The sequence below is a fragment of the Apus apus genome, chromosome 4 (assembly GCF_020740795.1).
Source record: "Apus apus isolate bApuApu2 chromosome 4, bApuApu2.pri.cur, whole genome shotgun sequence".
Lineage (NCBI taxonomy): Eukaryota > Metazoa > Chordata > Aves > Apodiformes > Apodidae > Apus > Apus apus.
Window position 1 is genome coordinate 36,520,342 of NC_067285.1, and position 1,124,334 is coordinate 37,644,675.

Below are 1,124,334 nucleotides of genomic sequence, written 5' to 3' on the forward strand. Positions count from 1 at the left end.
TTTAATAATAATAATAATAATAATAATAATAATAATAATAATAATAATAATAATAATGAGGCTGGGGGAGTATGGTCTTGATACTTCAGGCCTGGGGTGGTTTGGTCACATCAGGTTGTAATAGGGTCTGAAGGGATAGTATAAAACCTAAGTCTGTCTTAAGGAAACTTCCTGTTTGGGCCAAAAAAAAAAAAGGGGGGGGGGAGTTAATTTGTCAATTTAAATCAAACCATCTCCCAGCTTGTACTGAATGTGTTCAGCATGTGCTGGGATGTTGGGGTGCTGGCAGTGTGCTGCAGGAGCTGAAGGCCCAGCCTGGTACGTGCCTCTAGCCCAAGTGTCCAAGTACGACCTGCCTGCTGAGCCTGTGTCTTGGTTACAGCACAGATCTCCAGGCATGTAGTGATTCCTTTTGCAAAGGGGGCACAGGTGACCAGGACACTGGCACCCTCTCTCGGCACCCTTGATTCCCATCCTTCAGATCTTCCAAACAAGCTAGCCACAATGTATAAAGAGACACCAAGCTCTTGGAAAGCATCCAAAGGGGAACCATGAGGATGGGGAAGGGTCTGGAAGGGATGTCTTACAAGTTGCAGCTGAGGTCACCTGGATTGTTCAGCTTGGAGAAGAGGAGGCTGAGGGGTGACCTCGTTGCAGTCCATGGCTTCTTCATGTGGGGAAGAGATGGGGCAGGTCCTGATCTCTTCACTCCTGTGACCAGGGACAGGACTGGGGGAAATGGCAGGAACCTGAATCAGGGGAGGTTTAGGCTGGAAATCAGGAAAAGCTTTTTCACCCAGAGGGTGGCTGAGCACTGGAACCAGATCCCCAGGGCAGTGGTCCCAGCACCAAGCCTGCGTGAGCTCAAGAACTGTTTGGATGATGCTCTCAAGCCCATGGGGTGATTCTTGGGGTGCCCTGCACAGGGACAGGGGTTGGACTCAAGGATCCTGATGGGTCCCTTCCAACTCAGCACATTCTAGGATTCTATGCATCAACGTACAGGAAAATGAAAGGCTGGTTTAAACACTAACGATCCATTGGGGGTTAGCACACAAACATCACCAACACTTTGGGTTTGCTCTTCTCTGGCTGAGTCAGTTAGGGGCAGGCTCGTAAAGTCCTGAAGTCCTTGAAACACAGTAGGTGCCCTGGCACTGCTACATATCTGCTGAGGATGCCTGATGTTCCAATGAAGGCTGCTCAGGGGACACTCACACACTGGCCATGCCCCTGTGCAGCAAAACTCTGCACTGCAGCACATGAATTCCAACTGCTGGCAAGTGTGTTACAGGAACATAGCATCCAAGAAGAGTGATGTTTTTAGGACCTAATGAAAAACATTCCTCCAATGCTTGTTGCTGTTGTTGCTGCTGAAATGCAGGTTTCTAGTTGCATTTAAAAAAGGAGGGGGTGGGTGTCCTGAGTAAAGCACAGGTGACCAGACCATCCAGGGACAAAGCAATTCTTACACAGCCTTAGCAAAGGGGACTTCTGTGAGGCCATTTCATATGAGAACGTGGCCTCAGCTCTTACTGCTGGTACATATTTTAGAACCTTTAATAATAAATGAAAAGGTTTATAACTACTGGAATATGGAACCTTCCTTCTAGTCAAGCAGAAAAAAGCTACATGGATTTATAAAAGGAGACTGTCCCTATGAATGCACCTCAACACCTACAGGAAGCACAGTAACATGGGACTTGCAGTGACTTTATATACTAAGTTCATCATGGAAGCTGTTCACAACTGGTCTTTTTCATGCATAGCTTGAGCTAGTTCTGTATTGCAGAGTTCAAGCCTTCAGGCCATATTCCTTGTAAGTGTAATTAGGTAATTCCTTAGCCTTGATTCCCCGCTGCAGGTCCCACTCCTGTTTTCCCATTTCCCTTTCAGCACGTTGGTTTATGGGCACTGACTCAGTGCTGCTTCTATAAAGGCAGATTTAAAAGCAGATCATCTGTACTGAATGCCACAACTGGGGCACAGCAGTACTGGATAGTGCTAGTCAAGCAGCCCAGCTACAGCACACGTCAGATAAACAAGCTGCCTTCTCAGTGAAAGGTGTCTTCCCAGGGAAGGTTCCTCACCCAAAGCAGCCTCCTCTTTTTTTTGTGCAAGCACCCTCTGCAGCAGGCTCTGCAGAGAAGGAGTGTCTGGCCTTTCCTAGCTTCTTTCTCATTTCATGCAACTATGAAGTAGAAAAAAAATGTCATCTCTGCCAGGACCTGTCTGATGATGCTGATGGTTTTGATTGTTGGTGGTGACTGATACATGCTGGGCTGTGCCTTGGTTTCCAAGAACTGTCAGTGATTGCTCCAGGAGCTCTTCCTCGAGTTGTAACTATTGCTTCAGAGTTCAGCACCTTGCAGGCAGAATTTGGCCCATTTTTTTTTTATAGATGCATTTCCTTTCATTTCTCTCTGCTTAAAGTCACCCACTTTCCTTTTTTTTTCCCCACATTTCCCATTCTCTGGAGTACTTAGCATCACCGTGGCATTCAAATATCCTGAAGTACTGGTTTGTTTGGGTTTGTTTGCTTTGGGTTTGTGGGTTTGGGTATGTTTTTTTAAAAAATATATTCCATAATATGGAGTGAAATAGTATTTGGTGGAAAGGTACTCTGTGTTGTTGCTGGTGACAGTAGCATTTATCTGTATTTGAACAGTGCAATATGAATGGGAGATTACTAACAGTCATGTGTGATTTTAGCTGGTTTAATCCCTCTCAATTTTTCTAGGAAAGGTTGCATTTATAAATAAACAATAAAATAAAAGGTCTGGTCAGGTAGGTGCTGTTGGAGAGATCTCACTCACAGCTGAACACAGATCTGTGTGGATGAACTAAAGAGAAAAATACAATCCCCAAAGCAAGTGTTGAAAAACAGAGATAATAAAAGGTGCTGAGATTAGAAGCAAGAGTCTCCAGTGCTCCTACAAGTGACTTTGCTGGTGTAGGCTAATGAAGTTCTTGTAAAAATACATACACTTATCTTGTAGGGTGATGATGGTGTTTTTTTCCTTTTAAACACCACCCTGTTGCTACAAGTTCAGCCTGAGCAAGCGTTCTGCTGATGACCCTACTTGTACAGACTTCTCTGTTAACATTGCCAGTTTTAGCTTGTGAATTTACTGATTTGCAAACCAGACAGAGTGGCTTTGTTCTCTTGCAATAAATGCTGCAGACTTATCTTTTGAAAAAAGGTGTGGGAAAGAAGCTTTTATGTTTTACAGTCTTGCTTAATAATGTGTCCAGATTCTTTCCAGCTGAATCCAAAGTGCTACTTTTTATCTTACAGGATTACTAAAATTTGCAAACGAACCAAACAAAAAGGTTTCGTACAGTAGTGCTTCTCATTAAACTTAAATTCCAAAGGCAGACTGAAAAAACACTCTTTGTATCATAACCACTAGGTTCTCCTTCAGTGCCCAAACCAATTCTTATTTCCCCCCCGTGAAAACCTTCCGAGTCTGGAAATACTGTTCCTACTGACTTCCTGCGTCATCAGGTCTAAGGCACGTGCTGTGGTGCCTGCCTTCTGTGCTCTATTACACATCAACTCTCCCTTGACCTTAAACTTGCCAGCTGGCATTGAAAAGCTTTGGTTTTGTGACATGAAGTCTGGTGAGCATTTCAGCTGGCTGCTGCTGATTGCCCTCATTCTCAGGAATTCATATTCTTTTCTAAGTGATTGTTTTATTTCCAGATTTGACTGTGCTTTTGTACTTGGCAAAGAGCCCTGTTATCCAGAGTCTTGCCTGCATCTTCTGGGACATGCTCACCCCCTGCACTGCAGCATCACTACACCAATGTGCACATATAACCAGCACTTCCCAGACACCTGGTCCAAATTAGGCCATCAATGATTAGTTCTCCAACACTCGTGAGGCACTAATTAGCTCTCCTAAGATTTGAGGACCTCTTTTTTTTTTTTTTGGTCCTAATGTTCTTCTTGCTCTCTCGTTTTGAGTTTTGCTTCCCAGGGAAACAGCACTGACATGACAGCATTGTCCACCCACCTGTCCCTCCTGCTCTGAATGATTTCTGAGCAAAAGGACCGAGCCCACCCAAATGTGAAGGAGGGTTAGCAATCTCCAAATGAATTAAGTTTCCACAAGCTTCAGGAAAATTGACAGCTGGGTAGAGGGAAGTGAGAAGCAATGAATGCTTCTGTGACCCCAGAGGAAGACAAGAATTCAGCTGTTACCCACTCAGTTGGCCACAAGCAGGTGGCCAGCCAGGACGCACCTGACTCTTCCATGACCACTGGGGCTGTCCTGGTGGTCCTGGGATGTCTGATGGGAGTGTGGTGGGGGTGGCAGAGGGACAGATGAGAGCAATCCAATGACTTTCTTTGCTCGTGGTGCAAGTTACTTTCTTTTCCTACTGTTGTACACAACTGGGATCTTAAAAACCATTAGAAAGGCAGACATCACTGTCTGATCTGTACACCTGCCACAAGATGCAAATGTGGATGTCACTGTTGCACTTTGACCAGCAGAGCATTTCAAACACTGTCCTCCAGCATAGACTTAAAAAACCTTTGACTTTTGGTTTTAGTTAATGTTTTCAAGACATAATAGGAATTTAATAAAGAACAATCATTTGGTTGCTCATAATGAGAATTATGGCAGCTGGGTAATAGAAGTTTTTCCTCCCTAAAATGAAGCTCTAATTAGAATGATAATGTTTGAACATTTGTTTGAACAGGCAGCTAATTCCAGTTTCATTTTAGTCACTATCTTCTGTGACTTTCACCATAAACCCACAGCCTCCCTCTAAATGTAGTTCCACAGTAACAGAGTTTCATAGAATCGTAGAATCACAGGATGCCAGGTTGGAAGGGACCACCTGGTCCAACCTCCCTAGGTACTACCATGGTTGACAGGAGGTGGCCCAGCACCCTGTCAGGCTGAGACTTGAAACTGTCCAGTGGGGGGGGAATTCACCACTTCCCTTGGGAGACTATTCCAATGTCTGACTGTCCTCATGGGGAAAAATTTACCTCGTGTCCAATTGGAATCTCCCCAGGAGCAACTAGTGCCCATGACCCCTTGTCTTTTCCATGTGATTCCTTGTAAGCAGGGAGTCTCCAGCTTCTTGGTAGCCACCCTTTGAGTACTGGAACATGGTCATAAGGTCTCCCTAAAGTCTTCTCTTCTCCAGGCTGAACAAACCCAGTTTTCTCAGCCTCTCCTCACATGGCAGGTCCTCCAGTCCTCTGACCATCCTTGAGGCCCTTCTCTGGAGCCTTCCCAGCCTGCCCCATCCTTTTTGTAGAGCAGGGACCAGAACGGAAGGCAACGCTCCAGGTGTGCTCTGACAAGTGCCGAGCAGAGCAGGCTGGTGACTTTGCTTTATTTCAGTTAGGTACTCAACATTTCTTTTGCGTTTCAGCAAAGAAGCACCCTGCAGACAGTTCAGCATACTTATTGACCCTGTTATGTTCACTTCCTAAAAGTTAAAGGCCCGGGTGCCCTGCTGGGGCTGTGCCTCCGCAGCCTGGTGGGATCTTCCAGCCCTGGAACATAAGCAGGGGTTCCCAGAGGCGCTGGGGCTCTTTCTCCTACAGTTGCCATCTCGTGAATCAACTCGGCCTCTTACATCCCCCTCCGCTAAGAAAAACTCAGGGAATGTTTGCAGTGGGCAACACGGGGTAGAAAAGCAGGAGCTGAGAGGAGCCGGAGCAGCAGTTGGACACTTCTGTCCCTTTTCCCTTCGCTTTGAGAAGTGTTTTTGCCCTCTAAAGTTGTAGAAGAGTCCCCCTTGTGGTGGCTGCCGTGCAAGCAACAGGAAGGACTGTTCCTTTAGCCCACCGAATTTTCTGATCTGAAAGTGAAACGTGTAGAGCGCTATTAAGTCAGCTCTGGTGACGTCATATTGGATGACGTCGTAGTTGGTGATGTCATAGTTGGTGAGGTCATAATGGGTGACGTCATAATGGGTGATGTCACAGTTGGTGATGTCATAATGGATGACATAATAATGAGTGACGTCACAGTTGGTGATGTCATAATGGATGACGTCATATTGGGTGATGTCATAATGGATGATGTCACAGTTGGTGATGTAATACTGGGTGATGTCATAATGCAAGACATGACAATGGGTGACATCATAATAAAGGACAATATTGGGGGATGTCACAGTTGGTGATGTCATAATGGATGACATAATAATGAGTGACGTCACAGTTGGTGATGTCATAGTTGGGGATGTCATAATGGATGACATCATAATGGGTGACACCACAGTTGGTGATGTAATACTGGGTGACATCATAATGGACGACGTCATAATGGGTGGCATCACAGTTAGTGATATCATATTGGATGACGTCATAATGGGTGACATCACATTGGTGATGTCATAATAGATGACATCATAATAGGTGATATCACAGTTGGTTATGTCATAATGGATGACGTCATAATCGGTGACATCACAGTTGGTGATGTCAAAACGGATGACATCATAATGTGTGACGTCACAGTTGGTGATGTCATAACGGATGACGTCATATTGGGTGATGTCATAATGGATGATGTCACAGTTGGTGATGTAATACTGGGTGACGTCATAATGCAAGACATGACAATGGGTGACATCATAATAAAGGACAATATTGGGGGATGTCATAGTTGGTGATGTCACAGTTGGTGATGTCATAATGGATGACACCACAGTTGGTGATGTAATACTGGGTGACATCATAATGGATGACGTCATAATGGGTGACGTCACAGTTGGTCATGTCATAATGGATAATGTCATAATGGGTGACGTCACAGTTGGTGATGTCATAATGGATGACGTCATAATGGGTGATGTCACAGTTGGTGATGTCATAATTGATGACATCATAATAGGTGATATCACAGTTGGTGATGTCATAACGGATTACATCATAATGGGTGACATCACAGTTGGTGATGTCATAATGGGTGGCATCACAGTTAGTGATGTCATAATGGATGACTTCATAATGTGTGACGTCACAGTTGGTGATGTCATAATGGATGACATCATAATGGGTGGCGTCACAGTTGGTGATGTCATAATGGATCACATCATAATGGATGACATCACAGTTGGTGATGTCATAACGGATGACATCATGATGGGTGACATCATAATGGGTGATGTCACAGTTGATGATGTCACAACGGATGATGTCATAATGGGTGGCATCACAGTTGGTGATGTCATAATGGGTGGCATCACAGTGATATCATATTGGATGACGTCATAATGGGTGACATAGTTGGTGATGTCATAATGGATGACGTCATAATGGGTGACATCACAGTTGGTGATGTCATAATGGATGATGTCATAATCGGTGACGTCACAGTTGGTGATGTCATAATGTATGACATCATAATGGATGACGTCATAATGGGTGACGTAACAGTTGGTGATGTCATAATGGATGACATTATAATGAGTGATGTCACAGTTGGTGCTGTAATACTGGGTGACGTCATAATGGGTGACGTCACAGTTGGTGATGTCATAATGGATCACATCATAATGGATGACATCACAGTTGGTGATGTCATAATGGATGACGTCATAATCGGTGACATCACAGTTGGTGATGTCATAATGGATCACATCATAATGGATGACATCACAGTTGGTGATGTCATAATGGATGACATCATAATGGATGAAGTCACAGTTGGCGATGTCACAACGGATGACGTCACAGTTTGTGATGTCATAATGGGTGACATAATAATGGGTGATGTCACAGTTGGTGACATCGTAATGGATGACATAATAATGAGTGACGTCACAGTTGGTGATGTCACAGTTGGTGATGTCATAATGGATCACATCATAATGGAAGACATCACAGTTGGTGATGTCATAATGGATGACGTCATAATGGATGAAGTCACAGTTGGCGATGTCACAACGGATGACGTCACAGTTTGTGATGTCATAATGGGTGACATAATAATGGGTGATGTCACAGTTGGTGACATCGTAATGGATGACATAATGAGTGATGTCACAGTTGGTGATGTCACAGTTGGTGATGTCATAATGGATGACATCATAATGGAAGATATCACAGTTGGTGATGTCATAATGGATGACATCATAATGGGTGATGTCATAATGGGTGGCATCACAGTTGGTGATGTCATAACAGATGACATCATAATGGATGATGTCACAGTTGGTGATGTCATAATGGGTGGCATCACAGTTAGTGAGGTCATATTGGATGACATCATAATGAGTGACATCACAGTTGGCGACGTCATAATAGATGACATCATAATAGGTGATATCACAGTTGGTGATGTCATAACGGATGACGTCATAATGGGTGACGTCACAGTTGGGGATGTCATAATGGATGACATCATAATGGATGACATCACAGTTGGTGATGTCATAATGGGTGACGTCAGAATGGGTGACGTCACAGTTGGTGATGTCATAATGGATGATGTCTTAATGGGTGACGTCACAGTTGGTGATGTCACAACGGATGACATCATAATGTGTGATGTCACAGTTGGTGATGTCATAATGGATGCCATCATAATGGATGATGTCACAGTTGGTGATGTCATAATGTATGACATCATAATGGATGACGTCATACTGGGTGACGTCACAGTTGGTGATGTCATAATGGGTGGCATCACAGTTAGTGATGTCATAACGGATGACGTCATAATCGGTGACATCACAGTTGGTGATGTCATAATGGATCACATCATAATGGATGACATCACAGTTGGTGATGTCATAATGGATGACATCATAATGGATGAAGTCACAGTTGGCGATGTCACAACGGATGACGTCACAGTTTGTGATGTCATAATGGGTGACATAATAATGGGTGATGTCACAGTTGGTGACATCGTAATGGATGACATAATAATGAGTGACGTCACAGTTGGTGATGTCACAGTTGGTGATGTCATAATGGATCACATCATAATGGAAGACATCACAGTTGGTGATGTCATAATGGATGACGTCATAATGGATGAAGTCACAGTTGGCGATGTCACAACGGATGACGTCACAGTTTGTGATGTCATAATGGGTGACATAATAATGGGTGATGTCACAGTTGGTGACATCGTAATGGATGACATAATAATGAGTGACGTCACAGTTGGTGATGTCACAGTTGGTGATGTCATAATGGATCACATCATAATGGAAGACATCACAGTTGGTGATGTCATAATGGATGACATCATAATGGGTGACGTCATAATGGGTGAAGTCACAGTTGGTGATGTCACAATGGATGACGTCATAATGGATGATGTCACAGTTGGTGATGTCATAATGGGTGGCATCACAGTTAGTGATGTCATATTGGATGACGTCATAATGGGTGACATCACAGTTGGCGACGTCATAATAGATGACATCATAATAGGTGATATCACAGTTGGTGATGTCATAATGGATGACGTCATAATGGGTGACGTCACAGTTGGGGATGTCATAATGGATGACATCATAATGGATGACATCACAGTTGGTGATGTCATAATGGGTGACGTCAGAATGGGTGACGTCACAGTTGGTGATGTCATAATGGATGATGTCTTAATGGGTGACGTCACAGTTGGTGATGTCACAATGGATGACATCATAATGTGTGATGTCACAGTTGGTGATGTCATAATGGATGCCATCATAATGGATGATGTCACAGTTGGTGATGTCATAATGTATGACATCATAATGGATGACGTCATACTGGGTGACGTCACAGTTGGTGATGTCATAATGGGTGGCATCACAGTTAGTGATGTCATAACGGATGACGTCATAATCGGTGACATCACAGTTGGTGATGTCATAATGGATCACATCATAATGGATGACATCACAGTTGGTGATGTCATAATGGATGACATCATAATGGATGAAGTCACAGTTGGCGATGTCACAACGGATGACGTCACAGTTTGTGATGTCATAATGGGTGACATAATAATGGGTGATGTCACAGTTGGTGACATCGTAATGGATGACATAATAATGAGTGACGTCACAGTTGGTGATGTCACAGTTGGTGATGTCATAATGGATCACATCATAATGGAAGACATCACAGTTGGTGATGTCATAATGGATGACGTCATAATGGATGAAGTCACAGTTGGCGATGTCACAACGGATGACGTCACAGTTTGTGATGTCATAATGGGTGACATAATAATGGGTGATGTCACAGTTGGTGACATCGTAATGGATGACATAATAATGAGTGACGTCACAGTTGGTGATGTCACAGTTGGTGATGTCATAATGGATCACATCATAATGGAAGACATCACAGTTGGTGATGTCATAATGGATGACATCATAATGGGTGACGTCATAATGGGTGAAGTCACAGTTGGTGATGTCACAATGGATGACGTCATAATGGATGATGTCACAGTTGGTGATGTCATAATGGGTGGCATCACAGTTAGTGATGTCATATTGGATGACGTCATAATGGGTGACATCACAGTTGGCGACGTCATAATAGATGACATCATAATAGGTGATATCACAGTTGGTGATGTCATAATGGATGACGTCATAATGGGTGACGTCACAGTTGGGGATGTCATAATGGATGACATCATAATGGATGACATCACAGTTGGTGATGTCATAATGGGTGACGTCAGAATGGGTGACGTCACAGTTGGTGATGTCATAATGGATGATGTCTTAATGGGTGACGTCACAGTTGGTGATGTCACAATGGATGACATCATAATGTGTGATGTCACAGTTGGTGATGTCATAATGGATGCCATCATAATGGATGATGTCACAGTTGGTGATGTCATAATGTATGACATCATAATGGATGACGTCATACTGGGTGACGTCACAGTTGGTGATGTCATAATGGGTGGCATCACAGTTAGTGATGTCATAACGGATGATGTCATAATGGGTGACATCACAGTTGGCGATGTTATAATGGGTGACATCATAATGCGTGATGTCACATTTGGTGATGTAATACTGGGTGATGTCATAATGGATCACATCATATTGGGTGGCATCATGCTGGGTGATGTCATAATGCAAGACATGACAATGGGTGACACCATAATAAAAGACATAATACTGGGGGATATCATAATGGGTGACATCATAGTTGGTGATGTCATAGTTGGTGATGTCATAATGGATGACATCACAGTTGGCAGTCATAGTGGACGACGTCATAATGGGTGACATCATGATGTGTGATGTCACAGTTGGTGATGTCATAATGGGTGATGTCATAATGGATGACATCATATTGGGTGGGATCATAAGTGATACCAAAATTGGTGACGTCATAATCGAAGACACCATGATGGACATCATCAGAATGGGAGCCGTGGCGGGAGATCTGTTAGATCAGAAGCACCAACAAATCAAAGGCTGCCCTGACTTTTTCTTGGGGCGTTTCACAACCGGTGTTAGAAGGCCAGAACTAAAGCCATTACGACAGCTTTCCTTCCACTCACCACAGCTGTAAATCCATAGCCTGTCACCGGGGGCTTCACCCCAGCTTGTAGCCCTGAAGGGCTGAGTGTGGACGCTGCAAAGAAGGCATTTTGCAGGATTTTCCCTCTCCTCTGAAAAGCTGAAGTGGGGGCAAAGAAACAAGTCAGTGGGTCTGTGATTCCAGAAACCCCAGTGGTGCTGGGAAAGCCCAGAGCCATTCCGTGGGGCTGTCCACACGGGGTTCACCCCTGGCTCCTCTGCGAAAAGACGCAGCATCCCTTCCTCTGGCCGCTACCCCTTTTCTTCTCCTCTCTGAGCTACTCACACTTGGGTTCACCGAAAGGCACAAAGGTCTGAGCACTGCCTGGGGTGGCCTGTGGAGCTGCCAGTTGCCATCTGCTGGTTATTCATCTGCTGATGTGTTTTTGCTCTGCTCCTCCACTCTGGGTGTGTTAATAACTTTGTGTACTACCGAGCTGCTCAGGGCAGTGGTGCTTCATGGGCTGCTCCATCTCCCTCACCAAGCAGAGGGTTTCCCCAAAGCACCCAGTGATGTTTTTGGCAATGCCTCTGGTCCTGACCCTGCCAGGTCACTCTGTCCCCAGCACGAGTGTGACTGCTTTCATTTCCAGACAGTAAAGAGACAGAATTCTACTTTTCATAGCATGGTTTTAAGACTGAATTAGTGTTTAGACTATCTCACCTGCTGCTGAGAAGAGCTTCCCCTCTCCTTCCAGGGCTGATACCATAATATTTTCTTTTTTTTCCCCTTTTTTTTCCAATTGGAGCAGCTGTTGTTCCTGTGTCCGTCTGTTGTCTCTGCACAGCAGAGGTGGCCTTCACAGCTTAGAGGCTCCATACTCCACCACTTTGATGCAGCAGCATTTCTGGCTAAAGTGTAATTTGCCCGCAGCTGTTTCCTGCAGGATGGGAGAGAAGAAAAAATGAAGCACAAATTAGACCAGAATTCTGCACTTTTAAGTAGGATGGTCTTTAAAAGGGGTGTCCTTTCCATTAAACTCAGGATAGTCAAGCACCCTACTCCAAGGGTGGTTTGCAAAGATCCTCTCTGAGTATTTAGGGTCTATGAACTGTTTACCCTACCAGGTCCATGAACATGCAGTGGCTTCTGAGGCTTTCCCTCACCCTTGTAAAGGTCTCTGGCCCCTCCCTTCAGTTGGCACCAAGGGCACTTTATCACCTGGGATGGGGTGGGGAGGACATCCTGCCTGATGTGCTCTGGTGACCACGAGAAAGCCAGAGTTTGGATGGTTTCTGTGGGCTGGGTGTACCCAGGGGCCCTGGAGAGCACACGGATGCCCAGCCTCACCACCATGTGGGGACAGGGGAGGCATAAGACATGGCTTGTCTGGATCAGCTAGAAGAGGGAAGTCTGTAACTAATGTTTTCCCCTTTATGGATAAAATTTGGGCAGGTCACAGTCCCAAAACTTCTTCCTGTCTGCCTCTCTGATTTGGGTGCCATAAGAACTACCCAACTAAGGTTTCTTCCTTTGTTGGGATGCACTCAGAAGCCAACCACAGGCTTTGTGAGTTTATCTGCAGGGTGAGGAGGATTTTGCCTCTTCTTGAATGCAAAACCACCAAAAGCATTTAGAAGTAGGAAGAGAGGGGAGAAAGGGACAGACAAGGACTTGTCTGTGATGCTACAGAAAGATCTTAATTTTAAGTACGCATGCAGTGAAGAGGTGATTTGTGTGTGTGTGTGTGTGTGTGTGTGTGTGTGTGTGTGTTCTTGACCAGATCTGAGATGCAAAATGGATGGGGCCTTTTTCATCCCTTTCCAGCACCCTATACTTTCTGCAGGGCAGTGCAGAGCAGCAACTCAGTCTCTCCTTTTCCCTGTGCAAGGACACTCATGATACAGTCGCCACGTGACCAACAGCCTTTCTTCCAGCTCAAACTCTTTGGCTTGAGATGGGGGGAAAGGGATAAAATTAGTGCCCCGTGACAGACCTGAACACCAGACTATCTGTGCTGATGTTCCCTTCTCCAGGAAACAGCTAATTTGGCATACATTGGGTTACATGACATCATTTTTATGTGACAAGACTTGCGTTCAAGCCAGTAGCACTTAGAACCACTTTTTTTAAATTCTCATTGACTTCTCTATGTACTGCCAAGTCTATTTCCCGTGTTACAGGTTTATTTAATGGAATGAGAAGGTGCTGAAGGAGCTGTGTGCAGTCACCTGGGAAATGGACTGGCCTTCTCCCCTCTGGGTTTGCATTGTTCCAGTTCATTATCCCTGAGGCTCCAGCAGAGGAGGGCTGGGGGAATAGTTACCGAGCAGCTCACCTGAGGCAGAGAGGCCGGTTTTCAAAAGGGTGCAAGGAAACTAAAATGGTGGGAACAAGAGGCTTAACTCGGAAATGACATTGCAAAACCTCCCCCTCGGCACCTGCTTGGCCCTGGAGGCCTCACAAAGCACCTTGCTTGGGTTCTGGCAAAGTTCCCCAGGTACCGCCCTGTCTGGGCACACAGCTTTGTCTTGTTGGTTTGGCCAGCCAAGAAACTTCTAGGGAGAATAATCCTTGCAGGAAAACAGAAGAGCGGGATGTAATTTATTTTTTTTTTGGGGGGGTTCTGGTTTAGGAGTCTCTTAACAGGCGGAGTTTTGAGGGTTCCTGTGCTGTCCTCCACCAGAGTCACTGGGTGTGATTTCTGTGCAGTCTGAGTAGGGCCCAGAAGATGTCACCACAGGACAGCAGAAAAGCAGGAGAGAGCCTCGAGCCCTGTTAAAGACAAACAGGGGAGCACTCGATCTGTGCAATAACCAGCCCAGGCAGCCACTGATTTAGAAAAATGGTTTTGTTTTGGTTTGGTTTGGTTTTTGTAATAACCACATGAACATTAATACAACTATGGTAAGAGAAAAGCCAAAACTGTGGTAGTGGTTGCAATACTTTTTTTTGGGGGGGAAGATTCTTTTGGTACAGATTTGCATTCTGAAATAGATATTTATAAGTGACTTACAGGACAAAAGTGAAAACTATTTTGAACGGTCACAAAAGCAGTCATGGGAAAAAACTCACTTTTCTCCATAAAAGGAGTGGTCAGATGGTCAAATGAGTGGGTTTAATAAAAACAAGCAATGTCCTGCTCTTGTTTTTGCGTTGCTCTGGGGCTGTTCCTCTCATTTCCTCTTCCCTGTCACAAGTTTAACAAGTTTTTCATTTTTACTAGAAAGCTAAAGGGTCATTTTATAAACAGAACAAAGATGTACAAATAAATAAAGCAACTTTCTCTTTTGCAAAGTCAGCGTATTAAAAAAAATGACACAAACAAGTACAACCATGATGTGTCAAAACAATCCTCTTGGGACTGCCACAGACATCCAGAAAAGCTTTATGAGATCTGCAGCTGTAGGCTCAGATGTATTTTTGTTGCATTTATTTAACTCTTGAGTCTCCAGTCTAGTCTACCAGGAGAACAGAGGATAAAATTCTTAGAATCACAGACTGGTTTGGGTTGGAAGGGACCTTAAAGATCACCAGGTTCCAGCCCCCCTGCCATGAGCAGGGACACCTCCCACCAGACCAGGCTGCACAAGCCTCGTCCAACCTGCCCTTCAACACCTCCAGAGAGTGGGCAGCCACAGCTTCCCTGGGCAACCTGGGCCAGTGCCTCACTACCCTCATGGTGAAGAATTTCTTCCTGATGTCTAAACTAAATCTCTCCTCTTTCAGTTTAATACCATTACCCCTTGTCTTCTCACTGCCCTCTCCGGTGAAAAGCCCCTCCCCAGTTTTCCTGGAGCCCCTTCAGGCACTGGAAGCTGCTCTAAGGTCTCCCTGGAGCCTTCTCTTCTCCAGGCTGAACACCCCAACTCTCCCAGCCTGTCTCCAGAGCAGAGCTGCTCCAGCCCTTGGATTATCTTCATGGCCCTTCTCTGGACCCTCTCCAGCAGCTTCATGTCCTCCCTGTGCTGAGGGCTCCAGAACTGTACACAATATTCCAGGTGGGGTCTCACCAGAGCAGAGCAGAGGGGCAGAATCCCCTCCCTGGCCCTGCTGCCCACACTTCTTGTGATGCAGCCCAGGACACAATTGCCCCTCTGGGCTCCAGCTCTCACTGGAGGCTCATGTTGAGCTTCTCATCTCCTCCCATGCCCAAGTCCTTCTCCTCAGGACTGCTCTCCAGCCTGTCCAAAGCCTTACAAAAATTGCCATGTGCATACATAGCAGATTCCAGTCTCTGCAATATTTCCCAATGAGTTGTATTTTTCATTTGCCAGGAGTAGTAAGACTTTGAACATAGTAGTGCGAGAAAAGTAGATGCTGAAATGCTGAAAGCTAAGGGTGTGTAGCACATTGCTCCCAATGCTAGGCCTGTCTCTCCTTTTTCAAGTTTGCACATCAAGACTGACACAACACCTGAGTTACAGCAGAAATTATTTAATTTTTTCTGTGCTCTGGTCCCTTCACTGCCTTCAACAAAGCTCATCCCCACTCTGCAGGCTGTTACAAAAGCAATCTGCCTTTTGCTGGGTGAGTTGGGCTCTTACAGTCCCAGCTGCTGCCTGCCTTTCCACCTCATTCCTCTGGGCCACCACTGCCTTTTGGGTCACATTGCAACATGACCCGTTTTCTGAAATGTGTTCCTTTGGCTGCTGCCATTTGAATAACAATTTATCTCAAGAGAAGACTCTCAATCTAGGCCAGCTCTTAACAAATTACATTTCAGTCAGTTGACATCAAACAGATTGTCCCCTGGGCTTCAAGTTGCACACATGAGGTGGAGGGACAGTTATTAAATAATGTGCTTTGTAAATGGACAAATTTGTGAGCTTTTTTAGATTCGTTTTTTTAAGGTTACTCATCTACCTATCTATCTATCTATCTATCTATCTATCTATCTATCTATCTATCTATCTATCTATCTATTTATAAGCCATAGCAAAGTCACTATATTTTTTTTAGGAAGCCTTAGCAATGCAGCTGGGAGAGAGTCCCAAGGGGGGGGGGGGGAATTTTTTCCTTCCTGTGTTTAGGCCCAAGACTCATACTTTTGAAATACTTTTCCTATTTTGGGGCTTGCACTGTAGGTTGTGCTTTGAGCCCACCAAAGCAGCAACTCACTGTGGTCTCTCTAATTTAAGACTAAGCCAGTTCTGTAAGCAAACATCAGCATGAGCCTGGGGCTGTGCACAGCCTTTAGGAGAAGGTCAGGGGCATCCCGGAGCCACACACTGTCCAAGTAGCAGGTCCTCAAGGTACATTGCAAATAAATTCACAAGTATCAGGAAAGAAACCCTTTCTGGCAGAAGGTGACAGAGAGTTACAGTTCCTGATGGAACTGTATGGATACCCAGCCTACATTCATCTGTGTGGATGCTGTAACTCACCAGGCTTGTACACCAGCACACAAACCTGCAGCAAATAAAATATATGTTTTTCATAGAATCATAGATCATTGGGATCACAGAGTCCAACCATCATCCCTACTCTACAAAGTTCTCCCCTAAACCAGCTCCACCAACACCACATTCAAACGACCCTTCAACACACCCAGGGATGGTGACTCCACCACCTCCCTGGGCAGCCTGTTCCAGTGTCTGACCATTCTTTGGGTAAAAAAATTGTTCCTAATGTCCAGTCTGACCCTGCCCTGGTGCAGCTTGAAGCCCTTCCCTCTTGTTCCATTGCTAATTACCTGTGAGAAGGGACCAGCACCAACCTCTCTACAATGACCTTTCAGGCAGTTGTAGAGACTAATGAGGTCTCCCCTCAGCCTCCTCTTCCTCACACTAAACATTCCCAGCTCCTCCAAGCCTTCTTCATCAGATTGATTCTCCAGGCCCTTCCCCAGCTTCCTTGCCCTCCTCTGCCCTCACTCCAGCACCTCGAGATCTCTCTGGAATTGAGGTGCCCAGAATTGGACACAACTCTCCAGGTGTGGCCTCACCAGTGCTGAGCACAGGGGGACAATCCCCTCTCTGCTGCTGCTGGTCACACTATTTCTAACACAGGCCAGGATGCCACTGGCTTTCTTGGCCACCTGGGCACACACTGGCTCATGTTCAGCTGCTGGTCAATGAGAACCCCCAGGTCCTTTCCTGCCAGAAAAGGCAGAAAGTTTTGTAAAGCCACTAGTTTATTTTTAAAGTGATGTGTTGCATATGTGCATTTTGTGTGTGTGTGTGTGTAGGATTAATTGCCTTTAAAGACTGTACCTTTTCCTTTTATCTTTTTCATTGTAAATGAACCATTTTTGCAATTGCTTGCCTTTTTTTTTTTTTTTGAGGGTTTGTTTTTTTCTTTAGATTTTTTTTAACCTCGTTAGCATAAACTGAAGGAAAAAAAGGGAAGAACACAGATACTCCTAAAGGGATGAATTTAAGGTTTTGGATTAGAGCTTGAAGATAACAGATGAAAAGTATGGTAACTCAGTCACATAACTAAAAGCTGTCATCACTGCTGGATTGCAAAACCAGTTGTTTTAACTGCCTGGCTTTTGCAATGGTTCTCTGAGAACTGCTGCTGCACAGTTCAGTTTAGCTTTACTGTACTTTTAACCCTTAGGCTTCAACACTTCCATCCTGTGCTCTTTTACTGACTCACAGTGTGGCTAACAACCACCCTCCTGCCCTTTCTTTCTGCACCTAAAATAGTGCAGCCACACTGTGATCATACTAGATGGCAATGATGTCCAACATAGAAGGAAAACAGACTCCAGCAGCCTGTTCTCCAGAGGAACTGGGTGATTTGAGGCATTTCACCCCCTCTTATTCAAAAAGGAGCATCATATTGGCTAGGGCACTCAAGGATGAAAAACAGGGGTGACTGATTTACATAAAATGACTTGCCAAGGTGTGCAGGTGGAGTGTGTGAGGACAGCACAGCTATTTCCAGGACTGGTTACATTTTGGACACTCGGTGTGAGAGAAATGAAGGAAATCCATACCTTGAAAGCTGAACAGGGATGTCTGTTACTGCAGTTGGTGAGCAAAATTACAAGGTAATTTCCTTTCAGCACTTTGTATCCATAACTCTCCTTCAAGCCTTCTCTGGGATCTGTGCTTCCTGTCCTGCTTCATCCTTCTTTTTCTTTCTTGACTGAACTGTGGAGCTATAAATCCAGAAATGAACACTTCAGGAAAAGGAAAGGGGGGGGGGGGAAAGTCTTCTATCTGTTAGAAATGTACAAGTTATTTGCATAGCTGAGTCCTTAGGGGCAGTGATGCCACAGAGGTGAAATTAGCTTGGAAATGTTACTTTGCAATCTGTTGCTTTTGGTGGAAAAGGACCAGAATGTTAATCTGACCTAATGTTTTTGTATACAGATACATATATATATATATATATGCTGATATATAGATGTGTACTCAAACACATGGGGTTTTATTACCTCACAGCTTGGATTTAGGTAAACAAAAATATTTTCCCACTCCCCAGGTCTGCCCAGCACAGAAAAATCATGTGTGTCTCTCAGGCTTTATCCTGTGGAAATTTTTGAGCACGTTCTCTCTGTGATCCCTTGGCTTTTCCAGCCCTGCCTGTAGCAGCTGGCTGCCTTCCCTCCCTCTGCAGCGTACCAGCTTGGGAGCACTTGCAGCTGGAGCTTTCTGGGAAAGCCCCTCTTGGCTGAAACTCGTGCTGAAACACATGAGTGAGTGCTGGAAGTGAGAAAAGGGATAGCAGAGAGCCAAGAGACAGGAGAGAATCTCCCTCCTACAGGTGGCCTCAGTTTAAAAGGCCAAAGCCCTCTATGCAAGACCAAAGCAGTCCTGGAGGTGAGGGTGGGCTGTGTGCACTTGCCTCAGGGGCTCTGGCAGACCCACTGCTCTCTGGTTCTCTCTTCTGGTGGGCTACAGAGTCAAATAAACGGTTTGCTCTGCCTGACCTCAGTGTAAGGTGCAGATTTGCTGTAGGCACAGATGGCAGAACATAGGTGCACCTCCTGGCTACTTGCCCCTTCTGCCACCCTAATGCTGAAGGGACCTTCTCCTGCCTGCCATACACTTTCTTCCCTGGCACTTGTGTAAGACACCAATGGCCTTTCTCAGGAAAAGCCTGGCAGTTACAAGAGCTCAGTGCTGCACTCAGGTTGGTTGCCTCATGAAGGGACCTGTGTGCCTGCCTGGCCCCACGCTGCAGCTCTGCTCTCTGCCCGCCAGCACCCAGCGAGCTGAGCTGCCTTTTGCACAGGTGAGCAGGGACACCAGAGCAGCCTCACACTATCATGTGCATTTAAAAACTGCACTTATCAGGGGTGAGCTCCTCCTGTTCTCATGGAATCCACTTTTCCTTACTGAAACGGGCAACCTGTGCTATGCTGCCAGCTCCCCAGTCCTTCCAATCTCAGCATGTTGGGTTTGAAGTTCATGATTTGAAATTAGTTTCAGAAATGTAGGGTGTCCTGGTTTAAGCCAGGCCTTATCCTGGCTCCAACCAGGACAAAGGGTCTCAGAAAAGGTAAGTAAGCTTTACCTCTTCCTTAATTTTTTTCAAGATCTTGACAGTTTTTCAGTGTTGATTCGGTGGATCTTTTTCCATGGACTTAGAGAAATGAGAGACCAGCCCCAAAGCTTCCAAATGGACTCTCTGCTGCCAACAAATTATGCTGCATTTTCTTACTTAAGGGCATTTCTTACATTTAATGTGGGAATTCAAAAGGTTATATATAGAACTGAGAGCTATACAAACAGAATTATGTTTATAGTGTAAATATTTACCATATAATCTGACCTGTACTTGCCTCTTGGCTATGGTGCTGTTATTAGCTAGTCTGGCTAGATATTTTTAGGTTTTCCTGTTTAGATAGTATTTTCATATACTTTGAATTTATCCATTCATTTTTTACATGGAAAATTCTATCAATAAATAGATTTTTTTTGAAGGACGATAACAGCATCATCTGGAAAACAATAGTTTAAAGAAGAGACAGATTTAAACTGTATCTCCCAGGGTTATAAAGTTGCCTACAAATTGAAAAGAAATGTAAATGGTTAGAAGCTATTGGGGTTAAATTTTGTCGGGTGTGAGAAGTTTTGGAGAAGTAAAGAAAAATTAGTATCTAAAAAGAGGAATGAGCCACTAGAGTCTGGCTGGTTTGACAATGACTTTGAGGCTGGATTTTTGAAAGATATGGCCAGATGCAACTAGTGGAAGATTTAGGACACTTTAATTAACACCAATCAAGGGCATCTTGTGAAAAATAATTCTTGCAAAGCGAATATGAAATCTATTCTGATGGGGTCAAAAAATGCAATCCATAAAATTAACTTCCAGTAGCGGGGCAGTGAAATAATTTGCAGCACTTCATTAAAGTCACAGGAAAGAGCCTGCCATGTGGTATTTAATTGAAGCTAGAGCACTGAGGATAGGGAACTCTGCAGGTCAAACAGGAGTCAGACTCTGCTGCTGGGAGTCAAATTCTGCAGCAGCCAGCCTTGGTGAGCCACAGTCTGCTCTGCCCTTCACATCTCAGGGGTGAGCTGGGCAGATTTCCTCTAAGGCTCCTTCAAGTGTTCATGTAGACACAGAAAAACAACAGCACTGCCAGCCCTGGTAACTGTAGCTCACAGGCTGCTAATAGCCTGTTTGGGATGCTTCAAGGTTGCAGGGATACTGGCAGCTGTTTTTGTTCTCTCTGCTCGCAGGGCTGATGTTTACTTTTTGCTTTTTAACAAACAGTGAAAGTCTAACACCATTGGTATTACCTCATTCATCTTAGTCCCGACAAAATCATGAGGGTTGGCAGCACCAAAACAAACATTTTCTGTCACATACGGAGCCTCAGTGTCCTTTTCTGCAGGCTTCTTACCAGGAATTGCACTGCACTGTAATTATACTGATTAATGTGTACGTTTGTGGCAAAAAGTAAACAGAAACATTAGACAGAGTTAGAAATACTGATGCTAAATTGTTTGGTGCTGTTTTCAGGGCAGCAAACCTATGGGAAAAACAGGATTGGAGACCTAACAGAGGAGCCTAATGAGGCAATGCATGAAGATCTTTCCTCTCACAGCTCCAGGTGGATAAGGAGAAGGAACCCTCTAGGTGCATGGGAATCCCAGGACAGGTCAGGAGAAGCTTCAGTCAGTCATCCTAACCCGCAGGTCAGATTGCACTGGACATGAACAGCAGGGTCTGGCCTGTCACCAGGGCTCTGCAGGAAAGTGACTGTTGAGGTTTGCTGGGGAGAACCTGCCTCGCTGTGAGCTGCAGCCAGCCACTCCTCCGGGCTGTGAACTGCATAAAGCACCCGACCTCAAAGCGGGTGGTGGGGCAGCTCGTTCTGCCATGACAGCATTCCCTGATGTCCTGCTGGGAAAAGAGTGTCAGGCTTACACGCTGGCACAGGGTCACCCTCTTCCCTTTTTTCAAAGGGAGAGTAAGTCTTGATCTTAGGCAACACGTGCCAACTGCTCCCTGATTGCTGCAGCTCCTTATCAGTGCTGTGAACACCATCAGCCCTTGATCAAGTGCAATGTTTCAGGCCTCCTGAGGGTGCCAACATGTTCCCAGAGAGGTACCTTCCCCCTCCTCCAGTTAGAATTAAATTCACAGCTTTAAGATAACCTCATTTAAACCTGGGCTAACACCCCTTTATGCCTATTTCCCTGGCAATAACACACCCTTTGTGTGGCTCCCTTTCTAAAGCCTCTGCTGTGGTTTGACTTTATTCATTGGGCTCTTGCAAATCTAGTGCAAAACGGTGTCTTAACTTTTTTTCATAACTGCTTTCAGGATAACTCTCCTGAATTCTTCTTTTGTCACCAAATGTGCAGGCTGGCAGCATTTTGGCTTCCTTTGTAGGGAATGGATGAGGCAGAATTCTAAGTCATTTTACAGGGAATCATCAAAGATATTCAGTGGTCTAACTGTATTTCATAGGTGGTTATTTGTCTAGCTCTTCTCAGTTTTGGTCCTAATTTATATGAAGAGTTATGATGTTATTTTGAAATTGGACTGATCCTACAATAAATTGAGGGATTCTGTTATCATTTACACCACTTAAAAAACGGACTAACAGGTATAAAAGACACAAAGCAACTAGAACATTAGCATTGAAAATACATTTTTAAGGAACTAACACCGTCAAGCCAGAATTGCATTTTCTTCCCAGAAGATAGTCACTCCATCACTTCCCCTGTGAAGTTATTGAAATCAGAAATGAGGTAGATTTGCCATCTCTCAGATGGAATTGGTCATTTATAAAGTAAAACTATCTCAGCAGCAGGGGAAGAAGGGGTGTAGCAAAGGATAAATAGCCTACAGGACCATTATTGAATAAATCTAGTCTGTCTAAAGAGAGTGTATTTTCTGCCAGATTTAGTGAAACCAGATCTAATTATGACATTGCAGAATAGCCCATATCTAAGTGCCACACCTGGCAGCTTGTTCTCATGGCACGTGGCAAGGAATAGAGTGAATCTGTTACAAAGGCAGAGGGAAAATTAAAGAAGTGGGAGGGAAAGCTGCACAGTCCTGTCACTTAGGTCTGTAACCACAAGGAAAACCAAAGGAGAACAACCTGCATGGGATAAAAAACATACTGATATGAAGGTGGAGACCACAAAAGTGTTGGGAAAAATGACCAGGGCCTTCAGCAAACTTTCCCCAACCCCCAGCTGCAGAGGTTTAATTTGCTTCTGGTGCCAGAGCAGGTGAAAATGGTTTGCATTCAAAGGGGGGCAGTCTGTGGGAGATCATGAAGACCTGCTTTCTGAGAGTCTGTAAAACTTGGCATGAAGAGAAAAAGGTTTGGGTTGGTTTGTTTTTTTTTAAGTTCCTTCTGCTTATTTTCCTTCCCATTGTGTCATCTTTTTCCTCTCTTTTGCTTAACCTTCCCTCATTTCCCAGGAAGTGGCTGTGCAAGGGCACTGGGGTGGCATGACTGGGAGTATCCTCACACCTTTCCCCCTTTATTTTTGGAGGCAGTTTCAAGTGCCAGAGCCTCTTGGAGAGCTGGTGCAGGTATTTTTCTTCCCCTTTCGGGCCCTTTTCTTCCCCCAGAGCTCTGGCCTGCTCAGCTACCATTATAAAGTGTCACAATAGTATCCAGAAATACAGTCTTAAAGTTTGTCTCTGGCTGGACAGAGCAAGGTGATGAACCTGCAGCACCTGCTGCATTTGCCTCTGCTCCTGGGCGAGTTAATTTGTAAAAGTCACCATCACCTGGAGTGTCTTCCAGCTCTGCACAGGTGCATTGTTTTCCCAGGGCTACAAAGCCTGGCCCAAGGACAGCCACCTTAATTAATGCAGCAGATTCAGCCAGTTGCAGAAAGGCTTGGTTAAGGGAAGGATTAGGCAAAACACCTCAGTTTTATGCTTTGTGGAAGTGTGCTTCATGCACCTCTAGTGCTGGTCAGTATGTTTGTAGAAGAACAGATGGTTGTGATTCCCCTTGCCAAGCTTTTGGGAGTCTTCACAATTTCTCAGCTTTTTGGATGCCTTCACAATTTGGCTTACCAGTCAGGGCAGCTGTGTGTTGGCTGAAAATCTCCAGGTATGCTCCTACCCCTTCAGCTTTAGGGGAAAAAGAACTGTTGATCGAGGTAGTCTGGACATGGTTGGATTTGTGGGGAGGTAGAAGGAAGAGGCACCTGAAAGATAACTGAGCAAAATTTATTTGTTGATTATTACATCACATGTGTCTTAGTGCTGTAGAGGTTCATATTTGACTGTTCTTTGCTACTTGCAAGGAGTGCTGGGGACACTCACTGGAGTTTCTCTGCAGTCTAGAGGTTCATCTCCTGTGATGTTGAAGGTGTAGCTGTTGACCAAGAATGGTTTTGGACTTAACTGAAGGGCACCCAGGCTGCAGCCAAATGCTGTCAGGAATCACACACTTCAGAGTGGGGCCTGTCAGCAGCCAGAAATACTGTGGATTTTTATTTACCTCCTTCATGGAGCTCAGAGGGCACAAGGTTTTGCTTCTGGAGTTGTTGGTGCTGCAATTTCATCTTATTTGAAAGTGGAGGGGCGGAAAGTTGCTCTCAAGAATGGTAGTAGGATTACTGATGTGCATGTGGTTGGGTGCTGATGATCAAGGGCATCATATAAGTCTGTATATAAGTAGCAGATTTGTTGTTGGTGGTGGTTTTGTCCTGAAGCTCAAATGAAGCATAAGTTCTTCTGGATATTTCTGACTTTAGTTGAAGTGTTATGGTTGGGATATTGTCTAAATCTGAGTGATTTGAAGGGTTTCCTGTTATTGCACATACTGAATGCAGCACAAAGCAGCCATCTAAGGGCTGTAACTGTTCTGTGGACTCACACTGCACTAGGTTAAAACACATGCTTCATGTGGAACTGCTGGTTATGTGTAATGTCCCCTCTACAAATGAGCTGTTGGTGTGAGGGAGTTCACGTGGCTGCCTCTGGGTGACATTACCAGAAAAGCTCACTGTGAGCTCACTGATTGCATCATTGCAGCCCCAGTTGTGTGGGTGTCAAGATGTGTCTGTTGCCTGGGCAAGCTGGCCTGCCGATAGGGTCTGGCACTCCAAAGCCAACACAAAACTCCCACTGTGGAGCCGAAGCCTGGAGACTGTCCCTTGGGGCCAGGAGTCAGGTCCCAGAAGCACTCAAACTCAGCAGCAGATCCAGGGAACTCAATCTGGAATGAGCAAGGTCAGAAAAGGCAGGGCTTCCAGAGGACACACCTTGGAAATGTCAGCTAACCCCCAACAGCATGACCATTATTACAAATAGCAGCTGCTGCACTCTACTGTAATTGTACACTGCATTTTGGAAGCCTTGGGGATTCTGTTCAGTCAGACCTGCATAACCTAAGCAGTATTTTAGCTTTTCAGGAAAATTAACTTCTGCCCTGAGAATGGGATTGATGGTGGTTTGAATGCGACTGTTAGATTTCTTTGTGTGGAGTTGGGAGTATCATGTGTAGACTCATGGTCTAAGGTATAACCCCTGTAAGTTGCATAAGCAACTTTTCAGTGTGAAGAAACTATATTTTCTAGACCTAGTAAATATAAAACCTGACAAATATTTCAGCAGAAAGAACAGAATTAAATTCTTCTCTGAAACAGAGTGATTTTAACTGTGATTTGGATTGTGTTGAGGTTTGTATCCAAATTTGTGCATCCTAAGACTACTTTTGGAGTCTGGGCATCAAGCTAGGATATCTATGAAGGCAAAGCTTTCTGTCCCATCCAGAGCTCCAAGTTTCATGCCTAACTCTGATGCTGGTTTGTTCACAACAAGCTCCTCTTCCCCCTAGGAAAAGAAGTTTCAAGGTTACATGCAAAATTAGGGCAGGATAAGTGTATAATTGAGTTACATATGCCCACAAGGTGACTTGTAAAGGAGAAATAAGTTAGACAAAAGTAATAGGAATTCCAAATCAAATTGCCAATGTGTAAAGCTTAATCTGGGATGAGCTTATTTTAATTGGCAGTGGTGAACATTCCGCTTTGTGAATCTCTCCTAGGATGCAGGAAAGACTAAATGACCTATAGACTTATCTAGGATCAGTCCCACAGAGATTTTGTGTGGTACAGGTTCATATTTGGCTTCTCAGGAACAGTGACCAGCAGCCTGACTGCTGTCTGGTGTTTCCAGGTTGCTGCTGGGTGAAGGTTGTGGGCTTAGCTTTGGGGCAGGTGTCCCATCATCCCAGCTGGGTTTGGTTTGGGGTTTATTTGAGAACACTTATTCTAGCTCATGTACTGCAGAAGCAAAGCTCTGGCCTGGGAAATGGTGGCTGGAAAACACCAGCAGTTGCTTGTGTGCAGAGGGCTGGCCAGAGTTATGGTGCCAGCCAAGGCAGGAACAGGGCCCAGCTGTTTGCTTAAAAGCCTGGTTTTAAATATAGTGGCATTTCCAGAAAAAAGACAGCAGAGGGGGCTCATGAAGTACCCATACTTTGTTAGGTTCTGTAGTAAAATACCGAATTTCTTCATTTTTCTGCTGGGGGAGGGGAGGAGAGGGGGTGCTGAAACTGGTTTTCAGGCAGACAGCACACCACTGCTGGAAGGCTGGCAGCTGGGGATAATTTTGAGAGGATGCCGAGTGACATCTACTATGGGAAAAAGCCTAAGACACCCAAGGAAGTTGACTTTGGGTCATGTTGATTTTTTGGTTTCAATGTATGGAGCATGGAGTGATGTCAGTTCCTTCCCTGTGCAGCTGGCAGTCCTACATTCGATGGAATTAACTTTTTGGTGTGGCTGCTCATCCTTGATCTTCTTGGTAAAAAATACCTTTTGTTTTCAAAGAATCACAAATCATGACATATCTGCACAGAAATATGACCAAATAGGGGGTTTCTTACAGTAATGACCCAATCTTACCTGTGACATAATTGTAGAATGGGTGGGAAAGGTGAGTCAGTGATTAACAAGAACCATATGGGTAAAAAAACCCTGTTGTATAGATCATGATGCAACTGTAACACACACACATAAGCAATTTCTTTGAGTGAGAAGTTACTTCTTATTTAATCAAATTGTGTATGTTTTAGGGCTGTTTCTTTAATTGTTTTCTTCTGCTTATCTTGGCAACACGTTTGCTGTTGTTAAGGCAAAGCATCATGAATGCTAGGCCTGGAGAAACAGCCCTGCTGTAATAAACCAGCATTGTTCTCAGTGTTGCGGGTATGACAGGGATTTGTTCTTCTCCATCTTATGCTTTAAGCATCTAGAAGTGCTCTAAAAGCTACGAGTTGCAGTGTTTCAGTGCCTGCTCTGCCAGCCTGCCCAGGACACTAAACTACACAGGATTAGCACACAGCTTGTCAACAGAACAAATGTAATGTTGACTCAGAACAACATTGCCAACAGTAGGACTTAATACAACATCAACTAAATATGTGCTTAACTGTTCCTTTAATGTTTGCTCTGCTGTTGAACAGATTAGAAAGGGGAACAGATTTCTTTTTGAGGATGTTTTGTTCCAATGAGACACATTTGCTTTTGGATATGGCACCTTCTGACATGACTTACGTGTTGACAGGGATGACCTTGGAGGTGCTGTCAGTGACACTGTATTGAACCTTGGTCAATACTCCCTTGCAGGGACACTGTCATAAGTGCTGTGTGTTGTCTTCAGTTCCACATTTCCCTTCCATAAGAACAATGACACAAGAACCAATGCACTACTGGAGCTACAGTGGTTGGGTTGGTTTTTTTTTTTCAGGTAATTGAATTCATATGGATTTTGACCTTATGTCCTGTAGGAAACCACAAGTACAAGGTGCTGAAAAATCCCCTGTAAAGCACAGGAATGGAAGTGGACCTTTACAGAATGGAGCTTTTGCTGAAACATTATGTCCTGGAAAGTGTATTCCAAATGTTTGTTGTTAATGGTGTTTAGATGACATCTGAAAACAGAACCCTCCCAGTAAAACAGGGTGATTTTTTTCTTTATTTATTTTTTTTTCCATGCAAAGGGCTACAGTTCTGTTGTTCATTTGCTGTGTCTGGTGCAGAGTAATACTCCTGTTAACTGTGGAAACATATTAAAACCCATAGCAAACCTGTTAACTCTACCTCATTCTGAATACATATTTTGTCCAAAGTACTTTGTCAGTAAAACACCAGGTAAGTATGAATCGCCTCCTCCTAATTCTTCACAGATCAAGTGCTGTTAAATGTAAATGTTCTTCACAAATCCCTGACAGAAAGATTGTGTTGCAATAAGAGAGCATTTTTATTGCAGAATAAGCAGGGATGTGCTTATATAGAAATGCTAAATCATGCTAAAATATGCACTATCTCTGGCAGGCTTTGCATAAACCTGAGCGACATCCAGGGTCCTTTGCTGACTTTGGGCCCAGCCTTGAGGTGTATTAATGATGACTGTTCTCCCTTCTCCTTCTTTAATTGTCCTGGCATGTTGTCTGCCATAGTGTTCAAGTGCATGCTTTGGTTTAGGTTGGGGTTTGCATGTGATTGGCCTCGAGTGGTGCTGTGAGAAGCTGAGGTGAGGAGAGAAGCAGATGTCCTGACCATGTATTGGCTGCTGAAGAAAATGAACCTCCTGCACCTGCCATATGCATCCTGCCTTATCGTCATTTAGTGATTCTTTTAAGCACATGGGTTTTTCTGTTTTCTTTCAATTTTATCCAGTTTCTTCATAGTTCAGGTCATGCATGTCTAGTACACCTGCTAGTCACAGCCTCACCTGTAACTTGTTTTCCTTCTGGAACAGCGGGTCCCAAAGATGTGGTCAATCTTTTTTCCACCTTTCCTTAATATGTCAATATATGAACTGCAGGAGCTGCATTACTGAGACTGACTTGAGACCTGTCTGCTCCTGTGTCTGACTCTTGAGTGAAAACCTGGAATGAGACAGATTAGGGATCTTTTCTGTACTCAGTTTCGTTCTGTCCCTCTGTGGACAGAATGAGTCTCTGTGGCTGGAGATGAGAAGTCCTGAAGTGCAAACACCCAAGTATGAAAATCTAGCTTATAGGCTGAAATCTGCCACAAAGTTTGGTAGGAAGGTGCCTGCTGTGCCACTCTGCTGCTCATCTCGGCCCTGTGTTGCTTTGTGCTGTCGTGCACACGTGTCAAAATAGCCTTGCACCTCCTGAGCTCTCCTTGGTGCAGAAGCCAAGGGGACAACCCTTCAGTGCTTTTTGCAGCTCTACTGCAAACTCAGTTTACCTCAAATCTGTAATGATATACTTTAATCCTGTGGCCTGTGCTGAAGAGTGAAGTAGCAGGGCTAGGAAGGGGGGGCTTTACAGGCAGCAAAAATCCTCTGGGAACTGCCAAAGCAAATCCAGGACTTCAGAGCAGAGCTGCCAGAATCTGAGATTTAATTCTAAATTGTAGAAAACTTCGAGTTCCTGAGAATTCTGAGATCTTAGATATCAGTCAGAGGTAGAACAGAATCCATCAAAACCTTCCCTTTCTCTCTCTTTTTTTAATTAGGACATCTGTTAGAAGCAAGCCATGATTCAGTCACCTCCTGGTAAAAGAATTCAACCCAAACCCTGATAGTTTGCCCTGTCACTCCTGTCTTCTGTGTCAAGCAGAGATGAGTTACAAATTCTCTTGCTTTGGGGAATGGGGAAGTATTTTTATACTGAACTAGCTTTTTACTTAGGTCAGATGTTTAGTGCAAGGGTTGGGGTCAGCACAAATCTTTGTCTTCAAGTTGCTGCAAGCCACAGGTACTGCCTGTGAGACCAGAGATCAGTCCATAGGAGTCTAAATTCTGTAGAGTCCATCCAATTTAAAGGTTGAGACAGGGAGAGAGAGAGAGTTAAATAAAAAAGGTAACAATGGTTGAAAAGATGAGACTCTGCTTCTTTTTTTGCTGTGTATTTTGAGCTGGTTTTATCCAGGGGATTTTTTTAATCTTTTTTTCCCTGATAAATACAGAACACTACTCTGAAGTATGTCCACCACATGGAGTCTCATAGAAGTAAAACTGGACAGCCTAGTTTTTTTTTTAACCACAGAAAAATTAAACTTTTGGGCAGACTATTTCAGGTCCTAGCAGAGACTGGAGGAGATGATAGGAAATTCCTTTTCTCAAGACTATAGAATTTCATTTTTAGTTGGACAATAGATACTGTCAACTTAAATGTATTACCTAAGGGGTTTATCTAATTAAATGCCTCAGTATCTCTATAGAAATCCTTTTCTATTCCACATCAAGATGATTTCTAAGAAGACCTAAGAAAAAGGAATTGAACTGGATATTTGCACTGAGAAGGAAGAAGTCCTTTCCCTCTTCTTTCTATGAAAATGAAGTCCAAGTCTTGCCAAGCTGGAGGCAGCAGGATGGCTGTACAAGCTGGAGCTGGATTCATGAGCAGAGCAGGAGGGGGTTTGTTGGCACAGAGGTCCACTGCAGCATTCAGCTGAATCACAGGGTGAAATGTCTCCTGCAGTCCCCAACAAGGCTTTCAGGCTGAGGTACTTCCAGTTAAGTGGCTCATTAATGGTGCATCTTTTGCATCATCAAGTTCCCTCAGGAGTTGTCTCAAATTTCCCCTCATCTTCATTGGCTTATGCACAGCAATATCCCTCTAAGTCCTTGGCATCTGTCCCCTGTATGTAATTACATAGAAATTAATCTCCATGGATCTGAACAGCTCATTTTCAAAGATTAACATGAGGGCTGCTTGCATTGTTATTAATAAAGCACCTAAATTTATCAACTTAAGGAACAGGCACATAAACTTCCATGTGTAAATGATCCAGTGATATTCTGTCTGGTCTACAATCAGATGTTGGAATGCAAATGCTTTCTTTTTTTCTGTGAAGACAGCAAATGTCACTACATGTTTTCCACCATGTAAATGGCCTTAGTTAACCTTAATCAAAATTGCTTATCAGCTGCAGAACACACTTCTAGATGTGCATCTCCAGGGCAGCCCAAAGTTAAATGGGTGACAGGCTTTCAACAGCTACCTCATGAAACCCTGTCCCACCAACACTGCTCCTTGTTGAAGCTCAACTCTAGCCCATGTTTTCACCCTGTAGTACAGGGGCTGGTCTGAAACCAGAACCTCTTTGTGCTAGAGGGAAGACAGGAGCATGAAAGCAATGCAGAGTTGCATGCTTTTTTCTCACAGAGCTCTGAATTGTGAGGGGTTCTTGCAAGACTGCAAAAAGCTCACTCAAGTATCTAGTTACATCCACACAGGGGTTCCCTGGGGGTCTTGCTGTCCCAGTGGGCTATGCCAGCATTTCCCATTGGAGGAAATGTGCATTTCCAGTGGGATATGGTATTACTGAGGTAAAAATTGGTGCCCACATTAACAGAATAGGCTGGCTTCTCTATGGGGAGCAGAACAAAGTAGGGCAGGGCATGGGCTAGAAGGCAGCACTGAGACTGTTCCACAAGCAACTAGTTTTGCACCTTGGGCTGAAAATACTTAGTCTAGAAACTATTTCAGGCTCTGTGGATAAAAATGTGAGGTTCCGATAGGTGTTATCAAGAACTTTCTGAGCAATGGTTTCCTGTTCTTTTCCATCCAGTGCAGTTAGCTGTGTTAACAAAATGAGAACTGGGTGTATTTAAAAGCTGCCTCCCTGTTCAAGTCAAATGCCCCACATGAGCAGAGACCTCCAGGTGCTTGGGAATGTGGGGCAGCTACTAGGAGTAACAACAGTGTGGTTGGTTGCTCAGTCTCATATCAGTCCCTAGAAAAGCACATCCTCTTGCATTCCACTTCCAAGCATTCTAAGAGCAAGAGGATAATCAAGGATGCATTTATCAAGAGCAAATTGTGCTTGACCAGCTGGACTGCCTTCTCTGGTGAAATGACTGGTTAAGTGGTTGAGATGAGAGCAACAGACACAGGCTGCCTTGATGTTTAGAAAGGCTTTTGACAGGAGCTGTGGCAGCATTCCAGTTTGGAAGCTGGGGAAGGTGTGGGTTTGAAGAGCAGCCAACAAAATGGGCTGAAAGATGCCTGAGCTGCCAGGCTTGAAGGGTAGAGACGATGGGCCAGATGTCCAGCTAGCAGCTGGTTAAGGGTAAAGCACCCCAGGGATTGCTTCTGGGACTGGTTACTGTTCAGTATCTTCATCAACAACCTGGATGATGAAACAAATTTCCCCCATGGCAATTATTAGTTTGCCCTTTATATGTGTTAGTGACAGAACCTGTGAGGCTGCTGCATATTCTGGTTGGTAGACTTGGGATTTTCCCTAGTGCTGAGTTTTGCAACACATGATCTTCTGTGAAGCTGTAGAAAACTTTAACTGGCTAGTTTACTTGGCAGTGTTAGAATCAAAAAGGGGCCCTGGTAAAGTAGTATGAGAGACCTTGTTAGGCCCAGTTCCTTATAAGCAAAGTGAAGCAGTCCAGCCCCGAGGGGGTTTTTATTACTGTTTAAGTAAATTTTCCAAATTTTACTTCCTGTAGCAGTTTAGTAGCTTCATGCAATATAAAAATTACATCACCATGTCATTCCTTTGCTCAACAATGGCACTTCAAAACAGGTCCACTTTCCTATTCTGTTTTCCAGAATAGCAGTTTAAGTTGTTATTTTTGCTAAGAGTTCTTTTGCTCTTACAACACCCTTAAATTAAAAGCTGGAGGACTAAAATCTATTCAAACAAGGCTTGGGTTTTGTTATGCTGTTGTTGTGGGTTTTTTTTTTTTCTTCTATTCTGAACTAATTACAGAGTGGCTGGAAACATGCCATGATCTCACATAAAATAATTTTCTGGGTCAAAGAACAAAAATAGTAGCTTAGCTTTGGTGGTCCCTGAGGAGGGCAAAACATAATATTGTTTCCAATTCGGTGTATTGAGATTCTGTGGCACTAATTTAAAGTGTGTTTTGGGGCTGTTACCTGCTGAAGGCCTTAGAACCTGGACTGCCAAATAAAATGCTCTAAAAGGAGCCAACTTCAATTATGTGTCGTGGATGCTGGTGCTCACGTAAAGGTTTGTGCTCTCATGGTGCTTGTTTTGTAAAAACATAAGGGCAATACTGAGGAAAACAAGCAAAGGAAAAACCCCAACGTACTCCCATGGCTTCTGGTCATTTTCAGCTCAAGGAACCTCTCAGCCCCACAGAGTTTCTGAGTGCAAAGAAGCTCAGTGAACTTCTCTTCCACATTTGTATATGTCTACATTTGGACTGTTCACATCCACAACCTTCTGTGGCAAGGAATTGCACAGTTAGCTAAGCATTGTATGGGGGAAAAAACCCAAACCATCCTAGTGTGTGTTCTTGAACCTGCCACCTGCTGGCACCATTTGATAACCCCCAGGTCTTGTGCTGGAAGAGCCCTGTAGCAGCTGGCCCCTGCTCAGCCTCTCCTTGCCACACAAGTTATAGGTACCTGTTGCTCTCCTGTATCAGCTTTTCTAGATGAGGAAGTTCTAGTGGATGCAGGCATTCCTTATGTGAAGGAACTGGCACTTCCAGACCTCTGGTCTCCTTGAACATTTCCCAGTATGGATCACTCATCGTGCAGATGGGCAAGAAGGACCAGAACTGCAAAACCTGAATAAGTCAATACAATTACTAGACTTTAGAGTTACTATTTATCCCCATTTCCATGTTGTTTGTGGATATTTTTCCACGCTGCAGTGTGATGAGTGGTGACCACCAAGGAGCTGTAATTGCTGAAGAACGGTGGAACTGATACTGATTTAAACCTGGAACTGTGTTATGAGTGTGTTTGCTTGGTCATTACTGTTGATTTTGGACCTTACACCCATTACCTCAGGTCCACTATCTTACCTACAGCAGTGAGACTGGGGCTGCTGTTGTGGGATCCTCTCAGATAAGTTTGCAGTTTGTTTCCTTGCTCATAACCTCCATACACAGGGAGCCTGTTTCTGCTTCTTGGCAGGCAGCTGCTGGCCACTGGCTTCTGCTTTCTTTGGTTTTTACCAAGTTTCCTACTCCAGTCTCCACGGTTTTTCATCAGTCCTGCATGAATTCCTGCAGACCTGCTTGGGAAAGCAGCTTCTGCTCAGTGTTTGCAGTGTTTCTACCAGCTCTTGCCCAGCCAGCCTGGGTCTGGGTCACTTTTCTCACTTCAGGCTCCTGTAAGATGGAGCAAAATTTCATTGAAGTTGCCTACACAATTCTGCTTAGAAACATATTTTTTTTGTGGAGTAAAAAATGGATTTATCTTTATTATCTACATGAAATACACGAAGATATCTTGGAGAAACCCAGCTTTGCTGATACAAGCTCGTTAGAAAAACCTACCCAAATTACTTCAGTTTAATTGGAAGAGTATCAGTCATTAACAAAAACACAAGCCAGGAGGAAGTTTGATTCTGCATTGGTATTTGTAAGGTAGAAAGTTTGGCAAAGGTCTTTACAACCTGGTGTCTTGTCCCCAGCAATGACCAGAAGTGGGTTTTCATAAGGAAGAACCTAAATATTGGTAAAGAACATGCTGTTCTCCTGCTATATATATTTTTTTAAAATTATATATATATATTTTTTAATAATGAGCAGAGGTAGTTTTGCAGAGTTTGAGATCCCAAGGCAGAGAGATGTGCACACAGGCAGTAGCTGCTCAGGGTCAGGGCGGGCTTCAGGGTGCCCTGGGGTGCACCAGCTGTCCTGCCCACGTGCTGCACGGTTGGGCCTCCCCACTGCAGGAGCTGGCACCCTAAGCTGCTGCATCCCAGTGCCCTGGCCTTGCTCTGCAGGCAGAGGCCAGCTGTGCAGCACCTGGGCAGCAGATGTGGCACAGCTGGACAGTGATGTGGGGGCAGCTGCGCAGAGGGCTGCTCCGAGGCTGGGCTGCTGGGGGGGCACGGCTCATCTTCATCTGCCTGTCTCAAGCTTGCAACCTGTATATGGACCAAACATCCTTGGGAAAAGGTGATGTGTCCCAGTGAATCTGGATGATGCAGGATATGCTTAGCAATAAAGAGTTTTTAAATAGGCACCATGGCTACTTTTCTGATATATATCGAATTTTGGGACTAATCTCTCTTTCATTAAAGCCAGGGTCAAAAATCAGACGTGTTTCTACCAAAGATCATGTTGGGATCTGTTTCTGCTTTCACCAAAAATCCTACTGCCAGCACATGTGAGAGGAATGGGGCAGTGGGGAAGGGTGACACGCAGTGACATCAGCTCTTGTTTAAAGCATGGCAGTTGTGTCAGTGACTTGTCTGGAGTAAAGGCTTTGGTCATGGATTTTAATTCATCCAGTGCTGAGTTTCTATTCTGCTGACAGGGAAGAGGAATGCCTAAAATCTTCAAATTCACTGGCTGGAGGAGTAGGGTCAGCTCATTGCTTTGCTGTCATTGCTCTTTGGCCTGGGGGGTTCCCCTATTGTTAAGAAAACCCAGTCTCAGTGTCTCTTAACTCACAAGAGCTCCACAAGGCTTGCCAACATCTCTGAGGGACTCACAGCTGCTGCTTTTGATTGACACCACCACTTTCATGTAATTCTTCCCTGTTTCCTTTTGCATTGTTTTCAATTACAGTAATTTCACCAGAGCTATCTACAATCAAAAACTATGGAAATTGAATGCAGAAAGATGTAGTATTTCAAGGAAGAGTAAGTATAGCAGTGTCAGGGTTGTTTTTTTTTCTTAGAGAAAGGATACAGATTTCTCAGGACCAGCTTTGTACTTGGTTTAACTGGCAGACAGGAAGTGTTTCGTTTTTTCTTTTAGGTCCCAAAGGATGTTTCTTTGTTAGAAAGCCAAACCTCTGTTTCCTCTATTCCTCGTAACCGAGAGCAAACCTGGTGAACACAGAGTAGACTTGGCACCAAACACATGAACTTGTAGCCTATTTCTTTTACAAACCAGTTTCGTTTGAACGTTGGAAGTCTGCCTTTGTTTTCTGCTAGATAAGTTGGTAGGCAACGAATTGCTTTTCTTGTGGCCAGATGCTGGAGCCTCCCCTGATGTTAATGAGGCTTCACTTACACAAACGGTCTCAGTGAGGTTCCCAGCAACCCGTGTGTGCATGGAAGTCTGGACGCAGCTGGTTTTTGCTGCCAAACATTGGCAGTAGCTTTGTCTCAGTCCCCACTTTGACCCACAAGAAACTCCCCCTTTCTTCCCCAGGATTGTGTGCATAGACTGGCTATGGCCAGACAGCGTAAAGCACACAGAGAGGTACCCAAACTAGCTTTGGTAACCAAGTGCAGCCACAAACCTGCTTTTAAGAGGGCTAATTGTAGTTGGGGTGGCAGAGAACGCTGCCCAGATTGCTGTGCAGCTAACACGTGGGCTCATGTCCTCTTAAATGGCAGGATGGAAGCTGCAAGAGCACCTTGAAATAGTCCTGTAGTGATCAAAAAGCTGTGACCACAACCAAGTGGTTAGGTTGAGTAGCTTGGGTATCTAGGGTGTCAAGTGAGTGTGGTATGTTGATCTGAAGCAGGTACTATGTAGCTGAGAGAGGTTGGAGAAGTATTGTGAGGATATTCAGAAGTACCATCTCAGCATGAAACTGAGAGGAGGAAACAGCACTGGAAGTCAGCTTCTGGCTGTAACTGGCACAGAGTTGTCAGCTGGAGGGCTGCAGGAGCAGGAGATCCTCACATTCATGGATGCCCTACCCTTCATGGATGCCCTACCCTTCATGGATGCCCTACCCTTCATGGATGCCCTACCCTTCATGGATGCCCTACCCTTCATGGATGCCCTACCCTTCATGGCTGCAAGACACTAACCACCAACCGTGCCTTTTTATTTTTCTGTGTAGAAGTTAGGAACCTTGGTTGCAGGAGTCTGCCACCTCTGCAAACTCATCTGAGTCAGTATCTGCATCTTTACCTCTTTTTAGAGAATGATTTTTTTTGTGATTTGCTGCAGATCAAGACATAAAACCCATGTGATTTAAAGGATTGCTGCCTAACGAGTGTCCGTGATTCTGAAGTCCAGTGTAAAGTTCCTCAGCCGTGAGGGTCTCCTTTGCAGAACTACTGAGATTATTTCAATTTCCAGTTAAGTGAGAGGTAATTTAGCCTCTCGATTTGTTTGGTTTTATCACCTCACCTCTGAGTTGCTTCTGCACTGGTTTGTCTGACCATGCAGCTCTGGAGACCAGAGAGATACAAGGAAGGCTTCAGGTATTCGATTATCACTCAGCTGGCAATACCAGTGTTTCAGTTGGGTCTGAGGAGTTTCCTAGCTGGTAAGTAGGTTTATGTGTTTGATTATTCTAGGCTGGCTGTTTTCTGCACTTCTGGTTAAAAAGTTACTTGAACAACTGGTTGCTTACTTCCACCACCTGCAGAAGTTCATACTTGATTGGTGAATTAGCCATGTATGCCTTTTTTAGAAGTTCAAAAATATTCCTGTGTGCTTGATATGTGAAGTGCAAGGAGAATGGCAAAATTAGGAAGCCCTTTATAAGAAGCATACAAATAAAAATTAAGAGCTCCTAAAGGGCCAAATGACAGGCTAGAATTGTGATAGTTTGGTATCTTAATAAAACAAATGTTTGCTTTGCTTGCAAACAACCTGCAGGAACATTTTAAAAGACTATCTGTGCAGACAAAATTTTAAGACCTAAACACTACATTTTCTTTGAGAAAACTATAGCAGTGAAGGAATATGGAAAAAGAAAACATGCAAGAAGCAGGCCTGTTCTGTTGCCTGACTTGAATTGTATACTTTACTCACGCTAAGGTAAAATTTGATCTTGCTAGGCAGTTCTGCACTGAATCAGTTTGCTGCAGTGTTCTATTGCACTACCCTTCAGAGAAGGCTGTGTGGCTTTTTGACTGGTGTAGTCCAGCTCTTACAAAATGGGAAGCTAAAGTAGCAATTTTACTCGAGCCATCAATAACTCCCAGCTGTCTTAGCTGGCAAGAAGAAGACTAGAAATGCTAATAACTTGCTAAAATAAACTTGATAAAAATAGTTTTGTGGTAGGAGATAAGTAGTCATCCTCTGAAAACACATGTAGGTAACTACTGGTCAGTTTTCACAGAAATACTTGACATGAAATTAACTATTAATAATTTAACAATCAGCCTACCTTTGATAAAATACAGTCCCTAGCACCTATTTAATGCTGAGGCACCAGGATTCTTTTAGGTCATGTTCCCAAGAGGATTCTTATTTTTTCCATTTGTCTCCAACTGTGTATTCTTTGTAAAATCATAATAGCAGGATGTGGTTAGAACATCATACATGATGTTACAGCTCTTAATAACCAGGCTTTTCCAAGAAGGGATGTTGGAGACTTGTCTGATAGAGTCCTTGCAACCACGCCCCAGCAAAAATACTGGTGTCTTGTCAGACTGGGTATCTGCAGTGAGCTTTCCAACTGCAAGAGAGGAGCTGTGAAGCTGTAGAGATTGGTGGTCTTCACAGCTGTTCTCCCTGGTCTCCAGCAAAGTCCCTTGACCTTTACTGGAACATTTTGCAATAAGGTGCTTTTGTTTTACTGAAACAAACCCCAACCAAAAACCCTGTCAGTCTGTCATTGGCTTACTTGAAGCAGAGCAACAGAACTGCACTTTTCTGGTAGAAAATGTGAGCTGTGATCTTCTTACAGCCCAAAGCCAATGTCATCTATTTGCAAAATAATTCTCCCTACATGTTGATGGCTGGCTTTGCCACTGAATTATTTAAATGGAATCCATTTAAAATACAATCCACTTTCTTAATTTCCTCCTAATTAGCCTTTATAGACATTATGAAGGTCAGTATTCCCTCAAGACAGAGATGACCTGCTCCAGATGACCTGGAGAAATAGGACTCCGAGGTTTGTTCACAGGCCTCACACATTTGTTTTGCTCTCCAGAACACTGTGTTTTGTTCTTTCTCATTCCTTTGAAATAAAATCTTTGGCCAAAAACAACCTAGAGAAACATAAGGTAAATGAATCTGTGAAGAAGCTAAAGCCAGGTCCTGGAAATCAGCTGGGGTTCATACACTGCTTCTGTCACCTCTTCAGTGAATTCTGAATAGAAATTCTGCTCAGAAGGTTTCCAACTGGTGTCGCCCAAAGCAAAGGTTAAAGCAGAGCTTGTTGGGCATGATGTTGAAGACAGGCAATCGAAGACGTGTCAACTTGCAATGTGGGGGGACTCTTCCTGAAGCAGGGCTCAGTTGCAGGTGACTTGGGAAGCGTTGCCATGGTTGTGTCACTTTGTGAGAGGAGCTCTGCAGGGAATGAGGAGAGGAACTGCAAAGCTTTCTTTGCTTAGGCTTAGTCCATTGTGTGGGACTGAGGTCTCAGAGCATGAAAGGACAGGTGAAGCATCCCATTGCTTCACTCGAGTTGTACTTGGTTACAAAAAGCCTATGAAATGGAAGAACTTGCCAGAGCACTGCATTGGAAAGAGCCAGTTATTTGGTTGCTGTAGCCACACGAGATGGGCCCCAGTGCTTTCCGCGTGCACCTGGGGACCTGACTGAGCTTGGGGAAGCCATATCCTCTAAGAAACCAGTCTTCATTCCAACAGTGTTTGGACAATGCTTGGCATGCAGGAGAGCTGATAGAGCTGACAGGAGCACGAGCAAAGTATGTGTGTGTTTATACAGCTTGTGCTTATCACAGGGCAGACCTTTCCTTTACTACAGTAATGCCCCAGTGGATGTTGCTCTGCTCATGTACAGAGTTGAGCTCTTTCCTCTTCATTACCTGCTCACTCTGGGGCAGAGGCAAGGTGCTGAGCTACATGGACCTCCCCAGGCCATCCTCGTGGGTGCCTCCTGTGTAGCACAGGGAGAGGAGCTCTGAGAATTACAGTGCTTTTGCTGTATGCTTGACCCAGATATTGATGGGAAGAAAAACCTCTTGGAGGTTTTGCACCAGTGTTGGTTGGTTGGCTTTCCACAGACAGCAGTGGTGAGCCAGAGGCAGCCGCTTCAGTGAATCAAATACAAGGAAAAGTTACCACTGGCAACAGGGCTCTTGTTGACAAGGCAGCTCTTTTCCTGGTTCTGATGACCCACTGTAATATATAAATCTCCAGTCTCCAAATCCCCAGTTGTCAGATGAACTTAAGATACTTAATAGGTACTTAAGATCCTGTGGTTGAAGTAGGATCCAGGTATGTTTATGCTCACCAGCTGCCATAGCAAAACCTTTGTGGTTTGATGATCCAGTTTAGTATAAATCACCATTTTAATGCTCGGTGACAATATCATAGTGAGACACCACCCTTGGAAAAGGTTTTTTTTGTAGCCATTATGGGGCCATGATGAGGCCAAAAATGTTTGCTGCTCTGAATAAAGGTCCTTGTAAAGGTGGACTAACCTACTAATGTGTTCTACCAACCCTTGAAACCTATAAACACACCGTTGCAGCAATCCTTGTTTAAACTGCAGGCCTTGAAGCTACGTCTTTCTTAGTTGCTGTACCAGACTCTCATGTAAACTTAGCACATATGTTTTGTGCTGCTTCTTCAGAGCAGTTAATCAGTGCCATGGCTTGGCCTTTGCTTTTTCAAGAAAATCACGGTCCATCGTGTACTTGCTGATTCAGTTGGTTGGGGGGGATGTGAAAAACTCATTTGTTCCTTTTGAAGTAGATTTTACATTTCTGCCCCATGTGCCACTTTTCCTGTGCTGTAACAGTTGGATTTCCAAACAGACATTGTGGAGCCTGGTTTGCCCAACAAGTTTTAATGAGGGTTGCCAAATGTTTCAGACAGGAAGGCCTAAATATTAATGCTCCTAAAAAACCCAAGGAACTTAACCCACTTCTGCTGTTTGGAATAAGATCATTATTTCCAGAGGTGCTGCAGCTTCTGTGTGTTTTTCTGTTTAGCAGCTAAGTCAAGTTTAGCTGCATCCCTCACCAAGACTGTCAATGGTGTCTCTGTTGCCATGATGTCTAAAGATGTGCTTGAAAATCCCATGTAATAATTTATTCCTGTCATTACAGTATGAGGCAAAGTGTTTAAGTCAGAGACAGAGAGAAGAAAAATAGATGAAGTCCAGGAAATGAAAATGGAGGTGCTTCTGTAAAGCTTGTGGAGGTGATGCATGCTGTTGATGTAATATGCAAACAGCAAAACAAGTGATTTGGCAGCTGCTGCAAAGCAATTCACCTTGCTGACCAGGATCACCTCACTTGCATTTCTGTGCTCCTTTTATGGCTTCCACACTCCTGGCTTCTAGCTCCATGCCAGGGCTGGTTTCTTTCTATTGCTGCCTAAAAAGTGGCATGGCACAGCTGTGCTTTACTGAAGGTAACAGCAGCTCCAGCACAGCTTTCAGATAATCTGTGAGAATACATAACCTCTTGCCCATTGCAGTGGAGCAAACAGGACAGTAGCAAGATGCTCTGAGATCCCCATGGATTTTGCCAACCTGTTCTGGTTTGGGTGGGTATCAACTAGATGCTTCAGTCATAGAATCATAGAATCCTAGGGGTTGGAAGGGACCTCAAAAGATCATGTAGTCCAACCCCACTGCCAGAGCAGGGTCACCTAGAGCACATCACACAGGAACGTGTCCAGGGGGTTTTGAATGTCTCCAGTGAAGGAGACTCCACAACCTCTCTGGGCAGTCTGTCCCAGGGCTCTGTCACTCTCACAGTAAAAAAAAAATTCTGATATTCAACTTAAACCTCCTATGCTCCAATTTGTATCCATTACTCCTTGTCCTATCACTGGTCATCACTGAAAGAAGCTTAACTCCATCTTCCTGACACTCCCCCTTTACGTATTTGTAAACACTGATGAGGTCACCCCTCAGTCTCCTTTTCTCCAAACTAAAGAGACCCAGCTCCCTCAGCCTTTCCTCATCAGGGAGATGTTCCACTCCCTTCAGCATCTCTGTGGCTCTGCCCTGGACTCTTTCAAGCACTTCTCTGTCCTTCCTGAACTGAGAGGCCCAGAACTGGACACAAACATTGAGAGGACGCTGTTTGCCTGGACTTGAGGACAGGAGAGAAGTGAGAGCCCTCAGGCTGCTCTAGATTTCACTGAATACTCTGGAACACAGATGTGGCCCCACCTGCCAGGGAAGAGACCATATCTTCTGGCTGGAGTGCATACTGTGTGGCATAAAGCTGCTAAAAGCTGTGGTAGCAAGAGTGAACTCCAGCTCTGGGGGAGCTGGACCCAATTTGCAGCTCAAAAACTGCAGCACAGCACTTGGAGTGTGACTGATCGTGTCCTGGATGCAGACACTGCCCAGAGGTCCCATTCAAAAAGGTAGCAAGCTGCTCTACCCTGTGGCCTTTGACCAGAGGATGAGATGGCCCAGCTGATGGGTGATGAAGCATCCCCGGGGTGAAAATATCAGTCCTGTTCAAATCCCCGCAGCAGCGAAAGGTTTCAGGTGTACTTTAAGATGGTAACTGGAGGAAGACCATAGAGTTCTCTCACTGCCTGTCTGCAGTGACAGTGCTGTTCAGAGCTGGGGGTGCAATCTCGGTTTTGTGAGCTCCTGGTGCTCCTGGATGAGTGGCCCTGCTGGTAAGTCCAGGCAAGGTCTTCACACAGTTCTGCATCTCAGGCTCTGCCAGCATTTTGTTAGACCTGGGGGCAGCCCCAGCATCTCTCTGCCACCAGCAGCTCAGCTCTGACCAGTGGCCTGGGGGTGGCAGTTTACTGGTATCCAGCTGTCCCTGTTCTGTGGGTACAAGTGGGTTTTGGGGGACTTGTATGAGCAGTAATCAGCCTCCTGGGTTGCCCAAATGACTCTGAGTCAGGTGAGAACACCTGGATGTGATCTGGAAGGCCACCTGATAAGGAGAGCAGGAGAAAAGGACTGGGTACAAGATGCTGTTAAAATGGCTGGAAGAAGCAAGCACCAAATACTGAGCAGCTCCATGAGTGCTGGCTTACACTACGAAAATATTGGCTGGAGAAGATGGACTTCTACCTTGGAATTTGGTTCTTAATGTTTCCTCAGTGTAGCTCTTCATGTTCGGGTTAGAAAAATGAAAATTAATATTTAATGGGCAAAACACTGCTATGCAAAAGCCAAATCTGCATGTTAGAAATTTCTGTAGCAGCGTCCATCTTGGGGGAAAAACCTTAGCTGTAACACCACGGGTGTTTGGTCTCTTTGTCATTGTTGCTTCCCACTGTTCCAGGTGGCAAGAGCCTTGGCCAGCTGACATGCTCCACCTTCTAAAAGGGTTTTGATGCCCCTGTGACCAGCTGAGACGGGCTGTCTGTTTTGATAGATCTCTTGGAGTGATCCTTTCTGTTATAATTGTGTAGGCTAATAACGTGGCAGCTTGGTTCAGTCTTATCTTGATGGAGACCATTGGCTTGGCTGATTCTGGTCAGTAAGGAGGAAGCTCCCTTTCCTGTGGCACACCACCAGCATTTGATGTGTTTGCCTTGTTACTGCAGCAGTGTTGAACTGGCTCATAGCAGGGATACTGAGTGGCCATAAAACTAGGCATGTTTCCCTGCTCTGGCAGGGGGGTTGGACTGGATGATCTTTTGAGGTCCCTTCCAACCCCTAGGATTCTATGTTTCAAAGAACAAATACGTGTGCTTAAGTTTTTAAGCCAAGGCTAAGGCTGGAAAAATATAGCCCAGTCTTTCTCAATAACCACTATTTTGCATCTCGTTGGCAAGTCCCAGGTGTGTTTCGGGCTAGTAACTTAAAAATACTCTTGCTTACAGCTGTAGGCCAGATGTGCAAGGACAGCTAAGAAATACTCAGAATTGAACAAATCTGGTCTACTAAGCCTATGATACCATAGAATCTGCAGAAATGCTTGACAGAAAAAAATTAATTCTAATATTAAAATGTAAAAGAGTGTTCTGATTTGCAGCAGAGAGCTCCTTGTCTTCAATCTATAAAGACTAAATAAGTTTTTTGCCCCTCTCTACATTTTAAGGTAAGAACAGCGGCTCTTCTGGATTTTGTAGCTTAAAAACCCTTGCTCTCCTCTCTGTCTCTTCCAGTACCTTCTTCTGACATCATGGATTGTATTTAAGTGGTCCTTGTACCCTGTCTGCAGTGCAGAAGAGTTTGTGGTGTCTGGCTTTCTGCTTAACTGCATGTTTTTCTCCTTCAGCTCCTCCAGACATTACACAGTTCTCTGTTTTCTGCTTTTAAAGAATTACTCCAATTCAGTGCTTCAAAGGTGCAAGAAGCTCTTTTAAAATGGCACAGTCTGGACTCTTCCCCCTTGCAATAATTTGAAAATAATTCTCTTATATACTTTGTTTCCTGGGACCTGTTTTGTTCCCCTTGCTTTTTCCTGTGTGAGGAGGTATTTATAAATCCACTGCTTCAGCTCTGTCTTGCCTTTTTGTAGTGACAAAACAGATAGCCTGCACAAACGTCACCAAGTATCACGGAGGGGGTTATTATTAGTGCCTTGGTTCTGTTGCCACAGCTGTAAATGCCAGTGGAATCCTGGCAGAGGTGTATTTCTTCCCGAAAGTGCAATGTCGTAAGATGTTACAACTGTCAGTGATTCAGAACAAGCCCTTCGCTGTAGCCAGTGGGATTGAAAGGATCCTTGTGTGATTCGAAACAAGCAGCTTGCGAAAGCACCTTCTGAAATCATCCCTCAGAGGTGCCTTGCTGCAGGTCCTCTGCAGCCTGCTTGAGAAGAGGGAAAGAATCAGTAATTAGGCAGGAATGTCAGGCTGCCTGTCTGCACCCTCCTGCTTCCGTGCTTCGCTCTAGCCCTGCGCTGCCCTCCTTCCTGCAAAACCTGACTTGTGCTGCCCTGCAGAGCTGAGCATGCTTTTGTATTCTTTGCAAAGAGAAAATCTTAATTGTCTTTGATAGGAGGTTCAGAGTTGGCTTTAGCAAAGAAGGGTAGGGAGCTAAACCGCTGCATTTGCCTATGGTTGAAAAGATGAGCTGGCTGCTCTGAAGGGAGGCTGAGCTGCTAATCCTTCCCTCTTGCGTGTACAGGCCTATGCTAAGATGCCTTTGGGCTGGCTTTGAGGGAGGACTGATGCACTGAGAACATCTGCTCCCGTAGTTCGTGGTGCCTGCCACGTTCAGAAATTCACGTTAGGAAGACATAAAGGAAGGTTAACCAGGCAGTGTTCTGGTGGACTTCCCAAAGTCATAGCTGGATGTGGTGCTGGGGACACATTTTTCCCTGATGTTGTATTTTTAGTGTAACTCCACAGCTGCTGCCTCCTACCTTAGGGGCAGCCGTAGGAGAAGGCTCTTCTGTCCAAGACATCTGCTGGCTTTTTCTCCTAGCCCTGTCCTTCATCTTTGACACATTCAGGAGGATGACTCTGTTCTCATTTTTCTGACCCATCCGTTCATCCTAAGGGGTTTGGGATGGGGTAGATGGGTCTTTTTAGAAGGAGTGGGTGGGGGACTTGTGGAGGCCTGCTGGTGGGTGTAGTCCTCAAAGGAAGATGATGAGAGCAAGTGATGGGAAGAGGGCTTTCCTCCTCCCTCCTGCTTCTAACCCTAGTGTCCCCTTCTCACCTGCTCTGCTTCTTCCAGGACACGTTCAGCTGCTGCGGAAGCAAAATCAAACCTTGCCCCTGGGGTGAGATGCCTCGAGTGCTGAAGTCTTTCATCTGCCAAGGGCACCATTCCACATTATAGTCTCTGTTTAGGGTGTGACTCTGCACAGTAGTTCCCTATGATCTGGAAAATTTGAAATACTGGGAATATAGTATTAAACCCAGCCCCTTGCCCACAGTCAAGAGCGATCACAACTAAGCTGTTCCTGTGAGATTCTTGAGCCATCTCAGTTGCAGAAGACTTTGTAATCTTCCTGGGCACTATCCCTCTATCTACCTCTCCAACAAGAGCCTTCTGTTAACCTCTCTGTTAGTTCTTACTCTTTCCACTGCAGATCCAGAGAATGAGTGACCTGCTTCCTTGTGGCCTGAAATGGCTTTTTGTCAGTTTGAAGATGGTTATTGTCTGTCTCCTTTGTTTATCCCTTCTCCAAGTATCATGGAATGGATGAGTCTGGTTAGTGCAGATGGATACCCCAGGAGTGACCCTCTGGACTCGCTTCAGCAGGGTCTTATTTTCCAGGAAGGATGCACAGCACAGGATACAGCACTCTGGCAGAGACCTACCAGTACAGCTTGAAACTACATGGTAGAATATAACCTTTCCTAGAATCATAGAGTCACAGGGGTTGGAAGGGACCTCTAGAGATCATCTGGTCCAACCCCCTGCCAGAGTAGGACCACCTAGGGCAGGTCATGCAGGAACACATCCAGGCAGGTCTTGAAAGTCTCCAGAGAAGGAGCCTCCACAGCCTCTCTGGGCAGCCTGTCCCAGGGCTCTGTCACCCTCACAGCAAAGAAGTTTCTCCTCATGTTGAGGTGGAACTTCCTGTGCTCTAGCTTATATCCATTGTTCCTTGTCCTGTTACTGGGCACCACCAAAAAGAGACTGGCCCCTTCCTCTTGACACCCACCCCTCAGATATTTATAGACATTAATAATGTCTATATGTCTATATATGTCTCAGCCTTCTCTTCTGAACACTAAACAGCCCCAGTTCTCTCAGCCTTTCTTCATAGGAGAGGTGTTCAAGTTCCTAAACCATCCCTGTAGCTCTCCTTTGGACTCTCTCCAGTAGATCCCTGTCTCTCTTGAGCTGGGGAGTCCAGAACTGGATGATGTATTCCAGGTGTGGTCTCACCAGGACAGAGTAGAGGGGGAGGAGAAACTCTCTAGACCTTCTGGACACACTCTTACTAGCACACCCCAGGATACCCTTGGCCTTCTTGGCCACAAGGTTACATTGCTGTCTCATGAATAACTTACTGTCCACTAGGACTCCCAGATCTTTCTCCATGGAGCTGCTTTCCAGCAGGACAACCTTTAATCTCTACTGGTGCCTGGTGTTATTCCTCCCCAGATGCAGAGCTCTGTACTTGTCCTTTTAGAACTTCATGAGGGCCACCTTTATCCAGCTCTCCAGACTGTCTAAATCTACCATTTGGTCATGCCTTCCTAGAAGGATAGCAGATTAGTCAAGCAAGATTTCTCTTCTGTAAATTCATGCTGGCTACTCCTGATGACCTTCTTTTCTTCCATGTGGTTAGAGGTGGCCTCCAGAATGAGCTGCTCCACAGCCTCCCTAAGGATGAAGGTGAGACTGAATGAAAGCTTCACTTTCCTAGCTGAAAGTTAAGCTGTTCTTCTCAGGAAGAAGAGAGAAAAGGGCTACTTTTAGTTTAATTATTTTGTAAAAGAAATAGTTAGAGAAAATATTTGAGACAGAAGCGAGACAGGTTATTGTCATTTTTATTTAAGATAGCTTTGCATAAAGTCTTTCACCTCCTCCTGATGGACGTGGAGGGCATTGGGGACATTGATTCCCCCTTCAGCAGTGTGGATGTACTGGCAAATGAGAGTCAAGCACTGTGAGGGCTCAGTCTTGGTGGCAGGAGTCTCCTTGAGGTGTTTCAAGGGAGAGTGCTCCTGTCCTTGGTATGATCTAAGCCTTTCTTCTCCCCAAAGCAGGAGGCTGGCTTAACACGTGCTGACAATTGTGAAAGGAATTAGTCTTTGCATGTACATCATGAGCAGGCTGTAACTGGGGTTGCTGTTAAGCAGTTGCCCTCTCCCCAGCTGCAAACCTCTTCTTCCCACGTAAAAATCTTGTCATAGAAGACAAGAACATCCTTTATAATACTGTAATGAATCTGAGCAGTGCAGTTCTCTTGCTGCCCATGCTGAAGTGCTGAGCAGTGAGTTTCAATCAACTGAAATCCCCCCGGCCTTGCAGGCTGTCACAGCTGCATGGGTTGCTGGGGTTTGCAAGCCAGGCCTCAAACCTTTCTGCCTGTCACCTTGGCCCTCCCAGGGGAAGGGCAGTTCCAGCTGATAAACGATGAGGAGGTAGTTATGGCACTGAACCAGATGAAAAAGGTGATGCTGATGGGAGTTTTTGGGAAGAATACGATTTTCTTACAACCTTCATGTTGTGCAGCATCGTTCGTGTTATAATGACACAACAAGAAGGGTCACGTCTCTACTCTGATGTGCAAAATGCTTCTCAGTTGTACCAACAAAGCCAGGTGTCAGAGAGGCACCAGGGTACTGTGAACGACCAGATTATTGTTGCTGTTCTCCTGAAATCCTTACCTGATGTCCAGAAATCCTTACAGTCCCATTTTCTGCATCTTTCTAAGGACCCTGTTGAACTGGATTTCCCCCAGATATGTTAAATAAACACCAAAAATAGGGTGGGTTTTTATTCCTCTAGCTGTGCCACGGGTGGTTAAATAAGACACTGTATCTGTCTGCCTGTTTGTAATGGTGGCACTCACAGTTTCCCCTCATCTTCTCATGCTTGTATAAATAACTAAGAGCAAACGTTTTTATTGTTTCTTTACAATAACCAACAACATGATTAACTCTGTTAAAGCATTAAAAAAAAAAGCAAGTTAGAAGCCTTTATTAAAATATAAGCAGTAAGGCAGATTGTTTTACTGCCTGGCTGGGGGGAGTAAGCAGCACACAGATGATTCAGCAGGATGCTTGTAAAAATGTACGTGTAATTGCTCAACTTAAGCATGACATTTATGGGGCAGGGAATGAAATATTTTGCTGTGCTGTAGAATAACTGTTTACGGTGGCCTTCGGGAACCACAACCTCACTTCTGTTAGAATATTTTTCTGACAAGGCATAGCTTTTTTTTTTTTTTTTAAACCAAAGGCATGGTGTTACAGAAATTTTGATTTTAAAAAGACATAGGACAAGATTTGGAGGTGATCCTATTTGTATGTGGGAGCTGCTTGCACGTGACCTCTTCATGCCATGTCTGCTCATGAAATTGCTGTTTCTTTAATGACTTTTGTGCACATTAAATTTTTCCCCTGTGAGGACAGTCAGACATTGGAATAGTCTCCCAAGGGAAGTGGTGGATTTCCCCCCATTGGACAGTTTCAGGTCTCAGCCTGACAGGGTGCTGAGCCCCCTCCTATAAACCATGGTAGCACCTAGGGAGGTTGGACCAGGTGATCCTTGTGGTCCCTTCCAGCCTGGCATTCCATGATTCTATGATTCTATTAAGTCATTTTTTTAGTGTTCTGTGTGTAGCAGGAAGCAGGGCTGATGGTGGGAGAGTAAACCACTTGAGGCAGTGGGCTAGCAGCAAGGTGTGAAAACACACCTGGCCAGGTTTGTTGATGGGGAGGAATTGATGTGCAGTGGCACCTCTGGGAGGGGAGAAGGCTGACGTGGCTGGTATCAACCTGGGAATGCAGGGAAAGTTGAGACAAATGCCAGAAAGCCTTGGGCAAGAAATATAAAAGGCTGAGCAGCCTAAGCAAGGTTAGGAAAAGAGAAACTGAGCTGTAAAACTGCTGCCCAGAAAGTGAGCCTTAACTATGCAGAAAAGACTGGACTTCTGCAGGGGTAAGGATCCTCAGCATGATGAATGCCCTGGGGAGAGGAGGAAGCAGAAACTGGGAAGTATGAATGGGGGAGTTTGTTGTGTCTTGTCGTGGGATTAGTGTTCTTCAGGTTATTCAGCAAGGAACAATTATATCTCTATTTCCTTTAATCCTGTAAGTGCCTCCGAGCAGGTGAGGTGTCACAACCACAGGGGCTGACTGAGGGAGGAGAACATTTGTTAATATAAAAGGAATCTAATGGCTCTTACATTAGGCAGATGGGAAGCCCCACAGGGAAGGTGTCTGCCTCTTCCATCCTCTCTCAAATTTGTGTCCCACTGCTGCTCTTCTCTGGGCAGGAACCCTGAGTCATCCTCCCAAAAGCAGCAAAGATCAGTTTTGTCTCATTGTGTGAGAAAGCTCGAGACCGGTGCTGCTGAAAGGGGTTCAGCTTTAGCTGTCACTAATTTGTTATGACTATTCTGGGAGATTATGAACCTCTCAGGCTCTCTATGTCTTCAGGAAACCAGCCCATGAACTTGACATTTGTGTCTATTTAGCTCTAGAAACAAGATTTTTATCAGGAAAGGTGACAGGAATATGATGGGTACACAGTCAGGAGTATGTTGACATAATAATAGCCTGAAGAGGTCATAGAATCATAGAATGGTTTGGGTTGGAAGGAACATTAAAGATCATCTAGATCCAACCCCCCTGCATGGGCAGGGACACCTCCCACCAGCCCAGGCTGCTCCAAGCCCCATCCAACCTGCCCTTCAACACTGCCAGGGATGGGGCAGCCACAGCTTCCCTGGGCAGCCTGGGCCAGGGTCTCCCCACCCTCAGAGTGAAGAATTTCCTCCTCATGTCTCATCCAAATTTCTCGATAGTATAAATCTAAATCTAGGTAATATAAATGTTTCTATAGCAGATCTGAGAGAGAACTATTTGAAAGAGAATTTCTGATTTATGCGCATATGTTTTCTTTCACTAATGATTTCTGTTCTGCTACCATTAATATATCAGTCTATTTTAGGCAAAACAATAGCCAGGCAGCTGGTCTCTAATTATTTGTAAATGTGATAATAAATGCAGTCAACAGCTTAGAGGAGAGCCCGTGGCTGCATGCCATTGGGAAGACAGTGAGGTGGTGACATACAGATTTCCTCAAGATGCACAGGTCCGGACACTAGCTAGACACTAAAAAGCACAAGTCATCAAAAATACTCTTTCCTGCAGTCTCTGAATTTTTCTTAATCTCTACCATGTCCCAGGTTGCCAGTGTGTTAGTGTGCACTGTGTGAGCAGACATATTTCTATTCCTATCTCAGTGACTCTGGGGGAAAAGGGCCAGACTGCTCCAATCTCTTATCTCTTCCTGCAAGCAAAATGCTCCTTGGTGAGCACAGATTTGTGGCAGCAGAAATGCACATACTCTCTCCATTTGCATTTTAATTGTATCTGGAAAACAAAACCTCCTGATAGCACCTCACAATCTGTCTTAAGTAATTAAAAAGAAGAATTTCTATGTATTGGTGAAAGACTTGAGGAATCTCATTTAAATCCTGTTTCAGCTGGCCCCTTCTTGCTTTCACTGTCCCTTTGACACTTGCTTGTCTGTTCCAAAAGTTGGTGAAAATCTGTTGAATTTCTTTTCTTCCCCTTTATTTTACACTTGGGTCTTTGTCTGACACTCCCCAAAATGAGCAGTGCTGAGGGCTACAAGTTAGTCCTACTGATCTCAGTGAAGCACTTGGATTATCTCAGAACTAATGCTTTTATTGGCAAAAGGTTACACTCAGAGATAAAGCTGTAAATCTAGGCTACTCTGTGGTGCTGTGCAGGGAAAAGGCCTCAATCCTGCTTGCCATGGATCCATATTTTATATCTTTGTAGAGCAGATTCAGTGCTTTCTACAGAAAACCACCCGTGACTCTCGAGGAGGTGTGTTTGATCTTCACATCACCCCTGCAGAAAGTAGTGTCCCTGCTCAGGGCTTTGGTGAGAGGTGGAGAAGGAAAGAGGTGCCTCCTTCAGGAGTTTTATCAGCAGCAGACAGGCAAACTGGGGTGTTTGTGTGTGTGATGTGGTTTTGGATGAAAATGCTGCTGTCTCAATGGGTATTGGCACAGGAAAGAGTGGAGAAAGGGAGAGGAGCACACTGGTGGCAGCCTAAAGCAAAAGCATCAGGTATGGGTGGCATGAGGGAGGCAGTGCAAGATCATTTTGGTCAAATAACTGAAAACTTGCCAAATCATCAAACTCACCTAAATAATAAAGTGAAGGAGGTTAGCTAAGATTTGAATATGGGTAAGACTCTTGTACTTATCTGGAAGTATTTCTTATGTCTGAGTTTGACTCATGCAATCGAGGGAATTGTGCCACGAGCACATCATATTACCTGTGAGTTCCTGCAATGTGCATTTTCCTTTGCTTCTCCCTACTTGAACAAAGTAAAGCTTTCCTGGAACTGCAACCCAGCTTGCTTCAAGCACCCCGAGCTTCTCGATGAAGCAGCTAAATTTCAGGTGGAGGGAGTGGGGAGGTCTTTTCATCTAAATATGGCCCAGTCTTTCTGGTTGGACTTTCTGCAGGGCCTCAAACTCTGTGCTGAAATACCCAGTCTTGGCATGTTGAAAGCTTTGTATGTTGGGAATTAAGCTCCCAGCCTCAGCATGATGGTTTTAGGAGGTGGGGTGTGAGGACTTGGCACCCAGCACAGCCAGGGAAGAGAGTGGGGCACCACAGGGTGATCTGTGGGGAGATGTTTAAAGCTGGCTGTGGGAAACAGATCCCAGATCACTTATGGGTTCCTGTTCTGAGCTTGCACATTGGACATCACAGGGATAAGACCCTACAATTCTCTAATAACAACAGCTGAACAAGCATAGCTTTCCAGTTTCAGAGCAGAGCTGCCAGAGGAATGAGGAGCAGCCCCCTTCTTACTGTAGTTTCATTATCAAAGCACAGGCTTGGGATTATAGCTGTGCAGGTTCAGTTCACTTGTAGGCTCGAGCCTTCCTGGCTGGCTCTTGTCATCAGGGAACCACTGAGTATTGTTTGGGGCACCCATGGTGGCTTCTGCACAAAATGGGATATGCACTTTTGAGTTATTTGGAGTTCTAGTTCTCTCTAAGACTTTTTGCCTTCCTCGTTTTGCCTTCTTGTCATATGCAAGCAGGAGCTATTGCTGCTTGCTGCTGTAGCCTTCTGGATTACTGGCTGGAGAGCAGATGGGGCTGTGTCCTGCCTGTCTTCTTCTGAGAGCTGCTAGTGTGTGACAGGGTGATGATATTGATAAAAATGAGCCAGGTGATGATGCCACTGCTTTTTTTGGACTGCATGCCAGGTGGGTGACCTGCAGCCTGCCAGCCCAGCTAACAGAGGGACTTGACCTTTGAAATAAGTTACCTGCTTCTTGCCCTGAGTTTGATAGGGGTGTGGACAAGACATGACATGACAATACAGCTCCTCTCCTCCTCCTCAAAAGGAAAAAAAAAAAGAAAAAAGTGCTATTGTAGTCTTCACAAACTCCTGAAATGAAAGATTTAGGAGGATGATATTTGAATCACCCCCACCCCTTATCCTGTGCTGCTTCTTACCTCAGCTGTGAAGGTTGCAGTGGAGAGTACAAAGCAGCACATCAGGTGGGCATGATAAGACTGACCCTAGATGACTATCCAGCAGGAGGGGAAGGTATGAGAGAGGAGAGAAATAAAAAGACAAGGTGTAAGATACAGGCAAGTTGGGGGCGAGAAGTGGAGTTAAAAATGAGCCAAGATGTCAGGGGCTCAAGGGTCTGTTGCTCTGAAGGGGGCTGAGAGGGAAAACCTGAGCCAGGCAGAAGTCTTTGTAGTAGATGTTATTTTACCTCCCCGCTGCTCTCACCAGTAAATACACCTTTGTAGGCTGCAGATGAAACAAAGGTTGCATGGACTGCTGAGGCTCCTGCCTATCCATCCTGAGCCCATCTTAGGAGTGGAGACTTCCAGTCGGATGTAAACATGTGGGAATGGGATGAGAAGAATGAATTCCTTGGTTTCATCTTTGATTGAAATTAGAATAGAACGCTGGCCCAGGGCTGACAGGCTAGCATAACTCATGATGCTCTTCAGACTCACTTTCGCTCTTCATGTTTAATTGTATGATGAAGCAGCAGGATGCTGCTTGTGGAAGCACGAGAGGCTTTCTGAAAACAGCTCTGTCAGACTGTGCAATCCTGGATAAGAAATAGCAAAACTGAGAGAGGTTGTTCATAAAAATCTAGTGTTCTGATAGCTGCTTTCCCTTTTCTAGATCTTCCATCATCTCTGACTTAGGAAGGCTGTCTCGCTGTGGGTGTACCACAGATCACAGGACTCAAAGGATTAAATATCTGTTCTTGATGCTCAGCAGGCAAGTTAGGTTTGTGAGCTACTGACTTGTTTGTACCCAGTTCCCTTTTGAGGAACTTGAGCTCCAACCTCAAGCTCTGCAGTAACAAAAGCAGAACCTGGCTTTTGAACACAAACACATACTTAATAATTCTAAATTTCAGGGCCCCTCTGAGATGTGGGATCTTTGCCTAAATCCCTTTGACAAAAGAAAATTAAGGGTTTGTTGTTGCGTTTTGTTTTGTTTTGCTGTGTTTTTGACTAGGGCTCCACTAATTAAGCAGCAATTTAGTTGCTTGCACTTTGAAGTTTCATTCATTACCTGTCCTGTGGTAAGTCAACAAAAGGCTACATCTAAGGCAGCGAGTCTCAGGCCATCACTTTTTTTTTTGGCTGCCTAATTAAGTGTAATTACTTTATGTTGTGCCAGGGTTCATACTTGTAACATTGCCTTGTAATAATTTAAATTGCATGTATGCTGCAGGGGGACTGTTTGACGCCAGAGAGGAGACGTTCCTGCTGTCCTTCCTTGCAATAGCATGCAAGGCAAAAGTACAGAGGCAGCCTTTTCCTACCTACTTATTAGCTGCCCTACAGGAGAACGGCCAGTAAGGCACTCATTTTATAGGGACAGGATGTGTAACGGACCCACCATTGTGCCTAAAAATAGCCTGTGCTCAGGACATGCTGGGATTAGCCACAGAGGGAATCCCAGACATTTAAGAGTGACCTCCCCGTGGCACAGGAGCTTTGCATCCGTTCTCTTGTATTTGATAATTATGACAGATCAAAAGCATTACGCTGCCACTCATTATCTCTTTAGAGGCATGTGAAGAATTACTGTCCCCTTGACAAGCAAAATACTCCTGCTGCTTCTATTTGTTGAGATCAAGCAGCAAGCACCCCTCAAACAGAAAAAACCACCTGTATTTCATTTTTTTTTTCCCCCCCCCTTGTGCATTAGGAAAAAGATTATGGCAGAAAGAGTAGCCCAGAGCAGCTAATGAGCACTGATAAAGCTCCCTGACCCATGGAGTAAGTGCAAACCCGTCTGAATTTTGAGTCAGGCTTTAGTGATTAATAATATGGTAAATCTAGCTTCACTAGCACTAATCATAGGGGTCACCTTTGGTTCCTTGTTGGCCACTGACATGAGTGCATCTTCCTGGCAAGTCGGAGCCCTCCCTTTCTGTCAATGGTGCCAGCAGGTCTGCAGTGAAGCAGTTAAAACTAATGTGAGATCTTAAGTCTCTCAAACTACATTCGAGTTTAAAGAGGAGGGGAGGGGGGAAAGCTGAGCAGCTTCTGGTTTTCTAAGGGCTAAATAATTTGTGGAGTGTCTGGAGGAACATCACAAAGAATACGCGTGGAAAACCAATTAATCAATTTAATGGAGAAGACTGATGGGACTGCTTCTTTCCAGAAAAGATGTCATGTCAGTATTTGGGTACAAACAGGAAGCAGGAGTTCATTTCTAGTATATTTGGTTCAAGAAAAAAATGGCTTGGTGGGGGGGGAAGACTGAAGTTTTTGCAGTAGTTTTGTGAAGGGCAGCAAGATAAAAATCAAGCATGCATGTGTTTGCTGTGGGGTTTGGTTCAGCTGGTTGTGGGTTTTTTAAAATACTCTTAAGAAAACTGGACTCCTGCTACATCTTGTTTCAATTTAAACACCTTTGGAGATCCAAGTGCTGGCTATGCCTGAGCTAAGCCTTTATCTTGCTGCATGTTCTTGGCATCCAGCCCACAGCTATCTGTGACAGTCTGCACATGTCACTCGCAGAAAAGGGTGGGAAATACTGGGAAAATATTTGCTCTTTGATAATGGTAGTAGGTCATCAGGATTTCAGTCCGTTTCTGGAACACGGGGAGAGGGGATTGTATGTTCAGCTGATCCTCTGGAGTGTTTAGGACCCCATCATATGTGTCACATCTAGGGAGGGTGAGGATATTCATCTCTACAGAGCAGGCCAGACAGCATGAAAAGCATTTGAGGTTTGCCCCATAGGTACATAACTTAACCATGTAACTTCCTTTCCTCTTTAAACTTACATTTACACCCACTCACAGCCCTGTTTGCCACCTCATGATGACAGAAGCTTATTGAAAAAGGGAGCCTATCAATCTGTTTTCTGTTTTAGATGTAAGGGATGTCATTAATGATTAACTTCTTCCATTGAATATCAATCTAAATCAGGCCCATTTAGGACATTAATTTAGAATGTTGCAAATGCTAAGTCCTCAGACTCAGATCTCCTTAGCAGGCTGACATAACCAACTTCATGGAATGATGAGGTGAACAAGATTGTGGTGACACAGGACAGAAGTCCTTATGGACATGTGCTGCAGGGTCAGAACCATGCTAGGCTTGGAACTAGTGGTTCCATTGGAGAGATTGAACTGCATTAAAGGAGCAGTGGAGGGCTGAATTCACAGCTAGGTTTGTATGGCCTCCTCAATCAGCATGTCCATGGTTAGGTGTGTCTGCTCCTACAGAGATGACAGGCTGTGGAGCTGCAGTGTCAGGAGTAGAGCTTGTGATCTGCAGTGGGGCCCTTTGTGCACAGCAGGTTGAGATGGTCCATCTTGCCTCCTCAGATGAGCTGTCTTAGATGTGCATGCAGAAAAGCCAAGGAGATGAGGAAAAGCTGAGCAGTGCTATAAAATGTTATCTGCTCTCTGTTTTCACCTCCAAATTGTGGGAGTCCTGTATTAAGAAAGACTAGAGGTCATCCTCATTTTAGACATGCAATGTCCCTTGCTCAGCCAAGGTTCAGGGCATCCGAGCCTGGCCGTGTCCTACCAGGGAATCACAATGGAGAAGGATTGGTACCTTCTACAACTGGAGCTGAAAAGAAAGAAACCACTGGTGTGAGGATTGTGAGCCAATCTTCCTCTGGTTCTGCAAAAGAGCAAGTATGACCTAAGTCAATAAGCAACTGTGCAGCATACTAAAAAAGAAAACCCAACAACAAACCAAACCAAACACAGAACATAGAAGTGTCAGCTGGCTTACACCCGTGCATGATGGTGCATGTTCTAGTCACCAGTTTGCTTCCTACCAGGTGGTTTCAGGCACAGCTTCCTCTTGGTGCAGTGCTTTTGGCAGGCTCTTTCAGGGTAACTGGCAAAGTTTCCAAAGGTTCTCATTCCACACTGCCCTTCCTTGTTCAAGAGCTGTTCTGTGGGTTTTATGACTGCTCTTACACCCCCCCAGCACTAACTGTTGTAGCTTTTCTTGAGGAGACCAGAGCATTCAGGTTGTGGGTAAACCATGGATTTGGCAGCATAATAATATTCTTGGTTTCATTTGCTGTTTTATTCCTAAGAGTTCCTAATGTTTGGATTTCTTTTTGACCTCTAATGAACACTGAGATGATGTTTTTGTGGACCTCTTGACTAAGTGTCAGGCATGTCTGTGGATGCAGGTAGAATTTTTTTTTCCCCTTACGCATCGTTTTACCTGTACCAACGTTTAACTTGATCTGACATTCTATTGCCCAGAGTTCCAGCCTCAGATGACCCTTCAACAATTCTTATCAGCCCTTATTATCTTAAATTGCTGAGTGTGCTTTGCAGACTTTCTCATCTCTCTGCTCAGATTCTTTTGTTAGTCTGTTGAATAAGGTTAACCGTTTGAATGTGGTCAGGGCAAGTCAGTTTTGCACTGAGACTGTTTGTGAGACACTTCTTACATTGGGTGTAAGTACTGGTTGGCTCCCTTAATGCTGCTTGTATTATTACCCACTATTGCCCCAAGGAGTTCTTTGGAACCAGCATGATACTCGTGAGGCCCTACGAAATCTCTCCACCAGATGTGATCCTGTCGCTGTCCAACAGATTCGAGTGGATTTGGGAGCAGCAGTCACACCATCTCCCTCTGATAGATTTCTGGGCTGTGTATACACAAGATGTGAAGCCAACATCCAGATCTTTGTTTGCCAGGAGCCAACGAGGCTCGACTTGAACATCAAAAATACCAAACCAAAATACTTCCAGCCCCTGTGTCCTGTTATCGACAGATGGTATTGATAGGCTGTTCCACAGTAAAACAACAAAGGTCTAACCAGGGTCTTTAGCAAATTGCCAGTGGGGAGGAGGGGAGGGAGGATAAAGGAAGAAGAAAGATGGTGCCTTTAAATAGACAGGAAGGAAAGGGAAAAGATAATACTTACAGTTTTCTAATTGCACAAGTCCTGGGGCCAGCAAGAAAAAGACTCCATCTTATTGGAGACTCTCAAGTGCAGCAGACTAGAAGAAGGAGGAGAGGGATGGAATTGCTCACAACATTTTGAAGCCTTTCCAATGTTAGAACCCTGGATTTTGGATGAGTTGGGTTTTTTGTTTGTTTGTTTTTTTACAAAACGGTCACTTTAAAGTAGTTTGTCTTTCTGCCAACTCCAAAGCCATGATGGGAAGGGCACATTGTCTTGAGAACAGGGAACTCAAGACTAGAGTTCCTGACCTAAGAACTGGGAGAGACTGTCCTCTGGACCAGACTTAGCTGATGCTTTAATAAACAGCACATATCTGGGAGGAGCTGGTGGGGTGTCTGCACAGGCAAGTGAAGTATCACATTATTTTTGCTCTTTGAGGGAACCCTGTTGCTTTGTGTGCCCTAGATCCCTGTTAAAATGGATTTTGCAAAAATGTTTGGCAATGAAAGGCACTGTGGGATGAGAGGAGGTATTTACATGGTAAGCAGTTAGTTACAAGACAGGACAGAGGGAGCAGAAGTAAGTAGCCAGCCTTCAGAAAGGAGAGGGATCACCAGCAGGTTATCCAAGGATTTATTCAATATTGAATATACTGAGAAATTAGCAGGAGAACCATATGGTGAGAGTGTCTCTTGATGGTACCAAGGTTTTCAAGGGAAGAGGGTTGAGGATCAACTTTGATGGGCTGCAAACGGACATTGGGACTAAATGACTCACGTGACAAGACATACAGAGCAGCAAAAGTGAGGATACCTGAGGTGGCACTGTCATCTGCACACCTGCAGCTCTAAGGCGACTCCTTCCACCTGGGTTGGAACCAACAGTGCTGTGAAATCCCTGGCTGAGTGCAGTAGCAGTTGGAAGAGGAAATCCAACATCAGCAGTGGAGGTGACTGTAACACCAAATCCTTTGTAGGTCAGTGTGGAGCAGTGTGTGTGGCTCTGGTCATACCCAAAAGTATGTGGGCAACTCAGAAAAATCCCAGAGAAGTCTGATGGGATAATCAGAGGTCTGGTGTGACTTCTGTGTGAGCAGTGACTAAATAGGGAGGACTCATCAGCCTGGAAAATCCCTCAGGAGAATATGACAGGATTGTATGATATAAGGATTGTTGCAAAGAGGGTCGCTGCAGACCAACTGCTCAATGCCAGTATAATTTATATTTGTTTTCCTTTTCCAACCAGGTGTCCAGGTTCTGATCAAGATCTCCAAGTTTAGCCTGTCTGCCAGTATCTCTTGCCTATAGTGGTGGCATTGCAGCGTGGAATGGATCACAAGCAAAAAGCTGGTATGTCACTAGGTATTTTAAGGTTCAGTGTGTACTTTGAAGTCCCATTAGCTGAAATACTGTCTACACTTTTATGCAGCAGAGTATCAATGTATTGGTCTTGGAGCAGTTGAAGAAGAAGGTACTTAATATTGAATTTTCTTGCCTTTAAATATGAATTATACTGATATACTGTTCTGGCTTTGCATTTTACAATGCTCCTCTAAAAATACTATACCAACACTTTAAGGTACTTATGGTTGCAACGTCTGTCTTGGCAAATGGTGTGTATGATAAAGTTGTATTGGAGCTGTACCTCAGGTACACATTACACCAAAAAATCCTCATTAAAAAGAGATGATGCATTAATTACAAATGCACGTTCTTTTAGAAAACTGAAATTGCTCTTAGAGCAACTATCGAAAAGGTTCAAGTCATGAACCCTTTTCTAGCTTCAGTATTTCATCCTCTTTATGTACAGAGGAAAAAAAAATAAATCCAAACGGGGTAGGGGTTCAAGCTGTCATGGTGTTGCAATTTTCAAGAAGCTTTCAACTAACTAAATTTTGCAAATCAGATTTTGTTGTGGTGCATAAGGGGCTCTGCATTCTCCCTCCCTATAGAGCTTTTGCTTCTCAAATTGACTATTACACTTCAGAACAGCTTCTCCCAAGGGGTGAGGGTGTGTATATTTAAGAACAAGGCGATGCCTGGAGATCTGAGAAGAAATTCTGAAGAGTAGATTAAGTATTTTAACTACACAGTCTGGAGTTTGTGATAATTTAGAAACATGTCTTGGGGGGTTATAAAGAACCTTTTTCAGGTATAAGGTAACACTGGTAAACAATGGTTAGCAGAACTGCTGAAAATGCTGAGTCCATTTAATCTGCAAGAGAATCCTTTGAAATCCAAGAAATGTCTAATAAGGGTTGCTGTAAGAGGGGGTGAGGACATGCCAGATTTCCTCTTAGGCAAACACATTGTTCCCAGGCAGGCAGGCTGGATATTCAGCATCTGAAATCAAACCAGCATCTTCGTAAGTCCACCTGCAGTACCTGACTCTGTCCTTGTAACTCATTCAGGCATGTGTCACATGTGTTCAGTCGTGGGGTTTCTTCATATTTCAATCCCTTCCTTGATCCCTGCTGCTCTGGATTCATTAGTCTTTGCTCTGATGAACTGTAGTCATCAGACTTTTGATTTCTCCTATTTCAATTGCAGGTTTTTGTGTCATCCTACAGCGTTATAAACGCTGCTGTTTTCCCTCTGGATGTCTCTTGGCCTATCTTACCACCTCAGACACTTCCACCTGTAATGTTGCTGCCCACGTTCTTCACCCCTCTTTTCTAAGACAAGCTTTTTGAGCCCTGGGGGTTTTTGCACTTCATCTTCACAGAATCATAGACTGCCAGGTTGGAAGGAACCTCAAGGATCATCTGGTCCAACCTTTCTAGGTACTACTGTAGTTCATAGGAGGTGGCTCAGCACCCTGTCAAGCTGAGACTTGAAACTGTCCCATGTGAGGGAACCCATCACTTCCCTTGAGCTGTCTGTGTGACACAAGGCCAAATTCATGCACTCCCAGTCCCACTCCCTTTGCCAGGTTTCACGTTCTACTTTGAACTCCTCTCTATGTCTGTAGTCTTATCCAGGACCACTTGTCACCTTCTTGAGAAGATATTAAAAAAACAAACAAACAAACCCCATAGATCACGTTTGCTTAGAGCGTTTCCTCCAAATTTATCTTTCAAGCTGCATTTAGTTTTTCGTGGATATGAAAAGCTCTATGCTGATGAGTGAGGGCCTGGCCTGTTTCCCAGGTAAGCTCTGACCAGGTTTTATAGCAGAATGATGCAGACGTTTATCAAATCTCCATTTTATAAACAGTAGAAAGGCCAGAGGAGACCTGCTGTGAATTGATGGAAGGCCGTTCAGCCTCGGCGACATGTTTTTCCTGCCCTCATTTCAGATAATCTCAGGAAAAGAAAGGTGTTTCAGCAGAGGCATCAGTTACACGCTTGATTGCTGTGAGTATGGCCAGTATTTCTCTCGTTACCCTGGATAGATCCTGCAGCTAATTAGCTGCTGCAGTTCATTAGGCGCTGCCGTGCTCCGTTTGCGATGCCGTTGCTCTGGGCTGGGAGGGCAGGGAGGGAAGAGGTTGTTCGAGTAAGTGCCTTGCCTCCTGTTTGTAGCTTGGCCCGCTGCATCTTGCCAGACACACAGACTCCTCCAAGCACTTTCACAATCATCTCTTGTCTCTTCAATTACCACTTCCTCCTCCCCCTGCCTCTCTCTTCCGTTTGACCTTCTGGTAATTCCTCCGGCGCTAGCTCAGAACGGGGCAGTGGGCTCTGCTACCCCCACCAATTAAAGATAGAAGTATGGGGCACATTAGAACTTACCTAACGAGCCTCTAAACCACCCACCCCCCCCCCCCCCCCCCCCCCGTCCTCAAATGAGAGGGCTCATTGATCTTGCTTGGCCGACGTTGAATCCCAGATTTTTGTCTCCTGCAGTTAACTGCCTGTCCCAGCAGTTGCAGGTTTTGGAGCTCGGCTGCTGCTTTGCTGTTCCTACCCAGTGCTGTCAGCCAGGAGTGGCCGGCTTCTGCTTCCAGATTTAGGCACAGACTGGCTCCTCAGGTTCACATATTGCAGTCGGGTTTATTTTTAATTCAAAAAGACCGCTGGATGTAATGATCCGCAATCAAAGAATACACAGTTATCACTCTTGCAAACTTTCCTGTGCCTCAGTAATTAAACCAACAAATTAGTTAAAGGCTCCGATGCGGAAGAAGATTGGTAGACTGTGGTCAAGACACACATTTACGGATTTTCCCTTAAGCTGCTTTTGTTGAGGAAGCTTTGATAAAGACCATATGATATCAATTATCATTAACTCTGTGTGGTTTCTCTGCAGTTGGAGCTCTCAGACATTAGTAGACAGGAGCCCTGTGTAAAGTCTTTAATGTATAGCTGGTCTTTCTGCTGCATAGCTTATTCCTGGTTTGATTTGTCAGCTGATGTTTGAAAGGGAAGATTTGAGACAATTTATGTGCACAGATTGTGGCCTGTTGTGCTGAGTGACACTTCCTCCTCTGATCCGATATGACAAAGAGCTATTCTAACAGCAGCAACAACATATTTTAAATGCCAGATTGAAAAACAAACATTTTAATTACACCTCGTGTTCAGTTACTGCCTGGAAAGTTAAAGGATGTGTTTTGTTAAGGTGTCACTGCCTGAGCTCGGCAACAAAGTCAGCATGATTTAATCCCCTGGTTTAAATCTTCTCTTCAGAGGGTGCACACTGGTATAAAGTCCCTTAACATCACAGTCTCTCTTGTCTTGAGCTCTGTTCTTCAGTCTGTCAGTGTGAGCCTTCCTTCCCAGGCAGCAGAAGGAATTCAGCTAACATGTAGATGTGATTCATTCTTAAGATCTTCAAATACATGGATGAGTCACTGGTAACTGCATGTAAGCTATGCTGACCAGATTTAGAGTGCAGCAACCCGCTCTGGAAATTACAGGATGTAGAGCTGGGAACAGATGAGAGAGCCTGAAAACTCTTATAATTGAGGAAGTGCATATGAAAATCCACAGCAGCATGAAGAGTTGGTTTCGCCGAGAAGGGTTAAAAAAAAAAAGAGTCCACATAATTCATTTTATTAACATTTACAGCCAAGTTACACCTGATTGGTCACAACTGCTTTCTGCTGCTTTTTCAGTTCAGGGTTCTCAGCTAATTGGGAAGGAAAAAACCAACCCACAAAAGCAAAGAAAAAAACCTCCAATGTTGAAACATCTTTATTCTTTAAGTTTTACAAGTTGGAATGTAGTGTGTGAGGGGCAGTATTGGCTCCTGGCTGAGCTGGATGTGTATAGAGCCAGGCAACAGGTAAAGCTAAATGATAAAATCATCTCCCCAACCAGTATCACCTTCAGATGCAAGAACCATAATTTCAGGGACAAGGAAGGGGCAATTCTGTCTTAGCACACCACGTGCTCTCAGGCAATGTTCTTCAACCCAGACATGAGGCAGTGTGCAGCATTTTATACCCTTGCTGGTAGAGAAATCAACTTTTTACTCCTCAGAGAAGCTGGAGCTTCACTCACGCTTTGCTAGATGACCGTAGCCAATCTGACTGACAGCTACATGAGATTATTGTCTCCTGCTCTTTGTCCTTCTGCCTCAGCACATCATTTTGAGGCAGTCTGATGTTACTATGCCTCATGTCATGTTTGACTTAGGGCTTTTCTTCTGTCCCTCCAGAGCGTGGCTGGCGTGAAAGCTGCAGCAGCCTGCACGAAGCAGTACAGGTGGGGTTTTCAAGTGTCATGACATAAAACTTGTCTGTGCCTTGCAGCTACTAAATATCCACCAAGCAGCCTGTTTTTAGCAGCCGAATTCCTGCTCTGGTGTCAGCACACAGCAGGCCTGGACTTGACCTTGTGATTTTTCACACTGATTCACCAGAAGGTGATTTGGCTGGGATCTTGCTCTACTTGCAGTGGATTTGGAAAGCCTTATGCTGTCCAATCACCTTTAACCACCTACTGCAATATAAGAGCAAATGTCTCCAAGGGCAGCACACCAGGGATGCAGTTTCTCATGGCTATCAAGAATTAAGTGGGTTCCAATTTTTCTCAGGCAGTTTCAGAGCTTTGGGGTGATTGGATGCTATAGTAAAAAAAAAAATATGGATTCAACAGCTTTTAAAAATGCCATGAACTTTTTGCTAGACACCATATAAAATGGCAGTGCTACCTTCATATGTTTCTTATTTTTCAACATTCTCAGTCTTTCTTCTCCCTATCTCTTGATGATATTTTGAACACCTCACTGTCCAGCTTGGAAGTTTGCGTTGTCATTTCAGATGTGTAATAGCTCTTGCTTTGTTGATTAGAAACACTTCATCCTTTATTCCTAATCTCCCAGATTTTTCTCAATGAAAGGCAGTGGGAGCAGAGACTTACCTTTTCTTGCCAGATCTTCCACAGCAGGTTAGACACTGCATTAAATAGAAATTAAGAGCCTGGGAGAACCCTGATTCTTCTGTGAAACTCTAATATTTGCGGTGTCCTCTGACTCAGGCAGGTTATAATCCCATGACACACACAGTGTAAACTTCACAGATTGCAGGTTTCTGTAGTGATCTCTGATGTTATTGAGCAAGAAAGCCTAGCTGTTGTTTTTTCTAGAATTCTTGTTGAAGTTTCAGACTATCTGCGTGAAACTTAACATCAGCCCACATTAAGGGCTGATTTAATGCAAAACTTTCATCCTTCCAAGAGGGCAGCATTCCCAGGTTATCCTTGTCAAGAGAGCCCACTCCTAGGAAAAGTGAGAACATGAGATGACTCAGACTTTTGGTAAAACTTCTCCCAAGTGATGACACCACCAGATCAAAGAGTGACCCTAGAGTAGCAGCATCAGAAATGGAGAGAAGTAGAGGGATAACAGAGAGACTTTAACCAGCCTCTTGAAGACTGCTCCATCTTACAAGAACAGACAGCTCAAAAGAAAAGTCAGGCAGGAGAAACGAAGGTTTCCACCAGCAAACTGAAAACAAGGGGGTTTGGAATGCATGCCCATGTTAAACAGGCTGGCCCCTGGCTTAAACACAGCCTTTGCTTACCCAAACCTAGCTAAGAAAAGCTTGTGGTGCTTGAGACATGCAATTTCTGAGCATGGTTCGTGTTTGTAGTGAGAGCCACCAAAGAAACAGAAACTGAAGCACATTGACTGCAGAAGTGCTATGTTTGGAGGAATTCTGTTCTTGACAAGGATTTGGATTAAGGGAAATAATTTTCCACCAAAACTTTCCATGAATTGTCTTTCCATTTTAATAGCAAACTAAGGCAGGAACAAGTTCCTGCATCAGTCTCACACAGCTACTGAGCTTACATTTAGTGAGGCTAGGAATTAATTATATTTACTGTGATACATCTTGACCATTCATAGAGCTTCTTATTCGTGTTGCATGTTATTAAACTTTCTCAGCAAAATATGCTGGAATTACATCTTGGCTTTTACTATTTACACAGAGCCATCTCCCAAGTAAATATTACACATGCACTGTGAAGCCTTCAAAGCAATGCTCTTAATCTGCTGGATTTATGCAATGAAAGTTGAATAGGTTACTGCAATTCACAGTGATCCCCTCACCTCTGCTCCTTAAGCTAAAACCCATTGGGATATACATCCTGCAATGCCCTTTTCTCAGTTTTCAGGTTCTTATGAAACAATGCTTAAAAGGATGTGGGAGTTAGCCTGAAAAATCTCACTGGTAAACTGGATTAGCATCCTGACAGTGTGTGGCCCTGAAGCAGACACTGGGAAGCTAAAAATAAGGTGCTATTTTGAAGACTCTGGTAGAGAAAAACGTGTCCTCAGACTTCTCTGGACTCGCATGGACCATCTTTCCCTGCCTCACTGTGTGACTGTGCAGGAGGACAGGGCCAGGACAGGATGCACAGCAGTGATGCAGTGGTTTCCTTGCACACACAGCTCTGCACAGCATGCACTCTGGAAGCTACAAAAGATAGTTACATGCAGGGTGTTGTTTCTTTTTTGTCTTTTGAAAAGCAATTATTAAAAAATAAATTATAATAATAAAAAAAAAAACCTATTAGGAATGAGTAATGGGGAATGTGATCACAGTCTGAATGAGACCTAGGCAAAAAGCTTCCAGTAGAGGGAGTGAACAAATTAAAAATCCCCTCTAAACTGCCTCCCCGTTCTATGTTGCTGGTAAAGGTTTGTATTCCTCAAGTGGCTGTGTCCTGGGAAGCAGGGAACTATCTTAAACAGAGCAGGGTTTTACAGAGGTTGACAGGCACGCTCCCAGGTGGGAGCAAAGGCAACTCAATAGTGACATTCACATAAACAACCAGGATTTTTTTCTGCAGTTCCTGCACCACGGCTCCTGCCCCCCATGCTCTCCATTGCAAGCCTCAGTATGTCACAGGCAGGGGTGACACGGTCACACTGCCTTTCCATTCAAAAGAAATCCCAGCTCTGATCCTCAAAACCCTCACTGAGCTGAAGTCCAAATACAAACCATGTTTATTTCTCCTTCTAGAAAAATATTCTGATTCATCAAAAGGATTCAAGATTGGTTAGCTTCTGGGTAGTGCCTGACACACAGGTAGGGGCATCCTTGGGGTACCTTTGGATCTCCCTGGTGATGAGGCTAATCTGTCCCCTTTCAAATCCATCTTTATCAGCCTTCCAGGCATGTGCACCTAAAAATTACTCTTTTCTTGAAAGGTAGCTGAGGAAAACTAGTCCAAACCAGGATAAGGATGGAACACAAAAAACCCTTTCTCAGTGTAAACACACTTTCTTTCCATCACATCTCAGAGTAATTTTTAATATTCTTTTAATAGTCTTTTTGCATGTAGTATGGCTACTCTGAACTGGGCTCTTTGTGTTGCAAGGCACCAGACAATTGAGATACACTTTCAGAAGCTGCTCAGACAGATGCTCACTGAACAGTTCAGAGCAGTACCAAAATCTGTCCAAATTCAAAAATTAGCATATATTCAATTTTTAACTGTGATTAGGAAAGCAGTGCTGGGGGATGCAATGAAAATGCTGTACTTGAGAAAAGATTTGGGGGCAGTGGGGGGTAGGAGAGAAACCCCCACCTAGAAAAGAACTTCCAACATTGAGTTTAAATATCTGTTTTTAATAGACAACTAACTTTTAAAACGATCCCTTACCTTTGTGCTTTCTTGCAGCTTTCAAACGTAGTGTTTTCATTTTGCACCCAAGCTGACCCCTGTGTACAGTAGCAGTCCCATTTCAGGTGAGTTTTTAAGTTCTATAAACTTCATAATTGTAGCAGCCAAACACTTTTTCCCCCAAGACAAACAGTATAATGTCCTCTGGGGAAAACAAGAGGTCTCCAAGTTTAGAAAACAGGCTGGAGTGATCATTAGTGAAGCACAATTTCATGGCAGGAAGTCGGCTTGGATCCCGTCTATGTATCCCAGACATTTTATGGTCTGGATAGAGAAAGCTCATATGGTGAATGTTGGGGTTTTTAACAGCCATATTTTGGGCCCATAAAATAACCAACTACAACAGTTAATTTGCACCCACACACCCAAATTGCTAGTTGGTATCACAATTTCAGTCCCCTGACACCCCTTACACAAACATACACTGCTCACCACCAAAAAAAGTAAAGCCAGGAGGGGAGTCTTTGGGGATTGGGATGGAAGTTAAAAAAACACACACACCACACACACAAAAACGAGCAGCAGATGACTGATTATACCTTCCAGCAAGTCACAGAAGGAAACAGTTTACAGAATATGTTGCCTCACAGCTCTTCTATCTCTCCATCGCCTCCCTGGCCTTTTCCTTTCTCTTCTGCTCCTTTCCTTGTAGCCCAGAGCAGAATCAGCAGCTTCCAAGGCTGCCAGCAACTTTCAAGTGCACTTAAACTCTCTCCAAAAGGGCTCCATGTGTTTTAGCAGGAAATACAACCCGTAGGTTGCTACTGTGTTGGTTTATAGTGTCAGAAAATGGCAAGCAGGCAGCTGCAGCATCATCTGCTTGTCCTGAGGAGCATTAGGTCTACTTAAAATCCTGCTCTGCCACAGAAGAAACAGAGCTCCTCTAGCTTATCAGAAAATGAACAGCATGACCAAGCTGAGACACATTGTTGATCATTCAGTGCAGTAAAACTGAAACAAAAGGGAGTGAATGCTTCAGACAGACATTTTTTCAAAAGCTATCTGAAGGATTGGGCTCCCAAGGCCTACCAGAAGTGAATCAGAAGTAGACCCCAAAACCCAGAGGTGGCTTTGAAAAGCTTGCATAGTGTAAGTTTCTTTTCAGCAGAGGGATGTGTAAATATGTACCTTGAACTAGGGTCCTCGTGTTAGGAAGGTGTGGGTGGCTGGGGATGCCAGGAGGATGTCATCTTTTTAGGGAGAGAGGTACTATGTCATGAGTTATTGCTAGCCACTCGAAACAACCTGGGTTGAAATGAAAATGGGGGAATTTAAAATTTCTGGGTCTTTCTGAGCTGTATGAAATGCTGGGCTAAGCATCAAGAGCAGGATGCTGGCTCAGCAGGTCCTAAAACAAGGAAAATGGGCACTGGACTTGAAAGGTGCAGATTTATGGAGCAGCCGTGTGTTTACGGAATGAATTCTGTGGCTGATCTCAGAGGCCCTTGCTCTTACCTTTTTAGGTCCTGAGCACTTTCTGTGGGAAAACCATATCAAGCATAGAGAAGTTCAATAAATTCTAAGGTACTGGAAAAACCAGCTGTAAAACACATTTAAAGATGACCAAGCCACTCCAGCCAGCCTTGTCACCTTTCTCTGTGCCTCGTCTAATCAGTCTTGCCTAAAACAAGCTATGTACTGTCACACATTGCATCTCCTCTTTCTGTGTGGTCAGGCTGGTCATCATCTTCCACCCAGCTAAGCCAGAGGAGAGCTCAGCCCACAGCTTGTAAACACAATTCCTTTGGAGTCTGCATGGGAGGGGTGGTGTTTTTCCTGAAGCCACATCCCAGGAACTTCTCTCCTTAAATTGCTTCCTTAACATCACTTCATTGTTCCTCATAAAAAAGATGACTGCTTCCTTATGGCCTTCCTGGGCAGAGAACATGTGAGAGAAGCTGTAATCCCCTTGACCTCTCCCTGCCAGGAGATGTTTTATCCTGTTGAAGGACTCAAATCACATTTCCTGGGTGGAACTTGCCTGCTCCACACACTTCAGTGTTCAGAGCTGGTCTCTCCTGGCACCTTGCCCTGCGATCCCACAGCAACCTTCAGCTGGGGTCCACAGCTTCACCTCACACTTTATTAGTTCTTGACCTAGCTTCCAGTCTCTCCCTTGGTTTGTATCCATTTACAACTCCCTTAGCATCAGCTCTTTGATTTATTTTTTGCTTTTCCAGTGCAGGTAACTTGGCTGGCAAAAGCTGTTACTCAAGAGCATTCGAGAAACACTATCTCAGATTGATGTGCCTCATGAGACTGGCTCAGGAGATGACTTTCCCTGGTGCTGTTTTAAAAGTCTTGAGTAGGGTTTGTGCTCTTCACACTAATTCTTATGAAGTCCCATGTGACTTGTCATGTACCTACACGTCAAACATGTAGGTTTCCCAGACTGCAACGTTTTCAGGCAGTGGTGATTTTAAGAGACAGGTTCCAGCCAACCCAAGTTGAAACATGAACAGCCTGAGTTCAAGAAGCAGTGTAGCATCTTGAAACACAACAGCTTTGTGGGACACAAAGAATGTCTAAACTTACAGATGCTTGGAAATTCAGACTGTAAATCCATTATTCTAGCACATTGAGTAGTGAAAAGATAACCACGTACCCCATTCATCAAGATTATACAAAGTATTTTCCATCTGCAGTCTCACTTCGATATTCCTTTGGGGCCTGAAATCCATGCTGAAAGAAGAGTTGAAATGTCATCTGACATGCTCTTGTTTTGAATTGTATGATATCTATATGGCAAATTTCAGCTTTTAATCTGCAACAATAGCAGCAACACCCTTGAACTAACTGTTTACACCACTGTGGAAAACAGAGCTTCTGCTGTTTATCACTCAGCTTGAACCAAGACTTTTACGTTTCAGTCTCGGTTTGGGGCAAACTTTTTCTGGCTTTAGTTTTCCAAGATTTTCTTTTCTTTCAGATCAAAGCACTGCAAAACAAGCCACAATAAACTTAGCCAACCTAACACCACTGGAACTAGTTTCCAGATGGCTCATTTTCATTTTCTGTAAATGAAATTACAATGGTTAGCCTTATTGTGTGGTTTGCATGATTGCAAGAGAATTTAAAAGCAAACTTCAACACTCAGCAAATTCATGGAAATCCAATGACAAACTTACTGAGCTAAAAGTAGCTAGAAAATGTTGAACATGGCAGGCTACAGCCTAGCAGAGCCCAGCTGGCAGCCTTAGTTTAGTGATTCATCTTCATAATGACCATGGAATATTAAAAGATTTAATCCCTTCCCAGCATTTGATGTTCTCTTCTAAGGCAATATCAATTAATACAACAGAGGGAAGTCTGAACCATGGTGGAGAACCACTGAAAGACTGGCTTGGATCGGGGTGTACCACCATGTTTGGAGCTGCTAATATTGCTTAGAGTGTTTTGTTGTGTTGTTTTTTTTTAAGAATTACTCCTCTGATGCATAACGTGGAGCACTAATCTGAGCTTGAAGGGCCATAACCTGCCATGAACTCCACCCCCCTAAGCTCTCTGCACATTATCCTACATGCTGGAGTGGTGTCAGCTGGCTCAGCAGAACATGTACTTGCATCAGCACAACTGAATAGAAGTTCCCACCTAAAACTGTGCTAAAAATTGCTATTTGGATTAAGTCAAATCTCTCAGCTTTGCAGTGGTTTTAAAAGGCAATCCTACACGTAATTCACAAAATAAATTGGACGTAGCCTCAAAAGCTATTTTTCATTAGTTTTCCTTCTCATATATGGGTAGTATCATAACTAACACTCTGCATATGTATTCCAGGTTGGTTCATGGTGGAGGAATGGTTTTGACTATTTTAAGTGATCATATTTAACACTTTCATGGGCTGGGTTTGTAGCATAAAAAGAATTGGTGACTCCTGCTTTTCAAGACAAATACTTACCAGTTTGCTTCTAGTATTCCCAGGGCCCTTTACACAGGGTTTTATACCCAAACCAGAAAAATCTCTGCTCTTAGAGGAAAAAAAATCAGGTTAAATTAGGTGCAAAAAATTGCTGGTTGTGTTTTATTGAGGCCTTTGGTACTGGGGCCAGGCTGAAAGGGAGACTGGAGCAGATGATTCTGGAGGGTTGTCTCAGTGTAGCTGCTCCTGTGTCATGTCCAGCGCATGAGATGTAGCAGGGATGAAATTCCCATGCTTCCTTAACAGTTAGTGCCAGTTGTGCTGCCCCCGGGGACAAGCAACCAAGCCAGATAAAAACCACTCACCCAGTGTCATTTCCTCCTCTGCGGTGTTTTAGAAGCCCCAGTCCAGCCAGTGCCAAAGTTGCAGGGCACAGTTTAGGTACTGGTGTGCACAACTCCAGGTTTTGTAACCTAAGTGGGAAAAGTTGTGATTCCACTAGTTGAACCAGACAGCAGCTTTTTCCTTGCTGAGGGCAGATGGTTATCTCCACAGCTCTCCTATCCTGTTGTTCCTAATAGCTACCACAGGGAGCAACCTGATCTATAGTTGGCTCCTTTTTGAGTGTTAAGTTCAGCCTAATGAAGCCATAGTAACTATCTACTAAGCAGAAGCACTGGCTGGAGTAGGTTTTTCTACCTGCTTACTACTCCCCTCTTCCTCACACCTTCCCTCCTGCTGCTCAGTCCTGCAGCACATCCCTGCCCTTCTGTACCCAAAAGTACACCCTGAAAACTAATAAGTTTTCTTTTTCTGGGCTATTTTTCCACCAGACGTGTTCCTTAGGCTGGCAGTGCTCTACAAAATTCCTTGTGGAAGGCTTTGCGTGGGGCTGGGAATGAGAAGATGCTTGAGCATTTTGCTGACAAATGCTTCACATCCCAGGCTCAGCAGCCTGACCTGGGTGACCTACAAGCATAGAAGTGCCTGCCTAGCATCTCCCTCCCCAGGTCTCTTGTGTGCAAGAGGAGGTCTGCAGAGCAGTGAGAAACAGATATTTTTTTTATTATTATTTTTCCCAGTATGTAGGCTGTGCCACTTCAGAACTTTCAGAACTAAAAACACTAAAGGGAAAAAAAAAAACAACCAACCCTCCCTTTTTATAGCCTGTCTCATTGAAAGTGATTTATGAAATGAAGCTTCCTGCCCACCCAGTGCACAGAACAAATACAGACAGTGCTTTGAAATAACTACAGTACTATGCTATTTTCAGTAATATTTAGCTCAGACTTAGCCAAGCAAGCCCACTAAGCTCAGCAGACAGACATAAAAAGAAACGTCCTTTCTGCATTTTTGTGTGCTCGTGCATCTATTTTAGGTTTTACTCCTCTTCTCTCCAGTTGCAGAGCTATCAAGTCTCAGCTCAGGAAAATGTTCTAAGCCCCCTTCTCAGTACAAGTAACAGCTCTTGTGCACACAGCTCATTTTAAGTGCCTTAATAAACATAAGCACGTGCTTACAGTGAGGTATTTGCTGTAGGGAAGCTTGTTGAATTCATTCACTGCAATAGCTGTGGAAAGTGCTGTGGTCCATGTGCCTGCATAATTGGATTGTGTTTTCAGTGTGTTTAGGAAATGCTTTTACCTTCTCTGTGACTGTGAGGTTTTGTGCTGTCATGAGACTATTACCTGTCACAGCTGGCATCAGGAGTGCAGCTCAGGAGGAGGCTATAGCTGACACTGTCTTGCCCATCACCTGCTGTATTTTCTTTACACCCCTTTCCTTCCTCTCTGCACATTTTGAGCTGTTACTTGTTTTCACAATTACATTTAGGAGAAAAGAAAAACAAGCCTATCAAGTAATTTAGGTCTGTCAACTCCATTTTTCCTGCCTTCAGCCATGGGTGCCTAGGGAAGAGTATAAAAATCAGATTGAGTATACAGTGATAGTTCTCCAAAATACTCTTCCCTTTTCCCTGGTGATTTGGAGGCTGAAAGACTTCTGAAGCCAGGGATGTTATTTCTGCACTAGGCAAACTTTTATTTGTAACAGTCTTGTGTTTTTGAGTGCAGGCAGAGCTCAGGCATCCACTCTTGCAGCAAGATGTTTCACACCGTAATGGGATGTAGCACAACAGAGCATCTCCTTGGCTTGTTTTGAACTTGCTGTCTCCTTCTTCTGTGTGACCCTGCCTGGCTCTTGTGGCAGGAGGCAGCAGATGACAGCTCCCCTTTCCTCTCTGCCATGCCACCCAATCTGGATATCTAGATCCTTAATGGAATCCAACGTTTGTCAGGACTCCGGGGAAGCAGATCTCCTGCCACTCAGATTTGGGGAGCCACATGCATTTCAGTTCCAGCTCACCCCTGCCTCCCTTTTCTGATTTCCCTGGTTCAACTTGCTTTTGTTATTCTGACCAGGCTCTGGGATCTCTCTCACTGATGAAAGAGATATCAGTGCTGCAAACCTAGCTAGAAATCTCATGGTGTTCAAACCCCACTAAGGAAGGTTTCTCTTCTTGGTGTTCCCACGCTGTTAACACGTGGTTTTCTTCTTGTGGTCGACTTTCTAGATCAAAACCATGTGCTGCATTAGGAAATGCTGTGGAAGGTCCAATTCTCATGCTAGTTTATCAGATGAGATCCTTCAGAAAGTATATTAAAAATACATCAAACAAAACCATTAGTAGAGTTCACTATCTCATTTTAAGGGAATGGTAGGAAAGCACCACCAGGGGATGAGGACCTGGACTTTGTGTCTGTCTTGCCATGTAAGCAGTTAAACTTCCCTACCAAAGCAGGTCTCCTAAGAAGTGTTATTAACAGATCTTTGAAAATGAGAAATACCACATCTTTGTAGTTTCATGATGTATCACTCAGCTGCATAGTCAGATTTTAAAAAGATAGATAGATAGATAGATAGATAGATAGATAGATAGATAGATAGATAGATAAGCAGTGGTATTTACATTACACCCTACCCCTGGCAGTACATGTCACTGTTGATTCTTTCATGGTCAACTAAGGCAAACCTTTTAATATTATTTTTTCCTCCTTTAAAACCCCTTTGGGATGCCTCTGTCTTTCAGTTCTCAGACCCAAGATGAAGGATGTCTTTTCCTGCTCTAAGCAACAAAGTAAAAATTTCAAATGCAGTAGCTGGATACCGTGCAGAAGAGCCCAGGGATGCCTGATCATCAGCCCCATAATAACAAAAAATAGCTTCTTCTTGAAAACTAAGGCACTGATTGTTGCACTTTCTGACACATTACCCAGTGAGACACATTGCTCCTTTCTTAGAGCTGTTTCTCTTTCTTCTCCTAATTCAGGGAGACTTCAGCCCAGCACTTTCTGTCATGCATTAGTAACTCTGAAAACATGTTTACTTAAGTACAAAACCACATTAGCTCAGCATTACTGTGTGCCTCCAACACACATAAATTACAATATATTGTGGGGTAGGAACTTTGATCAAGAGGAGCCCACACTGGATTAACTTGGAGATGGGGAGAAGGGTTGGAGCATGAAGTGCTCCTTGTCTCCTTTTCCTCTCATCCCTGTGATGCTCCCTGCCAGACACTCCTCCTGATTGCTCTCTCTGTCTGCCCTGCAGGCTCCAAGAAAAGAAAGCAGGAACAATAACAGCCCCAGAAAAATGATGCTATTTCATGCATCTAATCTCCTTCTCTACCATTCATTTCCATACACAGAATCTCAAGTGTCCCTCATAGTAAATCCTGCCTCATTCTCCCCAGCAATCACCCTAACAGCACAGGGGTTCTGGAGTAGAAAGGCAGCTTTTGGAAGGAGAAATATTACAGAGACCAACTCTCAAAATGACTTGTAGCTGAGTTTGGTGTTTCCCCCTCCATCAGAGGCTTATACTAAGATTTTTGCCCCATCAACACTGCAGGAACCTTGTACAGAGGCAGTTACCCAGCTATGAAAGGCGTTGTTCACTTCTGCTGCTGTTGGCAGAGGACAGAGATGAAGGGAGGCCTCAGAGCTCCGAACAGGGCTGCAGAAAAGGCCACAACACCTTCTGCAAGTGGCATCTTGTGCCACCAGAGTTGCTCCATGCCTGCAGAGAGTCCAGCTGGCCCTTGCTGGCCAGCCCTCCTGCTCCTTGCAGAACAGCCTCTGGGTGGGAGGGGAACAGAGCTGAGCAACACAAACAGCGCGGTTCTGCTCGCACCATTTGGCCCAGTTTAATCATCTTGTAGGTTAACACCTCTGCTCTGGAGACAGGCTGGGAGAGTTGGGGTGTTCAGCCTGGAGAAGAGAAGGCTCCAGGGAGACCTTAGAGCACCTTCCAGTGCCTGAAGGGGCTCCAGGAAAGCTGGGGAGGGGTTTTTTTGTCAGAGAAGATGGTGGTCGGACAAGGGATGATGGTTTTAAACTGAGAGAGGGGAGATTTAGATTAGACATTAGGAGGAAATTCTCCACCATGAGAGTAGTAGGGTGCTGGAATAGGTTGTTGTTGCCCCCTCCCTGGTTCAAGGCCAGGTTGGATGAGGCCTGTGCAGTCTGGCCAAGGGGAGGTGTCCTTGCTCATAGCAGGGGGGTTAGAACCTGATGATCTTTAAGGTCCTTTCCAACTTCAACCATTCTATAATTCTATGGTAAGTCTAGAAAGCATGTTGTTTCCACCCCCCGATCTACTAAAACAAAGAACACTCATCCTTCCAGTCCACAAAGATGCTCAGAGGGCTGGAGCACCTCTCCTGTGAGGACAGGCTGAGAACTGGGGTTGTTCAGCCTGGAGAAGGCTCCTGGGGAAACTTACTGCAGCCTTTCAACGTTTAGAGGGGGCCTACAAGAAATAAGGAGACAGACTTTTTAGCAGGGCCTGCGGTGATAGAACATGGGGTGATGATTTTAGGCTAAAAGAAGGTAGATTTAGACTAGCTATAAGGAAGAATTTATTTACCTTCAATGAGTGTGGTGAAACACTGGCACAGTTTGCTCCGAGAGGTGGCAGAAGCCCCATCTCTGGAAGCATTCAACAGCAGCTTGGCTGGGGCTCTGAGCAACCTGGTCTAGTGGGAGGGGTCCCTGCTGGTGGCAGGTAGGTGGCACCAGATGGCTTCTGATGTCCATTCCAACCCAAACCAACCTATGATTCCATGCTGGTTTGTTCTAGCAGCTCTGCTCATCCCCTTTTGGAGGGCCTTGAGACTCCTGCTGTGCTGCCCCAGAAGTATGGATGTGGCTGCTCTCAAGTGGCCAGTGGCCACTGATGCCAGCAGCACAAAGGGCACAAGGAGCAGCCTCACTGCCTGGGTGTGATCTAAAGATTGAAGAACCACTGTCACTTCCATTGAAGCTCAGAGAAACTCAGCTCCTTGTGCAAATGGCAGCAGAAATCCCTTGTTACTTGCAGTCAAAACTTTAATTGATTTTGTTGATTAGAGAGAAAGATCCCTGAGCAAAAGCACAGATTCTTCCTGTGCCAAGTATTTGATTTTTCTACTCAGTATTTGTTTGTAAGCATCCAAATCTAAAGCCATAAAGTTTGAGAAACTTTACACTCAAAGTGAGTGACTTGCTCATCTGTTTATATATACACAAGCTTGAAGAGCTTTGCATGACAGTTTGACATTAGCATGTTGTCTGTTATTCTCTTGCTTTTGCAAGTTTGAACATCCTCCAAGCCTGAGGCTCTGTCTTGTGCTGTACATGCTTCACAGCCATGTTCAGTAAGAAATGGACACTGCTGCTGGATGCAACTCTGGCCTTTTACAGGGTTGGGATCCCACACCTGTGTCTTGTCCAGCAGTCCACCTTGGTTGTAATCATCCTGAAAAATCTATCTGTTGAGTTTGGGGGCTTATTCCAGACATTGTATCACAGGTATGAAGTTAAGCAATGTGTGAAAGCAGGCAGGAAGATTACTAAGAATTTTTTGTGTGTACTCGTCAGGCATCCCCTCTTTCCTTGCTACATCTGCTCTACAATTTGTAACTCAATTTACTATGAAAATTAAGCACTTTAAATAAAATATTGGGACATTTCAGAGAAATTATCCCTTGAGAGCAGTGTGGCCCTAGATGTCAATTAAAGATGTCATCTCTTTCGGTCCAGAAGTCTTGTTTAGAGAGGGACTCGAAGATCATGAAAGTAGGGTGGGTTCAGTGCATCTCCACAGATACTCAGTCCCATGAAGTTGGCTTGTGCTTTTGCAGGGTCCCAGCACAACACATAGCTCTTACTGATCTAGAATGGCACAATCCCAGCAAGTCATCATGACTACAGAGTTCCCAGCAGAGTTCAGATACCACACTTGTCATGTTATAAACTTACTGGAAGGAGTTTGCCAAACAGAACAGTTCCTGGTGTCAGAAATTACTACTAATGCAGACAGGGCTGTGCTTTGTCCTGGTGAGTTACAGGAGTAGCTGAGCCCAAGTACATTCAGCTTTGTTGATTTCCTCCTCAAAGCTAAAGGAGCCTTGAGGATTTGGGCCAAACGAGACATCCAAAAATGCTGTGCTGCCACCAGCTGCCCATCAGGCTGCTGGCACTGGAAATCCTCTGCCTGGTAAGCACATGAACCTGGCCACTTGAAAAGTCCATCCCCAGTATGTGGGGAGGTGCACTAAAACACAGACTCACCTAACCCGTTTGGAACTCGCTGGTGCTGCCTCCAGTGGTGACAAGTCCCAGAAGTTTCATATCTGGCTGGTGCTGTAGATTGAGCTGTGGCTTCAGACACCCACCCATGTTAACTCTGGGTGTTTCCTGGCTATAACTGCCAGTTCAGAGCCCAGCACTAGCTAAGTAGGCTCTGGTTTGTTTTGCTTTGTCCTTAAATTCATTGCTTTCGTTCATCTACACTGACACTCCTTTACCTCCTTTTTGCCTTTTCACTCCAGGATGAGAGATCCTGCTGGAGTTTCCCAAAGCTCCAAGTCATCCACGACCCTGCTTCCTTCCCTGCCCAGTCATGGCTTGGCTTGATTACACAGCTTCCAGGAACCCTGACAGCCCTCCCCTCCTGCTGCCTGGCCCAGCAGCTGCCTGCAGTGACAGCTACACACCCTGGCCAGCAGATTTGAAGTCGCACAGCTGAATTCCTGCAGGACTTTCAGGATGCCATTCAATCCCATCTGGTTTGTGTAACTCAAACTGACCTTGCTGAGCTGCAGAACACATACATAACAGCTCCAGCACTTTCAGGAGAAGATGACACAGTTACTGTGGTGTCTGCCAGAGCCTTCTTGTTCCAGACTACACCATTTACACCTTGGTCTCTGAGTGGCCCTGCTGATTCCCAGGCTGCCTTGCTGCTTCTGGAGAATGCAAGAGTGTTTGCCATCAGCTTGCTCACCCTTTCCAAGCTGCTCTGCAAATCATTTCAGCCCTCCCCATGTTTTGCTAGAGCTGCCCTGCCCCACCTGGGAGATCCCTGTTCTGCTCCCCACTGTTGGACTCTGAACTTTCCCTGCAGCGTTCCTTAGCTTCCCTGCTCAGCCACACAGGGGCTTCGTGCACTGCTTGTCCTTGTGCTGCTGCACAGGGTTCACCTAAGCTTATAACCTGGAACATTTTGAGTTTACTTGTAGGCCTCCTTGTGCCCTTCAGACCCACGGCCACAGGCTGCTCTGTACAGCATGCTCCAGCACTCCTGGGCACTCAGCAGCCTGACAGCTTGTCTCACTGCTCCTCCCTCCACCAGGGCTGAGCCCCTCACTGTACCAGGGCTGCCATCTCACAGCAGGTATTGCAGTTCCCCCATCTTTTCTTTCAGGCTCCATGCAGTGATGCAGAGCCACTGGTAAGGTCTGCTTGTCCCATGACCCCCCTCCCCTGGCACTGCAGGCAGCCCTGGTTTGCCATCCCTGTGTGCTGCAGGTGTGCTGCTCATACCTGTCCCAGCCTTTCTGGGGCATGCTGAGCATCAGACTCATCTTCCTTGACAGCCCAAATCAAGAGTTCTCCTAAGCCTCCCAGCTTTTTTCCCTGGCTTCTCACCAAGATACTCCTCCCCAGCCATGCCCAGTGCCCTGAGGCAGCTTCAGGGCAGCCCCCTCCCCTTGCACAGAGTCCTCCAGCCCCAAAGGCTCTCAGCTGTCCTCTTAACCAAGCACAAAGCTCCAGGGCTTGCTGCCCCTTGGGCCTCCTGTCAGGGACAGACTGATTAGGGAGTAGTACCAGCCATAGGGCTCCTGCCTGGCAACCAGTACTGAGCCACCACCATATCCCTGCTCCTCACATACCTTAAGTGTCCACAGGCTCCCCAGCTCCCCCAAACCCAACCCAGCAGATGGCTGTGGCAGTGCACTGGTTTTGGCAGGCATTACCAACCTGCCCACTGGCTCTTCTGGGGCCAAGAACCAGCCCTCACACTCCATCCTGACCTCAAAGGTCCCTTCAGTCCAGAAGGCTGCTGCTTTCAAGGGAACAACACGAACCCCCTCCCCAGCAGCACAGCTGTCTCCTGGTCTCAGGCAGCATAACAAGGACCATACAGCCCCAAGACTGCCCCACACCAGCCACCAAGGCCACAGCAGGTGAGCTGGATAGTCATCTGCTAAAGCAGATATTCCTGGGGGAACAGCCCCATCCTCAGCACACAGAGCACCTCACTCCCAAGCCTCAACTAGTAACCACTCACACTCAGCTCTGCAACAGCCATGGGGCTTCCCACTGATACCTCTGTTCTGAGCTCTGATGATTTGTTAATTTTTAAAGGTTCAGATTAATTCAGTTTACCCTCTGAGAAAGGGATTAGGACAGGAGCTACCCTTTTCCTCAGTAGATCAGCAACAAAAAAAACACCTGGCTTTGCTGAAACAATCCCACAAGCAAATGTATTTATCTTCTTACAAGGTGCAGATACTCACCACAGCAGACCCCCAAACCAAGCTGATGGGAGAAGCCCTACAGTAGGGAGATACTACCCTTTTATTCTCTCCTGGGTTGAAGGAAATCCCACCCCCTTGGTGGGCTGAAGGCATCACTTGAGCCAGCCTCCATGCCTTAATTAAATAATTAGCAAATTCAGCTGGCCTGTAGACACTGCCACTGACCACCCAGGCTCCAGGCTCCCAATGTGACCCACCTGAAGGAGCCAGCCCTCCTCCCTTGCTTCCTTCCCTGGGCAAGACTGGGTCATCTGGGCTCATTGTGCTGCACCCTGTCTTTGCTGACCCTTGTTTCCCTTCGGTGTAGAAACCTCCATGGTGATGTTCTTTGTGAAGTCCACCTATGAAAACTTCTTCTGTTTCAAACCTGGCTTTGTTGTAGCACTTTCTCACCCCAGCCAGTCTCTCCTCAGCAGCTGCTGGTGAGCCCCAGGGACCTGCTGCTAAGGCAAGCTTCAGTCACAGGGAGCCAGGATCCACTGGCTGTCAACTTCACCCCACACCTGCTGGATCCTCATAGTTGTCCCAGATGGGTGATGCCACCTGATGAGTGGAAATGCATCTTTTAATAAATGTACAGCCAGAAAAAAGAGCTTCACATCGATGCTACTGTGGCTTTGGGTTGGTGTCCCAGCCTGAAGGGGATGACTGTGGATTTGATGGCGCCTGTGCACAGGTGGCACCTCCGAGCCCTTGAGGCCAGCCTGGCTGAGAACACAGGGGAGGCAGAGCTGACTGGCCCACACTTCTCTGACAGACATCATCTTCTGCCACGTGGCTTTCATGTAGTCTGGAAAAAAGCAGATGAGGCCACAGAAGCTGTCAAACTCTCTCAGCTTCCTTGGCATCCTTCAGGCACTTGCTTGGCTGATCATCCCTGGTGCCTTAGGCTCCTCAGTGCAGACACAGGTGCTAGGCCCCACCTTCTCCCTGAATTCCCTGCTCTCTGAACTGCATGTATCTCAGAGGCTTTATAGACTGTGCTGAGACTGAGCAGCCGTGTGTCAGGACTGCAGACCTGTTGTGAAGTGGAACAACACCTGCTTGACACCTGCTCCGAGTGATCGACCAGAGCCTGAAAGTTCAGTAGGAAAAAAAAGAAACAGCTCCTGGAAAGGTGTTTGGCTAAAAGGAAATCAAGATCAAATAAAATACAGAATCAGAACCTCTGTTAAGGTCCTGCTTGGCTCTAGCAGTGCCATAAGTGAATTGTCACTTTGGAAACACAGCTGCTGTAGATTTGTTTACCAGCTGTACAGCTTTGGGCAGCAGCTCCATCACCGAACACTGCTGGGTGTTGGATGGGTTGAAAGAACACAGGTCCCTTACCCCAAATATTTACAGCTAAACAGACAGATCTGGGCAACTAAACACTGAACAGAGCTGATGTGTGGTAACTGAAGCAGTTGTCACTTCTCTGCCCGGTCTCATTTGTGGCTGGAGACTGCCCATCCCTATTCCAAACTTTGACCCAACCCAGGGACTCACTGGAATTGTAGACAGACTGGTTTGGGTCTCCCAAGTAGCCCAGGCTGCTCCAAGCCCCATCTGATCTGCCTTTCAACACTGCCAGGGATGGGGCAGCCACAGCTTCCCTGGGCAACCTGGGCCAGGGTCTCACCACCCTCACAGCAAAGAATTTCCTCCTCAGATCTCATCTCAATCTCCCTTCTTGCAGCTTGAAAGCCTTCTCCCTTGTCCTCTCCCTCCCTGCCCTTGTCCCAAGCCCCTCCCCAGATTTCCTGGAGCCCCTTCAGGCACTGGAAGGTGCTCTAAGGTCTCCCTGGAGCCTTCTCTTCTCCAGGCTGAACACCCCAACTCTCCCAGCCTGTCTCCAGAGCAGAGCTGCTCCAGCCCTCAAGGAAGCAGAGCCAACAGGGATAACATGGCTGGGGACAGCTCCCACTGGGAACATCAGGCTTCTCTGTGGGAACAGGCTGAGGTCCAGACAGATCAATGGGTCCATGGCCAAGATGGTGGGTTGACCCTGGCCAACAAGCAAACACCACCCTACCTTTCTCTCACTCACCTTTCCCAGAGTATGACAGGGAAAATGGAAGGGGAGAAGATTCATGGCTCAAGATAATGGCAGTTTAACAAGAAAAATAAAAGCTGTGCATGCAAGCAAATCAAAAAGAAGAATGAATTCATCCTTTCTCATCAGCTTTTTGGATTTTCAGCCACTTGCTGGACAGCACGGCCTCAGCATGTGTAGTGGTGGCTCAGCAAGACAAATCCCATAGCTATGAGTGTCCTTTCTCCTTCCCATGGGCTTTCATGGGGATGTGATACCCCGTAGTCAGTGTGGGCCAGCTGTCCCAGCTGTGCCCACTCCCAGTCTGCTGGCTTTGGGTGTGGGGAGGAGGGAGAAACCTTGACACTGTGAGGTCTACTGAGCAGCAGCCAAAACACTGTTGTGGCACCAACACTGGTTTAGTCACAAATGCAAAGCAGGGCTCCACAAGGGCTGCTGTGGAGCTTCATAACCATCCCAGTCAGACCCAGTACAACCTCCCCCGTTATCTCATACTCTTTGCATCATGCTGAAGTCTCACATCAGTTATACATCTGAGAATCCTCTGATTCTTCCAGGGGATGTGATACACTCAATCCCTGTGGTGCTTCTTGGCTGAGGAGTCTATGAAGTTATTTTGGAAATGAGTGTCTGCAACAGACTCAGTTCTTTCTGGGGTACCCTGTCACCACATAACCTGCTTTTCAAGACCTAGGCTGATGTTTCAGGCATTTATGGGATGTTTTACCTGTTTCTACCACCAGGTAGACACTTCCACCATGGTGAGCACGTAATGGTGGCAGGTTTGTGGCAGCTCTCCAACATGGTCAATGTGCCAGGCCACACCTGGTCAGTATCCCAGCCACCACCCTCTGTTCCACCCTCTGAGACTTTACTCATGTGGATCAGTTGATTATGGCACATTTTGCATCTGAGGGAAGAAATCTATTATCATTCCATGTTTGTAGCTTAGAAAAAAAGAAAAACATATGTACTGTCACGCTGTGTATGGTCTTAAAGCTTCCAACCCAGTGAGAAGCTGCTCATCCAGACTGTGGCCTGGTTCCTGGGGCTTCATCCCAGCAGTGACATTGGATCATTATCCCTGGCTGGTCCAGTTCACAACCTCAGTTTTACTGCACTAAAGGGTTAAATAGCATTAGGGTTGTTGTGTCCATTAAGGCTGTGACTGAGCGAAGCACTTCAGTAAGCGTGCACTTAGCTAGTTTGGTTACCCCCAGCAATCCTTCCCTACCCAAACAATCTGGAATTCATAGGATATAACCTTTTACCATTTGCCTGCAGAGTCTTAAGTCACTGAAGTGACTCTACACCCCTGCTTATAAATACTTCTGGACAATGAACTCATGGGAATAGGTTGAAAGGTTTGAGATAAGCTGGGATTCAGGAGCTGTGTCGGGATAAAACCCCTTGCATATGTGCATCTAGAAAAACGTGCAAATAGCCATGATCACAGGCCTGGCTTCAAAGCCAGGGAAGGGTTTTGTGTGTCCCGGCCCCAAGATACTGACAATCCTCCTTCCTTTGTCCAGGTGGGTGGATATTGGCTGCCCCAGGCTCATAAAGCCCAAGAAAGTTGTCTGGTTTGGAGCTGTCCCCAGCAAGGTCAACCTGTTCTTGAAGACCTGCAGTCTGGAAACAAGGAAATAATGTCATGGATTAGCAGTTCTACCCCAATAACCTTTCATGACTTAAACCCTTGAACTCAGGCTTCTAACATCCAGGAAACACTGACCATTCAGTCTGATTTTCCTCTAAGCCAGTTGATAAAGCAAAGAAAATAACTGCTGGGGTTGAGAGAAACACCAGGAGTGTTAAATAAAACGTTTGTATTTATTTCAGCAAGGTCTTTTGTCTGATTACCATGCTGCAAAATACAAACACAAGAAAAATACTGTTAGAGGTGGAACCACAGCTGCAGGGAGGTGACCCTGTGGAGGAGCTGGGAATGTTTAGTGTGAGGAAGAGGAGGCTGAGGGGAGACCTCATCAGTCTCTACAACTACCTGAAAGGTCATTGTAGAGAGGTTGGTGTTGGTCTCTTCTCACAGGTAATTAGCAATGGAACAAGAGGGAAGGGCTTCAAGCTGCACCAGGGCAGGGTCAGACTGGACATAGGAAACATTTTTTTCACAGCAAGAGTGGTCAGACCCTGGAACAGGCTGCCCAGGGAGGTGGTGGAGCCACCATCCCTGGATGTGTTTAAGGGTCGTTTGGATGTGGTGTTGGTGGATGTGGTTTAGGGGAGAATTTTGCAGAGCAGGGATGGTGGTTGGGCAATCAGGATGGATAATCAGGATGGTGATCCCAAGGGGCTTTTCCATCCTGAATGGTTCTATGATTCTATGATTCTATGACCCAATATCCTGGCTGGCTTGACTCAACAGTGCAGGGCTCCAGTGAGTGCTGGAGAAGCCAAAAGCACACTAGAGCACCTGAGGGACCACCACCTGGGGGAGATACCTGGCCATGAGCCCTCTATCTCACTCTGTAACCATTTGAATAATGAGGAGCCATTTTTTTGGTGTTAAGACAATTAAAAGAGTGTATCCTCTGAGTTACTGAGAGCAGCCCAGAGCAGACGTTATAGAGAACGTGTCCTTGCTCTAGATCTGCCCCGGGGCTGCAGGCCAGGTTTCAGCTGGAACCCGGGGTTCCTGCTTAAAGACATTTTTCAGTGTGCTTTAGGTAATTCCATGGGTTTGGAATTTGCATTTCACTGTACCCTGTTGAGGAGGAAGCGTCAACAATTTCTGTTCCTTTTCCATATAACCATGATTATGTACATTTTAACATCCTTTGCGAGGTCAGAGCAGTATCTGGGGACACCACATGTCTGAGACTCAGCCTCTCAGGCCCTGTTTACTAGACATCTCCAGGAGTCTTTTTGTTGGTTTGTTTCTTATCAGGTCCATGTGCTTATGTGGAAATTTTCGTAAATACTTTTGCAGGATGATGCAAAGTAACCTGCAGATAGTTTGGGAGTCTCTGCATTCAGTAGTTCCATGCACCTCCGGATGTCAATTATCAAAACCAGATGTGCTTTATATCTCTACGTCTTGTATCAATGTCTATTTAAAGTTAAACTGAGAGCAATGGAAGCCAAGGAAGCATGCTTTGATTTAAATAAATCAAAGCGTATCACAGTCGTAGCAATTAATAATCCAAGGCTGGAGCAAACATGAAGAGTGGGAGAAATCTGTTCAGACAGGGTTGGTTTTGTTCCTTGCTGCTTTTTGAAAGATTTTTAGAAGCAGCAAGTCTTTGATTGAACTAGATCAACTTCCAGAAAAATCCCTCAGCAACAACAGGTATTAGGAGGCTCCATCCAGGCAGCCTGAGCAAACAGCCTGTATAAATCAAGGCTGGGGGGTGGATTTTAATGGTTCCTTATTTATGATCACAGAAAGCAACTCTTCACTCCAAGCATTCTCAGCATTAAATGCTAAAGCTCATCCAGGATGAGGTCTCAAGCTGTAATGATGTTACTTGCATCACGTATTAAGGAGCCACGACTCAAGTAATTGGGAGAGGGAGCAAACTTCAAATGGTACTGGAGCAGCAAAAACAATGTCTGGTTTTATTCCTCTTGAAGTCAGTATTTTGTGCGTGCTCAAGTGGAGGGCATCTTCTTCCCATCTTCTTCCCAGCTTCTTCCCACCTTCTTCAGCACACCAGAGGACCAACTCTGACCTGACTGAACTCCGTTGCCTAAAGAGGTATCACTGGAAGGGCCAAAACTTGACCAGCTTCTTTGGGAAATGGCAAGAGACCGTCCTGTTGAGAGGGCCCCAGTCTCCAACAGGGAGAGAAAAATTACTGGTGGAAAATGGTAGAAAGTTCAGCTTTACATTTGGAGGAGGTGAGAAGGTCTCATCTGATCTTGTACTGATAGATCTTGCTGTAATAGCAGAAGACACACAGTGCATTTCTAAAGAGAAAACATTTTCTTATCAAAAAGCTGAAAGGGTTGTTTGTTCTATGAATCCCATTTCTCTGTAGGTGGAATTAGTTTGGAACTAGGAATAGATAGATATAGATAGATATAGATATAGATATAGATACAGATATAGATACAGATTATATAGATGATATAGATATAGATTATATAGATGATATGGATGATATAGATATAGATGATATAGATGATGATAGATATAGATATAGATATAGATAGAGGTATAGATATAGATATAGATACAGATACTTGTAAGCATCCCCCAGTGATTTGAAAGAATGGTTCAATGGCACCACTGATGTTTCAGCAGCACTTGAAGCCTGGCTTAGGAAAGACATTCTATCCAGAGGCCAAAATCCTGCTCTCTGCTGCATGCAGACAAGAAGGGCTCAACAGGATGCAAGTCAGGGTGGAGGTGTGAAGCAAGAAGCTCATGGCATTTCCTGCAAGCAGTGGGCTCCTCATGTTTTCCACAGCACAGAATTCTTTGTCCTTTTTCTCCTTTGCCAGCTCTGCTCATTCTGAACATGGGAAAAAGAGCATTTCGTGTTCTTAGAGAGGGTGGCTAGATCAGAAACATTCACAAAAGCTGTTGGTGGCATAATATTGGTGAAAGCAGCATTAAGAACTTAAAAAAAATAACTTATGGGGGTCAGAACCTTTTTTTTTTCCATCAAAAAATGTATCTTTGAGTTTATCCAATAATTTATGGCAATTGAAAAAAACTTTAAAAGCGGAGGAGTGGGTCCCCCACATTTTAACTTTATTTCTTCTTGCTTCACTTTTTGGGCCAAAAAGGACTTCTCTGCCTGATGCCAGTTCTGAAGACAAGTCATGACCTTGGCTGGCAAACATTGCACCCCCATTCTCCTTCAGGAGCAGCTCTTTGCTCACCTGTAGAGCCAGCACGGGGCATGGGAGCTGTTAGGGACTCCCTCGTGTGGATGCCATCATGGACCAGAACATGTTGCCCTTCTACTCACCACCAACCCCACCAGCAGCCCAGGGGGCTGGGGAGCCAACAGCAGCTTTTGGCCTCTTTTCAGCAGCCACTCAGAGCTCTGGTACTGATTATCTTTCTGAAGAAAAGCCACAGGTTTCTGCAAGGAACTTGTATCAGCGTTGAGACGACAGCTCGTGATGGAACTGGTCAGTTCAGAAAGACAAGCTGGCTTCAAGAGGAAAATGAAGGCAAAGCTCCCACCCTCTGCCTTAATTACTTTCTGCTCCCATCCATAGGCCAGGGTTTGGCAGGCAAAAAGATGCAGTGAGGCAAGTGGAGACACTTTGTGTGTGAGGAGGAGGTAGCCCCCTCTAAGCCAGGAGATGATATATTGCTTGCAGAGCTGGCTGTGGAAGCAACGGCGCCGAAGGAAAGCTGGGAATCATCCCCCTGTCTCACTCCACTTCCACTGGAGTAGCTTCCCTTCTGCAAAACTGTGGCAAACCCTTTAGCTGCAAACATTGTGAATAAGTCGGTCAGACCTGGCAAGTTTTTGGGCAGACTGTAGGTACGTGGGTACGTGTCCCCCCAACCCCTTTGGGGTGGCTGTAGTTGTGCAGGATGGGACCATCCCTACCACTGAAATAAGGTGAGAAAAGATCTTGATCCTTGGTCAGGCTCTGCTGCCTTCCAGATCCTGAAATGACTGATAGCTTTCTGAGCAGATAAACGGGTGTGTGACATTTGCCTTGATTAATAAGTGATGCTAAATATGAGTGCCACTGGCACCCTAAGTTAGAGTCACTCCAGTTGTCTGCTTGTGGTGAAGGCTCTCAAACCAGGGGAAATACTTGATGAAAAAGCCATGAGTTTAATTGAGCCAACCCTGGCTGATCCAGGGGGACCTGTATCTCAAAGGGTTTACCATGGATGTTTGTTTTCTCTACTCCTTTTCATGAGAGGTAACTCCCAGCCACATGAGCTCAGCTTAGAATCCTAAGATTCCAGACTAGTCTGGAAGGGACACAATCTAACTCCAACTCCCCTGCATGGGCAGGGACACCTCCCACTAGACCAGGCTGCTCCAAGCCCCATCCAACCTGCCCTTCAACACTGCCAGGGATGGGGCAGCCACAGCTTCTCTGGGCAACCTGGTGTCTCACCATGCTCACAGTGAAGAATTTCTTCCTAATATTTAGCCTAAATCTCTCCTCTTCCAGTTCAAAACCATCACACCTTGTCCTCTTGCTCCATGTCCTTGTCAAAAATCCCTCCCCAGCTTTCCTGTAGGCTCCCTTCTTTTAATATTGTTGGAATACTTGAGGAATGCAACAGGATAGGGGATGTATCCTATAGCTACAATCTGCTGAGTCCCTGAAACCAAAATGCCCTTTGCTTTGTATTTCACTTACATTCTGGAAAAAGCAGATAGGGGGAGAAAACAAGGAAGAAACCTAGAGAACAGATAAAGTGAAAAACATGCACTTTAAAAGGTGGAAGGGAATGATATAGAGACAACTACACAGAGCACATATTTGTGCTGCTGCCCACTGAGAGCTGCTCTGCTCTCCCCAGCTAGAAAAATAGGTTTATTTTTTTTTGTAAACTGTGTGCCTTGGACTAAAACAATATGATCTGAAGTACATATGTATTTATTTTTTACCCTAAATTAGCAAGCTGCTCTATGACCCTGGCACAGACCTTGCCAAATTCACAAAACCTCAACTTGAGCTCCAGGACTATGTGAAGGGTTTCTTTGAATGGTGCAGCATAAGCCCAAGGTCTGAGGAAGGTGTTAGAAGATGAATATTTCCTGCATAGATGAGGGATATAATCCATGGAAACTTTTGGCATCCTCCCTTAGCTCTGAAGTCTCAAAAAGGCTCCAGAAGAAGAAAGGCTGTTTGAGCGTGGGCCTGTTGACAGAGGGTTGGCTGAGTCTGCAGCCTCTGGAAGCATGAAGATCCTCGAAGGCCCTTAGGAATGGAGCTTGAATTTAATTTGCTGCTCTGAAGCATCTGTCTCAGCTTCGAGGAAATCACAGCCTGAGCAGGTTTGACACCTGTAAAATCCAGCAAGCCATGAACCAAGGTGATAGATAATGAAAGACATCACAAATAGTTACATCTGTAAAGGCTTTCTTACTTTTCACGTGGGACAGTGAGGTGGGTTTTGAGCTTCTGTGTGTACAGTGGTGGAAGTCAACAGAGACTTCATTTCTCCCTTTATTTTACTGGAAGAATAGCAAAAAGGACTGGAAAAAAACCCTGTTAATCACAGAGCAAGTTTCCCTACAGGTGTCATCTTACATGGATAGAAGGAGCTGAACCAATGGTCTGGAAGAAATAAGAGGCTGCTTTTGTGTTGTGTGATGTTGACTGTCACTGGGGAGTCCAGCCCAGGACTTGCTACTTAAACAATCTCCTTTTAGTGCCCTCACGAAGTCACTGGACAAGAGACTGAGCTTTTGTCAGCAGAGAACTGCAGGGTAGGAGAGGTCAGAGAGCTTGGCAGCAGCTAATCTGTGGTCTTCATTTTAAGCTTGATCAAAGATACAACTTAAAATAATTAAATCACTGCAGCAAAGCCATGAAATTCATGGCCCAACGAGGTGCAAGGGCTGAGCCAGCCTTTCAAGAGTTTCTTGAACCACTCACCACCCATAAAACTGTAATTGTACCAAAAAGCTCTTTGTTTTCAAGTTCTTTCCAAAGCACGATAGGCCATGGAGTCTTAAAAACTTGCTCCAACCTTAACATTAAGAAAATGTGTACTTAAATCATGATGGGTAATGAAAAGTAAATCAGGACAAAAAAGCTGTGTGTGTTTTGTCCCCTCTCACAAATCTTGTGTCTTTCAAACCCTTACCTGTAGTTGCATCTTATGCTGGACAATCCCAGTGCTGGAACCTCTGGCCATGCTCAGCCTTGTGCCAGTGATGCAAATAGGATGCACTTAGGAGAAAGGCTCTTCAAAGACTGGGATGGTTTAAATGTTGCCACCACAAAAAAGGACAGATGATCAGAGCACACCAAGAGGACTTTTCTTCTCTCACAGAATCGTAGAATGGTTTGGATCATCTAGATCCAAATCCCTGCATGGGCAGGGACACCTCCCACTAGACCAGGTTGCTCCATCCAACCTGGCCTTGTACGATTCCAGCTTCTACAGCTTCCCTGGGCAACCTGGGCCAGTGTCTCACCACCTTCCCAGTGAAGAATTTCCTCCTAATATCCTTAATCTCCCCTCCTCCAGTTTTAATCCATCACCCCTTGTCCCATCCCTCCCTGCCCTTGTCCCAAGCCCCTCCCCAGCTTTCCTGGAGCCCCTTCAGGCACTGGAAGGTGCTCTAAGGTCTCTCTGGAGCCTTCTCTTCTCCAGGCTGAACAACCTCATCTCTGTCCCTCCAATGCTCTCCTTCCAAAGGCAAAGAGCCATTAGTGGAATTTGGGGAGTAAACTGGCAGAACAGCTGCTCACACCTTTGTTGAATGCTGCCTCTGAGGCAGAGGAAGTGGGATGTAACAGTGGCAGTGAGCACAGGAGGAACTGAATGTATGTGACTGCATTTTTGGCAAGCTACTCCTTGCAGTGCTGAAATAACTACCCCACAGGCTCACTGCCTTCTTTTATTACCAGTAATAAAGGCAAAGCAGTGCCCTGGGTTTAATTAATTAATTTATTTTTGCATTGCTGTTTCCAGAAGGAAAACCAAACATCCTGCTTCCATGAATTAAACAGAGGGATCACACCTAGAGTCTCGTTTCTCCCATGTCGTTCCCTGCAGTTTTGACATCCATGAATTATCCCGTTGAAATGGGAGCTGGGAGGCAAAGTGGGGAGCACAGCAAAGAGATCAGGTGACTTTCTAGGAGAGATGGAGCATGGACTGATTTTCCATCTCCAGCTGGATGCAGCTGTATTAAATGCCAGGCTATCTGGGGGGTTTGGATAGCTACCCATGCCAGCAATATTTTGGTGGTCAGTCAATAGGAGAATGAAATTCTTCCTGTGCTTAAATGGGATTGGTAGAGGTGGATAGAAATCCAGAAGGAAAGGAATGTCTCCCACTACAAAAAATGCTCTGGCTACATTTTGCTGAGGGCTTTCCCTACAGAATGGTACAAACACAACTTCCATGGCCTTGCACTGGGGGGAAAAAAAAAAAAAGTGGAGAAGCAGAAACATACTCTTAATTCTCATTTTTTTTGCTTAAATCTCAAAACAGAGGAAAGATGCTGACTAATAGGAAACTTTCAGCCCACCAGCTTTGTACTTGCCTCCAGCTTGCTCAGTGGAAGGGATGGGATTTTGCTTCTGTGAGAACAACACAGATTTAACACAGTTAAAAATCATATTCAACGTGTGAATTCAAGTCACAATTCAACGTGTGCCACCAAAGCTGGGGCTGGAACTTCATCTCTTGCCAACCTTATCTGACCTCCACTCAACCGTTTCCCAAAGGCACTCCTAGGAAGAGGAAGGAAGGAAAGGGAGCCAAGCTTGGCCTCCTGAGCTCTGAGATGAGCTCTGTGTGTTCTGAAATACCCAACAATTGGCCGTATATTGGGCAATACATGATGCAATATGTGGCGAGTGTGCTCACTCCCAGTAGCCTTGAAAAGCTGTGGGAAAGTTGTTTTAGGAAGGAAGTTCATCAAGAGAGAGTGATGGGTACTCAGAAAGACCAGCTCCATGAGGCTGATGATCTCAGGTTCCCCTTTAGAGACAACACCAAGGGAGAAGAGGAGAGGACAGAAATCTGCCCCCTGCAGCACATCTGGTGGTAGCAAGTCCCCTTTATAACACGTGATGGAGGTTTTGCAAAATGATGTGCTCTCCCAGATGTTGGGGAGGAAAAAGAAAAAGTCAACAAACACAATCAAATTCAATCACACCGAATTCCTTCCTTCCTTTAGAGCATGGAGATGGTCTGCACCGGAGATAATTAAAAGGATCCTTTGTCCTGATGCTCTGCAACCTCTTCCCTTGGCCTATGACTGATTAAGAAGGGGTTATTTATTGTTGCTTATTAGTAGTAATATTATTTAGAGGCCAAACCACACCTTTTGTACAAACAGCACCTTTTCCTGAAAAGCCAGAGTGGGCTGGCAGGCTGTTTCCTCCTTGTGTATTGAGCTCATCTTGAGTGCTGGGGGAAATTGGGCACTTGAGTTTATTTTCACATTCTTTTATTCACGTTTGAAGTTTGCTCAGTTGGCTTTTCTTCCTTCCCCTGTCGGGTTTTCAATGAAATACCAAAATATTTGATCTAATTAAAGAGGCTCCTGCTCACTGCAGGGGAGGTGGACTAGATGGCTTTCCAAGGTCCCTTCCAACCTGTGATTCTATGATAGCATGTCCTCTCCTTTAAGCAGCCATGCCTGATGGTGTTTTCATCCAGCATGTCCTGTTTTCTCTTGCCACCCACCTTCAGTTTAATGAATGTGGTTTCAAATAGTTTTCATCTCCACGTTTGAAAATACGTCCATATCTTTCATGAAACATTCATGCTGGAATGTGATTGGGTTTGCTTTCTTCCATGCAACTCTCTTCCTTTATTCCCAGCAGTCTGTCCTGCCATTCCTTGAAGCCCAACGTGCCAGGAGAAGCTCAGTGCTTTTCCACTATTTTCTTTAGCTTGTTGGTTTGTTTCATATGATGTCCAAGTGAATTATGGCCTTGCAAATGGTTGATCTTCATCTCTAACCTCTGGCCATACTCATGGCAGGTTGCCCACCCTGAAGCTATTTCCCAGCTCTGAGCACATCATTGCTGTCCTCCAGAAAGGAGGATGTGGAAGGACCCCCTGCTCTTTGTGCCATTGGACTGCAACTGATACAGTGTCTCAGCTGGAATCTGTGGCTCAGCCTTGTGCTTGGAGGCCCTTCAAGACCCTTCAAGGCTGCCATGGGAACGGATGTTCACACTGGGAAGGGTCTGACAAGCACTGGGCACCAACCAGGATACTCCACAGAATTTCCCAGACCTTTGTAGTGGACACAAGCAGCTAAAACCAGCTTGCATCTCTCCTGTGGGGCCATACCTCACACCTCCTCACCCCACATCCACCCCCGGAGGGGTGAGGTGTGGTGGGACCCATCTCCCCACGTCTCCACCAGGGTCACTCTTTCAAGGTGATGAAGCATTTCTCTCCCCATCACCTCACATGGGGGTGGTGATGGGCTCCCTCCCCATCTCAGTGAGTGAATCCTGCTTTTAAACCAAGGCTTCCCCTCGTCAGCTCCCTGTCAGATGTTGCTCCACGCAGCTCCTGAACGGGACTGACGTGCAGTTTAACCATCTTCTGGCCCTGGCAATTGCACAGACACCCAGACTACAAAAGAGTCACTTCAATGCAACGAGCTGCCAACCAGGCTCACGTCAAAAAGCCACCCTGCTCCAGGGATGAAGCCATGGCAAATAAACATTGCTGGGGAAATCTCTCTCCTTAAATAACACATTTAGAGAGCATCCAGATGTTGGCTTAACACTCGATGATTGTGGGAGAAAACAAAGCATGAAGGGCTGCATTTGGTTTGGTATGTGTGGGTTGTTTTTTTTTTTCCTCTCCTTGATCTCATATATTGTGTGTGTGCAAACAGACTAGGCTAAAAAAGTACAGGGAACCCACAGAGATGTTTGTGTGCCAAGATATTTCTTGGTCCCTGAGAGCAGCTGGGTCCTGCCAGGATGGAGGGAGGAAGGTGGCCCTGCAAGAGGTGTGATCTACCATGCCAGGGACATGGCTGTGCCTTGGGATGGTCCCCATGGACCCAAATTGTTTCCAGGCTGGGTCCTTTCAAATTGTTGTGTTCCAGAAAATAGAGGACCACTTCAAACTGAGACCATGGACCCATCACTTCAAAAAGGTGAGCCAAGCAAGCCTGGCAGGCAGCTGGGAACGGGCAAGAGCAGGGACCCTTCCCCAGATCCCAGCAGCTCCATCCAGAAGAACCTGTGAATCTTTTAGAGAAGCTAGTTATGGTCCCAGGGAACAGCTCTGAGCAAGAGATATGTTTGGTAGTGAGGGGAAAGAACTTGTGTTTTAATGAGTCATTTCACAGCAAGATTTATGTAGAGGAAATCTGGCTGCTTAATCCAGACTTCCTCCTGGCATAACCTATTTTTTGCTTCCTCTTGTTCTTCTCTCTTCCTTTGTTCCTTGGGTGGGGGGAGGCCTCAGCATCCTACACAGCTCTGCCAGGGAGAGGCAAGAGTGGTTCCAGCTGGTGCTGCTGGAGGTCAGACCACCTTCCCACTCTGCTCCAGAGCTGGGCCAGCCTCACCTTCCCAGCTGTTTCTAGGCTTCCTAACCTTCCCCTGATGCTCTTGGAATCACGGGTCCCAGACTGGTTTGGATTGGAAGGGACATTAAAGACCATCCAGTTCCAACCCCCTGCATGGACACTTCCCACCAGCCCAGGCTGCTCCAAGCCCCATCCAACCTGCCCTTCAACACTGCCAGGGATGGGGCAGCCACAGCTTCCCTGGGCAACCTGGGCCAGGGTCTCACCACCCTCATAGTGAATAATTTCTTCCTAATGTCCAACCTAAATCTCCTCTCTTCAGTTTAAAGTATTTTCCCCTCATCCCATCCGTACATGCCCTTGTCCAAGGTTCCTCCCAGCTTTCCTGGAGCCCCTTCAGGCACTGGAAGGTGCTCTAAGGTCTCCCCAGAACCTTCTCTTCTCCAGGCTGAACAGCCCCAACTCTCTCAGCCTGTCTCCAGAGCACGGGCATTGCAACAAGATGATCCTTAAGATCCCTTTAAACCCAAACCCCTCTGGGATTCTGTGATTCTATACGTTATTTGGTTCAACTTTGCTTTGGGTGGCCGGTTCTTGGGTTGGAGGTGGGTTCCCACAAGTCAGAGCCTTGTCTTTCCCATCATCACCCAGCTGCAGCCGTCTGAAATCCCATCCTCCAGCACCTTGGCCCTTGTCCTTGCAGCTGTCCTTGCCCCTGTCTCCTGGTCTGACAGCAGCAGTATTGCTCCTGCCTCATTTTCCCCTTTCCCTCTTCTAACACACACCATTTCTGAGTTTTCCAGCTCCCAGTGGTGCTGCAGCAGGGTCTTTGCTCTTCCCATCCCCTGGCCTGCCTCTGACTGGCTGGCTCTCCTCTGAAGCAACTTCTGTGCTCCCCTCTAATCCCCATCCTCCAAAAAAAAACCTTGAAGCACAACAATCACTTCAGGCCTTGCCATAAATGTCAGAGTCGATTTAATGAAATGCCCCTTGCAAGGGCTTTCTGCAAAGCGTCCTCTGTGCATCTGTTTTAAAAAATAATGCTTTAAACTGCAGAGTTAATACCTGAACTGAGGTCACACTCCCCATGCAACATCCCCACCATAAAATTCAGCAGATAGACTCTTTTCTTTTTTTTTTTAATCCTTGTAGGAAACTATTATATCCTAACTGCAAAATCTGCCCCGGAGTCTGGCAGAGTGGGGTGAGGAGCCATCACTTAAAAATCAATTCATGGTGGTCTCAAGCTATGTTTTTGTTCTGGCACATTAAACAGAATGAAGACATATGTCTGAATTTAAGACATCCTTTGGGTTCCCTGTACACACGAGCCAGCCGAGAAATTTGAACTATTTCAAAGCGCTGGGAGAAAGAATTGTAGACACATCCTTTGCTTAGGCAGATATTTTTAATTATCCTGCCTTTTAATATTCCCCTCCGTTTGAGGGTAATCAGAGAAAATAGATCCTGCTGGGCATTGTCATGCTTAATAAAAGTAAGGCTGAACATCTGCAAACTCGGCGACGGCGCGGCGCAGAGGATGCACCAGCCTTGCGCGGCTCCGACACCGCGCGCGGCTGCCGGGGGTGTCAGCCTCTGTTTACATTCATCCCAGCCCTCCTTTGCCTCAACTCCACCGGGTTGGGGTGTGAAGGGTTGTTTCCACACATCCTTGGATGTTGGTTGCCCGTCGATGAGACACCAGGTTGGTTGGGGGGGGAAGAGCCTGCTCCAGCAGGAGCCCGCACCGCTGTGTGAAGCAGGGCTGGCGGCGCCTAAATGAAAGTCATTACAATTAAAGCAGTGAAAGTGAGAGCAGACTTTCTTCCTTTTTTTTCCCCCCCCTCCCTTTCCTTTATCTTGGCAACACAAACTCCACATCTTGCTGGTGTTATGCAGACTTCCCCCAGGGGAAGGACCATTTTACCCCCATCCAAGCTTCAGTAGTTTGAAGAGCCAAAGGCAATGCTTGCCCTGTCACCCCGGGGCCATCCCGTCACCCCAGGGCCATCCTGCCCTTCTGCAGAGCTGGGAGTTGGGTATAAACTGCTCCAAGCCACCAGTGCACATGGGCACGGGTAGGATGGCAAGCAGGGAAGGTCTTCTTCTGTGGTTGGTGTCCTCCCAAGCACTTATCCCCCCTTCCCAGGTGTGTTCCATCCTTCCAGGGCTGGGGAATCAGGAGAGCACCAGTTGGGAAAAGTGATGGAAGAAAGGGAGCAAGGTGCACGTCGACCCTCACGGCAAAGCATTTCTTCCAAAGATCTCATCTCTGTCTCCTCTTTTTCAGTTTGAAACCATTCCCCCTTGTAAAAAAAAGTCCCTCCTCACTTTTCCTGTAGCCCCTTCTGGAACCAGAATCTTCTTTTATTACAGTCTAGGGGGAAATAAATGTATCATGCCCACCTGAGAAAGGGAGGCTTCACTGGCCCAAAACTCCAAACGTTCAGCCTAAGGTTAGAAGCTATTAAACTATTTCCCAGGAGGCTTAGGGGGGGCACTTCTTCTACCATGGCTCAGTCCTGACATTTTGAAGACATCTGCCAACATTTAGCGCTGCACCAGTGAGGGGAATGGGGACATCCTTTCTTCTGCCATGCTCCTATGTGTACTCACCATGCCAGGTATGGACCATACCCTCCGAATTATCCATTTCCCTGGACATCAGTGCAACTCAGGTGCTTTCAAGGCATTGTTTTTTATAACAGCAGTTCCAAACTGATGCTCTGCTGTATCTTTCTTCCAAAAATGGGGACCTACCGGCTGGCAACACAACGTCTGAACGCTTTGGAGCACAACCCACAACTGTGAGCATCTCCATCTTCCAGTGACTTCCTATACCATTGCTCCATAAGGGAAGAACATGATCCCCCCTGGACTCAGCCTGAGTGGGAGCTGCTGTGTCTCGTGCTGACCTCGTGGAGGGTGCAGGAAGCCACCCCCAGCAACCACAGTGCTGCTGAGAGCCAACGCTCCGATTACAGCATCGCTTGAACCAGGAGGCAGAGCTTTCCCTTTGCACATGTGCTCAGCAGCTGCTTGGCTGGGCTTTTGAAAGGATGCCACGAGATGCAGCTCCAGATGCTGGAGTTTCCAGAAAGACTTGTCACGGTGGACTCGGCTCTGTCTTGTTCTTGGCTGCTGTGCCAGAAGGGAAAAGGCTCATAAAGGACAACCTCACCACGGCAGGGTTCCTCTGTATAATTTAAAAGCAACGCAGTGTGAGAGGGAAATGATGCTGAAGGTCCTAGGCCAGTTGTTGCAAGGTGGAAGCTTTGGCTGCTCAGACCTCCTCAAGGTGTGAGGAGGATGGAAATCTGTAGGGTTGCCCTGTGGGAAGGCTGGGGCAGGGTGGTGGTTTGCAGCTTATGGGCCTGTCTAATGCTCCAGCTCATGGCCATCCATGCTGGTGACAGCAGCAATTGCTGGCAGGCACTGTGGTCACTCAGCTCGAACGTGTCACTGGAGATGGACTTTGTCTTGGGTTTGGGGATAAAACAGACTGGGACAGGAAGAGGGAAGTCAAGATTTTAGTTCTAATCTATTTTAGGGACGCAGTTTAGCACCAGACTCAGTACGGTTAGGTTAATTATTTGACTCATTGATCTTAAAGTTTTTTTCTCCTTTTTGCAAACTATCTGTGAGTCCTATGGAGAGCAGATGATCACATCAGTAACCAAGCTTTAGAAACCAGCCTTAATCCTGGTGTGCCTTTGTGTCTGAAAGACCTTTTATTACAGTTCATATCCAGTACTGGAAAACGTCGTTAAACAAAGCAATTATGAAATCTTCATGGTGGTCTTCTGCTATGGCTCTGGGGGCAAGGGAAGTGACCTGTTCCCAACCCGGGCTTGATGTGAGTGGCCGGAGGGAGGGTGGGTCTGCAGGTCATCATTAAAGCTTGTCCTGTGGTGTGCATGGCTTCAGATATCCCCCAGCATGATCCACAGAACATTTTATATTAATCCCTGATGTCCACCACTCTGCAGAGACCAGGAGTTTTCCCACCCTTTGCCCTTTAGCTGTGTTCCTTGGGGCTTCTCCCTCCTCATGAGTGACAGCAAGACACAGGCTGTTGGCACCAGCCTTAGGCCAACGCTTGTGTCCTGCTCCTTCTCGTATGGGGGATCAAAACACCATCTCATTTTCATTAATTTTGTGCTGAAACCTTTGTGCTGTCCAGCAGGGAGTGTTTGGTGTATGGAGGGCAGGTGGTACCCTCACTAATGTCTTATGGCTTTTGGCTGCCAGGGCAGGTTGGCCCAGGCTGATGGTCCTCTGCTGCCAGTGAGTTCTTCTGCTACAGCCTTGGAAGAGGTGCACTCCCACCTGTAAGGGTGGAAATGGCTTTAAACTGGAAGAGGGGAGATTGAGATGAGATCTGAGGAAGAATTCTTTGCTGTGAGGGTGGTGAGACCCTGGCCCAGGTTGCCCAGAGAAGCTGTGGCTGCCCCATCCCTGGCAGTGTTCAAGGGCAGGTTGGATGGGGCTTGGAGCAACCTGGGCTGGTGAGAGTTGTCCCTGCTCATGCAGGGGGTTGGAACTGGTTGGTGTTTAAGTTCTCTTCCAACCCAAACCAGTCTGAGTCTATGATTCTATGAGAAGGGGAAACCACCAACAGGTGTCCACACCACGTTGCACCTCAGGAGCTTTGTGCAGGGAAGGCACCTGCTGAATGCCACGTCCATCCCATTGGCTCTTCTGCAAGTGCACAGCAAGGGGCAAGACACTTCCAAAAACTAAGCTCTTTCCCTGGCATACCTGAAACAAATCTAAAGAGCCTAGCCCAAATCCCTGGCAAAGAGATTTCCCTTGGGAAGGGCACAACTGGGCTCCTCCTTCCACGCTGTGACCATGCTGCCAAGTTCCTGATACTCCCCCTGTATCCCAGCATTATGGATTATCTTATGAACCCACCCACACCATTCCTTGTTTATTCATCATTAAACCAACACCATCAGCCCCCACATTCCAGAAATGTGCTGGCTTGCAGCTAATTAAAACCACTGTACACTTCATTATCCCAGCTTTTCTTTGGCTCCAGTTTCCACAGTCCAAAAGAAATGCAAATGAGTTGGTTCTGGCAGGGCTTCTCCACATTCCTCGGGGTCTTACTGGAATTGCTGGAATTCTCAGATGTTGTTAAACAATCAAAGAGTAAATAAATATCCCATCACATCCTGATTTTTCTGAAATGGTTGTGGTTGCAGAGAACAGCTTCTGTAAAGGGGGCTGAGCCCAGCAGGCCTGTAACTAGTGGTTATGGAATGGCCACAAATTGAAGGCAGCCAAAACATTTAAAGAAAAAAAAAAACAACAACACGAAAATAAAAGCAACAAGCCTGCACCACAAGCTGGTGAGCTCAAGACACACACTGAAGCATGGAGGAGTTTTGCATCCTCTGATGGCCAAAGGGAAGGATGCGCTGGCTTTGGAGGGATGTCCAAGCTTCAGTGCACCCCTTCTCTGAAGTATCCCATAAAGGCACCAGGTCCCAGAGCCCCGGTGGGATTTAAATGGCAAGATGTTGTGCAGGAGCCCCAGATGTGTGCATCTTCCTAGCTGCTGCCCTCCTCAAGCCTTCACAAGTGATGCTGTGGAGCCAAGGGGCTCTGAGTTCCCCTGGAAGTGGCGTTAGGCTGTGGCTGTCCCAGGAGAGGGCAGAGGTGTTCCTTCCAACCCAGCTCAGAGTGGAGATGGCTTCGGGAGCCACCAGCACTTGACACCAGCTGATCTGACACCTTTGGGAAGCAGACCATTCATCCTGGTGCTTCTCCCACTCCCAGCATGTCTCAATCCGACGGTGTGGGCTGTTAATGAAGCCCCTGGCAGCCTGCAGGAAAAGCTGGGGTTTAGCTGGAGGGACCTTTGAGACACAGGAATATTGGGGGGCTGATTTTCAGGAGCAAATATGTTTAGGTGTCAGATGTCCCGTGCCTGGGGGTGTTACTAAGACATGTACTCAGACTGATTGTGTTCACAGATTTAAATTGTGTAGCTCTTGTTGGCCCTTTGGTACTTGTCCTCCATAGCACGCAATACAGACTGAGGTGAAGTGGGGGTTATACTTATTTTTAAAGGATTTTCATGTCATCTTTTTCCATTAGTTACTTAGTAGGGAGACAAACCATGAGGTGTTATCTCATTAACATTAATCCCAGCCTCAAGGGGCAGCATTTTACCTCGCCATGAAAACACCACCTCCATACCTATTAAACACACACCTCAATTGTTTAAAAGTTAACATTGTGAGGGTTAGCACACATTTTTTGGTAGGTTCTGTGCTGTTTTCAAAGTGTTGTGAGATTTATTAGTGGTGGTTGTAAGGGGTCTGCAGGGGCAGGAGGGGTGTAGGGGAGGTCATCGCATCAGTTGGTGCAACTTTTTCAAGTTCCTTTCTTCCCAAAGGCAGCCTTCTCTATTTGGAAACAGAAGAAATGGGCAAGTTGCATCTACTTCTCATGTTTTTCTTTCTCTTCCCTTGTTCACTCCTCGTGGTTTCCCTGCACAGAGGAGGAAAACACATTTGGAAAGCAAGGCCACATTTTATCCCCCAACTACAACCTGCGGGGCTGCAGCAGGGACCCTCTGCTGGGACCTTGTGTTTGCCCAAGCAGCAGGTGACTTCTCTGGCCTTCATCCCCTCCAAATCCTCTTGTCCTTCCTTTTAAAACACCGTTGCCTTCAGGAGGGCCGAGATTAAAGTCTCCATGAAAACCAGCGTTGAACCAAGGCCGGTCCAGGGAGGGGACCAGCCTTTCATCTCCCAGCTGCCTTCCCCGCCCGCCCCTTTGTCCCGGCCCCAGCAGCAAAGGTTGTTTGTCTTGGGTGCAAGACTGTGGCCCGCCAAACTTTGAAGTTTGCTGCCTGGCTCGGTGTCACCTACTGTTCCTGCCGGCAGTGGCCAGATAAAGCCGATGGGCTGGAGGTGTCGGCCCTAATGCCTTCCTTGACACGTAGGCTTGGGCTTCAAACGCGGGGGAAGCGGCTGAGAGGGGAGATAGGAACGCCTCGTTAATCCCCTGCCAGATAAGCACCTCTGGTGGATCTGCTGGGCTTCCGACGGCCCTAACAACCCCCCGAACCTCACACATTAACACCTCACCCAGATCAAAGATTTCATTCTCCTTTCTTTCTGCCCTCAGCTCATGGCGGGGTTTAGGCACCGAGCCCTCTCCGACCCGTGCTGGTCTTCCCCCAGTTACAGAGCAAATGGTTAAATTCCTCTGGGTGGCCTGTCCATGGTCATCCCCCCCAAGAACTAATCTGGAAGAGATTTTCCCTTCCAGGATGGAGATGATATCCAGCAATTTTTTTTTATTTTATTTTTTTTTTTCACTGCCCACATGAGCAAAATCCTCCCGAGGTTTATGGTTGTAAATAAGTTGTGTTGCTTGCAATTGTAATTTTAAAGGATATTGGATGCTCAACAATATCCTGGTGCATGGCTTGTCCTGAAAATGCTCTGCAAAGCCATTGACTGCTCTTGTCCAAGCTCAGAACAAGGGCTGTGAAAATCATGTCCTCGTGGCCAGGTCTGAACCACACAAGGCACACCCAGGGCATGGTATAGAAAAGGTTGTGGTATTTTTAATGAAAACGCTGCTTTAATTTCTCCTTCAATGTGTTATGGAGCACCATGAGCAATAGCTATGGGTCAGCCCTACCTTATATCCAACATCTAGAGCATGTGGATAAAACGTGTGGTGAGGGTGAACACCTGCATGAGCCACACTGTGGCTTTCAGGGGTTGCTTTCAGTCATGCATAGTATGGAAAGTGATTTATGTGGAGCTGAGCAGCATTTTGAAAGTGTCAGAGGGTCTAAAAGAACAACAACGAAAAGATGATATTGCAATGAAGGGGTTAGAAGAGCTGGATTGGCCTCAGCCAGCCAGCTCAGCAAATGACCAGATCTGAAGCAGAGGTGTGGATGGAGACTCATGTAAGCCAGCTTGTAGGAAAAGGTGAAAATACGAGTGGAGTCAAGGCTCGGAGAATTCAGTACCTCTTCTCAGGCAAGGTTCCTCACACTGGAGGTTCCAGGAGGTCTTGAAGCTGCTGCTGTGTTTTACCCTAATAGGTTTTTTTTTCCCAAGTTCCTTTCTTCCCAAAGGCAGCCTTCTCCCTCTGGGAGATGTTATGCAACATCTCAGCGATTGAAGTATCCATTTAGGAGGTGGGAGATGCACATTGAAGTTCCTCCTTGCCTGGAGGGGTTTGGACCTAATCTCCAACATCAGGAGAGCATCCAGCCAGCTGGGCAAGCACAGGAGAGGGAGGAGGGGAGATCTTCACCCCCACCACCACCACCCAGCCCCACACGGCAGCTCCTGGAGGCCTGGATTACATGAAATAATGTTTTTAAATGTCCCTATTTTAAAATGAAAAGAAAGAGAAGTGTTCCTGTAGGTCAGACTTCCAAAGAAGGGAGTTGGCATCTTCCTTTTCACCCACAGAGATAAGGAAGAAAAGAGTATATCCTGGTGAAACCAGGACTTCACTGGCGTTTGACAAAATTCGAATGAAGTTTTCATTTTTAATGCAATTGCCCTTTTATGCTGTTCAATAACTGCTCCTACCCATGAAAGAGCTGGGAGTGATCTTCCCAGGCCAAGCCAGGGGTGGTTTCTGTGCATGGAGGGCATCGTGCATCATCATCTCTAGGTTGCTCCTCTGGCCCCTTCCCTGGGGAGGAAAGAAATCATAGAGAAAGGAAACGGTCACAGGAGGTTTAGCAAAGGCTGCCCAGGAAAAAAAAATGATGTGAGGTTTGGTTTGGCTGTGAGGGCTTGAACGTGCCACCTCTGTGACCACAGGGGACACCTCACACGTGGCTTCTGCTCCCTTCCTGACAGTAACTCCTACCCTAGACATGTGGGAGTGGTAGTGAAAGTGTATAAAAAAAGAAATGGTTATTGGTAAAGAATATATTACTTTAAGAGTGTTTTAAGTCATTCCTTAAAATATCAAGGGGCTTAAGCACTAATTCAACCCATTTCCAACAGGCCAAACAATTCTGACAGCAAGTCCTGTGGGTTTTGTTCCAAAGGCTGGACCATGAGTGAAGAAAAGGCTCCATACTAAGCTGGACCAGACCGTGCTTATCATTTCACCTCTGTGGTGATGGACCTTCACAGCTGAGGTCCTCCCATGCTCCTGAGATGTCTGCAGGGAGCCATAGCTTCCTCTGAAGCTGCAGACACAGTGATGGAGTCTGGAGCCAACAGGCCCCGTTGCACCAAACTGGAATTTGGGCAGTGTGCAGTGACTCAAAGATGAGCTGGATGTATCCATGGGAGAATCCAGGCAGCTTCCCACTTAGAGACTGGAGAGGGGATTTGGTCCCTAAGTATAGTTAGTAGAGGTGCTATGAGGGGGGTTGTGGAAAATCTCCAGCTTCTGCTCTTCAGGGTACAGGTCTCTCGCAGGTCCTGCTGGTTCTCTTTGGCTGGAGGTGAACATCTGGGGGTCCTGGCAGGGTCTGGCAGGCAGGAGCATGGCAGGCCCAGCCGTTATCTGGAGCTGGGCCGTGGCAACAGGCAAGTGGAAGAGCAGATGTGAGATCTTCCTCTTCAATCTCCTGCCTCCCCTTTTGAAGTGTGAGATTAATGGCCAGATCAGATTGTTGACTTTACAGAGGCTGTAGTTGGGGCTGATGTCATTATGTGATGCTTCCAGAGCAGGAGGACCATCCTCGCGTCTGACAAAAGCAGCTAATAAACAAAGATAAATGGAATGTACTTCCAGGTTATTAATGACTTCCCAGCGTGGCAATCTCCAGGAACAATAGGGAATTGTTTGCTCAGCGGGTTATAGTTTTACTTGGGTTAATGGCTGTGGAATTAAGGGCAGCTCGGGCTGTGCAGCACCATGTGCTCCGCGGCAGCGTCCTGCCGGGATGGATCAAATGGGATGTTTTGGGTTGGGGGGGGGGGGAGGGGCACGGAGAGCTCAACTGTGACTTGAGTCTTCTCCAGTACATGGGGACACTGGGAAAAATAATTGGAAGCACTCCTGGCCCAGCGGCACTCCCAAGATGAAGAGCTCTGTTTATCTGCCAGTGTTTGCCTTGGCTTTTCTTCCTCATCTTCAAAGCTCTTGGCTGGTGTTATCCCATTAACGTCCAAGCGGGAAAGGGCGGTGGTGTGGGGACAAACTGATGTCCACCAGCACCACCGGGAGCTGGCGAGGGGGACCACCACCCCCGGGGGTGGATATCCCCATACCCAGGGCAAGGAAGGTCCCGTGCCACTCAGGTCCTGCTCCTTATGAGGTGAGGGTGGTGCCCACGCTATGGGCCAAACTGCTGCTGCCCAAACCTTGATCCACTGTGAAAACTTGGAGGTGGGTGCCTGGCCTCCAAAAAACACTCCCAACAGATGAAATTAATCCTCCCACAGGGATTTAGCTGGAAATACAAGTTGAACCTACGCATGCAAACGTACACTTGGGCACCTGAACCACCAGTGGTGGCTGCCCATGGGGAGGGCCATGGATTATTTTTTTCCCATTTGAAACAAAAAGGTTTTCTTTTTGCCTTTGGTTGCCCAGTGGACATAGAGCCAAAGCGTAAAGGGAGCCACAGAGAGACACTGAGGTTTGTTTTTTTGCTGGTCAGTTTGAACACTGTAATTTTGGCGTGTGGTTCAGCTGAAGGCAACACCGCTGGGATGCTGCAGGACATGGAGCATTTTCTCCATGGGTCCTGGTTCTGTAGGGAAGAAGGTATTTGTTTATTCTTCTGCTGTCTTTCCAGCCCCAAAACTGTTGAGAGCAAGCACAGGAGCTTTGGTGAAAGGGCGATATGGTTTGAAAAGGAGAAGAGGCAAATATCTGGAGCAGCACCACAGTCCCAACATTGCTCTCGGCTCTGCAGATCTTTGAGTGTCCTCAGTGGATTCCCCAGGGGGCAAGAAAGCCACCATGCATGACACCTGGTGTCACGCAGCTGGGAGCAGTGCCTGGGGTCTCACCTCCAATTAACACCTTTCTAATAAAAAAAAAAAAAATCTTATAATAATTCCCCCCATGCTTCTTACCTCCCTGACCAGGACGGCCCGGATGGCAGCGGCTCATTTTCCACCTGGGATGTCTTGATGTCTTGGATTTTGGGTGGGACTTTTTTGGTGTGTTTTTTTTTTTTTAATTTTATCTTTCATTTTCCATATATACATATTTTATTTGTTTGTTTATTATTTCATTGTATTATATTTTATTTTATGCCCAGGGAAGCTGTGGCTGCCCCATCCCTGGCAGTGTTGAAGGGCAGGTTGGATGGGGCTTGGAGCAACCTGGGCTGGTGGGAGGTGTCCCTGCCCATGCAGGGGGGTTGGAACTGGATGGTCTTGAAGGTCCCTTCCAACCCAAACCAGTCTGGGATTCTATGATTTCATTTTGTCTTTTATTTTATTGCATTTCATCTCATGATTTGATTTGATTAGGTTTGGTTTGATTCGATTTCCTTTGACTTCCTCTGATTTCCTTCTTTTATGTCATTTCACCTTAATTTATGTCACTATTTAAAGTTCATTTCATATTTTTTTATTTACTTTTAAACATCAGCTAAGTTTGTTTCACTTCTCGTTCTTTTTTTCTTTCATTTATTTCTCTTGATATTTTATTCCCTATCGATTTCGCCTTTTAGTTTGTATTTTATTTTCTGTTTTGCTTAACCGGGGGCTTAAATGACACGGGGGGGCTGGGGGGGGGGACCCGCTGGGCTGGGTCCCCACCCTCCTGCCCGCCGAGGGTGCCAGCGGGTCCGGCAGCGGAAGCGCGGGGAGGGATGCGGGAGCGAGGGGAGGGATGAGGGAGCGCGGGGAGGGATGCGGGAGTGAGGGGAGGGATGAGGAAGCGAGGGGAGGGATGCGGGAGTGAGGGGAGGGATGAGGGAGCGAGGTGAAGGATGCGGGAGCGAGGGGAGGGATGAGGGAGGGCGGGGAGGGATGAGGGAGCGAGGGGAGGGATGTGTGAGGGCGGGGAGGGATGCGGGAGCGAGGGGAGGGATGCGGGAGCGAGGGGAGGGATGAGGGAGCGAGGGGAGGGATGCGGGAGTGCGGGGAGGGATGCGGGAGCGAGGGGAGGGATGCAGAAGTGCGGGGAGGGATGCGGGATGGCGGGGATGGATGCGGGAGCGAGGGGAGGGATGCGGGAGAACGGGGAGGGATGAGGGAGCGAGGTGAAGGATGCGGGAGCGCTGGGAGGGATGAGGGAGGGCGGGGAGGGATGTGGGAGTGAGGGGAGGGATGAGGGAGCGAGGGGAGGGATGCGGGAGGGCGGGGAGGGATGAGGGAGCGCGGGGAGGGATGAGGGAGGGCGGGGAGGGATGCGGGAGCGAGGGGAGGGATGGCGGGGAGGGATGCGGGAGCGAGGGAAGGGATGGCGGGGAGGGATGAGGGAGCGAGGGAAGGGATGCGGGAGGGAGGGGAGGGATGCGCTCCCGCGGAGCACCGAGGATGCGGAGGGAGGCGGAGCGGCCGCTCCAGCCCCTTCCAAGACCCTCGGCTTCTAAGGAGAGCGGGGTGCGGGAGGAGCTGCCGCGCAGATGAGCGGGGAGGGGGTTGCGGGGAGGGGCGGAAACCCCCTGCGGCCCCGGGGGCTGAGGGCATAAACAGAGAGGAAAACACATTATATATATATATATATATATATATTTAAAGCAAATATTTAAATCAATGTAAAAAATTAAAATGAGTAAATACAAAAAAAAAAAAAGCCTAGAACCAAGTAAAAAATTAAGGTTAATATATTTTACATCAAATTAAAATAAGGATAGGCCAGCTCTAACAGTCAGCACTCCACTCTGGTGAGACCCCCCTGCAGTGCTGGGTTCTAGAACCCCCAGCACAGCTGGAGATGATGGGAGGGCTGGAGCAGCTCTGCTCTGGAGCCAGGCTGGGAGAGTTGGGGTGTTCAGCCTGGAGAAGAGAAGGCTCCAGGGAGACCTTAGAGCACCTTCCAGTGCCTGAAGGGGCTCCAGGAAAGCTGGGGAGGGGCTTGGGACAAGGGCAGGGAGGGACAGGACAAGGGGGAATGGCTTTAAACTGGAAGAGGGGAGATTCAGTTTAGACATTAGGAAGAAATTCTTTGCTGTGAGGGTGGTGAGACCCTGGCCCAGGTTGCCCAGGGAAGCTGTGGCTGCCCCATCCCTGGCAGTGTTGAAGGGCAGGTTGGATGGGGCTTGGAGCAGCCTGGGCTGGTGGGAGGTGTCCCTGCCCATGCATGGGGATTGGAACTAGTTGGTCTTCAAGGCCCCTTCCAACCCAAACCAGTCTGGGACTCTGTTTCCATGACACTTTGTATTCCAAGAGCTGATGCTGCTCTTCACCAGTGCGTTATTGCTTTGGGAACGATGGGTCCATGCCCGTGTTGGTTTAAGCCAGGTTTTCTCCTGGCACATTTGGTGCCCACTTTTCATGGCATTTCCACCCTCACCATTATGTTATTTATAATGAGAACTTCGGAGGGTCTAGCACCTTCTTGCTCCCAGAAATCCTATTTAGTTTGTCCTGCTGGGTTTTCCAGACCCAGGCTGATACCTGGGGCTGAGTCAGGCACAGGATGCAGCAGCCCATGGGGAAAGGATGAGAGCCAAGTTGAGGCCACTGACCTGAGATCTTTTTTATCTTCATTTTGCTGCCTGGAGTCTCCTTGATATTTCTAATTTAGCAACAGAAACACGGTGGCCTGGGGGGTGAGGGAGAAAGCAGAGTAACAAACAAACCAACCCATTTTATTTTTCATTTTTATTTTATTATTAGTGAAAAGGATCCTCCTGCTGATTTACTCATTTTTTAAAAACATTTTTGGCTGATTTTTTTTGTGCTTCTCTACATCCCTTCCACAGCAAGTGGACACTCAGCCACACAACATGTCAGTGTCCAACCCTGTGGGAAATAGTAGACCTGGTACATGCGCCAGTGGCTAATGATATTAATCTTTATAGACAGAGATTAAACTGTTTTGTGGCCTTTTTTTTGGTCTTTTGCATTGTCCTGGTGGAAAGTGCTCCCGTGGTTTATTGAAGAGAACATGATGCCACCCTCCTTTAGGGCCATTTTTGTGTTGGCATCCCACATCCTTGCCACAATAATTCTAAATCTCTTGTGAAAAAAATTAACTTCCTGGAGCAGCAAGAATATTTATTTGATGACTGGGTTAACCATGAAGGGCAGTTCTCATTATGTTAACGTGTGTATGTTTATAAAAACAATGATATATTTTCTATATTTAGAGTATATGTTGATATATATAGAGAGCACCATCATGCAGCTATAGAAGAATTTTATTTTTCACTTGGGAATGAAGGAGGGAGGGGGAAAAAAAAAAAAACCCAAGCAAGTTCTCTGGCCCCAGAAAAACCCATCAGAGTGTCTGACTGCACTGGAAGGGGAAATACTGCCCCAGTAGCTTTTCTTGCTCCAGCTCATTGAGGCATTGGATGCACTTAAAGGAAAAGTTCGCCTGAGTCTCACGCAGCAAATCAAAATGGTTCAGTGGAAGGAGCCAGCTTTGAAGGGACCACCTACCACAAACATCATTCCGAGAGCCTAAATCCTTAGTGCAAGCATCCCAAGGGTAAATGATAACCAGATGAGGGAGCCAAATGAAATTTCACAGAGTTGTAGCTTTAACTTGCTGCATGTGTCGGGGAGATGTGCCTGGGAGAAGAGCAGGGCGCTGGTTGCTATTAACGGCGTCGTTTATTTATACACCCAGCACCCATCTGATCCACTGCCTACTTTATAGCCATCATATTGCATGCCTTTATTATTATTTTTCATCTTTAGGTACCCCATACAGCATATTTTTTCCTCTTATATTACTGACCCCACTGGGAACAAACAAACTGCAGCAGCTGCGATGCAAATTTGGGCGTTTAATAGCCCTGGGATTGGCTTTTTTTTGCTCCCTTCCATGGTGTTGTCCCTCACTTTCTGGCTCCCTCCAGCAGTGCTCAGCACCACACCACCCACTCTGATTCCAAACGATTTCTGCTGTTCTAATTTTGTCAGCAAGTTGGTGACAAATTTGTAAATTAATGTGACAGCTCGTACAGCATTTGGACGTGCACCTCAAGAGAAGACCTCATCTTATCACCACTGCCTCTCTGGAGTCCAATTGAAGCAAGAACCTTGGGCATGACTTCAAAAATGCCAACCAAAGTCACTCGAGCACTTCAATATATCAAGAGGATATTTATGGCTGAGAACAACAACAACAACAAAACCCCACCCGCAACCAAATATATTTTGCTGCCTGTCCCTGTAGAAATCCTGGAGGGGTCTGCAAAAAAGAAACCAACCCGACCACCTGAAATAGGTGATGTCTCAGGCCAAATAAAACACACCCACAGGAGTCTTTTGTAGTAAATAAGTAAATAAAAGGGTCTAATGAACAAACTGTTTGCCTCTCCCCAGGAGCTGCGGAGCCCTGCGTGCCCGAGTGCTGGCACTCGGAGCTTTCCCAGTGAATCATCCCCACCACTTACAAATATGTTCCTCAACCTCCAGATTAAAAGATTACCTGGTTTAGCAAAATTAAAAGACTGAGGAGAAGCTTCCCTACCTTCACCCTGCTCCTGCAGTGGACCCTTTGCTTGCTTCACCCACCGCTGAGACCCTCCTGCTTCTCGTCATTCTGAAAGAGTCCCTGTTACAGCTGAAAGATAATTATTTGTTCCAAACTCTTTACTTTTGGAAGTTTCACACATTTGTGACAGTCTGACCTGCCTGGTCTTGTACGGAGGAAATCAGACAGGTGGTCACTGGTATCACCTTCTAGAGATACCACCATGGTCCAGTGAAATTGGGCGTCTTGTGGAGAACGAGCCTTTTGGTGGTCACAAAATTTAAGCTCCTAACCATAAATAATGGGAACTTTGGACTGATCGGAGGTTTTAGCACCTTTGTGGTGTCAGAAATCCAAGTGTGTATTTCTGAGGCAACAGGTCCTGGGTTTTTCTCTACCTGAAGCAGCATCCCACCTCCACACCAGTGAACCCAGCATTTCAAGATGGGCTTTTGAAAAATCGTGATGTCCGTACCCTACTAGCACCCTCTTCTCCAGTATAATCTTTAAAAATTGTTTCTCCCCAGTCCCTAATATGGAAAGTCCATGAAGATCCATGGGCATGGCCAGATACCCCAAACCCTGCTTTGGGCATGGCTTTGGGTTTCCTCACCTCTATGGGACCCAACCTGAAATGAGCTTTCATGGTCTCTCTTGAAGAAAAATTAACAGTGCCAGGTAGCTGTGCAGGTCTTGGTATTTGGGAAGGACAAAAAAGAAAGAGGCAATGAGCTTAAACCCAGAGCATCTCATGGTCAAAACCCCAATCATTGTGTTATGGGAAGTCCACATCTCTTCTTGCACCTCCAACCTCACCTAGCAAAGGGCAAGGAGTCACCACTGGGTGAGTTTTTGAGGTGCTCCATGCCATGACTGAAGGCCATTTAAACAGGACTGAAACAGTGATGTCCTTTCAGTGTGGTGGCCAGGTCTTTCCAATGACAAGGTTTGGAGACAGATGTTTTGTGCTCCATGGTTGATGGGATTCGGTTTGTGTGTGTGTCCATCCAGGTTTTAATGAAAGGATCTTGGGGAAAATACATTCATCTGCAGCCTCTCATTTCAACACATCCCTAAGTATATGCCACGTGCACCCTGGAGAACTAGTAACCTACTATCAAGAGCTTGATGCTGTGAAATGTGGAGCAATGCCTGGGAGGTGCTGAGCATCTGCAACCCCCAGAAGTCCCTCCACACCTCCTGGCACCAAACAAGCACAGAGAGTTATTCCAAGGTCTGCAAACCAGAATCCAAGCAGAGCCAGCTCTTGCCCTGTGTTATTTGCATCTTGCTATGTTTAACTCCAGATCGCAGTTTTTAGTAAATCTGGCCCAAAAATTATTTGAGCATCTGGCTGGTGGCTGGCAAACCTTGGGTAGTTATTTCCTGTTCCTGTTATTTAGCTACTTCTACGTTTGTCAGAGGTCATGCTGGAGGCTTTCAGCAGCAGGCATCACTTCTTTTGTGGCTGGAAAAAAAATGGGATGATGATCTGGGAGCTGGGGCCACCAACCCTGCTGCTGCTTGGAAGCCCAGGAGGATGGTGGGCTTGTGGTGGTGGCTGGCAGTGGGACGTGGGCTTTTGGAGCAGGATGCTTGGCCTCAGTGGGCCTCAGTGGGGAAAAGACTTGACCTTTTGCTCCACTCTACATGCCTCCTGGTGAAAAACAACCATTGGATAAGCCAGAAAGAACTGCTGGACCTTGGTTTTGGAAGAGTCTGGAGCAGCTGGGCCCAGACCGAGAGAAAAACAGAAAACTGTCCAAGAAAGAGGTGGTGTTTTTATGAGCTAAAAGCATTTTGCTAACTTAGGAGGAACCCTGAGAAAGGAGAGGAGGCAAATCACCATCACTTTACTCCATGAAAGCCCAGGCCTGTTCTCAGTTGTGGGGATGTTTGATATTCCCCCCTTGAGTGGGGGAGTCCTCTGAGGCTGGGAGGGAGGGAGCAGCCCACAGTCATTGGGTAGGGTAGGTAATATCTATCCTTATTATTATTTATAATAATTGAGCTGGCTTTAAACTACTGTTTTAACATACTGCTTTAAAATACAGCTTTGATTATTGCTCTAGAGGGAGAACATACCAATCAGGAAGTTGCTGTAGCACCTACATGGTCACCTGCAGTGTAGTAGGTATTCTGAAATTCAGATTTATGTCCCTTAGCCCAACCACATCATTATTAGCATTTCTAATGTGATTGTGTGGGTCCATACACTCTGGTCTGCCAACCTAAACCCACACAGGACAGCTCATACCTCTGGACACCACACCTGGAGGTGCTCTGGCAAACAACTCACGTTAGAAGACAAAGCCTCAATTAGAATCACAGGGGTTGGGAGGGACCTCTGAAGATCATCCAGTCCAACCCCTGCTGCAGCAGGAACACCCAAGGCAGGTCACACAGGAACGTGTCCAGATGGGTCTGGAAAGTCTCCAGAGAAGGAGCCTCCACAGCCTCTCTGGGCAGCCTGTCCCAGGGCTCTGTCACCCTCACAGCAAAGAAGTTTCTCCTCATGTTGAGGTGGAACTTCCTGTGTTGCAACATGGTGCTTCCCAAGGTTTTGGCCCTAAGAAAAAAAATAAAGTGTGTTGACCTACAATTCTGGGCATGAATCCTGGCCCCATTGTGTGCAATGAAACCATTTGTGGTTTGTTGTGGGTTTTTTTTCCCATCTTGCCTGTACCAATGCAGTATCTCCTTGATGATGGAGTGACCAGCTGGTGCAGACGTGGTGCCTGGTTGGAGCACGAACCTTCACATAATTTTGCTCTTACTCAGTTTTCTCTTCTGAATTTGCAGGAGTTAAAGAAAAGCCAACAAGCCCCTGCATGTGACCATCAGGCAAGGAAGGAACTCCAAGGAGAGCCTCCCCTGGTGTTGGCCACACAGCAGCAGTCTCACCCTGACGTGGTGATGTTGCCATCTCGCCTTTTCTGACCAAACACACCCCTTGCCTAATTAGCAGGTAATTCTTAATCTAATAATTACCTCACCGTTATGGCTGAAGTCATTTCGTTGTTTGTAGAGCAACCCTGTTTCACCAGAAAAAAAAAGCCTTGCATCTAAGCTGTGCCCTTCCTCATACAATAGCTTAATTACTCCTTAATTAATGAGCAGTTGAAGGGCAGCCAGACACTTGCCTTTGCTGCTATCAACCCCTGAGGCACAGGGCACAGTTTCACTTTCAGTGTAAGAAATTGGCCAAAAAGACCCATCATATTCTTTGTTTTTCCACCCCATGCAAGAGCATTGGATAAGTGGAGGTGGCTGGCCAGGAGTTGGGTAATTATAGGGCTGGACTCCACTAAATAACACACAACTGAAACCAAGATGGAGGCTTGGTGACCATGGGACCGTAGCAGACACATTTTCTGTGGGTGTTGAGCTGGGGGCAGGAGGCTGGCTTGGAAATAAGGACAGGAAAGGATTGTTCCTGTGTCCTAGGGGACAGGAGAGATGCCCTGGCTGTAGGCAGATGCAAAGGCTCCCATGTTCTTGCTGGGCATGTGAGCAGCTCTGCACATTTTTGCTGGTTTGTCATAAAAATCTGCCTCTCTGTCCCACCAGAGCCTTGGGAAAGGTTTGTCTTCTGAAGCCACCATATGCCAGGGTAACATTAAACCCAAAACTCAGCTACAATGGGGTGTCACAGTGGTGTGGCTTTGTCTTTCTGCCAAAAATGGAACCCTGTTGTTAACCTCCTCTCATTCTGCACCTGGTTTCATGCGCTTTGGGGAATAACAGGTCACTTCTGTGCCTGGCAGATGACTCCTGTGATGCTGAAGGTCACTTTGTGTGACATGGCCTGAGGTCTGCTAGGCATAAGCATCCCTTCATGACGCCATGGCAAACCACATGGTGGTTTCCAGGATGAGCCAACAAGAAGGATTAAATCCAGATAAAAATGAAGAGAAAGAAGCTGCTGGAGGCTCTGCTGTCGCTGGCTGAAAGGAGAAGAGATTTTGGGCTGCTGGAGATTCCTTCAGCCACTGGTCCCGCAATCCACCACCAGCCAAATCAGGAGCCAAATCTAACCCAAATCAGATTAGAAAAACTTCATGAGGCCACAGAAGTGGAGTTGAGGAGAGAACGCAGAACTGAACTTAACCATCCAACCATCCATGGTGACATTTGCCACAGAAGAGCTCTGGCAAGGGACACACAAGCCTGTGAGTCCCTCGACACGCACCACCCGAGGCTCTTTTTCTGGTCATTTCACTTTAAAAACCAATTTTGTTTTGGGTCCCTGTTTTTCTAGACTGTCAAGCCTTTAAACACACCAGGGTTGGTTCCTAGCTGGGGGATAACCACAAGCCAATTAGAAGTTAAATTGTTGAGCAGCGTGCATCTAATTGAAGTCTCTCCTTTCTGCCTGCTATTTTTAGTGTCTGGACTGAGCTGCAGCTCCACGTAGGGTATAATCATGTTTATTTGAGAGCAACATGTACCTCAGGGACACAAATACAAATCCAGCAGGCAGGGTTGTTTTTTACCAGATGTACAAGGGTGGGTGGTATGTTTTGGGTCTAGGCTACTCCTTCTCCCCTGTGGGGTGCTATCTCCCGTGGGACATGTGTCCTTGCTCCACAGCTCAGCCTGCAGAACCTGCACACCCAGGTTTTCATGGCTTTTGTGCAAAGTGAGCTTTTGTTCTCCTTCTGGTGCTGTTTATTGTCACCTATGACATCATTTCCCCCTCCTCTTCCGTGTGTATTGGAGCAGTGACAAGACACTGGGGTTGTGCTGGAGCCTGGGCTGACACACCTGAAGAGGGTTCCATGAGCCAGCACCGAGTGGCCTCCTCATTCGCAGCAGGTTTGGGGGTATTTTGGGTAACCACTCAGGTATTTAGGCTGGACTTGATGATCTTAAAAGGTCTTTTCCAGCCTTGGTGATTCTGTGATTCTGTATCTAAGCAGTGATGTCAATAGTGACGCCAAAGTGATGGAGCTGGAGCTTCTGGGGTAGATTCCAGCAAGGGCAAGCAGAGAAAATGGTTATTTGCTGGAGGTTTCCAGTGTCTGGACTCTAAAAGGTCAGAGCACTGACTGGTTGGACTGGGAGGGAAGAACATCAGCAACAGGTTGGTTGTCCTGAATGCCAAGATGTTTTTGACTATACTTGCTGGATGAGTAAAGGGTGAGGAAGGAGTGGAGAGGAGAGAAAGCAGAGAGACAGTGGAATCAAATCCCATCAAAACCAGGAAAAGGATCTTTCCAGCCACTTGCCCCGTGGACAGAAGAGGGCCAAGAGAAGTTAGCAGCAACTCAGAGGTTGGGTAGCCACACAGTAGTTGCAGTTGGGTTGGGAATGAGACCACCAGGCTGCTGCTACAAGCAGCAGAGATGAGCAGGAGAGACAGGATACAACCAGGTGGGATGTGTGGTGGGAACCAGAGTGGAGCTGAGCAGATCCATAACGTGACACACAGCCTGGATGATGGGGATGAGGGGAAAGCTTAAGAGCTTTAAGAAGTTTTCCAGCCAGAGGCTGCAACATCAGCTCTGGCTCTGCTGAAATACCCCATCAGTCATCTCAGCACGACAAGAAGGGAGATGGGAAGGCCAACTGGTGCCTTAAAACGCTCTGTCTGTGACCCCTCGGCTGGGCCTGACTGGCTCATTCCCTTGAAACACCCCAAGGAGATAAACAAAAACAAAGCCCTGACAAAATCTGGTGTTCTCAGGCACATCTGATTTTTCTTACTCATCTCCATGTCATACCCATGCCCGCTGACTGGCAGGCACTCCAGTCACATTGGGAAGAAAACAGACTTTTTTTTTCCTGAGAGTTTTGCAGATGTTTCCCCCTCACCACAAAAGGAGTTTGAGTTTCTTTGAGTGAGAAGCTCTAAGTTATCTCCAAAAATCCGAATTTATCGTGGCTGATTTATGATGGCTCTGAAGCAAAGGCAGAGCTAAACCAAACCCCTCCTAAAAGACAAGCCTGGACAGAGAAGGCTCCAAACTTCATCCCAAATCAAGAAGCACGTGGCCTTGCTCCTCATCTTGTTTCACAAGGTATGAAATCCTCCCAGAGAGTCAGTTTGAAAGTTATCAAAGTGGTGTCGACAAGGAGGAAATAAGAAAAAAAAACACCCCAAATATATGAAAACTGATTGAGGTTTAAAAATATTTAAGGGGTAAACTTAGGAATTGGGCTTGTTGAGTAACCCAGGACGCTCCTGTAGGATGGTTTTGCTTTGTAACAGGCAGGTGCAGGCAGTGGTCTTCACAGGGGAGGTTTTTGATAGTTATAGGCTACTTAATAGTAAGAAGTGTGCAGGGCTAAGATGTTATGACCAGAAAGAAAACTCCAGCTTTTAAAGGCTCTTGCTTTAATAATTAGTAAGTTAATTACATCCAGAGAGTCAGAGCTACAAAAGATCAAGATGCCCAAGCAATAAGAGTCTGGTTTCTTAAGCCGCTGCATTTCTGACACAATGAAGAGGAGTCTCAAACCAAAAGCTGAAAAATACCCTCAGGATCACGAGCCAGGTCTGATCCCATCCCCCGGGGTGCTTGGACACTCTTTGAACTTGTTTCCCCCAGTCCAAGGACAGTGCTTGGGTGGCACAGCCACGTTCACACCAGTGCAGCAGGCACAATGCCATGAGCATGCAGAACATGCCACCACCACCCACAGGACATGCCAACAGGACCTTGTGCAGCACAGAATTGGGGTTGGAAAAGATCTTTTAAGATCATCAAGTCCAACCATTAACCCAGCCCTGCCAAGGCCACCACTAACCCATGGCCCTCAGCACCACATCTACACAGCTTGGAAACACTTCCTGGAATGGAGACTCCACCCCTGCCCTGGGCAGCCTGGGCCAGGGCCTGGCAGCCCTTTCCTGGAAGAAATCCATATATCCAATCTGAACCTCCCCTGGCACAACTTCAGGCCATTTCCTCTTGTTCTATCACTTGTCACTTGGGAGAAGAGGCCAACACCAACCTCACTCCGACCTCCTCTCAGGCAGCTGCAGAGCCAGCAGGTCTCCCCTCACCTCCTTGTCTCCAGGCTGGACACCCCCAGCTCCCTCAGCTGCTCCTCACAAGTTCTCCAGACTCTCCTCCTTCTGCTCCAACCCCTTTCCCAGCTCCCTTGCCCTTCTCTGGACATGCTCCAGCCCCTCCCTGTCCTTCTTGTCCTGAGGGGCCCAGACCTGCCCCCAGGATTCGAGGTGCCTCCTCCCCAGTGCCCAGCACAGGGGGAGGATCCCTGCCCTGGCCCTTCTGGCCACACTAGTGCTGGTACAAGCCAGGATGTTTCATCAGAAATTTCCCAGGGCAGAACCTGGTGTTTCCCCCAACCCAGAAGCAAAGTTGAGCAATGTGGCCAGGCAATCTGAGAAGCACCAGAGGAGTTCAGGGAAAACATGAACTTGAGGGCTGCAGCTAATACCTGGGGTTGCTCAACAGCACGAAAACCAGGCACTAGGCAGATTCCAAGTGCCAGAAACCTTCACCACTGGTTTGTTGATGATCACTTTATGAACCTTCCCAACAAAAGGTCAAATAGGAGCATACAGGGCAGCATGCAACAGAAGGTTCAGCATGGCAGCGTGCTTTTAAAAGGCAATGAAACCTGCAAGATCCTCAAGAGAGAAAAGGAAGATTCTTCTTTTTGTCCAGTTGGTTGCTCTCATGGCATTAGAAAATGCCAGGGTAGCAGGAAGGTGCCATTACAAACTCATCACATGAAACAAAGAAGTCCACAACAGAGGAACCATGATATTTTGCTGGATAACAAGGATCTCACCAGAATTACATGCTGTGATGAGTCCTCATCCTAAGTTGTCCAGAAAAATCTTGATGGGCTTAAAAAGGGATCAGCACACACTTTACAGGTTGGATGGAAGCTGGAGGCCTCTTGCTTTGGTCAACAATTAACTGCTATTTTTTAAGAATCTGATCTCTAAACCAAAATAAAGAGGAATTATTTGCAGCTCTGGAAATCCCTCAGATTTAGAAGTGTTCAATGCACAAAGAACTGAAGGAAGGGTTTTCCCTTCACTTGGGCCTTTGGTGGCACAAAAACACAACCTGGGAAATACCAAATGGGTTTCTCCAAGGACCTATCACAGCAGGGCCATGGTAGCCATCACCAGCTGCTGACGACGTTGGACTCGAGCTGCAGTCTCTCAGCTCCCAGCAGAACACAAAATCCTACAACAGTGATCAAAACATGTTGATAATTTGGGTCAAAGGAGCTTACTTTTTGCCCTCCTGCTGTTTTCTGGTTGATCAGACCAACAGGCTGCCAGCAGCTGCTTCCAACAAGGGCTGCTGACATTCTGATGGGAAAAGGGCATCCAGCTCAGGATTGGGATTAGGCTTCTTCCACTCTGCTGGAAGTAGAATAGATGACAGGTGTGTGGCCACGTGGCATGGACTAAAAAGTCCCCATCTGCCTCCAAAGGGACTCCTTGCCAAGCAGGAACTGGAAGCTCTCCCCAACACATGGTGAAACAAAACACTTCACAATTCTCCTAACGGTGCCTGGTTTTGATAAGAAGAAACCAAGACAACAACTGGTGTGAATGAACCTTCACTAAATTCACAGCAATGCTCTGGGGTGGAGTTGAGCTTGAGTAGGAGCATTGCCTGGGGATGAAGGTCTTGACCCCAACCAGCCCAGGGACAGAGAAGTCAGGCTGTTCCTTCAGCAAAACAGAGCAGTGACCCCCCCTGAAAGGCTTCCAGAAATGGAAAAGCTACAGGTAGAAGCAGGTTTGTGCACAAAGGGTTTGGGTTTTAGGCTGAAAACTCCAGAGCCCGTGAGGTAAAGTGGTCCCTGTGGATGGGAGTAGAATAAAGTCCTGTCTGAAAGCAGCTCCAGGCTCTTCCCCTCCCTCCTCTCTGAAGGCAGCCCCTGGGCTGTGGTATGCAGGATGCAGGTCTCCAAATAGGGGAAAGATCTGGGCTTGCTGCTATCGTGGCCATCACTCATCCTCCTGCACAGGCTGGGCTGCAGCCAAAAGGAATGACGTGTCTTGGAGAATCATTTATGGTCAGGCATCCCTCCTGCCTGGAGCAGCTAAAGTCTCACCAACAGGAGAGGTCTGGAGCAGCAAAGCCCCTGTGACAGGGGAGGATCAGGGCAGGGCAGGTCTTTGGGAGGATGGGTGGATTCAGGGCCACCTAAAGCTACCAGAGATCTGCTCAGACACAAAGAGGGAAGAGCAGAGCAGAGCCCCCAGGCAGACACTTGTGGTGGAAATCAGCTCTGTAAACGTGTCACTTCTCCACTTCCCAAGCCACAGCCCGGGGACCACAGCCTGCTCTCACAAACTGACAAAGAGCATGAACCTTCCCAAGCTCCTTCTGGAGCTGAGATGACCTCACCTTGGCAGTGGGCACCAAAAACCTGCTTTTCAAGGAGCCAAGGCTTTTCAAGAAGTCAAGGGAGCCTCTAAAACGTGGATCATGGCAGGACATTTCTCATCCTGCTACAGATCAATGGAGAGATGCTCCTCAACTGTGCAAGCTAAAATACATTATTACAATTACTTATAGGTTTTATTTACTGTACCTTTTGTGAACCAAATAATTCTGGAAAAGGAGGGAAAAGCCTAGGCCCTACCTGACCAGCATTATCTGACTTCTTCCCAGGTTGTGAAATTATCATTTTGAAGTGCCACCTGCACACCACCAGGCCAGCTGAAAAGCTACAAACTCCTTGTGGATGAACAGAAAATAGAGACTTAAAGTGAAGGGGAGAGCCCGAAACAATAGAGAAATACTTTCAGCTGTGGTGAACTGGCCCTCAGGTTTGAAAAAAAGAGCAGGTGAACCAACTTTGGAACATGCTCTTCCACACTTTGGAAAAACAACAACTTAGTTCTGTCTGTGCACTGCTTAATATTCCTGATTTTTCTGAGGTTGGCATAAAAATGCACTAATGGCACCAGAAATCACTAAGGATGGAAAAGCCACCTTGTGCCAAAGTGCATTCACCTTAAGGCAAAAGCAGTTTGACAACTTGCTACCAATCTTCATGGGGCACAACCAATAGGAGTTTCAGGAGGTGGTTCCACCAGGGACATCAGGACAGAGGGTGAGATGGGGCTCAGAGGCACTTCTGGCTTGCCAGGGTTGCACTTCCACTGGTGGAGACAATCACTTCTTCTCCAAATCAGCATCTTGACCCAATTACGTGGGTTTTTTATGTGTTTTAAAGGAGGTTTGGTTTAAAACTAAAAATAAAGAAAGGAATAAAACCAGACTGAAGCTTCCCTGGGGGTCTGACACCCACACCCCAGATCGTGTTCTCCAAGAGGCAGCAGCAGGACCTTAAGGAGCCAATAGCCAAGAAAAGCAAAACAAAAGTAATACTTAAAAATAAAATCAACAAAAACTTCCCCCAGACACAGTTTCATCTTTCCCACTGCCAATAATCAGCATTTAGAGTTGTCCTCAGCAGGTCATTGCATCCAAACCCTCCGTCTTCTATGAATTCGCCTCGTCCCCACGTGACTTAGTTGACAAGTTTTCAATTTGTGGCCACCAGTTACACAACTTGGCCCTGGGCTTTGTTGGTTTTAAACCTCTGGCTGAACAGCCCAGCTCCCTCTTGCATCCTAGGAAATAAAAATAACCCCTCAGCCACCTCCTGGCCACTGTTTACAGCTTCACAGACCTCTCCTGCCCTCCCTCAGACACCTCTTTCCCAGCTGAGAAGAGCTGCCAGACCTTGGGATCGTGTCCTCACCTTCTCACCCTTCATTTTTCACAGCTCTCCTACATGATACACTTCTGGAGTGACCTGGGAATGCACCCTGCAATGCTTTCCTAGTCTGCTACAGGGGTTTTAAAGTCTTTTTTCCAGGTTCACCTGGGAAAAAGATCCTGACTCTAACTCTGACCTACAGACTTACTAAAAAACCTTAAGGGGAAAAAGAAAAAAAGAAGTAATCAGGGCTGAGAGGCCCCAGTCCCAGCATCTTCTGCCTCCTTCCACCATAAGCAACAATTATTTTTCCACATGTCTCTCTCCCTGGTTATTTATAACGAAACACCTTCATTTTCTCCATCAGCAGCTTCAGGCCTTTGGTGAGACTCCTCACCAAGATCTTTGCAATCACCTGGACCACCTTCCTCAACCCCCCTGGTGACCCTCCCAGCCTGGTGAAGCCCTCCTCGCTCATGCAAACCTCTCGCTGGCTCTTGTCCAACACCACCAGCTCCATCCATTCACCCACAGCTTCTTCTCCTTCCCCACCCAGCGGTGGGATTTGGAGAGGTGGAGGACACCCCTGCCCAGATGCTCAGAGGGGGGAAGCTTCACACCCCATCGTGGCCCAGCTGCGGGTCTCACCTTCTCCAGCCCAGCCTTTCATCATTTGCATGCTGATGGACTTATTACTCACCTCAATCACCTGCTAATGGGTCCCCTCCCTCACTCAGAGGTAGGTTAGAAGCTCTGCCCAGAAGTGCCCTTCCTAAGTATCTCAGATATCCTCACCCCCCTCTTCAAGTGTTAATTAGGGACACACTCAGGCACTGGGGGAAAAAAGAGGAAAGAATAAAAAGGGGGGGGGGGGGGAAGAAAGCTTAAAACCCCCCAAACAGTAAACACTGCTTTGGGTTAGCAGGGATGGATTATATTTGTTTGAAGGAGTCCAAGGTGTGGAGGAAACCAGACTTGAGGGATGCTGAGGTGCTGGGCCACCTGGGTGCTCCCCTCCCAGCCCGAGGGAGATCAAGGTTCCTTCCCCAGGGCCTCCAGAAAAGCCTTTGCCAGAAAGAGCAGCTTCAGCAGGTGGGTTGAGTCCCAACCCCAAGTAGAAGGGAAAACAAACAAACCAAAAAACGACCCCAAACACCAAGCCCAGAGCTCTGTGTGTTGTGTTACACCCGCCAAGGTTTTCACCTGCTCTCTCTGCTCAGGGCTTTCATCTTTCCCAGCCAAAATGTGCCGGTTTTCTGCTCCATGTCAGCAGGAGTGTGGAAAAAAAGGACCTTTTCACATCTGTGGGTGGATTTAAAGCTCTTCACAACCCTGTCCTGTGCTGTATGAGCCCAGGGAGGGGGGGTTGTTCCTCAGACAAGAGGTTTTAGTGTCGTGGGACAGTTCAGTGGTAAATGCCACATGTAGATCAGGGGAAGGAAGAGAAGTGGGAGCATCTTATTAGAGCTTAAAAAAAAAAAGGAAATACTATTTCTTGTTCTACAACGTGGGGTCACACCAGTTTCTGAAACAACCCGGGAAGAAAAGGAGAAGAAGAGAGTATTTGCCTGCCCCAAAACCTCATTTCACCACAAATGGCAGTAAAAACCCTGCCCTGTCCCCCTGTAAGATGAATGTCTGGATGTCAGTATTGTCTGGACATCAATATTTTTGCAAGGTTTGTAGCAGGAGCCCAGAAATGAGCAAAGAAATCAACAAAACGTGACATCAGAAGGCACTGGGGGAGCTGCTTTTCAGTGCTCTGGGTTGGAACTCCCAATATTTAACTTCACAGAGCTTTACTGGGAGCTCTTCCAGCCCTAGAGCCAGAAACAGTGAGTGAAAACCAGGTGCTAAACCTCCTAGCCCACCAAACTTGCTTCTTCTAGTACCTTTTTTCTTAGGATTAGGCTTTTTCCTGCTTTTTTTTTTTTTTCTTCTTCTTTTTTTTTGAGGGGGACTAATTTCATTGGAGAGGAGACAGGTGGGAGAAGCTCATGCCTTTTACTCCAGGCATCACTGGATTGTGCATCATGTGCTGAACCAACTTGTTTCTCCATATCTTCTCTCTTGGGATTGAAGCACAAGATCCAGGCCTGGACACACCAGCCCCAGCTCAAAGTCAAGATCTTGCCACATCCCATTTTTTTTTCCCAGGTCTGATCAATCCAGGTTCAGCTTCCCACAGCCTTATTATATTGATTCGTTTTGAGGTTGCAGGTGTTCATTCAGCTGTTTCTGGAATCAGGAGCATCTGTCATCAGGAAGATGAAGGCTGGAGGGACCGTGGTGGTGCTGCCTGTTTATTCCTTGGGGCATCACAGTGCTCCCACCCACAGAGTCATAGGATGGTGAAGGTTGGAAGGGACCTTCAAGATCATCAGGTTCCAACCTTCTTGCCGTGATCAGGGACACCTCCCACCAGACCAGGCTGCACAAGCTTCATCCAACCTGCCTTTCAACACCTCTAGGGAAGGGGTTTCCACGACCTTCCTGGGCAACCTGTTCCAGCACCTCATCACCCCCATGGTGAAGAATTTCTTCCTAGTCTCTAACCTAAATCTCCCCTTTTCCAGTTTAAAACCATTACCCCTTGTCTTATCACAGCCCTCTCTTGAACAAAGCCCTTCCCATCTTTCCTGGAGCCCCTTCAGGCACTGGCAGGTGCTCTAAGGTCTCCCTGGAGCCTTTTTTTCTCCAGGTTGAACAAGCTCTCTCAGCCTGTCCTGGTAGCAGAGCTGTTCCATCCCTCAGCTCATCTTCATGGCCCTTCTCTGGACCCCTCTCCATGTCTCTCCTGTGCTCCAGAGCTGGACACAGCTCTCCAGGTGGGGTCTCACCAGAGCAGAGGGGCAGAATCCCCTCCCTGGCCCTGCTAGCCACACTTCTTGTGATGCAGCCCAGGACAGAATTGCCCCTCTGGGCTCCAGCTCTCACTGGAGGCTCATGTCCAGCTTCTCATCTCCTCCCACTCCCAAGTCCTTCTCCTCAGGGCTGCTCTCCAGGCACTCTCCCCCCAGCCTGGACGTGTGCCTGGGGTTGTGCTGACCCAGGGGCAGGATCTTGCACGTGGCCAGCTTCCATTTATCCACATTCTGGAGCTGCTGGTGGCACCAAATGAATATTTTTATGTCTCAGGCTGCTGAAGCCCAACACAGGTTCAGGTCCTGGGGGCTGAAGGACCTACAGGGACAGGGAAAATTTCTCCCTTAAAGAAGTGTTAAGTCCTAATACATGAAGGTCATATTGTTGTGGTTATTATTTTTTTATTATTTTTAAAAATACAACCTGTTTTTGAACCAGAAAGCTGTGTGATAGCTACTTACTGCAAGGTGAGGGTATTTTTCACTGCCTGCAGTGGTGGCAGAGCTGTGCTGGTTTAGCTGGGCAGGGGAAAGTGCTGAAACTGTATGAAGAAAAAAACAACAACCCCAAAACCAAACCTAAACCTAATGACACTATTAGGGATACAATTAACCATTATAATCTGATCCAAACATATTGAATTAGTCACTGATGCTTTTATTTATTGCCAGGTACCTTTGCTGCTCCACTGATTTTACTTGGCATAATTCTAATTAGGAATAATAACAGGAATGTTTTAACCTCTGATTTGGGGCAGCTTTGGCCACCCAGCCCCAACCTTGAGAAGAGCTGGAGGAAAAGGGAGATTTTTCCCCTCATCCACACAAGAGGATGGCTCCTTTTTTTAATGGTTTCTCTCCACCTGGGGCAGTTTGCTGCCTCTTTTGCATGTTCTGTAGTGGTGGGCTTGGTTCAGCACCAGCTGGTGTTCACAGGTTCCTGTTAGTTGGGTTTGTGTTCAGTGACCCCCATGCACCTGTGCTGTCCCTAACCAGGTAGTGTTAACCTTAGAGACACCAAACCCTGATGAGCATTTTGTTGCATTTGACAGGACTGTGTCTAGTTCTGGAGCTCCCAACACAGGAAGGACATTGAAGCTGCTGGAGAGAGTCCAGAGGAAGCCGTGAGGGATGCTCACAGAGCTGGAGCAGCTCTGCTCTGGAGCCAGGCTGGGAGAGTTGGGGTGTTCAGCCTGGAGAAGAGAAGGCTCCAGGGAGACCTTAGAGCACCTTCCAGTGCCTGAAGGGGCTCCAGGAAAGCTGGGGAGGGGCTTGGGACAAGGGCAGGGAGGGATGGGATGAGGGGTGATGGATTAAAACTGGAAGCAGGGAGATTCAGGATAGACATGAGGAGGAAATTCTTCCCTGTCAGGGTTGGGACTGGATGATCTTTAAGGACCCTTCCAACTGAAACTACTCTGTGACCCTGTGATCTGAAACCAAGCCTTGGCACCACTAGAGCATCCCTGCCAGTGGGACATGGTGCCCCAAAAGCCACATGGGGACGTGCTGCTTTGCAGGCAGGTTTGGACAGCAAGTACAGAGCATTTTTTTCAGTTGTGCAGGGAAGACTCTGGCACAGTCTTGCATCCCAAACACCTTCCCTGGATTCCAGGGAGGCTGAGGGACAGAATTTGCTGCCCACCAGCCCCTGACATTTTTAGCCACTTGCAATAGCTGAACAGTACAAGGAGCTAAACAGAGGGCGGGGGGGGGGGGGGGGGGGAGGGGAGGCAGGGAGGATCTGAGGGATCCCTGAGCTTCCCTCCCTCAAACCATCCCCAAAAGGGAGCAAACTGACAGCAACAAGCTGCAACGTGAAGTGAAAAATGTGTCTTTATTTTGCACGGGGCAAAGTCTGTGCTGACAGAGCAGTGGTGCTGGCAGTGCTCCTCAGCCCCCATCCTGAGGGGGTGCAGCCCCTCTCCACTGCCCCTTCCCTCCCTCCCTCCTCACCCCGGGGAAAAATCAGGCAGGAGGGGGTTTGGCTGCTGCCTGCCCTGCCCAGAGCCCAGCCCTGGTGCCCATCCTTGGCCCCGTGACCATGGTGGTGCCTAAAAAAACCAGCTGAATAAACAGTGACAACCAAAAGGCCCTTCTCCTGGGGGGTGCCAGCAATGATCCTCCCTCTGCCTTTGGGCATCTCCCCTCCTCGGGGTGCATCTTGCCTCCTGGGGGGCTGGCAGGGATGCGTGGGCAGGGATGGAAAGGCAGGGATGTGAGGGCAGGGATGGAAAGGAAGGGATGTGAGGGCAGGGATGCCAGGGCAGGGATGGAAGGGCAGGGATGCCAGGGCAGGGCTGGAAGGGCAGGGCTGGAAAGGCAGGGATGGAAGGGAAGGGATGTGTGGGCAGGGATGGAAGGGCAGGGATGGAAAGGCAGGGATGCCAGGGCAGGGCTGGAAGGGCAGGGATGGAAAGGCAGGGATGCCAGGGCAGGGATGGAAAGGCAGGGATGCCAGGGCAGGGATGCCAGGGCAGGGATGGAACGGCAGGGATGCCAGGGCAGGGATGCCAGGGCAGGGATGGAACGGCAGCTCTAGCTGATGTTAAAGAACAGTTTATTCGCTGGCCGACCAGGCGGTCGCATCCCTTTGAGCTACGGTTTATCAACCCAGTGTGTACAGAGTCAGAGTGGCGGCTCGAGGGGCACCAGGCAGCACCCTCGGCCATAAAAATATGTTAATTATTTTTTTTTTTAAAAAAAAAACAAAACAAAACCAAAAAAACACCCAAAAAAAAAAAAGTCACTAGAGGTCCCGGCGTTATATACAGCTTAAGTGCCAGCTCGAGTATTCACAACACAGTAACGTACTGCAAGTAGTCGCTTAAAAGTAGTTCCCTTAAGAAACAACCTTCTGCTCCGGCGGGGCCGGAGTCCGTCCCGTGTCCATGTGTCCCTGGGGTGTCTGTCCGGCGTGGCTCAGTGCCGCTGGCAGGTGTGGAGGCGGGAGGGGTCAGCGGGGCCGTGCTCCCGCTGCAGGCGGCAGGCCAGCCCCTCGGCGCACTGGCAGCGCTGGAACAGCTCCAGCCCGTGCGAGCCTTTCCTCCGGTGCCGGGTACACACTTGCCCTTCCCGCAGCACCGGTTTGCAGATCTTGGACCAGAAGTGGCGGGCGCAGCACAGCCCGGCCGCGCAGTCCGAGGAGCGCAGGCAGAAGTCTCCTTCCTCACCTGCGTGGGGATAGGGCGTTGGGGGGGGATGAGGGGGTCAGCTCGAGGGGGGGGGGGGTCCCGCGTGGTGGGACCCGACCCACCCCCCCGTGGGGATGGGGTGCGGGGTGGGGCAGCACCACGGAGACCCGTAAGGGTAGGTTGGGCATCTTGAACCACCCCTCGAGGGGAAACAGGAGGACGGGTGGGTATCCCCAGGGAGATGCATGGCAGGGTGGGCATCCAGGCTGCTCCCACAGGGGACAGTGGGGCAGGGTGTGCATCCCGATGGGGGACAGCAGAGCAGGGTGGGCATCCAGGCTGCTCCCACAGGGGACAGTGGGGCAGGGTGGGCATCCAAACTGCTCCCACAGGGGACATCAGGGCAGGATGGGCATCCCAGACTGCTCCCACAGGGAACACTGGGGCAGGGTGGGCATCCAGACTGCTCCCACAGGGGACACCGGGGCAGGGTGGGCATCCTGGACCACCCCCAAGAGGGCTGGTGGAGCAGGACGAGCAGCCACAGAAGGGACAGTAAAGGTCACCCCCGGGGACCCCCCCTCACCTTTGGCAGTGGGGAGCCAGGCAGGAGCCGTCGTCCGGCGGGGCAGCACCTCAGTACCCATCTCGTCCAGCTCGGCGGCTCCGTGGGGAGGCTCCGGGGGCGTGCAGAGCCCTGCGGGAGGCAGGGCGGGCGGCTGTCAGCGAGGGCTGAGACCCTCACACCCCCCCCCACCCCCCGCCCAGGGCGTGTATCGTGTGTGCCCCCCCCTCCGCCCCCTCAAAGTCCTGCCGCCCCTCACCGTTGCTGCAGGTCGTGCCGGGGCAGCACATGGCGTCGCGCAGGCAGCGCTTGCGGCGTCTCCGGCAGGCGAGGCAGAGCGGGGCCCCCCCGCCACGGGCCGCACCCCCGCAATACTCCTCGGGGCCGCAGTCCTCGTCCTCGGCGCAGGGGAAAGGCTGCGGGGCGGAGCGGGGGGGGGGGCGGACAGAGATGAAGCGGAGCGGGGCAGAGGGGAAGCCGACCCCCCTCCCCTGTGTGTCCCCCATCCCTCCATCCCCGGTGTGTCCCCCCTCCCTCCATCCCCGGCGTCTTCCCCCTCCATCCCCGGTGTGCCCCCCCTCCCTCCATCCCCGGTGTGTCCTCCCCCTCCATCCCCGGTGTGTCCCCCCTTCCCTCCATCCCCGGTGTGCCCCCCTTCCCTCCATCCCCGGTGTGCCCCCCTTCCCTCCATCCCCGGTGTGTCCCCCATCCCTCCATCCCCGGTGTGCCCCCCCATCCCTCCATCCCCGGTGTGACCCCCTCCCTCCATCCCCGGTGTGTCCTCCCCCTCCATCCCCGGTGTGTCCCCCCTTCCCTCCATCCCCGGTGTGCCCCTCCCATCCCTCCATCCCCGGTGTGTGTCCCCCTCCCTCCATCCCCGGTGTGTCCCCCTCCCTCCATCCCCGGCGTCCTCCCCCTCCCTCCATTCCCGGTGTTTCCCCCCATCCCTCCATCCCCGGTGTGCCCCCTCCATCCCCGGTGTGCCCCCCGCCTCCCTCCATCCCCGGTGTGCCCCCCCATCCCTCCATCCCCGCTCCTACCTGCCGGGTGGCGGCCGGTGGGGGTTTGTTGCTGCCGTCGAAGGGGGCGGCGGGGGCGGCGCTGGCCTCGGCCGCCCCCCCCGGGGGGGGTCCCTTGATGGCGTTGGAGCTGAGGGCGCCGGCAGGAGCCGCCGCTCTCCCCGCCGGGGCCGCGCAGCTCAGGGCCGCCAGCACCGCCACCAGCCCCCGCATCCTGCTCCCGTCGTGTCCCGTCCCGTCCCGTCCCCTCCCGGCCGTGTCCCCTCTGCTCCCCCCCGGCCCCCGAGCAGCAGCTACCTGCGCTGCCGCCGCCTTTATACCCCCGGGGGGCTGCCCCTTGCGCCCGCCCCCTCGGGGAGGAGGGCACGGCGGATGGGATTTCAAAGGGCCCCCCCTGGGGGGGGGGGAAAGGGGGGGGGGGCTGTGCCGATGAGCCCCCAAAACCACCCTCCACCCCGCCCCGAGGGCTCCGTCATTGGCCGCTGTCCCGGGAGGGGGTTTCGCAAGGCAGCCCCCCCGCCCCCTCGCTTCCCCCCAGATGCTCCGCACTCCTCGACGCCGCCGCCGCCGCCTCCAGCCGCCTCTCCCGACGCGGATGGGGGGGGGGAGCGGGGAAAGCTGGGGGGGCGGCTCACCCCATGCCACCCACCGACCCCCCCCACCCCAGGGGCTGGGAGCCGCGGTGGGGTGCAGAAAGTTCCCCCCCGCAACCTCCCTCCCCCCCCCCCCCCCCCCCCCCCCCCCCCATCGGTGGCAGAGCCAGCCCTTTGGTCTCCTCTCCCCGCCTTCCCCCGCTCCCTTCCTGGCGCCAGCGCAGCTTTGCAGGAAGGGAGGGGGGGCGGGGGGGGGGGGCCCTCCGCATCCCCCCCGGGCCGGGGGGAGGGGGAACAGACTGGACGGGACCCCGGCGGGGTCTGTCGCCCACCCCCTCCCAGCTCCGCTCCTGCCCGGGCAGCGCCTCAGCCGGGCTGGAGTGGGGGACACAGCCCCGGCGGGGGGAGCCCCCCCGGCCGCTTTGATGCGGGGACATCAAAGGGTTCGTCACCCCCTCCCCCCGGTCCCCCCCCCCCCAGCCCCCCCAGACTCGTTCCCCCCCCCCCGCGCTCCTGGCACCGCAGCGCTCCCTGGCGGCCCCGCGGGGCATCGCGCCCCTCCCGCCCTGGGCAAAACCCAATTAGTTAATTGCACTGATTGAGCCCACGGAGACAGGCTGAGAGTTGGGGCTGTCCAGCCTGGAGAAAGTTCTGGGGTGACCTTAGAGCACCTGGAGCCTGAAGGGGCTCCAGGAAAGCTGGGGAGGGACTTGGGACAAGGGCAGGGAGGGGTGGGAGCAGGGGGAAGGGTTTCCAGCTGGAAGAGAAGAGATTTGGCTTAGACATTAGCAGGAAATTCTTTATTGTGAGGGTAGTGAGACCAGTGGTGGTTGCCCAGGGAAGCTGTAGCTGTCCCATCCCTGGCAGTGTTGAAGGGCAGGTTGGATGGGGCTTGGAGCAGCCTGGGCTGGTGGGAGGTGTCCCTGCCCATGACAGGGGGTTGGAACTGGATGACATGTTTAAGGTCCCTTCCAACCCAAACCAGTCTGGGATTCTATGATGTAATCCCATGAGGGAGGGTGATGTCACACCCCCAGTGCTGCTGGAGCTGCAATCAGGTGCTCCAGGCCCGGGAGGCTCAGCCTGGGCTAATAATTGTCTGTGAGTTTCGGCAGCGCCAGCGCGAGTGCTGGTGGCACCACAGCTGAGTCACCGTCCCGGACATCCCCGGCACCCTCGGGCAAACCCAGCCTTCTGCTATTTTTAGCCTGGAAGAATGAGGGCCACACCCTGCCTGAAATCCCTGGATTGCCCTCACAGTTTCAGGTGAGGGCCACCTCACCCCGGGCTTCTTACTGTATCATTAACTTGTGCCGGGGATTGTTGCTTCCTGCAGTGTCGTGATGGTCCCGAGCTCCTGCTTTGGCACTGACCCAATTTCTTTTCCTCCCTGGGACTGGTTATTTTGGCAACAGTCAAAATACACAGCGAGTCATCAAGTCCAACCATTAACCCAGCCCTGCCAAGGCCACCACTAACCCATGGCCCTCAGCACCACATCTACATGGCTTGGAAACACTTCCTGGAATGGAGACTCCACCCCTGCCCTGGGCAGCCTGGGCCAGGGCCTGGCAGCCCTTTCCTGGAAGAAATCCATATATCCAATCTGAACCTCCCCTGGCACAACTTCAGGCCATTTCCTCTTGTTCTATCACTTGTCACTTGGGAGAAGAGGCCAACACCAACCTCACTCCAACCTCCTCTCAGGCAGCTGCAGAGCCAGCAGGTCTCCCCTCACCTCCTTGTCTCCAGGCTTGTCTCCCCCTCCAGAGGGGGAGGATCCCTTCCCTGGTCCTGTTGCTGGTGCAAGCCAGGATGCTGGTGGCCTTCTTGGCCACTTGGGCTCTCACTCATCCGGCTGATGACCAGCACCCCCAGGTACTTGCATCCTGCTGAAAATCTGGATGAACACAGGAGCTGGGACCTCTAGTACGAGCAGCATCACACATTGCCCAGTTACCTCCTGTGGGGAATCATCAGAAGAATAAAAAAATGCAATTAAATCACTCAGCAGAAGCGTTCTCCCCAACTTGGCTGCTGCAGTGGAAGAAAGATGTTGGGCACGCTGTTCAAAAGTAATTATTTTTATTTCAACTCTATAAAGTATACAACAGGCACTCGGCAATTACAGCTGCAGGGAAAATACAGAGCAAAACAAAAGCAGTTTCAGTTTATGAAAAAAAAAAGTTCTTAAGTCTACATCAAAAGAGTGCAACTGGCCGACGGCCGGGGGTGACCGACATTTGTCCGACAAACAAAACCTCTTCTTCTGTGACAAGCAAAGTGGAGAAAACAAGAATATAAAGCAAAAGGCCGGTGTAAAACCAGAGTAAGTTGGGACTGAGGATCACAGGCAGCTCCAAAGGAGAACTTCCCCCAAGAAATCCCTCAAGTCCCAGCATCACGCCTGGTTCACGCGGCCCGCGGAGGACGAGGAGCTCCCAGCTCGGCTCCGCGGTGGGTTGCATATTGAAGGAGTCAGGGTGGGAAAAAGCACAACTCCTGGTTTGTTGAGTGGTGCCAACGAGCTACACCTTCGCCTCGGGGGGTTTTGCTCGTCCTTTTTTGTTGTGTTGGTTTCTTTTTGTTCCAGGTGGGAGATTTCTACTGGGGGGGTTTGTGTAAAGACGGGAGGTTGGCGCTGGACGGCACGATGGGTTGAATCTGCACAGCTTAGCAAAACAGGAATACCTGTCTACAGACTGCTAGGATGTCATATATTAATTTGACCCGCACATAACATGTATACATTTCACAGAAATGACTCTGTATCTCATTAACAGATACACAGCTCTGGTACATTGAACAGAAATAAGAGAACGACGTCATCATTTCTGTAATTCATCAATATTATATAATAAAGGCTTAGAAATCGGTAGCAGAAAGAACTGTAAAACGCAGCAAGCTAAGAAAGGACAACATTTTGAGGTGTGTTTGTCTTTGTCATGCAGCATAACACCAAATTTGTAAGTTGTTTGTTTTTTTTTTTAATAGGATGCCATGGATTTAAGGCACTTGCAACAATGCCGGGTAGCTAGTCATGTGCTAAACTATGGGACAGATGAGTTAACAGTACAGTTGACATAAAGTTTAATAATACTGACAATCATGACATTAATTCAAGTCTACCTTGAGCTAAAAACATTACATTACAAAAAAGAAAAGGAAGTAATAATGCCATGGAACTCTAAAAGAAAAAGGAAGTTCTAGGTGTACCACAAAATATCAACACGAAAATACCTATTTACATCAATATTGTGGTCCTGTTGTTAAATAAGTTTGCTCTGGATATAAATGCAGCACTGTGAGAAGCTACGGATCGTCTGTGTCTTGAAGACACCAACCTTAAGCCACTGGTTTTCAAGACAGGAGCTGATTTCCCCTTACACAAATACACCCTCGTCCCACACGCTAAAAAAAGGAGACGACGAAGTAAGTGGGAACACAGAGGCAATCCGTTGGTGGGAATACATAGCTATCTAGAATGCAACGCAAATATATTACTTATAAATGAAGGTGTGTATCATATACATAGGCTAAGTATGTTGTTCGAAGTATGCTTGGGAGAGGTGATGGAAGGTGGGGGAGGTGGTGGGTATCAAAGCTGACTTCCACCGAGCGCAGCGCACGCCGTGCCGCAGGGACCGCCGCGCGTGGCACAAGGAAGAAGGGGTAGGAAGAAAGGAAAAGAACTCATCAGCCCGTTTGAAAACCTCCCTGTCATGTTTCCAGGTTGCCCCTCAACCCCAAAATCGTGGTGGTGCTCTTTCCTCCTGGCAAGCCCTTGACTGCCAACTGCATCTCAGCTACCCAGTATCATCGCTGCGGGACAGAGTCCTCTCTACAGTCTTCTACGGAAATGTGCCAAAATCAATGAGGTTGCTCTTCCAATATCAGCGCATCCATCGAGTGAAAAACAAGAGGGACAGGAGGAAGGAACTGGGCTTTCAGGCAGGAGCCTGTTTACTAAGATGCCGGGTGATTATTTTAGCCCTGGTGCCCAGCATGGGCATCCTCCATCCCTCAGAGCAAGGCTTAGAAGCCAGCCTGTATTTTCCCTATGTGAGTAATTCCCAGGAGACCTAGTTACTGCCTCTTCCCTATGGCTGTCAAGGCAAACAAGGTTGTAATCATTAATGAATAGTGGAAATAACCTGAAATTGCTCTGCTGCCTCACCCTTTGGAAAATCAGGAAGGAAATTCAGCAACACAGACTGGGTTTGACAGGGTGGCGATGACCAGGCTTTTTAGTTGGCTGGCAAACAGCAGATGTTGGCAGCACTGCAGGGGAGAAAATGTCTTTTTAACACCCTCCTTTCAGTCACTTTTGTTTGGAACATGGGAAAGAGTTGGGACCCAGCACTGGGGAAATTTTTATTTGTTAAAACACACGTTTCCCTCCCACTATGTAGGCAAAAGTTGCTCTTTTGACTTGCAGTGTATCCAACAGCTCTTGGCAGCTCTGAGATGGCAGGAGGGGATTCCTCTGTTACATCCTACAAATCCACAGAGACTGCACTAAAGAAAAGGAAAAATAGTGGGAGGGAAAAGGGTCCACATGATAATATTATTCTTCCCAGTTTGTTTTCTTCACCTGGGCTGCCTCGGCTCTAGCCACTCCCGTGCCTTGAACACAGTCACCGGGGACCTGATACACTGGAGATCAAACACACACAGTCTCAGTTTTCCATTCAATTCCACTGAGTCTCCCGTGGAGCTCCTTAGGATTACCTTGTTATGGGCAACGTTACCAGCAGAGCCAGCAAACTGGCCCCGTGCCACCTTGCATTTCAACCAGCTTTGTACTGAAGATGGAACAGATGCAGACGCGGAGACGTAAAATCACCCGAGAGCGTGATGGAGAACGATGCCTCTTGCTACATATTTCTGAAATGGTGGTTGACTCTGTTGCTGTTCACAGAGGAGGGATGTACATAGCACCTCTAAAGTACGTTATGGGTCTTGTATTTTCCCTTTGGGTTCTAAAAAGATAAGGGTTAAGCTTAGTTTTATGCCTAGTAGCTAATCAGTAAGACCAGTGGGCTGCTGTCGCTTTATTACAGAACCATTATTTAAGCACTATTTTATATGTAAAATTGATTAATTTGATGATTTTTTTTTTTCCATGCAGTTATGTATTTGTACCAAGGGAAAGAAAAAAAAAACAAACCAAAACAACAAGCCCAAACGTTGTGTTACAGGATGTTCTCAGCTGTATGAGGGAAGTGACCCATATCTGCCTTAACAGGATCTAGAGCAGTTGTGCTTTTGTTTTACCAGGCTAAAAAATAACAAAACCTACCAGCTTCTCAAAAAGAAAGAGGAAAGGTAACATTCAGTCTTGTCAAGAATACTGCTCAGAAAGAAAAAAAGGACAAATTTTACCACTGCTTGGACGTGAACTCTTTGACCAGTACCGTTGTGGTCCTCCTTTGCTCCTACGCTGGCCTACAGGAGAAGATCCACGGAGTCTGGAGGGTGGGAGTAGCCCAAATCCTGCCCTGTATTTAGCTACAGCACTTAATAAATTACTAGTGATCCTACTGAGAAAGCCAGTACCTTGCAGCTAGAGTTAAGTGCATCTTACACTGCGTTACCTCTTGACTTGAATAATTAAGAGCGTAGCAAGATCGTGGTGGTGACAGAAACCACGTTTCTTTACTGGTGAAAGGCTTTGTGTCAGGACCACCATGTCAAACTGCTATTTCAAGTTCAAACAGAAAACATGAAGAGTACTATTGTCATCTAAGCAAGAAGTCCTAATGCCACTGTAGTTACTGTAGCAGCATCAATCAAGGCATCATGGTGACCCCGAGCACTAATCCTCCCCAGTTCTTTCGGTTTCGCTGGCAGCCAAGTCCCAGGAGAGCTGTCTTCAGCAAGGCAGAAGCAGGTAAGAGAAAGACCTTAAAAATCTATGTCCCATCCTGAGTTGTCGTCAGGGGGTGGTTCATCACTGTCCTCTGGGAAGCTGTCAAAATTGCTTGTGTCTGTTGGAGATGCAACCTGTGAAAAGAAGAGAGGGACAAGAAGAGGATGGTCAGCACATAAGATCTCTACAGACATCTCCTCTCCATCTCGCAACCCTGACCATTCAAGATCATTGCTAAATGCAGCAGGCATCAAAAGAGCTGCATGTAACAACTGCTTGCTGAATCCCAGGAGGACTTCCCACAGCCCCCCCCCCCCATCTCTATGCCAATAATCCAGAACCTACAGGGTCTCTAGTTCAAGAGCAACTGTCCTACCTGTTGGTACAAGGGCACCAGGAAAGACGTGGAAAAGCCTCAGCCCTCCCCAAAGCCCAGGATTTCCAATTTATAGCTCCAAGATCCAAAATTTGAGGCTGTGAGCTGGGCCCTGCCTCCCTCCTCTGAGTTTCTTGACAAGTACTGCTGAGTGTAGGGAGCCTACCAGAGAAACCCATCTTCCCAGGATGAAGGCCAACTCCGTTTCTTTTTTGGAAATAACACACTTGAAGCCCCACCCCAAGTAGCCAGGGCAGGCTGAGGTGCCTGCACTTGCCTCAGGAGTGCTGAGCAGGAAAGGCTTTATTTTTTGGCCATTTCCCTTGTGCAGCTGGTGGAGAAGCCAGGACCAGATCCCAGCCTACGGTCCAGGACATATTATTGATGCTGGATGCTGCTATAAGCCTTGGCACAAGACTCTTGGATCACCCAGAGCTCCAACTTGAGCTCAAAATGTAATTTGCTGCCCAGATGCATCAGCATTTCCCTTGGGGACAATGAAGATCCCCGAATATCCAACTTGTTTTGAAAAAAAAAAAAAAAGCCCAAGATGGAAAAGCTTCGTGGAGTCCTACAGAGTGGTGAGGTGCTTCCCTTTGTACTGAACCCTCCAATTAATTTCTTCTGACTTCTCCAGATCTGTTTACACTGCTGAGCTGGAGAGCCTTCACCCTCCAGGTCCTCACCCTTGGGGTGCTCCACACTTGCCCTCCTCCATGGTGCCATGGGCTAGACCACATTCCTCTGCTTGCCTCAGCCACTCCATGTGAGCTCTCCCTCTGGGAGCAGAAGCATTGGGAATAGCACAGCCAACACCTCCAATTTAGAGGGTCTTCTTCTTAGAAGAAGAAATATGATTTGGGGAAGAGATGTTGGATGAGTTGTTACTCTGCTGATTGACTTTATGAGATGCTAATGCTGTTGGTGTGCAGCTCCCCACAGCTCTGAGGTCCAGGTCACCTACATGACCTGCAGCCCTTAACTGTCAGAGATGTGAGAACATATGTCCCTCTCAACACTCTCTCCAGCCAAGAAGGGACACTCTAGATTTATCTCCTGTCCATCCAAGAAGATAGGAGTGCAGATGTCAACATCAGCTGTCTGGCTGCTTACCAACATCTGGGCTTGGGATGAATTATGGTGCAGAGATCTGCACGTCCTTCTCAAAGGCAAGAGCTGTGGTGCAAGACAGCCCATCTTTGGAAGAGTCAAGTAGCAGGAGAAGCTTTGCAGGACAGATTTAAGTGGTCACAGATTTAAGAGGTGATATCAAGGCTGAGCTGCTGCCTGAAGCAATGTCCTAGGAGCAGGCTGTAAACTGCCATCTCCTAAAATCCCATGGGATAAGAGTTAAGGAGCAGCTTTGAGGTGCCTCACCAGCAGTACCATGTAACTTGACAAAGCATGGATTTGACAGATGAACCACTTAGTGGATAAGAGATCAGCTGGATGGTTGCAGCCAGAGAGTTGTGGTCAGTGGCTCAATGTCCAAATGGAGGCAGGTGATGAGTGGTGTCCCCAGGGGTCAGTGTTGGGACCAGTACTGTTTAACATCTTTGTTGGAGACATGGACAATGGGATTGAGTGTATCCTCAGCAAATTTGCTGATGACACCAAGCTGTGTGGTGTGGTTGACACCCAAGAGGGAAGGGATCCATCCAGAGGGACCTTGGCAGGCTGGAGAGGTGGGCCAGTGCCAACCTCATGAAGTTCAACAAGGCCAAGTGCAAGATCCTGCCCCTGGGTCAGCACAACCCCAGGCACACATCCAGGCTGTGAGGAGAATGGCTGGAGAGCACCCCTGAGGAGAAGGACTTGGGGGTGGGAGGAGGTGAGAAGCTGGACATGAGCCTCCAATGAGAGCTGGAGCCCAGAGGGGCAGTTGTGTCCTGGGCTGCATCCAAAGAAGTGTGGCCAGCAGGGCCAGGGAGGGGATTCTGCCCCTCTACTCTACTTTGGTAAGAACCCCCCTGGAGTGCTGTGTCCAGCTCTGGAGCCCTCAGCACAGGAAAGACATGGAGCTGTTGGAGAGGGTCCAGAGAAGGACTACCAGGATGATCAAAGGCCTGGAGCAGCTCTGGTATGAAGACAGGCTGAAGAGTTGGGGCTGCTCAGCCTGGAGAAGAGAAGGCTTCCAGGGAGACCTTAGAACACCTTCCAGTGCCTGAAGGGGCTCCAGGAAAGCTGGGGAAGGGCTTTTCATCAGAGAAGATAGTGATAGGACAAGGGGTGATGGATTTAAACTGAAAGAGGGAAGGTTCAGGTGAGATATTAGGAAGAAATTCTTTGAGGAACTGGGATGGATTGTCCAGGGAGGCTGTTGATGCCCCATCCCTGGAGGTTTTTTAAGGCCAGGTTGGATGAGATTTTGTGCAACCTGGTCTAGTGGTGGGGTTCCCTGCTCATGGCAGGGGGGTTGGAACTGGATGATCTCTAAGGTCCCTTCCAACCTTAATGATTCTATCATTCCATGATTCTAACTGCTGATGAGGGTTAAAGAGTTGGGGAAGGCCCATTTTCTTAAAAATAGAAGAGTCTTCATTTTTAGTCCTGGTGGCTCTTTTCCAGCTAACAAGGAGAGATGCACTCACTGAAGGAAAAATGGGTTTCTTCCCCCAGAGCTACGGGTTTTAGGTCACTTTGCAGACATGCTCCTTGCTAGCAGCTGGGATGTTTGCCAAAGCAACTGAGCTGCCCATGGAAGACAAGGATGAGAGGGGGCTAAGAGCTTTGTGGTGGACAAGGGTCACTAGTCAACGGAGGCAGGTTTTGGAGAGGATCTCAGGAGAGTGTCTAGAGAAGATCTTACTCCCAAGAGCTCTAAGAAAGGAGCCATGTTGAACTGGGATTAGGGCAATGTAGGGCAGAAGCTGTGCTGGAAGACAGATGGAGTCCTCTGAAGAGGGAATGATGCTCCAGTCTACTTCAGACAGCCTTGATGGTGGTGTGCTGGCCACAAGGGTGTGTGGGTCCATATACATATGGATGCCTCTGCAGGGTCCATATGTATATTCTAGGTAAAAGTAATATTGCCAATGGCTCTTGCTAAACTAAATACCCACTAAAACCATTAAAGAACCATACTGGGGCACTTTCAGGCTACACTGACATCGCACACAGGTAAACCAGGAATTCAAACTGGATGTCATGGAGCAAACTTCTCTTTCTTGTCTGACTTAGAATTTCAGAATCCCAGAGTGATTTGGATTGGAAGGCACCTCAGACACCATCTAGTTCCAAGCCCCTGCACGGGCAGGGACACCTCCCAGCAGCCCAGGCTGCTCCAAGCCCCATCCAACCTGCCCTTCATCACTGCCAGGGATGGGGCAGCCACAGCTTCCCTGGGCAACCTGGGCCAGGGTCTCACCACCCTCACAGCAAAGAATTTCTTCCTAATGTCTAAACTGAATCTCCCCTCTTCCAGTTTAAAGCCATTCCCTTGTCCCTCCCTGCCCTTGTCCCAAGCCCCTCCCCAGCTTTCCTGGAGCCCCTTCAGGCACTGGAAGGTGCTCTAAGGTCTCCCTGGAGCCTTCTCTTCTCCAGGCTGAACACCCCAGTTCTCCCAGCCTGTCTCCAGAGCAGAGCTGCTCCAGCCCTCTGAGCATTCTCATGGGTTCATCTGGACTCTCCCCAACAGCTCCATGTCCTTCTTGTGTTGGGGACTCATTGTTCACCACTTCAAATGTGGTGAACAGTAACTTCTGACATTAATAGCCATTAAAAACAAGCTTAACAGAAAAGCCCTCATTTTGGTTCAGAAAGCACTTGTTCTTTGGGCATCCTGCTTTAGGCAGCTGTTTTTGAAGTCCAGCTTTCCCCACTGGAACCTTCTGCAGCCCATAGGGTGAGAGGGGGGGCATGCAAACCCCTTGTTTTGCTGTTCAGAAGAGGTTGGGCTGGCAGTTGTAGCCCTGGAGCTGTGCCTGCTGCTGCTGCTGCTGCAGGGGGCAGGACCACGGGTGGATGGAGCTCCGGGGGCAATTCAACCCCATCACTAATGTCATTCCCCCGGTGATCCCGCCGGAGAGAAAGGGATTAAGTTGAAAGGAGGAGGGGAGGCTGCAGAGCAGAAGGGGCCAAGGTAATTTCTATCAGCTAATCCTGTTTTGTTTCCCTTTGCAGCGGGTGAACAGCTCACAAAGACATCAAAGGCAGAGCTTTGCTCCAAAGGAAAAGGAGTCGAGCTGTCCCGCTGTTAAACATCAACAGGGCTTGTCATGTAGGACACAGATGTGGAGGGGAAAAGGGTGAAAAGCAAGAGAGAAAAGCAAGACAAAAGACAAGACAGAAGGGAGATGCAAAAGAGAAGGGAGATGGCACAGGGATCCCACTTGCCTCCTCAAAAGAGGAGTAAAGGAGAAGGCCAGAAGACACATCTGAGAGGAGAGGTGAAAGCACCAGCTCTACACTGGAAGGTGAGAAGTAGGTGAAGACACAAGTGGAGCAGGTGAGGAAAAGAAAAATCAGTAGTAGGGAGTGATCCCACCCCCAACTCCTGCTGCCAAAGGCATTTTATCACCCTCATGCCCTCCCTAAACCGCCTGCTCCTGGAAGAGATCACCTGGAGACCAAGTGCAGCTGGAAGTGTCTCTAATGTGACTTCTTCTTCAGAAGTCAAGCACATGTTGTCACACAACTGCAGTGCACTAGTGCCCAAAGCTCACAACACTCATGGAGAAGAAACTTACTGGCCATGAAGGAGAAGACAAGCAGGAAAACTTACACTTGGGATTATAGGAGGTGTCAGTGTCCCTTTTCGTAACCCTTCCCAGTTAAAGCCTTCGAACCATCTAGAAGGGAGGGAATAAAGAAACAATCAGACACACAGTGAAAATCTCCCCATAGCACTAAATGAAATTTAAATTGCTTAAATAGTGGCTTTCAAGCCCCTCAGTCATCATCTTCAACTTGTCCAATGAGCCTTCATAATTTTTCCTGCCGTCTTTATGTATGTTTTTTGGGACTGAAAATGAAGGGTGTGTAGCAGCTGCCCAGGGGGGATACCATGGCAAGAACAAGTTCCCAAAGCTCAGAGGAAAATCAGTCCTCACTGCAAGTGTCCTGGCAGCTGCTCTTGCCTTTCCATAGGGCTGATCCCTCCCACATGGGACCTCTCATGTTCTTTCTCCATAGGAGACTAGGAGCTAAGGGCATGCACAGGAGGATTTTCTCCTCCTGGTTTGGGCATCTCAGATTTGCTTGATCTACAGCAGCTTAGGTGACAAGCCCTGAGCTGAGCCTTCAATCCCTGGACACCCAAAATGTCCATCCAACCCATTTCTGCTGCTTTGGGGATGGGAGGAGAGAAGGGCCAGCATGGTTGGATGAGATACCCTGTTTCCGCAATGGGTCTCCAGCTTGTTCTTCTCCCTCTCCAGCAGTGTGAAAACCTGGAGACATCACTGAACAACTCTCTCCCACCAGCCCAAGAGGTATGATGAATTAACATGATGGGTAGAGAGAGTGTGTTAGGTTGGAGGGGAAGGGAAATGGAGGAAACCTTGAGTGGTTCTGCAAACCAGAAAGGTCCAAGCAGGCAGTGGCTGAGCTCAATTGCTCTTCTGCATTAGAGAAATTAAAGCACAATGGTTGATGTGCACAGTGTTCTGCTCATGGGCAAGGCTGGCATCTCTACCAAAACCCTGGGGAAAAGCCTGGTGGAAATGCCACTAGAGTCCAGAGCTCACTGGAAGGGAAAGGCCAGAGGAGTTGAAGCCAAGTAGGTTTTGCTGCAAGTTGGTGTGTTTGGAAGGCATGTTTCTGTGTGTTGGCTCTGATGGCTGGTGGAGAAGACACTTACTTGTGCTTTTGGATATCTTTCACCCCATTTTTCAAGTTCCCTAATCTTTCTGATGGATTGTCCCTGTAAATCAAATAACAAAGTGGTTACTTGATTAATCCTTCTGAATGATCCACGTCTTCACACACGAGACCAGAATGATTGTATTTGATGTGCTTACCTGCATAGTTTTTTAATTAAATTAGCAGCATTTTTGGCAATCTTCTTTGGAAATTCAATCATGTCTATTCCCCTTAGTATGATGTTATAGGTCTTCATGGGGTCTGGGCCTGAGAAAGGGGGACTTGAGAGGGGAGATGGAAATAAAGAAGGTTAAAAACTTGTCTTTAAAATACCGTCAAAAACTGATCAGAAATGAACACATCCACAGCCAGAGCTGAACCTCTTCTTTCCAGGACAGCCCGTGTCCCAGCAGCCCCAGGGACAAGGGTCTGAGCAACACACACTGGCTTATTCTCTGGTGGATGTTGTGACATGTGCTCCGTGGGGATTCATTAATTAACAGAAGAAGGGCCTGGGTCCAGCCCCCAGGGATAAGCAGGTTAAGGTGATGGATCCTTTTCCTGCTCCTGTAGCCTGGGAGAGAGTGATGGGGAGGGAAATGAGGCAGTGCCAGGAAGCCACCACTGCCTCTAGTATATTGGAGGGACATGGAATATATATTTTAAGGACATGGGTTATTGGAGGCCTTGGCAGTGCTGGGTTAATGGTTGGACTGGATGACCTGAAAGCTCTTTTCCAACCAAACTGGTCTCGGATCCTGTGTCCCTCCAAAACTAAGGGAAGGGCTGGATATAGGGATGCCAGTCCCCACAGTGTGGTGTCAGGTCTACCTCCTCCTTCCCAGATGTTCAGCAACCACTGCACCTCCCCAGCTGAACTGCAAACCCTTTCCCCAGCTGGTTCAGCTCACTCGGAGCCACAAACGTCGTTTTGGTGTCATTTCACAGGATTTCCTAAAAACCCCTGCTCCTCTCTTGCCTGTTGAGAGGTCAGCACAAAAGGACTTAACGTGGGGAGAGGGGCAGGGAGGTTCAGCAGCACAGCACACACCAGTGCTGAGCTTTCCCCTCTCCTAATCAGGGTGACAACAGCAGAAATACTGGGATCTGTTTTCAGCCCTGATGCCCATACCTGCCAGTCAGGAGTTCATACATCAAGATTCCCAGTGACCAGTAGTCAGCTGAGATGTCGTGACCTTTGTTCAGGATGATCTCGGGGGCTACGTACTCCGGGGTCCCACAGAAAGTCCATGTTTTCTTTCCAAATCCTATTTTCTTTGCAAAGCCAAAATCGACCTGTGGAAGGGAGCAGAGGGAACTTCAGCCATGTGCTCTGCTCCAAGTTCTTGAAGGGAAGCCAAGCAGACAGGAGGTTTCCTCGTGGGAATATCCCCCTAACTGAAGCGTGGTGGGTCGCTCCAGGACCAGGCAACCCCAGGGACCTTTTTGCCCATTTTATGCTTCATGATTTAAGAGGAAGATTCATGTGAGGGAAGAGGAACAAAGGCCAACACCACGGGTTTCCTGGGAGATGCAGCTTCCTATCATCCCCAGCTCAGGCTGATTTATTTTGTCTTTTTTTTTTTTTTTGCTTTTTTTTAAACTCCCAGCCTGGATCTGAGCAAATGTTTCAGCTAAATACTAACCAGTCTGGTAGTTTCAGTTTTCCTTCCCAGAGTAAAGAGGGATGCAGTACAACAAAGGGCCTCCCAGTCTGCTTGAGGCTGTCACACTGTGCTGGTGGGGCTCATAAACCTCAGCATGTCCCTGTGGCACCAGCAAGCTCAGGGAGGGCATCAACTCCTCCTTAGACACAGCTCATTTTAGGGGTGCATTGCCCCATCCTTCACTGATGGCTTCCCAAGTGCCCACATCCTCCAGCACCTCCTACCACAGGAAGTCCTTCTTTTCTTCTCCCCCTTCTCTATGGTCTCATCAGGAATTTGGGGTGTACCTACATCACCCTGCAGTGATTTCTGAGGCAGAATCAGAGGGGAGACCTTCTTGCTCTCTACAACTGCCTAAGAGGAGGTTGGAGTAAAGGGGTTGGTCTCTTTCTCCAAGGAACAAGTGACAGAACAAGAGGAACTGTCTTTTGTCATCTAGGCAGAGCCCAGGTTAGTGTAGCTGGCCCACAGCTGGGGTCTGTAGCACACTCTGCTGTCCCTTGGTGGCTGTGAGATGCTCCTACACCTTGAGCTGGTCAGGAGCAAGATGTCCTACATGGTCACAGTTTCACAAGGGATCTGGGGCGCTTCGGTGCCGTGTGTCCATGATGATCAAATTGATAAAGGAGCTGGGGGTTGGTGATGGGAATAGCAGAAACCCTGGACCAGATCCTCCTAGGGTGGGGAGAAGGACAGTCCTATATCCAGCCCTTCTCAACCATCTGACACCTCCCTGGACCTCCCAGCCTTAGTCAAGTACTGTAGAGGATAAACTTTTAAGTCATCCTTCAGGCTTAGTGTCAAGGTGAGAGATGGTGGCTGCCACCAGGCCACAGAGGTCCATGATGGAGGTGGTTTGACTTACTGCTCCCATCTGTGACGCTGCTCCCAGGTTTCCCTTTCCAAAGGCAGGGAAGAATCCCCCAGCCAAGAGGCAGAGACCTGGACCCTCGTCACTCTCAGTGGGGGCATCAGCTCCTCCTGGACACTCAGCTCATTTTAGGGGTGCATTGCCCCATTTTTCATTGATGGCTTCCCAAGTGTCCACATCCTCCAGCACCGTCTACCAAAGGAAGTCCTTTTCTTCTCCCCCTTCTCTATGGTCTCGTCAGGAATTTGGGGTGTACCTACATCACCCTGCAGTGATTTCTGAGGCGGAATCAGAAGGGAGACCTTCTCACTCTCTACAATTGTCTGAGAGGAGGTTGGAGTGAAGGAGTTGGTCTCCTCTCCCAAGGAACAAGTGACAGAGCAAGAAGAAACAGCCTCAAGATGTGCCAGGGGAGGTTTAGATTGGATATTGGGAACAATTTGTTTCTCAAAAGGGTTGTCAGGCCCTGGCCCAGGCTGCCCAGGGCAGGGGTGGAGTCCCCATCCCTGGAAGGGTTTAAAAGATGTGGTGCTGATGGGCATGGGTAGTGGTGGCCTTCGCAGGGCTGGGGTAACTTGATCTTACAGGTATTCTCCAACTAAAACTAAAAGAAGATTCAATGCTTCTGTAAAAAAAATGAGTGCACGAAGCCAGGCAGTGAAACCCATCAGAAACTCCCTCGTTTGGGGGGTGGAGGTCTTGCCATCCTGGCTTCAGGAAGTGGATCTGGCAGGGAGCAGCACTGAAAAGGACCACGACCTTCTGGGAAGAGCAGTGTCAGGCAGAGCCTTCCAGGGCTGTCCCAGAGGAGTTTGCACAGATCAGCCCCAGAAGTGGCTCTCCTAAAGCAAGAAGCTCTGTTGGCCACAGCAACACACTCCAGAGCCATTCATACTGAAGAAGTCTTTCCATGACAGGCTGATGATGAATATTCCCACTGGAAAAGCTTTTTTTATTGCTCACACAAAGGACCTGACACAGAAACAGCAGCAGCTCACAAAATCTGCTTCACCAGTTGCCTAAAAAGCCCACCAGATGCAAGTCCTCCCCCCGCCCCACCAATAATTTAAGTTATTTTTCAGCCTTTCAGTAGCTCCAAAACAGCTGGATGAACTTCTCTGAAATGTTCTTCTCTCAACATTTCCAGTTCAGGACCTCAGATCTGAATTTCACACCAGAATTAGTGCTTCCCAGCTCAGCTGTACCCTGAGCTTCAGCTTGCTGGAGCCTGAGAAAACCTTCCAGGGATGGGTGATGACACCTTTGCCCTGACCTCATCTCAGCATGTACTGATGGCCACTAGCAGAGACAGGACCCTGGGCTGGGTGGATTTTGCTTCTGACTCTTCATGCCTACTCCTGTGTTTTCCTCCTCCTCTAACACCAGTGTCTGGCAGTAGTGGTGACTTTCTTTTGGCCAACCAGATGTTTCAGGCACTCACCAGTTTGGCATAACCTCGATGATCCAGAATGAGGTTTTCTGGCTTGAGATCCCTATAAATGATCCCCTTGGAATGCAAATAGGCAAAAGCTTCCACCACGCATGCCGTGTAGAACCTGGTCGTCGAATCCTCAAATGAACCTCTAGGTAAAACAAGAGAGGGAAAAGGGGGTAAAGCAATTCAATCTCTTCCCTTCCTGGACCTCACACTACTATTAAAACATCTGCACAGTTCAGCAGAATCACTCCAACACCTGGAAAGTGCCTGTTGCTTAACCCACCTTGACAACAAGTTCTCCATGGGACAGCAATGTGCCCTTGTGGCCAAGAGGGCCAATGGTATCTTGGGGTGTATTAAGAGGAACGTGGCCAGCAGGTCAAGGGAGGTTCTCCTCCCCCTCTACTCTGCCCTAGTGAGGCCACATCTGGAGTGTTGTGCCCAGTTCTGGGCTCCCCAGTTCCAGAGGGAGAGGGATATACTGGGGAGAGTCCAAGGGAGGCCACGAGGATGATGAAGGGACTGGAACACCTGCCTGATGAGGAGAGGCTGAGAGACCTGGGGCTGGTTAGTCTGGGAAAAACTCAGAGGACCTGATGAATGTCTATAAATACCTGCAGGGTGGGTGTCAGGAATGGGCCAGTCTCTGTTCAGTGGTGCCTGTGACAGGACGAGGGGAAACGGCACCAAGTGACAACACAGGAAGTTCCACCTCAACATGAGGAGAAACTTCTTTGCTGTGAGGGTGACAGAGCCCTGGGACAGGCTGCCCAGAGAGGCTGTGGAGGCTCCTTCTCTGGAGACTTTCCAGACCCATCCGGACACGTTCCTGTGTGACCTGCCCTGGGTGTTCCTGCTGCAGCAGGGGGGTTGGACTGGATGATCTTCAGAGGTCCCTCCCAACCCCTAACATTCTGTGATATAAATTTAATTGCATTTTGGAAGTTTGCCTTCAATCCACCTTCGTATCAAACATTCCTATCTAAAATATTTTAGCTTTACTTTTAGAGTTTCATCTCCCAGAAGGAAAAATTCTCTTGTGGGCAAAAGGTGATGTTTTTTTTAATTGAGGTGACAAAGCTTTTTTGAGCTGTGGAGATCCAGAAGTCCCATACTCATGTTCATAAAAGGCAGGATAATTAGTTTTGCTGGGAGTGTTCATTTAAAACTCGGCACCAGTTTGGAACCAGTTTGCTGCAGCAAACCATCCCCTGGGAGTGTGGTGGGAGCAGGTCTGAGCTAGATGGCAGCAGAGCCACGAGCTACAGCCTGGGAATGAAGGATGGAGTTACCAGACTGAGGTGATGAAAGACCCTACCAGGCACCTGCTGACTTTGCTACAGGCCTTGTTTTAATGCTCTGGAGAAAGCAGGCTCTTAGGAGAAGAAAAAATGACCAAAAAACCCTCATTCTAGGTAATTAAAAAAGAAATCAATCTCTCCTTTTTGTTCAGTCTTTCCCATACATTTCATTTTGTTTCCAGATGAAATTAAATGACATCCCAGCTATGACCCTGTCACACCATCACACACATCCCCCCCACATCAGTTTCTCTCTCTGGGATGGGAAATGGTGATTTTTCACAAGGCTTTGAAGAAATCTGCATTTTTTACCTTGAAAATGCACTTTCCCATGGATTCTGTGCACAGCTGTGAACTCTCACTAATGCCACTGTGGCCTTGGAGAACATGGCTTGTAAGTCCAGAGCCTAAAACAGCACTGGGAGGACCTGAGTGAAGCTGGGGAAGGGGCATAGAGCCCAAGTCCTGTGAGGAGCTGGGGGTGTCCAGCCTGGAGCAAAGGAGGCTGAGCGGAGACCTTCTGCTCTGCACCTGCCTGAGAGGAGGTTGGAGCCAGGGGGGTTGGTCTCTGCTCCCCAGGAACAAAGTGATGGAACAAGAGGCAACAGCCTCAAGTTGTGCCAGGGGAGGTTAAGACTGGATCTTGGGAACAACGTCTTCCTGGAAAGGGTTGTCAGGCCCTGGCCCAGGCTGCCCAGGGCAGTGGGCATCATCCCTGGAGGGGTTTCAAAGCCATGTAGATGTGGTGCTGAGGGACAGGGGTTAGTGGTGGCCTTGGCAGGGCTGGGTTAATGGTTGGATTGGATGATCTGAAAGGCCTTTTCCAACCAAAATGATTCCCCCGACTCTATTTCTATCTCCAGAGCATGTCTTGTAAGACTGGCCTTGCCACTGGACCTCCTGCAAGGCCTGGTCCTACCCTGCAGGGTCGTTCTCTGCCAGCACCCCTGGTGCCCAAAGTCTTTGTCACCCTCACAACAGGCCCTCATTTTACTGTCAGGTGCCTGAGCCTCCAACCAGGCTCTCAAACATGAGGAAGATGGGCACCTAGGACACAGATGTGGCTTCTATGGCTGCAAAAAGTTCTTGTTCTAGGTAATGAAAAATTAAATTAAAAGAATCAATTACATTAAAATTGAAATATACTGCTGGGGATTTCAGGGTACCCTTTAGAGATCAAGATAAAGGGACAGGGCAGCCAAAGACATGTCACTGATGCAATTTACCAAAGAACATCACCACCACCTTCTCTGTTTTTTCCAGAAAGGCCACGAGAAAGCAGCTCTGGCTTGGTGTCCACCTATATAAAAATAGGTGTCTATCTATATCAAGCCTTCTGCATGTTGGACACAACCCACATCAAGTCTTTCTTCTCCATTATGACTGGATTGACTTTGTCTCCTGTCCATTGCAGAGGAACAAAAATATCTCCTCACCTGTCTGGGATCTTAAATTCTTAAATTAAAGATAGCATGGTAAGATCCAGACTTTGCCCACAAAAGATGAAAAGCTTTGGTTAGCTGGAGGCATGAGAGGAAATACCCCACTTTTGAAGATGATAGTCTCTTAAAACTCACCTGTCCCTGAGAATTGTCCAGAGCTCTCCACCTAGACAGGCTTCCATCAGCATGTACAGGTACTTGCTGTCCTTGAACGTCCTGTAGAGCCTGTCAAGGGCAAACAAGAAACCTGAAATAAATCCACCACACAAGTCAGGGCATCAAGGCTGTGCACCTCATCCCAGGAACCCCCACAAGATGAAGGTTATTTTTTGGAGCTAGCCCTACATTTCAGGAGACCATTTCAATGCCTCTTCTCAGGTGGGAAATATTGCAGCAGAAGTGGATGGGAATCTGGGTGGAGAAGTGGCTCGTGGACCTCAGAAGAAGAGGTCACCACCACACGGGGTGCTGCATACAAGACCTGCTGTTTCTAATGGTGTAACCTGGGACTTGACTTTCCAGATGTGCTTGAAAGAGGACTTTTCCTCCCATTCTTCATAGCATCCATACCATCATACTCTTCAGGCTGAAGTCCAGCTGCAGACCTGCAGCTGCTTTCCATTTAGTCACCTCGATGGAGTGTTGCCCAATTTGTGCTTCATTTCAGAACTGAAACCCACTGATTTGGAGAGCTTAAAGACAACCTGCTGACCTGCAGGCATCTAAAAAGTACTCCCCCTCTTCCCCTTCCTCCCAGGGACTGAATGTGGAGGAAGATTTGACTAAAAGGAGAGATGGGACAGACTTTATGAACTTGTCCTCCTTTTTGTGCATGATCTAAACTGTGCAGTAAAATCTGTGCTCTGTTTAATATGATGTATTCATCTAGGTTAAGCAAACAGGATCCTGGCCCAGGTTGCCCAGGGAAGCTGTGGCTGCCCCATCCCTGGCAGTGTTGAAGGGCAGGTTGGATGGGGCTTGGAGCAACCTGGGCTGGTGGGAGGTGTCCCTGCCCATGCAGGGGGTTGGAACTAGTTGGTCTTCAAGGCCCCTTCCAACCCAAACCATTCCATGAATCTATGATTCAAAAAGACCCTCCTGTGATTCAAATGCAACTACAAAAGTCTGGAATCGAAGACAGGACCTTCAGTATTAGCTGTGGAGCTGCAGAGAAACCTTTCCAACATCCATGTGCAGTATTATCCTCTGCAGCTCCTCTGTTTAGAACTGAATTTAAAAATCTGAGCTCCCCAGCAGAAGGGGATGTGGAGGGATATTCAGCTTTTATGGAGCTGCTGATGGGCCAGGAGGAAAGCCCAGCAGGATTTGGTGCCCTTTGAAGGCTTTCAGTTAAATGTTAACTTCAGGTACTGGCAAAACCCAGCTCAGCAGCAGGTACCTGCTGTATATTTGAGATGGATGACAGAAAAAGATCCCAGCAGGTGCAGCTGTGACCTAGGCAGGAATTTGAGTAGCAAAGGTGCTCAGTGCTTCTCTCCCTGGGAAATATTCTGTAGCTAAAAGGTACCATTTGCAGCCACAACAAAATGTAAAGGGAAATAAATGAGCCTGGGTTTCAGATCATGCAGTGTTACCTCTGTTGACGTTTAAAACCTTGGCTACAACATACTTCTCAGGAAAATTTGGACCAAACTTAGTGACCATTTCACATGGTTAAAATTCATGGGTTTGACAAAGAAAAGAAATAATCCTGCCTCTTGCCAGAAGCCAAACAGAATGAATCTTAATAAACATTTCATCTAGGTGAAGGTTTACGGAAAACTGACATATTCAAGAATCCAAAATACAAGTAATAAATGACTTTTAACTCTTTAGTGACTTCAGTGCTGCTGCAGGAAGGCATGACTTTCTCTGGTTAATGTAGAACTGCTGAAAAACTTGATTTCCAGAAAATTTATGGGAGTTAAACCTGGCCTCAAGGGGGCAGAAAGAAAATCACCTGGTCTTACCAACTGTAATGGAAGCATAAAGTTTATATATGATGAAACCCCAGTGTTTGACTAAACCACATAAGCTTAAAATGTCACAATATTGAAATTAATTTTTGATTCATTTATTTTCTTATTCATGTAAATGTTTGCAGAGGCAGTGCAGACATCCCTGGCTCGACACTTGTTTGCCCTGAGGCCAAACCCACACAGAGCATTTTGTCCTGTGAAATGCTCAGTTTATCCACCAGGAAGTTTGATTTAGCAATACCTGGCTTCTCCTGCTTCTTCTGCCTGCTTTAATGCCATTTATTAACCAAACTGAAGAGTTTTAAGGAGCAGCTTCATGATGAATTAAGAAAATCCTTGAATTCTTTGGGTATTTTGTCTTTCCCGTTCTGATATCCCAGAGTTTATGTCCTTGCTCCAAGATCATTTTAAACCTACCTTTCACCCTGCATCTCAAACCACAACTGATCTACCACAGTGATGAGATTTCTGCCTGCAGCACCCAAAAAATATGACTATGAATAACTTTAGGATAGAAGTTATTACAATTTCAAGTCCCTGCGGATGCACAGAAGGAGAAGAGAGGGGGAAGTGAAGACACTGAGTCTGATGAACCAGGAGGGGTTGGACTTAGTGACTTTCTTCCCAGGGCATGAGTTTCATGAGTTTCTTCCCAGGGCAGGATTTCCATGGGGTATTAAAAATAGTTATGGCAGGATTGCTGCTGTGAAGGATGGGACTTACTGCCTGATAGGGAAGGCAAAGACCTACAGCTAATGCAACCTCTTTTCACCTGCCAACTGCAAAAGGTGGGAAAGAAGAAGTATTTCTTTTCTTAGCTGTGAATATCAGAGGGTCCATCAAGAACCCTTTGCAGGCTCAGGCTTTATATTTAGGAAGGGCTATTTCTGGATATGGTGTCAAAATGTCCCTCTGGCTGGCCCTGTGCTTCACCCCCCTTTGCATCCCCAGCCTGAGACAGCTCGGGCTTCAAGAAAGAAAACCTATAGGCTGGAAATAGCCCCTGAGGTATGTTTGGCTCTGGTCTAGGCCAGGGGGACGTGGCTGTGAGTCCAACCCTACAGCCAGGGAGGGTGTCGGGATGCAGTTGTCACCCATGAATCAGAGGGGGAATCCCAGGGATCAGCCCAGGAAGGAAACACCCCCTTAGTGCTGATGGGTGGCTGTCCCGCCCATGCGCTTGCTTTTATATCTCACAGGGGGTTGGTTCACCCCTGGGTTACTATGACTCTCTGGAGCAATTTTTGGGTTGATCTCCTCTAGCAAAAGGCATCTCCTGGAGGGAGGGAGGCAGCACCCTTGGCAGAGCCAAGAGGATGTCCTTTTATTTACCTCCAGCGAAACGCATTGTCCTGCCAGAGATCCTCATCCTAAACCACACAAAGAACCATCTCTGCTTCCTGCTGATGGATACTCACCACCCCTGAAGAGTTGGAGAACTTCACTGTTAGGGTTGGAACAAGCAGAACTGCCTGGCAACTGATGTTATTCACTGAATAACAACCTGCTCAGGTTTTGGGGAGGGGCATTGGTTCCTGTGCATTTGTCCACAATGAGTCAAGGGATGGGGAACTGGATTTCTCTAACACACCCAAGAGAGAAGCCCTGGGTACAACCATTTTTTCACATGACTTCAAAAGGTTAAACCCTGCCTTCCAGCTTCCCTTTGTGGGAAAGAAAATGCAGAAATCCAGAAAAAAAAGGTGGAATTTTAAGCTTGAGCAGGGGTGATGCCAAGACATGCAGTGCTCACCAAGCACCAGTCAGCTCTGCCCGGGCTGTGGAGCCACGAAGCCCTGGGAGCACAGCCTGGGCAGAAAAGTAAAGCTGCTGAGACATGAGTTTAGGTGAGGCTTGGGTGGAGGTTCTAAATGAGTTTAGGTTAGGCTTGGAGAGACATTATCAATAAGCTTAGCTTAGGCTTGGGCAGACGTCCTCCTAGAGCAACCTCAGGTTGGAGAAGACCTTATTCCTTGCACTGTATCTGTGTTTTCTTGCAGGGAAGAAGCTGGGGCCAAAGCTGTTTTCTATGGCTTGTTCCCAGGTGGTTTTCTGGAATGCTGGGATGGGCTGTGCCTTGCCCTGGCAGCCCTGGGGTGGTACCTGACGATGAAGTCCGAGTGCGCGCTCTGCATGATCTGCTTCTCGGAGCGGATGTGCTCCTGCTGCCTTGTGTCCACGATGTGCCGTTTCTTCAGGATCTTCATGGCAAACGTTTTCGACTCCTCACTCTTCAGCTGGACCTTGGGCAGAGCAGGAAAACGCACGGGTTAGAAGCAGGGCACAGCCCACCACCAAGCTGTGATGGTCCAAAAGCATTGGGACCCCCTAAGCCCACCACTCTCCCTTCACATAATCCCTCTCATGTCTCTGGTCATCAGCTCCACTTGGACACGAGCCAGATTTCCCATCACTTGGCCTACTGCTCAGTGGAAAAGCCAGTTTCTAGAACGCCACACGGTTTAGGGAAAACCCAACTCTGAGGTCAGAAGATGTTGCTAACTCATGTACCACTTTCTCAGTAGCAAACGCGCCGGCCCTGGCAGGGAAACACAATCCCTGGATATTTGGAGCTGATGAGCAGAGCTGGCTTTTCAGCAGCACTGCTTGGTCACGTCTTCACTTTCAACCTTCAGCCTCAGCAACCCATGTTTAGCCTGACTTCCCGAGATGACGTGGAAGGGAGTTGTTTGCTTGGTCCCCAGTGTTGCCCTGGTAACTTCTGAACCCTGAGACATCCCCAGCCGGCTCTGAGGGACTGGTCCCCATCCCAGAGACAGCTGGAATGCTGCCATCCTCTCCATCTGGCTGTCCCCTCTTAGGCACTGAACCAGAAACCTTGTCACTGACCTCCCAGGCCTCCCAGTTTGCTGAACTCTCCCAGCAGCTGCTCACAATTGTGCTGCCAGTTAAATGCTTCTCCCCCTTTATAGTGAGAGGTGCCATGTGGCAACTTCTATTTCGGTTTTCTTGTAGGAATTTGGCTTCAGCCAGCAGATGAGAAGCTTGTCTGTCATCAGGCCCCACCAGAAACCCTGCCTGTTAGGAGACAACACTCATGCAAACACGGTTTATTTAATATAGTTCCTATTTTTATATTTTCTTGGTGAGACGTGGCATCTTCCACACCTTTCCCAGCCTTTAACAGTGTCCTCTGCACTTTCTTTATTCACGTGATTGCAGAATCCCAGAATCCCAGACTGGTTTGGGTTGGAAAGGACCTTAAAGACCATCTACTTCCAAACCCTTGCACAGGCAGGGACACCTCCCACCAGCCCAGGTTGCTCCAAGCCCCATCCAGCCTGCCCTTCAACACTGCCAGGGATGGGGCAGCCACAGCTTCCCTGGGCAACCTAGGCCAGGGTCTCACCACCCTCACAGGGAAGAATTTCCTCCTCATGTCTAACTTAAATCTCCCCTCTTCCAATTTAAAACCATCACCCCTTGTCCTATCACTCCCTGCTCTTGTAAAAAGTCCCTCCCCAGCTTTCTTGTAGGCCTCCTTCAGGGGAAAATGGGATGATACCCTCAGCATCCCCTCTTTGTCAGAAATCCAGCTGGTCCTCAAATGTCCACAAAGGCACAGGAGGCTTAAGGAACTCAAACCCAAAAGGCTGATTCTCAGCTGGCAAAGGGACTGCCAGTTATTGAGAAATAAACCCTAACTGATGAGAGCACACCCATCTATGGAAAAGTTTTCATCCGAAGTTCTTCGATATGGACAGATCATGAATGTATTTCTCTGTCTGTCTTCAAACCACTTGGGGTTTCACTCCCCAGATTTTCTTACCTTCCCCACAGCCACAAGTATTTCCAAGCCAACCTGAAACTCTCCCTTTTCCGAAGGCACTTCTCTACTATTACAGAGCCAGACTCATCATTATTAGCTGTGTTCTCCATGTAATCTTCAGGGTGACAGGGGACAGAGACCTCAACAATCCACAGAAAAGCAAGAAAAACATTTCTCATCATCTGTGCTATCGAGCTGCCCAGTTCTGTATTGAACTGGTGCTACCCAGGAAAGGCTGAGAGACCTGGGGCTGTTCAGTCTGGAGAAGACTCAGAGGGGACCTGATGGATGTCTATCAATATCTGCAGGGTGGGTGTCAGGAAGGGGCTAGTCTCTGTTCAGTGGTACCTGTGACAGGACGAGGGGAAACGGCACCAAGTGACAACACAGGAAGTTCCACCTCAACATGAGGAGAAACTTCTTTGCTGTGAGGGTGACAGAGCCCTGGGACAGGCTGCCCAGAGAGGCTGTGGAGGCTGCTTCTCTGGAGACTTTCCAGACCCATCCGGACACGTTCCTGTGTGACCTGCCCTGGGTGTTCCTGCTGCAGCAGGGGGGTTGGACTGGATGATCTTCAGAGGTCCCTCCCAACCCCTGTGATTCTATGATCCTATGACACCCGGTGCTGCCATCGCTGTGTGGTTTGACCAGAGCTCAAAGCAGAAGGAAACTCTCCACTTCTGAAAGTGATAAAAACATTTCTAGTTTGGGTTTAGGTTGTTTGGATTTTTTTCTTCTGCGTTTCATTTTGTATAAATGGCCAAGGGACTTTAACTCAACCCCTTGAGGTAAATTATTTGATATTATTCAACCTAAATGGAACCAGGGGAGCAGGGAGAGAGGTGAGGTGACACACAGGGAATGAAGACACTGAAGTAAAATCTGGGCTGAGTAGAACTTGCTGAAACTTGCCAAAAAAAAGAAAATCAATGAAGGTTTAGGATGACTAAGCATCTACTTCTGGGGAACTCATCCCTCCTGCTTCTGATGGCCATCCAGGCCACATGGTTTCCCATCAGAGCTGTCCATCTGGAGATGGACAAGTGCAACCAGCTGCCACACAACTCATTTCAAACACAAGTCTCTGCAAATCCCTGTGAGATGTTACAGATCAGATTGGTTTTTCTTTTCAGACCGTTTTTTTAGGTTAGGCTGCTCACAGAGAAATAACGATGACCACTGGAACCAAGAAAGTAGCTCCAGTAGCACATTTGAACCCTTCTTGGTCCATTTGGACATGAAATATATATTTAAAAAAAGAAAAAAAAAAAAAGGTGTTTAGCACTCTAAACTTACTTGAAACATAAATTCCCATTTTCCTACTGTTAATCTGTACTAGACATGAGTGTTAATAATAACCTCAACAAGCTGGTGGAGGCTGAGATGAATAAATTCCAGCATTTTATAAAAAGTTTAGTATGGATAAATCCCAACGTGTCCCCTTCTGGTGTTATCATTGTAATACCATGGATTCTGATGCCCTAATTTTTGTGTCTTTCATTAAAAAGGCTATTTATTTTATTAATTATTGCTTTTTCAGGGATGCCTGGGCACATGATACAGAGTTTGGAGAAGAAATCTACTTTTCTATCTATCTGTTCTCACACAGCTTCAAAACAGGTCCAGGAAGAAAATGACTATGAGGGAGGAGAAGGCAGAGGTTTTATTGGGTGTTTGATAATGTTATCTCTGCCCCAGATGTTTAAATATAGAACAATCAGGCTGCTACAATTAGCAAATGCCAAAGTTTGACCTAATGCCACAGGAGAATTTAGATCCATTTTCCATCCCTGCTCCTGTCACGTGTCAGAAGGCAGAGGATTTGCCAGAGGATTAATTTGCATTCATCATCTTGGTGCATCACACGAAGCTGCTGAGATACAAAAGCTGAGGCTTATGCTTGGGATCACCTGGTTGTCCACCTGGACAACGAATCCTGCAGTATTCTCCTTCTTCAACATGCCCAAGCCACCCCCCTTGCTTTGGTGTTTCTGTAACTGTGAGGACTGTTTTTATGACATAAAGCTGGGGAGCTCCAGGTAATTTCTATTATTCTTACAAACTAATTTTGTCATATTCAGCTCATGATAGTTAACAGAAAAAGACCCAGGTCTAATCCAAATTTCATTTCCAAAGTAGAAAAAAATATATCCAGGAGTCACCTGGATTTCTTATTAAAAAAAGGAAAAAAAGGGATTAATGGTGGGAAGATGAGAATGGGCTGCTGAGAACACCCTGTTCTCCAACTGCAATGAGTAAAGCAGCCCAGGGGGCCACAGAAGCCACAAGGACTTTGACACTTGGCTCAGGAAGGGGGCATCTTGGATAGGAAGATCAGCTTCCCACAGAAGCCCACCACAAAAATCTCCTAAATGGTTCAGAAAAGGGGAAACTGTGCAGTTTTCCAAGGCAGGTTGTTAGCAAAGGGGCCATCCTTGCTCCACAGCACATGAGATCAGCTTTCGCTCACTTGGAAGCAACAGCTTCTACTTCCAAGACTATTGATTTGGTGGAGACCTGCTGGAGCCTCAAGCAGCAGCTGCTCTTCTCTGAGAGCAGACAAGCCACTAAGAGGATCGACACAGGGGAACCAACAACCTTCATCTCTCAACCTTCATCTCTCTCAGCCTTGTTTTTTTTGCAAGTTGAAAGAATTTCTGATCCCTTCCCTCCTCTTATCGGTATTACCCAGTCACTGGCCTTTCCCCACCATCTCCTCTCTTGGAGGTCCAGTGGCCATTGTAAATGTTCAGCAGCAATATCAAAGCTGTGTATCTGCTGGAAGGCTCAGAAGCAGGAAAAAATTAGAAATAAAACTTAACTACACTGAGCATATGGTCTTTCCCTTTCTCCATCTTCCTACATATGTATAAAGAGAAGGAGAGCTGGAAAGCAGGACAAGATCTGCATCTCTCCTGCATCTCCAAGTCTGCATTTCAACAGACCTCAGCTGGCTACTCCTGGGCACCCTGTGCTTAGATAAAAATGTTGGAACTGCTCCAAAAGTGTTGCTTTGCTTTATGGTGTATAAACTTCTGCCACTTTCCAAAAACACAGAGCACTTGAGGCCTAATTTTTATTTCATTTTATCTTTTAACACAGCTATAATTCATGTAGAAATAAACAGGCTTTTACACCTTGGTGCTTTTTCAGTGTTTCTGGGAAAATGGATATTGATGAGAGAAAACCCAGGCCAAGATGGAAAAAGAGAGTAAGTGGATTTATCTGTGTATTTCTTATCCTTCCTCTTTCTCCCTCTCTATTTACTATAAATCATAGATGTGTGTTACACACAGTCTGCAATGTGAGCAATTTCTGTTCAACTCCAGTGAGTGCTGAGCTGCTCCAATCCAAGCTGACCTTGAGAAGCTGTAAACCTTAATAAATATTTCCCAGGATGTAGAACATGCTCCCAGAGAAGGATGTATCTCCAGTGAAGACGAGCGAGGTGCCTGACCCTTGCTGTATCTCACTGAGGATACACTGTTTTATCTGCTCCTCTCTCCCTCACATCTGGGCAACTATTCCTACCTGATGAAGGAGAAGACAGCAAAGAAACTGCTCTCCCAATTTTCCGAATTCCACAGATGTTGTGCCTGTGGGTTACAGGTCTTGCACAGCCATGGGTTTTCCAACAAGACCTACAATTATGTTGTGGTTTTGTTTTGCTTTGTTTTTCTCCAGGCAGTTATTAGAGATAATATTTGCCACTCCAGTAGCCTGGGCAGACCCTTGAAGCCATGGAAGAGCAACAGACCCAAGGGCACGCAAGCAGAGCTGAACACATACTTAGATGGATAGTTTATCCTGCCTTTGTTTTGGCAGCTCCATGGAGGTCCCAGCTGGAATGGTGTTTGCCACGGAGCAACCCCCAGGCAGCTCCTGCCCATACCAGGGAGGTATTTGACCTTTCACAGTGTCTGGACATGGTGCTCACAAATACCTTGCTCGGGAGCCTTTTCTGCTGACCTCCAGGGCACCTAGCCAGGCTCCCAGCTACATGGGAACACACACAGGGAGTGGGTTTGGGCAAGGAAAAAAATATTTTGTGGCTTTTTCCTCAACAGGCAGGAACGGGGAGCTCTCTGGAGCCAGGCAGAAGCTCTTCTTCACATCCTGTCTCCACAACACACAAGACAAGCTTCTTGGGGCTCACATCTCCTGCTGAACCCCCTGCACAGGCCCAGCGACACCTCGAGAAGAAGGCTGCTTTTCCAAAGGGCTTTTTGCTCCTTGTGTATTTTTTGGCTCCAAGGGAGCCACAACAGAGCTCTCATGAAACGTGAGTATCTTCGTATCAGTTTAATAACAACCCACTCGGGCTCTGAAGTGCAAATGCTTTGGCTTGCTGGGTATGTCCAAGGCCCCCCCCCCTTTTTTTTTTTCCCCACTGGTTCCCAGTGAGATGCATTTGACCCAACAAAAATAGCAGCAGCTGTTGCTGAGCACAGCACTGGTGAGCTGAGCTCTCCTAATCCCAGCAGCTCAACTGCTGCACCAACAAAGGGGAGATTCCCCCCCTCAGTGAAGGAGCACAGAGTGCTTCCAGCAGGGAATATGGAGATCTTCTTCCAGAATGAAACATCTTCTTCCCCACCATACCCCTCTTTGCCTCACCACTTGTTTTCTTCCCCACATTTCTTGTGACTAGGGAAGTGATTGTCCCCTTGTGCTGGGCACTGGTGAGGGGGCACCTCGAATCCTGGGGTCATGACAAGAAGGACATGGAGGGGCTGGAGCGTGTCCAGGGAAGGGCAAGGGAGCTGGGGAAGGGGCTGGAGCGCAAGGCTGAGCAGGAGCAGCTGAGGGAGCTGGGGGTGTCCAGCCTGGAGACAAGGAGGTGAGGGGAGACCTGCTGGCTCTGCAGCTGCCTGAGAGGAAGTTGGAGCCAGAGGAGTTGGTCTCTGCTCCCAAGGAAAAAGTGACAGGACAAAAGGAAAAAGGACAAGGCTCAAGTTGTGCCAGGGGAGGTTTAGATTAGATTTTGGTAATGATTTATTCACTGAAAGGTCAACTAAACACTGGCCCAGGCTGCCCAGGGAGGTGGTTGAATCCCCATCCCTGGAGGTGCCTAAAAGCCGTGTAGATGTGGTGCTGAGGGACATGGCTTAGCACTGGACTTGGTAGAGCTGGGTTAATGGTTGGACTCAATGATCTTCAAGGTCTTTTCCAACCAAAACAATACTGTGATTCTGTGATAAGGTGAGCAAGGGAGTATCATGCTTGCATTTATGAGGTGCTCAGCACTGCAGATCTCTCCGTTAGGGTTTCAAAGATTCCTTCCCCATGTCCTCAAGGCCAGATTGAGCCACTCTCTTCACCTAAGGCTTAGAGAAAAATTGTGGTTTGCATATTTAAGTAACAAACTTCTCTTCTGGTGTTTCTCACCATATCCTTTCCACCTGGCACTCAACATCTCACCACTATGAGGGTGTTGAGACACTGAAACAGGGAAGCTGTGGCTGCGCCATCCCTGGCAGTGTTGAAGGGCAGGTTGGATGGGGCTTGGAGCAGCCTGGGCTGGTGGGAGGTGTCCCTGCCCATGCAGGGGGGTGGAACTGGATGGTCTTTAAGGTCCCTTCCAACTCAAACCAGTCTGGGATTCTATGAACATCACATTTTTAGTTTGGTTTTAGCTGCATGTTGCCTGTGAACAGGCCTGGTGACTGGACTGGGTTAGACCAGAAAATAAGTCGAAACCTAAGAAAAAAAACCCTCAAAAAGTAAGATGAAAAGAAAAATAATGAGCAAAAATTAAGTATTTAAGTGGAGATTTCAGAGGATGAATCAAGAATTAATTACAAATGGTCAGCAGAGTGGAAACTGTCCATGACAGTAACCTTATTTTCTTTGAAAAAGTCTGGATTCCCCCAGTTGGCAAAGCCCCAAATCTCGTACCAAGCTCCGAGTGCTCTGGGACTCGACAGCAAAACAAGCTGCAAAATTACCCTCCATGACTACACCCAAAATGCACAGTCCTTCAAAACCCTCAGCTATTGAACAACTCAAGTTGCTTAATCAAGTGCTGGGCTGTGCTAAAAACCTGCCATTCTACGTTTTGATCCCTGCCCTGAAAATTGACATTCACCACTTGACAAAGTGCACAGCCAAGTTTTTGATAAGCCAGGGCACTGGGAAATGTATTTAAATTTATGTCTCCCTATAAAGCCCAGGGGTAAATATTATTTTTCAAGAATGCCTAGAGGGAAAAGGCTAAATGGCAGTGAGGAATGTAAACTGTTTCATGCATAAAATCCTGCCCATAAAAAGCAGATGGCAGCAGAAGGGTTATATAGCTAAAATAGGCTCAACCAAATGGAAAAAACTCCTTACTGTGATTTCTTGAAAATATCAAATGGGCCTAAACTCTCCAACCCCATCCATCAGCTGGTCCTGCTCCTCAGTTTGGCTTTGTCTGCATTATAGCACCTATTTTTATGTCTCATTCCTGCCTCCAACTGGAGCTCGAGCTCCCAGCTTGACAGCTCAGATCCTGACCCAGCCTCTGACAACATCTGACAGGCTCCAAACGGATCCTCCTCTTTCCAAGCCTTGACAACATCCTTGCCATGAACAGACAAGCCCAGAGAATGTGTCCATCTCCAAAAGCTGTATTCAATTCCATTTGGAATGAAAAAAACAAAGGAGAAATGAAAAGAACAGCTCTGCAGTGGTGCAGCCCCATCGGATGCTATCATTAAAATTAAGCATCCTGCATCTAGTGAAGGAGGGAAGGAAAGAAAGGGCCAAACATTTATAACCAGCATTTTGGTCGGGTCTGTAGAGGTAGCTTTGTTGTCAGATGAAGGTGGGATTTACTTGGCTACCTGATCTTCAAATCCCTCATTTCCATCTCAGCGCCCTCACCCCGATGGCCAAAATGCCCAGCCTACCAACAGGGAAGAGGCCAAAAGATTCCTGATAATTGACAAGAAAACAGTATTTCAGAAATTCTTTCTAATAAAAAGCTTTGTAAGAGCTGGAATAAAAGTACCACTATGCAACTGAAAATTTCCACTAATAAATATCTGGATCAGGCGTCTGTCAAGTTGATTGGAAGACAATTATGGCAGTTTTTTCCCCTCACCATCTAATTGTTTTCCTAATGGTTTTGTTTACAAAACAGGCTGGAGGGGACAACAAATTTGATTGCACTTCATAATCTGTGGCCAGATTTCTCTTAAAAAAACAAATGAATAAAAAGGAAAATGCCACACTGCCCATTGCAAAAATCTCTTGTCCAGGCCCAGTAAAATGGGGCTGAAACCAAGCCTTGGTTTTTATGCCCATGTCTTTATTAATTGTAAAGGAATTTAGCTTTTAGTCACGACCATCAAGCCAAAAGGACTTCAAGGGGGTCTGGTTAGTATGTGGCATCATAAACCACTTTCATTAATGGATTATGAAATAAGAAGAATGTCATTATCTTTGAAGCTATTAACACCAAGCCAGAGAGGGCTGGGAAAGTTTTTGAGAAGATCAAGGGAATCCAAACTGATTTTTAAGAATTGAAGCACTGACTTGAAAGAAAAGGGGCACTGTTTAGTAGTGAGAAAGGGCTGATTGTCATTGTCTGGCTCCAGATGAGCAGAGGAAGGTCCAGCTCAGACTAATGTGTCTGGTTTGGGCATTGCTCCAAAGAGGTGAGAGCCAGCTGAGACTGAGGAACATGACCAAGCACAGGTCTAGAAAGCAGGAATTAGATGGAAAGCTCAAAAGCAGCACATTAATTCTTATCAAGAGAAGAGGTCTTCAGGTTCTCGTGATAATGGTACTTCAAGCCTACTATAAACTACTGCAGGGAGATTTTAACAAGTGACAGGACAAGAGGAAACAGCCTCAAGCCTCTAAACCACCACCAGAGGTGGTTTAGACTGGGGAACAATTTCTTCCTGGAAAGGGCTGTCAGGCCCTGGCCCAGGCTGCCCAGGGCAGGGGTGGAGTCCTCATCCCTGGAGGGGTTTCCAAGCCATGTAGATGTGGTGCTGAGGGCCATGGGTTAGTAGTGGCCTTGGCAGGGCTGGGTTAATGCTTGGACTGGTTGATCTTCAAGGCTTTACTAACCAGAATGATTCAATTATTCTAAATATTAGGAAAAATATTTCCAAGAATCACCTTCCCTAAAGACAAATGAGGGAGCAGTGGTCAGAAGTTGCTGGGTATACCTGACTCTGCCTGGATGACCATGTCTTGAAGTCCCTTCCAGCCTGAGGTTTAATGACCACACGGTTGAAATACGTGCTCGAAGTGCCACCAAATTCCACAAAACTGCTGAATGTTAAAACAAATGACTGAATGTTTTGCCAAGTCAGGGCTGAAAGCTGAGACTGTCCTTCTTCCCCTGCCTGCTGCCCTCAGGATGTCCCAAGCCATGTGTCACTCCCAGGAGTGCAGAAGGCACAGCTCCCTCCAGGCTTGTGCTCGTGTAGGGATGGCAAGTAAGTCTATAGGTTTTCACTGGAGCATCTGCCCTGAGAAGTGAACAAGATGTCACTGAAACCAAGTCTCAATCAAGCTTTTGATGGAGTGTGGAGAAAAGATGCTATTTTTGCAATTTTGTAAGCATAGGAGTGGCAGAGAATCTTCTCCTTCCTCCATTCTGGGTGGTTGTTTGCACTGTGTAATGTAAATCAATATGACAAAAAGGTGTGTGTTCAGGCTTGGACTTTTTTTTCAGTCTACTTGTGCTCAGCCACCACCCACCTGAACTGACTTCCCAGCAATAATGGTTCAAGATCCTCCAATAAATTTATTTCAGAGCTGTCTAAAATAGTCTTGACCTAAATCAAAAAATAACTGACCTGAGGCAGAGGACTAGAAACACAGGACTTCAATTAAAAGGAAATTAAATAACAACGACAAGAGCAATACAGTTCAGGAGAAATGACTGATGAGGGCTGAGGACACCTGACCTACGTCACTGTCCTCTGCAAAGCAGTGCTGGGTGGGAATGAACCTGAGATGACACAGTCACTCCCTGTTCCAGTGTAGGATGGAGGCACCTGGATCCCAACACCCAAGATACTCAAGTGACACCGTGCAGAGAAGCTGAGTTGCAAGAAACAGTGGCTGTGGCTGTTCATCAGTGCTATTAAAAACCAAGAAGTCGCTCCTAGGGTTTTCTTTCTGCCCTGCTAAGGGAGGCCTCAACCAGCTGGGCAGGACGTGTCCTGGAGAAGCTTGGACCTACTTGGCAGCCCTCTGAAATGCAGGAGGATTGTCCTAGGAATGTGGCACCACCAGCCCCGGCCAGACCGTGGTTTCTCCAACCCATCTGTTTGCTTTTCAAATACTGAGGATTATACAGGTCCTGCTGTAAGTGAACAAAAGCCTTGATTTGTTCTTGTTCCAGCAGCAAAGCTGGTCCCTGTCTAAAACAGCACAGCCACTACTCAGCTGGTTTCTCTCCTTGAGAGAAGCCTGGATAGAAGTTGGTGGGGTGAAGGAGGAGAGCAGCATTCATCAGGACAAGCCACGTTGTAAGAGGCATCAGGTGGCCATCAAAAAACCTGAGCAAACTTTTTCCAACAGCAATGCAAACCTGCTGGGAACATCTCCTGGTGTACAACAAATAAAACTGCCCAGAAAACCAGGCCAACAAGGTATTTCTACGTGCAACCACCACAGGACTGAAAATTCTTCACATTGTCTCACCTAAAAGCCACACACCGGTGTACGGACGCCTCGAAGGGGTGACCTCTCCCAACAGCCCAAGTTCTGGGGGGTCTCAAAAACCACAGCTGGAAATTACAACACAGGCCAAAGGAAGAGTTGTTCCTCCTGGGCCAACAAGACCCCAGTGAAGCCTGAGACACTCCAGTTTGCAACCAGACATCACCCACTGCCCTCCTGAAAGGTGAGGAGATGCCCTGGGGGACTCGCCCACAGCACCTGAGGTTAAGCCATAAAAATCCTCCTCCTTGTGATGGACTTGATTTATCTGACCAGTTTTACTCTTGAAAAACACAAAAATGTGAATGTTTCCCAGGAAGAAATTCCACCTCTGCTGTGCACCAGCAGGGTACAGCGACACAGGCCAGCAAAGAGTCAATTCCTCCCAAACATTTTCCATTCCTTCATTTTTTAACCTTAAATTATAAAACCAATTTTTCAGGGAGGAGATAGAAGCAAGAGGCAGCAATTCTAGGCTCAGCTTTGACAAAAAGAGTATTTTCTTGGTTTAATAACCAAATTTCCCTTGGTGGCAAAGAAAAGTAACAAACTCTGTCTGGATTGTTAAGCTAAACTTTACAATATTATTTTATGTGCAATTCAGTTTAAATTAAGAACTAGAGAACAGGACCTTAACCAGCTATTCCCTGCTTAGGAGAACAGGGAGGTGTGTTCAATCCAACCCTGAAGACTCCGTGAAGTGATGAAAATGTTTCTCTGCTCTGTGGCTGTGCAGCTGGCCCCAAGGCTTCTTGGAGGCTTTGGCCATCTCCTAAGAAGGATATACCTCTAGCTGACTGTGATCTGATATCTTGAAGTGACAGGCCATGTCCATCCTTGCTCTTCCTCACACCTGGCCAAGTGTGACACATTGCTAAAATTTCCAAACTTCGAGATGTTCCACATAGTAAAGCTCCCAAAGGAACTCTGTGAGTAGCCAGAGGTAGTTGGCCCACAGACACCAGTAACAGCCCAAACTCAACTCTTATCTTTGAGGGTCCCATAAGCAACTCCCCATGAAGACAAACTCATGTACCTTCCCAGGAACATCTTGAGGTTTTCAAAGCTTGACAGCATTAAGAATGAAAAAAAAAAACAAAACCCTCAAAAGCTCCTTCACAAGCTTCAAAAGAAGCCCCAAACTGGTGGGTCCCTCACTGCAGGTCACCCCTGGTGGGGAAGCCAGCACTGATGCTAATTTAGGAAACAAATCTCCTGAGCTTCATGCTGTTGTCAATGAAGGGGGAAGGGCCTCCAAAAGCGAGGTTGAGCACAACCTGAATTAAACTCCTGCTCTAAAGCATCCTCAGCAGCAGGTCCCTACAGAAGGAGCAGGGCAAGGATGGCTACGACTGAGCTCTTGTGATTCTCTTCCAAAACAACAGCTGCTAACACCAAATAAATAAATAACACTTTATTTGGCTCATTTTCCAGTTCCCAGCACTACAGGTGCATTTGGCTCCTGCAGGGTCACAGAGCAGGGCTTGCCCCAGTGTTTTGTGATGGCAGCAGTGACTCTGCTCCCTTTTCTGCCCTTAACTTACAGGAGCTCCTAACATACTGTACTGGTGTCTGGTATCAGAAGCTCCTCCATGGTCAGCACCACGATGTAAACTAAGCTCCCTTTATTACAAGTTTTTGTATTTACATGAAAGTATGAACAGGTCACGCAACAGCTGCTGCTTCCATCTCCTCCCCCTCAGGCTTTGCTTTAATAAAGACTGCAGGGCTCTAAACCCAACCAGAGCAAAAAGCAGGCTCAGATTTTGTCCCTTCTCTAAAAGCCTGCAAAAATTCAGCAGTTCTCTGTGAAGTCTTGTCACAGTTCAGACATGGAACGCACAGCTTTTGTGCTAACCAAGCAGATCTACCTCCAGACATACCTTAAGACCATGCTTAGAGGAGACATGGCACTGTCCCTCCAGTTTTGGCCACCTGAGATTTTAGGTTGCTCTTTCAATCTGAGCACTCAATGGCCACACAACTCTTCAGGTGGTTTTCCAAAAGGCAGCCACTGCCATCAACACAGGATGGTGTGGGCTCCTCTCTCAACCCAGTACATACACTCTTTGAGCAAAGGGCTCAATGATCTTAAAGGTCTTTGCCAACCTATATGATTTTAAACAATTTATTTGTACATTTTTACTTAACAGAAATATAATGTAGGGTTTTTTTTCAACCTAGAATCCCATCACATCATTTCCTTTTGGTTATTTGGGTGTGATAACAAACAGAAACGAAGACTCGTCGCACGGTCCATTATTACAGGGCACCGTGCAACCTTCAAAGCAGAAGCAAAGGTCACCTACCAGCTCAACTCGTCCAAAGCCCCCGACTCCAAGGGTGTCGATGATGTTGAAATCCGACAGTTTCAGGTTGGCGAAGAAGGCGGCTTCGGCTTCGTATCTGGAGGTTTTGATGCGAAAAAATGGAAATTTCTTAGAGGTGCAAACATGAGCACTGCGTAAAACCCGACCCGAGTGGCACGAGCGTGGGACAGCCTTTACCTGCTTCCTTTCCATCTTATCTCTCACACTTGGCTTTTGTTCACACCCATTGTTGGGCTGGTCCCGCTTTGAGCGGCGCTCCGACGTCGTGTGGGTTTCTGAGAGAGCAAAGCCAACAAACCCAGCACATGCCTACAATGCCAACGCCTGCTCCTGCAATCCAGCTCCAGCTACATTGTGACATGTCCTATTGATCTTCTTGTGGGTTAAGGTGCTTTTATTTTGGGGTTTCTTTAAGTATTTTTGGAAGATCGAGTCTCTCATAGGAGGTCGTCTTATCCACAGGCTGGCAGGAGTTTCTATAAATGTTTATTGGAGGTGACAAGATCATTAAGGTCCCTGGAGAGAAACCCCAGCCAGGTTTTACGAAAACAGATCCGATAAGCTGCGGGCTGGTGTGCAAATGCCTGAAATGAGTGACTTCAGTCACACAGCAACACCCCTACACGGCTCTCTTCACTTCTTTTCCTCCTATAAACTCACTTGGAGTAGATGTCCCGACCCAGGAGGTCCCAAAATCCAGATGCTCTCTCTTAAGCCCATCTCCAACTGGCTGGTGACACAAGTTCACCAAGCCCTTGACTGAGGAAACATGCAAATCGGAGACATGCAAGCCTGCCAAGATAAGCTTCCCATGACCATCCTCATGAATATGATTCCCTTAAAATAGCTCCTTCTCAAAGTTTAGGGTATTTTTAGAAAGGCTCAGAGGGGAAATGGATGAACAGGATCCACCCACTCAACAGTTTGACATTCAGCTGCCAGAGAAGTCCCCATGCACGTACAACCTTTGGCTGCTGGTGACACAGACTTGTATGGGAGAAGAGCGTTGATGGGATTATGGAGAGAGGCATGGAGGGTGGAGAGGGGGAGTTGGCTTGGTGGCTTGGTTTTCAGCACTTAATTTTAGCCCTAATATCTCGCAGATAACAGAGAGACCATAACCTGCTCTTTCACCTGGTCGCTTAATTTGTGCACGTAAAGATAAAACATCATGGCGTGGCCATACACGTCTCCATCTGCCCACCTTTTTCATGTACCTTGTCCATCATGCCTGTCTCTAATTCAATAATAAGAACTGATTTATTGATTTATTCCCTTCAAACCACCTTCTTTAGCCTACTCGAAACCACACTGCCATCAGGAGAGAAAAAGCAAAAAAAAAAGATATTTGAAGTCAAGAGGGAAAAATAAAGGGGTGTCAAGAAAGGTGGAAGGTCACACCACCAAGCCCCAGAAGCAGCAAAACACAATTTTATCACGGGGTTGCTATCGACAAATTAGTTAAGCCCTGTTTTATTATTTATGCTGTCACCAGATCCTCTGGGTGACCTTGCTCCTGTGGCCACTGCAGCCTGATGCCTCCGATTTTGGAATCAGCACCGAGCCTGCTTTGAACTTGGGCTAACCTTGTGTGACACAGCTGCTCATCGACCGCTCTGTCCGCATCATGAGGCGCATGCTAAACCCGTCCCCAAAAATCCTCTGCTGAAGGCAAGACCTGTTTATACATTCCTTTCTAAATCACAGCAGACACATCATTGCAGGGGTGACAGAGCAACGAGCTGGGTCTAATTTTCACGAGGAACGTACAGGCCAGTCAAATACTCTGAAGGATTTATGATTGTTGGGAAGATGGATTCCCAGAGTGGAACTTTTCCCCTTTGATGGTCAAACAACGGATGCAAAACGTCAGGTCAAGAAGCCTCATGTTCCCCTTACCCGAGGCCTGGAGTGGTAGGAAGTCATCTCATGCTCCCAGGGAGACAGGGCACCCCTATCTTCTCCTCGGGGCAATCAGGGAGGATTTGTCAATGCTGAGAGAGCAGGGGATGGCAGATGCCAAACAGCAGCGTGCTGGAAGGGTTTGGCTGCCCAAAAACATGAGACAGAGAGGGAAAAAGTTTTCCTCCCTAAAACTTCTCCTCTTATCCTGGAAGATGGCCAAGTCCTAAAAGATGACGTATAGCTCACATCATGGAAGTGAGAGGACAAAAACTAGGTGAGACACGGCAAGGTGCTGGGAAGGTCAGCAGAGCCTTCTCCTGACAGTCCCTTGGTTTGATGGGAGATGGGATCTGCTGCTCCAGTCCCAACTTCACCAGTTTGAGTCCTACAAGCCAAAAGCTCTCCTGATGGCTTTTAAATTTTAAAAAAAAAGTGTTAATTTCTTATTTTGCTTTAAAAATGCACTTGCAGAACTATCTGGATGGCTTTCTGAAATCTCTTGGCTACCTCTCTTTGACAGACTGCTCATGAGGGGTCAGTACCTACAAGTCCAATGAAGCACAGAAAACAAACGGGAAGCAGTTTTCTACATACTGTGCACCAGGCAGCCAAAACACACCAAAAATTCCAAAAATACATCGTGAAACCCAAACACATGTCAACTCAAGCAAGCAAGCCCTTCCCGTGCTTCATAACAACAGGCACACCTGAATTCTGGTTTATTCCCTGCTACGAAGGTCAAAATCCACTTTCCAATCAAAATCAAAATCTCCTCAACAGGAGTTGTGCACTTCAGCCTGAGAATAAATCTCCTTGGTCACTTCAAGAAAAATATCAAACTGCAAATATTCCCAAGCCACCTCCTAAATCAGAAGTCAGGGTGCAATCCTCACCCTGAAGTACAGAACATGAATTCAACTTCTGCCCTCCAGCTTAATTTGAGGGTGCTGCTCCCAAAACAGAATCTCCCAAGGGTTTGAAGCACCTGTTTCCATGCTTGACAAAATCATAGTGGAAAACATGTGTGAGGTCTTACTTTTGTCACCTCCAAAAGAAAGGGACCCTTTCCATGCGGCGGGAGGGCAGCACAAAGAAGTACAGAAGTTTAAAAATTAATTGTGGAATGGTTCGGGTTAGAAGCGACCTTGAGGATCATCTAGTCCCAACTCAGCTGCCATGGGCACCTCCCACCAGCCCAGGTTGCTCCAAGCCCCATCCAACCTGCCCTTCAACACTGCCAGGGATGGGGCAGCCACAGCTTCCCTGGGCAGCCTGGGCCAGGGTCTCACCCCCCTCACAGGGACGAACTTCCTCCTCATGTCTCACCTAAATCTCCCCTCTTCCAGTTCTCATCCATTACCCCTGTCCCATCCCTCTCCGCCCTTGTCCCAAGTCCCTCCCCAGCTTTCCAGGAGCCCCTTCAGGCACTGGAAGCTGCTCTAAGGTCTCCCTGGAGCCTTCTCTTCTTCAGGCTGAACACCCCAACTCTCCCAGCCTGGCTCCAGAGCAGAGCTGCTCCAGGCCAAGGATCATCTCTGCGGCCTCCTCTGGACTTCCCAGGATCTCCATGTCCTTCCTCTGTTGGGGACTCCAAACTGGACACAGTAGTCCAGGTGGGGTCACACTAGAGCATAGAGTGTTTCTGTAGAAAACATTTGGTTCTGGACCAGGATGAGGAGATCTGCTCTGCTGAGGGAGGTCGCTTGGGATATTACAGAGTTGGGGTGAATGGCAGAGCTAACTTGACCACACTTGTGCAAGATGATGTGGAAATAACTCCACTCTCTGTGGGAAAGATACACATGTGCCAGGTCAGGGAGTTTTTTTCTGCTGGGTACTATGGTGGGGATGTCACAGCCTCTTCCCATCTGGTGCCTGGTGAGAAAGGCAGTGATGTTCTAAACGCACAACCACATGCCAGTGCCCTGTGACTTTCTGTACATGAAATTTTTCCTTTTTTTGACCTCTGGAAGAGATGGTGATGTAAGTTCCTAAATAAGCAGGTAAGAGGTGCCCTGGGAAGTCATCTTGGGCAAGCTCAGAAGCGTGAGTGCTGATCAGCATCTACATTCTGGAGCTATGTGGATGGAAGGCTCAAACCTTCTGGGGTTTCCTGACTCAAGTTGAACTGGATGCAATGAAGAAAAAGCCCTTCTCTGGGTACTTTGGTTATTGTGCCTCCTGCCCCAGCTATCACAGGCCAAAACACCTGGATAATCATAGCTGGGAGTGTGCAAAAAGAGAACGTGTCACCCAAATGAGGAGGAACAACAACAAGTCTCTTGTTGAATAAAGAGCTTTTAAAATAAAGCTGAGATTTTCACAAAAGTTTTTGAGGTGGCCAGGGATCAACTCTCAAGGTACCCTTAATGGGACTTCTTTGCTTACTGAAGCCAGGTTTTGTTGCCTTCCCTACCAAACCAACCCTGCCAGAGCTTACAGTCTGCTCCTGTGGCTAACAGAGAGGTGGCTTCTCCTTAGGGATGGTGGAAAACGTCGTGGAGGAGGAAAAGCTCAGGTCTAGGTCAAACCCAAGCATCCTGCAGAATCTCCCAAGCTCTTCTCCAAGGTTTCTTGAATCTGAATGGCAGAGGCACCTACTGAACCTCACTCCAATGACTGGCTGTCCATAATAATCTTGCCCTAATGAGTAGCAGTGTCCTTCTATGGAGGAGTCGGGTCTTGGGACCGGCATTTCTTTCTCTTATTTCAAATAAAAGACATACCCTTAAGGAGTGACTAATTAAAATGCTTTGATTGAACCTCCTCTTCAGCACGAAGAGGCATCACATGCAAGAAACCAGAGTCATGGGGGGGATCAGGAGTAAATACCATTGTCCACGTGTCCCTTTACTTTGAAACAGCAGCGCAGGAGGCACAGCCCAAGCATTTGGGCAATGCCTGTTATGTGGATTGGGAGAGGAAAACACATGGCTTCTTGCCCTGCTGGAGCTTTCCAACCATTTAAATGAGTGATTGCCTCCTAGGACAACAACTACTCCAAAGCACATTTGAAGTTTTTCCTCCCAAAACTACAAATACAGAGAAAACAAAAAAAAAAGAGAGAGAATCCCCTCACCCGGGCAGCCAAAGAGGCCGAGAACAAGAGAGTAGCAAAGGTTTGCAATTACCCAGCTGCTCAGCTTTACTAAACCAGCTCACAATTCCTATCACATGAGCTCAATGTGTTGGGAAACATCAGACATCTGTTACCAAACTGTCATCTTGAGAGAAAACTTGGCTTCTTTCCACCTGCCCACTGCCAGCTAGACGTAAATTGCAACCAAACGGGAACCAACCACCAGCTCCCCGATAGGAGCACACGGAATCATTTTGGGTGGATAAAACCAGAATTTTGGAGCCTTCTTGCCCCAGTGACAGACACCTGCTCATTTAGCAGCTATTTTGTCAGCCTTATATTCGGTTTTGTTGGCTGTCCTGGTCACTTTGTCATCCATGGTTGAGGCAATGCACTTCTGCAGGTAGAAATATTGAACCTCTGCACAGACCAGCATAACCTGAGTTGCAATACGTGGGTGGAGGTGATCAAGTCCAACCTGCAAGAAGACACACGTGCAAGGAGCCTGAGAGCCACAGGTGGGGTGAGGGGAAAAAAAAAATAATCAGAAAAGGAAACCCTGTATCTGTGTGCAAGAAAGAAGACAGTCCACCTCCTTACGGTTCTTAAGGCACAGCTAATTTCTTTTCAGCCTGCTGCCTCAACTGATGTGGCACTTCAAAAATGAGCAATGAAAGCAAAAATTGCCCCAAATCTTCAATTTTATGACTATTTTTTTCTAGCTACCTGAACGTCCCTATTTTAGCCCTGGCAAAACAACCCAGCTGGGTCTAGTCTACTCTGTTGGTCTGCCTGGTACCCTGAAGTCACAGCAGGCTTTCTGGATTGGAGTCCTGCTCTTGAGCTGAGAGAGATGTAACTCCAAAGGTGAATGAGAAGTGGCAGAGGAAAGGGATTGGATTCATGTAACGAGGAGGTTCGTTACCTGAAAGCCATGTAAGGAAGAGCAGATGCAGCAAATGGTGGTGGGGCTTCCATGCCTTCCTTGCCATGCCCTCTTCCCCACCTGCTCAGATGACTGCAAAAAGCTCAGGTCTTTGGAGGGATTTTGGACAAGGAGAAGTCTATGAATGGTCATATGGGTGAAAGGGAGATAAAAAGCACCTCGTGTCACGTCCACACGAGGTCCTTACCTGCAACTAGGCCCCATGTGAGGGGGGCTAGGAAGATCTAGCCAGATTCAGGCACAGCAACAGTGTATTTTACACAACCAGCAAGATCCAGAGCCTGGGAATGCCTGAAAGCAAATTCTTGAGAGGCATTGAGAGCAAATCTCTATTTCTTCATGGTGTGCTGCCACTCGTCCTCTCAGAGGTCCCACCCACATGCAAACCCCTTCATATCTGGCATTGCCTCCAGATATTGATCCATTGGGTCAGTACACTCTGGGGGGAGGGATGTCCCTGGACAAACCTCCACAGCACAAGGAAATATCAAGCATACAAATCCAAACCCCTGTTGGGGAAGACCATAACATGCTCAACAGACCTCTCTGAAGAGTCTGATCCTGCTAGGTGAAGAGCACTCTCAGCTCTCTGGGGGCTTAGAGTGGCTGAAAGGGAGATGCTCACCCCAAAATTAGTCAGGCAGAGCAGGCAGTGACAGTGGAAAACAACCATTTCCTAAATACTGTCCCTCAGTGTGGGAAATGCCTCTTGTCTTTCTTCCTCCAGGTACCAGATGTTCATCTCTCTCATGTCACACACAGGGGTCTTTTCACTTCTAAATGTCCCCTTCAGCTAAACATCACTGGCATCAGGCAGAACAAGCACATCAAGAGGAAGCCCAGCTCTTCAGCTACTTCACTGCCCAACGTTACAGCAAAGCTCCATTCATCTCCAGCTCTGTCACATGACGGCAATTTATTAGCTTGTTCACAAACACAGGGTGACAAAATCATACCAGGACATCTCCAGTGATAAGGGAAAGCAGGAAGACCCCGAGCAAAGACAAGGATACAACTGCCCACACAGGATGACTGTGATCTCTCCCATTGCAGCAAAGTCACTGTTATCCCCCCAGCCCCAGCTGGATTCACCAGGAAGCACTCTCATCCCATTGTCCTAAACCCAAGGGCAGGATCTTCTGCCCTGTCAGTGATAACAGAATGCTGGGATGTTACTGTGCCCACAAAGACTTTCTGCCTGGGATTTTCTAACTTGACACTAACCCTGGGAGGTTGATTCCTGGGAGGGATGGGTGCTGCAGTGTTACCCACAGACTCGTTGGAGGGGCTTTACTTGCACATGAGGGTCTGCTGCTCAGTACTGAGGAAGACCAAGGTCAAGAACATCAAACTCATCTTCTACTCTTACACTTTTTCTAATTGCAACAACAACACTGAAAAAGTAAAAGGTGTTTATCAATCTAGCTACATGTACCTGGAGATAAATAGGTAAGAGGGAGGAAGTATGATAACTAATAACCCAGTTTTTCCTTAGTTCAGGTCTCCTTCTTCCAGACCATCCTTCTGAGGTCAGCAATGCAGTGGCTTTAACTTCTGATATAGCTGCTACCACTTTTACATCTGCCACCTTCGACTGAAAATCCAAATCCAGAGAGATTCCGTTTGGATTTTTCGAACAGCCATGTGCCAGGGGTGATGATGCAATCAAAAGCTACAGCTGCATGGGCCATTGCACGGAAAAGAAAGGCTGTCTTTCTTTTCAAGTTCATGTTGTTGGGGCTGGGAATTTCTCCTGGACCCACCAGCATTTGGAAGCTGCAGTGTACTTGCCTTTGGTGAGTCTCACCTCAGGAGCAAGAGCATACCTCCTGGTTTAGATTTTCTTACAGAAAGTGAACATTTTGAGTGGCAGCTAAAACAGACATTAAAGCTATGGCATCTCTAACTTCCTCTGGAAGGGGAAGGAGATCTGAAATTGAAAACATAAAGGTAAAAAGCTAACAGAGAAATTATTTCCCCCCCCATCTCTTTTCAAAGCACATTACTTTTCAATTAGAACTCAGCAATGTGACCATATTTCACTGTTAGGATAAGCTGTGCTCATCCTAAAGCTGTTTCAGCAGTTAAGCAAATAGATTTGTTTGAATTATGGGGCTTTGAAGACCTGCTATTGCATGGAGACTACACTGAGAAATGTAACTGAATGCTCTCAAATACAGTCAGTTAAAACAGCTCAGGAAGACCATCTCATTATCCAGACTCTTCAAAATGTCTTAAACTGGAAGCTAATATTGTTGACCTCCTAAATGTCCCAAGAGGTTGGCAACACCTTATTAAACAACTTCTGCCTCTTAGGTTCTGTATCTTCCATCTAGCAGGAGTGTGAGCACTGCAGTGGGACCTTACCTGAGCACAGGATGTGCAGGAATGACCTTTCTAAGGAAAAAGCCCCTAAAAACTGAATTTCACTTTCCTTTTTTTTTTTTTCAGATGTTGGCTGTGGGATCCTCTCCTCTTGTGACACGGGAAAATGCATCACCTCCATGGGAACACAACCACTCCCATGTATCAAAGCTCACCATCTGCTCTGGAAAAAACCCTTTCTTGCTCCAGTCCAAGCAGACATGAGGGTCTGATGTAAATGTGGGTGTATTTTGACCACCTGAACCCCATCATTACACATCCACATGATGCTCACAGGTCAGAAACGAGCAAAAATTTGGGTGGAAGAACCAGACCAACTGGGATGTCAAATGCCAGCTGACCAGAGTGATAATGCCAAGCAGTTTGGAAGCAGAACACTTTGAACAGAAGACAAGGTTATCAGGATGGTTTTTAGGGATTTGGGTCACTGGCTGTCACTGGAAATCAAAGGGAGGTTATCACTGAAATGCTTCTTTTATTTTCTTGATGCCCCTGTTTTCTCTTTCAGCTTCTAATGAAACAGCCTGATGCTTCCAACAGGGTTGGGTCTTTGGGACATCCTGGCTTCAGCTTTGGTTAAGCTAAGGCTGAGAACATCCTGGAAGAGTTCAAACAAGATACTCCACAGGGCAGAGTGACTTACCAAACCCAAGACTTTAATCAATTTTAATTAAAAAGGGCGGAGGGAGGATGTGGAGTATTCCTTCCTCTGGTGGTGCTTCCTGTTCTGGGCAGTATTAAAAGATACTGCCCAAGGAGGGGGTTTGCTGCTGCTGCTTTTTCCTCCCCCTCTTTTTTTTCTTTTGGTCTTTTTTAAAACTCTGCATTTCATGAGCTGGAGACCAAAGAAACTGCCTCACTACCCTTGTATTGCATCTGTATTTTGGGACTGAACCCCAAAATGCTGCTGATAACCGTGTTGAGCGTGGTACCCTGGGTCAGCCTGGGTGGGAAACCCACTGGGGACAGTGGAAAAATAACAAAGGAATAACTTTCTGATGCCAAGACAAGCAGCAACACAACCTGAAATTCCACACAAGCCAAAATCCTAAGGAAAGCCAGTCCCTTTTGTGGCACCTCAAACACTGCACTCTGGCCTGGACATTTTCACTTCATTTCAATGAATTCCATGAAATTTCATTTCAATGAAATTAACATCAGATGTAAAACCAATCATCATCTTAAATGTTATTTATCAATGTATTTTCTTTCCCCCCAGATAAAGTCCTGTTGAAATCCCCTATTTTTCTGTAAATGTTGACAACTCAGCTTTTTAAAAATTTAAAAAAATCTCGACCACTTTTCCCTTCCTTTTCCTTCCTCAAGAGTTGCTGGGTGGAAGAAATGCTGGTTTACTGTCCTCCCTGTACACATGCCCCAATATCATCACTTTTGATGCCAGCAGGAGCACATTGCTGTTGTTATTTTTTAATTTTAAAGTGCATTTTTTGAGCACGTGCAGTGGAAATACCACACATTGTATGTTTTAGCTCCCTGCAGTCCATTGAGTTTCATGTCCTGGCCACCCCATCCCTACTTCCACCTTTTATTTTGGGTTTTATTTTACCTTTCTAAATCACAGGTCACTCTTGAGACCCAATTTGGGTTTAAATCCCCAGGTGCACCACCTAAAATCTGGCACAGTTCAGTTTCACTCAGTGACACCAAATTCTGATGTTGCACTCAAACCCTCACTTTCAAAGTCATACAAAGCAGTGGAAAAGAAATCTCCCACGGCTGGTTGCCCAGGTGTCTCTCTCTGACTTTAGCTGCCCTTGAATAATTTAGAAGGAAAAAAGAACTATGATGGTAAACATGGAGACAATCCACCAACTTCCAGGAACTCCTCATCAATACTGAATTTCACAGCTTGGATCTGTAGACAAGAAAATGTATTTGGAAGCATCAAGGGTTTTTCCTTTCACCTTTCTGATTGACTTCAGAGGAAATCTCTCTTATTTTTCCCCCTGGAGACCCCCAAGGACCACCCATACTTATGGGAAGAAGCCAGGAAAAAAAGCATTTCACATTAAAACTCTAATTTACCTCTGCAAGGTCAATAAATCCCAGCCTCCAAACTTGGTTCAAAGGTACTGGAGAAAAACACCCAAGTGATTTTAAGGCAATTTCTTGGGAGTCACTAGGGAAGAGCCCTGGCTGTGTTACAACCTTGGAAAGGGAGATGTGAACTCCAGGAAAATTCAGTCTCATTACAGCCTGAAATTGCTCAAATCACTCTTAGTTCTGCTCATTGCTCTTCTGCTTCCCAAACTGGCACGATCTAATTGCAAACTGCTAATGAGGTCCCATGAACCCCAAATCTGCTCATCCAAGCTCATAAACAATAAATGGCCCTGTTGGCTCCAGCCTTAACATAGATCTTTGGTGCCTGCATAAGGAAATGCTCACCATGGCAACACCCACGCTCAGATGAGAAAGATTTGGGTGCAGTTTTGCCTCTTTTATTTTTTTTTAAACAATGTGGAGAATGGATTGATCTGTCACTGGTGTTAGACACACTTATTTGTCCAGCCCACCTTGCAAATTTGTTCAAATCCCACGGGTTGTTTTTTTTTTTTTTCCCTTGTTTCTTTTTGAAAATGAGCCAGCAATGTGGGCTTGCAGTCCAGACACCAGCTGTGTCCTGGGCTGCATCAAAAGCAGCGTGGCCAGCAGGGCCAGGGAGGGGATTCTGCCCCTCTGCTCTGCTGAGACCCCCCTGCAGGGCTGTGTCCAGTTCTGGAGCCTCCAACACAAGAAGGACATGGGGCTGAGTGAGTCCAGTGGAGGCCACAGAGATGATGGGAGGGCTGGAGGAGCTGGGAGAGTTGGGGTGTTCAGCCTGGAGAAGAGAAGGCTCCAGGGAGACCTTAGAGCACCTTCCAGTGCCTGAAGGGGCTCCAGGAAAGCTGGGGAGGGACTTGGGACAAGGGCAGGGAGGGAGAGAACAAGGGGGGATGGATGAGAACTGGAAGAGGGAGATTGAGGTGAGACATGAGGAGGGAATTCTTTGCTGTGAGGGTGCTGAGACCCTGGCCCAGGTTGCCCAGGGAAGCTGTGGCTGCCCCATCCCTGGCAGTGTTGAAGGGCAGGCTGGATGGGGCTTGGAGCAGCCTGGGATGGTGGGAGGTGTCCCTGTCCATGCAGGGGTTTGGAACTAGGTAGTCTTTAAGGTCCCTTCCAACCCAAACTGTTCTATGATTCTATTATTCTAATCCTCTAGGAAAAAATCACTAGCTAGATGGTGCCCAGTTTGATGGCTGCTAAGAAGGAGAGGCCTACCCTGAAGCAAAGGGCAACCCTTCTCCAGGGGCTGCTTAAAGACATTCTTACAATGTCTCCTGCATCCTCTTCCAAATTCTCAATGTATGATAGGACCTGGAGATTTTGCTGGAGCAGAATGATGTTCTCTTAATCAGTGGCTCCCCCAAAACACCCACTGATCATTAACAAGAGCTATTCATTGCACAGGGGTCACCAGACTAAGCCTCCCAAAGTGTTAGTGCAAAACCCTCAAGCTTTTATTCTTTTGGCCAATGTTGGAGGGTTCCAGCCACGCTGGCACTGCTGGTGGCACTTGTTGCATCCAGCATGTTTCACCCTAACTTACTTGGAAAACAAAAAAGGTGACATACAAGGAGAAGGATGGGAGGAGGGGAATATTACGTCAAGTCCTACCAAAGATGCAGGAGGAGGCAGGAAGCAGATTTTTCCTTACAAAGCAAGTACGTGTGCACACAAAGAGAGGGTTTTTTTGCTCCACTTGGATATTCTGGCAGGCAGATGAAACTGTGGGAAGAGATCAGTGGAACTGGGCTCCACATAACCCACCCCATCCCAGATCACTCTGGGTCAAACCCGTTGCTCATTTGGCTTCTCTGCTCAGGTTTTGCTTTCGTGTGCAAGTTTCACTTCCAAAAGCAAGATCAGTGTCTTGGCTGATGCAGGACCTTGTGGCTCCAGGTGGGAGAGGCTCTGCAGAGGCAGAAAGTTCCCTGAGGAGCTTAACAACTCTACACAAAGAATGAAGGTCAGCTCCTGGCAAAAGTCAAGAAAAAGCTTCAAAACCAAGGGCCAATTTAAAGAAATACCAGAGAAACAGAAAACCCAAAGCAACTGTGCATGTGCAGTCCCACAAACACCTAAGAAAGGTCTGAGAAAGACAATGGGAGAAGTAGAAGGTCTAACTTTCAACCAGGCTCTGGCGTGACCAACACACAAGAGGCAGGAAATGACCATCACTGGGATGTTCAAACAGCAGCCACAGAAGATCCTGCAAATGTGCAGGCTACATCAAGTGGCCTCTCCTAAGAGTGACTTGTGGTGTTAAATCAGGTTAACAAATCAAACTATCAAGTCACGTAGATCACCTGCAGATGGAAATTCCAGTCCAAGCAGGGAAGGAGAGCACTAGGATGAGGTTACTGACCACCCACAGGATGGGCAGGAGTGGCTGTGATCTGCTGAAGGAGCTCTGACCAGATCTCAGCAAGGCCAGGACACCAGCACGAGTATGTAACAAACTCTATAGATACATTATCTGTCAAGCCTAAACTTTTAGATAAAATTAATTATTATGTCAGGAGATGGCTAATTAGGTGGCACAAGAACAGACTGTCCAGGGAAGCTGTGGCTGCCCCATCCCTGGCAGTGTTGAAGGGCAGGTTGGATGGAGCTTGGAGCAACCTGGGCTGGTCGGAAGTGTCCCTGCCCATGCAGGGGGTTGGAGCTGGATGATCTTTAAGGTCCCTTCCAACCCAAACCCGCCTGGGATTCGATGAACAAAGTTTGTGACTTGATGTGGAACAATGTGCAAGACCCATTCCAGGGGGTTACCACTGCAGAACCTCCTTGTGGCAGAAACCAGGAGGGATTGAGATCTAACATGGCTGGAGGTCTGAAAAGAGGTTTAAAGTAAAAGCATCACCCTTGCACTTAAAAATTTTAAAAAAGGGGAATTTACAGAGTGGCTAAAAAGAGTTGATGAGGAGAATTAATCCCAGCAGCAGCACGTAGGTGTCTGGGAGCACACAGCAAACAGACCATCTATCAAGCATGGACCTAGGATAGGTCCAAAGAAGTTGGTGTGGCTGAACAGCAGGGCGAGATGGCACGTTCAAAGCAAGGAGGCATCCTTCAGATATGAAGTGGTTCCTAACAGATCAGTAAAGAGAAAAGCAACAAGAAAGAAAGCAAGGAATCAAACCCTGTCAGATTGAAAGGAAAACCACCATAAGGCAGGACAAAACAAATAAATAATGCAACTAACAACTTCAAAAGGCTTAAAACCAAATAATAAATCCTTCTCAGTCACAGCAGCAGCAAGGAGCCTGACCGTAGGCTGAAGGGTCTCCAGAGGCTCATGCTCTAGAAAGAGCACGCTGAGAAGAACAAAGCCATGTGAGAGAAGATCAGAGCACATGTTACCCCTGGATTCAACATCTTGGGGATCTTGGGGAGATCCTCCCCCCACCATCATCCTTCCCAGGGGAATCGTTGGGGTAACCACCTCCAACTGAAGGGGCAGGAGGGGGCAGAAGTTGACCAAATGAATGCAACTCACCCCCAGCCCCAGATGGTTCCACCCAGCACTTCTGCATGAACTCGAGGTCAACTACAAACTGTGGTTTGTAACCAGCTCTGCTGGCTGAGGCATGGAAGTGGCTTTTTGATGGGATCCAGAGCACTGTACTCAACTAAGCCCAACATCTGTCCTAGCAGAATTAGTTGACACATGGACAAATCTGACTTCTTTGGGGAAGAGCCAACATGTTTCACAAGTCTACTGGAGTTCTTTGAAAGAGTTGACAGGCACATGGGCAGGAGAGATCTGGTGGATGTAGCTGGCTCAGATTTCCAAAAGGCATTTGACAAGGTCTGAAAGGCTGTGAGAGAAATGAGAGATAAGAGAAGAGGTCTTTGCATTGATGAAAAACAGGTTAAAAATAGGAAACAGCAGAGAGTAATAAATGGCTGGTTTTCCTAACGGATGGAGGCCAACAGTGCTCAAATCCTTCCTGCTCAACCTCTTTATAGATGAGCTGTAATAGGGGGGGAATGACTAAAAGGGCAACACTGGTCAAGGATATTTAATCATACAGCAAACGAAAGCCCAAGGTGAAAACTTGCAGGAGGCCTTAAAGATACTGAGAGGTAAGATAATGCAGACACTGAAATCCTGTAGAAATGCAGTGATGGACATCAGGGAAAAAAATCCTGAAAAGCAGCAATGAGTTGATTTGTCCACCTGTAGCCCCCCCCACCCAGCTGAAAACCTACAAATCAGAACTGGAAAAGGTGCCAAGAAGTGTGATGGCAAGGAGAACAGGTCTGGATTGGTTTCTGTTGCAGGAGTGACTGCATTGGGAGCTTTCTCCTGGCAGAAAGACCACTCAGGTAGGAGGTGACAAAGGTCTAGAACTTGGCTGTGCCCTGGAAAGCAGCTAGGCAGATTCAGGGACAAAAAAATAAAACCCACCACGGGCTATTAAACATCTTGACATACATGCAGGAAGTCCCTGAGTTCTGAATCACTGGAGGCTGGTGGATCACACACCAAAGAGCATCTCTTTGCTCTTATTCTTGCTTGACAACTGCTGCTGGGCATGGTCAGAGCCAGGACAGAGGGTGAGCTACACCTTGCTGTGGGGAGGCCACTCCTGTATTGGCTCTTCCACAACTGGAATAAATTGAGGAACTCCAGGCCCCTGTTTGTAATGCCTAATAGCATGAAAAGAAACAGAATTGTGCTTTCCCCTGCCTGTTCTGGAAGCCCGTTTGTGTTCTACACGGGGAGAGATGAGCTGTTCAATCTTAGGACTTTTCTTGACTAGATAAAAGGAGGTGTTTAGCAGCCCTCACTTCCCTCACGGTGGTTAGCACAAGGAAGAAGCAAAGTTCTCACTTATGCACTGATGCTCATCCTAAACTGACCACAAGAGAAAAGTACTGAGTGCTTTGTCAACATTTGAATATTAATATATGCTAATTAGAGAGGAAAAATTAAAGGAACCAAACAAACCACCCTAACCCCCAAGTTTTCCTACTGCAGACAGCTCCTTGGCTTGACAAGTGATGCAAGTCATCTCATTTGGGGAACACCAAGAAGCTGAAGGCTCAAAACTCCTCACGTCACAGCAGTTCAACAACTCATCTGCCACTCTTCTGATGGAGCAAAGTATCTCCTGACACATCTCCCATGCCCTCAGCTCCTTTTGGAGAAGGGCTCGGGGCATCCCAGGAGCTGGGCATGACTGCCAGGGCTGACTGCTCCCCAAAACACACCTCCAAGCCAGGCTCCTGTGCTGCAACGTCACCTGCTTGGTGCAGTGCCCCAGATTTGGAAAATGTCATTCAGTAAAGGCAGTGATGGGTGGTGAACCAACACCCAGGCAGGTGAACCTATCCAGGACCAAGGGGCTCTGCTGAGAAATACTGCTGATAATTCAGCAGATCAAATGCAAAGCGTTTCCTGGAAGCTCCTCAGCATCCCTTTGCAGGCGCCCATGTTTTCCAACCGAGGCAGCTTCTGAAAGGCACTTTTCCAGACTTCCACTGGAGGGCAGGAATACCCCACGATTCCCCAGGTGACCTTTCAGCTCGTGGCCACACACCCATTTGCTTACAACAGCAGGCCTGGCCTTCTGGAGACACTCTTGAACACTTCCTTCAACGTGGTTTCTCTCCTGCTTTTATCAGTAGCTCCATTTGTTGGAAACATCACTGTTTTCATAAAACACATATTCCCAGTTTACCCCCATATCAGTACCTCTCCTTCCAGTGCCTCTTTGCTCCTGCTCCATGCTTTACCTCCAGCACTCCAAGGTCCCCCATGCTCCTCACCTGCCTTTCCTACAGGTAGCACAACACTGGAAGTATGTACCTATGTGCTGGAGGGCAGGTTAACATCCCCACTGCTTCCCCAGGAGGCAAGGAAAATACTTCTAAAGACTTGCAGGAGTCTTTAGACCCCTGGGGAACCATAGCTTGTATCATCCGTAGCTTTCTTAGTGAAAACCACCATCAAGAGCAGAATTAGTGGACACAGGAACAAATCTGATAGCTGTCTTCTGCAAAGAGACACACAGGAGCTACTGAAGGGATACTGAAGGTTGAGCTGCTTGACAGGGCTTGTTTGGTTTCCAAAAGGTATCTCAGAAGGTTCCCCAGCAAAGGCAATTCATAGAATCATAGAATCATGGAATGCCAGGTTGGAAGGGACCACAAGGATCACCTGGTCCAACCTCCCTAGGTACTACCATGGTTTATAGGAGGTGGCCCAGCACCCTGTCAGGCTGAGACTTGAAACTGTCCAGTGGGGGGGAATTCACCACTTCCCTTGGGAGACTATTCTAGTGTCTGACTGTCCTCATGGGGAAAAATTTACCTCTTGTGTCCAGTTGGAATCTCCCCAGGAGCAACTTGTGCCCATGACCCCTTGTCTTTTCCATGTGATTCCTTGTAAGCAGGGAGTCTCCAGCTTCTTGGTAGCCACCCTTTGAGTACTGGAACATGGTCATAAGGTCTCCCTGAAGCTCTCTCTTCTCCAGGCTGAACAAACCCAGTTTTCTCAGCCTCTTCTCACATGGCAGGTCCTCCAGTCCTCTGACCATCCTTGAGGCCCTTCTCTGGACCCTTTCCAGCCTGCCCCATCCTTTTTGTGGAGTGGGGACCAAAACTGAAAGCAGTAATCCAGATGTGGTCTGACAAGTGCCGAGTAGAACAGGATGAGCTTCTTGATCTCTTCTGGTGATGCCCTTGTTGATGCAGCCCAGCATCCTGTTGGTTTCTTTGCCCTGCAGCTCACTGTGCACTCATCTTGAGCGTGCTATCCACCAAGACCCCTAGGTCCCTCTCCACAGGGCTGCTCTCCAGCCAGGTGGAGACAATTAAAGACACACAGCTCTCAGGAGACAAAAGGAAAGGTCTTCTCATGGAGAAACAGCTGCTTCAGAGAGGTCAGTCACTCTGCTATCCTGTGTGGTGCTGTGATGGGACCTGTGCTGTTTGATGGGTTTAATATTCACGTGGATAAAGGTTCAATAGCAGAGGGCTGAGGTTTTCTGTTCACATTAAGTATCCAGAGTAAAAAAAACAACAGGGTGAACCTGCAGAAGGACCTTGGGAGATCCAATGGCTTACCCAGAAAGTGGCTGCTGAAATGGAACACAGATGAACTGAAAGGCATAGAAACAAACCAACCCCAAACTCGTGTCAAAAGACAGGCCCTGAGATGATCATCCCCCCTCAAGAGCTGGCAGCAGTTCCATGGGAGCATAAGCTCAGTGCTCAGGCACGGTCAAGAAGACAGACTGAATGCCAGGATTCCCAAGGAAGGAGCAGAAACCAGGTGGCCTTTACACAAGCCCACAGCACCTCCATGGCCCTTCTCAACTGCAGCCAAAGCACTGCTGGGAAACCCCTGGAGAAAGGGGCTGCTCCAAGGGAAATGCCTCTACACGAGTGATGCTGGAGCAAGACAGGGCTGGAAAGATTGTCTACAGTTTGGCATTTCCAGCACTTCCTGAAGGGAGACTTCACTAAAATCCGTGGCTTTTTCTGAAGTGTCTAAAGACTCAATACCTGGGGTAATGCTGAACAGGGTCTGTGAGAAGGAACTCTCCTCAACATTTCAGGACTTATGTTTCCCAGACTAATCCTTTCACAACTGAAACCAGAAATGCCAGTATTTTCTTCCTATTTGCTACAAGGACCCTATGTCAGCTCATTAACTAGAAATTAATTCTGCAGGTGAAGCTTTTTCCATTCATCTCCTTCTCCACCAGTCACATTTACATCTGAGGACTGAAGATGGGAGAGAACAGGATGGTGCCAGCTCCAGTTTGGCCTTGGCTTTTCTGACTTCTGGACATTTTGCTTAATCTCTCCATATCTGTTTCCTTTGTAAAATGAAGTACAGACTAGGAGACTTACTGAAGAGCAGATCACCTGTGGGATCAGGTCCAAGGGCTCTGGAGAAGAGCCATGAGGGGGCACATGGAGAAGCAGAGCAAGCACAACTTGGTATTTCCTGGAACACTTTTGCAGCCACTGGAGGCTTGATGGGTTTTCAGGAGCTACTGTAAAGGTGCTGCATGAAGGAGCAGAGTTTTGCACACCAAAACAGTCCTGGTGGTCATGAACCTTATTTGAGAGGCTCCATGCCAAGGGCTTCAGGACCAGGAAACATTGCTTAGCATCCTCCTTGGCCCTCACAAGAGTAGAGGATGCTGTTAATGCTATTGCAATAAATCCACATTTTTCCATTAAGCATAAAGTACCTCTGTGGCACAGAGCTGCCTTTTCCAACAGAAGCCTAAGCAGTCACAAAGGGATGATCCACTCTACAAAGCCCAGATCCCAGCAAGGATTCCATGCACTGCCAACACTCCTCCAGTATCCCCCCATGCTCAGCCTACCCCCGAAACAACTTTCCAAAAGTCCATCTCTGTTCTCAAAACAGAGATCTTCTGCACCTCCTTTTAACGAGCAGGTTTTTCTCCTCCCTCTTTCAGTATCTTTAATAAACAACCAAATCCCAACTGCTGCTCAGCAGGAGGCTGGAGGGGCCCAGTAGCACTTTTTTTTTTTAATGACATAACATCTTATTTAGCCAAAAGGTAAACACTGACTTCTGGGGAAGAACTATAAAGCCAAACACATGGTTCCTGACAAAGATCACCTTCTTGCACCCCTCTCTGCTAAAGGCTACGCTGTCACTTAGAACTCCCCAAGGAGACTTAATGCTGCCTTCGTTTCCTGGAATTAGCAGCAGTGGTTTCAAATTAGCTTCCCATTTGCCTGACAGTGAATTAGAAAGGGCCTGAACTCAGCTACATGGCAAACAGGGCTGCTCCAAGCCCCATCCAACCTGCCCTTCAACACTGCCAGGGATGGGGCAGCCACAGCTTCCCTGGGCAACCTGGGCCAGGGTCTCACCACCCTCACAGGGAAGAATTTCCTCCTCATGTCTAAACTGAATCTCCCCTCTTTCAGCTTAAAACCATCTCCCCTTGTCCTGTCCCTCCCTGCCCTTGTCCCAAGCCCCTCCCCAGCTTTCCTGGAGCCCCTTCAGGCACTGGAAGGTGCTCTAAGGTCTCCCTGGAGCCTTCTCTTCTCCAGGCTGAACACCCCAACTCTCCCAGCCTGTCTCCAGAGCAGAGCTGCTCCAGCCCTTGGAGCATCTCCATGGCCCTACTTGCCCTGAATTTTTCCCTTCCCAGTTTCTTTGGCTCCCTGGGGCTTTGTGCCTGGCGTGCCAGGCTGGCACTGCAGCTCTACATTCTCCATGGCTGTAACAGCCCAGGTTCCCATAGAAACAGGGAGTAAAGAGTGAGATTGTAAACTACAAATGAACAGGTCTCAGCTGGCAGGATTATGTTTGATTAGAGGTATCAATATGACAGACACTGGGTCCAGGTTCCTTTCTAATGACAAAGCCAGATAAGGCTACACCTTATTAAATAAATACAGGACACATACATGTTAAAGACTGGAGTCAATGAGTGCTGACTAATGGTCTTGCTGTCTGAAATGTAACCTTTCCCAAGACGGTTCATTTTCAGAGCAAGACAAATACTTTCTCCTCACCTGCAGCTTTGATCTTGGAGGCCTCAACCACCCCAAATGGCTCCTGAGTCTCAGCTACTGGCACCAGAGCTTTGTGTTGTGGGAATCACAGTGGTCAGGGTTGGAAGGGACCTCTGAAGATCATCTAGTCCAAACCCTTGCTAGAGTAAGATCACCTACAGTAGATCCTACAGGAATATGTCCAGGCAGGTTCAGAGTATCTCCAAGGAAGGAGCCTCCAAAACCTCTCCGGGCAGCCTGTCCCAGGGCTCTGAATGGGGCAAGAGGCACTAAGGTCATGGGGGTTTAGGACCTTGTAAGGTGTTTTTTTAAAATGTTTTAAATTTTACATGAGTATTGTCATGTAGATGAAAGTTCCCTGAAAAACTGCTTCCACTGTAAAGATGGTTTCCTGAGCAAAGATCAGTCCAGATGCCTTCTTCATGCTTTTGAAGAACTTGATGTCTTCTGAACATGTTCCTGAAGTATTATTTTTTTAACAGAACTAGCTTCAGAAATCTAGTGAAAGGGATTTATTAAAGATGCAGGACTTCAGGAAAGTTATCAATTCGATTGCCCTGGCAAAATGCCAATAAGGGATTGAATTCTTCACACTGTAACAAGATCACTGAGAATGGGAGAGATACAAATGCCACTGTAGATTATTCCAAGCTCTGAACAGTTTTCCAGAATTCAGCAACAAAATATGATTCAGATACATAGAATCACAGAATCATAGAATGGCGAAGGTTGGAAGGGACCTTAAAGATCATCAGGTTCCAATCCCCCTGCCGTGAGCAGGGACACCTCCCACCAGCCAAGGTTGCTCCAAGCCCCATCCAACCTGCCCTTCAACACTGCCAGGGATGGGGCAGCCACAACCTCCCTGGGCAACCTGTTCCAGCACCTCTCTACCCTCATGGTGAAGAATTCCCTCCTAACATTTCACCTAAATCTCCCCTTTTCCAGTTTAAAGACACTCCTCTTTGTCCCATCCCTCCCTGCCCTTGTCCCAAGTCCCTCCCCAGCTTTCCTGGAGCCCCTTCAGGCACTGGAAGGTGCCCTAAGGTCTCCCTGGAGCCTTCTCTTCTCCAGGCTGAACACCCCAACTCTCCCAGCCTGGCTCCAGAGCAGAGCTGCTCCAGCCCTGGATCATCTCCATGACCTCCTCTGGACTCTCTCCAACAGCTCCATGTCCTTCCTGTGCTGAGGGCTCCAGAGCTGAACACAGCACTCCAGGTAGGGTCTCACCAGAGCAGAGTAGAGGGTCAGAATCCCCTCCCTGGCCCTGCTGGCCACACTTCTCTGGATGCAGCTCAGGATGCAGTTGCCCCTTGGGCCTTATTACATGACTGTAGTATTTTTTTTCTAAAGACACTTTCAAGAATTCACATAAAAACACCTTGTTTGTGTTTGCCTCCCAGCACCCTGGCTGTGCTGTCTCCAAAGGGGTGACACAGAGAAGCCTCCCTTGAGCCCCAGCAGGATTGATGTCCTCTACTAGAAACATCCAGTGACTTCCAGTCACTAAAACTTTTGGAAAAATAGGAAAACTCTAGAACAGCTCAGAGGAGTATGACTCTTTTTTCTAAACCCACCTGTGCCACCCAGCATTCACTGACCCAAATTAAGGCTTCATTACCAGTGGCTCCTGTTGTCTTCTTGAGCTATATGGCCCCTGGCACACCCAGAGCTCAGCTTTTTCAAGTTCAGCTCCTCTGCCAAATGGCACAGGAGATGCTGCAGGTCAAACAAACACCTGAATTTCTTTCCCCCAGCCCCGTTCAGAGCAATATTGCAAAATGCTTGAAGCTATTCAAAGAGACTCACTATGAAAGGAGCCTTCACTCCAGAGACTCCTGCCTCTGAACATGTCCTCATTGGCAACCATCACCAACCCTTAGGCATCACTTTAGGAATGGGAAGGTACAGGGCTGCTTGTTTCCAGCCTTTATACCTTCTATTTCTCTCCTGAGAAGTCTGAATATTTTTTTCCATTTCCAGGAGCAATAGATGGTAGCTGTCCTGGAAAACAAGGCAAACAATCTGCCTGCTTAAAACACATCAGAAAGGTTGATACTAATAGAAAGACACTCTGAATTCTGCTTCTGCATTTAACAAGTTCACTTAAAGGAAGTTTAAGGTCCCAGAGTTTTACTTGAGTTGACTGGAAGAAGAGCAGTTAATTCTCCTTCATTTTGGAGAGGATTTTGTGAGGCACTGGGTGTGCTCCATGACCAGGGATGGCTGTTCCCAGCAGGACTTAACCCCTTGCAGAGGCTGCAACAGCAAAAGTTAAAAAAAAAATTCCTTTTTCTAAAAAAATAAATAATAAAAAAGTCAGCTTTGATCCTTAGCAAGGGCACACCTGAGGCAGCAGTAACCCCATGCAGGACTTGCTTCCTGAGACATGAACTCTGGAGCTGTATTTTTGGGTGATAGGCTATTTTTTTGCAGGCAGGAGGTCATCATGCCTTGGCTCAGCACATGCTCAACATCCTCCCCTCCTAATCTGACCCACGTGCAAAACGTAACAGTTTTTGGGGGGTTTTATTTGTTTGTTTGTATGTTTTTCTGCAAAACCAGCATCTCTAAGGTCCTCCCTGGCAATTTCCCTGCGTGACACAAAGAGTCTGAGCTGTTTGCTGGCCTGCTGCCAGCCCAGCTCTGATTACTGGCTCCTCCAAGGATCCCAAGCTCTCAGAATCCCATCTGGCCACCCAAGAGGAATGATGTCACTTCTGCTGAGGGACAGCCTCTCCATGAAACCAGGAGCAGCCAGCCCTTAGAATCAGTGTGAGAGAAATACACCTTCAGGAAAAAGCATCTCCTCCAAGTGCCAAGGATTAGGATTTGCCCAATGTCTGACAAAGCTTGGAATTCACCCCCAAACTCCCATCAGGATCTGAACATGCACCTGAAGCTCTGATGGCTCCGGGGGGAGGGTTATCTGCAGGAGACCAACAGCCCAGCAAATGGCAATTCCACGACTGCTTTTTGGAGCCCTGTCATATCAGACTAATCCCCTGGTTTTGTTATCAACAAATGACATCATTTGCTGTGTTCTGTGACCCAGCAACCCAAGACAGTGCAGAAATGAGCAGACAGCACAAACACTGCATCCCCATCACTAAAATTAAATATATCTACAGCCATCAACGAGGTCCTTTTAACTGACATCAGAAATGTAATTACAATGGCCCTACTATAAACCTCCAGGTAGTTTTACCTTAATGTCCAAGAACAGACTTTTATCTTTCCTTTAAAGGTTTACAGACACTGAGCTTTCTTACATATTCAAAATGTCACATTATCTATATTCTTGCTAGTTTTATCTTGCTAGACTCACATAAAAGCTGTGGGATCAGTTAAATCATGAGGACAGATTTACCTTTTGTATTTTTTTAAGCAGATGATTTAAAGGCAGAGAGCTCAGCACTCCTCACATCATTTAAAGGAGTATTCTGTTCAGACAGGCAGTGAGAAAATACAGCAAATGCAACTGAGGGCAAATCAATGTAAATGGAGTCAGGATAAATAAGTGCCCTGCCCAGCTGTGGGGCTTGGGGTGCTCTAAGTGCTGCAAAGAAGCAAATGGAAAAGATAATCATAATATCACATAGCAGAAGTTTCTCAGGATCCATCAACAATACTGGAAGAATCAGGGGGTTTAAAATAAACCTCCTTTACCTGAAGCTACTGCTAAGTTATTGCACTGGCAGGTTGTCACCTTCCTGTTGCACCCAAAAGGGAGCACTGCCTCTGGTGGGTCCCACTCTAGAGACCCATCACAGCAGTGTCATCTGCTCCTGTTCTACAGCACCTCTTGGCCTACCTTTGGTTTAAGGCTTTGCTGCCTGGCAAAATGAAGAGGAATGACAGCAAGAGAGCCTTGCAGGTACTGTTGGCAGCACAGGTCAGAGTGCTCCAACACTGTGTGCTCACCAGGTAAGGAAGGTACATGGGTAGGAATCCTGAGTTTAATGGGGACTCCAGTTAGACTATAAACTATATATGGAAATCAATCTGAGCCTTCAGGAAAACCTGTGCTGTATTTGGTAAAAGAAAATGGGAAAGAAGAAAGGTCTGGTTTGGTGGATCCACTGCCAGTGGGATGGAGCTCTTGGCAGAGACACGGGAGTTAAGGCTGCACTGAGTTTTTCACTTACAGTGGGATTAAATTTCCTTCATTTCACAGTTCAGTGACTGAATTTCATCTTTGAATTTGACACAATTACAGTTCAGGGGTCAACTGAATTTGCTGTGTAGAGTTTGGGTACCACGGTTGCTGACTTTCCCAGGGAAAAGAATTAATGTTTGCTCCTCTTGGGAATGCGGACCCTCTGCTCTTTCCTCGTTCCCTGCTCTTTAAAACAACTGCACACACCAACGTTTCACACCTTTGGAGCTATTCCCAACACATCCCAGCTTGGGTAGATTCCCAGGTAAACGGGAAGAAAGGTTTCTATCAGGGAACACCTTTACCAGCTCTGCCAAGACAATTAGGTAGGGGAGAGACAGCCCCAGCTCTTCCTTTGCTGCTGCTCTCCCCACAGCCTGTATCTCTTCAGCCCAAACCTTCCCCAGGTGCCAACACCATCCACATACTTGCCCTTCAGCTCCCACTGGCTCTACATTCCTTTCTTTCCTTTTCCTTACCAATGCTTGGACATAAAAGTGAGGTCTGACCAAGCTCCTGGTGGATCTCACAACCAAGGTACAACGAAGGATAACTGGTCTAGCAGGCAATTCTGGAGCTGGAAAAGCCACAAATGATGCCACAATTATTTCCAGCAGTTTCAAACCTCAGTAGTTCCCTACAGTAGAAAGATCACTGAGTTTCATTTATAATATATATGACTCTGTTCAAGTGGCTCTCTGTTATTTAAGTCCTTCTGATGAAATAGGACAGAAAATAGCCCGTCTTCCAGTGGCATAATCACAGAATCACAGAGTGGTTGGGGCTGGGAGGAACCTCTGGAGATCATCGAGTCTGACCCCCCTGCCAGAGCAGGACCACCTAGGACAGGTCCTGCAGAAATATGTCCAGGCAGGTTTGGAAAGTCTCCAGAGAAGGAGCCTCCACAGCCTCTCTGGGCAGCCTGTCCTAGGGCTCTGTCACCCTCACAGCAAAGAAGTTTCTCCTCATGTTGAGGTGGAACTTCCTGTGTTCCATCCAGTTTGTGTCCATTGCCTCTCGTCCTGTCACAGGGCACCACTGAGAAGAGATTGGCTCCCTCTTCTTGACACCCCACCCTTCAGATATTTGAAAACATTGATAAGCTCCTTAAAAAGCTACTCAGAGGAATCCACAGGACAGCTCACAAACATGCTGGACACCAAACGTTCAACCCCACAAACTGTGCCAAAAAGTTGTAATGCTGCCTTTGCCTCTCTGTCCCTCACAGAGGGTTTCTGCTGGAAGCTCCCAGGCCTGTGCAACACAAAGCTCTAAATGACCATCCTGGGATTGGGAAAAGTCTTCTGAGTGGTTTCCGGGAAAGGTCACCAGTGAAATGCCAAAGGGATGGTTAATATCTCTCATACAGAGACCCCCATGGCTGTCAAGTCTTACCCTGTAGAATCTGAGCTGCTGAGTGTGCAGGCGCAGTTGCCACAACGTTTCTCTGTCTCCTCATTGCTGCCAGAAAGCTTTCTGCTGCATTTTCATTTCAGCAGTTACAAGCCCTCATTTTATCACCCAAATGCACTAAAAGATCCTAACAGCTGCCTGCTCCAAAGGCACTGGGTTGGTTTCCACCAGCTCTTCCATCTGGCACAGCCCATTATCCTATCGAGCAATCAAGTTAGCAAGAGGAGAGGATGTAGATTATTACCTGAAGACAAATGACCTGGATTTAAAAGCTAATTTAATACATGCCTCGTGAGGGACACAGTGCATCACCCACTACACTTTCTCAGGAGGAAAGCAGCCAGCAAGCAGGTCTCCCCGTGGGTAAGGCCAGTTTGCAAGCAAACAGCAGCTCCCCTTCAAAAAAGCAAGTCCCAGTTTAGCAGCCTCCACCACCCTCACTTGGGGCCACCCCCCTGCACGTCCTCTCCATGTGCTCTGGTCTTTTACAGTTCCTTCTGAGATGGGATTTCCTAAGTAAACACCATTTATTGCAGCAGGTGGGAAAGTCCCACAGCCAGACTTGGATACAAACTACCAGTGGCTTCAGGAAGAAATGGCCACTTCTTTTATAAGCAAAACTCTCCAGCAGAAAGATAAAAGCTCTTGCACACCAGATGCCAAATAACACTCTCTAAAGTCTCACTTCTAGACAGCAAGATATTTAAACTCCTACAAACTGAACAGGTCTCAATGACCAGTTTCTCTGCAACACTCACCAAATAGGAAAATTATTTTAATTATTTACACAGCTTAAAAGATATGATTGCAACCTCTGCTTTTTATAGCATTAACGAGCTTTCCCCCCCCCTTTTTGCAGGTCCCATGAGGTTTCTGCTCCTTGTCTGGCACCACAGACAGCCCAGGCAAAAGCTTGTTCCTGTACTGTCCCTAATCCAGAAAACAATTGGCACAGAGGGAGATGGAGCCAATTCTCCCAGCTCTCAGGGTGTCCAGACCTTCCTAATGCTGTGAGCCAGAAAACACAGTTTCTTGCAGAAAAATGACTAATGTAATCACACTCTGTGCAGTAGTGAATCATTTCAGCCAAAGTTTCCTAAAGCTGCAGCCCAACAGGAAGCCAGACCTTAATTAAATCACTCTCTTTAATTGGTAGCTCCCATTTTGGAAGTTGTAACTCTGAACATTTCCCTTTTGGCAGGGGTTAAGTTCTTTCTTGGCTTATCTTATCTGTATTTCTAAAAGAAAAAAAGAAAAAGAAATAAAAAGCATCCTTTCCTAATCCACAGGGTGATTGTTATTCACACGAAACCCACAGACTGGCTGGATGTTATGGTTTCTTCTGCCCTGTGCCACGGCCCAGCTTTTGGAGCTGAAGCATGTTTATGGCCAGAACTTGCACCTACAGATGACCAAAGAGCAAATGCCTACACCACAGGCACACCAACACATGATCAGATCACTGCCAACCACCTGCAGACCAACCCTGCCATCCGGTCATCAATAAAGAGCATCTTTAAAGCCAAGGGGCATTAAAATACCTCTTAGCCCAGCAGAGGAGCACGTTTCTGAGTGAGTCTCCTGATGGGTCATTCTCCCATCTCCGAGCAGGATGAGAGCGTGAGAGCTGCCCTCCCCTTGGGTGATGCAGAACTGGAAGACATGCCTCAGGAGCTCATTTATGCACCTCTGGCACTGCTGAACACTGAGTCCAGGGAACCAGACTTGAAGGAAACCCCCCCCACTGAAATGCAAGCAGGTCCTGCTCACCAAGGCTTTTTTCTCTGCCTAGGTATCCCTCTGGATCTGTGCTACTTACACCCAGACCTACCCCTTGTACTTTCATCTTCCAGAGACAGCTTCAACTACTAAAGTAACTCTCAAAGGTGACCTCATGAAGCAAAAGGAACTGGAATGGGTTGCCCAGGGAGGTTGTTGATGCCCCATCCCTGGAGGTTGGACAAGGTTTTATGCAACCCGATCTAGTGGTAAGGTCCCTGCTCATGGCAGGGGGGTTGGAACTGGATGATCTTTAAGGTCCCTTCCAACCTTAATGTTTCTATGATTCTAGAAGGCTGTATAGGAAGGAGAAACGTGCAGAGCCAGCAGTGACCTCCAAGAAACACCACTGAGGAACCAGGCCACTTGAAATCACTTTCTCTGGTAAACACGCTGGCAGGGGAGGAACTAGATGGACTGGGGGATGTGAGGTTTTCATCTGACAAAACATGGCACTGGGACAGAGCTGGGGGAAGCCTTGGACAGCAGATGGCACCTGCAGCCCAGAGCTAGAGCCTCAGGAGCAGGCTGCAGCCCAGCCAGGCCACCAGTGCTCGCTCATGGCTGGGAGACCAAAACGTCTCCTAAACTGGCACCTTCAAACAACCTAGTGCTAAAAGGCACTGCAGGACATGGTGGAAATGAAGGGGGAAAAGATGGGGGACTACAGCACCCTGCTTGGTCAAACCATGCAGCTGTGCCTCTACCTTTCTTGTTCAAGTCAATTTTACCTTGAAACCTGGGAGTGAAGGGGAACAGGATCTACACATTATGCCTATAAAATGGAAAACTTATTAATAACCACCCTCTGCACCCAAAGTGAGTCAGTGAACTGCTGGGATGCTGCGTTATGAAGAAATGCATGTAGTGAGGGAGGAGGTAAAGTGAAAAAAGGGACAGCTCTGGCCAGTACCAGAAGAGGGTTGGATGGAGCTCTTCGTGAAACCACAGCTCAGGTGAAGACAAAAGGCATTTGGGGCCAGAGCTGCCAGGCAAGGAAAAGACATCACACAAAGTCCCCTGTCTCCTCCAGTCCTGTGAACATTTTGGCTGTGAGTACCAAGACGTGTTCCCCCAGGGCTGCAACACATCCTGAATAAAACAAAAACAAGCAAAAAGTGCCATCAAAACAGCCTACATCTACTGAGAGCCTGGAGCAGGAGCACGAAGACACCAGTGTCTGGACTTCAGTAGGATATTTGTTTCAAGCCCCACTGCCACTGATGATCAACACCAGCAGATAATTCTGGATGTGAGAGGAGAAAAGGGACCCTGGTCATGGGAGCAGACAGGCTCTGCTCAGCCAGGCAAAGCCCAGGCAGCTGCCAGCTTTCCCAGCTTGGTGCTGAGGGCCACCTCGTCACTGTCCTTGTCTGTGTGGCACAGGACAGGCTATCCCTTCCTACAGCCCTACCAGGGAAAGGTGGGACCAAGCCAGGGGGGACCTCCTTTGATGACATGGTTAGTGGTAAAGCAGATTAGCTTCAGGAGTTTTCTGGATGGGGCAGATGCCACCAGAAGGGAAGCACGTGCCCAGAGCTCATGGTGTTGGCTGGACCTTCATCTCACTTGGCACCAACAACTCCAGTAGAAACCACCTGTTTCCTCTCTCTGAGAGCTGCAGTAGCTGCTCCATGTGGAAGCAATCTACACTTAGGGGGGGTCTGCTGCTTATTTAGGTATCTCCTAAACTCCAACATGGCCAGGCCTGTGACTGGGACACACTGCTCTTCTGAAACTCTTGTTTTCTCAGAACATGAGCCGAACAAAATGGTTGCCTCTCTCCTTCCCCTGTACTCTGGTAAGGATGTAACTATAATATTCCTTAGTTCCTTAATCTATTAACTTATCTGAATACATCCAAGGAGTAGAATACTAATTATATGGCCTCACTGATGACACATGGATGATTTCTGACTCAAGAGACTGCACACAAAGAACAGACGTTAGGAACTGCCAATCCCAAGCTTGCAAAAACCAGGGAAAAGCATCTCCAAAAGAGACCTGGGCAGTAAGGTGTAAGTTCTGGTGCTGGAGTGAGCTCCTAGGCAGAGCCATGTCTCACTGAAGGAAGGCCAAAGCCCTTGAAGACACCACTTTCTCTGAGGTCTGCTTGGCAGGGACTCCTGGGCAGCTTCCAACTGGAGCACTGACACAGCCAGGTGTTGGGCATCCCAGCTGCTCGTGTAGGCCAAGAGGCAGGCATTTAGGACACAATCCAAAGGTGCCCATGCTGAACAGAGAGACACCTACAACCATCCCAGGCAGTAAGCAGATCCCCAAAGCCATGGCCCCTCTCTGACACCTCATTTAGAGGTGCAGGAAGCCCCTCTGCTCAGCTGAACTATTTTTGAATGGTGGTTTGTGTTTTCTTTGCCTTCAAGAGCTGAGCAGAGCTTGCTCCTTCCTTCAAATCATGCCCATGGGTAGGAAGTAGTAGCTGAGTTACACTTTCTCAGGTCCTAGGAGCACCTTAACCATACCTCAAGGCTTGGGTGGAAAAACACCAGGTAGCCAAGAGATCAACTCAACAAAAAGTCATTCAGCCCTGGAGGATTTTTGGCTACATAGAAAGAGCCTCTGACTCAGTAACTTCTGCCCAGCATCCTCTCAGTCACACCCTGCCCTGGGACTAGCAGCTCTGGAACCCCAGGGTCACACTTTAGCACGGAGAATAAAAAACTCCACCAGTGCCACCTATTTGGTAGCTATTTCTGCAGAGAACTTCTGACCATGGCCCAATCCTGCTTAGGAACCCGAATCCTGCATTGGATGTAGTCTAAACCTGCCCTTCTGCTGAGCCTACAGATTCACCGCAATTTAATTATCACCCTGATATGGCAGATTTAGATGAAAATCCTGCCATTTCGTAGATATTGTTGTACGTACCGTTTGAGTTCACGTCTCTTAACCAACAGCAACTGATAAGAAAATATGAAATTGCTCACATTTTGGCCCTCAACGTGGCCACCACACTGATGAAAAGCAGACTCTGACACTCCATAGTGATGATGTCTCACACTGATGCCCTTGGTATTTATTCTGTGTGGTTACATCTGCTGAACATCTGAGCTTAGTGTGGATCCCTCTGGTCCCTGGTGAGACAGGGGTGTGCAGAAAATTTCTATCCAGAGGCCCTTTGCCACCTGCTATACAAGCACTGGAAATGAGGTGCCAGCTACAAGGATGCCCAAAGAGGGAAATCTTTTGCAGTGTGATTTGTGTAAAGCCTCACCCAACACCAATGCTGAGTTCTTCCCTTTACCAAACTCACCCTCAGTAAAGAGAAGCCCTTGAAGGACAATTAGCTAGAGCTAATTAACAGCTGCTTGAAAAGTAATCCCAGTGAAAATGTCTGCCAAGGAGACTTTTCTCCCAGAAGAGTTTTCTCCTGTGAGATATAGGAACAATAACTTGAGCAACAAAAATTTCTGCAGGGACACCAGGGGCTCCTTTCAAGGAGCTGAGCAAACTTGAACATGGTATTTCACTAACAAATGCCCTGTCTTTTGAAAGAGCATTCCTGTTTTTTAATGTTTCCCCAGGCAAAAAAAGCTGTGATCCCTTCTCCTTTCTCAAAGTCAAAATGTCCATATGTGAAGGGTGATAATGTCACTGTCATCTACGGTCTTGAGGAAGAGGACTCAAGCCCAGGCCTCTGGCTGGGAAGATAGAAAAGCTGCTATCAAAACGAATCGATTCCTCCTTCTGGGGAACAATTCCTCCATTGTCAAGAATCCTTCAGTTTGCCCTTCCATCAGCATTAAATAAGAAAAGAATAGGAATAAAGGAGATTAAAGCTCCAAAATGTTAAGGTCAATGTCGGCCCATTGGTTCCCAAAGTGAAGAGTTGATCCAGAACAGGTCCAAACCTGCAGCCTCCCTAGAGACATGATATAAAGAGCAGAAGGGATCCTGAAAGTCCTCTCTTGAAACTCACAAAATACTCCTGAAAAAGCCTCTGATTCCATCTGCACACACAAACCTTGCCTGTGCTAATAAATCACCAGGTGATATTCCATTAACAATGCAGCTCAAGGTTGTAGGTGTGAAAAGACAGACCACGGGATGGGGAATGGTGAGTCCTGTTTGCAAACCCTGCTTGGTGCTAACGGGTTGTGGTGGAACCTTAGAAATGCTTCTGTGATAACAACATCATGCCATTACGAAACCCAAAACTCCTCAGTTTCATTGCCAATGTTTTCTTCCTTTTTGTTCGGATGGAAATCAACATAACCCAAATAGTAGCACTAAAAAAGCCAACAACAAACCAACCAAAAACCACCTTAAAATAACAATTGCCTGGGATACTTGGGACCATCTCTCTGAAGCTGCTCAACTTGATTTTCCAACACTTTGTAAAATTCTCTGCATAACCTTCTACTGGCATTAAAATGCCAGGCTTCCAGTTGGTACTAATAGTTAAGAGATAAAATAATGTAGTTTTATCTATAATATCTAATAGCTACTTTCTGCCACTGGGTCCACTTGACTTTGCATTCTATGCCCCACCTACCTATTTGCTGGGATGGTAAAAGAGGCTGAGAGCCTCTTGCCTTTGTAATAAAATCAACAAAAACTGTAGAGAAATTAAACATTTGCAGAAGAAAGCTCAAATGTTTGATTTGGGGCAGGGAAATATAATTCTAAACAAAAATGAAACCCTGGGGTGCATTCGAGCAACTTAAAATAAACTAACATGATTAAAAATGTATTTCAAGTGTGACTCAAAGAGGATAAAGAAGAAACTACTATCTTAAGTTGTGGGTAACTTTGCAATATTAGCAAGTCTTGCCCAAGAAACTAAATACCTTGGGACACGTATTTACTTTCAGAAACAAACACAAAGTGTATTTTTAATCTACCAGCTACTCAGGGTATCTCATTTTCTCTCCAGAGAAGTGCTAAATTCCTTTCTTACACAGTATTGCAAACCCCTTTGGCTCAAATGAGAAGTGATTATGTATAAAATTAAAAAAAAAACAAAAAACCAAACAACCCAGAAGTAAAATAAATTTGTAAGAGGAAAATGAAAATAATTTTATGAGAGGAAAATTAAAATCATTTTGTAGGGAGGAACTTCAGTTTTCTTTTAAACAGCTTTTTTTTTGCCTTTGAATTCCACTGGCTTCTGTTCAGTAGCAACTCTAATCTGAACATGCTCCTCTTCAAAAGCTTTATTGTTGGTATAGCACCCAAGTACAGACATAATAAGGTTTTCCTATTAAAAGGAATCTATAGGTCAAGAATGAATGGAGAGTAGGGCTCTTCTGGAAATATTTTAAAATATACTGCACTTCACTTCTGAGAGGAATTAATATTTATAGTTGGACTTCAGATGAATACATTCCTTCACATCAAAGTAGCTCTCCTAGACATTCACAGGTGACACACTCCATTGTCTCAGAACATGCTTTGATGTTGTGAAGATGTCTGACCAACCTCTCTGAAGAAACAAATCAGATTCAACAACCTTTTCCTTCACTACTTGAGCTTCCCAGGATCTGTAGTTTCTCACCATAACATATTTCAAGATGATTACTCTGTGATAAATTCTGAAGATCAAACACTTCCACGGACTCATATTGTGATTAAGAGATTAAGATGGACCTTGGAATCACTCATCTTTGGGCAGTGACCTGAGGAGACTCATCTCCCCCAGGTCCTCCTGTATTCATGGAGTAAGCATCTTATTTGCTACTTTTTAAGCTGGTTTCTATTATTTGTGTTGAGAAAATGTAGGATTTTTTTTTTTAATTACAATGATGTGCCATCAACAGAAACAAGGTTAAGATTTTACACAGAACACAACGAGCAGACACTTACTTTGCTTTTGCTTCTGCATCTTCATAGGCTTTATTTGAGACATCATCTAGGCCACCAATCAGATGTTTGAAGGAGCTGTAAAAGCAAAGGGACAGTTTTAGAAGAAGAGTCTCCATTTGGGAGCCAAGCAAGGTAACATGGCACGTCAGCAGCACCATGGGCCGTCCCTTGATGCTGGAGATGGCTGTGACCAACCAAACCAGAGCCAGGTATCCACTGGGAAACATGGCCTCAGACATGCTGGAAAAGGGGTAAAAATGCAATAACCTATGCCAGGAAGATCTCAACTTATTTATCCAGCTCTTTCAGGTACTGAACCCACAGAAATTACCTCTGAAGTTTGCCCTCCCTCCAATGTAAGTTTTAGAGTCAGTCTGTCAAGGTGGCTGGTAAGTCCCATGATGGTGAAATGCCACCACATTCCTGTCCTCCAACCAGAAACCCTGGAAAGACCCTTGCTTTCAAACTGAAGGACAACCTTTATTGCTGTAGGTAAGCTTTCTCATCTTCAGAGAAACAGCAGCCAAAACCCAGCAGAGAGAAATAAAAAAGAGGAGAAGGAAAAGAGAGCGAGGGCGGAAAGACGAGCAAATTGTCATAAGGCAAATTGCTCTAATGACATTTAGGAGGAAATTTGCCTTTAATTGGGTTAAACAGAGGAAGCTGAGGCGAAATGTTAGGAGTGCCTGAGCTGTGAGGAGCTTGGGCAGTCCCCTAACACCATCCTCTGGTCCCAGGGGAGACACAAAGGGCAGGGACAGATGGGAAAAAGAATTAGAAAACCTTTTTATATCATGAGTGACTCAAACAAATGGACCCAGTGACCGTTTGATCAACAAGCAAGAATCCACAGGACAAAAAAAATTAAAACTACAAATATGATGTCTTTAGTAGTGATCTTACACAGTCTCACAGACTTAAGAACTAGAAATTGAAGATTTTTAGTAATTTTAAGAATCAAAATCTATTCATACCTTTAACTGAAAAGTATTCCAGGTGAGAAGCACAGTTCCCTGGTCTACGTTTTCATTTTCCCAGCATATCTGTCACAGACAGGTTTTCTTTTTTATAAAAGAGAAAGCACCACTTGCACAGTGAGACAAGAGCTGACTGATGAGGCAGGCTGAGCTGCTGCAAACCACAGCCTCTTGACTAACCCCTGCCTTAAGGTCACAGCTTCAGCAAATGCAAGTCCTGTAGTTCCTCTAGCTTCTTTACGTTTGTGACACTCCTGAGACACTAAACATAGAGCCCAAGCACGGACCTGGCTGGCAAGAAGTTGAAAAAAATGAACTGAAATGTTGTAAAAAGCCATTAAAAAAATAAACATCCCCTTTGGGGACCAAATGTACAAATGTAATAATAAGAGGAGACTATTTCATATGGCCCTCTCTCAACAAAGACTGTTAGGGTGAAAGAGAATAAATGTTATTCAGCAGGCGAGGGAAAGAAAGATTAATTAAAGGAACAGTCTGCAGATCATTTGCATTTTTCCCCCTAAACCATGTGGTTTCAGACCACATGACATAACATAGAAGAGTCACAGGTGAAAAACCTACTGCCCCAAAAGCTCCAAAATCCTGGATGTTGGGGAAAATACAAAGAGCAGAACTCCCTGACCTGATGTGGCTGGGTTGAGCAGAGGGCAGCTGTGGGAAATGCTGTAACCCTGTAACCCATGAGGTTAGCCAGGGTGACTTCACCTCCCTCTGCCTTCAAGCATGGGTGAAGTTCTTGGACCAAGCTTTGCCCAAGCAGCTTAAACATGCTGTACTGTCTTAACTGGGTACTTAAGTGTTCTGCTGCATCAGGAGATGCCTGACCCTGAGTGAGGCAGCCTGTGTGCACAGGGTGAGCAGGGACACAGCTTCCAGAAGAATGGAAGGTTTAATTACCCTGCTTGATGAACAGCAGTCATATTTACCCATTATTGTAATGAATATGAGAGACCACAGGTGGGAGAGGGATTTATACTGGTTTGTATCTAGAGCTGCTTGCTGCAACAGGCCTGTCCAGCATAGCCCTTTCATAGAATCACAGAATCACTTAGGCTGGAAAAGATTTTTAAGGTCATCAGGTCCACCTGTTAACCCACCACTGCCAAGGCCACCACTCTTCTGGTCTGGTTTGGTGGGTTTTTTGGTACCAGGGGAAGGGCCCCAGGGGTGGCTCCAGTGAGAAGCTGAGAAGCTGCCCCTGCTCCAAACCAGCCAAGGAGCCATTAGAGGGACAAGAGATGCCTCTGCCATGAACATACAAAAGAAGTGATGTGAGAGCTGAGCAGAGCAGCACCTAAAGAAAAGAGAAGAGCTGGGCTGGAGAGGCAGAGGGAGCTGGTGGCTGCTGAGGAAGAAGGGGCAGAAGGTGCCCGAGCAGCAGTTTCCCTGCAGCCCATGGCGAGATGGCAGCTGTGCCCCTGCATCCATGGAGGAACCTGGTGGGACATGCCCTGGGGGTGCCAGGAAGGGTGAACTTGGCCAGTGGACTCGGATTTGCTGCCCGTGGCCTGGGATGGTGCAGCTGTGGAAGCCCCCGGGCAGGGGAGGTGCCTGTTCCCGAAGCCCCCGGGACTCTGCGGGCTGTGTTTGATTGGTGGGACATTATTATTTTTCCCCTCAAGCTGAGTCTGTTTTGCCCGGGACCTTAACGGGTGAAGATCCCTCCTTGTCCTTTGTCTCAGCCCAGGAGCTTTGTCCTCCTCATCCCAGAGTGTGTGTTTTGGGCCCAAACCCCAACATTATTGGCGAGCCAGGCAGGAGAGAGACAAAGAACCACGACACACCACTAACCCGTGCCCCTCAGCACCACATCTGCATGGATTTTAAACACCTCCAAGGATAGGGACTCCACCACTGCCCTGGGCAGCCTGGGCCAGGGCCTGACAGCCCTTTCAGGGAATAAGTTTCTCCTAATACCCCATCTAAACCTCCCCTGGCATCTCCTCGTGTTCTATCACTTGTCACTTGGAAGAAGAGACCAACCCCCCCTGGCTCCAGCCTCCTCTCAGGCAGCTGCAGAGCCAGCAGGTCTCCCCTCACCTCCTTGTCTCCAGGCTGGACACCCCCAGCTCCCTCAGCTGCTCCTGCTCAGACTTGTGATCCAGTCCCTTCCCCAGCTCCCTTGCCCTTCTCTGGACACGCTCCAGCCCCTCCATGTCCTGCTTGTCCTGAGGAGCCCAGAACTCACCCCAGGATTCAAGGTGCAGCTTCACCAGCGACCAGGACAGGGGGAAAATTCTGGACAAGTCACTGCTGCTCTGGAAATAGCCTCTGCCCACACAAATTCCTCGAATTTTCCACTTAATTAAATTCACAATATTTTACATTATACCATCGACATCATTTGCCTAAATAATCTTATGCACAGGAAAAGCAATGGAAACCCATTAAAGAAGAAGAGAAGGCAAAGACCCCTTTTTTCTTGCATGGAAATTGTGTTTTCTAACAAGGCAGGCTGCAATTTTCAATGTTAAGCTGCATTAATAACCAGATTATCTTTTCATCCAAAATTCCTTACTCAGTGGTGAAAATTTGAATGATTCAGCTCATTCAACACATCCAGATTTATCTTCCCTGTGCTGAGTATGAAGCCAAACCCTTGAAAGGCAACAGTGAGATGTGTATGTTAGTGCTTAATTGCACCACAAACAGGCATTTAGGCAATTAAGCAAGTCACAGTAACGCCATAATCATCCTGGAACACTCTAAGACATGACCTGAGGCTCAAAATGCAATTTAAAATAGTTAGGCCTGGTTTGCTTTCATGTGCTTTGGAAAACGTGGCAAAGTTAAACATTTATTTATTTTTTCCTTTTTCTTTGGCAATCCAAAAGAAATCTTTGCCTCTTGAAACAAATGGGCAAACAAGAAAAAGTCACTGAAAGGAGTAACAACACCTTCATATCCTTAAGTTTTCATTCAAGTATCTTCAGCAAGACTTGGGAATGGGCAGGGGAACAAATCTCACTCCAGTCACTTCTGCACTGTCTAGCTCAAGGTTGTTAAAGTTTCATCTCAGTCACAACTTGCCCAAGATCTGGGTCAGAAAAGGGCTTAGTTTTTTTTTTTCCTTGCATAGTCTTCTCTCTTATTTTTTTCTATTATCTCCTCATAACCAATTTTCTCCATGGATAAACTTCACTACAGCTGGGAAAAGCAGTAAAGCAGCAACACCTAAAATCCCCCATGAAAGAGTTCAGCTCAGCTTGTATGGGCTCAGTCATGCTAAGATAATACATTTTTCTTTTATTTTTCTCCAATTTCCATTGCCAAGAGGGTTGATACAGGTTGTTACCTTTCTTGACACCTCAAAGCTACCCCACTCCTGTTAAAAAAAAACCAACATCAGGCTTTCAGAAATACAGACAAAACATGTAAAATACAAAGTGAAAAATCTGAAAATGCCTGCAATGTAAAAATGTTTCCTTAAAAATACCTGTATCATCTGGAAATGTGTAACCAAGGAAGACAATAAGCAGAAAAAAACCCCAGCATTTAGCACTCAGTGTCTGCAAACACCACCTAGTTTTGTAGCAGCTGCTGTGCCTTGAGGTTTAGTGGCTCTTATCTTTCAGCTCCTTTCTCAACCATTTGCATTAGGTAATTCTGTTCTGCCAGTCCCCACAGCATTTACACCTGGTAAATCTCAGCCTTGCAGGAAAATATTGGTATCAACATAAATAAATTATATGGGTAGGAGAAAAACCTCACACATATAAATAAAAGATGAAGCTGAATCAGTTTCAGTGTAAATATTTCTACAGTCCAGGAGAATCTATCAACAGTTTCAAACACTTCTTCAGTTTCAGGAGGTATGTGTGAAAAAAAGAGTTAAAAAGTTGCCCCGACTTCTCTCTTGGGGTGCCAGTGATGATCAAAATGTTAGGAATGGGGTTTGAACCTTTTCCTCCTGTTCCATCTCCACACAAACCGTGGAGATCTCCAAGTGTGTCTGTATGTGCTTATTCGAATGGATTTACAGAACAGCTGCTCAAGGTTGTCCCACGTTATGTCTACACCATTTTAATCAGATGTTTCACTGAAAATTTCCAAGAGAACTAATCCACCCAATCCAGCATTTGTTAACTTTACCCCAATCAGTCCAACTGCACCCCTGCAACAAATCTAATTACCCCTTCAGGGAGCCTGAAGATTCACTGAGATGAATCGGGCTGACCTGGAAACACTTTGGAGGCAACAACGTTGGGCATCTCCCACAAGTGGCATCTTGCTGGAGGACAAATTACAGCAGCAGCACTGTAAGAAGTTCTTAACTAGCAACAGTCTCCATTTTATTTCACACAGGGTCTTGGCAAGTCAGACACACAGAGAGCCTGCTCATTTTAAAGAAAAATTTGCTCTTGGAATTAAAAATTAATAAAAGACATCTGGCAACTAACAACTGTTTTGAAATATTGATATGTTTACCTAGCTCATGCATTTGATGGCAAGAAGAGTGTTTTTGCCATGAGCTTGGCTCCCCAAATACCCAAAGGCTTCTACACATCCCTTGAAATGGTTGATGTCTAGTTTTAGAATTCCCAATATGTGGATTCTGCAGAACTTCACAAGCCAAATGCAAGCCCCCCAGTTGGGTCTGTGCTATGTGGTTGGCAGGAAGAGCATCTCCTTCCCTTCAGAAAGCCTGGTTGAATCAACATGTTCTCACCATCAAGATTAAGCTTGATGAAGAAGACACCAGGCTGCCCAGTGGTGAGATCCCTTAACAAAGTTCCTGTGTTTCTGTCAGGCCACCCATGCTAGTATCAGAAAATATGATGCAGAGTCTGTGAAATAATTCACCTAATTTAAAAGAACAAGCAAATTAAAAGTTCTACACTGAGACTGTTAATCTTTCTCTCATTCAGGTTATTGCTGAAGGACATCTTCCTAGAGGTTGGCAGAATGGTTTGGGTTGCAAGGGACATTTAAAAAGGTCATCTGGTCCAAACCCCTACCAACAAGCAGGGACATCTTCAAATAGACCAGATTGCTCAGAGCCCCATCCAGCTTGACCTTGCATGTTTCCATCTCCCACCTCTCTGGACAACCTATGCCAGTGCCTCACCACCTTCAGTGCAAAAATATCATCCTTCTATCTAGTCTAAATCTGCCCTCTATTTCATTGAAAACCATCACCCCTTGTCCTTTCACTACAGACCCTGCTAAGAAGCTTGTCCCCACCTTGTAGGCCTCTTTAAAAACTGAAATGCTACAATAAGGTTTCCCAGAAGCCTTCTGTTCTCCAGGCTAAACCCCAACTCCCTCCTAGGAAAGGTGCTCCAGCAGGTCCCCGTCCTTCCTGTGCTGATGACTCCAGATGGGGTCTCACCAGAGTGGAGTAGAGGGGAAGAATCCTCTCACCCAACCTGCTGGCCTCACTCCTTTGGATGCAGCCTGGGACATGGTTGGCTTTCTGGGTTGCAAGTGCACATTGGCAGCTCTTGTCCAGCTTTTCATCTACCAGTACCTGCAAGTCCTTCTCCTCAGGGCTGCTCTCCATCCCTTCATCCCTCAGTCTGTACTGATACCAGGGGTTGCCCTGACTCATATGCAGGACCTTGCACTTGGCCTTGTTGAACCTCACTGAGGTTCACAAAGGCCCACTTCTCAAGCTGTCCAAGTTCCTCTAGATAGCATCCCGTCCCTCAGGCATATCAGCTGCACCACTCAGCTTGGTGTTGTCTGTGAACATGCTGAGGGTGAACTCAACCCCACTACGGCATTGGTGAAGATATTATACAGACGCCTGAGGGGCACAACTCTTCACATATCTCCATCCAGCCCTTGAGTAGTTGACCACTACTTTCTGGATGTGACCATCCAGCCAATTCCTTACCTACCAAAGTGGCCATCCATCCATCTCTCCAATTTAGAGAAAAGGATGTTCAGCTCATTGAGTATCCACAAGCAATATTTATTCATTCCCTTGGGACTGAAATGCAGCATGATCTGATGTTAAGCCTTAGCAAAGTCAGCTGAAATTTCTCCTACAGCTTGGCTGGAGCTGGATTGATTGGCTTCATCTCACCTCCTGTGTGGTGGGGACTGCTGATGAAGCCAGAGAGCATTAAGGACCAAATCCCACTGAAATTAATTATTCCGGGAAAGGAAGGGACTTAAAAGATAATTGTAAGATGGAAAGAATTGCCAGCGTTGCCCTTTGTAACAAATGCTTTCAGGACAAGTGGGAACAAAACAGCTTAAAGTCCGTGGGACAAATCAAATTCTAGCTGCACTGCAGGGCATTTCCTCCATCAGAACAGGACTCTGCTCATTTCTACATCAGAAAAGGATGCAGAAAATCCACTGTTGCAAGAGACTTGCAAGAAACTGCTGCAGTGCTTTTTGGGTGTCTTTGGGGTGTTTTTGTGATTGCAATTGGCCTGGGTGTTTCAGAAGGCAATGAAAAAGCCAGGCAGCACCCATGTGTGAGAGTCTGGTAATCAAAGATCCATCATGCCCCACTGTTTGGCTTTCCTCGTGGGATTTTCAACTCACATGCAGCATTTTAACAGATATTTTTGAATTTCAGGAATTATTTTAGGCAAACCACTTCATCTTCTCAAGCTTAAGCCATGTCCCATCTCAAACCCAACTCTGCCAGGACTTGCTTCGAACAATTTTTGGAAGTCTTGGGAAGACTTCTACAAGGAAGCTGTAGAGTTGCCCTGAGGACAAGATAATGCCGATGGGAAATATTAAACTCTATTGTCAGCAAGACTGAAATTTTCCAGTTCCTGAGAGAAATACCTGGACTGTTAAGGAAGTGGTATTTCTCCATAACTTGTTCTTGAAATTGCAACATCAGTTGTTGCTGAAATGTTTCAGACTGAGGCACACACAGAGCATGAGAATTGCTGCTTCAATAGTTACGTGTGATTCAGCAAAAAGTTTCTCTTAGACTGCAAAATATTGGACAACCTTAGTGACACGAGTCACTCCTCCTCCTGTGCAGAACAGCTTCTGGCTCTAGGCAAAGCTGCCTGCCAGTGTAACTCCACATGAACATTTACCATGAGCCCCATAACAAACCAGAATTGTAATACTTTGTATCTGGAAAGAAACAAACACTATTTTTCCTTATTAACAGAACAGTGTCTGCACAATTTTCCAAATGTCCAGAAGTCTTAAGATTATTTCCTCCATAGTAAAAGTAGATTCTACAGTTGTTTGCCTGCCTATAAAATAATAAGAATCTAAGAGATGAGAAAGCCAGAACTACTCAGGACACAGGACAACCTTCCCTGAACTATAAACAGTGCTCCAAATAACATTGCTTTTCCTTGCACTATAAATAGGGTTCTTATAAATAGTGTTACTCTGCTGCTAATTGCAGAGTATTACTAGACTCTGCTCTAGATTATCTACAGCTTCATCAGTTCAAATTTAACTCCTACTTCCTTAATATTTCAAGGACATTATATACTGGGAAACAGGCATAAGAGACAAGCAAAGAAGTCTGTAAAATGAGCTGGAATGACTGACTCTACAATTACTGGCTAATTTGGGCTTTTTTCGTGCTTACAGTGCAAACCAAAAATACCCCTTACTGAAGTGCTCGGGGAAAAAAAGCATAAATCACTTGTTGCTTTCCACTCCTCTTAATTATGGCTTGCTAAATTACCTAATCATGCAAATTCTTCTCCTCTTTGCCCCACAGAGAGGTAAGGGATAGCATGTCTTTTACCTCCCTGGCTACCTTGCTTGTGTATGTGAAAGCAGCCACTCAGCTGACAGTGCTGAAGTCCACCATCTGTTTTCAACAGAAAGACCATAATTTTTTACTGATTGGCCATAAACAAATTTATATACCTAAAGACCTAGGATTTTCAAAGTAGTATTCCCCAGTTCAGCCATGACCCTCCTAATACAGCACCTGACCTTTGCCAGTGTCTTGCATCAAGACAGTGTGTTCAGGGAAGAGTTCAAGGACAGAGCAACCGCCTGTGATATTTGCCTCTGTACTCTCCTACACCTCTCTGAAAGCCCCTAGCCCAAAGGTAGGTATTTAAAAAATCCAATGGATTTCTTTACCTTTTGAACATTTGCAAACTCTTCTCCTTTTCCTCCAGCTCTGTGGGGGATCCCCATGTGAAGAGCTACCTCCTTTTGCCTTTCACCTCCCTCCTGCAGGTTGCTCTGGGCTCTTGCGCAGGAGGCAGTGACAAGTCAATCACCGTTCATCCCACCCTCCTCTCTCATGGTCTCACAGATCTACACCACGTTCCCTTGGCAGGATTCCCAGGGAAGATTTGTCCATATCTTTGGATGGCCTGTGCCAGTGCTTCACTGCCCTCACAACATGAAAACCACCCCAAGAGTCACGCTGAATTTTCAAGGTAATGCTGATTTTTTTTTTACCCCGTTCCCAACAATTGTAGAGAACACCTGAATTTGCAGCAGTTTATGGGAACCCAGGCATTTCTTTTCTAGATTAACCCCCCTCATTCCAGCAAGCTCCCTATAGAAGACTTTTTTTCCTCTTCTGATCTCCTCTACTTTGTGCTGCAGAGCTTCAAGCAGGGCCATGATGAGGGCTCCCCATCCCCACATTGACTAGAACAACATCTGGCCAGAAGCTCGATGCTTTTCCAGATATTTTGCCAACATAGACTCAACCTGTGTTCCACCATAACACCCATATCCATTTCCACAGCCATGACATCTCCCCGTTTACTTCCAGTTTGTCTTTTTGTGCTGCTTATTTGCTTGCATTTGTCACTCCTGAGTTTCATCTTTCTGATTTAGGGGGGCCTTCCCTCTCCTTCATCAAGGACACACAGATACCATGACTGAATTACTCACAATTAAATTACTTTCTCTGGAGAAAATAATCAAAAGGCTTTTGTTAAGAACTGGAAAAGGGTCCACCTGGAGAAATCCCCCCCCCCACAGCAGGAAAGTGCTGTACTTACTCTCTGTCTATGACCAGACAAGTTACTGCTTCAGCCGCGATGACATTGGCTGTTCTGACATCCTCCCTGAAAGAGAAAATACATTTCTGAAGTCAGTTATGTTACATTCATGGCAACCTTTTCTTTCCAACCATCTTGCACTCTTAAAGCACTTCAAGGATGAGTTTGGGGCTTGCACAGCTTCTTCCCTATATTTAGCTGAACTTCAGCATCTGTGCAGGCTTCAGGCTTGCAGAAGCTGCAACCCACACGTGAGCAGATGCCACCAAACAGGTTCTCCTCATTAATCAGACATCAGCCACAAATCAGCCCAGGCTTTTCATATCTTCTCATTCCTTCCTATGCACTTTTGTGCACAGAAGCAGTTTTATCAAGGTCATCATCTATTTGCATAACTTCTTTATGAACATGTAGACTTGTGCTCGTGTCCTTCTACCCAGAAATGTACTGAATGTCACAACAATGGGACAGGAGGCATCCAGAAAAGCAGGATGGTAGGCTACAGGACCTGGACTAGGTTGAACTTTTGAAAGGTCTCAGCATTTCAAAAAGTTGAATATGAAATAAATATACCCTTAGAAATATTTTTTCTGTATCTTTGTTACCAAATGCTTTGTGTTCTCCCTTTCCCTGCCGTGAATTTGGCCATGGCCAGCCCAAGCTATAAAAGATGAAGGTAATCCAGACCAACTTAGTGTTTTGTCAGGGTTAGAGAGATGTTGCTTCATTTTCTGTGTTGGCCAAACAAATGAAGAGGATTCTGGGTTACTGTTTTATTCAAATCCACTCCAAATCCTTCCACATATGAAGGAGAAGTAGATTACAAGCAAAAGAAACCCACCTCTTTTAAACACACCTAATTCATTTAGGCTGCAAAACCACTGCACATTTCTACTTTTCTACTGAAGCAGAAAATGAGATTAAAAAATGCTGTTAGAAAGAGCCATTCCCCTGTTGAAAGACTGGAAATATTAAAGCAGTAACAGTAAAAAATAAGCATGGTGCATGTGCACTCATACAGGCATCAGCACACTCCCTTTAAGGTAATCATTAATTAACTGTAATTACTGCTGAACTATCTTTAGTATCTTTAACATAGAGCAAGCAGAAATACAAATGCAAGAAACACAAACATTCCAGCCTACATTCAAATGCTATTTTCAATTAAATTAACTATGTTTTGCTGTTAGTTTTTCCATACCAATAAACAAAATTATGGTAATTGAAAGCAAGTAGAAAGAAGCAGCTGAAAAGCAGTAGACAATTATCTCTATTAACTTCTAAAGTTTTAGTAAACATAGAGAGAATAAGGAATGATGTTATTTAATACCCCATTAAGTTGCTGTAGCAATATATAATACATCTATTAATACATTAAAACAATGAGGCAAACTTTTTGGTTGCTCAGTAATTCCAGTTCAAACAACGTATTTGTCCCATTATCTCAGATGTCTTTCTGCCACAAGAATACAGTTTACACCTTTACAGATTACAGACATGATTATAGTTACTATAATATAGTTACATGATTACAGACAAGGAAAATACTACTGGTGGCTTCAGTTCAAACATTTTAAATAAAGCACATATTCGAGATTTAAAGGCATAAGAAACTGTTACAGTTTCCATTATCTTGTACTTAATACATCCTTTCAATCAGCATGGAATTCATGCAGAAGGCAGGAACTTTCCCAAAGGGCATCTCACTTGGCACAAACACCCAAACCAGGGATATGGAAGGGTCTGTCCTGCAGAAGGTCACACAGTTCTGAGGGTTCCTTGTTTTCTGCCCCAGTAGAAATTACTGCTAAGTCAGGGGAACAAGTTGGTTTTATTTAAAATGAATAATAAATTGGCTCATCTATGAAGTGTTGTGACAATAAATTGCTCTGCTTGAGTATCCTTGCCTACAGCCCTCCTCTGCCACCTCTGCAGGACCCTCATCCCACAAACACTGAGCTCAGGGAAAGCCACGTTCTGCCTTGGTGTCAGGGGGTGCTTCCCAAGCAGGCCCCAAGCAAGATTAAAAACCTCCCCAAATTTCTAAAAAAAGAAGGGAAAAAATCATAATCTTTTCAGTTCTGTAGAAACAACCAACCCTTTCTGTGCATCAGCAGCGAAATACAAGACACACTCAGACTCCCAAACACTTGCCAACACCTCACACTGGCTGAAAAATGACCTACAGGGCCGTGGCACCAAGCTCTGAACTCACCTCAGCTGCCTCCAAGCAACACAAATTGTCAGCCTGTGTTTTCAAAGGTTATTTCCACAGGGTACAGCACAGGGCATTCGATGCAGCAAGTCAGGATCAGAAGCGCAGAGCTGCACAGCCTTCAATTCAAAGCAATTATCTGAATAATCTATTATGAATTATGGCATTAAATGTAACACTTAACTGCTAGAAGTGCAGGGCATTAAATGCAACAAGTCTAGATAAGAAGTGTAGAAGTGCACAGCACTTAATTCAAAAGCAGCTACCAGAAGTGCACAGCATTAAATGCAAAAGTGATTACTAACCAGGCACTGCATCAAATGCAACAGGTAATCACTAGAAGGGCATGGCACTGAACACAAAGCAGCTATTAGAAGTGCAGGGTATTAAATGCAACAAGTACAACACGTGCAGGGCACGAAATGCAGAAGTAGCTAGCAAAAGTGCAGGGCATGAGATGCACAGGCAACTCCTCCAAGCGCTCGGCACTGAGCGCAAAGAGCAGTGAGCAGTGCAGGGCACTACATGCAACAAGCAAGTCCTTTAAAAGCAGAGCAATAGATGCAAAGGCAACCAGTGGTGGTGCAAGGCAGCAGGGCAGGAGCAGCTGCCAGAAGTGTCCCCATCAGGCCCCTCAGCACTGACTCGTCCACCGTCCGGGCGGGGTGGCAGGAGCACTGGTCGCTGCTCCCCGAGGAACGGGGCTCCTCCTCTGAGGACTCTCCTTCACTCTCCCAACGCTCCATTGCTCCCCTCTGCCTGCACCATTTCCTCCCCAGGAAAGCTCCTTCCTTCCAGCCCAGGACTATATTCTGCTCCTCGGCGAGCTCTGGTGATTTACAGCCCCTTCAGCTTCCAACTCGTGGACGTGAAGGAAGGTCACAGCTGCTGCGGGGGTTTCTAGGGCACCTGATGGGGAAACCCAAGCCGTGGTGTGGAGCCCCAAGAGGAAGGAGGGGACACACATGTGGGCAGGGCTCCTGCCCCGGGCACAAGCCAAAATCCAGGGTGGAATGAGGTGGCAACGTTATCCACGTTCCTGCAGCTCTTCCAAGTCACGTTACGACACCACTGGACACCAGTCCATGGTTTCAGAGAGGAAATGCAGCTGTATTTTTTAACTGGTTCGAATTTGGTGCCCAGCCCAGCACACAGAACTTGGGGACTTTCAATGATTTTGCTTCTGATAAGCTGCCAACAGCTGGATTTCAGAACAATGATTTGTTTTCTTTTCAAACACTCCCAAGACTTTCTGATAGAAGAGCAATGATCACACTGCTCAGGCAAACAGGGAAGATGGAGGCAGCCTGAAGCAGAAAGAAGGGCAGATGGCAGCCTCTGCTTCCTGATTCTACCTTAAGCTGTAAAAAATTGTCTTAGATTTCAAAATCTTTGAGATGACTTTCATCTTGTTTGCTTGTTTACCTTCCTATACCCCCTAAGCCATTGAAGTCCTGCTCCAACACTGGCTCTCACTGCTCCTACCACACCTACCCTTTAAGAACGCCAATAGAATTCTTCAAAAAAATAGAAACTACATTGTGATGATTTAATTTAACATTATACCATTATATTTGCTTGAGACTTGCCCTTTCATGGAAGCAAACATGGCTCTGTGTTCTTCTCAGAAGATGGACACAACTGCTGCAACCTTGGCATGATTCTGCTTAACTTTGGGGATTTTGGGGCCTTGGAGCAACCTGGTCTAGTGGGAGGTGTCCCTGCCCATGCAGGGGGTTGAAACTAGATGGTCTTTAAGGTCCATCCCATGCAAAACTATCCTATGAGTCTGTGACTTGGTGAGTGGTGTCCCCAGACTCAGCCTCTGGGCACAAAATCACATTCCTGATGAGCTGTGGGTACCCAGTAGCAGGAAGCAGCACCTTCCCAGCCAAGCCTCTTCTGCTCCTCTGCCTGCTAAAGTTCTATCTGTCAAAACTGATAGAGTAGAGACATTTTTAGGCCTCTTGGTAGGCAAACCCCTCTCTTTAAAAGCTAAGGCTGGTTTCTCAGATCACCATATTTGAGTTCTGCTCCCTAGAATGCCCAATAAAGGTAATTTTTATCCCCCACATGCAAGGAAGTCCCAGTGTAAACAGAAAGTACCCAACAAAATAACATGGGAGATGCTGGGGTTTTGAGCCACTACGAAGTTCAAGTTAATATTGGAATTTATTTCCCTTTTTTTTCTTTGCCCTTTCATTTATTACCAACATATCGTGTCCTACAAACCTTTCAATCAACCTTGTTAAAAACACTGTAATGAGGTCAAGTGTACAGTGCTGAAAAGTGGTAAAATGCATTAAAGAACTGGAATATCAGCAAATTAGGAACCTCCAGAGAGTCTTCCTGCAGCAAATTAAAAAAAAAACCACCAGGGAAGACCTAATTTTTTCTTTCCCTATTGTCTTTGCAAACCCTGATTACCACATGTTGAGTTCTAAATAACCTAAACCTTTCCAGAAGTCCCACGGGACTGGAGCTCTCTGCTACAGACCTTCCACAGCAGCAGCAGCTTCTGCTGAGCAACCACCAAGGACCAGACACTGACTTTGCCCCCTCCCTGGAGGTGTCCAAGGCCAGGTTGGATGGGGCTTGTGCAGCCCGGTCTGGTGGGAGGTGTCCCTGCTCAGAGTACAGGAGTTGGAACCAGATGATCTTTCAGGTCCTTTCCAACCTTCACCATTCTATGATTCTATGACTCATCTACTCTAGGTGGCTGGTCGAGGTTTTTCAGTTACTTGGTCAAAGAAAAATGGGTTTTTATAATAATTTTTAGAGTAAGAAAGAAAAAGCCCAACAATCCTAAGTATAAATTTGGGGATATTTCTGCAGCCAAGAGTCCTCTGGCAGCCTGCAAGCCCTTTTAGACAGAGCAGCCACCACTCTTCCCAGAATATTAGAATCCCAGACTGGTTTGGGTTGGAAGGGGCCTTAAAGATCATCCAGTTGCAAACCTTCAGCATGGGCAGGGACACCTCCCACCAGCCCAGGTTGCTCCAAGCCCCATCCAACCTGCCCTTCAACACTGCCAGGGATGGGGCAGCCACAGCTTCCCTGGGCAGCCTGGGCCAGGGTCTCACCACCCTCACACTAAAGAATTTTCTCCTAATGTCCAACCTAAATCTCCCCTTTTCCAGTTTTTACCCATTACCCCTTGTCTTCTCACTACAAGTCCTTGTCAAAAGCCCCTCCCCAGCTTTCTTGGAGCCCCTTCAGGTACTTGAAGGCCACTATGAGGTCTCCCCAGAGCCTTCTCCAGGCTGAGCAGACCCAGCTCTCTCAGTCTGTCTTCATAGGAGAGGTTTTCATTGAAGAAACATTGATCAAGTCAAGTGTCACCTACAGGAAGTTTTATCTGAAACATTAGGACTATCCATGTAAGACCAGCTGGTACAGTTTGGGCCACTCTGAACCCTCTTCCCTATTTTTCCTCAGTAGGCAGTGCTGAAGTCCAAGCAGACCTACAGAGTGGTCATGTGGGCCATCATGATGGATGGTGCAAGTCATGGTCAGTATCTCTTACCTGGACCTACTGACTTATCTCCATAGGGCAAAACCACCCTGATGTCAGGTTGCCCAACGAGAACACAACACCCACTTGCTATTGGTTTTGACTAGAAAAATACCCCACTGGAATCCATAAAGACGTGGTCTACTAAACTTCTACAGATTTTAACACAAACCTAATGAAATGCACAACCTGAAAAAGCCTCCCTGCAGGAGTATGACACTATTTAATGAGGAGTAGGAGAATGCCCAGGTGCACTAAACTCACACCTATAAAGGGAAAGAACCAGGGTAGGGAAGAGGTTTCCCTTCAAGGTACCCCAGTTTGAAGGCAGGTGACCTGTGCTCCTGGGCCATTTAGGCTGTGTGGCTGCTGGGAAAAGAAAACATTTCTCAGAAAACAACATCTCAGACAAAATGGTTTAAAAATAATATTTTGCAGGGTTTCTATTCAATATAAGCAAGCTACTACTCTCCAAAACAGGCTATAAAATGTACCAGCCTCTCCTAATCATTTGTTCTACACCTGGTGAGATGCAAATGGCATTATTTGCTGTTTCTAAAATATATTTATGCTCCCAGTGGCTCGAGCTGAAAGTGTTAAGTCCTTGCAAGGACTGCACAATAGGATTTATAAAAAAGAGCCCTTCCTAGTGTTAATGTTAATGTTTACAAAGTGAAGGACTCAGAGATGGTGAACAGGTCTTTCAAGACTCCATTGGTCAAAAAAAAAAGATCTGCCCTGTCCTTGCTGCACTGGCACTTCTGAATGCAAATCAGGCTCCCAGAAGATGTTAAGATTATAGCCAAGTTCAAAATTCTCCCAACAAGTCCTGAACTGCTGGAATTGTTTTAGGATGCTGTGTGAAGTCTGACAATGGTTTTCTGCTTCGTATTAATGATGGATGTCTTCTCATGAAAAGAAAATTGCCCGGAGGGCTTCTCCTTTGCAGTTCCATGAAGGATGGAAAATCAAGGCCAGCTTACATAAAATCCGATTTATTTTGGTATCAATGCAAATGCCCTAATTAAAAAAGTAATGATTTTTTGTTTCGTTTTGCAGTCATTATGTGCATTTGGGGAAACAACTGGTGTTACAAACACTGCACTGGTTGCCACTGCCTACAGCCCAGCCCCCAGCAGGTTGCTTCACTCCCTGGTTCCTGTATTACCCTGTGTTCCTATCCAGGACTACAGATCTCTAAATAGGAATATTCCTTGTATTTCACTAGATAACCACATTTCACTGATTTCCACATTATAAGGAGAAAAATGTTTTAATTTACTGTGTGATCCTCTGCTGGTGCCAGCGGATCCCAGTATCCCCACACCCTGGGGGCAGTGCCCATCTTACCAACTTTGAAGAGTCCATCCATGTCTTCTTTAGTCCTGCCACCCAGTTGCTGTCATTGATGTCAAAGACTTCAGTTCATCTTCATGAAATACGAGGTCTGTCACTGTGTGTGCCCACAGGAGTTCATTGCCCCTAGCAGCACCACTTGGACATTCACCTACATCTTCTGCCCAGAGTCCAGGAGCTCATCCTGGGACTCTCAGCTGTAGGTAGACCCATCTCTTGTCTCCAGCCCTATTTCTTGGATGGATCTTGGATTTACAAAGTAGATAGCTTGCTTCCCATCTCCCGGATGGACCATGCATGATGCTGAAAGGCTGCATTTCTGCTATAAGCCAGTACAACAAGCAGCAACCAGCATAAGAAGGACATGAAGCTTTTGGAGTGAGTTCAGATGAGGCCACGAAGATGCTCAGAGGCTGGAGCAGCTCTGCTCTGGAGACAGGCTGAAAGAGTTGGGGCTGTTCAGACTGGAGAAGAGAAGGCTCCAGGGAGACCTTAGAGCACCTTCCAGTGCCTGAAGGGGCTCCAGGAAAGCTGGGGAGGGGCTTGGGACAAGGGCAGGGAGGGATGGGATACGGGATAATGGATTAAAACTGGAAGAGGGGAGATTCAGTTTAGACATTAGGAAGAAATTCTTCCCTGTGAGGGTGGTGAGACCCTGGCCCAGGTTGCCCAGAGAAGCTGTGGCTGCCCCATCCCTGGCAGTGTTGAAGGGCAGGTTGGATGGGGCTTGGAGCAGCCTGGGCTGCTGGGAGGTGTCCCTGCTAATGGGTTGGAACTAGATAATCTTTAAGGTCCCTTCCAACCCAAGCCATTTTATGATTTTATGTATCTGCTTAAAAAAGGCATCAAACCAAAGTGAAAACACAAGATGCTTTGCCCGTGAATGATATGGGCACAAGAAACCCATTTTTTATCCATAAAGTGTTCATAGACCTTAATGAATAATCTCACTAGCAATAAAAAGAAACATACAGTACTTTTTAAAACTACAGCGAAACCCCCTCTTGATTATGCTCTATCACCATGAATATATTCACTAAAAAACCCCTGCCTACAGTTCTGTACTGTCTGGAGAGCAGCATAATACACTCTTAGAATATAAAATGAAAAATCAATTTGCTGCAGCCCCAGTGGAAGCTAAAAACTTGGGAGAAGCAGTGCAAAAGCTGAGAGATTTCACGCTTCACCTGCTTGCAGCTTAGATGAGCAGGGGAACATCCTTTCCAGGCAGCACTTGCAGCCCTCATTCTGTAACCACAGCACAAAATAAATCCTAATTTCAAACAAATATAATCCCAAGGCTGCTGCTACTCCAGGCAGTTATATCCAACTAGTAATATACTGACTATTCACTGTCAAAAAAAACCCCAGATATATGCATTTTTATTGTCCTCATTAGTGCACAGAACTGGACCTCAGACTCTAAATCCACTTTTGATGTTGAGGAGTCAGGGCTGAGCAAAGATTCCTAACAGAGCTGGACTTCCCATGAATTCTGGAGCTGGAGGGAAGTGGAACCATCTCCCAGGGATCCTTTCTGGGTCTGGACATCACCTGAAGTTGTGGGAATTGCCTGAATCTCGTGGATTAAAAAGTCCATTTTCCTGCTATTTCAGATATACCATAAAATAACCTCCACAAACAGATCCAAAGGAAATTGGAATGTTTTGTCAGTATAGACATTGAAGATGCTTCCAGGACTTGCTTCTCTAATCATCAGTCACCTCTTACTGTTTCCCAGTCTAAACTTACTCATTGCCACTTTAAATCTAAACCAACAGACCAAAATCATCCTCAAGTTAAAACAATTATTTTCTTTCCCATCAAAACCTGCTCAGATTTTATTTCACTGATCAATGAACCCAGGTCTCCTATCCTTTCGTCTTAAGCTTCCTGAGCTTCTCTGTACCTGGACCAATGTGAAATCATCCTCCAAGAACACGGGTGTCCTCAGTGGTTTGGAATGCTCCAGACCAGATCTCCCCAGGGTTTTGTACAAGGGTACAACAAGTGTCCTCTCAACATCTCCTAGAACTGTTTCACTGCTGCACCTGCCTGTGGTGCCACATACAACCTTGTGTTCAAGTCCAGACAGATGATACCTGCTGTGGTTCCCTTCTCCAAAAGCACAGTTCTCCTGCACAGACACAAGGTGCAGCATTTTCATTCAAGTGTTTGCAACAAACTGGGAAGGAGAGGATAATGAAGGATTGTGTAACACTGCCCCATTCCAGCCTGTAGCTGTCCAGTGGCCTCACTGCTTCTCATGCCCCTTGCTCTTCCCACCCATGACAGCACTCGTGACTTGATTCACATGTCCAGTTTCAGCAGCTAGTCTGATCTGAGCTTGAGGATGGAGATAAAGAGGTCCCCTAAGTCTGAAGCTACTTGTTTTTTAAAGCTCTGACTACCTTTTATTTGTAATAATTTCCACACCTTCGTGTTCTTGGCCTACAGTCCCAGCCACCTCCCCTCCAGTGCCTACTCTTCATTTAGGAAAAAAAACCAGAATGAAATAACTGAGGTTCTACTTGATAAAACCAAAGAAAAATCTCAGTTACTGGGCTTCATTGCACTTCACTCACAAGACAGTTCAATGAAGAAAACAACAGCTGGCTCTGCTTGGAGGGGCAGAGTGACCCAAAGGAGTTCCAGACGTCCCTTCTGACCTGAGCAGCTCTGTGCTCTTGTGATGAGGACAAGACATCCAGCATTTTGGAAAACATCAAGGTAAGTATTACACCAAACTGGCTTACAGTCTTTAAGGGGAAAATTAAATCAGATTAGAAAAGACAAAATTACAAGTACCAAAGTCACCATTAGCAGGGTACTGAGAACAGAGCTGACACATGAAAAAGGGCCTGATCTTCAAGCATTGAAGATCCCTGGTCTGAAATAATATGCAGCACACACAGGATGCACCATGTCCCTGCCACAGGACTCTTCAGACCTCATGTTCAAGGATGTCCTTCCTTAGTAAATCCACATTAAACCAAGGAATTGCAGAGCAAGCATCCAGGATATGACATTTAACTCTCTCTGAGTCCCTTCTAACCACCAGCTGTAGAAAAGCAGCAACATGAACTCTGATAAACACACCCTTAGAAAAGAATCCCTCATATTTATTACCTGAGAATATTGTAACTGCTAGAAGATTATGCTGATAAAAACAGCTTTCTTTGAAAAAAAAAAGTAACTCTAAGTGTTACAACCAACATGTCTAAGAGGATTACAAACAGGGCCTGTGACCATCTCCTCTCTGTCACCATGAGAAACCTACTCAAGGAATCAGACTGACAGGGAACTAAATTAAATTGTTCCTGGCACTGGTGGGGGTGACACTTCTTTGACCTACAGGAAATGATGCTGCTGGGACTAGGATAGATGTGTTAAGAGAGCAACCAGGGTTGTCACTTGTCACCTGCAGGAAAGTGATGGGTCCTCCTTCCCAGCCTTGTGTTGGTGACTGTTGCTTTGAACAACCCCAGCAAAAGGGATTTTATCACAGCAACAGTCGCTGGTCTCGACAGCATGATGCTGCAACAGCTCTTCTCTATGGTGGAGTGGCTGTTCTTCTTCTGGGTGGACATATACCACCCCTGACATGACAGATTTTACTGACTCAAGGACTGGTTTTATTTGATTTTATATGAGTTTTATATGACACGTGCGGATGAATATTGAATATCAAGGTGGAAGATCCAGCAGCTGGCACCAGGGAGTGCACAATAAAACAATTATTACAGTAATAATTTTAAACCATCATAACTCTTCCAGAAACCTTCTCTTTCTCTTGTAATTTCTATCAGCCAAGCAGGTATTTCAGAATAAATTGTGATGAATCCCAATGCTGTGTTTGAATGAGACCATTTAACACAAGAAAGAGCAGAATGACTTGAATCAGTAAGTAGGAGCAGCCCCAGATTTATTCTCCTCTTCCTTCACAGGTACTGCCTTCTGCTCTCAGCCCTCTGGGCCACGTATGATTTATTGGATCATCATCAGCTTCATCTGGAGCAAAACCCTCCAGATGACACAGTCCCATGCACCAGCCCTGATGCACGACGTGACTCCAAATAAATCCAGTTAAGATCCATAACTTCTTTTGATGCTGTATTTTTAATTCAAATCTGAATTTGAAATGCTAGACACACCCCAAATGAAGCCATAAATCCTCATATTAAGCTTAGTGACCTGCCCCATGGATCCAGCCAAGGTGAGTCCAAGCTCCTCCTCTGATGGGTCTGCATTAAACAACCTGAAGTGTTAAAATGGGAAACCTCTTACTGAACGTTTACAAGGGGTGGAAAGGTTTAAGAACAAAAAAAAAAGTCTGGCTGAAGAGTCAAAGCTTCAATAAAATGAGTGGGAACATTGAAGCAGTTTGGTTTCCAACCATTTTTTACCAATTTAACATTATGCTGCGTTTTAGGTCATCATATATGAAGGAAACTACATGTATCCAGAGCTGGAAAGGGAGAAAGATGAAGTAGGATTAGAATTTGGGCATTAATCCCATTAAAACCAAAACTTTATCTAAAACAAATCCCTTGGGTTTTGCTTATGGTTCATTATCATATCAAGTTGCTTAAAACCCACTGGTTTAGTAGTAACATCTACAGACCAAGAAAAAGAAACCCTTGTGTATCACTCAACAGAAGCAGAAAGCTTACCTGGGCTTTCTTCCCTACAATCATTATGTAGCTCAAATGCCAGCAAACCACAGCAGAATTTTAAGTAGGCCAGACCTGTAATTTATGGGCATCACTTCTCATAATTCACATCCAGCTTTACAAAACGACTGTGACAAAGATGACTTTGTTCTGCTTTACTACATTATGGCCCCTGTCATCTTCTATCACCACAAAATACAAACCCTGCATCAATGCTCAAGAACGGGCTACTGGGGATGAACAGAAGCTATTCTAGCCACAGCTTGCAGCTCACCTGCAGTGATCAGAGCAGTGGTGCTTACAGCCAGGAAGTTAAATATTTGTTAATGGCATTTATTTGACATTCTTTCCATGTGACAATGTGTGAGAACGTTGTCTGGGTCCACTGGAGATCACCTGGTCCAAGCCTTCTGCTCAAGAAGGGCCATCCAGAGCTGCTTGCCCAGGACCATGTCCAGATGGCTTTTGGATGTTCTTGAGGAGGGAAACTCCAAAACCTCGCTGGGCAACCTGTGAGGTACTGGAGGTGCAGCTTCAAGTCTAGGTTTACTTGCAGGAGATTTGAAGACTCAAAATCATGTCCCTCATCCTGCTCCAGACTGAATTAAATCTTAGCCCACTGGACCCTGGGCTGATGGGTCTTTATGGTTGCGTCACTCTCTCACCTTGACCAGCAGGTCCAGCCCAGCTTGGGAGACTCTTGCCCAAGGTAATGCTATGAAATAAATACATCAAAACCAGCCCTGGGCAGGTGAACTTGGGGGTGATGGTGGACAAGAAGCTCAGCATGGGCTGACACTATGTGCTGGAGCCCAGAAACCACCCATGTCCTGAGCTGGCAGTGTGGCCAGCAGGGCCAGGGAGGGGATTGTCCCCCTCTGCTCCGCTGTGGGAAGACTCCACCTGGAGTACTGTGTCCAGTTCTGGAGCCTGCAATTCAGGAAGGACATGGACCTCATGGAACAAGTCCAGAGGAGGCCACGGAGATGCTCAGAGGGCTGGAGCAGCTCTGCTCTGGAGCCAGGCTGAAAGAGTTGGGGTGTTCAGCCTGGAGAAGAGAAGGCTCCAGGGAGACCTTAGAGCACCTTCCAGTGCCTGAAGGGGCTCCAGGAAAGCTGGGGAGGGGCTTGGGACAAGGGCAGGGAGGGATGGGATGAGGGGAAATGGCTTTAAACTGGAAGAGGGGAGATTTAGATTTGGCATTAGGAAGAAATTCTTCACCATGAGATGAAGGTGCTGGAACAGGTTGCCCAGGGAGGCTGTGGCTGCCCCTTCCCTGGAGGTGTTCAAGGCCAGGTTGGATGAGGCTTGTGCAGCCTGGTCTGGTGGGTGTCCCTGCTCATAGCAGAGAGGTTGGAACGTGACGATCTTGAAGGTCCCTTCCAACCTTCACCATTCTATGGAACATCCCTTGGGACACGCCAAGGACTATGGTTTTCCTAACTCACTCTTGAACGTCAGGAGCTGCGAGAGACCAAGGGGCCATGTCAGGTCTTCTACAGCCAGTCCAACCAAATGACCTTCCAGGTCTCAGCAGCCCGTCTGCAGACCACAAGAAGGTACACAGAGAAACTTCACTTCCAGCTCAGTTCTATTTGCAATTATAAACAAAATTGCAAAATAAACTGAAACGCCAGTAATTGAGTCTTAACAGATGATTTTTGGTGGAGGCATCAGGTCTTTGGTGACGAGCCTTGCATGGTCAGCCCCTTCCCTCCTAACATTTTCCTTTCCTATTCACTGTCTTCAAGATTGTTATCAACTGTTCTAATTTTTACATACTGAGCTCCATCAGGGCCACGTGAGTCTCTGCTGGATCCCGGGATTTATGGCTTCCTTGCATTTAACTTTAGTCCCAAACTCTGCACACCACCTTGGTAAAACTCCAGTTCTATAGACCATATTACCAGCTTATGTGACAAGGATGCGAGTTAGACCAGGTCATTTTCTCTCAGAATACATGTAAAAGTTCCATATTTAGAAATACGGAATAAATATTTCCTGTTTAACCTCTATAAACAAGAGCTAACGTTTCCTGTATCTACACTAGGATTTCAGAAATATTCATCTGTATGTTTTCCTACCTTGTGAGCCTAAAGACCAGAACCATACTTACTTACAGCTTTTCATAGAATGGTTTGAACTGGAAGGAACCTTAAAGATCATCTAGTTCCAACCCCCCTGCATGGGGGGGTTTCCATACTTTACAATTCCTTCCCAGAAATGCTCACTTTAAGATGTTTTCAGGAGGAGCTTTGGATGGCAGGAGGCTTTTGGATGCTTGCTAAGCAGCAGCACTCCAACCTTTTCTTCACTGAAAGCACCCTTGCTGCCTCCTGCTTCTGGACTTCATTCCTGCCACAATCACAAGGACCTCGTGCAATATGGTGACCATGGTAGATAAAAGTGAAAGCCCTCTATTTCACCAAATAAAACCTGATTTCTTCTGGAGCTAATTGTTTATGGGTCAGAAAACCATACGGTTAGGTGGGGTTTTTTTAGTTGCTTGGAAGCAGGAGCGAGGTCCCAGTTTGGTCCATGCAGGCAACTGGAGTCCATGGTGTGAAAGCAGAGCTCTCTGCCCTGGAAGCAGCTTCTGCAACAAAACTGACACTTGCCAGTTAGCAACTCCCAAGCCTTCTGAGCCCTGGAGATGGCACTGCTGGGGTGTTCTGCATGACTGCAGAGCCCCCTCCTCTTTTTGCAGAGTAAAAATTCTAAAGACTTCTCCTACTTGCACTTGCAACGCTTCTCCTCTATCCACTCACTCCCATCTTTTTCATCCCCTTTCAAATTTTAATTTCACTTTATTGCACTTTTCCCCCTGCTCTTCCATCACTGTGCAGAGCCAGCGTGGGGAAAAAAGAGGCAGATTTTGTACAAAGCACAAGCACCACAAGGGACTCAACGAAGAAGGCAACCCAAATCTATCAGTACTTTTGGGTCATATGGACTAAGTCTATAGGCATACATATAAATATTTTTGTGGGCAAAACACGGCCTAAGTTTTTTATGGATGAAATGAAAGGCAAAAGCAGAATCTTCGGGCTGTAACACTGATACTAGGATGTTAATAACCCACTTGCTTGCCAAATCTAGTAAGAATTTAAACCACTTACTCTTGGAATTTATTCCGAATTATTGTAATGAACTAGTGTCTCAGTAGCAAGTAATTAATAATATTCCCTATATGAAACTACCCAGAGGTATGAAAAGAACAATTTTTTCATTACAAAAAAATTACAAAGTGCACTAGCATCCTACCACACACATCACTTTACTGGTTTAATCAACTAGCAGGGAACAAGAGTGTCTTTCAGAGATATTACATGTTCATTTAGGGGCAATTCAATTAAATCTTGAGCAAATCAGAGGAGTGCTAGAAACTAGAGCCCTGCTAGAAACTAGAGCCCTGCAGAACCACCCTGCATGAGGTACATGTCTACCAGCCTCAGCCAGAGAACACAAAGCCAGACAAACCCAAAAGACCAAGAAACTCGTGCAGGTAAAGGACAAACCATTAATTTGTATAGAGGTTTCCTCAAATGAAAGTGCTGCAGTTGACCAGTGCAGGTGCCACGTTATTAAGTTCTGAACCATATAATCTGTTTCACAGCTATTAAGATGACTGTGTGTACACATCTGCATATGCAGATTAGTGTTGCTTTTCGAAGGCTGTTTACTTTTAAAAAAGAACTGCACTCCGAGGCTCTCCAGAGAGTATTTTGCAAGTAAAGAAAAAGCAGCAAACCACTGAATTTTGCCAAGATTACTTGCAGAAAAGTAATTTGCAGAGCAGCAGCAACAGCATTTGGCCTCCAGAGCCCCACAAAACGGTTGCTGACCCAGGAAAAGCTCAACAGCTGCACTTGAGCATATTATTTAAGAAGAGACTAGAGAGAAAGACAAACAGGGAACAGAAAAAAACTTCAAACCCTCTTAAATGATTTCTTCACTTTGGGATATATTAGTATTTTAACCTTGTTAAGGAATCAAAGGGTCTGGAGGAAACAAAGTGCTTTTATTAGTAAACCGATTAATTTTCAAAACATATTAATGAGGGGAATTTCACCCAGCTAAATCTGAGATCAAAGTCGAGCTAATCAAAACAGATGCTCTTCTGAGGAACCAGTGCAGAATTAAACTGATTAAGAACCTGGAATTTTGGTTTAGTTTTTTCTTGTTTAAATGAAGGAAGACCAGTATAATATTTCCTTGTAATGAAATCACAGGAATTTGTTCCATGTCTGACTCTTTACAGCTTATTCAGGCCAAACTGCCATCAGGAGAGACCTGTTGTTTACAAAGCCCTGACCTGCTGAAGCAGAGAAGAAACCAAACAACTGCACCTCTGTAGCTCCACCTACAACATGAAAGAGATGTGCACAAAACAGCTTTGTTTTTTTCCAATGAGCATTGGAAAAGCAATGCAAAAGCTGCTCCTCCAGTTCCCCAGGAACAAAAGATGACCAGGACACGTGGACAAGCCACATGATGCTTCTGCGGCTTGAACCTGAAGGTATCAGCAACCACCTCTGCTCCTGTGGACCTGGAGTAGCAAACATGTTGCTTCATGGTCTGTGAAAGGACCCAAAGCTCATTTCCAATGCATTTTGTTCTAGGAATGAGAGTAGGAACTGGTTCATACCTTATTTTTTTCCTTTCAATATTGGCCAAAGCTGGCATGAAGGCTTACAACCTACCAGTGGATGGAGAAGAGAAGGAAACCAGGGAGGTGGAAAGGACAAGTGAATTGGATAAGCAGCATTTTCTTGGCCAAGGAAGGACATGGAGAAAACTGAGGTCCTTCAGCCTTCCCTGAGCATACACACACCATGTGTACCTCCTCAGGGAAGCCCACTCACATGCTTTGATTATTTGACAAGTTGAGAAACCTACATCCAAGACCTGCCTCTCATTACACCTACAGCTCCTGCAAGAGACACTGGATTAGAAAAGGTGAAGCAGCTGAGAAAGGGTGATTATTTGCAAAGAGTCAGGGCAGTAACTAACAAAAGTCTGCAAAATGCTACTGGCAAAAGAATTCTAGCAAAGCTTTATCAAAGCCCATCACCAAATCTGCCACCTTCCTTCAGAACTGTGTGCACATCAGTGACATGTTCCCTACCAACCGGGCTGCTCCTTCTGTGGTCAGAGCATTGGATGAGACCACACTCCTGCTCCTCTCCGTGGACACAAGAAGCAGGATTATTCTCATAATCTCATCAATCCCATGCTCACAATAAAGGAAAGAGCTAAAATACATGCTGATGACCACGATGAAATCCAGCAGAGAGGGTTTGATCTTGTATAGCACTATCCACTGATCTGTGCCTACTGAGATGAATAAACACCATCCTTTGGTACCGGTTTCATGTCTCGCATTATTAAGTGTGATTTGCTGCTCATGAGAAAACAACCTCTGAGAAAAGGGGATTTTTTTGCAGCCTGCATTTTTCGCAGCCTTGTTAAATCTACAACACACAGGTTTGCAGAAGCTGTGGGGACTGGCACGTATGTCGGTTCATTCCCTGAACATGGTGGTTGGCTTTTTCTTTTACCACAAGCTGTGTTTTTCAGACAACCCTGACTGCTTCCCCCTGGTGTCTTTAGAAATGAGAGGGAACTCAATCATACATATGCAAATATTACCCTGGGTTAGAAAAGCAAAAGAGAGGAACTAATATTGGAAAGTACTGCAGTAAAGTGCAAATAATTTGGAAAGACCAAAGCCACCTGAGTATGCAAACAAAGCCATCACCAAGATCTCAGGTGATGATTTCTCCAGGTTTTGGGGAGTATCAGCAAAAAAAAATGGTGGAAAATGTTGGGTTCAGGGGTCTGAAATGAAAATCTCTTTCCCTGTGGTTGACTCCTTGGCTGCTCAGATCATCCTGAGCCTGGATGGAAGGTGAAGAGGCACAACTGGTGAAGTCCAGTGCCTCTCCTGAGTGCAGGGAGGAACAAAGTGTCGCAGTGTCAGGGTCTCAGTACTAAATCAAAGCTCCTGACAATTAAAATACTTCCCTTCCACTCTCTCACTAGTCTTAATCTGGAATCTGCACATGGGAAAAATATTTTCTATAGCCATAAAAGGCAAAAAAAAAAAAGGAAAATAAGGCTGTAAGGTTAACTATAATACTTTATTACAACCCTGTCACAAAGAGTTTTAGAATGATAGAACATTTTCTAAATGAGCTTGCATTCCTCTGAGATGCCCTGGTTAAAGAGGAGATGCTCTCATCCATATCACATCCAGCTTTGCTCAAGGACACATGCTGGGGGTTAGTTAAAAATCTTTCCTAAATTCCTTGTAGTATCAGGGCAATAAACCAACAGCACAAAAGGCTCAGACTTTCCCAGTGTTCAAAAGATCTTCAGCTCTCTGAGGCAGAGGAATCCCTTCCAAGTGCCATGTTACTAAAATGTTTCTCCAAGCCTCTAGGATCCTCTCCAGAAAGGACACGCAATGCAAGATTAAAAAACACACTGGATGATCTGCTTGGCTCTTGTGGACCTCCCCAAAACCCACGCAGATTAGATAAATTCCCATTTTCATTGCATTGAGCCCATGACTGGGCTCAATAGCTTTTTGAAGCAGATAGCTGTAATAATCCCTGATAAATGCCAGGCTGTTTGGTTTAAACTAATTCTGTTGGTATTTCTTCCCCAGGAATTTTTTTAAAGCAGCAGCCACAAGTTGTGATTTAAGAAGTTCAGGCTGGACATGATGGAAAACTTAATAAAAGACTTACAGAAGTGCAAGAGGTCGCCTGGTAACTGACTTCATCCTCAGAGATTTTCAAAATTAGGCTGGACAAAGCAATGATTAATCTGCCCCAACATCCATGACAGCCCTGCTTCAAGCAGAAGGTCAGAGCAGAGACCTTCAGAGATCCTTTTCAGCCAGTGTTCATCTGATTTTTGTCGATCTCCTGTACCTGATTCCCTTATCTCTCCAGAAAATTAAACTGATTTTTTAGAATCATGTAACACAAGGGTCGCTTTCTGGCCTAAAACACACTTCAACTCTGGCACTAAGCACTGTTAAAAACTCCATGGTACAAACTCCAGGTCACCTCAATAACAAGAACCAAATGCCTATTTCTGCTGTCTCTCACTTTTTTGTGCACTTACCCCAAAATATGTCTTAAGGCAGAAGCATTCAAAGAAAGCCTGAAGAGAGCACTAGACTAGGCAACTTAAAGTCACCTTTACTCCAAAAGCACTACATTATCCTATAGTAATGTTAAGATCTTGGAAATACCTGGCTTCAGAGCAGAATACTACAGAGTTTATAATTCACTGCATCTCCTTTTGCAAGATTTCAGCCATTACTGGAGGAAATTTCAAAGTGTCCAAGGCCAAGATATTAAACCCAGAAGGAAGCCTTCCCCTGCAGACACAATGGGTAACACGTTATTACCTCCCAGCTTTCACTTAATTTTTAAGCCTCCCAAACTTGGATTCAATTTGTTTGACCCCCCCACCCCCCAGGTTAAATGTGACCCCACCAACTCAACTGTAGAAGAATAAAAACTATTTTGAAGGTTACAGCCCAGGACCAGAAGCAGCTCACCTGTGTATTTCACATCTCCACCACAGCACATTGCAAAAGTCACCCAGGTATTGCAAGAGACAGATAAGAATTCAAAATAAGGGTATCCTCACAATAATGCCTTCTGTAGATTTTTAGTTCGATTATCATCAGGCACTTGCCAATGCTACTTATTTTTCACTCAGAGTTTACCTGGCCTGGTCACCTTAACAACAATGAAGTTACCTAAGGGAAGAGATGGCTTCATTTGGAAGAAATGTGATAAACCCTCTTTGTGACATAAGCACAGGCAGCATTTAAAACACAACACAAAACAAAACACACCAGGAAAACAGAACACGGATTTGAACACAAGAAAAGAGAGTCAAGCCAACAAAACCATCACCCCCCTCTCCTTACTTAAGCCCCTCTTGCTGAGTTTATTTCCTTTGTACTAGTTTGTGGTGTCTCTTTGAAAGAAAAGAAATATAGGCCTCATCTTGTTATAAAGTTTAAGGCAACTTCTTTGTAACATTCCCAAACACTTTATACCTAAAATTACACTAAGGAATGGGGAAATTAAATAGCACCCAGGACACCTGATGATTCAACTGCTGTAACTACCATGATCATCTTTGATAACACCATGGCAAAATCTATTCTAAAGTGTTCCAGCTTCTTTCGATTCTATAATTGAAAACATTTGTTCATTTAATTATAACATGATTGTGGCAAGTGCCTTAAAGATGTGTGGTTTATAGCTTTTAGACTTCAGGAATCATAAACTTGATTTTATGAAGCCCGGAGGCTGGAAGGAAAAAAAACCACCTGAATTTGATAGAAATATAAAAATTACATTAATTTAAATCTCTGCCAGCCCCTTTAGCAGTCAAAGTGAAATTGTTTCATTAGGAAAGCTCTGCCACATAAACCTATTAACACTTGTTTTAGCCTGAACAAGCTGCAGATGAAACTGAGATGAAGGCTGGCCACAGCCTTAGTGCTTGTAAATGAGGGGATTTTTTTTCCTTTTTTATTGACAATAAACACAAAATTAAACCTCTGAGCATGGCTTCAAATGCATGCACCTCAACATGTTCCCTTGCATATGGTTGGAGGTGGGATGAGTTGTGTTGCACTGCTGATTAGCTCCCCAGAGCACCATTCACCTCTGCAAACTGGCCAACATCACTCTGCACTTCAAACAGCAAAAGCCTCCAGGGACCTTAGGAACAAACACACATATTTGCTAAAATTAATGGAGAAAATGTATTTATTGTCAGCAAATTAGCATTTTCTAGAGGATCTCCTGGTGAAGACCTGTGTATTTTCTAATTGCATCATGGATAATTTGTTATGTTGGCACCAAAATTTACACTCCAGTTCAAGGCCAAGAGAAAATGGTGAGGAACAGAAGAAAGTATCTGGAAAAGAGCTGTGTACAGCAGCTCAGAATGACAAGAGGTGGTCTTAGCACATTGCTGGGACTCTGCTCCTGGGCAACAGTTTCACATGTGTGATAGTAAAGATGAGCTTGAAGGAGGACTGAAGCCTGGCCAGCCTTGTGGTCTTCATAGGGAACATCTCCCAGGCCTGGGGAACATCAGAAGGAAGCACTAAAATACTTTTTAGACAGCCATAATAAAATGGACCATGAGTGCCAACATCACCAGTGACTACAGGGAAAGGTTGGATGGGGTAAGTCATGGAAGTGAAGATGAAGAGCTGGTGTTTGAGGCAAGAAAGCAGAGGAGTCAGGGCCCAAGTAAGAGATTCCTGGTCCAAACAATAATTTCAGAGAACAGTAATGGCAGCAGCAGTTTTACCATGTCTTTAGAATAACAGAAGATCATAAAACCTCCTTCACCTTGGTTCATCATGGGTTGAGGCTCTGCAGAGGGATCTGGACAGGCTGGGTTGGTGGCCCAAGGCCAGTCCTGTGAGCTCCTGCACCTGGGTCACAACAACATGGAACACTCCAGGCTTGGGAAAAAGTGCCTGGAAAGTGCCTGTTGGAAAAGGACCAGGACACAGTGGTCAATGGTGGCTGAATATGAGCCAGTGTGTGCCCAGGTGGCCGAGAAGGCCACCAGCATCCTGGCTTGCACCAGCACTAGTGTGGCCAGCAGGATCAAGGCAGGGATTGACCCCCTGTGCAGGAGAGCCCTGGTGAGGGGGCACCTCAATTCCTGGGGGCAGGTCTGGGCCCCTCAGGACAAGAAGGACATGGAAGGGCTGGAGCACATCCAGAGAAGGGCAAAGGAGCTGGGGAAGGGGCTGGAGCACAAGGCTGAGCAGGAGCAGCTGAGGGAGCTGGGGGTGTCCAGCCTGGAGACAAGGAGGTGAGGGGAGACCTGCTGGCTCTGCAGCTGCCTGAGAGGAGGTTGGAGCCAGGGGGGTCTGTCTCTTCTCTCAAGGAACAAGGGATAGAACAAGAAGAAACAGCTTCAAGTTGTGCCAGGGGAGGTTCAGATTGGATATTGGGAAGAATTTCTTCCTGGAAAGAGTTGTCAGGCCCTGGCCCAGACTGCCCAGGGCAGTGGTGGTGTCATCATCCCTGGAGGGGTTTAAAAGCTGTGTAGAAGTGGTGCCGAGGGACATGGGGCAGTGGGGGCCTTGGCAGGGCTGAGTTAATGGTTGGACTGGATGACCTTCAAGATTTTTTCCAACAAGAACGTTTCTGTGATTCTTTGACAGATCTTTAATGCTCAGTGCATAACATCACAGAGTTCATACATGGCTTAGATTCTCCAAAAGCAATATTGAGAGGGGAGAAAAGGGGTTTTTCCAGTGTCATAACCAAAAGAGCCCTTTTTCCAGGCAGGCCTGCAGCTTGCCCCATGGGGCTGGAGGGGAAGCAGTTTGTAGGAGGGGATGCTCCAAACCAGGGAAGGGGAAGAGCGTGCAGAGGTGGACACCATGTCTGCCAGCTCGGGCACTTCCAGGGAGGTGGAAAGAGTTCTAGCTGGGATTGCTTTCGTAGGTGCTGAGTGGCCATGGAGAGCAGCAGCAGAGGGGTCTCAGCCTGTGGTTGGGGCTCTCATGGCATCCTGCAGACACCCCTTACAAGGTGGGTGCCAAGTCACTGGTACACGTGGCAGCTGAGGGGACAAGCTTCCAAAAAGTGTCTTTGCTCCAAGTAGTTGGTGCTCAAGAGAGAAAAACCTTGAGCCTTCGTGTGAGGGGCTTGGTGAGACCCAGGAACTCCTGATTTTGGATGCAGCAAAGGAAGAGCTTTTAATCCTGGTGAGACAGCAGGGAGCTGGGCAGGAGTTATTGAACCGGCCCGTTGGAAACGCTGCTGTTGGGAAAGAAGTGCTTTTAAGGTGTGGGATTGTGGTAAAGTCCAGTTAGCAAACTGCCTCTTGGAATCACAGAGAGAGCAGCTTCTGGGTTGGTGAGGCTTCTACCTGCTTAACATTCCCAGCACTGCCAAGATGCAGTTTAACTTCTCTGGATTTCTCAAAACATTGTTATTTAAGCTCCTACCTAAAAGTGAAGCACTGTTTGCAGAGGGCAGCAATGCAGTGCGTGACATTTCTGAGTGACATGCAGTACTGGGCTGGAAGTGGTGCAGGGCAACAAAACCTTCCCTTTCCTGCTGCTCTGGCTGGAGCTTGTGCTGACTGAAGCTGGTGAGCCTGGAGGTTGGAAGCTCAGTGCTGGTGAGGCTGCACCTCCAGTACAGACAGGACATGCTGCAGTGGGCATGGTGGGGGGTGTTGTGTTGTCTGTTTAGTTTGGTTGGTTTTGTTTTTCCCTCCTCCTGGTTGGACTCGGTGATTTTAGAGGTCTTTTCCAACCATTCTGTGAAAAACGGAAAGCTTGAGCCTGAGCTGAAGTGTTTTGAGGGCCAGTGACACGAGGGCTCAGCCTCACCCCATGGCAGCAGGTCATTAAGGAGCACTCCTAACAACGCTGCACCTAACGACCTGAGTATCTCTCGGGTTATGTACACAATGGAATTCCACACCCTTGCTACATCCATTTCAGAAACCGGGCTTCGAGACATTTCTTGTGGGAGGCAAACCCTGAGGCAACACCAGCTTTGCACAGCGACCCGACGCCGCGACGGGAGCCCTGCTGCCTCTCCCAAAAGCCACGCTCACACTGCACCTCTAAAATAAGACCTCACTTTGCTCAGTGATAACACTATTTATTTTTTAAATGTTAAAATGCTCAGGGTGATATTACCCGCCAGCCTAGATGCTCTCCAAGATCCCAGGGGTGATTCAGCTCCCCTTTTGGAGCCCCAGTGACACCACCAGGGACAGCCTGGGACAACATGTATCTGCTTTAATACTTAAGAGCTTAACTGTATCATTTGCATCAACAGTCAGTGCTACTCACTCTAAGGCTACAACTGCAAATGGAGCCATCAGAGCCTGGTTTGCTATCATCAGCATAAACAGCCCCTCTGACAAGTCTTGAAATGGGGAAAAGATCTGTTTTAAGACTTAAAATTGATGTGAATAATTAAGTTCAAAGCAGGGGTCTGGTAGACTGATGACTGTGAAGAAACAAATACACAGAGTCCAGAAATACCATGCGGTCTATAAAAGTCCTTGTACTTAGGGAGGGACAATGAGGACGAAAAAAGCAAAGCTCAAGAGATGGGGCCTAGAGGTCTTGCAGCCATCACCTAACCCTGATGTGCCTCTGCTCCGACAATAAAGCCACTTTGACCAAGGGTGGGCACCACAGCTCACCTCTCTGGAGACATTACCAAGATGCCAGCCCAGGTAATGTCTCCTAATCCATGCTTGGATTAGGAATTAATTTGTCATCACCAGTTTACAGGACACACAAGCCCATCTCCCACTACCACCAGCACTTCCTTACTATCCCCAACTGTTAGACCCACCCAAAGTGTAAAGTTTCCCACCCTGTCACTAAGCTGTGAAAATAGCTAAAAGCCAGCTGAAAAGGTGGGTGGGAAAACCCATCAGCCTCATCCCTGGGCTGATAGTCTTTGTTGAGTGATGCTTTGCAGGTGACACCACCAAGCTGTGTTTCAGGGTGACACGCTGCCAGCTGCCAAGGTAATTAGCCCAGTGAGGGATCATTAAATGCCTTGGTGACATGATCTCTTTTTCTGTGCTCTCGTCTGGGAAAGGGATGGCACTGTAAGCAAAGGCTCAGGGCTCTGAGAAGTCCCATGACTTGCAGAAGAGCTCCTTGAGGAGGTTCACTGCTGCAGGGACAAGCTTGCCAAAGGTTTTCAGGTTCTTTGCTCTGGACTTTGGAAACACAACTGTGAAGTCTTCTGGAGACAAACAATGTTAGAGCTCTGCCACAGACAGAAGCACATTCCTCAGACACAACAAGCAAGAAAACAAAAAAAAAAACCTCCAAAATTGGACACCCTGGGCTCAAACAGAACCTTAAACTAAAGGCCATAGAACAGGACACTGCTCTTTTGAGGCTGCCAATTTAAAGGAGCATTACTTGAAAAGGGCAATCTTAAAATGGTCTTTTGGTACTGCAGAGTTCCTTACAAAACAGAATGAAATAGGAGTTCATACAGACCCATGGCCAGCTCCAGTCCTAGAAATATTTAATCCTTGATTTTCAGCACGTCTGTGGCAGTTAATTATGTTACTTAATAGCTGGATGGCCATAAGACAAAATCTGGACCATAGATGTTCATCACTGATTTCCCACTGGTAATATTTCTTATATGTAGCCACTCGAAGGCCTTTTCTTTTTTTAGTCCCAAAGGAAATCCAGTCGCTGGCTCCGAGTGGGATTCAGCTGCCCTCCATGAGCCTGGGATCCCTTCCAGCCCAGCTGTCTGCACATCCCGGGCAGCCCCGGAGGGGACAGATGGAATTTCAGTAGAGGATGAATCACCCTTTGCAGGGTCACTGTGTTCCTATAAAACTACCCACTACTGACTCCTGAGCATAACTGGGTGGGATGTGCAGCTCTCCGGGGGAACGAGTCTACGAGTTATAAGGGACACTGAATATTTCATGCTGTGCTGAACTACCCAATCCATCCCACTGCCCTGTGTCCTGATGCATCTAGTTTTAGAGTTGCTGCACAGTATTCCTCTTCCCAACTCACACCCTACTGTGTTGCTGTGAGCAAAACCAAAGGCATCAGGATTGCAGGTTTGCTGTGTGTAGGAGATGACCTGTAGCAGTGGCTGATGCTGGAGAAGGTCAGGCCTGGGATCCTGATGGGCAGGAGAGCTCAGAAAGGGAATGAGGGCGATGAAGGACGAGACGTCACAGAAAAGTCACCTTAAAAATAGCAATCCTATAATGGTGAAGACCCTTTTCCCCCTGTCGAATACCCTGGATGACTGAAATTAAATCAGAAAGTCATTACGTGCTGTTTCTAACACTGAATATGAAAGCACAATTAAGCAAATAACAGGTGATGAGAAACGTGTGCTGACTGCAAACTTGCACCAACTTCTTCCGAGGACACGGGCCTCATTTACTAAGTCACATGTTAAAATCACTAGCTAATTTAAATAGCTCACCTATTTAAATCACCCAGCATGCAAAATAAAAGCCATGAAAACATGCCACTCTGTATTTTTAGAGGTGGAACTGTTTTAATATGCTTCTGTAAGGCACACTCTAGTATTTTTAGTATTTATCTATCTAGTATATATAGTCTTTAGTCTGGAGGAGAGAAGACTGAGATGGGATCTTACTACTGTCTATAAATATCTGAAGGGTGGGTGTTAAGAAGAGGGGGGCAATCTCTTTTCAGTCATGCCCTGTGATAGGACGAGGGGCAATGGATTCAAACTGGAGCCCAGGAAGTTCCACCTCAACATGAGGAAGAACTTCTTTGCTGTGAGGGTGACAGAGCCCTGGGACAGGCTGCCCAGAGAGGCTGTGGAGGCTCCTTCTCTGGAGACTTTCCAGACCTGTCTGGATGCCTGATTGACCTGCCCTAGTTTTGGTCCTGCTCTGGCAGGGGGGTTGGACTGTATGATCTCCTGGGCTCCCTTCCAACCCCTGACATTCTATGATTCCCTGATTTTTAAATCCTGAGCCTTCATATTAAGTATTTCATTTATGATGGTGCCTTATACTGATCACAAGATCACTAGGCACTGCGTCCCGACACCGGGATATAGGAGTTAGGCAAACAAACCCCAAACAACAGCACTTGTTGCTCTCTTTTCCTTGCTGATTACAAACGGTTGCAATCCTGCTCCGAGGGGTAGCTAACATGAATTATCTTGTCTGCACCAGGGGTGGCTCTGCAGAGCAGCTGGCAGGCTGCGAGATCACAGTCATTTGTTCTCCTGCCTCTGCATCCCTGGAAGGCAGCTGGAGTTATTTTCTTATTTTCTTTAAGGAAACCAAGAGAATTATAATTCAATGCTGGTTTTTTTGATGTTGTGGGGTTTTTTTTCAGTTCCACTTCATGCTCAGAGACCTGAGCAGAGCTGGGGGAGTATTTTGATGGAGGCATTTTCCCAAGAAAACATGTGGTTTCCTCTGGAGCTTCACTACCGGGATTTTTTTTTTTTCTTCTCTTCTCTCCCTATTAACATATTCAGTTTGAATTCTGGAATTATTTTTTATCCAACTAGAAACATTTATCATAAACCAGCGTTTCAGCGTTTTGACATAAGCTTCACAATTTTCAGAGAAGCTTCACACTTTTCAGATTTTAGAAGAAAATGTTTTGATTCAACCACCAAAGCTACTGCTGACAATATGTTGACATAAAGGTCTTGAAGTAAAAAAGCCCAAATACCACAAGTTGCTGCAGGAGAGAAATTAGGTGTGGTGGGGTTTTGTTTGTTTTCTTTTTTCTTTTGCCTGGTCTGCAAAAATCCATAAAAAGAGGCAAAGGGGAAGAGTTTGGAGGATGCAGGAAGCAGCACAAGAAGCCTTTAGCCATTCCAGCCTATTTCACATCCTCCAAATGAAAAAAGCAAACTGCAATCTTGGGTTGATACTCTTAGATAAGAAAGAACTACCAGCTCTGAGCCCTGCAATCATTGCTATCACTAACTGGTTTCACCAGGTGATATATCCTCCCAACTGTGCTGGTTTTAAAACTTTATAGTAAGAACACACTTCCACATGAATAGTGCTCTAGCAGCTTTGATATCAAATACAAAGCTACACCACAATAAATACCTCCTTGGTACTTCCCATGCATTACTTACTGCAGCAACTATTTCAAGCTCTGTAATAATGTTTAGGCAAAAAGACATCAGAAAATTCAGAGACATTCACTGCAGTAAGAGCAAGCAAATATATTCATAATTATAAAGCTCCTGTAATTCTGCTTCCCTGCATCTGGCACAGTCTTGTTGCCCAACATTATATATATTTTAAACCCAGCAGGAGCAATATTGTGCTTGCTCTGTAGGACTGAATCCTCAAGAGAAAGCAAAGCCACAGTTTTAGTTCCCAGACTATGATTCAGTTGTAAAAAAGCCAGAACCATTAATAAACTGTGCTCATATAAACTAATGATTATTATCTTTACAACTCAAAACAACCTGATTATTTATTAACTCCATCTGAGGCATGAACTTGGCTCTGAGCAGAACTTCCCTGTAGAAACTGGAGCAACTTGATGTACTTTGTGTTGGGAGAAGAGTAATCAAATTTTGCATTTACTGCTAATTGTCTCCTAATGCCTGTTTCTCCCAAAAGAAGTTTTTTGATAGAATAAAAAGCCAGATATTTGTTCTCTTTTTCTCTTAAGACAATAAAAAGGCTTATTCTGTGCACAAGCCTTCTACTAATCCTTCTATATTCCTTCAGCAACTGATGTTTTTCCACGATGAGGTATTTTATGTGAAGGGGCCTGTGAAATGCAGAGTGGTCACTCAAAACGCAGCACAAGGCACCAAATTCTGGTGTTCCCTGATCTTGCTTAAGCACATAATAATTTCTTTTCCCTTCTTAACACAGTGTTTACTGTCACTTGACTGCAGTGGGTTTTGCTGGGTGTTATTATAAATGAAAGCTGCCTCGCATTTCCAGGTCAACTGCCCTGAAATTCAAGAAATTTGGAAGGAAAGTATTTGACAATGGGGAAAAATCAAGCAGATGAAACCCCTGGTTCATCATCTCCAGCTCTACTTGAGTTTCTTAAGCAATCATCTTGTCCTGGTTTGAGCCAGGATGAAGTCTTTATGGGTATTACTTTTTTGCAATTGCTCTCCTTGCTTCTCCCCTAAAGACACTCTTTGCCTCTTCAACCCTGGAAGAGCAGTTCTTGAGGAACAAAGCCACATGGCTTTTTGAGAAGGTTCACCAACACCTGCCCGACTAAGATGTCACCAGCTTTCTGTACGACCAGCACACAAATTAGTAAAAAACCTCAAATTATTGCCTGAGCAGCTGGCTGTGGAAATGCAGAATGATACTGCCCCTGTAAGGTCTAGTTCCACATGTCTTTCTATAGAAAGTGTGGTTCTTGTTGAAGAAAAAGCAGGACTGAGTTCCAGTGATATTACCAAGTTAAGATGCTACAATCTGTAAGCACAGTAAAGAAAAAAATCATATTTGTCTTCACATTAAACAGCTTCTTGCCACATCTACAGTCTCAGACAACAGACTCGAGCTCTCTGCAAATCAAGAAGTCAACTGAGAACGTGGAGGCATCTTGTAAGAGGAGCAGATGGCCCATCCAAAAAAACCCCAAGCAAAACCTGCAGTAAAACTGGCATTTCTTCTCATTTCTTCAATTGTGGAACTACTGGCCACAAAAGGCCTTGGATTTCAAAACTGCTTGCATGTGTTTGAAAAGCAAATCAGCAGCCCACCAAGGATTATAAATTACAGAGCCCCCAGCTCTGTCTCAGGATGTTCTTATGCAATTTATTCTGGCTGCTATAAAAGACACTAGGCTAGATGGACCTTTGGTTTCACCCAGGGTGGGCCGTTCTGTGTTCTTATTTAAGCCAAGGGACAATAATATCAACTAATTTCTATTGGAAAAGTGTAAGTTAAGCTTCATCTCAGTAGTCACAATGCAGCTCTCACAGGCAGGATGCTCTCAGAGCCCAACACATCTTGCTCCACACCCCTCTGGGTCCTTGCACCCTCGTTTCTTGACGCACAGGATGGCTGAAGTCAACACAGCCCCAGAAAGCCCAGTTCCTGTTTGCTAGGTGCCTCAGGCATAGCTACGTTTTGTGAGGTAGAGCACATCCAACAATCACCCAGGCAAACCTGGCAGCTCAGTTTAGAAGACTTGAGATGAGTCCCTTAGTTGGTAGCCTCTTCCTTGCCAAGGAAGCATCAAGACCTTTTGGCAACCAGCTGAGGACACTTGCTCCAGCGCAAGCCTCACAGCACTGCCTTGTGCTTTGGGAAGAAATAAAGGGTGAAGAACGTGTATTTGGAGAAAGTGAAGCAACTACGTCAGCAATGTGCTTGCAGTAAAGTAATTAAACAAACTGCCAAGGACCTGATGAAGATTTCATAGTTCACTTTGCAATAGCAGCATCATAAAACAGCTTCATCTGCGATGCCCTGTCTAAGGGCTTTGGGACCAGGCCACCCCAAGACAAGGGGCCAGCCTGGGCAGGACAAGGAGACATTTTAGTAGCGTTTAATTACAGCCATGGTGTGCTCTTAGGAGATTAATTAGAGCAAAGGTCCACCTGTCCACCTCTCTGATCCGACCAGGAGCCAGATGCCTGCAGGAAGAGAGCCAACCCCATGGGGAACCATATGGTGACACCATCTCGGTGTCACTTCGCCTTCTCTCTTCCAGCTGTCCAGGCTTTTGAGCTCTTCCCCTCCAAAGCCTCTGGGAGGGTTTTGTTTCAGGGGGTTGCCAACAGTGTTTCCAAACCCTTTAAAAGCTTCTGGCATTCCCTGTGCCTCGAGGCAATGGGTCAAAACCCATCAGATGTCACCCCCTGCTCCCACCTCTCGTCTTACTTTATGGGCAGGGATCTGCCTGGGGAGGGGAAGAGAATGGGTGATACAGCTGTAATGGTTGAGATACCTTTTAAGATCACTCAACTCTTGTAATAAATGTAAAAAGCAGCTGATGTCATGGATGAAATAACTTCCAGCTGCTCCCTGGAGGTCTGTGTGTCACATCCATGGTCCATGAGCTACACACACAGTACTGCAGGTGCGGGGCTGGAGGGAGATGGAAGACCCAGGACTTACAGAAGACCCAGTTATGTAGCAACAATGGCAACAAAAAGTGCTTCCCAACCTGTTACATCCTATTAGCCAAACGTGAAAGTCTTTTTTTTAATTGTCTTTGGTTTGTTCTTTAACTCCTCCTCTCCAGGGCACCAACACCTGAAGCACAGCTTCAGTTTTACAGTGAGCACCACTCCAGCTCCACCTTCATCCCCCCAGGGCTCTGGCCTGGAAAAAAGCATTTTCCTCAGTGTCTACCCTGAGGCTGGGTTTTAATTTTTTTATTTTTATTTTTTTTAGAAAACCTACTCCTAACTGGGTTGTGAAATGTGAACATGGTAACTCCTGGTCTGATAAACATGCTGCCTGCAGAAGGACTAGTACCTCTCCCTGGAGAAACAGAAATTAAGCTATATTATCCTGTAAGATATATATATATATGTGTGTGTGTGTATAATATAATCATAGAATGGTTCGGGTTGGAAGGGATCTTACAGATCCTCTAGTTCCAACCCCCCTGCATGGGCAGGGACACCTCCCAGCAGCCCAGGTTGCTCCAAGCCTCATCCAACCTGCCCTTCAACACTGCCAGGGATGGGGCAGCCACAGCTTCCCTGGGCAACCTGGGCCAGGGTCTCACCACTCTCACAGCAAAGGATTTCTTTCTAATGTCCAACCTAAATCTCCCCTCTTCCAGTTTTAATCCATTCCTCCTGCTCCCATCCCTCCCTGCCCTTGTCCCAAGCCCCTCCCCAGCTTTCCTGGAGCCCCTTCAGGCACTGGAAGGTGCTCTAAGGTCTCCCTGGAGCCTTCTCTTCTCCAGGCTGAACACCCAAACTCTCCCAGCCTGTCTCCAGAGCAGAGCTGCTCCAGCCCTCCCATCATCTCCATGTCCTTCTTACACTGGGGGCTCCAAACTGGACACAGTGCTCCAGGTGGGGTCTCACGAGAGCCAAGTAAAGGAGGGGAATCACCTCCCTACATTTTCTACTTCTATTTACATTTATCTCTTATCTTATAATGCCACCCTGAGATGAGACCCCTGTTGCCATGTCTATACTTGTGTGACTGCCTTGGAAATCTTTACAGGTCTATTTCATAGAGCAACACCTATTTCCATCCCATTCTCCTTTCCCAGGAAAATTCCAGTGAATTAGGTTAATAAGTCAGCAAATGGAAGATTTTAGTGGAAGAATGGTCTGGTGAGCAAGGGATGGAGATGGAGAGGAAACACAACTTCACTGAGAAGTTCAATCAAGGACGTGGAAAAAGGTTTTCTAGACACAACTGTTGAGGCCTGGGGAGGGCTGAGAGAAATGCCAGAACATTCTGTAAATTAGAATTTGTTAGGTAAGCCCCAACAGGTGACTTGTAATAAGCAGAAACTGGTGAGTGTCAAATGAAAGGGAACAACAGGCAGTATCTGGCAGCAGGGGACTGTGGAACACACCCAGTTTTACCATAAGGGTGAAGATCAGTCTGAGAAGCAGCATCCCTTTTCTAAAAATAAAATTGAAAACATTAAATTATAATAATGTAAAATAAAAGCCACTCTAGCCTGCACTTCTCCTTTCCAGCACCTCCACAGTGGCTGTCAAGTGTCCAGGGCACTGAGTGGGGGTCTTGCAAAACTAAAAATATTGTAGATGGCAGCAAGCAAACCTGTTCCATCATTTCCTGTTAGCTGTTCCCTACCTGCTGAGCATTGATCTTACTCCCCCCAGATCTGAACCAAGGAAATAAACCCTTGTTGTCCTTCAAAAGTTATTAGGGAGCAACAGGGGACAAGAATTTCTGGGAAGAAAAGCAATGGAAGAGATAAGAAGTCAGATAGAAAGGGCAAGAACAAAGGTAGGAGGGCAGCAAGGTGGGGCACTGAAACTGCTTTCCAGGTTTGGGAAATGAAGATTTTAATGAAAAATTGGGGGGTTTTTTGTTTTTATCTGAGAAAAGGACTAATGAAAAGGTCAGCTGAGCAGCAGCATGATGGCAAGTTGATAGAAACAAACTTGGAATCAGAGCAGGCAGAAGCACATGAAGGACTCCAGCACCTCTTGCAGCGTTTAGAGAGATTCAATAAAACCAGTTAATTCTGGAGTCTGACTCCCAACCCTGGCTGCAGCAAGAGCAAACAACTGTGTGTTAGAAAAATACTCAAGACTCTAATGCCCTGTTTACTGATGTCTCACTCTCCTCTCAGCCACCATCTTTTAAAAAAGGTTTTTGACACTAAATTCAGTTCCTTCAATAATTTATCATGACATAAAGCCCTGACATTGTCAGCTGCTATTCTGATTTAAAGAGGCATGAGCATTTCCCCAGGCATTACTACTTCTTTCTGATGCCTGAGGACATCATCCACCACAGCAAGTCACACTATTGCAAGTGGGAAATACAGCATGAAGGTTTTGGATGGTCAGGAAGATAATTGTCTTCTGACACTTCTCCCCATGCAGACATTCACTGTTTTACTACTCCCGTGAATTACCAGCACACAAAAGACACCCCCAGGGATTTGGGGGAGTTAGAGGAGAGATGGTTTCTGTAACTGAGCAAATAACCACACAGGAGCCTCCAGAGGTGGAGGCAGAAGTGGGAAATAGTACAAATTGTCTTGAAAGGAAGATGCTGTTACGTGGCATGAGGGGCAAGCACTGCCACCATTGTTTTCAAATCATCATGAAGGTAACAACAAATTCATCCAGAAATCTGTTCCTGCAGCTCAAGTGTCACTGTAATTGCAGTGACAACCCAAAGACCACAATTTCTTCTTCACCCCATGCACCACAAACACACTGAAAATAATAATAATAAAGAAAATATACATCTGTATTTAATTCTCTGCATGAGAGAGGATGAGAGGAGGACACCCTCTGGCCAGGGCTCTCTGAAAATACAGCTCAGAAAGTGCTAAAATGAACCGCCATTTTCATCCTCCTATATGGGAAACATCTTTGCTAAAGCCATTTAATATATTTGTGCAGGTTTAACCTGGGCCAGGCTGCCCAGGGAAGCTGTGGCTGCCCCATCCCTGGCAGTGTTGAAGGGCAGGTTGGATGGGGCTTGGAGCAGCCTGGGCTGGTGGGAGGTGTCCCTGCCCGTGCAGGGGGTTGGGACTCAATGGTCTTTAAGGTCCCTTCCAACCCAAACCAGTCTGGGATTCTATGATTCTAAATCAAAGTGTAGTATCTGTATTTCCAACACTTTTTTTACTCCCAGCAATGATATCCATACATAGATAGATAAAATACATACACATGTACTGTGCAGGCCAAGGCAAGCCCTGTTGCAGCTTCAGCCTGAGCTAACCTCCCAAGTTCTTCCTCTCTTGCCACCACCCAGGAGACTTCAGGCTGCTGAGTTTTCAGGAATCTCCTCTGCCAACACACTCACCAGAAGTCTCAGCTATTGGACCTCAAGAGTTGCCCAGTCTGACCAAAGCACTACAAACCAAACAGTCAATAACATTTCTTTCCAAATACGTCTCTTGCTCACCAAGGTGGGCTCCATCACCACCTCTCCAAAATATCAGCCCCTTGCCATGTGCCAATGCTTTTTTGCTCCATGGTCTGGAGATCCTCCTGGATCCCAAAATTGGCTGGAACACCAAAACAACAGCTCTGTCTAAATGTAATATGAAACAGTAAGGAGACAATGCCTCAAACTGTTCCTCTTTTGGACTGGGCTACGGGAAACACAATTTCTGCAGGAGAAGGAACCTTTACTGCTAAGGAAAAGATAAAAAGAACCTCTTCCATTCCTAAAGATTTGCTCTTCTGTCCTAGTTTCACCCCCCATTGTTCTCTGTAAGCCTGCCCACTGCAGACTAAACCATGCTTTCCACCTGATGGGACGGATGGCTGGCTGCTCCCAAACCACCCCCTCTGAGGAGCACATAGGGTGCTCCAGGCAGAGGCCCTTGTGCAAGGCTCAGCTGTGTGATGCCATCAAAGCAGCACTGCCACAGGATCAGCCACAAACTGGTTTGGGTTGGAAGGGACCTTAAAGATCATCCAGTCCCAACCTCCTGCGTGGGCAGGGACACCTCCCACCAGCCCAGGCTGCTCCAAGCCCCATCCAACCTGCCCTTCAACACTGCCAGGGATGGGGCAGCCACAGCTTCCCTGGGCAGCCTGGGCCAGGGTCTCACCTCACACTCAAGAATTTCCTCCTGATGTCTCACCTGCTTCTCTCCTCTTCCAGTTTTGATCATTCCCCCTTGTCCCCTCACTACAAGCCCTTGTCAGAAGCCCCTCCCCAGCTTTCCTGGATGCACATAATGTCATTATTAGCCAGTGTTGATATGGGAGCCACAAAGTTGCACTGAGTTCTTTCCTTTGCTTATTTGAATAATGAATTATTGCTTTCCCATTGACTGAAATAATTATTGTTAATACTCTTACAAAATGTTTTCTTTCCAATTGAGAAAACATCACCAAAAAAAAAAACAAAACCCAGAACAGCTCTGCTGGTGACTAGACTTGAATTCCCTGTGGCTGTACTGTAAATTACACATCTGCTGTCTTGATGGCAACGAGGCAGGAAGGTAGGAGAGCAGTGGAGCAGCTGGGAGCCTCCAGCATTGCCCTGAGATGATGTGGCTCATCACTTCACCACTTGTTTTGTCCCTGCCCGTGTGCAACAAGACACTGAGAGTAACACGTGCCATCTGGTGCCAGCACAGAACCAGACCCACCTTCCTCACCCCAGATGGCTGAGCAGGATCCATGTTTCCACGGGAGACCAGGGAGACTGGCTGCCTGTCCTCCTGCTCTGTGCTGAACAAATGCTGCAACTCATGGTTTATACTGTCTGGGCACGATGCCTTTTAATTGTCACACTACTTCCTAGAGAGGTAGGAAAGCAGAAGATCCAGTTCCATAGCATGTCCTGAGCTATTGCTAGACAAGCTATGGAACTATGAAAAACGAGTCAAAGATGAAAAAGAAAATACACTGAAAAAGTCCATTTTATCTTAAGCTCTCGGATGAAACTGCATTTCACAAGCAGAGCAGAAATATCCTAGAAGTTTACCAAGTTGCTGAACACTCCTGTCTTACCCAGCACTGAAACAGACTTGTTTATTAGCAATTTATCAAGCTGCTGGATGCTTTACATGACAGTATTTTCACACTATTCAATTTACATCAAGCTACAGCCACACTGAGCCCAGGAGCAAACTGCTGGTCCTTCAGGTATGCAGCCTCCCCAGCTTGACACCTCTCCCTGGCTGCTAGAAGTGACAAGAAATTTGGCCTTCAAATATTTAGCTTCTTTTTGGAAGAAGGCTGATTGAGGAGGGACTGATCATGGTATCACAGCACCAAAGAGAAGCCCAGTAGCTTCCCAGTAGGTTGGGATGAAGTGTTTGACCATCAAGATGAACAGGTGCCCCAAATCCCTGCCTACAGCACATGCTTTATGATTTCCATTCTTATTCCTCCCTATGAAAACAAAACATTTTAAGAATCATATCCTGTTGAATATGGATTTGCAGTTTCTCTTCTTCGAGTTCAAAGTCATCCCCAAAAGATGTTTACAGAAAGCAGGTCACTCATGTATAATTCCCACCTCCACCAAACTTACACGTACGGAAGACAAATCCCCCCACGGCTGCCCTGCCTTCAGCTGCCAACCCCATCAAGAAGACCATGATTGTGCTCTTAATCATACATGAAAACCAGTCCAGAGCTGCAAAAGGTCAACATTTTGACCTCCAAATGCTTGGTCAAGGAAAACACTGCAAAGAGAGGCTATTTCCTTGGTGTCTGCAAACACGGGAAGATCCACACTTGGCCACTCAACCACAGAACAAACCTTACTTCCCCATTATGGTGCAGCCTTGTTTCCACACACCAAGTGCCAACGCCCAACTCAAGAAGCATAAACCCCCTCCAAACTCCTTCCAAATTACAAGAGCCCTCTGAAGGCACCAGAAAATGATCTCAGCACAAGAATCATAGAACACCAGGCTGGAGAGGTACCTCAAGGAGCATCTGGTGCAACCTTTCTTGGTCTAGACAAAACGGCCCAGCACCCTGTCCAGCTGAATCTCAGAAGTGTCCCATGTTGGGGAATGTTGTTGCTCTCAACACGAGCTACATAGTAAGGAGCACTTACCCTTGAAGGGCTTTTTCTCCAAACCAATCTCCCTTCCCTAGAGTACGGAGAAACACCGGATCTTCACTGGGGGAATCTTCACGAGTAACGTTCACCTGTTGAAAAGCCAAAACCCCCCAAGCATTTAGAAAACTTTGAATTATAAATAAAACCTGTCTGTTCAGAGAGGGATTTTTCATCTCCTGGATCTCCCAGGAAAAGCTCCAGCCCATATTCCCTCTGGGAACTACATAATTCTCCACAGTCCTGCACTCTTCCCTCAGCACCACCAACCAACCACCCAAGAAAAGGAGCAGGTATTTTCCTGTGAGGTACCTACTACTCTTGCACTACTTTTTTTGGGTTTTTGAAGGCTTTAACTCCATTTTGTAGAGCTGGCTGCACGAGTCTCTGTATGGAGGCAGCAGCAGAAATTGGTTCCAAATATTTTCCATGTATCAGGCAGCCACATGGCACAGGCTGCTGTTAGCTTTGTTCTGCATCATTTCTTGTGGTGCTTAATTCACTTAAGGGAAAAAAATGGCAGAAAGAATCTCTATTTAGACATAATTGAACCAGTTTGGAGCATTATGGGATGAAGGATGCCTCCTCTCACTATCTCCCAAATTCAAGAAGGGGATCTCTCCAACTGGAGCAAAAATCAAATATTCTCACAGAAGTTCAAAGACAAAAAAACCCCACTACCAAACCCAAACATTTTCTTTTTCAGTTTTGCATTGAAAAAGAGCAGTCACTGCTGCTGGAAAGGAGACTTTCTTCCCACTCTAACGCCATGAGTAGGGTAACAGTGTAAGTCTAAGCTGAAGCTGGCACAAGAGAAGGTGACTTCACATCTGTGAGCAATGATTTCCTATCGCCGGGGGGTCCTTTTTAGTTTCTGAAGCCATTTCAGAAGAAAAATAGGACTTGATCACCTGAACACCCCTGGCTCTGGTTTTCCTTGCCAGTGGTGGGATATAAATCCCAGCTGTCATGAAATGATAAAGCTCTGACTTCCTGCTGGGTGCTGAGTTGGATGACACACCAAGGATGGCAACAACTCCATGGAAGATCAATGTTGTTGTTATAATGACCCTTTGTGAGAAAGATTTCTTCCTTCTCAGCTGGTAACAGAGGTAACTCACACTTCTTATGGCCCAAGGAGGCAGTGGAAACACAACCCCCTGCTAACAACGCAGGTGGAGATCACCTCTCCCAACCTTAACACTGGCCCAGGCTGCCCAGGGAAGCTGTGGCTGCCCCATCCCTGGCAGTGTTGAAGGGCAGGTTGGATGGGGCTTGGAGCAGCCTGGGCTGGTGGGAGGTGTCCCTGCCCATGCAGGGTTGGGACTGGATGGTCTTTGAGGCCCCTTCCAACCCAACCCAGTCTGTGATTCTATGATAAACATCTCTAATTCCAGTTGTCCAGGCTCTGTCTCTGGGTCAGTGGACAGGCATTTCCAAAGGCTGAGTTGTCCAAAATTTAATTGGGATGAGGACCTCTCTGGAGGTCCCTCACATACATGGGAAAATCTCTCATCTGCTTCTCCTTTTCAGGCCATTGAGTTTTAATCACAGCTTTTGCAGAAGCAAAGTCACAAAGCTGAGGTCTAGGATGTCAGGCACATCCTTTCAGATTTAATGAAATTCCAGTTTAATTTCACCATTAAATTTACAATTGTGGCCCACGCTTTCTCCCATCTCCTTTCCAGATGATGAAACAAGTGGGTTTGGGCCATTAATGAGCTACCAGTCTACACCACCTACTATCTAACATCTGCAGTGACTCATGGAAGATCAGATGAGGGCAGGGATGAGCCAAATGATTTGTAGCTGATGGAAAAAAAAACAAAACCAAACCACTAACTTGGACAAAGAGAAGTTTAATATACATTTAAGCTCTTTCTCCATGTTCTCCACTGATCCTAAGCCAATGGAGCGTGATTTCTACGTGGTTCAAAGTCATGAGCCATTTGAGTAGCCATGGCAACAATGAAGAACTGGCACCAGCTGGCATTAAATTGGTGCAATCCCATCGTTTTTTAAGGGACAGACAATGTGCAATGGCACAGTGTGACACATGCTGCCTCTGGGTAAGGCAGGTCCCCAGCAGGCACAAGGCTCAGATGAGCTGGTTGGACTCTGTGATCTTGGAGGTCTTTTCCAGTCACGATGATTCTGTGACTGAGCTGCTCTCATCTGACACGTCATCCATCAGGTTGCTGTGGGCAGGGTGTTTCAAACATGGTTTTTGGTTTCTATTCACTTGAACTCGAGGAAACACACTCTAATAAATCAACTACATGAGCTGAGGCATCAGGTGTGGTGGATGGAGCTGAGGGAGAAAAAGGGGAAAAGGTTTTTGCTCCTCCAAGAAACATCCATGGAGCATGGGCTGAAAGAACACAGAGCCAAAGCCTTTCTAAGTGTTTCTAAGAGAAGTGCTGGGCTCAGAAATGTAAAAACTCATCTCTCTTCACTTGCCTCTCACTCAGACATTAAAGGCAAGGCAGGTTTTTACAAGTAGCTCTCTTACTGAGAACATCCACGTGATGCTGCTGCAGGCAGGAAGTACCTGTGAGGTCCCAGGGACATGAGTTGCAGCCAGGATTCTTCCTGGCTTATGAAGCTGCCTGGGTGGGGTTTTAGCATGGGACATTCTGTGCTCCCCCTCCCGAAAGTCCCAGGCACCATAAACTGATCTTTTAATTCTGTATTTCATTGCTATTTGTTCCATGCTGCACTGCTGAGGCTCTGTCCCTCCCACCCTGGGCCGTGTCTTTGGCATGGCTTAGTCCTGGCGACCACTGTGTAGCTCCCATGGCCCAGCACAGGCATGAAAATGAAACACCTTCCAGCTCTGTCCATCTTCTATCAGCCACTGACAACTCTTCTGCAAATCAGGAAGCTTGAAAGAGATAACTGGGCAGGATTTAACTGTCCCTGGGGGAATTTCTGCTAAGCCACCAGGACCCAGGGAACTTCTCAACAATTCCACGTGTGCCTTTTTATTTTAGCTCCCTTTTTCTGGCTGACAGATGTAAGATAAAGCAGCAAAGGCCAGGGATAAAGCCAAGGAGCATCTCAAGCAGGACTACAGGGCTTTGGAGCAATGGGTGTTTTTCTCCTCCATCCTTCAGGTGAGGTGGAAGGGCTTCCAGAGGGCTGGACCATGCAGGCCAACAATTGGTTGCTCAGCTGGTATCAACAAGAGGGATTTGGTTATTACAGTCAAAAGACTCTCTCTGGAGACTGAGGACTTCTAGGAAGGGGTGAGATCTACCTGACCAAGTGGGACAACAGCATCACTGCCAGCAGGCCAGCCAACATGGCAAGGAGGGCTTCAAACACTTGACAGGGGAGCAAGTCACACCCTCCCTTTATTTTTGGTCCTTAAAAAAGGACCAAAAAAAAGGGCTTTGAAGAGCTGGCCTTATTCTGGGACAAGAGGAACAACTCCTTCTGAGTGGAGGGAAGCAAAAGGGAGTGAGGGAGTACTATCAGACTTAGCTTTCTGCAGTCCATGATTATCTTCATTGCAGAGATTTGTCCACGACCATCTTACTCATCTGAAAAAGACCTTTTTGGGTTTTCTGACATGGCTCCCAGAGACAGAGTGTGGAAGGTGTTGGTGAAAATCCAGTCTGAGGACTCTAGAGCTGAGAGCTGCCTCAGGAAACAGCCCAACAACAGGTGCAACACCCACACTCTTCCCCTACAGATGCCACGGGGTTTTGCTGCCTTCAGTTACTCAAGGCCAACATCATCGTGTGCCTTGGTGCAAACATCATGGCCCAGCAGGCTGGGGTGGGCCCATTTTCAAGCATATTTATCCATCTGTGGTTCCTTTCCATGGATCACTTCTCACCTGCTGTGTATCCCCCTTGAACATCTCCGTCTTGCTATGTGAAAAGAGGCCACAAGTTTCCCAAGTGTAATAGCCTTAGGCCAGCTAAAAAATCAAAAATAATGGAAGGAAAAACTCTCATCTATAAAATCCCATCAGGATTTTACAGGAAATGAGGTCAAAAAGCATATTTTCCCAGCGAGCAGGGGAACAGAAAGCCTTTTTCTTCTTTCCCAAGGACAGAGCTCAGACTCCTCTGGCTTCCTAATATTTCATTTGGAGAAGCTGAGAAGCAAGAGCCATGGGAATGAAGCCTGGAAATCAGCCCTGGAAGAGGGATACTTTGCAAAGAAAATGCTGAGTACTGTAGGGTATTCTGTTCAAAAAAAAATGAGCTTTTTAGTCATTTACTGAGAGACCCACCAACTGTTTTCAAACCTCCATGTGTTCACGGTGAGGACATGAGTAAAACAGCAGGAGATCTATTTCCCCCCCCCCCCCTTCTGGCCACTCTTCCCAGCTGATCCAGCTCCAAGAAGTTTAATTAAATGTCAAGTGTTGCAACATTCGAGCCTCGGGGAGGGGAGAGACAAAGCCCTGCCTGGCTCTGAGTCTGGAGAGCACATCACCACCACCATCCCATGTGTCTCTGAAGGGTGACAACTCACCTTTCCTTTGCTGATGATGAAGAAAGTGTCCCCTCGAGCACCCTGTCGTATAATATACTCTCCACTTTCATAGTGTGTCTGTAAAAACATAAAATTAAGATGAACAAACAGAATCAGAGACTGTTTTTTTAACAGATAGTTTGGCAAGACAACACTTATGGAAACATAAGCCTGGACCAATTTTATCCCAGGCTGACAGTGGCAGTGATTTAAAAATTGTCCTGTGTCAAGGCACATCATAATTAAAATGGAACTGTTTATGGCTTGCCCATTTTTCTTCTTCCTGTGCTACTTGCCAGCTTTTGCCCAGATAAATCATCTTCACAGCCTCAATCCATTTATATTCAGTAAACCAAAGGAATTTTCAGTGGCCAATACAGTGCACGAAATAATCTGCAATAATGTGTCTGGTGTAAAAATAGTTCTTTTCCATTTTTTTTGGTTGGTTTTGGTCTCTTTCCAGCTTTGCTAGGAAGGGCTTAATGAACAAATAGATTTTGCTCTTTTGTTATTATAGTAGTTTAATGGTTTTTTGCCTTGTTTGGTGGACTGTGCTAAAGTTGGGGGTGTTCAGCCTGGAGAAGAGAAGGCTCCAGGGAGACCTTAGAGCACCTTCCAGTGCCTGAAGGGGCTCCAGGAAAGCTGGGGAGGGGCTTGGGACAAGGGCAGGGAGGGATGGGATGAGGGGGAAGGGATTGAAACTGGAAGAAAGGAGATTTAGGTGAGACATGAGGAGGAAATTCTTCCCTGTGAGGGTGGTGAGAGCCTGGCCCAGGTTGCCCAGGGAAGCTGTGGCTGCCCCATCCCTGGCAGTGTTGAAGGGCAGGTTGGATGGGGCTTGGAGCAGCCTGGGCTGGTGGGAGGTGTCCCTGCCCGTGCAGGGGGGCTGGAACTAGATGGTCTTTAAGGGTCTTTCCAACTCAAACCAGCCTGTGATTCTGTGAAATTCATGTCACAGGTTATCAACACTTGCACCTAACCTTAACAGGACAGCTCCATCCCTGGTGATGCCCCACCACATGCAAAAGGTATTTTTACAGCATAAAAAAAAAATAGCTGCTATGTTCTAAATAAAGACTCCACATTCCTACTAAGCCCCCCAAACCCTGGCATCTTCTCCAGAGACCCTCTACCCCCTGCACATTCAACAACCACCAAGCCCAAGAGCAAGCAGAGGCAGGAAAACACGGAGACCCTCCCACCCAATGTCTTCACCCACATCTCAGAACCACGAATCATTCTGCTTGGAAAAGACCTTTGAGATCAAGTCCAACCTTTGCCCAGCACTGCCAAGGCCACCAGTAACCCCAGTCCCTCAGCACTACATCTACAAGGTTTTCAAGCAGCTCCAGGGATGATGACACCACCACTGCCCTGGGCAGCCTGGGCCAGGGCCTGACAACCCTTTCCATGAAAAAATTATTCCTAATATCCAATCTGAATCTCCCCTGGCACAACTTGAGGCTGTTTCCTCTTGTTCTATCACTTGTCACTCGGGAGAAGAGACCAACATCCACCAGGCTACAATCTCCTTTCAGGGAGCTGTAGAGAGCAATGAGGTCTCCTGCCTTGGAAGTATTTCCTTACAAAAGAAAAGGGCCACGACTGATGGTTTCCATCTAATAAAGCCCCTACAGAAAGCTGCAGGTGACAAGTCTGCTGGGGCCCAGCACTGACTTGGGACAAAACCTCCAGAAAAGCTCCCCGTGCTCCAGCTCAGGTGCTGTTTGAAGCTACACTTAAAGCACAAAGCCCCAAATTTCTAAATCCCAAAAGTAGGGATAAACAAGGATGGATTTGAGCTAAGACAGAGGAATTAATCAGAATCCTTGAATCTGAATAAGCTTGAGCTATTTTCTGTCAAGGTTATTTTACTGTCCTGCATTTATTTATTTCTCTTTCCACTCAATCTTTCTGGGTCCTCTGCAGACTGATAACAGACTCCAGCATGAAAATAAACAGGTAAAGGCTCCAGGAAACCTATCTCCTACATCTGAGGAAAACAACTCCTTGCTTTGGGAGCACTGGGCATTGGGGGATATTAACAAAAAATGATAGTCCTTGAAAAAAAGAAAGGGAACTACAATATAGAATTAATCTAGTTTCTTTAAAAATAGATCTATTTTTCGATATAACCATAATAGGCTGTGGGTGCTTGTAGAATCCTAAACCAATTCTGGGTAAATAAAACCAGAAAGTCAAAGTTAGGAATTAAGACTCTTCAGATTCTTCAGGAGATTAATACATTGCAAAAATAAATGTTCCTTATCAGAATCACATACATCGAGTATTAACATGTTAATCTTCAGAAAAGGGACCAGGGAAGGTGGGTCAGGAAGACTTGTGGGCTGCCCTGATGATGAACGGGCTCTGACAGATCCCAAATCCAGAGGTTTTCCTATTTCCATGTGTCAAAGTGGGAAAAGGGGAAAAAATCCTGGAGGAGACCCTGACCACGAACACACAGAGTTTTACTTCTCCTTGGGGGTGTTTCCGGATAGCAGATGGTGAGGATGCACATTTTTGAGCATCCAGATTGAGAGCCCTTCAATGGGCCTGATCTTCTACGGTGCTGGGATCATGCCATCCCAAGTGGAATCTTGTAGGCACCCAAAAATGTAATAACTGAAAATGCCACAGAAAAGGTTTCCAGATTTGTTACAGACAACCTATGTTCATTAAACATCTGAAACAGCTACTGCCTTGTAGCTGGGTCCCAACTTCTGGCCACATGACACATTCCACACAACTAAATCTTCTTCCTAAAGGGACATTTCTTGGTCTTAATTCACCAGTTACAACTGCACCAACCACTCAGCACTGAGACTCAGCTGCTGTCCTATCTGATTCCCACCCATGAGTCCTCCCAACCACTCCAAGCCATGAATCCTCCCAACCTTCCAACCCATGAGTCCTTCCTACCATTCCCACTCAGGCTCCCACACAAGGAATGGAAGGAGAACTAATTGAAACTCTGAAGGATCTGAAGCTACCTTTCACTTCAGCTTCTCTTGCCTACTGTATCTTTTTCCCCAAGGCTCTAATCTCATTCAAAACACTGCAGGCCCTTCTTCCAACACTCAAAACAAATTCCTCTAGTCCTCTCTTGGGTGCCCAAACACACAGAGCTTTCATTTCACTTGAGCTCCCCCTCACCAGCACCTCTCTCCGTGCCCTCCCTGCAGTCCATATCTTCAAGTATTTCAGCCCATTTCTTTCCCAGTTCATTCCACCCAGCCTTACAGCAATTCTTGCTTGAATCCACCTGTCCTTATAAGCCTAGAATCATTAAGGTTGGAAGGGACCTTAAAGACCACCAAGCTCCAACCCCCCTGCCATGAGCAGGGAACCCACCACTAGACCAGGCTGCACAAAACCTTGTCCAACCTGGCCTTAAAAACCTCCCTGGGCAACCCATTCCAGTTCCTCACCACCCTTAGAGTGAAGAATTTCTTCCTAATACCTGACCTAAATCTCCCCTCTCAGTTTAATACCATTATCTCTTGTCCTAGCACTATCTTCTCTGATGATGGTCCTTCCCCACACTCTAACCACACTCCTCCTCTGAAATCCTCCTTTCCTACCACAAATGAACCCATCCCTGTGCTTTGCCCTTCTAACCCAATTACTTCTGCCCCTTTGGACTGAAAGCACCGTGTGAAGCAGGCACAGCCCCACAGTGCTCACTGGCAACACATGCAAATAAGAATAACTAGAAGCTTCTTGCTTTTTTCCAGGCAGGGAGAAGGCAGCAAAACGTTCCCAAGTTACACATGGAACCATCAAACAAAGTCATCAGAACTTCAGCAAAAGCTGCCCATACTCATGGTACAGCTTATTTGTATTTTAACAGCACAAGCTCCACTTCATCTACGGAAAACCAGTCCAAGAACAACAGGAAGAAAACCAACAATTCGTTTAAGGTTGTAATGATGAGGTGGTACATGCAAAGGAATCATTTGAATGAAGATCATGGAATCCCAGACTGGTTCTGGTTGGATGATCTGGGATCCATGGGCATGGACATGCCCTGCACGGGCAGGGACACCTCCCAGCAGCCCAGGTTGCTCCAAGCCCCATCCAACCTGCCCTTCAACACTGCCAGGGATGGGGCAGCCACAGCTTCTCTGGGCAGCCTGGGCCAGGGTCTCACCACCCTCACAGCAAAGAATTTCTTCCCAAGATCTCATCTCAATTTTCCCTCTTTCAGTTTCAATCCATCCCCCTCATCCCACCCCTCCCTGCCCTTGTCCCAAGCCCCTCCCCAGCTTTCCTGGAGCCCCTTCAGGCACTGGAAGCTGCTCTAACGTCTCCCTGGAGCCTTCTCTTCTCCAGGCTGAACACCCCAGCTCTCCCAGCCTGTCTCCAGAGCAGAGCTGCTCCAGCCCTCCCATCATCTCCGTGGCCTCCTCTGGACTCATTTCCATGTCCTTCCTGGGTTGGGGGCTCCAGAACTGGACATAAAAAGGAAAGCAGCAAAGCCAGGGGTTCAATGTGTCTTTACTAACTTTAGACTGACCCCACAGCTTCTTCTGGACTTGCATTTGCAAGATTCAGTTCAGTGGCTGAGCTCTAGCAAGGTGTGGAACTGAATCCTTCTGATGGAGAGAACAACAACTCATTGTCATCTTCTTCATTTCTAGCTTCAATGCCCTGTCTACACTAATGAAAGAATTTCCAGAATGCCTTTAAAACAGGCAATGTTGCTATCTCACCTTTGCATTTACAACTGAATTTAAAAGAAATTATCAAACTAGCCTAAAACCCCAGATTTGGGCTTAGAACTGGAAACCTTTGGGTTTTAGGCTTTTCTCCCAAGAGAAAGGGACTCTGGACAGAACTCAGCACTTCCAGAGGCAATGGCAAAGTTCAGTGATGAAAGCTAAAATGGAATCTCTCGGGCAGATTTCCCCCAACCCTAAGTATCAGAGAGGGTTTTGAGCAGACACAGCTCCTTCAGGCCACAACAAAATCAAAGCAAAGGACATCAGTTCATTCCTAGCTGGAAGAATTGACCAGACTAGTAACTATTGTTACATCTTCTTCACTCCAACAGCAAAGTTGAAATCCAGTGGAACAGAGAAAACCTGACGAGAAATGCAGGCTGCAGAAATTCAGCTCTACAACCTGCCAGGGACAGAGAATCAGGCAGAAAAGCAAATAGTTACCTGGACCCTGGGTGTGCAGGGGGTGGGGAAAAAAAAGGATGTGAGCTAAGGCAGCCAGGTGCTCATTTGGCATCCAAGTCCAAGAGACTGGGCAAGGACAAAGCCATGAAACTCCTGCTGGGAACACTCCTACACCAGCCAGCCACAGCTGTGCATTTTATAGGCTTCAGCAGATGGGAATAAAGGTTCAGCTTCAATTCATTATAAATGGTACAAAATTTAGAGCATCTGTCACACTAACTAGGCTGTTGTTTCCTATGAAGTCACACCAGGCCCCTAAGATATTTCTCTATGGAGCAAGGGCTGCTTCACCACCCCTTGCATATTCCCCTGTCCCCCAGTACCCCTGTTTTCCCATAGAATAAGCATTTTTCCCAGTCTAAACCAGTAAGGAGTTCCCCCCTTAGCCAGGCAGGGATGCAGGGTGCCAGCCAGGCTTGCGAGCCAAACATTCATGCAGTTATCAGAGGACAGGTCAGAGCTCCAATCAGTTTTCTTCCTAAGAAAACAAGTGATGAAATATAACTAAGTGCTTTTTAAAAAAAGTCTCTTGGTTTTTGTGCCCCTTTTTTTGGCACCTGCAACATATCAAAAATTACAGCTGAAGATTTCCTTCGAAAGAAAGGTTTAATTCTTCAATTCATACTCATGGCCTTGATTTCAGCATCTATCCTGTATCTGGTTTAACTCCTAGAAGCATTGAAATACTTGTAAAATAAAGGTTCCAAGTCTTGCCAGTGGAGCCCAGCCTTGAGTGGAGGAAACCCCATGTAGTTAAATCTCTCTTGAGAAGTAACTGGCTTATGAGACCAACCTGGTATTGAATGGAAGGCAGTTTGGAGGAGAAGGATCTTGGAATCCTGATAGAGAGGAAATGATCCATGAGCCAGCAGTGTGCCCTTGCTGCCAGGAAGGCCCATGGAATCCTAGGTTGCATAAAGAAGAGTGTGGCCAGTAGGTCCAGGGAGGTCATTCTCCTCCTCTACTCTGCCCTGGTGAGGCCACAGCTGGAGAACTGAATGAGGGGCAATGGGTGCAAGTTGGAACATGGGAAGTTACATTTAAACACGAGGAAAACTTCTATATAGTGAGGGTGATGGAGCACTGGAACAGGCTGCCCAGGGAGGGTGTGGAGCCTGGATGACTGGAGACCTGCCTGGATACAGCCCTGTGTAAAGTCCTCCAGATCATCCTACTTCAGTGGGAGAGCTGGACTAGATGTTCTCTAGAGGTCTCTTCCAACTCCAGCAATTCTGTGATTCTGTGAATACTGACAAAACTAGAGACAAGGAAGCATTAGCTGCTGGAACAACAAACAGCACCAGATTTTGACACCAATTGCTTTTCTGGTGTCCCTGTGCTCCCTGAGACCAAAACTGCAAGTCTTCAAACAAATCCTGATACAGGACCCAAGTGAATGGGCTTGTCTGAGAAAAGCCTCTGAGGAAAGTTATTTGTGCAACTAATGAACAGCCTCATCCTTCCCAGGGTGTTTCCATCACACCCCTCCATCCTGCATGGAAACCACCCACAGCTCATCAACTTCCAGTATTCCAGTAATGGGGGAAATAAACCAGCTTCCTTACTTCCCAACACTACACCCAAAGAGCCAAAACTTGGTTTGCTGGGGACAGCCAAAGCAGAGCAGCTCAGATGGACACACCTCAAAGGGTGGCCAGGGGCACACACATCTGGGCACTGTGCAGGACCCACCCCTGTGCCACCATCATCTGCACCACCCACAAGAGCTTCAGATGCTTTCTGCTTTCAGCCTCCCTGTCTGCCACCACATTGTGACAAAGTCCTCCTCCACAGCATGCTAGGGAACACCTCACCCACCAGAGAAGTCATAAGACTTGCATCTTCAGATGTTTTGGTCCACCAACCTCACTTTGTCAGTCACTAACATCAACTGCAGCTTCTGTTCCCAACCACCATCAAAACCCAACAAGTTTTTAAAGCCCAACCAAGCGCTGACCAAGACTTTGTGGAGAAACCTGGATCCTGCAGACCAACCCAATGATGAAACTTCAGAAAACCTCTTTTCCCCTCCAGCTGGATGTCTTTGACTCCTGTGTTTATACTGAGAACATCTGGAAGAAGGTAGAAAACGGAGCGTGTGTCTGGAGCGCGACGTCACCCACGGCAGCTGTGGTGCTGAGAGGCCAACACCCTGCCCAAGGTCACAGCCAGGGAGCAGAAACACCAAGGTGGCTTTAAATCGAGGAGTTTCACCAGCTTTGCACCACAGAAACCAATGGGGGGGACATGGGTTTGATGACAGTGCTCAACATATAACCCATCTCCCCCTGGTTAAAAACACCCCAGACCAAAATGATCGAAATATGCTGCTTTGCTGGTGGTTTAAAAGAATGTTCACAGAAATCAGCAGGATTCCAAACAAGGGCAGCTTTCAAAATACTTCTGATTCTGTTTCAGACTTTCTGCCTGAAACCTTTTTTCAAGTCTGAAACGACCCCAGCAACACCAAAAAAGGAGAATGAAAAAGGAAATGTTTATCTGCTGAACATCACTGCAGAACCAGGCAGGTTAATATTCATCTTCTGTGTTGGATTCCTTTGGAATGACAAACCTCTGGCTCCCTGCTCTATGATTTTTGCTCCCATGAATTATCCAAAAATGCTCCTGGAAATAGCTGAAGGGTAAAATGACCATATCCTGGTTCTCTTCATTTATGCCATGAATCAAAGCACTGCAGGTGGGGCTGAGTTTGGGCACCCAAGATGTCTCAGCACCTCTCCAGACAGCAGCTGGACTCAGGCAAGTGGGAAATGAAAACCCGGGGAAGATACGTCGTTCTAGGAATGAGAAACACAACGTTGGCTTTTTGGCTCCCAGTTTATCATCTTCTTCCCAATCCCACTGGATTTCAACCCAGTGGTCATGAAGTGCCACCTTCAGGGATACATAAAAGGCAACACAAAGCGTAAGGGACCATAACTGGCAAATGTTGTCCCAGGTTCCTGCATTCAGAAGGGAAGACACATGCATGAGATGGAAGAATTTTGGCCATTTCCCACTCCTGAGCACCCTCCTCAGCACCCAAGGCAGTGGGAAGCACTGTCCCAGGAGGAAATGCTCCTTCTGGGCTCCTCATGCCTTTCTCAAATGAACGAGCTTCTACCAGGGCTGCTTCCCTCTTTTGTAGTCCTTGGAAGTCAGCAAAGCCTTGTGTGATGAAAGGAGGCTCCTCTGTCTCCCTGTATAATCATCACATTTGCTCATCTCCTCCTTTACTGGAACCTTCTGACCTTCATAAATAAAAATCTCTTGGGCAGGAAACGAGTCCTATTGTCACCTTCAAGATTCTTTCCCAGTCCACTCTGAAAACGAACAGTTTCGAGCAAACCTGAGCGTGTTCAGGGACTCTTGAAAGCCCAAGGGTCAATAGCAGCAGCTGTCCTGAGAAAGTGAAGATTTTGACCTTAAAGACTTTCACACAGTCACCTCTAAGACTAAAGGATGCTGAGGAATATCAAGGAGGTGATGAGACATCTACAGAAAGTAAGCCAGAATGATTTGGGCTGGATGAGTCCCTTAAAGTTTGTAATTAAGACCTGAGAGGCCATTTGGATTCCTAAATGCACATGGAAGAGAGAAAGAGGAGAGAGAACCTAAACAATTAAAATAATTGAGTTTAATGCATTCTTGCTAAAAAAATATCCTGCCTTAACTTGCTCTCCAAGTAAACCTAAAGCATTCAAGCCCACCCCATCACTCTGGTTCCATCTCCACTGTTACTGTGATGCAATCTCACAACTGTTTCTGGAGAGCCACCAGGCTTCCAACACTACAAACAGCCTGGGAGGCCACCACCCCTCAGCCCCTTCTTCTCCATGGTGCTGAGGAAAACATCTGTTTCCCTGTTTCTGCCTGGAAAACAGATCTGAGCCACAAAACACTGTCACCAGCTGGTGCAAGGGCCACTGTCATCCTGACCCCAGAGCCTGACATTGCCCCTGCTGCCCCCTCAGGTCAATGACAACCTCCTTGAGTGGGAGCATGTAGAGCAAGAGGTTCAACAGATGCTCAAGCTGTTGTCTGCAGCCCAACATCCTTGCATACAGGAGACTTCCAGGAATATGGTACAAGCCTTATGAGGAGCAGCTGAGGGAACTGGGGATGTTCAGCCTGAAGAAAAGGAGGCTGAGGGGAGACCTTCTCATTCTCTGCAACTGCCACAAAGGATGCTGGAGCTAAGGGGGTTGGTCTTTTTTCTCAGAAAACAATTGATACAACAAGAGGAAATGGCCTCAAGTTGTGCCAGGGGAGGTTCAGATTGAGTATCAGGAACAATTTCTTCACAGAAAAGGTTGTCAGGCCCTGGAACAGGATATGGGCAAGTGGAGTCCCCATCCCTGTAGGGACTGAAAAGCTGTGTAGATGTGGTGCTGAGGGCCATGGTTCAGTGGTGGCCTTGGCAGGGCTGGACTAACAGTTGGACTTGATGATCCAAAAGGCTTTTTTCCAAGCAAAAACATTCTATGACTCTATAGCAGAAGCTCAGAAGTGCTAATTTTTGGAGGTGTAGCCACTGAAAGCAGGTTACCTACCTGCTCCGTAGCAAAGATTGACATGAGAATATAAGAGGTGAAAGAGGGGACGAAGCAGGTGGCTGGACAAAGAGAAGGACGGAGAATCCTGATGCTCTTGAAGAAATTCCATGTGTAAAAATGCTCAGAGGATGAGGATGGATGAGAGGAAAGATGAGAGGATCAGAGAAGGAAGTTCAATCCTGCCACCACACACTTATTTGGTCCCACCAGAGGCCACCAGAAGAGATCAACTGCAGAAGTGCTGTCAGGGGGGGAGAGCTTCATTTCCTTGCATGCAAAGGCAGGAAGAGAGGAGTAAATGTAGATTAATGGGCAGGACAAGCTGCTGAGAAGAAAGGAATTTCAGAAGGAAGAGAAGGGGAGGAAGGAGAAAATGCTGAAAAGGCTGGAAAGTTTAAAGGGACACAGATGGGGATGAAGAGGGTAAAAAGCCAGGATGAGCCTCAAAGATTAAGAGGAAGAACTCAAGGAGAGGTGGCTGAAGGGTGAGGAGAGCACAGAGGTGGTGCTGGTGGGTGAAAGCAGCAAACTGGGACAGGCTAAGGAGAAACAGGAGAGCAGCTTCAGCCAACAGGGTTTCTGGGGAAGATGAGAGAGGAACCCATATGGAAAACAACAGGATTCACTCCCGTGAGAGCAGATGGTGATAAGGAGAGATGGCAAATTAGCTGGGCTGAAGCTGATAGTGGTGTTAGGCCATGGATCAAGTCACCAAGGAATTGAAGACCCAACGCTTTGCTTGCTTGCTAAAATCATAACTGAGTCACAGGTAATCAACGTGAAATGTAGGGAATTAACTGAGCAGTAAGTCATTGCAAGAAGGGTACAGTGGAATTAATCAGTTACCCTGATGACAAACCAGCCAACAGCAACATTAAGTGGAAAAAAATAATGATACAGCAAGTTGCACGGGGTCAGTGCTGGCTCTGGGGGGCAAAAAAACCCCAAATAATCAAGCTGTCAACTGGAAATTGTAAATATTAACACGAGGAAAAAGCCTGCAGGGCCATGACCAGTCACACACGTTTCATTTTGAGTAGAGGCTTGTGTAGGATTGAAAGGTCTCCCTGAACAAGCCCCATCCCGTGTCACTGCCAGCTCCTTTGAACACTGAACATGTTGTGGTCACCTGGATTGCTTCACTTCAGGCTGCTTGCAAAGAAAAAGGTGCTTTGGGTTTAAAACACAGAGATGGAAAGGTCTCCCTCAGCAACATGACCCACATCTCAACTAGGACAGCTTTGTTTTGAGGAAACAGAACCAGAAACAGTCTCACACTCGGTCACTGCACCATCAAGCATCTCCAGTCTCATGCAACTAAAACACATGGGGGTTTAATTAAAATTTCATTGAAATGCAAGAAAAGTAGCTGCTTTTCTGCCCTTCTTCCCTGAATAGCTCTGATTTGTGGTTCTCTTCACAATAGGAGAATGTGTGTGGAGCACTAATTTCCCTCCATAAATCCAAAGATCAGTTCCACAACTATTAAAAAGGCAATCAATTCCTTGCAAAAAATGAAACTGGGGATAAACAATGGAAATCAACTTATTTGTTTCATACTTTTTTTTTCCTTCATTCAGTCCAAATTTTGGGTGCTTACTCAGACAAGTTATTTGCACTGACGTGAGAATCCAAATTAATTCTCTAATCTACCATGAGGGCTAAAAAAAGCACATTAATTGAATATATTCAGCCACCCTTCAAAAGTAAACTGCAATGAAACAGTCTTTTTTTGTGGTCTGAATCAAAGAGGAGACTCTAACTTTCCACCTTATGCAAATGTCCTTTGAATTGTCACTAAAAGCCAACTTTACTGACTGCAAAACAGTGAAGAGCTTTTGATTTAGCCAGTTTGCACATGGAATGGTGAATTTCATAGAATCACAGAATGTCAGGGGTTGGAAGGGACCTCTGAAGATCATCCAGTCCAACCCCCTGCTGCAGCAGGAACACCCAGGGCAGGTCACACAGGAATGTGTCCAGATGGGTCTGGAAAGTCTCCAGAGAAGGAGCCTCCACAGCCTCTCTGGGCAGCCTGTCCCAGGGCTCTGTCACCCTCACAGCAAAGAAGTTTCTCCTCATGTTGAGGTGGAACTTCCTGTGTTGTCACTTGGTGCCGTTTCCCCTCGTCCTGTCACCAGCACCACTGAACAGAGACTGGCCCATTCCTGACACCCACCCTGCAGGTAGTGATAGACATCCATCAGGTCCCCTCTGAGTCTTCTCCAGACTAAAAAGCCCCAGGTCTCTCAGCCTTTCCTCATATGACAGATGTTTCAGTCCCTTCATCATCCTCATCATTGGACTCTCCCCAGTATAACTCTCTCCCTCTGGAACTGAGGAGCCCAGAACTGGACACAACACTCCAGATGTGGCCTCACTAGGGCAGAGAGAAGGGGGAGGAGAACCTCCCTTGACCTGCTGGCCACGTTCCTCTTAACACACCCCAAGATACTATTGGCCCTCTTGGCCACAAGGGCACATTGCTGTCCATGGAGAACTTGTTGTCCACCAGGACCCCAAGGCCCTTCTCTACAGGACTGCTTTCCAGCAGGTCAACCCCTCATCTAGACTGGTGCATGGTGTTTTTTCTCCCCAGATTTGCCCAATTCAAACCCTTGGCTTCACCAGCTGCTTTCAGTTTGGCAACATCTTTAGAGGTTTGTGGAGGGGACAAACAGTTGTGACTCACCACGTGAGCTTTGCAGCACCAGATAAATTAAACACTATCACAGCTTACACCCCCTCCCTTTTATACCTTCACAGATCTCATATCTTACTAGCAAATATTCTCCCTTTTCCCTCAATTTCTCTCCTTAACCACACAAAAAAGCAGCCAGGTTTTATCAGCCATATATCATGCACACAAACTCAGACTGCACTTCCAGTCTGCCAACAAGTGCTCTAGATCACAAGGAATTTTACAAATGAATTGCACTGGAGTAACCAAAATAAAAATGTTTGCCTGAAATCTGTTTCTTAGAGAAGCAAGTGAACTCTTGAGTGTGCAGCCAAGCAGGAGCTTTGCTAGGAAGCTGTTACAAAGACAAGGTTACTGGATGTTTGCACTCCCTGCAGCTTATTCCAGGCTCCTGCACAACTGGTAACAAAACACAAAGCTGTAAGAATAAAATTCCATTATGAATTTAGAACATGGTAAAGGTGAAGATTAGTAAAATATAAAGCCTGTAAAGAATTAACCCTGCAACTGCATCTCTCAAGCTATGATTAGACATCTAAATATTAGACTGACTGCATCTCTTGTGCTCTTCCAAGCAGCTTTTTCTGGTCTATCTTAATATCAGTCCTGAAAAGAAAACCAGATTGAGGCTGGGAAATGCAATCTAGGTCAGATTTTTGGCACAGGAGGCAACTCTGCTAAGGGGCAGCTATTTCCTTACCAGGCAAGGACACATCCATCCAGAGATGACTTCACTAGGGCTTTTTGGAAATCCAAAGCACGGAGAGAATTCTAGCTTCTATGGCTTCATCTGGGAGGAATTTGGCAGATGACAATTTGGGTTGCAACTTTTGGAAAAGCACAGGATTGATCCCTACTGCAACAGAGATGGGATTGCCCCTGATCTCAGTTCCTAAACCCCACTCCTACACAGCCAAGGAAAACGTTCACCCTGGTACAAGAACTACCTAAAACCAAGTGCTGGGAACAGCCACGGTATTTACATTTCCCAGTCTCCTATGGTGCACAGCACTCAGGAGGAGTGCACATCTCTTCCACCACTGCCCTGATTTAGGACCCTAGCATTTTCCACTCCAGTGGTATCCTAAGTTTTCCCAGCAAGGAGCTATTTTTTTGCACTCCTCTCCTTTCTGAGTTACCAACAGAGTCAGTTATTTTCATTTTACATTCATTCCCAGCCACTGAGAGGCTTGTTTTTCAGCACAAGTGTAACACTGAAAGGAGGAAGGGCATCTGAAGGACACAGATCTCCAGCAAGAGATCCTCTCTTCCCTGTTTTCCAAGCTGGACAACCAAAGACAGACTTGGCTGACCCTGAGAAGCCCGTGGCTGAGCAGAAAGCTGAGCTCCAGCCCTTCCCAACATACATCTGACTTTTGGGATTTCCCCCCTTTCTAGGGACACCCAAACACACAGCGAGCTATGCTGAGGTCAGGAGACCTCCTGAGCCCCCAGCTGTGCACTGGGACCCAACTGGGGGCAGGCCCAGGATCAGCACTGGAGCTGCCTCTCCCTGCTGCAGCCCCAGCAGAGGCACAGCAGCTGCTGCTTCATTTCTGTCCCCCAGGTATCTGCTGCCAAAGCTGCCGACAGAGCCTCCAGGGGATCCAAGTGCTCTTTAGTGCATCCAGCTGGAGGCTTTGGGGAGCTGCTCACCCCACCCTTCACCTCCTCTCTGGTATATAATGCCAGGGGTGATGAGCATTTACCCATGGAAGAGCTGGGCTTTCTTCCTTCTCCCCAAGCCAGCTCAGAGATCTGACTACAAGTCATCTTCTGGAAAAGAGTTCCCAGAAAAAAAACCCACCAATTTCTTCACTGCTTGCAAAACTCTACTTCTTTAAAAAAAAATATAATGAGGATAGCATTAGCTTTCCTGCCACGCTGGCAACTGAGGTCTGAATATTTTCAGTATTTCCACTTGATAGAAAGCAATGGACAAGTGACCCGAGCTCACTTTCAAGAGTGCAAGGAAAACCTCCACCTGGAGCTCTTGGTGGGCACGTCCAACAGAACCAGGATCTGCCTTCACCCTTCCAAACCCCTCCCCAGCACAGGAGGCACAGCAGCCGAGGTGAGGGCACCCCAGGATTAAACAAAGGCCCAGTTCCTTGTCCTATGTAGTCTTCAGGCTACGGGCTCTACCAACAGGTCAGGTTGTCCACGGAGCTGTCAGGCTGCTGAAAACTGTCCCAGAGTGTCTGAGCCTGGATTCCACTCCCAGGTCAGAAAGATCAGGTTGCACACACCTTGCTCTGTGTTTCACCTTGCAGCAACACTGCATGACGACAGGAACCTCTGCTTCTTCTAGAATTTATTTTACATTCTCAGAGAAACAACAGGATTCTGATCCATGTATGCATCCTGGAGACGGATGGCTCTGCTATCAGACTTCTAGACATTTTGATATGTCTGGTGAAAGCCCACACCTTGATTTCACTCAAAGCCAACTGGCACGGTGCTGGTGCTACCTTCAGCTCTGCAACACCAGTAAGGATGTGCCAGGAACCAGCAGGTTACAGACCCAATCCCAGTCCAACCCTTCCTTCAAGGTAAAGAGGGATCTATTGTGGGGATGCTACAAAGAAAGGTACTGAAGACAAGACCTGCTACAGGAATGCTCTGCAAAAAGGCCCACTGCCAAGCTTGACCTGTACAGCTTCTGGTGGCCTCTTATGTTTTAAGAGGATGAGTTTCAGGGTCTAAAGCCATACACCCAAAACCACTGTGTATGATCCCCAAATACAGGCCTATGCTCTTATGTTCACAATTCCTGAAGACTTCAAATGAGGGGCAGAAGTTCCAAGCTGCACTCAACTCGCTGGAAGCTCTGAGGGAACACATTTTTGAACATCATATCTGTTCAGGGTCAGAAGGAACCATCTCAATCAGTTACTCCTTGGAAGCACACAAAGCCAAAGCCCCCCTTATCTAACCCAAAAATCCATACCCCATCTAACCAAAATGCTGCTCCTCCAGAAAGATGTCCCACTTCCACCGAAGGGCAGCAAAAAGGAGGATTTGTAGCCAGAGCAGCTCTGCTCTGGAGCCAGGCTGGGAGAGTTGGAATGTTCAGCCTGGAGTAGAGGAGGCTCCAGGGAGACCTTAGAGCATCTTCCAGTGCCTGAAGGGGCTCCAGGAAAGCTGGGGAGGGGCTTGGGACAAGGGCAGGGAGGGATGGGATGAGGGGGAAAGGTTTCCAGCTGGCAGAGGGAGCTGCAGATGAGATGTGAGGGAGAAATTCTGGGCTGTGAGGGTGGTGAGAGCCTGGCCCAGGTTGCCCAGGGAAGCTGTGGCTGCCCCATCCCTGGCAGTGTTGAAGGGCAGGTTGGATGGGGCTTGGAGCAACCTGGGCTGGTGGGAGGTGTCCCTGCCCATGCAGGGGGTTGGGACTAGATGATCTTTAAGGCCCTTTCCCACCCAAACCATTCTACCCCTACAGAGATATGGAATTCCACTTTGGGAAGCTTGGTGGGAAGTTCCCTATTAAGAAGGTCAGAAAGGGACGAGGTATTAAAAATGCAAGTAAGAAAAATCATTTCCAGGGTGTTTTGCTGCCTGCTGCAAAGTATGGAAATGAGGCCATTTCAATTTTACCACGTCAGTAACTCCATTCCTGATGCTTTTCTTCCTCCCTTCAGTGGCTTAGGCTTGTGCTTATCTGCCAAGGTATCCACTACCTACTATTTCATGGATTAAGGATGAAATGGCTTCTGCTATCATAAAGCCACTTTTAAATTACTATTATTACAACTGGGAGATACTGCAAACACCACACCAAGGGTGGGAAATCACCAGTTAGTTCAAATACAGCTCCAAGACCTTAATTGAATGTTCAGGAACACACAGGCACGGGAAGAAAGCTACTCAAATAAGTCTGAGCAGGTTCATTTCCCAAATAAATCAGCTCCCTGGAAAAAAAGGAATACCTGCCCCAGCCAGGGTGCATTTTGAGAAGCCACCAAGGTCTGGGGAAGGGAGGAGACTCTTCCCATTTTTAGTGCTTGATCTTTTACCCAGCACAAAGCTGGGATTTCATGACCAGCTCCACTGCCAGCAGCTCTTCCTTAGCTGGTGGAGGAAGACTCCAAAGCTTGATGCCCCAGCCCAGAAGGGCAGCATTCAAAGCTTGGTGGCCGTTCCTTGGGTCACCACAGGTGTCTCCAAAACTGTACTTCATGTCCTCTTCATTTTCCCTAATTAATCACTCTCATAATCAGCTGATGAGGGTGCAGCCTGCAAGCCAGCCCCGTTCCAAGTGCCAGTAGGTGTCACTGTGAGCAATGGTTTAGGAGGAACCAGGAAAAGAGGTGGCATCCAAGGGAAAACACCCATCCAGTTAATTAATATTTGTTTTTTTAATATAATTGCTAATTATATTTTTCTGCTTTTACAGATAAAAAGTGCATTGTCTGTGGCTCATAGATAAAAGGAGCTTTATTAGAAACTAATAACTTCTGCTTCAGCCCATTTGGGGTTAGAAACTGGAAATCATGGAAGGTTTTAAATAAGCACAAGGGTGGATTTTGTTTCTTGGGTTCTTGCCCACCACCGTTAGGCTACAAATGTATGTATTTAACCAGTGATAAGTGGGTTAGAACCAGGGGGCTTGGGAACTGCTAATAAAGGCAAAGCTGCCTCCAGGCTTCCTGGGAGGGCACCACAGCAAGGCCAGGGTCTCAGCCTCCCTCTCCCCCTGCCCACACATGGAGCAAGCAGCTCATCCACAGGGAGATCCATCCTGGAAATCACAAGGTAGCTGGGAGAGCTCAGGCTGTCAGAAAAGCTGCTTTTAATTCTGATGTCAGGCCCCCAAAATACTCCATGTAAACCAGGTGGCTAGACCAGAGTTCCCAGTGGCTGCCCTGGGGCAAAGCAGGACTTCTGCAGAGGGTCATGGAGGTCTGTTTCATAGGCAGAGCTCTGCAGCATTATTCAGCTTCCTTTTATCTTAAAATCTGTAGTCCAAGAATTATTATATTATTACTATCAAAAAAAGGGCTCCTCTGCTATAAGACTCTGTACCCTGCCCATGGCACTGGAGCCAGATCTTGCTGCTGATCCATCACTAGAAACAAATGGACTTTTAGAAGAGTATTTCTCACCTAATGAATAATCTGTGTTTCTAGTTCCATTTTCAACTTACCTACATGGAAAGGGTAATCCCTGCAGTGGTTTTGGCCCAGAGGCACTGCCCATAGTATCATAGAATGGTTCAGGTTGGAAGGGACCTTAAAGACCATCCAGTCCCAACCCCCTGCATGGGCAGGGACACCTCCCACCAGCCCAGGCTGCTCCAAGCCCCATCCAACCTGCCCTTCAACACTGCCAGGGATGGGGCAGCCACAGCTTCCCTGGGCAGCCTGGGCCAGGGTCTCCCCACCCTCACACTCAAGAACTTCCTCCTAACATCTAGGTGTCACCCATGTCCCAAGGGACACAGCAGCCTCAGCTCTGGGGGCTGAGGGGAGAGAGGCTTGAGTTGGATCACAAGGGGTTCAAAACCAGAGGCACAGATTTGAATTAAATTTCAATCTGAATCAAATAGACTCTATTTGTTCCACATGAGAAGTGATGAGCAATCACCAAACCATTGGCCCTGACCTGTCTGCAGGCAAAGGCAGCAAATAAAACTTATAGAAAACCAGAATCCCAACATGCTTTGCCTGAATGGAGGCTGCCAAGCCTCTCAAGCCTGGAAACCCTGAACCAATGGACATGGGAAAACAAAGCACTAGGAGAAAAGTTTACTCGGATCTCCTGAGTTGCACCCTGTGACCTCTCTGGTGTCCTATGAGCTATAAAAAAAAAAAAAATTCCCATCCATCCTGGATGTTTCTAAAAGATAGTCTGCAAGTCTGACAGTAGAAACGATCAATTACAGATTTACTTAAATCCTCTTTTCTCATATCTATGAAACCCTGGAGAACATCTAAGATTACCAACAACAAAAAACCCCAACACTTTCCTGTTCTTTTCTTTCTTTTCTAGCTGTGACAGCCTGTCTGAAGAACCAGCTTACAGAGAACAGAAAAATATATCCCAGATAGGCCAGAGCTGGGTTTAATCCAACCTGTCAAAAAGCAAACACACCCCAACCCTGCAGGAGCTTTATATATTAGTGTCTTGCCACCAACTTAGCCCAGAAAGCTTGAACAGCCACTCAACCCACTGTTCCTGAAAATAATAATAAAAATAAAATACTGGAGCTGAAAGCAGCACTGTAGGTATTTTATTCTCTCCTGCTGGCAACTGTTTCATAATGCCATGGCCACGTGCCCTGATCAACCACATCCTGGCTGAGGTGGATTTTTCTAACCCTCTGATCTGCCTGAAGGTTGTGGCTGCCCCATCCCTGGCAGTGTTGAAGGGCAGGTTGGATGGGGCTTGGAGCAACCTGGGCTGGTGGGAGGTGTCCCTGCCCATGCAGGGGGTTGGGACTGGATGATCTTTAGGACCCTTTCCCACCCAAACCATTCCAAGATTCTATGATTGATGAGCAAAGGATGCCTGAGGCAGGGGGACAGAGCCTCAAGTTGGAAAGGATGATGCTACTCAAGAGGCAGCTGAAAACCAGGCAACTATGAAACTCTTTAAGGATACATGAAAAAAAACCTATCACAAGTCAAATACCACACTTGAAAATCCAGACTCCAGCATCAGCTTTTGCATCTGCATTGCTGGACATGTATCTGCATCTGCTCCTGCTGCAGAACAGCAGTGCTAAGGAGCAGGATGGGGCTTCTTCAGGTGACTCCACAACAGCAGGACAAGCTACCAGGCTACCCGAGGAGCTGGGGAAATCTCTCTTTACAATCCCAAACTCCCACCCTGCTGAGTGTCCTTTGGGATTCTCCTGCAGATTTACATTCATGCATAAATGCAAGTGCTTCGGGTGGCTGGAGGGGATGGAATTCTCCAGCTGGGGTGCAGCAGATTTTACTATTTGCACAGGAAAAAAACATCTCCCCCCATGTCCTGTGTTTGTGATTTAGGAAATAAGCCCAGAGAAAAGGGCAGATGTATTTCTGATAGTAAATTGAATAATAATCAACTCCTACTAACTCTAGAGGAATCCAGCTCCCTGTGCAAAGGCCTCCACAAGATGATCCCTCTGAAGCTGCTGGGATTTTCAGTGTAAACACAAGCTGGTTCTTGAGAGTTTCAACATTCATTTGATGAAAATCAGTTAAAAAAAAGAACACAGTTCCCTGACTGCAAAACATATTTTGCAGAAGCTCTTTGCAACTGGCTGCTTTGCAATGCTCCCCAGCTGCCCCCACCACAAACACCCAGTAGGTCCCACCAGGAGAAGACCTCAAGCTATTACCTGTGGCCAGCAGGTGGGAGTTGGGGAAATGGCTTCAGGTGAGCTCATTGCTCAGGGACTTCATTGGAGAAAAGAGGGGACTGATGGTAAATGATGGAGAGGACATGGGCAAAAAGGCAAGAGATTTTGTGAAGAAAGGGCAAGAGGAAGACCCAGCTGGTCAGTGAAGGAACTTGGAAAGAAGACCAGTCTCAGCAGGAAAGAAGACCAGTCTCAGCAAAGAAGCAAGGGCAGTTCCTAAGGTTTTTAAAAGCCAGAGGAGGACTTAGCCAACACCTTGGTAGGGAAGGGGGTGCAGCAGGGAAAAGAGACTGCTTCTTGCTCAGCTGGAGGCCTGGCACACCATACCCTGCCATGCTGGTGCCCACCAGACCTCCTCAGTCCCTTGCAGCCCAGGGATGGGACACGAAGCAGAAAGGGAGCCCAAGATGAACATGCCTCAAACAATTTCAAAACTAACCCTCAGGACATATTGCCAAGGTGGAAATATTAAGCTGTTCCTAAAGAAAGCATTCCTGTGATCAGCAGAAAACACATGTTCAGCAAGCACTCCTTTAGAGGCACTCATGAAAAAGAGGATCATTGCATCCAGCACTAACACATCACCCTGGTTGTACACAAAAATATCCCCATCTGGGCTCTGAGGTTATTTCTTTTCAGACAAGGGTTTTGAGTCATTGGTTCATCAGTGCCATTTACTCCTCTCTGCCCTTCACAATGGGCAGGGCTGGGATGATACCATCCCTGCCAACCTGCCTCAGCCCACCCACAGTCCTGGCCACACAGATGCTGGACCTTGCTCCTGTATGCATTCTGTGTTTTGGAAAGGACACAGATACTGCCATCTCCTCACACACCCCTAATAATCCCATCTTTCCACTAAAGCCTAAACCAATATTTGTAGAAAGCTTTCCCTATTTACCAACACTCCTCTCCTGCATTTCTGAAGAATCCTATATGCTCTGGTGGCACAGATAGCTCCACTGCTTCCTGCACTAATCACTCTTCCAGAAAAGCAATAAAAGTGAGAAAAATGAGCCAGTCAGTCAAGGACTTGATTACACCCTGACTCTCAAGCACCTTTTTTTTTTTTAACTCAGCCACAGTCATATGAACCAGATAAATATTTAAGCCACTGTTATCTTGAGTATTCACGTGAGTTTCCATTTCAGGAAGCACATTGCTCCCCCCCAGTCTGTTTTTCCATCCCTGTTACTCACACAAGCCATTATTTGGTTGGCTTGTGTTTGCAGAGCCAGCATTGGGCAGCTTCCCACCCCCTCCTACCCAACCAAAGCAGTGCCATGGGATCCCAGATGACTGCAGAAAACAAACAAACAAAAAAATCACCATTGTCCATATCAACATAATCTCATTTGGGTTTTCTGGGTTGCACTTCTGCTAGGATGGAGTGGCCATGGAAATGACCCAAATTGCCACATGCATTTTTGAGTAGGACAGGAGAGACCTGAAGGGCTTGTTCAGTTTGGTTGCAAATTTTAATAGGCAACTTATGCTGCTGTTCTTCACCTTTCCTTCAAAGAAAAGAAACAGCCTCAAATCTGGCTAAAAGCTTGTGCCCTAGTTAGACAGACCGTGCACCTGATGAAATGCTGGGATTGCTGGCAAGTTACTTCATCAGGCAATAATATTTACTAATGTCTTGGTTGCATGTATGAAGAGCTTGCTGGAACCTCCTCAGGGTTGCTCTGAGCCCATAAGCTCTGCTTGAGCATCAAGGGTCTCACTTTCACCACCTTCAAGTGTCCTCTTCAACACACAAAGCTTTTCTTCACCTTTATCACCCTCTAACCATAAGTTTTGCAGCTCTCTTCACTGCTGTGTAAAGAGACACCTCCTTCATTGCTACCCCTGCAGAAGAACAGAACAGGCTGGGTGGTCATTATCATACATACATGGATGATGAGGATCCTGACATAGATTTGCAGGGATCAGGGAATATGTCACAGAAGCACAGAATCATTGAGGCTGGAAAAGACCTTTAAGCTCATCAAGTCCAGCCTATGACCTGACACCCCCACATCTCCAGACCATGGCACTAAGTGCCACCTCCAGCCTGTCCTTGAGCACCTCCAGGGATGGTGCCTCCACCACTTCCCTGGGCAGCCCATCCCAATGTCTGATCACCCTTTCCATGGGAAGTGCTTCCTGATATCCAACCTAAACCTCCCCTGGAGCAGCTTCAGGCCAGGCCCTCTCATCCTGTCACTGGTTGCCTGGAAAAAGAGCCCAGACCCCACCTGACTAAACCTCCCTTCAGGTGGTTGTAGAGAGTGAGAAGGTCCCCCCTGAGTCTCCTCCTCTCCAGGCTAAACACCCCCAGCTCCCTCAGCCTCTCCCTACAAGACTTTCTCTCCAGCCCCTTCACCAGCCTCATTGTCTCCTCTGGCCTTGCTCCAGCACCTCAAGATCCTTCTTGCAGTGAGGGGCCCAGAACTGCCCCCAGGACTGGAGGTGAGACCTCCCCAGTGCTGAGCACAGTAACTCCTTTCTTCTGCTGTGCTAAGAATGAGCTTATTTAGAATTGCTTTAAACGGTCAGTGCCCACAAGAAAGAAAAGCAGAAGGAAGGAAAAAACTTGCATCAAAATGACACCTTTTCTCCCCAGCATCACCATGTCCTCCCAGCACCACGTGCAGGGAACTTATCGCATTTCTCTTCCCCTCCCTTTAAAAGTTAAATTTAGGTAATTTATCTGCCTTTTGCACTCCATAAAACCTGAAGCAGGCAGAGCTATTTGCCCATTAGATCAGCACTTTTGTTTCTCAGGCTGGAAGAAATTGCTTTTAATCCTTTGGGCAGCTGGGATTTGCAATGGGAAAACCAGGCACTACCTGTCAACACATATTCCACAGGTTTAAAGGCCACAACAAGTTTGTAAATTAAGAGGATCCTATTCCACTCCACTAGACACTGTCACTAAGTATTTTACCCTTGCACATATTTTTTTCCAACTGCAGTTTATTTTCTAATGCCCTTTATTTTTTTTGCAGTAGACTCAAAAAGCTTTTTTCCTGCAGTACCTGCAAAAACAAAGCTGTATTTCCATGAATGTAATCTGCAAACATTAATAGAAGTACAAATCAAGTTGAAATTTTGTCCATATAGGATTGAATCCATGGTGATTGAATCTGTTTTGTTGCCCCCACAGGCAGCACTGCTCTAACTACATCCCACAGCTCCTTTGGTAAATTACACCTCAACAGAGCTCTTGCTTTAATCAGGAAAGATAAATAATCAAATAAAACTCAATCTTTCCTAAGCTAAACAATTTACTCTTCCCTGGTTATTTCTAATTCCCCCTCCAAATCTAGTTTGGGCCTCTGAATCAGATCAATATTTAGCTGCTGCCCATCACCTTTGGTCCAGGCAGAACCTCCAGACACCTGCAGGATGGAGCAGCAAGGGATGACACAGACCTGGTTTCCTTTACTCAAGAGTGATCCTCCATCTAGTTTAGACAGAAAAAAAGTACTAATTATATTGAAAGCTAATTAATTTTGCACATTTTTCCTGTTCTGTTCACTGTTGTAGAGAAAAGGAGGATTGAGTTCAGACCCTGTTGAAGGGAGACATCCCAAGAACTTCTGATCCATTACAGGGGTGTGTAGTGAGAGGACAAGGGGGAATGGATGCAAACTAGAACACAGGACGTTCCTCAACATGAGGAAGAACTTCTTTGCTGTGAGGGAACAGGCTGCCCAGAGAGGTTGTGGTGGCTCCTTCTCTGGAGACTTTCCAGACCCATCCGGACACGTTCCTGTGTGACCTGCCCTGGGTGTTCCTGCTGCAGCAGGGGGGTTGGGCTGGATGATCTTCAGAGGTCCCTTCCAACCTCCACAGTTCTGTGTAAATATCTAGTACCTATTGCATATTTGATATATAAACATTATATATTTGCAATATATCACAAAATAGTACAGACACAGCAATAACATGTGTATGACAAAACTACCTGGAGTTCTGGCCACACAGTATCCAAGAAGAATCCAGCTGATATAGTTTACACAGTATCTACACAAGAAGAACCTCCAGTGTTTTGGTAACCAAAATGAAACTGCATTTGCTGCTTTCTGTCACTCCAGCTGCTCAGATCCCTACCCAGAACATCCTACATGGATTGTACACTAAATCTCTAACAGGGAAGGAACAAAGTACACAGGATTTAGAGAGGGGATTGAAAAATGCCCTCCCGTGTATTTAGAACTACAAAACCTTCAAATCACTGATGATTTGCCCCAGCTCCCCCAGGCTCTCCAAGTTCTTGCCCCTTTCCCCTCCCTTGAAAGCCCCACACAACTCAGTGGAGCTGGGAAAGGTATTTAGGAGGATTAAGTCCATCCCTGACATAGGAGCAAAGCCACCTCCTCCTCTGAAACAGGATCAGTGGTTTGTGTTGGGGGAAAAACAATAATGAGAAACATCACCTGCAGGCCAGCAGCCACAGGGGATCATCTGAGATGGAATGAAGAAGTAATAAAAATCATAAGCAACTGGAAATGGTTTCAAAAGAGACAAGGTCAAGCAACCTTAATTAAACTTGTTACCCGAGCTGCTCATTTTAGATAGAAATATTCCCAGGATGTAAGCTTTACATATGAATGACATGGAGGATTCTCTTGCAAGAGGAAAAAGGCCATGAGATCCACCATCAAGATGAAGAGCCAGAGGGAGGGCAGGGGGAAAAGCCAGGGGGAGGGTGATGCCAGCCCAGAGCCTCCAAATGCTGCCATGCCCACCACTAGCTCAACCCCTCCTTGGCCACGCTAGGAACAAGGACTTCAGCCCAACATTCCTCATCCTCCACACATCTCCAACACCATCTCAAGTTGGGCCGTGCTGCTGCCCACCCACTGGTTTCCCTTTTCTCAGCAGCCACTCTGCCTCCTGCCAGGAGGACTGATTTCCTCCTGCTGAGCTCTCGGAAAGTTCTTCTAGATGGATGGTCATGATGGGAGGTCCACCCACTGCCTGCAGTGTAGTTCCTGGCAAGTGGGTCCACTCCTTACAGACTCACCAACCTCTCCCACTAAGGATTCAACTTCATTTAACAAAGAGAGTTAATCCATGAAGACAAGATTGTCTGGAAGGCACTGATGTTGCCAATTACTAGGTGAGACATCATTGGCATGTTGTCCATGAAGCATGAACAGCCCCATGACCCACAGGGCTTCAGACAACACCTCAGGGTCCTTCTAGACACCCATCTGGGGCTGGAAGAGGGGACAGGACCCTAGATGTTGGCAGGGACAGACCTACATGGATGGCACCTCGGTTGCTCTAAATTATTCTAAGGATGTTTCAATGCAGCTTAACTTCCTAAATAAAAATAAACCAGTTTTTTATTCCTTTCTGATATAAACTGCCCACATAATAATGAAGAGCCATGAAGGCTACAGAGTCTTAGAAAACAATTGTTCACTACCAAACACCCATGATGTTGGTAACACAAATGATGGATATTAAGGCTGATGGAAAGCAATGACCTTTTTTTCTGATTGTCTTAGATTTAAAAGAAAACCAAATCTACAATCAGAGAAGACAACCATAAATTGTTTCAAAGCCTTGAAAAGTGGGGAAGGAAAGGTCAGGCTTTTGCATTTTCAGAGTTTCTCTGGTTTAGAAATAAAAGGACTTTTAAGCTTGGCTATTAATCATCTACAGAAAGTCTTTCTATTTGCAAACAAATTCCCCTCCTCCACCCAGGGAAAGGAAAAATCTTCAGATGCTTCATGAATAAAAATAACGTGCAAGAAGGCATTTTCACTGTTTGCCAAAGGAGATTTGTGTTTATCCAGAGCAAAGATGTTCCTACAGTAAATACCAGCCCAGGTATTTAATCCCAGACACTCAGGGGGGTAAGGCACACAGCTATGCTTAAGCAGCACCCTGGAAGCTGTTACTTTTTCCAACTACGTTCATCCTCCAATATGTAAACATCTAAATGCTGATTTTCTTTCCCAAACATCAGGCATGAAGCTGCTCTGCCACTGGTTCAGTGCTGTTAAGCAACAGAGCTGTGCGCACACACAGGTACTGGGCAACAGGATCTTGTTTTGAAGGAGCAGCCCAGGGTGTGATGCTTAAGGAGTCAGAGGGAGGTCAAAAAGGGCTTTTTCAGCTGAAGAAAAACATGAGAAAGCAGGCACTAGGGAAAAAAAAAAATAGGAAAATATTGGGGATCATACTAATTCTACTCTCTTCTGAAAGTATTAAACTTTTACCAGACTCTGGTGCTACCTCTTGCACCCCAGACATGCAGCAAAGGTGAGATGACAGTAATTACTTTCTCTGCTAGAAAATGAAGATTAAAACTGTTCCCTGGGCAGAGTAACTGATGAATTAGGGTCCTTGATGAGCACCATGAACCCTTATGCCCCCAGCCAGCTGCCCCCAGCCTATAGCCACCCCTATGCAGAGCAGAGGCTGAGCTGACCACAAATCAGAGCAATTATTTTGACTTAACATCCACTACTTTAAATCTTTCTTCTCATCCTATCCCATAACCTGGAAGAATCTTGCAGGAACTTTGCATCAAATGGGGTTTGGGCAAAGAACTGCCAATTATTTGAGAGGACTGTTCTACAGGCAGACATAAATATCCTCTCCTTAAGACACTGAGCTACCAAAATCCAAGTGAAACAAGAACTAAGTCCCCAACTGCAGAAACTTATTAACTCAGACATTGTGTTTGACAAGCAGAATAAACAGCACAATAAAAACAGGGCCCAGGCAATGCTGCTCCAGCAGGGACAACTTTACAACCCAATTAAATCAATTGCTGTGCTAAAAGGGACACTCACTGCCATGCAAATCACCTAAGGGCTTAAGAAATGTTAATACAGTCAGATATATTAAGATACTAAAAGTTAATCAACTATATATACACACACCATATATAGTATAGACATGCAGTATATAAAAGAATATACTATAGATATAAACTACACGCTATATTGATGCTCATTCATACATGACATTGAGAAATATCAGTATCATTTTTAAAATGTAATGGAAGAAGACAAAGGTCAAGTTTGGGTGCTGGGAAAGACTGTGCCAGGATCCTGTAGCAACTCCCAAATCCTGGGACTGGAGCTGCAGGTGCAACAAAAAGCTGCTTTGAGACTGGTGTCAACTGCAACGATCCCCAATAACCCCCTTCTCCAGGACAAGGGCCTGGAAGTGGAGGGAATCACAGCCCTAGGAAGCAAATTCCTGGGAGAGGGTTTCTTGGCAAAAGCACAGCCCATCAGTATTCTGGGTCTGAATGTGCAAAAGCAGAACTCAATGGACTTGGTTCTACACTCCTGTGTATGAATGAGGAGCAGTTTCACTGACAGTGATCTTGCCCAAGCCAGAGCCCACCACAAGGGAAAAAGAATTGGTTAATTCAAGTTATGGCAGGAACTTGTTGCAACCCTGATCTTTCCTCCTCCCTAGCCTTTAGAAAGACATGTCCAAGTTTGATTGGGATAACAGGCAATTAAACTGGCTTTTCTTCCTTGCTTCTGGGATGTAGTTAACCATTTTTAAACATTATTTAAAGAATGCAGGACAGAAGTGCTGCATTAGTCACAGCAGGTAAAATTGCAGGAAATCTTGACATGAAGAGATTATTTTCCCCCCCTGCTCCAATTGTGCCCAGTCACTTCTACCCAACCTCTGGTACAGCAGAGAAGATAAAACTACTGCTGCTTTGATACATTAGACAACGAAATATAAAACACGTAATGTGGCTTTTCCTTTAGTTGATGGTATGTTTTATCAAGGATAAACCCAGGGGGAACAACAAGGGTAATTTCAAGTAGGAGATTAGGAGCCATATCCCAGCTGGGATGACTGGACTGTCTTGCCCTCTCTTCAACCCTCAAGAGTAGAGTTACCCCCAAAGCTGCTGCTTTTATGCCTCATTTCTTCAGTGATGTTTGTCAGGATTTTTTTTTCCCCTACCATGAAACTTTTAAGTGTCCCTGGAAGTTTTGTTGACTTGATTCTTTCCTTAACTTGCTAAGGAGCTTCATGCTGATTAAGCAAGCCAAGCAAACAAAACCTTCTCATTCTGGTTAGGCCAGGGTTTTGAGAAAGGCAGATTTAACTCACAGCATATTGAGATAATAGGGCTTTTCTCTCTAAATCTGAGCACTTCTCCAGCAGTAAAGGAAAGAAAAAACTCATCCATGAATATGCAATTATTCTGTGTGACAAATGGCCGATTTGTTTGATCACACAATTTATCTGTACACTAAATAAAAAGGCAAAGAAACAACAACGTCCTATCAAAGCTCAGGGTGGTTGGGGGGGAAATCAACTTAAATGTCATTGTTTAAAATCAATGGCAGAGGTGAAGACTTTTCTGTAAACACAGTTATTAGGATTGCTCATGATGGCAAGGCAAGGAGGAGAAAAAACAGTAAGGACTGTAATAAACCAGTGTTGTACTCAGAGATTGGCTGCAGTTAAATCACACAGAGCTAGGTTTGGAAAAGTTTTATTAACAGTTTCTGTAATATTTGATTATATGCAGTTCTCAAGGCCCAGAACAGATCACTGGGTGAACAACCAGTGTTCAAGTTGCCTCTCACGTTTTTACATCCATCTTCCACATTCCTTTCCCACATTTCCCTTACTGGGCAAGACAGGGGGTTTAGTGCATTTTGGGCAGTTTGATTTGAAGGTTTTTATGGGAGGGTGGTGGGTCTTCTGGTTGGTTTAATTGTTTAGTTGGAGTTTGTATGGGTTTGGTTGTTGGGGGTGGCAGAGTTGGCTTTGTTTTTCTAAAATAAAAGCTCCTTAAAAGCCAGACACTAAGGAGACAGTTACAGCCAGGTAGGCAAAGCCCAGCTCTATCTGGACCATCAAGTATCTCAACATGTTTTATGTGTCCCCTCTCTGCCTAACTCCTCTGGAAACAGTTTTTCCATGAGTCCTCAAGACATGATATTGCCTTTACCATGTGTCCTATCAAATCTGGAAGGAGACAAGCTTTTCACATCACCCCTTCACCAGTGGAGCAGGGGCTGGAGAAGGTGGTTTCCCTTCTGCACACTGCAGGAAACTGGAGACATCCAATTAAAACTACACAAGCTCTGTTCAAAACTGGACTCATTTCTCACCCAGCTCATCTTGCCCCATGTCAGTCATCCATAACTGGGAAGCTGTTCTTTTGGAGAGAAAAACCTGGATGTTGGCACCAGAAGGCTCACAGACTCTGAACTCATCAGCTTTCAAAATTAAAAGCACTTACCTCTTCAAGGACATCTGCAAGCTTACTAAGGATCTCCTCAGGAAGGCTCTGGAATGTGGGAACACTGCAACACAAGAGAAACCACCATTAATGGATCCCTCTACATATATTTTTAGTAAATCTACCTGCATTTCTCTTATCTGTCTTTGTTCTCATCATCTGGGGATGAACAAGTGTTCACCAGAAAACCAGTGACAATCTGGCCTTCTAGCAGCCAAGATGTATTTTGGTCCAATGGGAGACCACTTACAGTAAACACCTGGAGAACCACCCATAGAGTTGGTCATCAACCCAAAATCAATTAAGGATTTACTGGACTTCATCTGCACCACAAACCTGCTCAGTCCCATGGATGACTGTGCAAACTGTTCTCTGCTTCCCTTCCCCCCCAAAAAAGGGGGGGAAAAGATCAGCTCTGACCAGCAACAGATAAAAGATTGACTGAAACCACACAAAGACAAAAGGAATGAAGAACATGGAGCTGGAGCTGCTGAGGGAAGGGGGTTGGCAACCAGCCAGCACTGAAGGACTGCAACAATTACTCAAGGCTTCATTGGGGATTTTACATCCCAGTTTGTTTTCTTTTGCCAAAAAGGCAACTTTTGCTCCTTTCATAGAACGGTTTGGGTGGGAAAGGGCCTTAAAGCTCATCCAGATCCAACCCCCTGCCATGGGCAGGGACACCTCCCACCAGCCCAGGCTGCTCCAAGCCCCATCCAACCTGCCCTTCAACACTGCCAGGGATGGGGCAGCCACAGCTTCCCTGGGCAACCTGGGCCAGGGTCTCAGCACCCTCACACCAAAGAATTCCCTCCTCATGTCTACCCTAAATCTCCCCTCTTCCAGTTTAAAACCATTCTCCCTTGTCCTCTCCCTCCCTGCCCTTGTCCCAAGCCCCTCCCCAGCTTTCCTGGAGCCCTTTCAGGCACTGGAAGCTGCTCTAACGTCTCCCTGGAGCCTTCTCTTCTCCAGGCTGAACACCCCAACTCTCCCAGCCTGTCTCCAGGGCAGAGCTGCTCCAGCCCTCTGAGCATCTCCGTGGCCTCCTCTGGACTTGCTCCATGAGGTCCATGTCCTTCCTGAATTGCAGGCTCCAGAACTGGACACAGTACTCCAGGTGGAGTCTCCCCAAAGAGGAGCAGAGGGGGACAATCCCCTCCCTGATCCTGCTGGCCACACTGCCAGCTCAGGACATGGGTGGTTTCTGGGCTCCAGCACATAGTGTCAGCCCATGCTGAGTTTCTTGTCCACCATCACCCCCAAGTTCACCTGCCCAGGGCTGGTTTTGATGTATTTTCCACCCAACCTGTATTTATTTCATAGCATTACCCTGGGCAACAGTCTCCCAAGCTGGGCTGGGCCTGCTGGTCAAGGTGAGAGAGTGACGCAACCATAAAGACCCATCAGCCCAGGGTCCAGTGGGCTAAGATTTAATTCAGTCTGGAGCAGGATGAGGGACAAGATTTTAAGTCTTCAAATCTCCTGCAAGTAAACCTAGACTTGAAGCTGCACCTCCAGTACCTCACAGGTTGCCCAGCGAGGTTTTGGAGTTTCCCTCCTCAAGAACATCCAAAAGCCATCTGGACATGGTCCTGGGCAAGCAGCTCTGGATGGCCCTTCTTGAGCAGAAGGCTTGGACCAGGTGATCTCCAGTGGACCCAGACAACCTCAACAGTCTGTTTTTCTGCAACACCTTTGGGTCTCTCATTCTTTATTTTCCATAGAAACTTGGTGTTCCTCATACTCCCAAGGGACACTAAACGCCTTGTCCTGACTTCAGGACCACTGACAATCAGGTGCAAAGTGAGCAGGAGAGGGAGGGGGCTGCTGGCAGGAGTTCCCTGCTGAGAGGTGGATATTACCCCAAACAAATTCTGTTTTCCCTCCCACACAAGGTTTTGTTTCTTACTTTAAGTATCATGGAACTGCCTAAAAGTTCCTCTCCACGTTTTGGGGAGCTAAAAACCCCAGCCCAAACCCAGACCTTTTTTGTTTTCCCTGAACTCTGGAGAGCAAGTCCTGGCATGTGCCTTTGGGGTCATCACCCCACCTATGCCTCATGAGCCCCAAACACTTCAATTTGCCCAATTCAGTGGCTGCTTCTGCACCCAGAGAAAACCCACCCATCAATGCAAAGGGAGGTCTGGCAGGACTTGCAAAGGGCTTGACAGCAAACCACAGGGACTGGTCTGAAGTGAACTTCATTTGTGAGCACAATTAAAGCAGAAATTGCTTTTATTAGCTTAAACATATGCTGTGTTGCAGTCAATCAGAATGTTGGGAGGGGGAGGACACAAACCAAAACAACAAAACCTCAGCTAATTATTTAATTGATAACAAGCCAGAACTGGCCAACTAAGCCCAGAAAGTCTGATTGTTCATGCTGTCACCAACACCTGGTTCTCCTTAGGCAGCACTCTTTTCCACTGGAAACACACAGGTCCACCATAACAAAAGCAAACAGAAATTACTAAAGAGAGATGTTAATGATGTCTGGGCCTAAGCATAAAATGGAAGTTCATTATAGCAGCTCTAGCATTCCCAGATGAGGAACACAGTGATGGGAGGAGATAATACCCCCAGACATCTGGACAAATTTCACTGTTGTTGCACTATTTACACTCCCAGACTGGGGGAGAAGGCATCACAGCAGATTTTTTTTACAGATGATGCCTTATGTGCAATCCAAGGGCGGGTAGAAAAAACATCTATTACAGCCCAACTGTGTGAGAAACAGAAACAACATATGAGCTCTAAACAAATCCTCCTCTTATTGTGGAAAACTCAGGATATTAAGCAAACAAGGAAAACTTCCTATAAGAAACGCTCATAACTTTAGCACAGTGGGGAATATCAAGTTGTCAACAGAACAAACTCCAGCTGTGTCACTGAGTGACACAAATAATATCACAGATTGAGCCAATTAATATCACAGATTGATCGTGGTTTCTGATGGGCCAAGTATTCTCCTAAACAGCTACAGGTGACAAAGCAGCCACGTTATATTTGAGTCCCATATAAAGAGGCCTTGCATGACTACCCACCACTTTTCTACCAAAACACTCCTGTAGTCAACAAATGCTTTCATAAAATATAAAAGAAAACACTTACTGACCTTTTAAAAGATGTCACAAACTCAGGCTGAGAGAGCTGATGGAAGAACAAGCTCTGAACACAGTACTGAATGCTGGTTGCCCCTCCAGGTCAATAAAAAAAAGCCCCCCCACTCTCTGTGACAACACTGCACAGATTCCTAAAACAGATTCCTGTTTTCCCCCCAAAACCTGCCTGTATTATTTAAAGACTTGCACACCAAGACCAACATTTTGCAAATCGTTTCCATGTGGGTGTTTGCACTTAAAGGAAAACAGAGCCTCAGCACTAAAGGGAGAGCTGAGAGGACAAGAGCTGAGAAGCAGATTGCTGCAAGTGGGAAACCAGGGGCTGGGAAGCCAACCAGGAGCAGAGGACCCAAAAAAAACCTTTTGAGGTGTTGCAGCACAGCAACAGGTAAAGAAAAATCCAATTCAGTTTTCCATAACTTTGTAAAATTTGAAGGTACATCTAAGAGACCACCCAGAGCTTGAGGGCAGATGTGTTCACTACCAACAATAGAAGAAACCCCAGCAACTGCAGCTTCATCTCACCAAGAAATGATCTGTCCCTAACACAGCAGGATCAAGTAAGCCATCTTTCTCTGACAAATTCTTCTCCAAATGCCTCTTAAGATCTTAATGAAGATCTTCAAGCATCCATCTACTCTAGATAGTAAGAACTGCTACAGATAGCAAATGAGTATTCTGGTATCTAAATCTGAAGCCTTTCCTCAAAGTTTAAAACTCATGAATCTCCTTCCTACCTGCAACCACACATGAAGGACTTCATCCACTTCTCTTCCATCCCTCACTTTGCCCAGGAACTACATCTCTAGCAGACTAAGCTCACCAGCTTGCTCAGCTCTTCTTACTGAGCTGAGCTTCCTACCAGTCTGGCTACCCAAGCCCCTTGTGGATCTTCTCCAGCTGCTTCTTATTCCATATAACAAGGAGAAACTTCTCCACCTGAACTGATTACGCTACTGACAAGTTGCCCTGAAAGGGAAAGATCTGCACTCCAACACATCCATGCTAAGGTGGGAACCCCATCTTGTTCATCCAGATGAACACCTTGGTCACTCTTGGCCCAGAGGGAAGATGCTTTCTCTGCTGCCTAATCCTTCCCACAGATTTTGAGAGGAGCTGGAAAGCCTTGAAGTTCAGGAGAGGCTCCAGCTCTGCTGCAACTTCCCCCACAAAGCAGACAGCTGAAGGGTGATCAGCACTCCACCACCTAAAGCCTCTAACACTGATTAGTCAGAAAACCCCACCCCTGTGTGACGAGGTTATGGAATAAAGCTGGGTATGGAATGGAGACACTTCCACAGCTGACATTCTACTCACCTGCAGCCACCCTCTGCACCTCAAGTTAGTTATGGGGATATGGGTGTTAAAAAGAATTTCTACAAAACTACTTCTATTTTCTACGTCCCCACTGCAGAAGTCTGGTCCAAGGTCCACAAAAGGAGATGCCTCCAGGCCATGCTATGAAGGTGCTGGTAGCACACAACAAGGGAAACCAAATCCATCACTTCTGGAAATGAAGTTTTACAGCAAATGCCAATAAACCTGATTATCTTCTGAAATCGATCCACAAACCACCATGCTTTATCACAAAAGATGTGACTGCCATCACGAGTGACAGGGTGAGGAGCAACCTCTGACCTTCTCCAGTCTCCCTGCCCCAAGCCTCATTAGAATCACAGAATGTCAGGGGTTGGAAGGGACCTCTGAAGATCATCCAGCCCAACCCCCCTGCTGCAGCAGGAACACCCAGGGCAGGTCACACAGGAACGTGTCCAGATGGGTCTGGAAAGTCTCCAGAGAAGGAGCCTCCACAGCCTCTCTGGGCAGCCTGTCCCAGGGCTCTGTCACCCTCACAGCAAAGAAGTTTCTCCTCATGTTGAGGTGGAGCTTCCTGTGTTGTCACTTGGTGCCGTTTCCCCTCGTCCTGTCACAGGCACCACTGAACAGAGACTGGCCCCTTCCTGACACCCACCCTGCAGGTATTTACAGACATTGATAAGGTTCCCTCTTAGTCTTCTCAGACTAGATTCTCCTTTGAGCCTGAAAAGGAGAAGTAGCTGCACTGGTGGAGGAGCTGCTCATGCTGGCAAGCAGAGTTGGCTTTTTGCTGCCTATATGCCACATTATTCAGCTGTGGAATATTTTGTAGGTGCTGGCAGCCCACCTAGCTGGTGAGGACACCGTGGGGAACTGCTTGGTGTCTGCAGGAACAGCACAGCAGCTACTCTGGGTGGTTCTGGAAGTGACAGGTTTTCACACAGAGCTCAACATGCTGAACAGAGGCTGCCAAAAGAGGGGAAAACAGCTGTGCCAAAATGCCCATCCGAATCCAAAAGCAATAATGTGCCCAACCTGAAGGTGGTGGAAGGCAGTGTGAACGTCAGGTTTCCACCTCTGGGGATGTGCTTTCGACCTCTAGGTAGAACCAAAATCCTGTATGAACAATGCTCTGATTCACCCTTTTGCTGCATCCCATGGGATTGCTCCTGTTCTAAACCACCAAAGGCTCCCAAATAATCCTGGCTGTAACCCAGGGGGTTGATTGCACCCTAAAATATACTTGGTGGCCCAGATGCCAGCACTCCAACAGGTCATTTACCTTCCAGCAGACATGAAAAGTGTGCAGGGTTCTTGGCTATCTCCTCAGCCCAACACACAAGCAGCTATTGGCTTCCTAAAGGCATTTCAAGACCTGTTGCCCAAACTTTTGAAGGGCCTTCACTGTTGATAGAATCCCAGACTGGTTTGGGTTGGAAGGGACCTTAAAGATCATCTAGATCCAACCCCCTTGCATGGGCAGGGACACCTCCCACTAGATCATCCAGCTCTGCAGTTGGTGGCAGATAGATTGTCCTTGTGGATTAACTCCAAAACAAACCCTTTCTTTTTTATTCTTGGCTGGCACTGGAACAAAAGCAGCTGTTGTCTCAGTCTTGGGCCAGACGGGTAAGCAGAGTTTAAAGATCCAAAGAGATCAGTAAAAGGAAATGAAGTCTGTCTGCATCCCCTGAAACTCCTCTTGGTTTTTGCACCCAACTGGAACAAGGTTGAAAAATGTTCATGTCCTTGCTTGACCGCATTTGGGTGCCCCAACAGCACGGCCTGTCTGCTCTGAAAGAGCTGAGGCTAAATCTTACACAGCAGAAGCTGAGGCTTCATCTGGGACATCCACAGACCCTGATGTTTTGAACAACTCAAGCTGGAAATGCTACATACGGGCAGCCACTGTGGCCACCAGGTCATGTCAGAGCAGGGACTGTACCTCCATCAGGTGCCCTAAAATAAAGAGCTCAGGAATGTGTTTGCTGCCTTCATCAAAGTTTACAAAACCTGACTGTGCAATCTTCAGGGTTGTTTCCGCTTTGCTTTTCTAAACTGGGACATGTGGTGGCAGAGAATCCCACGTGGTCCCACCTTTTCCATGTTGGCACCTGCCCTGAGATCTGGCTGGTATCAGCTACAGTGGGATTTGTAGGAGATCGTTCCTATGCAACACATGTATCTCCCAGGACACATCTGGTCCCTGTCACCTATGTTAGCACAGCCATATCCAGCCAAAAAGTGCTGGTGATGGAGTGAGCCCTAACCCAGGGCAGAGAGCAGAAGCACAAAGCAAGACATGCCTGGATTTTGCATCATCCCACACATGGCATTTCATGCCAGTGCTTTACAAATGCATTTCCATCCTGGTCAGGGAGTTGCACGCTGAGTTTCAGATCATCACCCAAACCATCTCCCAGGGTGCTTGGAGATGCCACAGGGATTATCCAGTGTCAGAAGTGCCTGGTGACTGGGTTGAGTATCACCTTGCTGGGGAGCAAATGCAAACGTGTTTGTGGAGGTGGGAGGACAGGGAGTCTCTTTTGAACAGTGAGAACAGCTGCAACTAGTGCCTGAAGCCAAGACAGCTGCTGGAGGCCTCTGTGTGAGAGGCAAGTGTGCAGAGCCAGGGGGTTGTACATTCCTTTTGGATTGCAGACTGTTGCATCCAAATACAACCCTCCTTTTCATCAGATTAGTGAGCATTATTTGGAAAACAAACTGCTTTGTTTTGTTTTTCATAGGTAGCACCCATCACACCAGAAATGGCAGAAAATAAATTCAGCAAAGGTGCATGTAGGTCTCCAGGAACTCAATCCTTACCCTATTACAGATGTAATTGGTAAGTCAGGGCTGGTTTTCCCGAAGCCATTTCCTGCAGGCTTTGTTTAGAGAAGAAGGGGAAAGGGTAATGGAGACCAACAGCCAAGGCCTCCCACCTTAATTACACTCCTGCCTGGCCTGGAAAGCAGCTCATATAATCCAACTTTAAGGCAGAGATAATCCATTTGCTCTGCAGGTGCTGCAGACTACTTGTCTGCTGTGCTAGAAGTACAAAGGCATTAAAATAATTTGCAATTGTTGATCTCGGAGAGAGTGAAAATATTAGAGCTCCAGTTACAAAGCTGTGCCACCAATAACACAGACCTTCTTCTGGTAAATCAGCTCCTGAAAGGAATCTGTAATGCAGTTTTTTCCTCTCAGATACCTGGTTATACACTGAGAGCTTCTATACGTATGAAAATGGGAAATGTGCACAAAGTAGATGAACTCATTTCTTTTCCTTACGAGCAAAAGACTAAAGCAAAGCAAGAGGGAAGGGCTGCATCGTTTCCCTCCCGTGATGAAAGGGTAATAATGATGCTCAGGGATGCAGGTACTCTGGAGTATTATTTTCCATAGCTCCTGTCAATCCCTGTCTTTCCCTGACAGGGGTTCATTACCAGAGACAGCCCTCCTACCACATCTCATTCTGCCATCACTGGGGAGATGGTACCATTTCCCCCAACAATCAAATTGTTGCTGTTGTGATGAGAGGGAAGGAGAGAAATGATCAGGTTGGTAAAGCCCTTCACCCGCTTCACACGCGTTCACTCACCATGAGTCATCTTGAAAGGGAGAATTACTCCCAGAGAGCTACAAACACCCAACAGCAACAACTACTTTGGAAACATCACTAAGCTGTAAGCAGGCACATTTCTGGTGGCTCAACTCAGAACACAGGACTTACCCCCCCACACCTAGCAGTGCCAGCCTATGAGGAAGCTACATCTGCTGTTACCCTTGGAGGACACTATGGGATTTCTTCTGCTGTAGCAGTTGGTATTTCTATATATTTGCAAAGCAAATCATACCTGTAGCCCGAAAAGAAAGCTTCTGCACCTTCCAACTGGCCCGTCCTTCTCAACATTTCTCTACAGGCTATTAAAGATCAGAGCTGTGGCAAGAAGCCTCACACTTTTGTTTCTATGACCCTGCATTCACAACGCGGCCAAAACTAACTTGTCCATGGCCCATAATGAATGTCATTATCACTTCTGCAAAACAATTCCCTCTCACGAGTTTCCCTCCAGCATTTCCTCCCAGGGTCTGGGAGATTTCATGGGAAGGGACCCCTCATCCTTCAGGCCCCATGGACGATCCTGGATTGGGTGGGGTCCCCATTCCTGCTTCTGCATCTCCACTGACACTACAAATGCATCCCTGCAGCACCAGACTGAAGCCAAAATAAGATCATCCTCTCACACACTCTGCCTAGAACACGAAACACATTTGGGACTGGCTCTTGTGCTGGGTCTCAAAAGAGATCCTTCAGCACTGACAATTTAAAGACACTGTAGTTCACAGAAACGACACGTTGCATTTGCATGCACAGTCAGTTTGTCCCGTTCCTCCAAACTGGGTGTTTACACCACCTTCAAATCCAATTAAGTCTTGTCTCTAACAGATGTCAGCTGCACTTGACAGCAAATTGTCACAATAATCTCTTTTACATGAAGGCACTGACAAAGCTTGGGCCCTGTTTTGCAGTGTTGGCTGCTGCTGAAATGCTGCTTCCCACCTCCCTCCTTTCCACCGTCACCATGAAATGAACATATTAAAAAAGATTACCATCATCTTCTGTCTCCAGAATTACACATAGACAAAAGAAAAATAAGCTGTAAACATTTTTAAGGTCATCTGAATCACAAGAGCTTCACATCCTCCCAGGCAACTTCTTTCAGCACCCACCAAACCAGAGGGACTTGAGAGTTGGGTCCCTCATATTGAACCTTCAAGGAAAAACTGCTTCCCAGCAGAGATATTTACCAAATCTACATAACTCACAAAGCAACCATCAAAACAGCTACATACCTTGGTTGGCTGGTTTTTTGTTATTGTTAATTGCAGGAAGAGTCAGAAGATTTTTTGCACTATAGCAAGTGAATAAAATGGGATAATAAAATAAGGATATCCTGCCTGACGTGTTCTTGCATAGCGAGTTGGCACATGGTTGGCAGCCTCATCAACTGTCAGATGCAACAAAGAGCAGCAGAACTGGCAACCTCAAGCTCCTCCCTCTGGACAGATGCACCTGAGATGATTTACTGAGGGACAAGTCAGTATATAGTAGGATCAAGGGCTTGTAGTGAGAGGACACGGAGGAATGGATTAAAACTGGAAGAGGCGAAATTTAGGTCAGACATTAGGATTAAATTCTTCCCTGTGAGGGTGGGGAGACCCTGGCCCAGGTTGCCCAGGGAAGCTGTGGCTGCCCCATCCCTGGCAGTGTTGAAGGGCAGGTTGGATGGGGCTTGGAGCAACCTGGGCTGGTGGGAGGTGTCCCTGCCCATGCAGGGGGTTGGGACTGGATGATCTTTAAGGTCCCTTCCAAACAAAACCATTCTGTGAGTCTGTGATCTGAGACAATTTACCGAGGGACAAGTCAGTAGATAGTAGTACCTTTTTGATCAGTAGATTGTCACCAAGAATAGTCCTCCAAAAATTGAGCTACCTCCTCCACAGAGAAAAAAAAATATGAAAAAGGCACTGGAGTAAAGAAATGGCTTGTTCCTTGTCATGGTGGAACCAGGTTTGTGTGAAACTATGCAAATGACCCCATGTCACTTCATCTCAGGGTACTTGAGACTAGCATTTCAGCCCTTTCCTGAGGACAAGGGATGGTGTGAACCCTAGGTAACACCGGTAAGTACTCTGAGACCCCCAGGCCACCCTAACCAGCCCAATTTGGTGACTCTAACCCAACACACTGACCTTCCTCCTCATTTCCAGCCTGCAGAGCCCGGGGGCAGCACTAAATAATTACTACTCAGCTGGAGACAAAAGACTAACACTGACTAGAGATTTGCCTGAGGCAAAAATACCCAGCCAGCAAATCCCTTCCTATTTTAAGAAAAGTCACTCTCTGGGCAGTGTTCTCCCTCATGGGTCTAACACAGTATTGATCTGGGGGTGGAATTCAGGACATTTATCCTCTGCCAAGCTCTGAAGGCTCACAGATGGCTGCTTGTCTTAATTCCTCCTTTCTAATGGCTTTTATTTATCCTCTTGGGAATTCTGCTGCTCTTTGTCTTTCTGCAGAGGAGCTCTGTTATCTCTGAATGCCTTTTTAAAGATGTTTCTGGGACCTTTCACAGAATCACTGAGGCTGGAAAAGACCTCTGAGATCACCGTTACCTGAGTACAGCTTGGATCTACTTGAAAAAAAGCTGATTGGGGGATTGAGCATCTTCCTGATGGGGAAAGGCTGGGAGAGCTGGGGCTGTTCAGCCTGGAGAGGAGAAGGCTGGGGGGAGACCTTATCAATGCCTACAAGTGGGTGGGTGCCAGGAAGATGGAGACAGGCTCTTCTCAGTAGTTCCCAGGGACAGGACGAGGGGCAATGGGCACAAGCTGGAACATGGGAAGTGCCACTGAAATATGAGGAAAAACTTCTTTACAGTGAGGGTGACAGAGCCTTGGGACAGGCTGCCCGGGGAGGCTGTGGAGTCTCCATCTCTGGAGATACCCAACCCCTCCTGGATGCAGCCCTGTGGGATGTGCTCCAGGGCATCCTGCTTTAGTAGGGGAGTTGGGCTAGATGATCTCTAGAGGTCCCTTCCAACTCTGACAACTCCCTGATTCCATGTAGTACTACTACCTGTTTTAGGAGGCTGAGCACACCAAATACCCTGGAAAGGCCTCTCCAGCCATGAGGGGCACACCTCTCCTCCAGGATAAGCCTCAGAAATCCAAGCAGTGAGAAGAACGATTTAATCTTTGATTTTACAAGGTTGTTGATTTTTCTTCTCCCCTCAGTAAAGCCCCTTTCCTCTCGGGGGTCCAACATTTGCTATGCACAGTAGGTCTCCCCAGGATTAATTCATTGGGTTTTTTTGCTGCAAACAGAACACAGCTGAGAAGGAATTCAATGTAGAGGATTTTCAAGTGGCTTAGATCATGGTGGAGAAATAATCAAATAAGCTTGACAGATTTGAAATAAGGTTTGAAAATTCAATTGTTTAAGAAAACCTAATCTTGGGAATATTACAGACAGGCAAGCAATAGAAGGGGTAACAAAAAATCCAAAGCCAACGTGCTGGGAAGGCAATTTCAATTATTCCATGGAACTCTATTCAGCTGCTGTGACACAGCCTTTGCTTATCACTTCCTCAGCATTTCCTCCAAGAAAGAGCCCATCCAGGGGCTGCAGCCCTCACACCAGCCCCCAGGTTCTCCATCAGAAGACATCTCTATTGAGAGTGGCTGCAACCCTATGCCCAGGCTCATCCTAAAGTCCCTGTCAGGACCATAGTGCCCAACCAACATAACCCTCCCACTGGAGCATCTCAGGTTTGGAGAAGCGTGGATCCAGCCACATGGGTGCACCATCAATCCCCAACATACTTCAGGTACAAACTGGTCTCTCAGAGCAAGGGGCAATGGTCACAAACCAGTACACAGGAGGTTTACTGAAATGTAAGAAAATACTTCTTTAGTCTGAGGGCAGCAGCCCAGGGAGGCTGTGGAGGCTCCATCCCTGGAGACATTCCAAACCCATCTGGATGTGTTCCTGTGGGATCTACTGTAGGTGACCATGCTGTAGCAGGGGGGTTGGACTAGATGATCTCCAGAGGTCCCTTCCGACCCCACCACTCTGTGATTCTGTGGTTTGGAGAAGGAAGGAAACTTTGGTGGGAGGCAGCAAGGCCGAGCAGACACAGGTGGGTTGATCCATCAGTCAATCCATGGTCGGCTGCTTGTGCCAGAGGGAAAACACTTGGGAAATTCTGCATTGGGGCCAATACAGGTTGGATCTGTCCCCACTGAAATCAGATGTTTAAGTTTGCTTTATCCATCATGTCCTGTTCTTCCATTATTTTCCTGCTGCCACGTGTAAGCTTCACTAATTTCTATACATTTAATTAACCGATTACAAAACATCAGCACATTACTGTATCCTAATAAGGCCTCTCCACAGGCAGGCTGCCCTTCTGGGCTGAGAGGGGACGAAGATCATCAATACTCAAGGATGGTTTGTCCAGTTTCCACTTGTCCAGATTCAAAAGAGTGATGAAAATGATATCGGAACTTGAGTGTTTGGGCATTTTGAGTGGTTACTCCCTGGGCCGGTATGGTTGGTACTTAGATGCAGAAATAATACACAGGACAGGTAGGTGACAACTTCAGGACTTCTGTTGCAGACCTGAAGCAAGTAGAACAGAAACCTGGCCCTGAAATCAGTCCCTAGGCAGGTCAGTGAAGGAGAAAGAGCAGAGGAGGTGGATCTGAAAGGATTAAGGCTCATTCTTGGTGCTGAATCTTCACCTCGAGCCCTGTCACCAGGACATGCTGCACTGCCCCTTTCTGCTGATGGCAGCATCCCGGGAGGCTGGCTACTCCCAGAGCTTGTCCTTATGGCACACTGAATCTAGCTTCCCAGCAAACAGGATTTAAAAATATAATTTATGCCAGTCAGACCTTTTTCTCACAGAAAGAAGGACATCACGATAAGATGACGGCTCTGACCTGACAAAGGCAAATGTGGTTCTTTACTGTGTGTGGAGTTACTCAAGGCCACATGGTACCTTGATTAAAAATGCCATTGTATATTCTTAGGAGGAAACACTTCAGATTAAAGTCTGACTCATTGACAGGTATCAAAATATAGTGAAAAGAAGTGAGCAACGGGTGTTGAAAGCCATTCTCATCACACCATTTCTGGTTCACTGTCATTTCCTTTTTATTGATGATCATTCCTCCAGTTGGTAGATGAGGCAATTTCCTCCTCTTAGCTGATTAATGTCTTAACAAAATGCCCATTAACATAACTCATTTTGGACCAGACATGCAGATCACAGTCTCAGTGTCAGAGTGAGCACTCAAGCACTGACTTGAAACGTGGTAGCCAGGTCCTCTCTGACAACCTCCTCCACAAAAGCTCTGTTGACAGGTGTTGGAGTAACGAATTGGTCACCACATACGGATTTAGAGGGATCATCACCTACCTGGGAGAAAGGTCAGATAGAGAAGATCATCTTACAGGTGACGGAAGGGAAGGTTCAGTGGAATTAGAGACCAGATAAACTGAGATTTTGATCTGCTGTCCCAGTTTCTAGCAGTCAGGCCAGTGCTGAATAGCTTTAGCTGGGATACAGCTGTCTTCCTTTCGGAGCCTAGAAGATCAGGTTGGACATTTCCTTCTAAAGACATGCTCTTCCTTTCTCTAATAAAATTCAGTGGCATGTGTCTGTGGAGGTTGTAGTGGACCTTAGTGGTTTAAGGAGACTGCCACTTTTCAGTTGTCCCTTAGACATCAAGGACCCCATGACAACACCACTGAGAACAAGGCTTATGAAGGATGGAAATGTCCTGCAACACTGGTTGAACCTGTCATCTGCAAACACACCAAGGAACAAAAGCTCCTGCTTCTCTAGTGCCATTTGGGTAAATCCCATTTGCTTGGACTTTTAAATACACCTGTAAATCCAGGTCATGGGCTGCAGCCCTGGCTGTCACCAACAAAGGATACAGGAGACCCTGAGTGGCTCCTTTCCCTGCAACCACATGGAGCCAAGGCCATGCTGGACAGGACATCTCCCTCCAGACTCCTCATCATGGCTTTGAGTAGCTCAACCTCCCCTCTGGCTTTGAAGGGCAAGTTGGAGCAGATGACAACAGGGGCCTTTCAAACATCAACTACTCTATTATTCTATGCTCTAAAAAAATGATAATAAAAAGCTGATTCCTTCTGTATTCACCCACTCCAGAGAGAGGCTTACATTTCATGTTCTTGTTTCAAATATCAAGCCACATTGCTTTCTTTCTTTTTTTCTTTAAATAACACCTTTTGTCTTTCCACTGTAGCACAAATCATTAAAAATCCCATGTAGATGGATGTTTGAGTTCATGCACAGGCATATTCCAATTTTCTCTGGAGGTTATCTTCGAAGTTTTGTATGTCTAGCAGGTTGGATTTTGATGTTAAAATCAGTATTCTACTGATCTGTAGTGTGCTTTGGTCCCCTGGTCCTCCTTAGCCTCCTCCTTAGCTTCACAGAACACTAAATCACTGCAGGTCAGCTCCACTTTTCTAAATTACTAAGGAGGTAAGGATTTTTACTGTCCCTCTGAGGACACTTCGCCCTGATTTGTCCTCATCCATAGCTCAATTTCACAGCAAAATCCCCACAAGCATGTTCTGGGACACCATTTGCATTGTACATCCTGCCTGGTCTATTTTCTCTCCCTTTAAAAACACGTATTTCTAATTGCATTGTGAACTGTTGGGGCTCAGGGTGAGTTTGTTTTCATCCAGCTAGAAAAACTCTCTTCATCTTCTTCCAGAAATAATTGTGCTGGTGTCTATAGGAAGTTTAAATTATTCTTAATGTGCATCACCTTGTATTTTTTGAAGGCACAAGAAATGCACGGCTCAGTTCCCACAGTTTAAATCCCTCTGGTTGATTATCACCCTCCTTGGTTTGTGCTAATGTACAGGTTGTATTTATTGGCAAGTCACTTGTGTGATATTTCCAGAGACAGTATATAATTGAATTTAAAATGCATCCCTGATGCTCGTAAAAGCCATAAAAATGTCACCTTCTGCCTGCACATTAAAAATTAATCCCATGCAAGTAGAGGACAAATGCATAAAATGATCATTATGATGTGCAAATGTAGCAGATACAGGAAAACGAGCCTGGTCTCGGGCTGGATGTAAAAAATATGTAACAGTTCTACACTCAGATGGCACAATTTATTGAACTTCTCTAAAGTCTCCAAAGAAAAAAAATGCTCCTATTAGTAACCTGACTAGGTCCACTTTAGCTTGCTTCAAAAATGGGACCTGTGTTGGTACCAACAGCAAAACGGACTCTGTGTGAAATCAGAATTCATGTCCTGAAACAAAACAAAAAATATTTGCAATTTCATCGGAGGTGATTCTCTCCAGACTGTGGAATTAGCTTCGTGCTTACTTTTCTGATGAACACCCAGCAGCAAAGGGGAGACTATCACCATTTGAAATCAATTCCCACTCAGAACAGAACTTGGACACTTACTTGAGGTTCCGAAACTCCTCCCCGAGTTTGTTGTGACACGGGGCTGGTGGAGCTGCTGTCACCTGTCTTTCTGAAATGCTGCCTGCCTGTACCTTCTAGGTTCCTGTCTCTCTGTCTTCTCTTCTGAATTTATATTCAAATCACCAAGAGATTCAAGCTGCCCTGTCCCCGAGGACAGGGCGTGGGAAGAACATTCAGACAACCCAACGGGTTTTCTTGAGTTGAGCCAGTGTCCAGACCCCAGCTGTTGCACCACACAGCTTTGGGTTTCCCTCCTTCATTTTTATCCATCTTAGCCAGAGAAGCAAGAAGCTTTCAGGCCAGCCCACTCAACTCCTGGCTTTTGCCTGCTCAGCATAAATGAACAGGTAATTAAGCACACTGCGAAGTCATTAACTCCTCTCAAGCTTCCCAGGAGACTTCTTACATTGGCCCTAGAAGTAGAAACTGAAATCCATCTTTTGCTCACATGGCTCCTTGAAATATCACTTGGGGTCTCTTTTTCTCCAGTCAGAGCTGACTGACTGTGGGTCCTGCAGCCCTGGGGCTGAGGCCCAGCTCTCCCACCCCACCACGTTGGGGGAGCCTTGCAGAGACCCCCAGCAGCAGGCAGGTTTGCTGCAGGTGCTTGGCATCCCCACACTTGCTCTGCACCTTCACCATCTCACCCTAAGTAATTATCTTCTGACCAAAACCTACACTAATGGGGGAATTTATCTTTTAAGTATCAGCATGAAGATTCAGTTGACACCTTCTAAAGAGGGGGGAACCCTCAGAGTAGGAACTTTCTCCCCAGATACTCAAACTAGAAGCAATAAACTGTCCCCCCTGCAGGACTGGGTCCAGTTCTGGGGTCCCCAACACAAGAAGGACATGGAGCTGTTGGATAAAGTCCAGAGGAGGCCACGGAGATGCTCAGAGGGCTGGAGCAGCTCTGCTCTGGAGACAGGCTGGGAGAGTTGGGGTGTTCAGCCTGGAGAAGAGAAGGCTCCAGGGAGACCTGAGAGCACCTTCCAGTGTCTGGAGGGGCTCCAGGAAAGCTGGGAATTTTGACAAGGACAGGGCATGATGGAACAAGCGGGAACAGTTTCAAGTCAGAAGGGGCAGGTTAGACATCAGGAGGAAATTCTTCCCTGTGAGGGTGGTGAGAGCCTGGCCCAGGTTGCCCAGGGAAGCTGTGGCTGCCCCATCCCTGGCAGTGTTGAAGGGCAGGTTGGATGGGGCTTGGAGCAACCTTGGCTGGTGGGAGATGTCTTTCCTGGGGACATGGCTCTGTCTAGCATGAAAAAATACTTTAATTTTCCAGCCAAAAAAAACAGCTTATGGAAGTGAGAGTCTCCTGAGAAAAAGATCAAGCACTGTGAACATCGGTGGTTCTTTTGGAGAGTCTCTTTGCTTGGACTTTCTTCACTAGCAGAGATTAAGAATGGGCAACTCCAAATATCTGACACAACCATGGTTAGGACATCATCCTGAGGAACAGGTCTAGGTCAGCCTGAGGATTGAGAACAGGACTTGATTGTGAACTATCAGCTGCGAGTCAGTATTTTTTGGCTCAAAACAGATTGTAGAAGGAGCTGACCTCTCTCTCTCACTGTTTTGGAGAATCACAGATTCATGGAATCATGGGCTGCCAGGTTGGAACGGACCTCAAGGATCACCTGTTCCAACCTTTCTAGGTACTCCTGTAGTTTATACGAGATGGCTCAGCACCCTGAACATCAGTCCTGTGCTCATACTCAGTTTCACTTCTGTTGGAAGCTCCCAAATAGGAGCCAGGTTCTTTGTTTTCTTCAACTCAACATGAATTTGACACTTCCAATTCAATGAAGTGGAAAATGTAGTTAATTAAAAGCCTTTCCTTTTTTCTGGTCAGCTCATGAAGCAAACCCCCAGGCACTCCCAAGCCTTACACAACTAAGTCACATTAACCGTTCATCAGAAAATTGGTTCATTTAATATTCTCACACAGACTGTGACACAGTCATCATGAACTAGGGGTGAGGAAGACAAAATAGTCCATTTACCAAACCCACAATCTGTGTGATTTTAGTGATTAGATAATTTAATTTTACCTGGCAGGATATCACCCTAAACAAAAGCTTCTGAACAAGATCTCCTGTTGTAAATCCCAATGGCTACTTTCTGGAACAGTTTATTTTCTGCTAATGATATTTGCCTCTCTTTCCATCGACACTTTCTACATCTTCATACTCCAGCTTGTTAAACCATTCTGAAGGGAAACTACTATTTGTATGTATAATGCAGCCTACCAAGTCTCAAGACAATTCCACATGACAAATGAGATACAGATCTAAACAGCTCCTTCTAATCACATTAAAGGCTTTGTACTTCATCTTTCTTGTACTTCACTAATAAAATACACAATTACCAGATAAAAAAGTATGTACTCTACTCAAGAGAGATGAATGAAGAAGTGCTTGGAGAGCAGCATACGTGGGGGTCTTCCCTAGCCTTCCAGCACACCACAATGAAACCAAGAACTTACCCCTTTCAAGGTGTTTTTCCTCTTGGAAAAGCATCTTCACATCTGAATGAGCAAATCACCTGCTGTTCTCACATTACCACCATACAACGTACTCAATAATCAGAAACTAAAAATACCTCAGTTAACCAGAACAGCAGGGACTTGGGCTGAAACAATAGCAAAGGCATGAGTACCACCTTCAAACATTCTCCCTAGAGTGACCTTCTTCCTTGTAAAGCTATTGAGTCATGTCAAAAGACACTGCCAACATTGTTTTTCTTACCTTTGAACATTCAAGCCCAATGGGTTTCATATCCATTGTTTATTAAATTCCATGGGTTATTTCATACCATGGGTTTTTTAAGAGACAAATAAAACCCATCACCTTCACTGTATTTCTCATCTTGTTCCAAGGATGGAAAGAGAGAAGGACAGTTGCAATATCTGGAACCATGTAAATAACAAAGAGGTACAGAAAATATCCCCAGCAGCTGGCCAGGTAGTGGGATGATCTTTATCAGTCACCACCATCCACCATGCTCTACCAGCCATGTCCAGACCATGACAGTCATCTTCCACTGCTCTCACTCAGCCTGTTGGGTGAAGAAAAGAAACCCACTGCTATCACCCAGCCATGCCAACTTCAGAGGGACTACACAATGACTCCCTTTGCTCCTAGGTCCACCAATAGTCATGGGGGGTTGCAGAGGGTTTTGTCTGGGTGTCAAGAGGAGGAGCAGAACCTGCCACTCTGAGCAAAGAAGGAATCAAAAGTTCCCTAATCCACCTTCCTAAGACTTATTTCCAATATTTGTTAAAGCCAACTTTCTTCTCTGACCTGCCAAGTCAGCTACTGACCCACTCACCAAGTGACAGGCACAAATAACTGTAGTATTGTAATACACAGGTTATAAAAGTAGAAAAACACAAGTGGATTGCACTAGTGTATCACCCTTAAGCACACTTCAGCCTGAACATTTTGCAGAGGTGCAATCCACACACAGAAAGGATCCCTTTTCCTCACGAATCACTGTTATTACCCCATGAAGACGGCAAAATATTATCACAACATTTCACCCATACCTCCGACTGCACCCAAACAGCAAACGAGCAGCTTTTTCTGTGCCCAGGCTCCATCTCCAAGGCAGCATGCTCCCACATCTCCAGCAGAAGCTACAGCATCTTTTTGTAATATCAAGGCCAAAATTAGATGTGCTACTCCTTGCCAAAGAGGATCAAAGGGTGGCCTTGCCGCACGCTTCCCAACAGACACCCCAACAGAGGGCTGGATTATAATGAGCTATTCATTTGGAAGCCTGCCCAGTCCATTACTTAATTTGGCCTTTAACATAGTTCAGAGTACAAGATGTGCTCCTGAGTTATGCAGCACGACAAAGTCAAATCCAAAGACCCTGCCCCTGTTTCTCCCCTCAATGCTGGTTGCATTCAGCAACACCGCTTAGCTGCAGTCAGCAACTGTTCCATCCAGATCACTAATGAAGATTAAAACTGCCCCTTCAGAAAGATCCCGACCAATCCGTGTGTTTTATGCTTCCATACACATGGTTCCAATTTGCAGAGGAAGTAATAATTCCTGTCTTTTCAAAGCTCCCAACAGCCCCTGACTGCGATTTCGCTTTTGCTTCCACTACCGTAGAGGTCAAGAGGCAGAAATCCCCAAGGGAATTCCAAGCAGCAAAACATGATTCCATGATCTTTATTCCAACCAGTACATCTGAAGGGGGTTGTGTTTGCTAAGCGTTTGCCGAAGTGACAGCTCATCAGACTCTTGCAGAAATCTTGTGTTCTTGTTGAAATACGTTTTTCTGTTAAGTTTCTCCTAATGGCCGGGGGGGGAAGGAAAAAAAAAAGAAAGAAAGAAAAGCAGAAGATTTTGGGGACAACTAGCACATCAATTTCAACATCAACTTTCCCATCAGTTTGTTTCTCATCCACAGCTGGACACTGTGATAATTGTCAGCCATCCGTAAGGAAAGATGAAATGAAGGCTGAAGCCTTTCGTAATACAAAACATAAGGGGGGCAGGTTTTTTCTCACTGTAGTTTTCATAGAGTCCCAGACTGGTTTGGGTTGGAAGGGACCTTAAAGACCATCCAGTTCCAACCCCCTGCATGGGCTGGGACACCTCCCAGCAGCCCAGGCTGCTCCAAGCCCCATCCAACCTGCCCTTCAACACTGCCAGGGATGGGGCAGCCACAGCTTCCCTGGGCAGCCTGGGCCAGGGTCTCACCACCCTCACAGCGAAGAATTTCCTCCCAATATCTCACCTAAATCTCCCCTCTTCCAGTTTTGATCGATTCCCCCTTGGTCCTCACACTCCCTGCCCTTGTCCCAAGCCCCTCCCCAGCTTTCCTGGATCCCCTTCAGGCACTGGAAGGTGCTCTAAGGTCTCCCCAGCTTCTCCAGACTGAACAACCCCAACTCTCCCAGCCTGTCTCCAGAGCAGAGCTGCTCCATCTGTCAGATCACCTTCATGGCCCTGCTCTGGACTTTCTCAGGAGTCTCCATGTCCTTCTCATGTTGGGGGTTCCAGAACTGGACACAGTTCTACAGGTGGGGTCTCACAAGAGCCAAGTAAAGGGGGAGAATCCCCTCCCTGGCCCTGCTGGCCACACTTCTTTTGATGCAGCCCAGGACACAGGTGATCTCTGGGCTCCAGCGCATGGTACTGGCTCCTGTTGAGCTTCTTGACCACCATCACCCCCAAGCCCTTCTCCTCTGGATTGTTTTAGATCCATTCTCCACCCAACCTGTATTTGTGCTTGGGATTGCCCCGACCCAGGTGCAGGACCTCACGCTTGGCCTGGTTGCACTTCATGCAGTTTGCACAAGCCCACGTCTCCAGCCTGCCAAGGTCCCTCTGGATGGCCTCCATCCCTTCCAGACCACTTTTCTTCAAAAGCACCAGCCAGCCTTTTCCAGCAGAGAGAACCACCACTTCATGGCCTGTCTTAAATGCATTTAATAAGAGTGATCAAAATGCCTCCATTTGTGAGCCTCTACTGGGTCCTTCTGATTTTCAGAAAATAAATGCCAATTAGATAAGATGAAGAAATAACACCTTCCTGTGACTTTGGCCATGGTCTTTTTTACTGGCCCATTAGAGGATGGTTGCTTTCTCAATGGGGAATGGCAGACAAAGGTGTCACTGATATCCCTCCTAGCCCATGACCATGTACTTCTGCAAAGAAGACCTTGCACCACCTCAGCACCACACTGCTCTGGTTATCCCAGGTTTTCCTTTCTTCCACAGCCACAACAGTTTAACTTCCAAGGCTTTGATTCAGGCCACCACCTTTCAGACCAGGCAATCTGTTCCAGACCTCTCTCTCTCTCTCTAAAGCATCCTGTCTAATGGAGCCTGGAGCATGTTTTTAGCCACCACCACGTTGCCAAGCGTGACTAAAACCAGAGCCAGGAGAAAGTGGCAAGGACAGAGGCTGTTTCCATCAGGTCTTTTGCAAAATCCTGCAAAACCACTTGCTAAATTTGAAACAGCTTCACAGCAAATTTGACCTTCAATGAATCCTTCACAAAAAAGTGGACTCCAAGGTAATGTACTGCCAACTACTTACTGATCTCATAGCTCCTCCCTGGGTGTTTCACACACATCTCAGTGTCACCAGCAGTCTTCTATCTCCACCCAAACCTGAGGCATGACTTCGAGGGTCTGAGAATGGTGTAAGCAGGAATTCAGGAACCAGCTCTGAGGGATACAGTCAGCTGAGACACAATCACCAAACACTCAGTATTTCCTATTTGCTCTGTAAGGTCTGAAATTTTAGTCATGTTTTTATTTCCTTCCCACATCTCCACTTTCCTGCCTGTGTTTTGACACTTAGAACTCTCTGCCACAGCAGCCAATATTAGTGGCAACTTGTATTTGTCAAAGGGACTCAACGAGCCTGATAATTAAATTACCCCATGTCTCACTCATGCACAGCAATGTGGATGTTGAAACCAAGGTCTTCCCACCAGCTTCATCAAAACCACCCAGCAAGTTATGGGAGTGAAGATGTATTTTGTCCCTGAGCAGCTACATACAGAGCTGGAAGGCCCAGACAGCTTCCTTGAACACCCTAGGGTAATTTTAGGAATTTTATCATGTCCATTCAGCTCTAGCCATGACAAATAAGTAGATATGACTCATGTATATATAAGCCCTGTTGTCAGTGTGGCCTTCTCAAGTGCACGAATTAGACTCACGTGCCCTGTTTTGTCTTGTAGTTTTAACATTGGAGCTGGATCTCAGAGCAGGAAAAAAAACCCAAGCAAACCTCACCATCCCTACATCAGGGAGGCTACAAACACCTCCAGCTTCCCACCCAGCTGCAGCGAGGTCCCCGTGGCTGGGAGGAGGACAACCCTGTCCACCCTTCAGCTGAGAGCTCCTGCCTTGGCAAAGCACAACCTGGAGTGTGCAGAAATATAGAAAAGAGCCAAAAATAGGGTGTTGAACTACACACAGACCATCAGGAGTGTAACTGCTGGTTATTGTCACTCTACTGCCCATCAGGTCACTGTAAAAATAAGCCCATTTCAGACCCAGAAATGAAACTAATGCAAAGAAAAAGCTCTTAGGCTCCAGTTAACCTTTTCCACTAGTGATTAAGCAGTTGCCATGGAAATGAAGCTAATCTTGCCTGACCTGTTTTTCCTATACGTGGTGGTCATCATGGGAGATATTACTTCTTGCTGTGGCATTTTGTCTTCATAAGCATCTAAACTTGATATAAAAAGATCAGCTTTTTAACTACCCAGGCATGTACAACCCCTCACTTTTTTTCCAGCAAGGACTCTTGCTGCAAAGGTCACAGCTACGTTTACTCAACAGTCAATTTTTAAAGTATGGTTTACATTTTTAGACTGTTGATTTGAGATGTGAAGTCGCAGAAAACAGGTGCCACTTCTTGGAGGCCAAAGCTGTTTAAAAGTGCTTGTTACTGCAAGGAAAAAAGAGGTGAAAAAAGGGAGCCAGCAAGGTGATGCAAAAGCTGGGAACACTAACCACCATGAGCCTACAAGCAAAACAAAGGTGATGGGTACAGTTTCAGTTAATAAAGTGGCATTTTTTTTCATCTCAGAGGTCTACCCAGCACTGGCTGAGTGACCAGCTTACCCACTTACCCATGTAGGTCTCCTACATGGCAGTAGGGCAGGTGTTTCCCCCTTGAAGCACCTCTACCCCGGTCCATGGCCATCCAGGTGCTGCCAGAGTGCATTCAACTCCACTCTGCCTAGTGCCAGTTGTCCAGCTGTGACACCAAAACACAAAGTGGTGCCAAGAAATCCAAAACTGCCCTATGAGACTCCTCCTGAAATCTTTCTGCAGCAGTACCCTCAGATACTCCAACAACCTCAGACAGATATGTACTCAAATAGATACATGTCCTGCTCTTGAGGACAGAGATCCCCCCACCTCTCTGGTGACCTGTCCTGACCTGCCCCATCTTTCCAGGACAGGTATATGGCCTCATGTCCAGCCCAAATTGTCCCCTGTTTTATCACTTGCCAGTAGCAAGAAGAGTTTGACCCCAGACCTTTGACAGTGCCCCTGCAGTAATAGAAGCTCTCAAACCCCCTCTTGGTCCTCTCTGTGTCAATCTCACCAGACTCATGTGGGGTCAAAACCACCCCAGGAACAAAACCTCTACCCTGTACTCCATGTTGTTTCAGGAGGTTGACTTCTCAAGGTCCCACTCAATTTCAGGTCCAGTCTTGAGTTTTCCCCTCATCTGTTCCCAGACACACACTTCCTCAAGATGACCCTGTCCCACCCTCCAGGCTGTCAACGGAGGCATGAATTACTTGCCCCAGTGTCAACCCCCCACATACTCTGCTTGCCACTGGCACCAGATGAATATCAAAGCTGTTAATCACCTCTCTCCAAGCCCAAAGGTCCTGCCAGCTTTCCAACCCATCCAGCCATCCATGGGTCAAGACCAGTCACCCTCAGCTTCCAAATGACAACACTGCAGTGTCAAAAGCCTTTCTGAACCCAGAACAAGTGACACGTGCTGCCCTCCCCTCATCCCCGTGGCCACAGAATCACAGAACCCCAGACTGAATTGGGTTTGGGGGACCTTGAAGATCATCTAGTTCCAATCCCTTGCCATGGGCAGGGACACCATCCACTAGAACAGGTTGCTCCAAACCCCAAGCAGTCATTTCATGGTGCAAGGAATTCACCACCCAGAGAGCAGAAATTCCTTTCATGGCTTCTGAAACGTTCCCTCAGCAAATGACTCAGCCCGAAAGCTGCATGTTTCATCCCACCAGTGGCTTGTCAAAATGCTCTGCATGGCAACGTGTCTTTGCAGGCAAACTCAAGAGTTCTCATGAGGATCCGAAGACAGTTTGGATACACAGCTCCCTAACACGAAGCCTAAGATATCCTGCCAGCCATTGGTCTGCACTCAAACTGTTCCACCAGCTGTGGAAAAGAAGACATTTTTTCCACTACCTTCTCTCCCTAACACTGCACAGGTTGGAGACATTTCAACGTGCAGGCCGACAAGCAGCATTTCTGTGGAGCCCACCAATAATTCTCTGCATGTTTGTTTTTGCTGGAGACCTCAGCTGGTTTTCCCATTACCAACTGGAGATGATGAACACTTTTGCAAGCAGAAAATACACCAGCAAATGCCACCCAAAGGCACGACTGACCCTGGCTGGGCTCAACACTTGCATATGGGCACTGACAGGAGTGTTTCTCAGCCACGGACTTTCATGGTTAATAAAATATCAATGGGATTTATTTAACCTGTCTGGTCCAAAACCTATTTAACCATCACTTTGGACCAAAAAAGAAGAAGCAGTAAAGGACTGACAACCATGGAAGCCATGCTGCATACAGAGTAACTACTGAAGAACATCTAGGGTGTTAATTATAGCCCAGTTTTCAATACCTAATAGGCTTGGGGCACAGGTTGATGAGCTTCATCTCTAAAGCTGCCTCATTTGGGTAAATGTGAGCAAAATATTTATCAGCATCATCAAAGTACTCATCTTTGTTTGGAGATGAAGGTGCTTAATCAATTGTAATTGAAAATCTGTTAAATAATTTAAAGCACGTAGAAATGTTATTTACTTCCAGGTCTTCTAACAAGCTGAGGGCAATCAAATGCACTGCACTGAAATGCAGGCATCTCTTCTTAGAAGAGGGGAAAAAAAAAGATTGAGAGGCTAAACATCATCCTAGAATCTGTCGAGAAATGCTCAGGTCACTCACTCATTTGTAAATCAGTCATAAAAAAAAAGAAGCTAATACCCCTCCTTTCACAGAGGAGTTGACAGATGTCACAGCTGGGTCCCAAACTGGGACTGTCCCCAACTGGCTGCTTTGGAGAGTTCTCTGCGAGCCCACAGGTGGGTTTGGTTCAGGTTGGGCTGAAGTGCCACCCATCACCTGCATGCCACCAAGGTGGTCAAGCATCAGGGGTGTCTTCTGGTTACCAAGATGACACTGGTGACATCTTCTGTTCTACAAGATCAGAGTCTGCCTATTCCCGTGTCTCTACAGCTCTTCTCTGTACGTAATTAACCCACTGCAGCTCATCACTGCTTCTCTGGAAACAAAACATAAACACGAAGCAGAAACCATCCTCTGAAAGACCTCTGAATCTCTCAGCTTTCTGCAACTCACAATTCATCCATTTCTATACTTTAATACCCAGCATGTTCAGCTCTTCTCTGCCGTCGCTGGGGTGAGAACCACTAACCCCAGCACTCTGAGTAGTTGATAGATCCAAGGCCCAGAGATGAGGATGATTCCATAAGGCAAGGACATTAAAAGGAGATTTAGACTTATTCCTATTTGCATGAATCCACATTTAAATCCAGGGTGAGCAATGTGATCCTCAGGGTGGCCCAGGAGCTGCTGCCTTCAGACCCCGTGATGCATTTACACGGGTTATTGCAGCTGCCTTGTCTGAAAAGCTCTCACACAAAAACCAACAGCAGTTAGAATTACAGAGTCACAGACTGGTTTGGGTTGGAAGGGACCTTAAAGATCATCTAGTTTCAACCCCTCTGCATGGGCAGGGACACCTCCCACCAGCCCAGGTAGCTCAAAATTAGTCCTCCCCCTTCCTTAGACTCTGCATCAACTAGAAGATGAGATGTTCTCCTTTTCTTCACTCCTCCTCCCTTTCCCTTGTGGTGCAATTGCCTCCAATAAAGATTTTCCTCAGATTAAAACATATTGGGTCAATACTAAACTTTAAAAAAAAAAACAAAACGTTTCTCCCAGCCCCTTTATTGCATTAACAGCATCCAGCAGGGATCATGGAGGCCAGACTGTGGCTACTAAAATAATTCATCACAAAGAACTATTTTGAAAAAATCTTAACCTGGCCTTCCCTCCACTGCAAGACGAGCCAGGCAGTTTTTCTGGCTGAAGGGCAGAAGGCAGAAGCCAGCTGACAGCTCCATGCCGTGGTGCATCCCTTCAGTTCTGCTTCAGTGCCTGCCTGCAGGCCGTGGTGTGGTGGGACCAGCTCCTCAGCCTCAGCTGCCACAAACATCCTTCCAGCCAACTCCAGTTTCCCCCAGTGCGAACCCGATTTACAGCAACGGGCTAAAGCACCAAAAAGACCAGACAGACAAGTCTTTGTGTCACTTCCAGAGCTGAAACATGGCTTTTTTTTTCTCCACACGGGGCTCCTGCAATACCACAAAACTCACCTCTCAGGCTGGCTTCATGCTTTATGCATGAGCCCAGAGGTGCACGGACCTCCTGAGAGCTCCTGTGGGCACACAGGGCATCTTCACCATCCACAGCCTCACAGGCAGCTTCTCACACAAAGCCACCCTTGAACCTTCCCCACAGCAAGAAAACGGCCTTTTCCTTCTCCCTGCCTTTAGCCTCCCAACCCTTCTTTGCTTCCTGACATCTTGTTTGCCCTCCAGCTGGCCTCCCGGAGGCTGCTGCCCTCCTCCCCTGCTCTGGGACTCATTCATGCCCTTCCACACATGTCCACCTCAGCCCACCACCCAGGCTCCCTCCTGCTGCTGCTCCTGCTTTCACTGGGTGGCTCGGTGACCCCCGGCAGCCCAACACCTGCACCCTGCTGACACAGGCACAGATTCAGGGCAGTTTCCATGAATGACCACCTGGGATGTGACTCTTTGTGCACTCCAGTCTGTTTTTCACAGTAAGAGATCCCAGCTGAGGGACACGAAGCTCCTGGTGCTACATGTGGCTTTCTCCAGTGACCACTTTCCCTAGCACCACCATGTGATTTATCTAACCAAAGCACAAAGGTTTAACGGATGATTTATCTAACCAGACTTCAGAAGATTAATGTCTCAGTCTTGGAAAGCCTCTCAAGTCATCTTAGCCTTCCCCACTAAAGCTCCAGGTGTAGCTCCTCATGGCAAGGTGAGTTTAACACGACCTTCAGAGAGCCAAGGACCAGGCTGTACTTCCATCTCCTCTTCACAAAACTACTGCAAGGGCCAGTATCCAGAAACTGGGTTTGATTTGTTGCACACAACAACTTTGTTTAGAGGACCAGGGAGAAGTCCTAAAACACCATTAAACCCTCCTGTGTTAATTGTGCTCAAAGTTGAGTTGATTTTCTGCCTGCTTGATAGTCCCTCTTGCCTATCCATTTACTCCCAACTATGAAAAAATCTAATGTTCACCCTCGCTGCCATCTCAAGGTGGCTGCAGACCTCAGCCAAGAATGAACTAGGTGGACATCTGCTCTGAAAATGTTCTCATAGCTTCCAGGTGCCCCCTTCAATGCCAGTCCTTCCTGTGATGTGGAAAGAGCTTCTTCATTGATGCTTTCCAGTTAAAGTGGCCACGTGACAGATGTGCTCTGCTGCTGACCAGCCACTCAGCCTTCCCTCTTGCAGCAGACCTGGGGGGTTCGCAGAGCCTGAGGTGGTAGAAGGCACAGGGCATCTTCAGAGAGAAAGGAAGATACCAACTGACAGCCCCGCAAGCTGGGGTAAAGCTGTGGGTGGCACATGATCCTCCTTGCTTGAGTTCACGAACAGCAAAGAGAGGGGTGAAACATCACAGACTGACAGACTGGTTTGGGTTGGAAGGCACCTAAAAGGTCATCCAGTTCGAACACCCCTGCATGGGCAGGGACACCTCCCACCAGCCCAGGCTGCTCCAAGCCCCATCCAACCTGCCCTTCAACACTGCCAGGGATGGGGAAGCCACAGCTTCCCTGGGCAACCTGGGCCAGGCTCTCACCACCCTCATATCACCCTAATATCTCACCTAAGTCTCCCGTCTTCCGGGTTAAAGCCATTCCCCTTGGTCCTCTCACTCCCTGCTCTTGCCCCAAGACCCTCCCCAGCTTTCCTGGAGCCCCTTCAGGCACTGGAAGGTGCTCTAAGGTCTCCCTGGAGCCTTCTCCTCTCCAGGCTGAACACCCCAACTCTCCCAGCCTGTCTCCAGAGCAGAGCTGCTCCAGCCCTCTGAACATCTCTGTGACCTCCTCTGGACTAGCTCCATGAGCTACATGTCCTTGTGTTCAGGAGCTACATGTCCTTGTGTTGGGGATCCCAGAGCTGTTCCCAGCCCTGCAGGGGGGTCTCAGCAGAGCAGAGCAGAGGGGACAATCCCCTCCCTGGCCCTGCTGGTCACACTGCTGGGGATGCAGCCCAAGACACGGGTGGTTTCTGGGCTCCAGCACATGGTGCTGACCCTTGTTGAGCTTTTCATCACCCAACACCCCCAAGTCCTTCTCCTCATGGCTGCTCTCAAGCCATTCCCTGCCCAACCTCTGAGCTTGGGGGCAAATTGTGCCATGGGAACACTACAGAAGAAAGAACAATTCTGAGCTTTCCACAGACAGGAACCCAAAAACCAGCTCAGCTGCAAAGCAACCACATTGTGCATCCATTGCCTCTCCCTCATTTGACTCTTTGATTGGCTCCTTATTAAGGCCTTATGGGGCACAGTGGAGGAAGGCTGATATGATTTGTAAGTTTTGTCATCTCATCTACAGCTATTTGAGATGCTATTTGGGTGTTTCCAGCACTCCTGGTTTCATCCAGCAGATCATAACAAGAACATAAGTTTTCTTTTCAGTCTGTCAGTAACACGGTTCATGGATCACATGTTTGATCTGGTGTTCATCAGCCTGGACAGCAACTGTGACAGTTTAAGTGGGGCAACCTGACAGAATTCTTGGTTGCCTCTGAGGTCAGATGGAACCTGATCACGACATACCAGTCCAGCTTGTTTCCCCTAGAGATACTCCTTGGATTGTCTTTGAAGATCTGGACGTCCTAAAGGTGGGTGATGGCCAGATCTTGTGGCTGTGAACACCCTTCAGGGTGATACTCTGATATCTGATACAGATACAACTATCCTTATTTGTAAGAATCATAGAATCGTTTTGGTTGGAAAAGACCTTTAAGATCAACCAGTCCGAGCATTAACCCAGCCCTGCCAAGGCCACCCCTGCCCCATGTCCCTCAGCACCACATCTACATGGCTTGGAAACCCCTCCAGGGATGAGGACTCCACCCCTGCCCTGGGCAGCCTGGGCCAGGGCCTGACAGCCCTTTCCATGAAGAAATTGTTCCCAAGATCCAATCTAACCCTCCCCTGGCACAACTTGAGGCTGTTTCCTCTTGTTCCTTGGGAGAAGACACTGACCCTCCCTCACTCCAGCCTCCTTTCAGGCAGTTGCAGAGCCAGAAGGTCTCCCCTCAGCCTCCTTTTCCCTTTTATTTCCTGATCAAATTTGTGAATAGCTATTTCCTTAACTGAAACATTCTGATCTCACTTAAATGGGATTATTTTTAGGACATGCTTGAGAAGGAAATAATTCCAACACTGTCCTGATGATTGGAGCCTAACTGTCACCTCCTCTGCAGCAGGAGGCTCCTTCTTCCTTGTAGCAGGCATATAAACATATTCAATAATTCAATTCTTCAATTAAAGAAATGTCCAGCCCCAAACCCTGGACTCTAACGAGTTAGTAAATCTACAGAATAACATTCCAGTCTAACTTTGTTCTGTTAGCTGCACAACAAACTAGCTTGATCTAGCATTGATTTAGCCACCAAATATGCTCCCGAAAAACTGTGTTTCAAAGGGGATCATTGCTATGATTTCTCACTCAGCATACACACAGGGATCAGAAACCAGCCTGGATTTTCCAGCCCTTGCTTGAAGCAGGTGCTGCTGGGGAATCAGGCCATTTTTTGATCATTTCAAGGATCCTCTGTTGGCTTTACAAGCAGCAGGAAGGGATACACAGGCTGGTTCCTCAGAAATGCTGTGAAAAAGAGGATGTTCACTTGCTGCTTCCTCCAGTACATTGCAGCTGATTGATGTGATTCAGAAGAGTTATCTCAAGTTTTACAAGCCCATGAAAATTATACATTCCTTGGAGTAAACCAGGAGACAACCTTATGGCCCAGGCCCCTTAGGAAGGTGGATCTGGATCTCTTAACCAGGAAATGTATTTGTTAAGGTTTTCTTATGGCATTCAGGAGAAAGGACTGAACTACACAGACTCCAGACATAAGAAGTTGAAGCTAAAAGCAGATCTGACCTGTGGCATCAGGGTGTTCCTGCTGTGGAAAAACCACTGCAAAATTACAACAATATCTGTGGGGTGGAACTTCATACAAGGACTAAGAGAAGCCCTGGTGATGCCAGTGCTCACACTGCACTTATTTTCAGCAAGACAAATGACAAGACAGGGATAGTCTTATTGCACCCCCAAAAGCTTAATTTCTACTGTATTTTGTTCACAGGTGAAAATAAGTTATTGCAGACAGTGACCATTATGTTGTTGTGACTGATGGCAAGGTTAGAAAAAGTAACTTTTTTAGACCTGTGTCAGCAGAAAATAATGCTGTCCAACCCCACAGACTTTTCTGTGAAAAGGTACCATTTAATCCCTTGGTTTTGTTCCATTTGATTTCTTAACAAAAGCATTTTCATTCACTTATTAATACAGGGAAGAAAAAAAACCAACCAAACAAGAATAAGATCAACAACTGACATACCCATTGCTAACAAGACTTAAACTATTTTATCCCTAAAGAGATTTAGAAGGAAAGCATCCTTTAAAATGAGCATTTCATGTACTAAACTGAATTTCAGCTGAGCTGGAGCCAGGTACTGATGCTCAGAGCCCAACTAAAGACATGATGGGCAGGTACCATTGTGTACTGACCTACCTACAGGTATCTGCACCATGTTGTGTAGTAACAAGTATTTTCCTAAATTCAAACCATAAGATTTAAAGAGAAAGATATTTGTTTGCCCTAGGCCTTTCTAATGAGCATTTATATGGTGCTCAACACACTGTAATAGATTGTGCCCAGGAAGCCAGGATGCTTCTTGGCTTCCTCCTCACACTATTTGCTTAAACTTAAAGCTGGGCAGGTCTGGTGCAACCTCCATCCAAATTAATCTTGACGACCTTCTAGAAAACCTCTATTAGAGCTGAAAGCTTAAGAGCTTAACGTGCAGACTTTCTGCTTTGAAAGAAAGCCAGAGGCTCTAACCCCCAGAGGTGATCTCATAGTCATGTTTTGGTTTCATTCACCAGCACACAGCTAAGGCCAATGCTTGTTAACCTTTGATTTGATGGGGTTTTAAACCCTTTCAGCATGGCAACAGGTTCTGGTTTCTCTCTGAGCTTGTTAAGAAGCAGAAACTGAGACACCTGGAACACAGCTAGACTTGGATGGCTACACTTCTGTGTCATCTCTGAGCCACAGAACATCTCCATGGAGCTCCTGGTCCTCTCCAGAGTAACCCCTTATCCTCATAAAAGGCCACGCTGCCTGGCCAATTATTTCTATGCAATTCTCATTACTTTTTTAATTCATCACTGGAAATAAGCACAGGTGAAACTCCAGGCCACAAGAAAAGGCCAGGAGGTGGGATGTCAACTCAGCCAAGAACTAGTGCAGTGAGTGTGGCAGGACTCTGCTCTCACATCTAAGCAGCTAGTGGTGCCCCAGCTTTGACAGACTCCTCAGCCCTGGTCCTAGCTGAGCTGTGGCAGAGCCACACTCGTGCCCTGGGTACTGGTCCCACCTTCCTGCCCCCACTTGCCCTCTCCCACCCCTAAAGCCCTGCCTGCAGGACACAGGACTGTGCTCACCCTGTGGGACAGCCCCACTTTGAGACTCCCAACAACATCATCACAGGCATTTAGTTATCATAAACATACATATATGCTATTTTTATAATTTTACCAAATGCATTTTATAGATTCAATAATAGCTGCTACTGTTACTGTCAGTAATAGCAGTATTAGCATTATTACATTTTATCTAAGTCCCTTTCTTCTCCAACACTAACTGGAGGAAAACTAATTTCAAGTTAAATCACAGACTCACAGACTGGTTTGGGTAGGAAGGGACCTTAAAGATCATCTAGCTCCAACCCCCTGCATGGGCAGGGACACCTCCCAGCAGCCCAGGCTGCTCCAAGCCCCATCCAACCTGCCCTTCAACACTGCCAGGGATGGGGCAGCCACAGCTTCCCTGGGCAGCCTGGGCCAGGTTCTCACCACCCTCATAACAATGAATTTCTTCCCCAGATCTCATTTCCAACTCCCTTCTTCCACTTTGAAACCTACAGCTTTTGCCTCTCTAGAAACTTGCAATTTACCTCCAGAAGCACAAGAGGAGCTTCCTTCTACAACAACTTACAAACCAGATTTTTCCCTAGACAGGGTGTTTTGGTTTGGTTCTGTTTGTTTTCATAGGGGTATTTTCTTAAATAAGGTCACTTCAAATGACTCATATCAAAGCTTTTTCTCTTACACCTCAGCAAGACCCCTCCTGGGGCAGGAGGACACAGCTTGCAGACAAATAAAACCGCAAACAAATAAAAGGAGATGAGAAAGAAACAAATCAAACATTGCACTCAGAAAAGAGGTCAAAAGACGAGGATGGCAGATTCACTGTATTTTTTGGAGAAAGTAAACAAGACTCATACCTTTTTAAAAATTCCATATACTCAGTATGCTTGATGAGGCCTGTCCTCATCATTATTGTTTGAAAACATTGCCGATCAATAGCCCAAAGTTTCACATTTACGAGAGCTGGAAAACAAAACAACAAGGGGAAAATTAGAAAAATGTCAAAAATTTGAAAAAGCCTGTTGTGAACTGCAGAGGCCAACAAGTTCATTCATGAGAAAGCATGAAAATGGGTACAACACACTTCAGAACAGTGACTTAAAACTCATCCTCTGGGTAGTGGACTAAGCATGCACTGAAATGATCCCAAATATTTCCAGTTTTGCCTGTGGCTCGTGTGCTTTGGGGAAGGTGGCCCAGAGGCAACTGTGAGATGAGAAGAACTCAATGCAGGCTGAGAGCAAGCAAGCAACAGGGGCAGTTCATTACAACCTGGGACACACCACTGCCTGTGGCAGCCAGTGACAGGGGAAAGTTTTAGGTCATTATCCTATTTCCAAACCAGCAAAATCTATGCAGGTTTCATCCTACTCCCAAAGTAGATGACAAGTTTCTCCTCAACCTTGAGAGGTTTTGCAGAACCGAGTCCTCTCACACCCTAATGACTGGATACGTCCCAGTGCTGGACATTCTGGGTAATTGTTTTCCAATTTTAGCTTTCAGGTCTCTGATAATCACAGAATCACAGAATGTCAGGGGTTGGAAGGAACCTCTGGAGATCTTCAAGTCCAACCCCCCTGCCAGAGCAGGACCAAAACTAGGGCAGGTCACTCAGAAAGGCATCCAGACAGGTCTGGAAAGTCTCCAGAGAAGGAGCCTCCACAGCCTCTCTGGGCAGCCTGTCCCAGGGCTCTGTCACCCTCACAGCAAAGAAGTTCTTCCTCATGTTGAGGTGGAACTTCCTGGGCTCCAGTTTGAATCCATTGCCCCTCGTCCTGTCCCAGGGCACAAGTGACAAGAGCTTGTCCCTGCCTTCTTGATGCCCTCGTGTATTTATAGACATTAATTAAATCCCCCCTCGGTCTCCTCCTCTCCAGACTGAACAGCCCCAGGTCTCTCAGCCTTTCCTCATCAGGCAGATCCAGTCCCTTCATCGTCCTCGTGGCCTCCCTTGGACTCTCTCCAGTAGATCCCTGTCCCTCTGGAACTGGGGAGCCCAGAACTGGACCCAACACTCCAAGTGAGGTCTCACTAGGGCTGAGCAGAGGGGAAGGAGAACCTCCCTTGACCTGCTGGACACACTCCTCCTGATGCACCCCAAGATACCCTTGGCATCCTTGGCCACAAGGGCACATTGCTGTCCCATGGAGAACTTGTTCCTTCTCCTTCCCCACAGAGCTGCTCTCCAGCAGATCACCTCCCAGCCTCTACTGGTGCATTTTGTTGTTCCTTCCCAGGTGCAGGACTCTGCGCTTGTTCTTCTGAAACCTCATTATGTTCCTCTTTGCCCAGCTCTCCACCCTAGACTTCAGTGCTAGGCACCTATTTCAGAAGCCAAGTCCCAGTGTAAACCCAAACAGCAGATCACCATTGCCTGAAGGGCAGATGCTCAGAGAAAACAGGATCTTATAAATCCGATGAGCAGAATCCCAAACAGTTCAGACTCTCATCTCAGATGTGGCTTAAGACATTTGCATTAACTCTACATGTTTTGCATATACAATTTTCAAGAGTTTCTCCTCAGAGAAACAGTTTAAAAAATGAAAGTACTCTTAACGACCTCTGCACTTAGTATTAAGGGGTTTTTTTGCAGAGTAATTGCAATAATTTCCAACCTCACATCCCCCCTTCGCTACAGGAAACAGAAATGAGCAAAGACCTTCAGTAAAATATTTACAAATATGCTCCAAATAAAAATCCAAGGGATTACTTTGCTTTTATCTGCTGGTCCTTCAGTTCCCAAACCCCTTGGTTAATGGCTTTTTATCTCTAACCCCATTGGCAGGACATAAAACCTTCAAATTGCAAATTCAGAGTTTCCTTCTCAAATCCCACGGCAGGACTGAGCGAACACATCATTTAAAGCCTCTTCTCCTTTTTGAGACAGAAATTCCTTTCTGAGAAGTGTTTTTAGCTGTATAATCAAACTGATGGGAAAGAATGACCTGCGACTTCATCACGAGAGATTTCAGTTAAAAAGAAAAAATCAGTCTTTCCTCAGAGTGGAAGGGACAATTAATATGAATGGGATGTCTATTATTCTGGCTTTTTTACAAAATATAGGTTTTAATTGGTTTTTAGATGAGCTCTACTCTAGAGAAAGGAATGAGGATTATTCAACGGGGTGTGTGTGGGAGGGACTCACTGAAAAGGACCATCTCCTGCTGGACTGGCTGATGATGAGGGAAGGTATCAAGTCAATCAAAACTCAGAAAGACCCCAGAAGATTCACCAAGAACAGGAAAACATTCTGTTGGAAAGTAGCTGCCTTCTCTCTAGGTGGAGGGAGGCAGTGGATTTCACCCAGCCTGGCCATTTCAGGAAAGGGAAAAAGGCAGCTCTTAGTCAGGAATGGCAAACCCGGTGAGAACTGAATATGTAAATAAAATGTGTAATGAATATGAAAATAACAAAATACAGGCTGGGTTTTTTTTTTCCTTTGGACTAAAATATCCCACAGCATCCCAGAGCCCCACCATGAACACCTGCCATGAACACATATTATTCATTCCTGAGTATTTTTCCCAGAACATGGCTATCCTTCAGGGTAAAATTCAAATTTTTCCTGTATTTCTTTCATAGAGTCTTGACAGCACTAACTCTTAAGCTGACATCACTAGCTTAGTAAGCTCAGATGACAGCAAACACATTCACCCGATTTTTCCTCCTGTCTGATTGTAGTTCCCAAAGACAGGGCATCCTTGCTATCAACAGTTCTGGCTGCTGCTGCTTCCCGATGTATTTTAACAGATCCATCACCTCATGCAAACCAGTAACTCTGAAGAAGAAAAGGTTCCATCCTCGGCTCAATGCTGGCCAGCTGGTCCTGAATGGATACATCCAGTCAGCACCTGGGACCACATTCCTGTTGGAATCTGGCACAGTGCTCAAAAGCCTGGCCTGTGAGTGGCGCTGTCCCCATCCTTGGCCCTTCAGATGCATTTAGACGCCTCAAACCAGCGACTGACAGTGACCAGCTCACTCTTATTTTCCACATATATAGCCAACGATGAAGGTACTCATGGATTTTCCCTCCTGCAATGGGTTCAGACACAGCTGCAGAGATACCATCTATCTCTGAGGTCCACATGGGGACCAGGGAGCCAGAAGACCCACTGCTGCATGGCCCCTGCCAGGAATGTCCCCAGTCCATCTCTCCATGCACTCAGGGAATGGGCAAATGTCATTTGGTAGCCCCTGAGCCAAATGAAAACCCATGTATTGCTGCTGGAAGTGGTTCTGAGAAAACAATGCTCAGCAGCTACTGATCTTCATGGGAGCACTGGACCAAAGGCTTGTTGAGCCAGCCTAGAACAAGTTACATTCCCCTGGAGGTACCCCAGGCACCCAAGTGGTAGAGATACACACAACTCTCCCTCTATGTAAGAATCACTGAATTGTTTTGGTTGGAAAAGACCTTTCAGATCACCAAGCCTGACCATTAACCCAGCTCTACCAAGGCCACCACTGACCCATGTCCCTCAGCACTACATCTACATGGCTTTTAGGCACCTCCAGGGATGGGGATTCAACCACCTCCCTGGGCAGCCTGGGCCAGGGCCTTCCCTTTCAGTGAAATTTATTTGAATATCCAACCTCAGCCTCCCCTGGCACAACTTCAGGCCATTTCCTCTTGTTCTGTCACTTGTCACTTGGGAGCAGAGCCCGACCCCCCTGGCTCCAACCTCCTCTCAGGCAGCTGCAGAGCCAGCAGGTCTCCCCTCACCTCCTTGTCTCCAGGCTGGACACCCCCAGCTCCCTCAGCTGCTCCTGCTCAGCCTTCTGCTCCAGCCCCTTCCTCAGCTCCCTTGCCCTTCTCTGGACATGCTCCAGCCCCTCCATGTCCTGCTTGTCCTGAGGGGCCCAGAACTGACCCCAGGATTCGAGGTGCAGCCTCAAATGACATATATCCACACACACATTCTATACATAATTTATGCTTCATATATACATACGATATGTAACTATATAACACTTTATTAACTATTATATAATGCATATGTGAGTATCTCCCTGAGCATCCCCTCTAATTCCACACCCAGCCACACACCAGCCCCCTCACACAGCTCAGGAAAAGTGAAGTGAAGCCAATGCACTTCTGTGCTGCTAATTATAATAATTCCTCATACTTTATGCTCACATTTATCCTGCCAAATGATAAACAGCTGTTTAATAATGGCTGATCACAGTAGAGCCTTAAATGTCACTACGACCCCTATAATCAGGTGTGAGCATAATCTCCTGCTACACTTCACATCCTCTGTAAATGTGTTAGAGGGTTACTGAAGGAACAGTCTGAATTCTGTTAGATTTGACAACACTAACAACTTCAAAGAGACATATTTATGAGTGCCCCGGGATGAAAAATATGTATATGGGGATGAATACCAGAAAGTCAAATCTGCTGTGGGTAGCTGAGCTATAACAGACACAGACTGAGGTGATGATGAGATTTTCGTGTCCATCCCTCTGCAAAAGGGAGGAGGTAAAACCTTCTGTGAAGTGTGATTTCAGGACTTACTCTCTGACTGCCAGAACTCCAACCATAAAGAAGGCATATGATCAATAGCAGTGTGCAAACAGATGTGTGTGCATCTCTCTGTAAAGGGAGTTAGTTCCCTAAGACAACTCAATAATACAAAACATGCTACTGCAATCCAAGTAACGGGAGTTCCGCTCCAATTAAAGGTCAGTGCCTCTTTTACTCTTTTCTCATAATAAAATGTTACAGCTGGGGTTTCTTCCTTGAAACAGCACAAAACACAAGTATCCATCACCCTAGAAGCCACCAAGGTTGTGGCTGGCACACGCGAAATGGCAGAAACGTGGTGAGGCAGCAACATGCAAATAGATGTGTTATAAAATATATGTATTGTCATATTCACTCCTCCCCCACTCCAAGGCACAGACAAATGCAGGGATGGTCAGAACTGGGGCCTCAAGCAATTGATTATCTGAGGTAGGTCTCCACGGAAAAGTCTCAGATGATGCTGGGTGCACTTTCCTTGCCTGGTAGAGATGAGCAATCCCATCAAAATGGGGATTTGGGGTGAGCTCCTAACTAAACCCCTGGATAATTAGATACACACAGTGAAAGCACTGAAAGGTGAATTTAACTTCAGCAAAGACACAACTTCTTATGCTTTCTGGCAATTTTTTCTCGGAGAAATGGATTCATCTCAATCCACAACTCCAGATAAAAGTGAGACAGGGAAAGGGCTGAAACCAAAGCAAAGTGCTCCTGGAGAAACAGGGATGAGCAGCAAGAAATGAAGCAAAAGGATCAGGACTTCACATACGAAAACTACACAGGGGTGGAGATGTTCTCATTAAAGTTTAAATTTGAAGTGTTCATTGTGGTCAATACTGAATTTCTGATAACAAGCTGACTGAGATGATTCCAATCAATCCTTTCAGTGTATGAGTTAGATCCCTTTCTATGCCAAAATCACTCAGTGAAGCAAATGAACACTTTCAATAAACAATTTCCAACTTCTTTTCCAAAAAGAGGTTTTCTTCCAACCCACTGACCTGGGCAAAATACATCCTACAAAATACACCCATTTAAACCAGTGGAATTACATCCTCAGGGGTGTTCCTGCTACATCCTGCCTGGTTTATCCACATCGATGGGCTCACTCCTGTGCTGGGAGGCTGCCAAACACAAATCTGCTTGAAAGAGCCCAGAGCAGAGCCACCGAGATGCTGAAGGGAGTGGAACATCTCCCTGATGAGGAAAGGCTGAGGGAGCTGGGTCTCTTGAGTTTGGAGAAAAGGAGCCTGAGGGGTGACCTCATCAATGTTTACAAATACGTAAAGGGTGAGTGTCAAGAAGATGGAGTTAAGCTTCTTTCAGTGATGACCAGTGATAGGACAAGGAGTAATGGATACAAATTGGAGCATAGGAGGTTTAAGGTGAATATCAGAAATATTTTTTTTTTACTGTGAGGGTGACAGAGCCTGGGACAGGCTGCCCAGAGAGGCTGTGGAGTCTCCTTCACTGGAGACATTCAAACCCACCTGGACATGTTCCTGTGTGATGTGCTCTGGGTGACCCTGCTCTGGCAGGGGGGTTGGACTAGATGATCTTTCAAGGTCCCTTCCAGCCCCTAGGATTCTATGATTCTATTATTCTAATAAGGCAAAATAAAGGCATTTTCTCTGGTTGTAAAGGGTAACATATCCGTGCACATCCTTCCTGATGCAGCACAACCCTGATGGGCACAGACCTTCTTTGGGTGCTTCCCCCCCTCTCCAAGGCAGGGCCCAATTTCAGGTTGATGCAGAAGAGGACAAACAAAAGCAGATTTGTAGGTCTTAGTCAGCCTCGAGCCGAACCCCCAGATCTTTCCATGAAAGGTCACGTTGTTCCCTCTGGGCTTTGCACTCTTGGAAGAGGTTTGCAACATTCTGGCTTTGATTCATCTCCTGCACACCCAGCACTGCACTTGAAACTGCATTTTTTAGCTGGTCTTTACTGCACCAACTGCCATCAGTCACACCCATCTGGCATTAGCAGGGGGATAACACATCTTTTCATAAAGCTTAGAGAAAGTATTCATATTTTTTCCATCTACTGCACTAATAATGACTATTCATTATTGGTCCTCTCCAAGGCTTAATTACCTTAATTTATAATACTGCCATCATGTCCCCAGCCTGCTGAAGGACAAAATTTCTGCTCTTTTGCTTCCTTCCTTCCTTCTTGTGGACCCAGCAGCTGAAAAACCTGAATTTCAGGCTCAGATCCAAGCTACCCCTTTTCTCTCCATCATGTTCAAAGGCAGTGAAACGGGGGGGAATAGCTACATTTTAAGTGCAAAAAGTCTTCACAAAGGGCCATAGAAGTACTATATGTCTTAAATTATATTGTGTATTAATATAACTGAGGAAGTCCTTTGGGTGCAGCTGCTAGGATGCACCTGAAAATAAAGCATAAATAAAGGGTGCTGGGGCTGTTCAGCCTGGAGGAGGCTGAGGAGAGACCTCCTTGCTCTCTACAATTATCTGAGAGGAGGCTCATTGAGATGGTGTTGGCTTCTTTTCCCTCATGATGAGTGATGGGACAAGAGGAAATGGGATTAAGTTGCACCAGGGGAGGTTCAGATTGGGTATTAGGAAAAAATTCTTCCCAGAAAGAGTGGTGAGGCCTTGGAATAGGGAGGTGGTGGAGGCACTGTCCCTGAAGGTGTTCAAAATCAGGTAGACATAATGTTTCAGGAGATGGTTCAGTGGTTGGGGGTTGTAAGGTGGACAGCTGGACTTGATAATCTTGAAGGTCTTTTCCAACCTTGATGATTCTGTGGTTCTGTGATTTTCCATAGCATTACTGGAAAACCATCTTCCAACACAGTCCACAATTTCCCAACACAGATTTTCTGCAAAGCCAGGTCAATGGCAAAATGTCCTTTCAGCCACAGTCAGAGCAGCAAAGCTTTCTCAGGAGAACATTATAAGATGCTTGAAATCCTTGGAAGCAGAGCAACCAGCAGAGCAGTGCCCAGAGAGCTGCATTATTTCAAAATGAAATGCAACACTCGTATGGCCCTGCAACCTTTTAGCATCTTCCCATGGTTTTTTACATGGTTAGTGAAGCTTTTCCAAGTTTTTCAAGGATCACTGAGTGAATCATCCCCAGCTGAAGCCCTCGCTGCTGGTGTCACCAGACCCCAAACTTTTTCCTGCCTTGCACTGCAGCCAGAATTCAGCACCTCCCTTTTGCTTTTAGGCTATTTCATTCAAATAACTGTTTGTTTCTCTGCCTCAGGCAAAGGAACAGAAGCACCTTCATGTCATGAGGGCCTTTCTGGCAGCAAGAAGATGTAAGATTTCCACTCAGATGGAAGCACCCCTCCCCTGGGGTTCGGTCTTGCAGGGATTGTTGTGCAAATCACTGGCGGGGACAACACAGTCATTTCCAGCTCCTTGTATTTTGTCATGTGCAGCGGATCAAGCCATGATGAAAAGCACATTTAAGTAACCAGAAGGAGCCCACAGAACTGTGAACAGCCCATGAATCATGCAGGAGGCCCCAGCACGGGGCAGAGGGGGTGTAGGTAACAGCTGGAGCAAGACTTAATTCCTCTGCTCTCAGATGGTTCTGCTTCAAGTTCTCAACAACGATGGCACCAGCACAACGATGGCTTCATCCCAATGCTATCCCTTTTCTCAAGAGGTCCTTTCCCATCAATCCCCCAGGGATTTCACCACCTCATCCCTTGCAAAGGAGTAATTTTACATTTGGCTGAGGAATCGCAGAACGTCTTTGGTTGGAAGAGACCTCCAAGATCATCTGGTCCAACCTTAGACCTAACACCACAAGCTCACCACTAAACCATGTCCCTAAGCATCAGGTCCACAGGTCGTTTAAATGCCTTCAGAGATGGTGACTCCACCACTGCCCAGGGCAAACTTATTCCAATGCTTAACAATCCTTTCAGTGAAGAAATGCTTCCTAAAAAGCATTTTAGGAGAGATGCAGCACTCAAGCAGAGACAGGTAAACATTTAAACACTGTTTTTCTCCCTGTACACTTTATAGCCAGGTGCTCTTAAACTGGGACAGTTTGTTAAAATTAATTTTTAGTGATAAGAACTGTCAACACACCCACAGGAACAGCAGAAACATCGTGTGAGTGAGCGATGAAGGATGAGGTTGTACCATCTCCACCCACCTTGTTGCAGACTGTCCGTTTGGTAACAAACAGAGATCAAATATGTGCTTTTCGTGCCTGAAATCATCAGCATTTTACTGTGACCTGAAGGAAGTAGAACCCAATTGCAACTTGGATCTTTCACATTGTTTTTCCAGTCTCCTTCCTGGAGACTCCATGGAGGATTGAGGGCAATTGCCACACAACAAAGGTAACAACTGCTTCCATACTCAAGATCTTTTCAGGCCACACTTTAAAAAAATTCTTAGATGGATTTGCATGATGTTTCACTAACAAAGAGCCTCTGCTTTGCCATGGATGCTGCAACACAGGGTGTCCTCATCACCGTGCTCAACCTACCCCATCCCGAGGCTGAGGAGGGGAGGGAAGGAGAGGCCCTTGCACGTGTATCTGGGATGATCTGGCAGTAAGGAGCACCAGCAATGGTGAGACACCTCACAGGAGGATGCTGCACCCGTGAGTGCCAATTTGAAGGCATCCCCCAAACCTTGGCAGGTGATGCTTGGTGTAGATACTGGTAAGGTTACCTGCTCTATGCACAAGAAGCCCTTTTGTTTTTGAAAACAGCATTTTTCTGGTTGGAAAAGAGCTTTAAGATCACCAAGTCCAACCATTAACCCATCTCTACCAAGGCCACTGCTAACCCATGTCCCTCAGCACCACATCTACACGGATTTTAGGCACCTCCAGGGATGGGGATTCAACCACCTCCCTGGGCAGCCTGGGCCAGGGCCTTCCCTTTCAGTGAAATTTATTTGAATATCCAACCTCAACCTCCCCTGGCACAACTTCAGGCCATTTCCTCTTGTTCTGTCACTTGTCACTTGGGAGCAGAGACCAACCCCCCCTGGCTCCAACCTCCTCCCAGGCAGCTGCAGAGCCAGCAGGTCTCCCCTCACCTCCTTGTCTCCAGGCTGGACACCCCCAGCTCCCTCAGCTGCTCCTGCTCAGCCTTGTGCTCCAGCCCCTTCCCCAGCTCCCTTGCCCTTCCCTGGACACGATCCAGCCCCTCCATGTCCTGAGGGGCCCAGAACTGACCCCAGGAATTGAGGTGGGGTCTCACCAGTGCCAGCACAAGGGCGTGATCCCTGCCCTGGTCCTGCTGGCCACGCTAAGCACCATTTGCACTCACTCCAAGCACTGAACCACAGCCTGGAATCAAAACTCCTGCCAACTCACAAAACAAGGCATTTTTTTTCACAGTAAACGGATAAACCATTCAGAAACAGATTAGTGGGCAAGTCTCAGAATTGTATTACTTTTTAAAGAACTGGTCTGGGGTACTTTTTAAGCACTGGTTGCAGTGGTGACTGAGGATATATTCAGGTTATGTCAGGAGGAAACAAAGCAGGAAGGCCATGACCCAGTGGAAGATCTCCAGAGAGCTCTGAATTAGCTACAAGGAGCTGTGAAGACCCCAAACATCCCAAAAAACTGTACCCATTTTGCATGGGAATGAAACAGGCCTGAATAAGATCAGATATGATTAAGAAAAGAAACTCATGGAAATGGTTACTAACAAACTCTGGTATTAAAAAGTCAATGAATCCAAATTTTAGGGCTAGTAACATTAGTGATGAAGACATCTGGAGAAAACTGGTTCCAACAAAACGCAGCACAGCAGGTGTCCTGTTGGGATGACTGGGTGGAAATGACACCCACACTTTCTGTTCATCTTTAGTAAGAAACCAGTAAATAGAAAAACACCATTGTTATTTAATTATAAACAACAGAATTCACTATTATTTTTACTGAGGCTTCAGTCTGTTACACTGGAGAACGTGGGCTGACTCCTTCTCCCACTGAAGTGACTGGGCTCTCTGGAGTCACCAAAGTGGTCTATTTAAAATAAACATTTAAAAAAGGATCCATTTATCCCATTGCTCATGTTATGCTGCTATTGTTCTCTGAAGGAAGGGATGCACTTGATGTCTGAAGGACACCAAGGGGAGACCTTTCCCCACCATTCATACATGTGATTTGGAGGAAGAGCTGGTCCTACCCCAAGTTCCCCCCATGTTCCCCCCCCAGGGAGGTCTTTCCTCTTTGATCCTTTTGCCCTGGGTGACCACCCCTGCGAAAATCCTGCATGGCAGCAAGAGAGGAACGAATATGGATAAAGAGATGTCAGCTGGAGTTTAGCCAACTCACATGAGCCCCAAGGCCCTTGTAAAGCTTCAAGACAAACAGTGGTGGACTCCACTGAAGAGGACTTCATCCTTACTCCTCCATCATATGGCTCATCACCTGAAGCATCCTTACACTTGAGAACTGACAGCACAGATCAGCCAGTGCTAAGGTACAACATTCTGCACCAAATACTACATAGGATCCCAGGACTTTTCTTGCCAGAAGAGTGACCTGAGTAACCCAATCTCCTGCCCTAACGACCACCTTCACCCAATGTTGCAAAGAAAGCTACATGTGTCCTAAGGAACCTTTCAGGAATAACCCCAGCCTCCGAGATTTTTATTAATTTAAGGCCCTCAGTGCTTGGCTGAAGATTTATATTGTCCTTTATCTAACATAATTCCTAATCTTCCTATCAGCCCACAAAAATGCTTCTGTCCTTTTGTGAAAACTCACAACATCTTGGCCTTAATGAGAAGTCATGACAAGGTTTAATTAAGCGTTATGAAAGCCTTTCATGGTATCAGGTTTTTTCCCTTGGTATTTCAAAACATCCGCATCATCTGTACTACAAAGCCTGCTAATTAGATGTCTTAATATGCTCTTTTTAAGCTAACTGCTATTTTACATAACCTTTACTATGTCACCTCTTATTCATCCCTCCTCTGGAAGTGTAGTTTTATTCTTACATTTCTACGATACAGAAGTTTTTCTAGTTTTTAATTAAACAGACCTTGTATGAGCAAGAGCTCACAAACTACTGTAGAGACTGTGTTCATTGAACATCCATATAAAAGATGAAAGCTGAAATAGGTCCTGAAAGTAATTTGGGAATAACCTATTGAGGACAATTTGAAAGCCACCAAAAACACCTTCAAATAGTGCTTTGAGTTTGATGGAGAGTGATGTGTGTTGGGTGGGATGAATGGAAAACCAACAAGGCTCTGTTGCAGGTCACAAGCCTAAAATTTAGTTGCTCCAACAACTCATTTCATGCAATGAACACAAAAGGGGTCGAAGCAAAATGTCTCCAGCAGTTTGCAAAGAGGAAAGGAGAAAATTATTCAAGCTTCTTATGGGGTGTGAGATTCACCCTGGGATGGATCACCCCGTTGGCAAGCCAAGATCATAAAAACACTGCCAAGAAACCTTGTCTCTAAGAGTAATGAGCAGAGGAATATATTCACATTTAAGAGGCCTATACATCAGTTCCAGCTTGTAGCCTAAAGTAGCCCCAAGAGCAAGGAAACCGAATATACCCAATTAAAGGAGGCATCTTAACACTGCCCTAATTTGGAAGGGGAAGCATTGATGAATAAAGAAGCTGGCTTGAAGGGCCATTAAAAAAGCCATAGGAAAAATAATAATGATGAGACAACGTGGAGAGACTTCCCGGTGTGGAAACCAGCCTCCTGCAAGAGAGGTGGGGCAGCCCTGGGGTTCTGCAGGTTGGGAAGGGAGGAATCCCTCTGCTGGCAAACAACATGGGCCAGAAGAACTGCACGAGACTTTGGGGTACTTAGGTGGAAAGAGAAAAGGTCCTAAAACCAGAAGAAAATTCCAGGTGGCAATTCCTGTGGCTCTTGGGGTCTGACCAGGAGCACTGGCAAGTGGAAGACTCTGGAAAGATGCTATAAATACACTACCACAAGTTGTTGTGTTTGTTGAAGCCACTGAGGCTGGACAAGCATCCCTTTGACAGGCCTTCTACTGAAGGACCCTCTTTCATGCTTCTCACTTGAAAAACAGACACGGTTTGGAGTTCACCCTGGAAAGCCACCTTGGCACGTACAGTGGCTACTCAAGGAGAAAAAAATAAGATACAACAACCAGGCACCAAAAAACAAACCTATAAGGCAGAACCTGGATTGACTTTTTAAATTTAATTTTTAAGATGGACAAGTATAGAACTAGTTTGATTATGCATTGAAATTCAATGTTTAAAGGAATGGTTAAGGCCGGCAGCCGGGATCCTAAAGAGACATATGTTGAAAATTGTGGTGGCGCTGAGGCTCTTTTCAGAGTGAATGGAAAGCACACGGGAGATTTTATACTTCATTCAAAAGAAAGTGTCACTTTAAGGATACAGGGCTGCCAGATAATGTCTGCTTGCTAAAATAATAAAAGGAAGCACACGTGTAATGTCTTCTCTAGAAAGCAAGCTGAAGCACTTTGTAAGCGATAATGATGCCTGTGTGAGAGCTAGAAAGCACCACGTGTTGGTATGGCTGGAAAAGAAGGGAGGTCAGCATCTCCACCACTGCTAAGGCTGCAGCTCTTCTGAATCTGCTGATGGTCTGGAAGACATGCCCAGCTCTTCACCTTAACAAGAATAAGCCTTGCCTCTCAGTGCTCCATGACCACCCCACAGTCACACCGTCACAGAGCGGTGGGGGTTGGAAGGGACCTCTGTAGATCATCCAGTCCAACCCCCTCCTAAATCAGGGTCACCTATAGCAGGTCACACAGAAACACATCCAGGCAGGTCTTGAAAGTCTCCAGAGAAGGAGCCGCCACAACCTCTCTGGGCAGCCTGTCCCAGGGCTCTGTCACCCTCACAGCAAAGAAGTTTCTCCTCATGTTGAGGTGGAACTTCCTGTGTTGTCACTTGGTGCCGTTTCCCCTCGTCCTGTCACTGGCACCACTGAACAGAGACTGGCCCATTCCTGAGACCCCCTGTAGATATTGATAAGGGTTGATGAGATCCCCCCTCAGTCTCCTCTAGGCTGAACAGCCCCAGCTCTCCCAGCCTTTCCTCACAGGGCAGATGCTCCAGTCCCCTCAGTATCTTTCTCACCCTGCTCTGGACTCTCTCCAGTAGCTCCTTGTCCTTCATGACCTGGGGAGCCCAGAACTGGACACAGTTAAGGCACCCAAGGTAGTGCTAACACCTAGAGCCAGCTGGAGGTCACCCTCTTCCTTCCACAGAGCCTCCTCCAGACCTCCAGCATGACACAGAAAAAGGGAAGAAGATTATTTTCATGTTTAATTTCTCAGCAAGGTCCTTCCTCCATCCCTACTGCAGGATCTCTCAGCCCAGGTCTGTGACAGATCTTGATACTAAGAGGCCTAAAACAAGCAGGGGCTTCAGCTTCATCGACTGGTTCTTATCTAAAGGACATTGTACAGGTCTAGGAAATCAATTTTCCACTCCAAGACATCAAAACCAGTTTTGTAAGGAAGGTAAGTTTTTAAAGTGCTGTTCAAAAAGCAGCAAACCATTATTTTACTGCTTTTATTTATTTCCCCCAGCTCTAGGTGCTAGTTGACTATTTAGCTACAAAAGTAGCTCCCATGGCCAACTTCCCTGCAGTTTATTCAACCAGAGAGATTGGCATGAAGCCATGTGGAAATCCATTTACACAGCCAGACACTCTCACTTCTAATGCTGCACTGCAGGAGGCTTTAATTCATGAATAATAACAATAAGAGGGTGAAAAGTGCCATATATGCCTTCACAAGGTGGAACTAACTGACCAGGCACACCTTTCTGGCATGATGCTTTTTCTTGATTGAGAAGTCTAATTAAAGCAGCACATAGAATAAATGAGTGAGGTTCTTTTCTTGATGAGAGAAGTACCACAATATCCCTGTGCTAATGTTCTCAGCCCTTCTAGCCATAAAAACACATCACAGCCCCAGTGGACAGAGTTTGCTGCAGGAGGTGATGGGATTCCCAGGGTCCCATTTAGGTTTTCTGGATCCCCCCTTCCCTGGGATTCATCACCCAGTTGGATCTGTAAAGCAGTGTCTGTCACACACGTGGCTTCCAAGTTTCTAAGAGGAGCTTTTCTAGAAGGGGATTTGTCATATGTTTCTCCTTCTTCTATGTATGAGACTGTTCAAGTGTGTCTGGGAATCACTGAGCTACTGCAGCCCAAGCTTGGTCACTGGGGATTCTGACATGCAAACTTCAATGTCCTTGGAAACAAAGGCCCAAAACCCAGAAATACAAAGGAAAAGCAAAACTGCAGCTGTCCCTGGGAAAGCCAAGAATGTCTTCGTTACTTGATGCTCTTAGTAGAATTAGGAGTGAACTTACTCTGCCAAGCAAAAGGACACCACACAAATCTCTGGGCTGTGTAACACTACTCAAAGTGATGGTATAAATTATTCTGTGCAAAGTGTAAGACAGATGACAGCTGAGTCCCACAACCCACCCCTGGCAGGACACCATAAAATGGAAACAATCTCAACATGGGGTATTTGCACATTCCTGAGAAAGGCAGAACCAGGGAGCAAGGCTCCAGGGCTGATGCTCCCCTTCTCCTGCAGGAACAGTTGCTTCATTGTGAGAAGGACACCAAGGAAAAGGGGTGGAGGGGCAGGTCATCCACTGCTCAGAGGCTGTAGTGAAAACATCATTCTCATCACTAAGCCAAGATGCTTTGAACCCAGCTATTTAAACCCTTACTGCCACCTTCTCCTTGATATTCTCTCCCTTTTCACTAGAAGCCTGAAAATTTATGATATACCACATCTTTAATTACTCTCTATGATGTTGTTAGCAGAAAAAAAAAAAAAAAACCCACGCCTGTTTCTTCCCCATTTAAATTAAAATCCACCTGAGCTTCCAACCTCCAGGCTCACCAGCTTCAGTCAGCACAAGCTCCAGCCAGAGCAGCAGGAAAGGGAAGGTTTTGTTGCCCTGCACCACTTCCAGCCCAGTACTGCATGTCACTCAGAAATGTCACGCACTGCATTGCTGCCCTCTGCAAACAGTGCTTCACTTTTAGGTAGGAGCTTAAATAACAATGTTTTGAGAAATCCAGAGAAGTTAAACTGCATCTTGGCAGTGCTGGGAATGTTAAGCAGGTAGAAGCCTCACCAACCCAGAAGCTGCTCTCTCTGTGATTACAAGAGGCAGTTTGCTAACTGGACTTTACCACAATCCCACACCTTAAAAGCACTTCTTTCCCAACAGCAGCGTTTCCAACGGGCCGGTTCAATAACTCCTGCCCAGCTCCCTGCTGTCTCACCAGGATTAAAAGCTCTTCCTTTGCTGCATCCAAAATCAGGAGTTCCTGGGTCTCACCAAGCCCCTCACACGAAGGCTCAAGGTTTTTCTCTCTTGAGCACCAGCTACTTGGAGCAAAGACACTTTTTGGAAGCTTGTCCCCTCAGCTGCCACGTGTACCAGTGACTTGGCACCCACCTTGTAAGGGGTGTCTGCAGGATGCCATGAGAGCCCCAACCACAGGCTGAGACCCCTCTGCTGCTGCTCTCCATGGCCACTCAGCACCTACGAAAGCAATCCCAGCTAGAACTCTTTCCACCTCCCTGGAAGTGCCCGAGCTGGCAGACATGGTGTCCACCTCTGCACGCTCTTCCCCTTCCCTGGTTTGGAACATCCCCTCCTACAAACTGCTTCCCCTCCAGCCCCATGGGGCAAGCTGCAGGCCTGCCTGGAAAAAGGGCTCTTTTGGTTATGACACTGGAAAAACCCCTTTTCTCCCCTCTCAATATTGCCCATCATTCCGTCTTGTCCAGGTCCCTCTGCAGAGCCTTCCTACCCTCAGGCAGATCAACACTCCTTCCCAACTTGGTGTCATCTGACCTAGGGTGCTCTCAATCCCCTCATCCAGATCACTCATAGAGATATCAAAGAGCACTGGCCCCAGTCCTGGGCCCTGGGGAACACCACTTGTGGCCTTCAACCAGCTGGATTTAACACCACTCACCACAAGAATGTCCTAATGGTTTAGCTGTGCTTGAGGAGCCCAGAGTAGGGATTAATGCCTCCACGTGCCACATCCACTCCCCAGGGTTGTGTGTCTCTACTCACAAGAAAAGCTGCATTTTGGGGGACTTCATCTATTGAATAAATTAAAAACCCAAGCAAGAGCCTATTCACAGGAGATGTGGATATCTGAGGTACCAAGACATATCTTAACTGCCTGGAAAAGGGCAGAAGATCCAAATAATTTCAGTAACACTTAGAAATAAAATAAAATAAAATAAAATAAAATAAAATAAAATAAAATAAAATAAAATAAAATAAAATAAAATAAAATAAAATAAAATAAAAAAATAAAATAATAAAGGGTCTGCTCATGCTGAATAGAAGTAGCTGAATTATGTGACAAGATACTATTGCTAGAAATCTTCACCCTAGGTTTCTGCTATGATTCAGCTACTCATCTTCTCTTTCATTATATCTTCTTTTCTCTACTTTCAATTGATGCAGCTTCTTTCTCCCCCTCATTAGCCTTCAAGTCATTAAGAGTGTGGAGCTATGGGAAGAGCTCACCCACTACAGTGTTTGGCTGGGGGAAAAATTACAACACTACAACAAATTAACACAAACAATGGATATATTCATAGAATCATAGAATCCTAGGGGTTGGAAGGGACCTCGAAAGATCATCTAGTCCAACCCCCCCGCCAGAGCAGGGTCACCCAGAGCACATCACACAGGAACGTGTCCAGGTGGGTTTGAATGTCTCCAGAGAAGGAAACTCCACAGCCTCTCTGGGCAGCCTGTCCCAGGGCTCTGTCACTCTCACAGTAAAAAAAAAAATTTCTGATATTCACCTTAAACCTTCTATGCTCCAATTTGTATCCATGACTCCTTGTCCTATCACTGGTCATCACTGAAAAAAGCTTAACTCCATCTTCTTGACACTCACCCCTTACATATTTGTAAACATTGATGAGGTCACCCCTCAGTCTCCTTTTCTCCAAACTCAAGAGCCCCAGCTCCCTCAGCCTTTCCTCATCAGGGAGATGTTCCACTCCATCATCTCTGTGGCTCTGCGCTGGACTCTTTCAAGCACTTCCCTGTCCTTCCTGAACTGAGGGGCCCAGAACTGGACACACATATTCCACACACAGAGACCAAAAACCACTCAGCAAGGGCAGTGTGAGAACCCTCCTGCTTTCAAAGAGAAGGGACTCCACTTCAACATGCACAGCCAGGTACTTCAGCCTGTCTCTGAATTACTAGATGACTAAATATCAGAGAATCAGGGAACTGTCAGAGTTGGAAGGGACCTCTAGAGATCATCTAGCCCAACTCCCCTGCTAAAGCAGGATCCCCTGGAGCACATCCCACAGGGCTGCATCCAGGGGGGGTCTTGAATATCTCCAGAGAACAGGACTGGGGCAGCCTGTCCCAGGGCTCTGTCACCCTCATCACAAAGAAGTTTTTCCTCATATTTCAGCAGCACTTCCCATGTTCCAGCTTCTGCCCGTTGCCCCTCGTCCTGTCACTGGGAACTATTGACAAGAGTCTAGCTCCATCCTCCCTGCACCCACCCTGAGATACCTGTAGGCATTAATAAGGTCTCCCTTCAGCCTTCTCTTCTCCAGAATAAACAGTCCCAGCTCTTTCAGCCTTTACTCATCTCCAATCCCCCAATCATCCTTGTTGTCCTTCGCTGGACTCTCTCTAGTCGTTCCCTGTCTCTCTTGAACTGGGGAGCCCAGAACTGGACACAGTATTAAGGAGTATATGCTTGATTATTTATGATTGTGTATGCTTGCCCTGGTCATCACCTTGCCACGAGGGATCTTTTGCTTGAGTGGAAAAACTGGCAGAAGTAAAAGATACAACTAGTCATTTAAAAAATGTCTAAACCAAGACAGTGGACATTGCTGCCACAAGCTAGGGCTGGCTGCCCAAATCACTGCTGTTCCCAGCAAGGGTCAGAAAACTCCCTGGCTTGAGCTGCTTCACCCTGTGATTGTTTTGAGAGCACCTTTCCTTTAACAAGCAAACACAGCCAGGAGTCTGTATTAAATGTGATTCAGTCCCAGAGCTGGCATTCTGGGATATTGTAATTCAAGCAATCATTGCCTGCTTGACAAACATGCAATCCTGGCTACGGCAAGGATCACAGGCTCACATTTCCCTCAGAAAAAATGGTTCTGGGAAGAACTGCAACCCAGCCTTGAGCATCCACACTTTCATCACCCAAAGCATCGCCTGTTCAAACAAGACACTGTCACCTGATACCTGGTACCCAGACTGCTTGGTGAGTGTGCAGGTGACTGTGAGCGGGTCCTGCTGCTCTTCCTCCTTCATCTCATGTCATTTTAAATTTGTTTATTCACACCCTACGCCTCCCCTGCACAACTACTTGCCTCTGAGACCACGTGGGCAGAGAGGAGGCATCTCCAGAGTCTCTAGTCCCAGGCAAAGAGGTGCTGGGAGCACAACCCACCAATGGACAAACTGGAATAGACTGCAAAGATTTTTTTTTCCCTTTGAGGAAATCACAGAATGACTGTAAAAGACCTTAAAGATCATCCAGTTCCAACCCCCTGTATGGGCAGGAACACCTCGCACCAGCCCAGGTTGCTCCAAGCCCCATCCAACCTGCCCTTCAACACTGCCAGGGATGGGGCAGCCACAGCTTCCCTGGGCAACCTGGGCCAGGGTCTCACCACCCTCACAAAGAATTTCTTCCTAAAATCCCATCTCAATCTCCCGTCTTCCAGGTTAAAGCCATTCCCCTTGGTCCTCTCACTCCCTGCCCTTGTCCCAAGCCCCTCCCCAGCTTTCCTGGAGCCCCTTCAGGCACTGGAAGGTGCTCTAAGCTCTCCCTGGAGCCTTCTCTTCTCCAGGCTGAACACCCCAACTCTCCCAGCCTGTCTCCAGAGCAGAGCTGTTCCAGCCCTCCCATCATCTCTGTGGCCTCCTCTGAGGTCACTCCAAGAGCTCCATGTCCTTATGTTGGGGGCTTCAGAACTGGACACATTGCTGCAGGTGGGGTCTCACAGGAGCTGAGCAAAGGGGGACAATCCCCTCCCTTGCCCTGCTGGCCACACTTCTTTTGATGCTGCCCAGGACAGGGTTGGTTTTTGGGCTCCAGCTCACATTGTCTGCTCATGGCAGTCCAGATCCAAATGGGTCAAAGGGGATAAAAAATAAGCACCATGTATTGGTTGGTTGCTGGCTCAAGTAAAAAGAGATAGTAGCTTCAAGTCCAGCTGCATGGAGATAACTGTGCAGGCAATTAGAAAACAGCCTCCTCTGCAGTAAATCTTTTATTCCTTTCTGCAGTGTGCTGACCATAGCAAAAAGCCAGAGATTAAATGCTTAAAAATAGCCTGTACAACTGATGAGTCCTTCAGGGGAAAGATATCCTCTACACAATATCTATCTGTCAGTTCTGGACCAACAAAAGCTTCTCCTGTCCATCACTGTTCCCTCCCCACCCTTTGCCAAGTGCTCCTACATACTGTGTGAGATCTGACATCCAGTCGTGCCTCAGCCTGCTTTGTTTTCCCAGTCTTTGTGTCTAAGTCTTTCTGTGTCTACCTGATCTTTGGGAAGGGACTTTCCTTGCTTCTGTCTTTTGGAAACCAGGGGACAACCACCGTTTGAATAAAGGAAAGTCCAAGTGCAGCAATAACACTGGATACGGAGGAGCACTGGCAGGAGAAGGGAAAAGGGCAATCTTAAAATGCCACTTATGAAACAGAAGGAGCATTAGGCCCTTGGAAAACAAGGTCTTGTTACTCATCCAATGAGAAAGCAGGAGGAAGAAGATATGACAATGCCTTGAAGCACCCTGAGAACTTCAAAAATGTCATCCCCTTGGTGCCTTCCTAAGCACAGGCAGATACGGCTGTTCTCTCCCTGTAGCTTTTAACATGGGACTAGGAGAGAAACCTTCTCCTCCATTTCCCCAAACAAAAGGACAGCATCTGCCCTGTCACCTCCTCCCTTTCTGGGGAGAAGCCTCCTCTGATCTGCACAGAGGTGTTTGGTTCAAACACTCAGGGCAGACAGGTGAGAACCTGATGATGAGACAGGTGAGAACCACATGGTGGTGCCTCCAGACCCCATGGCCCACAGCCTGGTCACTTCTGTCCCTCCTTGCTGCCCTCAGAGACCAAATCCTCAAGCCACCCACCCACCCACCCAAGGGCTGAAGGGTAGATGGTGCCACAGGAGGAGGTAACAGTAAGGGAAAGGGATAATGGTAAAGATAAAGAAGTTTTTTTAGGAAGGGCTGGCGAGATGGAGAAGATGAGTGAAGGAAGGGATGTCACACCAGAGGAATGGTGCAAGAAGCAGCAGAAATCATACAGGAGGGCCCCTTTCAGATAGCACGGGAGCCTTTATGGAGGTACCTGCTTCTTAAATCAACATGGCAGGACCCTGCAGGGCTGCAGGAGCAGGTCTGGATCCACCAGCACTTGGATGGGAGCTGAAAGGAAACCACTTGGCACGTGCTGAAACTCCTTGGTGTAGCAAAGCAACATGCAGTGAGTCTGAACCCAGCCTGGCTGTAGATAAAGGCACTGGCCATGCAAAGGGCACAGGGCTGCTCAAGTACAGCTGCTGATGGGCAGGAAGAGCAAAAAAACCAAGCTAAATATAAGGAACTGCAAAGCGAAGAGGGAGATAAAAGAATCAAGAGAGCATTTGTTGCCCTGTGTTTTGTGCCTTGCACCACCCACCTGCACACAAGGCTGGGATGAAAGGACCAGCCCCAGAGGACATGGCCAAGGGTGCAGACAGAAAGAAGCTGCAAGTTCCCTCTGTACTTCATTGGTTTCCTCTGGGAGATGAATCCCCATAAAGCAGCCAGATGCCCCCTTCCCCAGCACCACCTGGAGTTCTGCACCTTTATCTCTGCAACAGGCCAAAAGGCACCACCACCATCCCAACACACTGATGGCTCCCCTTCCATCCCAGAACCCTGGGAGACCCACCAGCCTACCTGGAGGAGACAACCCTGATTCTGCTCATTAAGGAACCAGCACATCAGGGGATGGGTAAATTATTAAAGCTTGCCCCAAGCTTTCAAATCTGGCCCCTCCATCCATCCCATCAAGGTTTTCTGAGCAGAGGCAGAGGTTTGATTTCTCTGGCTGATATTGTATTTCATGGGATTCAGGAGAAGCCACTTTCCAAGCCATTCAATACAGAAAGAAAATAACTCTGTGTAATTTATTAAATAAACTTGTGGGTTTCAATACATGCTGCAAGGGACACTTAGGAATCAGAAAGTTTCCGGTGTGTTTATTGAAGTTGTTTAGGGGCTTACAGCTACAATGGCTGGTGATTAATGCATACATCAAATAAAAAATCCCTTGCTGATAAGCATAACAATCATTCCATCATGATAAATCATTTTGACTGTGATGAAAAATGCTGCTAACTTAAAGCTAACTGGTGGCAGGCACCTCGGCTGGACTGAAGCACTTCAGTGATCAGAAATCATGTTTCAAATTGAATATTGAAGAGCTTTTTCCTTCCTGTAATAACATTAATTAATTATTTTTACATTTCTCCAGTCCTCAGCCAGCAGCAATTTTTCACAATTCACATGCCACTTGACATGGCATCCCAAAGGCAAGCAGCAAATGAGGTTAGAGCCCACTGAAGGCTGCCTACCCTGGAAAGTTAGCTCATCTGCTTTGGAGCTGACTAACTCATGTTGCTGCTGTTCAGGACTCAGTTTAGTTTAGTTTTGAGAGCCAGTAGCAAGGCCAGGTGTCGGGTAAAAAAGACATAAAAGAGTGAACTCACAAGTGTGGGGGTATAAAACCAAGCTGGGTGTTTGCAGTTGGAAATGAGAGGGTGTGAGTATGGGTGGAAGAGAAGGTGGCCATCAGAGGGAAAAGCAGACTTGGATAAACCTTGGACAACTGAAGGTTAAGTCAGATAAACCTTAGGATAACTTGGGGTAATTTTGAGACAGGCAGAGTTAGGAGAGCACATGGCAGATGGGATGCAGACAAGTCCATGGGCCACAGCATGCAGCAGTGATGCTCCTATATCTGCTCAGGTTTCTAGATGAAGGAGGGAGGAGGCAGATGCTGAAGAAAGATCGACTCTCCTAATCAACAGGAAATGCATTTTACAGCTTGTTTCCAACAATTTCAGCAGGCCAAGTAGGCTGGAGCAATGCATAGAATCATATCATAGATGGTTTAGGCTGGAAAGAACCATGAAAACCACCTAGTCTCAACCCTCCTGCGTGGGCAGGGACACCTCCCACCAGCCCAGGCCGCTCCAAGCCCCATCCAACCTGCCTTTCAACACTGCCAGGGATGGGGCAGCCACAGCTTCCCTGGGCAACCTGGACCAGGCTCTCACCACCCTCACAGAGAAGAATTCCAGGTATCCATTTCTCCCCTAATAAACAGGAGCTTGAACTTATTACACAGGGAGAGGACACCACACCTCCTGTAAGTGCTCCAACAACCAGCTCCAACAAACCTTAGAGAAACAGCAGTTCCTTCCTGCCTCTACCCTGGAATTTGTCACCGGGTGTTTTTCCACACTACCATCAAATGCCACCCACTGGGACGTGTTTAACCACCCATAATAGCCACGTTTCACACCCTTCACACCAGACATTCCTGACTCAGGGAACTGTAACCTATTCATGCTTTAAGATTTCAGTTCTTCGAGAAGTGGAACGTGCAGGACAGGAGGCAAAGCAGCACGTACATGTTAAGAGAGCAAGTAACCAGACTTCAGAAAAGGTTTTTCACCCAGAGGGTAGTTGAGCACTGGAACCAGCTCCCCAGGGCAGTGCTCCCAGCACCAAGCCTGCCTGAGCTCAAGAAGTGTTTGGGTGATGCTCTCAGGCCCATGGGGTGATTCGTGGGGTGCCCCGCACAGGGACAGGGGTTGGACTCGATGATCCTGATGGGTCCCTTCCAACTCAGCACGTTCTGTGATCCAGCAGCATTATTTATGTGCTTGCAGCTCCCCCCAGCCCCACATTTTCAATTTCTTGGCCTGATCCCACTACCCAAAGAGCTGAGGACTGACCAAATTAGTGCTTTAACCAGAAATAAACTGTTCTCTGCAAATCCACAAGCTCTGAGAGGAAGACAGAAGTCAGGCTGCAACAAGACACAGCAAGAACTGCAGCAATGACCCAACATGAACTGGTTTTGCCACAGTTATTCCTCACCCTGCTTTTGTCAACAGATTGAGGCCTTGGTGATTTTGGCTGGGGAGAATTTAATCCTCAATGTTTATTTTTATCACTGTGAATCTTTGCAGAGTGTGGGTTTTTGTGTTCTTCAGAGATGAGCCTGCAGCTTATTAAACATGGCTTTTCATTATGTATTCAAATGGGGATTCATTGTAAAGCTCATTTGAACACAGCTTTAGAGAAAAGAGTCGAGTTGGTTTACTAAGGTCTGGGAATTTTCAGTACTTGCTTTAATTTAGATCTTGAATTTTTTCCCCACACTTTCTCTTCCATGTTCCTTCCAAAAAAAAAAACTGGCTTAAGGCATTATTTGACTGACAGGAAGCAAAGCAGGTAACTGCAACCCACCCCCAACACACCCTGGTCATTTCTGTGCCACAAAAAAAGCCAAATATTCTTCTCCCCAAGCCTTGCAGCTTGCCCAATTCCTGCAATTACACTGATCAAAAGCTATGAGAAGTAACCCTTGAGAAGACAGGTGACATCTGTGCTCCTACTCCAGCCATCTTTGTGGACATCCAACCAACAAATCAGCTCTCCTGCCAAAAAATGTGACCATCCATTTCTGATGCCCAAACAATTAAGATTTCATGGGGAAGTTTTCTACATCAAAGGAAAAAGGCAGCTTACAGGAGTGGAAAACCATTCCTTTCAGAGCTACACATTTCCTAGGCATCAGGGGATTAAAAAAAACAAAAGCCTAAAGAAGACAGGACAGTAGGGGACAGCAGAAAGCTGAGTTTACACAAACAGGGCAAAAACAGTGAGCAGAACTCAGACCAGCTGCAGGGACCTGCTGTACAAGTGCTTGAAAACTTGTAAATCTAACAATTAGAAGTTAAAAATTAAAATACATTAATTAAGTGTCTTCTTTTACACTGAAAACACCCAGCATCTCAGAAACTTGTTGGAGAGGACCTTGTAACAGCACAAAATACCTGGGAAACTGCCCGGTCAGAATCACCTGACAACCTCAGCTACCCTCCTTTGACCAAGTGAATACCAAAAGCACCTCAGTAATATCAAAGTCTTCTCCTTAAAGAAGTCTTGGTTGAAAAAAAGAACTCTCAGACCACCAAAAGGTCTGTTTCCAAAGGCTGCTGCTGAAAAGTCACTTATATTGTGGCGATGAAAGGGAGCAGCCAGAAGGGGAAAGAAAACATTCGTGGTGGCATAAAAAAATTGTCTCCTTGCATCTGTGAGAGCTCTGGAGGAAATACACACCAGCTATCCCCAAAATGATTTTAAATAAAGCAATAAAGAGCTGCACTGGGTGACGAGCTAAGTGCAGGAAGGTGGGAGGAGGAAAAAGACAACCTTTAAACTTGGTGATTTCATCTGGATGAGGAAAAAACAGAACATCACAACCTGGCAAGAGAAAGGCAAACACACGGCATGGTACCCAGCAGAGATTCTGAGGAGCATCTGGCAGCAGGTTGCTAGCAAAACCTTTTCCAAGCACATCAGAAGGAGGAAGCTTTCTGGAGAACCTGTAGAACCTACAATGCCAAGTTTTAAAACAAGCACTGAGAGCAGATGAAGGCAGAGCAGAAGAGCTGGCTCAGGAGCAGACCCACTGCTCGGCTGAGAAGAGCTCCAGCAGCTCCCTGGTCTTAACCAAGAGCAGGAGATGGGCACAGAGGAATGAAAGGGTCAGAAGAAAAGATTGAGTGCAAACTGATCATAGATCAGGTGGGGAACTGCTCTGATGGTCAACCTAAGAATTTTAGCAGTCTTTGCCAGAAAGGGGTAAACAGGATGTAGCTTCTGAAATGACTCCCAGAGGTTATAAGGAAATTGCAGACTGCTCAGTCTGACCTCTGGGCTCAGACAAGTGAGTAAAAATTACAAGGTGGAGCAGGTGTGAATACATATGAGGAGTCAATACAACCTTTCCCAAGTGTCTGAGTAGGGTGTCAGTCCCTTGGTTTCTTACACTCAGCACAGGGACAGGGCTGACCCCTCTGTAACATGCTGGAGAGGTGGGCATCAGTGGCACTGCCAAGAACATCAACATGGCAAGGAGCCTTGGGCCTCATTTAGGAAAGAAGGGATAAAATTACCACCTTTACTCAGGTTTGTCCATGCCACTCTTGTGACACAACTCTTAGACAACCAGTTACACAGAACAAATCAGCATGATCCAAGGCTTAGAGTATTTTTCATTGTGCTCCTTCCCCTCTTAAATTAAGAATTAAATTCAATTTTAAACAAATAAATTGAAAATTAATTTTCTTTAATTTTACTTAATTCCCAGCTACACCTGGCTCATTAGACACCTAAGAGGCATATTAAATTTTTCTGACCACATGTTTTTAAAGCAGGTAGAGTGGGCTCTCACAGGAAGATGTTCTGCAACATCACAGGTCAGACAAAGCAGAAGAAGCACCAACTAAGTCTAAAAACCAAAGAAGATCCAGTTTCCACCTAGTTAACTGGTGCAGACAGTCCCGTTTCTTTCTGTACCCAAAGCCACGAAGATGGAAGCTCAGAAAATTGGGAGGCTTCAAGAGTTGGCTTAGTTGAGGTTTGCTTGCACCTGAAAGGAAAATGACCTTTCTGTTTGCCCAGGAAAACTCTGTGTTAGAGTTTGCAGCTTTGGACCCCCCCAAAATCACCGGGAAGCCAGCAAGATGAGTCAGTAGGCAGGTGAAGATGCTCACATGAGCAGTCATGGCCACATGAGGCCAGAGCAAAGGTCCATCTCCTTCCTTGCTGATGGTTCTTTCAACCTCCAGCCTGCTATGAGCTTCATCTACATCTCCCAAATTCCTAAGCTGGAAGAAGTGGACAAAAACACCTGTCCGTGGGTCTCGTGGTCTTGCAGATCTTGCTCTGCTGTCTCTTTTCTAGGTGGAAGAGTGCTGAGCTTATGTTGCATTTTTTTGCATGGAAGCTGTTCAATGCCTTCATTACCCTTTTCACTCTTCTACCAACCTTCTCCAGGCCAACTACAGAGTTTCCAAGACTTTCCAAGGGAATCATATGGGTGTGCAGAATTTCAGATAAATGCAACCCATGGACCTAGACAGGGCTAGAAAGACCTTTAGTCCCTCTTTTTAAATCTCTTTTCTCTCCCAGGGCTCAATTTGGCTTTATTTTTGAGTAACCCTTTTGCCTGACATGTTCTCAGTGCAACGTGTCACTGACTCAAGCCCTCATTCCTAAATTATGAAGCTCAGCTCAGAGGCCCTCAGCTTCACTAGAATGAGGATTTCTGGTTTTTCTATGGAGCTTTCCCCTTCCCTGCCTTTGTTCTCCCTTTTAACACCCAGTCTTCTTCATAAGATGGTCACAACGCTCCTCACACTTCAAACCACTCAATTTGGATGAAAAAAAGTATGGAGACTCTGGATTAACCCTGGCAACACCAGAGGAGGGCTGTGCAGAGGTGATGAAGGCAGGAAACCTCTCTCCATCCTTCTCAGATGCTCCACATGACTGCACAGAAGTTTTCTGGCTTCACAAACCTGAGCCAAAGACAAAATCTGTCACTATTGTCTCAGTCGTTGTTTCTTGCTGCTCTTTTAGCAACACATCAGCTGAATGAGGTGATCACACAGATTATGGAGCCAAAAAATACTCCAGGAGACCATTAATCTGTCTGGTCTGGGGAGCTTTAGATGTGCCAAACTTTTCCTGGAACATGTTTCTACTCAGGTACTTATTCCAGGGGACTGCAGCAGGGGCTTTGGGATGTGAATATTGCAAAAATACCCAGGATATGCACAAAACTAAAGATAATTGAGATTTTGGGGATTTATTTTTTGCTCTAATAATCTTCAGCAGTCGAGCCACTGATCAACTGCGATAGCTTAAAAATCATGAGCTACAGAATTGCTTCTGCCTTTCCCAGCAAGACCATTGCTTGTAGCAGAAAGCTGAAGTCTTAGTTTAAAAATAGCCTCTTCTTTCAAAGAGCAGAGAAGCAAATGAGACTTGGACAATACAGAACTGCTGAGTGAAATGCTGTATCTCCTCCTGAGATTTGTTTATACATCCTTGTCACACCACAGAGATACTTTTAAAAGTACCTGCTACATGACAGACTTTTTCAAAGTAGCTATTGCAAAAGTCAAATACTATTTCATTAATCAGATGCCTTTAAAATAATCTCTAGACTCAGATTGTTAAATGTGGGGAATAGACAAAGCCCACAGAGTAACAGGCAGCTGGACAAACACTGGATGGGCCCACCATGTGTTTAACAATGGGGCAATCACTACTCAAACATCCAGTGACAGAAAGTAAACACCTGCTGGTTATTTTCTATTAAACCCACAATATTACTTCATCATAGATGTTAGAATTCATCTAACAGTTCTTTAGTTTTTCACTGTATTTTACTTCAGTCCTTCCACTTTTCAAAGCCAGATATTTCATAGTGAAATCTGGACCCTGGTGATGGCACATTTATTTTAACAGAGAAATGGGATCTGGACCATCAAGGTTGGGTTCCACTTCACTGGCTGATAGTCCTCAATAGGACTGAACCTTCCATGGAAAACCTTCTCTGTTTAGTCATTTATATATCCCACCTCTACAGAAATTACTAACAGCCGTGGATGTGCTGCAGAAGGTTCTGGGCTTTGTAGAAGGGTTTGCTTTGTTTTCTTTTTGTAGTTATTTCCATAAATGAGGCTAGTCCTGGTTAGTCCTGAACACTTACAGGGATGGGGCAGCTACAGCTTCCTTAGGCAGCCTGGGCCAGGGTCTCACCACCCTCACAGCAAGGAATTTCTTCCTCAGATCTCATCTCCATCTCCCCTCTTGCAGCTTGAAATCATTCCCCCTCATCCCATCCCTCCCTGCCCTTGTCCCAAGCCCCTCCCCAGCTTTCCTGGAGCCCCTCCAGGCACTGGAAGGTGCTCTAAGGTCTCCCTGGAGCCTTCTCTTCTCCAGGCTGAACACCCCAACTCTCCCAGCCTGGCTCTAGAGCAGAGCTGCTCCTCAGCATCATGACTGCTGTCACTCCTCACTCCTGCTCCTCACACACTGTTCATTGCTACATGCTCATGAGTTTGAACTCCTGTATCATCTGTGTTTAAATAAATTCTTACATTAATGACATCCACTGCTTCCAATTACAGGAGATTTAGCAAGGGAGATTTAGCAGGAAAGCTCCCATTACCACTAGGGAGAGAGACTTGGGACCTTCAAAGGAAAATTCAATGAGCAAAGAACATCCAGAGGCTGACATACACTCCAAGGAGGCACTAACTGCCTCCTCTGAAATATTTTTAAGCAGTTCATTGAGTTTGAAACCACTGTCAAAGCAGCTGGTACTCCTGCTGGAGCCCAGGAAGCCAGGGAGAGGGCTGTCCCCCTTCCCACACCAACCACTTCACAGAGTCACTGAATCAATGTGCCTGGAAAAGACCTTGAAGATCATCAAGTCCAACCATTATTCCAGCTCTACCAATTAACTCAACCATTAACTCAACTCTACAGAGCCCAATTCGTGTCCCTCAGCACCACATCTACATGGCTTTTAAACACTTCCAGGGATGGGGATTCAACCACCTCCCTGGGCAGCCTGGGCCAGTGTTTAATTGACCTTTCAGTGAAGAAGTTTCTTCTAATATCTAATCTAATCCTCCCTGGCACAACTTGAGCCCATTTCCTCCTATTCTTTCACTTGTTCCTTGAGAGAAGAGACAACCCCCCTGGCTCCAACCTCCTCTCAGGCAGCTGCAGAGCCAGCAGGTCTCCCCTCACCTCCTTGTCTCCAGGCTGGACACCCCCAGCTCCCTCAGCTGCTCCTGCTCACACTTGTGCTCCAGCCCCTTCCCCAGCTCCCTTGCCCTTCCCTGGACACGCTCCAGCCCCTCCATGTCCTTGTCGAGGGGGACCCGAAACCGACCTCAGGATGTGAGGTGCATCCTCACTTGTGCCAGCACGGGGGGACAATCACCTCCTTAATCCTTGAGCCCAGTGGAGTCCATCAGCACAGACCTTGCAGCAAATCCTCATCTTCCAGAAATGCCCCTTATGGAGAAGGGGTGAGGAGCTTATCTGGAAACTGCAGCTCTATCCCAGGAGGAGAACCAAGCGACACAGATGGTGAAAGGCAGGCGGGAGCATCCCAGTGTGCCAGTGTGAAAGAGCCAGGGGAGGCATCCCAAAAATAGACAGTTTGCTGCATGGAAGCACACGGGACAGTGGTTTTCTTTGGAAAAGGCAGAAAAAATGCTTGTTTGAAGCCAAACAATTAAAATCCTCAGCTCACGTGTGCTCAAACACCTCCAACAATTAACGAAGACCTGGGAAAAGCTTTTCTCAGCCCTCATGAGTAACAAGCAGCCCCAGGTGAAGCCTGTCCTGTTGCTCCCAGCTCAGGCTGAAGGAAAGCTCTGAAAAAACATCTCATTTCAAGCATTTAAAACTTCCAGGAAACCCCTTAAAAAGATGTGGCAATAAAAGAGAAGAAAAATTTCCCCCTTTTTCCACAGAACCTTCAGCTGTGCCAACCACCAGCTCACAGCAGACAGGGCATGAAGAGCTTTCACACCCCATAAACTCCCTGCTGATAGAAGCCTCACACAATAGAAGGGACAGGAAATGTTTTCATGAAGTGTTCTTTTCAGGCTCTGGAGAAGAGGACTCTGCATTGCACTGGATCCACCTGGAGCTAATGCATCTTCTCATCTAAGCTCCTCTATCACGGATCAGGAACAGTTTATCCTGCTTGTTACCAGAGCAATGGTTGCCTTCTAAATACAAGGATGGGGCAAACTTTTTAGCAGGGCTTGTAGTGATAGGACAAGGGGTGCTGGTTTGAAGCTGAACGAGGAGAGGTTTAGACTAGATATTAGAAGAAATATTTTACACTGAGAGTGGTGAAACACCAGCCCAGGTTGCCCAGAGAGGTGGGAGATGTCCCATCCCAGGAAACATCTGAGGTCAGGTTGGACAGGGCTCTGAGCAACCTGGTCTAGTAGATGTCCCTGCTCACTGCAGGGGGTTGGACTGGATGGCTTTTCAAGGTCCCTTCCCACCCAAACCACTCAGTGATTCTATGATATGACACTTGCTGAAGAATGGTCTAAAGACTCACCAGGACCGTCTTTGCTCAGATGCTCATTTACACAACTCATCAAGGATCTGCAGCATCAATTCCCTGCTTCTTGTGGGGTTTTCTTTTGTTGTTTGTCATCTCTTTTGATTCTTGGCACTAGTCTGAAGGCAAAGTGCAAAGCTGTGGAGTTACTGCTCTGAAGTTTAGCAGCAAAAAGCTTCTGGTGGACATCAACAGGAGCCCAAACCACTGCTGCACTTACTGATGATGGTGTATGAAGATGCTCATGCATGCAATACAAGCAGAAAGTCATGGTTGGTATGAAATACTTCTCAAAAGATTTCACAAACAGGGAAAACAGCTTAAAAAAATGTGGACAGGCAGTTTTGCTGATGAGAGAAGGATGGATTTTGAGCACACCCAAAGCAGTAGCTCCTGCTAAGCAGATTAAGATACAGCAGGACTACTGAAGACTCTTCCTGGTGTCTAAAATAATCTTCTGAAATGAAAAGGAGTTTGTTTGATCAGGTTTTTTTTTTTTTAATAATGCCTGTATGGATGCTCAGCTTATTGAGGTATTGATGAAAATACATTTTAGCTATGGACAGTTAGAAAATGTAGTTGTAGAAACAGGAAAGCAATGCAATTTTAAAGTAAACTTCAGTGTTTCCAGCAAAAGCCCGTTCCCCAGGGACTGCATCTATGGGAAACCTTTGCAGAACTTGGTGATTCAATTGTTGCATTTCTCACAGTTGTTCAAAAAAAAGTATCATTTTCACCTAAGAACAGGAAGGTTTCAGGACAGAAGACTGAAATGTAGGAAAGGTTTGGGCCAAACCTCCAGCTTCTCTGGAAGATAATACAGCATCTCTAGAATTTATGAGCCCTTTCTGACCTGCAAAGGTTCTCCACAGCCAGGCCTGGGAGATTCTGAACCATCCCTTTTGGGCTCACAAGGCCTGTAGAGGCAAACCACACAATTTATAGGTTCACAATAAAAAATGAATGGCACAAGGATGTACATCTAGCATTGCCTGGGAGCCTTCTGGAGAATTACACCTCAGGATAGCCATTTTCTTACCCATAGACTTTTATCCTAAATATTGAAAATTTGCCCTATAAAACTATGCAGCAGGCAAATGGCTTCTTTAGGAAAGCATTTCTTTTAAGTCTCTTTTCCAGGAAAGCTGCTGATTTAACACTCCTTAAATAAGCAACAACAAAACCTGCAAGACTTCCAGATAACATAATTTTTCCAAGGATATAAACTCCTATTCATACAAATCCAAACCAGACTTTCAATGCTGGATTCAACATGAAAACCAGGAGCCCTCCAAAGAAATCAACTGGGGTTTGCTTTCCCCACCTCTCCCCTGACAAAGCTGCTTTTGGAAACGTTGCTGTCTGTGCACTGGCTGCAAGACAGCGAATTAGTATTTGAATACATCAACCTCATTCCCTCCTTAGGTATTTACTTCCCATATTTATTCCCTCTCCTTCATTTTTTCAGCCAGGTTATGCAAACAGGAGACATGGGACAACGTTTAGACATGTTACACAGGACACACGTTTTCCTTGGAACCTCTCCCTAGTTCAAGATGTAAGAGAAGAATCACCAAACTGTCACACAGTTCAGTATTTCTGCATTCTCAACATTTCAGAGCAGCTCAGCAACACCCTGGAGATGGTGCTGGAGATGTCCACGGGGGTGGCTGAGGTGTTGTCCATAAGGAAGCTCATGACAGCCAAACCTGTGCATGTGGGTGACATGGGGCAGGGGATGGGTTCCATGGGGCAGGATGTTGACCCTGCTCCCTCTAATTCCATTGTCTTAAGCCAAACTCTTTTCAGTCTGTGAGGAGAACACCACCATTTCACCACAATCTCAATAAATGAGCAAAGTCATACCCAGGATGGACCAATGGTCCCATCCAGCATAACAGTCAAAGCACCAGCTGCACAAATGCTGGTTCTTGCTGGTGTCACTGGTCTCACTCTTATGCAAATTCTCAAATTTCCAGATTTTAACCAGTGTTTAAACAGCTTTTTGGAGGAAAAAGAAAAAAAAAGCCAGAGGCAACCTGAAAGGGTTCTGCCTTTTGCCAGCTGGGTCCTGTGGCATTTGGCCTCCTTGCCAAAGGAGGTTGGTGTCTCCACTCAACCTTTCAAGGTGTCTCCACTTTGTAACACAGCATGAAGACATGAATGTCAAGCAGAAGTATTTTTAAAAAGCCATTTTTAGTGGTTGTCATATTCCGGGCAGTTGCAAGAGCAGAAAATTACCATAACTTTTACATAAGTTAAATTCTATTCAGCTGAGGCCAGAATGACCACGACACTGTCAGCTGGAGAAATCCATCTGTGCCAGATAAATGCACTCGGATTTTTAACCCCTAACTCTTGTGCAGAAGGGAATTGCTTCTTCTTTGAAAAAGGGCCACTTTTGTCAGGATACGGTGACATGAACCTGCCCTCACTGGAGAGCTCAACCCACTGGAGTCATTTCACTGTTTCCTTTCCTAAACCACACGGAACTGCAGCTCCTCTTGCCAGCACAAACATCAAGATCATCACAAATGCCAACTGAAGCGTTTCCTCTTCCCTGTGGGCTACCTCTAACACCAAGAAACTACCTAAAAAAAGGCTGGAAAGAGATGACAAGGAATAAAGGAAGCTGCTGAATCCTTTGTATTTCTTTTCAGCTACTACCTAGTAGAAAACCACAGGTAGTTCCCATGCTTGAGCAGATGGAACACTAAGTACCCACAGTTCAGTGGTACCCTCCCTGGTACGTATTTCTGCACCTTTATTTTCCCTTTCTGGTACATTATCTGCTCCTCCCAAGTCTGAGCCAGCTGAACACCTTGAGGGGTTGCAAATTATTCCTTGAATGTCAATGGAAAGTTGAGGGCAACAACAAAGAACCTGGAATCTGTATCATGATGAAACAGCATTCTTGCTGAACCTTGGGGAAGCGTCTCAGCAGAGAAGAGCTGAGAAGCCACCCAACCTTGTTGATAAAACACAGTGTCTTTACCAACCAAAATAAACAACTTTATGAGCTGGAGGAGCCAAGGCCAACTTTAGCTCAGCACAGGTTCATGGTTGCACTTTCAGTGAAGATGGAAGGAACTTCTCCAGTCTCAAACCAGCCCCCGACAGCTACACACCATCAAACCCTTCCCCCAGCTGAGCAAGGTCTACCTAAAAAACAGCTCTGGATCCCACCTCATTCCATGAGAAAGCCACGTCAGCCTTTAGTGTTGCTGCACTAATTTGTAATTGTTTTTCTGTGTGTTGCTTTTTTTGTGAGTCTGTTGGGTTGGCCTTCTTCCTTCTGGTTTTCTGGGGTCAAGCATAAATGTAATACCAGCCTTTGCCCAGCATTAGGCATCTGGCTGCCAACATCACACGGTGACCATATTCTGGGAACAGACTTTTTCTTGAGGGAATTTCAGTGGTTTGGTTTGTTCTTCTTTTTTCTGGAGGGTTATTCAAAATCTTTTGCATCTTTTCTTACCCAAATTTTCAAGAATCATAAAAGGGTTTGGGTTGGAAAGGACCTTAAAAATCATCTTAAAGCATGGGCAGGGACACCTCCCAGCAGCCCAGGCTGCTCCAAGCCCCATCCAACCTGCCCTTCAACACTGCCAGGGATGGGGCAGCCACAGCTTCCCTGGGCAGCCTGGGCCAGGGTCTCACCACCCTCACAGGGTAGAATTTTCTCCTGATCTCTAACCTAAATCTCCACTCTTCCCATTTCAATCCATTACCATTAAGAGGCTCATCAAAGAGGAAGTTGGCTCATGTTCAACACTTATCTAAATAAAAATAAGCTAGAATGTTGAGCCTTAAGTCTTTAAAAGGTTGAGGTTTTTTCTACATTTCAATGGGACACTAAAATAGCCAAAAACTTCACTGGTAACATTTAATACTTTTCTGCAATTTGAGCAACATAATCCATGTAAATGATGGCTTTCTCACATTTGCTTGAAATATCACATGGAAAACCCTAGACAATGTTATGATGAAACGTCTCTGGTTTGCCAAGCATTATTTCCCCACAGAGAGAAATATTTCAACCTGCCATTTCCTAAAGGAGATGTGAGCAGAAAGGACACAGGTCCTTTCAGATACAGCTTCGTTGACATATAGATATACCACATATGGACACAAACACAGATCTAGACAAAGACTTATCTAGATAACTACAAACGTCATGTGTGTAAGTATATTTTAAATATTAGAATTGTGTCTATCAAGCTAGAGGCTGTGATTCCTGGATTATTACTATTTTTATTATTATTACTGTTGTTGTTATTATTAGCTAAGCAAGGATGTCAACATCTCCATGAGCGAATCCAAGCAAGACCCAACATTGATGGATGTGTAAGAAAAGGGATTTTGAGTTGTGAAGTCACCCAGGAATGACAACTGCTCCCAAACCAAAGGGCTGCCAGATGTCAGCATGTCTCATGTCCCTCCCCTTGGTCAGGGTGAAGAAGGAAGGTTAAAGATGCAGTGACATGAGGGTGATGGAAATGCTACAAATGCGACAATACCTGAAATAAAAACTTCTACCATTTTACCTGTAGGCTCTCTTGTCAGCAGTTGAACTGCTTCTTCCTGAGCTCATTTTAATCCAGCCAAATATGCAAATCTTATTGAAATTACACAGGCTGTGGACTCTGAGGCCATGTCAGTGCTTTTAGCCAGCCTAGTACCCAATGATCTAATCTGGAAATCAATCAAAAAATCCCTCAATTACTGCAAGGTCTTAAAAGTCTTATCCTCTGCCAGGAATGGAGTCTATTTTTGGACCGACATCAAACTCTGTCAGTTGTAATCTGGCCTGAAATCTGAAAAGCCTACAGTACTTAACCCCAGAACAAGAAAAATAGCCTGACAAGTTTCTCCCACAGAAATCCCTCATTTGCATGGTTCACTCCAAGAGCCCAAGGCTCCAGCACAGGCTAAATGCTCTTTCAGGAACGTTGACAACAAATATGATTCTGAATACAAAAACAAAGACTCACACATCAGAGTAGAACTGTTCTGCTGCTTGTAAGACTCTATTTTATTACTCAGTGATCCAAGCTAAGCTTATTAATTCATGCTTTCATCAAAAGAGCAAGTTAAACTGCTGTGTTGAATGTGAGAAATATTCACAGAGCATTTATGAACTGCTGGAGATGACAAGGTTTGGAAGTTATTACATCCTGGCTTTTAGCTTAAAACACCAGGATTTGAATTTTTTGGTCAGTCTCTTCCTTTGGGGAGCATTTAAAAATGCTTCTTTTTGAGGTGCCAGTATCTAAGGGAGCAGTGGGGTGGAAGGAGAAGACAGAGCTGTGGGGATTCATTAGCTGTCTTCTCATTTGACACCTTCTGCACTCCAAAAGCTGCTCCTCGCCAGTGGTTTGTACTCAAAGCAGGACTGCTACCTACTGAATTACAATCAGCAAACTGAGAAACTTTGCCTAAAGCACTTAAATCAACTTTCAAAACTTCACTGAGTACTTCAAAAAGCCTGGAAGAAAATGTTACCGCCCGTCTAATCGACTTTGGCACCAAAGGCCCTTTTTCCAATGTTCATTAGAAAGGAAGAAGCCCAAGTCCCATTGATTTTTTTAAATGAGGCTTTGGTTCCTAAACGTCTGGAGCTTCTGCAAATGGGAGCTGAGCACTTGAGCTGATCCCACATCTTTAAGCATTTACCCAGAGTGCAGACTGTGTTACTGCTGCTTTTCCCTTCCCTCAACAAAGGAAAGGGAGCTGCAAGACACTGGAATCTTCAGATAACATGGTGGGACATGCATGGCTTTTTAGAGATCTTACCCTTTATGCCAAGGTGCCCATGCTCATATTCATCAGTGACAGCTGAAAGTTGTGCTTCTCATGGGACTTCCCACTGTGGGACAGGGCACAGAGATGCCACCATCTCATCCTCTGGGGCTCTTCCCCTCTCAGTGAGGTACGTTTGGGGAAGTCCACATGAGGGGGTTTTTCCCAACTCTGCCTTGCTTTGCTTTCCCAAAACATCATCCACAGATTCCCTGACCTTACTACTAGCAAAAAAACATCCCTTCCCTTGCCTTTCTGAGCAGCATCTTTCTATTATTAATCAAATAATTACTAACCATGTGCTGTCCTATTCAGAAAGCCTCTCCCTCCTGCACTGGCAAGGCAGCCCTTCCCCTGCTCATCTCTCCTGAAGAAGCTGCATCCTTCCCTACCAATTTTCCACGAATGTAAATTATCTCAGCAAGCTTCGGTACTGTAATTAAGTCATAATTGTTTGATTACATACTCAGCCTTCCACCATGTTGTTTATTCATCATTATCTGCATACAAATATCCGAGATATTGACTCACTGTCTGGCAACCTTTGGAGGTTATTCTTATTTCAGGGCAAGACAATGGCTCGTCTGAAATAGTTTTGAACCATAAAGGAATAGGTTGGTCTGCACATGTGGTGAAAGCACTGAGGACTATTAGAAAGCAACCAACACTTCACTGTTCATCACAACCACACGTGTTCTGTTCTCCTCTTTCTCACAGCTGAAGAAGTTCTGGATTGGTGGCCTAAGAAGTGAACATTCCTACTGGGGAAAAAAATGCACAAGTTTTATTTCTCCCCCAGAGTTTCTTTGTTAAGTCAAATAGGTAATGTAGGAAGAAGTGATCATACCAGAAGTATAACCCTGTGATGTTCTGAAGATCTCTTGATGCTTTCTGAAGCATCACCTAAGGAATTCAGCCATTCTCAGGCTGGAGTTCCTGAGGTGAGGGCAAGTTAATAGAAGCCTTACTCTACTCTGTGTAGAAGCCTATCTTACTCTGTGAGTAAGATAGATAGATAGATGGATGGATGGATGGATGGATGGATGGATAGATAGAGAGAGAGAGAGAGAGAGAGAGAGATAGACAGACAGGCAGACAGACAGACAGACAGACAGATATCCATGGTGGATGTGTATATACCTATATATACATACAAAAATCCCAGTCCTTCCTGGATTAGCCAGACCTACGGCCTATCCAACAGGCTGGCACCATTTTCCAAGACAGAATCACTACTAGGAGCAAAAATAAACACAGAAGGTTTGAATACACTGTGCCATGAATGGTTAATAATATTCTAGATGCTCTTTGTTGGGCCCAGGCCCAGGATTCATGCTGTGATTGACAACACTAGAGCTCAGTGCTCTCCTGAAGGCACAAGTTCTACAGAGGGAACCCTAAACTTCTCATCAGATGCCAGTGCTTGATGTTCAGCTTTATAAAACTTCAGACAGAGCAACCCAAGAGACCCTGAGCTTTAAAATGGCAAGTAATTTAGGCAAATATTGAACAGATCGGAATGGGGTAATAATTAACAAACCTATTAGTATCTCCAGAAAAATTCTAAGCTTGCCAAGCCTGGCGTATCATTTACACCAAGAGTCCCACCTTTGAGAGCTCCTCTCTGCTTCCAAAAACACATATTCCTACTCCATTACACTGCAGGAAGGTAGGAACCATGAGATGAATGTCCCTGCAGCCCTGCTTTCTCCATGCCCTGCCTCAGCAGAAGCCCCTGAGCAAGGGCAGGGACTGTCCCAGGTAGGAAAGGCCCCGCTGCTGTTGCAGAAGCCACCACGGTGGGTGCTGATGGGATCCCAAGGATGTTGTCAACATGCTGTGGCTAAAATTGTCTCTGCACTGGAGATGATGATTTAATCCCCATTGACTGAAAAGTAATTAGCCGTGTTTGCCCATCAAGACACTACGTTGCTTCATTTTAGAGGGTTTAAATGAGCTTCCATCTGAATTGTTTTGTACCAGCTCAGAGTTTTGCTTGTGTGGGCACAGATTAAGGCAGAAAACTGGAATAAACCTCTTTCCTTCTGCATGGAAATCTCCATTCTGGTGTTACAGAAAGCGTGGGTTTTAATTATATTCTTTCCTGGTGTCTAGTACACAATGTGCAGGGTGGGGAGAGATACCTGACACATCCAACCTCATCAGAAAGTATCCCATGGCTAAGAAATAGTGACTTCAAGTATCCTTCAACTTGATTTATGAAGTATTAAATGTAATTAATATCACATTTTTGACCTCTATGTCCAATTCCTTTCCTGCTTGAGAGTATTTTCACTGAAGAGAAGGATCAGGTCAACATCAGAGCCTGTGAGGCTGTAGCACACCTAGGAAATCCAAGGTGGTACCAGGATCTTCCAGTAGCAAAAAGACAATAAACCCACCACTCTGGACCTATGAAGTGAGGGCTGCCCAGCAGACTGGATCAAGGTCTCTACCTTCATTTAAACCAATTTTTCTCTTCCCAAAGCAATTTTTTTTTTCTTCCCAAATGGATGGTGTTAACCATGGTTCTTGTGTAGGAGTTAAAACTGTATGGTATTACCAAACCATACTTGTTTTAATAACTACTCAGGCCTTGAGCAAATAATTAATGGGTGAGAAGGACCAGGGACTGGTTGCACAAACAGTATTTTAGGTTCAGGGGTTTAGATTAAAATCACAGTAGCAATAGCATCTTAGCTTTCATCTGCCATGATACAAGATCAAAGTGAGAGTGTTGCACCTTGTATAAAAGGCAATCAACTGGCAAACTGGGCCTTAGGCAAAAGGGGGAATGAAAAGGGCAAAGCTGGGAGAAAGGATGGCTAAGGATGTAGCACAGCCTCATGGAAAACATGGAGCTTAAGCTGGTGCTCAGGATCACAGCAAAAAAATCTAAATATAAGCAATATTCTCCCTGGGTATCCACATAGCTACTTGCTTTTCAGTTTTAAAGTAGGAATGATATAATGAGCTTTACTAGTAATCAGTACACTGGGTTTTCTCTCCGTTCATAAACAGAAATTCTCATTTCACTGGTACAGAAAGAGAAGTAAATGATACAATATTTGTGAAGTGGTTCATCCAACTTCATTTCAGTAGTTCATCCTTTCTTAGTGCTCATCATTAAGAACAACTCCTGCAAGAGCTGAATGCTTGATAAGTGAGAGGGTTGACACTATTAAAATGTCTGGTTTGGGGGAAAAAAAGGAAAAGAAATTTAAAAAAGAAACGTCCTTTGTTGCCAGCAGGTGAGATACACTGCTATGTTTTAGCAGGACTGCAGTGATGCCAGAAGGACACTTCTCAGCAGCCTGATGAGGGACTAGATCCAGCTAAGGAACCTGAGTCACCCTTTGGGCTTCATTTTCCTCACGTGCCCAGAGCTGTGCTCCAGGCTCCTTGTCCTCACACTCAGCTGTTCCACTGGCACAGCCAGCAGGTTCCCACAAGCACCACTCAACAGAACTCCATATATGTTTTCTTTGTGTATGCTGATGCATATATCCACAATATAATTTTGTAAGCATATAAAAGTAATTCTTTTTCTATCTGTACATACACACAGACACAAGGAAATACTGGCATTTTGACCAGCTCCCCAGAGCAAAGCAGCCCAGGGCTCAGGTCCTCCCCTCTGGACTGTGCTCTTCCCAGTAAGGCAAACCTACCACTTTCAATCACCACCTTAATTCTGATTTTTTCCTGATTTTATTAGCTTAAATGGGACTGGTAATGCAATTGCACCTCAGACTCCTCTGTATCAGACCACATGCTCTGCCTGTAGCCTAGAACACTTTCAAACACTTAAAGACTGAGCCCAGGTCCATCCCTGTGCTTCAGAGCCTGAAGAAAACCCAGCCAAGATATCACCTCCTGCTGGTGAAAAATGACTTTTTAGATATAACCAAGGAGCTCCTAATCTCTGGGACTGATCAAGGATACATGACTAGCAATTAAAAGAAAAATAAGAGCTATGGGTATTAACGTCTCTGTCTTGTTTCTGAAACTGATTCATAATGTACTAATTCTTTGACAGCAAACTATCCAAGGGATAATTTCTGAATATACAATATTCAGAATAAAATATGCACAGTGCTTCATTCCAATCCAGACCTTACACCATGTCAATAGAAGTGATTAATTACAAAGTAATAAAACCAAAATAACAATTGGAAATAAACCAGACAGGCCTCTTCATTTTGAAGAAGACATTTGTGTTTAATAGCCAACAACATCAGGAAATACCCCATCATTTATTTATTTTTTATGTGTTCCCTGATAATAGATTTGAAGATATGACCAAAATAATCTCTATGAATTTTTAAACCCTGTTAAATAGCTTTTTTTTTAATGAATGCCTATGGGGCGTGCAGATTTGTTTCCCTCATTGCCCTCATCATTTCTGATGACCTCATCCCTCTAATAACCAAAGCCTCATTCTGCTCAGCATAACAGAACAGCTCACACTGAGGCACATAATCCTGTAAGAGTAGCTCCAAAACTCACCCTGCAAAATGTTCATGAGTCAATGTCTTCCTGACTCAAGATAATAGATGATTCTGACACTATCTCCTTCTTGTGACTCATACAGATTATTTACATATAGAGAGACAAACAGATTTTTGAGCACACTTTTGTGTTTCCTGGGCCATCTATGAACATAAAAAATATCTGCTCCTCACCCCACACCTCATCTAAGCAATGCTTGTCCCAGGTCTTGTGCTCCTGCCCCAGCAGTTCACATGCAAAGAAGTCCCACCTAATCCACTCCCATTCTCTTTGTGCCACCACTAAATAGCTACATTTTCTTTTCCCTTTGATTCAGGACCTCATACCAACTTGACATTTCAAAATCTGAGCCTGTTTTCCAGGTCAACACTCCAATTTCTTTAAAGCTTGGGCTTAGTTGTCTGAGATCAGCTTCTTGCCTGCTGATCTGTCTCTTGAGGCTGTGCTTCCCAAAGTGTTCTCCCAACACCAGGGTGCGAATATCAGCTCACACTGAGACTGTCACAGGGACCCTCTGAGGGAAGTGGAAAACAGTTTGACACAACAAATCCACAGCTCCTCCTGATGAGAAACAGAAACCAATCTGATCTGCCTCGTGGGCAGCAGAAGATGCAGAATATTTAGGGTACAGCAGTTACTGGAGTGATATCTCTCCACCCTGAGGCAACGCAGAAGACTCAGTCTTGCTTACAGCTCAGTTCTGCCACTCATTTAACTCTGTGCCCAAGTTCTCCTTCCCCAGTGACCACCAACAAACCTAAAATCTCCCCTTTAGGGCATTTCTTTCTTCCAAAAAATGCGTTTGAGTAAAACTCAATGAAGGTTCAGCGGGAGGTGTCCCTGCCCCTGCAGGGTTGTTGGGACTAGATGGTCTTTAAGGTCCCTTCCAACCCAAACCATCCTGGGATTCCACGTTTTAGAAGCAGAATTTGAGAGTTTAGTTTTATAATTTAGGTATGGTCCAAAATTTGATTCTCTTTTAAACCTAAATGCAGCCCTGATTGAAATGAGGAGTCAACTTAGAAGGGCAGAACCCCACCCTGAGTGCTGGCAGGAAATCTGAGTTGTTACAGGCTCCAGCCTGATGCCTTTAAGTGCTATTTGGCCCCTCTCCCCACAAGACCAGTAACTTAATTTTAATCATCAAGACCCCAGTCCCACCAGCAAGAGCCAGCAGCTGAGGACTCCATCCAATCTTTCTCAACAGAGCAGCTCTGCTCAACCCCTTATTCAACACACACCAGGTAGAATCTGCTCTGCAGTTTTAGAGAACTTCTTCCAGGAAAGCAACCATCCCTGAAGGGTCTTCCTGGAGAACCACCTCGTGCAAGTGGAACTCAAGTTTCCCTTTCTGCTTCTCAAGATACCTTTTATTACTCTGATACTCAGATAAGCATTTCCAAGGGATGGCTTCAGCCTACACTGCTTTTCTTTAATGAATTCTCCTGTTATTCAGGAGTGGCAACAAAGCTCTCCAGGAAACCATACAAAACTGTAAGAACCAGAGAGAAGAATAAAAAATACAAAACAGGCCATCCTCCAAAGTGTGTACACACACACAAAGGATCTCACAGGCCATGCAAAATGTCTGCTCCAGAAGACTAAAGCCAGTGGGATGCTCAAAAGCTGGGCCAGAGGTTTCAAAAGATCCTAAGAAATGGTCGAATAGAAGTTTTACACCAAACCAAGGTAAAAAACTGAGAGAATACCTGGCAGAAAGTATTATACAGGAAACTATTTCAGGAAATGATGGTATTTGGATTTTCAACAGGAACCTGAAGGATTTGTTGTCTTCCTACAAGTTACACATGAAAGTGGGAAAGGAAGGGACCTCTGAAGATCATCCAGTCCAACCCCCCTGCTGCAGCAGGAACACCCAGGGCAGGTCACACAGGAACGTGTCCAGATGGGTCTGGAAAGTCTCCAGAGAAGGAGCCTCCACAGCCTCTCTGGGCAGCCTGTCCCAGGGCTCTGTCACCCTCACAGCAAAGAAGTTTCTCCTCATGTTGAGGTGGAACTTCCTGTGTTGTCACTTGGTGCCGTTTCCCCTCGTCCTGTCACAGGCACCACTGAACAGAGACTGGCCCATTCCTGACACCCACCCTGCAGGTATTTAGAGACATTCATCAGGTGCCCTCTGAGTCTTCTCCAGACTAACCAGCCCCAGGTCTCTCAGCCTCTCCTAAGTACTGGATTCCCTCCCCCAGAGGTTTGAATTATTCTGAGATGTTCTGGCCCCAAAAGCAGCTCCCCCTGCTCCGCTGAACACGGTTCAGGCTGCAGCAGCGACTCTTCCTGGGCAGAGAGGACAAACCTGGGCTCAACCTGCCTGGAAGCAAGATTTGATAAAGGGAAGTGACCTGGGAATAATCCTGACAGCTTCTGTTTCCAAATGTGCCAAGTGTATTAGCCTGGGTGATCCTGCTGAAATCCCACTTGACATCGATAACTTAGAAGTGATTACTCAGCTTTCTCTGGCACATGGTTTCATTGCAGTGTTGGTGGCTTTAAGACAAGCATGCATTAATCAACTCTGAGTAAAGACATAAATCATAGACTCACAGACTGGTTTGGGTTTGAAGGGACCTTAAAGACCATCCAGTCCCAACCCCCTGCACGGGCAGGGACACCTCCCAGCAGCCCAGGCTGCTCCAAGCCCCATCCAACCTGCCCTTCAACACTGCCAGAGATGGGGCAGCCACAGCTTCTCTCTGAAGGTTTCCCTTACTTATGTGGTGAGGACAGCTCTAAAAAACTCAAGAGAACGAGCAAACACATTTTCCCCTCTTTTTTCCTGAGGAAAAAACTACTGATGTAAAAATGTTTATCCACTGGGATTTTTAAAATATGCATTAATACAGAGAGACAGAAAAGTGTGGAAGAATCAAGATAAGAAAACACAGCCCAGGCTTATTTTATCTTTGTTAAGACATGTCAAACACATGTACTAGAGAAGAGCAAAGGCGTGAGAGCAAGAAAGGAGATTTTCATCTGGTGCTAAAGCAAGCACAAACCCAGTGGAAGACATTTAAAAAGTATTAACCACTTGGCAAGGCTGCAGTTATTAAGGCTTTAGAAACTTTCTGCACTAACCTGACTGGGTTCATTAACATTCTCCACTGAAAAGAAATTTCTGAAGACTCAGGATTAGACTAAATCCTTCCTGTAAACTCTGTAAATACATTAAGCCCTGAAAGCCTAAAGGTAAATACAATTTGGCTACATTTGTGCCATTGGCAATTTCAGATGGTTGCTCTCTTGTCTTTTTTTCTAAATTTTCAGCTTTCAGTCCTATAAGTGTCTTCCTATCCAAAAGCATCTAAATCAATATGGAATTTCTAGAGCACATGGGATGAAATAATTTGTTAAACCCCAGAGTATAGACATACTGATGGAGAGAAACACACTTCTCTAAGCAAAAAAAAGACCCCAATCTTTTTGACATCTTCATTTTTGCAGCAACACTTTGTTCTGCCTTCTCACAACTTCAATAAAATAGAAATAAGTGACTGGTAGGACTGCTGCACCACCCAAATTGATGGATATATTGGAAATATTGGAAGTTTCCTCACAGCACTGCCCCAGCACATCACTCTCTGCTTGGGGGCATTGCCAGGAGGTGCAGCATCATCTTTGCTGGGTGTCTGGCAGATCCAAGAGGTCTGCAGAGCCCTGTGGTGCCTGGGTTTAGAGAGCAGACAGTGTCCTGAGCACTGGGCCAGCTCAAGCACAGGGCTGCTGGAAGAAGGGGTGCACAGGGATCCCTTATTTCCCTGCAGAAAACACGTCGTGAGCATCAAGCTCAGTGCACCTCCCGGGAGGAGGAAACTGCTGCAGGCAGGAAGATGTCTGCTTTAAAACCATCAGAGAATCATCAGAGAAAAGGTTGGGTTGGAATGGGCCTCTAAAGGCCATGTGGTCCCACCCCACGGGCATGGGCAGGGACACCTCCCAGCAGCCCAGGCTGCTCCAAGCCCCATCCAACCTGCCCTTCAACACTGCCAGGGATGGGGCAGCCACAGCTTCCCTGGGCAACCTGGGCCAGGGTCTCACCACCCTCACAGCAAAGAATTCCTTCCTAAGATCTCTTCTCAATCCCCCCTCTTTCAGTTTTAATCCATCCCCCTCATCCCATCCCTCCCTGCCCTTGTCCCAAGTCCCTCCCCAGCTTTTCTGGAGCCCCTTCAGGCACTGGAAGGTGCTCTAAGGTCTCCCTGGAGCCTTCTCTTCTCCAAGCTGAACACCCCAACTCTCCCAGCCTGGCTCCAGAGCAGAGCTGCTCCAGTCTTGGATCATCTTGGTGGCCCTTCTCTGGACTTGTTCCAACAGTTTCATGCCCTTCTGGTTTTGGCAACTCCAGAGCTGGACTCAGCACTGCCTCACCAGACAGTGACTCCCTTTCGATGGCATAAGTCCATCCCACCTTCAAAAACTTATTTTGCCCCTTCTCCCTTCTCTGCAATCCTTCATCAGCCAAGTCCTGGTGGTTGTTTAACTATCTCTGCCTTTTCTAGGCAGGTTCCTGGCAGCAACCAGAGCCCTCCTGGATCTCCCTGTGCAGAAGGGCTGGGCTTGCAGGGGACTGTGGGGGGCCAGTGCTCCCAAAGGCTGATCAGGATTTCCCAGTTACACCACCCTTCCCTGATACTGGTATTTGCTCCCTGGACACAGGCTCATTGCCAGCAGTGATGTGATGGTTGAAAAGTCTAAAGGAAAACCTGTAATGGAAGAAATTCTAAAGCAGAAACACTTTTGCTGGAGAGAAGAGAAATTACAGCATTATCCTCCTTCCTACACTGCTCACCTTCATCCTGACACCACTAATACACTGGGATATAAGATGTCAAGATACTTCATCTGATGTTAATACGCTCAGAGCTCTTAGGGCATCTTTACCTTGAACTTGGGGGAAATGCCACGACGTGGAGCCAAGCAGCAGGACTCTCTGACAAACAAGAAGCACCCACACCCTGCTCCTGTGCCCCCCAAAATCCCTTCTGCTGCAGTAACCTGCCCTGAGCTGCTCTTATCTGCGAGATGATTTCAAGAATCATTTCCATTCCAGACTGACAACAACTGAGCTCACCCCACCCTTGATATCAAGCCAGTTTTCTCCCAGGGTCAGCACGGTCAGGCTTGGCACTGATGTGAAAAGACACTTTACAGACATCCAAGAAGAAGGGTTAGGAAAGGGGATTTTTAAAACTATACCGAAAGCTCCAGGATCTGGATGGCTGAAGCAGCTGGTATTTGGGATCCAGTACAAGCACGAGTGGCTTATCTGCACCTTCTTCCTTCCATATCTCTCAGGAAAGGCTTCAAATTCCTGGCTGTTCATTTTCAAGCCCTGAAATGGCCATTTGGAGACTGCAAAGTCATAGAATCATGGAATCCTAGAATGGTTTGGGTTAGAAGGGACCTTAAAGATCACCCAGTTCCAAACCCCCTGCCATAAGCAGGGACACCTCCCACTGGACTCGTGTGCTCCAAGCCCCATCTAACCTGCCCTTCAACAGTCAACACCAGGGTCATGCCCCAGCCTGGCTATAGCAGTGGGGCTGGAATAGGAATCAATTAATTCAATCTAAAAGCAGCTAATTTACAGCCCATGGACTTCAGAGCGGTCTGAATCTGCCCCATGGGCCACCCAGGTCAAAAAAGGACTTCACAAAGGTGGGAGATTCATCCCACTTACTAACAATGGGGTAATTCAGGTCGTCTCCAGGTCCTCACCTTCCACAAATCTATAAAGTATTTGAGGTTCTAGCTCAAAAATACCACAAAATGAAGTGTTACATGTGACCCAGTCCCTCAGGAGTACAAGGATTGCAAGCAAGATCCATCCAAAGCAGATGAAGTCTGGGACATGCCCAACTCTTTGGTGTGTTTCTTATAAACAACCACAACACGGAGCATCAGGGAGAAGTTTGCTCATTCAGGAGACCTCACAGAACCAAGCTCCCACCCCAGATTTCTGTATTTAGAAATTGATATAGTTGATGGAATTGGATTCAACTGATTGATATGGAAAAGCATTACTAGGGGTGGCTGGCAAGGAGCTTCCCAGCTGAGAGCTGGGTTTAGTAAAACCCAAAGATGCTCTGGCACATCTAAATCCTATGGACAAAGCATTTCCCTTTTACAGTCCCTCAACCCTCAAGTGCATCAGGGCAGTCTCTTTGCTTTTATAATCTAGGAACTGATTGATCAGTATGAGAAGAACGTGGCCAAATCCAATGTATTTGGAAAAGCCAGCTCTCCCAAATGGAGGGAGAAGGAGAAGGGCAATGGAAGGAAGTCACAGAGAAGACAATGGGGATTATTCTCTATATGTACAATATGGATTTGTTACTTTCTTGGCACCAGAACAGAGCTCTGTAAGATTCTTGTTATGTCATTAAAGAAAACCCCAGCTATTTTAGTTTAGAAATTTGGGAAATTTCTGGAACAGTTAAGGAATTGAAGATCACTGGGGTTTCATTCACTCAAGGAATTCACAATATCATCATAACATCAGGAAATCAGAGATGGGCAAGACTGGCTTTTATTTCTCCACTGTGCATTCTAATACTTAAAAAAAATCAAGGTAAAAAGTTTAATTTTGAAATTTGCTCTGAAAAGATTTTGTATCCATTAAAGGCTGCTCAAATTTGCCTTCGCTGTTAACTGGCATTACTTCACTTTTAGAATTAATTTAATAGGTAAACCAAAACTTTCAAATAAAATATCTGCTGTTGAAAGAAAAACAGCTTGAAGCCAAAAGGAACACCCTGACACTTTGTTAGTGATTTATTTACCTTTTTTGGTAACCAAAGCTAAAGGCAATTAAAATCAACATGTTCCTGTACAGCAGGCTTAGTGTAAAACAGCACTAAAAAGCTCCACAATCTTCTAATGGGCATTAAAAGTCACTCCAGAGTTGATGTAAAAACACCAAAGTAGACTGTATTGAATTATTAAATGTAATATGGGTTATTTTTCATGTCCAGCCCTCTAGGAGGCCCTTGACCAATCATCTCCCAGTCCTTACCCCAGTAACAGAACACATCAGGGACTCACACACACTTAGTTTTGCTGCTGGACCATCTTGCACTGAGCACCAAGCACGTAGGAGATCCATCTCATCCTGGAGGAATCTGTTCTCAGTTTCCATTAACTGTTTCTTTTTTCCTTTCCTACTCCCCAAGAATCATTTTGGAGAAAAGACAAACCAAAAAAAGCCATTCTCAAGGAAAATACTCTGCAAATGTTCCCACTGAAGTAGAGTTCAGTATTATTGTTCCTGCAAAATAAGTGTCTGGTTTGATGCCTCTCACCCCACCTCTCTGCAACTCGTTGCCTATGACATAAAAGGAGACTTTTCTTGGAAATTCAGTATTTCAGCACTAACAGACCCTGGTTCACCTGTGCCAGTGTTCTCTGTTACAACCTTCTGGCCACTCTCTTCCCTGACACTCAATTGTCTTAAGATGATGCGCAAGTCATTTCTGAAGATGGCTGATCAAAAAGTCCTTAAATGACACAACAGAACCAAACTCGACTTGGTAAGATGTTTCTAAGTGTCCTGTTTTTCCTAAGATCTGAGACCAAAGGTATCCAGCCCCCAATTGGGAACACCATAAACTCAGACTCTTATGTACCAGACCAGGAGCTAAGCTCACCTGCAGCTCTGAATCACCCCAAATCTCTGGACTTTATTACCATTAGTAGTAGGTTACCATTTCAACTCATGTGTTACAGAATATGTTCACCATGATATTGACAACCTCTAGCTAATTTTTTAAAAATTCTTTAAAAAAAAAAAAAAAGTAAAGCTTGATCTTAAAATTTCATTGCTAAGTTCATTGCATTGAAACTAGTAATTTCTGATCAATAATAACATCTCATCTGCTCTGGCAAGGAATAAAAGACCTTATATGCATTTTATCTTAATTGCCATGAATTCTGCATGGATTCATTGATTTTTTACTTGGAGATCTAGGCACATGACTCAAGAACACCATCCCTTGGCTTTCTTGAGCCAAGAAGGACACAGGAGCTTGGCAGAGGAACACCCAGCCCTGCTGCCAGGATGGGAGAAACAGGTCATGTTTTGCTTGTCCCCGATTTCAATTCTTGCTGAGGCATTCGTATTAAAAGCAGTTGTTTGGTTCAAAATGGAAAGATGTCTTCAGCTCCAACTGGAGCTGTGAGATAGTTGTAAAGTTGCTCAGGGAAGCTGTGGAAGTCTCACCCCTGGAAGTGCTCCAGGCCAGGCCAGATGGGGCTTGGAGCAACCAGCTGTATGGGAGGTGTCTAGCTGGATCTAGATGATCTTTAAAGTCTCCTCCAACCTAAACCTTTCTATCATTCTAAGAATCACAGGAGAAATTGCTTCTGTGATATTAATGATGAAATTTAAACTGTCTGTTCAGCATCCCAAAGCATTAATAAACTTGCATGCAAATTCTTCATAGTGCAAAGAAAAGTCATTAATTTCCACTTCCACCCAGTCAGAAGGAAGCACCACATGAAACACCCCAACTACAGCAGGCATTTCATTCAGACCAAGCTTCTCTTTCTACTCAGAAACTGAAAACTTCCCGAAATTAAACAGCAGGTCTAGAGGCTTATACACACCACCAGCCCTGGGTCAGTTTTTTGGTACAGATCCACAATCAGCAGCAGCAAAAGGTCAGCAACTCTGCCATGGAAAACCATTCCTTGGAGGACTGACCTTTGCTGGGGATGCTGGAGCACAGCAGCTCAATTACAGGAGAAACAAACTGCATCTCAGGACAAACCACCCTCTACAAAAAATAAACACAACCAACCAACCAGAAACCCAACCCTGCCCATCACACCTTCCTTGTCTGCATCCCTGCTCTCCATCTCCTTACAGGGGTGTAAGTGCTGATGTGCTGACTCAGCATTTGCTTCTACATCTGGATTTATCAGTGCTCACTGCAGTAAGATAATTAGCAAAGCAGGTAGAGCTTGTCCAGAGATTTCCCAGGTTACTTTTTAAAGTTGCCCTAATGAGATAGTTGCTGCAGGTTAGTCCCCTCAAATCCACTGTGGATCCCAGAATGGCCCAGTTCTAAACAACCCAAAAAGAGGTACAGCCAGACTGTCCTCTAGGTGAAGAAATAAAGCTTTTTTGGGTGGAAAGAAGTGCAGGAGGTTGCCAAAGAGGCTGTGCTCCTTGCTCAGAGGTTCCCAGAACCCAACTGGATGAAGCCCTGAGCAGTCTTGTCTGACCCCACCACTGTCCTGATTTGAGGAGCTTGGACCAGAGACCTCCTGAGGCCCCTTCTTACCTGGACTGTCCTAGAGGTGATCATCTGAGCTAATTCATTTACATGGATTGATTTTATTTTTAATTCAAAATACATTGAAAGGTTAGTGCCTGTTTAATAAGTAGCATGGGAAGATGGATGTGCAGGGAAAAGTCAAGATGGGGAAGGAGAGAGTAAAGCAGCTCACAGGACTGGAGGGGGTTACACATGTGCCAGGTACCAAGAGACATCAACCCTTTTCCTTGGGCAGCCTCAAAATCTTTGGTACCTGAATCCTGGACTAAGTTACCTGAGAAATCAGAGCAGGCTCCTTAAGTTCTTCCCTCATCACCAGCACATTTACAGCGTGTCACACTGCAACACCCTCCTGCTCCTCCATTTCCCTGGCAAATCGCAACTGCTGTCCCGTTTCAGCTATTTTTCCATTCAGTTATCCAGGAAAGAGCACAAGGACTTCAATCAGCAGCTTATTTTTATAAGACCACATCCTCTGTCTGAACACCAAGGGCTAAGTAGGCATTTCTCATTCCAGCAACTCTATATGCAGTGTCAGTACCTAGAAAATGTAAAAAAACAAAGCAAACCCAAAACTCTAACTCAAAAATCCAAATCGTCTTTATTAGTATCATCTTTGCACTTATGCAGAATCCTGTGATACCCAGTAAAGGAAAGCTGAACATTTGTCCAGCAAAATGTACTTTCAGGTCAGGAATGAAACCCATCTGCTCTCCAGGAGCAATGCTCCCAGTTGGGCTTGCACCAAAGTGCTGGAGATGGTTATTTGTTGAGTTGCTCCATGTCAAATTTCCAGGGAAAACATACTACATTCCTTAAAAATGTACAGAACTGACACAGAGTTAAAGATGACTTTATGTTCCACGTGAGCAGAGCAACCCACCCTTGTGGCCCTTGCTGGCAAACGGGCTCCCGTGTCCTACCCCAACATCCCTCCAAACAAACCAGTGATTGGATTCAGCTTTAGGGTTGGATCCTCACCAGAAATCTGGAGTTTGCCTGCAAACACGCGTTGCCATGCAGAGCATTTTGGCAAGCCACTGGTGGGATGAAACGTGCAGCTTTAGGGCTGAGTCATTTGCTGAGGGAACATTTCAGAAATCACAAAAGAAATTCCTGCTCTCTGGGTGGTGGATTCCTTGCACCACGAGATGACCACCTGGGGCTTGGGCTTGGTCCAGTGGATGGTGTCCCTGCCCATGCAGGGGGCTGGAACTAGGTGATCTTCAAGGTCCCTTCCAACCCAAACCCATCTGAGGTTCTGTGATTCTATCTTCCTGTGAAATGCAACTTCCAGGTCTGCTCAGCAGCACATTTTCTCACTCCATCATCATTGCAGAAACATCTGTGATAAATAACTCTGGATTTGTTCAAACCCACCACGAGGATAATTTCTCATCACTCATCTGTGATTCCTCAGGATGTGACAACTTCAGGGAAACAGAGCTGGGCTGGCTTTTTGTGCTGAAACGCTACATCTTGATGACTTCAGCTATAGATCCATTCCACTTATTCCAGATTTTTAACATCTGCCCATCAGAAATGCTCTGGAGTCCCAAAGGAACAGATGTGACCACCCTATGTGGCTCTATCTCCATGGAAGACATTAGCAATGGATACAACAGCAATTAAAAGCACGATGAAGGTGAATGAAAGTGAGAATTATTACTTGATTACACCTGCAATATGAACTGACACAATAAGACAAAGCAGGGACAGTGAGGTTTTGTTGGTTGGGAGCTGGATGGAAAAAAATCCTTCTTGAACTCATTGATTAAAACAAGCTACAGTGAAAAATTATTGCAAGCAAACTTCCCACCCAGGAAATGTTCATTAAGTAACTGGGGAACCAGATCCATTGCAATTCAACAAAATCCACATGTATCAGTAAAATATTTTACTGTCCAGAAAATGAAGAAGTATTTACATGGGAAAAAAAAAACAAACAAACCTGTTTTCTTGTAAACAGCTCCTATGGTTGGCAGGAGAGGAAATACTAAAAAAAGAAAGCCTAAAATAATCTGTATTATACAGTAAATCTCTGAAACAGGCTCTGCAACCTAATGGAAATGCAGCTAAAGATAACTTTGTGGAGTCAAAAACACTTCTGAAAGCCATAATACATCCAGCTGCAAATGGAGAGAGCTCTGCTATTTTTTATGGATATTTTATAGCAGAAAATACAATCTAAAGCCCCAAAACTGAGAGGGAGAGGAGCTAGGATGAAAGCACTTACTTGCACAACCTGCTCCTTCATGCTCTGCAGAGGTACCATTACATTTTGGTGAAGATTGGGGTTGGGACTTGAGAAATTTAATTTCAGGTTGAATTCTGGCTTGGTTTTGGACAACTCAAGCATGCTCACCGAGTCTCAGCTCTCCCTTGATTCCCATTACTGCTTTAATAAAACATGATGATAGACTAAATTACCAGGAAATAAAAGAGAAAAAAACCAAACAAACGAACAAAGTAACAGGAAAAAAGATGGGAGGTGGTTGAGACAATTAGGTTTAGGAAATAAGAACTACTCATAAACACTAAGTTAATGAGCACACTGTTTTTAAGCGGCACCTAGTAATTAAGGATATTAATTTTAAAACTGTTATCTGGTATCTCATTCTCCAGCTGTTCATATTTCTATGCTGGAGGAGAGGATGAGAAGGGGTCTGGCCTCCTCCTGGCATTGCTGTGCTCCTGCAGGGTAGGACACACCTCATCCTCCCTCAGTGCATCAAAAATAATCCAGTTGTAATAAAAGACAGTGATATTCTTCATCCTCAGTAGCCAAACAATGTTTATCCACATGCTGGAACTGAACAGAACCACCAAAGAGCACATTCTTTAAATCCTGCAGGCTCGCTCTCTCTCTTTGGGGCTACCCAGGATGATACTAAATAATGATGCTATCTCCTTGTTTTCTCTGAAATCTCCTTTAAAATCTCCTTTGAAATCTCCTTTTCAAGTGCTCCACACTGGCTATGGCCAGGGCTGGACTTGCCAGACCCTGTGGCCATGCTGCAGAAGGCTGTTTTCATCCCCCCACTGCTACTGCTCATATATGCAGATCAAAAACACTCTTTTTTGTACTCCAGAGTTGCACCCTTGGAGGTTTGCTCCTGCTGGGGAAAGCACAGGGCACACACAGACAGAGGCTCTTGGTTAATTAGTGCAAATTAGGAACATCAGCAACAACAGTTCAGGGTTGGGGTGTTGTTTTTTTAATCTTGATGCTGCCTGGCAAGCTGTAATTGGAGCTGGGGAAAGGGTAATTCCCTTTATTTTCCTCTCTCTCCACTAATTATGTGCCTTTTTTTCCATAAGCCCAACAGACTCACACACTGACTGGGGAAGGTCAGTCAGGATCATAATCAACTACAAGATTATTGGTATAAACATCTTTGAAACTAGAACATAATGATGGATTTTCTTTGCTGTCATTCCCAAAAATTCAACTTTACACAAGTTACCCCTGGATGGTGAAGCTTACTCATCTACCTCCTTCATCCTGCACCTGCTTCTCCTCTGAGCTGAAAATTTAATAAACCCATTGAAATTCTCCCAAATCTGCAATTGAGACACAAGTGCAGGCACAGGAGGTTCCCCCGTGCACAGATGAGAGAAGATCTGGACTGAAGTATTTTTTGGTCTTTAAATAAAAATAACATCTTAGACCTGACCCCTTTCCCTCTTAACCCCCAGGAAAAGCTCTGGGCAGCAGTGCACACAGGACCACTGTGCATCTCCATCTGGGACATGAAGCATCTCTGAAAGACAAGTTATGGGATTCATTCCTAACCAAAATGCCTGTACAGAAACCTCTGGGTAGTCAGAAAATCCTGGGTGGAAGGGATGTGTCCAGACCTTCCATTTGTTTTCTTCTGTAGGCATTTATACTTGCAGCCAAACTCCTTGCTTATCCAAGAGGAAAAGGGTAGGGAGGTAAGGGAAGGAACAAAGCCAGGCTCCTTGAGGATTGTGGCTCTCTCCTTCTCTGCTCTTCTGAGGAGAAAAAAATGGAGTAGAAAGGTTATTGTGCCCATGGGAAAACACAGAGATTTCCACCCTGTTCAGTCCAAATTTCCTCCCAGGCTCTCCCACAGAGACTCTGAGGCTCAACCCCACACCAGCAACATGCCTTGCACCAGCCCCAACACGTGCAGCAGGGCTACTCTCATACCCATATCAATTGATACGTATTTCTTTAAGCCTTTTTTTTCTTTTTCAGAGGGGTGAATCTCATTCTCCCAACAATTAATTTCAAATTCCTGCTGCTTTTCTACTCCACACGACGAAGTTTCAAGAAGCGGCTGAACATGCAGGATGAGCAAAGATTTCGGCACCAGAACAACCACCTACCATCCCATCCCCTTTCTTCTGTTTCCCAGCAAAGCGTGATGAAATCTGACAGCCTGTGAAGCCCAAAGGATGCTGGAGCATCCCTCCCTGCCTGCCACGGCAAGCCCACAGCCCAGCTTGATCTGGCAGCCTGAAAATGAGATGGCAGAGGGGGGAGGGTGGGGGGGAAACACCAGGAGAAAATCCAGCCCAGCCAAGGATGAGACAGCAGAGTCAGATCAGGGAGTTAAACAAAAGCAATTGAAAAAGACAATTTACTTGCCCTCATTTATTTATTTGCAGTGGCTTTCTCTGGGTAGCCTGGAAAAAGCTGTCAGATGCTGAGGCAAACACAGGTTTCTGCAGCACTGAACATTTCTGAACAGAATCTGATTTTTCCCTTTTCTTATTCTGAGCTACCCTGGGTCTTTTTCCTTAATTCTTTTTTTAAAGTACAGGACAAGGGGTAAAGGATTAAAACTGGAAAGAGGGGAGATTTAGACTGCACATGAGGAGGAAATTCTTCCCTGTGAGGGTGGTGAGAGCCTGGCCCAGGTTGCCCAGAGAAGCTGTGGCTGCCCCATCCCTGGCAGTGTTGAAGGGCAGGTTGGATGGGGCTTGGAGCAGCCTGGGCTGCTGGGAGGTGTCCCTGCCCATGCAGGATGAGCTTTAAGGTCCCTTCCAGCCCAAACCATTCTATGATTGTATGATGCAGACAGCCCACAGGAGCATCTTCCCCATATACAAGGAATTCTCCAAAGGAAAACATGAATCTTTAAAATGTAGTTTTTACCAACCCGGCGTTTTACTCCTGGCAAATAACTTATTGCAAATGTAGCATGGATTGATAACCCTTCAGGAAAAGATCTCAGGCTGCCCTTAGAGCAAGAAAAAAATCTGTCCTTACAGCCTGAATTGATAGGATATGGAAAACAGAGTCATGTCAAAAGGTGGTGTCTCTTCTGTACATAAACCCCAGAGCTAGAACAGATGTAGATTTGAGAATATATTAATACTCCAACATCTTCAGAACTTCTTGAATAGCAACCGAACTATTTTTGTGGGAAATATCTGAAGGATAATACACACAGGCTCAAGAAATTAAGCAGAAAAGTGGTGTGTTTTCTACAAAGGCTCTAAAGGGACCAAGATGACCATTCTGCCACCTCAGAGGCAATGCAGCAGGGCCAGCAGGCCTCCTTCTCCTGAGGGCAGGCAAGTGCCAACAACTAAAGAGAACTTCATGGAGTCCAATTTCTGAAGCCGTAACAGATCCAGCTGCTAACAGAGAGAGCTCTGCTATTTTTATGGATTATTTATAGCAGAAAACATTATCTAAATACACCAGAGAGGGAGAGGAGATACGATGTGAACTGAGTATCTTCAACATCTTGTACTATATGAATAGTACACTCCAGTGTACTGAATATCTTGAATTAAAAGTCTTTCTCCTCCAAGTCCTCAAGAAGTTTCTGTGTTCCTAGTAGTTATTAAAAGCCAAATTTAAGGCACAAAGGAGATAAATGGGTTCATTTCTGTGCACTCCAGTGCAGCAGCACAAGACCAACCACTTCCTATCGCCTGCTTAAGAGCTGTTAAGTATTTCATCCACCAGAAGAGAGGGAGGCTGCTTCTGCAAGCATGGGGGGAAAAGCCAAAGTATGAGTTACTGAAAATAAAAATGTATTCTGTTGTTATGGCAACTCAACTTTTTAACAACATTAAGGAAATGATAGCTCATCAAGAGCTGCATCTCGTTGTTATAGCAACAAAAATGTTCCAAGGGCTTTGAAGATTTTCCTCTTCTCCTTTGCATTTTCATAAACACCCCGATATAATAACACACTTTTAAGCAAGGGATGGGATATTTTGCCTTTTTTTTGCAAAACAAGTGATGTTCCTAGTGATTTAATGAAGCAATTACTGTTGGTACTCATTGGTGGAGCAGACCGTTGACAGCAGATCACAAGGAAAAGGGATGCTTGTTGCACCAAGTCCAAACCACTGCTGGGAGACATGGAACTAATCCTGATACTGAGACTGTACAAAGTCTGATTTTTGATGGAGAACAATTAGTTATAATAAATATCTTGCTTTACTAAACACAGCCTTAAACCAAGATGCACCGGGCTACTTGTAGAATACCTTGATTTGGCCAGATTTTGAGAACAAGGAAAGAAGTCAACAAGAAATCTTCTTGAGAGCCAGATGTTCAAGGAATAAACCTTCTCTAGGTATTTGACAGCTTTGAGGAGCTACAGTTGATGACAACAGTACTTCTCAATCCCAGTTATATCTTAGCATCTGTCCTGATGGTGAGCGTGTTGTTAATGATGCCCACTGGGAACCACTCCAAGGACCACCCCAACACCTCCAGCATCTTTGCTACATCCCTTTCCCCAAAATTCACCTAGTTAAGATGAAAGAGGGTAGATTTAAGTTATACATCAGGAAGAAACTCTTCACCATGTGAGGTGCTGGAACAGGTTGCCCAGGGAGGTTGAGGAAGCCCCCTCCCTGGAGGTGTTCAAGGCCAGGCTGGATGAGGCTTGTGCAGCCTGGTCTGGTGGGAGGTGTCCCTGCTCATAGCAAGGGGGTTGGAACCTGATGAGCTTTAAGGTCCCTTCCAACCTTCACCATCCTATGATTGTATGAACTTATATTAAAAGTTTAGTCTTAATTTAGAGAAGTTTCCAGCACATGGATGTCTCCTGGCACGCTGCCCACTTTGTGGCAGGGGGTTTGACTTAAGGGGCAATTCTGAAACAAGGAAGGGTTTGCACACAAGTGTTTTGGGTTTGTTTGTTGTTTTTTTTTAAATAAAAAATTATATATTTATTTTTATGCATTTTCATGTCTTCATTTATATCTAAGTCTCATCACGCTCCACAAAACTGCCAGTGTGCCCGTGTGTATGCGAGAAGAAGAACAGCCCATCTACCAGCATGAACTGATGGATATTTTAAAACGAACATTTAAAACTGTCTTGAAATGTAAATTGTAGTTTTGGTCTCTTTTTTGAAGGACTCCCAGCCACGTGGGCACACGGCCTCCCTCCATCCCTCCCAAATACCCAGTGACCTTCTGGTCAGTTCTGTTCAGTTGTGATGGGGATACAATTAAATTCTCCTCAAAAGCAATTACCAGCAGCAGCCACCTGCACCAGGTAAGTGGGTTTGAAGAGGAAATTGCACAATATTGGGAGTGCCAGAAAATACCTCTAACTCCATTGGAGACTCTATGAAAGCCCCTAAATGCACCAAACAGGAGAAAACCTTATAGGTTTCCCCACATACATGCATTCCTAGTGCAGCAGGGGAAAGGCAGAATGGCTTTGGGCTTGCAAAAACATCATATTAATATTAATTGTTGCCATGCTCTAAGCAGAAGCCACCCTGGCAGGTGGCAGCAGGGACACAAGCTACGTGGGTTTTCCTTCTCCTAAGTGAGAACCCCAAATATCCACACTGGGGAAAAGTTCCAGGGCAGGGGTTAATCCTGATGGTCATCTGAGGGCTTTCATCCTCCACATGAAGGAGATCTGGTTGTCCACCCGGTTTCCCTTGTCTCTTCTGAGCAACAAAGGGGGCTTGTGCAATATTACTTAATGAACAATTAATTAACATTAATAGAGCAAAGTCACTGCCAAAGTGACCCTGAAAACGTGGAGAGGTCTGTGTGATCCTCACCAGATGGGGAAGGAACATTCAACAGTGAACACACTCCCACCGTCACGCACCTTTCAGAATGCTTGCTCTGCCTCAGGGGCACGTTGAGAGGTGGTTACCACACACAGAGTCCCTCCTCTGGGAGAGAAAATTCAGATATGACCACCTTAAGCCTTCCACACGCACCTCTCCTCTTTTCCACCCATTCCCAGACAACTCCATCCCACGCACGCTGAACACAGAAACCTCACAGTTGGAAAATCATTGAGTCCAACCGTCCACCCAGAAGCCCCTCCTGCCAACCAGAGCATGCCCTGAAGTGCCAAGTCTACAGGTTTTTTTAAATCCTTCCAGGGATGGTGACTCCACCACCTCACTGGGCAGCCCCTTCCAGTGTCTAACCACTCTTTGGGTAAAGAAATTATTCCTAATATCTAGCCTGAACCTCCTCTGGTGCCACTTCAGGCCATGTCCTCTGGTCCTGTCATTATTCACTTGGGAGAAGAGGCCAACACCAACCTCACTCCAACCTCCTCTCAGGCAGCTGCAGAGCCAGCAGGTCTCCCCTCACCTCCTTGTCTCCAGGCTGGACACCCCCAACTCCCTCAGCTGCTCCTGCTCAGACTTGTGCTCCAGCCCCTTCCCCAGCTCCCTTGCCCTTCCCTGGACACGCTCCAGCCCCTCCATGTCCTGCTTGTCCTGAGGGGCCCAGACCTGACCCCAGGATTCAAGGTGTGGCCTCACCAGTGACACCACAGCAGGACAAGCCCTGCCCTGGTCTGGCTGGATACACACAAGGCTAAGAGATGGATGATTTCTGCACCAGCAGAGGATGCCTTCTTAGAATCCCAAACTGGTTTGGGTTGGAAGGGACCTCAAAGATCACCCAGTCCCAACCACCTCCCACCAGCCCAGGCTGCTCCAAGCCCCATCCAACCTGCCCTTCAACACTGCCAGGGATGGGGCAGCCACAGCTTCCCTGGGCAACCTGGGCCAGGGTCTCATCACCCTCACAGCAAAGAATTTCCTTCTAAAGTCTAATGATTCTACATCACATCTTTCCATCCAGGCACCTTGTGAACTCTGCACAAGGGCCACCCTGTTACAGCCCATTATGCTGATCTGATGAGGCTTGTACTGACACATTTCCTTCTTCTTTATAAAACTGCATTAAAAACTAAGGCAACCAACAAACCCAACCATGACCTCCTCAAAAAGCCTTTACAAACCTGGTTTTACGGGTTGCAAGTGCTGGCAGCATTTGCTGGCCTTTAATTTTAAGGGTTGGAGAACACCCAGGAGCTCAGCTCTGCCTTTCTGCAACCCCTCCACCAACACTGTTCCAGCATCTACAAACCCAAGAACACCAAGAACTTCTTGAAGTGGGACCTTTTCTAAAGCACAAGGGTGTTTTGCAATACCCGAAGTGCTCATTTCTATGTTTAAAAGCCTCAGTGGCAACTACATGCTGATTTTATTATCTGGGCATTCCCTTTTTCCTTCACTCCTCTAAAGTAAAAATGTTATTCTTTATGAAAAATGAGCCCATTTACATTAAAAACCAGAAGACATTTATTTTAAAGCAGTGGAGAACAATTGCTTTGAGATGATGTAACAGTGGCAGGAGGGAAGCCCTTCCTGAGGCTTAACATGAAAGCTACAGATTTTTATTGGGATTCAATGATTGTTTACTACATTCAATTTTGGTCTGGGCCATCTCCTGGAAGACTTGTGTATTCTCAGCTCCCACAAGCAGCAGAAGCTGTTCTAAAAGTCCAGGCACATTAGAAAATATTGGAAATTACTGGGTAGGAAAAGGAAAAGAAAGACCCAGTGGGGAAATTTGGCTGCTATAGGTCCTTACTGCTGAATGTAACAGAAGAGCCAAGTCCTGGTACTGTGTGAGAGAACCTGAAGAGACAGAACTTCACACTGAATAATAATGAATAATGGTGGTTTGCTGGAATGCTTGGAGAAACAGGGCCTGAGCACCACCAGAACCAGCTGGCTGCCACTTGCCATGGAATTGACCATTACCTGTGGGTGAAAGGTACAGCACACAAGGGGGGTTTTAACTGATTTTAAAAACAAACTCCACAATCCAACTTGGAGATAGCTCTGTGACCCTACTTAGAGTAAAGATGAGCATGTAGACCTGGTAGAGCATTTATGACTGGGTTTTGTACTGAACGATTTTTGGCAGGTCCTGGGAAACCCAATAAGCAGAATTGGTTCTGCTGGTCTTAATGACACAGTGAGCAGAAGCAGCCCTGGGTGAACCCTTGGGTCAACTCAGCAGCAGCAAGTCCCTGAGTTGATCTATCCCCCACCACTTTCCCTGGTCACCTGAAGGAGGTCCAGGACAAGAGCAGGTTGCAGTGGCACGGGTAGGACATCCAGGTCTTCCTTCATGAACTTTTGACTGGATGGCTCTGAAAAGGCTGACAGAACCCAGATTTCATAACAAACACAGTTCCCTCCATCCTTACCTCTCTGACCCCATAACTGACTGATCATTGCAGGAAGAGGATGTAGATCTTCCTTCTCTAAAGTGTTTCATTCTTAAAAACCAAAACAAACACAAAAGTCTCACTATTTTTTTGTTCAAATAAAGTTACAGTCTGTGTGAATAAACCCCACAGTAGACACTGATTTACTAACACACTTCCAAAGTGGACACTTGTTAATGCATCAGATGAGTAGAAATATGATTCTACTCATGGTCTACAGCCAAATGTGCTGTGATTTCACAGAAACAACATGAGATCAGGAGCTGCACAAGCTCCCCTTGTCCTCCAGGACTCTGCCTGATGATGTGGTGAACCTACAACTTCCATCCTTACAGAAAAACACTGTAACCCCAGCTCAAAAGCACTGCCTAAATGTATAAGGTGACCAAAACACACCACAAAGAAAGACCAGAGCTCTCAGTATCCTCCAGTTTTCCCAGGGAACAGTATCCAGTTCTGGAGCCCTCAAATCAAGAAGGACATGAAGCTCCTGAAGCATGTTCAGAGGAGGCCACAAAGATACTCAGAGGGCTGGAGCAGCTCTGCTCTGGAGACAGGCTGGGAGAGTTGGGGTGTCCAGCCTGGAGAAGAGAAGGCTCCAGGGAGACCTTAGAGCAGCTGCCAGTGCCTGAAGGGGCTCCAGGAAAGCTGGGGAGGGGCTTGGGACAAGGGCAGGGAGGGAGGGGATTAGGGAGAATGATTTCAAGCTGAAAGAGGAGAGATGGAGATGAGATCTTAGGAAGAAATTCTTCCTTGCTATCAGGGTGGTGAGACCCTGGCCCAGGTTGCCCAGAGAAGCTGTGGCTGCCCCATCCCTGGCAGTGTTCAAGGGCAGGTTGGATGGTTGCTGTGACTGTTTTCTGTTTTGCTGCATGTTGCCTCAATGACTCACTGGCTGCTCAACCATTTAAGCCTGAACACACTGATGGCAACACTGAAGCAACTGCCCGTGTTCCTGCAGTCAATGGGTTTGTTAATTCCACCAGAGCAGCCAGTGCCACCCATCAGTAACAACCCAGACATCCTACAGAGCGTGCTTAGCAAGCTGCTGCTCTCTCAGGGAATATGCTTAAATGCTGATTTAAAATAGTGAATAGTAACAATTCTTCTGATAAAAATGAGGTGCTAAAAAGCTGCCCTCACCTCCACTGCAGAGGAATTTTGCTATTACAGATATTAAGCTGTCACAGGCATCACGCTTGGAGAAGAGAAAATGAGCAACTGCAGAAACAAACATTATGCCATTAAAGACACAGGAAGAAAATTCTAACTCCTTCTAGTAAACAATAAACCTTGAGGAGTTTTGCACAAACTTCTGAAGGAATGTGGATATGTATTTTTAGAATTAAAAATAAAAAATAAGTCATTTGGGTCCAAGAGGTCACACTTGTGTCGAAGCCATCAGGCTGGGCCAAGATGAGCTTGAACTAAAGGAACAAAGTTTCTTTCCAAACATGAAAAAATCCTGGGAATATATGCTAGAGAAAAGCTAGAATGGCCTGCCCCTTTGCTGGTTTTGAAAAGGCTTTCACCCCTTGGAAAAAAAGAAATTCAGTTTTGGAAAGAAAGGACAAGAAGCTGACCTGCCATAGGGAAGGAAGAAAGAAACCCACCAGGCTGCTGGTTCCACAAAGAGTATTTAAGCCATGCCAAGAAAAATAAAAGGCTAGCAGGTAGCAGCTCAGAAAAGCTGGGTTGCTTCACAAGATGTTCAAACCAAGCAGAAGATTAAGAAATAGGGTAGAAAGCCAAAAGGAATGGCAAGGGATTGGTGAGATGATGTAAAGCCAGTTCTTGTGCATCGTGCTGGAAGGGTCTGGATGTGAAAGGGTCTGGAGCTGGAAGGGCCTGGAGTCAGAAGGGAGCTGGAAGGATTTTGCTATAGCTAGAACCTGCCACATCATCACTGCTCTTCAACTCAAGGTTCTTCCTTGGCATCACACAAGAGCATCCTTCACTGTCGGTATTTTCAAGTACATTTCACAGACACGACATGAAGTGATCCTGTTATTTCCCTGACATTATTATGAAACTGATACAAGAAATGGATATTTTGGGGGATATTTTCCAGAAGATGTGCATGCCTGCAGAAAGCAGCCCTCTGAGTTCCAGGGCAACCAGGAGCCCAGCCAGGCCCACAGGTTCACTTTAGACAGGGGAAGGGATTTTTCCAGAATTTATGGCATTTTATATTTTGGGATGCTGAGGTTTTTTTGTACACATCAAAGGATCAGCTATTTAATTATTGCACTGTACCAAGTGTAAATAATTATTCTGACTTATTGCTGGTGTCAGAACAAACCTGACTCGAGCAGGGTATTTAAGGAAATACTTCTGAATAAAATTTGGGGCCAGATGTGAACTAAAAGGCACGGGGACCTCTAAGTGTAGTGGTTCAAAACCAACACACATATATAAGTCCATGCAGCATCTTCAGGTGGCCCCAGATCTTTCAGCACACCAATGGACACCAGTATTGTCCAGACAGCTTTGCTGCTGTCTTGATCTGTGTCCCAGAGAAGTTATTTTGTTTCTCTGTTTTTCTTGCCTTTGATTAAAACAGAAATAATAGCACATCTTAAACACTCAGGAGAGCTGCAGGCATTGTCAGAGTGGTCACAATGATGAAACAGGAAACCAGCATGTAAATGCAAAACATTATTAATCTACTGCTGGAAAAAATTGTTAGAATAAAGGAACTTGAAAAAAAAACACAACCAAACCTCAATTTACATTTGCCTCACAGTCCAAATGATTTATGGCTCCAGTTTTACTGCAAATATTGTCAAAGTATTTCTAAAAGCGTTAAAAAATAGAGGGAACAACACAAGGCAACATGTTCTCATCATTCTAGCCCGAGTTTTAGGATATGGAGTCTCAGCCAGCCTGATCTGCCAGTTGTCACTGTTGCTACCAAGCTAGTGACTGTGCCAGTTAGGTTGGCTCCTTGGTTCTAGCTCCCGCAGCTTTGGTGACCACCAGCTCTGCTGCACAACACATCAGGAGACCCAAAAGACAGAAGTGCATGGAGAAGAAAGCAGCAGAAGTTATGAAACGCCACTTGAAAGTGAGTATTCACACTTCCAAGGAATCCTTATTTATCACTTCTTCTGGATAAACACCATCAGAAGGGGAAATGACCCATTTCTCTCACGGTGAACAGAGGAACCCAAACTAGATGCCCTCTGGAGCTTTCCCAGCTGGATGTTGCAGGAGCCCGGCCACTTAATTGCTCATCAATCACTCACAGCTCTGGCCAGAGCCACCTCTTAATGAATTCACATCTTCCCATTTGCTCTGGGAACACAGAGACGTTCTGTGTCATTTGAAATGGAAATGATGTCCTAATGCAAAACCCAAGAGTCACCGTGTTCCCTCAGCAGCACCACTTGTTGTCAGTGCCCCGTCGCTCCCAGGGGGTTGATGGTGCTCAGACAGTAATTCAACTGACTTGACAGACCAACTCATCCTTGTGTCATCCCGCTGTGACACACGTTTCCTGCTGATAATTTGTTTTCTCTGTGGAAGCCCCAATTAAAAAAAGGAAAAATACTGGATTGATTCACGGGCCCAGGTTGCCCAGGGAAGCTGTGGCTGCCCCATCCCTGGCAGTGTTGAAGGGCAGGTTGGATGGGGCTTGGAGCAGCCTGGGCTGGTGGGAGGTGTCCCTGCCCATGGCAGAGGGTTGGGAGTAGATCATCTTGAAGGTCCCTTCCAACTCAAACCACTCCATGATTCTATGACTCGCGCCTGGTGCTTGAGCACAGTGTCCAACCAGGGCGGCTGCACGGATGGGAGATAAGGGATCAAAGCCCACCTACATGCAACACAATGTCCCATCTAACTCCTGAAACTAACAATACACTGAGGTTTGCTGAGGTGACCATTTCCAGTGTTATTATCAATTCGTCTTTTGTCAAATTGTAAAAAAATTAAACCTGTAATTTCTTCAGGTCTACACGAAGTTCAAGTTGATGCATGTACCACTGCCTCTGAATCAGAATGATCTCAATCACAGCAGCAGGCTGAGGAGGGCTTCTTTGCCTTCTCAAATACTGATCAGGAAAAGAAAAGGTTAACATTCAGTGATACAAAAACAAAAAAGGATCTCCGTGTCTGATCCTGATTTAAAAACAGGAGGTAGATTTTGCTTCTCTAACTCTTCAAGCTCTGATGTGATCCCTTCTGTGACTGCACCCCCTGATCTCCAATTTCACACTCCTGGGACAGCAAAACAAGACCAGTGCATAGAAGGCCACCTCTGTCCCTAAGGGTCTTCTCCTCAGAGCAGCCCCAGTGCTGTCCCATTTCTGCTGCTTTCATCTGCCACCTAAAAAACAGAGCTCAAAGTGCAGGGCTTACTCAAAAGTGTTCAGGAGAGGAGAAACAACCCTTGTACTAACCCAAGATGTCAAAACTCAGGTGAGAAGGGTCGATGTGCAAAGAGTGCACAGAGCAGGCTACTCTGAGCACCTGGGCAAGTGGAGACTCCTCCACCAGCTAAGCCAAGGGACATCATTTAAAGCACCACCACGTCCATCTGTGGTGACTCTTACCCAGGTGTTACTTGCTTTACATGCGCTGGAACTTAATCCTCTTCAGGACTAAGGCCACTTCATTCCTGAGTGAGAGCTTCAAAACAGAGCTCTGGTGGTGCTTGACCTTCTGGTGAGGGAAAAACAAAGCTGGAGCAGGAGTGCTCCAGCTGTGGAAATCAGGAGCACAGCTGGGCAAGTTGGGCTGGTAGCCATGGGGGCAAGGACACTGACTCAGCAAGGCCCAAACCTTCAGTTTTAGCCCTTTCATATTCCACCACAAAAAAAGCCCCAACGAGGTAGCCCATGTGCAGAGTTGACCATGACTTTGCTCATCACAGCAGTTATTTGACCAGGACTGACTTTTTATTAAAATATTGGGGCTGGAGAGGAGAAAACTGAATTACAGCTGGCCAACAGAAGCACGATTGCCACCAGCTCCCATTCCAGACTTGAACAGGTAAGAATCAATTCTTATTATTTCCTCTGCCTTTGTCACTATTAAAATCCACTTTCCAGGAGCAAAACACAGGATCCCTAAGGATGGAAGCACAAGTTCCAGATCCAGGGGAGGTCTGGCTGCCATGTGCTGTGCCTGCCCAAGGATGTTCCTGGGCAGTGAGAAAGAAAGAGCAGGAGAAAGGATCCTACATTTTAGCTCCAGGCTATGGCAGAGATAATGGGAAAAACTCAGTTACTTCACTTCTGCCCTAAAAAGGACGTATTTTCTCACAGTTAAAAGGATTTGTATGCTTCTCTTTCATTTACTCCTTGCTTTCTTCTCTGAAAAATAAAAGTACTGGCCTGAAATGCAGCACAGACTATGACACAGAATTTAGAATAGCTGGACCCATGTCAGGAAAGCAGGGATGGTCTGGTCTGATAAGGGACTTGAAGTTTTATATTCAAAACTTAGAAGGTTTAAAACCTGTGTTTGCTAAAAAGAAGAAAGGGCAAGAGTAACAAGGGAAAACTGTGCCACAGGGAGAACAGGCAGACAATCTAAACTGCACAGTAGCATTACCATAAGAATCTGCATTTACAATCTTAGCATTTCTCTCAAATTATTGTTATACTAGACTCATATATATTACCAATAAATCAGGTGAAGATAGTGCAACATAAGAATAAGGTCTATACAAGAAGATATTATCCTGTTACCTGCTTTTACAATGAATACTCTTGAGTCTATCATGAGACAGTGAGTGATGAAGTTGGACCAGATTATTCAGATTATTTTTAATTCTAGCACAAAAGGACACGAATTTCCAACTATGTGTTCACAAGCATCGAGCTCCTTTGGACTCAGTAACTGTCAAGTGGCTCTCAGTTCAAAAACTGCAGCCAGTTCTCAGATACGGCACATTTCTCAAATCCCTGGAAAATTCAAGAAGAGCAAATAAGAGATGAAGTTTGGTAAAGGCACAGGAAAATTCAGTCTTTCTTTCCCTAAAAATGGCAAGCAATCCTTAGTACTGCAGGCTGAATGCTACTGCATTGTTACCAGCTCCAAGAAGCAGGATAACTCTGAAATGCTCTTTTCCAGGAACGAAGATGTTGATATAACCTTAATGACTTGACAGAGCCTTCACTTATTAACCAAAATAGTTCATCCCCCTGTTTTTCATTACTCCCAGAGCTCATGGTTAAACAGAATCAGATTAATTACTTTGGAGATGGAAGGTCTTTGGGGGCACAGGTGATAAAATAAATTTTGACAGTGAGTAATATCTTGCTCTTTGGCTACATACTTAAATTCCCCAGCATTACCAGGACCAATGTGACACGACAGATCAGGAAAACTTGAATTTTGAACTGTTAAACTTTAGAGCTGGCACCTCCCTGAGCCATGGGCTTGCTTCACATGGCAGAATTTAGCCAAATATCCTCGCTCCAATTTTAAACCCTTCCTACAGTCCCTTTTTGGATGCAACATCCACTTCCTAGCCTAGCTGGATCCAGTGTTTACCTCTTACTCCAAAAGCCTTTTGTTCATTTACTCTGCTAATCAGACATTACGTTTCACGCTAGGTTCAGCTGGAGGAAGAAAAAAATACCAGCTCATTACCATTTCAGAGATGCATAAACAAAGCCTGAAAGGATCCCCTCTGCCAAGCCTCCTCCTCCAGATGTGCAAGAACTTCTGAGCATCATTAAATTGTCCCCACAAAGGTCCTGCCAGCTGTTGCAACATATTTGCATATTTATTCCGTACTCGTCTTCCATTTCAAACAGCTCCTTTCATCTGAAGCTGTTCTTAATTTTGCTAACCAGTTAACCCACCAAGATTAGGAAATGGTAGGAAAATACTGACGAGTCATTAACTATGGGCAGGATAATACAACCAGGCTATGGTGACTTCAACTGACACCTCCTCGTTTCCATTCCAGACATTAATTTTCACACCTGGTGTGTTCCCTCTGGTCTTCTGCTCAATGTTGCCACACACATCAAAGCCAGGTGAGATTTTCAAGCCGGGTTAGCCCAGTGGCTGAGACCAACCAACCAACTGGAGCTTTGAATTGACAGCAAAAGAAAGGCAGACCTTTCATTAGTTTGGAAAGTCATCTAGTTAATGAATGGTGGGGTTTGTATAAATGAAAGGTTTGACCCTGATGACAGTTTTAGATGGTTCTCTAAAGGCAGGTGAAGATCTCTGAAGATCATCTAGCCCCTATGCTAAAGCAGGGTACCTACAGTAGATCACACAGGAAGAAATCCAAACAGGTTTGGAATGTCTCCAGAGAAGGAGCCTTCACACCATCTCTGGGCAGCCTGTCCTAGGGCTCTGTCACCCTCACAGGAAAGTTTTTCCTCATGCTTAACTGGAACCTCCTGTGCTCCAGCTTGTGCCCCTTGCCCCTTGTCCTGTCACTGGGCACTGCTGATAAGATACTGGTCCCATCCTCCTGACACCACCTGTAGATACTTATAATGTTGATGAGATCCCCCCTCAGTCTCCTCTAGACTGAACAGCCCCAGCTCTCCCAGCCTTTCCTCACAGGGCAGGTGCTCCAGTCCCCTCAGCATCTTTCTGGCCCTGCCCTGGACTCTCTCCAGTAGCTCCTTGTCCTTCATGACCTGGGGAGCCCAGGATTGGGTGCAGCATTCCAGAGGCATCCTCATTGGTTGGACAACTCCAAAGGACAAACATTCCTGGTTCCTGCTGTTCATCTGGTACAAGTCATTTTGAGGACCTGGTTCATCAAGATGAACACCAAAAAAAAAGCGTCCTCAGAGAGATTGCCCCCAACTTGCCTTGAGGCACCATCTTGGTCCCTCTGTGTGTCAGGAATAGAGCAGGGAAGGAATGAATGGTGGAAATAAAGGAGATGGAGAAAGCAGAAGGAAAAAGTATTAACTTGTTCCTCTTGTGTATCAACACTTCTAAAGCTGGAACAAAAGACTTGCTGGTCCCAATATCTTCTCTCATGCAGGTTAGTGTCCCAGAGTAGGAGGGTGTGGGGGATCTTCTGCTGCACTGAGCACAATGGTGGGACACACCAATAGGAAGAAGTCATACTCATGTGCCCAGCAAAATGACAGTCCCTCATGTGGAGAACAAACCTCAGGAGACCTGTTAATTTTGACAGGTTTTCAACTACACTTTGTGATTTTGCAGGGAGGCTCCAACTGAAGTGAGCACTCCAAACATCTCACCTTCTCTCACTCCCTTTGCCACCCTAGGAACATTGGATTGGCTTCAAAACTTATTTAAAAACCAAAACACATCACAGAAAGAATCAGAGACTTTCAAATATTGTGAAATAAAACTCCATATTCAGTACCTGAAGGAAGTCAACCCTCAAGGACAAGAGCTAAAACGTTTGAAAATAAAAACAAAGAAGAGCAGAAGCTGCCTGCCAAGCCTTTTTTTATGATGTTTTAGGAGGTATGACTTTGAGGAGGTTATTTCTCCATCAAGATGGAGATGGTCAGTGTTGCTGGTGACCTGGCACTGCAGGCACTGCCAGGTCACAGGAAGGTTTATGATCCCTTACAGCTGGACATCACTCCTTTAGTTGTATGGACATCACAGCCTGCTTAACTGGAATAAGTCAGCTGATTTTTAATGTGCTTATTTTTGTAATGTTGGATAGCTTGTCCAAGCACCTGCAGTTCCCCATGGTGAAAGATGTCCTGGAACTAACTTCACCATCAGGAGGGTAAAAGCTGACAGACGTGTTGACGCCACCAAGATGGTATTTGTATGCAGGCTCCTGAGGATATGTGAACTTGTGTTGATATAATTAGAGAACAGGGATAATTAGGCTTCTCCACCAGGGAAACCAGACATTTTACATGGTCCACATCAGGAACCAGTGGTGATGCCAACACAATTGTCTCTACTGATACAAAAGGAGCTCCTGGCACCAATGGTGAATTTGAAGGTTTATAAGCAACTGTACAGGTTAGAAATCTACCACTTTACATGCAAATATTTATAAACATAAAGTCTTAAACAAAATCCTATTTACAGATTTTAAAAACTGCTAAGAATAAGTTCATAGGATGCTGCTTCTGTATTTTTTGGTAACAGAATGATAACCAAATCCATACCTAACTGCAAGGCATCACTCTGATGCCTACCATGCCTAAGAGAAATCATTTCCCTCGTAACATTAATTATCATGTGAGTAAGAAATGGATTAAATCCTTATCCTAGGTAGAAATAACCCAGGAAAGACTTCACCTGCTGTTATGTGTAACAGCAATGAGATTAGAACTCCTTTTTGGCAGAGATTTTCACCTCCTTTTTCTTATCCAGCCACTGGAAGCTGCCCTGAGATCTTACCTTCTCATTTGACTTTATAGATGGACAATAAATATCAAGGACAAGAATCACAATATATTGGTCTCCACTACCTTGACCATCAACATAAATGTCTACAAACCACTGAGAAACCATACCTGGACTGTGAAACGTGGTCAGTTACTGAAGGACTGTGGTATCACCAGGACTTTTCTGACTCTTTGTTTTACAGCTACTGCTGTTGGAGGAGACCCAGGCAAACCCATCCATTTCTTCCCCAAACCCAATATTTAGGAAAGGTTTCAAATGAAGGCAGCAAAACCCTGCTTCTGCAGATAATTAAGCATCTCTACAGGTGACAGAAATAGTACACATTCACAGAAGGACATCAGGACAAAGGCAATCTGAAGATTTTGTTGTTGCTTGAAGGGGATAGTAATGTTATTTCTGCCTTTTAAATCTAACCATATGGCTGAATATTAAAACATGCTTGTGTTAAGCTTCTTTTTATCCCCCCCATTTTGAGAAGCTTTCCAGTTTGGCATTCAGATGCTGGATCAACTGCAACTCCAACTCATAACTCTTCAAGTTACTGGGTAAAGCTGCCTATGCACCATTACCCCCAGTTAGGATAAGCCCATCTACTTGCTCTTCATAACAAGACATTTTCAGCCTTTCTTCTGGTGTGGTGGTTTTCTTCAGTTTTGTTCATTTTTTCCCCCCTTACCATGAAGAACAAATTGCTACTTTCATTTAGGAAGAAGTACAAATCATGTTGTCATTGTACCACAATATAGTTTTATGCTACAATGAAGCATCAAGGCATTTATCAAGAGTCTCTGGAAACTGAAAATAATCTCACTTCTCTTCCCTGTACTTTTAATAAAGATTTCTTACCTACCCGGTTCTGTCTTCAAGGTAATTACATGGTCAACTGTGATCAAATCATTTAAATTCACCCAATAAAAAGCTGACTGCAGCACGTGTTTAAGGAACCATAATGCTCCCAGTATTTTCTTCAGGTCTTTGACATCCATCAAGGTGGATGCTCAGGTCAGAGAAATAACCTTGTCACAAAAAACCACTGCACACTCACCTGACTCTACACCTCCTCAAATAACCATAGAATCCCAGACTGGTTTGGGTTGGAAGGGACCTTAAAGACCATACAGTTCCAACCCTCTGCATGGGCAGGGACACCTCCCACCAGCCCAGGCTGCTCCAAGCCCCATCCAACCTGCCCTTCAACACTGCCAGGGATGGGGCAGCCACAGCTTCCCTGGGCAACCTGGGCCAGGGTCTCACCACCCTCACAGCAAAGAATTTCCTCCTCATGTCTCACCTCAATCTCCCTTCTTCCAGTTTAAAGCCATTACCCCTTGTCCCATCACTTCATTGTAAAAAAAGTCCCTCCCCAGAATTCCTATAAGCAGCATTCAGGTACTGGAAGGTGCTCTAAAGTCTCCCATCACTCTTGATTTTGCTCACACGTGTCCCTGGGCTTTGGCAGCCCCCAAAACAACCACCCTCAACTGCACCTGTGGACTGACACATCCCACTTGCTTCCTGGTGGAGCCCTGCTCCATCTTCACCCCACACATCTGCCTGAGCTGGGAAGACCTTGGAGACAGATATTTCACCAACAGGAAAGCTGAACTATTGATTTAATTAAATGGCAAGTCAGTAAAACAGCAGGTATCAGTCCTGTGTATTTCAAGTTTCAGTTTAGTGCCCAGTCCTTTCCAAAAGAACCAGCAAACTCTCCTCAAAAGCCCTGCCCCCTTTAAATAGGCCTCTAAACACCAGAAATAACAAACCAGACTTCCAATATTCCCTTCTCCCCTTGCAGAAATGCCTAGGACATCCTTTAGGTTTCCAGCTCCAGATGGGGGAGTTAAGCTGGTCCTTAGCCCACCAGTCTCCAACTTTTCACCTCTAATTCTTGCTTGTGGAAAAGCAAGCACAGAGTCAGCACCACCACTGTCCTCTCCTTAACTGCAGAATCACAAGAATCACAAGACTGTAACTTCATAGGAGACCATGGTAATAGAAGGATCAGTGATGAGAGCTAAGATACCTGCAGTAAGAGAACCAGAGGAGACCACGAGGAGAAAACTAGCTTTGTGCATATCCCTTCTCTCAACAATTGCTCAAGTGCACAAAGGCTGTGACACCAGAGTTATTAATACTTAAAATACCCACTTTTCTTACAGGCAATCCCCTTTCTTATCCTCATGAGCCACTTATGTACTGCCACAAGTATTTCAGAGCAGCAGTAACAGGGAACAAAATACAGGCAGGTGCTTTAAAAATATTTCTCATGGATTATTCTGCTCTGATCCTGAAAACCAGTTAATGGATTAAAAAACAATAATCAGGAACACACTTGAAAGATGCACTTTGTCCCATCTATGGAAAGCCACTGTTCTCCCATCAAGGCTTTATGTTACTGCCTGATACTCACATGGAAATGGAGCTCTACAAACTTTGTGGCTGGAAAAAACTGCTGTGAACATAAAAAAAAAGCACCTTTCCAAAACTCTGCCCATGGCAAGCAAGTTATTCCTCAGGTGGCTTGTCACAAGGGGGACACAGCAACACCAGGCTGCTCTTTCTTGTTCAGCAGCACATGAAGATCCCAGGTCCCAGGAGTCAGGCAAATACAAAATGCAGAAACCATGCCCATCCATAAAGATGATGACTTTGTTGGGAGACTCAGTTGTCTCTGCCACTCTCTAATAGCAAGAAACACTTTTATTATCTCCTCCACAACCTCAACACCACCTCTTAACAGCAGAGCTCCTCCAGTAACGTGTCTCCCTGTTGTGCCTGCAGTGACTGATCTCATAAAAGTCAGTAGGAACCTTCACCTTTGACTCTAATGGGCATTTAATAACAACAACCTCCCAGAAAGGCCCTTGTCCCATTTCTGTGTGCAGAGCTATCGCTCTCTCACTACCCACACAGTATTTTTCAGCAAGGCAGCCAGAAGTGACAGTAGTGCTCCTTGTGCCACCCACATCAGTGCAAGACACAACAGAGCCTCTGCAACACAGTTCCCTGCGTTTTAACTGCTGTGCTCTCCCTCATGCCAGGCCACTGACATTTTAGGCAGGTTTTAGCCCACAGGACTCCCAGCAGGAATGAAAAATTAATTTCTGATGTCATATTCTGGAAATGAATTATTTTAAATGCCTTGGTACACTCACACTTTATCCCAAGGACTTGGTGTCTCCAAGAGGCAGGCTTCCTCTCTGAGATGTCTCTCCAAAACCCTGCCCAAAATGAGAGCAGTAGCTTTGAAAAGGAGGGATACCCACTTCTACAGAAGTGTGACTTCTAAAAAATTTAACCATTCCATCTGCATAAGCTGGAAGAAAGAAGGAATCCCCAGGATGAAAATGGCTGGGAAAGGTTTATGGATCAGATCAAAAGTGGCTGCTCCATGTAGAATGGAATTATCTATATGTGCTAGGGCATATTCTGAAAAAAAAGTCCAGAATTTTCCAAGTGTCTCATCTTTTTGCTCTCATGAAGTATTACAAGAGCCCCTGTAAATGCATCTTCTCTCTCTGCTACTTGGATAACACCCTACTTCAGCCACCAGCCATTCAGATGCCAATCTGATGGGCCACCTGCTCATGAAGCTCATTTCATGCCACAGGATGGCACTTCTGGCTTGATTTTCTACAAAACTTGGGCAGTAAGAGACAATCTACAGTAAGAAACAGAGTATTGCAAAATCAGAGGGTTTATTTAAGGGAAAATGTACCTGGCACCATCAGTTACTGGGTGAACACACACCATGGTACTACACTCAGACTGCACATGACTTCTCTCAGGGGTCTCCCACCTTAATCCAGAGGCCTGAACAAAACCAGTATATATAATAATTCAACTAAACACTAAATCAAGTGGCCCAAGGTACAGTGCATAGGTGTTCTCAGACTCCTGAGGTCCCTGACTTTGCAATCCCAATTGCACTTTTATACCCCACATTTTTGTATCTAATACAGAAATATAACAACGTTAACACACACCTGTGTGTGTGCCCAGGGTAAAGTTATTTTCAAGTCACAAAAAAAAAATCCCAACAAAAGCAGAAAAGGGTATTATGTGCTGAAGCAGAAGGATTTCTATCAGAAAACGATGAAGGAAATAGCACTAAAAGGATCCAAAGCACAATTTCAGAAGCAATTGCTGAGCTTTATCACCAATGAGCATCATTTTTTTTGGAAAAGAGAAAGGTTGGACTTAATGAGACAAATTCTGTTTAATACTATTACTATAAACCTGCATTTTATTGAAATTAGGAAGCATGAAAATTGAAGTCACTGAAGTAGTGTACAAACACTAACGAATTAACTCATCTTTATCAAAACCAAAGCCCACAGAAAGGAGGGGGTTTGCCAAAGGCAACCATGAGCACAGAGCTAGAAGAGCTTAAGAGGCTTATATTCGGTCCAAGAGATCATCCTTCCTTGCTTTGAAAGGAGTCATTGCTTGGAAAGCTGTTCCCAACTAAAATAAAACCATGCAAAATCTTCCTGCAGGCAGCCAGGTGTCTTTACAAACTCAGATACATAAATAAAGAGATTTGCTACATTTCTGGGTAAAACCTACGTGGTGCTTGGGTAAAAAGAGATCCAGGTCTGCAGTTTGGCACCAGAATCCACAGGAAAGAAAGGAGTGATGATACAGTCAGAGTCTGACTCCACCCTGGGCAGCCTGTTCCAAGGAGGCTGAGGGGGAGAACTTCTCCCTCTCTACAACTCCCTGAAGGGAGGCTGGAGCTGGAGGAGTCAATCTCTTCTCCCAAGGAAAAGGACAAGAGGAAAAGGGCACAAGTTGTGCCAGGGGAGGTTTAGATTGGATATTAGAAGAAATTCCTTCATTGAAAGTAAACACTCAAACAGGCTGCCCAGAGAGGTGTCCAGTGACAAGGGGCAATGGGCACAAGTTGGAGCACAGGAGGTTCAAGTTAAAGAAAAGGGAAAACTTCTTTACTGTGAGAGTAACAGAGCCCTGGGACAGGCTGCCCAGAAAGAGTGTGGAGACTCTTTCTCTGGAGACATTCCAAACCCATCTAGACACGTTCCTGTGAGATCTGCTGTAGGTGTTCCTGCTGCAGCAGGGGGGTGGACCGGATGATCTGCAGAGGTCCCTTCCAACCCCGACCACCCTGTGACTGTGTGAATCTGTGACTGAATCCCCATCCACGGAGGTGCTGAAAAGCTCTGTAGATGTGGTGCTGAGGGACATGGTTTAGCACTGGACTTGGTAGAGTTATGTGAAGGGCTGGTAGAGTTAGGCTAACACTGAACTCAATGATCTTAAAAGTCTTTTCCAACCAGAACAATTCTGTTTTCCCAAGGAGAGAGGTAGGCTTCTTCAGGAGGTCATTTACAGCATCTCCTTCAGCCAGCTCCACCTCTCCACTGACTGTAGAGGGAAGCTGAAGCTGAATGACAACCCCTACCATGTCTACAATTAACCTGTATCCCTTAACTGCTGTCAGAGGTAACACGTGGCTGTCCCACGGAAAGGGGCACAAGGAGGTAGCGTGGTGGCTCTGACACCTTTGCTCCTTCTACCAGCAAACCATCCGTGCCAACAACTTGGGATAGAACAAAATAGCTCCTACTGAGCTGCAAAGGAAATAATGGTTTGGGTCCGTGGCCCGTGATTGTCACAGAGAATGCTGCAAAGCTAAGGGTCAAAACCTGCTCTCTGATGGCAGCCGTGCCCATTGGGGCAGCGATCAGAAGAGGCTTGGAGAAAACGCCGCTCCAAGGGTGATGACACTTAGCCTCTCATTTATGACCTCCCACTACTCCAAGTGAGGTACAGACAAGGAGAGAAGGGGAGAGAGACCAAGCTAGAGCCAAAACTGTTGTTTTCACGTCAGTTCACAAACACAAACCACAGCAAATTTCACCAGCAGAGCACAGCAGGGAGTGGTGCAGAAGCAAGTCCTTACAGCTGTGCCACCAAAAGAGTAACATTGAGCACCTTGTTCTCTTCCAGCACCTGGAGCTGGAGGAGTAGCACACTGCTGATACCATGTTCACATCTTGGATACATCATAAATCACCTTTTGAAATAGCTCCCCCAGCGATGAATAAAAATATACTGAAATCATCAAAGCTCATCAGGATTTTTGACCTGTGTCCATCTCAGGCCCCAAGGCTTGACCCCCCGGCCCCTTCAATAAAACTGAGTCTCAAAACGTGGTCCCACTCCAACAACCTCCCCAGCACCTACAGAGGCAGCAGCTGATGCCAAGTGCTTGGCATCTCACTTGGCTGGCTGACAAAAAGGTGGCCAAATAGCCCATGACAACTGGGGTCTACATGGATTTCAAGTACCAAACATGACTCTGCACCTGAAGAAGTGCCACAGAGCGATGCCCAGCTCTTCCAAGATCATTTTGTTCCCTATTATCTCAAAGCCAGCTGCTGTCCTACAGGGGTCCTCAAAGCCATTTTGATTTACACACATCAAACCCTCACTGACTTCAACTCTGTGACTTGGGAAATTTGGTAGGAAAATAGAAGAGCTTTACAAACTGCATAAAAATCATACAGAAATATAAATGGAGAGTCAATCTCCAAAATAAACTCTCATTTTTCTTAAATCATGGGGCCCTACCTTGAGCAACAGCATGAAATCTTCCACATTCTCTCCAGGCAATTTTAGGACAAATGAAAAGCAGCAAGAGATGCCAAAGCAGGAGCTGATTGACATGGATTTTTATTTTTAGGATAATGTTCTTTCTATCACAGGCCATTTGTTTTGTGGGACAAACTTAACTTGCAAACAGAGGAGGTTTCAGTGTGCTGTTCCAAAATGCAATATTAAATGAATATTGATTTCTAATTGGCAGGATGTACTGTGGCTTTTATCAGTACTTTTTATTAGATCTGGGAAATGAAAATGCTGACCACACTTCCATAAGGAAGTCATCATCCTTTTTCCCTCTCTCCACCCTCTGAGATTCAGTAGGCAAGCTCTCAAAAATTACCCACCTTCTCACACCTTTCAGAACCACATTTTGCGTCCAAAATTCATAGGAATATTTCTAACCACTTTGAAAACCCCAACAGGAAATGATATACTTAAAATTCCTTAGACTTTTGTTGCCTGGGTCCTCTCCATCCCTTTTCCAGTGTTTCTCCAAACTCAACAATTTCTCTAGATCGAGCTCTCCATTTTCTCACCAATATCTGTCTTCAGCAAGATGGGAAGCAACAGCTTGTTATCACTACAGCATTGAGCTGTTTGGAAACATCCAGAAATAGGGCATTTTTTTTCCTAAGTAAGATATAAGCAGTTAACATTTGAGAGAGAAAGCAGGGATGCTTAGGGAGTTCACTTAGGGATGCAGGAAAAAAGGGTTGGTCTCCATGTCTTGCTACAAAATTGACCTTGTACAACCAAAGGCCTTTTCATTTGGGCAGTGTGTCCATCCTGAATCCTACCTACAAGGTGGGATAGCTCAGTCCATCACACACAGGGTATGACTGCTCACCTGGCACATCTTCTCTAACAAATGCTCCTTTTTTTTTTTTCCTGAAAGCAAACTCATCCCAGAGTTTGCATTGAAATAGGGTTCTCCTATTTTGAAGAATAATCCCAAAATAAGGCTTCTATATCCTGTTTGCTCTGAGTGATACTGCAAAGCTTCAAAGCATGCACCTTAGGAGCAAAGATAAGCTCAGCTTCATCCCACTGAAGGTTGGCTTCCCAGCTCATTGTATCCTATGAGGATGTTTGCCTGCACTTTCCTGAAGCTGCCCTTCCAACCCTCAGAAGTCTCTATTTGGTGACATCTGCGAGGTGTAGTGACACAGCTGATCCACTCTCCAAGCTTTGCTCACCTCTGGGTCATTCCTGTCACCTCTAGATGTGGATTCTCAAGGGCCTAATACATGGCAACTCAGACGACCTCTTCTCTCTGGTGTGGGGCTCAGAGGGTTTCTGCCTTCCCTTCACAAAGCTTGGAAGAGCTTCATACTGCTGAGATCACCCAATCTCTCCACCTTTCTGGTGTCATTGTCTAAGGACCTCATCACTGATTTCCAGACTGACCTGGGCAGGTGCACAGAGCCACGCACTTGCTGTCACTCCCTGCAAGGACCACCACAGGCAAACCTCTGGGGATGTCTTGGATTTTACATCTTCACTCTCCTTCAAACACTTCAGTCATTAGCAAAGCTATGAAGGTCCTGGCCCCTACATAATTTATCCTCCCTTATAATTAGAAAGGGGAACAGGCACATGCAAACCACCAAACTCCCTGTCAAAACACTGTGATGAAACCCCAAGCCTTCTCCTACCCAAGAAAACATTATTGCCACTTTCATGTTGAAGGATGTTCTCCTTCAGCACTTGGAAACCTCAACCTGATGTAGCATGAGATGAATGAAGGCAAAACTTCCAGCTGCCTCTGATGCTGAGTCCTGTGAGCCACCCACAAAACAAACCAAAAAAAGGAGCAGTTTAGTTTCCTCCCACACTCCAAAATAACCAGCTCATATTCCAGCTAGGAGTGGACGTCCGTGCATGCAGCAGATCCTCTCCACCCAGATGTCCACTGCCTTTCAGAGCCTGCCACGACTTCTCAACTAAACCCTCAGCTCAGGTGGCAAGGAGTAAAACTGGTGCAAAATACACAGAAACTTCAGCCTTTCCTCATGAATGTTCATAAACAAAACCAGCTGAGCTGGGGGGGGTCGTGCTGCCATACACTGTCCCTCAGCCAAAAGAATTAGTACACAAATTAAGTTACTTCACCTTTATTCCACATCTTATAATCTATATAATCCACTCTTTCTCATGCTCCCTGTAAAGTCAAACAAATCACAGATCAGATGCACGATGAACAACAAGTGAGAGGATTACTGAAAGATTTTATATGTCAGAGCTTGGCCCATGAAGTGACAGAGGAGAACCAGCAAAGTGTTCTCTGCAATACATTTAGTAAATGGACCTTTAATGAAAAAGAAAAGATTATATCACAGTGTTTTAAGAGCCTTAATTTTTTTCTTTTATTGTTTTTTTGGGTTCATTTTGAACTTCCCAAGCTGTGGATTTACTCCCCACTGTTCTTTCTGCAAAACTAATAACAACAGAAGAGCATCACACAGTAGCAATAGAGCAGTGAGGAGCAACGAGAGCAAAATTACTGAAATTAATCAAAAAAGAAGCCATCTGGCATTATTTGTGTAGTATTTATACAAGGGTGCAAAGCACTGGTTATAATTCAATGATCTTACTAAGACAGGAAAAAACTGCAAAGCCAAGTTGCTCAACACCAAAGCAGTAACTATGGAGGGGTTTGAAACAGGAAATGGGTTTGGGGTTTTGGGGAGCACCAGCCTATTCAGCACGCAGCCTGTCACCAGGGGGGTAGGAAAACTTGTATTTGTAATGCCCTGTTTCCTCCAGGCCACCTGATCAAAAAAAAAAACAACAATCCAAAGCACCTGAGAACTGTAGTGCAGGGAACTGCAGGGCATCCCAGAGATGGAGACAATGATACCAAAGAAGCAACACAGAGTCAATTACAGACTTTTTCCATTCCCACTTGATTTTATTCATTTATCTTCAAACTGAAAAGGAATCATAGACTGGACTGGGTTGGCAGGGAGCTTAAAGATCAAGATTCAACCCCCCTGCATGGGCAGGGACACCTCCCACCAGCCCAGGTTGCTCCAAGCCCCATCCAACCTGCCCTTCAACACTGCCAGGGATGGGGCAGCCACAGCTTCCCTGGGCAACCTGGGCCAGGGTCTCACCACCCTCACAGGGAAGAATTTCCTCCTAATATCTCACCTAAATCTCCACTTTTCCAGATTTGATCCATTCCCCCTTGGTCCTCTCCCTCCCTGCCCTTGTCCCAAGCCTCTCCCCAGCTTTCCTGGAGCCCCTTCAGGCACTGGAAGGTGCTCTAAGGTCTCCCTGGAGCCTTCGCTTCTCCAGGCTGAACAGCCCCAACTCTTCAGCTTGTCCTCATAGAAGAGCTGCTCTAGCCCTTGGATCATCTCTGTGGCCCTTCTCTGGACTTTGTCCAGGAGCTCCATGTCCTTCTTATGTTGGGGGCTCCGGGACTGGGGTCTCACAAGAGCTGAGTAAAGGGGGACAATCCCCTCCCTGGCCCTTGCTGGCCCTACCTCTTCTGATGCAGCCCAGGACACAGCTGGTTTCTGGGCTCCAGTGCACGATGCTGGCCCATGTTGAGCTTCTCCTTCACCATCACCCCCCCCAAGCTCTTCTCCTCCAGACTGTTTTAGATCCACTCTCCAAATATGTTCTTATTCTAGGGTTGAGAGGTCTCATATGGATATTGTCACAGTGCCCACCACAGACAGCAAGGCTTCCCTCTGGCCTGGTTTCCTTCCAGCAGAACTGATTGCTCTCAGCAAAGAGGGAGCAGTGCTCTGCACATACCAACCTTCTTCACCTATTTGTGCAAAACAGAGATATTTTCCATGCACAGATAAAACAGGAGGTTCCAGATACTGAAAGGTTTGGGACACAACTTCTATTTTACCTGGTGAGAACAAGCAAGTTACAGCAGGTTCACAGCTTGCTTACGGACAAATAGTTAATTACACACTGGGGAAATACTTAATTAACAGACTCTGTATCTAATTAGGATTGGAGAGGATGCAAAGGCAGTCTAGAGTCCAAGAGAAGAGTCAGGGATCTTTCTGCTGCAGAAGTGGTTGAACTGATAGTCATGGTGCTGAGGCAGAGCTCTGGGCAGCACTTGCTGATCATGGGGAACTCTTGGGGTTTGCTCTGGTTTGACATCACATCATGTTAAGCTAAGAAAATAACTGACACATTACACATTGCTTGTGTCTACTCCAAACAGTAGCAGCCTGGGGCCAACATTTAGCTGATTTGTTCTGCCCACAGGCGGTGGTCAGGGGTGCAATGTCACACCCCACGCCTGAAGCCCAACACTGCAGGCCTGATGCCCACCAGGCCCTTACAAAGAGGACATGACCATGAGGACCACATCACTGAGGGTGTAGGGAACCACACAGAAAGAAAATACCATCCTAAAATGCACCCAAATGACAGACATCACATTTGTGCTCCAGCTGACAAGGAGGGTGCACGATTGTTGTGGCCACCAACCCTGAGAAACCCAAAAGGAACCAGGAAAATCTCCCTCTCAATGAAAAAAAATAATCAGATTTCAGATGAACCCTACTAAAATGTTGATAGCCAATCCCACAAACATGTTGGTGACCTGGCCACTTCAATTAAACCCTGGTTTCATTAGCTCTGTAAGCTTAAAGCAGATGAAGAGACAAGCTCACCATCGTCCTGTCCCTCCTCCAAGAGCAGGAAGGGTGTGTTTGGGACTGCAATTGTAAAGCCCCTATTTTATTGGCTTTGTATCCAAACCAAACCAGGCATTAACTGCAACAACCCACTGCTTGTTTGCAAAGCCCTGAGAATGTGTGTAACCCTTCAATTCCTAGTAAAGTCCAAGAGATCCCTGCTCCTAAATCCCACAAGCTATCCTGATAATCCTACACATTTTGGCTGCTTTCATAAAAACGAGTTGATATCGGGGGGGTGGGGAAATCATACAAAGGCACTTGGAAATAAGGAGGGGAATTGTCACCTCCCCACCCAGGTGTTTTGACCTCATCACATTGTAGCCTCGAGAAAGCCAGTCCAAGGGTGCTGCATCTCTGCAGGTTTGTTGTGTCATCCAGCAACCCCTTAGCAACGAGCTCTCGGTTCAGACTCTTGGTTGCAAATAAAATACATTTTCAATGGTGATCAGTATGTGTTCCGGTTTATTTATGAATTATTCTCCTTCAGGCCAGGAAATATCATGCTCAGTACCTTTTCCTTTTTTTTCTGTCTTAAAAAAAAAACCAAAACAACAACAACAAAACTGTTCTATGGGAAAAGTAGGCTCTTAAAAATGAGATCTCTGACATCTCTGAAGAACAGCCTCCTGTATTTTTCCTGACTATCCCTCCAAAATTTTCTAGGCTTCCAGGTCAGAGCTCTCCTTTACTTGGGAAAAAATTCCATTCTAGCCATCCTCCCCCAACCTCAGGGTTTGGTGCTAATCCTGTAGTCCCTCACACACCCACTGCTCATGTTCTTTTGCTGCCAGGGGAGAGCTGAGAAACCTGGAACCAGAGACTTGCCCCAGAGGTTTGAGCTTCACCCAGGCAGCTCAGAAGAATTAGATAACAAGACTATCAAATGGGGAAATGATAGCATACAGTAAATGTTCCAGAAATTCAAAAGCCATCTGGAAAGAAATTAAGAATTTATCAGAATAAAATGTTCACTGTGGAAGCATTTGAAACAGCATCTGTAACACTGCTTGCATAAGCTCCCTCTTTTTCCATTAGCTCGGGGAATGTACCATTCATGAGTCCTACTGGCACCTCATTATCCAATTAAAACTACTCATTTTTAACAAAGAAATAATGTTGGAAAGGCAATTATTAGGATAATGATTAATTTTGGCTACTCGTAGATGAAAGAGCTTTGCAATTAATTTGGGGAGGTTTGTGTGTTTTAAGCTCCTCGGCATAATTACGACAAGAGGCATTGCTGGGTCTTATGTTCCCCTCTCTAATTAATTTGTTAATGGAAGCACAAGAGGAATCACCCCTGGAAGATACTGCCATGCTAAATTCACCTTTTAACAGGAAAACAAAACAAAACATTCAGGAATAGCTTACTGACATCTTTTCCATAGTCAATGAGAAGGTTTCCTCCTCTTTCTTGGGCACCAGACCTGCCACCCACTCCCCTCCCACTGAGGCTAAGAGTAACACATTGTACCTGATCAGCTCATTAAGAGGTTTGATTTAAGAACATAACATTCACCTGAAGAACCACCCAGCAAAGAATTTCCTAGGTGTTAACCTCTGGAAATTGCATTTTAAGATCAAGGCTGTATTCTTTTAATAAATTCATCGTGAGATCCTTCTGGATCCCTTGGAGGGAAAGGCACTGGTAATTCAGAGCAGAACATCTGCAGACGTGCAGCTCCTGGTTTACCTCCCTTAGTTTTGTTTAACTCCTGATTTTAAGCCCCTTTGTCTTTCCTAGTGGTAGGATTTTGTACCCTTGACCAGAAGGAGCTGCATTTCCCTCCCACCCACCTTGACACCTTTGCTGTCAAGCCCTGAGCATGCACCAGAATCCCCCCAAACTCATCCCAAAGAAAAGCAGTAACATATAAACCTGTTTTCATGGTGCCTGGCAGTTCCTCACCATGAAATATGGTCCATCACTGGGGACCTGATTAACTTCTTCCTTTTAAGAGTTGGTATCCCACCTGTTTGTACACCTTTTTTGAGAGCCACCTCTTGGCAGAACATCCTCACCTCTCAAAAGGGCTTCAGTTACAGGGCACAGGCCTGGTTTTACCTCCTAGCTTCCAGGAGAAGGCTAATAAGGACACTGCCATGGTGGCTCCCCAGGCTCATCCTTGTGACGTGCAGGGTTGGAAAATGGACATGGTCGGTGTTTCCCTGGGCTTGCTGGTCACCTGGTGTTCTCACCTGGAGGTTGGGTTACTGATTATGTGATCTATGGTCCAGCCAAAGCTTGAGAAACTTCAAAACCTGAAGATAGAAGACAAATTTTGGGCCATTCTGAAGGTCTCACATTTGTTCTTGTTGCCCACAAGGACAAGACCGGGGTGGTGGAGGATTTTAATACTCCTGCAGAGTAAATGGGAGCATAACTGCAGCAAACTGAGATATCACAGCAAGCTTTGGTGGAGAAAGCTAGGCTGGATGTCTCCAAAGCACTGCCAAAAACTTTTGACCACTCTGGCAAACTCTTATCTTACTGGAGGAAGGTCTTGTTACTGGGACGTTTTTCACCAGATCCCTGTCTGTATGACTCCCAAGGCCTTTAAGCAAACAGGCACCATCTTTAAGATTTGACTTGGTCTGTTGGCTTTCTAATGTGCTGGCCTGTGTCCATTGCTGGTTTGTTCTGCAGAGCCTCTTCCAAGGAGCTTCACTCTGAATCACCTCCCTTCTCCCATGGCCCTCAGAACAATCAGGCAATGTGTTTTTCCAAGTGCTGCCAGTTGAGAGTGTACTGTGAACTTCATGGAAATAATCTGGTTTATAATTTCTCCCTGGTTTACAGCCCAAATACACCATAAACCATGAATTTCCCATCTCTAAGCACTCACACCTTCTGCCTTGCATTTCACATCAGAAATATGTGAAACGTTAAGTTGGGTAAAAGCTTCTCTAGCTCTTTATTCACTGCAGACATCTCAGCCCATCTAAACAGCAGCAGGACTTCAACACCAAGAAGGATGGTGCCACATTCACCACCGTGTAGGTCACCTACTTGGAGCACCCTGCCATAAGGACAGTGGTGCCCAACTCTGAACCTTCTCCTCTGCCCAGGCGTGCTGGACATTTTCCATCATCCATCCTATGTCACAGAACCATTGACTGGTTTGGGTTGGAAAGGACCTTATAGATCATCTAGTCCCAACCCCCTGCGTGGGCAGGGACACCTCTCACCAGCCCAGGCTGCTCCAAGCCCCATCCAACCTGCCCTTCAACACTGCCAGGGATGGGGCAGCCACAGCTTCCCTGGGCAACCTGGGCCAGGGTCTCACCACCCTCACAGTGAGGAATTTCTTCCTGACATCTCACCTAAATCTAATCTATTTTCAGCACCAAGGGAAAACCAAACTGCAGCCACTCTGAGCTGCTGCTTAGCTCCCAGTATCCTCATCATTTTCTTCTAGTCATCACTCCCAACAAAACACTGGGATGTGGATCAGGCTCATCAACTGGCCAGTGTTTTCCCTCCTTGCTAAGCCAACTTAAGGGTGTGAAAACAGGCATCCCCCAGCTTGCCTCTCCCAGCAACCATGCACTTCTGAGACGTGTTACACGACAGCTTGGACTACTCAACAAAATCCTACTGAAAGCCATCCAAGAGCTAATTAAATCAAGCCCAAGGCAGAGCAGCCACAGTTTACAGGCTCCAAGCTGACGAGAAAGAAGTCTTTACATTAGGGGATAAAATATCCACCACCCCAATGGTTCTTTATCCGTACCCAAAGTCAAATTTGCAGGGATCTCAGGTCCAGAAACACATGGGGAGAGAAGCAAAGATATTTCTTGCCAACCACTCACTGCAGAAGGTGAGAGAAGCCTCAGACATCAAGCCATGAACTGCCTGCTCTCTCGTGATGGAGAAATGGGCTGTGGGCTACATGGCATGTCAGGCTCCACACCTGCCACCAGGCAGCAACAGGAAGGGCTGATGTGAAGATCCAGGACTTGACAGTGGAGAAGTTGCCAACTGACAGTCCTACTTAGAAAAATGGAACCCCTCAGCAGTCAGGCATGGCTGATATTCCTGACATCCATCATCTACTCTAAGCTTTCAAATCCAGCTTGGTGATGTAAAGCTAAATTGCTTTTGGATTCCCTTTGCATTTGTGATGGCAGCTGGCAACCCCCTGATGTATGAACACTGCCTTTCCCCCGAGAGGCAAACAATTCATTTTATTATACCAGTTGAGAAGTTTGGGGATGGAGTTAAGAAGCAGTTAATGAACAAAGAACATAGTGAATAATATAAATACGGATGTCCTCCCATTCTCCATTACCCTATTCACACATTTCCATTTGGAAAAGCACAAATATTCCATTTCATTTATGGTGAGCAGTGACTGCACCAGACTGACAGGGAGAGGAGCTGCCTCCATGCAAGTAGTGCTAAAGAGCCTTTCCAGCAAAGAGAAGAGGAGATGGGCTTTTCTCACACCCTTCCATCCCACAATTTCCATAATTCCTTTGTTTCTTTAATGCCATGCTCAGCAAACACCACTGTGACTGAAGAAATGTGTGACTGCAAATGAGAACATAATCTAAGCTCGTGATTTCCTGCTGCAATCCTGAGGGATTAATATTGCTCTTCAAAAGAACTATGAGGATGGCACAGAAGTAGTAAACCTCTGGTGCATTTAGTCTGCTCCGTGCATTATGCTTGTTCTGCTTAATTGCTGGGCCTTAGAATCATAGAACCACAGAAGAGTTTTGGTTGGAAAAGACCTTCAAGATCATCCAGTCCAAGCATTAACCCAGCCCTACCAAGGCCACCACTGCCCCATGTCCCTCAGCACCACACCTACACAGCTTTGAAACCCCTCCAGGGATGGGGACTCGACCCCTGCCCTGGGCAGCCTGGGCCAGGGCCTGACAACCCTTTCCATGAAGACATTGTTCCCAAGATCCAACCTCAGCCTCCCCTGGCACAACTTAAGGCCATTTCCTCTTGTTCTATCACTTGTTCTTTGGGAGAAGAGCCTGACCTCCCTGTCTCCAAATTCCTTTCAGGGACCTACAGAGAATGAGAAGGTCTCTTGCTTTGGAATTATTTCCTTACAGGAAAAAAAGTGCCACTCCCTTTGAGGGCAATATTCCCTTGGCAAAGCTGCCTTTCCATTTTAAAGCCCATCTCTGACATAAGGGATTGACTCACTCACACTTGTCCTCAGCACTGGAGTGAATGACACCCAGGAGGTATTTGCCCAAAAATACATGGATCTGTTTTCTACCACACTTCTCTCATTTAAACAAATTCATCTTTCATGTATTGGCAATCTCTTAGCCATCTGCTTCATGGGCAATAAGAAATCAAAGACCCATCCCCATACCTGCCTTCCAACAGGACACAAGGAAGTTTCTCCTAAAAATATACTTATTTTGTACGGTTTATTTGCACGATTGTGAAGTCTTTCCCAAGACTTTTTCTTTCAGGAAAGGGAAGGTACAGAATCAAACTGAGACGAGCTGGGAAAACCCTCACTGTCGTTTTTCTGCAAAAATCATCAGCTCCTTTTCTATGCAGATGGAGCAGAAGCACCAACTTCAGGATTACAAGCGGTTTGTGCTCCCTGCAGTACTGCACACACCACCCCAGGAGGATACATCTGCAGTTTGAAGCCCATGGAAGGGGCAAAGCAAGCAGGGAGGGGTTTCTGAAACTTGTATTAAGTAACAAAAGCTTAATGGGGCTCTTCCCCCTCTCACCCTTCTCCTTTACAACCATAAAACACAAATTACTTGTGTCATTTGAACTGTAAGGGAGCAAAAGGAACGTGCATTTGTACTTGGACTGTTTGAGGCTTTGATATTCATGGTAGTAGAAGGGATTATCCATTTCATATTATGTGAAACTCCACTATGATTTTCCTTGATAACATGCTAAATATTCTAAATGAGATTTATGAAGCTTCATTAGGGATTTGAAGAGCCAGCTGCTATTAAAGCTGAAATTATTTGCAAATACTCAGCTTGTGAGTGACTGTAATAGTTGCTCTTGGTGAGACAACTCTGCACCAGACAAAACCCAAGCATGTTCAGGAAGGAAGCTCTCCTCCTCTCTTGCCTTCTCCCCCCAGGTAAGGTGGCTCCCTCACTTGGAAGACAACCAAGAGGACGAAGCTGTTAATTCATAGCACAGCCACTCTTTTCTCAGCAGCTTCTACAACACCCTAACACAGCAGGGGGCCACGTCCCAGGTCTCACCTGGCTGCCATGGCAATGGTTGGGGCACCATAAACAAAGCATTCTTGCATTCCCAAAGTTTGCTACTGCTGGAAACCATTTTTAGGGGGATTCTCTTGTTACGAAGATTTTTCCTTAACTTCTTTGTCCCTTGGCTTTAGACTATACCCAGTAACCCATTATGATAGCTCCTGTGATAATGAGTCTGGATTTTCTTTTCCTTACACGTACCAAAAAGAGCCCAACTGTATAAAAAAAAAAATATAAATTAAAAGTAAGGAAACCTCCTAAGATGGAAATCTGAAAATCTTTTGCAAATGAATTTTTTGGGGGTTTTGTTTTGTTCTGTTTAACAACCCCTGGATACCATGCATATTTGGACCAGCTCTAAATGCAACCACATTTCTCAGCAAAACAGGGATGAAGATCAAAATTATCCCATGTATGTTCCATCTTCCTGAGCTCCAGACACCAAATCTAAACAAAAAAAAACCTATTTTAACAGCATTCTAGTCTGTACCACAATATTTGCACTATTTGAAGATACCTCCCTTGAGTGAGCAGTGTTGTCAATCCCATGTCAATGGAGGAACATTCCCAGTTTAATTATAAGAACTCTTTTGAAAGAATAATAGAAGGAAAGCAAGGCATCACCATGGAGTTTTTATCTGTCTCTAGGTGGACTATGAAGTTGAGTTAAATTCAATTATCCTTTTTTTTTTTTTTTTTTTTTTGAGTAGCACAAATTAACTGAGGGATCAAGGCAACTAATGAACTAGTTAATGAGCAAGATTAAGAAGGCCGAGGTACAGAATGACAGCATCTATTAAAGGAAAAAAACCAGCAGGTGGTCTCAGGCCACAGGAGATGCTCGGCACAGGAATGTAACATTGGGCTGCTTTTCCCAGGGGCTTTGCATTCGTGGACTGAAGTAATTACATGTAGGTGGACAAACTATGCTGGGCTTTTCCAACAGGTGAGATGTCAGATCTACTGGTAGGTCTCCCAAAAATCTTATACCTCTGCTTTGATGGGAAGGTGAAGGTTTCCCAAGACCACCACAGCCTGGACTGGCACACATCACTGACATGAATGGGTTTCACCAAAGCACAAGCAGAGGCTGATTTTTCATAGCAAGTCAAGTGCACTGCACAGTGGACCTTCAAGACCATAATCTGGCCACATCATCACTGGAGCCCAGGGTGAGACCCAAGTGCTCACTACGGGCTCACAGAGCTTCAAGAGATGAGGCTGAAATCACCGCCCAGACACGGGGCTGAATGCAAGGCAGCGATGTGAAGAAGCTCATGGGTGGTCAGAGAGCAAATCACAGCATCACAGAATGGTTTGGGTTGGAAGGGACCTTAAAGACCATCTAGTTGCAGCCCTCTGCCATGGGCAAGGACACCTTTCACAAGACCAGGTTGCTCTAAGTCCTATCTAGCCTGTCCTTAAATGCTTCCAGGGATGGAGCAGCTCACAACTTCCCTGAGCAACCTTTCCCAGTATCTCACCATCCTCAACTTTCAGCTGGGACACAAGGACAACTCCAAACAAGAATTCTGCTCCAACTGCATCTTATGTTCATGGTGTTTTTACTGTTAGGTTCCACTGGAGATACTTACCCGTGGCTGCTAAATGGCTTGTCCATACGCACCAGTACATGCACGGGGGACCTCAACAAGCAGTGGTGGACCCTCAGAGTCCACGTGGCAAGCATTCCCTGGGGGAACACTGATCTCCAAAGGGTTCAGAGCCACATGCCTATTCAGCATTTGAGTTTCTTGTCTGCTATGTACTCAAAAGACACTTATTTCAGGTCTGCTGTAAATGTAACATCCTCTTACCCTGCTTTCTCCACAGCTTCTTGGGAAGGAGCCATGTTATGTGACTACAGGTCTAGGTAGCCCAGTGGCCATTCCTTCCTATACATGTACCTCTAACAGGAGGACAGCTGAAACTGCTAAGAAAAGCCAAGAAAAGAACCAGCCAAATAAATGACCTGAGTTTTCCACCATGTATCAAATCAGCCACAGGCCTCCAGATGAATCAAAAGAATCAGCTACAAAGAGCTGTAGAAGATAAACGTAAATAAAAGCACTGGAGTACCATGATCTCCCAAGTCAGCCCCCTCTCACTGGTCTCACTTTACAACCTGTTAGAAACATCAAATCAGCAAAATCACTCTGGGGTCTGAAAGTCAGGCTGGGGTGCTGCTCCATTCTGCATGGGTGCCTGCAGCCCATCCTGCTCCCAGCACTCAGCCCAGCACCTGCTAGAAACAGCTCCTTTGTCATCCCAAAATGAATCACTTCAATAATTTCAGAAGATACTAAACAAAACATTAAAAATGTAAACAAGCCACCAAAGCAGGCAGACATGCTTGTGTACAGGCAGACAAAGCTGACCTGTTTAGAAGGCATGTTTCTAGCTTTAATTGACTTAAAGGATGGAGGAAATTAATTCTCCTATTAATGATACAAGCACATTTACAAAATGGTAACTAACTGTGCCTGTATTTCTAATACTTTTTCTTTTGAATTGATAAAATACATTTTAGAATGAGAAAACAAGTCAGCCAGTGGACGTGTGTTCCAAAATCAAACTAAAAGATGCTTTTTCATTCATCTAATTCATGGGATGGAATTAGATACATAAAGTAATTTAGTTTGGAAGGGATTTCCAGTGGTTCTTGGCCAACCACACCCCAAAGCAAGCCCATGATTCTATGATGTTGCTCAAGGCTTTGGCTGGTCAAGTTCTCAGTATCTCCAAGGATGGAGATGCCACCACCTCTCAGAATCACAGAATCATTGAGGCTGGAAAAGACCTTTAAGATAATCAAGTCCAGCCTATGACCTGACACCCCCAACATCTCCAGACCATGGCACCAAGTGCCACCTCCAGCCTTTCCTTGGACACCTCCAGGGATGGTGCCTCCACCACCTCCCTGGGCAGCCTGTTCCAAGGCCTCACCACTCTTTCTGTGAAGGAGTTGTTCCTAATATCCAATCTGAACCCCTCCTGGTGCAACTTGACCCCATTTTCTCTTGTCTTATCATTAGTTACTAGGGAGAAGAGCCCAACACCCACCTCACCACAACCTCCTCTCAGGCAGCTGTAGAGGGCAATGAGGTCTCCCCTCAGCCTCCTCTTCTCCAGGCTGAACAGCCCCAGCTCCCTCAGCCTCTCCTCTCCAGACCTGTTCTCCAGACCCCTCGTCAGCCCAGTTGCCCTTCTCTGCACCCTCTCCAGCACCTCCATGTCCTTCCTATCCTGTGGTGCCCAAACCTGCCCCCAGTGCTGGAGGTGCAGCCTCATCAAGGCCGAGTAGAAGGGCAGGATCACCTCCCTGCTCCTGCTGGTCACACCATTCCTGATGCAGGCCAGGATGGTGTTGGCCTTCTTGGCCACCTGGGCACACTGCTGGCTCATGTTCAATCCCCTGTCAATCAGCACCCCCAGGTCCCTCTCTGCTGGGCAGCTCCAGCCACTCCTCCCCAAGCCTGTGGAGCTGCTGGGGGTTGTTGCAGGACCCAACAATTGGCCTTGTTGAAACTCCTGCCATTGGCCTTGGCCCTTCATCATCAGTAAAGCTGTCAAAGAGGAGCAGCCCCAGCACTGAGCTCTGGGGAGCACCAGATCCCACATCTGATGGGGCCATTTGCCATTTCTAGCTCTTCATTCCAACCTCTGACCAAATATCACTCTCTTCGCCCTCCAGCATTTCCATCCTACATCAGAATAACTGGCAAGTTTTATTACCAGACTTTAACAAGGGCTATCCCTGAGCACATCTCCTTGTTAAAAAGTTATTACATACTAATATTTAATTCCAAAATAATTCTAATTTGTTAGATATAACTCATACATTTGTGTAGCAATCACCAGGTAAGTGTTCCAGCACAGGAAGCTGCCACATCTATGAAAGAGCATTATCCAAACTGTGGAGTAATTAGTATGTACAGCTGTATAAGTAAATTCTGATCTGTATTCTGATGATTTATTATGTTTTAAATATGTGTAAGTGTAATTGGTCGTGGTACATTTTGCATTATGAACACAACAAATTTGCTTTTGTGGACCTGTTTCAAGCAGCTCTTCAAAACAAAAAAAAAGTTATTAGTGAAAGCAGCATTTAGTAACAAACTGAACAGAAAAAACAGTTGTAACCAAACCTACTGTAAAGTCTTCACCAGCTTATTTTATCCTTTCTCAGTATTTTAGTGCCTTTCTATTACATACAAATATTCACAGACCAGTGTGTGTAAATAACAGTTTAAAGAACAGGGGAAAATATTTCCATGGGAACTGAGAGTGTTGGCTTTGTGATCAGACAGTTTTCAGATGATGGAAATATCCATATTATAAACACAGTATTTTCAGATAGTTAGGAAATGCTATTGAGATTAAAAAGAAAAATGAAAACCCAGATTTGTATTGGCAAAAGGTCTTACAGTCTAGCCTAGATAAATCTATGGATATAGATGTATATACAAGTACAGGTATCAGCTACAAATATAAAATTCATTAAAAAATGCCCCAAGACAAAAGAGTAAATCTTGGGTATATATTTATATTATCTCTCCTGTGAGTTGAATTATTAATAATTGTACATGCTCTGACCCCAACACAGGCCAAGATAACCAGGAGAACACGGACATAAGGAGTGATGGAGTCTCCAGGAGGGACCTACCACCACCACAGGAAGGCACTAGATCAAGCAGCTTCTTTATAGGGCTTTGCCTGCCTGTGACAGCAGAGAGGAACCACCAGCCCAGGGTGGAGACAGGCTGGTGAGATGCCAGACAAAGAGCAAAGAATTATTTCCACTGATAAATATAATCTGGCATGGCACTGCATCGCCTTGGAGTGCTACAATCTTATTTCATTATTCTAAATCACCCTGGTTTAACCTGTGCCTCAACAGAATCTTTGAAGAAAAACATTCTTTTAAGGTTACATCCTGTCCATGAAGCTCCCTCCCCATGACCTGGTAAACACCTCTCCTGCCTCAGCCATCAGGAAGGACTATTGAAGAGCATGAGATAAGTTTCTGATCTCTAGTTTCATTTCCAGGTTTCCCAGAGCCTGCAGAGCCTGTACAAGGATAAGGCTGTACGGATGTACAGGGAGACCTTAGAACACCTTTCAGTGCCTGAAAGCTGGGGAGGGACTTGGGACAAGGGTAGGGAGGGATGGGATGAGGGGGATGGATTAAAACTGGAAGAGAGCAGATTTAGATTAGATATTAGGAAGAAAATCTTTGCTGTGAGGGTGGTGAGACCCTGGCCCAGGTTGCCCAGGGAAGCTGTGGCTGCCCCATCCCTGGCAGTGTTCAAGGGCAGGTTGGATGGGGCTTGGAGCAGCCTGGGCTGGTGGGAGGTGTCCCTGCCCATGCAGGGGGGTTGGAACTGGATGATCTTTAAGGTCCCTTCCAAACCAAACCAATCTGGGATTCTGTGATTCTATGGAATATAAAATGAAACATTGGGGGGTGGGGAATACCAGACTCGGTGAGTCCTGGCCAGCACCTCACCAGACTGTGGTGAGCTGCAGATGGGAGATCAGACAGCTGAAGCCACCCCCAGCACCTCACACCAGTATAATCCAACTTCAAAACCAGTGATGAGGAAGTACACCCTTCCCAGAAGGATCTGCAAATGAGAACAGGATGGGATCTGCTAAATGGTACGTGCTGCAGGCAAAACTGCAGCATGAGCTACAGCTGGGGCAAGCCTTGAGACTCCCCCACTGCCTGCCCAAGCACTGAAGCTCACCAGGGATTTTAAAACATTCTTTCCCCCCAAACACACATCGATTCTCTTTGCAACGCAGGGCTTGAAAACTGTCGTAAAAAGAAATGGTCTGAAATGTTGTTGCTTAAAACTGGCTGCAAAATCAAAAGGTGTTCAGCCAGTCTCCATCACTCTGGGATGGCCAACTGCAAGTGCTTATGATCAGCTTCCCATGTTGGGCAGAATGGGTACTGCAAAGGCAGCCAACAGTGACACCTCTGCTAAAGCAGCTGCAGTATTGTTCATGAGTATGGGCATCTTCCAGCCCTTTGGACTCAAAGATCAAATGTACAGCATCATGTTTTTCCATACAGAGAGAAAAATTAATTATTGCTTTACTGAAATCCCTCATTGTCATAAAAATTAATGGACTTTGAGGTGAAACGAGCTTAGCCCAAGATGTGGTCTTAATTATCAGGTTGGTCTTTAAGCAGTTGCAGCCTCTGCAACAAGTAATAAAGGTTAATGTCTCCACTGCTGGAGAAATATTATATTGAGCTTGACAAATATTTGGTGGAAAGTAAGTTAGAGAAGCTGAAAAATAACTCCACATTACAACAACATGCATCCAGCAGACAGGCCATGTTCCTCGTCAGGGCTCCAGGAGGCTGAGCTTCCTGTTGTTAGCTATTATGTCCTAGGTGTAAAACTCCAAATTCTAGGAAGAGTGGAGTGAGACAAGTGCTAACTTCAGCCCCAGCCCAAATCTTCAGGATTTCTGTGCTGTTTCCACAAGACTGTGAAACCCAAAACTCATAAGACGTAGCTCAAACCATTAAATATTAGGCAACTGAAGTGAGTTTAGGGTATGTTGTGACATCCTTCAGCTCTTAAAACTACAGGAGATTCCTTTGGGGGCATTTCCCCTCTCTTTCCACACCATGAAACAAACCTTGTGAAGACAGAGTTCCCAACAACACAGGCAGCACCTCCTGAGCTTTCACTGCTGGCAGAAAATGGCTGCTCTGCCCACTCCTGTTGCCCTGCTGGGATGGAAAAGCAGGTCCATGCTGGTCCCTCACTGCATCCCATGACATAGCAAGGTCCCCTGGACATTTTACTGCAGATACAATGTCAGCCTCAAACCTAAGCAGCTTGCAGAGAATAATTAGCTTTATAAAAACCTAAATTCCACCGGGACCAGGTTTGTATGTGCTATCTTTTATTAGACCCAGGAGTGTGACATATATATAACTAATCACACTCCAGGCAATTTTTTTCTCAACCTTAACTTAGTTTCAAGGTTTGCCACTTGATTTCAAGCCTGAAGGAAGACTTCCAAGACAGGAAGGTGGCTGTGATCTCAGAGATCCCTGGCTGCACCAACCTTACCACTACTGCATAGCCAGGCAATAGCTGGAAAGACCTTTCTGCAGCTCTGCTATATCATCTGATATACCAAAGTCCATCTCTGTTTTATAACCCAGGGAAAGAACTTCCCTCCTTTATGGGATGTCTTCAGTGCTACCTATGATGACAGCAATGTTCTGACTGGATGGTGACACTCTTTAAAGTCACTGTATGATTTGGAAGTGATGGTGTTTGGGTAATGAAGGGCTTCTACAAATAGTACATTCACAGCAAGAGGTGGGGAGCTCTTCTCCTCACGGGGCTCACAGTGAGTTGGTCAGTCATGAAAAGCTATTGAAAAGGAAGGATTCCATGCACTATACTTCATCAACCACCCATGAGCCCTCCAGTATTCCCTGCAAGAGAAACGACCTTCACCAGAGAGAGCAAACTATGGATGACACACATGCAGAAATAAGACTGGAAGACTAACATTGGGTCCCTCTCATCTCCAGACCCAGAATCTCATTGAGATGCACAGATGGCCCTTGTATTGTTTTGTCCTTCTCTTTCTAGGTGGTGAAGCAGCTCAGAAGCACTTCCAACAGAGAAGCTCAGAGCCCTCCCAAGCTGGCAATACAAATACATGCTACCTAAGCTACTAATGTGCTGTCCTACTGCCAAAGCCCCATGGACTCCAGAACTGGAGGAAAAAAAGGACATTTTAGCAGTGCATTGTCAGCACCTAACAGGGAGCTTCAAAAAAGCCTCATGAAAATGCAGTGACCTCCCCTGTTTTGCAGGCTGCTCCACGGGAAGTCACACAAAGGTGGACACTAGATAAAGGATACATGGATCCAGAGTATCTGCACCCCTTCCTTCTAAAGGAAAAATAACCAACTGGGGTTTATTTGGTTCCCATTCATCACAGCCAATAAAAGGCTGCATGCAAAAGGTGCTTTATGGAAAGGCACATCTCAAACCATCTGGAACGTTTTGGTCTGGAAAGACTCACTCTACTCTGTGACAGCTTTTCATTTCCAGCACACGGGAGGGCTGTAACGACCCACTGCACTAACAATTACAATAGTAATTAAAAGACATTCAGGTTGTTCCACTCCTAATGTGATGGCTGAGATCAGGCACAGAGTGAATTCAGACTCTGTTAATAGTCCATACAAACCCATCACAGTTAATTAACTAAAACTAGAACCAAAAAAAGAAGGAATATGGAAATGAGTATTTCTCACCATGAGGAATCATTTCTTTACCAGGTTCAGCTCCTACAGCGTTCAAGGATATTAGAGGACAAAGCTCTTAACACCTCCCCTTTATCAGACTAAAAGCAAATAAGGACTATTTTTAAAGATGGTTTCATTAACAACATTTTTCCTCTTCCAGAACACAGCATGGAAAACAATGCCTTGAGATCAGATCTCTGTTCCAAATTCAGTTGAAAAAGTCTGATCTTTTCCTTCAAAAAAATGTCATTGTCTGGGAAACTGTTCACAGCCTTTCTGGCTGATCTCAGGGACAAACCTTCTCTGCAGGAATTGAAGGTGCCCATTTTCTGAACCTTTACCCCGTGTCTGGTTTCTGGCCAGGAAGACCCTTTGGGGCAGGACTTGCATATCCCTGCTGGATGCCCTTGGCCATCTCCCAGTGAGTCATGACACTGTCAGGCCATCTGCAGTTGGAGCAAAGGGAGCTCCAGTCAGGGAGGTATTTCAGGGATTTTGGGGCAAACTACCCAGCACAGGAGAAGGAAAAGGCTCCAGGGAGACCTTAGAGCACCTTCCAGGGCCTGAAGGGGCTCCAGGAAAGCTGGGGAGGGGCTTGGGACAAGGGCAGGGAGGGAGAGGGCAAGGGGTAATGGATTAAAACTGGAAGAGGGGAGATTTAGGTGAGACATTAGAAGGAAATTCTTCACTGTGAGGGTGGTGAGAGACTGGAAAAGGCTGCCCAGAGAAGCTGTGGCTGCCCCATCCCTGGCAGTGTTGAAGGGCAGGTTGGATGGGGCTTGGAGCAGCCTGGGCTGGTGGGAGGTGTCCCTGCCCATGCAGGGGTTTGCAACTGGATGATCTTTAAGGTCCCTTCCAATGCACCATGTAAACCTGGGGCAACAGGCACACCAAGAGTCTTGCTTGTGCACCTTCAAGTGTAAAAGCCTTACTTTTTATATTCTGACCTGTTGAGAAGGAAGCAGCATTTCTGGCTGCTTTTGCTCTATTTTATTAATAAAAAATCAGAATAGCTTGGGAAAGAAAAACCTTATTTAGTTGTTGGTATGAGCTGGGCTGCCAGCTCCATTAAACCAACCTTTTTTTTTCAAGCACAGCAGAATTCAAAAAGATGCTTGCCACATTCATTTTCAATTTAAAATCCCTATAAATTTATTAATAGATATTAGTAATGGCCAAATTACTCAGGGTATAATCTAATCCTGTGGAAAAAATATAAAAACTTTGCAGTCTTTAATGGATTTGGGGCTTTAATCTTTTAACCAGGTTGTATACTCAGCTCTGGTCCAGATCTGTAATTTTTACCCTTAAATTCCGGATTGTCCTCACTGCCTTCCCCCTGTGCATCACTACAGCAAGTCAAGGATATTGAAAACTTTTTAACCATGTCACAGGCTTCAACATGAATAGAAACAAACCAAGCCAGAGCCATTTCAAAGCCAGTTGAAGGGTAGTACTGGGAGATACAGTGACACCACAGCATCACTGGGATACATCCATCCATTTTATACTGATTTATCAAGGTATTTGGAAAGGGGACAGGGGTAAGGAGTTCAGTAGTGCCCACCACTAAACCCAGCAAGGATGGATCTACTACATTCTAGAAGCTCATGTTCGAGTCTTTAACACATGCACTAAAACCACAGCAAGGGGCAATGATTTAATGAGCTTTTGATTTGCTGCTCAGCTTTACAGGTATTTTAAATATATTCCCATTAGGAAGCTGCCTCATAATGCTCAGGTATTAGTCAGTCTATTCAGATATTATGATGTTTGTCAAGCAACAATTGAAAATGCAACAGTGATTACAAAAGGTTTACACTATTTGCTTAATTAATTGGAAGCAGTCAAATATTTGTACAGTGTAGAAGAACAGCAAAAAAATTCCCAATCAAGCTTGAAGTGTAACATTACTTGATCTTCTGAAGGTTCAAAATACTTCATTTGAAAAATGTCTTTTAAAAAGCTCCATGTAATGGGCTGCATCCATGCCCTTATAATTAATATATAGAATTTAAAACACTATTGGACAGGTGTAACTGCCTAATCACAATCCGATCTTCTTATTGCTGGTAAAATTTGTTAATGCTTCAATGTCCACAGCTTCCAGGAAAGTTAATGGCAGGTTAAAAACCCTTCCCTTAGTAAATGAAGATGACAACAGCTAATGAAAGATCTAAATTTGTCTCTAACTAAATTAGATTATGCAATTAGAATTGTCCTGTGTGTGCTACAGGAATACACTAATGAGATTCAATGGCACATCACCAGCCTTCTTAAGGTTTCTATTCAGTAATACCCATCAGCAACTGCATACAAGTAATTCCTACTAGCATGAGAATCATAGAATCCTCAAGGCTGGAAGGGACCTCAAAGATCATCAGGTTCCAAACCCCCTGCTGTGAGCAGGATACCACCTAGAAACTCCAAACAAAGTGGGTGCTGGCTGTGTCACAGAAACCAGCCCTGTCCCAGGAAGCTTACCATCTCAGGCACTGATGGGCATCCCTCCAAGTCCTGTTATCCTCAAGTCCACCAATGCTAAAGGACAGAAGGGCTCATCCAAAATCACATCATGTTTCCAGGACAAAGGAGAAATCTCAACTCATAACTCTGTGTTTCACTCCAGGTGTATTGATTTTCTCTCAAACACCACAAAGTGCCACCCTACACAAAACATGGTCCAACCAAGTATAAGCTCCATAGGTCCCCTGATGCCCTCACCTTCTTTCTCCCTGTGGCAACGGGGCCAGCTCAGGACATGTTCAATGAGCTCCAGGTTGGTGTTGACCTCTTCCCCCAAGGAACAAGCGACAGAACAAGAGGAAACAGCCTCAAGTTGTGCCTGGGGAGGTTTAGAACGGATCTGGGGAACAATTTATTCACAGACAGGGTTGTCAGGCCCTGGCCCAGGCTGCCCAGGGCAGAAGGGAAGTCCCCATCCCTGGAGGGTTTCCAAGCTGTGTAGATGTGGTGCTGAGGGACATGGGGCAGTGGTGGCCTTGGCAGGGCTGGACTGGATGATCTTAAAGGTCTTTTCCAACCAAACTGATCTGATAGATTCCATGATTCCTCAGGGCTTGCTCCAGCCATGGGGACAGCATGAGCAGAGGCTACGAGCCCTGACTAATTCTACACCCCCTGGGATGGCAGTCATAGAATCATAGAATCCTAGGGGTTGGAAGGGACCTGGAAAGATCACCCAGTCCAACCCCCCTGCCAGAGCAGGGTCACCTAGCGTACATCACACAGGAACGTGTCCAGGGGGGTTTTGAATGTCTCCAGTGAAGAAGACTCCACAACCTCTCTGGGCAGCCTGTCCCAGGGCTCTGTCACTCTCACAGTAAAAAAATTTTTTCTGATATTCACCTTAAACCTTCTATGCTCCAATTTGTGTCCATTACTCCTTGTCCTATCACTGGTCATCACTGAAAAAAGCTTAACTCCATCTCCCTGACACTCACCCCTTACATATTTGTAAACACTGATGAGGTCACCCCTCAGTCTCCTTTTCTCCAAGCTAAAGAGACCCAGCTCCCTCAGCCTTTCCTCATCAGGGAGATGTTCCACTCCCTTCAGCATCTCTGTGGCTCTGCCCTGGACTCTTTCCAGCACTTCCCTGTCCTTCCTGAACTGAGGGGCCCAGAACTGGACACAATATTCCAGATGTGGCCTCACCAATGCAGAATAAAGGGGGAGGAGAACCTCTCTTGACCGACTAACCACCCCCTTTCTAATGCACCCCAGGATGCCACTGGCCTTCTTAGCCACAAGGGCACATTGCTGGTCATGGTCATCCTCCTGTCCACCAGGACCCCCAGGTCTCTTTCACCTACACTGCTCTCCAGCAGCTCAGCCCCCAACCTGTGCTGGTACATGGTGTTTTTCTTCCCCAGTGACAAAGTTGATGTAGCCAAATTTCCATGATTAGGGACAACACTCAGAAGAGGAAGACTTTCAGAGGTTCAGGCTGGATATGTAAGGAAAACTTCTTTCCCAAGAGGATATCCCTCTGTGACAGGGCACTGAAGGTGGACCACCTTCCTCTCTGGGGGTTCCAGGCTTGCCTAAAAAAGCTGTGGCTGTCCTGGCAATCCCTCTCCAAGCAGAACAATGCAGAAGATTTGCTGAGGTCCTTTCCAACTGCCACAAGCCTAGGATCAATACAGAGGTGTCTGCTTATCACTGGTAGATCACTTTAGTTTCTCCAGAAATGTTTTTACACCCAAAGCATGGCAGCCTTCAACTAATCCAGCTGAATTCTCCTGAATTCCCCCCCTTAGCTACACCTTTGCCTTGTGCCCCAGGAGGGGAAGTGGGTGTCATTACCTGCAGCATGAACAAAAGGTGGCCTTACACATTCTGCTGGTCCTCATGTTCATCCTGCACATCATTTTCAGCAGGTTTTGGTATCTCCATACAAGTCAACTCCTCCCTCCTTCCAGAACTAGATAACGCTAGTTAGTCAGCACTTTCATTACAAATAACCAGCTTCCCACAGGGTGCTTTTAGAAATGGAAAGTGGGGAGTGCCCATCAATGGTGGCACAGCAGGGAGCATGTGATGTCCTCATGGAAATGCTTTTTATTAAAGCCGACGGAATTTTTAACATCAGAGTATCAGCCTTGGCACGTGCAGTGTTGGCAGCATCAGTGACGGCAGTGCAAATGGACAAGGGCCTGTGTGATCAAAAAGGAGAAAAAAAAAATAACAACGAAGTTCCCTCTTGGATGACATAAAAGCCAAGCTAGTGGCTTGGAACAGTGTGGTCACCTCCACGCATCAAGGAAGGCCTCCTCAGAACCAGCAGCTCAGCTGCAATGAACACAGGGCACTGCAGAGCTGCTCTGCAAGCTGTTCAGAGCAAGGGATTACAATGGACTTTTCTAGAGCAATCACTTGAGTGTCTTTATCCTTTTAAAATACCTTTAAGTGCTGATTTATTCCCCTCTCTCTCAGCACCGTGCACTTCTCTGCATACCCATGAATCCCCCTGGCTAAGGATGTGGCCAGCTCGAGTGAGGTTCCCCAGCAGCCAGCCGTGTTCCCTAAGGCCAGGGACCAAACTCATCATACACACCTCAAGGCTGTAGCATGTTCCTCCTGCCTATGTCCTCTCTCAGCAAAACGGGAATCGTTAGCTCCCTCCTCTTGGGAGAATGAGGTGGGATGTTCTTGTTTTGCATTATGGTGGTGTCTGAGGCTCCTGGTTAAAGTGGTGGCCATTTCTGCACAGCTCTTTTTTTTTCTAGATACATTTTTATATATCTGTGTGTATTTGTGAGTGTGTACAAATATATATATACAATAGAATAATTGAATGGTTCAGGTTCAAAGAGACCTTCAATATCGTCTAGTCCCAACCCCCTGCACGGGCAGGGACACCTCCCACCAGACCAGGTTGCTCCAAGCCCCATCCAACCTGCCCTTCAACACTGCCAGGGATGGGGCAGCCACAGCTTCCCTGGGCAACCTGGGCCAGGCTCTCACCACCCTCACAGCAAGGAATTTCTTCCTCAGATCTCATCTCCATCTCCCCTCTTGCAGCTTGAAATCATTCCCCCTCATCCCATCCCTCCCTGCCCTTGTCCCAAGCCCCTCCCCAGCTTTCCTGGAGCCCCTTCAGGCACTGGAAGCTGCTCTAAGGTCTCCCTGGAGCCTTCTCTTCTCCAGGATGAACACCCCAACTCTCCCAGCCTGTCTCCAGAGCAGAGCTGCTCCAGCCCTTGGATCATCTTTGTGGCCCTTATATATATATACACACACACAGAGACACTAAACAAGACAAAAGACTTCAGGCACAACTTGTTTCTCTCAGAAGGTTGAGCAACTACACGGAGGCTTTAAAATGCCTGAGCAGGCACAAAGGGTTAAATGAGACAACAATTTTCTGACTCTGGATCACTGACTGGAGAGGCAGCCAAAGGCCAATGACACTCATCCCTCACCTGAAGAGCCAAGATCAAAGTTCAGTACAGCTAAGAAGTAACTAGAAACAACACCTAAAAACCAGCCTACCTTCAAGAGATGGGAGTTTCCCACTCTTCATATTCCTTTGCAGACCTGAATTTCTGCCCCAACAGTTTGATACAACCAACACTGAACGTGTTTTAAACATCTACACACAGCCAGGCCTGCTGGAAGGTGGCTGTGGGCTTGGAGATGCCAGAGATCACACAGCTCCACCTTCCTTTGTCTGTTGGGGCATGGTAAAACATGACAGGCTTTGATATCATCTTATGTTTGATATCTGTGAGCAGGGACGTTATAAAAACACACAACAAAGCAAACTTTGTTCTTTTGTAGAGCTTATCTGACAACAATAAATCTCTATTTGGGATCTCTTGCAGTGACTGTGAGAAGAATCACAGAAACGTGGAAATGAGGGACTGTACAAGCCCAGGGAAAAACATGGGGAAGAAATTAAAAGAAATACAAGAACTCTGAAGGGGTTCAAGAGATTCGCAAAACAGATAACACAGGATCAAATCTAAACAGTTTTTCAGTGACAAATGTGTCTTACCAAGGAGGGAATAGGCCAGGAAGGTAGAAGAGCCACATGCCACCAGCATCTCCATGCCAGCACCCAGAGGTGTGTCCAGGCAAGCCCTCAGCCCTTCTGAAATGGGGCTGGTAACATTGACATTGTCACCACAAGGGGTTTTCATACCCAAAGATGAGGAGCTCAGCCAACTTAGCCCACTTCCTAGTCCTTTGGGAACTCACTGTCACCTGCTCTTAGCTTGCTGGATTTCCTTGTCTTCTGGTATAAGCTGTGAGGAACATGGTTCTCTCCCAACATCTGTCATAGAGACATTTACACAACATCCCATATTACTGGAGCCACTCTACAAGACTTTGTTTGGTGGTGCTCAAATTACTCGTGTATGAGCACTTGGTTTCCCAAGTGTCACATTCATGCTTACATAGGGGATGTAACTTCTAGAGAGCTTCATCAAGGAGACACTGTTTTGCTCTCAGTAGCTCCATGTCCAACAGTGTTACAAACATCATAGCTCCATGGCCAGGCAGGCCACAGAACACTTGGATATTGAAGAAACCCTCAGATTTGGGTACATTCCCAAATGCTGCCTTCTCCAACACTGACACTGTGCCACAAAGACATTCTTCCCTTTGCCTTGGCCCTGGAAGAAAGCCTAAGTTTAAAAAGACAGGTTTTGAGTTGGGCATGTTCTGTGAATTTGGTCAATCATTATTCCTGCCCTCTACAGGTAAGGGAGGCAGAGTGACCTGAGAGCTCAAACACAAGCACAAGGGAGGAAGACAATTCTACTTCTTCAAAGCTAGCAGGGATTTTTCTTTGTTTAGATCTCAGCATTTAGTTTTCAGTGCTACCTGAGCTGCTCAGCTGGCTTCAAACGTCTTGAGTTCAACTCATTTCCCCCCATCAAAACAGTAAGTCAGGGTGTCCAGGCCATGTCACAAGGAAGGAGCAGACAGCTTTATGTTGTTCAGAAAGGCTGCACACTACCCTCAAAACCCAAAGAACTAATAAAATGGGGTTGAGCCTCTTCACACACACCTTTTTCCTTTGGTTAATTAAAAATGCTACACTATTTAGACCTCATTTCATCCTCCTGGGCATCAAGGAGAGGCTAAAAAGAGCAGACCATCACCAAAACCATTTCAAACACTGATTACTTTTGAATTCAGATGTAAAGGTTTTTGTAAATGCCTTCAGAGGAGTGAAGCCACTTGTCAAGGGTCTGTTTCCTGGGTGGCTTTTTATTGCAGTCTGAAGACAAAATGAAAGTGCTGCCATCCTGATTCCATTCAGAGACAGAAGATGCAATTCATGAAATGTAATGAGTTTTTCAGACCTGCAATACCAACACCTTGTTTGGCTGTTTGTTTTCTTAATTAAAAATCCTATCTGCCATTTTGTCGATTTATTTGGCATCCAAGTGCTTTTAAACCCTGGCACTTAAATAACATTAAATCCATGCTTGCCAGAAACCTTTAGAGAAGAAAAGTGCAAGTAAATTACAGCTGCATTTACAGCACCACAAACCTGAGTAAAAATTGGGCACTAAAGACTCTATGTAAGGTATCACACCCCCTTGGAAGCTTACAGGCTTTTTGGCCTTACTTAACGAAGTTGTCACAAGCAAATGAATTGATGGTGAGAAGATTTATACAAGAGAGATTTGGTTCTTTTCTCACTGAATGTCTGCAGATGAAGAGGGTCAGTGAGCCTCATGAGACAGCAACAGTCCCCCAAAATACAGCAGCATTTTTCAGCTTATATTGAGAATTTTGCTCCTTTCAGGAGCTCTGAACTGATGTGGAGCATTAACCACAGTTTTAAATTGACCCAAAATACAGCAGCAACACAAAGCTACAGCAGACCCAGGCTGGCTACCAAACAGCTCTAGCCGCCCTCAACAGTCCTTTCTTAACTAGAAATGGTTTCCCACAATGCATGGTCATTGCAAAAAAAGAAAGAAAACCCCACTTCAAACAACACCCATGAGATGGAGACCCTGAAAGGCTCCTCTGTGGAAGCACAAAGGCCAGCAGAGCAGAGCAACTGTATGGAGACTGAAGATGGTGAGCTCAGCACTCAGTAATGAACACAGTTCTTTATATCAACACAGACACTGTCTGCAAAATGTATCCACGTGCTTCTTGCTCTCTTGGGCCTGAGTTTCACCCCTGACAGCAGATGGGAAAGATGAAGCTCTCGCTTCAGTCACACCTTGCAAACCTTACAGGGACCTTCGTGCCTGCAGAACACAGGGTGAGCAGAGGAAGGGCTGCCTGAACAACCAGCCTCTGTGTTGGCTCAGCACTTGGTTGGGAGATTCTCCTTACATGGCATGGCTTTGTAAACTGAGACAAACTGTGTTTCTGCAGAGGCATTAAAAGGACACAGAGATCACAGTCCATGTGAGGCAGGTGCCAACCTGAAGCCCAGGCAAAGCCCCCTCACTGAACTGAGACTGGTTTGGGTTGGAAGGAGCCTTAAAGATCACCCAGTTCCAATCCCCCTGCCCGGGCAGGGACACCTCCCACCAGACCAGGCTGCTCCAAGCCCCATCCAACCTGCCCTTCAACACTGCCAGGGCTGGGGCAGCCACAGCTTCCCTGGGCAACTTGGGCCAGGCTGTCACCACCCTCATAGTGAAGAATTTTCTCCTGATGTCTCATCTAAATCTCCCCTCTTCCAGTTTTAATCTATCCCCACCTCGTCCTCTCACTCCCTGCCCTTGTCCCAAGTCCCTCCCCAGCTTTCCTGGAGCCCCTTCAGGCCCTGGAAGCTGCTCTAAGGTCTCCCTGGAGCCTTCTCTTCTCCAGGCTGAAAACCCCAACTCTCCCAGCCTGTCTCCAGAGCAGAGCTGCTCCAGCCCTCCCATCATCTCTGTGGCCTCCTCTGGACCATCTCCAACAGCTCCATGTCCTCCTTGTCTTGGAGACCCCAGAACTTGACACAGTAATCCAGGTGGGATCTTACAAGAGGAGAGAAATAGCCCAGGATAAATCATGTCAGAATAACCAGGGGTTACAATTTTGTTCAATGTCCAATCAGATGCCATCTCCATAAACACCTTTGACTTTATGTCCTCCAGAGAGCTGGGGAATGCTTTCCTTCTTCTCCAGTTGGTTTGATAAACTAATGCCCCCCACCACTACCAGCCAGCTGAGAATTTCACAACGCTTGAAAGGAGGAAGAAAAGAAAACAGGCTTGCATCTGTCCTTACCTGTTCATTAGTGCTGGTTCAAGAATTCCATTTTGAGAGGCTTAATCTCCCCGAGCAGCAGGTGGCAAAGAATTTGCATGCTGCTGGCTCAGCTGCTTACATTGGGAAGTGCTGAGAAGCTGGGATATGGAGTCAGCCCCAAAACCAAGCACAGTAACACACAGGAGGATACTGACCCTGCTCAAAGGTACTCACAATTCCTAAAGGAAAATCAGCAATCACAGATGGTAAAGAGCAGAAGAAAGCTCCACTAGTCATGTCAGCAGGGTAGTAGATAGGCATGTTTTCTTCAGTCTCTATTTTGTTTTTTGTAGACTAAATATAAGCTCAAACACTGTGTCACCCAGCACATGGCACACCCATCTGCTGCACCAGCATCTCTCACTCTGAAAACACCCAAGAGCAGAGACTGCTTCCAGAGAGAGCCACCTACTTCCCAGCAGCAACTTCCAGCAGCTTTGTCAGGCACAACAAACTCCTCAGTCCCCCCTGATTCCCCGTGGAAGCCACTCTCCATTCCCTCCTGTGTAACCCCACCTGTGCTGCCTGCTCCTCTACCTAGTGTTCCCACCTCCTTCTGCTGAGAGCTTCACTCCTCCACAAATACCACAAGATGTCCCTCATTGATCCATCACTGTCATGGGGCTGCCCCACCTTCTTTTGAGCTGTACAGGAACTAAATCAGCATCCAAAATAAGGAAATTATAATTAGCGTTATACCTGGGGAGTATTAAAGAGAATGCTTTTAGCTTCAGGGCTTCCACACCTATTTTGAGGAAGGTGACTGTCCTGCTCTGCTCTGCACTGGAGCAGCCTGACCTGGAGCACTGCCTGCAGGTTTGGGCACCACGATACCAAAAGGACATCAAGCTATTGGAGAGTGTTCAGAGGAGAGCCACAAGGATGGGGAAGGGTCTGGAAGGGATGTCTTATTGAGGAGCAGCTGAGGTCACCTGGATTGTTCAGCTCGGAGAAGAGGAGGCTGAGGGGTGACCTCGTTGCAGTCCATGGCTTCTTCATGTGGGGAAGAGATGGGGCAGGTCCTGATCTCTTCACTCCTGTGACCAGGGACAGGACTGGGGGAAATGGCAGGAACCTGAATCAGGGGAGGTTTAGGCTGGAAATCAGGAAAAGGTTTTTCACCCAGAGGGTGGTTGAGCACTGGAACCAGCTCCCCAGGGCAGTGGTCCCAGCACCAAGCCTACCTGAGCTCAAGAAGTGTTTGGATGATGCTCTCAGGCCCATGGGGTGATTCTTGGGGTGCCCCGCACAGGGACAGGGGTTGGACTCGATGATCCTGATGGGTCCCTTCCAACTCAGCACATTCTAGGATTCTATGATTCTATCTAGCCCAAGGAAGCCTGGCTCTAAAATATTTCCTTAGCTTTTAACATGGACAAGAAGTAGGAAACTGTACACTTCTACTGTCTAGAGAGTCAGAAATCCTACAGAAGCCAAAGGATTGACCACAAACCTTTCCAGGGCAAACGTTAAAGACTAAATGGAGAAAGAGTTCATAATTTAAAAGATACCAAAACACAGCAGATACAATTACTCCTTGTTGATCTCTTATTTGTCAAGGGAAAAAAAATATCTTTTGATACAATTAAAAAAAAAAAATCCTTCCAATTCACTTTTTTCCTTGCTAATGTTTCTGAGGCACAATGGGAACAGTGTAATTCATCTTTTTTTTTTTTTTTTTTTCCCCAGACACCAAAATGTGATGTGGATACTGAATGTGAGCCAGCAAACAAGACTGAGGATAACATCTGACTGAGTCCTGACTTAGTGAGGACCAGTGAGGCTTCAGGAAGGCCAAAGGAGGCAGTAACATCTTCCTGGGCTGGAGCAGTTGCTGAACAAGATGAACCTGAACAAGCTGGCAGTTTGCAGACTAAAGACCAGAAGGTTAAGGAACTGGTGGCATCAAGGCTGTGAATAAAATGAATGCAGAACTGCTTTCACCAACCCCCACAATGTTACAAATAGGGGAGGAAAAATAATAATTAAAAAATAACAACTTGCAGCAGATAGGTTTAACATTGAAAAATATACTCCTCTTCCAAGTGGGTTGAGGAGATCTGGAGCCCATTGCTACCAGAGATGGTGAAGGCAGGAGGATGAGCATGGTCCAAAGGGACCAAACCCACCAGACAGTGGAGATGATGCTGGTACAGCTCGGCTGGAAGAAACAGAAATTGCAGTAACATTTACTGACTAGTCTCATTCTTCAGCTTCCTGTTCTGAGGGGGTTTTTTCAGATTACCTTAATGGATGTTTATTCAAAGTGATGGGCTATAAACAGAGGGAAGCACCACTCCTCCACTGCAGAAAGGTATAATCAAATCTTTAAAATGTATCCATTGTAACTCAGAAAGAAACCTAGAACTGTGATAAAAACTATGCTTCTATGGAGACCAGGAAAGGCAGCATGGGGTGATTTAATTTCATCAAGCATCTTCTGAAGTGACTTCAGAGGACAAAAGGGGCTGGCTTCTTTAATTCTGAAACACAAATTCATCAGTTCTGTCTGTCTTAGTACCAAGCAGATTTTTGTTCCCCAGTTAGTACCAGGAAATAGTCTAGAAGAAGAAACTTGTATTCACTGGGAAGTCAAAACAAGACCCTGCACAGTCTGCAGCATTTTAATCTGAGAAAAGACCGTGTACTGTTGAGCCCATAAATTAATAAAAAAGGCAAATACTACTATTGCATCCTCTCATTTATCAACCTCTGCTCACAGAGAAGGTTTACTATCATTAGCAAAGTGCATTTTTCTCATTCTTCAGAGCTGCTCTAGCCATATTTCACACACCAGTAACGTTTTCGGAGACATGAAGAAGCGGGGATGAGAAGGGAAGCTCTTGTGAAGTAATTATTTTACTGCTAATATTAACTACTTCTTCAAGGGTTACATGGAGAAAGTCACAATCTACTTGTGCACATGTGTAACCATGGTGGTTTCTCTTATTATCCAACTCTGCAAATAAAACAACATGAAAAATATCATCAACATTATTTTCAGGAGGATTTAAAAACAACTGATGGGATTCATTTCACCTGCATGATGATCCTGTTACTTCTGTGTCAGACCCAACTATCACTCTATATCACTCTGGGCTCTGGCAAAGAGTTTTTAAACCTTGACTTGCACAGAGAGCTTTTCCCTATAACACATTTTTCCAGGCTCTGTTTCACAGTACCTTTTCTAAAGCTTTACTGTAGGTCCCAAAGGAAGTGTTACAGCAAACAAGTAATCCAAGACTAAAACCTCTGAGCTATTCTACACATAACTAGGAAATCATCAAAATAAGGAGAGGAAAACCAAGAGATTCATGGGCTGCTGCTGCATTTGTTTCCTGCCCTCCTTCCAACATGTTGGCATGCCCACCAAAACAATGTGAAGAAGTTTCTGTTGGTTTTTGTAGGGATGTTACTTTTCATTGATCGCCAGAGAAGCCACCAACCACCCTTCAGCATCTCTCTTCCACTCCTGCCTCCAAGACAGCTGGTAGTGTCCTCATGGAGAAAAACTGGCTCCAGAAGTCCTCCCTGCTCTCTCCCTCTGATCTAATGAGATCTGCTAGAAAAGACATCTCTCCAAAGCAGCTGCAGCTCAACCAAGACAACAACAATATTAAACCAGCCACAAGGATCAAGGAGAAACTCGGGGTACTGGGTAAGCACTGTGCAAAGCTCATCTAGAATAAATTTAATAGGAAAAAAGGAGATAAACAAGCACTCAGTTTTAAAAAGTTCAGGAAAGAAGCAATTCCCGTCAAATGAGCCACAGAAAACTGAGCCCCTGAACTGCAACATTTCCCATCCTGAAGAGAGTAACAAAATGCTGAGGATGCCACAGACAGGCAAACTAAACAAACCTTCTAGTTGATAGCAAAGCAAACAAACAAAACCCAGAGGAAAAAAAAAGTCCACTTTAATGAAAAGCATTAATTAACGACTTTGAGAGACAAGGCAGATCTTCTGAAGAACAAACACCCCAAGTGTGAGAGCATCTACAGAAGCAGCAAGCACTGGGGATTTCTTGAGATTAATAATGGCTCAAATCAAAGAAAGAAAACTCCACACTGACAATCTCTGGAGGCAGGGCTGGTGCTTTACAGCCCAGCCCCAGAGCAGCAGCACCTACCCCTTGCTCCTTTTTCAGCCCAAACTGCTTCTAACCCAGGAACTGAAACACAGCAGCCTTCAAATTAATGTTGATCATAACACGGGAAAGCATTTATTTAAAGAACCAAATGAAAAGTTACCAGAGCTTGCACCTTCCTTATTTTAGAAGTCATTTTTAATTTCAACCTCATGATTCCTAATAGCTGGATGTATGGGACTTTCTTCTCTTTCAGACCTTTTGTGTCAGAAACACTAAAAGGGGGGGGGGAAGAATGAAACTCCCACATGTTGGGTAATAACTGTTTTAAATCAGAATAAGACCCTACCCCCACCTTCTGTGTTACCGGGGGCAGAAAATGAAATGCCTAAGAGAAAGCATCCATTTCCCAGGCAGGATTGGTAGCTTCCTCTAGATTTTCAGTGGTGAAAGCCTGAGCCAAAGGGATTTTTCAATAGATAATGATCTTCAACTCCTGAAGCAGGAAGGATCAAACCCTCCTATCCAAAGAACCTTGAAATAATTAAAATAAAACCCCAATATGCAGACAGTCGGGCGGGAGAAAAGGTCACATGCAGATATGGGAGAAACAAAGTACATGTCATGAGGCTCTGCAGGCTCATGACCTCTTGAAAATGCAAAGCAGGAACGAGCTGCTTAAAACAGACCATCAGCAGGCAGCCCCTGTGCCTGCTCCTCCACTGCCTCAGTGCTCCCTGAACCACCTTTCTCCATAACTGACCATCAGCATCATCCTCACTCACCATCAAAAAACACAGCTTTTTCCCCTGTGTCCTGGTTTGAACCAGGATGAGACCAATTTTCTTTATACTGTTTTTGGCGGGTTTTTTTCTTCAGTGAACCCTCTTTTAAGCAGCCACTTGCTGGAACCAGCAGCAAATTCTCCAGCCAGGGAACTCGTCACGCTCTAACAGTTCCTGGTGAGGGACCAAGGACACTTTGCTCTGCTTGTTGGATCTGCTGCTTTGGACGCTAAAGGAGCAGAAGGGTCCTATCTGAAACCCTCTGTGGGGAGGAGAGGACTAGACAGGGGGCAAAATTGGCCAGATGGTCCCATCCCATAAGCGTTATCAGTGGTATAAACTCAGGGATCATGGAAGCAAAGTCCCTTCTCTCCTCCTTCCATCCCTGGCCAATGTCCAGGGAGGACTGTCCATCTCCTTCGATCCCTAGGCCGTTGTGTTCCTGACCCTCATCTCTCTCCCCTCAGCTCCTGTCTGCTCTGCCATCATCTCCAGCAGGGCTCTGGGACCTTTTCAGAGCTGCCCCAGCTCAGGGGAGAACACTGGGAGTTGCTGGGGGTGGGGAGAGGCAAGAGGGTTTTGCACATTCCTGCACATACTTGTATATAATTGTATTTTATTTTATCACTAGTATTTCATTAAAGCTGCCTAGTTTAGTTTTCAATCCAGAAGCCCCCCTCCTTATTCTCTCTCTTCTTTCCCTACCTGGGTGGGAGGGGATGGAGAGCATTGTTGTAATTGGTTAAATTGCTGATCCTGAGTCAAACTGTGACACCCTGCCAATTATTTTTGATTGCTCCTTTCTTGCCTTGCTTGGCTCAGCTTTGCTGCACTGCTGGAAAGCAGCTCAAGTTCACAGGATTGAAATCATTCAGTCACAATAAAGGTCAGGAGAAGCAATCACCCTAAAGCCTCTGGAGGGATGGTGGGCTGCTGAGCTTTGGAAGCATTCGTGCTGCCACAGCTCTTGGAATTGATGTGGGGACTTGGATCTTCAGAAACCACAACTGCATCAAGATTTTAAAAAAAAAAAAGTCACTGGAATGATGAGAAACCAGCTTAAGCACTGACTTGAAACTTAACCACAACCAAAACTAAATCCCAATTGATTTCCATTTCCCCCATTAAAAGCACAGCTCAAAGGAACCAGCTCCCTTGGCTGGTTTCACCAGCAACTGCAGCACCTGAATTGTACACTGAAGCACACCAGAATTTGGCCATCAAGTCCACAGCCTGGCTTCTGGACCTCAGAAAAGGTGTATTTGTAGAGGAGAATGACAAAATACTGTTTCACACCAGGTTTCTCTCAAGTCGATGCTGTCTGCACATCCGAACTTGGACTGGTCATTCCCACCTACACCACACCCCTCTGCTCTGTCCTATGTAAAAATAACTAATAAACCAGAAAGTACCAACACCACCCAAGAGGAATCATTACATATCTCCTCTTTTTTGCACTGCTCCCTTTTGCCATTGAGTTCAACAAGCCTGTTGAGGTTTCAAGTACCACAACAAACCCAGGTGCTGTATGAATTATTCATTTTGCTCCTTCCATCTCAGACTACTCTCTCTTATTTCAGTGCCCCATGCAGCATGGTCAGGACCACCCATCCCTACATTTGGGTCTCCTGAGCCACAGGGATGCCATGCTGAAGATGGTCCTGCCTACTGAACAAGCCTTCAGGGAGAAGCAGTTCTTCTGCTGCCTCTTGTCCATTGTCCTCAACGTCCTTTGCTCTTCTTGTCTTTCCCACCAAGGAAAAAATAAATTTCACTTTGTCACATTCCCTGGCAAAAACCTCAATGGTCAGAGAAAAACACAGGCAGTGTGTAAGGGAGGGTTTAAATTACTTTCTTCAAGGATATATATATATTCATTTATCTCCTACCGGGCAGACCAAACTGATCTGTGACCTGATCACCTCTGGCTTGGCCAACCAGGGTTTTGCAACTCTAAGTAGCATCAGAAGGGTTTTAATCAAATAGCTGAATATCTGCTGCTTTCCAACATATGTGACTGTTTTAGGAAGATCTGAGCAAATGTGACACTAGCTCCCATGACTCTTAGAAGAGAACCTATGAAGGCAACACACTTCTCAAAGGCTTCTAATGAATCTCTGCAGCTTTAATTGGCACCTTGGCTGTTGACTGATTTTCCTTGCAAATGATCCACCTTACCAAGCCCCTTGTAAAGTCAGGGTAATTTCTGGGGCTGTAGCTAACAAGCTAAGGGAAGTATTTTCCACAAGACCCCATTAAAAAGACAGAGTGGTGGAAAATTCAAAATCATCCAAGCTTGGCAACAAATTGATAAACTCCTTAATCAGCCTGAGCTGTGTGCCCCTAGCACTGCTGTCAAGCAGAGATGCTGGAGAAACTCTTCTGCTTTTTAGGAGACACATATTAAATATATATATATATATTTACATAATTCAGAGTTTTAAAACTTCAGATTGTGCTCTTCTTTTCACCAATATTGTTTTCCTGAAAACACAGACTGGTGTTGAGTGTAATTCCACTGAAACAGGCAGCCTTGGCATCAGGATGGTTTTGTGGGAAGTTTTTATTCAAATTTTGCCCCCAAGAGAATGTCATTTCAGATGCTAAGGCCACCCCTCAGATAAATGTAATATCCTTTGTGCATGAAGAATTCACTCCTTTCACAAAACCACTGCTCCTCAAACCTGCCTGCAAAAGCACTGCCCAGCTCTGCTCCTCAGGTTGCTTTTTAAGCAGAACAAGAACTACTGCACAGCAATGACTGCAGATAAATTCCCATTACTAAGATCTCTCATGTTATCAAATGAGGAATTAGAAAGTTGTACATACAAGTTGAATTCAGCTGGGGGCTCTTTATTCCCTTGGGGTTTTTTTCTGATGTCAGAGTTCCTTCTACCACCCATGTCACTAATAAATAACCACATATGAATTTTAATATATTTTTGCTTCTTTCACACAACTGGAAAATCCTTTTGCTTGGCAACAAACAACATACAATTCTTTGTTGGTGTACAGGAAAATTATTAATTAATGGAGTCTAATACTAAGCTGGGTGACTTGGATAAAGCCAAGGAGCATCCAAACATCTCTCATCCATCCTCCTTCACCATCCCTGGACTCTCCCCTAACACTCCCAATGATCCAATGCCAGCCTTGCTGGCACTTGGCCTGTCATCAACCCACATGGGTGGCAGCAAGTTACCAGGGGAAAGCTGACAGCCAGAGCAGAGGTAAACAAAAGCCACAACAAATCCCAGCATATTTTTAATATTTGGATCTCACTCTGAGTCAATGATGTTATTTCTGACCCTCAAAGAGGTGACAATAGCGATTTGAGACATATGGGTAAACAGGTGTACTTGGAGAATACCACTCTCCCAGGGGATTGGACATATCATTTGAGCTGTGACATAATTAATCCATAATTGGTGGAGCTTTCTTTTCCTTATTCTAATGCACTGAACTTAATTATTTATTGGAATCAGGGAGGAAAGTCTGTGATTCTGCTTTAAATGGCAAGTAGCATTAAGGTTTGCTTTTAGGCACTTGAGAACTCTGCATAATGAGTACAGATAGAGGAAAAAAAATAGCTGCTGATTTGGATTTAGCTGTTGATTTGGATTTAGCTGTGTATGTAATGGAAGCCAGTCTGTAAACTTGGAGGATCAGACTTGAACAGCCTCCACCAGAAAAAACTACAACTATTCCTTCTGTAATACCTGGAAAAGTGAAGCAAAAAGCTTCAGAATAACAAAATAAAATCTTATGTCAAAAACTTGCAAGCAGTTATGCTAAAGATGAGGCCAGCTGGCATGAGATGTGACCCTACCTTCCTCAGTGCTTCTCAACAGCCAAGGGTTTGGTTGCTCTTTCTCCCCAGGCCCTGGTTAGAGCCCCTCCTGCTTTTCCATAAGACTGTAATAACATTGGAAAAGCGTTCCCATCATTCTCTTGGGACAGGCTTTCAAGAGACCTGAGTTGTCTTATTAAAGAGGCTGTAAGGAACCAGGAGTCAGATCAGAAGATTTTAAATTAGAAGTCTTGTAAATTATTCTTTAAAAGACAAAGTTGCTCCTACAGTGATTTATGTGTTTAAGTTTGCTGTCTCCTGTGGAGTGAGCACCAGCTGAACAGCCCGTGCAGACTAATGCAGTGAGTAATGACACTCAAAACTTTTGTTATTTACAAAGCCAAAGCAGGAGTGCACACACAAATGAGGTACAGCAAGAGATGTCAACACAGCTGACACATCATTATGGCCCAAAGGCACTGGTGAGCCTCACACCACCAGAACGCATCCCTCCTTCAGAATTGGCTGCAACTTCATTGTTCAAGAAGAAATCCTTAGCACCCTTGTAATGTAGTACTGCAGGCACATCAAAAACCACTTCTGACACTCCAGAGTTAATGGAAAGCTATCTCCTGAAAATTGGGAAGCCCTGACTTATTAAGTGTTTCTCTAAATGGAAGCTGGATGATGTCCCTTGACACATCTTCACCAGTTCCAGCATCAGTGTTGACTTGGTGTCTGTTCTCATTCCAATCATTTGTTCATTTCTTCTGAAATAAACCTTGTGATGATCCTAGTTATCACCAGACTTAATGGAATACTTAATAACGTTTGCATTTCTGGAGATTTATGACGTTTATTGACCATTTAGCCAAAAGAACAACCAGATGTTTGAAGCTGTTCGTTAGCAGCGACAATTTAAGGTCTTAACATGCCCTAAATTGCTTGGCACAGCTCCAAGACCTGTTCGCTTAGGTCCAGCTGAAATTAGTCCCCAAAGCCCAGCTGTGACCTTGGGTGCCACCACACTCAAAAGGATCTAAGGCTGATTACCATCACAACTGCTCCTCACTTGTGCAATAACAATGAGAGAGAAGATACCTGAAGTCACTTGCTGGCACTGGAAATGAGATGACAGGCCCGGCAGCTGCCGGCTGAGGAAGGTGCGTGATTATCGTAATTGTTATGAAGCCAGTGGGAAAGGAGCAGAGTCTTAACAAGGAAGACAGACATCTCTTACTTGAAGACAGATCCCTCTGAGGACAGTTACAAAAGCGACCTTCCTCCTGCCCCCGATTTAACCAGCAAAAAGAGGATTAGGTACAACTCGGTGCCAAGCGGCAAGCCGGCAGTTTGCTCAGGAGAAGAGACGAGTATGAGAAAAAGAGAGTAACAGAAAAACTGATATTAAAAACTGCTATCAGTATTATTTCCTGTTGGAGTCACTTGTACAAACAGGTTGATGGGACACAAGAAGAGTATCACTATGCAGGATTCCATGATGCTCATGGTACTACTGGATCAGGACCCTTTCAGCACTGCATTTCTAAGGGGAACTAAACAATAACCAACCTCTCATTTCCTTTCCCAGGATTCCACCATCTCTGCTCTTTCTCTGCTCTAACTTTAAATAAATGTATCATCACATCAGCCCGTAACTTCTCTCAATTCATCACCATCATCAATTCCCAAAACTTTAACTGGGCAGAAAACCAGGCTGTACGGCTACATGGATAATGCAGCTCCGGGGCAGGAAGGGTGGATCAACACCTGCTTCCCACACTCCTATGCCCCTTGGCAGATGAGGGGGAAGGAGAAGAGGTGGAGAGAAGAGCAGAAGAGCAGCCTGACACACTGCCTGAAGCAGCCTAGAGGTCTGTTCCCATGGGGCCAGGTGTGACTTATATGGATATTTGCTACATCACTTGGGATCACCCCAAAGCATTTGCTACCCATGTGAATTACTCCAGAGCATGAACCCTGCCACTGATGAACTGGCTACAACCAACATTGTTGCCAAGGATTTCCCTCCACTCAACAGTCCTTTGCACAAAGGCAGGGTTTAAGCAGGTGAAAAGAGAGTAGTACATCAGTCAAGTTCTTTAGGATTATGATTAGGATTGTTGTTCACCCAAAAACCTAGTTATCTTGTCCTGTTTTATCATTTCTGCCCATTTGCTCTCTTGAAGTAAAATTAGGTATTTATTAAAAAGCTTTCTTCTGAACGTGGACTCAAATATCTTACTGTTTTGGTGCCACCTGTTTGTCTGCATATTATTCAATCCCATCTGTACCCTTCTAACTTGTCCCCTACAGCATCTTTAAACCACAGAACCATTTATCATCTGCTATAAAACCTTTCTGCTTAAGACGTCACCATAAACCTTAATCCTCAAAATCACAGAGGACTGTGGTATCACGTATCCCAAGTCTCAACTATTAATCTGAATTTAAATAAAAACATATTTGTGTTGTATGCAGCAAGATGCTTTCCCTCTGCTTACTGTGCAAACCAGGCTTTTGTCTGGAACATTCATAGAAGAAACCAGATGACAGGAAAAGTGCTAAAGAATTGGAGCAGGAGATCAATGCCATCAGGATTTTGTCCCCCACTTTTGCTTAGTCAGTTTAAGTGGAAAACAATGACTTGTCCTCAAAAAATAGAGTTTCCCTTGAAGACTTATCAGGGAAGTTCTTCTGAACAGCAGCCATGAGATCCCAGAGGAATTGTAAGGAAAGTTACAGCCTCCTATCCATGAGGTAGCATCAACCACTGCAATAACACAGGAGATTCTATACATGAACAAACCTGAGGGGAAGAATTTGGTGCAGCAGCTTTTGTTCATCTTACTCCTGCTCGCACTGGCCAAATTCCATTACTACACCAGTCATCCAGACTGCTCCATACCATAAACAGCTTAACTAAGAAAGCAGGACATCTAACAGCAGCTGTACCTCCAAAGCAGAGATAAGATCCCTGCTGCCCAAGGAAATCAAAATCATTCAACATCAAAGCTGAACAGTCATCTTACTTTTGACAGTTGCAGTTCGGGTGCAGTTGTAGAGGATGGCCAACTCCCCAAAGACCTTGCCAGGCCCCATGGTGCACAGCTTCACGCCTTCCTTTGTCACTTCAACCTTCCCATCTGTGAGAAAGAAAAAGCAAAAGACCTCTTTAAAAAGGAAATTGAGTCATTTTAAGATGTAAATTCACTACACTGTGACTAAAACCAAGAGGATTCCAAGAAGCTGAAAAACAATTCAATGCATGAAGGAGAGGGCATACCTCCAGAAAAGGGTTAAAAATAAGCATTGCATTTGTCATCTTCCAGTCCTTGAGTTTTTTTGGTGAACTATCTGCATGGCCTGGAAACACTCAGGAGTACACTAAGCTCCACATGAGCTTTGTTTCATCTACTGCTCTTTCAGGTGAAATTTTCTCCTGAAGAAGAAATTTTCTTTTTGTGTTGAAAAAGGAAAAGACTGAAGTCCTTAGCCATACACGTGAAAACCACAGGGTAATTTTGCTCATTTTCAGTGAGAAACTGAATCCCCAAGAGCACTCATCCATGAATAACAAAGCTATTCTCTGAAGGAAAATTACTTCGACCCATGGCCATGATTTAATTCCCATCTCAGCCAACCTTTCCTTTCTGAACTTTTCACCTGATGAGAGCAAGGCTGCTCTCTCTGCTAACCAGTGCTGTGTGGGAGGAGACACACGAGGGGGACTGAAAAGCCTGAATGGGAAGAAAGCAGCTCAGCACAAGCCTGGGTGTTTCAAAGGACAACTGAGGAACAAGAGCCAGAAGAAGGGAAGGAGCTGCAGAAAGCCCCATCACAAACAAGGGATGCCACAATGAGAAGCAAACAACAGGTGTGGTGGGAACACAGGGTTATCATGCCTAACACCACCACGTATCATAGACTCCCAGATTGGTTTGGGTTGGAAGGAACATAAAGATCATCCAGATCCAACCCCCTGCATGGGCATGGACACCTCCCACCAGCCCAGGCTGCTCCAAGCCCCATCCAACCTGCCCTTCAGCACTGCCAGGGATGGGGCAGCCACAGCTTCCCTGGGCAGCCTGGGCCAGGGTCTCACCACCCTCACAGCAAAGAATTTCTTCCTAATATCCCATCTACATCTCCCCTCTTTCAGCTGGAACCCATTCCCCCTTGTTCGCTCACTCCCTGCCCTTGTCCCAAGTCCCTCCCCAGCTTTCCTGGAGCCCCTTCAGGCACTGGAAGGTGCTCTAAGGTCTCCTTGGAGCCTTCTCCTCTCCAGGCTGAACACCCCAACTCTCCCAGCCTGTCTAAATTAAAAAAAAATAAAAATAATAATAATAAAAATCTTGCTATTTATGAAACTGAAAGCTACTGTTTGATAAATGCCATGACCTAAAGGTGACCTGCCCTGTGGGTGTTGCAAAGATTGCAGAAGTGTCTTGGGTAATACAAGAGCACTAAGAATTCCGGGGCGGTGGGGGGGGGTTGTTTATTAAATTTTCTTTACTACAAGTGACTACTAGTAACTGTGATGTTACTATAGAATTACTACCAGGAAATAAGTATATATTTGGATATTAACAGCAAGTCTCTACAATTATCACTAGTAAAGCAGGAAATATGATTGATTTATTGTGTAAGTCCACACATCCTTTACATGTAAGGAGGACAAAATGCCACCTCCTTTGGGAGCTGCTGGCCAGTTCTGGTGGGCTGGCAGTCACAGCTCCCACCACAGGAGAAGAAATAGCCAGGATGGCCAAAGCAGGGTGCATGCTGAGCATCAGTGCCACCCATGGATACCAGAGACAGGCAGCACCTACTAACAGCCTGCCAAGAAGTCATCCATCCAGTTCACCCATTTCACACAGTAAGGCCATCACAGAAATAATAAAATACACAATCTAGTATTTCTGGACTAATAAATAACCCTGAGAATTCAATTCTGAGGTTGCTGATCTCTTGTTAGCTTCAGATGGACCTAAATTCCATTCTTGGGATTGGCTGACTTCTCTTCCAAGGCAATTTATCTGTCATTATTATTTTTTATAAATGTTTGACTCATTTGTTCACAGCAAGTATCAATCTAATATGAAGCACAAAACTACATATTTTTCTCAAGAATGAGCAAAATCAACCTTTAATGGTGTCTCATACACTTCACAGACTCCAAAATGATTTGGTAGAATACATCAATTTTTTAAAGCAGAACTGAGTTTCAGCAGAGCTGGAAGGGGGACATTTCTGCAAAAAGGTCTCCAGCTAATACCCAAAGAGGGATAAGTTTACCTCACTTTCAGCTCATGACATCTTAACAGGTTCTAGAGAAAAGACAGGGAAATCTGAGCAGTAATGCACAAATAACTCCTATTAATAAGTGCCTTGAGACTTCTCCCACTGCTCTCACAAACTGTGCCCTGATGACGAATTCCTGCCTGACTAAGGCAAGGGGCTTGGGAGATCTGAGATGGAAAACACAATATTGCACATATTATTTTTAATACACCCTTCGTGACCCTTTCACTGCATCAAGTATTCCTCCCAGAATGCAAGAAACATCTTAGTGATGGAATTAAAATAATACTTTTAAAAATACAGAGAAGATTTCCCAGCACAATATTATGGATACATGCAAGAATACCTAAGATGATGCTCTGCAAAAACTAATCTCACAGAAGAGGGGGACAGATCCCAAGGCAGAAGCTACTTATATTGTATGTAGTTATCACAGAATGGTTTTGGTTGGAAAAGACCTTCAAGATCATCCAGTCCAAGCATTAACCCAGCCCTGCCAAGGCCACCACTGACCCATGTCCCTCAGCACCACATCTACACAGCTTGAAAATCTCTCCAGGGATGGGGACTCCACCCCTGCCCTGGGCAGCCTGGGCCAGGGCCTGACAACCTTTCCATGAAGAAATTGTTCCCAAGATCCAATCTAAACCTCCCCTGGCACAACTTCAGGCCATTTCCTCTTGTTCTATCACTTGTCACTTGGGAGAAGAGGCCAACACCAACCTCACTCCAACCTCCTCTCAGGCAGCTGCAGAGCCAGCAGGTCTCCCCTCACCTCCTTGTCTCCAGGCTGGACACCCCCAGCTCCCTCAGCTGCTCCTTCTAAGTTCTCCAGCCCCTTCTCCTTCTGCTCCAGCCCCTTCCCCAGCTCCCTTGCCCTTCTCTGGACACACTCCAGCTTCTCAGTGTCCTTCATGGAGAGGCCCAGTACTGATCCCAGGATTTGAGATGCCCTTTCTCCAGTGCCCAGCACATGGGGACAATCCCTGCCCTGCTCCTGCTGGCCACACTAGAGCTCATAGAAGCCAGGATGCTGGTGGCCTTCTTGGCCAGCCCCCCCACTGACAACTTTACAGGAAGTAGAGTTGAGCAGAAAACTGTAAGCTTCAGGAAACCCTTGGGCAGGCACAAGTTGCTCCATTTCTGCAGTTTGTTTCACAGCAAACCCAAAAAAACGTTGGCATTAAGTAAAAATGTATAGTTCAAATTTCTCATGGCCCAAGATGGTGCAGGGTTTCTAATGGGAGGTGTCTCTGCTCATGGCAGAGAGGTTGGAACCTGATGATCTTCAAGGTCCCTTCCAACCTTCACTATTCTATGATCCTATGATCAGTCAGAAAAAAGACAACGTGCTTCTGTTTTGAGTAATTTAATACATATTTTCTATATGAGAGCTGCTCAAATTTGGAGGCGTTCACCAATAGCTACTTGTACTGCTTTGCAATTTAAAAGTGCTTTGTTTATAAAAAACAAGAAGGATTTAAATGCTCATTTGGCACTTGCATTCAAGCTTTATTCCTAATAAAGCTGGATGAAGGACAGACTGCAGAGAAGACACACAAGACCGTGGGTGCTTTTCTTGTTACAAAACAGTTCACATGATGCACTTGTTCTTCCCCAAGTCTAACACGACCATGATGCACAGGCCTTGTTTGTCAAAACAAAGCTCAAACTTGCTTTTTAGAAAGCTAAAGAGAATAGATTCAATATCCAGTCACTGAAAAGCATTTTTCACCAGTTCTGCTCATGAAGCAGTGCTTTAGTTCCAGCCTCTGTTTCTTAATTTGCAAATTGAAAGTTGCTCCATGCGGATGAAATGCCCGTCATAAAACTCTCCTGTTTCTACTTGAAGCCATCAGAAGGAATGCAAGAGTGTGGTGATGACTGCAATTGTTTCAGAGAAGCCTTCCTAAATCGGTCAGAATACAAAAGCAACCTCAGATCCTGCAAGGCATGGATCAGTCTCCTTCTCTGGACCCACAGTGCCCTCCAAAGGGAAGGTTTCCCTCACAGGAAGAGAAGCAAAGCCTCAGCAAGACTGTTCTTGACATTCCCACCTTGCCACCCCTCTGCCAGGTCTCTGTTCAGGGGATCAAACAGCTCTCAGGGGGTACCAAGTGACCTTTCCCAACCAAAAGGCTGTGCCTTGGCTCTGGGGACACATTTCTGTGCCAAACACCATTTCTGCCCCGTGCTAAGCTCAAGCCACACCAGCCTGGCCCACCACTGCACCACAAGAAGTGCCAGTTGAAGTTACGGGGTTAAAGCAACGGGGGTTCAAGTTCACTGCCTTTCCCCACCCCCCCTCCTGGATTTTGACAGGGTGCTACGGGGTTGTCCTCACCACGTTCCCTGCAAGAAGAAGCTGCTCCTCCCTCTCAAGCTTTGCAGCCACTGGACACGGCCAAATACGGTCTCTGGGAGATGTTTAGAATGGAACCAACCAGTTCTTGAAGTGGCCGGACTGCAAGAAGCCACCTGAGAAATCTCTGCCTTGGTCCAACACCCCGAGCTCCAAGACTGATGGTGTCTGATGGCTCTGAGCCCACCTCTGCTGCTCCTTCTCCCCCTTCCCAACAGCAGAGCAGACCAGCTCCCAGCCCTCCTCAGGCAGCTGTATTCATCTCCCAAGCCACAACACACTCCACCACAGACTTCATTAGCCCAACTCAGCTGCTGCAGGAGAAAATACAGAGGTTGTTTTCTAAATGCATAAGAGAGAGATTGAACAGGACAGTAGCCTGAGGGCAGCTGGAACTGAAAGGCAAAGACACTCGATCTTTGACACCAGAGCAAGGGAAGAGACTCAGGCAGTCATTCTCCTCTTGTGTAATTAAACAATCTGGAACATTAAACACCTCACAATAAACTCCCCAGACCATGAGCCAAGCTCACCTCTCGTGAAAATAAAGGGTCTAACACAGCTATAAACAGAGGGAGTTTAATTCATTCTCTTCTCTTAGCTGGCAGCCCACGTGGTGCAGTTTGCCATCTAGAAAACAAATTGCTTTTCTTGACGTAGCAACCAGACCAAAAAATCCAACAGAAACGCAATACAGTATTGATCAATTAATGGAGATAAATTTGAAACTCCCTTTGACATCTCTGTCAGGCAAGTACTAAATAATGCAAGAGATGCTTCACCCGAGGCAAGAGGGAAAGATTACAAAATGCTGCGTTTCTGCCTAAATATTGAGCATTACTGAATTCAACATTGATATTTAATGCACAGCAGAGCTGATTGCAGAGCTTTATCTTCCATCCTTCCATTCCAACTAGGAATCTGAATGTGAGCTGTACAAAACTACTCCATATTGATGGAGGAGAATGCAAGTTACATTTCATACAGACAGAACATAAAATAAGGAAAAACCTGTCTCAGCTAGCCAAGAGTAAAGCTGTATTTTGTTGGCTCTACTTCGGATTCCCCTCAAGTCCCTCTTCTTCTCCTTTCTCATATGGACAGACTGTGTCCCAGTATCATCTGACCAATGGTCCTGCAGGCAGTGAAATGGGCCTTTGGGCCTTGACATACCCTCTCAGCAAGTTTTATAAATCAATTCTCTAGCCCCAGGGGTGGCATCCATGTGGCCTTCTCCCAGTGCAGGTGACCAGCATGAGGACACAGACAAGAACAGCACCAGCCTGCTCCCAGCAGAAAGAGCTGCCAGAAATCACATTGACCATGCGTGACCCAAAATATTTTGGCTGTGGCAGAGGCTCAGAAGTCTCAATTAGATGCCAGGCTCTTTGGTTCTATTTTCCAGGCTCTCGTATTTGATTCATCTCCCACCTTGGGCAAAAAAAAGGAAAAAAAAAGTAAAATTAAAAATGATGCTGGAAATGTTTGTACCATCATTTCTTTTATCCTCATTTCTTTTTTCCCAGCCATCTTTCCAGATGGTAAGAGCTAAAGCCTTATCCTCAACCCTTCACACAGATTTTTATGGAAATGCCACTCACCTAGAAGTAACATTTCTGCATTCTTTGCCCTCTTCCCCACCCATTTTCTCACTTGTCATCCAGAACTCACAACTTCTCTTTGCAGCTTGTAAATTAGCTGAGGAAAGGAAAAATTATTGGTGGTGTGTGCTGCTGAATTCATCCATTCTTGCCCCCTCCTGATATGTCTGTGAAATGTACTGTTTGCATTATTACTCATGCTTAAGTGCACTGCTCACCTCCTACAGATGCAGCTCCTCCAAATGATGAGCAGAAGCCCTGTAGTAAGCATGATGCTCCCCTTGGACAGCTACAAGAAGTCCAGGTTGCCACCAGCAAAGCCAGGCTTAGAAGAAAAGAGAGTGGGTTCTAAAAATAACAGCCTCAAATCAGAACAATCCTGCATCTCACTGCTGAGGGCAGCTCCTTGAGAGCTCTGGAACAGCCTGGTTTGCAGTTTTATCCATCAGACTTAGTTTTAACTCAAGACAACTTGAAAAGCAGAGCAGGGATATTTCAGAGAGATGAACTAAGACTTTGGGAAAGGAATCCAAGAGGAAACAGCTCCCCTGGCTGCCCTGGCCCCTGCCACATGTTCCCTGTGCCCTGGGACCCTCAGCCAGAGCTACACTTGTGTAAATTAAACTCCATGTGCTAATGACATTGTAGTTGTAAATTTAATTGCAGAGCAATTGAAACTTTAATTGCTAAGTGGCTCGCTTCCATCTGAGCCAGCCCGGCTAAGGTTTGTTAACATTTTTGTTTGTTTCAAAACACAGACCAATAATGACCTCTGTTATTCATGGGGTTGTGCCCAAGCCACGGTAAGTCTTAACTGCAGAGTGTCCCATTTCATAAAATCCTGCCTGACTTGGTGGCCTTCCACAAGGGGGTCACGGCACCGGTGGGCAAAGGAAGAGCAACTGACATCATCCCCTTGGACCTGTGCAAAGGCTTCGACACTGTCCTGCACGACATCCTGCCACTGAAACTGGAACAGCACAGATTTGATGGATGGACCACTCATTGGGTGGTTGAACTCAAAGAGTGGTGATCAGTGGCAGGATATGCAGATGGAGGCCTGTGATGAGTGGTGCTCCCCAAGGGTCGGTTCTGGGACCGGTGCTATTTAATAGTTTTGTTGGTGACAGGGACAGTGGCAGCGGGTGCACCCTCAGTGAGTTTGGTGACAACAAAGTCTGTGGTGAGGTCAACATGCTGGAAGGGATGGAGGCCATCCAGAGGGACCTTGGCAGGCTGGAGACGTGGGCTTGTGCAAACTGCATGAAGTGCAACCAGGCCAAGCGCGAGGTCCTGCACCTGGGTCGGGGCAATCCCAAGCACAAATACAGGTTGGGTGGAGAATGGATCTAAAACAGTCCAGAGGAGAAGGGCTTGGGGGTGATGGTGGTCAAGAAGCTCAACAGGAGCCGGTACCATGCGCTGGAGCCCAGAGATCACCTGTGTCCTGGGCTGCATCAAAAGAAGTGTGGCCAGCAGGGCCAGGGAGGGGATTCTCCCCCTTTACTTGGCTCTTGTGAGACCCCACCTGTAGAACTGTGTCCAGTTCTGGAACCCCCAACATAGGGAGGACATGGAGCTCCCAGAGAAAGTTCAGAGCAGGGCCACGAAGGTGATCTGACAGATGGAGCAGCTCTGCTCTGGAGACAGGCTGGGAGAGCTGGGGTTGTTCAGTCTGAAGAAGAGAAGACTTCTCTCCAGGGAGAGCTTAGAGCACCTTCCAATGCCTGAAGGGGCTCCGGGAAAGCTGGGGAGGGGCTTGGGACAAGGACAGGAAGGGATGGGACAAGGGGGAATGAATAAAAACTGGAAGAGGGGAGATTTAGCTTAGACACAAGGAGGAAATTCTTCCCTGTGAGGGTGGTGAGACCCTGGCCCAGGCTACCCAGGGAAGCTGGGTGTTCTTAAGGTCCCTTCCAGCTCAAACCATTCTATGATTCTATGATAATATTAAAAACATTAAAAGTAAATCAATTATGTTTTTCTTCTTCAAGCCCTTCTTAAAATAGGTCAACATCAAATGGTAGAAATGCAGATGATTGAAGCCTGTGTGAACAGAGCAGGCTCAGTTTTGCCAAACCTGCAGGCACTTGTCCTGGGTATTAACACCAGCAACTCACACAGACAGTTAATGTTTTGATGAGGACGTTCAGTGCTTTGTCACTTTGAGCCCATCCAATTAAACATTAAATAACATCTTTGGCTCTACTGCATCCACGTCCCTCAAATGAATCGAAATACAAACTAAATTGCTATAATATGACTCTCTCAATTAGTAATTTATTTTTTCTCCCAATAATTAAGTGGTCATTTTCTCCTTCCGGGTGCAGAAGCAAACCGATTAAGGTGACTTGAAGAATGTGTCACCTCCTGTGTAATTAATACCACGGGCAAATTTCTTGTGGTGATTTACCAGCTCTGCCCATCTCCTCCCAGCCTTCAGGCATGGGTGGAAAGCCACTTGCTATTTGAAGTCCAAGTCTTCCATGACTCACAAGCCCAAACCATTTTAAAGATACAAGAATACCCAAAGAGGATTTCTAAGAATCTGAAGGGCTTTTCTGTGCAGCATGAGGTCTCAATAACATGCACTTCTTCTGTAGTCCAGTAAAGCTTTAATATCAGGAATGGGACAGTGACATTTCTAGCTTCTATTTCTCTCCTCCTGGGCATAAAACGGAAATGTCTGGAAGACCTAGTCCTTTATTTTCAGTTTTATATCCTAGCAAGGACTTTGAGACATGGCTACGAGCAGTTTTATCATTATTCACATTATTGGTCCCTTTTCAGATCCTAGACCCTCATTAAAAGAACAGGCAGGTATTCCCAGGACACTAATTATTCTTTACACTTTCATACAAGGTTTAAAAAAAGAGAACACTCTACTGCAGAAATTAAGAAAATAAAGCCAGGCTTAGAGCTCCCATGTTTGTTAGGATACAGATTTCATCATGCAACTCCAAAATGACAACAGAATTCATCAATGACTATTCAATATTTCATTCTGTTCGTGCTGTTTCACCCTTGGGCTGCAGCTTTACTTCCTGGATGCTGCTCAAGCTCTGCTCTGAAGACAGAATGATCATTATTCTTATTAGCTTTCTTTAAGAAATAACCCTCTGGATCTGTAGATTTTCCTGAACAGTACAGAATATATTTTTTAAATTAGGCCTGAGATGAAGCAGGAATTATCCTGTCCCACAGCAACAGGGGCATCAAGGTTCGAAAGACCCACTTTGGAGTGTCCAGGAAGAAAGACTCAATTTGAGTTGAATGTAATTTAATACTTATTGGTTTTTGACTGTGTATTCTGAAAGCTCAACACCACCAACATTAAATACAGCTTTAAAATATCAAGTGTGTTGCCAAACCAAAGCTTCAGCTCAGAAAATGGGGAACTTGATTGTTCTGGTTTGGTGGGTTTTTTGGTACCGGGGGAAGGGCCCCAGGGGTGGCTCCGGTGAGAAGCTGAGAAGCTGCCCCTGCTCCAAACCAGCCAAGGAGCCACTAGAGGGACAAGAGATGCCTCTGCCATGAACATACAAAAGAAGTGATGTGAGAGCTGAGCAGAGAAGCACCTAAAGAAAAGAGAAGAGCTGGGCTGGAGAGGCAGAGGGTGGTTGGTGAGGAAGAAGGGGCAGAAGGTGCCCAAGCAGCAGTTTCCCTGCAGCCCATGGTAAGATGGCAGCTGAGCCATCTGAAGAATGTGAAGAAACTAGGGGTAAAAGCTGAAGGATGCTCCTGCACTCCTTGCTCACTCCAGAATAACAAGAGGGATTTCCAGTCTGCTGTTTCCAAATCCAGAGCTAAACACCCATAATCTGCTTTAACAGGGTGTCACTAACTTATCAACTGCTCATCAAGTTACAAAAAGGTGATGAGCAGTTCCAGCCAGTCAGCAGCAATAGCAGAGTTTTGTAAGCAAACCTTGGCAGCTGAGGTAACCCAGCAACTCCTGCCAACACCAGCCTGTCCCCAACCCAGTTCCCACCTCTTTCCCAGCAAGCTGCAAGGACCAGTTTTAGTCACAGACTCAGACAATTGTTTAGGTTGGAAAAGACCCTGAAGATCAAGTCCAAATGTTAACTCAGCCCTGCCAAGGCCACCACTGACCCATGTCCCTCAGCACCACATCTACACAGCTTTGAAACACCTCCAGGGATGAGGACTCCAGCCCTGCCCTGGGCAGCCTGGGCCAGGGCCTGACAACCCTTTCCATGAAGAAATTGTTCCCAAGATCCAATCTAAACCTCCCCTTGAGGCCATTTCCTTTCGTTCTACCACTTCTTACTTGAGAGAAGAGACTGATCCCCACTTACTTTAACCTCCTCTCGGGCTGTTGCAGAGACCCAGGTCTCCCCTCAGCCTCCTTTTCTGAAAGGAAACACCCCAAATTCCATCAGCTGCTCCATATAAGACTTGTGCTCCAGAGCTTTCCCCAGCTCCATTGCCCTTCTCTGGACGTGCTCCAGCCTCTCAGTGTCCTTCTGACCCCTGGATTCAAGGTGCACCCTCACCAGTGTCCAGCACCAGTGAATGTTCCTTGCCCTGGTCCTGCTGGCCACACTAGTACTGATCCAAGTCAGGATGCTGGTGGCCTTCTTGGCCACCTGGGCACACACCAGCTCACACTCAGCTGCTGTGGACAAAAACACCCACGTCCTTTTCTGCCAGGCACTTTCCAGCCACTCTTCCCCTAGCTTGGAGTGTTCCACAGAGCTGTTGGGACCCAAGTGCAGGACCCAACACTTGGCCTTGTTGAACCTCACACAAAGAGCCTCGGTCCCATCCCTGCAGCCTTTCCCCAGCACTCCCTGCCCTCCCCCAGCCAGAGCTCACCAAGTCCCTGCTACTTCTCAGCCCATGCACACGTGGGAACTGTAAACCCTGACACATTTATCCCTTACCCCAATCTGGCTAAGTTTTGAGAGAAGAACTTTCATAAGGAGGGAAACAAAAAAAAAAAAAACAAACAAACCCAAATCCTCACATTTTGCCAAATTTTAAGTCATGCTCCAAAACATGGCAACACTGCAAATCGTTGCAAGAGTGTTTGGAATTTGAAGAAAAATAGGATGGTTCCTTAGACGCCTGCTTGGAAAAGACTAAACAACTTCTGATGACATTTTCCAGAACTATTTCACTTAGTGCTGGCATCTGCAGCAGAAACTTAAAGCTCAACCTTTTAAAGTCTAGCCAATGAAGGGGAACCAAAAGCAGGGCTATGCTGAGCACCTGGTCACTCTTGAGATTAATAACAAGGAGCCCCATCTGTATCACACTCCCCAAAGCCCTGAAGTCAGCCCTTCTCTCTGTCTGTTTAATAAAACCTAACACGAGGAAGGTAAATGAAACCAGTCATGAAGAGTTATGACACTCAGACCTGCTGGCATCACCAGTGAAACTACAAGTCTCTTCATATGCTCCAGTAAACTCTTTTTTAGTTGAATGACCTTATTTCACCTCCTAGAAGCCCTCCTGGAGAGCCAGTTGGAACGTGATGGAGCAGTGGGCCAGCTTCTCCAAGGGCAGTGCAGAAGACAGAGCCACTGGGCTCCCTCTCCAGGTCACCTTCCAGTGCCAAGGTTTATTCGGGAGAGTGAAGCAGATGGGATGGACACCAACAGCAGCAGCAACCCTTGATGATATGCCCACAGATGTCCAAAAACCAATAAAAGCATCTACCAACCCAGGCTGTCCTGCCTCACCTCACCTCTCCAGCTGGGACCTGCGAGTAAACACAGTGGAGTTTTGTTGTGCCTTATCAAAAATGTCATGCTATGAGAATGGTTTTCAAACTGGGTTTGAAACCATGAATCTCAGCAGCCTGAAGAAGTTAGTAACAGTAACAGTCCTTGGATTTAAATCAATTCTTACTCTAGAGACAGGATTACTGGAGATAAGAGCAGATCTGCATCTGAGTTTCTACCTTGTCTGCAGAAAGGTTTTGAAAAACAGAGAATGGAAATAAAGGAGGTGATCACCAAAATCTCTAACAGCAGCCTAGGGGCAGAGAGGAGCTTGGCGGATTGAAAGCATCTGAAAGCAGGATAAAGACTCTTCCTCTGTGCTTTAAAGGGAGGAATGAAAACCTAGACGAGGGGAAGGCAGGAAAGTGAAGCACAAGGTGTACCTGCAGAGCAGGGCATAGGAAGGCAGAGCACTGGGAGACATCAATAAACCAAAGAAAGCCCAACGAGGTTGGTAGGTGGAAAAGAAGCCAGGAAGCAATGAAAGCTGACCCAAAGGACAGCCCATCTTGGGCAACACCAGGCAGTGTAGCCTGTGGACACACAGAAAGCAGCAAGCAAGGCTGGTGGACAGCCAAGCCCTGCTGGAGGCTGCCAAAAGAACCAAGGATCTCCCAAGGCAATTCAAAGCAAGATTTCACCTTTGGAGGAGTAAAGGGACTGATGCTGTTTGAGTACATCAGGTTGTTTTTAAGTGCCTCTATGGGTTCTGGCTAAACCTTAACATCCCCATGTGAAACACACCTCTTGCAAGGCACACTGCTCCCATTACCCTTGAAAGGAGACACAAACAGTTACTGTCTGCCTTGCTAATGAATTCTCCCAGCAGAAAAACTCTGCTGGTGCAGAGGTATTAATTCTCAACGGTTTTCTCTTGTGACCTTCACAAGTAAAACTCTGCACCCACAGCAAACTGAAGGAATACTTTCCACTGCCAGCCAGGGGGGGTTCTATCTGGGAGGATCTAAAACTTGGGGGTTTTTGCTGTTGGTATGATTTTTATCATCGTAAAGATTTTGTTTATGCTGGAACCTAGAGGAGACAGTGCCCAGTGGAGATGCACATCCTCAAACAGATAAATCATTCAAAAATATACACATACACACACACAAATGTGCGTCCTCTTTTTCCAAGATTCTTACAACTGTAATATATATATATATATATATATATATATGTATGTATGTATGTTCAGGGGGACAGATAGGTGACCTCCAGAAGTCCCTTCCAAGCTCAGTTATTCTGTGACTCTACAAATTACATCTGATGTAGGTTTCTTTCAGCCTAAAGGGGCTTTTCATCAGAGAAGATAGTGATAGGACAAGTAACAGTTTTAAACGGAGAGAGGGGAGATTTAGGTTAGATATTAGGAAGAAATTCTTCACTCTAAGGGTCGTGAGGAATTGGGATGGGTTGCCCAGGGAGGCTGTTGATGCCCCATCCCTGGAGGTTTTTAAGGCCAGGTTGGATGAGGTTTTGTGCAGCCTGGTCTGGTGGTGGGGTTCCCTGCTCATGGCAGGGGGGTTGGAACTGGATGATCTTTGAGGTCCCTTCCAACCTTAATGATTCTATGATTCTAAAGGTGTGTATGTAGGAATTTTCAGCTTGCATTGGCAAGTACCATATAATGAATTTGTTTGCAGTGAGGCTGCAAAGACCATGTTAAAATATGTAAGACAGTGAAAAAAGCTGCTAGAGAAACCTCCTGAAATAGGGTGTGAGTTGGCAAACAAAGATAACAAGCACTTAAGGAGAGAGTTAGCTATCAAGCAGACAGAGAATATGAAAAAAGACAAAGTCAGGGAAAGCTGTGTCTTATGTACAACATTCCTGAAAATTACTCAAGTGTTCAAAAAAAAAAAAAAAAAAAAAGACAAGGAAGAAAAAAGAAGCCAGATGGAACAGACAGGAGTTGTTTGTCTGAGACAGGTTTGTTAAAGCCAGTGCAGAGAAGCACGAACAAAGTATAGAGTCACAAAGGTGCCTTGTAAGGCCAGAAACCCCTTCCCTTGGCTGCAGCTCATTACCAGACACTGTGTCTGCAACAACACTGTTAAAGAACAGCATGAATGTCTTGTCTCGGCTGCACTGCCTCGTTTGTCCTCCTCAAATGGAAAGGCTCTTGAAAAATTGGGACTTTATGATCTTAGAGATGTTTTCCAACCTTTCTGATTTTATATATATATAGTCTCTATATCACATAGTCCTCCCTTAAACAGTAAAGAATTCTTCACTCCCCCCCCCACTATACCAATAGCTACCTGCTGCAGGACACCTGTACAGAAGCAACTCCAGTATAAGAGCTTTTGTAGCTGCTAATTCCACACTTTCTCAATTTTCTAGTGGATAGCAGTGTGATGTACACGCTGGGGCAATGCTCAGTTGGACTTTCTGATTTTTCAGGAAGTCAATCAGGGTGAAATTCAAGCGAATGTTTTTTCCTGCAGCCCGTGGAGGAGCACACAGGTCACACTGGCTGTTCATCCTCACAGACAGTTACCCATGACTATTGAAACCTCCATGTGAAAAAATACAACGAAAGAGACTAGATGAGTTTCCTATTTATCCGAGATAAAACAATGAAAAGCACAAGTACTTCTGAGGGAAAGATCTGAGGGTTTCCTTTTCTAATCTGGCTCAGTCTTGCCTCGACAAAGAATATGTTTCAATCTCCAAAGCAAACAAACCCAACAATCTCAAAGACAAGTCGCTTTTTCTCTGAGCAGGTGCTTTTGTGGAAGTCCACCCTAAGAAGCCTCAACATTTCTCTCAAAATCCCATCTTGGCTGAGCAGCCCTTAACCTGGAATTACAACCACGAAGCCACGAATGCAAATCACCCCTTTTTGACACTCCAAGCCCCTCGTGAGCACATCCCACCCGTGCATTTCTACATTGATGGGTGCAATGTTCAGGGCTCTGCTGCAATGGGGGGTCTGCAGGAATGAGATTGCGCTTCAAAAATAAATGCAGCCCTTCAGGAATTTATTATCCTAGCTTGCAACAAACCCAGCCTTCCCATCAGGGTATGCGGAGACCCCTTAGGATACAACCACACTTCAACATTTCTATCCAAGGTCTGGTTTCTTCAAACTGTGCTTGAAGATCTTGTTTCTTTAAGTCTGGAGTAAATGGGCTACAGGAGCCCATCAGGCAACCTGGAGGTAGGATGGGAAGTGTGAAGGCTCCAGCTGAGTTTTGAAACTTTGAGACATGACAACAGCACCTCTCAGAAGAGGAAGAAAGCAGTTCTATGATTTATAAAGAGGGGAGGAGTCGAGTGGACAGGTCTATAACATGGCAGGTGAGCTAGGAGCTGGGTGAAGGAGATATAGGGAATGCTGACCCTGAAGCTGGCTTTGCTCCTGGTGGGACCAGCATCTCTGGTTTATGATGGTCTCCAAACTGCACAGACTTAACTCTCCAAATAACAAAGCTACAAACAATAAACTTTACAGTCATCTTCAGGGTTTCCATAACAACACTTCTATTACTGATGTATATCAAATGCTGAGAAATCCTGATTTATTTATTTTCCTCAGGCCTTAAAGACATTATTTAACTTCACCTCTCTTAAAACACCAAGATGTTTTCAGTTGGAGACACTAAGAAAACACATACTTTTTTCACCTGCCCTAAACAGCTGTTAGATTATCCTATCCAAATTTATGTCCTAGTTACAATCTTTCTCCCCTGCTCTTTAGAGCTCTGGCTTTCATTTCCTGGCTTTTCAAAATATTTTGGAAGCATTCCAAAATGTTAGCCAAAAAAAAAAAAAAAAAAGGTTGATGCTCTTAATATATTAAACACTGGGAGTGACCAATTTTAATTTATTCTTTTCCTTAAAATTCAAACCAGACTTGGTTTTGTGATGTGCTACGTGATAGTGGGACGTGCAATCATTGCAATCTTTTATTAAACACAACAGAACAAAACCAGAGGTTAATATCCCTTTGAACAGCAATAACATCATTCCTTTTTCTCCCTTTTTTACCCATGATAATCATGTGCTTGGAAGGAAACGATAAAAGAACAGATACACGTGAATAGAAATTGAGATGGGCACCTCATACTGAAATTGGAAATCCACAGAAATAAGAAAAGGCTACAATGGATAAACTCTGAATGGAAATTACACTTTGCAAAATACAAGTTGTTGAGGGGAAATCCCGGATGGGTAGCTCCTCCAGCCTCTGACACAGGCCACATTCTTGAAAGACACTTTGTGAGGCTAAAACATGCCCCATGAGCAAGTGAAAAGGCCCACTAGGCTCAAAACTACCTTGACATCTGCCAGACAACATGCATGCCCTGGTCAGTTCTCATCTCAGGGTTAGGAAAACCAGGCTTGTTCCCAAATTACAAGGTTTCTGGTTTAAGAAAGAGGTAGATGAAGAATGGGAAGCATCCAAACCCTTGAGCCCCATGTCAAGATGAAGATCTGAGGAGAGAGGTGTTCATCAGGCAGTGGAGGTACACACTCTTCAGTTACAGCTAGCAGAAGACAGTGTAGACCAGTCAGAAAATACTCAAGTTTCAAGATAGAGGTCCTGCAGTAACCAGGGAAGCCTTTCCCTCTTCCAAGCAGTACCACGCTGGCGTGGGGTTGATCAGCTCAGTTTCAGCTGGATTCATTCAAGTGTCATGATGCTTTAATGCTTTTAAACAAGCATGGCACTGTTAACAATGTGGCATGTGCTACTTCACCGCCTCTCCCAACTCCTTACTATGAGTGTTCAATAGCACCAAGAGAACAGTATGAAAAATCCCCCTGGGGGACATCTGGAGATGAAGACTGGTTTGGTCCTTCCAGCCCATACTGGTTGGCCCAAGAGAGAGACCGGAGTCAGCCTGGGCTCTTTGCCTCTGCAGCTGCTTGGTGGCCACTGGTGGCAAGTACCTGACTAAGCCTCAACACATGACGTTTGTGCAAGCTCCACCTCTGGAGGTTTTTAGGACCAGACTGGGTAAAGCCCCAAGCACCTCAGCCTCATTCCAGGCCTCGCTTGAGCAGGAAGCTGCACTTGAGAGCTCCTGAGGTCCATTATGACCTTAACTATCCTACAATCTTCTCCCCCTATCTATATAAAAAAGGAGGAGCTAGAAGGGCTGTAAAATTGCATTATTACTGTTACTAATTAAAGATGCACATCTGAAGGGAAAAAAAAAGTAAGTATTCTTGGTATTTCCTTTGTGACTGTCTTTGGAAATGTGACACCTCATCCCACAGTGCTCTGAGTGCCAAGTAGCAGCAAGTCCACATGTGTGACTACAGACCTCCTGCTCACAAAGCAAAACTCCTCCCTTCCCTATTTTCCATGTTTTACTGGTAAATAAATACTATGGCTTCCTTTCCTGGGCCTGGCAGCTGGAAGGGAATCTGGATCACAGCTTGAGCCAAAGTTCTCAGCTGAGTGACTCAGACGAGGCAGGAAAAGGTTCTGAGTAAATCAATGTTTTCAGCTGCCACCCCCAGGTTTCCAAGTCACACAAAACTGGCAGCATCTTGGTGTTCTCAGCTCTTGTCCAGACACAAAAGAGTTTTTGAATCATTGGTCAATCAAACTTAGTAGCATTTCTGACAGCAAAGTGTTAGTGAGAAAACAGGCACTTCAAAAATGTTATGTTTCCCCCCCTAAGGCAAAAAGTGAACGATTCCTTCTGCATCAAATCCTTTTTTGTTGAACAACACTAATTCTCCACCAAGAGGGGCACTGCCAGATTCCCAGCCACCTTCAACACAAACTGAAAATGTGCATTAGTTACTTTAAGCTTCTGAAGTGGGAACCAGGTGACCAACACGCTGGGGTCATTCCTCTTTTCAGCCTGTTTCCAGCCCTTCCTAATGGCCAGACACGCACACAGCCCTCCCCCAGGACACACTCAGCAGCAAGACCCTTGAGAGGAGATGGAGTGGTTAATGCCACAGACTCCTCTGTTGTCCCCTGCCAGGGCACAGCAGCGTGGTGGGCTCCTACCCAGCAGATGAGACCCCTGCAGGTACCACCATGGGACTTCTCACGCCCATCAGTGCCAGCCCCCAGGAGAGGCACGTTCAGAGGTAATCTGTTCTTTCCCTCCAAGCTTTACACATTAAGCTTCTCTACTGAGAGCAGAGATGAATTCAGTAATGAATGGAGCTGCTTTAAATCTTGGCAGGTGAGAACATCCCCACTACACCTCTGGCTGGTATTTAATCACTTTACAAAAAGAAGTGAAATGATCTAGAGACTCTCCACTGATCTGAGGCGGAAACATCTGCTGAAAACAAAACCATCTGATTCACTGAACAGAGCAGGGTTAGCAGGAGGAGAGAGCTGCAGCCAGACACATACATCCAAGAAAAAGGCTGTCATTGGGAATGCAACACAGGGGAATGCTATGGGAGCAACCCAAGAGGGCAGAGGGGTTTTGCTGTGAGCCTGAACACCTCTCAGTTCTGTAAACAGGGAAATGTCCAGAGAGCGGACCTGGGAGCTGCTCCCCTCCCGGTTTCTATACTGCAGCCTCCCTGGGAGATGAATGCCTGCTATTTACTTGTTATAAGCCTGTTATTTAGTCTGCTTTGCACTGAGAAGACTCCTAACTCTGATTTAAGACCTCAAAAGCACCCTACAAGTGAAGAAAGGGCAGTTTATAGCTTTTTTTTTTTTTTTCTGCTAGAGAGAAGAAAGTGGCATCACTGTCTCTGTACAAATGTTATAAAAAATGTCAAGTGTGTCATAAGCCATCCAGAACAATTAAGAGAGTCAGAAATTTGAAAAAACTGTTGGTAGCAACCAAACCACTGACTCCTCAGAGACTCTCTTGTGCCTGGGGGGTTCGGGTTTAAAATAAACTCAGAGAGGACATGTACCTAACAATGACTTCCACTTGTCTAACAGATTTTGCCCTTGTGCTGCCCAGCATCCTTCCCGAAAATTCACTCTCTGTTCATAGCACAGCTCTCAAATCTCCATGGCTATCCAGAGGCTTTCCCTCTGCCACATACCAGCACAGCTCTAAGAATCAGGAGTTCACTGAACAACAGGCAAAGCAGGTAGTAAGGCATACTGATTGGATTAAAGAGTCCTTCTGCCTTGCCTGTGCATAAAAGAAAGGAAAGGGGAGATGCCTTGGGAAAGAGAGGTGTTATAAGCTATACTTTCTTCTTTTCTCTCAGCCAAATTTGATCCTGTCCCTGCTTTCTCCAAAGGGGTATGAAATCACTACTGGAAGATCAAGAGAGAGCAAGGAGCAGAAATGGTTTGCATACAACTCAAAGAGAAACGAAGTCTGAGCTGAACGTACCCTCTGCCAGCCAGAAAGGACCATCTGCACTTCCTTGCTGCAGTCTCACCACCAGCACAAGGATTATGAGGCTGAAAAAAATCAGCCAAAATACAGAGCTGTGCTTCTCTGAAGGCCACGTATGGATGCCTTGCTGCAGACAGCAGCTGACAGCTGAGAAAAGGAAGAGGAGAGCTGTTTTGGAGAACAGTAAGGAGTTAATAATTTGGAAAAAAATACATGGGTTGTGAACTTTAGGCGGTCATTTTGTCTAAAGAATAAAAAGCAGGAAGGAAATGAGAGAAACCGCATATGTAAAATATCATCATTATACCGGGACAGAGAAAAGGTGAATTCATCATCTGGGAGGTATTTGTTTAGGTGATCAAATGTCACAACCTAAGATTCAAGGTGGTGGGTCTAAGGCAAGGAACCAGGGTTTAAACTAAATGCTTCATTCTTCCCCTCCCCCCCTTGCAGACCTACATAATAACCTGATAATAACCTGACACAGTGTATGCTCCTACAGCAGCAAAGGCAGACACAAAGTCACAAAGGCTGTGATGGAAGTTCTACAATAGCCCAGTAGGTGTTTGGCAGGCTCAGGTGAGCAGCATTTGACTCCAAAAAGACACTTTCCATCTACAGAAACTAGAGAACAAGCACATCTAGCTTAGCTCTTGCAAAGTGTAGCCTCTTCTTTCTAAAATAAGAGTAGAGCAAGCTCAGACTTACACTGTTCTTAAAGGATGGGCCAGTCTGATTGTCTGGTGTCTTGGGAAAGCCCAGCAGAGCAGCCATTTTTTCAGCAAACACACCAGCTCTAAGCACTCAGAAAACCTTCTTTCAATCCTATTTTCACCAGATTTGGTTTTTACTTTTGTCTGCCTCTAAGAAAATCCAACAATGTTGAATCCACACGAGCAAGGAAAACATGCACCAGAAAAGCCTGCCCTGTAGAATACACCTCTGGGAATAGATTTCCTAGGGGCTAGAGATCAAACTAATCAAGGGTGCTCATGGTGTACAAAGATGGTAACATTCCCCCACCAGAAGACAATCTAAAGGGCAGTGAGGATGCTGGGATATCTTTTTATACAATATTGGGTACCATCCACCTGAGATACCAAGGTAAGCAAAATTATTTATTCTTATGAGGCTTGCTGGGTGATCACTGCTAGAGAAAAAGGTTGTTTTGTGGTACAAGCTCTTGTTTAAAAATCAAAGTTGACAAATGGGAAAATTACAAGAGTGGAAACACCTTGTAATAGAGAGGGATGTGATTTCTCAGTTAAATGTATTTGGAATCCATTCTAAAAACATGAACAAATTGAGTTTTAATTAGTTTTGCATACATAAAGTATATAGTGATCTTTCAAGTAGCAAAGCTTCAGTTCACTCCAGCTGCAATTTGCACTACTCCAGGTTAATCCAATGTCTGCTCTGTAAAAATCTGAAATGCATATTCTGATTAGATGTTACTTCATGTTTTCCAATCAGCACGTTGACTTGGCTCAGTCAAAATGTGATTTATTACTGTCTGTAGACATCAGAAGGAAGCAAGAATCAGCACATTGATGTGAACTGATGGAGGTAATACAGACTGACAAGTCCCATTTTGCTTCTGCCTTATGTCACCAGCCTGTGAAAGAGGGGGGAAAAACATCTGATATTGCTCTCACTGGGCAAGCAATTTCAGGATACAAAGCAGGCAGATCTGATGATCTGCCTGCAAACAATTTCTCAGCAGCTTCATGCTGCATGGTACAAGGAAGCAAGATGTGCTCAGCAAGCCAGAAGAAAGCTTCAGTGTTCTTATTCAAATGGACAGTTCATGAAAAGCATTGAGGGCCCAACATTAAAACCAAAGTTACCAAGTACAAGCAACACAGGCTGACAAAATCAGACATGGGGTTTTGATTTTGGATGGGAAACAGGCTTGGCACGTTAGACATTATTTTCATGTCACAAATGCCTGCTTTCATGTCCACACCCCAGGCAACATCCTGCAGATGCTAATGGGTATTTCAAAATGCAGAAGCCCAAAGCATCAACACCTGACACTGGACGTGGACAATTCACTTCTCCTGCAGCACCACCACAGGGATGGCATTTACAGTCCTTTTTCTCTGCTTGGCCCCACACTTCCTCCTGCCTAACAACTTCCTAACTCCTATCCATCCACACTCCATTCTTCCCTGTCTCACACCGAGCAGCTTCATGCTTGTGTGCAATACTGCACCATTTACTCTAACACATCCCAAAGAGCCATTCCACTATAATGCACCAGTTATTCACCCAGAATGCCCCTTCCTCTGGGGTCATTCCTGGAGTAAAATCCAGGAGCTCTGCTCGATAATTGCAACATCAGATACTTTGGTTCTCATTTCTGCAGGTTCTTCTCCCTAGCACGGATGCAAACACTCAAGACTTTTTTCCCCTCCCTATTCAACACTTCTCCCAGATCTCCCATTTATTAGAATGCACCACATGAATTGGAGTTAGCTTCCCAGAGCCATTCCAAACTGCACTTTGAAGCCCCTACACTCGGGCAGCAGTGCATGGGATGCTTTCTACTTACTTCCAACTCTGCTCCTATCCTCTGCTGCAAGCAATGCAGCAGCTTTGTCAGCCCAGGTTTCACCACCAGGCAACACTTTAGCTCAGTTTGCCAAAGATTTTAAACATCTCTCAGCCTCCAGTGCTGCCATTTGGTCCCCAGACCTCTTCCTGGGAAAGAAGAAGGATGAGATGAACAGAGCTCAGAGCACTCCAAGTGTGAAATTCAGAAGCCTTGGAAGAATTGAGCCAGTGCCAAGAGCTCTGGGTGAATACACACAATTGCATAAATCAAGAAAATTCACACTAGACTGAAGACTGTGGATGAATTTTCAAATTGCAGAAGGGAGCATTAGTTAAGGTAGAGCGTATGTAAAAGAGCTGGAAAGGTTATGGACAAGAGCTTCTGAAAAGAAGCAAAAGAAACCCAGATCCACCCACAAATTTCATTTGCTTTATATTATTACTCCATGAGTGCAGAGGGGAATGAGAAAAGGAGGAGAAAAAGCCAAAGAAGGTCTAAACACTGAACTTTTACATAGATTTTTTTTTCCTCTGAAGGAGGTTATTTACTCCTAGTTACAGGAACATCATTGTAGTCTCAAGAACTAACTCCCATCTATTTCCAAAGGGGATATATTAATTTCTTTTCCACTGAGCAGTCTGAATAAAGCTTTCTTCTCCTTCTCCACGTGGCTGCCTTCCTCCTACAACCTATAATTGTCCTGACGCTTCTCGAGGGTTTTCATAACAAGTATATAATGTTATATTGAACACTAGTGAATAGAAAACTGTGCCTTGCCCAGCACTGCAGACCCATAAATACAGATGATGATTATGAGTTTCTCCAGTGCACTGAATCTGTCAACAAAGCAGTGCAAACTATCTCATGGAGAAACACAGTGAGGATACAACCAAACTCACCCGTGGGAGGAAGTCATGCCCCCTAAAAGCCAATTTCCTATGCTCTGGATTGGCAAGCCCTTTCCACCTGATCCCATGATTGCCTCTGCCAACACCATTTACCCTTTGGAAATAGAAAACGGTATCATGGTTGGTGGGTTGTTGATCCATCCTCCAGCTTCAGCTTCTGCTAATCTGATTGTATAAAAGAACATCCGCTGGGTAAAACAGGTTATAATGAGCAGTAACTGGAAATCCTGCTCACCTTCTGCACTATGAATGAGCAAAGAACTCACCTCTAATGCAGATGTTACTGCCTGCTAAAGCCCAGTGAGCTGTCCCTGCTCTGCATGCTACAAGCAATGCTCAGCACCCACCCCACCACACTGCTGGCAGCTACCAAAGCCCAGGAAGGGTGGGCTGAAGGGAGGACACTGCTGTAGGCAGTGCAATAGCAAAGCCATTCACTGCAAACTTTGGGAGAAGCCTGGAATCCAGAAGACCCATCATATCACCCTGGTTTATACTGATGTGGCTCTTCAGACAACATGGCCACGGAAGGTAGGACTCCAATGACAGGAGAAGCCCCCTACGTGGGCACTGGGACAGGGAAGATGTGGACATCTTCAGCAAGCAGAGGAATTACACACAACAGATCAGGTAGCCCCCACTGCTAGAAGTCTGCAGACAAGGACACACCTCCAAGTACTAAAAGCAGAGCAAAACCAAATGGCAGCACCAAGCTGGAGAAGATGCTCAGTGAAGCCACATCCCTGGAACTGTTCAAAGGCAGGTTGGACAGGGCTCTGAGCAAACTGATCTAGTGGGAGGTGTCCCTGCCCATGACAGGGGTTGGAACTAGATGATCTTTAAGGTTCCTTCCAACCCAGACCATTCTATGATTCCACGACATGACCAGAGACTGTGCACCAGCAGAGCACACTGAGATTTCCCTCCACTGCCTGGAAACCTGCTGAGACCTGCTGGTGTCTCTGGAGAGGCAAAGAGGTGTATTAGGTACCTTTCAGATGTTTTCCACAGGAAAACAACAACGACTCTGCACCCAGTGCAGGATAGGAACCTAAATGGCTCCTGCTCACACTTTCTAGCTGTCAAGGAGGACAGGACCCCCGCCAGCTGAACTGCAGGGAGGGAGTTCCTTGTGCTGCCAGCTGAAACACAGGTCTGAAACCCAGTAAAGATGTCATGCTGAGCCATTAATAAGGAGGGAGAGCTGGCTGACAAAAGCAAAGCCACTTTCAACTGCTGCTAAAGACACTCACCCTCCCACCCCCCCACTCTCCTGCCTTCCCCAGTGCCAAGAGAAACACAATCACAACCAGGAAATCTATGGCACAAGCAGTTCAGAGATTTAGGAGGGATTTCCACCTTTTAAACGAGATATTAATCCCCTCGGCAAGACTGCCACTTTTCATATGACCTAACTGTGCTGGGAATGACCTGAAGGTCCAGCAGCTACCTGAGCCTAAAACACCTCTCTGAAGGATACTGGCTGCCTGCTTCCTGTTGCAGCAGCTGTGGTACTGCCTAGGCTGAAGGCTGGCTCATTATTCCTTGCCTGTAAACCATTTCAGTGGCTGGGATTAATGAAAGGGACACCTGGAGAATGCTCTCCTAGGGCACAGATCCTGCAGCCTCGGGTGTAGGGCAGGGAGAGCCTGTTCATTGTGTTGCTCAGTGATCACTTTAGCTACAGTACATCCCTCATCCCTTACTGAAAGGGTTACCAATGGAAACAGATAACTAACACCCCAGCAACGTACCAAAGATCTGGGATCAAGAGTCAAAGATTTAGGTCCAAATCCTGGTATCCAGAAGGCAAACTATTTTCTTACATTCCTCATCTTCTTCCCCTTCTTTTTCCCCATGGACTCCTCAGGCCTTCCTCCTGGTGTTTACAGGCAAGTGATACCACAGTACACTTAGGTTTTGCAACACTCTTACAGAACATGGATTTAGCAGCTGAGATCTGCAGGCATTTCTGCTGCCAGCACTTGATTCTCTCTCCAGGAGGGACTGGGGCACAGGGCTTTTCACTTGCTGCGTGTCAGGAACACAAAAGCAGCAGTTGGTTGCCTGACTTCCATCAGGGAGAGGAAGAAAAAAAAAATAAAATACCACCATCCAGCTCAGGACCAAGTCTAGGAGATGTTTTCCATCACCATAACACTGTGTGCAGCTCCAGGATCCTGCCTTGTGTGCTGGACCCCCTCTTCAGGGGAGGGAAAGTTGACCTTCTGGAGACAGAATCCCTCCATCAGGCACTTCAAGGCATCTTTAGGAATTCAAAAGTTAGGCAGAGCCTTATATATTTGAGGGCTGCACATCTTCTGCCAGCACTTTGCTTGCCAGCTTGCCTCTTAGTTCTGTATTTATCTCTGTGCTGTTGATGCATTTTTTTAAGTGGATCTCTCTAAACAGGAGGAAAGAAGTCTTTCCCAAACAAACTAGAAGCAAAGAGTTACTAGAGTAAGGTTCATCATTTCCAGCACACTTTAAATCCCAAACTAGCATTTTCAGCAGAACCCTTTTTCACTTTTTTGATTGGATGATGCTGAAGCAGACTAATATGAGAGGAAACAACTTCGGAAGCCTTGGGATGGCAGGATTCAAAAAGGAAATAAAAACACCAGGAAAAAACCATAATGTAGGAACATGTATGAATGGTCTACCTAGCAGGTATTTCAGAAGGAGAAACACAAACCTCAAACACACCCACAGAAATGCCAGTTCAGGTATTCCAGCATGCTACATGCCACCTAAGGGTTTACATAGACATCATTTTAAAAGAACTTTTCCAGAGCCTATTGCCTTTTTCAGTGGCAGAGACATCTTTGCTGTGTTTTATGAACTGGGTTTGCAGGCCAGTTCAGGTGGAGAGAAAACAGAGGAAGGAGGAGATGGTGGCACAGCCTTGTTTGTCATCAGAGCAGCTTCTGGAACTGGCTGCAAACACAGAAGCAATAGGGGAAGAAATGTTCTCAGAAAACAGATTAACAGCCAAAGTGACACTTCCATTTCATCACCCAGGACCAAACCAGTGCAATTACTAATTCTTATCATCAAACACAACGTTAGACCCTTCTGCCATCTCCCCAAGCCAAGCTCCAGGACCACCCTTTGAAATGATGTGCACCACATACACACATTGCAAAGTCACACCTGGCAAAACTGTTGCTTCCACAAGTCACCCCTGCAGCCAGAGTCCTCAAACCAGGAAATAACCTTTCCAGGAAGAAAAGAAAGGAGCCAGATTCCCACAAGGAGGTTGTGCTTCCCATGGGAGGAAGGACCAGAGCACCCATTGTGGCTTCACACAGCTGCTCCTCCGGCTGCTTCCCAGGTGTTTGCAGGGGAGGGAGGCTCTTTGCACAGAAATACAGAAGATCTTGCTTCCCTTCACCCTCCTACTCAGAAACAGGGGGGTAAAATGTGACTCTTCTCCTTCCACCCCTGCTCGTTCCCGCAAAGCGGTTTATTTTGGCAACTTGCAGATGGGAGAAAGGGATTTATTAAATCCCAAGGGGCCCAGAGGCACTTCTTTGGAAGAGCTGCTCAGTGGAGAACACCCTCATTTCTCCCTGCTGTACAGCCCGTCCAGCCAAGGCAGGAGGCATTCAGGTCCCTCGCCCATGCAGCCCTGCAGCTGCAAAAGCAAAGCCTGGACCACAGACAGCAGGGAATTAGCACTGCCATCCATTCATTAATTAACTCCTGGCTCTCTTCATCAAGACAAATGACAGTACTCACCAGCACACCCGAGCTGGTGTCCACTGAACCCCGGCTCCTGGCAGACTGTGCTGGATACACTGATTAACAGAAAGTAAGATGCAAACAACTGCTCAAATGTCCAGTTGACATAAATAAGATGATAAATGGATCCCTGCAATTCCAAAGAGGGGAGGAAAAGTAGAAATATTCCTCTGTATCTTCCTTATTTGGTTACCTTCATGGCACAAAGAGATGCCTCTTTCTGCCTTTACCTTCCTCTTCCCTCTTTATCCTCCTCCTCCCTCTTTATCTTCCTCTTCCCTCTTTCTAGAGGCACAATTTGGGAGGCAAAAGCAATGGGAGATATTTCACTGCAAACTGAACAATCCTTCCCTGGCTCAGGAAATCTGAGGCTCCGTGATTTGCTCTGTTCTCCGTTTTGCATTTTAAGTGTTCGATGTGCCTAAAGCACAGACAGGTGAAAGTGGAAAAAAGCAGGGATACACAATGAAGTAGAAAAGGCCTCAGGATGTGGGAACTGAAATCTGACTCTCACTCTAAGGTGTATTCCAACCACAGGCATCACTAGCTTGCAGATAAGTAACTTGGAACAACTACAGTTACTTCACACTAGAACTTTAAGGCATGTCAATGAAAGGCAAAACCTTTAAGCATTACTACATGCTTACCTAAATGAAATATTCCTATTATTCTTATGAACATTTTCCTTACTTGTAAAATCAGCAATTTGGAAAACAGGAATGTTATAACAAAGGCACGTGGTATCTCCTTAATTTCATGCATCTGCCTCATACCTATTTCTAACAGAGGGGAGGGGAGGGAAAGCTCCCCTTGCTGCAGGGCTCAAGGGATTTCAGTGGTGCTGACTCCCTTGCTCCCTCAATCGATTGCTACTTACTCTGTATATTGACATCTATTAACAGCCACACAAATTTATATCCAATTTATACCCACAACTTTCTATCCAATTCCACTTAAGGGAAGAGCAAAGGGCAAAGAAAGAAGTTTAATAATGTAAGGAAGCTCCTATTAACATTTTAAACCTGTTGCATACCAAACCCTGGAAGATTTTGTTGCAAGTCCTCCTCTTTGCTCTTTTTCAGAGCAACTTGGTAGTGAAAGGAAGTCATAAAGATTTACTGCTCTTGCTTCATCAGCTCTTATCTTCCCCACACACACTGACAGAAACAGCCTTGCACTGCAATTCAGAAGATAATTAAATCTATATTACAAAACAGGAACTACCAACTCCTGAACAGCACCAAGAACATACCCCATTGACAAGGAAAAACTGCAAACCTTTTCAGACTAGTAGGCACAATCTGCACTACAATCTGTTTTACTTCTCTTGAAAGCTTAGCTCTCGAGCACAGAGCTGCTCAGCCAATACTTTTTTCATATCAATGTATTTAAAGAGTTAAATTTAATTTTACATAACACTGCAAGTTTTCAACCTTTTCTTGGTGTTGAACACGTAACTCCATGGACACGTATGGTTTACAGAAACAAGATTTGTATCAGCATTCCATTCCTGATTCCTGACTTAAAATATTCAGCAAGTGGGGGCTCCTTACACTGAGGAATCAATTATGAGCAATTTATTGAGAATTTCTGAGGAGTGCCATAAAGCTGCTGACAGGGTAGCAAATCAACGTAGGAGCCATATTTGCATACTATTTGCAAACAGTTTGTCCCAGTATAGCCTCTCTAAAAGTGCACCTGGATTTGTTGGAACAACATACTGCAGAATTTTAACCTCTAATTGATTCTGTTTATTTAACCTACTTCTTATTGGAATCCTTGTCTTGGAAGACATACCTGCTTTTTCTCCTGAGACTCAGACCAGGTTTTTAGGTTCCCCTCCCAGTAGGCAGGGGTTTCTATGGTTCATCTATGAGATACAACCCACAGGTTGGACATATAACCCCCCAGTATGTATTCCTCAGCTTTAGAGACGTGGTAGCCTTTGGGCACAACTCCTAGCAGGCAGGCCTAGGAAGAACTGGGAAACGGCTGGACACCGAGTCCCATATTCAGGAGGATCAGATCCACAAGGAAAGGGCAGGGTGATGGATCTGCTCAGGAGCAGGCAGGAGTTAAACACTCTTCAGCCCTGCTGAGGACACTTCTCCCTCCTACCATGGGGTGGAAAGCTGCCAATGTATGCAACAAGCAGCTGGGGAGGCAGAGATCCACAGGGAGATTTGGGAAGACAAGTCTGAAAGTTGGGTAGACTTGCCACACCTGTCTCAGGCCACATCTCTTCCACCCTGGCTGGTGTTGTGGTGGGGAGCTGTCCTGCTGGGAAGCCACAAGACTTGCATCCTAATCCATAACCCAACCTGAAACCCAGACTTCTGGGGTCAGCCTGGGACACAGTGATCCTGGAACTCAGCAAAGTGGTGGAGGACATTTGCACTGAAGGCACCTGGAACTAAGAGTCACTGATATTTGCATTTTTGTCTTTACCACTTCAACAGTGCTCTCTTAACTGTTTGCTATGCTAATTTAATTGAACATAAGGACATAATATTTACTTTTCACAGGCAACTGAGAAGGTAAAACTCAGTGCTATATTCACACAAATGATAAAAGTAGAACCAGCCAACCAGGGTTCAAAGTTACACAGCTGTCATTTCCTCATGCAATGCAATATTGTGAACATTCCCTCTGGCTCACCCCAAAGTGGCTTTGTACTTAAATCACCTCCATATGACTCTTCAATAGCAGGCTTAGAACATGCAACAGCAAAAACTGAGACCAGGTCCCTGTTCCTGGACTGGTTCTGCCCAGTCTCAGGGAGAAGCCACAGCATTTTTCTAGTGAAGACAAAGTTTGGAGGAATACAGCCAGCAGCACACAGGTTGGAGCCTGGGATCCCTGCTACCACTTCGAGGTCAGCAGCAATGCTCTCTATCCCAATCCAAGGACAGAATCACTCTGATGCACCAACTCCACGCTCTGCTATCACCTTGCATTTCAACCTTTCTGTGCCCTGACCACGTACCATCCTCAGGATGCTCTATTGTTTTGTTTTGTTTTGTTGTTCTTTTCTTTTGCACTGTTCAAGGGCAGGTTGGATGGGGCTTGGAGCAAGCTGGTCTAGTGGGAGGTGTCCCTGCCCATGCAGGGAGGTTGGAACTGGATGATCTTTAAGGTCCCTCCCAACCCAAACTGTTCCATGAGCCTAGGATCTTACTGGCGACTCTTCCTGAGCCACTATGCTCCAGTAATGAGACAATGAGATGTCTACTTAAGTATCCATTTCAAACTGATAGTGTTTCCTGAGCCAGTATCACCCTTTTGCTTATTTAGCCTTTACTGCATCTTACTCTTAACATGATGGGTCTAATCACACCAAAGTTCTCCATTTCTCACAGAAACAATCTGAAGCAGAGGAGAATGAAGGAAACCTGAGAAGAGCATGTGGTTACTCAGGGACCTGCTTTCACAGACCACTAAAAATCACTAACAAGGCAGCAGGTTAATGCAGCTCTTTATAAAAGTCTGCTCTGAGGTAGCCCCTTATTAGTGTTGCTATAATACAGTCATTAGGGCACATACTCTAATTTGACATGACTTAGTTGACACTGAAAAAGTAACTGATCCCCAACACTAATACTACACTACAGATCTGCAAAATAACTGGAGTAAAATGCTACTTTCAGCATTTCAGCATCATGCTCAGTGGAGGTGTGGAAAACAAAGTGCAATTGTTATTCAAGCATGGTTTGTGTTTTTTCTGGTTAAAAGCTCTTCTTAAGAAAAGGATCCCTGCAAGCTTTCAATATTCAGAGAACATCAGAAAAATGGAGCTTAGCTGGTAGATTGATCTCTGCAAACATTCTCCTGCCTGAGAGCGTTTATAACAAACAGGGTGCTGAGAGGCTGGCACTTGATGAGGCAGGTGTGGCTGAGCTGTCAGGAGAGGAGCTGGGGCACCACACTCACCGACTGCCACACCAGGACCTGGAAGAGCCACAGTCCAGAGCCCAGGCAGCCCATCATCCCTCTAGATGACAGCTGAGCGCTGTCAAACCTTGTCAGCTTGGACCCTCAACTTCACCATGAAAGCAGGTGACACGTGGAAGGAGGCTGTGTCACCAGCATGGCCAACACCAGAAGCACTGGATACCACAACTCACTCATAAAACAGCTACATTCGCTGTAGCATTAAGGGACTGGAGAGATTCAGCCCCTGCTCCCATCTCTGAACCCTGCCCAGGGACAAGGCTGACCCACTGACACCGTGCTATGACTGCCCTTGAGCTCTTCTTTCCCTTTCCCCTCCACTGCTGCTCCTGTGCAACTGCCAGTGACAAAAGTCAGCTCTTAACTTTCCAGGAGGAACAGCTGCAGTACGACCAAGTCCTGCAGCTGCATAGCTTTCCCTCTGCTTTAAAAAGAGTCAATTTATGGGTATGTAACTCACTGCTGAAAAGCAAAGATGTGTGTGTCCGTAACGGCCTCCAAACCTCCAGAAACAGGAGGTGATGCAGCAGCAGGGGAATGGCATTTCCAAAGTACCTGCTACAGCTTTTGGCTCGGCCAGATTCAAACCGTAGAAAAATCAGCCACAATGAACATTTGAGATGATTCTTTTCTTTACGTGAGGCTGCAAAGCAGAAGATAGGCCTGAAAAGAAAGCCTTACAGAAATCCCCGGAGCAACGTGGGACAGAAGCAGTTGCTTCACACAAAACAATTTCCAAGTACCATGAGCTCTGTCCCTGTCATCTGATGACGAATCCTGCTCATGCTTTGCAGCTCTGATTTATAGAGAGAAGCAGGTAGGTACATTTGCACCAATCACTCATTCTGTACTGCTGACAGTAAAATAGAAAAAAAAAAGGGGGGGGGGGGGAGGGGGAAACTGTGCAATCCCTCTACATCTAAATGCCACATAAAGCAGCTACAATCACCAGGTTCATCTTTTCCAATTTGCTAGAGCAGATTCTTAAAAATCACAGCTCAAGCTGTGTGGCAACATCCTTCACATCAACAAAATGAAGACGTACTGTTCATGCAGCCCTTAACTGGAAGGGAGTGGGGTTTGCACCACTGTATATGAAACAAGAACTCTCAGCCCTCATGTTTTAGCCATTTTGCTACGTTTTTCCATTGCCAAAATTCCTGTTGGGTAGGAATGAGAATGAAAGGGATGAGCTGGTCAAGAGCTACTGCTGCAAAGGGTACGTACACATGGAATTACACTGGGTAAACACCAGTGTCAGGTGCTAGAAGGCAACAGGTCTCCCATAACATGCTGAGATTAGTTTAAAGTATTTCTGGATGTTGAGAGAGATTTTCCTCCCAAGAAGTTTGTGTTGTTACTAAAACAAAACTGCACACCTCACAAAATAAGCCTTTATGCTGGCAGAAAGCAATAAATTGCATAGACTGGGATGTTTTTCCCTGGCAAATACTACTTCTACTTGCCAATCAAGTTTATTTTAGTCAAGAAAAAAAGCGAAAAGATTGTTGGTGGTGGTGGTGGTTTTTTGTGGGTTTTTTTTTGCTGTTTTCTCATTTGGAGAAGTTTCCAAAGATCAATTTGGAAAAACTGCCAGTTAGGTAAATATTTTGTGTTCAGAGCATATGTTGTAATAGACACAAACAAAAAATGTACCTTAAAGAAGAGCTGACATTAATAGCTGGTTATTTTGCTGCCTGAAGTAGTTAATCTACTGCATTTGCTGCCTGGTATTTAGTCTACTGTAATGTCAGCACTTCTGCACACATTTCTGGGTTTTGGGTGCCATCTTAGAGTGAAGAATCAGAGAATCACAGGGTTGGAAGGGACCTCTGAAGATCATCCAGTCCAACCCCCCTGCTGCAGCAGGAACACCCAGGGCAGGTCACACAGGAACGTGTCCAGATGGGTCTGGAAAGTCTCCAGAGAAGGAGCCTCCACAGCCTCTCTGGGCAGCCTGTCCCAGGGCTCTGTCACCCTCACAGCAAAGAAGTTTCTCCTCATGTTGAGGTGGAACTTCCTGTGTTGTCACTTGGTGCCGTTTCCCCTCGTCCTGTCACAGGCACCACTGAACAGAGACTGGCCCATTCCTGACACCCACCCTGCAGGTATTTAGAGACATTCATCAGGTCCCCTCTGAGTCTTCTCCAGACTGAACAGCCCCAGGTCTCCTTGCCTTTCCTCATCAGGCAGGTGTTCCAGTCCCTTCATCATCCTCATAGCCTCCATTGGACTCTTTCCAGTAGATCCCTGTCCCTCTGGAACTGGGGAGCCCAGAACTGGACCCAACACTCCAGACGTGGCCTCACTAGGGCAGAGTAGAAGCGGAGGAGAACCTCCCTTGACCTGCTGGCCACACTTCTTAATACATCCCAAGATACTACTGGCTCTCTTGGCCACGAGGGCACTTTGCTGTCCCATGGATAACTTGCTGCCCACCAGGACCTTAGGGTCCTTCTCCATAGGGATGCTTTCTAGGAGTTGAACCCCTCCTTATCTGTGTTGGTGCACGGTGTTTATTCTCCCCAGGTGCAGGACTCTACACTTACTGGCACAAGAAGGGTGCAAAAGATACCCCTGCAGAGCACCAGAGCTGCTTCCCTACCTAAGCATGGCTATTTTGCATAAGTTTCTAACAAAATATTATTACAAGAAAGAAGTTTTGACAAACAAACTTGACTATGCATGTCTGTGCCCAGTTCTCTGAAGTACATTATGTATTAACAGGGTGGGTTTTTTTACATACTTCAACAGTTAATTGCACCACATGACAAGATTGTCTTCTAATTCACTGCTGTATCTGCAATGATAAAAACTGTGTATTAAATAATTCTGAAAGTCCTCACAGAGGTCTCCTACCAAGAGCAGGAAGGAAATGAACACAGCAGCAGACCTTGGTCAAACCTCCTGAAGCAGCCCAGACAGAAGAACTTGTGATGCTTAAAATGCTCACATACAAACTGCATACTTGTAAGGTAGGAAATTGCACATCTACGCTCTCACACTGACTTTTTAAACAGTATTCCTTGCCTAGGCAATGTGTCCCTACCTTGGTTTCTCCTAATTAAAATCATGAAGGGCATTTGAGAGAAACAGAACAGAAAGATATCAGTTTTGAACCTGCTTTGTATTTGAGCCTCACTTATTCCTCTTCCTCTTTTCACCGAGTCCTCTTCTTTATTCCTGTTACCAAAAAAACCAAAAAGCTCAAAAGTCCTCCCAAGCACCTTGCTGCCCTCAACTAACATCATGGCAAAGACCTTCCAAGTCTTCTTGAGCAGCAACACTGACTGGGCAAAATAAAGGTTGTTCACAATGAAACGCTGTGCAAGGAAGAACTGATCTGAGGTCTCTGGATTCTTCTGCTCTCCCAGTTGCACCATCAGGATCAGTTCTGGGGCTGCTTTGGCTTCTCAGAGAAGTTCTCACTAAACCTCTTCAAAAATACCCCAACAAAAACAAGGTTACCTATGGCAAGGCAAATGGTCCTGGCATGGCAGCCACAGGCTAAAGAGAAACCCCAGATTCCAATAACACACACACCAGGCACCAGAATTCCAGAGGATACATAGGATCCCAGCAAAGCCATCCTTCTGGTTTTCTCCAGTTGGACCCACTCAGTTTAATGGTTTGGTTTTGTCTTCAAATGACTAAACCAGACTGGGCACAGATCGTGCTTGCTGGATTAACATCAATTCACACACAGTACAGCTAAGGGACTAGCAGAGAATTCCCTGCTGTTTCTGACCCAGAACAGGACTCTGGGCATGAGCTCTAATTACAGAAAACATCTTTCATCTTCCTGAAGAAATTTGTGAGCATTGTAACTGCCTCAGGCTTGCTAAGTTAAATGATCACTGCACCATGCAATGGTAGTTTAAAATGCCTCCCCAATCTCTTACTTTTCTGAGGTAATGAAAACAGTAGGAATTCAGGTAGAGAAGCACCCACAAATCAAGTCCTGACATTTCTTATTCTGGCTGGTGACAAACAGCCCCACAAAAAGACAAGGCAGTACCTGTCAAGAAAACCTAACCAGCTTTTCTTTATATAAAGTTATTTGCCACTCTTCAGTGCATTCAGAAATGTATAAATAAGCTCAAATTATTTGCTAAAATTGCTAATTCAGTTGATCCAAGCTTATCCCACTACCAGCATACAGCACCTCCAAGATGCAAGCCTGAGAAGCCTTTTTGACCCTTTTACACAGAACCAATGCTTCTCCGTTCAGGAAGGGGTATTAAATTGGAACTCCTTACTCCTTTGATGGCTTTGGCAGTGGAGCACAGCTCCTGCTGTTGAAGACCAGTGCTCTCGTGAGCCTGTTGGCAGACAGAAGCATGGTATGAGAACGGGCAGATTTAACACATAAAGAATCTGGGACACTTGTCCAAGGTTGAGGTTTCCTGCTCCTAAAATTTGTAGTTTTGCAGGGCTGGGCTCTATCAGTCCCAGTATGACCACCCAGATTTAATGGCTCTGGTGATGGACCCTGTGGAAGTAGATAGGAAATTGAGGTGGTCACCTCTGTCCAAAACATACTGATGCACTGTATCTCTCCCAGGTGGAAAAAAAACAAATAAATACAGAAATAAACACATTTAAAGAGAGATTATGTGTCCTCTGAGATAAAGTGGATGATTGTACTTCCACAGATTGATGAGACTTGCAAAGAGAGAAGAAAGCTCAGTGTATGAGGCAGGTGCCATAAACAGAGAGAGAAAAATTTCCTCTGGCTGCAGAACAGTAGAGAAACTCATATGATTTTGTAGCCCCACAGCCCAAGGTTCCTCAGGGCATCACTCACTGGAAGCTGAGCAAGAGAAGCAAGCTTACTGCTGGCAAGCTGAGCTCAGAAGAAAAGGTCTGCACCTCTAATAGAAAACACTTGGGGGTCTGCAAATCCAAAACAGCTGAAAGCAGCAACTGTAGGTATGCCAGCTCCACGCCTGCTGGGCCTGCCAGCACCAGGGAGACTGGTGCCCAGAAACTCTTACTTGCAGGTACCTTGCGAGGCATCCATGCAGCCAGAGCCTGGAGGAGGGAGTCTGGAAAGCCACAGCTCTGTCCCCGGGATGGGGACACATTCAATAGCTCAACTTCAGCCCCAGTAACTTGCTGAGTATTTGGAGAAAAGTCAGACAAGGCCATTGATGTGAAGCTAGCAGGGAGGAGCCCCTGTGACACTTCTCCCAAGAAATGTACCAGGTCCCTGCAAGGCACTTCCACAGCACTGCAAAGGGGAGGCACAGGCTGAAGCCAAGACCACTGATACCCAAGTACAGAGCAAAATGCCAACCAACAGGCAGAGAGGAAGAAGGCCCTGCCTTGCCTGGACTTGCTGTCAGAAAAACCAGTCACACAGGAGAACTTTTTTCAGGGAGCGAGGAGGTGCAGGTGATTGCAGACTAGAGGAGCCCAGAATGGGAAGGATTCATTTTTGGTCAGTGCCACTCCCTTCCCTCCAGAGTCAGTAACACAAAAGAGGAGAGCCCAGCTTACCTGCAAAGGCAGAAGCTAACCCAGACACTGAAAAGAGTAACAAAGGGGTTTATTTCTAAGAATATCTTACCACATTTCTCAAGCTTCTCTTTTTGCACTGTGCTTGCATTGTTACAAGTCTATTTTTTAAGCAGTATATTCTATTATATTTTTTTTTAATAAAAGCAAGCAATAAAGCTAACTTGGAGCAATGTGATATCCAGCAAGGGCTTCACTCACAGAGCCCTGCCTCCCTTCCTTGTTCTTTGAAAAGCAGTGGGAAAAAAAATGCTAAACTTCCAAATGAGTTTCACTTGACCGATATATTGATGTGCTGATCAAACAGGGAAAGTTTTTTGGTAATAAAAGCTGCCTTAAGCATTTATTTATGTATTTATTTCCTTCATCTGCAACAAACATCCTCGCTGCTGGCAGGGATGTTATCCTTAAAAGCAGTGCTAACATTATGCAGAGCCCATGGAGACTCGTGCCTTAGACAGCAACAGGGAGACACAGTAAGCCAAAGCAACTTGGGGGTTTTTGGTACTGATAAATGAGCCCATCCCCTGTCACTCCTGGGTTGCAGGGGGGACAGCAGCAGCCCCGGCAGCTCACACAAAAGCTGTAGCAGTGACGTCTAGTGCTCTGAACAGCAATGAGTACTCAAACCTCAATCACATAACAAAGTACGGGGAAAAGAAAAGAAGTCTTCAAATTACCTGAAAATTACTCATTCTCCCCCTGACTGGACTAATATTCCTCACCAGCTTCTATTATTGTACAGTGAACACTGGCTTTCTCAGATGTTCCCATTACAGTAACACAACCCAGATGTCCTTATCACCACAAGTATTAAACCAAAAGATTCAGCCAAAGCAGAGAGGAGGAACATCTTTCAGCTTTTTTTTTTTCCTCTATACAGCTGAGGCTGGTGATTTATCAAACACTTTAACCTGACTACATCAAACAAAATGTTTCAAGCAAGGTTCAGTACGTTAAAGTGACTTTTGGATTTTGAGCAGGCCACATCAGAAAGACCAGCCTTCCTCCAAACACAGCTGGGCTTCACACTGAGAACAAGGTCATGGACTAAAGAGGGACCACATATTCAGAAGAAAAAAAGAAGTAAATCATGTTTTCTACACTAGAGCCCAGGGAAACAGAGTCAGAAAATTAACTACTACAGTTTTACTGTCACTGGTAGAGTAAAAACAGCTTTTGTACCATGTACCACTGTCACATGACTCTGCAAACACAGAATAACACATCCTCTTTCCAGCAGCCACACCAGCCAGTTTACAAAACATTTCACTCTCTTCCAGCAACGTGTTCAAGGGGTTCAGTGCTTTGGAAGAGCAAAACACCATCTAAGAAGTAGCCACTTATTTATGACTCAGGCTCCTGGTTAGTGTTGCTGTCTGCTCAACTGAGTTTTAATTCTGTTCTGAACGTCCTCTTCTCGCAAGCAGTTGAATCCTCTACCAGTCATTGTTAGCCTGTGTTTAGGAACCACTGTGCTTCTGCCTGTCATTCAAATATTGGTAACAAAGAACCAAGTCTTCTGATTATCCTGCTTGTTTACAAAGCATAAACCACTGTTTCCAGGGATACAGGCAGAACGGCACGGGAGCAATGCCTGTTCCTTTGCACTGCAAGGTTGTTTCACTCATGTTTTTAACAGTCTTTTCCACCACAATTTTAACTGAAAGCTCTTGCTGCATTTTCCTTGGCCAGGCTCTATGTTCTTCCATTTTTATGTTCAGGTCATCCTGCTTCTTTCCTGCCTTTCACAGCTCCTAGCTCTGACTGAACATGGGTTCAGTTCCCAGCAAAACCCCTCAACCGTGACCCCTAACAAACCTTTTTGGATTCTGTTGTTCCACTGCAGCCAGCCCCAGCCCATCCCAACGCCATCTGGTGCTACCATTGCCAGCTTCAGAAAAGGTCCCATCCAAACTGAAGCCTGGCAGTAGATGCACAGCTCTGCACGTGTCTTGGGCTTCATCATTTTGTTCATCCAGTGCCAACCACTTTTGAACCTCCAAGGGAGGCACAGGCTGGCAGTAGCAGACAGGTTCAACTAGAGGAAAGCAGCAAGAGCAATGGAAATGCAATTCACTGACCACCACCCCTTCCATATGCCAAGCTTCACTCAAGACCAAGTTTCCTGCCATTTTGACACAGGCTCTCAGGTAACCACATCAATAAGCCATTTAGATCTTTAAATGTTTAACTTGATACAAAACCACTTTCATTTAGTATTATATATACTAGAGTTGTTACATTCAATAGAACTCACAACCTAGGCAAAAAAGGTTTCTGAGAAATAGGTGAATTTCCTTTAAGACTTAAGAGAGTGACCTGTCAAAGCACTTTTCACTAAATGTATGCATCCTTTATTCACCAGGTTGTACAGTATGCACACCCGCCACTCCTTGCCTTTAAATTGGGCTTGAACCAGACTCTTCTCATCTAAAAACTTTGATTTTTGCAAGACTGAGAACAAAAACATTTAGATTCAAACCCAAATCCCTCAGGTTAAGTTGCGCCTCACAACTTCTGACTGGATGCAAAAACAAGATTAGAGGTTTTCCAGTCCCAGATCTGCCTCTCTTGTCAGCTTCTCAACTTCAAAACAACAAAACAAACACAACACCCCACCACAAGATACAATTAAGGCAGCAGCAACCAAAGATGCTACGGGCATGTGGTAGGTACAAACTCCTTTCTGCTCATCCCATCCCTTTGTAAGCATGCTATAGAGCCAAGAGAAAACTCCAAGCTTGGAATTATTGGAAAGAAATGAAGAGATCACATCTACATGGCACTACCTACCTCCTGTCCTGTGACCCCACTCCCACTACAAAGGGAGCATGTTCCACCATTTAAAGCCCACGCTCTTTCCCAGCAGTTTCACATCACTGACTCATCTCTGCAAATGAGAAGGGAGCTAATTGCTCCCCAAGTATTCTGCAGCACGTAATAACAGTAGGTAAGTATGTGAAAAATTACCCACTGCTTCAAACCAACCATTTTGCACATCAATTGGAAGGTCTCTTCAGCCGAGCCCTGACATCTAGCACATTGTGCAGGGCTTAAAAGGAGGAGGCATGGACTTCCAAGTCTTTTTGGAGGGTGCCAGGCATTCCCTTCACTGCCCGCTGTCTGACAGTGGCTGAGGAGCCCTTGCAGAAGAGGGCAACAGGGAAGATGCAGCTGACATTGATTTGAAAAGCAATTTAAAAATCTTTACAGTTTTCAATTCTCACCCACTATGCCAGTTATCTCACATATTCTATTGTGAGGTTAATTGCCTGCCAAATGGCCACTGTGAAGGCTTAGGGAGCAGAAATAATTTACCCAGAAACTGATGTTCGTGTTCTTCAGCTGGCACCAGGGCTCTCTGCATTGATAAAAATAATTCTTAAAACACAATAGCTACCCTTCAGCTTCAAGAAAATTAGCATGCCAGTCCTTGCTGTTAAGCCAAGCCAAGCTTTCCAAGACCTAAGCCAGCAAGGGCCGCGTGCTCCGAGGTAGGCGCAGGGTCTGGCGAGACACTGACTTCAGCTTTCCCAAGGAAAGCCCATCCTGCTGCCTGCCAGGTAGTGCAGGGGAGGATGGCAGGAGCCAGCCAGAGACTTGAATCCAAAGGCCAGCAAAGCTTGAGGAGAATACCAACAAATCCTTGAAGTGAAACAAGAAATGAGCAAGTTACAGCAAGCAGAAACATTGGTGCTAACATTCATCTCATTGCTTCACTGGAATACTGCTTTAATTCTGGTTCTTGAGTGCCTCCAATCGTTCTTCCTCCTGAATCTGTCCTCCAGATCACATACTGAAACTTGTCCTAAGGCTGAGTTGAGGCTGATTGAAATGGCCAGTCTCTGTAGGAGACAGTCTCTTCAATCCTCCTCATGTCCCCCACCTCTGCTTTGCCAGGAGGATCCAAACACAGCTCCATCCCACTGCCAAAATGCTCCAGGGTCCTCTTGCATTTGGGGAAGCCCCAGGGATGGGCACACCTGACAAGCAAGGGGCTCAATCTCAGAACATCCATCACTCTGAGATGGTGTCCTCCCCACTGGGGAAAAGAAGTGTGAAACTACAGATCTGACCTAATGCAGTCATTCAGACCTGGGGCTAACAGCTTCAGAAGTTTCACCTGAGTGTCTAGAGAAGCAGACACACATTATTACATATCCTTATCTGGAAAGAAGGAGGGAGTGTTAAAATTGAGTCCCTCCAATCTGCATCCTTCTCTGAAAAGAGGACAATACATTCCACTGCTGACAGGACATGGTCTGAATGCAGGTAGCTCTGATAGCCCTTCCACTGCATTTATCCCTACCCCCTTCACAGCCAGACAGCAGCCCCCAGGCAGGAATCTCCACCCTCCACCTTCCCACCCACACTGGCAAACTCTTGGGCCCACAGCTATAGCCAAGAACTTGCTGACACTCAGAAGTGGGCTAATAGGACTTTGGAGAAAACTCATGGAAAGAATACACATTCATTAACGTAGGAGTGCAGGCTAGTGAGCATCAGAGAGGTTAACACAGATTTTAGACCACCATCAACCAACAAGCCCTAAAAATCATTATTATTTACTTTTTAAAGCAGAAGACATACAAGAAACTCTCAAAAGGAGAAGACAAAAGTACAGGTTTTTGAAAACAACTTGCTACTCTTCTTTTTAGTAATGGAATATTATTTGACTGGCAAAGAACATGTTAAGAAGGCTACTTAAGTTGCTTGATCATCAGTTTAAAGGCAATCCACCCCCCGCTGCCAAGCAGAAAACTCAGACATACCAAAAGTAGCAGTGACAAAGCCCAGAGTCTCACTGATTGCCTTCGTTAATGCTTTGGGTAAGTATCTTCCTCAGAAGATTTTGCTGGATCTCTCAATGAGAAAATCCAGATAAAAGCCTTTCTCTGTGCAAGCCCTCACAGATTGTCTCCTCTGGGACCTTCCCCCCAGGTGGATCTGAGCAAGCCCTTTCGCCAGGGAAACAGAAAAGTTGGCAATGAGAAAAAAGCCAATGGTCCTGAGAAGCTGGGCTTCACCTGGCGCCCATCACCCCAAACTCTTCTGCTGGCAGTGGAGGAGAAACCCTGGGTTTTGCCTGTGTCACACGCCATGCAAACCCCCCGTGCTGCCACCCATCTGACCTGCAGGACATTGTCTGCTGCCACCACGCTGTCCTCCTGCCTTGCCTCTTCATTAGCTGCATGGTGGCCTGCGAGAGCCAGGCAGGAATAGGGAGCACACAGGTTGCCAGCTGTCAGTGGCCACAGATAAATGACTGTTATACTCAGTAGGGCAGAAGCAGAGGGTTTCAGCAGACTTGCACTAATATCCTTAAGATGCTGCTCGAACCGAAATGATTCATCAGCCGTATTGGGCAGGTCATGAAGACAGGACCTTGTCCTGTGACAAAGATAAAGAGCCTGAGAGATGAGGCTTAATTTGCTCCTGGAAGCAATGTTGCCTTCAAAACAAGAGAGTTATTTTCCACATCCCCTGCTACCACAGAAATAAAATCCAAAAGGGAGCATGAAAACAAGAGCTGGGTCTTTCTTAACCATAAGGGTAAGGCTGTAAGATCCTGATGGGCCAAACCAGGGATGCCCACATGTGACATCCCAAACTCATGCATCCAGCTCAGCAATGAGTACCAGAGGATGGGGGCTAAGGAAAAATGCCTCCTTGCAAGTTGTGGGCATAACAACACAACTCCTACACGAAAATGCCCTCAGCATAAGCTGCTGACAAGAGTTTGTATTAGCCATTTTGCAAGAGCCATTAAGTGAGACCCAAAAAAGCTACTGCCATCTGTTGTACCTCCAATTATTTAAGACCACTTTTTTTCTTTACTTTAAATATACATCTATATCCACACACACTCTCTCCTGCCTGAAGGAAGAGAACTCAGTGATCCACAACCATGGCCACACGGACAGAGACAAGTGCAGGGCTGACACCCCATCCCTTGTGCCAACAGATCAGCTGCACAAGCCTTGCAGCTCCTCCCTGCTGGATGAGTCACAGGAGCCCATCTGCTTAATAAACTATTTATGCTATAGCATTTCTCACATACTCTTGTGCCTTATTTTATAATATTTTCAGCACTTCAAGGAGGGACAGGGTACAGGTATTTTGCTGTTTCACTCTGTAGCCATGTGCCAGTTGCCTGGGAAACGGTCAGAGGGGGGAATTACATCAGCTACATTGGCCAGAGTTTGCAACAGAGGAAAACAAAAATCTTCTTCTCACTCTATTTATTATGCCCAAATATTAAAACACCTGTATGCACCAGGACAGCGTGAGATCACACACACCAGGCTGACAGCTGCTGTTAAGAGTTGGGTTGACTCCACAGGTAGCCCCCATTGGCACAGTTCTCCCTCTGACAGAGCTAGTCTGGCCAGCTGTCAGCTATGATTCAATAAATAATAAGTTGAGGGACAGTGGAGAAAAGGAGAAAAGTAAGTCTTATCAGTCACCTCTGAGCAGACAATGGGAGAAGGCACTAGAACTTGGCAGGTTCTTCCTTATCCCATTTATCACATGCTGGTAACAAACTGCTTTCAAAAGGAAACACAGTGGTTGAAATTTGAACACAAAGAAGTGTCCCAGAAGGTCATGGCAAAAAAAGTTTGACTGCTAAAACGAGAGCAACCAAAACCCCTCCTGGATGTGAATGTTATACGTGCAAGGAAAACAGCAGGAAAGACCAAAATTATAAGTACACACATTTTAACATTTTAAACTATACCAAAAGCCTATCTAGGCTGCATTAAGAAGCCCATCTCTACCAACCCACCAGTGGCCTAGCAGCAGGAATTTAAGGCAACTTTAATGCAGAAGAGATGTTTCTCTTTAGCAGATGTTAATAATGGTTTGAAATGTAATTAACTTGTGTTAAAAGGCTACTATTAATTTAAGCAGGGACTAAACAGTAAATTACAACAGGAACTGTCATTCTGCTGTGATAATCTCCATGGAAAAGAGCTATGTGAAAAGAAAAGCTGTCAGCAAGCATGTTGAAAAAACAGCTCTTCATGTGATTAGTTTTAGACTAGGTATCTACTTCTCCAGTGCTCCAGATGCTCAGAGAAGCTTGGCATCCACCCAAGCCACTCCCCTCCTTTTCAGATCTCTTCCAGTGTCCTCCCTTTAATTCCCTCCATCAGCTCATTAGACAGAGAGCTTGACCTGTCCTCCCCATGCATTCACACAGCCTTCACAAGCTTTACTTACATTATCCAGTACTTGGGACACTTTTATTCCTTGAATTTTATGCAATCGCTTCTACAACACTGAGTATTTTGCTTTGTGCTCTTTTCAGAGGCTCATGAAAAAGCCTTCAAGGACCCCTTCCTTTTGAAGTAATTTGAGCAATTATCCTCATGTACCGGATCTATTTTAAGAGTGAAACATTCCCATAAATTATCAGACATGACTCCTGGGTTGGTATCCTTGAACCTTCAGTCTTGTTTTGCATTTGGGTGCTCATGCCAGAGGCAGCTCCCTCTCCTCCCTCTCACCTCCCTCCTTTCCTCACTCACCTCCTGGAGGATGAGCCCTCCAGTTGCCCCTCCCCAAAACACAACATCCTAGACAGCTATTTAGGCCACACAACCCCCCACTGCCTGTTCAGGTCTCATGTTCAGGTGGATCAAAGTGATCATGCTTCCCACACCTTCACTTTGGGGGGTTTTGATGCAACGAAGAAACAAACTAGAGACTGGTCCATTCAAAGCAGATATTAATCCTGGACAGTCCACGGAATATAAAGGCCTGAGAATTAATCCTGCCAGAATTCTGCAGTAAGGCATAAATTTTCTTTAAAATACTCTAATTTGCCATGTTTCTTTCAAACTTTCCATATCACTGTTGCAAGCAATGGCAAACACTGTGACTTGGAACAGGTGTATGCTGGAGAAGGTGAAGCAAAGACCAGAGATCATTTATTTTTTTATTGCCTCTGGGAGTTTTTACCTGTTCTCAGTGGCTATTTTGTTGTAATGCCTAATTCTTAGCCAGCCAGGGGACACCAACATTGCAGGCTTCATCAGAAGGCTTTATATTATCCAGAATCCCAAACTGGTTTGGGTTGGAAAGAACCTTAAAGATCATTCAGATCCAACCCCCTGCACGGGCAGGGACACCTCCCACCAGCCCAGGCTGCTCCAAGCCCCATCCAACCTGCCCTTCAACACTGCCAGGGATGGGGCAGCCACAGCTTCTCTGGGCAACCTGTCCCAGTGTCTCACCACCCTCACGCTAAAGAAATTTCCTTCTAATTTCCAACCGAAATCTCCCCTTTTTCCACCCAAAACCATTCCCCCTCATCCTACCACTACATGTCCTTGAATTCTGATCTAAAACTAAATCAACTATGACTGAGGGTATCCATTTGCTCTCTGACAAAGGTTGTTTAAAAAAAATCACATTCCGGGTGAAAAAATCTGCCTACAATACCACTGGTTTTGGTTATCAAATGTCAGTGCCAGGCTTTGATGTGCCCTGCACTCCATGATCTTAGCAAAGAAACAGAGTTCAACTGATGGAAATCACACAAATAACAGAAAATTATCTTTTATATTCTCCTTTTTGCAGTGGTCATGATATCTAATCTTGCATGTCCTCCATGACTCTGATCCAGCAGCATGTGCTTGCACTTGTTCTGTGAAAAACTCCTTCTCAGCTCTGCTGGTCAGGGGGAAAACCTCTCATCTGTTCTGCCAACAAAGAAAAACATTATGAAGGCAAAGAGAGTGACAGAAAAGGAGAAAAGAACGATGGCACCTGCAACATATCTCATAAGTACCCCTCAAAATTCATTTTTCCCTTCCATCTCTCCTGACACCCCACAGCAGTGCTGGGAAGACATTCAATCAGCCATGCTGGAGGCTTGGGAACTGAGGATCTGAACCTACCCCCATGAGTAAGGAATGGGCAGTGTGTCCTTTGTGGTTTTGTATCAGATTTCATGCAGACAGTGGGATGCCTGGACATTACCATAAAAACCCATGGTGATGCCTGCAAGAACAAGCAAACCTAACTTTCCCATCAAGTGCTCCTGGGAAGGAGAGGTGGAGAAGTAAACTTGATGTTGATGTTGCTGCTAAGCTTAATGTAACTCACTTCTGCATCTGAAACCCATCAGCTTCAAACAGCACAGCTTTTTCTGCTGAAATGGCTTACCTACAAAATGCTTTGGCAACACAACAAATAACCCTGACAGCCCAATACTACACTTTCTGCAGAGGGGCTATTTGGTATTTCCCACTGCCAGTTTCTCTCCTACATATAGTAGCAACTGCAAACCAAAGATTGGACAAATACAATCCATCACAGGAGCTAAGGAGATGGCACCTCCCAACCACCTCATGCTGTGCAGGGCATGGTATTCCTAAATCAGCAAATTGGATCTGTCCCTTTGAATTTCCACCAGCAGCAGCTGGAAACCAGCAGCACTGCTGGCAAGAGCTGGCTGCAGGATGAAAGAAGAGACTAATGTCTCATTAAAGGTCCCTTAGTAATTTTTGAAATATAGATGGTGTTAACCCTCATTTCTTGGCTGATTCAGACTGGTAATTGGTAAAGCTGTTCAGCATTTCCTACTCTGTTTCTGCTGGTGGCTGTTAGGGACTAAATACTGTCCCCAGCAGCAGATTTTGTCTGCAGAAAGTTTCTCCTCAGCCACAGGTACCCAAGAAAAGTGGGAGAAAGCTTTGCATAGAAATTAAAACTTCCTCAGTTTCCTTTAGAAAATCTGTGTGGGGAAAAAAGCCCTTCTGGAGTAGCAGTGCTAATTAAAGCCTGTGTAATTAAAGCGGCACACCACGGACAGCAATTTGCCTCGACTCCTAGACATCCAAGCACAGGAATATTGTGCTTCTCCATAGACAGGAACAACTGGATTAACCCAATACACAGGCTTGTAAAGAAATTATAGGTCTAATTAGTCAGTCATTTAATGATGGCCCTGTCAATCCACACCAAAAGCCTGTCAACACTGCAAAGAAGTTGACCATCACAACCATGGGGCAAATGCATCTGCTGCCAGATGGTTTGTTGCAAGCCTCACCAGTGACATGTCACCTGTGTTCAAACCTGCAAGAGTGATTTGGCATTTGTTCCTGTTAAGGTCTAACCACCTAAAAGGAAGCATTTTGGAAAGGGAAGCTTCCCACGTAATGGGTTTCAGAAATAAGAAAACAAAATACTTAAAAACATCTATCCTGTTTGTTGTTTTTATAGAGTATTCTGCTGTGTTTCAAGATGAAATTTCCCATCAAATGCTTCTCACATCCTACAATTATCTCTCTTCTCATAAACAAAAATGCATTGGCATCTTCCTGATACTGAACATTTGGAAAACTGTCTCAAAATACTATTCTGCCTTGCCAGGATATATTTCAGACTGTGAAGTGACTTAAAAGACACAGCCTTCAGATGTCATTATGCTTCTTCCATTATTCTCCTCTTTGCTTAGTAGCTCACAAAAGCCCCCAAACTAACAATCTCACAGCTCTAGAGTGTCTATAGCAACACAGAGCCCAAAGCAGGGTCAAAACGTGCACATTCTTTCTTGGGCTTCTGCATCTCATGCACTTTGTGGCCAGCCCTGTTCAGCCTGTGAGACTCAAACATGTTTACTCTACTACCACCACCTGGCTTATGCCCAAGAGCGTGGGAGCAGATTCCTAAATTTAACCTTTGGGGGATGGTCTTTTCTGGGATCTGAGAGGTCTACAAGAGGCAGGGAGCACCACATGCTTGAGATGAATTTCAGGGACAGTTGTGAAGCCCGTCGTTTTGAAGTGCACCTGGGAAACAGAAGCAGAGCACAAGCTGTGGAGGTGGCACTGCTCTGCAATGGCTGCTTTCCTCCAGTGTAAAGAGAGAGAGGGGAAAGGAGGAGCAAAGCAAGACCCCGTTCTTGCTTTTGTGAATATTACTGCCTTTTTCTTTCTAAAGCAGAAGAAAAGAAAGGTCTCGGTGCAGCTGAGAAGACAGAATAGTTGTTTGTTGTTTTTTTTTTAACTTTCCTCTTCTCGAAGAGCTGTGTGTGATCTATCTCCAGAGCTCCCAGGAGCATCCACAGCACCACACAGTCTAACCCCAGGAGATGCTGGAGGAACACAGGCCGTACAGTGGGATGCTGCAGGTAAGCACCCAGTGCCTTCAGCAGGGAAGGAAAGAGGTGTCCTGCTCTCAAACCTGTTCACCCTATCATCCTGATTAGTGAGTCTAAACTGCTTGAAGTTTCATCAGGTGTGGCCTAATCTTTCCATAGATACCAACCACAGCCATGCAGAGAAGAGCAAAGGCACAGTATTTTCTAACTCCTCTGAGAGGTCAGACTGCATTAGCTAGTGATCATTTCCACCAGCAGCTACAACAGAAAGAAATTACATGATGGGGGGGGGAGGGGAATAGAGCACTTCAAGCAAACTAAGTTCAAACTTTTGGGAAATAAATGCCACTTTTACTGGCAATGCAGCTTTTAACCCTTTTCCTGGTGAGCCCCACACGTTTTGAAACCATTAGTTTTCTTCACAGCAAATGCAGTGTTTTCAAGCATCATGCAGCCTCTCACAGAAGGGGAAATAAAGCAGCATCTATGCAACAACCCTGTTCTATAAACATCTTCATGATGTGACAAACCCAGAAAAAAATGCTAAGATCCAGCTGTGGCTGTCAGAAACCAGCCCCACCACTAACACCACAAGGTCCCTGCCTCAGCCCAGGCCACAGACCTCCTGCAAGAGCAGCTGCAAAAAAAAAAACCCAGCCAACAAACACCAACCCCAAAAATCTACAAGGAAATTCATCATTGTATTTACAGCTATAGAAACTAAAAATAGCATCATTATCTCCTCAAAAGAAAGATACCTTGAAATAACAAGCCTGTTGGATACTTCTTGTCAGAAATAATAATTTCTTCTTTAATTACATTTTGTAAGTCCAGGCTTTTTTCCACCTACACTGAGATAGTCACATAGCCATGAAATCCTTCCAAGAGGTTTGTGTTGTGTGTGTTTTTTGGCAAATGAATTGTATAAGCTTGCTATGTATATACCTAAATAAGCTTTATAACAAAAACAAATAGGACTAAAGGGCATTTCTGAAATTTGCCTGGTTTACAGGAAATCATATACAAGTAAGGTTTTTATTTGAGTCTTCCAGGTGGCTGTTGCAAACTTCCCTGAGCAAGGGTTGGGAACAGCTGCTTCAGCAGCCAGAAATGCATTTTAATACTCCAGCTAACATAGGATTTTGCATCCAAAACCCCTTTTATCACACTCCTGGATGCTGTAGCTATTGCATACACCAAAAATGAGCAGAACCTCCTGCAGACAGACATCCATGTGGCATAAGCCCAAAACACACCAGTCATCTTTGGGAAAAATAAGTATTCCCACGGCAAAGGAAGCAAAAAAGATGCTCCAGCAATTCCTGGATACAGTTTGCATCGACAGTTGCCAAAGATGCAGGAAGAGAAAACCATCTAATTTATTTTCCTTGTGTGTGTTGATAACAAAATACATTAGCAGGGACTGGTAGCAAAAGTCTTCAGTGCTCTTGTCCAAACAAGGCAAAGCTGTGGCCAACCAGCAGGACTGAGCACACCAGTTCTCAGCAGAGGATTCAATCTGTGGATGTCAATGACATGGCCACCTTGGAAAGCCAAATGTATCTGGTTTTCAAAGGAACCATGTGTCTTCATCAGTGCTTAACTTCTGCAAGGCAAACTGCAACAAACCTTCAAGCTCCCACAGCCCCTGGACTGACATTAGTTGTAATGACAGCAGCCTGTCACAGAGCAAGGCTCTGGGCTCTGATGTAAACCTTTACAGCACTTTTATTTAGTCATGTTTAAGTTACATTCTAAAGGTAAAAAACAGCTACATTCTTCTGTGCTCAGGTGCTCCTTGAAGGGGCAGCCCCAGACCATGCTTGCAATAAATTAACAAGAAGCACAGAGGTATTTAACCAGCAACTTACTGGCACTAAAATTAACAGCAGTGCTTTGGTGGTACCAAACAATCTGGAAACAGTTGCTATGTGGTACTACCTACAAAGCTGTAATCCCTTCTCTTATGTCAAGTGCTAGCAGGAAGACTTCCCAAAGAAAATCAGAAGGAATACTGAGGGAAATGGAGTATCTAAGTGAAGTGAATGGGTTTGGAAAGCCCAGCAAAACACATAATGCTTCAAAGTTATGGTTAAGAACCAGATTTTGGGTTTGAGAACACCACTGGCTTGGCTTTAGGGCCAGTTCCACTGGGTTATGAAAACCAACAACAGAAGCAGCAGAATGTTTGAGCTGTTTGGCCCTTTTAACCTACCACCTCAGCTCACCTGCAATGCTCATTTTGCTGCATTAGACCAACTCCTGATAACATGCTCAGTGCAAAAAGAACAAACCTGAGGTGTCAGACACTTTACTCTCACAGGGGTACAACAAACAACAAAAGCAGAGACAAAAGCTGAGACCGTGGTTTCCACATCCATGACACCTGCCAGGTAAATTAAGTATTTCACTGGACATCAAACACCTAAAGCAGATCTGCCCTTCTCTTTGTACATCCCTGAAGAAAAGGAAGAGCAGAATATTTTTGGTTTACGCCTTTCCCCCCTTCACCCCACTGTGACAGAATAGTCAGCAAGAGCAATGTTAGTTAAACACAGCAGTAATTCAATTAATGCCCATAAAATTATAGGCTGTTACAAGTAAATCTCAGGCACCTTACGAGCTGAGCAAAATGATCTGGCTCTGTAAATGAAGGCGGAAAGAGACGTCTTTCAAACCCACTTAACAGTAATGGGTAAAAGCAGTGAGGGCCCTTAAACAGCAAAATGAAGGGGGAAAATCATCATTAAGAACCCAATCATGTTTTAGCTCTCAGCAAAAAAAAAAAAAAATTGGCTTCAAATTAGTTCTTAAATGTCCTCTTTGAGCAGAAGGAAAAAAATAAGAACAAGTGAAGCTCAGCAGAATCTGTTGCTCGCACAAGATTTCACCTCTCATGCAGAGAGGCCAAGCCAGGTTTTCTTCCTGTGTTTGTGCAGATGGCAAAGGATAAACTGGCAACAGACACCTTTCCCAGAACACTCCATCAAGTGCCAGCTTTGAAGAACAGGGAGATAAAGAACAGTTTTGTTTAAACAGAAATATTATTATTTATGCTTCTTGCTCTGCTGCTGTGTTTTTTTAAGAAACGATGTGAGATGCAGCTGGGATGTCCCTCACCCACTGGCCACAGGTGAAACCCATCAGATCCTGACAGGAGATGCTCTTGCTCACAGAAGCAGTTTTGATGAACTTACAAAACTCTGCACGAAATATTGTGCCCTGTAAAAAGAGAGGAAAAGGAAAGCTGGCTGAGGAAAGACACTTCAAGCACAGCCAGAAATAAAGCTCCTCAAGTCCCTGCTGTGGCAGGGAGGAAGTTTTTGGGAAGTATGTACCCGGTACCCTCAGAGAGAGTTTGGAAAAGGATTTCACAGAAATCAATCCTGTTAGAAACATACTGACCTTGTTGACATGTTCGGATTTTATTTATTTATTTTATTTTATTTTTAAACTCACAAAGCAGCACTGATTTAAGAAGAAATCACTGGGGAATTTTCCAAGGGCCACAGCAATCCATCATAAACTTCTACTCCACTTTAATCACAAGTGCAACTGCACTTTCTAATGAGGTTTCTGGGTGAAAACAGAGGTAGATAAAGCAAACAACAACAACAACAAAGCACACAAAAACTTGCCATGAACCACACAAAGGCTGTATTTTCTGATCACTAACTCTTCACTGGATGCTCAGCCTCTCACATCACAGGACAGAAATGCCCCATCAGCAACTTTAAATGCTAGAGATGCTAAAAGTGACACACATAGAAACACGTCTTTATGTCAAGGCATTAAAACACAGAATAAAAAAAGTCATATATAACCTATTAAAATGCATTTAGTGTGCTTTTAAAACAATTAAATGCTTTTTGGGGGCTTGACTCATGATATGCAAACTATAATTGATGGACACACCACAGCCATGTGTAAGAAGAACAGGGTTGAGGCCTCAGCAAGACTGAAGGCACCTGCCACAAATCATCCTTGTGCCTCGACAGGGAAATTGTGTGGTTTTATTAAGACTAAATTAACAAAAATGTACTAAAAAGCAACAAGTTGAAGACAATTAATTAAGCTGACAGGAACCAAAGTACTGAAAGCTGGTTTCTGTGGGCAGCAAATTCACCCCAGTGACCCTCTATCCAACATCACCAAAGGATAAGTGGGATATGTGTGACTTGGACACACCTGGCTTACACAGAACATTCAGCAGAAGCTATTTTTTTGTATTAATTGGACATTTTTCTAATAGTCCCTTGGAGCTAAACACAAAAAATACCAACCAAACCTATTAAAAAACAAGGAAGTGATACAGTAGGGCTGATGGTTTTCAAGAAAAAAGTACAGCCTTTCTAGATGTCTTCTTTCCTCTGAGTATAAACTGGATCATCTTTCATCCCATAGCATCTAGAGAATATTTCTGTCTTCTGGTTGTTATAATTTCATCCAGATCACACTCAGAAAAACCCCCAAAAAGGTGCTTCACTCTTCATTTTAGAGACAACACTGAAAACACCTCAAAATTCTCAACTTTGCCTAGCTATGCTGCAATGATACTGTTAAAAGTGAGATGTATATTTGTTTATTTTTTGCAATATATTTATTAGAAAATGCCTAACAGTACACATTTGTGTACTGTTAGGCACTAAATGTGCTCATATGCAAGCAAATTATATTTCTTCAATTAAAACTAGAAAAAAAAGATGCATTGCACTATACAACATGCCAGGAACTTTCCTACAGATGCTTAAGGATATTGCAGCAACATCTTTTCCTTTTCTGGTTGTTTACTATTTATAGGCATGGGGAGGTTTTAATCTTGGAACAATTCACATATTGAAGCTATTTCTTTGATTGAATTCTTGCAGAGATCTGGTCTTTTGCTGGTTCTTTGTCTACAAGTGCAGGAAAAGAAACTCAGCTTCAGAAAACCAGTGGGACTCTCATTTGCAGACCAACAGAAAAAATGACAAAGGTTTAGCTACCACAGACTATCAAAAGAACAGATGAATAGAAGGAAAAAAAATAAAAAATACATGCACTGACACTTCAGGAAGTCAGCTCTGTAGAATGGAAAGATCTGAGCTGACTTTGTTTCTTTCCAGGCTACACAGCACTTCTGACAAAAGCTCCTGTAGAAAACAGAGGATGATCCATTTAGCTCAAATGAACAGAACATGCCACACGTTTCCCTCTCCAGATGATTTCACAAGGATATTTTGCATTGTCAAAAGCCTGAGACAACTACACAGCTGCATTAGGTAGTTAATGTATAAATAACTACTCCAATTTCACATTGCAGGTGCTTTTCCTGGGTATGTTACGGAACTATATATGGTTCTACACAAACCTATAGCCAGAACACTCCTTTGGTACATACTGCATACAGACACTGCTGATTTAGCTCATTAGTAAATTATATATTCCTGATTCGTTTTCAACCCAGCCTTTTATTTCTTTTTATACATGTCGTACCTAATTCCATCTACAGCCTGCTTCTTCTACAAACACATGTTGACATCTGTCTGGCAGGTATATTTGAAGTTTAAAACAGGAGCACATTTTAAATAAAGAGTCTGAACATCAAGTACAGAAATAATCCATCAAACTATAGGTAAATAGAGATGACAAGAAAAACAGCACACAAACCTTAACTTCAAGACTACTTCAGTGGAGTACTCAGCTCTCCTGTTTTTCACTTAATTTTGTTTGCTTTGAAAAACATCCATCTCGGGCAGACGAAAAAGCAGCACTGCAAAAGCAGGCAGCAACGCCAGCCTGGTCTCCACCTGGTATCTATCAACAGGGACAATTCCTTAGATGTCAGGGGATCTCTGGCAAGTGACTGCTCTAGGCAACTGGCCCACAACCTCACACACCTTCAGCAGCTCCTCAGGTCCTGCATCATGTGGGCAAAAGCAATGACTTCTCCTGCTTCAGCCACAGGCTGTGTCTGCATTGCCATCCTCAGCCCCAGACATGTCACCTGGTCAGTTTTCAGAAGGGGAATGGCTGAGCTACAGAAACATTTTACAGCATAAAATGTTTCCTCTCCTCACCTTCCTCTTCAGGTTTATTTTTCTTACCTGCAGAGAGAAGCTAAGGATGTAAAATTCCTGTCTACAGTATTTTTATATCTATTTAAAGCTAAAGCAAAGAAGCAGAAATGGAAAAATATTTTTCTCTACTGGATCAAGTGCTCAGCAAGAGATTTAACAACAGATTCCTGCCACTCCTCCTACCAGGTGCTCAGGACTACATAAAAAATGAATACAAAAAAACAGCTAAGAGTAAAAGTTGTAACTTGTGTTACAGACACTGCACTTCATACAACCATGCAATGGAAATGTGTCCTTGTAACAGCTTGTTTTAGCTTAATTCATGCACCCAAAATCTGGCACCCTCTCAGTATGTCCCTGCAAACACAGGGGATGGAGAGAGACACGAGGGGTGAATACTAGACATTCTGGTCATTCTCTTTTGATGACACTCAAACTGTTAAGGAAGGGGACACGTCACAAAAGGTATATCCACAAGGAGATGTTTACAGCCAGCAGGACATCCCTGCTCCTGAGTAACATTCTGTGAGATCTTTTCAAGTAAAGATGATGTCTGAATCATCGGGAGGATCTCACACATCCGATGCAAACCCTGCCTCAGGTTGACAGTGCAACACCTCGGGGGTTCACAGTAGCCAAAAACGAGCCACACTCTGCTTTAAATGTGATTTTCCACAACCTGCACATTTGCTCAACTAATTAAAAAAGAACAGAGAGAAACCAGTGGGAACTAGCAAAGCACAAGACTTTTCTCCATGTGCTTTTTTGCTGACAAAAAAACAAACAGTGAAAAAACCCTTCAGAGAACAGTTTAAGAGGGATCAACAATTACCAACTGCTAATGAAGTGTGTCTTCTCAGATATCTCACTGCCTTCTGCTCAAGGACCAGGATGACTGCAAACATCTCCTACATGTAGATTGAGAGGAACATTATTGACAGTGGTAGGACAGACACGCTGAGACAACAGCAGCAGCTTCCTCGAGCGTAGGCACGATAGCATAAAGATACTACTAAAAACAAAACAGAGATGACTTACATCTAAGTAGGTTTATGCAGATTAAACATCACAAGGAAATGTCTTTGATAGCCTTTTTTTCCTGAGAGTAAGGACAGAACAAAGCCTGCTGCCTTAAATTCCCTTGAATTTAAAGGATCAAGTTGACAGGTCTGAAAGGGGATGGTAAGCCCAGGGGGAAAAATCAGAGGGCAGACAGTAAATACTGCCAAAAACAGAAAGGGGAAGGTAGAGTCACACATGGATGCTATGAGGAGTACTAGAAAAGAGTCTGTTATTTATTTTCTCTGAAACATCAGCTTCTCTGCTCCCCTGAGCCACCTGTGGAGGAGAAAGAGTGAGGGAGCACAGACTGCAGGGACACACTGGATGGCCCCAACAGGAGATGACCACAGTCTCCCTACAGCCACAACCCGACACTTTATAGAGACAAGCAAAACACCCTCCCATTACCAGGACCCTTCTCTCCTTTGAGAAGGAGAAATGCAACCTGCTTTTCCTAGGGAAAAGCTTTGCCTTTTTTTTTTTTAACCTAGGGAAGATTAAAATATATGTGCTCTTTATGTCTAATCCCTTTAGGCTCACCTTCCTCAAGTATAATAGAAGCAGAGATGCCTTGAGCCCCAAAATGATCCTGAACTAGAAATCCACATGGTTTTTAAAAAAACCCAGTGGGAAAAAGGCTCCTAGGTCCTCTCAGATGTTCAACTAAAAGCTGTCTACAACCATAATTATAAGGAGATGCTGAGGGAGCTGGGGCTGTTCAGCCTGGAGAAGAGGAGGCTGAGGGGGAGACCTCATTGCTCTCTACAACTACCTGAAAGAGGTTGTGGTGAGGTCTCTTCTCCCTAGTGACCCGTGACAGGACAAGAGGAAACGGAGTCAAGTTGCACCAGGGGAGGTTCAGACTGGATATTAGGAACAATTTCTTAACTGAAAGAGAATTGAGGCCTTGGAACAGGCTGCCCAGGGAAGGGGTAGAGGCACTGTCCCTCGAGGTGCTCAAAAACAGGTGGACGTGGTGCTTCAGGAGCTGGTTTAGTGGTCGGGGGTTGTAGGGCGGATGGTTGGACTTGATGATCCTCAAGGTTTTTTCCAACCTTGATGATTCCATGATTCTACAAACCACTGAACACCTGTGCAAATGTGATGTCAGGGAAGCCTGAAGCAGGGTGCTCAGGCTGCAGCCCCAGCAATGCTCCTGACGACAAATACAGCACCTCAACTCCTGCCTCAGCCAGCCCTTAAGGAAACTGGTTTTGCTAGCTCCTTTTCCAGCACCTTTCTCAAATAGTCACGTTCCTCCTGCTGTATCATTTAAACAGACCTTTAAATGAACAAAAGGAATTTTACAACATGGAACACAAAGTCTGCCTTCCCACACGGAGCTGGTGGGAATACAAGTGCAGTTTATCATACGTGAGCCATCGAAGGGTCTGGGAGGGCAACAAAGCTATGAAGGCATTACCTTATTTTTTGCTGCTTGTTTTTAAATGCATCACATGACAGAGTGTGCAAAGCTGCAGATATTATTACTAGTTTCTGTTATTTAAAAAAAAAAAAAAAAATCAACTTTTTACTGGAGGGTTTGGTTTTGTTTTCTCGAGTAACAAAGAAACCCTGTTGTTTCTACGTAAAATCAGAACATTTTGTGCCAAAGATTAACATTTCTGAAGGCATTTTCTGGATTTCTGTGGAATAAACACTTCACACAGCTCACCTAAAGAGCTTTATTTTTTTCTTTTTTAATCTGCCTCCAACATACATGACTGTGCTGCTGCTTGGCACAATGCAGGCAAACAGACTTGCTGAAGTGATACATTTCTGTAAGAACACTTGATTTTTGTATGGGCAGGAGATTTGATTACTTTCTCCCTGGGGATGCATTGTGTATTTAGATACCTTTCTATGGTTAAGGATTAGCTTCTTTCATTTCCTTGGCAAATAAATGTACTTAATACAGGTGGAAGTAAACATCCCAATACCAAAGCCCTGCTGGCATCTGTCCTAAGTGGAGATCTATGCACAGGGACACTTGCCCACAGACTTCCCTTGGGAAACAGGGAAAGGGATGGGGAAGGACTACATGAATGTCTGCTGGAAAGCAAATGGGAAAGCACCAGCAAAGATCAATTTTGCAAAGCCATGTTTGCTTATTGACAAACTAAGCAGGCAGTCCCCAAAACTGAGAATGTTTCATGTAAACAACAATACCCAGTACCCAAGATGTTTTACACAACTTCTGCATTCCTTTGAAGCTGCTCTCAAGCAGCCCCACAGCAGCAGAGCTAATCAAAATGCCTTAAAAATTAATTCTTCATGCCAGAGGCTACTCAACAGGTGTTTCCAGCAGAGAGGCAGTTGTGTGGATAAGGAGGCACTTGGCAGTGGGCCCTGACATGTCACTGCACGGGGACACTGCTTGGAGGCTTTTGTCCTAGAGGGAGCAGAGAAACTACCAAAGCCTCCACAGGGTTTCTGCTGGAGCAGATGTATGACAACACACATAAATACCTGAACTTATACACATAGACTACAGCCAGATACCAAACTAGAGCTGTCCTCACTACCAAATCTACTGGTAGAGTCCAATTTATTGACAGACTTCCCCCAGGAAAGGGCTGTCCCAGGACACATTCACACACCTCAGCAACATTACTTTAGGGTGCACCTCAGCCCACAGCAAAATAAAGAAGAGTCTGCCTATGAATTTGAAGCACTAAAATGGCAGATTAAGCATGTCTTCCTTGGGACATCTCTGAATTTTGTATTGTATACATACTGGAAAAGAGCAGAGGTTCTCCAGGAAAGATAAACTTTCAGTAGGAATCCTAGGTTTGGGGTGACTTAAGGATTGCAGGGGGGCTCACACCAAACTGCATCAGTGATTAAGATTTACAAAAAACACAAGAATTTCTGTAAGAAAGGAATAGGCAATGAGATGGTAAGCTAAATTAGAGTATGGCTGCACACAATCAGTGCAGTATATAGCTTGTGCATGTGTATAAATCAGCCGCTGGCAGAAATGCAACTCTGCACCATAGAGAGGGCAAAGCAAGGCAAGAGTATTTTTGGAAAAAGTGGGAGAGAGACTCTAGACAAGAGCCCGGACATCCCCCATCTTCTCTGTGCTGAAGCAGGTGGGTGGGTGCAAGTTACACAAGATGGCAAGTTATGTTCCCTCCTTATACCCACACAAGGCTTCACAGCCACTAGTTAAACCTCTTTTCCTATACTCACATCCAACAGCTAGTTGGGATCCCTGTAAGTCTTCCTAATATTGAAGTGCCTGAACTAATATATTTTACATTTGAAGAGTGAGTGGGCAGAAGCTGTCAGAAAGAGTGAAAAAGCTGTAACATAAGGACAAAGGGACAAGAGGAGTAATACCAGCTCATTTCTCTTCAAACATGAGGCCACATGAAGCAAAAGATGAAAATAAATGTTTTATAACAGCAGTCACTGTCACTACCCAGTGAATTTTTATCATGTGAGACCATGCAAAAAATAAGAAGATACTCAGACAACAGAAAACCACATCTTTTAGATGAGCTTTTCCTCCCTCCCACTGCTGAAGGTAGATTCCCCACAGTACAGGAAAGCTGTTTCCTCCACCAGCAACGTGACACGAGTGACAGAGAAGCTGACATGATGACAGATGATATCAACATCTTCATCCTGTCACAAGGGGCCAGGAACACACAGGGAAAAAGGTGCTGAAGAGCCTATTAACAGATGGCATTGTAACAGTTGGAGCAAGAGGCATTTAAATCACACCCAGACTGGAATCAAAGCCACATCACGTTATCAACTGCAGCAGCACCGGGGAAAAATATTTCTGTTATGATTTCCAGTGAAAGAAGCATCTTCCCGTCTGCAAGTGCCACCCAAAAATAATGGCACAGCTTCAAGCAGTGCCATCAGCCTGTCCAACTGATGGAGGAACCAAAACACACCCCTGAGCAGGAAGCTGCAAACACAGCAAACTCGTTTCTGCTCATATAAGAGCACCAAAGAATTTCTTTGGGATTGTGTGTGTATATATTTGTGTTTGTGTGCGGACTGAGGCCAAGATGTCATAAAACTGGCTCATCTCTCTATACCATGCATCAGTTTTCAGCCCAGCTCCAGAAAAAATACAATGCAAAGTCACTAAAATTCATGTAACATCTGTGCCAAAAGGCTGCTGCAAAGGACTCAAGGAAACACCCTGGCCAAGAAGCAAAACCATCTGCCTGCTTTTGAAGGAGCGTGGCCAGCACACACTCCCCTCAGTGGTACCAGCTTTGATACACGATGAGCCATTCAGAAAATACAGCCTGTAGCACACTATAAAGCCTGCTGGTATCAGTCCACAGAAGTCAGACGAGCTCAGGAGCCACAGCCTCCCTACGACTACAAAAGCTCCTCCATTCATCTCGACTGCTCTGCCTCCAGAAAAAAAAAAAAAAAATCTCCTTAGCCCCTGATCCCTACACAGCAATTACAGTCTGAAACCCTCTGCTCGATAAACTGAAGTGAGTTCTGGCTGAGACAGACAAGCTAAAGGGCAAAAAAAAAAAAAAGAGAAAAATGTATATCAGTGATAGAGCTAAGACTTTTTTTTCCTAGTAGACTCTTATCTCAGTAATCACACTGCAGAAGTACACAGACTTCAGGGATTTAAGCCCTTCACCTCAAACCCCAACTACTGTTTCCTACAAGGGAAAGCTCAGAAAATTCATCCAGATTACTATTTCTCCTTGAGCATCTGCACAGGCTCTGCAGAGCAGCACAGCTTTCACATGGTTTGCTCCATTGGCATTGCAGGTGAGTCATGCTAAACCCAGCCAGGGAGACTTTAAATCCAGACAAGAATACCCCCGCAGGGGTGTAACTCATCCTTCACCCCCTTTTCATGGAGATTAGCCCTCCTGGATGCTCCCACAGGCACATGTGCAGCTTGGGACTCTGTGCCTGGTGGTGTGAAACACTTTAGGTGTCATTTCATCACATCCCCTAAAGCAACACTGCTGAAATTTAAAATTACACCAAGCCTCTGTATTTTTGTCCTCTCTAAGTGCCAGTGTCTCAGCTCAGCTAAAAGTTTTCATGGAATTGTCAGAGTTGGAAGGGACCTCTAGAGATCATCTAGTCCAACTCCCCTGCTAAAGCAGGATCCCCTGGAGCACATCCCACAGGGCTGCAACCAGGGGGGGCTGGGTATCTCCAGAGGTGGAGACTCCACAGCCTCCCTGGGCAGCCTGTCCCAGGGCTCTGTCACCCTCGCCTTAAAGAGGTTTTTCCTCATATTTCAGTGGCACTTCCCATGTTCCAGCTTCTGCCAGTTGCCCCTCATCCTGTCACTGGGAACTACTGAGCAGAGCTTGGCTCCATCCTCCCTGCACCCACTCTGAGATACTTGTAGGCATTGATAAGGTCTCCCCTCAGCCTTCTCCTCTCCAGGCTGAACAGCCCCAATTCTCTCAGCCTTTCCTCATCAGGGAGATGCTCCAATCCCCCAGTGACATTTTTGCCCCCTTTGCACTCTGGATGTTGTATCATCCCATCACTTCTGTCCCAGCAAAAGGGAAAGGGAAGGAATCTTACTGTGGATGGAGAGGAAAAAGGGGGGTTTTGCCCCAAGTCAGCACTGTCCTCCCCCTGCATTTGAGAAAAGAGGGTAAGGAGCAGAAGTTAGTGCCAGGCACTTCTTCCTTCACCAAAGGGAGGGCAGAAGAGAGAAACAAGGCTAGAGGAAGGACCATGTCTTTAGGCAATACAAGTAAAGAAAGGGATAAATATACCAGCACGGGCAAATCTTATTCACTATCATTTATTTAGTCTTTAATTAAGTAAACTTGTAATAAGTATTCCAAGCCATCTATAAAATCTCATCCAAATATATTGCTCCTGCTGGCCAATGGGGAAACCTGGATATTGCCACTGCAAAAAGAAAATCACTTGCCTCCACATCTCAGTGGTTTCTGTTTGCCCTTCCTCGCACAATCTCCCCTCACAATTATTATTATTAGTTCTTTTTAAATAGCTCATGAAAATGCCTAGCATTATGAAAATGGGGGCCTTCTGTAAAACAACAGGGGGAAATGCCCTTTAATGGTTATATCCAACTTAAGGTTTGTAACACATCTAAGATAAGTGTTCAGCATATGTTAAGCATGGTGTGAACGATTCTCAACACATGCAACCTTCCCTGCCAAAAGCAGGTGGGCAATTCTCTATGCTGCTGTTTTTCCTCTTCCCTAAAGCAAACTACTGTTACTAGGCAGTAACATTATCTTTTTAGAAACTTGTCGTTTACTGTTTCCTTATTAGCATTCAAGTCATAGGAGCATGATGACATTTTTAACAGTGCAATGTTCTTTGGTCAAACTTTTGCACAGTTGAGGCCAAAACAGCAGTAAGTTCTCCCCTCATACTCCAGTCCCAGATCAGAAAAGCTCCATTATTATAATTATGACAAAAATTAAGTCTACAGAGACGCTGTTCACTAAGTGCTTGAACTCCACGGCAGAACCAATAAGACAATATAATTTGCTCCAAGTGTCCTCATAATGCATTCAAACACAAAAATGCAGTCTGGTGACTTCACTAAGCTGGCACCTAATGACAAAGCATTAAGCATTAAAAATAAAACATAGTAAAGGACATCAAGGCTCTCAATGTATCAAAGTCCCATGCAACCAAAGGCATTAGGAAGTTAAATTACATGGCAGACTCCTGTGCAACAGCAGAGAAGCTCTAAGGTAAATGCTGCAGCCCTGGATGGGAGCAGAAGATGCACCACACACATTGTCCTTGAAACAGCAACAGATTAACTGAGATCACCTACACTAAGTAAAAGAGGCACCTACTGTGCTGTGACCCTATGGCCCAGAGGCTGAAAGCAAACCAACCAGGTTTGTGACAGTCTTATAGGGCAGAGAAGATTTAATGGCCATGGGACAAAAATCTATTTGCTATCCTGAAATATCCAAGTACTGGTCCAGGAGTTGCTGACCACTAACTAGCACAAATGGGAGTATAAAAAGGAAAGACAAGCAAAGTCAAGGACAAACAGAAAAGAACTAAGGGAAAGGGTTGTTCACCTGAGAATAAAGGAAAAATGGGGAAAATAATAAAAAAAGAAGCTGTAAGAGAAGACTGTTATTGCATTTAAGCAAAGATTATTAAGTACAGGCAGAAAAGAAAAAAGATTACACAGGAACGAGGAGAATTGAAACAAAGATAAAAAACATTAATCCAGCGAAAATAGCAGGACCTTCAAAGATATTGTCACAAATTCAGCAACAGGGAGTAAATGCTAATGGGAATATAAAATATTTTCTTCTTCACAGGGACAAGGAGAGAAACAGATGAGGAAGTGAATGATGCTTCCATTACTCTAACATATTCAAGAGCACATAAAATGCAAACATATCAAAGCTACTTGAGAGTGGAAAAGCATAAGGCACAAGAGTGCAACAATTTCAAGTGCAGGTATTATGAGATCTCCTCACAACAAACCAGTGCTTCATCATGATCACTGGTACGAAACAGAGCTGATTCTCTCCACTGCTACTTAGTTTTGCTGTGGTCTGAAAAAGCTTATGAGTAGCATAAATCTTGTCCCAGCTTAAACAGATGGCAAAGCCATAAAGGCTTCATTTGGGCTGATGATCCTATGGCAAAGAGCAGGAAGGGGAACTTCATAGCCGAGCTGAACCCACCTCTGTGACCAGGAGAGGGAGGTCCCACTCATGGTCTTCTCTGCCAGACTCTGTCCCCACGATAAAAAAGCTCAATCACCCTCCAAGTCCACCACAGCAAAACAACTGCCTTTGAAACAGTCATCAGTCTCAACACAACAGGGCACATGGAAATGGTGGCACATCAGGGAGGGGAGAGCAGTGCCTTCTGTGAGCAGCACTGACAGCACGGGGTGGACACAAAGCAACACAGTTAGGGGCTTTTTGGAAAGCTGCCTGCAAAACACTTCCAGGGAGTGAAGGAAGGCAACAACTGTCCTCTGGAACCCATAATCCTGGAAAATAAAACTGTTAAACTGTTTGACAGAGGATATGATTGTTCTGGTAACACCATGAAAGGGACTGTGTCCTATGCTTTACTCTTTTCATTACTATAAAGTATTCCTGTGCTCTTCTAGATGAAAATTAGCTTTGCTGTTTTAACAGCTGCTCCTCATCTGGGCCAGCAGCACCTGCAAAACCTTGTAAAAGCCAGAGCTCAGGAAAGACAATCAAAAAGCTCACGACCAACAGCAATTTCTACCACGGGCAGGAACCAACACAGCTGGACCAGCCCATAAGCCCTGTACAGCACTCCTTTCACACACACACCCCCGTTTTTTCATTCTACACAACATAACCCTTATCACAGAAAAAAAAAGCAACAACAAAACAACCATGCTCTTGATGTAAGTCCTATCTTAGCACACCTCGGTTTATGTTACAACTATAAAAACATCTGTGCATGTGAAAGCCATGAGAAGTAGCTAGAACTTTGCTTGCTCTGAAACACCTCATTGCCCCACACCCTGGAGTAATTTCTGATTTTGTCAAGATACACCCTGTTTTGGTCGGTTGTGCTATTTTTCCTGTTATGTCTCAGTCTTCCTAAGGTCCTAAAAAGGATCTCAGGAGGGGAAGAGGTGGCATAAGGAGGAAAGGAAGACCACACATGGGTAGCCGAGGAGAGCGATGGTGCAGCAGCCAGCAGACCAGCTTCAGCAGCTGGGGAACCACAGCCTGAGACTACAGATGGGAAAGACATGCAGCATGTGCCCTTTGTGCTCATTGCCATCCCTGTATTTAAGCAGCATAGACCATTAGTGATACAAAGAGATAGGGTTGGCTTCCTCATAAAAAATAGGCTATAACTAGCTGTACCAGCTGGATCTTATCTTCTTTTATTGCAACTAAAAAGCTGCCAAGCTGCTCTCCTTGAACAGCACACAAATCACCATTTCCAGTGTTTAAATATCTCAATCTCTCTTACATTCCCCACCAAGTTTTCTGAATATGAGGGCTCTTACAAGCTGAATAAAACTTTACACTATATTAAATTAATTCAACAAATCACAGAAATCAAGACCTTCCTCCAGCTAAATGCTTAGCTTTAATACATGGGTTGGTTACAATTCTTTTCTCTACTATAATACAATTATGTATGATGATTAACCTGGCATTTTCTTCACAGTATTCTCTCTTTTAAGAAAAAAAAAGCTATACATTTCTCCCCAATATGTTCATGATTGTTCTACCCTTCATCTTATTTAAGAAATAATGGAATGATTTGAAATCAGTAGATAGTAGAGAAGTAGTGAAGTAAAAAGACTTGAGAGCTCTACAGGTTGTGGTAGCCTTTTGTACTGAAAAAACTAGCAAGAACTCCTTATTGCTTTAATATTTGAGCAACAGTGCTAGTACCATGCAAGCAAAGAAGGATCAGTGCTATATTGTAGCCAAAATAGCAGCTTCTCAGAATGAAGTTTTCCAGGCAACATTTGAAAGAGTATGAATTGTATCCTTCTGGCAGAGAACTTGACCACAAGGGCCCATGAAAATAATGAAAAAAACATTGGAATTATTTCATTATTATCGCTCTTGTTGTTATTTTAATAGAATGTTGCTCTTACTGAATGTAGTCACACCAAACGTTTGCCAAATCGACAAGCCTGCTTTGCAGTTCAGCAGCAGCTAAACCTGGGGTCAAAGATCTCTTCCAGCAGCTCTGGAGAGGACACTCACAAAAGGATTTCAAACACACCCGCACACCAAACATGCAGCCCCTTCGTCATTATTACTTCTGCTGCTAATGACAAGAAAGGTCTGGCAACAGAGGTCTACAGATCCAAATTACTTCTCCTGAAGAGGAAATCAAAGCCTGGGAATCTCTACCCAGGAAATGTGGAGACAGGGTGATGTAGCACTGAGCCTCTTCCTAATCCAGTCAAACACATCTTGACTGCAAACCCTGAGTGATGAGGGCAAACTAAAACCGAAGCTGTGAGCCTTTGTGGGCGAAAACGTCACAGTGCAAGGTCTTGTGCTGGGGGATTTGTGTGCTTAGTTTTTTAGGTGAGCTTCCCAGGCAAACGCAGAGGAACAGAGACGTCAGGGCTGCTGCTGGGGGAGGGGAAGAGAGCCCGCAGACAGGTAAACTGTTCTTCATTTTAATGAGCTGTTAACATCAAAGCCTGTTGCACTTCTGCCTGCTGACTTCTAAACTGCCCCATGCGGCACCTGTCTGCAGGGAACAGGAGACAGCAAGATGCAAACAGCCAAGCCAGATGGTTTTTGGAGTATTCCTATCATTACTTTGCTTTCCACTGTCCCCCCTAGCTGGTGTTTGAAGAGCTGGATTCCTGCAGTGCAGCCTGTGGAAATACAGGACCTGAGCCAGTAGAAAAATTAATTTAATTTAATAATTTAAAACACTGCTGCAACTGCCTTGATTGGCAGACTTGGGAACCGAGCTCAGGTACCTCCACAGGGAGAAAAAGGCACTCTCAGAAATTACTATTTATTCCCAGACAGTCTGAAGACCAGCAGGCACAACCTGTGTCATGAAGCTCAGCCCCACAAAACTGTAAGCAAAACTCCAAAGCTTTTCAAGTCCAAAAAGCCCAAGTTGCACTCCCATCCATCCTACATGCATTTTAGAGCTTGGCTAGGAAAGAAACAGCCTCCAGAACTACAGCAGGGCAGCTAAAAGGACATATTTTAGATTCCACCAAGTGACTGGTTTTAAAAAAGGAAATTCCTAAAGAGTTGCTGATTCAGGCAACAGGGTACAGCTCTCCAGGCTGCAGAGGGCTGGATCACTTCCATACCACATAAAACTCACGCAAGGCACTAATTTTAAGAAAAAAAAACCAACTAGTTTTGCATTACACCTCAGTAGATATTTAACCAAAGGGTCTTACAGGCACCGTTATAAAATAGTAGGTTTCAGTAAAATACAAAACAGGGAGATCTGTTGGAAACGCTTCAGTGAGCACACAGAAAATTTTGCTGCTTGTTAGTAAATACAAACAGTTGAAGACAGAGCACAGTGCCTGAGAAAAGCCATCCCTTTGAATGCTGAATGCCCTTAGGGACCTGGGTGACAAGTGCCAGGCTGCTGCAGTCATTCCTGCGGTTTCAGGTTTGGTTTCCACAGCCCCAGGTGCTTCGGGAAGGCTGTCATAAATCTACCTGGCTTCAGCTGCACCGCCGAGCTCTCAGTGTGCCCTGACCCAATGCCTTCCAGCTTGCCATGGGCCACCTCCTCTCCCTCAGCTGTTTGGCTTTTCGGGGCTTTTGTGAGGGCCAAACGCTGCAGCAGGGGCACACCCTGCACGCAGGCAAGGCAGGCATCTTCCTGCAGCACCCACTATCTCAAAACATGCCCAGTCTTCACACAGAGAGGACACGTAACTGATTATTTTCTGCAGTGATGTCAAAACTCCTCCTGTGGCAAAGCTAATTTAGAGCCTGCTGTCGTACATCTACTTCAGCTTGTTTGTCCCACACATATGGTTTTGTGCTGACTGACAAACCCCAGCTGCCACGTTCCCCAGTATCCTACCACGACTCTTGGGGACTTTCATTTTCACTCTGCCACCTGACCAAACTTCACCCCTTGCCCATCCCTTTTTTCAGATCATTGATGAATGCAGTGAAGAGCACAAGGTTGAGCGGAGACCTCATAAAGGGCACCACTGACCTCACTGAGAGAGTAGGGAAGATCCATCCTTCAGGGAAACTGCCAGCCATCCCCTGCTTTGCAGATATTAAAAATTCAACAGTCAGGAGTCACTTGACCTCACACAGACGTCATCATCCATGCTTTGAGAAGCAACCTCCAGCCTAGAGATCTCCAGAGGTCCCTTTCCTACCTATATTATTCTATTATACAATGATTAGTCCCTAATGTGACATTTACCCAGAGTACACAGAGGGTAATTAAAACCCCCAGCTAGTCTTTTATTCCGTGCCCTTCTGACCACTCCTATCTCGCTCAGCATTTCACCACCACTCTAAGGTTCAACAGCTCACTGGAGAGTTCTGACACTTTTTTTTTTTTTTTTTTAATAAATCTATAAATCAGTGAGACTTGCTGATACAGATAAGTCACATAATTCTTCACTCCACCAGTCTGCTTCCAGAACCATCAGCTCCATCAGTCCTAACACCAGCCCACAACCTGTCTCTGAGCCTGGAGAAGCCTTTATCCACCAAAGCCCTCAGTGAAAACCAGCCACACCTCTTCAACAGCCCTGTTCTTCGGGTTTCTGGCACATCTGCAAGGCCTCATAGAACTTTGACTCTCCTTGGCTGCCCTGCTTAAACGAGATTGCACTTGTTGAAATTGCTCTTTGCATTTCATTAGCTGAAATTTATTAACTTCTGCCCTATCCTCTCCTTTTTCTTTTTTTTTTTTTTTACCCTGAATAAAGAGTTCTTAGTGACTTCATTTCTAAAGAATATGTACTAACAGTTCACCTGCTCCTTTTCTATTTTGAAACTGCCCTATAAATTCAAACAGCTGGGAACACTTAATGAGGGAAGGAGAGATGAAAAAAATAATTGCTTGGCCTGTTACCTTTAATTTTAATAAACTGAGTATCCCCCTTCCACAGCCTGATCAAAACCCTGCCACTATGCTGCAGTATATTACCTGACCCAAATTCTTCAGTCTTCTGTGTGAAAATCCACCAATTCCATCAACACTCAGTGCAAGCAGAACACGAGCGTGCACGCCTGTGCTCTGTGACACAAATACACTTTCACACAAAATTCCTACACACCAACACTTCAAAGAAAGGAAGTATTCCAGAAAAGGCTGTTTTCACTCCAACAGCCCCTCGTCCTGCTCAGGAGGTGTCTTGCTGGTACAGCGAGTCACGGATGGTCTTGCCAGTGGCCAAAAGATACTGGCGAGGCTCATTCAGGCAGATGAGCTTTGGCAGGTCTGACACCAGAGCACGCCTGGGGAGCTCACTTGGTTAAATACTGGCTCTGTTGCAGCAATTACATCCAATACTGCCTACAACTGACAGCATCTTTCTATACGGTGCCTCCAAACCCAAGCATCTTCACATATTCTGAAGAGAAGGAAAACACATGCACTAAGGAAAGATGCCACAGTATCTTGGATTTACTCACGTTTTATCAGCCTGCAGAGAGCGAGATGCCCTGTTCCATGCAGCAAAGTAGTTTTTGGCTTTGCTTGTTTCTGCCATCATCAGCACACAAAAATTAAGGATGGGTTTTAGTACAGCCTACACTTCTTGTGGTGGAAGTGAAGCCTCTTGGTAAGTTATCCAAGTTGGAAATACAAGGCAAAACATACAGTTCCTACCATTTAGGCAGGCTATGTGGGGTTTTGTGCTGTGTTTTGTGTTTGTTTCCTAAATAAAACCTGTTCCCAGAACTCCAGACACAAATGCCTCACTCTGGAAAAAACATTCGTTGTTTTAATTGGTAGAAAACGACTGGGGTTTTTCTTACAAATGAACACTTTAATACATCTTAAATCTGGATTACATGCTAATTACAACAATGTCATATATTGTAAACCTCAAATCCTCAGTAACACAGGTCGTTATACCAAAAGCGATTCCACTGCATTGCCTGACACACAATAAAAAGCTTAAATCATTAGCTTTTCTTCACAATTAAAACACATCAATAGAAAACTGATTTAATCACAATCCCATCTACTGGAAATCACAAATTCAAATCAACAGCTCCCTAATGAAAGTCATTAGGACTCGCACGTCTAATGCATGGTAAGTAAGGTGTGTATCCTGGCAATGGAGCTCTGGTCTCATTTTAGCTATGTTTTTCTCAAGTTCTTAAGCCTTAAAACTGCATGTGTACTAGAAACCGTTAGAATAACAAAATTCCCTTTGAAAATTGATTTGGCCAAGAATCAACTGAAAGGCAATTGGCATTGCAATAAACCATTTCCTGCAGAGGAAGAGACCAGCACTGAGAAATATGAAACCCAAGTCCCTGCTATCACTAGTAGAGAGCCTATGTGTGCATATACACCCATTTCCACACAGGTGCCAACAGAGGCATGATTAAATCTTCATGCTGCCATCTCCTGTGCATAGCAGAGGCAGTATTGCAGGAGTATTTTGCTCTCATCAACAGCAACATGAGTTACTTGGTATCACACTCGGACCTCATGCTTAGAGAGCCTTGCTGGTGACCTTGTCCTTCAGAGAACATCTATAGATATTAATCTACTTTGCTGAACTGAGAAATAATCCTTCCACATACAAAGACTTGGAAACTATACCCACAGATCACTCTCTTTTACATGCAATTAGCTGGCAGAGTCTCAACAGACAGTGAGTTTCTGTAAGGTCTTAATCAGAGAAATAAAACCGTTCTGCCTTGCTACAAAGTATTTACATGGCACTGCATTACACATGGCTCTGCCTTTTATACTATAAAAAAGGCACATGAAACAAAAAAGGCAGTCCACCTTTGCAGAAAACCTGTCACCTGGCAATGATGAGGCTGTGCCTGGCGCCAAGCCTGAGCACCTCTGGAGCTGCCATCACCATGCTGCACCTGCACGGGTTGCTGCTGCGCTCACCACCTGCTGGCAACACTTCCAAGCTCCTCTGACACAAATTTCTCCAGCGTTGCTGGTAAGGTTGCCAAGCGTAGAAACAAAGCCTTGTGGCAAGACGTATTTGGGCAGATTTCAAGCTAAGTTAAGAGAATTGCTTTAATGAGCTTGGGAAGTGATGACAAGTGGCAAACTGGGAAGCTCTTATGCCATTTGTGGTGCCCACCTTCACGCCTATGTTGGACAATAGAACAGAATCCGGGCAGCAAGAGCACTGCAAACCTTGCCTTGAACCAGCCGTGTAGCTCCTGATGTGCAAAGGAATACTAGGTCTACACTGCACCCCTACAGACCAGCACAGTGGCAATGCCACAGGAAAGTCATGGCAAACCTGAAAGCACAATGGCACGAAAAAGCTCTTTACCCGATCGGCAGCTACCTGCTCTGTTGTCTTTCCCATGCCAAGATCTGGGCAGGGGAGTTCTCCTGCACTTGGCAATTCCATGGAGCACAGACAGAAAGGTTTTAATTCAAGCAGACCAACCATATTCTCTGAGGAGCTGCCCACAGGTGGGCCTCACCACAGAGCTGACTCCATGACAATACATATTCATGACAACAGAAAACTGAATCTGCATAAACAGGCTCCTCCTGGGACACTCTTACCCAGTGTGCATTAATAAGCCTTCAAAAGTTTATATTAAGGAAGCCAGCTCTGTTCCAAGGGACCCTCCTCATGTAGCATTCAAACATTTGTTACTCATACATGCTTATGTTTAGAGCTATTTGCCCTTAGTTTTGTGTTAAGCTTATTCAAAAGAAAGGTTGCTTCAACACTCTTTGCTCACTTGATGCCCTGTTGTTCTTGCAGCATTTCCAGGTATTTCTTATATATCCTTATTTGATAACACCTTTGATTTTCCTCTACCAGCAAAAAAGGGATGGATCTGTCTAGGTCAACCTAAAGAAACCTTCTTTAAGAGACACCACACATATTCTTGCAACTAAACTCAATACAAATGCTATTGCTCTATTAAAGAACCCACTCTAGTTCTCAGCTTGGTGTTACCTCACACAGCTTTTAAAGGGCAGAAGCATAAAACAGAGTAAGATCCACAGACAGGATTTCAGATGGCTCAGCTGCTCACAGTAATGGTGAGGCTGAACCCATCGAGTGACTTGAGCCCAGCAACTCACAGTATTTAGTTCTACTACCCCTATACTGAAAGTTAAACCCAACCTAACCATACACATTAGGTCAGAGCACTGAAAGCCCCCAAGACTTGAGTCACCCCAGGGTTACAATCCAGGATCTCGCAAGGTTGCAAGGCAACCAAAACAACAACAACAACAACAAAACAGAACTAAAAGCAAAAGTAAACTACTGTCCACCAGCAAGAAAAGATCTGCATGTTCTCTGAGCAGCTGAGACAAACCCCATGAGGGGCTGCTGCTTACCTAAACACCCTTGAAGATGACTGGCACACATAATCAATTTTTAAAAAGACTTCCATGCTCCAGACCATTTGTACATTTTAAAATACTGACATCCAGTCTTCATCTCCAATATGCACGAATACAGGCATGTTCCTGGGGACTAATTTTACATGCCAAGCAGAGTTCACCAAAAAGAGAGGCTGAGCTACAGCATTAATACTCCTCTTTCACTTTCCACTGGCTCCCAGCAAACTGCCTGTGTGAAATTCATATCCTGTTTAATATCTTCAAATCCCTAAGCAGTCTAAGGCCCAGTCTTCACTCCTGGGTCTTGGGTTTTTGGGAGCAGAAGGGAAATGAAGAATTTCACGTGCACAGCTCCCGCTAGCAGCTTGGATCAAAGGCACTAGCTGAGGAGCAAGCACTCTACTCTGCGGGCAAGCAGGCGCAGGGAGCTGCTGCTCTTGAAGGATGGCACGTAAAGGCTGCAAGCATTGCCACAGGGGCAGAGGATTCACGAGGGGAAACCTAAATCAGATCTAAACACCTTTAAATTTCCTGCCTCCTTAAGTTTGTCAGTGAAAAACACCATGTTTCAGACCATGGCTAAGCAGAGGGATCATATTTTGCAGCTCCCCAGTCAACACTGAAAAAGCCCACAAGTATTTGTATCCCAGTTATGCTGGGACTACAGAGCAAAGGCCATTGGTACCAGCTGAAAGCTGTGCTGCACCTCCTCTGCTATGCCAGGTAGTATCTAGAATTCATGGTGCTTCCAAGAGCCATCCCCAGACTACAGCAGAGGACCATGCTGTCCCCCCAGCCCTAATTCAGCCAACGCTCGATGACACCTATGACCATCATGTGCTCACAGGGAATGCAGCAGGGCAAGAGTCAACTTGGTATTTGCTGCTCTTGGTGCATTTTCAAAGATAACAAGCTAAAGTGGCCAATTTTCACCACTGGTAGTCAACTCTCTTAACCAGCTCTGCAATATTCCAGGTTTCAACAAAGCTTTCAAAGGAAGGAAAAATAACTCATGTAATTGGCTTATAAGGTCTCTGCAGGGTTAAACAGAAGGTGGAAAAACCCACAAAAGTTAGACCTTAATGTGGAAGCCATTTTCATGCTCCACTTTTTCAGCTGTGGAACATTACTTGTAAGTGACTATTTTCCAAAAGAAAATTGTAGGGGGATTTCTTTTTCCCCTATTACAACAACAATTACTCCCTGTGAACTAGTATTCTAAAAATCACAACAGGTTCAGAGGTTCAGTTTTGTACAGATAAGCATCCAAATGCCTATCAAGGCTCCTTTGATCTACACACCAGACTGGAAATCCCAGGAGAAAAATGGTCTCTTGAAACGTTTCCTGTAATCCTAAATTTTTGCCAAGGTGGAAATAGCTTATGCCTTTTTCACAGCAGTTCAATGTTTTCATTTCCAGCTTGGCTGCAAATGAGACCCCTGAACAATTTAAAGGAAGCAATCTAACAAAGAGACCAGCTTGCACGTACACAGGTATGCAGGGAAATCTCTTGGGAGGACTGAGTTTCTCAAGAGTTAGAAACAGGTGTTGGCTCATTAAACCTTTGAGGAGGTGAGCACTGAACAACATGACCACTGTGTGCATTTCACTGATTTATCTTACAGAAAAAAAAAAAAAAAAGGTAAAAAAGAGGATTTAGCCTCCCGTTGAAAAGAACCAACAGCACAGAGATCTTCTCAGCCCCAAAAGAGGACTGTGACCTTGTAGAAGCCTCCATCTGCAGATCAAACAGGAATGATAACAAAGTATTTTATATCAAGCCCAAAGGACCCTCAAGTCCTTCAAACCTCGATGCTGAGATGCTGCTGCATTTCACTGCCACGAAGGCTTAAACAAAGATTTTGTGTCAGTCTCTTTTCCTGTACTTTGCAGAAAGGGACTAAAATCAGGTAAATCTTCTCTGATGCTCACTTTGAAGCCCAAGTTCTGCTGCCAGGCTTCTGTGACCCCATCCCAATGTGCACTTCTATCTTAACAAAGGGCTCCCAGTAAGGAGCAAGAGTGCAAAAGGACACGCTGATTCTCTGTAGCAACCAACTCTCTGGCACTACTGAAAAGGGCAAAGTGGGGACCCAACTGCCAAGCCATGTTTTATTCACAGCAGCCATGGCCTCGGAAAGCCAGAAACCTACTTTGAGTTGCAGAACTGTCTGTAATACTGCACCAAAACCCCTGCGGGCTTCTTTAACAATGGAAAAGCTCCAAAGCTGTTTCAGAGCACAGAGGAAATTCGTATTCTAAGTCTCTGGGAAGGGAGAGGGAAGGCAACCCAATTATCTCCCCAGACAGGAGGATGAGCTCTGTATGAGCAATTAGCATATCTGGACAGCTGAGGATATCAGACACCAGCCAAAATCAGTTCCTGCTTCATTCACATCCACGGGCACATCCCACACAGCTCCACGGACTTCACTGGAGCTTCCAGCAACAGGGACGGGAGGGTGTGGGACTCAGGGTCTACTTTGGGCTTGATTTTTTGGTGGGGAGTGTGTGTGGTTGGTTGTGTTTTTTTGGGTTTTTTTTGTGTTGATGGTTGGACTCTGCCATCTCAGAGGTCCTTTCCAACCACAACGATTCTGTGATGAGCACATATGGGGGCGTTTGGTGGGTTTTTTGGCGAGTCTAGAAATAAGAAATATTTTTGGCCAGCCAGAATATTTAATGAAAAATGAGCAGAAAGGAACAACAACAACTTCCAGAGCCCCGCAAAACCCCAGAGCCCCAGGGGTGGCTCCGGTGAAAAGATTAAGAGCTTCTCTCGCTCCAAAAACACCCACCCAAGGAGCCACTAGAGGGACAAGAGATGCCTCTGCCATGAACACACAAAAGAAGTGATGTGAGAGCTGAGCAGAGAAGCACCTAAAGAAAAGAGAAGAGCTGGGCTGGAGAGGCAGAGGGAGCTGGTGGCTGCTGAGGAAGAAGGGGCAGAAGGTGCCCGAGCAGCAGTTTCCCTGCAGCCCATGGCCAGATGGCAGCTGTGTCCCTGCATCCATGAAGGAACATGGTGGGACATTCCCTGGAGGTGCCAGGAGGGGTGGACTCGGATGGTGTTTCCAAAGCAGCCTGACACTCTGTGGGAAGTGCTCCTGACCTCGTGGGAAGCACTCATGAAGTTCATGGGAAGGGACCCTGTGGGGAAGCAGGGCAGGACTGTCAAGAATCCTTTTCCTGAGGAGGAAGGAGTAGCAGGAACCACCAGCCTGTGAACTGACTCTAAACCGGTCTTCTAGTTGGGTTTGTCCTCACCATCCCAGTGCCGGGGCGGGGGGGGAGCTGAGTGAGTGGCCACTGGGTTATCCCAGTTCTGGGAATCAGGACAACACAAAAGACCCAACAATCACCAGGTGCACCCTGAACGAGGGAACCTGACCCTGCCAGAAAACAAACCCCGCTCTCTTGGAGGAACACGAAATTACTTCATAAAGGAAAGGACTAATTTCAGGTGTATATAAAAGACACTTTTTATCATTTTCTACTTTTCCATTATCGTACACTCACTGTAAGTTAACTCCTGGGAAATGGGAGAAGCCTCAGCTGGGAGGGGAGGTGTTACTGGGTGCCTGGGGAAGCCGCTTCCTCACAGAGACACTCACGAGCTATCCAAAACTCTTATGTTTATCAGCAAAGTATTATCTCTTGTTGCTTCTCCAACAGGGAAAGAGCTCTGCCCTTCCTTCAGACTTGCCAGGCCTACAGTTGAATTTGGAAAGGGATTATAGCAAGGATACTTAGATGCACCTCAAATAAAAACTTCTTTAACGTTGAGCTGCAGTGCCAGCCAGAAAAGTTCACCCTTGGTTTAAGAAGCCAGTAGAAAGGCAAGTTCAAGGAAACACAGAACAACTGTGAGACAAAACCTGTACTCTTAGCAGTGCCCTCCTACAACCCCAAACGCTCATTTTGGTGCCTCTCACTGAGCAGCCCCTTCATTTTAACACAGTCACTGCCACGCAAAATCAAGGTGCCCACACACAACTCACTCAGCAGAAAGCCAGGGAGGATCCTTCATCCCAGGGCACCACCACCATTCTTCCTCTGTAGCTCTATGCCCATGCCAGGTAGGTTTGGCTTTTCCTTTTTTTTTTTTTTAAATCATTTTTTTTGACAAAGTAATTTCATAGGGGATGTATAAACACTGCTTCTTCAGAAGGTCAGTGATTTAATAAGAACCCTCGTTGCTTCGGAATGTCCTTTTCACTCCACTGAGAAGGGTGGATTTTACCTCATCTTTGGCAAACTCTGTGACTTGAGTCCCATGTTCAGGTTGGAAGAAGAAGGAAAAAAAACAAACTAATTCACCTTATTTTCTCTCCATACTGGTGTGTTGGAAGCTGCTCTCTGGCACTGGTACCATAACACAGAGCTGAGGGACAGCACCATTTCCCTCACTAAGTTCGAAGCTCTTATCTCAAACCTTCTTATTCACAGCTGAAAGCTCCTATTGTCCCAAGCTCCCTTAGGCTTGAGGCCTTCAGTGAGTAGAAATAAGAAATATTTCTGGCCAGCCAGAATACTTAATGAAAAATGAGCAGAAAGGAACAACAACAACTTCCAGAGCCCCGCAAATCCATGACACTGATGGACTTTTCTCCCAGCTGAGGGTTTGTGTCCTCCATTGCAATCAATCAGTGAGACACATCAGCAAAAACAAACAGTTCCACAACTGTATTTATGCCTGGGGATTTAACACCAGTCCAGTTATTAAGTAATGCACTTTGGGACTGAGATCCTGAGGGAAAGAGGGACAGAGCAAAATCCAGCCCTCGGGGAACATCTAACCCCACGAGACACAACCCAGAAACTGGTGGAGAAGATGGCTCGATGTCTGCTATTAAATATGGGCCCTATGCTCAAAAAATTCACTTGTGGGATTAATTTAGTAAGCTTGAACCTCAAAAAGCAAGTGTTTTTTTGCAAGTCTGGTGATTTCTGAATTCCCAGTTATTCTTGTAAGTTTGCAAGAAAAATGTGGGAACATTTTTGCTTTACAGGTGAAAAATTTTGAGAAAAAACTGCTGAAGAGCAGCTAAAGGAATAAATATGCCCACTTGGTTCATTTATTTAAATATTGTTTATATAACTGAAATATATTAGTGAGTGTAGTAAATTGAGAAGGAGGCTTAATGCTCACAATTTCTTCAGTGGTATCTATATCTGTTTGTTAAAAACTTGCAACATTACAGCAGTCAAGAGGTGCAGAAGCCTTTTTTTCATTGGAACAATGGAAATTGATATTTGATGTACCAGTTTAAGATTTCAGTGATGAAAGCTACTTGCTTATTAGTGTAAGAAGAAAAATTCAGAAATTTTTTGAGATTCCTTCCTTTTTATGGCCCTTATGCCTAAAGTTCACAGAATTTTGTTGATCCTCTCAGAGCAATTGAAAAAATGTAAACTCAGTCTGAATGTATTGTTTACCTGGTGCCTCTCTAGAGGTGTTTTAGATTTGGTATTTATTTCATCCAAGTTGTGGCTGAGGTGTTATGGCAGTGCAGCCAATCTGTGTGCACAGCCAGGAGGAAAACTCATGTCTCTGTGGCACCATGAACAGGAGCTGAGTGCAGCTCATCACAGAGTGGTGGGGGTTGGAAGGGACCTCTGGAGATCATCTAGTTCAACCCCTGTCTAGAGCAGGATCCCCTAGAGCAGATTCATAGAATCACAAAATGGTTTGGGTTGGAAGGGACCTTAAACATCATCCAGTCCCCACCCTCCTGCATGGGCAGGGACACCTCCCACCAGCCCAGGTTGCTCCAAGCCCCATCCAACCTGCCCTTCAACACTGCCAGGGACGGGGCAGCCACAGCTTCCCTGGTGTAGAGATCCAAAAAGAATAATTGTCTCAAAACAGCCTCCCTGACAACCTGGACATTTCGCTCAGGTGGGGTCCTCATTCGATAACCACCTGGACCCTCTTCTCAGAAGGAGAGCCCCTCATTTGGTAACCACCCTGACAAACTGGACATTGTCCTTGCAAGGGGAGCCCTCCTTTGGCAGCCACCCTGGTCAATGGGACACTGTCCTTACTTGATAAGGAGCAGTGGCCAGCAAGAGGAGCCCCGTGGAGGCACAGTGCCACCCTGGAAAGACCACTGCCCTGTTTATGCCTAAAAACCAAGGTCATCGCTGAGTCAGCCCAGATGGGGGGGTTGTTGTGTGTTTCCTTTTGACCAGCCTTATAAACTTTCTCAATTTAAGTAGAGTGATGTTTTGCATGAGCCTCCTGGGTAACGGTCTCGCTCTTGGAACACCACACAGAGAATCCCAGAGGTTAATCTCACCAACTGGATTGGTGAAAGAGATTCATTGAGAGAGGAGGATCCAAATCTCCCTGGGTCAACCCCACCTCTGGGGAACACTACCATGCCCACTTTGTGGGACGTAACCCATACCCACTCCCTGCACAGATGCAATCACCCACTGCTGTCTGACATCACTATCCAAGGAGTCGTGTCCCAGGAGCAGCATCCACCTTGCACTGACACACACTTCCCAAGAATGGGAAGGAGAAAAACATGGAAAGCTTAGAGCTTTCTAGCATTAGGCAAGCCAGGTATTCTTTGTCCCTCAGTAACAGAAATTATTTTAAACTCTTCTTGCAACAGGTAGCTCTTCTTGCAGTCCAGGAATGCAGCAAAAGGATCAGAACAAAGAAAGAAATGTCACCCTCCCAGCCAATCACCTAAAATAATCCCAGCAATATGTATACTGGGTAAGCTTCACTGGCATTCAGGCAGTTGAATTTGATTCTCATTAAGAGTTACTGGCATCTTCCACACAGTTGTTGTGATTACTGATCTGTTGTTTATACTAGAAGTGAAGTCTGGAGTAATTTAAGGGCTCCTTAGTACTGCCAGCAGAGTGGGAATGTCTGCTCTGACACTTAACCAATACTTGCATTTCTCTGTGTACAATGGGGAAAAAGCTCTGGATTGCAGTTTTCTCTGGGATACCAGATGCTGTTGTGGTTAGAGCACCTTACTGTTTTTAACTCTAATTCCATACAGCTACCACAGCTCTGGGCCAGACCCAAAACCTCATCTAATCTGCACTTTTAGACTTGTTAACCTATTAAACTGCTGATTCTTACTTTTTAAGTAGGACTCCTGCTGGTGTTAAATGGCATGTTCTGAACAGAACCCTATGCTTAACAAAAATTCACTTCTCCATTGCAGATCAGATTAACTTGTCCTTCCTCAGCAAGCACATGGTGAGGGCAAAAGACCACAGCGGTGGTGCTGGCTTCCCCAACTCAAGAGCATGGATGCCCAAATCTCAGTTTTCTCCCTCTGTAGTCTCATCAATCAAATGGTGGAGGAGCACCAAGGTCCAATGCAAAACCAACCCTTTTGTCCCAAACAGAACAACCTTACCAGATCCCTCCTTCTGCCTCTGAAACCTCCATCCTAAAAGCAGCAACGGAACTGTTTTGGGTCTAGAGGAGCAAGAAGGGCAGCATGGGGAGTAGCCTTCTTCAAAGCCCCCAAGCCCTCACCCTGCCCTAGGCTTTCAGGAGGGCAATCTTGCCAGGGAGGCACTGCTGCAGGAGGAGGTGGCAGAGCTCAGCAAAAATCCTCTGAAGTCTCTGGGATTTGGAGCCTGTCAGACAGGAGCGCTGCTGGAAAACAACCAGGAGTCTAAGAAACCATTTGAAAAGTTGGCATTAATAGGTTAAAGAGATGCCAGCCTTGCCTAGATATGCAAATAGAACATGTCTCCAGATTCCACAGAGAGCTGCTTCAGCTCCATCAAACGAGTTAGATGTCAAGTCAACTTTCTTTATTAGCCACTGCCACGCGTCTGCTCCCCAAGCGTGACTGGAGCACGGCTGGTACTGCAGGAACAAAGGGAGAACAAAACACCAGTATTTAAATAAATCAAAAAATGTGCCTGGCCCACAATGAAGGCATTGCTGTGTTAAATATTGCACCCTAGCTGCTTTCAACAATCCAATGGGGTCACACTCTCTGGAATACCACAAAAACATCTTTAATCTTCTGGGAGCTGATGAACATGGAATATAAAGTGCCTCTGCAGATTTTCAATTGCAAAATTACCAGAGTTGGAACCTTCTAAATCCCTCTGGCTGCAGCATCCACTGCTCTAATCTTTCTAAGCTAGAAGCTGATTTGTAGCTCTCACAAAACAGAAAGGATTTTGTCTTGTATAAAACCATCTTGATCCAAATCCCAACTTGGCTGCAGTGGTGCAGCCGCACTGACACATCAGGTTTGCTGGTGCTGCAGCGTGGCAAGAGTGCACCAGTATGGCCCCAGGTCTCCCAAATCTGAAAGATCCTCCACAGATCCCGGGCATGTTATTAGGAAGCTCTAAAGCCTCACAGAAAAGGATGAAAACACCCCTGAGAGGATTATCTTGGAGAAGAGAATGCCATACAAAGTGTTTCCCACCATGTATTAGGATGATCATGCCATAATCTCCACTTCTAAAAGCTCCAACCTGCAGCAAAGCAAAGGGCTGACACTGGTTTCAAACAAAAGGCAACAATTCAATGAAAAACAAACGTGGTGTAAGGAGTCCTTGTTGTGGGAGCTGTGCAGACATTGACATGGCAAACTTGAGACCTCCCACAACCTGTAGCATGGATCAGTCCTGCCTAAACAAGCCTCACCAGGACAGACCCCAGGCTGGGATCCCCTCATGCTGCAGCTCCCAGACCCATTTGTCAGTCCATACCAGGCAGATCAACCCACTCATTTTCTACAGTCTGCCCAGCTGAGTTTCATATCCTGAAACCTCACTAATGACCCTCAAATGTTTTGTCATAAGAGACAAAGAAAAGCAATGTATATGCCATCTCCTACAGGTCATGCTCCTGGCAGACACAACCATACGGTAAAGACACCTGCAGTGAGCATCACAACAAATAAACACTGTCCTAATTAAAGCTAGTCTTACAGAAACACTGAGTAATCACATCCAGTCCTCCCACCTCCAGAAGAAGCAGTAGGAAACCAGCAGGAGAATCTCATCCAGAGAAATCCAGGAGCTGGACAGAAAACTCAGCTCCGACAGTGGCCACCAAGGGAACAGGAGTCTCAGGTAGTCCTTGCTAGTTAGGAGAAAGCATGAGGTGATGAAACAACCAAATTGAAATCCAAGAAGAGGAGAGAACGACCAGAGAGAGCTGCCAAAGGGAAAACTTTTCAGGTCAACAGGTCAGGGACCAGGGAGGAGCCAGCATTGGAGCACATCCCAGAGAAATGCATATGAGACGTTGAAGGCATCACAGACATTCATGCCACAGTCGGCTCAGAACAAGTGGCTGCAGGAAGCCAGGAACATTAGAGACTACAAATCCCATATGGAAATTCAGTTGCTGGTTGTAAGAAAAGGGATTTTAATTGGGTTTTGTTCGTTTGTTTTTAAAAAGTGTTCTTTTCTGCATTCAAAGTGCAGAAAGTAACTAGATAAAACCACCAAAATACTAAGAAAGTCTTATTAACTACCCCAAACTCCACCAAAAAATAGAGCTTGTGTTTAATCAAACATAGTATCTTAAATACGAACCTCACTTAGCTGGTTTAAAAACAGAATTTGAAGTTAATCACTCTGGGCAACTAACTTCTGCCATCTATAAAATTTAAGAAATTTACCTATTATACCTCCAGAAAAGCAGTTAATTGCTTAAAGTACATAGACTGCTGTTCAGGAACAGCTTGAATTTTTTCCATCTGCAGTGAAAACCATCTGTTTTGCATGGTAGATTTCATGATTTTTCAGGTCCATTTCTAAATTGAAATGGATGTTTTAATGATGAAAAATGGGGAGAAGTGATGAATACTTCATTAAAGCACATTATTTCCCTGTCAAACTTCTATTCTCCTGACTGTAAGCAAAAATAATGTCTGAGCAGAGCTAACGTCTTGGGTTATCAGGACTGCAGAAGCCTCTTGGTATTTGATTGAACAAATAAGCTATTTCATTGCCTGCAAACAAAAATGATTAAATAAATTGGAATTTCTTTTCCTTCTAATGAAAATCAGAGGTTTCAAACTCTTTAAATTACCTACACGCAATGCAAAAGGCACAGATGAAATGATATTTCTGCCTGTTTTCAATGCATCATTCTTAGGACCAGCAAAGCAAATGAAAAACACCCATAGGTACAACAGTATAGACTCCACCAGCTGTTCCCTTTGCAAACTGTATTTAATTATTTTAATAAGATGAGAGGATATTATTTCCTACCAACGCAAGCAGATGATGATGAGGAACCAGCAAACTGTAAAAAACATTCATATCTATCACACAAATAAACACACACTGTTTTTCTATAACATGTCTCAGTATATTTGCCAATTACCACATATTTTTGTACTGAAGCAAGTGTTTGCTCAAGCATAGAGAAATGATAACACAAATATCCAAACAGGGCTTTCTTTGTGCTTGGGCAATTTATTAAACCAACAAGACATTTCAGTATGGCATCAAAATTGAAAAAAAAAAAAAAAAAAGCTAGAAGACAGTGATTGTATTAAATTCAGCATAAAAAAAACCCAGAAGCCTTCAAAACCATCAAGCACCAGAAGAAAACATGCAAGTCCCAAGGTGCTCTGCTACCCCACTGCACTGGGTTAACTCTGCTCTGCTCTGCTCTGCCAGGGCCTGGCCAAGACTTTGCAGATTGGCATCTGACTTTCAACATGTCACCTCCTGAAAATGCCCAGGAGGAGACACTTTGTAAAAACAGCCAGTTTTCAAATGATTGCTGCAGAGCCTTTGATCATCAATTCCCTTGTCAGACATCAAGATCAATAAACATTTAGGAAAACCTGGGCCTGTGTTACATAGCTGGAAGTTTCTTAGCAAAACCACGATTTATTGGAAATTCCCATTGAAGGCAGAAGCCAAGTCCAAAAGGGCTGTCTCAAAGCTAATCTCTGAACATGCCAAAACACTTGTCTTTTACTTGAAGACTTCCAGGCAACGGGTGAAGGCTCTACAGCCTCCTACCTGAATGGTACCAATTCCCCTATCCTTAGACAGGCTTTGAGAGAAATACAGTTACATTGTCTTCCTCTTCCTGTCAAAAAAACTATAGAGAGTTGGGGTTGTTCAGCCTGGAGAGGAGAAGGCTGAGGGGACACTTTATCAATGCCTACAAGTATCTCAGGGTGGGTGCAGGGAGGATGGAGCCAGACTCTATTCAGTAGTTCCCAGGGACAGGATGAGGGGCAACGGGCACAAGCTGGAACATGGGAAGTGCCACTGAAATATGAGGAAAAACTTCTTGACAGTGAGGGTGACAGAGCCCTGGGACAGGCTGCCCAGGGAGGGTGTGGAATCTTCACCTCTGGAGATATTCCAACCCCCCTGGTTGCAGCCCTGTGGGATGTGCTCCAGGGGATCCTGCTTTAGCAGGGGAGTTGGACTAGATGATCTCTAGAGGTCCCTCCCAACTCTGACAATTCCGTGATCCAGGAAATTTTAAGCAAATCAATCTAAGACATTCAGACATGGGACACAAATTAAAACTCTTCTGTTGAGTCCTCCTACCCCCAGGTTTGGAGAAACAGCAATTTAAGCTCCTTAGTAGCTCAAGAGGCATCCTAAAACTGGCCTTGGTCTTTTCCTTAGAACAGGAGCCACAAAGGCCAGGGCTACACCACCACCATCAGTATAAAGGTGTGGTTGCACTTGCTCCATTGCAGGCCATGAGAGGAGCTGCTGGCTGGGCCAAGAGGGGACAACAGAACACACTGCCCAGCTCTTCCACAGCCCCACGTTCCACAGTGTTTACAAATGAGTGAATACTTTAGCTGAGAACATAAGAAGAGCTGCATGAAGGTGTCACGGTGCTTTGGTTGTCTAACCAAAGGAGGGGAGATACTGCAGTGTGACAAAACTCGGCTGAAAATCATGTGCTTTAACTAGATTGTGGTGCTAAATATGACGGTTTATTTCATCTAGCAAAAATCAGCTCATCAACAGGAGCAGAGTGATTAGGCAGAAGGAATTTGCTTGCACTTCTCCATCTGAACAGGAAGAAAATCATGACAGCCTGATCAATACAGAACAAAATAGCTTTGCAGACATAATGTTTTGCTTGCTCAGTGCCTGTTTCTTTTCTTCAAAATTGATCCTGCCCTGAAGTTTAAAGAGTGCACTCGCAGCTTCAAACCCATCACTAAGAACACAGCTAGTTTATATCTCTAGTATCTTCTCCCAGCAAGTTAATCCCAGGTGGAAGACTTTCCACTGATGGTGCTGCTTAGGTGCTGAACTGGGATTTTCATTTCCATCTTTCCCCTCTTTGCTTCTACAGCACAAGACATGGGGACTTGACAAGGCAGCAAGTCAATTCACCCTCTCAGCTCAAGCTGGAGAAAGCCTGACAACGTCATCTGTACCTCTGGTGAACAAGAGAATAACCCCTCAGCCCACTTTCATTGAACAAATACTATTCCATAGGCCCGTAAGGGGGAGGTTATGAGCGGATTATATAAAAAAATAGTCAAAATCCTTTCATCACAATCAAAAATATTATGGCAAGGAGCCACACACAGCCCAATTCCCGGGAGCTGAGCTGACTGGCGCCTTTGAAACCAGCTTTGGCACCCGTGTAAAACACGTTGGTTCAAGGAACTAGAAGCAACAATGTAAGTGTAGCTTTTGAACCAGATAAAAAAACACTTTGGGTACAACATCTGTCTGTCATTAATTTTCCTCCCAGCAGCAAACCAAAGGATAGTCCTCCAGGTGACCCCAGGATGTGTATATTACTCACATTATAGCAGTCATTTCACAGAGCAGCTGCTGTGTTTAGCTTAGATCCAGACCCCAACCTTCTCTAACATAGCTTAAAAGTGTGATTTGGAGCCAAACAGGATACAAGGATTTTCAGTTTGGGTTTGTTTTCCTTTTGGAAAGTATATTCCATATATAGTCCTCCTCCTAAACTGAGAATCCATGCTTATGTAGTATAAGAAAGGAGGCAAGATTTCTAAAAACAAAGGATACTAAATAGCTTTAAGAACAAAAAAAATTTACAAGATAAATGGGAAGGCACAAATACAATAAATTCTACCTTTTATTAAAAAAAGAAAAATGAAATAAAGACTTTTTCTACAAAACAGTTTGCAAGAGCTGTATTTTTCCAAGCCAAGAAATTTGCAAGTATAAGTTTTGATTCAGCTCATTCTGTCACTGTAAATAGCAGCAGACTCAAACACTTCCAGTGGATCAGATATTAAAATGCCCTTTTTGCAGACTTGGGTCTTCCAAAATTTTTCTTGACTCCTGCTGCAGACCAACTATTCTCCTCCTGGACAAGCCAGAAAAAAATTCTATCAGAGGAGGGAAGGATACCTGAAACACTCTTCCTGTTTAAATAAAATTATTACTAGACTAATTTAGAGACAAGAGGTATTTAAATTCTAGCAATCAGGTCAGTCATATTTGCTGTGGCACAGCCTAAGGAAACCAACCAAGCTCCATTTACAAGTTGTAAAACAAGCTGGGTATCTTGAAAGTAAAATTATAGGTTCTTCCAGAAATGACTGGCTCAAGGTCATTTGCTGCCTTAACTGGAGATTCTCTTTCATTCACACTTATTTATATTAAATTTGGGAGGAATCTTTTGATGTGGATCTTTTCCCTTCCTGTCCCTTCTGGAATGTGCAGACATGAAAAGGACCAGGGGGATTTTTCTCTCTAGCAGGAATAACAAGCAACAAAAAAGGGCCACTCTCCCTGAGCTCCCACTGGAGAAAAGTCTTGAGTCATCTAAGAAGAGAGAATGAACCTTTGCTGTCTGATGGCAACTCCAGGACATCCTTTGCAGGTAATAGAGCCAAAGGGATCACCACAAGTCCCTGAATGTACCTCAGTCCATGGGGTTTGTAGCATAGCCACTCCCCTGCCTGTGTGAGCAAGAAACTGAGAAGTTCAGTTCCAACCCAGCACATTTTGCTGCTAATGACACCTTTTTGGAAAGGGAGGAGGTGGCTGATACTTTTTAAGTAATTCCTGTGGTGGTCTGTGTTTCTGTTGGTTGGCAGCAATGCCATCCAACTTTGTCCTGCTTTTTTTCATGCTCTAAAATGACATTTCTGTTCTTTTCTAAACTGTGGCTTTCCTGGGAATCGAGGTGTCTCAGGATGAGGCTTTTTGGCTACGAAACAGGAGGAAAAAAGGGGATTTTTTCCATCAGTAATTATGTTCTAACTGTGTATCCCTGACCAATTTTTTTTTCCAACCAATTAAAAAAAAAAAAAAAGTCAGCAAAGCAATTTTTGAAAGTCATTCTTTTTAAATCCTCGTCTCTGAGGTTGGTGCAAAAGCACATTTGTCTGTGAAATTGCTAATGCTTACAGGAAGATCAACAAGAAACATTCATAAATGCCTTTCTCCAAGCCTGACACAACATTAGCATCAAAATCCATAACCTTTGGGTAAATAGGGCCAGGCCACGCACAAAAGCCTGCTTGTTTTTCCAGGGGCTCTGGATGCATCTTCATGCAGGTTTTTGAGACCCTGACTCTCTACAGGCTTCCACAGGGCGACCATTTTGGTGGCAGCCTCAGCAAGGCCAAGCATCCTTTCCAAAAATACCAACTTGAGATTACACAAAGGGAGTAGTGAGACTGCAAAAGAAGAAAGGTTTTGATCAAACAATTTATGGCATTTCTGACTGTGAATGCAAATGACATAATATCAGTGACCTTAAAAATGAGCTGAAGCAAGAGGTCCTTGGAGGCACAGTCAGAATAGAAGGCTTTTTTCTCCCAGGGTGAGATAAGGCTTGGACTAGAGCTTCTTAATACATTGTGCTCAGTAAATCCAGTTCAGGGACAAAACCCCTGTAGAATATTTGATTTGTGGCATGAAAACTACTCTGTTGAATTAGGAAATTGTTGTGAAGTGAGTTATGTTTCTGAAGCCTCAGAATGCTTGTTTTCTGGAGAGTTCTACTCACTTACTAATCATTTTCATAGATGTTAAGTAAAAAAGAAAGGAGGTTGTTCTGAAGGGTGCTTTATTTTTCTTTCTTATGTAATAGGCATGTTTTGTTTCCATTTTTTCCCATAGGAAACAGCTGATATTAGCAGTACTCAAGCTTTGGAAGAAAAGTCAACAGAGGAGACATGGAAAAAACCTCCACCCTGTTCCACGTAATTTTTTCCTGCACCCCATGAGTATGTTCCCAAGGAACCTTGAAATACAATACATCCACATTTACTTTTGGTGCTGTTATCCAGTATCCATAAGTGTTTCCCAGTGTGGGAACCAGTGCTGGGTGCCAAGCTTTATCCCAGTCCTTGCCTGGATCACTGTACCTGGCCTGAAAAGGAGACCGGATCTGCAACATTTTGGGGAGGAAGAAAAAAAAATGCAGACCTTTGTATGCCTGGTGCTTCCCAAGGCTTTTATCTACCTCCCTCCAGATCATTCTCCCCAAAAACATTGATCACTTCTCCAGAAGAGTCCTCCTTTTTGCACGAGGTGATGCTAGACAAGGGCTTGCTCTTCTCAAGGATGACTATCTCCTCTTGGGAACAGCTTTGCAAAGGATACTCTGCTCATTCTATAAAAATAATGGGTTTGGAAGGCAGACATTTCCCTGTCCCTCTCAGACCAAGACAGCCTGGAACTTGATTCCAGACACACCAAACTGCCCAGGAGGAACACCAATCTGAGCTGACATGAACCAAAAAATGGAGGTGGTTGGTTGGGAGGGTCCCTTGGGAAAAGCCTTTTGGAGTGTCTCCCAGGATAATTTAGTAACAACAGTTTCTCTGCAAGACCATTTCTGTTCTTAAGAACTACCCAAAAAAAGACAGAGCTCACATAGTCTTTTTCAGTCTAAGGAGAAATAAAAAATAACACATGTAGGTTTTAAAGGAAATACCACAATAGATTGCAACAGAACCACACAGAATCTTTCTGGTTGGAAAGACCTTTAAGATCTTCAGTTCCAACCATTCCCCAGCTCTACAGAACCCAGTGCTAAACCATATCAAAGTTTTAAAGCTTTTGAGAATGAAGAGCTAAAAAGAAGCAGTTGACATGGGTTTCTGGGTGGACCATCCCCTGTGAAGTCTCACTGGAAAGCTTTTTACAGTTGCCCTCTCCAGGGGGCACTGATAGCAGATGCACCATAGAGATCACCATAGAGATGCATTCATGGTGACCAGACAAGTGCTAGGGCTGGAGGAATTAAAGGAGAAGACATTTTTCTTCTTCCCTTGTCCAGAATGGGCAGATGACAGACACTGGAGATAGCAGAAGTCAAAGCCTTTTCTCAGTGTCTCCCAGGAGTTCTGCACAACAGACATCTCACAGCTAGGGAAAAAAAATATCCATCATTGTTTACTGTCTATCTGAAGCTTAATTCAGTCTAAACTCACCAGTCACTCTGAATCACTCAGTTCTGTCAAGTTTTGACCAAAAAAAGCAAGCTCAGAGCAGGAACTGCACATGCAGAGGCTAAAAGAAAGGAAAACCTCGACTTGACTGTGGGTTCTGTCCTGCCAGCTGAGCTCAGCAGGCCCTTTGTCCTGGCCCCAAAGGGCTTTTGATTTCCTCTCTCATACCCTGCAGCCTTCACACCCAAACCAGGGGTGGCTCAAGGACCCCCCCCGGATTGTGTCCATGTTCCTCCAGCACTATCACATCGTGGTGAAGCAGCAAACCTCGTGTCCTCCTCCTCACACCCAGCACCCCTCCAGACATGGAGCTCACAGCTGTCTCATCCACAAGTATTTTCTTTTCTCTCTCAAAACAGAAGACTTCTCACAGCAGTTGCTCTGCTGTGTTATCTATGAATATGCAACTATGATGACTTATGGACGTGTGCATTGGATTTTGTTCATAAAAGACTTTAAAGACTCATGTAAAATGTTGAGGTTTTTATGGCATAAACCCTGTTGTTTCACCTTCTGAAGTCTGCTTGCTGGATAAAGCTCTCCTTTCACACCTCTGGCTGCTAGGCACACACCTCCTTGGAAGTTGTTTCTGGGTTTTTGAGGCTTCAGTGGCTGCCCTATTTCTGTCTCAATTGGGACACCAAGTAAATAGGAGTCAATCAACATCGCTCGTCAGGGCCTGGCAGCTGGCACAGCAGTTCACAAAAGCACGGAGGAGTAGGACTAGATGACAGCTCCTCAGCTGCTTTCCAGCACAGAAGCAGCAAAAATGATATGCATGCAGTGGGAGGTGGAGCTGGGCAGGGTTTCAGAGCCAGCTACCAACCTCTGCCAGTCAAGGCAAACAATCAGTTCATTTCCTTGCAGATGAGGAGATGATTTACTTCTCATTTACAGATTTCACAGAATGTCAGGGGTTGGAAGGGACCTCTGAAGATCATCAAGTCCAACCCCCCTGCCAGAGCAGGACCAAAACTGGGGCAGGTCACTCAGAAAGGCATCCAGACAAGTCTGGAAAGTCTCCAGAGAAGGAGACTCCACAGCCTCTCTGGGCAGCCTGTCCCAGGGCTCTGTCACCCTCACAGCAAAGAAGTTCTTCCTCATGTTGAGGTGGAACTTCCTGGGCTCCAGTTTGAATCCATTGCCCCTCGTCCTAACCCAGGGCACAAGTGACAAGAGCTTGTCCCTGCCTTCTTGCTGCCCTCATGTACTTATAGACATTCATTAGATCCCCCCTCAGTCTTCTCCTCTCTAGCCTGAACAGCCCCAGTTGTCTCAGCCTTTCCTCCTCAGGCAGGTGTTCCAGTCCCTTCATCATCCTCGTGGCCTCCCTTGGACTCTCTCCAGTAGATCCCTGTCCTCTGGAACTGGGGAGCCCAGAACTGGACACAACACTCCAAGTGAGGTGTTTGTGAATATGGGCCTTTCAGCACCTTAAAGCCCATCTCAGCTTGGATATTTAAACTAGTTTTCAAGATTTCCTTTTTCCCCACTGACCTTCAGAGGGTGGCTTTGAATCACTTGGAGTGTTGTGTCCAGTTCTGGGCTCCCCAGTTCAAGAGGGACAGGGATCCACTTGAGACAGTGCCCTTCATGGAAACAATCATGAACTCCATCAGGAATGCTTGGATGCAGACAATACTGGAGCTGCACAACTGCCTGGGAAGTCCTGTTCCCAAATTAACAGTTTATGCCTCTTCCTGTATTTTAAAACCCAATTATTTAAATAAGAGGACTCTGTTACCACACTGGAAGATGAAGCTCCAACAGCTTCCCCTTAACTACCTCCCCAGTTTCTAATAACAAGGGGATTTGGGCAAATTCTGCTGAAATTATAGTCATGTAAGACTTGCACACAAGCTCAGGCAGTATCAGCAATTACCAGAATGACCTCAAGGCTCAGAGAGGAATCAAGACTAGAGGGAGACTTGTTTTCCTGCAATAATTTAGTATCGGATGGTGACTGTTGTTTAGACCTTCTGAAGAAAAGTAGCCTTGAAATGGGCACTTTACCAGTTTAATTAATAAGATACTGAAAGAAATATTAAATGTCTAAAGCAGGGACAATTCCCAGAGCCTCACACAGTCTTTAACACATCACAGCTCCACTGCTGAAATTTGTTGGGTGCCTTTTTTGGGACGTGAATTCCAAGCTTCTTCTTGATGCTTCATCCTCAGTTTTATCATGCAGTGAACCTAGACCAGCACAACTTCTCAGTTAAGCTCTTTGCTTGTAAAATGCCCAGTGATTTACAGCTCTCAGCAGAGGCTGAGACCACTTAGCCTTTTGCCTGCATCTTCCTTTGCCTCAAGGTTACACAAACACCCAGAAGCTCTTCTCTTCATCAGGTATCTTCACAAACCAACTAGAGCAGCCTCATTTCCCACGTGGGTGTACCAGACTTGCAACCAGACTGAAGTGGCCCAGCAATTCCAAAAGTTTAAAGTAGGAGAAAGATAAGAAGTAAAATAGGCCAAGTTTTAAGAAGCCAGTAGAAACAATTGAGCACTAAGCACTATGGGATGGGTCAGAAGTCAAGAGCATCACATTCACAGGGACACACCGGTCAATTTGTGGCCAACTAGTCAAGATAAACCAGACAGAGAAAATATTGCAGTATGATTTGGACTCCCCTACATTGAAAGCACAGTTCTCCTTGCAAAAGTTTGACTACTGGAAGTACCCAGCAGGCTCCTCTTGCCTGAAGACAACATGTACATTGGCCCTTCTCCTGCAGAAGAATCAGAACCCTGTGTTTACAGTAGGGTGACATTTCACAAACTGTGTCTCCATTACCCTCCCACTTGCTGCTTTGACAAAGACAGCATCAAGCCTGGACTGATGCATACTAACAGGGATAAAAATGCTCTATTTCAGCTACTAAATGGAGACAGATTGAGAGGAATTGAATTACAGACAGAAAATAAATATTTCCAACCTGTACATTCCAGGTAAATTTCCACTACTCCTTTCTATGGGCTGAGATATAGCTGAGATTTCTTCACAGTTTTTTTATCCTGATAAAAAAGCAACATAAAAACCTGTTGACTTCCATCAGCACACACGTTATCCCAGAAAGCACATGAAGTAATCACAGGAACCAAACAACTACTGGTACATAAATGAAGGCAAAACCAATTCTCCCTCCACTTACTATGGAATGAAAACCATCGGAAGCATTAAACATCACAGGGAAAAACTGGCCCTGAAAAGGAAATTGAAGAACTGAATTTGCTTGTTTATCTCTAATCATGCACTTCTTTTACTGTCTTGGCATTTATTTCGACGATACTGACTTTCTTTTCTCATATACTATCTTACATGGGCACTCCAGCATCATAGTTGATTCAAAACCTTTCAGACTCAAGGAGATGCATATTCTGGAAGACTTGGCACAGCAGCACCAGTTAAACTGTTCAGGGTGGTGTGTGTTTAAAACTGAATGTTTTCAAAAGGCACCCAGATCTGCCCTGGGTACCTGGGCAAATGCTGCTGCAGCCTCACTGGGTTGTTGGTATTCCCTGGGCTCCCTCACCCACTCTCTACACCAACAGCTTTTGAAACCTATTAGCTTGGTTTTATTTATTCTGCAGTGCTATAAATAAAAATGCTCAGGCTAAAGCTCCCTGATCATCAATTACAAGAAGAAATCTACAAGGGAAGGGATTAGTTACTCCAAAGTGTTTCCAGCAACCAAAAGGGGTGTACAAAATATTTCAGTGCACCTTCAACTGTATCAGATCTAGAACCACCCAAAAGAACGTGCTGATTCCTGCCAAAAGCTGCCAACTCTTGTTAACCATCTCCTGATGAATGAAACCCCTTTCACTGCCATGAACACGGATTCACTCTGAGACGGCAGAAATGTTTCAGGTTAATCTTTTCCACAAAGCAGCCAGTGCAGGGAAATCATTTTCTCCACAAAACCCAGATCCTCAACGAGTAGAAATTGAAAAGGCTCAGCTGGAGCCAAAGAAGTTATTCTGATTTATATCAGCTGTGGCCCCAGCCCCAAATTTCTCCCTGTTTCAGTGAAAACGAATTAGATAAAATCCTCAGGGAACACCTTGGGACATATTTTCACATGTTAAGCCAATGATCTGCTTGGAGAGGCTTCCAAATTTATTTTAGAAGACAAGCTGAGAAATGCATGGTCATGCTATCCTTTCAAATGGTGCTGCAAGGGGCTAAAGTGACCTTTGCTTAAGTGGATTTTAAAAAGGAGAGTCACTTGGGGAATACTTAATGTCTTGAAACAAACATATTTAGCTGGAAATGAGGCCTAAATAAGAACATCAGATTGAAAAGTTGGCTGTGTGTTGCAGATACTGTGCTTAAAGTAGCTTCAGAAACGAGACCATGAGGCATAAAAAAGAGAATTTTAGCCTTGACATTTTCTTTGACCCTCTTCTAGCTGAGGGCAGGAAGCACAGCATCCCAGCTCCAGAGCTCATGGTGCTTCATGAGAGCTGCTGTCTGCCCCAATGGGAAAGCCCACCCCTGGTTTCAGCAGGCTCCAGAAGTCAAGAACACCACTTAGTGCTGGAAGTGTTCCCTGCACAGAGAAAACCACATATGCATTGATCTGGAGTTCAGCTGTTTCCACCATCTGCAGTATATTTTGGGTTGAATAAGGTGGGGGGGAGGGTAGTGGTGATGGTGGTTCTTAACCAGCGTTTTAGCACTGAAAGCACCAGGTTTAGTAACACACAACTAAGAAAAGTGTCTCTGCATTCCTTTAAACAAGCCTGGGACAACCTGAAGCAGGGGCACCACGAAGGCACCTCTTGTACAAAGACTACAAAGCCTCAAGGTCAAGGGAGGTGATTCTCCCCATCTATTCTGCTCTGGGGAGACCCCACCTGGGGTACTGTGTCCAGCTCTAGAGCCCCCCACACAAGAGGGACCTGGAGCTGTTGAAATGAGTCCAGAGGAGGCCACAGAAATGATCCCAGGGCTGGAGCAGCTCTGCTCTGGAGACAGGCTGGGAGAGTTGGGGTGTTCAGCCTGGAGAAGAGAAGGTTCCAGGGAGACCTGAGAGCACCTTCCAGTGCCTGAAGGGGCTCCAGGAAAGCTGGGGAGGGGCTTGGGACAAGGGCAGGGAGGGATGGGATGAGGGGGGATGGAACTGGAAGAGGGGAGATTTAGGTTGGACGTAAGGAGGAAATTCTTCACTATGAGGGTGGTGAGAGCCTGGCCCAGGTTGCCCAGGGAAGCTGTGGCTGCCCCATCCCTGGCAGTGTTGAAGGGCAGGTTGGATGGGGCTTGGAGCAACCTGGTCTGGTGGGAGGTGTCCCTGCCCATGCAGGGGGGTTGGAACTAGATGATCTTGAAGGTCCCTTCGAACCCAAACCATTCTATGAGTCTGTGATTCAATGAAAGCAACAAGTTTGTTGTTTACCTACCAAAAGGGAAGGCCAGAGCAGAGGCACCATATTTTCTCAGCTTTCAGATTTAAAGGTAATTCTTTGCTGTTAAAAAACTTGATCATCTAACTTCTCAGCAGTGCAATTTGCAGCATTCCTCCTGAAAGGCACCTCTTGAAAAAGAATATTCAAAGCACAGACTAATTTTCAAGGCAAGGAGACAGGAAGTCAGACATCAGGGATGCTGAGCAGGCAGGATTGGGCCCCAGCCAACTGCTGGCTGAAGGTCACTGGGCACAGGCTTAGCTTTTGGGTATCAGAGAAAACAACAGCAATGGCAATGAGTGGGAGGCAACACAGATTAGCAAGAGAGAGAATTTGGCGGGTGCAGGGGGGTCTGCCTCCCTCCTCCACAGCATGAACAAATATTTGTCCCAACTGGAACAGATGCAGGACAGGCTGAGCCAGCCCAGACCAACAGGAGGCAGATACAGGCTGACTTCATATCAACCTCAAGTTTGACATTTCATGCGTCATTTGTGCCCAGTTCTGGGCTCCCCAGTTCCAGAGGGACAGGGATCTACTGGAGAGACTCCAAGGATGATGAAGGGACTGGAACACCTGCCTGAGGAGGAAAGGCTGAGACAACTGGGGCTGTTCAGTCTGGAGAGGAGAAGAATGAGGGGGGATCTAATGAATGTCTATCAATACATGAGGGCAGCAAGAAGGCAGGGACAAGCTCTTGTCACTTGTGCCCTGGGACAGGACGAGGGGCAATGGATTCAAACTGGAGCCCAGGAAGTTCCACCTCAACATGAGGAAGAACTTCTTTGCTGTGAGGGTGACAGAGCCCTGGGACAGGCTGCCCAGAGAGGCTGTGGAGGCTCCTTCTCTGGAGACTTTCAAGACCCATCTAGATTCTCTGGTGGTCCTGCTCTGGCATTGGGGTTGGACTTGATGGTCTTCAGAGGTCCCTTCCAACCCCTGACATCCTGTCATTCTGTGTATCCTCATTATAAATAAGAGGTTAACAATGAGGCTAAAACCAGAAGTTGGGGGCCTGTGCCGAGCCCAAGCCAGAAAAACCTCAAACCAGATAACAAGGGAAGTGAGAAGCAAAGGGGCTGCACCAGCTCATGGCTGGGCCATGAGATGAATTATTCACACCCAGGAAAGCCCAGCTTGCCCTGGCTGATGGGCAGACACGTGTCATACACTGAGGGGAGGTACAACACCTACCCTGGAGCCACTGCCAGATAAAACCTGAAATGCTTTCAAGTGTTCCCTCCAGACAACTCAAACACTGCTGACCAACAAACCACGTTTGTCACACCATATATAATCATAGAATAGTTGTGGTTGGAAAAGACCTTCAAGATCATCCAGTTCAAGCATTAACCCAGCCCTGCCAAGGCCACCACTGACCCATGTCCCTCAGCACCACATCTACATGGCTTGAAAATCTCTCTAGGGATGGGGACTCCACCACTGCCCTGGGCAGCCTGGGCCAGGGCCTGACAACTCTTTCCAGGAAGAAATTCTTCCCAATATCCAATCTGAACCTCCCCTAGCACAACTTGAAGCTGTTTCTTCTTGTTCTATCCCTTGTTCCTGGGGAGCAGAGCCCGACCCCCCTGGCTCCAACCTCCTCTCAGGCAGCTGCAGAGCCAGCAGGTCTCCCCTCACCTCCTGGTCTCCAGGCTGGACACCCCCAGCTCCCTCAGCTGCTCCTGCTCAGACTTGTGCTCCAGCCCCTTCCCCAGCTCCCTTGCCCTTCCCTGGACACGCTCCAGCCCCTCCATGTCCTGCTTGTCCTGAGGGGCCCAAAACTGACCCCAGGATTCAAGATGCCCCCTCACCAGTGCCCAACACAGGGTGACAATCATTCCCTAGACCTAGGAAGCAGTAAGAGATCTTGCAGATGGTCTCTGCTTCTTGCAGATCCACGATCCCTCAAGGTCTGCAGACCTCCACACCACTTGAAATCACCCATCTGTTGGTGGTTGCTCTGCTGCAGACCTTGATATGTCAAAACCTTCCTTTGTGGATGGAATAAGAGGACAACTACTGCTTTTGAGACCAGTAAACATTTCATATCCTATCTCAAGCATTTTGCTCACCACGAAGAGGCAAGTTCTCCAAACCAAGCAGCTAAATTTTATCATAGCAGCAGTTCACACTTCTTGAAGGAGCCAGCAGAGCTTGTCACTACAAAACCCTCCACAGAGGGCCCAGAGGGGAACAGAAATATTCTGTCCTTTTACCCTTAGCTTTCTGAACCTCTCTGCTGGCAGCCTGGGCACCTTCCCTCTATAGGTGTCACATCCATACCCCAAAGGGTGGGAACTGAACATCCTGGCAACACAGGGAAGTGGATTATGCAGGTGCAAAATACACTGCCAAGGAAGAGGTCCCATGGCTTCATCTGGAAAAAAGAATCATCATCTCTCAAAACATTCACTGTTATGATTATTATTAGTGCAATTTAGAGCACATAAAAATACGGTGGTGGTTCCATTCTTTATGGCATTAGCAACGACCACCCTTTTTTGTGTAATAAAAGCTCATTTTTGTTTCAGAATCATTATGAACAGACATAGACTCATTAAGTGCCCTTTGTCATCACTCTTCAGACTAACACTGGGTGCAGTTCTGGGCCCCTCACTGCCAGAAGGATGTTGAGTTGCTGGAGCAGGTCCAGAGGAGCTACCAAGCTGGTGAAGGGGCTGGAGAACAAGTCCTATGAGGAGAGGCTGAGAGAGCTGGGATTGCTTAGTTTGGAGAAGAGGAGGCTGAGGGGAGACCTCATTGCTCTCTACAGCTCCCTGAAAGGAGGTTGTAGGGAGGTGGGAGTTGGGCTCTTCTCCCAAGTGAATAATGACAGGACAGGAGGAAATGGCCTGAAGCTGCACCAGGGGAGTTTTAGACTGGATATTGGTAAGAATTTCTTTACCCAAAGAGTGGTTGGACACTGGAAGGAGCTGCCCAGGGAGGTGGTGGAGTCACCATCCCTGGAAGTGTTTAAAAGAAATGTAGATGTGGTGCTGAGGGACATAATTTAAGCACTGAACGGGTAGATTAGGTTATGGGAGGGGAATTTAGGTTCTGGTTGGACTTGATGATCTTCAAGGTCTTTCCCAACCAGGATGATTCCATGATTCTATGACTGCAAAAAGAAGCCACTGTCACACAGAGAGAAGACAGGATAGTAGGAACAATTTCTTTACTGCAAGAGTGGCCAGGCCCTGGCACAGGCTGCCCAGGACAGTGGTGGAGTCAGCATCCCTGGAAGGGTTCAAGAAACATGTGGATGTAGAACATCAGGACATGGTTTATTTGGCATGGTGGTGTTGGGTTGATGGTTGGACCTGATGATCTTAGAAGTCTTTTCCAAACTTAATGAGTCTATGATTTAAAAAATAATAATAAAAAAAAAGGCAAAAAGCTCAGGGCAGGTCCCATTTTCCCCCAAAAACAACATTTTAGCTGCCTTGTACTGTCTTATAACTACAGATGAGTTCACTCCAGAGGGTGACACACAGAACCATGCACTTCCTGGATTTCCTAGCACACAGAAGCAGGGGGAGGAAAGGAACATTTTCATATTTAATATTTATTCCTAGAAGTGCTGCATGAACCAAGAGTAAACAATTCCTCCAGCTACAAAGGTGGTCTGTTATTCTGACCACACAACATCATGGTCCTGACATAGAAGAAGGGGGGAAAAAAAGGCTCTGTGCAATGACATCCTCTTCCCTGCAGCTGCCCTGCTCCTGGGATGGAAAGCACACCCAGTCTCCAGGCCCTGCTTTCAAAGCTTTGCCAACGAACCCAAAAGAATAAAAAAGGCCAGCATTAACAGCCCTCCAAGGCAGACAAAAATATGAAAGAAATTCTATAGTAAACCACTACTTGCAGACCTCATCATTCTTGATAATACTCAGAAGAAAGCAGAAATGAAATAACATGAAAACCCCCATTTGTTGCGATCCAGCCACCAGCATCATCTTAACTGCCACAATTATTCAGGGTATTTCAAATTCCTGAAATGTTTCTTCAAGCAGTAAGTAGACCAAACCCTGTGATTTTTTTAATAGAAGAGCTGAGTCATCCTTCCCAGTTTTATTTTACCTCTTTGCCATTTATTATTCAGAATAATAGGAGGGTAAAAAGAAGCCAGGCTGCAAAAATTACACCCGGGCTGTGGAGCAGAGCTGCATTCATCCTTCCTGCACACTCTCTTCCCAAGTTTTTACAGAATCATAGAATTATTTGGGTTGGAAGGGACCTTAACAACCATCCAGTCCCAAACCCCCTGCCATGGGCAGGGACACCTCCCAGCAGCCCAGGTTGCTCCAAGCCCCATCCAACCTGCCCTTCAACACTGCCAGGGATGGGGCAGCCACAGCTTCCCTGGGCAACCTGGGCCAGGGTCTCACCACCCTCACAGCAAAGCATTTCTTCCTAATGTCCAACCTAAATCTCCCCTCATCCAGTTTAAAGCCATTCCTCCTTGTCCCATTCCTCCCTGCCCTTGTCCCAAGCCCCTCCCCAGCTTTCCGGGAGCCCCTTCAGGCACTGGAAGGTGCTCTAAGGTCTCCCTGGAGCCTTCTCTTCTCCAGGCTGAACACCCCAACTCTCCCAGCCTGTCTCCAGAGCAGAGCTGCTCCAGCCCTTGGATCATCTCTGTGGCCTCCTCTGGACTCTCTCCAATAGCACCATGTCCTTCCTGTGTTGGGAGCTCCAGAGCTGGACACAGTACCCCAGGTGGGGTATCCCCAGAGCAGAGGGGGAGAATCCCCTCCCTTGACTTGCTGGCCATGTTGCTTTTGACACTTCTTTTTCTTTGACCTCCCCCCAAGCCAGTCCTACCTGTTGCTTCTTTTTCTGCACAGTACATCACAACCCTTCCAAAATTTTTGAAGCAAGTTCTTTTTTTTATTCTTTATCTTATATTTTTCTTTTTATCTGCACTTTGAGATTCCTAACCATGCAAACTTCATTCAGAGGTTGTCTTGGCCAAGGCAACACCCCATCACTTCCAGGTTAGTGCTGAAGGAAGAAAAAGGTACAAGTAACAGCCCTGACCACAAAAAGAACAAATAAAAAGCCCCCCCCGAATTGCCATAGAAAAAACACTGTTTAAGCTGCTACCCTTGGTGCCACAGGGCTGATGCAAGTTTGATGTGTGCTCTTCTACCATCTCAAGGGGCTTCTGCTAAGAAAATGGGGCTTTTCCTAGCAGCCACCTACCAAGAGAGGCCAAGGCAAGGAAAGCATGAGGGCAAACAGACAGGTGACAAAAACAGAGAGGGGAAAAAAAAGAAAGCCAAAGGTTCATAGAAAACGGAAAAGCACAAAGAACCACAAAATTACTGCTGGCTGCAAGTCTCTAGATGTATTTGCATAACGAGGGTCTTCTTGTCCAGAGAAGGGCAAGGAAGCTGGTGAAGGGCTCTGAGAACAAGTCTTATGAGGAGCAGCTGAGGGAACAGGGGCTGTTTGGTCTGAAGAGAAGGAAGCTGAGGGGAGACCTGAAAGGTCATTGTATAGAGGTGGGTGCTGGCCTCTTCTCACAAGTAACTGGTGACAGAACAAGAGGAAATGGCTGCACCAGGGGAGGTTTAGACTGGACATTAGGAAGAACTTTGTCACTGAAAGGGTTGTCAGACATTGAAGCAGGCTGGCCAGGGAGGTGGTTGAGTCACCATCCCTAGATGTGTTTAAAAGTCATCTAGATGTGGCTTTTGAGGACATGGCTCAGTGCTGGACTGGGGAGAACGGGGTTAATGGTTGGACTCAGTGATCTTCAGGGTCTTTTCCAATCTAACTGATGCTGTGGTTTTGCCAACTGAAACAACCTGGTGCTTGCAAACCAAGTGCTGTGCCCTTTTTTTTAGTGGCCAGTGTTTGCATCCTTAGAGTGATCATGCTGGTGCATATAACCCCATGCCTATATCTATAAAAATAGTATCTATTTTTATATATACTAAATACATTTATATATACATATACACACACAAATATAGGCTGGGGCTGAAGTCACATTTGACTCTCTCCTGCACTTCAGATGCCTCTCAGGATCAGGGATGCCAGCACTTTCCACATGGCACCACCACTGCAAGACTAATGATTCCTTACTTCTACATTACTTCTACACATCAGGAAGTACAAGAATCAATAAAGCAGGAAAAAACAACATTTCCTTTAGTGTCTGGAAAGAGAGGACTTTTCTGTGCTCAATATAAACAAGCAAAGAAATTCAGAAAGTGCCCCTGCAAGAACACTGAAAAAAAATTCTTTTGAGGATTATTCTGTAACACTTTCCTTCCCTGTTGTTCTGGTGAATGAGAATTTGAGTTCATTTGCTGGAGTTAATTATTTATTGTCGTGAAACATTAGGGCCCCTGGATGGTCACTGTTATGGTAATCAATGCCAGGGAACCTGCAGCCTCTTGCAGGGGCCTCTCCTGTTTTCTTCAGCTGAAAAAGGAAACAGAACATCTGCCAGTTCCCAAAAAAGTTCATCCTCTCCATATTATCACTGCAATAGTTCCCTATTCCCACTCCTGCCTGCCCTCCTTTTTCCAATAAAAGGCCTCAAGTGCAGATTGATTTCAAAGGGAGAGAATTAAACAGCTCTTTTCATGCAGATTACCATGAAAATGAAACCCTGGTGGAACCAATGGTGCTCAAGTGGCTCAAGTCCTGGCAAGCTGATTGTCCTTGCCTCCTCCATCTACAAGACCCTCATTCCCAAGGACACAGCAGGCTCCACTCGCTCCTAAATAAATCCAAGATAATAATATATATGTATTATTGAGTCTTCTGTGTGCAAATGGATGTCCAAAACATTCCTGCCACAACCCTCACCCCGTTGCTTCTTGACCTCAGGCTCAAACTTGGAAGGACAGAAAGCTAAAGAAAAAAAAAAACAGGTTGGAGTGAGCATTTATTTTGATTTTAGAAAACTTTTTCTTTCAAGTCAACATGTGAATCTGATGATCAGCTGCTTCAGCAGAAAAAGAGCAATTAGATTTGGAAAAGTGTAGCCAGCAGTGAACATGCATACAAAGTAACTATGGAGTGTAAACAAAGCTGGTTTAAACCATTCCACTTTATTCCTTCCCATTAGTTTGTAGAGATTATATTCAACTATTTGCTTTTTAATCACATTTGAAAACATTAATTTTGTATCAACAGTCCTGATTTCAAGTGCAAATACTGTTTAATTGGAACTAGTGGGGAAATGATTTTAGGTCCCATGGAAAATGAGCCTCCTCTCAGGCAGAAAACTGCTCACAATGCAAAGGGCACTTGTCTTATTCCTGGGGAAAACACAAACCCCAAAGATCATCAAATGAATCACAAATGGTTTGAGCTGGAAGGGACCTTAAAGATCATCCAGTCCCAACCCCCCTGCATGGGCAGGGACACCTCCCACCAGCCCAGGCTGCTCCAAGCCCCATCCAACCTGCCCTTCAACACTGCCAGGGATGGGGCAGCCACAGCTTCCCTGGGCAGCCTGGGCCAGGGTCTCACCACCCTCACAGCAAAGAATTTCCTCCTCATGTCTCACCTCAATCTCCCCTTTTCCAGTTTAAAGACACTCCTCCTTGTCCCATCCCTCCCTGCCCTTGTCCCAAGTCCCTCCCCAGCTTTCCTGGAGCCCCTTCAGGCACTGGAAGGTGCTCTAAGGTCTCCCTGGAGCCTTCTCTTCTCCAGGCTGAACACAGAATCATTGAGGCTGGAAAAGACCTCTCAGGTCATCAAGTCCAGCCTATGACCTGACACCACCACATCTCCAGACCATGGCACTAAGTGCCACCTCCAGCCTGTCCCTGAGCACCTCCAGGGATGGTGCCTCCACCACTTCCCTGGGCAGCCCATCCCAATGTCTGATCACCTTCACCACGAGGAAGTGCTTCCTGATATCCAACCTAAACCTCCCCAGGTGCGTCTTCAGGCCAGGCCCTCCCATCCTGTCACTAGTGGCCTTGGAGAAGAGCCCAACCCCACCTGACTACAACCTGCTCCAGCCCTTCGATCATCTCTGGGACCTCTTCTGGACTCTCTCCCACAGCTCCGTGTCCTTCCTGTGCTGGGAGCCCCAAAATTGGACCCAGCCCTGCAGGGGGGTCTCACAATGCAAACCAAAAAGTCAACTGCCATTTGAGGTGGATCGAGGTGGATCAGTTGCTCAAGGACAAGGTAAATGGAGAGGTAAAAAGCAGGGAAATCATTGCTTTTGGGTGACACAATCCCCTGGAGCAACAGCCCCCTGCCCAGGCTGGGAAGCTGCCCCGGGGGGATGCTGGTGAGCCAGTAGCACCTGCTATGGAGACATACAACATGAAGAGAACATCTTCCATCTAGACTGCACCCAAGCACACCTTTCAAAACATTCAGAGCCTATGAAAAGCTCATCTTTCAGGGAAACAAAATGGACTGATACAAAACCAAGTTTAGAGGGGGGGGCGGGGAAAGGCAACAAAAAGTAACACTGAGGAAACCAGAACCTGAGGATCTAAAATCTCTTTTTAAAATCCAAGTCAGGCTACAGGGTGTCTCTGTGTTCACTGCCATCCTTCCTTCTGGTCAACAAATCCTTGCTACGTAAATTAAATGAAGACAAAGCAAGAAGGAGGCATTACCTCCAGTGTCACTCTGCTGGAAGCTGCTGCCAGTAGATATTCACCATCCTGCTCCCCTGTTAAATTAGCAGGGGCTGCTGGGAATTACTGAGCACTGCCCAGGCAGAACAAAGGGGTGGGAGAAGACACAGCCTCTGAAAAAGCTGAACTTGAAAAGGATCAGACAAAAACAGGTCCATCAATAACACCAGTTTCTTCAGAAGAAACAGACTTAGGGAGGAGGCTGTTTAATCAACACACACATTTCCTTAAGGAAGCCACATGCCAACCTGTTCTGTATAAAGGAAACCAATACAAGAAGTGATGGGAGCTTTGAGGGAGACATATCACTGCAGCTAACTCACCAAACAGCCACTCTGGTTGTCTGAGGCAACATTACCATTGCTTAACCAGCCCACCCGACTGACTCCTGTGCCGAATTTTCACTGAGGGATGGAACTTGCTTTCCTGGGCCGAGGGAGGTTCTCCTCCCCCTCTACACTGCCCTGCTGAGACCTCACTTGCAGTGTTGTGTCCAGTTCTGGGCTTCCCAGTTCCAGAGGGACAGGGATCCACTGGAGAGAGTCCAAGGGAGGCCACGAGGATGATGAAGGGACTGGAACACCTGCCTGATGAGGAAAGGCTGAGAAACCTGGGGCTGTTCAGGCTAGAGAGGAGAAGACTGAGGGGGGATCTAATGAATGTCTATCAATACATGAGGGCAGCAAGAAGGCAGGACAAGCTCTTGTCACTTGTGCCCTGGGACAGGACGAGGGGCAATGGATTCAAACTGGAGGCCAGGAAGTTCCACCTCAACATGAGGAAGAACTTCTTTGCTGTGAGGGTGACAGAGCCCTGGGACAGGCTGCCCAGAGAGGCTGTGGAGGCTCCTTCTCTGGAGACTTTCCAGACCTGTCTGGATGCCTTTCTGAGTGACCTGCCCTAGTTTTGGTCCTGCTCTGGCAGGGGGGACAGACTCGATCTGCTGAGGTCCCTTCCAACCCCTGACATTCTGTGATTCTGGAAGTCACAGCACTGCAGTTGGCTAAGTCTGGGCTCCACTGCAGTTCACAGGGATGGCAACTGGGAGACTTCTTGTCACTCTACCTTTCTTACCCAAGGTCTGACAGTCTTCTTTGCTCTAAGTAAACAAGCATGTTTCCCATAGATTACTGTGCATTCAGCTACTGAATGAATCTCTAAGGAATTAAACAGTCTGGAGCACGTGCTTGCAGTCAGCACTTCCTAAATCTTCCCTTTGCTTCCTTCCTCCAGCTTTGATGACATCATCACTGAATAAATAAAAAGACCCCACCAACATATAAAACATCCTAGAGGAACAGAAGCTTTTTGACATGGAACTTTATACAAGACAACACCCCAGCTGCAGCACAACAGGCTGAAATGCAGACAGAAGAGTCATCTTTGCCCCAAAATTTGTAATTGACCTTATGTAGTCCCAGCTGTCCTCAGCACTGGCCATTACCTTCTGCCCTGGACTGCTATTTCTGGCCTCTCAAGTTCTTGGATGAGCACAAATCAAGGTGCACAAACACAGCTCACCATTCTTCTGGAAGTTTTCTGAAATGCAGTATTTGTAGGAGTGAAAAACAGAGCCAGTGAATTTTTCATCTGTTACTCATTTGATGAGCTCTAACTGCAGAGGAATTGTGAAATTAAAAATTAAAGTTTGGACAGACCCAGGGAATCCATTCAAATGCAAATGCCAGCAGCTTGGTGCAAGGACAGTGAATGGACACCAATTCACAACCAAATTCATCAAAAGAGGTATCAGCACAGAGAAATAACTGAGCAACCTGGCTCAAAACATGTCAGAATTTCAAGAAATGTGCTTTACAAAACAATCAGGGACTAAATGCTTAATATAAAGCTTCACCAGACGCCCAACATGAAGGTGGGATGTAAGACTTAGGCCCCACACTCACTCTCCTGGGAACTACCTGAGTTAGAGAATGGGTCCTGTGCACCTCCAGAGACATCTTCCCTGCACCTCTCCATGAACCTTCTCTTGCAGGGAACACTTCAGACATGGAGCACAGCAAGTTGTGGTTTATCTCAAACCAAGTAAGTCTGACATGGCAGCATAACGTCCCTGCACTGCAGGAGTGCTCCAGATGGTTGGTGTCCTGCTCTCCCCCCTTTGGGGCCATCAGCACCACTGCCCAGCATCTCTTGAGAGTGGAGAGGTAATCTTGGACTAGCAGCTCCATCTCTCTCTTCCCAAAGCCTTCTTCAGCCTCCTGAAGCTTGATGAGGTCATTGTCTCAGGTGCTCCAAGAAGTGAACGTCACCTCCATTTCCAGCCGCCACTGCAGCACTTGCATGTTAACATCAGGCAGGTTCAGGGGCTGCCTTAGCTTATGTCCCTGAGAGCTCCTGGGGGTGGGAGAAAGTAAGGAGAGATGCTCCTCATCTGCCATGTTCTTGAAGTTTGGACATTTTCAGATTTCAAAAAAATAGTGAGAGATGCAAGATGACTTAACACAGGAAGTGTTAGTCACAGTATCACAGAACGGTAAGGGTTGGAAGGGACCTCTGGAGATTACTGAGTCCAACCTCCCTGCCAGAGCAGGACCACCAGAGAATCTAGATGGGTCTTGAAAGTCTCCAGAGAAGGAGCCTCCACAGCCTCTCTGGGCAGCCTGTCCCAGGGCTCTGTCACCCTCACAGCAAAGAAGTTTCTCCTCATGTTGAGGTGGAACTTCCTGTGTTGTCACTTGGTGCCGTTTCCCCTCGTCCTGTCACAGGCACCACTGAACAGAGACTGGCCCATTCCTGACACCCACCCTGTGGATATTTCTAGACATTAATAAGGTCCCCCCTCGGTCTTCTCAAGGCTAAACAGCCCCAGGTCTCTCAGCCTTTCCTCATCAGGCAGGTGTTCCAGTCCCTTCATCATCCTCATAGCCTCCTTTGGACTCTCTCCAGTAGATCCTTGTCCCTCTGGAATTGGGGAGCCCAGAACTGAACCCAACACTCCAGATGTGGTCTTATGAGGGCAGAACAGAGGGGGAGGAGAACCTCCCTTGACCTGCTGGCCATGCTCTTCTTAATACACCTCAGGATACTATTGGCCCTCTTGGCCACAAGGGCACATTGCTGTCCCATGGAGAACTTGTTGCCCACCAGGACCACAAGGTCCTTTTCCATGGAGCTACTCTCTAGCAGGTCAGCTCCTCACCTGTACTGGTGCATGTTGTTATTCCTCCCCAGGTACAAGACTCTGCACTTACTCTTGTTGAACCTCATTAGGTTCCTCTTTGCCCAGCTCTCCAGTCTGTCCAAATCTTGCTGAATGACAGCAGTGTGAAGATGATCCAGAATCCAAACTTGTCCTTCAGTTCATCAAAACCACTTGGCACAAGTGGCCCAGAACAATGATCCTTGAGGTCCCTTCCAACCTGGAATTCTATGATTCATTCTATTTCAGGTGGCAGAGTACTGCCTGGCTGCTTCAAGACTCAGAGAAGTAGGAGGGAAGTTAAAATAAAAGTTGGCATAATCAAAAAGGTAACAGAGCTCCTTCCTTCCCTCCTGCACAAAGACTGGATCTCATTCCTGGCCAAGCTAACATTATTCAGCTGACCAAAACTCCTGATGGACCCCATATCTCCTCTCCAATGACTTCAGCCTCAGTTTGCCTTCCCCAAATACTCTCCTGCCACCTTCCTTCCAAATTCCAGGAATTCTCTACCAATCTGGTAACAAATGATACAACCATCACAATATACACATCTCGAATCACAACCTGGAGTTCATGTGAGTTTTACAAGCCTGACACGTCCATCTGTGCTGACACAAAGACCTCCCTCAGAGGTTAGAGATGCTCAGCTGTGCTGTGGAGCACACCAGGCAGGACATCACCCTTGGAGGACACACATCAAAGTGATTTAGGAAACTGGAGTTTCTTCCCTTCCAGGGGAAGACACTGGGACATGGTTTCCTCTGAGTCATATTCAGTAGCCAAGTCTTTATCAGAAATGATGTCTGGGAAGTCATGGCTGTTTCAGAGCAACAGAGAAAAGAGGGAATGACTATTTCCCACGGCAAACATCATCCCAGCTTCCTCTGTGCCCCCTTAAGGACCTACAACCGAAGATGACATCCAGCCGTTTGCCACCACTACCCCCCAGACCTGCAGCCAGCTGGCCAGTCTCTCTCCTGGGGGGGGAAACCAATGTACTTCAGTTCCTAATGCCAGAAAAGAAGCCCATGTTTTCTAAAAAACAGGAAATGAGCATCTTCCTGGGAAACCAACGTATAACAACCTAAAAACGCCTTCATACTTTATCTCCATCATACACAAGCAAGGCACAGATTTTACTTCTAGGTCATATTCAATATCCAAATCCACTTCAAAACATCGACTCCTAAACATACAATTGGGGGGTTGGTTTTGTTTGGGGCTTTTATTTTTTTTTGCTTTTTTTTTTTTTTTCAAAAAGCCAGCAATCCTGAGCATCTTCTGAAAGGATGAAATTGCTGCCAACTCAAATCTGAATCAGCTATTAAACACCTCTACAAATTACCTTGATGTCTGAAGCAAGCAAACCATCCCAACCCCAGCCAGAACTGTCAGAGAATCCGGGATGAATCACCAGGCTGACGCTGCTGTTGTGGTTGAAAAGACACAGTCATGATGAGGTGACGTTATCAGCCGTCCCAGAACAATCAGCCACCCATCCATCACTTCTTTGGTAGCTGCTCTGGAGAGCTTTTCAGGTGTGAGGCTGGGCAGTGAGATTTATTTGGGACTGAGGAAGCAACATCCTCACCTCATCAGCTACTTCATCCACCCATTAAGTTGCAAACCCCTCGTAAATCTTGGTTTCTTTTTCTTTCAAGTACCCGACAAGAAGTAAACAAAGGTACTTAAAAGGTCAAAGACTGGTTTTCTCTCTTACACATAAAAGCTGAGAGGCATTTTTAAGCCTGTCAATATTTTCAAAGCCACTCTCCTGGATCACCTTCAAATAGCTGAAAGAAAATGCCTTTCTGCACCTGGGTTTTTTTTTTTCTCCCTCTAAAGGAAATGGTTGATACCTGACCCACTGAAAAATATGAAGTAGACCATGAAGGCAAGAAACAAAAGGGTTTCCAGACTCCGAGAAAGGGACTCTGGGGACAAATCTAATCCACCTGATGTGGGGATGGAAGACTGGATCAGAAAAGGGGCTGCTAAGTGATTTCACCAGCTCTTGAAACAGCAATTATGATATGCATCAGTACAGCCCAAAAATTGAAGCAGATGACATGGTCTGCTTGTTTGCTGTAGAAAACTGGGATCTGTATCTCCTCTGGAGTTACTCCATCCTTGAGACCCAGCAGGTAAAAACCCACGTTCCATGAGGCAGGAAGAAGGAGAAATACATTAAACGAGGAGCAGAATGGGTTGGGTTGGAAGGGACCTTAAAGACCATCCAGTTCCAACCCCCCTGCATGGGCAGGGACACCTCCCACCAGCCCAGGTTGCTCCAAGCCCCATCCAACCTGCCCTTCAACACTGCCAGGGATGGGACAGCCACAGCTTCCCTGGGCAACCTGGGCCAGGGTCTCACCACCCTCACAGCAAAGAATTTCCTCCTAATGTCTCACCTAAATCTCCACTCTTCCAGTTAGAGCCATTCCCCCTTGTCCTATCACTACCTACCCTTGTCAAAAGTCCCTCCCCAACCTTCCTGTAGGCTCCCTTCAAGTACTGGAAGGCCCCTAGAAGGTCACTCCAGAGCCTTGGTTTCCTTGCACACAGTTAGACACACTGCCATTCACACAAAAGGAGAAGAGCATTCTGATCATGACTACCCTTCAGCCAAGTTTCCAAGTCACAGATGCACAGGAGGTGCCCTCGAGGTCCCCTTACTGCACCTGCCCAGCCCAAGAGGGCCCATCATAATCCTGCTGTGCAGCAGGCCTGACTGGAGGCATGAGAAGGTCATCGAGGTGGGAGCACCTTCCCACATCTCAGGCTAGAACTGAGGAAAAGAAGAAAAAGAAGCCATGCAAAGGGATGGTGTGAGGCATGGAATAGAGCACGGCTTCGCAGTGCCACGAGGTCCTGGCCAGCCACACCATGGCCTGGTCCCATTCACCTGCAAACCAAGCACAGAAAGCTACCACAGCAGATTGGGCTGAGTCATGACAAGAGGTGGAAAGAGGGGAAGGAGAAGCCTGAGGCTTGTTCCTGCTGGTTTTTACCCAAGTCCTGCTGATGGAGCCCTCACTGTCTCAGGGCAGCCGCTCCCTGCCATGCCTGTTCTAGGGAAGAGCTGAGGTACAGTCAGATGGGTGTACCAGCACCCAAATGTGCTACAAACAAGCCTTGGCACACACTCTGTCACGCAGAAGAGGAAGCCAAGATAATGGAGAGCAAGTCTGGAGGAGAAAATGTGATTTCCTTCCCAGCCAAAGAAACTTGCAAGTACAACAAAATCGTCAGCCACTCGGTCACTAACACATAGCAAGGCAAAGTGCATCATTTTTACCTGGATTACTAATAAAAAGGGTGTAGAGCTGCCCAAAATATGCATTCACTGAGGATTATTCACAAAGGGTGCCACTAATTGTTGGTCTGCCCATCACTCACAACAGATGCTTTGAATACTTATAACCTGAGCATATTAATTCAAGTGTCTGCATGAAACCTGTTTCCTTCTGAAAATAAATGTCTCTTTGCAACCAAGACAGTTGGGTTTTGGTTTGTTCCTTTGAAGATTTAAATATAATTCCCTTGGCTCTTTAGACAAGCGCTGTGCTTCCCTGGCACAATATTCTGAGGGTGCTGGTGGGACCCTCAATTTACAGCATCCTGGTCATTCTGCTGAATCACATTGGACTTGGTCTTGGAGACTTAGTTTCAACTTCCTTGCCAGGGCAGTATTGGCTGGTTCTTGCCACTGAGTCCTACTCCTTCATCCTGCTCAGTGCATCCTCACTTGTACAGCTTTTTGCTTCATAGGGTCATAGAATTTTTGGGTTGGAAGGGACCTTAATGATTATCTAGTTGCAAACCCTCAGCATGGGCAGGGACACCTCCCAGCAGCCCAGGTTGCTCCAAGCCCCATCCAACCTGCCCTTCAACACTGCCAGGGATGGGGCAGCCACAGCTTCCCCACCCAGGCAACCTGTTCCAGCATCTCACCACTCTCACAGGAAAGAACTTTTTCCTGATGTCCAACCTAAATCTCCCCTCTTTAAGCTTCAAACCTTTGCCCCTTCCCTTGTCCTCTCACTACATACCCATGTAAAAACCCCTACCCCAGCTTTCCTGTAGGCCCCTTCAGTTATTGGAAAGTTGCTATAAGGTCACCACAGAGCCTTCTCTTCTCAAGGCTGAATAACCCCAACTCCCTCAGCTTGTCTTCACAGGGAGGTGCTCCAGCTCTTTGATCATCTTTGTGGCCTCCTCTGGACATGCTCAAGGTGCTTGTTTATTGTATTTCCTGCTCATTCCAAGGCTGATCCTAAGACTGAGCATCCTCATAGTCCAGAGACTCCACAGACCAGATTCCTCTTTCAAATCAGCTGATCTACCAAGGAATTTCTCCTCCCCCAAGCCTTGCCTTCCTTTTAGACTCAAGAAGATCAAATTACTTTCTTTCCAAACACCATTCTCCCACTCAGAGCATTCAGTAAGACCCTTTCTGTCCATCTTTGCCATTTTTCCTCACTTGATTTATTTATTATCCTGGGTTTCCCCCATTCCCTCAGAAGACGTGTCCCACATGGGATGATGATATTCTCCAGGCTCCCACAGTGCAGGAATTGATATATTTGGAAAAACAAACCCAAACTGCCTTTTTCTGAAGCCAGCATTACCTTCCCCTCCCTGCAGCCCTGAGCTGTGTTGCCTGTGAAACAAAATCACTGTTGAGGTTATTAACCTGAGCTGATGGGAGAATTTTGCACATCTTATAAAGTGGATTCCTCTGGTTCACACAGGAGCCCAAAGAGTTGTTCACTAGCATGATGAAGACACTGAATGTATTGGTTCATCTCCATTCCTGCTTTAGGTTATGGAATTGCTTTTTGTCAAGTTGTTCTTTAAATTAAGACAGTTTCAGATTGCCTTGGAATGCAAATTCTGAGGGCAGCTTAGCAACAACAGCTAAGGGAAGAACTCTGACAGTTACAGAAGGAAGAAAACAGGAAGGATTTTGAAAAATTGCCTGCAAGATATCTTTCTTAGACCTTGTCAAAAACATCCTCTGGCAGCTCTCATGCTGTAAAAATTAGGTTTAATTTTGGTAAATTGGGTGGTGTCCCTGCCCACGGCAGGGGGTTAGAAATAGATGATCTTCAAGGTCCCTTCCAACCCAAACCATTCTGTGATGCTATGAAATACCACTGGGTGAGGGCATGAAAACCGGGTAGGACTTGGAAGTGCAAGATGCTGTTTTAATACCATGTCACAGATCCTGAAGTCCCTTTCCTCTCTCTCCAGCTGGCTTCCAAAGAACAGGAATTTAGGACACGTTGTGTTTTTGAGGCTCTGGGTACAGAGGGAGGAGTTTACTGCCAATATGACAAGAAAGGGTGATGCAGGGAGCCCTTGCTGTGAGCTGAGAAGCAGGCCTGGCAGTGGGGAACCTCAATTCAGGCATTCAGGCTGGAGATGTGTGGCATAAGGTTTACTACAAAGTGAACTAAAACCATCATCATCATCATCATCATCAATATTAATATTCATACAAACTACCTACTCCTTCTGGGGTGAGAGAAACCTTGTGTGTGCGTCTGCCTGGAGGGTCTGGCCCTCACAATGCTGCTAATGTGCCCTTCAATATGAAGGGAACAATCATAGAATCCCAGACCGGTTTGGCTTGGAAGGGACCTTAAAGACCATCCAGTCCCAACACCCCCTGCATGGGCAGGGACACCTCCCACCAGACCAGGCTGCTCCAAGCCCCATCCAACCTGCCCTTCAACACTGCCAGGGATGGGGCAGCCACAGCTTCCCTGGGAAACCTGGGCCAGGCTCTCACCACCCTCACTGAGGAGTTTCCTCCTTATCTCTAATCTACATCTCCCCTCTTCCAGTTTAAAGCCACTCCCCCTTGTCCTATCACTACAAGCCCTTAAGTGTGACATCAACTAGTGCTTGGTGTACAAATCAGAATTTTTCACAAAATAACTGATTTTATCAGCTAAAAACTATTTCATTCCTAGATTCAATACTTTAGTTATCATATGAGAAAAGTCCTTTACAAGCTCCTGCTGGAAGTCTCCATCACACCAGGAGATTTGGAATATGAGGTCAAGAAAAATCCCACAGGAAGGACTATGGGGCAAACGTGACAGCAGCTATGATCAGGGGGTTATTCAGGAAGGCTGGAGAGGAAAAAAAATACAGATATCCTCAAAGGTCAAGTTGCCAAAGAGTAAAAAGTGTTCCTACAGCTCCAGTCCAGCCAGGCGTTTGGTCTGGAGGTTGGAGGATTTTTGTTTGTTTTGCTTTTTTTTTTTTTAAGATCAAAACTTGATGAATTGCAGTGCAGCTCTGAACTGCTCTTCTCTGACCATGCAGAATGACAGCAAAGTGTCCCAGTCCACACAACAATGTGTCTCCACCCAGAAGGGAGTGACTTGCTTTGGGACAGTAAGTTGGCACATTTCATAGGTACCGTGTGAGTCAAATGAAAATGAAATGATAATGACTCCATTCATCAAGGGTTTTAATTTGCAGAGTCCCTCCAGCTGAGTTCAGTTCCAGCTGAACTTATCACAACTCATAATTCCTACTTCCTGGGAATGATGTAGGAGACAAGATGCAAGCCCTTCCTCTTCAGGAAGTGGCCTTGAAATTTGGCAAGAACAAAGTTTTAATCCCAACTCCTGAGTCATGATGGCAGGAGACTTCTGAAGACAAGAATGCCATGAACTGCTTCTGTCCAGCAGTGCAGCAGAAGTGCACAGTCTATACTGTGGGACACCAGGAAGATGACTGGTTTCCCAGTTCTTTCCTTCTCTTTTCTCCTAGGGCAGCAGTTATCAATGGCAAAAACTCACTCAAAAGCAGATCTCCAGACTGGAGGGATTTTTTTTGCCTTCTCTAATATCTACTGGAGGAAAAAGCACTTGGTTTCTCTGTTCAGATGACAAAGTTTCCAGACAGATGCTCCACCTCTACATCCTCTCTCACAGCAGAACAAGCAAAGAGAAAGCTGAGGCATGTTGCTTAAACCACCATGAAAAACCCAGCAGTCCAAGTTGAAATTCTTCACCAGATGTTAAGTTTAGGAGTTATTTTCTCCCTACCAGAAAAAAAAACAACTATTTGACACTATTGATGTGATGGAAAGCCTTGAAGAGGAGTTGGGTTGTCCACTCCTCCAGGCAGCACCAAGATATGCTGGGGGAAGTCAGCATCCCAGCAAAACTCCATGCAGAACCCACCATCTGGAACAGGGAAGGGGCAATTCAAAGAGCTGACTCAAAGATCTTCACTTGGGTTACCTGTAAAGCAGATCGAAGTCATGGTCTTCTGGCAAGCAACAGTCCCTGAACCAGGGTGAGATGCTACCAGACAAACTCCTGAAGCTGTGGCACATGGTAGCAAAGAGAGGTTTATAAGAATCAGCTCAGTTCTCTTCTTCATTCTGGTGTGTTCAACTTTCATGGCGTGGAGAACTTACAACAGCACTTGGAGAACGTCAAATGCCACTAAGAAAACCAGGGTGTTTCCACAGCTTCTGGTCCTGACTGCATGACAGAATGATGTCAGAATTCAAAGCAGCCCGGAGAGATCAGCAGTAATATTTTAGCCCATTAACAATGTCTGCCACCAGGAAAGCTCATTTTTTTCTCATTATTGCCTGATACAAAGCTATGATGTTGAACAGTTAGGTTCACACCTGCTCCCAACATGTTTTGGTCAAGTTTATGTGATAATCTTGAGGCTCAACCAGCAGGGAAAAAACAAACACAGCAGCTATTAATCCACACCTAGAGCAGATCAAATAAATTGACTTTTGGGCTCCTAAGTCATTGCCTTTTTCAGAAGCCTACACTTCAAAATTTTCAAGGGATAGGAAGAATATCCATTGTTTAAGGGCAGGTTGGATGGGGCTTGGAGCAACCTGGGCTGGTGGGAGGCGTCCCTGCCCATGCAGGGGGGTTGGAACTGGATGATCTTCAATATTGCTCCCAACCCAAACCAGTCCATGACTCTAGGATACAGTCTCAGAAGCCATTGATGATATACTCCCTGCACACAGCAAGAAGAGTACAACAAATGCCACAGGAGGAGATTTGACAGTAAAAGTTCCAAATGTTGTAGGGAAAGGGAAGCTCAGAGCTAGAAAACCCTTTCAGCGTGAGAAAACTCCAGGAAAGAGGCAGTAGGAGTGAAAGTCAAAGTAATAACACTACAATTTTCCAGAATGCATATTCCCCTAGGGATATTTTCCTACTTGAAATGTAAAAGTCTTTCTACCCCTCGTGAAGAATTGCTCCTGGGAAATCTGTGTACAAATTTTGACTGATTTTTTTTCATAAGCATAAAACACACAGAACTGCTACAAGCTCTACAGCAAACATCCACCTCTCTCCTATGCTGGGGTGAGAAGAGCAGTGTGAATGTCCCCATGGCATTCCTCCAGTGTTCCCAGTTCCCACGTGAGCTGCTTCCTTACTGCACTGCCTTCTTCCACCAGCAGCAGCATTTCACACCCTGAGCCTGTTCCCACCTACAAACCAAAGTCAAAAAGTTGGTCCCGTCCACTACAAACCAAAGACAAAGGATTGCAACAGAAGGTGGAACTGCTCTGCTCACATACGCCTCATCAGCTTTTTACCCATTTATGTTTCTGGCCTTCTCTCCTCCTCTTAGCATGACTTTCACCATGAAAAAAATGTATTTTGGGGCCTGCAGGAAAGCTGGGGAGGGACTTTTGACAAGGTTTGTAGTGAGAGGACAAAGAATAATGGATTAAAACTGGAAGAGGGGAGATAGAGGTTGGACATGAGGAGGAAATTCTTTGCTGTGAGGGTGGTGAGACCCTGGCCCAGGTTGCCCAGGGAAGCTGTGGCTGCCCCATCCCTGGCAGTGTTGAAGGGCAGGTTGGATGGGGCTTGGAGCAACCTGGTCTGGTGGGAGGTGTCCCTGCCCATGCAGGGGGGTTGGGACGATAGCTCTTTCCAACCCAAACCAGTCTGGGATTCTATGATTTTATGACTTATTTGGGTGTTTTCTCTGCACAAAGCTGGGCCCAAGGAGGCACAGCCAGGACACCCAGGAATGACAACTCCAATCTTGCTCTCCCAAGTGCAACATCCAAATGTGTGTACCCACTAAGGCTGCTTCGCTGCAGTTACTGCCATCAAGCTTCACCTTCCCAACCATCCAATCACCTCCTAGATAAACACTTTGTGTACAACTTCCCTTCTTCATATAAACATGTCATTTATACAGGCAGGTACTCAGGGAAGCAAACATCTCACTTTGCCTGGGGCCCCGCTTCAGGTGTTACACTGCAGAGTGTGAGCATCCCCACGTGTATTCTTCAGGACTTCTACCCAAACTGTTTAATGCCAAAGGAAGCAAAACTCAATCTGGGATCTTAAAAAGAAAAAAGAAACCACCACATTTTTCCTCAGTTTTGGCATCCTTACTGGTAATACTCAGCTCTAAGTGGACATGAGCTGATGGCTGCAGAAGACAGGGTGGCATCAATCTGCTTCTCTGCTCCCAAAACCTGGGGGAGCAGAGGCAAAGCTGGTATTTGTTGGGTAAGCAAGTAGATGACCTAAAAACATAGTTAGGAAAAACTGCCATCCTGTCCCACAGCTCACCCCTGTCAGCCAGACAGGACAAAACTCTACCACCAGCAGAGGGTCAACACATTCAGCATTCCTATGGATTAGTTAGAAATGCTAGAAAAAGTGACAAGAGACCTGAAGTTGTGCCTTGTTTAGCCTGCCCTGGTTTACGTAATGAAATTTTGTCTTCTGTGTTCATTTTTAAGTCACTACCTCAGCTCTGCATTGTTGTTTTCTTCCCCTTCTTGACCTCATTTGCAGAGGCGAGGTGCTTCTGGTGAGAAATCATTAATATTAATCTGCAAAGCTCCTCATTAATTGACAGCAGAACTGGAATCACAGAATCATTGAGGCAGGAAAAGACCTCTGAGGTCATCAAGTCCAGCCTATGACCTGACACCACCACATCTCCAGACCATGGCACTAAGTGCCACCTCCAGCCTGTCCCTGAGCACCTCCAGGGATGGTGCCTCCACCACTTCCCTGGGCAGTCCCTCCCAATGTCTGACCACCCTCTCCATGAGGAAGTGCTTCCTGATATCCAACCTAAACCTCCCCTGGAGCAGCTTCAGGCCAGGCCCTCTCATCCTGTCACTACTTGCCTTGGAGAAGAGCCCAGACCCCACCTGACTGCAACCTCCCTTCAGGTGGTTGTAGAGAATGAGAAGGTCCCTCCTGAGTCTCCTCTTCTCCAGACTAAACAACCCCAGCTCTCTCAGCCTCTCCCTATAAGACCTTCCCTCTAGTCCCTTCACCAGCCTCATTGCTCTCCTCCAGAATATGCCCCATTTACCACCTTGTAAGAGCAAAATCAGAAGCTCGATGACCCTGCTACTGCAACCCAACTCCAAGTGCCCCCCCCAACATATCTGAGAAGGAACTACCACCTAAGGAGCCAGCAACAGCAAACAGGCTGCATTCCTCCCCTGCCATTCAGCAGAGATAACACCTCTCTGCCCACCAACATTCCCTGCTGCAGATGCTGCTGCTTCCAAGAGGGAGAGTCATTTAGGACCAGTCATTTGCTAATTGGATAGTGGCCTGGGTTTAATTCCATTCACTGCAGCACATCTTGGAATAGTTCTGTTCTCAAGACTGCCAGATGACATTTATTTTCAAATTTCTCCTGAGAAATGTAAATTCCACATACCTGTTTTCTTTAGAAAACCCTTTGTAGTACTGGGATTTTTTAAAATGGATTTACAATGGCACATTCACCATTTTTTGCTTTCTGCTGAACTGAGTCTGTCAGCCTTTATAAACAGCACCAGGAGTTTATTCTTCAGAAAGCTTTCCTGCCCATCCCTGTGGGTGCATTTTGAAAATCCCAGTCACCCCACCAGGAGCTACCCAAACAGAGCAGTGAGGCAGCCTCCTACCTAAGAATGGAAGTGGGTCTTTCTTTTTTATGTACTTGAAAGGTGGATTTCTTCAGGTTTAGGAAACCCTGCCAGGCTTGTGGGAAAGCCTCAAGGCTAAAGCCCCTTGCACTTGCTGAGGGTCAAGTTTGCAAGGCTTCTTGCTGGTCAGCAGTGGGCTCCCCTCTCACTAACAGCTCTGTAACACGAGGTTATGGGGAATAACATCCTGAATAAACACAGGACAAGCTGAGTGAGGCTCTGCTAGTTCTGTAGGAAACCTAATGCTGATAGTAATGACAACTACAGCACTGGCACAGAATTAAGTTCTTTGTGCTAAGCTTTTAAAAAGGATGATTCTTTCTGCTCCTTATGGAGCTCTTATAAAACACTAACTTGTAACATTAGGGTGAATACTTCCTGATTTATGTTCTCAGATCAGAGCAATTCTTAACTCAGATATCCCACAGTTTGACAGCTGATCTGCATAACATTGTGAACACAGCATACAACAAAGCTCCAGACCTTGGAATGAACCTTCAGTACATCTTTTTTCTGAATGCTGCAACAGAGTGCAAGGTTTAGGGAAAATGCCCACTGGGTACCAATTCTAATGTGAAGCTATTGGAAAAGTAAAACTTTTTTATAAAACATGTTCCTCCTTTACTTGGCTCTCCTGAGACCCCACCTGGGGTACTGTGTCCAGCTCTGGAGGCCCTGACATAAGAAGGACCTGGAGCTGTTGAAATGAGTCCAGAGGAGGCCACAAAGATGATCCAAGGGCTGGAGCAGCTCTGCTCTGGAGACAGGCTGAGGGAGTTGGGGTGTTCAGCCTGGAGAAGAGAAGGCTCCAGGGAGACCTTAGAGCACCTTCCAGTGCCTGAAGGGGCTCCAGGAAAGCTGGGGAGGGACTTGGGACAAGGGCAGGGAGGGAGAAGATGAAGGGCAATGTTCTTAAACTAGAGCAGGTTAGATTAAGATGAGACATTAGGAAGAAATTCTTTGCTGTGAGGGTGGGGAGACCCTGGCCCAGGTTGCCCAGGGAAGCTGTGGCTGCCCCATCCCTGGCAGTGTTCAAGGGCAGGTTGGATGGGGCTTGGAGCAGCCTGGGCTGGTGGGAGGTGTCCCTGCCCATGCAGGGGGTTGGGACTGGATGATCTTTAAGGTCCCTTCTAATCTAAATCATTCTATGATTTTATGATATGATTCTGTGAACACAGAGCACTTATTAGGGTTAACAAAAGGCCCAGCTAGAATTTTTAACCCTTAACCTGTTTAGGCATTAGTCACCCAAAGGAATGTTATTTATGTTGTGGTTTAAACTAATAAACCCTTTCTACTTCTTACTGACTTGGCCTGATTAGCATTAAAAATTCATCTGTGAAAGTCCAGATCCAAATCTACTCTTTTACAGCACATTCTTTGACACAACCTTTCATTCTCTTTTTAAGCAGCCTTCTTTGAAGACAAACTAGTAAGGAAAGGCTTAAACTTACTGATCATCTGACAAATAACAAGGTGAAAAGAATGGAAGCAGGTTCCTAGAGCAGCTCTCCAACAGATGGGACTGCACTAGTTTCTGTAACCAAGGGCCTGGCTCTGGATGCCAATATATGATAATTGCTCCACTGTGGGACTGAGAAACTAATCTAGTGGGAAGCAAGAGTTGCAAGTAGCTCGTGTTACCTTCAAAAATATCAGTAAGACAGGGGTTTTTAGGCTTTTCCTGCAGATGTTCCAGTGAGAGACTCTTAAGAGGCTGGGCCTGGAAAGATTGATGGCAAACCTTCAGGAGGATCTAGCAAGAAACCTGCTGGTAACAACTGTCACCACCTGGAGAGGAAAGAGGCCTAGGGATGGATAATGCCCCCCAAACCTTGGTGCTACCATGGCAGAAGCCTCAGTTACCCTGCAGCGAGCCAAGGGGTCTGATCCATCATCTGTCCCTTCCATCCCACTGGTTTGGCACACACAGCCTCAAACCAGAAAAGACAGACACTAAAGATTCCCCAAGGTTTCCCAAGGAACAGGTACTGACAAATGTGTACTTTGAGGTCTCAAATTCACCAGACTTCTGAAAAAGCCAGAAGTGACTGAGGATACATACTTGGCTCTTTGATTCCCAACCTCCTCCTGGCATGTTTCCACCAAGAAAACACAGCCCTACTTATTCTGACAGTTAAATAAGGCAAATTTCTTTTGCAAAAGTTAGAAAACTGAAATTGCCATTAAAATCTAAAGGGGCAAAGCAGCATGAGAAGCTGGTGGGACATCTCAGCACTCCAGTCTTCCCAACCACCACCAAAAGCACCTCAGGAAACCCAAAAGTTTCAATTCCTGACAATTGTGACCTGTTCAGCCACCAGAGCACACAATGAGGAAATAAATGCCCCTCCGAGCAGCAGCTACAAGCAAGGTTAGTTCTGCAGTGTTAAATATTTGCAGCAATGTGGGGTCTGTGAAATGGGTTTGTTTTTTCCAAGAAGGAAAACAACGTGCTGGAGATAGCTGACAAATGACAACAAGCAGGAGCTGATGATGAAAAGCAGAAAATAAACTTCCTTTCTTTTCATCCATCATGCACGAGGTCCAGTTGTTCCTTCCAGATGAACATTACTAAGGACACAAACTGCTCTTATTATCTTGTACAGGCTGGGAACAAACACATTCCTAGGTTAAAAGACCTTCCATGGATTTAGTTCAGTCCAAATTCCAAGACAGGAAACCACTGTTTAAAGGAGATCTCTGGAGATAGTTGTCATTTGAGGGCATATTGACCAATAAAACCCTGGACTACGACGTAAGAGCTTCTCAGCCACTGTGCAGCATGGATTGTTACAAGCCCCAGTGGAACACTAGAAAACTACCAAATTTAGGGGCAAAAGAAAACAACACCCCATGAGCCTCAGGATTATTTTCTGCCCCAAAATTCACAAGTTATTCACCATTTTGGTGAAGGCAGGGCTTTGCCAGAAGCAGCTCTTTATTTCCTACTGAGGATCTTCTATCAACATTCCAATTTTACTTCACTTTTCCAACAGAAACCGTTGCCACAAGAGGAGATGGCAAAGAACAGAACAGTCTGGGCTGCAAGTCCTGACCTAGTTGTGAACAAAGGGCTTTTACAAGCTCCTGGACCTCTTCATCTGCCCCCAAGAGCAACAACAAAAACAGGTGGAAGCAGACAAAGAACAACAGGTAACAGAAACCACAACTGACTTTAAGAAATCAATGGAGTTACACATTATTACCAGAAAGAAAAACATCCCACAGTCCAGCCAGAAAACATCTTTAGGTTTCCTCCTACTTCAAGGTAAGAGTTTATATTGTTTGGTCAGTGCTAAACAGCCCCTTGTGGATCTGTGCTGCAAGGATGCAACTGCATAACTACAACAGGATTATTGCTTTTTGAGATCTGCATCACCTCAAACCTCAGCTGCTGCTTTTATTTATAATTTGAGCAAGTCTACCAGGGTTATTTCATATTCTTGCCATTTCACAAAAGAGCTGTTTCCAGTCAGAACCAAGAGGTTATAAAAATATTTAGCACCAAGGATGGCAAACATCTTATTTTTATTAGGCTTTCAATCTTAAATTCCTCCATATTCAGATTGCATTTAATTATCACCCGTGCCTGGATGTGCTTGAAATAGCAGCTGCTGGGGTACATTGTAATTCCTGTGATTTCAGAAGAACACAGTGCAAACAGTGATCTGACATTTTGAGATCTTCAAGACTTGTTTCCTAAGAGCAAAATTCCCATCGTTCCCCAAAACTCATCTGCCAGGGCTACACAGGAATTGGAGGTCAGGATGAACATATTAAACCAAAAGAACAATAAGAAAACTTTTCCAAAGAATGCAATCAAAAAATTTCCCCATTTCCCAGGTTTTGTTCCCTTTTTCTTTTCCCTTATTCTCAGGTTTCTCCCTGTCAAACTTATGGTTTGCCTTGGCCACACAAATCCGTGGGAATTTTTCCCCACGGATAAGAGAAGAGAGGTGAAATTGCACTTTTCCCCTGAGGCAAAGAGGTATTTTAACCAAGTGGAGTGTTTAAGGAACATGGACACATACAGAAATGTTGCCTCTGTGACTTACCAAGAGGGATTGCTACTGGATTTTCCCATTTCACCCACCCTTAAAGGAAAGGGCAGTGACTAAATCACCACTCAAATCAAACCCAGATCAAATGGTATAGAATCATAGAACCATTCAGGTTGGAGAAGCCCCTTGGGATCACCGAGTCCAACCATCATCCCTACTCTACAAACTTCTCCCCTAAACCATCTCCACCAACACCACATCCAAACCACCCTTCAACACACCCAGGGATGGTGACTCCACCACCTCCCTGGGCAGCCTGTTCCAGTGTCTGACCACTCTTTCTGTGAAAATTTTTTTCCTAATGTCCAGTCTGAACCTACCCTGTTGTAGCTTGAAGCCCTTCCCTCTTGTTCTATTGTTAATTACCTGTGAGATGAGACCAGCACCAACCTCTCTACAATGACCTTTCAGGCAGTTGTAGAGACTGATGAGGTCTCCCCTCAGCCTCCTCTTCCTCACACTAAACATTCCCAGCTCCTTCAAGCCTTCTTCATCAGATTGATTCTTCAGGCCCTTCCCCAGCTCCGTTGCCTCCTCTGCCCTCACTCCAGCACCTCGAGAACTCTCTGGAATTGAGGTGCCCCAAACTGGACACAACACTCCAGGTGTGGCCTCACCGGCGCTGAGCACAGGGGGACAATCCCCTCTCAGCTGCTGCTGGTCACACCATTTCTAAGGCAGGCCAGGATGCCACTGGTTTTCTTGGCCACCTGGGCACACACTGGTTCATGTTCAGCCACTTGTCAATGAGAACCCCCAGGTCCTTTCCTGCCAGACACTTTCCAGCCACACTTCCCCAAGCCTGGAGTGTTGCCTGGAGTTGTTGAAGCCCAGACCATTAACATTAGCCCAATGATCCAATCTATCCAGGTCTCTCTGTAGAGCCTCCCTGTCCTCATGCAGATCAACACTCCTGCCCAGCTTGGTGTCATCTGCAAACTCACTGATGATACACTCTGTGTCCTTATCAAGGTCATCAATAATGACCAGAAATGGTCCCAACACTGAGCCCTGAGGATGCCACTTGTGACCAGCCCCAGCTGGATTGGATGCCACTGACCACCACTCTCTGGGCCTGACCATTCAACCAGTGCTTGATCCAACAGACCGTTTGCTCATCCAGGCCACGAGCAGCCAGCTTTTTAATGAGAGTTCTACGGGGAAACATGTCAAATCCTTTTTGGAGTTCCAGACCGACAACATTCACAGCCTTTCCCTCGTCCAATAGTCAGGTCCTCATATCAGAGAAGGTGATCAGGTTCATCAGGCAGGACCTGCCTTTCATAAACCCCTGCTGACAGGGCCTGATCCCCTGGTTATCCTCTATATGTCTTCTAATGACACTCAAGATGATCTGCTCCGTGACCTTCCCTGGTACCAAGGTCAGACTGACAGGTCTATAGTTTCCTGGATCCTCCTTTCTGCCTTTCTTATAGATGGGTGTTACATTTGCCACCCTCCAGTCCCTTGGGACCTCCCCAGTCAGCCAGGACTTCAGGTAAGTAATGGAAAGTGGCTTGGTGATCCCATCTGCCAACTCTTTCAGGACCCTTGGATGTAATCCATCCTGTCCCATGGACTTGTATGTATCTAAGTGGTGTAGCAGGTCTCTGACCACTTCCTCTTTCATTGTGATGACCTCGTTCTGCATCCCCTCCCTGTCTCCTAGCTCATGTGGCTGGGTACCCATGGAGCAGCTAGTTCCACTGCTAAAGGCTGAGGCAAAGTAGGTGCTGAGCACCTCATCCTTTTCCTCATCCTTTGTTACTAAGATTCCCTCTGCATCTAATAAAGGATGGAGATTTTCCCTAATCCTCCTTTTGCTGTCAATGAACTTAGGGATAATTAAAAATGTTTCTATAACAGCTGTAGCTAGTTTGAGCTCTAGCTGTGCTTTGGCTCTCCTGATTTTCACCCTGCACAGGTTCACTTCACCTTTATAGACTTCAGGAGTGACTTGTCCCCTCTTCCAAAGGTCACAGACTCTATTTTTGTTCTTAAGGTCCAGGCAAAAGTCACTATTTGCCAGGCTGGTCTCCTACCCTGCTTCCTGGTTTCTGGTCACATGGGGACAGCCTGCTCCTGTGTCTTTAAGACTTCTTTCTTGAAGTATGTCCAGCCTTCCTGGACTCCTTTATCCTTCAAGGAACCTCCCAAGGGACTTTGTCAATCAGTCTTCTGAGCAGATCAAAGTTTGCCCTCCAGAAGCCTAAGGTGGCAGTTTTACTGACCCCTCTCCTTGTTTCTCCAAGGATCAAAAACAATCATCTCATGATCACTGTGCCCTAGACAGCCTCCAGCCTTTACTTCCCCCACAAGATCTTCCCTGTTCACCAGAAGCAGATCCAGGAGGGCACCCTCCTGGTCGGCTCATTTACCAGCTGGGTGAGGAAGCTCTCTTCCACACATTCCAGGAACCTCTTGGAATGTTCCCTCTCTGCTGGGTTGTATTCCCAGCAGATGCCTGGGAGGTTAAAGTCCCCCACAAGAACAAAGGCAAGTGACTGGGAGATTTCTCCCAACTACTTACAGAAAGCTTCATCCACCTCACTGTTTGGTTGGGAGGTCTCTAGCAGTCTCCCACAGCAGTATCAGCTTTATTGGCCCTTAACCTCATCCAAACGCTCTCAACCTCATCATGACTATTCTTGATTTCCAAGCTCTCATAGCATTCTCTAACACACAGGGCCACCACACCCCCTCTCCTTCCCTTTCTGTCCTGAAGAGCTTGTAGCCGTCAATTGTGGCACTCCAGTCGTGTGATGCATCCCACCACGTTTCTGTGACAGCCACTACGTCACTGTTTTCCTGGTGTATCATGGCTTCAAGCTCCCCATTTGTTGCTCATCCTGGGTGCATTGGTATGGATGCACTTCAGATGAGCTATTGATTCCAACACCTTTTTTCCACTGTGGGCCCCATTTCCTACCAGACCCTTCTCAGGTGCTTCCATGATTTCTAAACATCCATCCTTTCTCTCAAATGAAACAACAGAGTGAGAATCCTCCCTAGACCACCATCCCTCAAGCCATGACATGTTTCTCTTGAGCTTGTCCCTAACAGGCCCAATTATCTCTCCTTCACATCACTGGCCAGCTACAAGCAGGGGGTTTGCAATGCTCTTCCCTTCCCAGAAGTGGCCTTGAGTGTTCAGTGGTCACATTGTACATGTTGAATATAAACCAGAGACTGGGGCTGAGGCTGGGCCTGAGAGGCTGAGCGGGTGTCCCATCACACAGAGGGTCACCAAGACAGCTCAACTTCTTCATTTCAACTCGTGTGTATGGTGCCCTTTCCACTTAGAGACCTTGGGTGTCTAGGGACTAGAAATTTCTTCCCCAGTCTGCCTGTTTTCACCCCCTCATTTTCCACTAAAGATAAGGAGGGGTGCAAAATAATCTCAGAAAGTAGAAATGAGCTGGCTTTCCAATTTAAGCAAGAAACAGGGAGTTTTTCCCTCCTTCCCCTTCCTCAAGCTCTTCAAGCTCTCTTTGTACAATCGGGGGCAGTAAGAATTCGTGGTTTGATTTATTTGTTTGGGGTTTTTTTTAGATCAGTTTTCAAAGTAAACAAGCAATCCAAAAGGAATCAAGCCTAACAAAAGGGACCACTTTGCCTCTCCTGTTCCTTTAACAATCGTTTGGATTGCTAACACTAGAGTCTTTCTATCTGCATACACAGACTAAATTATATATCCCTGTATTTTAATGGGCAGAAACAAAGGTCAAAAATCCAGGCACTTCCCAGTGTACTGTTATGATGAAAAGTCCTTTTATTTTACATTTCAGTTGTGGGAGTTTTAATAAAAAGGACTCATGAAACAGTGGGGGACACAAGAAAGACACTTGTGCCTCCCTTTTCAGCTGCTGCTAATAAAATGAATGAGGCTTTATCTCACCCACTTATTTTGTAAATATAACCCCCTTAACAACAAAGCAGTCTCTGCATAACTGCTGAGAAACAGAAAAAAATAAAGAGCACATCAACTATGATCTTATGTGAAGAAAAGAGCTCACACTTCTTCTGTTTCCCATACAGTGGGAATCTTTTTAGAGAAGTTACACCCATGCATTTTCTTCCCTCAAGAGGGGAAGATAAGTATCTGGCTGCCTGCACATGACCCAGGTTGTATGAAGCCCAGAGCTTTTGCTAAATGTGCTCCAGCCTCGCTCCATCCTACACTGCAAAGAGATGGGGAGTTCAGCTTCAGGAAAGCTAAGATAACAATGAACAAACTGGCAAGAGGAGTAAATCGCTGTGAAAATGAGCAGATCCCAAAGAAAGCAGAGCACATGCTTTGAAAATGAGAAGATTTTAAAGGTCATCTTGACACTAAAACTTTTGCTGGATGACTTTAGAACCTGCCAGCAGTCCTCTCTCATCCAAACCCAACAGGGAGGCTGGTGTTGGACTTGAGGACAGAGGTTGGAGATGCAGCTCCTCAGGTGCCTGGCAGCATTCCTGTACAGGCACTGTATGGTCCCTCCTACCAGCTGATCAGTCTGGTCATACCCTGAAAAAACTTGAACTTGGTTGATGATTCTTACTCTAATTATTTAGATAGCTACAATAAATTATATTTGATAGGTCTGAAGCCATTAGCTCCCAGCTTTGATTCCATTTCCTCACCACCAGCAAAAGCTGGCTTAGACTAACCTCCATTACTGAAAGGAATTATTTAATCAGATAATAGCCTTAGAACACAGATACACCCTCTTGCCATTCCTCAACCTAAATTACACAGGGTTTGGGGCTTTGTTTGTTTGCTCTTTAAAAATAAGTCCTGTTTAATACCTGGGAGGTTTATACAGCCTTTCTTTCCTAAATCACAGCCCAGACAACAGTGGATATTCCCACTAGCTGTAGAAAACCCAATCACCTTTTCTTCTGTAACCTCTGGTTTGCTTTGGTTCTACCATCTTGCTCATAAAGTCTGTTGGGTTCCTGCAAGTTATTACAAAATACGAAATCTATAGCAACGTGCAGCTTGGCTGGAGTTACTTTTAGGAGAAAGAGTAAGCAAGAGTATCTCCCAGAACATGTTGCAGCGGTATTACCATGTTATGTTTCCATACCACTAGTGTTCCTACAGCATTTCAAGTGTGAGGACTTGGTTCTGAAGCTTTAAAAATAATTACTTTCTACAGAACAAATATCAAACTGTATCTATCATGAGGGCAACCACTGCCTATAAAACACTGCCACTGCCACCATCAAAATTTCATATCCTATTTCATCTCATCAACATTTTATAAAAGAAGTACAAGAAATACTTCTCCACTACTAGGAGTAAATAGCTACTCTTAGAGAAGTTAATTATTAAGACACACTGTAAATTAGAATAACTAGATGATAACAGTGGAAGATTTGTATCCTATTGACCTGTATATAAAAACAGCATGCAACTCAACTTCTCTCAAACAGCACTCACAGAGTAAATTAACACAGCACCTAAACAGTTTACTATACCCTGGAAGATGGCTATTAAAAAGGTTTTAAGTTGATGAAAATTCTGCAATATTGCAAACCCACTTCTCAATACTAAAGCACACAGAGAGGTCCACTCGTTACCAATTTATGTGAAAATACTTAGCAAGAAATACTTGAGGCTTAGAACCAATTTTTATAACCACTAAACAGCCACAGTTTTGAATTGCAGAAGAAAAAACAGGGAAGAAAAATAATATTTTAGTGTGAACTCTAGTAACTCCAAAAGGCAGCAGCTGGAATAGTGGCCAGCTTCTGTAAGTGATAGTTCAGCAGTCCCCAGAGATGAACACACAGGTTTCTGCTCCAACCTTCCAGTGGCTGATCTGGTCACTTCTACAGTTAACAGGCACCCATGCAGATGCATCAAGCCCTGGGTGAAATGCTGGAGTAGATTTTAGATGAAGACCCAGCCTGCTGCAGCAAACGAGTTCTTTGATCTGGTGTGTGAGTTATCATGATTTTTTGAGCACGTCAAGTTTTCATCCATAAAAAGCCTCTTTATTGTTCCTGTGCTGCCAATTCCTTGGCACCCTCTCATTTAATGCCACTTCAGAAAGTACAGTGAAATGCTCTGAGTATTTCCAAGTAGATCAAGACACAGTTGATATAAATGTATGTGCTGCCTTTTTTAATCACATGCCCAGTCAGGGGCATGACTGAAATGATGGGCTAGTGATATAAAAGTACAATTACTAAACAATGCCAAAAACAATAAAATTGTCACCTTTAAGATAAGCAGGTCTCCAAGTAACTTCACAAAGCTCCTTGCAAATATTTAGACTAGACATAAAACAGTCTCAAAGCATCAACTAACAGTTAGAAACAAACCTGCTGTTCTCCAAAGGAGGTGGTTTAAACTCCATGGAAATCCTCAAGAGATCCACCACCCAAAAGAGGAGAGTGTAATGAAAGAGAAGCAACCAGAAATCTTCAACTCTTCACTCCTCTGCCTACAGACTCTTCCCCAGGACCCATGAGCTAGAGGGGATGCAGTGCCAGATGTGGACACACATGTTGAGAGCACATTTTAAGGAACCTGACTGATAACCTCCCTTACTCCTGTGGCCCACATGCACAACTGTACCATATGGAGCTTCAGGAATACTCTTTCAATGCCACTGCATTGCTCAAAGGATGCTCTTCAAGACTTAAAAAACACTGGCTCCATGAGAGGCCAGTTTCCAACAGACAGCTACTGAGATGTCTTGCACACCTGGAATGACACCTAGTATTTCTGCCCTTGCCTTCTCCAGCACCTCCTCATAAAGTCTGCTCTGCAGCAGGGTAATCTTTGGAATGAAGACATCAATCCCATAGAATCCCTTAAGCCCAGAGAGACTTAGAAAACAATCTTGCCCTGATATGCAATGATCTCACCACTGGACATAGGAGACATGGGGAGGCATTGTTGATGATTGACTGTAAACTTCCCAGAGAAGCAATGGCCACTGAACCTCCTGTCTCCATGGGAATACAAAGACTCTAGTGGGAAACTCATGAAGGCTCCAGAAGCAGTATCTCAAACCACAGGAAAAACTCAGATCTGACTCCTAATTTTTTTTTTTTTTTTTTTTAATTAGCTAAAAAGATTAAACAGGGGAGTGCAAAGAAGAAAGTGCTGCCACAGTACATTTCCCCAAAACTAACAGGAACTCTTGTGAAAGGCAGGTTCTTCAGAGGCTGGTGATTTGTTGGCAAGGTGGGCAGGAAGTCCCACTTTGCCATCAACGTCTAATTGATTCCTTCCTCCACAGTGCTCCTCAAGGCCACTGAGTAAATGCTCTCCAGTCTCAAGAGCTACCTAACAGCAGGGCAATGAGATGCTGTTTTCTGATGTTTGCTTGGGAAGGCAGATCCAAAACCCCCGAGAAGGGGTTTGGAGATGCAAGTAGGGCCCAAACTCTTGTACTGAAAGGCAGAATAAGTCTTAGAAAAACAGAACTGCCTCCACTGTGTTAGAAAATCCCTGATGGCCAGGGATGCAGCCAGTATTACACTCCCAAGTGCCCTTGGAGAAAGGTGGGAACATGTTTCAGAGGACCTAGCTACATTATCAGGGGTACACCTGAGAAAAAGGCAGGAACTTCAGTGGTCTGAAGGTCCACCAATCTGAAGGAGGTCTAGCAAGGATGGCCTGTGGGCACACATGACAAAATGCACTGTGCAGCCAGGCAAATCCCAACCTGTGCAGGCTCAGCTCCCTCTCTCCAGGTACAATCTCAGAGCACGAGACTGACCCGAAACACCCTGGCAGACACAGAGCTCAGCCAGCATCTCTGGGTCTCATTGACTCAGCTTGAAATTGCATGTTGACTCTTAGCCCTAGAGGGAAAACAAATTAAAAACTGATTAAACAGTTTTTAAAGTTTCTTCCAGCCAGCATCCTTTCCTCAAAGCTGGGGGTGGAGGGGAACAAACAAACAACAAATCTGTCAATTGATTTTCTGTGAGATGAATGATCACCATCATCAGTGTTAGTGACCACCAACAAGGCCAGGAGAAGCTCTTGCATTAGGACCTTGCAATGACAATAGCAGCAGGCTGTAATAAGGCAAAAGATCTTTTTCAAGTGCAGTGTACAGCAACATAAACAGAAATGCAGCGCAGGTGAAGAGATAGGATGCTCTCTCTCCACTGAGGTGGCAGTACTAGTGCCCCCATGTTGCTATTCTGGACTTGCACCTGGGAACAAAGTCATTTAACCTACTTAAACCCAAAATGGGTCTCTCTGTTCTCCATTTCTCTTTCATTTAGAAGAATCAGGCCTACCAAATCCTTTCTCTGAGAAGAAACTGACTCAGAAGACCCTAGGGCTAGAAGAGCAATTATATCCTATTAAATCAGATCCTTATGAGAGCAGTCCATAAAAAGAGACAAAAGAGGAGTGACACACAGATTGGATGCAGTACCTGTGGATAACTGCACATAGCATCCAGGAGCCTGCAGGGATCATTCTTCAGTTAGGGGGGAAAAAACAAACACATACCAGCACAGCTAGGAAAAAGCAAGGAGGAGAGGAAAAGGGGGAGACTCTCCAGCACACCTTCAGAAGTGAGAACAAGTATAAGGGCCTTGGTCAACAGGCTGATGATAAAAGATTACAGCACCACAAAGCTCAGGCAAAGGCTGTGGTAACTCCCAGGAGGCAACACAGGGATGTGTTGAGGAACACACAGTATCTACAAGCTTGCTTTGGTTTTGATTCTGCAGCAGGAATCACCAGAGGCTGAGGAGCTGCTTTGAAGCTTTCACTCAGCTGAGACCAGACAGTGCCTCTGGTGGGAGGTCTTCTGTGGCCTCTTGCATTTCCCTCAGCAGTTCAAATGGCTACAGAGGCTTTGTTTGTGTTCCCTTATCAACACCAAGGTTGATGTCCTGGCAAGTCTTGCAGCTTCTAGGGATCTGGTTGTTTCCCAACACCAAGACATATCTGATTCCCAAAAAAACACATGCCTATGGGAAGTCACAATTAGACATTTAATTGCTTTGGAAAAGCTACCAAGAACAAAGCCTGAAACACAGTCTCCTTTAAAAATAAAAGGAAAATCTCCATGATTGAAGACAAAAATAAAATTTACAAAGGGAGGGAAACTCCTAAAACAAGTGCTGGGGGAAATGTAGGCTGGTTCTCAACATGGGCTCTTAAAAAGCTGCTTCTTCCTTTATATACGGAAGCAGCTATTGGTGGAGCTATTTATCTTCACCCAGGTTCTCGAGCAAGTTGAGGTGTCACCTCAATATGAACTTGCAGAAGGACAAACAGTCAAGGAGAATGTTACAGCACCCACTCACTGCCCATGCAAAATCATGAGTGACAAAATGGTTAACCCAAGTATTTGAACTTTCCTTTTTCCTTTGACTCACTGTATTTTTTTTCCTCCACACTTCGTGGGAATAGCAACAAACATAAAAAGAGGCCCTTTCACACCTATTAATATCATTTCCCAAAAAATGAAACATCTGTTTAGAATGGCATGACTGTTATTCACACGAGAGCCTAAAACTGGTACCTTGTCACCTGATTTATCTACAGCCCTACTGATGTTTTTCTTTTTCATAATGCAGCCATCAAATGTGACATGCTGCAGCTGACAGGTTCAGAGAGAGGGAGCACAAGAGGAAACATTTGGTTTCAGATGTGGGTTATCACATTTATCCTCATTAGTGTGAGGCAACTCCCACACATAGCTCAAACCTGTTCACACAGCGCAGATCTGGATGCAGCTCTCCAGAAGAAACCTTCCCAGGTTCTCACACTTTTAAGTGCTTTTGGAAAACTTTTAGAACTGTTAAACCCAAAGAAAGCATAATGACAAAAAAGTCAACAAATGCAAACCTGCAGAACTAGAACTTGGAAAATGCTTGGGGTTTTTTTTCTTTAAGAAAACTGGAGGTGGTGGAATAATTTTAGAGGCAGAATATGATTAACCAGCAAGAACCTCTTTTGGCTCTAAAAACAGCTTCAATTTTAAGACAAACAATCTGTTGAACCACTCTTAGGGCAACATACTTTCTCATAAGAAAGGCAATAATTCTGGTAAGTTGATTTTATTCTCCAAATTGTTCCACTCCAGTCAAGAGTGCCAGTAAGGCCACAGTATCACTTGTCCCCTTCTCACGACCAGTCTCATCAGCCTGGAGAAACACTGTCAGAGCACATACGTTTAGTGCTTCCAGCAATTTCAGCCCTAATGAATAATCAAATAAATGCTAAATAAGTTAATTTCCACCTTCAAAGCACAGTCAGAAGGGATTTTTTCCTTTGGTGTTGCTAGAGATTAATGGCATGTCTTTACCCAATTCAGCTAATTTGCAAAAGTTGGGGGGGGTTCTTGCTGCTTAATGAACATAAGGAATTAAGGGGTGTTCCCTGTCCCAAAGCCCTTTCAGAACTTGATGAAATACCAACTCCTACCATGTAATGCCTTCACCTGTAGATCAGGAAAGCAAATGGACATGTGCCACCTGCCTCAAGAGTCCCTTATAAAAACCTTCCTTCCCACAGAGCTTAAAGGAAAACTTGCAGGGGGTGAAGAAAAATGCCCAGCTTGTACAACACACTCCTGAGGAAGCACGGGGTTGCTACCACAGCCCAAATCCAACAGCTCTCTATGTCCTAATCAAGGTCTCTGTCCTGAGAAGCTTATCACAGGCACAGGACCCAGTTTGTGTTACTATTTCATGCTCACACAGAGAGCTGATGACAGCGCTGCCGCTAAGGAACAGGCAAATATTTGAAATGCAAAGAACAGGCTGTAAATAGCAAAAGCCCTGCCTGAGGCCAGGTAAGGCCTGAAGCCAGGAGGAGATCTCTCTTCACCAGGCTCTGATTGCCATGCTACCTCTCTCCAACCCAAGCACCTATCTAACAGAGCCTTTCTTGGAGCCCTTCAGATACCTGTGCCTCCATCTGGGTACCTCCTACCAGAAGAAGAAACATCACCATCAACCAGACAGTCAAACATTGGAATAGTCTCCCAAGGGAAGTCTAGGTGCTGGAGCGGGTCCAGAGAAGAGCAGCCAGACTGGTGAAGGGCCTAGGGATGAAGTCTTAACCAGGAGCAGCTGAGGGAACTGGTAACATCTAGTCTAGAGAAAAGGAGGCCGAGGGGAGACCTCACTGCTGTCTACAAGGACTTGAAAGGAGGCTCGAGTGAGGTGGGAATCTGTCTTTTCTTCCTAGTGATAGGATTAGAGGAAAAAGGCCTCAGGTTGTGCCAGGGGAGGTTTCGATTGGATCTCAAGAAAAATGTATTCACTAAGAGGGTTGTCAGGCCCTGGGACAGGCTGCCCAGGGGAGTGGTGGAGTCACCATCCCTGTGGTTATTTAAAAGACGTGTAGATGTGGTGCTCAGGGAAGTGGCTCGGTGGTGGTCTTGGCAGTGCTGGGTTAACAGTTGGACTTGATGATCTTAAAGGTCTTTTCCAACCAAAAGGATTCTAGGGAAGTTGTAGATTCCCTCACATGGGACAGTTTTAAGTCTCAGCCTGACAGGGTGCTGAGCCATCTCATATGAACTATAGGAGGACTTAGAAAGGTTGGATCAGGTGATCCTTGAGGTCCCTTCCAACCTGGCATTCTAGGACTCTTGTGATTCTAACCTAACGAGCTTTGTTAACTGAACAAATGTATCCATGCCTATCTTCATCTAATACATTTCTAAGGTGCTCTGTGCCACAAATCCATCACACTTAGTATTCCCAGAGGACTAAACTCGGCGACAGTAGATTAGACATGAGGAGGAAATTCTTCCCTTTGAGGGTGGTGAGACACTGGCCCAGGCTGCCCAGGGAAGCTGTGGCTGCCCCATCCCTGGCAGTGCTGAAGGGCAGGTTGGATGGGGCTTGGAGCAGCCTGGGCTGGTGGGAGGTGTCCCTGCCCATGCAGGGGGGTTGGAACTAGATGATCTTTAAGGTCCCTTCCAACCCAAGCCATTCTATGATGCTATGATTAAGTGTTCTAAACACTGGGACATGGTGACGCCAGCACTAGGCCTGAAAGTCTGAAGCAGGTGAACTGAGGGCCCTTATTTTCCTAGAGGTGGAAACATCACCAGCAAGGCACAGACTGTGGCCAGAGTCAGCCCAGAACAAAATAAAAGCTTTTTGAATTTATTAAAAGCAAAGCACGCCTGAATTGGAGATGCTTCTTGCTGAGAGATTTGTTTCAGCTTCTGCCTTTCAGCTTTCTTCTCTCACTCCTGACCCAAAGAGTCCAAGTTCAGCCCAAATCAGAATTTCCAAGGCTTCAGACCTGGTAGAAACAGCAATCCTTGGGCTTTCAGGCTGAGGTCCAGAAAAGGACACACAGAAGGGCTCTCCAACAAGCATAACTCTCATTCTGTAGCTCCTGGGGGTTAGGAAAGCCCAGGCAGGAGTCCACCAGACAACCAGGCAAGTTCCCAGTTAAATCCCACTTGTATTTCAATTATTGACTTTAAAAAGTAAATAATAAGTAAATACAAAGAAATCACAAACTCTTTCCACACAACTTCTCAGAATCAAGAAAGGCAGAGCCAGTCCAAAAAGTGCAGATGCACACTCAGGAGAGGGAAGGTCACCAGGACTGGAGCTGCCTCCACTTTCAGAAGTGCAGTGGCTGTGTTCAGAGGGTGAGACTAACCACACATCCCCTTCAGCCTTGCACAGTTCAAGAACTATTCCATGCAAACAGCCTTAAAAGTGAGCTCCCAGATTAGTGCAAGCTCAGGCCAGGGGGTGTCTAGATGGAGAGCTCCTCAACTGGATGGGTATTTTCCTCCTGGTGGGGCACATGAACATAACCCAACCAGGTGAGCATGTCACAGGCCAGAGGCACACTCCTACCTCTCAAACACAACACTTGCTTCCATCCAGGATGCTGCAGATAGAGAGAACATCAGACCATCTTCCTTCCAAACTCAGTACCCCATTCTGATTTCTCTCTGAGAGGACCTCAACATTTCTACCCCAAGAACATTTCCCTCAGCTTCCTCCTCTCCTCATCTAAATCCCAATTTACAGTATCTTCCTATTTTCCTGTGCTGTGTTTCACTTCTCCCTGCCCAGCTTTGGAGCCTGACACATAATAGCTTGAATAACAGAACTTATGAAAAATTTTCTTCTTGTGTTTTCAATAACCTCAGCAGAGAACCCAAAATATTCAAGGATCATAATCATAAAGGTCTCACCAGGACTAGACAAGTCCTTGTGTCTAGAGGGGACAATTAAATCAGACACTACTACTGCTTCACCATGACAAACGAGAGCACAGAAGTAACAGTGAAAATGATGGATGTTATCAAATCCATCTTACTTAAATTAGGATTTTAAATTAGGCTAAGGAAACATCATATATAAGTCAAACTTCTGGTAAGAGGCTCTGTCTAAACTCTGAATCATAAATTATAAACAAGCATAAGAGTACTGCTTATCAAATGCTCTACATGAGTAGTTTTTATTCATATTAATCACAGCTGTAAGTCCAAGTAAGGAAAGACAGAGGAAGAAACACTTGCAGCATTTATTTGATTTTTGAGAAAAGAAAATATCTCTGAGTAATACTCATAAAGATGGGTTTCTCCAGCAGAGTTTTGCAAAGAATAAAGTTTATAGTCAGGGAGGTGGTGGATGGTGTTAATAACAGAGGGGACAGAATGATAAGCCAAAATGAGCTGATGAGCCTGTTCTCATAACCATAATCCAGCCCATTTGATAGTGTCTTCTTCCATTTCCATTACTTCATCATCATTCATTGCATTATGGCTAAACATAGACTATAAACTCTTCATAATTTTGTTTGTAAAGCATTATGCATATTTGTGGAGCTATCTAACTAACCTTAAATTAAGTTACAAGACCAAGTGAAGACTGGGGGAGAGCCAAGCCATGCCCTCATACATAGAAGGCTGCCAGAAGAGCAAGGATAAGCTGAAGTGCCCCACAATCACAAAAGTTGTCTTTGACAGACACTTGCTTAAGAACCACCGAGAATTCAGGGTAGAGTTTGGACAAACAATTAGAAACATCTAAGTCCAAGTTGTATTCAATACTCCAGACTGTGGTGGTAACAGTTCCTCTCAGCAATCCCCCCAAACTCCTCCCCAAAGAATGTGAAGAGGCAGAGCAGGAGATAAATACACCCTGATTTTGACAGCGTCCTGTTGTTGGGTTTATCAAGGGACAACACTGGGGTTTGATTTATCATTGGAACAACATCCCAAACCAGCCATGCAGCCAAAATACTGTGATGTGGTGGTGGGAAGCAAGCAGAACTGTGAAGTGAAAAAACTCCACATTTTCACTGTGGAAGAAAATACTACTCAAATATTATTTTAAAGCAGTTTTTATTATCGATAGAACAGATCCTGCACCTCATCACAATAGTCTCTGTATTCAAACAGAGAAATGAAAAAGCTCAAACTTTCCATGTAACACTGGGGGTGGAAATAGACAATTTGCTTTGGCATCCCCCACTAACTCCTTCATAACACAAACCACCATTTGCAAAATTTCAAATTATTGAAAGCCAAAGCAATCAAACCTGTGCCTTGAGAAAGGATTTCACCATAAAAGGACAGAACATTAAAGCTGCTTTGGGAAACCAGTGAAGAACATTTGCAACTACACAGTGTTAGGAAGTTGGCAGGAAACCATGTTTAAAGCATGGCTTACTGCCTTGGAAATATTTTTGGTTTGAAGAACAATTTAAGAAATGAATTTGGGCATGTACACGTATAAATGAATGCACGAGTTACACACGTAACCTCTAGTTTTGCCCATATCTTTTGAACAAACATAGGAAGAAAGAAACCTCCATTCCCCTTGGTCAAAGTGTTTATGAGTCTACCAGGTGGCTCTGGTAAGGAGCAAGATTAATTTTGTAAGCACCTCTCCATTTTCATTGTACCAAATCAAACCTAGAACTGGCTTGTTGTGTTATCTGAATGGCCACGAGTTTTGATCGAGTTTAGGAAGTCTTACAAGTGAACATCTCCTTTAAACAGAAAACTCACACATAAAATGTGCTCAATTTGACATGTGAAGAGTTAGAGAATTGGAAGGAATCAGCTACAAGATGCAAACAGCAGACATTTTGCAGAAGCAGAGCACTGGCAACACCGAGCCCGTTCAAAGACTTCCAGAAACCTGACAGGTCCCAAGCTCAGCAGAATATCCACAGCTCTCCTATTCCACCAAGATAACAAGATCCTGCTGCAACACACACTGTGACAAATCAGATGGGCTAAACTGCAGATGCTTCACTTATTTTGTGCCCAGGACAGAAAAATACCATTTTCTATTACACACTGCATTCCCTCTGCAGAGAGCCCCGTGTGCTTGATCAACATTCATAAGCTGATCCTCACAATGCCCTAGAAGGTAGCAAGCCATGACCATATTCTCTTTGATTTTGCAGTTACTGCCCTTTTCCATAACACCATTCTTTCTGTTTAGTCTCTCATCTATCCAGCAAACCACTGGTACTGCCTTCAAGACAAAGAACTACGTTTAGTGGAGGTTTACCCCAACAGCTCTCAGGGCAAGGTTAACAGCTTTCACCCTCTTTCTTTATACAGGGAGGCACACAAATCTAGTCAGAAATTTTCCAGGCAAAAGTAGCCCACCCAACTTCTCAACAACCATCTTTTCCCCGTGAAATCAAGTTTTCGTCTCTGTATGTGTTGAAAAAAGGCATTAAATATCAGCTTTTTAAACCATACCTTCCATGACGTACACCAGGGAGCCCACATCTCCTTCCTTGATGATGCAGCTGTCTTTGCCATACTCCACGGGATACATACAATCCACAATCTCCTGGATCTGAGACAGTTCCAGATTCTTCATGAAGTCATTGTCAAGGATTGCTTCCTTTATTAGCTCCTTGGACCTGGGACAAAAGAAAAATTGACAAGATCGATCCACGTGTCCATCAACTGAGCTCATGAATAGCATGTGAACTTCAGGGCAACCACATGGTGCCCCAGTGAGAATTTCCTTGGAATAAAAATCCAACATTTCCCTGATAAAGTCCATCTGCAGAGAAACAATAATAATAATAAAAAAATCACAGAAATGTTAACTTGTAACTATTTTTTATAAATAGGTTTTAGATACATCAAGTATTGAAATAAAAATAGATCTCATGTGATTGCAAGAACCTGTTTTAGCTGCAAGTTTCACATCAATAATAACACCAAAGAGCAACAGAGCTACTTGTAATGTCTTCCATACACAAAACTGAAAGCAAATACAAACAAGAAGTTAAAGGACTTACGACTTAGTTTATGGTGTTTTCTATTAAACTATCCAAACTGGAGCTTACAAAAGCTGGATAGTCCACGGACTCTGAGTATTAATCAAATATCAAAGGCCACTATGATCACTGGAGGAGGCACCACTGCTGCAGGAGTAACACCACCCTCGGTCCATTTCCATGGTGACTAACTGGAAAATTCCAAAGTTATAGTAGTGTGCATAAAATTACCCAGGCAGTTTTGGTGTGGCGTGCCATGATGGTTGGGAGCCTGGAGTTCTTAGAAGCCACTTTGCAAAGATGAATAAGGAACGAGTTGTTCCTCGTTTCTCAACTCAAAGGGAGTTGCTGGGAGACCACCCAAAGGGGTACATAACACAACCTCCTCTCTCCACAAGTCGCTCTACCAGCATCATGCCACGAAAGAAAACGTCCAACAAACCCACTGACGTGTTTTTGTTGATGTTCCTTTGACTCCTTCCATTTTTACAACTCCAGTGCTCAGCACACGTGCAGGTGAACCCTCCAAGTTCAGCTTCATCCACCTGCTCATGCGGTGTCACCACCGTGTTATGACACATTTTGCAAAAATAAAAAACCTCCTAAAGCAACGTGGGCAAACAAACAACTGCAAATGCTAAAACTGTCTCCAGACCAAAACTGAAGCTGTTAAACCACCTACAGGCTGGACGCCAGGTCCTCAGCCCTTCATTTCTCACTGTTTGCTACCATGAACACGGCCTGGGCAGATGACAGCTGCCTGCAGAGCTCAGGCATTGGAAAGAGTTATGGAAATATGAACACAGAACAAGGTGTGCAAAGAAAGACACATTAAGGGAGCGTCTTCTCAACAAACAGTCAAATTGGGACTTCAGAAGACCAAAACCAGCCAGCCAGCCTTGGAGGCATTATCCCTCTGCTATAGTCCTTTTAAAAATAAATACACCTCAAGGTTTTATGCAGCACTGATTCTGATTGTTAGTACTTAGGGTGCTTGATATGCTTGTGATAGTTTTGAGGTTATTTCAATAGAACATTCTATTCCACATCTGCATCCATCAGCATTGACTCAGCCAAGGAGCAGGATGGGAAGCAGACCCAGACTTGTCAAGTACTCTCTGCAAGAGAACACAGACTTGGACTGCTACAAAACCCTTTTGCTCTTGGGAAATTGAATCTGACTTCACATCCTGTCACTCCAATTCCCCATGCACGCAAATAAAAACCACCAGAAAAACCTACATCTGTGGGATTTCTTGCTTTCAGTAATGCAAGAAGATGGTAATTTGTAAGGGTGACCACAGAATCACAGGATGTTTGGACTCGGAAGGGACTTTGAAGCCCATCCAGTTCCACTCCCCCTGCGTGGGCAGGGACACCTCCCACCAACCCAGGCTGCTCCAAGCCCCATCCAACCTGCCCTTCAACACTGCCAGGGATGGGGCGGCCACAGCTGCTCTGGGCAACCTGGGCCAGGGTCTCACCACCCTCACAGCAAAGAATTCCCTCCTAAAGTCCAACCTAAATCTCTTCCAGTTACAAGCCATTAAACCAAATGACAGATGTCCTTATTCCCTCATCCTGTGCTAGAGCAAGAAAACGGTTTCTCTGCCTTGACTCAGTACTGCTCTTTCAGTCTTAGCCACTTCCCCAGGTCCCCCAAACCCTCCTAACACAGGCACTAATTACTATTATTACTACCATTAGTCAAGCTGCCTGCTGAAGGAGAAAACATAATAAAAGCTTCTGCATTAGTCTTATCGACTGTCATTGGAATTCCAGCCACTTGTTTCATTCCAGGGTTCAAAAGGAGGCTTTCTCCTTGATAAAATAAAGTCAGCCTTTCAAGTGGAGTGTTTCTGAGAATAACCCAAAAGGGTCTGGAGGGAATTCAGACATGGTTCAAGTCAGACCTCTCCTATTAATTGAGACCCTCAGTAAAAAACCAACACCGCTCTTGTAGCAATCCAGCACAGCAAAGGATTTGAAAAGCATCTGGGAAGCTTGGTTTAAATTACAGCAAAGAGCAGCACAGGAGAATCCTTTGGAGGATTTCTAAAGAGATTTTCCTGGGAGAAACAGCAAAACACACACAAGATTGACAAACTTAGGGAGCTGAGGAACTTCGTAGTATTATTACAGCCTCAGAGTCGATCTGAACCAGCCGATTCCTTGGCCTCTGCCCTTCAACACAGAAACAAATCCCAGAGACATTTAGGTCTAGGTGTCCACCAAGTCATCCAAACCCACTTAACAACAACATGAAATACATCCATTAAGAGGCAAAACACACTGACCAGGACATTAATAACAGAGTTTCATCTCTGCCACATCTAAGCATATCAAAATTAAATCTCTCCATAGAATGGGCTGGATAATAACTCAGTCACACTTGAATGTAACCAAAATAGATATTATTATTATTTAAGGATAATTAGTTCAAATGAGACTTCAAATGCAAAGAGGCCATGCAAAAAGCACCTCTAGCTGCCAGAACAGGCACCTTGTGACCCAACTGCACATTTATGAGTGTATTTGCATCAGAATCAACCGTGCCTCATTGTTTGTAAGCTCTTCCCCAGGAAATATTCCATCTGTCTTTAAAACAAAAAAATAAATTTAAAAGCTTCATTTGACAGACCTGAAAAATAGTTGAGACTAAAAATACATTGTCAAAGCTACAATAACAGTTCCTCTATTGTTCCCTGCAAGAGAATATTCGTCACTGTAATAATTGAAAAAAATTATGCATGCAGTGTACATTACCAACCCCACAGCCTTGTCTTGCAGCCTCCACATTATTTTATTACACAGTTTTCTTTCAAGGCAGTTCACAGGTGCAATTTCGGGTAAAGAGCACTTTATTTTCTGTTCCTTTTTATATGAAACTCAAAGCATATGAATGCACTCATAGTCCACAATTTTCCCACAACAACTGCTTTTGTAAACCACACCATTCCTTCATCATCATCATCATTAGTGTTTTAAAGCAGCATCTATCCCAGACATGTGAATACACAAATCTCCCTAATCATACAAAAAAGGTATTTTAAATGGTCAAACCCACACTTCTGCTATTGGAAGTAAGTGGTTTAAACAAGATTACAGCTGTTCCACTACATCTTATTTTCAAACAGTGCTTTTTTCTGTATTTGCTGAGTCAAGTTGCTAATACAAACAATCTGCAAATGAAATCAAGTGCAACATTTGTCAGGGAACAATAATATTTCCAAACAACCCTGTTTTAAGAAGACAGCATTTTCATGAATCTTTCCTTAGAGCTGGATTGAATGGCTCCCAAGGGTCATTCAGAGCAGAAAACACTTGTCATCCCTTCTTTCCAGAGGTAGGGACCTGGCACGAAGCCATCACTCCCTTCCTGAAAGATTAATGACCCAACGTGACGGAGACTTGATGAACAGTTGAAAAGGGCACAATCCTCTGTGATACATCCTTTCCCAAATCAGTTTAAGTCCATCAGGGTAATTAATAAGGCAACAGGAGGAACAAGCTAATTGCCTTCTAATTTGCAGAAGTCATGCAAAACAGCATCTTAAGAAGTTTGCTAAAAATACACTTAATACGTGAAAACCTGCATGCCTGGTTGCCAGTTCTAGAGTTGCTCATATTTAAATGGAACTTCCCATATTCCAACTTGCACCCCTTGCCCCTCGTTCTGACACTGGGAACTACTGAGAAGAGCCTGTCTCCATCTTCCTGACACCCACCCTTAGATACTTGTATACATTCATAAGGTCTTCCCGCCGCCTTCTCCTCTCCAGGCTGAACAGCCCCAGCTCTCTCAGCCTTTCCTCATCAGAGAGATGCTCCAATCCCCCAACCATCTCCATCATCCTCCTCTGGACTCTCTCCAGTAGCTTCCCTGTCTCTCTTCAACTGTGGGGCCCAGAACTGGATGCAGTTCTCCAGCAGTTCTCTCACCAGTGCAGAGTAGAGGGGGAGAATGACCTCCCTGGACCTACTGGCCACTCTTCTTCATCCAACCTAGGATTCCACTGGCCTTCCTGGCAGCAAGGGCACACTGCTGGCTCACGGATCATTTACTCTCTATTCTAAGATCCTTCTCCTCCAAACTGCTTTCCAGCAGGTCCACCCCTCACCTTGGGGTGCTTGGGGTTCTTTCTTCCCAGGTGCAGGACCCTACTCCTGCCCTTGTTGAACCTCATGAGGTTCTTCTCTGCCCAATGCTCCAGCCTGTCCAGGTCACGCTGAACAGCAGCTCAGGCCTCTGGAGCGTCAGTGTTCCTCTCAGAAGAGAAGCATAGAAATGTGTGTTCATTTATACAACTCCTAATCCTTACTGGGGGCTGTTCTGGTCCTCTGGCCAGATCAGAGCCAGCCACCAACCACCCCAACAAGCCAGCATGACAGCTCAGGAGCAGCAAAATGGCCAGAAAAAAAAATGCAGCCCTGTTTTCTGTCCCAGCAGCCAGGGGCTCTGCACAAAAGCTGTGTTTCAGCTGTGCTGGAAAAGGTTTGTTACAGCTTTTCCTCATTGCAGTGGCCACAAAATGCAGAATTTGGCCAAGTATTTTGCTCCAAACCCTGCTGCTGGTTACTCAGCAAGCAGGAAGGCAGAAGAGAAACATTTTGGTTTGGAGCAGATGCAAGAAAATAATCTGAGATGTTACACAGCCCTAGATAAGAAGCACAGTTAATGCTGCAGTGGTTTGCAATGCCAATACCAAGCCCTGTATTACAGCCTGTTATCCTGACAGGAATTCACATTTTACAAAGAGCAGAATGAAGAGCCGTCTCAGGCTCCTCACCTACAGCAAAATAACCATGTTCTCCATGCTAGATTTGTACCTTGAGGTACATACCTTAGATATTAGAACAAAAAGATAATCTTCGTCCCAAAAGGTCTTGTTTCAACATTGGAAAAGCCACTTGCTGAATCTAGGAAGAGGAAATGGAGTTTGCAGGAACCCGAGGCTCAAAAGGTGTGGCAGTAGCAACACAGGTGTCATTCTCCAGGTAATCTACTGCTGGCAGGAGCTGATTAAGCACAGGTGGATCAAGAGCAATAAGAAATTAAGAGTACAATTTAGACCATGGTAACAGGGAGCAGATGGAAGCAGATCTGTGTTTTATGGTGTTCACAAGTACACCACCACAGCTCTAAACCAAAACCATTTCTGACTACCAGCAAGACAAATGAAAAGCAAGGTGTCAGACAGGCAGGCTGGAAGATGTCTCAAAATGTCTGTGTCCAATTCTGGAGTGCCCAACATAAGGAGGACATAGAACTCCTTAAGCATGTCTGGAGGAGGCCATGAAGTTGATCAGAGGGATGGAGCACCTCCCTGTGAAGACAGGCTGAAGAAGTTGGGGTTGTTCAGCCTTGAGAAGAGAAGGCTCTGTGGTGACCTTATAGCAACTTTCCAATGACTGAAGGGGCCTACAGGAAAGCTGGGGTAGGGGTTTTTACATGGGTATGTAGTGAGAGGACAAGGGGCAAAAGTTTGAAGCTTAAAGAGGGGAGATTCAGGTTGAACATCAGGAAAAAGTTCTTTCCTGTGAGGGTGGTGAGAACCTGGCCCAGGCTGCCCAGGGAAGCTGTGGCTGCCCCATCCCTGGCAGTGTTGAAGGGCAGGTTGGATGGGGCTTGGAGCAGCCTGGTCTGGTGGGAGGTGTCTCTGCCCATGCAGGGTGTTGGAACTGGATGGTCTTTAAGGTCCCTTCCAACCCAACCCATTCCATGATTGTATGAAAAAAGGGAAAGAAAAGGTACATTTGTATTAATAGTTGAGAAGAAGAAAACACAAACAAACCACAAGACCTTTTCATTAGCTGTTCCTCTCTCCAAACTTCAAATAAAAGCCCTCGATATGAACTTCTATGCTGACCCCAGTGGGGGGAAGGAGGATCCTTTTCAGGAACTTCCTCCACCAAGAGTCAGCCAACTGCTGATGACCTAAAGCCCCAGATTTAGGAGGGAAACAGGAATTCAACCAGCAGAGAGAAAGAGCTCCCAGCCAGGGCTGAGGTTTAAACCAGCACAAGTGCACTCCCTGGCAGATGAAAATGCCTTCTTTACTCATATGAGAAACCCTGCATAAAGCTACTACAACCAGTGGCATCACTTCCTGGCCCTTTCATCGTTGCTGTAAAAATTCAAATTAAATACACATGTACACCCTTTACATCCATCCACCAGCCCTATCAAGTGTATTTGTAGAACCTCATGCCCAAGCACTACTTTTCTGGGGAGCTTCTACATCAAGGAGTTCAACTGATTTCAGTAGATAAGAAACATGGAAAAAATCTGCAGCCTCTGACCTAGAACATGATGAGGGATTCAAGAGTCCAGACCATCCCTTCAACAACCATCTGTTTAAAATCCACACGGTGAAATGTTTAAAAGTGTTTACTTCTGCAAAATGTGGCCATGGAGAAAAAAAAAAAAAAACTTCTTTAAAAAGAGAAAACATGGCCAAGCACTATGCCTGCTCCAGACTGCCAGGAAACGACTCGGCAGGATACAAAGAACCTGCAAGAAGTGTTAAAACAGATTATTTTTTAAGTTCTACCCAGACATACCTCCACTTCTTCAGGGGACAGCCATTCCAAGTAGCACAAAAAGCAAAGGCTGCCGGTTTCCCCCAGGTTTGGGGAAGCTCTTTGCTCAAAGCCCACATTCACAGAACTTTTAACCATGTTTGTAAGCCCTTGAGTACGTAAGACTAGACCATATGCTCACACGCTGCTCCAGTTAACAGCAGCACACTGAAGTTACCAGTTATGAACCTTTTTATCTCCTCAACTGACAGGACTAAAAGAAAATCTCCAATTGAAGGATGTGTCTACTCACTGAGCACTTCAACCAAGAGTGGACAAGTGTAATCATTTGAATCAGGTGTTTTAAAAGCTCTCTATAGAGGTGCTCCCCTCAACACAGAAAAGCCCCCACCTTCCAGAAAGCAGGAAATCCAGAAGCCTCACTTCTGTAAGCATTAAACAGCAATTAAAAATTTGATATTTCTTACTATAAAATTATTCAAATCCCCAACTGGCCCATAGATCCCACATGTATTTGTCTGCATACTTTATCTTCTTGGCTCTGTTTATGAACACTGTGGCCTGGCCAAACATACAGAGGTTCAAAACTAACAGCCAAAAATCATAAAGCCTTCAGTGAGATCAAAACAACCATCAACAAGAGAGAGACAGCAGTCAAAATCTCTTCCTTGCCCTCAGCCCTTCTCTAGAGGTTGTGTTACATCTTATAGTCATCTCTTAGGTTTGTACAGAAGAAACAGAGGCACTAAAGGTTTCCAAGATTATTATTTGGTCCCTCAAGCACCAACCTGAAGTCCGTAGCCCTCAGGAAAGCTGGTTTTGCAGCCAAAGTCTTTATGTTGTTAGAAGAATTCCTTGTGCCAAGTCGATCACAGGAAGGTGGAGGGTCGTCCAGAAAAGCCCAGACCTTTTGGTAAAATCTGGGTCTTGTTTGGCCTGTGGTGCCATTAATAGTTGCTAACTCTACATGAGCTGTTTGTTTTGGCTATGGATAAAGACCACATTGAATGTCTCTAAAGGGGAATTTTAAGTATAACTCCAGAAAGCTATTCTTGTCTCATTAACTGGGAACAAGAGTGGGATTCGAGTCCAAGGACAGAGTAACATGAAGTGAAGGCGCTTCAATATATTTGTGGAGTTTCTTTACAGAGCTTGATTTCCCACAACATGCAACCCACTGCCTGTCTTCAAGATGCAAGAGGAAACTGGTAGTTGTTCAGCCTGTAGGAAAGGCTCTTGGGAGACCTTAGAGCACCTTCCAGTGCCTGAAGGAGCTTCAGCAAAGTCAGGGAGGGACTTTCGACCAGAGCATGTAGCAAGAGGCCAAGGGGTAATGGCTTTGAACTGGAAGATGGGAGATTCAGGTGAGGCATTAGGAGGAAATTCTTTGCTGTGAGGGTGGTGAGACCCTGGCCCAGGTTGCCCAGGGAAGCTGTGGCTTCCCCATCCCTGGCAGTGTTGAAAGGCAGGTTGGATGGGGCTTGGAGCAACCTGGGCTGGTGGGAGGTGTCCCTGCCCATGCAGGGGGGTTGGAACTTGATGATCTTTAAGGTCCCTTCCAACCCAAACCAGTCTGTGAGTCTGAAATTTGATCAGGATCTCAAGCTGAAACTGTTACTGCTTAGTTGGATGGAAGAACATGTTCTTCAGAACAATACACTAATTTTTATTTTTTTTTTAATTGTCATTTTGATTAAAGAGCCAAGAAACAGGGGAAGTTGATCTAAGTACCCTGATCTAAGCCTGCACAAAATTAAAACACCCCCTCCCCATTTTAATTTTTCTTGTACTTTAATACAGCTTAGAGTTGCAGAATCAAGTTGCTCTGTAGAGGATGTGTCAATCAGACTTAGGATTTCTAAATATATCACCAAAACATGTAGTTCATTTACACTGCTGTTCATTTCATCATATCTTGGCATTTGACATTTAAAAAGCAAAATAACTTAAGAGAAAAAAAGTTCAATCCCCTTTCACCTGTGCTGACAATTGTCATTAGTATAAAAACACTGGATTTTTATATTCTCCCTCGGTTGGCTAACTTTTGCATTTTAACATGTCTCACCCCACAGATCCTAATTTACCAGCCTTTTCTAGACTAGTGTTTTGCATCCCACAAAACCCCAGGTTTAGATACTGGAAAAGCTGGCAAGCTCAGTAAAAAAGAAGTCTGCTCTTGCCAACACAATTTGCCTGCTTCTGAAATATCTGACACCTCCGAGGAACTCCCACGTGAGCTTCATTTTGAGAAACCACAACCAAGACCTCCAAACAGGATGAAGCAGCTACTTGATGACCAGAAGCAAACAGCAGAAGTGTTGGGCAGCCAATTCTAGGTGAAAACACGTCATGGTGAAGGAGAAATAGAGTATCTCTCAGAGACTCCTGGCCAAAAAAAAAAAGCAGAGACTTGAGGGGCATTATCCCAATGTTTCGGTGCTCACATCCAGCTTGACTGAGCTGGAGACTTTGTGCACCAAAATAGCAAACATATGTACCCAATATGTTGCAACACCAAGGGATCCAGCAACAATCCAGACTCCTCCAGGAGGAGCTCAGTTAGCAAGACTGAGTCGCAGAGATGCAGACAACACAGCTTGAAGGTCACGTCAATGCATCTTGAAAAGAACCACCTACTTTAAAGGCAAGAGTTTCTGCATCCATCAAACAATTATCCGCTCTGGGCAGCTCCACACCGGGATCTCTGACTGCAGGCAGGTATGAGCAGTCTGGCTAAATGGCAACTAAACCAGTTCCTCCAAGTTTATTAGCATGTTTTGAGGTCTGCGTGGCTTCCTAGTGATAAATGACCACGTGGACAGAGAACTGCATTCATGATGCCCTGGAGAAGAAACTTACTGATAGCCACTACGGAGGTGGCCTTTACCCTGGTGGAATAAGCAGGAAATCTGCCAAGTGGATGATAACCTAATTTAAATAGATGCAGAAATCCAATTAGAAAACCTCTGAGCAGAGACAGCTCACTCTCATCCCTTGGTTTGGAGGCTCCTAACAAGTGACAAGCTTTTCAAAATGCACAGTTGTCCAGGTGAAATGAATGTCCTCTGCAAAAGCACTTTGCTACTCCTTGGCATAAGGACTCCAAAAGTGACACTGTCACGACAGCTGCTCCCAGTGTAAGTTTAGCACAGGGCTTCACACACCATGTGACGTATGAGGGGAAAAAGAAGTGACAGAGATTTAACATCACTTAGACTCTGATTCACCTACCACCTCTGATGGATGGGGCTGTCACTGGGAAAGCTGCTTCAGCTCTTTTGCTTTCCAGCTGCCTGGAGAAGTCCATGATTTAAATGCCACAGGTGTGTGACAGCAGAATGCAGACAAGCTCTCAGAGCTGTAGTTGTCCAATAAATATTCTTAGGGATTTTAGGGAGAAGTATGTCTTCCTGCTTTCTGAGTCGGTCAAAGGCCTGACATGAGCAGTCATGCTCCGAGACAGGAACATCTGAGAGATGTGTGGGATTATCTAAATAACACACCCCCCCACCAAGAGCAGCCTGCAGGGATTTAAAGGCAAGAGCTGTCGATGATATCTACTTACAGAAGGGTCACTTTGGGATACAGCAATCCTGAGCCAAGTTCTGGGAGCACCATCATGATGACTCTGTCTAGCCTGCTAATTCTAGCCAGGCAGGCATTATGAATTCTCAACAACCATACAACTTAACAACATTTAAAGGGAGGAAGAACAGCAGCAGGAAGCTCGTGAGGTGTCTGTGGAGAAGCAGGGAGGCTGGGGCTTGCAGCAGGGCAGCTTCTTGCCCTGCAAACTCAGATCAGGGAGAGACTGTCACATTCAAAATGTTCATAGAATCCCAGGCTGGTTTGGGTGGGAAGGGACCTTAAAGACCATTTCCAAGCCCCCTGCATGGGCAGGGACACCTCCCACCAGCCCAGGTTGCTCCAAGGCCCATTCAACCTGCCCTTCAACACTGCCAGGGATGGGCCAGCCACAGCTGCTCTGGAAACATTACCTTGTAATGTGTATTTCCACTGCATGAGCACTGATGTCACTATCCCACTGACCTCTGAAGAAATACCCCAACAGCAACTGCCTCAAGTAAGATGCTTTTTTGTCCAGACACGCTCTTGCTGACCTTGTTTCAGGAAGCCTACTAAGAATCCCAGACTTGTGATGTTTCCTTTGGCTGTAACTGAAAAAAACATACAGACTCTGAAGTAGAAGGCCACGGACTTGTACATTGTTCTCGCAGAGGAGCACGGCCATGGGCCTGCAGTTCAAGGGCTAGGACAAGGACACCCAGCTTCCAAGCAGTCATGAGAGCAGCACAAGGTGACCACTACCTCCAGACAAGCAGGCTTCTCACAAAAAAAGCCAACACGACCCAAGGCTTGAGAAGTTACAGCCTCAGGGCCAAGTGGTCATAAAGTCTTGGACTACTGAGTAAAGAACAATCTACAGGAGGCAAGAGGAGATGTGCTGGAGAGTCAGAGAAACTTGCCTAATTCCCATGAACTACCTGAGAAACTCCAGGGATACCTGCAACCCACCCTACCCAGAAAGAACTTGTTTTGAAGAATAATAGTGACAAATATCAGAAGAGAGGCAGCAAATTTAGACAGCAGGCAAGTAAAAGATGAAGAGCTTTCAAGGACTTGAGGAAACGGCCCTTCTTTGATGAAAATAACTGATCTGATAAAATAACTGATCAAATTGATCAAAATGTCCTCCAGAGGAGTTGAATGCTCCCAGGAATTTCAGCCTGAAAGGACATTGAGGGGGAAATGTTGTATTTCTTGCAAGTGGGAGGGTATTTTTCCACAAGCAGCATACTAGTAACCTCACATTGCACGGTATCACTTGTCTTCAGAAAACACTAAGGGGAACAGACATCTGAAGATGAAGGATGTAGCAGCACAGACATGCCCTGCCCAGCAGAGGAGCAACATGCTCACCAGGAAAACAATCCTGCTGAGCAAGTTTTGGAGATCACTCAGTATGACAGGGCTGCCCCTATGAGCAGTTGTGACCTAGTGTTACAGCCCAGCAAGCCATAATCCCAGGGTGGAAGATGTGGAGGTATTCTGAAGGGAAAGCTCTCCTCTTTACAAACAGGACCATTTCAATGAGGAACAAGAGCACTGCTTGTTTCCTGAGGACAGACAGCAGCATGCATTAAGCAGATTGCTATTCTACCTCCCTCAGTAAGCCAAGAAAGCCATTCCTTTAATAAAACAGGGATCATCAAGATTCATTTGGTGGGGAGTGATGGGAAGTATACATACTTGCCATGACAGGATGGACTCTGCAGACAGTGAAAAAGGCTCTGTTCTTAGAGACAGAGGGTGTGAAATGGACCTGCAGCTTGTCCATCAGGGGATGGGGGGAATTCCCTTTCATCCACAGCAAATGCAAGAAATCCAGATGGACATGGGATGGGATGACACAAGAATGAGAGCAGAGGAGACAGACTTGTGCTAATTTGCAAGTCGATTAATCCATGAATGCACAGGGCAATGAGGATTTGAAAGAGCAAGGAATCACACATTAGAGAAAAGGCAAAGATTACTCAAATCCCACTAAGAGGAACTCAAGACAGCTTCAAAAGCTTTAGGAAGGACTGTATCTTTAATCCTCAAGCCTCTGGGATGGTCACCTTAGACAGTTTCACATGGTAGGGCCTGGAAAACCAAACGATGTCCTGGATCTAAGATTTGTTGCATCAGGTGAAAGCCACCCTTGGTCAGTACTATCCCACCCTTCACTACCACAAGAGTGCCAACAGGAGCTCAGGCATATGCTTTTCTCCAACAATACTTCTAATGTGTGATGTGGAGCACATCAAACTTTGTTGTGGAGTGATTTAAGAGCACCCACTACAACAGCACAAGCTACAGCCATGGGCAGTTACCAGTGCCCCTACTCCCCAAAATGTAGAACAAAAAAGTGCTGTCAGTCTGCTGCCCAGGTCCTTCATAGAAAACCTTTTCTTCCTAGGAAGGCTCTAAATGAGGGCACTGAAGAAACAGGTTTTGAGGCTGAGAACTGTGACAGAAAAGAGAAGCCAGAAGAGGACACAGAATTGAGGCACCTTTATCTCCATCATATGAGCACATTAGGCAAGTTTGCTCACATGCCTAATGTACTTTCGTGACTGTTTCCTTTTCCCTGCATTACTATCTTGTACTCTTTCTCCAATTCCACACACCACCACCCCCCATTATGTCTCATCACCTTCCCACACCATCTTCAAGCTCAGAAATGCTTGCTCCCTTTGCAACAATTCTGGACCATCTTCTTTTTTTTTGCCTGAGCACCTTGCTTGAAATTTCTAGTTTAGTTTCCTTTTCTCTTTCCCTCCACCTCTCCATCATGCTCCTCCACTTCTGCATCTTCCCAGACAGCTTCTCCCTTCCTATTCCCCTCTGGCAAGCTCCTGCCTCTCACTGTTTCCCCACTTCCACTGGGCAAGTCCATCAAGACCTGCTTCAAAGAGCATCCAAAGCAAACCAGAAAGCTCAGCCTGCAACAGGAGAGCAGCAGAAAGCCAAGCCCCAGAGCCAGGAGGCAAAAGGTCTGAAGGAAGATTGGAAATGGGGCTGCAAGGAGCCAGAAGGACCCTAAAGGTTTAACGTGGAAGAACAGGAAAGGAAGAAGTAGCAGAGGTACTTGCATCAGATTTGGTGGGAAAAGAGGGGGAAGAAACCACACACAAAAAAAGGAGAACATTAAATCAGTGTATCACAAGGAGGTGGAACCAGTGGTCCTCCCACTGCAGCACACATGGCTCTCCAGGGAAACAGTTAATTTCCTCTGTCCCAAATATTTTACAGGACCAGGAATGCAGTTTGGGTCCCTTTCTGAAAAGCACCGCTGTGAGTCTTCCACGTTTTGAGCTCGTTCCACGCTCTGCAGGCTGAGTTGAGGAAATATTTACATGAAGGAATACACAGAAAGAGCTAACAAGAGATGGAGAAAATGTGCGTGCCAAGGAGCCGAGCTATTTTGGTGTAGGAAACAGGAACTCCTGGAATGAGCTGAAATCATTTCAGATCCCATTTAACCCTGAGATACCTAGAGAGTGTCACTCAAAAGACATTTACGTGCATTTTAAAGATGCTCAAACAGTTCTTTGCTTCTAAGTCAACAGCAGATACAAGCTCTTTGCATATATATTAATAAACCATATATTCACAGCAGAACTTGATTAGAAACATCAGCCCAAGTGAGTGTTAAACCAACGAGCAATGAAAGTAACTGACACTGAAACTCCTAACAAAACACCTCCCTTCAGTGAGTTTATGGAACAAAAAAGTACAAATTTTTGAAGTCAGTGAGCAAATAGCAGAACTTTTAGTGTTTATTTTTTTTTTAATCCCAATTCAGGCTATGAATTCCTCTGGCTAGCAAAGAGCAACAGCAGCCAGAGCAAAAAGAAAACTCCATGACAATACCAAGCAGCAGCAGCTGATCTCTACACAAATCATTGCTCCTCATGGCTGACTGGCAAGTCTGAAACATCCTCTATTTTTTATGGCCTTCAGTTTATCTACCCTCATGCACCCACTGGGTCATGCAGGATTCACCTGTCTCAAATGAAACACCTCTGCTCACTTGACAAAACAACTTTAGATAGCTCTGCTAAACAGACAGATCTTTGGAAATGCACTTCAGTTCTGCTTGTGTTGCTACAAGACAGTTTCACTCTAGGAATGAAGATGAAACACTAAGTAACAAGTATCCATCTCTTCCAGCTAAATTAACTGTTTCGTTTTGCTTCCTTTTGTCAATTTTACGTCCCTGTTGCAAGAATAAAATTATTTAACCCTGTCATTATTTAACCCTGGCATCCCTTAGGACAAAAGCTCTCTGCAGCATGAGGTGTCAGGTTCCTGAGGGGATGCAAAAAGCAGCACCAGCTTAGCAAGGTGCTCAGCAAATCCCAGCACTTCGCTCCTGCTGGAACTCACGAGTGCTCTTGCTCAAAGCCAAGGCAAGAGACCTCAGGAACACAACAGTTTGTTTTCATCTGCTGCTTTTATGTATGTGTATCTGCATTTCTTGGCAGCAGTCCGAGAGAGCTGGTATATAGGGTGCTATTCTGTCCAAATCCTCCTTGGGCAATTTGCCTTTCTGCTCAAGGAACAAAATCCCCCAGTTCCTGTATGTGGTGGTTCATAAATCTGCATGCTACCCTCTACTTCTCTTTTGCAATAGAGATACAGTGCTGGTCTATTTATAAAGGTCAAGTAAGTCATGTGCTGTGGAGTCAGTCAGTCAGTCTGTGGAGGCCTAGCATCACTGTATTATTAAAACAGAATATTTTATTCAGACAGCCCCTTTCAGACAGGGGGGAGGGAAATATCTCAGAATCATTTCTTTCCCTCTCCAATCTGAGTTTAGGTATGTACACAATTTTGTGCACTCTGCGAGAACAGAAATACTTGTGTTTATTTGTTCTTTACTTGGATTATAACAACTATTATTTTTTAAACACTCTGTAACATTTTTACAGGTTGTTTGGATAAGCCACAGCTATAAATCCTGCTGGGCTGCCAAGCAAGGGGAAGGCTTTGCATTATCTTGTGGGCAATGAAGTCAACTGCCAAGAACAGCAAAAGGGGCTGGGGGAAAGAAGGGGGCTAAGCAGGATTTCACATGCTTAACCTGGGCCCCTGGGACAAAACCTTTGCCCTCAGCCTCATCTCTGCCATCTTCCCATCATGGAAGGATGCCCCAACGATTGATACTTTCACACATTATTTTGAGGTCAGACAAGAAGTCAACAACATAAACATTGACAATGCTCAAATCTTCCTTGGTTTCATTAGAACCAGCTAGACAGTTTTTAATCTTTATCCAGTGAGGAACCAGCTCGAAATACACAGGTTTGATGATCATACTGATTGTTATGTCACAGTAAAACACAGAGAGGCCTCTAAGACCACTTACATGACACAGATAGCAGTATCTGTGGAGATGCACTGCAAAAAGCCCAGCCAGGACTCTGAGGAAACCAACAGTGAACAAGCAAGGGCAGAAATCCCATCTAAACCAATCCCAGTTACAGCATTTCATGCCATGACTTGCATTTAAACCACAATAATAAGAAATTCTTCAACTGGACCTGGTTAGGAAATTGAATTCCTGATGACATTTCATAGAACACCTAGAGCTGGAAGGGGCCTTCAATGCCATCCAGATCAAGCCCCCCTGCATGGGCAGGGACACCTCCCACCAGACCAGGTTGCTCCAAGCCCCATCCAACCTGCCCTTCAACACTGCCAGGGATGGGGCAGCCACAGCTTCCCTGGGCAACCTGGGCCAGGCTCTCACCACCCTCACAGAGTCTCTTAACACAGCTTCTAAGGTCCAGTGAAAGCCTGAGAGCTGAGGGCTGTGCTGTACCATCACACCAACATCTAAGAATACAAGTACAATCAAAAATGCAGCTGAGGAAGGTTTCACAGTTGTCATATTTCTCCCCCAAGCAATTCAGAGAAGCCTGTAGAGGCAAGAGAGGTCAAGGAGAGCAAAGAAGTGTCAGGCAGAATTGCTACCTGCAGGTAATTTCATTTTTTGGACAGATATGCCCAGCACATCCAGCTGGAAGTTATACAGCAGAAATCCCAAGTGACCAGCTACACCTTCCAAGAATCAAGCAAGGCTCCATGGAGTTTTTAGACTAGAAAAAGAAAACATATAGAAATCTTGCCAGCTCTTGGCACATCTCTACTAGACCGAAGCCCAAATTTAAACATTGTTGTGTGATTTACTGTCAGGTTAAGAAGAAAACTTTAAATAAATCTGTCATTAGCCTATATCTGTCTCAAGTTTTCTTATTTAAGTGGAAACTTGGGGAAAGCTTCTCTGCATGTGAAAATCAATGCCTCTTCAATGAGAGCACTGCAATTTTAAGTGTCCTGTTTTTGTTGAAGAGGCTTGCCTTGTAGTTTGCTATTTAATTAGGAATGACATCAAATTTCTAATTACCCAGTGCTCATGCTTATGGAGGAATTATAGTTAACATAGTCTGTGGAATATAAAAATGAAGACAATGCTGGTTAATGAGCTTTGAAAGCCAGACAGATCAAAGCCTGCAATGATGGGGGCAGAGCAAAGCTTGTGCTGGCCACAATTCTCTTCTCAGATACGTCAGGTGCCCCAAGCTGCCCAGCTTCTTGTAATTAAGGAGGCAAAAACCTCATCAACAGCATGAGTATGTCTGAAAATGAAAAAGTAAAGGAATAAACTAACTGCACACTGGCCATCCTTGACGTAGCAAGAAGCACTTCACGTGGGCAGATGAAATCCTTGTCAAACACAGAAGAGGATGGCTGAGAATCTGCAGGCTCCCTCTCCTGATCTGCTCTGGCAAGATGACTATGCTGTTTACTTCCTTTAAAACAAGTTAATTTATGCATACATGACCGAAGGGCTGACCACCAGTGGTGCCAGGGGAAGAGCCCACTGCAAGCTCAAAATGTGATGTAAAATGCATCATACAAGGGAAGATGCTTTTATGTTTTTTTTAGCTCATGCTTCCTATATGGATTGATGAGGCTTTGGTCACAAAGAGGTTTGCAGAGTTTAGGTTTTTTTAAAAGCTTGAATTGTTTTGTCCCCAAAACAGCCAATGGATGCTGTGCTAATGAAGAGCTGAGGAGAGAGAACAAGTCTGGACATGGGGCTGTGTGCCTGGGAGCTTGCCATTCCTTGTTTTCAGCTGTGGCAGATGTCCTTTCCCTACCACTCAGAATCACTTTTGCAAAGAACAGAAGCCACCAACAGCCCAGACATTTGCAGCCAGCATAAAAAGCGGGTTTGAGGGTGTGAGAGGAAGGGTCAAAGGCAGAAATCTGTTTATTTGGCACCTAAACACAGCCCAGTTAACTCAGCAAACATTTTTCTCTACTACATGCTCTTTTGCCTATATTTAGAGGCCGTAAGGAACCAGCTGTAGCATCACCATTTTATTACATTCTCTGATGGGGAATTTGCTTTTGTTCCCCAGCACAAATCTCTGCCCTTAAGTGACCGTGAGCCCTCGCCTGAGTCTTGGGTATAAAAATTAAGTTTTCAGCTGAAGCACCAGCAGTAAGGATGAGCTCCTAACCTTAAACAAAGGAGCTCTGCTCAGCTATGCCTGGCTGTGAACCAAGCCTCTAATAATCAAAGAGGGCACATCAGGAGGCTGCTATTCCAGATGGGCCACAGGTTGATTAGTTAGGAAACCTTTTTTTGTTATTAAAATTACCCTACCTTAGGATTAAGGCTACCTGTTTTTTCCAAAGTCATTTCAACCAAACCTTGCCTGCTGAAGTTCTACCAACATGTCAACATGCCATCTGCTTTACCTCTTTAGATAAGTGCACAGACAATTGACTTCTCAAGAGTCCCACCCTGCACAACAGATGCTTTTCTAAAAAAACACAGGCCATGGGCAACTGAAGGATAGCTTTTTACTCAAAATAAAAACCCCAAATCCTATTCTCCAATTTTTCTCCAATGCTTTCATGCTGATTAACTGAGGTCTTTTATTCTCAATGTATCTAGTGAAGGAAAGTGCACTTGAGTCTACAAAAACAACCCAGACAAAATAGTATCAAGGCACTGAATGGTTGTGTCTGAGCGATCTCAGGATTGTCAACACAAATGGATAAAAACCCCAGACTTTTAGGTCTTTCAAAACGGTGCAGAGCACAGGAAAGGTTTAAAACAAGCAGATGGTGCTGGTGGAAGGAAGCAAACCTGTGCAGCAGGGTCAGAGAGACAACAGGAGGTAGTGCTGCTCGTCTCCAGAGACAGATCTGAAGCAGCAAGGGGTGATGTTCAGGCTCCACGCTCAGGACCTGGCAGCCTTGGATAAATCATGGAATATTATTCCCCCCCATGATGTATCATTTCTTCAGTATGAACAAGGTAAAAAAATATTTGAAGTGCTGACCAATGGAAGCAGAATAGCTAATGGAGCTGAAGGCTTCCAGCTGTGCAAGCGCAATATGAAAGTTTTTGAAACTTCAGGCACTAGCACCTAAGCCTCCAAAGGTTCCTCCAGCACACATTAAAACTTCAAATATATGTAAAAATCCTACCTTCTTAGTACATTACACAAGCATCCACTGTTGCATAGCTGTTTAACCATCCTTAAGACATCTGCTTTACATCAGTGCCTAAGTCAGGTTGTCCTAACTTACACTTCCAGATCCTGTACCATGCAAACAGGGCACAAGTCCACAAAGCTTTACATTTTGTTTGCTGCATATTCATAAATTTTGCATCGATTGAACAACTGTCACAATGTTCTGGAAGGTTGTTTGACTGTATTTGAGCAGTAGATTTCTTCAATACTAGCCCCACAGCCAAAGTTTTGCTGACCACTAAATCCAGTGAGCTTAAGCAACCAACGGGGCTCCAATTTATCCCATTTGCCTGTCACAGAACCCATCAAGAACATTTTGTGATGGAAAAAGTTAAAAAAATAAGTGGAAACAGGTTTGTTTTGATTAAACCTGCGATTGAAGGTGTCCTCTATAGCTCAGATACAGAATTTCCAGTCGAAACAAGGAAAGAAAATAGCCACTTTGCTCCCAAGGTGAAATTGGAGTGACCTGGACTCATGTCCCTGGCCCTGCCCCAGTTCAGTCAGGTGTCCCAGGCATTTGTACTCACGGTGCTGATGGGGCTGCCTCACTCCTTATGGAAGCTTCTCCTTTTCTACCAGCAAATACTGGGATAATGTCTTAACTGGGGGTTATACATCCTTAGTGCTGCTCTGACTACCAGGCTGGTGGTTTCCTACTAGGGCTCTTTTTGGCTTTCATATAAAAACAACAACAAAAACAAACCAACAATGCACGCTCTTGTTGTGTCTGCACAAGTGTAACGGCACAAAATCAAAAAGCTGAGCTTTGCTTGATTATGTCCCTTTTGGACTTGCTTTACCTAAATAATGTACTAAATCCAAAGGAAAAAAAACAAGTTGGACATTTAAGGGGGACGTGATAATTTGTTCCTACTCATGGACAACACATGCTCTTGAAGTACCTGCCACGAGGGCTGATAAGAAGATAACAGCACTTGCAAAGCAGAAGGCAGAGCAGATGCTTTCTGCACGAGAGGAGCAGAGGTCAGCTCTGCCACCATGCAGACCCAACTGTCCTTTTCCCCAGTGCCTAGTCCCTCACCAGCAGCAGTGGCACACAAAACAAACCCATGCTGGCGACTGCTGCCTCCCATCTTCAGGTATCCAGGCTGGCCATGCCTGCAGAGAACACTTGACGGTGCATGCCTTCCTGCAGGCACATTAATAAATCACACAAATCAGGGAAGGGAAATCAGATGGATAGTTAGTGTTCCCTTGGGACTCCACTAATGAAAGACTGCTGGGCCACAAGACAATATCCACCCGGCAGCAGATCACGGCACTGCTGCCAAAAAATGAAAAAAGGCCACAGCAGCTCCTCCTGCCAACACTCAGATGCCCTGTCAGAGTCAGTTAAGAAGCAGCAAAGTAAGAGTTGCACCACCTGTGTCCCTTCTCCAAGCAGAAGCATCACAAAACCTCAATTATATTCCTGCAACAACAAGTCCAACTCCAAGTGAGAGCCAGAGGCTGTGCCTTCCTCTGAACCAAGGCAACACCAAGTAAAACCAGAGTATCTGCTTTACTTAAGCTTTCCCAGCCTGCTCATTATCTGAGTGCATCTGTGTTTGGGTAAACTGCTAATAGAGAAGAGCCATCACTTCTCCATGCTTCGCTTCTCTCGTGTGCCTCGCAGAGCTCAGTTTCTGCTGGGAAAACAGAAAGCAATCAAGTATCTGATGAGTAGGAGATGTGTTCTCCCCTTCGTGCCATTGCTGTGTTAACAAGATTTCAATGTGCAAAGACGTGCAAGGGAAAAAACCCACTTACTTATATCTATACACACACTCCAATTCAACTAGTTTTTAAAACATCTGGCAAGTGTAGATACATTTGAGCTCTCAGAACACAGGTTACACATGAAGGTATGCACACCCCCACACACATTTTTACCTGCCCACTCTTCCATCAGCCCACTCCCCACCAGTGAGAAGCTGCTGTTAGTTTGTCCCCAGGCAGGCCTATAGTAAGGACAAGTGTAAAGTCTTGCATCTGGGGAAGAACAACCCCATGGACCAGGACAGGTTGGGGGCTGAGCTGCTGGAGAGCAGGGTAGGAGAAAGGGACTTGAGGGTCCTGGTGGACAGGAGGATGACCATGAGCCAGCAATGTGCCCTTGTGGCCAAGAAGGCCAATGGCATCCTGGGGTGTGTTAGAAAGGGTGTGGTTAGTAGGTCAAGAGAGGTTCTCCTCCCCCTCTATTCTGCATTGGTGAGGCCGCATCTGGAGTATTGTGTCCAGTTCTGGGCCCCTCAGTTCAAGAAGGACAGGGAAGTGCTGGAAAGAGTCCAGGGCAGAGCCACAGGGATGATGAAGGGAGTGGAACATCTCCCTGATGAGGAAAGGCTGAAGGAGCTGGGGCTCTTGAGCTTGGAGAAGAGGAGACTGAGGGGCGACCTCATCCATGCTTACAAATAGGTTAAGGGGGAGTGTCAGGAGGACAGAGCCAGGCTTTGTTCAGTGATATCCAGTGATAGGACAAGGGGTGATGGGTGCAAACTGGAACATAGGAGGTTCCATGTGAATATCACTAAGAACTTCTTTACTGTGAGAGTGACAGAGCACTGGAACAGGCTGCCCAGAGTGGAGTCTCCTTCTCTGGAGACATTCAAACCCACCTGGACAAGTTCCTGTGTGATGTGCTCTGGGTGACCCTGCTCTGGCAGGGGGGTTGGACTGGGTGATCTTTCCAGGTCCCTTCCAACCCATAGGATTCTGTGATTCTGTGACAAGCAATGGCCAAGGCAGGCTTCTGGAGATGGAGCAGCACTTCATCCAGCAGCACAGAGTCACACAGGGTGACACTCAGCCATCACACCCTGATGCTTTCTCAATGCAACTCAAAGCCATTACCACTAAACGCCCCAGACACCACACGCTCTCCTGCATTGTGCCCTTTTTGGTGATGAGGGCAGGGGACAGGTATTAGCTATCTCTTGGCTGAGCTGAGTAAGGTGCAGGCAGCCAAGGTGACAGACTTGCTGCTTGCCCAAAACAGGAGGCCCACAGGACGTCACATCCCATCAGTCACAGGTCGACTGATTTGGTACAAACTGACACACTAGAAAAGCTGAATTGTCAGGAAAAACAAAGTCTCCTGTGCTATCGCCTCTGAAGGCTGCCTGTTCTCCTGGAGCATAGGAGAAACAAGGCAGTTTTTATAGGGAAATATAAAGTCTGGACCCTACCAGACGGGACAGCTTTGTAGAAGGGAGAGCTTTGGGGTTGAGAGGGAAGAGTAGGACAAACACCCATAGGAAGAGAGAAAAATGTTGGGCAGAAGGAGGAGCAGGAATAAGAGACCCTGAGGGCTCAGAAGAGGGAGAAGAGGATGGTGAGGGCTTTCCTGAGAAGTGCAGTCTGCAGTGCCAGAGTGGGCAGAAAGGACAGGGGCATGAATGCAGAGGGCCCTGGGAGCACCGTGGCAGAGCACGTGCCACACTGGGGTCAGAGAAGACACACGGGGGACACAGGTGGGAAACTGGCAGTGGAGGGGAAGGGAACAGATGCAATGCGTTCAGCCCACCCCTGGCACTGCACAATCCCACCCTGTGGATTCTCATCCAGCTGCAGGTCACTGCAGAGAACCGGGAAAGGAGAATCATTCCCTTTCCTCCACAGGCCCCTCTTCCACAAAGCCTTGAACGCTCAGCTTTTCCTCCCTCACCTCTTAAGGAAGGAAGAGAAAGAAAACCCTTCTGTCTTGCTTGCCTATTCCAGCCTCCTCCCCAGCCCTTGCTGCCCCTGGCCCTGCACCACTCAGCCTCTGGGCAGGGGTCTGGCTGCCCAGCAGAAGGGAGCTGCTACATCCAGCAGCCCTGCTGAAGGTGCCCTGGCATTTATCAGGTGGCCAAATCATTTCTGTGCTTAGTGCATTACATATGTATGTCTATATAAAATGACAAAACACAGTAGCTGGCAGAAGATGTCTCTCCTCTATGTGACCAAGTTTAGCCACCTTTAAACCTCATGTGTGACCCCTTTACAGGCTTCCACTAATTTAAGCAATACCGAGGCTTCCAGGCAAAGAGCTGGACACTAACTCGCTTGCCTATGGATTTCCAACTCAGAAAGGAGGGCGCCGGGTCTTCCATTTTACCTACAGGAATTCCTCAGGTTCATTTAAGAGTCCTGATTTTCAAAGCATCTCTGTAGCTATTGCTTCCAACAAGCACAAACCTAGAGCTGAACGGCACTATTTGCATCACAGTTGGGTTATCTACACCGTCGTTAAGTGCTGGGCTGTTGCCTTGATGTGCTGCTGCCTGAGTCATGCCGCGATTGATTTCTTCTATTCATCAGAAACGTTACCCACCAAGAAAGTTATTTTCCTCTTTTAGCCTGTGGACTACAAGAGCACTAATGAATTCCCCTCACCCGCTGGATCTTTGCACACAATCGACATCCAACAGGCAGTTTAAATAGTAATGAGCCCCGGACAGATCCCAGGGACCCACTTACACAGGGGGCAGGGAGCAATGGCTTTAGATTTTCATCACAGCCACGTCACCACTTATTTACTCTTTTGCTCCTCGGTCTGAGTGACACTCTGTGGCTGCTGAGCCACAGGAGCCAACAGCATCATGACATTCCCAGAGCTCAGCTAGCACCGGAAAAAATTCCACATACTCCGCCGACATTGAAGTGTGATTGTTCTCTGTCCTAATAAAAGTCCATCTCCTGGAATAGTTGTGTTAACTCTTGAACACCTCCAGGGATGAGGCCTCCACAGCTTCTCCAGGCATGTACTCCCATATGGACACATGGGTGAGTGCATCCATGCACACACACTATGTCATTACATACATTTCTCTTGAACCTCAGATATCACAGTCAACACAAAGCGTGTATTTGCAAGGCTCCAGGTTGATTTTTGCCACAGACAGGTACATTATGGTTTCTCTTGATCCTTCAGATCAGCCACCATCACCACCTCACAGAACAGTAAATAAGTGAACAAAATGAGCTGGCCTGGCTGGGCAGTTTTCAAATCCACTTCAAGCCCACCTTGAAGAGCACATCCACAGTTTGTATGTTTAAAAGGAAACACACTGAATAAATATGCTCACCAACCAAATAAAAAAAAAACAGAATTTTGGAGAAAGAAACAGATTTCCAGGCTGGAGAAGTGTTGCATTTTTCAGTGACACCCTACTTCAAGATTGCTCCTAACAAACAAGCACGGCCCAAACATCCCAGTCCTACTTTGCAATTTTCAACTCTGGGAGCCCATTTTCTACTTTGAAACCAGGCACCAGTGTTCCAAGTTTGGCTATACGTGCTCAGGCAGTAGTTTCCAAGGAAACCAATGCCTGCATGAGCATTGCAAAATGCAAGTCCTGTGCTTGCTCTTTCACAAGTACACCGGAGCTATCTCCGTGGCACAAACCCTTCCAGGTATATAGAAGACTGGTTATAAAAGACCTTCATACAATTCCAGATGTTCAGGAGGTCAGGACACCGGGTACATATCCAAGCAAAGTGCACATTTGCAACCAAAGCACTTACTGTAGATGCTGAGAGAAGGAGAAAGGAATGATTTCTGCTGCTTCAGATGCCATCGTAGCAAATACTTTTGCTTTTCCCTGGTCTATCAGCCCTTCAAAACAATGCCAAGCTACACAGAACGTGACTGTCAGGGACCTCTGCCTGCACCTACCCCCTAGCAATGGCAAAGCAGGAGATGAAAAACATGTATACAAATATTTATCCTTTAGCCTACTACAAATGCAAGCATTTTGGCACCATGAAAAGCCGAACGAGAAGAAACACAAGCAGCACAGGCACCAGCAAGTACCATTTACAACAGCTAAGTGCCATTTAAACCACCACCACCTCCAGTTCAAAAAGCACAGCTTCCCAGGACCCCTTACCTTAAGATAAGGTTCACATTCAGTTACTTCTTCCTTTTTCACTCTCTAAAGGAGCAATTTTTTTTCCCCTTAACTCATATTTTGCATCTGGCACTCAGTGGGACAGTGTTCAGCAAAGGGATGAGGTCCAGTGCCCTTCCCAGCAAGGCTGCAACACAGGTTGCTGGGAACAGCTGGCTAATCTAAATTCTGTGCTACTATGTACATTTTTGCTCAGTATCTGCACTCTGACCTGGATTTATTAGGGTTTTTTAATCATTTCAGACATGTAAGACACATACTGTGTTTTAGACACACAGGAAGCTAAAGCTCAGGACTATTTTCACAGAGAGCCTGAAGAGAAAGCAGTTGTGTCCATGGTCTGGGACCTAATTTTTTGCTGATGTGATTTAAAACTATCCACCTACAGTAATACAGGCAAGAGGAAAAAAATTAATTCTGTAGAAAATGCATTTATGGAGATGTATTACAACGTGAAAAATATTTCTGTGTTAATGACCACCTTCATTTAAGTGCTCTAAGCTTGCCTAAAACTACTACACTTGCTGAATAGTTTTGTTGTGCACGTAACCACCATAAAGATTTCAATAGTTTCTGAACAGAACTACTTTGCTTTAAAACATAGTGCATTTGCACAGCACTGCTAAAATAACATCCAAAAGCAGCAGAAAACCAGAGAAGTATGTGTTGCTTATTGCTACTAAGCAGAACTAAAAATAATTGAAATTGTAGCCGTGTTTAATCCTGCTGTCACTCAACAAAGCAAGAATCAGCCAGAAAAAAGACAAAACAAGCATGTGGCTTTAATAGCTTTGTCCTGTGCATTGTTTTTTTTTACCTTCCTTTGAATAAAACCCCTCTGGTCCTTAGAATATAAACATTAGCTGACAAAACAAGCTTACTTCAGAGATGACCCGGAACACTACTTGCCAATGGAGAAAAATCTTCGCCCTCTGCATAATGACTAAATACATTATCCTCATTCCTTACCACCCCTAGTAACCAAAACCTCAGAAGGCTGGATCACACAAAGAACCCAACTATCAGCAACCTCATGCTTGCCACTGCATGAGGCATTAAAAGCAGCACTGACTCCAAGGTGTAAAGGAAAGCCCAACCACCACCACCGCTGTCAAGCCAGACCTGTCAGAACACAGTAAAGTAACATTTGACTGACTTGCATTCACTGATGTCCTTGACATGTTAGAACTTCTGTCAGGAAAGGTATCACCCTGCAGAGCGAAACCTCACCCCTCACAGCCCTGCTGTGCCAACAGAAGCAGGGCAAGTTGGTGGTTGAGGAGCCAAGAGAGGAGCCGGCTCACGATGCAGCTCTGCAGATTTGAGAAGCTTGGGTCTGTTCTGCTGGGTAGGCAACAAGTCCCATGCACCCAGCTCCAGCAGCGCTTGCTACAGGAGATGGCTGTCCTTCACAGCATCCGAGAGCTTGTCCATGCCCACCAGCCAGCTGAAGCCAAGCACCAAAACCACAGCAGGGTTTGAGTGGCACCGCACGGCCAGAACAGCAGGAGAGTCTGTCCCCTCGGTAGCCACCAAGACAAGAGGGAAGCTCCTCAGTGTGGGCCTAAAGGAGATCACTCCCCAAGCCTGTGTTCAATGGGCACGTTGTCCTCTCTCATAGACCTCCTACCAGCGGAGAGGTGCTGGCTCATCACTTGCCACATACATTACAGTCCTAACCCCCTAAACCCTGCATACCAAAACCCCACTGACATTCGTGGATGTCAGCATTCCATCAACAACTGGCAGATCCTTCCAGACATCAACTCTTCTACAGAACATCTGAATGTTAAACTACATTCAGATGCACCCAACGTTCTATCACATAGCACAGAAAAGCAGCCACAGCAGTTAATTACTCTCAAACAAATGCTAAACACATTTAAACAGGTTGCTGGACACACCACACTGAATTACACCTTGGAAAAAAAATAATATTAAAGTTGCACCTCTACATCTGCTTTTGGTACAATGTTTTCTGCAGTGCAACACCAAAACCAGAATTTCACCCCTTGTCTCATCTCACAGCAGGTCCCTCAGTCATCTCAACCATCAGTTTCTAGTGGTTAAACTATCGTGCAACCATCCTCCACATTATTTAGAAAGAGGAAAGTGTGGGGTTTAAGTAAAGGACTTGGGCTTGTGGTCATTTCTGGTTATTTTTTTGAGAGTTTTAATGAATGGATGGCTCCTGGATACCACAGCATATGCACTATTTCTAAATATCAGTAGGTAACTTTATGCAAACACTCTAAATATAAAGTGCTATTCAAATATTTCTGGGGGTTTTATTACTATTATCATGACTCTAAAACATGCCTCTAGTCCACATGATGTGCACATTCTCCTTCAAAGAACCAATTTGGCCGTTGAAGGGATCTTGTTAAACCTCTGATATGTATGTTGTACACTCCCTAAGGCTATGCAACCAAGTACTTTATTTTTTTTTTAAACCAGAACTCCTACATGCAACTCACAGGCTGCTCCTCCCCCCCCCCAAAAAAAAAAAATGAATCTCTGGGACTTTGGCAAATTCCCCAACTTTAGATTCCAAGCATTCCCAAGTCTGTTAACTCCCAAAAAGAAGGCATTTTTCATTTTACTCAGCATTTTCTATAAATGACCCAGCATTTTGCTCTTCTCTCAGTTAATGACAGGGTGCACACCACCCCTGACAAGAGAAGATGGGGCCCTACACACTTTTTCACACTCACCAGCTTTCTGCTTTTACATTCTGCTTCTTCACTGTTGTGGGGATTTTTTTCCCCCCCTCCTATTCTGGAAAACAAAATATGCTGATTACACAGCCTTCTAAAAAAGCAGACAGCAGTTGCCAGTCACCAAAAAGAAACTGCTTTTTGAAATCAAAGTCCTAGGTATTTTCCCATGGCAAGGACAAAATAATGAGAGCAAAGAGACCAGAGTTGCAGCAGCTTCCTAGTTTATAAAGCTGTTCTCTGGTTTGTAGCTCCATAAAAATTTGAATTGGAACCAGAAGTTGGCTCAAACTCAGTCTTCACAGTGTTCTTTTCACACTGACAGGCTGTTAGCAGCCAGGATATATCCTGCAAGAGGTCAAAGGTGTGGAAAAACAAACAGAGCAGGGATTGCAGAAGATGAAGAGGAGATAAGGATTTATCACAGCATTTTTCTACTGTGGAAAAACATCCAGCTTTCTCCACAGTCCGTGCCCATTTACTCCAGTCACCTCTTGCAATTCATTTCCCTTGGGAAGTGGGGAAAAAAAAAAAAAAGAAAAAAAAAAGCCACTTCTTTTAGACAAGTGGCTTCTAGTCACTTGAATAGGAAGACTGATAAAAGATGCCAATGCCTGACTCCTCTCACTGGTCTCATAACTGGGGAGAAAAACAACAGGATGTGTTTTAGCCACCAGCTCCTCATGTGAACTCACAAAGTTCCATTTCACATTTAAAAAAAACAAAACAAACAAAAAACAAAACAAAACATAACAAAACAACTCAGTTTAGAGACAAAATAAGACAGCAACTAAAACTCTTTAACACTCTGAAACAGTTACTTCTTTAAGACTACACACATGTATGGTGGGGTTTGTGTGCAAGGTAAGGTCTTGCAGGAAATGTAATGGTATTTTTTCCATACGAGGCAATTAAATTCACTTTCACGCTTAAAAGCCATTTGGAGTTTAACCATCTTATAACCCAGAATCTTCTACATGGAACCACAGCAGCTCCCACAGACACTTCAGCACAGAGACAGGCCCACAGGTGTCAGATACCTACCATGGCCCGCACGATCACTCCTCCTTGTTTCTAACAGACTTTCTGCTACTACTGATCCTACCAACCTCCCGCCACCTCAGGTGTTCCTCCAGATCAGGAGGAGACACCCAGAACCACTTAACTGCAAAAAACCCCACAGGCTACCAGACAACCAGAGGGTTTCCTCTGTGTCCTCTTAGTGCTCCTACTTCTGCATAAAGCTGGAAAAGAGGCTAATACTTCAGTGCCTTGTCAAAATCAAAGGCTGGATGCTGTTGCCTCAAGAGGTACCTCATGAGGTTGGTCACGAATGGGGAAAAAAAGTCAACCCTGGGGAAAAAAAAGTCAACCCTTCTTTGTGTATTTGGGTAGTTCCTGTTCTGCTTCCATGTCCTCTCCACCTTAACCTCCGGTACTACCACAAACAGCTATCTTGAACATCAAAATGTCATCAAGACTGTCTCCCATTTGTTTATCCAGGACAAGGACCTCCCCTGAACCACACACTAGCACTGTGTAAGCCGCGTCTGCAGCTGCAGGTAGAAAAGCATAAGAAACATCAACATTTAGGCATTAAGAATCCCCAAGAAACTAAACCACTTGAGGTGCGTCACCTCCAGGTACGCCCACCACTAACAGGGCAGGTCACCTGGGCTGTATTTTAAGTACAGGTAAGCAAAATACACTGCTCATGTCTTCCTCTCCGTCGGGGTGCTGCAATCAGAAGGGCTCATTAGTGCAGTTACACATTTAGGCAAGCACCCAAGACGACGACCACCCCACCTATCACCAGAAGATACCGTGTCCCCTCAGTAACACTCATCCCTGAGGGCTCCTTGTCACCCGAACGTGACAGCTCCCAGCAGAAAAGCCCAGGCTTCCTAGAGAAACGCTTGGTCACCTCAGTGCTTGAAGCCGGGAGCTGCTCCTCGACTTCAACATCGCAAAGGGCGTTGAGAGAACTGACCGCACGAAGCGCTGCCCCCAGGGAGGGGGTGACCCTCAACACCCCGCGGGAGGCCACCGCGAGGCACTTAACGCAGCAAGCAATTAAAATTTCGAGCTGCAAAGCATTCAGCCAAGGCTTCCCGGGGCTCCCAACGCGTCTCACCCTTCAGGGCAGCGGCTCCAGGCTCCTGCTGCGGGGCCGGAGCCACCCGGGGGCAGACACGCACGCCCGACAGCAACACACACACTATCTCAGGTGCCATGCCCTGTCCCGACGGTCTAACCGAGGCCATTAACGCCTCTGGGCCACCTCATCCCACCGCAGACGCTTCCCAGAGACACGCACCGAGCCCCCCCCACCCCCGCACACACACACACACCCCGCCCGCTCCCCGCTCCTGGGGGGGAGGGGGGAGAGGTTTGCGGTTTTCTTCCTCGGCCCCACCGCGCTTTCTCCCTTTTGAATCCGGAGCCGCGGCCGTTCGCCTTAAAAGGGCAAAATATCTGCGGAGAGAGGGCGGCGGGGCGGGGAGGAGCGGGGAGGAGGGGGCGGGGGTCGCGGGGCGGCCGCTCGGGCGGTTGCTGGGAGACCGGGGGGGCTGCCATGGAGGCGGGAAGGAGCCAGGCTGCCCCCCCAATCCCCCCCCACGCCGTCCGTGTGCCCCGACCCGGCACAACCCCGAGGACCGAGGTGGCTGGGAAAGACCCTCCCTGCCCAGCTCTCCCGTCCCGAGGGGCGGCCGCAGCCCCCGCCCCGACGGGGGTCCCGGCGCTGCCGCCCCCCGGGGGGGAACCGGGAGCTCCTGCAGGTGCTCTGTGTGTGTGTGTGTGTGTGTGTGTGCGCGTGTGTCCCTCCTTCAGGAGCCCCGAGCCAAACGCTTCGGGATTTACCGGCGAGGAGCAAGGGGAGGGAGGGAGCCATCCCGCCCCGGCGAGGCTCTCCGTTCTCTCCGCTAAAATCGCTCTGATTTGCCGAGTCTGCGGCAAGAGTGAAACCAGGACGGAGCAGCTCCCCGCAACTTTCCCTTCCCGCCGCCACCCGCACACCCTCCACCGGACCGGGACGCTGCAGCCAGCCCCTGCCGTCCTCCGACACCCCCCCAAAAAAAACAAAACACCCACCAGCATCCCCTAGGAAAGGAGACCAGGAGGCTGCTGGGGGGCTCAGAGTTTCCCTGTGGGACACCCGGAGGAAACCGACCCACCCGCCCCGCTCGGTCCCGTCGCCTCCCGCAGCTGCGGCTCAACCCGCCGGCAACATTCCCGAGCTGGGATTTGGGGCGGGGTGGGCAGCCGGGTGGGACGAGCGTGGCTGCCCCGCACCTCGGGGCTCGCTCCTGTCACACACACACACACACACACGCACACACACACACAACCCCCGACTCGAGCCGCCCCGAGCCCGGACCCCGCAACTTTCCCACCCCAGCGGGTGGGTGGGCGGCAGCTTCGGGGCTCCGCTCCCTGTCCCTTCCCGCTCCCTTCCCGGCGGCAGGGAGGGATGGAGGGGAAGAGGGATCCGGCGGGTGCCCCGAGGGGCGAAGGGGGTGGGTGTGAGCGCGGCGGGCGGAGCCGGCGAGGCAGGGAGCGGGCGGTGGGTCCCCGGGGGGGGGGGGGGTGACCCCCCTCTTTCCTGCTTACTGTGGGCTCTTGGGGTAGAAGGGGAGGGTGACGTGGCTGAGGTCCTGGATGTCAAAGGCGGTAGGCTCGGCCGAGATCGCCTGCCGCTTGGTCCGCTGCTCGCCCTGCAAGGTGCCGGCGCTCTGCTGCTGCGCCTGCTGCGTGGCGGGCCGGATCACCGAGCGGTACTTGTCCAGCTCGTTCTGCAGCTTCTGGATCAGTTCGTCCTTCTGGTCCAACTCCAGCTCCAGCTCGTCGATCAGCGCATCCCGCTGCCGCAGCTCCTCGATCTTCTCCTGCAGCGCGTACTGTAAATCCCGCAAAGTGCCCATGGTCCTGCCGCCGCGCTCGCCCCTCGCCTCTCCCGGCAACTTTTCCCCCCCACCCCCCCACCCCCCCCACCCGCCCCCCGGGGCCGCCTCCCTGCACTTGGACCAACTTCTCCTCCTCTTCCTCCTCCTCCCGTTCCCTCCCTCCCGCTCCCCTCCCGGCCCGGCCCCGCAGCAGCCGGACCACCCCCCCCCCCCTCCCCTGCCCGGCACCGCGCTCCGGAACCGGCTCCTTAGGGGCGATTTCCAGCCGCCTGCGTCAGGCTCGGCTGGAGAAGGGAGCGGGAGGGAGGGATGGATGCACACATCCACACATCCACACACCCGCGGAGGGGGAGGGAGGGAAGGAGAGAGGGAGGGAAGGCGGCGGGGAGGGAGGCGAGGGCGCCGGGCAGGACGCACATGCCCTCCCCGCTCCCTCCATCCCTCCCTCCCGGCCACCCCCCCCCCCCGCACCGCCCACCCCCGCACCCCCCTCCTCCAGGGGATGCGGGGAGGGGGGGTCCTCTGCCTGCTCAGCCCTCCCCGCCCGTCCTCCTGCAGGAGGAGGCCATCGAACAGGTCCAAACCCTGGGAGATGATGGCTGCACAGACCTGCCCTCTCCGTCCCGCTTTCGGGGTGTCCCCGGCTTCTCGCCGTTCCCATCCCCTGCTCCAACCAGAGGTGCTACTTTTTCCCTACAAAACTTGCCCGCTTGACCTCCCCAACACTTTTTTTTTTTTTCCTCTTTAACAGTCCATTTTTGTTATCTACCTCCTCTGAGCGAAAGCACGAGCCAGTGTCTGGCACGGCTCCTGCTCGCTCTCTGCAAGCTCTGGGCTCCAAAAACCCAGATTTTCATGTGAATATCGGTCAAGTACGTCTGCACTGGAGGAGCCTGGAGGCAGAGCTTATGGGTCTTAGAGCACTAATAAAAAAAACAAACAAAACAACATACCAAAATCCTCAATTAAAATCTGGGAAATAGGCTTCCTGTGTAGCCCCAACACCCGCGTGAAAGTGGGAGCTGAAGGGACAATGTGGCTCCTGGGCTTGGCCCTCCAGAGCAGAAAGAGGGGATCTGTAGGCAAGAAAATAGCTGGTTTGGGGCTTTCCTGATAAGACTGAACAGTGTGGAGGAGTTGGGGTAACTCCCCCCCCCTCCAGCCCAGCTAAATGCAGGTGTCCCACAAGAGCTTCTGCAGCTCTGGGGCACTGGCACAATTTTGGGCTGGGATGTTTTCAGGGCAGCAGAAGCAGCTCCAAGGGTTCCCTCTCTAGGAGTTTGATTTGAGGAGGAGAGGGGGAAGATGCAGCCATGGCTGCATGGAGGTGAGTGGTGCCTACATGTTTGTTTCTGATGTCAGCAGCTTGTCTAGACCTCCCATGCAGGCATGAGCTGGACACAGAGACATCCAGACAGAGACCTGAGCTTTTTTTGGGTTGTTTTGTGTTGTATTTTTTTTTTACTGTTACGTACTGGCACTTGGCTGAGTCCAAAGTTCCAGCTTTCAACCTGCAGATGGTCTTCATAAAATACATTTAAAAAGAAAAAAAAAAGAGAGCTGAGCTCCCTGCTCAGCACTGCTGGCTGAAGGGGCCTGGCCTCTGTTCATAAGCAGGAGGCTTTGCAGGTTCTTCAGCATATCTGCTACCTCCTGCATTTTTTGAGATGCACGTGAACAAAACCCCACAAACCAAACCAAAATGTTGGTTATGTGAACTGCTTCCATTTTCAGTTCCCTTGGTCTGGATACGCCAGACACAAAAGCCAAGTCCCCTGGTTGTTTTCACAGGTTGCCAACATGCTTTAAGTTCAGGCAGCATTTTTTTTTTACTGTATATTCCCTCCATTTCAACCTTGCCTAACTTGCTAGGAACAAAAGTACCAAATTTTTCCTGAACATTGCCATTTGAGAGACGACTAGTGTTAAATAGCTGCACTGCTGCTGCCTGCAAACTAGAAACTAGTGATAAATAAAATATTTTAAGAGCATTCAGCCAGCACACTTCAAGTTTTGTGGGTTTGCTCCCTGCAGAAGTGATACCAACTTCTGGACGAGGCACATGGTGATACAATTAAGTGAAGCCCACCAGGAATGCCAAAGAATAACAGCCCTGGGGGGGGGGAAACTTGTGTGTAATTTCTCTATGACTAGTGGCAAAGTCAGATCATTTGGTTTCAATTAGAGGTGCAGAGCCTGGGATGGAGACAACAGTACCTGGATCAGAAAGGATCTGGAGAAAACCACTCGAAATTACAGGAAATCAAACTGGCAAGGAATGTAGCTGCATCTACCTAAAGAAAATATTTATTTACAGGTGGGAAGCAGATTTTCGTAAGACCTATGAGGTTTAAAGAGAGATTTTATGGCTCAGGGTTAGATTTGGGACTATAACCAGCAGCTGTCAAGTCTAAAGTTGGTCTTCCCTGATTTAAGGATGAGGCCAAAGCAGCCCAAAGGGCTTCACAACCTGGCAGCCCAGTTCTGCAGCAGGAAGGCAGCCAGCACTTGCCTGTTCCCAACTATTCACTGTTCTCCCAAGGAAACCATGGGGAGAGTGCCCATCTCCCAGCAGTTTGTACTTCAGGCTTTCCTGGTACCAGCTGGAATGTAATCCCAGGGATCCCCAGGTGCCACCCCAGTCTGAGAGAAATAAACCCTCTGATCCCATTCCTTTCAACTTCAAGTTCCTAATGGAAAAAACAAACAAACAAACAAACAACTCAAACTCTCAGAGCAGCTGCTTTGTCTTCTCTATCCAGAGAAAGGAAAGAAATAGCTTTAGGGAGAGGAATGGCAGGAATGCACCCACTGGCTTGGGTTTCAGGAGGATGGTGCAAAGCTGCTTGCCATTTGTTGAGGGAGCCCTTGGCTATGTTGGTACCAAAGCCCTTTTCCAGGGCTTGCTGATAGGAATCACAGGAAACAGGGATGTTTCTTCTCTTCAAACAGCCTCTGATGTACTCACAATATTTCCTCTCTGCACAGCTCCTAGGTTTAATAGCTTTTGCTTCCAAGCCTTTCAAGGATCATCTGTCACCAAAGGCACCCACTCAGCTGCCATCTTCCGAGCTACAAACATCTATGAAAGCTCTCTGTTCTGCAAACATCTGCCTGTGCTCACCAGTCAAAGCTCAGGTAGAAAACAGGATGGTTGACAGGCAAACGTCACCTTGCTACAGCCAGCTGGGCCAGCGCGCGCGGAGAAGCTGGAGATGCATCACTGACTACATACATAAATATTTTCCTCCTCCTCGAAGCTTGCTGCTGTTTTGTTGTTTTTTTTTTCCCCCCCCTGAGTAATCCACTCCAATCCTCTCCTTACTCTTTTCCCAAAATATCTAGGGAAGCAGATCAGCCTGTGGTAGAAAGTTGAACCACTTGGATTTAGCGGCGCGTTTCTCTGCGGGTCGGGGATCTGTGCAGCTTTGGGAGGGTGTGTGACCCACAGGGCTGTGGGACACCCAGCCCCTTGCAGAGCCCAATGCCTTCTCTACCTGCACGTCCACAGCCACACCCATGTGATCTGAAGAAGGAAAGACTAAAAGCACAGCAAGATCTAGAGGAAAGCGGCACGTGCACGAGCTGAACTCTTGCTCATGCTACAACCAACCCCTGAAGGTCACCACCCCTCATCCATGGGATGCTACACCCCTATTCTACCACACACCCCACATGCCCATGCATCCTTGAGGCAGGGGAAGGAGTGCTACCTCTTTGGTACACATCTGATTCCTCCCTGGGGCACCTTTGGCCAATGCTTTTTGCCTTTTGTCCCAAACAGAGTGCCTCTGGTAGCTCCTTCTGAGGCAGCTGGAAAATAATTCAGCCCCCGAGGATGAGGCTGGAACTACTGCACCAAAGCAGCCTCACCAAGCAACAGGAATGCCCAGTATTTGGGGAGTGCTTCAGCCCTGATTCTCTACAAAAATAAGTCCTATTTTCTTGTGACATTGGATATTCCCTCTTATTTTGGTCTTTTTCTGGACCTTTTAAAAACGAAGCTGAAACTCATTTGTTCCTCCCTGCCGAAGGGATGGAGATTTCATAGAAAGGTTTGCTGGGAAGGGACCTGTAAAGGTCATGCAGTCCAGTCCCCTGCAGTGAGCAGGGACATATTCAATGAGATCAGGTTGCTCAGAGCCCAAACCAGCCTGTCTTGGAATGCTTCCAGGGATCTCCCACCTCTCTGCACAACACGGGTCAGGGTCTCACCACCCTCATTGTAAAACATTTCTTCCTAACATCTAGTCTAAACCTCCTCTCTTTCAGTTTAAAACCAGCACCCCTCATTCTATCACTACAGGCCCTGCTAAAAGGTTTGTCCCCATGCCCAGGCTGGGCACTCTGTCTTTTAAATCCCATCAGTTCCCCAGAGCTGAAAGTCAAAGCAACATCTCAGCTGGATTATCTGAAGGATTTTCCTGCAGTATGTAGATTCTTTCCATTAACAGCAATAAATACTGAGAAGTAGCTCTTTTGAAGAGCATGCAACCCCTCCAGCCTGCCCTAGGACATCCTCCCGGGGTGAGGATCATTTGGAGTAGAGTGCAGGAGGAAAAAAAAAATACCCCAAGACCTATTAATGTTAAAAAGAAAAATGCTCAACTGCAGAGACAAGAAATAATACTGTGCTGTTGTGCACTGGGTAATGTGCTTAGCTTTTTATATCACATTAGGGGCATCCATAATAACACAAAAATGAATGTTGGTGTCATGCAAGGCAAAAGGATGAGCCGTGGTGTGTGTATAATAACACAGAATAATCTGTGGAGCAGGGGGGCTTCCAGCCCTCCTCCCCTCCCGTGCACAGAGGCCTGTGCCCACAGTAGGTTTCAGACTCAAGTTTCCTGTTCCCTTTGCCCAGAAAAATAGATGGCACAAAGGACCTAACACACTGGTGAGGCAAGAGATAACCCTCCCCTTGTTACTTTTCCAGGCTTGAGGAAAGCCTGTTCTGTGGTTCCTGCTGGGTGGGCTGCAGAGCTGGAACAGCAGAAGAGGATCCATCATCTTCAGATGGAAGGAACATGAGCTTTATATAAAAGGGTGAAATAAATTACTCTCAATATCCAGAAGCTGAACACACACTCAACAAACCCTTCAAAGCTTTTTGCTTCCACTAGAGCAACCAACACAGTCCCTCAAGCTTTTTTTCCCCAGGAACAAGATCCTGTTCACACCAGCCCTGCCTGTATGTCGACAGAAATCTTTGCCTTCCAAAAGGCACCTGACACCTGGAAGACAACTTTTGAAGCCCAGCTTTTCCTCCCAGAGGAAGCTGGGATTTCAACTGCTCACCCCATCAGATGGTGGTACCTGGTAGCAGTGGGTGTCCACAGCCCTTCTCTTCAGTGCTGGTTCAGCTTCTCCTGAGTCCCTGCAGGGCAGGAGGGGACACTATGGGCTTCCTGGCACCACTTTCTCACACCCTCAGCCTAAATGGAGACTTCGAGACTGGGCTTGCTCCAAGAAAGAGTAAAGACATTGTCTGTGCAAAGAGCAGCAGCTCTCCAGGCAGGTCAGGGGTGAGGGCCCCCATCCCTGACCCCTCCTGCCCATCCACACCTCAAAAGTGACTGGGTGATTTTTGCCCCCACGTGCCAGAAAGGGCTGGCCAGCCCAGCAAGGTCAAGCATGAGCAGAGCTTAGACACATCTTCCTGTGGGCTGGGTTAAGCCAGAAGCAGCTTCAAAACAATTCAGCTGCCTTAAGAAGCCTCTTTAGGCTCCTGTGAAGCAGTAGCTTGTTCTGCAAACGGCCAACATAAATAGGTGGTGCTGTTTTGCAGTTACTACAGTTAGAGACTGGCTGTGCCCCTGCTCTTCTCAGCAGTCCCAGGGCACTGCCTGTGTAGAGCAAAAGCAGCGTTTAGACAAGGAGAGCCCTGGAAATACAGTTTTCTTCTCCTTTCAAGCCTTAAGCTGCCAGCAAATGAACCCAGGGAACAACTAAACTAATATAAGGATGCAGCTCTAGCCTCAGAGCCATGAAATACAGGAGATAACAGAGGTGAAGTTTGTAGGAAACATCAACTCAGTTGACATAGTTGGAAAAATCGATTCATTCTGGCTCTTCGGGGTGAGACTGGAAGAAGCTGAAGTGTTATAAGGAAGGTGGGAGCCATGTGTTGGATTTGAAGCCACTGATTTTCATGGAGACACAACTGGGATGGCCACGCCAGCCTTCCTGCACTTCTCATCAACCAGAGTTTAACTGCCCAGGACAGCCCATCCTCGGTGACCTTTATCTTCTCTGTTCAACATCTGTTCCTCCTGCTGCTGTATGACATCTCAGTGTGACAAGCTCATCCATCACCCAGCCCATGCACCAAACAATGAGAAGTTACTGCCCAAAGATGAAAACCACCCAGCCTGGGCCCACAACAAGGACAGCACCCTCATGCTGGTAAACTCTGCCCCTCGTTCTGGCACTGAGCAATCAACACATACAGCCAACCAAAAGTCTCCCAAAGTTCACTTTTCACAGGCAAGACCCTCTCAAAGCTGTTGACAGAGCCAGAATGGTGTGTTACACCATGTGTCACCTCTGGATTGTGTTGCTTAGGAAAGGCACTTGGGCAGGATTTATATCTGATCTTAATGTGTTAGATGATCCAGGCAATCAGGGACTCAACAGGGTGGCAAGACATCAGGGGTGTCAGGAACACCTGGGGCCAAATCCCCAGGTGCCTTTGCTTCTGACTTAATCAGCTCCTGCTAACCTTCTGCATGTGAGATCTTCTCTTCATTTGTCATAGAATCATGGAATGGTTTGGGTTGGAAGGGACCTTCAAGATCATCCAGATCCAACCCCCTGCATGGGCAGGGACACCTCCCACCAGCCCAGGCTGCTCCAAGCCCCATCCAACCTGCCCTTCAACACTGCCAGGGATGGGGCAGCCACAGCTTCCCTGGGCAACCTGGGCCAGGGTCTCACCACCCTCACAGCAAAGAATTTCCTCCTAATGCCTCACCTGAATCTCCCCTCTTGACCTTACATGGGACTCCAAGCAGCAACAGCAGCTCCGAGGGGGACGTTTTGGAGGAGTGGTTCTCACAGCAGTATTCATGCAGTAAAACCAAAACCTTGTCTTGAGCAAACATGAGGTTTGTTTTGTGGCTTGCCAGCCTGCAGCTCTTCTTGATCTACTTTCAAACCACTCCACCAACACAGCCAACCTCATTGCCTGGTACCACTCAGTCCCAAATCCTCCTTTCATATCACAGTTGCAAAAGTTGGAAAGCAAAGTACTCGGGAAGATACAAACAGCAAGAGACTTTTTTTTTTCCCAAAAAACAATTGAAATTGATAGCAGCTCATTGCCACGGCCTGGTTTTGAAGCTGCTTGATGCCATGTCTCACATTTCCAGGCTCCAGGGCAGCAAACCACTCGCCAGCCCCGAGCGGTTGCAATCCCAGGTCCTCGCTCTCGTCTCCCTTTTGGCCCCCGCAGTGTTTCTTATCTCTCCTAGCCAGGAATGCACCACTCACCTGCCATAATTGCCTTGCTCGGCCAGGCTGATTTATCCAACCTTCAGAACAATTCATTGATATTTGAAATTGGGTTAGAAATAAACACCTACCCAGCTGCCACCGACACGAAGAGAACCAGTGCATTGTTTAATGACTGCATTGTGAGTCCATCGTCTCTTTATGAAACCTAATTAACTCTCCTGCTTATTAAATCAATTATTATTTGACTGTTTGGGGCATTTGTGACAACAAGCACGAAGCACAGATTTGAAGGTTGTGTTTTACATGACAACAGATTGCTGTTTCTGAAAAATAAAGAGAAGTTGCCTTCCCTTTTAGGAGCAGATTCCTGCTAGAATTCATTCCAAAGTCTTCTGACATCTGCATGTCCTGAGCAACTAGAAACATTTTCCTGAAGAACCAGTCTTTTATTGAAGTGTTTACACATGCTTATGCCTGCAATCCAAGCAATGCTAAACCCTTCCTTGCAGAAAACATTTCCAGAAAAGGTTTGTACTCCAAGTTGATCCCTGTCATCGTATAAGACTCAGAATAAATGGCTGTGTCCCACAGAGGACCTGGCTCCTCAAGGTGCCAAGGGGACATCTGTGAACCATCCAGGCACAGTCTGCAGACAGGAGCTCACGGTGGGTCTCACAGAGGTTTTACAGCACTCCCCTGTCTTCTGGAATACTGCGTACAGCTCTGGTGCCCTCAGCACAAGATCTAGACTTTAGGAGAGAGTCCAGAGAAGGGACACAAAGATGACCCAAGGGCTGAAGCAGGTCTGCTTTGGAGACAGGCTGGGAGAGTTGGGCTGTTCAGCCTGGAGAAGAGAAGGCTCCAGGGAGACCTGAGAGCAGCTTCCAGTGCCTGAAGGGGCTCCAGAAAAGCTGGGGAGGGGCTTTTCATCAGAGAAGATAGTGACAGGACAAGGGGTAAAGTTATTAAACAGAGAGAGGGGAGATTTAGGTGAGATATTAGGAAGAAATTCTTCGCTCTCAGGGTGGTGAGGAACTGGGATGGGTTGCCCAGGGAGGTTTTTAAGGCCAGGTTGGATGAGGTTTTGTGCAGCCTGGTCTAGTGGTGGGTTCCCTGCTCATGGCAGGGGGGTTGGAGCTTGGTGATCTTTAGGGTCCTTTCCAGCCTTAATGACTCTAGGATTCTACAGCTCCTTCCTATTTACGCTTGGGCAAACTTCATCAGGTTGAGCTCCTCCAGTGTGTAAAAATGTTTGTGCTCACAGTTCGCCCTTGGTCAGTGTTTGCCTGAGCTGATTGCCCTGCTCACCGGGGGCATTGGAGGACTGATTTCCTGAAACATTTGCAAAGTCTTTCACCTGGTTGTCCTGCCTGGGGGGAACTGGGGCATGGGCAGCACTCAGCATCACACAATTTCTGCTTCAAACCAGCAGCTAAACCCCTGGGCAAGGTGCAGGGCTCTCACTCACACCACACAGCTGCTACCCCAGCTGGGAGGAGGACCAGCAACCACAGCTCCTCACCAGCTGCAGGCAAGGCAGACCATGTGGACCAGGGGCTGCAGTGCCTCTTCTGACACCACCTCCATCTCCAGATGGTTTTGCTCTGACCTTGTGGCCTCCCTGTTGCACAGAATTAAAACACGCTGGAAAGTCCACCTGTGCAACTCTCCTCCACCATGAAACACACTGGGAAGGCCCACCCTGTGCTCTTTTCCCCCACCACCTCCCAATCTTTGGCCTGGGTGGAGAACACCACAATTCTCACTGCTGACGATGCTACCAGCTCGTGGGAGCTTCCTGAAACCCAGGAGGAAAAACCCTTTGGGAGTGATGATGCCTTAAAGGAAACATGCACTTTGGGTCTGCTTCCCTGTGCTCTAGAAAAGAGATTTCTAGGTTGATATTGACCTTTCATGGGCTGCTTCTCTGCAAGAGCCATTCCTGTTGAAGCTTTTATCATCTCTGCTATTACTTGTGTGACTTGGCCTGCACAAGAGGACAGCTTCTCTATACCCACACTGGTGCAATCCATGCACACAAAGCTCAGTACACAAGCTTGTTTTCAAAGCACCTGGCCTGTTGTGAAAGGATCTGGTGGTGCTGGAGCAGGAAGGATCCCAGCACAACAACCTGCATTGTGGCCGACGAGAAGGCAACGCGTTTTACACCCCTGCTCCCTGGCACAAGGGTGCAGATTCCCAACCAGCCCCAGAAATCCTGCTGCTCCTTTGCAGATACACAAACCTGGCTTCTTTTTGAAACCTCTTCTTCTTCTTTTCCTCCCTTTAAAAGCCACAACTCCCAGCAAAACAACCATTTCCAGCTCACGTCCTGGGCGTGACGTGATGGAGAAGCTCCCTGTGCCACCTCCCCGCCCGGTGGCTCTTTGGCCCTGCTCTGTTCCCTTACATGGCCTGCAGCTCTGGCAGGCACAGCCTTCTCCACATTCTTCATTTTTTTCCCCTCTTTTTAATCCTCCTTTTCTTTCAGGAGGAGAGAAGGCAGAAGAGAAGGAGTAATGCCGCCCTCTGCTGCCCTGCCCGCCCGGCTGGAGGCCAGGGCTGCAAACCTTCCCCCTTGACCTGATGAACCAACCCCACCACAAAACCGAGACCAACCACAACAAAACACCAAAGAAAACCCCCAAAACCATCAAAAAAGCGATACAGAAATACAGAAACAAAACGATGTCTGCATGAGGGGGAAAAAAAACCACCAGGAGTGTTGGTCAAAACCAGCTTTGGTACGAATTTATTCTGTTTCTCAGCCAAGGGCAACATTAACACTGCAGGTTTTTCTCAGGTAAGCTACTACAACTGTGAAGAAGTGAATGTGTGGCACATTGAGGGGCATATTTCTATAAAAACGGGCATTATAAGCCCCAGCACTGTCTGTCTCTGTCCTTTACAGCAGCCCAGACTCGCAGCCCTCTTCCTCCTTCAAATCCAGTTTATGTGATGAAACTGTCAGAGACACAATAACTCGACCTGCAAGTCCCAGCAGACCAGGAATCACATTTCAGGTGAGTCTTCTTTATCACCCCTAGGTGTGTTGCCCCCAAAGACACTGATTTGTGGAAAGTTTGACTCCATGATTTGGCTCAGTACCAGACCTTCTAGGGGAGCCTTTAGGAGGTCGTTGGTTCGCACCACGTCCTGGCTCTTGGCTCAGCACCCAGGACCTGCTGCCACCACCACCACCACATGCAACAACTCTGGGCACACCCAGAAAACTCAGGGCACATCAACCCCAAAAAATCTCTGTCTTTTAGCATGAATGACCAACTGACTGACCCATCTGAAAAAGGAAGGGATTTCATTCTCCCGATATCCCCCAATTCTATATTTAGTCTCATGGCTTTAGATTTTAAATTATTCCATTTCCAGAAGTCTGAATCTTTTTACTTTCCATTTATATCTCCTTGTAAACTCTCAGAAAAGTAAATTAAATTAAAATAGCTCATGTTAATACCACCATATCACAACTGCAGCTAATCCATCAGATCAAAATAAACTTTCCCAAACTCCTCAGATGTACAGAGAAAGTTCAACTTTGCAAGAAAACTCCTATTTAAAAAATATTAATGACATTTCCAGATGGAATTGTTATTGATTGGGCAACATATCAGCAAATGCTGAGCACAAAGATCTGAATTATGGGGAAAGAATCAATGGAAGATTTAAATAGATTACTTTTCCCCCTCAAATTTCTATATATTTTTATAGGGAACAATCAGGGCATGGGTACATAAGGGTTTTAAAAGGCAAATAAAACCCAAAGAGATTAGAAGATTCAGGGAAAAAATATATCCTCTACCTGAAATGGTGCAGCACCCAGTTCTTTGGTGGAAAAGCAAAGTCAGCTCAAAATTGTAGCTGAGAATCAGCTAAAGCACATCCCATCTGCTGGTGTAGACAGAGGTAAAGCCTTTTATTAGCCCAGAAAATGATACTGGAAGAAAGAAGCACAATTCTGAGGCTAAGCCACAAATTATATTTGTGATACCTATGTCAAGCCACAAAATATCTACCCAGAGATGAAATTGGAGATGTGACCCTCTGTCTTGATATCCAGCCCATGAACGGCCAAAATTCTGCAGTTTTTAGCAGGCAGAAGCAAAAACTGATGGACCATCATATTTTATTGTTCACAGGCTGCCACAGCCTGAGCGGGATTTGAAATCTCAGGGAGCATTAAAGCATCTCCATGAACCTGCAGGGCCAAGAACCACACCTGGCAACACAACCCTGTTCTCAAATCATACCCTGACACACTCATTGATGGGAACGGGTCCATTTCTCACCTGCTGCCTCCTCTCTCACTTTAGTTAAGAGGCATTCTTTGCAATTACTCCAAATATGCAAATAAAACCTGCACTTTGATGCATCCTATTGAGAAGCTGCACCAAAACCATCAGAGCTGAAGCAGGTTTTGAGATTCCCAGTGGAGAATTCACTTCACCTGGGTAATCCCCCCAGGAGAGGGAAAGCTCAGAGCAGAGGTAAATGCCAAACCTTCCCATTTCATCTTGGCCTTTTCTTAATTTCTCCCTCATTCACCCATTTTTCCAATTCCATACCAAAATGTATCCATTTAAGTTCAATACTAAGAATTACCTTCACTGAGAAATCAATGCTTAGAACAGAGCAAAAAGAGGAGGAAAATGGGAATTATCCAAGAGATTTTTTTACTTCAGGCCCTGAAATGTGCTTTGAGGAATTAGGATGGCAGATACCTCCTCATGTAAATAAGGAGCCTTAGACACATTTTCATCACAATCACAGAATCACAGAATGTCCGGGGTTGGAAGGGACATCTGAAGACCATCAAGTCCAACCCCCCTGCCAGAGCAGGACCAAAACTAGGGCAGGTCACTCAGAAAGGCATCCAGACAGGTCTGGAAAGTCTCCAGAGAAGGAGACTCCACAACCTCTGTGGGCAGCCTGTCCCAGGGCTCTGTCACCCTCCCAGGAAAGAAGTTCTTCCTCATGTTGAGGTGGAACTTCCTGGGCTCCAGTTTGAATCCATTGTCCCTCGTCCTGTCCCAGGGCACAAGTGACAAGAGCTTGTCCTGCCTTCTTGCTGCCCTCATGTATTGATAGACATTCATTAGATCCCCCCTCAGTCTTCTCCTCTCCAGACTGAACAGCCCCAGGTCTCTCAGCCTTTCCTCATCAGGCAGGTGTTCCAGTCCCTTCATCATCCTCGTGGCCTCCATTAGACTCTCTCCAGTAGATCCCTGTCCCTCTGGAACTGGGGAGCCCAGAACTGGACCCAACACTCCAAGTGAGGTCTCACTATATAAATATATGAAAAAATGGAAAACACTCCAATTGTGGCTTAAAAATTCACCAGTGACTGTGAAAGCATCAAGGTCCTTTGCAACCTGTTGGAAAGATTGACAAGGTTAACTTTGAACCTTCCTCCTCTCCACTGAGATGAAAAAGCCAGGGAGCTGGGGACTCCCTCAAGAAGCTCCTTTCCAGCACATCCCTGTCCCTCCTGAACTGGGGAGGCCAGAACTGGACACCTGGTCTCGCCAGGGCAGAGCAGGAGGGCAGGGAGAACTTCCCTTGACCTGCTGGAGACACTCTTCCTGATGCACCACAAGATACCACTGGCCTTCTTGGCCACCAGGGCACATTGCTGTCCCATGGAGAACTTGTCTACCAGGACTCCAAGGTCCTTCTCCACAGAGCTGCTCTCTAGCAGATCACCTCCTGGCCTGTCCTGGTGCATTTGGCTGTTCCTTCCCAGGTGCAGGACTCTGCACTTATTCCTGTTGAGCCTCATGAGGTTCCTGTTTGCCCAGCTCTCCAGCCTGTCCAGATGTCCCTGAATGGCTGCACAGCCTCCAGGTGGATCAGCCAATCCTCCCAGGATGTCTTCAGGGAAAACACAAAGCACACAAAAAGACAAGCAGGCCTGAATTTATCCACTTCCACTAACAAGCAGGAAGAGTCAGAGAGGGTGTATTTCCATATGGAGGCCAAGAGGGTAAATCAATTATCTGTCCACAATGCAACCAGCTCCAACTTTCTGGAAAAGCTGCCCTGTTGTCCTGAGGCTGGACATTATCCATCCACTCCAGAGAACATTGCAAGGCAGAATATTTGGATAGTGACCATTTCCAGTCCCAAAACCTCAGCTGACATTAATTAGTTCATCTCAAAGCTTCAGATTGATGCAATTTTCCCCCTGTAGCTACTAAATGTTTTTATTCTTTCTGATGGAGAAACCTTTCACCACACATTCAGGCCTCACTGAGTGGCACGTTGTGTGTTTGCAAGACTAGACCTTCAGTTCCTCCCAGAACTTCTTTCCATGATGCTAATGGGTTCAGAAATACACACTTTAATTGCTGTTTCCCCCCTGTCTCTCTAGCTCTTCAGCAACACATGGGAAAGAACCACCAGCAACATGCAGGGGCTGGAGCAGAGGATCTACAGGAGAACTTCAGGAGTATCTTCAAGTTCTTGCAGAGAGGAGAGATAAAATAAAGCTTTAAAAAAATGTCCCTGCTCCCCCACAAAAAATAAAGGGCTGTTGGAACATAAATCCAACTGAATTGGGACACAGTGTCTCTGCTGATCATTCAAACCCTGTCCTTAAACCTGTATTTTTAAGCTGCAGCTTTAGTTGATTTCTATTTATTTTTAGTTCATTTCTGTTCCTAGAAAAAATCCAGAGCAGCCTAAAACATGAGCTAATTGCAGCTCCTGCTAACTGCACAGGTTAATTAACAGAATTACTCACTTGTAGCCTGGTCAGCTTGCTGAATTCATGTCCTGTATTTCTAGCTTGAATAATTTAACAGGTATTAATTATTTAGACCTTCTAGCTCTTCCAGAGGAGCTGCTGGGATTCACTGCCAGCTATTAGACTTGGCAGCCCGTGCCAGGCACTGCCCCACCTGCCTGCTTGAGCCCAGGAATTCCAGGAGGGAGGTGGGAAGGGTTGCATTTAGCCACCAAAAAGCATCATCCATCAAACCTCCTGCGGGGGAAAAGAAGATGGACCATTCCTCACCCCTCCCTACGTCCAGGGCTTGATTTATAGACAATCCCAGCAAGTTGAACAGGAACTGGAAAAAAAAAAGAAAGCCCTCAGGTCTCCCTGCTGAGCACCTTCTTCCTTCAGCCAGTCGATGGGATGCACTTGAAAGGGCAAGGCTGCAAGTCAGCAGATGTCCTTCCCCCATTGTCTCTGCAATCATCTTCTCTTCCAGGAACCACCCTGCTGGGAAAGACCATCCAGCCACAAGGTGGACATCAGAACACCCAAAAAAGTTGGGCAGGCTGAACTTCACCCCCTCACAGCCTTATCTGTCCCTGTCCCTCTGCAAGCTGCCAAAAGGAAGCCAGGGTGGTCTCCTCCTGCTAGGAAAAACCTCTCCACCTTCCTTCTTTGCTGCAGGGGGGGGGTCTTGCTAGAGAAGTGGCTCCACACAAACCCAAAGGATCAAGTTATGACCAGTATAAGTAGAAAACAACTAACTCAATGGAGAAATAATGAGTGGAGACCCATCACAACATGTATCTGCTGGTGGCTGAGGCTGAACTGCTTTGCAGAGTGCTGAACAGGTTGTCCAGAGAAGCTGTGGCTGCCCCATCCCTGGCAGTGTTCAAGGGCAGGTTGGATGAGGCTTGGAGCAGCCTGGGCTGGTGGGAGGTGTCCCTGCCCATGCAGGGGGTTGGAACTGGATGGTCTTTAAAGTCCCTTCCAACCCAAACCAGTCTGTGATTCTGCAATGTCCCTGCTGTGGGAGAGGATACGGAGCAGCTGGAGATGGTGTTGAAGAAGGCAGGCCAACAGCAGAGAGCTGGGAAAAGAAACCTTATCAAGGACAGGAAGGGCTTGATTTGTTTAATTTGTAGGAAAAAGATATATAAAATTTCATTATATTCTATAGATTCCATAATGTAGTTGAAGTGGTCAATATGAAATGGCTTTTTTGGAGCAGCAGGGAAAGGCTTGACCAGAACTGGAAGACAGGAAAGTTCAAATGAAACATGAGGCCCCTACTTTGGACACGGAGGGCAAACAAAATGAGAACAAACTCCCTGGCAAAGCAGATCACACAGATCTCCACCTGTGACCCCAGGGTAGTGGTGCCACCTCAGCCACCTTCTCCTCTGCTCCTCCAGTGAGCTCTGAGCTGCCTTTTGCAACCCCCACTGAGCAAATTCATGGCATAAAAGCCCCATAAGACCCAACATTTTTCCAGCCCAAACATATTTTTCCCCAGATCTTCCCTCTGGCTCTGCAGCTCGGGGTCAGTCCCCACTGGTGGGCGTGTTGCAGCATTCAAGGTCTCTTCCATCTCCACCCACCACAAAGGGCCTCTCCAATGGGAAAACATCTTGCCTGGCCAAGCCACACGTGCCAGCAAACAGGAGAAGCTTCTCCCCACCCAACAGTTGGTTTAGGGGGGTTTGGCAGCTTTCACCCAGGAATTTTTCCCCAGTGATAAAAATGCCAGTGTCTGAACAGTGAAGCCTTTCAACCTCCCCCGGTCCTGCCGGGCCACAGCAACCTCTGGTTGCATCTGTGGAGCTTCTGGGAGGGCAGTGTGGTTACCCAAGGGCACCTCTGGCTGTATACTTGACCTTATTCAAACCATCTGTTTGAAGATTCCTGGTCTGTGAGTCCTTTGATGGGAGCAGAGGGTGGGGAGGCAGACCTGAAAGCCTTTCTTCATTCCCAGGAGCGCTCGGGGGGGATCTGTGCAGCCCCCCAGCTCCTGCCTCTGAAGCCACCTCCCTTCATTCCCCAGCAACTGAAGCATCTTTTATTTAATTCTTAACCACTTCCCAGCTTGGAGCTAAGGGTTGTCCTCTGCATTTCACCTCCTTCAGTCGTGGGATGCAGAACTTGCATAGAACAGTGAAGGTTGGAAGGGACCTTAAAGATCATCTAGATCCAACCCCCCTGCATGGGCAGGGACACCTCCCACCAGCCCAGGCTGCTCCAAGCCCCATCCAACCTGCCCTTCAACACTGCCAGGGATGGGGCAGCCACAGCTGCTCTGGGCAACTTGTTCCAGCACTTTCCCACCCTCATGGTGAAGAATTTCTTCCCGATGTCTAACCTAAACGTCCCCTCTTGCAGTTTAAAACCATCACCCCTTGCCCTCTCACTGCACTCTCTGGTGAAAAGTCCCTCCCCAGCTTTCCTAAGTGCTTTAAGGTCTCTCTGGAACCTTCTCTTCTCCAGGCTGAACAGCCCCAGCTCTCTCAGTCTGCCTTTGTAGAAGAGCTGCTCCAGCCCTCAGATCATCTCTGATAACGCTGAAATGATCCATGTGTGTTTAGTCTCCAGCAATAAGGAGCTGCCTGGCAGCCTCAGCTGGTGCTTCAAAATGCTCCCACCCACTACAGCTGGGTGGTGGGTACCCAGAGCCTGGTGCAGCCTCCCCCCCCATCCATCACTTCTTCTGCATGTGCATGGAGAGAGGGACTGGTCACAGCACCCACGTCACCCAGCCCCTCTGCAAGACAAGTGTCACCCCCTCCCCACTGGATAAAATAAGGGACATGCTGGAAAACCAGGCATTTGGGGACCACCATCAACCTTCTGATGCTATTTATGACTAGAGGGAGAGAACATGCCACCTTTTCATGCCCTTTCCCTCCCACAGGAGTTTGTGCCAGGAAGGAGATGGCACAGCACCCACCTCACCAACCCCGGCCTTAGGCCTGGCTTAGCTGAATGCTCTGTCCAGACCAAACCCACCCCTGGTGTGTTTCAAAGCCGTGTAGATGTGGTGCTGAGGGACATGGTTTAGCAGTAGCCTTGGTAGAGTTGGGTTAATGGTTGGACTCGATGATCTTCAAGGTCTTCTCTAACCTAAATGACTCCACGACTCCTCTGTCACACAGTGGTACCAAACCCTTTCCCCCTTGCACTCTAAACTGCTCTGTCAAGTTCATCTGAGCTAAAAAACCATGAAGAATTGGCTACGCAAAAAAAAACACCCCACAAAACCAGGAGAAGCAGCCCAGTTTTACCAGCCCTTTTACTACTGGCCAAGGTTTTCAGAGCTTGGACTCCATTTTGAGCTGTGCCCACGTGCACCCAGCAAAGCTATTGACATGGAGAAGCACATGGTGGCTGTTTTCTTCCCCCTGCCCCCTCACTCGAGGCTCTCTGTCCATCTCCTGGCTCTCAGCTGTGCCACCAGCCCACCACCACCTCTGTTTCCTCACTTGCTTGCCAAGCCAGATCCTTCTTTACCACCTTTGTACCTCAGCTGGAATGTGAAAGCTCCTGCTCAGCTACAGCTTTCAACTTGAACTTGGCATTTTCATGGCTAGAGATACGAATCTGAAGCCTTTCACAACCAGAAATCCTGTCCCTTTTCCACCTCTGTACCTGGTCACTGGGATTTTTTTAACCTAGGGTTTTTGCTCTCCTCTTGCTGATTGTGGCCAGGAAGCAGCTTGGAAGGGGTGCTACCCTTGGAGCTGCAAACCTCCAAAGCTATCAAAAAGCCCCATATGAACACGTGCCACTTAATTCCCTCTTTAAAAAATCATGGACACTTGGCAGTCTGCAAACTCCCCCCCTCCACAAGAACCTCAGGGATGGGGAGATGCCAGGTCCTTTCCCACAGGAAGGACACACACCAGCAATGGCTCTTCAGCCACACCTTCACCTCCACCCAACAACGTCCCACACAAGCCAGCCTGAATGTCTTCTTCTTGTCCTACTGCTCCTCAAAAGGCAAATCCAGTGGCTCCCACAAGTGGGAACCATCCTCCACCTGATGCTTGAAAGAATTTCCTTACCCAAAGAGTGGCCGGACACTGGAAGGGGCTGCCCAGGGAGGTGGTGGAGTCACCATCCCTGGAGGTGTTTAAAAGAAATGTAGATGTGGTGCTGAGGGACATGAGTTAAGCACTGAACAGATAGATTAGGTTATGGTTGGTGGATCTAGGTTATGGTTGGACTTGATGATCTTCTGGGTCCTTTCCAACCAGGGTGATTCTGTGATTTTGGAGGTGCCAGCAACACAAGTCCCAAACCAACCTGCATAATTTCTCATTGCAAGCTTGAATTTTCCTTCAAAGGCAACACCTGTGTCCAACCTCCTGCAGATTCATTGCTTAAAGATCAGGAAGCCATCATTCCTTCTAGTGCACCAGCCCTGCCTTCCCGTGGTGATTAACACAACAAGCACTTTCTGCTGAACACATTTTTGAACGTTCACGAACAAAACCTGTCCTTGCACAGGCAAAAAATGAGGGGCAACCTAAAGGCTCTTAAGATCAGCCAGCAACAGGGAGACATTGTTCTTCTTCAGGAACATTTGTCCACCAGGGGACAAGCGCACACAAAACTGGGTTGGGATTACCCCATCACCATTGCATGGGTCTGAAGACTAGACCAAGATACTGTCACTAGAAAATGTTTCCTCCATGCTAGGAAATCATTATCTCAACTGTTTCGTTAGTGGAGTGTGAGGCTCAAGCAGCTTCTGCCATGATCAGGTGCTCAGACAACAGGAACAGCCTGAAACAGCAGCATCTCAGCTGTTCCTCCAAACCCTGCTACTTAAAACCCACCTCTTATGACCCATGTTGGGGAGAGAAATGCTTGTGGTGGGACCACCAGAGAGAAGAGGAGCAGAAGACATAAGACAAGCTCCAGGCCATCCTCATGTTCTCACCACAGCAGCTGTACAGGAGCCCCATCCCTAGAGCAATGAAGACATCTTCAGCCCCCCTGAGTCCACCTGCTGCAACAGAGCTGTGACAATCCTGGGGGTCTCCAGGTGGAAAACCACCTCTGCTCACAGGAACAGGCACCTCAGGCTCAGAAGAAACCTGATGGAATAAAACTGTTAGCAGAGCTCTGCCAAGGCACCACAGGCTGGGGGGAAAAAAAAGAGTCTTCTTCTCACCAACAGCACAGCCTTGCCATGAACACCACTGTTGCCCAAATCCCCCTTAATTCACATGAATAGAAGGGGGCAGGAAAAGTGGCATAATGGTAAACTTGGTCACAGCTTCCTTGGGAGAGCAACATGTCATCACTGAGGAGCCCCTGGGTAAAAAATGGACTTATGGGCCAGTGTTCTAGCAGCTAAAACAGGGTGGGATGTGTTAGGGACAGCCAAAACGTTGCGAAACAGAGTGAATCAGGTCTTTGGACACCATCCTTCCACATTTTCAACAGAAAGTGGGTCAAAGGGTCCTCACGTGTTCTCTGCTGATCATCTTCAGCGAGTTTTGGAATGCCAAGGGAAACATCTTGGAGGGCCAGGGGGAAGCAAGTCCTCCACGAAGAGTTTTAGCAGGTCAGTGGAATCACATAGATCATTGTGTCACCTTGACATGGATCCTGGCCCTCCAAGGGGATGTGAGATCCCCAGTTTAATTGCTGCAGTAATTAAGGCAATATAACAAACACCAGTCTTTGAGGCTCTACAGAAAGCAGAGCTCATGGCACAAACTGAGCAGGTTTTATTAAACCCCTGGTGGCAAAAGGGGTTGAAAAAGGAAAGGAGCTCCTTGTTAACCGTGTCAATCTTTCCAACAGGTTGCAAAGGACCATGGTGCTTTCACAGTCACTGGTGAATTTTTAAGCCACAATTGGAGTGTTTTCCATTTTTTCATATATTTATATAGTGAGACCTCACTTGGAGTGTTGGGTCCAGTTCTGGGCTCCCCAGTTCCAGAGGGACAGAGATCTACTGGGAAGAGTCCAAGGGAGGTCACGAGGATGATGAAGGGACTGGAACACCTGCCTGATGAGGAAAGGCTGAGAGACCTGGGGCTGTTCAGTCTGGAGAGGAGAAGACTGAGGGGGGATCTAATGAATGTCTATAAGTACACGAGGGCATCAAGAAGGCAGGACAAGCTCTTGTCACTTGTGCCCTGGGACAGGATGAGGGGCAATGGATTCAAACTGGAGCCCAGGAAGTTCCACCTCAACATGAGGAAGAACTTCTTTCCTGTGAGGGTGACAGAGCCCTGGGACAGGCTGCCCAGAGAGGTGGTGGAGGCTCCTTCTCTGGAGACTTTCCAGACCTGTCTGGAGGCTTTTCTGAGTGACCTGCCCTAGTTTTGGTCCTGCTCTGGCAGGGGGGTTGGACTTGATGATCTTCAGAGGTCCCTTCCAACCCCTGACATCCTGTGATTCTGTGATATATACATACATTTATTTTTTTTTAAGACAACACACTAGTGAAAACAAACCCTCCAAAAAGACTAATGGCCCATCTCCTGCAAACCAGGCTTGATGAGCACAGCCAGCCTTGCTGACCTTATAAAATACCCACTTATGAAAACTAAAGTCATTTTCACTCCTTCTGCCCTCCAGCATCTCTCAGGCTTGCTAAAAGAGCTCAAAAGTGGATATAAATGCGCTTGCAAAGCCTCTTCCTCTAAGGTTAGGGGCTGAATTGACAACTGCTGACACAGCCCAACATCCTGCAGACGTTTCCCTGTGGAAACGTGGGGCAGAGCACAGATGGACAGACTTCATCAGCTCCAGTATCGCCCCTGGCCGGGCGGCTGCGTGCCGGGTAAATCCCACGCCCACGGGAGCAGCTGCTGCTCCCAGATCCTTAATGGATCACAGGCCCAGAACAGTCATTGTTGGGGGCAGGGTAAAAAAACCAAAAACAACACCACCAAAACCCAAACAACCCAGCTCAAAGGGATTGTTTCACATTCCTGGGACAAAACAACTGAAAGAACACGAGGTGGGGAGATTAGTGACATCATTTTGGTGGACATTGAACCAGTGTGTCCATGGGAATTGTTTCCTTCCCATTTTACATCAAGGAAGTTGATTTTCAGCTACTATTTAGCAACAGCATGAAGGTGAAGAAGCCACCCTGGTACAGAAGTCAACCAGCCCAACAGGAACGGTTGGAAATTGGTTGTACCTGCTCTCTCCTGGCAGAGCAGCAACTACAGGTTCTGGGTCAACCCAGTGGAAAAGGTGCAAATAAACTGCAGCAGAAGGAGCTGGGTGGGGGAGACACAAGACTGGTGGGTTGCAAACAGTCTCTGCAAAGACTTGACTGTCTTCACCAGTGCTTCAGGGCAGCTTTTACTGCACAGACTCAGAGGATGTTCATCAGGCAGGAAAACGTCTATTCAAGTTGACCTGAAAGGCCTTCACTTGACCTCAACACCATTTCCACTTCCCTTTCCCACACATTTTTTGCTCTTCATGTGGTTTAATGGAGAAACAAGGACCCCACACCAGCTCAACCCATTTGTTCCCATCATCTCCCCTCCAAAGGGGTGAGCACCTGGCTGAAGCTGCAAGTGATTCCCTACCAGAAGATAAGAGATTCACTTTGTATTTCTTTCTTTATTTGGATTATTCTTTCAATTCCATGGAGGGGAGGGGAAGAACTTCAATTTTGCTTCAGCCCCCTCTGCTCCACCAGAACTTTCTGCAAGGAAGATGCAAAACATCAGGGTTTCTCTAAGGAAGACCAACAGGCTCTGGGCTGTGTTTCCAACAAGACCAGTCCAGTCCTCTCCCTGAATTTGGTTTCTGAGAATAACACTGCAACTCCAAGCAAGCAACATGCTCCTGGCAGGGAGACCCTGAGAGCTGAGACACCCTGGGAAAGCCCCCGCCACGTACTATGTGGTGAAAGGCAACATACAGATTTCATCCTGCATGGGTGAGGTGCCCAGGCAGGGAAACTGAGGCAGAGGGGGGTGCTGCAACCCATCCTCCCCAACATCATGCTCAGCAATGTGTTGTGTGGAGCAGAGATGAGGACAGGAACATCCCCAGCATCACCCAGATATGAGATTTGCCTTTAAGGTAGTTCAAGACAAGGAAATACCCTTAAATATTAAAATCCTCACTCTAATGCTCAGTGACTCCAGCATGTCTTGTATCAGTCCCCCAGGAGATGTGCCATGTGCTTCATCTGTGGTTTCCTTCTTCCAGCCAGCTCCTCAGACACCACTGCCCTCCAGTGATAAGTGCTGGGAGATCACAGAATCACAGGATGTCAGGGGTTGGAAGGGACCTCTGGAGATCATCGAGTCCAACCCCCCTGCCAGAGCAGGACCAAAACTAGGGCAGGTCACTCAGAAAGGCATCCAGACAGGTCTGGAAAGTCTCCAGAAAAGGAGACTCTGCAACCTCTGTGGGCAGCCTGTCCCAGGGCTCTGTCACCCTCACAGCAAAGAAGTTCTTCCTCATGTTGAGGTGGAACTTCCTGGGCTCCAGTTTGAATCCATTGCCCCTCATCCTGTCCCAGGGCACAAGTGACAAGAGCTTGTCCCTGCCTTCTTGATGCCTTCATGTATTGATAGACATTAATTACATCCCACCTCAGTCTTCTCCTCTCCAGACTGAACAGCCCCAGGTGTCTCAGCCTTTCCTCATCAGGCAGGTGTTCCAGTCCCTTCATCATCCTCGTGGCCTCCCTTGGACTCTCTCAAGTAGCATCCATGGAGACACAGCCTTGTTATTGCCAACATTTTCCCCTGGGTCTGCCAGGATAAAGCAACTTTCCAATTATTCTACCAAAAATAAATGTTTCCTTCCACTCCTGACTGCAGGAACAACCCCAACCCAGATGGTTTTCTTGCCAAATGAGAAGGTTTTCTTGCCACCCAGCCATATCAAAGTCCATCAGCCTCAAAATGCTGGGCACCTTCCTGCAGACATAGGACAAAACTGCCCTCTCAGAACTTGCAGAGCCATTTGGTAGAGCAGCCTGACCCACCCCAGCCTCTCCAGGGCTGGTGGCTCCTTGGTGGCACCTTTCCCAATAGCCATAAACCCAGCTTCTCCCTGCTCATCCTATTTCCAAAAGTCCTCCAGGTGCACAGATTCATTTGCTTTTGACTTTCAAGAAAACCATGGACTTCAGCAAGAAGGGACATTTGGTACCTTTACTCCTTTTTGTTTTTTTCCATAGATAAATTCTAGAGTCACACAGTCTAGCAGGTCCCCACCAGCCTCATTCAAAACCTAACCTATTTTTTCTGCACCACAGTCACTTCTGACACACCTTCAAGCCATTAAAACCAGCCCAGCTGGAAGCCACCCTTCAGGACACCCTTAATTCACCTGTATCCTCTGATTCTACTTCCTAAGGTTGTATTTTGGCAGAATGACCCCAAAGGGCTGCACTGAAGTGTTGGCAGGTGTGTTAAGCCATCCAGAGGATTTGGGAATATTCCTTTGGGATCTCAGCACATCACCTGCTCAAGAAATGACCCCCAGTTATCCTTCTGTCCTGGTTTGTGCCCAGCAGGACAACACAGGAGCAGCCCATGGGCCGCTCACTCAGCTCCCCCCACACACACACTCTGGGATGAGGAGGACAAAGCTCCTGGGCTGAGACAAAGGACAAGGAGGCATCTTCACCCGTTAAGGTCCCGGGCAAAACAGACTCAGCTTGAGGGGAAAAATAATAATGTCCCACCAATCAAACACAGCCCGCAGAGTCCCGGGGGCTTCGGGAACAGGCACCTCCCCTGCCCGGGGGCTTCCACAGCTGCACCATCCCAGGCCACGGGCAGCAAATCTGAGTCCTCTGGCCACAACATCCGAGTCCTCTGGCCAAGTTCACCCCTCCTGGCACCCCCAGGGAATGTCCCACCAGGTTCCTCCATGGATGCAGGGGCACAGCTGCCATCTGGCCATGGGCTGCAGGGAAACTGCTGCTCGGGCACCTTCTGCCCCTTCTTCCTCAGCAGCCACCAGCTCCCTCTGCCTCTCCAGCCCAGCTCTTCTCTTTTCCTTAGGTGCTGCTCTGCTCAGCTCTCACATCAGTTCTTTTGTGTGTTCATGGCAGAGGCATCTCTTGTCCCTCTAATGGCTCCTTGGCTGGTTTGGAGCAGGGGCAGCTTCTCAGCTTCTCACCGGAGCCACCCCTGGGGCCCTTCCCCCGGTACCAAAAAACCCACCAAACCAGACCAGACGTTCCCACTTCCACACACTGCAGGATAAACTCTCCAAAGCTACATCTGCAGCTTTTGGTTTTTTACCCTCTCTAGTTGCAGTTGCACATCACTGCAAGTCAGGGAGTTCAATGTCATGTTCACCTGCTGCTCTGTCATGGTGACATCCATGACAGGCCTCTAGTAAAGCTCCACTTGGTATATTCTCCATGGAAAATCCAGGGAAGGTTTCCCAGCCCTGGAGAGAGCAGGCAGCCCTGCCCTGGTGCAGGTCACACAAGCTTCCCCCATCTTTGGTTTCATGGGGCCTCACCCTTCCAGCAGCAGCCCTGGGGAGGGGAAGCAAGTCCTCCACAGCTCCTGGTCTTTCAGGCAAGGACCACCTGTCGTTTCCTGCTCTAACTGACAGTGAAACTAAATGAGCAGTTGTACCTGCTGGAATCAAATGCTCTGGGGTGTGTCACAAAAGGGCCCCCCAAAACCAAAAGGTGACTTTACCAGGGAGGCTCAACAGCAGAGGGGACTTGGTGGTCTTAAAGGTCTTTTCCAGCCAAAACAAGTCTATGAAATGAACATTTTTATGTAGCTGACATGATCTAAATCAGTTCTTCTGCAAAGCATTTTTCCCTTGACACACATTTTTGGGGATGGATTCAAACTCCTACCCAAGAAGAGAGGAAGCCATTGGGTAACAAACAGATCTCTTGGATCTAATCATCCAGCAGCAGTCACAGCTGAAGCTGGTGGAGGCAGCAGAGTGGGAGGTTACTGGGGGACAGCAGACCTAGTTCTGGTCACAGCCTTGCCAGGATGTCACTTAAGCCCACAATAAATCCAGGACCGTCCCTCCCTGGCTGCAGGGCACCTCTGTTCTCCCAACCTCCCCAAGCTTTGGTGGACCCTCTTGAGGTCTGGATCCACTCACAACCACCTTCCTAGCAGGTCTGACTTCAAAGAGCTCATCAGTCAGGAGCACTAAGCCACCAGCACCTCAGAGACCCCAGAAGGATTTAGCTTCATAGAACCATAGCGTGGTTTGGGTTGGAAGGGAGAGCCCACAAGTCACAGCATCAGCAGGACAGATCTGGGTGCTGACCCTCCAAGTCCCTTTGCTCCCTCAGGAACACAACCACCACCTCCTCTTCACACCTCTGAAGAGCCCACGGGACACAGCCCAGAGTTCTGGTTGCACTGCTGGAGACACTGCTCCCCTTCTCCTCTACTATTTTAAACAAAGCTCAGACTTTGTCCCAAACATGAATTTGATTAAAAAAAAAATACAAGCATCACCTTCAGTGGCTCCCAGACCTCCTTGGTTGGGCATGGAGCATCCTAACTCCTGCCAGCACACGTGTGGACTTGTGCCTCCTTTGTGACTACAGGATGTTATTACTCATGGGACAAATACGCCCAGAGAATATCCATGAGAAAAAGGTAAAAAAACTCTATTTAAAAAGAAAATTTTTTAAAAAAGCAGTCCTCATCATTTCCAGCCCAGAGACCACAGCAGAGTGTGAAGCCCTTTGAGAAGCCCTTTGCCAAGCTCTGTTAAATATTTTCCATGGACCTTCATCAACTCTGCAGACAACCGAGTGGGTATCTTGGGTAGGTTTTATTTCCTCTCTGAAGTTTCTCCTCAGTAAAGCTGCAAAGAGGGACTCGTGGTCTTCTTTCAGTCCTTTCTAGCTCCTTGGACTTTGATAGACTTCACCACCCAGGGGAATTTCTCTAGACAATGACCTTCTCCATGGCACAGTTGTGACAGAAAAAAAAAAAAAAATGACACTTGCTGTGACTAAAAAGCAGCCAAATAAAGAGCAACTGTGACCGTGCATTTGCAACACCATCCATGCCCACGTCTATGCCCTGCTTTGAAAAACACAGCAGCAAGTGAGACACAGGACCCTTCTCCTCCTCCAAACCAAGCAACGTCCACAGGCCACCACGGAAAAATAACACAAGGTGTTTGCTAGATCCCCGCTCCCTTTTATCCATGTGTTTTGTTTGCGTTGAATTGCTGAGAGGGGAGTTTATCACAGCCTTGCTATAGGTTGAAAGCTGACAGATAAATCACATTTTCAGGGCTTGGTAACCCAAGCAGACAAGAGTGGGTTCCAGGGCAATCTGGCAGCTGCCTGCAAATCCATCTGCCTGGGGTTCAGGCTCCCAAGGGAGGCACCACAAGATTTGTGACCTGAGGCATTTTAAAAATAGGGCAGGAGGAAGAATTTATGCTGAGGCTGCTGGGAACAGCTCTGTCTCAATGCTGTCCCACCCCAGGCCTGATCCTGGTCCTGGAGACCAAGGGTGCTGAGACCCACCTCGAGCCATGAGGGTGACAGGCAGGTTTGGGCTGTCATGGCCTTGTAGGCTTTGCAAAACCAAGCAGTGAAGAGTGAAGCCAAATATGTCCAGTTTTCATTAAAAACCACAGGGAATATTTTTAATCTTGCCCATGGTTTTTCACAAGGGTGAGGGATTATGTCAGAGAACCACAGCATTCCTGGTTGGAAGAGACCTTCAAGATCGTTGAGCCCAGCTGTTAATACTGACAAGTCCTCAACTAAACCATGTCCACAAGTACTAGGGCTACATGACTCTTAAACCCCTCCAGGGATGTTGACACCACTCCTGCCCTGGCCAGCCTGGGCCAGGGCCTGACAGCCCTTTCCAGGAAGAAATTGTTCCCAAGATCCAACCTAAACCTCCCCTTGAGGCCATTTCCTCTTGTCCTATCACTTGTAACTTCATTGCACAGACCAATCCACACCTCTTTACAACCTCCTTTAAGGTAGCTGTCGAGCTTGAGGTTTCCCCTCAGCCTTCTGCTTAATCCAAAGAGCCTCCAAACCCAAAGAGCCTCCAGATAATCCCAGAATCCCAAACTGGTTTGGGTTGGAAGGGACCTTCAAGATCATCTAGCTCCAACCCTCCTGCCTGGGCAGGGACACCTCCCACCAGCCCAGGTCTCTCCAAGCCCCATCCAACCTGCCCTTGGACATGATTTCATAGCTTTCTACACAAATACATGAATGTTTGATACTCTTTTTGCAGGAGATGGGAGGCAAAGCCCCATGGAGCTGCTCTGGATGTCCCAGGGCTGTCGTTCTGCCTGCAGGGGACAGGATGGAACTGGCAGTGTCTGTCAGCAGGGCTGCTGGGGACAGCCAGCCACCCCCAGGAGAGGTGCCACCCGTTTTCCCTCGGGAGAGCCATCTCCCTGCCCTGCAGCTTCACTTTCCAGCTCCCCCTGAGCCGGAGGAAAGCAACGCCCTGGGCAGGGGGAGCGGTAACTCCAGCCCATTAAAAATTAAAAGGAGGGAAATGGTTTCCATTGATTGCCCAGAAACATTTGCTCCTCTCTCATTCTCTCTCTCTCTCAAATCCTTCCGCTTATTGCACTGACCTCAGCCCTCTCGAGGGACCTGGTGACCTGCGCCCCTTCCAGGGGCTGCAACAACCCCTTGTCTCCAGGCTTCACTCAATAAACCCTTCGCTGCTTCGTGCCGCAGACTCAGCTCCTCCACCCAAGCAATTAGAGGAGATTGACCAAGCAGAAAGTCCAGCTCCCATTTTCATCACTCCCTCTGCAACATTTTCTGGCCAGTCCCAAGTTAAACAACACCGGGTCAAACTTCCCTCCCACTTATTTCCCTCTCTGTGTGGGACAGGGACTCGTTCCTGACAACACAAGCAACAAGAACAGCGTCAGTTCTTCCCGTTGTTGATCTAACTTGCGTTCTACTTATGCTGATAGAATTTCATCTATTAAAATCCTGACCATCTTCAGTGCCCATCACCCAGGGAAGAAGGACCCAGAGAACACACTGGCACGGGGCACTGGGAGCAGATCCGTGATGGGTGAAGGAGGGAACAGGGGCATTTTTTTAGGGAAGTAACTAATGTCAAACTTACTGCTGCCCCCCTCCCCTTCCTCTTAGCTTTGGGAAGTGATGCTGATTCTTACAGAGGTAGACCTAAAGAGAAATATTGGACTCTGAGGAAGCCAAACCTGCCTCTTTCAACCCTCCCAGGCAGAGCTGTTTGGCAGTATCAAACATTAGATGAGCCGTGATCCCAAAACGTCCTTTCTTAGCACAAGCCTGTCCTTGACGTGTCACACATTTGCAGCAGGTTCCACATTCGCCCCCCCAAGCAGTCGACAAACAAAGCAAATGCTCCTTTTCCAGCCTCCTGAGGCCTCCAGGGATGGTGGATACAGGTACCAGGGAAGCAGTCGGGTCGTTTTTCACGTGGAGACCAAGTGCAGGATCGATATTGCTTTAGTGGTAGATGATGAGATCATGTCTAAATTAACCCAACTCAGCCACCCGGCTGGCAGCTGAGTTCCCAGAAATGGGCTGGGGGAGGAAGCAGCACAGCCCCAGCTGCCCCAAAGGGGGATGAGATTCTCTCCTGCCATGCTCAGGGTGGTTGGAGCAAAGCAAGGGTGGAGCCGTCAACAGAGAAGCCCTCCCCAGCTCCAGGGGTGGTAGAGAAGGCCATAGGAGGGGAGCTGGAAGCCAAATCTGTGTTATGGGGGAGGGAAAAACTTATGGGGAAGCACAGGGTGATGCAGAGGATCCCTCTGCTTTAGGCTGGTGCAGTCAAGCAGCCTGGTCTGGCTTTATGGGTAACCTTGTCTTCAGTTTTGGAATGGACACCTCCTAGATTGCCTTGTTTTTACCCTTTATGTGGTCAGCCTTGGCCTGAGAGGTACCCAAAGCCCAACTTCAGCAGCCATGAGATGGGTTGATCCTGCCATCATCAAACATCAAATTACTGCAAGTGTTGGAGCCAAGAGCTGTATAAAGTTGAGAGCATCAGCTCCAATCCTCCATCCATAGTACCCTCTAGACACCCTGAAGCCTCTAATACCAAATTTAAACATTGTGGATGAGCACAGACAAGGTGGAAGTGAGGAAGAGACCAGATTCATGCCGGGACTTCATCTGGAAAAAACATCTACAGGACGATTGGATCCGGGCTGTGAAGCCGAGACCACAACACACCCCAACACCTCGCCTTAAACCTTAGACCTCACTGCCATCTTGTGGCAAACGCTTCCCAAAAATCAAGGAAAGGAGGGGAAAACCTGCGAAAAAGTTGCAGCCAAAGTCAGCGGGTGCAGCAAAGGAGGAAGGGAAAATGACTGGGAACAGGGTGGGGAAACCCATCGCTTCGATGCGACGCTGAGACCGAACCCGTAGCAGTGTGCCAGAGGCAAACTGCTGTGGGAAAACATGGAGATGGGATGGTCCAAACCAAATTTGCAAAGTCGAGGGCAAAACCAGGCACATGAAGAGCAATTGGTCGTACACTCATGATTGCCTTTCAGTCTTGGCTCTGGCACGTTACCTCCGGCCAAGGTTCAGTCGCTATTTCGAAACATGTAACAATCTCCACAGGAATTTCGTGCTGCCCTGGTTGGAATGAGGCTCGTTGACCCCAATAAGCAGGATTAAGCTGGAATTAGATATTGCACCTCTAAATTAAAGAGGGCAGCTACTGGAATTTTCCAAGAGGTTGACTTAAAAGGCAGGGATTATGGCTGGTGTTGGGTCATCCATGTGGCACGAAACATTTTCAGGTGCTGCAACCCCACAGAGCAGCACCCCCCAGGTGTACAAAAAGCTCCCAGGAATGGGGCAGTTTTGGAAAGCCTTTTCCAGCTGTTAGTCCTAGCCCAGTGCATTGAGTCCATTTCCTTTGGACATCATTTATCATCTGCAGCTCTCACTCCGTGGCAGAGCCTTTGCTTAGCAACTGGGGATCACTTCCCAGGGTGTTAGCAAAGTGCCTCGACTGCTGCATCACCCAGGGATGGCTCTCCCCATGCTAGAGAAAAACAACAACAACTTGTTTTCCCCTCTTTCCATTCAATAAGCACCTGCCAGATGCTGTATCAGACAACATGGAAACAACACGTGATCCCAAACCCTTAGCGGGGTTTAGGTACGCGGGAAGAAAACTCACTAAACAAACAGAAATCCATGAATCATTTGCATCTCTTTCCTCAGCACAAAGCTCTGCTAGCAGGAACAGATCAAGGAAAGAACAGGGCAGAATTGCATTTTGAAAAAACAGACCCAAAAAGTGGCAGCATCCCAACTACTTTGGAGGAGAAATCTGATTTACATCAGCTACGTGTGACCATCCACATGGAAATGCTCTGCTTTCTTCCATCAAAATCCATACAACGAGGAGGAATAACAGCATAAAAATAATTTTCTAGACAAAACACACCAGGTCTTCAATACCTTTCTGTTTTCCCAGCCCCTTTGTTTAGATCTTTGCAAGTCTTTACAACTTTGACCCTGCCACACTCTACAGGAACGAGTTCTAAGAGGCCCAACATCTCGCCAGAGACAAACTCTATTTTCAGCTTTCAGCTGGGGTTTAACTCCTTCTGGAGTTCCCAGCGTCCCATTTCCTAGTTTCAACTTCTTGAGGGTTTTAAAAGTCAGTGTATATTACAGACAAACTTGCCCTAAATAAAATTAATTACATTGTCAGTAGGTGTATCTTTATCTTCAGGGATGAAAAAGCAGTTGAAGGTTGATCCCAAGTTTCTATCGGCATTAACTGGAAATCAACACACAAAAGAGACTGGTCTAAGCATCTCCTTGGGGGTTTGATGGTATGAAAGTTGTCTCTGGTTTTGAGAAAGAGGTATTACCTATCTGCAACCTCCCAGGGACCTGAAGACTTGTGGGATGAAAGCTTTAGATGATGCTCAAGCACAGGCAGGAGACTCATAGGTCTGTAAGTTACCACCGTCACTAAATGAGGCAAAATGCTGTCAGCAGTTTTTAGATGCAAAAGCCAGAGAAACCCAGAGAGACATTCAAGGAAACTGGCACCAGACAGATCCACTTCTGTCTCTGGTCAGCATCAAAAATGGGGAAACATCATCATGCTCCTGGCAGAGCCCAACTGCAGCAAAGCCCTTTACCTCCCCACACACCCAGGAGGCCATGACAGCAACCTGGAAACACAGCAACAGGCAAGAGGTGGAAACACATTTATTTACCCCCCCGGTGGGTATTCATTTGGGGACAATAAGAGGGATAAAAAATGGCAGGTTGCAGGTGCAGCTGCCCATTGCTCTTCCAGCAAGGAGACTGGAGAAGAATTAAGAGGACTTTAATTAAAGTGGAGAACAAGCCCAAACTGGGGTGGTTGCCATTGTCATGGCTACCACAAGCAAGGCTGAGGTATGGGAAGATGCTGGGGGACAAAGTGCCAGCCTGGGCCCCATGGGAAATGCCCACTGGTCCTACTGAGAGTTTTTCCTGCACACAGAGACATCCCTGGGCGATGGGAGCGGTGCAGGATGGGGCAAACGACCTTCACAACCTCACAGGGACACAGCATTTGCTGGCCAGCACAAGCTGGGAGCAGCAGGGGAATGTCTCAGGTGAGGATTCCACCTTGCAAGAGCTGTCAGCAGGTTTAATAACTCCTAAAATGAGCTATTACAGTTGGGCAGGCACCAGAGGCCCTGCCGCTACGGCGGGTGCCAGGTCACCGTCACCTTCCGCTGCGGTACCCGAGGCTGGGGGTGATCACAGCCTTCAGGAAACACACAGAACAGCAAAGGAGAAAGTTGGGTTCCTTCTGCAGCCTCTGCTTCGGGCAGGGGGTTGCCAAGGGATGGGCCAAGCCAGGGAAGGACAAGCTGGAGGCTCTGCTGGGTGGCTGGCAGTCACACCCCTCCCTGGGCACAGCGCTTGGGTCTGTCACGTCAGCCCATACAGTCAGGAGAGAGAACGATAAACTTGAAAAAGCCTAAAGCCAAGCACTCCTCGTTTCTCTTTAAATGGGTAATAGTCCGGCTAAGGAAGGGCAGGGGCCAACTGTGGAGGAAAGGGCAGGAGTCTGGGCTGTGTTTTGGGAAGGCAGGTTGGGTGAGGTGCCAGGCGAGAGCAGCGCGGATCCGCACCCGGCCGGGAAAACGTGCCCAGGGCTGGTTCTGCTGAGGAACCCGGACCATCTTTTACCCCAGCCAGCACCCGTGACAGCTGCGGGTGGGTGACACGCAGCTCCTGTGGCGGCACACAGCTCCTGGGGTGGCACACAGCTCCTGCCCTCCCGCTGCACCTTCCCTGTCACCCTCAAAATCCCTCGGGAGAGGGGACAGGGCCGCGCTCCCCCCTTTTGACACGGTCCATTAAAGCAAGAGAATCACCCCCTCCAAACAGCCCCAGCCCCCCCAGGGGGGTGATGCAGACCCTACATTCCCCCTCCCGCAAAAAAAAAAAAAAACAAACAACCCACAACAACCCTCCCTGGGCGCCCAACCCCAGCGCAGGGAGGACGAGGGGTGGAGGAGCAGCGAGCCGTAGTTTTTGGGGCGGATAGGAGACTGGAAAAGGGGTGCTGGGGGGGGGGGCTGGGGGGGTGGAGAATCAGCACCTGCCCCCCGTGGGTGCTGCCGGTTCTGGGGCAGCGGCCAAACAACTTCCCGACCGCGCCGCGAAACTTTTTCCCAGCGCCGGGAAGGCACCGGCAGAGCATCCCCCGGGGGAGCCGGAGCGGGGAAGAGAACTGAGGGGGTGGGGAATGGCCGGGAAGGGTTTATCCCATCCCCCGCAGGGCTCCTGAGGGCCCCACAATGACCCCCCAGAGCCCCCAAAATGCTCCCGGCGCTTCCTCCCGCCAGGCTGGATCCCGCTTCCAGGCAAGGGGGGATGCGGTGTCCCGCCGCCTCCCGCCCCGCTCGGGAAGGCGGGATTTTGGGGTTGGTGGGGAAATAAAAGAGAGGGGGGGTGAGGGGGTTGTCCCCGTGCTTACCTCTCGGCCTTGGTGAACTTGCGGAAAGCCTGGCGGAGGTCGTGGAAGGAGCGGTAGGTCTGGGGCTCGGCGGAGATGCCCTGCGCCCGGGTGGTGCGGGGCCCGATGTGCGGGCTGGGGGCCGGCAGCACCGACTGGCATTTGTGCAGCCGCCGGCGCAGCTCCTGGATCTCCTCGTCTTTCTCTCCCAAGCGCCTCTCCAGCTCTTTGATCCTCTCTTCTTTCAGCAGCAGCAGCTTGGTGAAGTCCCCTTCCAGCTCGGTCATTTTTTAGGGGTGTTTTCCCCTCCCCTCCCACCCCCCCAACCACCCTCCCCGACAAAGCCACCCACCCTCTGGCTAACGCCGGACCGGTCCCGGAACGGGCCGGGTGGTTCTCATGGAAAGGAGCAACCGGATCCGCTTCCCAGGAGAGGGGCTGGGGCGGGGGGGGGGCGGCTCCTGCCCGCCCCTGCTCAGGGCACCGGCCCCGGCATCTCCCGGCGCTGCCCCGGCAGCCAAGGAGAGAGAACCCGGGCAGCAGGAGGGAGAAAGCAAAACAAACCGACCAACCAAACACCCCAAAAAAATTAGAGAAAAAAAAAAAAGGGGAGGGGGGGAAGGCAAGACAAGAAAAAGGGAAAGAGCTTTTGTGCCACTCTGCGAGGCTGGGAGCCTGGAAATAGCAACAATTACCATGTGATCGGAGGGTGACGCAGCTCCTTGTAACTGGAGCCGAAGACTTGGGATTCAAACAAGAGCACTTCATAAATATTAAATGGCCTTCCGCTAATGAGCCACGTGGAGCCGCCCCCCGCCCCGCCCGGGAGCCCAGCATCCCAGCCCCCCGGGGAGCCCAGCATCCCAGCATCCCAGCCGCCGGGGAGCCCAGCATCCCAGCCGCCGGGGAGCCCAGCATCCCAGCCCCCGGGGAGCCCAGCATCCCAGCCCCCGGGGAGCCCAGCATCTCAGCCCCCGGGGAGCCCAGCACCCCACCTCCAGGTCACCCGTCCCACCCCGGGTCCCTCTGCATCCCATTCTGCTGGGTGACCCCTCCTCGGCACTCCAGTCCCTCCTGGGTACCCTCATTCCTGGAGCACCCCACACTCCAGGACAACCCCTGTACCTCCCCACATCCCACCCCTCTTGGGCACCTGCATTCCTCCCCAGCAAGGACCCTTTCCCACCTGGGTTCCCTGTTGCCCACCCTCCTCCAGCTGCCCCACATCCTTGCCCCCCCCAGGGTCACCCCACAGCCCACACCAGCCACAACCCCCAGCCCCCTCCCCATCATCCTGTGGGTCCCCCAGCTTCCCCCAGCCCAGGTACCCCTCATCCCAGCACACACGGGCAGGCTGCCCCTCACACCACGAGGGAACAGAACCCATTCCTGGGGTGCTGGTGGCCCCTGGTCCCCGGGGGTGGGGGAGGTGTTGGCTGGGGAGGGCGGGCAGCCCGAGGTCTCACCAGCCGCTCCGAGGAGGCAGGAACTCATCCTTCCTGGACTTATTTGGAAGAGCCCACTACGCACATGAATTTTTAATGCCAGCACCATCAGCTCCCCTATCATATTTCCCTCCCAAAGCACTCTCGGGAGGGCAGGAGCTCCTTCCTGCAGGCAAAAAGGGGGGGCCTGGCCCAGCCCCCCAGCCAGGGCTTGGGCCCAAAAGGAGCTTAGGAAGCCCTCGGGGTCCACACCCCACCCTGGGGCAGCCTTGTCCCTCTGGGCTTGGGGCTCACAGACCAGCTAGGGCAGGGCAGGGATGGGGCAAAGCACCCGAGCTGGGCTTGGAGGACAAGGCTGTATCACAGGAGTCTTAAATTAGGGTGGGAAAAGCAATTAGCAGCCTTTCTTTTAACGAGTTGGAGGTGGTGGGACGTCTTCACAACACCCCTGTCCCTCCAGCATTGAATGCGTGGTTGGAAACCTCCAGGGTCAGAGCTGCTCTCGGTTCTCATCCTCAGCCCATGAGCATCCCTGGGGTCAGGCAGGGCTGGGGGCAAAGACTGGCCTTGCGGGGGAATAATTTAAAAAATATTAATGCTAATTGCATTTGGCTTTATTGGAAGGCAGAGAGCGCCATCTCGTGTAGGAAACCCTCGTGTAGCACAGGGCGAAGAGTGACAGACGGAGGGGACAGATGGAGGGACCCTCCAGCCACTCTTCGGAGGGGAAAGGGGGAATCCTGGCCGGGGGGGAGGGAGCTGAGCAAGGTGCTGAGCTGATCCATTGCCCTGACAAAATCCTGCCTCTTAAAAAAGTGCTTCATTTAGGAAAACAAAAAGCCTGTCCCTGCCTGCCATCCTCGGGCCCTCCTGAAAGGAGTTGCTGCTGGGGAGCTAAAGAAATGCAGCAGGAAACGTGTAATTCCCTTATAAAACACATAATCAGGACTTCACCAATACCAAAGCAGACTTTTGGGGGTTATGTTTTAAGCTCACTGCTCATCACCCACAATCAAGGACCACCTATAAGCTTGGGCCTCCACTCAGAGACGAGGAACCAGGATAAACACAGAGACAACCACAATTTAAGGAGAGATGATAGCCAAGCAACACACGAGTGCTTCGTAGCGGGAGGCTTTAACTGGAGGTGGAGGTAGCCCTCAGAACACCAAGGTGACCTGCATGTGCTGGCAGGACACAGGGTGTGGGATGCTGCTCCACACCTGGTGGGAAGGTCCCTCCTGTGGTCCCTGGTGTTGCTGGAAGACCCAGTCCCCGATGTACTGAACTCCTGGAGAATTTCAGCACCTAGTAACTTCAGAAATAACTTCTCACTTCCATAACTGCCAAGACACACTTTAATCGCTGCCAAGACCAACCTGGAAGCATCTCCAGGAAACCAGCAGAATACATGGAATTAAAAAAAAAAACACAACCAAATATATTTGGCTCAAGTGTAGCTGGAGAGGGAGGAGAGGGCTTCAGCACTCACGGTCCTGCCATTCCCAACCCTCCTGCTTTCCTGGCCAAGGGAATTAGAGGCAGGACAACAGACCAGCAGGGACCTCCAACAATCAGCAGCCACGAGCTGGTTCCCAAATGCAGTGTTTTCACATTTTTGTTGTACGGCGATGGCACGTGAATCAGAAGGATGCAACTTTTCCCAAAGGGGTTCTTAAAAACCAGCTAAATCTTTTTGTTTTCCTCTTCTTCTTTAAATTGGAACTGTGCAATTCCATGTTTCCACCCCAGAAACGACACTCCTGGGTTTGAGTCATTCTGCAGCCCTAGGGGAGAGCAGCAAAAAGAGAAAACTACAAGCATACTGTGAGTTAAGTATCATTATACTTATATATGTGTTATATATATAAAATATACTTTTTTATATATATACACTTATACATATGCAATTTACTGAGAATTAAAACAACTGCTAAGGTCCTGTCATTGCCGCCATGTACTGACAGGCTCCCCAGTATCACCACTATGATACTAGTCACCCAGTACAGACACTGCCTATGACTCCTCTGAGAGGAAGAACCTCTCTGAGGCAGGGACAGCAGGACAGCAGAAGCAAGTCCCAACCTGCCTTCTCACCCGTGCAGCCTCAGTTTTAAGTACATGAGCAGTCCAGCACATGATCATTATTAATATCCTGTCTGGTTTTGGTTGCTTGGGACTCCCAGCAGGGAAAACATACTCAGTCATCTGCTTCAGATCTAGATGAAGGGATATATATATATATATATATTTATATTTATATATTTATATATATATATAATGTGTACATGCCACTAAGGACAGGCTCTGCATTGGATGCCTGACCCTACTGGCAGCCTCAGCGAGTCCCCGAGGAGCGTTACCACTTTTACAACCAGCAACTGCTGCAGCTTCAAGGTCAGCCCCTGGGTCACCCAGACAAGAGCTCATGAAGCCTGCAAATTGCAGCTCCCCCCCCCCGCCCCTTGCTCCCTCCCTCCATCAAGCCACCCTCAGCAGCCACGGGCTCTTCCAGGAATACGCCTGGAGTGGTGTCTGGGTCGAGCTCACGGTGACTCTGATGTTATCTGAAGACCAGCAGCTTTCAGAAAGCACAGAGATAAAAGCCAGCCTGCAACAAAGAGTGAGGGTGCTGAGTAGGTCCAGATGTCCTAATTGGCTTCCACCCTCCTGAGGTCTCCAGACATCCCATCTGTGTGAAAATCCAGGCAGGGAGGGAGGCAGCTCCTACCTGGAAACCCTTCAAGGACCTTTTTAAAAACGCAACTGTCGAGTCTGGTCAGTGATGCTCCAAGGGATTCGAGGTTGTCCAAGGCAAGAGCACAATGCCAACCATAAGAAAGGGCAACGTTTTGCCAGATACACCAGCCCCAGAGCACCCCGAAGTCCCTTCATTCCCATCACCAGCTCCCAGCTTTTGCTGAACATCCACAGCAACAACTTTTCCTGTGCAAAGGAGGCAAACCACAACAGGCTGCTGGAAGCGACCCTATTGCCTTTGGCCAGCCCTGCCAGTTCCTTGGCTCCCAGAGACTTTTTCTGTTATGAAGCACCTTAGAAAAGAGTTTACAGAAAGTAGGTATGTCAAATATACCAGCTAACAACCCCAGGAAGGTCCAGCACCTGCATTTCTCAACCAAGCTCCTTCTGCTAAAGGCAGATGACTTCAGGCTGGGGCTGCAACCATCCCGTGGGAAGCCCTGCCAGCCAGCCCTTGGTGTAACTTTAACAGGGGATCAAAGGTGATGTTGGATTTTTATCAAATCCATCTGTACAGCCCCTCAGTTTCAGTTTGAAACCTGCTTTTTCAAGCAAAGAGCCTCTGCAGCAACAGGGTGGGCTTGAGGTCACAGCAACGTGTGCTTTGGAGGAGCCATCTGAAGCCAGTAACCCCCCCATTGTTAAAGACATTTAAATTTAAAAAAATCTGTATTTCTGATCTCTTTAAAAAGTGACAAAAGCCTAAACATATTTCTCCTCCCTTGATATCAGCTCAAGTGTTGTGGCAGCTTCTTACTAACCCAGGGACACAGAGGGAGCACCAGGTAGGACTTAATGACACTTAGAGGGACTGGCACTGGTGGAGGGACAGCTTTACTAGAGGTGAAAGAGCCTGTCCAAGGTATTTTAGGTTCTAGAGGGCAGCAGATAATTCCCATCTGTGCCTAGAGGGCCTCTCTTCACACACCTGGGTGCAGTGTCCTGCGTGTCCTGTGGGATGCAGTGCCCCGACCCCAGGTGCAATGCTGGTGGCCCCTTCCAGTCCCACCATCCCCCAGCCTGGCCTGTTCTCCCTTGGTTCTCCCTTCCCCTCTCAGCTTCATGTGGTAAATCCTCCCTGGCAGCAGGGCTGACCCCAGGAGCAGGGTGGTACCAGGCCAAGTGCTACCTGAATTCAGGTGGACCTCAGGCACTTTGCCTCCTTCCAGGCCCTTTTCATCATTTTCCTGTTCACACACCAGACAATTCCCTAGGATTGCTTGAAGATTACAAAGAGGAAGGATTCATTTTCTGCTGCTTCCTTGTTTTCAGTCCCTAGTTCACCAGGTAATTTCCTAAACTGTGTCACCTCCTCCGTGTCTCGTTTCCCAGCAGCTGCCAGGCCGTTGCACCAGGCGGGGGGGAAGCAGAAGACACCCAAACTCTGTCCTCTCTGCACAGCGAAACGCAGGAGAGATTTTGATTATTGTTTTTTTTTTTTTTTTAATGGGCCTTTTGACACTCTGGAGCAGGTTGCTCCAAGATTTTGCCTTTCAGAATTTCACGAGCTCCCAGAAACCCAGTGGTGTCCCACATGAAATATCCCACTCGCAGGAAGAAGCTGGAAAGATCTCCTGGTGTTCTCCTCCTGCTTGTTGGCACATTTTCTCACTCTTCCTTATGACTTATGGCTTTGGATACAGCACCAAGGGTTTCATTGCCTCTTGCATTAACAGAAACTAAAATAATCACAGAATTATTATTCCAGCTCATAATTCTGTGAGCTGGAAGAGACTGGAAAAGTCTGGAAAAGACCTTTGAGACCATCAAGTCTCAAGGATAAAATGCATTTTAGAGTGAGAAAACAAGTCAGCCAGTGGACGTGTGTACCAAAATCAAACTAAAAGATGCTTTTTCATTCATTTAACTCATGGGATGGAATTAGATTCATTAAGTAATTTAGCTTGGAAGGGATTTCCAGTGGTCCTTGGCCAACCACACCCCAAAGCAAGCCCATGTTGCTCAAGGCTTTGGCTGGTCAAGTTCTTAATATCTCCAAGGATGGAGATGCCACCACCTCTCAGAAGCACAGAATCATTGAGGCTGGAAAAGACCTTTAAGACCATCAAGTCCAGCCTATGACCTGACACCCCCAACATCTCCAGACCATGGCACTAAGTGCCACCTCCAGCCTGTCCTTGAGCACCTCCAGGGATGGTGCCTCCACCACTTCCCTGGGCAGCCCATCCCAATGTCTGATCACCCTTCCATGAGGAAGTGCTTCCTGATATCCAACCTAAACCTCCAAAGTCACCTCTTCTCCCTGAGGACTCCAAAGCTTCATTTTCCCAAAGCTGCAAGCCCAGGTTCAACCCATCCCAACGTGCTGCAGCCCATCAGCACCTTCATCCCTGCTGCTCTGTGTTGCTCCCAACCAGACGGGTGTCACAGGGCCACGTCCCCCAGCACAACATCCCCTGGCAGACACCTGGCCAACCACAAACACATGAAGGCTCCTGGGGAGATGGAAACGTGTCCAGAAAACACTCAGCATCTCATCTGTGACCGATCTAAAAAGCTCTCTGCTCCTTGCAGTCGTGCTCAAGCACCAAAACAGAACCAGGGTGTGACAGGTGTCTTGGGAAGAGGACACCAGGTCTGGCCAAACGGCTGCTCTGCCTCCACCTTGGTGTCTGATCAGCTCCTGGGCTGTGCTCGGGGGGCTTTGTGGAAAGCTGCTGGGAGGTGTCACCCACCTTCTCCTCTCTGACCCACCACAGTTATCAGGGACCTCCAAGACCCTCCAACCCAACCCTGATCCAACCACCACACCCACACACTGCGTCCTGAGGAGACACATCTAAATGCTTCTTCGACACCTCCAGGCATGGAGACTCCACCACCTCCCTGAGCAGCCTGTTCCAATCCCCCAAATCCCCACAGGGACCCCTGAAAACGATCCCAGACTCCCCCAAAAAAGGACCCCAGGGACCCCCAAAACCCCCCACAGATCCCCCCTAAGACAACCCAGGGGATTCCCAGCCCCTCCCAGATCCCCTCTAGCACCCCCAAAACACCCCTTGGGAGGCCCAACTCCCCCCCCCCCCAAGATCCCCTATGACAAGCCCAGAGACCCCCAACCCCCCTCCCAAATCCCCCCAGGGACCCCAAAACAATCCCAACCTCCACAAAAAAAGACTCCAGGGAGCCCCTCCCCCATCCTCTCTGATCCTCCCCTAGGGACCCCTATGACAAGCCCAGGGACCCTCAAGCCCCCTCCCAAATTGCCACAGGGACCCCCAAAACGATCCCAGTGACCCGCCCAACCCCCTCCCCCAGATTTCCCCCCCCTAGGACCCCCAGAACAACCCCAGGACCCCCCAGAATGCCCTGGGGGGGTGGGTGTGGGGGGTCTCCAAAACACCCCCAAGAGGCTCAGGGCGGGGCCCTGGGGGACCCCAAAGGGTGATGACACCATCATAGGGGGGGGGTCCCCAAAACCCCACTCCCCGAGACCACGCCCTTTCAACAAACCCCTCCCATTAAAGACCACGCCCGATGAGGCCACACCCCCTCCCTATAGGCCACGCCCCCTCCTCCAGCCCCCTCCCCCAGAGCCCCGCCCCTCCCTAGAAGCCACGCCCCTCCCCTCTATGCTCCGCCCCCCCCCCCCCCGGTCACCCCGGGGGTCTTTGTGACCTGCCCCACGGGACACCCCACGGTCACCCCGGGGGGGGGGTCGGGCCTGCAGCCCCTCGGTGACCCACAGGACAGGAGCTTGCAGGGACAACCCCCCCCCCCCCCCCCCCCCCCGGCACAGCCCCCCCCCCCTGCCCATGCCCGCCCCGGCAGCCCCCCCCACGCCCGGGGGTTTCCAACCCCCCCGCCCCCGAGCACCCACCCCTGCTTGGCAGGATGGCCAAGAGACCCCCCAGGCTGGCCTGGCAGGAGGTGCAGAAGGCTCCCCAGGAGAGCAGGGCTCCCCAGGACCCCCGCAAGGTGACCTGGGTGCAGCCGCTGCAGCTCAGTGAGTGCGGGGACCCCCCCCCCCCCACCTCCTAGGGCTGGGAGGGTCCCGAGCAGCCAGCACAACCAGCCGGGGGGGGAGGGTCCCCTCTCCTCGGCACGCAGGGGTTGCCCAGGGCTGTTGGGGGGGGGGTTTGGGGGGTCCCCTCTCCTCGGCACGCAGGGGGTGCCCAGGGCTGTTGGGGGGGGTTTGGGGGGTCCCCTCTCCTCGGCACGCAGGGGGTGCCCAGGCCTGCTGTGGGGGGGGGTGGGGGGAGCCCCAGCGCAGCCCCCTTCCCTCAGCCCTGCCCGGGGTACAAGCTCCTCCAGCCTTCGGGAAGCTCGGCGCCGTGTCCCAGCCGCCCTGCCCTGTCCCCCTCCCTGCAGGTGACAGCGACTCCGAGGAGAGTTTCCAGTCGCTCCCTTCCCTCGACGGCAGCAGCAGCAGCAGCAGCAGCGAGACGAGCGAGGTGAGGAGCTCCCCCCACCCCACCCCCCCGGTGCTGGGGCTCTGGGCAGCAGCACCAAGGCTGCCCCGGGATCAGCAGGACTGCTCCTGCCTTCCCCGAGGGAGAAGGCTCCTGCTGCCCCTGAGCAGGGGCTGCCCGAGGGTGACACGCCGGTGACACCCCGGCACCAGCTCCAGCCCCCCAGCCAGCCCTGCTGCTCCTCCACGGCCCCAGCCCTCCTGCCTGCCCTGGGGACCCTCTGCTGTGCCCCTGTCCCCTGCAGGGGCTGCAGCACCCGCTGCCCAGGGCCAGCCGGGTGCCACCATCAGGGTGCCTGGCCTGACGTGCCCTTCCCTCCTTTCCCTCCCCCTGGAGGAGCCTGGAGAAGACCTCCAGCTTGCCCAGACCACCGACGTCGTCGTCGAGGCCATCGAGGCCCTGACAGCAGGCAGCAGCTCTTCCACTCAGAGCAGGGGCAGCAACATCCTGGACAAGGTGGAGAGAGACCCCGAGTTGTGGCTGATGAACGTGAGTGGCCCGTGGCCGGAACCCCCAGCCCACCCACCCTCGCCTTTCCCCTCCTCCCTTCGCCCCGGGGTCTCTGGGGTGGCAAAGGGGACGGGAAGGCCAGCGGTTCTGGGGGTCACCCCCCCCTCCCCTGTGACCCCCCTCTAGGTGTCAAGGGTGATGAGGCACATCCACAAGAACGTAGAGGGCATCTGCACGGGGCGGGCGCGGCGCAGCCTGGACACACTGCTGCTGCTGCTGGTCGAGCTGTGCCCCGTGGAAGCCGTCAGGAGCCTGCTGGAGATCTCTCCAGCATGCGACAGGTACTGCCCACCCTCCCCACACAGCCCTCAGGACCTTCTTCCCTGTGAGCAGAGGGGCCCTGGGACTCTCAGGCTGCCAGAGCCACGGAAAAAAACCACAGGACATCCCTCCGTCCCACCACGGGTCCCAGCCCCAGGGGCTCAGCCAGGCCTGCAGCAGCCAGAGGTGGCTGAGCCAGAGCCCCGAGGCCACCACGTCCTCCCTGCCCCACGGGGAACGTCCCCAGCTGGGGTCCCCAGGGGAGGGGGTGGCAAGGCCAGGGCTGCAGGCAGCCGGGGTCCCCAGGGGCCAGCAGGGCACTGGGACCAGCAGGGCACTGGGGCCACCATGGCACTGGGACCAGCAGGGCACTGGGACCAGTAGGGTACTGGGGCCAGCAAAGCACTGGGACCAGCATGGCATTGGGGCCAGCATGGCAGAGGGACCAGCAAGGCACTGGGACCAGCAGGGCACTGGGGCCAGCATGGCATTGGGACCAGTAGGGCACTGGGACCAGCATGGCAGAGGGGCCAGCAGGGCAGAGGGGCCAGCAGGGCACTGGGGCCAGCATGGCAGAGGGACCAGCATGGCACTGGGACCAGCAGGGCACTGGGACCAGCAGGGCACTGGGACAAGCAGGGCACTGGGACCAGCATGGCAGAGGGGCCAGCAGGGCACTGGGACCAGCAGGGCACTGGGACAAGCAGGGCAGAGGGACCAGCAGGGCAGAGGGACCAGTAGGGCACTGGGACCAGCAGGGCAGAGGGACCAGGGCAGCCCTCCTGAGCCGACCCCTGGGTCTGCAGTGCTGCCCTGGCCATGTGGGAGGTGATGGTCTCCAAGCCTTGGGCTTTGTGGAGCGTCTTGGAGGGGCTGCTGAACGTGCTCCAGGACCAGCGGCGGCACAAGGTGTTCAGCTGTGCCACGGAGGACGCCTGCATCAACTCCCTGTTTGTGAGTGACCCCAGGGGAACAGGCCCCCTCCTCCAGGACACACGGACACAGCCCCTTGGGGCCTGCAGGGACCTGCCCAGAAGCAGCCCAAACCCTTTGCCACACACCTGAGCCTGCCCTGAGCTGTTGGAGCCCTGGTGAAGCAACACAGAACCTTTCCCTGCCCTGGGAGCACCCTGCACCCCCTGCCTGCACCTCTGCCTGCACCCCCTGCCTGCACTCCCTGCCTGCACCCCTGCCTGCACCCCTGCCTGCACACCCTGCCCTGGGAGCACCCTGCACCCCTGCCTGCACCCCTGCCTGCACCCCCTCCCCTGGGAGCACCCTGCACTCCCTGCCTGCACCCCCTGCCCTGGGAGCACCCTGCACCCCTGCCTGCACCCCTGCCTGCACACCCTGCCCTGGGAGCATCCTGCACCCCCTGTCTGCATCCCCTGCCTGCACACCCTGCCCTGGGAGCATCCTGCACCCCCTGTCTGCATCCCCTGCCTGCACACCCTGCCCTGGGAGCACCCTGCACCCCTTGCCTGCACCCCCTGTCTGCACCCCCTGCCTGTACCCCCTGCCCTGGGAGCACCCTGCACCCCTTGCCTGCACCCCCTGCCTGTACCCCCTGCCTGCACCCCCTGCCTGCTGCTCTCTCACTGCTCTCTCGGTTCCAGCTGCTGCTCCAGGATGAGATTGGGGCTGAGAAGTTTGCAGCCCTCTACAAGGCCCAGAGGTTCCTGAGGCACCCCAGCCAGGTGATGCTCTCAGTGGTGCTCAGAGGCCTCCTGACGCTTTCGGAGCAGCCTGAGCTGGTGAGCAGGGGGGCAGCCCCTTGGAGCCAGGTGGGACCTGGGGCAGTGGGTGACGTGGTGGCTCAGCCTGGGCTGGGGGTCAGAATGTGGGGTGACAGCTCCAATCACCCTCCTGGCTAGGGAGGAGCAGGAGCCCCCCCCAGGCACGGAGGGGGTTGCCAATCCATCTGCCCCTTCAGGCCGGTGGAGGAAAGAGGGTGGCTGAGCGGGGGACACGGGTCTCCTGCTCAACCCTTCCCTTCCTCCTGCTCCTCCACGTCCCCATCAGTGGCCACTGCTGGCCAGGAGGTGCTGCAGTGCCTGCCGTGCCAGCGCTGGGCAGGAGGCTGGTGCTCAGCCCGCGGGTGTTTGTGCCAGGCTGCTCTTGCAGCCCCCTCACCAGAATCACAGGATGGTTGGATTCGGAAGGGACTTTGAAGCCCACCCAGTTCCACTCCCCCTGCATGGGCAGGGACACCTCCCACCATTCCAGGCTGCTCCAAGCCCCATCCAACCTGCCCTTCAACACTGCCAGGGATGGGGCAGCCACAGCTTCCCTGGGCAACCTGGGCCAGGGTCTCCCCACCCCCACAGCACAGAGTTTCCACCTGATCTCTAACCTAAATCTCTCTTCTTTCAACTTAAAACCATTCCCCCCTGTCCTCTCTCTGCAAGCCCCTGGAAAAAGCCCCTCCCCAGCTTTCCTGTAGCCCCTTCAGGTACTGGAAGGCCACTATGAGGTTCCCCTGGAGTCTTCTCCAGGCTGAACACCCCCAACTCTCCCAGCCTGTCTTCATCACAGAGCTGCTCCAGCCCTCGGATCATTTTCATGGCCCTTCTCTGGACACGTTCCAACAGCTCCACGTCTTTCTTGTGCTGGGGGCACCAGAGCTGGACACAGCATGCTAGGTGAGGTCTCCCCAGGGCAGAGCAGAGGGGCAGAATCACCTCTCTCAACCTGCTGGCCACACTTCTTTTGACACAGCCCAGGATGGAGTTGGCCTTCTGGGCTGCAGCTGCACCTTGGTGGCTCATGTCCAGCTTCTGATCCAACCCCAGGTCCTTTTCCACAGGGCTGCTCTCCAGCCTGACCTCCCCCAGCCTGTGTTCATAGAAGGGAACTGTTTCCCACAGGCAGGAGCGATGCTGGTGCTGCTGCCTGACCTCACGGAGACCCTGCCCTGCGCCAGCTCTGACAGCAGGAGGAAAGCCTTGCAGATCTTCAGGAACGTGCTGGCTGCTATGGACAGGTGTGGGGCCAGCCCCGTGGCTCTGCAGCTGGCAGAGAAGCTCCTGCCCCTCTTGGATGATGTAAGGCTGCCCCGCTCGGCAGGGACGGTGCCCTAGGGTGGCCCTGCCAGCAGCACTGGGGCAGGGCTGCTCCCCTCCTGGCACCTCTCGTGGGGCCTTTCCAGGCAGCTCAGCCATGGCTGCAGAGCTGGCCACAGCTCCTGTGTGCAGGGTCCCACCCCAGAGCATCTCTCCTGACTCCAGCCACGCTCATGGCCCTGCTCACCCTGGGCAGGGAAGGGCTGTTGCTCAAGTCCAAGGGGACAGGAGGGCCCTCTTCCCTGCCAGGGGTGCAGCCAGGTGCGGGAGCTCTCCATCAGCCTCTTCCCAGATGTGATGAAGGCTGTGAGGAGGAGGGACAAGAGGAAGATGAAGAAGACAGTGCAGAGGGTCCTGCTCCCGCTGCTCCTCCACGTGGACGACCAGACGAGGAGTGTGGCCAAGGTGCAGTGACAAGTGATGTGGTGGCACCAGGGGGTGGCCTGGGCAGGTGGGGCAGGGGCTGCAGACAGTTGGACTCTGGGCATGTGTCACCTCAGGGTCCCATGCTCCCCTCCTCCCCTACCCCACTCCCACCCCTGCCTTCCTCCTTCCCCCCTGCTGCAGAGGTGGGCAGGGGGCTGGGGTCCCCTCCCAGGCCTGCTCCCCCCCACCCAGCTCTCCTCCAGCACAGCCCAGAGGAAGGGTCCCTGCAGACCCTGCACCAGCAGGGCTGGAGAAGCTGGCTCAGCCGTTCCCAGCCCTGCCCTGCCTGGTCCAGCAGGGCTCAGCAGCAGCCCATGGCCACCAAGCACATGAGTCCCCCCAGCCCATCCCTGCAGGTGTGGGAAGCCAGGGCTCTGAGCCCCAAGCCCTGTCCCCCAGGGCTGTGCCCAAGACACCCCCAGATGTTTGGCCCAGGGTCTGTCCCCACTCCCAGAGAGCAGGATATAGTCCCAGGAACAAGGCTCTCTCACCCAGGTGGGTCCCCCTGCCCTGGGTTGGGGAACTTGGTCTGTCAGGGCTGCAGGGGCAGCTGGTTCCCCAGCCTGGGGAAGGGAGGTGCAGCCAGAGACAACTGGCCCTGCACCCCGGGATCAAAGCTCTGCCCACCCAGAACCTGCAGGAGCTGGGGCAGCCCCAGCTGGGGAGCCAAGTGCTCCTGCCCCGGGATCTGCTGCTGGCCCCATCCTGCCCCAGGAGCTGCTGCTGGCCCCATCCTGCCCCAGCCCTGGCAGAGTCCCAGCTCTGCTCTTCATGCTGTTTGAGATCCCTGAGGTGGCAGCTGCCCCACATCCCTGCCCTGGGCACTGAACACAGTTCTGACCCCACTGCCTCTTCCCAGAAGGGGCTGGGGACAGCTCAGAGTCTGGCCCAGACGATGTGGGTGCCACATCTCCATCCTTGGGCTGTGGTGCCACCTCCAGCCTCCGCTTCTCTGCAGGCTTCTGTGCACACCCTCCACCACTGTGCAGAGTTCCTGGGCAGGAGGAAGCTCAGCTACATGGCCAGGGCGTATCGGATGGACCTGATTGGGGAGTGTTTGGTGAGAAGAAACCCCAGGGCTAGGGCTGGATGAAGGCTACCCCACTGTCCTGGTTTGGGGACAGGAAAAGCGGCTTCATCCTGGCTCAAACCAGGACACCCAGGTGCCATGGGGAGGGCTGTGCAAGCTCTGCCTCCCCTGCCCACAGCCTGGAGCTGCATCCTTCTTCTCCTGGCTGGGAGCTGGGAATGGCTGGGGGAAGGAGGAGGCTGCTGGCAGGAGGGACTGGTGGGGATGGCCAGGAAGGGTCTGTACCAGCCCAGTGCCCTCCCTCCCCAGCTGGAGGACAGCAAGAGGAGGCAGCTGAAATACCTGTATCAAAGCCTGCCCTACCTGAAGGACCCTCAGGCCACCGTGAGAGCCGCAGCTGTCAGGTTCATGGGTGAGCTCAGCCCCTGGGGACCTCCTGGCAGCCCAGCCCTGGCCTCCCTCCCTTGGAGACCACCCTGCCGAGACCTGGGGGGTCTCTCCTTGCCCTGCAGGGGCTCAGGGGGACGTGTGGCCAGGCTGAGGGGGGGGGAGGGGTCTGACAGGAGCTCTGTGCACAGGTCTCGCTCTGCCACGCCTGAGCACCCTGAGCAGGAAGCAGCGCTTCCACATCGGCAACCGTGAGTAGGGGCTGGTGGGGCTGGTTCCTGCTCCAGGGAAGGGCTGCAGGGGCAGAGGAGCAGGGGCACACAGGGCATTCCCGAGCAGCAGCTTCCAGCTCCTCTCTTGGTCCCACCCGCTCCTGGTGGCCAGGGAAAGAGGTGGCTGGAGCTGGCAGGGGACTCCTGCAGCCTGCAGGGGCTCACGGCTGCTCTCCTTCCTTGTGTTGCAGACCTCCTGCCCTTGGGGAAAGACCCTGAGCCCTTGGTCACAACCCTGGCAGCTGAGGCCATGTTCATCCTGGCAAGAGACATGCCAAAATCAGGACAGAACCGAAGGTGCCTGTGCTGCCAGCCCTGCTGAGCCTCGCAGAAATTGAGTTCTCCTCTCTAAAACGATCATGCTTGAAGAATTCTGTGTGTTTAATAAACCCACCCCTTCTTCCCCACCATTACAGTCAGAGTCCTGTCCCACACCATCCAATACATCCTCAGGAACCACTCTCCCCTTCCCATCCTTTGGGATAACAACCAGACAGCACTCCCTCAATGGACCACCCCTGTAAAATGTCTGTGAAGTGTCCACAAAGTGCTCACCAAGACCATCAGGTCCATGATTTTGGGCTCCATCTGTCATGGGAGATGCCTGAAAGGAGTCTCAGGTGGGTCTTGGAGGAGACACATTCAGCCAAAACAGAAAATTCATCTCAGGTAGCTTTCTTGGAGGAGTCTGGGGCTGCTACCTGGGATTTAGATCCCCAAAGAGGAGGCCAGAACCCTCTGGGAGATGCCTGGGAGGAGTCAAGTGGATCCCCAGGAGATGAATCATTTCAAACACCTTCCCTGGGGGAGTCTGGGACTGCTACTGGGGATCTCAAGTAGGTAAAGCAGAGGTCAGAAGGTTCCAGGAGATGGTGCTCTCCATTCCCTCCCACACAGGTAGGGAAAGGAGAGGGGCTTCCAGATTGAAAACTAAGCTAGGCAGCTTTAATACTATTGATAAAAGAAAATAAGTACTAATACATCTGACCCTGGGCAGGAATGTGCAAACACCTCTCACCCCCCCAAGTCCCAGCAACTCCCTTTTGCCACAAGGCAGTCCTGAGGAAGTCCCAGACCTCTTCTGGAGATGGCAAAGGAGCAGAGAGGAGCTGAGGGGACAATGATGAGGGTCAGGAACCCACGGGGCTAGGCAACAAAGGAGATGGACAGACACAGTCCTCCCTGGATGCAGACCAGGGATGGAAGGAGGAAAGAAGGGACTTGGCTTCCATGATCCCTTAATTTATACCAATAATAGAGGGGATGGAATCATCTGTCTGGCCAATTTTGCCCCCTGTCTCGTCCTCTCCTCCCCACAGGAGGGTTGCAATATGGCTGTTCTGCTCCTTTAGTGTCCAAAGCAGCAGATCCAACAAGCAGAGCAAGGTGTCCTTGGTCCGTGACCAGTTCACTGGCTGGAGAACTTGCTGCTAGTTCCAGCAAGACCCTTCTCTCCTTCTCCTTTCCCTGGCTGGTGTCCAGGGAGCTCCTGCTTACCCCCTCAGGGCTCCCATATACCCTCTGAGGACCCAGATTTACCCCTCAGAGCTCCCTTTCACCTCCTGAGGGCCCAGGTTTAGCCCCAAGACTTCCCATTTACCCCATCAGAGCCCAGATTTACACATCAGAGCTCCTTCTTACCCCCTCAGAGCCAAATTTTACTCCTCAGACCTCACATTTTTCCCTTCAGGGGCCAGATTTTGCCCTCAGAGCTCCCCCACTTACCCCCTCAGGGTTGAGATTTATACCTCAAAGTTCTCATTTGCCCTGAGGCCCCAAATTTATCCTTCAGAGCTCCCTCTACCCCCTCAAAGCCCAAACTTAAACACCAGAGCTCCCATTTACCCCTTAGAAGGCTAAGCTTAACCTCTCAGAGGGCCCATTTACCCCCTCATAGCCCAGTTTTACCCCTCAGAGCTCCCATTTACCCCCCTCAGGGCTCAGATTTACCCATAAAGCTCCTATTTACCCCCTGAGGAGCCCAGCTTTGCTAGTCAGAGCTTCCGTTTAACCCCTCATGGCCCAGATTTACCCCTCTGAGTTCCCATTTACCCCTTCATACCCAAATTTCCCCCTCAGGGCTCCCATTTACCCCCTTAGAGCTTCCAGATGATGGCTCAGGTATAAGCAGCAAGAAGAAAGTCACTCAGGGTTTCAGAAAGCAGCTCTTTCAAACTGAGGAGGTGACAAAGTGGTTGGAGAATGACCCTTGCCTGTCTTGCTGTGAAGGGAACATCCAGTAGGGCCAACACCAAGAGGGTCCCCATGCCAAGAACAAGCCTGTGGGACCTGTATCTACATTTCAGGGGGTGACTGCAGGGGAAGCCATGACCTCCAAGCACAGCCTGGATCTCCATTATTTATTTTCCCCACATGATTTCTTACATGGAGCTGCTCCAACTAAAAACAAACAAACAAGCGAGCCACTGAGCCAGAGTTGCTTTTGTGGTGCAGCAACGTGTGCAGGTCAGACCTGGTGTCCCTCTCATCACCACAGTCCCACCAGGCTCCAGCCAGAGGCACAAGAGCCAGGCTCTCCAGCCCAACCCTGCTCCCAGCAGGTGCTCAGGGCACTGTCTGGGTGCCCCAAGGATAGGGGATCCCCAGGGATGCTCTTTACCTATCACTGGGGTTCATTTCAGACTCCAGAAACATTCCCCCCCCATTCCTCACTTGGCAGTCACTCCAGTATTTGTCACTTCTCCTTTACTACTTGGCTCACAACCTGCTCTTCTAGGACATCATGTGAGCTTCAACAGCTCTCACTGAGAACCTCTGGCTTCATGAGACCAGCACCCTGGGATGTCCCCATCATGTGTTTCTTCATGAAGCCTTGGAACTTTGACACCTTGATGTCAATATTCAGGTGTTTGAGGCTGTTTCTTTTCTTTCTTTTCAGCAAAGGAACATCCTGCAGCTTCCTACTCTTTAATCTGGATTTCCCAGCATTTGAACAAGAATCCTTCATTTCCCAGCAGGGCTGTTAAGGTCAGTCTCTGACTGAGACAATAAATACACTGAACATCAATGTTCCTTTCAGTTTTGCAGCTCTTTTCACCTTGTTTCCCTTCAGGACTTCTTTGCTTTAAATACATTTTCAATTTCAAATCCCAAACAACTTGATCTTCAGCTTCTGGAAGCTGCTGACCAGCCAAGCCAGTTGAAGGAGGAAGACCCTCAACTTACTTCAAACTCTTCCAACACAAGTTTTCCACCAAATCTTCCTCAGGAGCAGGCTTGTTCATTATTAAATATCTTCTGGCTAAGAAATAACACCATGCATTTGCTCACCACCCATGTACATACTATCCTGAGGGGACAACTAATTAAAAAGTCCCTCAGATTTGCAAAGGCACCAAGAAGTGGACAACCTAGAAGTTCAGTTAACTCTGACTTTTAGTCAGGTCAACCAAACTGAGACTCATCTCATTAAATCAAATGGCATCAGTGACACAGAACAGCTGGGTAATTCATTAATTTTTTAAAAATGTAGTAAATATTTACCAAAAAAAAAGCAAATTTATTGATACTACTGAAACTACTACTGAAACATCTCACATATACCAAGTACATCCTTGTCACAAACTTTCCTTTGGAGCAAATTTCCTAGTTTAGGGGTTTTTTTCACTTGAGTTCCAAAGCTTTACTTAGGACTGTTTAGACTTCTGTTAGAGATAACAACAGCAAGAGGGACCTCACACCAAGGGAACATCTCACTTCAGTGCACTGAGCAAACTCAATAAAACCAGGTGTCTTATTTTAAGTATAAATTAACATTTTTCCTCTGGTCAGTTTTTTTCTTCATTTGTGCATTTTCTGCATCACCTGCTTCTCATATTAGAGCCTGAAAGCAGCCAGATCAGCACACTTGGCTCCCATGACCCGTCTCCTTCACCAGCTCAGAAACAGTCTCTGTTTTTCAAAGTCCAGGACAGAACTGCTCCTCACACCCCATTTCCCATCCAGGTAAAATTGTGGTTATACACATATTTAGAAAAAATTACCAAGATGACGGAACCAGGTGTATTATTTTAGAAATTTTTTTTTTTTTCCCTTTTCCAGGCTCAGTCCCACAAGCAAAACCACCTTTTGCCAGTGCCAGACCCTGAACCCTGCCCTGTAGGCACCAGAAGAGCTTCTCACTGTATCTTCTCAGCTTTGGTTTGGAGCTCTCAATCGGACACCACTTCTAAACCAAATCTAACTAAAAATAACCCCAAACATCTCAAAGCCCTTGTGTCCTTCTCAGGAGCTTTCCTGCCATCTTGGTTTCCCTGCAAATGAGGAACATCACCAAGCTTCACCCTTTCCAGACAAGCTCATGTTCTCTCAGTACCTACAGCAGCATCTTGAAAGCAGCTCATTCATCCCCATCCATCAGCAGGACACTGAGCATGATGTGTGTCACTTGCCCTTGAGAGGGGAGCTTGGGGGACAAGAGAGCAAGACAAAGCTGCTGAGTAGATCAAACAAGAAGTCAGGCCCAGCACAGCATCCCAGCAGAGCTGGTGGGGCAGCTTGAAAGAACCAGCCACTGCCTCCATGTCCACCTGGATTTGAAGCCAAGAGATCACAGCATCACCAAGGCTGGAAAAGACCTTTAAGACCATCAAGTCCAGCCTATGACCTGACACCCCCACATCTCCAGACCATGGCACTATGTGCCATCTCCAGCCTGTCCTTCAGCACCCTCAGGGATGGTGCCTCCACCACTTCCCTGGGCAGTCCATCCCAATGTCTGATCACCCCTTCCATGGGAAGTGCTTCCTTATACCCAACCTAAACCTCCCCTGGAGCAGCTGCAGGCCAGGCGCTCTTGTCTTGTTGCTAGCTGCCCAGAAAAAGAGCCTGACCACAGCTGACTAAACCTCCCTTCAGGTAGTTGAAGAAAGTGAGAAGGTCCCACCTGAGCCTCCTCTTCTCCAAGCTGAACAACCCCAGCTCCCTCAGCCTCTCCCTGTAAGACTTTCCCTCTGGTCCTTTCACCAGCCCCTGGCTGGGGACATCACAAGCCCAGCTGACAAAATTTCTTCCCTCCAACTTTTATCCCAACCCCTCTCTAAACAAACCCTCCCAGAGAAGAGCTCCCTTAAGTGGAAAACACCCAGCCCAAATCTGGCAAGCTCATGGTGGGTCACTTAGAAGAGGGTGACCAGTGGCCATTCCCAGCACAGCCCCTTGGAAACTGCTGGTGCTTTGCTGGGGGCAGGTCCCATTTTCATAATTAATTCAATGACTTTTTCTTCCTCCCTGGGTTACAGAGCGTGGTGACTTCTCCATAAGACCTGAGAAGAGCCAACCTGGAGGTAAATGCAGCACAGCCCGAGTGCTCAGCCAGGGATGAGACCTGAAACAGTCTCAATCTTGATAAATAACAGGTAGAGTCCCTGAATACCTTGAATATTTCCCCATTTTATTACTTCAGACATTCCTGCAACACCACTTTTAGAAACCCAGGGGACCTTCTGTAGTTTCAAGATAAACATTTATTTTCTTTGCTCTGTCTTGTATATACACACTTCATATTCAAGAGCATAAAAGTTTCATCTGAAATAAACAGAAGGAGACTGCTGGCATATTAAAATAAATTAAAAATCTGTGCTATTTCTGGAATATAAATATGTGGGTTCCAGAAAAGGTAATAAAAAAGGAAAAGGGTTTGTTGAGCAAGAGGAAAGAGAGCCAGGCCCAAAGGGAAATACCTTCCCCTTGCAAGGGGAGTTGCTCTGCAAAGCTCAAGGTGCCCAGAGGAAAAGAAATCTGGTGGGAAAGGAAACAAAGGTCTAAGCTGTGGCAGTGCCATACCCTGGGTAACCAACAGCTGCTGGGGGCTTGCAAGGAGACACAGCCCAGGAACCCCACAGGACTCATCCAAGATCAACACCTAAAGATTTGAGGCTTTTAGACACATGAGAGGGATCTAAGGTCACAATAGACACACTAAGCTGCCATCTTCAGAAGTGCACGTGAGCTCTGAAAAGGTATGAACCTACCCTTCCTCGAGATTTTTACTATTATTAATGTAAAAATTTGGCATTTGTTTCCACAATGGTGTTAGATGTATTTTTATAACAGCATTGCTTCTGAATGCTCTGGTAGAACTTTTGTCCCAGCAATTTCAGGGCAGTTACAAGGATGATCTTGGGATGTATTAAGAGGAGCGTGGCCAGCAGGTCAAGGGAGGTTCTCCTCCCCCTCTACTCTGCCCTCATAAGACCCCATCTGGAGTGTTGGGTCCAGTTCTGGGCTTCCCAGTTCCAGAGGGACAGGGATCTACTGGAGAGAGTCCAAGGGAGGCTACAAGGATGATGAAGGGACTGGAACACCTGCCTGATGAGGAAAGGCTGAGAGACCTGGGGCTGTTCAGTCTGGAGAAGACTAAGAGGGCTTCCTAAGAGGGGTTCTCATTAGTATCTACAAATATATCTACAAAAATTAACATACTATAAATATCTGCAGGTGATAGGTGTCAGGAATGGGCCAGTCTGTTCAGTGGTGCCTGTGACAGGACAAGGGGAAATGACACTGGAAGTTCCACCTCAACATGAGGAGAAACTTCTTTGCTGTGAGGGTGACAGAGCCCTGGGACAGGCTGCCCAGAGAGGCTGTGGAGGCTCCTTCTCTGGAGACTTTCAAGCCCCATCTGGACACATTCCTGTGTGACCTGCCCTGGATGTTCCTGCTGCAGCAGGAGGGTTGGGCTGGATGATCTTCAGAGGTCCCTTCCTACCCCTGTGATTGATTCTGTCCTGTAAAAGACTTCATGGTGAATGACAGATAGAAAAGGTCTCCAGTTCTCTTGAGGACTGAGCTCTGTGACTGCCAGCAACCACACCTAGACAAGCCAATTCATGCTGCCAAGAGGGAATTTTCCATGGGAAAACTAAGGTTAATTCAATTACAGAGCCAAAACTCAGGTCAAGCCATCTGTCCATCCCAAGGAGGCCAAGTAGAAGATATTTACCCCTTTACTGTAAGTTTGAGGACACTTCTCACCAGTGACAGGTGACAGTGATGTCAATATAAAAACCTGACAAAAAATCAAACCAAACTGATGCTGAGAACACACCAGAAATGAACCCACAGCCCTGGAGCTCCTTCTTCAGGGCCATTTTCAGCTCAGAGCTGATGGCCTTGCTTCCAGATCTACAAGCCTGTGGTTCTTCCTGGACTGGTGACAGTGCAGCTGGGGAGCAGTACAATGTTCAGAGACACATTCACTTGTCAGAAATCAGTTTCTCCCCTCCTTCAAAAACCCTCAGAAAGGTCTCCTGCCTGACATGCAGAAACTCCATTGGAAGAATTAAATTAGGCCAGGAAGATCTCCTTGACAAGGAAAAAAGAAATATATTAGTCCAGCATTGACTAAAATTAACCCTTTTTCAAAGATATGTTATGAAATAATAGAATCATTGAATCAAGGTTGGAAAAGACCTTCAAGATCATCAAGTCCAACCCTCCCACCCCTCACCACTAACCCATCTGATGGCTCAATGATGATTATGATGCAATTATTCTTATAATGCCATGCTTTATCTAGACACCATCCCATAGGCTGGGTCAAGCCCAAAGGAATTTCAGGTTTCTCTCCACAAGGGCAGGAAGGCAGGGGGAACCTGCTACACACACACACACACACAATTATTCCAATTTACCAAAAGGACACCTTTGGTTGGATATCAGGAAGCACTTCCTCGTGGAGAGGGTGATCAGACATTGGGATGGGCTGCCCAGGGAAGTGGTGGAGGCACCATCCCTGGAGGTGCTCAAGGACAGGCTGGGGGTGGCACTTAGTGCCATGGTCTGGAGATGTGGGGGTGTCAGGTCATAGGCTGGACTTGATGGTCTTAAAGGTCCTTTCCAGCCTTGGTGATGCTGTGATGGTGATTTCTGCTTGCTGGCTGAACCAGGCAAGGTTCTCCAAGTGGAAGTGAGCTGAGTTCTTTTGATGATGAGGAAAGCAGAAGAGCTGCTGCCTTGGCCCTGCACCAACACCCCAACAAACCTACCAGCACCACCCCAAGCAGCAGCAAATCCCAGCACACTTTGGGATGGAAAAAAACAGTGAAACTGGCACCAACCAACTAGAAAGGTCAAGTTTTTCTGCTTATTGCAACAAGGGGCTGTAGCACATGAGTGCTCAAGGCCCAGGTTGGTGCTTGAAGTGGAGACATTCTGGAAATTGTTTAGAATTTGAATGAAACTTTTTTGGTTGCTTATTAAGAGTCTAACAAGTTCTGGGGCTAGTCCAGGTCTATTTAGGCCATGGAGCAGCTCTGCTCTGGAGCCAGGCTGGGAGAGTTGGGGTGTTCAGCCTGGAGAAGAGAAGGCTCCAGGGAGACCTTAGAGCACCTTCCAGTGCCTGAAGGGGCTCCAGGAAAGCTGGGGAGGGGCTTGGGACAAGGGCAGGGAGGGATGGGATGAGGGGAAAGGGTTTTAAAGGGAAAAAGGGGAGATGGAGATGAGCTCTTGAGAAGAAATTCTTCCCTGTGAGGGTGGTGAGACCCTGGCCCAGGTTGCCCAGGGAAGCTGTGGCTGCCCCATCCCTGGCAGTGTTGAAGGGCAGGTTGGATGGGGCTTGGAGCAGCCTGGGCTGGTGGGAGGTGTCCCTGCCCATGCAGGGGGGAGAATCTAGATGATCTTTAAGGTCCTTTCCAACTCAAGCCATTCCATGATTCTATGATACAGATTAGCCGGCTTTTTGGTAACTACATTGGAAATCAGAGTATAGAACAAGAAAACACCTCCAGAAATGATCTCCAGGGCTTCCAAACCTTGTGAGGTCCAGGTTTCACCCCACCTATTCATGAAGAGCCTCAGCAGAGCTCAGACCACCACACAGGGGGTTCAGATGCCCTTCTCCTTGCAAGGGCTCAGAGGTTGAGCCCCTTGTTCCCACTCAGTGCCTCAACCTCTGCACCAGCCTCTGACATCAGAAACTGTGCAAGAAACATGCAGCAACTGAGTCTCCAAACTGCTTTCAACAACCCACCCAGCACTTACCTCTCTGCCTCACTGTACACTCCAAAGCAGAGAGACTGAGGCAGGACAACCTAAGTCTTATTGTCCCCATCAAGCCAGTACAGAATATTTTGTTACTCCTTCTGTGTTAGAACATCTCAGGAATTTCAAGTCTTGCTTTGCCTCACCTCTTCTTCTAGAAATCAACTCTTACCCCCTGAGGCCTTTCAAGTTTTCTTCAGTTTCATAGAGTCATGTTTCTTCTCCATCATGTCTCTACTATGTTCTCCTAAACTCCAAGCTCACACTCATTTGTATGACCATGCAACCAATCACTGTTGATATTTTCAGATGTAAAAGGTTTGCTGTTGAGCCAAGCACCACCACAGCACTTCAGGTTTCCACCCAGTCTGTTGAAAGAGTCACCCAAGCAGTCCCAGGGGTAACATGGTACCAGTTCATAGACCTGGTGTGTTGGCAGGAGGTAACATCTGGTGTTAGAAAGAAGATGTAGGGTTGGTTTTGCATCACAGTGTTAGGAAGAGTCTGATCCTGCTCTAGTGAAAAAACCTTTATGGTGACTGAAGAGAGAAGGAAGAAAACTGGGCACATTCCAAGGACACTGTTCTGGTTTGGTGGGTTTTTTGGTACCGGGGGAAGGGCCCCAGGGGTGGCTCCGGTGAGAAGCTGAGAAGCTGCCCCTGCTCCAAACCAGCCAAGGAGCCACTAGAGGGACAAGAGATGCCTCTGCCATGAACACACAAAAGAACTGATGTGAGAGCTGAGCAGAGCAGCACCTAAAGAAAAGAGAAGGGCTGGGCTGGAGAGGCAGAGGGAGCTGGTGGCTGCTGAGGAAGAAGGGGCAGAAGGTGCCCGAGCAGCAGTTTCCCTGCAGCCCATGGCCAGATGGCAGCTGTGCCCCTGCATCCATGGAGGAACCTGGTGGGACATGCCCTGGGGGTGCCAGGAGGGGTGAACTTGGCCAGTGGACTCGGATGTTGTGGCCAGTGGACTCGGATTTGCTGCCCGTGGCCTGGGATGGTGCAGCTGTGGAAGCCCCCGGGCAGGGGAGGTGCCTGTTCCCGAAGCCCCCGGGACTCTGCGGGCTGTGTTTGATTGGTGGGACATTATTATTTTTCCCCTCAAGCTGAGTCTGTTTTGCCCGGGACCTTAATGGGTGAAGATCCCTCCTTGTCCTTTGTCTCAGCCCAGGAGCTTTGTCCTCCTCACCCCAGAGTGTGTGTGTGGGGGGAGCTGAGTGAGCAGACACGGGGCTGTTCTGTGTTGTCCTGCTGGGCACAAACCAGGACAGACACTGAGGTGGTTTATGGTCCAAGAAGCTGAGGGACTTAATTGGGCTGCACCTGGGGGAGCTGAGATACCTGAACATGTCAAAGGCCACGATACAGACAGAACAAAGTCACTCCTGTGTTACTCCCCAGGACAGGATGGCAGCAGAAGGTATGGATCATTCCAGTGATTGGGAAGACAGCCAAGGCAGCAGGAAAGGTCAGAATTTAACCTTAGAAGGTAAGAATTAAATACCTAGAATGAAATGTGTAAACAGGGGTAGGAAAATTGGATGGTAATTAGAAGCATCAAATAGCCTGGAAACCCTGGATTACCCAGCCAGTGGGAAAACTGGGGAGGGAATTTGGTGTAGGGAATATAAACAGCCACTCACCTTACTATGGGTGTGCCTGCTTGTTTAGGTCACCCCTTCCTGCAAGAGGGTAAACTGCTCTGCTGAAGGATCTGTTTGGGCCTCCTCATCAGCACAACAAAAGCTTCTGACACTAAGGTCAGAGAAGACACCAAGCAGCCTAGGAACACCTTGGTGTGAAGCCTTTGTGGCCTCTTCACTGTGGAACTGGCTCATGCAGAGCAGGAACGGGACCAAACCTTGAGCAGGCTCTGAGCAACAGTGACTCCTGGCACCATCACAGGCCCCTTGGGATGCCAGAGCTTCTCAGCTCTGAAGCCCTGTTGGACTCCAACATCAGGGCAGATCTGCTAAGCGTATCAGAGATATCTTGATTCCTTCCTAGAGCAGCTGCACCAGTTCCCATTTAAGCCTCACTTTTTTTTCTTAATTTCCTGGCAAACTGCCAAAAACTTATGGCCCTGGGGGAGAATATTTCTGTGGAAGTCAGGATTTATACAGACTGCTCAGTAGGGATACAAACATTTTCCCCCAGGCACACAAATCAGTGACTCAGTTAACCCCTGACACACCATGTCCAACCAACACCCAGGGCTCTGTGGCTCCTTCACATGGCAATTTGGAGCCAGAAAGGCTTCAGCCATTTCCAGTTGTGGAAAAGTTGTGACACCTTCAACTGCTGTCACAGGTGGAAGGGGGAAGTAGCCTGTGACCAGTGTTGCTAAGCAAGGTGTGCCAGGAAGGGTGGACATCTCTTTTGCAACAGCTCCAGTAGAAAACGAGTCTGGAGCTGCCTAATCAGCCACTTCTCCATTGGAAAAAATGATGATTTTCCAAAGCTGAAGCTTTCTCAAATATCAAAACTCCAGGGGAAGCCATTTCTTGAGGCCAGGATGGCACCTCTGCTCCCAGCAAGAGTGGCCAGGAAAGCTTGTAAGGTAGATCTTCTTGTCCTACCCTGGGCTCCTGCACCATCCCCTCCACAGGAGGAACCTGATGTGACGGCAAGTACTGTGGTGGGGAGAGGAGCCTGCAGCACCCAAACCTGGTGCAGAAGTGAGGTCTCCAACACTGTCTATGCCAGAGCTTCTCTCCCTTTCCCTTCTCCATCACTTGACCCTCTTACTTCAGCTGGCTGCTCCTGCCTATAGGGACCAGCCAGCACTTACCTCCAGGAGATGAACAGTCATCAGGGCCAGAGGTGTTTTATATATATATATGAGCTGAAGGTTTCTATTAACAAGTAGCTTTGGGAAGTATGGACTCAAACCTATACATCAGACATTCCCAAACTCAGAGACCTGCACGAAACCCCCCACAAACCCTGAAACACTCCTTCAACCCCCACAGCTTTGTCCCCCTTGACAACTGCAGCTCATCACAGCTGTTGGTTTAGCCTCTGGGGTTACCTCCACACAGAGCTGGCCTCCATCCCTCTGTCTCGGTCACAGCTTAGAGTGGTAGGCATAGACTCTGGGTTTTATTTCTTTAAAGGAAACACTGGAAGGTTCCAGCTTGGCTGCAGCTGAAAGGGGTTTGTCTAGAGACACCACTTCAAAACGAGCGCGGTTCCCAGATGTCGATCCACAGGGCAGCTCTGGGAGGGGGGCTGGCGGGGCTCACCTGAAGCACCAAAGCAAACTGCAACACCCTGGAAACTGCCAGGGTCCCAGATTAATTAGAAAAAATAATAAAATGAATTAAATACATGCTTCAAAGGACAAAAAAAAGCACCCTTGACACCCATGCTGGTGGGACGTGGGCCTGCCGAAACTACTGGGATTCGTCTATTATGTTAAATATTTACTCTGCAAGTGGTTAGGAGCCACACATCCAAAAATAAACACCCCTGCCTTGCATCACAGACCCTGGCTTGTTCGGATTTGGCCCAGCGCAGAGGACCAGCCCAGCCACCCACCTGAAGGTGGGGACAGCTCAGCAGTCCCCCCACACAGCACCACTGTGGGCTGGCTGGTTGGATCCAAACCCAGCCCTCAGGGAAGTTCACATTTAGAGCAGCTGGAGGGGCCAAGCCTTGTGATTTGGATCTGAACCATATTTTTAACCTCCTTTAGCCTTCCTGCCTCCAACCTGGGCTCCAACAAGGCCTCTTACCCAGTGAGGTTTTTGTACCCAACAAGCCAACTCTTACAGCAGCCTCAGCCAGGAAGACCCTGCACCTTCCAGCTAAGGACCACCCATGATCAAAATCAACCCAGCAGCCAACAGACACCCTGGCAAACCATCAAGGGAAAGACAAGAAAGGGGGAAAAAAAAAAAAGACTTGTAGAAATATTTTTCCTAAATACACTTCTTGGCCAGCACTAATTCTGATTGTCAGCACCTTAAGGCTTCTGGGCCAGAGGCAGGACCATCACAGAGATGTCCATATTTAGTGGGGCAATGGAGTCAGCAGTTCTATCAAAACACCATCTGGATGGAGATATTGGCTTCTCTGCTACTTGTAGAGGGCTGGAATTTCTCCTGTACCCACAGAGCTTATGGAGCTGATCACCTGTTTGCAGCTCCATGCTCTCCTCTCCTACAATGGTGGGATCCCAAAACACTACCCCAAGCTATTTGCTCTTACCTCCCCAGGCAGCCAAGGCTCAGGAGAGGCAAAGGGCTTAACTTAGTAGTCAGATCTGGTTTACAAGTGCCAACCTGCTACTTTGAAAAAATAAAATCTCATTCTCCTCCCTGTCCTCCCAGCAGGTGAAAAGTCTCCAAGATCCACCAATATCTTTCTTTTTAAAAATTATGCTTATATATAAAAAAATGAATATAAAATCATAGAATCCCAGACTGGTTGGGATTGGAAGGGACTTCAAAGACCATTGAGCTCCAACCCCCCTGCATGGGCAGGGACACCTCCCACCAGCCCCGGTTGCTCCAAGCCCCAAGTGCCTCCAAGCCTTATTCCCTCCACCTCATACCTATACTTGCCTGGTATTTTGATTGTTGATTCTCTTCCCAACACCTTTACACCCCAAGACTGACACTGTTTTGATACCTTCTCCATTTTACCTCTAATTGTGCATAATTCACTGTTTGCCCTGTCCAGAAAACTAGAACAGTGGCACTAACCTGATTTTCTTCTTGCCTGCACCCATCCCCAGGGAGGTTTCTTATCAGGTGGGATGTTGGATTGATGTCAATATTCCCAACTCCTCAGTTCCCAGCTAGTTCCCACCAGTGTGTGCCCCAAGGGGACAATCCTCCATCGCCTGGGCTCCCAAAAGAACCAGGAGATAGCTACAATATTTAATGACAAACCTCTTGCTCCAAACAGAACCAAAACCTCATTCAGGGACATCATATTTGTCCCTAGAAGTGTCCCTTTTCCCCTAGGAGGGTTTACAGCCACATGGATGAAGTTATGCTTGCAGTTCTTCTCTCTTGGACACCCCAACAAACCAGGTTTCTTCCCTCTGCTCTGTAACATCTGGCAGGGGCCATTTCTAGCTGCCTTGTGCTGCTTGGGTGGTTTCCCCTCCTTGGAGTCTTTGTCCTAAGACCAACACCAGAGGAAGCGACCAGAATCCCAGGCTGGTTTGGGTTGGAAGGGACCTTGAAGATGATCTTACCCCCTTCATGGGCAGGGACACCTGCCACTAGACCAGGCTGTTCCAACCTGCCCTTGAACACTTGCAGGGATGGAGTTTCCACAACTTCCCTGGACAACCTGGGCCAGGATCTCACCACCCTCACAGCAAAGAACTTCCTCCAAATGTCTAAGCTGAACCTTCCCTCTTCCAACTTAGTGGAACACTGAGGTTACTCCTATGTCAGAGCCCAGGCCCCAAGGTCCACCTGCTATTGAGCAGCTTCATTTCAACCAGTGCTTCAGGGTTTCTCCAGAGCTGCCACCCCCCTCACTCCTCAGCTGAAAGCAGGGTTGGTGCTGCAGGAACCCATGGAGCACGTTGCTCTCCTGCAATCTCCTGCAGGGTGTCCTTCCAAACCAAACAGACAAGAACTGTGCAAGCCCTGCCTTCCCATGCCACTTATTTGTCCTGAAACAAGTAAACAAAGAAGACACCTTTTCCTGTACACACGAGCCACAAAAAAGGTGCTGCAAAATATTTTGCCTCCAAGTTTATCTGCTCCTTGAGCTTTAGTTTCTGCTGGGAGAGAGTTTTGAGTATAATATTTGAACAAGTCCAAACAGCTTTGACTTCCTTACTATCAAGGACTTATAGAGTAAACCAAATTACTACTTTTCACTTATGTTTGAATAATTGCTATTAGAACATCCTGCTACTTGAGAATCTCCTTAAAGGTGAAATAAGAGCTGGTTGGGATGTCAAAGCTTAGAGAAAGCCATTCCCACAACTCATTTTTATTGTTCTTTTTCATTATTAGTATTTCCCCAACTCATTTTCATGTCATCTCCCTGAGGAAGGAACAGGGGAAAAATAACCAAACAGTAAAAAAACCCAGATTTTAACTGTACATGAGATGGGAGCACAAGGAAAGATTCACCCACACCTTCGTTTTCCTTCCTGTTTTCTTCTGCCTGTGAAGCAAAATCCCTCTTTGCAAATAAATGTTGTTTCCTTCCATTTTGTGGGAGCCACAACCATTTAAATTGATGAACCAGCCCCTTTAAGAAGGACAATTTACCTACAACATTTTGCAGAAAGGTGTTTTTTTTGTCACCTGCATTACAAAAACCTTAAGACCTGGTACTTGAAGGTTTTCCTCCTCCTGCTTGAGAAGGAGGATTTTTTTTAAATGAAAAAATACTATTCTTTATTACTTCTTAAATATGTGGTATTTCAGGTCCATGATAAACCTGTCTTTTTCCAAGACTGAGTCAAGGCCATACTATGAGCATCAAGAAACTGCAGGAACAGAAGCAGGAGGAGAAGCCAGGAAGGTGGTTGGGAAGTTTCAGTCCAACCAAGAATACTGGAGCACAACTTCTGTTTAACTTCCCAGGCATCTGGGTCTCTGAAGCCTTGTTTGGTACAGAATTAAAACCTACTTCTAACAACAAGACAACACATTTTTCTAATCAGCCTTGCCACCAGCTCCTGAGGTTGCTTTTTTTAATTGCAATTACTTTTTGACATGGGTTTTAGAAACCAGTCTCGAGCAGGAACATTAGGAACCAGCACATTCCATCTGCTTGATGGTGCCCTCACAGACAGGTCTCAACTACTGCATTATCCAGGCTGGCATTAGAGCAGGGAGCAAATATCATGGATACTTTCCCCCTTGTGATCTCCACAAGACCACAACCCTTAAGACAGCAGAAGCCATAATCTCATTACAAGACATTGGACTTGCAAGCTGGGGAATAGGAGAACAATTACAGACCAGTAGTGTCAATATTTGACCAACATCCAAACACAAGCCTCACACAAACATGGCTCACATCAAAATATCATCAATCACAGGAGCACTGATGACCACAGGTTTCTCTTGAAGCCACAGACACATAAAACTTGTATAATTGGCTCCATGTTCTTTGACAGCAGCACAACCCAACACCCTCTGGTCATGTCCCTGGTAACAAATCTCTGCTGCTTCTCTGGGGCACAATCAAACCCAAGATTATTTCAGCCACAACAAGGGAAAAACAACAATGTGAGAGGACAGAAAGAGCCCAGCCTGAGGGATGGGGATGCAGAAACCCCCTTCCACCAGTTTATACAAAAAGTTTGTTGTCTACCTGCCCATTTGGGAACTAGAGCCAACTGGTTTGTATTCATGTGTGTATAAATAAACACACACAGGGTGTTTGCTCCAATATAAGTTACTTGGCAGCCCAGAAGCAATTTTGTAGCTAGAGAACTGGGTCAGGTTTGGAGCCTCCAACACAAAAAGGGTGTGTAGCTCCTGCACTAAGTCCAGAGGAGGCCACGGAGCAGCTCTGCTCTGGAGACAGGCTGGGAGAGTTGGGGTGTTCAGCCTGGAGAAGAGAAGGCTCCAGGGAGACCTTAGAGCAGCTTCCAGTGCCTGAAGGGGCTCCAGGAAAGCTGGGGAGGGGCTTGGGACAAGGGCAGGGAGGGATGGGATGAGGGGAAGGGTTTTAAAGTGAAAGAGGGAAGATAGATATGAGATACGAGGAAGAAATTCTTGGGTGTGAGGGTGGTGAGACCCTGGCCCAGGTTGCCCAGGGAAGCTGTGGCTGCCCCATCCCTGGCAGTATTGAAGGGCAGGTTGGATGGGGCTTGGAGCAGCCTGGGCTGGTGGGAGGTGTCCCTGCCCATGCAGGGGGTTGGGACTGGATGATCTTGAAGGTCCCTTCCAACCCAAACCTTTCTATGACTGTTTCTAGCAGGGTAAGCTGCAGGCTGCTAAAAGACAGGGTGGGTTTTTGGAGCCACTAACACTTACACTGAATTGTTGATAATTACAGACCACGGTGGCCTTCTCAGGATGGAAATTTACTCTGGGGCAAGGAAGCATAACCATGTCTACTTTGCTACCATGAGCTATAAGGGTGTTTAACACAACCTGTCACTCAAGGCCCTTCACACACACAACCACCTGGAACCCTCCCCAAGAACATCCATGTGTCCTGCTGAATCCACAGCCCGCTTGGGAAAATTCCCAGTCCTCTGGCACCAGCCTGTGTTCTCCTCCATTTCCAGCAGAGGACATGTTGCTGACACCATGCACATGACCACTACATGCTGGTATCACCATGCATAGTCAACCTAACCCACATGTCCCCACCACCAGGAGCAACAGAGGACTCAGGAGATGGCTTCAACACCAAGGGAGGGGTGTTTGGATCTCAGACATGTCTACACAACAGCCAAGCTCTTAGCACTCAGCCTCACCACCAATTCTGAGGCTTGACAAGGCAGGTTTTAAGTTCTAGATCAGAGCTCCACACAGCAAAAGCTAAGAGGAGGCCCTGGATTGCTTGAAGCCCTGCCCTCAGCAAGGGTCTTCTCCTGACTTACTGAGTTCTGTGAAAAACACACACAGCCTCTGGGAACAAGGACTTAGGGACCAGCCACCAGCACAACCCCACATCTCCAGACACAGAGATGCACAGAGACTCCTTCCCCAGGCTCCTTCACCATCACAGCACACAAAGCTAGATCAGTCTTGCAAAGAACATCCATACCCAGAATTCTCCACATCCTCCTCCAAAAAAAACCCAATAAAAAAATCAACCAACAAAAAGACCCCTCCAAAACCTAAAGCCCTCCCCATCATCTCTTACCTTGGGTGAGTCTCTGCTTTCCTTCCCCCTGCAGAGCAGATAACTCCATACAAGCCTCCCCTCTCCATGTTAAATCAGGCATGGTCTTGGGTTTTATCTTCTCACCCAGCCCTTTTTATCTTCTCACCACTTCTCCCAGATCTGCTGCAGCTGGCTCTCCAGGGAGGACTTGCTTGGTCTCACCTGGAGCTCAGCTCCCATGGACCCAGCTCCAAGGCTTCCTGGGCCTCCTACACATCCAGCCTTGGCTGAAACACCTGCAAGAGCTGTCAGGGAGAGTCACACAACCTAAGGAGGGTAGAGGGGCTGGGGCTGAGATGGACCCACGCCCAGCTCAAGAATTCAGAGGAAAAAGCCCCAACACAGAAAGCAATGGGGACAATCAGGACACTGGAAACATCATCGAGGTCCCTCTCCCAGGCATGGTGGAGATGAACCCTCCCCACCTGGGTGGTGACAGCCCAGGAGGTCAACCTTCCCCTCCTGGCTGATGACCAGCCAGCAAACTCTGCTCAGGTGTCCAGCTGGGGGTGGTGAACACCTTACTGCTTGGCCTAGAAGCTCCCAGGTCTCAGATGACCAGTAAGAAGCCACTTTACACCTTTTAAGCTGCATCTGCCCTTCTTGCAAAGTCCCTTTGGGCACTGTCTAAGCTGCCCAAGCCAGTAACCCACCAAAACTCATGTGACTTTGGGACAATGTGGAACATCTGCCCACTGTGTTGTGTCAAGTAACATCTAATGGGTGTGGACAATGTCCCAGGCATTGATGGTTTCCAAAACCATGTCCTTCTGAGTTCTCACTCTCTTCTCCCCTGAACCTCCAGGGAAACTCAACACTAAATTAAAGTCTTCACCCTACTTCAAAACCTGAGCAAGCAGAGGCTGAGGAGTGACCCCACCCAGAGGTCCTGGGCAGGGCACTCTGTTCCTCCTGAAATCATAGATGGTTTTCATGGTTCATGGCTATGCTAATGGGCATCTACTCACCCCAAACCACATCCAGCAGGACTTGTCACAGCCTGGATGGGGATTTGCCATCCTGGGAACTTTCCTGCAGCTCTTCCAGGGGAAGCTGGAGGGTGGGACCCACCTTGGGGCTTTTGTGAAAATAAGGAATTAGCACAAGTGTAATTTTTCTTGAGCTGGAAGTGCTTTCACCAAATCCCACCTGGCAAGCAGAGGGAAATCCTGCAGCAGGCAGCACCATGGTGATGATGGAGAAGGAAGGAATCATGTCCTGCTGCTCTTGGGGCTTCTCAAGTGTGCTGCTCAAGAGGCTTTCAAGGAAACAGGAACCAAGACCGTGTCTCCTCTTCTGAGCACAATCTGTCCCAGAGAGACGGAGGCAGAGGAGAAAAGCACCACAGCTGCTCTTCCTGCACAACGCCAGGGCCTTCAAAAGATCATGCTGAAATCCCAACTCCTTTGGCACCTGCATGGCTTCCTGTGTGTAACCCCATGTCCATCCATACATGTTGCCACAGTTTCTCCACACCTCTGGGTCAAGCAAGTGGAAGCACATCTGATTTCTACTCCAAAATGGGTCTTGGCGACTGGCTTTCCATCCCAGACTCCTCCATGTAGCCATCCAGCCCCACTTCTCTGCATTTTGTCTAACCAGCAGATGGTTTTTCCTCCCCAGCAAGACTTTGCAGTCTTCTCCACACATCCTCAGACCCCTCCATGACCTGCTCTCAGGTAACATCTCACTTCACTCTCTTTCCTCCAGAGATATTTTTTCTCCTGACTCCCTTTTTTAGTGATGGTCACATGGGACACGTGACACCTCATTTTTTACTCCTGTCACGGTTTCAGGGCAGCCCCATTTATTTGATTGCTGAATTATTTCAGATCATTCCCCCTCAGGTGTCCAAGGTGGCAGCCAGACATTGAATCTGAAGTCTGACATCACCAGTGATCAAATCTTACCAGCCCCTCATGACAGTTGGGATAGGATGTCATGCTAAAGGAGAACAATCCCATTGATAGGGAAAAAAATATGAAAGCAAATCTGCCCATCACCTCCAAAGTCTGTCCAGGAGGACAGGAGAAGCCACAGCCCACGACAGTGGTCACGACTGGGTTAATTTTTGGTGCTGTTTTTTTTTTTAAAAGCAGCTCCAAAATCTGCATTTGAACCCCTGGATTCAGCAGAAAGGTGGATGCTGTCATTTCACAGAATCACAGGGTTGTGGGGGTTGGAAGGGACCTCTGAAGATCATCCAGTCCAACCCCCCTGCTAGAGCAGGGTCACCTACAGCAGATCCCACAGGAACACCTCCAGGTGGGGTTGGAATGTCTCCAGAGAAGGAGCTTCCACAGCCTCCCTGGGAAGCCTGTCCCAGGGCTCTGTCACCCTCACAGCAAAGAAGTTTTTCCTCATGTTTAACTTGAACCTCCTGTGCTCCAGCTTGTGCCCATTGCCCCTTGTCCTGTCACTGGGCACTGCTGGTCCCATCCTCCTGACACCCCCTGTAGATATTTATGATGTTGATGAGATCCCCCCTCAGTCTCCTCCAGGCTGAACAGCCCCAGCTCTCCCAGCCTTTCCTCACAGGGCAGATGCTCCATCCCCTCAGCATCTTTCTGGCCCTGCCCTGGACTCTCTCCAGTAGCTCCTTGTCCTTCATGACCTGGGGAGCCCAGGATTGGGTGCAGCATTCCAAGGTAGCCTCACCAGGGCAGAGTAGAGGAAGAGGAGAACCTTCATTGACCTGCTGGCCAGACTTAATGCAGCCCAGGATGGCACTGTCCTTCTTGGCTGTCAGGGCACATTGGGAGCAGAGGCATTTTTGGACCAAGAAATGGGCTGAGTGTGGCACGAGGTGTTGTGAGGGTCGAGGGAAGGAGGCCCCTGCTGTCCACCCATCTCCCAGGAACACCTCATGCTTTCCAAGCTGAGCAAACACCAACATGGCACGTTTCCAAACCCGGAGGGTCAGCAACATCTCATCACGAACCCTTCCCCTCACGCACCTTGGGATGGAGCCCAAGGCTGCCTCATACGTAGCTCAGTGTCTGCAGAGGCTGGTGGTGGGAATTGGCTCCAGGACTGGCAAACCTACAAGCTGTAGGTACCACCGTGGCCCAGCGTTGAGGTGAGAGGTGCCCACAGCAGGATGCAATCCCAAGGATGGATCCTTAGGCTGGGCTGCCAGACCTGCAGATGGCGTGAAGAAGTGACCCCTGCTCAGGCCCAGGAGGATTCCAACAAACCATCCACGCCGCTGTTGCACCAACAGATGCTCCACCAGAGCCCCGAGGAGCACAGTATCTGGACGCTCAGAGGTTGCCACACCTGGGAGCCACCCATTGCAGAGATGTGTGGCTGCTGGCTTTATTTGCAGCCCTGGCCAGGTGCAACAAACCCTCCCCAAACCCGGGGCTGGGTCTCCTTGCTCAGAGCACGTTCAGCCTGTGCTTGGACAGTCGTTCCACTGGGGCTCCTGCAGACCCACAGGTTGCAGGCTACCTCCACCTGCTGACAGTCACAGAGTGGTGGGAGGTGGAAGGGACCTCAGAAGAGCACCTAGTCCAACCCCCTGCTAGCAGGAACACCTCCAGCAGATCACACAGGAATCCAGAGGGATTTCTCCTCCAACAAGACCAAAACCTCCTGCTGAAGCCAGGACTGGCAGCAGGCTGTGTCCCTTCTTGGGGAGCAGCAGGGATGGATCAGCTGGGCTCAGCCCAAATGGTAGCACTGGGGCAGCCCTCAAGCCACCATCCGACTTCAGCCTTTTGCATTTCTTTACCAAAAAGTGGGCCTGGGTAGGTGCCTTCAGAGCAGCAGTGACCCAGCACCTGGTCAAAGGCCCGCAGGGCGCCGGGAGATAGAGCAGGTTAACGTTTAACCCACGGGGACTGTAAACCAGCCCGGGGGCTGCTGAACCTTTGGAGTTTGATATGATGATTAGGGAATAACCGGAGTGACACGTCGCAAACTCTCCATAATCAAGGAGACCTCTTTCCTGGGTGGTGATCTCCAAAAATTGCTCAGGTACGGGACCGCTCGAGCTGCCCCCGGGTTCTGGGGCCACGGGGACCGGGTTCCCCCACCCAACGGGGCTGTTGGCTGGGGTGGGGAAGGAGCAGCTCCACTGGGTGCCTCCCCCACCTCCCTGATGATGCTTTGTCAACAACTTTCATGCTTCGGGTGCTGGGTGACACTGGTGGGGTCAGCCCGGGGGTGCTGGGACCCCCCTGCAGCTCGACCCACCGCAGGCACAGCCCTGCGCTTCTCGCCTGGGTGCTCTGGTGAGCAAGGTGGCAGAGAAGGGCTCCTCAGGGCCCTCAACCTGATTTCTACCTGCCGGGGGCAGAGAGGAGCATTTTTTTGACCCTTTTCCTCCCAGCCGATGGCTGCCAGGAGAGCCCAGCCAGGGCTGGGGAAGGAGGGAGGGGGAATTTTCCCTGCAATAATCTGGCCTTGATTTGCTCAGAGCTCAACTTTCGAGGGCTAATCATTAGAGATCTTTCTACCCTGCTTCTTAGTCCTCCTTCTCCTTGCAAAAGGTTGGTCTCCATTTCAATGGCGAGCACTGATCCTAAAGAAAACCCAAACCAAACCAGACCAAATCTTGTTTTTTCCCTAATCTTTTCAAACTAGCAGGTTTTCTGCCCAATACAAAGCGTTGCTTTTTAAGCTGGTTTCCCCTGGTGAAGCAGGAGGTTCGAGTGGGAGCAGCTGCCAGCGAGAGGTTGGCTTGAAGGCATCTAGCATGTGATGCTGTAAATAAATAGGGGGGGAGGAGGGAGAAGGAGGCCAGGCTCATCATCCTCAGAAAGGGATTTTTTGGGGGCACACTGGGTGATTTTGGTAACACAGCAGCCAAAGCTGGGGGAGGGGGAAGGTGTTTGGAGGAGGGGAACCTCTTCCCCAGCGAAAGAGGCTGAGCCAAAAAATTTGGCTGGTTTATACCTGAAATATTTTCCCAAAGCACACGTGGTGTAAATTTGCATTTATTCCACTTTCCTGTAAATACCTACCAGTTCCCATGGGACCACCTGAGCTGGGAAAACAAACCCCCAGTGCCCTGGAAAGCGAAGGGACTGAAGCCTCTTGCCGCGTTGCTCAATCGGACTCTGTCCTGCTCCCTGTCTCGCCCCAGCCAAGAGCTGGTGGCAGCTCACAAAGCTTCAAGTGTCTGTTTTGAGCAGAAAATGGATATTTGTATTTATAGCTATACCTAGAGTTATACGGTTTTATACATCTGTATTATTTATATGAATAACTGTATATCTTGGAGCTTGAAGGGAGGAAAGAAAACAACCCAAGCCTAGAAAAGCAAGCTGACAACCTGAAAGAAATCTGACAACCCAAAAGAAAATTGCTTCCTAAAGGAAAATAGTTTCTCTAGTAACTATCTGTGTGAGTTGTTAAGGGTTAAGAGTGAATATAGTCATCCAGCCTCTTCCAAGGCTGTTACTCTTTGCCAGGAGTGGTAGGGCTGGTGCAAAATGGCTTTCATTGACTGTGTCTGAGTAGCTCTACACATGAAGTCATGAAGGTGTATTGATTGGCAGAGGATAAACACAGTTCTGTTATCTCCTCCATGGACACAGTAACCAGGTTTCCCTGAACAGGCTGTGGTGGGGCAGGCTTGGGGGTAAAAGTGGTGGGGGATGAGAGCAGGGTCTGGTTACAAGTAGCACCTTTACTTTTCCTCCTCCCAGCAAAAATCCCAGCACGGGAGACAGCCCTTGAATGGGGAAATCAATTCCCCCTTTTCCAAGCAAATAATGCAAACATGAAGTGAAATCCATGGGGTTTGTGTAAATCCTGGATTCATCTTGATGGAGCAAAGCCATGGGATGTGCCTGTTGCCTGCAGTAGCTGGCAAGGAAACCATGTGTAGCAGCAGCTGCAGGGAGGTGAAGGAGGGTTCTAAGAAGTTTGTTTCTTGTCAATATGGGGTTTGCTGGGCATAAAAATACCTTCTCTTGCCTTGGCATTTCAGAGCTTGAATAGAAACCTAAAGTAATTGTCAGTGTTGAACAGGGAGTGGAAAATCAAACCAAGCAATGCTCTGACTGGAGATAAAAGCTGTACCTTCCTTTTCTACCTGCTTCCTTTCCTGTGGCCATGGCAGTATTGTTAAAATTGGTCCAAAATGAGGATAAAATAGGAAACACACCTGGGCAGTTTGCACCTCCTAAGGTCCTGATTTCAGTAGAAACACCCGAATAAAAAGCAAGTTCCCCTCTCCCTTTTTTCTTCTCCTTTTGGCATAATGGTCATTATCAGCAGACCAACTAAGGGGCAAACCCCTGAAGATGATTTCCATCCAAACCAATTATTTTTTGTTGCATGTGGTTGTTGAGTTTGTTGGTGTTGTTTGTGGTTTTGTGTTTTTTTTTTAAAGTGCTAAAAATACTGCCTTAATTTGCTGCAGTCATTCACACTTTCTCACAGCAGCCACGGAAGGGGGGGGGGGCTTTTCCCCCTGCGAGGGTGGGTTTGCTAATTGATTTATGGCCCAGGGAACAAAGAAGGAGGGAAAGTCATCATGTTTCCCAGGTCCTGTGACAGCAGCTTTCCTCTCTTGCCCTTAAAAAAAATATAGCCCAGCACAGCAGCACTGCTGTGAGGCCTGAGGCTCATGCCTGGAACAAGGGGACGGGGCTGGAATCCCACTAGTTTCAGGAATCAAACATCCTACCTGGATGTTTTGCATCCTGGAAATAGTCTGGATGCACTGATGGATGCAGACCTTTGGGTGGTGGAGGAGGGAAAGTATTCTGTCCTTTTTAGGTGTTCAGATGTTCTCAGGCCAAGGGATGCAGGGGAGAAGAGTTGCTTGGAAAGCTGGGGGCTAGAAAGCCCTGTCTTACCTTTCCTGGGATTTGTGCATTGGGATTTATGCCTCTTCAAAAGGAGAGGAATGATTTCTGTTTCTACCCCAGGGAACCAAGTTGATGGAGGAAAACTCTTGAGCAACCAGGCTTACGAATTACTTGTGAATGATTCTCTGGGTTGGTAATTAGGAGGAAGAACCCAGTTTCTAAGGGTGAGGCTGCAAAACCAGATTCTCATGGTGCGTTGGGTTGTCCATGTGTGTCCAAGCCCTGAGGCTGCAGTTTGTCCAGCCCTGGTCTCCAATGCTCCTCCTGAATCAAGAGTGGAGACCTGCAGAGTAATTCATCTACCATGGGGTGGGGGTCTCCAGCTGGACCCCCTTCCCAGCAGCTGAGGACCATGGTCTAGGCAAGCTGGGGCATCCCTGGGGATGGGGATCCTCCAGCACCCGAGTGGGGAAGGGCTCTTTCCTTGGGGCCAGCGGGGCTTTCTTCAAGGTGGCAGCAAATTAAGGCTGGATGCTCCTTAACACACACACCAAGAACATGGTGACCCATTTTCCTGGTGCTCTCAGCAAACATGTGGAGGTCTCCAGCCTGGGCTTTGCAGTGCCTGTGATGAACACCTTGCACAACCTCAACCACCCTCGCTCCTGTGTTCCTAGCAGATTGCTCACGTGTCTCCTGGAGCACACCAGTGTCTAGACATGCTGGTCCAGAGCCAGGCTGCTTTCCGAGAAGAGCTCACCTGATCTTATCTAATAAGGCAGAAGCCAACCAAGGGATATTGCTCTTGCTGCAAATGCATCAGCCAGGGAGCTGCTCCATCCCCTTCCACCCCCCAGCTCTGCAGGAAAGAAAAGGGTTTTTCTTTCCTCAATCTGTCTAGGTCACAGCTGGGGACAGCCTGAAAACCTCAGCCATGATGGAAACCCACCAGGCTTTGCCTGCCTGCAGCCCAGCTGCTTGCCTGGCCTGGAGCAGGGATGTGGGGTGAGGTCATAGAGTCACAGAGTCATCAGGTTTGGAAGGGAACTCTGAAGATCATCTAGTCCAACCCCCCTGGTACAGCATGGTCACCTACAGTAGATCCCACAGGAACGCATCCAGATGGGTCAGGAAAGTCTCCAGAGAAGGAGACTCCACAGCCTCTCTGGGCAGCCTGTCCCAGGGCTCTGTCACCCTCACAGGAAAGAAGTTTCTCCTCATGTTGAGGTGGAACTTCCTGGGCTCCAGCTTGTGCCCATTGCCCCTTGTCCTGTCCCTGGACTCTGCAGAAAAGAGATGCCTGCAGCCTGCCCTTGTGCTCCCACCCCCGGTGGAGAAGACAGAACATTCTGACATTCAGAGACATCTGCTGAGCCAGGCCATCCCTTTTTGTCACCACCTCTGCTCTGGCCTCTGGGTACAGGAGAATGGGCTCGAGTCCAGGTGACCCCTGGTGCAACTTTGCACCCACCCAAGTGCTGCATCTCAAGAGCTCAAACCCACGACGAAACCAGGATGAGGAAAACCAAAAGTCTAAGGGGCCAAACCTGCAGTGGGTCAGAGCTTTCCTCTCCAGGGTGACTGTCCAGGCAGGGGAGCTTGTAAAACCCAGTTGGGTTTTAATTTGGGCTTTTTGTGCCACTGCTTCTTCCTTCTGAAGCAGCCTGGGGAAGCACCCAACTCGTCCTTGCACAGCAGTGAGCTGCTCCTGCCCCACGGCTGCAGGAAACATCCATCTGGGAATCAGAGACTGGAAGGAGCTGCTGGACAGTCCATCTCCCAGCCCCTGCACCTTGGTAGTCATGAAAACACCAGAGAACCTTGGAGGTTCTCACAAAGCTCAGCAAGAAATAGCTCCAAAATCTGGCACAACGGGGTATTGCTGTTTCCAAATATCTAAGTCTCAGTCTCTGGAGCTCCATGTGGCAAAGCCAAACTGGCACAAGGCTGAGATCCTCCTAACACCTGGGCCCATTTTTGGGGCTGAGAAGAATCCACCTATTGGCATATAAAGCACTTGTTTAAGTCTCTCAGGACACAAAGGTATAGGAGCACAGAGCAAGTAACCTCCAAAGGAGAAGTGGCCTCAAACCTTGGCTCTTCCCTCAATGAACCCCAAAAGTGGCAGGTGCTAATCAAATATTGTGGTATGGAACAGCCAGTTGTTGGAAAAGGCTTTTCCTGTCATTTCCACAGCGCTGTGGCCGTGAGTTAGCATCAGCTTTGGTTGCCTCCAGCAATTCCAGGCAATAACAATCATCTTGGATGACATGATTTAGCAATTTCCTCCTCAGAGTTCTTAGCCCTACCAGTCCACACACAAGGAAAGGCTGGGAGATCTGGGGTTGTTTAGTCTGGAGAAGACTCAGAAGGGACCTGATGAATGTCTATCAATACCTGCAGGGTGGGTGTCAGGAATGGGCCAGTCTCTGTTCAGTGGTGCCTGTGACAGGACGAGGGGAAACGGCACCAAGTGACAACACAGGAAGCTCCACCTCAACATGAGGAGAAACTTCTTTCCTGTGAGGGTGACAGAGCCCTGGGACAGGCTGCCCAGAGAGGCTGTGGAGGCTCCTTCTCTGGAGACTTTCCAGACCCATCTGGACACGTTCCTGTGTGACCTGCCCTGGGTGTTCCTGCTGCAGCAGGGGGTTGGACTGGATGATCTTCAGAGGTCCCTCCCAACCCCTGTGATTATATGATTCTGTGATTCTGTGCCCTGGCCATGAGGGCCCCAAGGAGGCAGCTGGTTTTGCTCTTGCTGCTATTCAGCATCAACCCATCACCACGAGTCCTCAAGCATCTGCAGACCCTGGTTCTATGCCTGGCTCGTACTCGTGGGTTTTATACAAGCCCAAAACTTGTCATGCAGGAAAAATGGGGCTGCCTGACATGATAAATGCCCCTTTGCCAAAGGGTAACCCAATTCAGACTTCAGCTTGATGGTGTTTTCAACCCAAAACTAATAAAAATCTTTAATTAGGTATGACCTAAAACTACAGCTCTGAACCAAAATGTCTGAACACGAGGTCACCCCAGCCCGGAACCTAGATACAGATCTGAAGTCCTCCCATGTTCTTCTTTGGTAAAAACAGGCCAAACCTGGACCCAGGTCTTGTGTCTTGGAAAGTGCCAGACAGGGCTTGTACATATTTTAGTGCCACATGCCGGGGGGGGAGGGGGTGATTATTTTTGCTTTTTCCACAGTCTGTGATGTTTTGTTTCGATCTCAAAGTGCCTTGTTTCAGGAGAGCGACCCTGTCAGCTTTCTCAGGAGGGGGGACTTCCTCCTCCTCGCCATATTAATTTCTTTAATTTATCTTAAATTTGATTGCAGTGAGCACCCCTAATTAACCTGATTTTTTGCTGATAATCACTCACAATGGAATCAAATCACAAATCCGGGGACGGATTGACCGGCACACAGAAAGAAGCCGCCCTCCGCGCCTTAATTCAGCGAACGGGATATAATTTGATCCAGGTAGGAACTCACGGTCACGTCCTCCTGCCCACAGTGTCTGGCCTCACCCTGAAGCCACGTGGCACACCGGGGGCCTGAGCAGCAAATCTGAAAGCATAAAATACTCCTTGATTCTTTGGGTTGTTTTTTTTTTCTTCTCCTCTAACGTATCTGCCGCGCACACCTACAGAGTCACAGGGTGGTGGGGTTGGAAGGGACCTTGGAAGATCATCCAGTCCCACCCTCTGCCAGAGCAGGGTCACCTACAGCAGATCCCACAGGAACACATCCAGATGGGTTTGGAATGTCTCCGGAGAAGGAGACTCCACACCCTCTCTGGGTAAAGTTTTTCCTCACGTTTAACTGGAACCTCCTGTGCTCCAGCTTGTGCCCATTGCCCCTTGTCCTGTCACTGGACACTGCTGAAAAGAGACTGGTCCCATCCTCCTGACACCCCCTGTAGATATTTCTAAGCATTTGTGAAACCTTCCCCTCAGTCTCCTCTTCTCCAGAGGAGAACACATCTATATGTGGTGGATGTTGTCTTTCATGAAGCAGGATCCTCCTGGACTTCTTTGCCCAGTGCCAAATTATGACAAGGTTGGAAAGAAAACCCTGAGCACTCCTGAAGGTTGAGAAAGGTTGGGGTTGCTGGCTCAAAGCCATGGCTGCAGTGAGAGAGCAGAGAAGAAAACCTGCTAAGCAAAGTTTCAGGGGAGAGTAGGTCCAGACTTCACCACAGGAAGTCCAAGGTGTCACCTCCAGATCTGCCATTTGTGCAGATAGAATCATAGGATCACTAAGGTTGGAAAAGACCTCTAAGATCATCAAACCCAACCATCAACCCAACACCACCGTGCCAAATAAACCATGTCCTGATCCTTGTGTGTAAGTTGGACACCTCACCTGCCCAACCACCAAAGTTTTTGCTTGCAGTTGAGTCTCCAAGAGCAAAACCTCCTCTGGTGAGGGCATATGGAGATGGGGTATGTACTTCAAAAGCTATGTGAAGAAGTCTTTCTCAGTTAGCATGATCAAAACAAGCAAAGTAAGGAGGTGGAAAGAAGGAGGTAGAAAGAAGGAGGTGGAAGGGAGGAAGTGGAAGGAAGGAGGTGGAAGGAAGGAGGTGGCAAGAGGAAGGTGGAAGGGAGGCAGAGAAAGAGAGGGATGAGGAAAGCAAGAAAGGAAGAAAGCATGAGAATGAAGGAAAGAAGGAAAAATGAGAAATATAGGAAAGATTATTCAAAACAGGAGAGGAGAACAGAGACACACTCGCCTAGCAAAAATAGAACAAAAAGTGGAAATGTTGGCTGGTCTGCACAATTTGGGTGTTATTTGGGGCCAAAAGTTGCTCCTTGCCTAAAAGAAACTCCTGGGTCAGCAGGCCCCTCATATTTGCCCCTCTCATGGCCTCCCCCCGTTGATGGCCCTTCTCTGTCCCCTCTGTGGTGCCATTTCTGCCATCCCCTCTGCCCAGACCTCCTCCCTTATGAGTCCCCAGCACAGTTAGAGACAGGACTTCTGCACTCCTGAGTGCAGGGAGGGGTGGGTGTTGGGTGCACCATCACTCCGGGCCCATCTCCAGGCCCAGGTCCTCACCACACCTTGTGCCAGGTGTTGCTGCCTCTTCACCAAGCCCAAAAACATCATTTCTCAACTGCATCGAGCACCTCCAGCATCACCTACTGGCAATGATGCCTTGGGCTCCCTGGCTGGCCCCTTTCATTCTGGCCACATCTCTCTCCAAATGTCTCCCTTAATCCTCAGTTTCCCCCTGTGTTAGCACTTTCTGAGGTCCAGATGTCTTCTGCTTTTGGAAGGTTCCTCTGCTTTCAAACATGACCGTAACATCATAGACTGGTTTGGGTTGGAAAAGACCTTAAAGCTCATCCAGTTCCAACCCCCCTGCATGGGCAGGGACACCTCCCACCAGCCCAGGTTGCTCCAAGCCCCATCCAACCTGCCCTTCAACACTTCTAGGGAGGAGACCTCCTGGTGTCCTTTCTTTGGTCTCTATTGCAAGGTCTCCATCACTTACTAAAATAAGAGGCAACATCACTGCTAATAAATGTTTATGATTGCATGAAGAATTGTGACCAGTTACACATTTTGCAAGTGTTAGATCACACAGTCCACAACCACCACACACTCCATGGAGATTCACCTCCCGTAGACAAGAAGACCTGCATTTTCTAAGGAGGTTTTTGACTGTGTCCATCTTGGACATCTGAAGTAGCAACTGAGTTGCAGAACGTGCACTGCTGGATGTTCCTCAGCAAAACTCAGCTAGGCACAAGCCAGAACTTTCTCCAGCACATCCCCAGCACAGTAACTGGGATATCAAAGTGTTTGAGCAGGGCAGCCAAGGCACCTGCACCATCTCCAATGGGTCTGTAAGGAGTTGCTCCTTGCAGGGAAGGAGCCTCCAGCCCACTGGTAACAGAGCATGTTTCACGTGTCCCTCCCTGGGAAGGGCTTGTTTACATCCACGTTTAAATCTACATCTAAAACCATCCTTGTTGTCTTTCTCTCTGGCAGGAAAATGGGCAGAGGAAATACGGAGGCCCACCACCTGGCTGGGATGGCCCTCCACCAGAGAGGGGGTGTGAGATCTTCATTGGGAAACTGCCCCGAGACCTCTTTGAAGATGAACTTATACCACTGTGTGAAAAAGTAAGACTTCATGGTGGGTAGTTGCACTGTAAGTGGTTAGTGATGATCAAAGCTGCGTCTCAAGGCTGAAATGGAGATGATTTGGCCCAGACTGACCTTGACTTGGTGGAACTCTGATGTGATATAGTCATGGAATGGTTTGGGTTGGAAGGGACCTTAAAGACCATTTCCAACCCCCCTGCATGGGCAGGGACACCTCCCAGCAGCCCAGGTTGCTCCAAGCCCCATCCAACCTGCCCTTCAACACTGCCAGGGATGGGGCAGCCACAGCTTCCCTGGGCAGCCTGGGCCAGGGTCTCATCACTTTCTCTGGAAAGAATTTCTTCCTAATGACCAACCCAGGCCTTGTCTAATCATCTCCCACCTTGCTGCCAAACCTCTCTTCCTGAGTTAGTTTTCTTTCTGCTGCAGATTGGCAAGATCTACGAGATGAGGATGATGATGGACTTCAATGGCAACAACCGGGGCTACGCCTTTGTGACCTTCTCCAACAAACAGGAAGCAAAGAATGCAATCAAGCAACTCAACAATTATGAAATCAGGTAAGCATGGCAAACACAAAGTATTATAACATAGAAATATTCATCTAGATTTATATATAATATAGAAATATTCATCCCTGTTGTTAGGTATCGAGTATTTCTCCTTGCAGCCCAGAGGAAGGTTATTTAGAGACCTAAACCTCTGGAAGACATTACTCTTTGTCCCCGTTTCATGCTGGAGCACAAAGGCAGGACTCACCCAAGCCAAAAACCTTTTGCAGAAAATGTCTTTCCTCAAAGAAAAAAAAAAAATAGAATTAAAAAAATTTCTACCAGTGGGTAAAAATCTTTTGTTTTGAATCAAATTAACCTTCCCCCCAATGGGGCTGCTTCCTTCTTGTTCCCCTCTGGGCTGTTTTTTGTTGATTCATTCCTACCCACAGTCTCTCCTGTGCTGCAAATGCCTCGTGGGAGACAGAGAAGTTGCAAGAAAAATGGTGAAATAGGGTGGAAACCAATGGGCAACCAACCAGTGACATTTCCTACTAGTTAAGAACAGGCAAAGCCCTCGTGTTTGTGACTGAAAATTGGGAACAAAACACCTAGAAATCAACAACATATGGGCCCATCAGATGTGTTGTTTTGATTCAAACTGCATTTCATGGGTTGTTTTTTTTCCAGTTCAGAGTGGGATGAGTAGATGCCTTTTGGTGGGATCATTTAGAGATAAACCATTCTGGTGATTTTATGGCTTTCATTTTAAAAAAAAACTACAAGATGAGTTTGGAATTGCGTTGCTAAGGATGAGCAGGTCACAAGGCACACAACAAGGGCTTGGAAATGTGATTTGTATCAGATTGGAGGGTCTTAAAGATCAGTCTTCATCCACCTCCTCTGCTTGCTTCCCTTCCTCCAAAGACTCCTCCAAAGAAGGTTCTAAGTTCTCAAGACCTGCAAGAGTTGCTTGGACCACAATGAAGAGTCCAAAGTGTGTAATGGAATTTTTACTTTGGGTTCTGCACAACAGTTGGCATCAGGAAGACCCCAAATGGTGTCTCCCCATGACCAGGGATTTTCTTTCCCTAAAACCTCAGTCATGAGGCCTCATGGTGACCAGGAAGCTACTGGTGGACACAAGGAATCCTGGTGGCAACACAAGAGTCACTGCTGTGACCATGGGTGGCAGGTCCAGCTGGGTAGCAGTTGGTTTTGCAGATAGCAAAAGGGAGAATTCCAGGAGGCCAAAGCCAAATTTGGCTCTGGTTTCTCCTGGCTCTCAAACCCCTCATTTCAATGGTGCTGCCTTACTTTGACATCCAATCCAGCAGTGGCACCTTCACATGGGGTCTTGTGCTGACCAAAGACCACCTGAACATTCCAACTGCTGCAAGAGCCGGAGGCCTTGTGTTTGACCTTGTGTTCTGGGACAAGAGGAGGGTTTTATGTGAACCTTTCACTCTCCTTGAGACCTGGTTCTGACCCCTGACCAAGCAGCCGTGTTGTTCACGTGCAGGAATGGGCGTCTCCTGGGAGTCTGTGCCAGCGTGGACAACTGCCGCCTGTTTGTGGGGGGGATCCCCAAAACCAAGAAGAGAGAGGAAATCTTGGCAGAGATGAAGAAAGTCACGGATGGAGTGGTGGACGTCATTGTCTACCCTAGTGCAGCTGATAAAACCAAGAACAGGGGGTTTGCTTTTGTGGAGTATGAAAGCCACCGGGCAGCAGCAATGGCCAGGAGGAAACTCCTCCCAGGTGAGTGCAGATGGGAAGGGTGGTGGGGATGGCTCCATCTCTGGGGTCACCAGACACCTGGTGCTTTGGGAGGCCAACATCTTCAGAGGACCCTCATAGCCAAGGAAGTAAACCCTGAGGTTCTTCTGAGGGTTTTCTGAGCTAGAGAAGCTCAGAGCAAGGAGGGACCCCAGCACGTCATGGCTGGTTGATGGGGCTCATTGTCTGTGCTCTTCATTTAGGAGCTTGAATTTCTGCGCATCCCCACAGCTCTGTTGTAGGAAACCTCTTGTCCCTGGTTGTCTTGGGTTATATATAAAATCTGGCCTCATTTATGGCCTCCCAGAGCATCACCCAGGAAATCATCCATCTTCAGCCTCCACAATGTCCTGCAGATGTTCCCAAAAAATGGGTGTTTTCTGTGTGGGGAGAGATGAGAAAGGGTTTAAACAATATTAAAAATAAGTCTGTGCAATTTAGCACTGGGGGACACCCAGAGACCACTGCAAAGCAGGGAGAAGTTTGGCATGTGTTAGATGAAGGAGTCACTCAACACAGAATCATAGAACCATTCAGGCTGGAAAAGCCCCTTGGGATCACCCAGTCCAGCCATCATCCCTACTCTACAAAGTTCTCCCCTAAACCAGATCCACCAACACCACATCCAAACCACCCTTAAACACATCCAGGGATGGTGACATGAAGGGTGTTGGAGAGGAGAGGAGAGGAGAGGAGAGGAGAGGAGAGGAGAGGAGAGGAGAGGAGAGGAGAGGAGAGGAGAGGAGAGGAGAGGAGAGGAGAGGAGAGGAGAGGAGAGGAGAGGAGAGGAGAGGAGAGGAGAGGAGAGGAGAGGAGAGGAGAGGAGAGGAGAGGAGAGGAGAGGAGAGGAGAGGAGAGGAGAGGAGAGGAGAGGAGAGGAGAGGAGAGGAGAGGAGAGGAGAGGAGAGGAGAGGAGAGGAGAGGAGAGGAGAGGAGAGGAGAGGAGAGGAGAGGAGAGGAGAGGAGAGGAGAGGAGAGGAGAGGAGAGGAGAGGAGAGGAGAGGAGAGGAGAGGAGAGGAGAGGAGAGGAAGGAAGGAAGGAAGGAAGGAAGGAAGGAAGGAAGGAAGGAAGGAAGGAAGGAAGGAAGGAAGGAAGGAAGGAAGGAAGGAAGGAAGGAAGGAAGGAAGGAAGGAAGGAAGGAAGGAAGGAAGGAAGGAAGGAAGGAAGGAAGGAAGGAAGGAAGGAAGGAAGGAAGGAAGGAAGGAAGGAAGGAAGGAAGGAAGGAAGGAAACTTGTGCAGCCAAGAGGGAGTTTTCTAAGTTCATTAAAATATTTCCTTTTAGAGAGCAGTCCAGAGAATGCAGACGTTCATGAATCATGCCATATTTTCACTTCTTTGAGACATGTTTAGGTTTTGGACATTTCAGCAGGCACCTAAGGTATTAGAAGGAGCACACTGAAAGTGTGACCACCTGCTTTTGGAAACAAGTTAACAAAGCAGCCATGATTTGACCTAGAAATCATAGAATCACAGGCTGATTTGGGTTGGAAGGGATCTCAAGGACCACCTAGTTCCACCCACCTGCCAAGGGTGGTGGAACAGGGACATCTCTCACTAGACCAGGTTGCTCAAGGCTGATTTTGGCCCCGTTTGTAGAACTGGCCCATTCTGCTGGTCATCCTGCACATGAAATTGTCTCTGGGTAGAAGCAAAAGGAGCCAAAACCTTCCTGTCACTGACTTTGCCAACCCCTTTAAAGGAAGGATCCAGTTGTGGGGACACCCTATTGCTGTTGACTGGGCAGAACCAGAAGTGGAGGTGGATGAAGACACCATGTCATCAGTGAAAATTCTCTATGTGAGGAATCTCATGCTCTCCACCACCGAAGAGACCATAGAGAAGGAGTTCAACAGCATCAAACCAGGTAGGAACCCACTGATATGCTCGCTCCTGAATAAGTGCAGATGGAAACGTCTCCATTCTTAAAATGCCAAAGGAAGAGATAAAAATAACTGGTTTTCCACAGTAAAATGTTCACTTGTAATGCCACAAATATCGTCACTAGGCCGAGGGATCCCACACAACATGCACATCATGTCATCCCATGAAGGGCTGCTGAATTTCTAGCTGGCCTTTTTAGGATGACTGAGAACTGGACGAGGTCCATAATGCTGCACAGGGATGCCTGTGTCATTAAAATGATCCTGAGTCATTCCAGTCTTCCTTAAAAAGCGCGGGTTGGTGGAACAGCTGGGTGACTTCAGACGTCCAAGACTTCAGCATTCCTCTCTGGCAAGGGCTGATGATAGAAACAGAATGATTTCATGCCAATGCTTTTTATCTAATCTATCTAAATTCTGAATTCTATCATCTACATACCAAAAAAACCACCCCACATTCTTCTGTAAAGCTGTGAATAATCACGTGCTACAACCGAGTGTTTATCATTTATCACAGATGTAACATTATTCCTTCCCGGTGTGTGTTACAGGCCCTTTGAGTGAGATGTCTCAGAAAGCAAGTAGGTTTGTGGGGAAGAAAAATCCTGCTGCCTTTCAAAGGAGATTTTCCTTCTGAAATGATCCAGCTTTAGCAAATCCCACCCAAAACCAGCACAGTAAAAATAACCCAGCTCTCCAGGCCACACAGTCCATTAGGCCTCAGCAACTTGTGCTTGGCAAAGTGAAACCCCCTCTCAGCTCCTTTCTGTGAACTTCCTCCCTTCAGTTCTTTAAAACACACCACAGAGCTGCATTTTCCCTCCACTAACTTTTCATTTCTACTCTACAGTTTTATTTTATTTTATTTTTGCACCAGGCTGCAACACAAAGGTCTTTAGGAGGTTTCTCTATGAGTGTTTTTCTGTCCTTTTCATGTTTCTGGCTAATACTTTTGGCCACCATCAAGCTGTTAGAGATCCCATTTTATTCCTGAGTGAAATATGTATCATCCCACTCTCTTAACCACTTCCTCCTTTATTTACCCAGTTTTGCTCCTGAACATTGAACTGCTCCCACTCCTCAGAGACACATTTATACCCTTTTAACACTTTGGCAACTGTCATCTGCTTTGCTCCATAGACAAGTTTTCTAGTACAACGACAGAAGATCTGAATAATCTTTATTTTTCCTTCCATCACTTTCTCATTCTTCTCATGCTGGAAATCTGCCTTATTTGTTGTGTCACATCTCAGTGCTGCTCACCTGGAGTGTACATTTGATCCAGGGCATTTAAGAAGCTGTTTGGACAACAACAAGTCATTCAGTTAAAAAAACAATGGTAACCAAAGGAGTTACCACCCAGAAGTCCCCATGGCAGGGAAATCTCTCAGGGCTCCACAGACACCACCAGGAATGATGCTCATGCATCTCAAGTTGTAATTCAGCACAAGTATCACTCAATAAATCAGTGCCAAGGTCAGTGCTGGGTGACTTCTCTGGAGATCCACACCACTGAAAAGCCCTACTCCTTATCCTAGAAATGGTAGCAAAAATCCTCATCCCTGGCAAAGTTTCCAGCAGGGAAGTCATGCTCTCCAAATGTGCCACAGGGGACAATATTCCACCCCCATAACATCAAGTGAATGATCTCTCTGTGGAGATGACCTGGAGATGACACCTCGCTCTGCCCTGGCAGAAGAGCAGGAGAAGAGCAGGATTTTGGCTGGAGTGAGGATCAGTGACACAGAGCCACTCCCAGGGAGGCAGGAAGGGGATTTTCAGCATACTGAGAGCTCATTAACGCCTTGACTTGTAAACAAGGATTCAGCACAAATCTCCCAGAACTTTGGGGCCAATCCCAGAAGGACATAAAAGTGCTACTTACTGTTCTGGTGTTGTTTGGAAGATGCGCAGGCTGCTCAGGTTGTAAGCTTGGACAGGCTTCATTTAACCCACTGGAGCTCCTAATGATTCCCCCTGAACTCCGAAGAAATATATTTTCTCCTGCAGTTATTTAAGCAGGTGCTTTTTGCAGCATGATGATATTTCCCTGCTCACCTCTCCAGCTTTAAAGGGTAAGGAGCCACCAGAAGAGTCATTCAGCATCCCTTAGATGTGTTTCCAACTGACATCTTTGGGATGCTGCAGTCTCAGTGGCGGGGCTGGCTGATGATGTGCTCCCCAACCCACAGGAGTGGGGGAGATAAAGAAAAGGTAGATGTCTAAAGCTCATGACCACGGGGAACAGGACCAGTGTGGTTATTTTGGCAACAAACTTAGTGCAGAGTAGCTCGGTGACAACAAGGTCCCAGCTGGAGAGCAGCTGCCAAGGGAAAGCTGTAGAGTATGGACACTGAAGAGAAGAACAAGAAGCCACCCACATTTGGAGTTCTGTGGGTAATCCCAGAGGTGTAGAAAGATTAAGGTTGAAGGCACCAGGGTGGAGGTCTCCAGCCCAACCTTGTTCCCAGCAGGGCCAAGGCCTGTGAATTAGGACCATGTCCATGTGAATTAGGGCATCCCTGAGGATTGGGGATCCCTCACCACCCGGGGCCCCATCCCAGGAATGCCCCACTCACATAGGAAAGTTTGTGTCTTAGGGCCAGGCCTGCTGCCCCATTGGTCCCAGCCCATCCCTGTGCTTGGGGCTGCTCTGTCCTGGACAGGACTTGGTGTTTGTTCTTGCTGAACATCCTAAGTTGATGGTTAAGGGAAGAGCCTCCTTTTTACAGCAGAAGCATCAACTCTCCTGAAGATGCCTCTGAGCAACATGGAGATGGTGACCACACAGTGATGTGACCTGAAGCTCACCAGACCCTGGCCTGTTGCATGTCCTGCTCAGCCAGCCAGGTCTAGGTGGTCTGTAAGAGAAAGGAGGCACAACAGAGCATTTTGGACAGGAGGAAACCACTCCAGTGTAATGGGAAACACACTGGTGCCTGACCTCTAATATTTCTAGTTTTCCCTTAAATATTCCAGCCTTTATATTTATTTCCCCACATTATATATATCCTAGGAGGTAAGAAGACACTGTCATCTCACCTTTTTACCCTTGGGCAGCCTTTGCTCTCCAAAGGCTCATAACCCAACACATCAGTTCTTTCAGGCCTCTGTTTTCCAACTGATCCCCACTTCCAACAAATAACCCAATGTTTTCTGCAGGTGCAGTGGAGAGAGTGAAGAAGATCAGAGACTATGCCTTTGTGCACTTCAATAAACGAGAGGATGCAGTGGAAGCTATGAGAGCCCTGAATGGGAAGGTAAAGATGCTGCAAGTGTTAATCCATGGGGCTAATAAGCAGAAGGTTCTAAGGCAGCTGAATCACAGCTCCTGCTTTGTTAGCTACAAAAACATCCTGAAGGTGTTAGCACTGTTTTCTCCTTGCAAGCTGCTTTTATACTCCTGGATTCATTTTTCAGCAACTCTGATGTACACAAATCATGGAGGGGAGACCTTAGAGCACTTTCCAGTGCCTGAAAGGGGCTCCAGGAAAGCTGGGGAGGGACTTGGGACAAGGGCAGGGAGGGATGGGATAAGAAGGGATGGTTTTAAATTGGAAGAGGGGAGATTTAGGTTAGACATGAGGAGGAAATTCTTCACTGTGAGGGTGGTGAGACCCTGGCCCAGGTTGCCCAGGGAAGCTGTGGCTGCCCCATCCCTGGAAGTGTCCAAGGGCAGTTTGGTTGGGGCTTGGAGCAACCTGGTCTGGTGGGAGGTGTCCCTGCCCATGTAGGGGGTGGGCCTGGATGATCTTGAAGGTCCCTTCCAACCCAAACCAGTCTGGGACCCTGTGATTCTATTTATTTGGCTTCCTGCTCCTTGCATTTGTGCTAAATGTTTGCCCAGCTCAGCCTGTAGTTCACCCTCCACAAAAAAACAACACAAAGTCATGGAGAGGACTGGCAAGCGAGGGGTTGTGGTTCCCTCAGCTCACCTGCACACCCTTGTCCCACTGCTGCCAGCTAAGACCCTCAGAGGGCAGCATGTGAATGGCAAAGCTGGACAAACAAGGCCAACACAGAACATCCGCTCCACGTTCTGATGTGGATCTGCAAGGAGGTTGCTGTGTTCGAGTACCTCTTGCATGTCATTCACAGCTGTAATGCAACAGCTGTTCCCAACCAGGGGTTAACCCTGCTCCTCTTTTTAGCCCTGCCACAGCTTTCCACAGGAGCAGGTGTGATCTCACTGACTTACACCAGGTCTTTGGAAGGCTTCACAACTGTGCTAATTCGATTGAGGAGCCTCCCCTGGCTGGGTGCTCTCAGCAGATTGAGCCTTCACCCAGCCAGTACCTTCTTCCACCTGTGGGAGGGAGATCTGGGCTCTTTTGGGTGCTTTTCACAGAATCACAGAATTGCTGGAGCTGGAAGGGGCCTCTAGAGATCACCTGGTCCAGCTCTCCCGCTGAATCAGGATAACCTAGAGCACTTCACACAGGACTGTATCCAGGCAGGTTTTGAATATCTCCAGAGATGGAGATTCCCACAACCTCCTTCTTCACCTTCCCATCCCACCCCATTAGCAAACTGTGTGGGGAAACCACCTGCCCAGGCAGGATGACCCCCCTCCCCCCCCCCGATGCTCTCTGGGGACTCACCCTGGTGCTTCTCCCACCCTTCTCTCCCCAAACCCCCCACGCTGCTGTGAAGGTGCTGGACGGGTCCCCCATCGAGGTGACATTAGCCAAGCCTGTTGACAAAGACAGCTACGTCAGGTACACCCGTGGCACTGGTGGCAGAGGCACCACGCTCCAAGGAGAATACACCTACGCCTTCGGACACGTCTATGACCCCACCACCGCCTACCTGGGCGCCCCGGTTTTCTACGCGCCCCAAGCCTACGCGGCCATCCCCAACCTCCACTTCCCCCCCGCCAAGGGGCTCAGCAGCAGGAGCATCATCCGGCCCCCCTCCATCCGAGGTAACTCCCATCACCCCAGTACTCAAGTCTTGCCAAGGTACCTCCTGCAGGGCTCGGGTGGTTGCTCCCAAGACTCGTGTCCTTCGCCCCCGGCGCTGGGCGCCTTCCTGAGAGGGTTGAAAAGCACAATATGAGGCTCTGTCCTCCTCAAAGGTGTAGCAATCTTCCAGCAGACTAAGCAGGGAGTGAAAAAAAAAAAAAAACAACACACCATGTTCCTAGAGCAAGCCTGAAAGCTTCCAGATTGCCCTACAGCCAGGGAAAAGAAACCACAGATCCTCCTGGTTTTGCCCCAGCTGGGAAGCCCAAATCAAACGATTTTCCTTTCCCCTCTCCAGAGCCAACTCCCTCCACCAGCCACCAGCACAGCTCTCTGCTGGGTTCCCTCTTTGCTTTGAAGGTCACATTTTTGCCAGTCTTGGTGTTCTCTGACCCAAAGCCACCAGTTTTTCCCATGCAGGTCACAGTGCCCCAGTGGAGGGTGGGGAACCAGCACTGGAATCAAGAAATCTCTGGGAGATGGACTCTTTTTTTTTTCTGGGAGGGGATCATTAACCAAATAATAAGCAGTTTGTGAAAACAGAGAGTATTCCTGAAAGCTGCTGAGGCTCTGCCTTTGGTCCTGGGTGACACTTGGGACCAAATCAGCTCCCCATGCTCAGGTACTCCCCTGTTAAATATCTTTGCAGGCTTCGTTTGGTAAGTGCAGAAGGAAGCAAAAGGCCAGCAAAAAAAAAATGATTCAGCCCATTTCCTTCCAATGGTGGCTGTGTCAGTCAGCTGGTGTCTTAAGCAGGTGGCCAGGTCCCATGGCATGGCACCAGGTAGGGCTGGCAAGGATTGCACCAGTCAATTTTTCCCCCTTCCCAAAGAAGAGGAGAGGGGAGCAGGAATTTCTCATGCTTCTCCCATAGTTTTGCTCACATAGGTGAGGTCAACTTCTATGGAGGTTGGGTGCAGATGCAATAACCCACCAGCCCTTTTTTGCCTCGTAGTGACCTCAGGCTCCCAGGTAGGGCTCCCTGAGCAAATACAGAAGTATAATGTGGGGGGGGAAATGGAATTTGGTTCATGCAAGAAAGGGATTGTAGCGAGAGGAAAAGGGGCAATGGATTGAAACTGGAAAAGGGGAGATTTAGAGTAGATATTAGCAGAAAATTCTTCACTGTGAGGGTGGTGAGACAAAAGAATAAGATGTCCAGGGAGGCTGTGGAAACCCAGTCCCTGGAAGTGTCCAAGGGCAGGTTGGATGGGGCTTGGAGCAACCTGGTCTGGTGGGAGGTGTCCCTGCCCATGCAGGGGGGTTGGATCTAGATGATCTCTAAGGTCCCTTCCAACCCAAACCAGTCTGGGATTCTGTGATGGTATCAACTCTGCATTTTCCCAGCCAGTGCAATTACACTGGTGGGCAGCAAATGCCACCAAGCTGTCCCCTCCCTGCCTTTAAACTGCGAATCAGGTTAGAAAGGTGTCACCAAGTCAAAACGGACCAGAGAAGATGGGAAGTGGGTCAGAAAGAACCAGGGCTTCCCCCAAACACCTCACTCACCCCAGCACCTGAGCCCCAAAAGGGGTGCCAAGGCTCAGCCTGGCTGACCCCAGCCACAGGCTCTGGGGGGGCTCCTGCCCATCCTCTCCCCCAACCCGCTGAGTGGGGCTAACTTTTCCATTTCAGCAAGAATCGGGGTAACGTTTTCCCACCGATTTGATTCAGTGTAATGCCTTCTTACATTCCTAGAAATTTACATGAATGTACCTGTAGGGGCTGCGGGAGTTAGAGGCCTGGGAGGCCGTGGCTACCTGGCGTACACGGGCCTGGGGCGTGGATACCAGCTCAAGGGAGAAAAGAGGGGAGAGGATAAACTCTACGACCTCTTGCCAGGCATGGAGCTCACGCCGATGAACCACGTCACCCTAAAGCCCCAGGGGATCAAACTGGCTCCTCAGGTATGTGCATGAAAAAAATATAGGATCACAGGATCGTTAAGGTTGGAAGGGACCTCAAAGATCATCCAGTTCCAACCCCCCTGCCATGAGCAGGGAACCCATCACTAGATCAGGTTGCACTAAACCTCATCGTCAAAACCTCCAGGGATGGGGCATCCCAGCCAGAGGTTGTCTTCTGCTAAAACACTATTGGGAAAACAGCACCTTACTTGGATGTGCAGCAGGGGCTGGTAACTAAAGCCATTCTTGCATTAAAAAAAAACCAAAAACAAGAACAAAACCCACAGTTGGGTGTATCTTGCAACAGCCACTTGCTGGAGAACATAATCCTCTTGTCTTTGGAGGAGAGTTTTCACCCACACCCACAGGAGTAAGACAAAATCCAGCTATGGCTGTCCCTCCCTAAAAGGTCTGTGGGGTAAAGAAATTCCCACCCCAAATGGGTTGGATAAACAGGCTCATAGAATCACACAGGGGTTTCGGTTGGAAGGGACCTGAACCATGGCTTGAGGCTTCACTATGGAACAAATGCTCATGTATAGGAAAATGATGTATGTCTTGAACCCAGCTGAGGGGAAAGAGCACCTGTACCACCTGGCCAAAGGCTCAAGGAGGTTGCTCAAGGAGGCTTTTGATGTGGTTGGGTGTGCAGGGCTGGGATCCAGCCAGATGGATGAGGCCTGAGAACAAACCCAGAACAAATTCCCTGAGCTTCTCAGGGCTCTCGTGGCAACTCCTTTCCCCTTACATCACCCCAAGCCATGCAAGAAATTAACCTCATTTTGAATTCTGGAACACACCTCTATTAACACTGCAACTGCCACAGCATCCCAGTTGCCAAAGTCTATGAAAACATCTTTTTCTCCCCTAGAAATCTGGGAAGTGGGATTCCCCCCCCCCAGTATTTCACAGTCCCCTTACTCTGTTTTGTAAGCACAAAGTTTGGAGCGAAATGTTCTCAGCACTGCCTTAGGGCAGGTAACATTCACTGTTTCCCATCCATGCCAAACCCCCACCACGTGCCCCAAACAGCTACAGGTTGCTTCCTGACAGCCTCATTAGTAGGACAACCTCATTAATACCTGTCAGCTTCCCCAGCCTCTCCCATCCAGCACACTGAGGCCATTCCAACAGCATCTCTGAATGGTGATTTTGACCCTGCTGCCTGGCTGGGATGCTCACTGTTAAATAAGTAGAACTGTTAAATAAGTAGATCTGCTTTTCCAAGGATTTCAGTGTTGATGTAACACTATAAAAACAGAGTCTGTATCGAGGCGTTGGGGCAGCAGGGAACAGGGGTTGCCATAGTGAACAAATGTCATATATCAGTTTACCTGCACTACAGAGTGCTGAAGTTCAGTTTGGAGCAACAATTACAGCATTAAAAGCAGCACTGGCTTTTACATTTTAATTTCAGATAAAATCAAACGGGAATTTTAAATAAGGTGGAGCCCAGAAAGGTGCAGGTTTGAGGCACCTGGGGGGGGTCTCTGGTAGCAAAGCCCTGAGGGTCACGTCTGATGGAGTGACTTGAAATGAAACAACTGGTCTGAGCATCACTCACTGTGAGGCCCAGCAACAACCCATTTAGGACAGCAGATACTCAGGGGGTTAAAGAAAAGAAAAACAAAGGCAAAGGAAGAGCTTTCCTGGACAATAACTTCCAGTTACCAAGGAATAAGCTGTGCTGAGGCTGGGGCAATGTGGTTCAGCATTTCTCTTTCAAACTAGAAGCAGAAATGGCCTCTTGAAGCCTGCAGAGTTAATTGGATAGAAAAAAACAACCTGTATTTCTATTTTTTTAACAAAGCCTGTTTGGAGGTTTCATGCACTGTAACCCATTTAACCAGGTAGGCACCAGAGCAGTGAAGCTGGACACAACCCTAGTGCTTCAGGGCTGTGAAAAAGAGGTGCACAGGTAGAGTTTCTGGAGAGGGTTCAAAGAAAACCCCACCAATCCCAGAATTAAACTGCTAAACATCAGGGAAAACCTCTTTACTGTGAGAGTGGCAGAGCTGTAGGTGCCCCTGCTCTGGCAGGGGGCTGGGACTAGATGGTCTTCAGAGGTCCCTTCCAACCCCTACTACTTTGTGACTGTGTAATCAGCAAAAGGACAAAGATGTACAATTCAACAGGATAATCATTAACTTCAGGAATTAAAGGGATTTTTTTTAAGTATTAAACTTCTAGATTAATCTTACACTTCCAGGTGACTGTAGTAACCTGCCTTTTTTTTTCCCTATATATATTTTTGCTAAGCCTGGAGGAAGGAGGCTGCCATGGCAGCCCTGGAAGCCCTCTGGAGGGGCTGGGTGAGAAGGCTACTCCTCTGCAATTAACCCGAGCAAAAAAATCCTTTTTTCTCCTTTCCAGATCTTAGAAGAAATCTGCCAGAAAAACAACTGGGGCCAGCCCGTTTACCAGCTCCACTCTGCAATTGGCCAAGACCAAAGGCAGCTCTTCCTATACAAAATCACCATCCCTGCCCTTGCCAACCAGAACCCCACCATGTATGTAACCAGCCCAGGTTTTCTGGGATTCAGGGTTATTTTCTCTTTTAATGGCATTTTCTCTAACGTGTCTCCTCAAAATACAACTGCACAGGTCTCTATCTCCTTTCAAATATAACTATATTAAGGATGAAAGACATCCACAAGCTAAAATAGACTGATAGGGAAGTCTGCTCTCCTTCTGGTGGTTCAAAGATGATAGAAAGCCAGAAAATAATCAGGAAAAAGGGTGTTTTTTCAGACAAAAATAGAACATACACTGGTGGGAAAAAGAAAGCAGCTGGAAGGAACACACCAATAATTTGGCTCCAAATATGACCCTCAACATTTCTGGCCTAAAATATTGTTTGCTGTGTATTTTAAAGAAAAAGCCAGGCTGCAGCAGGCTCCCTTCTGGAAATGCCCAATGGATGTTGTGTCCAAAATGAGACCCAGGGCTGACAAACCCAGCAAAGAAACCCGACTGCTATGAGGAGAGCCCGTTTGCCAACACATCAGGGCAGGAAAATACTGTTTCCAATTGGAATGTGGGATGATGCCATCTACGAGTGGAGCAAAAGATCTTGCAGGCAAGTCCTAGAGAAGAAAAAAAAACAACCAACCAGCTAACCCTTTGCTGTGCCCACAGACATCCCTTCACACCGCCCAAGCTCAGCGCCTACATCGACGAAGCCAAGACCTACGCAGCAGAATACACCCTCCAGACCCTGGGCATCCCCACGGAGGGGGCAGAGGTGCCTCCTGCAGCTCCAGCTTTTCCAGGTATGGGAAGATCTGTACAGAAAAGGTCTGGAAAGGTTTTTTTTTTTTTTCCTGTGTGCTTCCTCAGGGATGAGAAGAACGAACCCAGTTTTGGCCACCGAGGGAGGGCCTGGCCGTGCTCCCTCCCACACCTCTACCTTGGCTCATGTGCTCAGGTGTATGACATTTTTATTGCCTATATAGCAATTTATCTCTACCCCAGGACTACCCTAATAGTGTACATACCCTAGAGCAGCTCAGGCTGGAGGCACTGGGTTGGAGGGTCTCTGGTCCCACCCTGCTCCCAGCAGGGTCAGTGCTGTGGATTCAGCAGGTTGCTTGGGGTTGTCTCCAGGAGAGCTGGGGTAGGTCCAAGGATGGGGATCTGCCACCACTCAGGGCCCCATCCCAGGGACACAGCTCCCACAACTCCTTCCAGCTTGTGGCTGCCTCCCTTCAATGGGGATGCAGAGCCCAGATGTGGTGTCCCCAGGGGCACAGCTGGGATGAATATCCTCCCTGGACCTGCTGGTTGCAGCCTGGCTGATGCCACCTGGGATGGGGTAGGTGTTCCTCCCTGCAGAGCTGCACTGCTGGTTGATCCACAGTCCATCTCTCCTCACCCTTGGAGCAACACTTTTGATTTCACCTGCCAAAGAAATGATGCCACCGTGACAGCCAGGCTCTGATCCCAGCTCTCACACTCCCACTGGAAGCTGTTTGGCTTCCCCCCCCCACCCTCCCCGGTTTGGAAATTCATGCTCAGCAGCTCTTGCAGCTGCCCAAAACAGCTTGAGAAAATCATGGAAAACCCAGGCTGGGAGCAGGAATCCATCTCACAGGCATCACACAGGCTGTGCTCTCCAGCGTGAGGGCTATTCTGATGTAGTGGGAGCAAGGCCTGCCAAAAGGCACATGAGGAATGCATTAGTCAGTACTACTGAGCTGTTTGGAGTGTCTCAAGGATGGATTTTAAAAATAAATAAATAAATAGATAGATCTACCCAGCTTCCTGCCACAAGAGTCCACAAAAGCCACAGAAAAATCAATTTGTCTGGGTTCCTGCAGGCTTCCTCAGCGTGGAGACCAAATGGACTCTTTATTGAATCCAGCCCCCACTTACTGCCTCATTATCATCTCTCCTTTTGCTTTCATCCACCCTATTTGTTTCTCTTGGAAAGCCAACAAGCTTGACACACATGGAAGTTTCTGCTCACGACACACCCAGCTCAGCTCTGGCCATGCCCGGGTGGCAGCTCGTTTCTCCAGGGCTGGGGACAGCCCTGCTTTCCATCCCAGATTCCTCAGTTCCTAGTCAAAACATTGCTCCTCACATTGCTGATGCAAAAAAGATACTGGGAGCAGCCACAGCATTCCAGTGACAGCAAATTTCTCATGTTCCCCCCCCAAATTAAGACCTTCAAGGAGGCAACGTGCTCTGGGTGTTGCCCAGCGTCTCCATTTCCCCCCACCAAGAGGTCCTCAGGTCTGACTGACCTCGAGTTGATCCGACTGCTCAGCTGGTTGGTCAGAGATCTGGGATCCTAGGAGCTGCAGTTCAGCAGCAGAGCCTGCTCCAATGGAATTAGTGGGGACCTCAGCTGCTCTTCCCAACTTTGGGCTTCGTCTGAATTCCTGATTCTTTCACAACAGCTCTTGCAGACAAACCAGCCCCAAACAAGGTTTGTTTCCCCAGTGATTCATTTCAAATCACCAAAGCTAACATTTTCCCATGGAAAATATCAGAGTGTCAAAACCACATTTTCCATGGGAAACTGATGGAGAAAAAAAATCCAGGTCACTAAATACTTTCTCCCTGCTAATGGACAGGCTCTTTAACATGGCTGTCCTGAATTGCATGAATTTTGGCTGTGAAGGGTATCAGGGCCATATTTTTTCTGTGAAACCTGCCCAGATTTCCCCTATGACTTCATTTTCTCTTCCTCCTGATGTCCTATGTGGGCAGGCCTGTACAGAGCACCATTAGCATTGGACATGAGGAGGAAATTCTTCATTGTGAGGGTGGTGAGACCCTGGCCCAGGCTGCCCAGGGAAGCTGTGGCTGCCCCATCCCTGGCAGTGTTGAAGGGCAGGTTGGATGGGGCTTGGAGCAGCCTGGGCTGGTGGGAGGTGTCCCTGCCCATGCAGGGGCTTGGAACTAGATGATCTTTAAGGTCCCTTCCAACCCAAACCAGTCTGTGAACCTACGATTAACACCCAGTTAGCTCAGAGGTAATCAAAGCCTAAAGCAAGAAATATCCAACACAGGAGCATTTGGCAACCAATGGGTTTTACAAATAATAGGTGAGAAAATACACCAATTGCCCAGCTTCTTAAAATTACCTAAAACATGGAGAAAAAAGCATTGACTCATAGAATCGTTTAGGTTGGAAAAGACCTCTCAGATCACCAAGTCCAACCATTAACCCAGCCCTACCAAGGCCACTGCTAAGCCATGTCCCTCAGCACCACATCTACACTTCTAAACACCTCCAGGGATGGTGACTCCACTGCAGCCCGTTGAAACACGCCAGAAAACGAGCCATTTAATGCCATTAGGTTACTCCAATTAACAAATGTATTGCTCCCTGCACCCTTCCCATCGACAACAGAGCCCTCCCGTCAAAACCCACCATGGCGGGTTTGGAGCAATCCTTGCATCAACCTGGGCTTTTCCTCCCCTTTCTCCTGCAGGATACGCCATCGCTAACGCCGCCGCCACCATCACAGCCGCTCAGCTGAAACAAGCAGTGACAATGGGACAAGACTTGGGGACCTACGCGGCGTACGAAGCCTACCCAGCCTTCGCCGTGGCCACGCGCAGCGACGCCTACGGGGCGTTTTAATCCTGCCTTCCTACAGATCCCCTTCCATCCAGCACAGGCAGGGACAGGGGAAAAAAAACAACAACAACAAAACAAACAACCAAAAACCCAACAACCCCCAAAATCTCAGTCTGGTAATTCTTGCAACCCTCCTGATTTTCAGCTCATCCCATCGCCTCAAGTTGGATTTGCAGTCAGGAGTTGTGTTCTCCTAGGTTTACTTTTTAGTGTCAGAACAGTGTGTTGGGGGGAGGGAGGGAGAAGGAGAAATTTAAAAAGAAATTGCCTAAAATCGGGTTTTCACGCTAGGAAGCAGAATCTCGGTCCAGAAAATGAGTGGTTCTCAGGTGTGTGTGTATATATACACACACAGAGATATATGTATATACACATACACACCACTGTGTGCATGTTTACAAGCAACAGCCTGTGCTCAAAACAGTTGGTCCCATGGACACTGTGTGACATGGGACAGGGGAAGGATGTGGAGTCTCCAGCAAGTCCCTCCGTGCATCAGGAGTTCTCCTCCTTCCCCAAAATTTCAGCCAGACAGACCCCAACCTTTCTCAGGCCAGCGGAGCAGTGGGTAAAATGAACAGCTGCCTTTTGTCTGCCTGGAGGTCTCCAGTTGGCCTCCTGCCACCTCTGAGCATCCTGTGCCACCAGCCCTGCAGGATGTCATCAAGCATCTCAAGTGTCTTTTTAATTCATCCAAGGGAAAAAAACCCCACATTTATCATAAAAGTGTCTGCCCAGCAAAACAGACCAGTTTGCAGACTCTTGAATGCTGATTTGATTTTTAAAGCAAGGGGCAACCATTTAGCAGAGATTCCCTCTTGCTTTACTCCTTCCCAGCCACACCTACAAGTGACAAAACAGCTCTGGTGAGAGCCCCCCTGCAGGGCTGGGTCCAGCTCTATGGTCTCCAACACAGGAAGGACATGGAGCTGTTGGAGAGAGTCCAGAGGAGGCCACAGAGATGCTCAGAGGGCTGGAGCAGCTCTGCTCTGGAGACAGGCTGGGAGAATTGGGGTGTTCAGCCTGGAGAAGAGAAGGCTCCAGGGAGACCTTAGAGCACCTTCCAGTGCCTGAAGGGCCTCCAGGAAAGCTGGGGAGGGGCTTGGGACAAGGACAGGGAGGGAAGGGATGGGATGAGGGGAAATAGAGTAAAACTGGAAGAGGGGAGATTAGGTGAGACATGAGGAGGGAATTCTTCACTGTGAGGGTGGTGAGAGCCTGGCCCAGGGTGCCCAGGGAAGCTGTGGCTGCCCCATCCCTGGCAGTGTTGAAGGGCAGGTTGGATGGGGCTTGGAGCAGCCTGGGCTGGTGGGAGGTGTCCCTGCCCATGCGGGGGGTTGGAACTGGATGATCTTGAAGGTCCCTTCCAACCCAAACCAGTCAGTGAGCTTTCTGTTCTCATGCTTCGGGTGACTCGGTTTCTCTAGGAACGGAACAAAAACACACAAGCTGTACAGCCTGTGATACCACCAGACCCTTTCTGTTTGTATCATTAGGGTGATCCAGAAGGTGTTACAAGCCCTCTGTGGTTGCTGTTCACCACACCTGGCTCCACAGAAACCTACAAACCTGTTCACAGAGGGCAAAACAACCCAGAGTGTTACAGATATTGGGGCTTTGTTTTCTCTTCTATGTCCTTTGAGCCATGTTTGCCAACGGGTTATGTCTCTCTCTCTGTAAGACTTCCGTTGGTAGAAGGTGTTTCTCACTTTTCCACGTTCAGTACCTTTCCTCTGTGCTTTTTCTGCTATTTATATAAGTTCAGGAAGATGTCAAAGAAAAGGGAAAGAAGCAGTATTAAAAAGTGTGTGCATGAAGCACTTATTTTTGTACGCCGAGTACAATTGTTTGTATAGAGTTTTAACACTGTGAAGTGTAGTGAAAAAAAAAATAATCTCACACCGTCCATTTACTGGAGGTCAATCGTGTGAATGTTTAAAACAGAATGAAGCAAAAAAATGACATCTCAATCATCCATCACCAGGAGATTATAACTGGGGTTAAATTCTGTAAAGCAAGTCTGTAATTCTGGAATAATCTGAGGACATTCACTGGGCTTTGAAATATCATTAAAACTTTGTGAACTGACCTGAGTGCCTCAGTCCTTTCCTGCCTCAGCTTTCACCTGAGAGGGCTGGTTTCATGCCTGGTAAATAAGAGCACACTTGGCTCAGTGGGGATGGATTTGAGGGCAGAGACAAGGCCAGAGGCTGCCCAGCAACACCCTGAGTGTTTTCAACATGCACTTTGGTGACACTGGGCACACGCAGCAGAAAATCAGCAGCATTACAGCTCTTTCTTAAAGCAAAAAAAAAACCCCAAAGGTCTGAGGGTTATTTCCACCACCTCTTTGGCCACTGTTTGTTTATCTGCCAATGCTGCAGGAATAACATCTGCTATAAATTGACTACGGTGGTAATACCTTCATGCCTCTGCTGATCCCAAGGGAGGTGTCTTGGGGGTGATAGCAACAGAAAGATGGAACATGGAAAAATGAAGGGGTAGATGGGGTGATACAGGACTTAGGGCTGCAGGGGATTGGTCCCACCTTGGGAAGAGCCTGTCACCAGGTCCCTGATGGAAAAATCACTTTTAGTCCTGGTCATTTTAAGAAAATGAGACCTGCCACTTGGGAGACTATCAGAGCTACAGGACTGAGCAACAGCAATTCCTGCCTCCATGCCTGGTAGAGGCGACATTAACCCTCAGGTTCTGTTCTTCCTCCTTTCCAGAGAGATCCTGAGGCAAATAAATGGGGGGGAAGATCTGGTACCTTGCACAGACAACCAAGGGCCTCCCTCCCAAGCCAAGAGATATTTTGCCCAAATAGCCTGACATTGTCCTCACAGGCTTCCAAAGGGCTCAGCTGCATTCTGGGCTTTAACCAGAACAGCAGCTCTGCCAGCTCTACTATTTCACCTCATTAGATTTTCCTGATGTCCTGCTTTCATTTTCTTTGAAATCAGGACAACGGCAGAATTCACTTTTGGGCTTTAATGTTTTCCCCTCTTGGAGAACTGGGCTTCCCTCTTTGCTCAGAAGAGGCTGTCCCATCCACTCTGGAGAGCAAGAAGGATTTTTCAAGAAATCTCCACCCCACAACCCAACTTGGAACATGTTCTTTCCCATTCATAAAGATGTGGGCTCCCAGTGGATAGCAAGACAAAGCCAATAAGCCATACCCATCCTCCCCAAACAAGTCTAAGATGTGTTTGAACTGTGAATGATGAGAAGATCAATGGCCCAGGAAAAAAAAATTAAAGATCAGCAGATGACCACAAGTTTGGCTGTTGGCAGGGCAGGAAGCCAAAAAACTGCCTTCTCCTTTTTTCCAGCTCCCTTCCTGGGAAACCTCTACAGCACAGGGCCTCACCTCTCAGGAGTGAAATGAGAATAAAAGATGCCTGAGGATCACACAACAACTCTGTCTCTGGAGCTGGATAGACCCTGAAACATTCCATGCCAAAACATCCCATGCCAGAAGATGGCATCTCATGTCCCACTGAACTCCCTACAGAGGCCTCTGGGACAAGGTCTCCAGTGGCTTTCAAGGGGAGTTGCTTCATCTTTGAGCTTGCATGGCTCCCTTTTCCCACCCACCCAACTGAATCTCCCATAGACCATCTCATCTCCCCATCACCTGGATTCCCCTCTTTGGGGGTAAAACATCCCACAACTCTGAAGCACAATGTTCCAGTTGGGGACTACAAATGACCAGAGCTCACCATCTGCCTGGGGGTCAGCCTGGCCCTGGTGGTCCTCATAGTGCAAGACAGAGGCACGTCAAGGGAGTCTCCCTTCTTTCAAGGGCTGGAAATTATTTATAGAATCATAGACTCATTAAGGCTGGAAAAGAAATCCAAGGTCGTCGAGTGCAACTGTCAACCCAACACCACCATGCCAACTCCTGAAGTATCATGTCTACACATTGTTTAACACCTACAAGGGTGGTGACTCCACCATTTGTAACCCTCAAAACTTTAAACTTGTCTAAAACTACAATTCTCAGCTGCCCTTTGTGAAGTGCTTGGGGGAAGGGGGTGCTTAGACAAGTCCTCTCCTTCAAGGGGTGCTGGGAGTGGGGTGCCCTCTCCCTGGAGAAGTTCTGTTACCTCAAGCACCTTTCTGTGCCCAGAGCCTTGCTCTGGCCTGGCTCCAGCTACCTGCAGAAGACGTGGGCTGTGCACATCCAGAGTTGGGGCTGGTTGAGGGAAACCCCCTGAAGAGCAAGGTTCCATGGTCTGCAGACCCACGTCATGCAGACACAGCCTGAGATGTGAAGGTGTTAAAAAGCCAATAGCCATTAGAGGACCTGGGGGTGGGTTGCACACAAATATCCTCTGTTGGACGCATCCAACCAACCACAGGATCAAACAGGTCCTAAAAGATCAAACGAGTCCTAAAAGATCTGACAGTTCCCAGAGACAGCCGAGGGACTCTCCCCTTTCCCTCAGTGCTTTGGGTCAGATCCTAATTTAACAGCCCTTCAGAAAGAGTTGTCAGGCCCTGGCCCAGGCTGCCCAGGCAGTGGGGGAGTCCCCATCCCCGGAGGGATTGAAAAGCCACATAGATGTGGTGCTGAGGGACATGGGGATTTGGCAGGGTTGGGGGAATGGATGGACTGGATGACCTTAAAGGTCACTGATGATTCAATGACTCTGCATCACCAAACACTGCTGGTAGTTCAGGAGGGATAAACACAGTCCAGGGGTGGCTCAGGCTCTGCCTGCAGCCGCTCGCTCCTCCAAGACCAGTTCCTAAAGCTCATGCTCATTTATGTCCCACGATGAAGAACAAGGTGGAGCTTTTCCTTGCCCGCAGAGCACGTAGACAAGGCACAAACAAGGCTCCACGTTGCAGGAGAGCAGCCCGAGGGAGGGCAGAGCAACTGCGATGAGTAATGCTAAATTTAACAGCTGGCAACTTGCCCAAATTCCTGCGTTTGCTGATTTTTTTTATTATTATTATTATTTATTTCTTCTTCCCCGAGGCCTGGGCTCTGTTCAGCCTTGAGCTGCTTCTGCTGAACGACAGCACTGGCACCTAGTGGCTGCTGGATCCGCAGGCAGGAGGGAAGGGCTGCTTGTCACCGCCGAGCAGGAGAGGACAACCACGATGCAACCCAAGAGTCACCAACCCCAGGGCTTCTCACACCAGCCTCTCTCACAGCGCTGCGCTCGCAGCTGCCGGGTTCCCTGGACACCAAAAAGTGATGGAGGGCTCCAAAAAAAACGCAAAGAGCTTGTGCCCATGGGTGGCAAAGAACCCAACGAGCCTGCCACGAGGTGCTTCACAGGGGACCTGCTCTGGGGCACCAGTGGTACTCCCCACACACCCTCACTCTGGTCCTTAGCACCTCTTCTCCCGGGAGGAACACCAGCTTCCTACAAACCCTCTTCTGGGGGGTCACATTTCAGAGGGTGAACTTTGCCCGTGAGCATTTTTTAACTGCACAGTTTGATTCTCCTTGCATGAACACGGTCCTGTACAAGTGCTACTGAAGAAAACAAACCCACGATTGGTGTAATGCAATAGCACAAACAGAATTATCTGCAGCAATCAAATAAAACATCGTGGTGGTGCCCCAGGAAAAAACAAGCCACTGTTTCCTTTTTCCTACTGCATTTCTTCTAGGAAAACAGGAGCATTCCCATGCGATCTGTTCTAGCTTAAGCAGGAAACAGGAAGTGGAGGGAGGTGATCATTATCCTGGGATTCATTAAGCAGCCCCATTTTCAGGCCAGAAAGTGTCTCCTGTGTCCCCTACTGATGACCTGGCCCTGTTTTAAGACCATGCACGGTCTTAAAGTGAGCAAAGTGGGGAAATAGAACCTTGCAAGAAGGTTTCTGGATCATTTTGGATCAACTGGAGTGTAGCTGCACTGGGGCAGCCTGTCCCCTGGCACAGTGGGATGCTGGAGCAGCATCTTCTGCTGCCCAGGTCCTGCAGATGGGGGAGTGAGTTATTAGGAAAGAACACTAAGAACATCTGCAGGGATTCAATTCCCAGTGGTGTTCTTCCAAAGCTCTCTCTTTCCCGCCTCAGCATTGCCATTGCTTGGAGCTCCTCCAGATAGGGATCTGAGAGAGTGGCTGCAGCTGCTCAACATGAATAATTCATTCTCTCCTACTGATCTTAAAGAGAGGCAGAAGGATCTGACTGAGGATTCTCTGAAGAATTCACGAGACTGAGTACAAAACTGGAGCGTGTTGCTGGAGCTCATTAAACATTTACAACTGTTTAGCTGCAAGACACTACAAGATTCCCAAATCTTGTAGGCGTATTTTCTTCTCCCTGTGGACCCTGGATCTACTACTTACAGAGGCTGGAAGAGACTCGGGGACTGTGGAGCCATTCCTGCTTATGGCACTCCATGGCAGTGCTGGTGGGAGGCACCTCAGGAGGGACCTGCCGCCAGCACCATGTCAAAGTGGTCATGGCTTTGTCCAGCCAAGCTCCTGAGTCTCCCAGGAGAATTTCCTCTACCTTCCTGGGAGCATTTTTGTGTTGAAACCCTTTCAGTTAATGGGTTTTGTCCTTCTGCCCCGTCAATGGTGTCTTCATTCTGTGCTTTGATGAAACCCTCCACTGATCCTTCACATGGACGGGAGGAGCACCGTGAGTCCTTCTGGTGACCCACCTGTCAGTGATTCAGGCTTTAGCCATGCCATCTCTTTAGCTCTTCAGCCAGCCAGAGCCTGCTCACCTTGTGTCCTTCCTGATGCTGAAATGAAGCGGGCTGAGGTCTGCTCAGAGCTGCCTCACCCACAGCTTTTATCCATAAATTCCATTCTTACTGATTTCCATCTGCAGCACCTGAAACATAAACTTATTGAGGTTAAATCCATGCTTTGTACTTCAAGCATGACTGAGGAGTCTTCTCTTTTGCTACTTCGTGAATTCAGCAGCATTTTCCACTTTTATGGAGTGAGCTCAATTTTATGGATAATTTTATGGCCTGGATTACTTCCTGGTGTTATTCCTTCTGCCTATTCACAGTCGAAGAGCTCTTGGTAAACGACTAAAGAAAAACAATCACAACTTTTATTAAAATTTGAATCAGCAGTGATGAGATCTGGCCAGGAGAGGAGCAGCTTGAATGAGAATATGTTGGACACGTGAGACTGAGTGGCAGGTAGAAGCCAAACCTTTGCAGGAAGTGGAGCTTTGCACAGCAAAGGATGACCAGGGGCTCTCCAGGGCCATGTACAACCATGTACAGAGTCACATATGCAGCAAAAACCTCTCCCAGGTGAGCACTGTGAACATCACTGATGTCCAGGAATGAAAGGATTCCTTCCATAAAGGAGGTCACCTACAGAGCTGTGACTTCAAAGGCTGAAGACGTGCCTTCAAATGGAACAGAGACAGCTTTGCTGATGGACAGTTTTTTCCTGTAGTGCCCAAAGTACCGGATCCTGTAGACACCCAGCTCAGTGTCCTGGGGGATGTGCCACTCAATGGTCACTTTGCTCTGCCCAAATATTCCTTTGCTCCAGTAAAACCTAGCAGACAAAGAAACAAACTGCCATCAGCAAGGAAATCCACTCGATCGATGTAACGGCCCAAGAGCTCACTAAGTGGCATGAGGTGGATGCCCTCCAGCCAAGTGTATTTCAAGAGCTTCTTGTAAACCTTTCCTCATAAATTTAGGCAACCAGCAAGCCAACCCAGAACCCAGCACAGCTGAAAAATATCTGGAGACATGGAAGAAGAAGTCAGCAGTTCTTTTTGAAGATGAGGAATACTTCTACCGTGGTTTTACATCCCCCAACTCCACATCATAACCCCAGCCAACATTACCCCTGTGAGCAATGTTCACCATAGGGTGAATGGTTCATGCTGAAGTATTTATGGATGGTCACAGGCAAAATCTACCACCACCGAGGTCAGGGCTTCTGGCACCCATTTCCAGACCACCCTTCCATTTTCTTTTGCAGACTCCTGGTGCAAAAGCACTCCTGGTCAACCCCAAAGCTCTCCAGACACATCTTCTGGGGTGAGGGATTTTTCAGCCAGTTGGGATAGAGCACTTCTTGGGGAGGTGAAGATGAGGAACCTGCTCTTCTTTTTATATTGGGCACATCTTTTGATACAAGTGGCACTGCTGGTCACACCCTTAATTGTATCTGGAGTTATCTAGATAACTCATGAGAGTTATCTAGTCCTGCTGAGATAACATCCCCATTTCAGGGCTGCAACTAAAGGAACCAGATGAACAAAAGGTGTTGATTCATTGGCAATGGTAATGAAAGGTTTCCTCATACCAGTCTTGCCAAGACTGACATAAATATTTACACACATACCTGGGTGAAAAACAGTGAATAATGGGAAAATGTGGTTTGGTAAACAGGGACCAGAGGCTGACACAGGACCCATGTATCTGCCTGGTTGCTCTTGTCCAAGGTTTTGCCTGTGGATTGCAATGGCTTCTCTTGGGGTGAAGGCAATATTGTCTTGGGAGGTGACAGTGAGGTGACAGCACAAGGCCCAAAGTGCTGGGGGGTCTCAAGCCTGGGTGCCTGCTCCAACTTGCCTGGAGGTAGCCCTAGGCAACCTGCTGTAGCTGCAGCACTGGATCTGTTGGGAGCTGGATTGGACCAGAGATCTACAGCTCAAGCCTGGCTGTGACCTGAAAATGCTGCTGTGGTACATCTACGCCACCACCTGCCTCCTCCCCATCCTGCCCCCAGGCTCCAGGAATCACCTCTCTGGGACTCTAGCTCAGGTCTCCCCTAAGAAGAGGTTCCTCACAGATGAGGTCATGGAGATCTAACCACATCTTATCACCATTGGCTGTTTGCTAAAGGCAGGGCCAGGCAAATTTCTGCCTCTAGCTCAGTCCCTTCTCCTAAACAGTCCCAAAAAAACAATTACTGGCCCCATGCAGAAGCAGGGTGGGGACAAACACTGCTCTGCTGCAAGCACCAAGGCAGCCTCCAGCAAAAGAGCAAATCTGCCCTGAGCCCTCACCCTGTCCCTGCTGGGGTGGCAAAGGCAGGACAAAGGGCAGATGGCAGCTGTCCCTCTTCCCCAAAATCTGCACCCTCTCTAAGTAAACTTTCATATCTTTTGATCCCTGAGATTAAAGCACATTTCACAGATGCAGCTCACAGCTATTTAGCACTTTGCAACACTAAGCAAAGGAATAAATAATGTGGTCCTCCCTTGTGCTACTGCCCTTTGCAGCCTCAGCATGTTCGGTGCTAGAACAACCTCCATAGTCTGACTCTGCTAATAACAAGTAAAAATGCTGGATGCTCCCTGTCCCCATCACCTGAATTACTGGCACTGCAAGGTTAACACACTGGCATCATAAAAAGTGAGGTAAAATCGTTAACGGAACCATTTTCCCTTTGTTGTGGTGTTTGGTACTTTCCTGGGACACCAGGAAGGGAGACATCACTGTCTGCCTTGGTTTGCCTTCCGGCCAGCCCCTTAGGGCAGGAAAAGGCCAAACAGCTCCTCTTCCTTGTCAGCAGAACTCTTCAAGCATCCTTCAGAGATCCCAAGTCCTCCTCAGGGAGGAAAAGAAGACACCCAGGTTCTCCTCTTCCTAGTATCATGGCAGCACATTCTTCAAGTTTTGCATTTGTCTTGGTTTTTCATCCTCTCAAATGACATGTTATGAAACATTCTCAGTGTTCCTCACCAAGATTTTAGGAAATCTGTTGGGTTTTTTGGAAGAGGAAGGAAGAAGGGCAGGTCTCCACACATAGGTGATAAAATGCCATCATTTCCCTTACTCAAGGAGGGAACTTGATGGGAAAGGGTGACATCAATGAGACTGACAAAGTGACATTGTGCAAGTATTAAACAGAGGGCAAGCACTTAGAAATGCAGAGCTCCAAGTGCAGGTAGGAAAAAATCTCCCCAGCTGGGACAGCTGGAGTCCTGGCTCCTGAACCAGGTTTAGAGAGCAGCTAGTTGCACTTGGGCAGAGAGAATTATGCCCTATCAAATACTCATCATAAATTCACAGGAAGATTTGCTGGAGCACAGGAGGTTCAAAGTGAAACATAAGGAAAAACTTTGCTGTGAGGGTGACAGAGCCCTGGGACAGGCTGCCCAGAGAGGCTGTGGAGGCTCCTTCTCTGGAGACATTCCAAACCCACCTGGATGTGCCCCTGTGGGATCTGCTGTAGCAGGGGGGTTGGACTAGGTGATCTCCACAGGTCCCTTCCAACCCTGACAGCTCTAGGAAGCCAAGCTGTAGAGAAAGCTGCCCCTCTGACATCAGACGCTACGTGTTTGCACCGGGACATCACACGGTCATAAGAACCCAAGATGGAGGTTTTTGGGGGTCCAGTTTCTCACAGACAGGTTGCAGAGCCAGGTGGGAAAACGTCTGGTTTTATTCAAACAGGGGAGTAACTAGAAATCAAATGGGTTGACAAAAAACACCTTTGGCATTCCTGTTTCATGTGCCAACTTCTGGTGTGGCACTAAAAGATGCCAGCTTTCCTGCCTAGTGGTTATTTTTCCTTATCACTGACATCTCTAACCTTAACTTTGCCTTCTTACAAGCTTCTTTTAAACTGCTGACTGCTTCTACTTTATGATGCGCAGCAAAGCTCTTCCCTCTGAGAACCCTGCTCACATTTTCCCTTTAGTATCCTGCTCATCAACAGGCAGATGGATGAAGCAGCTGGGCCACCAACCTTCCTGCTCTTCCTTCTACCTTTCCCAAACTTACAAGCCTTCATTGCAGAAGCTAGACCTGAGGAGAAGACCCATTGTCGTGGTCCTGACAAGTTAACCACCCAAATATGGACTGATCCATCCCCAGGAAACACCACCTGCGTGGACAAGACCAACCTACAGTTGGGAGCTCTGAAATGAAGCCCTTTGGATTAAACTGGCATTACTCCCTGGAGCCTGTGGTACAGGGAGATGTGGTCAGGGCACCCACCTGGTGTCCCAGGAGGCATCGTTCTGTACCACCTGCCAGTCCTCTGAAGTGCTGGTGCGTCTCTCCACCGTCAGGAAGTTGTGTTCAGTCTGGAATAAAAATAACAGGGTTAGCCAGATGCTGCAGGCACAGGCATGTCCCCGCTCCTCTGTGTCACTCTAAGCTGGAAAAGGGGCTACACTTCCGTGGGCTTCACTGCCAGATGTGGGGATTCCTAGCAAGAACACTTACATTTCAGTGCCAAAGCCCAAACTGAAAGAATCAAAAAGAGAACGGACAGGTGAGGTAGTTGCTGTTAATGTCTGTGCAAGATGAGGGATGGGACAACCTGCCCGGGTGTGATCCTGTGCCACCTGCTCTCGGTGAACCTGCTGGACTAGGTGGTCTCCAGAGGTCCCTTCCAACACCTGCCTTTCTGTGACTAACGAAGCACCTCTCTAATTTTCTTTGTTTCACTGAAATGCTGCACCAGGCTGATGGGATGGAGACTGGACACCACCCTTGTTCCAACAGGGAGGCGCTGGACACCAACCAAGAGCGAGCTCTGGGCCCAACACACAGGATCTGGCTGGGGGATCCTTCCCCAAGTGGCAAAAAAAGCAGCAGAAGCAGCAGACACCCCAGAACCGGCACCACGGCCCCCGGCTCTGCTGGGGGAGCGGCGGGTCCGAGGGGTCTGGCGGGACAAACCCCTCAGGGCCAGGAGCAGCCCAGGGAGCTCAGCTGGTCGTCGCCCTCCCAGAGTCACAGGGTGGTGAAGGTTGGAAGGGACCTTCAAGATCATCTAATTCCAACCCCCCTGCATGGGCAGGGACACCTCCCACCAGCCCAGGCTGCTCCAAGCCCCATCCAACCTGCCCTTCAACACTGCCAGGGATGGGGCAGCCACAGCTTCCCTGGGCAGCCTGGGACAGGGTCTCACCACCCTCACAGCAAAGAATTTCTTCCTTATATCCAACCTAACTCTCCCCTCTTTCAGCTTCAAACCATCTCCCCCTCATCCTCTCCCTCCCTGCCCTTGTCCCAAGCCCCTCCCCAGCTTTCCTGGAGCCCCTTCAGGCACTGGAAGGTGCTCTCAGGTCTCCCTGGAGCCTTCTCTTCTCCAGGCTGAACACCCCAACTCTCTCAGCCTTTATAGGAGAGCTGCTCCAGCCCTTGGATCATCACCTTACCCCTCCTGACACCTGAACACCACAGATTCAGCTGCCCCAGGCAGAGGCAGTAACTCCATCCCTGACTCCATATTTACCCCGTTCTCCGCCGAGTTCCTGGGGTTGGCACCTACAAAAGTTACTTCAGCGACTTCTCCCTGTGGGGGAAATTGAGCTTTGTATTAAAGACTGAGCAGGGCACTGCACGTTAAGAACACCCTTTGAAGGTGCCACTCAAGTTTTTTTTAGTGGCTTGGTCGGGGGTTTATACGTTTTTTGTTTATTTTAATTTTATTATTTATAGATTCGCTTGTTGCAGCAGCAACGGGCACCGCAGCACAAAAGATTTCTGTGCAAAAAAAGAGGGAGGGGAATAGGTGGGATTTTGAAGAACCCCTCCCTGCTTCCCTCCCACCTTAGTGCTTGAGACAGCAGTGGGATGAAAGCCCTGCTCCCAACACCTTAACTAAATGTTGAGCACTGAACACTGAACCCTTTCTGACATTTTTATTTCGTTTACATTCTGTACCAGAGGCATCAAAGGTGACCTGATTTCTGCTCGTCAAGAACCCGCTGAACCAGAGTTGCCTCTTTAATCAGAAGCTGTTCTTTTATGGTGAAGCCAAAGGGGAACCCTCCTTCACGTTGCATATCAGGGGCTTTTACTTGTCCCCTTCACTCACTCATTTCAATCACATTCAGTGCAACGACATTGGCACAAAAGACCTTTTCGGCCGTGCCCACTAAGACCTTTGAGGTCTGGAGACCACTGCGACCCCGTGGGAAAACAAAGCTTTTCAGCAGAGGGGTAAGGATTCAGAGGTTTCCCGCAAAGGCTTCGGCAGCCCCCCGAGGGTCTCACCACGCGATACTGACGTCTCACTTCTCGCAGCACGTCCCCGAACGCCTTGCTCGGCGGCGCGCGGTCGGCCACGAGCGGGGGCACCAAGGTCAGGTTGCCAATGTTGAAAATTGGGGGCTCTGGGCCAGGAGGCAAATCCTGGGCTGTGTGCTGGGGGAGGGAAGATGTCCTCATTGTACAGGCATGCAGATAACCAGCACTGTGGCTCTTCACCCAAGCCCCCCGTCTACACGCATTTTAAGAATGAGGGCAATAAAGTGAGCATAAAACCAAGCAAGAGGATGGCTGCCTGTGGAGGAGCAATCCCTGCAGGACACCCTCTGCCCTGATGCTGATTCCTCCTGCACCTTCACATGGTCCCAGATGCAAAGGTAACAAAGTACAGCAGATTTTTTTTTCTTCCTTTTGGTAGAAAAGCAGCAAGCTCGGGGCACACTGAAAGTCAGGAGGAGCCTATTTTCCAGACTTCAAACTGAAAACACCCAGAATTTCCCAAGTGGTATGAGCCCCCCCCTCCCCATCACAGGAACTCCTTTTATACCATATGAGAATGTCTCAAAGTGGTTTCTTAGGAGAAAAGAGAGGGTAGCAACCATGTAGCCTGAGGAACAGATACAGCCATCACCACTTGGAGGTTTTAAATGTCAGCAGCAGCACGTGGCATATAGCAACTTGGTGTTACCGTAGCAAGAGCCCTTGCAAGTCCTCTGAAGAGCTGGATATAAGCAGAAAGGGTGTGTGGTCCATAGATAGTTGATGCAGCCTCATAGCGTTGAGCCTAGCAGAGGACAAAGTTGGAAAAGGAGGGTTTGAAGGGCTCTTGAGTGCTTTGTACAGCTCATCCTACCCTGCCAAGAGACCAGCACTACACCTGTGGGGATTTATTTATGCCTTTGTGACTACAGAGACAACCCAACAGCTTTTGCCAAAGTATCTCTGCTGCAAGTCCAGGTTACACATCATTCTCCAAACCAACACAACCAGGGAGGACCAGTTGTCACTCTTCCAATTACCACAGCTCTTTTACTCTTTGAAAGTCTTATAATGTAGGCTGTCTCTCCAACTTGCTGGGTCAACTCCAGTTCTTCCAACATTCCCTCCCAGTTTAGGGTTTGTAAACCCAGGGAGTCCACACCTTCCCCAAAGCAGAGCATCTGCCATGCCTTCTGGGGACACTTAGAACTGGGCCTTGCAAGCTGGACTGCACTCTGCTCCACAGCAACGTGGCACTGTGAGTCATGTTGACCTTAAGACCCTCCAGCTCCAAGTCCTGGACCAGTCTCTGTTCAGTGGTGCCTGTGACAGGACGAGGGGAAACGGCACCAAGTGACAACACAGGAAGCTCCACCTCAACATGAGGAGAAACTTCTTTCCTGTGAGGGTGACAGAGCCCTGGGACAGGCTGCCCAGAGAGGCTGTGGAGGCTCCTTCTCTGGAGACTTTCAGGACCCATCTGGACACGTTCCTGTGTGACCTGCCCTGGGTGTTCCTGCTGCAGCAGGGGGTTGGGCTGGATGATCTTCAGAGGTCCCTCCCAACCCCTGATTCTACAGTCTTTCTGCTGGCCATTTTGCCAACTAATCAAGATAATTTCTAACTCACCCAAGTCATCAGGAGATCACTAAAACAGACCTGAGCTCAGAGGACTTCCCTTCAGCACATGTGACCAGGTTAAAGCACCCATACGTAGTCTCTAGCTATGGTCAGGAAACCACACTGGCCCTAGGACCACGTCATCTATGCCAGAGTGAACAAGGATTTCTGCCACAGATTCTTAAGGTTTTCATGGCAACAGAAAAGTGTGCTGAACATCCATCATTTCATAGGAATTATCATCCCATGGAGCCAAAATCTGAACCCAGCTAAGCAAGTTCAACCCACATTTTTGACTGTTTACCTGGTATTCTTCATAGGTGGTGATGTAATGGGTGTAGACATTGCACAGGCCTGCAATTACCACCTCCATTCCTGGTGTACCATGAGAATCAAATTCCTAGGGAAGGAAATAAACCATTTATCATGTAACAACTGCTTAATACACATCATCATCATTATTACTATCACCACCATTACTATGTCTATTATTTATCAGGACAGAACTCAAAGTTATGGTGAGGAGAGGGCTGGATGTCCATGCAACCCTACAAAGGTAACTTGCCCATTGAACATCTCTCCTTCAGTTCCTGCAGGAAAAAAAGGGATAAATTGCCTCCTACTCTAGTAAATTCAACACATTTGGGTGGGTTTTTCTGTTGCTGATGCCTGTATTCTCAAGAAAATAAACTGGTGATGTTTGAGAGCTCAGTGAGTTCTGGAGATTGAGATTAAACTGGGATTCTTGCTGCAGCTGATAACAGGATGTATCAATCAGGAAAATGGAATTATTTTTTTTTTCTCAATTTTTCTCATGTTGCAAAATTCTGGTAATGATTGAGGAGCAACCCCCAGATACAAAAGTCTTGGTAGTATCTGTTACTCATGGATCCTGGTTGAATTACCCTGTGTTGGCTTGATAGACTGAAACCCCACCAGTTTGCTTCTTCTGGGGCAGATATTCATCTCTCCTGCATGTCAGTAAGCACATGCAAAATGTGTCTGAAGCAACTGAGAGAAGGAACCACCTGAGAAACATTTGAGGAACATGACGCCATCTGGGAGGAGGCAAGGGAAAAACCAGAAGGATCCAGAAAGGTGAAGATCCAGGTAATGCTGTGTTCTGGAGAAAGCTCCTCCTCAGCAACTTACTTTTTTAACAGCTTCCCGTAGCCTGCGTCCAGACATGGTCCTAGGGGCATGAAGGGAAGAAGGTCAGACTCCAGAAATGCAAGGAGATGAAGCAGGAATCACTGGCTGGACACACCACCAGGAGTCACAGAATCATAGAATCATTAAGGTTGGAAAAGATCTTAGGATCATCAAGTCCAACTGTCAACCCAACACCATCCTGCCAACAAAACCATGTCCTGAAGTGCCACGTCCACACATTTGTTTAACACCTCCACTGCCCTGGGCAGCCTCTGTTCCAGTGCCTGACCACTCTTTTGGTAGAGACATTTCTCCTAGTACCCAACCTGAACCTCCCCTGGTGCAACTCAAGGCCATTTCCTCTTATCCTATCACTGGTTACATTGGAGAAGAGACCAGCTCCCACCTCCCTCCAGCCTCCTTTCAGGCAGTTGTAGAAACAAGGCCACCCCTCAGCCTCCTCTAGCCCAAACAACCCCAAGTCCACACAGCTCAGCACCTCTTAGGGCCTCTCTGCCATGAGCTCAAACCATCTCCCAGTTCCTTTCGCCTCATCAAAACTGCATTTTCCAACCAACAGCTGAAATGATCTGGGAAGCTCATTCATTCCCACGGCTGGTTTGCAGACAATGGGAAACCCCAGGACAGTTTTGGGCCTACGGGCCCTGCCTGCCCGCAGAGTGTGGCTGGGAGGCTGGAGGACCAGCTGCTCCCTGCCCTGCACGGAGCAATCCCAGGGGGACACATACGTGAACTCTCCAGGAACAGCAACGATTGCCAGCGACCCGATGGTAGCAAGCTGGACATCAACCACATCAGGGTGCCAGGGGTGAGGACGAGTCATCTGAGGTGGGGGGGGAAAAAAAGTGGTTATTGGGGACAGCAGCAAAAAAAAGGTATGGGAAGTGTTTGCCTTCCTACAGCCATAAATCAGGCAAATTTTCTTGGTAGATGGGCAGAGGAGGAAGAGTTTCCCCCCCCAGGTGTGCAGCAAGTGGTCTGACCATAAGAGAGAGATAAAATGTGCCAATACTCTGGGTAAGGCAAAAAAAGATGTTGCTGGAGAGGCAGCTAAAAGCAAAGTGGGTCACTAAAGTCAGGGTAGCACCTGGAAACCCCTCACCTGTATGGGAAAAGGATGGTGGTAGGACCAGTGAGGTTGAGCATCCAACCAGGATGCATCAGATGTGATGCAGAATTTCTAAGTCACTCAGGGGGTGATCACTGAATCATATCACAGAGTAGTTTGGGTTGGAAGGAACCTTAGAGATCATCCAGTCCCAACCCCCTGCATGGGCAGGGACACCTCCCACCAGCCCAGGTTGCTCCAAGCCCCATCCAACCTGCCCTTCAACACTGCCAGGGATGAGGCAGCCACAGCTTCCCTGGGCAGCCTGGGACAGGGTCTCACCACCCTCATGGGAAAGATTTTCCTCCTAATGTCTCACCTAAATCTCCCCTCTTCCAGTTTTAATCCATTCCCCTCATCCCACCCCTCCCTGCCCTTGTCCCAAGCCCCTCCCCAGCTTTCCTGGAGCCCCTTTCAGGCACTGGAAGCTGCTCTAAGGTCTCCCTGGAGCCTTCTCCTCTCCAGGCTGAACACCCCAGCTCTCCCAGCCTGGCTCCAGAGCAGAGCTGCTCCAGCCCTTGGATCATCTCTGTGGCCATCTCTGGACCTGCTCCAAGAGCTCCAGGTCCCTCTTGTGTTGAGGGCTCCAGAGCTGGACACAGAAAGGAGCACTGATTTTCTTTTAAAGTTTTAAGTGGGATTTGGGGAAAATTCAGCAAGAACAAACACCAGATCCTGTCTGGGACTGAGCAGCCCCGAGCATGTGGATGGGCTGGGACTGATGGGGTAGCAGCTCTGCAGAGGCTGACTCAAAGGAACAGCCCTTCCCCATGTGAATGGGGCATCCCTGGGATGAGGACCCAAGCAGTGGGGGGATCTCCATCCTTGGGGACTACCCCAGCTCTTCTGGATATGGTCCTAAGCAACCTAGCTGCAGCATTGGCCCTGCTGGGGGTGAGGTGGAGCCAGAGACCCCCACCCCATGGTACCTCCAGCCTGAGCCTGGTTGGATTCTACCTGTGGATGAGTGAGTCTGGCATCAGCTGATGTTACAGCTCATCGAACCTACAGACCCTTGGATAAACATGACAGGAAAGCAGAGAAGTTGATCGGATGCTCCCAGGGGAAGTTAAAGCCCAGTAGAAACCTCTGAAGACACCACTGAGAAGGTGGGTAAGTCCCCAGAGTTTCCAAAAGGCACCAGGACAAGTGACTTCATTGTACCTCTCCAGTGCTGAAGAGGATTGGCTTGGGTGCATGGCAGGCTTTGGTCCTGTTGGATGGCTCTCCCAGCAGCTGGTCCCGGATTCCATCCCAAAATGGGTCTCCTTCTACTGCACCTTCAGGGGGAAATACCTTTTTAATTTTGTTCCTTCAGCTGCCCCAGAAAACTCAATTATTTCTCCCTCCCTGACAGGACATTTCTCAGTGGATTCTCTCTCCTTTTCTGGGGTGGTTTGAAAAGCCAAGCTCTGGCCCAGCTGAGCTCCATCTTAGCAGCCTTTGGATGATGAGAACCAATGGGAAGGGTTGTCCCAAAGCCAGCTCTTCTCCTCCAGCCAGCACTCCTTCCTTCAGAGCATGGTCAGATCCTTCTCCAGAGCTTTCTTATGAACACAGATTTCTGAGAGGGCTGTAAGGTCACACCTTCCCAAAAAAAGCATCCCTTTGGAGACTGTGGCTCAACCAGATGTTCTTAGCTGACCCTGGGGGTTTGAATCTATCTGTGGGATAGATTCCCCATCTGTATGAAGCTATGTTGACCTCTGCTCCCTCAGTTACCTTGTGTGAAGTTGAAAGCTCCCACTCCATCAATAGTCCCAGCAGCAAAGCTGTATCCTAAGGCTGGTTTACATGTTTTAACCTTCATCAGAAGGGGGGAAAAATGATGGAGAGATATTTTAAAACCATATTTCAAAAGGAGTTCCCCTCAGCCTGCCAAGTCCTGCTGTGAGAACACGACCCATGGCCAGAGCCCAGGAGCTCCTGCTCTCACCGTGTGCGTGGCATTGAGCTCCACCCAGACATCACTCATGTTCACCCACTGGTGGGCTGAGCTGAGGCCTCCAGTGATCTCCTGGGCAGCTTGGTCATACAGCTCCTAAGGGACACGCACAAGGTGAAAATCCTTGAGGAAAAAGAAATCAGGAGCCCAGCCCTACTGAGATCCAGCTGTGTGAATGAGCTCTTCATTCTGCTGACACCTTTCAGTGGCCTCTTCCAAGTGTTAAACCTCCCTCCTTCTTGTCTACCACCCCATCTCCAGATCCCACATGCCCTGGGCCCTGCAAGCTCTTCCTGCCTCAATTAACATGGACACTCCATGCTCAGTAGTTTCATGGGTGCCTTTCTTCTCACAGCTGAAACCTGCCCCTGTTCCACCAGGATGGCAACTTTTTTTCCCCTCAGTTGCACCTTTTTGGCATTTCTCACATCTTAGACCAACCAGAAAAAAACAATGCATTCTATGGGAAGGATGCACTTTGTTGCATTCATGGCTTCCCAACACTTGGACTCCAGCTGTGCATTTACCACAGGGCTAAGATGGCAAACGTGATGGCTAAGCCATCAGAGAATGGGTTTGCTTGGAAAAGACCTTTCGGATCATCAAGTCCATCCAGTTGATCCAGGATTGCCAAGGCCACCACTGCCCCATGCCCCTCAGCACCACATCTACACAGCTTGGAAACCCCTCCAGGGGTGGGGACTCCCCCCCTGCCCTGGGCAGCCTGGGCCAGGGCCTGACAACCCTTTCCATGAAGACATTGCTCCCAAGATCCAACCTCAACCTCCCCCGGCACAACTTGAGGCTGTTTCCTCTTGTTCTACCACTTGTTCCTTGGCAGAAGAGATCGACCCCCTCACTCCAACCTCCTCCTCTCAGGCAGCTGAAGAGAGTGAGAAGGTCTCCCCTCAGCCTCTTTTTCTCCAGGCTGAACGTTCAGCTCTTCAGTGAAGGATTTCCTGGCACTCGTGCCCTAGGCTGGTACAAAGTGTTGCCAGGGGCTGCACAGGTTTAGTAGCATTTCCCACAACAGCTGGAAGGGACAGAAGATGCAGCCTGGCCACTCTGACTGGGACAATCACTTGGAAGTCATGATCAGCCTCGAGCAACTTCAGGGCAAGCATCTGAAACTCTGATTAAAAGGCAATGGCCACCATCAAACCTTTTGCTCTTACTCCTCCAGTTCCTACCAGCTGCTGGCCCTGAAGTGGTGCCAGAAACAGCCTTCTTACTGACCACTCCCACATTACACAAAGATGCAGAAGGGAAACTGGCAAATTCAGGTGATTTTCAAGCCCGAGGACACAGGTGATGTACAGGGACTCCAGGGTAGAGGACACCAGCTGAATAAATGCAAAGTCAAGCAGGGCAAGATGAGGATCTTCCCTGGATGTTCGAACTATTTGCCATAGTTTGGGAGCCTGATGCCCACGTTGGCCAACAAGAGCCCTGAGCTCTTTTTCTCCAACACCAGGGATTTTTCCCACCATGATACCTCTGAGACACATGCACGGGAGGGGCAACATCCACGTGAGGCACCAACGGGGGGTATGGAGATTAACCCACCAAACCAAGCTTCAAACTGCAACACCTGCAACGACGTCTCTGAATAAACGCGTGCGCTGCCTGAATGACCAGGAAACTTTTCCTTAAGCATCTAAACATGGACCTGAGGGTCACTGAACCCTCCAAACATTCACAAATCCAGGTGCAAGGTGCTGGGATGAACAACTCGCACCCACTGGTCAAGCAAAATGTCACTCACCCTGGCTTTCAGGTAGATGTTTTGCCCGATGATTCTTGTGCTGTCAAACATGTCACCACCGGGACCCCTGGCCATGCACATCGTCGCCTGTCAAGGAATTGGTTTCAAAGCCAGCAGGGACAACACGTAAGGTGGGTGATTGTCACACTGCGGGAGCCAATTGCCACCTCAAATTTGGGCACAGGGTCACTAGACCCTTTGCAGCAAGATAAAAGTCCATGCTGGGGCTGAATGACCAGAAAACAGGGTGTGTGAGGACAAGACACAGCTCTTGAAAGAGGCATCAAGACTAGTCCGAAAAGAGGTGGTGATTTATCTTTTATTTCATGTCCTCTTCATGCAAAATGGCCCACCCCAGGGGTTTGCTGCCCCACCCCAAGTTTCCCCCTCTCAGAAGGCAAGGTGGGTCAGTAGGAGGTACTTACCCCCCCCACGGGACAGGTGCTCTGGGGGTTGTTACACGACTCCCCCGTGTTGGAGCAGAACGGGCCCCTGGTGTTGGGTGACACGTCTCCCAGGTTGGAGGATGCAAAGGCAGCAACAAAAGGGCCCTGCCAAAACCAGACATGGTGAGATAACAGAGCCCTGGGACAGGCTGCCCAGAGAGGCTGTGGAGTCTCCTCCTCTGGAGACGTTCCAAACCCATCTGGACATGTTCCTGTGGGATCTGTTGTAGCTGGGGGTTGGACTAGGTGATCTTCAGAAGTCCCTTCCAACCCTGACAACTCTGTGAGAAGAACTTCAGGTCCTCACAGTGATCAGGAACATCTCCTCCAGCTTTCCCCACTGTAGAGGCTGGCATCACAGCCAGCTGATGAGCAGGCCAGGCTGGTAAACATTCCTGAGGCGACTCAGAGGATGGGAATGGGGATTTCAGAGGGTCCCAGGGGTTAGGCACAGGAAGAGCAAGGGGCAATAGGACACAACTGCCATTTCAGGGGGACCTTCACACCACTTTGGTGTCCAGGCAGCATTCCTTCATCCACCCCACTTTCCTTCATCCACCCCTTCCACCTCAGCAGCAGCTCTTCCCACCACATCCCAGCTTCTCATGCTACTGATCCAATGTTAATGGATCACGGTGGCACCTTGCACAGCATTATGTTTTTCTGCCAGGCGGTCACCCTGACTGATGTACAGGGTGAGAGCTGTGGCACCTGACCTGAGGGAACATCAAGGTCAAGCAGCACTCCTTGGAAGTGAGGCTGGTAGGATTCCTTTCCTTGGGATGAACTGCACGTGTTCCTCTGCCCAGAGCATTAAAATAGGATTTGGGCAACTGTTTAAAGATACACACAGGACACCCTCTCGATCACCTCGTAGCTCAAAGTGTCTGTGAGCTGGGTTCATGTCCATATACACGTTTCAGGGAGAAGAATGCTTTTTATTTGCACTCTGAGGATGGCAGATCTTCTGGATGAATGACAACCAGGAGGCAACACTGGCTGGAAGCCCTGCGAGGGAAGTGGTGCTGACCACGGACGTGATGCCACACCCCAGGTGAGATATATTGATCCCTTTGCATCAAGTATCCCACACATGCTTTTCTCCTGTTTCTGACAGTCCAGTCAAAATAAATCTGGGTCATTTCTGAAATCTAAATAAACACCACTGATTATTAGCTTGGCAAATTTAAGAGCACACCTTGCAATTTTCCCTTCTCTGATGGAAGAAAGTAAATAAATCAGAGCATCTTTGTCCTCCTTTTTCTGTGTCCTGTTTCCCTGTTTGACAGACCCTGCCTTGGCCCTTGGAAAGCACCAGCCAGGCCCTCCCTCTCTGTCCCAGCATTATTTCCCTTCCCACCTCTCCAGGAAGCATCCCCTTGTTCTTCTCCCGTTCGAACAAGTAGGAGGCGTAACCCACGTTGTCGCTGTTCACCAGGTGGTTGGAGTTGTTCATGCTGACTGGGTGCACAGCAAACCAGCTGGAGAAAGGACAGGAGACACACAGGGAATGCACTGGTCAATGTGAATGCTGGCAATTGGCTTTTTCAACCTGGATCTTGGCAACTGGCTTGTGGGAATTCTCTTTGGGAGAATCCAAACGCAGGCTGGTGGTACCCAGGGCTGGATTGACATGGGCAGAGTTATTCCCATCCTCTTCCTTCCTGACCAGGAGGCCTCATGGCTGTGATGGTCCAGGTCTTGAGGCCACAAGAAATTGGCACTGCCACTATCAGGGCTACCAAGGGCTATTCCAGCCCTGAACCTGCTCTTTCTGGAGTCTAGAGAATTATATTTTAGAGGGATTTTTTTTGTTTTTCTTGCTTCAAAGAAACAAGGAGGAGTCAAAAGTGTAAAAAAAAAAGGGGGGAAAAGCAGCACTTTCTTTTGTACAAAGGAGAAAACCCTCCTCATCCTCTTAGCACACTTGGACTCTTGCTTGTGACTTCTAAATGAGGAAAATTAATTTATGGCTTTGTTACTGCAGGTTACTTAATCAGCCTGACCTTGAGCTCTGAACTTGGTGCAGCCCCATGGAGGTGTTGATAGGATGGGAGCCAGAAACCCTGCCTGCAGGAATGGGGCACTTCCCACAAAATGGTGGGGGCTACAGAGAAGAACCATGAGAAGAGGAGCCCCAAAGGATCCTGGAGGTGCCAGGGCTGGGATGGGCTTGGAGGGGCACAGGTAGAGCCCCAGAGAGGATTTTTGTGCACCCCTACAAGGGGAAACCAGCTATGGCCATCTTCCCCAGATGACAGGGACCAGGATGTGCCCAGCTGCAGGTGGGCCAGGTGCTGCTGTGTCTCCCATGGTAGATGGAGGACAGTGATGGTCTAAGGGCAGGAGAGTGTGCACAGAAAGACAGAACTGCTCTGGAACTGTGATTTATCAGGATTTGGAGCAAAACACGTTATTTCAGTGGTCATTACCTGATAAGGCCCAGCTCCTGTCCATCCTCTTCTACCATCTTCAGCAGCACCATTTCTTTATCCGTGTTGGATGAATACCTGGGTGACAATGAAGAGGGGAAATCCCATAACCAGAACTGTCAGATTTAACACGTTAAATCTCCACCAGGTTGAGCAAGGAAAGGAAGAGGCTGTTACAGAGGTCACCAGCAGACAGTGAGACCTTAGAGGAGCATCTGAACAGGGCTGTGAAGGGAAGGGAAGAGTTTGGCTGCTGCAGACTTCTCCAGGAGCTGCTTCTCCAGGGGCTGGAGAGAGGACCTCTCTCGCAGTACAAATTCATGCACCAAGGATGGTGCCATCTGACTCAAATGCTACTGAAGACTATTTGTAAGCAAAGCCTGGGGTCACATCCCTGAGCAGTGCCTCACATGCTTGGGAGGGGCAACCACAACCTCCAAGCTCACTCCTGCAACTCGTTTTGGGGGATGCACATACCCAGGTGCCCAGGGTCGCTCTGCCATCTTCTTGGTCTCCACATTTTCAACCATCCCAATGGAATACCAGAAACACCAGCTGCCAGGTGGCTGGGTCAGGGCCCCGACTGAAGGGTCCTCTACAGGGCTGTGCTTCTCTCCTGCTGGAGGAGCTTTTACCTGCTTCTTTCAGAGGCTGGATTCTCCAGGTAGGAGAAAGGGCTGCGGTTGATCTGGCTGTTCTCCACAGTGCCCCTGTTCACGAAGAGCCTTCCTCTCCTCATGTTCTGGTGTGCTATGGCAATGCTCTGGAAAGCAGGGAGGGGGGGCTGTTAGTCCACGCATGGAAGGCACCTGGGAGGTGATCTGGAAAAACTCCCTCTTTTCCTGCCCCTAACCCATCCTTGGGAATCTGGGGGGCTTCCGTTTTTAATTAGGTAGCCTAAAATTCTATCAAATGACGTTGACAATTTGAAACCACCCGCCACTGACTCTTTCTCAGGACTCCAAGGCTTCTTTCTGGGGTTTGCTCCGATTCCACTGGGAAGCACAAACCCACCTCCAAGTGTGTCTTAACCCTCTGCCATTCAGCGGTGCCACCACGAACGTCACAGCAAGAGCTCCTTGAGTCACAAACGTGTCCCCCCACGCACACCTTTTCTGGGATCATGGGCTCTCCTGTCAACAGCTGGGGGGGCACAGACCTTGACGATGCCGTTGACGAGGGCGTTGAGGGTCGGTCTGATCAGCCCTTTGCTGGTGACCCAGAACAGGGTGTACTGGAAGTAGCCCCCAGGCCCCGAGTGCGTGTGGGTCCCGCTGAGGATGACGTTGTCCTGCCGGTACAGGGCACCGTACTTGCTCCTCAGCTTCTCGAGCACCTAAGGGGAAGCAGGTGGTCCTAAAATAACTCCCTTTTCACACCCAAAGGCTGGGGGGATTTCTATCAGCCCTTGCAAAAAAACCCCAAAACCATCTTAGTCCTCCCTCTTCTCTTGCTACCCAATAACCCCACACGTGTGGCACAAGCTCTTGACTTGGCAAGAGCCCTAAAATAATCAGATCAAGTAAGGGAAGACTTCTGTGGCCAACTGGTAGAGAAGGGATCACCCAAAGAGCCCCCAGCTCTCCATCCCTCCTCTGTGGTGCTGGAGACCCAGAGCTGCACAGGCACCACGATAATGGATTTGTGATCCATGGTAACATTTCCATCAGAAGCTCTGCCCTGAGGAATCAAAAGCTCTTCTTCAGCGGAGACACGACGTCTCTCCAAGGTCACGCTGCAAGGAGACCCCACAGCAAATGGCCAGCAAACACGGGGTGTTATTTAGCAATGACTTCAACCTCAATGTGAACACCAGAGACAACCCAACCCATGCCAACCACCCGTGTCCAGCCACGAACCTCCAGCCTCAGCCTCTGAGACACCATCCCGATGTCGGCGCTGACAAACACTATTCTCCTGGAGTCGTCATCCAGGTCTGCCACGATGAAGGCTCTGCTGTAGAGGTGGGTGAGAAGCCCCCTGCCCACCTGCTTCGGGTTGGCATAGCCCATCTGGAAGGGGAGAGCTCCATCAACCCCATGCAGCCAAAATATTGAGGGATGAATTGTTTTTTTAAGTAGGTGGGCCAGAAGCTGAGAGGACTCCTTCAGCTCAGGAACCACCTTGCAACCACCTTGTCCTGTGATTGCAAGAAACAGTGAATCATGGAATGGTTTGGGCTGGAAGGGACCCTCATGATCCTCTAGTTCCAACCCCCAAGCCATGGCCAGGGACACCTCCCACTAGACCAGGTGGCCCAGAGCCTCAGAGAAATTTCACCTAATGTTTGAAGACAGCAAGGGTTTGGCAAGACAGAGCCTCTAAACCAGAAGGCCTGCAAAAAAACCACTCAGAGATGATGAAAATCAGTTATTTTTGCCAACCCCATCTTTGATTCCCCCAACTCACCAGAGGAATTTCAGCCACGGGGCCCGTGCAGTCAGCTCGACCTACACCCAGTAAATAGTTTGCTCTTTCATTGGTGGCATCTGGAAGAGGAAAAAGTAGTATATTAGTGGACAAACATCTGCTCAGCTGCAGTGAGAAAAAGGAGGTGGCATGTCAGGAGGTACCAGGAAAAGGATGAGGGAAGAAAGAGAAGCACACCCTGGTGTCTCCAACATGTCCCATGTTAGTGCTCAGAGCTCAAAACCAAAATCACAGCAGAGCTACCAGAAGCTCTGGGCAATGACCTCCAGGCAAGCAGTGAGGAAAAGGCCTCCTGAAGGAGATCATGTCTCATCCCAGCCATCATGGAGGTGCAAAAGTCCTTCTCCAGGATGGACGAAGTGCCTGGGCAAACTCATGGAAGCAAAGTCATCAAGGGCTACTAATAAATAAATTAATAAAGAAAATCTACCTGCATGTCAGGAAACCCCAGAGCCACAAGCCCCTGGAGGCAGAGATAAGACTGTGGGAGAACATTTCTGTTTCCCAGTCTGGCCTTTCCTAGGATGTCCCTTAAAACAGGGGAGAAGCGAAGCACCAAGAATGGCCACAGACTGAGCACAGGGAGTTCCTCTCCTTTCAAATGTCAGGAGTGGACAGGGCTACACACCCAAACTGACCTTCCCACACCTCCTCCTCCAGGGGCCACAACCCAGGGCAAAGCCCTCGTGAAGAAAAAGTGAAGCACATCCAATGTGAGAGCAAACTTAAACTGGAAGGTCACATGTGGGGTGATGACCCATCTAGGGCAGGGGAGCCTCTGATGGGGCTGAAACAGTTGTGAAGCCCCTTGGTGTGATGCTTGGAGTGAGGGGCTCTGGGGACCCCCTCCACATGCAGAGAGAGGGAAGGGAGGTGGTCTGGACCCTTGCAGCCATCCCCACCCACTGTTCTTGAGGCTCTGCATCCAGCCCCAAGAGATGCTTCTGCTGGGTTGGACCACCCTGCTCCTGCTGCAGGGACCAGCAACTGCCCTGTGGGTGAGAGGACCACATGCATGGATGGTTATGAAAGCTCAGCAGTGGCCCCGGGAGCCTCTCCCTGTATCCCTTGAGTTTAAATTCCTGTGCTGGACACACATTGGAGCAGGATGTCATGGTGGGACTGAAATAGCTCAACTTGCCATGGCTCTCTTCGGAGAGAAAGTGGAGGGTGAGGAGCACCACGGTCACTGCCATCATCAGGACCAGGAAGACAATGAGGATCACTTCCAGGCGGGAGAAGGAGCACTTGGACCTCTTCCCACACATGGTGCTGGCACTGTGAAAGCAAAGGAGGCCCCGTGGGTGGATGGGAAGCTCACAGCCTTCCACCAGACCCAGCAGCTTCAGCTGAGGGAGATGCTGCAGACTGATGATCTTCAGCTTTTTCTGCTGCTCACCCACCCAGAGCACGTCAGAAAACAACCTTGTCACCCTAATAAGGGTTAATTGAGGAAACTTCATCCCACAGGGAGCTCTTTGGGGTTGCTTTCTGCGTGTTGCTCTTCCTCCCGGGACAGAGGTTTCTTTTGGGTTAAAGATTAACAAGAAAGATGATTCCAAAGACAGCTCTGGGAAAAGAGGCTGTTCCCAACTCTGACAAAAGCTCTGGTGACCTCTGCCTTGTCCTGCTTGGGCACCTGAGGGCTTGCCTGGTGGGAAGTGGCACTTGTAGCAAAGTCCTGCCTCTTGCCCTTCTTGTAAGCATCTGAACCAGGGGGAAATAAGCCACTAAAAGAGCTTTGGAAGTTTCCATGTGTCCTTAGATGTTTCAGCAGATAAAGTTTAGTGTAGATCCCATCCCTCTCTGCCAGTGACCACACCATGGATCTGCCACAAAAGGCTGGAGCCTTATGTAGACTGCTCAGGGGGGTCTCTGTCCTTGGGGATGTCCTGACCTGCCTGGGCTTGGCCCCAGTGACCTGGTGCAGCTGCAGTGCTGGCCCTGAGGAGTCCTCATTTTGCAAGACTCAGGCCTTAAGGTATAGAAACATGGAAACCCAGACTGGTTTGCGTTGGAAGGGACCTTAAAGGCAATCTAGTCCCAACCCCCTGCATGGGCAGGGACACCTCCCACCAGACCAGGTTGCTCTAAGCCCCATCCAACCTGCCCTTCAACACTGCCAGGGATGGGGCAGCCACAGCTTCCCTGGGCAACCTGGGACAGGGTCTCACCACCCTCACAGTGAAGAATTTCTTCCTTATATTTCATCTCCATCTCCCCTCTTTCAACTTAAAATCCTTCCCCTCATCCCATCCCTCCCTGCCCTTGTCCCAAGCCCCTCCTCAGCTTTCCTGGAACCCCTTCAGGCACTGGAAGGTGCTCTAAGGTCTCCCTGGAGCCTTCTCTTCTCCAGGCTGAACACCCCAACTCTCCCAGCCTGTCTCCAGAGCAGAGCTGCTCCAGCCCTGGGATCATCTCTGTGGCCTCCTCTGGACTCTCTCCAACAGCTCCAGGTCCTTCATGCTGAAATGATCATTCGTGGTCTTGGAAAGGTCACAAAGAGAAGCAACACGACCAGCGAGCCAGCTGGTCACCCAGACTTGCTCTAGGTGACCTTTCTACCAGCTTATTTTCCCACAGTAAGATGCAGCAGCCATCACCACTGCTGAATGTCACCTCCTAAATTGCCCAGTGGCACCAGAGCTGAGATCATGGGTTTCCTTCCTCCCTTTTTCACTCCCCACCTGGCAGGCAGGTGCACGGCCCCACGACCCAGCCAGGTCATCCCTGTCCCAGCACCAGCCTCACACACCTGCACAACACACACCTTTTGACCTCTGGCTTCCCTCAAGTGACCCAACTGCTGAAGTGACACTAAGAGAAGTGAAACTCAAGCCCTGTGAGATCCCAGGGGAATCTCACCCAACCTCACCTGAGATCCCTCGTGTGTCCCAGCGTCTAGAGGAACGTCTCCCAGCTCCAGACCTGTCTCAAGCTGGAAAGTTCAGCTGGAAAACTATTCCTGTCACAGCCCTGTGAGTCAAGCAAGATAAGAAATCAATCAATAATTTTTACCACACAAGGAGATAATAGTTGTTGCTTTTCTTTTTTTTTTTTTTTTTTTTTTGTCCCCAGTGCACTTATTTCAGTCCTGAAGAGCCCCTGCCTCTCTCATCCTTCCAGGATTGTGCTGCTCCAGTGCAGGAGGAATCTGGGACCACAACTTTTTTCCTCCTCTTTGCTTCATCACAGCTTGACCAGCCCACGGGACAGCTGCTGCTTCCTGTGTGGCCATGACTCCTCATCACAGGATGTCAGGGGTTGGAAGGGACCTGCAGAGATCATTGAGTCCATCCCCCTGCCAGAGCAGGACCAAAACTAGGGCAGGTCACTCAGAAAGGCATCCAGACAGGTCTTGAAAGTCTCCAGAGAAGGAGACTCCACCACCTCTCTGGGCAGCCTGTCCCATAATCCTAATGGAAGGTCAGTCTCCAAGGTTCCTAAGAAGAAGAACCTGAATAAAGTTTTTTTATTTTAAGTGTAAAATACATTTTACAAACATATTTTTATTTAGTAAGATGTTTCTGTATTAAAACCCTGCTGTTTGCATCTGCTTCCCTGTCAAGTCCCAGGTTGGTGCCACCATGCAGGACACCACCAGCTACCAGAGCTTGCTTTGTCAGGAGGGTTTTGAGTTTGCCCTTCCCAAACATGATGGGCTGGATCATGTCCCTCAGGCAGCAGCTGCTTAGCTTTGCTGGGGTGGGGGCTGACAGGCCCCACAGGCAATTCCCTGCTACTTCCCCTGGCGCCCAATGCCTTTCAGCAGGAATTTAAGGCTGGGACCACCTCCAGCATCCTCCCTCCCACCCCACTTCCAACAGGCAAACATCTCAAGAGGTTCGGGTTTCCTCTTCCACAGCCATTTCTTTCTTGCCCCTCTCAGCCAGGGGCTGACACCCCAGCTGGCACCCAGCACATGCAGCCTGAGTCATCACCTCAAGGTCATGTTCAGTATCACCTCTTGGCTCAGCAATTTGTGGACTGGCTGGTGGGGAGAAGCAGAACAGGCTGATACCTTATCTCCTCGCCACGATACCGAAGGAACTCGCCTGCCCTGGGACCTTGAGGGAGGAACCATCTGCTTTGCCCTTCCAGGTGGTGGTGGGTTTGCTAGGTCGTTATGAAACCTTGAGAAACTGAGTTTTAATAAGCTGGTGTGGTGGTGGCAGGTCCTGCCAGCCTCACCCCAGGGCGTGCAAAGAGCTCAGAAAAAGACCTCACCGTGGCTCTGTAACTCCAAAAATCAGGTCAAATCAGCTGTTGCTGGGGGTGGAGGAGGAAAAGAAGGTTTGATAGCACCTCAAAACACATTTTGGGGAACACCTTAAACCTCTTCCTATTAAAAAAATGCTCAATGAGGTTATGAGGTCCCACAGCTCACCAAGTCTCCCAGGTGCCATGACCATGTCCACCTTGCCTGGCTTAGGACCAGAGAAGAAGAGAGTTTGTTGGTACAGAAGGGGGACTTTCCGCACTGCAAAGATCTCAGCTGAAGTATTATGGGCTTGGTAAATCCCTCTGAACTCCTTCCTGCCTGTGGAAATGCAGCCCAGGGCCTCCAGAGGTGGTGGGTTACCAAGACAGTGGCCAGGGAAGTGTTCCTCGAGCACACAGAGCAACACAACAGGTACCCTGGAGCCCCTCAGAGCTGCTGTCTTGTGAGAAACAACCACATGGCTCAACAGGGAAGTCCTGGAAATGTTTCCAGCGCTTTGCAGAAGAAACTTTCCCCACTGGTTTCTGCATCTCAGTTCCACAGCATCAGCCAGGCCACCAGCACAACCATCACCAGGAAGGACTGTGGTCCCACTGAAGGTCCAGTGCTTCCCCCAAAGCAGCCACACTGGAGCACCGAGCCCCAAAAATCCTCATGCCAAAGCTGTCCCGCCAGGACAAAGAGTTGTCCTGCTCACAGATCTGCTCATTAACCACCAACAGTCGAGATCAGGAACTTTGCAAAATCCAGAGCCACAAATTATCCTCTTTCTCATGACCAAGAGTCCTCCAACTTCTTCTCCTCATTTTGTGCTAAACAAGACTAATGAAAGTTCTGTTTTATTTATGATATTTATCCCACAAAGAAATGGCTCCTCCCTCCCCATCTCTGCTGCCACGTGGTCCCCACTTGTGCCCTTCCCAGACACATCCAGAACCTGCAAACAGCACCAGGTTGTCACTCCCAACACGGCCCAAAGGCTGCAGAGCACTTTGGGACAAGCCAGCAAAGCCCTTGAAAACCAACTTGGTTTGATGCTACCACCACCACCCAACTGCCTGCAGCAGAAAGCAGAAGCAACCACCATCTCAGCCTGGGCGTGACATTCGTAGGGACCAAAGATGTTCACCAAAGCCTGGGATCCTGGCTGTGAGGGGGGAAGAGCAACTCAAGAGGCCTCTCAGATAATGTTGGTTATTTAATCAAGAGTGGGCAAAGTCCACTCGGCACAGCTGCGTGAGGATCCTGACGGCAGGAGCTCAGGTTTCTGCACAGAGCTGTCAGCAAAAAGCCGCTCAGGCTTCAACAAGGACACGCCAGCAGGTGATCCAGGCTGCACCATGTGGAATTTTCTTTCCACCTTCCCTGGTCAAAACACACGTCTGCTCCAAGCAGCAGCTGGGGAAGGGCTGAAGTCCTGGACATAACGGCCACACTGGAGCAGAGCCCTGCGACCAGGCTGGCACATGGTGGTACCTGTCACCAGGCTGCCCCAGAAGCACCAGGGCGCGGGACAAGAGCTCTCTCCAGCTCTCTCCTTGGTTGCCCAACATCTGGGACATGCAGTGATTTCCTTCTGGAGCAACTTCTGCCTTCAGTACCAGGGCTGGGAATGATGGGGTGAGTGGGAATGGTTTCAAGCTGCAAGAGGGGAGACTTAGGTGAGACATGAGAAGGAAATTCTTTGCTGTGAGGGTGGTGAGAGCCTGGCCCAGGTTGCCCAGGGAAGCTGTGGCTGCCCCATCCCTGGCAGTGTTGAAGGGCAGGTTGGATGGGGCTTGGAGCAGCCTGGGCTGGTGGGAGGTGTCCCTGCCCATGAAGGGGGGTTGGAACTAGATGGTCTTTAAGGTCCCTTCCAATCCAAACCAGTCTGGGACTCTGGGACTTTTCACCAACCTGCAGTATGGTCACAAGGCACCTGGATGCATCTGGAAGCACCTGTTGGAAAACAAACACAGTGGTGACACCAGCATCCCCACTGGCACCCAAACCAGCCCTCATCTGCAGGCCCTGGATGCATGTTTTGCTCCAGCACCTGCAGCCCCATGGGCCCTTCCCTGGGATGTATCAGAGCCCAGGGAAAGCACCACCTGAGGAACAGCCAAGAGGCACGTGGGATGCAGAGGTACCCTGGCACTGGGAAACAATTCTCATCCTCCAGGCCTGGAGATCAAAAAAAGCCATGCAGAATTGGGCAGATCCCACCCAAGCCAGCTCCTGCTGGCTTTTTGTGGTCAAAAATTGGGCAGAAAATGAACAAGCTGGGCTGCTTTATCCCCTCCCATGCCTACGTGCCCAGCCAGCAACAGCAACCACCAGCCCTGGAGATGCTGCTGCTGAAACCATCTGCAGGCAAACTGGGGGGTTCTTGCCTGCTCCCAAACCTTGCTCCAGATGTGCTTGTGTAAACAAAGCTGCAGAAAGGATGTACAGAGGGTGTCGTGCCCAAATCCTGGTGCTCTCCACCATTCCCTGCCAAGCCTACAGAGCACGTGGGTCACCAGGAGCAGAAATGACCTCAAGGGGATGCGCCAGGGCTGGAAAATCCATGTTCATTTTCTACATGGAAAATGTGTGGAGCTGGTGGGATACAGAGGAGGTGCCTGGGAACACCACACTGCACCACGTGAAGGATACATCTCTGCTTTGGTGGCCTGGCTCTGGCTGAGCAAGTGGTCCAACAGAAGCCACAAATCTTTCCAGAAAACATTTGCTGCTGCCATTGGCTGAATGAGATGGGAAGAGTTGCCCAAATAGTAGCTCAAGGTAGGGTGTTCTGAGCACTCAGGGAGTGCTCTGATTTTTCACTCGTGCCCTGTGACAGGACAAGGGCAATGGATTCAAACTCCAGCACAGCAAGTTCCATCTCAACATGAGGAAGTTTTTTCTTTGCTGTGAGGGTGACAGAGCCCTGGGACAGGCTGCCCAGAGAGGTGGTGGAGGCTCCTTCTCTGGAGACTTTTCAGACCTGTCTGGAGGCCTTTCTGAGTGACCTGCCCTAGTTTTGGTCCTGCTCTGGCAGAGGAGTTGGAGTTGATGATCTTCAGAGGTTCCTTCCAACCCCTGACATCCTGTGATTCTGTGATCACCCAGCACCTGAAGGAGAAGCCAAAGGCACAACTGAGCTGTCCCCTGAATAGCAGCAGGAGGTGGGGGGCGCTGATGGGGGTTAGTGGCTCTTTTTACAGTACAGAAAAGCAATGGGATCATTGCCCTTGCTCAGCCTGTGCTCCTCAAAACCCTCCACCCTGGTTCTCGAGGGTCTTCAAGCTTTCCCCACCTGTAAGGGGCAAAGGTTAAACCAAGATGGATCTTAGCAACACAGGCACTCACCAAAGTCCACCTCCCCAGGAAAGATCTCGGTTTCCATTTCCAGAACTCTTCACCAATTGCCAGGTCCTTCTCCATCTCAAGCTGCCCACTGCCAGCCTTTGCTGGTGGAGATCCCTCTTTCCAATTTTAGCCTCCTGGAACCTGCACTGGACAAGGTGTTAAGGTTTACCCTGTTCCACACCCAACCCAGGTGGTTCTGCCTTCAAATCTGCCTTCCTACAGGTATCCTAGGACTTGACTACTCCATGTTCAAGTCAAAAGCAGATGGTTTTTCTGGCACAAGGTGGGAAGAACACTTGGCTCTCCAACCAAGGCAGACACCACCAGACTCTCTTTTACTGACTTCCTTGCTCCACACTGGCACAACTTTGCTGCGCCCACCTCCCTGGTGGTAAAGGTCCATGTGTGCCTAAGCAGCACAAGCTTCACCACCCAAGGCAGACCCACACAAGGCACCCACGTGCCAGTGTCCCAGGGTGAGGGGACAACACACTTGCTGTTGGAACAGGATTGCCTCCTGGAAGCTGCCCAAGGATCCCACCCCAGGAATACAAAGTTCAAGGGGCAAATGTGGGTGCTCAAAGTCTCCAGGAGGCCACCACCACCACCACCCTTGGCTACGCTTCTCCAGAAAGCAAAGGCAGAAGGATCACCACAGACGTGCCATACCTGAGTGGTCTGGGGGACATGCAGCCAAGTTCCTTGATGGTGGGAAATCTGGGAATGCTAAACGATGAGCAGTCACACTCTACACCCCGATCCCCACAGCCTTAGCACCACCTCAAGCCACCACCCACCTCAAACAGCTGCCCAGCAGACCCTCAAGGGGCAGGAGGAGAAGGCAGAGCAAGTGCCACAGTCTGGAGTTACCTCCAGTGCACAACAGTTGTCCCAGATCTCCTCCCTCGATTCCCACCTCCGGACCAGGCAGCACCCAGCACAACTTGCCCCGGGGTTATTTCTGAAGGCAGCAAAGCTCCACCCAAGCACAGCCCTGCTGTGGACCCACAGGAAACCACGCTGAGCACGATGCAGTAAAGTCAGACACTACAAAGCAGAATTCAGCAGATCTCCATTTAATGGCATGTGCAGAAATCCATACATTTCCTGATGTCAATGATGGTTCTGATGTGCATGATGTGCCAGGCCTTGAAAAATCTACTTGGTCACTGATCTCTGGGAGTGTGAGTTCCCTCCAGCAATCATCTGGGGGAAGGAGCTTTTCTTCTTAAAAATTATTTTCAACCACAAAGTTGCAACGAGACCACCGTGAACGGAAGTCAGAGCCCAGAACCCACAGCCAGTTCTGCAAAGGGTTTTGCCAAGATACAAAGAAACCCCCTCCTCGCACAGGGAGAAAGGGAACTGGGTAAGAAACAGGTTGGTCTGATTCAGCACCCAACAGCCAGGCAGAAGTAACACTCCATCAGTTCTGCACAGCAGTTCTTGGCCAAGGCTGAGGAACAGGGCAGAGAAGTAGAGCCAACCCATCCCCAGAAAGCAGAAGGAACGACCCTGTCACCACCAGGTCACTCACAGACATTGCACTTTTTTTGCCAGGCCTGGGGCTCTGTAGCCTCCAACGTGCTCCATCCCAGCAGGTTTTGGGGGTAGATGTTTCAAGGCCTGGTGATGGCTCCCAGGACAGCTTCTCCCAGCCTCTCCCAGCTCCCAAAGCCCAGCATCTATTGCATAGCATTTCTTTAAGGCACTAGGTTTGCCCACCTCAAGCAGCCCTTCGAAATCAATGCAGTTTCCATCCAGTCCAAATTCCTCTGGCCTACAAGTGCAATAATTTACACAGCGACTGAAAAGCAAGGGTTGCAAAAGAGTAAACCCAGCTTTCCATTCCTGACCCTCAAGAAGATAAAAGGAAACTACATTTTTTTCCAAAGCCTTTTTTATTTTCCTTCACCGTCGTCATTTTTACAAATACAAATATCACCTGGTGAATACACCAAAAAAAAAAAAATAAAATAAAATAAAAGCCCTACAAACTCTGCTTCACGTAAAATACAGAATGGATATATATATATACTTATATATATATTTTCTCTTCATTCTTAGAAAAAAAAAAAAAACCAACAAAAAAACCAACAAACTCTTTTGCTCTGCACATTGGCAAGTTTGGGAGAGAACACTTCCCCAAACATAACAGTGTGAAATTTAGAATCACATGCAGCTTCTGCACAAGTAGTTGAAAGAAACAGGTTTATCCTTGTTGTTTTCCAACAACGTTTCCACAGGGGATGGAGAAACCATTTGTCGTTCACTCAGTGATCATTTGTAAAACTCTTAAAAAAAAAAAAAAAAGGAATTCATGGCTGTTTTTCTTTTTAAAACACAGCTACCAAGTAGAGAATAAAGTGAAACCTTTTAGTGTGACCTGCCCACAATGTGTGAGCAAGGTTGGACCCTTTTCACCTGGTTTCCTCCCCCCCCTCCACATGGCAATTTCAACATTATAAGCAAATTTCCAGTTTAATTTAGCTATAAATGCAAAAAAAAAATTAGTAATTATACAGTATATATAATTCTGCTTTCATGGAATACTTTATTTTAAATAAAAACATTTAAGACTGCCTACTGACCATACAATCAAGACAAGAAAGGCACTAGAAACATAGACAAATCTCTCTCTCCCAAGAAGCTTATTCTTTAAATTTTAACTCTCTATTCTCTGACATGTAAAAACTCTCTTTTTTTTTTTTTAAATTTAATTTTCATACACATCTTGAAAAATAAAGTTAGGAAATACTTAGAAAATCACTTTACAACTTTTTTTTTCTTCTTTTTTTTTTTTTTAATGTTTTTTTTTGCACTTTTTTGGACACAGTCACTGCAGATTCTACAAAAATCAAGATCACCAAAACCTTCCTGTGTCTCTCACTCGTCGCGTGGTGCAACAGGTAGAAAGATCTCTCCACTGTTACCCAAGGCAGGTATTTAGAAACCTTCACAGAGTCATTTGCTAGAAAATGGCTTAGAGCCCAATCTTTGGGGCAAGAGATACGAAAAGTATGTTTTCCCAAGAAAATAATAGGCTTTATTCCCAGACGTGACTGGAAAGACCAGGAACTTAGGATTAGAAAAGTTTTCATTTCTGCTGTCGCATCTAATAGAAAGGAACATGGGGATGGGGTGACTGCAAATCCCAAATCTACTACCCAGAAATGTGTAACAGTGCACGACAAGTTCCACTCTCTTTATTCTTGTCCAACGCGGGTCCTTTGGAGAGGAAAAAAAGATCACAGTGCTTACCAGGTAACTGAACAGGGAGCTGTTAAGAGGAAGGGTTAAGGAGGGGGTTGGTTTTGTGGGTTGTTTTTTTTTATGGCATCTTCTCTTCTGGAGTTCTTAGCACTTGGGACAGGTCCTTTCCCCTCGCTGTCCCCAGACACACCGTTATGTGTCACCCAGCAGGCGGCTGTACTTCACCTGCCTGCCCCGGTGCAGCACCGGCCAGGGGAAGGGCCAGTAGTAGGAACGAGGTACAATTCCTTGGACATTCTTTTCAAAGTACTGGAAGGGCTTGTACCACCAGACCCTTGCAAGGAGGTTTGTTTGGGAAGCTTCTTTTAGCACCTGCGGAAAGATCAGCAGAAACGGGAGAGAATTAACACGGGAGCAGGGCACAGCTTCCCGGCACGGCTCTTGCTGCTGTGGTGCCTTGCTCACAGCTGCTTCCCAACACCTCCCAGGATCCAGACGCACCTCCCAGGATCCAGAAACACCTCCCAAACTGGTCTGCGTGAACCAAGATGACGAGGACACAAGCTGCTTTTCCACAGCCTCCCTGCACACACCAAATGCTGCTCCTGAGTGAGACCCGCCCTCGTTTCCCAGTCCTCGGCTGCTCAATGGGCCCAGAGGAACAGGAGGAGTGGCCCAAAAAGATCAGTTTCTCCTTTGGGAATGACAAAAACCCAACCCAAAACACCTCTTCTACTACTTTGGAGATACCTCAGCAACGTCAACTCATCCCTTATTGATGTAATCCACTGGTAGGAAAGTAAGAATCTCAGAATCACTGAAGTGTTCTGGTTGGAAAAGACCTTTAAGATCAAGTGCAACCATAACCCAACTCTACCAAACATTAACCCAACTCCACCAAATCCAAGAACTACAAGACCTCATTTAGACTTCATCTGACCTCTGAAGCCTTTACTGCTGCTCTCTGGTTGAGCGTTATTAACCATGCTTGGCCACCTCCCATCCTGTGCTGCCTCTCCTCCTGAGCAACTCCTTCTTCCCAGGATTTCCCCCATCCCATTTTTCACACCATCCCAGACAGAGACCTTAGGACAGGAGCAGCCTCTTCTCTAATCTATCCTCCAAACTGAAAACATTTCCCTCGGATAGGGAAACATATCTTAGAAACACTTTGAAAAACTGGTTCAGCTTTAGTGAGGCCTCATCTACACAAGCCACAGAATACAAGGAAAACTCAGTTGGCTTCAACAACAACAACAAAAACCCAACAAGGCAAAAAAAAAACACAACTAAATGGCTTGTTCCACTAGTACAAAAATGGCCAATTGGCCGAAAATCAGGTGGACTTCAAAAACTGAGGTTACACAGTGGAAGCAGCTTGGGCAAACCTTCCAGATGTGTGGTCAAGACACAAGCTGAACCCAACCCTTGACACCTTTTTCTCTCTGCGAACCCATGTGAGGGGGGAAGAGGGGGATGGTCCACAAGACATGGGTCACTCCACTCCTACTCCTGCAGGAAGGCTCAAGGCAAAGCCTGGATGTTTTCCCACCACCACGCTACGGCGAGTGAAGCCACGTGGGTCCAAAGACTGGGAGAAACTCACTTGCTGGTTGGCCATTGTGTGGTACCACCAGAAAAGTCTTGTAGTGATGTAGTAAGCCACCACCACGTCCACAGTGTAGTGGTCATGAGCAAGGAGGATGCAGAACATCCCAACTATGCTGAGTGCCCAGCAAAACCAGTGATACCACCAGAGTCGCCGAGGGGAATCTGGAAAGAAGCACAATCACGGATTATTTCAAAGTGTAACTTATAATTGTACTCAGAGATAATCAGATGCTTGGAAAATAGAAAGGTTGGCAAATGTTTGGGAAACAGGCCCATAATAATATAGTCTGCCCTGGTCAGTAAAATCCACTCATTTGTATTTCAATATTCATTCTACATAGATAGCAACACATTCCTCTGGCCTTTTGGAAAAGATAAATGCATGGGGCCACAGAGATGATCTGAGGCTGGAGCAGCTCTGCTCTGGAGACAGGCTGGGGGAGTTGGGGTGTTCAGCCTGGAGAAGAGAAGGCTCCAGGGAGACCTTAGAGCACCTTCCAGTGCCTGAAGGGGCTCCAGGAAAGCTGGGGAGGGACTTGGGACAAGGGCAGGGAGGAATGGGACAAGGGGAAAGGGCTTCCACCTGGAAGAGGGGAGATTTAGGTTGGACATTAGGAGGAAATTCTTCCCTGTGAGGGTGGTGAGACACTGGTCCAGGTTGCCCAGAGAAGATGTGGCTGCCCCATCCCTGGCAGTGTTGAAGGGCAGGTTGGATGGGGCTTGGAGCAACCTGGTCTGGTGGGAGGTGTCCCTGCCCCTGCAGGGGGTTGGGACTAGATGGTCTTTAAGGTCCCTTCCAACCCAAACCAGTCTGGGATTTGATGATTCTATATCTTAAGGCCTGACTGTTACAAAATGAACAACCCTTTACTCTGCATCACATCCATTTGTCTCTAGATTAGGAGACACAGTAGAAATACCCTTTGTTGTCAGGGTGTAATAAAGGTATCAATTAAATTCTAAACAAACTTTTTTAAAAAATAAAATGCTTAATTCAGACACCTACACGGTAAAAGTGTTTCATTTTGCCTCCAAAGTCTTCTTTTTCAGTAAGCATCATGTCTCTGAAGTTCTATTCTTTTAATGAATTGAAGAAGGGAGCATTTTTTACTTTAATGGTGTTTCCTGATCAGCAACTGAGCAAGGACTGACCCCCCAGGGGACTCCCCAGGCAAGGACTTACACTCTCTGATAAACAAGTAGGTGAGCGTGAGGATGACCGTGTGCCCGCTGTACAGGTAGTCACCACACATGTTGTGGGACCCTGTGATGGACAATCCTCCCCCAGCAAGCAACTTCATTATCCTTCGCAGGTGAGATTCCCAGTCTCCAAAAAGCTGGTGGGAGAGTAAAACACACAAAAACAGCTCAGTGATACATCAGCCTTGACCTGAGTTCTCAGCAGTGCTGTTTAGTCAGCAACTTTCTGTTCTTCTCTCTTTTCACTTTGAGACACAAGAGCCACCAGGAAACCCACAGCCTTCCCCAACAGCCAGCAGCACATTTCTAGAGGAAAAACAGACTTATGCTTACACCATATTTACTGGGATACATAATGGGTGTATTTCTATAAAAACCTCACATCTATGCAGTGAAGTTCAGAATAACGACTCTCAGAAAACCTAGGACTTCTCTAACAGTCTCCAAAATCCAGCTTCACCAATAAAAAGGAATGACAAATCCTTCCAGCTATGTCTAGGATGTTGTCATCTCCTCTGAACAGCTGGTTTTCCTTCTGATCCAGAGGCAATGCACTCTACAATAAATAAAGCTTCATTTAATTCATGCAGGCCCTACAGAAGATATTCCAACAGAAAAGAGGATGAAGTGCCCAAGCTCCATGGCCAGCTGCCCGAACCCAGATTCAAGGCACAGAAGACACTATCGAGCTCCAAACTCCATGGTCTTCCACTGCTCCCCTTGGAAAGGCTTCAAAAGTCATTTATTTCCACTTCATGTTTCCAAAGAAACATCCATGGTGTTTGTCAGAGTGTGGTGCCAAACTTGTCTGCCAGCTTTAACATGCACCATCCACACGAGCATCAGAGACCCTCCTCCATGCCTGATGCTTTGGCTCTGACCCACCTCCAACCCACCATGGGCTCTCAGGGGGTATCTCTGAAAAAAAAACCAACAAAACAACTTCCATTTGCCTTAGGAAAGCCAAATGGAAGCAAACCAAGTCCTTCTGGTAAGGACTTCCTCCTCCTCTCCCCCCAGGCTGACCAAAGGGCAGCTGGCACTGTCCCAAGAGTTTGCTTTTGCTGCTCTCAGCTCTAAAACAAGCTCAAGTGTTAAACAAATCCCCAAAGGAAATGTTAAGTGGTGAGACAAGCACCACCAGGACGTACTCAGGACCTCCAGGATCCAATGGGAAGCAGGAACCATCTGAACTCAAAGGACCAACGGGTCAATGCACACAACTACATGTGAGCTGCAGCCTTACCTCATTTTATGAGGGTTTAAAATCCATGGTAACCATTAAACAGTCAGAAAGAAACACAGATGCACCTGGCTGGCCAACATAGATGTGTTTTTCTTTCATTTTAAAGTTCAGTCTTGCTTTAAGAAGTGGAAATTATTAACTTCTGACATATTTAAGCCGGATCTTTGCCTCAATTAAATGTTTCCTGCTTCCAGATCTTTACAAACCATTAAAAGGAGCCCCAAAGCCCACTCTTCACAATCATATCTAACTCCAGAAGGTGTTGAGAGGTTAATTTTTTCCCCAGCAGTGTATTTATAGCTTCCATGAAAGCCCAGCTAATCCTTACTCTTACCAGGGCAGCAGAGGAGCCCAGCACAGGCTTGTCTTTACTTGAGCAATGCGACAGATTCGCCAAGGCTGCAAATGCCCCAACCTGGCAGATTTCCTCCTTTCAGCCCAGAAATGCTTGTGCTTTCTTTCTTAATTTTGTAATGGCTGACTGATCAAACACAATGTTGGCTCCTCTCCACAAAAGATCTCAGTCCCTCCAGAAGCCACCCATGGCTGCGCACACACTCTGCCTTGTCCAACAGCTGGAGCAGCACCCTCACTGGCTTCATTTCCCTGAGGAACCAAAGTGTCTGGGCTGTGTATGGACCAGCAATCCTCACCAAAATATGTCTACCAAGTCCCATCAGGATTTTACTACCTGTAATCCAGCTCATGGCTGTGCACACAAATCTGTTGGACTGTGCATGTAGTAGATATTTTACAGATATTACTTTTTTACACCCTTTCTCCTGCTTAATTTGAGCTGCAGCAGGTAAAACCTCAGGTGGGGCATGGAGATGAACCACTATGGAGAAAGAGCAGATGTGACTCATGTATATATAGACATGGACATGTAGCAATAAGACAAGGGGGAATGGTTTTAAACTGAAAGAGGGGAAATTTAGATTAGCCATTAGGAGGAAACTCTTCACTATGAGGGTGGTGAGTCACTGGCCCAGGCTGCCCAGGGAAGTTGTGGCTGCCCCATCCCTAGAGGTGTTGAAGGGCAGGTTGGATGGGGCTTGGAGCAACCTGGTCTGGTGAGAGGTGTCCCTGCCCATGCAGGGGGTCAGAACTAGATGGCCTTTAAGGCCCCTTCCAACCCAAACCATTCCCTGATTGTAGATGCACCTTGTTCCTCACCACAATGTCCAGTCTGTCTTACTCTGCATTTCCCTCCCACAAATAGCACCTTGCACTAAGGACCTGGCTTACACCAATCCTGGTGTGACATGAGATAGGTGCAACACCACCATCCCTGTCCCACCTCCACAAATTACCCTTCAAGGCTGAATACAAGGGTCTTGGTCAAGCACCCCTGTCTCCATAGCTTGGTTTCAGCCACAGCTTTCACAAGCCCATTTTATTTCTTGGCCCAACAAACAGGAGTCAGTGCTGGATTGGAGAGGAGGTGGCAAGACCTTCTGCTAACACAATTGCAAAATTACACACAGGGATGAAGGGTTGCAAAGGAAACAGTTTCACCAGCCTTGGAAAAATCAATTTGGGGCCATTTTGAACTACAAACCATAGTTGGATTTGATGCACTCAAGTGTTTAGAAATAAATGAGTCACACGTGGCACCTCTTCAGCTCCCACACTTTCGTCTGCTTTGGTGGAGACAGAAAAATGCTGATTGTGCAAATCAGTTGAAAATGCTTCAGAAATTGCCTAGATTAGCACTTGGGAAAGGGTAGGAAGGGCTGCAGTGCCCCAAAGCAACTGTCAACACCCTCACCCAGAGAGAAGCTGACGAACTGCAGGACATCTCCACCATGCCAAACTGGTATTTTCAAATGAGCAATTAATTATTGAGAAACAATAATTTTGGTAGACAGCAGAACAGGGGGAGAACATACAGATTAAACTAAGAAAGGGCAATCAGCAGAAGTTTACCTTTGGAGAGCACTTGAAATGCATGCCAGGTACTGGGAGTGTAGTCACATACATGGTGATACAGCGGTACAGGTACAGTGTGCCAACGATACAGAAAAACCTTCTGCTAATTATAGACCTAGAAGATAAAAATAAAAACAGGAAAACACCCAAGGAGGTCACTAAAGGCAAATAAAATACACAAAGGTAAATAAACTACTAACTGTTCTCTTCTTGGGGCTTTTGAAACCCATGACAGTATCAGCTTACACCTGAGAATACTGAATGACTTTACAAATGTTCCCACGCTTGACAGGTCAGGAACACAAGAGCAACTCAACTAACAGCACCCAAGAAGGTGATTACAGAAAATAATCAGGATTAGAATACAAAAGCCTGTGCAGATCTAGTGTTGGAGACATTACAAGGGATTTCATGCCCCACACCCCTCTGTTAGCTTTCAGCAGTCCCTAATTTCCCACTCTAGGCAGGGGGTGGAGGCATAATATTTTCATGATGAGATAAAAAGGAGTAAGTTTATTTCAGCTGACACACACATTTAGGAATTACAAAGGGCTGCTTTAGAAGAAAGAGCTTGTATGACCCAGAGGAGAGAGAACACATCTTTCCTGAGCAGCATCTGGACAGGCTGGAGAACTGGGCAGAGAAGAACCTCATGAGGTTCAACAAGGGCAGGAGTAGGGTCCTGCACCTGGGAAGAAAGAACCTCAAGTACCCCAAGGTGAGGGATGGATCTGCTGGAAAGCAGTTTGGAGGAGAAGGATCTTGGAATAGAGAGTAAATGATCCATGAGCCAGCAGTGTGCCCTTGCTGCCAGGAAGGCCCTGGTGAGGCCACAGCTGGAATACTGCATCCAGTTCTGGGCCCCACAGTTGAAGAGAGACAGGGAAGCTACTGGAGAGAGTCCAGAGGAGGATGATGGAGATGGTTGGGGGATTGGAGCACCTCCCTGATGAGGAAAGGCTGAGAGAGCTGGGGCTGTTCAGCCTGGAGAGGAGAAGGCTGAGGGGAGACCTTATCAATGCCTACAAGTATCTCAGGGTGGGTGCAGGGAGGATGGAGCCAAACTCTGCTCAGTAGTTGCCAGGGACAGGACGAGGGGTAACGGGCACAAGCTGGAAAAATGGGAAGTGCCACTGAAATATGAGTAAAAACTTCGTTACAAGTGAGGGTGACAGAGCCCTGGGACAGGCTGTCCAGGAAGGGTGTGGAGTCTCTGTCTCTGGAGATACTCAAAACCCGCCTGGATACAGTCCTGTGTGAAGTGCTCTAGGTTATCCTGCTTCAGTGGGAGAGTTGGACTAGAAGATCTCCAGAGGTCCCTTCCAACTCCAGCAATTGTATTTGCTCCCCTTTAAAAAACTAGTATTTCTACCCAGCTGAGCTCTTTCAAAGCTCAAACTTGGCCATCTTTTTGTTTTTACTATCTGGTGGCAGTTATTAAACTGCAGGGCTCCACTCTGGGAGCGGCAGGACTTTGCAGAGCCAGATTATTAACAACTTGAATGCCTTAATTTATCAGAAAAGCTTGAACCAGCACAATGTAAATGCATTTTGCACTCAGGCACTCACTGCTACTGAAACACCAGGTGTCCTGGTTTTCCTTCACCTTCCTGGTGTAAACATGGACAGAGCTGGAAGTGAAAAGTTATTCATTCAGGCAGCTCCATGGACTGAACTGGGGGCAGTGGTTTTCCTCTGCATTTTATATGGATAATTTTTTCCCTCATTGTGATCCAGTGAAGATCTCACACTTGTGCCTGGTTTTATAACCAGACATGAACTTGCTTTCCTTTATAACCTGGCACAAAGAGGGGGCTGGGAATGAGAGCCCAAGCAGCACCGTATTGCAAGAGACAGAAGAAGCAGCAGTGTTTTATCAAGCACTGGAGGTTTGTTTTTTTAATTAAAATTACCCAGGAACCTCCTTGGTTTAGCCAGATTTGGCAACTTTTAGCTTAGGAAAAGCTTCATCCAAGAGCTGTGTACTGGAATATAAAAAAAAAAAAAAAAGCAAAGTCTCATATTTTCCCTTCTCAAAAGACTATGTGTGATGATGAGCCAGACAGCAAGAACAAACTTGAAGCTTACCACTGGCCAAGACAACTATTATGACACCTCCCCAGACCTCACCAGACATGGGCACTGAGCATGCTGCTGTTTCAGTCCCATGAGTGTGCCAGCTGAATCAGATATCAAGCATGGCCAAACACCAGCACTGTTCTTCTCCCAAAACATCTGGGAACGCCTCCTGGAGAAGTTAGTTCTGCCTTGCCTGGACTCCTCACGATCCATGTGGTATCTGTGGAATGAGACTTGGCCACCCTGGAGTCCCCAGCTAAGACCTGCACACCCTCCCTGCCCCGGCTTACTGATGAGAAACCAATCCAATGCTATGGAGAGTGTTCTGGATGTTCAAAAAAAGCTGTCCCTGATGTCCTCACACCAAATCTAGTGCCTTGTCCTGAAGCTAGTCAGCAACTCCATTCTCTACCAGCAGGTAAAACTGACCTTTGGGCAAGAAAGCATTACCAGTGATCAAGGGAAACCCTACACTGTTGTTAGCTGGACAGACACACCAAACATTCTTCATTTTTGGCCCCAACTTTGCAGTCCAATGAAGACACATAGGTGCTATCCAACATTATCATGCAATCCCTGGACTAAACGAGGAAGATCTGAGTGATCAGTATGATGAATGACACATGCCTATTGTCCTTCACGTTCATGGCTTGGGAGAACAGCAGGCTCAGCTTCTATTCAAACAGGTTATTGGCAAATAAAGGATCTGGTAGGATAAGCAATAGGAATTTCACTGCTTGGTAAAGAAAAAGTGTTTCCAAAAGTCCAAAACTATGAAGCTATCCCCTTCTGTCAAAGGTTCAGCTCCTGGGTAACAATGCTGCTGGTTCACCAGTGACCCTAAGCTCGCACTTGGAGACATCTGCCAGTGGTATCTCTATCATCCGAGTGGGTGAGGAACCACGTCTCATCCTGCCCAGCAACCACCTGCCTTCCTATCTTCAGATCTCAAACGCGGTGTGGCAATGGCCCTGACACCATCAGAGGTCAGGGAAGTGAGGCTTAATTTCCCTCTCATTATTCTTCAATTAGGTTTCAAAGGAAGGTGACAACCCAGCCCACAGAAGTGATTCAGCTTTTTACATCGCTCAGTGGTTCACCACCCTAACCCGTGAGAACAAGGTCCTCCAGATGGAGCCACCTCACTCACGGTGTTCCCATGGGCACCTGTCCTGCTCTTCAAGAGCCTGGACCTCCTGGACTTTGGTACCTCTGTTCATTGACATGGAAGACAACCTTTGGTCTCCAAAGCATCGGGTGACCAGTACAACACACTGACCAGCTATTCTAGGGCTGGTTCTGGGAACAGGAAGCTCTGTGACTCCCTGACATCTTCCCCTAACACCGGAAAGAGCTCTCCTAAAAGCAAGTTAAAAACAAACACCTCAAAACAAACAGGGTGGGGGAATCTCCACCTCCATCACCCATACCTCACTGCCTTAAAATCTCCAAGGAACTTAGGGATTCTGCTGGTCTTAATCTCTAGACTCTTGCTCACCTCCAGAGCCAGAAACAAAACAAGAGGCCATGCTGGTGTAAATCCTTCCTCCTGTACGTACATGCACATAATAAATAATTAAGGCAACTCCACAGCTTCTTATGGTCCTATAAGAACAATGAATTAACTGTTCTAGAAACATTCCTTTAAGGAATGCCACCTCTGTCAAAGTGCACAAGGATTTTAAAATTCCACCTGGTAAAACACATTAAGTAGCATCGAGCAGCAGCAAAGATGAATAAACCATCATCTTGGTTTTGGGGGCTACTGAAACGTTTGTCACATTCCCATGGAAATCCACAGCTGTGCTGCACAAGGATATCCTGCCCCAGCTTTGCAACTCACTCTTTGCAAGAACCTGAACATCATAAAGCTGGTGAATCACACCCTTACTTTAAATTTTAATGCTTTGCTCCACCATAAAGGCAAGTGAGCCAATGGTCTCTGGTTATATTTCTTTTGAAAAGGGAAATCTTTCATTCTAAGGTCATTACGAGTCCTATGAACCAAGGATCTTGTATTTCACACAAAGGCGCCCAAATTATTTTCCTTCCTCAGCTTCCTACATAGGAGTCAGAAAAAAGAGTCAGAGAACAGGTAAAGAATGAGATGCTGTGTTAGCAGAGGAGACCCTCTTCGGGCTGGGCAGCTGTGGGGACATGCCTGTGCCTGGTTTCTGAAAGGAGAGGTGATCTCCCACCTCCTGTGCACAGAGCCACTCTGAACATTTCATTCCCAGCCATGGCAGCACAACTCAAACCGTGCTGGCACTGGTGGTGAGGCAGCCCAAGGTGGGGGATTTACAACAGTATAAATGCTCTAAATGAAGCATTTGCACCCAACCCACTCTGGAGAGGGGAAGTGGTAGGTTACTTCTCCTGGCAGGAAACTACACCCTTGCCATTCTGACCAGCATGAGCAAGGAGGCAGACAACCACTGAGATCTTGCCAACTCCTTGCATATCCATGCTTTGCAGATATTATGGTCAGCTTTTGACAGACTGTGTTTGACATGACCTGTCCCATCTAGTATCAAGCAGAAAATGAACCCTTTTTCACAGAGCACTGAGTGCATGGACTAAACCACCACCTGTTGGTTCTGTTCAAAAGCATCACAACCTGAGGGTAGGTCTTTACACCAGGCAACCCAGAGAGACACTAAACCAGCTCCATGTTGGCACCAGGGTGACCTGTGCTCCCTCTCAACAGACAGGACAGCCAACTGAGTTAAGACCATCCAACTCATGGCTTTTCACACATGGAAAGGGCTCCAGTTAATTGCACAGGTGAAGACAACCAGGGCTGTTTTTCTTTGGTAGAAGGTGGACTCAAGCTTCTCTCTTTTGCACAAGCAGCCCACACAAGCTGCAGTTTTGCCTACAATACCTACTTCAGCTGGGGAAACCAAAATCAGAAAGATCCCAAGCATCTTAATTTTCTTTGCATGTAAACCAGCCAGTAGATGACCTCCAAGAACTGCCACCCCAGTTTTCCAATGGTTTCACTTACTTGTACTTCAAGAGCAGCCACTGAACAAACCACAGTCCTACAAGGATCATGCCGTTGATTTCACAGATAGAAAAAGCCCATTGCACCCGATCAAAGCGATCAAAAAATGCATCTGGTAGGGGAGGCTGCACCTCCTTGGGAGGCACTCGTTCGTGAACGACTGAGATAGTCACTGTGGTAAAGACGAAACAAAAAAGTGCATAAATAAAAGCCAGGAAAGTCTTGCCCCACTCCATAGGGTACTGCGAGCGCTCTGGCTCTGGCATGGGGATCTTTATCATCTCCTTCTTATACCCATTAGGCGTCCCGTTCAGCTTCAGTTTGCTGCTGAAGCCGTTCTCGCGGGGGGTTTTGCTCCCGCCGACGCGGACGTGCCCGTTGACGTGCCCGTTTTTGTGAGCCTCCATGTGGTCAGCCATTTTCAAAGTTTCAATCATGTGCAAGAGCCTCTGGCCGCTGTCAGAAGACACCCGGGAGAGAGGAGTCTTCTTAAAATCCTCCTCGGTGAGGTTGATCAGATCCCGCCCGGTGAAGCTCTTCAGTGGCTCACAATATTCTGGCACGGCGTTTTCCATTAGCCAGTTTGTCACCTCCTCGGGTGACCACAACACCACTTCTTTCATCTCGCCAGGCAGCCGGGGCACAGTCTGGCCTGGGCTTTAAATTGGGCAGCAGTCACTGTGGCTCCAGCGTGGTGGAAAGCTCCTCCTTGGCTTCATTTTGTCTACGGAAGTGGCTTGGTGAGAGGCAAGTCCCCGTCCCCAGCCGTCCAACAGGAGCACCGAGGCACCGCGGCAAGCACAGGACAGGGCTCACCTCATATTCGTGTCGGCATTCTTCTTCCTGGGGAGGAGACAAAACCAAAAGCAGTCGTTAGGACGGCAGTTACCAACAGTTTGCAATTCATGCTTGAAGGCAAAATTACTGCCGAGGAGCAGTTAAAGACTCCAGTGTGGAAAAGATGAATGGATTGGAGCTCCAGCTTTGCACACACAGCATGGTCCTTTCCCAGCTTGCTACTAATTTTCTCAAGGGCTTTAAAAGTTTTTTGTTAAAAAATACAATTGGGGGCTACAGCAAAGCTGGGGAGGGACTTTTGACAAGGGCATGGAGCAAGAGGACAAGGGGTAATGGCTTTAAAATGGAAGAGAAGAGATTTAGGTCAGACATTAAGAAATTCTTCACTCAGTGTGGTGAGACTGGTCCAGGTTGCCCAGGGAAGCTGTGGCTGCCCCATCCCTGGAAGTATTCAAGGGCAGGTAGGATGGGGCTTGGAGCAACCTGGTCTAGTGGGAGGTGTCCCTGCCCATGCAGGGGGGTTAGAACCTGATTATCTTTAAGATCCCTTCCAACCCAAACCATCCTGTGAGTCTGTGAAAAACACCACTTTGCAGCAGTGGGAAGGACTCCTTCTCTACTACTGTACAGCTCTGGTCCCCCAGCTCCTCTCAGAATCCTAATACTAACGGATTTAAGGATATACACAGCAAAAGTTTAGTGTTACTCATGTCACAAATCTTCTCTCCTTCCTACAGCCTGGTAACTTAACTAGGCTTACACCTAGTTACTGAATAGGAAGCCTGGTTTTTGTTCTGTAAGAAAAAAATATCTAGCATACCACAGTAAAACACAAAAAGTTCTGTAGAAAATAAAGGTGCCAAAGCACCAGCAGGAAAATCAATGCCCAAACAGGTTAGCCTGAAAACAAACCAAAACGTTTACAGAATCACAGAATACTAGGGGTTGGAAGGAACCTCTGAAGATTATCAAGTCCAACTCCCCTGCCAGAGCAGGACCAAAAAACTACACACAACTAAGGCAGATCGCTCAGGCATCCAGACAGGTCTGGGAAGTCTCCAGAGAAGGAGACTCCATCACCTCTCTGGGCAGGCTGTCCCAGGGCTCTGCAATCCTCACAGGAAAGAAGTTCTTCCTCATGTTGAGGTGGAACTTCCTGTGCTGGAGTTTGAATCCATTGCCCCTCATCCTGTCACAGGCACCACTGAACAGAGACTGGCCCATTCTTGACATCCACCCTGCAGATATTTAGGTATTTATAGACATTAATCAGGTCCCCTCTCAGTCTTCTCTTCTCAAGAATGAACAGCCCCAGGTCTCTCAGCCCTTCCTTACCAGTTCCAGTCCCTTCATCATCCTCGTAGCCTCCCTTGGATTCTCTGCAGTAGATCCCTGTCCCTCTGGAACTGGGGAGCCCAGAACTGGACACAACACTCCAAGTGAGGTCTCACTAGGGTGGAGTATAAAGGGAGGAGAACCTCCCTTGACCTGCTGGACACACTCCTCCTAATGCACCCCAAGATACCAATGCCCTTCTTGGCCACAAGGGCACATTGCTGTCCCATGGAGAACTTGTCTACCAGGACTCCAAGGTCCTTCTCCACAGAGCTGCTCTCTAGCAGATCACCTCCTGGCCTGTCCTGGTGCATTTGGTTGTTCCTTCCCAGGTTTGCAGGAGTCCAGCAGATGTTTAGCAGCTCCTCAATGTAAATCATAAAATTGCCATGGTATTCTGCTACAATTCAAATAGATGTTTGTCATCAGCTAAAAAAGGAACCAGTAGAAAAACGAAAGCAAAAATTTAAAAAAAAAAAAAAAAAGATAGGGAGGGGGTGATAACTACATAACAAACTTCTACACCCAATTAATTACAAAGATAGCTTAGAAAGCTTAGAGAAGCTGATCACTTCTAATACACAAATTCCAGGAAACCAGATATTACTTGCTAGAACCTCTCCCTGCATTTTTGAGACGTGGGCAGCAAAATCCTCAGCATGAGGTGGCCATCAGCAAACTCCCAGGTTTGAGAGGTTTATTCAATGAACAGCTAAAAAATGGTCCTCCCCAGAGCAAGGAGAGAAAAACCAGTGGGAACCTTGGTCTCCTGCCACCACGGACTCAGAAACCACAAAGTAACCTAAAGAAAAGTAACAGCACAGGGGAAAAAAAACACTTGATCTTTTCAGAAGTTGTATCATTCCTTTATCAGCTTAAAGAATATTTTTAGGCTACAAGGTGTTTGTGTTTCATTGCAGGGAGCAACGTTGATACTGAGAAAAACCAAAATAATCTACACTATTGGCACGACTTGAGTAGAAGTGGCTAGAACAGACACTGAGCTGTTCTCCTAAACGTGTTCTCACAAAATGTGATCATGCCACACAAATATATTTTTTGACTTGTTACCTCTAAACTGAGTGAGAAACACAAGGTGCAGCTTCTCCTTGGAATGAAATGCAATTGAGAAAAGAAAAAGCTTTGGCTGAAGGACTGGCAGGACTTTGCTTACACCACTTATCACCTGCTGGGCAGGCTGTGCACACACATGTATCCAAATCCATGGAGCAAAGAGGGATCATAGACCCACAGAATTATTTGGGTTGGAAGGGACCTTCAAAGGTCACCTAGTCCAGCCCCCCTGCAGTGAGCAGGGAATGCTCAGAGCTCCATCAAGCCTGACCTTGCATGTCTCCAGGGATGGGGCCTCCACCACCTCTCTGGGCAACCTGTTCCAGTGATCCACCACCCTCACTGTAAAGAATTTCTTCCTCATGTCTCATCTAAATCTACTCTGCTCTAGTTTAAGACCATTCCCCCTTGTCCCATCACAACAGTCCCTGCCCAGCTTTCCTGTGGGCCTCAAATTATGAAGATGAATATTCCCGTTTTAAAACAGAAAAGAGGATACAGCTCTGTTTTCTTCCTGTTTTTTTGTCAGTGGGTAGTGAGGAGGGCTTTTAGCCAGGGATTGCTTCATTATCCATGCAAATGGGTATTTAATTACGCAGCCCTGGACATGTTAAAAAAAGGATGGGCTGAATTATGCACGGTAACCCACAAGACTACTACCAGACTCTGAAGGAAAGCAGCTTGGCTCTCCACCATGCTGGTCTCCTCTGTGCTCTCATGACCACAGGCCACCTGAACTGCTGGGGCTGCCACCAGCTGCAGGACAAGGCACAAGCATGAGCCCTGCACCCTTATGCCACGCTGGGGAGAGTCAGTGTCACCAGAAGTTCTGGGAATGCTAGCCTTGAGCTCCCTCACTTACTGATGCCTGTGGCTGGACTTGCTGCAGACCAAGGAGATGGAAACACCACCTCCCTTTTGATGGCCACAATATTTCAGCCTCAAGTGAGTCACAACTCAGGGAATCAGTGTCTGAGGGAGGGAAAGTGAACACACACTTCAACACTTGTCCCAGGGTCAAAACTCAAGTGTTGCAGCACCAGAAACTGCACAGCATCAAAACCTCAACTAACACCAACTGACTTCTCTACAGGCTTGCTGCTCCTGAGGGCAGCACCTTACCATCTTGCCAAAGCCCAAGTTACTTAGTTTTTCATCCTGTTACAGCCCCCGGGCTCTTGGCCTGCAGCAGGACCTCATCTTCCCATGCCACTGAACAGCTACCTCGGCTGCCTCTCCCAGTTGCCCCTCCCAAATCCAGCGTGGACTGGGGGTTGTCAGAGCACTCTCCTCACCACGAGGTGGGGCAAGATTAAACCTTTTCAGTTTTCAGCGCTGGAGGGACTGAACCACAGTTTCCCAAACCACTCAGAAAGGAGGGAAGTGGACCTTTAACCCTCCTCCTCTTGACACACCAACCTTGCTGCCCAGCCACTGACAATACACCCCAAGCCTCCTGTGTGCCAAAGGGTTCAGGATCCAACAAAAAAACCCCACAACGGTGCAAAGGGAGGCATCCATCACTGCTCAGGAGTTCAAATTAGATCTCCCTGCTTACCAGACACATGCATCTCCTCCTGCTGAAGCTAAGTGAGTAGGTTTTAAGATGAAACACCAAAAATCTGTTGCCAGCTTCAAATCCTATTCACAGCCTTCTGAGTAGCAGCAAATGCTTGGCAGTAAAACTAGGGCTGGTAATAGTGCTAAAAACTACCATCATTCCAGAAACTTGCTTGTGCTTTAAACTCAGCATCAATAATGCTATCCAAAGGTAGCACAGGAGAAAAAAGTGCTTGATCCCAATTTTTGTGCCTTCATGGAATATAAAACATATCTCCTAAGAGTCTCTGTTGGTTTTAAAAAAGAAGAAATCCCATCTCAAACATTTTCACCCTGTCTCGCCCTCTGTGGATGGATGATGATGGTGTGGGGTTCACCAAGGAGCAGAAAGCTTCAGCCCTCACGGGTGATGGGTGTGGGAGCAGGAGGGCAGTGCTGGCCAGGCGCAATCCCCACCCTGCTGCTGTCATACCAGCAGTGTGTAAATCACCCCTGAGAACCGTTTGTGAAAGCAGAGTAACTGATACTCACAAGAGGAAGGCTGAGAGGAAATGCAATGCTCTGCCAAGGACACAGGCCATACAGTTGTTTTTACTGAGAGCTAAAACAAGGAAAAACAAAATTTCTATCATAAAATCCTCCATTTCACAGCCTGTCTGATGGGGAAGGAACAGGCAAAAATGCTTCTTTACTAACACCTTCCAGCTTGTCACCTTCAAAATACCTCGATTTCTACCGTGCATTCAGAAAAGCTGGAGTGGGAGGTTTGCAGAAATTATATGGGAGACTAAGAGCCCTCACTGCCCCCTTGCTTCCACAAAAGGTCTTCTCCTGCCCACGGAAGCTGAAGACAGAAGGTGGGGATGGGCATGGGCTGCTGCTGGGCCACACCTACCACCTTAGCTTGGCCAAACAGCTGCTGAAGGCACAGGCACACACCCAAACCTCCCCAGCTCTGATACAGGTTGTCAGCCTGGGCCAGGCAACTAAAGTGCTCCCTCCATCCCCAGCACATCTGCTTCATTAAGGAGCCTGTATATGATAATGGGTTATAAATACCAATGTGATTATCATAATAATACCAACTGCACTATGATAATGATGCTGTATAAAACCAGTATCCCAAAATACCCACACCACGGGACTGAGCGGGATGAAGCAACTTCAGTGAGGGCTCCAGTTCCTCTGGTGTTTCCATGACCTTTTTAACGCTCCCTGCAAACACTGAAGCACTAACTCAGAACTTTCAGATCCTTTTTTGCTTTCTGGACAGGGATTAATTCTCACTACTTCAACTGGCCTGTATGAGGGTTGTAATACTGTGACCACAGCCACCACAGTAGGTTAGACAAGTACTACATAACCCTGCCTCTCAGTATCACTCTGCTTTGAACCACTTCAGGAGGTGCAGCTGGGGTAAGGACTGAGTACAGAGTCACAGACTGGTTTGGGTTGGAAGGGACCTTAAAGATCATCCAGTCCCACCCCCTGCATGGGCAGGGACACCTCCCACCAGACCAGGTTGCTCCAAGCCACATCCAACCTGCCCTTCAACACTGCCAGGGATGGGGCAGCCACAGCTTCCCTGGGCAACCTGTTCCAGTGTCTCACCACTCTCACAGCCAAGAATTTTTTCCTAAGATCTCATCTCAAACTCCCCTCTTCCAGTTTAAAGCTGTCCCCCCTCATCCTCTCGCTCCCTACCCTTGTCAAGTCTCTCCCCCCAGCTTTCCTGTAAGCCCTACAGGTACTGGAAGGTCTCCTCAGAGACCTCTCCAGGCTGAATAACCCCTACTCTCTCAAGCTTGTCTCCACAGGAGAGGGGCTCCAGCCCTTCAGCATCCATCTCTTTGATGAAAGAACAAGTTCATCAGCAATAAAAATACCAGCTGGACACACCTCCATGCTTGACTTGGCAGCCAAGGTGCAGAAAACTCTGCAGTTTTCTGTCCCTAGGTCTGCTTGGAGGACAACTAAGCACTTGTGTTGGGTATCACTGTTTCAGATTTTGTTTCAAAGTCCATGGGTCACCACTGAGCAAGCAATGGAGATCCCTTGGGCAGGTGGCACAACACTCTGGGATGGCTGCAGGGCTCATGGAGCAGAAACTCACCTGCACAGCCCACAAGCTGGCTTACAAGTCCACACATCATTCCCTGTTACCTCTAAACTGAGACAAAACCACATCCACCTAAAGCAGCCAACAAACACTCCCCCCAAAAAACTGAAGAAAACCCAAGTCTGCCCAAATCAAACTGTGCCTTCCCCATGTTGCTGCAGGCCTTTTCTTCTCTAAGTGAGGACCTTTGCTGCCAGGCAACAGTCACTATAGAAATCAGCAAGTGAACCAGCCATCTCAAAACCCACCACAAGCTCCTCACCAGCAGCCAGGGAGGTTTTCAAATCCTTTCCCAGGCAGTGGGTGTGTTTCAGTTACAACACTGACCATCCTTCCCAAATACCCCAGGAAAGCTGAGATGATAAAACCATTAGCAAAAGATACTGTTAAAACAAGCAACATCTAGGGATAAGCACGGTTTGAATTTTAAATAGTGACATTTTCTCCTGAGAAAAACAAATGCTAAGGTGCACACTGATGATGTGTGCACACATAAGCAGAAGAAAATCAACTGCTCTAATGATTCAAGTTTTCATGCTTTAGAAAATAACCAGCAAGTGACTTCCCTAAATTCCCCAGTGGAGACGCTAAGTGGAGACTGAATACTCTGCCTGAAAGCTGGGAACTCTCATCCTGCATGTTTACAGCTCAAAACAAACTGTTGGGTAACAGCAGGGTCTGAGTCACTGCTTCAGACACCTCCTCCTCTAGGGGCACTTTATCATCACTAACAATAACGCTCTGACAACTCAGTAACTGGACGACCTGTACTTGCAGAGCAACCTCTGCACACCAATTTACAATGAAAAGGTGATGCCTGACACCAGTTATGTGCTGGATAGCACTAATGAGCTCTCAAGCAATCTATCAAACTGCCTCCCTCCCTCCAGGACAGTTTTGCCCCCAAACCAGAGAATGCCCCTTGCAAGAGGCTGCACCACTCGCAAGCACTGTCGGCATTTTAGAACATTAAAATACAAATATACACAAATACAAAATATCTGTAAATATCAAACTGAGGCCCACATGGGCTCACAAGTTTCATGGAGCTCCGACATAGGTTTCCAAGAGGGAAGAGATTGTCCCGTGGACAGAAAGTCAGAGGAAGCAGAATTACTACTACAAAGAGAGGCTGGGATCAGTATGTGAAGCAACACCCACGTGCCCTGAATAGCTACTTACGCAGCTTCAGAGAGAGAAAAAAATTGACTGCATACTCCATCAATCAGCAGCCCGTTTTTTCTAAATTACTCTATAGGAAGAACAAAAAAAAGACACCCACTATAGATTTCCAATCCTGACTGAACAAAAAAATAAGACCTGAAAATCTGCTCACGGGAAGGGATCTCAGTATAACATGCAGCTCTGAGCCCTGAATTCAGCAGCAAGGATTTAAAAATGACAGTAGTTGCCTCAAATCTGAATACCCAAACAGCTCATCTTCAGCTGGGAAACACAGCTAGTAACTCTGCTACACAAACACATCATCTGTATTGCCTGCATGTATGTGTACAGGTACCTAAATGCATGTAGTTGGTGCTGGGCAATAGACACACCTTTTACCTCCAAACCTGATGAAGCCTCAAGCCCTTCATAGCCCTACATCGCTTTGCTTAACTTTCTCTTCCTCCTTCTCCTTCCTTGGGCTCAGAAGTTGTCATGGAATCCAGCAAAGCCTCTGGAGAAGGCTTCACCTGCCCCACAATCTCACCACGGCAGCAGTTGCTAAGCAGGGCTCTTGTCTTGACACTACAGAAATCCTGCTCAAGCGATGTGGGGGTGGGAAGCAGTGGGGTGGGAAGGGCAGGCCCTGCTTTTTAAGTTAATTATTTCAGACTGAAAAGACTCCTCAAACACAGGAGGGAGTGCCAGGCACCAGGACCAGAGCCCCAGCCAGCACCCCTCTATGGCAGGAATAACCCAAGGGGGCACATCTCCATCTGTACCACATGCCACAATCCCAACGCCCAAATCCTAAAGCAATGCAACACCAGCAGGAAAAGGGGGTGAACATGAGCTTATTTCTGAATGGCTGCAACAGGAAACGAACCGTCCAACTCCCTGCTGCAAATGCTTTCAGTTCTGTGCAAGAAGGATGCAAACTACACCACAAGTTAATTTGCACTGGGGAGGGGGGGAAACCCACAAGTATATTTAACGCTAAGAACCAGGTTTTGCAACACTCTTTTTGACAGAAGGTGGCTTTGTACTGTCACATGAAAATACTAAGAGACCATCACGAATCCTTCCACACGGGTAAATTGGTTCCACGCCAGAATCTTTAATCCTTCAGAAAAGGTTTTCACAGCAGGATTCAACCCACCTGCCACATCAGTAGCTTCTTTGCTTTTGAGGAACAAAAACCCAAACAAACCCCATGTTGAGCTCAAACCTTGCACATCTGGTTTCTGGATAGAAGCAACTCCAAGTGTTTCTGGGCTCTGCTCTGAGGCAGCAGCAAGCTCTGGCAGTTGTCTCCAAGGCAGCTCAACCCACGTCTGCGTGACGCCTCAGGATCTGGGTCAGCCAGAGATAGGGCAGAGCTGGAAATAGAGCCCCGTGTCCTCACACAACCTGTGAGCTAACTCCGTTATTAAGAGCACAACACCATACTTGCCTTCCTCCTGCCACTATCCCAGCCTCCCTGCAGTTATATACATGCAACAGAAGACCTCAGAAGAGGAACGGATGAAATAAAAGCAGAAAAAGTGGGGGGTTGCCAGCACAAGGCACAAAAATGGGGAGAAGGTGGGGAAGGGTAAAGCAAGAAAATATTTTAACACTGCTAACCAAGCCCAGGTGTTTTGGTGTTTGGTTTTGTCATTCTATATATAGAAGACTATGAGGGGATCTAATTAATGTTTCTAAATACATGAGGGCATCAAGAAGGCAGGGACAAGCTCTTGTCACTTGTGCCCTGTGACAGGACGAGGGGCAATGGATTCAAACTCCAGCACAGGAAGTTCCACCTCAACATGAGGAAGAACTTCTTTCCTGTGAGGGTGACAGAGCCCTGGGACAGGCTGCCCAGAGAGGCTGTGGAGGCTCCTTCTCTGGAGACTTTCCAGACCTGTCTGGATGCCTTTCTGAGTGACCTGCCCTAGTTTTGGTCCTGCTCTGGCAGGGGGGTTGGACTTGATGATCTTCAGAGGTCCCTTCCAACCCCTAATATTCTGTTATTTACTGTTAGAAAGTCAGATTTGCGGTAAGCCTTCAGGAATCGAAGTAGTAGAAAGAACTGGGGGGAAAAAAAAATATGAAAGAGGGAAGTTCTGCCTAAGGAAACTGAGGACAGTCTTGTGACTGATGGTAACACAGCTCTACAATGCAGAGACTCCAGTGTCTTCTGCCAAACGAGCCCTGCAGATGAGGAAAAAAGCAAGCCAGATGAAACTAGAGTGCAACACAGAGCCTCACTGAAGTCTTAAATCAATTAACTGCCATCTTCTTTCAATGTCTGGCTTTGTTGCTGAACATGTACTAGACAGCATCCAGACCACAACAGTTGCTCCCTCTAAACTGCTTTTCCCTGAGTTATGACTAACACGAAAGAAAACTGAGTTTGCACACTCAGGAGTCCCAGCGTAGAATAATGTTTCCATATTTCATTAGAAATAGAAATGTTTAATTTCAAGTACACTACTTTTAAAGTCCAGCACATCAAAGAGAGATCAAAAAAGACTCCAAGCCTCGAGAGTTGATATATAAATATCTGTATGTTTTTATGCAAGATTCTGTTCTCTGAATTTCAGCTGTTAATAATCATAAGCCCACCCAAAAGGCACATGGTCAACATTATTTTTTTCAATACTGTTACACTTTAAAAACAAAACAATTCATGCATTTGTATTTACTAATTTAGTTTCATCTAACACATACTGATCCCTAGTCTGAAAGAACAACCCAAATATTTGAGATTATTTCTGGTATAAATAGACCTAATCCTAGTTTTGAACACATATTCTTCCCTCTTTCCAGCAATATCTGTTCAGAGTTGTACCATAAATTAAATATTTGGATCTGGAAGAAGTCTCACTGTATGAAGGAGAGGATACTCCTCCCCCCAGCACTGAAAAGCAGCTTTATCTCTGTACTGGCCTCCAGATCTTAATGCCATCAGCTAGCCATACTCAGCAGCTCCCCATCTACACCTGACATGCCACCCCTCCACTGACCATCCTGGGGAACCAGCAAACCTGCATTACATCTTGCCTCTGAGAACATCTGGGCATCAAACCCAAAGAACAGATGTGCACAAACATCCTCCCCAAAACACTACATGTTCCTAACGTATTTAATTGCCAGATATTTTAAGAGCACAAACGAAGGCTTGAACACACTCTTGCTTCCACACTGACAATGACAGCAACTGATCAGTCAAACCATTTCCAAGACCACATCAGACTCATCTAAAAGCATGAATAGTTTGTTCAAAGCCTGCAGCATGCTTTAATGCTTTAAACTTTCCTCTCAGCTCAAAGTTATGAGCAACTACAAAATAAGGAGAGAGAAAGTAAGATAAGAAACTCGTATCTTGTTATCTAACGGTTCTGGACATTGCTGAGTATTTCAATAACCAACTGAAAGCCTCAGAAGTTCTTCCTACTGCCTCACTTGAGGAGATGTGCCTGCATCATGTTGTCCCAACAACTCCATGGAAGTGTCCATTAGCCACCCAGCAACTCCAGCAATGATCCCTGGGAGTATCTCAGGCAGGGTGGCCCCTCAGCTACCAGCCCTGAGCCATCTCTTCCTTCTGCAGGGAGTGACTCCACTATCTGGCACAGCCAAGATGGAAGAGGGAACAACTGTGCAACAGATTCACACACTGATCTGGTAGGTTTTGAACGCATCAATTAGATCTGTTCCAAAAGCATCCTGTAGTTCTAGCTAAGCAAGAGAATCTCAGCTCAAGGTACTAAGTACGACCAGCTTGCATTCACATGATGGAAATTAAGCTACATTTTAAAATAGTATTAAATGAAAACAGTATCTCTGCTCACAAACTCCACCCTGGAGAACACCATCATCTACTACCTACCCACAGCCCATAGAACTGCTGCAAAGCGACTCAAGATGGAGCACAAAGCTCAGTCAGCTCTTTGTTCAGACCCAGAATTAATTAAAAATACCAAAGTCAGATGACTCTGGAGGTGGCTGTTCATGTGACACCTCTCTCCTGCCACCCAAGGGATGGGGGGACCAGACCCAACCTGCTGTCCTTCCAGCCACAGGAAGAGGAACCCCAAATAAACTGCAAAGAAGGGCAGGAGATGGAGGGAGGGGAAGGACTTCAATCTGTGGTCACGTGGATGCTGTAGCTTTCTGCAAGCAGATGGGTGAAGCCCAGATTAGCAAGGTATTAAGGAGAGCAAGGCAGGAACGCCGATGAGGTGCAGCTCCAAAATAGCTGAACTCTGACCTGCCTCCCTCAGCTGAGCGACGCTCCTCTTTCCCAGAGGGATCAGCTCTGGTGAATGGTGGGAAAGGATGGGACATGGCAAGAGAAGCAGAGCATGGCTGGGAAAAGCTGCTGAGGCTGAAGCTAGGAGATGAATGGCAAAATAGGTAAAGAAGCAGCAGCCAGGCAGGAGAGCACATTAATCCTTTAAATCAATCTTCAGCAGAGTTGCTGGCAGTAAATCCTTCCTGTAGGTAAATACCCAGCAGATGTTCTCCCTGGAGATGTCCACCAGGATGCAACAGCCCTGCTGTGCACCCCAGTAAGCAAACACAAGAACGGAATAACAGTTACACTGATGTTTCTGAAGTGTGGGGGCTTCTCTGGGCAGTGGAGCACTCAGGAGTCTGCACAAACTCATCTGATGAGGAACCCGTGGGAGAGGGACTGTGGGAAACTGTTCTTTTCTTCCCCTGGCCAGCCATCTCGAGACAGGCTCCATGACTACACAGCACTCCCTCAAGGCCTGCAAAATGTACAAATGCCTCCTAAACACATTAGCAAACAGAATATTTTGAGAGTACCAAACAAATAAGGGCCAACCAAACCTGCTGCTTTACCTAAACCTAAAGTTGCTGCTGCTCTACCTGCCCATCCCATGGTCAGACTTGCTCTACAGGATTATCCTTGAACTGTGCTCTGCAATGCATCTTTTAGGGAAATTCTAGAGAATGTCTCCAGGACCTTCTACACCTGGTAAAATAAAGCATTTTAATAATAAAAAAAAATAATCCTCCATGTAGAAAGATCCTAAAAATTAACCATCAGTCCTCCTGCAAGCAACAGAGCTCTTGAAATGACTCCTGATGGAAAAGAGTACTATTTTGGAAACGATAAGATCAAGGACTGTAAAGTGCTCATACCAAAAGATATTAAACAGTCACAATAATTTGCATTTAGGTTTGCTTTTGTTTTGGTTTGAACGAGTTCTGTGGGGGCGAGGGTACATTACCAGAGATTGCACAGAACATAAATACACATGAAATTTGCTTTTTAAAGCAAGGAGATTGTTATCTGTCCTTAGGCACTCCAAAACCTCTTCACTGGATCTGAAAATACCTACATTCACAAATATTTTGTGTGGGCAAGGGGATAAGAGCACCCTGGCAGAAATCCTGATGAAATATGCAGCTCACCCTGCGTGACATCACAAGAGCAGTGGAAAAAAAGGGTGTTATTGCAGGTTTTATTCCACATCATTAGCGAAACAATGTAGGGACTTGATTTAATTTAATCCCCAGAAAAAACTTCTGCTGATCTGAATCGGTTTTTGGCAGCCAAATGGCAAAAGCCTGACCTCACAGCAAGAGCCCAGGAGTAAAAAAAGCAAGATGTACCACATGCATGGCACTGTGTGAATGAAGATTTAAGGGGAAACCTTAGACCAAAAAAGGCAGCAGCTCTAGGACAGCAGGATGTCGTGTTCCTATCTGTTCCAAGGAATTCTGGTCCTCCCCAGAGGGCACAACATGATCTGCAGATGGGTTGTCCACAGCAAGGCTGAAGGCTCTTCTCCTTGCTCACTTTCTGGAGAAGCATTGAGGAAGGATCAACATTTAGAAAGATCCTGAGAAAGAGCAGCCCAGCCACCAGGGAGGGGAGCACATCAGCCCAAAAATCAGGAAACTTGTATTTCCTCCACTCAATAAAAGCCACTTTTTGCCAAGTAACCAATTTCCTTTCACTCTTCATTAAATAAAATATGAAGAGCAGACAGAGATGTAAAACAGAAATGCATGCACTGCCATAAGCAGCAGGCCCTGCTACTGTAGATGCTGCATGAATCATTGAGGACAATGGGACTTATGTCCCCTAATGGAGGGCACAGACTCCAGGGCTGGCTGGCAGGCAAGGAAGTTTAATATTAACAAGTGTTGCATTTATATTCACCTCCATGATCCACACTGCCTAGAAAGAGCAGAAACCACCTTGGTGCATCTATTAGTCAGGTCAAAACGGGTGAAAGGCAGAATCAAACCTCAAGACAAACACAGGCTGATGTAGGTGTGGATCTCCACCTAGTGCAACACTTGGAATGGGCTGGCAGGACACTCATCGCTTGGGTGATTAAGTCAGAATGGCTGAAATGATCCTTCCATCAGATTCCCCTGCACAGCTGCCTGAAGAGACCACAGGAGCCAGGAACCACCTGGCTGAAACTGGTGGCTGTTACCTGTTTCCCAGCACTTTGCCACGCACTGAGCACACACACAATGTCTTTACAGTCTCGGGTGTCTGCAGTTGCTTTGGCAAATTTCCTCTGGGAAAAGTAACAGCTGCCTAGGGAAGATATGCCTCTAATCACTCACACCTCCTTTTTTCTTAATTCTCTTTTTATTTCAAGCAGCTCACCAACAAAAAACACTGCTGCAGTGCTCGCACCTGCAATGTGCAACATTTTTCCTTTCTCATACTTGAAACATTTGACTCAAAAGGCACAGCAGCTTCCAAACAACTGGTACCTCAAAGGGCAGTCGTGAAAATCAGCTGTATATCTGAAAACCACCTTTGGAACTGAAAATTAGAATTTGGTCTAAAATATTTTAAAACTACCTTTCTACTACTCTGTATTTGCAAAACGGGCTTGAAGCAAACTTCAGCTTGCAGCTGGATGAAGGAGTTGAGGATGAAGGATGAAGTGTACTTAGCTGCTCAAGCAACCTCTCTTCTAAATATCTACAGGGAGTGTCAGGAGGATGGGACCAGTCTCTTTTCCACAGTGCCCACTGACAGGACAAGGGACAATGGGCACAAGCTGGAGCACAGGAGGTTCAAGCTAAACATAAGGAAAAACTTTCCTGTGAGGGTGACAGAGCCCTAGGACAGGCTGCCCAGAGAGGGTGTGGAGGCTCCTTCTCTAGAGACATTCCCAACCCGTCTGGACACATCCCTGTGGGATCTACTGTAGGTGATCCTGCTCTAACTGGGCAGTTGGGCTAGATGATCTTCAGAGGTCCCTTTCAACCCCCACCACACTGTGACTCTACAACAGGTCATGTGAAGCTCTGGTCTTTAGAGGGGTCCACAATACTTTTTCTCACGGTACAGGACTCTAAAGCTCCGCAGGTCCTGTTGAAGCTCCAGAAGCAGCAGGCCTGCCCCAAGCACAGGGAAAACCTGTAGCCATGCATCAGCTCGTGGTTGCCTCCTCCCCTGATTATTCAGATTCAAGAGAACCGAAAGTCATCCTCTTACCACAAGTGATTTCTGAGTATAAAATCACCTCTGTTACAGTTTCAAAGGTGGTTAAAGACAGAAGCTCCTCCCTATTTCAAAGTTCTGCATAAAGCTGCATTTATTGATGCAGATTCATGACACACCAGTAGAGCAAGCTGTAGGAGTCAAACTGGAATATAGCAAAATCAAGAAAGAAAAGAAAAAAATAGGGAAGAAGAAAAATCAGGAGTATTCATCCCATATCAAGACCTAGACTAAAAGCAGCTGGCCCCCTCTCCCCATCCTGGGCAGGTTGTGTCAGCCCCCTGAGCCAGTGCCCCCAGCCCAGCAGCACATGCTCAGGCTCAGGAAAAAACCTGAGAAGCTGCTAAAACGGTGTGAAACCATCACCCAAAACAGAGGGCAGAGCATTTCAGACAACTTTGTGACAGACGGGCTGCAGCACTGGCAGCCCCATGAACCCCGACAGCCTCCTCGCCCTCCTCCCCTTTCCAAGGATCTTGGAAAGGTGGAGAATCAGCCTGAAAGGATCCCCAGAACTGTAAATATATTACGGCCCCATTCATCAATTAGCTCAGGCTGCACTGAAAGGGAAGCCACAGCAGGCTCTGTAATCACTCAAAATGAACTCTGATGGGATGATGTGCTGATGGCTCAATTGTGCCTGGGAAGACCATTACAGAACATTAAAAATTAACAAAAGTCTGAGCCAGTGAGACTTTTCTCCCAGATAATCTGAGTAAACTGAGTGTTTGTAGCTTAAGTAACCCTGAATTATTGGATCAATTCTTCTCCCACCTTTCCCTCACAAGTAGCAGAAGCCAGGCACTGCATACAGGGAAAACGCTGGCAAACAGTGCCTTTAACAGGCAGTTATATATTTAATATATAGAAAAGATATTTTTATCATTTAAAAATAGATATGCTTTGGGAGAGGGTTGTTTATGTAAATGTAGTAGCTCAGAAAAGGAAACGAGGGCAAACAGTTCTCCTGGGTTAGGAGGGGTTACTCCAACCTCCTGATAAGAGTTTCTTCTTTTCTCTGCAATCCAGGCCCTCCCAAGCAGCTGCACTGCTCAAGTTTCATGGAACTGCAAGAAGTGTGAAGATCGAGAAACTCTCAACACACCAGAAAGTTGCTTTCAGTTCTCATTTTGCCTTTGCAGTATATTATTTTCTTTTCATACCCTCAAGTTCAACAGGACTAGTGCAGCTACTTAGAAGAGAGTTAACCGAAAAGTAAAATCACCAGAAAGAAAATTGGTTCCATCCTGTTTCAAACCAGGACAGATGCCCTCACCAACTGAAGGGTCTCTCCAATCTCTCTCTCCAACTCTACTAACACAAAATTAAGCTTCTCAAGGCTTGCCCAGGTCAGAGCTTTGCACTTCTAACCCAAGTACAGCAGGCAAACAGGTTGTAGAGTGAACAATGCCAGGATTTCACAGCGGATTTAGGCAGGGTGTGACTCCTTTAGAAGAGCCAAACCCACTGCCCCAAAGACAAGTACCGGGCTGAGATCAAAAGAGAAAATTTCAAACCACAAAAGGAGTGAGAAATACGAAGAAAAAACCCAGAGAGCTAGGAAGACTAAGAAAGTGAAATCAAAGCTGCACCAAACCTAACTAGCTGGTGGTCTCCCTACTAAATCCTCCTCATCCTTGATGCTTAATACTCACCAATCCCAAAGCATCAGCTTCTCCAGTACAAATTAACTGGATTTCAGCAGGTTCAACTTCACATTTTTTAAAAATTAATACATTGTAACAGTGTCACCACTCTTACTAGAAAAAAAAATCTGTTTGACCACTACAGTGAGCTTTTACAAGAAAACAATGTTATAGGTCAGTGGGACCAGTAGATTTTCAGTCTGGGTTATGAAAAGCAGCCCAGTAGCAAGGGAAAAGGCAACCTGAAGCATGTGAAACAGAGTAAAACTATCTGCTTGTCTTCAGGATTCTTGTCTGGAGGCTGAAAGAGTAACTTCAATTCTTAAATTCATTTCTAAAACAGAGTAATTCCAGTTTCACAGATCAACAGGCACCAAATTCCACCAAGCTCTAGATATGCTTATTATCCTTGAAAAGGATAAATGCTCTTCGTCTTCCAGTCATCTGCCCAGATGAAGTGTTGTTACAGGTTTTCTGAAACACGTTATATGGCTAAATATTATTTAGTTACATTGAACTAACTGCTGTTTTTCCTCCACTATGTCCTGCACAGGGAATACTTGGTACAGCACATTTGCTGGTTTTCAGGTCCACCTAGGATGGATATCCAGGCTATCTGAAAGGCCCCTGGATACTTCCTCCTTTGCTTGGCACTGAGCAGGATGGCTCACTGGTCACCAACATGTGGCTGGGAGTGCTACAACAGGAGCTCAGCTGAACCAAGGAGCAGCTTGAGAAATTACACTGTTCTCAAGACTGGCAAAGAGTTAAAAACAAAAATGAACCCAAACCCCCAAGAACAAAGACCAAAAAAAAGCACCAGGAAACAAACTTTTCAGCAAAGAAAACAAAAGTTTCCTTAACTGCCTTTTGCCCTTATTTTAGGGAATGGAACAGAAAACACATCCAAATTTACACTTCCTAAAAGCAATGTTTAAAAAGCTTGTCACTACAAAGCACACAATATATTTATTTACCTTTAGCTTGTCTGTTGACCACATTTCTCCTGACACTTCTTGCAAAGTAAAGTCTCTTATAAGTGTGTAATATTATAACCTGGCAAGACACGTACATTTAGTAAGTGAAATGAAGGCCCCAGTAGTTTTTAATATGTTGGGTTTTTTTCCCAGCCACTCAAACTCTCTCCATAAACTATCAGAATATGAAGGATTCAAACAGCAAAGCCCTGACCATGGGCAGTGTAGCTCGGATGAGTTCAGCCCCAGCTGGAAGCAACCTGGGTGCTGGAGCTGTGATTTCAGCAGAGCTGCCTGTCCCGTTCAAGCTGCTCACCTGAATTCAGCTCCAGCCCCTGCTCAGCCTAATTCCACTTACCTGTGCCAGCATGAGTTCAACAAGCCTTTTCCGGGAGGCATCCCCTCCCTCCTGCCTTGGATCCCCCCACTCCTCTCTCGTGCCTGGGTGGCTGCACGGTGGAAAAGCTGCTCTTTCCCTGGTGTTGTGCTGGGCGGTGGATCAGCTGGCTGAGCAGTCACACGAGCTCAAGCAAGTCCTTCCCCTTTCGGTGGCAGCAGCGAGTTGTCCGAGCAGCTCGGCTGGATGTTGAAACCATACCTCGAGTTACTCCTGCCTTTCTATTTTTAACCCCAGCCATCTCCCCCAGCTCCTCTGCCATGCAGACAGCTGTGGAAAGCAGCTGGAGACAACAGTGCTGCACCAGGCCAATTTCCCTGGCAAAACATCAATCACAGACCAGCAGCGAAGGGGCAGCAGAGACACTCTCAAACATTACCCTGAACCCCACAGCTCAAGGTAGCCCACAGGGAATGGGGCTGGCTGTCTTCTCCCTGTCCCTCAAGGCCACAACAGCTCTTATGAACATGAGAGGTGTGGTTACCTGGTTATTCAGAGGACTGCCTGCCCGCTCTCCTGGCTGACACAAACCAGCTGAGATCAGCATCTCTTGTCCCTAAAAACTCAAAGGAGGCTTAAGTAAAGATTCAGGGCATGGACCTGATTCTGTGTGTAGCTGCCCAGATCAGCTCTCCCAGGATAGAGGTGGAGGGATCACTCCTGCCTCCTGCAAGCCAGGGCTGCCCCTTGGTAGGGCACCTGAGCGCACTTGAGGGGATGTCCCCGTACACAGACCTCCTATAAAAACTCAAATCTCCTGGAGATTCCTCTTCTCCTCCTGGTTGGGATATCTGCTCCTTCAGGGGTTTGCTATTAGGTGCAACACAGACATATGGAGAACACTGAACTCTCTCCTCCAAGTGGCAGAACTGCTTTTTACAAGCTCAGCTTTAAAGAGGTAATGTGCAGCCACCCTGTAAAGTTAGCCAAGCAAAAAGGGCACTTTCCTGATCAGCAAAAGCAGTTTGGAGCTTTCATAAAGGGATGGAAACCCAGGATGTGCAAGGCATTGAGCCACGAGGAAGGGCACAAAGCATACTTTTGGGGTTAGGGTTGTTTTTTTTCAAGTGAGGTCTAGGTTTCTGAGCTGTGCTCTTAAAGGTCTTGTTAGGACCAGGCCTCTGCAAGGAGAAAACTGAAGATCTCCTTGTAGGAGCAGGCAGCTCAGCACCTAAATGGACACAGCTTGGGGAGGGCAAGGCACAACTCCCACACTGATTCAGGGAGCTTAAGACTTCAGCTGGAAGTTTTGAGTCACGCTTTTGGATGTGGGCAACTAGAATAGCTTAAGCCTTTCTTCAGATAAACCCTTTTTCTTTTGTTCAAGCAATAGCTGCAGACTTGGCAAATGAGACTCTTTTTGCTGTATTCCATAGGACGTGTTTTCATGATCTTCATATTTTCTATCCTTCCAGTTACTTCCACAAAACAGGCTTATTGCAAACACAATAAGAACTTAAACAAATGCAGACAGGACTCTATAGATTGTAAGTACCAAATGCCTTGGAGAAATCTATTTCTTACTTGCCAACAGTAAAAAAAAAAAAACAAGTCAGGCCAAGCAGAAGTCTGGTGTGGATTTAAGCATGGCAAAGCCCACAGCAACTCTTCCCAGCTCAAGCAGATTCCAGTCACAGGATGCCAGGAAACAAAGCTGCTGAGCAAAACTGCCCATAAACCCATTTAAAAATCCACTGGACCACATCACTTTATTAACCAGTACAGAAGCCACAACAGTAGCAAACAACCACACAAAACCCAAGATCTGCAAGAAACTTCACTTTTCACCTCCTAGAAAAAAGGGAGTCACAGGGTGAGAAACTTCTTTAGCAGCTTTTACAAGCACTGGGACCCTGTGTTAATGATTTACCTGCCAGGGCTGTAAGCAAGAATCTGCTCAGGGTGTTTTGTTATGGTTTGCCTTCCTGCCTTCATCTGCATAACCAGATCAACTCACAAACAGCTTAGGCACGGTCTTACTTGATAGGACAGGAAGAAATTAACACTCCTCTAAGCTTGCTTACCCCATCCTGCTTTAAAGTAACACGTTTTATATATATATAAATGCACATATTACACACAGAGACTAAAAATCGATGCCTGGAGTAGCTCTTCTGCGCACATATATACACAAATACATGCAGATAAAGAAAGGAGCTACTGCAGACACAGTACAAATCACTACAAATCTATGAGAAAGCTTCCAGACTAAAGCATTCAGTTCAAAAAGAGGTTTATGAGGAGAAGAAAAGGCGGCTGTGCCCAAAACGCACAAACAGGATCACATCCCACAGAAAGACTCAGCTGTGTGTCTAACACGCAGCTTAAGGATCAAGTCATATTCCTCTTCCTGAAGCACATACAGCTCACCAAGAGGATTTCTGTGGTTTCCCCATGACTCACTGTGTTCCTCTATCCACCTAGGGCCACCCTCTACAACTGAGGCAGGTTTTGGGTGGCGGGTGACACATGTGGAGCAGCACAGGGACACGGCACTGCCTCTTCCTATGCACGGGTGCCAGGAAAACTCCCACATCAAGTCCAAAATACATTCTTGCTCTTACTGTTTCTCATAGACAATTGCTGCAACTGCCCTGGGGATATTTAACAGCAATTAAAGGAGGGGGGGGGTTAAGGGTGGAGAGAGGTGTCCGGGATGGCAGAAGGGGCAGCAGCTTGTCCCTGTCAGTTTGCACAAGCAAATGCCACTGCCATGCTGGGCTAGGGCTACCTTGTAGGGGTAACTGCCAGACCTAGAAACTACGGAGAGAGCCCACCATGCCCCAAGGTCTGGCCACAGCGAGAGGAACGTGTCTGAGGGAGCCACACTGGAGCCGGGGCACAGGGCAGAGGTGCTGACCGGCCGGTGGCTGCTGCCCCGGCAGCCGGGCTGGCTTCGCGTGGGAGAAAAACAAACCCAAACCACCCTACCAACAAGTAAGAAACTCCCCGCAAGTTCGAGTGCCGCCTTTAGAACCGCCAGTCAAACAAACAAACAACAACCCCCAGAGGCTGCGTTTTCCACCCGATCGTATCCCGAGTCCCCGATGCCAAAGCGCAGCCCCGGCCCCTTCAGCCCGACCTGCCTCCGAGCTGCCAGGGGATCGCGCAGCGCTACTCACCCAGCCAAACCCGGCGGATCGTCCTTGTCCCAGTCCCAGGCAGGAGGCTCCGGGCACGGGAGGGCAGGCAGAGCCCAGGTCTCTGCCACCTGAAGCGTTCCCAGCCCCCGCACCGCCCGGGCAGCCCCCGCACCGCCCGCGGTCCCGGCCGCCGCCTCCTGCGGATTCCGAGTTGCCTTTCGACTTCCCCAGGGAAGAAACGCCCGGGAAAAGAAAAAGCAGGAGAGGTAAAATGGGGGGAACGGGCGGCCACGCCGGGAGCGCTCGGCCCGGGAGCCCCGGCCACGCTGTCCGGCCCCAGCGAGTGCGTCAGCGGCGGGAGAGGAGGAGACGGAGCGGGAGGAGGAGGAAGAGGAGGAGGGACACCAGCCATTCCCTGCCGGGCTGCCATTCCCTCTCGGGGGGCTGCCATTCCCTGCCGGGGGCTGCCATTCCTTATCGGGGGGCTGCCATTCCTTATCGGGGGGCTGCCATTCCCTGCCGGGGGGCTGCATTCCCTGCCGGGGTCCTGCCATTCCCTACCGGGGGGGCTGCCATTCCTTACCGGGGGGCTGCCATTCCCTCTCGGGGGGCTGCCATTCCCTACCGGAGGGGCTGCCATTCCCTCTCGGGGGGCTGCCATTCCCTACCGGGGGGCTGCCATTCCCTGCCGGGGGGCTGCCATTCCCTCTCGGGGGGCTGCCATTCCCTCTTCAGGGCTGCCATTCCCCACGGCAGCTGGTGGAAGGGTTCAGGGTTTTACTGGCAAAACAACGGCTAAAAATGGGGGTGAGGTTGGGGGGGAAGAGAAAGACAGTTACGGTACAAATTCAGGCCTGTTGATTCTTCATGCCTGCTGGTCTCCTGAAGCCTTAGAAAGGCTTTAGAAAGGCTCCAGGTGACACTGTGAAGCTGAGAGGTGCTGGGAGGAAGGATTCATTTTTCCAGTATTTACAAATACCAGATGTTATGTACTATCCTAAAAAAACCAAACCAAACCAAACCAAAAAACACAAAACACACACAAAAAAACCCACAACACACCCCCCCCAAATCCCCCATATTTCACCACACTAAAACTAAACCAAAACAACAAATTCCTCAACCTTTCCATGCAGTGTTTGGCTACATCCCACTGCTGCCACTGGTGACAGAGTCCCTGGGTAGGCAGCAGCACTGTCCCCGAGGGCACCCATCCAGCTTTTATCCCACCCAGGACCAAGGGAAAGGAAGGTCTGAAGCATTCCTGGTGAGCACCAGAGGAAGGAGAGGATGTCTCCTGGCCACGGGACAGCAGGGAGGTCCGGGTAATTGAGCACAAAACCACAATCCAAAGCAGAGTGAAGCCACATGTTGGAAAGACTGCTGGGATGAGCAATGCTGGCAAAGTGTTTTCCAGGCAGCTTACATGAGAGCAAGGAGTCCACTGGCTGCTGTAAGCAACAGAGAGACTGTCCAGGAGTGAATTTGGAGATGGAAGAATTGGCCTGCTTCCACTCCATGGATGAAATCACGTGGAAAAAAAATTAAAATAAATAAAAAAGACACCAGCATTATCAAAAAGCAGCAGCAGGTTTTCTGAACTCCACCCCAGAAGCAAGAGACTGTTGCCAACAATCACGAGGAATCTGCAGAGCCCCAGCAAAGAAATACAGGATGGGAAAAGGATTTTCAGAAATCCCTCCATACTAATCTTGTCACATGGAAATGAAGTATTTTTAAGGAGTAGCTGGTTTGGGGCTTTTAACAGATACATGCCCCTGGGCATGGCCCACCAGTCCTTTTTCCTAACATGTGTAGATGGACAGGTATCAAAAGCAACATGTTCACTATCACCTCTTCCACAATGTCCAGAAGCCAAAAAAAATCTATGGGTTTGTGACTAACCTTCAAACACTGGTGAGGAGAGGGGTGGGGAGAAGTTGTATGTCTGCAAGCACCAATTCAAGGAGAACACAGCAAGCATCTTGGGTCAGTGAGCCCAGCTAATTCCCCTGCCTTTAATTAATTTTTAAAAGTCTTCTGCCTTAAAGATCAACAAAAAAAGCACTTACTTGAAATGGTTGAACTGGTCCCTTTCACAAATAGCTTTTCCCCTGATTTAAGAATTAAAAACCAGATTGGCTCATCTTCCTTTTCCTGCAGATCACCATTAGCACGGGAGCTGGCAGACCCCAGCTCAAGTGAACTAACCAGCAGATTTCTTTTTTGGAGCTCTTTTAGGAAGGATTTTAACAGTCCAGGCTGGAGAGTCAAGCCCAAGTCAGCTGATTTTATTTTAAACCTGAGGGGAGATGGCAAGTGTGGATTAGCCACTAGTGAGCTCCCTATGCCTGTTTTTTAGTAATTGAGCTCTGTAACACTCACCAAATCCATCTGCCCAATCCCATCTTGCTTCCACGGAGTAGAATTGGAATAACTCATTACCTAAAGATTTCTTAGATGTAAACCAATCAATACCAATTCTGTAAATTCCTCCCACTGAGCATATATAAAAGGAATTGAATAATTAGTTAGAAAACACACTACAGGTCATGAACTCCTTGTTATGTAGATGACACTGATGTACTTTAGGCCAACACACACCTCCTGGGACAGCAGAAGTCAACTGGTGACGACAGAGGCAAACTTAATTCTGACAGTAACTGTGTTGGTGTTTGAGAAAAATATTCTTTTATTACTGCATCAGATCTTTGCAATTTTTCCCCTCAGTGATCCAGGACTGAGTTCAGTGACCCGAAGGCACGTAAGGAAGCCAGCCCTGTTTTCCCAGGAGTGAGGTGTGGCCAGAAGGGAGAAAAGACGACAGTTGGACAAGTATTACAGGTAATTAGGAGCAAGCTTTGGGAACACCTTTTCACAGGTTTAATCATTATGCATTTAAATATTGCATGTGTCCAGACAGATATAACTTAATACCCTGTAATGCCCTAAACAAATAAAAAGAAACATGCTCAGTGAACTTTTCCAAAGTACTTGGCAAAGGTTTCGTGGTGGTTTTTAGTTCTACACGCATTGGCCAGGACATAAATGGCTTAAGGGCTAAAAGAGAGGTCAGCCTGAATGGATTATATCATTTTCTTTCTATAGTACTGAACATCTGGAAGTACTGAACATCTGGAAGTACTGCTCTCAGTTAAGTGGCTGCTTCATCTCCACCATTCCCCATCATATGAGGATGACCATCACCATAAAAATGCCTGAAGACAAGAGACAGGCAGCCAGTGTTGACCTCTTTGCTTCTTTCCTGATCAGGGCATGAGATATGGGTCACAGCACTAGCTCTGAGGTTGACTGCTGGCACTTCATAGCTTTAGTGCTAATGTTTTTGGTAATTCAAGCACCACGTGCAAGACAGCATCCTTCCAAAAGCCTCACTGGAGAAGGGTCTTCTTTGCCTGGACATTTTAAATCTGCCTAAACATCCAAAAAAGGCAGGAAAAGGAGGCTGTATTGAGTTACTTTTCCCCTTGCCCATTGGTAAAGAAACTACACACTAGCAGAGGAAAACCAGCACTGAAGGTGGGAAGTAAAGTTTAGTGCAAATTAAAAATGCCCTACTCATTCACAGCACCAAGCAAACTCGACCCCAAGGCCCAAGCACTGCAACCCAGGTGAAGAAAAGAAGCAATGACCCTGCCTCCAACTGAGCTGTGGGCATGGCTGAGAAACAAACAGCATAAAGATGTCAAAGTGTTTTGGTGTAAAAAGAGGAAGGAAGCCTGAGTCAGAGATAAGAAGAAATACAGTTTAACAGCAACAGACACACAGAATAATGTTACTTCTCCCCTCTATGGAGATGTCATAAAAGAGGCAACAATTTTTTAAGGGATGCATGTCTCACTCCTGACCTTACTAAGTAGCTCTCCTTCCAGTGCAAGGCTTTAAAAAGGGAATTTGCACACTTGCCTTTTCAGGAAGTGTTTTCACAGGACCCAGTGGGGAGGCACGGGGCTTGCTGGCTACCCGGGACCACTCCCTGGGCAAAAGTGAGGATCAGTTCCAAGCCTGATGACTGATTTCTAGGATCAACACTCATCAGATAAGATATATTTATATTGCTTCACATAAGCAATATAAATCCATCCATTTACCACATGTATCCCAAACATCTTTACAGTTTTTTTGTTGTTTTTTTTTTTTTTTGTCCTTTGGTCTTTTTTTCTTTCAAGTAACCTGACTCTGGTCACTGCTATTTCAGAAAAAAATGTGCTAGAGGAGTGTTTTAAAGCTACTCTGACCTCTGTTTGTTTCAGAACACTTCAAAACACCAGATTCAACAACAGCTTGAATTAAAATATATACAGCCCATTCACTCCAGAGCCAAGCTGCTTGGTCTTAACTGCAATGTGACTGCCTGCTCCTCTGAAGGGAAGCATTAGCTGTGGCACTGAACTGCTGTTTGCTGTAAGCATCAAGCCCTCCCCTTAGCTGTTAGTGTCACAACGTGCTGAACAACCCATGCCACTCTAAAATTGCTACTTATTACCCTTTCAGCACTTTCACCCCCCAAAACAATTGACCTAGTTCATAGCAAATCCACTGTGCAATCTGTAACGTGTATCTCTCCAGAGATGCTGTCAATGCCAACAAATCCTGTTGTTTATTATTTACATCAAGCTTGTTTCTCCCAGCGCCAAGCTGGGTTTTCTTTTTCCCCCACTTTTCTCAAGCTGAAATGCCTTTGTAAAGAAAACACAACACTGAGGACATTGGGAAGTTCTGAACTGCTTTGGCGAAGATCTTTCAGCACATCTGCTTTATGATCCAGAAATGAAGCACTTTTCATTAAAGATGCAAAAATGCTCACTGCTAAAACAAGCCTGTTTTGACCATCACTGCTCCACCCTGTCTTCTGAAGGTTTTCCACCAGCAAATGTGTATATTCCTGTTTGATGTAACACATGATTTTGAACAGGCTTAAAATAAACGAGGCACAGTGGACACACCTCCCCCAGTCTATCATATTTCCATTTGAGAAATAACATGAAACTTTGTTATTATATATATATATAATTATAGTATTAATTATTATTAATCTATATTACAGCATTAATTGCCATTACAAGTTCTTATGTGCAAGGCTGTTAAGAACAGACAGTTGCTTTTGAAACTGAAAAAAATGTCATTAAAGTTACCTTAATGGGGTACCAATATATACTAGAAACATTAAAAGGCTGAGTTTAAAAAAATCTATAAAGTATTTCTCAAAATCCCTTCTAGAAATGCCAGGTTAAGTGTTCAGATGTATCAAACACAAAGGGTGGTTCTGGAGTATGATGTACTCATCAGCTCCAGCAATTATGCTTCCAGAGAGGAATGCTGTGTCACATCATGTGTGACTCACAGAGTAATGTCCGGAGGAAACCACTTCTCTTTCTTTTCCTATAAAAAGCTCAACCTGCTTTTAAAGGTGAACCAAGTTGCCTGAACAAAAAAAATCTGTCTTCCAACAGAGGAGCTGATTTCAGCATCACTTGCTGGACCACGTGTGCAAGAAAGAAGGTGTATTTTCAATGGCTGGCAAAAGAGGATGATCACACAGCCTGGTGGCAAAGCAGTGTCTTCTGGAACCTCAGCTGAAAACACCCCCTGCTCCTCCTTCAGAAGCAAATTAAGAAATGTATTGTGTTGTTGTACTTGAACATGTGTTTGTACTTTGACCTCGCACTGGTTTTGCAACCTCCTGATGCTTTGGCTGGCTGACCTGCTCCTGGGCAGCTCCCAGTTCACTGCCCTTCTGCATCTGACCACACTCACGGGACTCCACCATGTTGCAACAGCTCTGAGGGATCACACACACCCACGTGCAGCCCCGTGACTGAAAGCTGCAAAAAAGATGGCAGAAACACCAATGGGATGCCCCTGTGTCCTGGACGTCCTCCAGGACACAGGACCTTTTGCTGCCCCCACACCAGACACACAAGCTGCTTCAATCTCTGAACTTCTCATCTAATTGGCATCATCTTTGTAAATGGATAAAATCCATCTTTCTGCTCATCACGTGTGCCTCCCTGGGCTGCAGGGTGCGTGCACCCTTCTGGTGAGATGCCACGGCTGCCCTTTAGATCATGTGAGGAACACCTGGATTTGCTCTGCCACTACAAGCTGGTGTTGCTCTGCAGAGCCTAATGCCAGCATCTCTCCAGAGGGGAGAGTGGAGAAAAACCAGGTGGCATGTGGTGTTACTGCACTTCACTTTCCATAAGGAGACCTGCAAGTAAAGGCACAGCTCAAAGCAGGTGTTTATCACCATTGTGGTCACATTTTAACTCAGAAGTGTAGCTTTCCATAAAAGAGAAACACAGCAACAAGACACCCTTTACACTGACCACTGCCACCAGAAGGGTGTTTTGTTCACACCTGACTGCATCCTGTCTCTTGCATCCAGCTGCAGCACTCCCTGCTCCTCAAGTGGCACTCCTCTTATCCACTATTTTTCCCCTGCAAGAAGTCTCATTATGCAGGTGTGTCAAAATCCTCTGGCTAAAGCCACCACCTAGGAACATCTGTTTGGATGAGTTACTTCCAAACCCAAAATTTCAGCCCAAAGGCATGTGTTCACAGGCAGGTACAAAGCTGTGTAGATGTGGTGGTGAGGGACACGGGTCAGTGGTGGCCTTGGCAGTGCTCGGGGAATGGTTGGACTGGATGATCTTCAAGGTCTTTTCCAACCAAAACAGTTCTGTGGCAACAGATAGTTTCCTCACCACACTGCAACGGGACACAGCCTAGTGCCACCACTGATTGTCCTGTCAAGGAGTTCATTTCTTCATTATAGGCTGGACTTGATGATCTTAAAGGTCTTTTCCAGCCTTGGCGATTCTGTGATTATTTGCTCCACGTCTTGTGACAGCTGCTGGTTTCATGTACCAGTAGTCTGGCACACATGGGGTGCTCTGGCTTCTCAGAGTTTCTGACAGATTAAATTGGCCTTCCCCAGAAACATGACATGGCATGTAACAATGAGCAACAGCAAGGAGCCATCAAGTATCTGTCAGAAAACACCTTCCCTTGTAAGTATGACTGGCTGGATTCAGCGAGTCACTAATTGTTTAGGCAGAAATGGAGCCAAAACATCCACACTTGGGCTTACACAGAGCACTGAAAGGCAAAGGCTTTTGCTTTCAGACAAAAAAAAGAGGAGTTTATCCTGAATTTCATGGACACTCGGCCTGCCCAGCAATCCCTGTGTTCCAGCAGTGAAGTTTGACATCGGCAGTCCCTGTGCCGAGGGGCAGAGACATGAGACTTTCTTCCCATGTCCTCTGCTCTTCAGCAGCCTCACACCTTGTTGCAAACACACACTTCATGCCCTGCTGGTGCTATCTCTTGCTCTTCAAAGGAGTTTCTTATTAACCTGAGAGACCTAAAAGGAGCCAACACTTTCCAGTACAAGCAAAATTAGCATCTAAAAAAAAACCACCACAACATCAAACCCACAAAAAACAAAGCCAGAGTTAATACTGATCACAGCAGGGCTCCTGGGTGTGGAGGGTTTTTTTTTCCTGTTAAACTAACCCAGCCTCCACATCCTGAGTCTTTGTCTGCACGCAGTGAGAGCCACACAAAACACAAGGCAGAGAGAAATCCAGCTCCTCAAATTGCAATATATTTTGGTGGCATCTCAGCAGGATGGCTAATTAACCATTATATTAGCTTGACCTACACCTGCTGTCCATGCAATGAACATCTCCTCTGCTACCAGACCCAGAACAACATACACTCCTCCCCAAGCCTCCAAAGAAGAAACACAAGGCATCCATTAATCACTGCCTCCTGCTCCTTTTTTTCCTGTGTAACTGAAAGCAGACATTGACAGGTTAAACAGCACTGGCTCAGACTTGCCCACCAATCCAATGGCTTACTCATTAATAAGCATGATGTGGATTAATACTGCAAATTAGGGCTTCAAATATCCACTTCCTCCATCCCAAGGGCAAAGGGAACAGCACAACAGAAGCGATAAGGAGCTATCTGTGAGGACCACGGGGTGTTGGATTCCTCATATCCTATGTCGGTGCAGCTGGTGTTATCACTCCTTTACATGGGGTGAGCTGCACCATCCCATTAGCACAACACATCCCATCAGCACAACCCACGTCCTCTGCTTGTGACCTCCACCAGCAGCACACGGGTGAGAGTCACAAGTTTAGGGGTTCAAAGGACAACCAGATGAATTCAGAGCAGTAAAGAAACTACGCTCAGGACACCTGCGTCATTGGTCACTAAAGGCTCAAAGGGCTTGCAGAATCACAGAATCCTTCCCGTTGGAAAAGACCTTTGAGATCATCAAGTCCAACAGTTAACCCAGCCCTGCCAAGGCCACCACTAACCCATGTCCCTCAGCACCACATCTACACAGCCTTTTAACACCTCCAGGGATGGGGACTCCACCACTGCCCTGGGCAGCCTGGGACAGGGGAAGAAATTGTTCCTAACATCCAGTCTAAACCTCCCCTAGTGTAACCTGAGGCCACCTCCTCTTGTTCTATCACTTGTTCCTTGGGAGAAGAGACTGACCCTCCCCCCCTCACTCCAACCTCCTTTCCTGTAGCTTTACTAGGGGAGAGTGTTTATATACCCCTTTATGCTCCTCCCAAAAAGGGGGAATATACAGCAATCACCAAAGGCGCGGGCTGGTTTGGTATCACTCATTATCTGACTGTACTTAGGTCTAGGCCAATAACCAAAGTGCAACAGAAGTGCTCCCAGTCCCTATTTTCAGACACTGGCCTGTTAGACCTTGTTTTTATAACCTTGACCTCTGTGAGGTGTATGAGAAATGAGAAAGAAGACCAAAGTGCTCACTGCTTAGCTCCAGGCCAAGGCTCCTTAGCTGTCCTACAGGAGAAGCATTACTTGAGCCACAGAAGCAAAGGGCCTGATCACAGGATGCACAATATGGCAAGGTACAAACATGGAAAATATTAGAGATTCTGTTACATCAACAATTACTAAACACCAGCACTACCTTCTATTTCAATCTGCTTGTTTAAAGGTGGGACCTTTGATTCATTTATGGGTTTTCCCTCTGATGAACACACAATTTCTTTCTATAGGAAGTCCAAGCACCAATTCTGTGCAAGCATTAAAAATGACCACCTGGTCCTCCCATCAGGACTAATAAAACCCTGCTTCCTAGTATAGATATCCCCCCAAAAATTCAGCATTTACCAAGAAACTAATTAATGATATTTCTTATATGTAAACTTTGTCACAAGCACCCAGATTTGTCTCTTTGACACCAATGCTGAGCACTAACCTGAACTGTGAGCTGAAGAAACTTCATCCTCCTCCCACCGAAGCCAAGTCCCAGAAGCTTGGACCACAAAAGACATTCTGCACCTCAGGCAGCAGAGGAAACCTGTGTTTTCTGGCACACTTTGAGCTCTCCTAAACTACACCCATCCCCATTGAATGAGGCTGGATGAGGATCAATTGTAAAATCTTAGGGAGTTTTATGCTTTAGAAGGATGAACATGCATAGATTTGCAAGCAAGGAGCAGATTTCATTTCACCTCACTTCCTATTGATATGTTTCACTTAATGGCCAAGGACACATCCACAGCCTACATGCAGCCTTACCAGGGAAACCACCAGGAGTTCTCTCCAGACTGAAAAAAACCCTACATGGTAAATATACTACGCTGCAGGATACACAGAGTAGCAATTGCTAAATCAAGCCATGGCCAAATACCTCTCTCCTGGCATTCATGGAATATATTTTGGCTGGCATTTCCTGTGTTCACACTTGCGTTTCTGTTCTTGACACCAGTCACAACAGCAAGACTATGCACATCTTCTCCCATCCCACACAGGAGACCATCACCCGCTCCGATCCTGCAGCCCCACAGGATCAAAGCACAGACGAGGGGAATTCTCAGTGCCCCCCTGATGCCCCCAGTCCCAGTTATTCCTGGTGGATCACCCAAAGACAGAAGTAACTGGAGCCAGTTCTGCGTGAGCTGGGCGGGGTGGATGTGTACTTCAAACTGTGGACACCACCATCCTTCCTGTGTTCTTGGAAACCTAACACAGAGGAATTGCCCATTGCTTTTCTCCCTTAACTGCTCCCAAAGGATGACAATACTTGGATACTATCCTGCTGCATGCTACCATTTCCTGCAGCAAGGACAGACTAGTTCCTTCCCCATCCACACCAAAGAGGATGAATCCAGAACAATATTTCTGTTGACTGCTAAACATTGTTTTCCATAAAAATCCCTGGCAGAGGTTTCAGCCCTGCAATCACAGCTCACAAAAACACAATTCTGTAAGGAGCTTAAAATACCTAATACAAAAGGGTAGAAATAAACACTCAAGCTTTCCAAAGAGGTGCACTTGCCCTGTTCACTTATGCAGCCTTTATGCTGTTAAGATTTGCTTAGTGATTGGCATTTCTGCCCATCAAAAATACAGCATCTAAACACTGTGCCTTTAGAACACCTCCAGCCTCCAAGTGGTACCTTCTGTGTCTTCTGCAACTCACACCTTGCAGAAAGTAGCAAAGGCAGCTCCAGATCTCAGGAAACCTGTACCTAAACCAAAAGTAAAAGCCCTGATTCTGAAAATTCTCCTATCAGCACAATACAGACTTAACCAATCAACACCTGCAGGAAATCTTCATCCAAATGTATTAAGTTTAGATTTGCACAGACTGCAATGACAACAGCAAGTCTTGTTAAGTTTTTGTGAAGCCAGAGCTCTGAACTGCTCAGAAAGCCCAAGACGAGTTGAAATTCATTTTACTGCAAGGAAATCACTTCCCTTGTGCAATAACGATATGGGAGGTGGGCGGGGAGGAAAAAGCCTCTCTCATCACCTGTGCAAATGGCTGCAATTTCCAGTTTGCTGAAGCATTTCTTCAAAGGGTGTTAGGGGGGACAAGCAACCCCCAAGGCTGATCTTCCCTGATGAGACAGTCTTGCTGGATGGTTAAAGAACCATTGTCCTTGACCCTAAAGGCTCCCAGCAACTTGCTTCAAAGCTCCCTGATAAAACACCACCCCAGCGTTTAACGCCTCCATCCCCCAGGGCAACCCCGGAATTAAAAGCTGGCAGTTTTGGGGGGGTGTTTGTTACTGGGTTAGTTAATCGTAAAAAGGCCATTTACCTTCACAGGCTTCCTGTCCTTCCCAGGTGATAATTTTCTATGACTCTTCAGACCCCCGCTTCTCCTAAGAGGAGAAGAAAGGAGCTTTATCTTGCAGGTTTGGTTTGGGTTTGGCTCAGATGGAGAGATTTCTTCCAAAGCAAACACTCCTGACACGTCACAGGGTATATAAATAGCTGCACACCAGAGAAGGAGAGAGAAACACAGCCCTGCTGGAGATACTCAGTTACATTAGGGAAGATGTAAATGGAGAATATGAGACAGAAAGAAAATCCTTATTTTTCTAAAGCTGCACACACAACGCTGACTCAGGCACTACGGCCAGGCTGAATAATCCAAGATAAACCTTGCACCCATCCAGCAACAGCGAGTTGCTCACATATTCCTGGCTTTTGCCAGAAGATGTGCTATTTCTGCTCAGCAAAGCAGAAAAAGCCACATGGATGGTAGATCCAGTACCTGAAGGGGCTCCAGAAAACCTCGGGAGGGACTTTTTTCAAGGGCTTGTAGAGAGAGGACAAGGGGGGAATGGATCAAAACTGGAAGGAAGAGGGGAGATTGAGATGAGACATCAGGAGGAAATTCTTCACAGTTCTCCTGTCTTCAAGAAAAGCAAGGAAATGGGTCTGGGAAACTACAGGTCAGCCAGGCTCACTTTGTCCCTGGGAAAGGGCAGCTAACCCTGGAAACCATTTCCAGTCACCTGAAGGACAAGAGGACAACCAGGAGTAGTCAGCACAGATTTATGAAGGAAGAAAATCATACTGCACCAGCCTGACTGCCTCCTACGATGAAACACAGGCTTGGTGGCTGAGGGGAGTGCAGAGGACATTGTCTGCCTTGACTTTAGTAAGACTTTCAACACCATCTCTTGTAACATCCTCAGATGAGCTGGCAAAGTATGGACTAGACAAGTGGACAGGAAGGTGGACAGGACAGTAGCTGAACAGCCAGCCTCAGAAGATGGTGATCAGTGGAATGAAGTCCAGTTGGAGGCCAGACACTAGTGGTCTGCCTAGGGATTGACAGAAGAGTCAATACTGTATAACCCCTTCATTAATGACCTGCATGATGTCGAAGTGACCCTCAGCAGGTCTGCTGATGACACAAAACTGGGAGCAGTGGCCAATACACCAGATGGCTCACGTTGCCACTTGGATGGCACATGGAACTTCATGGTGTTCAAACAGAGGAAAGGCAAAGTCCTTCACCAGGGGAGGAATGACCCCAAGCACCAGTCCAGGCTGGGGATTGAGAGACTGGAAAGCAGCTTCACAAAGAAGTGAATAATTTCTTCCTATGAAAGTGGTGAGACCCTGGCCCAGGTCAACCAGAGAAGCTTGTGGCTGCCCCATCCCTGGCAGTGTTGAAGGGCAGGTTGGATGGGGTTTGGAGCAACCTGGGCTGGTGGGAGGTGTCCCTGCCCATGCAGGGAGGTTGGAACTGGATGACATGTTTAAGGTCCCTTCCCACCCAAACCAATCTGGGATTCTGTGATGACAACCTGTGTTTCTGGATGTCAACAAGCCACCCTGAGCTAGCAACGCACCCTCACAGCAAAAAAGGCCACCAGCACCCTGGGCTGCATTAGAAGAAATGTTGCCAGCAGGTCAGGGAAGGTGATCCTCCCCTGCTCCTCCACTGGTGAGAACATGCCTGGACTGGAGGTGCTGGATCCAGTTCTGGGCTCCTCTGTGCAAGAGAGACACGGACACACTGAAGAGAGTCCAGCAAAGGGCCACAAAGATGCAGAAGAGACTGGAACAACTCCCCTATGAGGAAAGGCTGAGACCTGGGACTGTTCAACTGGGAGAAGAGATGTCTCAGGGGAGGTTAATTAATGTATACCAATACCTGAAGAGAGGGTGAGAAGAGGAAGGGGCCAGGTTCTTCCCAAGGGTGCCCAGCCCAGTGACAGGACAAGATGACACAAACTGAAACACACTGAACCATAACAAAGAACTATTTGACTGTGAGGGTGGTTAAACACTGCACCAGGTTGCCCAGAGAGGTTTTGGAGCCTTCATCCTTGCCCATATTCAAAACCTGACTGGACGTGGCCCTGGGCAACCAGCTCTAGGTGACCCTGCTTGGCCAGGGTGGGTTGGATAAGATGACCTCCAGAGGCCCCTGCCAACCTCAACCAGTCTGTGATTCTATGATCTTTTTCCCAGTTCACTTGTGCACTCAAGACAACATTTATCATAAACACAAGTATTCAGAAGAAGCATCTCAGTCCTGAGGTATCACCCATGGCAGAGACCCACGGTGTCACCGTGTTGACAGGTCACACACCAGCTCAGTGGGACACAATGAACACATGCCAGATCTCCCTCCTGAGGTTGAGATTCAGTTCCCAGTACTTGCTAGTGTGCCTTTGTTTTGGTTTGGCTCAAATGCTGCTTTCTCAATGCGACACAGGGGTCAGAGACTGAGAACAAACATAACCAGACAAGCCAGGTCTTTCATCAAACTGCCTGGTATCATCAGATTCCTTAACTCTCTCTTACAGTCTCCAGCTCCCTCAAGTTTTGCCTGTTTTGTTTGGGTTTTGTGTTTGTTATTTTCAACATAATCTTTTTCATGAATGCTTAAAAAAAACCCAACAAACCCTCAGCTCCACAAATGCCCTGTGTCACCTCTAAAAACCAGAGGAGGATTCTCCTCTTTTAGAATAAAGCAAGAAGGGTCAGGCATGGATACCCTCTAGATTTACTAGCTAAAATCTTCACTGGCTTGAAGATACCTACTTCTTGCCTGGTGTAAGAGGACAGAAGTCTTAAATATTTTTATTTCAAGGCCAAGAGATTAATTTAATTTGTAATTTCTCTACACCTCCAACATCCTCTGTTTCTACAGCTGAAGGTGGTCTGGAGAAAAAAGGCCAGTGGGGGTCTTTAGTAATAGATGGAAAATTGATCCTATCTACTAAGATTTCACCTTAAAAAGTTCAGGAACAGGGAAGTCTATGCAGAATTCAGGGGGTTTTTTGTACAAATGCTCAAGATAAAACACGTTTCTATGCAACTGTTGGAGCATTTGTCTTGCCTGGCTCTCAGTTTAGCACACCTCCTCCTCCTTTTCCTCTGGTTGCAAATAGAGCAGGCATGCTGGGGGCTGAGCAGGGGAAGCAGCACGGCTGAGATCTACCATGACAGCTGTCACATTTGTGGCCAGAGCACTTGCACTCTCTTCACCTAGCAAAAAAAAGACAGCCCTTCAGTTTTAAACTGACTCCCTGGGTGTGTTTGTTGGCAGTGATTTATAGGCCATCCACAATTCTGCCTTCTTGCCATCGGTATTTTTCAATGTTAGCCTCGTGCCATCACGCCCAGGGCTGAGTCGGAGAGGCTCAGATTCTCAGCTCACCTACAGCTTTGTCTTTACAAATCCCACAGCTGTAAGCATGAAAACTAGACCAGCAGCTCAAAACATGAAAGCAACTCATCCCAGTGAGGCTGAGAAGTCAGTTTCTTTACACTCGCAGCACCCAAGAAACCCTGTTTACACGGTCCTTTTGGGTGGTATAAACTACTATTTCATACTGAATTAAAACGGATAAAGCAGGACCAAGTAAACACAGAAATAACTACAGAAACCTCTCTGGACTTGCAAGGGAAAACAGAGGCTGCTAATTATAGCCTAACTTCACTCCTCATGGCCAAAAAAGCATTAGCAACTCTGCCTTTATCATGTGCTTGGGCACTGGCACTTTGTTAATCAGGGATTTTGGCTCTTACGAAAGGAGCTGGAGCCGCAGCAGCACCAGACTCCATCTCCCCTGAGCAAGCGGGAAGACAGGGTGTCCTCCACAATCCAACCACTCTTGGTTACTCTCAGTCAATTTATCTGCCACTTCATCTGCCCCATTAGCGGGCACCACCACTAGAAACCCATCCAGTTGAGGCTGCAGGCCATGGAGAGAAGCCTCAGAGAGGGACTGCTATTTATATGCAATACTGCCATGAGCTGCTTCTATTTCTTGCCTCAGGGCTGGTAACACCAAGCCTCTATATTTGTTTTCATCTTGTTTATACTCTTGGCAGACTATTTAGGTAAAGAGTAGCTGGGATGATTTCTAAGGAGCACCCTGTAGCAGGTGTCAGGGCTATTTACTGATTAAAGCAGATACTTGGGTCCAGTCAGAAAGGTTTTGTGCAAGCTATCCTGCTTCTAGAGCTTGTTGCCTTCCCAGCAATACAGCACCTTCTCCACAAGAGGCTGGGTCAAGCCGTGAGACACCAGCACACCAGGAGACGTGCAGACACAGCACCTGCTCTGCAAAGCACACAGAGACTTGTGTCTACCATATTACTGGGCTGTGAGGTCCACCCACCAAAGCAGCCCAGCAGAATAATGAACCTTTTGCTGGAGTTTCAGGGATATTGTGGGTATTAGAAAAAACAACAAACATAGACTCACAGACTGGTTTGGGTTGGAAGGGACCTTAAAGACAATCTAGTTCCAATCCTCCTGCATGGGCAGGGACACCTCCCACCAGCCCAGGCTGCTCCAAGCCCCATCCAACCTGCCCTTCAACACTGCCAGGGATGGGGCAGCCACAGCTGCTCTGGGCAACCTGGGACAGGGTCTCACCACCCTCACAGAAAAGAATTTCTTCTTAAGATCTCATGTCAATCTCCCCTCTTCCAGTTTAAAGCCATTCCCCCTGGTCTCATCCCTCCCTGCCCTTGTCCCAAGCCCCTCCCCAGCTTTCCTGGAGCCCCTTCAGGCACTGGAAGGTGCTCTAAGGTCTCCCTGGAGCCTTCTCTTCTCCAGGCTGAACAGCCCAACTCTCCCAGCCTGTCTCCAGAGCAGAGCTGCTCCAGCCCTCCCATCGTCTGCATGGACTCCTCTGGATTCCCTCCAACAGCTCCATGTCCCTCTTGTGTTGGGGCCCCAGAACTGGACAAATGCACACACACACAGAGTTATATATAGAACCAGTACAGCAGCCAAGAGGGAGCTGGGACACTATCCTCCCCCAAAGAGGCAGATTACCCAGACTCCACCTACAACTCGTCCCCCCACATGTATTTTCTGAGCAGTCTCAAATCAGAGAAGTGAAAACTCAGGCCCAGGGAACATCCTTAAACCAACACTGAGTGCATGAATAATGAACCACATAAACCCAGGACAGCACTGCCAGCCTTTTCCTTATAGACTCACCCAACAGGAACCTCACTGTAGTTTCGGATCATTCATCTGGTGACAAAAATAACTGTGTTACTTCCTTAAATACACCATGTAACAGAACAGCGTGACTAAGAGGGACACAGCAGCTTGTTCTCCTGGGTAAGAAAGACTACGGGACTTTGTGGGATCACTGATGTTATGAACTCCAGGAGATTTCAGAAGAAAAAAAACTTCATTATTTCTGAATTGCTTGCAACATCAAGATTTTCACCATAAGCCTCTAAGTCACTCACTTCTCTTGCTGTTAAGAGTGTGATTTTTTGTTAATACAGCAGAAGACTGCATTTGTTCTACTACTAAGAAAAGGAAAATTCAAGTTTCCACAGCCACCCTAGAATAAAATGGTAAAAAAACCAAACAAACAACAAATCAGAATCCTAACAAGATCAGCTGTGCTCCCTGGTGCCACGCTGAGGAGCTGTGCTTACTCAGTTTGTCTCCAGCATCCAAAAACGGATCATGGCATTCCAGGCCTTTCAGTGCTCAATGAAAGCTGGCTGCAGAAAATTCACTGGTAAAAAGTTTATTAGGGGTTACCATTCTAATTTTAACCTCTGGACATTTTTAAACCCAATTTAAAAAAAAAAAAAAAAAAAAAAGACCAAAACCCAAGTGACTAAATAATCCACATATGGATCCTCTCCTGTCTGTGCTATTTCAAAATTCATTCTGAGATGCAGGGTTATTTACTTATTTTTTTAAAATTACTGTTTAACTTCTTGTAGTGGAAACATTAAATAACACCACAATGTTGGACCAGACTGTACAAGAAAGAAAGCCTCTTAGAAAGGAAGGAGACGTGGATTCCCATGGGAAATAACAGTTTCCAGTATAAATACTAACATTGTAATCCATAGTGGGGAGTAGAAATTCCTATTTCTTTGCCTTTCCAGGCTGAAGGGTGTGGGACTCTAGGCACACAGAGGAGAACCCCACACCAGTACACTCTATAATTACATATACACACTGATATTTCCTGAGTAAATCTCTCCAGGCTCATACAGGTTCCCCCAGTCCCTGCACAGCTGCTTCATCCATCCAAACTCTCCAGAAGCATTCAAAAAACTTCTCAAGCCTTAATGGCATCTTCATGTACCAAAACCAGACACACTCTTAAGGTTCAACAACCATTTTCCTTCTACTTTTACCAGCAGAACAGACCATAAAACCTTAGAAGAGGCCACTGCTCCAGCCCTCTCCCGTGCAGACCAGCCTGGCCAACATTCACAGCAGCAGCTTCAGGACAGACTCTTTGTGCAGCTGCAGATGCTCATCACGGTGGTACGTGAGGTCTTACCATGGACTAGAACCAGCCCAAGATCTCCAGGTAGAAGCACAGAGGCAGATCTACTGGGCAGTAGATGTATTCTTCTTTATTTTCTTTCCCATAAAGGTAATTCCTTAGGTGCAACCCAGACATCCCAGGGGTGCGTTTTAGATAGTTATGAGGCCAACAGAAGAAAAAAATAAGCAACAATCCAATAAAAAAACCACAAAATTGGGCAGTCCCTGGACAAGCAGCTGCCTGCAAGGATCAACTTCACTTGCAGGTAGTACTGTGCTGTTGCCAAGAGGCTTTCCCCAGTAATTCAGGCCACGTCAGCACCTCCCTTTATTCCTTGGCCAGCTATGTCCAACTGAAGCCGTGTGATGCAGCATTTCTGGGACTCACCACTCTGGCACTCTTGGCTGTACTACATCTACAGCCTTCTTCCAAATGATCGTCAGTCCAACTAACACATTCTTAATTTAGCCTCCCTCTTCCCCTGACAAGCTCACCAGAAACTGTTGGAGTACCATAAGCTGAATGATGTCTTTCTATACTTTCTGAGGCCCAGAGACTCTTCAGTTTGAGGCAGAGCCTTTCACACCAGCTGCTTCTCGTGTTGCTCTACCTGCTGGGAGAACAGGCACTTCCTAGCAAAAGAAAAGCTGAGTTCCCCTATGCATTCAGGCAAAGTGAGAGAAGATGATGTCCATGCAAGACCTTGCCCTTCCCTTTGACCTACAGCTCAGAAAAGGGGCTGCTCTCAGGGGAAATCACCCTGTCTGGGGCCAAAGGAGTCCTCTCTCAGCTCACTACTCCAAAAGGTGCCTGGCAGCCCTCTGCCTTTCTAATTCAGGTGCTCTGCACCCTCTCTTCCCTGGACACCTCCAAGGTCCGTAGCAGGGCACAGGGATAGGGAAAAGAGGTGTGTGAGCCTGCAGATCCTGAGTGAAGGATCCTCTACCCAGCCATTCTGTAGCTAGACTCAACAGAGGCAGATCTCCAGGACCAGCTGATAGGACACAGTGGTACATGGACTTGGACATCTCCAAACCCAAAGACACCCCAGACTAATCTCAGCTGCTCCCAGCACCCACAGTGGCACCACCACAGGAAACCACCTTACCAGATACTAACACTGGGGCTGACAGAGCTGACTGCCCTGCTCCGGGGCTTTCCCTCTAACACAGTGTTTCCTAAACAAAGGAAGAGACCATGGCAATTGTCCCTAGGGAGAGGATGTTAGCACAGCACCTAGAGGCCTCGTTTCCTGCCTGTGCTGGCATGACACCTTGTCTTCCTTCTGTGTCAGAGCTGTAGTTTGGTTGCTGAGGACATAGTTTGATTTGAGAGTTTTGTCCCTCCCTCATGGTTTTGTTCTTGATTGTTGTTTTTTTTTAAACCATAAGCCTACAAACCCATAGCTCCAAAAATAAAAGCTAAGGAAGACAAAGACCTTCACAACAAAGCAAAATCTTAAGGACATGATCAATACTTTCTCACACAGTAATTCATATCCTCAGCAACGCCAAAGAAGCACAACAATAAAATCTTTACACGAGCCTAGCTTGTCACACCCAACACCAGTTAAAAAGTCACCTACATGACAAGCTGCAGCTATTTGCTGGGGGGAAAGTGCCACTTGTTCACAGCACTTCACATTCAGTTCCTCACTTCAATTCAAGATTGCTGGATTAATTCAATTTGCCTCTTCTCCCCATCCCTGACCTTTCTAACTACTACTGCAATCTCTGGTTCTTCAGGTGAGCAACTTGTTTCCAACACTTTTTAGCAGTGGCACAGCAGCATTTTGCATATGGTTTTTTAGAGGAAATAGCTTATTGTTAACCCTTTCTAGACAGACAGAGTCAGCAGTTTAGTGTGCAAAAACAACCACAGGCTGGCAAGTGTGAGGAGCAGGAAATACTGGAAGGAAAAGACACAGAGGAGATAGGCCTTCCTTGGGAAAAAGAAGCAGCTTGACTTGCAAGGTAGCTGATAGCTTTAAATCTTATCTAGAGGAAGGTATAATTCAAGTATCTACCTCTTACATATTCCACATTTACTTAAAATGACAAAAATGGCAGTTTACATGGTTACAGGGTAGTTGGCCTCTGACATCGAACACACATCATAGAATCTTAGAATCCCAGACTGGTTTGGCCCATGGGCAGGGACACCTCCCAGCAGCCCAGGCTGCTCCAAGCCCCATCCAACCTGCCCTTCAACACTGCCAGGGATGGGGCAGCCACAGCTTCTCTGGGCAGCCTGGGTCAGGGTCTCACCACCCTCACAGTGAAGAATTTCTTCCTGATGTCCAAGCAAAATCTCTCTCAGCTTGAAACCATTCCCCCCTCATCCCCTCACTCCATGCCTTTGTAAAAAGTCCCTTCCCAGAGCTGGACCCAGCCCTGCAGGGGGGTCTCACCAGAGCAAAGGGGGACAATCACCTCCCTGGCCCTGCTGGTTACACTTCTTTTGATGGAGCCCAGGACACAGGTCATTTCTGGGCTCCAGCACACAGTACCAGCTCATGTTGAGCTTCTCATCCACCATCACCCCCAAGCCCTTCTCCTCAGGCCTGTTACTGATCCATTCTCCACCCAGCATGTGTTTGTGCCTGGGGTTGCCCCAGCCCATGTGAAGGACCTCGCACCTGGCCTTGTTGAACTTCATACAGTTTGCAAGAGCCCACCTCTCCAGCCTGCCCAGGTCCCTCTGGATGGATCCCCGTCCTCCAGTGTCAGCCACACCACACAGCTTGGAGTCATCAGCAAACCTGTTGAGGGGGCAACAATCCCAAACAGCACCGGTCCCAGTACTGATCCTTGAGGAACACCACTCATGACTGGTCTCCACTTGGACATCAAGCCATTGATCACAATACAGAGTGAGGCCATCCAGCCAATTCCTTATTCACCAACTGGTCTATCTGTCAAGTCCATGTCTCTCCAATTTCGAGATCAGGATGTCATGCAAGGCAGTGTCAAATGCTTCATGCAAGTCTAGGTAGGTGACATCAGTTGCTCTTCCCTTATCCATCAACCCTGTAGCCTTGTTGTAGAAGACCACCAAATTTGTCAGACAGGATTTGCCCCTACTGAAGCCTTAGTGACAGGGGATCTTACTAATGTCTATAAATATCTGAAGGGTGGGTTTCAAGAAGGAAGGGCCAATGTCTTTTCAGTGGTGCCTTGTGATATGTCAAGGGGCAACCGATGCAAACTAGAGCACAGGAAGTTCCACCTCAACATGAGGAGAAACCTCTTTGCTGTGAGGGTGACAGAGCCCCGAGACAGGCTGCCCAGAGAGAGTGTGGAGTCTCCTCCTCTGGAGACTTTCAAGACCCATCTGGTCATGTTCCTGTGTGTTCCCACTGCAGCAGGGGGGTTGGACTTGATCTCCAGAGGTCCCTTCCAACCCGTACCATTCTGTGATTCTGTGAAGCCATGATGGCTGTCACCAACCACCTCCTCATTAACCACTGTGCAGAGTTTCCAGGATCTGCTCCACAACCTTGCCAGGCAGAGGGGTGAGGCTGACTGGCCTGTAGTACCCCAGGTCTTCCCTGTCCACACAAATATTCCCATCTTCCAAGGCTGTCAACCCACCTGCCTCAGAACACAGGTCTGGTTTTCTGTTCTCAAAGGCAAACTTGCTATTATTTGTTTTAATAACATTAAGCTGTGGACTTTAAACTCCTAACCTTTCTTTTGACGCTTGTTTTTGTTTCCACCACAGTCACCAGCTGCAGAGAGTTCCTATTATTTACTCTTCAGCAGATCTCCACATCAGACTGGTATTACACTGTTCTTTATTTCTTCAGCACACTGCAAGCTCAGATTTTTTTCTCTAGCAAGATTCCTTCTCCCCCACTGCCACAAAAGCCTGGTATGTTGGGGAAGGTCCCTTGAACTCTATTTCCAGCTACTGTTTGCAAGGTAAACATTATTATAAAATTAGAGAACAAAAAAATGACCAAAAAGCAAACAAGACTTTTTTGGTACTGACCGGGCTAAAAATCCATCACCAGTAAGTTTGACTAAATTAATTCTTAATACTACTCCTATTTTTTATTAGAAGTCTTTTGTAAATGCAGGAGTTTGCTAAGGAGAGATTCTCAGAGACATCTACAAATGCACTCTCAACATAAAATAGTTCTTGCACACACTGTCACCCTCAGAAATGCAGTGTTTCTTTATACTAAGTCAAAGCTACCCCCATCAGTAGCTAAAAGACAGGCCAAGTGCTTTTTCTGCCTAAGCCATTTATGCTTAAATCACCATTATGCAGAAAAGGCAGGGAAAGAACTCAAGGATGACTTCATAAACTCTGCTGGTTGCTGCTGTAAACAGGCTTGCTTTTTTCCTGCCATCACAGAAGAGGGATTTTTCCCCACACACACCACTTCCAGTTGCCACAAGCAGCCTATTGTTTGGATTAACTCACGCAGATGCAAACACACAACATGCTGGACCGCACAGAGCTCAAAACCAAACAGGATTTTTAGTCCCTCTGCAGAAAAACAGGGCTTTGTACTAAATACCTGCTTGGAGCAAACCGAGAGGCAAACGACACAGCCCATCCATTCCAGAGAAGTCTTGCAATACTTCCAAAACTCCAGGTGCCTGTATGGATGTTGTGTATCAGATGACAGCTTAGCAGCTTGTTAAGAGCAAAGATCAAGCACATCAATTGCCCCGAATCCAAGAAGCCAAAAATTGCACAAGATTTCGTTTCTATGCCTCCCCACACAGAAACACCTCAGCCGCATCCTCTGGCATTCAAAAACTGATGAAAAAATGAGTTGGAGACACCAAAATGAGTCAGCTCTGTGCACGGGTACCTTTCGCTCTGATAACTCCCTCTAGGTCCCCCAGCTGAGGGAACTGAAATGCTGTAAACTCACCCGTAGCTGTGGCAACAGTAAATGCAAAACCTGCCACGCTGCAGAACTTCACCACAGTCTCCTCCAACTCCTGAATCACACGCGAGCAAAACAAACCTGTTTTTAGCTTTCTTAAGAATAAAGCACGTTTCTGAAACTGTTCCCTCCCCTAAAGCAAAAAAAAAACAAATTGGCTGGGCAAAGTTTTGCCAGTCTTATGTTACTTTAGCAGGATTTGTACCAGCTGTGTTTTAAGGCACTTAGAAAATGGGCCCAGAAGAGCTGGGAAACAGTGCAAGAGGTCCAAGGGTTCTCCTGTACAACTGCAAAAACTATCTCCTCTGCTTAAATGAGGTGAGGAGCTACTGCATTTGCAGCCCTGAGCTTCAGGCTGACCAAACCACTGCTGCTGTCATACAATGAAGTTAGCAGTGGATATTTAGGCATAGAAGAGAAAATGGGTTTAAGGGATACATTTCTTAAAAATAATCAGATTTCTGAAGAATATCAGATAGCTGAAAAGCTCCCAAGAGCTCTTTTCAGGGGATATGTCAGATATTTCTAATCAAGGGACAGCCAGTAACTGCAGTAACAATCAAAGGTTAAAAAAACGACTGGTGCGGGGCGGGGGGTAGTGTGAAGAAAAAGAGAGCATCACCTAGAAAGCTTCCAGCAGCAAAGCCTGTGTGAACTGTAAGACTTGAACTGCAAATTGAGCTCTGGTGAGAATTGTACCTGTGAGCCCCCAACAGACACTTGCAGGGTACCTGCCTGTGGTTTGCCAAACCTCCTCAGATGAGCTGCACTATTCTGAACCACAAAGGAAGGGCAAAAGCCCCAACTGATGCTTCCTGCATGTTGAGAAGTTAGTGTGGGGAGCTTGTTTTCTGGGTTTGGTGGGGGTGTTGGCTTTGTTTTGGAGTGGGGGTTGAGTGTTTTGTTGTGGGGGTTTTGGGTAGTCTTTGTTTGTAAAGGACAGCTTAGATTACCATACATAAACAGTTCCAGAGAGTGAAAACACCACTCCTTAACCTTCACCTATTTGTGAGCAAAGCAAATCTAATCCCACAATCAGGTTATTCTGTCTGGTAGCAAAGCAAATGAGCTACAAGCGAAGGAAAGGCAGAGTTACCATGGGATACCAAGATGCGTCACTTCTCTTGGCTCTCCTGGCACCACATGACATCTCAGCTATAAGTGAAGAACTCAGCAGATGGGATAGAAAAAACATGGAAAAAGGTCTCTAGATTGTAGCAAAGTTTAGGCTTTTCAATCCAATTTGCTAACTGCTTATGGCTATGGAAATACAGGCAAACAATATTTATCTATAAGCCAAACTATCTGTCTATAAATCCACTGCCACTGTGTAGCAAACACATGCTTTCCCTTCCAGCAGTCATCACCTACACTTTTTTTGTTCCTCACAGCAAATTTAGTTCAAGCACGTTCAGAAATGCCACCCTTGCTCTCTTCAGTAAGAACTATCACTTGCCTTGCACAGGCAGCAAAGCAGGTCAGTAGTTTCTACCTTGCTCATAAATACAGAAGCAGCCACTTCACAGCAACAGACACGAGCAGTCAAGAGTTCAAGAGAGATGATAAGAGGGATAAATCACTTTGAATTTGCTCTCCAAGTTACCACACAGGTCACCAAACCCACACCTTGGGATGGAGCCCAATGAACCAAGAACTCCCTTTCCATTTCCAAGGTCTCACTGCTTAGCAGCACTCCATCAAAAAGCCACCATGTGCAGGGCATGAGATGAGCCCTCCACATCCACACCCAGACTTTGATTTTCACCCCACTCAGGCCAGTATAAATTTTCAAGCATCTCCTGCTCTGAGTCTCTCTCCTCCACACAAAATCGTAGAGTGGTTCAATGTTTGATTCCCCACTCTGACTTTTACAGCTGGCAATTTCTTTCTAGCATGTCAAAACAGCTCTGATTCAAAGGACATCATTCATTCCACTTCCATCCTCCTCCACCTCCCCAAGTCTCCTACACCCACATGTCAAAATCTCCAGGGAAACGTGGTCCTTTCATACACCAGTCAAGCAAACCACCTCTTGGTAGTAAAAAGCAATGCTGAGTGTAAGAAACCTTCACCCTCCAAGCCACCCTGGTGACCCCCATGGTGCAATCCCAGAGTTTCAGCTCTACCCAAACATTACATCATGCTGAAAATGGAGCTTGCAGGGAAATACAGAAGCCTGTCTGTCTGCAATGCATCACCATAACCTGATCCTGTCCCCAGGCCCTGGCTGGCAAGCTGCCACTCCAACCTACCAGCACCCTCCTATTAGCTCCAGATTGCCAAACTTTGGTCAAGTAACACAGCAAGTGATTCAAGGCAACTGCTGCTATACTGTGCTCTTAAACACCACGTTTTTATCACCTGAACCATTTGCTACTATGTGCCTGTTTTCTTTTCACTACCAAAAACCTTAAATAATACACAAGCCAAGAAAACCCACATTTAATCTGCTGCTCCAGCTCAGAGCCCCTGCCTGAGTACACATTTATATGACACAGCATTTGGAAACAGCTAAGCAGTGTTTGGTACCTTCTGACAAAGTGAAGGATTCACATTCCTGCAGCAAGTTTAACACAGATGGTGTTATCTTCCTCAAAACATTTCTTTAACAATCATTCCCTAAGTCAGGAGATGCTGTCTTTAATAGCCATGGCCAGGTTGTATCCAGCCTCCTTTGAATCTCTAACCTTTCAGCAACATCCTGCAGCAGGGAGTCCTGCACCACCCAAAGAAAAACGTTCCCTTTTTTTAAGCTTGTTGCTTCCCTATTTTATTTGGCACTATTGTTGTGAATGAGGAAGGCCTATGTACAGTCAAGCTCTGCTCCAGATAACATTCCTCTTTGTGCTTCCTCCACTCACAATCACTTCTCCCCACTGAAGAGCCAAAAGTTACTTCTCTCCTTCATACAACAGTTGCTCTGTGCCTTCCATCACCTTCATCACCCTTTGCTGAACCTTTTCTTTCTGGAGATGGAGGACCAGCTGGCACTCCAGACACAGAGAATCATGGAGAAAAGAGGTTTTTTTCATTATTTTTTTTTCCCAGTAGCTTGTTGTTTTGTTGTCTAGTCCTTCACTAGTAACATTCACTCATTTCCTACTTTGACTTTCCCCTTAATTTCAGTGTATGGATCTCCAAATACAGTTAAAAGAGCCTCCCAAGAGCAGAACAAAGCCCCAAACCAGTACTGTTCTTGCATGGACAAGCATTAGGTTTCAGAGACAGGAAAGGGCCTGGAAAGTGCAGTAATCTCTTCATCTCTTGCAGCAGCTGTTTCCACAATTTCATTTCAACCAGAGCAGCAGAGCTGGGCATTAGTCACATCCCAGCCTGTGCATGAGGAACGTTCCTCCATCCTCTCACTTCCCTCTGCTAAAGCACTCCCCATTTTCTGCCACCCAGGCACAGCTCAGGAACCATCTGCTTCTTGTCTGTGTCCCAACCCAGGGCTCCCCACGGTTTAGCAAAGCACCCCAACACCACAGGCAACCCTCACCCCCTCTTTTCTGCTCAGAGAGGCAGAGCAGTATCCCCCTCCTTGTACCCCTACACTGCACTGCTGCTCAGGCTTGCTCTAAGAGCTGCTCAGCACACAAGGTATCTGCTACCATCTGCAAGACCACCAGTGCCCTGTGGGTGCCAAAGCCAAAAGGGTAGGGAGGAAGGGAACAGAGGGAAGAAGGGAGTGTGGATCTTGCATTCAGAGCTGGCAAGCCCGAATTCAGAGCCCACAGGCTCTGTGTAAAACAAGTAGAATGTGCATCTCAAGCTGCTTGTGCTTCAGAAAAACAAAATCCCTATTTTGTTCACCTATATTTATTATTTGCTGAAGCAGAACCAGCAAAATTACCTCTACTGAGGTGCACAGAAAAAAACCCTGCTTTTTATTAGTAACCAATTGCTGCTTTACAGCTTCATTGACCTTGTCCTACGTCACAGACTCCTTACCTCACCTATACATGCTGGTTTCCTCTTTTCATGTGCAAACAGAGAACCCAGCACTGTGTCATTAATCATCCCAGCACACCAAGGGGCAGAGCTGCATCCTGAAACTCCTGCCTGCTATGCAGACCTTTCCCCCAGTTTTTAGCACCTCAAAGTCCTCCCAACACAGGCTGACAATACAGATTTGCTTTCAAGTGTTCATTTTCACCCCAGATTGCCACAGAGCAGCACATACTGACTGAATATAAGAATTTTCCAGCTAAAACTAAAGAATCAGTGCAGAAACATGAAAAAATCCTTAGGAGGGCATTTTACTGAAACAATGGGATTACAAACACACCAAGAACTTCAGATTTAGCACTTTTGCAAGAATGATGCAGGATGCAGACAAAAACTTGCTGCTTATGTAAGTTCACTTAAATAAATAATCTTCTGAAGTCTTTAGACTTACCCCTTGCAAGGCAGTGGGGTAAAAATAAAGCTCTTTCTTGGGCAACCTGTCACTACTCCTATTGCATAGTTTTGGAAAGACAGATTAATTTTGCTTGTGGTGACAACTGGGGTTTGCTGAAGGCTACTCCTCAGGCATCCAGTTTGATGGATGGTCTGCTCCTTGCTTTTCCCAGACAGACACTGCTTTCTAGATCATTTCTCCACCCAGTTTTCACACTGTGCAGCGACACTCTCCTGCCCATCCACTATGCTCTCCTGGAGACACATGCTCACTGCCCAGAGGTTTTGACTTGTAGGTTTTAGAGGTTTTGGCTCCTCACAACAAGGTGTCAAATCTTGCAATACCCAAGTAACCCGGTCCCTGGTCCAATTGGTCACCATCCTGAAAGGCCTGGACTGCTTCACTGATACCCAACATGTACCTTTCAGTGTTTGTGCTGCCTCTGCCTGAACAGAAACATTGCTGCTGCCAGCATCATCCTACTCCAGCCCATCCAGATCAAATCAAGCCAAAGAGGGCAAGGGACAGGAAAAGAGCATTAAGACAGTTTGCCACAGTGGGTATTAAATTATGTGCTATGGACAGAAAAGCTGTGGGTGACAGTGTTACTGCATTGTCACTCACCCTCCAATCCCCCTTAAACTCTCCCTTATCCCAAATTCCTCCTGTGTACTCTTACTGTCCAGGTTCACCTCAATTCACAGTTCCATCTCAGCCTCTGGGCCTGCCTGCTGCCCCTGCAGAGACTCCAGACGACAACTGAAAATCCAGTAACACCAGACTGTGCTTGTTTTCCCCCATCAGAGAAGACAAATTTGCAGAAAACTGACCGTTGTGCTAGAAAATGCAGTGAGGAGCTCCCTTGCCTTCCCTTAACTCCAGACACAGGTGGTGCACAAGGTCAGAGAAGCAAGAGACTGGGAGCCAGGCCAGCAGTGGCACCTCATCCCATGCTCAGAGGGAGGCACTTCTCCTCAAGTATCACTTTTAGGAGCAGTGTACACTATGCCAACCTCCACAGCACCCAAACCAAGCCTGCTCAATTCAACCGGTGCTGCAGGAATCATGTTGTCACCAGATGCTCAATCCCAGAGCTCTTGAATTCACAAGCTGCAACAGCAACCCAAACGACCTGTGTTTGGTTTCTCTGCAAGTCAGAGGACAACCCCAGAAGTGATTAATTTAAGAGCTAAAGCTTTGATTTAGGTCTGGACTAGTAGCCAGCAATGCTCCTTGCGCAGGGAAACAAGGATCAGAATCAAGTTTCCTAAGTGAGGCCCTGGACAAATACAAACACTGTCTGCTCTTGCCCCCTTGACTCTTGGCTGGGCAACTCTGTGCAAGCAGGGGTGCATTTGAGTTGTGAAGCTGAGCACACGTTTCCTACTGCACACAGAAATTAGCTCATTTTCACACTGATTGCTTCAGCTGTATAAATAAGAGCTAAAATGTTGCCTTACATCTAGTCTGTAACTAAATCCTACAGAATGTAACCAAGCAAGAGTCACAAAAGTTGTAAGCTCTTATTCTTTGTGGTATACTCCTTTATTGCATAATTTTAATGTAGAAGTCACCACAGATAACCTCATTAAAAATTGATCAGTGAGGTATGTATTGATCAGAAAACCTTTCTCAACAGAATGCCTTAGGAAAATACTGAGGGGGTGAGCACAAGATCAGTGTGTCTTCATGCACCGCTTGCAATTTTGTGATTATAGTATTTGTCATTACCTATCTTAGGATATTGCATGCAATGTACCTGTGCAACTATTGCTCTAAAACCAGAGCAAGTCAATGCAGTTCAAGGATCCAGCCTCGGCTCCGTGATGTTACCACGTGGCTAAAAAATCTGGCACCTAAATGGCAGGTGATGCCAACAGGGATCTGTCCTGCCTCTGCAGAGCTGTCCCTAGCGTTAGTCCTTAGGGGCAGAGACTCTGAGCAAGCTGACATCCCCACAAAGCACAAACACTACCTCATGCTGAACGTTATTGGAGTATTAGGAAAATAATTTAAAGAAATAGTAGCCACAACATTGCTACTTGCCTTATCTCCTTTGTAAACAGCTTTTAAAATGACAGGCAGGGCTGTGATTCAGGAGTAGCTGTAGATGAGAAGAGAGAAACTCCCAGCTGCTGACAGGTAAGTTTATTTGAGCTTCAGCACAGGCATTTTAAGATGAAAGAGCTCAACAAGGATGCTGAAAAGACAACTGACAGCTTGAGCAATAGGCACGAGTTTTTAACTAAATTCTGTGATACAGGGCAATATCACAGCATTCACTGGGAATTAGATCACCCATTTAGCAGCAGGTTTGCCAGATCAACTGTCTGGGCACTCTAAAACCGTAGCACACTGCAAAACCAGAGTCAGTGCCTTTGTGTTCTTGGTATTTAGCTGCCTTCCCAAAGAAATTTCACTAAAGACTAAATCACAAGGGAGGGGGAATAAAACAAAACATTCAGATGAACAACTCAGGTGCTACAACTGATTATAGGAGAGACACTTGCTGCCCATGTTGACTGCTATGCCCAAAACTGTTTATCTGCCTCTGCTTTGCCTACAGTGCTTGACTTCACATCTGGTGCTGGCTCCATTTCAATGCTTTCCATGCAAGGGGATTATTTTCGGAGCAGACAGCTCGATGAAGCAGTGCTATGGCAGGGCGGTCACGCTGCCAGATGAAGACCCATCCACGTTTGGCAGGGGGCAGACACAAGGTGCTGCACTGGGCTGAGGAGAGCATCGGGTCATTTGGATCGGCAGCAGCATTCCCGAAACATCCGAAGCAACCTTCTAAGCACAGTTAACATTCCTAAAAACACAAACAGCACCTGTGCAAAGCATGTCCCTTGCCTTTGCTGCCACTTGGTCTCCAAGATGTGCCATATAACTCAGGGAGCACCCAAGGCTGTATTTACACCAGCTTTCCAAGAAAGCCCTAGGAAAGCTTAGGGAATTGAGCGATGCCTCAGTGTCTGAGATGGCTGCAGTGAAGGGCAGGGAGGAACCTAAAGGTAGGACCATGCTCTAGACAGGTTGGTATTTATGTCTGCCCAGATGCAGCCTGGACACACATGATTTGAACAGTTGGGACAGACACAGAGGGCTCTGGTGACAGAGCAATCATCCTTTGTTGGGACTACAGAAACCCTCAGCATTTTAATACCAAACATTCTACCCGTCCTTTGCTACATATTTATCACCATGGAGGAAAATATATTTGATATAACATTTTGTCTTCCTAAGTAGTACATCAAAATCTGTCAAAACAGATTTGCTGACAGCCTCTCAGCTATTCACTGGAAATGGAGACAGCAGAGGAGGGGGGAGCACAGGTCAGGAAAAAAAAAACAAATCCTTTTTGTTTTAATGCATCTTGAAAACAAATCTATGTGAAGAGAGAAAAACATGTAACAAATGAACTGAAGCAAAGCATCTTGTGCAAGAATCCAAATAACCATATCATCTGTGGAATAATAAAACTGCAAAACCATGAAGTAATTTTAAACAACTATGTCTGTCATTAAAATAATGAACAAAACTAGTCAATACTTATCCAATAAGAGAGGAATGTTTAATAGGGTCTAATTCAATATGGGAATACAGCCTGTTTGATCCATCTAATGACTGAAAACAATTGATTAATACTGCAGCTTCCCAAAAGGCACAAAACCCAGAAGTATTGCCATCAGAGCCTATAACTCCTGGGTTACAGACTAAAAGGATGCTCAGGTTCATTAAATGCTTCAGCACCCTTTGAATACAAAGTTTGCTGAATGCAAAGAAACCAGAAAGCAAAATGAGTACAGAGCAGCAAGAGACAGGCTGGGAGAGCTGGAGCTGTTCAGCCTGGAGAAGAGAAGGTTCCAGGGAGACCTTAGAGTAGCTTCCAGTGCCTGAAGGGGCTCCAGGAAAGCTGGGGAAGGGCTTGGGACAAGGGCAGGGAGTGAGAGGACAAGGTGGGGATAGATTAAAACTGGAAGAGGGAAGGTTTAGGTGAGACATTAGGAAGAAATTCTTCCCTGTGAGGGTGGTGAGACCCTGGGCCAGGTTGCCCAGGGAAGCTGTGGCTGCCCCAATCCTGGCAGTGTTGAAGGGCAGGTTGGATGGGGCTTGGAACAACCTGGGCTGGTGGGAGGTGTCCCTGCCCATGCAGGGGGTTGGAACTGGATGATCTTCAAGGTCTCTTCCAACCCAAACCATTCCATGCTAAGACAGTGCTTCCCTCGTGAGTCCAAACAAATGAGACATTTTGAATTATTTCCAGCATGACTCCAGCACAAAGTAACATCTGCACTTCAATGTAATAGTTGATGTTTTAACTGCCTGCTAAGAGGTTCAGGAACAGTCATGACAACAACCCTGAGTTTCACATCAGCTGCTCAGCCTTCAAAGGAAGCAAAAAATTGCAAAAGAGTCATGCTATTCCTCAAAGCAGCAACTGCCTTTCTAATAAAGACTCAAGTACTTACTCTCACTGTTCAAGCACTTCAAGCCAAGTAGAGGACGCTGGCTGCCATCAGAAGTTTTGATTTTGGTAGGTCCCATCCCCAGGTATCTCAGGTATATAATAGAACCTCAGAATGGTTGGGGTTGGAAGGGACCTCTCAAGATCACCTAGTCCAATCCCCTGCTAGAGCAGAACCCCCTACAGCAGATCCCACAGGAACATGTCCAGATAGGTTTGGAATGTCTCCAGAGAAAGAGACTCCACAACCTCTCTGGGCAGCCTGTCCCAGGGCTCTATCACCCTCACAGGAAAGAAGTTTTTCCTCATGTCAAGGTGGAACTTCCTGTGTTCCATCCAGTTTGTGCTCATTAACCCTCATCCTATCACAGGGCACCACTGAGAAGAGACTGATCCCCTCTTCTTGACACTCACTCTTCATGTATTTGCAAACATGAATAAGAACTCCTCTTAGTCTTCTCCAGACTGAACAGCCTCAGGTCTCTCAGCTTTTCCTCTTCAGACAGGTGTTCCACTCCATCATCCTCGTAGCTTCCCTTGGACTCTCTCTGGTAAATCCCTGCCCCTCTTGAACTGGGGAGCCCAGAACTCGACACAGCACTCCAGGTGTGGTCTCACTAGGGCAGAGTAGAGGGGAAGAAGAACCTCCCTCAACCTGCTGGACACACTCAGCGATGTGATGTGACACTTGACATGAGGCAGGACAGCCTTAACCATCAAACCCCAACTGAAACCTCAGGTACACAAGAGCCCAGGAGTACAAATGAAGGCAAAAAGGAGCCCAAGCAAAGAGGATGCAGAGCAAGACAGAAAACCTGTTTTCTGTTTGAACACACGCAAGCACTGGTGAGCACATCCTTATGGGCAATCCTGCTCCTTGGGCCCCTCAGCTCTGAAGCAGGCCCAGGCAGGCAAAGTCAGCCTCAGAACACAGAGCACTCAGCTGCCAGTTCAGCTGATAAACCAATCCAGAGCAAGAAGATTCCCTCTTCGGATTAAGGATTAATCAGCAACAGGTATGGCCTATTTTCATTACGTGCAGCCATTTCCTGCTAGTACATCCTTTGCCTTTTCCAGGAAACCCGAGAGCAGTTTCATGTCTGAGGGGAAATGAATTGGGAGACAAGTGCAAAACTATTGACAGCAACTTGCTTTATGTTACTCCCTCACCAAGAGCCAGCCAAGCTGTTTAATAAGCAGCAATGCCAAGGAAATCTCCTAGAGAACAAACCGAGCACAGGGAACATACAATGTCTGCTCCTCCAAAATTCAATCACATCTTCAAGTCTGGATAAGCGCCCAAGATGTCCTGCCATTACTTCTCTCCTTAGACTCCTCACTCCTCTTGGTACTCTAGTAAAATGAGAGGAGGCAGCAGCAGCAGCAGCACATCAGACCATAGGAATTTGCATGGAATCCCTCTTCACTCTCCTCACTTTAAAGCACAACCTGTGGACTTGGTGTTTGTACCAAAACCACCTCTGCAGATCCTGGAACACCGACTTGCCACTCCCACTTCTATGGGACAGTTTTGATGCGTGCAGCTTGGATGCATCTGGAAAAAGTCAGGGGGAGAGGTTAGTAGGGGGTCAAATGGAAGCTCAGAAAGATGCCCAGGCTTCCCCAGAGAGCAAGCATAAAACCAGGAGCAGGCTGGCTGGATGATGTTGTACAAGGTGTTGTCTGTCATGTGCAGGTCAACAAAGGCAGCACTCGCACTGCAGATCGCAGGCTTTTGCCTGCCACCTCACCTCTTCAGCCAGCAGCAAGCTCAGGCATTCCTGGCTGCAAAAAGTCAGTGTCACAACGAAATCATGTCCTACAGATGATAAAGAAAACCCCTAAATTCACATTCAGTTACATATATGATTAATACATTTCCCCAAATGTGCTTTTATGTGTACATGGCAACACCATGAAACCAGTCACTGCTTTTAATTGAGATTATGTCCCATGCATTTCACAGGGTGGTGGGGTTTTGTTGGATTGTTGTTGGTTTTTTTTTAAACATATGCTCTAGCCAACTCTTTCCCATTTCACTGGGAAATCTGATGGCTGAAAAATCTCAGTGCCTGTTGTATGAACTGGAATTTAATTTTAACCATTCCAGGCCCCTGCTATATCCATACACATTTTTATTTCTGAACAAGCAACTTAAGCCGAAACATTTTTCACAAGATACCACATATGCTGAGGCTCTGTTTCCATGGAGTTAAATGTGGTAGGTAGAAGCACACCCAACAGCAACAAGTTTAAACAAAAATCACTAAGAAAGACAGAAATTGAACCAGCCATAAACCACTGCTTTCCACTGCACTGTCTGCTTCCTATAGGAGCACAGTGTACATCTCCAGAGCCCTCAGCACAGGAAAGACATAGAGCTGTTAGAGAAACTCCAGAGGAGGCCATGGAGATGCAAGAGAAGGTGTTCAGATCTTCAGAGGGCTGGAGCAGCTCTGCTCTGGAGACAGGCTAAGAGAGTTGGGCTGTTCAGCCTGGAGAAGAGAAGGCTCCAGGGAAACCTTAGAGCACCGTCCAGTGCCTGAAGGGGCTCCAGGAAAGCTGGGGAGGGACTTTTCACCAGAGAGGACAGTGAGAGGACAAGGGGTGATGGTTTAAAACTGACAGAGGGAAGATTTAGGTTGGACATCTGGGAGAAATTCTTCACCATGAGGTTAATAAGGTGCTGGAATAGGTTGCCCAGGGAGGTTGTAGAAGCCCCATCCCTGGAGGTGTTCAAGGGCAGGTTGGATGGGGCTTGTGCAGCCTGGTCTGGTGGGAGGTGTCCCTGCCTGTGCAGAGGGGTTGGAACCTGATGATTTTTAAGGTCCCTTCCAACCATCACCATTTCATGAATACTCACTGTCACACTGTCATTATCCAGCAATCAGTCTGTTTGCTTTGCTCTCTGAGTCTAGAGCTTCCCTGATCAGCACCATTAAGTGCTAAGTAGAAGTAACATCAGATTTCTCCTTCAAAGCCACTGAAGTTTAAGTTTCAAGGGAATTCAGCAAGCAGATCCATCAAGCACATACAGTGCCAAGCTGGAGGATAAATATGTTTATATAAAAAATAATCCAGGAAGCTTTTTGAAGGTTCAAGTTCTACAAAGCCAACAACTGAAGAAAAGGATCTTTTCCCTTTGTTTAAAAAAATAATATTGTACCAAGAAGAAAAAAAAATAATAATAAAAAAGCCACTGAAGCAGCAAGTAGTATCCTGACATTCCACTGTATTAGATTCCTAGATTTCAGCAATGAGTTATCCATGTGCTTTGTGACCCTGCAACTTCAGAACACACATTGTCATATATTAGGACAAGTACACAAAAATAGAGAGGTCCCAGATACCAAGGCATCTGAGTAGTATCTTGACATCACTTGCAAGGTATGCCAGATGCCCACCACCATTTGGTTGGAATCTTTTCCATTTAGCATGGAACAAAGCAGCCTAGCACCTCTTGCACTGTACTTGGTAATGTTCAACCTCGATTAAATCTGCATTAAACTTTAAGTAATTGACTACTACATTATTCATAATATCCATGTACTGGACCCAGGGGAAACAAAAGTTGAATCAATACAGTGATATGAGCTTCTGGTGTCTGGTAAAAGTGTCTTGAAGGAGGGTGGAGAAAACAGGAATTTTTCATGACTGATGAAAACAAGCCTAAATATTAGTTATTCTGGACGAACTGTATCACACAGATGCAGCTTTCAGAAAGCAGCAGCTGCAAAGTTAAAACCTGCTCATAATGATTCCCCTTCTGTGGAACACACACACCAAAAAAAAATCTGTTCCCTCAGTTTCAACAGCACTGATGTCCATTCACGGTATTTTTCTCATCAGTTCTGACTCCTGATGTAGTAGTACCTGTTGAACACTTGAGACTGAGAGGCAGGCAGTGACACCTGTGGCACAGGCACTAAAACCAACTTTCTCCAAAACAAATGTGCCCAGGGCATCCTCAGGAAGAATCACAACTGATTTTTGCTTTTCTGCCCCATCCCTCACCACAGCCTCTCAGAATCTGCCCCTTCAGTCTCACTAACAGTCAAGAGCAATTTGAGAAAACAGCAGCAGCTTTCCCAGCTAAGAGCTGAAGGCACCAAAGACTTGGTTTGTTCAATGTGATAGTCACTCAGGTTACACTCAAATAACAGTTTTAAAAACACACTCAAAATCTTTATGCCAAATAGCTCTGATTTGTTCTCTGATTCTTATGACACTGTCCCCTCCAGCTCAGAGATCAGTCATGGAGCTTTCCAGCACACACAAAACCCAACACAACCAGGGAAGACTGTCAAGAGATGCTTTTCAGCAAACCCTCACACAGCTCCAAAGGATTATTAGAAGACAAACACATGACTACAAGCAGCAAGAAAGGGCATACGCCTCAATTATTTCCTATTTGTAGGTCATTCATCTACACCAAAGCCAGAACTGGGAACAGAAACCAGGTATTCCAGCAGCCAGACTGGTTGTCTATCCAATATATCACTCCACTTTCAACAGCCAGAAGGGCAAAAATTTCCTTATAGTAGGGGTTTTGGAGCATTTAAACACAACCTTCACCTTTTCCAGTTTTGCTCTCTGTTATCACCATCTAAGTGATCTTTCAGTTGCCTTTTCCTAAGATGATGCAATTCAGTACTGGAGTTGGACTGTTGGTGTGCATTTTTTGTCTTCAAAAACAAGCAACAACTAAGCAAACAAAAAAGAAAGGAAACCTCGTATTCTCTACCACACCAGGCTTTGAAACTAAAGCCCCAAAGAAACCAGCCTGAACAGCTGCTAAAAGAAAGCACTGTCATGCAGCTGTAGGACAGCAAGATGCATATCCACAAGTGAGGACCATTAACTGCTGCCTGTGCTGACCACTGGCACACCTGCAAAAAAGTTCTCAACCCAAATCAAAACGTCTGTCTGCCCGTGCAAGTCCAAACACAAACCTACCCAAATCAAGGTCACATTTAATATCAGTTTACAGTAAACAAAGTATTGAAAAAAACCACACCACTTCAAAACACACATGATTGAAAATTTAAAATTCACTTACTTACCTGAAATTGCTTTTCTACCCAGAGCACGTGATTCATCAGGATAGAAGCTCACAAGGAATCTTAAGAGTCAAAGTTCAGAAGACCTGCTGCTGGCTGCTTCGCACAGTCAGAAGAGTCACTATTAAAAAGAAATTTTAAAAAAGACGTTAAAAAGCAGAGCTAATGGCAAGCCTTCTATTAAAGTATTAGCTGTTATTACAATGTGAAGATGACCTCATGGACTATCAATAGCTAGGATATACAGTAAAGACTGTGCTAACACAGAACCCCAGACTGGTTTGGGTTGGAAGGGACCTTAAAGATCATCCAGTTCCAACCCCCTGCATGGGCAGGGACACCTCCCACCAGCCCAGGCTGCTCCAAGCCCCATCCAACCTGCCCTTCAACACTGCCAGAGATGGGGCAGCCACAGCTGCCCTGGGCAACTGCTCCAATGACTCGCCACCCTCAGAGTGAAGAAATTCCTCCTGATGTTTCATCAAAACCTTCCCTCTTCCAGTTTTAATCCATCCCCACCTTGTCCTCTCACTCCCTGCCCTTGTCCCAAGTCCCTCCCCAGCTTTCCTGGAGCCCCTTCAGGCACTGGAAAGTGCTCTAAGGTCTCCCTGGAGCCTTCTCTTCTCCAGGCTGAATAGCTCAACTCTCTCAGCCTGTCTCCAGAGCAGAGCTGCTCCAGCCCTCCCATCATTCATGGCGCTTCTCTGGACTTCCTCCATGAGTTCCATGCCCTTCTTACATTAGGGGCTCCAGAATTGGACACAGTGCTCCAGGTGGGGTCTCACGAGGACAGAGTAGAGGGGAAGAATTGCCTCCCTCGACCTGCCGACCACGCTTCTTTTGACAGCTGTGTTTTAAAAACAGTATTTCCCAAAGGACACAGAAAGAGATCCTTGTGTCCAAATAAGGCCTATAAGAAGCTTTAATTGGATCTGAGGGAGGCCTGGAGAGCTTCATCGACTTTGTGGCATGCCAAGGAGAGCAGATCTGCTGCTCCCCACATGCACCAGCCTTCCTGCCAGAATGTATCATGGACATATGTTCTTTATCCTGCACCAAACCAGAGTGCTTTGCATGAGACCACCACCCCCAGAACAAGGTGGGTAAGGGAGCTATGGGCCAATAACCATTTGGACCATGGACACCACAAACCAGAAACCATCTGTTCCTAATGTCATGGGAACCTTAGTGTTTCATTCTTGAAAGCCATACCCAGAGCACCTTTTCTTTAACCAACAGAGCCACTAGGCAAGACAACTCCTGGGACAGACATTGCTGCTTGGAGCACACACTAAAGAAATCAATCTCAAAATTTTTTTGAAGGGACCTGGTAAAGTCACTCCAGCTCTGAACCAGGCATCACACAAGGTAACAGATTAGCTGCTACAGGGCAAGCAGAGGAGGGCCAAAAGCCATTTCTGATAGTCTTCAAGATAACCAAGATCATTCAGGAGAGAGAAGAAGCACTTGCACAGAAGCAAGCACAAAATGTAGAAATCAAAATACATGTGACCCAAATCCTCAAGAGGCATTACCCAACATGCAGTCTTCTCTCTGTCCCTGTCATCTAACCTTTGCACAGTCAAATATTGGAGCCAGCAGCAGTAGACAAAAACACTCAACCCCATGGCTGGGAAGCAAATATACTCTTCATCCAACCCCCAGCTTTCAAGGGATACAAAACCAGGGTGGAGATTCAGAAGAAAAAAAGGCTCCTTCTGCATGAGGCTCTGCAGGGCTATTTCAATTACACTTTTGGTTAAGGGAAAACCAGATGGTCTCCCTGCTCCAATCACATTAGTTAGAAAACTAATTCATACATTTCCCATTCAAATACTAGTCGGGGGGGTGGGAAATCAAATTCTGCTTGCTGAAGCAGAACCAAATCCAAGTGACTGACTGCCAGGAAACACGCAGTCTACAGCACAGTAATTCTGCCTTCTTGGACGCCTTTTCAGCTACATTTAGGACTACTTGGAAATTTGCTTTTGGGCTTTACATTCCATTCTTGCTTCATTTCATCCAAGTGCTTTAGAGAGGGTGCCATCAGGCATCCAACAATCACCCTGAGCCCAGCCTCCAGCTGCCAAAAGGCTCCTCTGTGGAAGCAGCTGGAAGTCAAGTGGTTCTTATCCATCTGGATGGAGCCACAGCAACATGACCAGCAGCAGAGCTGCTCAGTGAAAGCCCTGCCACCCTACTCAGTTTACTGCAGGGTTGTAGCAGTAAGAGTTAATGTCTACAAAATGTAAGAGAAGTTATTCATCCTGTGAACTCCCACCAGCACATCTTCAGTAAGAAGAAGGCCCCGTTTCCATGAGTAACTGCATTCTCATCTCGTAACAACAGCCACTCTCCCAAACACATCACACTCTCTCTGCTTGCAGGCACTCCCTCATCTGCCAAGTTTGATGAAGCCTAAAAAGCCACCCGTCTGCTGAGAGCAGCATCAGCACGAGCCACAAGAAAACCACACTGCCCTACCCCTCCCTGCATGTGGAGGGAAAGCTCCGAACTCTGAACCTGCTCTTCTAGGAAGGGCGGATCCCCCATGATCCAAGAAATGATGGAGCATAAACTGGCTCCACAAGTGCTCCCAAGATGTTCCATACTGGCTGCAGCCCCTTCCTCCCCAGTATAAAGACACACACACCCTGTAAGGACACATTTTCTGCCACACACTGAACTGTTTCTGAGATAGGAGAAAGTAGAAGCAATTCACACTGACAGCTTTGTTTAATGCAAGTTGCACTGACGGCAGAACTGCATGGCAAGGTTTGATTAGAGCTCATTCCTACCTTTCTTATGGCACACAGGACTCTTCATTTTAGTTTTTCTAAAACTCTCACATGTGCTATACACTTTTCAAAATTAAAAATCTACATTACCTTAATCCATTAGCCTGGACGCCAAACTCCTCTATCCTCTGCTCCTTTCCCCAGAGGAAGACCCCTTTGTTCCTGCTGGAACACAGGCTGGGTTCAGGGCCCAGTTTCCTTAGACTGCAGATTCACATCTTTACAGAAGTAGTTCAGCTTCTGGAGTTGCTAAGCAATAGTGAGCCATAACAGCACGAGAGAAGCCCACTTCTATTTTAGCATGCAACGTGACATTGTTCGGCTCTGGCTGTGCCACCACTGGCTCTGACATCCACAGCATTTCTTTCATGCAGAAGCACCAGCTGAGAAGCAATTCTGATGGCTCTGATGCTATTAAGATTAAATTCTGAAGTCACTTGCCAGTCTGGCTCTCCTTATGGCAAGATGGCTAAGAAATACCAGGCACTGCCAATAGCACTCCAACATCCTCTAGAGCATCACCAGCTTAGTCAGAATATACACACCATTTTACAACACTTGATCAAGTGTCTTGCAACCAGCACAGCCTCGAGCTCAGGACAGGCTTGGAGCTGATGCTGCCCCTCTAGCCAATGCACTTAAATCAAGGGCAGCTTGTGGAAACCTGCAGGATTTCCAGAAAGAGGAACCAATTTCCTTTGTTAATATTCAAGTGTTTTTCAAGTGAATGCTATCATCCTAATTATCCATGCAGAACTGTAAGTGAACCAACTACCCACACAACTGAGGACAGCAAGTGTGCACATATGAGTGCCAACAGCCACTTTTCAAGACTTTACAGAAGTCAAAATGTCTCCTTGTCTCTGTACATCAGCTATTCCCACGAAGCACAAACACAACACTTTGGAGCTGAGGATTCTCCTCTTCCTCTTTTCCTTCTCACTCAACACATCAACTCAAGCAGCAGCATTGCAAAAGAAGCAAGAGTAGGCTCTTGTCATACTTTCTTACCCAACACATACAGCAAGAATCAGGAATGTCTGCAAAGGCTGGATTAACCAGCTGGTCTTTCAAAAATGCACCTCAATGATTACAGCAACATTTTAATTTTACAGCCTAGCACAGGAAGGCAGGCTTATTTCCACGTTTCCCTGGCATGTTTGCTTCCCATTTGCCAGACACCAAAGTACTCCTTAAAATTGAGAAATTCAGCCTCAGTAGAGATGACCTGCACAAGTCCACCAACCCAGTATGCTTGCAGATTAAAGAAGTCAAATTAATTGATTTAAAGAGCACATAAGGGACTTTGAGAGAATGTTTGGGCAATGTCTAAGATGCTCTTTTAATCCTCCTCACAGTTAATTTTTTGATCATAGGAAGCCAGTAAGATTTGCGAGGCAGCTCCTACACAGAAAACACCTCCAAGGGCAGGTTAATCACTGAACTATTCTGCAAATTGCTCCTCATCTACAGTTGTTTGCCCCTGCACTCTTCTTGCGGAGACCACAAAATCACACAGCTCATGGGAATGTTGCCCTCACTCCCACTGAAAGGGGATGTAAGAAAAGAATGATCCTTCTTTGTTTTATGTGGACAGATCTGCAGTAGGGAACCATTATCTAAATAATAACCCTCCTGTACCTCATCTTTTGCTATTCAATATTTTAAGACTTTACATTTTCTTTGTCTTTAATTGTAAAGTAGCACAATGTTTTTAGCTCCCATTTCCATGTTCAGAAGATTTAGAGGCAATTTCCCCCTGCCAGACACACAGCATTCTTAATCAGTACTTGGCTCCGCTACAGGAGGCAGCCCAGAAACATCCCCTTCATCTTTTTTGTATGGTAAAAAGGTAGCAAAACACCTAGCACACTGCAAACTTATCCCTAGTGTCCCAGAGCCCTGACAAAACTCTCCACAAAGCTGGCCTCAGCATTGCTGTAAGACTCCTTACCAGTTAGGGTGCCAGCTGTCCCATAGACACTTGGAAATCTTCACCCTAGATGGATGCCAGAACACTGAGAAGTGACTTGGTCCATACTGGTATTTTCAGTTGTCCTTGCAGGGTGAGAGGCTCAGAATTTCCCAGATTCACCTGAAAATACTTCTAATATAAAAATCTAAGATCAGATACCTCTAAAAAAGCAAGCCATTATTAGGTTGGAAAACAAGCAAATGAAAAACACTGCAACTAACTCCTATTTGGTCATTTTCACATTGGCAGTCAGACCTACCTAGACGATTTCCCCAGGTTATAAAAAACCACAATCTGATCCTATTTTCTAGATCAATATTTGGACAAAGTTTCCACTACATACAGCAGTCCACTTAGTGCACACATACACACACATATGTAGCTATCAAAAGGACTTTCTTGGAAGCCTCAGTGTGACAACCATGTCAAGGTACCCTGCTATAACATCTTTTTGAAAGCAATTTTGCACCCTGCTGCAGCATTTGCTCCCGAAACACACACTCCTTGCTTACTGGCAAAGCTGCCAAGGGTTGTTCCCTCACCTTGCAGTCATTAAAGCTGCTCATAAAAGGTCACATGCCTCTTCCCGAAAAGCTCCTAAGAAGTGCCAAGCCTTCCCCTCAGCCTGTGACCTTTCGTACTCACCTCGATGAGTTTATTATGCAAACACGTTAGCGATAAGGAAAGCAGGGCAGGACTGTGGTTACAGACCTCGCTGCTGCTCCTGGAACCGACAATGACATCGGTGAAGTTTCCTGTCTCCTGCCACCAACAGGAACTACGACAAACTGCTTATTATGCTGCTTACTTGAACCAACGAAACTGGTGTTTGGCATCCCCTGGATCATTTTCTGGTACCTGTTCTGGCTTCAATGGAGCTGGAGGAGAATGGGATGAAAGTCTAGGACTCCATGACAAGCATGATCTATATGCTTCTGCTAAGGGAATGGGGACTGAAAAGGTTCACCTCAACCCGTGAGTAACATCACACATCAGAATTCACACTTGTGTTTCAATCACAGAGTCAGCGAACAGTGAAGGTTGGAAGGGACCTTAAAGATCATCAGGTTCCAACCGCCCAGATATGAGCAGGGACACCTCCCACCAGACCAGGCTGCACAAGCCTCATCCAACCCGCCCTCCAACACCTCCAGGGATGGGGCTTCCACAACCTATTCCATTGCCTCACTACCCTCATGGTGAAGAATTTCTTCCTAATGTCCAACCTAAATCTCCCCTCTTTCAGTTTAAAACCATTACCCCTTGTCCTATCACTCCCTTCTCTGGTGAAAAGCCCCTCCCCAGCTTTCATGTAGCCCCTTCAGGTACTGGAAGGTGCTCTAAGATCTCCTTACCCACTTCACACCCAAAAAAGCCTTGCTGCCAAGTTATCTACTGAGTCAGAAACAAACCACAGCACTTAAGCTTTTTAAACTTAGTTCTTCCCATTTTGCAAGTGCTTGGAAACAACAGGCCCTTAGACATGTTTCACCTCTGCAAGCATCTTTAAAAAGCCAGTTGTCAAGCACTGGCAGAGGCTGCCCAAGGCAGTGGTGGAGTCATCATCCCTGGATGTGTTTAGAAGTTGTGTAGATGTGGTGCTGAGGGACATGGCTTAGCAGTGGCCTTGGTAGAGTTAGGTTAATGGTTGGACTTGATGATCTGAGAGGTCTTTTCCAACCTAAACGATTCTATGATTGTGTAACTCCAAGTTACATCTGATACGAAGCTAAGAGATAAATTAGAACAACTGGAGTTGTGCAAAATGAGTCGCACCCTTCATCAGCCAGACAGTTGAGAAATTGTATTTCTCATACTTAGATTTTCCAGCTTTTAACATGAGAACAATACTACAAGGTTGAGATTTCACTAGCTGGACAACACAGTGCGTGTGGAGCCGTGGTGGTCATGGCATGGGAAGAAGGGGAGAGCAGGACAGATGGTGGCATGCTTATGTGCAGATCCCAAAGGGAGGACAGGCAGAACAGTGAGACAGGGTCATTTACAGACTGTGCAGCCTGGGGAGATTAAGGCAAATAAGCAGGGCACAAAACCAGATCTGTTGTGTGTTTTTTCAGCTCCAGCAGGGCTAGGAGCATTAGTGCAGATTCACTCCTGGAACATGATCCTCCACTGGTGACTGAATGTCTCCTTTGTCAGCTGCCCTGCGTCACACGGGCTCGCTCTGGCCTCGCTGGTCCTCCAAGGACACACTGTGCATTGTGTGGAGTGCATAAAATTCCACAAGTACCAGTGGATGCCAAGGCTCTCCTGGGCAGAGAGGTCAGGGGATACTTTATAGGATAGCTGGAGAGAAGTGCTGACAAGTTTCATGTTCGTTGATCAAGCTTTGCTAGTAAGCTAAAAAAAACCTGCTTCGTGGAGCACACCAAGACCTTCACTGGAGTGGAAAAACCAAAAAAGACCTGAACACATTGGCTGTTCAGCTGACAAATACACTCAAAATGTGGCCAAGCAGCTTCCCCTACGTTACAGTTAAAGATCTTTCAAGTATCCAAAAATGTGCTGCTAGTAACACTGAAATTTATTATTTATTCAAGAGGCTTCTTTAAGCCTCTTTAAGCTCTTAAAATAACATTCAACACTTTATATGTGGGGCTTTTCTAAACAGAAGATTTACAAGATAATTACACTGATGTCAGAACAGCAAACACTGCCACATATGCAATGCTTGGGCAGCTATCCCATTTTAACCCCCTTTTCAATTCCCCTTACTGTGCAGGAAAGCTTCAGCAAAGAGAGGCAGTGAAATAGAAAAAAGGAAGGTCTGGGTCTCTTGCAGCACCCTCTGGGCTGAAGCCAGCACACCAGGATCAGTGACTGCTTTTCGATGAGATGCCCCCTGGTGCTGCCATCACACTACTACAACTTTGGCATTAGCTTCCACTATTACAATCCCTGAATTCCACCACTCAAGCTTCAGAGCTTTTATTTGCACAAAACAACAACTAAACAAAAAAAAAAACACAAACAAACCCTCCTAGCTGTTCTGCTACATCAGTTGAAGCAAAGTGCCAGAGCAGCTAAACGTGCCCCATGTCAGTCAAGGCTCTGGCTGAAGCTTTGCCTGCTTCTAGCTCCAGGAGTTTCCTGAGCCTGCACTTAGTAACCCTTGGGGAATCTCTCATCCAAATACTTGCTCAGTCCCTCCACCCCCCGAACATGATCCCATTTAAGCTCTTTGTATCCATAACATTATTTGGCAAGGAGTCTGATATGTCTGTCACTGTGTGGAGAGTGGAGCCTACGTGCCGCTGCCCGCTCCTTGGGATTCCAGTTACTGCCACAGCCCGCCTCCTGCACAGATGGGGTGGAAAGAAATCCTTGGTTTTGGCTCGCAGGCTACTTACAGACTCCAGCAGGTATGTTTACACTACTACCTAACTTTTAACTTGTCACAAGCTGTCAGGTTTCCTCCCTCAGCTTTGTTACAAGCAGCACCTAGGTTACAATCCACAGGTTGAGAACATTCCTCCCCTCTGTAACAACACCTGAGAGATGTTTTAGAAAACCTTTACCACAAAATAACAACTGCCAGAAACGTGCCTCTCCTCCGCGAGAAAAATTCTAGAGAAATAAACTTTATCTCAGTAGATTCCTCCATGATTTCTAAGATTTTTCAAGTATTAAGTGGCAGAACTGATTTTTACATTCTTTCATATGGGGCACCTTCTCTGGCAAAGCCAAAGTACTTCAGTGTCGCAAAAGGGTGGTCACTCCTGTGCTGCTAGCAACACCCAGCAGATGTCAACACCATGCTCTGTGTTTCCTTCAGGATTTAAACAGCCTACAGAGCAAATGCAGAGAGCAGCAACCATCCCAACAGAGCTGATCTGGCCCTGCCTGAGTGACAAATGACAACCCCACTAACAGCAGAATCATGCACATGTCTTGGAGCTCAGCCCCACCGACCTGCTCTACTCACCAAATGCGTTTCTGCCATCACTTATTTTTCTACAGGGAAACTTGATCAGGCTGGTGTGAAGCCAGCACTCCTCAAACACATTTGTAGCTGCTCCTATTTACCACACAGCAATTTGCAGTGACAATTCTGAGGAGAAAAACTACCGTAAACTGTTCTATAAATAGAAGTTAATCTGGTTATGGGTGCCAGTAATCTTTCATACACTAAATAGCTGATGTGCTGATCAAAAGTAACATTTAGATATGACACGTTGCCCCACTACATCCCACTGCTGCCACTCAACTCTGTTAGAGGTCCTTGTTCAGGCTGCAATGTTCACAATGGCTGCCTTTCAGTCTGAGGGTAAAAAGGTTGCCTGTAAAGCAGTTTGTACAGTATGTAAAATGCTTTGTTTATGCAAAAATATTTTATCTGCAAGAAACATGAAAGCAAGACAGTTTTCAGCACTTGCACAGCAAAGATCTACAACTCCCACAGGTATTGCCAGAAACTTTCTTCCTTAAGGCTTTACAGTTATAAAAGACTATTCTGCTAAAGCAAAACTACAAACAAAAAACAAAGTTAAATGCTGTCAATACACTTTAAAAGGCTGTTACAGCAAGGGCGAGAACAAGCAGAGGTGCTATTTCACTCTTACTCACTTTGTTCAGAGAACATCGTTGCATTAATCAGTAGGAAGAACTTGTTGGTGCAGCAGGTAAAACCAAAACTTATGGGGTCTTCCCCAGTAAGTGGGCTCTGGAAAAACACTCCAGAAGTAAAGTTTTCCTGAAGCCTGTTCTGCAATTTAAGCTGCAGTACTGGAATCCAGCTAGCCAGCAGATCAACAGCCTTCCAATAGTCATACTCATTTTACAAATAAAACACTGCACATCCATTAGGCTGTTAAGACAAGAGGAATGAACCACATTGATCACCAGAAGCAAAAGCACAACAGTTGACAGGGGAGATTTACAAACAACCCTCAAAATTCAGCACCACCCAATTTTTCCAGGATATGGAACTGGAATACAGGAATATTAAGAAAGCTATTGTTCAAAGGCAGCAAAGAAGCATCTCCTTTTCCAGCTCAAAGCTCATTTAAAGACATGCTCTTGACATGCTTTCAACATATTCAGTTCCTGATCCGTGTTTTAGAAGAGCAGCAAAGGCTAAATCAGATGTGCAGCACTCCCTTGCTAAGGTCAGGATACCTAGCTAGGGAACAAAAAAGAAGAAAAATAAAAAAGAGGGGACAGGGGACAGTTCCAGCCCCACTACACTGGTTCTGTAGTAGCTACTGTTCAGTAGCTGTTTTTCTGTGCTGTCTCATTGAGCTCTGCAGACTCCCCACCCCAGGGCTCCAGGTGTGTGCTTTTCTTGGGTTGTGGTTTCGTTTGTCCCTGCCAGGGAATTCCCAACCACAAGCTGGTTAGTTCCTCACTTCCAAAAACTGCCTAATTAATTAAGGGACTTATCTCAAGTTACATTAAAAATGGAGAGCTACCCAAATATAAACAGAAACAAAAGTTAAGCTTTGAAAAGACTGACCTGGCAGGTAAATAAATGTTTTCCTGCTCTGTTAAGTTCATGAAGTGCAGGTTTACAGCCAGGTAATACTACACACTTCTGTAATTTCATGTTAAAATACACTAGGAGATCCTGTACAGCACTGGGGCAATAAAACAGCAAATTTGGACATTAACAAAAATGTATGTGCAGAAAAATAAGCCCTACAGTTTGATAAGCCATTTCCTTGTAAGGTACTAAAAAAGACCTTCATAGAATCATTAAGGTTGGAAGGGACCTTAAAGATCATCCAGTTCCAACCCCCCTGCCATGAGCAGGGAACCCACCACTAGACCAGGCTACACAAAACCTCATCCAACCTAGCCTTAAAAACCTCCCTGTACGACCCATTCCAGTTCCTCACCACCCTGAGAGTGAAGAATTTCTTCCTAATATCTAAGCTAAATCTCCCCTCTATCAGTTTAAATCCATTACCCCTTGTCCTAACACTGTCTTTTCTGATGAAAAGCCCCTCCCCAGCTTTCCTGGAGGCCCCTTTCATGTACTGGAAGGTGCTCTAAGGTCTCCCCAGAGCCTTCTCTTCTCCAGGCTGAACAGCCCCAACTCTCTCAGCCTGTCTTCATAGCAGAGCTGCTCCAGCCCTCTGATCATCTTGGTGACCCTTCTCTGGACCCTCTTCAACAGGTCCACATCTTTCTTGTGCTGACAGCTCCAGAACTGTACACAGTATTCCAGGTGGGGTCTGACCAGAGCATAGTAGAGGAGCAGAAACACCTCCCTGGCCCTTCTGGCCACACTTCTGATGCAGCCCAGGATGCAGTTGCTCTCTGGGCTCCAGCGCTCACTGGCAGCTCATGCTGAGATCCTCATCCACTACCATCCCCGAGTCCTTCTCCTCAGGACTGCTCTCCAGCCATTCTCCCCGCAGCCTGTATTTGTGCCTTGGGTTGTGCCAACCCAGGTGCAGGATCTTGCACTTGGCCTTGTTGAATTTCATGAGGTTGGGATGGGCCCACCTCTCCAGCCTGTGAAGGTCCCTCTGGATGGCGTCTCTTCCCTCTAAGATGTCAACCACTCCACACAGCTTGGTATCATCAGCCAACTTGCTGAGGATACACTCAATCCCACAATCTTCACATAGGTCTTACTCATCCTGCCTCACAAGCTGGAATTTCCCTGGTGTGGGCAGAGACCTCAGACCAATTAGTGAAACCCAGACAATCCAATATAAAAAAAAACAACACCAAAGTTAGAATAAATTTTGGTTAACTTGATGCTCACCCTGCATGAGGTTAGCTTCAACCCTACACGACAGTTTTTCAAGAGAAGTTTGGTTCAACACTTAACTATAAGAACACTAGATGAAGCTCAAGAGTTTAAGAGAAGGTTATTATGGGTCCCTGATGAAGGAATAAACACAGCTTTTATGTGAGAACACAATTTCAGTCTTGCTCTAAAAAGCCAGAGTGCTTTATTGCTTAGTATTGAAAAAGTTGGAAGACCAAGAGCACATCACAACCACTACATGACAGTAAAAACCAAATTGACTTCATTTTTCAGTATTTTTTTTACACCAGTGAGAAAAGTAGTTAACACCAGACATATTAAAAGCCAAAATTAGCTGGCTAACTTAAATGCAACACAGAAAAGCATCTGCAGCACTTCCTGAGGCACGAACACCAAAAGCAGCAAGTCCCTAACAGCACTCCACCTTTGAAAGCAGAGGAAGGGCAGAACGGCAGGTCTCTCATACACCAAGAGATGTCTGAACACTTCCAAGTTTCACAAGACCCCCCAAAATCTTTAAATAATGAGATTTCTCTTTTTCTTTCTCCAAAGTCACTTGCTGCAGCAAGCTTCCAGTGTGTCAAACTAAAAGCGACAGAGATTTTAGTCTTTGCTGCCAGTCAGTGTGAAGAACACTCCAGAAGGCAGAGCCACACTCCAGGATGACCTGGACAAGCTGGAGGAGTGGGCTAGCAGGAACCTGATGAAGTTCAGCAGGGAGAAATGTAAGGTTTTGCACCTGGGAACACGAGTGAAGTTCAGACTGAGATCCACCCAGCTGGAGAGCAGCCCTGTGGAGAGGGACCTAGGGGTCTTGGTGGACAGCAGGCTTAAGATGAGTGCACAGTGAGCTGCAGGGCAAAGAAACCAACAGGATGCTGGGCTGCATCAACAAGGGCATCACCAGAAGAGATCAAGAAGCTCATCCTGTTCTACTCGGCACTTGTCAGACCACACCTGGATTACTGCTTTCAGTTTTGGTCCCCACTCCACAAAAAGGATGGGGCAGGCTGGAAAGGGTCCAGAGAAGGGCCTCAAGGATGGTCAGAGGACTTGAGGACCTGCCATGTGAGAAGAGGCTGAGAAAATTGGGTTTGCTCAGCCTTGAGAAGAGAAGGCTCAGGGGAGAGCTTATGACCATGTTCCAGTACTTAAAGGGTGGCTACCAAGAAGCTGGAGACTCCCTATTTACAAGGAGTCACATGGAAAAGAGAAGGGGTCACGGGCACAAGTTGCTCCTGGGGAGATTCCAATTGGACGCAAGAGGTAATTTTTTCCCCATGAGGACAGTCAGACACTAGAATAGTCTCCCAAGGGAAGTGGTAGGGATTTGTCCCCCATGGGACAATTTTAAGTCTCAGCCTGACAGGGTGCTGGGCCATCTGATATAAACTACAGCAGTACCTAGACAGGCTGGATCAGATGATCCTTGTGGTCCCTTCCAACCTGGCATTCTATATTTCTGTGATTCAATAGGCAAAGCTGCTTTGTACTGTTGAACTTACATGTCAACACTAAAGTAGACAAGGAAGTTGGGATATATAAGTGACCTTCAGCCTCCTTGTCTACTCAGATTCTTTGCTGAACACTTGTACAATGGCACAGCTACTCCCGTTAATCCAATTAAGTCACTGGTTTACCACAGACAGACCAACCCACCTCTGCCAGTTCCCTATCAGGAATTTAAATTAGTGGCATAACAGTTCATCACCTCCTCACCAAGAGCCCTTTTCAAGTCACTGCAGAAGACAGCGGCATAAAAATAAGTATATTCCCTTCACTTTCAGAGATTTACAAGGGTTATGCTCACCTCAGACAAACTATAATAACCTTTTGCCTTTTTCAAACCCTCCCTTTCTTTTTTTCATTTGGGGTCTGAATTTATAGCTCCATCTCAGTCACCCAATGAACTGCCTGCACCACTCTGACCTTGAGAGACTTCGCTGACCAGAAGAAAGCCTCTCAGCAGAGTGCAAACAGGGGTGTGACAGTAATGAGTGCTGAAATCTGTCATGCCATCTCATCTCCCATTCCTCTGCACAACACCATTTATTTTTAGGTTGCTAACAGGAGGGAAAGAAAGGATGGGCACGAGCACCACAGCTGAAAACAAGTTCTGAAACCCCAAGAACGAGACATTCCCATTTCACGTTTAGTTACACTAGCTACACCTTCAGCATTTTTGGAGACACGGTGGCAAGATTTATACTGTCACACTGATGTCACCTTCACATGTGGTTTCCCCACAGTCACAAGCTGCTTACGAAGAGCCTGTCATCATCCTTGAGAAGTAGATCAAATGCTGCTTTCATGCTTCTTGCTTAATAGGAAAACAACACGCTTGAACAAGCCGGGTCAAGTATGGGACAGAAACACACCGTGGAGATGGAGCAGGTGACTTCTGAGTGGTGGTTCAATACAGAAACCTCTGATACAAGAATTTAGAAGTTAGTAAAGCTCTTTTATAACTGCAAGTTATGTGAGCCAAAGGCAGCAACAAAACTTGGTTCTGGGGAGAATCCAAGGGTCAGGAAGAAAAGGTTCAGAAGCATGCAACATGGAGCAGATCTGGTTTAAGCTCATGCGACATTTATATTCATGGACAAAGGGATCCTCAGAAGTGATCTGCTCTCTTCTTACATACGATGCTTCCCTACAGCTAAAGAAAAGAAAGCTGGCCAAAGAAGAAAACTGGCCAACCTCAAACAACTAGCAACAATGGGATGAATGCCCAGAAGTACAAGCAGAGCCTTTGACAACCTGGAGATCTGCTGCAGTTCCTTCCTCACAGCAAGACTTTTTCTTGTTTAAACTTACCAAGCACATCTCACAAATCTCTCATACTCACTTCAAGTCAGAGGTTAAGTGGAGCTGAAGTGAGACAGCATATCAGCTTCAAACTGAAATTCCATGTTCCTTTTTGCTAATGCTGTTGGTGCCATAGTTATCAATGGGAAGTAGGAGGAAGCTGGAAAGCAGATTGTTCAGCAGAGCAGCATGATGCAGGTAATGGCACAGTAATTCAATACATTCTTGCCCTATGGGAGTATTAAATTCCACTGCTAGGTCTGTGGAGGAGCCCTGCTCCCAAGATTCCCACACCATGCCTGTTTCTTGGGTCTCCAGAGGCCAAGTGAGCAGAGGCTCTGCTTCCAGTGAGCTGAAAGTGATGTATTCCCTGGTGGCTGTGAACCTCAGCAGCAACCCTGCTGACCTCAAACCCCCGGGGAGGCTTTGCCGTCATCTGCCACAACCAAATTCAGCAGAAACTTCTGTCTCCTGAGGCACTGACTCGAGTCTCCTATGAGTAGATATTCGTTTATTCTTTTGTTGCAGTGGCCAGAAGAGAGACCTGCAGACACGCACACTGATTCAAGCTGGATTTGCACTTGACTAATTCACTGGAAGTAAAAAGCAATGTTACCAGATGACACCTGGAAGAATGATACTGGTGCTTTAATCAGTCTACAAAGCAGTGTATGAGTGCCTGATGGGCAACAATTACTCAGTGTTAAAAATCAATGCATCCTTGCCCTGATGCAAATGAACCTAAATTTAAACAAGTGCTTTTTAAGTGCACTTAACACACACATTACCAGGTGGCAGATGCTTTGCTAAGGGGCATCACTGTTGGAGGGCAGCACAACTTGTCTATAAATAAAGGAACTCCAGTTTACTTCTAACAAAGTAAGTACAGCTGAGCCCTAAGGGAGAAAAAAATAATAAACTTAAAATTTGAAACCTCCAGTCACAAAAGTTATGCCAACTTTCAAAAGTTCCTATAGTTGGCAGCAGAAATTTGTTTCACAAAGTTTTCTACTCTCTTTCTTGACCTAAAAGCCACCAACTTGGAAAAGGAATTTTCTGAACCACATCCCCCCCACCCTCGCCAGGCTACCGTACTTGGTTTTTAATCTTGTTTCTTCTGGGCACTGGAAAGCATTGTGCACTGCCGCAACAACCCCCCCTACGCAATTAAACAAATGCTCAGAGATGAGTACCTCCCAGGCTGTGGCAAAGCCATGATTGGTATTAATTTAGAAACTCCTTATTAAAAAGCTACAGTTTCAGAGTCTGCTTTTGAGCACTCTGTTTGCTAAGCCTCTGCCTCCAAGGCAGAACAAAGCCCTTCAGGACAAGCACACTTTAGTATGTCAGCCAGAGTTGTGTTCCCCTCTCCTGACAGTTTCTGTGGTGAACTTTGATACCACATCCAGTTACCAACTCTGGTTTTTGAAAGACGAGCAAGTTCCCTAAAGAAACTAAAATACTGGATTGGAGAGGGAGGGGAGAATTCCCTGCTGTGGTCTGCTCCTTGTTCCATTTACTCACAGCAAGCAGCCTGAAAGCTGCATCTGCACAGATAAAAATGATTAGTATCTTCCAAACAAGTTTGACAAGGAAAATAAAACTCTGGCTTTGGCACTACTTCCCTTTCTGAGAAGCCATCTCATATAATGGGGACTCACAACTCCAGTTTTCCATTAGCTTTACAAACGCCTAACAGCCTCTTCCAGTTTTAACAGTTAATCAAATTATTTATGAAAAGTGTAAAAACACTAAATTGGCAGGAAGGAGATAATTCGAGCTCCAACAGTGTATTTGCGAACTTAACCTAAACAGAACAACATATTTTCCCTAAAAAAATTAATGAAAAAGAGGGAATAAACATGAGCTACAGATTGCTCAAAAGGGAAAAACGTTGCTGGGAGCAAGGAGTCCCTGTCAGGAGAAACGACCTTCCCCCACCTGCACAGAAGACTCCAGGATGCCTTGGAGACAACAGAAATGTAACACCAAAAAGAGCCCTGGTACCACAAAAAAATCAGGACATTAAACAAACCCATTTGAAACTGTTTGTTTGTTTGTTTTCCTGCTCATTTCTGTTCAGCTCAGCGTGACAAGAACCCACCAGTCCTGCTTTGCAGGATTTGCTTCCGCAGTTGCTCACTTTCAGCTCCCATCATAAGCAAGAAATTTATGCCCCTGCAGCACCCAGGTCCTTCGAACTATCACTTGTACAACACATTCCACTTTTCAGCAAAAGAACCATTTAAATCGCAGACCTGCCCAGCCGTCCTAGCCTCGGATCTGGCAAAAGCACGGGTTTGGATCCACCTCTCCCACAACCACGGGACCCCAAACTAGACACACCTCAGTGTCAGGAGCAGGAATCTGTTCCAGCCGTCTAAAAAGCCACCTGCAAAGTCTTGGGCCTCGCCAAGCAACTGCTAAAATCGCTGGAATGGGACCATTCCCTCCTCCGCAGGGAGGGAGGGAGGGAGGGCAGGTGGCCAGGAATTGCAGCCAGCCCTCCCTGCCCTGCCCTCGGGGGATGCTCAGCCCTGATTCCAGCCTCAACTCCACGTTTGCTGGGAAAAGCAGATCTCCCTGAGACCCAACAAACAGGATCCTGCTTGGCCTTCTGAATGGAAATGTGCAGGTTGATCTCATGCAGAGCCAGCACGACACACATCCAAGATTCCTGCCCTTGTTAGGTTGGCTCTGGGTCATGGCAGACAGCTTGGTGAAAATCCAAACATGCAACAAGGAGGACGGGGATCCTCCCTCCTCTCCCGGGCAGCTCTGCACGCTTTCATCAGAAGCCCCAAACACAGCACAGGGTCCTCAGCAGCAAGGTGGGGCTCAGTGGTACCTATGCCATGTGCTCCAGGTGGGGCCAAGACTCACCCTTTCCAAGCAGCAGCCAAAGTTCTCTCCTTCCACACCACCAGATGCTCCTCATCTGAGGCTCCCTTGCATCCTGCTGCTGTCCCTGCTCCTTCTGATGACAAGAGCTGGCAAGATCTGGTTTCTGTTCCATCCCCCCTACCCTTCAGGGAACAGCCACCTCTCAGGATGCCTATGAGCCCAGGGTGGGTGGCAGCAGAGGTCTCAGAGGACATGACAGGGCTTTGAAAAGGTGGGGATGGATACAAGGAGGTGAAGACAGAGTAATGGTGAGAAGGCCAGTCCAGGAAGGTCAGGACTGCTCTAAGAGGTGATCTGAAACTGTGTGATTTTGGCTGTATTTCTGGGCCTTGCACAAACCTCCACAGACTTTGATGACAAGAAGTACCACAACTGATAGGTTTAATTTGGCAATACTTGCAAAGTCATGCTGAGAATACTTGTATTGAACGCTGTGCTCAAACCCGTGTTGCTTTACTGCACGAATACTGTATATCAATACCTATAGATCAGGAATAAGTAAGTACGCAGCTTTGTAAGTATTTAAGTCTCCAGGTGAGGGAACTGCTCTCGTCCTCCCTGCACAGTCAACGTTAACACTTGTCTCAGCCACGGGAGGGATAGTGCTGCCCCCACCCTGCCAATGTAAATCACAGCAACAAAAATACCAATTAAAAAAAGGTACTTTGTCCAAGACGATCTAACATGCCCTGCACGAGAATGTGTTCTAACAGGCTGACTTGAGACTTCCCTGTTAAAAAAAAAAAAAAAAGAAAAAAAAAGTACAGCACAAAAAAAATCTGGATTATTATTATTAAGTATATAGCAAGTCACTTCACATACATGGTCACAGATCAATTCACCTCTGCTTTATCAAAAAGAAAATGTTTTTAAAGCAGTCCTTGAAAGGAAACAAATCCTTAAAACCAGAAGAGGATCATATTGCCTCCAGAGAAGCCAGTGAAGAAGCCTCTTTCTATTTAACTCTTCCCCCATTTTCTAACTCTATAAATAAAGATCAGCATGTTCATCTCTTCAAATACCGCTGACATTTCACTTTGCAGTGTCTGTGGAAATAAACAGACTTTTCCTTCTCACTAGCTGAAGTTTGTGTTACCTCTTTTAGTGACAATTAGCAACATTAAGAGCAAAGGCAAAATGATGCAGACAGCTGCATGTCTGAATCCCTTGTGTCTAAGAGCTCTGACTCTAAATTTCAGGCTGATTTAATAGTTTTTGTGTGTGTCTATAATAAACACCAAAGGCAAGCATACATTCACACACACTTTACCTAAAATACTAAGAACTAAGCAATTAAATCCATTCCTAAGAGGATGGACTACTCAAGGCTGCTACAGCAACAACGTAGAGGTATTGATGTCTCAATTGTGCCATATTAATATCTGGCACCACAAATATCCCAGTGACATCTGGCCTGTGCCCTGCCCCAATTTCTCCTCTGCTTCCCCCTTGTTGCCACATCTTTTCCCAGGCTTTTCCCTTCATGGCAGCTCCACTTGTCCCAACTCCTTCTGCTGGCAAGAGAACGAAGTGCTCCACTAGCTCCTCACTGTCTCCAGCACCAGAACAGGGAGGCTGTGCAGTTTCTCATCCCAAGGGAAAAGATCTTGCAGTCCCACACCACGCTGCACTGGAGCCCTGTTCCAGCACCCCAAAACATTGGGGTGAGCAGTGAGACACTGGCCCAGCTAACAGACTAAACCAGGCCTGCTGCTCAAGGACAAATGAAAGCCCCCCTGGCACTGGCTCACGACAGCAGCCTAGATAAACTATAGATTAATCTTCCTTGAAATCAGGTAAACAAACATGGCTTGGATTTTCAAAATTATCAAGCTGTTTCATGCTACAATGAGCTTTGCATACCCAGTGAGACCAGACTTTAGAATTTTCTCCTTGACAATGCTGGAGCTTCAGTGTCCCTGCAGCCACATGTAACATTCTCAACAGTGTCAGGACAGCTTTGCACAAATACCAGCATCACAGACTGTATCACATGTCACTTCTGTGCAGAAAGTGCAGCCAGACAGAGGCAGACAAAGCATATTCTTCATAATTTTTGCAAGGTTTATGCCAGAAACATGAGCAGATTATTCTCCAATATGCAAATAAACACAAGTAATTAATTTAGTGTGCAGGCTTAATTTCAACATGCAGCTGCTACAGTGGAACTGCTTGAAGGAACACAGCAATTCCCTGTGACTTTTAGTATACAGTCTGCTTTCAGGCTACCACCATGAAAAGAGCAAAAAGAATGTCCTGACCATGGACACAAGATTCCCAGAACATTAACAAATCAAATCTAAAACCATGAAGGTGGCAGACATTATTGTACAGTGGGCAATTACTGTGGAGTGGACAATTATTTTGAATATTTGCCCACTACAAATGGACAGTATTAAAGCACTGTTACCAGTGAGAGAGGGATTACAAAGTTAATGCAAACAATCTAGTTTTATTTTTTTAAGCACTTTGTGTGATATTAGCAAAGTAGTAGGTCTAATGGGAAGAATCATAAAAGAATTTCACAGATTGGCAGCCACTCAATAAAACGGCCAAGGAAAGCTCCCTGTAGGCAGCTAAAAAATGATGCTGGTCAATTCACTTGTGCTGTGATGAGCTGAGAGTTAAGCAGCACCATTCAGAAGTTCAGATCCTGAAGAAGTAACTGGCAGTTCATTTAACACATCAGCTCAGCTGGACAGGCACAGAAAAGCAAACACCTAACAGCCGTTCCTACCACATAAATCCAGTGCACCTGTATCTTAAATACCACCCATATCTCAGGTTCTTCTCTCTTCTCTACTCCCACCCCACCTTGGCACTGAGAAACACTGAGTGAAGGTGGCAGGACAGACTGTCCATACACACCGGGCGGGACCCCCCCACCCCAAAGCCCACATTAGGTTCTTACAGCAACACACCTCCTGCCTTGGAGAGTTCTAAAACCCAACTGGACCCTGAGAAACCTGATGTACTTTTGAGGTTAGTCTTGCTCTGAGCAGGAGGTTGGGCTAGAGACTCCCACAGGTCCCTTCCAACATAAATCTGTCTGTGATTATCATCTCCATCTTACACTTACTGAGCTCTGTCATTCCCTGTCAAAAACATTGCAGATGCTTTGAGACAAGACACGTGGCTATACGGGTCTGTCTTCTCAGCATAGATACTCATTTTCTCACAAGAGTTCCCAAAGAAATTCTGAGCACGGTATCAGAATGCAAATAATCTACTCCTGATAAACATGCTTCAGGCCCTGTTTTGTTGTTTTGTTGTTTGTTTTTTTTTTAAATGTCCTTTTATAAAGCATCTTTTTACATTTAGAAAGGGAGAAAACTGAAATAGGAAACTGCACATGGACAAAAACAAAGGCAATATCTGACAAGTCATTTTCTTAATTTGTGGATAATTGCTCATTACTGCAAAATAAGGTTTTTGCACTGTTTCACAAATAGTAGACTAGAAATCCTAGACCATTACTAAGCATTGGTTTTGACAAGTGTGAGCTTACTCCTAATGCTGTGAGTCTCCATAAAATCAATTTTCCACTAAATTCATATCCTGGCATCCCAAAAGTACTGGTGGAAACAGAATAACATCTTCTGACAAGTCGTCTAGTAGGAATCTTCACATGGTTGCATTCACCTTTTTGTGTCCATTCTTGCTTTTTTCACAGTGCTGCTTTGAACACACCCTACGGTCACATCACCTCTGCACAGCACCCTGTCCCCCAAGCAGCCACCTTCAGTGTTTTGAGAAGAACAAGGATGCTCCTCTTCCTTCCTCTTAAGTCCTGTTCACTCAACTATAGGCTGAGACCATTGGGGTTGTTCACAATGAGAAGCTCTGAAGTAGCCACTCTTTGCATGGGGAGGAACAGACGAATACAGCCTGGGTGGAGAACGGATTGAGAGCAGCCCTAAGGAAAAGGACTTGGGAGTGATTGTGGACGAGAAGCTCAACATGACCAGGCACCATGTCCTGGAGCTCAGAGACCACCTGTGTCCTGGGCAGCATCCCCAGCAGTGTGACCAGCAGGGCCAGGGAGGGGATTGTACCCCTTTACTCTCCTCTAGTGAGATCCCACCTGGGGTACTGAGTCCAGCTCTGGAGTCCCCAACACAAGGAGGACATGGAACTGTTGGAGAAAGTCCAGAGGAGGTCATGCAGATGATGGGAGGGCTGGAGTAGCTCTGCTCTAGAAACAGGCTGAGAGAGTTGGTGGTATTCAGCCTGGAGAAGAGAAGGCTCCAGGCTTCCAGTGCCTGAAGGGGCTCCAGGAAAGCTGGGGAGGGGCTCGGGACAAGGGCAGGGAGCGAGAGGACAAGGGCTAACGGTTTTAAACTGGAAGAGGGAAGGTTTTGATGAAACATCACGAGGAAATTCTTCACTCTGAGGGCGGTGAGTCTCTGGAACAGGTTGCCCAGGGAAGCTGCTGTGGCTGGCCCATCCCTGGCAGTGTTGAAGGGCAGGTTGGATGGGGCTTGGAGCAGCCTGGGCTGGTGGGAGGTGTCCCTGCCCATGCAGGGGGTGGGACTGGATGGTCTTGAAGGTCCCTTCCAACCCAAACCATTTTATGATCCAATGAACTAGTAAGACTAAAAATGTATTCCCTAAACACTCAAAATCCACAGGCCATTGGCACTTCATACTCTTTGCACATTCTCTGTCAGCAGCACAGCTCACCCTGTGCTCCCCAACTCATCAGCCAGCGCTGGATCTTCTTTCCCATTTAAATCACGCAGACCCTGAGCCCTTATGCACCATCACTAGCCAAGCTGGCTAACAGCTCCTGCCCTGGAAGTGGCCACTCTGAAGCTACTTTATCAGTGAACAACATGTGCCCTGGGAACCATAAGCCACTGGCAGAGCCAAGCAGGTACTTCTGCAGCAATCACCCTCAAGGCGCTCTCAAGGTCTTTTTCATCATCGTAACAGCAGGAGTCATTTTTTAAACCTTTCAAATAGTTTTAAATTAACTTCCCTGACAAAGTTTGCCAGAGCAATATAATCTGACTGCATAAAACTATGCAGAGGAGCAGGGACACAATGGAGACAAAGCAGAGACTTCAGAGCAGAAGAGGAACTATAGCTCCATTTAGATGGAGCTGGTTCATTAGTATGTAGATTCAAAGCCATTCCCAAGCAGTTATGGAAGTGCTCCCCAAGCCCTCCTAGCAAGCAAAAATCCATTCTGTGCACAAATAGGGCTTTTATAGCTTGGCACAGTGCTCAACTGTGGAGTCACATTTTTCAGTGCCTGGTAAATTTTTACTTGAAAGTGGCTGGAGAGCTGATGCCAGAAGCCCATATGACATGCCAGCTCAGTGGCAGAAGGTCAAAGCCCGGTATCAAGAGATTTTATGGAAGTGTTTCAAGACAAACTTCTTAAAAGCACCGAGCTATCTAGGGAGGCACAGATTTATACTGCTAGGAAAGCCTAGTAATCATCTTGATGACTCCTTTCCAATCAAGGGGAATATGTTTAACACTATCTTGTGAAAAGCACAGCAGCAGGGTCTCCCGCTGGTGAGAGCTGCTCCTGTGCCTATTTAACCCTTAGTTATTTTGCTGAAGTTAAGAGTAAAGAAGTGTTAAATGCCAGAGTTTTTGTTCAGGCTCTTATCTAAAAAAAATTTAAAAAAAAAAAAAAATGAAAAAAACAAACCCTAACCCAGCAAGCAAAACCAAACAAAAAAACCTCAAAATAGCAAACCCTGAGGTGCAAAAGGTGTTATTTCATGAATAATAACAACAGAAGTCAGACCCACCAACAACTGAAGACAGCACAGTAGAGTTTAAAGACCAACAGCCCAAATTATTCCCTTTCTCTATTAATATCTAAAACTATGGCTGCAGGAGAAAGTTAATTTAAAGCGCAAGAAAGACTCAATATTCTCAATTTTTACAGAAGTGGTTTAGGTTAAGTTAGAGTCAACAATGACCCTGAACAGGTGTCAAGCATGAAGACTTTGAACATACTGGATTCTATCAGCTGTCACCACATCATAAAAAAAAAAGATAGTAAAGCCCCATCAAAATCTGATCAGTCTGCTCAGGGTCGCCCCTTGCACCCACACAAATGCACTACTAGATCCACTTACAAAAGTAAGCTTGCAGACACTCACACACTCTCTCATTAAAGCATTTCAGTTGCCTGGATCTGCCATTTTAATGAATTCAAGCATAAGACTTCAAATTCAATTAGCACAGATCTCCGTGCTCCCAATAAAAAATCTGCAACTGACATTTAATGTCATTCAACACACAGGAAGCTAAGCTAATGCACTAATGGACCAGCAAGAAATACTGTAAGACACTCCAAAATGCAATGCTCTTTTTTAGTCAAGGAAATCAAAGGCGTAGGTTGCACTGGCCAGGAAGAGATGACAGCTATTCAAAATCCTCCTGAAACCAGGGCTGCAAAAGCTCTCCCCTCCAGACACACCACACAGCTTATCTGCAAAGAAGAAAAGCAGCTGCTTTGTACAGTAAGATCTCCTTCCAAACTGCTGGGGCTCAGGGGCAACCTACCTCATGTAAGGCTGTTTCAGCTCTTCAGACAGGAATTACAACCTGTCCTCCCATTTTTACTCCCATTTCCTTCTGCCTCTTTTTCTGATGAGGGCTTAGGCAATGCAGCCCTGCTCTCCAGGCCCACACCAGCTGATATGGGAGAGCTACGTTTTCCAAGCCCTGTCCCAGCTGGCTGATAAGGATGCAACGTTGCACTCCAAGAAGGAATTCCACTGTCCTGTCTCCTCACTGCACACCCATGCCTCACCCAGCTCGGTAAGAAAGCTGCCAGGTCTCCCACTGCGCTGCTTCCTGTCTTACAAACACCCAAAGCTCCGAGTCCAGGGATTCCTTTAGGCCTTTTTGCCAAGTGGCAACATGGTTTGCCTTCACTCCAGTTAAATAAAGCAAGAGACTTCCAAAGAGTTTGGAAATCTGGGAGACAGAAGGCAGAGCACACTGAAAGAGGAAAAATACCTTTAGAGTCACAGTTAAGCAGGGGGAGATTTATTTTGCTTGTTTAAGCAAATTAACACAAGCAAAACCTACAGCTAGTGAAGATACTTTCAAGATAAAGATCTATTAGTGCTTTCTTTGAGTACAGATGTGCAATCGGACACCAAAGCAGCACTGCACAGGCTGATAAGGAAGCATTAATAGGACACTGTTCTGCTCCACACAATTCTTGCTGCTCTCATTTGGATGAGTGAGCTGTAAAGCCCAGAAACAACTACATTTTAGAAGCTGCTTTTCTTTAAATGGCACCTTAAAGTCTCCTAAATGAGAGACTTTTCTCTTGTTCAAGACCCAGCAAAACAAAGCTTGGATGGTACTTCAAGGACTCTTCCCCTACCCCCTCAACTATATGAACATATTTGATAAGACCAGGAAAAACAGGGACAAACATTTTAAAGATGTCTAAATACTCATTTATATTCATTAATTATGCACAGCACAGGGAAACCAGTTACACTTCGTAGCTGCTTATTAGGATGGATGATATTCTTATTAACAAAAATTATTAGGATGGACGATGCTCTTATTAACAAAAATCAAGCCCAAGTAACCTGCACCAAGCACTAAGGTAGATTTTCAAAGGCGTAACATATATTTGGGATGAAAGCATCAAAAAAAGCAAGTAGGTTTTGTGCTTTCTTCAGTCTTCTGCATTTCCCCCAGCTTTTTTTTAGGGGTGAGAGGATTTATAATTATTAGTTTGAATGATGTTGCACATTTTGGGAATTCCAGCTGTGTTAAAAGCCAGACTTTCCAATCCACAGCACAGGACTCTTGCAGGACATCAGCCTTTGGAGGGCTGCCTGCCACTATCCATGTGCTGGTGTCCTAGGTGCAAAAAGCCTCCAGTGACACCAAAATCTTTTGGAAAACTCTGACAGTATATGCAAGCTCAGCTCCTGACCCTCAGGTAAAAAATACCCTCACAAAACCCAGTGTTTTGAGCTCATTTCTACTTCAGAGCGTTGTGTTTTGTTTTTTTCTTTTCACATCCAGTTGTTTCTGATGAGTTGCACTCGAAATAGCATTCAGGTGCTCTGCTTTATTTCAGCTAAGAACAGTTTGGATCTACCTTGCTGGGAAGCCTGAGAAACCCTCCCTGCACAACACCTAACTCTGGGAATCACACCGTAAGAGAAGGATCTCATGTCACACTCAACAAAACCAGGGTTCACTGCCACATGCAAGCCCAAATTTTGGTGGTGCTATACAGATTTTTTTTTTTTTCTTTTTCACTCCAAACAGCCCTTTCCTGACATGTTAGGGAACAAGGGCTTGGATTATTTTTGTCTGAGCATTTTTTACAGGATGTCCTGTTGTCCCAGATAAAACCCCTTTAATTCAGCAACCATTCCTTACAGCCAGACTGAAGTTGCTATTAAATCTAAGTCCCAGGCCACCCGTATTTAGCACAGCAATTAACCAACATTGAACAACACAGAGCAGCGGCAGCAACCAGAAAATGGGAAGAGTTTTTAAGCTGCCATTACCACTAGTGTACGGGATTTTCCTCCTCAAGTTTAGTTCAAGAGAACTCAATAATTAATTAAAAGCAGCACCTCCTCGAGCTTGACAAGCATGGAAACAATAACATACATGGGGGACAGGTACACAAAGGTGCCATTAACCAAGCCACTGCTTTATAAGGATACTGTTAACTCTGAGTAGTAGTCAAATGACATTCATTAATACCTCCAAGTGCTGAAAAACATCTGCACATTTTGACTGATTAAACCTAGAAGCATGGCAAGTTTTCACTGAAGGTTAATTAAACGTGGGGAGCCATGCTGTCTCTAGATGGATATGAAAAATGACAAGAGAAAGACGGTAAATCATTGGAGAATCACAAACCCAACCAGGTCAACACCAGAGCTTCCACTGACTGGAATTGTAAGGGCATCACATCCCTATTTTATACTGGTTCACAAACAGGCATGGAGGCCAGTGAGGGAACAAGGCATGGAGGCCGGAGAGGGAACAGGCGTGGAGGCCGGAGAGGGAACAGGCGTGGAGGCCAGCGAGGGAACAAGGCATGGAGGCCGGAGAGGGAACAGGCGTGGAGGCCAGCGAGGGAACAAAGCATGGAGGCCGGAGAGGGAACAGGCATGGAGGCCAGCGAGGGAACAAGGCATGGAGGCCGGAGAGGGAACAGGCGTGGAGGCCAGCGAGGGAACAAGGCATGGAGGCCGGAGAGGGAACAGGCGTGGAGGCCGGAGAGGGAACAAGGCAGGGAGGCCAGCGAGGGAACAGGCGTGGAGGCCGGAGAGGGAACAGGCGTGGAGGCCGGAGAGGGAACAGGCGTGGAGGCCGGAGAGGGAACAGGCGTGGAGGCCGGAGAGGGAACAGGCGTGGAGGCCGGAGAGGGAACAGGCGTGGAGGCCGGAGAGGGAACAGGCGTGGAGGCCGGAGAGGGAACAGGCGTGGAGGCCAGCGAGGGAACAAGGCAGGGAGGCCAGCGAGGGAACAAGGCAGGGAGGCCAGCGAGGGAACAAGGCAGGGAGGCCAGCGAGGGAACAAGGCAGGGAGGCCAGCGAGGGAACAGGTGTGGAGGCCAGCGAGGGAACAAGGCGTGGAGGCCAGCGAGGGAACAGGCGTGGTGGCCGGAGAGGGAAGAGGCGTGGAGGCAGGGAAGAGGCGTGGAGGCCGGAGAGGGAAGAGGCGTGGAGGCCGGAGAGGGAAGAGGCGTGGAGGCCGGAGAGGGAAGAGGCGTGGAGGCCGGAGAGGGAAGAGGCGTGGAGGCCAGCGAGGGAACAAGGCGTGGAGGCCAGCGAGGGAACAGGCGTGGAGGCCAGCGAGGGAAGAGGCAGGGAGGCCAGCGAGGGAACAGGCGTGGAGGCCGGAGAGGGAACAGGCGTGGAGGCCAGCGAGGGAACAGGCAGGGAGGCCAGCGAGGGAACAAGGCATGGAGGCCGGAGAGGGAACAGGCGTGGAGGCCAGCGAGGGAACAGGCGTGGAGGCCAACATTTCCATCCAGGCAGAGCCGAAGGGAGCCTGAACCTGTTGTCACAGCACCACGCAGCCACCGGCCAACGCGGTACCAGGACGCTCACGCCGCTTCCAGCCCTGCGGACACAGGCTGCCTGCATCAGCAAACTCCACCAGCGCCGTGTCAACACGGCAGAGCTCCCACTCTTTTTTTTCCACAGCCCTCTTGTCTCCTCTCTCGCCCTCCGTCGCCTCGCACGCTCACAGGGCCCGAAGGCGCCGAGGGCCTTCTTTTAACGCAGGGTTTTCACCCAAGACGGAATCCATGAGAAGCCCCAATGGAAACAGGGGCCTCGGAGCACGGTTAAAGAGACGGCCACACGCACGAGACACCCCCAAAAAAATTCCGTGTCACCCAGCCTTGTCAGCCACAAGGGAGCGGGGAGCCCCCCTTGCCTGCCAGGGCAGCAACAGCCCCGGGCACGCAGCGGGGCTGAGGGTCCCCGAGCCCCCCCCCGGGGGCTGCGGCCCCGACCCGGGGGCTGCCCGGGGTGCGGGGCTGAGGGGCCGGCAGCTCCCCCCCCGCCCCGGGGTGCGGGAGGGCCCCGCCAACCCTCGGTCCCGGAGCCCCCCCCCCCCCCAGGGCCCGCAGCACGGACGGGACCGCAGCCCCGCGCGGAGGGGCCGGGAGGAGCGAACCGCTCCAAGGGGGGGTGGGGGGGGCTGAGCGGGCCCGGGCACCCGCAGGGCGTCTCGCGGGGGCTTTGCGGGGAGGGGGCCCGGGGCTCCGAAGCAGCAGCAGCAGCCCGGCCCCCCGCTCCCACCCGCCGCCGCGGACACCCCCCCCGCTCCCGCTCCCGCTCCCGCTCCCGGCTGCTCACCGTGCGGCGGGGCGGTGCGGGGCGGTGCGGGGCGGGCGGTCCCGGGGCGGCCCCGCTCCCGCTCCCGGTCCCGGGCGGCGGCGGCGGCGGCGGGAGGGGCGGGGCGGCCGCACCGCGCGTCACGTGACCGTCGCGTCAGCCCGCGCCGCCATCTTGAGGCGGGAGGAGCGGGAGGGAAGCGGCAGCTCCCGGGCGGGCTGTGCCCTGGGGATGGACGTGTTCCCCAGGGGGGATGGCGGGGCTTGGCTTCCCCCCCAGCCGCTCGTTGAAGGCTCCCAGCCCTGAAAATCGCGGTTGTTTTTTCCTTAAAAGAAGTCACTTCGCAGCTTTCTGAGCGCGCGTCGCCAGAGAAGGCAGAGAATCCCAGGCGGGTTTGGGCTGGAAGGGACCTTCAAGACCTTCCAGATCCAACCCCCTGCCATGGGCAGGGACACCTCCCACCAGCCCAGGCTGCTCCAAGCCCCATCCAACCTGCCCTTCAACACTGCCAGGGATGGGGCAGCCACAGCTTCCCTGGGCAGCCTGGGCCAGGGTCTCCCCACCCTCACAGCAAAGAATTTCCTCCTCATGTTCAACCTCCATCTCCCTCTCCCAGTTTTCATCCATCCCTCTCATCCCATCCCTCCCTGCCCTTGTCCCAAGCCCCTCCCCAGCTTTCCTGGAGCCCCTTCAGGCACTGGAAGGTGCTCTAAGGTCTCCCTGGAGCCTTCTCTTCTCCAGGCTGAACACCCCAACTCTCCCAGCCTGTCTCCAGAGCAGAGCTGCTCCAGCCCTCTGAGCATCTCCACGACCTCCCCTGGACTCTCTCCAACAGATCCGTGTCCTTCCTGTGTTGGGGACCCCAGCCCTGCAGGGGGGTCTCCCCAGAGCAGAGGGGATTGAAACTGAAGTCCAGCAGCAGCAGAGCTTCCTCCAGACAGACGAGGTGTGAGGAGTTCTCACACCAAACCTAGCAGGCATCCTGGCAGAGCTGGCCCCGGCACAGCCGTGTCCCTCAGGAGAGGAGGCCGTGCTCCCTGGCAGCACGGGGAGCCAATTCCCTCTCCTCAGGGGAGATGTGATTCAGGGCAAACAGGTCCTGCCCTGAGAGCTCCAGACCAGAGGGTTCCGTGTTGGAGAAAACTCTGGCGTCTGCTTTTATTTCACTTTCCCAGGGGCTGTTCCTGACTGCTGGGCTTCTGCTTTGTGGTAAGATCCACACCTCTGGGGTTACGAGGATTCAGCTGTTATTAATAAAATCTGACTTCAAATAAAACCACAGGGCAATTTTATCTCGGGAGCGACCTCCGGACACCGTTTTCTCCAGACAGAAAAAGGCAGAATTTAGTTTCATGAAGACTTAACACCTCACATCTTATTTCAAACCTCACACTTCACAAATTGTGCCTTGTTAATACGAAATGAATTGGGGTTTTGTTGTGTTTTTTTTTTTTGGGGGGGGGGTTGGGTTTTGTGTTGTTTTTTGGTTTTTGGTTTTTTTCCCCTATCCAAATGGTCAAAAGGCTTTTGTGGTGCCCAGAGAGGCTGTGGGGACACCCCTGTGTGCTGAGCTTGGTTTCCTGCAGGTCTGCTCCTCAGCATGGGAAGATCTGCAGGGTCTGATTAAAACTTTTCCAGTATTTCAGGCATTTGTTATCTCTCCAAGGTGGTTGCTAGCCAGCAGATCATGGAGATAGCAGAGATCCAGCTCCAACTACCCTTCTCCCAGGCAGTGGGAGGAAGAAAACACGTATGGGAGAGGCTGGAGGTGCTGGTGTGTCACAGGAACATGGAGCAAGAGACAAGTTTTTGCTGGTCTTGGCACGTAAATCTGAAAAAACCCCCTCATGATTTTTCCTAATCAACAAGTGATTGCAGGTACTACCCAAATGAAACGAAACTTGGATAGTAATTTATGCTCTGGGACAGGTGAAACACAGTTGGTGTCCTGCTCCTGGGTGACAAACTACCAAATTCTGCAGTTGCTTCAGATGTAGTTTAGCTTTTCAGAGGGAAAAATCTCTGTGTAAGGCAGAGCTTCTGCTCACCTTTCTAGTAACTTAAGAGCTCTGGGGACACAAGAAGTCAGCTGTTATTAAAAAAATCTGAGTTAAAATAGAATCCCAGGGAGCAATCTCTGGACACAATCTTCTCCAGGTAGAAAGAGGGTGGAATTTACTGACATTTTTGACCCAATGTGAAAGTTACATTTTGAGATCTGCCGAGACCTGCAGCTTGTTACACTCCCTCATCAGTGCTGATGAAGAGGGAACGAGTTTTGCCTGACCTCAGCATCCAGGCAACAGCTTTTTTACCTGGTTGTGTGTCAGCAGCTCTGGTGGGCTAAATATAAATGCATCTCTTTTTAAAATCTTGAATAGCAAAGCAGAGGCTGAGCGTTGTGCTTGCCACTGAGCACCCCCAGCTCTCCCAGCCTGTCTCCAGAGCAGAGCTGCTCCAGCCCTTGGATCATCTCTGTGGCTCCTCTGGACTCATTCCAACAGCTCCATGTCCTTCCTGTGTTGGGAGCTCCAGAGGTGGACACAGTACCCCACGTGGGGTCTCACCAGAGCAGAATAGACTAATATTACACTAACTTAGTTAAAATTTCAATAATCTTCTTCATCTCACCACGCTCACCACATCTTCCAGTACAGACCATTTACCCATCACTTCATTTAGGGCATCGCTTGGTACCATTTACTCCCTGAAGGTGTTTATGACATCACATTGGCTGGTTGCAGAACTTACACAGGTTCCATCATTTATTTAGTGGCTTTATCCATGATACCATTTCGCATGACGTGGCCTCGTCAGCTCAGGGCCTTTGTGATACCCTTTTGGCATCATCTTGGCACCACGTGGCATCATTTATTCAGTGACTTTACACCCACCCTGAAGTTCAGTGGGGTTTGCATTGACCATGACACTTTTAAAAGCCTTAGAAACAGAAACAGCAGGAGTGGTGGTTGCTCCAGACAGTCCCATGGGGCTTTGTCCCCACCCCCTGATGGTGGCTAGTGGTCTTCAGGACAACAGAAGTGGCAGCAGCCAAGTGACAAATCAGAATTAATTATGTTGTGAATGGAGTCAAGGAAAGGTGTGTGGTCTTCACGTGCCGTGGTTTAAAGAAGCTGGAGAGCAGGGCTTTTAATTGCAATGTAAATGGTAAAAGAGACCAAAATGTCCATTTCCAAAGGCTGCAGTAAGTTCTGAATCAGCTGCTTCGTTCTTCAAGCCAGAGATCAATGGTGAGACAGCATCATCTCAGACCAGCGATACTCTCCAGTTCTCTGCTGCAGACAAAGAACCATGTAACTGGAAGAGTGTAGAGCTTTCCTCTTGCTCATTTCAGGTCATTAGGAAAATACGTAAACTCATTTCTCTAATTAATCTGGTTTTCATGGCTGATTGCTCCTGATTAAAACAGCATGTGTCTTCGGGGGAAAATGCGTCAAAATCTGTAACAAAAGGAGAAGCACTTACCAGAGGCAGGGCAATAGCAACTGTTTCCCTGTTTCAACAGAAGAGGAAAGAAGAATGAAAAAGAGGAGTGAAATACAGGAAAAGCAGGAAAACCAGACCATTCCAAGGAGACAGCAAGCCACCAGTTATCCAGACTGGGCCCATGGTGTTTTCCAGAGGCCAGCAGAGCTTGGTGCAGGGCTGTCCACTGCAGAACATCCCAGCAGAGTGTCCCAGCTGGACTGGGCCACTGCTCTCCCAGGGTCACCAGGACTGGATGCATCCATGGGCTTCAGGATGAGAAACAGGAGAGCCCAGGGCACCATCAACTAGAGAGTGTCCAACTAGGAGTGTCCATGAGGTTGGTGAAGGGTTTAGAGGGGAAGCCATACAAGGAGCGGCTGAAGGGACTTGGTCTGTTCAGCTGGAGAAGAGGAGACTGAGGGGAGACCTCATGGCAGCTCCTGCTTCCTCATTAGGGAAGGAGGAGGAGGAGGCACTGACCTCTCCTCTCTGGTGACCAACGATAGGCCCTGAGGGAATGGTAGGAAGATGTGCAGGGGGAGGTTTAGGTTGGACATTAGGAAGAGATTCTTCACCCAGAGGGTGGTGGAGCACTGGAATGGGCTCCCCAGGAAGGCAGTAATGGCACCAAGCCTGACAATATTCAAGAAACACTTGGACAACACCCTTCAGGGACATGGTGTGAACTTTGGGCTTGTCCTGTTCTGGGGGGGGAGTTGGACTCAGTGATCCAGGCTGTCTGAGGAGCTGGATGAGCCACCATCCCTGGAGACATCTAAGAAGACAGATGTGGTGCCAGGGGACAGGGTTTAGTGGTGGATGTGGCAGAGTTAGAGTTAGGGTATTGGTTGGACTTGATGATCTTGAAGGTCTTTTCCAACCAGAGTGGTGCTGTGATACCACTAGGATACCATGTCATTCTTTCAGTGGGTCCGCACGGCATTCCCTTCAGCCCTGTGCCGGGCGTTTCCCATCAGATCATGAAAGGGGTGAGAGGGCATCCTGGGGAAAAGGCTGCAGTTCAGTCATGCTGCTAAGCAGGTGAGAGTGGAGCCAGTGAGCAGCCCTGGGGCTGGGAGCATGATGGAGCCACTAGTTCCATGTCTCCTGGTGCCTCCAGCCAGCACCGCGCTTCCCCAGGGCATCCCGAGGGCAGCCGCAGCACATGGCAACCACTGGAGGTTATTCTCCCTGTTCCCATCACTGCTGCTCTTCTTGGGGAACACCATGTTTTCTTTTCAGGCAGTGGTGAGTTCCCTGAGAACAGCAGCTCCCAGGTTTTTCTCACCTTCATCCCCTTTTCTCCATCATTTTCGGCTCCGACACTCGGTGCTGCCTCCTCACTCAAGGAGTGAAACCCTGGTCCTGACCAGGCTTGCCAAAACCCAGCAGACATTCCCACACTGTGTGTTGCTCCCCACCAGAGCAGTCCCCAGTGCCAGTTTGTGGAGCGAATTGGTTTAGCTCTGCTTTTCCCCAGGGGGATTTCAGCACTTGGTGAGTGGAAAAGGAGGAGCACGGCTGATGGAGAACCCCTTGTTGGAGGGTCATGAGCAATACAAGGAGCTGCAGACAGCAATGATACACCAGCAGCTCCACAGGGCCATTATCTGCAGTATTGTGTCCAGCTCTGGAGCCCCCAGCACAAGAAGGGAATGGAGTTCCTGGAGAAATTCCAGAGGAGGCCACGAAGATGCTCAGAGGGCTGGAGCAGCTCTGCTCTGGAGACAGGCTGGGAGAGTTGGGGTGTTCAACTTGGAGAAGAGAACGCTCCAGGGAGACCTGAGAGCACCTTCCAGTGCCTGAAGGGGCTCCAGGAAAGCTGGGGAGGAGCTTGGGACAAGGGCAGGGAGTGAGAGGACGAGGGAGAATGGTTTAAAGCTGAAAGAAGGGAGATTTAGGTGAGACATCAGGGTGGGGAGACTCTGGCCCAGGCTGCCCAGAGAAGCTGTGGCTGCCCCATCCCTGGCAGTGTTGAAGGGCAGGTTGGATGGGGCTTGGAGCAGCCTGGGCTGGTGGGAGGTGTCCCTGCCCATGCAGGGGGTTGGAACCTGATGATCTTGAAGGTCCCTTCCAACCCAAACCTGTCTGGGATTCTCTGATCGCTGTGCTCTTGCAGGCTGTGCAAGGGAGTTTGGATCCGATTTGCTTTGTAACTCTTCTCAAACTGCACCTCACATGCTGCAGCCCTGGATTTTTCCCACGCTGCTGCTCCTTCAAAAATCTTTTCTTTTCTTTTGTTGTGTTGTGTTTTTTTTTTTTCCCCATGACATTAACATTTACATTAACTGTAAATAAATAAATGGAGACCTGGATTTGCATGGTTGCTGTGCTGCGTGTCTCTGCTTGCCCGTTTCCTTGTACCACTTGTGCTCATTCCCAAAAGGGTAAGATCCTGGTTTTCCATACGGACTTAGACCCCTGGACCAGAGCCAACCCCTCCCAGCCAGCGCTGTGCATCCTCCTCCCTGCAGGCAGGGCCCGGGAGGGCAGGTCCTGCAGCACCAGGCTCTGCAGCATTTGTGACAGACACTTCAAACTTCGTGTGCTGGTTTGGTTTGATGGGTTTTTTGGTACCGGGGGAAGGGCCCCAGGGGTGGCTCCGGTGAGAAGCTGAGAAGCTGCCCCTGCTCCAAACCAGCCAAGGAGCCACTAGAGGGACAAGAGATGCCTCTGCCATGAACACACAAAAGAACTGATGTGAGAGCTGAGCAGAGCAGCACCTAAAGAAAAGAGAAGAGCTGGGCTGGAGAGGCAGAGGGAGCTGGTGGCTGCTGAGGAAGAAGGGGCAGAAGGTGCCCGAGCAGCAGTTTCCCTGCAGCCCATGGCGAGATGGCAGCTGTGCCCCTGCATCCATGGAGGAACCTGGTGGGACATGCCCTGGGGGTGCCAGGAAGGGTGAACTTGGCCAGTGGACTCGGATGTTGTGGCCAGAGGACTCAGATTTGCTGCCCATGGCCTGGGATGGTGCAGCTGTGGAAGCCCCCGGGCAGGGGAGGTGCCTGTTCCCGAAGCCCCCGGGACTCTGCGGGCTGTGTTTGATTGGTGGGACATTATTATTTTTCCCCTCAAGTTGAGTCTGTTTTGCCCGGGACCTTAATGGGTGAAGATCCCTCCTTGTCCTTTGTCTCAGCCCAGGAGCTTTGTCCTCCTCACCCCAGAGTGTGTGTGGGGGGGGAGCTGAGTGAGCGGCCCCCGGGGCTGTTCTGTGTTGTCCTGCTGGGCACAAACCACGACACTTCAGTTACCTCAACCAGGCTGTTGGCAGGAGTTAGCAGAAGATGCAAACCTTGCTCTGTGGAATCAGCAGCACCCATGTGGGATTTCCCAGGGGCAGTCACACTTGTGCAGGGCAGTGAAATCACAGGAGAGGGGGGAAATGCCTTGGCAAGTGGTCAAGGCTGGAACTGCAGGGAAGAGCAGGTGTCCTGGGGCAAAGCAGGGTAACAGTTACATTGAAGGAAGAGAAATGGGTATTGGGAGCTTCACAGATGCAGAAGCTGTGAAGTCCCTGCTCCATCCAACCATAGTCATTCAGGGATTCTCTGGGTCCATCTGCTGGGAGTAGTTCCCATCCAGCTCCTCAGCAAGACCTGGAGAAGGTCACCTCGAAACTGCTGTTCTACCATAGAATCATAGGGTTGGAAGTGACCTCTGAAGATCATTCAGTCCAACCCCCTGCTGCAGCAGGAACACCCAGCGCAGGTCACACAGGAACGTGTCCAGGTGGGTCTGGAAAGTCTCCAGAGAAGGAGCCTCCACAGCCTCTCTGGGCAGCCTGTCCCTAGGCTCAGCAAAGACGTTTCTCCTCATGTTGAGGTGGAACTTCCTGTGTTGTCACTTGGTGCCGTTTCCCCTCGTCCTGTCACAGGCACCACTGAACAGAGACTGGCCCATCCTGGACCCTGGGGTCAGATGTGCCATCACAGGGACCCTGGCAAGGGGGTCTCTGGCCCAACCCTGCTCCCAGCAGGGCCAGCACCGCAGCAGGTCACTGGGTCTATGCATTAGTGAGTCCATCCCCAGGGTGGAGATCCTCCCCTGCTGGCATGGGGACAGGCTGTGTCCCTGGGACTGGGCTGTGTCCCTGGGGATGGGCTGTGTCCCCAGGGTCTGCCAGGGGTTCCCCCTCTGCATTTTGTGCTCCTGCCTCAGGCTCTCACTGTGCCCCTCCTTGCAGAGTCTGGCCCTGGTGGCTTCAGGACCTCTCTGGGCAGGGGGAGATGCTGTTGCATTTTTACCTCTTGGCCTCCAGCTGAGCAAGCCCAGCTCCCACAGCCTCTCCTCGCATGCCCTGCTCCCACCCACCACTGCCAAGATGTCTCCAGACTCTTCTTTGGAGATCCCTTGGAGCCTGAAACTGGTCCCAGTACCCAGATGTGACCTCCCTAGTGCAGACCAGAAGGAAATGTTCCCCCTGTTAACCTGCTGTCCACCCTGTGTCCAGCTGAAAAAATGGGGTGGTGCCTCCAGCTCATCTTCAAGTCACCTCTTGGAGACCCAACACAAGCTGTCTGGAGTGCAACTGCAGGGCTGTCCACCTCTGCTGGGCCAGAGGATGGCACCTCCACGGTGTCTGAGGAGCAGTGAAACGGTCCCTAGAGGCTCCCAGTCCAGCTCTCGGGGGGTTTTCTGCTGAGCCCAGAGCTGTTGCAGTCACGTTGTGACAGCTCCTCTTCCTGCTCCATCCCAGGATCTGACCCTGGAGGCCTTTTTTGTTCCCAGCCTTTATTTCTCCTTCAGCGCAGGTGATTTGGGGAATTGCCATTTCCAAACGGTTTGGGGATTTCTCTCCCAAGCTGGATTTTCTCAGGTCTCCCTGTAGGGGCAGCACTTGCCTTGCAGGCCAGTCTGGAGGAAGAAAAAGATAGTTTAAAAACGAATTCCTGCTCCTGGGCAGTGCAGCTCTGAGCACAGGGAGTGACAGCAGCATGAGCCTGGGCCAAGGGGGGTTAGCAATCAGAGTTTCTTCTCATGTGCAACTCTCTGCCCAGAGGGGCTGAGTGATTTACGTCCTGTGTCACCATCCGAGCTCCGTTCCTCAAACTGGAGTAAGGTCTACAAATCGAGGCCACAATAATAAGAAGAAAAATGTTATGATTGTCTTGATCAAGTGTGGGCAAGAGTCTTGCTCTGGACTGGAGATCTCCAGAGCTCCCTTCCCAGCACTGCTGCTGTCACGCCACGGGCCAGGGGAATTAAGGACACCATTCAAACAGAATAAATCCCTGCCTGGGTCCCTCCATCCCTTTCAGGGAAACACCAGTTCCCCTGATAAGACAGACTGAGGTCCTCTTACCTACTGGTTAAACACATACAGCAGAGGAATCTGTGGGACACCAGGTTCTCCACATGAGGATGAGCATCAAGCATCATCCCAGCTGCAGTACTAATACTTTTACTGGAACAACTCCAAGGTACAATAACCTGATGCTGCCCTTAGGCAAGGGAGAAGTGAGGAAGGGAGGACAGAAGCTGATGCTGAGCGTCCCGTTTTGATGGCAAATGTTGGTAACTTGAAGATGTACAACTGAAATCCAGGTGGAGCTGGCATATATTCCTTGAAGAGAACTGGAAAATTGTATAAACCATAAAAAAAAGTCAGAATCATGCAACCACCTGCCTACTGCCAAGTGTGGGAGAAAGCTTGATCCCTATGGAGGGAGCCTGATCCCTGGGGAGAGAGCCTGATCCCTGGGGAGAGAGCCTGATCCCTGGGGAGGGAGCCTGATCCCTATGGAGAGAGCCTGATCCCTATGGAGGGAGCCTGATCCCTGTGGAGGGAGCCTGATCCCTGGGGAGAGAGCCTGATCCCTGGGGAGGGAGCCTGATCCCTATGGAGAGAGCCTGATCCCTGGGGAGAGAGCCTGATCCCTATGGAGAGAGCCTGCTCTATTTATGAAGACCATAAAAGAGGGTATGTACCATGTTTGGCCTCTTGCTGGTATCTAGGGTCACAGCTTTATACATTTCCTTGAAATTCCATGAGTTCAGACCCAATTTTATGGTAACTTCTGGCTAGGGAAGAGTTCAATGTCATGAACAGTATCTTTTAAGCTTCGAATGCGTCGTAAATCACAGCACAGAAATGTTTGTGTTTGGTTTGGAGTGAGACAGTGCAAGAAAATCCAATCTGAAGCCCCTAGAGTTGGCCAAGGCAAGGCTTGTTCCTGAAAGGTGCTGAGACACCAGGAAGATTTCCTACAGGAAAGGTGGGAAGGGACTTTGAGCAAGGGCAGGGAATGAGAAGACAAGGGGGGATGGATCAAAACTGGAAGAGGGGAGATGGAGGTGAGACACAAGGAGGAAATTCTGGAGTGTGAGGGTGGTGAGACCCTGGCCCAGGCTGCCCAGGGAAGCTGTGGCTGCCCCATCCCTGGCAGTGTTGAAGGGCAGGTTGGATGGGGCTTGGAGCAGCCTGGGCTGGTGGGAGGTGTCCCTGCCCATGCAGGGGGTTGGGAATAGATGATCTTGAAGGTCCCTTCCAACCCAAACCTGTCTGGGATTCTATGACATCCCAGTAACCTGGAGGAGACAAAGTGAGACATCACTCTGAGTTTTTGGGTAAAAATGCAGATCATGGAGATGGCACCACCTGAAGCTCAGCTCAACTCAGCCCCATCCAAAGACAAGCTGCCAGTGGCTTAAAGCCCTCTCACTAAACGGGCTGTGCCCATCAGTGCTGCACCACTGGCTGGGGACAGATTTGGGGCTGGGGGTTGTCACAGGGCTGTGCCAAACACCACTACCAGTGGTGGCTTTGCTGTCAGACCTGCTGGTGATCATTGTCTTCGCTGCACTCACTTTTATGGGGAGGTTGCGGCCGTGACCCGCTCCAGTCGTGCCTCCGCTCTGGGCTGGGAGCAATTATCTCCACAGCAGTGATTTGCTGAGTGTGTCACCATTGCCGGGTGTGACACCACTCCTGCGTGTGCACCCTTGGTGCAATAAGGATACATTATGATAAATAAACACCAGCAATAGCTTGCCTGGTGTCACCCACTGCCCCATGTCCCTCAGAGCTCAGCCTCGTACCCCAAGTGTTGCCATCATCCCTTGACTCCCACTTAACACACAGCAGCAGTAGCACAGGGCTAATAATGACAGTATTTAGCTAAAATACTAGAGAGCTGTTTTTAACTGAGTGTGGCGGGAGGTTTTGTGATGCAGGAAGGATGTTTGATGTGAATGTTGTGAGATCCATTCCGGCTGGGTGTGTTCATGAACACAGATGTGATTTGGGTGGCATGCACAGCAGAAATGGAGATCTCATTATCCCTGCAGTCACTGGCACTGCCAGAGGGAACCTGAGGGTCTTTAATCAGTCACTCTGCATTAGCATAACAGAGTTAATTGCAGTGAAGTAGAAGATGCTGATTAAAAGATTGTTTTCTCCATGTAAGACCTGCGACCTCCCAGGGCAAAATAACCAGCAGGCCAAGTTCTGCCTCTTGATTTGATGAACCCTTCTCAGGGACAAGGATCTGACAGGGATCCACTGGAGAGAGTCCAAGGGAGGCTACGAGGATGATGAAGGGACTGGAACACCTGCCTGAGGAGGAAAGGCTGAGAGACCTGGGGCTGTTTAGTCTGGAGAGGAGAAGACTGAGGGGGGATCTAATGAATGTCTACAAACACATGAGGGCATCAAGAAGGCAGGGACAGCTCTTGTCACTTGTGCCCTGGGACAGGACGAAGGGAAATGGATTCAAACTGGAGCCCAGGAAGTTCCACCTCAACATGAGGAAGAACTTCTTTCCTGTGAGGGTGACAGAGCCCTGGGACAGGCTGCCCAGAGAGGTGGTGGAGGCTCCTTCTCTGGAGACCTTCAAGACCTGTCTGGATGCCTTTCTGAGTGACCTGCCCTGGTTTTGGTCCTGCTCTGGCAGGGGAGTTGGACTCAATGATCTCCAGAGGTTCCTTCTGTTAGAAATGAAATGTAGTGTTGATTTTGCATTCGAGTGTTAGAAACATAGTGTCGGGTTTGGTTCACACACACACACATATATACTCTAGTGTTAGGAATATATAGTTTGTTTGAGATAAGTGAGATATCTGCACATCCCAATGACACCTGGGGTGGTTACTGCCCAAGAAACTGAGGGACTTAATTGGGCTCCATCTGGGGGATCCAAACACGGAGCAGGATTTATGGCCAAGATCAGACCAAACAAAGCCACTTTTATCTTGCTCCTCGGGGCAGGATGACACCAGTAGGTATAGATCATTTTGGTGATTGGGAAGACAGTCAAGGGGGCAAGAAAGGTCAGAGTTATACCTTACAAGGTAAAAAGTAACCTGCTAGAATGGAATGTATAAACGGGGGCAGGAAACTTCTAGGATAATTAGAAGCATCAGATAGGCTGTAAACCCTGGAGTACCCAGCCAGTGGGGAAACAGGGGAGGGAACTTTGCATCGGAACAGGGAATATAAAGTTATTCACCTTACTTGTTTAGGTCACCCATTCTTGCAAGAGTGTAAATAACCTGTGCTCCTCTGAAGGATCTGTGTGGGGCTGTTCCTTGGCACGACACACGTTTCTCACACTTCCAACCCTTGACATTCTGTGATTCTGTGATTCTCCTTCTGCCCACGTCAAGGAGGGAGAAGGTGGCTTTGCCTCCTGGAAGGCTGGCCTGGAGCTGTGGGTCTTTGCCTACACCTCGCAGCAGGAGGAACAGGGGTGCCCTGGGGGTCTGCCTGGCTTCCCGGCGTGGGGCTGGGTGGCTACAGACATCCCTCCTTGCGCTGGGAGCAGAGGGAGAGCCCCGCAGGACCATGCTCAGCTCTGCAACACGCCAGCCAGAGGGATCCCTGTTGCAGGAATGTTCCCAGTCCCAGCGACGGCCCCTGCTGGGGACCGTGCTCACCCACATCTTCCTTTCCCGAGCTGCAGGAGCAGCAGCCGAGGGGACAGCCCCGGGCTGGGACTGAGCTGTCCCTGCAACCTTCTCCACGCCAAATCCACCACATCACGGACTTAAATCTGCAGCAGGTTCTGTTTGAGCTCCTGTTCACAGAAGCACAGCATCACCAAGGCTGGAAAAGACCTTTAAGACCACCAAGTCCAGCCTATGACCTGACACCCCCACATCTCCAGACCATGGCACTAAGTGCCACCTCCAGCCTGTCCTTGAGCACCTCCAGGGACGGTGCCTCCATCACTTCCCTGGGCAGTCCCTCCCAATGTCTGATCACCCTCTCCATGAGGGTGATGTGCTGTTACCACGGCACATCCTGGATCCAGCATTTGCAGAAGCATCATCCCTGTTTATCCTCCACAAAGCTACGTTGCTCTGGGCCACCTCCTGCAGGCTGGGCAGTGCTGCTTGTGTCCCTGCAGAATATCCAGGGATCAAACACTTCATTCCAGAACATCCAAGATCTGGGCCAGGATCACGCATGATCCTCTTTCAGAGGATCACAGTGTCACTGGGTGCTGGACCTCTTGGGGTCCTTGCTGGAGCGTGTCCAGAGAAGAGCCACCAAGCTGGTGAAGGGGCTGGAGAGCAAGTCCTGTGAGGAGAGGCTGAGAGAGCTGGGATTGTTCAGTTTGAAGAAGAGGAGGCTGAGGGGAGACCTCATTACTCTCTACAACTCCCTGAAAGGAGGTTGTAGGGAGGTGGGAGTTGGGCTCTTCTCCCAAGTGAATAATGACAGGACAGGAGGAAATGGCCTGAAGCTGCTCCAGGGGAGGTTTAGACTGGATATTAGGAAGAATTTCTTTACCCAAAGAGTGGTTGGACACTGGAAGGGGCTGCCCAGGGAGGTGGTAGAGTCACCATCCCTGGAGGGGTTTCCAAGCCATGTAGATGTGGTGCTGAGGGACATGGGGCAGTGGTGGGCTTGGCAGGGCTGGGTTAATGGTTGGACTTTATGATCTCAAAGGTCTTCTCCAAGCAAAACCATCCCATGATTGCAGCCCTCTGCTGCTCTCAGCCATGCTTCTTGCAGAAGAGCCCCCGGAGATGACAGCCCTTTCCATGAAGAAATTGTTCCCAAGATCCAATCTTAACCTCTCTTGGTGTGACTTGAGGCCACTTCCTCTTGTTCTATCACTTGTTCCTTGGAAGAAGACACCAACCCCCCCTGGCTCCAACCTCCTCTCAGGCAGCTGCAGAGCCAGCAGGTCTCCCCTCAGCCTCCTGGTCTCCAGGCTGGACACCCCCAGCTCCCTCAACTGCTCCTGCTCAGACTGGTGCTCCAGCCCCTTCCCCAGCTCCCTTGCCCTTCCCTGGACACCCTCCAGTCCCTCCATGTGAGGGCCCCAAACCCAACGCAGTACAGAGAGCCATGTTCACTGTTGCCAAAATTTCCTTCCAAAGTAGGTAGAAATAAACCCATATCCCTCCTTGCCCTGGATAGGAAGCCTCACTGGAAGCTTGACATGCTGGGTCTTTCCTTTTGCTGCCACTTGAAGCCTTTCTTGGATGTTGTCTGAGATGGTCCCTGTATCCTTCTCTGCCAGATGCTCAGGCCACAGCCACGGTCCAGGGATGCTGCTCCCACCACTCTGGTTGCCCCCCCCCCGTGTCCCAGAGCCACTTCTTACCACTGCAGAGATCACAGATGCCTCAAGATAAATCTCTTTATTTAGCTGTAATTTGACCTGAAATTGTTGATTTTGAAGATCATTGGGTTCACATCTGGCTGGGCACTCCTGAGAGGTCTCCCAGTCATGATGCTCCCTCTCAGCTGGCTCAGCCTGTTCAGTCCTACCTCACCTCCTTGGAAAAGCAGCCCATAGCTGTCATCTTTCTTCTGGTCACTGTTATAAATTGAGGTCCAATAATTGACAGGAACCAGTCCTATTAATCAAATTAGTTTATTAAGCAAGCGGCAGCAAACAAAACAGCGCTGGGCGACCGGGGGAGTCTTTGCTCCGCCAGCGGCGCGCACCCACTTCCCGAAAGTAGCTGATTATATACTCTTCTGGTTCCCGTATATGTGTCATCCCTGGTATATTCTGTGTCTGAGCGACGTGTTGCTAGGGGGTCGGTCTTATCTCACCTCCTGGTGGTCGTGAGGCCGAAGGTTCCTCATCTTCATCGGTGTCCTATGGGTGACCCTTTACAGCTTATCGCACAACTTAACTCTTTGAAGTGTTAAAGTACACCAGATATCTGTGATTCAGATAACATTGTAAGTTTTTACAAGCCTTTAAGAAAACCTGATTTGATTAACAAACTGGATTTTATTTATTACAGTCACGGCCACACATTTTTAGGGTTGGTCTGCTCTGCCTTCAGTTCAAGTCCAAGGACTTCAGTACTGGTCTGTCCTCCTGGGTCTTGCTGCCCTCAGCTGTTCCTGGGCTTTCCCACAGACCTCCTGTATGAGCTTTAAAAAACAGCTTAGAATAGATCCTGTCCTCCCTTCGGGGACCAGAGCTGTGTGTGGGCACTACAGCATCTCCATGGAGAGCAGAGAACAAACTGAAGCAACTTTGCTGACTCCTAATGTCCCCTTTCTGTCTCAGGAAGTAGCTCTTTTTGTTTGTTTCTAAATCATTTGAAAAGGGGTAGTTAGAAAATCCTGGGTGTCTTCCCTGGGTGAAGCACATCTCATTCGTATAGGAATGGCCATATGGGGTCAGACAAGAAGTCCCATCCATCTGTGCCAGCACATACAGAGCACAAGACTGCTGCAGCAAGACCTGGAGAAGAGAAGGCTCCAGGGAGACCTTAGAGCACCTTCCAGTGCCTGAAGGGGCTCCAGGAAAGCTGGGGAGGGGCTTGGGACAAGGGCAGGGAGGGGTGGGATGAGGGGCAATGTTCTTAAACTGGAGCAGGGTAGATTTAGTTTAGACATTAGGAAAAAGTTCTTCCCTGTGAGGGTGGGGAGAGCCTGGCCCAGGTTGCCCAGGGAAGCTGTGGCTGCCCCATCCCTGGCAGTGTTGAAGGGCAGGTTGGATGGGGCTTGGAGCAGCCTGGGCTGGTGGGAGGTGTCCCTGCCCATGCAGGGGGTGTTGGGACTGGATGGTCTTTAAGGTCCCTTCCAACCCAAACCAGTCTGTGGTTTCCCAGTGCTATGCTCAGTGCTGCAGGGCTTCTCAGATGTTCTCTCTGTGTTTAACAGCCTGTGGTTATTTTCAGTTAAAAATAACGTGATCGAAGGTCCTGGAAGGATTAGCTGGCTCCCCTGTGCCAAGAAGAAGTGCTGACTTTCTGTGTCAGTTCAAAGTTCTTCTCAGCAATGAATTAGCCCTTGCTCAGACCACATGTACCTTCCAGGGCTCCTTGACCCTGCTCATGGCTGCTTCAGGAGCCAAATGCCAGCAAGGCACTGGGGAGTCCAGCACAGAGTGCTTCCATCTGGGAAAAGAAAACCTACCAACGTTACCAAACTACCCAAGAGGAGAGTTCCCATCCCTGGCTGGCACTTCTGCAAAGTGTGTTTTTATAGAGTAAAATATGCAGAGCCTTAAAATCATGACAGCGAGGTGGTTTCAAGTGCAACCATCATTTCTCCTGATTAAATAACAACTCATAAGAAAAGGGCTGTTTATTAGCAGGAAGATTTATCATGGCTACAGAAGCCACAAAAGGGTATTCAGGCTGTCACCAGTGGCTTTTGTAGGACCAGAACAGCCCAGACAGGATCTTTAAACACCCAGACCACAAGTTCTGTGTCTACTTAAGTCAGAGTAAAACCACCTATGGGAGTGGTAGGAAGATGTGCAGGGGGAGGTTTAGGTTGGACATTAGGAAGAGATTCTTCACCCAGAGGGTGGTGGAGCACTGGAATGGGCTCCCCAGGGAGGCAGGAATGGCACCAAACCCGACAATATTCAAGAAACACTTGGACAACACCCTCAGGGACATGGTGTGAACTTTGGGCTTGTCCTGTTCTGGGATGGGAGTTGGACTTGGTGACCCAGGCTGTCTGAGGAGGTGGATGAGCCACCATCCCTGGAGACATCTAAGAAGACAGATGTGGTGCCAGGGGACAGGGTTTAGTGGTGGATGTGGCAGAGTTAGAGTTAGGGTAGTGGTTGGACTTGATGATCTTGAAGGTCTTTTCCAACCAGAGTGATGCTGTGATGCCCTGATACCAGTGGCAGCAGCAGAGTGACATTCAAAAATTCCCACAAGATAAACAGCAGCTTTGGCTAAATACAACCAACTGGATTTTACCTTAGGAAAAGCTGAGAGGTAGGTTTGAAGTTCAAGGGTGATGTAAGGACAGACTGAGCCACCGTTTCAAGTGAAGCTGTTTTGTCAACTTGCTGTGTAAAAACAAGCAACGTCTGTTTGCAGTGAGACACTCTGCTCAGCCCCAGAGCTCAGCTGGAATTCCTCAGGCCAAAATGACAGGGAAGCTGAAGCAGAGGTTTTCTGAAAGGAACAAGCTGCAACCTTATCGTGGAGGAGGGAACATCTGACAGTGAACAACAAGGCCCTAGGGTCACCTTTTTAAAAAAAAAAATAATCTTTTTCCAGCCCTGTGATTTCCCAAAAATAGACTCACTCGCCAGGAATGTCACGTTCATCTCACGATATTTATACCTCTACACTGGATGGGATTTGTTTCCTTATCCTGTTAATGCAGCATGTGATTAGTATCTTTACTGCACACACAGATGTATATTTTCTGTGTCAGAAAGGAAAGCAACTGGCATTTCCCATTACTGAGTGATAATTGTAGGTGGCTGGTTTTCATAAAGATTAAGGAATCACAGAATCACAGAATGCCTTGGGTTGGAAGGGACCTCTGAAGGTCATCTAGTCCAACCCCTCTACAATAAGCAGGAACATCTTTAACTAGATCAGGTTGCTCAGAGACCCATCAAGCCTGACCTTGAATGTCTCCAGGGATGGGGCCCCCACCACCTCTCTAGGCAACCCGTTCCAGTGATCCTCATATTAAAGAACTTAATCCTAATGTCCAACCTAAACCTACCTTCTCTAGCTTGAAACCATCACCCCTTGGCCTATTGTTACACGGTCTTGTGAACAGTTCTTCCCCAGCCTTCCTACAGGCCCCTTTCAGGTATTGGAAGATGTCCTAAGGTCTCCCCAGAGTCTTCTCCTCTCCAGGCTGAACACCCCCAACTCCCTCAGCCTGTCTTCATAAGAGGGGTCCTCCAGCCCTCTGATCATTTTGGTTGCCCTTCTCTGGACACATTCCAACAGGTCCATACCCTTCTTGTGTTGGGGGCTCCAGAGCTGGACACAGAACTCTAGGTGAGGTCTCACCAGGGCAGAGCAGAGGGGCAGAATCACCTCTCTCCATCTGCTGGCCACACTTCTCTTGATGCAGCCCAGAAGTGCAGACAGTGCCTGAGCAAAAGGGGATCCAAAGATGAGCTGAAGCAAAGTGAATTATTATCCTGACATGTTAAATAAAAAGCTTTACAAAATCAATAGGGAGCCATGTGCCATTGACACAACAAATGCAAGAGTGAATTCCAACAAGGGAAACCTGCCAAAAAGAAAAGATTTTGTCCTGATATCAGTGAAGGAAACAAAGACACTCCATCTGGGTAAATGGCAAGAAAGCCTAAAGAAATAACAACTCCCATCCTGCACTATTTCCCCTGTCCTAAAAGCAGTGACTTCAAAATGAGACCCTGCAGCTTATGAAAGTCTGAAGCCTGACTTCAAGCCTTCTGACCAGAGCAGCTCACTGCCTTCAACAAAGCCCCAGCAGACCCTGGAAGGCCCCAAGGGCAGGAAGAATAAGAACGCTGCAGTTTGACCATCTTATCAAGCAGCAACTCCCCCCACCTGCAGTTTGTTTCTGTACAAGAGTGGGCACGAAGATTTGCTTCCTTGACCACAGCAGTAACAACAAATAAAAACTTGCCTGGATTGCTGGTTTAGCCTGCCATGCAGTCTGAGGAAGTGGAGTAACACCCTCTCCCATTTTGCTTCAAAAGAAGCTTTCCCTTCTCTCACAGTGGGGTCGCACTGGTCCCTCTCTCCTGGGCTGTTCCAGGAGTCTCCCTGACCCCACCCCCAGGATGGAGACCTGAAGGGGCTCCAGGAAAGCTGGGGAGGGACTTGTGACAAGGGCAGGGAGTGAGAGGACAAGGGAGACTGGATTAAAACTCAAAGAGGGGAGATTTAGGTTAGACACAAGGAGGAAATTCTTTGCTGTGAGGGTGGTGAGAGGCTGGAAAAGGCTGCCCAGGGAAGCTGTGGCTGCCCCATCCCTGGCAGAGTTGAAGGGCAGGTTGGATGGGGCTTGGAGCAGCCTGGGCTGGTGGGAGGTGTCCCTGCCCATGCAGGGGGTTGGGACTAGCTGAGCTTTAATGTCCCTTCCAGCCCAGCCCAGTCTGTGATTCAATGATTCTATTATTTTAGCACTGAAGAAGGGATCTAGGAGTTAATGCTTGGTGTTTACTTCTCCTCTTGTGTGAGAGCATTGGAAATAGAGTCATCTCTCTGGCTTCCTAATGCCTCACCATCTCTCACATCCACCTGAGAAGAAAGTGAAGCTTCACAAAAGAGGGCAGGGAAGAGCAGGCAGAGAAGAAAAATGAGCCAGCAGTGAGTAGTTACCTCCCAAGGAAGACAAAAAGTTATGAAAAAAGTTATGAATTTAACTAGTCCTTATAAGAAAGACATTTTGAGTGGAACGTAGCTTGTCTCTAGACTTCTTGGAGGCCCTGAGATTGTAAACAGCCTCTTACATCCATTGGCAGATAAAAGTTAATGTGTTTTTTCCAATGATCAACACTTTAAAAAAAAAAAAAGAAAAAACAGAAAATACAGGAATTCAATAGCAGCATCATAAGGATGATTGACTGCCTTAGGATCGGGAGAAATGTCACCAGACAACATTTTATTTGCTGAATCTGTTTGAAAGGTGGTTTGGTCATGAAGAAAATCTGTCTTGGATGGCTGGTGTAATTTTAGAAAGTTGCTGACCAGCCATGACTGCTCATCTGCTGAATAAACTGGCTCTGTGCCCCTGTTTCCTGAATGATATAGCGAGACGTGGCACAACAGGGGCTTCACTTCATGCCAGCTCCTGACACTGACATTTTCTGCTGCTCTTTCAGAGCTTTTCCATCCCTCTTTTCACACGGGGGTGGATGGTGCTGGTCAGGGGAGGTCACACTGCCAGCTTTGTCACTAACATCCCCATTGTCTTGGGCAAGAAGCTGGGCTGTAACCACGTGCTGCAGGCTTGAACATCTGGTTGGAAGCAGAGCAGCAGAACAGGGCAGAGGAGTGAAGCACGGTGTCTTAGCAGGCTCAGCTCTGCAGTCAGAGGCAGGCAAACCACCTCATTCCTCTCACTGAGCTGGGTAAATTTATCTTGAGGTCATGGCATCCTGGAATGGTTGGGGTTGGAAGGGACCTTATAGATAATTTACATCCACCTGCCCCTGCATGGGCAGGGACACCTCCCACCAGCCCAGGTTGCTCCAAGCCCCATCCAACCTGCCCTTCAACACTGCCAGGGATGGGGCAGCCACAGCTTCCCTGGGCAACCTGGGCCAGGGTCTCACCACCCTCACAACAAAGAATTTCCTCCTAATGTCTCATCTGAATCTCTGCTCTTCCAGTTTTAAGCCATTACCCCCTTGTCCTCTTGATAGAAGCCCTTGTCAAAAGCCACCCCCCAGCTTTTCTAGAGCTCCTTCAGGTACTGGAAGGCCTCTGTGAGGTCTCCCTGGAGAGGTTACTGGTCAGGCAGGTCATCTACTCTTACACTGGAAGGCTGTTCCCAGATTAGAAACCTCCCAACATCCAGCCCACATTCAGTCATGTCCAGTTTGCCCCCATCTGCATGTCTTCAGGCAAGAGGTGCACCACACCAGCAGCTCTTCTGTGCAACCGTTGCCCTTGGGGGAACGTGACTGTGGTTGGCTGGTGCTGCCTGTGCAGCCTGAACCTTGATCTGTCTCTGCTGACATTATCTCTTCTGACCTGACTCCATCTCATATTTACCATATTGCCACACGGATGGCTCACAGCTCCTCATCTCCTCAAGCCCCTCTCTTCCTCTGTTGTTCTGAGCTGATGAGCTTGCCATTTGCTACCAGAGCAGAGTTTTTCATTGGTAAATTTCCACCCATCTCTGGCTGGTTGTTCTCTATATGGTCACAGTCAAGCTTTGTGCTGTCAGCAGCCTTCATTATGATGGACTTCTGGCCATCCCAGCCCAAACACAATCCGACAGATCCATAAAAAAGGTTGCCACTGGATTAGTTGTTACACTTCCATGATCCACTCTTGCAACTAGTCCCTTGCCTTGAGCATGTCACAATCTTGGAGGTTTTTTTTCCTGCCTTCTATTTGGTGAAAATACAACCCAGAAATGTAGCTTTTCAGCACACAGAGCACACATCCACACTGTGTAGTTTTCTTGTCCTCTTATGTAAAAAAATACCCTGTTATTATTTATTTTTACCCTTGAAAAACCTAGTCTGGCTGGATTTGGAAGGTTTCTGAATATATCTCTGCCTTTTTCAAACTCCAAGCTGTTCCATGGCCTGTTTGCCATGTGGGATCACACTGCTCAAGAGCTGGAAGGGCTTGACCTGCTCCGGAAAGACAAGCCCTATCATTATGGGGTTGTCATGCTGATGGGGTTGCCCACACAGGGTGAAGCCACACCACCAGACCAAAAACACTGCTTGCAAAGAGGTCAAACCACTTACAGTCCCCAGAGGTTTCCCTGTTTGCTGGGAGAAGCAGCCTTGTGTCACACGGCCTCCTTCCTGAGGAGTTTCAGTGTCATGGAGAATGGAGAGCAGGTTGTGGCACTCAGGGCTTCAGAGAGCTCCATGTTCCTCACACAGGAGCAAGTGGGACCAAGACCCCAGGGACTGGGTGGCCAGCTGAAAAAGCAGAGTGGCAAAAGGTCACGAAATCAGAGGTGTAACCACAGTTATAGAGATGCAGTCATACTCAGTATTAACCCAGGTCAAGGGTCTAATGAAATGAATTCTCTTTTTCTCCTCCACACACAGAAGCTCACGTGCTATATTATGCAGAGTCATTTTCCTCCTGGAACAATTTACAGATCCATTATAGTGGGTAATTATGTAGGAGATGGAATTTATGTTCTTCTTGGTGTTTTATAAAACAACCTCAATAGGTTTCAGAACAACCTAGGGCAGTGTTTCCTGAAAACTATGTTATAGGTAGTTGCCTGCTGGCTTTGTTATAAAAGATGATAAGATAGAAATGACTTGTGGATAGATATGCCTAATATAAACTAAAGAAGATCATATGAAATTATGATGGAGCATTTGGGTTTGTTCCACTCTGGACCTCTTTTCAGACTGAAATCCAAATTACTTCTCCACACTGGTATTGAAATACTTACTTACAAATTTAGTCCAGCTTTGTAAAACTAGAAAGCTCCCAGGAATAATTTCTGAGGAACCATGTATTTCTAGAAGAGCTGCACTAGACAAACAATCAAAACACTTCTGTTTGTCTCACTGGTTTTGAGTTACCACTGTTTTATAGTAAACAATGTCCTTTTTAAAATATATATATATTTTAAAATAATAACTAGTTATCAGACTCATCTCCTTGCAAAAACTTGTGTATTTCATGTTCAACCTGAGTCCTTTTCCAGCACAGCTCCACAACCAGTGAAATACATGGGCAATCATTAAGAGTTTGTTTATCTGTTTAATGTGCTAGCAATAAAAACGAGGTGCAGTGGGTGTCCCACCTCTTCACTGGAGAGATCATCTTCTGAATAATCTAGGGGTTGCTCCCTGTTCTTTCAGACCCTTATTGTAGCTTAAAGACAGCAGCAGGATCTTGGTGACACACGCAGCGATAGAAACTGGTATGAAGAATCCTGGTGTAAAATCACCTTGTGCGTGACAACTCCCCTGGAGTATTTTAAATAGGAAATAAAAGTCTTGGAACTGGTCACATCCCATGCAGAACGGGAAACATACATACTGTGTTTGTTCAAAATGGTCTTTTGCATCCTGGTAGAGAATCTGACTTTGCTCCTCCTTCCTGAAGTTACCATTTCAAATCCTTCTGGTCTCTAAAGAAGGGACAGAACTTGAACTTAGGTTACAAGTGCCCATCTGCCTCTCAGTGCTGTTCTTCTTTGGTCCTTCCCAGCAACTGCCTCGAGATCCCAGTGCAGGAAAAGCAGCCTCCTGTGCAGGGCTCAGGTGAACAGGCTTTGAACAGCAGCAGAAACACTGAAGCACTCAGTGCTGCAACCAGGGTGCAGCTGGAACAGAGCCCCAGCAGAACAACTGCACGTAGAGCCTCTCTCTTGCCCCTGTGCTGGGCACTGGTGGGGCTGCACCTCAAGCACTGGGTGCAGTTCTGGGCCCCTCACTGCAAGAATGACATTGAGGGGCTGAAGCATGTCCAGAGGAGCTACCAAGCTGGTGAAGGGGCTGGAGAACAAGTCCTGTGAGGACAGGCTGAGAGAGCTGGGATTGTTCAGTTTGAAGAAGAGGAGGCTGAGGGGAGACCTCGTTGCTCTCTACAACTGCCTGAAAGGAGGTTGTAGGGAGGTGGGAGTTGGGCTTTTCTCCCAAGTGGATAATGACAGGACCAGAGGAAATGGCCTGAAGCTGCCCCAGGGGAGGTTTAGACTGGATATTAGGAAGAATTTCTTTACCCAAAGAGTGGTTGGACACTGGAAGGGGCTGCCCAGGGAGGTGGTGGAGTCACCATCCCTGGAGGTGTTTAAAAGAAATACAGTTGTGGTGCTTAAGGACATGATTTAAGCACTGAAAGGGTACATTAGGTTATGGTAGGGGGATTTAGGTTATGGTTGGACTTGATGATCTTCCAGGTCCCTTCCAACCAGGATGATTCCATGATTCTATGATTCAAGTGAGGTCAATCTGATGACAGCTGACATGCTTGCTGCTAGGTATTGAGAGATCACACATCCAACCCCTTCTTAGCTGCATGTCTATGAAACAAACAGGACGAAATCCTCACTCTCAACTATCTGCCCTAAAAGTCTCCATTATGTTTGGTGAAAGTAAACTCTCACACTACAGAGGGCTGAGACTTCAACAAGAGAATTTTCTTTGCATCCTGTACTGTTTCCTTTCCCAAAGCCACCAGGAAACGTGGCAAGTAGCCCTGCACAGTGTCGCTGTGAGACGGGTAAGTCACAACACTAGTTCAACACAGAGCCCATCATTTCACCCAGAAACTTTCAAACAGTTTTTCCTATATTTTCTATCCCCTTTCTTTCTCAGCTTTAAAGCTTTGCCTGCCCTAACTGGAACACAAACAGGTTGCTCAGATAAGTTGTGCCCCATCCCTGCAAGTGTTCAAGGCCAAGTTGGATGGGCTTGAAACAACCTGGTGTCCCTGCTCTTAAGGAGGGTTGGAACTAGTTGGTCTTTAAGGTCTCTTCCAACCCAAACCAGTCTCTGATTCTATGATTCTATGAACTGTTTGAGCCTTAGCACATCATTGCATTAACACTTTGGTTTAGTTACTGATGAGCAGGGAGACAGGTGACATTCATACTTTCCAACAGATTATCACTAGTTGACTAAATACATCATGAAAATCTATTTAGTCAAGGAAAATTCTCAACTGTATATAAGCAACAGCCAGACGGTGTGGGCAGGGAGTAAAGTGCCTGAGCTTTCTGTGCCTAAACATAGTCTCCCCAAGACCTTCTATGGACCAAAAGCTAAGCCCTTTTACTGATACCTGAGATGTCCTTGACAACCTCAAGCCTTGCTTTAGCTGCAAATAATTCAGTTCCCTTAGCTACAAGCTGATAACTGTTCAGTACTGAGGCATTTTTGCAAATGCTTAGAGCACTGGGGGATGTTTTGCTTGCACATTTGCCCGAGCTGTTTTATAACCCAACGTGTCACAGGCTCACTCAGGCTTTTCCACCGGATGCCTCTTTGTATTCTTTGCTTTTCTAAGCCCTTCTAAGCTTTTCTGGAGAGGCCATTACAATGCCCTCATGCCGTGCTGCCAGTGATGCCAGCAGGGTGTGAGGATTATAGCTGGTAAGGGTGCCTCTCTGTTCACTGTTCTGGCTGGATCCGCCCCAGGCTGCAAATGTCACATTCCCTCTGGTTTGACTTTTCCACAGCCATGTATTTCCACTTAGAACTCACTCCTGCTGGGAACACATAAGCCATGTTAAAAAAGCATAATGCCCCACAGTGCCCTTGACCCCCAAAGCACCATCCTTGGCAGCAATGATCTACACCCCTCCTTCTCAGCCCAGTGCTTTGGGTGGAATTCAGCAGCTTTTGGGCAAAAAGCTGAAAAACACCCTTAAAAAAGCCCACTCACAGTTCTTCTGACACACCATATGGGCCAGTGTGGAGAAGGACGATGAAGCTCATGGTGGATGCCAAGCCCTGCTGAAGCATGAGCAAAGGGGGGAGTAAGGGTCGATGCTTTAGCATTGCAAGGGGCCATAATTGGCCAAAAATGGGCATTTTTTCCCTCCCATGGGTGCAGCCCCGAGGGTAGGTAGCACTGCCTGAGGGGGCCTGCTGCCTCACCCAGCATTGCCCCTTGTTGGACAGATGCCCTCCTGAGGCAGGCAGAAGGAGAGAGCCGGCACCTTTAGTGTTCTGAGGAGCCATAAATGGGTGAAAAAAGGTGTTGTTTTTTTTCCCCATATGGGTGAGTCCTGAGAGTAGACAGTCCAAGCTGAGCTGAACCAGCCAGGCCTGAGGAGAGCTGCCTCCTCCCCTGCCTCACCTGTGTGGCAGGTGCCCTTCCAAGGCAGGCACAAGGAAGGTGTCGCAGGCTTTAATGCTAAAAGGATCCATAAATGCGTGAAAAAGGCTTTTTTTGCCCCACATAGGTGGTGAAGTCCAGAGGGGAACGGTCCAAGCTGAGGGGAGCCAGCACCATTCTCCCCGTACCTCACCCAGGACTGTCCCCTTATCTGGCAGGTGCTCTCCCAGGGCAGGCACAAGGAGGGAATCATGGACTTTAGTGTCATGAGGAGCCATAAATGGGTGAAAAAAGTGAGGTTTTTTTCCCCATGCAGGTGCAGCCCTGAGGGGAGGTAGCCCGGCCTGAGAGGAGCTGCCACCTCCCCTGCGGCTGCCCTCCCAAGGCAGGCAGGAGGAGGGAATCATGGGCTTTAGTGGTGAGAGGATCCATAAATGGGTGAAAAAGGCATTTTTTTCCCCTACATGGGTGAAGTCCTGAGGGGACACAGAGAGCCTAAGCTGAGGGGGGACACAGACAGCCCATGCTGAGGGGACACAGACAGCCCATGCTGAGGACACAGACAGCCCATGCTGAGGGGACACAGACAGCCCATGCTGAGGACACAGACAGCCCATGCTGAGGACACAGACAGCCCATGCTGAGGGGACACAGCCCAAGCTGAGGGGACACAGCCCAAGCTGAGGGGACACAGACAGCCCAAGCTGAGGGGACACAGACAGCCCATGCTGAGGGGACACAGCCCAAGCTGAGGGGACACAGACAGCCCATGCTGAGGGGACACAGCCCAAGCTGAGGGGGGACACAGCCCAAGCTGAGGGGACACAGACAGCCCAAGCTGAGGGGGGACAGCCCAAGCTGAGGGGGGACAGACAGCCCAAGCTGAGGGGGGACAGACAGCCCAAGCTGAGGGGACACAGCCCAAGCTGAGGGGACACAGACAGCCCAAGCTGAGGGGGGACACAGACAGCCCAAGCTGAGGGGGGACACAGACAGCCCAAGCTGAGGGGGGACACAGACAGCCCAAGCTGAGAGGAGCCGAAGCCGCCACCACCTCCCCGGGCCGCCCCTCGCCTGGCGGGCTGCCTCCCGGGGCAGGCACAAGGAAGGAATCGCGGGCCGCAGGATAACGAGGAGCCCCCCCCGGGTGGGAAAGGCGGGATTTCTGCCCACGATGCCGCCCCCGGGGGGAGGCAGCGCGGCCCGTCCCGCCCGGGCCGGCCCCTTATCTAGCGGCCCCGCCCTTCCCGCGGCAGCCGCCATGGCGCCGCGCGGGGCCCGCGCTGCTTTCCCGGCCGCTGCCGCTGCCCTGGTCCTGCTGCTGCTGCCGCCGGCGGGCGCGGGGCTGAGCGGCTACTTCGGCACCAAGTCCCGCTACGAGGAGGTGAACCCGCACCTGGCGCGGGACCCGCTGTCGCTGGGCCCCGGCGCGGCCGCCCCGCCGCCCGCCGCCTGCGCCCCGCTGCAGCTCCGCGCCCTGCTCCGCCACGGCACCCGCTACCCCACGGCCGGGCAGGTCCGCCGCCTGGCCCGCCTGCACGCCCGCCTGCCCCGCCCGGCCGCCTGCCCCGCCGCCGCCGCCCTGGCCGCCTGGCCCATGTGGTACGAGGAGAGCCTCGACGGGCGGCTGGCGCCGCAGGGCCGGCGCGACATGGAGCACCTGGCCCGCCGCCTGGCCGCCCGCTTCCCCGCGCTCTTCGCCGCCCGCCGCCCGCTGGCGCTGGCCAGCAGCTCCAAGCACCGCTGCCTGCAGAGCGGCGAGGCCTTCCGGCGCGGGCTCGGGCCGGCCCTCGGCCTCGGCGGCGACGGTAAGTCCCGGCCGGCCCCGGCCTGCGGGTGCCCGGCGCTCCCGGGGACTCCTGGCGCGCCCTGAGGGGCCCTGGCTCCCTTCCTGAGGGGCCTCCGTGGGCCTCCCTGCCCTGTGGGGTTCTGATCCTCCCTGAGGGATCCCTGCTCCCTTCCCGAGGGACCTCCGTGGGCCTCCCTTCCCTGTGGGGCCTCTGGAACCCCTTGGGGGATCCCTGCTCCCTTCCTGAGGGACCTTCCTTCCCTGTGGGGCTTCTGGAATTCCCTGAGGGATCCCTGCTCCCTTCCCGAGGGACCTCCATGGGCCTCCCTTCCCTGTGGGAGTTCTGATCCTCCCTGAGGGATCCCTGCTCTCTTCCGGGGGGGCTGAGGGATCCCCCGTTCCTTCCCTGTGGGATCTCTGGTACTCCCTTAGGGATTCCTTCTCCTTTCCTGAGGGGACCCCTCGGCCCTCTCTGAGGGGCTGAGGTAGTGCTGCCCCAGGCTGAGGGAAGCTGTGGGGCCAGTCCCGTGCCCCCACATCTGGGGGGGCTCAGCACCCCACATCCCCCTCTGAAGGGACACCACTGTGGTGAGGGGACTGTCCCGGGGAGCGTGGCTGGGTGGCTGGGCCCTGGTCCCCCTGGGGATGGTGGTGCTTCCCTGGGCTGCGTCCCTGAGGCCCACGTTTGCTTTCAGAGGTGGAGGTGGAAGTTAATGACTCCTTGATGCGGTTTTTCGATCACTGCGCCAAGTTTGTGGCCTTGGTGGAAGAGAATGAGGCAGCAATGTGCCAGGTGAATGCCTTCAAAGAGGGGCCGGAGATGAGGAAGGTCTTGGAGAAGGTGGCGAGTGCCTTGTGTTTGCCCGTGGAGGAGCTGAACGCAGGTAATGGGTGCCTTTTACAGGTGGCTTCAGCTCCAAGTCTGGGTGAGAACTACCTCTGAGACACCACCTGCTTATGCAGAGTAGGTACTGCAAGATACCCTGTAAATCAGAGACACAGTCACTAATTAAATGCTTAAGGCTGAAAATGTGTATTGGTGTTCCAGTAATGAATGCTTGTTACTCAGTAGTCAGAAGGAAAAGATGTTTGAAAATACCTTTTCAACAGGTGAAATCAACATTTCCTTTGCTTGAAGGGATGCGAGTGTGTTGTTCTTTTAATTCTGCTTTGTCAAGCAGATGTAGCTTTTGTAATGCCTGTTAGAATTCAAACCCACAAATAACCTCAGGAGAAGGTGGACCTGGATGGCCACGCTGTAACTTCTTCCCCTGCCCAGAGTAGCAGTGCCAGGTTTCCTTGTGTGGTCAAGTGTTGGGGGAAGCAACCACCCCAAACAGGCATTGCTGTCATTTCCAGCACGTCCCTAAAGCCACAGTCCTGAAGTTGCAGCTCACCTCTGGTCAAACTTGGCAACTAATGTGGAGCTTGGGTAGTGGTAGTCAAAGACTGGTCTGTGTTGAACAGACACTCCTTCCTTGTGGTGATGAGGACACACATTTGATGTGAAGTTTTCCCCTTCTAGCAATTTAATGTGAAAAACTTGCAGTCAGAAACGTAGATTCTGAGTGATCAATCTGTTGAAAGCTTCATTTTGGCCTTTGGACTGCTGGTTGTTTATTGGAATACATTGCCAAATTTTAGTTGCCTTTCAGAGGCAAGCTGTGAGAAAGTTGCTACTTGTGTAGCAGTGGTTTTATCTTTTGCTTTTTTGTCGGATTTATTGCAGATCTTGTTCAAGTGGCTTTTCTTACCTGCTCCTATGAGTTGGCTATAAAAAATGTGACCTCTCCATGGTGTTCACTTTTCACTGAAGAAGATGCCCAGGTAGGTGTAGGTGCTAAAGGGGAGAGAGATTTGAGAACCCTTCAAAAGATGCCTCCGTGTTCAGATAGAATTCCTTACACAATCCAAAGTTGTAAGTTATGTGCCCCTTATTCTTCAACCTAGTGAAGCATTTCTTTGGTCTCCGAAGAGCTCTGGATTGATCAAAGCAGCAAGACTGCTTTGTTCAGACTTAAATATTGGAGCAATTTTGATTTCTCATGGTTAAAATGCCTTTTTCTTTCCTATTGTGCTTAACTCGCATAGTGCTTTTACTTCTGTAATAGCTGAAATGCTCTGAACAGCTTTGTTTTGCCTATAATCATATGATAAAATGCCTTGATTCTGAAGGACAGCAAATGAGGCCTTCTAGGTCCTCCAAGATGTTATGTTTTTTCTTGTGTGTCCAAGAATTCTTGATTTCCTGCAGTGTGTGGTAGCATCATGGCTCCAGGTTGTGGGTTTTTTGTTTTCCTTCTGTGCCATGATAAAAACTTGGGAATTCTGACTAGGTACTGGAATACCTGAATGACCTGAAGCAATACTGGAAGAGAGGATATGGCTATGACATCAATAGTCGCTCCAGCTGCATTTTATTCCAGGATATCTTCCAGCATTTGGACAAAGCAGTGGAAGAGAGCAAAAGGTAAATAAAAAGGCTTTTGTGCTTTGGCTATGAGCTCCCTGTGGTTAATCCTGGGTTGGGTTAAGTGTGAATAGATGTTAAGTACTTTGCTTCTAACCGTAGCAATATTAGGGGAGTTTGAGCTAGGAGAATTTTAGTGGAGAGGTTTACATTTTTAAGAGCAATATTACTTCAAATAGTGATTATTTTTTGCTTCCATTGATGGTCTTGTGCCCATCTAATGTATTTCCATCTTTTAGCCTACTGATGCACACAGCCCTCCAAGGCATAGTCAGCTGCTGTGTCAGATAGTGTTCCCTTCCTGTGCAGTTTGAGAAGAGGCCATTGAGTTAAAACAATGAGCTTTCTGTTTAAAATGTCTGTGTTAAAAGTTACTTGTGAAAATAGAAGGTGGTGGCTCGAAAGCATCCTTGTGACATGCTCTGTGATCTGCTTACTTCAATATGGAAGTGTTTCTGCATGTGTTTGATTTGAGTCTCTTGCATTATTAAAGCTTTCTGTTCAGATAAAAGGTTCTGGAATGTGATTACAGAACAATAATTATTCCAGATCAATCCAAACACCTAGTGACTCTAGACCAGAACAGGCTGTTGCAGGAACCCAGAGGCCAGAGCTCTAAGAGCAGACCAGCCTTGTTGTAACAAACCTGCCTTGTAGCCAGGGGAGGGCAGACTGCAGGTGATACACGGAGTGTCCTGTAAGAACAGGAAAAAGGCACTTCTGTCCTGAAGTTGCTGTGAATGCATTGGGTTTGTTGCATGAATCCACAGTCAGTGGGTCACCTGCCAGCCCCAGAGCACCTCCTAGGATATTTAGTTTCCCATCCTTGTTCTTTTACAGCAAGGCTGCAGTTCAGGAGCAACACTGTACCTGCAGGAAGGTATTAGGCTTTACCAGTAACTTGTTAGTAGACTGAAAGATAAAATAACCAGGTGCCTTCAAAGGATGGTGGTCTGATAAAGTGGTTTGTCTTCATCCATTGCCATGATGTGGCAACAGTCACACTGTGAGAAACATTTGTCGCACCAGTGAAGAGGCCCAAATAGATCCTTCAGAGGAGCACAGGTTATTCACACTCTTGCAAGAATGGGTGACCTAAACAAGTAAGGTGAATAACTTTATATTCCCTGTTCCGATGCAAAGTTCCCTCCCCTGTTTCCCCACTGGCTGGGTACTCCAGGGTTTACAGCCTATCTGATGCTTCTAATTATCCTATAAGTTTCCTGCCCCTGTTCACACATTCCATTCTAGCAGGTTACTTTTTACCTTTTAAGGTAAAATTTTGACCTTTCTTGCCCCCTTGACTGTCTTCCCAATCACCAAAATGATCTATACCTACTGGTGTCATCCTGCCCTGAGGAGCAAGATAGAAGTGGCTTTGTTTGGTCTGATCTTGGCCATAAATCCTGCTCCGTGTTTGGATCCCCCAGATGGAGCCCAATTAAGTCCCTCAGTTTCTTGGGCAGTAACCACCCCAGGTGTCATTGGGATGTGCAGATATCTCACTTCTCTCTTAAACAAACGATTATATTCCTAACACTAGGGTATATAAAAAAAACCACCCCAACACTATGCTTCTAAGACTAAGATGCAAAACAACACTATATTTAATGTCTAACAACACTGTCTCAGTGGAAAAACAGTAGCAGCAGCACTCCATCCACTGAGCTGCACAGACCTTTGTAGTGTGGTGGGTATAACCATCCCAATGCTTCCTTAAAAGCTGGAGATGAGATTCTCTGCTATTTCTGTGTATTGTTTGTTCCTGAGAGCTGGTATCAGTCAGCAGCTGTGAGTTAGTATCTGTTTGATTTTGATCTTAACTTGTGTGAGTTGGTGTGCTGGGGACAAGTAAAATGGGAACGAAACTGGGCTCTGTTGTGGCATGGACAAAACAAAGGCTTCAGTTACAGGTGGGGACACTTGTGTTGCAGAATTACCTGTGGTTGCTTTCATGTGCTGGTAATCTTTTTTCTGAGAGCTGCTCCAGGCTCTTTTTTGCATTCGTATAATTAATTTACAGCCTCCATGCATGTTCCTAATGCAAGCTGAGGAACTGTGAATTCATAGTTTAGTGATCAGTCACATGAATGAATAGCTTAGCATATAAGTGTGGAAATATAAGTACACAACATCAAGGATGTGCTCATAAGATTGTGTAAATGTTGTGCCTTTAAACACTATAGAAACCAATTGATAAGTAGCTTTAATAATCAGCAAATTGAGCTTTGGTGTTGATAGGTACATGTGGTGGATGTTTTTGCATTCCTAGCATCCATGGACTTCATTTCTATATTCAATATATTAAAGCAGATCTGGCTAACACCCAGCAGAATTATATTAATGACATATATTTCAGCAACAAATGCATGAATCAGGGGTATGTCAGGCTGTATGTATGTTGGGATTTTGTTTGTGATAACTGGTTGGAGAACACTTTTTTTTTTCCTTTTAGTTGGCAGACTCAAATAGAAGTAGCATTCACAACTTGGATTGGAGGAACAATCCATAAAGTTGATTATAGCAGAGAAGACAGCAAAGAAGTTTTGCTCTTTCAAAAGTTTGCTGTCTGAGGTTCCATGTTGGACATTAACAGTGGTAGAAGAGCTGTGTAGTAGGTCAGTTGAAGTGGTTGGCTTTTTGCTGCCCTTTAGTGTGTGTTTGTTGCATGGCAGTCAGGTGCCTTTCTGATTCGTACCTGTGCTGTGCACCAGCCAGCACAAAGGAAACACCTCTGTTCATTTGGCCATGAGAGGGTTAAAACTTGGCAGTTGCAAAGCTTATTTTTGGGAGGAGGTGCTGGGAATGAAAGGTGGGCTGAAGGAGGCAGCTGTGGTATCTGCCACTCTTCAGCTGAGCTGGATTAAGAAATCAAATGGTCACTGGTGTCTGGAAGTTTCAGGCTTGTGTGGGAGGCAGTGACATCTCTAGTGTTGGTCTTGGTGGTTATGCTAGATCACCCCTTACATTAACTTCTTCACTGCATCCTTTCTTTGGCCTCCTGGAGAGCTAAATGAAAAACACATTAGGTCATTAACACCCAACTATGAGCAGGTTGGCAAGTACTGCTGCTGGGATGGCCTCTGTGCTGTGTCTGTCTCTATAAACACAGCAAGTAAGAACTGGGGATGAGAAGGTCTGGAAGAAGTGCAGGTTAGCAGAAAAGCAGACAACCAAGACTCTTCACACCCCTCTGTCCTTATGAAATCTGAAAAACAACTTCTTCATGTAGCTTGACTCATGTAAGGAGAGTGATCAATTTTGTTTGCTTTAGTGGAATTTACTCTTTGAACAGTGACAGCCTTTAAATCTTCAATTCTATGCACTAGTTAAAAAGGAGCTCTGTGTGTCTTTAAAGGGGTATCTTACATGCAGTTAAGTTTAGTATTAATGAAAACAGTGCCATAGTTGACAGAATCTGTGTCTGTACTTATGATTTGTTGAGAACTGGATCAGCAGTCACTAAGTGACAAGGTGGAGCAGGCTGCTTGGGGAAGAGCAGGTGTCTGAGGCAGGTTACTAAAGGGCTGCTGTAATTTTGTCCTGTAATTCCATCATGGGGGTTGGGCTAGAAGACCTTAAGGGTCCTTTCCAACCCAGAGCATTCTATGATTCTGCCTCTCAGCTTTGGCTGCAGAAGTTTGATTGCAGTCTCGGGGGCTCTCGTGTTGTATGGCCACCACAGAGGGAGGCAGGTATTAAGATCCTGCGTTTGTTTAAAGGGCGGGGACCCAAAAAACCTTACAAATTCAAAGCTGAGCGAGCTGGGCGGGTAGTCTGCACCACCCGAAGCGGGAAGGGAAAGCTCCCGAAGTGTGTGTGGCCTTGCAGTCAAGGAGCGTGTCACTCCATCCCGTGACGTGAGGTGGCAGTCTTAAAAAGCACTGAAGACTTGAATAGAACTTGGATTGGGTTACCCGGTGCTCTTAAGAATGTGTGGAAATCCGCCGCTGCCGATGGATGGGAACAGCTCGGCGTCTCCTCTCATCTGGAGGGCGGATCCGGCTGCCTTTTCCATCTAGGGAGAGTCTTATCCCAGAACCCGTGGCAATCTGAGAGTAGAGCTGAAAACAAGGAACCATGCAATTAAAAAATACACCCATGTTAATAACTGTAGGAAATGTTTGCTTGTAGAAATGTGCGTGCATGAGTGTGGCTTCTTTTACAGTATTGTACAATTTCAAGGAAAAAAGGTTAAATATTTTTGCAGTAGTTCATTAGTCAGGGAATGAATCTTGGTGACGGTGAAAGACCTTTTAGTGGAATGTTACTTCAATTTGGCAGTGTTTAACATTGATTTGTAACTGGCTGTTTACTTTAAAAAAATTAGGAAAAACGCTCCAAGTTCGTTCTTTCTGGAAAGCTTACCTGGGCTGTCCAAAAGCAGAAAGGGGAGCAGATCTGTTCCAGCAAGAAGCTAAGGGATCTGGGTGAGCTCTCCTGCTCCAGACTTGGCAGTGTAGAACAGTGTCGGTAATGCTGCATTTTTGTAACATTCTTTAAGAATTTATATTCAAAGGCTTTGCCCAGTTTTCAGACCCTGATACAGATGAATTAAAAAGAGGAACTTGGCTTTTATTGTAACCTTGTTTCTTCCATGAACTGTTTCTTGACTTTGCAGTCTGAGTGCTCACCCAGCTTGGTTGCCTTCTTGGTTACCCTGTTGAAGTTCACTTTCTTCCAGGGTGTCTTCTGCTGATTAGTCTCTACTTGAGAAAATAACGAAGGTGTTGAAACAATGACTATGCTTATGGCTAATATAGCCCCAACTTCAATTTGAAGTGCAAAAGTTTCAGACATTTTTAGGATCTTTCATCATAAATTCCAATAGAATTTTTGGTTTAAACCAGGAATAAATAGTCTCTTCTCTGTAGGTCTTGCTGTGCAGTGAGATGGTCTTGAAAGGGATTCTCCCTATATACATGTCAACTGTCCCCATCCAGAGAGCTGGTGGAACAGTGCTGGGACACCTGTCAGTATGCAGGAACTTGGGCCTCATGCTCAGTTTATTGATACTTGTGTTATTGACCACCTATTAGCACACCCATGCGTGGACCATATTCCTCTTCACCCTCAGTAGCCAGAAAGTATAAAGGGTAATTTTTCAGGAGAAAAGCATCTACTCTTTGAGGCTTTACCACGGTCACATTGGCCTTTCAGGACCACGTTCCCTCAGTACCTTCTTACCACTCTGGAAGGAAATGTGCTTACATTCCTAGGGGAAGGTTGGAGGCCAGGACTCTGTTCCACACACATTTTCCTAATTAACAAAAAAAAAAAATTGTATCGCAAGAGTTGAATATAAAGTTAAACCAGGTGACTTCTAGTGCTGAAATGGAGCACTTGGGCAGTTGTCTTAGTCCGTAAAGCACTTTATTTTTGTGAAAACATAAGAACTGCATTTTTCCCAAGTCTTCCTGCTATGGATAGAAAATACAGAGTCATGCTATGCAACTGTGTAGAGAAGCTAATGGAGAAATATTCTTCACTTACTCCTGGGGTTTTCCCCTCACTGGAGCCTGGGCCTCACTGCAGGTGTCCCTGCTCCTCAGTGTATTGCTAGAACTGCCACGTGGTGATACCTACCTGCACGTTCACTTGCAGCTGTGCTGCTGTGGAAGAACCCTTGACAGACTGCTCTTACCAGTCAGCATTTGTTTAAGTAGTTAGGTGTCCAGTTTCCCAAAGCTGTGGTATTTAGAGGAGCTTTGACATCAGGATGTAGTATCAGGAGCAGTCGAGGTTTTTCCTTACCTCAGAAGAAGCCTTGAGTTCTTTGTGGCTTTTATGTGGGCTACAGCTAGTGACCAAATCCTGTTCTTTCCCCCCACCTAATATGGTGCTGATGCTAGGAATGACCTCAGGCTTTATGGGTCCCCATCCCTCCTCAAGAGGCTTATCTGGTCTGTGTGTTTCATGGGACTGCCAGCTCACCCCGTGGCTCACTGTTGTCTTGCCTGGCTGGGAGACTGGGCTCACTGAGCTTGGGAGGAGGAAGGGGAAACACTGTGGATGCAGGAGGAAGCCCCTGTTTCTGCATGGGTATGGATCAGTAGGAAAAGTGTATGTGGAAGGGATAAAGATGGGTGTTGCTTTTCAGCTGTGAGGTGCCCAGGTGAGCTTTACATTTGTGATCAGGGAGAGCTGTTGTGCCAACAGGAACTGTGTGTATTCATGAGAAATCCATGTATTTTGGTAGTTAATGCAACCCGAAGCAGATAGTCTTTAAAAAAAATGCTTAACAGCTACACACATGGACAGGAGTGGATTTGAAAATTGGTTGTGGCACGCTCTAAGGATATCAACTATTCATAAAAGCTGTTTTATACTTTTTCTTCTAGCTTCAAATATTCAATATGCTTGATCACCCACCCAAGAGGGTGGGTCACCCAGGGGTGACCCACTGTGAGGCTTTGTATGGGGCCACTTCAGGGGTTTCCCCACCATCTCCCCTGGCTCTCTTGGGTAATGGGAGAGCCTGTGTTGAAAGCTTCTGGGGTAGGTGCTTGTCACCTCTTCTGTTAATTCCATAGTGATATATAACTTGCCAAAATAAAAGCCAAACCACAAATCCCTGCTTGACTTCAGTGTATCTGCTCAGAGAGAGCAGGCATGTGCATGTGATGAATGAACTGATCCTTGTGGTAAGATAGTCATCTATTCACAGAATGTGTCAGCTGCACAGTTCAACAGACCACACAATTTACAGTACTGCACCTGAAAAATGTGCAGGTCTTGAAAATCAGAGAAATGGGATGACTTCTGCTGAAGATGGGGCTTCTGAGTAAAAGGGTTCTTCTAGGGAAACCATGGAATTCTTCATAGTCCTTGGAGCATGTTCAGCAGCATCCCTGCTTCTGTGTTACTTTGTGTGTTTGCTGACTTCTGTCAGGTACCTGAGCAGTCCAGGGGACCTCCCCTGGGCATGTGTCCTCATCCATCTGCTTAGAACTGGATCTTTAAAGTGCCTTTCAAACCTCCCAGAACATACTGAACCTCATTAATTACCTAATATACTTGCTAGCTCAGGATTACTCTGAGAAGATAACTCAGCAGCTTTTATAGAGTCATATCCTTTTATCTAAGGTATTAAAAAAGCAAGAAAAACAATGCCTAGGCAGCTGACACACCAATGAACTGGTCTAACCAGTATTCACCCTGTGCAGGAAAGGTTTGAGAAGTGGTGTGACCCCCTTGGTTTTGGCTCCTCATAATGGTTCAAAGTTTAACATCAACACGATGCTGCTGCAATGGTGCTTTTCTTCTCTGAGGTTCCTTAAGAACATCGGAGGTGGGATCATTTGGAAAAGAGCCTTTGAAACTGCAGAAGCTCTGAAATTAGATGAAGTGAGGCTTCGTTAGCTTTTGGGGTTGTGCTGGTGAATTGGTCAGGAACTTCTTAATTTTCATCTGTGGTCAGATCTACTTAGAGGGGTTACAGTGTGGGTGGTTCAGCAGCTGAAGGTGACACTTGTCTTCCATGGGCCCTGCTCGTGTTCTGCCTAGTGACAGTTGCTTCAGCTTGTTTGGAAAGGCCCCATAAAATGAATGTGAAACCAATTGCCAGCAATCACTTTCAGACAAGCTCTTAATACTTTAAGACAAAGTTTTATGCACAGTCTTTTTGTCTCCCTTTAAAGACAGAAATGAGATCAGTGTGCTTTCCCAAGTCATTCACTACTAAGTAGAAGGGAGGAAGAAAGTGAATTGGAGTATCATTAGCAGTTGCCACGCTGTGGTGTTGAGAACTTTGGTGCTTCCATGTGATGTTGAGTCATTAATTGATTGTAAAGAAGACTGAGTGTGGAAACCTCAGGCCTTCTGTTTAATATTAGCTACTGTCTTGCATTTTATCAGTGTTTTGTTGGTTGTGCTTTGCACTCCTGTCTTTCTCAGAAATGAAGGGGCAGTAGTAACCTTTGCCTGTGTACAAGCTCTCAGGAGGCAATCTTCCACCATTTCCTCATAATGAAGAGTATTACTCTTGCTATTTTAACCTTGGTGGTGATTTTTATTGTCGTTATTACATTACATGTAACCACATATGAACTGGAGTCATGACCCCAGAGACTAAGCAAGGAATGCTTGGATAGTCCTAGAAATCAGATACCCAGTGCTGCTGAGAAATCAAGTGTACCATGGTAGAGGCTTTGGAAAGCTCAGGGTTATATTGTATAAGGAAGCAGTTTTAATCCTTGTTAAAATAATAAGGTGGGATAGCTGTGAGTGGGGGAGGATTGCTTTATTTCTCGAGGTGGTTTGGCCTGTCACCATCAGGATTTCTTGAGACTATGGCAGTTGAAATGAAATGAAATCTCAAGTTACAGTGAGAATGAGCACCTTGTTTATTCGTTCTTTTGCCTTCATGAGATTTTCTTTCCTTCTATAAGACTTCTCTGTGTATGTGTATATGCAGTCCTTTGTTTTCTGGTCTGGAATTGTGTGTCTTGCTGGGTTTTTATAACTAAGAATTTAACCATATTTTTTGTGATTTACTTCCATAACAAAATTCTGGCTAGTGTCAGCTGGAAGGTAAAGCCAAACCTTGCTGCAAAGCCAGTCCTGATAGCCAGAATGTTCATTTTTGGGTTTTGTTTCTTAGCATCTATGAAAACTTTTTCTCCTGGGGGGGGGATGTGTGTGTGAAATCCACTCCCTGTGGAGTGAATAATGCTTTCATCCTATGTAACACTTGTTTTGGAGACTTTAGCAGCATGTTTACATTACTGGCTTCCTTGCTTAGTAAACTGTAAACTACAGACCACCAGGTTTGGAAGCAGGCCTGTGTGTGAGGGCGGGCAGCTGGGATGAAATGAAAATGTGCCAGCTGGAGCGATAAGGACTTGAATGAAATAGCTGAAACAACAGCCAGTGAGTGTTGGTTGCAGCCCAGAACCTTGTGGGGGCTGACAGGTGTGATGATTTAAAAGCAAATAATTATGGAGGGAAGGATGCTATCAAGAGGGACCTTGACAAGCTTGAGAAGTGGGCTTGTGCAAACTGCATGAAGTTCAACAAGTGCAAGGTTCTGCACCGGGGTCAGGGTAATCCCAAGCAAAATTACATGCTGGGTGGAGAATGGATTGAGAGCAGCCCTGAGGAGAAGGACTTGGGGGTGGTGGTGGATGAGAAGCTTAGTGTGAGCTGGCGTCGTGTGCTGGAGCTCAGAGACCACCTGTGTCCTGGGCTGCATCAAAAGCAGCAGGTCCAGGGAGGGGATTCTGCCCCTCTACTCTGGTGAGACCCCACCTGGAGTGCTGTGTACAATTCTGGACCCCCCCAACATGGGAAGGACATTGAGCTCCTGGAGTGAGTCCAGAAGAGGCCACAAAGGTGACCTGAGGGCTGGAGCAGCTCTGCTCTGGAGACGGGCTGAGAGGTTGTTCAGCCTGGAGAAGGCTCCAGGGAGACCTCATGGCTGCCTTCCAGTGCCTGAAGAGGTTCCAGGAAAGCTAGGGAGGAGCTTTGTTCAAGGACTTGTAGTGAGACGATAGGAGGTAACAGATCAAAACTGGAAGAGGGGAGATTTAGGTGAGACATCAGAGGAAATTCTTCACTAGGAGGATGGTGAGTCATTGGAACAGGTTGTTCTGAGAAGTCATGGCTGCCCCATCCCTGGCAAGTTGGATGGGGCCTTGACCAACCTGATCCAGTGGGAGGTGTCCCTGCCCATGCAAGGGGTTGGGGCTAGATGATCTTTAAGATCCCTTCCAACCCAAACCATTCTATGATTCTATGATGATTAAATAAAGGAAGCATGAAAAGGGGAAGGATCAGCATGCATGCAAACAGGGAAGCACAGTCATGATTTCCAATTGCCTTTCAATGGGTTTCCTTATCAGAAGAAATCAAGCAGCCCAGGTTTAAGGGGTAAGGTTGATACACAGATTAAAAAAAAAAAAGAAATTAAACATACAGGAAATGGAGGGTAGGAACTGCTGATGGATTTTTCCTAGCAGAGACAGGTCACCAGTGGAGATAGATCTGCAAGGATCTGGGCTGCTCAGCATGTTGTAAATGGCTGGGGAAAAGAGGTGAAAAGTTAAGTGGCACTGCAAATGCAGCACTTTTATTCAAGGTAAATAAGATAAATTGTTTCTACTGGGAGGATTGTAAAAGAACATGGTGAGACTAACTGGGCTTGAAAATTGCAGCTCTGTGAAGTAATGCGTGTGGTAAAAATGATCTTATCTGTCAGGTGGAATCTGGGATAACTTACTGCTCAGAAGCTGAGTTTTGAGTTCATTATAATTGTCTGGAAGTAGCTCCAACTTCTGTAAGCTAACTACAGGTGGTGTTAGATGGGAATACAGAAAATGGAGGAGCATTATATTTGACTGTCTTGAGTAATGTGCATTTCTGATACTCTGGTCTGAAAGGATATAGATCATTTGGGAAAAAAAGGAATGGCTTTAATAGTATTGCAAAGGTGTAAGTAGAAAGGATTAAATGGTACCTAGCACCCACAAAGAGAAAAAAATAAGAACAATGCGTGCAGCTCCTTGCCACAGGATGTTTTGTGTGCTAGAAAGGTTCTTGGATGTAAGGAAAGACCTGACAAATGATTCATTGCAAGGCCCTAAATTACACAGAGGCCTCATCTGACCCAGGAGATCTCTGAGCTGGAAGTTGTGGGGCGTCAAAGGAACAGCCTTCTGTCTTCTGTAGGCATGTGGGTTTTGCTGCTGTTCCCATTTGTTGACTGACAGGAGGGATATGAATGTGTCCTACAACATAAAAAGACTTCCATGAAGGTGTGTGTGGAGTGGGAGGATATAATAAACTAGTCAAAAGACTAAGAGGAGGGAACAAAGAATGGAGGGGAAGGGAAGAGAAAGGGGTTGAAGGATCCAAAAGTTTTACAATTTTTAAATGAGGGAATTGGAGGGGAAGGTCCTAAAAACAAGGGGAAAGATGTAGGCAGAACCATGAATTTTGGTCAGAAGAGGGACTGTAATGAATGTGCATCTCTTGGCACAGCAAAGGCACAGGTAGGAAAAAGTGTAACATCCTCCTTGCAGAACCTTTCTGTGGCTTTAGTCCTTTGAGCAGGAAACACAGGCAAGTTTCTGGGTTTGCTAAGTAGCGTTTTGCCTAAGGGGGAAGGGTATGTGTATGTGTGTGCACACGTGTCAGGAGCCTGGTCGGAAGAGCTGCAGGCTCACCAGGGCGCACAGGGGAGCGAGGTGTCTTTCAGACTGCACCACCACCATGGCTGTGTGGAGCTGGTAGTACTGAGCCTGTCCTGTGCCCCTGCTGAATTCCTGCATATCTGCTCACAGTGTGAATTCACAGGCAAGTCCCCCAGTTAAACCTTTTGTCAGTTGGTTCAGACTTCACCTTGGAGTGGAGAAAACGCCTCCTTTTCAGGACAGTCTCAGTGTGTTTTCTCTGTGGGTGGACTTCTCTGACAGCTAGTGTTGCCATAGATTACCTCTTGTCTCATGAAAGCTCAGCCTGTATTGACATGCGCTAGAGCAAGTGACCTGGGCTTTTGAGGGCCACTTGGATGTGGCTTTTGAAAGCCATCATCCTCTGGAGCAAGAGGCAGGTTTTTTGTCTTGGCAGACACTTCCTGATGCAGCAAGCCAGCTCTTATCTTTCCTTTGGTTGAACAGTGTGTAACCTTCTGTTGCACAAACTCTCTTCCTTTTAGACTTTGTTCATGGTATAAATTGATGGCTTGATTTGCTGACCTGTGTGCTGAGAGAGTGTAATCTTCTTATTGACTCATTGATGTTCTTCAACAATGAGTAAGAGCAGTAGTCCTGCTTGTAATTGGATCATTAAATTGCGAAAGGACACCTCCTCCAACAATTGGATTGCTATCTTTAGGCTAAAATTTGGTAAAAGCTGATCTGCCTTCCAAACAGCTGAACCATGTTAGGGGGAAAAAGAGAACTGGCAGTAATTTGTTATCAAATTGGCGTCCTTGCTCTAGGAAGATACACAATTAAAAGCATTGGTGGTCATACAGGTAGGCAAGAAACACTCCTTAAAACCCTGCACAGGTAGTGGTGTGCCAGGGAAGGAGGCAGTTGGTGTTAAATGAGTAATTTGTTTGCTTGTGCAGGGAATCATGTGGTTGTAGTTAGGTTAGCTGTAGGTTTGTATTAAAGTAAATCTGCAAAACTTAGAGTAAAAATTTTATTTGGTTTACAAAAAAAAATAAAGGGGGAGTTTTTCCTGATACAGCCCTTGATGGGGAACAGCTGTGTGTGCCTGCAGTGGGTCTGTGCTGCAGTAATACTGGGGCCTCAAGCCTTGGCTTGGTGGTTTGCTGCCCCTCTTTCATGTTCCTGAGGGGAGGAGGCAATGCTCTTTATAAATCTTGTGTTCAGTCCAAATCCAGGGTAACTGTAACATGGTCACGGGATCTTCCCATAGCTGGGAAGAGCACAAGTGACTGGGTTCACACCAGGAGCTGGAGAGATGTACTGAGTGTAGGCACACTCTCCATTCCTCTGTTCCTTGCCTTTGTTTACCATATTTCTAATAGGCTCTAGCTAACTAACCTAACTCCATTTAGCACAAGTTACATTTTATTTGAGAGGCAATGCCTTAAATTGGGACAAAATTTAGGAAGCTTAGATGCTTTAAAAAAAGCCTGTAATGTACTGAAATTCCCAAACAAGTTTTTATTGGCTGTTGGGGTAAAACAAGATCAAAGTCTATTCCTGTAGCCCTTGCTGCTGGCAGCTGGGCAGTGTTGGTGTGTTTGTTTTAAAGCACAGGCTCTTGCTTATCCCTTGCACTTTTTTCTCTTTTTTCTTTTTTTTTTTTTAGTTCCAAACCCATTTCTTCACCTTTGATTGTCCAAGTTGGACATGCAGAGACACTTCAGCCACTGCTTGCCCTTATGGGTTTCTTCAAAGATGAGGAGCCTCTCAAGGCAAACAATTATGTCAGACAAATGCACCGCAAGTTCCGCAGCGGCCGTATCGTGCCTTATGCAGCCAACCTGGTGTTTGTGCTTTACCACTGTGACCAAGTGAAGACCTCTGATGAAGAGTATCAGGTACAGATGCTGCTGAATGAAAAATTGTTGTCGTTCCATCACTCAAATGAAACCATCTCTACTTACGCCAACCTCAAGAACTATTACAAGGACATCCTGGAAAACTGTCACTTCAAAGAAGAGTGTGAATTACCAAAAGTTAATACTACTGCTGTTGATGAACTTTGAGGGAGTGAAACCGAGTGGGTGTTCTGCAAACTGATCTCAATTCTGTCCTGTTGATGTTGTGATCAAGCACTTTGGAGGATTGGCTGCTGCTGTGTTGACTTTCTAAACTCACAGACTGGATGGGGTGTCTCAGTTAGCTCAATGCACTGTTTATTTATTTCCTAAGCAGAATTACAAAAACAAATGCTGTAACAGGGATGTTGCTGAGCATTTTTAACAAATAGGTGATGCAAGATGAGGCATACCTGTATGTTTGTGTGCACGAATAAGTCTTTTCATTGGTCCTTCCTCTTATGAATGTGCCATAGATGGATTTAAGAGCTGGGGCAACTGCTGTTTGATCAGAGCTGAAGGTGGCTGGACTGATTCAGTGCTGCTTTGCACTGCCTGTTTTGCTAGCTGCTGTTTTCCTGTGGCAGACATGAGATCATTCAAACCTGTGAGCTTTTTTACTCCTTTTCCTGAGTCTCTAGGAGGGAGACAGTAAGTGGTCCTTCTCCACAGCTTCCCAGCTTCTGCCTGGACAGCACCATGCAAGCATCTCTTTCTTGGGCATTTAAAGCAGGAGGAGTTGTAGTGTTCCTGTGTGTTACCTGCCTGAAAAGGGTCGAGGGGTTCAGGTGTTTAGTCATCATTGACCCATCCTGCATAGCAAATTAGTCTCCAGGGTAAGTAAATTATTTTTAAAATAACCTGAAAAGTTAGGGAGTGGGAAATAGCCATTCTTCTTTTAAGGTGTTCTGGGAGATGCAGCAGTTGTTCTCTATGTAATCTGGTGTGTCCTTTCACTTCACACCATCCACTTCTTCTGTTAAAAATTTGGGCTAGGACATTCAGGGAGGGCTCTGCTATGGCTGTGAGCATCTTGATCTTGTTCAAGTGCTGACACTTTTTCTCTGGTTGGAGTGGACCTCTGAAGGTCTCCAGCCCAGCCTCCTGCTTGGAGTGGAATTACTGTTTGCCCTAAATCCGGGAAGGGTTTGAGCTGTAAAAAGGATCTGGCTGAGACTTCTAGCTTTAAGGTACACAATGTGGTGTCACTTACCATGTGATGCCTTATATGTGTGATGTGCCACCTTGTTCTTGAAATGAACCTGGTTCTAAAGGAATTGCATACGAGTACTGGTGACCTTTTAAAGTAGCTTTGTTCACTTGCTACTGAAATTTGGAAGGTATTTTAGAGTTCTACAGTGTGGCAGAAAAAGAAGAAATGAAAGCTGTCCAGAAATGTCTGAAATCAATGTCAGATAAAAACTGCTTCATCGTCCAGAAGGAACTGGCTGTGTGCACATGCTGTGCCCTGGCAACTGAGGCTGTGGGATTCTGGTGCTGGATGCTCCCAGTGTGGACTTGCACTCTGCAGTGAGTGTTCCAGAGCTCACTCTGTAAAACCAAGCCTAGTTGGCTGTGTTTACTGGGAGGGGGTGGGAGGTTGGTGTAAGCAATTACCATGCGGTATCAGCTGCACTATAAACTTTGATACCCTCACTTGCTTCAGGGTAACCTCTTTTTCTAGCTTCACCTTCAGAACAGGAGCTTAACTATTGCCAAAACAAAAATGGAAAGCCAAACTGGCTCAAAGTTGAGTTAAACTTGGTATATAATTTCTTTTTCTTGGGGACTGGGGTTTCTGTCACTTTTTTTTTTAATATGGCTGGTTTAAAAGCATTTAAGGCTTGCATATCTGTAAGTTAAGGGCTCTTCCCCACGTTGGGACAGCAGGCCCTGTTGCATTAGTGCAGCTCTTTCTGTGGAGACCATGGTTCTGATCACTGAGGATACGGGTTAAAACTGGTGGATATTTCAGCATAGACATCCCAGTGAAATACTGTGGTTGCTCTGCAGATCTTTTTCTGGTGGAATAGTTAGGGAGGAGTATTGATGCTGAAACAACTGTAGGAATCTAGGTCAGGATAATTGTCAGCACCAGCATATGACTTTTACTGCTCCATCAGCTTTGCGAGTCTCCATGATCTTACCTTGAGACTGTCATCTGGTCATAGTTACTGTGACAGATGCTGTTACAAGCTTTATTGCAACATTTGAGGCTAACTGCAGAGAAAGGAACCTTTGTTTAAAGGCACTTAAGTTTGGTAAGTAGCTTGATCCTGAGATGATTCATGATTTGAACAGAAGGGATGAAAGCCTTGGAGACAGATGAATGGAGGATTTCAGTTTGTCAGTTCAGTGACGCTGGTTTTAGGACATCATGTTTGTTAAAAGATAACATCCTCCTTCCTTATGGAGGTGGAATACTTGCACTTGGCTGCTTTTTTGATCATGTGCCAGGTGAGGTGGAGGAACCAAAAAATTCCTTCTACCATGAAGCATGAGTTTCTTCTCCATTACCCAGCTGATTGTGTGCTTGAATTCCATGTAGAGGACATGGAATTTCCTATTTTGCCTTGAAGTACCAGTCCACGTAAATATCTTTGGTGGCTGTCAGAAATTAACTGGAAAAGAAAATGAGCTGTTTGGTTTCTGCTCTGTACTTAAAGGATGAGCTGACTCACTTCCCTAGCAGAACTGGAGGCTGAATGTGGAAACTTTGTGCAACTGTAGCTGTGAAGTGTTTGGGCATCTAAGTGTTCCAGGCACTTGTTCACATGACCCATTCTTACTGTTAGGGAGGTGACTTCAGTATGACCCTTTTCTTTAGTAAATCTATACATGTATTTATATACTAAAGAGGAGAACTGAAATGGATCAAAACATTGCTGTGAAGTTGGATGCTGGCTCAGTGAGCAGCGTTTGAACAGGCTGCCATATCTTGTGGCACTGCAGGTTACCACGTCCTGAAAAAGTCCTGCAAGAAAAATGATGCTTTCTCCTCCTTCACTTGACTCTGGACTAAACACCTCATCTCAGTCATCTCCTAAGGACTTTGTTTGCAATCTTTCTCAAACTGGAAGCTCTCATGGATGAAAAATACCGACAGTGCTCTTGGATGCTGGCCTTAAATATATTTGAAATGTATTTTATTTTGCTCAATGTCTAAAGCTTAACTAATCTTTCTGGCAAATTACTTTTGTCCTCTTCGTAAGTACTGCTGTTTTAATTCTGGTTGGCATCAAGCTGTCAAATCGCTGGACTCAGTGCAAATTTGTGATGACATGTTCCTAACTGGATGAATTCTGAGAACTTGTTATGGATTTTTAGTGCTGTGAAATAAAACTGCACACTTTCTTCATCTCTGTTTTATGAGCAGTAACAATGACATGATCTTTAGTGTCCTGGCTGTGTTCTGCTTCAAAATATACTTGGTAGATGGCTGTTACTTGCATTGGGGTCTCATTGTTCTAAGTCACCAGATTGTTTGGTGATTAATATAAAATGCCCTAATTAGGTTTTTAATCTCTCATTTTGAGATGAGTGAAATTTTACCTGTTTACAGGAGCCCTGGCTTTGAAAACAACAATAGTGTTCTGAGAGGGTTTTTGCAGCTATTACTACAGCATCCAAATGTGTGGAAGTGTCCTGCATTTTGAGGTGGGGTGAGGGCTGCACAGTGTTTTTTGTGCAGTCCAGAACCTGCTGCAGTGTGATTTTTCTAAATATTGTCACTCAAGAGATTGACACTGCTGATTTGATAACTAATTAGCAGTGTACATCATGCAACACTTTGTAGCCTGTCATTTCTTGTAGGTGTTTAGCAGTAGAGCCTGGTTATTGAGCATCCATTATCTGCTCAGTTTGTTAATTCTCTGTAATTAACCTCTACAGGCTCATGTGCAGAGGGTGCAGTGCTGCTGGGACTGGAAGGGCATCATCTTTGATCAAGGGCTGTTTCTTCATTTTCAGAAGTATTACCCTGTAAAGACAATTTGAAATAGAAAACAATTTATGCTGTTTTGGTGAAAACAAACGAACCACCTCCCTCCAAACTAGGAAAAGGAGTGAAGTGTCTCTAAGATACCAAACCAATGTATAACCTTTTAGGGGAAGAGCATGACCACCCTCCCACCTCCCCATCCCTTTATTTTGATATATAATATATTAAATGCTAATTTTGTTAGTTTTCTAACTTTTCAAAAGGCAGTTAGTATTAGCAGGTGTTAGTTTGCAGTTGCTGGTATGGCAGAAATAATGGTTTATCTTTGAATTGTTAAATTCTTGCTTTCTTGGACTTGAAGTTATAGCCTAATATATAGGAATAATTTCAAGCCTGGCCATCTTAAAAGACTGGCCTTCCTGAACTGCAGTGAAGTTTTCTGCTGTCCTTCACAGTCTTCCAAGGGTAGTCAGTTATGGGCCACCAGAAGAGCTACATACAAATGCAAGCAGGACACATTGGTGAGCCCCCAAAAGCCTGGTGCCAGGAGGAGTGAGCCAGGGAGAGCTTGTCACTGATTCCTGGGGACGTAGTTCTTCCCCACCCTCCCTCCTCTTAGGATTTAAATTGGTTGCCTCAAGGCCAGCTGCCCTTTGTCACCTGTGTCCTGTGACAGAGGAGAGGCCACACTTTGCTTTTGTGCTTGTAGCAGTTGGGTTTCATTGCTTTAAAAGTCATGTCTGGTTTTTGTGCTGCTCTTATTGGTGGGGGTGTGTTTCGTCTTTGATATGCTGCCACTTTCAAATTCATCTTCAGCAACTCCTGGGTATCCAGTTCAGCTTTGGAGTGCTGCCTGCCTGCCTGATTTCTCAGGATTTGTGGTCCAGTAAGTAGAAAGCTATTCCTAAATTGCTTTGTTTCTGCTGTTGATAAAGTTTCTGCAGAGGGTTTTCATTGCCTGTGAAATATCTGCCAGGCCAGAGCTGGGTTCTGCTTCCAGGTCTGATACAGGTAGATGTTTGTAGAGGCCAAACAGCTTTTTTCCCCCTCCCCTGTTTGCTTCCAGAAGTAGAAAAGGAAGCTTCTAAATAGATTAACCTGCATATACAGCTTTTTTACAGAAAGAGGAACCAGGTTGTAGCAGGCTGAAGGTCCTCTAGCCTGGTGACCTCTGGCTGTGGGTGGGATGTGGTGCCTAAGCAAACTCACAGGGGTAGAGCAAATATTTCTGTACACTCCCAGTTACCAGCCAGTTCTGGCTTCAAGGGGGTTTGAGTGAAGGAAGGCGGGTTTGAGTTTAAATAGAGTTCCTAATGAGCTCCTCTCCTGCAGAGCTCTCCCTTTGCTTCCCCAACTCAAAGCCTGAGTTTTCCGTGTGGTGGGACGTGGCGGATGGTAAAGCTCAGCTCTGGGAAGGCCCAGCCCCTCTCATTTCCATGAGCCTACTAGGCTGGAAATTCACTTCCATTTCTAGGAGCTGTGATTTTTAAATATAGCAATAGCTTTCTGACATGCCCAATCAGCAAAGTTAGTTACTTTATGTAAATGCTGTAGCTTGGCAGGTGTTCTGGAGCAGCTCAGTCCTCCGTGTGATACAAATCTTGTTCCAGTGTTGTTTTCTTCTCAACACCAGCAGTTTTTCTCTTTCCTTGGAGCATTTTTACTGGGAGAGATGTTGAACACTTGTTCGCTTTGCATCCTACCTGTGCCACTTATGACCTGTATTTTCTTTTCTCCAGATGGGAGAGGCCCATCTTGCTTATTTGTTCGTGCTGAGATCATTCTGTTCTTCTAATTGTTATCATGGCTGCTTTTATTTTTGGCTTGGTTTTACCCTGTGCCTATAAATAGCATTCACTGGACCAGGCTTGCACACAAGTATTGAAGGTGAGGATGCCCCATCAACTTGAAAAGGGGTGAAACAATGATTCCTTTAAAGTTTTCTACCTTCTTATTTTACACACCCCAAATTGCATCCCATTTCTTTCCTTGATCAGTGGGTGTCACTTGTTTCTCAAAGATGGCACTGTCCTCCATGGATAAAATATTCCTCCTTCTTGGTGCTAGAGGCTATTTACTGCTCTCTGAGCATTTTGGTTATGTAAAAATACCTGTAAAAATTAGAACAATGTTGTATTATAATATTTATGAATATCCTACATCATGTCTTTTTAAATTATGGTAATTTTTAATGAATAACTGGTTTGTTGGAATAAATTTACAAGAGAAATGGTAGAGGGAATATTTTTAAAGAGTAAGTTGCACTGCTTCAAAGCATGGCATTATAGGAAAATAAGATAGAAAGGAGTGTTTGAGAGGTCCTCTACTCCTTCCCCCTGCCCTCTGTGGCTTCCTCTATCCTGCTGATGGTTTCTCACCTGTTGTTCAGCACATCTGCTATGTGGTGCTAGCTGCACTTTCAGTAACCACCACTTTTTTTGCCCTCATTCCCTGTGTATTGAACAGTGCTGGACTCAGATCTGGCCCTGGTAGGACTCTGCTGGATACCGTTTTCTAGCTGTAGAGTGACTTATCCTCAACATCTGGTTTTCCAAGTTCTGTGTCTGTGCTTTCTTTGCCTTTTATCATAGAATGGTTTGGATTTGGAAGGATCACCCAGTTCCAACCCCCCTGTCATGGGAAGGGACACCTTCCACCTCCCACTTCATGGATGTAGGTATCACTGTGTCACTCGAAAGAGCAGCTCAAGGCTTTTCTAGCCCATGTTGCAGTCTGGTTTCTCCACGTTTCATTTCAGCTGTAGAGCAAAACTGGCTTGTGTGCATCCATTCCAAGGTATTACCTCAGTGCTGGCTTCTTCATGCCTACCACGAGCTTGATCATTGTTCTGGCATTTTTCTGGTAATTAAAGGTCAAGCAGCGTATCTGTAATCACTGTCCCCTCTTGCAGAGAGATAGGTTGGCCAAACAGCTCAGCCCAAAGTCCATGGAGATGGCTCTTAACCCTCTATGACCACCCTGTTGTACTTCTTCATTTCATACTTTTAATGAGGTGCACGTTATTTAATGGATGTGAAGCATTACTCCTGGCTTGCAGAGCGAGGGATGACTGGCAGTCAGGTGGCCACGGTGCTGTTCCAAGGCACACCCCACAGCAATCCTGACGTTGCAGGGGTGGAGGTTCCATGGGCTGTCACCTGTCCTCCACAGCCACTGCTTTGCAGAGTGTCTTTCACAACCGGATCCACCTATTGATTTTAAAAAACCAAACCCCATAGCTGCTAGTTCCTGGTCTATCTGCCAAAACAGAGATTTGAAAAGCTTTTGTCTTTTCATTTCCAAGCCTATAGCTTTACACTTGGCCTTTGTGTCTGAATTCTCTCCTCCCAACTTATGCTCATTGACCTGCCTGGCAATTTTGGAGGTGCTACTTGCATCTCACTGCAGTCATTGCTTTGCCAGATCTGATAGGTTGATCCTTCTTTATCTCTCCTCCTCACCTGACTCACTGCTGCTGTGTTCTGGCTCTTGTTTTCACTGCGGCTCTCTTGAACATGAACGACCACAATCATACCTGGTTTTCCAGATGAGGTCTTACAAATGGCTCACCCTCTTGGGAAGGTTAATAATTATGTGAGTGAGGTTTTTATCTTTATTTGGTTGGCTGAGGGCCGTTTCTTGTGGCACTGTGGAGATTTTGGGCATTGGCCCTCATCTTCTGCCACAGAACATTTTCCCCAGATGTCAAAGGTCATTTCTTGTGCATGGATTTGTGCATAACAGATTTGTTATTAATTCTGTTCTGCATTGCTCTCTTTGCCTGCATGTCTGTGCTCCTATGAACCAGTCCTGCTGTACAAACCCCAGTGCCAGGGGCCTTGTGCTTTCAGTCCTCTCAAGCATGGAGCATGTGCCAAGTCCTGCTGTGGCTTGGCTGTGCAGGAAAGCCTTTGGGGTTCAGATTTCACTGCACAGAACCCAGAATTACAGGGCTGCTCTTCAGCCCTCAGAGGCCTTTGTGTGGCAAAGAATAGCATGTCTGTCCTCTGCAGGGAATGCAGGCTCTGCCCTGTGGCCACCAGCCTGGGTGTTTGGGTTTACAGCTGAGCTCTCCAGGGATTGCTTATCCAGCTAATATCAGAAAGTTCTCCTGCTGCCTTTCTTCTTCTGGAGCTGAGGTCTGGTGAGATGCTGGTCTGGTCTGTGTTGCTCTGCAGCAGATCTCCCCTGTCTTTGTGCTGTCTGATTTCCCCTCATCATGTAAAATTGGTAGTGAATATCACTCCCAGTGTGACATGGCCTGACTGTCCTGTGCCCGTGTGCCCTACATCCCTGGTCAGACAGGAAAGAGATAGTAAATCAAATGGGTTCTTGACAAGTAAAGTCCTTTTTAATTGTTTAGTTTTCTTTTCCAGAAGGTGCAGCATCTGCTGATTCAAACCAGCTTTTTGCCTGAGGCTCAAGATGGGTGTAAAAGCCAAATCTGGAGGTGGTGCTTTGACTTCCAGCTGAATGAGGCAAGACAAAATTAACTGCAGAGGCTCAGGAGATCTAGTTCTTAAGCTCTCATGTGCAGCCTTCAGACCAGAAAACTAAACAGAAGGAGACAGCTTCCATGGTAAATGAGGAATTGTTTCCATTCCATATGACGATGGAGAGCTTTCAGGCTGTCCTCAACTGTGTCATGATTCTTGGTGCCACTTAGTTTGCTGTTGCATGAATGTCAACTGACATTTGATCCTGCTGAAAGTGGAAGGGCTGTTAACCTGTTTTGAGAGAGAGACTTTACCTCCTTAGGTTCTTCCCAGGTAGTTCAGTCTGACTGACCAGGTTACCTGCCAGGTGCCCCCTGTGGATACCCCAAAAGTCCTCAGTTGGCTTGCTGTGGAAGTCCAGTGGCTGTGCATAATGTTGGACTTGGGGTGAGAGGTTATTGGATGGGGATGGGAAAGATGTTTTTTATCTTCAAGTCAGGGAAGCATAATGGGAGGGTGGCTAAATGGATGTAGATGCTTCATAAAAGCTGAGCAGAGGGTGGCTGGTGTGGGTGGAGAATAGAAGTGTCCAGTGTGGTCTGCACTACTTCCCATTGCCTTGGAGAGAGATGGGCTGAGCTCTGAGCCAGAGATTCCACAGATTCCTGTGGAAACCCCGGTGGAAAGACAAGAGGAGCGATATAGGTCACAATGCAAGAAAGCGGGGTGAACAAATTAGCAAAATTCTCTTGTCTCCATCTCCCTTTCCTAAACTGACAAGAGGGGCTGAGAGGCTGGTTAGCAGTGTGACTCCAGGTGAATTGCTCTGCTGGAGCCTGAACAGAACTGAACTCCCAGTCAGAGAAGGCTGCTGTGCGGTCAGGTTTCTTGGTTTCTTTTCAGCAAGCACAACATGCCTTGTACTTGCTCTTTTGGTTCAGTGCACTGTATTATTTTAACTTGTAATGGCTTTTTAAAGGTGGACTTGGAGGGAGGGAGGGCAGCTCACTGAAGCACACCTTGAGACACCCTCAGCCTCAAGCCATCCAGTACTTAGAAATGCAGGGCCCTCCACCACTCAAGGATGCTCTGTTTAGGGAACTGAGCTGGTGGGAACCTCTGAACTGCCTTTCCCATCTGCCTTCCAGCTGGACATGGGGTGAGCCAACAGACAATGGTGTGATGAGAAGTTTCCACGGCCCTTTATGAAATGTCCTGGTAGAACATGTTGGTTCTTCTGGGCCCAGTATGTCCCTTCTCCCTCATGACAGCAGCAAAAGGGTGGTTTGGTCAAGTCCACTGGGCTGCAGGTGCTCAAGATGTGCTTGTTCTCATGGCTCTTTGCTTGTTCCTCCTCTGTCCCAGTGATTCAGTTGATGTTTGAGGTTCATGGGAGGAGATATCACTCGCTGTTCCTCCTGCCAAGGGACTCCTGGCACACAGTTGGCAGTGTGTGCTTGGGTATTTTCCCAGTGGCTTGAAGGAAACAGCTGAGAAGAAAATAAACATTAATTTCTGGTATTTCATGGTATGCAATGTGGATTTTCCAAGACACTACTTCTCATGCAGAAAATCAACGTGTTTGGATAAATCACCCAACATAACAATTAGTTACAATAACTAGTAAATAACACCTTGTTGTTGTTTTTTTTTTTTTTTTAGAGCTTGTTGCCTATAGTTACAGATAACTTTTCTGGGAGAGTGGTAAAAAGACTTCTCTGTGGTATTCTAGAAATGACAAACTTGAGCTGAAGTTGACCAAACCTGAAGTCTCACAGAAGTTTTCCCTGACGTGGTTTCCTGTTGAAATGGTCACTTATCTTGGCAGGTGGCACCTTGCCTGGGAACCTGTGTAGCAAATTACACTAGGAAATGGCACAGAGAAAGAGTGCTGGAATTCAGTAGTGATTCTAAGTCGTCTGTCCTTGTGCAGGAGTAAAGAGGGTTGAAAGTGGGTGAACAGCAAAGCCAGCAAATACTGTGGGGTTGTGCTTGTTGTTCTTGGGTTGTGCTTGGTGCTGCAGAGCTCGTATTCGTAACTGCCCAGAGACAGAGAGAGAGGCAGGTAGAAGCTGCTCTCATGCAGTGCAAGAGAATTGTGATGAACTTAGACTTCAAAATGTTGTGATAGGAGCCAACTTTGCTACCTGCCTGCCTGTGCAGGCAGTGAAAAGGCTGAGTTTTCTTGGCCCTTCCCTAACCTCTCTTGTCTCTCCTTTGATCGTGACTGCCTTGGTGACAGTTTTATCTACAAAGATACCAGGCTGGTTATCTCATGCCTTATTATGTGCTAACCTGCTTCTGGAATAAGGCATAGGAGTCTTTTAACCTCCTTGCCTGAGTTCAGATTGCAGCAGTCTGTAGGGAAAATGTGTCCTGCAATTTCAGGAACTGAGATCTTTATTCCAGTATTGTAAAGGGGACAAGGTAGGGATATGGGCCAAAGTCTGTGATAGGGATAAGAAATCAAACAGGGCAAAGGCAATGGATCTATAACAGAAAATTACACACAATAAATAAATATCTTTGCTGCAATATGACACACCACAAAAAAGATACGAACTCTTGCCTTGCTTCCAAATAGATTTGTAAAGTCAATTGTTACTAATGCATTATTCAAGGTGAGTGCAAAGAAAACAACAGCTCACTTGTATGAGCGAGCAAATGGCAACGTCAAAGACTTGCCTTGGCTGAACTCCTGTCTTTGGATCTACAGGCTGCCCTGGCGGGCTGTGGAAAGCCAGTCAAGCTGAAATTGTTGGCTATTTCTGCTGCCATTTCCCTGACAAATTCTCCTTTCCTTCTAGTCTGAGCCCTGGTAGGGATGTATTTTACGCTTGTCTTGCTGAGATCCAGCTTAAAGATGAAGCACTGCCCTTCAGCCCTTGCAGTTTTCATTCTGCCTGCACCCAGTGGCTTTTTTTCTCCATCCCCATCTCCACACTGTGTCTTCCAAACCTCAGCCTGCATGTCTGTGTCCTGAGCTGAACACCAGCTCCTCTGCTGTGAAAGCAGCTGTTGCTGGAACAGCTCTGTGCTAGGTCACTAGGTGAGGATGGACGTACAGCCCAGCGTCCTCATAGAATCCCAGACTGGTTTGGGTTGAAAGGGACCTTAAAGATCATCCAGTTCCAACTCCCTGCATGGGCAGGGACACCTCCCACCAGCCCAGGTTGCTCCAAGCCCCATCCAACCTGCCCTTCAACACTGCCAGGGATGGGGCAGCCACAGCTTCTCTGGGCAGCCTTTTCCAGTCTCTCACCACCCTCACAGTGAAGAATTTCCTCCTCATGTCTCACCTAAATCTCCCCTCTTCCAGTTTTAATCCATTCCTCCGTGTCCCATCACTCGCTGCCCTTGTCCAAATTCTTTCCCCAGCTTTCCTGTAGGCAGCTTTCAGATACGGGACGGTCACTATGAAGTCTCTACTGGGACATCAAGCCATTTGGATTGTGGTTTGGAGCTTCACATCTGCCCTGGCTGTGTGAGGGTTTTAAATGCACTTTTAATTTCCTGCTCCTTGGAGTGAAATCCTTTTCTGTCCTGGTTGCATCACCCCTTGTTGCTCCTGTAGCTGTGGTGTACAAATGCAAGGAGGGCAAAAGGGAGCTGAGATTGATCTGGCCTCTGCAGGACTGGCAGAGAAATCTTGAAGGCACTGTAAGGTAAAGACAGGCAAAGCAAAAAAGAGAAATATGAATAAGAAAAAAGAGAAATACAAAAAAGAGGTGAGAAAACCCAAGGAATCCTGTTTTAGAGATCTGGGTGTGGAGCAGTGCTTGGAGGACAGGGCAAATAGTTGTACACACTCTGAAAAGGAGAGTGGAAGAAGCAGGTGTGTAATTGTACCTATTTCATCATTACCATTTCCCTCATGATTATGGGGGTTTGCTGTGAAAGGGTTTGCTGTGTGGGGATGCCATCCCAGTCGCTGGACCAGTTGCACTGGGAACTTTCTCAGCTGTCAGAGCGTAAAGGAGGAAAGTAGGAGCCTGATGGTTGTGTCACTGGAGCACAGTGATTAAAAAGCACCACCTGGAAATCCCAGATCTGGGTTGTTTGAAGGGAGCTCTGAAGCAACACGAGTGGTGGGTAGGTGGATAGGGCACAGCATTTGTGCCCAGCAGTGGGAATTGTGTGGAGCACCCAAGGCAGCTGTTGAATTGTCCGTAGAGGAGGAGATTGTTGTGAAGGCAGCAGCTTGTTAAGAGCTCACTCTTCACCTTAGTGCTGCTGTCTGCTGGTGAGCTGCAGAAGGATGCAGAGATGTCAGGGCTGAAACTGGTGTCTCCTGCTTCAGTGATGGGAAGACACTGATTACTACGATATTCTTCTCTTCTCCCCTCTTTATTCTAAAATGAGAGCAGTGTTTTGTTCTCCTGACTTCTGGATGATGCTTTAGAGATGAAAAGAGCCAGGTTGGTGTAAAGCTTGTTCCTGGCATGGGCTCTTTTCTCCATTGTGAAATCTTGGCAAACTGGTTTTGATCTTAGGGTTCCTGGCTGGCTGTACCAGTCCCCAACAGCAGTGGGTGTTACCAAAGCTGGAGGTTTCTGTGGTGGATTTGTTGTCACTTCTGGAGCTTTTGTTTATCTCCAACAGCTTTCTGAAAGTTGAGGATGATCCCACATGTTTGAATTGTAGAACAAGGAGAGGAAAAAATGTTTCCTGCTTTCATTAAAAGGCCTAATTGTTTCTGCCAGCAGCTAGTGGCCTACCAGCCTGTATCTCTGGTGCTTCCAGCACACTGTGCTTTGCTTTGGTATTGTATTTCTAAGTTGGTGTCTCACAAGTGAGGTTTTAGGGCCACAGATCCTGACTTGACTTATATATAAGGTTCAGAACCATTTGTGAAAAGCCATGGGTGAAAAGTGAGGTAGATCAGCTGGAACTGCTCATTGGGACAGTTCAGTATTGGAGCTGGTATCTTGGCAGGCTGATGCCAAAGGTATTGTGTATTATTTTAATGTCTGGAATAATTAATTTTCAAAGGTACTGACCTTAATGCATTGGATATTTGACAAGCAGAATTTGTTAGACTCCCAGTGACAGAAGGATGCTCCATTAACTGGGGTGACAGCCTCCCCTGAGACTTTGTTGTCTGCATACAACCAAAAGCTGCTGAGCCTGGCTCTGCCTTTCTGTGGTGTTCCTTCACTGATTTCCCCTGTGGGCTCCCCCATGAGAGCTGTCCTTAGGCTGTTTGTCCTCCCTAGGATCTCTTCCTCACTGCCTGCTGGTGGTGAGTGAACTGGTTGAGTAATGCAATGGCAGCTGTGGGCTGGGGGAGCATGGAAGTGCAGGTGCTTTGATCATGTTGGAAAACATCATCCAGAGAAAGCTGGAGAAGCTGAGAACAAGCAGTGCTGAAGGTGATGACTTGATCTGCATCACTTGAAAACCTAGGCAAGGTACCAAAGCTTGAGCCTTCATCTGCAGGTTCCCTGATGCTAGGAAAGCAAATAAACCAGAGCAGAGACAGTCTAGGAGTGGAGTAGTTGGAGTGCAGGGCCTCATCCAGCCCACACAGCCCTGGCAGGCAGGAGAGCTTGGCTTCCATAGCACACAAACTGAAGCTCAGCCATGCTCCCTGCTTCCTCACCCTTTGCTCCTGCTTTGCCAAACACATGGATGCAGAGCAGGCTGGAGCTGCAGAAGGAATGGTGTCATTGGTAACACTGCTGATGATCTTTGGGCTCCTTTTCCTGAGGCAATGATATTAATTTGGGTGATGCTTTCCCAGCTAGATGTCAGCAAGGTAAGGGAGCTCGTGCAAGGATTTACATAGTTGTACGAATCCCCCTTTCTGTCTAGAGCTTGTTAGACAAGGCATGTTGAGGTGGGTATTGAGGAAACCAGTGGCTGTGCCTGGCTTGCAAGCATTCCTGTGAGTCTTGGTTCTTTGAGGTAATTTCTTGGATTATGCCAGGATAGGAGTTTTAAGAATTTTGAACTGGGAGGATGGCTGTAGCAAACACTTCCCAAGCTGCTGCTCGCCAGGCCTGTTTGGTAAAGTTATATATAGATTCTGCTCTCTGTGGGTCCTGTTAGTGTAACACTAGGTTGCACAATGGGCTCTTAAGGGAGCTTTTTGTCTAGAGATTTATTGTCTCTTTGAGATCAGGGTGTCCAGGCAAGACAGACTTTCCAAGGGAGTGCTGAATAATCCCTGTTCTGCCTGCACAAGGGCAGATACCCAGAACATAACTTTCCTCCGTCCCTCCCAGTAAGGAGAGGAACAAAAGTCTCTGGTCCTGTAAACAGAGTGAGAACACCCACAAATAAAAATACTCCCTGTAATTCTTTAGCGTATGTAATAGGGCCCAAAAGCTGACACATCATTCATTAAGCTGCTTCTTACCAAGCAGAGAGGGCAGCTCAAGAGCTCTTTATTTCCATCAGGAGAGATTTTTGCCCCCCTGCCTGCTTTGCTGTGGTGCTGCTGCTCTCCCCAGCTGTGGCAGGCTGAAGCTCTTGCAGCTCGTTAAATAGCCTGAGAAGTTCTTTAATGAAAATTAATTGAGTGTCACTAATTTGCATGTCTCTTGAGGTAAGCAACTAGGGTTTTTTCTTTTTCTTTTTTGCTTGATTTCTCATTCTGTTTCATCAATTACTTCCCTGAAAAGCACACACAAATTAGAACACAAGTTAATGGTACAGAAATTCACCCCATTTTCTGCAGCGTGCTTGGGAAAATGGAGGAGAAAAAAACCACCTTGTTCTTCTACACACAAAATGCTTCTGATTTGCTCAAATTCTCAGGCAGGTTGTGGAGCAATCAGTTTAATTCCTAGAAGGGAGATAATGTTAATGAAGACTGATGCAACAAATGGAGGTGATGTTGACTCCTTTTCTGTCACACTGATGGGTATCTAGAAGCATGGAGGTGTTACATGTTCTCACAGCTGGTTTGTCTGTTACGTAGTAACACAAGTTTTGTGTCTTTCCACTGAACTCTCTACTGTTTATTTTTAATGAGGTTTTTTTTTCCTTACTGGAACTAGTTGTACATCAGGCCAGAATGGTTTTATAGTGGTCTATGGTTACAGAAGCCCTTCTTCTGCCTTTCCTTTTCACAGAGCCCTTCTTGCAGCTCCTCTTTCTTCAGCAAATGTATTTTCCCTCCTGTTTTGGTCTGTCAGGCACGTTTTCAACCCTTTTTCTTAACTGAAGATACACACAGGAAAGGTAATATAGCATGGGTGTGAAGATGTGAATTTAAAAGTCATCCTGCAGGAAGAGTATATTCCAACTAAAAACACCTAAAAGTAATACTTGTGGAAATTATAATGCATAATGAGCTCATCATATGTAATAACAGGCTATCCTATGCTCCTCCTGCATGCAGAGCCATGAATACAATGGCAACTCTGGTTAATCTGTAACCATTTGTATTTTCCCTGAGGTTTTACATGCTTCTCCTGCCAGGTCAGCATCGATTTGATCAGTTCTGAAGCTCTCCCATTAACCACTCTACTCAAATCTCTGTGCAAACGGAAGATGAGGTGCTGACTCTGGGTGCTGTGATCTGGGCATAGCATGAAGTTGCTTCTGAGCAGCAGCTCATCAGACTAAGCAGCCTTGGCTAATGCTGGGATGCCCCCATGCTGGTGGGAAAGCTGAGCAGCTCCTGCCATTTCATTGTTTTTGTGGCAGAACTTAATCTGCAGCTGCACAATCGAAAAACCAATCTAAGGAAAGGCACAAAATGAGAGATGCTAAAAAATGACCCCGGTATTATTTAGCCGAGTTAATCCCAAATGTAATGCCATGGGTTTAACTGGAATTACACTGGGGATTAGTTCAGTTGATACCTGATTGCACTGTAATAGCTGCCTTGCTTCAGGACCTGGAGGAGCAGGTGCTGCTTGTCTCCTTCCAGCCCCATTCCTTCATCTCCAACATTGTCCCTGCTCTTCCTTCCCCATGCTGGGCCCTCCTCCTCCCCCAGGATGACCCCACCTGAGAAACCCTATTTATTCCACTATCTTTCTTTTCATCTCTCCTTTGGGGTTTCCCATTTTCTGTTTTAAGGGTCCTTCTCCCATTTAGCCCAGGGTGCTTTGCAAAATCCCACCATCTTTTCTCTTTTTCATTGAGGAGCTTCATTCAGGGCACCAGCATTTTAAACTCTGCCATAATGAAGAGCAGAGATGAAGCAGGAGAGTATTTATGGTGAAGGGCCTGCTAGGGCTGCTGGTGAGTGTGTGATGAACAGGTACCAGGAGACAGGAGATGTCTCCATCTCCACACCCAGAGCTGGCTCTGCATGCTGGACCATCTTGGACCACCGTGCTCTTCTGGGCATGATTAGAAATGAGTTATGTCCTGCTGGAGGAGCAGCAGCACTGTTAGCACAGCAGTCCTTGTAGCCCTAGCCTGGATTCACGGGTGGATGGGTAGGGATCAGGAAGAAGTGGTCAGAGGACAAGTGCCATGCTGGACTGGGCTGTGCATCCCCAGGTGCTACAGATAACATGATGTGCAGAATTACACACCCAGGGGGAACGTTTCTTCCTTCATTGCTGGCTTGCAGGCCAGCCCAAGGATGTCGTCTGGTTTCCCTCCATCAGATCTTGCCTGTTCTCCTGGTTCAGCAACATTCTGGGGTTTGAGCTTTTCCAACCTTGGAAAAATAGGGATTTGAGACGAAGCTGTAAGGCGTGGGCATCTGTTCCCCTCACCTGCTGAGCTTCATGTGCCCATGGGCTCTGCTGTGTTTCTTCCTAACATTCCTGGCACTTCAGCCAAGTGGTTGGGGCCAGCCTACAGCACTGCTTGGTTTTAGATATGACTGTCCTCAGGGTGATTTCTTCACTTGTTTTGCGATCCTGTTGCTCCTCTCTCTCTGTGGTGGCTCCTGGCCGGGAGCAGTTCCCCTCTTTCCCTGGATGAAGTGGCTCTTACCCCGAGCCCTGGGGCCGAGCCAGCTGCCCTGGGGGCGGGAAGCCAGCTCGCCCTTCGCCTCGGCCGCCGCAGCTCAGCCCCAACTCACCTTTGAGGGGAATTTTAGGTCCCGGCTGTTAATCCATCGCCCTGAGGGGATTGCCGGGCTGTGTCACCCCTCGCTCTCCAGCCGCCACTCTCGTCCCTGAGCCCCCGCCGGGGTCTGGCTGCCCCCGGGGCTGCCCCGGCCGCTCCCGGAGGAGGAGGAGGAGGAGGAGGCGGGCGCAGGGCGAGGGGCCGGCCCGGGGCCGCGCTACGTGTCGCGGCAGCCCTTATAGCCCGGAGCCGGGGCGGCCCCGCCGCAGCACCATGTCGGGCCGGCAGCAGACGGTAGGGCCGCGCCGGGGGTGCGGGGTGGGGGGCTGAGCCCTGCCCGGGGGAAAGGCTCCCTGCCCGGTCCCGGGCACCGCCGCTCGCTGCCGGGTCGCGGGGGCTCGGGGCAGCGCTTCCCCGGGCTGGGGGGATCGAGCCCCTCGGGCTTGGCGGTGCCTGCTGCTCGACGGCGGGGCCGGACCCGGGGTTTTTCCTCTCGGGGCGCGACTGTCGCCCGGCAGAAGGAAACAGCCGTCCCGTTACAGTGCCAGGGAGGGAAGGATGGATGGAGGGAGGGAGGGATGGAGGGGTTTCCTCGCCGGCAGTCGCTCCGAGCTGGTGGGAAGGCAGGGGCGAGCTGCGTGTCCCACCAGGGCCCGGCTCGGTCCCTCGTCCCGCCCCTGGTGGCTTCTCGGCAGAAAACGCTTCTCCCGTACGTGTCCCCCGCGGAAAGCTGCCGGCTTCGCTGCCGCTCTGCCCTCCCCGCGGCGAGGCCGAGGGCTGGGCTGGCCAGATGGCTGAGCTGCCGCCTCCCTCGGCCCTTCCCGGGGCTCCTCTGCCCCTCTCCCCCCCGGGGACAGGCTGCTGGGACAGACCCCGGCACCCCCCGCCGGCTTTTGGCGCTGCTGCCGGGCCAGGGATTGTTCAAAAAGAGCACCCCACGGCACAGCGAAGGGGAAGAGCCGTAGCCAGAGCATAGTTCAGTTAGAAATTAAAATTGCCAGTTGCAGCTGTGGCCAGAAACAGTTTTCCGCCCGCCAGGTGCCCTCCCTTTGCTGCTTGGGCTTGGGACGTGAGATCTGGGTCCCTCTGGCTTCACATGCCTTGTCCAGGTTTTCAATCAGAACCGTAAGAAATCTTGACATAAGTCCCTCAGGCTGCTTTTGCTGGTTGATTTATATATTTATATACATTATATATATATATTATTTTTTTTTTTACCACGTCGTAAATTTTTCAGATGGATTTAACACATTTCGAGCACACAGGTAATCTGTGCAGAGAGGAATGCAACCAAAACCACGCGTAACAAAGCGTGCCTGTGTGGCAGGGTGTTCTTGGAAACATGAAAACCTGTGGTTTAGAGTTTATTTCAGGGAGGGGAGGTGCAAGACGTGAGCCGTGTATGGGAGTTTTGTTTATTGCTGTGACAGGAGAGGGGCATTACTGAACTTCCAGAATAATCCCTCTCCTTTGCCTCCACCCTGGGCTGGAAAAATGTCCTTTATAAGCAAGATTGTGGCTGAACTTTGTACTGTGACTGTCACAACAGATGCTGTCTGGTTTGACGGTTGTAGGCATGTTTTCATGTGCTTAACTGCCAGGGATGTGGTGGCGTGAGAAAAGGCATGATTTCACTAATTACAGGAGGTTTTGGTAATTATGATGAAACAGTGATGATGTCCTGTCAGTGAGCTGCCTGGTGTATTGTCAGGGAGATGTGTTGCACAAAGCAGAGATGAAGTTTCTGCTCCTAACGCCAGCTCAGGGGCTTCTCCTTCTCTTGCCCCTTACTTAATCCCTGTTTTCCATCCTCCCTGTGATACGAACCCTTTTTACTGATAAAAATCCTTATTACAAATACAATCTCAGTTCCTACCACTCGCCTGTAGTGTGGGTGATGTGTTCATCCCTCTCCCACAGGGAGGGTTTTCTGAGGCTGGGTGTTTCCAGCATTATTGCCTGTCTGAGAACATGTCAAAAACAACGAGTTTCATGGGTGCTGGTGGTTGCTCCCATCTTTCAGAAGCTCCTGTTGTGGTTGCTGTTGCAAGACAGGCTGGCTGTGGTGTTTCACTATGCTCCTCGGTTTGGAAGCTGAATAATTATAAGCTCAGGATTTAAAACCCAATTTCAGTCTGAATGTTCTCTGGAGTTGGAGGCTAGTTTGAGGAGGTTTGGATGGCACACCCATTTATTACTGGGAGCTTGTGGTAAGGTAAGAAGAAGAAAACTTTTTTCCTTCTGTACGTGTCATCCTTACAAGTGAACAAGGCACCTGAATCCTGCTGCAGATCCAAGGCTGGGGGTGCAGGAGTTGCTCCTTTGCTGGTGAGGATGGTTGTTTCTGCTGCTGAGGTTGCAAGAGGCATGAAGTCCTCAACATGCTGGGCAACGTCCTTCCCTTCACAGACCTCGCAGACAGAAAGCATTTGTTGCTGACCAGTTTCAGGCCTGACTTTCTGGGGAGAAGAACAGTCTTTGATGGTGACCTTAAAGACTTAAATGTTCCTTACACAGGCCTCCTGTGTGCCTCAGTGGCAAAGTCCTGCCCTCAGGAGCAAGTCCACCAGCAAGTAAGTGCAGTGAGTGGTGAGGAGCTGTGGGACTGCCCTTGTTCATTGTGAGGGCTCCTGCACAGGGCAGCATTCAGGGCTGAGGGGCTCCCTTGGCCCCATCCGCACAGCAGCTGGTTCTCCTTGCACTGCTGTTTCCACAGCTTCTTCCCCTTGCTCACCCAGCAGTGGATGGTGCAGTGTGCTCCAGGGAGGGGGCTTGTCCCACAGCCCAGACCCACAGGCACAGCCCTGCCCTGGAGGGACTGTCCCCTCTCCAGGCTGACCGGCCGCGTGTCCCTGTGAGAGCTCCACGTATCCCACGAGATGGAGGTGTTCGGATGTCCTGCTCCCTGGCTGCTTCCTCTGTGGGTGTCCTCACAGGTGCTTAGGGGAGGATGAAAGCCAGGTTCTGAAAATGCCTTTTTCAGGGTAGGTGTGACTGCCTTGTCATCTGTCTGCTCTGGCAGCAGTGTCCCCAGGAGGCTGAGTGGCATGGTGGGGCAGCCCCTGTGGGTCACAAGCCTGCAGCTTCCAACAATTCAGCTTGTGCTTTGTGTGCACTTAAGTGCACAGTTGCAAATTACATTGTCTTATTTGAAGATAAGTTAAAGTGTAAAAATAGATTTATTTAATTTTTTTAAGTTATTTAAAGAGAAGGTAAAAACCGGCCTGGTCAGATGACAACCCCGAGGCAGTGTGAAAAGGCTTAGCTTCTTTGCCTAAAAACTGTGCTTGTGTTGAAAAATCTGCAGGCACAGGGCAGGGTTCAGATGGACTGAGTGATACCACAGGCTGTGCAGGAACATAGGAACAGCCTCATCAGCACTGTGAAATAAAAAAAGCTTATTAAAAACCCCAAACCAGGCGTTCATCTCCTCACACACTTGTTCTTTACTAGAACACAGAGACACATCTTTAAGGATGTTCATATTCCAAGCAGTTCTGGGCAGCTCATCCCAGTGACACTTGCAGAGGCAGCAGAGCCTGGTTTCAGGGAGCTGCTGGGGCTTGGGCTGGACTGAGTTACTCAAGACTGTTTTCTGATGTTTTATTCCAAAGTCTTGGGTTTACAGCTGGGATTTATTTTGTGAAACACAGTGCCTAACTCATTGCACCCTGACACGACAAAGTGATTTGTTTTCTAGTTGCTCATGGTGTGCCTGGTATTTCTTGCTTTATTTCCTATCTCATTTGTTTTTTGCTTTATAGCCCTTTTCTTCAAAGATCATGGGACTATCTGCAGATAAACTATCTCCATATGCTGCTATTTTGGCTTCTCTTGTTTCTTACAGCGCCCTCCCCTTTTCTCCCTATTTCTTTTGAGGTCCTTTGCTTTTAAAAAGTTACCTTTCCAGTCTGTTGCCCCCACCTTGCTGTTTCATTAACTTGCACTGTTTTGTGGGGCTGCCAGTGTGCCAGACCTGGGTTCATTAACCAAACACTGCTTGGGAGGAGCAGGGATGTTTAGTTTGGGGAATTGGAGGGAAGAAAAGCCAGAAAAAGTAGCAGGCTCCTAAATATGAATGCCTCTTTTCTTTCCATGGTTCTGAAAGGCTGAGTTGTCCAGGAGATCGGGAATGAAATAATCACCTTGGTGCAGCCCAGCCCCAGAAGTTGCAAGCTGGGAATCTTGATGGACCTTTCCCAAGTGTGGGAAGGCTTGTCTGGTGTCCCCTGGAAGTGCCATGGCAGCAGGAACAGCAGAGTATGTTTTCCAGGAGGCTGCATGGACAGAGCATCTCCCAGGGCTGTAGAAGGCTGTGCATGAGGAAAAAGAGAAGGGATTTTCTGCTGGGGCAGGTGGTTCCAGCCTGACCACCCTTTCTCTCCAAGGTGGGTCAGGCCTGGTCCCTCCAGGTGTGCTCAGAGGTTAAGCTTTTGTTTTCCCAACAGGACTAGTGGCTCTTCAGGGCTTCTCTTCATCTCCCAGGCGCCTCATTTGGAGGAGCACAGCTGAGCACCACGGCTGGTGTGGTGGTGGTCAGCATGGTGGGTGCAGCTGGGGTGGTTAGCCAGGGCACCTGGGCCCAACCATAATCTCTCCAAATGGAAGCGCTGTGATTCATAGTGTTGTTTGCTGTCCTGCTGCTGGGCTCCTGGGCAAATACAGACTCCAGCCTCATACAGTTTTCAGGTTGTACCACTTAGATCACGACCAGTTACAAATCTGTGCCAAAACCCCTAACTCAGGCATAGGTTTCCATCCATGGGCAGCCCCTACAAGTGGTTTTAGGCAAGGCAGCAGATTATTTTGAGAGCCCCACACTCCCCAGCCATGTGCTCTGCAGCTGCACCTTTGATTTCAGCCAGGAGGATTTTCTTTTCCTGGAGGGTTTTCAAGAGGAGCACTGGCATACTTGCATTCATTTTATTATTTATTTTTTACTGGGCTGATGTTGATCCTGGAGGGTGTCTTCAAATAGCCTTTAAAAATGAAAAGCCCTGGCCTATCTGCAACCAGGTGTTCTAGATAAAGTGGCAGCTGTACGTGCCCACAAGAGATTAGCTGGCGTGCAGGGCCTGAATGAGTGCTCCTGGTGATGTGCCCTGCCTGGAACTTGTACTTTGGTCACAGTGCTCCTATACTTTGATATCTCAAAAGTCCATTAAGAGAAATGCCATGTAATTCAGCTTGCTGTTTATTAGTTTACTATTATTGTGAGCGGGGCGATTAATTATTATCTCTGCTTTAGCCCTGAATTGCGGCGGTGGGAAGTGAGAAATAGCTCCTTAATGGTCTCGCTGCTTAATAATTTCTAAGTGAGCCTTTACTTGGAGTGTATTATTAACAAAAAGTGAGATGCAAAAAAAAGCCCAGTCGAGGCGTTTCACGTGGATGTGCGTCACAAAATGGGATGCAGGGAAGTTGGGATTTTGCCTGTAGGGCTGGTAGCTCGTTGCTAGTCCTGCCTCCTGCCCCTCACAGCCTGATCCTTTTTTCATTTACTTTCAGCTTGGCTCGGCTACAGCTATGTGTGTCCAAAGTTTTATCTGCTGAGTGGGTGCCAAAGCCTGTTGGCCTGTTTGGAGAATGGAGCTTGAGTAAAGAGCCAGTTTGCATAAATTTAATTCAATTTTTTGAATGTGGCTTCTCTTCAGATGCAGCACTTCGGGGTTCATTGAGATGAGCTTTATTTTTGTGCTTCTTTGGAAGATGACCATTCCTACCCACATTTCCAAGACTTTCTAACCTTGAGGTCTTTGCAGCCTCTCTGGCAGAACAAAGTGTTTTCTTTGGTATCAAACCATTTTTCAGCTTCCCGTTGTGGTGCAAAAAAGTGTGTTGGGCGGGAGGTCACTTTTCATGCCTGCCCAGCCCTTCTGATGGCAAGAGAATGTGTTTGTGTTGCCAGCAAGTGTGGGAAGAGGGGAAAGCCCCTCATTTTGGAGGAGGTAACTGCTGCTGCAGGGGGCTGAGTTGCCTGCTTGCCTCTGCCAGGGTCCTTGGACATGATGCTTGACGAGTCACCTCAACCATGGCTTGGGCAGCTCATTGCATCTGCCCCCGTCTTTGCAAAGCTGGTCTGAGGCCATGGAGATGGATGTGAGGAGTGTTGAGCTCTTGGAGGTGCAACCTGAAATCCAGGGGACCTGCCCTTCAGACGTGACACTTTTGTAAGGCTTAAATATGGCAGGAACCCAAGTCTTCATCTGCTCTTTGCCTCACATTCTGCTGCTCTTCTGCTACAACTGGGGATTATGCCACCTTCAGAGAGATGCTGGGAGTTTGCATGAACTTTTGAGGGACCAAGTAGCACTAATCCCAAGGAAAATGTGTGTTTCAACCAGCCTGTAATGACTAAGCCTGTGCCTACACCTGGTGTAGTGAGGGTGAGGGAGGTGCTGAGTAGCTACTTGTTCAAGAAGACTACAACATTCTTGGTGACCTAGGCAAGAGTCTAGGCAACTCCATGTGCACTCAGGCAATTAAAAGCCTGTCTTGCAGCTTGTGTGCATCAGATACACTGGGAGATGGGGCAGGAAACCTTTGTCCTGGCATCTCTGAACTTAAGTCCGGGACTTGGCTCATGCAGCTTCTTGTGCAGGGTGGCACATCCAAAGGTGCGATCACAAAAACAGCCAAGGGAACTGGGGAGGTGCTGAGTGAAGGGAAGGTCTGGTTGGCCCCATCTGGAGTTTACAGCAGCAGCCCAAAGTGGGCCCAGAGAGGTTTATGATTGGGACTCCAGGGTGCATTGTCCCAGCTTCCATTGATTTACGACTTATGATACCAGAGGCTGTGCCTTTCTTCCTGATAGTCCTTGATAAATGTTCCTTCCATGAATTCATCTTAATGATGTTTTCCAGCCAAGTGAACTCTCAGCCAGCCCAGTGGAGTTCCCCTGTTTAACTGTGTCCTGCCTGGGGGTTCTGGCTGAGTTTCCCTGCAGTCCTTCCTGCTGCTGCTTATGCACTTTGCAAACCTTAAAAAAATATATATATATAATCCTTAGGGGGAGAGACATCTCCTGTGGCCTGCTGTCCACCACTGACCATTGCAAGGTCAAGCCCATGGGGTTCAGGTGCCAGGTTCAAGACTGTGTGTCCATCCTGGACACTGAATGAGGCAAGGAGGGGCAGCATCATGTATAGAAGAGACACAAGAGGATAATTTCTTTGACCAACATATATAAATGTATTTGAAAACCTGATGAAGCTGCTTGAAGTGCAGATGTTCTGTAGCTCCCACTGCTTGTGAAACTGTTACAGCTTCTCAAAAGGCACAGGATTTCTTGCCTGAGGTGGATATGATGGTCACTTTAAAAACAGGTAATTTGTTCCCGTGTCATTTAGAGCCAAGATGGGCTCAGTTCAGCCTGTCTTAGCTTGGAAGGTGGAAGGAGATTCTGCTTTCTCACTTAGCACAAGATGGAGCTGGTGTCCCAGCTCATAGCCATGTCCCTGCCTGCTCATAGCCATGTTTAGATGTTGGTCTTCATGTCCGAGAACCTCTTGCAAACTGTGTTAACAGGGACACAAACCTTCTGAGTGTGCCTTGCTGTGTTTTGTGCTGCCACACCAGTTCACCTTTTAGAGGGGATTTAATGATGATCCTGGTTTGTTAAACTAATTCCTGGAGCTCTCAAAGGGAGTAGTTTTGATGAAACGGGATCTCTCGCTGACACATTGGCTCCTGGTGTTTGCTGGAGGACCCTCTGGGTAAGCCAGTCCCATGTGAGATCTCTGAAGAGCAGAGCTTGTGGTTTGGATTGTATCTTGCAACTGAACAAAGTTTAGCTCAGTTACCAACTGATAGATAAATATATAGCTCAGTTAGCAACATGATACTGCAAGTTTTTCTTTGTATGGTGCTTGGTGAGGAATCCTGTCTGTCTGTTGTGCCAGGTAGAAGGCACCAGGTGCCTGCCTTGCCTCGCCAAGAGATGGGACATGTATGGTGGCTTATTTACCACAGAGAGCCACAACCCAGTAGTTAAAGTCCTAAATCTCATATTCAAGAAAAAACATGCAAATACAATTCCTACCTGGAAATGTTTTGACTAGACATTAACTTTGTAGCAAAACTATGTACCCTTGTCCTCCTTTCCTCTTGTCCCTGAACTCTGAGGGACTGATCCTCAGTTTACCATTTCTGGTTGTGTATTTCCCTTCTTTTTTGTTCTGTCAGAGGTTAAATGGAGGTTCTTGGTTGCTTTCCAGGGGTTTTCAATCCCAAAAATATCTGCACTGCAGTGAGAACATCATTAATGGTCCCTTTTTTTATGTTTCCTCCTTTTGCACCAGAACTGGGTTTTGCATTGTCGGTGGTCCCGTGGTCTTGGCGTGGTCCAGAGCAGCCTTGTCACAGACCCCAGGCACGAAAGCAAAGCCCTTCTCCTTTTGCAATCCCAAACCTATTGTTTGCAAAATGAACATGAGATGGGTTCTTTTAGGGGAGGCCATTTAGCAGAACTGCTTTGAGTAGCAAAACCAGGGCAACCGTGGCAAGATTTCTCCTTTAAAATGTTATTCTTTTGTCAGCAGCTGACAAGATGCTTTGTTTCTCAAATATTTGTTGCCCATGCAACTGTCCCCTGAGGTTTCTGGAATGAAGATGGGAAGATCTTTTTTTAATAACATTTGTCCCAGCCTTACAAATTCATCCTGAAAAATGTAGGAACACAGGATGACTCCCTAGTGTTCCTGCGTTGAGGAAGTTAGAGTAGTGACATCATCTAATTCCGAGGTAAAGGAAGGCCTGGTCTGGCTGCCTTCAGAGGGGTGGATTTTAACACCCGGTGTGCTGATTTGAACTCACACAGTCTAAAAACCAGCATCTGATTCTCGAGGTGGCTGTAATGTGAGCTCCTGCACTTGAGCCTGCTTTGGGCTTGGTTTTCTTTTTAGCCAGGGTTGTGTAAAACTTGCTTGTGACAACCCAAAATGTGCAAATTTGTGCCAAGAGAATATTTTAGCTGAGGTCAAAAATAAGATCTTGCTAAGAGCTCAGAAATTCCTGTGGGCTGAAAAAAAAGCCATTTTAGCCAACACCACCTTGAAAACCTTGTGTGTTACCCATGTTTGGCATCTCCAACTGTCTGTCTCCGAGCTGAAAGACGGCTTGTTCCAGGTAACTGGGATGTCTCTCCTGGTCTCCTGAAGATCTTCTGTGTTAGGTTCCTGGCAGGAGCTAGGGTCCGAGGTAGTGATGCCAAAAGGAACAAGTGTCAGAGGTGCCAAGGAGCTTGTGAGGTCTGCTGTGGTTTATTCAGAGAGCTGAATGGAGAAAGGGAGCCCAGTTCAGCATCCTGCCTGCTGTGATGGACTGCTGGCAATGCCAGCCCCAAACCTTTGCAGGGTACTTGGTGACACCTCACTGTGGTGTCAAGCTGGGTCAAAATGAAAACATTATACAGCTTCATATAATAGAATCCCAGACTGGTTTGGCTTGGAAGGGACTGTAAAGACCATTGAGTCCCAACACCCCTGCCATGGGCAGGGACACCTCTCACCAGCCCAGGCTGCTCCAAGCCCCATCCAACCTGCCCTTCAACACTGCCAGGGATGGGGCAGCCACAGCTTCCCTGGGCAACCTGGGCCAGGGTCTCACCACCCTCATAGTGAAGAATTTCCTCCTCATGTCTCACCTAAATCTCCCCTCTTTCAGCTTAAAACCATTCTCCCTTGTCCTCTCCCTCCCTGCCCTTGTCCCAAGCCCCTCCCCAGCTTTCCTGGAGCCCCTTCAGGCACTGGAAGGTGCTCTAAGGTCTCCCTGGGGCCTTCTCTTCTCCAGGCTGAACACCCCAACTCTCCCAGCCTGTCTCCAGAGCAGAGCTGCTCCAGCCCTTGGATCATCTCTGTGGCCTCCTCTGGACTCTCTCCAACAGCTCCCTGTCCTTCCTGTGTTGAGGACCCCAGCCTGGCCCCAGCCCTGCCAGGGGGGTCTCAGCAGAGCAGAGGGGACAATCCCCTCCCTGGCCCTGCTGGTCACGCTGCTGGAGATGCAGCCCAGGACACGGGTGGTTTCTGGGCTCCAGCACATGGTACCAGCTCATGTTGAGCTTCTCATCCATCACCCACAAGTCCTTCTCCTCAGGGCTGTTTTCAGTCCGTTCTCCACCCAACTTGTGTGTTTGGGATTGCCCCGACCCACGTGCAGGAAAGAGGAGGGACAATGGCATGGGAAGCAGGAAGGTGGGTGGTGTGGTGATGAGTCTGGTGCTTGTAAGCCCCACTTCCCCATCTGGATCTGTGAGCCAGGCTCTGCATCATGATGCATCCTGGGAGGTGAAACGGGCAACGTTTCCTGGGGAACTCCAGCTTGGTGGGTTTTTCTCCTGAGAAAGAGCAGAACTGATTTTGAGCCATTTACTGCCTTTTAGACCATTCAGTGACTCTTAACTGAAGTCTGGGAAAAAAGTCTGTAGGTTTGGAGTGACAAGAGCTAAATTGGGACTTCAGACACTCTGACGTTTCTCCATCGTTCTTCAGTATGATTGTAGTCAAATCTTTGCTTCCACAAGCAAAAAATTCCAAAACTTCCCTCTTCCCTCTCTTCTTTTGAGTACTTTAGTTGTGCTTTTCTGCTGTAAATAACTCTTTTGCAAAAAGTTTTTCCCCCCTTTCTGGTGATGATGCTTTATTTTCTTCATGATGTCAGCTCACCCATTTGCAAGAGGAGCTGTGGGAATTGCCCTGGTAGAAGAATTTAATTTGTAAAGGAGAAGTCCCATAAACTTATTTTTTATGGATCAAGTTCAGCTGATACAACAAAGTATTTTTTTTAGGAAGATGGCAGGATTTGGGCAGGGATTTTAAACATTAAGTTAGATCAGTCTCTGGAGCTTAAGCGTTTGACTACAGACTTACCATAGAATCACAGAACTATTTTGATTGGAAAAGACCTTTAAGACCATCCAGTCCAGCCATTAACCCAGCCCTGCCAAGGCCACCACTGACCCATGTCCCTCAGCACCACATCTACAGGGCTTTGAAACCCCTCCAGGGGTGGGGACTCCAGCCCTGCCCTGGGCAGCCTGGGCCAGGGCCTGACAACCCTTTTGGGGAAGAAATTTTTCCTAACATCCAATCTGAACCTCCCCTGGCACAACTTGAGGCCACTTTCTCTTGTTCTATTTCTTGCAATTCGGTAGAAGAGACCGACCCCCCGGGCTCCAACCTTCTCTCTGGCAGCTGTAGAGAACAAGAAGGTCTCCCCTCAACCTCCTTTTCTCCAGACTGAGCACGCCCAAGTTGCCTCAGCTTGCATTTTAGTATATTAAAAGCCTATTTTACCATTTTGAAAGCCTCTATTCTTATTTTCTTCCTGGAGGGATGTCCAGGCTGCAGGACCAAAACAGGGCATGTACACAGTGTTTGACTGGGGGAAAAAAATAATGAATCATGTCCCAAATGATGTGAGAGAGCCCTAGAAATAAAAAAGCAGCTGGAGGAGTCCTGACCGTACTCTGGCAGTTGGGGTTTCCCCAGGCTGTGGGCTCTGCCAGCAGGATGTTAACTGTGTTCATAGGAGGCTGGTCCTTCTGCTAAGCCAGCTGGGCAGGGGACTGACGTGCCCTGAATAGCACAGGAGTGTTTCTCCTCTGGCATCATCGTTCTTGGGCTGATCTGTGCAGTGTTTTCAGGAGAGTCCCTCTCAGGAGTGGGATGTTGCTGTAGCCTGCCCTGAGCCCTGGCTCTTGGGCTGCTGCCAGGGCTCTGCCTGTGCCATCTGCAGCAGGTGGAGATGCTCCTGCAGCCACGGAGAGGAACTGAGGGCATGAGGAGGACATTGGTTTAGGCCTTTGGGACAGTGAGTGCTGCTTTCTGGGGACAAACTTTTCCTGCTGCAAGGCTGGAGTGCTCTGCCTTCTGGGGAGGGCTGAGCAAGGGTTACAGAGTCACAGGGTGGTGGGGTTGGAAGGGACCCCTGAAGATCATCTAGATCATCCTCCTGCTAGGGCAGGGTCACCTACAGCAGGTCCCACAGGAACACATCCATGTGGGTTTGGAAGGTCTCCAGAGAAGGAGACTCCACAACTTCCCAGGGCTCTGTCACCCTCACAGGAAAGAAGTTTTTCCCAACTTGAATCTCCTGTCCTCCAGCTTGTGCCCGTTGCCCCTTGTCCTGCCCTTGGACACTGTGGAAAAGAGACTGGACCCAGGTTGGCCTGAGGATGTTGTACGTGCCTAGGGGATCTCCTGAATGCCCTGCTCAGTTCCTGACCTGCCTCCTTCATCTCCACCCTTTGGCTCTGGCACATGGTTCTCACCCTGGTGCAATTCATCATGCAGCTGTGGAGATGCTGGCTAAAAAAATGGGTGGTGAGGACAGGAGGAGATGCTGCTTTGTGTCCTGAGGTCCAGGGTTTCATACATACTTGAATTTCTAGTGAGAGATGGCAAATGATCCATGTAGTTCATTGGGGCAGCCCTCAATGCTGTTGGTGTTGTGCATTTTCTGTTAATTGTGCACTGGTTCTGCCCTGAACAAAGTCAGACATGGTGGGGAGAGGTCCCCCATTTAGCTCTCGGGTGGGAGAAGATGCTAACACCTCTCCTGTGGACAGGCACACCCAACCTTTGATGTATGTGTGTGAGTGCAGCTGCTCCCTTTCAGGGCCAAATCCGTCAGGAAGAGCTGAGGTTATTTTTTCAGATGCTACAACTTGAGCAGTGGTAGCTCTCAGGGCAGAGGACACTGATGGTCCCCGATTTCCAACAGGTCTGTGCAATGTTGGACTCTCTTGTCTCAGTGGCCCCATCTCTTTATGCAGGAGGAGGAAAAGCCTCCTGCCTCTACCTACAACCTGCTTTCACAGAGCAGGGGAACATCTTGTCCCATCGGGGTGGTGGCCAAAAAGCTTGTTCCTTTTGGAAGCCAGGCCAGGAGACACTTGGCAGGTGGCTCAGTCAAGCCTGATCTTAAAGGCACCTGAGATTTTGGTGTCTTCCAGTTTGTCAGCCTTATGGAAAGGTTCAGTAGAAGGGAAGACCAAAAGCAGAGCTAGGATTTGGCTTCTTGGTCTGCTGCAGCCTCTGCAGAAGTTCTGGAGCCGTATCTTTATTTTGTCTCATTTCCTGGATGAGGTAAGCCAGGGTGGGCTGAGGAATGAGATCATGCAGACGTGGCCAAACAGCAGTTGCCAGGGCAAGGCATGTGGCAGTGTCTTTCTTACCCATCTGGCTGGCAGAGGCTGCACGGCCCTTCTTTGGAGACACTGCTGGGTCATTTACTGCCTTGCTTGGAGCCTTGGTTGGGTCTGAATTAGAGATAAGAAGTTCCCCTCCCAAACTTAACTTCTTTGATCCAGACTATTGCAAAAATTCTTACAGGTGTCCCTAAATTGTCCCCACCATGGGGCCCAGCATTCAGAGGGGAATATGTTGCAACGATGATCTGATTCTCTCTTTAAAATGTGTTTGATTTACAATGACAAGGTTAAAACCATGACAGTAATATCAGCAGGACATCCCCACATCTGACTGAACCACACCTACCGCTATCTCTGCCTCCCAGCGGTCTTGGACTGGGTGCTCTTTCTAGATGAAATCTCCCCAGGGTTTGTTCTTGGGCAACTGATGGGGTTATTTTCGGTGGTTCCTTGGAATCACACCCTCTATGGGCAGCCTGTCCCAGGGCTCTGTCACCCTCATAGTAAAGAAGTTCGTCCTCATATTTAACTGGAGCTTCCTGTGCTCCAGCTTGTGCCCATTGCCTCTTGTCCTGTCACTGGACTCTTCTGAAGAGACTGGTCCCATCCTCCTGAGACCCCTGTAGATATTTATAATGTTGATGAGATCCCCCCTCAGTCTCCTCCAGGCTGAACAGCCCCAGCTCTCCCAGCCTTTCCTCACAGGGCAGGTGCTCCAGTCCCCTCAGCATCTTTCTGGCCCTGCCCTGGACTCTTTCCAGTAGCTCCTTGTCCTTCATGACCTGGGGAGCCCAGAACTGGATGCAGCATTCCAGAGGTGGCCTCACCAGGGCAGAGCAGAGTGGGGAGGAGAACCTCCCTCAACTGACTGGCCCTTGACTCTTCTTGAAGCACCCCAGGAGGCCATTGGCCTTCTTGGCCACAAGGGCACATTGTTGGCTCATGGTCAGCCTGTTGTTCACCAGGACCCTAAGGCCCTTTTCCCCAGAGCTGATCTCCAGCTGGTCAGCCCCAGCTTGTACTGATATGGATACCAATATGGGGTTGTTCCTCCCCAAGTGCAGGACCCTACACTTGCCCTTGTTGAATATAATCCCGTTTCTTCCTGCCCAGCTCTCCAGCCTGTCCAGTCATGTTGGATGGCAGCACAGCCCTCTGGAGTGTCACCACCCTTCCAGTTTGGTATCATCAGTGAACTGGGTGAGGGAACACTCCATCCCTTCATCCAGGTCATTAATGAATATATTGAACAAGGCTGGACCCACCACCAGCCCATGGGGGACTCCACTAGAGACTGGTCTCCATGTGGACTCCGCCCCACTTACCCCAGCTCTCTGAGCTCTGTCCTTCAACCAGTTCCCACTCCACCTTCAGAAACCTCCAGTTTCTCTGCCTTTTTTTACTTACTGCATAGCTGGCAGTAAGAATTGGAGTGGATGTGTGGCAGGGGGCTGCTCAGGATTAGGAAGAGTTTACTGGCAAGATTATTGACATAGCAGAAAAATCAGGGGGATATGCTACTGTCCAGAGCTCCTGGCTGGAAGGAGAGGTCTGAGAGTGTTGCTGAATGGCAAAAGAACCCTCAGTGATGCTTCCTCGAGCTCCAAAAGATGCCAGCATGCAAAACAAAAGCTCTGAGAAGCATGCACAGTGCAGATGTACCACACAGCAACAGGCTTCGAGCATAACAACCTTGTTACATCAGCCATGTAGGAATGTGTTCCTGCATCTTCCCAAGCCACAGACGTTATCTTACTTCATCTCCTGTAGGACAGATCAGGCAGATCAACATTTTGCAATAAGCCAGCGTGCAGCTGGAGTCCCTACTGATGCAGGAAAGAGAGGTCTGAAGCATGCAGATTCCTTTCTCCATGCAGAGGTACCAGTCCTGTCTGCCGTGGTTTGCAAACAAATTGCAAAATCCCTGCTTGGCTCCGGAGTGTGACACGGGAGGGGTGTGTGACCCTCTCCGGGCAGGAGAAGTTTTGCTGCAGGGCTGAGTGGTGACAAGCTGCTGGAAGGGGACTTGGGGCACTCGTGCTTTGCTGAAGGTCCTTGGCGAGGTAACCCAGAATTTCAGAGTGGTGCCAGAGCTCAACAGGAGTAAACACAGCAGAAATACATGCAGGTGTTGTGGGAGAAGGGATTATTTCTTGGCTGCTGAGTCTTCTGTGTGTGCGCATTTAGCCTTGCTGCCAGACCCTGAACCCCTGGGGATGGGTGAGAAATAAACCCCAGTGGTGCTATGTCACCTCTGCCAGCTCAGAATGTTCAGAGAGACTTTTGACAACCTCCCTGCAAAGAAAAACAAAACAAACAAGGGCTGGAGCATCTCTCCTGCAAAGACAGGCTGGGAGAGTTGGGGGTGTTAGGTGAGAAGAGAAGGCTCCAAGGAGACCTCAGAGAACCTTCCAGTGCCTGAAGGGGCTGCAGCAAACCTGGGGGAGGGACTTTGTACAAGGACTTGTAGCAAGAGGACAAGGGGGAATGCCTTTAAACTGGAAGAGGGGAGGTTTAGGTGAGACATGAGGAGGAAGTTCTTCACCGTGAGGGTGGTGAGACCCTGGCCCAGGTTGCTCAGAGAAGCTGTGGCTGCCCCATCCCTGGCAGTGTTGAAGGGCAGGTTGGATGGGGCTTGGAGCAGCCTGAGCTGGTGGGAGGTGTCCCTGCCCATGGCAGGGGGAGTGGAACTGCATGATCTTTAAGGTCCCTTCCAATCCAGACCATTCTATGATTCTAGGATTTTCCCTTTTGTACCAGATTGCTGCAGTTTGCTGCAATGACTCATGCAGGTTTTAAGTGAGTTTGTGTTTGTCTCCCTTAGATTAGTCCCACTGAGATTTTATTTTGTACCAAGAGCAACGAGATAACAAAAGTGTTTTGTTTCACTTTGTCTTCATCAGGGAGCAACCAACGTGGTTTACCAAGCCCATCATGTCAGCAGGAGTAAGAGAGGACAAGTGGTCGGTACCCGGGGCGGATTTCGAGGCTGCACGGTTTGGCTAACAGGTATGTTTGTCTGGGTGTGAAAGTGTAGCTTCATATGTGAAACCCACTTCCATACAAGAGCATGTCTTGAGGATTTGGGATCCACAGAGAATGGCAGCAGTCCCTGTGAGCTGGGAATTGCAAAACATTTACACGTGGGAAACACCGACACATGGTGCTGGTGCTGCAAGAAATTCTCCTTGGCAGCTGCTGCCTGTTACAAATGTTTTTATGAATTTCACAGCTGTTATCAGGCTCCTTTGAACATGTCACAAGCCCTAAGGGTCGCACTTGTTGTTCCCAAGTGTGTGGCTGAGGAAGCCTTGGCTCAAATCCAGCTGGTCGTTGGCAGTGAAACGTGCCCAGGGTTGTCCACAACAGCACGTGGATGTTTTCGCTCCGGGTCGGTGCGAAGTTTACCAGGACACTTAGGTTTATCATGTTCAAAGTGACCTTGTCAGCAGCAGGGTGACAAGCTCTTGTCTGATGAATAAATACTCCCAGGCAGTGAGTTACACTGGGGGCAGCACTTCCTTGCACAGCCATGACAGGTTTCTTACGTTAATTCTCATTTTGTTTGCCTCCCAGTGTGGTGCCCTTCTCTTCTGCTTTGAAGGGTAAAGTCGTAGAATCATAGAATATGCTGAGTTGGAAGGGACCCATCAGGATCATCAAGTCCAACCCCTATCCCTGTGTAGGGCACCCCAAGAGTCACCCCATGGGCCTGAGAGCATCATCCAAACACTTCTTGAACTCAGGCAGGCTTGGTGCTGGGACCCTGGGAGCTGGTTCCAGTGCTTGACCACCCTCTGGGTGAAAAAACTTTTCCTGATATCCAACCCAAACCTCCTGATTCAGCTTCTTATTGTCATTGTTTGGAGATTAGGGGCTGCTAGAAATGACTACAGCATTTCCTTTGCTCCACTAATATTTACACAACTCTGTCATCTGCCATTTGTCCAGTTGTTTCTTTGCTTGTTAAATATTGGGATTTTCTCTGGCTGCCAGAAGATGTTGAAAGACAAACTTGGAAGGGTTTGTAAAGCCCTTTACAAAGTTCTGATTTGCCTTCATATCAGCTTATGTGCTCCATGTTGGATTAAAACACATTTCAGTTTTGCTCTCCTCTTTAATTACTAAAAAGCCAATGCCTAATCTGCTTTTGTATCATTTCCGAAGCCAACAAACCTACCCAAGAGAATTTCCTTGTTTTTTGAATATCAAAGATCCTGTGTCTGAAAGGTTTGAGCTTCTCTGGCTGATGATTGTTCTTTGAAATAGACAATGGGCTCCTAACTTTCTATCAGTTTAATTTTAAGAGACTGTAATGAAGGATGTTTCATTGCATGGACTGTATGGATTGAGTGGAAGGGCATGTGAATGCCCTGCATGGCCAGCTCAGGGGAGCTCTCTGAAGACCCAGCCAGCAGGATTCATCTCTGCCCTCCCAGGTTTCCTCTCCAGCACAAACGTGACTCTTCAGCATCAGACCAAAGGTCCACCTCATGCAGGGTCTTGTCTCCAGGAGTGGCCATTAGTAGGTGTCATGCAAAGGGCATAAAAACAGGCGAGCAGATGATGCTGCCCCCATAGGAGATTCTCCAAGGCTAAGTGTTTCCTGAGATAGGTGTGGTGTTTGGAGGTGTTATCCTTCCTAAGCCAAGGTCCTCTTCCATCTCAAGGAGTTTTCAACACATGGTTCCCCACCCAAAGCAAAGGAGGAGATTGGTGCTCCAGGTACACTTGCTCCTTTCCAACACAGCCAGTAACAAATACTCGTTGTGCAAGTGGATGGAGCTGGGATGGGAAGCAGCCACCTTGTTTGGGATTGGTGCCCTTCTGGTGGATGGCTCCAGGAGACACAGGCAGCTGAAGATGCACTGCTTGTCTGCACAACCACCCTGCTCCTGCTGGCACAGGTCTGTGGGTGCTGCTCCTGCAGATGGAGGTGTCTGTGGATGCAGAGGGGCAATTGCTGCTGCTGGAGCCTGTCCCACCCTGCACAGCTGTGGCAAGAACCTCTCCTTGGGTTCAGCCTGGGAGAACAGTTGGCTGTTCAGAGGAGGAAGAGGAGCGAGTGACTTACAGGCAACAGCATCCCTTCCAGCTTCCCCTGCTGAAGTACCTGTTCATCCCACCAAGAAGTACTTCTTCAAGGCTGCTGAACTGAACCCCTCCAGATGTTGGGATGCCAGGACTCTGGTGGGTAACAGGGCCTCATTCCTTCCTTAAGCAACATCAGACAGAAGGAGTTCTGTTGCCAGTGTCCCAGGAGGTGTTCCTTGCGCTGTCATTTTCACTCTTTTGACCTCGGACCTGAGGCTCACTTCTTCTCTCTCCAACAGGCCTCTCTGGAGCTGGCAAGACAACCATTGGCTTTGCCCTGGAAGAGTACCTGGTCACCCACGGCATCCCCTGCTATTCCCTGGATGGTGACAACGTTCGGCATGGCTTGAATAAAAACCTGGGCTTCTCCCCCGGGGACCGCGAGGAGAACATTCGGCGCATCGCCGAGGTGGCCCGGCTCTTCGCTGACGCGGGGCTCGTCTGCATCACCAGTTTCATCTCTCCTTTCGCCAAGGTGAGCTCCGTGCTGCTCTTTTCTTGGCAGCCTTGGTCTCCTGGCGGTTCCTGGGGAGGAGAGATTTATGTAGAGGACTTGTTACACAGGCCATCAGACACTCCTCTTAACTTCTCCACTCGTTCATAAGACAGCAGCGGTGCGTGGAGCCGCACAGACCCGGAACTAAGTCACAGGGTGGTGGGGTTGGAAGGGACCTCTGAAGGTCATCCAGTCCAAGCCCCCTGTTAGAGCAGGATCACCTACAGTAGATCCCACAGGAAAATGTCCAGATGGGTTTGGAGTGTCTCCAGAGAAGGAGCCTCCACACCCTCTCTGGGCAGCCTGTCCCAGGGCTCTGCCACCCTCACAGTAAAAAAGTTTTTCCTCATGTTTATCTTGACCCTCCTGTGCTCCAGCTTGTGCCCATTGCCCCTTGTCCTGTCCCTGGACACTGTGGAAAAGAGACTGGCCCCATCCTCCTGACACCCCCTGCAGATATTTGTGAGTGTTTATGAGTTCTGGGAGGCAGCTTGACATGACCTTCTTGAATATATTCCATGTTGCAAAGTGATTAAAAGCTACAAGAAGTTTAAAATCTCCCCTCCAGAGGCTCCTACTATTAACTTGTTAGGAGGCAGAAAAAAGGCACAGAAACAATGGCCTGACATAGTGCTGTCCCTGCTCTGTGTGAAGAAGTACTGGTTGTAGTTTTATGCTTCCTGAGAGTGCCAAGTAGCTGCTGTTATCAAGTCCATACCAGCAGTTCCTTTTTTTGACACAGGGCAGATAACGATTCACAGTCTTAAAATCCTGCTGTCATGCTCAGCTTTATGTTTCAGACGGAAAAAGCTGAAAACAGATCAAAACTGTAGATTTTTTTTTTCCCTAGATGTCCTTAAAGAACAGAGGGAAAGTGAGATGAAAAAAAACCTGATTAGAATGAGTGTGAATGTAATAAATCCATACCTGAGATTAAGTTACCAGTGTGAAAGTCCAGGGCATGTCATGGAGCTGGGAGGTGCTTGCTGCAATTCAGACATGTAAGATTTTCCTCTCTTCCTTCTAACAGGATCGTCAAAATGCGCGGAAAATTCACGAGGCAGCTGGACTTCCTTTCTTTGAAATCTTTGTAGATGCTCCTCTCAATATTTGTGAAAGCAGAGACGTGAAGGGCCTGTACAAGAAGGCAAGAGCTGGTGAGATCAAAGGTATGGAAGAGCAAGCTCTTGTCTTGCCTTTTGCTTCCCGAAGCGCTGGATCGGTTGTCGTGGCCACTCTGTGCACAGAGGTGGGTTCCTGAAGGCTCTTGGTGGTGCTCAAGAGTATCCTGTTGCCCTGGCTCGAGTGTCACTCGTAGTACCCAGTATGGCTGAGTGCTTCCTGATTGGTTGAACAACGTTCTTGGCTCTAGGACACCAAGTATTAGATTAAATAAACTTAGTTTGGGTTTAATTGTCCGCAGGATTCACGGGGATTGACTCAGAGTATGAGAAGCCTGAATCTCCTGAGCTAGTGTTGAAAACCAATGTTGCATCGGTGTCTGAATGTATTCAGCAGGTTGTAGAGCTCCTCCAAACACAAGTAGGTCATTTTTGTACCAGCTTGTAAAACTGCTTTTGGAGACTGACTTTTTGGTGTGCATCTATAAAGCTGCATGTTACTTAGAGTTGCTGTCTCTCTCTTCCAGAACATCGTCCCCCACAGCTCCATTAAAGATGTCCTTGAGCTGTTTGTACCTGAAAACAAACTCAGTAGTGTCCGAGCTGAAGCAGAGATGCTGCCATATGTAGAGATCACTAAGGTATGGTCGTGCACAGGTGCTGTGCTGGGATTCCCTCACTGTTCAGCTGTTCCAAGGGTAGGAGCTTTGCTGGTGATGTTGCCAGAGGGGAGGCAGTTCCTCTGATGGCTGCATCTGAGAACCATAGAGTTGCTTGGTTTGGAAGGGACTTAAAGACCATCCTGCCTGAGCAGGGACACTTCCCACTAGACCAGGTCATGTTCTTCTGTGGCTATGGCTTATGGAGGGGTGTGGTCGTGGTCCTCAGCCATTTTCTGCTGGGTCTCCATCCTGTTCTGCAGCGAACCAGGGCCATCACCCTCCTTTGCTGTGTGAGCGCAGCCTCCCGAGCACATGGGCCATCAAAATACATCAGTCTGGCTTAAACCCCCCCCCCAAACCACACTCTCCCCTCCCCCCCGCCACGGCAGGAGAAGCAACCTCTGAGTGTGCCCTGGTGACAGGAGTGCCACTTGGGTTTGTTTTGCAGCTGGATCTGCAGTGGGTGCAGGTGCTGAGCGAAGGCTGGGCCACCCCACTGACCGGCTTCATGCGTGAGAAGGAGTACCTGCAAGTCATCCACTTTGGGACCCTGCTGAACGGTACGGACCCCCCAGGCCCCCACCCCACAGAATCCTGCCCAAACACCCAGGCCATCTTGTCTTCCTCCTGTCCTCTGGCCTGTCAAATGGGAGGGTCAGGAGGCCATGCTCTGAAACACCCCAGCGGGGACAGGAGGTGACAGAGCTCGCCTGGTGGTGCCTGGGGCCCTCACGTCTCTACCCCTCATGTGGTGCCCATCAAATATTTTGGCAGCCATAGAATTCCAGACTGGTTTGGCTGGAAGGGACCTTAAAGATCACTTAGCTCCACCCCCCCTGCATGGGCAGGGACACCTCCCACCAGCCCAGGCTGCTCCAAGCCCCATCCAACCTGCCCTTCAACACTGCCAGGGATGGGGCAGCCACAGCTTCCCTGGGCAACCTGGGCCAGGGTCTCACCACCCTTATCATAAAAAATTCTCCCTTATATCTAGAGTGAATCTACCTTCTTTTAGTTTAAAACCGTCACCCCTTGTCCTGTTGCAACAGGCCCTACTAAAAATTCTGTCCCCACCTTTCTTACAATCCCGCTTTAAGTATTTGAAGACTAGAAAAAAGTCTCCCCAGAGCCCTCTCTTCTCCAGGCTGAGAGAAGTGCTTCTCCAGGCCATTGTGTGCTCTTTTCATGCTTGGCTATCCCAGGGTAAATAAAGGTGCAGACCCAAAGCCAAGTGAGCTGGGAGGCTGCCAGGCTGCTCTTGAGGCAGGAGAAGGCAGCTGTTCCTTGGAAACAGGAGCAGAGCCTCTTTTATTTTTTTCCCCCCCATTTTCCTGCTTCTCCGTTACCATAACTTGAAGTAAATCAGGTGTTTCTGTCCCGTTTCTCAGCTGCAGGTGCCAAAGCTGTGACTTTAGCAAGTCCTGCAGACCTGACAGAGGTCTCTGGCTTGGGGGTCTGGGGTCTTGGAGAGCAAATCCCTTTGGGTCTTGCCCTCCTTCCAGAGAATCCCATGGACACCCAGTGAGTCCTTGCTGCTTTTACTAGGATCTGGGCACCGTGCAGCAGATGCAGAGCTCAGGAGTGCTGGCTTTGGGCTGGAGGAGTGTCTGTGAGGGGGTTCTGCTTCCAGACACCTTCTAGATGGCCTTTCACCCCCTGTCTAGTGTGTAAACAGTGTTGAGAAGCACGTGTCCCTGTTATCAGCCTCTGGGCCGTGGTCTTTGAGCTGCCTGTTGAGCCTGGAGAGGTCACAGAGGTGCCCTGTAATGACCACGTTGCTCTGGAGCTCCACACTTTGTGCTGGAGGCTCACCTCAGAGACCTCCCCCAAACCTGTCAGCATCACTGAGCAGAAGGTCCTCCAGGGCCCATGGGTGTATGTTCAGGGTTTGTAGAGCTCTGCAGCAGGAGGGACAAAGCCCAGGACACCTGCTTTTGGCAGGGATTAACTCTCCAGAGCAAGGTCTTTGCAGTAGAGAGCATCATCATCAGTCCTTGGTCCACCTTGTCTCCACGGAGGGCTCCAAAAATCTGTGTGGTGAGGCCTGTAGAGTGACATCTGGGCAGGAAGGAGGACATCCCTGCTTCTCTTGGATCACCTCCAGGAAACAGTGGAGGGTTTCTATCTCATGGTGCCAAAGCTGAAGTGTGTGTTGCCAAGGAGGAGTTTGAGGCTGGTCTTTCTGGAGTCAGTGGTCCAGCCCTTCTCTGAGGTGCAAGTGATGTTTTTTGGCAGCTCCAGCTGTGCCTGGAAGGGCTGTGTTCCATTTTGGTGGACTTGTGCAGGTTAGTGCTCCAACACTGAGCAGTAAATTCCACCAGGATAGTACCAACAGCTGGGTGGATGAGGTGCTTTGTGGAGATGGCCTCCAGGATGAAAGGTGGATCTGCACGTGGCAGCACCATGGGGGACCTGGGCTGTGCCTGCCTGCAGCCAGGTGGTGCTTGCAGAGCTTTGACCTGGGTGGCTTTGGTGCTTGAAATGGCTCCTGAAACTGGTGCCTCTGAGTGTTAATTACCTTAATTGTGTCTGTGTTCTCCTAGGAAGGAATCGCTCTGTAGCTGGTATGTATCTAACTCTTCTCAGGTTGTACAGAAATTACTTCCTTTTAGATTATGTGTGTAGGGGGGGCTGCCCTAAGGTAATATGTTTGTGATTTAAGAACAAAAATTAAAAAAAAATCATGAGGACTAGACACAACCATGGCCTGTTTATGGTTCCCCTGGGTACAAAGCAGCAGGACACACCCTGTGTCCTACCAACTGGTCTTCACAAAAGCCCCAGTTGGGTAATTTTGGAGCTGCCTTCACTGGAGTGATGGTTGGGTTGGTTTTTACCTCTGCAGCTTGCGTTTGGAAACGGAGCACAGAGACCCTCGGCTCCAGCATCATTTGTGGGCTTCATAATCCAGCTTTTTCCATGCTGATTTGATTGGCTGATCACTGGTTAAGATAATTCAAATGTATCAGGTTGATATTGATTGGATCCCATGTGACTCCAGTCCTGATTACTCATGAAGGTGCTTGAAAATCACTGTTTGGCAGATGAGTGAATCCTGATTGTGAATTGAAAGTAAATGCAAACCCTTTAACAAACATTTTTTTAAAATCTGTATCATAGTAAAAAAAATCCTCAAATTAAGGCTCTCAAGGGTCCAAAATGATTTTGGTCTGATCAGAACAAATTGAATCCCTGATTTCTTTGTTCTTGTTTGTGAATGGAAATCCATGGGAGAGACTGATTCTGTTGTGTTATTAACACTGGGCTATCCAAAGAGAAATGGGAAGGCCTCAGTGGACAACTGGGAAACTGGGGGTGAAACCAAGGTGACTTTGAGGTTTTTAGGGACAGCCCTGAAATTAGGAATTACCCGTGCAAATGTAGAGACAGAAAATAGAGTAATAATGGACTCTGGAGAGGTGAGAAGCAGGAAGAGGAGCAGTAATATAGAGATATCCAGAGAAAACCCAAAGCAACAAAGCAAGGTGTGATGCTGCTTTCCCTGCTGGAAGGGGCAGTGCAGGGAATGAGATGCCCAGAGGAACACCGAGCTGGAGCCACCTTCACAGGATTTGTTCTCCTGGCAGAGGAGGTGGGGGCTGGATGCAGGGTTGCACTTCCCAAGTGCATTTAAAATTTTCCAAGAGATTTACAAGCAGCTCACTGGGGAAGAACCAGTCTTCCCATGGAGACAGGGAGTGCATGAAGTAATGAAAGGCTCCAGGTGTCTTTGAGACATCTCTGGCCCATGGGTGAGGAGCCAGTACAGTCCCCAGGTAAGAGTGGAGCAGAGAAGAATGGGGCAGCGGATAAATGCACAGGATGGACGGTGCATCCCTGGGGTGGTCCTGGAAATGGGGGCTCTCCGAAGGGACAGGGTGTGTCCCTGCACCCCAGCGTGTCCTGCACCAGTCCCTGAGGCTTGGGGATGTTCAGCTCCTGCCCTTCTCTTGCCAGATGGCGTGGTCAACCTGAGCGTCCCCATCGTGCTGCCCATCAGCAGGGAGGACAAGGAGCGGCTGCAGGGCTGCGCGGCGCTGGCGCTGGGCATCGGGGGGCGGCGCGTGGCCGTGCTGAGGGACCCCGAGTACTTCGAGCACAGGAAGGAGGAGCGATGTGCCCGTGTCTGGGGCACCACCTGCGCCCAGCACCCCCACGTCAAGGTGGGTTTGGCCCCTTGCTGCTCGGGGACACCTGGCCTGGGTGGGAGGTCTGGGCCGGGGCTGGAGAAACCGACCTCATGTAGGTTTCGAGGGCCAGAGAAACCTTCAAGCAAGTCCAGAGCAGCCATGGAGATGATCGGGTGACTGGAGCAGCTCTCCAGACAGGCTGAGGGAATTGGGGGTGTTCAGCCTGGAGAGGAGAAGGCTCCAGGGAGACTTCAGAGCACCTTCCAGTGCCTGAAGGGGCTCCAGGAAAGCTGAGGAGGGACCTGGGACAAGGACATGTAGCAAGAGGCAGGGTGTAATGGCTTTAAACTGGAAGATTTAGGTCAGACATTAGGAAGAAATTCTTCCCTGTGAGGGCAGTGAGGTGCTGGCCCAGGTTGCCCAGAGAAGCTGTGGCTGCCCCATCCCTGGCAGTGTTGAAGGGCAGGTTGGATGGGGCTTGGAGCAGCCTGGCCTGGTGGGAGGTGTCCCTGCCCGTGCAGGGGGTTGGATCTAGATGATCTTGAAGGTCCCTTCCAACCCAAACCAGTCTGGGATTCTATGATTGATTCCATGACCATGGGTGTCCACTCTGCTCTCCAAGCCCAACTCCTCACTGGGAATCATCATGTCCCAAGCAGGCAAGACAGGGTCTTTAGGCTTGCAAGCAAATGCTGGTCTCCCTTAGCAGGATCATCAGGCAGCAGGTGCCAGGTGAAGGGGACACTGAGGGTGCTGCTGAGGAGCTGCTCCTGTCATCCTCACCAGTGCCTCCATCCCAACACTTTGAGCACCAGCTGAGCCCTCAAAAGTTGCCTGTGCTTAGGGGTGATGATCTCAGTGGTGCTGCCAAACATTAATGCTGCAGATCACAGACTCCTGCCCCTTTTAGCTGCCTTTTACTCCTCAGTGTGCCTGTTTCACACAGGCAGCCACCAGAGGTGACAGAATTTTGCAGCCCGTCTCTTCCCACTTACTCATCGTTCCTTAGGAAGAGCTCCAGGTTGCACTGAGTGACTTGAGATGCCTGCTTAAAGAGAACAAAGCCAAATAAATTATTTTCCCCTACCTTAAAATACCACTTTCTTTGTTTCATCAGCAATTGCTCACCTGCACAGAAACATATAATGGTTTGGGTTGGAGGGACCTTAAAGACCATCCAGTCCCAACCTCCTGCATGGGCAGGGACTCCTCCCACCAGCCCAGGTTGCTCCAAGCCCCATCCAACCTGCCCTTCAACACTTCCTGGCAGGGAAACTGTGCAACAGGCTTATTCCTTCTGCATATTCCCAGGAGGAAGGAGCAGAGAGTGAGGTGGAGGAAGGTCTGGTGCCATAACTTCTAGACCAGAGAGGAGTCCAGCACCCAGCTGTGTGCAGTGGTTGGGTCTCAGTGGCTGTACAGGGTGGCACTGCTCATGGTGTGCAGTTCCTGTAGTCACTGCAGCAATGCTTTCCTCCTTCATGTGCTGAATGAGAAGGGAAGATCACCCTGCCAGCAGAGTCAAGCCTCACACTTTTCAAATGAGACTGGGAAAAGGAGATCTCTTGCTGTCCCCTCCATAATGCACTTGTGGGTCATTCACAGATGGTGATGGAGAGCGGAGACTGGCTGGTTGGTGGAGACCTCCAGGTGCTGGAGAAGATCAAATGGAATGATGGTCTGGACCAGTACCGCCTGACACCGCTCACTCTCAAGCAGAAGTTCAGAGAGATGAACGCTGGTGAGTGCCCTGGGTTAGCACTGGGGACACCTCTCCTGGAGACAGGCTGGGAGAGTTGGGGTGTTCAGCCTGCAGGAGAGAAAGCTCCAGGGAGACCTTAGAGCACCTTCCAGTGCCTGAAGGGGCTCCAGGAAAGCTGGGGAGGGGCTTGGGACAAGGGCAGGGAGGGGTGGGACAACAGGGAATGGTTTCAAGCTGAAAGAGGGGAGACATGAGGTTAGACATGAGGAGGAAATTCTTCACTATGAGGGAGGTGAGCCACTGGCCCAGGTTGCCCAGGCAAATTGTGGCTGCCCCATCCCTGGAAGTATTCCATGCCAGGCTGGATGGGGCCTGGAGCAACCTGGTCTGGTGGGAGGTGTCCCTGCCCATGCAAGGGGAAATCTAGATGATCTTTGAGGCCCCTTCCAACCCAAAGCAGTCTGGGTTTCTATGATTCTATGACACAGCTCTTCTTTCCCTACCTGGCACAAGGAGATTGGTGTGATCTGTGATCACTTGGCTCTCAAGCTCATAGCACTTTCCAGATTGCTTCTGTGTGCTCCCAAAACGGGCCTCTCTGGGTGGGGTGAGCAGTAAGAGGGACACACAAAAAGTGGCATGGGGACTCCTTGGTCCAGGTGATGGTCTGTCCCCTCTATGGGCTTTCCTGAGCATGGCCTGGAAAGCACTCAAGTGTCCTGCTCATGTCCTCCCTGGTGGGTCACAGCCTGTCTTTCCACACCCTGGACATTTAAAACCCTGTGCTGACACGTTTGGCCTTCACAAACACATGGGGTCAGGTATCATCTCCCAGGTGTCTGTCCCAGCTGGCTGGCAGACCTCACACACTTTGAGGAGAGAGCGTTGGCCTTCCTGAAGGCTCCATCAAGCTTGGCAGGTCACTTAAGAAGTCAGGGAACTCCATGGACATGTCCAGTGCTGTCTAAAGACATGGCAGGAGGGCTGGTGGGCCTGAAAGCAGCCGCAGAGGAAGGCTGGGCCGTGGAAGCGACCGCAGCAGAGCCGCGAAGAGGGAGGAGCTGTACCCGTCTGAAACACCCAGCTCAGGAATTTCAGGCCTTGCTCCCGTGGAGATAGGATACACATCTTACAACATGCACATCTTAGGACCGTGTGGAAGGTGCAAGTGAAGGCGCAGGGTCTGATGCTCAGCCCCTGACCCTCTGGTCCTTCCCCTTGCAGATGCCGTCTTTGCGTTTCAGCTGCGCAACCCCGTCCACAACGGGCACGCGCTGCTGATGCAGGACACGCGGCGCCAGCTCTTGGAGAGGGGCTACAAGAACCCCGTGCTCCTCCTGCACCCCCTGGGGGGATGGACCAAAGATGATGACGTCCCCCTGGAGTGGAGGATGAAGCAGCACGCAGCAGTGCTGGAGGAGCAGGTCCTGGACCCCAAGTCGACCATCGTGGCCATCTTCCCCTCTCCCATGCTCTATGCCGGCCCCACAGAGGTAGGAGAGCCATGGGCTGCCCACCAGGACAAGGTGTGAGCATGCCCATGCAGCTCCAGGAGGCCACGGGGAAGGGAGTTGGTAGCCATAGCCTCATTACTAGTTCCTGCCATGGTTCTCAACCCCCACACAGCTGGGGGTGTTTTGTCCTGAGTAACGAGCAACAGAACAAGAGGAAATGGGCTCAAATTGCACATGGGGAGATTTAGGTGGGATATTAGAAGAAACTTCTTCACTGAAATGGTAGTTGAACACTGGCACAGGCTGCCCAGGGAGGTGGTTGAATCTCCATCCCTGGAGGTGTTTAAAGATGTAGAGATGTTGTTTAAATGTGTAGAGGGACATTGTTTAAACACTGGACTGAGCAGAGTTGGGTTAATGGTTGGTAGAGCTAGGTTATGGGTGGACTCAATATGGTTTTGGTTGGAGTTCAGCTCTGTGGGCGCCTGTGCTTTCACCAGCTGTGTGAAGAGCTGGGGAGAAGGGCACTAGAAACAGTCTTCACCACTGTGGCCTCTCCCTCTGCCAGGCAAGGGTGCTCCTTTGTTTTCTCCCAGTGGTTCCCCTCCTGCCCCTAAATGGGGGGGATGAAAACCATAGACACTGAACCTTCCCTGAAGGAGGAAGGAAAGGGATGGTTGGGCAGCCTTAGCCCATGTAGACCTCAAGGGCTGGTGGGCACATTCAAAAAAGCAAACTGCTACCTCCCTTTCCTGTCAAACTGGGACAAGACCAGTTCCCATCCCCAGTGCTTCCCTGGAAATGCACACCCTTGGGAGAACTGAGGTTGCAGGGGGTCCGAGCAGTGCTGACACCCTTCCTTCCTTCCTTCCTTCCTTCCTTCCTTCCTTCCTTCCTTCCTTCCTTCCTTCCTTCCTTCCTTCCTTCCTTCCTTCCTTCCTTCCTTCCTTCCTTCCTTCCTTCCTTCCTTCCTTCCTTCCTTCCTTCCTTCCTTCCTTCCTTCCTTCCTTCCTTCCTTCCTTCCTTCCTTCCTTCCTTCCTTCCTTCCTTCCTTCCTTCCTTCCTTCCTTCCTTCCTTCCTTCCTTCCTTCCTTCCTTCCTTCCTTCCTTCCTTCCTTCCTTCCTTCCTTCCTTCCTTCCTTCCTTCCTTCCTTCCTTCCTTCCTTCCTTCCTTCCTTCCTTCCTTCCTTCCTTCCTTCCTTCCTTCCTTCCTTCCTTCCTTCCTTCCTTCCTTCCTTCCTTCCTTCCTTCCTTCCTTCCTTCCTTCCTTCCTTCCTCCTCTCTCCTCTCCTGCAGGTTCAGTGGCACTGTCGGGCTCGCATGATCGCCGGCGCCAACTTCTACATCGTGGGGCGCGACCCGGCGGGGATGCCTCACCCCGAGACCAAGAAGGACCTGTATGAGCCCACCCAGGGAGGGAAGGTGCTCAGCATGGCGCCCGGGCTGACCTCGGTGGAAATCATCCCCTTCCGGGTGGCTGCCTACAACAAGGTGAAGAAGGCCATGGATTTCTATGACCCGAAAAGGTGAGGCGGGCCCTGGCGGGGCTGCTCCTGCAGCCCACACAGCACCTGTGGTTTGGGGTCACACCTGGCTTGAAGGTTGCCAGGGGAGTCACAGACTGGTGGGGGCTGGAAGGAACCTCTGAGGATCATGCAGTCCAACCCCCTGCTAGAGCAGGGTCACCTACAGCAGATCCCACAGGAACACCTCCAGGTGGGGTTGGAATGTCTCCAGGGATGGAGACTCCACAACTTCCCAGGGCAGCCTGTCCCAGGGCTCTGTCACCCTCACAGCAAAGAAGTTTTTCCTCATGTTTAACTTGAACCTCCTGTGCTCCAGCTTGTGCCCATTGCCCCTTTTCCTGTCACTGGGCACTGCTGGTCCCATCCTCCTGACACCCCCTGTAGATATTTATAATGTTGATGAGATCCCCCCTCAGTCTCCTCCTCTCCAGATGAACAGCCCCAGCTCTCCCAGCCTTTCCTCACAGGGCAGATGCTCCAGTTCCTTCAGCATCTTTCTGGCCCTGCCCTGGACTCCCTCCAGTAGCTCCTTGTCCTTCATGACCTGGGGAGCCCAGAACTGGACACAGTATTCTAGAGGTGGCCTCACCAGGGCAGAGTAGAGGGAGAGGGACAAGCAGCTGGTTCTCCTCCCATGGAGGGGAATGAGGGAAGAACCTGTGAAGGCCGCCTGCCTTCCCGCCAAGAGCTGACACCAGGTCAAGGATGGGCCACATGGAACTAAAGAGGAGCCTTTGTAGCCATCAAAGAGGATAAGAAACAGTTTGGAGGCTAAGTGGTGGTAGAAAGACAGCCTGTCACAGCTGGAGAAGTGTGTTACATACAACTCCAGCACTTCTGGAAAGGGGAACCCCATTGGTGCAGACCATGGACCTGGGTGTGAAGCTGCAGACAAGTGCTGGGAGGTTCCCAAGCACAGCAGAAGAGCTGTACTGGGGCCAGTTGTGCTGATTCCAGCCCCTCTCTGCTTTGTGCAGGCACGACGACTTCGACTTCATCTCGGGGACACGCATGAGGAAGCTTGCCCGGGAGGGTGAAGACCCACCAGATGGCTTCATGGCCCCCAAAGCTTGGAAAGTCCTCACTGAGTACTACCAGTCGCTGGAGAAAAAGAATTAACAGCCCTCCTCCTCCTAGAAATACTTGTGTTAAGAGTGAGCAATGATTGCTTGGTTCCCTATGACACAGATCAGTTTCTTGGCATTTCCAGTGCTCTGACTGGAGGGTTTTCCTGCCTGGGTCAGAGTGGTTTGTACTAATCAGAAATACTTTGAGCCTGGTCCTTCTCCCCCTGGAGCTGCTGGAACGTCCCCATGGAGCTGGAAGGGGAGGGCAGCAGGTCTTTCATTCCTTCATTCCCAGCCCAGCCTCTGGATGAACCAGGAGGATCATTTTCGTGCCGCCATGGCCACGCTGGGACCTCAGCACCAGGATCAAAACTTGCCTGTCCCCTGATGGAGCAGAAATGAAGACGTGTCCTTCCTCTGCCCCTCGCCCAGCTGCTGAGGTGAGGAGCTGCTGCCAGGCTGGGAGAGGGGCACGGGCACTCGGTGCTGGGATCCACTCCCTGCCCTCCAGCTTCTGCCTCAGACATTTGTTTCCTAGCAAACAGCAGGATTATTTTAACACCCTTTTTTAAAAAAAGGATTTTTTAAGTCAGCCTTGACCATTGCCAGTTCCTGTGCCTGAGACAATTGCTCACTGTTCTTCCTGCTTCCTCCTGCTTGACCTCTCCAGACAAAACAAAACCTGGGCTGAGCATTCCTGGTGCTCTGAGGTCAGCTGTCCTGGGAGGCACTGAAAAGCCCAGGAGACCTCCAAGAAAGCTCAGGGCAGCAAGAAAAAACTGGAGATGATGTTTCTGTGCCTTTGTGGGTGTCCTCCCAGGACAGGATCCCCTTCCTCTGCCTGTGCTCCTCCCTTCCAGAAGGCAAGTCAAAGGCAAACCCGGCGACGATGTGTCAGTGTGAGGTGGGTCTGAGCAGCTGCTGCATGTGGGAAACCAGGAGAGAGGTGGCTCAAGCACTTGCCCTGATCTGTCCCCACAGCCCCACCTGAGCACCGGGGATCTGATCTTGGCTGATCAGGGATGCTGAGGCTGGCTCTGGCTGGGGGGATGGCCAGAGGGTGGCAGAGAAGTCCTTGGGTCCCTCCCTGCTGCTGAGCCAGGGGTGATGGGGCCAAGCAAGAGCCAGTGTCTGGTGCTGCTCCCAGCTCTGGCTGGTGGAACGTTCCTGCAGACCTGACCTGGTTTTATTTCTGTCCCCACCATGGACTTTGCTGTTGTTCCTGAGGCTTTTCTGCTGACAGGCACCTCTGGCCTGTGACCCAGCCCCAGAGCTCTACCTGCCCAGGTGTCTCCCCTCAAGCATGTCCGGCTGGGACCATGGCTGAGGATCGAGCATCCTGCAGTGCTGGTGGCTTCCTGGTGTCCTGCAGAGGCTTTTCCAGGGAAAGGGCTGAGCCTGCAGCCCCATGAGGAGCTCACCTCCTCCCCAGTGTGAGGGCTTTTTGGGAGGGAAGCCAGCTGTGCACTTTCTGCTTATTGCAGCAACCTGAATTATTTTTGTAGTCGTCCTTTTCAGTAGATGGCCCAGGATGGGTGGGAATGTGTTTCCAGTGCAATGGAAGTCACCTTCTCCTCTTCTTGTGCTTCAGTTTTAATTACAGCGGGATCTGCCCTCCCTACAATCTCTGCCATAGGACAGTGACCTCCAGCCCGAGCTGCCACCTGTTTAGCTGTGGCCATGGTACAAGCTCCCAGACTACAGATACAATTGGGAATATCTTTGCAAAAAATATATATATATTATTTTAATTTGTCAGCTGTTTTGGGGTGGGGCTTTTTGGTAATTTTTTTCCAAACAAAGAGCCCGAAGCTGCATTTATACCTCAAGTAAAATGCTGCACCAGCCATGTCAGGAGCTGGAAGCACAGCAGCCCCAGTGCCTTTCCCCTCAGGCCCTCTGGCAGGGACCTGGAAGACAAAAGCAATAACTCCCACTTCTGATTTTGCAATCTTAGTAATTTTTAAATAGCTAAATAGTTGCTGTTGCCACTTGTCTTAAATTAATCCAACGGTTAAAAACAGACAAACACCCCTTCTGCATTAATCCAAATGGTTACAACAAAACAGAAATCTTTTGTCCTTCTAAAATAGTGTACTGATTACCTCTGATTAAAATAGAGTATGTGGACTAGGGGTTTTTTATAGCATATTTATTAAAGACATGAGACTGGAATTTGTACCTCAACGGATGCATCTCATGATTTAATATATTCTAAACTTGATACTCTGCTGAAAAACACTCACTTTTAGTAAAAATAAATATTTATATGTGTAACTAATCCTCACTTTGTATTTTTAATTTTGGGGGAGTGGGGTGTCACAGCCACGTGGCTCCCTGCGGTGCGACAGGCCTGTGGTGAGGACAGCCCCTCTGGGTCTAGCCTGGCATGCTTGGTGCCTGGGGCAGGACAGCAAGGATGACCCTGGAGCCTTTTGGAAACCTCAGCTGATGGAGTTTTCCTTTTGTTGCTCTCTGGGCTGTGGAGCCTTGAACAAGTCACCTTGAACCAGCCCAGTAATTGCAGTTTGCTGCCCTGCATTTCTGTGCTGTTTGACCAGAGTGGTGAGGGCTGGAAGAAACCTCTGAGGATCATCCAGACCAGCCCTCTGCTAGAGCAGGGTCACCTACAGTAGCTCCCACAGGAACATGTCCAGATGGCTTTGGAATGTCTCCAGAGAAGGAGCCTCCACACCCTCTCTGGGCACACCAGCACTTAAGGACCTTCTAGCTACCGAAACCCTGCAGAAAGAGGGGCTGGTGCTGCACAGCCCTGTCTCTGTCTTGCAAAGTGCTGCAGCCCACACATCCCTGCCTGGGGAGAGACAAAGGGACAGCTTCCAGCCTGGCCAGCTTCTGTCCCAACAGGGCTGGTGCCCCCTTTGCTGCCAACCCGTGCCAGCCCCGTGCAGGGCTGGACACTGTGGGTGTCCCCCTGCACCTCACCCCCCAGACCCGCGGCTGCTGCCCAGGGCTCCTCAGCACCCACCAGGGAAATGATGCTCTGGGCCCACCAGTTCCAGAGAAGAGAAGCTGCACCTGCAGGACCCACACACAGCCACAGTGAGGGGGGCGGGGGGAGGCTGTGGAGAACAGAGTGAACAAACATATTTAGTCCCCTCTTCTGGGAGAGGCTGAGGGAGCTGGGGTCGTTTAGCCTGGAGGAGACTCAGGGGGATGGGGTTGGAAACCTTCTTGCTCTCTACAATTACCTGAAGGGAGGTTGCAGTCAGGTGGGGTTGGGCTCTTCTCCCAGGCAAGTAGTGACAGGATGAGAGGGCCTGGCCTGCAGCTGCTCCAGGGGAGCTTTAGGTTGGATATCAGGAAGCACTTCCTCATGGAAGGGTGATCAGACATTGGAAGGGACTGCCCAGGGAAGTGGTGGAGGCACCATCCCTGGAGGTGCTCAAGGACAGGCTGGAGGTGGCACTTAGTGCCATGGTCTGGAGATGTGGTGGTGTCAGGTCATAGGCTGGACTTGATGATCTTAAAGGTCTTTTCCAGCCTCAGTAATTCTGTGATTCAGGCCACCAAAGGTCTCTGTGCTGCAGCTGGGTCGCTTTATAGCCTGGGGACAACTCCAGTACAGGCAGTTCCACAGAATTACCTACTGGAGATGGCTCTGGCTGAGCAGGTCCTGAGCAAATCACTGCTTGGAATGTCTGTGCCTCTCTTCCTGTGAGGATTTGACCTTCAAACACCAAGAATGAGCTGTTCCTCACCCAAAACTGTGTGGTACAGCTTGGAGCTCAGCAGTGGAGACTTGCTCGGCCTCAGCCCCCACCTGGAAACAAGGCTGGGTTTGAGCATGTGTTCCCGGCACTGCAGGAGGGGGCCACTGCCCCAGATCTTCTCACAAGCTGCCAGGAGGAAAAACTTCTTTCCTGTGAGGGTCAGAGAGCCCTGGGACAGGCTGCCCTGGGAAGTTGTGGTGTCTCCTTCTCTGGAGACTTTCCAAACCCACCTGGACATGTTCCTGTGGGATCTGCTGTAGGTGACCCTGCTCTAGCAGGGAGGTTGGACTGGATGGTCCCTTCCAGCCCTCACCACTCTGTGACTCTGAGGGTCTGTGCTTTCACAAGGACTCTCAAAGCAGCAGGAACAACTACGGAAGGTTCATTGGAAAAGTGGGAATGACAGCCTGGCTGCAGGAACTGACCTAGGGAACAATTCCAAGGAACCCCTTGTGCCTCTTCAGCCCCAAGGCTGAAGTGAAGGAAAGGCAGGACCTGGCTAGTGTGGCACCAGCCAGGGCTGGAACACAAGAAGGGAACGAGAGCTCAGCTGGTCACTAGAGGACCAAGCACCTGCCAAGAGTCAAGGGCTCCTCCTCCCCTGTGATCAGTTTGATGTTCAAGCTCACTTGAGGACACACTTCACAATCAAAACCAATCCAGACTTCAGCACTAGATCTTTACGAGCAGGAAGGAGGTGCAGGATGAGCCACGTTACTGCACCAGCCTGGCATTCCTCAGGTGTCACAACTACCAAGAGGAGCTGGGAGAACCTCTGAGTCAGAGCAGGCACTGAGAAGAAACCCAAGAGCTGCAGAGCTTCCTCTGGCACACAAATTCAAACCTCCCGGGAAACCAGCTTCCAGGAAGCAGCACCATCTACACCTTGAATTTAAGGTTGATCCTTGAGGCTGGGCTCTCCGAGCACTGGCACTGGCTCCCAGCACTGCATGACTTGTGGGGTCAGCATTCCACATCCCAGACTATTTAGATTTCTCTAGCCCAGCAGTTTCTGGTGTGCCCAACTTCCTGCATCCTTGTGTCACATTCAGCAGATTTTTTCCCCCCCCATACCAAAAAGCAAAGTGGTAATTAAACAAAAAACAACCCATGTTGGGTACCCAAGGAGATCAAACCAGGTGACACTAAACCCCACTGGAGCTGGACTGTTACACAGTGACAGACAGGAGGGACACGGGTGACAAAGCTGTGCTGCATGGAGTGGCCATCAGCAGGGGACACTGCAGCAGGACTGGCTCCAGCTCTTTATTTCACTCCCAGAGCATTCTGGTTTACAGCATTGACTTGGCTTTCGACACCCACCTTCCCTCGAGAGCTCAGCAGAGCTGGGCCACAACCTCCCCCCGGGGGGTTTCAACAAGCCCCATGACAGATTTCTGATGAATTAGTGCACAATTCAGAGTATTATAAGAAGAAAAAGCAAATTACTGAAAACCTACTGACAAGAACTTCACCGAAACACTTTTGCCACTTATATTTTTAACCCTTTGCCTTTATCGCTACGTAACGTTACAGGAACCGACCAGAAGTGTTGCCAGCAAGTACAGCAGAATGTTGCAAAAATCACACTTAGAAACCTCAGACCCATCCCCTTCTTCTGGGTTTTGCAGCTCAGAGCAGGTGACAGAGCAAAATGTCACCAGACCTCCCCCCCAGGCTCAGAGCTCTGGGTAGGACACGTGCTGGTGCGAGGGCTCTGCCAGGGGGGTGAGGCAGCAGCAAGTCCTCCTTGCAGCACAGACCAGAGCAGAGAGCCACAGCTTCAGAGCTTCTGCCAGGTGGGGCTTCATGAAAGGCCAGTTGAGGTTCTACTCTAGTTACTCTCATCAAAGGAAAAATTAAAAGAAAAAACAGCATTCCATTTCAAAAGCTTCAAAAAGCAGAATTCATACAAAATGAAAAAGTATTCCAACATCTTTACAGTAGTTTACTATCTTCACTAAATGGCACCAGATTTCAAGTGGTCACGTGAAAGAAAAAGAGTCAGCAACGTTGCAGCTTTTGCCTGAAAGTTACCCTGGAAGCAGAATTTCTATCTTTGCACTTGCTGCTAAAAGGAAGAAGTGAATGTGAACTGAGCGTTGATGCCTTTAATCCAGACGTCTTCTGATTGGGTTTGACTCAGCCAAGTAGAAAACATTTTTCCATACTCTATGTTACCTAAAGATTGTATCTGCATATAAAAAATGTGTGGCTATGTACACTGAACACACGCTGGGATGACTCCCCCTGGGGCTGCATCACCCTCCCACCCCTCCCCTCACCCCCTCAGAGCCTGCTTTAAGGCTACACAGTGTGGCTCCATTCTGGGACAGGACACGGGCAGTTGCTCTTGGTCTGGGCTATAATTGTTCCACTTCATGAACTATTTGTGACATTTCTAAGTTGAGGCATGAGGATATATCAATAACTTAGAATTTGTTGTATAAAAACAATTCCAGAAACAGAACTCCCTTAATTCAAGGAACATTCCGGCTCCCACCCCAACATTGGTTTTGCTGATTACAGAAGTCAAATTAAATCCCATCAGAAACTGCAAACACATTCTTTTCTCTTAATCTAAACTAACGTGCATCAAAACATTCTGCAGGGTGGCATCCTTTGACCTCCTCATCTTCTCAATCGCCCTGTGGAGGTCCTGCTGCTGCACAGGCCGGATCTCATCTTCATCGTGGCTTTAAAAGAGAAAAAAGCAAGATGATGATTCAGGGGGTGTCCAACAGCTGCTGAAACCAAAAGTAATCATTGAGAATAGCAGTTCTGACAGATCCAAAAGGACACTGGCAACCTGTCCTTGGAAGTGTGGAAGATCAGCAAGGGAACATCATAGCAAGCCAAGGGGCCTCCAGGAGAGGGACTTTAGACAAGGGCAGGAAGGGAGAGGACAAGGGGTAAAGGATTAAAACTGGAAAAGGAGAGATTTAGACTGGACATTAGGAGGAAATTCTTCATTATGAGGGAGGTGAGACACTGGAACAGGTTGCCCAGGCAAACTGTGGCTGCCCCATCCCTGGAAGTGTTCCATGCCAGGCTGGATGGGGCTTGGAGCAACCTGGGCTGGTGGGAGGTGTCCCTGCCCATGGCAGGGGCAGGTGGATCTAGGTGATCTTTAAGGTCCCTTCCAACCCAAAGCAGTCTGTGTTTCTATGATTCTATGTGCAGGGGTGCTACCAGCACCTGAGCCTGGTGACACAGTAACATCACCTCCTGCTGGTTCATGCCACCTCAAGGAACAAACAGTTGGCTTTTCACAGTCAGAATGAACAGAAGCAACTCATTTGCTGGGGGGTCTTGTTGCAGAGTGGCAATCTGTCAGCAAAAAGAGGCATCTCTGTGCATCACAGCAATGTTTTTTCAAAGCTCTGTGAATCTGAAATCCCAGCGAGCAAACACAAACTAGCAGCTGGGCAGGGTGCAGCAGCAGAGGCATTCCCAGTGGCTCTGGAACAGAGGATCCAGGCACGTACCTTTCTTCTTCACAGGCAGAGTTGACATACTCCCTGACGCAGAGGAGCGCTGCGTCCCGGCACATCTCCTTCAGGTCACTGCCTGAGAAGCCATCGGTCTCTTTAGCCACCTCCAGGAGGTCTACATGCCTGTCCACCTGCCCAAAACCAGGAGGTCAGAGCACAAAAAGTTGGTTACTTTGTTCAACAATCACAAGGAACAGTCACCTCTCAGTACACCTGCTTGGAAATAATCTTTTTCAGTCTTTGTTTCAGAGCTAAAAGCAAATTATCATCTTAGGCCTTGAGCCCTCCGAGTAGTTATTGCATGACATGCAACTGATGCTCCCTGAGTTACTCAACAACTGCTCCTGCTTCATACAGCCCCAGAATAGGGAATCTGGAGGCAAAAGAAGGTGTCCAACTAGGTGTGCTGGCTCAGAGTGACCTTTTTCCAGCCAAGACCCCATCTTTATTCAGAGACCCTCCCAGCACACCTGCCAGGGCAGCATCTTTTTAAAAAGTTAAAGCCAAATTAGTCCAATAAATGGCCAAAATGATGGGAGGAGTTCTTCTAAGAGGGAAAGTATCCCATGGTGATGGAGGCAAAAGCCCAGGTATAATCTTTGCTGCTTCCAGCCACCTCTGGAATTAAGTTGGTTTTACTAACCAATGATATTTATTAGGCTAGACCTCAATCAAGAGACTCTTGGCAACATTAACTTGACGAGAATTAGTGCTGCAGACTTAATGGGGCAGGGACCTCTGGTAACACAGGCCCCCACTTCCTGCCAACAGACACTGCCAGATGTGCTCACAGAGACTCCTTCCCCTCCCCTTGGATGGGGGAAGACACCATACAACACTAGTAACAATCTCTACAGTAGTTTTCCTCTAAAGGAAAGAGGGACCAAAGTGCAAAAAATGCACTATCAAACAATGTCAGTCCTCTTCTCTTGGCTTGAGCCAACAGACTGCACAGTTAACAAATGAATCAGAAGCTCTTCTCCCTGCTTCATCAGGGAGAAGACTGAAGTGTCTTGAAATGTCTTCCACTGCTCCAAGGGATTCCCCTTCAGAGATAAATCCATTTTCTGTGCTACATAACAAGGAAAAGGAGACAGAGAAACGAAATCTTCTTCCTCAAAGGTGGTGATTCCCCACCAGATCCAAGGCTCTGCTGCTCTGAGCCTTCTGCTCCAACCAGCAGGCAACTCCACTGCTTTAATTTAACACCACACCTAAAACCACAACAGATTCCTAAGCTATCATCAGAAATACCCTGGTAGATCATCTCTCCCTTTCTCCAAGGCAGTCAATTATAAAACACCTTGAGCTTGCACTCAGGAAAACAGCAAATGAACTGTTGAAAGAGGCTACTTACATTTTCATTTTTCAAAATGAGCTTCAAGATGGCTTCTCTTTGTTTCAGAGCCTTAAACAAAAGAGACTGAAGTTAGGAGAGCACGAAAGTCAAGACCTGTGACACCCATGTCAATTCTGCACTGCTTTCAGTGGCAGTTCAGTGACACAAGCTGGTCCCTCCAACAGGAGATGTCCTAAGGAAACCCATCTGATGGCAAATCAGTCAGCAGGAGATCCAGGGCACCCTGACCTTAGGAGCACATGGAACTCAACATCTGGGCACATGCATTTCCACTGACTGCCTGGGCAAGGGAGAAGCCACTGACATCCAGTCTTACTGTGCCCTCAGGGAAAGCAGCTGGCCCAGAGATGTCCCATCATCTGTAGAGCAGGGCAGGTTCTCTGGATCAAGGGGATGCTTTCCATATTTTGCTAAATCAGGTGAAGAGGGTAAACTGTTCTGCTTTAAAAAAATTCAGATTTAATTCTACAGGTGATGCTTGGGGAATTTTGAAGCAATTTCAAGCACATCCTGTGATGAGGTCACTGAAAGAAACAGCGAAGGCCTGAGCAGATCCTTAACAGCAGGAAAAACACAGGCAGCAAAGAGGCTCTTTGCTTGTGTCTCCCAAAACCAAACTTGTTCTAAATTAATTGTTAACAGGGAAAAACCTACTCCAGAGGTGCTCTGGTAGCTGAACAATTGATACTCTGTCTCAAAAAATACTTCTTCCAGTTCCCTCTGCCTTGCAGGCAAGTTCTTATGAGTAAATTTGGGCACTTTCATCTCAAACTTAGCTATAAAAGCTGCAAAGCTTTAGCTACATTGCAGTGATTCCACCTGTGTGTGCTTTCAATCCATAGCAGGTAAATTATCTTGGCCATCAACAAAGGAGTTGGAGCCAATCTTGGTTGTATCACCAAGTACCACAGATAAGAGTCAAGTTCCTGAAATGGCTGTAGTGGGGTAAGGAAAATTCTGTGCCTTAAATGACACCTCCTGCTGTAATTCTAACCCTGAGAGAGGGAGCCAACCCCTCTAATATCCTAAGGTACATTTTTCATCCTTCTGATGACAGTTCTTGACAAAAAGACACAGTAAAGTACTAAAATACACATCCTTGCCCCTTGCTAATTGAAGCAGAACTGGAAGATTACTCAGGTGCACAATGCCCTACGAGCAGGCAGGACAGAAAAGCAGCTCCTGGGTTGGAAATGCTTTGGTTTGCCAAGTATCCACCCACCAGGAGCAAAAGCCAGTTCAAACGAGATGGGTCTGGGAACATGACTAGTCTCTTGCACAATCCAGAAGAGCTGTACTCCTCCAGTTTGGTCTGGAAGTTTCTGCAAAGAATGCATGCTGAAGTGTTGCTGTAGCCAGCAGGGAACACCAACAGCCATGACTGAACTTGGATGCAAGTGTGTCTTGGGACATCACTCAGTGTCTGAGGGTGACTAAAATACCTTGGAAAAGATGCTATTAGCAGAGTTGATAGTAAGGGTGACCTTGTGACAGCTGGCCTGATTGATAAAGACCTTAATTACTGGTTGTTTGGCATAAATAATATGTGGAATAACACCAGTTTTGCTGTGCCTGACTGTGGAGAGGCTTGAGCAGAAATTAGGCTTTAATATGTGGATTGCATTCCTTCTTCTTTCCCTCAAAACCAGGCTCTGTGTGTTAAGAAGGCATAAATGGCTGCCAGGAGGTGTGGGCTTCTTGCCACTGTTCCACCTGGGTGCCACTCTCCCCTGTAGGCTGTCACTTCTGTGCTTTGTGGGGTTATCTCAAGTGAAAATCAAGCTCCTTCCAGAGTGCAGAGTCCATGACACTCCATTCTTAGGGATAAAGAGATCAGAAGGGCAGGTCTTGCTGCACATGATGTTGCTCAGACCTTCTCACTCTCTACAACCACCTGAGGAGGTTAGAGCCAGGGGGGTTCAGTCTCTTCTCCCAAGGAACAAGGGACAGAACAAGAGGAAATGGTCTCAAGTTGTGCCAGGGGAGGATTAGGTTGGATATCAGGATTAAGTTCTTCATGGAAAGGGCTGTCAAGCCCTGGCACAGGCTGCCCAGGGCCGTGGTGGAGTCCCTGGAGGTGTTTAAAAGCTGTGTAGATGTGGTGCTGAGGGAGATGGGTGGCCTCATCAGGGCTGGGTTAATGCTTGGACTGGATGACCTTAAAGGTCTTTTCCAACCAAAACAATTCTGTGGTTTCAGGTAAAAAACCCAAGGAATCAAGATTTCTGTGAGAAACTTCACCTTAAAAAGCAAAGTTAAATATGAGCTTCAAAAAAAAAAACCAACAAAAAAGCAAAAATAACCCACCACACCAAAACAGGTCAAAAGAACACAGTAATTCTGGGAAAACCAGGTGAGGCTGGCCTTGACTTACAGGCTGGTTGATGTGAAAGCGGGTCGGCATTCTTCTCATGATGGCAGAGTCAAGGTCCTGGGGACGGTTGGTGGCTCCCATCACTATCACCTGTGTGCACCAACAGAAAGAAAAACTAGTCAGCCTGAAAACAGCTTTGGAAAACACCAGCGTGGTGGAGTTTCAAAACCAAACATGTGACTCTTCCACACTTTATCAAGAACATCAACGTTGAAAGAAGTTACGTCAGGTTTCCTTCAGTTACATTCCGGTTTCAGCAACTGGATTTAAGCAGGCAGCTTAAGAGAGCACTGCTACCACAGAGAACCATCTGGGTGGAGATTTTTACATCAGTCTGAAGCCTTCTGAGCCCAGTTTGAAACTTTTAACTCCAGTTACTCAGCTCTTCTGCTTCTAAGGCCTGGAGATGTCTCCTTAGCTCCTGCTGGTCTGGAAGGAACTTAGAAGAAGACAATTTGATCAGGTATTAAAAAACATGGCATCTTTGCGCTTGGTGGAAGAAATTAAGGCAATCAGATCGCCAGGAAGACCAAACTGGCAGTTTTTGCATGCACTAAAATGTTGTTTCTTTTTGTCAAGCATTAAAACAAGCAGTAGAAGTCAAGAAGAACCTACATGGCATCCTGCAGGAGCAGTGCAAGCCAAGTTCAATACAAGGAGAGTATTTACGTCACTTAATCACCTTCCACTTATTAGTTTAAGAACAAATTTACTTCCCATTCACATCAGCCTTGTTTTCTCATTTGTTATTTTAAGTTATGTACATGGTAAATAACCCAGTCACCAAAGTGAAATATGTCAGGGAAATTAAATCTCCTCTCAATAGAATTTCCTGAGGTGCTCCTGGTCTTTTGTCTGGGGTCACTGGTCCGCAGCTAGCCCTGGCAGCTCCCGGCCCCGTCGTGTGTCCCCGAGCAGAGTCACCCTGCCACCTAGAGGCTTCATTACAGGCTGGCTAATTGTTTTCCACCAGGGCTCGGCCTGGGTTCCCTGGTGAGGCCACATCTCGAGTACTGTGCTCAGCTCTGGGCCGCTAAGGACAAGAAGGGCATTGAGTTCTTGCAGCATGTTGCACCAGCAACCAAGCTGGAGAAGGGGCTGGAGAACAAGTCCTGTGAGGAGAGGCTGAGGGAGCTGGGGTTGTTGAGCTTGGAGGAGGCTGAGGGGAGACCTCATTGCTCTCTACAACTGCCTCAAAGGAGGCTGTAGGGAGGTGAGGCTTGGCCTCTTCTCCCAAGTGAATAATAACAAGACTAGAGGAACTGGCCTGAAGTTGCACCAGGGGAGGTCCAGACTGGATATTGGGGAGAATTTCTTTACCCAAAGAGTGGTTGGACACTGGAAGGGGCTGCCCAGGGAGGTGGTGGAGTCACCATCCCTTGAGGGATTCAAGAAACGTGTGGATGTGGCACTTCAGGGCATGGGGGGTTTTCTGGGTTGACAGCTGGACCTGGTGATCTTAGAGGTCTTTTCCAACCGTGATGATTCTGTGACTCTGCAAAGGCAGGACCCCCCAGGGCACAAACATGGCTGGATGAGACTTCCAGACCTGAACTGTCCCTTCATGCAGCACAGCTGTGTCTTCCAGGCTCTCTGCTCCTAGATCCTGCAGGAGTCCAGACTACATCCTCAACAGGGTTGGCCCAAAGCTGAACATGCCTTTCAGGTGCAATCAGCACAGCAACAAATAACATTCCTCACAACACTCATTTACGGTTTCCTCCTAGCACTTGGAATCTTTGTGACCATAACAAAAGCCAAAGTTCATTCTTATTCAAAGGAAATTTGTCTGGCAAGAGTCAGACAAGCAAAGCTCCCAAGTAAACTTCTGAAATTCACAAAAGTGCTCAGCAAGCTGGCTGTCAAAACTGGACACAATGCAAATGTCAAAGCCATCACCAGAAGAACACTTCCTCAATTGCAGTGACACCTTGGGAAGGAGCCTGAGACACAGCATAGAAACAGACAAACAGAAATCTCCCCAGGAACCTGAATCAAACCCTGTGGTGTCTCAGCCATTTATCTGCTCTTGGGTGGCTCTCTACCCCACAGAGGCAGAATGAGGGACAAGAGTGGCTTGTTAAGGCTCTGCATCTCCAGAGATGGGTAAGACCACGTTTGTCTCACTGCAGGGAACGAGCAGTTTAACCTGCTCCAAGAAGTTGTCAGCATTTTGGGGAAAAAGGACATTACATTCAAACACTGGAAGACGTGTGCTTGCAAGACCTTATTACCTTCCAGTTAAGTGTTCATACCACTGGCCTGTTATTCATGGTCAGCAGACACCCTGCTCCAAAGCTCCTCGGTCTATATGTTCACTGGGTCCTAATCTGGATTTGAAGTTTTTTACAGGCTGGAGAGATAGGCCCATGGAACTGCATGAAGTTCAACAAGACCAAGTGCAAGGTCCTGCACATGGGTCAGGGCAACCCCAGGCACAAATCCAGGCTGGGCAGAGAGTGGGTGGAGAGCAGCCCTGAGGAGGACTTGGGGGTGTTGGGTGATGAGAAGCTCAACATGAGCCAGCACCATGTGCTGGAGCCCAGAAACCACCCGTGTCCTGGGCTGCATCTCCATCAGTGTGACCAGCAGGGCCAGGGAGGGGAGCAACCTGGGCTGGTGGGAAGTGTCCCTGCCCATGCAGGGGTTGGATCTAGATGATCTTGAAGGTCCCTTCCAACCCAAACCAGTTTGGGTTTCTATGATAAATCAACTGAAAAATATCTTTAGCACAAGTTTGAGAGGGGAGGAAAAGCAGACTTTACAAATTAAAAACTAATGGAGGGCAGAACTCTGGAACCCTTTACAGAAAAATACAGTTTTAAAAGGCTGAACCATTTTTTAATTGGAGAATAAACATCCTTTCTGAAGGACTTAAAAAGATTGCTCCAGGTGAGAGTTCAGAAACCTACCAAGCAGGCTTGGTACATTCAAGTCATTTGTTTCATAAATGTTGTTTGGGTTTTCTTATAGCACCAGCAGCTTTTAAAATTATTTTTTTTCCTCTCCAGAATAAAATAGTTCTCCTGATTTTAGGAGGGGGGGGGGGTGGCCAGGAATAACAGGATGGAAGCAGGGCTCTAATAGAATTTGTGTTTTGATAACATTCACTTCCCTGCTCTTTAAGCTTAACTCCAGACTCTGGTGCTTGTCTAACACTAGTGCAACCTTTTCTGGAAGCAAAGCAACCAACCTGCAGCAGGGATGAACCCTCAGACCTTTCAATACCTTTCCTGAAAGCAAAGATTTGCTTCACCTGCTGAAAGTATTGTTGAGAGAATGTTTTTCAAAGCAGTTTAACAATTCCAAATTTGGGCAACTCCAACTATACAGCCATATTATTAAGACACTTGTGAAAGTAACACCTCTTAATTAAAACCAAAACACCAAATGCAAACCAAATCTTCTCAAGAATGAAAATTACCTCTGAATATAACTCACCTCATTCCCATAATACACTGGCAATCACCACCACTGACAGGGAAAGAAAACACTTTTGGCCATTACCAGACTCATTCTGCTATCTCCCAGACAGCTCAATGCACAAGAACCCAGAGAGAAGAATCCCATTATTTTCTTGTCATCCTTTGTACTCACTTGGCAGTTAAAATCTGTGTCCAGCCCATCCCAGAGACTCATAAACTGGGCTTTCATCATAGCTGTGGCTTCGTGGTCAGAACTGGACCGGCACCGCAAGAAGGAATCTGCATCAAAGGATCCAGTAAAGCAATTTAATTTCAATCCTGCCCTAAAAATGATGCTGTTTGATTTCAACCCATGCTGTTCTCTATCTTCTAAATCACTTTTTGAATCCACACTGTCAGCAAACTGAAAAACGTTTCTTATGATGAAGAATAGGAAGGGAGAATGCCACCATATTCCTAAGTGCATCTTGTAAATTACCTTACAGAAGCATGTAGCTATCTCATGAGGTGGTCCCAAACCTTGGGCTCCAAATTTGCACCTTCCTGAATTGATGGAAAGTGTAAATTTAACCTTAATTTCTCATGCAGAGATGCAAGCATTCAAAATCTGGCAAGGTAGAGGACACCAAAGCACAGCAAGCTTCTGTGGAGCTCTAACTGTGCCACTGGTTGCCTGAAGAATTTCCAACAGGCAAAACACCAGGCTTTTCTCACCTCTGCAAAAGGATAAAAAACCATTCTAACAACATAGACCCTTCATAATCCTGACCTGTGGGAAGGGTAAAAGCTCAGTCAGGCTCTGTTTCTGCAACAACTTCAAGAAGTGCCAGTGAGACCATGAGCCTTTTTAACTGAACTGCTCAAGTTCCCAGGGACTTAAATGCTGATGTGACAAGTCCAAATGTGCTGAACACGTGGCACCTTTGCTGTCCTTCCCCTCCTCCTTCTTCAGCCTTATTAAACTATTATTCCTGAGCTCTCCTAAACCCCTGTTTTACTTTCCACTATGTGCAGAAGCACTAAAGTGTATTTGGTGGTAGGTCTCCTGGACAAGTAGATCCCCTGACAGAAGAGCAGCTTCCCTGATGAACCACCTCAGCCCAACCAAAAACAAGCAGCAACTTGTTCTACTTGTAACTTCAGGTGCTGACACAGGAAGACATACACTGTTTCTCCTAATTTGCCACCATTACTTTGAAACAACATTTCTATTACTAAACCTTGTTCCATTATCACTGTTTTGAAGGAGCAGGTGACAGCAGATCAACACACCCATCCACAGGAACCTGCAGTTTAATGTCACTCTGCTACAGTTACTGAGAAAAAAAAAAAAGACAGCTTTTTACCTATTTCATCTATGAAAATGATGGATGGTTGGAGCTTTACAGCAAGGGAGAAGACAGCAGCAGCCAGTTTTTGAGACTCTCCATACCACTTGTCTGTCAGTGTTGAAGGCTGGAGGTTAATAAATCGACAACCTGCTTCCTTGGCCGTCGCTTTGGCGATCAGAGTTTTGCCACAACCAGGAGGGCCATAGAGAAGAACTCCTGGAAAAATCACAGTGTTAATGCTCTCTGGACACAAAACTTGCTTTGGTGTGACAGATCTGATAGTGTCCAGACTTGTATTTCACCTAACCTCTAGAAGATAACAAGCCAAGTTACACAGTGTTCCACCAAATCAAATACAGAGTTGGTTAAGATATCTATATTATAAAATTAAAGCTAAGAAGATCTTAAAACAGAGATGGTGAAATGAAGGGAGGCATTTGTCTGAAAGATGACTGCTTTATGACTGTGACTATAAAGGTTACATAAAAGTAAAACCCTCTATTTCCTGTAAACATCTGACAGGCCTTGTACGCAGCCAGTTGCAGCCTTGCTAGTAAAACTTAGCACGGGGGGGGGGAAGCAGCCCACAACCATTTTTGAAAGGTTAGCCACCATTAAATACGACATTTCATATCCTTTTTAAACTTGTCATTGTGAAAGAATTCACAGTGGTATCTGTCTAGCTGTAAATAAAACAATTTAAAGAAAAAAAGTCAAACAAGCCTGAAACACAGAGAATTACTGGGGGTTTTTTTCTGTTTCTGTGACTGATACCACAAATATAATTACTCTGAAGCAATGATTTCCAATTAACACTCAGCACAAGCTACCAATAAAACTGCCCTGTATGGAAAGTCTGCTTTAAAAATAGAAATAAAACATATTTTTTTCCTTCAGCTTATTAGACCATGGCATTAAAATAATTTTCCAGACAGTTTAAATGTGTGACTTCAACAGAAAGTTGCCTGGAAAAACTAAGGCAGTGATTAATTTTCCATCACTTAGGACACAGAACTGAGATGGTCACGGATGCAGGCAGTAATTAAATAGTTTTCAGAGAATTTTCAGAAGACAATATTCCAGGGTTCAGAGCAGTAAAGATAAACTTTGGTATTTTGTCCAAAAATTTAGGTTCAAATTCTGCTGGTCTGCAGTAACATACAGCAAACGTGGCTGCAACCATTCCAGCAGAGTGTCCAACTTTTCTGCTTTGCTGTTGGAAACTTAATTTGTCACCTGGAGGTTGCCTTCCTGCTTCAGTACTGTGCAATTCAGCTCCAGAGAAAACCAAGGCATCTCCAGAATAACAATGGGATCTCTGCCTCTTTGAATGACTGGAATTTCTAGGACTAGAACAGAGATGTTTGCAAGATTATCTTACACTGACCTCTCATGTTTATGACTTAGGTTTTTGTGATACTGGAGAAACATTAACCAAGGGGACAAGATGGGGTCTAAGAAGACAAAAAAACCCAATTTAGGCAGCTAAAAATGCAGGCTACATAGATAAGTGCACAAAATGTAACATCAGTAACTGAAAAGCAATTATCACTTCATTATGAAGGTGAAATGTATGCACTAGAACTTGGTTTCATGGCAAGGAAAGAGGAAAAACCTGAGGGTTTTCCCTGGCATCAATCCTAATGGCTGCACTTTGGACTGGCCACTCACCTCCTCTTTCTGGGTAATTGTAAATTTCCTTTTTTAATACCAAGATATAAATCTGTATAATTTCCTTCCTACCTTTTGGTGGCTGTAAGAGTCTGGAATTCTCAAACAAATATTTCTTCTTGATAGGCAGAATGACAGTGTCTTTCAAATCTGTAATGACATCATCTAAGCCTGCAATATCACTCCAGGTGACCTAACATGGAAAAAACAGCATTAGAAATGTTCATCACAGTCCCTGCCAACAGAAGAACATCCACAAGCTTAAAAGCAGTGCAAGGCCTCAAAAATAAAAAAGTGATAAAAAACTTTCAGCTCTCAACAATGGACTTTTAGTTTTAAATTAGATAAATATTTGCTGTGTTCCCATGGATACATATATATGACAAACGTCAAGATCTTCCTTGTCTCGAGTGCTTTCATCAGAGTAACAGGGAAAGCAGTTTCTTACATGCATACTAAGTGGGTCCACGAGATGTGCAGCAATACTCATTTCATATTCAGTAAGCTTGACATTTTTCACTCCAATTTGCTTCATCAGTTTTTCAGCCTGTGGGAAATAAACCGCCAGGAAAATCAGGGAAAGAAATGCAATCCTTAATTTTAAAAATTAGTTTTTAAAAAACTGCTCTTTGGACACTGCAAAGCTTTTCTAGATAGAGCACAAATCTTTCTGCAGTAGCAGGTTCTGCTGTTTCCCAATGATTCGTTGTCACTTCAGTGCAACTTGTTCCCATCAAGTAACTGCCACACCAGCCCTCCCACCCCAAACCCACAACTCACACGCAGGATCACCTGGAAAGCATCAGAAATCAGTATTAAAATATGGCCCTTGCTGTTCAGAGCAGGTTTGCAGACACACAAGAAAGCTCCACACAAAACGATTTCCATAAGCTGGACTTCCCAAAGCTGATTACAGGGGTTACACTTAAAAATAAGCCTATTAATCCTCACAAACTCGGGACAGGTTTCAGATGAAAAGCCTGAAAGTTGCTATTAAAAAGAACTCTTGAGGTTTTTTTACATGCTCAATTATCTTCATTCACAACCCTGCAAATAATAAACACACACACTGCCATGAGGGATACCATTTTGTTATTACAAAAGGCATGTGCCAACCTCAAACCTCCACAGCACTGAATCAAAGATAGACTGATACATTTTTAAGAAAAAAAGAAAAGATTATTGACAGAAGCCAGGCACTTTTTTTCTATGTACTCCATGTCATTCCCAATTTAAAAGGAAAAATAATTTACTGTCCCAGTGTGCCCTCGTAATTCAGTTTCTCTTTCCACTCCAAGTTGCAGTTAGGTCTGACATGCTTTTGGGACACTGCAAGCTCTTATCTCATAGCTGGCACTAGCACAGATTGTGAAAGCGGGGCCAATTTTTTTAAACTAAATATTTCATTGAAAAAGAAAAAAAAACACCCAAATCAGAATGAGGTTGCTCAAAACTGCTGTCTGAATCTGTGACACTTGTGTCAGCCAGAAAACTAACAAAAAAAAAAAAAAAAGAGTTGCAACATTTCCTTCAATACTTTCCAAAGGGAATATTTAACTTTCAGTTTTGAAATGCACCTAAATCTTTTCCCAGAACATTAACTCCCATGAACCATCCTAGTACAAGGAATGAGGCTTTTCAATTTATTTTTTCCTCCCATTTCCAGGGCATTTTGACTGCTCCTGGAGGTAGGAGGAGAAGAGAGGCAGAGGGACAAAGTGCCAGCTGTTCTTAAAAAGACATTTGGAGATCAGTGTTCCCTTTGTAATGAGCAACTTCAATCTCTCTCTCTGGCATTAAGTGGGCAAAAAGCAGCAGAGAATTCAGTTCTTTCTGCTCAAGGTTTTAAAAAGCAACCAAGAGCACGATTTAACCCAACTGCTGCTTAGGAAAGCTGTCAGCAGCTGGCCACACGCTAGCAGGTCATTAGAGACAATTCAACAGGTTTCCCACCACTTCAAGCTAGACATTTTCACTTGCTATAAAACATAAGCACTGAAAATGCTAACAGCCTCGATGCTGAGATTTACTAACTAACTTCCTAACTAACTAATTGACTAATTCTAGGCTTTTTTGATGATTCCATGTGCTTTTTGAATTGCTTCATGGGTTACTTCAAGTCCAGCTTTCAGTTAGCAGATTTCTCTGTACGAGCAGGTAACAAACGAGGCCTTTCACAGAAACACTAATAAAAATCTTACCTGCTTCTGAGCTTCGACTTTCTGCTTTCGGGTGGGATCGATGGCATCAACCATCCACTTTATGGTAAAATATGTTACAGCACCAAATATGGTCAAACGAAAAATTAATCCGACCACTTCGTTCCGGCTCAGGGGACGTGAAAACGCTTCGGCATGAACCATTTTGCCCCTCAACACTACACGTAGAACAAGCACAGGGAGGCACAGAAAGGAAAAATTAAAAGCTGAGAAAATACCTGCCTGATACTTAAGCACAGTTTTAGAAAAACTACCTCCTGTGCACACAGCTTACCACAAAGTTATCATGAAATACCTCAGCAACAGCACAAGCCCGACGTATCAAACCGTGCGGGACTAAACGATGGTTTCACTTTTACTTTCAGGAAGCAGAGGAGAAACGTTGGCAGCAATGTGAGGCCTAACTTCTCCACCATGTGCAAAAAGGTCCTGATTTCACCCTTTCCCCCAAGAAATCTGCCTTCCTTCTCAGCTACACAATATCCCAGTGAAGTAAAGCACAACTCCATTTCAGTGCCAAGGTGACGTTAAGACCGACATTTTGTGACTGTTGTTGCTGACCCAAGAATGCCAAGTCATGGAGACAAAGGCAGCTCAATTATTTAAACGGGGAGTTCCTTCCCTCAGGTGCAAGTTTAAAGGAAGGGCACCCAACTGCCACGCTAGGGAGCAATTAGCAACTTGTGTTTGAATAAAATGAGGCTAAAGCACTGGAGCCTGCCCCTAGCAGATGATATTCCGAGTTATTAATACTTCTGGAAGACTGAAAATGCTGGATGTGGCACACAGCTATCAGGGGAAAAGGCTGGCTGCTGCGGGAGCCAAACCTTTAATTTCAGGTAGCATGCTGCAGAGAGGAAAAAAAAATCTCTTCCTAAAACACTGAAAAATGACTTCTAAATTCAGGGACCTCTTCCCCCAATCTGCTTTCTCCTCAGCTAGAGGGGTTTCTGCGGGAGGATCCCCACCATTCTCCTCGGTCAGCCCTCAGTTTTTCCCCCTGCAAGGGCAAAACCAGTGGCAATCCCCTTGGCAGCTCCCAAAGCTCCCTGGCTGGTCTCCAAGCTGAGCTGTCAAGCCGGGGAAAAGCTGGGCTACCTAGAGCCAAGATATCCTTGGATTCCCCCTGCCTTGGCCAGCCCTCCTGCTCTGACAGCCCCGTATTCAACTCACGGCAAAGCCGTCCCAGGGATTCTGGTTACAAGGACTGGGCAGACTGGAATGAGGAGAAGTACTGCAACGTGCTTACCAAAAGAGGTCACTGACTCCATACTCTATTCCAGTGCGGATCACTAAAACAGTTTGGGGGGGGTTTTAATTCTTCATTCTCTGCTTAGAAATTTAAAAATCAAGGCCGTTGCTGAGCGTACCTGCTTGGAAATCAAATAAAATTTGCCTGCTTAGGCATCTAAGCAAGTAACACAGAGCTAGAGGATTCTGCATGTCCTCTTAAGACTGACTTATTCAAATAGAAAGGCTAGATAGTCACTGAAAAAGGAAAAACGCTTCCAAAAAAGCCCCAATCCCCAGTGAAAAAGCCCGCTTCTTATGCAACCCTCGCCCTGAATATCAAAGGTAAGAAAAAGCTTTAGCAAGAGAGGTTTTTAAGCGCACCCGGCAGGAATTTTAGCAGTTATTTTCCAGGCAGATCGCCGAGATCAGCGAGTTAACGGCGCCGCGACCCGCGCTTTGTCCCAGCCCTGCCCGCCAGCGCCTGCCGGAAGAGAAACCGAAAGGAGAAGCCGGTTCCCGCTCCCCCTCCCTGGGCCAGGAGCGGCCGCCGCCCTCTCAAGGACTCGCCGCGACCCCCCTGCGGAGCGGCCCCGGGAACGAGCCGCCTCCCGGCCGGGCCGCCCGCACCGCCCGCCGCCCGGGGCCCGCCCAGCCCCACCGGCAGAGCGGCTGCCGCCCCGCCGGGCCCGGGGGGCGCAGGAGCAGGCCCGGCCGGGGGGAGGGAACGCGGCGGCGGCCCCGGGCCCGGCCATGGAGGCGCTGAGGGCCGCGCGGGCCCGCCCCGCCGCCCGTGACCTGCCCGGCGCCCGCGGGGCCCGGCGGGGCGGCAGGAGGCGGCAGCAGCAGCGGCGGCAGCAGCAGCGGCCCAACCTGCCCCGGGGCACTCACCGCTCGGGCCGCTCTGTCGGAGCCACGACCGGCGGGTGGCGGCGGGCGGGACAGACCGGGCCTGCCTGGGGCGGCGCGTCCCTCCGGCCCCGCCTCCGGCCGGCGCCCGGGCCCCGCACCAAGGTTCCGCCCTGCCCCGCACCAAGGTTCCGCCTGAGTCCCGCGCCAAGATTCTGCCCTGCCCCGCACCAAGGTTCCGCCCTGCCCCGCACCAAGGTTCCGCCTGAGTCCCGCACCAAGGTTCCGCCACCCGGCCCCGCACCAAGGTTCCGCCCTGCCCCGCACCAAGGTTCCGCCTGAGTCCCGCGCCAAGATTCCGCCCTGCCCCGCACCAAGGTTCCGCCTGAGTCCCGCACCAAGGTTCCGCCCTGCCCCGCACCAAGGTTCCGCCTGAGTCCCGCGCCAAGGTTCCGCCCTGCCCCGCACCAAGGTTCCGCTTGAGTCCCGCACCAAGGTTCCGCCCTGCCCCGCACCAAGGTTCCGCCCTGCCCCGCGCCAAGGTTCCGCCCGGCCCCGCACCGAGGTTCCGCCTGAGTCCCGCATCAAGGTTCCGCCACCCTGCCCCGCACCAAGGTTCCGCCCTGCCCCGCACCGAGGTTCCGCCCTGCCCCGCACCGAGGTTCCGCCCTGCCCCGCACCAAGGTTCCGCCACCCGGTCCCGCACCAAGGTTCCGCCTGAGCCCCGCACCGAGGTTCCGCCCTGCCCCGCACCAAGGTTACGCCGCCCGGCCCCGCACCAAGGTTATGCCCTGCCCCGCACCGAGGTTCCGCCCGAGCCCCGCACCAAGGTTCCGCCACCCGGTCCCGCACCAAGGTTCCGCCCTGCCCCGCACCGAGGTTCCGCCACCCTGCCCCGCGCCAACGTTCCGCCCTGCCCCGCACCAAGGTTCCGCCACCCGGTCCCGCGCCAAGGTTCCGCCCTGCCCCGCACCAAGGTTCCGCCCTGCTTTCAAGGTTCCGCCCTGCCCCGCACCAAGGTTCCGCCCTGCCCCGCGCCAAGGTTCCGCCCTGCCCCGCACCAAGGTTCTGCCCGGGCCCCGCACCAAGGTTCCGCCCGGCCCCGCACCAAGGTTCCGCCTGAGTCCCGCACCAAGGTTCCGCCCTGCCCCGTGCCAAGGTTCTGCCCTGCTCCAAGGTTCCGCCGCCCGGGCCCTTCCACCCTGTTTTGTTCTTCCCTGGGATCCTGATCCCGCCCCAGGGCAGCTAACGGAGCTGAGCCTGCTCCCTGGGGATCTCCATTTGCTCGTCAGGATCAATATCCCATGTACTGGATTACTATACACCAAAACCACCCAAAAACCATAATAAAAAAAGTTTTGAAACCACTTTGGCTGCTTCATCCGTGTTGACAGTTCAGCGTTTCCCTTTCAGTGTTCTGTGTGCTGTAGCTCTTCCAGGCACAAGGTGTATTTAATCAGAATATAAACACATCGATGTCAAAATGCACCTATTGATTAACAGGCCGTCCTCTGCTGCTGCTCCTCCAGGCTTTGACAGTAAATAAGATTATAAATAAGATATATTTCAGTTTGTGTAGAGCATGTGAAGAGTTTCCCTTTGTGTTTTTTTTTTAAATGAAACAGATACAAGCAGTGGTGCAGATAGCTTTGGCTATCAACTTGAGGCCAATACTCATTCTTGCAGTCACCCCTTTTGAATAAAAACAAAAAAAAAGAGGACAATCCATCATTTCACTGCCTGCATTTCGTGCTCTAGGAAAACACTGTTGTGTTCAAATTACTGTCACCAAAGGAAAATATTTAGGGCCCTTCTGTTTTTTTTCACCCGCTCTGAAAAAAGTGACATCTGTTTTGCTGCAATCAGGGAGAAACGCAACCAAGAAGAGCTCGAAACCTGCCGTTTGTCACTGCTGTGGGGCAGCTGTGGAAGTTACCTTTGAGAGAAGTCCTCTGCTGCAAGAATACTTGAAAAAATGTTGAGATGGAACTTTTCAGAAACTGAGCAGGGTCAGGCTGGGGGTGAGGCTGATGCAGAATGCTGAAGCTGGATTGTGTCCCAGTTGCTCAAAATATGGGCAGATGATGATGCTGGGCGCTTTGCTATGAAACGTGTTGGTTTTGGCGAACTTTCTCAGCGATGGTTGGAGGTAGGAAGGGGGTTTGCAGGGCACAGGGAACAACAAAAGGCAAAGAGAGGGAATTGGGGTGACATGAGAGGAGCAGAAAGCAAGACAAAGTTTATGGAAGGAACAAAATAAGGGATGGGAAAGTACAGAACAAGCTGGAGGAAAGGGGAGCAGCCTCATAACTGGGCAACTGCATGGAGCAGATTTTCCTCAGAAGCCTCTTCCAAGTGTCACCAACTTGCAGAACAAAGGCTTCCCAAGTCAGAGGGTGTGCTGTGTTTTATAGCCATCATTTTCATGCACTTGTCTGCTCTCTCCTCAAAAACTTGGGGCATCTGCACCATTTATGTAGCCAAGTCCCACAATTTAACTTAATGCCAGGACACTAATCACCCCTCTGTATTGTCCTGAACCTGTCACCAGGTAGTTTCACCTGTAACCCCTACAGGTGAAGAAATGGCAAAGCAAGCAGTCCCTGTCCAACCACTTTGGTAACTTCAGATTTTATAGACCTCTAGCTAACTTTTTAAAGCAGGACCTCAGCTCTACACAGAGCTGAAGATGGAGGTGCATCATGAGTATCGAAGGTGCAATAATTATGTTCTCTTTCCTACCAATTGCTGGCAGAGTCCTGCAGGTTGGCTCAGGAGATTTCAGCAGTGAAGATCATTGCGGCATGATGTGATGAAAATCTCTCCCAGGCCTTGATGACAGGATGGTCACAGATAAGATTCCTACTGCTCAGACTCCTTTTTAGCCTTGGTTTGACTTGGAATTGGGAATCCAGCAAAAGGACTTTCAAGGAAGTCACATCAACCTCCTAGTGGCAGGTATGCAGTTGGATGTTAGGAGGTGAGGGGCAGTCTCAGGATGTAGAGGACTTTCAGAAATGTTTTCAGAGATGATCTTGACTTGCTACCCATGTCTGTGTCTGTGGATAATCCCCAAGCCCAGGACTGAGGAGTAGGATTCATGGGTTCATTTCATACATTTGGGAAAGGAACAGGAGGATCTCACTGCACACACACACAAGTTGATCCCAAACTGACTATGAGCTGCCACAAAAGCCAGGCTCTGAGAGGTCTTGGGAGCAGTGCTCCCAGCAGAGCTTGGAAGGGATGAATACCATTGTTCTTGGTGCTGGCAAGATCCCGTCGGGAACACTGCATGCCATTCTGGTCATCTACAGTGAGAAGAAATGAATAATAATGAAACTGGAGCAGAAAGTCACTGCTGAGATGAGGAAGAGTGGAAAGTCAGGGCAGCTCAGCTAGCTTAGTGTGGTCAGATGATGGCTGGGATGGACATTTCTGCCTGTAAGCACACAAAGGGTAAAAGCTGCAGAGCAGGAGCTACTGGAGGCCAATGCTGGCATAAGAATAGATGGATACAAACCAGTCACAAGTACATTCAGCATTAAAATCAGAAGGTGGTTCTGGGAACAGCTGCCTGGTGGGAATAATGGTGGCAAAAGATCTTAAGATACAACTTTATGCGTTTATGACAGAATTCTGTAATTCAGCACTCGCAGAGGCTGCAGCAGCCCAGGAAACCCCTCCACCTTATGTTCCAGTTTATTCTGAGCCCTGAAAGGCAAAGCCTGGCACTTCACCCTCCCATTCCTCTTCCCAGTCCAGCCAGACTTAGGCACCTCTCCTAAAAGCTGTTTAAAGACCAAACAAGAAACTGAACTTCCCTGGCCCTTCTGAATGCCTCTTCTGCTGCTCCTCAGAAAGGAAAGGGCAAGTTTTGTGAAGCATTGCCCAGTCTGTGTAAGCGAAAGTTGCCAGTATCCTATAGCACCCAACCAACAGGCAAACCAGTGCCAGTTTTCTCCAAGTTGCCATTTGACAGCCATTCCCTGGGTACTGCAACTACTAAGGAAACCACAGAGAGATTTCCCACTCCTCTTCCTGCCAGGGTTGTCTTCCCTGAGCTCTGATGGGTCCTGCAAGATACAAGGTCTCTTCGGCAGGTGTCTTCCCCTGCCAACCTCAGGAACACTTCAGGTGGACTTAGGAATGAAACCCAGGATCTGTTCTTCAGGGAGATGCCTGGTTTACCTACTCTGCTCTTCATGGAGAGAAGGGAAAAAGGGATGCATGGCTTCCTGTCTTCCCATCAGGCTGGTCCTTTCCATGGTGCCTCTTATTCTACTTGTACAGGGAGTGATTTCATTTCCCTTTTGTTTCTGCTTCTGGCAGATTTTTGGAGATGTTCATCACTGCTTTATAAAACGCCCAACTGCCTCCTCACTGCCTTTAAACAGCCTCCTTCAAAGACGTGTTATCCTTGACCTCCCTGAGATACCCCTCACATTACTTACTGTCCAACTAGAGGAAGAAGCCGAGACAGCATTTTTGAGGAAGGCAAGTTCACAAATTCATTTGCCTATAACCCCGTTTCTTCAGCTTTATAACCTGGCGAGCTCCCTCTTGATCCCCCAGCACTTGGGGCCGGTGCAGATCGTTCTCCTGCAAACCATTCACCCCGGCAGCTCCCGGAGACCTCCTGCAGTTTCCTGCACGGAGCGTGTTTTTCCCTCCATCCGGGGGGGAATTTTTCTTTGCTGGAGTTTTAAAGGACCTCACAGGAGATTCGCAGACGGCGCCCTGCCATCCGTGAGGGAGACGGGAAGGCTCCACACGAACGCCCCGGCCGGGCAGCCACCCGCGGGCACCCTGGGGACGCTTCCGCGTCGCCGCCCGCACCCCCGGGCCCCGGCGGCTGCAGGGGGCGGTAGGTGCCCGCGCGCGGCGGGCGGGCAGCGGCTGCGGGCCTGCCCGGCTGCCTCAGCCCGGCCCCGAACCGCCGGGGGCTGGGCTGGCCCCGCGCCCCGCGCTGTGCCCGGGGCCGGCCCCGGGGCCGGCAGGACCCCCGGCAGGACCCCCGGCAGCGGCCCCGGCCCCGGCCCGGTGCCCGCAGGCCCGGACCCTCCCGCTCCCGCCCCGGGGCCCGGCCCGGGCACTTCCGCCCGCGGGGGGAGGGGCCGCCGCGAGCGCTGCGGGCCTCCCACGTGACCCGGGCGCAGCACCTCTCGCTCGGCGCGGCGGCAGCAGCGGCGGCGGCGGCGTCTCACCGCGCTCCGCCCGTATCCCTCCGCCCGGCTCCCGCTCTCCCCGGCCGGGCGGCGGGAGCGGCGGGCAGCAGGCGGGGGCGAGGCGGCGGGGCGGGGCCGCGGGGGGCGGCGGCGGCGGCGGGGCGGGGGTCCCGGCGGTTGTGCGGCGGCGGCGGGTGTGGGGGGGTGGGACTACTTTTCCGGTCCGGCGGAGGGGGCGGGGCGGCGCTGCCTGCCCTCTCGGAAGCTGCAGCCATGATGGGCGCCTAGCGCTGGCGCGGCGCTGCTGGGCGCGGAGCAGGCCCGGGGGGATGAGCCAGGCCGCGCCGCCGGCCCGCACGCCCTGAGGAGCCGCCGCCCCGCCGCGCAGCACCCGCCCGGCCCCACCGCGCGGCTCCGGGCCCGCCGCCGCTGCCGCCACCGCCGCCGCCGCCGCCGCCCCGGGCGGGGAGCGGAGCGGAGCGGGGCGGAGCGGGGCCGGGCCGGGGGGGCGCCCCGAGCCGCTGTCACCATTGCTGGGGCCCGGAGCGCCGGGGAGCTGCTCTCTCCGCCTCCGCCTCGTTCGCCTCAAAGACGGCGGCGGCGGCGGCACCCTCAGGGACTCGGCCCGGCTCCGGACCCTCCCTGCTCGGCCGCCGCCGCCGCTGCTCCCGCCCCGCTCGGCGCAGCGGCGGCAGGAGGAGGAGGAGGAGGGGGGGGCAGCCGCCGCCGCCGGGAGCCGCCGCCGCCGAGGGAGGCGGGCCCGCCTGGGGCTGAGCCGCCGGCGCTGCAGGCCCCGGGGCCGCCCGGCGGCCGCCGTCCCGCCGCTTGCCGGCCCCGCGCCCCGCCGCCTCCGCCCGGCCCCTGCGCGCAGTCCCGGAGCGGCCCCCGGCTGCCAGACATGACCGCCATCATCAAAGAGATCGTCAGCAGGAACAAAAGGCGATACCAGGAGGATGGCTTCGACCTGGACCTGACCTGTATCCTCTCGGCGGGGGACGGGGCCCGGCACCGGGCGCTGCACGTCCCGCTATTGCATCAGACCTGCGCGGTTACCTAACGCGCTGCCCGGGGCCCGCCGCACCGGCACGGAGGCCGCCGGGGCTCGCTCGGGCCGCCGCGCCCTCCCCCGCCGCCTCGGCCTCCCTTTTGTCCGGGCGGCCGCCCGACCCGGGGCCCGGCAGCCGGGCGGATTAACGGCAGCTCCGTGGGGGCCGGGATTAACGGGAGCCCTCCTTGTGGATCGCGGTCGGGCCCCCTGCCCGGGACCCCCTGCCCGGGACCCCCTGCCCGCTCCCGAGCAACGTGGGGCTGCCCCTTACCTCTGCCCGCCTTGGTTTTTTTGACTCGCATAGCCAATATTCCTGTCCCGCCGTGACTCACGTCCAGAAAGCTTTTTTTTTTTTCTTTTTTTTTTTTTTTTTTAACTGCGAACATAATGGTGGCAGGCCTGTGGCTTTACTGGGGTTGCTTCAGCCTGCGTAGCAGGAGAAGCAAAGCCTCTGTCCTCTGCCCTGATTTTCACACGCGGAGTGAGGCAGAGCTGGTGCTCGTACAGTGCAGGGAAGTGCTCGATGGCAAGAGGTGACACTCGCTGCTTCCAGATTAACTCTTTTCCTAACGTAGTGCTTGAACAGAGCTCTGGCGTGACCTCAGATGCAGCACACATGAGGATGTGGTACAAACGAGAGTGCTTTGGGGAGGATTGTGAGGAGTGCAATTCTGAAACGTGTAATTCGTGTGCAGTTAAGACTAATGAGTCAAGCCGTAGTGAAGCATTGCTGGTGTCTAGTCTTGGTGGCCTTCTGCACAGATGTGCTGCAGCAGTGGCAGACAGATGTTTAGCTTTGAGTGGCCTGCCTGAGTTAATGGTGCGTGGAGGCTGTGCTGTGGCTGTGGTCTTTCTCCATGGTGGAGGAAGATCATTGTTGTGTTTTGAGAGGTTTTGGAGCAGGAGCTTCGCTTCAGAATTGGAACTGTCCTAGGAAAAATTGATATTGCCATTAGTATTCAGAGCTTGGTGCATCCCTGTAGAGAGAGTGCTTTCTGTTCTGCAAGGGGATCAGGGTGAAATTTCCTGGATTTTGGAACAGTGACACTTGTGTCATAGCTAGTGCTACAGATAGATCCAGTTCTTGGGCAGGATCAAAACCAGTAACAGCTGTAACTTGTGCAGAGCTTCTGCTGTTGCACTGGGCCTTGGCCTAAAACTGGTGGATTTAAAACAGCTTGAAAGGTTCCCAATTTCAGCAGGTGGCTGCTGAGCTTCCAGTTGAAAAGCAGCAGCTCCAGCTTTCTTTTGGTGATAAAATGCAATTTTAGGCTTGCATTTTCGTGTGCACTTGATGGTTTCGTTGGCCTGTGACATTTTACTGCTGACCTAATGACAGAAATCTCATTTTTGGGTCCTGAGTGATGGGTTTTCTGAGAACTCTGGGGGTTGTGAAGAGTCAAGTGGTGGCCAAAAGATGAGTTGTCAGCTTCACAGTTGAAGAGTTTGGGGTTTCAGATGTCTTGGTCCAGATACGCAATTGGAAGGGAGAGATTTTTTTTTTAATCCAAGCAGATCTTTTTATCTGGTCCTGACAAGAAGACAGGTGAATATTGAACCTGAATTTTCTTGCTCAAGGTTGCTAATGATGTGCCAAATTGAGTTTATTGTTGTGTTGTTTTTTTTTTCTTTTTTGTCTTGTTGCTTTTATTCGTAGAGTGTTGTGTTAGATGTGGGCCAGTGAACACTGGGCTCAGGCTGGTTTTTCTAAAACGAGTAGCTGGCTGCAGATCTGTAATGACGTTTATAGAAGAGGTGGGTATTTTTCATTATTGCAAAAATATCTTTGGAAGAAGCTTATCTTCAGGCCTTTGTTTTTTTTCATAACTGTGCATTTTGAGCAGTTAATGAATTAGTGAAGACTGCTGCCTGTACAGTATGATGACTTTGCTTGAAGGCTGATGTTCCTGCAAAAGTGAAAGTTGAATTTTTTTATCACTCTGTGCAGACTTCTTGGAGATGCTCTTTTTGCAGGGCTTTGATGGAATTGTTGCTGATCACTTCTGGTAGCTGGAAAAGAACCTATTTGCATGTGTAGACAGAGGACTGAGCTGGTAGTTAGCTCTCCAACCATGCCTTGGTAGGTGAAGAAGGAGAACTTGAAGCCCAAGTGAGCTGTTTGGGAAGGTACATGGTACGTGGTAGGAGGAGCAGGATTTAAGTTTTCAAAGGTTCTTCTCACTGTGTGCTGGAGCTTCACGTTTTGAGACTGAAACGAGCTCCTGTCTGCATTTCTGCTGTTGGTTAGCTTAGCTTCCCTGCACACCCATATCTGTAGGAGTGCCCTCTGTTACAGATCACTGGCTATTTCAGGGTAGCTGGCTTCTGTCAAGCTAAAAGAGAAAAGCTGACACGGGTTGGATAGGCCAGTGATTTGGGCATTTAGGGAAATGAAGGTGTGAATTCCTCCTGCACTCAGTATTTCTGTAGGAATAGTTTGGTGGTGATGGCTCCATAATACTCTCGTGGTTGCTCCCTGGGCTTTGGGAGGTGGAGAATAAAATGAACCTACAGTGAAATCCAGATGAAGTGCCTGATCTCCAGCCTGCATTCTATGGTATCTATGTTCTTCTACCCATCCTTGGAGGGTTTGTGTCCCAAGGTCAACAAAGAGTTGCAGTCTCTACCTTTTGGTGATGGCTGATGCTCCCAAGGCGTCGCAGGGCACACCTGGCTGCCAGAAGGCAGGCTGGCTTAGGTGCTGCAGTTCCCTTTTTCTCTGATGGGCCTTGTCAAAGCCTTTTAGAAGTGGCGCTGATGTATGTATGGTACAGCATGCTTTGGGCTCTCAGTTCCTGAGGAGTTGGTTGAAAATTCATCTTGTCTGGATAGTGTGGGATTTTAGGAAAGGGAAATAGTGACTTCTCAAAATCAGTAGCTTCACAGCACGATATGAGAGAAGTCCTGTGTACTAATTTATGAAACAAGTGTCTTTAAAAATCATTGGCATAACTTTTCATTTAATCAGATGTGCATTTCTGTCTGAACAGCCATGTTCTGCACTTCTTGGAGAAAAAAAAGTATTTTGAAATTAGAAGAGGAAAGGATTTTAAGGGTGGAGACATAGAATCAACTTTTTAATACTTTATTTCAGATATTGTATTTATTCCTGATTTATTTGGATTTCTATTTCATTTCTGTCATACCAGATACCTTCTGGTATAAGAAGGAAAATTTGGATTAATGTTTTTTTTTTTCCTAAGATGGCTGCATTTTTTTATGATTCAATGACCAGTATATTTTCTGAGGCACGATAGTCTTTGTTATTTCTGAAATGGTGCAGCTTGGTTGTTGACCACTTTACTACTGGGAACAGTGAAGAGCTAATGCTTGGATGCAAGTCTTGCACAAATTGCCTGTGTGCAACTGAGTTTAACAAGTGGCTTAGCTATTTGAGGCTAAAGTGGGGAAAAAAAAATCATAACTGCTTCTTGTGCCTGTTATAGCTTTGGTTAAACTTTGTCTCTTATTTCCAGGCCTTCTGTTGCACATGAAAATTATCATCTAGCCTGAGCATAGGGCAGGGTGCTTAACTGAAGCATGTGTAGCTCGTGACCTACATAGTTGTATGGCTGCAGCAATATTCAGTAAAGAGTAGATGTTGGGTGCAGTTTATTTACAAATCTCATATGTAGTTTGTCTCACATAATGAAAGACAGAGGCAGCTAACATTGCAAGTGGAAGCCTCTTAGAATATCATACTGCCTTCTGCTGTTTGGAGTCTTAAAGCTCTTTGCATTTTTCATGACATTTTCAATTATTTGACTTCACTCAAAATGGAAAAGAAAATTAATTAGTAGCATGAGGTACATACTGTTTTAAAAATAGAGCCTAAGTTGGAAAAGCCATTCTTTTAAAATACTTGTTCTCATTTGAAACTTGAAGTTTGTTAGATGATTTTTAACAAGGTTTTCTTGCACACAAAGACAGTGAGGGCTGGTGAGGATTTAGAAGGGACTAGAAGAGACCAACTGGCAAGGTGTTTTATTGGTGGAGAAGTGTGTCTTTGTTCTGGAGTAAGCCTTGTTACTTAGCAGTGCTGAGAGCCCAACAGACTCATTCTGCTTCTGCAGCCTGGGATGATATTGGGTTTTGGACAAGGTGATGAGTGCCAGTTTTGCTCTGAATTAATCCTGGATTCTGGATAGCAGTGACATGGTGCTGGCTGGGGTGGGAACTCCTCAAAGTGTGATTCAGTTATCCCTGTGCTGTGTTTGATCCTGGGAAAAATGGTCTTTCTGCACTTCCAAGGGTCAAGATTTTTAAACTGTCCAGATGGAGAAAGCAAGGTGATGGTAGATGCAAGTGTGGGTTTTTTTTCTGGGGTTAGGGACATGCAGTGTCACTTACTTTTCCTCACAACCTAGAAAAACCCTCTTTGACATATTGCCCCCGTACGTGCGTGTTTGTGGTGGTGTTTGACAGCTGAAGCCTACACACACAGCCCCACCATTCAAGCATGTGCGCCCTTGTGCAACCCTCCCTGTGTCCATTCAGAGCAACTGCAGCCCCTCTCTGCCCTGCTTTTTGCCTGTGGTTGCTCAGAAGGGGCCTTCAAAGATGCTTGACAAATGACAGCTCATCTCTTTGCTCTTGCTTAAATCTAGTGCAGGCTTCCTAATGAGCTACTTCGTCTTGCATCATCAGAAGTTTGTAATCAATGTGCAGCGTTGCTGGAGACTGTTTGCACAAGCTAAACATGAAGTTAAAAAATAACTGCTTGGGCACACTTTTAAATCAAAAGCTGCAAACTGTTCTTAGTTTCATGTAGCTCTGCTATGTTCCTTTCAAGGTGGGGAAAGGAATGGGTACAGCTTGTGTAGATGGACACTAAAATTTTCTTCATCGTGACCTTTTAGAAAAAACACAACTGAAGCTAATCTTCATGGTCATCTGTAAGCTTAGTTAAGTGTGTGGTTTTCAGAACATCCAAAGCTTTGCTGTTAATAAAGTGCAAGCTTTACTAGGGCTGGTACTGGTTTTGTGCATTCCTTTTTAAAGGAAAAACTCATGTTCATCTTCATTATTTTCCAGTACTTGAAGGGGGCTTACAAGAAAGCTGGGGAGGGACTTTTTACTAGGTGATGTAGCGAGAGGACAAGGGGTAATGGCTTAAAACTGGAAGAGGGAAGATTTAGGTTAAACATTAGGTGGAAATTCTTTGCTGTGAGGGTGGTGAGACACTGGCCCAGGTTGCCCAGGGAAGCTGTGGCTGCCCCATCCCTGACAGTGTTGAAGGGCAGGTTGGATGGGGCTTGGAGCAACCTGGTCTGGTGGGAGGTGTCCCTGCCTATGCAGGGGAGGTGGAACTTGGTAATGTTTAAGGTCCCTTCCAACTCAAACCAGTCTATTATCTTTTACAATAAGACTGGTGACGTGTTGGGACTTGAGGCCCTTGAGAAATGACCTCTGTTAAGGCTTGTCAGTGGCGTTGGGGAGCACAGGTAGAGCAGCCTTGAAGGCTTCTGAAAATCCCACCTGGTGTGCTCATGGTTTGCCTCTTGGTGTCATGGCCAGGTGTCAACACTGGGTCCAGCCCGACTGTTGAAGAACGCTGGTGAATTTTGAAAGTGCATCTTTCTAGGAACTTGTGCTGGTCAGGAGGGCCTTTCTGTCCTCAAGATAATTACATGTGACTTCCACTGACTGCATGAGGCAGGGCATATTTTGGGAAAGGATATAGCCTTGAGTGTGCAGCTTATGCAACAGTATAATACACGTGGAAAGATTAGTTGGGCCTTGGTGGCTGCTGGGCTGGTGATCAGCAGATTTCCTTGGGCCAAAAATGTGTGTTTCTTGAGCTATCCAGTGCTACAGCTTCTTTAAGAACTCTTTTTTAAAATACCAAAAAGTTTTGAAGCACAGTGAATGCTGTAGAGGAAGCTACTCTTTGCTAAATGATGAGTTAAAACACTGTGTAGAGGAGTACAGAATTTTCTTCCAGATAGTAGGTGACTATTTTCCATTTTTGTAGGATGATCTGGACACCTAAGTCCTCTTTGTTGTGCAAGCAACTGCTATAGTTTGGTCAATAAATATAAGACAGAGAATGTGTTTTATTAACACTATGTTAAAAAATGTAAAGCCATGCTAAAACTACAAAATGCAGTAACTACAAAGATGAAATCTTTATATAAAAGTTTGTGTACTGAGTTGCTTTTGCCACTTGTGAATCTTGGAATAGTTTCTTAAATGAAACTGTATTTTTAATGGATGAATATTATTGCCACATTAATACTGTATAAGCTGACAAATTGTACCCCTGGTACCTTAGCCTTGAGTCTTCCCTTACAACATGTTTAAACGAGAAAGTGATTCTTGTCAAATGATTTAAGGGACAATAGTTGTGTTCTGTCAAATCCCTTAATTATGTTGCAGACCAAAGTTGTTGTCATTAGTCATAAGTAACTCCCTTTTAAAGCCCATCTCCTTCCTAACTGGAGTATCCAGCAAGTAATCTGGAACTCAGAGCTACATGTGATGTGTATTCATTTGCTGTGCCTAATGTAGGGTGGCTATTGAAGGTTAATTATTGCCTAGCTTTTCCAGGGGGGTAAATGGGATATAGCCTGGAGTTGTGAGTAGTGATTGCTGGATGTGCCTGATGCCTCATCTGAAATATTAGGGAAGTGGGGGGCTCCTTTGATTTGCCACTTCTGTGAAGTTTTTTGTGATTGAAGCCCTATGTGTTTGTGCAGTTATTGGGATGGTGATTTCCAGAATGTAAGAATTGATTTGAAAATCTGGGAACGTTCATAGAACATTCATCCTGTAGAGCAGGATCTCTTCTGAAGCATGAGTACTTTATGGGTGGTTGACTCTACTTTGGGTTCACAGATTGCTTTTAGTTTTAGGACGCTTCTTAGTTCCAGATTGATATTTCAGATGTAAACAATTCCTTGTTCCAGTTTCTAATTCAAGCCAGCATCCACTGCTCTCAGCATCATCTGCCTCGTTTACCATCTTGCCTGTGAGGCCCTGAAAAAATGAAATTTTGTAGCATGGAAGTAAATAATCATGCAATTAGGCTGTGTATCATGCTGCATAAATCTAGGCTATCTTAATAATGATTTTTAGGTGACATAGGTAAAGTAGTAGGCTCTGTGATTCAAATGGTAGTTGACTGTGCAGCTAAAAAATTAAACTCAACTGCTCTGTGTTTGGGATGATGACGACTGCAAAAGCTGGCATTGTTCCCTTTAAAGATGAACTCCCAGCTTCACAGCCCCAACGTGCAGCAGTGCATGAAAACTGCTTGATACTACCCAGATTTTTTCTAGTGAAGTGCTTAAGAAATATATTTATAAACTTAATTCTGCCTTCGTGGAGCTGTAGTATAATAGCTTTTAATTGCATGATTAATTTTCTTGGAGGCCTCTGCTTAATTTGTTGCATTGCCTGGGTATATATCAGGTTAGAAGTAAATTAGTTGCCTATTTTCTGTTCTTTAATTTCTTGTGTGGGTGAGTTAGAGAAGTACTGTCCTTTTTTTGTACTAACATTTAGAGAAGGAAAATCCTACAACTCTTTAGAGTGAATTTAGTATTATCTACTCGGGCTTCATTGGTTGAGAAAGGCTTTATTAGGATGGCCTTATGCTTTGTTTTGCCACTTGCCTTGCTCTTCTCCTGGATCATCACCCCCTACTCCCAAATTAAGGTTTGATAAATTAATACAAATCCTAGTTTTTGTAGCTTATGTTTTATGAAGCTTTTTATTGTGACATATTTGTCCTCTAACCCAATCGCTGTTTTAAATTCCCTTGTCTCTGAAAGTTTTGGATGTCCTTTCAGACTTCAAAAAGTTGAGCCTGAGCCATTTTTCACTTCCTGTCAGTAAATATCAAAGTAGTGACTCTCTGTGCTGACTTCTTTTGACTGAATAAAATTCTTACGTTATGCTGTGGGTGGCTGAGGATCTGCCTAAGTACACATGGCTGCGTAGTTCAAGGAGATCCTGCAAAGTGTGGTGGTGTGCTGAGAACATGTGCTAGGGAGGTCCTGTACCCTGGCTTGATAGAGTTCATGTCAAATTTGGTTTGTGGGTTAAAATTTGTCGCTTTGTACATCTCAAACTTAGATGACACAGTCAAGCTTCTTGTGTACGTTGCCTCCTGTGGAGAAGGTCCATGTGGTGCCTTGAGGACAGCCCCTCAGCCTTGCATGTGCAGTTGCCCCTTGCCACTGGTGCGGCTTTGGCTGCTGTGTTAGGGTGCCAGGCTGGGTGTGATAAGATGGGATGTGGCTTCTTCCAAAGTGTGAGCAGAAACACAAAGCCTTCTTAACTAGGCCTCTGCATGTTTTCATCTTTAGAAACTTGTTGGGATTGTAGGGTTTTGTTCAGTGCAGCAGACCTGGGCTTGGGATTGAATTAGGAGTTGAAGCCCAGTTGACTTGTCAGGTGAAGAGTTCTTTCTATCAACTTCTGGATGAATAACATAGTGTGCTGTTGTATCATTTGTTGTGCTACTTTTTGCTCTTGCCTTTTTTCATAATGGGAAGGGTAGCGGTTTTGGGTCCTGCTACATTGTCAGCTATTTTAGAGGGATATGCAGCTCTTCACAACAAGCTCATGTTTCCTTTATGATCTGCATGCTTTCCTGTCTTTATTTGTGATTCCAAGCCATGTTGAAATGGAAGTTTAAAGCATCTTTTTCTCAGTCTTTGTCAGAACAAGCACTACTATAGAACAGATATCATCATCTTTCATGCTTCTCTTTTACCATTTTTTTGTAATTATGCTGTGAAGTTTGAGGTTGATACACTGTGTTTTGGGGGGGAAAAAAAGTGCCTGCTTATTATTTAGGTTATATATGGAGTTTTTTTCTGGTCTTCTTGACCCTCTTCGCTGTTCAGCAAAGCCTCCAAATGGCTGAGAGCTCCAGGACCTGTTTCATACACCTCACAGATGAAGGGAGAGACTCTTGCTCTGGGAGTATTTCCCAAATGCAATACAGTAAGCAGGTCCAAAAGCCCTGCCATGGGATGGAAGTGAGTTGAGGGTGTACATGGTTCCCCAGATAACCTGGCAATATCATCTCCAAGCATCTTCTGATTTACTTCTTCACACTGCAGGAGTTGAGTTCCCTTCCAGACCTGTTGTCAGCCCCATCATCTCATCTGGACAAGCTTGCCTCCTGGATACAAAGGAGCTGCAGTTTTCTTGTTGCTTGTCTAGGTTTAAGCTGAAAGATGAAAAAAAAAAAAAGAGGAAAAAAAAGGATTGTAGTTTAAATGTTGAGCATTACGGGGTTAAGTGCGTTTCTTCTAAATCTTAAAATGTTTCTCAGCCACATCTGAGTTGGTCTCTTCTTTAAGGCACAGATGGTAGAGTTGGCAAGTGCAGCTGGCTGGCTACAAGGAATCCTCCTTTGCTCTGAAGAACTTTCTTCCTGTTCATTTCCTCTATACTTCCTGATTATCCAGACTCACAGAAAAAATAGTAAACTTAGTTTGCTTTTCATGTTGGCTAATGGAAATGCCACCTATTTGAAAAAAAAGGCATGCATGTGTACAGGCTAAACAGTAAATATGCCAAGAAACTTTTCTAGATTTGGCTGGGTATATTTTCCTTTGCCTTTTTTTATTTGTAAGGATGCTGTCAAGAAAATGGCACTAATAAGAGCCTGGCCATTTGTCAGGGCTCTTAAATCTGTTTGAGGATGGAGTGTGGACACTTCTTGTAACACTCCCCCTGTAGCTTCAGGCTGTCAAGCTGTTGAGCAGCAAGAGCAGGTTTGTTTTTTTCTTACTGCTGCTACACAGACTTGTTTAAGCTGGAGTTAAAGGGCCTGAGGTTAGCACAGTTGCATTTCATGGCTGGTGGGGCCAGATGTGCTGCTAGACCACGCTGCATGGTTACTGAAGTCAGAGTTCCTGGAAATTGCAGACAAACAAGACAATAAAGCAACTTCAGGAGACTTCAAAGTCACCTTTTTCCTCTGCTCTTTGGTGTGGCTATCAAATGGGACTCAGCAGTTGACAGCTTGGCCAGCCTGTGCTGGAGGCTGGTCACAGCCAGGAGGGTGCTGGGTGGTGTTTGGTAGAGCAAAGCTGACAGCAGCTTGCACACCAGTGAGGAGTGGGCTGCTGAGGAGCAGATTAAAGCAAGTACATGCCTTGCTTGCCTGAACTGGAAGTGCAAATTTGCATTCCTGGCAGCTGTGGAACATTTTTCAGGCCAGTTTAAATCTGTTCTTTGTTAAATAAGATTCATATTTGAAAGCTGAAAACTGAGGGTTGGGAAAACTGACTGTTGTCCTTTTACTTGCAGATGTCAGGTTCAGGTTTTGTAGTAAGTTGATAGTTCCAAAGCATGACTTGAACAGTGACCATCATTCACAGCTTCAGGAACACTCAGCTTTTTGAAAATTTCCTTTTTAAAGAGAGACAGTCTTATGCCTGGCAGGTCTTCCTGGAGCCTTGGATTGTGAAGGGCTAATAGTTTTAAAGTTGTTTTTTATTTGCACTTTGATGTAAAATCTGTCATCAGTGTTGGGTATAAAAAGTAAAACTATATGTAAATGCTGAAGCAGAGCGTGCTCTAGCATGCTGAATAAAATAGGAAGATTAAATCCTTGGCTTTCTGTTTTTCTGCTATAGCTGCCTTCATGAGGGGAGTGAGGAGAAGGGATTAAGTTGTTTGAAATAAGACTTCATAAAATGACTGAAATTCTAGTGACTCACGTTGTAGATATTGAGAATGTTGATCATTGCAGGAAAGGCTATAGCTGTCTATTTTTGCAACTTCCTTGTGGCTGCTTAAGAACTTAAGAATTGGTAAATATTTCGGTATGCTTTTTTGGCCACCTTCCATTGTTAGGAAAAAGGCTGAAGTTGTGAGCAGAATCAGCTAGAGGACCAACTTGAGTAAGTTACTTTTTTATCTACGTGTATGTAAAATTCAAAGTACTGCATATTCTTTAATATGGTCTTGACATAATACGAGTGTATAGACAGCTATTTTTTTAAAGTGATTGTAACTGCTGATCTGCGTAATGATATGGGATTTTTGTCATAGTGGCTGGAAAGACTATTACCTTTAGCAAGTGGGAATGTTAAACCTATGAGCAGCATTAGAGCAAAAGCATTTCTAAAGTGGTGGATGGATTATTTGCTTCGTTGTGTCTTCAGTATTTGTGGCATTGGGAACTTAAGCAAATTACTGGCTGCTTTGAGTTTAAGGTTCCTTGGGTGTAGCAGAGTGTTTTCTTCATATGAAAGCTGAAGTTCTGTTGGTAGTAAGAAGTCTGAACCTTGAAGGTGGCATTTTGTGTGTTATGAGTTTGTCTCATGTCCTTATTTTTTTTGTGTCATTGTGATCACTAAAATCCTGGCCTTGATATTGACAAGACTGAGAAAGGAATGAGTGCTTTAAAAGCTGTTGAAGCTGTTTCTGAGAATGGGTTTCTTAGGAAAGAACTACTTTGCAAAATATGGCTGGGTCTAACCATTTAACATTTTTTGGAAAGCCCATTTCAAGTGCTGGTAGTTAGAATGGTTTGGTTTGACTTTTTGATAAACTTTGTAGAACTGCCTCAATAAATGGCTGAGGCTTTTTCCACTTTCATTTGCATGTCTTAAAAAAAAACCAACAAACCAAAACAAACCAGCTTGGAATTGATAATGAAGTTTTGTTGCATGTTTTAAATGGTTGGTTATCCCAGGTTTCTAAAATTATCAGTATCATTACCAATTTCGTGATGACTCAGAATTCCTGCTTTGAATGTAAGCCCAGCTGCCAAGCTCCTTTGTAAGAAATCTTGTCTGGGTAAGGAGTATCTTAATTTTGATTTTGGAAATCAGTGTTAAATTAACTGAGGGGTCAAAAGCAGTGTCTCTGAAGTGTTGGACATGGCTGGATGGACATGCTGGAGATGATGGTTGGTGGACAGTTCTTCTGTAACTGGCTTGGCTCTGCACCCTTCTGTGCAGTGACCACAAGCTGTCCCCAGGGAGGAATGTTTCCTTCCCCAGCATCAGGAAAAAATCAGGCGAGTACCATCTCACTACCTACTTGCTGCAGATCTTGGGGCAGCTTTTTGCAGGAGAGGAAAAGGTGGAAGAGCTTTTCATGGCAGTTTTTTCCATGCAGTGATGAAACTGCTATTTCTTCTCAGAGATGGGGATTATCTGTGCAAACAGCAGCAGCCCTTCCCCTCTGTTCTTCCACCTTATGTTGCTCCTGAAAGCAAGAGGCAGTTGCAAGAGTTTCAAAGCAAGGTGCTGCTTCAGCATGCCTGTCAGGAGCAGACTAAAGAGACAGAGAATCATCTTCAGCAGTGATACAGATGCATGTAGTTGTCACTTGCTTTTGTTGGGGGCTGGTGGAGCCAGCACTTGTGCCCTGGAAGGGTGTCTGGTGTCCTTTGCTTGCCCATGGCCCGTGTTCTTTCACACCAGAGCTGTTACAGACTGAAGAGTGAGTCAGCAGTGGTGTGTGAATTGCATTCCAGTCTAATACTTCGAGATAATAAGTCAGGTACTTCAGGATGTTTATATTTAGGTGGGGGAGAAATAGGCTTGCCTCTTTAAAAAACAATAATGTTTTTCTGATACAGCCCCCACCCCAGCTTCACTGCTGGATGTTTGTTTTTCAGAACACTTCAGTTTTTGTGCTATCAGGTTGCAAAATCCCAGAGCATACAACACTTGGATTGAACCAGCATCAGTAAATTGATTAGCACTTTTTTTTCTTACCCCTATTCTAGGTATTTTTCCTTTTTTTTTTTTTTTTTACTTCCTGGTATATTGTGGAACAGCTTTTGCAGCTCTTGTTTTTGAAATGCACCTGTAATGATGCACAGTTAAGCATTATGTAGAGGCCTCATCACTGGCAGTGTTCAAGGCCAGGTTGGATGGGGCCTGGAGCAACCTGGTCTAGTGGGAGGTGTCCCTGCTCGTGCAGGGGGTTGGGACTTTGATGGTCTTGAAGGTCCCTTCCAGCCCAAACCAGTCTGTGATACGATTCTATTTTAAAGAAGAAACCCATGTGAGCTGATCATGTACCACTCGTGCATCACCCTTGAGGAGCAAGGGAGGGGAGAGGGCCCACATGAGATGCAGGAGCCAAAAGGGGATGGTGCTTCCCAAAAGTGTGAGACTGCCACAGTTATTTTGGAACTTTTTATCTCTCTCTGCCTGTGTGTTTTGAGGCTTTGGTGTTTGGAAAAGGCTGTGAGCCTGCAAACGACACTGCTGTTAAGATGTTCTGTTCCCTTCACTCGGGGTGTCTGTCTGCTTCCCTTCCATCCTGCACCAGCTGGGACTCCTGGAAAGTATCTCATTTCTTAGCCTCTCAGAGAGGAGAAGCCAGCAGCAGAAGGAAAGCATCTGAGCGTAAACTGCAGGCTGAAGCTTGAAAAAAAAAGATAGTAAAGCTCACAGTTGCAAATAGAAATTTGAGCAAGTTACGTGGGAATTTGGCAAAGTTTGGGCATCTGTCTCCTGAGTGATACTGCAGTTGACGCTGAGTTTTGGTTTGATGTGGTTTGTCTAAATGAATAGATTTTACCTCAGTTGTTAGCATGAATGCTTTTCTTCTGTGGAGAAGTGCTGTGGAAAGCAGGCTGATACACTGGATTATTTTGCCATGGTAAATTATATAGCCCTGCCGCTTGGAGCAGGATGCAGGAGGGAGGTTTTTTTAAGTATAAATGCTGTGTGGCAGTAGGACAAAATCAGGTTGAAATCGAGGAGGAAAAGGAGGGAGTGATGGAGTGTGCTAGCTGAAAGTCAGGTAATTCACTGCTAATAGGCTTGGAGCATCTGCACGTGATGTATAACCAGTTTCTTCACCTTATTGTAAGTAGTAACTGATAAAATAGTAAATACTTTGCTAATTATGTAGCACCTTTTGTTAATTTAACAAAGAGGTGTGGACTGCTTGGGAAGTCAAATACATTCAGAGTGAAGTTCAAAGTTTAAGTTTTATGTGTTTTGACAGTACCTGAAGATAGCACAAGCTCTGAAAGTTAAGCAGCCTAATTATTTTTTTTTTTCAGGATAAGCTTTTTCTAGGGGTGTGAACCCCTTTCAGTGTCTGTGTTTAAGGCAGCTGCAGATACTGGATTTCTTAAAAGCTTTCCTATTTTTCTCATTGTCTGCATAAATCATCTTTTGAATAGTCCAAGCAGACCAATGTCTATTAATACTCAGATTACAACAGAGTCAATGCTAATTCTTTTTATGAGAGTAGAAAACATGATTTCCGTGTATTCAGTTGGTAATGTTTTTCTGAAGTCCTGTAGTTAACTGTGTAAATGCAGAACTTGTTCAGTGCTGCTTCCCTGTGAGGACCTGGGCTTGTGGGAATTCTGCAAGGAAGAAGTGGTTTGTATCCTACTTCAGGCTTTTCTTGAAGAAACTGGAATATTAATATCTTGGAAGCTGCTGCAATGTCTTCCATTCAGTGGTTACCCTTTGGAGCTTTGTTATGTTTTAACCATAAAAATAAAACCGATTCTTACAATTGTGGAATAGTTGAGGTTGAAAAGGACCTCTGGAAATCACCCATTTCAGCCCCCTTGTTTAAAGCAGGGCCAACTTCAAACATACCATGCTTTGTTCTTACTCCTTCTAAAATTAGCTTGAGGAGGAGTATGTTAATGCACTAGGGTATGGTCTGTTTTTGAGCTGCTAGTTTCATTTCTGTTTTGCTTTTCAGCGAAGCTTCTTCACTGCGTGATCATTTCTAACAATGTTTAAAACTTGGGAATACTTTATTCTCTTGAGTTCAGTTAAAAAAAACCAAAACAAACCCCAAACATTTATCATTGCACCACCAGGAAAATAAATAGGAGTAATTTTCTACCAATTTGTTGTGAATTCTTTACTCCATTGGCTCTAGATATAACAGAATTTTCTCATTTGGTCTTTTTCCTTTTTGCTGTTCCTGTGTTCTGTATCTCAGATGGTATTTGGCAAGTGAGTTACAGGTAGTTCAGAAAAAGAGACTAGAGTATTTTTCCAGAAGGGGGGAATGATATTTGTTTTTAATAAACAAGATAGATAATCCTTTTCAGATCTGTGGATTCCCATCTGTTGCAGTACCCTGCATTTAGGCTTTCAGAGCTGCCTTAGCTGCTATAGGGGTCTGTTATGTAGAAATCATGGAAAGTGGTAAAAACATGAGTTTATGTATTCTTGCCAGGGCTTGCATGCCTGAAACACACTGTTTTCCGTTTGTCCTGCTGTTGTGCCTGGTTATACCTATTTTAGGATTAATGGGGACTCAAACGTGGGTTTTAATTTGGAACATTTTGCTATTCAGTCACAGAAGACTATTTTAATGGTTTCCCATTGGATTTCATATGACACCCAAACTGTAGAAAAAAAAAAGACCAGTACATAGCATCTGTGGGTTTGCAGTGAGGTGATGTGTGAGAGAAGTGGATTATTTGACTCTGCTGTTCTACTGGATTGCCTTCCTAATGGGTGTTAATTAACCATTGGCTGCCCAATAGCATGGACTTCTGATAAGTTACAGAGATATTTCTGTGGCTATGGTCCAAGTACTATGCTTTCAGAAGTTTCCCTCCTGATTATTTCTCCCCCCCCCACAGCCTTTTTATCAGCTTTTTTTTTGAAAAGATCCCTTATTTCTGCATATATAAAGCTGAATCATTTGCATATGGAAGTCAGTTGGTTGTTGCTTCGACTTTGATACAGTTAAACCTTTAATGTCCATTTAATGCTGTTGTAGAAATTTTACATGCTTCCCAAATGTTTCCATAACTTGCATATTCAGATATTTATCCAAACATAATTGCTATGGGTTTTCCTGCGGAAAGGCTTGAAGGAGTATACCGGAACAACATTGATGATGTAGTAAGGTAAGGCTTGATTTTTCTTCTCCTTAAGTATTCTTTTCTGCACTCATTTATATTGAGCTGAGGAAAGGATCTGTGTTCTGTCTCATAGATATGGCAAGATCTTTGCATCTCATAGATGTTGCCGTATTAGCTTTCTTGAAAAATATTGGAAGCAATAGAAATGATGTTTTCAAGAATTCTAGGCCAGGCTGCTGTTGTGGGTTGATGTCAAATGTGTGTGATTTGCTTGTGAGTGTGAAAAATCAACTACAGTAAATTGTTGGAGTAAGAGCTTGTGTGATTTTAGAAAGATGATCTTCCATGACTGTGTTCATAATGTTGACCATGAAAAAATGACATGCACCGATATAGATGAGGGGTTGCCCTGCTAGAAAGCAGCCCCATGGAGAAGGACCTTGGGGTCCTGGTGGACAACAGGTTATCCATGGGGCAGCAATGTGCCCTTGTGGCCAAGAGAGCCAATAGTATCTTGGGATGTATTAAGAACAGTGTGGCCAGCAGGTCAAGGGAGGTTCTCCTCCCCCTCTACTCTGCCCTCATAAGACCCCATCTGGAGTGTTGGGTCCAGTTCTGGGCTCCCCAGTTCAAGAGGGACAGGGATATACTGGAAAGAGTCCAAGGGAGGCTATGAGGATGTTGAGTTGACACCTGTCATGTGAGGAAAGACACAGAGACCTGGGGCTGTTTAGTCTGGAGAAGAGAAGACTAAGAGGGGACCTTATCAATGTCTATAAATATCTGAAGGGGGTATCAAGGATGGGCCAGTCTCTTTTCAGTGGTGTCTTGTGATAGGACAAGGGGAAATGGCACCAAGTGACAACACAGGAAGTTCCACCTCAACGTGAGGAGAAACTTCTTTCCTGTGAGGGTGACAGAGCCCTGGGTCAGGCTGCTCAGAGAGGTTGTGGAGGCTCCTTCTCTGGAGACTTTCAAGACCCATATGGACTGTGTGATCTACCCTGGGTGTTCCTGCTGCAGCAGGGAGGTTGGACTTGATCTTCAGAGGTCTCTTCCTACCCCTATGATTCTATGACAGTCTCCTCAGATAGCTGGTGGCATTTCAGAATATATTTGCCCATATCCTTTCTTCAATTCATAAGTGAGTTCTTGATAAGTTAATTTGGATTTAAAATAGTAAATAAAAGTGACTTTAGATAAAGGTGTGTATATCTGGCTGTGTTCAATAATTGTGGATGAGGAGGAAAATCTTCTAAAATTAATTATTGCTGGTGATGATGTATAGCACAAAACCTGCAGGTTGTCATTTTTAACATCCAAGTTACCTGGTCTGAACAGCTGGTTACAACTGGAAGGTGTACTTAGTGTTTTAGGAGTGTCACTAATTTTTTTAGTCAGCACCCTACCTGGAGAATTTAGTGTGAGAGGTTGTATTAACAAATAAATACTTGGCAGAAGCTGCCAAATATCAGTGATTTTAGGATCCTGTGTCCTGGTTTTTGGAAGTCATACATGATGCTTTTGAGATCTTGGGCATTCAAGGTCCTAAGTTCAGTAGTTCTCTGAGAGACTTGATGTTTGGGGCAGGGGGAATAATGCAGGAAGGGGGATGGTTATGCAGTGAGGTTGGCAGTGGGTGTATCTGGGCAGGAAGGTTTGATACACCACAGAAAGTTTCTCCTGGTCGTTGGCAGGCAGAATTAGTGCAGCTTGAATTTCAGTGGTAATTGATTGCATCCAGGTTTATACAGAAATGAGTTGAGAAGCTCCTTGGTTCCCACACAGGGGGAATCAGAACTGAGACTCCCTGACCTTAAGGCAGCAGCTTCCCTGCACAGCTGCAGTTGGCTTCACACCACTTTGAGGGGGCTCATTTTTGCATATTTACGCTTGGTGACGAAGCTCCCTATCCACAAATAGTCCTGAAAATGTCAGAGGCTGGATTTCACCAGGCTTGCAGAGGCAATGTTGTTCTGTCACACAGCAGAGAGGAGAATGCAGTTCTCCAGAGCTGGTCATACCTGTGAGGTTCAGCAGAGCAATCTGTAAATACTCTTGCAGAGTGTGTATGTCCCTGGTAAGAACTAAGAGGTGTGAGGTTGTGTTTCTAATTGTATCCTTGCACACAAGAAGCAGCTTTTGCTGGCCCACACACTCCAACTATCTAGCCATCTTTCTGTGCCAGCAGTCAGAGACACCTTTTCAGTAAGTTGATCTGGGCATTGCATCTGCTATGTGAAATAGGTAGTCCCTGATGGACTCCACCTTTGGAAATTGTAGGATAGGGGCAAAGGCTGAACTTCAAGTAAGTGACACAGGAATAGTCCAAATAAAAATAGTAGGCAGTAGTCTTTGAAGGCCCTCTTCCATTCACAGCATCCATTTCAGTTGCTTTTGTTTGAAGGAAAATAGATTGTATTGTGTCCAGCTCTGGAGCCCTCAACACAAGAAGGACATGGATCTGTTGGAGTGGTTTTAGAGAAGGGCCACAAAAATGTTCCGAGGGCTGGAGCAGCTCTGCTCTAGAGACAGGCTGAGAGAGTTGGGGTGTTCAGGCTGGAGGGGAGAAGGCTCTGGGAAGACCTTGGAGCACATTCTGGTACCTGAAGGGGCTACAGGAAAGCTGGGGAGGAACTTTGGACAAGGGCAGGGAGTGAGAGGACAAGGAGCAATGTTCATAAACTAGAGTAGGGTAGATTTAGCTTAGACATTAGGAAGAAGTTCATTACTGTGAAGGTGGTGAGACATTGGCCCAGGTTGCCCGAAAGGTGGTAGGTGCCCCATCCCTGAAGATATTTAAGGTCAGGCTTGATGGGCTTCCAAGCAAACTGATCTAGTTAAAGATATCCCTGCTTACTGCAGGAGGTTGAACTAGATGACCTTTAAAGGTCCATTCTAACCCAAATAGTTCTGTGGTTCTATGATTATTGGCTATATGTAGATAGGTAAAGGGAATGGCTATAGTTTTTAAGTTATCCATAAACACTCTCATCAAATGGAGTAGTGATCACCTCAAATGAAGATGCAGTGGCTGTAGGGAACTGCAGCTAAAGTAGTTAGATTTGTTGCCCCCTATTTTTACAAGAGAATAATGCACAAAGAGTGATCATGCAGCGTTCTGTATATTGCAATCCCCAGGCCCTCATTTGCTCCTGTCTTTTTATTGTGGATTTTTTTTTAAGAGCTTTTTATGCAGAAATTAAATGTGTTTGAGCTCTGGAGCAATTGGTACTGAGCCAGGACACACCAGTGGGCTTTGCTGAATAGCTGACAAATGTAATGCTAATAGTGTATGAGAAGTATGAGCTGGACTGCTGGCTGTCTCCTGTGACTGATGCTTTGAGAAGGTTGGGATAGAATCTTGTCCTTAGAAAAATACTTGGATAAAAGCTCATACTTGCTTTGTGGCAGTCACTGGTGGGAGTGCAGTCACCTCTCCTTGCTCCCCAAGGTGTTTTCAACCAGGGGCACATCTCCTGAAGCAAATGGTTATGTCCACCATCTTCCTTCACCTCTTGAAGTCTGCCAACAAGGGCACCAGTGGGAGTCATGGAATATTTTTGCCAGTGAAATTGGAATTTCATACTCACTGTTGCACCAGGAGCATTCACATCTGTTCTTTTAACGCATCGCTGTAACCACAGAGTTGTTCTAGGTTCTTCTGGAATATTATGACTGATAACCAGAGCTTGTTTTTGCTTGAGCTTTCCAGGATTTTAGCAGCTAGTGTTTCTTTTCAATTTGAACAGCATGTTCTGTCATGGCTAATTAAATTCCTTCTGGCTGATGTGCAGATACACACTGTTGATGATGTTAAGTGTAAACATTTGTATGTTATTTCTTCTTTAACATTGCCAGGTGACACATCATATATAATCACAGCAATTTTGATGAATCATGTTTGCAATTTGGCTCTCAGAGACTTGCATGGGAAGTTTTTGTTTCAAAGTGAGCATGAAAATGAAGCGAGTGTGAAAGAGTGGAGTGGTCTTTCTCCTCCTTTCTGAACCCAAAGTATGATCGGCCACTGTCCTCAGACTCCAGTGACAAATAATGGCCATTTGAAAAACCTGGTAGTAAAGTAAATGATCATGGCTGTTCTCACTGGAATACAGAAGTTATTTTAACTGCCTTCTTATCACTGGAAATGCCTCTGTGGCAAAATATTTTGCATAGATGATAAAATGGCAAGTGTTTCCAGATACCCTGTGTAATTGGTAGTTTCTCCTTTAAAAATAAATAATATTTTGATGTGCAGCTGTCTTAGAAATCACTGCAGATGGATCCATGCAGTAACCATTTCCGTTGCAGGTTGGATCTTGGTCTCTTAAGTTGCCAAGTAGTCTTATTCATACTAGTGGGTTATTTGTATGAGTGAGGTTTGCAAGATGCTGCCTCCTTGGCTTTGAGGCACTGCAGGGCCAGCTGGGACTTGCAGTGCAGAACTGAACATGCTGGATGGTGCTTCTAAAGATGCTGCAAATTAAGGTCACTGCTCTTGCAATGGGTATTAATACATGTCTTTTTTTTTCCCCCCTCTACTTAAGGTTTTTGGATTCAAAGCATAAAAACCATTACAAGATATACAATCTGTAAGTATGCCCTTATAGATGTGTTTTTCCAAAATATTGAGTTCTAAAAATAGCTTATGATTGAAAGTAGCTTGTTGCTGTACTGAAGCAGAGCTAGAGATGTTTTGCACATTTCTTAAAACAATTAAGCCTGATGGAGAGCACTGTTACTTCATTTAGTGGAGCTGAGCGAGGTTAAATGAAATGCTGGTGTATATTCATATTACTTGAACACTTTTAAATGACTTGGCATCTAGCCCATCTGGAGCTTGTACCACGTGATTAAAAAGTGAAAAGTAATTCACAGCAGGCTTTCTGTTAATGTATTAATGTCCACAGTGAAGACATTGCCAAATGATTATTTTCCTGGGTTTTTTACCTTTTTTTCTTTTTTTTTTTTTCTTTTTTGCATTTAGCTGTGTTGGTACCCAGGCTCTGTTTGCTTCCTCACTATCCCTGATTGTTCCTCTTCATTACTTTGAAAAAGGGTTTGCATCAATTGGTGATTGCTTCTCACTTTTGTAATCATAAAGCTGTTCTTGTTACAGAAAGGATTTTTTTGTTTTGTTCCTTGATCATCTTTATAGGTTAGCTCAGGCTAATTTCAGTTGTACAAATGATGTGGTGACGTCAGCTGATGTCGGAAAGCAGGTCCTGGTTTTCCTCCCCCTCGTTTTTTCCCAGGAACTGAAGTTGAAGATCTGTTGATTCTCTTATCTGTTAAGGCTTTTTTTTAGTTAATAAGTTTCTAAGTATCTGCAATTAATGGAAAAATTACTTTAGTATGGAAATCCAAGCAATGTATTACATTGTAATCTGTCGGTCATTAAAAATAAGTATCTAAATATGCCTGTGGATTAGTTGAAGGATTATGCATCAAGCAGCTCTGTTTCTTGATCTTGGAACGAAGTGATACTAGAAGCTCACAAATATTGTGTACTGGTTATTGTATTAAGTTGCCTGTAAAGCCTGGGGTAGGATGGGACAGAAAAAGATCTGCAAATAAATTAGGCATTAAAATAAAAACATTGGACACCTGTCATACAGTTCAATAACAAAATTATTTTCTCCAGCTTAGCTCTCCAGAATGTTAACCTTTTACTAAGTACTGGCTTGGTGGCCCTTAGGGGTGGGAAGGACGATGCTCCCCAGAATAGCTGATGGCTCATTCTGCCTGTAGGTGCAGCTCTCTAAAGAGGTAACTCTGCATATCTTCCTTTGAAGCCTGGAGCTCAGCACTAGAGAGCTGTATTGTGTAAAATGTAACCACTGTGGTTATATTAGCAGCCTCTGGGAGCTTCTGCTTGGTTTGAGGAGCAAAGCAGAGCAGGACAGATATAAGTGAATTTCCTCCTGCTTCTCGGGGCAGAGTTCAGCTGTCAGGTTCTGCCAAGTGTGGCTTTGGTATCACTTACAGGATCAGGGCTTGTTGAGAGGCTTGTGTTGAATTGGCTTGAGAGGTGACAGGTAGAACAATGGGCTGCTGTGTGTTAACTTCTAGGTTTGGTCAGAAAGTAAGAGATTAGTAAGACTTCTGTGCATCTCAGCAAGTAGCTCCTCAGGGAGGTGATGCTTGAGAAGTTTCCCCTTTGCTGTGTGCTGGAGACCTCATCTTTAGCAAAAAGCCAAAGCCAATCCCACAGCCCTACCCAGGAACAATTGTCAGGTTTTTAAGTGAGAAAAGCTGTGATGAGACAAATGCTTTCTGACATTTAAATTGCTGATACATGTGTTTCCAACTGTGGAAAGAACTTGCCAAGGTGTGCAAAAGGGTTTCTGTCTTCAAGTCCTTCATATAAAGATTTAATTTTTCAGTTTTCAGTGCAAGAACCCCCCATTGATTTTCCTAGTTCCTGGCTGCAAAACAATCACAAGTGAAACTTGCTAAAATTCACCCTCGGATGAAAATTTTAGCAGGATAAAATGTCCTTTTCAACTGCGTGGGTTTTCTTCCCAAAAGATGGATCAGTTGCAAATGAAGTTTCAAGTCATTACTGCACAGCTTGGAAAGCTTAGCTTTTAATCTGTATATCCCTGGCTAAAGACACCAGGTTCTCCCTTTGTCTTTAGGCAAGCAAAATTTGTCCATTAAGTACATGGCATCATTAGGTGAATTGTTGCAATGTTTGGTCATGAGATGGGAAGAAATTGCAGCCTTCAGGTATTTTGGAGAACAGTATTTCTTCAGATGAAGCTGATCCTTTGTAAATAACCAGCCTATTGTCTGTGTTTAAAAGAAGGAGGTGGGAGTTCAGAGGAGCTATGTGATTATATTCAGAATTATTTCAAACACTGTCATGGGGTTTGAGTTCCCTTAAGGTAGCTGTTACATTAAGTTAATAATAATGTGTGTATCGAGCAGTTCTATTTAAAAAGATTCAGAGAGATTTTTCTGATCTGATGCTTAAATGGTGTCATTTATGCCTCATCCTCCCATTCTGGCTTTTAACTTTCCAGTGAATGTTTGAGCAATGAATTTCATTTTGCTTCTTGTTTGTGTTGGTTTTTTCATGTGTTTCTTTAACCCTTTGCTGCTACTTCGGTATTCCTCTGTATTTTAACATGTTCTGCTTCTGTCTCCTAACTTCACATCCTGCCAAATTATTACGTCCCTTGCTGTAATCCTGTCTTCAGTATATTTCTCTTAACTGTCCTCCCATGAGGGCATAACGAGTTCCCTGTGCTCAGTTCCTATCCTTGGTATCAAGAAAACTAATTTTTGTCCCATATGATACTTGATACTCCCTCAGACTTCAACATTTGAAGGCTTTTTTGCCCATATGTGGGTTTTTTAATGTTTTGAAGACTTTCATCTCTTACTACACCTTTGAACTTGGTGTTCCTTTAAAAGGAAGAAGGAAACTTTCTGGGTAAGATGCTTTTTGTTAACTGCTTTGCTTCCTAGTAGATGCTGAAGAGCTGGGAACAGGCTTTGCCCAGCACAGCTGATGGCCTTTCCAGGCATGGTGTCTCTGCCTTGGGGCTCCATACTGCATCTAACCTTTCTTCTCAAAGGCTTGAGTGCAGATAACGTGTGTTTGAGTCCCATCTGCTAACTCAACCTGTGCCGTATCGTTCTGACCCAGAGAAAGTGTCAGCAGTGTGATCAGAGCTGTTAAAACTGCCAGACTTCCCTAGCGGAGGCTAGAGTGGAGAAGGCTCTGGAATTGAGAGAAAGGGAAGCGCTGAGTGTGTGTGCAACCCCAGCAGACCTGCCTCTGTCCCTGCTGTGTGAGCCTCGTGGGCAGAGCTCAGCACAGCACATGAGAAGCTCCAGTTTTATGCAGCAGTCACACAGGTGGGAGCTTAAAAGTTCTGTGTCTGAAGGTGTCAGGTCAGTCTCAAAGTATGGCTCCAGAGGTGACAGTTGTCACCTACCTATTAGGGAAAGAGAAGTTCAGACCAGTCCTGAAACCGGTGTGGGTACTTGAACCCTACCAAGTGTACAAGTTATAATCAGAACTGAAGGTCTAGGTGGGTTTTGTCTACTGAAATGGCTCCCAGTTGTTGTGTCTCAACCTGGAGTTGTCTTGTTTCTAGACAGGGTTGGTTTCTGTTTCCTCTCTGAGCTGCATTTTCACTTGCAGTGGTGTAAGGACAAATAATTTTGTCTGTGGAGAGCAGCTGCCAGGGAAATTAGAGGGTATGCACTTGCCTTCTTTCCTCTTACCCCCAACATCTGAGCTAGCCTGCTCCCTTCCAGCATGCCATTTTGGTTGTGTTGGAGCTCTACTGATGGGATTGTTTCTATCTGGTTACTGGTGTTTGTCCCAAGCCAAGTAATCCTGCAAGACTAGTACAGTGTGGTTTGCAGTGCTCCTAGCTGGCATAATGATATAGACAGAGTGGTGAGATGGACATGGGTGCAACTCCAAAGTCTTCAGAAATGTGTTATTTTCCAGGGTCTGTGTGGGGGAAGACTGGCTGTCTGACCTTTTGGTTATTTTGAGTTTAATTTCAAGAACAAATGCCAAGTTGGAGAGTGCTGTCACAATCTGCTTTGATACATGTGATCACTAGGATAATACTCAGTGGTGCTTTCAGTTGCATGTGTGATCTTGCAACTGGAGGACAAGCTTGCTTAGGTTGCACTAGCTGAGGGTCCTTAAAATGTCCTTGTGATCCCCACCACCCTGAGCACCCGTGTGAGCATTGAGGCATCTTGCCATGTGTTTTGAGGTCAGAGTCAATTGGATGAAGGTCATAGCTTGCAGTGCTTGTGTGGGAGCATAAAGCTGCTCCAGCAGCTGGAGCTGTTAATGCTACAGTGTTAAAAAATAATAGTGTATTGCATTACTTGCTTGAATGTCTCCACTGAGAGTGATGCTAAAACATACTCATGGACTACAACTACCATAGGGTAAGTAATTGTTTTTCAGTAAAATAACTGACATTTTAGTGAGCATCTTCTTACAGCTGCAACAAAACAGTTTTTCTGCATGTTAACTCTAGCTGTAGTTTTAAATCATAAAAGTGATGGGTATATGTGATTTTCCCATGTGTCGATCTGTATGTTCCAAGGTGTGACAGATGTTGGGAGTGCCTCAGAGTCTTGTCGTGAACTCTTGTCTATTTTTCATTTTTAGATGTGCTGAAAGACATTATGACACCGCCAAATTTAACTGCAGAGGTACGTTGCTGCTCTCTAGGATGCCTTCCTTTTAAACCCCAGTGTTTCTGAACAAAGGTATAAAGGAGGAGCTGATGTGGGAGACTTGGGCACAAAGAATGATGTCAGATTGCTTCAAGTCATGGAGAAACTTTCTGTATTCCTGATGCTTTCAGAAATGTGTGTTCCTGACAGTTAACTGGATCAAGATCTAGCAAGGCAATCAGAAGTCTAGTGTTGCAAAAATTTTTGCAGAATGGGTTATATAGAAATTTCTGTTCAATTAATTGTACAAAGTTAATGTAAAATTTTAATGTGAAGCTTGGAGAAGTCTGGGTTTTATGTAGAAGCATCACTTAGGACAAAAATGAGGAACACTTAAGCCACTGTCACTGTTCAAATAAAACAACTTTTTGAAGACCTGGAACAAATCTTTAGTTGCTGAAAACCCCGAAGTTTAATTTCCATGTGATGTTACTTTGAGATGAGACATTTTTTGAGCTGCCAGAACCAGAGGGGGAAGCTTTTAGGGGCTTCTCCTGATCAGACTCTTATTGAGTGGAAACTGATGTAACTGTTTGGTCAGTATTAACTACCCAGGTATTAAATACAGATGGACCTTAATTCTTGGTGCAGAGGAACATCTCTGCACAGCAGTAGAGTTTGTCCTCTTCATGCAGTGCTTCAGAATGGCTGGGTAGATGAGGAGTACTTCTGTGTCTGTAATAGTAGATGAATAAATTTTGGCCTCACTGTCTACTACTATGTCATAGCAAGGGCTTAACTTCTTTTATTATTTTAAACCATCCTTCTAGTTGTAAAAAAGGTGTTTAGGACATGATCAAAATGTAATTGGCTGCTTTAATGTCTAAACATAGAAGGACTGAAGTTGTCATGTTGAAGTCATCTTCACCTCTGATTTGCTCTTCTGGTGTTGAATGGCAGTGTCCAGAAGCCTCACTCAATGCTTACAAGCCAGAAAAAAAAGCATTTTAACATCTGCTTGAGCAATACTTTGGGTAAGAAGAGAAAAGGCATAAATGAAAAGGATGTACTTCTGAAATGTCCAGAACATATACTTGCTTTTGATTTCTCATTATGGGTGCTCAGATCCCTTCACTGTCAGTTGCAGCCAAAAATGTTGTTGGTGACAGCACCTTTCACAGCTCCTCTGCATAAGACAACACTGTTGTAGGGAGCCACATGCAGTATTTTTTCTTTCCATCCCAAGTTATTTACCTTAGATAACCAAATAGGCAAGTCAGGGCTTCCTTTAGTCAAGGAAGTGAATTAGTTTCAAAGGAAACTTATTTGTACACTTAGCATGAAACATTATAGTAGTTCATTATTCAACTTGAATGCTCTTGCATAAAATTCAGAACCAAACCTTAAAAGCTCTGCATCTCTGTTGGACACTAGCTTTCTGTCTAGGATTTTTGCAGTTTCCAAGATACTTCCATGCTGGAAATTGCTTTCTGCTTTGCTGCAGGGTTTCCTTTTAAATTTTTTTTCACTCCTTTATGTGCTATGGGATTTTTCTTGCAATGTCTTAGAGCTTGGAGAGCTTCTCCATGCTGTGTGCTCCAGCGTTAGGAACCAAAACCACAGAAGACCTGCACTCTCTCAAGGACCTGCTCAAGATTGTGCAGCAGAATGTTTCCTAAGGTTGCTTTTGACTCTTAATCCCTCTGCACCATCACTTTATCTGTTACTCATTCCATCTTGGAAAAAAATACTGCAAGGTTCCCTTTGATCCAAATCTTAGCATCTTCAGCATACTGTTACTAGTTGGGATTTTTCAGGCTGTTTTTTCAGGACTGCTTTGTCTCTCCTTTTCATGGGAACCATACTGGATGTAGTTAAGATACAGAGTCAAAGTTATATGGACAAATTTGCAGCATCTCATAACAGCCTCTTAGGGGTTTCTAAATAAGTTCCTCCTTTCGTTTACATCTGTTGAAAACAGTGATATCTCAAAGTTTGCTTAAAAAGGTCATCTGGGGGGTCTTTGGGTCTTCCACTTGGAACAATTCATTAGTGTGTGTTCATGCTTATTAACTTTTGCTGCTTCTTTAGCAAAGATTATTCACCTTATCAGGCTTCCCTGTCTGTTCTTCTGGGAGATTAAGTGGGTGATGTGTCCTGTGAGTGAATGAACTGTCCTTGTGAATCCCTCCAAAAGGCTTTGGACTTGTGCTGCAGTAATTCAGCAGTTCCATGACTTAATCACTCCTGCTCTAAGTCCCTGAGGATTCCTCAAAAGGAGCCTCATGTGTGTGTGTGACAAGAGTAGTACTTATGAAGCAAATACAAACACTTGCCAAAAAATGAAATGTATTCATTTTTAGACCAGAAAAGGAAATGGTATTTCTAGCTGAGAATGTTTCAGTGATCCAGGTATTTCTAAGATCCCAAGACTGTCTGTCAATGGAGAATTGGGGTGCACTTTATAAAATGCCATTCTCCTGATGAAACTAGTGCAGCCCTATGGAATTCTGCCAGTCAGCATGGGATTGTCTGTCACCTTCTCTGAGGTGTTAGAACTTTGTGTGCTTGTCTCTGCTTATTGCTTATTTTTTGCTACCTTCAGATTTCTTTCATTTCCTGCATGCTCATTTGAAATTCTTTCCATCTCTAGATGGAAAAAAGTCTTGTGTATATATCCATATAAGAAAAAGGACAACTTCTGTCAGTGGTTTGACTTTAAAATCCATAAGTATTGCAAGTGCCTTCCATGAGATTTCTTTTTCGATTACCATCTTCTTAATGTGGAAATTGAAGGTTTTAGTTCCAAAACCCCATTTGAGCAAACTCTGAGGTTTGTTCCCAATACAGCAGCAACCATGCTCAGAATTTTTCAGCATTGTCTGATCAGTGACTGAAATCTGGCTCTGTTTTCTTACAGCAGGTAGTCTTAATTACTCATAGAGTAATGGGTTTTCACAAGGTTATTCTTTGTGCCAATGTACTCTTAAATTCTAGAAAATTCATCATAGAAGATGTGCCATTCATTTCAGTAGTGGTGTAAAATGGTCTGTTCATGTAGCAGGCTAGTTGCCTGTGTATTGCTAGAGACATGTCTGCAATGCATATAATATGCAGTGTATTGCTGAATGATACTGGAATAAAAAAATACACTTATCTACATGTAAGACAGGGCTTTATTTAACATTTTAATTTCTTGCATGCTTGTCACAAAGTTGACCTGTCTATTTGAGCTTGGTGTCATTTCCTTTTGAGCTTTTGATACATGACTACTTCTCGTTGCAGTTGCACAGTACCCTTTTGAAGACCATAACCCACCACAGCTAGAGCTTATCAAACCTTTTTGTGAAGATCTTGACCAATGGCTAAGTGAAGATGACAATCATGTTGCAGCAATCCACTGTAAAGCTGGAAAGGGACGAACTGGTGTAATGATATGTGCATATTTGTTGCATCGAGGCAAGTTTTTAAAGGCTCAAGAAGCCCTAGATTTCTATGGGGAAGTAAGGACCAGAGACAAGAAGGTGAGCTATTTTCTCTTCTCCTACCCATGTCTTTATGTTTTTCCTGCTGGAGGTCTGTTTGCATAGTCAATTTATTTAAGAAACAGTTTCCATCAGTTGTGATATCTGGTTTCATTTAGCTTTAAGATTATTGGATTGGTGCTGTTCTAAATTATAAGCAGCAGTAGCAATTGGTCACAACTAAACTAGTCTGGTTTTTCCATCTCCTGTTCAAGAAGATTTGGACAGTTTATTTAAAATAGGCTTTCAAATAGCATTCTGCTGTTCGTTGCATCAAATGGGTGGTTGGTCAGTGATCTTTCTTGTTCAGCATTTTCAGCCCAAATGAGAGGATTGTTCTAGCTTGTTTTGCCTGAATTGGTGAGTTGTTCGTCTCTTCAGGTTCTCTTAACTTCTGTGGTGGTGGTTGGAGGTGTGTAGTCATGACAATATATGTTATTGTTGAACATCCCTACTAGAAATGTGTGCTGGAAGAGTCTGTTGTTGGATGCCCCTTTCCAATAAACTGGTAGTTAAGCCCAGATGTTGACAGCTCAGAGCCTGCTTCACGAGGTGCTGCCATTTAGTTTCTTGTGCTCCTCCTGAGGAGGAACGGGAAGATCTCATTTCAGAGAAATTATGTTTATGGCTACAAGAGCTTTCTGTTAAGACCTTGTCAGTGGTATAGACAGACTTTGCAGTAATTGTATGTAGGACCTGGCAGGGTCACTTCAGCAAGGTTCCCTGCTCATCCTTCATGATTTCTTTGTGTATGTTGGTAGAGCAGCCCAGGGGGATCATCCTGGCAGGCCATTTTCAGCCTACTCAAGTACAGAGGTCTCTGTGTTTCTCTAATATTTGCATAAAGTATTAATTTCACAGTGTGTAGGCCTCTAATAAGCAGAGCTTCACATTTGAAGGCTCTTGAGAGCAGAAGTGGCACATAAGGAATGTTAGAATGTGGCTGTTAATTTATTGGAAGTGACTTAGTTTGCTCTCTTTACATGGAGCTGTTACTCCATGTGCTGCTGAGAGGATAGTTGTGATGTCAAACTAGAGCAAGACAAGGTTTCCCATCAGAGCTCTGTGGCTTTTGGGAAGAGTATAGGGTAGTGAATAGGAACGAGCTGTGTGATGAATAAACAGTTGTAGATTACTCCTGCTGACCAAGATGATCAAAAGAGCCACAGAAAATAGCATGAAAACTACAAAAATTAAGAAGTAGCAAGCATGTAGTGGCTCAGTTTCCCTTTTGTAAGAAGATGGTGGTATATCTGCAAGTTGATGTGTGGAGGGTAAGGTCAGTCAGGTGCTCATCCATGGTACCTCTGGCATGTTAGAGGTAAGGGAGAACTTAGTAAACAGGAATACTGAGAGCCTTGTTTAGCTTCCCTGTAAATACTGTCTGTAACCAGCGACTTTGTTTTGGTGTTTCTCCTGGAAGAGTAGATTTTTGTTTTTCCAGCTCCACTTGTGTGGTTATCTTTATGTGGACAGTGGGCATCACGTGATTCATGTAATCCTTAAAGTAGTGTTTATAAACAGGTATTTCAGTGCAGGTTCTGTGAGCTCTTTCTTCCCTTGTGACCAATATTTTTCAGTGTTATATCTCAAGTGGTGCTCTCTGATTCGACACTTCCCCACACCTTTACATAAATGACTTCCTGAACTCAAAGTACATGAGGCATCAAAAAGCTGTTTGCACCTAGGGACAAGAAAATGCCTTTACACACACCCACACCCCCCTCTGCACCAAAATATGTATGATGAAGGAAAATTGGCTTTAATTAGGTCCCACATTTTCTTTGTTTAAAGCAAGCATAAGCTGCAGAGTTTTGTATACAGCTGTATATAGATGAGTATGGCTGAAGTCACTGTTGCCATTAATGTGCCTGGCAGAGTGAGTCCCAAGAGGGTTAGTTCATGGTGACAGGAAGCATGAGTCTAATTGCAAGGGGAAGTATGACTAATTGGTCAAGGGAACGACCTCGAGTACTTGTGTATCAAGCTCTCCCCATGTGTCTGCAGGGAGCAGAAGCTTCACAGAGGCCTTTGCAACATCAAGTGAGAGTTGTGGTAGATGAGACTGACAGTTCCTAGAGAGTCTGTTAACGTGCTGTCCTCCTGGGAAAGGTAGTAGGGGATCAGACACTGCAGAGCTGACTTTCATGTGTGCAGAATAGATATGATTATTCAATTAAAATTACTGTAGCCACTCAGCTCATGGCTGATGCAAAGTGAAGCAGCTATTAAAACTATGTTTACAGCAATGCTGTGTTCTAGGTTTTGGGACCAAAATACTCATAGACTTGTACGTGAAAACTTCTTGTTACCTCTGGTTTATTGCAGTTTCACATTTAGTTTTAATATGGAAGTTTACTTCTGATGATGCTGCAAGTACATAGTGTGGGTTGTTATGAACCATGTAATGCATTTTCTAGGGAGTTAAATTACTTTTCATCTTTATCACTTCTGCTTGAAGCTATTAGCTGTAAGAGCTTTAAAGCTGCTCCCTTACTTAGTAATAAAAATGGTTTTTAGTTGTATGTTCTCAAAGCAAGTGTTTATGTTGGAGTTGTAATTCCTCTGAGAAGTCCTTCATTTCACAGTTTCAGCTATTGGGCCTATTAATTTCCACCTTTGGTTTTTGAGACAACATTTCAGAAAGGCATTCTGTATTAAAAGGTATCATCAGTCTTGAATACAGTGATACTAGCAAACAGCATTAGAGTCTTTTCTCTTAAATGGCTGTCAAAATGTAACTCTTGTGATAGTGCTAAAAATTCCTGTGTTCAAGGTGTCTCCTGCTTAATGTCTGACACTTCCCACCCCAAAAAAGCAAAAGCAGCAGCATGAAACCATCTTTAAATGACTCTTGGGTCTACAGTCTTTGCCTTATTGTTTGAGATGGGTGTTTGGAGATACGCACTGAAGTAACTGGAAAACCAGTGTCCTGCTTGTTCTGTGCTGGGGACTGGTTGGTAATGAATTAATTGCCTGCTGTTAATGTGTGCAGTGAGCTTCCTCTTAAATACAGACTCTTCTCAGTGGTGTGCAGTGGTAGGACAAGGGGCAGTGGTCACAAGCTGGAGCACAGGAGGTTCCAGTCAAACAAAAGAAGAAACTTACTGTGACGGTGACAGAGCCCTGGGACAGGCTGCCCAGAGGTTGTGGAGTCTCCACATCTGGAGACATTCCAAACCTGCCTGGATAACATCCTCTGCAGCCTACTCTAGGTGAACCTGCTGTGGGAGATGGGGTTGGACTGGATAATCTCCAGAGGTTCCTTCCAACCCCACCACTCTGTGACTCTGTGAAAAGGGGACCATGTACAGAGGCTGACTTTGGGGATGGTTTGGAGGTGGGTTATGTCTTTGCTAGTCCGTAGGGTGTCCAGGATGTAGATATGGCTGAGGGTCATAATGAGTCACTGCGCTAAAACCCTCCTGCTTGGCCTCTGTCTATATTCAGAGCTAAGGGGCAGGAGCTCTGGGAGTAGTGCTAATAAATGGGCTTGATGGGTTTTGGTGTTTGTTTTGCTTTGTTTAGGGAGTGACAATTCCCAGCCAGAGACGCTACGTGTACTACTATAGCTACCTGTTAAAGAATCACCTGGATTACAGACCGGTGGCACTGCTGTTCCACAAGATGATGTTTGAAACAATTCCCATGTTCAGCGGCGGAACTTGCAGTAAGTACTCAGCACCTCCCTAACCTCCCGTAGCTCTCCTAAGGAGGCACCTGGGACTTGGTTGCTGATGTCACTGGTACCATTCTGTTATGTGACACAAAGAGCTGCACATCTTGAGGGCGGAGAAAATCATGCTTAAACACTTGACCTTCCAAAACCTGGTCTGTCCGCTAGCATCCTCCCAGGTGTAATAAGTTAAGGTCTGTGAAGAACTTGTAGAGCTGTTGCCCTGATATAAATTGGGAATTGTTAACAGTTTGACCTAAGTGATGCCATATATAAATATATATTTGGATACTTGCTCCTTAGTTTCATTAAAAGCTTTTTTTTTTTCTTACTACAGCAACTCTTGGGAAACATGAATTGTCAAAAAACATTTGCTTAATGACATGTTGGCTTCAAATGCAGCAACATCATACTTCCCATGATGTTTTTTTCTTTTAAAAAGAGTGGTTCAACTTGGTAAATATCTAATTGGCTCTGGAAGAAACTTTTTGTTAATTGAAGGGTTACAAAGTGTTAATACACCTGTAAATGATTAGTCTGGTTTGCTGGTACACAGTATGAGTAAGAACCAGCAGATTCCTTGAAATTTTAAAGTGTAAATATGAATTCGCTTCTGTCCTCCTGTGGGCTGTGTTACAGGGCAGGAACTGCCTGGTGTTGGGTGTTCATTTTTTTTTTTTTTTTTTTTTGTGGAAGAAGTCTTTGCTATGGAGATTACTGCAATGTGTCATTAACTTCAGTGCCTCCTGTGGCTTTGATTTAAAATGCACTATTAATATTGTTATAACAGTACTTGAACATGTAATGCACATAAGAAACAATCATGCAACCCATCAGGCTAGCTGTAGAGGAGGAGGAGAGGAGGAGCCTCTGCCAAAAAAAACCCTGCCTCTAGGGTAGAGGTGTGGAGGTTACAGATTTCTGCAATTACCACGTATTTAATGTTCTGGATAAACTGTGCTGTCCTTGCGAAATCAGGCTACAGGCACGGATTGCTCACGAGGGCATTAGCTTGTTTGTCCATACCAGGCTGTTAGCATGCTGCTTTCACAGTTGGATGGTGGGATAAACAAAAGATCTGCTAAGCACCTGAGAAGACAGAGTAACTACCAAGTTCAGCATCTTTGTGGACTTCAATATTTTACGTTTCGGAACATGAAAACGATGGCCTATGTTACTTCTTCAGTCTTGTTATATGTAATGGTAGTCATTTTACCAACACATAACTTTTAAGTCTGACTTCCTTGTTACCTTCCCCCTGCTCTCAAGTCACTGACCCAGCAGGGTTTTATGACTCTGAGGATTTGAAGATGAGTAACAGTTTTATAGCCAGGCTGTTCAGCAAGATAATGTGAGTGGGTTTGATGGGGACAGTGCTCAGTGAGGATGGTGATTGGTAGGGACTTCCACAGCTCTGAGGAGTGCTTTCAGGGTATCGTAGAGAGCAGTCTGCATCTGATACCAACAGAGAAATAAGGAGCATATGCAGAAAGACTTCTACAAATAAGTTTAATATTTCTGGAAAAATTCTGCTTAGACTGCACTAAAAACCCCTCATAACTTCAGCTGTTACCCTGCAGATTTAACTTGGAAAGTTACACCATGGCTTGCCCTTTTTTGCTGATGCTGTTTTCCAGGGTAGCCTCCCAGTCTGTGTCTGCATGGTCTGCTGGTGCTGGTCGGTTTGTGAATGAATGTTAAATTTTGTTATTGTTTTGGTTTGTTTAACAGTTCTGTAAGAGTAGGAATTCACTTTGTGCTGACATGCCCTCCCGTTCTGCCAAGAAGAAATGAGCAAGAATAAAACCCCTCAGTTATGTCCACATAATACAGAGATGAGAGGCAGTACACAAGGAAGAGTCATGAAGTTATTTTTTCTAATGCAAAAAAGAAAGAGCAACCCTCTAGGAATGCTGTGGTTGTCTGAAAGTATTCCTACAAAGGACAGGAATCTGTGAGGTTGTTTCCAGTAACACCTAGTGAAGTTTGTCCTGCCATGTTTAACTCTTAATAGATACGTATTTAACTTTCAAAATAATTGTAGCTCGTGATCGTGTTTCTGATACTAACATTGTGCTTTTTGACACCTCGAGGCATTTCTTACAAAGCAACACTCTGTTTTGCCATGCAGATCCTCAGTTTGTGGTGTACCAGCTAAAGGTCAAGATATTCACCTCCCCTTCAGGACCCTCAAGACGTGAAGACAAGTATATGTACTTTGAATTCCCTCAGCCTTTGCCAGTATGTGGTGATATCAAAGTGGAATTTTTCCACAAACAGAACAAGATGTTGAAAAAGGTTGGTTGTCGTCTTTTTTTTTTTTTCACTTTTCTAGAAAATGTTGTCAAAGCTATCAGTTGTTCTTCAGTGATGTGTAATTACAACCTTTAATTCTTTGATGTCTAGTTTTCCCAAGGAGAGAGACTACCACAAAATGAAAGCTGGATGTTTTGAGAGTTGGTGAGATTAAGTACAGAGGTTGGATAGAAATTATGCTGGATGTGTATTGCAATCGTTTGGGTAGTAGTGAGTAATCTAATTGAGGAAGAAACCTTCTGGTTCTAAAAATAGACTTGCATACTGAGCAAGTTAACTCCAGCTGTTTTCTCTGCTACATTTTCCAAAGGTTTGAGCAGGCACAAAAGATCTGTCTGTGGGCTGTTGTCTCATTTCTCTCAAATTTGGTTGCATTTCCAAGATAATTATGTCCATACGCACTTGATAAAAGTACCTCTGCAATCTCTTCAGCCGTCTCTTGGTTCCCAGCTGCGCTGCCTTGATGTTAGACCGAGACTTCCCTCAGAGCTGAGAATTTTATCAGTGTGTCAGTTGTGGAAAAAGTTAATCTAGAACTACTTTTGACACCAAACCAGTGAGTTCTTAAAGGTGGATGCTTCCTCACTGGGTTGCATGAGTTCTGATGCTTGTGGAGCTAGTTTGTACCTACCCAAGGGAAGGGTGAGGCTGAGAACATGTTGATTCAGTTACCTTTGTATTTACCGCTTAAAATTCTTTATGAGTAGTTGTTCAATATTTAATGGGTGTTATAAAACTTGAGAGCATTCATTGAGTGAATCCCGTGTTACAGGCAAAGCATTAAAATGAAAAAATACTAGAGTGGGTTGGGAGTGATGAGAACACAGTCTCTTATAACTGCACGCAGATTGTACCTACCAGATGTGTGTGTAAATACACAAGCACACTGTTTTGTGGGCTTGTTCAGTTGCAAGGTTTTGTTAATTAGTTTAATGGTGAAATTTTACTAGCTGAGAATGTTGTATTATGTTGTCTGCATAAGTTTTCAAACAGTTTCTTAATGGGAATATTTTCTTCTGCCTCTTTAGTGAGATGTTTGATTTGATCAATGCAGCTGTATGCAGTAGAGAGAACTGTAAATCAAAGCATTTTAAAAGTAGAAATTCTACTTTAAGTCAACATTAAAATAATTGATATTTAATACTGCAATGCTTGGGAAGCTAGTTTTGAGAAGGAGCACCTAGATAAGTACTGTGGGCTAGACATGAGGGATGCAGGGAGGACATGAAACAAAACCCAAACATCTTAGACAAGGTCCTGCCTGTTTTACCCAGTCTCTGTCCTATCTTAACTGTGAATTTGTGGTTTCTTGACTGTCTTCAGTAACACATGGATTACAAATGGACTATGTGGGAAATTTGTGCTGTACTTCCCATGCCTGAGCTCAGATGTTATATCTTGGCTCTGTAGCACCAGGAACAAACTCCTGTGTTTGATTTACCTGTAGAGAGAGCACCAAGATCCAGCGACAGCATCAACTCGTTATCACAGACCATTTCTGGAATGTGAGTTCTGTCTTGAGGAGAGTCTGGTATTGTCTCCAGAAATGCAGCGAGCCTGTTACTGTACTTTAGTTTCATTTCAGAGTGTTACATCAGCCATGGTTTCGTTTCTTAAGAATCTCTTTGTAGTTTCTGAGTAGTTGGCGGATATTTTTTCGTTTGTAATTTCTGCCTGTCCTTATCAGGTCCCCTGACTGTTCAGGTTCTGTGGATTGTAGTGCAGAGGTGCTCCTTTTTTCAGTGATTTTAGGCTGCTAGGGCCAAGAAATGCTGGGATGTGAAAGCTGCTCTTTTCATATCTGAGCTTTTCTGAGAGGTAGAAACTGTCCCAATAATAGGCGGAAAACTTTTGGGAGGAAACTGCCTTGATATCTGCCTCAAAGATCTGTTAAATCTAGTGTCTATTTGCCCTCAACCTTTTATAAGAGCAGAGGCCAAAATAAAGTAGTTTTATGGTGTTACCCAGTTCTAGTAATACCACCACCTCTGTTAGCTCTACTGTAAATGTAGACACGACTTGAAGGCATTTGGGACAGGGTTTGTGGATCCTCTTAGGTTAAGCCTGTTTTATGAAACCATTGCTGAGGTCTTCATGTTAAGAATTAGTGAAATGTTCCATCTCTGACGTGTGCTTTGGCACTGGAGGAGATCCTTCCACATGGTCCTTTTGACAACTTGTTACATGAAGTGACTAAGATGGGAATAGGGCAGAGGTGAATATTCGTGGCAGAAAACCTACCTTGGCACAGAGTTGAATACGTTTCTTTGTACAACTGGTTCACATCTGTGCCTGTTCCTTTTCTAGTTTGTACTCAAAACCTGAAAAGAGAGGGCCTTCCACTGTGGAATCTTGTTGCATTTTGGAGATCACCACCAGTGATTACGTAATTAATGAAGAACAGCATAATTAGGAGCAACAGTATCTTATCTTTCAGAGGTTCTGGTTTATTCACATGTATTTATGAAAGCTGGAGTGACAGATCTGTTGCTGGTCACTGGTTCTTGCTCTTCCAAGCTTTTCTGTTAGTAGATTTATGGGTAGCTGCTAAACAGATTTTCTTGCATGCACTCGAAGGCATCACGTATCTACCAGTCTGCGTTTTAACTTTCCTTAAGAAACCTAATAAAAGCCCCTTATAACATGAATTAAAAGTATAATTCTCAATCCCTTCCAGGCCTCAGGCTGGAGAACAGCCATGTGTCATCTCTGGAGAGAGAGGAAACTTGTATTTTCCTGCTGGGTCTAGTTTGGTGTTTGATACCACTGATCTCAGGTGAAGTGCTCCACATTTGCTCACCTGGGCTTGCTTTCAAATTTCTGAATCCTTTGAAGAACAGCAGCACTATCTGCAGAGCCCTCTAGTATGGAGGGTCCTCCTCAACTTTGATCAAGCTGCTCTTGGATAAAATGATTGTTCATGAAACAATTTTGCATGGCCAATGACTTCAAGCACTTAACATTGCAATGTGAATGTGAAATTTAAAGCAGTCAACTCTCCTGTTTTTTAATGGCAAAACTTAAGCAAATTCAGTGGCTAGTGAGAGCTGACCTTGGCCAAAGGATTATTGCTGCTAGTGAGACATTGGAAGGAGAGCAACTGCTTTGAGAAAGTTACCTTGTGTCAGCTCTTCCATAATCTGTGCCACTTGGCCTCAGTAAGTTCACAACTTCTGGTCCTTTCTTTTCTGATGAAGTTGTTTACTTTGTTCCTGGTCTGTTTCTTCTGAATGATGTACCTCCTTCCTTTCAAGAATTAAATGCATGCTCATATGAGAACAAAATGGGTGGAGGTTCAAGAACAGTTATGTAGGAATATCTGGTGGATAGAAATTAGCAATTTGAAGGTTTTCTGAGCTTGTTTCTCTGACTTGTAGCTTGTTCCATCTCAGGCTGCTGCTTGTAGTCTCTCTAGGTTTGTTTCCATGCATCGTTTTGAAGCCTTTTTCTTCTAGTTATTGATCCTGACATGATCATTTTAAAGTATTTTAGAGTTTCCTTATATAACTTGGTTCACTGAGAGTCTGTTTAAAAATATTGCAGAAGATATCATCTTCCTGTTTGCAAAGCCTGAGGGTGAGGGAGACCTTTTTCAGGAGTCTTCTCCCAGTATAGATGAGAGGGAAATGTTGGTGTGTACAGGTTTGGTTTTTTTGGTAAGAGTCACTGGTGGTTTATGCCCTGACTCTAGCGTGGGCAGTGCTGACCAGCACTGCTTGAGCTCTTGAGTAGGCCACTTCATCTCTTGATTCTGGATAGATGAGAAGCTCTGCTACACAGCTCAAGAGGACTTGAGGGGATTACTGTTTAGCAAACACTGAAGAATGAGCTCTGAAAATGTTAGAAGACTTTGCCTGTTGATCTGAAAAGGATAAAAGAAATTCCATCAGCCCTGACTATGGGAAGGCTGTAAGGCTGGTAGGGAACATCTTGGAACACCATCTTCTCGTTGCTGGATAGGATCTCCAAAAGCCTTAGCTGATGCTGCAAAGTGATTACAAGGACCTGCAGATATCTCTGCAAAATTAAAGTTTTAGGAGTATATGGGAACTCGTAGCTGATGTCTTAAATGATCTTGGGTTTGAATCTCAGTCTGCAATTAGAGCCTCTAGAGTGAAGTATATTTTTCTGTCAGCCTGAGAACTGCACACAGTAGGGGTAAGTATTGGATGTCAGAACAGTGTGATTAAATCAGCTTCTGTCTCAAGTGTCTGATACTGCACTGTAGATTTTATGAGGCAGATTTGGTTATGGGAAGAAACATCTGCCATTTATTTTTTCCTACTCAAGGCAGATGCCTGTGATGTAACTGGAAGTGAAGCAAAACACATTGAAAAAAAGCCTCTAGCTAATAGTTGCTTTCAGAAGCCTATTCATTGGATTGTGTCCCTGTGAGCACTTGATCTGGTATCTGATTTGCTATATAAAGCCCAAGTTCAGTTCATGCCTTGATTTTTAAAATTCCCGTCCTTGGCCCATATTACATCAACTTTCTTTGTTGTCTCCCATGAAGTAGCTTGGAGCCTGATGCTTTAGCTGGATCTGGCTGAATCCTCACTTTGCCTGAATTTTGGTTTTCAGTTAAAGCAGTGGCACAATTATCAGCTTTAAGAACTAATTCCAAAAAACATGATCAAGTCTTCCCTCAATTTGAGTGGCTGTGCCATGTTCCAGTACCCACAAACTTAGTTTATTAAGCTAATTAAGTTAGTGTAGTGGGAAAAGGAAGGAAAAGAACTTGATGCTTTAAAAAGTTGGAGAGAGATAAAAGGATAAATGACCAGCTTGGCCAAGTTGCATTGTTTAGTTTGAGTCCCTGAAGACCTCTGCAGATTTATTCCAAGGAAAACAGATTAAAAGATGTCTAGTGAGAAGTTTATCATCTGTCTTCTCCAGACTGTCAGTAAAGCGGAGTCCCTGCAGTTGCTTGTTCAGGCAGGCTCTTAATTGCCAAGTAAATCCTTTCTGGTTCTGCTCCACCAGATGAAGTTCAAGGTGAGGCATGACAAGACCATGCCTTCTGCTTCTGCTGGCATTGGTTTACAAACAGTGGCCTTGTTTGCTCTGGCACTGTTTTCCTCCAAAGCTGCTTCAGCTCTCTTGGTATAAGCCTTTTTCCATCTGCTGCAGCGTGTTCACCAGCTTTGTCCTCTCCTCTGCTGACCTCTCTGGAGGTGCCACTGAGGAGCAGCATCAAGGTGCTTTGCTGCTTCTGGATTGTGGTCCTGAAGAAGGATGAAGCATAGTAGTACCATTGCCCCAGCTACAAGATGTGGGATCTCCCTCTAACTGTGGTCATGGGATGGAAATGCACTTTCTTCTCTAAACCTCACTGGAAGGATGGCCTCTTCACCAGAGGTGAGACTGCAGGAGGTGTATCCACCTGCTTACAGAGCTGTTGGATTCTGGAAACATCAGCTCAGGCTTGGATTTTCCTGTTCATTGCAGACGGCACCTGGACTCCAAATCCCTCCTGTTTTGTAGCTGGAAACGTGATGCCACTGGTTATTTCTTTGACCTTAACTGGTCTTCTGCTTCGTCAGGAGTAACATCTCATCTTTTGAGAGATTCATCCAGATATAGGATGCTGGACTAGGTTACTCTGAAGGTGTCTTTGTGGGTGCCACTTTCTTCATGAGGCATCAGCAGGCAGGGTGGTGACTTCTTGGAGCATTGCAGAAGAATAAACCCTTTTGCCCAGGATGTTCATTCTCTGCTGCCAGATCCTGGGGTGGGCATTTTAAAAACTGTTTCTGAGTGTTAGTGAAGAAGAGGGTGCTCAGTTTATGAACAGATTGGGCCTGGAGAGAACCTACCAACTGCTGCCTTGCATGGATCAGCTTCAGCAAGGCTTCTTCATGGATATAGTGGCTCAAAGGGACTTGGTGGCAAGGGCAAACATCTGTTAGTCTCCCAAGACAACTGTAATTACAGTATGGTAATCTGGTAGATGAACTTGATTCCCAAAGGTACTGGAGAGGCATGTGTTGAAGTGGGTAGCTTTAACTAGCAGAGTGTTCTGACTTAATTATTTGGGTTTTGTCTTTGTCCTTTCACTTCCTTACAGGTTGTGGTGGTCTTTTGGGTGCTTACAGGAACACACCCAAAGTGGAAGTGGTTTTGTATGCTTTACCTCAGATACTGAAAATTACTCTACTGAGCTTTGGTGGAGAAGGCAGGTAGAAGTTATTTCATCAGACAATCCTCAAATCCCAGTATTTGTGTGCTCACCTGTTTTTATGAACCTGTGAGGAAGAAGGATGTGAGTTAAGCAGTAGTTCAGCACTTCCCTGCCCCTTTCTTGTTGACCCAGGAAAATGTGATATTTTGCTGGTGCCAAATGGCTTTCAGCAGGAGGTTTGCTCACAGGAGACACACCAGAGCCCACTTGTGTTCCACCTCTCATTCCTCCTCTGCTTACCCACAGAGGTGAGCAGCTAGGAAGATGGGACAGGACCTGGCTTTTCCAGTAAGAAACTGGAATGAAATCTCTCTGGTAAACAAAAATATGCAAATTAGCTCTTTGTTCTGCTCCTGTATGATATCAAGGCACATCAGATTCTGGTACGTACTAGCTTTGTCACCCTTGCAGCCTTAACAGAAATGCAGAAACCCTGACTGTTGTGGGAAGATTGGCCTTTTAAGTTTTGGATCTTTTGCCTGAGAAACTTGAATCAGAGTAAAACAGGAGGTTTCCTTTGTAAAGAGGAAGTAAAGGTAGCTCAGAGCTTCAGAAGGAGAAGTGCTTCATGTGCTAAGGCAGGACCAACTTGCTAATGGCAGTTGATCTTGGAAACATCAACTCTTGACTGACAGAAGTGTGGCAAGTGATGGAGATCCCAGGAGTATCCAGGGCATCCCATGGAGCTACTGAGCTGAGAGCTTAAAGGTGAGGTTCCTGACCATGCCATGACCATGCCATCTTAAGAGATTGTTGTGCCAAGAGCAAAACATTGCTGCTGGTTCAGTAGCACATGTGGAGATAGGTACCCTCTGTGACCCTGCTGCTCATCATGAGAAGCATGGAATATACTGGCTGAGATCAGCCAGTTGTCCAGTGACTTGTAAAAATCACCATTACCTTTATATCTTGCCCCTTTGTACAGGTGTACTTGTTGCAGTGTTATGGTGGGTAATCTAACTTGTACCTTTCCAGCTGTTGATGGCCATCTGTCAAGTTCTGCTGAAGCTGAATATGCTTAAGCTGTCAGTGCCTCATCTCCTCATTAAAAACTTGTGTTGGGTAGGCCAGCAGGCACCTTCTGAGTCTGACTTTCTGGCAGTACTGGTCAGCAAACATCTGACTGATAGAAACCATCTCCATAAAGCAGGGATGAATCCACTAGGATAGGGGTCTTGAATTCACATGGTGGTTTTGCTCAGTTACACCTACTTCTGTATCAAAGCAAGTGTTCTGTTATGCAGGAAGCTGTGGGGGAGAATGTTTCTGTTGATAATTGCTCACTTGAGCTGGTTTGCACAGGTTGTCTGTTGGGTTTGGCTACTGCTTGGCAAGGTATGAGCAAAAAAATCTTTTTATGCCACATGTTTGCCAGTTTTATGCACGTTTAATTTACTGTCACTGTTTGTTTGGGGTTTTTTTTGTAGGTATGCTAGCTTGTTTTAAAACCAACTTTTGATAAGGAGTGACTTCTTTGACAGCTTAATTGGTTAAAATTGAGTTTGATTAATGTAGAGTTTTGCCTATTGTCTAGGAGAACTGGCAAAAATGTCCTTGCATGCAATGTAACCAGTGATGTTCTGTTGCCCAGACAAGTTTTGTCGGATACTACCCCTGTGTTTTTGACCAGATGATGATATTAATCTAATTAATGTGCCACTAGTGAATACTAAAGCAAGCTTGTTCTTTGTGTTCTTCCTCCTCCAGGACAAAATGTTTCACTTTTGGGTAAATACATTCTTCATAGGACTGGATGAAAATTCAGACAAAGTAGAAAATGGAAGTCTAGTTGCAGATCAGGAACTTGATGGTATTTTCAGTACAGAGCGCTCAGATAATGATAAGGAATATTTAATCCTTACGTTAACAAAAAACGATCTAGACAAAGCAAATAAAGACAAAGCCAACAGATATTTCTCTCCAAACTTCAAGGTCAGTATATATTATGTGTAAACAAAGCTGAAAAGCTGCATGATGTGATCTGATTTGTCTGTCTTGCCTTATGGAGGAACCATCTGAATCTGCTGTGGAGATTGCATTCATGTTTTCATGTTGCCACCACTTAGCAAAGCTTCTAGCTTTCTAAGTTTCTCTGCTTTAGGGGTAGTCAGGAGATGTTGAGAGACTGGGAGTAAAGACTTTGGATTGTTTCAGGTATTGATCAAAGCCATTAGAGGTGGGTGGTGGGAGACCCAGAGGCTCAGGGAGCATCTGTCCTGTACCAGCTGTGTTGCCATGAGCTCTGAGCTGTACATGGTAATTCCTGGAATTCAGGAAATAGCTTCACCTCTGAGCTGAGCCATTGCCATGTTCTTAAAAGTAGAAAAGGCATTTTTAAGAATTTTTTAAAATTTTAACGTTTTCTAACTTGCTCAAAAAATACCAGTTGGACCCAGTAGCTGCCAGTACTCATTTGAAGGTGATGGTTGTAGTTGCTTGTTGGAATGTTGCTCGGATCAGGCTTTCAACACACACAAGGCACCAGTTAGTGTTTTGTTCATTCCTGTGCACTCTTACTGCCATAAAATCTCTTTGTGCTTGCAGAGGTCTAGCAGATAGGATGGTGGAGAAGCTCAGTGGGGCATGTCCTGCTGCTGTAACCCAGGAGTACCAGTGGTTGGTACAGATATGCAGAATAACCCTCAGCAGGGCTTGAAAAACCTGCTGCTTTGCCAGTTGTTCATTGTGCTAGGGAGGGCAGGGAGAGGCTGAGTAACCTCAGAAGTGCTTTTGCTTTCCTTCCTTCTTTCCAGAGCAGAGAGAGGAGCACGTACATGGTTCAGTGTAGCCAAAGGAGCCCTGCTGTTAAAAATTGCATTGTTACTTGTCCTCAGTTAAAGTCCAGGTTCCCTTTTTAAATGTTGTTTTTTCCTTTCCCAGGTGAAGCTATTTTTCACAAAAACTGTAGAAGAACCATCAAATCCAGAGGCTAGCAGTTCAACTTCTGTAACACCAGATGTTAGTGACAATGAACCTGATCATTATAGATATTCTGACACCACTGACTCTGATCCAGAGAATGAACCTTTTGATGAAGATCAACATACACAGATTACAAAAGTCTGAATATTTTTTTTATCCGAGATAAAAAAAAATACACAAAAAAACCAACCATGAAGAGTGACAAACTTGAATAAACTGAAAAGAAAATAAAAGGACCTTTTTAAGTGGCAAAAGGACAGAGTGTCAGATTACCAATTATAGGAACAATTCTTTCCTGACCAATCTTGTTTTGCCCTATAAATCTACAGGGTTTGACACTTGTCCAGTTGGGGAAAAAAAAAAGGTTACGTAACTGATATGTATATACCTTTTTGTGTCAAAAGGACATTAAAACTTCAATTAGGAACTATAAACATGGCACTTTCCCATTTTATTCCTGTTTTATAAAAGTGGAGACAGACCTAATGTGTATACGTAGGAATTTTTCCTTTTGTGTTCTGTCACCAAACGAAGTTTCGAAAATATACAGGTTCACATCCTGCCCCTTTTTTTGCACTTGTGTGGCAACAGAAAAGTCTGCAGTTGGCTAAGAGATGTTTCTAGAAGGTTTTACTACATTCTAATGCATGTATTTTGGATGGGAGATGGAAAGTAATGCTCAGAAAGGGATATAGTCTGCTGGAGCTTGGCCTGTGTACCATGTCCAGCTATTTACACTTACCTTTCTTTAGCATGCTGCCCTAATTCATCCTGGACAATTGAAGAGTCGCCGCTGTCACTGCTTGTTGTTTGTGCATTTTATTTTTTTTAAGTGTAATGGTGCTAGAAAAGGCAGCTAGAGGGAGTGATTCTGTATAGGGGTACAGGAATGAACCTTCACACCATCCTAAAGACCCGCAAATGAAGGGAGAAAAAATTATCGGGGTCACAGAGAGGAAACACAGCAACAATGACTTAACCATACAAATGTGGAGGCTATCAACTCAAATATGGGCTTGAAACAAATTGTTACAAAATTTGACAATGATTTCTTTTTTTTTTTTTTCTGAATTGTAATGGCTGCTCCATCTCGTGTGTAATCAAGGCCAGTGCTAAAAGTCAGATGCTGTTAGTGCATACATCAGTCAACATCTTACATTTATGTTAATAGTTTTTCAATCATATTCCTGCTGTGAATACTTCGTGTGCTGCCTTGCAAGCTTCTTTCTCATTAAGACAGAAATCTTTTGTAATGGTGCACAGGAAATTCCAATTGGAGATTCTCCAGGTTAGTGTTTGTTTTGAAGATTTATGATGCATTTATTCCATCAAACCTCTGTCAGCCGCTCTGCCCCTTTGACCTTACACATTCTATTACAATGAGTTTTGCAGTTTTGCACACTTCTTTTAAAAGAAAATGAACTGTTAGAGAATTTTACTTGAATACTCAGTATATACGATGTTTTAAAAGCAGACATTACAGACAATGCAGAGGAAACCAGTGTTGCAGTAAACTCCCGACACTGTACGTGTATGAAGATGTGTACTTTTAAAAAGCAGATCTTATCCCAAAAAGATCCTGTTTGCTGTTAAAAAAACAAAACCACCCAACAAATTTGGTCTCTAACCTGGCAGTGTGGTATTACTTGTTCTTAGGGATATAGCCAGGAGTAGGGCTTGAGATTCACTTCTTGGTATAGAATTGACATGCCCAGACTGCAGGTGACTTAAGAGTACAATTATTGTTGCCTACAAATGTGAAGTAGCTGACAAAACTGTTCTCTCCAAAGTCCCCAAATTGACACTATTTTAGGATGTAATACAACCTCCCCCCTCTAATTAACTTATTGGTGCTGACATTGAAGTTCATTAGCTGTGTTCTCACCTAGATAACAACTGTGTGTGGAATCTGTAAGGGTCCTGTACAACAGCATTAATGGGGAGAATTTGAATGAGACAAGGCAGGACTTCCAGTAATTACTATTGGTAAACGAAGGTATCAAGTGCTTTTTCTTTCTTTTTTTTTCTGGTATCTGTTGGTCAGTTTTGCTCATCAGATTCTAACTTCTAACAAAGCTGATAAATATTTTCTGACTTGTAGGTTTAATTAGACTTTTAATAGCTTAATGGATCAAGATTGCTGGTTCCAGCGCTCATTATTCCCGCTGTTACTGACGAGCAGGAGGTGGTTACCTTGGGACATAAACGTTTAACTCTTACCCTTTGAACCATGTTTTTCACCTTGTCTGATTTTTAACAGTTGAAAGTTGTGTTGGCTAATAAAACAAAACCGTTCATGCTTTTAAAAGTCCTCGGATGTTGACACTGCTGTATGTCCCACCTTGTGTAACAAAAATTGGATGGGTGCGGTTCCGGTGTGTGATGCTGAGGGCCTGGTTGGAAACCAGGACGTGATGGGCTTTTGCACTGTTCTTTTTCCTTTGGAATGTGAAGGTTGGAATGAGGGTTTTGATTTATTGTTTTTTTTCTTGAATGTTTCGATGTCTTGGAGAAGCCTTGCTTACATTTTATGGTGTAGTCATTGGAAATGGAAAAATGGCATTATATATATATTATATATATATAAATATATATTATACATACTCTCCTATACTTTATTTCAGTTACCACCCCCATAGAAGTTGACAAGAATTACTATGACTGAAAGGTTTTTGAGTCCTTATTCAAACTTTATTTATGACAGTATTCATCATTAGCTTGAACTGCATTCTGTAGGTAATCTTTCCTTGAGTTTCTGGACTGTATGCTTCAGCCTTTTTGGATGTGCGACAGCTTACATGTCTGAAACTACTTGAAGGCATCACTTTGGTAAGAGCATCCCCTGGTCATTGGTAGCCCCACTCAAAACATTTGCCACAGCTGTTCAAGGGCAGCTGTGCAAACAGCATCTGGATTCGTTCCTGTGGCACACGGTGTAGACTGGAGTTTACACGCAGCATCAAATGGTTCAGCTTTCAAAAAAGGAAGAAATGGCAAAAATAGGGTGCTCGTGTGCAAGTTCCATGTTTAGTCCTAGCAAATGTGTGCAATATGTCAACAATGCCTGTGGTTGCCACGAAGTGCCTCGTTTACCTTGGAAATACTGTTAGAAAGTGTCGTGCATGCAGATGGATGGGGTGGAACTGTGCACTAAAAGGGGCTCCAACTGCAGCGTTTGGCAGAGCTGCCTTTCTCTGCCAGTTCAAATTTTCAGTCTGTTTTCATATAGCATATATATATATAGATACTAAAAGAAAAAAAAAAAAAAAACAACAAAAAAAATCAGTCTGTTAAGCAGCCTTACTCTGATTCAGCCTCTTCAAATACTATTGTGCTGTGCAACAGTGGCTCTGTGTGTAATGCTATGCACTGAGAATACACAAAACCCAAGTAATGACATGTACAGGATAATGCCTCATACAAATCAGATGTCCGTTTGTTATTGTGTTTAACAACCCTTTATCTCTTAGTGTTAAAACTCCACTTAAAACTGATTAAAGTCTCATTCTTGTCACTGTGTGGGTGTTTCATTGAAGTACTTGGAGTATGGAAACGGTCAGCTACAATGCGTTGCTTGCCAGCTGTGGAATTTTGAGTTTGATCATTAGAGCAAAGGAGGCTCCTTGGTCATCAAAGGATTTTAAGGAGCTCTGAAATCCTTTTATGTTCAGAAGTTGTAAAGAAGTTTAGGCACTGGAGGTGCAGCTTGTGTGCAGGGAGATCCAGCCCTTGGCTGTGGAGCTGTCCTGGTGAGATGCAGGACCACTTTCCCAGGGAACTGAACCACTTTTAATCTCCATGTAAGAGGATTCTTTCCAAATTGTTCAATCCCTTATTTTAAATGTTGATGGGTGGATGAAACCTGAGAATTTTTTTCCTAAAACAGCTTTGTCTTGACAATGAAATGCATTTTTCCCTGGTGGAAAAAGCACGCTCAACTACGAGGATGTAGGTTTGGGGTTTCTTCTGTTCCTGTCCCTCATCTATTTTCAAACTGGATTTTAAACTGACACTGGAATGTACATGGAGGTCTCCTTCTGTGACGGGTTATCCTTTGAGCCTCTAGGAAAGAGAGACTATGGCCTCTGTTTCTAGCGATGCTGAGGAACCAGGATGCTGCTCTGCACCCTGTGAGTCCCAGGGTGACTTCTTCAGGTAACACTTGTTACTCCTCCTTCCTTCCTGCTGGTGTTGCCATCACCCCTGTGTCCCATCTGGCTGAGCATCTCCAAAAATGTGTGTATCAAGTAGAGGTTTGGTGCCGTGGCCTGTTCTGCTCTTTGGTGATAAGAGAAGTGGAAAGTGATTTTGTTGCTTTAGGGCGTGTGGTGCTGGGCAGCTGTGTCTGGCCCATTCAGGCATGTGTCACAGTCCACACTGTTTTCATAAAACCCAATCTGTTAATGTTCCTTTTTTTTGGGTAAGCTTGTTTTTCATCCCGAAAATGGAAGTAGAGTGGGAAGGTGTAGAAAGGAAGGATGGGAAGCTTTAAGGAAGGTAGTCTGGACAGTGTTCAGTGTGTTGAGTAGCTTCTAGAAATACATCTAAATATATAAATCTCTCTGTACAAAGGACTTCTAGGCTGAAGACAGGTAAGAAGTGCTTTTGGAAAGGTGATGGATTGATTGATACTTTTGCCCTGTTGACGGAAAGTCCCATGCTCCAGTCGCTAGCAGCTAAAAGCTACTTCTATTTAAAAAGAAGTTCATTTTTTTTCCCTTTACAACTATGTGTGTGAGGACTTTGGTGACTAACGTGATGATTGCACTTCCCAGGACAGTGCTGGGTGCCTGGATGGGGGCATTCCTGTGTGTTCCATCCCTGCTTTCCATGTCTTCTGACCACCTTTCCTGCTGAGAGCTTCAGTGCACTGGTTTTGCTACCTCTGGCCTCAGCAGCAAAGCAGTAGTTGGGTTTGAGGGTCTCTTTTTAGACAGCCATGGAGTGATTGTTAAAAACTAATTGTATATTTTTTAAAACTGCAGGCAGAGTTACAAATTACACTCCTACAAGAAGGAATTATGGTGGTAGCAGACTCTTTTTGAATGTTTTTTTTTGCAGTTGGTTGGCATTTTGGTTGAGTGGTGACATGAGCTGGTGATGGTGTTTTTGTGTTAGTCTGACCAGATGCCCCAAGGTGACAGGCTGCTGTGATCCTTGGCCCCTTGTCACCAGAAGGTGACAGTGCAGTGGGAGCTGGGAAGCAAAGCCCAGTGCTCTCAGACCCTTGTGAGGGGTGGACCAAGAAAAAAGCCCAACTAACCAGCTCTGCAGGTTAAGACTTGATATCAAGGGAGGACAGGTCAGATAATGAGCTGGCTCCATTTTTATGAAGATGTCTCCTCAAAAATCGAGGGCATGGCTTGCTGCTTCGGATTCCTTGGGTTTTTCTCAACCTTATTCTGTGGTATCTTCTCAACTGCTCCTCTTCCCACAGCTATCCTTCTTGCTAATTCTGGTCCTTTTTTCAGACAATTGAAAACACCTTGTGCTAGGCACGTGAGAAAAATCCATTTATTTTAACTCTTATATCTACAAGAATAAAACCCCGTACTTAAAGGGGTTTTTTGTGTCTTGCTCTCTGGGCTTTGAGACTTTCCCTGGTTTGGCTTTTTATGGTGTTTCATAGAAATCCCAGACTGGTTTGGGTTGGAAGGGACCTTACAGCTCATTTAGTCCCAACCTCCTGCATGGGCAGGGACACCTCCCACCAGCCCGGGTTGCTCCAAGCCCCATCCAGCCTGCCCTTCAACACTGCCAGGGATGGGGCAGCCACAGCTTCCTTTTTTTTCCCCCCTGTTCCTTCCCATTCTCTGCTTTTCTTCTGCACCTTCAAACTTTTCAGCCACTAGTACCTTTGTTGCAAGACAGGACAAGTCATTCTTTCTGCCTGTTCCTTATTTCATTTTTTTTTTCCCACCAAACTTTAGTTGTTCTTCTTAAAAGAACAGCTCTGAAAAGTCAGGGTTGTGCAAGTTCAGCAGGTGCTCTTGCCTGGCTGAGCTGCTGATGCTGCAGGGACCTGCAGTGTTTGTTCAGCCTAATGGGAACGATGAGCACATGCACTTGACTTGTGAGGAGCAACCTGCACATGAAAAACCTTGTTAATTAACTGCTGGGCTGTGTTTTCCAGCCACAAATGTTTCCGTCTGGGTTGTACGGACTATGGCAAAGTAGAAAGGGGTTTTCTTTTTTTGGGGCCTCTTGTGCTTGCTAACTTACCTTAGCTAATTCCAGAGGGTGAAAATACATGACAGTTTGCCTTCATGGGGCATCCTTTCCCTGCTTCAGAGCCTGTTCATGTTAAGAGTTTTAAGTGGATAAAGATGATACTTCAGAGGCTGAAGTAGGACTGTAAAATGTATGTTATACTTGTATAATTCAGGCTAAATGAGACTACTTCTTTTTGACCTTCAACAGACTAGCAAGAATCTTGGGATTAGGTGGGGTTTGGAAGATGAAGGGGCTGAAAGCTGGTGGGAGATGCTGAATTAGGCAATTTGAGCAGACTGGAGAGATTCCAGGGGCGCCCTGTCCTCCAGCATTTGTGCAGGAGAAGGAAAGTGGCAGCAGAAAATGGAAAGGATTCTGTCATGGAAATACGTGCATGAATGAACATTTTTAAAATGGAAGTTACGGAGTTCTGAGGATAAGAAGAAATCTTTGATGTAAAGCAGGATTTGGTAATGGGAGAGAAAAACCTCGTGGGTGGAGACATGGAACTTGTGAGAACAGGGGTGATGGTGCATGTTCAGACAGATTTGCTGAAATTTTGCAGAGGTGGCCTAGAACAGCTGATGGGAAATGTCTGAGAAGCATCTGGAGGGCTGAGGTTAGGGGGAGATGAATTTGAGAAGTTGGCTTGGGGATCACTTGCTTTGAAGGTGTTTGAAACTGTGGAAACTGGGCTGACAGCTCTAGACTGTTGAAGATGTTGACATTCATGTGGGAGGATGGTGAAGAGCCCCTGTAAAGGTCACACTGCAATGCAAGTAGGCAGGGAACATCCACTGGCAAGCAAAAAGGAATTGTTTCCTTTCTCTGAATATTAGCAGTTGAGAATCACAGACTGGTTTGGGTTGGAAGGGACCTTAAAGATCATCTAGATCCAACCCCTTGTGTGGGCAGGGACACCTGCCACTAGGTCACATTGCTCAAGGCCCCATCCAGCCTGGTCTTGAAGATTTCCAGGGATGGGGAAGGATGGAGACGGACTTAACTTTTTCACAAGGCTTCTCAAAACCCAGATATCCAGTGAAGTAGCTCTGGTTCAGGATTTTTGGCCTTCTGAAGGTTCAGTGTTGCTCAGGTTGACTTACAGATGGGCTATGGGGGCAAACCAACTTGCCACTGAGATGTGGTGGAGGGGGCTGAGGGCCTGATGGCATCCTGGGTAAACTGCAGCACCACTGGAAGAGGAAAGGGGTGGAAGCAGGTGGGAACCACTGAACTGAGACATACAGAGGAAGAATAAAAAACGTAAGAGGAAGGAGGTGCTTGTGCCAGGCTGGGATTATTGTAACCCCGGAGAGTTGTCCATCCTCCTGGCTCTCAACTTGGCTTGTGTGTAGAGGGGAAGGAAAAGCTTTGTACAAGAACTGAAGCTCACAGCTGCTGGTCTTGTGCCCTGCTCTATCAGTCTGGAAAGCTGCTTCTCACAGTGTCTCCAGGATGATGTCACCTCTTGCTTTTGAGCACAGAGGGAAGACACTTGGTGCCATACAGGTTGCTTTTCTTGAGTGGAAGGGAATTACCTGCTTGGTTATTTCTTGACATGCTGCTGTCTCTCTCACTGTTTGGCTTCTGATGTCTTCTTCAGAGGCATCCTTTTGAACCATCTGCTCCTTGCAAGGGTCTAGTCCTCTCACCCAGGGACACTGACATCTCCATGCCATGGAGGCTCCTCCATTCCCCAGAACAAAGGCCATTTCCCAGGCCTTCAGCAAGAGCTTCAGCTCTGAATCTTGTTGCTTGGGTGCACTGAAAAGGTTCTGCCTCCAACGTTGCTGCTTCTCCTTCACTTCTTCTCCTTGTGCTTGGAGCTACCAAGCTTTGGGACTGATCAGGTGCTGTTGCTCCTTTTTTCCTTAGTTTGGTGAACAGTTTAAGACTTAAGACTTGGATTCCATACAAAGTCTCTGCCCATCTGAAGGTGTTTACTGGTTGGCAGCTTCTTTCCCTTGAGCAGGTGAAGGGATGGGACCCTGGGGGGTGTCCATGTGTCCTTTTCTGGTTGGGCCTGTTCTGCAGCAATCCAGGGGATGCCCTTGCTTTTCCTGAAGCAAAGAAGGAAGATGCTGCAAGGAAGAAGCTTTCCCTTCATGTCTGCAGCTCCATCTGGCCAATTTACATTACAGGAGTGTAAGATCTGGAGATCTTACTGTAGGGGGGAGCAAGATCTGCCAAACTTTTGTGTTCTCACAGAATAAAATGCTACCTGTTTGACAGAACCTGTGACCAGGAGCTTAGCTGGGGCTGACTGCTTAGGTCATGCACTAGGCAGAGATTTTCCCTCCCCACTCACCCTGGTCCCTTTTCTTCCCTCTCCTCACAGCAGAAAAAACCCACAACCTTTTGGAGCAAGAAACGTGTATTACTTTGGCTCAGATCAGTGCAAGAGCATGACTTCAGGGTTGGTAGAATTGATTTGCTGTGGATTTGACATGTCTCACAGTACCAGGAGGTGGGTGGCTTCAGGAGTGTGCATCAACGTTCCCTGTGGTGGTGATTTCATTTGGTGCTTCCAGCCAGGTCTTGCAGAGGAGGTGGGAAGATGCAGCACGAGGAGGTGAAGTAGTGTTTGCTGGCCAAAGAGGGGCTGTGTAGAGCAACATGGCTGGAAAATTAAATGAGTTTGGGATGAATTAAGCATAAAAGAGTCTTCTGAGAGCACCTTGGGACCCTGTAGATACTGCATCTTCATCTAGAGACTGTGGCATGAGCTGGCCAGGAAGTATCTTCTAGAAACCAAATTGCCTGTTAGTGTGAAGATACTCAAGGAGTGGTTTTGACCTATGAGGGTCAGCACCCCGTTGTTCTTGGCTTGATGCTGGTTTCCCTTTTGAAGAGTGCATTTTTTCCAACAAAGCCCATGACCTTTTTTTTTGGGTCAGATGCTGTGCCCAGTTGATCTGGTGCACATCTACAGCTGAACTTGTTCTAACCCAGCCCACTTCCTGCAGCGGTTGCGTAGGGGCTGGTTTGGCCTTGCGTGGTTTCAGACCCAGAAGTTGGTATCAACGTGTCAGCTCCTTCTCCAGTGCTTTTCATTTTGATGCTTCTCACTTGATACCTGCAGCTTTGGGTGATGGCCCTCCAGAACCCTGCTGGTAGGATGACCAAGGGCAGGAGTGGACCTGCTGCTACTTGTCGCTTCCTTTTGACAAAGCCTTTGGTGTTGGGCTCATTTGCACATCTGCTCGTCGGGCTGGAGTGATTGATTTCAAATCATGCATATTCATGGGCAGCAAAGCTTGTGAAGGGCTGTCCAGTTCCTTTCTTGCCTCTTTCCACGTGGAGCACTTGCTTAATGAAGAATTAAGAGACTGTAGGGACCAGATGCAACTCAATGATGGAAATATTGGCACAAGAGTGCATTTGATTAATGCCTTCTGGCTTTTCTCTTCCAAAAAGTTGAAGTCCTTCAGACAAAGCAAGCTGGGCTTATCTGCAGGGAGAGTGGGAAGGCAAGAAGAGAGAGGAAGGCAAGGTGAAATGTCTGGACAAGGAGGTGGAGATGAAGGCTGCTGCATGTCCATACATCTGGGTATCTGAAAGAGAATCTGAAGTACAAGAATGGAATAGCCCATTGCTGATTGCTTGCACTGGATGGTTGGGGTTTTGGTTTGGTGGGTTGTTTTTTTTAGCTCAGCATCTTGATGTAAACCCTTAAAATATAACAGTTTGTGGGTTTTTTAAATGTACATCTGTGCAACCATACAACTGTTGGGTTTCTGGCTTCCTGAAATGGGTGTCCTGTGGCTGGAGGTGACTGTTGAGGGATGAGTAAGAACAGGGGTGTGCATGTAGGAGATTGGCCTCTAACCAAAACCAGTTGGTGGCCAGGAACTCCCTGAGTCTGAAGTGGTCTATTTAGAAGCCTTAGATACATTCATGTTCAAAGCACAGGTCCAGCTTCCCTTCAAATTGATGTATAAACTCTTTGCATCCTCTGGGGGCTTCGCAGGCTCTCTCGGGTGAAGTGAGGAAACATCTTAACTTCAGTTGATCACTCCAAGCGTCTCCTTCAGCTCATCACTCCAGGTCCTTGTGTTGGAAGAGACACTGGAAGGAAAGAACTTCCTCCTTTCTGTGCCACTTGCCATTTGGTAGATCTGTGGCAGAGACATCTCTTCACCAGGCTGGAGGCTTCTAGTCTGAACTTCACTTGAAAAAACAATACTTCCCTGAAGAAAGACTTCTCCAAAGCTTCGTGCCATGGCAAGGGCATCCTTTGAGGTGACCGGGTTTCAGTTGTCATTCAACGTGCAGCTGTGACTGCTGGACCTGTGCCGAGTTTGCATTTCCCAAGAGATGACACAGGTTTGGGTCATCCTCTTTGTGACCTGGGGGAGATGTAGTTAGCAGTGGAGTAGTGACAGCTGGGTGGGGATATGGAGGTGGGTGGTTTCTCCAGGGGGGTTCACGTGGCAGAAGTCCCGGGTGTGTGGTTACCATGGGTCTGTGGCTGTCACCAATGGTGTTGATGTGGTGCTGCTGCTAAAATGCTGCTTCTGTCTGGGAGATGGTTGCTCTGGAGTAAGGGTTTTGTATTAAAGAGCTGGTTTAGCAGTGGTCCTGCCTGATAATGCCCTTTTATCTCATGTGACAGTCAGTTCTCACTCATTTTCTCCCTCTTTGCTGCATCTGTGAGATGACACAGGTTTTTATTCCCACTTTCCAGAACAGTCAACAGTTCTTACTGTGAGTTACTGATCCAAAAGTTGGTTGTGCACAGCTCTGTGTGTCATGTTCACCGGGTGAAGAAGCAATTCCTTGTGTCTAACCTGCAGCGGTGGCCCCTCGGATCACACGTTGCTTCTTGGAAGGGTTTGGCCCTGTCCATCCCCTCCATTTCTGCTTGCCCAGGGCCATCAGGCACAGCTGCCCACCTACCAGGCTGCAGCTTCGCCCCTGTGCAAGGCCTGGGAAGGGGTTAATCCCCCTGCAGGGGGGTCTCCCCAGTGCACCCTGAAATAAGGGGGTGCTTATGCTCTGCTCTTGGCTGGCAGGGCTCAGCTGAAGCCCCAGTGGAGATTTTCCAGCCTCTTGGCTGCCCTGTGCCCAGCACCTTGTGCACCAGCCTCACCCGGCTGCAGCCTCTGGGTGTCTTGGTCTCTTTTTGTTTTGTTGTCCCATTTTTGTTCTGTTTGCTGCTGAAAGTTCATTCTTGATCTTCTCTGTGGTCTTTCGCCATGAGCTGATGTGGCCCTGCTCTGATTTCTGCCACGCTGGGTTGCAGGGCTGCCACAGAACAGCTGCCATCTCAGAAAGTCTGTGTTCCTCCAGCCTTTCTCCTTCCTCCCTTCTTCCCTCCAGCCTTGTCTTCTCCCTCCCTCCCTCTCTCCTTCCCTCCCAACTCCTGCTTTTGTCCTTCCTTGGCTTGTTGAATTAAATATGGAATAACCTAACCCTCCCCAGATGGAGGTACCCTTCTTGCAGCTCCATCAAGGGTGTATGGAGATGGCCACCACCTTATCTAGGTGGCATCTTTCTCTTCCAGGCTGTCAGAGTTACTCACAGGGCTGAGGAACTGATGGTTTTCCAGCCTCCTTGAAAAACTAGAGGATGGAAAATTCTCAGCCTTTTTGGATATTGGGACAATCAAAGCATGAGATGGCTTCAGGTTTTGGCTTCCCCACGTGGATGCTGTGGATGGAGCCTCCTATGTGCAATGTGTGGGGCTGCTTTGGGTTCAACTCTTGGCCTTGTGTTGGGAGTAACTGAGACCAAAACCACCTGTTTCTCCTCCATGGCCCTTTTCCAACAACAACCAAAAAACCCATCGTGGGCTGGAACAATTTCTCACCTGTTTGATTTAGTAGCAATGATTAAATGCCTCAGGAGGGTATTTTAACCTCCAAAAGACCCTGGGCTGAGTGGCTGCTAATACTGGTTTTATTCCAAATTCTGTTGCGATGAGGAGGGGCCAGGATGTGCAGGTGGGTGGTGGAATATCTCCCTGACCAAAGAGCTGGAAGCTGCTGCAGGAGGACATTATCCAGGAATTAAATTAAATGGAGCAACCAGAAATCTCAGGGGCTTATCCACGTGTGGCTGCTTTGACCAACATCAAGGTGGCACGTTGAGGAGTCAGCAGGGACCTGGCCTGGGCTAGAGGGTTGTTTAATTACCCAACCAGCTGTCAGAAAAGCTTCTGCTTTCTCAAAGGTCAACGCAACTTGGGATTTCCCCTTTTTTTGCTCTCAGAAAAGAGCCTGAAGGCTCCCAAAATACTCCAGATGTCCTTAAAAAGGGAGCTCCCCATGGAACCAAAACCCGTGTTGCTAAACAGATTCAACTGAACTGACACCATCACCTGGAGAAATCCAGATTTGCTGATTTCTTACTAATTAGAGTATTTTCAGTTGGAAGGGACCTACAATGATCAAATTAGGAATTAGGCTCCATGGAAATTTCCCTGAATTCCTCCTCTATGCAAAAATTTCTTCAATTGAATCAGTTTCACAAGTATATATATTTTATTACTATTATATCTATCATCACTATTAAGTGTAACTTTTATACATACAGTCATGTGAAATGCTGCGTATTTTCTAATAGGAAATAAAAAAATTTAGGCCTTGCTAAAAATATCAGTGTTGGTTATTGTGCACAAGTGAGGGCAGGATAAGGCCTGTGCTCTAAACAGGACTGGATTTTTTTATTATTTTTTTTTTTCAGCAGACATTTCCTCTTGTAAAGAAAAAAAGAGAGATCTATTTTTTAAAGTCCCTCTGGAGAGCAGCACCACTTTCTCATGGAGCAAGATGTGGATGCTCATGGCTTTTGGTTTTGTTCTTCAGAGTGGGTGGAAGAGGGACCCCAGCCACTTCCCCACACCAGGGGACATGGGAGCAGCTTCAGGACATCGCAGACTGTGCTGGTGTCTGTTAGATGTCTTCTGACCAATGCTACTTGTCTGAATTCCCAGGAATGCTGCTTGTTGTTCAGAGTGGAAAAATGTTCTATTTTTGGCCATGACCATTTTTTTTCTCTTTTTTTTTTTCTGGGAACAAAAAAAAGAAGAGAAGAGTTTTAAACAAAGCGTGGGATAGGTTTGTGTGTGTGTAGGTCTTGGTGTGTCATGGGATGGAGTGAGGCCTCAGGCAGATACATGAGGAAGCTATTAATGCTCTACTTGGGTTTGAAGGCCAAGAGAATCTGTCCTTGAGTGGATGATCATGAAGACCCTGACTTGGGGATGTGGGAAAATGTCTCTGACCAGAAAGAGATCAAAACAAATGGATAAATAAACATAGAATTGTACATCTCGAGACTGGAAAAAACCTGAGACTTGTGGTGGATCAAAACCTGGTGTCATTCAGGAGCTTAAAGCCCTGGAGGAGCCAAGAGGCAGCAATGGGGCTAAACAGCAAAAAAAAAAAAAGCCATTTTTGGGTGGCAGCTGAAAGCTGGAGGGAGCTCCAGCCATGACTGTGGTTCCTGGTGGTGCTGTTGACTGGTCATGGGGCTCCTCCTGCCCTCCCACCCAACCTGTGGGGTTTCAGCAGGAGAGGTGACATGCTCTGAGGTGGCAGAGGAGTTTCCAGAACAGTCAACAGTTCTTACTGTGAGTTACTGATCCAAAAGTTGGTTGTGCACAGCTCTGTGTGTCACGTTCACCGGGTGAAGAAGGATTTCCTTGTGTCTAACCTGCAGCGGTGGCCCCTCGGATCACACGTTGCTTCTTGGAAGGGTTTGGCCCTGTCCATCCCCTCCGTTTCTGCCCATGCCACAGGTGGGAGCTGCTCACAGATGTCCCCAGTATCCCCATGGCCAGACCCAACAAGCCCCTTTATGTTGCAGAGCCCAGATTGTGTCTGCCCTTACACAGCTTCCACCTCTGCAGGTGAAATGCGCTTGGACACCAAAGGTAACGTTGCTGGGAAGGCCCAGACTGGCTCATCTGCTTAGAAAAGGATTTGATTGACTTGACTTTTTGTTGGTTCCCTCTTCTGCAATGGGTGATGCCACATGCTAGAGGTGTTTTATGGCTGGAGCCTTTTTTAGCGCCTTTTTAAACAAAAACAGCAACCAGAGAATCTCAGCTGAGTTCGGGGAAGATTGAATGTGCCCCAAACAACTTTCCTTTAGGAACTGCCCTGCAAAACCTCTTTTTTTTTCTCTTTTGCCATCTCCCCGAAATACTTTGAAGTTGCACTGAAGCAGGAAGTTAATTAGAGCTGCTTTGATATCTTCCAGCTTGTTTTAACAGCTGCTCTGGGGCAGCTCCAGCAGTCAGAGCAAGCATGGTTCAGTCCCCAGAGCCCGCTCTGCCCCTTCCCCGGAGCCTCTGCACGGCCACCACCCCTTGTCTCCTTTCCTCAGAGCTCCAACTTGCTTCTACAGGGACTTGGGAACATCTAATGGCCAAATCTCATGGAACTTCTGCTTTTTGTCTTTTTTAAAGTAGTCGTAATAACAATTAAACAAAGTACAATCCCTCGGTGCTGCAGCGTTGCAGCCGCACTCTGAATTTCCCCGTTTCTCACTTCTGTTTTCCGTTGTCCTTCTCCCAGGTTCTCCAGCAGGCTCACATTTCCCATGGCTTGTCTGCATGTAAATGACTTCCCTGGTTATTTTAAAGCTGAATCACTGCAGTGAAGAAGTTGGAGCTGCCTGCTTGGTACAGAACTTTGAGGTAGCCCAAAAGCACAGGTTTTGACCCTACTGGTCCACCCTCCTGGAGTAAGACCTTTCTGCTTGCTGGCAAACATGGACTGACATGACTTGGTTGGATTTGGGCAGTGTGCTCTGTCATGGGGAAAAAAAACTAAATGAAGTTTTTCCCCACTGCAGCTGTGATTTTTATCCTTCTTTCTTGTCTTTCAACTGATATTTAACCTTACAACTGGATTTTTGTTAAGTTTGTTGGAATTCTTGTTGACTGAGTGATGCTTTGGGGTTACCTGCCCCACGACAAGTTCTGCTCTTTGTCTTATTCCTTGAAGCCCACCTCCATGTCACCTGAGGAAGCAGAAGGGGAGAAACCAGGTGTATTATTTGATGTGCATATGCAAATCCTTGTCTCCCCTCTGCCCCTCCTGTGTTCTCAGGTGAAATGAAGACACAGAGTTAAAGGCTTTGACCCTCTGTTGTCTTCTGCCCACTTAGGGTTGATCTGAAGCAAGGTCTAGGTATAGAGCTTATGTATATATATATATATATAATAATTTTGTTGAGTGGGGAGAATAAAATAAATCAAACTAAGAAATAGGAGGGTTTTTTCCCAGCTGGTGTATCAGCAACCTCTTCCTTTTAGCTTAATGTATGTGTAATGGGTATAAAATAGGGGGCAAAGGGGGTATTGTTTACACAATAGGACTGAAAGTGATGACAAAGTTGTGTGTGGGAAGGAGGGGAAGATATCTGGGCTGCTTCATTACTCTTTGCTCCTCCTGTTCTGGCATGGTGTGAGCTTTTAGGAAAATGCCTGGTCAGGGCTGAGCTGTAAAGCCCTGTTGCACCTCCTGAGTGTCCCCCCATGGATCAGGATTGCTGCTGTGACCCCTGGGCCCACCTCCTTCTGCAAGGGCTTGAGCAACATCTGCTTTGCCCATTAGTGATTCTCCCCCTCTATTCTGCTCTGGGGAGAACCCCTTAAGGGCTGGGTCTGGTTCTGGAGCCCCCAACCAAAGGAGGACATGGGGCTCTTGGGGAGAGTCCAGAGGAGGCCACAGAGATGACCCAAGGGCTGGAGCAGCTCTGCTCTGGAGACAGACTGGGAGAGTTGGGGTGTTCAGCCTGGAGAAGAGAAGGCTCCAGGGAGACCTGAGAGCAGCTTCCAGTGCCTGAAGGGGCTCCAGGAAAGCTGGGGAGGGACTTGGGACAAGGGCAGGGAGGGGTGGGTTGAGGGGCATGGTTTCAAGCTGGAAGAGGGGAGATTGAAATGAGATCTTGGGAAGAAATTCTTTGCTGTGAGGGTGGTGAGACCCTCAAACCAAGCTCGTTTCTCAAAGGAAAGCTCACTCTTTCCTTTGCAATTCTTAATACCCTCAGGTAACAAACCAAGAAGCACAAGTGCCAAACCTTCAGTTTATGCTTTATATTCCATAAAAGGTCCCAAGGTCTTGCTAAAATCATTTCCCCTTGAAAAATCCAATCCTGCTTGTAGACCAACAAAATATGACCTCATTGAACTCTGATTCCCTACCAGCAACCCAACCACTAATGATGTGGTTGGTTTTGGATGTGGAATTCCCATTGCTTGGTTTGTTTTCAGATTTTTTTTCCTCAGTTGTGTCTGGCCATGGAGATCTGTGGGGTTTGTTCTGGATTTGGTGATAGGGACCGTCCATATTGAGACATTTGAAACATCAGAGCAGTTTGCTACTTGATTCCACAGGCTTCTGAACACTTTCTCCCAGAGGGAATGTGGTGGAAGACATAGATTGGCCTTTCAAATGGAGTTGTGATCAGGGATGAAAGGCAACAAAGAGCAGCAACCATACAGAAAACAAGAACAAAACCCCCATAATATGCAGCAGGATTCTTTCCTTGCTTGCTCCACTCTAGAGCAATTCATCCCTCTTGTTTGGTTTTGGCACCAAGGATGCAGACAGGACCTGCTCTCCAGGAGGCTGGCAGGTCTCAACCCACCTGAGATAAGTTTGTCTTTAGAGGACAAGCTGATGCCACCTCGTTCAGGACACGCTGTGATGATCTGAGTAGCCCAGAGGAGAAATGGCAAAGATGGAAGATGCTCACATGACACGTTTGAGGTGTAGGATCCATATGGGAGGTATTGGATGGGAAAAAGGGATGGAGAGCTGGTAGAAGGATGGAGACCTGGGGTCTCAAGGGGTACTGAGCACCCAGAGGCAGCGGTGAAGGCCACAGGCTGTGCTGGCTGAAGTACCTGCAGCAGGTCCAGGGAAGGCATAATTGTCCCTGCTTAGTACTGGAGATCCACATCTGGATACTGGGAAGGGTTTGGGACTCCCAGTGCAAGAGTCACCCTGCAAACTGGAGAGGGTCCTTGGAGACAGGGGTGGGGAAAGTGCCCTGTGGGTTTCCTGGAAGAGTAAATGGTATTTTTTTTTCTTTCTAAGGTAACAGGCACAGAGTGTTTTGAAACAGGGGTAAGGAAATGCTGCCTGCAACACAAACTTATCTCCTACAAAATCCAGAGAACCTGGATTTTTAAAAAAAATGTCTATATTTTTGGCCTGAGGTGATGAGCAGCCCTTGTGCTCAGCGGGCTCAGTCCCAGCCTGGAGCTTGAAGTGGCTGATTTGCTGCAGAAAGTTTCCAATTCACGTACTTTCCATCCAGGCTGGTTGTGCTCATTTAGGAACTTCCTTCTCCACCTCCTTTGCTGCATGTCAGATGTTCCCACCCAGGAAATGTGTGCTTGCATAACTGAAACTTTTGCAACTTGCACGTTCAGTGGTAACTTTGGCTTCCAGTTTTTGTTGGGTTTTTTTGATTGTTTGTTCTTGTTTTAAATTGTGCTTTGCAGCTTCGGCAGCGCATGCGGAGCTGTAGTAATAGAGTGCTCTTCATTCCCAGGCTGAGTAAAACAGACTCACTCTCTTCCTCTGAAAAAAATAAGAGAGAAAAGCTCTGAAAAATGTCTCTGTGGCATGGGAATGGGCTGGGTTTTGGGGGAGGTGGTGAGCAAAGAAATGTGGAGCTCCACAAAAATGTGGAGCAATGACACGAAGCTGGACAGGTAAGAGGCAGCTCAGCACTGGGCTTGGTTCTTAGAGGCACTTCTGCCATTTAGGTGCTCAGAATTGTCCCAATACCATGGATAAATACCTGGGGGAGCCATGTGCTCATTGCAAGATCACTTGTTGTGTGGCGTATTAGGAAAAAATAATGATTATCTGCATATTTTTAATAATACTCTGGGAATAATCTTGCTATGTGCCCAGAATTTCAGCCTGAGCCTGTGAGAACTGAGCTCCTGACCTAAGGAGTCTTGCCTGAGCATTTTGCATAGAAGTGGGGTGATGTTAATTTTGAGCTAATCAATGTGGGGGTTTAGTCCAAGCCCCTCTCACTGGAGAGGAAGGGGGCTCTGCTTCCACCTCTTGGTGAAGGAAGAGAGCAGCCCCAGAGCCACAGCACCTGGTGGATCAGATTATAGAACAGTTTGAGTTGGAAGGGATCTTTGAAGGTCATCTAGTCCCACCTTCCCTCTGCAATGAGCAGGGACATCTTCCACTAGGTCAGGTTGCTTGGAGCCCTGTCCAACCTGACCTTGAATAGTGCTCACCTGGACACCTCGAGCTGTCCACAGAGAAGGGGAAAAGGTGGGCACAGACCTGGCACAGGTCACCCAGAGACCAAGGGGCATCTTTGTCCCCTTCACTGCTTGGCTAGGAATGCCACAGCTGCCCTGATCCTTGGGCAGGACCAGACTCCTGCTGATGGGGAGGTTGCCCAAGTCCATCTTGGGGCTTCCAGGCTATGAATTTGCTGTGGCCTGTCCAAGTGGGATCAGCAATCTGCAGGGGCAGGTGCCTTTGCCCGTGCTTTGAGGGAAAGAAGAAATGCCCTGTGGTCTAGGCCACTGTGAACACACTGTGGGAGGGACAGAGCCACCAGGCAGGACAATCTCTGCTCCAGAGTCTGCATGGGGAACATCAGTTGTTCTGGTGGAGACATGATGTTGCCTTGTCTGGGGCAGTGTATGGAGAGCAAGGCTGTTTGGATGATGCTGTCACTGATACTGTGGTTTCCTACTGGATCCTCCCTCATCCAGAGAGCAGAGCAGATGCTCCAGCGTGGGCCTCACTCAACTGGAGACTGTTACAGTGCTTTGCACACTGTAAGAACAAAATCATTTCCAGATCTGCCCAGGGAGGTGGTGGAGTCTCCTTCTCTGGAGACATTCCAAACCTGTCTAGACATGTTCCTTTGAGATCTACTGTAGGTGACCCTGCTCTAGCAGGAGGGATGGATTAGATGATCTTCAGAGGTGACTTCTAACCACCACTCTGTGGCTGTGATTAAACATACCTGACTGAGGTTTTGTTTAGAGCATGCAAGTCATTGTTTTTTGGTTGATTGTTACATCAAGAGAACACAAAGATAGGAGGTGAGATGGGTTAATATCAAGATCTAGCAAGATGTTGGAACGTGTGCAGTGAGGAGGGAGTTGCATGGACTTTACTGGCTTGCAAGAGCATTATTGAAAATAAGCAAAGCTGCTCTACCAAATCCTGCAATGCTGCCAGCAAGGTCATATCTACTATATGGTCACACACGCTGGTGGTGCCTCAAAGAACCAAACCAGACCAGCACGGGCTGTTCTTTGCTTCCCAGCTTTTTTGACATGTTCAGGGTCGTGTTTTTGAGCCCCATCCTGTGGCCACATGGACCAGATGTTTCTTTCTGACAGCAAGACTTGAGACTGGTGGAACTGCTGGTTTTCTGGAGCAGAGGCTTGAAAACAAATCATCAGAAATTACAAAACTCATTGGAAAACTGAGACCTCATGTTTTACTTGTTCCAAAATGGAAAACTGGAGAGCTCTTCAACATCATTATCCCAGTGCTCTTCCCCATGAGTCAGAAATGCCTCCGGTCTGCCGGGAACGACAAACAATGCTGGCAAAAGGAAACCCAACAAGGCTCAAATCAAGAGGCTTGTCTTTCTAATTGCTTTTACCATGGTTCCTGGAAGGCTCTTCTCACAGATGCAGGGTCCTGCAGAAATACAGCAGAGCATAATCCCAGTCCCCAAAGGGCTGGAGCTGAGTGGGACTCCTCCTCGGGACAGATGAACACTGACAGGCTTGGAGACCGTGTCACAAACATACTGGTTTTGACTGGGACAAGTATAATTAATACACTTCTTTTTCCATTGAAAACTGAATTTCTTCCATCCTGTCAGCAGCTCCTCGATGGCGAGAGAGGAAGGATCCCTTTGGTGAGACAAAAAGGCTACAAAAATACTAGAAATTAATGTTTGCAGCTGAAGAGCTTGACTGAGACTTGCAAAGTTTTCTTTGGGTGGGAGCCAGGCCCTGTTGAGGTCTGCAGGAGTTTTGTTCTTGGCCTCATTGGGCCAAGCTCTCACCCTTAGAGATGACCTCCTGAGGAAGAATTTAGTCTGAAATAATTTTAAAACCCTGTGTTGTTTGACTGACATCTGACTGTTTCTTTTGAGGCTGAGTGGCTTGGTGTTTCTGATTGGCTGAGATTGCTCCCCTTAGCATCTTGAGGGGTGAGCTCCCAACTAAGGGTCAAGCACAAGGGAGGGTTAGATGTGAGCATGTCTGCTGATGGGTTCCTAAACCACCAGCTTCTTTCATTGTGTGACCATAAGGAATTCTTACACTTTTGGTGGAAGATGTGTCTTGGAGCTCTAGCACGTGTGAGAGCCACACCATGGTCAGTCACAACCAGGATCTGGAGATCTTGATCTTTGAGAGATCCTTCTGTCCCTTCTGCACATGTCCTGTCAAGCAGCTTTTTGCAAGAGGCAAAGAGAAATGGTAAAAACCATTTTGATTTCTATTGCGTGTGAGTGCTTTTCTTGATTATTTTCCCCTCCTTTTTCAGAACATGGTGTCAGGAAAAGCAACTTGTTGAGCTGACAGCCCTGAAACCCCTGGAGATATAAGACTGGGTTTTCCCCTTGGCATTAAGACCTGCTCCAGCATCACACTTCAGCAGAACATAACTGCCAAGATGTAAGCTTTGCCTCCTGAAGGCAATGAGTTCCACAGCCAACCCTGACAAACCAGTGTTTTCTTTACTGAGAGTGTGAAAACATTTTAACAGGTTCCTTTTTGAAAACCTTGAAAACTACTTAAGAAATAAATGTATAATGTTCTGATGCGCTTGAGGATGTCCAGCATGGAATGCATGATTTAGACTTGAAAATAAAAGTTAATCTGTGAATCAGTGACTGCAACACAGGGGCTGTCAACAATCATGAGGCTTCTCTAAACCCCTGCTGAGCTCTCTGCAAAGTGGGTGTCTGTGTGGGGAAGAATAAAAGGAAATCTGAGAAATAAGGTGGGGCGAGGTATTTTTAGAAAAAAAACACCAACCTTTTTGCTGGGAGAACTTTCATTTGCTCTGCTCTTAACTAAAGTGATGATGCGGTCCTGCTGTGCCTCAGGCTGTCTGCTTAAAAAAAAGGAAGGGCTAAAAAGATGGATCATCTGGAAGCTTAGAATCATAGAATGGGTAGAGGTGAAGGGACCCTAAAGACCATCCAGTCCCACCCCCTGCATGGGCAGGGACACCTCCCACCAGACCAGGCTGCTACAAGCCCCATCCAACCTGCCCTTCAACACTGCCAGGGATGGGGCAGCCACAGCTTCCCTGGGCAGCCTGGGCCAGGCTCTCCCCACCCTCACAACAAAGAATTTATTTGCAAGATCTCATCTCAGTCCCCTCTCTTCCAGTTTCAAGCCATTCCCCCTTGTCCCAAGCCCCTCCTCAGCTTTCCTGGAGCCCCTTCAGGCACTGGAAGGTGCTCTAAGGTCTCCCTGGAGCCTTCTCTTCTCCAGGCTGAACACACCAACTCTCCCAGCCTGGCTCCAGAGCAGAGCTGCTCCGGCCCTCCCAGCATCTCCATGGCCTCCTCTGGACTCTCTCCAACAGCTCCATGTCCTTCCTGTGTTGAGGGCTCTAGAACTGGACACAGTACTGCAGGTGGGGTCAAGCAAGCAAGGCTGATACCAGTTTTGTTTCCATCTGTGTCTTCCATAAGATGTAATGGGGGCTGGAGGAGGTGGCTTCCTCTGTCCATGTTGGCATCATTGTTCCCTCCAGCAGGTCTAGGACTCCTGTAGTTGGTAAATGTCCATGTTGTGTGGAGAACATGCTGTGATGTCCCATCCCTGGAAGGCGGGATGCTAAATGCTCTCATATCATCTGCTTAGCTTTGTGCAGCAAACTAGAGGAATATCAATGAGGAAAAAAGCTGGAACTGATGAGCTGAGTCTGGCCTTGCATTTAGAGGGGAGAAACCCACCATTTCATGCTCTTCTGGCTCTGCAGCCAGAGCATGGCTCTTCAGACTCCCAAACAAAGCAGCAGTGGTGATGGGCTGTAGACAGCCGAGAACATTAGAAACTGTCCTACAAGATTAGGAAGCTGCTAAAACAAGCTGCAGCTTCTTTCCCTCCCAGTGCTCTCAGCTGCAGCTCAGAATTGGGACCAGACTTTATTTTTGGCAAGAGGAGAAAAAAAATCTCCTTTGGTGCTGCCCGAAGAAATGAAAGTAAATGTTGAGCCCTGTGCCCTAAGCAAAGATCTCTCCTGCTGTAGAACAGCAGCCTTTTAGAGCTGAAATCCACTTGCTTTGATCACTGGTGGGGAAAAACATAATTTAAAAAGGACATAAAAGGGATTTATGGTGAAATAATGGATTTGATCTCTGGTAATCCTTTCTTTGGGATTAAACTTGGGATATTATTTTTGTGATCTCTGGAATTAGATCAGGCTGGTGTAACAAACCAAAGCATGTGGGTTTCCCTGCAGGATGGGCTTGAGCCATGAACAGAGCTGAGTGTGCCCAGAACAAAGCAGCTGATGAATTTCCAGTTCTGATTCTGATTGTGCAAGATCTACAGTCAAATAAAGTCCCCAAACCCAACTCAAAGCAGAAAAGACCCCAGGCCCTCTCTTCTTTGTAGGTGAAAGAACACCTGAGATCTCTGAGGACTGTTGGTTAGAGCTGCTTTTTTTGAATATTTTCTGCTCATAGGAATTGCATGTGGTACCTGCTCCTGGTGGCATGACCATGGACACGAGACCTAAAATGTCAGTGTGAGGAGCAGGTACTTGTGTATGGCCACAGTGCTCTCAAGATATGGTTAATTTGTCCTGGTATGTGTTGAGAAGTCTCCTGAGCAGTTTGTTTATGGGCATATTAAAAGAAAATAGGTACCAAAAGTGCTGTGAAACCTTGGTATGTAACTTCAAGGTCCCAAGTCTTTCCCAAAAAGCCACTCCAAGGAACTTCTCAGTTTCCCTGCCAAATTTCAACTTTGTGCACTCGAGGTGAAGCATTGATGGCTTTTAAACAGGGGGAAAGTTCTGTGTTACCCTTTGAAACAGCTGGTCTTTAAAAACAAAACAAGCCAAACCAAAGCACACAACAAAGGTCTGGAAGAGAGAGCAAGGCATGGGAAGGGAAAAATAGTCATTGCCTGCCCCATTGTTCCTTCCAGGGATGGGGCAGCCACAGCTTCCCTGGGCAACCTGGGCCAGGGTCTCACCACCCTCACACTAAAGAATTTCCTCCAAAGATCTCATCTCAATCTCCCTTTGAAATGCTTCCCTCTCATCCCATCCCTCCCTGCCCTTGTCCCAAGCCCCTCCCCAGCTTTCCTGGAGCCCCTTCAGGCACTGGAAGCTGCTCTAAGGTCTCCCTGGAGCCTTCTCTTCTCCAGGCTGAACAATTCAAACACTCTCAGCCTGCCTCCATAGCTGCTCCAGCCCTTGGATCATCTCCATAACCTCCTTTTTCAGCCACTTTGGGGACCATTGACCAGATTTCTCATTTTCCTGCCATAAAATGCTGCTGTTGAATATTCCTGGTCCCCTCCTGTTCCTTGTGCCTTTTTCCCTACCTCCTACGCGTGCCCTTGCACAGAGCGTGGCCTCAGCAGCTCTGCAGACGTGCTGGAGAGCAGAGCCTTGGTCCAGAGGGACCTTGAGAAACTTGGGTATTGGGCCAACAGAAACTTCCTGAAGCTCAGCAGCGAGTCCTGCACTGGAGGCAGGAAAACCCCACTGCATAGATCTGGGCTGGAAACCAAATGGCTGAGCTGTCCTCCTGGAGAGGATGTTAGGGTTACAGCAGATGCTGTGTAGAACATGACACAAGGTGGGTCTTCACCACAGAGAAGGCAAATCACACTCTGGGCTACCTGGGATTCAGCAGGGCCAGGAGACCAAAGGATGTTGTTATCCCCTCTGTTCAGTGCTGGGGAGGTCATGTCTGGGTGCTTTGGCATCACTCACAGACGTGGGTAGTGGAGTAAACTACCTGTGGAGCTCTGCTAAAAAAATGCTTCAAGTGCTGATGGTTCCCATGGGCTCAAAAAGAGAGACGATGCAGCCACAGAAGACAGATCTGCTTGGAACACATTTGTGGAAGAAAAGTTTGCATGGATAACCACTAATGATTTTGATACTACCTCGAATTTGGTGAAGGACCTGAGCCCCAGATTGCTGGAGCTTGGTAGAGATTCCTGGGATGTACAGCCATATGCTTGTGCTGCCGTTCAGTAACAGGAACCTGTAGCAACTGCTGCTGAAGGCATGAGAAGGACACAGGTTTGAGCTGCAGCCATTGTTGTCGCTGTTGTGCCTTCCTGGGAAGCCCTTCTCCAGTAAGAAGGGTGGCAGATGGGTAGAGAAGGGCCCAGTTTTGGGGAAAACTCAGAGAAGATGTTGCTGGTGGATCTTGGAATAGTGTGCAGGATTTTTGCCCCATGCTCAGATATCACGCTTGTCAAGGTTGGGAGAAGAGCTGCTTTGAAGAACTTCCTTCAAGATTCTTCTTGAATCTCCATGGAAGTTTAACTTGATGGACACGAATGTGATTTGTTCCTCCTGGTCTCCTGGCTCAGTAGAGAACATGATGGTCCTTGTGTCTGAAAGTATCCTCCAGCTGGCATTGTTGCTTGTTCTCTTGTGGGTCTGTGTTGGTTAAACCTACAGCCTTGCCTAGAGATGCTAGAGGCCAAACTGCACAAGCAGCTCTCCTTGAACATCACCCTCTCTCTGAGGAATCCCTTTCTCTTTGGATGCCAGGAACAGGTTCCTTCTTCTTGAAGCCTCCAACCCCATACCTCATGGTTCTCATCTGCAATGACATCTTCTGTCACTGGCAGAACCATTAAATGTGCCAGGGATGACATCTTCCTTTTGCAAAGCAGACCCTGTGCTCCTTCCTAAGATTTGCTTCCCAGTCTGGTCAAGAGGCCTTGCCACCAACACCTCTGACATGAGCTCAGAGGACAAGTTCTGGGAGACATCCCAGTTTGGCTGAAATCATCACGTTGGCTTTACTGGGAAGGTCTCTGTTGCTGCCTTATTGCTGCCCAGATTTTGCAGATGTCCAAATTTGCTTCAAAGCCTTGAGCACTGACCCTGCAAAGCTGGTCTTGAGACCAGAGGTGAAGGGACTGATGGGCAGGAGGGGCTTATCTGCATGTCTCAGGTGGAGGTGACAGAAAAACATGCTGGGTGCTGTCCTGCCCATCAATCTTTCCCCTTGTTTCCCCCCCCCCCCCCCTCCTTTGGATGAACCTCAAAGATAAAAGTAACTTGTTTATTTAGAGAATTCTTGTTTTAAAAAAACAAAGGAATGGGAAGAAGGAGCAAACCACAAGTACTGCCTTTCTGATGTCTGTGTCAGTGAATGTTTGGAAGTTTGGGGCCTGAAAGCAAGTGATGAAGCCACTGGTTTCTGTGAGCAGACACAGCTTGACAAGGCAACTCTCACGTTAAGGGCTGAGGAACACCATGCCCATACTAAATGCCCCTCATGAGCCACCTGCTGAAAAACGTGTCCTCACAGGTGCCTCTGACCAGCCACTGGCCCCTCTCCTTTCTTTGGGGCTTCCTGAATGGAGACCTGGTGATCATTTCTTTTTCTTCTCAAGTTCTAAGCCAGTTTGAAGGAGTCATGTACATGCACTTGGCTGGACTCCAAATACTGCCTATTTCCTGCCCAAGAGGTGAAAAATAAACCCCAAAAACCCCAAATGCACAAGCAGCAGCTGAGTTGAAAATAGTTTTGATGAAAGTTCATGCATATATTAAAGACTCACCTAATTATCCCTGAGCAATTGGGTGGCCTTGACAAGGCTACAGAGTTGGTGGATGGCAGAGCAACTGATGACATCTATCCAGGTTCGTGCAAGGCATCTGGCACTGTCCCCCATGACATCCTGGTCTCCAGACTGACAAGGCATGGACTGGACAGAGGGACCACTCGGTGGATCAGGAATTGGCTGGATGGCCCCACCCAGAGAGTGGTGGTCAATGGCTCAGTGTCTCAGTGGAGGCAAGTGATGAGTGGTTGTCATGGTTCTTTGTCTCTTTCCTGGCTGCCTTGCCATTAGTGTCCTGGTTTGTGCCCAGCAGGACAACACAGAACAGCCCCGTGGCCGCTCACTCAGCTCCCCACACACACACACTCTGGGATGAGGAGGACAAAGCTCCTGGGCTGAGACAAAGGACAAGGAGGGATCTTCACCCATTAAGGTCCCGGGCAAAACAGACTCAGCTTGAGGGGAAAAATAATAATGTCCCACCAATCAAACACAGCCCGCAGAGTCCCGGGGGCTTCGGGAACAGGCACCTCCCCTGCTCGGGGGCTTCCACAGCTGCACCATCCCAGGCCACGGGCAGCAAATCCGAGTCCTCTGGCCACAACATCCGAGTCCACTGGCCAAGTTCACCCTTCCTGGCACCCCCAGGGCATGTCCCACCAGGTTCCTCCATGGATGCAGGGGCACAGCTGCCATCTGGCCATGGGCTGCAGGGAAACTGCTGCTCGGGCACCTTCTGCCCCTTCTTCCTCAGCAGCCACCAGCTCTCTCTGCCTCTCCAGCCCAGCTCTTCTCTTTTCTTTAGGTGCTGCTCTGCTCAGCTCTCACATCAGTTCTTTTGTGTGTTCATGGCAGAGGCATCTCTTGTCCCTCTAGTGGCTCCTTGGCCAGCAGGTCTCCCCTCACCTCCTTGTCTCCAGGCTGGACACCCCCAGCTCCCTCAGCTGCTCCTGCTCAGACTTGTGCTCCAGCCCCTTCCCCAGCTCCCTTGCCCTTCCCTGGACACGCTCCAGCCCCTCCATGTTCTTCTTGTTGTGAGGGGCCCAGAACCAACCCCAGAATTCAAGGTGCCCCCTCCCCAGTGCCCAGCACAGGGGGTCAATCTCTGCCTTGGTCCTGCTGGCCACACTAGTGCTGATAGAAGCCAGGATGGTGGTGGCTTTCTTGGCCACCTGGGCACAACGGAGCTTGGGCTATTTTTGGACACTCTAGCTGAGACCAAACTGCCTCTCATGGTTTTAGCTGCTGCAAAATATTGAGAGGTGAAATCTAGAAAAAGACTTCTTTCTAAAGCAACCTTCATCTTTGGCCTCCATTTCTACCTTCACTTGTTTGGCTTTCAGGGCTCCTCCCACACGAGACAACATGGCTTTGACCAAATGCAGAGGCTCCTGCTTGCTGAAAGGAGGAGCAGAAAGTCTCAACATTGTTCAAGGAAAAATAACACTTCAGCATCTTTATTTGCCTTCTATTGTTTTCAGCCTCAAAACTCTCTTTCCCTTCCCCTGGATCCAGGACAAATAAAATGAGCTGCATGAAGCTGCTCTGCATTCTTTCCATTCTTATTTATTTATTTATTTATTTATTATTTTGGTCTTCATTGTGAGTCAGAGTGTTGAGGTTCTTAGAGAAGCTGGGAAGAAGAGAGTGCCTAATTTCCACAGGCACACAGAGTAACCAGCATGGACGGAGTTACAACAAGCCAAAAATTATATGTAGTGTTTATGGTTAGGAAGGACTTCAGTTTCTTGACCATATGAGGCCTTCACAAATTCTGCAAGAGAGAAAAAAGGCTCAGCTTTCTATTAAAAGTGACTGATGGAAGAATAAATCCAGACCAACAGCTGGGAACATGTTGTCAGCATTAACATCAGCTCTGCTGGCTGGAGTGAAACTCACTGCACCAGGTGTGTGGAAATGTGTCCAGGCCCATCTATGTCATCTCATGTTTCACCTGCTCTAGGAATAACAGGGAAATGTGTTCTGGTGCTAGCAGAGGAGAAGAAGCACAGGGACGAAAGGATGAGTGTGGTTGGCGGGTCTGTATAAACTCCTTCTTCCAGCTCAGAGTGGAAGAAGACCCTGGAGGTCCATGCTGAGGTGATGTGTCTTGCTGGGAGTACTGACACTGCCTGCAAGACTGGATTGAAGCTACAACGGGAGGTGCCATGAGCTAAAATGAGGGAAATATTTGTTTTACAAAGGCCCAGTTGCACCCAGGATAAGAGATTTATGGTACAAGCCAAGGTTGCTTTAACCCTGTGACCTGTGGGTTGCCAACTTTCACCACCTCTCAACACATCTACTGATGGGTCAGGTATCACAGGGTAACTGTGACTGGTGTGCTCACTAGGGATGCAGATAAAAATTTTGTCATGAGATGATCAGCCTCCTGTTTTGTACTTCTCTGTTGTTGCAGAGCAAGGTGCATCAGCCCAGCCAGCAAGAGCCACAGCCAGTTCCCATTTTCTCTGTCATTTTCCCTCTCTTCCTGCTGCACAGACCACCAGCCACTGCTGTTTTACCTGTGCTGCATTTCTTCTGTTCTTTGGTGGAGATGAGTGGTCTGGATTTGCCCACAGAGACAAGACTATCTTCTTCCCTTCTCTGTTGGGTGTGAGCACCGTCCCCACCAACACAACGTGCTTGTCCTGATCCTTCGCTTGTCTCAAAGCACAGATACCACATCTAAAGGAAACACAGGGAAGCCCAAAACCCCTTTCAAGAAGACTACTTGGCCACAAGCCCAGGGGCTCCTTGTTTTGATGTGTCAGAGCCCATTTTAGCATCAGCTGAAGGAAACCCAGGGGAATAAAGCAGGGACTGAAACAGTGAGAGGTCCAATCTGTAAGATCCATCTCCCACTGCTAACGGTGTCAGGCTGCAAAACAGCAACAGCTTCTGCAGCATCACCCATGTGGAGACCACCACCAGGCTCCACAGGCTTCTGGGGAAACTGGACCTGAGCTGCTGATGTCAAGGTGTGCCTTAATAATTGATATTGGAACCCCTCTACGGTGAGCAGCAGGTGATGGGAAGTGTGCCTTTAGTCTCACAATCTCACCCCTGCAGATGTGAGAACCCAAAGATCTGAAGTTTAGTTTCCATTACTCATTCTTTTCATTTTACACAGGTTGGGGTTTTTTTTTATTTGGGTTTTGTTGTTGTTGTTGTTTTTTGTTTTCCCTAACTGGAGCAGCTTAACACTGTACAATGGAGCTCATTTCTCCCTGTGGCCTCCTCACCTTGGAGGCAAGATCCCAACTTGCTGATCTAGCAAGCCCTGATTTTTCTTCTCCCCACCCCCGATCACACCAAGTAGTTTCTCAGACATAACCTGCATCATGACCCCGATTTTGAAAACCAGGCTGACTAAAGAAATGGGCTTCACAGAAAGAAACAGGGAGCTGTGGGGAGGAGCTGCTCTTTTCAGCTCCGTTAGCGCCGGAACAGAAGAAACCACAACCTGCAAAGCACTGAAGGCAACATGAAGTGTGATGCAGAGCCCTCAGCTAATGAGATGCAAGAATATAATGGTGGGACAATGGCACAAGAGAAGCAAAAGGACCCATTTCTACATGAGTGCCTTCTACTGGGCTGAAGTGCAAGGAAACTGCCAGGGGAATCCTTGACATGAAAGCAAGTGTTAAGGGACGTCTCTTTGATGTTAACATCAAATCTGAACCTCCCCTGGCACAACTTGAGGCCATTTCCTCTTGTTTTATCACTTGTTCCTTGGGAGAAGACACCAACCCCTCTCTCTCCAGCCACCACAGAAGGAAGCAATGTCTCTAACCCTTCCTTCCCTCTTCATTTGCAGGTATGAAGACCCTTCCTTCCAGTGCTGCAGGTCACACACACTATTTGCAATTTTGTGTTGTCCCTGGGGTGCAGCTGGGCTGAAGAGAAAGGTTACTTCTTCAAAGAGATTTTTCACTGTATTTACACCCCAGAAACTTTCCTCAACAAACAGAAGGACATGCAGGTTGGGGCTACAAACTAACTTGTGGTGGGGACTTTTGCTGCAGCATCTGTCCATGGACACCTGGGTGGAAACCAGCCCAGATGAAAGACAGCATAGGACAGAGTTGCCTCAGCACAGGGGAAGAGTTTTCCAGCCCCTTTTTTGTTTTTCCCTCACCCTTAGGCACAGCACTGGGTTTGTTTTGTCCTGGGCAGGAGTGTCCACCCACACATCCACAGAGCCAGGCTGTGGGATGCTGTAGTGCATGGTACCATCTAGGTCTGGTCATCTTATCTATGTTGGATTGTAGAGATAGGGAAGGGGTGGGGGCGGGGTGGTTTCTGCATGTGTTTGGGGGTTTTTTGAACCAAAATAACAGAATTTGAAACAGCAGAAGACAAGAGAATCAACATGTGTTGGGAGATAAAGTGATAGGATGAGGGGTAATAGTTTTAAACTGGAAGAGGGGAGATTTAAGTGAGACGAGGAGGAAATTCTTGCTGTGAGGGTGGTGAGACCCTGGCCCAGGTTGCCCAGGGAAGCTGTGCCTGCCCCATCCCTGGCAGTGTTGAAGGGCAGGTTGGATGGGGCTTGGAGCAGCCTGGGCTGGTGGGAGGTGTCCCTGCCCATGCAGGGGGTTGGGACTAGATGAGCTGTAAGGTCCCTTCCAACCCAAACCATTCTGTGATTCTCTAAAGGGACAATAAATTCCTCTTGTCCTTCAAGAACCATCCTCCTTCTGAATCACAACATACAAACCCTTCGTTGTTTGAGAAGGTGACAAAATTGGTAAAGCATAAAAGCCTTTTGGATCCCACTTGTGGAGTATCTCTTTGTGCTGGCTGTGAAAGACTTGGACCAGGTCAAACCACAGAGCCTCAAAAGTCCAGAGGGAACTAAAAATGTGAATTTGATTACCTTTTAAAATTCAAAAGAAATAAAAGGATTCTCATATGCATTTTCTAAATTAATTCAATTGATATTGGTTGCTGCATGAAGCTTCTACACCTCGAGGTGTGGTGTGGTCATGCTTGAATTTTTCTAATATGTAATGTAGTAGATGGATTTGCTCTGCAGGATGGTAAGAAAGCATCTAGTAAGTTCTCATCTGAAATTCAGTCCACACCTGTCACAAGATGGACAGAAAAAACACCTTCTGCAACTTATATATATATATGTAAATCTATATCTATCTATGTACCTAACATTGCAGGTTTATTTAGGCCAACGTTTCAAACCATGGTCTCTCCACTCTAAATCATTTCACAGTGGTGTCCACCATAGGAATCTGTGGTTGTCTCTGAATTAGAGCTCACTTCTCAATAGCATAAGCACCAGGGTAAGTGATAATATTTGAAAAAAGTGATTGAATTGTCTCGATGAGGAGGTCCAATCTGCCAGCAGCCCCATAGAAATGATCCTCAAGGTCGGCACCAGCAGAAAGGAACGTTCATCCACTTCTTGCCACGTGCCAGAACATTAACAAAACCCATGTGTCCATATGGGAAAAAAGAAAAAGTATCTTATGGAAACCAGCTGTCCCTCAGTGGGAACCAGCCTGGGAGCTTTCACGTTGTTTGGCATTTTTAAAATGGGGTGTAAGGTCAGAGATCCCTGTAATGGCCCTTTGAAGTTGGGGCAGCAGGGCCAAAACCTTCCTCTTCCTCCAGCTGTCCAAGCCCCCGAGGCTGGGCAGGTGGGTCTGGAGGCAGGACCTTGTGGCTGGGGAAAGAGGATATTGCAAAATGGATGGGAGCTCCACCAGAGGAAAGAGGGTTTCCTGGGCTGGCACACATAGCTGGCAGCCATCCTGCTGGAGTGGGCAGCTAAAGGTCCTGGAGCCCCCAGCACAGGAAGGACATGGAGCTGTTGGAGAGAGTCCAGAGAAGGCCGCAGAGATGATCCAAGGGCTGGAGCAGCTCTGCTCTAGAGACAGGCTGGGAGAGTAGGGGTGTTCAGCCTGGAGAAGAGAAGGCTCCAGGGAGACCTTAGAGCACCTTCTAGTGCCTGAAGGGGCTCCAGGAAAGCTGGGGAGGGACTTGGGACAAGGGGGAATGGCTTGAAACTGGAAGAGAGGGGATTGAGATGAGATCTTGCAAATAAATTCTTTGTTGTGAGGGAAGGAAGGCACTGGCCCAGGTTGCCCAGGGAAGCTGTGGCTGCCCCATCCCTGGCAGTGTTGAAGGGCAGGTTGGATGGGGCTTGGAGCAACCTGGGCTGGTGGGAGGTGTCCCTGCCCATGCAGGGGGTTGGAACTAGATGATCTTTAAGGTCCCTTACAACCTACACCAGTCTGGAATTCTATGAATCTGTGAATCCATGATGAAGCTGCTGGAGACATCAGAACCACCTGGGACCAAAATCTTGAGAGGCACTCAAGCTAAAAAGGGTTTTTCTGTCTCGGGGTTGGTTCTTGTGTTTTCAGAGAGGCTCTCTGCAAACACACCTTTCCTTGAGCCTGGAGCAGTGGCTAACAAATGAAAGAGTGCTGGGATTTCAGTTGTCATTTGCTCAACTCCAGTATCTTCCCAGGCATTCTTCCAGAAAAGCACAATCCTGGAGTAGTTAAACCCAGAGATGATGCCACAAATGTCTCCCTGTCCAACACTGGAGATGAGGACATGTCCTCTTCAGCATACTAGCTATAAAACACTGCTTCATCTCCCCAGACTGATGCTGCCTCAGGTTTATAGCTGCCCAAGGGATGGAAACCAAACAGCCTCTGGTGGAAAATAGAAGGAATCCTGCACAAATGAGGATATTCACCTTGTTTGCATTTTAGCTCATTCACTTGATGTGGGAAACTGTTCTTCTTCTTCCCCACACTTGGATAAAACCCTGGCTCACTGAAAAGGCAAACAAATAATTCCCTTGTCATTGCAGTTTTTTGAAGCTCCAGGCTCCTTCCTCAGGGCTTGGGGAATGTTGGAAAGACAGCTGGAGGTGTCTCCACCCCCATTTTCACCCCCAGGTGTGGAAAAACCACATCACCCCCCAGGGAAACCAGGAGCCCTTGGTGCCATCATAAGGATGGAGGTGTTTCTAGAGAGAGAGTTGATGTTGGAGCTGGACTCTTCTCCAAGGGGCACAGCAGGAACCCTGGGGGCACCAGCACAACCTGCAGCATGGGGAAACCCCCCATTACTGAAATCTGGGGTTTTCAGCACGTTCATTAGCAACCTGGAAAATAGAAATCTTGCTGATGATGCTCCATTTTGCAGCAGGAAAGCTGAGGGACAACGGGGAAGATCTGCTGATTCACTGAGTGCAAAGTGGTTCCCAAAAGGCAACTAACCCAAAAGAGATGACGGGCTCTGGCTGATGGTGAGTGGTCTAGGATGACATCCCAATGTTTTGATGGGTTGTCCCATGAAAGCACCAGGCTATTGAAAGTATTAGAAGGTGTGAGAGCACCCAGGTGAAACTGCCCTGCATGTTGTTTTTCCTGTTTTTATGCCCTTCCCCAGGTTTTTGGCCAGAGTCCAGGACTGGGCTTCACAGATTTGTGCCAGCAGGGCCACCCCACAGGAAATCAGAGAGACCTTCCCTTGTGAAGAGGGATGTAATGAGCAGGACACCATGCATGAGTGGTTTCTGCTTTATATCCTGATTCAAGCTAAACATTGAATGATAGACCCCAGAGATGGAAGGATGGAAAAATCAAAACCACCAAACGTGTGTGAAAGTGTAAAAAAACCCAAACCAACCATATTCTGTTCCAGAAAACTTGTGTTCTTAGGTTTCTGAGTAAAAGAACTCCAGGATATCTCACAGGCCAGTCACTCAGGGACTGCCTTGCTAAGCAACATTGAGAAGATAAAAGCCACTGGCAGCAAAATGCTGACTCAGCAAAGCAAGGCATGCAATTTGCAACGTGCTCACAGCTTCTTTTGCCAGCAGAAGAGGGTCTCAGTCCTCTGGATGCTTCACTTGCTGCCATTTGGCTCCACTTCAGAGGGGAGGGTTTCAGGATTACTCACAGCCCCAGGCTAATGACTCGGAAGTCATGTAATGAATGCTCTTGAAGTATCATGCAGCTCTGCCCCCTTTGAACCCACAACAGGTCCTGAGCAGATGACTGAAACACAGGACCTCACCACCCTCTTTTCTTTTTTCCAACTTGAGGCAAGTTTTTGCACAGCTACTAGTTTTAGACATACTGGTGTGTCCGTGGCTGAGTCTTATAGACTCAACAAAACAATCTGAACTCTTCACTGTAAAGAGACAAGTGGGCTTTAATTATTGATGGTACAGTACTCTTAGTCATTAATCAAGCATCACATGGACTTTTCCATAACACCAGACCCTCTCTTTTCTAATTCAACTCATACAAGGAAGGAAGAGGCTTTGGTGCAGAACGTTTGGGGTATGAGGCACAGTCTGGCAGGGATGGGACAAGGTAGAGGGTTCAGACTTCTAACTAGTGCAATGCTCTTTCCATTCTCTTAGGTGTTTTTTTCTCCCCTACCCTACTTCTTGCCCAAGGAAGAGAGGTAGTATGTGAGAAGGACATGTATTTGTTGGTTGGAGATGGGAAAAAGTGATAGTCATGTCCTGGAGGAACCACACTCCTGTTGCCCTGGTAGTGTAAACTCTTGCAGCTAGAAGCTTCTCACTGCAGAGGTCAAACCCAAGAGTATTAGAAACATCTCTGTAAGAGATCTTACACTTAGAGGCTTGGAAACCTTCAACCAGAGAGCTGAGATCCAGGTCTCCACTGTGCCTCAGCAGCCCAAGCTCAGCATCGTAGCCTCATTGGTGAGGTCCAGCTCCAGTGGGGTAAAACAGTAGAAAACCACCCAGCTGAAGTTGCTCTAATTGCACAGAACTTTTTTTCCTCAGTGTGTTTTCAGTTTGTCTTTTCCCTATGTAGCTACCTGTCTATCCCTGTCCAGCTAAGACTTTTGAAATCTTGAAATACCTAGAGCCATTCTCAGGAGTGCTCATTTTGTAAGATCTTCAACATTCCCAACACAAGCTCCATGCACCTTTGCTGTTGGAGTCACATTTACACGTGCATAAGCATGGTGCCTTTGCTGAAACCAGCACCTGATACTTCCATCAGGAAAAAAAACAACCAAAAGCCTTGCTCAAGCCATGTAACCAAACCCTTGAAAAGGGAAAGTTTGGAAACCAGACAAAATTATTTGTTGTTGTGCCAGACACAGTTATTTTTAAAGTTCCCAAATGAATTCCTTTCCCTTCCATGGGTGTGTCATCAGAAAACTACCATGCACCCTGCATAGCCTTTTTCATAGAATCACAGAATCATAGAATCATCCTGGTTAGAAAGGACCTTGAAGATCATGAAGTCCAACCACAACCTAAATCCACTTACCACAACCTAATCTACCCGTTCAGTGCTTACCCCATGTCCCTCAGCACCACATCTATATTTCTTCTAAACACTTCCAGGGATGGTGACTCCACCACCTCCCTGGGAAGCCTGTTCTACTGTCCAACTTTTCCTAAAGTTGTAAAGCTTTGCCCACCAACAGCCCCAGCAGAAGCTGGAGGGGTCACAGGAGAGACTCTAGAGGAGGACCCTGTTGCAATAGAAGCCTCAGCTCTGCGGGGCTGGGACCTGCAGCAGGAAATCCAAAGTGGGATCGAGTTCAGGGTAGATGGATTAATGAGGTGATTGTGACTGTGGAGCCACCCAAGGCTTCCCTGCCAAGCCAAATTCTGCTTCCAGAGGTGCAGGCTGAGCCCCAAGGTGTACTGCAGGAACTCACCAACCTGGTGCTTCTCTCCTGAAGTGTGGAGGTGTTGGGACAGCAAAGCAGGAACATCCAGTTTTCCTCCAACTAACTTGTTCTTCACCAGTGGTGGACATGTCTTGAGGGTGGGCTGAACAAGCCTGCTGCCCCCCTGCAGCTGCCAGCTCTGGACCACCATGAGGCACAGATTCCAGGGACATTGCATCTGCTCTTTATGCCATTTTCATGAATGGTGCCTCCTGGTCATGTCTTGCCAGAGCTCTCCAAGGCAACAAAAGGCTCCTCTTCACTGTGGGTTGCTCCTCTCAGCATTGGAGCCATTTTCTGGTGGGCAGTGAGGAGGAAGAGTGGCTCTTGCAAGTAATCCTGGATTTCTCCAAGAGAAATATAGGATTCCATGTAGGGCCACTGGTGACAGCCTCCCTGGTCCCTGTGTTTTCTGCTGGGAGAGGGCTGGCTTATTTTTCCTCTACTTTTCAACTGCATGGCTACCTGTGATTGCTCCATGGAGCCTCCTTGGCCAAACAAATATTTTTATTAATATTTGTCAGCAAAAACACAAACAGCGCCTGAGTTGCATCCAGAGGCTCAGTTCTGATTATTTGACCTTTAGTTTCTCTTGACAACAGCAAAGTAAGCAATTTCTGGAGCGACTCAAGGCTGATCCCAGGAATAACAAAAGCAGAAGATGCACACAGTGAACTTTAGGAAGTTATTGATCCAGAGACCTCAAGCCATTGAAACTGGCAGCTGCATTTAAAGCTGATGCCAGTGGAGCACTGGTTCTTCCTTGCAAAAAGCTGATCTTTGCCCACCTTGCAGGAAGAGAAGGGTTTGATTAGAATCATGGAATTGTTTTGGTTGGAGAAGATCTTAAAGATCATCAGGTCCGACTTGTTAAGCCAGCACACTGTGAAGTCCACCATGAACATGGATCTACCTAGTGGTGTAGGCTTGAGCTAAAGTCAACTTCAGGTCAGGTTTTCAGAGGAGGCAGCAACTCCTCCTGGGAGTGTAAATGGGCAGTGACATTTCTAGGAAGCCTGTGAGGGTACCTTGTAGGTACTTAGGTAGTTGGGTATCTTCATCTGAAAACTTGGCCAGGCCCCAGCAGCTCTTCTTGTTTCCAAGGCTGTTGCCTACAAGCTCTTAGCACAAGGTGACACATTTAGACACACAGAGGACACAACCCAGCTGATGAGCAGAGAGCCTCTCTAACACTGCAAAAAAAGGAGAATTTTCCAAATTGCTTCATTCTGGAGGATGCCTGTTGGGTTTCAGTGCCTCTGATGTCATTTCAACTTCATGGAGAGGCTCAGCTGGGATCCAGGAGCAGGTTCTTGGCCAACCACCTAAACTGGCTGTGTTTGCTGTGCAGCTCTGCAAGCCACCAACAACCTCCCACACCAAGCCCAGCTCTGAGCTTTTTGGTCATAGTAGGAGAACAATGATTGAGCAACCAGCCATGTCTTGAGAAGGATGATCCTCCTCACCAGATCAGTCCGTGAGTGCCTTGTAAGAAGGGGCAAACCCAAGCATGCTCATACCTGGATTATTCCAAACTGGAAAGAACTTGGCATGACTGAGGTAAATGAACCAATCAAATATTTTACATTTAAATCTTGAAAATTAAACAGAAATCCTAATGTCTAGGTTCTTGAGAGACATCCATGTCTGCTGTACTTCAAAAACATACCTAAACTTGTAAGTTTGCAAGGTGATCCATGCACAAACCCAGGCTGGCCAGAGAACGGATGGAGAGCAGCCCTGAGGAGAAGACCTTGGGGGTGTTGGGTGATGAGAAGCAGGGGTCTGCTAAAGAGAGTGTCTTGGGATAACATCCTGAAGGGAAGAGGGGCCCATGAAAGCTGGCTGATATTTAAGGATCATCTTCTCCAGGCCCAAGAGCATTGCATCCCAACTAAGAGTAAGTCAGGCAACAACTCCAGGAGGCTGGTGTGGTTGAGCCAGCAGCTCCTAGAGAAGCTCAAACTTAAGGAGGAAGCATCCAGAGGCTGGAAGCTTGGGCAGGTACCCTGGGAGGATTACAGAGATGTTGTCCAAGCAGTGAGGTCAGGAGATCCAAATCCCAGATGGAATGAAATCTCACCAGGGATGTAAAGAGCAATAAGAAAAGCCTCTATAGGTATGTTTGGGATAAAAGGACAACCAAGGAAAATCAACAGCCTCCCTGGGCAACCCATTCCAGTTCCTCGCCAACCATAGAGTGAAGAATTTCTTCCTAATATCTAACCTGAATCTCCCCTCTCTCAGTTTAAAATCATGACCCCTTGTTCTATCACTGTCTTCTCTGATGAAAAGTCAAAGTCATTGATTTCCCCTCCTGGCATCAGAAGAGCAAGCCCCCTTTGCTCTTTGACTTTTTGAGATGAAATAATCAATATTGGCCATTAAAGAGCCACCATTAAGGCTGATTCACTGCCCAGCTGCACATGCATCAACTCTCTTTCTGGGCTGATGTTCACTTGCGTTTATTCTACATATTTCAGCTTCCTTTCCAGGCTGCAAAAGGCTGTTTCTGACATCTAAACCAGCTTTTTGGTCCAACACAAGACCTGGGTCAATCTGGAAGCATTTACTGAAGTGTCATTGGTAGTGAGAAAGGACTCCGCCGAATAACACAGAAGCTGCAACAGAAAGATATTCCCCAAAAGCCACCCAATAAAATCCCTTCCAGAGGCAGTTCAGAGCATGGGATACAAGTCACAGGCTGGATGGCTTGGTTGCTCTTCTCCCTTTGGGTCAAGCAGACAGTCTAAGTGCAGGTTCCAGAGTGTTACTTAGGACTGAAGGGAAATTTTACAGTGGAATATTTTTTTTCCATTAAAAAGAAAAATAATTAAAATTGCAATCTGATGAGCTTAACATAATTTTCAGAGAGAACACCTCAACTGATCTTCTGCTGGAAGAACCAGTGTCATCCCAGACAGCCTGGCAGGCAGGTTCCCATCAGACATCCCCAAATCCCCTCCACCCCCTGGGATCCCCTGGGGTGAGAGGGATTCTGCTCCCCAGTTTGGGAGCAAAACTGGGTGAATCAGTGATTAGAGAGGCTCAGGAACAAGCTAGGACAGTTGCTGGGAAACAAGGGCTGGACTTGGCCAGGGTGGGTAGTCAAGGTGCCATCTGCAGGTGCAGGGCTTGATGGAGGAAATATTGCAGGATTTCTACCCTAAACCAAAAATCCACAAAGAAAGGAGAAGGGGAGGGAAGGGGAGGGGAGGGAGGAGTCACAGAATCATAAAACTATTCAGGTTGGAAGAGACCCTTGGGGTCACTGAGTCCAACCATCATCCCTACTCTACAAAGTTCTCCCCTAAACCAGATCCACCAACACCACATCCAAATGACACTTGAGGGAGGGAGGGAGGGAGGGAGGGAGGGAGGGAGGAAGGAAGGAAGGAAGGAAGGAAGGAAGGAAGGAAGGAAGGAAGGAAGGAAGGAAGGAAGGAAGGAAGGAAGGAAGGAAGGAAGGAAGGAAGGAAGGAAGGAAGGAAGGAAGGAAGGAAGGAAGGAAGGAAGGAAGGAAGGAAGGAAGGAAGGAAGGAAGGAAGGAAGGAAGGAAGGAAGGAAGGAAGGAAGGAAGGAAGGAAGGAAGGAAGGAAGGAAGGAAGGAAGGGGTTTTTTTGGGTCAATTGTATGCCCAGAAAATCAGAAGTTTTCTGTAACTGGAGCTTGGTGTCCTATTTGGCTCTGCTGTCAACTGGCCCATCTTGCTGATGGCAGAAGACAAAACCATTATTTTTACAAATTTTATTGATTTCTACAGAAAGCCCAAACTGAGAGAGATTATCTGACAACCCTCTATTCCTCTCTTGCTGGAGAGGACCTGGATGGGTCTCTAGTCCAAACCCCGTGCTGCAGCACTAGGTCTGGGTGGTCCCAGTGTGAGTGTTCTCCCTTGGGGTTCCTCTCCTCCACCTCATGGTCAGACCAAACAACCCCAGCTCTGCATTTCCAGGTCCTGTTGGTGGGTATTTAATCAACATTTAATCAAGATCTTTAAGAATGCCTGAGCTGAGACTGGGCAGAACTCATCTCACCTGGATGGTTTTGTTGGAAATGTGTTTTCTCCTGGATGTTGCAACCAATTACAGCCACACTGGGCAGTACTTAGTTTTGCATTTTGGTGCATAGATTTCTCAGGAATAAATCTTGGGAGACCTACTTCTTTGTCCTGCTCTCTTTCTCATCACAACAGCCTGTCTTGTCCAACTCTTGTCTAACAGCTTGGTCCCTTGTGCTCAACCAGGAACTAAATTCTGCTCTTCCTTTCCCACAGGTCACCATAGAGTAGCTGATGAAGTAAAATTATTCTATATCTGTGCAAAAACAAGGACCCTGGGCTCTGCTAGGTAGGTCTTCCATGGAAAATTTCTCCTGGCACTGGAAGGACAGTGAGCGATAAATTGTCTTTTCATGGCTGGGCAGAGGTCTCCAGGGATCTCTGATCCCCCTAAGGCTGTACAAGGAGGCTGGAATTTCAGGAGAGGTGGGTGCTGGCTGCGACACCCCTGAGCCAGGATCTTCTCTCCAAACCCACCTCTATGCACTCAAGGATTTGTTGGTGTTTCCCAAAGCCCTTAGCAGGGAGTTGGGTGATCCTCAAGTCTGAGGGTGCTGCTAGATATATGAACATTTCCTCAGGGCAGTCATCTTCCCCAAAGCCCACCTGCTGTCTGGTTTCGGTGGGACTGGCATGTCTCAGGGATCTGCACCAGTCTCATGGAGGGGCATATGAAGGAAGAGTGGGACAGAAGGGTCATGCCCCTGTAGAGGGATCCATGAGGAAAGCCAGGGTTTGGTGTGGTGGAAGACCATGGTTTATCATAGTTATTAATAGACATCACACATTAACAGGTTAATTAATGGGTATAACCTGTGGTGCCTCTGTCATGGGCATCTCCAAGAAGGATAGCTGCCCAAAGCCAGAGGAGCAGCCTTTGCCACAGCTCAAAACAGGAAAGGATGGTGGCAAAACTCAGCCATCAGTGGCCAAGGCTTGCCCGGTGCTTGGGAGAACAGCTTGGATGGGTTTTAATTGGCTTTTAGGCTGTTTGGATGGTGTTAACTCTTATTTGGTCTTTCTCCCTCTCTGTGTTGGCAACCTTTCTGTTCCCAGTCACCCCCAAACCTTGATCCCATTGCTTCAGAACCAGATTGGGTCATGATCACAGCTCACAACAAGTCCAAAGAGACCTTGAACACCAAAGAACCTGCGGGGAAAGTGAATGTCCTGGAAGACTGTGCAGAAAGCCCTGCTTTTAGCAGAAGGAGGGCTATTCCCAAAGAATAATCTGCAGATCTCTGTTTAAAGTTCTTGCATCTTCCCAGGGGGTGACTAATCAAGCAGACAATTCAGTGCCTGATCTAGTCGAAGGGTTACGGTAGCCGCGTGCGCCGTGCTGACCTTTCAGTGGCTGTGGACTGGCTGGCTCTCCCATCCCTCCCCCACGGGCTGGGACAGCTGTAAACATCCCCCTAAGAATGGGACAATTGTAATAGCCGATTTGTTTTCCAGAAAGAGCCAGCTGGGTACAGGCTTTGGTGGCCTCAGGGGCTTGGGCAAGCAGAGCCCATCCATGCCCTCCAGCCCTTGTGGGCACCAGGGATGGCAGCACGTGGAGAAGTGCCTCTGGTGCTCTGGCTGTGCCTCTCGGAGCAGAGCCTCGCCCTGGCATCTCCAGGACCCCATCTGCAAGATGAAAATAGCAACCCCCTTCCCTCTCTGCCTCTCTTCCCATCCCTGATTTTCCCCTGGGTGCAGGAGCTGAGGGAGGGGAGGAGGGCAGGAAGTTGCTGACGCGTGTGGTTGGAGTTGAGTTTGAACATCAGCCAGAAAGGAGCACCAAATATTAGTAAACAGAGCAGGAAACATTTCCGTGTTTGGGATAATGCCACTTTTCCGTGGCAACCTTCTCCAGTGGGTTTTCCACTGGAGGAAAGAAAAACCCCACTCAGCTGCTTTGCATAAACTGAAGCAGCTCAGATCCTGGTCCTCCTGCAGACCCTCACCTTTAGATCCAGGTCTGTCCCCTGGGGGACATGTGCTGCAGGTCCAGACATCATGTATGGAGCCAAGTGCCGTGGAGCAGAGGGTGGATGCCCCCAGGCGAATTCCGTGTCCACCATCTTTGTAATGATCCAGGCTGAAAAGGAGAAGATCGAGTTGGTCAGCCTAGTTGCCTCTCAAAAGAAGATCATGGAGGGGTTTCCCTTGCCATGCACTGAAGAGGGAATGACTGTGTACCAGTGGGGTCTTCAGGGCAACAAAGGAAAACCTGATGCTTCAAGCTGCAGTCACGTTGGAAGAAGACCAGGAGTGACTGAAGTAGACAACTGAATGAAGTCCTAGCTTTACCATTTCTTGACATCTTCAGATCAAGCCTGGCAGCCTGTCTGGGATGTCTGGGACGAACACTAGCTGCTCATCTTGCAATACCTGGGGGAAATATAATGTCCTGTGATTTTGGAGGACTGAAGTGATGGCTCCTTCTGGCATCGTGCCACAAATCCTGTGTTTGTGCTCTCTTCACTTTGACATCCACTCAACAAAGTCAGACTTAGGTCCTTGGATAAGAAGCATGTGGTCATGGACTGATTTTGGAATGCAGACTTAATTTTGTGCACAGCACCTCCCACCCCAGGTGTTGATGGATGTTGGTGTGGATGGAGATGCCACTAGCATCAAGAAGAGCAATTGAGAAGAGGAGGATAAAAGATGAGGCGTGTGAGAAGAAAATTTTCTGATGTCCATACTGGACAACATGTCTGCCTGATCCACAGCCAACAGCAACCCTAAGAGCAAAGGAGGAGGAAGAAGAAACAGATTTGGTCTGTTTTCATGTTAAACTTCATGAGATGGTGTGAGAAACCATATGATCTACTAGTTGTGCTTAACCTGAAGCACTTCAGCTTGGCTCAGCACAGCTAATTAGCATGGCTGGAGCTCAGCACAGCTCACTGGTATTTCAACATGCTCCCCAAACCACCAATTCATGCACCACTTGATATCTTGACAGTGACAGGCTTGGGCTGGAGGAGTGACCATCAAGGCAAAATCCACATTTTGGATGAACTCAGAGAAGTCACTGTGGCTACATGTCCTCTGCACCACAAAGCTGGTGGCTTTGAGGTCAGAGAGCAGAAAAGTGACAGGTTTTGTAGGCAGAGCAGCATTTGGTCACGGGCTTAGAGGTGCACGTGGGATTGGGCACTGCAAGACAAGAGGAGACAGCAAATGATGTTCTCTTCCAAGGATTGAGTTTACTGAGATAAACATCTGACCTTGTTTAAAACCAAAGCAAAGCCATGGATCTTCTAGTGGCTGGGGGACACAGGTGGTACTTCTGAGTGCTACTTGGCACTGAAGGAGTCACTGCCTCTCTTTGAAGAACTCCCCCGAGACCACCGAGGTTACTGGAGGACTTTCTGTTATCCCAGCTACTGAAGATGCTCCTTTCTTTTTGACTGTGAACATTTCACCTGGCAGTGCAGAGACAGTGGAGAAGCTTTTCGATAGGTCCCACCCAAGCACAATCATGGTGTTCCAAAGGAAGGCCCTCTGCAACAGAACCAGACAGGCCTGCGGGTCAGCAGGAGCCTTGTTCAGCAGGGCAGAGAAGGTCTCAACCCTTCTGGCTTCTCCATGGTGGGCTTAGATGAGCACAGCCATCAGGGTGGGGGTCACCTCATCTCATGTCCCTCCTGTGTTGGATGTTGTAGACAGCCTCTATGGAGCCTTGGCAAGGGCCTCATCACCCTCTTGCACAGCCCAAGATGTGGCTACACCATCACCCTGTGTCCTCCCAGTGCCTGCCCAGACCATGGGCTGGGTTGCCCCAGGGCCACACCAGGCACATCTTTTTGTGAAGCTCCATAGGGTGGAAGCCTGCTGAGCTCCGTCAGGTGAGGTGAACCAGCCCAAGCAAACACCTCCCTGGTGCTGCTGAAGGTGTGCGCAAAAGGTCCTCACTGAAAACCCACCAGAGGACACACCAGAGCTGGCTGTTTGTTGGCTGTGGATCATCTGGGTGTTGCTGCTCCTTTCTGGATGGTGTTCAAACTGACCTCTGGCCATGATGCTACTATTAATAGCAATTCTTCCCCCATTATTAGCACTACTACTACTAACAGTGCACTGCACTCAGCGATAGCACCTTTGTGGTTGTTGCACATGCCTCTTCTGAGGGACCTCTGGGCTGAAGCAGGGGGTTGAGTTTCACCCACTGTTGGACACCAAGAGTGTCACGCACCCGGCTTCTAGGAGGAAGGCCTCAGCTCCACCAAGAGGTCTGGAAGAAAGCTCTTGAAACTGGCAGACATGGTGTCACTATGTTGAAGGAACCTTGCTCACAGTCTTCTCCCCATCCCTACCTTCCCTGTCCACACCAGTTGCTCTGCAGAGCATGTGGGTGGGATCTGCTTGCCTGATGGCACAGGGTGTATTTTCAGCTGGTCCTACCTCAGACTGCCAGACTGGGTGGGATTTTGTTTCTCCCTAAGGAGGGGAAGTGAGCTGCTGAGCACATGTTCAGGCCAACACATGCTGTGCCAGTTGGTGTGAGGACACCAGCTGTGCCATGTGCATCCTCTTCTGGCACCATCACACCAAGGAGGTGCATCTCCTCTGGCTTTGCCACCAGGTGTACAAGATGGATGGTGGTTTAAAATGGTGCCATCACTGCTGCTGGCCATAATTAACAAATGACATGTCCATTTGGGAGCGAGGGCTCCCGTGAGGTGCCACCACACAAGTCACCTTTCACTTTGGCCATTTCAATCGGCTTCCCCATCTTTGTCTTCCCTTTTCTGGTTTTATCTAAAGACAAGGGGCTTTGGGCACAGAGAAACTCCTGGACATACAACTTCCCTCCCCCAGTCATACCCCCTTTCTACTGCTTAGGAGACCAGCTCCTAGCCTGTAGGACACGCTTACGGAGCTGCCCCGGAGCCACCCTGACGCGCCCAGGGGCTGTGCTGTGCCCTGCCCTGCTGGCAAGGTTCTCTCCTCCCGTTTTTAACTCCCCCATGAAGAGAAGAAATGCAGCACATGAAGCCTCAGCTGTGCCCCAGAGGTGACACTGCTCCGTGGGTTTCTTTCAGCAGCCATCTGTCAATGTGACTGCTACCAGAGGGGATTAGAATAATACAAGAGATTAAAGGGGAGAATCCCCTCTGGTCCATCCCCTCTGGGTCTGGGCTCCACTGCCCACCCTGCAGCACCTGGTGGAGGAGCCCCCTGCTCTGGGCAGCCCCAGACCCCAGGGGGAAGGTGAGTGGAAGCGATGGAGGCAATAGCAGGGGCCACCTTGGCAGTGTGTGGGGGTGGGTAGGTTTCTGTGTAGTGGCAAACCACCCCGGGAGTGGTGGGGAGGCCACGTTCATGGCATGGCTCCAGGCAAAGGGTTTCATCCTGGGATTCTGGGCTGAGGAGTGAGATGAGGAGCAATCCACGGGCAGCAGGATCGGCCCCCAAATTTCCCTGCTGTGCCTCTTTGCAACATGATGAATCAGAAAATCATCAAATCATTTTTGGGGGAAAGGACCTTTAAGACCATCCAGTCCAAGCATTAACCCAGCCCTGCCAAGGCCACCCCTGCCCCATGTCCCTCAGCACCATCTACATGGCTTTGAAACCCCTCCAAGGGACTCCACCACTGCCCCGGGCAGCCTGGGCCAGGGCCTGACAACCCTTTTCATTAAGAAATTGTTTCCAAGATACAATCTAAACCTCCCCTGGCACAACTTGAGCCCATTTCCTCTTGTACTATCACTTTTTGCTTGGGAGCAGAGCCCGACCCCCCTGGCTCCAACCTCCTCTCAGGCAGCTGCAGAGCCAGCAGGTCTCCCCTCAGCCTCCTTTGCTCCAGGCTGGACACCCCCAGCCCCCTCAGCTCTCCACACCCTTCCCAGCTCCATTGCCCTTCTCTGGACAGGATCCAGCCCCTCAATGTCCTTCTTGTCCTGAGGGGCCCAGAACTGACCCCAGGACTCGAGGTGGGGTTTCACCAGTGAAAAGCCTGCAGGGTTCCTCAGCCCTGGTCCTGCTGGCTCTTCTGCTGGTGACTGGACACGTTACTGTAGGGAGGTGAAAACCCCCTCCCCACTGCCCCATCTGGGGCATCTCTAACCCCCAGCAGCGTGGAGTGTCAAGAAGCTCTGGTGTCCCCCAGGTGAGGACTTCTGGACCAGCTTTGCCACAAAGCACCTGGAATGAGCCCCTTCGACCCTGCACTAAATGTGCCTGTGCCCTTTAATGGAGGTTTGCAAACAGTTCCTGCCCATCTCCTCTGCATGGCAGCCTTCAGTGCAGCAAACAAAGCTGGGCTGAGGCGTAGATGGAGCCTGAAGCTTCTTCTGGCAGTGGTCACCAGGGAATGAGAGTCAGTTCTTTATAGCAGATGTGTAGCTCAAAGTTCACCATAAGTGCACTCGTATCGAGAGCACAGCACATTTTGTTCTGCAAGACGGCAAAGCTCAGCCCTTCAAAAGACCATGGAACAACTAATTTCATTATTCAAAGAATAAAGTGAGTGAGTGAGAGCCAGAATTAACCCTCTGCTGCCTCCCTGGAAGCAGGGATTTCTTTCAGGCCGAGTTAAATGCCTGTTCTCCCAGATGCATGTGCAGAAAATCTGCTGTACAAGGTTGTGTCTTTTTCTTTTACTCACTGGTTCAGGAGTTGAACATAATATTCCCTCAAAAATGGCCAGTTGGACCAAGGCCAGGTGGAGCACCCCCTCATGAAGTCAGTGAATACAGCTTGGGCTTCTCATCTACAGTTACGACCTCCAGGGAAAACCAAAAGCAACAAATGTTGTGGGGTTTGGGTTGGTTCATTTTTGTTTATTTTTTAAATTACCCCTCCAGAAGTAGGTAATTTTCTTGCTAGACAAAAAATAATACTTGCAGGAAGAAAGGGCAAAAAGAGAAGACAAGTCCCACAAGAAAATTTTACTTAGGTATTTTTAGGTTGAAACAGGAAGAAGGAGGTTCAGCTCCTGGTGTTTCCCTGGGGCATGGACACACCCCCATAGGCCCTGCAGGAGGAGACCAGTCTGGTTCCATCTTGCCCTCTAGCCATGGTGATGCAATGCCAGCAACACCAAGGGCACATCATGGCCCCTCCTGCACCACCATGCATGACTTGGCCCCTTGGCTGGTGCAGGAATTATTCCTGGAATTCTCCCTGCCCAACCAAACTCTGCTCTCTGGAGCTAAGCTCAGCCCATCAGAGTCCTCCAGGGTACATTGGACATGTCAGTTGTGACCAGTGGTGGGAAAATGATCCCACAGCTCTGCAAATGCAGAAGTGGCTCTTCTTCTGGGGGCATTTCCTTCTTTCTGGGGAACTGCCACACTCCCCCATCCCTGGGAGGGAGCATCCCCACTCTGGTAAGGCTCTCAGCGGTGTGGATGGAGGAGGGGGGACAGCACATGCCAGAGGCTGTCACTGAAGCCAGAAAAGACCTAGGATGCTGATGGCTTTGGGGTGGCTCTGCCAGGATGGTGCCAGGTTCATTTGCCTCCAGTTAGGTCGGTGGCTACTCAAGGAGGGAGCCAGTGGATCCCATGTCCATCACCATGGTGCAGACACATGAGGAGCAAACCAGATGGTCCCTAGGGGTGGGAGCTGACCTGCAACCATCCCTCATAGCCTCCTCATGACCATCTGCCACAGAAGGGAGTCAGCTCCCCCTGGCAGAGCAGCAGATGGGTCCCCTTCAGTTGCCCTTTCACTTCCTGTTTCCAGGAGAGTCACAGAATCACAGGCTGGTTTGGGTTGGAAGGGATCACCCAGTTCCAACCCCCTGCATGGGCAGGGACACCTCCCACCAGCCCAGGTTGCTCCAAGCCCCATCCAACCTGCCCTTCAACACTGCCAGGGATGGGGCAGCCACAGCGTCTCTGGGCACCCTGGGCCAGGGTCTCACCCAGTCCTAGGAGTGCAAACGTTGCCAGCTCTTTTATCTGCCAAAGCAACCACAAACCATCTCCAGCCACATCTGCAGTGGAAACCACGGTTTTCTCTGTAACCCAGACTGTTGTGCCCTGGCAAGGGCTAGGGGCCAGGGGTGAATGCTGGGCTGTGATATGTTGAGGGTTTTATTTAGACTGGCTCAATTTCATGGAATCATTGAATAGAATCATATTTTTGTCCTGAGGGGCCCAGAACTGACCCCAGGACTCGAGGTGGGGTTTCACCAGTGAAAAGCCTGCAGGGTTCCTCAGCCCTGGTCCTGCTGGCTCTTCTGCTGGTGACTGGACACGTTACTGTAGGGAGGTGAAAACCCCCTCCCCACTGCCCCATCTGGGGCATCTCTAACCCCCAGCAGCATGGAGTGTCAAGAAGCTCTGGTGTCCCCCAAGTGAGGACTTCTGGACCAGCTTTGCCATAAAGCACCTGGAATTTGCTACACATTTGCTATAAGAACTAACTCTCATTCCCTGGTGACCACTGCCAGAAGAAGCTTCAGGCTCCAGCCTGGCTTTGTTTGCTGCACAGAAGGCTGCCATGCAGAGGAGATGGGCAGAAACCGCGCAGGTGTGCAAAGGGAGGTGACAAATCCAAAACAACCAGCTGCCAATAGTCCAGGTTTTGGACCAGAATTCCTCCAGCATCTCCCTATAAGGAGCAATCATCACTCACAGCCAGTGGCTATTGCCACAACGTGCTTGTGAGCAGCCTGGGGACAAAAACCTCTTCATACCAGAGCGTTTCTGAGACGCCGGTTTTCCCACGGTGGGAATGCCTGTGTGCCCTGGGCCATGCCTTGAGGCCCACCACTCTTGTCTTGGCTTTTTCTCAACCCCAATTTGGGCTGACAAAGGCAGAGGATGGCCAAACCTGTGCATGGTGCAAGCATCACTTCCATGGCCCAAAACAAGCTGGGGAAAACGAGCCCTGGGTCCTGGCAGCAGGACGCGCTTCGCTGCGGAGGTCTGGAGGTGGGCGATTGTCCTGGAGGAGAGATGAGAGCGTGATGGGCCTGAAGAAGGAAGGAGGCTTTGGCAGGGGCACAGGTGAGGGAGGAGGTGCCCCCCAGCCCAGCAGGAACCCTGTGCTGACAGCACACTGCCAAGCTGAGCTGTAGTCACCGCAGCCTCACCAGGGCAGCGGGGGCCGGGGCCACCGGCTCCTCTTCACACAGCTGGGCTGGGCAGGCTTGGCTGAAGCCTGGCTTTCTGCTCAGCCTGTGGGCCCAGCTTGCACCAAACCCTCTGCATGAAACCCCCTTTGCATGAAGCCCCACTTGCATCAAAGCCCCTTTGCATCAAGTGCCCTTACGTGAAACCCCCAGCATTAACCCCCTTAGCATGAAACCCCCCTGCCCCGCTTCTGGAGTGCTCGGGGAGGGTGACCGCCGGGCACAGCGTGGACAAACACCCAGGACTCTGCTCCGGGATGAATCTGGAGAACAACCAGAACCACAAGGCTCCCCAAGCACCTCTGCAGGGTCCAGCGCCATGACCTCCAAGAGGACAGCAACCTGCCTCTTTGCTCCAGGCCAGCTCTCTCCACCTGCAGTTTGGCAATAGGTCTCCTGGGGTTATTTCCCACCTGTGTCCCTTCCTCTACCTCAAGAGGAGCAACTTCGCTTGGCTTTCCCTGAGAAGAAAGCCTGTCCCTCTGGCTCCCCCTCAGTTCTTCTGGAGGGGCTGCAAGTGCTGTGCTTTGCCATCACCTGGTCTTAATGGTGCCTCCTGAATGTGAAAATTAAGTTAAAATCCCGAGGAGGGTAATAAGTGAGGAGGGGGAGGACAGGAGGAGTAGCAGACGGATTGGGGATTCCAGGGCTTCAGCTCTGCAGCACAAAGCAGCTTATGGATGGCATATCCAAGCCAGAGCCTGGATTAGAGGCAAAACCAGCTCTGACCCCCGGGAAATCCCTGTGCTGCAGCTCAAGGTGCTCACTGGGTCCTTCAGAGGGTGCCCTCTGCCCCCCGGAGCACCCAGCCTCCCTACACCAGCCACTTGGAGATGGTTACGTTGGATTTTCCAGCCTGGGGCAGCCAAGCAACAGCCACGGGTGCCCAGGAACTCCCAAAGTCCCCTGGGGCCAGGGCTCCATCTGCAGCTGAGGTGGGGAGAGATGACCCTGACACAAGTGGCACCACGGGGGCAGCACGAGGTCAGGTTCCTCTTTGCATTGTTTCAAAGAGGAACCCATGTGCTTTCAAACTGGAGATGTGCCAGCAGGGTGGTGTCCCTCCATCAAGAGGAGGCAGGGTCACAGTGGAGGATGGGGATGTCCCACCTTAGGCAGCCACGGCCTCATGACACCTGCTGGAGCTGTGACATTGGTCCTGCTGGGAGCACCCACAGCCCACACCTTCCTTCTCAGTCACACCTTCCTTCTAGAAGAGCCAAATACAACTGTGGTGGAGGGCACCAAGATCTCCAGCAAGTGCTGGCCTCCAGGAGACCACGTCTTGCCCCAGTGGCCTTGGCTGCAGGGATGTTTCGCAGCTCAGTGCTATGGAAACCCACCATGTAGTCTCAGCTGGGCAGCACCTCCCAGCTGCAGCTGTCTTTTAAAAATAATAAAAACACAAACACAAACCAACCCAAGCTAAAAGAAACTTTTAATTGATTTTCATCTGCTTGCACAAAAATATGGCCCAGATCCTTGGAGATGTTTGTGAACTGATGTGAGCTGAGGAGCTGGATGCCTGTCTCCTTTTCCCAGAGCTTTTCAGAAATGAGCCAAATTCCTACAGACTGAATTCCTACAAACTGCACAAAATGCCCCCTCAGCAGGTTTGCTGATGACTCCAAGCTGTGTGGTGTGGCTGACACACTGGAGGACAGGGATCCATCCGGAGGGACCTGGACAGGCTGGAGAGGTGGGCTCTTGCAAACCACATGAAGTTCAACAAGGCCAGGTGCAAGGTCCTTCACATGGGCTGGGGCAACCCCAGGCACAAACACATGCTGGGTGGAGAATGGACTGAGAGCAGCCCTGAGGAGAAGGACCTGGGGGTGTCGGGTGATGAGAAGCTCAACACGACCCAGCACTATGTGCTGGAGCCCAGAAACCACCCGTGTCCTGGGCTGCATCCCCAGCAGTGTGACCAGCAGGGCCAGGGAGGGCATTGTCCCCTCTGCTCTGCTCTGCTCTGCTGAGACCCCCCTGCAAGGCGGGGTCCAGCTCTGGGTTCCCCAACACAGGAAGGACATGGAGCTGTTGGAGAGAGTCCAGAGGAGGCCACAGAGATGCTCAAAGGGCTGGAGCAGCTCTGCTCTGGAGACAGGCTGGGAGAGTTGGGGTGTTCAGCCTGGAGAAGAGAAGGCTCCAGGGAGACCTTAGAGCACCTTCCAGTGCCTGAAGGGGCTCCAGGAAAGCTGGGGAGGGGCTTGGAACAAGGGCAGGGAGGGATGGGACAAGGAGGAAAATGTTTCCTATGAGGGTGGTGAGAGCCTGGCCCAGGTTGCCCAGGGAAGCTGTGGCTGCCCCATCCCTGGCAGTGTTGAAGGGCAGGTTGGATGGGGCTTGGAGCAGCCTGGGCTGCTGGGAGGTGTCCCTGCCCATGCAGGGGGGTTGGAATTAGATGATCTTAAGGTCCCTCCAACCCAAACCAGTCTGGGATTCTATGATTTTGAATGTCCAGTAGCAGCAATGACTGCGCTAGCTTGCAAGTGTCAGCCCTGCAAAGTGATGTTCACTGGTTGGATGATAATACAACTGTGAGCTCAAAGGCTTTGAGCATTTATGGTCCTGTCTCCTGGTGATGAGGAAGACAACAACATCTTCATCTGGGAGCTGAAATGCTTTGATCCAACTTTAGGCCTGAGCTGAGGCTTGTGACGTACAGATCAGACACTGTTGTCACCCTTGTCTGAGAACAGGGAGATACAGGTTGTAATGATGGATCTGACAGTTAATACAAAATTAAGTCCATCCAGGGAAAAGTGCAGAAAATCAACCAGAGAGGTCTTCTGCTGCCACCCCTTTGGATACAGTGACCTCTTTGAAATATCCCCTTGTTACCCACCTTGTGTGGGAAAGTTATTACCATCATGCTCACAGCTGGAAAATGAGATACCACCACAGATACCCTCAAGGTCTGGAGGGCATCCAGACAAACATGGCCATGGAGCCTTCTACTCCACCATTAAAAAAAACCAACATGGAGTTCTTGTTGAAATCATCTTAGTCTGGGAGGAAGGTACAGGAAAGAGGAGTTTTGATGGACTGTTGTGATATGGGGAAGGATGGGAGCTATTTGAAACTCAATGTGACCTCTCCAAAAACCTTCATTTTCAGGTTTTTGCATTGCACAGATTTTCAGGATTGCTCTTTATTTGGATATTTCATTCCAGTGCAAAGGAAGGGGAATGAAGTGCAAGTTTTAAGGTGTCTTAGTGTAAAATCCTGCTTTGAAGCAAGGAAGAGAAAACAAAGAGTGAAGATGAGGCAAATAGCACATGGGAAAGATCCTCCACAGCTACAGCCTGCTCCTTCACCCCTGCAGAAGAAGGACCCATATCCTTCCCTGGGCACTTGGATGAAGGCAGAAGGGTGGGATGGGTCCCCTGAAAACATCACCATGGGTCCAGCAATGGTTGACCCACCTGCCACAGCAATGTCTTCCAGAGGAACCTGCAACCCAGCAGAACACCCTCCTGTGCAGTTCAGCATGTCACTCCCTGTGGGGGAGACTGACTCCCACAGGATGGCCCGGCCTGGATGGAAGCTGAGGAGCACACATGAAAAATGGGGCTCGGTTGCTTTCGTATCCTGTCCTCTGCAAAACTCTTTGCATAAGGTTTTCCACCCAACACTGTAACATAAAGCTGGGCCTTCAGATGCTTGTGAGCCCAGGCTAAATCAAGCCCATGGTAAAAGTCTCACCAGATGAGACGTTTATTCCATGAGTGGGTGGCTTTGTGGCCACCTTGATCCCTGGAGGACAGGAGACCACATGCCTTTGTAAAAGATTGGTGCACATCCCAGACCACTAATATTCCCCATTTCTGCACCACATGCAGTGACTGCAACAAGAGGCTCTGGAGCTGGTTGGTTCAGACACAACAGCAACACCTGGTTTTAAACCCTAGGCCTTCAAGGAAAGAAGAAAAAAAAAATAATAAAACCACATGGTAATCTGCAATTCCCTTCAAAGATGTTTGTTTTTTTTAAATTAACTTCTATTTGAAAGTTCTTAGTGTCACTTAAAATACTGTAGTAGAAATAGTGGAACCAGCAGTAAATTTCAGAGTTGAGTTTCTGTGAATACAGGATGCTGGATTTTTAGGAAATGCAGGGGAACAGAAAAAGAGGATGAAGTGTATTTCTCTAAAGGGTAAAATTCTGTCTGCTGAAAAAAGGCGTTTTGGTACTTTTAGTGCTGCAGCAGAGAGAGGTACTAACCTCTCATGACTGAAGAAGAAGGGCAAGCTAAAATCAGATTTAGAATAAAGAAATTATTTCTTGGTTAATTTCTGAGTAATTCCAAACTGACTTTACAGAAACACAGCTCAGCAACTTGGAAATAACTCGACAGGTGGCATTTTCAACACAATTACACTTGCTGTTGATTTTTTTAGTGTTTCAAATCCAGTTCCTTGCTCATTCAGTCTCGTGGGTATTTATATTCTTCCCTGGGTTTGTCCCTCTATTTCTCCACATGTTCTGCCAAAATAAAGCACAGAGCTGTCTAGAACCCATCACATGTTCCAACTGGCTGCTGATTCCCAAGGAAATGGTGGTGGTGATGTGACACTAGGCTGGGATGTCAGCACAGTTTGCTTTTTAACACCCTCTTGGATAAATTATTTTCCCTCCTTCCTCTCAGTATTTGGCAGGTAAAGCAGCCAAACCACTTCCTGTATTGGCTGCTCCTCCCCCGACTCCTCCTCCAGCACCTGCAAGGAGGAAAGGGCTGCTCCTTGCTTAGGGGACACCAGGCCATCAGAGAGCAAGTGACCCTCTAACCCTGCAACACCTGCAGTCTTTGAAGAGCACCCACTGTCCTGGCCAGGACACTTTAAGGTGTTAAACTCATGGCACAGCCCAGATGTCAATGCCCATGCCCAAGATGACTTTGAGATAGAAGCCCTGCTGCTCTGAGGAATACAGAATGATAGAATCCCAGAATGGTTTGGGTTGGGAGGAACCTTAAAGACCTTCTAGTTCCACCCCCTGGCATGGGCAGGGACACCTCCCATCAGCCCCATCCAACCTGCCCTTCAACACTGTCAGGGATGGGGCAGCCACAGCTTCTCTGGGCAACCTGGGCCAGGGTCTCACCACCCTCACAGCAAAGAATTTCCTCCCAAGATCTCATCTCAATCTCCCCTCATTCAGCCTGAAACCATTCTCCCTTGTCCCATCCCTCCCTGCCCTTGTCCCAAGCCCCTCCCCAGCTTTCCTGGAGCCCCTTCAGGCACTGGAAGGTGCTCTAAGGTCTCCCTGGAGCCTTCTCTCCTTGACATCATTTTCATGGGCTGTAAAAGTATCAGGAGACCTGGCAAGATGGCTGGAGCTCCATGCATCTGACTAGAGCCAGAAAAAATTTACTTCAAGCAAAGTAACAACTCACTGAAAAATTCAATTCCATCCCAATAATAATTACAGCACACCAATAGACCATCCTTTATTTATTTTTGTACATAGAGGACAGTGATATTCACAACAAACTAGATTTCAATCCATCATAGTAAAACCCATCCTAAATCTAGACCAAGTTTAGCAGCTGAATTTAAAATTGCTGTAAATGAGACTTCACAGCTTCTGCAAGACTCACAGCAGAATCTATGCAGCCATCGAAGTTGGAACGAGTAAATCCATCACCTCCACAGATCAGAAGAGGCTGAGTATGAAGAATCATTTGTCCCTGACAATTAGGAACAGCTTTTGTAACCTGAAAAAGAAAAGCACACGGGAGGTGGAAAAAAAAATTATTTACCTGAATTTGATGCCAGAAGGGCCCACAGTCCTGAGAAATTCACCTTCAGACCAAGCACTCCTCCTATTCCAGGTTGCAGCATTAATGGCTGAAGTACCAGAGTAAAATACTTATTTTCTGGAGTTCAAGAATTAGAATAAAGCTTTCCTCTATGTGGAAATTTAGAAACTTTGCAGCCCTATCCTGTCTTATTCTCAGCAGAAATAGTTGCCTGGCCCTAGACAGATGAGGCATGGCAGATCTCACAGCCAGAAAGTATGAAGATACATGATGCCACATCAGCAAAGCTGGGCTTGCAAAAAACTCCAGGAGAGCCTCCAACATGACTGGGGTGGCCAGGTGACCTTCCTGGATGGAAAGTGAGGTGGGCTTCAGAGTGACAAGTGTCAGGAAGACCTGCCCATGCTTCACAATGCAATGCCTTGGGACATCCCACCCTGTCTCCAGCTCTGCTACACTGGTCTCCTTCCCCATCTGAGTAGCAGAATATTTTTCAGACACTAACAGAGATACAATCAACACTTTCTTTGGAAGCAGCACGGGACTGGTTCTGGATAAGATAAATATTTAATGTCATTCTCCATGTGTGCATTATATTAATTTAAAATACCATTTCCCTGGCACTATACCCTCAAATAAACTTCTGCCTGTGGAGTGGCAGATCTTAAGTACTTCTCTGAAACGTTTCTGGAAGTGAAGGGACTCTGCTCTGGCCAGCACCTATTATTAGCCTGGAGCTACCTAGAACTCATGGGGAGAAGACGACTTTTTATATATTGCACCTCATGACAAACACCAGTGTATCATGCCATTTGCTGCTGTTTCCAACTATGGATCAGCAGCAGAACACCCACATTTATGTTACTGGCTGCATTCTGTGTTACCAGCATGGTGGCATCTCTTTAAGGCAGGTAATTATCTGAAATTAATTCATTGCCAGCTGCAACCCATCCTCCCTTATTTAACTTAGCAGAAGAGTCCAGCCATGTATGGTAGATCCAGACAGAGATGGTCTTTCTCAGACTAATTTTAGGTCAGTACTTAATTTATTCCTGAATTTTTCTTACAGATCAAGGTCACTGAGCATCAACAATGAAGAAAGGTTTAGCAGAAGAAGGCTTTTTGAGTGTCCTTCCTTCCTGATTAAACAGGGCTCACTTGCTGCTGGCTGTACCAAACAGCTTCTGTTTGGCCATCAATATCCTCACATCTCAGCCAGCACCCTTCCACCTGTGTGGCATGACTGTGTGCTCAGGGTAGCAAAGGCTCTCACGCTAAGATATAGTGACTGGGGAAAGGATGGTGGTTCCTCCCTCTCCTTCAAGTTCTGTTGAGGGTGTTGTCCAACATAAATTCCAAATTACGCTCAGCTATCCAGGATCTTCATCCTTGAAGACTTCAAGACTCAGCTAGACAAAGCCATGGTGGAGGTCACCTAGTCACAGAGTCAGAGTCACAGAGTGGGGGTTGGAAGGGACCTATGAAGTTCATCTAGTCCAACCCCCTCCACTAGAGCATCTACAGTAGATCCCACAGGAACACATCCAGACAGATCACAAATGTCTCCAGAGAAGGAGCCTCCACAGCCTCTCTGGGCAGCCTGTCCCAGGGCTCTGTCACCCTTGCACTAAATAGGTTTTTCCTTATGTTTAACTTGAACCTCCTGTGCTCCAGCTTGTGCCCACTGCCCCTTGTCCTGTCACTGGGCACTGCTGAAAAGAGACTGGTCCCATCCTCCTGACATCCCCTGTAGATATTTATAATGTTGATGAGATCCCCCCTCAGTCTCCTCCAGGCTGAACAGCCCCAGCTCTCCCAGCCTTTCCTCACAGGGCAGATGCTTCAGTCCCCTCAGCATCTTTCTGGCCCTGCCCTGGACTCTCTCCAGTAGCTCCTTGTCCTTCATGACCTGGGGAGCCCAGAACTGGACACAGTATTCCAGAGGTGGCCTCACCAGGGCAGAGTGGAGGGAGAGGAGAACCTCCCTCAACCAAATGGCCACACTCTTCTTAGTTGTGCTTTGTGCAACAGGTTGGACTAGAGACCTAAGGAGGTCCCTTCTGAGCCCCCCTCTGAAGAGGTCCAATTTCTATGACTGCGTTTTCCCAGTATCCCTTACACAACTGAAGTGACCCTGTCAAGCAGACACGATGGGTTGGGAACCCGTTGGCTGTGAATGCTAATAGTGTCTTATGGCAGTTAAAGCAGAGGATCCAGAATTGCAGCTGTGCTGCTAAGTAGTGTCAGTAGAAGTTTGGAAGTCCTAATCCCTCACCCGCCACGGATAATTGTCATGTCTGCATTTTAATCCCAGGATTGTGTTTGGCCACATGAAGGATGTTACAGCCGGATTTAATTAACAAGTAGGATCAAGCCCATCTGAAAGAGTCAGGGGAAAGATGCACCCATCTTATCAGCTCCCTTTGCTTCTGTGGCAACAGCTTATCACAGCTGAAAGTAAAGAGAGCTGGAAGAGGGAGCTCTGCCCCAGATCTTTAATTTAGGCAGTGATTATTTAATAGGGTGGCAAGCCAGATCTCTTTATGGAGATAACGGATCTGACCCAGGCTCGCTTATTTGCAGGCTAAGACACACTGACATTCATCCACTGAATTAACGTCTGGTGATAATTCCTCCTGTGACACAACCTGGGAGCAGGAGCAGCTGCTGGAGTCAGTGGTTTGGGTTCATAGCAACATGGCTGCCAGCAGACCACGGAGGCAGGGGATGAAGCAGGAAGAGCTGCACATTGTACAGTGGTTTGAGAAGACAACAGAGCATCATCCAGCAGTGAGGGGTCTGACTGTGACTTTTAACCAGGAGAAACAAGATCTAAAGGACTTAGGAAGACAATTTTGAAATGATCAGAGAAAATAAGAGTTCATTCCTAAGGTCACTGTTCCAGTTACCACCAAAAGATGAGTTATAAATCCTTCAAGGCTATAACTTTGCCAGGGTTCAAAATGCAGTTGTTTAGTATAAGGCAACTGACCTTTATTTATTTATTTATTTATTTATTTATTTATTTATTTATTTATTTTAATTCAGTAGTAAGAAATTAACTGCCACTCTTTTATTTTCTTTTATCCACGTTTTCATGGTGAAGTAAGTCAGAATGGGTCATATATGATGCACATGCTTTGGACACCAAGCTAAAAGCATAAGCAGTGCAAGGAAAAGGCAGATTAAGCCCTTTCCTTGCACACAAAGGAGCTGAATTTACCAAACTTTGTGACACAGCCCTGTGACAGCAACAGTATCTTGGGTGTATTAATTCTGTTTAAAAAATAGTTCTTTGTTTTGGGAGCCCTTTCCAGAGCTGCTAGGCCAAGTGTCTGTGTGTTGGAGAGAGATCCAACTCTTGTCCTCCCTGCCACCTGCAGCTCTGGTGCTCACAAGCAGTTTGAAGCAGCAAGGCAACAGATAATGCAGAAGAAAAGACCAGAAGTCACCCCCAGAGCAGGATGCCTCAACAGGGACAACTCTACAGAGACACTGGTGAAAAAAACCCTTGAACACACAAAACCTACAGTGATTTTTGTTAAGAGTCACCTGAAACATCAAAACCTACACCAAGGTCATTTTTATACAACCAAGAAGGAATATGAAGCACTGGGGAGTGATTTGCTAACTACCAACTGCCAAACAACTAGCAACTTGCCAAAAATGACCTTTGCACTAAAGAGACCAGGTTCCTGAACTGGATGCAGATCAAGAGGTGTGAGCAGACCTCACAACAGTCACCCACAGTAACTTCTCCAGACTTCATACCAGGAACTATTTTAGGGGACTGCTCTAAGTACGTATTTTGCATCAGCTTCCACATTCAATGTCACCAACGTAATTTAACTTAAGAGCCTCTGCATAAACACATAGATCCACTCCAATACTTTAGGAAATCGCCAACAATTCCCTTGGATTTTTAAAAGAAGTCTGTAAAATACACACATTTTGCATTATTACCCTGAAGTAGTTTACTTAAATATGTTTTTAATGTAACATGCTGTTACATTGGACTGGGCCAAATCAAATAATGACAATTAGTCCATGTGAACACAAGGACTTCTGCTGCTCTGTGGTAGGGTGGGAATTTTGCTAATAACATCACATACTTTTGGACACAGAAGAGGCAGATTGAGTCACATTTTTAAATACCATTGAAAATCACACCAAAGTATGTGGGATTTCCTTCCTTCCTGTGCACTGCTCTTGTCCCTGCTTACCAGGAGTGCTGCATGACTTACTTCATAGAATCCCAGACTGGTTTGGGTTGGAAGAGACCTTAAAGATCATCCAGTCCCAACACCCCCTGCATGGGCAGGGACACCTCCCACCAGACCAGGCTGCTCCAAGCCCCATCCAACCTGCCCTTCAACACTGCCAGGGATGGGGCAGCCACAGCTTCCCTGGGCAACCTGGGCCAGGCTCTCACCACCCTCCCTTCTTGCTCCCCAAGGATGAAAACCACTGGTTGCATAATGATGTGACCCACCACAAGTCTGCAGTAGGACACTGCCCCAGCAGCATTCTCCCAGCTGACAGCTCTTACCACAACGTACCTGAGAGTACCTCCATTTCTGACACTTGATGCTGGCTGGTTGAGGTAAGGATGGCACGACCTCCTCCAGGTGACTGAGAATCAACTGCTGCACCTCTGCAAGGTCTGAATCCAGGTGCTCACTCCCAAATGTCACAGTTGTGTGAACTACAACCGAGGGCCCGATTTCAGGAGACTCTGAAATAATGGAGAGAGATGCTTTTGAAAGATCACTCATCAACACTTGCCTTCCCCACATGCTGACAATTGTTTCTCTAGCTTAGGAGTCAAGAAGAATGAAAGTATCTGTGGCACCACCCTGCACTTCCAGGTGGAAAAACCACCAGGAATAACAATGCAAGAAGCACAGTGAAGAAATCCAGATATTGCCAAATTGGTGATGGTTTTCCCATGGTTCTAGCTCCACATATGTCTCCTAGAGAAACCTCAAGGCATTCCCACAGCCCCTAAAGTAGCAGCTGGAAGGAGCAGGGAATATACTGAAAGCAAACTCTTCCCCTTTTCCTCCCAGATATTTTGAGAGGCTTCACAAGGAAGGTAACCACCTGGAAATTGCAGCAAACTGGAAAAAGGGAACAAGAAGAATTAAAAAGCAGTTTTTCCAGCCTGGAACATGAAAACATCACAAGCTAAAAATTATCTTAAAGGCAAAGGATGCAGAAAAGAAGAGTGTTTGTTGCACTGCTCTGCAGTTGGCTGCATACTGGCCATGCAACAGTATTTAGAGTCAAAAGGTTCCAATCAAGCCGACACTTTGCACTTATGGAGGTGGAAAAGGGGAAGAGAAGCTAGAGTTGGCTTGAGAAAACAGCACTTCCTTTTGGCCTGCACAAGGGCACTCAAATTTTGCAGCCCAAGCATCTTCCAGGAAAATGATGTGTGGTTGTCTACACGCATGTTTTGGGAAGGGTGAGCCTTAAATACAACTTCTGTCCTCAGGCAAGTATGTGCAAAGGAGCCAAGCTCAAAAAAAAGTAGAGTTTGTCCCTTCATAATCAAGCAGGCTGCAGTGCCAGGGAGGAACTAAACGAGTTCCTCAGCTCCAGTGCTGATGTGCATCCCCGTGGGAAATGGCCAGGCTTTGTTATGGCTGGGGCTGGCTGCAGGTTCTCTACAGCAAGGACTTCCGTCCCCACTGGCATGTTGGCTTGTCACTTTGCAGACCTGGTCTGGACAGCCAGCAACCAGTGGCCAAAGAATCTGCCTGGAATAGGGGATGTTCAGGCTCGTTGATGTCCCTGTGCCAAGCCACAGTGAGGACCCAGCAGATCCTTGTGTGAGTCATTCCTGCTGGGGCTGGATGAACCAGCAGGATGCATTAGCTAGAGAAAAGACACAACCTGGGTTCTGCTGTATTTCATCTGAGAGCACAAACTTATCCGGTTGGTCCTTAAATTAACCAATTCCCTCTCATTCCACTAACCAGAATTGTCCTCTTCTGGAAGAAGAAGGCTTTTCCTGGCTAAACCTTTGTTTGAATTAGTGCATTCCTAGAAAAATATTTTAGTTTCAGCAAATGAGCACTTTATGAGCAAGGAAACCACAAAGGAAAAGGCAGTTGAACACTTTCTAACCAGTTCTTGCAGTTAGGCACCAAGCTTGCTAGAAGACTTTATCTCTGCTGTGTCCATGAAGAGATCTCCAGCTCCAGCTTCTCCAGCTGGAGATCCCCTAAGAGAAGATGATAAATTCCAGCTTTCCAAAGGCAACCAAAATGCCTTTCTCTGTTCAGCTTTCTGTCCTGGGCTGATCATTTCAGAATACACTTCTGAGGTGCAGCAGTTACCAAGTCCCAGCCCCCACAGCCAGCATTGAAAGCAGCAGCTCTAACTGGAGTTGGAAGGATCCCTTCACTGAGTTCCTTGAGCGGGCCTGTTCAGCCAACCTTTGCTCTTGATAACTGGGAATATGTGGCAAAAAGGGTGGACAGATGTTTCCTGGTTGTGATCAGGAATTCTCCCTGACAGGCCACGTCTGAAGGCACCAAGCTATGGTGTTGCCTTTTCTTAAAGTTCTCCTTTCCCAAGTGAGGCACTCCCAAGAGCAGAAGATACCTCATCTCACTCCCCAGGTTGGACTCCCAACCTGTTTTTACCAAGTACTAGAGCCTTTTCCCTGGGTGATTTCCTGAAGTGTCCAGAAACCTTCAGTTTGTTCCCTGTTTTAATCTGAAGTGGTGATTTTGCTCTCTTGTCTCTTGGGCTTGAAGGTAAGCCTTAACCATTAGGGATGGACAGGTCCAAGATACCCACCCAACATGGATTTGAGATGAGGACAAAGCAGATGTGTGGACCAAGACTACAGAGTGAAACAAGGACCACTCCTGTCTGCAAGCAGAGGCTCAGCCAAAGGGACCATCTTCTTGCCTGAGTCCAACACCCAGCCTCAGACTTACCTTCCTGAGATTTCTCCTGCCACCCACAAGCCTGGCTTCACAGGCTAGCACAGGACATACCTCTGTTTGCATCAGCTTTTCCAGCTGTCTGGAAAAACATCAGAAATGCTACTCAGCCTGTCCTTCCCGTTTTGAGGGAGAAAACAGTTATTCTGACATCTCTGCACAGAGACTGTGAGGGAGAAGAGGCCAAGTGGGGAAGCCTATTAGGTACCACTGGATTTATTAGCATTTACGTGGTATTCTGGCAAATTCTTCCACATAAACTTGGCAAAAGGGCTCATTAAAAGACACCTAATCATTTTAATGAAATAAATATTCCTTGCTTGCTGTGACTTGTTACAGCCAATGATTCTTGGACAGGGCCACCTTCTTTCAAATCTCTCATCTCTTCCACTGCACGTACCAAACAAGTTGCAAGAGAACAGGCAGTTTGTTGAGTTTTTAATTCCTCCTTTGAGCTACTGATAGCTTGGAGAGCTTCCAGAGGCCACTGAGTCACAGACTTCCAGTACTGAAATATGCAGCCTGCAAGGATCAAGTTTAGCCTCAAGCCTTTTTATTTCTTCTGCAAAAAGTACTAGCTGAGAGAGGAGTTTAAAACAGATTTTTCCCTGGAAGCAGAGGGGATATCTCAGCTTTCATGCACCGAGTAGGAATGAGCAAAACCATCATTTTCCTGCCAAGGTGCTTAGACCAGACGGCAAGAACTTTATTTAAAACCAGGGCTTCAGGTGGGGCTTCTCACGAGATTTTAATGTCCTTTATTTCTGGCAAGGGTGTGAGCCCAAGGTCCAGACTCCCCACATCATGGGGAAGAGGTAACACCACATCCACAGGTTTCCTTCACTTCTGCCTGAAGTTCTCCTCGTTTTACTGCTTAACTTTTCATGGAGTCTCAGAGTGGTGGGGTTTGGAAGGGACCTCTGAGGATCATCTAGTCCAACCCCCTGCTAGAGCAGGGTCACCTGCAGCAGATCCCACAGGAACATGTCCAGGCAGGTCGGGAATGTCTCCAGAGAAGGAGCCTCCACAGCCTCTCTGGGCAGCCTGTCCCAGGGCTCTGTCACCCTCACACTAAATAGGTTGTTCCTTATGTTTAACTTGAACCTCCTGTGCTCCAGCTTGTGCCCACTGCCCCTTGTCCTGTCACTGGGCACTGCTGAAAAGAGACTGGTCCCATCCTCCTGACACCCCCTGTAGATATTTATAATGTTGATGAGATCCCCCCTCAGTCTCCTCCAGGCTGAACAGCCCCAGCTCTCCCAGCCTTTCCTCACAGGGAAGGTGCTCCAGTCTCCTCAGCATCTTTCTGGCCCTGCCCTGGACTCTCTCCAGTAGCTCCTTGTCCTTCATGACCTGGGGAGCCCAGAACTGGACACAGTATTCCAGAGGTGGCCTCACCAGTGCAGAACAGAGGGGGAAAATCAAGGTCTCCCTATGTGGAACTCATCAGGGGAACTGGATGTGGGCTGACAACCTGGGAATGAGGGGAAAAAGCATCTGGATTGTGAGCAGGAGAAGGTGGCCATTGGCTTCTCCATGCTTTGGCACTGTCTCAACACACATCACTAATTCCCAGCTGGAGGAATCACTGTGTAAAGAAACAGGAGTGAGAAGGATTAAGCCTGTTAGGAGTGTTATCTTCCAGAAAAAAGATGCCCTGGAGAAAGCACAGAGAACCAGGGCCACTTCCCCAGCACAGTGGCTTGTGGCTCAGGAGCATCTGGCATTACAAGGTGGCTCCTGGCTTTGCAGAACACATTTAGTGGGGAACAGTGGGATGGAAGAGTGTGGTGTCCTGGGTGAAGCTGCTCAGCAAAGCTGCTCAGGCTAGGGGTGTAGCTGTCACTATTATGGTGGCATAAAAAGACTTGTGGGCAAATTCCTCCACAATGCAAACAGCCCATGATGCCAACTGCTTCCACAGGGACCTCTTCCGCCCTGGGAAGTTCTCACAGGATATTAAGGATGTAAAGTCAGCTCCTGTGGTGGCCACATCCACCTTACCATCAGTCTCAGGGAAGGAAAGGGACAGAGAGATCACTAAAGCATGAACACCTCAATAAAACAAAACACAACTTCTCAGAGAAAGCCCACAGTGAATTATCTGTCCAGCAAAATCTTCTCCCTCACAAAATGCAAAAGCTACTTTTCTCTGGTGAATCTACACCAAGGTCAGGATTCACAGTCCCTAAATTCTGAAGACATTTTAGAGATCAGCTGTGATCCCTGGGATCCACAGAGGCCTGAAGTTTCCTTAGGAGGGAGAACACCACCAGATCCTGACAGTCACAAGAGTCATTTGGCAAATGGTCAGGATGGTATCTACCATGTCTTGTTGAGCATGACAGGTTGAAAAGCAACTGTGTCAAGTATTTTTCTCATATTCCTGCCCAAAACCTGGAGTCAGAACTGATACAGATAAAAACCCAAGATGTGGTCTCTTCCCACCCCTCAGGATTTTTTAATCTTACCAGGGAGATGTGTTTTGCTATCCAAAACCCACTCTGGTCCTGGGTAGCATGAGGGGAAGGAACTCTTCCATCTTCCTAAAAATTCTTATTTTGCTACTGAGAAGCTAAAGAAATCTGTATCTTAAAATCAAAAAGGATGTTCAAGAATTGCACACATCCTGAACACCCTTAAGATTAATCTTCCCTTTAAACTACCCAGCCTCACAATCCTAAAGTGAAAGAAGGGAACTGCTTCCAATTTTGTATCATCTATCTTTAGTCCTCCAGAACGCAGAGAGATGCAAAGACCAAAATAAATGAGGATTGAAATAACTTATACTGAAGAATCCCCAACCAGTTATAAACATTGACAGGGTGTCTCAGGCAGCCAATCACACAAATATTAATATTCATACATCCTGTGCAGGGACTTCAACATCCACTCGTGGGCTCTTCCTTACGGAGCATTGGAGCCCATCGCCTCTATGGATGGAGCTGTGATTGTGTGGCCAACAGCTGTGATCCTCAGCTGGTGGTACAAGACTTCCTTCTTGGAGGTATAAGCCTTCTTTCTGGAGGCTGCCTGTGCTCCAGGTGACAGTGGTGATGGTGGCCACAGAGAAACACCATTATTATTGATTCTTCACCAGAAACTGGGAAAGAGCTGTAACGTATGGTTAGGGGTAGGAGATGAGGCTGTATCACCATGAAGACAAGGCACATGCCCTGGAGAAGAGCACTCTGGGTGCTCCCTGGGTGCTGGTGCCCTCACCAGCAGGCTCGGGTCAGGCTCACTGCTGCTTCCCCATCACAGCAGGGCTCAGTCCCTTGGTGAAGATCACATTCCTCTCCAGCAGTGTGAGCAAAAAGACTAAGCTCTGAGAAGTCACAGCGGTTCTGTCTACCCATCTGGACTGACAGAAAGACTGTAGAGCTGTTGGAGCAAGTCCAGAGGAGGCCACAGACATGATCCAAGAGCTGAAGCCCCTCTGCTCTGGAGACAGGCTGAAGAGTTAGGGCTGTTCAGCCCGGAGAAGAGAAGGCTCCAGGGAGACCCTAGAGCACCTTCCAGTGCCTGAAGGGGCTCCAGAAAAGCTGGGGAGGGACGTGGGACAAGGGCAGAGAGGGAGGGAATAACCAGGAAGGGTTTCCAGCTGGAAGAAGGGAAATTTAGGTTGGACATTAGGAAGAAATTCTTTGCTGTAAAGGTGGTGAGAGCCTGGCCCAGGCTGCCCAGGGAAGCTGTGGCTGCCCCATCCCTGGGGGTGTTGAAGGGCAGGTTGGATGGGGCTTGGAGCAACCTGGGCTGCTGGGAGGTGTCCCTGCCCATGCAGGGGGGTTGGAACTGGATGATCTTTATGTCCCTTCCAACCCAAACCAATCTGGGATTCAAAGTTCAACGAAGGGAAATGTGGAGCCCTGCAACTGAGAGGGGGCCCGAGTGGTCCTTGCAGAAGCACGTGGATCTGGGAGCAAGTAAAGGTAGAGATTTCTGGGGAATTACATTCTGCCACTCCTGACTTCTGCTACCAAACCATCCTGCTGTGTAACTGTAACAAGACGCCTGTTTCAGGTATTTCCCTGGTAAAATGTGCAACTTGTTTAAGGAAGAGTTTTATATCTCTGTTACTAACTGAGTCACAGCAGGGATTACCACATCTCACACAAACCAAAAGGACAGCTTGGACTTGGATATGAGGGCTAGGCTCTGCCTTTTGGCCTTTGAGGGCTGGACTATTTGCTTTTAGGGAGACATTATACAGATGTAGCTGTTTTTTTGCATAAAAAGTTTAACAAAATGTCCCTTAGCAGAAAGCTGGAGTTACTTCCTTTAGATCACTATAGTTCAATGCTGCTTACTAAACCATTACCATTAGAGGTGATAACAAGGGTTAAATAAACCTCCATTAATCGTGGGTTCAAAAAAGCACAAAAAATTCTGACCGTGTCTGATCCATTAGTCATTTTTAAAGTGAAAAGGTGAGCAATGCCTAGAGAACTGCAGTCGTGGTCCGCTCCCTGCTCAGGAGGTTCTCCTGATAAGCACTGCAGCCACGTCTGATGGCAGCAAAGCCATCTTCCCTCTCCAGATCAGTACAACCAAGAGAGGGATACATGCAGGTGCTTGAGAAAGGACACACAACTGAATGTACAGGGGCAGTGTACAGGGCACAGGGGAGAACGGTGGAAGTCGGACCATTCAGGCATCAACTGGAGAAGGTGCTGGCTTTTGGAGAAGGATGACTGTCCTGAAAGAGCTTCTTCACCTAGGAGAACCACTGTACATCTCACACTGAGCATTTCTGCTTTCTCCCTCTCAATGCTTATTTTGTCATTGTCACCATTGTCTTCTTCAGCTCAATCAAGGTTGAAGAACGGAAGAACAAAGAGTGAGCAGAGCACGCTGGTAAAACATCAGCAATGGCAGCCCCAAAAATGAGACAGGCCAGCAAGGGACAGCGAGGTGCTGCTGTGCCTCCTACTGAAATGTTCTGGAGGTCTGTCAGAAGCATGGAAAGAAAAACACAAATGCAAAAGACTTGCATACATGCTAAAACAAACACAAAGGAACTTGACATTCATGTGTTTTGGCTCCAGTGCTCCACATGTGTCAATAAATCTCACCCTCAGCCTCCCTTGCCTATATTTTCTCCATGTACACGTGCGTGTGTGCTTCGGTTACCAGCAGAGCTGTGCATGTGTTTGGAGGGAAGCGAACAACGTGGTGACCACGTCTGATGTGCATCCTGCTGTAGCTCAGCATTCCTGCAGATGACACAGGAGCGTGTTCCAATGCCCCGGTGCTTGGCAGGAGCCCTCGCAGCCAGAGCTCCTCCAGCTAGCATGGACTGCTCTCCCCTAGCTACTCTTCACAGAACCATAAAAACATGGAATGGTTTGGATTGGAAGGGACCTTAAAGATCATCTAGTTCCAACCCCCCTGCATGGGCAGGGACACCTCCCACCAGACCAGGCTGCTCCAAGCCCCATCCAACCTGCCCTTCAACACTGCCAGGGATGGGGCAGCCACAGCTTCCCTGGGCAACCTGGGACAGGGTCTCACCACCCTCATAGGAAACGTTTTCCTCCTTGTCCCATCCCTCCCTGCCCTTGTTCCAAGCCCCTCCCCAGCTTTCCTGGAGCCCCTTCAGGCACTGGAAGGTGCTCTAAGGTCTCCCTGGAGCCTTCTCTTCTCCAGGCTGAACACCCCAACTCTCCCAGCCTGTCTCCAGAGCAGAGCTGCTCCAGCCCTCCCATCATCTCTGTGGCCTCCTCTTGACTTGCTCCAACAGCTCCATGTCCTTCCTGTGTTGGGGACCTCAGACTGGACCCAGCCCTGCAGGGGGGTCTCCCCAGAGCAGAGCAGAGGGGACAATCCCCTCCCTGGCCCTGCTGGTCACACTGCTGGAGACGCAGCCCAGGACACAGGTGGTTCCTGGGCTCCAGCACATGGTGCTGGGTCATGTGAGATCCTCCTTTTCCTTGAACAAAGAGCAAACCTGCACAGTACAAGTTCACCAGGAAGGACAGCACAGTCAGGGCAGCTGGTTGAGTGTTTCTCTGTCACAAGGAGGGCTGTACCAGAGCTCATTCCAGCCCTAGGAAGGTACACAAGTCGCTCCTGGAAAAAATATGCTCATATAAACAGATCTCTGACACGATATGAGGGAAATTTCAGTGAGAGAGGTATGTGTCAACACTGTTGTTCTGGTAGTTCCTCTGTATTTGTGAACGGTGTGCCCCAAATAATATGCTTTCTGTTTGCTTAAAATGCATGTGGAGACAGCAAAGACATTGGACTTGGCTATTTGATAATTCCATCACAATTCCATAATCTCTGTTTTCAGCGCTGGCACTTTGAGACCACAGATGCAAGCAGGTGAGGAAAGGATAGGTGAATTTCTCCCCTCAGCTGGGCCCTCTTCTGCACAGGCAGCTGGGATGGACAATACCAAAAGGTGCTGTGAACTATCAAGTGCTTACTGTTAACCACAGTGACGGTGAGATTCCCTGAGATGCAAGAACACCTCCAGCTGCATGTTGTCAGTAACAAGGAGACAATGCCAAAGAAAAAACACCCCTCTGTGTTTAGTTTTCTTTACATTCTTTTTTTTAACATATTGTCTATTTGCCCCTGCTGGAGGAAGCAAATCAAGGGCAGATGCAGCTTTGTTTGGTCAGTTCCATGCTTTCATGTTGTTTTCCCTCTTTCTCAGATCAACAAGCTGAATTCTTCAGAGAAAGAAAAAAAAATGGGCTTCCACAGTGATGAGTTGATTCAACTCTTCAACTCCTTTGCTCCCAGCATAAATTGGTGTTTCTGGAGGCAACTGCTTTGCACCTCTGGCTTTGTTGCAGAGGGGTATATTTGGAATAGCTGATTTGAACGGTACTGTCCCCACAACCAGGAGGAGTGCAAGGTCCTGCACCCGCCATGGGACAGCCCCATGCGTCAGTCTGGCTGAGCAACAGACCTTGCTGAAAAGATCCTGCTTGTTATGGTGGACCCACCACAGAAAGAAGTCAGCAGTGAAAAGGTGGCAAATCCCATCACAAGAATGGCCAGCAGATCTCAGTTCCTTACCAGTCCCCACAGGGCTGTAATTGCAGTGCTGTGTCCAGCTTCACCCTAAACCCCAGTTCAGAGGGATGCAGAGCATGAAGAGCTGCCAAGGGTAGAGCATGCAACCTAGGAGGAGAGATGGAGGGAGCTGAGCTTGTTGGATCTGCTCCAGGAAATGCTGAGGGAGCAGGGCATCTAAAAGCAGCTTGACACTAATGACAGTTCTGAAGATGATGGGGACAATTGCCATGATCTTCTAACTGGAAGAGGGGAGATTTAGGTTAGACACTAGGAAGAAATTCTTTGCTGTGAGGGTGGTGAGACCCTGGCCCAAGTTGCCCAGAGAAGCTGTGGCTGCCCCATCCATGCAAGTGTTCAAGGCTGGATGGGGTTTGGAGCAACCTGGTCTAGTAGGAGGTGTCCCTGCCCATGCAGGGGGTTGAAACTAGATCATCTTTAAGGTGCCTTCCAACCCAAACCATTCCATGATTCAAAGTTCAACAAAGGGAAATCTGGAGCCTTGCAACTGAGAGCAGGCTGCCCCAAGCCACACTACACACTGAGGCAAACAGGACAGAAAGCAGCTCTGCAGACAAGAACCTTCTGCTCATAAGGAGCAGCAATCATCAGTGCACCTTTGCAGCAGAGGTGCAGACTCACTGCATCTCCATCCTGGGAGATGTACAAAGTGGAGCAGGACAGAGCCTTGAGCAACTCAAGCTTGGCAGCTGGATGTCACTTCAAGCCTATGTGGGGGTAGGACCAGATGACCTTCAGTTGTCCCTTCCAACATGAATGGCTGTGGCTCTAATTGGTAGAGGCAAGTAATGGACCAGGAGGCAATATCCACAGGCTGAGCCTTGGGAAGTTCAAGCTGCAGGTGAAGAAACATGTCTTCTCACCATGGAGGCACAGCTCTGGGAAAGGTCACCAGTAATGTGGGGGATCTTCATCCCGGGTTTTTTAGACCTCAGCTAGACAAGGCACGTCTGCCCTGCCCTTGTGTTGGTACAGCCTGCTGTGAGGGGAAGCTGGAGCAGAGCTCTTCAGAGGTCCTGAATACCAGTGCTGCTGTGATCCTGTGACACTCTGCGATTCTTCCATCAAATGGCTCGTCTGCAGGGCCCAAGAGAGAAAGTGTGCCCAACTTTTGGGCTGTTTTCTAGCACGGTGATGGCATCTAGGTATAAGGACGAGGCTTGCACTAACCACCATCACTGATGGCTGCAGGCTGCAATGAATCCCACCTGCACAAGGAAGAGCAGGAGGAGAAGCCTGGCAGCTCTCAGTCTGACCGTGCTTGAGCGCCATGAATGCGGTAATACTGAATAATGATGTTGTAGGCAGCAGCTGATGATGAAAATCCCTCCTTATTCTGTGCCAGTGAGTCACAGTGCTTTGTAGGTCACTACGAAGGTTTTTACCCCCATTTCACAGCTGTGGTTAAGCCTGGTCATTGTCACCATGTGAGCAAGTGACAGAATGGGGAAATGCTTTCCTAACGAACTTGATTAAACTCAGTGGATACTCGTGAGCTATTCCATGCCAACACACTCTTGGTATATGACATACATTTAATAAATAAAACATGCACTTACTCAGCTGCCATCTTCCAGAGACAGATGAGAAGTGTCTGCCTGGCAGGATGTTCTCCAGCTTTACCAGCCATTTCAAGGATTTTCCATGATTACAAAAGCACGCTGGAGAACTCCAAATGCAAGGGAACAGCCTCTATCATACAACTCTTTCCCACTCCAAGCGTGCTTGGTGGAAAGAACAGGAGTTGTAAAGTAATGGATGATGGGAGACAAATTGGCAGATGTCTGAATCAATGTTTAAACAAAGGAACTCCAGCTCTTTCTTGGAATAGCAACATTTTGATGTCTCATATCCCCCGACACTGGTTTCATAAATGCAGTAACATAAACCATGTGCTGGGCAGTGATTTTCTGAGGACCTTCCCACTTTCATTGTGTATTTTATTACAGGCCAAATGTGACATTAAATTCTATCCGCTGCGGCTTGGAGTTAAATACTTGCTGTGTTCAGAATAGCAACACTCAATTAAACAGAGTTTTCACGATCTACACCCTCTATTGTCACCGTGTTTAAGGGAAATAATGGGAGCACTGACCTATATTGCGTTTCTTATTATCGATGGAGATGAAGCGTATGCAGGGATTACCAGTGATGTACTGGGCAGCCCAGGGGACATCAATCCTTGTACCAGCTTCATAAAAAAGTCCCAGAGCATAGCGGGAGGAGTAGCTTGCAGATTCCAGTTGCTGCTTTTGACTTTCACTAATTACTGTGGAAAAAAGGAAAGAAAGGAAAAGAAAAATCAGACAATCCCTCTTCTCTCACAACATCAAATACGTGAATGTTGTGGCTAAGCTGATTATTCCCTCCTGAAAATGACCAGATGGCTAAAAGTAAGAATTTAACATTAAGCTTTGTAAGATTTTTTTTTCTGGGACACCTCGTCATGAAGTTTTAATGGTGCATTATGTCAAGTACCTCCTTCCCACGCAACCCTCCCCCATCTGCTGGTGGTTTATCTCCCCGTTGCCTCTGCCTTACAATGTTGATGACCGGTGACTTGTTTCCAAATCTTTTCCAAGGGTTAATAAATGGGAATGAGAGGTTTGGGTTGCCCCTAGCACACTCTGTAAATGGTTGTATGACTCTGCAAAACCCAACTTCTCTGCTGCAATTCAAATGAAGAAAATTCAGCACACCAAGGGTTTGGAGTAAAGTTCACCTCCTTCAGCTCAACTAAAGCAGTTTGGAAAATTTCAGGGCAAGTGCGAACCCATTCCTCCCTAGGACTAACTCTTCTAAGTCCATCCTCCTTCCTCTCTCCCACAGCTTCTCTCCAGCTTCTGCAGTCCCAGGACCGGGAGATTTCTTGGCAAAGCCTGGGATAAAGAGGGGAAGGGGGGAACTGAGCTGGGGTTTGGGATGTCCATCAGCACCAGGCCCTCTTCTTCTCTATCTCTAGACATATCAAGGAGATGGGGGTCATCAAGAGCAGTCAACATGGTTTTACCAAGGGTAAGTCATGTTTGACTAACCTCATAGCCTTCTATGAGGAAATTACTAGGTGGATAGATGATGGTAGAGCGGTAGATGTGGTCTATCTTGATTTCAGTAAAGCATTTGACACCGTCTCCCACAGCATCCTTGTAGATAAGTTGATCAAGTATGGGTTTGATGATCAGGCAGTGAGGTGGATCAAGAACTGGTTGAAAGGAAGAAGTCAGAGAGTTGTAGTCAATGGGGCAGAATCTAGTTGGAGGCCTGTGACTAGTGGAGTCCCTCAGGGGTCGGTACTGGGACCGGTGTTGTTCAATATCTTCATCAACGACCTGGATGAGGGCACAGAATGTACCCTCAGCAAGTTTGCTGATGACACCAAGCTGGGAGGAGTGGCTGACACACCAGAAGGCTGTGCTGCCATTCAGAGAGACTTAGACAGGCTGGAGACTTGGGCGGGGAAAAACCTGATGAAGTTTAACAAGAGCAAGTGTAGAGTTTTGCATTTGGGGAAGAAAAACGCCATGCACCAGTACAGGTTGGGGGCTGACCTGCTGGAGAGCAGTGTAGGTGAAAGGGACCTGGGGGTCATGGTAGACAGGAGGATGACCATGAGTCAGCAGTGTGCCCTTGTGGCTAAGAAGGCCAATGGCATCCTGGGGTGTATTAGAAAGGGTGTGGTTAGTAGGTCAAGAGAGGTTCTCCTCCCCCTCTATTCTGCATTGGTGAGGCCACATCTGGAATATTGTGTCCAGTTCTGGGCCCCTCAGTTCAAGAAGGACAGGGAAGTGCTTGAAAGAGTCCAGCGCAGAGCCACAGGGATGATTAAGGGAGTGGAGCATCTCCCTTATGAGGAAAGGCTGAGGGAGCTGGGTCTCTTTAGTTTGGAGAAAAGGAGACTGAGGGGGGACCTCATCAATGTTTACAAATATGTAAAGGGTGAGTGTCAAGACGATGGAGTTAAGCTTTTTTCAGTGAAGACCAGTGATAGGACAAGGGGTAATGGATACAAGTTGGAGCATAGGAGGTTTAAGATGAATATCAGGAAAAATTTTTTTACTGTAAGAGTGACAGAGCACTGGAACAGGCTGCCCAGAGAGGTTGTGGAGTCTCCTTCGCTGGAGACATTCAAAACCCGCCTGGATGCCTTCCTGTGTGATGTACTCTAGGTGACCCTGCTCTGGCAGGGGGGTTGGACTAGATGATCTTTCGAGGTCCCTTCCAACCCCTAGGATTCTATGATTCTATGATTCTATGATTCTTACAGCCACGATAAATAATCACAATGTATTATGTATCAAAGTCCTATAAATGAGCAAATAAATATGGAAGGCTGACAGAACTGGGTTTGTTCAGCCTAGGGAAAAGGCTCAGGGGAGACCACATTGGCATGTTCCCATGCTTCAAGTGTGGCTACCAAGAAGATGGAGACTCTCTTTTTGCAAGGAGTCACATGGAGAAGACAAGGGGTGATGGGTGAAAGTTGCTCCTGGGGAGATCCCAACTGGGACACCAGAAAAAAAATTTCACTATGAGAACAGCGGGATATTGGAAATACCACCTCATGAAAGCAGTGGATTCCCAAACACTGGACACTTTTAAGACTCTGCTTGACAGGGTGCTGGGCCATCTAAACTGTGTTTCTACCTAGAAAGGTTGGACCAGACAACCCTTGAGGTCCCTTCCACCCTGGCATTCTATGAAGCTGTAATACTCCTACTCTCCCATTGGAACTCTACGTGGACACTACTCTTTGTCCATGTTACTCTGGCAACTCATTTACCCTTGGGGATGGGAAAATAAACAAAACCTCCCCTGGCCTGTGAAGCAAGTTCCCCTGGGATGCAGGGACCTCTGCACTGTGGGAAAGCAAGTGAGATGGAGAAGAGCTTGGGGCTGGGGGGCTGCAGGGGCCATGCTGCCTGAGCTCGTGCCCTGTCCCTGCTCTGCAGCACTGGTGGGCTGCTGCTGGGGAAGGGACCAGCAGGTTTACATCTGCTCAGGCAAATAGTTTATTGCACAGGGGAAAGAAACCATTTATTATCCAGCAGGTATGACCTTCACCACATTAAATGTTGCCAGCCAGTTGGCTCCGGACTACCTCATTTAGGACCTTTTATGGATCTGTCTTCACAGGCTGTAAAGTTTCAGAAGGTGCTGGGGGTCACTGGGGATGGCTGCTGAACAGCAGTGTGGCAATCAAAGATCAGCCACGATTTCATCAACTTTATGTGTATGTGTACAGGTGGAGCTTGGCCAGGGAAGTGACACAGGGATGCACCACAAGTGACAGAGCTGCTGTGACTTCACAGATCATAGAATCATAGCAGCCTTGGGTTGGAAGGGACCTCTAAAGGTCACCTAGTCCAGCCCCCCTGCAGTAAGCAGGGACATCTTTAACTAGATCAGGTTGCTCAGAGCTTTGTCAAGCCTGACCTTGAATGTCTCCAGGGATGGGGCCTCCACCATCTCTCTGGGCAACATGTTCCAGTGATCCACCACCCTCACTGTAAAGAACTTATCTACTTTAAATCTCCTCTGCTCCAGTTTAAGACTGCCTCTCATCCCACTGCTACACCCTTGTAAGCAGTCCCTCCCCAGCCCCCTTGCTGATGTATGTTTGCTAACTAATCTGCTTGATTATTGCTAAGGTTTTTTAAAAATGATGTCTGTGTCTCACTGGATTATAGACTGCTGCAAATTTACAAAAACAGGCCCATTTTTATAGCTTGAGAAGTCAGGCAATAAAGTGATGTCAAGTTTGAAATAAAAAAAAAAAAAGCTAAACTGGAAGCTATGGGTTGTAAGACTGAGGTTTTTTCCCTGCTTCATCCATTATGTGTATTAGCAGGGCCAACAAGTTGATCTAAGGACATGAAGAGAGCCTTCATTTTGAATTTCCATACTTTTATTGGTTTAAATGAAAACCAGACTGTTGTTTTAATGGTGTGCATGAAACCACAAAATAACTATTAATTTTTCCCCTTCCAACAAAAATGGTTAAGATGATTTTAATAACATTGAGGGGGGGGGGGAAGAAACAACAAACAGCTTTAAGACCAGGGAATTGTCCAAGCACAGAGAAATCAGCCTTGGTGATACTTTTAAAGCAGTGCATAAAGATATGAAAAATATTCTGTTTTCCACTGCAAACCTCACCCACAGCTGCACTGCAAATGCCACTGAAGTAAACGTCCCCTGGAGATTTCATCACATCAAAGCAAGGGGCATGTAGACTTTATTTGCTGTTTCTCTAGACACTGACAGCAGAGTGGATTACTTATCTGTAACACTCAATAAATATAGTAAGAGCCTTTTATCTGGTGTTCCAGTACTTTAATGTCACCTCGCTGCCTCACTCGTGTTGTGGGAAGGAGATGACCCAGAGAATGGGCCAGGAAGAGAGAGGACAGCCAAGGCTTGAGCTGGCAGGCTGGAAGCTTGGGCATCTCGCCATTCCAGGGGCTAGGAGGGAGCCCAGCCTCCCATGGCAGAGGCCAGAGAAGCAAAAATAAACCCAGCTGCTCTGATGGCCAAGAATCGACTGGGACAGTCATGGATTAATCCCAGACACTTCATGGTTTGGCAGCAAGTAAGGGAGGGGACTGCAATATGGACCTTTATCTGCAGAAAGGGTCCACATGGATCCTTCACCTGTGTGTCTGGGCCTCTTCATTTTTTCCCTACTTTATTCCTGTGACTATACAGCTCCCCTACCACCTACACTGTCCTGCATAAAGTGTCATTGTTTCCTCTGACTACTTTGCTTAAGATTGTATTTGCAGCGTCTGACTTGGTGACAGGCTGACAGTAAATCTCAACGTGCCAGTCAGGTGCTGCTCATGAGCACCACTGATCAGTGGCTAGTGATCACTACTTTACAAGTTAAAAAGGAAACTGTGGTTAAACGGTGACAAAGGTATTTTTAGCCTAGGTATCAACTCAAGAGACATTAGCAAGAGGCTCACCCAACAGAACTCAGCCAAGGAGCTGGAGATACAGGTCGTTGTCACAGCTGATGGAGTGCTACCATAGCTCTGTTCAGGAGATTATTCACCATGGCATGTTGTCATAACTATCACACAATGAAGCCTCCTTGGATGGCAACTGCTTCTCCCTTAGCAGGTTTGAGGAGCTTTTTCCTGCTGCTCTCCAAGAGCAATAATGTGCTGCTCTGTGCCCTCTAGCTGAGTGGTGAGAAAGGACAAACTTCTGAAGCAACAGAATCGCAGACTGGTTTGGGTTGGAAGGGACTTTGAAGATCACCTAGTCCCAACACCCTGCATGGGCAAGGACACCTCCCACTAGACCAGATTTCTCCAAGCCTCATCCAACCTGCCCTTCAACACTTCCAGGGATGGGGCAGCCACACCTTTTCTGGGCATCCTGGGCCAGTCTCTCACCACTCTCACAGCGAAGAATTTCCTCCTAATGTCTCACCTAAATCTCCCCTCTTCCAGTTTAAAGCCACTGTCCCTTGTCCCATCCCTCCAAGCCCTTGTCAAAGTCCCTCCCCAGCTTTCCTTTATTCAGGCACTGGAAGGTGCTCTAAGGTCTCCCTGGAGCTTTCTCTTCTCCAGGCTGAATGACACAGGGCCATGACATGGGCTCTCTGTCCCCGCACTGACCACTGACCGCTTCAAGACACGGGCTGTCCCTGCTACTGCTGCTGCGTGGGAGGGAGCAGGGGTTATGAGAAAGGCTTTGCTCTCAACTTCAGCTTCCTTATCAAACAGCTCCAGACTTTTTTTTAAAGGGCAGCATAACAGTTAAACACAACCATGTCTGTATCTGCACTAAAATACTCACTAAACACGGTTCCCTGTTGCAATGTGCTTTTCTTTTTCTCATTCTGCTCAGCTTTTGAGGAATAATCCTGTTGGGATCCCAGGCAATGCTCCCTCCTGCATCTCTGCAACATCTGTAGGAACTCCAGTAACTATTTCAAATCACTGAAGTCCTGGCTGACTTGGCAGAAAGCTTCTTTAGCGAAAGTTTGTGAAGGAAAGCTTTATCTAAAGGTCTTTATTGAAAACACAGAAAGGAAAAGCATCATTAGAAATGTAGATGGTTCAGTGGAGAAAGAAAGATGCTGGGGAAAAAAAGACAGCTACAAGTAAGTTTTGATGAAGCTCCTAATGATTTTGAGAACTAATTCAGTTTTTAAACTTAACAAACCTCTCTCCTCCTCCCCCAGTTCTGCAGTTTATTCTTAACCCTTCTGCTGTGCCCAGCTGAGGAGCCTCATGCTGCTCCCTTCAGCCTACGTGCTCCGTGTCTAGTTCGCAGGTGGATTTAATGCATATGTTGACATCAGAGTCACAATTTTTGTGTCTGTATTAATGGGAAAAATAACCTTTTGGATTCATTATGTGGATGCCTGGGTTGGGAGCACAGAAGGCAACTGTTAACCAGAAGTATAGTCACAGAATCACAGGATGTCAGGGGTTGGAAGGGACCTCTGAAGATCATCGAGTCCAACCCCCCTGCCAGAGCAGGACCAAAACTAGGGCAGGTCACTCAGAAAGGCATCCAGACAGGTCTTGAAAGTCTCCAGAGAAAGAGACTGTGCAACCTCTCTGGGCAGCCTGTCCCAGGGCTCGGTCACCCTCACAGGAAAGAAGTTCTTCCTCGTGTTGAGGTGGAACTTCCTGTGATGGAGTTTGAATCCATTGCCCATGGTCCTTTCCTTGGTGATGCCACTGGCAGCAACGCAGCCCCTGCAGATGTGTAAGTGGCATTTTAGTCTCCTGAATGTGCAGCAGATGTGAGGCCCTCACATGACACACCACAGAAATGCTGCTCACTTTGGTTTATTATATTTATGGGTTTGATTTGGTTTATTCTATTTATGGGTTTGATTCAGAATTAATAACAACTCAGCTTACAAAATAATCCTCTGCTAAGCTTCCACCCTGGGAAGAGCAGGATATGACATTTATAAGGAAGTAAAACTAATGGAGAAGAACTTATTTTTCACAATCCAAACTCTTCCTGTGGTTACATCACCACCTGCCTGGGGAAAAAAAAGCCAGTCTTGTAATGGTTAAAAATGCCAATATTTTAGCTGGGAAATTCCTTCCAGTTTTGCCTGGGAGGGAGCAGAAACACATGGCTCTGCGGAGCCACCATGACAGACTGACTCCTTCCAGCAAGGAAGCAAGATACTCAGGATTGTCCAGGAGACTTTGGACATGGTTGGAAATTAGAGTCACTTGTGAAGAATCCCAAGAAATTAGTCAATAAAATCCAAATAAAACATAAAATAGAGATGTACACCACCCTACACATAGAACAACATTTATTCTGTGTTATTCTTGCCAGGTCTGCTAGTTCATGTGACTGGCACAGAAGCTGATGGAAGCAGGTGACATTTTGAGAAAATCAGATTTGATTCAGAGACCTCTGTTTTGATGAAACTTCTTCTCTTTCGGCTAACAGACTTTGAAAAGTTTAGCTGAGGAATAAATAAAGCTCATTGTCACATTTCTTCTGGATTAATTTGCGAATTAATCCAGATTCATCTTCCTGCAGTGCCATGTGATTACAGAGGACTTAGAAGAGCTTCCCTCCTACATCAGGTTACAAAGTACTCCACACAGTCCTGCTCCTTTCTGGTGCCAAAATGTAAAAGCTCATTACTTACATAAATCTTCATCATAAAACATTTAGCAAAGAACTTATGCACCTTCTGTCCACAGCACTGAGCTAGACAGTAAAGTTGAGAGGATTTATCTTCTTGAAGTGCAACACCAGTTGCCAAAATGTTATTAAAAGCTCTTCAAGGCAAGAAAGGAAGATGTCAGCTTATTGCTCTTTGATTTGACTCATACCAAACAGAGAAATAAATTGAAGCAGATCTGCCTGATAGCTCTGGCTTCTGGGCTGCAGCTCCCCACTGACTAGGGTGAAGATGCTAATGGCATAGAAAGCTGGAGAGCAGCAACTGGAGGCTCATCCAGAAGGTACAGACCAACTCCACCATTCCCTATGACTCAACTTCAGTCAATACCTGGAGGGACAACCAGACAGCGGCAAAGCACGCTCAGGGAATCCAAGTGCAGCTTTACCATAATGAATAACAAAGTTAATCCAGTTTAAATAAGTGCTAGAGAAAATGCTTTCAGGCATTAATTATTGAGGAAGGATTCAGCTGGCCACCGGAAATGGCCACTTTAGACCAAAAAATTAACATACTTTCCCTCGTGTTAAAGCAGATGCTGGTGTCCAGTTCATTACCAGGAGGACAAAAAAGGAAAGATTACAGGGCAGAGCTGTGCACATCAAACACATGCAAGAATTGCATTCAACTTTCACAAGAACCCCCTTGGGGTGATTTTAAGGGGATTTTTCCCCGATTTAGGCCAGATTTGTTATTAAGTTTCAGTATGACCTGTATTTGAACTATCCTCCTTCCATTTTCTGCACCAGTCCAAACAACTTTATTGGGCCTTCCAGTTCTTGTGCTGGAAGAGGGATCTACACTTCCAGAGCCTGCTACCACAACGCAGCTGGCTCTGCCAGGCTGGAGAATCCCAGGGTGTTTAGTCACCCCTTGACAAGAAGCCACTCCATGCCCCTGGCCAAGCAGCCCCGAGGGCATCTCTGAAGCTTCTGGCATGATGAAAACATAACTGCATGCAATACTGAAGTTGCAGGCACACCAAGGCTGTATCTAGCAGCGTCATGATGTCCCCATCTTCTGTTCTCTATTTATTTTCAATTAAATTTTAAACATGCAGTTTTCTTTCACAGTCCTTGGGAGAGATGAGCTTGTATTTTCATTGGAGCTGAAGCTCTCACTGAAGTTGGTCAGATTGGGTTTCTGGATCTGATATATAAAGACAGAATTGGGTGTTTTTCAATCGCTTCACATATTTTCACTTCCCATCACAAAATGAAAGGACAGAAGAAACCAGTGCCTCTTGTGAAGAGAAACAGAACATGGAGCTCCTGGAGAGTCCAGAGGAGCCACGGAGATGATCTGAGGGCCGGAGCAGCTCTGCTCTGGAGACAGGCTGGGAGAGTTGGGCTGTTCAGCCTGGAGAAGAGAAGGCTCCAGGGAGACCTGAGAGCAGCTTCCAGTGCCTGAAGGGGCTCCAGGAAAGCTGGGGAGGGGCTTGGGACAAGGGCAGGGAGGGAGAGGATGAGGGGAAACGGATTAAAACTGGGAGAGACTGAAATGTTAGGAAGAAATTCTTCACTATCAGGGTGGTGAGGCACTGGAATGGGTTGCCCAGGGAGGTTGTGGATGCCTTAACCCTGGAAGTGTTCAAGGCCAGGTTGGGAGTCTAGTGGGAGGTGTCCCTGCCCATGCAGGGAGGTTGGATCTAGATGATCTTTGAGGTCCCTTCCAACCCAAACCAGTCTGGGATTCTATGCTACAGAGACTGGCATCAGTACCTGAGGGAGCTGGTGGTTCATGGTGAGAGGTGGCAATGCTGGAGGCATCACACTGACACAAGTTTTGGAAATGAGTGGCAGAATACAGGGAGAAGATGCTCCAGTCAACTTGCACCTTCCTCCAGTAAGCCAGCTGCACAACCACACAATCAAGAGAAGTACACCAGAGAAACAGCAGTGTCTCTCTCCCCATCCCTTCTGCTAATGCTTACCTGCCTTCCTGTCACAGGGAAGAGCCAGTGTCATCTCTGAGAGCATCCAAGCCCACCAGGAGCACTTCTGCTGGCCATTATTTTGGTACTGCAAGTTTAGTAATACCTGGTATCTCCCTTCATTTTCCAGGTATGAAATATACAACCAGGAGGAGCTTGGCCTAATGAAATCTGAACAGAAGCTTGAGTGGCCAGTTCTGGTCTACCTCCTCACCTTGGTCACTGACCTGCAACACAGCCTTGGGCAAATCATGGAACCCTCCTATACACAGGTCTTTGAGTTCTAAAACCAAAGTAATTATAATCACCTTTCTCATAATATTGTGGGAGTGAATGAATCAAATTCCTTCCTAAAGAGCAGATGTAGTGGAAGTGAAGTAGAAGAGGCAGCCAAGAAGTGGTTTGCTGCCGTTCCCTCCTCCAGTGATAGTACAGCTACAGTTCCCATATGTTTTTTACTGTTCAGGAAAGATTGTGTTAAATACTGGAGGACCTGTCTGCTGCTTTACCTGTTTAAGAAATAGCTACTGGGGAATTAAATGACCTTACATGTCTGTAGGGAATTTTTGGACATCTATTCTACTATTCCTCAATACTAAGTTTTGTTTTCTCAATTAATCATAAACAGTCTCCCTTCTTTAACATTATTAATTACCATGAATATTTATCTGCCACATAATTTAGCTTCAATGTTTCCAAGCTGCTTTGTTTCAGTTCATTAGTTTGGTCTGAAGATGCTATAGGTCTTTTATCACCCACAGATGGGTCATCTAAGAGCTCTGTTCATTTCCACTCTCCTCTCCTACAGTAAACCCAGGCCTGTTGGTGAGCACCTCACTGCATCCTGATATACCACAGCAAAGCTGGGGCTGGTTTTAAAGCAAAGGAGAAAAAAAAAAAAAAGCAGCACAGAACAAATCTCAGAGTGAAAAGGGATTCTGAAGCCAAGTATGATGAGTCCTGATATAGATGAGAGGTTGCCCTGCTAGAAAGCAGCCCCATGGAGAAGGACCTTGGGGTCCTGGTGGACAACAGGTTATGCATGTGACAACAATGTGCCCTTGTGGCCAAGAGAGCCAATAGTATCTTGGGATGTATTAAGAACAGTGTGGCCAGCAGGTCAAGGGAGGTTCTCCTCCCCCTCTACTCTGCCCTCATAAGACCCCATCTGGAGTGTTGGGTCCAGTTCTGGGCTCCCCAGTTCAAGAGGGACAGGGATCTACTGGAAAGAGTCCAAGGGAGGCTATGAGGATGATGAAGGGACAGGAACATCTGTCATATGAGGAAAGACTGAGAGACCTGGGGCTGTTTAGTCTGGAGAAGAGAAGACTGAGAGGGGACCTGATTAATGTGTATAAATATCTGCAGGGTGGGTGTCAAGAATGGGCCAGTCTCTGTTCAGTGGTGCCTGTGACAGGACGAGGGGAAATGACACAGGAAGTTCCACCTCAACATGAGAAGAAACTTCTTTGCTGTGAGGGTGACAGAGCCCTGGGACAGGCTGCCCAGAGAGGCTGTGGAGGCTCCTTCTCTGGAGACTTTCAAGACTCATCTGGACACGTTCCTGTGTGACCTGCCCTGGGTGTTCCTGCTGCAGCAGGGGGTTGGACTGAATGACCTTCAGAGGTCCCTCCCAACCCCTATGGTTCTATGATTCTATGAAACCACTCAGGAAAGGAGAGTTGCCACAAGGCAATGGTTTTCCCCATGTGATAAAGCTCTGTTCTCTCTCTTGGGCTGCTGAGCTGAAAAGCCAAGAAGTATTAAACTGTACTGTTCATCCTGAGGAAAGTAGAAAGTGGCCACTAGTTAAAAGGCAAAAGGATCACAATCAGAGAGCTACCAGTGAGGAGAGGAGGAACAGCACTGACACAGAGACATGCCAGGAAACTCACAACAGATCACACACAAATATTTGCAGAAAAAAAAAAAGGACTAAATCATATTCAGAGGAAGTCTGTGATTTTCTGCTGCTGGAAGAAATCTTCTCATCATGAGCTTAAACACTGAATACATTGAAATGTAATTTAAACTCCCAGTGAGGTTTTCAAGTTGATGTTTTCAAAGGCATACAAATTATTTCAGAGGATGGGCCCATATTCTATGAAGACTGAGGGAACTGTGCTTGCTTTGTCAGTTCTCTGAGTTATAGGAAGAGTAGGAGGAGGATGCAACAGGTTTCAAGGGAAGAGAGGAAGACCTGAAGTAGAAAGTGTGAACTGGAGGAGAAAGAAAAGGCAAAGACACTCTTTTCTCACCTCATTAACAGGGAAAACAGATACTGGCTAAATGTCATCCAACACAACGCCCACACCAACCTACACTCCCTGGGCACTTGCAGCTTTCTGATTACCAGCATTTTGCCAAATCCCATCTAATTAATCTAATTGCTCCCTGTCTCAAGAGGATTTTTATGAAGCCTTTAGTTGACACCAAATAATGTTTAAAAGCAGGCAGTAAATGTATTTTAAGGGGTTGTGGGGAAGGAAAGGAAACCATAAACTTTATTCTTTCAAAAGAAAGTAAAACTTATCCGAAGAACAAATTTATTAAAAAGCACAAAAGTTTATTTTTAGAAGCTGTCTGTGCTGTAATAATTAGTTCCACGGAATTTGGGACACGCAGCTTCAAGAATCCACATAAAGGTACATGACACCAGAGCATCACAGGTCTGATGATTTATATAATCATGTCATGGACCACCTACTGATCTAAATTTGGATAGAATTCAAAGCTTAAGATTGACAAAATGGTGTACAAAATGTAAAAAAGAAAATGAAACACAATTCCTTTGGGAAATCTCTAAATACTTTTGAAAGAGAAAGCAAATCCACTTGGTGAGGAAGGACAGTCTATTGGGCAATGGGAAATGCCAAGACTTCAAAAGCACCTGCCTGGACAGAGGCTTTCTGCAGGAAAAAATCCTCACCCCCCCCCATCTTTCAGAATTTACATGACTCAGATCTTCTCTAAAAATGCCACAGATAAACCTTTGTCTTTTAATCTCCCAGCAAGTTTCATTACCTTTCAAATCAACCACCAGAACTGTGCAGTACTCAATAACCCCCTCACAGAAGCAAGAAGACCCAGGATATGAAATGCCACTTAGAGCCACACGTGCCATACTGTCCCTGTCCATAGACAGAGCACATGGGATTTGTGTTCAGTTGTTAATCTAACAGGTTGTGGTTATATTTCTTTCTGGCTTTTATTTTGCTTTTTTTTCCCCCCCTGCAGCTGAATTAGTTCTAGACTTTACGGGGTTTTCCTCCCAGAAGTTCTAATAAAGCAGCGACCGAAAAGCTGAAACAGTTTTATTATTTCCTAGTTTTAGAATCACATTTGAATTCTTCTGTGTGTATTTCAGGGGAGAAGGGAAAACTTAATTTCTGGTGTATTCCAGCACTGCTAATGGAAGAACCTGCTGCTATGGATTGAAAGGGACAGGAAAGAGAAGAAGGGCAAGAACCAGGACTGAATAAAGAAATGCCAGGAGATAAGCAGGAGGGCATGTCCAAAAGAAAGACAACATGAAATACAAGGCAATAGGGCAGGAGGTAAAGACAGTGAACAACATGGTAGAGGGAACAGATTTACTAACAAAAAAGTTTAAGGAAAATCACTTTTACCCAAGAAAGTGAAGGATGAGTCAAGAGAAATGTGAACTAAATGAGGCAAACAGAACTGAACAAAGAGACAGACCAGAATGCAGGCTGAGATCAGCAGACATTTCTGTGCACTTCATGGCAGATGTTCTGTCTCCCTAAATTTAGAAGAGACAATGGGATGAATCCTCCTACTGAATTGGCAGGGTGCTTTATTTTCAATTATGTGGTTTAAGAATTAAAGCTGCCGTGGCTGGTGCTAAATATCTGAAAACCTCAACCAGGTTGGCAATGTCAAGGTTGTAGAGATAAGTCCAAAGGCAATTACAAAGTACTTCAAGGCATTGGGGCCACTGGTTGAAGGCTTGGGTGTGCAGGTGGTGTTTTCATCAGTCCCTCAAGTGGTAGGGGAAAATACTGAAATAGGGAGGAAAATACATCTGATTAACTCAAAGACAACATGAAATACAAGGCAACAGGGCAGGAGGTGAAGACAATGGACAACACAGTAGAGGTAACAGATTTACAAACCAAAAGGTTTAAGGAAAATCACTTTGAAGGAAGAAAGTGAAGGATGAGTCAAGAGGAACGTGAGTTAAATGAGGAAAACAGAATTGAATAAAGAGATAAACCAGAATGGAGGCTTACAGCTGAGATCAATGGACACTTCTGTGCATTTCCATTGGAAATGTTCTGTTGGGGTGGCCCTCCACATCAGACAAACAAATGGATGCCTAAAAATGAATGAAAGCGATGAGGGTTGAGTCCCTATGGATAAGAATCAATGGGAAGGCCAACAAGGGTGATATAGTGGTTGAAGTCTGTTATAGACCACCTAACCAGGATGAGGAGGTGGATGAAATATTCCATAAGAAGTTGGGAGAGGTTTCACTATTGCTACCCCTTGCTCTAACAGGGGACTTCAACTTCCCAGATGTCTGCTGGAAATATAATACAGCAGAGAGAGAACATTCCCAGAGGTTCCTGGAGTGCACCAGGGAAGGTGCCCTTCTGGACTTGCTGCTTGTGAACAGAGAAGGTCTTGTGGGGGAAGTAACAGCTGGAGGAAGTCTAGGGCACAGTGACCATGAACTTACAGAGGGCAGACTTTGATCTGTTCAGGAGACTGATTGACAAAGTCCTTTGGGAGACCGTCGTGAAGGGCAAAGGAGTCCAGGAAGGCTGGACATACTTCAAGAAGGAAGTCTGAAAGGCCCAGGAGCTGCTGTACCCATGTGCCGAGAGACAAGAAGTCGGGGAAGAAGACTGGCCTGGCTGAACAGAAAGATTTGGCTGGAGCTCAGGAAAAATAGGTTTATGCCTCTGGAAGAGAGGACAGGCATCTCATGAGGAACACAGAGATGCAGGAAGGCAATGCAGGGAGAAAATCAGGAGGGCCAAAGCCCAAATTGAACTCAACTTGCCTACTGCTGTCAGAGAGACAAAAAAATCTTTCTGTAAATAGATTAATAACAAAAGGAGTACTAGGGAGAATCTCCATCTTTCATTGGACACAGGAGGAATCATAGTGACAAAGGATGAGGGAAAGGCTGAACTGCTAAATGTCTTCTTTGCCTCAGTCAAACGGATTGTTCCCTAGACACCCAGTCCCCTGAGCTGGAAAATGGGGAATTGGGGCAGAATGAGACCTTCCTAATCCAAGAGGAAATGGTCAGTGACCTGCTACATAGTATCCTTAAGCCCATGGGGCTGGATGGGCTGTACCCAAGAGTACTGAAGGAGCTGGAGGATGTACTTGCCAAGCCTCCTCCATCATTTACCAGCAGTCCTGGCTGACAGGGGAGGTCCCAGTGGACTGGAGGGCAGTAGATGTGGTGCTCATCCACAAGAACGGCCAAAAGGAGGATTCAGGGAGCTACAGACCTGACAGTCTGACCTCGGTGCCAGGGAAGGTCAAAGAGTAGATCATCTTGCATGCCATTACACACCATATACAGAACAACCAGGTGATCAGGTCCAGTCAGCATGGGTTTATGAAAGGAAGGTCCTCCTTAACAAACCTGATCTCTTTCTATGACAAGATGCCCCTCCTGGTGGATGAGGGAAAGGCTGTGGATGTTGTCTACCTGGACATCTGTAAGGCCTTTGACACTCTCTCCCACAGCATTCTGATGGAAAACCTGGCTGCTCATGGCTTGGACGCCACAGGCTCCGCTGGGTGAAACGCTGGCTGGACAGATCCAGAGAATGGTGGGGAATGGAGCTAAATCCAGCTGGAGCCGGTCACAAGTGGGGTTCCTCAGGGCTCAGTGTTGGGACCACTTCTGTTTAACATCTTTATCAACAATCTTGATGAGGGGACATTGTCAGAACTTCAAAAACTCTTCTAAGATTTCCATTGTAAATGGTGAAAATAATAATCTAGGGAGCTGCTTTTCTTCTCCCAAACATGCTATGTGAGTTGTGACTTACTCTTCTGAACTGCAGAACCACACCAGAGGGGACCTCTCTATCATAAATACCTTCACAAAAATACTATATTCTATAATTGAATGCACAGCACCACTACCAGTCCTAAACCAGCTTTGAGTTCAGTCTGTGTTTTCAGAAAACAAACCCAAAGGCTAAACAATGAAATGTGAATAAAGACTCAGGCCCACCAGTAGATGCAATGGTAAAATACACTAAAAATGCAATGATCATTGTCCAAATGCAGAACAAAAGGAAGGCACATCTAGCACATAATCATGGATGAAAAAGTATCTTCAAATACAGAAATACAGCACTAAGAAAGCTGTTACTATTTATAGACTTGACTAGCAACAAATAATAGGTAGTTTCCACTCAAAAGTACTAGAACAGCTGGTTGGTCTCCCTGTGGCCTCTTTGATATAGATTTTTAACATAACCTGGGATTCCAGGGGAATCACACAGATGTTGAAGGGCTTGAGTATTGTGCAGAAAAGACAAAGAGAAGTGACTCAGGTACAGGGCAAAAAGTTGTCATCAGTGCCCAGGCACAGCGAGTGTAGCCTGACAGAGAGCTGCCTTACCAAAACTCTCATCATTAATGGCAACATGCCTCCAAAATAGATCTTCCTGAACAAACCTAACCTCTCTTCAAAGGGATTGTCCATTTGGTTGATGAAAGTAAGCACTCACAGGCTGTAAGGTGTACAACTTGACCCTGTCTGGATGGTGTAATGCTCAAGAGAGAGCATCACCCTGCCACAGTAACACCCGTGCTGAATGGGTTAGGAACAGGCGGGCTGAGCAGCTGGCAGTGGGTACTTCTAGGGGTTCTCTGCAGAGACTGGTAAGAAGCTTAGAAGTATATAAATGATGTCATTGCTGGAAAATTAATGGCAATGAAATTTGCTAACGGCATAAAGTCTGTCTGAGAGGGCAGCTGTGCATGACCCGTACCACCAGGATCACAGAATCATCAAGGTTGGAAAAGATCTTCAAAATCATCAAGTCCAACCACCCACGCTACAACCCCTCACCACACAACAGTGTTTCTAGTCATGAAGTGGCCAAGGAGCAGAGTGACTGGAATTCTGAAGATGTCTGGTGATGACAGCCTGTGACATAGGAGTGAACAGACACTGATGGAATGACTTGAGTGACCCTTTCAAACTTTAAGCAATTGATGAGACCTGTGCAAACTCTACCCTCAGATATCAATCCACAGATTTCAATGAGTATGGAACAATTTCATGCTCACTCATCTAGGGATAATCTGTTCCTCATCAAAGCAGGGAATGAATTACAGGAGGGCAAGCAGACAAAGTCTGGCTTTCCTTCCAAACACTGGGAGCCCCAAAGGAATGGGTGATACTCCCTTTCACCTTCACCTGAACGAAACAGCCCATATGACTCATGGAAGTCAAGGCCAAGACACAACTTCCCCACATGGCACAGTGACCTTGCATCCAAGATGGAAAAGTGATACACACCTCTCAGTGACTCTGGTTCTTCATCTTGGATGCCAGAGGAAACACTGGACTCAACTCCTGACAAGACACAAGGCCATAAAATGACTGCTATTATTTAACAAAACAGCTGGCAAGACCACCTATCAAACAGCCTCTCATTTCAAGAGAGTAACTCTCTGGTGTTAGTGAATAATCCTTAAGGAATGGGCAGGCCAAGGAAACTCCTGTTTTTGCAGCGGAGCCTTGGTTAAAAAGAAACCTTAAGTTTTACACAAATTTCATAAGAAGGGGATGGAAAGAGGGGAGAAAGTCATATAATAGAATCACAGAATCCCAGAGTGGTTTGGGTTGCAAGGGACTGTGCTGGTTTGGTTTGGTGGGTTTTTTGGTACCGGGGGAAGGGCCCCAGGGGTGGCTCCGGTGAGAAGCTGAGAAGCTGCCCCTGCTCCAAACCAGCCAAGGAGCCACTAGAGGGACAAGAGATGCCTCTGCCATGAACACACAAAAGAACTGATGTGAGAGCTGAGCAGAGCAGCACCTAAAGAAAAGAGAAGAGCTGGGCTGGAGAGGCAGAGGGAGCCGGTGGCTGCTGAGGAAGAAGGGGCAGAAGGTGCCCGAGCAGCAGTTTCCCTGCAGCCCATGGCGAGATGGCAGCTGTGCCCCTGCATCCATGGAGGAACGTGGTGGGACATTCCCTGGGGGTGCCAGGAGGGGTGAACTTGGCCAGTGGACTCGGATGTTGTGGCCAGAGGACTCAGGTTTGCTGCCCGCGGCCTGGGATGGTGCAGCTGTGGAAGCCCCCGGGCAGGGGAGGTGCCTGTTCCCGAAGCCCCCGGGACTCTGCGGGCTGTGTTTGATTGGTGGGACATTATTATTTTTCCCCTCAAGTTGAGTCTGTTTTGCCCGGGACCTTAATGGGTGAAGATCCCTCCTTGTCCTTTGTCTCAGCCCAGGAGCTTTGTCCTCCTCACCCCAGAGTGTGTGTGTGGGGGGAGCTGAGTGAGCAGCCCCCGGGGCTGCTCCTGTGTTGTCCTGCTGGGCACAAACCACAACAGGGACCTTAAAGATCATGTAGATCCAAGCCCACTGCACGGGCAGGGACACCTCCCACCAGACCAGGCTGCTACAAGCCCCATCCAACCTGCCCTTCAACACTGCCAGGGATGGGGCAGCCACAGCTTCCCTGGGCAGCCTGGGCCAGTGTCTCACCACCCTCACAGTGAAGAATTTCTTCCTAATGTCTCACCTAGATCTCCCCTCTTCCAGTTTTTAACCCTTCCTCCTTGTCCTCTCACTCCAAGCCCTTAAATAACTTCAATTTAAAAAACACAAAAGCAACAAAGCACCCAAGCATATCCCAGGTTGCCTTGTTGGTAAGAAGCTGCGTCAGGAACACGCCTGAAGCTGTGAAGAAAGCAGGTGAAGAGCAACTGGCCTCAGCCTGTGTGGCACTGACTTCAAGGCGTCCCGGTGTCACTGCTGCAGAGCTCTCCTCCTCCCCAGGCTATCTGCCTTACCCTGGGACTGGGGTGGGCAGTCAAGGGGCTCCCCAGCAGCCTGAGCTGGGGAAGCAGGGTGCAGAACGCATCCTCCAGCAGCACTAAGCTCTGGTAGCACTGCCATCTGCTGCAGGAGAGCAGCACATCAGCCCAGGCAGGAGCGACGCGGCGCCAACTGCCTTCAACTCTTGGGCACGGATGGTCCCACAGAAGGGTGTGAAGGCAACCACCTCTGCCGTGCCAGGCATCGCGTCGCTCAGTCTAAGCACCATTGTAGTTCAGCATCTCCAGCTCCCTGGTCAGGCTGTGAAAGTCAGTGTACAGCTCTATCTCTTTGCATTCTGAGCTACTGATTTTTTTTATTATTTTTTTTTTTAATTTCCCCATATTTAAAGCTTCTGTCACTAGTGAGACAAAGCATAAAATTAATTTGCCGGACATGGTCAAAGAGGCTTAGAATTCAAGGTGACTCTTGACTCCAGATTTGAAACACAAACCAAAACCAAACCCACCATATGTTGCAGAATAAAAACTGATACTGCTGTAACCACATGAAAAATACTATCATGATTGCTGCAAAATCAGTATTGCTATTTCTGAATAGCTATATGACATAATCAAAGCCCAGCCAAAAACTGTCAGAGAAAAACCCTTGCAGCCCTCACTCTGATCATAGCAAACTCATGACAGGAAAAAAAAGGGGGAAGAATAATAGTAGAATTATGTTGGCAGATTAAAAAAAAAAATACACACTTCTGTGGAATAGAATTACATTAAGAAAAAGACCAAGTTCTTGATCAGGCAGTACAAATTCTGGAGCAAGTATCTTGAGTCACAGTAAAAATCCCACCAAAGCCCAGGGGGAGTCTATCTGGGCTGAATTGCTCCCTGAATAAAACATCTAGGAGGCAAAGTAACCATGGCATAAGCTCCACTTCATTGGAAAAGATGATACTGATCATTTCCTGAGCAACATTTAACTCTGCCCTTTTATTATGCGTTGAATTGTTTTTAATTCCTATCTAGTAAGGAACAAAGATTCAAGAGGTCTCCAATTAACACACTTACAGCTGAATAAAACTGTCCTTGCATCTTCAGGTGACTATTCAGAAGGTTCAATGGCAATGGCCAGGATTGGGAATTACTTATTTTCAACAAATCCCTTCATTTTGTGGAATCTGAACTCGTCACAAAGGCAACAGAAACACATTAAGTGAGTGGTCCAGGCTTCACAGAGTATTATGTCTCTTCCCTGGAACTCAGGTATGTTTAAAAATAATCCAGAATAAGCAGCTAAGTGTTATCACATTCATAGCAAATAACAGCAATGCTTTTCAACCCAGACCACTCAAAATTAGAGACTTCTTCTGGAGGAATAAATATCTCAGCAAAACCTTGCTCTAGAATCACAGAAAGGTTAGGGTTGGAAGAGATATTAATGATCATCTTGATCAAACCCCCCTGCATGGACAGGGACACCTCCCACTCGACCAGGTTGCATTCTGCTGAAAACCTACTGGCAAAGATTCTTGTCCTACAAGAATCTCTGAAAAAACAGTTACTGAAGGGAAAACCTCTTCTCAGCTCAGTCTCTTCTGCATGAAACCAACCTGGTATTTTCTTACCTAACCAGAAGCCAGAAAAACACCAAAAAACCAAGCAACACAACAAACCAAAGAAAACCTATCCAGTTATCTGGAAGTAATTATTTCCAAAAATCATGTCAGATGGTCTGCTCTGTTAGTTGATACATAACGCACCCACTTCATTAAACCAACTTATTCTAAGTTTCCTTAAGTTAAGGACAGGTTGGATGGGGCTTGGAGCAACCTGGTCTAGTGGCAGGTGCCCCTGCCCATGCAGGTGGGTTGGATCTAGATGATCTTTAAGGTCCCTTTCAACCCAAACCTCTGTATGACTCTCTGATTTCTACTTAGGTCTTAGGCTAAAAGCACAGCAGAGCAAGCACATCCCAACATGTGAAAGTTGGAGTTTATCCCCATGGTCATTCCCTTGGGATTAACACATGCCCCTTCCCACCCATGCTCTGCTGGGATGCATGGGAAAGGCATTATAGTGCAGAAACTCTCTCTTCTTGTCTCTGAAATCAATCTAGCACATCAGGGCCCAGCTCTAAATGAGGCTTTTTACACCACCTCACAAACAATAAAAGATACTTTAGTTTTCAAATTATATCAAATTAGAGAATGACCATAATGGATAATTCACAGTTAAAAAGATCCTAAGCACCACAGACAACAGCAGCCACATAAATATGGACTGTCTGTAAGACTGAAAAGTCTCCTTTTTATCAATACCGATTTTACCTGTGCCATTGGAGAGAGGTTTCTTTGCAGGCATGCTTTAAAAAAATAGTTTTTTCAGTTAAGAACACACTTCAAGATTCAAGCTTTCCTAGTCCAAGTCTCAGCCTGCAGTAGATCTTGCAGTTGAGTAATAAACCCTTTTAAAATACGGTTTATTATGGAAATGCTGTCAGAGCCTTAATTAAAGTAGGCGCCACAACAGCAGAGCTGCTTACACAACAAATGGATTCTGCAAAGAACATCAGGCACTCGCTGACCTCTGCATTAAGTGCTTTTATTTCAGCCCACTCTTCCAAACGGTGCTGTGGATACAGCCATGGGGATGAGATCACTCGGATATCCCGTGGAGCACTCGACAGAAAGGAGGGAGATGAAACAGTAGCTCGTGTCACCAGCAGTGGTTTGAAACCACCAATGTGCATCTGTCTCCTACCACAGACCGAGGAATCGCTATTGTCTGGGAAATGAAAAAGGACCTTTAAACCAGACTTGCAGGTCTAAGATTTAATTCAACTTTGGCTTAAATCTGCTGCATAGATCACAAAGAATTATGCTTCCACATCAACAATATTTCTGTCTTATTAAAACTTCATAAAGGGGGAAATCCTGGCCTCACTGACGTCACAGGAAATGTCACCAATGGCTTCAGAACCCAAGTTATACCCAAAGTGAAAGCGAGAATCACCCGATCCTCAGAAAAATCGAGGCTTTTAGAAAAATGCTGCTTTGTGACAGGAATTTGTGATATGCTGATGAAATGGATCAAGATGGAGAGAGGCTGAAAAATGCAAAAAGAGTCCTGTCCTTCTATTAAAGAAACGCAGAGCCTGCATGCAACACACACTCAGAGTGCCTATCCCAGGCAGGAATGTTCCAAGAGCACAGTGCCTCCCATCTTCCTACAGCCTTCATTTCAGTATTTGCACCACGTGTCTAGGTTTAATCCCACAGTTCCTTATCCCCAGGCATCCAGGATTCTTTCCCAGTCAATTATGTTAATTGCAAAAGAACTTGTCTGTCCCTAGGGAGGCTGTGGGAAGATTGCTGCATCACCACCCCAGCCATTCTGGCCACATCCTCAACTCTGCTGCAAAACTGCACAGGAGGATGGAGAAAAAAGAGCTTTTGCCTCCAGGTTTCACTGACACTGTCAGCTCTGCCAGCAGCCTGCTTGCAGGATTGCCTGAAAAGATTCTGTCCCTGGACACAGTCAGCTTCAAAGCGGGCTTTTTGAAAACAGGGTACAATGCAGCCCCAGCCTCCCCTCCCTTTTTGCAAATGCCACTTGGGCATCAGCAAATGTCCCCACTGCTGACTTCCTTTTGTATTCAGTCTTCCTAAAAAAATGTCAGGAGTGTGCAGGACACCAGATATTTTGTGTCAAGAGGGCCAGTCTTATAAAGTGTGCCTTGACATTGAAGTTTATTCAGATACAGAAAGGCAGTGCTAGCACATGCAGGGAGCCCTGTTTAGGAAGACACAGGATTGAAAACCACGTCTGCTAAAGAGAAGCTCACAGACTGTGCCCTATCCAGCCCACCAGGAGAAAGCCAAGGAATGGCATGAGTATGGGAAGGGATTGGTATGGAAATATTAGCACTGTAACTGCAGAAGTATGGGAAACAAACTCCCAGAGCACCGTTCACTGTGCCAGACGCAAGGCAAACAGGATCCAATGGCTAGCTAAATCAAGACTCATTTCAAGGCATGACATATGTAGCAGTGGGAGAAACAAATCATGCAAAGGGAAGCAAAGGAAGAGCTCTTGCTCTTCCCAGAAGCTGAGAAATCACAAGCCAGAGCAAACCCCACTAAAACATACCAAGCGTCGTTTGGATAATCCATCACAGAACGTGTTTATGCCAAGATGGGATGTTTCTTTCTAGATCAGCCCCAATTAAAACAGGCTTATGGCCTGCAGGGGCCTGTTTTATCTGGTCATAGTGGTCCCTCTGGGCTTTCTAATATGGAACCTGATTTTCAGTCACAGAACAGAACTGCTATGCATTCTCCTTGGTTCCATCCTTGGAAGTGTCATGCGGTGCAGGATGTGGTAAATAAAACCACATTGCACTTATTTTTAAAGCTGGCTGGGATGAGATAGAGAGGAAAGACTATTGGTGGGTGGTTTAAATGAATGTACTATATTTAATTCATGGCTTTCATCAGATGACACAGCAAGAGGCACATAACAAGGATCAAACAATTAAGATTTACTGAGAAAAAGCAGTAATTCTACTTGCTTGGAATGAGTAAAGATGGCCTGCTCCTCAGCCAGCCACTAGATTTGCCTTTTCCATTTATCTGTTTCCTCCCAAAGCCTGGGAGTGAAACCCGGATCTACCTGCGTTGGGTTTAGTGACATCATTTTTAAGAACAGACCAGGTCTCTCTGTCCTGCTGGCAAATTCTGGTGTGTAAAATGGGGACAGAACTGAAAAATAAACATGTCTGAGCACAGTCTCTCCATTCAGCACTTAACCAGCTCCAGCTTGCTTCTGACCACTTTTAATTCCTGGTGGATTTGCCAGGGTGGAGGTGGCCAAGTAGCTCTTCTACCTGCCTGACACTGCTGTGCTGCTCATCATTTCAACACACTTCACACTTGGCAGAGCAGGAGCCAGGTCTGCCAAAAGCTTGGGTAGCCTTTTAGAAGAAATAACAATAAATCTACCTGGCCTAAGAAGGCAATTTTTCAGGAGTGCCCTAGTCCCTCTGCAACTCTCAACAGACAAAAGATGCTCTTATCTTGCATGTTTCTTTGGAAAGAATGTCTGTAATTAGAAAGAAATTTAACTGGTACAAAGTTAGATCAGTGGAAAACTGCAGGAATGGTGAAAAGATCCCATTCATTTGTAAACATTTGCTCATATTTATCCAATGGGGCTCCAGAAAATAAACATTAAATAACATTTTAATAGTACATTTCACAGCCTAGATAAAAACTGTACTAAAAAAAAAATCTAATTCCAGATCTTGGCCAATTTATCCTTTGAGTATAAATGAAAACAGTCAGTACTGCTCTGAAATCAGCTGTCTCCTACTTTTGATACAATAAGCAGATCTCTGTTTACGAAATATCAAGCAGCCACTTTTCATTCCACAACAGCTGTATGTATAATAACTTTAAGTTTTTCTGGGAGGCAGCACTGCAGTGTTCTGGACAGACAGTCATTCTTTTAATCCGTCGATGTCTGTACTTCATAAGCCCATGAGTGGGAGCTCCCTTAAAATTAACAGGAAAGAACTATACACAAATAAAGAGCATATTCACAGCCAGACATACAATGAATAGCTCAATGAGGTCAGATTGTGATATGACAGCAAAGACTTGTCTACCATGTGTGCATGTTATTGAAAAGTTCAAAAAGTCACATACATTATTAACAAACCAAAAACACACATTAGGAGTTTATTACTGTTGAGTCTTCAGAGCAGCAGCTTAGCAGGCTGGAATAATAACCCGAGTTGATGACCTGTGTCTTTTCCTGCACTACAGATTTAAGCCCCATGAAGCTCTGTTACCAGACAACTATTCCCACCCTTTCCTCACTCAACCTGGAATTCCCATAAACTACAAACTTCCTCCACAATAACTAAGAGAAATGAAAAACAAAAATTATGCAAATCGCTCCCCAAAACACCTATCTGTCTGTCTCAGAAAAGGAAAATGAAAATAATTAGTCTACTGCAGTTGAAATTCTGCATAATTGTTTTCTCTCACTTCAGTTGGCAGAAGAGAAACAGGAACAGTCTGCCTGCCTTGTGGTTCAGTGGCAATGCACTAGCACATTTCCACGGGCCCTGCAGCAGCTTTAATGCTCTGTTCATGTTACATAAGAAATTCCCCAGCCTTGAAAAAAAATACCAATAACTCCTCAAAACAGAGAAGTGTCAGTGTAGCTGTTTAACCACCCTATAACCCTCTTGAAAATAAATCCAGTTTGTTAAGCAAGGAAAGGAAGTAAAAATGCCAGCATCACCCCTAACACGTTTCCTCCAGAGTGCTGCATGTGGGGAGCATGTCAACGTGAAAACCATGGGGTGTCATCAGCCCACGGAGACCACTCTGCTTATCAGCACCTTCAAAACCCAGGGCTTTGCTCAGCCAAGGACGGCCTGGCCCTATGCATGATCCAGGGCTGGTCCTGCTGCCCCCAGCTTCCTGGAAATCGCAATTTATTTATTTTTTTGCTATCAGATTGTAGGATTTGGGAAAGGCCCTGGAGGGGGATTCCAGCATCAGGCCAAAATACTGAACAGCCTCCCCAGGGGAAACTGGGTCAGGGCTCATTTTGTCCCACAGGCTTCCTGTGTCTGGGATATTTAAGCAAAAAACCTGACAGCACAATCTTGCTGGTAGCCTCATCCCACCTTGTGCAGCTGCATCTCTTGCGTAGCCCCAGGAGTTAACCCACTGCCTGTAGGCAGGTGACTGAGTGCTTTTCCAAGTAACTGAGGAACCAGTAAGGAGAGGTGCTGTGCTGGATCTTGTCCTCACCAACGAGGAAGGGCTGGTGAGGGATGTTAAGCTCAAGGGCAGCCTAGGTTGTAATGACCACAAAATGGTGGAGTTCAAGATCCTTAGGGCAGCAAGGAGGGCTCACAGCAAGCTTACTTCCCTTGACATCAGGACAGATTTCAGCCTCTTCAGGGACCTGCTCAAGAGAGCGTCTTGGCATAACATCCTGGAGGGAAGAGGGGCCCATGAAAGCTGGCTGATATTTAAGGATCACCTTCTCCAGGCCCAAGAGCATTGCATCCCAACTAAGAGGAAGTCAGGTGGAAACTCCAGAAGGCTGGTGTGGATGAGTAAGCAGCTCCTGGAAAAGCTCAAAGTGCAGAAGGAAGCCTACAGGGGGTAGAAGCTAGGGCAGGTATCCTGGAAGGATTACAGAGAGGTGGTTCAGGCAGCTAGGGATCAGGTTAGGAAAGCCAAATCCCTGCTAGAATTAAATCTTGCTAGGGATGTTAAGAGCAGTAAGAAAAGCTTCGTTAGGTATGTTGGGGAGAAAAGGACATCCAAGGAGATGGTAGGCCCTCTCATGAAGGAAAAGGGCGAGATAGTAACACAGGGTATTGAGAAGGCTGAGGTCCTCAATGACTTCTTTGTTTCAGCCTCCTCTGGCAAGTGCTCCAACCTCAACACAAAGACCACAATAGGTGAAAGCAGGGACTGGGAGAGTGAATTACCTTCCACTGTAGGAGTAGAGCAGGTTCGTGACCATCTAGAGAACCTGAAGGTGCATAAATCAATGGGACCTGCTGGGATTCACCCACAAGTCCTGAGGGAGCTGGTGGATGCAGTTGCTGAGCCTCTGTCCATCCTATTTGAGAGGTCATGGCAGCCTGGTGATTGGAAAAAAGGGAACACAGCCCCTATTTTTAAAAAGGGGAAAAAGGAAGACTCAGGGAACTACAGGCCGGTTAGTCTCACCTCTGTGCCCAGCAAGATCATGGAGCAGATCCTTCTGGGAAGTCTGCTAAGGCACATGGAAAATAAAGAGGTGATTTGTGACAGCCAACATGGCTTCACTAGGGGCAAGTCGTCCCTGACCAATCTGGTGGCCTTCTAGAGCAAGGCTACAGTGATGGTGGATGGTGCCAGAGCAACTGACGTCATCTACCTGGATTTGTGCAAGGCATTTGATTCTGTCCCACATGGCATCCTGGTCTCCAGACTGACAAGGCGTGGATTTGACACTCAGTGGATAAGAAATTGGCTGGATGGCCCAACCCAGAGAGTTGTGGCTCAACGTCCAAATGGAGGCAGGTGACAAGTGGTGTCCCCAGGGGTCAGTGTTGGGACCAGTGCTGTTTAAGATCTTTGTTGGAGACATGGACAGTGGGCTTGAGTGTATCCTCAGCAAGTTTGCTGATGATACCAAGCTGTGTTGTGTGGTTGACACCCAAGAGTGAAGGGAAGCCATCCAGTTCAACAAGGCCAAGTGCAGGGTCCTGCACCTGGGTCAGCACAACCCCAGGCACACATCCAGGCTGGGGGCAGAATGGCTGGAGAGCAGTCCTGAGGAAAAGGACTTAGGTGTGGGAGGAGATGAGAAGCTCAACATGAGCCACCAGTGAGAGCAGGAGCCCGGAGGGGCAATTGTGTCCTGGGCTGCATCAAAAGAAGTGTGGCCAGCAGGGCCAGGGAGGGGATTCTGCCCCTCTGCTCTGCTCTTCCAACCTTAATGATTCTATGATTCTACGATTCAGTGGAGTAGGAAGCCTAAGGAAACCAACAGCAGGACCTTCTCTGGATGATCTCAGCTACTGAGATGGAAAAGGACAAAATAATCCTCAGTGTCAACTCCATAACAGAGGGAACATGCTCCTAATTGAACTGAGGATCTCTAATGTAACAGGTTACAGAGAGCTCACTAATTTTAATGGCGTAAAACTGGGAGAGGAGAGATTTAGGTTAGACATTAGGAGGAAATTCTTCACTATGAGGGTGGTGAGACCCTGGCCCAGGCTGCCCAGGGAAGCTGTGGCTGCCCCATCCCTGGCAGTGTTGAAGGGCAGGTTGGATGGGGCTTGGAGCAGCGTGGGCTGGTGGGAGGTGTCCCTGCCCATGCAGGGGGTGTTGGGACTGGATGATCTTTAAGGTCCCTTCCAACCCAAACCAGTCTGGGATTATGGTTCTATGATTTAAACTGATATAGTTACCATCATCCAAACTGAAGTTATATAAATCCCCAATGAAAAAAAACAACTGCTGAATTTTATAAAACTGTTCAGTGAAACATCCAGTGATGCCACTCTAAGACACACAGTTATCTGTGGCAGCAAAGGAACCTCTTCCAACTCTATGTTTCATCTTTCATTTCTCCAGTCAAAACCACAGAGATTGTCATTTCCAAGGGACCTCATCTGTGCCTTAACCTAAAAGTGCCTCCCCTGACTACTTGATTTTGTAACTTTTAGCTGGTGACATCCCTCAGAGCAGGACAGAGCCAGCCACAAGACTAATGTGTCTACTTGTTCTGGCAAGTCCCTGCCAGCACCAGCCTCCTGGGCAGATGCTGGAGGATGGCTCAGGTTTTTATAAAAACTTGCACTGGTCTTAGATTTGAGAAGAGAGTCCATCTGCCCCCTGGTTTGTCAACAGTACAGAGAGGGGAAATTGTTAACTGTACAGGGGGAAAAATCTCAAATATCCAGTGCATTCATATTAACCAAGGACAAATATACAAACACTTACATAGCTCCTTTGACTCTGAAGGGGAGGAATTTAGGATACAGTTTTCAAACTGTCTGTGAACAAGACCATAAAAGCACAAAATCTGACAACTAGGAAGGTGATTCAGGCTGACTGAAACACCACGGGCTTCCCCAGACAGTACCCTGCATGCAAGCAGTGGTACTACCCTCAACTGAAAACGAAGCTGAGGGCTGCACCCACAGGTAACACTGCTGCTCCTCAGCACAGTCAGACTGAGTGTGCCAGCTGGCAACGTCTCACCTGAAAGATCAGGCACATCACAGACATTTTTCAAGTTAGTACCAAGTTGTGTACACACGGAGGGAACAGTAAGACAGCTCAGAGGTCTCCTTTCTTGCCCAAACAGGCCCGTATTTAAAGGCTGCATGAATAAATCTGATGCTGATCTATGCACTGTGGTTAGCTGCTTGTAAAATGAACCCCCCGTCCTGGTGTGATCTGATCACTGCATTGTTTACCCAGTCATACTGGATTCACTCCAAAACTTCAGTCTGTTCAAAATTACCTACGTTGTAGCTTGCTGTAATCACATCTGGTTTAGCCTCCAGCTTTGTCTTACCAACTTGATTAAAAGAATGAAAACAAATCCCAAGTGAAATTAAAGCCACAGGTAGACCTTCAAAATACTGAGCCAGGTTGTCCCCTCTCCTCATTCTTGTGCTACCCTGCAAGTCACTAGAGTTGCTCATGGTAATAAGGGTGGATCTTAAGACAGGACACTTCCTTTAAAATGGTCTGCAAGTGATAAGCAATAGCCAATTAGTACCTCTCTGAGCTGCTGGATGGGAAAACTCAGAACACTCCAGCCAAAACAGCTCATCTCATTTGAGGACTAATGACATTCCAAGCCCCAGTGCAAAACAGTAGTATTAGCTCCCACATCAAAACACAGAATAAAATAATTTTTTTAAAAAAATCATTTCTAGCATGCTCCATGTTTTGGGATTGGCAGTACTTAATTTATCAAGGAATAGACAGGATTTCCCCTTGCTAGTCCCCACTAATTATGAAAAATAAAACCATGCAAATAAAAACAACAGAAAATTTTGCAGAACAGATTTTGGTTTCTTGAGCAAAGTCCTGACTTGCTTTAATTTGGCTGCCATGAACCTGAACTTCTTGTTACCTTCTAGTTTATATCCTGAAAATATGTCCCATTGGATTTCACACTCACAGAGAGAGTTCAACCCGATCTGTTCTCTGTGGAATCCATGCAAAGAAAAGAATGAAACAGATGAGACATACAAGCTAACAGGAAAGGAACAAGGAGAAAGGATGGTACCATGACTAGTGAGGAATCACTTCAGGGACAGTCTTCCTAGAAGAGACCACTAAAATTCCAGATGTCTCCATTCACACCTGTAAAACTGTGATAACACACAATTCTCAAACATCACATGCAGCCACAAGTCTGGCTGGATGGGGCTTGGAGCAATTGGTGTAGTGGGAGGTGTTCCTGCCCATGCAGGGGGGTTGGAACTGGATGATCTTTAAGGTCCCTTCCAACCCAAACCAATCTATGATTCTATGATTCCATGCTCCATTTTTCAGGCCTTGTTCCTCATGCTCCATTACTGTGGCTTCCAACAGCTGGAACAGCAAACCTCAGCAGGCAGCTTTCCATCTAGATTGTGGAACCGCACAGCTCTTACTCAAGGAATGTCTGAAGAAGCAGAGAGACACCAGAGGTGTCAGCTCCCATGCTCACAAATATAGACTGCTGGAGCATCTCTGTGTTCCTGGGAACCATCAGTCAGCCATCTGATCCCAGCATTAAACCCCAGTGTCCTTCTGCCTGTACACAAATTTGTGCAAATGATCCCTGAAAAAAGAGTAAGTCAGGAAAAAAACAATGAAGCAGAAGCAGAAATTCCTTTTTCCTCTAGGTTCCAGATGTATAATCCCCCATTATGCTTATGCATATGAAGAACATGCAACATTCTCTTCATCATTCTGAAAACCCTTTAGAGGAAGTTACAAACCATCCAGTGAACACCTTCAGATCTTGCACAAGATTTCTAATCCTAATCCATTTGATGACTCATGATTTGCAGCCTCAAGTAAGTGAAACTGCTGACATCAAAATGATTGCCCGCAGTGAGCTGGCATGTTAATTATGCCCACTTACTGTCAGCTAGCCAAATGCCTCCCCAAAATAGAACCAGAGATATGAGGCCTAATTAGATAGTGTCTGAATTACCAGAGTTCCCATATTTAAAAACAAAACAAAATATTGATGAGAATTTAGCAGGAGGTTTCCACTCCAAGCATTCTAGTAAAACATTCTCTCTGCAGTATTTATCATATTAAAACCTGAATTTAATGACTGGCCTCATGAAAAACTCCCTACCAGGCAGTTGAGTCCTTTGTTCAGAGTGGAAGATTTACAACTAATCCTTCAGTTTTTATGAGATTATGTTTTAGGTGCCATGCAATGAAAGCCCGCCTCACAAAGGAACACAACCACCAGACATTTGCAAAAAGAAGATTCATACTGTAAACTGCAATGAGAGTTTGTGAAGTATTTCTCAACTGGTAATGAACTGGTAATTAGCCCTCATTTGTAAAAACATTTGAAATCTGGGGCTGGTCAGATGACACAGAACCATTTCTTATGAGAACACATTTACCACATCTATGCAGTGCTAGTTTCCTTCCTACATGATTAGAGAAAGTGCAGAATTGCATGTGAAATCAGACCCCACATCTGGATTCATCTTAGAGGTCAAAACACAAGTCCAAACTAACTCCTTCTGCAAGGACCTCATGTTCCATCTATGCTTTGGAGCCTTTTGCATTGAAGAAGCTGAATTTAACCTCCCTAATTTTCTTACATCCTCAGGGGTCCTGTTTCCAAAAGTCCACATCCCTTCTGCTATTGCCTTTCTGACCTGGGCAATAATTAAATTAACACAGGGCCACAGTGAGCATTTATCAACTGTTGTTTTCACTGCTTCTTGTAGCATCTTGGGATGCTCCAACATGAGCCACAGGCTGGGATACATCATCCAGGAGACCAGCTTCAGCCTTGTGCTCTTGTCACGAGATATTGCTGTCTAAGCTTGACTAGGGCCTTCTAACTCAGAGCTTCAGTCCCTCTCTTTGTGATCTCCTTCCATGGCCTCCTGGTTCTATGTCCATGTTCCCACACTGCCCATGCTACCATGTTCCATATCCCATGGAGCTCAACGTGCTCATTTCTCTGAACTTTTCCCACCTTCCTGAATTTTCTCCCATCATTCTTCCCATGAAGCAGAAGTAGGATACACCGAAAGGGCCTTCAGACATCATCCAGAAACAAGGCACAGCACTGGGGATAAGAGAGGGATGAAAGCTTGGCAAGTGCCTGGGATGCAGAACAAAGTCTGGCTTCTTACAGGAGACTCAATCTTCACTCTTCCCCGTGGGCACGAATTCTTTCTCTGCCACTCACACACACCAGGGCACAAACTTCCTACAGAGCAGCCACCCAGAGAGCTGAAACACACAGTCCTTTTGTGCAACAGGATCCAACCCATCCTTCTGGAGCTGTTCTGTGATGCACCACAGACTTTCCGAAGTGAGGCAGCAGCTGGTTTGGGTGGCAGCTCAAATGCAGGGAGCACGCTTCCAGCTTTTCAGGCACTCCAGACCTCAGCAAGCTCTTTGACTTAATCCTTCCTTAGACATCACTGCTCTCTACAGCATAAAATATCATCACCTTTGACAAAGTTCTCGTAAAGTGCCACAACTCAGTCAAACCACAGTATTTGCACCAGTCTGAAATGAACATTTTTCCACACCAAAATAAAGCACTTTTGGTACCAGCTGTTCCCAAATAAAGGGAACACTCATTCGGAAAAAAAAAAAAAAAAAAGCAAGGAAAGGCATTTTTAGATCGTACAAAAGTACAACAAACTGATACAACCAAGAAGGAAGTGTGGCTTGTGTGTAACACTATTAATCTATCTTGACTGAACAATGTATATTTTTTTCATTTCACTCTTCCGCCTCCAATTTTTGTTTGCTGCTGAGGACAGAGAAATGCTCCCGGCAGAATCTTGGCACAAGCACATTATGGAACAGTAGATATGGTAGTAGCAACAAGTCTTAGTCCCTCAGACTTTGCAGAATTGTAGAATCATAGAATATGCCAAGTTGGAAGGGACCCATCAGGATCATCAAGTCCACCAAGACCTGTACTTCAGGTCTATTTGACTGAAAGATCCCGGTTCCAGGCTCGGGTTGGAAAAACAACTATTTACAGAACAACAGTTTCCCTCTGTAGAAAGTACCAAACGAGGTACTTTAAAATTCTGATTAAATCCCATAAGCCTCTGCCAATCACACGTTATGAAAGCCAATAGTTAGTGAGACAAAGAACAGCACTTGGGGAAGCAGTGAGGTGTGTACAATCAGAAGTGTGGCTCATTCAGTGAGGAACTTAAGGAGTCCCAGCACAGAGACAAAAGCACCATGGTCAAATTGAAAGACTGGTGCTGGAGACTGCTTAAGAACTGGAAACAGAGAGCAGTGTTGCTACAAGCCAACATTTAGGAAAAACACATTCAGTGCAGGGACAGAAACATGAACTGCCATTTTGACACGGAGCAACCAAGCGTTAGTAGCAAAAGTTGATTTAACTTTCTAGCCATGGAGTGATCACTTGTCTTCTTCTGGTAGTGGTGTAAAAGCTACCAGAGGACACAAACAGCTTTGCTGAAAGTAAGGTGAAGTGGGCTCTCCGTGGAGAAAAAACCAAAGCCCTGTGACTAAGGCAAAGGCCAGGCTGAAGGAAGAACAGTGTCACCTCTCTGCACCTTGATGGAATCCGAAGTGTGAAAGATGAATCTTCTCATCAGTCTGCTTTGCAAGAGGTAACTCGGGGTACATGGGAACTCCATCACTTGGTGCCAAGGTGATGGTGGCAGGGATGACACATCATGTCCTGGTGACAAGACCTGCTGAGTGCCACAATATGCTTCCAACATTGCCAGGAGGGGACAGAAGAACAGGTGAAAATCCCAGTCCATTTCACAAACATCCCATCATGCACTGACAGCATCAAAATAAGGCTGGAAAGGAGGGTGCTTTGACAACCCCAACCACCTAGGCATGGACTTACTCCTGGAAGAAGTGTAGATGGCTCAGTCTTGGAGGGCTCTACTTTAGACATGGGCAGAGTGGTGCCCCATAATCACAGAACACTGGTGGTTGGAAGGGACCTCCAAAGATCATCGAGTCCAACCTCCCTGCCAGTGCAGGACCAAAAACTAGGACAGGTAACTCAGAAAGGCATCCAAGCAGGTCATGAAAGCCAGGCTGTCATCTGGATGAGTCCCCAAGTGTCATGGTTTGACACCAGGGTAGCTCTATTAGCCTAAGAATTCTCAGTCAACAACAGCATTCACTGAAGGCAAGAAGGTGGACACTCAGCTGGAGATGTACTAGTCAGTGTTCCTGGGGGTAAGGCTGCTCTGGAAGTCTAGGAGGGACCGAGGACAGAGGCTGAGATTAGGAAGTGGACAGGGAGTCCAGCAGCAGCTGACACACTAGGAGGGAAGATTTAAAACCATGCCAAGAAATCAAAGTGCTAAACCTCCTTGGACATGAAGGTATCTTCAGTAACTGTGTTACTGTGCCTGTGACTGTTTAAGGGTCTAAGTTGGGCACACACTGGTGAGAGAAGGCAAACCCCCTGTTAGTGCAGCATAAAAAAACAGACATACTTTCAGATTCACCAACTTTGCCTGCCTTTATCAAGTCTGAAACAGAAGCTGGAATTGGCAAACTAAGTACTAATTGAGAGCAACTGCTGTGCCTGTAACTTGATTATGTTAATCAAGTAACAGTTTTTAGGGGAAAAAAATATGATGGTTGGGACAGGGATATGCTGAAAAAGAGTTCAATGGAGGCTACAAGGATGATGAAGGGTCTGGAAGATTTGTCATACGAGGAAAGGCTGAGAGACCTGGGCTGTTTAGTCTGGAGAAGACTAAGAGGGGACCTGATTAATGTCTATAAATACCTGCAGGGTGGGTGTCAGGAATGGGCCAGTCTCTGTTCAGTGGTGCCTGTGACAGGACAAGGGGAAACGACACCAAGTGACAACACAGGAAGTTCCACCTCAACATGAGAAGAAACTTCTTTGCTGTGAGGGTGACAGAGCCCTGGGACAGGCTGCCCAGAGAGGTTGTGGAGGCTCCTTCTCTGGAGACTTTCAAGACCCATCTGGACACATTCCTGTGTGACCTGCCCTGGGTGTTCCTGCTGCAGCAGGGGGATTGGACTTGGTGATCTTCAGAGGTCCCCCTTCCAATCCCTATTATTCAATGATTCTGTGACAATAATTATCTTTTTCTTCTACAAGAATAACGCATGCATCATCACCCTCTTTGCTAACAGCCTTTAACTACACAGGCATTCATTACCTTTTCTTATGTTTGACTAAAAGACAGGCTCTGGACTACAATTAAGCAACTTGTTTCATATAAAAAACAAACATCTTTTTCATCCTCACCTTCAGCTGGATTTACTTATCCCCTTACTATTCTCAGTAGCTCTGCAAACCTCCTTCCTTCATTGTTTGGCATTCTTGGATAAAGAGGTAATTGCAATGCTCAGTATTTCCCCACTCAACCAATTTCCCCACGCACCCAAGGAAAAATCATACAATCAGAGTCATAGAATGGTTTGGGTTGGAAGGGACCTTAAAGATCATCCAGTCCCACCCCCTGCATGGGCAGGGACACCTCCCACCAGACCAGGCTGCTACAAGCCCCATCCAACCTGCCCTTCAACACTGCCAGGGATGGGGCAGCCACAGCTTCCCTGGGCAGCCTGGGCCAGGCTCTCACCACCCTCACACTGAAGAATTTCCTCCTCATGTCTAACCTAAATCTCCCCTCTTTCAGTTTACAACCATTCCCCCTTGTCCTCTCACTACAAGCCCTTGCAAACAGTCCCTCCCCAGCTTTCCTGGAGCCCCTTCAGGCACTGGAAGGTGCTCTAAGGTCCCCCTGGAGCCTTCTCATTTTCAGTTTGAACAACCCCAACACCCTCAGCCTGTCCTCATCAGAGAGCTGCTCCAGCCCTCAGATCATTTTTGTGGCCTCCTCTTGACATGTTTCAACAGGTCCACATCTTTATTCTGTTGAGGGCTCCAGAGCTGAACACAGTATTCCAGGTGAGGTCTCACGAGGGCAGAGTAGAGGGGCAGAATCACCTCTAGTCATGATAAAGGAGTCACTGGAAAATCTGCTAGCAGCTTTGAGCAGGAGTTGCACAAACTGTCAGACCCAGTATCCTCTTTCTTTGCTGGTGATTAATTTGTGACAGTGGTACTTTAAAAGTAAATCTAGTTTTTCTATATACTTTTCCAGGATTATCTCCCCGTTTTACCATGGTTCTGAGAAGGCACAGGTTCCTGCATATTCATGTAAATATCCAGCACATACTGGTAAATCCTGCTGGGTTTTTGCAGATGCTCAACTCTTCCTTCAGTTTTAACACGTACCATTTCTTCTGCTGACTGCTTCTCACTTCTTCCTTCTAAGCCTGACTTCAGGGATTCCACATTTGATTTCCTCTTTTTCTTTCTGTTGGGACTTTTTTGTGTGTGGACAGTTCCTGAATTTAGTGGTGGTTTTTTTACCAAAGTTCTCCCATGATAATTACCTAAAACCAGGAATTAATAGTTAGTCAGTCAGTGTTGTCTCCTACCAACTTGATCTCAAACATTCCCTGGACAATTAAGGCAACTCAATTAAAAATTAATTTGAGAGTAAGACAAACACATAGATCTGAATTTCAGCTGAACAGGTACCAAACCTTGCAGTGCACTGTTTTGGTTAAGGACATGTTCTAAAGTGTGAAGAAGTGATAAAATGATAAGGAATAAGCTCAAAACACCTTCCCACAGGAACATACATCTCACTTTGTTATTGTAGTCCAAAATATCCCTTGTCTTTTGATGCAAAGAGCTTCAATCAGCTTAGTCCATGAGTATCATGAAAATCTAGCAATAATTCTTAAAAAAACCACTAACACTGTTAACAGGGGAAAAAATCTCAAAGTATAAATTTTCCTAGAGCTAAACATATAAAGCTGCAAGCAGTGATTGCAATAACAGGGGAGGAGCAAGAAGTTTCAAAAAAGAAATTGGTACAGCCTTCAAGACCCCCTTAAAATCTCCTCTGGGAATGATGTGTGATTTGCTCTACTTCACACAGACACGGGATTAAGCACCTTAATTAAACTTAATCCGGGGTTTTATTTCACTCTGGGTTTCCTTCCCCTCTCTCCCTTCCCCCATCTCCAGGGCTTGAGCAGGAGCTTCCTCCACAGCACCAGCAGCCCCTGCACTCTGCAAGGGAGAAGGATGGAGCTGGTGGCAGCAGCAGACATGCTGCACATGAACCTGTGCCTGGTTCTAGCACCAGTCAGCACTCTGCTCTCTCAACCCACAGCCTGGACTGGGCAGCTTTTGGCAGATGGCAGGTCCTTCTACCCCACTGTTAGCTGCTGCAAAAGCCAGGCAATACTCACAGGGGTCCTTCCTTTTCCCCTTCTCCCATTTCCATCCCTTCTCACAGCACCACATTTACATCCTTTTCTAACTGACTGCCATTTTCACTGGCTTTAATGCTAGGCAATATCACAATTAATTTTTAGCAGTATTGCAAAAGATTCAAATGGTATTTGCTCACAATGGCTCCAGGCACATGAGAACATCTATGTTCTACAGCCTTTTTCATGGATCATATCCTGCTATTGCCATTAACACCCTACTGGCTGCAAAACCTGCATCCCTCAAATATGTCTCAATGAGTTACCAGCTGCATTTCACAGCAATCAAACCATGAATTAGGCACCTCAAAAATAACACTTTATTATTACTCATCACCTTGGGAGATTATATGCTTTGGACTCGTGAAAGCTGATCATTGTCTTCCACTTCCCTCTTTCATAAAGCAGCTGCACATGAAGCAGACCCAACCTGCAGGCTGGTGACGCTCAGTAGTGCTGCTGCAACCAAAGGGAGAACTATAATAACAGAACCCAGAGGAAATAGGTGCAGGAACATGCACGATACATCAGACTACAACTCCAGCATTTAAAAAAAAATAATCACAAAAAAGACAAAGAAAGAGAGAAGCAAGTAGAGGGGAGAACTTCAAAGTCAAAACTGGAAGTAGAAGCAAAGTGTACCAGCTCCTGTTCTGGAGCATGACTCAGCAGAACAAAAGCTTTTCTCGTCATTTACAAATAGAGTCCATATTGCACAGGAAGTGGCAAAAATCCTCTATCTGGAATGTGATCCTAGTTCCATTTGTTTTCATGGGGACACACCACAGAAAGACCCCAGCTTTCTAGCGACAGCAAATCCCTGTTCCACAGGGGCTGATGAGACCAAGATAAGGCTCCAGGTTTCCTGTAAACATGGAGAAGTCAATAGAAAAATAGGAATTTGTAGAAAAAGGATGAATGAGATGGTCACAGCTGCAAACATTCTATTTTTAACTTGCATTTAACGAATCTGCAAATGCCTGTATCTATAAATTAAAATAGAAAGAACACTTTCGGAAGTGTTCTGCACCTGATAAACTGTGCTACCACTACAATCCAGCACTGCCTAACAGTCACCATAAAAAATGCCAGCAGGCTTAAGTCTAACATCCATATTTGCAATACTTGTACTTCCCTTTTTTACAGCCTATCTGCCACAGACATAAATGAAATGTTAAAGAAGGCTGAAAGGGGAACATGAACATCTAATAGTTTTTTAATGGCAAATTTTTAAAAACCTTATTTTAACAGTACCAAGAGATGCTGTTGATCCCTGTGATGTGACTAGACCAAAAGGCTGCAGTTTATTAGCATTTTTCAGTTAAACATCATGTAGTAGGAAAACCAAAAAAGCAGCATGTTCATTTAAGGACAGATTTTTCTGTTCATGTACACACCACAATATCTACGTTTGGACTAGTTTTTGTCACTCTCCCGTCTTCTCCAAGTCTTCTGGGAATTTTCTGATGCAAATACAGCATTACCCTACATACAAGAAGTAACCTGCTATCATGTAAAGATGCATACATTGAGTTAAGAAGTGGATGTTTTTTCTATGCTTAAAAGTTAATTTTCTCTATCTTAAAGAAGAAACATGTATCTTCAGTCCGAGAATTCCACCTCCATCCACTTTTTTTTTGTTTGTTTTTCTTTAAAAAGTTGAGTGCACACATCAGAAGTGCTTGGTTGCCTGCAGAGGGAATGAGTGGGAGTGCAGCACACAAGCACACCAGGTCTACAAATGTCACAGTTGTGAAACACGGTATAAATCAAACCATATGCTCTGAAGAAGAAAACGTCACCTCTCCCCTTTTGCTGCATGCTGAAGGAAGTGCTGGGGTAGAGCTCAGAGCAGGAGTGCATTAAGGTTTGCAGAGAAACTGATCAAGGACAAAATCATTTCTCTGGTTGCTCTGCAGGGTGAACACATTCCTTTTACAATTTTACATTTACACTTAATTTTAACAAGAGATACACTATCTTTTTTCCTCTCTTCTCACTTGAAACAGCTACAAACTGGTGTTAACTGTCACAGATGTTTGATGTTTTAGCATCTGTATAATACTTCAGTGATTTTCAGAGCACATACCTCATAATGACGGGGAAAAAAGAGGGTTGATCTACCATGACAGCAAAAATAACTGAATTACTAAGAGATTTAACCTAGAGTCGGCAAGATAGTTCTGTAGCTTGACCTACCTAGCTCTGTAGTTTGACCTACCAGTTAAAAAAATTTAATGATGCACTTCATAGCACTCCTCAGAAAAGCCATGAAACCAAAGAAGCCATTTTGTTCGCTCCCCATAACGTTTTGTAAAGCAGGCCTCGGACATGACATGGTCATAGTTTCTTTTACTGAAACCATGTTCTGCTTTTTCCTTCCTTATTTTCTATTAAAATACGTGCTTTGGTGACAAAGGAAGACTAACATAGAACGTGGTGAACACAGATAAATCACCTAATTTCTCTCTTGTGTCAGGACTTCTTTCAGTGATCTAAAACACACCAAAGGGAAAGTGCCACAACTCCCCTCGGTGTCACACAGATCCATTTAATTTCCAGTTCTGAGCTATGCAATCATCTCTCCTGCCAGCAGTTTTCTTTCCTTGGCAGACAGAGAAAGCTGACTACATGCTGCCGTCATGGTATTTTTCTCCTGTCCTTTTGTGTCTCACCCACTATAAAGGTTGCCCTTAATAAAAGGGGCACCAAGCAAAGAAACACTTTCTAAACACCACAGTTCTGCAACGATGGAAAAATTAATATTGGGAAAGCAAGCCTAAAATGTCAGGTTATTCAAATATGGGAGAATGATAGTGGACAGACACTGCTTCTGGAGATGAATACAGATACATTTAGCAAACCCTGTATATTTTATTAAACGTTATGCTCCACTTCCACGTTCTTCACCATCTTTAACTGAGCTTGTCTGCAGAGCTCGAGAGCGGAAAAGCAGCAGACAGGCTTTCTTGTCTCAAAATCAAGTCTTAATTGAACCTTCCTGTCCTCCCCTCAGTGTTGGTCTGTGTGGTAAGCATTAGCCTTCTTTTGCACAGGCTGAGATGCTGATCAAGAGGAGTTAAGCTTTCCTCCAAGCTGAGAATGGCACTGCCATGCAAACCACAGTCACACTGCAGAGCCGGCAGGTCCACGCTACCATTCCATGAATAACAGGGTTTTTTGCTTGCTTTTTGAAGAAACTTCCTTGCCTGGTATTCAGATATACCTAAAATATAATCACTAACAGAAAAGAGAATAAAATGGCTAAAAAAAAAATAATAAAAATTAAAGCTGTGTACATTTGTAGCACTTCACCCACAATCAGCACGTTGTTTCATGTGGCTTCAACTGTAACACATGTTCTAGATGTCTTATCTGCTTTATTTCTTTTGTTTTATCACCCATTCTTTCATTTTGCATCCTGTCTCTGATCTCAGACTTTCCAAAGGATTTAGAAGTGCAATCAAGTATTGCACAGCACACGTTCTGAGAGCATTGATACACCAAGAAAGCTCCACCTGATTGCAAACAGCCCCTTCTCTTCCATAATTTATCTGACTTCTGTAAATTAGAACACATCATGCACACAATTTAGACATACAATTCAGTACACAACTAAAAACCTGGCTTCCCAGACTCTTTTTTCACTTGTAAGAAGGTAAGCCACTGCTATAAAAAATTTGGTTATTTGAAAGTTGACAGACCAGCTGCAGCCTACCAGAGGATGAAAAAACCCAAACAGATGGAATAGAAAAAAAGTATATAACACCAAAAACTGCATTCAAAAGCTAAACTCTCTCCTCCTCCTGCCACAACAAACTGTTTGTTGGAAAACTGTTTATGACTTTTTAAATTATTGATGGTGCCTATTGACTCTAATAGCTAATTTTCAAAACGACAAAAAAAAATAAAAGGCAGAAACACTGATCTCATAAAACGCTGCCCAGATTTATCTGCCTGACAAACCCCATTAAAAAGGAAAACACAGGTACTCACTGAAAATTGATCCTTAAACTCCACAAACTGTTACAATACTTTGTATCTTGGTATTTGACTTTAAAGCAAAATGCAACACTGGCAGGGTGACAGAAAAGAAGTAAAACCAGGGAGATTACATTTATGGCTAAACGCAACATGACAGAAAAGAATTAACACTAATTTAAAAGAAATCAAGTTTGTATCTGATTGCCTATGAACACACACACAGATCAGCAGCCTAGTTTCATTCTGAGATTTCTGAGGACTTAAAAAACGCAAAGCCCAAACCCTGCTAGTGGTACAAACCCCAGCTCAGGCCAGAAGCCATCCACTTAGATTGGGTCCAAAACCCCAGGCTACCACCACATTTGTGAGCACTTACAAGACATGAGAGCAAATCACCCTCTGTAGCCAACCTTGAACTGAAGCTGGTCACAAGGAACTGTCAGACTTCTTCCCCATGGGATTCCTACAGCATTTTACCACCTCCTAAAGGTTTAAAAAAAGAACTGATGTGTTAACATTTATTTTCCAGATATCTGATGGGGTTGCTATTTCTTCTATCTGAAGCAGAAAACATAGCATTGTGACTGTTACCATCAGAGAGGAGAGAGCTAGAAAAACCACGGGTATTTCTAAAGAGCAAAGGGGCAAAATCCTCGAGGAGGTGAAATTTAAAATGTGCTGCCTCCTTTGCTTGCTAAAATTATTGACCTTTCACAGTATTTTAAGCAGTACCCAAATTAAGACTCGAATGTCTTTCTGGAAGCATTTTGACAGCATCAGAGAGCCAGGGTCCTGCAGCGCAAGCAGGATGCAAACACCAACATTCAAAGGTATCTACTATGTGATACCTCAGGAAAATGTTTGAGAAGTGCACTCTATAAAGTGCCAACAACGTCAGAATGAGGAAATGTAAATGTTTACAACCAGCAGAAGACAAGTTCTCACTCTCTCTCAAACATGAGATACTTCAGAAAGTTTAAGGTTCCACACCACGCGGAGATTACAACCTCCTGTAAGCACCAAGGAATATTGACATACAAGATATCAAAAGCTAACAGGAATTTGTATTTTCAAAGTTTAAGCATGTATTTACTTGGGGAATTATGTGAGCTGAGATGCAAGTGTGAGAAAGGACACTGAGGCCCTAGGACCTTCAATTTAATTCTTCCCATTTTCCTTTGCAGATAATTGAAAATACTCAAAACCCAAATTTGAGGCAACTTTCCTTGTTTCAATAATAATTACATGGCATCTTCTTCAGAGTAGACAATGAAGCTCTTGCTTAGACAATTCTCTCTCATGGAAATGACCAACCTTTTCAATCCAGTTGGGCAAAAATTCCACAAGTAGTTCAGCTATTTGAAAACAAGTGATCATTTAAAGTTAGGTATTTTTCTGTCTGCTTTTAAGTTGTTTTGAACATAATGTACATTATAAAATGCAAATGTTGGTTTCAAACTTACTTTTGCAACAAGCACACCTCAATTCAAAACAGATGAAAGGGGTTTTGATCAATGTTCCATAATTCACTTCCTGCTATGCCAGTGAGAAAAGGATATGCAAACAGCCAGCAAATCTGTCTTCTATGCTTTACAAAGTCTGGAAGACACTTAAACCACTTTCTGTATGCACAGAGTTCACTTAATAACATTTACTTTCCTGAATTCCCATAGCCAGCTACCCAGTTCTCCCTAATGCGTAAGTCCAATGAGAAAAGATGAATAAATCTTTCCTTATGTAGAGATATATGTCCTCTCATACCTGTCTTTAAAGAGCAGGACCAATCAGCCGTGTTTCAGTCCAGTTGCCTTTTTTTACATTCTCATGTACATCTACATTCCCATTTTATGTGTTCCCATTACATTTGGGAACACACTTGATGCAACAGATTCTGGAAAGCCTTACTTCCATGTCCCTTGTTCTTTGAATAAATCAGGTGAAAGGATAGCTTCAATCTCTTTAAATTAGGCAATATTTCTTTACACTTTTAATCATTTGTAGCAACGGAGTCCATTGTGATAACATCGGGTGCTTCATCAACTCAGTCAATAAAGTCAATCACACTTCATTTCTTACCTGGCCTGTGAGCCTGCCTGTATCCACTGCAGTGGAAGCAACCACACATATAGTGCTTCCTGAAACAAAACTACCATTCAAACCCACCCTGATCATCCTAACAGCAAATCCTGATCAGTCATCTTCAAGAACTTACAGTCACCCACCTGACAACTGCTAATAAGCTACTAACTAGTGTTTTACATCTTCTTTCCAACCAATTTTACATACCTGAGGACTTCTCAACTGGAGTGAGATCACTTGTCCTTTCAAAGATCAAATTTCAGACCCCAGTCAATAAAATCAGGTTCAAGAGCAAAGCCCAAAACACCTCTGAGGCAAACAGGTGATGTTTGAAGTTTATTACATTCAACTGCTATACTTTTATTAGGTCGTCCAGCCCTTACAAACAACATGATTTTCAAAAATAAATTTAAAAAGTGAAGTAGTATTTAAAGTTGCTCTGTAAACCACATGACAAAGTTCTCAACCCCTCAAAACAACACCAGATGAAGAACTGATGGTAGATACTAAAACAGCTGCTAAAGTAAACAGAAATTCAGAGAAACTAACTCAAGACACAAAGAGCTTTGGGAACTCTCACATGTGACTTTTATTATGAAACTCAGGCAATATTTACAGTTTCCAGACAGTATCACAGTATCATTCTGGTTGGAAAAGACCTTCAAGATCATCAAGTCCAACCACTACCCTAACTCTAACTCTGCCACATCCACCACTAAACCCTGTCCCCTGGCACCACATCTGTCTTCTTACATGTCTCCAGGGATGGTGGCTCATCCACGTCCTCAGACAGCCTGGATCACCAAGTCCAACTCCCGCCCCAGAACAGGACAAGCCCAAAGTTCACACCATGTCCCTGAGGGCCTTGTCCAAGTGTTTCTTGAATATCGTCAGACAAACGATTAAGGTACATGACAAAGGCAAGCCCCTATCTCCAGGCAGACTGTGTGACACAGCACAGTCATTTGCACACCTCAGCCCCTGCTGCCATCTGACCCAGGCTCTTGGTCATCCATGAGCTCCTGGGAGATGTGTGGGTCAGAGCAGCAGAGCTTCAGATCAACAAGTCTTAGAGCAGAGTTCATGCTCCCAAATGTACCACCAACATTAACCAACTCTTAAGGACAATTCATGATGTTACCATTTTAAGACAGCTCCCCAAACACAGACAAGAAGACTAAGTTTAGGAAGGAGACAGTTTGCTCCAGCCAGGCATGTGGACTGGGCATGGTTCCACCTCCCAGCTCCAGAGGCTAACTCAGCTGGTGGTCATTAGCTCTGGTTTCCACTCAGGCAAAAGCTGTTGCTAGAAGGACTGTGGTGACACAGACAGAGGTCCCACACAGACAGCCCTTCACACTGGAGGACAGCAGAGAGACTGACCATGCAACCAGGTGAATGATCTACTCGGCATGGCTGCAGAGCTGAAGGAGGAGGTGGAAAGGCTAAGGAGCTTCAAGGAGTGTGAGTGGGAGATAGACTCGTGGAGCCAGACCCCACCAGCCCTGAGGAAAAGGCAGGAGATGGAGGCTCTGCAGGAAGGAGAGGTTCCCTGCCCTCCTGCCACCAGGCAGAGGGAGGAGAACTAAGAGACGGAGGAGAATGGAAACAGGTCCCTGCTCGGGGTGGCAGGCAAATCCCCTCCTGGCCTCCCTCACCTTCCCAGGTGCCCTTACACAACAGGTCTGGGACTCTGGAAAACGAGGGCCAGGCAAACGAGGATGGAGATGAAGGTGCAGTATCTGTTACAACCAGTAATAGATACAAGGCACTATCAACTACAGACACCCCCAAGCAATGTTGCAAGGAGCAACTGTAGCACCAGAGAACTATGGGTGCCATGTGTGCTCGCAGCGGGTGACTCTCCCTTAGAAGGCACTGAGGTGCCCATCTGCCATGACAGGGAGTCACAGGAACTGTGCTGCCTTCCAGCAGCTGAAGTTTGGGGTGTTGCTGAAGGGGTACCCCAACTTGTTAAGAGCACAGGTCACTATCCATTGTTGCTCTTTCACATGGGCACAAATGACACTGCAACCCATAAGCTGAGCAAAATCAAGAAAGACTTCAGAGCTCTGGGGCAACACACAACAACTGAACATTCACAAATCATAGAATCACAGAACCATTCAGGTTGGAAAAGCCCCTTGGGATCACCAAGTCCAACCATCATCCCTACTCTACAAAGTTCTCCCCTAAACCAGATCCACCAACACCACATCCAAACCACCCTTAAACACATCCAGGGATGGTGACTCCACCACCTCTCCCTGGGCAGCCTGTTCCAGGGTCTGACCACTCTTTATGTGAAAATTTTTTTCTTAATGTCCAGTCTGAACCTACCCTGTTGTAGCTTTTAAGCCCTTCCCTCTTGTTCCATCACTAATTACCTGTGAGAAGAAACCAGCACCAACCTCTCTATAATGTCCTTTCAGGTAGTTGTAGGGGGTTGGCTAAGATGATCTGTAAGATCCTTTCCAACCCAAACCATTCTATGATTCTATGATATTCCAAAAGGAAATTACAGAAGGAAAAGGACTCTGTCCTCAGCTTCTCTGACAACATCGGCCACTGCCTGTGCTGTCTGGTCCTTTCTGCTTCTGCCTGCCCCAGCCTAATTTCAGCTGGTTGGCACAGCTGCCTGCTGGCCACACAGGGCAGGGGATTAAAGAACTGACCCAGGTTTTATTTGTGTAAGGAACACAGAACAGACAAAAAGAGAGGGGAGAGAGGATTTGCTAGAACTCAGGGGTTTTTTAATTCTATGAGGCTTCCAAGAACAGTTTGCGGACAAGCAGAAAACTAGTATGACAATAGTAATGAGTTGCTGGAATGTGACAGATACCTTACCTTCTCCAGCATTTGAATTATGCATTTTGATGTGTTTTGCATAACCTTCTGTGAAGAGTACCAATAAGGTTTAGGTTGGACATTAGGAAGAGATTCTTCACCCAGAGGGTGGTGGAGCACTGGAACGGGCTCCCCAGGGAGGCAGGAATGGCACCAAGCCTGGCAATATTCAAGAAGCAGTTGGACAAGGCCCTCAGGAACATGGTGTGAACTTTGGGCTTGTCCTGTTCTGGGGCGGGAGTTGGGACTCAGTGATCCAGGCTGTCCAAGGAGGTGGATGAGCCACCATCCCTGGAGACATGTAAGAAGACAGATGTGTTATGGGACAGGGTTTAGTGGTGGATGTGGCAGAGTTAGAGTTAGGGTATTGGTTGGACTCGATGATCTTGAAGGTCTGTCCAACCAGAGTGATGCTGTGATACTGTGAAACATGCCTGTATCCAAAGTTTCACAGCAGCTTCAACTGACCCAACTGCAAACTTCTGAACAGGGAGGGGGTTCACACCTCTCAGGGTTGCTCAGCTCTAGGGCCCACACAGCCACAGACTAAACCAGACCAAACTGCTGACACAAACACAAACCTTTTTTGCTGTGGGATTCCCCCCCCCCCGTGTTAGTTTTCAGCCACATCAGTGAGCTGAGCCACCTGACACCTTTAGGGCTGACTCTGTGCACTGCAACACTCCTGCAAAATAAAAATCTCTACCATCTACACCATCTCACCTGATGGCACAGGAAACAGAACACAGCTTAAGTATCTACAAAAAGTGTCTGGGAGTAAGTTATTCCTGAGGGTTTTTTAACACAAGAGCACACCATGCATTCTTGGAAATGATGCTGCCAAGCATGAAAAGCTGACTCCAACCTCAGTGCAAATTTTTATGTTAAAATCTCATAAAGTTTAAAGTTACTGTTCTTTTCCTGCTCTAATCCAGATGTGGACTGCAAAAATAACTCAAAAGTCTGCAGACGTATCAGTGGGAGGTAAAGATGATCTTTACTAACAACAGTCTCAATTACAGGTGTGGGTGGCGAGCGACTATCAGAAATCCCATAGAAATCCACAAAAACCCATCCAGGCTAGAGACACTGCTTAAGCTACAGGAATATATTTAAATGCACATAGCATTAAAAAATGTGTTCCAGTGAAGACTTCTGCCTGCCTATTTGATTGTAGCTCTGATGAAACAAAAAATAACAAAAAACCAAAAAAAAAAAAAAACAAAAAAAAAACAAAGCAAGAAATTAAAAGACTGCTTGCAAATCTGCACCACATTTTCCAAAGGTTTTCAATTCTGTGAAAGCAACAGTTGGAGCTGTAGATTTCACATCAAATCATAGGCTATGAAGTCATCAAAGACAGCCTGTGGTCACCTTTGCATGTCTCTCTCCCAGGTATGCTGAACAGGTGGGGCAAAGGGGAGGGAAAGCTTTTCTAAAAGCATTTCCTCCACGACACCAAAAAAAACCAAGAGCAAAACTTGAAACAAGAAAGGTTTTTACTCAAAGGGAGAAGCGAGACGGACGTTATCACTGTTACCCAAAATCAATCATCAAAGCTATTTTAGGTTCAAGATAGAAAATTCCAGTCTGATATAAAAGCCTTAACTGGATTTACAGAAGAGAAAGTTCTTAGCAGCACATCCAAACTTCTTACAACACAGAAACCATCAGCTCATTAAAGATGTGTCCCATAAGACACAAATAAAGAAGTTTTAGAATTGCTCTGTTTGGTCACATTTTTTGGCAGGGAACTTCCCCCCCCTCCCCCCCCCCACCTCCTTTAGGCTCATGGCAAAAAGCAGCTTTGGAAAAATGTCTCTATCTAAACACAATCCCTGGACAGTACCAAAGACTGCCTACTGCTGGGAAAAACTGAGAGGTATCTGTGTTTATTGTTGAGATAAACAAATTTTAGAGCATTTATTTGTTCTGTTCCAAGTATGTCTTGTGTTCAAATACCATCACCTTTATTATTTAAGAAAAAAAAACCCAGTACGTGCACAGGCACATGGGCTCATGTTTATCTGATGTGATATTCCTGAGGTCCCATTCTCTATGTTGAGATGCAGTACTGGAATGACACAAAGAGGCTCAGCAAGCATTACATCAAGTTCTGTGAGCAAGTGCCCTGGTGTTGAAGCACCCTGCCAACCAACACAGGCAGGAGGGACAGGAAGAGAAGCACGTCCAGGTTACAGTAACTACAGATCAGGCTGAATAACACGTGTCAATACACAAAAGCAGCACTGCCTTGCATGTGAGAAATCACTTTTTTTTCCCAAAAGTTTAGCTAAATCAGCACAATCTGCTGCCAGTTTAATGTGCAGGTGCTCTGAATCTCTCCTGGGACTACAGAGGAAACCTAAGCTTAGAATTCAAACCACAGATTCATAAGCATTTCTTTGCTCAATCACTTGCACAGCCCCTGGTGTTGCTCTCCTACCCTGGGGAAAGTGCATCATGTACTTACGTCTGTGGGCCATGCGGTGAGCTGAAGGTCACACCACTGATCCTGCTAAATACAACTTTTTGGGGGGAAGGGGGTGGGGGGCTGTGTTACTGTGGTCCCAAAGGGTGGTGCTGGTACAGCTGACCTGCTGGAGGAAGGGTAGAACAAGTGATAGGGGCTGCTGGGAGAAATGTGGCTGCAGCCTTGCCAGGCACTATGAGAGATGCTGTGATGGAGTGAGTCCCCCTCTGCAGGGTTTCTGTTCCAGAGCTGTCACCCTGGTCTGGCCAAAGGATCTAATAATGCAGGTTCCTCTGGAGCGGAAAGCAAATGCCCCACTCCCTCCAAGCCTGGAGACAACAGGCAGCATACTTTCTTCTTCCAGCACTGTATCTTGCTTTTCCTCTTGGTGTTACTCTGAGATCCATCAAATCAAAGTTTCAGTGTCCTACTAGACACAGGCAGCACTGACTGACAATAAAATGCAGAGTAGCTCTTTATCTAATACACAGTCTATGTCATTCTCCTTTTCCAACCCCACATGCTTACACAGACAGCGCTAAATCCTCACACTTCTCTGACAAAGAGGGTCACAGGACTTGGTGTGGCAGCCCGTTTGACTTTTAGTAGGCCTTCAATGTGGGCAACCAACAGCTGCAGAACTAGCCCATTATATGCACTCTAGATATAAAGAAACACCAAAAAACAGGCTAAGTCAAACACACTCTCCAAAACACACAGAACCTGCTTGGATTTTTCATTTTTTCCTGATGTGCAACTCCTGCTCCAGAAGCTTTATTTAAAAAAGCTCTCCCTGAGAAGGGAGGCTGTACCAGAGCTGCAGAAGGCAGAGAACATGTAACAACTGTAGAGAGAGAACAAGGGGTAATGGATTTAAACTGGAAGAGGGGAGATTTAGGTTCATCATGAGGAGGAAATTCTGTGCTATGGGGGTGGTGAGACCCTGGCCCAGGTTGCCCAGGGAAGCTGTGGCTGCCCCATCCCTGGCAGTGTTGAAGGGCAGGTTGGATGGGGCTTGGAGCAACCTGGGCTGGTGGGAGGTGTCCCTGCCCATGCAGGGGTTGGGACTGGATGATCTTTAAGGCCCCTTCCAACCCAAACCAGTCCAGGATTCTATGAACTTAACCAGCTTTAAAAGCTGACACAGTGGTTTCAGCAGCAGCTGAACAAGCTGTGCTGCTCTTTCTCTGCTCCCAGAGGTGTAGTCCCACCCTCTCCTTTCTGTCTGCCTTCTCATACTTGTCAGATCATTCCAGGAGCTAATCCAACTCCCTGACCAAGCAAACCAGCCCCATTCTTATGTGTGTGTGTATACATATATATACACACCTTGACTTCAGCAAGGCTTCTGTAACTCTCTCCCTCATTAGGACACTGAGGGAGTGTGAGCTGGATGAGTGGGCAGTGAGGTGAACTGAGAGCTGATGTGTGACAGAGTTCAGAGGGTTGTGATCAATGCAGCAGGGCTGAGCTGGAGGCCTGCAACCAGTGTTGTACCCCAGGGGTCAATACTCAGTCCGGTCTTGTTCAACACATTCATCAATAGCCTGGATGAGGGGACAGAGTGTGTCCTCGGCAAGTTCACTGATGATACCAAACTGGGAGGGGTGGTGACACTCCAGAGGGCTGTGCTGCCATCCAGTGTTACCTGGACAGGATGGAAAGCTGGGCAGAGAGGAACCTAATGAGGTTCAATAAGGGCAAGTGTAGGTTCTTGCACCTGGGGAGGAAGAACCTCATGCATCAATATAAGCTAGGGGTGGTCTGCTGGAAAGCAGTTTGGAGGAGAAGGATCTGGGAGTCCTGAGAGATAATAAAAGATCCATGTACCAGCAGTGTGCCCTTGTGGCCAAGAAGGCCAATGGAATCAAAGAGTGTGGCCAGCAGTCGAGGGAGGTCATTCTCTCCCTCTGCTCTGCCCTGGTGAGGCCACAGCTGAAATACTGCATCCAGTTCTGGGCCCCACAGTTGAAGACAGACAGGGAGCTACTGGAGAGAGTCCAGAGGAGGATGACGAAGATGGCTGGGGGATTAGAGCATCTCTCTTATGAGGAAAGGCTGAGAGAGCTGGGGCTGCTCAGCCTGGAGAGGAGAAGGCTGAGGGGAGACCTTAGCAATGTATACAAGTATCTAAGGGTGTGTGCCAGGAGGATGGAGACAGGCTCTTCTCAGTAGTTCCCAGTGTCAGAACGAGGGGCAAGGGGTGCAAGTTGGAATATGGGAAGTTCCATATAAATATGAGGAAAAACTTCTTTACAGTGAGGGTGACAGAGCCCTGGGACAGGCTGCCCAGGGAGGGTGTGGAGTCTTCACCTCTAGAGATATTCAAGGCCCCCCTGGATGCAGCCCTGTCTGATGTGCTCCAGGGGATCCTGCTTTAGCAGGGGAGTTGGACTAGATGATCTCTAGAGGTCCCTCCCAAGTCTGACAATTCTGTGATACATCTACACCCCCACATTCCTGTTGCAGCCCTGATAACCCAGACAAAGGCCTCTTGCTCTTCTGGCAGAGTGTGCTACCCAATTGTACAGATCCCTCCACTGCCCCAACCTCAGGCAGTACCAGGATGCCTCCATGTCAAATGAGTGATAGGTTTTTAAAGGACCACATTAAGATCAGCAGCTAGCCTCACACAAAGCTAATAACTGCTTGTATTTCCAGAAAGTGCAAATATTTGCATGGTGTGACCTCAGCTCCTAACGTCTGATAAGTGACTAACAAATCAGTGTACATGTTTACACTAGACATTTCAGATATGTTAGGTAATGAGAGCAAACTCAAAGCCTGGATAAGCCCTGCTAAGTTTGCTTGGAACTGGAACTAGAAAATACAGAATTTATCGACATGCTATTCAAAAATAAACACATTCACTCAGCAAGAAGTTGGGACTCATGAAAAATGATCAGAGTTGGGCTTTCCTAATTCACATTAGAAAGCCTCCTTGCATAAATACAGTCCTGTTTTACTTGTATCTGCTCATCGGCTTGTATTATTTAAAACATGTGGGACATATACACAGATGGAAAAAAAATAGGTCAGGCTTGAAACAAAAGCCAAGCCATTCTATTTTATTAGCAGATTAAACACGGGGAACTGTAATTTTAAATTCCAAGTAAAGCAACTTAATGAAATAATTCTGAACACAGACAAAAACTACTCTAAATTGTTGCAATCAGTAATTGCCACATTGCCAAACGCCTTACTAAAAACAGAGCCAATGAAAAAGTTCGACAATCTGATTTGAAAATGCATAGAGAAGGCCTAGATTCCTTAGAGATCACATGGAATTGGGTATATAATGCCAGGATTTATCTAACATGAGCAGCCAATGTAACAGTCCAGCATGTCTGAAACACTATGAGATGATAAACATTCGCAAAACCAATTCCTTTCATTTGCAGAGATCCTGCTTTTAAGCAAATATATTCCTTTTGACACCGAATTTACATTAGAAAACTCAGAAATATTTATCCCTTTTCCTTTCACCTCCTGCACAACTACAACATTTACTACCAAAACATCTAAAGCTCAAATACAAATCAGTGCACTAAATTTAATCTCGTTACTCAAGCCGAGGGAACATCAAAGAACATCATTTGATTGCTGCCACCTATTGTTGCTCCAAATACGCTGCAAAAAGCTAAACCTTTCTCCTCCTGCCCCAGCCCCACACTAGCACTCAGCCATTTTAAAAGCTTAGAAAGTTCCTAACTCTTCACATCAAGAAGAGAAAGCAGGGAACAATGAAGGCATTGAAAAAGGTTGTTGGGTTTTTTTTCTTCTGATTCATTTTGTTTGTTAATTCTACTGTAACTTCAAGTAAACACAGGACACACCATTTCTGAAAGGAAACCAATCAAATCAGTGCAGAGTAATTTCATTGGGCACCAGTACCAAGGAGCCCTCAGAATGCCTGTTTCTCAGACCACCACTTCCACAACTTCATTACTTGAAGAGATTTCAAAGCTTGTCGCCTCCAGCAGCGTTACGGCTACTTCTGTCTCTGCTACTCAAAAGTCTATTTTGGCATCACAGCTGTAGAAGGAATAAATACAGGCTGCAAATGAAGATGAAAAGATCAATCCAAAAAAGATTGGCCATAGGCAAGCCCCTTGCTTCCCTGCCCTCTGTCAGCTAAGAACTGATAAATGCTGCCAAAATTCAGAGAATACAAACAAACTAAACAAAAGAATACAACTGGCAGAACAAAGTACTTCATATATGTAAGTACAGACACACATATATATCTGTGTGCACATATATTATTTTTTAACATACAGAAATAAGAAAAAGGTGTGTATATACAATAACTCCTGCATTGATCTAAGTTTGAGCTTTGCACTCATAAAAGAAGTAATTCTGGATAAGTAATTTCTCACTCAGTCCATTTAATATGGTAATTAGCAGTTGCTAAAGGCCACTTAATTCTGTCTCCTCCTAAATGCATCCAGCTTCACAGTGACATAACGTTCAGGCTCATCTAAAAGGTTAAAGAACAGGAAAAAGACACTAACTAACAAACCAGCCTAACAAACCTTTACCCTGCAGAGCTTCAAGTAAGAAATTGGAAATTTTTCCATTGAACATAAAATTTGGGAGGGTCATTCTTTCCAACTTTTAGTTCTCTGAATATCATGTAAAGAAATGAAAATTACTTTCAAAAAACTTAGGAGATGAAAGACCTCTCCAACCCAAGTTCTTTTATGCCCAGTATCAAAGGTTAATTCCAATCCTTACCAACAGATCAAAGCACCACCTACTCCACACAGCTGCTCCTTTGCACCTTCACTTATTTTACAGCCTTTATCACTAATGCTAATAATCCCTCATCAAAATCCATTTAAAACTTCATTTGGCTTTGTACTGCTAGATCCAATTATACCTAAGTGGCCAAAATGGAACCTGGCACAGGTCCACAGTCAGCAGTTCAGTCCCCAGTGGGCAGCAAATCTGACATGAAGAGGCATCTCAGAGAGATGGAAGAGCAGAGGAGTATTATGGAGGATATGGAATATCTTTAAACCTGTTGCCTCTAATTAGGAAGCTGTCGAAGTAGGGATGACACTCTGAAGCACAGGAGGGCAAACAGCCAAGGCTCGCTCCACTGACCCTGCTCATCACAAATCACAACAGGGTTTGAGGTCAGTATTGTTCCTAACTGCCAAGCCACGTCTTTCCTTTAGCTTCAGTGTCTGCCTTCTCTACAATAAAGGCCCCAAGTGACAACAAGGGGGAAGTTTGCAAGAAGGAGCAGGAGCCTCCACTTCCAGGAGCAGCTGGAATTGCTGGTTTGCATACCGGGAACACACAAATATATTTTCTGTTAGAATCACCAAATTTTATCTCTGGATTTGGAAGACCAGAGCATCCAGATGACTGAACTGCTCTAGGGGTGAGGAAGCAGCATCAGCACATGTGCAGGCAGTCGCTCAACACACGGCCAAGTGACACCCAACACAGTAACATCTATACCATCAGGCCAGGTTGGATGGGGCTTGGAGCAACCTGGTCTGGTGGGAGGTGTCCCTGACCATGCAGTGGGGTCGGATCTAGATGATCTTTAGGGTCCCTTCCAACCCAAACCTTTCTATGATACTATGATCAATTAGCTTTGGCTCCAAAATCAACATAAGGCTGAGACTGAGAGATGTCCCCTGACCCTCTGTGAGTCAAAAAAGACCTGAAATCTCCACCCTGTTCAGGCTCTGAAACACCATCCTTACATTCTCCTTACCTATTTTCCTCTCACTTCTTAGCTTAAAGAAACAGAAAGAAAGAAGCCAACAGCTTGGATGCTGAAGAACTTCCAGGTATGGGAGTCAGATCTGCTGCCCAAAGGGAAGAATTAACAATTGGTTGGAACTCTGGAGGCTGGTCCCATCCAGGGTACCAGCAGAGGAGAGGAGAGAAACGGGGAGAAGGGAAGACAAAATTTGCTGGGTTTACTCAGATAAGTTAATGCTGCAGTTACACAGAAGATAAAGAAAAGGATGTGGTGGAAAGCAGTTCTAGTACTTCAAGAGCAAGTGAAATGAACGCCTTAAAACTACACCTTCTCAGGGGGACCTACCCACTTTTTGGAAATGAAAGGATTTAACTACCCCAAGTAAAACAATCTGCAAAGACATCAACTCTTACTGAGGAAGGCCCTGAAACACAAACTGGAGGGACCTCAGGAAAACTCTGAGAAAGGAGCACCAAGCACCACCTTCACTTCTGTTCCCTAGTACTCTCCCTAGTATGCTCACTAGTAACCACCACTGAAAGGACACAGGACAGGATAGGTCAGACTCACCCCCAGTCATTTACCCCAGTAATGAGCATTAGTTTGTTGGATCTTTATCTAATATATATATTATTGGCATCTACAGATAACATCTATTGCGTGTTTATATATGGACAGATAATATCCAGCTGTTACATATAAACAGATACATAGACCTTTATGTTTCTATACAGTAGTACACATTCTGAAAAGGATGTCAGTACACTTACCCTGCTCATATGATTCAGAGTATGAAGTGAAAGAGCACATTCACTAACCAAGACAATTCAGTGGGGATACCATTACCTCTCATGGCAAAGGGACAGAGGAAATGAGAGAGCTTATAAAAAAAACAAACCACAAACAACAACAACAACAAAAACCAAAAAAACAAATGGCAGAGAAATCCTGTTCTTACAGGATATTTACCTCCTCAGGCACAGAATAAGAGGTTGTAATGAAAATACTTCCCTTCTTTACCATGATTAGACCTCAATTTCCCCTTTGCTACCATAAGATGCTTTGCTGCAGTTCAATGTCCTGCTGCCATCTGTCCTCCTCTTTTTCCCCTCTCTTCTCCCACTCACTGTCCTCTTGCTTTTTCTTCACAGGTCCTGGTTACTAGGAAGCGACTTCAGGTAGACCCTGGCAGCTCACTCTACCTCCACCTAGTGCTCCCAGATCAACAAGCCGAGCTTCCGAACCACACCTGTGTAGTTAAGCACGTTAAAATCCAAAATACAGCTTAGCACGAGCCAAACATTGAAGTCAGCTCTTCATCTTTCAAGCACTGGTGGTTTTTCCACAAGCCGGAGAGCGGAAAAGCCACAGATTGTCTACTTCAGGAGCTGGCAGCAGAGCAGCAACAAGCCCTGTCTGACCAGAACTGACTCGAGCCATGTGGATGCCCCAGCACTGCAAAGAGAGGTTATTAGCCAAATGCAGCATGTCACTGGAGCAGCACTGCAGCTGAGGTGATGAATCCACAGCCCAGCACAGTTCAAATGGCTCTGCCAGGGTCAGCACAGGCCTGGCTGGGCCTCCTGGCTTCTGCTCCACCCTCAGAGCCATCCGTTCTCGAGCCACAGCAAGAACTCTGCCCTGTAAATCCTCACGGTGGCTGTTCGAGGATCAAGCCTCATGGCAAATATACCAACTCTGCTCACAGCCTTGGCAGCACCTCAGCTAACCAGGCTGCTGGGAGCCCACTGTGGGTGGACACTGACTGTGCACAGATATAGCATGGGTGAGTGGCACTCAGTCTGACTTCAGAGGAAAGCTGGCCCTGGAAGGCTCACACCTGAGACAATGCACATAAACCTGGCCAGACTTAAGTTACACTTCTTTCTCAGCACTGAGCTGCTCTTTCTGAGCCTCCGTGGCTGCTAACACATTCCCCCCCAGTAAATCACTAAAGGTTCACCAAGATATACTCATGTTTGGGGAATACAAACCCCAGGGGCAGCCAGAAACAGCAAACAAGCTGGAGGGTCTGCAAGGCTTTCATCTCATAAACTAGAGACCAAAGACTTCTGACACAGGCTTTTTCCTCCCCTGCACTTTGTATGAGTTTAGGCTTACTGAAATGCCTCAGGGATTTTCCCCACAATGCAGCTGTTATTCAGGTCTTCACTCTCTAGGTCATCCCTACTGCAGAGATGCCAAGCGCAGCAATGAAAATCAGCCTGGCACAGCAACAAGCACTCTACCACGTGGGGAACAGGTCAGGACCTTGTTCAATCCAACAGCTATTTTCAAGCTACGGAAACAAGTCCTTTTTTAGAAGTCAGCAAAAAATGAAAGATCAGATTAAAAATCAGCTCATCTCTTTAGATATTTTTGCTATCAAGGTGCCACAGCTGGGGCACCAGACACAGGGGCTCGAGGTTACCCATCTCCTACCACTCTCAGATTCACCCTATCCTGGAAGAAATTACCAGGCAGCTCAGACTGCCGAGTGTTTCTGTGCTATACAAGATGCTCAACTGCCATTTTAGGACAGATACCTGCAGTTTTGAGGTATAAACTTACTGTTTACAATGTCCCCTTGCAGCTGAAGAATTTGTGGAACGGGCATTGTGAGGATGACGATATCAAACTGTTCCGGTGGTCCTGTTTTCCTGGAGACTTCCCATTTCCCATCTCGGAGAGAGATGTGAGTTACATGCTGTTCATAGAAGACATCTGCACCTGCTTGGAAAAAGAAGTAGTTAAATACATATAATGGGGAATCCCAGGGAGAAAAGACAGTTTCCCTTAGTAACTGGCTGACCTGCAAACAGCAAAGCACATGGTCTTAGGGCCAAGTGTCACAAATTAGATGGGATCAATTTAACAGCCACCATAAGACATGAAAAGAGGGGATCCTCATCAGCTGAAAAGCTGACCAGCTCTTGTTAACAATTATCTCCCTCCCACTAAATTATCTCTGTCCTACTGTCTTAGGTCTGACTTTCACAAGCTAAAGCCAAAGGTGTAAATAAAAGCTTGGCCCCCGAGTCTACAGACATGATATTTGGAGAGAGATTTTTATATGCCAGCAGGAGGCTGAATTCAGCAACGCACAGACATGTTTACCCATCTGATCAACTTCCAGACATACATTAAACAAACAAGGAACCTGAACATTCTTACTGGAGATTTAAATTTGAAGGACAGCTCAAAAATGCCATCAAAACCACAACCATCAAAACCTTTCATTGCACACAAAGGCATCTAAAAAATTACCTGACTGCTTTAAATAATACTTGACAATTGAGGAGATGCCCTGGGGAGCCACATAATTGCAGGAGCCTTCTTTCACCACCATTCCTTCCACCGGGGCCCTCAGCGGCTCCAAGATGCCATGAGACAGAAGTTCCTCAGACAAGCTGAAAGGGCACAGGGATGAAAACACGCTGCACGGAAACGAACTTTCCACAATTAAAGTTATGCCTGGCCTAAGTCTTGAACTTGGAGAACTGTGTTTCAAGCCGGGCTCTGCAGGAACAGGAACTGACACCTGGCGGGGCTGTGCCCTGAGGCCGCGACCGCCTCCCCTGCCTCGGGCAGCCTGGCCTGAAGGTTTCAGCACCTTCAGGCAGCGGGATACACAGCAGTCACTTCCAGCCGTAAGTATCCGTACAAACTGCATCGACACCATGGAGTGCGGGAATGCTGCAGCAGCGGGATAGGGGTGCACGGAACACGTGGGATGGGCAGGGCTGGAATGGATGGAATGGGACGGGCAGGCAGGGCAGGGCAGGGCGGGGCAGGGCTGGGATGGGCAGGGCAGGGCAGGCAGGACAGGGATGGGCAGGGCAGGGCAGGCAGGACAGGGATGGGCTGGGCTGGGCAGGGCAGGGCAGGGCAGGGATGGGCAGGGATGGGCAGGGCAGGGCAGGGCAGGGATGGGCAGGGCAGGGCAGGCAGGACAGGGATGGGCAGGGATGGGCTGGGCTGGGCAGAGCAGGGCAGGGCAGGGATGGGCAGGGATGGGCAGGGCAGGGCAGGGATGGGCAGGGCAGGGCAGGGCAGGGCACGGCAGGGCAGGCAGGGCAGGGCAGGCAGGGCTGGGCTGGGCAGGGCAGGGCAGGGCAGGGATGGGCTGGGCAGGGCAGGGATGGGCAGGGATGGGCAGGGCGGGGCGGGGCTGGGCAGGGCTGGGCGGGGCGGGGCAGGGGGCGGGGCCTCCCGTCCCGGGGGGGCGGGGCTCACCTGCCGCGCGGCCCCGCGCGCCCCGCCTCCAGCGTGACGTACTGCGCGCCCAGGTCGGCGGTGCAGGCGGGGTCCCGCGCGCCGCGGCTCGTGCCCATGCGGCCCCCTGCGGGAGAGCAGCGCCTCAGCCCCGCCCCGCCGCGCGCGGGCCCCGCGCCCCGCCCCCCGCCCCGCCCCCCGCCTCACCGGCCCCGCGCGCCTTCTCCCAGACCGCCAGGCGGGCGCGCGCCGCCCCCCGCAGCAGCGCCGCGCAGGCCCCGCCCGTCAGCCCCGCGCCCACCACCAGCACCCGCATGGCGCGCGCCGCGCGGGGAGGCGGGCCGGGCCGGGCCGGGCGCAGGCGCGCGCGCAGGCGCACCCGGGCTCGCGCGCTTTGCCTGCACGGGAGCGGGTCTGGGTGGGCGGGCAGAGGCGGGACTGGGACTGGGGTGGGCGGGGATGGGCAGGGACAGGGACGGACGGGGATGGGCAGGGACAGGACAGGGATGGGCAGGGACAGGACAGGGATGGGCAGGGACAGGGACAGGCAGGATCAGGGACAGGGACAGGGACAGGGAGGGACAGGGATGGGCAGGGACAGGACGGGGACACGGACAGGGACGGGCAGGGACTGGGACAGGACAGGGACTGGGGTGGGCAGGGACTGGGACAGGCAGGGACAGGGACAGGGACAGGGATGGGCAGGGACAGGACAGGGACAGGGACGGGCAGGGACAGGGACGGGCAGGGACAGGGATGGGCAGGGACAGGGCAGGGACAGGGACGGACAGGGACAGGGACGGGCAGGGACAGGGACGGGCAGAGACAGGGCAGGGACAGGGACGGGCAGGGACAGGGACGGGCAGGGACAGGGACGGGCAGAGACAGGGCAGGGACAGGGACGGGCAGGGACAGGGACGGACAGGGACAGGGACGGGCAGGGACAGGGACAGGGACGAACAGGGACAGGGACAGGACAGGACAGGGACGGGCAGGGACAGGGACAGAGACGGACAGGGACAGGGACAGGACAGGACAGGGACGGGCAGGGACACCTCCCCCCAGCCCGGGTGACTCCAGGCCCCGTCCCGCTGCCCTGGGACGCTCCCGGGGGGATCACCGCTCCCCGTTTGCGGAGGAAGAGCCTCTTTGTGAGGTGAACCAACATTTCCAGGAGAACTTCCTCCAAGTCGTGCGCTCGGGTGCTGCCAAATATCCAGTCTGTCATCTCCCCTTTCCTGGAAGATCGGGATCAGCCACAAGTAGCCTTGGAAGGCCAAGCAGGTCGATGGAAGTTGGGAAGAACGCACAGGAACGTTTGGGGAAGAGAACAGGCTTTCCAAACGCTGTGAAGGGTTATTTTTGACAACGGAATTCGTTCCCACAATTTGCTCAGTAGAAGCGAGTCCTCTTCATGACCCTCTGGTGCTGGAGACCTGGGCCGTGGCCTTGCTGACCACTGGAGGAGGCTCTTCTCGCTCCGAGGGGTGTCTCCAGCAGAGAGGAGCCAGCTGGGCAGGACAATCTCCCACCCTCCCAAGCCAGCTGTGACGCTGCTGAGTGCCCCACGATGGACATGGGGAGTCTTGGACCATGTCCTCAACAATCCCCCTAAACTTCTGGCATCTGCACCATCCGTTTCCAGAAAACACTTTTGTCTCCTTCCTTGTGCCTCAACATTTCCTTTCTTTTTTCAAACCCTGAAGCAAAGCTGTGACACAAAGCCTGGCTGAAATGACATGAAGTCCTAGCTGGTCCTGTCCCACCTGGATGAAGCTATGGCTGCCCTGGCCAGAGGATGGGCACCAGGATCTCTTCTCACCACCACTGCTGTGATGGGCTGCCACCCTTTTCCTCCCCAGCTGCCCAGTCTGGTCTCCTGGTCCTTGCTGGGACCACCGGGATGGCACCCAGCTCCTCGGTGCAGTCAGCACTGCCCTGAGGCCACCACTGCTTTGCAGGAGGAGAAGACCTCTTTTGTTTTGTGCTCTTTTGGTGGGCAAGGGTAAGTGGAGCTGACAAGGCCACATGACAGGCTCCACCACCTCCTGAGTCAGCCGATTGTCTCTCACCTCCCTAATTAAAAGGTGTCTAACAGGCTCTTCCCACAGGAAGAGCAAGTCTCAGCTGGCCAGCTTCAGGAGGAGCCCTGCTCAAACCCTGAGGTCCTCAGGGGAGCAGCAGAGAGTTGTGAAGGCAGGGAGAAGCAGATACAGGTGTGGCTCCGCAGGTCTGGGTGGTAAGGGTGGTCCTAACCCAGCCCTCCTGGCCCCACAGGCCTCCCTTTTCTCTGCCCAGCCAGGAGAAGCTGGATGGATGCAATGCCAGGGGCAGTTTCCAGCTGCCCGGAAGTGCCCAGTGAGCTTGGGTCCTTGCGTTGCTCTTTGTCACTTGCTTCCCCTTCAGTCGTCCTGGAGGACAGACCCTGCTAACCCGATCAGCAAAGGACATCCGTCTGGGTCCCAACCCACAACAGCTGCCAGTTGTTGCACCCTGCAATGCCTCCTCAAAGGTTTGGGTCTGCCTCCATGTCAAACACTGTCTCTTGTCCCCAGACCCTGCCTGGCTGTCCTCTTGGCATGTCCTCAGGGAGCAGTACCACCTCTTGCTGTCCTTCTCCTCCAAGGAGCCACCAGCACTGACCCAAGACACAGGCTGCAGGTTATAACAATGAAACCTTACATGAACCAGTAGATCTGGTTCAAGCACTGGCAGGTCTTCCAGCCATCCTGGTTACACCATTTCCATGGTCACTGGTGCCCAGACCAGCCTGTGGCGCCTCCGTGGGCAGGATGGGTTGGAAGGGACTTTGCAGACCATATATTTGTGGACTACAGCAGGAGCTTGGCCCATGACTTCACACCTCGCTATTGGGGGGTGGGCAGGCAGTTGGGCAATGTCTCCCCAAAACCATCAGTGCTTTGGGTGGGGGTCTCTTGCCCCAAGCCCCACCACATTCTGGTTTTCAGCCCCTGCCTTTTGTTCACAGTACTCATCCCATGGATCTGAAAATGGGACACGCTTCCCAGGTGAGCACCACGCATCTTTTGCAGGTATAGACGGATGGAGGAGTGGATGGAGAGACAGATGGACAGACAGGTGGATAGATAGAGTAGGGAAGTAAATAAATGGGTGGATGAGTGGATGGAGAGAGAGAGAGAGGTGGGTGGATGGATGGATGGAAGGAACAGAATAGGCAGGTGGATGGAAGTTTTTCAAATACACGTGTGAAGAAGAGAGCATTGTCCTTAGGTAATACTGTGGGCCATGTTGAATTCACCTTCCTAGAACACGCAGCTGAGTTTTCCCCCTCATGCCTACAGCAGGGGGTGACATGGGACACTGTTCTGGGTGAGTTGTCTCCCATGGAAGACCTTGCCTCACACCAAGGCCAAGATGTCTCCCTTTCACCACCTCTCAGGCATGTGGCATGCATCCATCTCTCTGGTTTGGTTCTACCAGAAGGAATGTTCCTGCAGCCATTGCTCACCCCCTCCAGCCTTCCCAGGGCCACAGACAAGGTCACCTTCCACCCCTCCTTTCACCTGAACCCACAGCCCAAAGCACACACTCAATTCTGGGAGTGAAATCTGGGTCTTGCAATGCCTTAAGCCAGCAAAAGCTAAAAAAAGAAAGCAAAACCAAAGAAGTTCTGTTGCACAGTGGGGTGCAAAGCCTTGTGAGACCCAGCAAGCACAGGGCTGGGGTTCTGCCGGGATGCAAGAATTGGTTGCAATCTCCAGCCACAAAAATTACACTGTTCCCTTGAAGGCAAGACATCAGTGTGGAAGAGGGTGACAGGAGACATTTCTAAGAAGGCAAGAGCAGAGTGGCAGCCCCCACACAAACGCCACGAGGGAACAGGTGGCTCCTCCATCCCAGGGCAGCACGTGGACGATTCATGGCTTTTGCTCCATCAGAGCTACCACCTGCTTGTAGAGGCATTGAGGGGCATCCTGGCCCCAGTGTGGCCAAAGTGGTTGCAGTCAAGGAAGTGCTCATGGGGAAGCAGGTGGGTGATGCAGGGGAGCAAGCCCTGGTCTCCAGAGGGGGGTGCACCCAGTCCTCCCCGCTGCTCTGTAGGACGGTCAGCACCCTCATGTCTTCCACCCTGTACAAGGCAGGGGTGGCCTGGGAGGGGGGAAATGGTCCCGTTTTTGCAGTCTCCAGCACTAATAGTACTGATGGATAGGGTGGGCTGCCCCTGGCATCCCAGAGAACACACTGGAGTTTGCAGGAGGCTACCCCCAACTTGGTCCCAGTCAGCCTCAACCTCTGCTACTCCTTCTGCAAGTGCCCGTTTACCTGGTTGTACTTCTCCTGGTTCTTCTCCCCATAGTCAAACCGCTTGAACTCCCCCATCTTGGCAGTCTGGAAGGCAAAGGGTTAACCCCATGAAGGTCACGACCAGGGTCAGCCCCACTGCAGGCACAGGGCAGCAGCAAGATCCAGGTGAGCCCCCTCTGCCAAGCACAGCCCTGGTGCCTGAGCTGGCCCCTCACTGGTGCCCATCCCACAGGGTAGAGCCAAGAAGACCCAAAATCATAGAATTATAGAATCATAAAGGTTGGAAAAGACCTTTAAGATCATGAAGTCCAACCATCAACCCAACACCACCATGTTCACTCAAGAAAAAAAATCAGTACAAAGAAAAGCAGCTTCATCCTGGCTCAAACCAGGACACCAACTAAACCATGTCCTGAAGTGCTATATCCACACATTTTTGGAACACCTCCAGGGATGATGACTCCACCAGCCTGTTCCAATGCCTGGCTACTGTTTCAGTAAATAAATTGTTCCTAATATCCAAGCTGAATCTCCTCTGGTGCAACTTGAGGCCGTTCCCTCTTGTCCTGTTGTTTGTTCCTTGGCAGAAGAGACCGACCCCGCCTGGCTCCAACCTCCCTTCAGGCAGTTGCAGTGAGAAGGTCCCCCCTCAACTTCCTTTTCTCATCAGACTTGTGCTCCAGACCCTTCCCTGCCTCCATTGCCCTTCTCTGGACACACTCCAGCCCCTCAGTGTCCTTGTGGTGAAGGACCCAAAACTGGCCCCAGGACTTGAGGTGCAGCCTCACCAGTGCCAACAACTACCAACAACTACACACCTGGGATGGAGGCAGCCATCCAGGTGGCTCTGCCTTGGCCAGCCAGAAGCAGTAACCAACAGCTGTGGCTTTAGAGACACCTTGTTGCAGCAGCTTAAAAAACCCTTTTATTGGCTTTGTCTGGTTCTACCTCCTTACCTGTCTCCAGGGCAAGTGAAACAGCATTGTGAAACACCCTAAAAGAAAAAGCAGTGGTTAGAAGACTGTTAGAAGTCTTCTTCTAACTGTTAGAAGACCAGAGTCTCTACCTGTCCCCAGTGGAGAAGAGTTCTGACTGATGTGTAGTCTGGAAAATGAGGTAGGTAAACATCCAGTTGGCCCTGCAAAAAAAGGAAAGTGTTTCCTAAGTGAGCTGGGAAGGATGAGAACCTGCCTAGGCAAGAAAAGATCATCTTGTCTATGGCTGCAACATAAACATCATGTGCTCCAGCAGCTTTCTTCTCTTCAGAGCTAGGAGGAGCTTTTGAAGATAAGCCAGTTAACCCCCACCTTAAAATGGACACTCAAATGGTTTCCTCAGATTTTTGTTGGATGTTTTGTTTTAATTTGTCAGCAGAACATGAGGAAGGAGTTACCCTCCCTTGGCAGACAAGCCCATGAGTGACTAGGTGATCTTCTGAGGTCCCTTCCAACCCCTAAGATTCTGTGAGTCCTTCCTGCCAAAGCCTGCAGTAGGTTCAACACGCCAGCACCACTGAAGGACACCCTCACATAACTGCTGCCTTGTGCAGTGCTTTTCACCCCTCGTTTTGCCTTTTTGGTTCCCATTTTTGTATTTCATTAGCTATCTCCAGGTGTCTTTGAAAACTGGAAATGGCTGTGACCAGGAGAACCTGATGGACCCACCATGTTCACGTTCTTCTTGTTGTACCCGCCAGTAAGGAAGATCTTGTTTTCACAGACTTCAGCTGCTAAAGGGTGGCTGCAGGTCTTGGCCAGGGTGGTTCTTCCCTTCCTCCCCACCAGGGACAGCCCTTTTGTTCCAAATACTGCCTGCAAGAGCACGAAGAAACAGGTCATGTCAGATCCTGCAACTGTGTCCCCTCTACAAAGGAGCCGCTTGTCCCCAGCCAGCCCGATGGGCAATGCCTCAAGTTGTTGTTGACTCACTGGGGCTCACCAGCCTCTCGAGGAGACTGATCCAGGGTGGCACCCAGTTCTCAGAGCAGCAGGAAGCCATCCCTGTCCTTCCCACACCATGCCATCACCCCCGGCTTCCTGGTGCGTTATCAATGAGGTACCACCAATGCTCATCCTCCTCTGATACAAAGGACAGCATGATCTGGGGTTGCCAGACAGGTCACCAGATGCTCACACGTGGAGTTCCTGGTGCAGGAACTGGTTGGCAAGGCATGCCAGCTATGTGTGTCAGCAGCAGGCACTGGGATGGCCACCCTGACTGGTGGAGGTGGCACAACCGTGCTTGGGTAGAAAGGGAAGAGGCAGAGCTCACCCAGGAAAGGAGGAAGAAACACCAGCTCCATGTGGCACTGGCTTTCATTGGTGTGGAAACCTCAAGAGTGGGAATCCAAAGGATGTGAAGCCAATCTCACACGTGACCATCAGCCCTCCACGGTGGCTTGGCATCCACAAGCCCCTTCAACTTCATGTCTTCTAGCCTCACCACCTCTCCTCCTGTCGGGAGAGCCATGGTGGTGGGAAGGGACCACCAGAGCCTGCAGCCCAGCTCCCTGCTCACAGCAGAACTGTCATCAGCCAAGGACCATGTGCCTGCAGAGCAGCATCCAGGGAAAAGCCAGGTGGTGGAAAACAAGCACAACCAGTCTGGCACGTGGGACAATTCATGAGCCAGCAATTAATGCACTAGTGGTGTCTGATCCACACTGTGTTTCCCAGCTCCTATGCAGTGCTCACTGAGAATGAGAGACAGGGATTCCACCTGGGTATACTTCCCTATCTCCCATGGTTGAGATATTGGGCCTCTCCACCTTCTGCTAGCTGGGGGAAACAGAACAGCCAGCACAGGACCTGCACGAGGGAGCAGCCCAGAGCCTCCCTTCCTTGCACCACCCCTTGGGCCCTTAGAGGCTAGCTGAAAACCTGGGAACCCCTCTTCTCCTGGTGAGACGTGCACAGACCAAAGCACAGTGGCACCCGCTGCCAAGCCAGAATTGGTGGGGCCCTGGGACAGCAGGCTCACAGTTCACACACCTTCGTGGCCTGCCTGTGTGCCCTGATTGCAAGGTAAATTATGAGTAGAAGTCTTGTCCACAAACATTGGTTTGGACCTCTCCCCATGCCGTGGCCCTGCTCATGCCCTCCCTGGGCATTTACTGCCAGACACTGCTGGAGGGGTCTGCTCTGGCTGTGCTGATGTTCCCTTGGCTTTGAACTGTTTCTGGATGTGACTTGGAGGGCAGCAAAGTCATTAAGTAGGAGAGATTCCTCCTACCTGTGGGTTATGAAAGTCCCAGGAATCACAAGCCTGGTGGGGGACTTTGACCAGATCTCCATCCTACTGACTGCTTGTCCAGTGCTACCACAACAAGTTGATTTTGCTCTTGCACCAGATTGCTGGGAGGTGGTGGCTACAGGGCATGGAGATGGCTTACCCTGTCTTCCATGGACCAAGCCTACCCACAGCCCTGGAAGGACAGTGTCATCTCAGTTGAAGGAGACCAAGGAATGAGCAACCTGATGGGGAATGAGCTCAGCAGAAGACAGGATGGATCTCAAAGAGCTCATGACTTTTGGAGTGGTATCACGAGTGAGCAGAACATTTCCTCTGTGAGTGCAAAACACTCCTGGGCTTGGATGGACCCATGTTTATAATTCACAGAAAGAATTAATGTTTGGTTGGTTTCCTAAATTGAAATGCTCACATGGAGGAGCAGGAGGTGGTACTTTGCACAAGCTTCATTTAATGACAGGGTCTTTAGAGAGGACAGGGTGCAAAACCAGTCTGGGGTGGGTTTTTTTGAGTCACCTGGGGTATTGAAGACCATGCAATGAAACCCAAAGGAAGTATAAGACGTGTAGAAGACTTGCAGGAACATTTTCACTGACTCGAGCACAAAGTCATCAGGGTTGGAAGGGATCTCTGAAGATCATCTAGTCCATCCTGCTCTAGGTGACCTGGCTTTTACCCAAACAAGTTTAATCTGGCTGTAGGTGTGTCCACGAAGATCAGGCACCTTTCAAAAACTTCCACATCAAACCCAGTTTCAAAAGGCAACAAAAGCTTTCAAAATTTTGAAATAGAAAATTGGCAGTAAATTCCAAATGTAAAAATGTTAAATTTCTGGGAAAATCCACTCCAAAGCTCAAGCAAGTCCAAAGCTCACTCGAGCTGGTGGTCAGCAGCACCTTCAGATGTTCCCTTGAACCCCGAGTGCTGTGGTTCACTGGTTCCTGGGCATAGAAAAAGCCAAGATCCCTGATAAGGTGACCGGATGAAACCCAACCAAAACACGTGGTGAACTTTCACTCCTGTGACTCACACCCCTCCTGGCAGGATCTGGTACCAACAGCAGCACCGATGAGAGCAGAGCAGAGGTTCCCCTTGTGGTTGCGCTGGAGTGATTCTCTGTCCCCTTCACTGGGTGTTTGTTGTTGCAAGGGGAGAATAAAATAACTTGCAAAACCTACGGAATAAGGTCACATCTGCTCTGGAGCCAGGCTCGGAGAGTTGGGGTGTTCAGCCTGAAGAAGAGAAGGCTCCAGGGAGACCTTAGAGCACCTTCCAGTGCCTGAAGGGGCTCCAGGAAAGCTGGGGAGGGGCTTGGGACAAGGGCAGGGAGTGAGAGGACAAGGGATTGAAACTGGAAGAGGGGAGATTTAGTTTGAACATCAGGAGTAAATTCTGTGCTGTGAGGGTGGTGAGACCCTGGCCCAGGCTGCCCAGGGAAGCTGTGGCTGCCCCATCCCTGGCAGTGTTGAAGGGCAGGTTGGATGGGGCTTGGAGCAGCCTGGGCTGGTGGGAGGTGTCCCTGCCCATGCAGGGGAGTTGGAACTACATGATCTTTAAGGTCCCTCCAACTCAAACCAGGCTGGGATTCTGTGGTTCTATGAATGTTTGGCTTTTAAGATCCATTATTAAAAATTTTATCCCAATTTTGTAGATAGATTTTTTTTTTAATTACTTTAAGCAAAAAAAAAGGGAAATACATCATTTCTCCAGTAATTACCTTCACTTCCCACTTCCTGGAAGCTTGGTGTGTTCCAGGGTGCTGAGCCTGAAGAGCCCCCACCCCATCACCCTCCTTATCTGACCCTCAGGCTGGGGCTGCAGCTGGTTGTTTCGGTCTCACTTATGCCCCAACGTCCCTCTGGTAATTGTCCCCAAATCCAGATCATTCCAGGGGGGAGCAGCCTGATTTCATGCGTGGTGCCCAAGAGGTGAGGAGCATCCCTGGGGCTTCAGCTCTGGAGACAGTGAGATGCCAGCTTGGACTGGTGCAGGGAGGGGTGAGGTGATGGGGGGGACGTTCACAGGATCACAGAGTGGTGGGGACTGGAAGGGACCTCTGCAGATCATCCAGTCCAGCCCCCTCTGCCAGAGCAGGGTCACCTACAGCAGATCCCACAGGAACACGTCCAGATGGGTTTGGAATGTCTCCAGAGAAAAGACTCCACAGCCTCTCTGGGAAGCCTGTCCCAGGCCTCTGTCACCCTCACAGCAAGTAAGTTCTTCCTCATGTTTAACTTGAACCTCCTGTGCTCCAGCTTGTGCCCATTGCCCCTTGTCATTGGACACTGCTGAAAAGTGAAGCTGTTGGGGATTAAAATGAGTATGTGCTTTGCTTGCACATAAACATTTAGAGCTTGGATGCTTCTTTTTTTTCTACCTGCATATGAAAACCTCGACTGTCAGTAAGATTTTTTTTGCCCCACCTGGCACTCCTCCCACTCATTATTTAATCATTCGACTTAATGAACTCAAAGGTCTTTTCCAACCAAAACAACTCTATGATGTAAGCACTGAACGAGTAGATTAGGTTATGGTTGGTGGATTTAGGTTATGACTGGACTTGATCTTCAAGGTCCTTTCTAACCAGGATAATTCTGTGTGTGATTCTATGATTTTCCTCAGCACAAGTGGCTGAGATATTAGAACC

At 47.0% G+C, this 1,124,334-nt stretch overlaps 10 protein-coding genes and 1 long non-coding RNA gene across 54 annotated transcripts; 5 read left to right on the plus strand and 6 right to left on the minus strand.

Annotated features, from left to right (window-relative positions):
* Positions 1 to 125,501: 125,501 nt before the first annotated feature.
* DKK1 (dickkopf WNT signaling pathway inhibitor 1) lies at positions 125,502 to 127,693 on the minus strand. Its single transcript, XM_051617068.1, has 4 exons — positions 127,502 to 127,693; positions 126,721 to 126,877; positions 126,483 to 126,593; positions 125,502 to 125,935 (listed from the first exon to the last, which is right to left on the minus strand). The coding sequence occupies exons 1-4, from the start codon at positions 127,691 to 127,693 to the stop codon at positions 125,685 to 125,687; spliced, it is 711 nt and encodes a 236-aa protein (XP_051473028.1). The 3' UTR covers positions 125,502 to 125,684.
* Positions 127,694 to 130,141: 2,448 nt separating this feature from the next.
* Positions 130,142 to 627,930, minus strand: PRKG1 (protein kinase cGMP-dependent 1). Of its 7 annotated transcripts, none has more exons than XM_051617014.1 (18): positions 627,665 to 627,930; positions 562,789 to 562,955; positions 428,253 to 428,366; positions 310,603 to 310,708; positions 277,666 to 277,729; positions 248,625 to 248,702; positions 244,131 to 244,225; positions 207,611 to 207,676; positions 197,695 to 197,769; positions 164,593 to 164,689; positions 150,925 to 151,064; positions 146,978 to 147,067; positions 144,103 to 144,244; positions 141,256 to 141,419; positions 140,282 to 140,404; positions 140,122 to 140,184; positions 139,045 to 139,111; positions 130,142 to 134,079 (listed from the first exon to the last, which is right to left on the minus strand). In XM_051617014.1, the coding sequence occupies exons 1-18, from the start codon at positions 627,928 to 627,930 to the stop codon at positions 133,981 to 133,983; spliced, it is 2,016 nt and encodes a 671-aa protein (XP_051472974.1). In that variant the 3' UTR covers positions 130,142 to 133,980. The 7 variants fall into 7 exon arrangements, with proteins under 7 accessions (XP_051472974.1, XP_051472973.1, XP_051472975.1 ...); XM_051617013.1 differs by lacking the exon at positions 627,665 to 627,930 and adding an exon at positions 594,219 to 594,529; XM_051617015.1 differs by lacking the exon at positions 627,665 to 627,930 and adding an exon at positions 563,343 to 563,359.
* Positions 627,931 to 663,958: 36,028 nt separating this feature from the next.
* A1CF (APOBEC1 complementation factor) lies at positions 663,959 to 692,150 on the plus strand. Of its 4 annotated transcripts, none has more exons than XM_051617024.1 (12): positions 663,959 to 664,044; positions 670,168 to 670,311; positions 672,829 to 672,963; positions 673,375 to 673,505; positions 674,959 to 675,197; positions 676,917 to 677,081; positions 680,260 to 680,357; positions 681,751 to 682,021; positions 683,760 to 683,968; positions 686,342 to 686,478; positions 687,107 to 687,240; positions 689,914 to 692,150. In XM_051617024.1, exons 2-12 carry the CDS (start codon positions 670,213 to 670,215, stop codon positions 690,063 to 690,065), a joined length of 1,770 nt encoding a protein of 589 aa, XP_051472984.1. In that variant the 5' UTR covers positions 663,959 to 664,044; positions 670,168 to 670,212; the 3' UTR covers positions 690,066 to 692,150. The 4 variants fall into 4 exon arrangements, with proteins under 4 accessions (XP_051472984.1, XP_051472985.1, XP_051472986.1 ...); XM_051617025.1 differs by having other exon boundaries at positions 683,784 to 683,968; XM_051617026.1 differs by having other exon boundaries at positions 683,904 to 683,968.
* Positions 692,151 to 697,378: 5,228 nt separating this feature from the next.
* LOC127383697 (putative neutral ceramidase C) lies at positions 697,379 to 717,148 on the minus strand. Of its 2 annotated transcripts, none has more exons than XM_051617022.1 (20): positions 717,022 to 717,148; positions 715,860 to 715,939; positions 715,310 to 715,462; positions 714,610 to 714,786; positions 714,086 to 714,213; positions 713,451 to 713,528; positions 712,379 to 712,499; positions 710,998 to 711,123; positions 710,573 to 710,659; positions 708,799 to 708,903; positions 708,585 to 708,666; positions 708,027 to 708,142; positions 706,483 to 706,577; positions 705,734 to 705,773; positions 704,886 to 704,981; positions 703,671 to 703,766; positions 702,989 to 703,138; positions 702,225 to 702,284; positions 700,976 to 701,064; positions 697,379 to 697,568 (listed from the first exon to the last, which is right to left on the minus strand). In XM_051617022.1, exons 1-20 carry the CDS (start codon positions 717,146 to 717,148, stop codon positions 697,379 to 697,381), a joined length of 2,196 nt encoding a protein of 731 aa, XP_051472982.1. The 2 variants fall into 2 exon arrangements, with proteins under 2 accessions (XP_051472982.1, XP_051472981.1); XM_051617021.1 differs by having other exon boundaries at positions 715,860 to 715,977; positions 717,018 to 717,148.
* A 7,347-nt stretch (positions 717,149 to 724,495) lies between these two features.
* Positions 724,496 to 823,967, minus strand: SGMS1 (sphingomyelin synthase 1). Of its 6 annotated transcripts, none has more exons than XM_051617059.1 (7): positions 823,891 to 823,967; positions 795,832 to 795,949; positions 737,724 to 738,566; positions 732,635 to 732,752; positions 729,443 to 729,596; positions 728,255 to 728,421; positions 724,496 to 727,020 (listed from the first exon to the last, which is right to left on the minus strand). In XM_051617059.1, the coding sequence occupies exons 3-7, from the start codon at positions 738,344 to 738,346 to the stop codon at positions 726,841 to 726,843; spliced, it is 1,242 nt and encodes a 413-aa protein (XP_051473019.1). In that variant the 5' UTR covers positions 738,347 to 738,566; positions 795,832 to 795,949; positions 823,891 to 823,967; the 3' UTR covers positions 724,496 to 726,840. The 6 variants fall into 6 exon arrangements, with proteins under 6 accessions (XP_051473019.1, XP_051473020.1, XP_051473022.1 ...); XM_051617060.1 differs by lacking the exon at positions 823,891 to 823,967 and adding an exon at positions 800,581 to 800,630; XM_051617062.1 differs by lacking the exons at positions 795,832 to 795,949; positions 823,891 to 823,967 and adding an exon at positions 781,518 to 781,538.
* LOC127383709 (uncharacterized) lies at positions 759,567 to 764,320 on the plus strand. The gene is made up of 3 exons (XR_007889259.1): positions 759,567 to 759,640; positions 762,105 to 762,218; positions 762,483 to 764,320. It is a non-coding gene; the product is annotated as an uncharacterized LOC127383709 (long non-coding RNA).
* Positions 823,968 to 850,232: 26,265 nt separating the features above from the next.
* MINPP1 (multiple inositol-polyphosphate phosphatase 1) lies at positions 850,233 to 899,766 on the plus strand. 2 transcript variants are annotated; one of them, XR_007889258.1, is made up of 6 exons: positions 850,233 to 850,796; positions 851,473 to 851,661; positions 852,507 to 852,604; positions 853,114 to 853,247; positions 866,034 to 867,101; positions 899,677 to 899,766. XR_007889258.1 is itself a non-coding variant. In XM_051617055.1 (5 exons), exons 1-5 carry the CDS (start codon positions 850,250 to 850,252, stop codon positions 866,431 to 866,433), a joined length of 1,368 nt encoding a protein of 455 aa, XP_051473015.1. In that variant the 5' UTR covers positions 850,233 to 850,249; the 3' UTR covers positions 866,434 to 869,623. The 2 variants fall into 2 exon arrangements, 1 of the variants encoding a protein (XP_051473015.1); XM_051617055.1 differs by lacking the exon at positions 899,677 to 899,766 and having other exon boundaries at positions 866,034 to 869,623.
* Positions 883,891 to 916,302, plus strand: PAPSS2 (3'-phosphoadenosine 5'-phosphosulfate synthase 2). The gene is made up of 12 exons (XM_051617023.1): positions 883,891 to 883,917; positions 899,677 to 899,782; positions 902,107 to 902,342; positions 903,394 to 903,532; positions 903,787 to 903,905; positions 904,012 to 904,125; positions 904,595 to 904,706; positions 908,104 to 908,309; positions 909,882 to 910,017; positions 911,203 to 911,471; positions 912,729 to 912,958; positions 913,936 to 916,302. The coding sequence occupies exons 1-12, from the start codon at positions 883,897 to 883,899 to the stop codon at positions 914,075 to 914,077; spliced, it is 1,830 nt and encodes a 609-aa protein (XP_051472983.1). The 5' UTR covers positions 883,891 to 883,896; the 3' UTR covers positions 914,078 to 916,302.
* A 2,927-nt stretch (positions 916,303 to 919,229) lies between these two features.
* ATAD1 (ATPase family AAA domain containing 1) lies at positions 919,230 to 941,872 on the minus strand. Of its 25 annotated transcripts, none has more exons than XM_051617029.1 (11): positions 935,755 to 935,844; positions 934,883 to 935,003; positions 933,616 to 933,791; positions 931,863 to 931,961; positions 931,487 to 931,607; positions 929,759 to 929,959; positions 928,585 to 928,691; positions 924,988 to 925,077; positions 922,611 to 922,661; positions 921,248 to 921,384; positions 919,230 to 920,455 (listed from the first exon to the last, which is right to left on the minus strand). In XM_051617029.1, exons 2-11 carry the CDS (start codon positions 934,902 to 934,904, stop codon positions 920,335 to 920,337), a joined length of 1,125 nt encoding a protein of 374 aa, XP_051472989.1. In that variant the 5' UTR covers positions 934,905 to 935,003; positions 935,755 to 935,844; the 3' UTR covers positions 919,230 to 920,334. The 25 variants fall into 25 exon arrangements, with proteins under 25 accessions (XP_051472989.1, XP_051472991.1, XP_051473014.1 ...); XM_051617031.1 differs by lacking the exon at positions 934,883 to 935,003 and adding an exon at positions 935,248 to 935,347 and having other exon boundaries at positions 935,755 to 935,837; XM_051617054.1 differs by lacking the exons at positions 934,883 to 935,003; positions 935,755 to 935,844 and adding an exon at positions 941,856 to 941,872.
* PTEN (phosphatase and tensin homolog) lies at positions 941,125 to 989,016 on the plus strand. The gene is made up of 9 exons (XM_051617063.1): positions 941,125 to 941,857; positions 957,676 to 957,760; positions 962,266 to 962,310; positions 966,876 to 966,919; positions 970,169 to 970,407; positions 973,936 to 974,077; positions 976,215 to 976,381; positions 984,288 to 984,512; positions 985,461 to 989,016. The coding sequence occupies exons 1-9, from the start codon at positions 941,779 to 941,781 to the stop codon at positions 985,644 to 985,646; spliced, it is 1,212 nt and encodes a 403-aa protein (XP_051473023.1). The 5' UTR covers positions 941,125 to 941,778; the 3' UTR covers positions 985,647 to 989,016.
* A 50,766-nt stretch (positions 989,017 to 1,039,782) lies between these two features.
* RNLS (renalase, FAD dependent amine oxidase) lies at positions 1,039,783 to 1,114,488 on the minus strand. Of its 4 annotated transcripts, none has more exons than XM_051617065.1 (7): positions 1,114,359 to 1,114,488; positions 1,114,173 to 1,114,278; positions 1,113,204 to 1,113,346; positions 1,112,508 to 1,112,666; positions 1,056,211 to 1,056,384; positions 1,044,663 to 1,044,838; positions 1,039,783 to 1,040,058 (listed from the first exon to the last, which is right to left on the minus strand). In XM_051617065.1, exons 1-7 carry the CDS (start codon positions 1,114,465 to 1,114,467, stop codon positions 1,039,897 to 1,039,899), a joined length of 1,029 nt encoding a protein of 342 aa, XP_051473025.1. In that variant the 5' UTR covers positions 1,114,468 to 1,114,488; the 3' UTR covers positions 1,039,783 to 1,039,896. The 4 variants fall into 4 exon arrangements, with proteins under 4 accessions (XP_051473025.1, XP_051473026.1, XP_051473024.1 ...); XM_051617066.1 differs by having other exon boundaries at positions 1,056,262 to 1,056,384; positions 1,112,508 to 1,112,669; XM_051617064.1 differs by having other exon boundaries at positions 1,112,508 to 1,112,669.
* Between the last annotated feature and the right edge of the window lie 9,846 nt (positions 1,114,489 to 1,124,334).

Bases quoted from the DNA above. Each gene is read 5' to 3' on its own strand.
- RNLS (XM_051617064.1), bottom strand. From the start codon at position 1,114,467: ATGCGGGTGCTGGTGGTGGGCGCGGGGCTGACGGGCGGGGCCTGCGCG. The intron at 1,044,839-1,056,210 runs GTCAGTGCTCCC...CCATTATTTCAG, and splicing joins TAATAAGAAACGCAATATAG to AGTCTCCTGAAATCGGGCCC. The intron at 1,040,059-1,044,662 runs GTACGTTGTGGT...TTTCTTTTTCAG, and splicing joins AGAAATGGAGGTACTCTCAG to GTTACAAAAGCTGTTCCTAA.
- MINPP1 (XM_051617055.1), top strand. From the start codon at position 850,250: ATGGCGCCGCGCGGGGCCCGCGCTGCTTTCCCGGCCGCTGCCGCTGCC. The intron at 850,797-851,472 runs GTAAGTCCCGGC...GTTTGCTTTCAG, and splicing joins CCTCGGCCTCGGCGGCGACG to AGGTGGAGGTGGAAGTTAAT. The intron at 853,248-866,033 runs GTAAATAAAAAG...TTTTTTTTTTAG, and splicing joins GCAGTGGAAGAGAGCAAAAG to TTCCAAACCCATTTCTTCAC.
- DKK1 (XM_051617068.1), bottom strand. From the start codon at position 127,693: ATGCGGGGGCTGGTGGCGGTGCTGGCGGCCCTGAGCTGCGCGGCCCCG. The intron at 126,878-127,501 runs GTAGGAGCGGGG...TCCGCCCCGCAG, and splicing joins CACCGGCCGCCACCCGGCAG to CCTTTCCCCTGCGCCGAGGA. The intron at 126,594-126,720 runs GTGAGGGGCGGC...TGCCTCCCGCAG, and splicing joins CGGCACGACCTGCAGCAACG to GGCTCTGCACGCCCCCGGAG.
- PRKG1 (XM_051617013.1), bottom strand. From the start codon at position 594,529: ATGGGCACTTTGCGGGATTTACAGTACGCGCTGCAGGAGAAGATCGAG. The intron at 151,065-164,592 runs GTAGGTGACCTT...GCTCTGCCCAAG, and splicing joins GCTTTGGACGAGTTGAGCTG to GTCCAGCTGAAGAGTGAGGA. The intron at 140,185-140,281 runs GTAAGCACATCA...TTTGATTTACAG, and splicing joins TTAATTAAAAAACTATGCAG to GGACAATCCATCAGAAAGAT.
- A1CF (XM_051617024.1), top strand. From the start codon at position 670,213: ATGGAATCAAATCACAAATCCGGGGACGGATTGACCGGCACACAGAAA. The intron at 672,964-673,374 runs GTAAGACTTCAT...TTTCTGCTGCAG, and splicing joins TTATACCACTGTGTGAAAAA to ATTGGCAAGATCTACGAGAT. The intron at 677,082-680,259 runs GTAGGAACCCAC...TGTTTTCTGCAG, and splicing joins GTTCAACAGCATCAAACCAG to GTGCAGTGGAGAGAGTGAAG.
- ATAD1 (XM_051617029.1), bottom strand. From the start codon at position 934,904: ATGGAGTCAGTGACCTCTTTTG. The intron at 921,385-922,610 runs GTAAGTAGCCTC...GGTTTTGGGCAG, and splicing joins TCATTTTGAAAAATGAAAAT to GTGGACAGGCATGTAGACCT. The intron at 920,456-921,247 runs GTACGTGCCTGG...TCTCTTTTAAAG, and splicing joins TCTGCCTGTGAAGAAGAAAG to CCACGATGAAGATGAGATCC.
- PAPSS2 (XM_051617023.1), top strand. From the start codon at position 883,897: ATGTCGGGCCGGCAGCAGACG. The intron at 883,918-899,676 runs GTAGGGCCGCGC...TGTCTTCATCAG, and splicing joins TGTCGGGCCGGCAGCAGACG to GGAGCAACCAACGTGGTTTA. The intron at 904,126-904,594 runs GTATGGTCGTGC...TTTGTTTTGCAG, and splicing joins CATATGTAGAGATCACTAAG to CTGGATCTGCAGTGGGTGCA.
- SGMS1 (XM_051617059.1), bottom strand. From the start codon at position 738,346: ATGAAAGAAGTGGTGTTGTGGTCACCCGAGGAGGTGACAAACTGGCTA. The intron at 728,422-729,442 runs GTAAGTCCTTGC...GCTTCTTTCCAG, and splicing joins CTACTTGTTTATCAGAGAGT to ATTCCCCTCGGCGACTCTGG. The intron at 727,021-728,254 runs GTGAGTTTCTCC...ATCTTTCCGCAG, and splicing joins ACACAATGGCCAACCAGCAA to GTGCTAAAAGAAGCTTCCCA.
- LOC127383697 (XM_051617021.1), bottom strand. From the start codon at position 717,148: ATGTGTGGGAAGAGGTCCAAGTGCTCCTTCTCCCGCCTGGAAGTGATC. The intron at 713,529-714,085 runs GTAAAAGCTCCT...ATTGTCACCCAG, and splicing joins CCAGCCTCTGAAAGAAGCAG to GTATTCATCCAACACGGATA. The intron at 708,667-708,798 runs GTGAGAGCAGGA...CTTCTGATGAAG, and splicing joins AGCTCAATGCCACGCACACG to GTTAAAACATGTAAACCAGC.
- PTEN (XM_051617063.1), top strand. From the start codon at position 941,779: ATGACCGCCATCATCAAAGAGATCGTCAGCAGGAACAAAAGGCGATAC. The intron at 957,761-962,265 runs GTAAGGCTTGAT...CCTCTACTTAAG, and splicing joins AACATTGATGATGTAGTAAG to GTTTTTGGATTCAAAGCATA. The intron at 984,513-985,460 runs GTCAGTATATAT...TTCCTTTCCCAG, and splicing joins ATTTCTCTCCAAACTTCAAG to GTGAAGCTATTTTTCACAAA.